Below are 998314 nucleotides of genomic sequence, written 5' to 3'. Positions count from 1 at the left end.
CTTGTGTCACAGGTGCCTGACATGGCACTGTAATTACACATGAGCATATGCTATATGCTATATATATATATTCACCTACCACTTTATTAGGTACACCTGGCATGTGTTGGGTAGCACCTATTTTTGCTTTCAGAGTTTGATTCATTCTTTGTGTCACAGATTCAGAACAAACTGCTCATTGGTTTCCAGTTTAGAAATGAAGAAATGTTTATAGTTTAACTGCATACAACATCTGTGTATTAATATAAAATAGAAAACATTTTCTTAAATGAAAAAATATATAAATGATCTCAGGTACAGTCAAAGGTCAAAGTCAAATAAAATAATATATCTTCAATCTGAACTAAGGCATAAAAAATGTAGCTTGACTCTTCTTAGAAAGCTTGCTGACATTAATTGGAGTCAAGTACTATTAATTTATAATAATATTTCAGTATCCACTTTAACAACCCTCGGCTCAGTGTCTCAGAGTCGTCTGTGTACATTTTTACTGGCTTTTAAAACCAAACTTTTATTTTATATTTTCAAATATTCACGCAGTTTGATCAATAAAATATTTTAACTAATTTCACTTTTAATCTAAAAAATGGTATGAAAGACAAATATAGTCTAGTACACCTCATGGCCCCCTTTAGACTCGCCCCTGTTCTCCATGTAAAACAGGACGGCTGCTGTCGGCGAGCTGCATCATTTAAACGTCTCAAAGACTGAGGGAACAGGTCATCTGCAGATGTGTGTAAAACAAACATCGGAGGATGGAGCAGCGACAAAGTTTGCTTTTCTGCATGTTAGAGTTTGATGATCAGGAGCTTTGATGAAGGACTTTAAAGGTTTTAATGTTGATCACAGAACAGATTTGTATCTTTAAATCAGCCTGAGCTCTTCGTCTCAGTCTTCACTGTGTGTAAATTCCACGTTAAATTATCGCAGCCTCATCATCACTGCTACTGCTTATCAGTGTTTCTGTTTATAAGTGGAGGCTGTTTGGCTTTGATGTTGTCAGACCTTTTTCTGACAAGCTGCCCAAAAATATGTTTGCAGGTCTGTTTTTTAGTCACAAATACGGGTTAAACACTAGCTACAGATCCGAGCAATAAACAAAGCATCGAAAGAATTCATGTTGACAATTTTTTATTGAATTTACAGTTTTTCTTGATTGACTTGCCTGCTGCATGACAGCAAAGTCCAAATTTTCCAAACAGTTAAGACACAGGCACAAACTCATCATCAAAGTGACACATTTGGTTTGCAAAAGATGGTTTTGACTGAAAAAACAAACTGTTGTGATGAGCTGTGAGACTCAGACGAGTGGATCAACACACTAGCAGATGTCTTCAGCAGTGAAGCCTGTGCAGGAACAATATGAGTGTGTGTGATGTGCTGGAGGAATGTGATGTTTTAATACTTATCTCTGAATGATCTGCATTTGTTCTGTGTTTAAACATAATGATTTAAATATGTTTCATTCTTCAGGGCGAGGAACCGTCGTGGTGGCTGTATCTGAAGGAAACTACATCATCTTGCCGTGCTCGCTCAGCTCCCAGGAGAGCCTCGTACGAACGCGCTTTCACTGGAAGAAAGACGATGAGCGGGAGGTGTTTGTGTACGACGCCGGCCTCCATCATAATAACAGACGTTCAGGTCAAGACGAGCACTTCAGAGGACGCGTGTCACACTTTTCAGACCAGCTGAAGTTTGGTAACGCCTCCATCATCATCAGAAACACCACGGTGGCCGACAGTGGAGACTACACCTGTGATTTTCCATTTCATCAGCCGGACAGAGAAACATTTAACGTCACCCTGGTTGTTGGTGAGTCTTTCATTTCTGCAATCATCCTAAGAAGTTATTCCAACCTTAAACAGTATGGAGTGTCCACTTTCTCCTGCTGTGTTCACAGGTGCAGCTCCGAAGCCGTTTGTTGGGATCCTGAACATCAGCGAGGTCGGGGTGCAGCTGAAGTGTGAGGTCAGAGGTGCTTCTCCAAAGCTGAGAGTAGAGTGGAGGGACAGCGATGGGAACATCCTTCCTGCTGAGGAGCCACAGGTGTCACACAGAGACGGCCGCTATGACATCACCCTCCTCACCACGGTGACCAGGACAAACAGCAGCCTCTTCCTCTGTGTAGCCACACAGGAGGAGCTCAGCCACCGAGCTGCTGACGAGATCTTTGTTCCAGGTTTGATTCCCGCTCATCATGTTTCCATCTGTGATGCTGATGTTTGTGCGTTTTAAACAATGCTGTGAAAAAGTATTTCTCTTCCTTCCTGATTTCATTGTTTTTTGCATATTTGTCACATTTAGATGTTTCAGATCATCAAACAAATATAAATAACAAAGTAACACAAAAGGTAGTTTTTAGATTATTTATCCAAACACAGACACACACTGTGATTAGGCAAATCTTTTGGAAAGCTGAGTTTAATTTTCCTATTTTAAGCATTAATGCTGCCAGAGCTGAAAACCAGAAATGAATTTTAAAAAATCTCCTAAACAGACAAAAAACGTTTCTGACAAAGTGAATTAGACCAAAATCTGACAAAGCAGCGCATCATGAAAGAGAAGCTGAGAAATAAAGTCAGTGACATCTATCGGTGATGTTTGGGTACAAACCCATGTTTAAGGCTTTATGGCTCACACAGAGAGTCATTATCTACCAATTAACAGGAGTTGGAAAAGTAGTGAAGCAGGAGTCGCCGACCTTCCAAAGTTACTCTGAGAGCACATCGGTGGCTCATCCAGGAGGTCAGTAAAGAACCCAGAACAACAGGCAGCTTGTGTCAGTTTAGGAGAACAGACCAGAAAATCCTCCACACTGATGTGACGCACTGTTCATCAGTTATCACAGACGCCTGAGCGCTGCAGAGGGAAATACAAGCACCTGTTAGGTTTGGGGGAAACTCCTTTTTCACACAGGTTAAAGGTCAGGGTGGGACGTTTTTGTTCCTTTAATAAATAAAAACATCACTTAAAAAATCTTATTTTCTGTTTAGCTTATAAAATAAAACATCAGGAAGGAAAAAAAACGTTTTCACAGACGTGTTTGTATTTTTTCATTGATCACAGACGCTGATCTTATTTCTGTGGGTTGAAACTAAACCTGACCTTTAGTGTAACAGCTGGATTGTGTCGTGTGTTTCAGCCCAGCTGTTTGAGTCCTGCCGTGGAGACACCGTGCTCATAGTTTCATTTGTTTCTGGGATTCTTTCTGCGCTCGTCGTTTTGTCTCTCTGTGTGTGTTTCATCTACACTACAGCGTAACTCGCCTTTAAAGGTACGTTTGAACATATTCACACCTGTGGACCTCGTCAAGAATGATGCAGTAACAAATAATAGAGACATGAATGAATAAATGACCAGAGAAAGAAAAGCTGACCTCAAGCTGTCAAACAAAAGTCACATTGAGTTTGTTTATTTTGTTTTTTAATGTCCAAAAAGTATCAGATGAGGGAACGGTGAGGGAACGGTTAGGGAATGGTTAGGGAACAGTTAGGGAATGGTTAGGGAACGGTGAGGGGACGGTGAGGGGACGGTGAGGGAACAGTGAGGGGACGGTGAGGGGACGGTGAGGGAATGGTGAGGGGACGGTGAGGGAACGGTGAGGGGACGGTGAGGGAACAGTGAGGGAACGGTGAGGGGACGGTGAGGGAATGGTTAGGGAACGGTGAGGGGACGGTGAGGGAACAGTGAGGGAACGGTGAGGGGACGGTGAGGGAATGGTGAGGGGACGGTGAGGGAACGGTGAGGGGACGGTGAGGGGACAGTGAGGGAACGGTGAGGGGACGGTGAGGGGACAGTGTGCAGAGTTCCTGTTTGAAGTACAGATGTACTCATGATTGTCACGGTCTGGAGGGCAGACCGTGGGGGATGTAGGAGAAAGGACCCAAAACGCAGACTTAATGGAATGAACAGTGGGTTTATTTACAGTGAGGTAATTGTACACCACACATTAAATCTCCAAAAGTGCTCCCTCGACTCCCGTGACGTGTCTTCTCCCAAGTGCTGGTATCCCGTGCTCTCTGCCCCTGTGCCTTCACACACCCCGTGTGTCTTGCAGTCCTGTGTTCCGCTGTCCTCCTGGGGAAAAACACAGACACAGCCGTTATGGCACCAACTCCGGCAGGCATACACTTTAACAACACTAGAAACACTGACATGGAGTCTAACTCAACGATCCTGCGCCGGAGGAAGCTCCATCGCTCTGTTAAGTAGCTCCCCCGACGATCCTGATCAGAAGCAGGTGTGTGGTAAGCTAGGCGTGACCAGCAGCTGGCAGGGCCACACCCATCAGGCCTGCAGGTGGCTGTCCTTCATCCTCCAGCCTCACACACACACACACACACACCAGCATGGAACACAAGAGCACAGTGCAGCAAACGTACATCCAATACACTAATAACAATAAAGGTCCACACTGTTCACGAACCCCGAGTCCCCGGAACCGGGTCCGTGACACATGATAACATGTTTTTATTCTGACCGACAGAATTTATTGTGTTTTGTTGTTTAATAAAATAAATAAAAATAAAATAAAATAAAAATTCTCATCTTCACAGGACCAACATTCTTCATGTGTATGTGTGATTTTAAAAGCAGACTTTATGTAATAAGTACTTTTATTTCCTTTTTGCAGCTTCTCAGTGAAACCAGAGACACGATGTTTCTGTGAAGCTGATTTACAGCAGACTCCAGGCTCCAGAACAAAGTTACTGAGGAAAACAGATTCATACCTCAGTGAACTGAAATCCTGCGTTTCCTTTGTCTTTATGTTGATGCAGCTTATTACAGGGAAGGAAATACTCTTGCTTTAATTTATGCCATCTTTTTTAATTGCATTGAGAAGCAGTGTTTCTATGATGATCATGAAATGTGAAAACAGACACTGCATTTGACATGTTGTTATCAGGAACTGTGAAGCACGCGAAAGTGCAGCTGGTTTTAATTCTGTTCGGTCCTGTTACAGGACGTCTGTGAATGTTTTTAGTGTTTGTGCTCCCAGAACTACTGCTCTCATTATTATTATCATTGTATGTTTCATGTCTGCAGTCAGACGGTCTCGGTCATTAGTCACACAGAAGATCGTTTCACAGGTCGTCCCATCTCAAATCAAAGACACAAACAATTTGAAGACATGAACGTTGTGCTGTTTATAGACGTGTCTGGGTCTATGCTGAATGTGCAAAATGTACCTCTGCTGTGTAATGTACAACTTTCTTTTCAAAACACGTGTTAGAGGCTTCCTCCTCATCATCATCATTGCCCCTCCCACCCTCTGCCCAGTGTTTTTCTGATGAAGGCAACGAGCAGAAACATGTCGATTGAGTAATTCAGTCGTTCTTGTTCCCACGATGCTGCTCGAGCTTTACCTTCTTTAGGCTATAGCTCTTCTCCATGCACCTTGAGTAATAAGTGAAGTTGTGCCAGAGATCTTTGTGTTTCCACAGATGTCGTCCAGAATCACATCAGCTCCAGTTTTATGTTTTTACAGAGAAACAGACGCTCAGAGCTCCACATGCAAGCTTGATGTGGTCCAAGGATGAGCGACGTCCCTGTTTTTTACTGTTATTTAGTCTGTGCTGATACTTTCGCTTCCACTCTGTGGAGGCTTGATGCTCAGGACTTTTAAACATTAGTTTTCTCCTTTTTGTTGGTGAAATGAATGAATGAACTTTCTTGTGGGACAACTAGTGCCTTCATGCTCATGAAAAAACATGAAACATTGTCTCAACTTAAAAATAAAACCTTTTCTAAACTTTGTCTTTTCGTTTTTACAGTTAGTTTTCATTCTTGATGTTTCTGTTAGAACAAAGAGCTGTGTCAGCTTTTTTAGCGTCTGTTCTTAAATGCTGAATATTATTCCATCTTTCATCCTGCAGTCAGCTGTAAAACATCTCAACTCTACATCACAGGCTGACTAAATGTTGCTTTGTTCGCTTTATTTAGAGTTTGATTTTACTCAGACTTCTGCACATCACTCAATGAATTTATGAATATTAAATGCAGTGCTTTTCTGGCGCCCTCTAGTGTCCAAAACTCCAGCATGCAGCAAACAGCAATGAGCTAATGAATTAAATGCAGCCTTTACTGGTCCATTAGAAAGACTGGAAGTCTCCTTCTCTCTGTGAGTTGTAATGGCCTGTGTCCTGCGGTCCTCCTTGCGGGCTGTCCTGTCCCTTCACCTGGCTCTCTGGTTTGGGGTGGGTGCCTCTTCCTTCCAGGATTGTTGGGGGTCCGGGAGTCTGGGGCACGTGGAGCTTGAGTTCTTCATTACCTCAAAATCATCCTTGATTTTATTCAGCTGAGTTTAAATAATGACTTTGATAATGACAGCGTCGGGCTGCTGTCTGAATGTAACAGTAACAGAATCATGTTTCAGCAGCTTTCATTCGGCCGTCCACATGTTGGTCAGATATTTAAGATATTTGTGGTTTTTGTTTGTGGTTTTGGAAGGATGAGGACCGGAGGTGGACTCTGATCAGAACCTGTACAGGTATAAATCTTCTCTGGACTCATGCCTTCTGTGTTTATTGGGCGGCGCCCTGCATTAATTCTTGCAACGGGCCTGCGCATGTTTAAACGTGACATGCCCACAGTGAACTAGGAAATGTGATGCTGTTTTGTTTCAGTGAACTGCACTTCTCTGGAAACAGGCGGTTTTTGCATGTTCCTCTGTCATCCAACCAGCTCGACCGACGGACAGGATGTAACAGCTCTAACGTGATGCATGCATGAAAAATGTGAAGTAATGAAAGGTTGACTCCATGTGTGACGATGGTCTGCACTGCATAGATTTTTCTCTCCAGTCTGTTAAGGCAGAGTTTCACTCACACACACACACACACACACACACACACACACACACACACACACACACACACACACACACCATATATTCCTGCAACAAGTAAATAAATCAAAAAGGATTCTGTTACAGTTTAGCATTCATAAAAGCTGCTGCAAGACAAATAAATCTGTTCTTTAAATAAAAACATGATTTCTTGTGTTTTGCTCAAACAGCTCCTGATCAGCACTTTGTCCTTTTTACTTCCACCTGTTCCTCCTTCATATAAACACAAACTGCTGTTATAAGATCCTCTTTTAACACACACACACACACACACACACCCTCTGCCTCTCTTTCTATCAAACACACACTTTTTGAAAACTTGCTGATTCCAAGTAAGTATTGTCTTCACCTCACTGTCAGAAATACTCAGTGATATTTGTGAGCATGGAAGTGCCTTAGGTCTCCCTACAACAATTATCTTTTATTTTTTTCTTAATCTTCCTAATGTAGTATAGTTGAACTGGCTGCTCAGCAAGACAAAGGGAGAGCAGAGGATGCCATTTTCCTTGCTGACATTCTTTTAGCTCAAGTGGAAAGCAGCATCTAAAGGCAGTAGATTCAATGTCCGCTGGGTGGAGCAAAATCCTGAAAGCGGTCCACTGTTAAAAAGAAGACATTGTAAACATAACATACTAACATGAACTAGAAAATTATTTGCGAGCAAAAATGCAATGTGAATGAGACTAAAAGTGAAGAAGTCACTTGGATGAATGACGTAGCGTTTCTCCCACTGAAAACACAACGTCCAGATGAACACAATCAACCTTATTGCATACTCTGAAGTAGTTAAGTTTCAAAGTAGGGTAGGTTTGAAGAGATTTGAAGATTTTGCCATTCATTTGAATGGGAAGAGAAATTTTAAAAAGTTACAACAAAGAAAGGCAATAGCAGTGTAGTCCTGAATGTAAACTGTCAATGTAAAATCAGCCCTCTTACCAGTTTGCTTCTTGTCCAGGTGTATCGAGTTGCAGTGTGATTTTCCTTCTGTCTTTAATGAGTAATGGTACTTTAAGTGCTTGATGATTTGGTGGACTGACTGTGCTGCATGTAGCTATGAGACTGAAGCAATGTTGTGCATGTTTCTCTGCTTGTCTGCATTGCCACAAATTGTTCTATTTGGTGATGTATCATAGAACTGTACTATATAGTGTATGTACGTTTCTGTGTTTGCTAGTAACTACCATCAACCTAAGGTCTCAGCTAATTTATCTTTGCAGAGATGTTCATTTGATTGTAACAGCAGTAGGAAAGAGCAGTAACAAGAGTAGGACAGCTAAGCTAATTATGGCTAAACATTTGGAATTTAGTGAAAGCAAAAATGGACCTTGCAAAGATGGATAGGCTTATTTAGAAAGTCAGCTATTTACATTTAGTGTTCGTCCCAAGTAGGAGATTTTGAATTGAGTCTAAATTGACCGCAAATTTACTTAACTTGTTAAAATCAACCAGGCTGTTACTGAAGCAGTCGAGGAATTACCTCTGAGGTCTCAGTCATAGGTAGTAATGCAAAATCTAACATTACACTAACCTTATATTTTTGTAAAAGGCAAAATGGACTTTTTTCCAGGGTGGGGGAGTGTTTCATGTCTGTAAGTTAAAATTGTTGTTTTTGTTGTTTCCTGATTTCTAAGAATTGGGAGAACAATTACATGCTAACAAAATGATGCATTTTGGTTGCCCATGTTTGGTGTTGCTTTGGGCTTAGGGTGATCACTGACGATGACTTACACCTAAAAGAGCTCAAAATCAGAAAACGTTGCTCTAAAACATGTTGACATGGTAAATGAAAATGAACAATAATCAAAATTGATCATGCAAACTGAAAGACTACTTACTATGTTTCTCTTGTTACTTCATTAGCCTCAGTGTTCTCAGATCATTCTTTACATAAAAGCACCCAGTTGTCTTGCAAAGAATGTGTAGGATTAGTGCAATCACACACATTCGAAGATACTGGTAGTTATTGTTTCAAATGCCTATTTCATGACAACCAGGCTAAATTCATCTAAGGGAGTATGAAAGAGATTATCTGGATGCTGAAATGATTGGTAAAATACATTAGGCCAATAATAGTAGACCTGTGCTACATTTGTCCAGCTAGGCAACACATATTTCTGCATAAGAGATACATGAGACACCCTTTAAATAAGCAAATTTCATGTTTAAAACATGGAAATGCAGCCAAAATGGACCATACAATGGCCTCAGTGAACACATCAGCACATAAGTAGAGATGAGGAAACTCAATCACATTAGATATTAATATGACTATGAGTAAATTATATATATTATATATTCTGTTACATGGTTTAAAGAATACAATGTGATAATCACACATGAGAACGCTGTTTCCAGTTATACAAATATATTTTATTTCACTATTAAAGAAACCAATTATGTGAATAAAAGCTCACCACAAGAACATCTCCCAACCCAGTCTTACAAAGTTGCAGTTACAATAAAAAACTGTTGGTGAGCTAAAAAACAATCCTGGTGCTGATGCTTGTCATTGAACGTTTTGGACAGAGCTCTTGATTGAAATGCCTACCGTTGTGTGTAGGCATTTCAGTCCAGATGTTATGGAGTTCAGTTCAGCTAAGATGTATTTCTAAAGCACCGGATGGCAAAAATAGCCGCTTCTCGGCTGTTTATATTGTAAGGTAAAGACCATACAATATAAGAGAGAAAACCCCCCAACAATCAGATGATCCCCTGTGAGCAAACCCTTGATGACAGTGTCTGTGAAGGTTATCAGTCATCAAGGCCATAGTAGTCTAAGGAGCTTGGAAAGAAAAGCGCCTGGACTTCTTTAAGTTAAAGAAGTCCAGGCGCTTTTCTCCAAGCTCCTTAGACTTGGTGACGGTGGGAAAGAAAAACTCCCTTTTAACAGGAAGAAACTTTCGGCAGAACCAGGCTCAGTGAGGGGCGGCCATCTGCCTCGACCGGTTGGGGGGGGGGCAAAGCTGTTATAACCCCTGACGCAGCATAGCTTCTAATTCTGAAAGATACGTAGATACCTTAAACCTGCACTCTATGCAGGACACCAAGCGATGACACGACTTGCAGTACTATAGGAGTCTATGCAGAAACGGTTTTCTCTCTTGAATCTCTGGGATTTTTTTGCTACTGAGTGTCTGGGTGCAGTCACTCATTTTGGGCCAATTAAATCAAATGAACTTCCATTGTCTAAGTTATAGCCCTATTGAACCTGCGTTAACCAGCTTTAATAGGGAGGGCCAAAGTCGTAGCTGTGCTAAATTTCCTCGAATTCTCCTCGGAGATTTTCGAGTAGCTTCCTTTGTTCTTGAAAGTTCTTTTCCATTTGTCTCATCGCTTCCCGTCCATTCCACATCTTTTTGGTAAGGTCACTAACCGTATTTTCTAAGGCCATATTTTGTTGTTTGAGTATGTCAACTTGGACATCGTAGTTGTTTATCAGACTGTTATGTTCTTCCTGTGAAACTTTGGGAGTCTGAGCTTGGGTTTGCAACGCCATGTCTTCTGTTGTCAAGGCTTCCTGTAAATCATACAGATTTTTCTTGACCTCTTCAAGCTCTCTTTGCATTTCCTCAAATTCATGGCACAACAACTCCTTTTCTCTGTTGGTCACGTTACAATCATGTTGGGAGTCTTTCTGGAGTTCCAGGGTCTGTCTGACCCACTGAAAACACAACGGTGTCCCTGCAGGTTTTAGATGTCCTTGATCCATCACAGCTGTCCTTGATCCATCACAGCTGATTTAAATGGATAAATGACCTCCTCAAAATGTCTTGAAGTTCTCCAGAGGCCTGGTAATGAAGTAATCATGCGATTCAGGTGTGTTGACCCAGAGTGAGATCTAAAACCTGCAGGACACCGGCCCTCGTGTACTGGGATTGGGGACCCCTGCTTTAAGACTTCTAATCAGCAGAAGATTGACTTATATGTACAGTAAGGTCTTTTTCATCTTTTATATTTCCAAGCTGTTTAGAGCCCTAAGAAGTTTGGCAAACTTGCCTTTTCGATTAATTTTCTCAGTTGAGACCTGTTCATATCTTTGTGGCTATATTTTCGTTATTTATTTAAAGGGGCAGTATAGTTTAACATAGTTTAAGTACAAAACATGAAGCTGATGTAATGCACATAAGTTTATAGCTATCGCTAATCTTCAACCATTGGCAAACCTTTGTGGAAAATGCTGACTGTCCAAATTTAGATCTGTGATATGTTTTGTGGATACTGTTCGCAATGCTCCAAGTAATACGATAACTATCTTGTCTATGGATGTATCTATTAGAATCAGAATCAGAATACTTTATTGATCCCTGGGGGAAATTATTTTGTTACAGTGCTCCATTATAAAAAAACATTAACAAGACAGACAATACGCTAACTAAGAATAGTACAATAAATATGTTATACTGCTGAAATGATGGGCCAACTCATCTCCCGTGCAACATATTTATTTTTACAGAAAACTGTAAAGACAGAAAAATGTCTGATTAATCAGTTCTTTCGGCGCGTGGGCCACTGACACTACTTCTTCTAGTGTAGCGTCAGGTACCGATGCGTACAGGACCGAGCGCCCTCTGCTGGTGGAACTTATACAACAGTAAAACTGACATTACGGTGGCCTTACTAAAAGAAAATGTCTCTGAGCATCAAATAAAATGGGGGGCTACTATTTTCATGTCTCCGTCTTTAACATAGTGCCATATATATATATATATATATATATACATACACACATACACATATAAAGTCGCTTATTAATAAATAGCTGAAAGATGGCTATTAAGATACTCTGGGGCAAGCCTATTTATACATTTGAAAACACAAATGATTAAAACTCTTAAAACTGATTCTTTAGGTCTAAAGAGAGGAAAAAAAGACATCTTTCTTGGGCCGAATTCATTTCAAATCTGACAAATTAAACACAGTCAGTTTGGCTATATTGGAGCAGATTTCGCTCTGAAAGCAACTTCTTTCACTTTCTGTTGCTTGGTCATAGTGATGTGCGGATCGATCCTCAAATATAGCTGTGGCTACAACTGTAGCTGCCTCCACCAGTGTGTGAATGTGAGAGTGAATGACTCGTGGAATTGTAAAGCGCTTTGAGGGCCCCGAAAAGTGCTATATAAATGCAATCCATTATTATTTATTATTATTATGATGTTCTGGGGTCATTATGAAGCTGTAATTTGAGATACAATAAATAAAATAAGTTTTTGTACAAAGTATCGGATCAGTATCGTCGATACCACCCTGAATTTTACTTGGTATCGGATCGGAAAGGAAATCAGTGGTATCGCACATCACTACTTGGTGAGTAGTCAGACTGAAGAGTCCAACTATAGCTATGATATGATGGATTCTCTGAATGTCACTTATTTTTAAATTCAAAACTTTCTTCATCGTCTACAGCACGGCCGATGCTGCTTAACAAGTGTTTGTTTTGCTTTTGCAGTCAGATGAGTGGCCAATGTGTCATTATTATTTACTGCTCATATTTTTTATTTTATTTTTAACCCCTTATAGTCCCACATGTGGGAAATTTTGTACTCCTCTGAATTTAACCCATTCACTCAGTGAAGCTGTGGGCAGCTACCACTCCAGTGCCCAGGGAGAGTGTGTAGAGACGGTACCTTGCTCAAGGGTACCTCAGGGTAGGTGTTCCCTGGACCTTCCGATCATGGGAGCGATCACTCTACCTACGGAGCTATCCCTGCCATAAACTACCCCATTGCTGGATTTGAGTCCTGTGCTCTACTCACATGTGATGATGAGATGAATTGGTGCTGACTCAGGAGAAGTGAATGTCCTTGATGGCAGCAGTAACTCATACACACAGCTGTAGTTGCCCTGATGTTCATACTCAGCTGCAGGGAAACTAAAGCTGGCTGAGTGGTTGACTGCAGGCTCTGTGAAGTTCACGCCAGAGAAGAAGAGCCTGAAACGTCCTGGAGTATATCTGGAGTTAATGGAGCAGCTGAAGACGAAGCTGGAGCCCTTGGTGATCTCTGCACCTTCAGGACCCCAGACCAGTCCTCCATTAGGGGATGTCGGGGAGATGCTGGGCTGCTGCAGAGGGACTGGGTACAAAAGAAACAACACAAGAATGAACACCAGTGTTTCCACACATTTATTCATTATTGCCATGGAGCTCACGATGAGCAGCTGGCTACATTGCGGGACCAAGTCGAGTGGCAGACGGAGGTATGGAAGCGACTGGCAGGGGCCGTGGTGCTGGATCATCTGGGCCTCTCTCCCGACAACCACTGGCGACGGTTTTGGGCCAGTCGGATGACCAGAGGGGAGTGGCTGTTCGCCTGGGCATGTAAGTTGCAAGATGCAGCCGCGAGATGGCTACAGCCGGGACATTGGAGGAGGAGGCCCACATGCTCGCACAGATCATGCTGGAGCAGTTTGTGGAGGTGCTCCCCGGGCATACCGCGCAGTGTGCCACTGGCCAGTGAGCCTGGAGCCAGAAGTCACCTTAGCCGAGGACAACCTGGCTGCTGGGATGGAGGAAGTGGAGCGGGGCGGCCAGCCTACCGGTCCCCGGCTGCCTGTCCCAGTGCCGTGGAAGAAGCTCCCTGCCCCAGCTGACACGAGCATGGAGCCCAACTAATCTGTGGCCCAGTCTCCTGCCCAGACCCCAGAAGCGCCTGACACCGCCTCAGAGCCACAGAGAGCAGCAGAGATGCCAGGGCAAGTGCGTTGGAAGCATGGGCGGCCGGGACACCTGAGGCAGGATTGTCTGCTTTTGGAGGTGGGCCGAAAAGATTTTTCACTGAAGCAGTCTTATGATGACACCCTACACTCAGCCTAGAAACAAGTGCGGATTTACCCGCATTTCCTATTACAGAGTGATAGGCTGTACTGAGTGAGTCATGACACTCACACCCACGAAACACAAACCGAATTCTTGGTGCTGCGAAGCTGCTGGGAAATGATTTTCCAGACGACTCATTATAACCCCAGGAAGGGGCATATGAGATGCAACAAAACTCTGGAGAGAACAATGACCCGATTTTATTGACCGTGCATCCAAGCAGACGTGCGTGTCATGCCCGAAGTGTCAGCTGGTTAACCAGCTGACCATTACAAAAGTTATTGAGCCCAGTACCATTAATGGAGGTCCCATTCGAGTGCATTGGTGTGGACCTCATTGGGCTTTGTAATAGTTCTGGTGGATTATGCAAGACGAGTGCCGCTGCACACCACCTCTGCAAAGAGTGTGGCGCAAGCACTGTTTTAGGTAGTCTCCCGAGCCAACAGCTAACAGATCATCTGCATAGGAACAGCTTATTTAAAGAGCTGTAACAGGAACAGTAAGTGACACTGAGCCAACACAAACACCAAGTGAGAGTGCCTAGAAAACCACTTCAAGGCAATGACCACAGTTACAGCCACTGCAGAAATGGAGGCTGCATACTGACTGCTCATCAGTCTGTTACCTTTTGAAGTTCAGGGTCTGCTGGCCTGCAGTCAGCAATCCCGCAGCTTTCACTCTGGGTTCTTGCCAAGATTTGCATGTTGTCTGTACAGGGGCTTGCAACGAGCCAAAATTTGTCAAAGAGCATAATTCAGTTGTTTCATGTTCTGAACCTGAAAGCAGGGTTTGATCTTTGCTTTCATTCTATAACACTGGGCGTGTTTTTCTACAAAGGTTTGAACTTTGAGAGTTTAAACAAGAGAGAAAAGTGTGAAAATGTTCATGCCTGTCTGAGAAAAGCGTATAAAGGTTGTAGTGAGGGGTTTTACAGCCTTAAAACATCTATAATCATTGTAAAAAATAAAGTTGACTACTTCGCAGATTTCACCTATCGCAGGTTATTTTTAGAACGTAACTCCCGCAATAAACGAGGGAGCGCTGTAGATATAATCTCACAGAAGTTAGTATCACTCTGCAAACATGTATATAACAGAGTAACTATATTTAATGTAACTCACCTGAACAGATAACACCAGCATATTTATGGAGTCTGCTGCTTTTTATCTCAGATCTTCTGCACTCAGTTAGAGATGTTTCATTTCCTGAACACGTCACATTATCAAACCAGATTTCTCCGGATCCTTCACCAAAGTGCGTGACATTAACTGGTGTTCCATAGTCCAGCTCATTACAGACTACCTGAGCGTCAGTGAAGTCCCAGCCATCATCAGAGACTGTTCTCCACGAGTTTCTGTGGTAGATTTCAACTCTTCCAGAACACAGAGTCGACCCAGCTAGCCTGACCCCTGAACACAAAACACAACGAACATGTGTGTATGTCATTGTTGTCATTATGGGTGGCTGTAGCTCAGGAGGTAGAGCAGAGCGCCTACTGATGGGAAGGTTGGTGGTTCGATTCCTGGCTTCTCCAGTCTGCATGCCAAGTATCCTTGGGCAAGATACTAACCCCAAGTTGCTCAGATGCATCCATCGGAGTATGAATGTGTGTGAATGTGGTTAGAGAAAGTGCTTGTGTGAATGTAGCATGTTGTATGCAGTACTTTGAGTACTCCGGGAGAGTATAAGAATGTATAAGAATCAGACCATTTACCATGTTGTTTTAGGTCCCAACTAGGGATGGGTGGCACCGGTTCTGACATAAACGGTAGTAACCAGACCGAAAAGCAGCGCACGTTTCGGTGCTTTATTTTCCTGAGATGTCAGACACTTTGGATTCTAGCCAATCATTTTACCTTTCCAAGGATAGTGGGCGGGCCCAGGTACGTACGTTCTTTTAGAGCAGAGCTACAGATTAAAAATGCCCAAGGCGAAGCGGTCAAAAGTCTGGCTGTACTTCACAGCAAAAGATGCAAACTCAGCAGCCTGCAACAAGTGCTTTAAGCTGATACTGTGATACTGTCAAAGGAGGTAACACCTCGAATCCGATGAAACACCTGGCAACGCATAGCGTTTTTTAAAAGCCGAGAAATGCGCCGTATTTGATAGCTTGCTGCGAGACCTCACACCGAGCACATCTACTGCGGGTGTGGTGCCTGTTATCAACCCGGAGTTAGCAACATCCCCCAAGAACCCGAAGAGGAGCGTCCTGGCCCCTAGCCCTGCCAGTGTAGCAGAAATGATGAGGATGATGATGCAGCAGCAGCCGTTCTTCTCTGCGTGAGGAGCTTAATGTTGTTCGTGTGTAATTTACGTTGAGTAGGCTAACCACGTTATTACATTAATGCATGTAAGGTGAACTAGCAAACATCATCATAGCTACATGCAGCTGTCTTCTTGTTTGATGGCAGATACTCCCTTCACCCTGGCCAAAAAGGCTAAAATGACCAAAGAAAAAGTGGAAAACAGTTAAACATGAGAGGTTTTTGGACAAAGTTTGTGTTTTTTCCATTGTTTAAGCACCGGTTCAAGCGCCATTTCAAAAGTACCGGTTTGGCACCAGTATCGGATAAAACCTAAACGATACCCATCCCTAGTCCCAACGCACCCGAGCCACAACTCAGGCCTGCAACGAGGTGTTTGCTAACAGAAAGACTGTTGCAGTTAAGGTGTGTGTGTCAGTGAGAGTGTGTGTGTCATGGCCCTGTGTCGGTGACCCAGTGTTTTTGAGTTTTGGACACTTCCCTGTGTTTCCTGTTTTACTTTGAAGGTCCTGTATTCTGTTTTACTTCCTTGTCTTGTCTAATTAGGTTCAGCTGTGTTCCCCTGTGGTGTGTCATTCCCTCCTTACCTTGTGTGTATTTATAGTGTGTGCCTGCCTGTGTTCCTTGTCGCGTCGTCTGTGTAACCTGGTGTAATTTCTGCGTCTCTCTGCCCAACATTCTCCGTGCCATTTTTGCTCTTCATCCCGTGTTTCTGTGGTTTCAGGTTTGTTCTTTAGTTGTTCCCAATTTAGGTTGTGTTTTAGTTTTGCCCTCACTTTGTTATGTTCACCTTCTGTAATAAAGCTCACTCGCATCACAGCCAGTGCAGTTTGGGTCCTTCCTTCACTACACCACATGACTGCTGCCACAGCCGTGACAGAGTGGGCCCACACTATTATTTAATTATTTGGTTTCAGTTGATGTTAAATACTTTACCATTGCTCAACCAACTTTATTAATTTTACTTCTTTTCTTTTGTGTTTTTGGAACTAATCAGTCACTAAAGCAGTGTTAACTTTATTAACCTGCTAGTGTGTGGTTTGTTTCCATATAGTGTAGTTTAGTGCATATTTCATTTCACAAGCATCAGAAAGGGGGAATCAGCACTAAGTAACAACAGGAACCCAGGGCCCCTCTCAGTAGAGACAGGTGTCACATAATTATAACATAGCTGTGTGGACAAAGTTGTTTTCAGTTTTATAGCTTAGAGAACAGTGGATGTTTTTCTCTGTGGATTACAGCTGCATTCATATTGAATAGGAAACATTTCATACCTGAACTGCTGGATAATAAAACAGATTTGTTTAATGTACAGTGCAGCCAAAAACATGTGTTTACAGTATCTGACACACCGTGCGTAATCCAAACATCTCTCACCTAAACAGATGACACCAGCGTCCTCATGATGTCCAGTCTTGTTACCGAAAGCCTCCATGATCGTACTTACGTAGAGATGTTTCAGTTCCTGCGCAGCCCAAATAATGAAGCCAGATCGGCCCGGTTCCTTCACCAAAGTGAGCTTTTGTAGTGGCTCTCAGTGCTGTTCCACAGTCTAACTGTCTGCAGACCACCTCAGCATCTTTTAAGTCCCAGGCATCGTCACAGATTGTTCCCCAGGAGCCATTGTGATAGATTTCAACTCTTCCAGAGCAGCGAGTCGACCCAGACCCAGCTAATCTGATCTGACCACCTAACAGAAGAGAGAAGAGCGTGCACAGTATTTATGTCGTGTTATTTACACCAAACTTTATCATTTAGACTCATTTTGTCAAACACGACTGACCTGCAGCAGCTGACACATAAGAGACTGTAGAAAAGAGAAATAAGGCTGATTATTCTCTGGACTGTAAAGTGAAACATGCTGAGATAAGAAAACTACTCAGTGATGTCAAATGCATCTCACAGGTAAAGACAGTGACCTGTGCTGTCTGAGGAGCATCAGAGTGAAGGACGTCAGAGTGCTGCCATCTTGTGGTTTAAATGTGCGCTTACATAATCCTAAATCTTAGCACGGAGCTTCAGATGTTTGTTTCTGGCCTTCTTCACTGTTTTTTGTAACTAAGAGTAAATGAGTTAAAAGTTGGGGGCAGGTTTTCTCTCCTCTCTCTGCCAGGTGAAATTCTTGGTGAGCTGAATTGTGGAGCTGCTCTGTTTCTGTAAAAAACCAAAGAGATGTATCAAAACGTATCTGCCTGCTCGCCTTCAACCGCATCAGCCTTCTGGAAAACTCGTGCTCGCCGCTCCTGACCCCCCTCAGTTCTGGAGAAACAGTAAAGTAAGAATTCAGACTCAGTTATCAGCATCTACGTTCTTTGATTCCCATTGAATGAATCTTCTGCTGTGGCTCACTCTAAACACTGAGTCACAGGACTGCTTGGAACACTGCAGATTATCTGCACAGGTCACTGTGGGCCGTCCTCACAAACACTCACCTGTTGGAGTCCTGGTTGTTTCCCTCACTGCTCCGTCAGCTTTACAGAGCCCTCGCCTACCCTCCTCTGCACAAGTCAGACAAAATGTAACCCAGCCTCCCATTTTTGAAATGTTGTAATTCATTACTATTACTGAAGGTTACTCTCCACACCAACACCAACCAGATGTTTAAATCTTAATATAAATGAGTAACAGTAGGTGCATATTAGGTAAGGCTGCACTTTTTGCAGCGACCTCGTATATAAAACAGGTCCGCAGCTCTGAAACGTAGTAAAGGGACCTCTGGCTGATACGTCGGGTTCGTGTCGGGCTCGTAGCTGAAAACTAGCTTAACTTTGTTGTGTTGGTCAACTTTGCTAGTGAGAGACAGAGAGAGGCGTTGAAAGGCTGCTCCAACGGAACTTATTGTTTCAGAGGAAACACGAACACAGCGTACAGTCGAGTCTTAACAGCTTACTTACAGCTGGACTGGTCAGGCTCTCTGTTTGGCTGCAGTGGTTATTATTATATTTACATGCTTCCAGCTCCTGTTTCTGCTCCGTGACAGCTCGTACTTTTCCTTTTTCTCCCTCCCTCGCTCACAGACACATCACGGGTATGGCCCCAAAAGTTGATTCTGTTCATCTGGATGTTTTCAGGTCAGTTCCTGATCCTTAATATGCAAATTCTCATGACCTCCCAGCCCATTGTTCCTTCAGTGGGCTGGTTTCAGTCATTATGCAAATGTACTAATTATAAGATTGGGGAAACCTGCAGTCAGCTGAGACTGAAGAAGTCACTTGGATGAGTGATGAAACATTTCTCCCACTGAAAACGTCCAGATGAACAGAATCAACTTTTGGAGATTTACTTACCTGGATGACTGAGCATCAAGACGTAATAACGGGTATGGCAGTCCATTCTCCCTCCCTTCAGGGCGATGCCTGTAACACTCTGCCTGTTGCCTTCAAATCATTTTTTGAACAATAATTTTTTTAAATATTTCTTCACGACATTGTGAGACGTGAGATTGAGACACAGGCATCAGAGCCTCTTAATGTGTGTTTTGTTTGGGTTTCCACCTGCATGGAATTACTAAAAATAGAGAGGACACAGCCCAACATATGAAACAGGAAAAGAACGATGTGTAATCCATTTATTTCAACAAAGTAACTGTATTCTGAATACCACCTTTTTAAACGGTGACTGTAACAGAATACAATTACTCATATTTTGTATTTTAAGTATGTAACGCCGGCACATGTACTCCGTTACTCCCCAACACTGTTCATCTCCTCCCTATTAGCTTATTGTCATTCTTTTTTCCTGTCTGTCAAAGGTTTCGTTAAATCACCTTCAAGGGGTTCAAAAAGCTACAGCGAGGCTTTTAATCCATAGTCATGAATTCTCTCCAATCACTCAGTTGTTAAAGTCCTCGCACTGGCTTCCAGCTGGATACAGATATCAGTTTAAAATCCTCACTCAAAGAGAGGCCCCACTTATATCATCGAGTTTCTTCATCCTATTGCACGGACCTGTTTGAAAACAAAACAGGAATCATGCTTTCCAAACCGTAGCACCAAAACTGTGGACCAGTTGACCTCCCCCTCTACGCACCATTGACTCTGTGGCTTCTTTTAAAAACCAGCTGAAAACTCCTCTATTCAGACGGGTTCTTGTGTAATGTGTTGTTCTGTCTGATGTCTTTAAATTCCCTGTAAAGCACTTTGTAATAGATTCCCTTCTTAAAAAGTGCCATACAAATAAATTTTACTTACTGCTTTCAATGACCGGCGCACAGTGCAAACACTCAGATTTGCAGATTTTTCAAAGTGGTCCGATTGATCTCGAAGTGAACTGACGCGTGACTGCAAAGATTCAGAGAGATGAAAAGCAGTGAGTAGCTCTGTGTCAGGTTTTTAGAGTCAAACCTGAAGTTGTCTCCTGCTGCAGAGTTCAGATCGACGGTGGATGTAAATCCAGTGTTCTCTCTTTTAGCTCTGTTTTTGGTCTCCACCGGCTCCTTTCCTCTGTCGCTGCTCCGCTACAGCAGCTGGGCTAATTACAATAAATAACTATTACCGTAGCTTTAACTACATCTCTCTGTGTGCAGATGTTTGTCTGTGGAAAGCTGCACTTATTCTTCAGTTTGGAGGGAAGAGACGTGTCAGGAATGAGTTCAGTAGGTCAGCGCTCAGCTGGAAGCAGCTCCCGTCTGTCAGACTGTAAAAAGAGGAAAATGTTTTTCATTTGTCTGACAGGTGTGTTGATTTCACGCTTCCACACCATACGACTGCACACACTCCTTTGTGAACGTCAGCTCACACTGAAGGCAGAGGTGAAGGTTCTGTCTGCTCAGAGCAAATCCAGCATTAAAACCACTTCCTGTTTAAGAACTTTGTACATCACAGGGAAAAATAAGACAGGCGAGGAACCTTTGTCATGTTTGCAGGTCTTCCAGCTCTCCTGCTGCATGAGCAGCTGAAATCTTACATTTGACTCAGACTGAAGAAATCACCTGGATGAGCGAAAATGTTGCATTTATTAAACCGAATCAACTTTTATGGCATTTCCTTCCCTAAATTATCGAGCGTGCATCAAGAACTTCTTGCAGTTAGCATTTCGTTCCCTTTACGAGCAGCATTTTTAACAAGAAGGAAAAAACTCTAAAACAGGTGTTGGTCTGTTCAGTGAGCTTTAGACAGGCGTTCATACAGTGAAAATAAATACTGGGACAGGTGGATAATGTTCTTTGCTGAATGTGTAGCTCTACAAATAAGTTTATTGATTTATTTTTTAATAAATAGGTATAAGTACTTGAACTCTTCCACTTGGGGCAGGAACTTGTCCTGCCCCAGGAACTGGTTCTCATTCCCATCTGTTCACACTCGGCCACGAACCATTCCAGTGCGAGCTGGAGGCCATCACCCGATGAAGCCAACAGAACCACGTCATCTGCGAAAAGCAGAGATGAGACCACCGTTCCTAACCTCATCTATGGTCACGAGCTGTGTGTAGTGACCGACGACAGAAATGAGCTTCCTCCAAAGGGTGGCTGGCCCTTAGAGATGGGGTGAGAAGTACGACCATCTGGGAGAATCTCGGCTTCCCCTGGACCGGCTGGAGGAGGCGGCTGGGGAGAGGGAGGTCTGGGCCTCTCTGCTTAGGCTGCTGCCCCCCGACCCGGCCCCGGATAAGCAGAAGAAGATGGATGGAGGTATAAGTAGTTCACAGCTTTGCAGTGAAGCTCTTACTGGCCAGACTTGGCTTTACTCACCTGGCTTGTGCGTCCCGTCATCAGTGTGACTGCAGTGATTTGACCTGTTCTTTAACCTTCAGTCTGTTCATGTTACATATACAACATGACGGACTTCAACTTTATGACAGTAAAACATTTACAGGTTCCAAACTTCTTTCTTAATTTTGCCAGATTCTGTGGGAATGATTTGTGATTTACAGTCAAACATCACGGAGGCGGTCTCTCCTGCATGAAGTCCAGTTGCTGGTTTTCCTGAGTGGGTGCCTGCTGCCAGCAAGCTGACTCAGTGCTGTCAAAGCCATAACATCCTCCACAAACATGGTGTGGAACAGCTGTGGGCGTGTCCTCATCTCTCCAGGCTATCATCCACACACAAATACATTTAGCCATGTCACCCAAAATACCAACAGTCATTCCATAACTACATGGCCTTTATGACATGTCACGACATTCAACAACAGAGCCTTTATAGGCACAGAGGAAGTTAATAAAACATGTAACACACTGAGTCTATTTCAGGTTTTTGCTCTTTATGTACTGAATCACACTTGTTATTAATCCACAGCATGTCTTTATTTTGTCTTCCTTCTCTCACCCCAACCAATCACAGCAGATGGCCCCGCCCCTCCCTGAGCCTGGTTCTGTTGGAGGTTTCTTCCTGTTAAAAGGGAGTTTTTCCTTCCTACTGTCGCCAAAGTGCTTGCTCAGGGTCATATTTCCCGCTGTGGAGCGCACAAACATTTATGGATAATATTGTTACCTGACATTTGATCAGTCCTGTAGGTGCGGTGAATACTGCTGCAATATGATTGGACAGTCGTTGTTTACAGCGAGCATATCATATTGAGCAGGCCGAGCTTTGATAAATCTGAGCAGCATCCAACTGTTCTATATCCGTCCGTCCAAGTCAGGTCGATGGAGGGGGGCTGAAGGCTGTCCCAGCTGTCATGTCGAAGATTTTGTACCTGCAAACATTTCATGGCTCAGTCGGCGTCATCATGTTTTGGTTTTGTGGTCGATGTTGAGTCACGATTACAAAATGCTTCCAAAATCGTGGAGTTTGGTTTGAGGTACTTACCAGGCGTTGCCTCTGCGTCCAGGTTAGAGTTTCTCTCCAGGGAAAGTTTGTGTTTCAGAATTGCTTTCCACCGTCTCCTTATTGATTAGACGAAAGCGGCATAAACAAAACCTGGTAGGTAGAATGAGAAGAAAAACAGACTATAGTGGTGACTCAGACTCACACACTCGTTTTCTCGCCGAGCTAATTAAATTCACACTTAAGCGCTCACATCCCTGACTTTATGATGCCGACACCGGGAACAGAAATAGGGTGGCTGTAATAGTCCAACCGTCGTTCACCCTGCAACAAATGAAGCTGGATTTAGACGTACATAAACATACCTCGCTTAGAAGTGTCCTTGTTTGTTTGTTTTTATACCATCTGTATGGCCGTTCTTCCTGAGTAACACTGAAAAGGAAGAATTAACCCTGAAGCGAGCTCACCGAGCTGCAGGCCTCAGGAGGACCGACCTCAGCAGCTTCCTGTTCTCACTGCTCAGGCTCTCATGTCTGAGTGGACGGGGACGGCGTGTGACTCATCAGGTCATGTGATTGGATGTGTTACGCGTCACTTTGATGTGTGTCTGAAAACATACTGTAAATGATCTAAAATAATTCCCACAGAAAAGAGCTGCACAGTATCAAACAAAAGCCCAGGTTTGTGTTGCTCGTCTCTGCTTTTTATTTATTCACTGGTCGCACCGTTTGCAGTCTTCTGCTGTGATCCGTGGATCCTGAATCCTGCCAGAGGGCATCGGGGGAACAGCTGCCGGGTCCTTTCAAGCTCTTGGGGTCTTCCTGAGGCAGCGCCGGGTGCACGCCTCCTGTCAGCGGGGCAGATTAGGCTCGGTGATGTGCCGAGCTGTGTTCGTGGCCTTATCGTCCATGCTGTATCACACGATGAAGCCACCTGTCAGAGGGAGCTCCAGAAAAGTCACCTGGGGTTTAAGGGGTCAGTATGAAGGTCTTTAAATGCCTGAGGTACAAAATCCGTGGTGGACTTGCAGTTTGAAGCTACTCACCACTGAGTTGTTGATGAACGTCAGAGCTTGATGCTTCATGGTGTGGACCAAGTGTAAAAACCTCAGGCTGAAACTGACACCGGTGATCTAAGGAGGGCAATAAAACGCCGGCTGTAGTCCTGCTGAAATGTCAGCTGCATAATAAGTGGAGCGTGGCGAGCGTTCGCTGGATACTCGTTAGTGTTGTCACACACGGAGCGCTAATGAAAGGCTGTTAACTGTAAAAGGCTGCGGAACAAAGGGAGTCGTGGTCGCGGACCAGAGCAGGGAACACGCCTGCTGCAGGAACGTGGGTCAAACCCACAAACGAGAAACTGTTCGACATGAACAGGCGGGAGAGAGAGGCGTGAAACGGCCGCAAGACAACAGGAGACGATGGAGAGTGAAGAGAGCATGAGTGTGAAAAGTCAGTGAGAGCAGAGAAAGGACAAGTTCCCTCTAACAAAGGCAGGAAACCAGAGCGAGGACGACTGCGGCAGACTGATTTATGGAGCTCACAGATGATGCAACCAAGTGATGCGAAGGTGGACAGCTGAGGTGAAGAAGAGTGGCAGGAGCGAGTGTGTGATGACGAGCCAGAGAATGGATAATAATCTGAATAATGTTGGCAACTGGCTTCTTCTCAGATAGTGTTTATTCACACGCCGCCTGCCAGTGAGCACAGAGGATTGTGGGTAAGGACTATGGCACAGTAAGATCCTGAACACAGACACGTTAAAGGCTGCAGAAATCCATGAGAGTGAGGATGATGCAGAGGAGTCTGTTTATGTTTAGGCACCTGAAGTCAGCACGCCACAAACTGCAGTTCCTCTGATGACCACACGAGGCTGGCCCCCAGAGTGCGTCCACCCCACAGACCCTCACGTTAAAATGTTCAACTTTACAGCAGAAATGTAAATGCTGTGAAGCATTTTGTTGTTGTCGTTTCGTGTCTGCTGTCTTTTTGCACCTCTTTGGCTTTTTTCGTGTCATTTAATACACGTTTCTTGTCGTCAGCGCAGAGGAGGGAGGGTGGATGAGCTGGACAAAGGATGATGACGATGAAGCTGTCAGGCGGGAGGAAACGAGGAAGAGCTCAGAGGAGGTTCGTGGATGTAGTGAAGGAGCACAGAGGAGGATGCTGGGAGAGGAGGTGGTGACGCCTGCGTCTGAGGTCATTTCCTGTTTGTTCTGTTGTTTATCTTTTCCAAGCTCGTGTTTTATTTCGTTTTCAGGTCATCTTCAGTTTCTTTGACATTCTGTTTGTGTTTTTGTATTTCTCATACTGATGTTTTTTTTTTCTCTGCTGACATTTTGCATCTTTCTGTTGTTTTTGTGACTTTTGTGCATTTTTCTTCCTTCTGCTGTTTTGTCTCATTTACATCTTTTACCTCTTAGCCGCTGAGCTGTGTCTTTTTCTCGTTGGTGTCTTTTTCTTTCTTGTGTCGTTTTCTGCTTGTAGAGTCGCTGACTTTGGTGCTTGTTTGTCTTCTTGCTGTAATTGTGTTTCTCCCACTCACCGTGTGGTTGTTTCTGGGTTGTTTAGAGTCTTTTGTGATAGTTTTGCACCTTTTCTTGCATTTTCTGTCTGCCTCTGGTCACTTTGTGCAGTTTTGCGACTCAGACATCGGAACAAAAAAAAATGGCAATAAAAGCAAAAAAAAGTGTTCAGAAACTGAAGGAGACACAAAATAAAATACTGTGAAACAACTGGAGATGTTATAAAGGGAAAAGAAATGCACGACAGCAAAGCTGAGAACTACAGAGGCGGTCAGGTATATATTTTTGAACACACATATAACCTATGAGCTCGTTCATAATTTAAGCTCCTGTGGAGCAGGTGGAGGAAAATGTCTCCGCAGTGACGTCAGCAGAGTCTGAAACTATAGATTCAATTATATGGTTTGAACCGAGAGCCGGCTGGACACGACTGTCATTACATTGATTCTGCTCCTGCAGCCACAGTCCATTTAAAGTAAAAGGAAATTACGGTGCACTGCGAGCGGGGCGCTGTCATTTCTGCTCTGCTTGTGTGTTTGACACACGTGCACGCACTGTCACATCTGCGTGCACGTGCAGCACGTGTGGATTTACGGAAATTGCTCAAACCCGCCGTCGCGGGCGTCCGAGCGAGCCTGTCAAATGATGCCAAGTGACGCACGGCGCAGCTGTAGTCAAGGAGATTTGCTTCAGATTTAGCACTCTGTGGATGCGAGCAATAAATAAATAAATAACAGCAGGGCGGCCGGGTGGTTCAAGAGGCCATCGGTTACATTAAAGGTCACCCCGTCGCAGCTTCGATCCGGCTCAGCCATCCGTCCCATTATTACCACAGCAATAATCCAGTAATCTGCTAATCAGGAGCTGTTCGGGCACAGCGTGGAAAACTGAGAAGCAATAAAATGGTAAGTAATTTGCAGATAAACACATGTGACTCAAAGTGTTACTATAGCCTTCTGTCTCACTGAAAAGATGCCCACTTTCCTCAGAAAATCCACAAATAAAGCTGGAAATGTTTTCCAGAGGATCGAACACAGAAACGGGAAGCAGTCCAAATCCTTTTCTTTTAAACAAACATCTTCCAAAGTGTCTGCATCAAACGATTAATACCCCTCTGTGATATTTGTAACGATACTTAAAGCAGACTGTCATCTTTAATTAGGACCACGGCTGTCTTCAGTTTATAATCAGCCTCTTTAAATGGAGACGAGTCCTCTGTGGGCGAATTTCAATCAGTAAAGACTCGTTTGAAAGGCATAAATATACATTAAGTGGTTTATTTGATGGCGCATATGATGAAGAAGGTTTTGGTGATCAGACCACACAGTGAAGTCCTTATTTTAAGGCGACGATGGTGGTGGAGCTGTTTTTTATTTCAATTTAAATTATGTATGACATTAAGTCTCTTCTCACCTGAATGAGTGATGATTGAACAATTGAGCAATAATTGAACAGCACTCTGAACGCTGCCTCACTTACTTCCGTCCGACTTTCATCACAGAGCCAACGTCTGCACACTCGAGCTCCGAGATCTTGACACGTTCAAATATCACAAGATACTCGGCGAGTTCAGCTCAGACGCCGTCCCAGAGGTGAGCTTGGAAATCAGGCTGAATTCAAAGTGAAATTAATTTCACTGACTGAATATTCTGAGTGGAAACAGCCTGGCTGATTTTCTTTCTATTACCAACCACAGCAGTGCAAAACAGACTCGGCAGCTAATTAGGACCAAGCGTAAAAACATATTCATGCATTCATATTCATGTGGTAATGCAACACACAGTTTGCACTTCGTTTGGTGGCATCATTAATGTGCTGCTTACACACAGGTGTCAAACCTCCACACCTCATGCCTTTAGATTTTGCTTCCAAAGAGCCGGACTGTCTTTTTTGTTTTGTTTTTTTTTTTTTAAGTGAGTTCTCCAAATTTCACAACTCTTTTTCCGTCCTGACTCATTTGAAAGTATATTCTTTTGTTTATGAACCTTTGAGTCATTCAAGGTCAAAACGCCTAACTCACTGGAAGAGCCAGTGTTGCATCTACGCATAAGATCAACCTAAAACCTAATCAATGTTAAATTAGATCTAAATTAGATCAAAGATAACGCAGTTTGATGAAAAATAGTATTTTTGCACCAACACAGTGACTCCCAAAGAGCTTTTAGCCTGTAACCTGTTATATCTCTGCAGCGTGTGCAGTGTGTCCTTAAACACGTGAAGAAACTGAAGACGTGGAAGAGTAAATGAACAGCATCTGAAATTCATGTTCTTAAGAAACGGGAAGAAATCCGGCAAAGCCCTGACACAGGACCTGAGAGATGATCTGCACGTTTAGCTGATTATCAGAAATGTCTCAGTGACTGGCAGCTGTCAGGAAGCCGTTCTTAATAAAGGAAAACTGAGGCATGAAAATTATACAAGAACTGAACTGAAGATCAGAGGAACAGGTCTGATGGAGAGATGGATCCACATAATGGTCAGTATGTAGGAGGAGGTCCAACACTGAGAGTCTGCAGCCATCTGTGAGGCCGGGCGGAGGCTCTGTCATGGTTTCAGCATCATGTCAGTCAGTGGTTTTGGAGATCTTTAATAAACTGATGAATTATGAACTCAGAAAAGGACCACCAGAGTCTGATCTGCTATCTGTAAACTTTGATTTTCAGCAGGACAATGATGCCAAACCCTGGCAGTGCAGTGAAATAAAGTGGATATAAAACACACACAGTATCAGTCGTGGATGGGCCCCCCCCCCCAGAGCCCGGACCCCAGCATTACTGAAGCAGTGTGGGATCATCGTGACAGAGACATCCTGTCCTTGAAAATGTTTCTAGGCGACCTTCACGACTCTGACTTTAAACACAACGCCTCTCATCCATTGACCGCACCTCTCAAGCATCATCTTTGTGTAATGTGTGGAAATGTAAAGTTTCCATGACTTCTTTATTACTTTTTTCCATTAGAAACGAGCCCACTTCAACCCCAACGTCCAAACCAGCTTTCTGATTCTGAAATCTCGACCCTCTAAGGGACGATAAAACACGCGCAGACGAGTCCTCTGCGTCTGCAGCGCTCCTGGTGTGGGCAAAGAGGTACTGCAACAACATCCATCACAACATCCATCTCTCTCCTCCTCTCTCTCTCCCTCTCTCGGTCCCTCCCCCTTCTCCTCCTTGCTGTTACCGGACAGACCGGAGCAGCATCCCCGCGTTACTGTAGCCAGGCTTCCTTCAGCTGTTCCCGCTGCACCTGCGTGAGCCGCTCGCCCCTTCAGTGAAGCGAACCCACAGTGCGATCACAGCAGCGGTGCGTGGAACCCGGAGAGGAGGAGACGCGAGTGACCGTGGCCGGGATGAAGCAGGAGCGCACGGACCGTTTCCTCCGGTAAAAGAGCGTAGCAGGAGCCTGGACATCACCGGCGGGAAGCGGAGGCGGAGGAGGGGGGGAATTCGGGGATACAGCCATGGCGACGGGAGGAGGAGGCGGAGGTGGAGGAGTGAGGCGCAGGAGGAGGAAAGCGGGGCTCCCGGGGTTCTGCTGGAAGACCTGCTACTTCCCGCTTTTGTTCTGGGTCGTTTCCGCGTGCGGGGAGGAGAAGACGTTCATCGTGGAGGTGAGTGAGGAGGTGTGCGTGCGTGTGTTAAAGTGGGGTAAACACCCACGCCGTCATCACTCCCCGCGTTAACGCGCGCAGGCTGGAGCAGAGAGTCGTGCGGTCCTCGGGATGTTTTTCACGTCCGTGCCCCCCCCCCCCCAAAAAAAAAAAAAAAAATCATCTCCCTCCCCAGCCTCGAACCTCACTCTAAAGTGACAGCCCCCCACCCCCCGGGAGTCAGAGAGGGTCTTTTGTTCCCATCCTGGGGGGATACCCGCTGCCTTTACTCGTGAACGCTCCTGGTAGTTTTTTGTCTCGTCACGCGTGGATCGCAGATATCTGGCTGTCCTCCTCCTCTGGCTGTGCGGAGGAGGAGTAGGTCCTAAATGATGAAGCAAGTGTGAGAAACTCTCGGCTGGGACACGCGCGTTTTGGGGGAGCTGATGTACAGCTGTTAACCCCCCCCCCCCCCCCCATCATCCCCTAATTAGAACTGAGGGTGAATGTGCGCGTGCAGGAGAGCGCGCGTGGCACCAGTCAATAAATGATGAGCGCGTACAGTGAACAAAGCTCCAGCAGCACAGCGAGCCCCTTCCCTCGGCCTCCACACTCCAAATATAGCCTCCCTCCATAATTCATGGAGCTGGCTGGGAGTCGGAGGAGAGGTGCGCGCGGATGCTCAGACCTGTTCTGCTCGTGCACGAGGGCCGGGCTTTGTCTCGGGCCGCACAGAAAGTTCAAGTGTGGAGAGCGCACGTGCGGCCCTGCGATGTTTGCTGAGAGGCAGGATGATACCTGGCTGAGCGTTTGGGTCACGCGTGATGAGAGTGGGTGTTTTCGGCGCGTGGTCTTTGTGAAGTGACACTTTGGTAGAGACAAAGGGGCGCCCGTGGCTGTGCCGCGCGCGGCTGTGAAGTCACAGACCCGTCTGAGCTGCAGCGGTTCCAACTGAGACAAACAACCAATGAGCCGTGCCGCCCCCCCCCCCCCCCCCACACACACACACACACAAACCCGCACCATCGTGACGTGTCGCAGAGCTGAAGGTGAAGTCTTTGTTTAAGGCTCCACAAACCCGAAATATTGTAATGACGCTGATGTGTGATGAACAGAAACACACGTCTCCTCTGACCCGCGGAGCTCTGCAGATATTTGTCTCTTTTTATTTTCCAACATTTTCTTATAAAGAAATAAAAATAACAAAAATGAATACGAGTTACTCAGGACGGTGTTTGTTTCAGCTGCGTTTACTCAACACATGCTGCAAAAACATTATCAGTACTCTCAGAATAGTTTCAGTTTCATTTGAATGCCTTTCCACAAATGTTCCGCTCAGGGTGATGTCCCCTAACATCTCGCTGAAAACTTAAAAGCCCTCTAAATTTTAAATGTTAGTGACTTCATGGAATAAAATGGAATCTGGTCTTTTTCATTGTTTTTTTCATGGAAAAAATAAACATCAACGACTTTTTATCAGTTTTTAAAAGTCACCGCTGTTTGCCTTGTTTAAGTTTCAGCTGCCTTTGGTCAACATTAAATGTTCGATGTGACATACAGTCTGTACCAAACACAGACTGTATGTAAAAGATGGAAGCAGCCACAGCATTTTTAAGCTGTGGCTTTCTGACTTCGCCATGTTAGTTTTCATGGAGCCACAAGTGGCCACATGTGTTTCGCAGTAGTGGATTACTAAATTATCAATACTAGCTATCTTAGTTAACAAGCTGCATCCATAGGCTGTCAATCAGAGAGGCCACGCCTCTAATAATGCAAAGTTTAAACCTTCATTCAATCTAAGCAGATGAAAAACAACAGATGTTATTTATAAAAACATTTTCAGGTCCTCTACAGTTGTTCTGAAAGTATTTATTTATTTATATATATCAGGCTGTAAACAAGTTTATTTGAGCCTATTTATTGCAGCCTCTGCTGGACGTTGGAGGAACTGCAGTTTTTGGCAGTTCATCACGTCATTTGTTTCTTACTGTTAAAATTGATACATTGTTTATATTGTTTGCTAAGTTTTTGGGGTTTTTTTACATTTTGAGGCTTAACAAACAACATGTTTGTGCAGCAGCTTATTGCAACATGCCGTTAAGTTTCAGGTTTAAACGACTTCTAGCAGCGGTGTAAATAAGTGCACGTATGTGCCCTGAACTCTAAACTGGTACTTTCAGGATTACAGGGTTATTTTAGAAACAACTGTCAGATCTGAGTGTTTATTTGGAGGACGCGGTCGGGGCTGAGAAAACCACTGAAGCTCGAACTACTGAAACCCCTGCAGGGAAGACGTGGGGAGGCAGCGGACGTGGAACCGGGTGACTCCTAACAGCTTCGGTCTTGAAGCTCCAGCCGTCACATGGATTGTGGAAGTTGTTTGATTGCTGATGTTGTGTGCGTGTGTGTTTCTGCCTGAGCATGCTGAAGTCTTTGTGTGACAGCTGAGGCTGCAGAGGTCACATCTGTGCAGGCCTTCATGTTTTTCTGGGAAGCTTTTGATCACGTCACAGGTGCCGTTTATTCATGTGTCTGCTTCACATGCTGCTGCTCATCATGTGAAAGTTTGAAATTGTGAGTTCTCCTGCTGGGATGTAATGAGGTTTGCAGTCTCAGTACTTGGAGGTTTGGGAGGAAGGCTGTGCCGTGAGTCTGTATTAGCTCGTTTGATGAAAACGATGCGTTTCCTGATATTTCTAATCCCGCAAAGAAAAGCGAAGCTTATATTTGATTAGTGAACACACAATGTTAAAATTAAAGCTAATTCTAAAACAAAAGGGCTTTACTTTAATTTCATTCTCATTAAACGCCCTCTCAGGGTGAAAGAGAAGCAAACGAAGCAGAGGGTTATTCCGCACACTTCTGTCAGCAAACCCCCCGAACACTGGTGCAAAATGTAATAAAGAAATTGCAAGTTTACGCTGAATCACAATTTCCAAGTTCTCCATATTAAAAACATTTGGTCTCACCCTGAAATACACAGGCACATTTATTTTGTCTTTGCAACTTAAAGTGACTGCCTTCAAATAAATACTGATGCCTTTAAATAAATGAATGACATTTAGCTACTCCAGCCTTAAATATACTTCTCTATGCAGGAGAAATCCTGTGACATCACTGATGTGAAAACAAAACACTAGAAAGCTTCGTTTTGCTCATTTCTAACCATGAAATGTTGCATATTGATGACTTCAAAGAGAGCAATTAATAGATGAATTAAATAAATAAAGTTTTTAAATGGATTGTTTTGCATGGATGAACTTTTTCTTCATTAAAGAGACATTAACCTCCTAAGACCTGAACTCTTCCACTGCATTCATTTTTAATTTCTCTTTGATATTTGGGCTGATTGGGGCCCGATGAATGTAAAAACAAAGAATTACCAGATTTTATTTTTTACCTTATTTTTGTTTTTAAGAAAAATAAGAGCCACATATGAGGATATTCGTTTAAGATTTTGATAGAACAGTAGCAGCATAATGTCCTCGTAGGTGGATATCAGGCCCTTCTAGAGCAAAATTGAGTATTTTGGTCTAAATAACCCAAAATGTGTGGACGCCAGGTCCTAGGAGGTTAAAGCTCTTAATGACGTTCTACCTTAAATGGTAAAAACACGGAATTGAGTTTTTATTTAACGGTTCTTCTTGAAAAAATCTTTTAAAAATGCAAATAAATGAATAAATGCAGATGTGAAAACCACCACAGAAGCACTCATTGAACTAGTATCAAAGTTATCGATCTCTCGACACTCAGCCGTCACTCCGAACCCTTCGGCGCCTCGTGGCCGAGCAGCGACCTTCAGGCTGCCGCGGTGACACAAACACGCAGCCCTGCAGCGGTGGGCACGCCGCCGCTCAGGAGTGAAAACACAGATGCTTCTCTGTGCAGACAGGCAGAGAAAGAGGGGGAGCGGAGGCAGAAGGAGGCTGACTCGCTCGTCCGCGCTCCTTTGTCTGTTCGCCTGTTTACACAATTGGTCAAATTTCTGCAGCCTGCAAACCTACAAATGTGTTTCAATCCAAGGATTTGCGACTAGAAGAAACAAACAACTGTTGTGTGGGCCGGCGCTGCTGCTGCTGTTGTGCTGCTGCTTCATAAACAGATGATTAACCCAGTGTTAACCAATGTCAGGTTAGCAGCCAATCAGCTGAGTCACTGTTAAACAAAAGATGTTTCTGGGTGCTGAAGACACTGAGCGGTGCAGCGTAACATTCATGCCCCTTTGATTCAAAGTATCTTTGCTGGGATTATAACGCTGTGGATGTGGATAATGACACCAGTGGTGGTGACGTGGCAGAAATAATGTGAAGATGACGATGAGGAGAACGTCCAGGCCTAGTTATCGTGATGGCAGCGGTTTGTTGTTATGACGGGGAAAGCACGTTTCCAAACCTCTCTAGGCTGGTTTTTGTTTTTCTCTTCCCTCCCTGGAGGAGAGGAGCGCTGGGGGGGAGCGCCGTCCCTGGAGGCTTATAAACACCACATTACACCTGAGAAATGGGCTAAACGAGCCTGCTGTGCTGTACTTACCCGAGCCCTGTGTGGGCGGGTGTGAATTCGCACCTGTTATCGATAAGCTTTGTCCCGATTTGCCATCGCTGGAGTGAAGTGCCGACGTTATTCTTCAGAGTTTCCCGATCCACAGTGTTGCCTCGGTCTTCCTCTCTCCCGTCCATCTCCCTCCTCAGCCATTGTCTTCCTCACCCACCCTTTGCCGCTCGCTCGGTGCGAGCTGCAGCTGTAAATAAGAGGAGTTGTCACTGTGCATTTGATGAGGGTATTGTTCTGTCGGGGTGCAGCGAGCCGAGGACAAACTACATTTGAGGAGCCGTTTAAAGGACTTGGAAGCAGAGATGCGGTGGATGGTTGGCTCAGCTGAACTCAATCAACCTGCCCTGTTTAATAATTTACGTGCTTTTCAAACCGCCATGATATAAATTCATAATATGCACGACTGCCTGATGTGCTGCTCCTTCTGTGCACAGTCTGATGTGTCACTGGCAGAGGAAGGACTGTCACTGGTCCTCGCTGTCGTGATTGACTGGCAGAGCTTCTTAATGTTCTCAGCAGGATCACAGCGTGTTCACACATAAATGCCTTTTGCCAAACCTTTCCAGGTATACATCAGCAGCAGTGTCTTGACACATTAGCCATGTTTACATGGACGCGCGTAACCGGATCAAAGGTCTGATGGGAATAAAAATGCTTTATGTAAACAAGCCAGTCAGAAGATTTTCAACATTTCCAGGTGGTTGCGTCAATCATTAATTGGATTTGTGCAAACACTTCTTCTCATGTTTGGAGAGAATTTATCCTTACGGTGCAGGTCAGTTAGTTTAGTGGTAGACGTGGTGGGAGTGACAGAAAACTGGTCTGTGTCAGTGTGAGAAATCCTGACAGTCGGAAATCACAACTTCTACTATTTCTGGGAAGATGGACAATTCTGCACGTATCAGAATTATTGAATCTGTTGAAACCTTTGATCCACAAAACGCTCGTCAGGATCGGATCACCTTGAAGCTCTAATCTCAGTTTTAATCAGATTGTGCACGCGTAAACATGGCTGCCATCCAGGGAAACGGCCCCCGGCGGGAGCTAACGTCTACAAAGACGCATCGGTCTCACGACGCGAGAGAGGCGGCACAACGACGTCTGAAAGTTCCAAATATTTTCAGATCTCGATTAATTGCTTGGATCATAAATGTGACTTCCAGGAAGTAAACTGTAGTTTGTAATGCGACGATTGTGGTTGCACCAATGCACAAAAACCGAGACGTGCTGTTGACATCTCAGCTTCTTCGTTGTGTTTCCGTAAATATTCATGAAATGTGAAAATGTGAAGTTTGATCTGTTTTTACTCCATATTTTTATTTTAACTTGTCATTTTACACCATGCACGGTCCCCTAATCTGGAGCTCTGAGCTGTTCCCTTATTTAATGCTGCAGAATCATTTGTCCCGTGCTACGGTCACATGGGGGGAAAAGGTCAGTGATCACAGTCAGATCGAAGGAGACAGGTGGAGACAGTCTGTCTCCCATCAGTTAAGTCAGTTTGATAATATGATTATTAACTGTGACAATCAGTGAAAACCACAAATCAGCAGTTATATGGAACCTTAAGCAGAACCCAGCTGTGTGGAACCCGTTCAGTCGAGTGCAGAGATGAGTTGTGTTCATCAGCACAAACTCAGATTAACTGCAAACCGTTTCCAGCGTGTCTGCGAGTGATTGCAGTCGGTCTGAGTCGCACCATGATGTTGTGGCGACAGGTTGCCTCTGACCTGTGCAGCTGCTTTATGATTGAAAGTATTAACTCAGAGATTGAAGATGCTGCACATTCAGATCTTTTAATATTCTGTTTTTTTTAGCATCTTATGAACTTTTTAATGAAGGTTTATAAAATCAAGTTGCACACAAAGGGGCCTAACAATATTACAGAGGTTTTTCAGACACGATTCCCAGCACAGAGGCCGATTAATTCTCAGTCAGGTGGATAATTGATTAAATCGAGTAATTGTTTCAGCATCCAGTAAAGCTGGTGTCGTGATGTAATCACAAGCGTAAACAGCAAAACACCAGCAGGACTTTAATGGAAAGCCATTGTGTAAGACATACAGCAGTCAAGAGGCTGTTAGATGGCTGTTAATACCACAGCACTGTGTTTTCTTGCATCATTAGGCTGCAGCTTTAGATGAGAGTCCTGCAGCGCGCTGGAGATGCTGAGCAGGACAGAAATGTGAGTGCCGTTCTAATTATAAATGAATCCGTGCGTGCGGCGAGTAAGAGCATCTTGCCTCTCCGCGAGTTCCCCGGGTGCGCCGCCGAAGGATTACGCTTGATCAGTGTGGCAGCGCAGGAAGAGGAAACCATTTCACACCAGGATGTGAACTTAATTACGCTCTGCGCCTGCAGCTGGGCGCATCATCCTGGTGTACCTCTGCAATGTGCATCGCTATCGTAAACTAACTGATCTGTTTGTCAGGAATTTTTACTGTGAACTTTCAAAAATAAAGCGAAAACACAGGCGTGACGCGCAGGGCTGTAAGCCTGTTATCTGATTATGGTGCGTCTGAACAGAGCTCAGAAGACTAGCATTTGGAAGCTGACAGCAGTTTGAACAAAGCAGAAGTACTTCCCACATCCCGTTGTCCATCACTCAGACCTCCTCTTCCCTTCTGCTTCATACTAAAAAAAAAAAAAAAAAAAAAATCCGTCCCAAACTCCACCAACTGGGACTTAACTCCTCTCTGTGCAACTGGATTGTGGACTTCCTCACTAACCGTAGACAGAGTGTCAGAGTGGGTAAGAACACCTCTTCCACCCTTGTGGTCAACACCGGTGCCCCTCAGGGGTGTGTTCTGAGCCCTCTGCTATACACTCTCTTCACCCATGACTGTATTTCCTCCTGCGCGTCCAATCTCATTGTTAAGTTTGCAGATGACACTACAGTGCTCGGACTTATATCCAACAATGATGAGACAAACTATAGGACAGAGGTGCAACAACTAGAGTCATGGTGCCACGACAATAACTTGGTCTTAAACACCAAAAAGACCAAGGAGATCATTGTAGATTTCCGGAAGAGGGGTCATAACAACCATCTGCCTCTCTTCATTGGCAGTGAGGCGGTGGAGAGGGTGAGCAGTTTTAAATTCTTGGGGGTAACTGTGACCGAGGACCTGTCCTGGGGCAACCATATCACCTCAGTTGTACGGAAGGCCCAACAGCGCCTCTACTACCTGAGGAGACTGCGGAGCGCACACATTCCCAGATCTCTGATGTTGAACTTCTACAACTGTGCCATCAGCAGCGTTCTGACGTATGGATTTCTAGTGTGGTTCCCCAGCTGCACCAAGGCCGATCAGCAAGCACTCCAGCGGGTGGTGAAAGAAGCTGGCAGAATTATTGGAACAAGTCTGCCAGAGATCAGTAATATCTTCCCCACTCGCTGTCTGAGGAGGGTGCACAGTATCCTGCGGGACCAACATCACCCTGCGCGCCACCTTTTCCATCTGCTGCCCTCAGGGAGAAGGTACAGGTCTATACAGGCCAGAACATCCAGACTGGCCAACAGCCTGTATCCACAGGCTGTGAGGCTCCTGAACTCTCTGCCCCCCTCTCACGGACAATAACCATATCCAACTTCTTAATAGCAATGAACTGGTCTGCATTGGTGCATCATATCTTTATTCTCTTCCCCCTCCTGCCCCCCCCCCCCCCTCTTTCTTAAATAGATAACTATCATATCTGATATCATATCTCACAGTACAATAATATTGAATGGGTTGCATTGTTGTATTTTGTCATGTTTCTCAGGTCTTTGTCTGAATTTCTACGAACATTATTGCTAAGGATTGTCTTATTGCATTGGAGTCACACTGGGTTAAATATGTACACTTGGGTTTTAAGGGGTATTTATTATTTTCTTCTTTTTTTTGGGTTGTATGGAAGCCCCAAACGCAATTTCATTGTTCTTGACAATGACAATAAATAAATAAATACTAAATACTAAATCCATCCATAAAATCTCCATTGATCTGTTGATAAATCTGTTCATCCATCTGTCCATCAATCCTGAGACGGCACTGCTGACATCGAGCCTTCGCTGCATGCTGAAACGATGCTGAAGTGATGCGGTCACATCTTTGCTGTTAGACGTTTTGGATCTTGCATTATAAACTGGATTAGCAACGTACGCTTTGATCCGATTGATCCAACCGAAGTGCAAAAATCAAATCGCATAAAAATACCAGAGAAGCCGACCGTTCATCCCCACAACCCAGCGATCCGCCCCTCACACCGACCTGATCTACAATCTGAAGACCGAGGAACACATTTTAAGAAGTGCCTTATTTGGGGAAAACATAAAAGACGGTAGCTGCAGAACGAGAACAGCTTTGCTCATCGAGGCAGGAGGAGAACAGCAGCTTGTATAGTTGAACATGTGACTCGGCGGAGTGCACGTTTAAAATGAGCGTGAGCTCCATGGACCCTGTTGAACAGCCGCCCTGAACCCTTTTACATTCTCAGCCATTCCCTGCAGGTTGTGCATTAACTTTTTATCGAGTGGACATGAGCAGCTTCAGTCTTTCATCGGTTTTTATTTTTTTAAGCGGGCGCTTGGATTAAATTTAAATTTTCATGCAAATGACCTCTGAGCTGCTTTGGACCTGTTTCACTTTAGTTCTACGAACCTTTAATTCTTTATAACATTTGGTGTAAAATAATTCACTCTCACATAAACACAGTAGCCACTTCATCTAATAATGCATGGCTGCAGATACTTTATTAAATCTGATCTCAGTTCAGCGCTGTGTCTTTCATCATGTAATAAACGATTACTTTTTATGATGGCCTGTTCCTCAAACATCAGCGGGATCACATGTTTTATTGTCATGTGAGCACCAGCATGCATCAGAAGCATAAAATGATGCCGTCAGAATATACATGATAACTACAACAATAAATAAATGGGTAATAATCCTCGTGAGAGCAGCTTTAGGCAGTGAATGGATGGATACACCTGAGGCCTGTCAGACACCAAAATCACATTTTTATGTTGGTATATTTTAAGTTGCTTTGAAGTTTGAGAGCCGCGTTTTTACCATAACAGCTGAACTTGTTTCTTATTCATGCAATCTGTAAACAACGCTTAATAAAAGCTCAGCTGCTTAAAAATACGCTTATAAAGTTTGAAGCTTCAGTCAAAAGAAAAATGAAGTTTCGTTCCCGTTCCTCTCGTCATATCTTTCTCATCTGTAAATCTTCTGATTAAAAGCACCACAGAGGAGCTCGGCCTTTTCAAGCAACAACAAACATTTTACCAGAAATGACGCCTCAAAACGATAAATCTGCCGATGGTTGCTGATGGCTCCCCCGTCCCGTCTTCCAGTTGGATGTGGCCGGGATGGCCTGACAGGAGCATCACCGGTATAGCTGCGCACCTGAAGGGCTTTTTAAATTATTGAGGATGTTGTGGAGGTAAAGCTTCTGCTCCCGTTGACTCACGAGTCTCCTCCGTTTCCACAGCTTTGATTCACACCCTGACTGATGCTGGATTTTCGCTCACGCTCGCAGCTCTAGGGAAGTCGATCCATCGAGGCGGATGCATCTGAACGGCTGCTGGCCGCATTTCCACGAAACGTTTCTCAGATGTACTCGTGTGTGTTTTGCTGTTGTTGCGCAGCTGCTGCAGAGGTCTTCACTGTGCAGCGGGGAGAGGTACCTCCAGGGTTACCCCTGTGTTTTTGGTGTTCGCCCACATTACAGGGCCACATCTGCACAGAGACTTATGCTGCACAGCTAAGACTCACTCCATGTACGTCCAAACATATGAATATACATTTGTAATTATGTGACCAAAGCACTTGACGCGAACATTCAAACAGTGCTTATTATCGTGTCTGTTGCTGCTTTTCTAATATTACACTTCTGATTATCTAAGTGGACCTGTGCATTTTAGTAATTGGTTATATTCTGTCTCTTAGTTAGATTAATAAGCACCGGGTGGATTTATTAAGTTGATAACCAGCTTCATGTGACCACTTAGCCTGATTGCTGATGTTAGGATCAGTCAGATATATCCCGTGTATCTGGAGCCTGCTGTGTATTTCCTGTGGTGTTTTTCTTTTGTTGGTTTTGCAATGAGGTGATGATCCAGACACCAAAGGGGGCAGAACAACAGTTACAAAATCAAATACTTTATTTTCTGAAGTCTTGCAGTAAACAGAAGGTGCTGTGGGTGCGAGGCGGGATGTCCAAAGGTGGTGCAAAGGATCCGAACTCTGCAAATAAATTGGAAACAAGACAAAGACTGAGGGAGCGCGCTCAGACTAAACTCTCAGAGAAACAGAGAAAGGCTCCGGTGAAGTCAAAGGAGAACAAAGGATGTAAAAAAAAAAAGAGAAGCCACATGAGGAGCTACCCTTCAAAGGAAGCGGATCCAAGATCACACAGAGGAGCAGTAAGAGGCAGACAGGAAGCACAGGAAGAGGAGCAACACCAGCCCTGGACTGGAGAAGGTGGCGATGTAGGAAAGCTGTTGTTTAACATCTCCCAGCTCTGCGTCTCCCTCCTCTCTGTCTGACAAAGGCGAGCAGCTACGCTACATCCTGCACGCTCTGATCGTCCGGCACGTGTGTCGCCGTGGACGGCGTGTGAGCGTTATATGAAACCACAGACATGAGGTCATAGCTGTGAGCCCATCAGTCCCACCTGGGCGTTCCTCAAAAGGGTTTCATATTACATAAACACGAGTGTTTTCTAAGTTAGACGTCACGTTGAAGTGCAGCGTGTGAGTCCATGTGTGCTGCAATTGGTGTGATGGAGGAGTAATTATTTACTGTGAGATGTAAACAAACATTTCCTGAACATTCACAAACCTGTGAAAAGCTGCCGGCTCTGGAACATCTGACAATTTATGACCCTTGTTTTTGTGCTGGAGCGTCTGTAGCCTGCTCACTGTGGATGGTGCTGATCACAGTGTGTTTACATGTAAACGCAGAGGCACATAAAACCAGACCTGTTTTTCTGTGAGGGCAAAAAAGTGGCAATATTTACATGACTAAAAATAGGACAAATATGAGAAAACAACAAAATCAAGCAAAAAAAAAAATGTTGGTAACACTGACCTGTTTTCAGCACTAAATTTGTTTCCTCATTTTTAACGTGATGTCGCACATTTGTGTCTGGACTCATTTCAAAGTCACACTTTGAACATTTTGTCCGAAAATGACCATATTTGGACAGGAAGCCATGATAACTGCCAATCAGTGCTCAGGAACATCCAAATAAATCCACGCCTCACAGTTACCATGGGGCGTGGCCTTTTGTAGGACCCGCCCCACAGTAACTGTGAGAATCTGAGCTTCAGACTCACGGGGATTCTTGTGCATGCACTGATCTGATTATCTAAAACTTTGACCTTTCACATGAATGTTAGTTATGGAAGTCTTTATCAACAAATCGATCCAGCTGTGAGCTGAGCCGGGAGACGGCTGAGTGGAAAGAAAACCTCTCAGGTCCCACAGGGGGAACCTCCCAGAATGCATCGTGCCTGAAGAAGTGCTGTTATTTTCAGTTTGTGAAAGTTTGGCATTTGTGAGTCTGAGCACACTCGCCAGCAAACCCACTGCATACACCTGAAGCTCGGATTGGCCCCGTGGGAGTTTAACCTTTGACCTCTGCTGTGTTAGTCCTGCTTTCTATCAGTACAGCTCAGAGTCAGCATTTCTGAAGCTTGTGCTCACGCTCTCCTTCGAGTTGGCTTTCTCCTGAAGTTCTTCAGCTCACCGAGTCCGTCACTGAGTGATTGACAGATCCGACAACAGTTTGCATTGTTCTCTCTGAGCTGCCCTGCAGGGTGTTGGATTAAACCACTGACAGCGCTTTTGGCTCAGTCACGGATTTCTCTTCACGCGTTTAATGCATGAAGATGATCATCTTCAGTTTAATTTGATTTTTGGCCTCAAGGTCCGTTTATTCATGTCGTCTGATTTCTGTTCGTGGTGTGTGGGAAGAAGGGGAATTTAGTTTGCCCGTCCCTGTGAGCACAGACGCTGTTACTGAAACATGAAGCAGCAGCTTCTTCAGGCTGATCTGATGAACAAACGTCACAGAATGAAGCTTCACGGCTCAAAGTTAAGACATCAGGCCTCCACAGTCAGGGGTGAGAGGTGTTGTCCATAAAGGACATTAGCTCGGCTGACATCGTCCACTCACCAACCTCCTCTGTGGAGTCTAGGGGCCTGGCCAGGACAGAGCTGGCACTCATTACTAGTCTATTAATTTGTGTCTTGTCCCTCTCCATCAAACAACCACATAGAAGCCTGCAGAGGCCGTCGCTGTGTCGTAAAGTGTCCTCAGTCCCGACTCCCTAAAAGACGTCAGCGTGTCCTGCAGACAGAGCAGACCTGCAGATCTTTCATGCTGGTTTTCTGAAGCTTGAAGTGACAGTATTTGGAGGGTGGAGTACACAAGTACACACACACCTTTTAATCACCTCTAAGCAACAGATAATTAAAATCCTAGAATTTCGCCAAAACTGGAGGTCAGACTTTGTGGACGTGCTTTAAAATTTACTGCACAGCAGCCACATTATAGGTCAGATCATTTAATTACAAAGGCTCCAACAGCACAAACGGTCCAGTTCAGGGTCTCCAGTTAGCTAGCGGACCGCTAACAGCTACGGCCATCTTTGTCAGCACACCTGCCTCTCTCTGCGGTCATGCCGGCATCTTTCAGCCTCAATAAAGTTTAAATTGGGTGAATGAAATCCCGCTTTGCCACCTGAGATGTTGTATGAAGGGGAAATTAGCTACAAAGACCAAAACATGTTTATTTCTCCTGTAAATTTCAGGCATTTTAACATTGGGTCTGACTCACTGCTGCAGCCAGCCTCAAGTGGACATTAGAGGAACTGCAGTTTTTGGCGGCACAGCGTTGGCTCCATTTTTGAGCCCCAGAGGCTGCTTGGAACTGACCGAATGTTACTGCAATATGTTTTAGAGAGAGGCTTGGAAAGAGACGCGCGTCCTGCAGGGAAGTGTGTCCCTAATCAAAGTTGAGTGATAGATTTGTGTGTTTTCAACAAATCCGGGCATTTTATCAAGTGGAAAATGGAACCAGGATTTCTGTAACGAAGGTGCCAGTGTAGGTGTCAGGAGAGGGAAAACAAGCACAGAATATAAAATATACCTTTAATTCTGCTAATTTGATTGTAATCTGGCTTTTGATGGTCCATCAGGGGGTGGGAGAGGTACAGGAGTACGGCGTGTGCTGGTTTTCTGAGGAAGCAGATAAACGAGCAAACCTGGTGATGAACATAAGTGAATACTGTCAACTTCAAACACTGAAACATAGAGAACAACAGGATGTGAGTAATCTGTAAGTCTCTGCACACAAGAGAAAGCTTCGTTCCATATTTATTTATTTTTCTATCAAGTCACATCAAATCAAAGCTTCCATCGAGGCTGCACGGCACCAACGGTTGGAGCTGGTGCCAGGAAGCCAAAAATAAAGCCCCCGTTCAGGCTTTTACAATCTCTTCAGGTGCCCCCTTCAAGCCACAGCACTCATATTCAGCTGACGGATGAGAAACACTCACAGCAGGCAGCGAGCGAGTGTGAGAAAGTGTGTGAGGGAAGCTTTGCTGAACATTTGTGACAAATGCATCCCCGGCGGCAGGGAGCTGTTGTTGTTGTGCTGCTGCGTAGATGGAGACGGCGAGGCTTCGCGATGGAGGAAAATTAAGCGTCTTTGTTGTACTGATAAAATGAATGCTTGAACAGCAGGTTTGTATGTTTGCGTGCACAGCCACAATCAGACCGACCCCCGAGCTTCCGAAATATTAGGAGAAGCTGTTTGGAATTTCTTTTTGATCATCTTCGGCCTCGTTGCCCTCATCTTTCTAAATTTCAGTTGTTTATTTGAATCCTTTATTGTTGCTGTTTTAAATCTGTTTTTGTTTTTTGTCGTTCTTGTTGTTATTGTGTTGTTCGTTGTAGTTTTAAGTGTCTTTGTTGTGTTTCTGTGTCTCTGCGTTGCCATTTTAAGTCTTTGTTCCTGTAATTTTGGATTTCTTTGTTGTAGTTTTCGGTGTTCAGAATTTCTTTGATGTCTGTTTTTATTTCAAGCGTTTGTTGCTGTTTGAGTCTTTGATGTTGTTGTTTTTCTTGTCTTTGTTCTTTCGTTGTTCTCTTGTCTGTTGTTGTTATTTTTGAGTCTTTGTTGCCGTATCTTTGAATCACGTTGCTGTCTCTTTGTTTCTGAGACTGTTGGATTTTGAGTGTGGTCATGTTTTGGGGGTTTCCTGTTTCATTTCAAGCTTGTTTCTTGTCACTTTGATTCCTTTAGTTGGCAGTTTGAGCGTCTCCGTTGTTGCTACAAACTGTAGTGGTTGACACATTTCCATGAAGAACTGGGACTGATGTAAAAATAATCTGCTAAATCAAACGTGGGCTGACTTCCTGTGGATAACAGAGTAGCTGAAAGCAGTTTTTTGTGGCTGGTTGAGGCTTTGTTGGCATTTTGGGGCGATCGTGGCTCAAGAGTTGGGAGTTCGCCTTGTAATCGGAAGGTTGCCGGTTCGAGCCCCGGCTAGGACAGTCTCGGTCGTTGTGTCCTTGGGCAAGACACTTCACCCGTTGCCTACTGGTGGTGGTCAGAGGGCCCGGTGGCGCCAGTGTCCGGCAGCCTCGCCTCTGTCAGTGCGCCCCAGGGTGGCTGTGGCTACAATGTAGCTTGCCATCACCAGTGTGTGAATGTGTGTGTGAATGGGTGGATGACAGGTTGTGTAAAGCGCTTTGGGGTCCTTAGGGACTAGAAAAGCGCTATACAAATACAGGCCATTTACCATTTTGAGCCTTTTTGTTACCGCGTGAGGTGCCTGTTGTGTTTTTGGGTTTCTGTGCTGACATGTTGAGTCTTTGTAGTTTTAAATCTGTTGTTTGGAGCCTCTCTATCATCATTTTGTGTCTCATTGTAGTTTGATTCTATCTGAAGACTTTTTTTATGTCACTAACGTGAATTATTTGAGTCAGTCTGGTTCCTGATGGTTGAACAGTTAGTGAGGGAGACGCATCGTCCTCATCCTGGGTGGAAATGATGTCCTCTTGTTTGTTTCTCGACTCAGTCGGTTTTTACAGTTTCCAGGGTGAAAGCCCTGACTTTGTACCACATGATGAATCTGATCGCATCAGGGATTTGTCTCTGGATCGTCTCCTGCTGCGTCTCGCTCGTCTAATCAGGCTGAAGAGGCAGAGTGCAGAAATGATGGGAATAAATTTCATTACCAAACATCTCAAATTCTTCCTCTTCACTCCGATCTTTGTTCTCCGAGGGAATCCTTTCTGACAAGACACAATGCCGACTTTTCATTTTCTGCACAAATATCAAATTGCAGCAGCAGACATTAGCTCTCTGGGACAGCGAGCGCTGATTTCATTCATTAATCACTCACCGCACGGCACCGCGCTCTGTTTTGACTCATAAATTGTGCTGTGGAATCATATTACTGAGCGTGGTGTTTGTAAAAACAGCAGAAGGTGAGTCCAAAAGGATTCACTTCCCTTTCCTGACATTTCTGATCAAACATCATCCCTGAATATTTTGGTGCTTTCATTTTCATGCTACAGTGAAAAGGGAAGCACTGGACCTCATGCTTTAGTGCAAACTGACGCTATCGTCTCTCTGCCATAGTTCAGACAGACTCACTTCCTTCCATTATGTGCATCACTGATACTGAACCAGTGCACGGTGCCAGCCGGTATGTGATGGCACCATGGGGAACCACTTTAAAACAGTTCTATGAGAAAGCTCCAAGTCTTAATAGGAATTATGGAAAATTTCCCATAGCATCAAAAAAATAATGATTTATTTTTTTAGGGGCATTTTAGAACTAAAATGCTAAAACATCTGCTTTTCAGATGTTTTAGGGTTAATATCAGGTCCTGTGGCTCCGTGAATGTGAACTCTGTAGAGTGGAATATGTGTGTGATCTCTCACAGTGGACTCTGAGGCCTGTGGAGACCACATGTGTGATATATTTTACTTACAGCTTCTCATACACAGAGAACACAACAGTCTTTAAAACAGTCCAGATTAAGTGAATAGCTTCAGAGAGATTAAAGCTGCAATATGGAAAACCTATATGAACGTCAGTGTGATATTCCTGACCACCGAGTACAAATGCAAACTAGAAAGAGCAGCTTTCTCCTAATATTACAGGCCTCTCGACTAACCTTTTGTCACGGCTGCACCAGCGTTAGGTGCACCCAAAATTTTCAGCCTTCATTTAATAGCTGTCCATAAGTTACCGTATTTTTCGGACCATAAGGCACATTAAGTGAAACAAAACAGTCAGATGAGATAGCATAGGTAAGCATGTCTCCGAACAGGAGCCATTTTGTGGTCCTTATACACACATAATATAATATTACGTTGAATCACAGTACGTATCACTCCGCGAGGCTCCGTAATGCTCCAACAATCCATCAAGCGGTGCGGCTTCGTAGCTTAGCAAAGTCGAGCTAAAATGTTTTGACAGATTTCTGAGCGCCGTGTAGCACATGACATCAGTTCGAGGTCAGTAAGCACAACCAGAATTCATACATAAGGCGCACTTTTGAGGAAATTAAAGGATTTTAAGTGAGCCTTATAGTGCGGAAAATACAGTACTGAACATGTTCTTGTGCTTCACTGAGCTGAAATTTAAACTTAAAATATTACGAGATGTATCAAATAAAAAGAAAGTCAAAATTAAAAGTGCCTCAAAGGCTTCGAACTGAACATCTTAATATCTGAACATCTTACCGTGGGCGTGGGCATCTGAGAGGCTCCGCCCTTGACTATCTCTGATTGGTTTACACCACGATATGGGCATAATGCATGTCTGCTGTTGACCACACAGAGACTTTCAGAGTTGCAGAGACTGTTTTTTCAGGATGTTTAGTGCAGGGAAAGATTTGACGGAAGAACTGAGATGAATCTGAGCTCTCTGCCAGACTATGCACAAAATAAAATGTATGAAGAAAATGGCAGATTAATAATCGTCGGCTTCTCCTGGTGATCATCAGAACAAGTAAAACACGCTGGTCCTTTTCACAAACTAATATTAGAGAAAATATATGCAGCATGCTAAACACCCGCTTATCAGGCCGTGCACGGTGTTCGGACGGGGGAAGCGCCTGGCGGGTTGCACCCATTGCACTCAAGCTGCGACGGTAAATAGTTTAGCCGGGGGAGACGAGGTCTATTTTTATCGCAGCAGACAGACGGAGGAGACACACTGGCAGGCTGACGCACAGGTTGAGGCTTCGGGGAGAGACGGCCAATCAGGCTCCGAGACGGACAGGGACGCAGCCAATCAGGTGGACGGGCAGACAGGTGGACACAGATGCAAACAGACAGGCTGTTACAAACCAGGAGGAAGAAATATCAGCGCCCACAGCACATTTTAAGTGGCTTTAGTGTTCCTGCAGGGCCAGCGTGGGCACATATCAGCTGTTAGTCAGTTAATCAACGAATCAATCAGAAGAAATGTTTATAAAGACAAAAATATCTGAAGACTTGCTTCCACCAAGATGTCTCATTTTGTAGTTTTTCTTTGTTGTGTGTGGCTGCAGAGTGAATCTGTCGAGGTTTCAGGCAAACACTTTAATGATTATGAGGCTGCGGTTTGAAGTGCCGTTGAGAAATTACGATCTGTCCCGGTTCTCGTTCCGGGCCGTAAAACAAACAGCACATTAAAGAGTGAAGCCTCCTCTAATATCTTATTCTAATCTTGCATTAACAGCGCATTAATGCAGCTGTGTCTTCGCTTTGGCTGCGTCTCATGCTTACATTAGCCGATCTTTTCATTACCTGTCTTTAGCGTTAAGGAGCTCACTGTGACTAAAGTGGTCTGCATGAGAACCCTGACCCAAACACGGGGCCCTAATGGAGTTTCATTAAAGGTCAAAGAAAGTATTTTCTTCCTCTTTCCAGGCAGATCGATCCGTGTTTGGAGTTAAAGATGGATCCAGACAGACCCTAGAAGACTGGCAGCTGTAATTGCAGCAAAAGCTGGTTCTACAAAGTATTGACTCAGGGGGCTGAATAATTGCGCACACCCCACTTTGCAGTTATTTATTTGTAAAAAATATTTGGAATCATGTATGATTTTCGATCCACTTCTCACGTGTGCACCACTTTCTTTCACGTGGAATTCCAATAAAATTGATTCATGTTTGTGGCTGTAATGTGACAAAATGTGGGAAAGTTCGAGGGGGTCGAATACTTTTGCAAGCCACTGTACATCAGCGGGCCTGAACAGATTCACCTGTATTTGATTAGAGTTGGGCATAAACAGCTTGGTTGGCTCCTTTTCACCATGATACTGTCGTTCATTATTATTATCATTATTACAGCTAAAAGGAGAGCTTGATACAAACAGCTGATGAAGATGAGTTCATGGTCATTTTTGAAGCATAAACTGTAAGTAAAGAAAAACCTCCACCCTTAGAAATGAGATAATTTCTTGCTTTTTTGAGAAAGATGTCACACAAAGATGTTGCACAGTCCTCCACTGATAAACAAATAGACAGATTAATTTATATTTAAAAAAAGAGTTATATCCATGGTCATAACTGAGGAGCGGGGTTTGTCCGGCCCAACTGTTGTTTTATGAGTTCGTAGAGTTCCTCCCATAAACTGTATTTAAAAGCTGGATGTTTGTCATTGTTATTGGTATTTTTTTAAACCTCATGTTGGCTTTTTCATTTTTTTTATTTGTTTAATTAGACGTATGAATTTGGCAGCTACAATTTAGTGCAGCAGGTAAAGGATTACGAAAACGTCCAGACGGTCTGTTGTATCATCAGTAGGGATGGGTATCGTTTAGGTTTTATCCAATACCGGTGCCAAACCGGTACTTTTGAAACGGTGCCGGTGCTTAAACGGTGCTCAAACCGGTGCTTAAAGAATGGAGAACACAAAATTGGTCCAAAAACCTCTCATGTTCAGCTGTTTTTTTGTAAAAAGATAACAATGTTAGCCTTTTCTGCAGCTATGGGGCATATATGGTATCACTCTTGACTGGAAGCAGTGCTTAAACAATGGAAAAAAACACCAACTTTGTCCAAAAACCTCTCATGTTCAGCTGTTTTTTTTGTAAAAAGATAACAATGTTAGCCTTTTCTGCAGCTATGGGGCATATATGGTATCACTCTTGGCTGGAAGCAGTGCTTAATCAATGGAAAAAACACAAACTTTGTCCAAAAACCTCTCATGTTCAGCTGTTTTCCACTTTTCCTTTGGTCATTTTAGCCTTTTTGGCCAGGGTGAAGGGAGCATCTGCCATCAAACAAGAAGACAGCCGCATGTAGCTATGATGATGTTTGCTAGTTCACCTTACATGCATTAATGTAATAACGTGGTTAGCCTACTCAACGTAAATTACACACAAACAACATTAAGCTACTCACGCAGAGAAGAACGGCTGCTGCTGCATCATCATCCTCATCATTTCTGCTACACTGGCAGGGCTAGGGGCCAGGACTCTCCTCTTCGGGTTTTTGGGGGATGTTGCTCTGGGTCCGATAACAGGCACCACACCCGCAGTAGATGTGCCCGGTGTGAGGTCTCGCAGCAAGCTATCAAATACGGCGCATTTCTCGGCTTTAAAAAAAACAAAAAACGCTATGCGTCGCCAGATGTTTCATCAGATTCGAGGTGTTACCTCCTTTGACAGTATCACAGTATCAGCTTAAAGCACTTGTTGCTGCTGAGTTTGCATCTTTTGCTGTGAAGTACAGCCAGACTTTTGACCGCTTCGCCTTGGACATTTTTAATCTGTAGCTCTGCTCTAAAAGAACGCACGTACCTGGACCCGCCTACTATCCTCGGAAAGGTAAAATGATTGGCTAGAATCTAAAGTGTATCACAGCTCAGGAAAAAAAAAAGCACCGAAATAAAGCACCGAAATGTGCGCTGCTTTTCGGTCTGGTTACTACAGTTTATGACAGAACCGGTACCCATCCCTAATCATCAGATATTTGCATTAAAATGTTTCAGAGCAGAAACGCTTTCCAGACGTTTCGTTTATTTCTGCTGTAAAGGTGGATGTTTTAACGTGGGACTGACTCGCTGCTGGAGCCTCCAGTGGACATTAGAGGAACTGCAGTTTTTGGCTTAATTTTCTTAGTCAATGTTGTGGAGACATGAAAATAAAAATGTGGCATTTTTGAGCCAACTGAAGACGGGTTTTGGCATCCTGATATCTGCCCTCGCATCCTCCTCTGAATATCTCAGAGAACAGTCACGATTTTCTGCTAAAAATGGTATGAAAACGTGATTTCTTCTGCTAAAATATCTGATCATGCTGTCTAATGTTCATCTAAACACCGTGTTTAATCAAAGCTCAGTGGAAGTGCTCATGTTGCATCTCGTTGACAGGAGCCTGGATGTGAATCCCGGTGTCTCTGCTGTAGAGCTGTGTGCTTTGTATACATACATTTCAAAGCAGTAATCCTTTAGCCGGCAGCCTCCTTCTTCGTTTTTCATAATTTAATGTCAGAGTGAAAGATGAGTCACCTTCTGTAAGCCGGACACTTTACTGTAGGCTACACCTTCTCATCAGCGAGCCGAGCAGAGGGTGACTCAGCTCAAAGTGACTATTGACCCCTGAATAATGGCTGCAGAAATTAGAGTTCACGCTTCATTTTGTTTTGATTTGTATTTTGTTCTCTGTCATCTTCAGCGGCCTGCGGGGGGTTTCTGAAGCTCAGGTTCAGAATCAGCCGCCCCCCACAAGCAGCAGCAGCAGCAGCATTAAAACGGGCTGCTGCCTCAGTGAGGCCTGAATCATCAGCATGCAGCGCTCACTTGCAGCCTTCATGCAAGTACAATATGATTTAGCACCATTAAAATATTGAAATTAAAGCACTTCTCTTGTTGTTATTGTGTTACCCTCGTGGTTTTTATTTGCGCTCATATTTATGGCTTTGTTATTTTATGCTCCAGTAGCTTCATCTTACTTTCCTTCCTTCGTTCTCTCCTTTTTCCTATTTTTCTTCCTTCCCTTAAATGTCACCTGCATTTACTCAAAAACTGACAAAAGCATGAACAGTGAACAGCTTTTCAGTGGGTGGCAGGTCCGCTGTATCCCTGCAGAATGTGGTTATGGCTCAAAGAGACGTCGTCTGAATGCAGCATCTCCAGAACGCCCTGATCTCAGCATTAACGGAGGTTATCCGTGCCGGGTAGACTGCACTGTTGGAAATAGTTTATTTTGATGCTGTTTTTTTGCAAATTGTGCACAATAGCATTTATTTTCATTTTTCCCACAGTTTATAAAAATTAGTGTTAAACTATGAAGACAGATTTCCTGTGGTTGGAAACTATTTTGTGCAATTTTTGTGTTTACAGTTTTGAGGGATAAACCTCTGAAATTTCTGTAACTATGTGTAGAAACCAAATGATTTTCAGGTTTTTGTAGTTTATTGCACTTTTTTCCAGTTTATCTAGTTACTATGGACTTAATGCATACATGTTATTAAAACTTGTGATATAACGGTTGTATTGATACAGCAACTTGAAATGCTCCAATAACTGGCACTACAGCTGTTAAAAAGATAAAGATAATGTTGGACTTTAAACGAGTTAATTGTCATAATGTCCCACAGAGGAAACTCAGACTATCCTCAGCGAATCATCTGCCTCCATCTCACCCTATCCCAGCATCCTCTGTGGTCATCCTGCCTGTCAGCTCCATTTGCCCAGTAAATCCACCGTCTCTTCTGTGCACACGTCCAAACCGATTAACTTCAAATTCAAAATGAACCGCTATTTCTCCAAAAGAAAGATTTCCCAGTTCTGGTGTCTGATATTAAAATGATTTGCACATATCAGCATTTAGCACAGCGTCACGTTTCTGTCTACATACTACAGCAAATACTACAGCGGTGGTTAAAAAGGCCCAGCAGCGTCTCCACTTTCTGAGAGTGCTCAGGAGGAACAACCTGGAGGAGAGGCTGCTGGTGACATTTTACAGAGCCACCATAGAGAGCATCCTAACGTACGGCATAACAACATGGTATGCAGGGTGCTCAGCTGCAGACAGGAAAGTACTGCAGAGGGTCATCAACACAGCCCAGAAGATCACTGGCTGCTCTCTGCCCAGCCTGGAGGTCACTGCAAACTCTCGGTACCTCAGCAGAGCTGGCAATATCATCAAGGACCACTCTCACCCCAGCAACCAACTGTTTGAACTATTACCGTCAGGCCGACGGTACAGGTCACATAAAACCAGGACAAACAGATTCAGGGATAGCTTCTTTCCCAGAGCTATCACCGTAGTAAATAAGCACAAAAACAATTGAACCTGCTTAGCTATACCATACGTCACTGCCATTATATTATGCTGCTATCCTGTATATATCGTACTTACTATTGTTTGAGTACTTACGATTGTTTTTTTTGTACTTTTTATATTTTACATTTATATTTATTATTGAAACTTGCACCAAGGGAGTGGCACTCCAATTTCGTTGTACTCTGTACAATGACAATAAAGGCTATTCTATTCTATTCTATTCTGTCTCTGCTGCCTTCTGGCTCGGCCTCCCTCGATGAAAAGACTGTGACAGGTGTAACTTGTCAGGTGTTTCCTTCTGCATGGATTGTCCACAGATATCAGGCCAGTGGGCATCTCCCATGGTTTAAACTGCCTCTCCACACCTGACAGTGAGGGCAGCCGACAGCAGACAGACATGTCTGAAACACGTCTCATTTATTCCCTTCGGTAGACGTAAAGTTACTGAGAGTTCTAGTATCTGATATTTCAGACCCTGATTGTTGAGCAGTAGGAACGTCTCTCTGTTACCAGAATCAACCCTTGAAGGCCATAAATCATAAATCTTTGCCTTTTTCTTTTAAGCATAAGCAGCGTTGAGGCTGGAAATGTGCCGCTGCCTGCCTCAGTCCTTCTCTCTGGATAACGGTCCGAGTATTTTGTTCATTTACTAAAAGGCGTGCCGCCGTGGCGTCGGAAACTCCCACAACGTCTAATGAATCACCGCTCGCCTGCTGCGAGAGAGCATTTGTCCCAGTCAGATAAGAATATGAATTAAACATGTTCACGTGTGGAGGGCTCAGTGCTGGAGGTGATTTATGCCGCTGCAGTCCCGCTGTGTGAGGCGCATACATGAAGCACAGAGGTGGTTTCGTTGTAGTTTCGCTTTCCCAACTTAGACTCTTCACAGCGGATCATCGTCCTCTCCCTTTTCCCGTTCACTCACATGTGCTTCATTTGTTTTAATCTCATTTAATATCCATGATATAATAACACACGTGTTCTTGGATAAGTGCAACCAGTGACAGAAGATCCATCCAGGTTCTTCCAGTTACCAAAGTGAAGTCTTAGTGGCAGTTGGCAAAGCAAGAATACTTCCCAGTGCCTCCTGAAGGATCCCGATTAGCTCCCAGGCCAGATCCCCAATGAGTGCTGGGTCCTAACTTCTCTGAATTGGACATGCCCAAAGAGTCTCCGAAGGAAGGCGTCCCGATCAGATACCCGAGCTACCTCGGAGGGTTCCTCTCCACTCTGCTCCGAGCTCCTGGAGAAAACTCATTTCAGCTGTTTGCATCTACTCGCTCTTCCGCTCATTCCCAGATCTCGTGACCAAAGTTGAGGACTGTAGAACAGGGGTGCTCACACTTTTCCCGCATGTGAGCTACTTATAAAATGACCAAGTCAAAATGATCTACCCACTACAAAAATCCAAAACATATACTTATTTATAAATATATTGAGGATTCTTTATATCTACAATGTATATACATGCATAACCGCAATATCCAATATTTCACAACACAATTAACTATGTAAATTTTTTGTCATTACCTGAGTTTACTCTGATGACTTGCACTGAATTGAATCAGCCAGGGATGCATAGTCCGGACAGTAGCTGCTGACGGCCAGGTTTAAGAGAAAAAACCGAGAGCTAAAAATTGGAGTTAACTCGCTGACTAGCTTGTCAGTTTTACTACACTTCGCGCCGCTGTTTGCGCATGCGCAGCGACCTAAGCGTCAGAAAAAATCTGCTGTCATCTGACTGGCTTCCCTGTATCAATCAAGTGACGGGATGGATGATAGGCTGGCATCTATTTTTTTAATGCCATGCGATCTACCAATACTACCTTTGCGATCGACCAGTCGATCGCGATCGACGTATTGAGCACCCCTGCTGTAGAATGATACATGGGAAATAGGAGGCTCCGCCTACACTAATCCACCTGTCAGCCTCACCTTCCACTTTTCCTGCCACATGTGAAGAACAGACAGTGAGATTTGAACTCTTGAACTTTTCTTGTGAGTTTCAGAGACGCTAAAAGTGTTTTTGATCAGTCCGCAGTTCAAAGAAGTATGGAAGCAGCTTAAAGTGAATTATACACGTAACGGTCACTCGATTGTGGCTTCAGAACGCCTCCCGCTGAAGTTCTATTCACTTCCATTCAGAAAGCACCATCTTAGTAGAAATACTAAGCCTGTCATTTCTTCAGCAAGCAATTATGGCCTCCATTGATAAATTCAGGCTCTCTAATATGTGTGCCGCTCGTCCTGTGGGACATTATTGGCCCATTAATTAGATTTGAAGGCTTACAGGAGGCTTTGCTGTCCGCGGCGTGGTCGTTGGTTGACAGCTGTGTGACAGAAGTCGGCCCGGACGCTGTCCTGCCTCCAGCTGACGGAGCTTTTATTTAAGGGATTATTTCTTTCTACAAAGATGATTACTTTACCTGTTGTACTGTTGTTCTAGCATCACTCTGGTCTGAGGTAGAGAGGTTTGTCCTTTCAGACTGTGAAAGCTAACACCCTGCACCAGTTATCTGGTAGTTTCTGGATTCAACAGGAAATGATGGCTCTGAACAAAAGCTGCAACTCTGAGCTCTTCAGTGAAAACACCGGGTGGCACTCGGTCCATCTGTGGGCTGGATAAAAGCCCAGAGAGGGTATCATGTCAGAACGAGACCTCGTAAAGCAGAAGGACGCATGGGCTGTCAATTTGACTCGGTTTCAGTTCAGAGACAAAGAAAATCTTTAAGTCATGAATCATTGTTTTAAAATGGGGACGTGTTTAAAGTTATGGTCAGTTTAAGTGTTCAGAAAATAAATGTAAGTGAATGTAACGTCCTCTGAAGTGATGAAAACGTGTGTGTGTGTGTGTGTGTGTGTGTGTGTGTGTGTGTGTGTGTGTGTGTGTGTGTGTGTGTGTGTGTGTGCTCACCCAGCAGCTGCCAGCTCAGAGGAAGCAGTTTGAATTAAATAATTCACCAGCTGCTATTATACAACAATTACTACACTTCCATCAAAGCTCTGAACACACACAGACGTACACAACCACATGGATGCACATGTATGAGGACTCACAGACACGGTGACCGGTGCAGTACGGGGTCCTCAGAGGCCTCACAGAAGCAGAAAGTTCAGTATTTCAGTGCGTGTGGATTTAAAACGATCGTAGCGAGGCGCTCGGAGGACAACTTCAAAGAGGCGTTGAGATCTGAATCAGGTGTGTCTGAGGCCTGACTCACGCTCATTGATGAGGACGAGGACAGCTGCGCACAGCTGCACACCATCAGTTGCTGTTGTTGTTGGGGCGATCGTGGCTCAAGAGTTGGGAGTTCGCCTTGTAATTGGAAGGTTGCCGGTTCGAGCCCCAGCTCCGACAGTCTCGGTCGTTGTGTCCTTGGGCGAGACACTTCACCCGTTGCCTACTGGTGGTGGTCAGAGGGCCCAGTGGCGCCAGTGTCCGGCAGCCTCGCCTCTGTCAGTGCGCCCCAGGGTGGCTGTGGCTACAATGTAGCTGCCATCACCAGTGTGTGAATGGGTGGGTGAATGGGTGGGTGACTGGTTGTGTAAAGCGCTTTGGGGTCCTTAGGGACGAGTAAAGCGCTATATAAATACAGATCATTTACTTTTTTCATCTCTGCCCGGATGGCTCATGCACGGTCGCATGCACTGCAGTTAAAACGTGTAGGCAGGCAGCTCTGCTCAGTGACAACACATTGCAGGGCACATGGACTTTTGCTTTTTGCCACTTGGACCCGAGCAGACTGTTATTTCCATTCGAAGCAAAGGATGGCCTTGTGTTACTGGCATGTTTTTAGAAAAGCACCAAGGGGAGAAAAGAGGAGTACAGCTGACAGCTGGGCTCAAATAACAGTAACATATTTCAGGAAACACCTCTAAGGAATATAATTTCACTCATTTTCCTCCTTTATTTTGTTCTTCCTCTAGCGGTTGGTTAATTCTGGATGTACTGACCCTGTTTCCAGCTGCTCCTGCAATGGATGACATATTAGTGACTAACCGTGTGTCGTGGATAGGCTGATCTCATCCATCAGGTCATCCTGTGGCTTATCCAGGTCCAGCTCGTGGGTGCCGCAGTCTAACCCTCAGTTTGTGACCGTAAATGAGGGTAAGCTTTGCTTTCATGCTCAGCAAAAAGAATTACTTTATCCTCCGCTTCTAGTAGCTGCTGATGGTTTAGAGATTTTCTTTAATATCTTAACCAAAGGAAAACTTTGCTTCACATTTGTCTTTGAGCGATGCAAACACTGGAACAGAAAATAAACGCACCGGCTCTACTTGAGCTCTCAAAGGGCTTTTTTACAACATGACTCGTTCGCTTTTTTCTGCGCCTGAGTGCTTTCAGTCTAACATCAAACACTCTGATGGAACCATCAGAGAGAAACTTAGACCTCAGTATCTTTGGCACGCACAGCAACCAGGGATCGAACCACCAACCTTACCGTTAGTAGACGACCTGCTGCACCTCCTGACCTGCAGCTACCCACGACTGTGAAATAACGACGAGGGTGAACCGAGCGGGATTCAAGCTAAGCATTTCTCAACTTCCATACGAGCGACTGAAGCGGCTACAAATAAATGTATATGTTGATTGACATTTGACCTGGTAATAAATCAATTAGGTCACCTAGGCAACCAGAGCTTGGAGCTCCTACAGGTGACCAGCCTTCAAAGAGATGTACGACGAGTGAATCACAGCTTTAGGGCTCACGTTTGTTTCAGAGGCCTGGAAATATTTCCCGGTCCTCACAAACCGAACGGGCTCGTTGTTCTCGTTGTGTCTGTAATTGCAGAGTTTGGCGTGCACGCTGCTCCTTACTGACTCGTTTCCTTCTCACAGTGAAACGTAGGCCTGCCAGATGCTGTAAGAGAGTTTGTGTTTGTTGCCCGGAGCTCAGATATGTTTCTGTTTTTTATTGCCTGAGCAGATGGGACAGGATGAAATCACATGAATCAGATTTAGATGTTTTGTTGCAGTGGAAGTTGTCATCGCCACAGATTTATTGCAGGGGAGCTTTTAATTGGATTGTAAGCAGTCAGTTTCCTCTCAGCTCATGGACCATGTGCCACTTTGTGTCTACATTTACACTTTGGATTAAAAGCAGATCGGCACAGAGTCTAAATAAGTTAGCTAAACAGCGGAGTTACAGACCAGCTCTCACATCAGAAACCCTGCATCTCAAATCTAAACACATGTGAGCATCAACAGCAATTAGCTGTCCAGTAAAATGATTGATTATAATACAAGAAAGACACGCTCATGCTGACTCGTGTTTCCTCTGTTCAGACTAGAAATATGGAAGAGCATCTGTGCTTTCAGGATATGTTAAACTAGCTACACTATTTTAACTCTTTAAAATGTTATTTGATAAATAAAACCATTATTTAAAATTATGTTTACAAATTTAGATTTTTTTTATCTCTACTTCTGTTTATTATGTTTATAGTGATTTAAATCTTTATCTTTGCCACATCAGTTTCACTTATTCTATCATATTTCTGACTCTTTCCTCGAAATCTTGTGGTTTTAATCTCTTCAGTGTCACCTAATAATTCATTGTGTTGACTTATTGGCTTAAACAATGACCTCACGTGCTTTGTTTAATTGCAAATATTGTAATTTAAGCATCATGTGGTATGTGTTATGATTTGATGCTATATAAATAAAATAATTGAACTGAAATCTCACGATTCTCCCTTTTATGGAAAAATGTTCCCTAATCTGTCTCATGAGTGGTTCAATAATCTTAAGTTAACGTTGGTCAAACGTCGTGTTTTTCACACTCAGGTTTTATCTTGACTGACTTTAATGTAACATCATCTTAGTCGTGTTTTCCTGCTCGACGCGTCTTCGCTGGGGGAAACGGGCTTCCATAAATGCCCTCGGTGTTGGAAAGCTGTGGTCGGGCCGGCGTTCGCTTTTCTGGGCCCGGACTTGCTGGGAGAGGCTGCCTCGCTCTGAATTATTAATGACCTACTGTAGAGAACAGCTCAGCCTCCCCCCTCATTACCTCACCCGCCTCTCGTGTCCTCTCCCTCTGAAACCTTCTGCCTCTTATCTCTCCGTGCTGCTGTTCGCTCTTTCAACAGCCTCCTTTTTATTTTTCCATCTTTTCTTCTTCTCTCCTCTTCATTTACCCGCCTTCCTCTCTGCCTTTCCTCGCTCTCCCTCCGGAGGCTTGTGAGATTGTGTTATGTCACATTAAAGAGACAGGCGGCTGCTAAATGAAAAATACGACGTAATAAGACTCATCCGAGGAAAACTGTGGATTCAGCATCGATTTTGGATCGGTGTGAATTCGATTTTCTGGGATTCGGAGGAACTGGCTCCCCAGTTTCTCTTCGACATGTTCAATGTCTTCTTTTCACTCACCCTGAATCTTTTTTGTCCGCCTACTCGTTACACCTTTTTTCTGCGTTTTGAACTATTGTTCCAATAAATTGTGGTGTTTTGAGGCCACAGGAACCTGAAACTTGATGTAAAAACTGAACCAGCTATTGGCAGCTGCATGTTGCTGCAAACCTGCTGATGTGCAGGAGTTATTGTTGAATTACTTGAACACTGAGGGAAACTTTAATGTGCGATTGTTCTCTGGGGCTGTAAGCACAGCCTGTTTTGTAATATTTGAAGGGTTATATTGTTATGATCAAAGGTTTCCTCAGCAGGTCAGAGGGAGACCTGTGAGACCCTGCAAGGAGTGTGGATTTGAATCCAAATGGCAGCTGTCAGCTTATTGGTGGGAAGGTGGGGAGGGGCGGTGCTGCGGGCGGTGCTGCGCTGACATCATGAAACTCAAAGAAATGTCACATTCAGCTGTCTGCAATTATTTTATAAACGTGTGTGTCTAAGGCAACCAACATGACAAAATAACTAGCACACCTTAGTCTTTAAGTTACACGACCTGGTTACATTTGGCCTGCGGTTCAGCACCATGGACACTACCACAGCTTTCTATTGTGCATATGGACTCTAGAGAAGTCTATGATGTATGTTTAATATGTTTCTATAATTGGGAATTAAGAAGGATCTACAGTAAGTCTGTTGTGGCTCTACTGTCTAGCAGGTTAGTCCTGTGTAACCGACCTCTTCTGTCCGTGTTTCTCTCAGACGTGGCTGAAGAACTACGGCTACCTGCTGCCTCACGACGTTCGGACATCAGACCTGCGGCAGGAGAAGGCCATGCAGTCTGCCGTGGCCGCCATGCAGCGCTTCTACGGCATCCCTGTGACGGGAGTGTTGGATGAGACGACTATCGAGTGAGTAATCGGGACGTTTCCGTAAAAGTGGGAAAGGCAGGGCACTCCTCGTGCAGGCGGGGACCGTTGCATCATGAAGGGCATGTGGTGTAACATCTTGGCCAAACCAAACATGCGTATCATAAAAAAATGAGATTTCCATACCAGATCAGTCGGAGGTAGATTTAATAGCCTTCGGTGCTGTTGGAAAATCTGCTACTGTTGGTCAAACACGAAGGACGAGGAAAGGGGGGAAGGCGTGTTCACAGGCAGCGAGAGAGAAATCTGACAATCCCGTTAGTCAGTTTTCATCTCTTGGCACTATCATGATCATGTGTATTCAATAATCAGTAAATATTGTATTAATACTTTAAATAACTGTGTAAATGTTCCTTTTGTATGGCTAACACACAAACGACACACACTGTATTATACTACATGATATTATTTCTTTGCAACTTTGCTCATTTCTCAATAAGTGAATCTTTATTTTTATTCACAGTCCAAAAAAATACTTTGGTTAATCTGGGTTTTGGTGCTCCTCACTTCATCCTCTACCTGAAACAAAACAGTAGCTCCTGCGCCTTTAAGGCTCTGCTCCATGAAAGCCTGCTGTGTTCTGATTGGCCAGCTTCCAGAAGCCTACTGAGGGGCAGCACCCACTGCCTGTGAGCTATGCTTCTTGACTTTGGTGTGTCTGTAGCAGTGATCTCCAAACGATGGACCACACTTACATTTACCGTTGAATATTTCCACTTAAGAAGAAACAGAGAAGCTTCATTTTCTGATCGCTAACGTGACCACCCACCAGTGTAACCAGTTTAAAGTGTTACACTCTTCTGTTTTTGCTAACCTGAGCGTCTCTAGCTGCTCTGCATTTACTAGCTTGTCTCTGACGGCGTCCGCCTGCTGTTTGCTGCTGAGCGCGTCGTCTGAAGCTGTTCTTCAGATGTTTTTGAAGCGTCTGAAACAACGCTGTGAAAACGATACGACTGAAGCAGAATGTAAAGCGTGAGCCAGAAATTCAAAACAATGATTTAAAGAATCCGAGGAGCTCTGCGAAGCTGAGCGTTGACCCCCTTTTGACATTTCACAGACACTTAATCCACCCAGAAGCAATCAGCCTCACTGCTTTCAATTTAAATGTGCTTCCTCTGCTTCAGCACACAAACTGCTCTCCACAAGTGAATCTGCTTCCTGTGGGTGCTGCTCATCCTCACATCATCTTCAACAGTCTGCTTTTTAAAATGTTTTAGCAGAAATCTAATGGCTGTCGTTATGTTCCAAGAGTTCTTTGGAAGATCGTGCATCTCCATTAAACTCAGAGATTATCAGTCTTATCACTCCCCGATATTCAGTGATCAGCTCTAAATGTTACAGAGTTAAAGCGCTGAGCAGCACGAGAGGCGGGTGCCTAAAAGTCACCAACACTCTCCCAGCTCGATAACTTCTTCCAAACGTCCTCTACACTTAACATCAGCATAAAAACTGTGTCCCGGGAGCTTCCGAGCACATCCTGTATGTCATTCTTATTTCTGATGGGAAAAAGCAAAGCTTGCTAAGGAGAAGTTGGTAACCAGAGCGTCAGCAAACATTCGAAAATATCTCAGCACACTTGGTTGCCCCCTGTTGATAACAGTTTTAGATCAATTCTGTAGTTTCATTACCAAAAGTACTTTTAAATGGCCTCACAGTTTACACGTAGTTTACATCAACATGTGAAAGCACCCAGGTTCAGGCGTCCAGTGAAATCGATTCTTGTGTCGGCTGTGGTGCGCTGCTTTGGTGAATAATGAACAGCTAAGAGAAACTAAAAATGGCTCTGATGATTAGCAGACATGAGATCGTTTAGTTGGTCCTGTAACTGCAAATGCAAAACTAATTCATAACCACCTCCAGCTGTGTCTCCCCTAAAAACAAAGCTGCTTGGAATAAACACGGTTCACTGAAATTGTTGTTCAGCTGAAACCACCCAGTCTGTGCCAAAACACTAACATGTTGCTGTTGTGTTCAGGTGGATGAGGAGACCTCGCTGTGGCGTCCCAGATCATCCTCACACCAGCCGGCGGCAGAGGAACAAACGCTACGCGCTGACGGGACAGAAGTGGAGAGATAAAAGGATCTCGTACAGGTGTGCATACCTGACTTCATTTTCCATAATGAGCTCTAAGATGGCAGTAACTGAGCGCTCTGAGCTAACATGGCTATTAAAGAGGCCGACACATGTTAATGGGATGCTGAGTGAGTGTTTCTTTTTCTTAATTCTCTGTTTCCATCTTCATCCTCCCTCTTTCTCTCCCAGCCTGGGCTTAATGTAAATCAGCTGCGTCCCAGGGTACCCTGAACACATCACGTATCCATACATTACATCCACCCACCCACATCTCTCCGTCTTTATTTCTTTATGGACGTACGGTAAAACCCTCGGCTGTGTGATCCAACCAGCAGCTCGGCCGTGTAATGTGGGTCTAATGCAGATTAGAGCCATCCCACGGGACTCTGAACGCATCCCACCCCCTGCCCACTTTTTCTCTCTCCCGTCTCTCTCTTTGTCTCCTACTTTAGTTCTCTCTGCTTCTTGTTCCCCGACTGCGTGTCTCTCAAATTCAAATCCAGCTTCAGTGCCACGAATCAAACTGAAACAGTACTTGTGTATTTCCACAGTTTCTTGGTAAAAATGACCAACAGTAAGTAAACACTGCTGCCCTGAACGCCTCAAATTCAAATTCAAATTCAAATTTTATTTGTCACGTACACAGTCATACACAGTACGATATGCAGTGAAATGCTTGGACAACTGCTCGTGACCTAAAGAAAACAAAAAAGGAAAAGGCTATGAATAAGATAGGAAATAAATATGAAAAATAAAAAAGGGTAAATTTAACTAGGAAGGAATAAAATATAAATTAAGGTTAAAAATGAAATAACTGTACAACACAAATTAGAATGAAGGGTAAATTTAACTGGGAAAGAATAAGATAAAATATATAAATTAAAGTTGAAAATAAAATAACTGTACAACAAAATACACAATATAGAACTATATAAGAATGTATGAAGAAATATAAATAAATAAATACACAATAACAGCAGCTGTACAAGTATTAACTGGAAATGAAGAATATAATGTCCAGTGTTGTGCGATCCACATTATGTCTTGTAACGCTGAAAACTAACTTAAAAAACAAAGACAAAGAAAAAGTGGTCGGAGCAGTCGTGACGGCAGCCGACCTCACCGGCGCCATCTTGTTCTTCCTCGTTTCCATTCTCTGTTTCTAGTTTCCGCTCTGGGGACCAAAAATTCTTTTTTAGGGAACTTTAACTGTTTGTGGCTGTTTTTAATAAACTGCCTCGTCGTAACTGTTAAAAGCAAAATGTTCCTTATTGAATGGGGCTGTGGTTAGTTTGTATTTGTGTATTTATCAGGGGCCACGAGAGGAGAAGCATAGCACCAGGTTTAGCTTGTCGTGGAGGTCAGCAACAGTTAGTGTCTCGTTCTCTCTCGTTGAGCTCATTTAGTGTTCAGCATTCACTGTTATCTGCTACGACTTTCCAAATACTCCAGAACTCTGTGGTTCTGCTCGATGAGCGGCACTTGTGAGTCCAGGATGAACCTTTTTTCCCTCTCTTGTTTCAGTAGAAAGGGTTTCTGCAGAGCTTTAATGCAGTCCTTCCTGTAAGTCTCAGTGACATCACAGCATCCTCCATTTTGATTTGAAGTGTGATGCGAGCAGCAGCCTCCTGATAGCTCCACCTTCATCCACCACGAGTTCCCTTTCGGTATCTCTTTGTAGAAATCCTTGTTTCTCTGTCATTTTCCAGCACCTCTGTGTGAACATTATTTATATCTCTGGTTGGTTTTGTCGTATCGTGTGTTCTCGTTTCCTTCTGGTTAAACTCATCGTCTCTGCTTTTCTTCCTCTCGCTGAAATTTTCCACGTCTTTGTTTAATTCTGTTCTTCTCCTGCTTCAACATCTGAGATCAAACAGTTTCTTATTTAGATGTTTGAATCCCCTTTCAGCCTCCTCTTGCTTTTCCTCCACCCCCGTCTCTCCACACCATCCCACTCAGAGTTTTATAGGTCTAATGTAAATTACGCAGCTCCCGCGAGACTCTGGGCCCATCCCAGTTCTGCTGCTTTACTGGGATCCACTCTACAACGTTACATAAAACCCACAGCGTGCGATCGGCGCTATCCGGTTACCCCTTACTGCATCTGAGTCTCCTCGGGCCTCCTCGTGTTTCACCTGTTATCTGCTGTCGCATTCTCGCAGTGTTGTCTTCAGCTCGGCTGCCGTCGCTCGAGCCGTTTGCTCCAATCATTTCTAACTCGATTGTTCTTCTTCCGAGGCACCGGCCCATCTCCAGAGCCAGACCAGCCTCCTCCTCTTCCACTCACACTCTGTGATATGGAGCCAGTGTTTAGGCTGGTTGTGCTCCATCATTTACGGTCCATGCAGTATTCATGTTCACCTGCCAAGCTGCGCTTCGGGCCACCTTACTGTCACATCCAGGATCCTTTGCATGAATTATGGGCGTACCTCTGGTTCACTGAAAGTGCAGGAGCTGAGCTTAAGCTTCCAATGCTTCATTAACTGGAAGCGGAGAAACTATGAATGATCTTTGCAGCTCTGCAGGTTGAATGTGAGCAGCCCTTTGCTAAAACCCGAGTATCACGAACTCGTTTTCATTCGGACTGCAGAACGTTTCCATCCCACACACAGAATTACAGGATAGTTTCTCTGAAGGAGACAAAACTGCTCTTAAAATCTGTGTTGAGAAGAACGATGAAGAAGCTAACGCTGGTTACAGGTCTGTCTGTTCCAGAGAGATTCTGGTTTGCAGCCCTTTGAATGTGAGAAATGAACTGAGCGGTTCCAGACTCATTTGTATTTATGCATTGATCTGAAGATGTCAGGCTGACTGAGCCACTGTAGCAGGAATTTTAGCTCAGATTAAACTGTAAGATGTTCCAAGCACTTAGTGAGATTTTACTCTTCATTGTAGCTAAAAAGCAAATGTTATTTATCCAGGGTCAAATCACAACAACACTCACCTCAAGGTGCTTCATATTGTAAGGTCGACCCTACAATAACACATACAGAGAAAAACCCAACAATCATATGACCCCCTATGAGCAGCACTTTGGCGACAGTGGGAAGGAAAAACTCCCTTTTAACAGGAAGAAACCTCCGACAGAACCAGGCTCAGGGAGGGGCGGGGCCATCTGCTGTGATTGGTTGGGGTGAGAGAAGGAAGACAGGATAAAGACATGCTGTGGACGAGAGACAGAGATTAATAATAAACGCTAAAGGTTTAGATTTAAGGCGGTGAATCATCCAGAGGAGCTGCTTTTGGAAACTCAGCATACGTGTACATCTACACAACAACTCCAGAGAGTAGCAGCAGCTCCCACACAGTGTGCTCCTAACCTTATTTTGCTCTGTGTGTATCCAACACATACCCGGCTCACATGCTGCATCAAAACAATACGATCTGAAGGTGGTTGCCGTTCAGTGCGCTTACCTGAGTGACAGCGATGAGCTCAGACAGGAGGATTTTTTCTGCCTCTGCTCTGCATTAAGAGGAATTTCAGGGCTGCATGTAATCACACCCGCTGTTCGATACTGTAGCTGCAGGATTATGCAACTGCGCATCTCCAAGTGAAAATTTCCAGTAAAGCCTCCGTGCAGAAGGCAGATATTAAGAAGAATCGAGAAGGCTGGAAAGAAGAAGAAAATACAAGTGAAGGCCAAAGCAAGTTGAGAGAGCACTCAGAAGAATGATGTTTCCCCTTTTATGCCGATGCCTCTGCAACTAAGCAAATTCATTAAAAGTCAATCAAAGGACAGAAACAAAAGAAGAGAATAACTGCATTTAGAGCTGCTCCGACTGAGCTCAGCGATGGATTGCGATCAGATAAAGATGTTAAAGCTCCTCTAAAGGACGAATCCCTTCAGCCGTGTAGAAATTTGTGTTCTTTGTGAAGCATTTCCATAAATTCTGATCCGTATATTAGTGAAGTATCCAGACAGCTGCTGAAACCTTTTCCATGAACTTTGATCCAGACGGTGAATTCCCAGATTCACGTGACTCTTCCCTGACATGCAACTTATTAAATAATTCAGAATTCAACATGTGGTCAGACGTTTGGTGTGATTTCGCATTATGGATTCTTTTCTCATTCTCTTGTGGTGCTTTGTTGGTTATTGTTATTATTATAACAAGAGATTAGTTCTTAGGTTTGTGTTTAGTGTAGGTTTAGTTCTGTGTCTAGTCTGCGTCTTTGTGTAATGGTTTCTTGTTTCCTGTTTTATTGTGAAAGTCCGTGTCTTATTTTGCCTCCCTTGGCTCGTGTCGTCAATCACTTCCAGCTGTGTTCCCCACCTGTGTGTAATCTCAGTGTTCTTCTGTGTGTATTTAGTCGTGTCTTCTTTTGTTGTAGTCGCTGGTCCGTCTGCTTATCTCCTGTGAATCAGCTGTGTGTGTCTGCTATCAACCGTCATGTGCTTCCGGTCACCCTTGTTCGTGTTCATGTTTAGTAGTTTAGTTTTTTCCAGTATAGTTTAGCTTTAGTTCTGTTTGCCATCTTCTACTTGTCTTATTTTTATAATAAAACTCCTTCGCACCTCAACGAGTGCCTGCTTGGACCCTCCTTTACTTTCCTCCACACGGTTCATCCCTTTCACTGTGACATAAAATGTTTTCGCAGCACACATATTCATGCTCCATTCAGGATTTATCCTCCTCACTTTGCACCATCAGCAGGTAGATATTAAATTATTCCAAATGAAAATCATTTTTGTGCCTAATCTTCTCTTTGGTGTTTGCAAATTGTGCTAAAGCTAAGCTAACTAGCTAAAATTATTTTACCTGGTTCAGTAACTTGCATCGTCCTGCAGCTAATGCTAATGCTAATGCTCGCCTACGTCTTAAAAATGTTGTGGATGATGGAGGAAAGTATTGGCTGTAGGAAAGAAATATGTTAAGGATATGTTTAAAATAGAGGCTGTAAACACAGATGATTTCAGAGTGGACATGCAGTACTATGCAGATGCCTCATTCCTTTATATCCTGCTGGTAAAACAGGAATGTCTTTAAGTATATTTGGGAATAGCTCTCCAGGCATTCTGAGGGACATCCAAAGCTCTCCTTTGGGTGTTTCAGCTTCTGCTTCAGGAGTGTTGAGGTCCGGGCTCTGTGGAGGCCAATCCATGGCTGACAGTGTTCCACTGTGTGTTTTATATAAAGCTATGCTTTTATGGCACAGGCCGTGTGTTTGGGATCATTGTCATGTTGAAAAATGAAGCTGGTGCCAATCAGATGTTTCCAGATGTTTCTGCATGGTGGATAAAAATCTGATGTTACGGTTCTGTGTTTATAATTCATTAGTTGTCCAGCGCCACTGGCTGACAGGGCGCCCAAACCATGAGCCGTGAGAGAGCCCCCACCCTGTGGGAAGAAATTGTTAATTGCAAACGATAGTGACCTGTCAGCATTGTCAATTTGGGTTTTTCCCTTTTAAGGATTCAGTTTCCGATTCTCCAAAGAACTCCTGGAGTCATCTCCTCTGATTTCCTCTTTTTCTCGCCCATTACCTGAAATCTGTGCAGCACATTTCATTATCTAAATGCATTAAATGTGTGAGACTACAGTGTCTGCATATCCAACCGAGTGCTAGACGTGTGTGTGTGTGTGTGTGTGTGTGTGTGTGTGTGTGTGTGTGTGTGTGTGTGTGTGTGTGTGTGTCAGACAGTATACCATCTGTGTGTTTTGGCCACAGGTCATTTGGCCAGTTTCACTGCTGTAACGTTACACACCATTTACTCAAATCAGACAACTGCTACCTGGCTGTCTGTCTGACACACACACACACACACACACACACACACACACACACACACACACACACACTAATCACCAGGCTTTAGGGTGGGAGTTGGATTTATAAATAAACTTCGTAGAGGATTTGCAGGCACAGTAATGAAATGCAGTAAAATCTCCTCAGACGTGCTTCTGTCCACTTCAAACAGATCTTATATGATATTATCATGTTGTTGCACTAATAGAGCTGCAACTAATGATTATTTTTAATATTGATTAATCAACTGCACCTTTAAATGTTGGTCAAAAAACTCCAAGAACCAAGAGAAACGAGATGTTTGCTCGTCATGTTTGGAGATTTCCTTGAAGAATTATTACTGAGTCGTTAAAATGATTTCTTGGATCAGCTGATCGTTGTATTATTGAGTCGTTAAAATGATTTCTCGGATCAGCTGATCATTGATTCTCTTTCATGTGTTCAAAGAGCAGCTCACTTCAGCTCCAGCACAACGATCCAGGTTGATCTTGTTTTGTTTTCTGATCTGGTTTCAGTGAAGATGAACTTTATGTAACTCGCAGTGAGCTGCTGTCACAGCCGTCACTGTCCACACGATTCATTTCCTGTTATCTGACCTCATTTTGAATTCCTTCTGAACACCAAACCAAAAAATGAAGAAGCACAAACTTTGCTATAATATAGGTTTATTAATGATGTTTCCAAATGACGTGATTCTGATGACATATTGCAGATGATCAGTCAGTAAAATTCCAGTTGTTTGAGTTTTCATACATTAACCTGATGGAGGAGGCCCCATCTGTGCAGGCTGCTGCGTACACGATAGCTGAAGCTTATCAGGTGTGGGCTGCAGGGGCAGGACGTACCTGTCCCCGGCCGCCGCCTCCTGTCACCACTCGCAGTTTGTTCTCAAGGTTTTTCAGGTTTGTTGGAGTTTAATTCTAATATATTCTCGTTGATGAGAAGGTTCTCTCAGTCTGGGTGTTATGTCTGTTTTGATTTCTATAGATTTCCTTAATCCTTTGAGTCTGTTTGTATTAGAGTTTGCTGGTCCTTGGTGTTCCCTCTGGATCTCGTTGCCCTCCTGTTTCCCTGATTAGTCCATAGTCCAGTCTTCCCTTCAGTTTGGATTGTGCATGTGTTTGTGTGTCCCTTGTGTTTCTACGATTTTATTAAATTCGATGACATGTTAAATAATCCAAGTCAAGTTTTCCAGGCTTCTAGTTTTGTGTCTTTGTGTTTTTTCCAGTCTTTAATCTTCGGTTTCCTCCTGTGTGACCTTTGGGTGTGTTTTAGATCTTTTTGTCTTCCCTTTGCTGGATTTGTTTGCTTCACTCACTGATTACTTGTGTGTGACCTCTGCCTGGATAAAGGATTTGGATTTTACTGTCTGCCTCCAGTGCGTTCTCTTTCTCGTGTTCCTCACTCATAACCTTTTCAGCGTGGGTGGCCTGCTGGTTGGACACGCCCAAAACATACCAACAAGGAGGTGTTTGGGTGCAGCCACAGCAGATACTGAAGCACTGAGGTGGATCCTGTCCATGTGAAATATGAAGCACAGCTTAAAGCTCCTCCTGAATCTCTAACGAGGCGCCCACACACCTGTGACAGGAAGCTCATTTCTGCTCCATCTTATTCTTTCAGTCGCTACCCACAGATCGTGCTCACGGGTGGGCGTGGCGACGTAGCTAGCTGACAGCTTCGTGCTCACGTCTCTCTGTACTACAGCCTCGCTGTCACAGCAAACCAGTCTGCACTGCCCGACACACGGACGAAGACCCAGAGATACCTGAACTCCTCCACTTGGGGTAGCAACTAATTGTGAATCCAAAGAATTGCCGCCCCATGAAGCTCCACCCTAACGTGGTGTGTGGTTCTGACCCAAGCAGCTACGTTGCTGAGGGCATCTTTCCCCTGGTTGGATCTCCCAAGGTATTTAGGCTTTGGAGAGGGAACAGGGATTCGTGATGACTCCCCATCGTGGAGTCAGGATTCAGGTGGAGGCCCATCAGCTGTAGGAGAAGCTCTCTGGATCCTGTTTATGGAGTAGATGGGGGTCAAAGGGCATTAGTCCAGTTTTGAGGGGCTTGTTTGGTTTGAGGGACGTGCCAGCGAAGCACCATAGCATGACTCATGACCAGCTGCATTCAGCGGTGAAATAAACTCGTTTTTGGCGTCTCATCGAGTCTCGATCGGCATCTGTCTTCTAGATCGTTGGAGACGTTTTTTTATTCACTCCATCACAGCTCACAACAACTTTTAATCCATTTCCAGGGACTACCTGTAAAGTGCTATAAACATTTCTATTTCTTTGCCAGCTGGACTTATTTTTCTCACATCAGGAAGCTGCTGTGCTCATGAATGAATGTTGAGTTACAGCAACTGTGTAAATGTGCTGATATTTATTTCCATAATGCATGTTTCTGGTCGGGAACAAAGCCTTTGCTCCCCCGTCGAGAGACAGATTGTGTGAAATGAACTCAGCCGCCTGCTTTGCTGTTTTATCCCGCCGTGTTTTTTCCTTGCTCTCCCTCTCCTGTCCTGGCTTTTCTTTTCCATCCTCCACCCTCTCTGCCTCTGCCAATTACTCCCATCTGTCCTCTAACGCTCCCTCGCTCCTCGACTCACTCTCCCGTCTCCTCCGACAGTGTTGGAAGGTGACAGCAAAGGTTTAAAACGCTGCTTTTAAAGACGCTACATGAAAGTGTTTCCAGTGACAGTGAAGTGAGTGATAAAACATGTAATGATATACCTCCCATCCTCTCTCTCGCAGCAGCAGAGTAGCTATGGGTGGCACATCGTCTCCTGCAATTACTCTAAAATGACCTTTCTGCCTCGTTCGTCTCTTCCAGCCGAACACGCATCAGCCGTCGTGCCAACCGCGCTGCTCGTTGACTCACACTGAATCCTAATCCGCTGATTTCACTAAAGCGTGTACAGGTCTGGATCTTTGCATCAACAAAGACACTTTTTATTGTCGTTGTTGTTTTAGCCGATGCTTCCTTGCACATGTTGTGTTCTCACAGGTTTTACAGGCAACGCAATCATCACAGCCGCACTCACTGACCTCTGCTCACCTCACAGTGAATGTGGGAACACGCTGTTTATTTGAACTGTGGCGTCTTTTTCTTTCTCGCAGCATATCCAACTTCACCCCCAAAGTTGGAGAGAAGGACACCCAGAGAGCGATTCGACAAGCCTTCAATGTGTGGCAGGCCGTCACGCCGCTCTCCTTCCAGGTGAGACGTCCAGATACACGCCTGAGTCATACAGGTCGAAAGCTGGAACATATGTAGCGCCCGATCACAACAGTCGCCTCGAGGCACTTAATGCTGTAAGAGAACGAGAAATTTGCTTTGGACAGAGAGGTTACATCGCACACACACACTGCACTCCTCCATGTAACCTTTAAAAAAAGCTAAATATTACATCGATTAATGGGGAGTTTTTTATTATTCTAAACCAGTTCTTCTCATGCTCTGTGTTCATTAATCATCTCGATACTATACAGTACAATAACAGAGAAAACCCAACATCAGACGACCCCTTGTGCACAAGCACTTGGCAACAGTGGGAAAGAAAAACTCCTTTAACAGGAAGAAACCTCCAGAAGAACCAGGCGTCCGTCTGCTGTCGGTGGTGACGGGAGGAAGACGGGACAAAACATACACTGTGGAAGAGACACAATGACTAATAATAACTAATGATTAAATGCAGAGAGTTGTACATGGTGAGTGAAGAAGAAACACTCAGTGCATCATGGGAATCCAGCCCTAACTATATGCTTTAGCAAAAAGGAAAGTTTGAAGCCTAATCTTGAAAGTAGAGATAGTGTCTGTCTCCCAAACAACGGAAAATATGTCAGTAAATTCTAAACACCACAGCAGACACAATAACATACAGGTGAAACAAGAGCTGCTATTATGACTCTTTCCATCAATCGATAGTTTGGTTTCTGGATCAGGTTCACCTTTCTCCAGTGCACAAGGAGCAGAAGATCCTTCGACGCTGTAATAAACAGAAGAGCTTCGTAGTGCTATGGTTTGCGACCTTCAGCAGTGTCGTCGTGGCCTCGAGGTGAAACCCACTGATCGAGCACTCGAGCTGTTCTAGCAATCAGTGAATAACCTGTGATATTATCGTCTGGTTTATAATCTGTGTTGCTCACTGTGGCGTCATGGCTGGGTATAAAAACACGTACCCGTAGGTAGCTTTAGTCCAGCTGCTGAAAACAGCTGTTCAGCTGAAACAGATGTGCAGAAATCCTGTTGTTTATCAGCCCAGAAGACGTTTCAGTGAAGGAAGATGTCTTTGAGCACGGACGGCTGATTCCCCCATTTTTGGACACACCACAGCGAAACGTATGTTGTTAAAAGAGTAAACCTCTGATTACAGTCACTGTCATTTTTATATGAAATAAGTATCTGTTGGTGTGCAGTAGAAGTCAGGCCGTCGTTTCTGAGGAGGAAGCCTGAACGAGCGCGTGAAACTCACAGTATTTTTAATCTTCTGAAATATTGATTCCTTGTTTGTTCCTCTGATCCCGCTCAGGAGGTGCCGTACTCGGAGATCAAGAACGAGGGCAAAGAGGCTGACATCATGATCTTCTTCGCCTCTGGTTTCCACGGTGACAGCTCCCCGTTCGACGGAGAGGGGGGCTTCCTGGCCCACGCTTACTTCCCCGGCGCCGGCATCGGAGGAGACACGCACTTTGACTCCGATGAGCCCTGGACGCTTGGCAACGCCAACCACGACGGTTAGCCGAGTCTTTGCCTCTTTGACCTTGGCGCTCGCGCCGATTCCGCTGAAACATGCTGAGCGACGGTTATGAAACACCAGCTAATGGATTAAATTATCATTTATTTTCTTCACTAACTTTTGCAAATTAAATTCCTCGAATGCGAAGATGTCCTCAGTCGTCGGCGCCGTATCTCTGAGCACTGCTCTGTTTAGTCACTGGATGAAAAGTGGAGGCCAAAACACACTTCACTTTGTAGTTTTCTTCTTCTACTATCTCACTTTGACAAATGACTTGTGCCAGATTCCCTCTGCTTGAATAACTAACGTGTTGACAGAGAGAGAGCGAGACGCGGGGAGGGCGCACTGATAGAGCGGGAGAAGGAATCTGGTTTGAAAGATTAGCACAAACGAGAATTAGCTCTGACAGAGAAGCTCTGCGTTCCCACATTACAGCCCGAGTTTCTTTTTTTCTCTTTCAGGCTGAAATAAGCATCCAAGGACACGTCCACGCTTTCATTTTAATGAAGACTTTTATTCAGACGCACGTATAAACGTAGCAAACCACTGATTCTCCTCCTGCAGGCGCTGTTTCTGCAGACAGCAGGGGTCTGAACATCAAATGATTAAACATAAAGAATAGATGGGAGGCGGCTGTGGCTCAGGTGGAAGAGCGGATCAATTGCGAGGTTTGTGGTTTGATCCTCAGCTCGACCTGTTTATAAGATGGTGATGCAGAACAGCTGCCCCTGATGCACGAAACAGCTAAACAAACCAAGTCTATTTAAATGTTTTAGACGCTGTCCAGCATTCAAAGAAAATGGCTTTTTACTTTATCTTAGATTACAGTGTGCTTATAGCATGTGGCTCGCGTTACCCACTGACTGCATATGAAAGATGGGTTATTGTGGGGGTGTTGGCATTATCTGCTCAGGTTCTCTAACTTGATTAGTTTCACAGTGAAATTAGCTGTAAAGATCAAAGCTGCATTCTGTGTCAGGCTGAAAACATATTTCTGAGGTAACTTTGGACATTTTTACACGGAGGTCTGTGGAAACTGACACTCAGGACCCGCCAGCCTCAACTGGACATTAGAGAAACTGCTCGGATTCAGTTATGAGCCTGCACTGAAATCGTATCATATGTCTTTAAATTCAGAAAAACATCAAAGAAACTCAAAAGTGCACCAAAGGAAATAAACTCAGACACAGAAAAAAGTGCAAAGAAACAAAATGAGTTCGAAGAGATACAAAATGATCCAATCGAGATATAAAACAAACGCTGAGAGACAGAAAAGATTTTTGTGCCTCTTTAACATCATAACTATAAAGATGTAATTAAAGAACAACCATAAAGAGATTAGAAAGAGATCAGAGATGTTAATGTGACTGCGTCCTTGAGCAACACATTGATCCCCAAATGTGCCCAGATGGTAAGACCAGCTCCTTGTGTGGTCGCTCTTTGCTGTCACTGTGCTGATGGCTAATTAAGAGCCAAGGATGGGAAGTGCCTTGAATAAAAGCTTTGAGACGCCGGCTTCACTTTTAATCCCCGGAGTTTGATTTCTACCCAAACTGTGTTATTTCCCGAACCTCAACCAAGGAGGTGCTTAAACTTGAACCAACAGCGAGTGAAGAAGAAAAGCGTCTTACAACTAAGACGTCAGCATTTTAAAGAGATAAGGTTGGACATTTGATTGTTTTTGTTGTGTTTTTAAATGAGTGAATGCAGTAGTTAGGCAAAATTAATATGAAACTGGTAGCTTCTACCCCCAGAAACTTAACCAGATTCACACAAACACTGACTGTTTAACTGTGGCAACTAAACTATTGTAACAACGTTGGCTTTTACATGTAACAGTGCTTCAATGATCAGTTTCAAACCTGTGATGGAGGCAGAGAGCAGTCGAGCCGGCCGTGAAAATGCACCAGGTTTTTACATAAAATGGTAAAATTATTGATTAATCGCTGAATCTTCTCTCAGCATGTGTCTGTGTGGTCACAGGTCCTCTCTGCACGTCCTCAAAAAGCCTCTTTATCTCTAAAATCCCTCCACACACACACACACACGCAGTAATTGAAAGATTAGAGACGAGATAGTGAGACGGGGAAGTTCTCAGACTCTGTGAAAACTAATTCACGGTATCAGCTTCTGAAGGACGTTGGGAGGACGAACGGACCTCATTTTCACCTGGGCTTAAAACCTGACGAGGGACGGTCTCCATTATTAACCTGCTGAGGGCACGAGTTCCCACGAAGAGGCGGGAGGAAAACTTTATGAATGAAGTGTTACGTGTAACTACATGTATTTATAAAGTGTAAAGGATTCAGACGCACACTTTTATTCCCTGATCTTTCTTGGCTCTTTTCTGGTTTCAGTTGCTAAAAGTTGTTTGTAGCTGTTGTTGTAAATCCCACAGACTGTCTGTGAATCTGCTTTTCAGCCAGCAGCAGCGGCCTGAAGGAGCATTAGCCGACCTGTGAGGCAAACGGGTGTTTACACCTGCAATAACTTCAATATATTTAATGAGGCCCTGAGAAATCTTTGCCTCAGTTACAGGCGCACCATCGTGAGTGGGTGTGAGACGTGTCCACAGGACATTTTTACAGCTGAAAAAATGTTTTATGCTCTGTTAAAAAAACTGCAACCAGATCAGTTTTACAGTCATGTCGGATTTTTTTTAAATTCTTAACTTCATCACACCCTGTGCATGTGCGGCTGCCCTGAGCGGGCTTTTCCCATCACAGCCAGGAGCGTTGCTGGATGAGGATTTGGGGCAAAACCACTTATTTACAGTTTTTTCATCAGAAAATTACATTTTCGAGAGATATTTGCAGACAGTTGAGATGAGCATTGGAAGTATAGAAAAGTCCGGTTCTTCTTGATTGTGTGCACGGCTGATTGTGTGCACGGCTGGTGTTCTTGGCTCTTTGGCTGGTTTCTCCCGTTCTGTATCCCATATTAGAAAATGATTGTGACACAGAAGGAATCTCAACTAGAAGATGATGCTGTCGCCAAAGGGAGGCAAACGTAAGGTCCTTCAGACATAAGACCTTCTGTCACAGCTGCGCTGGCAGACCGTGGGGGTGGACAACCCAAACGCAGGACTCTTGTGCGTTTTATTTACAGTGGAGTAAATAACAAGAACACAATTAATTCCGGTGAGCTCCCTCTTACTCCCGTGTCTCTCTGCACTCCCCGTGCGTGCTGCCCTTTTTGGCTCCACGCTCCTCCTGCAGGAAACAACAGAGGCAGCCGTCAAACACTTACTCCTGCGGGCATACACAACCAGCACGACGCTACACTTAGACACGCACTCACTTGGACTTTAACTCAACGATCCAGCGTCGAGGAGCTCTCAGCTACTCCTATGTAGCTCCCCCGACAATCCTGATCAGCTGCAGGTGTGTGAGGTCCTTATGTGTGGACACACCCACCAGGCCTGAAGGTGCCCGTCACAGCCACACCCACACACACACGCGCGCACACACATGCCTATACATACACAAGCATGGAAACAGGACAGCAGCACAGTGCTGAAAAGACACAATATAATACGAGTCCACAACTGCTCATGGACCCTGGTTCGCTCAGACCCAGGGTCCCTGACACTTACATACGCTGTCAGTTGATTAAACAGCCACCTATCCCACGTGGTGATATGAGCATTCAGCATTTACCCAGAATGCACTTTCCCCCCAGAGTTTTTAGCTGTGAATGATCAGAAACAGATCAAACGTTCAGCGTACCAATGCCTGCTTCTGTTCCTCTACATCAGGGGTGTCCAACTCCAGGCCTCGAGGGCCGGTGTCCTGCAGTTTTTAGATGATCTATCACAGCTGATTCAAATGGCTAAATGACCTCCTCAACATGTCTTCAGTTCTCCAGAGGCCTGGTGATGAACTAATCATGTGATTCAGGTGTGTTGACCCAGGGTGAGATCTAAAACCTGCAGGACACCGGCCCTCGAGGCCTGGAGTTGGACACCCCTGCTCTACATCATAGACGTTAAACTGGTACAGGTTATTGAAACTGGGATATATCCTATGATACTGGTGCTCAAAGCTGGTCAAAGAAAAGCAGACTTTTTCTTTAGACTCTTGGTGCATTAAAAATTAGCTTAACGTTATTCAGCCCTGAAAATCTCATGTGGACATCTCCGCTTTTTTATGATGGCTCAGAACAGACGTAAAAAATGAGGTGAAATGAACTTTGAGGTTCTGTAACTGTAACAGTTTCTCCTGCATGAAGCTAAAACGTTACATTGTTTCATTAAATATATAAAGGTAAATAAAAAGTCTGATTCTGAGAGGGTACGGCGGCTCTCTCTGCTTTCAAAGCTTAACCAACGCAACAGTTAATGTTTCTGTCTCGAGTCGAGGGGAGGACATGTTCTTCCATTTTTACGATTTACAGACTTGATTGTATAGGCGATGACTCGAGGGTTAAATAAATCTGTCCTCTCCTAATTGTAAGACTATTTCAAAAAGGACTTTATTTCTAGACAGAAGTTGGTAACGTTGATAAATTGTGGTTTTATGAAAAATGTGCAGTGTGTTAATGATTTTTGCCAGACAGGAAAAAATATTCTTGGCGGGTAATTTTGATCGCTGGTATAAGATGAACTCATTTCGACGGGTTCCAGTTTAACAAAGCAGGCTCTGTGGACACGTCAGACTGGGACTACTTGAGAAACAGGTTTCATCACAGACATATCAAACATCGTCTTTATCACAGGCGAACAGACGAGTGACCACGAGGGGACGGGCAGAGAAATGGAGAGCGACCGCAGGGGGATTCCCTCAAGCCGTTGTACATGAAGTGTACGTCTTGTGCTCTGAAATCATCTTAATCTTTCCTGCAAAGTGGAAGAAAGAGAGGGGAGATAAAAGCTGCTGGAGGGATGCGGGGGGAGGAGGAGGATGAAAAGGAAAGCAGTGGTGAGAGAGGGGGAGATAAAAAAGAGGGATGAAAGAAACTGCAGCACACAAGGACAGAAGAGCCAGAATCTGTGAAGGTGTGAGAAAGTGAATAAAAGAACACAGTACAGAGTAACGGCAGCAGGAGGCATGAAGATTAAGCCAATATTGTAACAACCTTACTCTGTAGCCACACGTACTTCTTAAACCTGGGTGCAAAAATTAAAGCATTCATGCAGTGTTCACATTTCTCACTGGAACATAAAATAGTCAAATCTGTATCTCACTGTTTTGTATGTTTCTATGCAGATGATGTAGTTCTGTATTTCACTGCCCATTCTGCTCAGCGGCCACAGCAAACATGCAATGTTCCTTTAATCCAGTGGTTCTCAAACTTTTTACATCATTCCCCACATGGCAGGAAGAAATATTTTCATTTTCTAAACGAAACAATGACAGAAAAGCCGAACTGCAACTTTATTTCAATAATAAACTACGGTGGCCCTTTGAGGCCAAACGGACTGCAACTTAAGAGACACCAGCAATAAGAAAAACGCTGCAAACGCACAAAAACACAACGGAAATAGGAAAAAACAGATTTACCAAAACACAAGGGAAGTGTTTCTGGGGAGACAATAACCCGACGGACCAGTTGTAGGAACCAAAATATACTAAGAATTGCGCTGAGAGACACTTAAAAGAAGTGGAGGATCTATCGGTTTTTTGAGGAAAGAAAACATGAGAGGTGTGTTAGCCTAACTATTAGCCTATCACACTTACCTAGCATGTTTTGGTTCCTGCAACTGGTCCGTCGGGTTATTGTCTCCCCAGAAACACTTCCCCTGTGCTTTTGGAAATCTGTTTTGGGGCGCACCTCCGCCTGTCAGAACTCCACACACTTTGAGAACCACTGCTTTAATCGCAGGTCTAACACTTGTATAAAGATGGACTCAGTTTTGGAGAAAGCCGGGAACTGTCCTTCTGGAATTATCCTCTCAGCCCCACGAGTGACTCTGACTATGGCTACAATGATTTTTCAGTATTAAGATCACTTTCATTCGTCATGATTATTATTCACTGATTTTCATGATAAAAGTGTTTTCATTTCACTTCCATGTTGCGCGACTTTCCTGCACTAATCTGATGCACCGTACAGCTTTAAGGACGTCTGAGTTGATGCAACCATCGCATTGTTTTTCTTGCCCTACATGCGGCGTGTTTCCTGGGCATTGAAGAAGTTAGCTCTCTGACTTCTTGCACTAAATCGAAATTCAAACCAGGGATGATGTGCAGGCACATCGTCATCATTAGCGAGCCACTCTGTGTCATGTATTGATATGGCTATGTCTTAAGGTGATGACCTTTGAACCAGATGTGGTTGTCTGAAGGAAGCCCCGTTAAGTGGCTAGTTGTAAGATGGACAGTGTTCAATAAAGCAACATAAAGACCGTGCTTTATGTCCTGATTCAATTCGGAGTGCTCTGCCCAATTTAGTAATAAGGTGGGCACACAACAATGGCAACGAGGACGACACGGACCTGGATTTGTTTTTGTGAGAAGTAGACCCAGCGGCGGCACGGTGTTAGCGAAAAACTTGTGGGCTAACATGGAAAAGTCGGGTATTCAACCGTTCACCTGCTACACTGATCCAGCTATGCTCGGACCAAGATGGACGCGCTGGTTAACATCCTTCGAGTTGTTTGCTGATGGGAAAGGTCTTATTTTGACGGATGATGCTACAGACGCGATCAGACAGCGGAGACGCGTTCTTCTACTGCACATGGCCGGACAGGATGTGCAGGACGTCTTCTCCACTCTACCACAGACGGGAGAGGCAAAGGATTACAGCGCTGCGGTGACTGCGCTCAACACTTACTTTGTTCCTCAAGTGAATGCAGCATACGCATGCCAAACTTTCCACAAATTGTCCCAAACACCAGGTGAGACTGTGCAACAATTTTGTACACGTTTGAGGCGAGCTGCAAAAGACTGTGACTTTCAAGCTGACAATGATAACCAGATACGGGACGCTATCCTGAGTAAATGCACTTCTGAATATGTACGGAGAAAGCTGCTTGAGGAGGGTCCAGGCTTAACCCTAACTCGCACGTTAGAGGTGGCTTCACACTGTGAACGCGTGGAGGAGCAGATGGCGGCGATGAGCGTCGCCGGGGAAAAGAAAGGAGAGGACACGGTCAGCCGGATTTTTACAGCAAAGAAAGAGAAGAACAACAGACCAAAAGGAAAAATGAAAGATGATAATAAAACAGACAGACAGACAGTGTTACAGGTGTGGTTATACTGACCACATGGGCAAAGATCCCAAATGCCCAGCACGAGGACAAACAGGTCACAAGTGTAATGGTGGGGACCACTTTTCAAAAATGTGTCGTACAAAAAGACAAAAGAAACAAAATGTGAATGCTGTTGAACAAGATGATTATGCATTTACTGTAAATGATGATAATGTACCTGAGAAACTTACCTTTTCTGTTGGGGGAATAGAGTTGAAAATGTTAGTTGACTCTGGAGCTACAAGTAATGTGATGGGAGAAAACATATGGGAAAAGCTAAAAGCTGAAAAGATAAAATGTCGCTCATATGTACCCAAAGAGCAGAGGAATTTATATGCATATTCCTCAGCACAGGCACTCACGGTTAAAGGTGCATTCAGATGTGAAATCAAGATTGGTGACAGGACTGAAGAGGCTGAATTTATTGTGATTAGAGGTAATGGTGAACCACTCCTGGGGAAAAAGACTGCCATAAAGTTAGGAGTGTTGAAAATAGGTGAAAATGTGGCGGCTGTCACAGATTTAAAGCACACTCTTAAAGAAAAGTATCCAAAAGTGTTCAAAGGAGTAGGAAAGCTAAACACCAAACAGATCAGCCTGTACATTGATCCAAATGTGAAACCAGTAGCACAGCCACTGAGGCGCATACCTTATCATTTGAGGGATGCAGTGGAGAAAAAGATCAATGAACTAATCGACATGGACATTATAGAACGTGTAGAAGGACCTACACCTTGGGTAAATCCTGTAGTGGTACTCCCAAAGAAATGTGACAAAGATATCAGAATGTGCTTAGACATGAGAAAAGCAAATGAGGCAATAATCAGGGAAAGATACCCCATACCCACTGTGGATGAAATCTTGCAAGGACTAAACGGCTCTGCAATCTTCACCAAACTCGATCTCAAGTGGGGATACCATCAACTAGAGCTTGCCCCGGAGTCAAGAGAGATAACTACATTTGCAGTGCACAACGGAGTATACCGGTACAAAAGGCTAATATTTGGAGTCTCATCAGCTAGTGAACAATATCAGCATGAGATTGCCAATGCACTAGCTGGCATTGAAGGAGATGAGAACATTTCAGATGACGTAATCATACACGCGCCAGACCAGGAAACCCATGATAAACGCCTGCATGCTGTGATGAAGAGACTCTCTGACTGTGGCCTGACACTAAACTCAGAGAAGTGTCAGTTCAACATGGACAGACTTGTGTTCATGGGAATACTGCTGACACAGAAAGGCATTGGCCCGACTGAAGAAAGAGTGAGAGCTGTGGTGGAAGCCCGAGAACCGAAGAATGCTACAGAGGTGAGAAGCTTTCTTGGACTGGTAGGCTTCAGTAGCAGGTTCATACCACAGTTTGCTACACTCTCTGAACCACTAAGACGTTTAACTCGAAAAGAAACTATGTTTACATTCGGGCCAGAACAAAAGCAAGCATTTGAAAGACTAAAGACTGAGTTAGCCAGAGCAGGTACCCTAGCCTATTTTGACAAAGAAGCCCCAACCAGAGTCATAGCAGATTCAAGCCCTGTAGGCTTGGGCGCAGTGCTAATTCAAATACAGAACGGAGAAGAGGTACCAGTGTGCTACGTAAGTCGGAGTTTAACAGACTGTGAGCGAAGATATTCTCAAACAGAAAGAGAAGCCCTAGCACTAGTATGGGCATGTGAGAGACTACATCCATATGTGTATGGCAGGAAGTTTGACCTCATCACAGACCACAAGCCATTGGAGGTCATATACAGCCAGAAATCTAAACCTTGGGCACGCATAGAAAGGTGGGTTCTCAGACTGCAACCATATGACTTTAAAGTAGTGCACATTGCGGGAAAGCAAAACATTGCGGATTCACTGTCAAGACTGCTGTCTGACACCACGTCCAAAGAGACACATAAGCATGAATCTGACAAATATGTGAGATTTGTTGCAGTTAATGCTACTCCAAAAGCACTCACAACAAGAGAGGTTGAAGAAGCCTCTGCTACAGACTCAGAATTAACAGAAGTGCGAAGAGCTATTGAAAATGGACACTTTGAAAAATGCAAAACGTGCACCCATTGCAAATGAACTGTGTGTCATCGGCTACATAGTTTTGCGGGGAACTCGCATTGTATTGCCAGAAAACCTCAGAGCTCAAGCACTGTCACTAGCTCATGAAGGACATTTAGGAATTGTTGGAACCAAACAGCATCTCAGAACAAACGTTTGGTGGCCAGGGATGGACAAAGCTGCAGAAAAATTTTGTAAATCTTGTCACGGATGTCAAGTAGTAGCCAGACCAGATGCTCCTGAACCACTGAGAAACACACTTTTACCGGATGGACCATGGCGAGATGTGGCGGTAGACTTACTGGGACCGCTACCTTCGAACCACTCAATACTTGTACTGATAGATTACTACAGTCGGTACTATGAGTATGATGTAATGTCATCTACAACCGCTGAAAAAGTCATTGACTCTATTGACTGTATATTTAGCAGACATGGGCTACTAGTTACCATCAAATCTGATAACGGCCCACAGTTCAAATCTGAGCTGTTCAGAGAATATTGTGAAACTAATGGAATCAAACATATAAGAACTACACCAAAATGGGCTCAAGCAAATGGAGAAGTGGAACGGCAAAATGCATCATTGATGAAAAGAATCAGGATCGCACAAGCCGAAGGACTTGACTGGAAGCGAGAGCTACGAAAATATGTAACAGTGTATCGCAGCATTGAACATCCAACCACAGGGAAAAGTCCCGCAGAACTCCTGTTCAACCGCAAAATGAGAGGAAAGTTACCGAACATCAGTGAGTCAAAAACAGTGGAGTTGGACGTGTGTGACAGAGACGCTGAACAGAAAGGAAAATCAAAGATTTATGCTGATGAACGAAGGGGAGCTGAGTATTCAAAAGTTGACTCGGGAGACACAGTGCTGGTTCAACAAGACAAAGTGGACAAGTTTACAACACCATTCGACGCAACACCACACAAAGTTGTAAGCAGAACTGGAAACCAAGTCATTATTGAATCACCAACAGGAGCTCGCTATCACCGGAATACCACACATGTGAAGAAATACGAGACAAATGAGACCAGAGAAGGACACTATGACACAATACCTGAAAGGGAGGAAGGTGAAACACCCACAAAGACTGACACCTTCACTCCAACACCACAAGAGGGCTCCCAGGGGCCCGAGAGACCAAGTAGATCACAGAGGGCTAAAAAGATACCCGAGAGGTTTCGTGATTTTGTGGTGAAATGAACTATAATATGTTAAGGTGAAGAGGTAACTTACATTTGGCAAGTTTCAAGTTCATATGTGTATTTCGACATGTATATATTGAAAAAAGAAAGGTACATGTGTGGTGAGACAGTTAGATTATATACTTGTTAGAAAGTAAGACGAGAAGAATGTTCAGTGTTGGAAAAAAAAAGACATCAAAGTTATTACAACTAAAGTTTGAGTCTAAGGAAAAGGGGGATGTCATGTATTGATATGGCTATGCCTTAAGGTGATGACCTTTGAACCGGAGGTGGTTGTCCGGAGGAAGCCCCGTTAAGTGGCTAGTTGTAAGATGGACAGTGTTCAATAAAGCAACATAAAGACCGTGCTTTATGTCCTGATTCAATTCGGAGTGCTCTGCCTAATTTAGTAATAAGGTGGGCACACAACACTCTGTAGCTTTGCTTTCTGTTGCTTTGGCGTTTTTAACTTCACTCGATTATGTTCATTTCATATCTCACTGTCTAAAGTCTTGCATGCCAGTTCAGGAAAGTTTCCCTGCTTTCGAGTCGTGATCGTGTTTCTGTCAGAGAAATGTGTCCTCACATAAATTAATTTTTCTCATTCTTGATCGTGACTTTTCTGTCGGTCTGTCAGAAATAGCACGTACTAATATTGGTCCTTCCAGCTAAAATCTGTGAATACGTCGCTGAGTGTGTCCTCAGCCACGTCTGGGTTTTCTTTAGAAAATGCTGCACGTTTTCTAATTGAGATTCAGGGTTTGTTTTCCTCTTCAGTCAAACAGGAAACGCTGTAATGGCTGCCAGAGGTGGACGGGGTGATTGGCTGTTTCTCCATAATGCTGTGCTGCTGCAAGTTTGTATAAAACCACTGGATTCAGTTAAACACAGCAACTTGCCAGGAAATAAAAATATATAACTGGACCCCGTTAAACTTCAACAGGAAACACAGAAATTTCACACTGACATCACTTCAGTCTTTTCTAAAAAATAAAACAAGTTGTAGAGGAAGCCCTTTACCCGTTACTGACTCTAAAATGACTGGTTTTAAACTTTAGGAGACATGCTGATGAGTGTATAGGTCAGTAAAAATCATTTCTCCTGAATAGAACAAACGAGACAGGAAACAATGAGTCGAATTGGAAGAGACCTCGGGAAGAGGAACTGAAAATGAATAAAAGGATTGACACAAACGGTCGTCAGCGTCTGCTCATTTCCATCTCCATTAGTCTGTAAGTCAGGCGCAGGCCACCGAGGCTATAATCTTCAAACAGAGTGGCCTCGGTAAAGGAAAAAGATAATTATGTTGTGTAATTTGGTTCAAACAGAGTCAAACCAATTACAAAGCTGAGGGAAAGTATTAATTTGAGCTCCGCATTCAGACAGTAAGAAGTCATTAAACACATGACAGCAGCTCTGGATCTCTGCTCAGAGTCTGGCTGTAATAAAGACCCCACATGAATACACGACGTCCGGGAAAACAAGACCTTCTGTTCTCCTTCGTAATTTTACTTTTGATAAGTTGTGATAAGAGCACACGTAACAGCGTGAACTGTAGAACTGGAGCTGTTATTCTGGCTGCTATCAGGTGCTTTAATTGGAAAATTGAAACCTGAATTTAATTGAAAACTATTGAAAAGTCTGTTTTTTCCAGAACCTCAGCTTGTGCTTCGATCACATCCTTCAGTTTTTTCCAAAGACTTCCTGGACCTCAGGTACTTAATCTGAATAAAATCCTGTTTATTTACGTCTGCATATGTGAGCTCTGATGAATTGTTGAGACTTTGTGAGGATGCATCACACCTGGTTCTGCTGTGGTGCATAAACTGTTCTACGTGAAACGACCATAAAACTGCACAAAATGGCCAAAAGTAACACAACTAATGATAACTAAGAAGTCCAAAACAACTACCCAGGTGTGAAACGGCCATGTAATGACTAATTAGCACCTGACTCATGAAAAGCAGTTACATAGAAAATGTGTAACACCCACAAGGAGAGTTTTAGAAATGACAGGAGGACAACACGGCTGTAAAAGATGCAAAGTGAATAAAAAAAGGGAATAAAAAAGGCCAGAAACAGACTGAAATGACCAACAGTGACACAAACTGACAACTAATTATGGCTAAAAGATACTAAATAAATATACACAATGGGACAAATTAAAAAAGCAGAGTTTTGATCCACTCACATAAGGTTTCTAACATGTCGCGGAGCATTAATTGTGCGCATGAACATGGATTGTTTTCACATTTTCATCTCACTGTAACTAGTTTATATGCAGATGATCCAGTGCTGTATATTACTGCCCATTGTGCCACAGCAAACATGCAGCGTTCCCGTCATCACAGGAGCATTAATGAAACAGCCTGACTGCGGAGCATCTCCACTCTGATGGCTTCCTGCTCCAAATTCAACATGTTTGCTTGTTCTCCAGCGTATTTTAGTCTCGAAAACAGCCGTACATTATTTATACATTTGCAGATTATGAATTTAAAGTCGCTTTCTGTGAGACTGTGAACTCTGTGAATTTTGCAGGCAAACAGTACGGCGCGCTCTGAAGTAATCCCCGTCAAGCAGCAGCCTTTGAAGAAGTGGACTTTAGAAACAGGAGCTTTGGATTCACCAGCCTGACAGTCGCTTCCATTCGCCGCCAATTCTGCTTTTGATGTGAGATTCATATTACACAGCTGATGAGTCAACACATCACAGGCTAACTTTAGCTCACTTTGCCGGCGCCTTTGACGCCGTCTTTGGTCTTTGCTGTTTACACTGGGGAGGCTTTGTTCTGATTCAGACAGGAGGGAGATGTTGAGGCTTTCTCAGTAAACTGATTCTCTTTTAATGAACCGGCAGCGACGGCCTGCAGGCAGCACAGAGATGCTCCTGTTTTCTGTTTTATCACCTGATTTCTGAAACAAGCTTTTAAGGCGCTGTGAGTGATGTTGAAAGCGATGCTGCTTCTCTGCTTTGCGTTCTCTAATCTCATCATTTTTTCCTCCTCCTCTTTGTCGCCTCTCCCCTCTAATCATCTTCCTCTCTTTCCAGGTAACGATTTGTTCCTGGTGGCGGTGCACGAGTTGGGGCACGCGTTGGGTTTGGAGCACTCCAACGATCCCAGTGCCATCATGGCTCCTTTCTACCAGTACATGGACACGCACAACTTCAAGCTGCCGCTGGACGACCTGCAGGGCATTCAGAAGATCTACGGTGAGCTCTCGGGTTTAGTTCTGTGTAGGCTGTAGCTCGGGAGGTGGAGCAGATCGTCTACTAATCGGAAGGTTGGTGGTTCGATTCCTGGCTCTCCTTGAGCGAGATACTGACCGCCAAGTTTGTGTCAATGTCAGCGAGAAGGTCCTTAAGAAACGGTGCTTGAGTGAATGGGTTTAAGTCAGTCATTTGTTTAAAGAAACATCGTTAGTTTGGGTTTTTGTCCTTTTAGTTGAAGAACAAAAGATTTTCAGTCACTTCTTTATTTCAGCTTTTCAGACGATTCAACAAACATTGACGTCAGTTTTGTCTCCAAGTGTGAGAAACAAGTAAAATCCCCCAAATATCCATCCAGGTTTGATTTTAGCCAATTCCCTTTTTTAATAGCACATAGACAGGAAGTAGAACTCAACAAATGTCAAAATAAAAGCCAAGAAAATCGAATTTGAATTAAAGACACTTATTCCAAATTATTGAAAAAAATGAAGAGACTTTCCTCTCATAGATGTCTGTTTTGTATCCAGCTGAGGACATCATTCTGTTTACGGTGTACTGACGCCGACAATTTTGGGTCAGGATGACGCAAAATACACAAATATTGTGTGAAGATAAAAGCAGAAGGACCGCGCAGTGAATCGAAATGTAAACTCGAGCGCTCTCGTTTCGTTCTTTTCTTTGCGGCGCTCCAGTTTATCCTCCTACACACTTCAGCCTGCAGCAGTTTGGAATCAGTTTAATGTCAAAGAGTCGGTGAGGAGCAATAAATACGAGTTTCATGGAATATTTGATGGACAGTGTTTGAAAAGTAAAGTTAAAAATATCACCGTTGAACAAAATAATCATGGTTACAATCTTTGTTGAGCATGAAGCTGTGGCTAATTGTGTGTTTGATCTCTGACCCTGCCGACGTGTCCTTGAGCAAGAACGCACAGGACAGAGCATGAGCAACCTGAACGTCAGCATCTCCTCTAAACAGCCAGCGGCTTCTCACAGGGTTTTGGATCGTCGCAGGAAATAACCTCTGCGGTGAATAAAAGGTTTACGACACGTTTCAGGAGGATGAGCTTCATAAACTTTTTATAATTAAACTTTTTATGATTTCATTTTATGAAAAGCCTGCATGCCTTAAGCAGAAGGAAGATGCTGACGTTATAGATGCATGGTCAATCCTGAGTCTGTGCTGTGCAAACGCCTTCTCCGGGACAGAGTGTGTATTTTATAGCAAAGAGGAAAATATATGAAGCTCATATTAGAGCTCTTCACTTTGAAACGAGGGATCTTTTAAGTCACTGCACATTTTCATTTGAAGAAATTTGCCTGCGTTAAATGAAAAACGTGATGTTTTGACTCTTTTCTGCCTCTGACTGGTTGAACAGGTGACTTTACGCTAAAACAAAAACCAGTAAAATTTGAATATGAAATATTAATTGAAAAAGCCCCGAGTGCAGCTGCAGGAGTGTTCGGCGTCCGTCGGCCGGCAGCGGAGCTCGAACGTGAAGAAGAGCCCGGCTGATAAGCAGACCTGAGCCGTCTTTGCCTGGAAAGAAAACGCGAGTCTTTCCCTTTGTGTTTACACCAGAGACGCTGTGTTGCATTTCAGAAAAGGCGCAAAGCCTCGCGTTTCACTGAACGTTTCTAAGTAAACAAAGAAAAGCGAAGGCCTGTCAGCGGCAGGCGCGTTTCCTGACAGGCTTTCTGTCTGCGCTGAAGTAATCACGACAGCTTCTGTTGTAATGTAGTGTAACATTTATTTGTGATGCAGAGACACAAAGAAAAGGCAGGGAAAAGAAACACGTCTGCTCTGTTAAAGATAAGAACATTTCTATCTGCACCATCTCTCACAAAACACCCAGGTAGCTGAAATCTACTGTATCTGCAGCTTTTTTCATCACGCTTCTCTTTTTCTTTGCTTTGGTTTCCTTTAATAATCAAAGCAAGAAGGTTATCTCGGCCCTCAGAACAACTGAGCCTCACATTAAAGGTCGTGATACACAGGTGACATTTGAAGTCAGCGTTGAAGGGAAATACCGGCCAGAACTGTGCAGTCGGCGGTTTTTCTCCGCTGCACTTCATTGTTCAGTGTGGATAACAAAGCCTGTTATTTTATCTGCTCAAAGTTCATCCTGCTGGATGTGCTGCTCTCAACACCAGCCGCCACAACAGCACCGCACTGTTCATTTTACAACGAGACTGTTTCTGTGCAATTTACCGACTCGTGTTGGTACGCTTAGAAAAAAGAGAATAGATTTTCTTTTCCTGTTGGAACATTGAGCGTCTTTGTCATGGACGGATCTGCAACAGAAAGAGTTTCTGTTTGTTTTTTAATAAAAGGCAGAGGAAGTGGAAAAGAATGAAAATAAGACGGACACCAAACAATGCAGACTAAAGAAATGAAAAGGAGAGCAAAGCAACCACAGCAGAGGCCTAAAATGATCTATTTTTGGCTGCTTGGCACAAAACAACAATAAGAAGATGCAAAAAAATCACCAGAAGTGTCACAAAGCAGCACAAAGAGACTCGCAACTAGAAAAACCCAAACACAGAGAGACACAAAGGAAACATAAAACCACACAAAACAACCACAAATAGACACAAAAACACGCACGATGGACAAACGAGATGGGGTGGAATGAGCCGCACTGCTGTTTCAGGCGTCTCGCTCCCGTGTCGATGCGAGGCAGCGATTTAAGCAAACAGATTTATAATCCGAGGTTTTCCTTCTGCCCATAAAAACAAATGAGTCATTGAACCAAATGTACTAGTTGTGTTTCTGCGGTCTGCATAATGCTGTCTCACAGGCTCTTACATAAGAAGTCGTGTTCGCACAGCTGATGACCAGTGACTCATGCTGCTGTGGGTCTTTGAGTCTCAGTGCTCTTAATGATCCTCTGGAACCAATCACGGTGCCCGACTGATTCATGCTGTGATTGACGTGATTCTCCAGGCATCCCCACAGCCATGCTGGAACCCACCCGGCCCTTGCCCACCTTACCCTCTCGACGGACGCATTCGACCTCCGAGCGCAAGCACGACCGGCATTCCCGTCCGCCGCACCCGCCCGGTAACCGGCCCGCACTGCCTGGAAACGGCAAACCCAACATCTGCGATGGCAACTTCAACACTGTGGCCTTCTTCAGACGGGAGATGTTCGTGTTCAAGGTGAGCGGAGACGTAGCGGCGCAGACGCCTGCTGCTGGTCTCTTTGACAGTGTTCAGTAACAGTCGCTCATTTTTGAATTCTTTGATTACTTTTTCACGTTGTTGACAAAGCCAGAAACTTGTAACAGCTGACGAAGGTGACAAATCAAGACAGTTAATGTTATTTTGGAGTGAATCAGTTTTCACATTAGTTTTCTTCCCTTTGATTAATTGGTGAATCTCCAGTAAAATAAAATGATAGATCATTTCAGCTGGCAGGCTGACGTCGTCTCCACAGATGAAGTTCAAGTTTTCAATGAGGTGTTATTGTTGTGAAATCAAAATGACAGGATGGTATTGTAAGATACTGTGCATGCATAATAATTATTAAAAATGTCGTTTTTGCAAGTTGGTATGTGGTTGCTAAGCAATGCGATGACATCATAATATCTGGTAGAGATAAGAGCCTTCAGGATGCTCGATGTACCCGTCTGCCAAGTTTGGTTGCTCAGCTCCCGATCAGGCAGCAGCTCGCAGACAAACAGGCAGAAGATCGATGATTCATCACATTTCTGTTCTTTACGCCCAAGAAAACCTGTCACTGTAGCTTTCCAGGAACTCTAACTCCTGGATTTTTCTTTTCTGTGGTGATTTATTGGGATACATTAAAGACCTGGTATAAAATATCAAACTCAATCTTAATTCTGATTCATCAAAGGTTGTATTTTCCACCACAAATGCAACACAAAAGTTACATTACAACACTTTTAATTGTTTTTAAATAATTTCACATAATTTTTTAACTACATTTCCCAATTTAGGAAAATATATAATCGCATTAGTCCTATTATTTTTATTATTATTTTACAGGTGATTACAATGATGAAGCAAGTAGCACAACACGTATCAAACACGTTGATAAATAATCATCATCATCGTCATCATAATAATTAAAATAATACTAATTTTATATTAAAAAAAAATGTAGGACACAAATTAAAAATATTTTTGAAAATATTCAACAACAGCATTGAAAACACCAAAACAATGTAAATTATGAGGGACTCCATTAAAATAAAGCAACAACAAATCTCATATCACATTAAGATATCTCTACGATAACATAAAATAACTATTTTTTAAGTATTAAAAAACAATTAGACCACTGGGTAAAAGCAGAGCAAAATATTTTAATTTATTATTTATTTTCCAGATTTGTAAATGAAAATATGAAAAAAGGCCAGAACAAACATTTAGTGCCAACTGCTTTCCATCAAATAACAGAAACATTAAAACGTCTAAATAAGAAATATTTAAATGCATCAAACCAATAAAAGTCTTTGATATCTCATCCTGTTAAAGAACCTGAGTGCTCGTTCCAACACGAGCTTATTGAACAGGATGCTGTTGTGTCTGTAATTAATGGCTGTTATCTCCTACAGACGGTGAGTCACACAGCCGTGGGTTGCTATAAAAAACAGGGTGTCACTGGGGGATTTAGATAAAGCTTAATTGAACATTACGGGAGGAGGATGCAGAGTAGCAATGATGTTGGAAGTATGGTTGAAGTTTATGTCTCATAATCATTATCCATAAACGCAGGTTTGGACGGCGTGGTCCAGATTAGTGTTTAGGAAGGTAACGATGGCTTTAACACTGCCAACATTATGGGTTTGGACGCCACCGCGGGGCCGCTGGTGCTAAAAACGACCACTCTCATGGTGCCGTCAGATGAAAGAAGCAGCCCAGTGGCATATGGCGCTATCCAGCCTATGATCATTAGCATCAGCCATATGCTTCCAGTACAGTTAGTAACCAACCGATGCAGCTCTGTAGGCGCTTGCATGCCAGCACACAGCAGGCGTGCACATTTACAGCGTGTTGCATGTAGTAGTATAAACTGTATGGCTTTATTTAATTTTATATTTTAAATGTTTAGATATTCAAAGCACCCAACAGGCCAAAGACTGTAGAGAGATGAGCTAATACCAGCAAGCTTGCCAAGTAACACACACAGATACCTGCACATCAGTGTGACGCAGCATATAAATAAAATATTAGGATGTGGAAGGTCTGTTTGTGCAGTTAAGTACAAAGTAAGATGAATTTTTAGTCACTTAACTGCATTTGAAATGAGTTTAAATCATGAGACTAATTTTAATTCTTAATATAGTTTTTAAATGTGAGTTATAAACAGTTTACCACCTGTAGCGTTTGTATAAACAGGATGCTAGCCCATAGAGACTCGTATCATTTTAATATGGGCGTCAATGAGGACTGACTCGTTTTTGGAGACAGCCTCGAGTGGACATTAGTGGAAGTGCAGGTTTGGGTGCTAAAGCTAATTTTACAGCAAGACGTGATTGATGTGATGCTCCAGTAACTTAAAAAATAACAATTTGATATGACACAAGCAACAAATCCAGTTTTTTTATTTCTCAGAAAACTCATCACCACTAGCACTGCTAAAGGCTAGCTAGCCTAGCTTGGCTTAACCGTTGCCCCTGCAGCCTCGAACTCTTTTGCCTCATACTGGACAGTGCCGAGTTTTTAAAAGTCCAACATGGTGCAGAGTAATGTCACACCAACCAATCGTTAACTTTTGTCTTGTAAAACTTGTAATGCTTCTTTAGCTTAAACATAAATCCTTCTCTGGATCTCACCTACTGTTCTTACAGCCTGCAGTTAGCTAGCTAGCCCTACCTCTGTTTTGAGACAGAATCTCATCCTGAGCAGAAGAAAAATTCATTTTGGATGTCTTTGATATTTAAACTGAATGTTCGAAAAGGTCACAGACTCGTCTGGCTCTCTGTCCTTCCTGCCTGTCAGTGAGTCTCTCTGTTTTCTGTCAGTCTCAGCTGGACCTGTCTGTCTGCTCTGCTGGATTCATTCCCATTGTGACAAAAACAGGAGAAAATCTTCAATCATCACTTAAAACAGGATCCTGTGGCTGCTAGATCAGCGGCCAGCATGGATTCTTGAGTCAAACTAAGTCAGAAATGTAAAGTAGTACTAATGTATGCTGTCGTATTCTGATCGGCTTCCTTTTAAAAACACAAGGCGGGTAGGCGGAGCTCCTGCACCTGAGATGCCTATGCTGGATATGTCCTCTCTGTAATATCATACAGGCTCAAGAGTTTTAAAAGCAGGTTAAACTGAGTGTTTAAAACAGCGCACTGGGATTGCATCTATTATTAGAAACCTCTTTAATATGAACGCCCACCACTAAACAGGAGAAATATGACAGGAAACAAAGAAACACAAAATTGGGCCACTTTAAAAACTCACAAACCCACAAAGCTCATTTTGGTTTTCCTTTGACAAATAAAGTTGATGCCACCTACAAAACAGATGGTGGCACTAACATGTAATAAACAAAACAAAGCTTTTCTCGTGTGCCCCTGAATGACACAGACAAGCATCCAATAAATATCAATAATAGTTAAAAATGAAGCCGCCATTTCCACGGAAGAACTGGGTCCCTGAATGCACCATCATCAGTCAGGAAAACAAGCATCTTTTGTCTCCTTTAAACTGGAGGACGGGGGCACGCGAGGACATAAAGAGCAGCGAGAGCTGGTGGGCGTCTAAAAGGAGACGCTCATTATGGGATGTTTCCTCTGTGAGAAGCACTCATGGCTTCTTTGCTGAATGCAAAGCATTGATTTTTCTTCTCTGTTTGGGTTCAGACAGAAAAGCATTAGCGTCCACTCGATGATGTTAGGCCAGGCGAGAAGCAGTGCGCGTGCGTGTGCACCCGACTTATACTGACAGTTATAGAAAGCGAGGACATTTTTAGGCTGTTCCTCTGTGGAAAAGCACTGAGAGTCCCCACAAAAATAGAAGCACAAGCGAGTGTGTGTGTGTGTGTGTGTGTGTGTGTGTGTGTGTGTGTGTGTGTGTGTGTGTGTGTGTGTGTGTGTGTGTGGTTGCGCGCGCACATCATTCAGCGGGGGGACTTAGCTTGGCTGTGTCCTAGATTCACGAAAGCCAAATGATAATGAGCTCAGATTGATGCTCGCCTTCTTCTCCTCCTCTTCAGCTCCCCTCTCTCCTCTATGCTCGCCTCCTCTTTCCTGCTGCCTCCCCTCCCTGTAGTCCTCCTCTTAACTTGCATAATCATTTCTTTCACATCTCAGTCTCTGTCTCGTCTTTGCTCGTCTTTTGTTCCAGTTATTTCTTCTCCTCTTACCTTCACAGTGGTTTCTGTTGTCGTTCTGAGCTTCTCTCTTTTGTTGAAAACATTTAAACACATTCTCCACAAAAGCTCCAGATAAAAAAATGAAGCCAACTTTGTTAACGATGAGAATATTTGATAATAACTGTTGTGCTTCAGCTGTTACACATTAAGCACTTCCGGTTCTGCTGGAGGACTTCACTGTTGTACCGTCACTAAGGACACATCTTCTTTATCTCTGCCAGTTTTCGCTCTCCTCTCACCGTCCTTTATGACCAGCTGCATGACTCAGATTCTCCTCAGGTCACCTGTAACTCCTTCTCACGCTTGTCTAATTATGGAGTTCGGGACGTTGCCGCCGTTTTAGCACAGCGCTCTGCAGTGATGAATTGTGGGGCTTTTTTAGGACCGGTGGTTTTGGCGTCTCAGGAACAACAAGGTGCAGGAGGGCTACCCCATGCAGATCGATCAGTTCTGGAAAGGCCTGCCACCTCGCATCGACGCCGCCTACGAGAGGACTGACGGCAAATTTGTCTTCTTCAAAGGTATGTGGAATAAAATTTGAGGTATACAAATAGTTTCCTTTTTCCTACACTGACTAACAGTTAATATCGGTGCGTCACAGTCCTGCTGGAACTAGGATTTTATTTCTGAGGGTCCAAACACATGTATAGATAACTGTCGTATTTGTTAATGGCATCAACAGATGGAGGAGCATTCTAAGAGTAGGCACGGGCAGCGATTCACTCCTTTTGCCTTTGAATTTTATTTGACCCTCAATGAAACTGTAAACTCACTGAGGGACATTTGGTTCATGTTGTATTGATGTTATGTGATCTCATTACTGACCAAACTTATTTATTTTGCATAATTTAGCAGCCGTACTAACAGGCATCACACGCTCGGCCTGTTTTCTGAGAGCAGGTGTATAAAAATCAAAAGCCTTACATTTAAATTCAGCCTGCTGTCGTGTTGACGGTCGGCTTTTCGTGCACCACTTCAAATATTTTGAGATCTCTCAGCAAAGTCACGTTATGCTAAATCGTTCTTGTGCCTCTGTGATGGAAACTCGCTGTCCTCCACTGTGTCAAAGCAGCGATCCTTAAGTGTCGTTTACCTTTTTGAGAAGTCGACAAAGTTGCAGGGAGGTAACTCTGTGATGTCGACCAAGTGGTGAGCAAAGTGTGTGCTGCTGCTGGTCCTCTTGTCCTTTCAATGTTGGATCAGTGCATTTACACCCAGAATAACAGTGTTGGGAAGGTTACTTTTAAAATGTATCCCACTACAGATTACAGATTACATGCCCCAAAATGTATTTAGTAACGTATTCTGAATACCACCTTTTTAAACGGTAACTGTAACAGAATACAGTTACTCATATTTTGTATTTTAAATACGTAACAGTGGTACATGTTACTCCCCAACACTGCTGAATCATTTCCACATGAAATTCAGGTCAGTTTCTGTTAGCGTGACAGTGACAGACATCCTGAGGTGCACAAAAGATGATGTTGATAAGAACATCAGCCAAATCTAAATCAGATTTTTTTAACAGTTGTGTGATGTTTACATGAGAAGGTATGCAGAATTAAACAGAGGAATATAAATTCAGGTCTGACTCCTTCCTCCACCTTCAGTCTGAGCTTAAAGATTTCTGTCTCTCATTTTCACTGAGGCTGAATTTACCTGCTCTAAAAAAATCTCTTGATTTTACCTGATAAGCTGAAAAATTCTCCAGAATCTGCCACCTGCTTCAGCGCTATGAGGCTCTGTCCTGCTCTCTGCATGCCCGCCTTCTCCTGATATTTAATAAAGTGTGAAATAGAGAATGGTGTGGCGGCGGGGAGCACCCGGCCCAAAGGCCCCTCGTCCCCTTCCTGCTGACTGTGTCTCTCGTTTTCTTTCACTCTTTCTTACGTTCCCGTCAGCACTGACACACTCTGTCTTTGCATCACTCCTGAGGACATCACGTTCACTTGTGTTCAAATCTTAATCTTAGATTTGCGTCACACTGATGAGAAAAGAGCCAAAGAAACACGTGATTAATGATTAACAACAAAAAGCGCTGCAGGCCGATGGCAGCAGGAACGTCTCAAACGGACAAGGAGGTTCATCCCAGAAAAACGAGGAGTGCGAGGAGCTGACAGTCAAACGGACTCTCAGGAAAGAACAGTGAGAAAAAAGTCACGTCTAACCTTCAAAATAAAACAGGAAGTGCACTGATAGAGGCACCAGGATCAGACCCACTCTGGCTGAGGGTTTTTCTCATTTCTCCAATTTGCCCCTCCTCGTCTCCTCCTGCTTGTGAACCGGAAATCAATCTCAGCACGCCATGTTGGAGGACGCGTGGGCGTGTCCTTTTAAAAGCAGAATCGATGGACTGTTTAACCAGCTCATCCTCTGTTCACGTCGCTGATGGGAGGGGCTGAGCTGGGTAGGATAGCAACACAGATCCAAGAAGCAGTCCTCCTCCTGACAGGATCTGGATGTGTGGGCGCCTCATGCCACAGGTGAAAAGGACACACCTGTGCGACCTCCTCTCTGCTCCAGGTGCTTTTTAGGACGTGCCTCAAAATCAACTGTCCAGATTGATTTACGTGTCACAGGCAGGACGAGAGGAGAGAAAAACCTGCGGTAACCCGACCTCACCCCACTGAACATTTACAAGGACTGAGTGACGGGAAGCTCTGAGGAACGCCGTCACATCATATTTTCATTTGCAATAAAACATTTGGTGACAAATTCTCAAGTAAATGAAATAAAGTGAAGGATTTTCAGCCGTGCTCTCAGACTTTTGGACCCCTCGTTCATCGACGTCTTCTGCCAGCCAGGAGCAGAAATTAATAGCTTTGCTCTGTCTGAGCTCTCAGCTGCTGACTCTCTCTCACACACACACACACACACACACACACACACACACACACACACACGTTGGGTATTCATATCTTGTGGGGGCATCTAATTGACACAAGCCCCTCCCCTAACCCAACCTAACCATAACCTAATTGTAACCCTGACACTTGAATCACATTTTAAGTCTCAAAAATGGCTTCAAACTCGTAGCAAACCTACAAGTCTTGGTCCCCACAAAGATGTGAACACACACTCACACGCACTGCAAAGCTTTATTCTCATGTTTGTGAGGACGAACACATATTTGTACCAAAATGTTTAAATAAGTCTGAATCAAACTTTCCAGTTTAGAAGCCTTCAAGTTAAAGGATGTAAAAGACATTAAAAAAACATCAGAAACTGTAATTTCCTGCTTAAATCTACCCATTAATTCATAATGTACATTACAAACTGCTTTAAATGCCTGCTGAGTAGCTATTAGTGTCTGTAAAGGACATAATTGGGATTCAGTGGCTTTGTATTAATCTTTGTTTTTACTGTGTGTGTTTTTCCAGATGATCAGTACAGGCTTCCTAAAGGAGCGTCTGTCACAGCAGGATATTTAATCAGCCTTTAAAAGGGGCTTCGTGGAGTACTTTTATTTATTTAATGTCTCTTTGCCTTTTCGCCCATATCCTTCTTCCGAACAGTGAGAGCTGAATATTTAACAAAGCTACAGAGCAGCTGTTTTAATCTTTGTTTTCTCGCTGTAGTGGAAATCGACGCTCTTTAACCACGGCTGTTAAATTTCACAGTCTTCTGTCCTGTGCAACCCCACCGCCAAAAACAAGAGTATCTATAAAGATTCTTATTTATGATACGACGCCGGGGAGGTCGTGTTTTCGCCTCTGTTAGTGTTCCTGGCAGCTAGCGGCTTTATTTTGAAACCTACAAAGAGAAAAGCTGGCAGACGGATCGGCTGTCTGCCAGAGAACAATCGATTGTTCATGATCTATATCTGGAATTTCAAATATTAAATAATCATTTGAGAAACTGAGGGAGAAACACATTTTCTCAGACTGTTTGGAGGATAAATAATTTAGTTCAAGTCAATAAAGTTTGAGAGCAGCTATTTGTGCTCAGAACCACAGACTGTATAAAGAAGATGGAGGCAGCCAGGTCGTTATGGTTGAATCTAAGCGTAAAGACTAAACCTGCTGGGTCTGTGGGGCCTGACTCACTGGAGCCCCCAGTGGACATTAAAGGAACTGCATATATGGCAGTTCTGTTGCTGCTTCTGTAAGATCACAACACAAACTGAAAATATTAAAATGCTCACTTACTTCTTCACGCTGGTTCCAGGTGATAAATACTGGGTGTTCAGGGAGGTGACGGCTGAGCCAGGGTACCCTCACAGCCTGGTGGAGCTGGGCAGCTCCCTCCCCAAGAGTGGCATCGACACGGCGCTGCGGTGGGAGCCAGTCGGGAAAACGTACTTCTTCAAAGGGGACCAGTACTGGCGTTACAACGAGGAGAAGCACACCACCGACGCAGGATACCCCAAACCCATCACTGTGTGGAAGGGAATACCGGACGCTCCGCAGGGGGCCTTCATCAGCAGGGAGGGATGTGAGTGGCAGCTAATTATTCTTTTGGTTTCAGGCGTGAGACGAAATCCGGTCAAATTGGAGGTATCCTTCATCGATCTCAGCGTCGCCTCGTGCCCGACGGCAACACTGGAGCTGAGAGATTTCAAAACACGAGAAAAAACAATGGTTTCAGTATAATTTAGTTTTGATTCTGTGTTAATGTTCAAACTTTTCTGACACTGATTTTCGCGCAAGCTGAAGAAGAATTTCTACTACAGATCAAACAAAAGGTTTTGGACATTTGATATTAACGCGTCAGCGTGTCAACGAGCTAAACGAGCTAACCGTGCTAAGCCATTGACGCCGTGCAGCCCCACACACGGGGCGATCCGCGGTACCTCGCTAACAGAGATTTGCCGCATTAATGCATTTATGGCGTTAATGTCATTTTAGCGAGATTAACGCAGACAGCAATAATTTCTTCCAACATATTTACCGTTTGTCTCCTACATTTGTTTTCTTATAAACTTCCTTGAATTAAATTCTATTTTTATGAGAGTTTGACTCCAGTCAGTTACATAATATACAGACATCAGGTAAAAGCAATTTTAATGCAAAAACGTTACTTTTAACATAGCGCTGACAGAAAAATACATCCATTTCCATTTTCCATAGAACTCAGCTGACTGTAAACTGAAGAAGAATTGCAATGCAGAGTCACAATCAGCAGCTTATATTTACACTGAGGCCACGTCCACACGTGCAGGTTTGAAAAATATCTCTGTCCACATGTAAACAGCAAAAACGCAGTCAAACGTTGTCAAGAACAGGCCAAATCCTAGCCGTGTAGAAATGTTGGCCAATCAGAAGTCTAGAAGTCAGGGCAGGAAATAGTAAACAGGCTTTACTTCTGTGCTACTTTTCAAGTCATCATTTCAAATGTCAATAACCAAAAACAGCATTTTGGCTGGTGTAGACTCACAACTTAGGAATGAACCAAATGCATACAGCATGCACAAATTTTAATTTAAAACAATTTCATTTATTCAAAAGCGACGACGTCAGGACTGTGAGAGCGTCTGTGTTGAATGTTCACTCTGACGCCTGTCTGTGTAAATGGAGGGACAGTAACTGTGTGTGTATGTAAGCGTGGACAAACTGCAGATAGATTGACAGCAGCAGTGTTTTGTCTCTATCTGCTAAATCTCCGTTTTCCTCGTCCACACGTAAACGCAAAAACTGAGTTTTTGAAAATCTCAGTTTTCAGTGATCAAAAACGCCGTTTACGTGTGGACGAAAGGTCCAAACGCATATAAAAATCTGCGTTTTCAAAAATACTCGTGTACGTTCGGACACCTGAGTAAAAACCCTGTTAGTCGGCTGTTTATGCTGCAGGGTCATAAAATGCAGCGACAGAGGTGTGAGACACAGAAAACTGTCCATCGTCACTTCCTTTCCTTGAGCGGTGACCTTGTGACCTTGCGGCTTCCTCTGTGGAGTTGAGGCCGATCTATGCGCGACGTGGTGACAGGACGACACGGCCAGCCGGGTGTGGTGTCAAAGATGAGAAACCGTCCTGCAGGGACTTTAGAGGCAACAGACAAATGTGTGCGACTGTGCGTTGGTTTCCTCGGGGCTGTTCGGAGGTGATGGAGCAGACGAAAAGGCAGACGGCACAAGAAGCCCTGTGGGTGTTTTCTGTTGTTGCTACTTCGGCATGTGATCCCCTCACAGTGGAGTCTGTGGAGGAGTAAACATACAGAGCTGGGTTCAAACCGTGTTTTAGTCGCTGCGTCAGAAATTCTTGCTTTGCCAGACGCTGCACATCATCTTGCACAACTTGATATTGAGAATTTGTTCCAGAGCAACAACCAGAGTGATGTTTGACACCTCGTGTCCTCAGAAAAACCTTCAAAGTCAGTCTTTACCGTCGCGTGTGTGCAGACGAGCAGCGTGTCAACATGTTAGAGCAAACGTTAGCTTTTATTACAAACTGGATCTGGTTTGTTTACCACCAGTTAAATGATGATGGGCTCTAGTGACATCATAGCTGGCACATCCAGTAACAACAAACAGGATTTAAGTGACCGTGGAGACGAACTGATCCATCGGGAGGATCCATTGAGCCCCGAAGTTGTTTCATTTTTTAAAGAACGTCCAACCACCTGCTTCTGTTTTTACAGTAAAATCTGAATGCATGACTTTATAAGATGGTCTCTTTGCTGAACTGAAGGGCTGCCTCCACACGCCTGAAGAGGAAACAGCTGATATTTATAAAACAGTAATATTAGTTAACAAATGCACTCTTCTCTTTACGTGTCGCTGAGTGTTTCCTGTTACAGCATCCGTCTCGCAGGCATTGCATAACATCGTCCTTCAGTGAGAACATCCACTGCTGGGACCAGAATATGGTCGCTGCCTACAGCCGCCACATCACAGCAGAAACGATACTGCCTCTAATAAGATCCACCACCACAGGGACACACCAGAGCTGCAGACGGATGAGTTACAGTTTCAGAGTGGAGGACGGCGTTTTTCTGTGCCGTGCATGGACGTGTTCGTTCCCTCGGAGACAGTTTTTGAGGAGTTTCCTGTTAATCGCTGTTTGGTGTTAGTAAGTGCAGCGCCACTTCACCCGAGAAACCTCGAGTGTTTCTGACACTGAACCAGTAGCTGCTCATGCAATATGTGTGTAATATGGTTGAGAAGTGTTTGTTTTGTGGTCCTGTGGTACCACAGTAGATGTTTAAGATGGTTCACAGCTGGAGCTCTGAAGCTTGCAGGGCGATGATCCAGCGGCTATGTTGAAGCTCACGATTCTTCTTAATTAAAAAAGCTAAAAGGTTGGGCACATGACTCTGACATCGTAACGTCCAGCAGGTCAAAATCAAATAGCTTTAGGGGTTAGTGCTGATTTCTATTTAGCTACATGCTAAACAAACAGCGTTTTGGAAATTACAAGATGCTATATTTAAAGTGCGTCAAATATGTGGAAATTCCATATGAACAGGTATGAAGTTAACTGCACAGAAGTCGAGGTGGTGGAGCCTCTGTGTCCTGCCTCAATGACAAACACAACAATAACTAGTATTACTGGAGCGTGTTTGTTTGTGATAACACATTAGAACCATTTATATGTATGTACATCTAAACTATGGCTCATGTATTGTGTGATAAACTTTAGTTTCATAATCATCGCCTCTTCGTCTCTGATGTCAGCATCATCAACCCGGGGATGCGACCATTGGCTGGAGATCCTGAATTTGAGTCGCAACTTTTTTTCTCTTGTCATTCATTCTTTCAAGAAGCCTTTATTTATGTTTGCTTTATTCTAATATATAAAAAGATAACAGATAAAGAGATGCAAGAATTGTTGGAGGGCAACAAATGTTGAACACGTGTTTTCTCGAAAGCAGCAGAGTGTCTTGAATGTCACAGTTTTCCTTTTGGAACAAGTTTTAAGGAGACTTGACCAAAGTCCAGCCAATGAATAGTTTGCAGTCAGTCTACAGCTTTGCCTCAAACGCTGTTATTTTGCCACTGGTTTTGAATGCAATCAGATTAGCTTGGTTTAAAGTAAAGAAAGCGAGGAACAGCTCCCAAAACTCTACACAAACCTACAAATGCACTGCCAGTCCTTCCACAAACTAAATTGGACTAATCTGAAAAAACCGTTCAATGCGCCCATACCCAAAGATACCTTGTGTGTCTCTACCAAGCCACGTTTATCAGGCACAGCAACATATCCTCAAGTCTTTTGGGTCCCTGTAGTGTCGGAGGCCGTTGGGTAGTTGCTTAATTTGCTGTACTTTCAGTGTCTTCTGTTTATTTTTGCTTCAGTAAAAAAAAGTTCACCTGACTGATTCCTCTGCTCTGGTCTTTCATTGATATCACTCTCCCATCCTCCTGCCCCTGCATCTTCCCATCCTCAGACTACACCTACTTCTACAAGGGGAAGGAGTACTGGAAATTCGATAACCAGAAGCTGACTGTGGAGCCTGGATATCCAAAGTCCATCCTGCGTGACTGGATGGGCTGCGACCAGTCCGACATGGAGCGCTCCGGCAACAACGGTAACCCTGGGGAACGCCAGCTGCCCCCGGATGATGTCGGCATCATTGTGACCATCAACGACGTCCCCCCGACAGTCAATGCCATCGCCGTGGTGATCCCTTGCATTCTGTCGCTGTGCATCCTGGTGCTCGTGTACACGATCTTTCAGTTTAAAAACAAAGGAGTGCAGCAAAACACCATGACACAGCACTACTATAAATACCCTGTTCAGGAGTGGGTATGACAGCCAACTTGATTCAGAATAGGTCAAAGGTCGTGGATTGAAGGACGGTCGAGCTGTAGTCATGCGTTAGCTAGCTAATGTAGGCTAATGGCCAAAAATGCTAGCAAAGGACAAAACGCTAACGATTGCTTAAAGATGTAGGCTCACTCAAAATGTCTTTTTGGGAGTGGATTCAGATTTCTGGCTCAGAGTGGGAGAGATTTGTTTCTTATAGCACATCCAGAACGATCTAAAAGACTTCAAAATGCATCTTTCTGGTTGTGCTTTCACTTAAAATGGGATCGTATGAACTTTGAAACCTTCTTCTGCGACGTACAACACACCGCTCTCCTGCTCAGTGGAAAATTTAAAAAGAGTGGAGAAAGAAAGATGCTCCTCTAAGCCAGATATCACCTCCAAGCTTGTTTTAACAACTTGTATATGTGAACTGCTACAAGTCAGATGAAATTTAAAGAAAAAAAGAGAAACAGTTTCAAATATCAAACTTGAAAATAGAATATAGGTAGAAAGGCCATAACAAAAAAACCAAGGATCTCTCCGTGGATCACTGATGTTTGTTTGATTTGCGTTCAGCTGTTCTGAGATGTTAAACTGTCAAAGAGGATCTTTTTCTCTCTTTTTTCATCATTCACAAAAAACATCACTATTGTCTTGGTCCATCTAAAATCAAAAAGCAAATGCACTGCTTTACACTGCCTGTTTACACTGGTTGGTTTCTGCAGGCGTAGAATAGCAAGTCATCGGCGTATAGACGTGGAAAAGCTCTACAGCTTAGCAAAATGCTAACACTAAACTTCTTAAACATCCTCTCAGATTTAAGGAGCTCTATAAATCCATGAAACGCCTCATGAGACATTTTTTAATGATTGTAGAAAATATCATTCATGAAGCACCATGAACCAGGAAAAAGGATTCATGCCCTCGCTGTGCTTTTTACTTGAATCTTGTTTCCTTTCATGGCATGTAGCAGTGGTGCTAACCACAACAGAAAGTTCAGAGTTCCTTTAAAACCATTTCTTTGACTTAACTTTTTTACCAGCAGGAGATTTTCTTTCTGTCCCTTTTTATATGTTATAAAATATATCGGACTGTTGTTACTGGACACGCAGAGAAAAGCTACTCGTGTTTATGCAGCTACAAACATATCACTGGGTAAATTGTAAGGGTTTATTTTTGAGGAATGAACTTTAAAGTAACCTCATGTCTGATTGGCTCTTCCTCCTCTGAACATACATGTGATTAATAATGATTTCAGAGCTTCTCTTAAATGTTACATAATAGTCAGTATTTATTCTCACCTTTGACTTTGTGTTTTACTACAGCACGCACATCAAACTTATTTTAGTTGTGACCCAATCAGAGTGAAAATAAGACGGCAGCCTCTTTGTAACTAGAAAAAATTTGTGAATGTTTACCGGTGTGGTGACCGATTACTTACGACTGCACGGGTCACCTGGTGAGGGATACTTAGGCTACGTTCACACTGCAGGTCTTAATGCTCAATTCAGATTTTTTGATCAAATCCGATTTTTTTGTCTGCTCGTTCACACTACAAATAAAATGATGTCACACACAACGCGCTCTGTTCAGACCCAGAGCAAACAATATTGTTTGACTGATGGCCCTTAATATAAAGACTTCGGACTTTACGTTTCCCAATTTTTGCTTTAAGTTATTTTGTTATTTACATAATAATGTAAATAACCTAATAATGATCCTTATTGCTGTTTTAGAGGAGCGGTGCTTCAAAGGATAGCTGCAGATTTCTGTCAGAATCTGCAGATTATACAGTACAAATAAAATGTTCATGTTTCTCCAACGTTGTCTTGTCACTAACATCTACGCTGGATGTCCAGGAAGCGTTCGCGGTGTCTTCTCCGGCGCTGATAGTTGGCGTCTGTCTTGTGTCGGTGACGTAAAAGACGGATTTAATGCGACGTGACCATCAAACAGCAGTCGCTTTCTGAAACATCGGATAGGTATCGGATTCAGGACCACATACGAAAGTGACCCAGATCGGATTTGAAAATATCGGATTTGTGCCGTTCACACTGTCACACCAGGATCGGATATGGGTCGCAGAGGGTCAAAAAAGTCGGATTTGATGCGCTTTCGCCTGCAGTGTGAACGTAGCCTTAGTATCCTCGTCAGTTCAACATAAGGAGAGACTGAGCATGAGCATTTCTGCAGGATGCGGTTAAACCAGATGCAACCTTCAGTCTATTAACACGATGGAAAAATGATTTGGTGGAAACTTTACCAAATTCGCAGAGATGTTTCTTCCAAAGCATATTTTCAGTTTTCTATAAATGTCATTAATGAAAGACTAATTACAGTGAAGAAAGGGAGGAAACACAAAGTTAAAGGAGAGGTTTGACTGCAGGGAGCTGGAGAGCGTGGGTCTGCATTAGTATGCCGGCTGCGGCGCCGCGACATTGACCAAGCTTAATGAAGTACTTCTGTTCACAAAGCTCTAATAGGGGCTACATGCCCTTCGCATCCCTCGCTTTAATCCGACTGTCTTTTCTCGCTGTCCTGCTGTAATTCTCCTCATCCGTCCGGCCTCTCGTCTCTTTGTCCTTCTAATCGTTTCCCCCTCGACCTCCTGAATCCATCAGGGCTCCTCTCCTGTCTTTTTTTTTTAGGATTTAAATCCATCTGTACGAAGGCCTCTGTCACGTCCAGTGAGCACCACTAACTTGATAAATTTGATTTGACAAGCGATTTCACCGTGGAGGCTACAGTGTGGTGTGAAAAAGTGCCAATATTCCTCTTCGTCTTTAGCTCTGACTTGGCAGGTTTTATGGTTTTAAACATCTTTACGTGTTAGCTTTGTGCAAATATGCTCAGTCAACTCACAATATGAAGTTATATGGATGCATTTAAAGTGGGAAGTTATACGATATGTGTTTGGGTACATTAAGGTTTGTTAGGACAGACTGAAATCTACATCCAATCTGTTTCCATTTTAATCCTTTGAAATGAAAAATTTTAGGGCGTAAGTTTGGACGTTTCTAACAGCTGCCGAGCGGGACGCCAACATAAAGATGTCTGTGCTGTTTGATGAAAAGTTTTATCCATCTGGCCTCGCAAAGGCAGCGATGTACCCTCAAAGAAGCAGATTTGAGTGCTGTTATGTAACACTCCAGCAGCGCTGCGGTGCTAACTATAAAGGCTGCTTTATTTAAACACACAAGCTGCTCATTTAAATGCCATTAACCCTCCTAACATGACTCATAATGGGTCGCGCGGAGGCCATTCTGCTCCCCAAAGGGGCTTTGGAGTCCCCCGTCCGTGACCTCGCACCTCCAGCTAAAAAACACCGCTGGGACATCCCGACTGAGTCACTGTTTATCCAGACGCAGCTGAACATTTATACAGGCCTGCTTTAAGCCCAGGCAAACACAATGTCCCTGTTTTATCTTGTTCCTAAAACACTTAATGATGTGATTCCTGCACAAGTAGGTGCAACAAACCTACTCGAGACCCCAAACATTTAAAAAGCTTTCCCTCTCTCTACCCTGCCTTCGTCGGCTCATCCACAAAGCTCTCTGTCCTGCAGTAATTGAATGTGTTCGCGGCGTATATCCTTGCAATTACTCGCTGCTGTCGAGAGCAATTCAGCACACGCAGCATTCAGCACAAATCGATGGCGTTCAATACCCCGCAGCACTATTTCGACTAGGTTGGAAAAGTGCATATCTGTTCCTTGAAGGTGTCCAATAAATGCAGAACAAGACATTCTGCTGCTTTTTTACCTTTAAGCCTGTTTACAGCATGCAGAAAAAGTCTGCTGGGAGGGTCGTGTAGCTAACGGAAACACGAACGTCTATCCAAAGAAAATTGCCTCCAGGACCAAACGCGTCTTTTCTCTTTGTGCTTTCTCAGCTCGATGGTTTGAACAGAGCTCCTCGGCGGGTGAAATTTAAAAAGAGGAAAATTGAAAAGCTGCGCTCTGAAAAGTAATGAGAACGACGGGGTCACGTGTGCTGTCATCAGTAGGTTGGGTGTTATCGGAGATTTCCATGTACAAATGCTGCAAAAGCAAACACGGCGGCTCCACTAAGAGTTAGAAACGATCACCGTTCTCACAGGCGTACAAGAAACTTTAAGGTTCAGAACGTGAACCAACTTCAGCGGCTGTGCACCGACAGTTTGACTGCTTTTCTGTTGGGATATCACGAAGTACCGCAGTCGTGCAGAGGACAAACAGCTGGCTGTACAATGAACAGAAGGTTAACTTCGATACTTATTGATATTTGGTCAGATGACTTTATTTGTCAGTTCTTGATGACCAAAAAGGTGACTTACTGTTTTTCGTGGTGCACTTCTGTGTAAAAAGAAAGCAAAGTTTCTGATGGCTGCCCGGGTTTGACTCGTGCAGACGTTTATGCTCCTCGCTGTGACCTCAGTAAACACTTTGTTGTTGACTCTGTGGTCACTCGTCTCACGTCTGAGTGATTAAAACACGTTATGGTCATTATATGGGTCACGTTGTTAGTCAATAACATGCAGTCAGATCCTCCTCTTGTTGGTCAAAACGTCTTGATAGCAACGAGGAAAATGCTCAGCTTGAGGCTTTTTCAGCAGGTCAGTGTTTAATACTGTTGTCACACTGAAATCTTAATTTTAAAAACGGAGCTTAAAGACATGCTGCACATGAACAGAGCTGATGAACTGTAAACTGCTTCGACGGGTATATTAGCTGGTTGCCTTCCTGACTTTTCTGGAGGAAACGTGGGGCAGATGTCGTGTGATCCTCGAGCTTGTTAAGCTGGTAGTTGGCTGTTTGTTGTGGTTTGTAAATAGCGTAGCTCCAGGCTCGGCGCTGTCATAGCTGCTCTGAGAGACGAGGAGGAGATAGAGAGTTGTAGTTTTCTTGCAGTGTCTTCACCTTGAGGGAGTAAACATTTCATGCCGCTAACACTAACGAGGGGTTCCCACCCCGCTTCAGCGCACACGCGTGTAATAATAACGGTCTCCTACGTCATTCTTCTCGCTCTCGGTGCTGATCCGCAGTCTCAGAGTGCTGTTATTTAGCTCGCACACAGCATTATTACTAATGTCAGTGTTGTTGTCATGTACTTACTGTATGTATGACGGTAGCAGGCAGATTAAAAATCTCTTTACATCTTCTTACATGTCGCAGGCCGCCGAGTCGCTGCACCGATGCAGTTGGGGATTAAGTGCCTTGCTCCAGGGCACTTCAGCAGTATTTGTTCATGTTGAGAGAAACACTTTTCATGCAGTTCTTGGTGCTGGTTTTTCAGCACTTTTCGGGTTAAAGCTGCCAGCTTTACGGTGGGTCGCTTGACTCGTATTTCTTTTTCAGGCTCCTGTGAAGGTTGACATGAGTGACTGAGGGCTGGTTTCACAAAGACAGACTTGTAGTCTGCTTACCTTTAACGTCAGGCTCAATTAGACCTCTGAATGCTGCCTCTCAGTCGGACTAATCAGATGTGAAAGGCTGAAAACTTTTAAATAAATAATAAATATTCTAATGTAATATTATGAGGTCAGTGAACGTGTCCATTTGAAATAAAGTCATACTGACACTAGCTAGTTTAATTTGCTAAAATTTGTAATTTAAAAATTCCTAAAATTAGATTTGTATTTAACTATTAGAGTTAATGTTCTGATCCTAAGAACAATGTTTTAGTTTTAAAGTCTAAGTGAAATATTTGGTTTAGTTAAATCTGCTTATTGTAATTATCTGGTGTCATTCCAGTTTAATTTTACACTCATGTTTATGGCTGTACTGTATTTACAGCTTTGTCTCAAAAGGTAAACTATGCATTAATGCAACGATACTTTTTATCTAAAAGTTACCTATGACTGTGATTTTACTTTTTCAACCACAATAAGATGAAATTTGCATCAGGCTTATATATACTTCTACAGTATAATCTCAGATTTAGCTTTCAGATTACTACAGAGTGATAGTCTCAGTAACTCAGATATTGTACTTTTTTAAATTTTCTGACAGGTATAAGGAGGTTAATTTGGATTTAATTAAAACTGGATCAACAGCTAACCTTAACTAGCTGAACAGTGAAATTTAAACGTTTGTAGATCTCATAGATTATTTTTTATTTTTATTTAAAAATACAGATTTTACGCTTTAACCATAAAAAAAGAAAATCGAACTAAAATCTCTTTGTAAAACCAGACCTTGTGTTCATTCATCCTCATCAGGTTGGAATAGTTGTACAAAACAAATTTTTATGGAGGTTTTTTCTCAGTTAAGCAGCAAGTTCAGCTTTTCGAGTGGCCTGCAGTACTTCAAGAGAGGATTCAGTTTTCACACAGGAGGGGTGGTGAGCTGGTAAATTTTCCATCGTATTTTACATGATTTAAAAATAAAGATATTTTTAAATCATGCACTCTTTACTAAAGTTTCACCACCACCTCTACTTTAATCCTCTGGGAGAAAAGTCTTTGTATATATTTACTGAGATTTACAGAAGAATAGCTGTTTACAGTGTTCTCAGCAGATGTCTGTTTGTGCAACGTGAAGAAGGATACAGGAAGAAAACATGCTGTTGTGATCAGATTATTCATATTAGTTATGGGACATGCATAGAGACAAGATATATGTACATGAGATTTTTAAAGTATGTGAAGGACACTGTCTGTCCACAGCTCTTTCAGTTTGAAACGTATTTATTCAGCTCAGTTCTGTGTTTGTCACAGAGGGCGAAAGGTCCTCTTTTATGGATATGCAGACCTGGGATAAACTGTCTTTGAATTGTGTCTCATTTCTGCTGCCGTTGTTGGATTTGTCAACTTTGGCACCTGGTTTCTCTTCTTTCCACATTCCTACTCTCATGACTGTCTGTGTGTCAGCTTCAGTTTAACAAAAGGAGAAACTTGGTCGCCAGGAATGAAAAAAGATCAAAGAAGTGAACAGAAGTCTGTGTCATGTTGTCCCAGGTCTGCGGACGATGTTCTGGTGGCTTCGGACAACAGTGAGTTGCCTTTAAAGGTAGACTTAGTTATCTGACACCGCCACTCCTGATCTGGGTGACACTCAGAGATGGTCGTTCAGAAGAAACGGCAGCCACGAGACGCTGCAAAGCAACATCTTTGATTTTTTAAAACGTTTCTGAGAAATGCAGCTATCGTGGATGTAGTAACACTTTATTTTACAGGTCCAACGGTTTCCTAACATTCCCTGAAATTAAATATAATCTGAAGATTTCAGTGCTGTACATATCAAAACACTGATACACTGTCTAACAACAAATCTATAATAATCTTCATATACAATACATAATAAGTATATCATTGCCTACTTATACCTCAAATAAAATCCAGGTCCGTATGCAGTATGTGTTGAGCATCAGTGTAAAAGTGGTCAAAGATTTAGACCAGGAAAAGCAACTGGTTAGAAAATCTGCCCACTTAATGGCTTAAAAGTAAATAATGAAACCTTAAAATTAATTTTAAAATAAACAGGGAAGTAATAAACTGATGCTGATGTAACAACATATTGAGACCTCCCTGTAGGCCGGTACACCACAGCCAGTGTTCGATGGTGGCGTCTGTGTCGAGTGTCAGCACACTGGCTGAAGTCATGCGCAGGTTTTTATTGCATGTTTGTTGAGTTTAGATCCTAAAAAATCTAAAAGCAACTGCAAAGAGTTTGGGTTCCTTTTGTGGAACAGATGATCTTACATTAAACACTGCCTCGATCCAGCTGTAGTTGTGATTTGGTGCTATATAGATGAAACTGAAAATTATTATGAGCTCTCCAAAAGTGGATCCCAGTGGGAGTGGGTGTAAAGAAAATCGAACCAGGCCAAGAATAGATCCTTGAGGGACACCACAGGTGACGGAGAACTCACCAAGGCTCACGGCTTCTTCAAATCAACGTCACAATATATTACAAAAATAATATTAATATATAACTTGAGCTAGAAGATGCTAAAGTCAGCAGGGGCCTTGCATATACTGATTGCACGAGGCTTTCACCTGCTCATTGACCTGTTTAAGTAACAAATCCACAGAGGAGGCAAAAACATAAGAAACACAGTAAATCGGTGTGTTTTTGCACCGAGCACACAAAGCTGTGCGAATATGCGACAGTTCAGGGACTCCAGACACACGGGGAGCAAAAGGCTCCTGAATTCACCAAACGCTCAGCAGATTTCAAACCCAAGTGCTGCAGCACCTCACACAAATCCCATTATAGGCCCAATTATTATAATGACCTCTACATGTTATCCATGCAGCAGTGCTTTAACTTAAATTCTACATTTGAGAAATTGAATAACAGGGAAGGCGGTTGGAAATTACGCAAACAATGCTATGCACAATATTTTCAATACATTATAAAAATATGGTTCCAAAGAATATCCATTTATTATCCGTACAGTGTGCAGCAGCTAAGGTGAGAGAACTGGCAAAGATGGCGATAGATAAAAGATTTTTTTAAAAGATTTTTGGGGCAAAAATCATGAAACTTTTTGATTATTTTAGTTGACTTTGTCCCAACGACCATTAAAGTGATGTCAGATGTGTTTCAGCATGACTGGCTCCCAGAATAGCTTTGGTTTGGTCCACATGCCGAATCCTACAGAGTCCACGGCAGCAAAACAAATATGAGGAGCTGTAATAATATAGAAATGTACTCGGGTTTAAATCGATCTTTGTGTTTCCGATCAATAACACGTTAGCTGCTCTTTCTCCTGGAAATCAATCACAAGCTTAACAGCTAATGAGCTCCACTGTAATCCTCTCTGTGCTCCATCCTGACCAGCAGGAGAAGCCGAGGCTCCGATGAAGCTCTGAGTGAAGATGATGGATGGACGCAGTAACCACAGACAGCCTCCAGTTCCTGATTACAGGTTTACATCTACAAAGTCCTGTTTCATGACACGAGCAGAGGTTTAAAAACGTCATGGTTTATAACCTCAACCTGAAACTTTTTGATTATAAAATCTCATTTGTCAAGTTAATAAATAATAATGAGTTTAGATATCTGAAAAAGGATCGTCTTTATCCAAATATATATATTTATCTCACAATCTTTAATTACTTTGAGCAAACAGGTTTACATTGTAGCTTATTTTACATTGTTTATAATGTCAAAAATCAGCAGTTCTGTAAGACACTAAATGCTGCTTAGAAAGCAGCTGCAGTGAAAATACCTCAGAAAGGACCTCAAATATTTTTTATTTCTTTTATTCAATCAGATAATCCCATCGAGGCTCAGCGCACATTTACAAGAGCAGTTTCAGACAGTATAACAAAAAAGTTTGTATAATTAAATTCATATAAAAGGAAAATAATTAGCTGAAAATTACTCTTATTGATGGTGTCAAATGCGAAAATTAATTATAGATAAATATAAATCATATTTTTTAGTGCTGCTAACTTACAGGAAGTAGGAAATATTTATTTTGCTGGATTTCATATACATACGTTTATTCAAGTCAAATGTTTTTCATTCAGTGCGGCGCCTACAGCGTCGGATACGCCGCAGCTGACTAAGTCAAACCACTGAAATAGTTCAAAACAACCAGATAAATAAAAATAGGATGAAGTCACAATAACACGACGATGAAATGATGTTTGTTAGTTATGCTCACCTGATCTGTTCAAAAGAAAATGTTACAGAAACTATGAAATCTTTATTTTATGTGAAATATCTATTTAAATCGTTTCCATTGCAGATTCTTTTATATTTCTACTTTGAATGTTTCAGTGTTTGATTGACTCAGAATGAGCTGAACACACTTTATGTTGTGATTGAGACACAAATCTGAGTCGTATGAAGCTGTGGAGCCTGTAAAATACAAAACAACACGTTTTACTGCATCCAGAACCGTTTTTATCACGACGAATGCAAAAACCTGCTTTCTTAAATTCCACCGACACAAACGCGTCGCTGAGGTCTGGGAGTGGCGTCACGTGGCTGAGTCTTCCTTTAACTTGCCTGTTGTTGCCTTTAGTTTCTAACCTTGTCTAAAAAATGTAGGAGAATAAAAACATATCAAAGGTAGTCTGGCAGACTTTTTGAAGATATACTGATGTTCTCTGGATAGTTTCACTACTACTATTACTTCTAGGGAGATTTTATCAGAAATAGCTTTAAGAGAGATTCGCTTCAGTTTGTTTTTCTTATAGAGAAAAAGACGTTTTCTGTAAATACAGTTTGGTTTTTCTTTGGATTTTTGGGTTTTTATGACTAAATGGGTTGATTATAAAATTAAAATGAAAAAAATCGGACCTTGGCTTCACTTCTTTACAAGCGAACTAAAGCACAGTTTGGTTTCTCTCGTGTTCCAGTCGGACATCCTGTAAATAGAACCTTTTCTATCTTTATTTCTCTCTTATTTAAGATGAACCTCATCATCCTTTGCACACGACGTTGTACCATTTTTATGACGATGCTTATGTCTGATAGGCATGTTTACGTTAATGACTCGAGAAAATTATAATTGCGGTTTTCTTATTTAAACACTTGACTGGAACAGAGATGTTTGTTGTTGTTTTTTCTATGTTTGCTTTGGTTTTATTGTCCACGCTGGTCATATACCAATAACACCTGTTCTGTTAACAATGAACTGTCAATAAAAGTGAAAACTTCATCGTCTAAGACGCGTCTTTTACTTTTTTGCAGATCAATAACTCGTCATGAGTCATGGATTACATCTCTGATGGGCCCAGAGTTACATTTGAAACCCATGAACCCTGCTTCTGCTTGAGGTCACTTCCTGTTAAAAGGGAGTTCTTCCTCCCAGCTGTCACCATTGGGGGATTGTGTGATTGTTGGGCTTGTCTCTCTGTTGTGAGCTTTTTGCTCTATAAAGCACATTATGAAGATAATGTTTGTCTGAGTTGAACTGAAATGAGCTGATTGGTGGACGCCCGAGTTTCCCGTGAACATGGTAACATTTCTGACTAACTGTGTCGCTGCCCCGCAGGCTGTTTGAGGGCATCATTTCAATTTTTTCCTGCTGTGCTCCTTCTGTATATCAGGAACGTCGTTAATCTAACTTTTGATCTTTCTGTGTTCGCTTTAATGCCGTTTCCCTGCTTCATCACGACTGTGTCAGACAGCTGCTGCATAACAGACATATTTTTATTGATCTAAAAAGGAAAACAAGCCTTTTCCCTGTGTTTTCTGTACATGCATTAATCTGCACATTTCATTTTTTTTTAATAGTCCTGATCGGGGATGAATTTTTCGCAGGTTCGTTAACTGCTCCGGAGCATCTGCAACACGAGCAGGAAAAATCTAACAGATGTGCATCATAAATCTGCCTTGTGGTATTTTGCAGAAATGCCCCTTTAGGGACACGTATGCTGCTCTTCTGATGAAATGCAATATGTTCAGCCACCTGCCCAGTAATGTGACGGAGCAGACGAGCTCAGACACTGATGCCTTCCAACTCCGTTTTAATTTCATGGAGATTTAATGTGTCATTTGGAGAAAATTTGACTTCTTTTATTACGTCCAAATGGATCATTGGGTCAGTTCATATGCTTTTGACTTCATACGCTTTATGGCTGAAACTGTAATTGCTCGAAATGGGTCAGTGCATCACCATTTAGCAAGTTAAGGGTTCCCCTCGGAGGTTTTTGAGGAGTCGACCTGCTAACGTCTCACAAGGACACGCGTCCACACTCTGCTATGGAAAGACTTACGCTCTGTCCTCCTGCCTCACTGAACAGCTGCTATTTTTCTCATCTTGAAGGTCAAATGAAAAGATGTTTCTTTAATTGTAAAATTAACTGAACCCACCAGGAGAACGTGAAGAAGCAACATCCATGATGTTCTGTCTAAAACAGATCCCCAAAGTTAAAACAGCACCAGGATTCTCTGGTGTAATGCCATTTTGGACCACAAGAGGAAGTAGTGAGTAAGTCTGCCCAACATGAGCGTTATCAAAGTTATTGTTAGCTTATATTTGTGCAAAATTCACATTTCTGTTATTTGTACCAGAACCGTGACACGTGAAAAGGGCGTCTTCCTGTCGTAATGTCTGTGATGTAGACACACAGAAGCACGCGTTGCTACGTTATTGATCTGATTTCTCATAGTTCAGCAGAGGAAACCAAAAAAGTGCATTCTGGGTAAACTTTAAAAGTTCTACCACCATGTGAGACACTGTAGGCGGCTGCTCAGGACGAGTTAAAGCGCATGAAAGGACATTTTAATACCAGGCTTATCTTCTAGTCCTGATTCCTGCTTTCTGACACAGACTGGACCCATCAGCTGGGTGGGTTATAAAGCCTGTAAACCCCGTACAGGGTTAGGAAGGAGGAATCGATCCATAGCACAGAGTTTACAGGCACTGAGTCACTGCTGGAGCCTCAAGTGGTCACAGGAGGAACTACAGTTTAAGTTTGTTCATTCGTTTCCTTTTCTTCCTCCCTTCCATCTTCTCTAATGTCTTTCCTTCATCCTTTCTTTCCTCCTTTCCTTCCATACTTCTTTATTTCCATCACTGATTCTTAATTCCTTGCTTCCTTTCCTTTTTCATTTGTTCCTTTCCATTTGTTGTTCCCTTTTCAACTTCTTCATCCTCATACCCTTTCCTTTTCATATTTCCTTCCTTTCTACTTCTGTCATTCTTCCTTCTGCTTCCTTTTCCCCTCTTTTCTTCCTTATTGTTTCCTTCTTTATTTCCTTTACTATTTCAGTCGAGCTGTAATATCTGATATAATAACCAAACTGAGGCTCATGTTGTCTCCGGCTGGGACGTCATCCGTCTTGTTTCCTGTAAAATTCCCCGTCTGTTCACACCAGTCGGGGCTTTTGTGACGTTCTCCGAACGACTTTGTTGAAAAAAAGGAAAAAGGAGCCACTTGTGTTAGAACCCGAGCTCATATTCATTAAACTTAAATCATTCGGCGCCCCGTCCTCTCAAGCACAGATGATTTATAACCACCTGAAGACTTTCTCATAATTATGAGACAGTGTCAGATATGCAGCATTAATCTTATCACAGACTTGAATAATGATGTTCCTGATGAATCCATCACATCTTCAACTGAAACGTCTTTAGGTCTGCTGATTAATGTCGTTCCTGCTGAACTCTGAACACGCTGCAGTGTGTTTGCATTTTTACAGCTCTGAGTGAAACAAATTAGACCCAAAGGTCTCCTTTTCTTTGTTCCCTTCTTTTCTTCCTTCTTTACTTCCTTTCATATTTGCTCCCTTCTTTGATTTTCCCTTTCCTCCTTCACTCCTTAATTCATTTGCCCTTTCTGGTCTCATTCCTTACTTCTCCTTTGCTATCCTTATTTCATCCTTCTTTCCTTCCTTTGTTCCTACCTGCTTCTTTGTTCCCTTTCCTTCTTAGTCTTCTTCTTCCTGTTTCATTCCTTCCTTAGGTACTCTCATTTCCTTTCCTTTCATCCTTCCTTTCCTCTCTTTCTGTCATCCGTTTTCCCTTCCTTCCTGCCTCTTCCCTAACCCCCTTTCTTCTTTCGTTTTCTTTCTTCCTTTTTTTGCCTGCTTCTCCTTTCCTTACTTCCTTCCCTTTCCCAATCTCCTTCTTTCCTTCCTTTCCCTCTTCCATCCTCCTTTCCTTTCTAGTCTAATTCTTTTTGAACATCAACAGCTGAAGTGAGCAACCTTAGTTCAGCTCTCGCGTCTCTCTGACCCACAGAGCATGACGAGCAACACTTCTTTACTTTTGTTCAGTCTTTATTGGCATGACCAGAAATCCAAGCATCTCCCACACAGTCCACGACTCTTGTGACCCATCGTTTGAAATCCTTTTCCATCCCTTCCTCTTATCATTAGTCTTGTTTTCGAGTTGAAGGAAAGTGAAGTCCGGTGCATTTGTTGTTGTAGCAGCACAGACGCAGACAGATCCTCCAGTGTGCGTCTGTTTCATCACGAGCCCAACACACGGGGACCAGTTCAGTACCAGTTAGTGCACGAGATCATGAAACACATGCTGTCCACCCTCCTGTTTCCCATCCTGCACTGGGGCAGCTCTCCTGGCACCTCTGTGGAAGAGAAACACGTTTCAAAAATGTTGAAATTTGCATGAATTTCAGTGCGCGGTGACATTTTACTTCTGTAAAATGAAAATCTGAGTACGACCTCTTCTGAAAGGAAACAATCTTTTTTATAATTACAGGTCAGCAGTTACTAAAAATACACCACATTCTTGGCGTGAACGCAGGAGAACAAACACATCGCTGTGCTTCCATCATGGAGTCGAGCGTTTACCTTCAGGAGTCGCGTCCTCAGTTGTGTCACACTGCTCGTGTTTTTCAGTTTCCTTCTCGGCCTCCTCAGCCTTCCTCTCGTGGCTCTGATCACTTCCCATCTTTAGTCATGAAAAAGAGTCCCGCCTGAGGAAAAACACACAGGTGGAAGCTGAGGTTAAAGGACTTACAGAAGGAAAACACTAAAAAGATCTTTTGGTTTCAGTCAGAGCTGAATGAGAAGACGGAGCAGTGACTACCTGAGAAGTTTTATCATTTAATTGGGGTTAATAAATAGCAAATATGGCAGGTTGAAAGAAACCGCAGAGTGAAGAGGGTGAAAAGTCAAAGGCTTGTTACCCACAAACTCTTCTTCTATCTAAACTGAAGAGGCGGTGCAATGTATGCAGTGGAGGGTGAAATGAGACGGGGAGAGGACAGAGATAGAAAGGCCTTGATAGCGAGGAAGAGAGCTACAGACGGAGAGGAAGAGGACAGCAGACATCACCGCCACTCCTGGTTATCAGCTCGGACATCCCTAATCCCGTCCAGGACACCAATCCAATCAGACAAACACAATCAGCTCGCCGGACGCAGCTCGAGGGATCATCTTACTCTGCTCAACACGATCGCCGTGAGCTGCCCAGGCTTTCCCGGCCATGTGTAATGCATGCTGGGAAATTACACATAACCAGAAGGGCTTTTCAGCATCGTGTTACCCTGACGATAAAGCACACGAGTGTGTCGGTGCTTCACGAGCTGGAACAGTAAGAAAACACCGCCATCATCAGCTAAAAGCATAAACGCTGCTAAGTTCATTAACTGTCTGAACAGAAGCTGTTTGGAGAGTCTGAATAAATCATGCAGTCTCATCCACTCAGATCTGAGAGTTCCTCTGCAGTCCTCCCCTGAAGGCCGAACCAGAGCCAGTTCTGTCTGGTAACAGGAAGCAGCATCTACACCTGCTGCTGACGTCCTGTGGAGCCACAGCAGCGTTGGGATGTTTGTGCCCTGGTTGGTGACGGTTGCTGGAAGCTGCTGGAGGATGGTGCTGTACCAATAACCTCCACCCGCTTGCTTTGGTTGGTGTCACCCAAATAAACTATGGGCAACCGCTGCAACGGCCGGCGGCTGCCAGATGTTTGCAGACCGGTCTGTGTGACCGAGTCCTACCGTTAAGGAGTGCTGATGTTAAATATGATTCAACCTTAGAGAAAAACAACTGAACTAATCGTTCAGCTTCTGATTGGTCGGCCTGCGGCTCCAGACGCTCCAGACTCAGACGCATGAGCACCAGCTCGGGGACAGCTGGGACGTTTCTGGAACAAACGAGAACAAAGTGCTGCTGAATATTTTCACACTTTTCATTCACGGCACAGAGACAAACGGAGTCTCTAACACCGCCGGCGAGCCAGTGGAAGAAACGGCGGCAGTAAAACAAGAAGATATTAACTGCCTCACAAATGTGTAATGACTGTGGCCTTCTGGCCGGACCCCGAGGCAGTAACGTGATAATTTTCACATAAATGTGATTATGAGCCTCTCCTTTGGCCCAGATCTAAATCTAACACCAGAGGAGGCTCATCTGCTGGATGAGCGTTAAAGTGGAGCACAAAGAAAGAAAGAGAACAGCTGGATTGTTTTAACAGTAAAAATGCTGATGGCTTCGTTTCAAACACCTTTCATCTGAACCAAGTAGATAAAAAAGAGCTTTACTGGAGATTTGTGTACTTTGGTTTGTTTTGCATATATTAAGAGTTGCTTGCTGCCATCAGGCGCCTCATAAAAGTTCAAAACGTGACTTCAGAAACCAACAGGTGACATCATGGCGGCGACCTCCATCAAAACAGCCATCGACTCCAGTTGGGCCAAGACATTCAGGCCCATTTCTTAAGTGATGGCAGCTCCAAGAAACAGATGTTTTGGGGACATGTTGTTGGTCAGTGAGGAAGCGGCTTCGAAACACAAAGTGGAAAATGCCCAACCTGAGTCTTCATATTAGGACGCCACAAACCAACAGGTGATGGTGCGGTGGCCACGTTCCATTTTTATAGAACTATACCACAAAAAAAGGATCATGATACTTGTTCCTGGATAAATAAAGATATTCATAAATCTGCTGTTTACTGGCTTTATTCACAGAGCTGACCTGACGATTCAAATAATCTGGCAACCCCCAAAGTTCTTCTCATTAATGGGTTAGAAATGAGTCATGTCAGAAAGCAGTCCCGTTAAAATGGAACAAACGAGCACCGAACAAACTCATCACAGCGACGTGTGTTTCATAGCTGAACTTCAGAGTGTCTCGATCAGCATTCAGAGCGGTCGCCTCGCTTCCCTCCTCGACTCTGTGCAGCACGGATCACAGCCGGAGAGAAAGCCGAGCTAAAAATAGCTCCCTCCTCTCAGATATTGTTTTGTTTTGACTTGTGCGCCTCCTTATCTCTGCCGCTGCCCTCTTCAGCTCACGACAAACCGATTCGGCTTTTCCACAGCCCGAGGGCTCCCATCTGAACACAAAACTACATGTGACCCACAGAAAGCAGCTGCTGGCTGCAACAGCATAACGCTGTGGCAGGTACCTCCGATCTGACAACTCCACAGAGACCAACGGTGAATGCAAAATGATTTTAAATGAGCACAAAGAGGCAAGCTGACTGAAAACAGACACAAAACATGCACAAAAATGATCACAATGAGGCACAAAATGACTAAAAACGGACAGAAACCAACATCAAAGACGACAAAGTGACATCTAGGAGACATAAAATGACAAAATGCAGAAAAACCACAAAGATTTTCTGTAAAACAACTTAAAAAAGAAAAAATGACACAAAACAGGTGCAAAAAGACCACAAAGAGACTGAAAATGACTGTGACGAAATGCAAAAAGACTCAATATTTCTGCAAAACAACAAAAAATGAACAAAGTGACAACAAAGAGACCAAAGTTACACAGAAGGCCGTCTCTCTGAATGCTGCTATACTCGAACAAACCACGCTGACTTCAGTTCTCGCTTTTTTTCTGTCAGTAATGAAAGACTTTTGGCACGAATGGGGTCCACCCACTAGGAAATAATTAAGATAAATAATCTCTCAGCAGCAGATTAATTACAGCCTATCTGCATTACTGATTCGATTAAAGCCAGAGTGAGTTTGCCTCAGTTTTATTCTCTCTCTGCTCTGATGAACAGCTGTCACCGATTCAGGACTGTGTGGCGTTAGCTGACAGACGTTAGACGCTGCTTCATGCGTAATAGATCCACGACTTTAATATTTTTACTGTAAATGTGCTGAATGTTTCCAGCTTCTTTATTCGCTGATATACGATACGCAGGTTAAAATCCCACATCAGCCTTTTCTGTAAAAAACAAGACCAGAAATCTCTGATGTCTACTGGAAATACTGCAGCAAAGGTTTATGATTATAAAAGTGCTTAATGTTGTACATGATCAGATTAAATCACACATGCTGGCTTTGGCTCAGACTCGAACTGTCAGCCTGCCAGTTATCTCAAAGAAAGCAGTCTGTGGGAGGCAGAAACAAATGACTAAGAAAAAACAAAAATGATGACTCAAGAACTGAAAATGAGATGAAAAAGACTTTAAATCAGTATAAAGAGATACAAAAACAACTTAAACTGCATACAAAACAGCCAGAAAGAGCCTCAAAATGACTAAAAATTGGTAGAAATGACGTCAGGGACACAGAACAATTAAAAACTGGTGCAAAATCTGCACAAACAGACACAAACCGAGAACAAAGACACTCAAATGTCTAAAAATAGGCTTGAATGACCACAAATAGACTTAAAATACACGCAAAACAACAAAAACAGACCGATGACTGAAAAGATGCATGAAAACTAAAGGCGCGCGAACTCAAAGACCACGCCCAAGCTGCTGCAGGTTCATGTTTCCCTTCTGCAGGAACACCTGTGCAGATGTGGGCGGAGTCTAAGAGGACAACCCCGGAACCAGAAGTGTGTTTGTTTGTGTCTGTGTAGCTGTGCCTCATCAGACCTCCACGGCCTGCTCCTCATTACAAACACCAAACATGTCCTGACTGTTTAAGCATCGTGTGTCACCCATTATGAGGGGATCACGCGTGTTTCAGGCTTTCTAACTCCGTGTTGGTGACACGTGTGGGTCCACTCCAGCCTGCAAACATGTTTACATCTGATCGCTTCGCCTGCAGAGAGCACAGGAGCTCCGACAGCCGCTCGGGGAGCACAGATTAATTTTAGCCCACCTAATCGACCCCCGCGAGACCGCTCCGTCTGTGTCGGCCGCCGGTTCCGATTAGTTTGCGATGTTTCCAGGCAGAGAATCCCGATCGACGTGTCGGCGGAGTGAAGGCTGTGGAGATCCTGATGGAGGAAGAAGGATCACTCCGCGGAAATCTCCAAGCCAACGCGGAAGTGCCGCAATCTGCAATTCCTCTTACGTCCAGCAGAGGCAGCAGCGTGGCAGCCCCATAGACTTCCACAGTAAAAGACAGAAAACGTATTGTTGTGATCAAAGATACAAACAAAGAGAAAAAAAAAACAGACCAAGCTGAGCACACAAAACACAAACAACAAAGTAAAGAACAAAAGGTTTCTGCAAAATGATCACAAAGAGACCAGAGTGATTGAAAATAGACAAAAATAGAATTTATGACAAGGACACGCCAACAACAACTGACATCAGACACTGAGTGATCACAGCAGTAAAACTCCAGACGAAAAATGACCACAAATAGCAAACCAGAGACGTGCAAAATGATACAAACAATGAGATGAAAACGGTGAAAAAATAGATGCAAAATAAGTGAAAATAGAAACTTAAAATATCCATAAACAGAGAAAAAGCTCTTTAAGCTCCTCTAACGTCTGCCTGGGCGTGTTTATTCAACCCTTCAGAGGTCCAAAGAGAGACTCTTCTCCAGAGATGGGCAGTAACGATGTAAGGGATTACCATTGCACAAAAGGTAATTAGATTACTGTTACTTTCCCGTAAGCACGCTGCGTTACTAAAACCTGATTTTTTTTGCAAGAGTGTCTGATGACAGTGACGTAAGCGAGTGCGACGTTCGTGACAACAGCTGTGTGCAGATCAACAAAGGATAATATATGGAGTGCGGGAGAGAGTATGAGCGTGCAGCGTTTAAAGCGTGGAAGTACTGACCTTACTTTGAGTTTGATTCCATAAAAAGTGACAAAAACATTAGTGTCCGCTGTGCGTGGGAAGAAAACTTCTTTTTACAGCGAAAAAAACCCCTAAACTTCCAACAAGCACCGAGTAGCTACGACGTAATGGGAAACTCACAGAGAAACTCGCGGATTCTTCCACTGACCGCGGCACACCTGCACCAGGGTAAACCTCCGCCTGCCCCACTCCTGCTTTACAGGTGAAAATAGAGCAACAAGACCGCTGAGTCTTTGACTTTATTTATTTTCTGCTGTGTTTTACTTGCATCTATTTGAAAGACTGAGTGTAAACACAAAAAATATTTTATTTTATGTGCTGGAATGTGCAGAAAACAGGTTTAAATGTTAAACTAATTTCTTCCAGTCAGAGAATGTTGCATATAATTAAATTTTTGCTTGATGCATAAAGTTAAAAGTTTAAAACTAATAAAACAAGTTTTAAAAAGAGACTTTTCCATCTGATTACATTTTGTATGATGGATTATGTAGAAAAAGTAGAATTGGGCTGAAAGATCTATCGCTTTATCACCTATTCAGGTTGTAAATCGTGTTTTTAAAAAGTAACTAAGTAATTAATTACTTTTGAAAATAAGTAATCAGTAAAGTAACGGGATTACTTTTTGGGGGAAGTAATCAGTAATTAGTTACTGATTACTTTTTTCAAGTAACTTGACCAACACTGCTCTTGTCCAAAGATGAGGTGGATCGTTGGCTGTGACAGGTCCTCGGATGTTTTTATATTTCTGTGAGGAAACTTTTGGAAACACTTCACATGAAGATGGAAGTCTAAATGCACTCTGTGCCCGCATCAGGCACACTGGGCGCACCTGCGCAGGTATAAACAGACTTTAACGCTGGGGCGGAGTGATACCTCTTACTTCTCTCTGCCGCTCTTTGTTCCCTCCGCCCTGGTAACCCACCCCACACCCATCTCTACCAACCTGCTGCTGTGACGTCACGCAGGTGGTGAGCTAATGGAAGTGTCACCAAAACAAGACGTCACGCGGAGAGGCCGACGTGATAGGCTGAGAGAGCAAACCACGGCGCAGCACGAGGACGGAGGAGGAGGAGGATGGCGGTTGCTATGCAGGTTGTTGAGGAAGAAAAAACAGTTTAAAGATTTTTTTTCATGTTGCCTCCTCCTGTGCTCGTGCACGCGCTCGCAGGCACAGAGACATGGTGTAAAAACCTGCTGGAAAAATAACTAAATAACTTAGAAGGCAGAACACCTTCATTTCAGATCATCCAGAACAGCACAGATTATTAATATGAAATTAAAAAAACAAACCTGAATGTGTAATAATTTAGTGTCAGAAATGAATTCATAATTGACATGATTTTGTTTCTGTATAAAAACAGCTGCTCATCATGGGATGGGAAGAAGGGTCCACACTAAACACTGACTCTGCATACATTTCATTTAAATGACAATAAAGTTCTTTTTTAAAAAGACAATCATGATTATTCTTTTGATATCTCAGAGATGTAGCAGAAACAATCTAGATTTAAAAGTGAAGCGGCAAAGTGTCTGAAACATAGAATTTGTGCCACCGACAAAACTTTAGCCCAAGACTGTTTAACCACAGAGCCTCGCTCTGCGTGAGGCACGGTGACAGTATGAGACAGTAACAGAGGTAATAATTATCATTTTAATACCACACTTATTATTTTGAATGTATCTTTCGGTGTAGTTTTGCATTTAATTTTGCAGTTTTCTGCATTTATTCCAGTTTTACATCATTAGTGTATTGTAGCTTTACACGACTAAAACTTCTCAGGACTTTATTTAATGTATTTAACGAATGATGGCATGTATGTGTATGTATATATATGTATGCGTGTATGCGGAAATATGTGTGTGTATGTATGTACGCATGCATACATGTATATATACATATGTATGTATGTGCGTGTATGTTTGCAGGTGTATGTATAACTTGTCCATATCTTTCTTGTGTAAATGTAAATTTGTCTGTGATTGTGTAAATACTTACGCTATTGTGTACTTCCCACACATAGAGAAATGCCAAACAGCCTTTCATTGTTCTTGTAACAGTGACAATGAAAGCTATTCTATTCTGTTCTATTCTAAAAGTAATGGGTAAAAGTCAAACTAGGGTCAAAGGTCAGAAACTAGCAATATTTATAAAGCAACAGATAATTTCATGCTTTGCATTGGGACCATAATAAAATGAATCGTCACTTTCAAAAACAATGAATAAAAAAAATAAATAATTTATTGTGTTTATTATTAACAAACAGCAGTTTGTGGACGTTCGGGAACGAAAAGAGACACGTCAGTGTTTTTGGACGGACTTTATGAATGAGACATAAAATAAAAAAATTAAAACGAAACAATAAAAAAATATTTGAATCCAGCTTGACAGTAAATAAAAACAAAGATATATTAAGATTTTTAAAGAGGGAACCGCTGTTTGTTTTAAAAGTGAAAAAAAAAAAACATGTGTTACGTCTTACGTCACCACGTTAACCCCGAAGCGGAAGTGAACACGTGGGGTTGAGGCACGGCACCACATCGCATGTTTGGAGGCCACGAGTCTGTTTCAGGTGATTTCTCCTCTTTTCACGTAAATTTTACCAAGTTATTGAAGAACTGACGTCACGGCGTGTGACGTTTAGGGTGTCCAGTGATTTTAAAAACGTTTTAATGAGACCGTTTCCGGTCTGAAAGCTAACCTGAGGGAAAGTAGCCGGTTAGTTAGCCAGTTAGCTGGTTGTCAGCGCTCGTAAATATCCAGGTAAACAGACAGACAGGTGTGACTTCGGGCTATAAACCGTCACTGCTGGTTTTCAGGTGTTTCACAGGTAAATCATCCACCTCTTCCTCCGTCTTCATCATGGCTGTGAGAGCCGCCTTTGAGAAAAACAACGAGATCGGCTGCTTCGCCAAACTGACCAACACGTACTGCCTGGTGGCCATCGGCGGCTCCGAGAACTTCTACAGGTGAGTTCACCTTTGAACAAGCGCCACACTTTGATAACTTTGAGGTGAAGTTGGGACCCAAAGTTACAGCCAGATGTCATCAAGGTGCGTCACATTCCTCAGCCTTTATATAACGAGGTGTGTTTCCTGCTACCGGAGTCAGTCCAGGTGATCCGGTCTCAGTCAGCTGTGTTATAATAATAAACTTAATCTCCATCCATCACCACTTTGGTAAACACCTAGGCGTTCCCTGGCTCCGCCCCCAGGCCTCCTCCCTGTAGAACGCCTCACCTGGCTCCTTTCAATGAGGAGGAACAGCGGCTCTACTCCGAGTCCCTGACCGTGTGACAGTGTGATTCTTTCAGTCACTACCCAGAACCTGTAGGTGAGGGTGGAGGTGTAGATCTGCCACCAATTCAACAGCTTCACTTTCACACTCAGGTCTCTGTTCACCAGAACAGACCGGTACAGCATCCACGTCACTGCTAACGCTGCGTCAGTCCATCTGTCATCTCCCACTCCTCCCTCCTCTCACTTGTGAAGACCCTGAAATATTTAAGCTCCTCCAGTTGGGGCAGTAACTCCTTCCCGGAATGGGCACTCCGCCCTTTTCTTGCTGAGGACTGTGGCTTCAGACTTGGAGGTGCTGATTCTCATTTCTGTTGCTTCAGACTCTGCAGCTAACGCTCCAGTGTGAGCTGGAGGCCACCAACAGAGCCACAGCATCTGCAAAAAGCAGAGATGAAAGTCCAACAAAGTGGAAGCCTCGTGGCTACTGATGGTGATCACTGATATCAGTGTTTCACTTGGTTCTTGTTGACGTATATTTTCCTCGTCTGTTGGAAGTAATCTGATGTTGTGTGTTCAGTGTGTTTGAAGGGGAGCTGTCAGAAACCATCCCAGTGGTTCACGCTTCCATAGCAGGCTGTCGCATCATCGGGAGGATGTGTGTGGGTGAGTAAAGCTGGATAAATGTGTGCAGTGTATGCATCCTTCACAACACACCACTGCCTGCCTTCATCTTTAAACATGGCCGTCGCACTCCTCTGTGCTCGGACCGCTGCAGTCAGACTCACTCGACTCGTTCCCGTTTGTTCAGGAAATCGTCACGGCCTCCTGGTTCCCAACAACACGACAGACCAGGAGCTGCAGCACATCAGAAACTGCCTCCCAGACACCGTGAGGATCCAGAGAGTCGAGGAGAGGCTGTCCGCGCTTGGTAACGTCATCGCCTGCAATGACTACGTCGCGCTGGTCCATCCCGACCTTGACAGGGTGAGACAATCAAACGCGCCCCATCCCTCGGCTGTTCTGAGGGTTACATCGTTTTGTTTGGCTGGAATAATTCACGTTTTACTTAAATTAGTGAAGTAAAATATGAAACTCTTCTGTACTCGCCTGTGAAGCTTCTAACAACCTCATTCAGTTCACTCAGATATTTTTTTCAAGCTGTTTCGGTTTAATGTTTCAGGCTGTGCATTTACTCTACAGACACTGTATTCAAAATATTCTTCAGCTCATCCTCTTCCTTAAAGGTCACCACCTGCCACACTGCAGCAGGTTTAGTTCACTAAATGATTTTTCCAATTAGAATTAAAGCTTAAATAAATTCATTTAACTCTTTTTAAAATTTCACTAATTTTTCCAACTTGGAGGACAATCGTCATTTCAGTCCTGACCAAAATAGTCGAGCAGATGTTCATTTGAGGAAAAAAAACACTTTATTGAAATTTAGCTGAGTCAGAGGTTCTTAGTTAACAGCCAGGCAGCTGGAAGTCCCGCCTCCCACAGCCCAGTCTGTGCACAAGCATCTTCCTCTGTTTCATATCGAGGATCCTCGTTTGGCTCTGAGCAGATTTCACAAGAAAGAGTCCAAAGTTTCCAAACCGGAAGGTTTCAGCTGAGGAGGGAGGCCAGGAGGAGAGGGAGGCCAGGAGGAGGGGGAGGCCAGGAGGAGGGGGAGGCCAGGAGGAGGGGGAGGCCAGGAGGAGGGGGAGGCCAGGAGGAGGGAGACCAGGAGGACACCCGCCGTTTTTTATCTTTCCTCTGGGTTTGCATCATCGATTGAAGATGACAGTGTGCCGTTATCACTGTGTGCTGTTTGGTCTTTGTGTCCTGCCACACTGAGTGAAATTGAGTGGAGACTGACTCAGAGTCTGAACTCTGTCAGAGCTTCAGACACTGTCCGAAACCGTCACATTTACTGAGGTCTGCAGCAGCGGTCCCCGGGCCCCGCCCCCTCTGTGAGTCGTTTGGTGCCGACCCGCGAGAGTTGAGAGGTGTGAGATTTATGGGTTTCAGGGTTTTTATCGTTAACTCGGTTTCCCTGGGTCTTTTCCCGTGTTGTCTTATTTTGAAAGAAATATTCACATGTTACCATAGCGACCAGAGAGCATTAAGGGGCAGAGAGGAGGATGTTACCCTCAGTGTTGTTGGTGCGTTTCAGGAGGGCGCTGCTAATAAAGTTACACAGTGTTTATTATTATATTTACAGAATACCACAGTTCTTGTCTCGGTCGTATCATTTTGTTTTGTTGTAATTATCCGCGACACCTTCAAGGCCGGTCCGTGAAAATATTGTCTGACATTAAACTGTCTGTGGCTCAAAGGTTGGGGACCGCTGCTGTACATCCTGTAGTTTGGTTTCTGGAGGGCGGACGTCTGCGCTGTAAATAAAGCGTGAGAGTGAGACATCTGAGGCATGTGACCTGAAACTCTGGCTCGTGCTTTCTCAGCCGGCTCAGTGCAGGAGCTGTGTCACGGTCCTCGCTGACGTCTCGCCGTATTTGTCCCCGTGCAACTTCATCCACTTCCCAAAAATGAAAATCAGTTGAGGAATCAACACTTGGACACTGGAGGTGATCCACTTCCTGTTGCAGAGGCGCAAGTACAAGGGTACATAACAGGACCTAAAAAATGTCTCAAGAGAGGCCTGATTTATCAGATAGTGTGAAACAGGTTTGCCTTGTTTTTAGCCGCCTGATGGGGTGTAATGTGCTACAGCTGCCAGAAGGTGGAGGTAATGCACCTGAAAGCTGCTTGTATGCTGCTCACACTGTGTGTTTGTACAGAGAGAGATTCAATAATGGCGCACTGAGGTCATTGAAAAAACCAAAGAGGACTACAGCCAGCGTTTTATGTCAAACATTAAATTAAAGCTTGAGAGCGAACAGCGCCGTGTTTGTGTGTGGTGGAAGTGAATACAACAATCTGTGGCTGTGAGAGCAGTATGGTTTTCCCCGGGTTCATGCTGACACTCGCTCTGTTCCCAGGAGACAGAGGAGATCCTGGCGGACACGCTGAAGGTGGAGGTTTTCCGTCAGACGATAGCGGAGCAGGTCCTCGTCGGCTCGTACTGCGCGTTCAGCAACCAGGGAGGCCTCGTCCACCCGAAGACGTCGATAGAAGATCAGGACGAGCTGTCGTCGCTGCTGCAGGTGCCCCTGGTGGTGAGTGCAGCCCGCACGCCGTCACGTGAACTCGACGGTACGAGACGCATTGTAATTTTTGTCACCGGCTTCCTGTTCAGGCGGGCACGGTGAACCGGGGCAGCGAGGTCATCGCGGCGGGGATGGTGGTCAACGACTGGAGCGCGTTCTGCGGCCTGGACACAACCAGCACGGAGCTGTCGGTCATCGAGAGCGTGTTCAGACTCGGTGACACGGCGCAGCCCTCCGCCATCGCCACCAGCATGAGGGACTCGCTGATCGACAGGTAACGCACAAACACACCTGTACTCACACGACAGCGAGGGCTGGTCCTGCGCGCTTGAAGCAGGATCACTGCCTGCAGCTGTTCCTGCCTCTGAGGGACAGTAACTCTGATTCTGGAGCTCGCAGGTGGAAATGAGGTGACGTGTAAACCTTGTAGTCTGACCTTCCTCCTCTCTGCTCTGTTTCCCATCAGCATGGCGTAGACCCGCCTCCCGTTTGCCATCGAGGAGCTCTGCTGCCTGAAGCTCTGCCGCCGGACTTCATTTCTGCACCTCAAACTTCTCCTTCCACACAACACGACTCCCTTTAACTCCAACAGCCTCCTTCTGTTTCTCCTTTCGTACTTCCAACACCTTTTCCCGGGTAGAGTAAAACATCCTGGCAGCTGAAACGGTTTCACAGGACCGGGGACGGGCAGAGAGGGAAATAATGCAGAAATAATAACCCTGTGGTTACACAGTGACGATGTGCACCTGTGCTGGATGTGATTATTGACCCTGATGCTTCAGGTACAGAACGGCTCGATTAGTCTCTTAAAGTCAGTCAGAACACATTTGTATGACGTGTTTCTGTGCACTTACTCTGAAATGATTTCTGGCGGTAACGATGAGAGCGCAGTGTAATTAGCAAACACAGGAAACGCTCCTGCAGAGATGGATGTTCTTCCTCAGACTGTGTGACGAGACAAACTAGACACGGAGGAAGTTTCTTAATGTCTTGTGTGTCTTGTATAAAAAATAAAGCCCATCATCTTTTTATCTGTTTGCTGCTTTTTCTGTTTCTCCTTTCAAAAACTCACAGTGAGGATTAATAATAATAATAATAATAATAATAATTGACCTCACAGCTGCAAAACCTCCATAAGAGGTTTGTAGGAAGCCGGAGATGATGTGCAGCTCCTGGAGTGCATGGAAGTGAAGATTGTTTTAGAGGGCAAAGGTCCAAGAAGTCGACGCTTTTCCCTCTAAAACGAATCTGGTGACCCTCAGGAGGGACTCCACCCTCAGTTTGGACAAAATTGTCTAACAGGAAATGAGGGCGAGATTTTATTTCTGCACAATGATTGCTTCTGTTTTTTTAATACTTGGACTCACTACAACACACGAAGGTTTCTCAACAATGTTTGCAGATTTTTTTTCTTTCCTTCTCTAAAGTTTTCAGGAGTTTCGGTGAATTCTGACCTGAGGTGTTTACACCTGCAGCAGCAGACTGTCCAGCCTGAACCCTCAGAGCAGCTCGTTGTTCTATGATACGTTTCTGTTTTGTAGAGGTTCACACATTCACCTGATTCAATCCCAGGAGGAGCATCTGGTGTAAAAATCTGCTGCATCAAACATGGAGCCCCCTGCTGTGGTGACCCTTTCTAATGAAGCCATGCACAGCATTCCCTTTATAATATGAAAACTGTGAGTGGGAGGACCTCGAAGTGCAGACAGGTTAGTTTTTCCCAGCTTTTTTGAGCCTCTGGGAATGTTCACAGTATGAGGCCAAATTCTGACTCGGGTGGGAACTTCCCTCTGTACAGAGCCCCCCCTGCAGGCTTAATGGTGACATCTTGAGCAGTTTATTATCATTATCAGTAGTTTGCTGTTACTTAGAGATGATGTGTTTTTCCCACTCGTCTCTTTAGTTGTTGTGCAGATGGTTTCATGAGGTTTGTACCTGCAGCTCATCTGTGAGAGGATGAATATTACAAACACTTTTTCAGCCAAACAAAATGTTTCGGACGATTCTGTTGCATCACTCCTAAAGGTGTCAGGTTTCTTGAAGTTCATCTGACGATGTCAGTGTTTCACCGAAGCTGCTCTGAAGTCAAACGTAAGTGGTCCTAATGAGCACCATGACATCACAGCTGTGTCGATGGAAGATGTAAATAGGGCTGGGCTATATCATACCGTTCACGGTAATACCGGTGTAATTTTGGGCAACGATAGGAAAATGAAATATCGCGATAGAATATGGGTAAAAAGCGCATGCGCAGTGCCTTTGTTTACATACGCACATTGCGGCGACGCAGAATGAGAAGAGCGAAAGCGGATCATAAAATGAAACGTTTTTTATTTTATTTTTTTATTAGTAATATAAACATACAAACAAAATGCACCATATATTACAGATTCAGAGAATAAACATTTCTTACATATTAGCAACTTTCATACATAGTGAAAATAAAATATAAAGATGGGGTCACATAATTTAACAGGTTATTAACTCACTAAATCAAAATCTCCCATAAAGGAAACAAAAAAAGCAGCCTTTTTCTTTTTAACTGAAGTCAAAGATTTAACCAACAAGTTTAAGTCGTTTTTCCAGTAAGCTTCGTAAAATGAAACGGATGAACCAAAACTGGTTTGTAAAAATGCTGCAGCTTCACTGGTGTGGAACTGGTTTAGCTTTCGTCCGTCAGATACACAACAAAGCACTATTTTTGGTAGCGCATGCTAGCGGGCCGGTATTACCGTATTGTTTGGAAAATACGGCGCACTTAAAATCAATCCTTTGATTTTTCTGAAAGTCGACAGAGCCCCTTATAATCCCGTGTGCCTTATGTATGAACTCTGGTTGTGTTTACTGACCTGGAAACGATTTTATGTGCACGGCGCTCGAAAATCTGTCAAATGTTTCAGTACGACTTTGCTGAGCTACGAAGCCGCACCGCTTGATGGATTGTCAGAGCGTTACGGGTATCGTAGGCGGAGTGATACGTACTGCGCTTAAACATAATATTACCGTATTGTGTGTGTATAACCTCTTTTTAAGTTTTGTGCATATTATACATGGTTATGCTGAGGTTATGTCGGCCAGTTTCCACTGAAATGCCTTTTGGTTAAACTGTCAGCGAGGAGTTTGCATTTGCACTGTTACATTTTTATATAACTTTAATGCACATAAAAAACAGCTGCTTGTTTAAGTGAAAATACATTGATGGGTTTTTTTTGCACTAATAAAGTTGTGGAGTTGTAAAGTATTTTGTCTGGTGTCAATTATATTGTCAGTTATATCGTTATCGCAAATTTTTAAATGTATATCGTGATAAATATTTTTGGTCATATCGCCCTGCTCTAGATGTAAACATCGCTTTAAAGGAGGCTCTGAAGTGAGGAGGGCACCACAGCGACTCATCTGCCTCCACCTCCTCCTGTCTCAGCTCATTCATCGCACTGACCCTCTGCATGTCCTCCTTCACTACATCCACGAACCTCCTCTGAACAGCTCCACCCTCTCCAAACCATCACAGCAGGTCTCAACACCATCTTCTAAACCTTCCTTTTCACTCTTGTTCCTCTCCTTCTGTCACAAATAACCCCTGATACTTTTGTGGACTTTTCTTTGGCTTTTAGAAATCTGGTACAAAGCAAAGACAGCACATCTCTCCTGTCTGAGCTCAGCTGCTTTGACTGACTGTAAAATAGACAATATGTGTTTTAAAGCCTCAGTTCCATTATATACCACAGGGTCGCTCTGCTGTTGTCCCCAGACTCTGGAATGGTCCAACAATTAAGTCAAAGCAGGTGGAAACAGGTGTTGAGGAACTTAAAATGACAGAAGTGAAACATGGTTTTTGTCCTTTGTGGATGTTTTCTTGAGGATGGGTGGGAGTCAGATGTGTCAGGATTACTTGACTATTAAGGGTAACTTTCCACAGCTGTGACAGGTTTAATTATAAACGGTGCTTCTGTGTAAATAGTCAGTGGCTGCTGAGCCAGGAGACAAGAACAGAGCTTCACGAGATGAAGTGAACTGTAAAAATCAGACAAAGGATGTAAAAAGTAGAGTTCAGTGTCTGACGAAGGAGTGGAGGATGAGTAGTCCTGCTGATTCCAAACCAGAGTCAGAGTAAACACAGTCAGACGACAGAGTACTGATGTTTCTGCCAGAAAGCAAAGAAAACTTCTCAGGCTACTTCAGGTGAAACACAGACTTCACAGCACGAAAGCAGCGAGATGGTTTCAACACCCGCACAAGACGAGCCTCCAAACTTCTGCACCAAAGTGACGAGACCAGAACTGAACTTTGAGATGAGTCAGCACAGGCTGGAACAAAGCAGGGAGGTGCAGCATGTTATCAGACACTGCTGCTGGACGAGCCGCAGTCCTCGGCCTGAAAGCTGCACGTAGCGGTGACACTGATCCAAAGCACGCAGCCGAGTCGACCCTTCAGTCGCTGGATCTAGTACGATGGAGACAACCCAGGACCTGCAGGCGAGTTCTCCCACCTGAGAAACTGATGCACAACTATCGCACAAACCTTTGAAGGGGGGTCGTCTCATCATTTATTGCTAGTCAGGTCCACAGTTTGGTGTCCAAAAACAGTTTCTATAGTCTTGCCTCTGAACACCATCGCAGTCAGCAGACGTCTGAAAGTGACTTCACACAACAAAGCAGAAAAAAGCCGAGTCATCATTTTAAAGGCAACTTTTTATTTATTTATTGGCAAATAATTTGAATTAGGTTGTAGCAACGCATCTATGTACACCCTCAGTACAGTGACAACGTCAGAAAGCCTAAAGAAACACACACTCTGTAATACAGCTCGATTATACGATCCTTTAAACGAACACGGGTCTTTTTTTTTTTTCAGTTTCAAACATATTTTCACTTACTTTCAGTTTTTGGTTTGGGAGACATCAAAAAGGACTAAATGGAAACAATACAATCACATCCAGAGCTTAAAATCAACAAACATTTATAAAAAAAAAAGGAAAGTAAAACATGCAGGTTCGTAGTGCAGAACTTTTTTTGTCAGTGAATTCCTGTTAAAGACGGAAACGAGGAGCAGATACAAAAAGAGAGTTGTTATACAGCAATTACTAAAAAAACCTACACCAAGTCTTTTTTTATATATTTGTATTAATCGATGTGCAAAAGAAGCTCATTCAGATCCTACATTAAATACATTTATTATGTGAATGCTACCGTGGTGTTCTTACAGGGAGGAGGCGCCGCCGCAGCGCCTCAGCGTGTCAAAATAAAAGCATAACAGCCTCCCGCCGTGTCGTCCCTCCCGTCAAACACACCCTACTCCGAGTGTCTTCGGGACCTCGCGCCGTTGTGCTTACGGGGTTGTGAATGAAGACAGACGATATGAACGGCGAGTGTTTTTCAGCGTTAGTGTCAGGAGAAATATTGCACATGGAAAATTACTGTGAATGCTAACAGCTCGATGAGGATCACAGTAATCTTGAGCCCGATTGTCAGCCGATGGTTGGCCAGCGGCGGCGCGCTGAGCTTCGGCTGACAGGAAACAAACTGGGAGCTACAAACACAAACGAAACTACGTTTCAAACAACAAAAAAACAGATTCAAAATGAGTTTAAAAAGGAAAAAATGAAACTTCTCAGACTCTAATCTTCTAGCTTACACATCTGCTGATGCACTGATCAGCTTTGACTCCTTCAGGCTACACCCTGACCTCCGCCTGCCTGGTTTCAAGTTTGATACGTGTGTAGCGTAACGGAGGAAAAACCGATCGGTTAATCAATCACGCATCATCGAGACATCGTTTAAAAACTTCTTTATCACTAGTCGGTTTGTGTCACCCTTTCAAAATAAGAGAACTCAGCCTGTGGGGGGCCAACAGAAGAAGGGAGGAAAATCCGATCGGATTTTTTTTTGAAGGAGACACAGGATATTCTCTGGGTTTCGGAGCTACTGGCTGACCAAAGTGAAGAAGGTGCTCGACTACGACAGAGAGAAAGAGAGGGGGGTGGGGGAGAAAAGGCGCTGCTGGAGGCGGAGTTTCTGGTCGTCCGCCCTTTCTTCTCTCACAGCACCCGAGGACGTCCCCGCTCTCCCTCCCTAGCAGCGGCCGAAGGTCTCCTGCGAGGCGTAGACCATGTAGAGGAAGCCGTCCTCGTCTCTCTCCTGCTCGTAGATCTCAGAGATGGACGTAGACACCGACACCATGCTGTGCTGGTTGACCAGCAGGAAGAAGGCCTGCGTGGGGTTCAGCTGCAGTCGGCGCCTGGAGGAGGGAGAAGTGGAAAATTTATCCACCCATCACTTCACTTTTTAAGGTCAAGCTGGAGATAAGATCAGTTATCTGAACTCCTGCAACTGACATATCCTTCAGCCCTGCAGTGGGTCACAGAGGTGTAACCAGTGGGTGTGGCTTCACCTCTGCAGCAGGAATAGAAGTGAAACTGGGAGATGAAATGATCTCTGTGGGTTTTCCAACACTCGACTGTTTTTTCCAGCTGTGGCAGCGCCTCCTCCTGCTGCTGTTTCATAGAGACTGAGGGTTCAGAGGGTCGTACTACGGAGCGCGGTTAATGGCTCGCTGAGCGGTGCTGAGGTCAGAGATTTGTTTCATGAAAGCGGCTCTCCTTTCACCTGGCTAAATCACCATGGTAACTGATGCTGTTCATAGTTTGGGTTCCTGACATGATGTACGAGGCACCGCCATATAAAACGTCTACATTCTTGCCTCTGAATGACACGACCACAGCCGCCGGGCATAAAGCGCACACTTTAATCCCCGCCTTCCTCTCCCATCCGCTCGGCTCAAAATAAAGAGCGCCTAAAATCACTTAGAATTGATTGAGAAGTCGATCACGTGAGTCCTGAGAAGGTCCAGGATGAGCGAGCGCATTTTTCTAAAGGTCTTACATCGGCCGCCCGGCTCTCTGCGTATTGATTTTAATATCCTTTTATGTTCGTTTAGAGCTTTTAATCAACAAGCAGCAGCCGATTCACCGAAGGCTGAACCACAGATCACTTTCACCATCGATTCATCCGCTGATTATTTTTAAGATTTATTTTGTCCATAAAAGTCTCCAGTTAGTGAATTATTACTCAAACTTGCTGGTTATCATTTCCAAGACTCTTTAATCAAAAAACCTGCACATACTGAGTCTGCATCAGGAGCAGCTTCACACATCTGAGCTGCAGGTAATCAGCTGTTATCTCTTATCTGTGGCTTCTGGCTCTTTGATGAACCCATCTGACACTTCTGACTTTGTTCTGCTCAGTCCTTCGCACAGCTTCGCATCACACCACATCGTTTCACCAGCAGAGCTTTTAGGCTGCAGACTCTTATTTTGAAAATTAACAGGCTATATGCTGTTCCTGTGTTGGACCTGTCGTCATCTGCGGGGCTTCGGGCAGCACAACATTACAGTTAAATGAAGAGCCGTTGTTTCCTGAGCAGAGTCTCAGAGGAGATCGTCGAGGACCTCCCCGCTGCACCAAACCCCTACAGCGCCCCCCTTGGGTGGTGGGCCCACTGGGGTGCACCAAGCCTTCTTCAGGCTAAGCCCAGCTGTGGCTCCAGGGTGAGATCCTGGTGACCTTGTCCTGGGTGGAGTACACTGCACGCTTGATATTTTAGTCATCACAGGATCTCACACCGAGGCTGAGACAAACGTGTGCTGAGCACTGAACTGAACCCTGCTTCATTACAGAAACTCTGACGGAGCTTTTTCTAAACACTGAGGATGTTGAATCGAGGAACACTTCTGCATTATCATTTTTCACCTCCCTCCTCTTTCATTTTCCACCCTCAGCCTTCACTTTAGAGGCCAACGCTTTCATCTTGTACAAACTCCAGCACGCTGACCATCTGTAAATCCACTGATGCACGACGGACCTACAGCTAATTCACTCTTATGGCTGATTGACATTAAAAAGATCTTATTTCTGCCTCCTCAGCATTTGGATGATAATTATTACCAGTGGCCTCACAAACCACAGATATATTATGGTTTATTATATGTCTTTACTGCTGGACTGTAAATTTTTTAATTTATTGGCCCATTATTCTGTGAACAGAATGAGCCTCTCCTCCTCATCAGGCAAACTGAACTGTGCCAGATCCACCGACCTGAAACTGCAGTAAATGTATTTTAAACACTACAGACTACAATGCACGCTCACTGACAGCTGCACACATGGCAGCTAATAACCTGCAGTGCTGATGCTGGTGCAGCTCTGCTTACCTGATGATTTTGACCAGCTCGCTCATGTTGACGTGGTCCGGTACCAGGAACTTGGTCTTGTCCAAAACGGGTAACTGTTTCTCTCCCTTATACCGTTCAATGATCACCTGCAGGCACAAAGCACACAGACGAGTGTCACTAAGACAAAACCTGCCCTACAAACATAGACTGTATACAAAAGATGCACACGGCCACCATGAAGTCTCTGATTGGTTTAAGTTCTGCTCTGTAGGCTTGATTTTAGCATTTTAGCTGCTGCCATGTTCTTTAAAACTACACATGACCGTATTTGAACTGAACCTCAGACTTCTTCTAGTCTAAGCATGTCGGACATTTTAACGTGTTCTTTCTAATGGCCAGCAGAGGGCGACTCCCCTGTTTGTCGCGCTTGCTAGCCTCAAGTCTGTCTAAAGAAAACACAATGTTCATTTTGTAAACAACAGTTGCACTTTGCTTGCAGACAGTAAAGACGGAAAACACTCTGCTTTAAAGTTTCAGAAATAGGACTCAACAACAGGTCACATGACGTTAATCATGTCCATCTTTTATGTACAGTCTGTGGTTGAAACCTGATTTTCTGGCTTTTTTCCTGCTGTATGGAAATATAACGGCACACAAATGTGTAACTACAGAGGGAGTCTGTGAGCTGTAAGACTTTGAGGTAATTATTTAAAGTCACATCTGAAATTTTAGCTCACAAAGACAAAATTTACAAAACTTGATTTCAGATTAAAACCTGTTCTGGGAAATATGATCTAAATCTTTAAATATAATCTCTGACTGGAAGACATTTTTAGTACAAGGTCAACTGTGGACCGAAGCATCACATCGATCGCTCTGAAGTGAAGACTGGTTTGATTCGCTGCTTTCAGACACTGCACCCTCTGCTTCCTGCACTCCGGTAACCTCCGGTTCATCCCAGTGGAATCATCTTTATTTCCACTAACAAAGCTCAGTGAAGTGTGGTGTGATTCAGTGTGAAGCAGCTTACGGGGATCTTGTTGGGGTGCTGCTCGCGGATCTGCTGGACCTCTTTGCACCGGTCAGCTGTGGAGAAAAGACACAAATGGTCACAAAAACAAAGTTCATTTCTTGTTCAGTCGAACCAGGAACCATCCTCGCTCTTATTTTGAAAGTCCAGCCAATAACAACCAGCTAACTCTGACTTCATGTCTGCTTCCCTACAGTGAGGCTGGACATGTGGGTGTTGCCTCGAGTCCTGTAATCAGACAGACTCCAGCTCTACCAGCTGGTGATGGCAGCCATCCGTCACCTCTGTAGGGTCAGTTTAACCAGAACCTGCTTCATGTGCCGCTGCGCTGAGCTCACCAAGGATCCTGTGGCTATGATGGTGAGTTCATCAGCGGGGCAGCTGGTTCCTGCTCTGTTGTGCTCCAGGATTCTCCTGGCTCAGTATGAGCTTTTATGAATGCACTGCACACATAAGCACGAATTCATTTATTATCTAATAGAATGTGACTTTGTGGAAAACACTGGATATTTTCATTATCTGTATTATTTAAAGTTCTCTCCTCTCCAGATGGAGACTGAGTTTGTGTTTTGTCAGAAAATCCACAAGACGTGACAAATGTTGCGTTCCAGATGAGGGAAAAATGGAACCGCAGCTCTACAAGGCTACAAGTTTGTGTCCTCGCTGCATCCCTGTTGTGTACTCTAACCTCCTGCTTCCTCGCCATATTGTAACGTTTCATTTCTAGTGTGATGTGTGAATGCATTCAGAGATCACAGAGCTGTTTAGTGCAGTGCAGAGAGCCATTCCCCCACACAGCTGCAACAATTAGTCAGTGAACAACACGGTTGTCAACTGGGAGACAACGAACCAGCGACTGAAAGATCATTTTAGTCGGTTTTCAGGTAAAGACCACTTAAAGCTTCTTAAAAGTGATGAAAAAAAAATGACATGAGAGTAAACTAGGTGTAGTCAGAGAGGATCTGTTTAACCACGTGGTTAATTAGCATCAGTCTCTTTGGCTTCTTCTTTCACATTAAGTCTCTTTTATTTTCAAGGCAGAGCTCTGGTGTTTGCATCTCTTCACAGCTTTGCATATTATTATTATGTTAAACGTCTCCTTTAATGCCCACAGGCTTTCCTTTCAGTACCCATTTCAAGCTTTGCAATGTTTTTTTTCTTTTTTTACTGCCTCACTATCTAATTTTACAGCATGCTGCCCTCTCTGAACCTCCTACTGGCCTATTTCAGAAAAACTGCTTTTCCTTTTTCAAATACCGGCCGGGTTCAAAGCTCAGGTGGCTCAGAGCAGCAGCAGCTGAGTGTGAATGGCTCCTTTGTTTCAGTGTGGAGGTGTTTATTGGAAGCCAGCTACAGTCCTGCTCCAGGTTCTGCAAGATCACCTGTCTTTAGTTTGAATGTAAATATTCGTACTCACTTGGCTCCTGGAGAGAGTCACACCTCCCACCTCTAAGATCAGGCTTCACATTTTCCTTTCTGATCAGCTTTATGAAGTTAGGGCTGGATCAGGTGACCCCGAACGATCAGCCTCGACTATACTTTTCACGTCCACGAGGACACAAGTGCAAAAAATTTTGGTATCAGACGGTGATAGTTGATTTTTTGTGATCGTGAAGACTCGTCCACAGAGAATTTGCATTACAATGCACCAACTACCATGCACCCCAGGCAGCGGCACAACAGGAATAATTACTCAGCCGTTGTGCTTCCAGCTGTGTCGGCAACTGAATACAAACCAAGGCTGAAGTCTGTCTTTATTAATCACATCTTCTTCTTTCTTCGTCTACCATCAAATTTCAGGAAGAGGATGCTGAAATAATGATACATCCTTTTCTTAATGGCTAGCAGAGGGCGACTCATCTGGTCGCAGATTTGCAGAGGTTCATGGGGAAACGGCCTGCTCCCTTGCTGTGACCTCAGTAAACTCTTTCCTGTTGATAGGCTCAATCCAAACAAGATGGCGACGGGGCAAATGCTCAGCTCAGGGCTTCATAACAGGAATATATGATGCTGCAGTCGCGACGCCCGTCTTCAGTAATGTTTACACTGAAATCTTAGTCGTCCGAGAGCGACTCTTTAATGACGCGTTTAAATATTTGCTGAGTGACTTTTTTGAAAACATTATTGTATCTGCTGCAATGAACAGACGACTGGCTGTTCTCTCTTCTGTGGTTTGCTTTGCCTTCCATCAAAAGGTGGAGGCAGATGGCTGCTTCTCCCTGAGAATGGTATCTTCCTGTTAAATGGGTGTTCATTCTCCCCACTGTCGCCATGTGCAGTTCACAGGAGATCCTCTGATTGTTGGGGTTCTGGGGGTGTTTACCCTAACATGAACTGGTGCTATATGAATAAAAGTGAACTGGAAAGCGTATTATAGTAACTCCAAGTGTGGTAAACATGTCCCCTGTTGTGTAACACTTCTGTAATGTGTGTCAGTGTGACACAATTCAAACAGCTGCTAAACAAACAGCACGCACAGGTCTACGAGAGCGGCTGAAAGCAGGTTATAAGCACAGAGCAGAAGGTGGTGAATGCAGCGTTTCTTGCATCTCTGCTTCTCTGTAAATGGAAAGATTATGCAACGAGCCGGACTCCGGGCTCCTCCCTGCCCGGCTCTGGGGGGCTGTCTCTCGACCTCATATTTCAACATAAATCGCTGAACACGTGTGTTGGGATAATGTGTCAGCACATGTTGTTTTTCCTTTCAGCAAACACAGACCAGTGAGGTGATCCGGCCGTGTAAACGGAGGCCTAGCTGGCTGCGAGCTAGCCGGACAGTGACCCAGATGGCCCTTTAACACCTCTCGGCCCGGAGGCTGCTGCCTCACACAGTAAAAACGGGATTTTCACCTTTGATTCGCGAGTAAAGAAATACTCTGTTAGCCTACCCACCCTAGCTCCCGGACACTTGTAGCAGCTACAGTAACACAGCACCGACACCCTTTCACTGCACTTTAAATACAAAGAGCTGAGCTAGGCGGCTAACGGGCTAGCAGCTCAGCGGCTGTTTGCAGGCACTTAAGCCAGCTAAATAACACCTTTCCCGGGGCTTTCTTACCAAATGTCCTCCTTTGTTTGAAGGGTCTGTCGGACGGCATCTCGGTCCGGGTTATTAAACAGTTATACACAAATGAATAACGCAGTAGTTACAGCCAACAGCGCAGGTCCGTCTCTTCGGTTCGAGTCTCTGGTTCGTCTGAAGCCAAAACAGCTCCGGACAAACAAAGACAGTAAACCGAGCCTCTGACGTCACCCGCTGCATTTAAAGGGGACGTGCATCGATCCCTGAACCCAGAGAGCAGCTTTGCATTCACGTTAACAGAAGTGCAAAGTTTAACTAGTTATACAAACCAGCCCGTGATTCACACGGTGGTTTAGAGTTTAACACGACACAGCAGCGTTTTCATTTTGTACTGAGAGGAAATGACGAAAGGTTCGTGAATCAGCTGTAATGTCAGGCTGTGTTTTGCTTCAGCAGGGGCGTTCCTAGGTTTGTTTTAGAGGAGGTGGGGGGATGGGGTGTCTCAGTGATCTCTGATGGTTTTGTTTGTGTTCATAGACATTTTCATATACTTTTCATCAGCTGTGTTGATTTTATCCATTATTCTCCATCTATGATGATCTTCATCTCGTTGTGATTATGACTATTTTGTGTTCACTCGCTGTTATTTTTGGATGTTTTTTACTTTGTTTATACTTTGTTCCTTTGATGACTGTTTATAAAGAGAATTAACGAGATATGTGCTGTAGTGGAACGTAACTCGAGTACTTTACTAAAGTTTTAAAAGTTAGAATATAAAACCCCAATTAAACAATAAAATAAAATTGAATAAAACGTAAATTTGAAATAAAGAATGCAATCATTTGCAGATCTCATAAACTCGTACTTTATTCGTCCATGGGAGATGAGCAATGAAAGGCTGGGAAAGTGAGTGGTACTAAAAACACAGCTGGAGGAACATTTAGCATGTCTGTGAGTCACTGGCAATAGATCAGTAATATGTTTGGGTATAAAACAGCATTTAGGGAGGCAGAGGTTTACCTGCAACAGAAACTGCATCATAAAAACGTGGAACATTTTCAGAATGTTGCTCCTGATGTAACATTTGAAAACACTGAATATCTCCTCATCTAGAATACATGATATCACTGAAAGATTCTGAGAATCTGGAGAAATCTTTTTGTGTGAGGAACAAGGCTCGGAACATTTTTTCAGTTAAACCATATGACATGTTTTCTATCTTCTATTGTACAGAAAAAATGGGTTTGTTAGATCTGCAAATCATTGGATTTTACAGTTTCCCAGATTTTCTGGAACTGAGGTCATGGTTGAAGTCAAAATATTTCTATTATGTTGCTTTTGACTTTTCTTCCGTTATATTTTAGACGCAAATATTTTACTTTGTACTGTGTACAAAGCAGTGTGTGAGAAACGAATCTTGTAGCTGAGGATGATTTTAAAGCGATGCACAAAAAAATGAAAGGACTGTGAAATGTGAAAATGATTGCTTTTAGCAAACGCATCAGCTGAAACCTACCAGCTGACTCTGCAGTTCTTCTCTGCAGTGATCTGTCAGACATGAAGACTGAAACACGGCCTCAGAGTCCTGAAATCAAATCTTTGGCAGAACAACAGCAGCAGACTTTTAACTTCCAGAGGTTGAAAAAAGCTTTTTTTAAACTCTTGTTTTGAGGCACATCGAAGCGTTTTTAAACCAGATGTAATTGCTGACTCTACACATGCACTCATGTCCTGTTATTTTCAATAATGATTCAAAATTAGTGTCCCTCCTACATTGTAACCCTAACACCAAGCATCATTCAGCTGCTGTTTTTCTGCTGGGTTGTTTTTGGATGTTTTTCCTTGAGGAGACACGTCGACCTCTTTTTGTCTCCTGAATGTGTAACCAAGCAACTGGATGATATTTCAAGTAGTTTTATCTGCTTCCTCCTTTTTACCAAAACACTCAAATGAAGCACTCTTAGCTGATGATAGATGCACGAGTCTCTTATTGAACAAGAAAAAAAAACAACCCAAAAACCAGTAACGAGACAAAGACACAGGACAGTTTTCAATTGTTGTATTTCTTAATTGTTACAAATGAACAAACTTGACGCAAGAGCAGGGACGTGTTTGTAGTGTCGCTCTCTGCTCACAGGTGAAATACTGCTCCTTAACATTTTAACCATCAAAACAATAAATAACAATCTGCAGTTTTCCTTTAAGGTGAGCTAAATAAAACAAAGCACGTCCTTCGTTCTGCCTCGTATACTGGACCTGCAGACCAGCGTGCTCTGCTCCAGTCATGTGTCTGTGACTTCACTGGTTACTCGTGTATTGGCGTGCACGTCTGGCTGCTTGCTACACATGAAATAAACGGTGACATGAGACGCGCGTGCACGTAAACACACACGCGTGCATGTAAACACACACACACACACACACACACACACACACACACACACACACACACACACACACACACACACACACACACACACACACACACACACACACCGAGGAGCTGGAATGCTAAAACATGGAAAAAACACACAACCCAAAAATCCTCCTGCAGGCCGACTGACCGTCCTCGGGATCACACATCCTGACCTTACAACCTTACTTCCCATGAAAAAGCTTCTGCTAAACACAAATTTTGATTTAATGAAAAAAAAAAAGAAAAACTGGGCCGTTTAGATGAGAGTGATAAAGCGAGCGAACAGCCAGACGTCAGCTCCTTCATCTTCAATCTGATGGATTCTGGATGACGATGAGGAAAAAGTCTTTATCTGTTAAGAAAAAGGCAAAAAAATTAAACGACTTCAGGAACAAAAGCATCTTAAATGTTCACATCCAGCCTTTTTAGCCAGGAAATAATCTGAATAATGGGCATTTTAATATTTTAAAATGTAGAGTTTTAATAAAAACAGCTGATCTCGAGTTTTACTAAACTGCTGCTGCAGCTGTAAAATAATCTTCACGGCCAGATGCCGACCTCTCTGGACTTGAGAAGTTTAGAAAAAAATCCTGCCCATTTCTGGTTCACATGGCAGGTGGCAAAACACAATTCTTATGGAAAGTTATGTAAACAGATAAAAGGCATCATTTGAATGCCCGACTTTCCCCCAGAGGAGGAAACTTGTTTCCCAAAAGCAGCGACTGCAGGGCTGAAAGATGAAACCGACACTGAAGAGCCACAAATTGCAGCTCACGTCCACCAGAGGCTCCAGCATTGAGTCATCCCGATACGAAAACCACTTCTATGGATAACTGTGGATTATAACAGCTGAACGGGGGCTGAATTTTTCTTATAACACTTCCATTTGGACACCAGTAAGACTCAAAATTAGGGCTGTGGCCTCTTTGACAGACAGGTAGATGGTGGCTGTCTGCTAGGCTTCAGCTCAGCTAATGGGAGCGTGTTTGAGCCTTTTGAAGCATTTATAAGTCAGGTTAACTGGAATAACAGCGTTTCATTTTTGGTGAATGGAATTCATTTAGCAGTAATTCCCAGCAGATGCTCTCACCTGGAGCGATCATGATCTCGTTCTTCTTGGAGCGCACGCGCATGAAGGTGAGGTCGTTCTGGGGGTCGATGTCTCGGATGGTGCTCCTGGCCTTCATCACCAGCTGGTGGATCAGCCCGGCGTACTGCACCGTGCTCGAGTTGTCCAGAGTCGACTTGATGGGGATTCCTGAAGGGAAAACATTTATGAGATGGACATTCACACGTGGACCCAGTAACCACATCACACCTTACTTTACTGGTTCTCTGCTGCTGAAACTGAAGCGTGACAGTAAAATAGATCTCAATTACTCAAAAAAAAAAAAAAAATTTATTAAAAATGGGACGAAGAAGGAAAATACTTTTGTCTTCGGTAACATTTTGTCCTGTCAAGTTACAGGTAAAGTATTTAAATTCATAATTTGATGGGATTCCAGCTTTATTATGTACCAAGGAAAATGTAAGTGTGGTAAATTAAAGGAACAGGGGTGAATAAAAACCAGCAGACAAAAACAAACACATCATCAATAATAACGTCATTTCACAGAGTGAAAAACGTGCATGTGAAAGTTCATGTATGAAACAAGCATTCCTGGTTTTTATGGGATTGTCACAGCTCGAAGGATTGTTTTCCACAAATGACAATTATGTTTTCCTTATAAACTAAATGTTGTTTAACTTGTTATTGATCAGGTAGTGAAACAATAATCAATATGTGGAAGGTTTATTTTTAGTATTCGTGAAGATGAGTGAATGCTGCTGCAGCACTAAGGATGCTTCTCGGGTTTATTTTGCACTCTATGTGATGATTACTGTAGTGTCTGCAGACGTTGTGATATTATTATCAACATACTTTAGGTTGTGCTGCTTTTAACATATGAAGGCAGTTTATTCAGGACAGAGCAGTGCACCATGTTTCAAGGTGCTGAGAACATTATTTAAATGTTTGAATTGAGTCTTTTACTCATCAGTGTGATAAAATCAGTCCCAGAAAGGTCTCTGCCAGTGGCCTCTGTCTCCATGCTGGGGGTCTCGGTCTGTGAGGGAGTTTCCTCCTCCTCACTGTTTCTTTCACTGTTCACTTCTGTTTTCTTGGGTTTGTATAAACTGATCATGAATCGGCTTCCCACACACGGCAGTGAGATTGCTCCTTTTTATCTCTACAGCCTACATGTGTTTGCTCAGCACAAACGGGTCATGTGACGGCACAACAACAAAACACAATGAGACAGAGAGGAGGAGGAAGAGGAGGAGCAGGAGGACCCTGTTTGTAAAGGGATGTCTACTTTCTGAGGAAGCACTCTGAAACTAAGTATCACGATCTGATACTGACACTGGTACCGATATATCAATATTTGGATCGATCCAGGGTCAGTCGGCTGTTTCAGGTGTAACGGGAGGGGAGGAGCCAGAGATAACACGTGCAGGGAGCAGGTTAGGACAGGGTCACACGGTCTGTTACCATGGTAACCGATTAGGGAAGGGTCACAGTGTCTTATCATGGTAACCGACTATAAATTTAAGTTAGGTTTTATTTTTCCCGATAGAGACCTAAAGTTTGCCTCAGTTTTAACAAACCCGGAGTTTATTAAACCTGAGTTCTGGATCAGACCCCGGAGGACTTATAGTTGCTAAACACACGGTGGCAGTCACAATAAGAAACACGCAAAGAGCGGAAAGGTCTTTAAAAGAGGGGATGAAATGACATCATTGTCGTCTCACCCTCTGAATTGGCGACGATGATTCCCTGAACCCCTTTCTGGCCCTGAATCCTCTTCAGGGTTTCTTCTACTTCAGCCTGAGGGACGGAGACAACAGTGATCAGTCATTTCATGTGAGCTGATAAACGGATTTAAATCGTTTAACACCGCAACAAACACAGAATTAAAATAATCTCCCAGCGAGCGCGTTTAAAGGTAACACAAAGGGAGAAACGGTTAAAAATAAACCGACAACGCCCGACTAGCAAAAGCAAGCTAGCTTCAGTTAGCAATTTATTAAATTCCGTCCTGTAAAACTGATAAATTACAGTATGATGGCCAAATATGTGAACAGTTTCACCAGATACTTGTCAAACTGTCCTCTTATCCTACCATTTTCGTTTTTTTGTGGAGAAATTCGTGCCAAAAAACCCTCTCAAAGCTCTGCAAACTAGCAGGCAGCACTCCGGTTTTGTTGACGGCAAGCGAAGAAGAAGAACCTCCGGGGCAACTGCTACGTTTACTGTCCAAACCGAAGAGTCGGATTTCTCAACTATATTTTTCACGGGCTCTTTTATTCCATTTCGCCTCGATAAATTCCATTTTTAAGCCCTTGTTTTTCTTTGTCATATAAAAATAACATTAAAAAAGTGGGACGGTCTGCATCGATACCATAAAAAAATCACACTGTTTAGTCACTTCGGTTAAAAACATAGCATGTGATTTCAAAGTACCGGGGCATCCCAGGTTAGATAAAACCGTAAAGTCACGCGGTTCTGGTGACTCTGGTTAAGAAATACAGACAAGATAAAGCCTCTAATTCAAAATCATAATACAATAAAACAACAGAATAACTGTGATAATAAACTAACGAAACTAAACGCATTTGCAGTGCAGAAATGTCCCGTGTGAGAGACATGTTACTGATTTATTTCTAATTAATTAAATAATTGTTACCGTACTGTAGTTCAGTGCTAAAAAACAAAAAAACAAAAAAGGAGAAACATAGGTTATAGAATTGTACTGTACTCATATTTTTCTCACTTATTTTCATTAATTTAATCTCAGAGCGTCAGATTTAGTAAAGTTTAAACAGCAGATGATAATAAGCTGATAATAATAATAAGATAATAAACACATTAAATATTATATCATATATACTGCATATACAGTATTTTAGAGCGCTTTATAAACATGGGCTCAAAATGTATTAATTAATAAAGTAAAACTTGCACTTTAGTTTTTAATGTGGTAAAAACTACATATTCATATCCCTGTAAAATGTCGTGCAGTTCAACAAAAAAAGTATAATCTAGTTGGAAAACTCTGGAAAACTCTTTTATTCTATTTTATTTATTTATTTCTGAATGGTTTGCATATCATTGGTGGGCGCGGCCACCCTGTTTACAAAATGACAGCGTAAAGTGAGACCTGAGCAGCCAAGACTGGACCGGAAGCTCACAGAAGTAAAACCAACAGGAACGCGATGGACGAGAGTTTTAGTAGAAAATGAGAAAAGGAACTTTAAAAAGGCTTTTTGAGACCTTTGGAGCAAAGTCATCAAACACTTTAAGCATTTTCAACAGATTTGACTGGTGTTGTTATTCATGCCTTTATATAAAACAGCAGATCACTATTATTAAAAAACTAACTAGATAAATAAAGATAGATGTGGAAAACATTTTTATAACCAAAAACGATTTTGTGACGTATGCTCTCCATACAATAAAACCCACAAAGTTTAAAAGTGACACTGGAGCCAATAAAACGGAACTAAAACTAAACAGTTCAGACAATAAAAACTAAACTGAAACAATGAAATTTAACTGAAACTAAACCGACTTTAAAGAAAAGTCAAAACAGAATAAAAAACACTGAAATTATGAAAAGAAACACCTCTAATAAATCCGGCTGTAGTTCACACACTGAGCGCACACCTCACAGGAAACGTGACACACTGTATCCCACACAGAAGCTTTTCTCTTTGAAAACTGTAACCGGAAGTTGTGGTATATTGTTACCGTGACCGCGCGCGACTTGTTGTTAGGCGCTTCATTCACGTTTAACGACCGTGAGCAGCGGAGGAATGGACGAGAAAGAAGAAGATGTGGGTGAGCATGTTCAAAGGGAGCAGAGAGCTGCTTTTGTTCCAGCGCTCTGCTCCTCTTCAGCTCTTTGTGGTCTTTAAAGTTGTCAGGAGCGTCTGCAGGCTGAGAGCTCAAAACGCTCATGATTACCCGGACCTCTGCACACTACACACACTCACCAGTCTGCTCATTATCAGGGTTTGAAGATGTACTTGGACAACTCACGATAATCCAAATCTTACAGTATTATCGCGATAAAAGTAGAAAACAAATTACAAAACAAAACAATGCATCGTGTCTGATTCGTGTAAAAGTTTTACTGGGACAGGAAAAAAGTAAACAGGAGCACTGGGAGTGTTGGGGAGGAGAGAGGTGGAAAAGCCAGAGGCTTCCTTTCTGCTGCAGCGTTGGTGTCCGTCTGTAGAGAGGTGCGCCCCTACTGTACTCCAAAATCCCAACCACATGGTGCTCGACATGGATGACACTGTGTGCTGATTGGCTGATAAGTGGGCAGAACAGGGAAGTGAGAGACAGTGGAGTTAACCAGCAACGGGAGAAGAAAGATCTCAGATAAAAAGAACACACAGCAGGATGGCTGACAGCGGCTTTCGTTTGAACAACCAGCTTCACTCCAGCTGACTGATGGTCCATCAGCAGCTCAAGCAGCACATATTTCTGACACCACCTCCATCAATGACGGATGCGGACAGTCCAATGCTGCCCAAGGACAGCCCATAACCTCCCATAAATGACTCGTATCTATTGGCTCGATAGATGATTGAGCTTGAAAGGATGTGCAGCAGGTGAGGGTGATAACAGACTGAGCGTGTTGAAGAAAATCAGGAGGGAAGATAGTAAATTTGGAAGTGTTAGTAAAACTCTGAATTAATAAGGAGGAAGTGAGGGCAGCTATGAAGAAAAAGAAGAGTGGAAGGGTGGTTGGTCCATACAACATACCTGCAGAGGTATGGAGATGTAGGAGAGAGGGCAGAAACAGAAAGTTTCTGTTATTCTAATTTAAAGTATTTAAGTGCTTTAGATTAGAATATGTTGTGACACGGTAATAGACTGTTCTGTGGACGGTTCTAAAACTAGATGAACTTCAGCCTCCAGTTGGAGAAGACAACTCCCTTTACAGGTGCTGATAACGCCAAGGGCACAAAACAGCGTGGTATGATCAGTTTGTAACTTCCTCCCTCTTCCTTGGAATACATAAAGCAGTGGGAGCACCACTTCTGTTTCAGAACGCTCATCACTGTGAACCTGTGATGTTTTGGTGTCTGGGATTACATCAGGATCTGAGCCCCTTCTTGTTCGCAGTGATGATGGACAGGCTGACAGATGGAGTCAGGCAAATTAAAGAATTAAATAAATAAAAATAAATATGGTCATATTTTAATTTTTAATTACTTCAGGTTGTTGTGTCAGATTACCACATGGACCTTTAGATTAGGTTTTGGATTAGATGTTGATGTTGCTGTGTGTCGCAGCTATAAAATGTTACTGGCGCATGTTGTTGTGCCATCAAACTATTTGCACGAGTATGACACTGTTATCATATGTATAGGGCCCGTGGTCATAACCATACATCCATGATAACACTGTTAAAAAAGACACAAAGTATCAAAAGTGAAAGTTCTAAAATACAAAAATAAATGTAGTAAATGCAGGAAATTAGGAAACTAAACTGCTTTTCATCAAAGGGTTTAAAATTAAAAATCATGTAAGGATGGTCATAAAAACAAAGAAAGATCTGTCATTATTATAACCATCGAAAAAGTGTTGTTTTTCTTGCTCCTACGTGACTACCAACGACTGCAGCAAAGGTCACGGGGACCTGCCTTCTCTCTAATGGCCAGCAGGGGGCGACTCTTTGGTTTGGACATTCCTGTCTGCCATATTGGATGTGATGCCATGAGCTTTGACATTGTCCTCACACATTGTTTACATATGAATTATCACCGTTTTTCATGCTAATGAATCTTTTTTTATTACTTTCCTACTGATCTGGATAGAAGTTTACGGTACGTTATGAAGAATGTTATCCCATTTATATAACCTGTACTTCATCAGTTACTGTACTTAGTAACCAGTTGGCCCAACACAGCTGTAGGAGCCATATGAGTTTTTCTTGTTTTTGGATTACAAGGGTTGGTTTAGATCAGGGGTCCACGAGGGCCGGTGTCCCTGCAGGTTTTAGATGTGTCCTTGTTCCACCACAGCTGATTTCAATGGATAAATTACCTTCTTAACATGTCTTGAAGTTCTCCAGAGGCCTGGTAATGAACTAATCACTCATGTGATTCAGGTGTGCTGACCCAGGGTGAGATCTAAAACCTGCAGGGGCACCGGCCCTCGTGGACTGGGATCGGGGACCCCTGGTTTAGATGCACACTCTGTATTGGTGCATGGTTTTGAGGCGTGACTCATGGGTGTGTTTTAGATGATAAATATGGTTGCACACACCTGTTCACCACACCTGATGTTGCTGAGCAGAAAGGTAGGGTCAGCATGAGGGGAAACCTTCTGTTGACTGCAGCTTGATGTATAGCAGGGGTGGGCGTGATGAGGTGTAGACCCCAACTGGTCTCCTTGTTATAACTACTAGTCAAGCCATAGTAAAAGCCTGACGTGAGCCTTCAAAATAAAGGTTTTTCATCTGTGCTGTAGCCCAGCGGTCTCCAACCTTTTTTGCGCCACGGACCGGTTTATGCCCGATAATATTTCCACGGACCGGCCTTTAAGGTGTTGCGGATAAATACAACAAAATAAAACTAGTACCGGTACCGAAAAAAATAAGATTTATTCATAACACACGTGAAAAGACCCAGGAAAACCGAGTTAACGATAAAAACGATAACAAAATAACGCTGAAAACTGATAAAAACCCTGAAAACCATACATTTCACACCTGAGCCTCAACTCTCGCGGCCCGGTACCAAACGCCTCACGGACCGGTACCGGTCCGAGGCCCGGGGGTTGGGGACCGCTGCTGTAGCCAACATGCTTTGAAAGGCAAACTTTTATTTTGAAGGTGAACCCTCCCTTGCACTGACTGGTCTCTTAGTGGATGCGAGTGATTTTTTATCAGTGTACTTCACAGTGACCGACGTCAACCTCCAGCAACCACTTTCAGTCGGATGGGGAGTACGTGTTTTTTCTTGTTAGATGGTTGCAGATGGTCTCTATTGCTGCTTATTGACCTGCAGTTATCAAGACGTCCTACCTACCCAGGAGTCTGGCAACAAGGCATAGGTTGCACAGCCAGTATAGTAACTGAATGCTTTTGGCATTTAACTGGAGAAAACGTCCAAGTTTTTGAAGCTTGTTTTGCGTCTCTAGTTTGGCTAACATTCTGCTACTTCAATGTGACAACATGTAAAATATGACCAGGCAAAAGGTTTTGGTCACAGCCTTGGTCAGGCATCATTAAACGAGCTGTAATAATGGAGCCTTTCAATCTGTGTGTGGGAGGTGTCGGATGGTGTGAGGAGGCCACGCTGAGCGGCGCCGTGTCACGAGACGCGCAGTGATTACGTCTCGGTGTTTATCTCACTCTGAGTGAGTTCATCTGTCTGCCAAAACCAGTTTCACTTTATCAGATTTACGAACCTAAACAAATTTTAATGAACCAAGCCGAACTGGTGAGCACGCGCAGTGTGGTATTCACATAGCTGAAGATAAACACGAGCTTCAGATCATTTAAATGATCATTAAAACACCAAATAAAGCATGTAGTAACTTTACTTTTGGTTCTGTGTGTGTTTCTGCACCAAAGACAGATTGACTGTTTGTTAAACGTCGCCCTGAGACCAGCTGTGTGTCTTTGACGGACGATGTCACACTGGGAGCGTTTGGAAGTGGAGCGTAAAGCATTTATCGCCTCTGAAGAGTTCATTACCAGAGCTCATTATTTAGGCCTGCAACATTGTAACAGTTTAAACCGTATACGACAGACAGTAGGGAAAATCAGAGGAGCTTAATGAATGATTTATTTAAATGCTGCTAATGAATTCTGTTTTAAGGGTCTAACTGAGGAACCATCGCAGCTCCAGTCAACAGTAAATTTGTCTATTAAATTAAATGATCTGGAGTTAAAGCAGACTTTTAGAAACTGAGCTTCAGAGAAAGAAAAGGAGACGAAGGGGCTTTGGATGCATTGTCCAGCTAAAGCCTCAGTAATAAGTTGGCTTTGTTTTCACATTCCTTCTCCCCCTCTCTGACTCTATTTTTATTTTTCTCTCTCCTGCCTCCATCACCCTCCCTCCATCCTCCCTCCCTGAGAGCGTTCTCACACACTGAGACCATCTCAGCCCAGATCTTTTCGTGGCGGGAAACACCTTCTCGCTGATATTTTTATCCCTCAGCCAGAGGTATTGTGTACCGCTCGCCACGAGCTCGCTGCCTCTGTATTTTTATCTGGAAGAAAACCCGGCTCGTGAAAAACACTCAGAGCTGTTGGGTTGCTGACAAAGTGTTTGTGTCGGGCGACATCGTGACGCACATGTTAAATGGCTGCACGGTGCCGTGGAAGTGGTTTAATCGCATCTATTGTGTAAAAATATGCTATTTGTGCTTCTCATGGGGGTTATTATTGGTTATTATACTACCAAATACCAGCGTGGACATAAAAACTAACTTTAGCTGTGAACAATAAATCTGAAAAACAGATGTTTAATTGGCTCCGTGTTTATAGATTTGTCTGTGTTTATATCTCTGCTGATTTATTGTTGTCCTATAAAAATGTAATTCTCTGTAGATCAACTTTAATTGATGAGATTTTTGAATTTTTGAATTTTTGAATTAATTTTCCCCGTGGGAAAATTACTCTCTCTGCATATGACCCATTCACTCAGTGAAGCAGTGGGCAGCCACTAAGGCGCAGCGGGGAGCAGTGTGTAGGGATTCAAACCCCCGACCTCCTGATCATGGGGTGACCGCTCTACCTGCTGAGCTATCCCTGCCCCCATCAATAGAAAACTGAGAATTCACATTCATAGTTTACTGATCTGCATTATTTAATGAACTTTGCATGTGTCATGAAGTTGTGTCATGTACAACATGAGTCCTTAATCAGTCGACTAAAAGGTTTGATAGACTTTAAAACATTTAGACAGGAATAGGAAGAGCTCTGTGATCGTGTGGTTCACCTGTAAGAGTGAAACCATCACTTTGAGCTGAGATGTGCTGCTGTGACGCTTCCACATCTCTGTGCTCGTCTGTGGCTCCATATCTTGCACACAGCATGTGTGACTGTACAGTCAACAGCTGTGGCCATAATTAAGAATATAAAGTGGGCCAAATTTAGCCCGAGAGCCTTAATTTTGCGGCGTCATTTAGCTGAGCGTGCAGTTCACATATCCTAATGTGCATGAATCTGTTTAATAGTCACAGCTGTCAGCTCAGTAATAAGGGCACAAATGTATTTCTGATGAGAATAAATCAGAGTTTTCTGTGCTGAGTTCAAATGAGACGGTTTATTCAGAGAGACCTGTTTTTGAATCAGAGTTGATTCTACCTGAGGCTTTATGCACTGTTTAGGTTACTGATACTGAGGAACTGTGTAGAGTGAAGACAAACACTGAAGGGAATCACTAGATGTCCCGAGTCGGTGTGTTGACAGAAATTAAAGTGATCCGTTCAAAGCCAGGAAGAGATTAGCAAACCAGGCTGTGTTCAGATGGTGTTCATAGTGAAGCTGCTAGTTTGTCCTAACTTGCTTAAACTGTAGGAGGGAGACTTATTCCCATCAGCCCCTTTGTTTCTGTTAGATAATGCTGATGTGCACAGCTGTGTGTTGAAATGGCACAGCTGCGTCTCAGTCGTTTCAGTCGTTTCATGGGCCGAAGCAGCTAAACTCTGTTATTCAGATGTTTTTGGTACAATTCAATTTCTATAGTGAGAAAAACCACGACTACACATGAGACAGATGCAGGCAGCAGTCTGAACACGAGGTTCAGACAGGAAGAGAGCCAGAGAGTAATAATAACTAATGATTACATACAGAGTGAAAAAAGGAGTGAAGAAGAAACACCCAGTGCATCATGGGAATCCAGCCTACGTCTATTGCAGCATAACTACCCATATGGAAAAGAAATTGTAAAAACTTACATGATTTACTCATGAAAGTGGCCACTTTCTCATTACTTTCATATATTGTTTTAGTAAGTATCCAAAACATACAAGTTTCATTATATAATTTTTCAAGGGATCTTATATCTGTTTTCACTCTTGTATGCTTTTCATACAAGTTTCACACAAGACAGATACAAACTTTATAAGATTTATAAATATATCTTTTCCATATGGGTAAGGGAGGATTCAGGGTCACCTGGTCCAGCCCTAACTATATGCTTCAGCAAAAAGGAAAGTTTGAATCTTGAAAGTAGAGATAGTGTCTGTCTCCTGAATCCAAACTGGAAGCTGGTTCCACAGAAGAGGGGCCTGAAAACTGAAGGCTCTGCCTCCCATTCTACTTTTAAATACTCTAGGAACAACAAGTAGGCCTGCAGAGCGAGAGCGAAGTGCTCTGATAGGGTGATATGGTACTACAAGGTCATTAAGATCAGATGGGGCCTGATTATTCAATTATTCAATTTCACACCTGTGTCCAGTTTCCCCATTATCCCAGTCTGTTAAACGTTTCCAGATTCACTGGATTTAAACTGAAGCCCTCCAACACAAAGCCTTTGCAGGCTCACTGACCTGCTCTGTGAAGCTGCAGCATCACTGCAGAGTCACAGATTTTGTAGCTGTTTCTACATTTTCTTCTGTTTTTGGTAGCACTTCATAATACAGAGCTCAGCTTGTAAGTTCTGTACGTTTCCTCAAGGAAAAGGACCACGAGGAGTTGCTGTGTTATCGACTATTCTAACTTCACAATATGTTTTGGGGAAGGAAGGAATATTCCCAATAATTAGTTTTCCACGTTGTGCTTCCTCGTTGCCTTTGTCCTCCTTCCTGTCAGCTGAAATTTGAGTTTTAATGTATTAGCAGGACCGTTTCGTCACGTTCTCCCACCGATGGCTCTACGAACAGATGAACAGAATAAACTTTCTGGGATCATTTGTGGGTGTGAGCAATACAAAATCCTATAAACTTCTGTGAAGGATTTTTAAGCCTTTCTTTATCCTGAACTTTCACAAAGAGAACTTTCTGAATAGTATTTCCTGTCTCACTGGTACCTGAAGCCAATCTCCCCCAACACTGCATCGCTCTAATGTTTTAATTGTTTGTGATAGACTGGCCTCTAACAGGAATGTGACTGCAAAGACAGAAGTGCACCAGTGTGCACACTCTTGCTGTAAAACCATAGAAGTGCATCCATCTGATGTACTGGCAGTGGAATAATGAGTTGGTGTGTAAATATTTATAGTGATATTTAATAATGCTCGTGTGAGCTGTTTCCTGAGGCTGGACCAGTTTCCTGACAGCCTCTGCTAAAGAATGCATCCTCCTTTCCTGCCACGCGGACAGAAACACTGGCCACTCCCTCGCAGCATGTTGCTTATTTTTACTCGAGCGCTCCACAGTCCAGAGCTTTAATCCAAAAACAGGCTTAGATCATTAACAGGTGATCAGTCAGTGAAGCAAACTCTAAAGGCTTAAATAGAAGTGTACCGAAACAATCCCTGACGATCTACGTACACTTGAGGAACTCACTGACTGCTTGGAAACAGGTGTGACTAGAACAACACAGGTGAGACTAATCAGGTTAGAGCACAATTATCAAGAACCTGAAGACACCAAAGCAGAGAAGTAAACTGGCACCAGAATTTATGTCTGGCATAAAACCTCCCAACTCAAACATCACCACCACGGGACTTTCAGGAGACAGGCAGTAACTCTGGGAGAGCTGGGCGGGGTTGTAGAAGGCCTTCAACCCATCAGCAGGATGAACACTGCAAGAGCTATAAAACGACCTGCAGCAGGCTGCTGGGGTGAATCAGTAACAGCCTTCATGAGGGCCTCATGTCCTCTAGCAGGCCCTGTGCTCGCTGCCCACCACTGTGGAGCCCAATGGCCTTTGCCATAGAATACCAGAATTAGCAGGTCTGCCACTGTGCTTCTCAGAGATGAGAGCAGCTTCACCCAGAGCACAGGTGACAGACGTGAAATGCTTTAGAGAAGCCGTGGAGAATGTTATGCTGCCTGTAACATCGCTCAGCACGAGCGGTTTGGTGGTTAGCATATCCATGGAGGGACGTCTACAGGCCAGGCCTCGTACAGGCCACTGTACGAGGTCACGCTGCTGCACTGGGTCCTGGCTTCCTGCTTGTGACCAACAATGCTGCAGGCAGCTCCTGGTGAATAAACACTTGATACCATCAGTCCCATGCTAGAGAACAGTAGAACACAGTAGAAACAGAACTCTTCTGGCACTTGTGGTGTGCAAGGACACCATCCATCGTCTCATTAAGAGCATGCTCTGACGTTGTGGGGCATGCGACATATCATGTGGTATCAAAATGGCAACAGAGGAGTCGCCCCCTGCTGGCCATTAGAAAAAATGCAGGGCCGGGGCACCTAGACCCGGTTTGTAGAGTACGCTTGGGGAGTGTGATCGTGTGTACAACGTCTCTTTATGTCTGTCTCCACGTTGGTTGAGTGTGTAGTAAGTGCATATGAGAGCATGAGGGTGGGAATGGATGTTTGTATCTGTGTGTGCCTGTATGTCTGTGTCTATATGTCAGGTTGGGTGTCAGGCGCCACCTCTCTGGGGACATCTCAGGCCCTCCAAGGTTTGGAGGCCTATCTCCCCCTACCACCACTTCCCCTGCCAGTGGCAGACGCCCTCAGACATCGGTGCGTTGGTGGTTCTTTGTGTCCGGGGATGGGCGTCCAGGTACACACCGGCTCACTCCTTGGCGGCCGCTTATCGGGGCCTGGAGCCTGGGGGTCGCTCGGGCCACTTCGGAGGTGGGGTGCCCCCGGCCTCTCGGCCTGGGGCTCGGTCACTCAGGCACAGCTGGCTGCCGGCGGAGCTCACGGGCGCGTCACTGCACCCCCCCCCCCCGGCTTCTGCTCCGCGGCTGCTGAGTGAGCCCTCATCTGGGACTCTCCTCAGCTCTTACTGGGACAGTGGCGCAGCTGCCCCTCTGTTGGTCTTCCTTGGTCTCTTGTGTTCTGGGGGCCTCTGGATGTCTGGAGTTTTGATCTCCTCCATACCTGCTTCATGCCCTGGAGGACGGGGCTGTGGCCCCCCCACACCCTCTAGCAGATTATTACATGAAGGAACCTTTTAAAAAAACAAAAAACAAGCGCGTCCATGCTCACAGGTGTACACACGGGTGATCACACCCACAAACTACACCCTTTTTGGCTCCTACCTCAAAGCACACTGTGTTCTGTTGATCTTATGTGCTGCACAATAATGTTTAACATTTAGTATTTACTGTCATATTCCCATATATCATTGTGATGTTGTTTATTCTATTACTCTTGTTCTCTTCTGCTTGCTTTCTTTTTTCTTTCTCAGCAGGTGATCCAGGTGATTGATATATGCATTTTTTTTTCTCTGCCCATTCTGTTGGTTTTTGTCTTTTGCCCTTCTCCCCCGTCCCTCTTCTCAGCTGTTTGTCTTTCCCCCAGTCAAGTCTGTCCCGTATTCATTAAGTGAAAATAAAATAAACAATAAAAGGTGAATCAAATGGACCATTATGGCAAGGCTGGGATGGTCAGTTTGGTAAAGTAAATCCGTTGGGCATCTTTCTTTGCCTTTAGACAACAATTCTGATGGCAAAAGAGCCAAACGGGACAGGCCAAAAAAAAAAATAAAATGCAGGTTTATGACACTTTTCAGACCTGATTTTTCCATGATTTCTACTCAAACTGTGACTTTACCACAGAAACAATCTTTTCTTCCCATCTTTTCAGGTACATTCGATCCAAACATACCAGAGGAGGGACCATCAGCGCCACCTCCTGGCTGGCTGGATGATATTCATGGATATCAGGGCCTCAAAGGAGGAGGTGAGCCTTCTGTTCTACTCTGAGGTTTCTGTACACCAACACCACCTTCATTGCCTTTGTTTTTGTGTTTCTGTTCATGCGTTTGTCCAGATGACGATAACCCGCTGTACCCACCGCCCCCTGCCTACAATCCCCAACCTGAACAAAACAGAAGCACATCAGTGCCCGACGTCAGGTAACTCCTGCAGGTCATCTTTTTATTAAAGGCTTTGCAGATGATTCTTTGCTTTATCTCAGCCAAAATAGTCGCTCGACAAACAAATGAAGGCCCGGTGGGATGAAAGATATTTTTCTCCAGGGTCCCTTCGGTGTCAGAGGATGTAGCCAGAGATGCTCTGCTCAAATTTGTGGAATCCAAATGGAATTACAGCTCCAAACCTGCCAGGAACCTCACCTTCAAAGATCTGCAGCCCATCACAGTGTACAGGGTAGGTCTCATACCTGTGGCTTTATGTTTCCCAAAACTAACTCACACCAACATGACATCTGCAAGAAAACTGCTAATGATTTTAACTTCACTCATTAAAACAGTTTAACAACAACGATGCCTTTAAGAATGAATCATTGACCATAGAGAAATGAAAATGGTACATCTGATAACAAGGGGGAATAACAAAGTCTGGCTTTGATTTGTGTTGGGATGTGGAGCTTTAGAAATAAGACTCAATTAAATTGAACAACAGAGCAAAAACAGAGTTCAGATGTGACTGATGGCGTGTGTTAACCTCCTGGAATTAGCAGTTTAAGTGCCCCCTCCCACACGTGTTTCAGTAATTAGATATCAGTATAAGGGTGGAGGAGTGTAGAAATCTAATAAGTGTAAATAATACAAGAGCGTCTGCCAGTAATGCAATAAAAATGATCATAAAATAACATAATAAACATTTAATATACTTAAGACATGGTGGTGAAGATGGCTCTCAACTTTTCTGTAAGAGCTACTTGACAATTTTAGACCTCAGGTGTAACATCCACCCACCCATCCATGCATCCACCCATCCATCCATCCATCCATCCATCCATCCATCCATCCATCCATGCATCCATCCATCCATCCATCCATCCATCCATCCATCCATGCATGCATGCATCCATCCATCCATCCATCCATCCATCCATGCATGCATCCATCCATCCACCCACCCACCCACCCACCCATCCATCCATCCATCCATCCATCCATGCATGCATCCATGGTTGCTGGGGGCGACTGGAGGTTATCTCAGCTGTCATAGTGGGAGAGTATCCTAATGCAGTGGTCCCCACGGACCGATTTAATGTCAGACATGGACCGGCCTTTAAGGTTTTGCGGATAAATACAACAAAATAAAATGATAGGACCGAGACAAAAACTGTGGCATTTTGTAAATATAACAATAAACATGAGTTCACTGTGTAATTGTGTAACTTTATTAGCAGCGTCCTCCTGAAATGCACCAACAACACTGAGAGTAACGTCTGCCTCTCTGCCCCTTAATGCTCTCTGGTCGCTATGGTAACGTGTAAACATTTCTTTCAAAATAAGACACACAACTACAACACGGGGAAAGACCCAGGGAAACCGAGTTAACGTTATCTCTCACAGCTCGGTACCGGCCTGTGGCCCGGTGGTTGGGGATGGCTGTCCTAATGCATTTCTGTTTAATCTCCTGAGACCTGAACTCTTTCATGGCACTTTTAATTTCGCTTTGTTCTTTGGGCTGATTGGAACCTGATGAATGTAAAAGCAAAGAATTACGTGATTTATTTTTTTTACCTGATTTTTGTTTCTGAGAAAAATGGGATCCACATATGAGGACATTCGCTTTAAATTTCAATAGAACAGTGACAGTACAACATCCTCGTAAGTGCACATCAGGCCCTTGTAGAGCAAAACTGAATATTTTGGTCTAAACAACCCAAAATGTGATGTCCACATATGTGGACGCCAGGTCCTAGGAAGTTAAAGAGGAGCTATTCTGCTCAGTTCCAGGTTCATGTTTTTATTATTTGCTCAGCTTAGAGCAGCTTTGCATGAACCCTGAGGTCCTCTTCTGTGTGAAACAAGCTGCTTTAGCTCCTCCCTGTTTAAGACAACTCCTCCTGATTGGCTGGCTGCCATAAACAGAAGGTTTAAACAGCAGGTGGTTGGAGCTGTACACCTAAGATAACATGACCATATTAGGATGACATCATACAGAGCCAGGGGTAGAAAAAACTCCTGGCTCTGAGCTTTTGGCTCACAGAGAGTGCCTGCACAGAAACTTTGATCATTGAACGTCCGCCTCTGAAACAGGAAATAAAGAACAACACCAAAGCTCCATGTTAAATGAGTCGGTGCTGTTCAACTTTAACGGAGTTTGATGTAAGCAAGCAAAGCTTGTCCAGGATCCACGGCAGCTTTAACAGCTCACAGCAAACATGATTTTAAAGCTTTTTAAGTTTCTCTTTAAAACCCAGTTTACTTGGTTTTGAATCCAAAGTGCTGCCAGTGTTTCCAGTCTGCCTCCTTTTCTTTCTGCAGTATCGACTGGAGACCTACACCGAGACCAGAGCCAGCGCCTGGCAGTTTGAGCCCTACAACGGTAAAAACAATTCCTCACATGATGTGTTTCCTGCATGAACAACAGGATTAGATCCACGTCTGTCACGATACAAAGGCAAGAGACCAGCGAAATGCAGAAACCCTGCGACTGCTGGCTGTATAACTAACTGCTGGAGTCCAGTAGGTGGTGGTAATGCAGCAGCTGACTACTCACCTAATCCAAGTTTCTTTATAGTTCCTGTTCTTCCTGTTTAAAGGCAGTTCCTCTTACATGCAGGGATTTTTTTAAGGTGGTGGAGTAATTTCCCGATCCTGATTCCTGTGCTGGAAGCAGACAGAGTTCCTCTAACGGTTCTTAGTTCCTGGGAAAAGTTCTCGAGGTGGGAAAGCAGCAGAAACCTGAAAACTTTCAGTTTGTTATCATTTCATCTTGTTGTTTCACCTCCTGTTGTATCTGTCAGAAGTATTGATTCGGGGGGAAAACACATCAGAAAAGCTCAAACTTGATGATTAAAATCTAAAGTGGAGAAATGTGGTGACACAGGATCAATCGGCTGAGGGTGAGGAGCGGTCGGTCACACGAGGCGGGATAACTCTTCATCAGTTATGTTGTCCTGGTGTGAAACAGGTCAGACGGTGGACGGTCCTCAGTACGGTATGAGCCCCGCGCCGTGGGACATCCCGGTGTCGCTGCCTCAGAGATACACCGACAAGGTGGAGAAGATCCGAGTGCCGCACTCGTCGTTCGTGAAGGTGCGGCTCTGCGCCTCTTAGTCTTTTTTCAGCTTCCTGAGCTGCTGTTTTATCACAGTAACACAAATTTGTGTTCCAGGTGTGTCACAAGTGCAAAGGCTGCGGGAGAACTCGCTGCACCGCCTGCTTCGGCCGAGGCCAGGTCCGGCTTTTAAAGCGTTTCATATTTTATTAAATTAACAGAACAAGTAGAAATGGGAGAACGTTCACGATTCGCTTCCAGCTTTAACTGCGAATTATGACACATGAAAAATATCTGCTGGTTGTTGATTTTTATCTCACTTATTTTCTGTTTGTTCATCTCTGCTTAAGATAAAACAGAAACTCTGAATGTTCAGACACATCCATCATAGTTTAAAATGATCAAACATAGTTTGCAGTGAATATGAATCTTTTTAATCTGTTCTTCTCGTTCTGCAGAAGCGCTGCACGTTCTGCCACGGCCGCGGTCGTATCAGGAACAAGCACTGCACTTCCTGTCATGGCAGAGGTCGAAAGAGGTGAGAGCCCAGTCTGCTGCTTTTCTGCCTCTTTCTCACTAAAATGTGCAGATGATCAGGGACAGCTAACAAAAGCACTTTGTGCTGCGACACACGTCTCTGCTTATCGGAGGCACGATTTCGTGTCAACCTGTAAAAGTCTGAGCTGCTTTCCCTGGACTGAGGGGAGACATGATGATGATGAAGAGCAGGCAGGAAGTGAGTGTTGATACAGAAAGATGTCCAGCAGGAACTGAGGACTCCAGTGGAGGGATAACTGTAACATACATGGGAGGTGTGGCAGTCAGGAGGCCGTTGGAGGCCACGCCTCCCCGAGGGTGTACTGTGCCTTTGACACAAACTGAGAGAGAGAGGGGAAGGGATGGTGAGGGTCATGTTTGTGGCTACGATGCAGCATCCGTGGATGAGCCTGCAGGATACAGGACCAAAGAAAGTCCACCATCTCGAGGCGTCTGAAGGAGAACCTCCTGGTGCTTGATCATGCAACAAGCCTGTTCACAGATTTTTGGCCAAACCCAAACAGTCTGACCTCCCTGTGATTTCATCGTCCTCCCTAAATGAAGTTGACATGATGAATCGGGAGCAGGGAGAGCACACAGATGGAGCTGCACGGAGCCTGCAGGCAGCCGTTGCAGCTCTGCTCTCTTTGTTTTTCACGCTGTCTCTGACTCTGCTGTCGGTCTCTCGCTCCTGAAGGTGTTTGAGCTGCCACAGCCACGGCTACAAGACCTGCTCCGTTTGTCTCGGCAGCCAAAACCTGCTGCATTTCATCCAGCTCACAGTGACGTGGTATCAAAATCACTCAAAATGTTCCCACGGCCCTCCGTATGACATCACTGCTTCAGCCGTTTGTGTTTATTTTTTAAATGTGTAGGAAGAACAACGTCAGTGAGTTCATTCCCGACCGCCAGCCCGACTTTCCTGACAGGAAGTTCGAGAAGGTGTCGGGAGACGCTTTCTTCGTCGATGAGAGTTTGCTGGTAACACATTTATTTTTCTTTCTTTCATTTGTGTGTTGGATCCACACCGGCTGCTTCCTCTGTCCTGCTGTGGGAGAGAGTGCAACCACACACCTGGATGTTTGGTCAGCGTGTGGATGAATATGAACTATATGAATGCATTTATAATAATACAGACTTCCTGCTGCTGCCAGGTGTATCCTATCCAGGGTTTCCCGGATCAGGAGATCTGTGAGGTTTCAACAAAACTGATTAACGAACACCTCGAGCGCTTCACCGCCACCAGCCGCATCCTGCAGCAGGTACAGATACGCGCACGCGGCCCTCTCGGCCGATCTCAGACACCTTCTTTGAGGTTTGTTGCTCTGTGTCGACTCTGAGCGTCCGATCTCCCTCCTCAGCGTCAGAGCATCGAGCTGGTGCCCCTCACTCATGCCTATTACACCTACAGCGGGAAAGACTACAGCTTCTTCGTCTACGGGCTGGAGAACAAAGTGTTTACCTCCAAATATCCCTCTGCATGTTCCATCCTGTAGGCAGCACGGTATCGATATTTAATCCCACGACCCATATAACCATTTTTGTTTTGTATGTTTACTTAAGAATCTCTGTTTATGATCAAAGCTCAGCTTATTTTTGACAGGATTCACCTCCAAATCACAGGGAGCCAAACTTTTAAGATAAGTGGCCCCAAAGCCGTCGCAGGTGTCGGTTCAGTTAAACATGTTGATGGATTTTCACTAGAAAAGTTTCCATATATCCGCAGATAAACTTTGTTATGCATGTTAGTTATTTTAACCATGAATCAGTATGAATTATACCTCTTTCTCTAATCTGCTATAATCCACCCACTGTGTGTGTGTGTGTGTGCCCTAACATCTACTTCCTGTTTACCAACCTGGTTATTTCCTGTTGCTGCTGGTGCTTTCTTTGTGGCATTCAGTGCTAAATGCTTTTGTTCAGTACATCATCAGGTCAGATCACAACCTGGAGTTTAGTTGTTTATATGTTCAGTCTTCAGACGTCCTGCAGTCACGCTCAGGGTTTATTCTCTTATTTTCTGCACGAACCTCATTTTACTGCTTTAAACACCTGAAGTTGCTGCTTTTGGTCTCAGATGCAGTCAGACTCGTTGCCACACTGTTACTCTCGTTACTGTTAGTACGAGTGCACTTACAGCGTCAGGTTCGACTCGAGATCTTTCTTGGTAATTCTCATTGAGTGATGTTTTTAAAGAAAAGTGATTAAGTGAGAAAATAACTGGCAGAATAATCAATACTGAAAGTCATTGTTAGAAGGAGCACCGCCCAGAACATCACAGAACACGAATGACCAAAGATTTTTAACCTTTCTGGACGTTTCATTTTGGTGTCTCGCTCTCAGTCTCTCTGTGATTGGTTTTGGTTTCTCTGATGGTTTTTTTGCATATTTTTGTCTCTTTGTGATTTCAGTCTGTTTTTTTGTGTGTGGTCATCTTTTTTTTATGTTTTTGTCATTATCAATACCCTTGTTGAAATATTTAGTCACGTTTATTCAGTTTCTCGTTATTTTCATATTTTTTTCTTTGGATTTTTCCATATTTGTCATCATTTTTTTTGTCTTTGTTGTAATTTTTAGCTTCTACTTTAAGTCTCTTTATTGGTGTTTTGAGTGTTTTCAGTCTTTTAGCTGAGCTCGGTTCAGGTTCAGGGTCTTCCTGCCTCCTTTCTTCAGCCTGTCCAATCATCCATCCAACGGTCCAGGTCTTGTTAGGCGAATAATTACAGGGATGGAATCGCTGTTATATAAATATGAATGATGGACTTCAATAGTAAAGTGTAAAGTTTTGCTTGATGGATAAACATCATTGAATTTAATCTGGTTGAGGATTTTTCTGGAGCTGTAAGGTGATTTGGTGCAGGTTCAGCGGGTCGAGCAGGCGACCCGTGTGTCGTACGGCTGTTGCCTTAAAGTTGTTGTTTTTTTTAAGTCTACATGTAAAAGAAGAGACGAATCTTCTTCGGGGCAGAAAATGAACTCCAGGCCAAATTCCTGGAAGATTAAGTGCAGCAGTTTACTGCCAGCGATGATAAAATGCAGCTTCCTGTCTGAAGCAGTTTGAACCTGCTTGTCAATTTCTAATGATGTCATTAGTAGGGACTGTTCTGTAAAACCCGTCCAGTGTTTGGACATTTTTCCTGAAGTGACACAGAAAACATGTCTCATGCTGTATTTAACATTTGTACATCCCTACAGACTCTCATGTGTACAGCTAAAATAACATTTTGATATCTTTTATTGTTTTAAAAACTATAAATCACCTGCCGATGTTTGCAGTAAAGTTATCACACAAATAAAAATGTTTTTATCGTTACCCTGTGGTGTCTGTGCAGTCCCTGAACTAGAAAACCACCAGCTTGGATCCAAAAACATGTTTTATTGAAATTATTTATAAATGTTTTGGTATTTTATATTTTTAGAGTCAGATTCCTGCTCAAGAACTGAAGGTAAAATCACGTGGCTACAAACGGTTAAACGTTGATGCATTTTATTGATCCGTTTTAGATTTGAAGCGTCAGGGCGGGAAACCGGCTGCACGAGAGGTATAAAGATCCGACATCTAAACATAAAACTGGAGAAAATGTCGTTTTTATTTCTGTGCTGATAAAATAACACCACAAGAGGGCGCTGCAGCGTGTCAGCCCAGGTGTGTTTACTGACACCGTGTGCTGTGGGAAAAACCACGATCCAAGGTTGACGGGTGAAAAAATGTGACATGCGTGCTGGAAAATATTTTAACTCTGGCAGAGATTTATTTATAATATATTTAAGTGTTTAAACTAGTGTTTATGGCTTTAAGTTTCATTTTTGTGTCATTTTAAGTCTTTAAGTCTGTTGTCCCTCTTTGTTGACGCCAAATCATTTTTAATTCAACCAAACCCTGAGTTTGTCTCTGTCCGTTTTTTGTTGGGTTTTTGAGTCTTTCTTAATGTTTTTGACTCATTTTGCATTTTTTCCTCTAACTGGCCTCCTTGGGCTCATTGTTCCTGTCTCATAAAGCCTCTTCAGACTGAGCTCGTGGACCGGGGGCCTTGGCCCTGTGTAATCTAGTGTGATAGCCAGAGGGGTGTGATTCATGGTGGCAGATATTAACTGAATTCTGGGAAAGAAATACTTTTTGCTGCATATTGCAAGTTATTAATTTGATTTTAAAGCTCGAACAGTATCTTTTCTAAAAACCGGATTTGCCATTATGTAGTTCTGCACTTTTATTGCTTTTCTTGTTGTTTAGAGTTTTGAAGCCGTTTGCTTTTCTTTCCGGTCAGTTTGCGTCTGTTTGTATTAATATTGCGTCGTATTTATTTTAGAATATTAAAGTGTTTTTGGTTGTTTTGAGAATTTATCTCTGTGTTTTTACTGGCTTGTGTCGTTGCGTTGTTTTCAGTGCATCAGTAATTAAACCCCTTCAGGCGCTGCCCGTCAGTGTGGATGGCAGATAAAAACCACAGACTCCAATCACTGTGAAATGTGGACGTCGGACGTTCCGAGTTGCACGTGAAGGCAGCACGTTCAGGGCGGGTGGGTTGAGGGTGCAGGAGTGGCTCAGCCTCCAGCCCGCACGCGCTCAGTGTGTTTATAACGTGTGAAGCCTTCAGGTGACCCGTCCGGTACCCGCTGCATCACCACCGGGATCTGCGGCGGCTCTGCGGAAGCGGAATAAAGTGAGACGGAGACAGATCCACGCACACAGAGAGACTTCTGCTCGGTGAGTTTGTGAAAGTTTCATTCTGCGTGTGGATGTGCTGCTGCTGCCTCAGGAGGAAAGATTTTTTTAAGTGTGTGTTTTTAATTTTTACTGTTCTTATGATTTATTCCTGATGCATCGGTGACGTGTTTGGTCCACAGAGGACACGTGTGTTAAGAGGAGACTCATCCTCCCGTGTCTCCGCTCAGGAGGTTTGTGGGAAGTTTCCAGCAGATTTTAAGCTGATGAAAAGGTTTAATTTAATCTCATTCAGTCCCGGCAGGACTAACGACACCCGTTTAGAAGGTACAGTTCTGCTTATATAAATATCTTCTGGTGATGTGAGGAATCCTTGATGGGGAGGTTTCAGGCTGGGCACTGTGGAGGAGTTGTGCTGGTGCCTGAGGTGGCCTTAGTGCCCACAGAGGAAGAGTATTTTTGTCACTGGGGAAGTTTATAGGGTTTTGTTGGCATTTTGGTGGCAGCTGAGGAGGATCCAGGGAATTTTCATGGTCAGCGAGGACACCCCGTCTTGTGTCTTTGTTGGAGCTTTGGCCACTGAGGGTTGCAGAGTAGGAGCTACAGCCCATCATACAGGTTCTATGTGTCTTCTGGATGACTTTGCAAAGTGTAAAAATTGCAGACATAATTTATGGACTCTTCACTTTATTTTTACTAAGAAAGAGAGAATTTTAAGCCCGAGGCAGAGTTACTGCAGACTGAAAGTGGAAAAACTGAGACATGTTGTTGAAACTTCTTATTTCTGCTCAGCAGGCTGTTCTCCACCTGCTGGATGACTCATTGCATATGAATGAGCTTCTCTTTACACTTAAAAACATCATTTAATGTCCATGAATTAACATGAGTGTGACAGCTCTGAGTTAGAAGCTTTTAAGGCTAAACTAAAGGAGCCCACAGGAGTTTTTCATGGACATTCGAGCTGTGAGTGGCCCTGTGAGCATGTTTGAGGCACCTGCAGCCGAGGCTGTTAGAGGCAGAACCACAGAAGGATCTGACGGTACAGTGGCTCCGTGTCTCTGCCGTGGGTAAACCTCCCCCCATTGTCCCGGCCTTTCCTGTTATGGACTTCACCCCCTCCTCTGCTGTACAGTGTGACCGTGGGGCTGCTGCTTCCTGTCCTCTGTGTGTGTTTGTTGTTTCCTGGCTGCTTTGTGTCATTGTGTCGCCTCTCAAACTGCAGCGCTGCTGCTGTGCAGATATCAGACACCTGTGTGCTCTGCGTGGGAGCTCGCTCTGTGACACATGACCTGCAGCGTGTCAGTGACAGACTGAAAACGCGACATTTCAGTTTTCTGGTTTTTATATTCTGTCCTGAAACGATGTGATTAGAGAAAATGATCTGTTCACTATTTTGTTTTTTTGTGCATTAAAATGCAAAAATTCTCTGATGTGTTGATTTGAGTGTTTTCTGCTTCGTTTGGTCGTCGGACTCTTTGCTGTGGAAACTCGGTGTTTGTCTGGCTTCCACAATAAGACGTCATCAGCTCATTCTACTGAGTCACCTATTCATTCCTTATTTATACCAATGGAGTCGGTCCTGAAACCAAATCAAACTGAAGGTGAATAATTCTCAGCAACAATAAATCCGAATAGACCCAACGATCATTGGACCTTAAGCAAACATGCAGACTGACCACCGACCAGAAGAGGAAACAGCTGCATGATAATCTGTTAATGAACTTAATTAAGAAGCTGAACATCACAAGGCTTTGCTCTGCAACAGGTAAGTCACCTGCAGAGACCTCAAAACCCCCAAAGTCCTCAGTGATGATGGGACGCAAGCGCTGACCTTTGTCCAAAGTTTTCAGGGGGACAGAGAGAATCAGGGGACAAAAAACTATTTGGACTTTTTTCTAGAAAAAGTTTAATAACTATCCCCCAAAAATCAAATCAAGTTCGGGTTTCTTTTGTGGGCCACGAGTCTGAGGTGACCAGAACAACACAAAAGCTGGTGGAGACGGATGCAGGGCTGAAGGAAGACATGCACTGGCTTTGGTGTCCTTCTCGTTTCCAGTGTTTTAATGCATTTCCTTCACTCCTTCATATTTTTAAAAGAGGCTGACATTGAGATTAGTTGGGGGATTAAACTGTGAAGACTCTTGACTTCAGAAGGAAGAAATCTAAGTGGCCTAAAAATGAGCACAAATAACTTGTTTCTGCAAAATTAATTGGTTTAATTTAAAGGAAACTTGAGGAAGAGCCCTTTAAATCTGCAGGTTCGCTGAATCTGTGAAGCTCCTGAGTGGAGCCCGTTGAAGCTACTTGACTCCCTCTCGGTCAGGAGAGGGTTTTACTCTGTTTGTATCAAGCTGGCTGCTGAGTGAAAGGAGAGAAAACGAGGAAAAGCTCATGTCAGCGTGAGGCGTGGAGGAAAACTGACAGCAGGTTTTGGCCCAGAGATGGAGATCGGCGAGCACGCAGCGGGCTTTTTGCTCGTGTTCTTAAAAGCCGAGTCAAGCTCCATGAGTTGAATCAACAACGGCTCCTGATAAGTCTTATCTGATGGCTGCCGGCCAAAGAGCAGTGAAGTTCAAAGCTGGGCTGCAGCACTTAGGAAGAGCCTCACTTTCACTCGTGGTTGGAGTTTTTTGTTTTCGTCAGTCTGGAACATTTAAAATGAGCAGCAGAGAAACATCCAGAGACAAACAGGCAGACGCACTGATCCCAGCGGGCACTCGAATGACAAAGCAAGATGTCATCCGTGCACGTTACAGCACAGCGTGGAGAGCAGAGGAGAAAATCACAGTATTAGTGCAACCTGCAGCTGGTTAGTGAAAGTTACACATGTCAGGCTGCTGGGGGCTGAGTCAGCATCACCCAGAACTGAAACAGCACTTATTCCAGACTGTCCTGTCCTCAAATATCCTGAATTTATCTCTCTTACAGTTTGTTGAACTTTAAACATAATTAAAATGAAAAAAGTCCGAAAAGGCGAGGCCGAACTCTGACCTCAGGTAGCTGCCAACACGCGCGGAGACAAAGACGACCATTAATAATCCTTCCTCCAGAAACCTGTTTAGAAATGAGAAAACCACATGAAGGGTTTCATCCTGCATGGATGCTTCTTTCTGTTGCCTCTAACTTTTCCACGTCTGGGAATCATGTGAGCAGATCTTCTTGCTTTCACGGCGTGACAGGATGCAGCGTCCTGCGCTCTTGCTGCTGGACTGAAGGTGTAATCTGTCAAAGCATCCGTGCTGCGCGGTGCTTTCCGTGGTTGAAGCGGGCGTTCCGATCCTTTCTGTGTTTGATGCTGAAAATCAGTTTCTGATCCATCAGAGGTGTGTGTGTGTGTGTGTGTGTGTGTGCTTTTGTACATGCTGGTGTGTGTACTGTTGCACTGAGGCTGCCTCGCTGCAGTTTGGTATCAGCGTCTGTGCTCCTGAGCCTGCGGTGGGAACAAACTCATCAAAGCTGCACCAGGTGTCCTCCTCCCTGCATTATATCACGTCTCCTCATTACCTGCAAAGTGTTCTTTACTTTTGGTGCTGAAAGTTTCATGTGGATCTCCTGAACGTCTAAAGTTCAAAGGACTCAAAAACGCTGGAGCAAAATGACTCGAGTTAAAGAGTTAAAGAGTCAAAGAGCGCCAAAGCTCAACTTTGAGGGCCTGAAAGGCAAAAATATACAAAATATACATGGTAATATGTTTCACATGGCTTCGTTCAACAAAATAGTAAATTTATTGTATGCAAAATAAATCGGCTGCTCCCGAGGGAGGCAGGTGGGACGTTTCTCAGATGTGGGATAATCCACATGTGTATTTGCTGTACTTGTAGCTACATTATGTTTAATGTTTTGGCTGCTGTATCAGAGGAATTTGGGGGCTAAATAAAGTTTATCTTCTCCTAAATTGTCCGAGAACCTGAGGGACTAAGAGGGAGTTTCCATCCACATTTCTCAGCACTCCTGATGCTTCTGTCTTATTTTTCCCTGCGATAACGTCAACGTGTCCTCTGAGGATGGAAAAAGTTTACGAGCCACGTAGCGAAAAGGCAACGTCGCTCATCCAGACTCGACGCGCGATGTCAGCTCCTCCATTAAAAGTGATGGAAAGTCTCCTTTTGTCCGCGGCCCGGCTCGGCCTCAAAGAACCAGACTCACCGGCCCTCGAGTCCTAACTCACTGTAACGGCCCACGTTAGTCTTCATCCCGAGGGGGGAGGTGATGAGATGTTTATGCACGGAGCAGGTCGAAGGTCAAATGAAAGCTTTGTGTAGATTTGCATTTTGTTATCGTGCAGTTGTGTTTGCAAATTAGAAAGTCTGTCTGTGCCAGTCAAAGCGTGAGCGCACACACATAATTATTATAGTTATTTATTATTATTTAAAGTGATTTAATGAGTCATATTTACCTGGAGACTGACTTCAGCTTTAAGTAAACTCAATATTTCTGCAGTTTTGACTTCGATGTGTCAAAAGAAGCAAATTAAAGATTTAATCTTTGGCTCCAGGAACTCGAGAACCTGTCGCTGTTCATGTGGACGAGAACTGGGGCGGCGATTAATCATAAAGCAGACAGAGGGCAGCTCCTTGTGTAACGTACACGAGTCATGCAGGAATATTATTTCTTAATCAGACGGATGATAAAGCAACATGAAGTGTTACACCCTGATCCAGCTGCACTCGCTCTGCTAATGAATGAAATAAGTGACATGAATTTTTCTCTCTTATTGTACTTTATTAAAGAAGTCCAAGCTTCCCACCACGTGGCCTCCATGGACCCACGCGCACGAAGTCCTGTCCGCACTTTATGTCTGTATTTGTCGCTGAGCTGTAGTTTGATTATTCCCAAAGCAAGAGTCGGAATGATCCCATAAAGTTCCCTGATCAGGTTTTCATTCGTTTGTGCCAATCCCAGCAGCTCCTGATGTTTGTGTCACCGGCCGTCCTAACGAGGTGTTTCTGACGTCTGTCTCTGCAGCGGCCTCCACGTCTGTGCAGCGCCGGCTGGATTCTTTCTTTCTGTTGTAGTTCTGCTTAAAAGTAGTAGTTCTGACTTTCCATTTCTCCTCACCTTTATCACTTTTCTTTCTTTTATATTTTTCTGCCCCGCCCTGGTTAGTTTTGCCTGTGCTGTCTCACCTCTGACAACTCCAGGCCTCGAGGGCCGGTGTCCTGCAGGTTTTAGATCTCACCTTGGGTCAACACACCTGAATCACATGATTAGTTCGTTACCAGGCCTCTGGAGAACTGCAGGAGCTAATTTAGCCATTTAAATCAGCTGTGTTGGTTCAAGGACACATCTAAAGCCTGCAGGGACACCGGCCCTCGAGGCCTGGAGTTGCCCACCCCTGTCCTAAACCAAACCAGCCCCGTGGTGTTCAGCACCAGTGAGTGAAAATAAAATAAAATGTGCAACACAAAGCTCTCACCGCCACACTAACTTTGATCTCTGACTCACCGATCATCCTCATTTAGACTTTGTGCTTCTCTTGGAGCCGTTAGCGCTCGTTAGCAGCACTGACGAGGCTAACAACCAGAGAAACTGAACCCGCCACACAGGGCAGCACATGTGTGGCTTGAAGGCAATAAGACTTTTGGTTAATATTGAGATGATGATTATTTCAGAAAATTACCCAGACTTGTAAAAATTGTGCATTTATTAAGTTTAAAAAGAAGAAATGAGTTTTCCGAAGGAGGTGAAGTAAATAAACTAACCCTGCCTCCGCCTGGTGGGGAACAGAACTCGGCTTGATTTTGATTGTCTCATTTTAATAATCGTTGGAAGCCAAAATGATAAATTCAGTTAGGATTCAGCTGTGCTGTATGCTGGACCTCGGCTTGTGGGGAAAAGGCCTGAAAACGAGCTTAAATGTCGATAACCTGTTCATTCCCAGCCACTTGTCAGGGGAGCAGTTACTCCAGAAATTCCCCCTAGCTCCTCTTGCCGTGGGGCATTCCCAGCCACATGGCATAATTAATCTATCCAGCATGTTATGGATCCGCACCGGGGTCTGCTTTCAGCGGGACGTGCCTGAAATACCTTTTGTCCAGGAGGCATCTCCTGCTGCTTTCCTGTGGTGAGGCAGCGCCGCTGCTTTTCCCTCATTTAAACCCATTTTGGTCGGACGCAGTTAATAATAGGTCCACTTTGGGGCAGTTTTGGGTCTGTGGTTTTGGAAATTGCTGAGAGCTGGAGTGAGTTTGGTTGCATATTAAACACACAGGTCACAAAGGCTGTTTTATATAGCTTGCTTGGTATAGCGTGGCTCTGAGTTCTCACCGCAGGGGTCCTGGTTTGATCCCACTCTCCGCTGTGTCACCCCTCCACTCGCTCCCTTTTCTTCTCTGCTATTGTCTCTTTAACACAAAGGTTAGACGCACAGAAGAAGGAAAAAGACCGTCCATGCGCTCGTGCATTTCTCTGCTGCTCGCTTAAAGCGCATTATCTGAAAGTGTTTATTTCTGTGCAACCTTTCATTCAGACTCAGACTTTTTAAATGCTTCCACTGATTTTGTTTTCTAAACTGCACGTTTTTGCATAGCTGAGAGCAAAAATCTGTCAGGCTAGAATAAACTGGTAATGTACCTTTTCACCCACTCTCTGCTGTGCACCACTTTAGCTCCACTGGGGAAATTTACAGTGTTTTGCTTTAGCAGTGTCTCAGTGAGGACTGTTCCCTCCTTTCCTCATTTTGGAAGCTTAAACTAAACCTGCACCATCACAGCAGGGGCCTGAATGGGTGGAGAAGTCTCCGCCCACTGCCGTGTGATTGTTGAATGAATGATGGCAGGTGAAGTTTTTTTAGAGTTGCTCAGAGTTTCATCATCCCGCTGATGCCAGTTTAGGCTGATCCAGGGTTAGCATCACAAAATAAAACATTCAGGGCCGCGATTAAAATGTCAAAAATCTTTGAAACCACTGCTAAACACACAAATATGCAGACGTTGATGAAGAGCCCAGAAAAATATCCTCGTCTTCATCCGTGAAGGGTTTTGTATCATTAAACAAACCCCTTGTTCTTCCTCTGTTTCCTGCAGGATCCAGCTCTCTGGACACAAACACGTTTTTTTTTTAATCTTTTTTTTTTGTGAAGCTGAGAAATTCCCCACCTTTCAGTGCCACAGAGGACACAAACCACACAGCGAGAGAGTCCATTCATTAGTTCGTGTAAAATTTTATGTTGTTCTGTGAGCTCGACCCAGAACTCCCAGCCAGTCCCTCAGGTCAGGGCCGGGCTGCTGTGGTTAATGGACTCACTGACTCGGTGCTGGGAAAGTTCTCAGCCCTGCAGAACATGCAGAGCTGGTTCTTATACCCACTGTGCAGGCGGATTTACAGTACGCTGACCCAGAAACCACAGTCAGGTCAGCCTTTTATGTAATTTGGGCTGTTTACTGAGCTCCGGGGAGTCTGGCTGCCTTGAAGGGAATTTCAATTTCTCATTTCAGCTCCGTGTATTTATTCTTGGACTCTTCTAGAGTAACTTTGCATGATTCACAGTTTCAGATTTGCTCTTATTCATCTTTATTCTGCACTGGTGCAGGCATGAGCAGCATTAGCTCCTCCCCCTTTAAGTCACCTTTCTTCTTATTCGCTGCCATAAACAGAAAGTTAAAGCAGGGGTGGGTGGGGCTTCTGTGCTTGGACTGTCTGATTTCTATGACATCGAATGGATCCAAGAATTAAAAAGTGTCAAAGTTCGGTTTACCTTACGGGAAAATTAAAGCTCATGGCGAACTGTGATTCTTTGCAATGACCAGCAGGGGGCGACTCTTCTGTTTGAGAAATGAAGCCTTTGGCACCTTAAGCTTACCGTAACTCTGTTTCCACGTTGAATGCAAGGAGATTGTTGTTCTGTAACACCTGATTTTCTCCCTTTGACTTGATCCGCTTCCTTCCTGTTCATTGGAAAAGTGGCAGCAGAAGAAGACGTGGCGTAGAATCATGCGTAGGATGAAACTGATCACAGTTGTTTCAGGCTCCGTCAGTATGGCTGTAGTTGCTTTTCTGTGGAGGTGCACATGGTGCAAGTTATGCCGTCTGATGTATATATTCAAATATTTTAGTTGGGTTTTAGCTGTCACCACCAGAGATGGGCAGTAACATGTTACTTGTAACGCGTTACTGTAATCTGATTACTTTTTTCAAGTAACGAGTAAAGTAAGGGATTACTATTGCAAAAACGGTAATTGGATTACCATTACTTTCCCGTAGGAACGCTGCGTTACTGCGTTACTAAAACTGTGATTTTTTTTTTTTTTTTTTTTGCAAGAATGTCTCATGACAGTGACGTAAGCGAGTGCGACGTTCGTGACAACAGAATCAGAATCAGAATCAGAAAGGGTTTTATTGCCAAATGTTGAGCGGGTTTACAACATTAGGAAATTGCTGCGGTGCTTCAGTGCAAACATACTGTTATAAATTAAGCTTAAATAGACATGAAAATAAAAATGAGAATAAGAGTTAAAAGTGCTAAGTATATATATATATATATATATATATATATATATATATATATATATATATATATACATATACATACACGAGTGCAGGTGGTGATCAGTGCCAAACATGGAATGATGCAGTGAGCTGTGTGCAGATCAACAATGGATCATATATCGAGTGCAGAGAGAGTGTGAGCGTGCAGCGTTTAAAGTGTGGAAGTACTGACCTTACTTTGAGTTTGATTCCATAAAAAGTGACAAAAACATTAGTGTCCGCTGTGCGTGGGAAGAAAACTTCTTTTTACAGCGAAAAAAACCCCCCTAAACAAGCACAGAGTGCGCAATGATGTAATGGGAAATTCACTCGCAGATTCTTCCACTGACCGCTGCGGCGCACCTGCACCAGGGTAAACCTCCGCCTACCTCACTCCTGCTTTACAGGTGAAAATAGAGCAACAGGACCACTGAGTCTTTGACTTTATTTATTTTCTGCTGTGAGTGTCAACACAAAAAACATTTTATTTTATGTGCTGGAATGTGCAGAAAATAGGTTTAAATGTTAAACTAATTTCTTCCAGTCAGAGAATGTTGCATATAATAAAATGTTTGCTTGATGCATAAAGTTAAAAGATTAAAACTAATAAAACAAGTTTTAAAAAGAGACTTTTCCATTTGATTACATTTTGTATGATGGATTATGCAGAAAAAGTAGAATTGGGCTGAAAGATCTATCGCTTTATCACCTCTTCAGGTTGTACATCGTGTTTTTAAAAAGTAACTAAGTAATTAATTACTTTTGAAAATAAGTAATCAGTAAAGTAACGGGATTACTTTTTGGGGGAAGTAATTAGTTACTGATTACTTTTTTCAAGTAACTTGACCAACACTGGTCAACACTAACTGAAGTTTAGCCAGATGAGATCCTCCGTCTCTTCAGTTTAATAGAACCAGAGACGCTAACTTGTCTCGTGTGGTTTGTAAGATGACAAAAAACTGAAGTGTCTTTCTAGAAATGGTTAAACTGTCCGCTTTTATTCTAAACACCAACATGGGAAAAAATCCCAGCATCCGCCCATCAAATCAAACTTCTGTGAATAAATTCAAATTTTTTAAAAGGGACAAAAGTTAGATCACATTGTTCCAACATCACTTTCCCATATATATCGCTCCAGTCCTCCCCAGGTATCTCAGTATTATTGTGTGACTGTTCAGGAAGCGACTCCTTTTGCCGTGTGTGTGTGTGTGTGTGTGTGTGTGTGTGTGTGTGTGTGTGTGTGTGTGTGTGTCTGTGTCTTTCTTTTGTGGTGGTCTGTGCTGTCAACGTGGGACTCTGAACATCTCGTGAATGAGCTGCAGGCTTTGCACAATCGCTGCTTTGGGAGTGAGTGTGTTTTGCTGTGTGTGTGTCCATCCTGCAGGCGAGGTGCATTCACAGGCGGAGAATGGCTCTATTGTGGCTGCCGGTCGTTAGGATGCTCTGTGTGCATTTTGTTGTTTTTCCTTCCTCCTCTGTTGTTTCCTGAGTGTGTGTGAAGGAGACAAAAAGGGAGAAGACAGAAGATTTCTATTTAATCTGTAAAATATCGTCCCTGCCTCGGATTTTAGCTTCCATTCACTCACTGCTTCTTCATCCACTCTATTATTTTGTGATTAAACTGTCTAAGTTTCATTTTTTAAACTAATTTGGCACAAATGACATAAAGGACAAGAGAGGCTGATGCAAATCCTCACATTAGGCTGTGAAAATGAGATGCAGGCTTTCTTTCACCGCACACCTAATAAAACTTGGAGCTGCTCAGTTTTTGTAGTGATTAAACAAAAAACAAACAAACTGTGAATTAATGTCATGTGAAGATCACAGTTACCTTACCTCGGGGCGATCGTGGCTCAAGAGTTGGTAGTTCATCTTGTAGTTGGAAGGTTGCCGGTTCGAGCCCCGGCTTGGACAGTCTCGGTCGTTGTGTCCTTGGGCGAGACGCTTCACCCGTTGCCTACTGGTGGTGGTCAGAGGGCCCGGTGGCGCCAGTGTCCGGCAGCCTCACCTCTGTCAGTGCGCCCCAGGGTGGCTGTGGCTACAATGTAGCTGCCATCACCAGTGTGTGAATGACTGAACGTGTAAATCCTTAGGGATTAAGTTACACGCTATACAAATACAGACCATTTACCTTTGGACAATCCTAAATGGCTCTAAATGGATAAACACAGTGATGGACACCATCAGGTTCTTCACTGAGTCGCTTACGGGAAATTAGAAGTAGAGCTGTATAAATCATTGACTGTTCATAAAAGATGGATACAGCCTCTGTTACATCATCACTTGGTTTGTGAATCAATCCAAACTTTATTTATGAAGCAAAGATGGAACTCAAAGTGCTGAACAAATGAAAAGCAGAAAATAAACACAAGTTCCTATCGTCACCCTCCATTCCTACACCCCAACATACACATTAGACCCCCAATTTTTTTTTTTTTCACTCTTGCCATCTTGCTGTTATGAAGGCAGATGTTACCTGTCTGTCACACAGTAAGGCAGACTCATCCATCTGGACCATGACTTCCAAAATGTCCATCCTGCTCTATTCAACAGACTCAAATTAGCACCTGAGGCCATAAAATGATGAGGAAAGTGTTCACTGAGGTGACAGAGCGCAGCAGCTCGGGTTTATTCTTCTTCTCTACACACAGCTTTGTTCTCACCTGCTGCTGGTTGTTTAAAAGGAATAACTACATCAGTGGCGGCTGGCCCATAGGGGGCGCTCGGGCTCCGCCCCCCCAAATGTGGAGGAGTAAAAATATATATTTTTAAAAAATTCATCAATGATAGTTTTACTATGTGTGTGCCCATATACAGCCAGGCGTATTTTAACATTTTCACCAGCTGACTCATTAAAGTTCAACCAACAAACGGTGTTTTTCTTCTTCTGGGGCGCTCGTCAAAGCGCCCTTGATATGCAGCGAAATAGCCTATCATTAAATGGTTGCCAGGGGAAAATAATAAATATTTGACCTATCAGCGTCGCTGAATTAAATGGTTTGGGGGCGCTTAAAATTGCGCCCCTGCAGAAAACGCGCGAAGATTTGCTGTTCTAGAATTTTACCTCAGTCAGTAGCCTAAGTGAGCTATAAGGTCAGAGAGAGACGATGGCAGCGGTATTGTTAACGGTTGAGGCACAGCCTCCCCCAAATTCGGTTAGATCGCTTCTAACCTACCCTTTTGCCAGAAGGACAATGGCAGAAAAACTGCAAGTTAAAGAGTTGGGACCTGACAAGCCCGAAATTCAACTAACCCAGGCAACGAAGGAGAAGTCAAAAGCATACAACAGGACTTTTTGTCGGAGTTGGTTCCAGCGCAAGTCGTGGCTGACAGGCTGTGGAACAGCTAATGCACTTTTTTGTTTCCCGTGCATACTGTTCAAAAGTGACAAGTGTGATTTGACGTGTATGTATGTAGTTACTACATACAGCAGATATCTGAAGCTTCAGCTCGCAGCCTCTGAGACCGAGCAGGCCTTCCTCAGAAAAGCTCTGCTGTTCATTCACTTTGCAACTCTTAGTGTTATTAAACTTTGCTGAAGCGCGATGTTCTCTGCTGTGAGCATAAAAGGTGTCAGTAAATGTGTAAAACCACTTTGTTATTAAAACATGAAATATCTGAATCCCCAACCTGCAAACTGAACACTAAACCAACACACACAGGAGAGTTACAGCCCTGAAGGAGAAGCAGATGCTTCTGTGCGTCTTTTTTATTGAGTCCTGCTCCAGGGTAGGAAAATGCTCCGCATTGTTTTGCAATGTGCAGCCCTCAGAAAACCCAGCAGGCTTTGATAAAAGGAATCTGACTCCAGAGGCTCGGAAAACTTGGAGCTGATGCCCATCCATCATTCCTGATCTCGTTCTCTGCCTGAAAACAAATACACGTCTTTTCCAAAATGTCAAACTGTTCCTCTGACAGCGAAGGAGAGAAACTGCAGCATGGCCACATCTGCCCGTCTGAGAGGGATCATGTGTGTGTTCATTGTTCCCGTTTCTCTCCAGAATCTATACAAAATAGATTTTTGTGCATAACTGACGTCCGACTGCATCCCGCTGTGTGAGTATTTACTCATGAGGACTCCTGAGTTTATTTCAGTTTGAGGAACGTTGTCTAAAGGCTGCAGCAACTAAGGAAACTTTGTACTTCTGAGGCTTTTCTCCAGTTTTACCTCATCATCAGAAGAGGTGAGAACATCAGAAGGTATTGAAAGTCTGTTTGACTGATTTGCGGTCAGTGTGAGACGTGTTCAATAACTCCAGCTTTGCCTTTTAGTGCCTGTAGGAAAAACATTTAATTAAGTCCAGGATTGTTCTTGGAGGATTTCCTGCAGCAGTGTGGGCAGCAGCAAAGCTCAACCACAGACACTCTGAGTTTTCATTTTGGTATCATATTATCATATGTAACATTGGTCCAAGCCAACATTGTATTAGATGGCAAAATGTGGCTTTTGGGAGCAGAAAGTAGGGCAGATATTCTTATAGGAAGCAAGTAAAGCTCTATTTTCATAGCATTTTTTGCTCATAGGGAAAAGTTGTGTTAGAAAAGGATATTGAAAGTGTACACAGAGACTGAGTGACAGACGGACAGAGGACCACCCAGTCAGGCTTACATCAGTGTCTCAGCCTCAGAGGATGTCAGCTGAGCAGCACTGCGTTTATACATCAGCTGCCTCAAGAGGAGCCACGACAGCTGGGTCACGGCTGAGGATGTGCTGCCTCAGACCAAAGGTCAGGACCCGGTGTGGGTCACTGACCTGGTTCTAGTGGAGGCCCCTGCATGATAGCAGTGGAAGATTAGCTTTGAGAAGTCATGTTCACCATGAGAAAGAGCTGCAGCCCGGTCCCACGCAATTAATAACCCCGAAAAAGGAAAAGCAAGAGCCGGCCTGGTATTTATAGACGAGACCAACAGGCTCCTGCTGCTTACAGTTAGCATGGAAAGATGCTCGCAGTATCCGTGGTAATGTTTGGATGTTCAGGTTACCATGGATACTGTGAGCATTTTTCCACAGTTAATGAAAAAATCCACCCTCAGCAGCACAGTTCTGTGCTTTGTTGGAGGTTGATGAGGTCGCTCCCATTTCAGGGAGTCAATCACAGGATGACACAGCTCTCGCTCTCAGACATACCTGGGCTTGTCTCGTCGCTGTGTGTACTAAGGAATAGTGTTTCTGCAGTGATATAACGACGTGCACAGGTCTAGAAACAAGTCGCCAGGTTCGATTTGATGCTTAATTTTAGGAAATCTGCAGATAAGTGCGTAGTATGCAAGTGGTGCCTACTAATAGAAGTAAGCCCGCACACTTGGGTAAAAGTTTAGTGGCATCACAAAACAAAATATTCAAACATATTTTAATTCCTCCACATTACTATTATTACTTCCAGGCTGGACGACTGTAATTCATTATTATCAGGAAGTCCTAAAAACTCCCTGAAAAGCCTTCAGCTGATCCAAAATGCTGCAGCAAGAGTCCTGACAGGGACTAGAAATGCAGCTGTCCATTTATTTTTACTATCACTCTCTCTTCTGTCTTTATTAGCTTCTTGTATTGGACAGTGAACAAAAGACTGACGCACACAGACACACACACATCTGCAGACCATCTGGTTGTGTGTCTAAGTTGGCGCACAGACAGCCTCCCCTTCCCTACAGCAGCACTATCGGACTCTATTGTATTAGTGTGTTTGTCCAGTCGGCTAATTAATAACCGCTTATCAGGATCGAGACAACAATAAAGTATTTCTGCCAATCCGAGCGCTTCCTTCCCATCTGGGCAATCCTGGGAGCCGGCGCCAAGTGACCACACACACACACACACACACACACACACACACACACACACCACCATGTTTTCATATCTTTGTGGGGACATATAATTGACATAAAGCTTTCCCTAGCCCCTCCCCCTAACCCTGACCATGAAAAATGAATGCCTAACCCTGACCCTAACCCAACTGTAAGCCTGACACTAAAACCACATTTTGAGTCTCAAAAATGCCTTCAAACTCATGGGGACCAGGAGTTACACTGTACCTGCAGATGTATTGATATATTTTGTTTCTGTATATAACTTGTGCATATCCTTTGTTTGGATACTTATGTTATTGTGCATTACATACGTTGCCTGTGTTTGCATACGTTGGCTGTGTACCTCTTAAACTTATTTTGTCTTTATTTATCTTATTCTCTTATCCAAATAATGTGAATGTGAAAACCTATAACCTGCCAATGGCGAGATGCCAAACTGTGTTTCATTGTTCTGGTAACAGTGACTCTGTCTGTCCATCTGTCCAGTCCCCATAACAACAACAACAATCTTTATTTATAGAGCACATTTAAAAGCCTTGGGCATACCAAAGTGCTTTACATAAAACAATAAAAAATAAAACAATTCACACATTAACATCATATACATAAAGGTAACGAATTATGTTCACAGATAAAAGCCACCAATAAGAGTAAACTGCAGCACATAGGTTATAGCAAGGTAAGACTGTACCACCATGATAAAAGACACCAATAATGGAAAGATAGTAGAGAATTTAATACAATAGGTCAATAGGTCACTGCAAGCAAGCCAGCATTTAACTGGTAGAAAAGGCAAGTTTAAAAAGATATGTTTTTAGCTGTGATTTAAAAGAATGAATAGAATCAGACGCCCGGATAAGGGCTGTTGGTCCCCACGAGCATAGTAAATTCCAATTTTTGGTCCCCACAATGACATGTAAACACAAACACACACACTCTCAGAGGCCCAGACCGTAAGAAACCTGATGATATTACACTTTTTTGGATGGGTCAGACTTTTATTTGGGCATGTGACGTAAAATTATTAGAACATCTTATTTTTTATAATTTATTCTTTTGTACTTTGTAGCTGGAGACGTTGCATGTTTCCTCAGTGTTAAGCACTGATGAATAAAGCACCAGCATGGACGAGTCCTTGCAGACTTGCTGAGATGCAGATATATCAGCAGTTTGTAGTTATTAGTCATTTAGACATTAATATCCAACTTTAATCCACTGAGCTTTGATAAATATGAGCCTGAGCTCCGCCTCAAATGTGAAACACCCATGAAAATAGCAGTGTATTTGTTTGTGTACATAACTTTGTAAGTACATTGATTTACTCTGTAGACAGCATGTTTTTTTTATTATTATAATACAAAGTGTGAAAAAATGAAAAAGACTCATCCCATGATTTCTGGCGTGAGTGGTGTAATGAGTCACTTCACACCCACTGTTATCTTTTTCCCTTTGAAGGTGGAAAATATTAAAGTCATGTCGACAGCTCAGTTCACTTGAAACCAGACAGGGAGGGAAATAAGGGATCCTTCATTTCCAGAGACATGAGCGAACAGATTAGCGCCCGGCACCGTTTCACAAACTGGCACGAGACCGAGTTGGAAGCGCACATTGGAAGTCTTTGTGTAATTCTGCTAAAAAGACACGCATGATCGCAGACCTCCACCTCGGCTCCACCTCGGCTCCACCTCGGCTGGGAGAATAAGTCTTTCTCAAACAGAGATGAATACCAGGAAAGAACGGGGTGAAACCAAATTAGCTCTCCTGCCTCATTATCAGACTACGGCACCAAAAGTGTTGAGCACAGATTATTTTATTTGCCTTCGGATCATCCTTACTTACCTCATACTGTTTCTGACTGTGTCTTTCCTTCAGTGCAGCCACTTCAGGAAACTGTCTGCTCTTCATTTCCAGCTGTGGTACAGATGTGTCGAGTTTTGGCCCAATGCAATGCTTACAATCCTTCCACTGAAATGGAAAATGCTCCATAATGTTCATTTCTGGCCTTGTTGTGTATGGCGGGGTTGCCGTGCCTTTTTTAAAAGCAAAATTGTGATATGAAGAACACACGTACATGTTTAGACTCATCGTCTCATGTGCTGCTTACATTACAGCTTCCAAACAGAGACCAGTGTTGTGGTCATGTCCTCAATTGTCCTGCACATATTGTACAGTACAGCCAGCTGCCCACCAGGCTTTTCTTTGTGTGCATAAGTCCGTACATAGACACAGACACACAAAACAAACTCTTTGTTTTTCCATATCCTCAGGGGAAATGGTTATTTGACTTACAGCAGCACAATGTAGCTGACATAAAAGACTTTATTTTAGAGGCCATTGTTTCCTGCTGCTGACTGCTGGACAGAAAGCTAAAGGATGTGTGCGCGGTTACTAGAAATGGATGGTTTCTGGCTCACGGGCAACACAAATCGATTTCAGACCGCAGGAACTTTTTCATAACTGTTTGTTCACACTGTGAGAAGAAGTTCCTTAAAAGTTCTTAGAACAACATTTTGTGTGGTCTTAAAAAATACATGAAGTGAAGAGAAAAAAGCTGAAGTGCAAAATGAGTAAGAAGGTTTTGCAGTGTTGGTGGAAGCCGCCCACAGGGACAGTGACACTCCGACTGTCTGCATCATGTTGGACGTTTCGTAGTTTCACACTTGCATTGTGAAGCATTACAAACATGAAAGGCTAATGCAATACTTTTGTTAAATCCTCAAATTTAAAACTGAAAGTCTACACTTGAGTTTTTTTTTTTTTTTTTTTCGGAGTCATTGTGGCGTTGAAGCGCACACGTCAGCTCCACAGTTTGCTTTCAGTGGCCATTTTTACACCACAGGGTTGAGTGTGAACGTGTCACCTAGGCTTAGCAGACTGTGTTGATAAAGTATAAAGTTGCAACTTGCAGACTTGCTACTTGGTGCTAAGTAACAGACTAATGAAATGCTAAAGTGTCACTCACTAACGCTGGAGCTCAGACTTTGACAGGCCATACCACACAGCAGGGCATATAATTTGTCAGATAATTGCTTTAAAATGCTCCACAAGTGCAGAGAGGTCCAGTTCAGGGACTCCAGTTAGCTGAGGTGAAGCCTTGCAAAGATCAGCTGGGAGTCAAACATTTTCAAGCATTTCACAAACTGAGCTACAGAGAAGTGAAGTCGCAAAAAGTTAATACTAATACTTATGGATACTTATGGATACAGTAGCTGTGTTAGTCTTCTTTTCTTCTCTGACACACATGTGAACATCGTCCCCTAATGAGACCGAGATGAAGGCAAATCCACGTCTCCCTCTAACAGGAGCTGGTATTTTACTGTGTTAGACTAAAATAACCTCTAATGTGATCTCTGCATTTTCTGGCTCTCTCACATACATACAACCGCACAGATCACCTCAGGGCGTGTTGCCACTAAGACATGTTATCTGGAAGTGCTTTAGTTAACGCAGGGGAAGAATCTCATAATGAAAGCTCCTCTGTTTCATTCTCTGCTTTGAAAACTGGAAAAAGTAAATAGCTTTAAGCCCAAATTACTGTTTGAAGGTTCTTTTTTTCTCTGTGAAGAAGAGGAGGTATTGCTTAGAGAAACAGAGCTGCTCATGTCAAGTTCAGTTCATGTTTATTTATATAGCGCCAAATCATCACAACAGCTAACTCGAGGCTCTTCAACCTGTAAGTAAAGAGCCTCCAGTAGTCAGGAGAAAACCAGCAATCAAACCAGTCAAACAACGCTTTATGAGAAGCACTCGGTGAAAGTGGGACAAATCACAATCAGAATACTTTATATAATTTCCTTGAGGGTTAATAAAAACTTCCTTTTAACTGGAAGAAGCATCTGGCTGAACCAGGCACAGGGACGGACGATGTTTCATGGTCAGATCAGGATGGTTCCATGTTTACGATTGCGACCTGTCCTGTGCCGCCGTTCATCAGCTTCTTTCCTACTTTATTTGGATTGGCAGTTAAGGAATTAAATTGATCTTGAAATGAATTGAAGTTGGCACAAAATCAAAATTCTGTGTAGATGTCCCAGACGGTTCTGGTCCAGCTGGACGCCGTTTTTCTATCCTTTGTTGCACGCTTGTGTTGAATCTCCTTAATTCACTTTCAGATGACCTGATTTATCTCATATTGACTGAGATGATTGTGAATTTGATTTTCGCCATAATCAAGCAGCCCCACTGAGACGTCTAAGGTCTGTACTGTGTTCTGTATGGAAAAGTTACCATATTTTCCGCACTATAAGGTGCATTGAAAATCCTTTAATTCTCTCAAAAATCGACAGTGCGCCTTATAATCCGGTGTGCCTTATGCATGAACTCTGGTTGTGCTTACTGACCTCGAACCGATTTAATGTGCTACACGGCGCTCAAAAATCTGTCAAAAATGTTTTAGTACGACTTTGCTAAGCTACGAAGCCGCACCGCTTGATGGATTGTCGGAGCATTACGGCTACCATATCAGGAGCCTCGCGGAGTAATCTGGGTCCTAAACTCCGTCCCTTCAGGTCCCAAAGTCAAATGAACACTGCGACATCACTGAGAGTTACAAACTGTTAACTGGGTAGCTGTAGCTCAGGCGGTAGAGCAGGTCATCTACTGATCGGAAGGTTGGTGATTTGATTCCTGGCTTCCCCTAGTCTGCATGCCAAATATCCTTGGGCAAGATACTAACCATAAATTGCTCTCCGATGCATCCATCGGAGTATGAATATGGGTGTGAATGTTAGTTAGAAGGCACTAAGTAAATGTGCTTGAGTGAATGGGTGAATGCACAAGTTGTTTAAAGCGCTTTGAGTGCTCAGAAGAGTGGAAAAGCGCTACACAATAGAACCAGTCCATTTACCAAACTGTCTAATTTCTTTCATCTTTAATAAAATGATCATTGTTACACCTGGTAAAGCAGCAACAATCAAGTTTAACATCCAGGCATCCATGAAAACAGGATTTATTAAATTCAGCGGAGTTAGAAGTTAGCAGCAAGTTAGCTCGTTAGTTTCCACCTAAACATGATATAGCATGTTCTGACTGAGAGATTTCTGAAACATTAAAACGTACAGCTCTGCTATCACTTCCAACATAAATGAAGACAGAAAACTAAACAGCAGTGACGTTTGTAGTGTTACTGAAGTTGGGCTAGCTGGTATATAATGATGTGCTACGTGTGGCTAGCGACACAGCTATGTTAGCATAACATAAACAGTGAAGCTGGAGGATGACTAACTTTTTTCCACTCGATAAAAGTTAACGTGAGGGTTCCCGATGGATAGGGACAAATGCAATCGCATGGCAGGATGCTGTAAACGGACCAAACTTCAGTCAGGAGAACAACTGAGATAATCCATCCACAATACGAGGTTAGTCGTTAATATACTGCAGCAACACGGGAATAGAGCAGCTGCGGAGAATTCAACATTAATGAATCAATGGTACAGAAGTGGAGGAAGCAAGAAGAATGAGTTGAGTAAAGTTTGATCTGATTTTGTTTCGCCTAATGCGCCTTATAATCTGGTGCGCCTTATGGTCCAAAAAATACAGTAGATGGATTCAGCAAATCTGTTGCGATCGATCACACAGGCCTAGAGACCTGCTGGGAACTATTTGGCAACCTCCAGTTGCCAGGTAGAAATATGTGTTCTGGTTACTGTGAAATTGGTTGCTAACACCATTCAGGCTGACCAGGCTACTTCCAGAGACCAAACTCTGAGCTTTCCAATGGTTTATAAAGTTTCGCTGTAAGCCAAATATATTTGTTTTGGATGGTGGACATTTCATTAACATGAATTTTGTGGATAAAGTTCTTCATAGCAGGAATTATACAGGGTCAGCAGCAATGAAGGCAGAGCTATTGATCCAGGAGCTGATTAATATTATAGTTAGGTTAAGTTTAGTTTGTGACCCAAAAAGTGAGACTACACCGATCCAAGCAGCCAATGAGGCAGAATATTTTCCCAGCAGTCTGTAACGCCACATCTTTAACCTGCAGACATTATAAAATCGCTCAGATGACGATAAGAATCAAAGCATCTCAAACTTTTGCACAACAACAGCGTGTGAGGGAGTTTGATTAGAGACAGCGGGATTGAGTTCCTCGGTCATCAACGAGCTATTAGTTCATTCTTTTCTACCAGGAAGTCAGAAGGACTTGCAGTAATTGCAGTCCCCTCCACTTACTGGAGATGTTTGTGCACATTATATTCAGTGCTGTTGGGGTTTTATCAAGAGTTTGAAGGAATGCGGGTTATGCTGTGGAATGAATCTTAACTGAATTTAATTACTGCCGTGAGGAAATGGAGGAACTGTTCGCCATTAGTTTGATTTAACGTTATATTTCTAACATCACAGGGGCACAGAACCTCCTCTCGTTCCACATCAGCGTTAAACTGGACCATAAATGTTTCCATAAGTTACTGACAAATTGTGTTTGGTCCTTTGCATCACTTTAACGTGCGCTGAAATACCGCTGTGCCCATTTTTAGTCACAGCTCTTTGAATTGTAACACGCTGCTGAGTTTCTGCCTCTAATACAGAAAAGGTTAAACTACTTTCTTCAAACTACTGATTCAAATGGAGAAAATAAATGCTTTGTTATTTTATGTTAATTGCTAAATGGCTCTGTTGGACTTGTAGTTTATCCTGTGAAACTGAAGTGTACACAGTGCTGTGCCACATTAAACCAGAAGACTGTAAAGCTGATTCAGCTGTTCCAGATGATCCAAAAATGAAAGGGCTGTGACTTCTGGAGCCTGCTGACTATAAGGGATACAGTCATATAATAGATGTTTAAACCAGTAGCCACGGTGACATCATCCATTGTTTTGCAGACTTGTTTCCAAAGCTTCTAATTGAAGGTTTTAGCCGTCGCCATCCAAGCTTTTTTTAAATTATGGAACTGAGCGAGGGCAATCGTACCAGGCTTCGTTGTCCCTCTGCACGTTACTGGAACTGTAACGCATCAAATAAACATTATTTTGTGTTTAATAAGGCTTGAAACTAGAGAAAGTGTTTACTGAGGTCACAGATCAGTTCCCAGAGGCAATGTCCCCCCTTTTATAAGCAATCTGTGGTTTAAACCCGGGACCCTTTGTTACCAGAGAGACTTCATCAAAGGCAGCCGAATTAAAATAAGTCAGTTAAACCTGATCCAAACACAGTGATCCTGAACACGCCCAAACACAGAGAGGAAACCGTGCACCCACTTTAATACTTTTCTTGGGAAAACAAAGGATGGCGTAGCTGTTTGGGTTGAGCTCTTCCCTTCTGCCTCCTCCATAAAAATCAAAGTAACCACCTCAGAGTTGTCCTTTATATTTGTTGACAGTTTGTATGTGAGATGTTAAACAGCTGATGTTTGCACCTCATCCTTTTACTCTAAACACGCTGACTAAAGACTCATTTCAGTCTGTTTAGGTCTGTTAGGGATTTAAAAGCCTGACGCACAAACTTAAGACCCGCGGCAATAAAACGAGATCCGGCCTGATTAGCCCGAACACATCCCGTATAATTACAGAACACGCCCACCCATTTGTACACCGACACACATCTCGTGTCTCCGGATGCTCAATCAGCTCCTCACCTTTGATATGAGGGGCACGTCTGATGACTCGTCTTCTATCTCTATTGTTACAGAGGGAATAAAAATCGTCCTCAAGCTCGACTCTGACGCGCTGCAGCTCTGGAGTTTGTTTCAGGCCCAGTTCACAATCTTCACTGACATGTTAGAAACAACCGAGCTGAGCCAGCAAACATTTATTCTGAGGCCGCGATGGTTCTAAAGAAGCCAATAATCAGAGGAGACTGCTTTATTTGGCTCAGTCACTTTCATTTATAAATCCAGTTTCTTATAAACTTCACAGGCCAAACTCCCGAGGCTTTTATTGGTAGTTCTGCTTGTCTTTAATTTACTCATTCAAATTGATCTCACTTTCATATTCCTGAGTGTAATCCATCTCTCACTTGGTGTTGCATAAATAACGTTTTATTCGATGTAAAATAACTATAATCTCAGCTCACCTCACTCTGAAGCGAGTTCCCATCCTAAAAATAACTGTTAGGAGATTTTATTACACTGTGTGTGTGTGTGTGTGTGTGTGTGTGTGTGTGTGTGTGTGTGTGTGTTTACCTATCTTTGTGGGGACCAACAACCCTTATGGGGACAAAAACCTGGTCCCCATGTTTGAAGGCATTTTTGAGATTTAAAATGTGGTTTTAGTGTCAGGGTTACAGTTAGGGTATGGGTAGGTTTAGGGTAAGGGTTAGGCATTCATTTTTCATGGTTAGGGTTAGGGGCTAGGGAAAGCATTATGTCAATTATATGTCCCCACAAAGATATGAATACCCGACGTGTGTGTGTGTGTGTGTGTGTGTGTGTGTGTGTGTGTGTACATTTGGATGCTGTCTGTGTGTGTCTGTGTGTAGAAACATCTCCTGTCCTTTACAACTTGAACTTGTCCTTTAAAAAATACCTTTTCTGTTTCCCAGGGAAACTTTATTTGCTTCCTGCTCCTTGAATCAAAGGACACAATCAGACCGACTGGACAGGTTTAATGTCAGGCACTTAAAAGATACAAAGGGTGCCGAGTTTGTGACACTTTCCCACTTCAGGGCTGTAAAAAACAGTTTGGCTTTTTAAAACTTTATTACAGCTGTTAGAAGAACATTTCCATCAGTAACTGCTTTCTCTTTAACATCATCGCACTTCAGAGCTCCAGAGTCCGGCTAATTTCAGCTCCATTGTTTCCTCCCATTATTCAAATAATAAAGGCCTACTGTGTGTTTGAGTTCCTGTAGAGAGTGTGTGTGTGTGTGTGTGTGTGTGTGTGTGTGTGTGTGTGTGTGTGTGTACTCATTGTTAAAGACTGAGTGTCCCAGGAGGAGTTTGATTTGGATTGAGCTGCATTTACTGTTCCTGCACGCTGAGCTGCTGTTTGTGAGTTTGCAGTCCTTATTGTGAGGACGGCTCAGAAAATGTTTCCGATAATAGGAAACAGAAAGCGTGGAGAAAACACAAATCTCTGATAAATAAACGATAAACAGGAAGGTTACAGGTTGTTTGTGCTGGAAATCTTTTTCAGATGATTTTTGATGTATTTTTAGCTGTTAGTGGACCGAGGGGCTCTAAATACACAAACATTAGAAATCAGTAAACTAGAACTCTGCTGATGCGTTACCCATAGTTACATAGTTATTAGTAAGTTGTCACATTAGCTCAGGGAGGCAAGCTTGGTTTCTAAAGTTCAGGGAAGGTTGGCGTTTAAAGTCAAAGATCATTAAAACAGTCAACAACCTTTGTTTTGTAGAAACTGACAATTTAAGATAAAAAATAATGTTAAACATATTCATAGCTCTTCCAGTGGTTATAAACAGGTCCAGCTGTTTCTTTTAACTCTGTCACGGTGGCTTCAGTACTTTTAGAAATCCTCTGCCTCCACCGAGGGCTCGTGTTGGCTCATGATGACACTGAAACACACACCACACAGTGAAAAGCTGTCATCCTTTTTGATAAATCCCTTTAGCCTAATCTTTGTAGGCAGGCAGACAAAGGGCTAAAGCTAAAGTGTGTGAAACATATGGCTCCGGGTCCAGAAGTGACCTGTCAGAGAGTCCAGTGCGGCCCAATGGTTGCCTTTTGGAACATGTGGAAATGAAAGTGTCAATTTTGGTCTGTTAACTGTAATTTTGTCACTTTTATAACCTTCTTACTTATAGAGACAAAACTATGGCATAGTTCATAAATGTATTCATAAGTGGCTATATTTATTTATTTATTTATTTATTTATTTATTTTGTGAATGTACGTCTTAAAACGTAAACCCAACGAGTCACATTGATGGCTTTCTTTGATTTACTTCGTTATAATGTATAAAAACAGCGCCGTATTGTTGAAGTTGCCTTTTTCTTCCATCATCTGAGCGATAAAATGTGTCTTTAAACTTCTCACTGAAAGAGAAACAATTTGAAGGCGCTTTTGTTTAATAGGCTCTGTATTTAGTGAGCTGGCTCACTTAAAGTCAAATTAGGTCGAATCCGTCCCAAGAAGTAATAAAGCGCTTTTGCAGTCCTGGTCAAAATGTTCCTTTTAGCTCTTAACTCTTAAACCTTTGGTGGAAACACATGAGACAACATCCATGATGGAACCTCTGGGGCTGAAATATGAAGCAGTTGCCAAAACTGCAATTTCTCTAATGGCTGCTTGAGACTGGCTCCAAGAGTGAGTGAGTCCCCACAGACTGCCATGTTGGCGGCTCAGCCTGCAGAGAAAATGTTTTTGCTCTTTCTAGCTAATTTGGTCCTTTTGTAGCAACTGTACACAGACTTGGACATTTTGTAACTCATGCATTTGCAGTCTTGGTGGCGTGGGCTCTTTGAGTGACAGGGGGTCCTGTGTTTGTGGAGCTTGTGCCTTCTGGAGCATTTATTCTTTGCACTGGTCTGTAGAGTAAAGTGTGTCCTTTTGGTAAATAAAATGATCTGTGGGAATGTTATCTATGGCTGATCCTCGGGTGTCTGTGTCTCTGTAGTCTGTGAACGTCTGGTAACCTGATATCTCTGCTTTTCATCGTTTCATCCTCAACACAAAGCGGCTCAGTGATGAACTCGAGGTTTCAGATTTAAACTTTATGTTTATAAAATCAATTTCATTTCATTTTTCCTGTTTATGTTCCCGGGAATATAAGCGGAGTGTCCTTTCCTTATTACTCCACGTTTCCTATCAGTGAAATGTGAGTATAAATATTTAATATAGATCTGGTGTTAATCGACCTTTGGTGTGTGATGTAGGGTGTGTGTCACTGTTTGTCCAGCTGTGTGTGTGTGTAAGTAGTAAAAGCCAGAGCAACAGCAGATATGGAGGCAGTGGGAGGAGGTTATCTCTGCTCCTCTCATACTTTATCAACACAGCAGAGATTCAAACCACAGATACACACCGTGGACGCACACGGGTCACACACACTGCATGGCAGCCCAGCTGGGAATGTCTCTGCTCCGTCTCTGCTGCGTTTCTCGGCACGTCTCAGCCTCTTTGGCAGCCAAACAACCTGCATTTGAAGGTTTAATGCGATTCCAGAAACTGAGCTTAGACCGATGTACCGGCTGGTATTCGGCCTGTTGGAACGTCGTCCACCCACCAGTGGAAGGATTGAGATTCTTTCCTGACCACAGTCATGTAAAAATGGCCTGTTTTCTTTTTCCAGACATGCTGGGTATTTATTAATTCTTCATTTGTAAAACGATCACAAACCTTTCTGTGTGATGTAATATTTTTCTGGTTAGCATGGCTTAAAAATGCTGAAACACTGAATAACTGAGCTCAGTCTGCTGCAGTGAACTCAGTTCAAATGAAGTGTGATTTAACAAAATGAAAATTAGTTACTAAGTAGACTTGGATATCTGTAATACAACCAGGTAATAAGTGAAGTCTGTGTATGGGGAAACACTGGAGTATGTAGCAGTGCTGTCACATTAAAGCTTCAGCGTTTCATACAGAGATCCAGAAGGCACGCTCCTGCTTCAGTTTCATCAGGAAGCATCAGGAATAACGGATATGCCCGACAGTCCGCTCGCTGTGAAGGAAACGTGGAGCTCCGATTTTGGCTTCAGGACAAATTTTCAGGAACATTTTTGCTCATGGCAAAAAGACTTGAGATCACAAACACAGGCAAGCTGCAATCCGTTTCCTTTATGGGAAATCTGTCCTCACGCTTAAAGCGGAGGAGACGAGAATGCCGAGTCGAACCTCTGCACCTACAAAAGGAGCCAGCAGAGGCGGTGTTATCAGGAGGCATCCTGGGCAGATTCCAGACTTTCCACCAGAGGATTTGTGGGCATATTTATGAGACCTCGGAGCAGATCCAGGGGAGATCCCGGGGAGATTACTTGTATCTGCACTTTGAGTTCTTCTGGATCTGGAAATCACTGGTGGGAAGCAGAGAGTTTGAATACCTTTCTTAACCTGCTGCCACTTCAGTCCTTCAGTGCATGCATGTTATTATGTTAAACTACTCAAATCACTGCCAGCTTTTTAAGTCCAACTTTTCTTATTTGTAGACACTCTTTAAAGAAATATTGCAAATTTCAGATGTTTGCAGTGTTGCTGTGACTGCTTTCATTCAGACTATCTTTGATGCTGGATGAATTTCCTTCATCAGAATTAAAGAAGCCATTCGTTGCTCCTCACGGGGTGAATACCTCCGTTTTTAGCAAACCTCTCGTGTCTCACTGTGTGGACATGAGAGCAGCCTTTAAATTTATGTCTTTGTCACACCCTTAGCTGCGTAGCGGCTTTTAACGCTCCCCTCAGACTGATTGGAATCTTTCATGAACTTCAGCTCATCTGGTCAGACTGGAACTTTGCTGTCCTGGGGTTTGAAGCTTTTGGGGAGAAATATGGGCGAATATTTGAAGACTCATGAGGTGTTGTGGTACAGATGAAGAGTGATGATTCATGCAACTTTTTTTTTCCCACAGAGGGCTATACACCCTTAGACGCAGTATGCAAAGAGCCAACTGAGACAACAAAGACATTATGGAGACATTTTTCAGCGTCCTGCTGATGAAGATGTAACTTGTTGGCCCGTCATGTGGTCACTGACTCAGTCTCAGAATGATGAATGTTGATGTGTAATGAATAGAGTTTTAATGGGCTGTTTGGGCTCTTTGTGGTAAGAAATACATATAATATAACATTAAAAATAAAAACATGTTGCATTTGACTGCAGATTTGGATTATTAGAAATGAAAGTGGTTCCAGTGTTCCCCACAGATTTAGATTCTGTTTGTGGCAACAGGAGGTTGCACCAGCTTTTTAAAAATGTGTTATGAAATTATTCCATCTACAAGTTTCTGCTCTGCAAAGGTCCGAAGTTCTTTGTGGCAAATAACAGAGCTGCTCTCCACCGAGGCCGTGCACATTACCTCCAAGTCCACCTTTTGGAAGCAGAAATTTAAACCTGCTGCAGTTTCTAAGGTTTGTAGTGGAAATCCGGTCCAAGATGGTAGAATTGGAGTTCTGGATCTCCCCATCCAGTGAGCCAACTGAAAGGGAAAACCATGAGACAGGAAGGGCGCCAGACTTTAAAACTAGCCATAATATGCTCATATTAACAGCAAATGATGGATGATTGAAGCCCCTAAAATATTTGGATGTCTGATCTCTGGCAGCAGGTTTGGTGAATGATATTTATTTTATTAGTGGGGATAGGTTAATTGGATAACCCAAATTGTCACTAGGTGTGAATGTGCGAATGAAAGTGAGTGCGAATGGTTGTCTGTCCCTGTGTGTTGGCCCTGCGACAGACTGGCGACCTGTCCAGGGTGTACCCCGCCTCTCGCCCTATGACAGCTGGGATAGGCTCCAGCGCCCCCCGCGACCCTGAAAAAGGATAAGCGGAAGCGAATGGATGGATGGATATTTTATTTCCAGCTTCTCATGTATAAGTCACATGATATTCTTCAGCAGAGTCCAAACAGGTGAACGGTTTCACAGATACTGAAGCTTGAATATGAAAGAAACACATTTTCATCCGATGTCAGTGTGATATTTCCCAGGTATGAATCCATGTTCCAAACTCTTCTGGTGATGTTATATCCAGCATTTCCAGCAGTTGTCTCTCTCATTATCCCAGCTTAATAATGGATAGATTACATTGGGATTTAATGGAATTTTCATCCCTTGATGGCAGCTTGCTGTCACCTATCATCCAGTCTGCTTCTGGTTTCATCATGAAGCTAAAAACATCATTTTTATGTGCTGTTCCATAACATATTAATGCATACCCACTCATGGCGTTTCCCACAAAAGAAACCATTGTTTGAAGGAACAGATGCCTGTCCACACAGCAGCACGTACTGCATCTGAAATGTCATTGTTCTTCAGACCTGGTAGCTAATGTTTAAGTCACTGTAGCTGCAGCGCCGTCCTGCAGCAGCTCTGAAATCAGATCCGTTCTTCTACCACCTGAAGCATTAAAGGCAGTAAACTCGATGCAGAAGTTCTTGACTGCAGCTTGCAAAAATCTGCACTTCAAAGCTGGTTTCTGCCATGAAAACGTCTGTAAGTCCTCAGAAAGCAGCAGAAGTGAAACAGTATCCTGCCTCCGCTCCTTTAGCTTTACTGGTCGGCTGCCAGAGCCGCTGCTGCTCTGCACGCCGTTATCGGCTGTGCCGTGAGTGGCTGATGGGGGTTTGAGCTGCCCGTGGCCCGAGTGACAGCCGTCAGAGTAATGAAGGCCGCTTTTCTTTAAGAAGACAGAGGAGGGGGGATGAAGATGAAGAAGAGGTGAAAACATGAAAAAAGCGAGGAGGGGGGAAACAAGTTTTAGAAGTTTAAGCCTCACATGTATTCACAGCTTTGTCTCGGTGTGAGGAGATGTCGGCAGGGTCTGCTTGTGTGGGGTTGTCTCCCCGCTGGTTGGTTGTTTTTTTGCTTGGCTGCTCCCAGTGTTCCCACCGCATCCAGTGAATAGACGCTCCTTTCACTGCTCCCTAAGGCGCCTAATGAAGGGAGGATTACTTTATGTCTTACTCACTGTGTGTCAGTCTTTCAGATTGCTGTGCGCGGACAACACAGCTTACACTACAAGACAGTTTGAATCCACGTGAGACGACACTCAGACATTTCTGTCTCCAGTGAAGACTCGATCGATTTGCATGTGTTTGAATGTTGCAGTGACCCCTGCACCGAGGCCTCCTGATGCAGATCAGGGCCTCTGCAGAGAGCTGAACAGATGAAGATGTGCTCGTATACATCTCCATCACAGATTCGTCGTTTTGTGAGTATTTTTGGTGGAAATGGCTTGATTGTCATGTTAATGCTCTTTTTTTTGGGGGGCTGCACATTCTTCCCTCTTTTTTTATTTCATGGTGCTTTTAAACGATGCTGAACATCCATCCTTTTCTCAAAATAAACGTGCCATTCGTTGAAAGCAGAGGATTTTTCTATCATCCCTGTGAATGTGAGAGTGGCAGCCTGTCCAGGCTGGACCTGCCACTGAACTCAGACAGGCTCCAGCCTCCCACTGCAGCTCTATGCAGCTTAAACAAATGCAGTTCTTTTATTTGTCAGTACTTTGTGGAAATAACTGGGCGATAAGTAACCTGCTTGTACAGTGAGTCTCTCGTCCTGCAGACAGACTCTTTGTCTTGTATTTTATGTTGAACTCGTTCGACTGTCATGTTTATGCACTTTTTCAGCCATGCATTTGCACATTCTTCTGTTTTATGCAAGTATAGTCCTATCACAGAAAATACTTTCACATTCTGGTATTTTTATTGAGGAGGAAATTAGTTCTGGTCTCTCTGTAGGAAAATAAGGGCGTGGTCCTCGTCTTCCAGCAGAGACACCAGACCTGCCGCTAACTTTCTTTCTTTTACACCTTTGGCTGAATACCGAACTTTAAAGCTCCCTTCAGACTGATTGTAATTTCAGACCGTTATGAACCTGCAGTGAAGACTTACTGACTGCTCAGCAAACATATGGACTCGTGTGTTATTGCAATATGTCAGAAGTCAGGTCGTCTTTAAAGGAGCGTTCCCCAGACGGAAATATCTAGTCAGCTTAAATTTAAGGAATTCAGAAGTTGTTTTTACGGATTGATTCTCATCAAAATTCCTTTTATCAGGCTCAACAGCTAGTATTAATATAACCCGATGAAGCAAACGGAGTGGGGAGAATAATATGCAGGAGATTCACAGTCCACAGACTAACTGCATGTGTTTGGACTGTGGGAGGAAGCTGGAGCACCCAGAGAGAAGCCACGGAGGCAGAAATCTAAGAAACTACAAATACATAAAGAATACTAGATTTTTTTTAAAAGCCTATAAAAATGTACAAAAGATGCAGGAGATGTAATGATCACTGCTGAAATTATATTATCAATGCTTGTTTACAAAACATACCCTGACCCTCTTTACATAAAAGGTTTGTTATCTTTGATTTTGGATTTTTAGATGAGGTTTCTAATTAGTTTTTATTGTAAGCAACCAACTATCCAACAATGACGTGCATAGAAAATCAGTTCAGGGCAAAAGACGAAGAATTAAAGTGTATTTTTCAGACAAACAAATACTAAGATGTACTTTTCTCTATATTAACAGAACTGTTAAAAGTATTAAAGGGCCAGGTTTAAACTCTCTTCTGTCTCTTCTAACTGAACTCAGAACTGTGTAGACATGAAGACGTACGCTGGAGATCAGACTCACGGTAGGATGTGACAGATGTTTGGGTTCTTTTTTAATGGGCAGCAGCAGGTTGCCTGGAGGGTTCTTATTCAGTGAAAACACACAGACACACAAAACTCCTTCCTGGCGTTTGTTGAGACCATAACAGAGCTGGGTTTCCTGCTGGTCAGGTCTTTTTTTCCAGCTCCACCCTTCTCCAAAACCCCAGAAGCAGGAACATGAAAGCAGCCATCCATCGAACCAGACAAAGCCCAAACATCAGTGGACATGAGCGATTATACGCACAGGCAGAAGCACGTCTACCCACGCACCTTCACTCTGCACAAATCACACGGAGACATTTCAGACAAAAACATGAAAAAAATCACGACTACACACACACAGACACACACAGACACACACAGACACGGGGCGCCTCGCTCTCTTCACCCTCATTATATTGTTCGCTCACGCTAACAGAAGGCGGCCGTTTCCTTCTGGGCTTCTTCCAGGAACAGCTTCACTCCTGAAAGAATAAAAAGGCTTTAAAGAAAAGACTTGTTCACTCTGCACCTGCTGGATGACCTGAGCGGGGTCAGGCCAGCAGGTCTGATGGTTTCAGTAACAGTGTGGAGACAGACCAAACATGGAGAGGTTCAGGACACCGAGGTCGGCGCTGTGAACTACGTCTAAGCCCACAGCGAGTGATTTTTCTGTACTTTGTGCAGAAGAAGCAAAGTGAAAAAGAAACTTCAGCTTCACTTGGTTCACTACTCGGTCATTTAACGCATCTGTCTGTTTGTTGATGAGCAGAAAGTCTCTTTTTAAAGGTGTAATCACTGACAAAAGCTTCTGGTTCTCAATGGAAGCCTAAATATGGACGGAATAAGAGGGAAAAGGTGATGTTTACTCGTTCGTCTTTATTCCCGTCTCTGTGAACGACCTGACAGCCATCGATGGGATCCAGAGTATCTTCCTGAATCCACCTCTGTCCTGCTGTTTTGCCATCGCCGCTTCATCCTTTCTTGTTACCATGACGGCTAACTAAAGCACAATCAGCTGCTCCCTGGTGTAAAGAGAGTGAGCAGGGAGTTGCTGAGAAACGTCACTTGAGCGCAGTAATAGCAGGAAGAAACAGAACAGAGGCCTCCAGTCACGCGTGCCCTCAGATGGGACAGCGCCAAATACAGCCTGAAGCAACTACGGGGTCACGATCTTCAGGTTTCTTACCAAAGGAAAATGTTCTGGGATAAAATCCATGTTTGCATGTGTATGTATGTGATTCCTGCCTCAGCACTGATGGGTTTGGTGGTTGTGGCTCAGGTCTGGGGATTGATTAGTTCACTGGCATGTCCTGTACCTCTCCTCCATCACCTCACTTGACACATTCACGCAGTCCAGTGAACAATCCCGCCGCCTGTGTGCCTCTCTTATCTAGTTTCTACCGACTCAGTCGCCCTCGATACCATCGATGGGAATCCATCCAAAAGTGGCTGAGATATTCAACCAGTGTTCACAGGTCCAGCTAAAAAACACACCCAATCTTTAATATAGAGCAACTAATAACTATTAAGAACTATGTCCATCCATCCATCCATCCATCTTCATCCGCTTTATCCAAGGCCGGGTCGCGGGGGCAGCAGCCTAAGCAGAGAGGCCCAGACCTCCCTCTGCCCAGCCACCTCCTCCAGCTTATCCGGGGGAACACAAAGGCGTTCCCAGGCCAGCCAAGAGATATAATCTCTCCAGCGTGTCCTGGGTCTGCCCCGGGGCCTCCTCCCGGTGGGACATGCCCGGAACACCTCACCCAGGAGGCGCCCAGGGGGCATCCTTGTCAGATGCCCGAACCACCTCAGCTGGCTCCTTTCGATGTGGAGCAGCAGCGGCTCTACTCTGAGCCCCTCCCGGATGGCCGAACTTCTCGCCCTATCTCTAAGGGAGAGGCCAGCCACCCTTCGTACGAAGCTCATTTCTGCCGCTTGTATCCGCGATCTCTTAAGAACTATGTGTTTTATTTAAGAGGAAGGATGTAGCCTTGATTTTCTTAAACGTTGAGTTCAGTCTAACAGATTGAATAACAGGCTGCAGGTGTTCAAGTCTCGCCTCTAACAATGCAGTTGAAGAAAGCATAACAATATATGACAAACTTCAAAATTATGGGAGTTGTGTAAGAATCAGGGGGCCCTGTTTCCTTGTCCTCGCTGTCCTTGTGTGGAAGTGACATCAGCTCTTTTCCTCTTCCCAGAAACCCCCAGAGTGAGAGGATATTTCCTACAGGCCTTGAACAGATAGAGGGACACGCAGTGATCATAGAAAGAGAGAAGGGGGGGTAAAAAAGAAGAATTTCCTCTTCCCAGAATTCCTCATCGAGACCAGCTCCGTTCCCACAATGATGTTTGTTTGTCTTGACTCTGAGCTCAGTCATCTTTGTGGAAAAAACAAGCCGTGCACTTGTCTCGGGTGCGGCTCCTGTGGTTTCACCTCAGAAAGGCTCCACTCTGGTTTCACTTTATCTGTGCGAGGTGGTTAATGAACTGTGGAATAAAAGGACTCCACGGTGTCTTTGTGGCACACCGGACTGTGGCGTGCTGAAAGGAAATTAAAGCGATGGCGATCCCTCAATGTAATTCCAGGCAATCAGACATTATTCAAAATATAAATGTAGCGTGACCCCAAAAGACAAAAGCATGGTGGAAAATACACTCCAGAAACCATGAATGCAACACATAAACACACATTTAGACAGGAAATGCATGCAAAGGAAAGAATCTGGGGTGCCACAGTTCCTCGTTGAAACTAGGCCACATCAGTTACGCACAAGGTCTCCAATGGCTACAGTGCAGTGACACATCAGGTTATGACATCACTGAGGCGTGGCTGTCACCCCAAGCTTGAGCCGTGGGACAGAGGAGTTCACGGGCGACTGAGCGGCTGTCAGGTGCCCACGCTATCGTCGCTCCACCACCGTGCTGACAGGTCTGAGGCGTTAGTGCTGGTTCCAGACTCCGGTCTGGTCTGGACATTGTACCAGAGCTCTTGTGGTTTGATCAGATGCAGCTTTGCAAAGCTAAGGCGTGCTAACATCCTCTTTCAGAGAGGCGTTCCTCTGGCTTCCAGCAAGCCATACTTGTTTCTCTTCTCCTAACTGTACTGTCATGAACATCCGTGGAACATCTGTGGACAGCTCGGGTGGAGTTTTTCACACGACACGCACAGTTATAAGCACTCATTGCTCCAGTTCCACATTAATTAGTTTGTAGTAACTACGTCTGCTTCTCACAGGAAAACAATCCTGAACTAAAAAGCAGACGGTCTCCTTGGAGTCCTTAATGCCGACTGAAAACATGTCTGGACTCCCTGCTATGAATCAAACTGTTCCTAATAATTACCTAAATCAAATATCTGGTTTCCTCTTGGACCTCGCTCTAATCACCAGACTTCTCCCCTCATAACAAAAGTAAGTCCTTCTCCTGCCTTGTTGTTCTGAGCTCAGTGCTGGTTATAAATGACTCGTCTTATTTAAAAGAAAATCTCTAATTTCTCTAATTGGTATTAATGATGGCTAAAGTCACATTTAGCTTTTCCAGCACGATGTAGCAAACCAAAGTTGTGCCTTAGGGATTTTGCAATCTGTTCTCTATGCATCACACAGAGTTCACATGTTCTTGGTTCACATTCAACAAAACATAGCTCTGGAGAAACCCCCCCCCTCCCAGGCTGTGGTGCGTGCAGAGCAGAGTGGCAGCGTGGATGATAAAGATTCAGGGGAACGTCAAGCATCTTCCAGGTGCAGCTAAACAAGTCAGAGCGAGTCTCCTTTTGTTCAGAGCCTTCCAGCGAAAACTTTCACCATCACTCATGTTCTTGACCTCGATTCAAGAATTTTGTTTTCTTTCCTGCTGAGAGTCTGACGTCCGCCAGTCCAGCTCTGAAATCGTGTCTCAGAGCCGTGAAACGGGCCGGAGGACCGACTCCTGTAAACAAAACTCTAAAATCAAATCTCAGAGTGTCTCCCGTGGGCATCTGAAACGGCTCAGTGTGGCCATTCTGAATGCCTCTCACAGCAGACGCACTGAGCCTAAGAGAAATTTGTAAGATGATGAGAATGTGACGAACCTGTGAATACGTACCTGCAGCACACTCGTATCCAGGGCAGGTCCTGGCTTTCACTGCTGGTTATATTTCTATTACTGCTGCTATAAATTCCATCCAAATAAGCTTTAACGGCTTTGACTCTGAATCAAGAATGCAGCAATAATTTTCTCTTCGCAGAAAAAAACGAGTCTGTCCGATTTATCACGACTTAACAGGCCGTGATGGGGGATCTCTGTGAACCCCGAGTGTTTTAAAGGATGAAAGGATGTGGCTAAATGTGCGATGACTGACGCACGCTCACCCCCCTCTTTTTGTCACATCTGCACTTTTTAATAAATCCTGAACAGCTGCTTCTTCAGCTGGTTTACAGCCACGTGGCGGGAGAACAAACATCAGATATAAAGCAGGAGTTGGGATAAAGACAGCGTGTTCTCCGTGACTTTTTGATGGTGGTTAATCTGCTCAGTGTGGTGCAGACAACTGAAGCAATGAGCCATTTATGTACTGCACAGATATTTTAACATCCACCAAAGGATATCTGTTTTTTTAATCCATGCAGAATGATGCACCCACCTCGCTTTTATTGTGAAGGTTCTGTTTGCTGCTGTTCAGCCCTGGCTCTTCCTGTCTGGTGTTTTCCTATCAGCTGATCTGTTGGCCTGGTTGCTGTTGTGCCCATCTCGATATCGTTCATCTCCCGGAGAGTCTCAGAAACCAGAAGAACGAGCCACAGCGCTGAGAAGCTGGGAATCACGCCACTAACACTTCACCCACGATACGACGTTGTTGTGATTTTTAACATTTTTGCGACATGCAGAGTATTGTAACATGTGTTGGGATTTGTCACCTTTTTCAACTGCAAATTATCTCCTCAAATTTAAACTTTGTCCGTATCTGTTTCATGTGAATGTAGATACGGTCACCACTTCGCTGAGATCTCAAAATGATCCAGAGGAGCATGAATCAAAGTCCTCGGAGCTGTAAAAAGAGGAACAGCAAAGTTAGAGGAACACAGCAGACCTTACAAATGGAGAAGGAAAATACGGCACCATAAATATTAAACATACATTAGAGAATCTTTCACAATAACACGCCTTGTTCAGCATCTGCTTTTGCTTTGTAAATGCTTTTACCTCGGCACAACATGCCAGTCATGTCTGGCAACGCGAAAGCTTCAATAAAGTAAGTCCAAAGAGTTATGTGCTGTAAAAAACCCAAAAGAATAGAAGAAGAAAAGTTTCCCTTCCTTTTGAAATACCGAGCAATACTCTGAGATTTACTGCCTCCTGATGCTTTTGCTCTTATTATTTCCATCCCTGATAATCGTAGAACACGTTATCGTAAAGTGCCCAGTTACAGTACTTTACTTCCTTTGAATATTGCTTATTACAAATATGCAATGAAAGCACATGGAGATATTTAATATTGTTGCAAATATACTTTTGTGTTTAAAGAGACTTTTGTATTTTTCTCATCTCTTCAAATATAGAAATAATGTAAACAACTTCCCATTTGTAGAAGCCGGCCTATCACAGCTGTAATAACAGGGCTTCTTTACTGTGCCTCTTATTTTTATTGCTAATTACAATTAGACACACAGATCTATAGATTCTATAGGAATAGAATTAAGAGGACGGATGGACGGACGGATGGACGGACGGATGGACGGATGGATGGACGGATGGATGGAGGGTTTCTGTCATGCTTGTGATGAACTCGATCTTGAAGGTGTTGTCGTTTAAAGGGTTTTCACACATTCCACACGTGCTCGTGTATTCGACTCTTGCATAAGCTGCTCATTCGTACTGTCAGCACCCTGCCCGTCTGTGTGACCTCAAACCCGCCGTCAGTAAACCAAGAATGTTGTTATGTTCTGCTCGCTAAGAGAGATAAATAGACGTTGGGCGTGTGTTTCAGCTGTACTGTCAGGTACCAGTGGGTGCCTGCTGGATCGGGGGCCCCGGGGCTGTGCACCTGCTCACTGAGGACTGATGTGAACTCCCCAACACCCACCGAAACACACGAGCTCATAAAACGCAGCTGAAACTCTGTAGTGTATCTGTGACAACGTTTTCATTTTTGATTTAATCAGCAAATTATTTTGACCAAAACCCAGAAGTGAAGACGGCGATAAATGTGTTTAGGTGTCCGACTTCAGGGGCGAGAAATGAAGCAAAGGTTGAAATGTCAACAAGCTGCACTCCTGTTATTCACAGTAACACTAATTAGCAGGCATCAATTTCTCTGAGATGCAACTATTCATTCGATGGGTGCAGCTCACTAACTGAGCTTATTTGCATCAGTTTATCCAAGCGAGTCACACGGACACAGACACCAATCAGAGATCGTCTGGATACCACCAGTCACTGGTTGGTAACCAGTGACATCACGGGCGTTGCCATCTTCTCTCTAGGCTTATGTGACTAAGGGCTAATTGAGCGCTCCACCCTTCTTGTTTAAATATGATCTTATATTTTTTATTTTGGGAGTTTAAAGTTGCAAATGAGGTGATTAGAACGAGGTGACAAAGGCTCCTTCTGTCATATTTTGCTTTATCTTTGTATAGTGGGAAGTTTAGTACACAGGAAACACTTTTCATTCTTTAAGTACATTTTGCTTTCCTGAGCCTGTTTTTGAACCAAAGACTTCTTCTTCTTCTTCTTCTACTGCAGAAGAAGAAGAAGAGTGTGGTCAGGTTGTGGAGCTGCATAAAACATGGGTGAAGGATAAAGATTATTAGATTAGGGATTTGTTGGAAATAAGTCAGCGTTACATGAAAGGGAGACAGACGTGGATTTAAGAAACAAAGATATTGCACTTCTCAGTGTTGAAGTATGAGTGGAGGGATTAGCGGGGAGGTTCAGATGGAAGAAGAGGAGTTATTAAATCATGATGAGGATTAGAGGGTTGGCAGAGAGATGTTGTAAAGCTGTCACCTTCGCTGGTTGACTTACAACAAGAAATATTAAAGTAAGGGAGAAGACTCGGAGGAGGACGGAGGGAGTAAGAGAAAAGCGATCAGGTGCTAACAGCAGAGAGAGGGAGTTTCAATAAAGAGGGTTAAAGGAGGGAAAAGTAGAGCAGTGAAGAGGAGGATGATGCAGAAAAACTCAAACGTGAAGGTATGAATTAAACGAAACCAGAAAGAGTAGAAGAAGAACAGCGGGAGTCCTCCACCTCTCTGCTGATAAATCATCCCAGCAGTTAAAATGAGATTTTTCAGCTTCCCTCAAGTGGCCAGCCACGTTTTCACCTCACCTCCTGTAAACATAATAAAACGACTTAATCCCCCGACCAGGAGCGAGACACGCTTGCTTCTACTCTGCGGGGAGATGAAGGTCACAGAAAGCATGTGAAGCATTCAGAGGCTCTGATTTTATAAGCAGGTCCAAAGTGTGGACGGTGCCATCGCACCAGGAGCGGCCGAGCCTCCCGTCTCCTCCTGCGGCGTTGCCTAATTCACTTGAAAAAAGAACCAAATACTTAACTTCTTTGAAAATCCAGAGTCTTGGAAGGGTTTTCTGTGAGGTGGCAGTGAAATCATTGCAGTGGTGCCTGCAGGATTTCTCTGCCTGGGCTGCAGGAAGGCCTGCAGACGAATGAACCGAATCAACAAGAACACAAAAATGTTTCTTTTCCTTTGAAGCGCGATGTGTTGGGAACCAACGGGAAGCCCGTTTTAGACATTTTTATCCTCTCATCATTCAAACAAACCTCTCCTTCAACTAACATAGGAAGCTGTGCACAAAGAGTGGATATCTGTGAGCAAAAACAGCCTATTTCAGGAGCTCCGGGTTTGAGGATGTGGGTTACAAGGTTACTGATACACAGTCTGACTCTTTGATATCACTCAGCTTTTCTTCTCTGCATCGTCCTGACCTCCATCAGCTCAACACAAGAAAGCATCGCAGGGTGCTTGTGCATTAAAACCTGCAGTGATTCCTGATGAGGCTGCAAACCGGGATGTGACACAGCTTGTTGTGTTTACTCATTGTTTGGCAGCAACCCCCACCATGCAGCAGGAACAGAAAATAAAGATGGATCCAGCTGAAAACCATGGGAACGGTTCTCCACAACAATATCGCCCACTTCTACTCTATGGCTGCTTTATGGCTCCGATGCGTGATACTGGGACACAGTTCTTAGACCGTGTGTTTTTGTGTAATCGGTCCAAGAGAACAACCTCCGGGGATGGAAAAGAGCCCACGCTGGTGTGCCAAACGCTGCAGGTCCTCTAATGTTTACTTAAGGTTCCAATAGTGACTCATAGACTCCTGTGTTAATGTCCAATTTTAAAGCAGAGAAACAAACTTCTGTGTTCATAGGTTATGAATTCACTTTGCTAACCAAGCTAATTTATAATAGCTGATAAAGTTAAAATAAGTGTAGCCCAGCCATGCTGGCTATGTCCATATTTTATATATAGTCTTTGACTTGATCCCTGTTTCTTTTAGTGGGTTTTTCCATTCATACAACTGTACTGATTTATTAGTTGCATACTACTCTAAATGCTCTGGGTGGTCAGGTGATGCTAGTACAGCCACAGTGCTAAAGGTTTAACTCAAACTAACAGTTGTCTTTGACCTGCAGTTGAACTGAATCTGACCCCCACCCCTCAGAAAAATGCCATAAACATCTGTTTTATTTTTAGAGCCGCCTTCAAAACTTGGCCCTCTTATCTCGCTGGCTTTGCCACATTGTTTGGCTGTGAAAGAGACTGCGTAGTGTGTTTGTTTGTGCGTGTGTTCAGTCTGCGGGACTGAATCACACCGACAGACAGACAGTAGAAACAAATGCTGAGTTTCCTTCAGGGATTTATTTAGAGTCTCGACAACACCCAGGTCTCCTTGGGTACAAACACACGGACGGACGAGCGTCTTCACGTGAGATCTCTGCACTTGATGCTTCACGTTTCTTTGTCTCCGCTGCAGTACAGTTTCTCGAGGCGCTCAGTCACATGTTTGCATGTCAGACGAGCAGAGAGGAAGAGACGCTTTGTCCTCGTCTGTCTCCACGTTGACAGATCTGAAGAGGCCGCTTCCCCGAGTTTCACTCCATCGCATCTGTGTGTGCTTATATTTTACATGTATAATAACCGATGCAGAAAACCGCTCTCTCTGTCTGTTCCCTGGATTTTTAACCCTGGGGTGACAGCTTTACTGTTGTTTACTTGAAATTTCCCACACAGGCACATTTTTAAGTGAGCTCTCATCAGTAGGATGTTTGCACTGTTTTCTGCCTCACTGTGTGAGGATTCGGCTCTGAGAGGAGATTTCCTTCATCTAAAGAAACTTTTAAATGAGCTGTGTTTGTTCTCCGGTGTTTGACTGTCATTACTGTCAAAGTTTCAAACAATAAAAGGAGCCATTACAGCCAATAATCCGTCATCACCAGGAATTACACAGGAATGCTTTTCATTTGAAAAGGTTTTATTTGCAAGTCTACCATTAGGTGGATTAGAGTTGCAGGATATTAAAGGCTGTCATTAAGTCGAGAGTCATTCTCAGCTGCTTTGATGCGTGTAGTTGCATTAAACCTTCAAAACATCGTCTAATTAAGGCATCAGTTTCCCTCGATTGCATCTGTAAGGGAAGCCTTTTATTTTTCAGTGTGGCAGAACTGAGAAGCCAAGCAGAAATTCCTCAGGTTAGAAAAGCTTGTTAGTGCATCCCAGAGTGCATCCAGTATGGAAAAGCTCCTCCTCTGATGATACCAGTGAGCTCTTGAACGTTTTAGTTCTCACGTGCTCAGAGCGCTGCTGCCAAGTCGTGCTGAGGCCGAATTAAAACACGGCCGAGGGAAAAACCTTCAGCTGTCTTTCTTCTGTCAGCAGGCGTCTGTCCAACCTGTTGAGCTCTTTAAAACCAGCTGATGTTATCCAGCCATCCGCTCTGATAGATTATGACAAATTATGGTTTGATAACATGGGCGGGTCCTGTGCTTTACGGGCTGGAATAGTTTAGGTTAGGCTCTGGATAAAGTGGAAGGAATGAAATTAAGTTAGGACTGCTGTTGTTCTTGTTAATTTGTTACTAGACATGCTTCAATAAGCTCGATGAAATCAGGAGATTCTATTGGACTGGACAGCTGTTAACATCGAGTTTTATTGTTGCAGGTCCAAGCAGACACAAAGGAACTGTACAAAAAAGGAAATGTAACTGAAATGAGACGTGAAAAAAGGCCACAGAGAGAGAAAACGAAGATGACCACAAAGAAACAAAGGAAAAAACCACAGAGGAATGCAAAACAACAATGAAGGGCCTTTAAAGGACCACAGGATGCCTGAAAACATCTCCAGACACACTCAGACTACAGGCGGAGAGAACGACCACAAACAGGCTCACAGTGACTAGAAAGACTCAAAATAACGAAACCAACATATGTAAAACTACGGAAGACACAATTTATATATTATGGATTGATTTCACTCCTCTGTCCCGTCGTCTGTCCATCGCTGCATCTTATATTTTGCGGAGGACAATCAGATTGAGCAGAGTTACTAACAAGCTGCAGGTACCTGCCTTCCCTCTCTCAGCAGGTACGTCTCTGTTCATCCCTCAAACTAAAGTCTTGAAACCGGCCGTCACCATAATTTATGAACGGCACAAAGTGATAAATGGACCCGGTTCCCTCGTGAGCTACGTTCCCACATTAACCGAGCCGCCGCCTCGCTGTACTTCCTGCGTGCTGGAGAGCTATCCAGGTGTTTGTGATTTGCTAAATATGAATCCAAAGTGCAGAGGAAGTTTGGGAATATGGGAAATAAAAAAAGAAGACTGGGTTGTTTGTTTTGGAAACGCGATTCGATTTTCGATCTGGACAGTTTGGCTGTTTCTGCAAAAATGTATTTAATTTGAATTTAATTATCTGTGAATATCAGATGGAGCCGCTTTGATGTCTTTATTTCAGGTGACTGAGTCCCAAATAACCAAACTGAAGTAGGTAAACAAACTGTTTCTTTGCTTCTTGTTCGACACACGTGACGCGAACGACGACCTCACGCTCCGACTCGTAACAGTCACGACGTCGGCCGAGCTTTTGAGTCTGTCTGCAAACACGCTGGAAGTGTTTACGTTGTCTTTCAGCATCCGTCTTCACTCAGCAGGCCAAGAAGAACCTGACACGTTATTTATGGTCTGCCTTTGGCTCTCTCTCTGTCTGTCTCTGTTTTTGGAGTGTATGAGCGCTGTTCACGTTTAGGAATGTTTTCTAAATGAGATATGCAGCTAGTGCTGTTTGCCAAGAGAACATCCAGTGTTTTCTTAGATTAAGATGCCAGTAAGCCCCTCTGGATGGATTCTGGGCTCCTCCGATATGAATGTAAACATATTCCAGTAATCGTTTATCTTTATCCTTCACTGTTGACTTAATTTAATGAGATCTGATTGCACAGCTTCTTCTCATAAACTGACACAACTCTTCTTTTCATGAACCGCTTTGTGACACTTCAGTGGCTTTAGAGCGAGTTTGCATCATCAGGTGAAATATTCAGAGGTTTTGGATGATTTGCTATAAAATGAGGCATGACTGATTTAGTACAGCCCGCTGTGAGTAATGTGATGTATTTTGATTTTAAATGGGAATGAACTGTTTAAACAGTGTTTTTCTGTTCATTCTGACCACTCAGAGCGCTTTACAAACCACGTTCCCACAGCGCTATCTTCCATCGTCTTTCAAGCCACCCAGAGAAAACCTGAGCAAGCACAGGGAGAACATGCAAACTGCTCAAAGAAAGACTCATTAATGCACAGATAAGTCCTGCTGCAGGATAACTGCATGCATTACTGCCCACCAGGCTGCTGAGTGTTGGTGCTCTCTGTGCAAAACACTGCCAACGCTGTGGGTACGCTTATTAAAGGACATTAATGCAGCGACCACATCGTGTGCTGCAGAGCCCTGAATAGTCAGATGACATCATCACAGAGAAAACTCTGGTGTTTGTTTAGCCCACATCATTAGCTGCAAGTAGCTCAGAAGTCCTCTAAAGAGGTCACACACCAGCTGGTGCAAAGTCTGAGCTGCGCATCGCCCCCCCCCCCGTCGTCCTCAGTCATCCTGCAGAAGCTCCAAACTACCGTGAATCGAATAATTAAACTGAGCTCGACTGGAATAACTCAACAGTGAAGCTGCTTTCATCTGGTGTTTAAATAGACTGGCTTCTAGTGCTGCACATAACGTGCTCTCCTCTGCATACGTTTTAATTACCGAGTACTTCATAATGATTAGCAGCCTCTCCAGTTTGCAGACAAACTCCACAGTCCTGCACGGTGACGGTGGTCCTCGTTCTGCTCCTGATACCACCAGCCTGTAGGTTAAACACCGATGCTGTGCGTGCAGCGTGATCTCACGACAAAGCCGAACACAGCAGGTTACATGTAAATGTTTCTGTGAAGGTGGAGCCAGACTGGATTCGTCTGAGGTGCTCTTGGATTATGAGCATTTTAAGCTTCTTGAGCTTCAAAAGCATATCTAACATGACGTGTCATCTCTGTCCTGTTTCTCATTTGTCCTCCTATCAGCTGCCGTCCTGAGTGTGATGTAACCGGTCAGACGGTCCTTCTTCACGATGATGCTGATTTTTGCTGCAGCCCTGCAGGCAGCAGGTGCAGTCAGGACCCGAGAAGCGGCGTCTGTGCACGCGATTTTCATGATGGTGTTTCTCGTCCCTCTGCTGTGGCAGCCTGCAGCATCGAGCGCCGCCCCCGAAGCCAAAACCTGGAGCCAAACAGGACCGCGGCTGCAGCTCTCCCACTCAGGTAAGAATCACGTCGAAACGTGCTGAGAACAAGTGCTGAGAACAAGTGCTGCACTTTTGAAACCTCCAGTGTTTGAGTGTTTGAGGACTTTTCACTGAACAAGTAGACGTAATTATTTTAAAAGTGTCACAAATAGGTAAAAAGATTGGCTCTTAGGGTCTCGGGCCCCTCAGCAGTTTCCCACTTTGCCCAGTTGGTAATCCATCCTTTGGGTACCAGTAAAAAGAAATAGAGCGACAGACCAGTCAGTGAGGATTAGACCAGTCTGAAAGCTGTGGGTGTTTCGTGGGTAAAACCTGACTTTCCAGCTGTTTAATAAACAGAATGAGTGAAACCAAAGAAAATCAAGTGCTAGCTGTGATGTTTGGATGTTAGAACCTCACATCTGCACCACAAACACACCAATGACAGACATTTACATTTTCATGTCCACAGTTTATGTGACTCCTTTGGTCTCTAACTCATACAAACACTTTAGGCCTAATTTGCCAGTTTTGCGGACGATTTAAGCAGCACCATTAATCACGACTGTCACTGGTTGTAGCTTTCCACAGAGCTTTTCAGTAAACACATGAAGACTGAGAGTCAGAAGGCTTTTTAGGATCACAGTTGGCCATCGACTAGATTGTTTCAGGCTTTCTTTGGTGGCCAGTAGCAGAGCTAAGAAACAATATCTTCATAATTGAGTTTAACCTCAGAGGAGGAACTTTTCCATCTGTCATCTTCCTTTTTGTCTTTTACTATTTTCACATGAGAAAACTGTGACTGTTTCGTATCGTTGTTGGGTCGCTGCCTATCAGTTAACGTCCCCACTTGTACAGTCGAGACTTGATTAAGGTGCTGGTGAAAGTGGATGTTGGATTATTTCCTGGCTTTTGTGATGTGTGATGGTAGAACGGTCTGTCTGTATCCGGCTAACGCTTTTCAGCAGTAAAGTCATAATCTCTGGGGGCTTATTGCAGTCTGGAGAGAACTTTATAACTCTGTCAGTGAAGTAATGTCTATAATACACAAAGTGATCCGGGGACTTGTGTCGCTGTAAAAATGTCCCCCACGTACAGCAAAGTCACATTTTCCTTTACTTTCCCAGAGTTTTAAAGGACACTGATCTGCGACGCCCTGATTAATGTCGATAACAAATGCTTTTTGTCTTCAGTAAAATATTTTATGAGTGCAGTGAGCAGAATTAAAGTGGGAGACTCTGTTATGAGCTAACGGTGGCCGTAAAACACTCCTGATTGGAGTCAGCACCTGCAGGTCGCTGTCATCACCCACATTCAGACTTCGTACTGCAGCGTTTAGAAGATGCAGATTTTGACTTTTTTTCTTAAAGCTGGAGGTTAATCCTCAGCTTCACTGTTGTAGACATTAAACTGTGATAATCCTCCATCGGACACAGGTCGTTTTATCTCCTCTCCCGTTAGCCTGTCTTTAAACCGGGCCCTGGATTATTGTTGGATTATAGGCTGGTTTAAAGATTTCGTTTCCCAGATAGCGAGCTTTTACTTTTCCTCGGCAGAATTATGAAACACCAAACAAATACTCCATTGGTTTTGAATATTTTGCGGATCTGTGATGATCTTTTTCTTTGTTTTCATCATATGTGACACCAAATGGACGCTTCCAGTTTTTGGATGTCAGATGAAACAACAACCTGTTGGGCGTGATTGACAGCTCAGAATAATCCTTCTGTATCATACACTTTGTTTCATTACCTGAAATGAGCAGCTTTAGCTCCTCCCACCTTTTCCTGATTGGCTGCCCCTCACCACAGAACATTTTGCTATGCCAGCCCTGCACTGATGATGCTCTCTGACTCACTTTAGCGTCACGTCTGATATTTTCTGTGTTGTTTTCTATTCAGATTGTTTACAGATACTTTGTTTTATTTCATGTTCTTTTATTGTATTTTACGTTATTCCGATTGTTTCTCCGTGGGCCCCTCAGGTAGTGAGGTTACAGCTCGGTGTGTGCTGTAGCAGGTGGGCTGCAGGGATACATTTTCCATTTTAACGCTGAGCGTCGCTGTGACGGTGAACGGAGCTCCAAAAGGTGATGAATGTGCAGTTTGTGGTTTGTTTTGAGTTGTTTGGCTGTCTGACCAACGTGAGCTTTTGTTAGCACGAGTTTGTGATTCCTTTGAGATTACGGTCAGTTTTCACAACCAAGAAAGACCCAAAAAATGTAAACAAAGTACAGATCCTAAAACAAAGTGCGGTTGTTTTTAAGTCTGGTTGGGGCCGTCATCAGATGACTCGTGGTGTCTCGGCATGCTTTGCCAGGCCTGGACTGCAGCTTCACTTCCTAAAAAAAAGTCCATGTCCACTTTCCTCACTGTGCTATTTCAAATCCAGTCTGCTATCCGGTCGTTAAGTGATGACGTGACGAATCCTACTTCCGGGCCTAAAGTAGTCTGCGTTTAATATGGCTTTTGTGTTGTTAACATGTTTAATGTTTTGTATTTTCTTCTATTTAATCTCAAAAAGCTCCTAAAACAGTCAGTGATCACTGTTGGCCTCCCTCGGCTTTTATTACCGCTAATCATTTATTTAAGCTCAGTTTTTAAAACCTTAGGATGTAACTACAGCCCAGCCCATGCAGCAGTATATGAATGACTAACCTCGTATTGTGGATGGATTACTGAATTTCCCAGAGGAACCCACCCGAGGGATTAATAAAATTTTATCTTATCTTATCTTATCTTATCTTATCTTATCTCAGTTGTTCTCCTGGCTGAAGTTTGGTCCTTTTACAGTATCCTGCCATGCGATTACATTTGTTCCTGACCACCGAGAACACTCACGTTAACTTTTATCGAGTGGAAAAAAGAGTTAGCTTGTTTATATTATGCTAACATAGCTGTGTCGCTAGCGGTCACGTAGCACATCATCATATACCAGCTAGCCCAACTTCAGTAACCCTACAAACGTCACTGCTGTTTAGCTTTGTCTTCATTTATGTTGGAAGTGATAACAGAGCTGTACGTTTTAATTTATTTCCAAAACCCTGCAGTCAGGACATGCTATATTGTATTTAGATAGAAGCTAGCGAGCTAACTCCCTGCTAACTTCTAACTCCGTTAAATGTCATAAATTCCGTTTTCATGGATGCCTGGATGTTAAACTCAATTGTTACACCTGGTAGAGCAGAACGCTGATTGTTTTATTAAAGATGAAAGACTTTAGACAGTTTTTCAACTCTCAGTAATGCCACAGTGATCGTTTATATATATATATGGACCTGGAGTTCAGGCCCAGACACGGCTAGTGACGTCAGACTTAACGACCGGATACAAAATATTACAAAGCCTTTTTGACTGTGCACATTTTTGTTCTGATGTTCTGAGTGCAGGAAAAACAGCGGTTTATGTGACAAAGATTCATCTTAAAGAGATAATTTGACACGTAAATTGAAAATAAAAATGCGCTCCACTGCAGGAGCACAACACTTAAATCACCAGTGAAGTCATCTATCCAGCTCCAATCACACTAACACACTTTTCTCCCCCTGAATGCTTGCTTCCTCCTTGGCAACCAGCAACACCAGTAAAGCCAACAACTGCTTCCTATCCAGCGGTAATTAGTTCAGGGCGGCTGGTCTCATTGTGCTGCAGTTAGCGAGTGTTTGTCTGCTGAATGAATGAGTGAAGACATGGAAGACTGGAATTAGTGAAGCAGTGACTGTGCTGTTTGTAACAATCGAGTGATTGTGCTGAAGTGAGAGGGGAGGGTTTCGGAATAATCACCGAGGACCTGACGGGACTATCGAAGTCAGAGACATTTGAATACACTCAGTGAATGTCAGCGAGACAAAGGGAGGGAAAAGGAAAGACCTGAAAGTTATTTTGATGGATTAAAGATAAAAACAGAAGCACATAATACCTCAGTGGAAACTGCAGCTCTTACATGGAGACACTTATTCTGTATTATTGTCGGGTCTTACTGTACAACACTGTTGTTGTGATTTGGTGCTATATGAATACAATTTAACCTATTGAACTGAAGTTATTTTGGCTGAAATTTTCTGGTAATAAATGATAAATAAAGAACTAATTTCCTGTTAAGGCATGTTTATTAATAATTAATAATAGTTAATTAATCAAAATTATTTATGTCATCAATTTATGATTTCTATACAAACAGTGACCTCTGGGCCTAAAACATGAAGCTAGCACTAAAGTGTTGAAGCTGCAGTTCCTCTAGTGTCCACTTGAGGCTCCACCAGTGAGCCAGTCCCCATAGACCAGCGGTCCCCAGCCTTTTTTGCACCACGGACTGGTTTATGTCCGACAAGATTTTCATGGACCTGCCTTTAAGGGGTTGTGGATAAATATAAGAAAATAAAACCAGTACTGGTACCAAAAGAAGATGTATTCATAATACACAGGAAAAGACTCAAGGAAACAGAGTTAACGATAAAAACGATTTAAAAAAATAGCGATAACAACCCTGAAAACCATCAATTTCACACCCCAGCCTCAAATCTGGTACCGAACGTCTCGGGGTTGAAGACTGTAGAGCAGAAATGAACATGTTTATAGTCTGTTTTAAGTATAACTTAGAATTGTTAGGGTGTGGTCTCTGACTGACAGGTGGGTGGAGACACAGGTGGCTGTCAGCTTTCAGCGGGGAGGTGTGGCTTCACCTCAGCTTACTGGAGCTCTTTATATCAGCGGTCCCCAACCTTTTTTGCGCCACGGACCGGTTTATGCCCGACAATATTTTCACAGACCGGCCTTTAACGTGTCGCGGATAAATACAACAAAATAAAACTAGTACCGGTAGCAAAAAAAGAAGATTTATTCATAACACACGTGAAAAGACCCAGGAAAACCGAGTTAATGATAAAAACGATAACAAAATAACGCTGAAAACCGATAAAAACCCTGAAAACCACACATTTCACACCTGAGCCTCAACTCTCGCGGCCCGGTACCAAACGACTCACGGACCGGTACCGGTCCGAGCCCCGGGGGTTGGGGACCGCTGCTTTATACCATTTGCACTTATATCTCTCAGACAATACAGCTTGCTATGTGGTTAATAGAACATCCAAGAAACTTCAGCAAAACCACTGGTGCATCAAATCTATCTGTTATTGGTCCTGTGACTCAGGTGATGGAGAGACGTTTAGCTCACCTATGACTATGTGACACGTATCATGTACAGCAGGGGTGGGGGAGCTCCAGGCCTCATCATGTACAGCAGGGGTGGGGGAGCTCCAGGCCTCATCATGTACAGCAGGGGTGGGGGAGCTCCAGGCCTCGGGGGCCGGTGTCCTGGAGGTTTTAGATGTCCTTGATCCAACACAGCTGATTCAAATAAACCAACTGAGCTGCTTTCTGCATTATGCAGCTAACGCGTCAAATGGAACATTCCAGACATGTTACACACACACACACACACACACACACCCACACACACTTTCACCACACATGTGGCATCACCTGCGAGTACAGACGTGGCTTTCTGTGATGCTTCTGTTGCCGTCTAAGAAGCTTCTGTCCCGTCAGCTGACGTCCATTTCAACGTTTTTACCCAAACAGTCCGATCTCGGAGGACGTCTCGCAGTATCACGCTGCTGCTGTGTAATGGGATTACATGTGTCTGTGTGTGGCGTTGGAAACAGTAGCAGCTCAGTGGTTTCACAGCAGTAAAAGGAGGCAGTGAACTCCATTTAATGAAGCACGCCGAGGTCCTCGTGCTGTGTTTGTAGCTGCAGGATGAACAGCAGACACGCTGTTAATATTTTATAAGGTAGATACTCAGACAGGACACACACACACACACACACACACACACACACACACACACACACACACACACACACACACACACACACACACACACACACACACACTGAGCTCTAAACTTTATAGTTGCTCTTTTTATTCACTGTTTTTGTTCACGTCAGTCAGTATTTATTGTGTGAACTCTTCAGCTTTCCTTTCTTCATTTCATTTTCCCACACACTTTGATCCTGGAGTAACACAGACAAACTCAAGTACTTGAGGTCAACCTTGGCAGCCAGCATGTGTCTGTCCTTAAGTGTGAAAAGTGAAGCAGAGCCTTAAACCTGTGTTCTTCCTGACAGGAGCTTTCAAAAGAATTTGATCAGTGACCTCAATGAACATTTCCCCGGTGAGTCTATAATCCACGTCTCTAGCTTCAGTGGGTGTCTTCCACTTGCCAGCCATCTTTAAATCAACCTTGGCTATTATCTACCTCACTTTAATTTAAGTGTTTCCCAGGATACAAAAACTTAATCATAAGTCAAATTTGGACAAATAAACGGGTTAAATGTTTCATGACTTTGTACCAAACTAAGATAAAAAACATTTCTTTATTATTATCGACTCTGCTGTTACAGAAATCTCCACAGATTTCATGTGTATACAAGTTGCTCTCGAATGATGTTTGATGCTCAGTGAGTATGACACTTTAACCACCAAAATGTGAAAAGTTATGTTAAATCATTTGAACTTTGAACAAACAGTTGGGTAAATAAACACTTTGATGTTGTCGTGTTGGGCACAACCCAATTATCACAAGTGAAATATAGAGGATCGTTGCTGCCATACTCAGTGTTTCCAAATAAGATAAGATAACCTTTATTAGTCCCACGCGTGGGAAATTTGTTGTCCACTACATGAGCAGCTACATGGTGGTGAGGTTGGGTGCATCTATGAATCACGAGGTTGGTGGTTCGATCTCTGCTCCAGTGTGCGTACCAGAGTGGGCTGAAGTGTTCCTCTGATGTGTTCACAGACAAGTAGTTTATTCCATCACTTATACAGTCCAACACACACACACACACACACACACACACACTGGTCTTCGCTGCAGGATGAGGGCTGCTCTCTGTGGATTCCTGCTCAGGTCAGACGCTGGGTCAGCTGTGACGCATGCACTTTACCCCCGTGAGTGTGTGTGTCTGCAGGATGTGTGCATGCCTGATTGGCTTAAAAGTAAACCGACAAACATTGCGGGGCCACGGCGTGCGTGAAAGCTTCTACCTCTAACCTGGATCCTGTTGTTTCCCGTCTGTGCTCTAATCTGGGATCGTCTTCGGGCCTCTGGAAAACACACGCAGCCAAACATTCGTCAGCTGCACCTCTGGTCTCACACACATGAACGCTCACGCACACGCATGCATCGACACATGCAGGCAGGGTTTGCTCTCACGTGTACAGGACGGACTCGGACTCTTCTCAGCCTGTCGACACATCACGCGGCGATCGTAAACGTGGACGTGATCACACGATTACACACAGGCGTGCGTTTACACAACATGTGAGGATTCCTGTCTGTAGAGACTTTATATATTTTTATGGTTTCCATCTAAAAGAGAGATTCTTTGCTGTCATTTGTGTAAAATGAAATAACCTTGCATTAGTTAAAAATGATAAACCAAATCTCAGAATAATGAGGAGTTTATTTTTCCCACAGTTACCAGCTTTATACTCAAGACGGAGCGTAACAGTGATCTGGGTTTAATGCCGGACTTGTTGAGTTATGAAAGTTTGGACCTGCTCAGCTGTGAAGAACACTGTGGTGTAAATATGTCTGACGCCCGGCTCACAGGGTGTTTATACTGCGGACATTTCGCTCATGACTGTGAGACATACATTAAGATTAGTCTATGTTAAGCTGTCTGAATTTTAAAACACAGCTTTGGAGTGTTTTTAAATGCATCGACGTTAACGTTTTACCTTTCACTGGTGATGAGGGAACTTGTGCAGGACTTGGCAACCAAAACTATGTGATGACATTATGTGATCACGCGACAGTTGCTCTGCGATCCACTCGTAATGGCATTAAGTGTAACACTTGCTCACTTGTAGAGGTGATCTTAACAAAACCTATGAAATCATGAACCTCTCTGTCCTTGAAGAGTGCTTTTCAAAAGGCTGTTGGAGGGAGACGGAGAGACAGAGCCTGTGAAAGAGAGGAGGTTTCAGAAGTTCAGACAAACGGTTGGTGTTGTGGAGTGTGAATACATGCCAGAGGTGGATGAAGGTGCCCGGGTGCAGAGCGAGACAGCTGTGCCGAGTGTGAGCACAGCCTGGAGCTAAACAGCAAATCACAAACAAACTTAAAACCCAGAACATAAACTCAAGTCTAACTCCACCACGGCATCTTCCTGTGATGACGACATTGGAGTTGGAGAGAAATGCACAGTTGTGGCCGCTTTTTAGCTGTAGTCATGGAAACAGTCTTTAGGTGGGGTTGGTGCAGTCTGAGAGCGTTTCAGCAAGTTGTTAAATGTGCAAAACAAAAAACGAATCATTCAGGACAAAATTCAACATCCTCTCTGTTTTGAGTTCATTTACGAAAAGAACTAAATGTTTAATTCAATATGACTTGAAACTATTGAGCTCATGAAGCCATCACCAAACAGAACGCAGCCAGAGGAGTCGCCCCCTGCTGGTTATCAGTAGCAATGCAGGTTTAAAGTAATTCTGCACCGGCTTCACTCTTCAGCTAAAAGCTGCAAACTTATTTCCACTCACTGAGATAAAAACACAATGCAACAGTCACAGCAGTTGTTACAATCAGAATAACTCTCAGTGTGTGCAGTGATCTCATTCCTTCTGAAATGCTCGCCTTCAGGACGGTGCCAGATTGTGACCGCTCGTCATCAGTTCCTATCTTCACTTTGGAGTCTCAGGACTCAGTCAGTCTGAGTCGGGCTGGGACTGTTTGCAGACAGGTTGCCTTCCACCAGGTGATCAGAGGCTGAGGATGTTTAACCATCAGACTCTTGGTAACCAGCTGTTCGCTGCAGCTACTTGGAATCCAACAGTAAACAAATTCAACCACCAGCTTCTGTTAATCTAACAGAGAACAGCAGGAGTAACTGATCAGTTCTTCTTCACACAGCAAGTGAAAGTGTGTTAGACTGTAAGGAGACTCAAAGCTCGTGCATTTAAAAAATGAGGTTGTTACCAGTGAAACTGACATGTTACATCTCGAGGCAGCAAACCGAGTCTGTCAAACACGGAGCTGTGAGACCTGAAGGCTCAAACGGTCAGAGCCTTGATGTAAATGTGAAACTACATGTTAGCTGTCGGAGCAGTGTAGGGTTGTGCAGAGTATAAATAAACAGCTTTCAAACACTTTGTGAAATTTTGTGTTCTGTGTCAGAACTCTTCACCCATTCGGTGCTCAAGGCGAAGGAAAAACCAACGCCAAACGCTCACATTCAGACAGCAAAGTGAGAGAAACTCCAGTCCTCTGGAGTTACATTTCCAAAGTCATATGTATATAAATATGTATATGTATAAGTGTGTTTGGGTTTATTGTTTCAGGGATGGACGCCTGTGTTGGTTTAGAGCAGATTTAACATCTTCCTGCTGTTTCGCATTTTGACGAGGAGTTTTGACACTCGTGTGGAAAAAATCCAACTTAAACACGCTGACCTCATGTGGGACTGTGGGATGGGAATTTTTCAGATGCAACACAACACACACACACACACACACACACACACACACACGCACACGTAAAAGCACCTACTGATAGCTGCGACAGTCCAGAGCCAACGGGTGTTATCTCTGCACACATTATTGTGATAGCTGGCCCCTCTGACACATATAAAAACACCAACTGGCATATTTGAGTATGTACAAACATCCTACACATCTGCAGCCCACATGCACTTTAATCCGAGGTGTGTGATCAGATTTGTCGATAGAAATATTTGTTGCTGCGGGGAGTCTGTCAGCGCTGATTCACTTTGGCCACGATGGCAAAACATCCACAAAAAACCTGAACTGTTACTGAAATATCAGGTCAAGAATGCGGCCTGTGTGTGTGTGGGGGGGGGGGGGGACTGGAGGCGTTGGCCATACTGTAAACTTTGACCTTAGACCCTGCTGTGATTATAGCCGGTAGATTTAGGAGAAAAGGAAGGAAAAGAGCAGCAAAAAATGAAGAGAGAAGAAACACAAAGAGGTAAAAAGTCATGATAAATGATGAGACATTTTTGGAGGGTAAGGTGTCAGCGAAAGAAGGGAGGTAGAGAAAAGAGGACCTTGAAAGGAGGCAAGGAAGGAAGGAGGGGAGGAGGAGAGGGAGAGATGACACGTTGGTAGGTCGGTTTCCTGAGGTTAATGAAGCTGTCAACCACCTGAGACGAAGCAGAGCAGCGAAGGAACAGAGAGAGGAGGGCAGAGAGGGGTGACGGCGGTTAATTAAAACTGTGCTGGCTGAAGGTGTGTGTGTGTGTGTGTGTGTGTGTGTGTGTGTGTGTGTGTGTGTGTGTATGTGTGTGTGTGTGTGTGTGTGTGTGTGTGTGGGGTTGTCGGGGTCTTGATGTGTTTATACAATCGCCTTATAGAGACACGCCTCTGTTTGTCGACAAAGACAAAGTCTCCATAATATACAGTGACCTGAATTTTAGGGGAAGTCTTGGTTTCCGTTCGGTCACAGTTAGCTTAGCTCAGACTGAACACTCAGAGTCATATTTAATAAACTCAAAAACTTGAAATGTAGATGAAAAGTGTCACCACAGCTGGAGGATCCCCTCTTAAATTTGGCAAAGTGAGTAAAAGGGACCTGAAAAAGAAAATCTTCATGACCAGGCAACGAAGCAACTGCTCATTTATTCTGTGAACCTCTGTAGCCGGGCGCTTCTGTATATATCCACAGGATGAAGGTAAACACCTGTGTAGCTCCTAACTAAGAAATGATGTTTTGAGCTGGTCGGGTGACTGAGACGCTGTAAAGTTTGGGTTGGTGTTAAGTTCAGATGAGGTTTGAGTTTGGTTAGATGTGTGGATTAATGTGTGAGTGGGAAAAATAAACATAAGGGTGATGAAACTGTGGTAATTGTTACTAGTTTAAGCAGATATGTGGCACACGTTTTAACATGCACAGCAAAAACACAGGTTGAGTTTGTAATGTTCCTGTTCAGAGGACACGACGGACAGATGAACTAGTCCTCACAGGACGCCTGAAGTGTTACCAGAGGCTCATATTTGGCTTTTTGTTGCAGATTTAATCTCATCGTTCGGGTTGTTCTGGTTCTCTGTGCAGCTTTTAATACAAGTTCAGGATCTTCCTGTTCGGTTTTATAAAGCCGTCATTTCCTTGTTTTCACTGCTGGCATTGCATGATGGAAGGCGGAGGAGGGGGATTTTACACACACACACACACACACACACACACACACACACACACACACACACACACACACACACACACACCTCATAGACGCTGGTTAACGTTGCACGGTGGGGAGCTGACAGTTGCCTTCGATCTTTAACTCGTTACCAGATAAGAGGCTGTGGTTAAAGATAACAGCGTCACAGTTTGTAGCTTTATGAGCTACATGTACTGATGGCATGGCTTTAATCTCACACACGTACACGCACGCACGCACGCACGCACACACACACACACACAGACGTTTGTGGGTTTTTTTGCCTTTCTATAAGTGACTGAAGAGGGAGGGAGGAATGGGCAGCTGTTTGTTTCAGCAAACACTCAGAGTGATTAAACAGACACACACACACAGACACACACACGCGCACACACACACGCGCACACACACACACAGACACACACACACAGACACACACACGCACACACACACACACAGACACACACTCTGTTATACTCGACTTGCTCTGACAGCTCACTCTGTTTCACCAGCAGTGTTTACCAAACACACTCTAACACTACAGCCTCCTTAAAAGTACGTAACACATGAGTGAGTGTGTGTGTGTGGTTATGTTACACAAGCACAGCAATATTCTCCCAGAGGAAACACAGCAAACCTCTGTATTCGTTGTGTAGGAGTTTCTCTCTTTCTGTCCAGAATATTGGCACATAATCCATTTAGCCAAAAACAAACTCCACGATGGACCGATCTCTCTGAGCTGGAGATAATTGGATTTTATCATTAATAAACTACCAGAGTCCAAATCTTGTGTTTGTGTGTGCAGCTGCAGCAGATTGGCAGTTTGGAGAACTTTAAAAAAAGAAAACACCAGCAGAAACATGCAGACGCAGTCCCTGCGCTGCTTTTAGGCTCTGGCCTGACTTTTCCTTGGATCACTGACTGTTTCTATAATTTCTATAATTGATTCCCTGCTGATCAGCTATTACATTAACTCAGCAGAACTATGAAACATTAAAGAAATATTCCGACATGGAAGTTGGTGAGAACATTTCTTGTCTACGTGCTGAGACACAAACCCAGGTTTTATTTAGCTCAGCTTCGCGCTGAAGACGCATCCATGTAAGATTAGACCTGAAACCTGTGCCTGTTTGCACTTTTTTGCTTTCTGGACTCTCCGAGGCAGCTTTGCATGAAATTTAAAATAATTCTTCTTTGTCTGATACTGGGCCTTGGTGTCTGGAATGAGCAGTTTTAGCCCCTCCCCCTTTATGTCATCTTTAACAGTAATATTGATTGACGGCCCCTCACAAGCTGAACTGCAGGGCTGTGTGCCTGAGATGACCCTGTGGGGGGCCGTTTTAGGGATATCCTCTTTCTGAGTCCTGCAGAGTCAAGCGTGGGAGAAACTGAAGCTGAGCATTTAGAGCTGCTGCAACTCGCAGGAATTACTCGTTGATCTCATTATTTGAAGCTTTAGCCATATTTTTATGACCATCTAGCTTTGTAAACGTTTCTAAATCAGGTTAAGCATTCAGCTCCTCTTTAAGGAATGAGCCTGCTGTAAGAGAACGAGAGAAGCAGGAAGCTGTCTGTGAAGGTTTCACATGATATTCTTTCAGAATAAGAGAAGCGATGGATGAGGCAGAAGAGCTACTTTTGTACGGTTGCGTCAAGCCTTATAATATGAACTTCTACAGACGTACACATCATTGTAAAAAGGTTTAATTCACCAGGTGTGATGCAGGTTAACATGTAAAATGATGATTCTGTCATGAATCGCTGTGCAGCAGGCAGGAGTTGGACCCAAAGTGCAGGACTCACAGACTCAGGGAGGTGAACTCAAAACTCAGCTTTATTTGCAGGCAGGGAAAAAAACATACAAACTAATCTAAACTGGGAACTTGGAAAACTCACAGAGAGACACACAGGGAGATCCACACAGCAAGAGGGACGACGTCACGCCGAACAGAGGGAGACGCAGACAGAAATACACAGAGGGTAAACGAGGAAAGTGGGAACACACGGGGAACACAGGTGACACTGATAATCATAACGAGACAGGGCGGGGTGAACTGAACATGACATGTACGGGCGTGAGAGTCACAAAGTAAACAGGAAGTGCACAGAGGTTCAGACAGGAGGAGAGAGAGCACGGGGAAAACACAGACATAACGGGCTGGGGAAACATGAAACAACCACAAAGGGAGACGAGGGCTCATAAATACACAGGGCACACAGGGGGAAGAGAGAGCACGGGGAGAACTTGGACATAATGGGCAGGGGAAACATGGAATAAAACATAAGGAGAGACGAGGGCTCACAGATACACAGAGGGGCACACAGGGGGTAAAAGCCATGAAGGGAAAACACTTAGGGAACAACACAACAGGGCAACTCAGAAAACATGGCCTAAATAAGGAACAAAATACAAACATACAAGAAAACTAAGAACACTGGGCCAACATGGCCCAGGACCATGACAGATTCCCTCTCTGGTGTGTTTCTCAGGCTCGTTGTTGCCTGTGAGTTCAGTTAGTTTTACCTGTTATGGCTGAAGTCTAGGGATGGGTATCGTTTAGGTTTTATCCGATACCGGTGCCAAATCGGTACTTTTGAAACGGTGCCGGTGCTCAAACGGTGCTCAAACCGGTGCTTAAAGAATGGAGAACACAAAATTGGTCCAAAAACCTCTCATGTTTAACTGTTTTCCACTTTTTCTTTGGTCATTTTAGCCTTTTTGGCCAGGGTGAAGGGAGTATCTGCCATCAAACAAGAGGACAGCCGCATGTAGCTATGATGATGTTTGCTAGTTCACCTTACATGCATTAATGTAATAACGTGGTTAGCCTACTCAACGTAAATTACACTCGAACAACATTAAGCTACTCACGCAGAGAAGAACGGCTGCTGCTGCATCATCATCCTCATCATTTCTGCTACACTGGCAGGGCTAGGGGCCAGGACTCTCCTCTTCGGGGTTTTTGTGGGATATTGCTAACTCCGGGTCAGATAACAGGCAACCCACGCACAGTAGATGCGCTCGGTGTGAGGTCTCGCAGCAAGCTATCATACGGCGCATTTCTGGGCTTTTAAAAAAAAACGCTATGCGTCGCCAGGTGTTTCATCGGATTTGAGGTGTTACCTCCTTTCACAGTATCACAGTATCACCTTAAAGCACTTGTTGCTGCTGAGTTTGCATATTTTGCTGTGAAGTACAGCCAGACTTTGACCGCTTCGCCTTGGGCATTTTAATCTGTAGCTCTGCTCTAAAAGAACGTACGTACCTGGCCCCGCCTACTATCCTCGGAAACGTAAAATTATTGGCTAGAAGTGTATCACAGCTCAGGAAAAAAAAAAGCACCGAAATGTGCGCTGCTTTTCGGTCTGGTTACTACCGTTTATGTCAGAACCGGTGCCATCATGGCACCGGACACCGGTACCCATCCCTACTGAAGTCACCAGATTTCATCAGCACGCTTGTTGCTCTCGTCCTTCTCATGAGTTTGTGCCGTTTTTGGACTTGGCACGCTCCGATGTTTGGAGATAACATCATAAACAAAGCTTTATTTAAGTCTGGTATAAATTCTTCAGCTGAGCACTGAGACAGGACCGTCCCTTATCTGCTTCCAGTTCACCATGTGGCCAAACCTCAGTGCTGATCACATGCAGATGAAGGTAATATATACAATGTTCTCAGCAGAGTTTAGTAATTGGAAAACAAAACATTGCCTAACAAATGTGAGGATGTAATTCTAACCCAGTGATCAAGAGCTAATGGGTCAGAGTTAGAAATCAGGCCGCATTCCTGCAGTGATGTCAGATACAGAGCACATTTAATTTGAAGGGAATGTAAGAAGGTCATCGGCTTCCCTGTCGCTTCTTCCCATAAACGGCAGGACACGGGAGAGAAAAAACAGCAGGAATATTCCGGTTCAGCCCTCGGAGAGAGAGAAAGCCCCCGAGGAGTCCTTAAAAAAGTGTCCTCATTACTTCTTTAAAGTCACAGGCCAGCTCGGCCTCCACGGTGAGACTTTCCACTCATAAGACGCCTGCTCTGGTTTTAATCCTGCGTGGAAGCAGAATAATTCCTCAGAGCAGGGGAGTACACTGACCACACGAGTCAGATAAGTTAAACCACCAAGCTGTGAAGCTCGCCTGTGCACGGCGTGATGATCTTTCAGGTCATCAAATCCAAACCAGTGTTACTTTTGCTCTGTTCTCTCTTTTTGCTGCACGTGCATGAGTAAAGCTGCCCTTTATTCTGTGCTTTTTACCATCAAATAACAGAGATGTTAGCAGGAAGGATGAAAAGAGTGGCAGCGCCTCTCTGCGACAGGAAGCACCGGAGTTTATGAGGAATGTGCTCTTGATTTGGGGCGCCACAAAATCTTCAGACAACATGTTGTTAAAGGAAACTCCAGAACAACTTCCTGTCCTCTGCTTTTATCTCTTCGTGGATTCAGAAGCTGGATGACATTTACAGTAAGATGCTGTTTATTCACGGAGACGACCTTCTGTCAGGCGGGCTTGATGTTTCTTCTGTGTCTCTGATGTTCTCCCAGGTTTTTTAACTTTTTGATGCGGGTTTCTGTCCAGGGGAGAATGACGTGTGGCCACACCCACGCAAACAGTGATAAAGGCAGAAAAACTGAGTCATGGCAGCTGCAAGTCCTCATCCAGATGATAAATGTGACCAAAGAGATCACGAGGCATCGTTTAATGTGATTTGTAAGCTGCGGCTGTGTCACCACTGTGTGATGTGTTGGGTCAGATTTTGCAGAAGACACTAACGACTGATAGGTGATCATTTTTCTTCTGACTCGCTATGCTAATGATTTCTACCTCTGTGGTAATGTTGGCTCGGCTTTGTTACATATCACTCAATTTGTCCTCATTGTTTCGTCCTCTGACACGGAGACAGCTCTGGGTTACATTCATATTTCATTCTCTCTCCGAACACAAAGGACTCGACTGACTTCAGAGCAAATATGAGCTCAGACAAAGCTGCAGTCCCACATTTCCTCTTACTGTAAGTGTCACACCCTCGCATCATTTCCAATGTCTTTATCATTGTTTTGAATTTGGAGAAAAAGCGAGCAGAGGAAAAAAAGGGAGTAAAACAACAGCTCAGGGTGTGTATCGTCTTCTAGATGACTTACGATCTTGTTATGAAGCTGTTTGTGGTTTTAGTTTGGGGGCGAGGCTGTGAGTCCAGCCCGCCGCTTGTTGTGGTGAAGCAGCGAAGCCAAAGTTCACGTTTGTTTGTGCGTGCCGATGCAGATGAGCTCAGTCCTGAGAGGAGTTATCGATTACAGGTGTGAGCGGCTCGATGCCCGACACACGTGTTTCGAATCGGTGAGAAATGTGATCTTTCAAAAAGAGTTTAAAGAAAAATGGGACGTTTGTGTGAGAAGGATGCTTTTTGAAACAAGAGAGACCAGAATGACGCCTTTTTCCACGACTGTCCTCCAGACAGCTTGTTTTTCTTTGGTGGCTGTTCCCAACTAAACCCTTTATAGATAAGGAGACACTGTTTAAGCTGAATTAAGTTGATTGCTTAACATCTTAAATAGACGTTAAGCAACAAACATTAGCAAGTTTTCAGGAATCACAAAAGTGAGTTTTAGTATAAATCTAAGAACTTTCTGATTAATTAACTGTACTAAGAAAAAACATGCGAACAAGAGAAAAACAAGAGCCATATGAAATGTTGGATTAACAAAGGATTTTTACTACAGTTTACTTGGACTCTTGTAACTAAATAAAACAGTATAATTTAAATCAGACTCTTGAGACTGGGTAAAGACTCAGAATGTGAAACGTCCTGCAGGATGTGATTTCTTGCCGTTTGTTGTCTCATTTAATTGTTAAAACCTCACAAACTGGTCACCAAGCAGGTAAGTGTTACTGGTGTTAGTCAGAAATCCACAGAGATGAATAAAAACAGGTCCTGTTCTCCTAAAGCAGTTACAAACACACAGTACTTATAATAAATCAATGTAAACATACAGTTTTATCCAGGTTGTGTTTCCTCCTTTCTAAAACATCTGGAGATTTCACAGCAGTGCAGGTTCCAGTAGAAACACAGCATAATGTGACTTTTTGTATAAAATGCCTGAAAGTCTAAAAGTCACAAAAGATAAATGAGTTTCACACGTGATGATTTAAAGTGCAACGTGTATTTCCTCTCTCTCAGCCTCTCTGTCCCGAGGCCAGGACCAGTGTTTGAATGAATATGACTGTTTTTCACGACTTCCAGTGTAAAGCGTTAACAGCGTGAACACGAGGCGCCCGCAGCTTCACCTGCGTGCAGAAATGTCTCAGCACTCACACCGACGTGACTTCTTCAGTCTCCGCTGCCTGCAGGCTTCTTCAGACGTATAAAGCAGTACATTTGCATAATAGCAATGCTAGTACCACTGACTAACAACCAACTGTGAGCCCAGTTTCATGATTATTAATATTCAAAACTGTCATGATCATTGATCCATGAGCCTGAGTGCCATTTACAGAGAGCCGGGGGTGTCGGCAGTCCCTGGATCACGGTGGAGGTCGTCCTCACCGTCAGGAGCTTTTAATAAAAGCAGCATAATAGCAGGAAGATGTTGGCAGTCATCTGTTCAACTGTGTACACATAAACTTGAACAAACTAGTTAAAAAAATGAAGCTAAGTTAAATGTGGTAAATATGATGATTTGGTGAATGAAGTGAACTGTGATTGGTGCTTTTCCACTTCCTGTTTGGGAGGAATCCTCCTGCTGGAAACCTCAAAGTGCTTCTTTAAGTTTTAAAAGTGTTCAGTGTCTCACACGGATGGATTCACATGGACGCAAAGTTTGCTTCCCGAAAACTAACAGAATAATTTTCGATTTTTTGTAGACATAAAATCATGTTCACCTATTTTTCTGTAAGATTTTAACAGTGATAGTTTTTGTAATTTTGCGTCTGTGCTCTGTACACTGTGCAGTCAGTATTAAATCATAGATGCGACTGCACACAGCCGGACTGAAGCGCAGACTTCCTGCTTTAATTTAAGGGGTTCATCAAAAGTATTGCATTCAATTTGAATAAATCTGACATTTTTATACGTAATCCTTCATTTTGATGTAGTTAAGTTTTGCAGGGAGTCAGGATAGATTGGTGTAGATGGTGGGAGATAAAGAACATTAATACTGATAATAAAAATTTTATTTCCCTTTCCAATTAACTGGATACACAGTGTAAAATAATTTGTGTGAAGGGTCGTAATGCAAACACTGATCAGGTGCTGATTAGACTAAAAATGTCATAGGAGACGTTTTTCAGTCGTGTATTTAGTAAAACAACGAGAAGCGCTGGCAGAAGGAAGCCGGCGATGAAACCTCATCATCAGAGCTGAAAGTAAACGTCTGTCAGTTTGATTTCTGTAAACTGCTCCTGACAGCAGTCGGCTTGGCAGGCCAAATTAAGGAAAAATAAATGTGGCCCGACCGGTGAAATAATAGCTGCTGGAGTTATCTTAGCTATGCATCTGAGGTGGTTTTCATCATTTTAAAGTCCTGAAACTTGATCTATTAAATGCCTGCAGTTATCTGTGTCAAGGTTCAAAAGGAAACTCTTTAGCTGTGATTTAGAGCTTCGAGGGGCCGTGACGTGGAGGGCTTAAAGGAAGAAGATATGGGAGAAGGATCAAAGATGCTTAGAGAGAAATGATCCCGACGTTAAAGAATTTACTGTCAAAATCTGCCTTTTTCCTCTGATCTGTTCAGCTTCATGAGTTTAGACGAGTCTCGCGCCAAGATTCAGCACAGACAGTTAAACGATTAGGAGAAGAGGGTGTGTGAGTTGTCTCCTCATCCATCATCTCCCGAATAAAAAAAGTTAATTGATTCATGTTGGATAACCCTGTGAATACATACACGAAACATCTGCTCATCTGCTCCAACCTGAGCTTATGCTGTAGGCCAACGTTTGTCTTTTCTTTCAATAAGCAAACATTTTGCAAAATCCAGTAACTCTAGCAGGATTTTAGACTTAATATCTTTATCAACACTGGATTAAATTACAGTTTGTGTTTACTAAGAGACGACCTTTAGAGGGAACATCAAAGTGCACCATGCTGAGATTTATATTGAGATTTAAAATCCAGTCATGGTTGTTTTATGTATGATTTGATCATATTTGTTTGTGTGTTTGAGTCAAAAACAGCTTTTCATGTCTAAAATCAGCACAAACATCATGTCTCGCCCTCTGGTGTATAAAAGGATGAGATTTCATTAAATGTTCTGAAACGAGCGCCTTTGTCTCCGTCCACGTGCTCCTTCAGGTAGACGATAGTGACAAACTGTGGAAGACTTTGAGTCTTCCTCCCCTCATCCCAACCAATCACAGCAGATGGCCCCGCCCCTCCCTGAGCCTGGTTCTGCTGGAGGTTTCTTCCTGTTAAAAGGGAGTTTTTCCTTCCCACTGTCACCAAAGTGCTGCTCATAGGGGGTCATATGATTGTTGGGTTTGTCTCTGTATGTATTATTGTAGGGTCTACTGTACAATATAAAGCACCTTGAGCCGACTGTTGTGGTGATTTGGTGCTGTATAAATAAGAGAAAGTAAAGGAAGCTAAAAAACAAAGCTGGAGCCTGTTGTTTGATCAGCTGTAAGAGGTGGTTAGAAGGAAGAGAAAGAGGTACGTGGGCTTCTTTGTGTCTTAAGTTTCTTACATTAGGTCGGAGATAAAAGGCTGAGAGGAGGAGAAAGGAGAGCGCTGAGTGCAGAGGAGGAAGCGAGGTAATCAAGAACAACGTGCTTCTGGGAGGAATTCTGAGAAATGACTCTAAAAGAGGGTGGAAGCCGGCGGGCTTAAGGCTGTGAGAGGTTTGAAGGACTCCACAAAGAGGCGGTGAGTGTTTGAGTGTGATTATCTTCAGTGAGTGAGGTCCTTCATTCACACAGCTGCTGCCAGCCATCATTCAGCCTTTATTCATCATCAGTACAAAAGACTTGAGCCTTCCTCTGAACCGGATCAAAGTCCTGGTAACACACCTGCTGCAAAGTGTGTGCAGGAACATGCAGAAGTTTAACACAACAGGTGGAAGCTGCACTGTGAAACACCTTAGTGGTACATGTACTGTTACAAAACCACCGAATTTACATTTCTTTCCAAAACCACCGAATTTACATTTCTTTCCAAACAGAATTTTGGGGGATACGGTGTTGAGGTTTCTTTTGCTGTGAGTTCAACTTTTAACCCTCGACGTCCCTTTTTGTGGCTGTTAATCTGATTCAGAGCACAAATCCTGATCAGGCGCAGAGATGAGGTCTGCCTGAGGACACATAAAACCTCAAACAACAATTCTGTTGTATCTAAATCATGGAAAACATCACACCGAAGCTGAGAAACTATAATTACTGTGGTGACAAACTGGTGTCAGACTTGTGAGCGCAGCTGCTTCTTTGATTTTACCATCACTGTTTCTGTTGTCCTTAAAGAGAAAAGCAGAGCGACAGCAGTACATGTGATAGCGCGACTTTTCCTCTTCTTGCATTTCCTGCACTACAAACAAAGACCTTGAATGTGCTCCTGGTTTACAGGTTACACAGTTTATTGTGGAGAATTAGAAAAATCTCATTAGTATTGAGGCCACGGGTGGGGATGAGAACTGAGGCGTGAAAATAGCGTGCTAGTTTGTTTTATTTGTCTTTTCAAAGACGCGTTTTTTGGATGAGCAACACAGACTAATGGGAGGTTATTTCATGCGATCCAGACAGAGAACACGTTGGCGGACAGATGGCCATCAGCTGCAGTCTCCGTAATGCATTCAAGACCGAGTTTCAAAACATGTGAAGTCATGCTTCGAGGTCACGAACTTTCCTGTGAACTTTGTGTAGACAAAGCAGAGACAGAAAGAGAAGGACGGAGCTTTGAATGCGGCGTGCCGGTTTGTTAAACAGGACAGAAAATGCATCACCTGCTGCGATGCTCAAGGAGTTTAAAGGGTGAATATGTAAAGCTGCATCTTTTGGGTCAAGTTTTTAATAAAACTTCCTTAATGAAGTCACCAGAGGCTTTTTATCGTCCTGTGTGATTTGGAAATCTGAGTGAAAGAGACGCTGCAGACCTTAAGGTGATGATTCGATGGTGAAAGTCACATTTTCATGATTTCATAAGCAGCTTTGATGCAGAGGACAGGTCGAAAGGTTAAAGAGGAAAATGGGGTCGAAGTGATGGAGGGAAGACGAGGTGGTCAGAGTCGTGTCTAGATAAGAAAACACAGGCACCAATTAAGTTTCTGATACTGTGACGTTCACTCTGGCTGACCCGCCTCACGTCCTTCACTCGAGCGCGGTGTTGGCCGACTGCCCGCCACCGGATCCGCTATGAAAAACAAACATCATCCACCGTCACCAGTTCTGACTGGGATTGAAATGTGAGCTGTGGCCAAACTTCAGTCAGTCAAACTGTATTTACATAACCTGTTTCCATGGAGACAGAAATACGAGCGCGTCTCAACTGTGGCTAGCTGCTAACAGCTAGTAGTTTCTTTACAGCTTAGCAGCTTAAAAAAAGAACATGAACAGAAAACACTGACGTAAAATGAAGTAAAGACCAAAGAGGGAGCTTTACACGAGACCTCTTTAATGTCAGAGCACGCTGGCCCGGCGGAGGCAGGTAAACGTGGCTTCTGGGGCGTTTTTTTCCACATGTGTCCCGTCACCGATGTCAAATAAACGGAGGAGAAGAGAGACGCCGCTACCTGACTTCACTAAAATAACAAACAGACGAGTCCAGTTTCAGAGCCCACCAGGAGTTATGTGTTACCTGACACCCCGATCTCATTACCAGGAAACACGTCGCAGCCTCTGTGGGTAAAGTTTGGTTCAGGGCCTGAACTTTAACTTGGTGCCCCAAACAAGTTTTTCAATGATTTTTCTCGCACTCGTGCAAACCTGCATTTTTGTTACTTAACATTTTATTGGAAAATAAAGTGTCTGCCTTGGAAAGCCTGCTGTACAGTTCCCATGTATGTACGAGGAGTATCCTGATGATTAAGTACCAAAAGTTTTTTATTAAGGAGTCATATAACTAATGCTCACAACCACAAACCACAAATAATTACAAAGAAGGCTCCGAGCTAAAAGCTAAACGATGAACAGCCTGTGACCTTTTTCAGAAGGCTGCTCGTTTCCAGAACTAGTTGGAGGATAAAATGAGGAGCACTCTCACCCTTAGAGCCTTTTCTCATTTAAAACTGAAGCACTAAAATGCTCTGTTAAAACTAAGATGATAATATATGCATAATGTAACTAATATATAAAGATTTTAATCACATACATGGACTCTAATAAAGTAATTTTGTATGATCCACGCTTCAAAATAATCCCTGTATATGTTCTGCGGGCCTTTTGTGGAGTTCATCCCAGTCTGAAATAAACCATTTTAGCTCGTCTGCCTTTAAGCTAGCTCTCTTCTGATTGGCTTTCCCTTATAAATGGAGGGTTCAAACATCAGGTGTGTGTGGGGCTTGCAGGTGAAAGTGCCGTATAAGGATATCCTCTCTCTCTGATGTCAGACTGATCCAAGAGCAGAAAAAAACGTGTCAAACTGAGCATTTGGAGCAAACTTCAGATTCATCATCCACATGCTGACCTTATTATTAGGAACTCGTGTTTAATGTTAGCGTCACGATTCAAACAGGACATACAAAGGAAATTAAAGGCAATCGTTACTGGTCCAACATAAATTTGCTACAAAGTCATCCTCAAAATCCAGTTGTAGTCTTTAATGACTGAGCACAGGAGAGAAAACACACACACACACACACACACACACTCACAGAAACTGTATCATCAAAGGTAAAGATGACATACAGCCATTAATATTACATTTTGTAGTTTTCTCATTCCTATATTTGGCCTTTTCTCATTTTACAGTTTAATTGTTTGTTGTCAGTATTTTTTAATCTCTGAGCTATTGAATGGCTTTAAATATTAAATATGGTTTCCCTCGTTAGTTTTATAGACGCGAGTAGTTTGAAACACATGCCAGCATATTTCTCTGAACTATAAAATCTTCTTGTTATTTCAGTAAATTGCAGAATGTTTTTCTTTGATGCCTCCTGGGAGATGGATAATGTGAGATTTCTGCTCTTTAGTTCGCTGCAAATGTGTGTGTGTGTGTCCAAAAAACCCTGAAAAATGTGTTCACGTTCCGCTGGGAGGTACGAAAAGAGCGGCAGTTTCCTGTGCAAATGGAGAACAAGGCGGCCCTCACCGGCTCCGTGGCCAAGGTGTCGGGCTGGCTGTGGTTTGGTTTCTGTCATCTACAGACCTCCTTTCATTTGAGTCCAAACTCTGAACACGTGAGCGGTGCGATGGCCCGCTCCCCGGGGTCGCCTCTAAGTGTTAGCATGTGCTAAGTGAGGCGATGTGTTGCAGCTTGTGTGCGTGTACGGTGACGCTGCGCGCTGAAACAGAGGGATCACTGTGCTCTAGTCAAGAAACTGTCAGCACATCATTGTGTGCGTCTCCTCGGGGGAAATCATGCATTTGGACTCTCAAACACATTTGTGTTGTTTTGAAAAAGAACCTTTATGTGACCTTTCAAATTGATAATTTGTAGTTTGTGTTTATTTTCACAGCATTTGAATCTTTAACTGTCACGGCCCCTTTTCTTATTTGTGCTTATTTTTTATTGGAATCCTGTCATTTTTCATGTTTCCTCTGCCCTGCTTTCAGTTCACTTCCTGTTTTATTTTGAAGGTTATTTCCCCTCCTTCTCTCACCTGCCCTCATCAGAGTCTAATTGAATTCACCTGTTCGTAACCCTTCTCTCCCTGGTCTGTGCTGAGTCTCTGTGCAGGTGTGCAGTGCTGTCCTCTCTGTTGTGTTTGATTGTGAGTCCTCAGCCTGGCTGTGCTTTGTTTTGCTTTTTGTGGGGTGAAATTTCATGTTTCTGTGATTTCACTGAACTTTTCAATTCAATTCAGTTTTATTTATACAGCTCCAAATCACAACAACAGTCGCCTCAAGGTGCTTTATATTGTAAGGTAGGCCCTACAATTAAACATACAGAGAAAAAACCTGACAATCATATGAGCCCCTATGAGCAGCACTTTGGCGACAGTGGGAAGGAAAAACTCCCTTTTAACAGGAAGAAACCTCCGGCAGAACCAGGCTCAGGGAGGGGCGGGGCCATCTGCTTCGACCGGTTGGGGTGAGAGAAGGAAGACAGGATAAAGACATGCTGTGGAAGAGAGACAGAGATTAATAACAGATATGATTCAGCAGAGGTCTGTTAACACATAGTGAGTGAATAAGAAACACCCAGTGCATCATGGGAATCCCCCAGCAGCCTACACCTATAATAACTTATGTAATAACTAAGGGATCCAGCCCTAACTATATGATAATCAATACAATGCGTGTGACTCCACCAGATGTGTGGCAGCTGTTTGTCTTTACTTCGACCTCACGGTCGTTCATCAGCCCGTTAAACAAAAACGAGTCGAGGACTCTGCAAAGAGCACAGTTTTCTTTGTTTGCCTTTACGTTTTCTTCTGGGCAGACCATGCAACATGCAGCATGATGCAGTTCAGCTCCACCCACCTGCGACCAGCTTCTGTTGATGTGGTCGGATCTCAACCAAACTGAGACTTGAGCTGACACCACTCTGAGTGTGTCGGTGCAGTTTTTGAGTTTTGTGTTACTGCAGCAGCTGATTCACAGATATAAAGTTCAGTGCGGAGAGGCGAGAATGTCGAGAAGACGGTGATTTCTCAGGAGCTGAATTTAAAGCTCAATGTCTCAAACTTTGAGTAAAATCAAGAAGAAATGAACTGGACAGAGAACAGGAAGGAACCTCTGCAGATGGCTAACGTTAAAGAGATAAGATGCAGAAATTCTGACTAATCAAGGCGTTGTTTCAGAACACGCCAGCGTCCTTCAGGAAAATAAGAACATAGTTGTGGTAAATATTGAATTTTTGGGCCACTGCTGCAACTATTTATATCAATAATCCTTGAAATATGCTGCACATATGTGCCAGAGAGTTTCATAACCACAATATTACTGCTCTGAGTTATTGACTGGAATAACAACCTTCTGTCTTCATTTTAAATAAGTTACATTCAGCAAAGGTTTTCTCAGAGATGTTTAGATTGTGAGTTTTACCTTTTTACCTCCACACGTTAACCTTCCAGATGAACTGTGATATGGATGCTGTGGCTGTCAGGCCGGTCGGTGATGCTGCCAGACTTCCTGTCAGAGTTCAGCAGAGAACCAGATGTTTTCAGCGTGATGTGAGAAACACCCCTCAGCTGACACACACCAGGTTGTGCTCCATGAAAGCACACGTGCACGTGTAATCGCTGTCCACAGTGTCCTCAAGTGTGCGTTTGTCTGATCTTTGCCGCCGTGTTGTATGTGAGGCATTTTTGGTTCTGTGATAGTGGGGAAGACGCGATGCAGAGCAGGCAGGCCGCTCGGGCAGACGAGGAATCCTGCGAGTTCTTATCTAACCGCCACGTTTTTATCTGCGAGCGTTAACAAAACTCGGCCTCTCCCCCGTCTCAGCATCGGCGGGGTCACCGCCTCTGTGGGAAATTAATTCAGTGTTTTCAAGGAGCTCAAAGAGCTTGAGGGGTGAAAATGATTTAATCATAATAAAAATGTGTGACTAATGATTCTCTTTGGGCTCTCTCCTCATCCACTCTCCTTTCTGAGTGTTATTTGTGTCCTTTCCTAGTGGACACTTCAGCAGGAATGCAGCTTCAGCCGGAGTTTGAACGGACGGAGGTGCAGGAAGTGTGAGATTCATTCATCCTGATTTGCCTTTTGAGAATCGAGTTTCTCTGAGATACGTGAGCTTCAACAGCCGCGGGGGAATTTTAACGTTAATGCAACCCATGCAGTTTATATTAAAGTGAAAACTGCTCCAAGATAACTGAAGGAAACAGTCCATGAAACACTTTAACTGGTTTTTCGTTTTAATCTCCAGCTAAAGAGCAAAGCTGCCTCTGCTTTACACGAACACTTTTCACCCTTTTGTCCTGTTTTTAACTGTAACCGTTGCTTATGTCAGTTTGGAGCCTTGGATACACAAACAGAAACCCTGAAGAAGGAAACAGCCCGCTCATGAGTTTATATAAATGCAAAGATGGTAATTTAATAACAAATGATTGGTGTTGGTGGTTAAAAGCCTGCCAGGAGACGCTCACAGAGCAGACTGCTGCAGGTCAGAGGAGTCTCCTGTATAAAGATGTTTGAACACTGTTGCTAAATTTAACCAAACACTTACTGTTGATGGATTTCAAGGTGTTTTCATGCAAAGAGTATATTTTGAACTTTGTCGTGTTTCCCTTTAAGTTACGAACGCTCTCTGACTTCAGTGCTGATGATGTACCAGTCAGCAACCTGTCATTGCTCTTTGTGTGATACAAGTTTGTTTTTTAAATTCCTACACGCAGGAAAAGAAAATGTCACGTGTCAAATTCACAAAGAAGACAATTTAAACTTCCTCCTACTTTTCTATAGAAATAATGAATTTAGTAACTTCTTCTATCTTGGTTGTTAATGCACAAATGACTTTATTAGGAAACCTGTGGCTCCACGCTGTAGAGCAAACTGATGCCTTTAATGTGAAAAAGGCATTTCCAGAATAAGTTGGTCTAGAAAATGAATAAAAATTTGCAAGAAAATAAGGAAACACGACCCCACAGGACCCCAGAAGTGCTCACCCCCCTCCACCGCCCAGTGCTTAAATTAAAAAAACACATTATTGACTGAATTATGGTGACAGTAAATCAAACTTGGGGACTCTGCAGCATTTCCTGGAGATAAGGAGCATATTTTTATAATTTGTAGTCAGATTTATGGACGTTTATTCACACTCAACATTTTAAGATGATATTTTTTGGAATTATAAGATGCAGTAAATCTAAAGTGTGTTTTGTTTTGTCACTGTGTCCACAGATGACTGATTTATGACTCTAAGGTTCTTTTCCCGCTTAATTTAACCCTTTTGTGAAAGTTCCCAAACTTCCCAAATTATGGGAATGTTCATCCTCTTTTTTCTTATATGATATTAAAACAAATATTTTTGCATTTTGACCTGTTTTTCAGAAAGGAAGTGGGACAATGGACAGATAATTCAGTAAAGATGGTGATGAATGGGATATTTGGAGCACTAAAAAGCATGTGATACAGTATTTGAGCAAGCTGAGCGTGTGACTGCTCTCAGAGACCTTTGTGAATCTTCCCTGGATTCATTATAACTCGAGGAAAAGCTTTGAGCTATCGGTGCTGAAATTAAAAACAGGATTTTCTTGCATGGGCCAATAAATTAGCAATAAATCTAATGGGGGGGATTTACAGCCTGAGGGCTGTTGGCCGCTGCTCTTTGGTTGCAGCTCCGTTGGACTCGGATCAAAGGTGGTTCCCCTGACGTCTGCTACACTGAACAGATGTAGTAGCTGTAAACAGACCTGACTTTCCTCTCCTACTAGGTGGTGTGTGCGTCTGTCTGAACAGATCACACACGAGCATGGATGAATGTGTGAAAAATGTTTCTGTGTTTGTATTTCTGAGTGATGGCGAGATGCAGCACTGAACAGTTCAACCTCAGAGTTACACTCAGGATGCAAACTGATGGAGGAGACGTGAAATCACCAAATATGGAGGCGAACTCTGAGATAGTTTTTTTCCATTTGACTTTTTAATGAAGCGTGAAAGCTCAGACTAACAGAGCGTCCTGCTGCGCTGCAGGCGGGGAGCAGAGCTGCACATGGCGTGATTTGATCCAACCTGCCCCACGGCTCCCTCGGGCCATTCTCTCATCGAGTGATCGAGGGCTTCCAACTCTGAGCGAGTTATTTACTGCACTAATGTGCCAAGACTGTATCCAAAACAAACTTGTATTACCTCTATTTTTAGTTTGTTTGATGAGGAAAAATTAATCACGCAGGGAGGTACGGCCCGAAACATAATACTAAAAAAATACTTCTCTAAGAAACGACTTTGATTTCAGCTCTTCTTACATTTAAAATATATGACAAAAACTGAACAATGAAAGTCTCACAGATGATTCATTCTTACTTCAACCCAAAGATTAAGTTAATAACATCTTTAAAATTACTCGGTTACAGTTTTAACTGAGCTTGTTTTTTAGGGGTGCGTGAAAACGGAGCTCATGGAGAAACTTAAGGAACGAACCCCACTCGAGAGCCCTGCGTGGATTCCTGTTACCTGTGAGCCACTGTGCCTGTAATTAGAATGATCGATTCATTACCATTAATGCAGAAAGGTAAAATATATATTTGAGCCAAATTAGAATATTAACTTTAGTTAGTAACTTTAATGCAGTGACTCACTTGAGGAGCAGTCGCATGGAGATAAAATGTTTATTTTTTCAAAAAGGGAGCAAAATGTTTTATTAAAATTCTTCCTGAAGAAAGAAGTGAGGCAGGCGATGAAGTCGAGCTCAGATCTCTGATCTCATTGCCACCTCACATCAGCTGATGGGTTAGGGTCCAGTCAGAAAATTTCCACTCTGTCTACAGCTGATGCACATCTGCAAGCCACTTTACAACCCACCTCCGTGCAGCTCCTCCCGTTCATGCTGTATGTGATTAATCAACATCATGTCTGTGTCACTACGGGGGCCCTCTATAGCTTTCTCTGCTGATGGAAACAACGATCTTAGACGCTATCTTGGGCCTCGTGGTCACTGAGTTCCTGGCGCTGAGAGGAGGCGGCAGCACCAGGACAGGGATCAGATGCTTTGTTTTGTTAAGCAGGTAGCGCCCTGGGTCGCTCTCACTTCCTATAGCTGTCACCTCGTGTACATGAAGACAGATGGAAAGGTCAGAAAAAGTCACTCTGGGTTTTCCCTGTATTTATTCAGACCGCTGTCATCCTCACTGAGAGCTGCCTGCATCTAAAAACTCACTACTTCTAACTCACTTGTGGACATTGTTCTGCAGGAGAAGCATGTTGCACTTTGGATTTCAGCAACTTGCTAAATGTATAAATGAGTTCAGCAGGCTAACAGAGGAAGCATGATCCTGAGCTCTGCTTTCAAACACAGGCCTGTTTTCTTTTCACTGCAGCTGAATGTAAAAATGCTCTCTGGGAGGCAGGCTCGTCGCTCCTGTGCTAACATGTCGTGTTTGGCTGAAGCAAGCATGTGTGCAAATCACGTTGCACCGCTCGCCAAGGTCTGAGCACACACGCACACTTTTAATGAAGCAAATCCAGTTTTAATCACCTCCCTGATTGCAGGCAATCAGCGTTCATCACAGGGAACGATCAATCACACGCACACACAGCTAAGCCACACACACAGATGTCACACAGGCTCGTATTCACTCTGACGCGCTTTCACACTTACGCACCTCACAGTGAAAATAAAATGCTCCAGACTTTAGACTCTTCTGAACTTTTCACATACAACACAAAGTATAGCAGCACTTTAAGTCTTCTCTACCATGACCAACATTAAACTCAGTAATGATGTTTCAGTAATAAGATGATGATACTGCAAGGAGTGAGTTTGCTAAACGGATGCTTTTATCTTTTTATGTAATTCATTGTGATGTTGATCAAATCCGACTGCTCAGTTTATTCTTTGGCGTCTTGACGTTTTCTTAGTCACTTGAATCTTGAATCAACTTTTTTAAAGTAAAGCCAAAACTAAGAAAATATGACATTTTTATACGTTTTACTGCGAGGAACAAATTTAACACTCCCACAGTGAGTAATCGTGCCTGTGCTCACTGTCCTGACGATAAAAGTCACTGCTGGTTAAATTGGGTAAAGAGAAAAAGATTGAATACATGTGAACCAGCTGTGCTGTTTCATGCTGGGACATACAGTCACAGTCAACTTCCACTGAATTGCAGCTTGAGAAGATTGCATAGCTGCAAAGATGGATTTGTGTTTTTTGGGTTGATGGAGGCAGATGATCCACTGAGTTGACCCCTAAAGGGAGCAGCTGTAAGAAGGAGGAGATAACTGTGCGTGTCTGAACAGGATTTTGGTGCATTGGTACAAAACACGGCTGTAAAGAACTGTGGCACAGCTGTGATGCAACAAAAGTGCGGTCCTGCATCATCAGTTTTTAAAGGAGCTCTTTATTCGTTGTTCTTTTAGTCAGTTCTGTTACATTCAGTCATTCTTTAGGTTAGTTTTCATTTTAACACGACTTGTACCTCCGTAGACGCATCATTGCACTGAACAGCGTGACAAACATGGTTTCACTTGTTGATGTGTGACTTACATTCGTCTTCTTGAGTCTTAATCTAACCTGAAACCAAGTGTGTAGGCAGATTTACGTCCCCGCAACATGTGCGTGCGCTCAAGGTAGCTCACACACCGATGTGCAGCACAAAGTTCAGCAATCAGCAAATGTTTGCCATTAATTCTCTGCTGTTGATTGGATGATAAAGTTAAACAGAGCGATATAATTATCTGATTATAGGTTTGGATACAGCTGGTACTTTTATATTAGCGATGAGGACGAAAGTGCTTTGAAGCATCTTAAATGGTTACAGTTGCGCAAGTCTGTACATCTGATCTACAAGTAGAATCAATGGACATAATTTGGTGTAAAAACTCATGTGTGGCCAGTGCAGAAAGGACAAATTGACCCTCTGACCTGGACTCACTAATCCCGACCTCGCTGACACACACACGCCAGTACACACTCACACGTGAATGGATTACCGAACCGGCCCTTTAAGCACAGGCCCGGGGGGCCGAGAGGTCAGAGGACCCCTGCAAAGAGCCTCTGTGTGAAGTAAGTGTTTGTAAAGTCACAGAGTTCAGTGAAAAGGCACAGAGGAGCACAACATAACCATAAAGAGACACAAAGTGACCTTAAAGAGGTGAGGACGACTACAACACGATGGAAAACAAAAAAAGGCCGCGTGCCATCATCGTGCAGTCGTTTTATGTTCAGCGCCTGTTGTGAAACATTTCTGGATGTTATGCGTCGCTTTGTGTTCTCATCTCTCTGTAGCTTTAGTAGGTTTTAGTAGTTTGGTGTCTTTGTGGTTATTTTGTATCTTTTTGTGGTCCCTTTTTCTTTGTTGTTGTATTTTCTAGCTTCATTGTCTCTGTGATCATTTTGTTTGTCAGTTCTTGCCTCTTCTTCGTCATTTCTCAGCATTTCCTTATTTTTATTCTCTTTATTGTTATTTTATACTGGAGTCCATTTTTTAATAATCCATGCAAACTCACCCACAAACATACACATGGACTCACAATGAGTGGAATACAAAGCTTTGCTTTATAAACCTCGAAGCTGTATTTGAATCAAGACGTGTCGAGGCTGTGACCTCTCGCCATCCAGCAGTCATGACGAATCCACATCACCTCTGGCCAATCAGAAGCACTCAGCATTACCTCCGGACTGTGATTGAAAGGAAAAGCAACATTTAGGCATTTAACTGAATTACATCCAGACTCAGTGAAACTTTGACCGGTCCAATGCACTTATGGCCACTAATGAAGACAGACAGACAGACTGAACCCATTCTTGCTTTTCTTCCAACCATTGGAAGTGATTTTAGTGCGGACGCTTCCTTGTTTTGGTGACTGCTGACTTTAAAACGGTGCAGGTCTGTTCAAGTTATCAGGAAAACAAAAGGAAAAGTTAAAGGGGAAGAACCTGGACGTGCAGCAGTCCTGTGTGACATAAAGCTTTTGGTTTCCTCTCTTCGTTGGTATTTCATGTCATATTTTTCATCGTGCCCCCCTCGGGGGGAGTAACTTTTCTTTCATCGTGTGGTCTACTTCCCATCCCCACTTCACTTGATCGATGGGATCTCTCAGACTCGGAGCCAAATGCCGCAGCTCTGTAAAATAAGAATCTACTTGCCCTTTTCCAGCTCAGCGGCTCAGCCCCTGCTGGTATCTGTGGTGCTCTTACTGTAAAATCATTCACGGTGGTTATCGCTAGCAAAAAGTTTGAAATAATTCAATTATAAAAAACAGCTTTATACTAATCTGAAAATTCCCCAAATTTTAAGAGAGGAAAAAATCTACAGAGGCCTGTTTGCTCAGAATATGAGCTGACTTAGCGCACGGCTAACAGTCTGGGTTAGTTTGATGGTGACCTGCTCTCGGCCCCTCGAGCTTTAAATGAGTTGATGACACATTTTTGTCTGTTTCTATGACACGTTTCATGTTCTGTTCCTTTAACCTCTATAAATCTGCCCACTTCAGTTACATGTGTGACGCCCTGAGGAGTCTCACAGCTGTGTGAGAGTGGATTATCTGAATGAGAAACGAGCTGTGAAGATCTCATTTAGGAGCCTGAACAGATGTGGCTGTTACGTCTGATTGCACACACAACTTTGCTGTGTGTGTGTGTGTGTTCAGTCTTTACTTGTATAAAAGTCCAGTTTCCTCTTTGGATGTAAAAATATCAGGATCCTGCTCAGATGGATAAAATCTGTGTTTATAGTTTTGCACTTTTCTCATAAATGAACACCTTTCGTCTCAGTTTCTGTATTTTTACCTGCAGTGTGTCTAATCCACCATTGTGCATATTATCCTGAAGTATGCCAGTCTGTGATTGGTCCTATTACGAGTCACATCGAGGGTGATTTCCTGTGCAGAAGGAGAATTTTTCCGTTTTTACCTCACAGCTGTTCCTCGAGTCTCGCTCTGAGTTTTGTCAATTTCTTCATCAGACAAAGATGCAAAATAAACTGGAGGAACAATTAATCACAGAGGAAGACCTAAAGCAAAGTCTGCGCCTTTTCTGCCTTTTTGTACTTGTAGGACTGAGGAATCACTTTCATTCATCACTCCTTTTATTATTTTTTCAATGGGGGGCTCAGTGAAACTGCTGAAGACTACGCGTGATTAAAGGCTGTGCAAATAAACTTGACTGCACGGCTCTAGAGTTGAGCCTTCCTCCATTCTTCAGCCCTTTCTCCTCTGTTTCCACGCTTGATTAGCGAGCAGAAACTCTTGTGCGTCCCGTTAACGCGATGAAAGCGGCGTGATTGTCAGAGCGGTGATTTATTTCTTTTTAAATGTCCTCTGGTGCGGCTCAAGTGCAACAAATGTGCCGTGCTGCATTCAAAGCCGCTTTTGAGCCATCGGGACGCACAATCAGCGTGTCCGCGCACACGCCGGACTGTGCTGTGCATCCGCAGTGTGGGGTGCGCTCTGACTCGCAGGCCGGGCCTGAATGCTGTGACGGTCTTGTTGAGTTTCACGGTTAGTTTCCTTCGTTCGTTCAAGCGATTGTTTGCAGCGCAGGCAGGTCAGTGCGGCGGGAAGACGAGGAGGATTTCAAGGTTAATTAGCTGCTTTTACTCCAGTTAATATTTGCAGCGTGAGGTCACAGACTTACCCACCGTGACCCTGATTCAAATGAGACGCAGGTGTTTGAATGAATAGAGGATCAGTTATAGAGCCGCCCGCCTGAAGCACTTTCTGTCCACGTTTAAACCTGAACGTTCAAAGACGTGTTCAACATGTTGATGTTGCACTTTTTGCATTTCTATTTAAATTGTCTAACACATTATTGTTTTTATGATTTATACTTAGTGTTTTTACTTGTAACTGAATCATTTTTAATGCATTTAAATGTGTGTAAGCACGAAGCATATAAGCTTGTATTTATTATTATAACTGCAGAGTCCTACTCTTGATGAGCCTGTAGTTTAACAACAGTGGACTATAGTTGGAACTAAAAGTTGTTTTCATTGTTTTATCCTCGGATTATCTTTTGTTCACAGGGATGATGTTCGTGGATGTTTTGCCCCAGCAGCACAGAGAGTTGTTTGTTTTTGCTGTCAAATGACAGGAAACGGCACAAATGCATCATCATGAAATCAGTTATTAGACGGGCAAACGGCTAAATTAAAGTCCACTGAGGAGCTTAAATGTGATTTAAGTCATGAAATGTTGGGAAAACACTTTTCATTACAAAACTTGCACTATTAAGTTTCAGACTGCATTAGGATTATTGAATTATTTGTCATTTCTCTGTAGACGTGTTGCATGCTGGTGTGAACCTGAGTCCTCTTCGATCCAGTTTCACTCGCAGCTGTGGAAGTTTCAGGCTGACACACTTTGCAGAGCCGAGAGGGTTTCAGGGTTGATTTGACCTGCTTGCTCAGGTCGTTTTCTGCCTGCTTTAGCAGCGACTCCCCAGAGACGAGCGCAGCGGCAGCCTGCAGCCTGACTGATGACCTGATGCTGCCGTGTGTCAGTGATGGCGAACGATTAGGAGAGATGTATTCAATAAAACATATTTTATTGAAGTAGCAATACAAACTATATAACACTAATAAAATAAATCCATTCACAGTTTAATGGAGTTAAAACGCAGTTTTTCTGAGCATTATGGAAATCTCCAAACAGTTCACGCAGCTCTGGGTGAGACGATGAACTTCAAAGTGAAAGGTTTTCACTGTTTTCACTCGATTACTGATGAAGTTAAAGACGCATCAAATGTTTTCGGTTAATGTGGCTTATTGTTACTCACTCACACGTTTCATATTAACTCAGCCTTCTTGATGATATCTTGCAGGATCTGCATTATTTTTGTCTTGCAAAATTTTAATAGGAGACGTTTGAAGCTCATTTTGCAGACGTCTGTGTTGTTGTTGTCATTTCAGTTGAAGGATGTGTGAATTATGGTGCATTATAATTAAAGGCAGTGAAATTAAAAAAACACTTATGGCTGGTGAGAGCTGATGCTGGGTACAGGCGCGTTTGATTGAACAGCCTCTCTCCTCCGTCTGTGTCAGATGTGAGGAACGGTTCAGCTGTCTTCTGGGAGGAGGGGGTCAGCGGTGGGTACCAGGCCCTGCTGTTAGACGAGGATAAAGGCTGGCTGCTGGTCGGAGGGAAAGACCACATCTACCTGCTGAAGTCTGACAGCTTGGATCAGCCCTCGCAGAAGGTAAAGCCACAAAGATTCATTGTTGCTGTATCTTAGTTGCACATGTTCACCAACAGCCTGCACATGCTGATCTGGAGAGATTTCACTGTAATCGCTTCCTCTGGCACAGAAAGCAGCCACAGCTCTGGAGCCCAAATGATTATTTGATCTGGCAGGAAATCAGTCGGTAACATTCGTAGTCGTTCGAGCTGCTTTGTTGCCAGCGTTGCTGATTGATGCTCGTTTCTTTCAGATCTACTGGCCGGCTGCCAGAGAGCATGTGGAGCACTGCAGGCTGGCTGGCAAAAGCCTGGAGGTAACACACTGAGCATATTTTAGTATGTGCACAGTTTGTGTGCATTTAGTTTTATTACACAAACAAACTCTAATCACAGTTTATCTGTACAGTAATAAATATCAGTTACTCTGGAGTTTTTGTTATCAGTGTTACAACGACTGGAATAAGTGAAGAATTACATTAGACATGATCCTGTTTTTGTCTTTTTGCAGACTGAATGTGCCAACTTTGTGCGGCTGCTGCAGCCTTTCAATAAGACCCACGTTTATGCTTGTGGTACTGGCGCTTTCCATCCACAGTGCACTTACCTGCACCTCGGACACAACACAGAGGTACCAGTTCATTCAGTCGTTCATTTAGTTCAAATAAATATGAAGTCACAAAGCTAAAGTGGAGCAGAGGGTTGGCTGTAATGGCATTCAAGACTTTAAAAATTGGATATTTCTGTTGTTTTATATGTGAAAGAGTAAATCTGCTCTGTCGCTTAACAAAGTTTTTATTTAAGCCGCTGATTATTTCCAAACGTAGAAACTGTGAAGTCAAATTCAGACGTTTTCAGTTCCACAGTTAGATGTTCGGCTCTGCCAGATCCAGGAAAGCCAGAGGACCCAGTTCTTTGCTTGAAAAACAAAGCCAGCACTGCCATGTTGTCTAATGTGCTGACTGGAAACATACTGGTGTCACTGCTATGATACACCTGGTGGAGCAACAGCCAGTCAGGGTCTCGCTCCTACCTCGTCACTAAGGACACTTTGGGGTCACATTTAAACTCTGTGGATCAGTTTTTAGCTTGCATGTTGTAAATGAGCTTATTTTACCCCAAACCATGAGCTAAACATAACCAGTGTTTTTGTGGTGTCTGAACTAAAGTGACAGAAAGAAGGAGGAGAAAACCAAAACATGAACCTCAGTGTTTTGGCTCATGCTACAGCCCTCTGAGGCTGGAACTGTACCAGGAACAAGTGGTTCCTATTAAACTGAAGAAATAGTTAGTGCATTGTACTGTAGTGACTTGTTGACAGTCTGCATAGTCACAGAAAATTGGCAGACATGTGCCTCATGTACTCCAGTCCCCCCCAAGTGGACCCTTGTATACTTGTGGTCTGCTATCTTCAGCCAACGTTATCTGACACAATGTGATGGCAGTGTGAGGAAATGAAGGACAAAATAGTTATAAAACAATCATGAATGGAAACAGAAGAACTGCAAAGTGATAAAAACAACAAAGAAGAGACGATAGAAATCCCAAAGGGAACACACAAGATAATCCACAGTGGGTTTTCACAGAGAAAACCACGTGGGGCCACAGAAATGTTGCACTTTTGGGCCCTCTGTTACACCACTGGGCTCCTATGGAGGTTTTCACCGGGCAGTCCACAGTGGCCACGCCCATAGAAAAGTCATACAGGTGTCCCAAAGGGTAAAAGTGCTGCACACCCATTTGGGATAAATGTGGGTTTCCCTTCCCCCATAAACCCACAGTTCACCCACACGCACCCACAGTGGGCCCAGATGTGCATGTTTGCTGGCCCGTTATTTGTAATAAGGAAGGTTACTGCTGCGGAGAGGATGAAACCACAGAGCATGTTTTAAACCTCAGTAACATGGAAGGGGGGTTGAGTGGGCCCCCAGTAGTTCGGCCCACACCTGCTGTAGAGCGTGGTCCAATGGTCCCAACTGTAGGACCCTCCCTGCATGAGTGGGCTGCCCCACATGGGACCCCATTGGACTTTAGGGGGCCCATAGCTTTATGTTCAGTGGCCACCTCAACCTCAAAAAACAGGTTAAAAGATAAGTTTGGTCTAAAATGTGGATTTTTTCCTACACAGTCTGTGTTTGAAGCAAAAGGCCTGAACCAGAGCAGTACTGTTGACTGATAGGTTTCTGTTTGGAAATATGCTGCCCTGCTGAAGGGCTGTTTGCTCGCCTGTGTTGAAGGACTCATTGTTTCCTAATCCATCCACCATATTCAGACTTCTAAAACACTAATATTAATCATCATCATTGTTGGCAGTCCTCTAAAATCAGTCAGCCTCTCTAAAGAGCTTCTGTTCTGTAATGAAGTGAAGTGAAGGCAGCTTCATCTTTGCCCTTCTGTTTATCCATCATTCTGTGTTTGTGTGGTCTCCTCTGTCCTCTCTCCTGCAGGAGCCGTTGTTCACGCTGTCTCACACGGTCGAGTCAGGCAGAGGAAAATGTCCCTTCAGTCCCAAAGAGCCCTTCGCTGCTAGACTGACCGGTAGGTCCCGTCCACCCACGCGCACTCGAAGGTCTGGCCTGAAAGAGTGGCCATATTGAATCATCATCTGTCATTCTCTAAAAGCCGTGTTCACATTCTGGTGACAGCGGCGCTCTGCGGCGTACAATCCCACCACTGTGTGACTCCTCGCTGCAGAGTGTCCGCTCAGCCGCGGCGTGTGTGGTCCGCATGAGTTATTCCACGCGCTGACGTCAGCCGCTGCCCCCCATGACATAAAGGACATAAAACACATCGGCCATATTTGGATCACTTAGACAAAGAGAGAGCTCCATAGAAGAAGCCATAAGTTTTTATAACTGACGGTTGGGTCTGTGCTGACAGCTGAGGAATGAGGGTTTACCAGCGACGGAAGCACGATGTCTTTCCAGCACAACTAATGTTTAGGGGAGGCTGTGACTCAGGAGTCAGAGTCGGTTGGCTACTAATCTGACCCCTACTGGTTTTGTGCCCCCAGAAAAGTGTTTGCATGATAGCAAGAAAGCAGAAAAGGTTCAGTAAAGCGTTGCAAACCTGGTTTGTAAATATATTGTCACTATATTGCCAATTAAACCAGCCAGGTGCTCCCAGTTGCACCGATTAACTCCGCCTACCAGGAACCTGCAAGACAGCACACAGGGACAGAAACCCATCAGGCCCTGGCCGAGGCGCCTCTGCGTGGGGAGTTGTTAGTGTTTGTTTGGAATTCAGTAATTTTAATGTTAAAATAACTGAGCAATAAACACAACGTGATGCTTATTAAACAGCTTAGTCATGTTGTGAGGTGAAAGACCTTCATGTGAGCGCCCTCAGTCATTGGACAAGCCTAAGAAATCAAGATAAGGACATCAGACACGCTCTAAATCTGTTTGTTTAGTTGATAGAGTTGAAAAATGTGTTGATTTGGTGACTGATGAAAATCACTAAACTCTAGTAAGACTAGTAGAGCCTTTGCAGTGACAACATCCTGATCTTAAATGTGTCCTTCCTACATGAGCTGGAGGATCTGTGCACGCCGTCACATGTTTTTCGGATGTTTACGGTCTGAGCTGTTTATTAGAAAAAGCTGCTTAATGAGTAAAAGCTGTGTACGCTGAGCGGACTGCATGTGCTGTACCTGGACGTGTCTGAGTGCCGCGGGAGGTTAAATTACATGTAAACATGTAGTTAAAACAAGGAGTCAACACTGAAGTTATGGAGGTGCAATTAAGAGGACCAGACTGTTTTCATTTTTCACATGAAGGTACCCAGGGAGAGACGGCCAGTGTTTCAGTTAATATTCAGCTCCTTAAAACCACAAAACAAACACTGAGGACCAATTAAGTGATTTTTTAAAACCTTATTAAGACATTTTTTTCAGGAAATGATGTCAGAAATATTTTGCTTCATTGTTTTCTTACAGATGAATGTTTTCATGAATCAGTTTTCAGATATTTGCTGTTCTGCTCTGGGCCTGCAGAGAATGCAGAGCCTTCAGTCGAAGGCGGAGCTATAAAACAGACGCTCTGTGTACTGGTCAACTCCTGAATGTAGGAAAATATGTTTCACGCAAATGTATTGTTCTTGTTCAGGCAGTCGTTCCTTTTCTTTCTCCCTAGACGGGGATCTGTACGCGGGTACCTCGGTCGATTTCATGGGAGCCAACGCTGCGATCTTCAGGACATCCATCCAGGGCAGCAGCCAGCATTACATCCGCACTGAAGCCTACGATCACAACTGGCTCAACGGTAAGAAGCTCCGTTTCTTTTGTTATCCGTTCGACACACCAGATAAACTTCTGCAACACATGGAAACACTTACCGGTTAATGGTCCCCTGGACAAACGTTTGCTACCGTGCACAATAAGTCCTGCAGAAGTAAAAAGTTATGTGCAAAAATTCAACGTTGAATACAACTGTGTGGCAATAGATTTAAACCCTAGTATGAAACCAGAGGTAGACACACGGTTCCACCAAATCTTTTTAAAGAATGGATGCAGAGTGCACACAGCTCACATTTTCTTAGACAAACCCAACCACTGATATCAGTAAGGATGAAAGAAAGCAGCTTTTAGGGCCTCTGAAGGGTGCAGACATCCACTTTGCCTGGTCGGAAATACAGCTTTGCATCCATCATCCTGGGGAGCTGCTCTCACTAAAGGTACTTTTAACTAATCAGGAGACCATTACTTAGTCTGTGGTTGTCATACATGAGCATTAATGTCCCTGCTCTGAGAGCCGAGACGATGAATTATTCTAAAGGTTTTAGGACTCCTGAGCTTTGAGCCTGTTTGGTTCTTTTTTTTGTTTCATTCCTTTTCTCATTTTGTATACTTGCTTATTGTGTGTGTGTGTGTGTGTGTGTGTGTGTGTGTGTGTGGTTTTAGTGTCAGGTTTACAGTTAGGTTATTGTTAGGGTTATTTTTGATGGTCAGGGTTATGGGCTACGGAATGCATCATGTCAATGGGATGTCCTCACTAAGATATCAAAATGAGAATGTGTGTGTGTGTATGTGAGACACACACCTAGCCTGGACTTATTAGTTGTGTAGTTTAATACTAACACCAAGCTGCTCTCCGATGCATCCATCGGAGTGAGTGGTAGATAGAAAGCACAAGACAAGAAAACTGTGAAAATTGTTAATAATTAATTTTTGAAATTGATAATAATAAGCTTGGATAAGGTACATAAGACATAAAACAAAATGCAGTAGCAGAAAGAAAAACAAATTAAAAGAAACGAAAGACACACGTTTTCTGACAGTTTAAGCTGATGATAGCTCCTCCTCCATGAGTCTTCTATTACTCCTTCACTTGTTATACCTGTAATTTACAAATAATCTATAGAAACAGAGAGAAGCTCACAGAGTCAAATGTGTACCGTCTCCCTCTCAGAGCCAGATTTTGTGGGCTCCTTCTCCATCCCTGACACGCGCAGCCCGGACGATGATAAAGTCTACTTCTTCTTCAAGGAGAGGGCGGTGGAGGCCGGGCAGTGGGACAGGAGGGTGTACAGCCGCGTGGCCCGAGTCTGCAAGGTAACGACGAGCAGCCTCGACGTGATTAAGGAATCCGTGACGGGGATCAGGGTTCTCTGTTCTGCTGTCCCGCATCACTGTTATAACTGTTAACAGGCTTTCTGACGCCTGTTTTGCTTCATGTGTGATTTATCTTTAGTTTTCTCAGTTAAATATAAACAGTTAAAAAGCTAAGCCCGTCTGAGACACAGATATTCAGTTTATTACCATAAGAACTAAAGAAAATCAGTTTTCATATTTAAAACACATCTGGGTAATAAATTTATTAAGTAAAAAGCACTAAAACAAGTAAATACATCTAAAGCTTTTTTAGTTTCAGAGCTTTAAATGAAGGAGTTAAGGTTTGTGTTCTTGAACTGAACAGAAATGCAGATCTGTGGAGACGGACGAAGGTTGTAGACGATGTCTCCTTTTTATGTTTCCTTCCCTTCCTCCCTCACTGTACTGCTCCTTTAAATCTAACCGTCATCCTTCCCTCTCTCATCTCTTCCTCAATCCAGAACGATCTCGGCGGGAGGAGGAGTCTCATCAACCGCTGGACCACCTTCCTCAAAGCCCGGCTGGTCTGTTCTGTCCCCGGCCCGTCTGGAGTCGACACGCAGTTTGATGAGCTTGGTAAAAACCTCCTCCTCCTCCTCCTTTTCCTTCCTCTCTGGATGTTTTCTTACGTGACCTCTCCTGAATAATCTTAGTACAGTACGCCTCGCCTGTGCTCTCGCCTTATCGTCCCAACTTTAAAACGCTGACGCTGTTATATTTGTCTCCTCCTTTCCTTCCACACACTGTCCTGTCTTGTCTTTAGGAGGCCTGAGGTTACAAAGGTTCATCCAAACTGTCACATCAGCCACTGATTAAAACTTTATTGGTACAAATTTGTGCAACTGTGAATGATTTACAGGTGAAGTGACGCTAACGAGGCAAATCTAAACTTCTTCCAGTCTTCCTCCCTCAGTATGAATAACACGGTTTTACTGCTGCACATTGTTCATGATTCTGAGTTTAAAAGCAGCCTCTGTGTTTCCTTAGAGGACGTCTTTGTCCTGGAGACCAAGGACCCTCAGAACCCGACCATCTACGGAGTCTTCAGCACGTCCAGGTGAGGGCGCGTTCAGCCGTGCAGTCACTTACATGTATCTGGTTTATTTCAGAGACCACTTTAACACGAGCTGCTTAAACTTTTACGTTTCTCAAGAAATCCTTTTAAAATGCACGATTTTAAAGATCTTTAAAAGTCACGTGATTATTATGTGGTGCCAGGCCGTGTCACTCTGTCCTCAGTGGTGCTCATGAGCTCGCCGCTGCACATGTTCATCACCGAACTTCTGATTCAAGGAGAACTTTATTGACATTTAGGCTTTGAAAACTGAAGGAAACAGTTTTCAAGGGAAGAGGGAGGGCGTCCTCTTCCTGTATGTGCACGCCCACTGCCAGGCTGGCACGTGCACACTCAGGGGTGCAAAGGAGCAGAGGTCAGATGTGGGAGGTGTCCAGGGTCAAAGGTGAAGAGGCCCAGCTGGTTGTGTTTTTGTAACCAATGTATGAAAGCACTCCACCTTTTTTCCCCTCGTGTCCTTCCTTTCCTGCTTCCTTCTTTCTCCTTCCTCTTTTATTCTTCCTTCCTTCCTGGCCTGTTTTGGGGTTCTTCTTTCCTCCGCTTCCCCTAACCTCCCAAACTCCATCTTTCTGTCACATCCGTCACCAACACCTCCTTTTTCTTCCACAGCTCCATATTTCGTGGTTCAGCAGTGTGTGTGTTCTCCATGGCGTCCATTCGAACTGCTTTCAACGGACCATTTGCCCATAAAGAAGGTCCCGACTATCGCTGGGTCGAGTACAAGGGTCACATCCCCTACCCAAGACCTGGCACCGTGAGTACTCCCGCACCAAAAGCCCCCAAAACAAACCACTGTAGCATGAAACATTTTAATATACTACAACACGATCCTTTGTTATATAAGCAGTGTAAAAATAAAAAAAAATCCCCAAACCTCCCTGCACTGTCGTCTAGTTTTGTGTCAGCCACATAACAGCTTCCTGAAATAAAGCTGAAGTATGCTAACAGATGGGATTAAAGATACGAAACAGAGGACAGCTTCACTGCTGGGAGGTTTGCACAGCACCTGTAAATCATATCTTTGCATACATGTACGCAGTTCATGTGTTTGCATTATTATCCATCATAAACTCCCGTCATGGAGGAATGTGATCCCCCCTTAAAGTCATCCCCAAATGCACAGACAGTCTTAAATCTTCAGCCAGAAGAAGAAGAAGGGCTGCACCTCACAGCTCCTCAGCAGGCTGCTCCCAGCATTGGACAGCCTCTGTCCACAGTGCAGAGCAGCACACAGCTAAGAGTCACATCTTTGCACAGTTCTCTTATTACAAAAATGTAGAGTGTATGAATGTGCAGTAAATATACAGGTATCCCCACATGAATCCTCCAACTTATACAGAATAAAGTTTTATTATAAAGTCCTGGTTCTTTAGAGCAAACATCTGTCTGCAGTCTGGATGGTTTTTACGTCACATTTTTATTCTTTTAGGCACTGATTTGAGGCCAGTTTAAAGTAAAATTAATGGCTTGAGATGGTGAAATAAATAAATTACTGTCCTCACATTACTGTGTCTGAAAACACTGCAGTATAACCTTCAGCATCTCTCGAGTATTTGTGGTGAAACGGCCCTTTAAGCACAGGGTAAGGTTTTGGTCAGGCTGTCACTTTAATGTTCAAAAGCTGCTCCTTTTAAAGCCTCGTCGCCCATAAATCTCTGCTAATATAGTGGCGACAGGACGGTATTTATGTTTGTGTGAATAACTAAGACTCTCCTGTGAGATCAGACTCCAAACACACACAACACCGCTAATGAAAACAAGCTGATGGCGCTGCGAGAGGAAAACCTCTGGTGATTTAACACCTGAGCTGTGAAGTCCTCTGGGAAACTTCAACCTGTCAGGAGGTGCTGGGGTTTTAGTGTGTGTCAGGTGCTATTTCATTCTCCCTGCTGGGGGACTCGGAGCTCTGCAGAGTGGTGCTGAATCATGTGGCTGATTGCAGAAGAGGTGAGTCGCATCAGAGCTGCAGGGGAGAAGTTTGAAGTAGCAGGATGATTAATATGATTAATAGCAATATGAAAACGTCAGCGCGATGCTGTGATTCTAATCCCCCGATCACTGACTCACTGTCTTGTTGACTTCAGCTTTTTCACTGTGCTCGACTCGTGTTTTCTCCTTTTTACAATCCTGTCTTCAGCATTTCGATCCCTTCTGTAATTCCTTTTCTTTCCTCGCCTCCTCACTTTTTCTTCAAACCACCAGAGTTGGCTCTAGACTGCTGGAGGTAGCCATCATGAAATCACCTACTAGTTTGTGAAATGTTTTAAAGCCTGGTCTGTACCATTTTTGTAGCACGTTTATTAGCTGGAACCAGCATCTGTAAACTGTGTAGGCTCAAATATCTGTTAGGCACCGACCAGAACTGGAGCACAAACAAAAATACACCAGCTGCACAAATACAAACCGATATATAACCGATATAAATGACCATCATTATGGATGGATGCTCCCTCTGACTAGGTAAAGTTATACTTACTCCACACTGAATGGTAAAGTCCGGTTAAAGTCCAAGCTGATGCACAAGCTCAGCTTCCAGAATTGTGACTCTGTTTGGTAAAAAATGCTCAACCAAATCTTTGACTTTGTTATTCTAGAAATAAAAACTCTTTAAATCCATGTAAACAATGATAAAAAGCACGACCTGTGTAGTAACGTTGAATAGAAAATCTTCTCACTACATGTTCTGTCTGCTGCATTTACCAGACAAACATGAACCTTATGTTGTCCACTGCTCCCTCACTCAGTCGTTCGTCTTCCCCGCTGATGGTTTGTTCCTGTATTCCTCCCTCTGGTCCTCCAGTGTCCCAGCGAGACCTACGATGCTCTCCACAAATCCACCAAGGACTTCCCAGATGAGGTGGTGAGCTTCATGCGGCAGCATCAGCTGATGTGGGAGCCCGTCCTGCCTCTGGGCGGCCGGCCCATCTTAACCCGCGTCAACTCGGCCTACACGTTAAAGAAGGTTGTCGTGGACAGGGTGGACGCCGAGGACGGACCGTACGACGTCTTACACCTGGGCACAGGTGAGGAGGACGAGGGGAAGGAGAAGAGGGGAGGGAAGAAAATGAAAAGTATCGAGACTGTGGAGGAAAACGGACTCGGTGTGCAGCTGGGACTGAAATCTCATCAGTTTGTTACCAGACAGATCAGTTGAGCTGATTCAGAGTGCGATGGAAAGTGTGTAAATGAAGCAAAGAGAGTTTAGAAGTTTACAGAGTTACAAGGAGGCAAACTGGTGACGTTTTCTCTGGAACGCAAAAAGGTGTTTTGTGGGTTTTACACTGAGAACAGAGCAAAACTTAATGTTGAGATAAAAGGTGAAAAGACCGTTTTGACTTTGAAACAGTAAAACGATAAAAGAAGAGGCAGGATTGACAAATATCGAGCTGTGAGTTGTCTTTTTTTGGCTGAATCTTCACCAAAGGAGGTTGTGGTGTTCTTATGGATGCACTAAATTCCAGTTTAATAGTGACATGTGAATTTTAGGAATAGCTGGAAATCTTTGAAACACAGAAGGGATTTCTAACACGTCCTGTTTCTAACGTGTTCTTTTAACCTTCTTTAACACATTTCCCTGATTTAAAATTTTTAATATTTTGTAACTTTTACACCCATGAATCATGAATAATTCTTCCTCTGTGTTTGAGCCGGAACATCTGCAGACTCTGGAAACATCAGCTTAGTTGGGACACGACTGACAGACCAGCAGAACGTTCAGATTCGGTTCCCGGTGAAACTTTGGACGCTCGGCTGTGAGATTTAAACCCGTCGGTAAAATAAGGTCAGCTGAGGCGGGGCCGAGCGAGCGGGCGTTTGAACTCGAGCGTGTGATTGGACCGTCTTTTAGAGCGGCGTACTGTGGCTCGCCTGTTGTGTGTAAACACGTTTTCATTCATTATCTGTAAGGCGGTGAAAAATGGCGAGCTTTTATTGTGACGGGGTGATTGATTTCCTGAGTGTGTTGGGCCTTTGTTCATTAATGTGCACACAAGTGCGTTTGCTTGTGTGTGTGTGTGTGTGTGTGTGTGTGTGTGTGTGTGCACACATGATTAATGGCAGCGGTTATTTAAGTGCTGGCGACAGATCGGGGGGCCAGAGGTGCTGCGACTGCTCCATACATCTCTGCTGAGTGGATTCCTCTCCACCACCTCATCCCCCCGTTAGCTCCACATTCACCTGCCTGATAAATGCTCCTTCTAATCTTTCACCTAATACCACCAGGAGGAATATTTCTACATGCTTTCTGAGTGACAGATGACTTTTTTTATTGGGTTGTTATATCCCATTTTAAAAATATCCTACTCTTTAATCACACGCCTGCATCACACCGTTTCGTTTAGGATTGAAATACAGCTTTGAGAAGTCTACAGGTCACTGCGGCCGAGTACTCGTTTGGATTGTGGCTTCTAGTTTATCTGTTCAAATGTATTAAAGTGAACGCAGCTCTGTGCGCTGAAAGCTTACAGAAGCTTCTTTTATATCCAGTCCAGTTAAGTTCAGATTTAGCTCATCAGTCTGCTAATGTGCAGTAAATGGTGCAGATGTGTTTCATTTCTGCTGTCAAGAAAACATGACGTGGTCTGTCATTCAGCACTTTCTGCTCTGCTTCAGGTCACAAAACAATTTTTTCATCCTGAGTTGCAAATCTTAACAAACAGCTCACAGATACGCCGATAGATGCTTAAGTTCGTTTAAATCAAACACTGTAACTTTAAGCTGCTCTGTCCTGTAGCTTTTCACAGACCCTGCTGTGATTGGATGAATAGTGCATGGGTTTAGAAAAGGTTTAAACTGTACTGTGATAGGACCCCACTGTTACAACGAGACAGTGTGCAGATATTCCACAATCAGCTGGAGGTGGTGTTATTGGAGAATGGAAGCATTTAAGAAACGTCGTAACTCGTCCACGATGGCAGAGCGAGGTCACCAAGGTCACATAGTGCTTAAAAGTCACCACTCCAGACATCCTCTGAATTAACATCAGCACAAAAGCTGTGCACCGGGAGCTTCGTGGCATGGCTTTATTATGTTCATACCATCTATCACTCGGACGGACTATCAGCGCTCTTATCCGTCTGCTCCTGTATTCTGATAAACACCGAGGCTGACACGATGACGCCGCGGACACCTGCACATTCTCCCTATCGCCTTATCTGTGCATGTTTGTTTCAAATGGTGAATGATAACAAATGAAAGGTGGAGATGTCTGTGCCTGGGTTTGGTATGCAGGGGATCAGATTCATGTATGTGGGTCTCCCGGAGCGATGAACCCTGACCTCACCTGACTTAATGGAGGTCTTAAATATAAACCCCAAAGGTCAAAAGTGACCTGCTGGTTTCAGTTCAAAGCGAACACCTTTGTGCTGCTCTGTGAGGCTTCAAAGCAACTGTGGAAGTTTAAAGTTTGTTAGTGCTATTTCATCACTGATTAACAGAAACGTGCCTCTGAGAACGAGTCCATCTGTTTTAGTAAAGGTTAAGAAATCCATGATTCTCTCTGAAACTGAGATTTGACTTTTTGCTGTCCTGGATGTTTGTGACAATAAATGAGTAAAAAAACAAAAACTAGCGGCTGTCCTCGCTCTGCCTGTCGTGCTTCGTTTATGTTTGACTCTGGTTCAGTTTGAAGCAAATAAAGGACCCAGTGGGAAACACATACATTATTTTATAGAAGCTTGTTGGATTTGTTTCATCTCCAGGTTGTGCTGATTTGTGGTCTCGGTGTTTAGAGTCTAAGAAAACAAAAATGCAGGGATCAGTATAATCACAAAGCTACCAGATTACATTTTTTACTGTGAAATTAAACGTGGTGACCACAGGCATCGAAGCACATCATTACTCAGTGATGAGGGCACACTTGTTTGACAGACATGTCTGCAGACACACACAGCATGCAGTAGCCTCACAAACAGCTGCAAACACACACGGTTTCCCACAGCGGAGCTTTATGAGCATGCTGGCGTGATGCGAGCGAGCGTGTTTGAATGCCTGAACATGCAAACGTACAAATGCGCGCCCGTCTGCGTCTTCAGCAGTTGATTTGTGTGCGTTTGTGTTCCATATGGTTTTGCTGTGTTATATCCTAAGTGCAGTGTGTGGTTTCACCGTCACAGCTGGCACGTGTAACAACAAACTGCCATAGATTGTGCGCGAGGTGCCTGTTTAGCGTTGTTACCAGGGTTACCGCTGTGTCCCGTGCTAATGTGGGAACGAGCTTTGGTCGTGTAGCTTTGTTTTTCAGACGCGTCATCTCCCGAAGGGGCTTTCCTGGGAGGCTGTTGTGAAACAGAACTCCTGGCTCTGCTTCGGGAAAGATATAACGGGTCAAACTTTCGCTGTTCCTGCTGCAGTTTCTCTAAAGAGGGGCTGATGCATTCTTACTGTTTCATCACGCCGGCATAAATCTAAGACCGTCTTTGCAGATGTTTTATTGGGGCAGAGTTTGGTTTCAAAGCTGAAATGAAAACGTGTGTTTTGCTGCAGGATTCCCACACGTCGGTCAAAAATCCTCTTTTATGTTGCAGATGATGGGAAGGTGGTGAAGGCGGTGTCTGTCATTAAAGACAACTGGGTCACAGAGGAGGTCATACTGGAGGAGCTGACAGTCTTCCAGGTGAGATGTTATTACAGGTTTGTGAGCGATGGAGAGCACTGAGGTGGTGATAATGCTTTCCAACCTGTTATATCCACATAGCTCTGTGTGATTAACGCTTTCCTGATGACAAAGCAGGTTTACTTTGTGACTAACAGCCCTCAGTTTCTCCATCAGAGAAAAACAGTCAAAATAAAAGGATGGATGTAGTTGCTGGGTCTGAACAGCTGATGTGGTTGCAGAAACGCTTCCTTCCCGTAGGCGTCTGTTGCCGGGGCCTCTGTAAACACTTCCCTGATGAGTTTGTGGGCTCGGTTGTTTCTTTCAGGTCAAAGTGAATAAATCATGAAGTTCACTTTGTAAATTTTGGTCATTCAGAGTTTCAGACGGGGCCGATTCTTCACTCAGGACTTCACAAAATCAGTTTCACAGTCAGGTCTGTGTCTCGCTCAAACACCAGATGCTAATCTGAAGATTTCAGGACTGGATTTCACAAACCAACAGGTGACATCATGGTGTTTATGCCCATGTTTTATATTGCCAGGCCAAACCCAAGTCTCCTTTAACAGCACCTTTTGATAAACTGGTCCAGTCGCTCAAGCGTGCGAGCACCCAGAAACTGAGCCGTCTGTCTTTGAAGCTCTCTCTGCACGCCTCACTGCCGGCACCACCTGATTTCAAACGAGTCTCCCACAGAACCTTTAAGCCTCGAGCTCAGAGGCGAACTACACGGGACTTTTATGGCTAAAACCACAGGGCTTGTTTCCGTGACTCCCACTGTCCATCTGCCAGGCCCGGACCGTGTGATCGAACATCGTTTTCTGGAAAAACTCCACTAAACACAAAAACAGATAGCAGGGCACATATTTCCCAAGGTCATCTGGGTAAATAAGCTAATGGGGACGGCAAAGAGAGAGAAGTGAGGGACGTGAGGAGGGATGGATGCATCAGGGTGAAAGGAAAAAATACAGCTGGACTAAATGTGGAAAAAAACACAGAGGACAGAAATAGAGTGAAGGATGCAGGAGAGGAGGAGGGGGATAAAAAGACGGGAGAGAGGGAAGGAAGCAGAAAGTTAAACGGAGAAATGAAACCCAGCCGGTGCTGGAGCTGAGGGCAGGTGAAGGAAGAGAAGCCACAAACAAACAGGATGCCACACACACTCGGCCTGTTTACTTCCAGCTGAAATTAAGACAGGAACAAACCCATTTCCAGCAGACTCACAAAACAGCCGGACAGCTGTGGGCAGCGTATGAAACGAGAGCTTTTATTTCTATGGGCTGAAGTCTGCGGGGGGCTGCGGGGGGTCGGGCTGCACCCTGACCGAGTTTCACACGAGCTCGTTCAGTTTCTGGCTGTGACAGAACGCAGGATAGTCGTATCACTGTAAAACACTTTCTCTCTCCTTCACTTCGACTCCTCGGCTCAGCGCGGTCAGGGGTCGTCGACTCCCTTTGTGAAACGCTTTACCCAGTCAGTGAGCCAGAAAAATGGAGCTGGGGGGTAATTTTACCCCCCGAAGAAGAAAGAGACTTATTAGATTTCTAATCTCAGTAGTTGCCCTGACCTCAGCCGCGAGTCGCTGCGAGGCATTCCTCAACCTCAAACAGCTGAATTATTGCTGCTTTTAAGGAGCAGCGTCTGTGGTTTGGAGTCAGCCGTGCGAGTCGACCTTTCCTCCTCCGTTCCTGCGGGTTCGTCTGCAAATAAGAACGTGTGTTTGTTCTTTTTTATATAAACTGGGTCGTTTTTGACAGGGAGTAACTAAGTTCATTTGTTCAAGTCCGTCACTTAAGTAGGTTTGGTTTGAGCATCGGGGAGTCTGGGCTTAATTTCCAGATGCTAACAAATTTAGCTGGACCTGCAGTCGCTGCTCGGGTACAAATAATATTAAATAAGCTGTGAAACACATATAAAGGTTACAAGATACAAGTACTGCCATTAAACGTGCGTATAGAGTCAAAGAATCCTCAAAACTATGCTCACATGAGTATCTGTCCACTATAACATCGATATATAAACGCTGTTAAAATATGTACGTAATAAAAATTAATAAGTGAACCGTGTTGTTTATATATCATGTTGGCCAGTTTTATTCGTCCACTGATTTACTGACTAATAATCTCATTTAAAAGTTTATCTGCTGCCAGCTGCTCCAGCTGTTAAACGCTGCTCGTCTTTGCTTTCAAATCAAATCACTTTTATTGTCACATCACATGTGCAGGCACACTGGCACAGCACATGCGAGTGAAATTCTTGTGTGCGAGCCCCACAAGCAACAGAGATGTGCAAACACAACAACACAAACGAGCAAAATACAAGAATGGCCAACCTGAAACTAATAAATATATGTACAATATATAATAGTGTATGCATTTCTGGATGTGTATACTAAATATTTTCCTACGTGTGTGTGTGTGTGTGTGTGTGTGTGTGTGTGTGTGTGTGTGTGTATACACATTTTTACAAATTAAATAGTAAAAAAATAAAATAATAATAATAATAATAATAAAATATATAAAATATACAGAGTTGAATATGTGCAAAACAAGTGGCATTTATATACAGTGTGGAGTGCATAATGTTGAAGTTCCAGTAGTGAAGCTGAGGTGTCTATGACGTGTTCAGCAGTCTGATGGCCTGATGGAAAAAGCTGTCTCTCAGTCTGCTGGTACGGGACCGGATGCTGCAGAACCTCCTTCCTGATGGAAGCAGTCTGAACAGTTTATGGCTGGGGTGACTGGAGTCCTTGATGATCCTCCCCGCTTTCCTCAGGCACCGCTTCCTGTAGATGTCTTGGAGGGAGGGAAGCTCACCTCCAATTATCCGTTCAGAGCACCGCACTACTCGCTGGAGAGCTTTGCAGTTGTAGGCGGTGCTGTTGCCATACCAGGTGGTGATGCATCCAGTGAGGATGCTCTCAATGGCACAGCGATAGAAGGTCCTGAGGATGCGGGGGCTCATGCCGAATCTTTTCAGTCTCCTGAGAAAGAAGAGGCGCTGCTGCGCCTTCTTCACTGTTTTGTTTGTTTCTCCCACATTTATTCACCAATAAGAATTTTTCTGAGTTGTGCAACAGGAAACTCGAGCCCGATGAAGCCGGCACTGCAGTTACTCCTAAATCCTAAATTATTCCTCGTCTCGTTAATAATTCTCACCTATCACGCTGCATCGATGAACGCCGCCGTCTGTCATCGCGCGTTATCTGTAACTTCTTATATTTATACTTCTCCTCTTCATCCCACAGAGTCCCACTCCCATCCTCAGCATGGAGCTTTCCACCAAGCGAGTAAGTCTCTCTGTTTCTCTCTGAAGCGTCGGACTTGGATTACTTATGTATTTCTGGAGCTTTCTTAAATTAAATAAGTCATTATTTGGTTCATGTCACAGTGATGGTCCTGGTCAAAGAGGAAATGTGTGTTTTTCCATCTGTCCAGACGATTCAGACTAAGATATCTAAAGTATTTAAATTTGATCTAAATATTAGATGTTGACTTTTCTGCAGCAAAATCAGCTTTGAATAAATCATTCTTCTCTGTAGCATCTTTACATCTTTATAGATTTCGGTGACACGAGTCCCGGAAATCTTTCATTTAAAATACAAAACTGAGAGAAGCGTGAACATATATGAAGATTATGGGTGAAACAGGATGTTGAGCAACTTTTTTAGAGTTGTGCAACAGATATGAGCCATGAGGATGCACGGCCAGCTTACAGAAAAGCTCTCCTCTTCCTCCCCCCTCTGCTCCACAGCAACAGCTGTACGTGTCCAGCGAGCTCGGCGTGGCCCAGCTGGGGCTCCAGAGGTGCGAGTTATACGGGACCGGCTGTGCCGAGTGCTGCCTGGCCCGAGACCCCTACTGTTCCTGGGATGGACAGACCTGCTCCAGATACTTCGCCATGAGCCGGAGGTAACGAGGACGGAGAGGGAGGACGTTTATCAGCCCGAGTCACCCGAGTGTGAACACGCTGTAGGATTTACTCTTACTGCGTTCAGCCCTGCTTATGTTGGCTGTTGCTCAAAAATAATAGATGAAGTTCATCCATGTGGCACATTTCAACAACAACATGATTTTTTTTCATTTAAAACAGATAATTGTGCAAACATTGTAAACTTTTCAACACTACTGTAGCTTCATAAGAATCAGAGCAGACAAAGACGTCAGGCACCCAGCTAACTCTGATGGTGTAAAGTCTTTACGGCTCTTTGTGTGACAGAAAGCAGACCACAGGGACATTTCAGCGTACACACTCGCACCTCGAGAGCCAGATATCTCTGTGAAAAACAAGCTGACATGACTCGCATGCACCCCTGCAGACCACCGGGCCACAGAGCCAGTGCAGGTGGGCCGTTGGTAACCAGTTCAAAATATAAAATAAAAGTTTAATGCACACACATCTTCCTGGGATACATCGCCATGGTAACTGAAGCCGCATTCACTGATGGATGCATGAGGGACAGCTGGGGCTTTAGAGTCTTGTCCAAAGATAACATGCAACGTGCAAACTGGAAGAACCAGGGATTGAACCACCGACCTTCCAATTAGTAGATGACTCTGTGTGCACAGCCGCCCCCTAGTTTGACAAACCCCGTGCTGACTTATCGAGCTGACGACCACCTTCGTGTGACCTCTCATATGTGATTGGTCATGCCGGGGGAGCAGGAAGATCGACCTGTGCACGGTGCTGATGCCGGTAAACTGGAGTTTTAGCCGTTAAAATTTTGCAGTGTGAGAACCGAACTTCTTCTGGAGCTTTGACAGCCTCTGCCGTACAGTAAAAACATGCTCTGCTGTCCCTCTGATGGCCTTCAGGATAAAAAACAATGACACAATCTCGTGGATTTAAATCAAGAACACGTTCACGAGCCTTTTTTCACAGATATAAATGAAGTGGAAAATGAAAACTCCTGCATTCGCACTGCTCCAGGAGTAAGTTGGCACCTCCAGTGAACCGCGCTATGATTGAAAGTGATTTTTGAACCTCGGTTCTGCAGATCGTTGCTAAAATAAACATTAACTCATTTCTTTTTTTAATGACCATGAAGCAGTTCTGTCATGAATTTCTGCCATAAGAAGGGCGATAAAAAAGGTCAAATGGGCGGCGCAGCAGTGACATAAAGCTGAAATGACATCTGTATCAGCTGATCGTGCGCCTGCACAGCCAGTGAGGTTCTAAGACTTGAGTACACGCTGCGCTCAAGTTTCCTCAAACACTTACAGAGAGAAGGATGCAGGAATTGTGATTTTTGGAGTCGTGCAGATGAGTTAAAGCTAAAAAAGGGGAGGATGGGTGCGAGGGCTGGGGGGGTAACGGGGAGGCCGAAGCAGAACGAGACCTGACAAAAGTCTGAACAAACACTCTGTATTTTCACAGCCTGTTCTCACTCCATGTTTCCTCATTCATAATCTCAGTAGCTCCTTTTTCTGGCACCAGGGGAGCGCAGCAACAACAGCGAGGGGGAGGATTTAATGCACTTATACGAGTTTATCTAAAGGCACGCCGTTATCTGCTGCTGCCGCTGTCAGCTGTGCTTTAACCGATGAGTCTGACGTCTGCTCGCACACACAAAGCTGCTTTTAACATTTTCAGCATGAATTAAATCATCAGAGGACTGTGCAGCTTTTACAAAAACAAATAAATGCTGATATAAAGCATGAGAGAGGCTCAGTGCATCCATCCATCGTCCATGTTTGAACCAAACTCTGGCTAAAAGTCTTTATGTTCAATCGATTGCATGTTACTCACAGTATCCATGTGCTGGTATCGTCGCTGTTATCTGAATAAATCAAATAACAAATACAGTAAAGAGCTTTGAACCTTCTCGCTGTGAGTCAGGAGTGCAAACGACCAAAGAACGAAGCTCACGGATTCAAGTCTGCTCCTTTAAATTCAACCTAAATGAAGTGTTTAATAAATACAGATTCTAACTGTGTGTGTGTGTGTGTGTGTGTGTGCGTGTGCGTGTGCATGTGTGTGTGTGTGTGTGTGCGCGTGTGTGTGTGTGTGTGTGTGTGTGTGTGCGTGTGTGTCAGGCGGGCGCGCAGACAGGATGTGAAGTATGGAGACCCCTGGAGTCAGTGTCCAGACACAGAGGACGGTGAGCATTTCCTCTGCTGATGTGAATAAACTGTTTAAAATATTATTCTCCTGGCAGCTGTTACACAGCAGACATGTCCACACTTACATGTGTACATGTGCTGCACTGTGACCAGTGGCAGAGTGTTAGTGTCACTGTGGGGCAGGAACGTAAACCTGCTGTGTGGGCCCATAATCGATCACATGACCTGATGCTCAGATACTCTGTGTGATCAGGGAGTCTAATATGACACCAGTCATGTGGGCGTTATTGTATTCTTTCATTTCTGCTTCATTATTGATGTTTGTTATTGATCGTTCCATATATTAAATGTGAGCCCCCCCCCACACCTGATAAATCAAAGCTGATTTATTTCGTACAGTAACTTTGTCATACTTAACGTGCAGAATTTTGTGATTCATGTCATTTCTTTCCAAACATGTATCAGACAGATGCCTACGTGAACTTTTCAGGAAAGACATTAAAGTTCTGTTAAAAACTGCAAACAAATCGATTTTACACTCCAAACGTTTTTCCTGACAGATTTAGTCGCGTCTATCAGGACTGACCCATCGATTCACTCTGTGTGACACTCTGGAAGTTTCTTAAAGTTAGCCGATAAAAGTAGATAAAGTCAATTCTTACACTTGTGTGTGTCTGATATTTATCCTTTAGAGTCCGAAACCATCAGACTGAGATGAATTCTGTACATGATCCTAAATAACTGTTTAGCTTGTGTTAGAGAAAAACAGAAGTGGCAGTTTGTCTTTTTCTTTTTTGTGAACAGAAAATCCACTGAATCACTGAATCACTCGTCTCACCTGAGAAGGAACATTTAATTACTGGTATTAACTATCAGGAGCTGACAGCACTTTTTAAAAATGGTCGCCTTGTATTTTTACAAAATAAGTGAAATTAAGGTAAAATGCCTGTTGTTACCATGGTGTTCTGAACACGGGCATATGGCGCCCTCTAGTGGATGTATCGCATAACTGCGGCTTTCTCTGTTTTGTGGTCAAAAATAACAGAAAACTCATTTTTTTTTACAGTTAAGGAAATCTTTCATTTTACAGTTCTATGCAAAAAAAAAGTGCTTTTTCCTGTATAATCTTTTATCACCTGTGCCGTCTCACATTCAAACGAACATAACTACAAAAGGAAAAGAATCATTTCCATCATTTCCCTGGGAGCATCACACCGTGTGCAGAGCTGTGAAAGCAAAAAAGCAATGCCCTAAGGGTTTTCCTGTGTCTTTGTCAGATTCAGACTCTGTGGAGGTGAAGGTGGTGTACGGTGTTGAGGGAAACTCCACCTTCCTGGAGTGTGTTCCTCGCTCGTCCCAGGCGGAGCTCAGGTGGACGCTGCAGGTCTCAGACGGCCAGCAGCAGACTGTCGGTCAGACACATGAAAGCAGAGAGGTGAGTTTACTGCTCTCTTTTCAGTTTTCAAATTAAAAGCATTCAGGTTTTTACAGATGTTGACAGTAGAGTCTTCTTCTTCTCTCTGCTGTGGCTCATTCACAAAAAACACTATCATGACTTTAGTCTCTGGATTTTCCCTCTAAACGTTCTCCTTCCTCTGGTTTTATTTGTATATATTTTTAGTCCCGAACCTCCAAAGGACAAGACATTAACAGACATTATTTTCTGGCTAAATCTGAGCAAACAGAAACAGTGTATCTCAGAAAGACTTTGTTTCTGCCTGACCAAGATTGGACGTCTAAAAGATGTTTAGAAAGCGAGGCCGTGTTGCATATAAACCCACCAGTGGGCTGTAGAAACAGCTAAAATCCGAACTGTCCCACTGTCATTAACTACCATTGTTCCAAAATGCACTGCTGCACACGAGTGCACACAATATTCTGCTGCACCTCCTTGAATACAAAGAACAGCTCAGACTGAACTTTTGCCGTTCTTTCCTCAGCTGCCTCAGAGCGACGACGACCGCTCCTTCCACATGAAGCGAGGCTTGCTCATTCAGCACCTGGAACAGGCCGACTCGGGCCTTTACACCTGCACCAGCCACGAGCACTCCTACGCCCAGGTCCTGGCTCGATACCGCGTTCGCATTATCCCCAAGCACAGCCTCAACCCAGCTCGCTACATGCAGAGCCACAACCCCAACCTCCCGGGCCCAGTGATTCTGGGGAAAACTGGCCCGGCCGGAGGAGGAGGGATTGCTGGGTTTCTGAGCCAGCCGGGCTCCCCTCACGCACCGCCTTCTCTGCCAGGACATGGGAACTCGTGGCTGCCTCAGCAGCTCCCTCTGAGGAGCTACAAAGACCTGCACAAGGTGGGAAGCAACAGTCTGACCGTGGACGAGTACTGCGAGCAACTTTGGTACCGCGAGAAGCGCCGGCAGCAGAAGCTGCGGGCGCTGAAGATGAAACAGGAGAGCAGGAAGGCTCGCGTGAGGAGGAACAACCCTCCCGAGGTTCCTCTCTAGTCGCCTGGAGGATCAGAGACTGCCGAGGACAACAGATCCTGTACATGCAGAGGACACGCTGGGGTCAAGTCAAGAAAGTTTGCTTCCTGAGCAAATAAAGCCGGCCAACAAAGTGACACTAATGATAATTTACCATTAAAAACTAATATTCCAGAAAAAGAGATTCGTTTGTCTTCGTCCTGAACTCTTTAGTATTTAGAAAGACTTGGAAATGGAAATATAAGGATGTATGTAGAAAGATAGAAACCTGTATCTGTCTCTGAAGTCTTGTTTTTGTAGCTCATTTCATGCTTTTATGAGCTGTCGCTGATAGTTTACAGGCAGATAAATCATTTGGTAGAAAAGTAGTCCAAGTAAGTGTAAGTTAGTTTGCAGCATTCTGTGACAGATGTGCTGATAGATATGAGCTGCAATTAAAGTTCCAGTTATTCACCTATAAACAAAAAAAGCAAGGTCCGATTTAAATTTGGATGATCTCCCCTTCAGGGTCATCTTTGTGTGCAGCTCTGGACTGATGGCATTGCTGCTGTTCTCAGGTCAGCCCCTGGAAGTCTGTTTGAGCCTCTGTGCTGCACACTGGAGCTTGGCCTTAGTCATCGTTCACTTTACTCACCAGGGCTTTTTCTCTCTGTGACTTTGCCCAGTTTTCTGAAAATGACATTTAAGTGAAACGGTCGCTTCGATTTGTTGCACAGGACTTTGACCGATTGATTGAAAAATAGCAGCAGTTCTGTAATCAGTCTGGAGCTGCATGAGAAGGCGAGCTTAGAGGGGAACTCGGATTTATTTCAGACATGCTTTTTCATTTTTATGTGGTTTTTGCCCTGATGACAGCATTTAGTGGGCTTTCAGTGCAAAAAATGAAACAAGTAAATTAAAAGGTCCCTAAAACTGTTTCTTAATGTGTTTCCTTTTGCAAGTGAGGATCTATAAAAGCCAAAATTTCTGCCATGCATGTTTTACACACCTCAGATTGACCCTTTTTATTATTTTCATGTCTCTTCTACGTGTTTAAATATTCAGACCTTTAACACAGCTCAGTGGCTGGCGTGCAGTTTGCATCCAAACTCAGGTTTGACTGACAGTTGGAGGGGGATCTCAGACACACTGCAGACAGACGCAGCGTATTTATATGATCTAACTTGCTGACAGCAGACTCCAGTGTTTGCCCAGTTTACTGCTTCACATGTAACCCTGTTTATTAGAAACTATCGAGAGTTTTCAGCAGGCATCTATGTTTGTTCTGAGACGTAAGCTTCACACATACCTGACGGATTAAAGGCCTCGATGGAAACGCACACATGAAATGGACCTTGCTTGAAACATTATGTATAGCTCTTTACGTCCATGTATATTAAAGAACTCTATTTTTCTAGTTTCCTTTCTGTATCCTGTAGAATTTACTGCATTTTGTAAGTTTATATAAACCTGTGTTTTCCTCATAAGCAAATTTCAAACTTTTTTACTTCACAGCTCTAATAAGCTTCCAGACCGTGTAATGTCATCGTCTTTACTGTATGTGAATAAGCCACAAATGATAACTCAGTGAAAATAAAACAAAGAAAAACATTTGTGCATTTTCTTTTTTGTTCTGGAGTTTTTGGCTGAATTCTGGTTGAGCTGCACGGTCCTGGGCTCTAAGCACAGGTCTCCACACATCGCGCCCTCGTGTCCTCTTCTTGGAGTCTCATTCTGATAGTTGGAGCAGAAAGATGCACATGCGTGCCCTGCTGGAGGTTGTTTTGTAGCCCTACTGGCACCGTTTAGCTCTCCTGCAGTGGACCCTGTCCTGAAATGTCAATTGAGACTGTGCTGAGACATAAATAAAGTGAAAAAGTGAAAACACGTAAATAAAAACGTTTTGTAGAATTTAAGTAAAAAAAAAGTCAGACATAGAAAAACAATTTTTTTTCAGAGTACATAAACAATATTCGAGGATTGTTTTTTGTTTGTTTGTTTTTTTATTAAAAGAAGAATAAAATAGATTGTTGTTGGCCGGATTTACCTCAGACGTGCGCAGAAGGGATGGAAACGTTCGGCCTCTGAGGGAGAAATTGACATTGCAGTGCATCAATAATTCCAGCAGGTGTCAGTAATGTACGATAATACGATCATCAACCATCTGGAGTGAAGTAAAACACCAACGAAGAAGAGGAGAACCAGTGTAGTCGTATTTGAACTGCACTGATGGGAACGCGGTTTCTGGGGAATTGGCTGTAGTTTTGAAAAATAATCGCGAGAAAAGGTGAGACGGTGCTGATTTGAAAGCGGAGAATGTGTTGTGTGATTGTGACGTGTGTTGTATTTAATTAAAGGCCGATTTAACGACCATTACTCTTAGTTTAAGCTACTATTAGCTGTCTGTGCTAGCTCTATTAGCAGCCTTTGCTAGCCCGCTCGTGCTAACTTGAGTGCTGCTTTTGATGGATTGTCCTCCTGCTGAGGATTCCTTCAATGGCAGACACTGCAGTCTCTTTAACAGCACGGTTAGCATCCACTTCTGTTAGTGATAAGCCAACAAAAGTTTCCCCGTTAAACGTGTTAAAACTGTTAAAGTTAGACTTTTGATTAAAGTTTGTGTTATTGCCACTGCAGCAGGATCCAGGTGGACTGTACAGTTGTAGAAAGAAACATCGGAGTCCTTAATGGCTAATCCAACGTTACAGCAGCCCAGTTTCCTGCTGGTGAGTCTCTGAGTCCTGCATCTCTGACCTGACTTAGTTATGAAGTCATTTAAAGGTAATAACTCCTCTCTGGTCATGAATATGTTGTGACATGTGATGTTGTTTCAGGCCAACCTGAAAGCCGATGCTACCACCAAACCTCTCCTGCAGCGATGCCAGGATCTGGTGAAGATCATAGATGAGTATCCTGCAAAGGTATTTATCCCTGGATTCATTTTATTTGCTGTGAAAACAGTCGGTAGAATATCTGCTGGAAGGTTTGCATGAACTCCCACATGAGAAATAGCTGCAAAGATATTTTCAGACCGGGAGATACAGTAAGGGAATTCAGGCAGAGATCAGTTTAAGGTTTCACATTCACTAATTGCGTAGTTTCATTTTGAGTGTCATGGATTCCTCCCAGAAGAAATTTGAACTTTGAACTGAACTCTGAAAGATGTGCACATAAATCCAAGATAACTGAATTGTTGGAATGCAGCCTGCTTTCAGATGCCACAGTGTGACTGCAAGGCCCCGTCTGTCATGAATCTAATAAGTTTTGGTAGGACACGACATTGGATGCATGTAGCCTGCACAGTGAACCGGGACAGACGGCTGTTTGTTTGCATGCTACTTCCTCTCTGGTGTCGTGATATCAGGCAGAGCATTCATCATACAACTAAACGTCCCGTTGACTCTTTGTTTTGTTTTTTTGTTTTCTTCTTTCTTGGAGGCACAAACATTTTGTTGTACATCTGTTCTTTTGTGTCATTCTGGGCAGTCCAACATTTTGTGCTGCATTTTGGCTGGTAGTAAAAGAAGATCACATTATGATCTGGTTACCCTGAATGCAAGTTTGAGGCACTTGTGCTTTGGCCTCACTTTTCAGGCCACAAATCTATTTCTGTCATCAGTCACAGCCCAGGGTTGTTCGGTGTTTGCGAGCTTCAGACATTTGTGCCCCAGATCAGTGGAGACCATTGTTTCCTGAGGCATGTGGGGGTCTCTGTGGATAGCTGGGGTTCTGTTTGCAAGCAGCTGTGGGTGTTTGCTGAGGGACACAAAGGATGAGTGCAGTTTTGTTGCTCTCTGTTGGCTCCACTGTAGTCAGGACTTGCAGTGTCACAGTGAGATGGAGGCCTGAATATGTTTATTTGTCAGGCAGACAAACGTTAAAGTGTGTTTCTTATTAGTGTGTGTGTGTGTGTGTGTGTGTGTTTCCTGCCTGTAGGAGCTGCACCTGATCTTTCCTTGGCTGGTAGAGTGTGTGTTTGGCAGCCTGGATGGTGTCATCGCTGGCTGGAACCTGCGATTGCTTCATTCACGGAGCAACGAGTACAACATTGTTATGGACTTCCTAAATCCCAGGTAGCTTCATATCAGCTGAGTGGAATATCATGGAAACCTGCTGAGGTTTTTAATCTGTTAATAAGATTCAAAATATTTAGTAAATTTGGCAGAAGGAGAAACTCGACCTACGAGGTCAGACGTGTTGAAGTTCTCTGCTTTTATGACTTTTTTTTGCCCCACTGAAGAGCACGTCTAGTATATTTTTAGATGTCATATAGCGCTTCCATTTGTAATCTTTTTGTTTTCTAGAATGTCATGCACTCGTATTTTTAAAATATTAAAATATTTTTTTATTTCTCTCTTTTTTTCAGTGGTCCAATGATGAAACTTGTGTATAAACTTCAGGCGGAAGAGTACAAATATGAAATACCAATCAATTATCTCCCAGTAAGAATATTTGCCTCGTCACCTCTGGCTGTTGTAGTCAGACGTTTGAAGTTAAATATTATCATTTTATGTTGGAGTGACTGTTCAGACACACAGAGCTGCTGTAACCACATCACTGGTCCTGTATGGATACTGCAAAATGTCTTTTGGGAGAGTTTGAGACTGTTTTAATTTTTCTAGGGTCCTGTGAAAGCCTGCATCCAGGAGGGCGTTCTCCCAGACTGCCCGCTGTTCCACAACAAGCTGCAGTTCCCTCTCTCTGGTCTCCTGACGCTGAACATCGCTTTCAGTATCCTTTGCAATGCAAACAGCAAAGTCTGAGTTTTCTTTATGGAGCTCTTGAAGGATTGATGAAACAATCACTTGTAGAGCTGCTGGTTTTAGGACCAGGTCGCCCACATGTATCTGGTCTCTGTAGTCTAACGGAAAAAAATCTTTGTTTCCAAACGTCTGAACCATAAATGTTTTCATTTCTGATTTCTTATGATTTCTTAATTAAAGAAGGAATGAATTATGCTCTTATGAGATCAGTCGGGTTGTTCCTTAACCTTCTTCAGACCCATTTGAATTCTTCATGTTCAATTTTGCCTACTGTCTCATCTCACCAAAGGTGAGGTTGCCACTAACACATTATTCACTTTTATATTTTTTTTATTGAACCACCTGATCAAAAACTAATAAGCCCTTTTTTATGATTTCAGAACTACCCTCCAGGCCAGTACGGGAGCTCCACAGACAGCGCCTACTTTGTGCTGGTGGACACTTACCTGAAGTACTTCCTCCCCACTGAAGGAAGCGTTCCTCCTTCCCCTTTCTCCGACTCCAGAGGCTCTGTTTCTGCTCCTTCACCGAGGTACTAGTGACAAGACGAATCTTTAATGGCAGAAACATTTGAATGTTTAATACTGTGTAACACAAAAATCCTGCATTTCCTGAAAAGCTTTGATTTCAGACTCTTCCTGTGCCTTCAACAGATCGTCCAGTGTTTCTTTTGCCAGTTACGGCATCCATAGCCCCAGTCTCCTGAAGCATCACATATTCCATCAGCCCTCAGTGAACGCTGACCCCGCAGCCCAGGAAATCTGGAGGTCTGAAACCCTGTTACAGGTAGGATGCAGATACAGCTCTGGGTCTGCCTTTGTTTGGACTGTGGACGTGGATATGACTGCTGTAACTGGTATTTTTAGGTGTGATTAATCAGCTTATTTCTTGTGGAAGTTGCAGGAACCGTCCCAAGAAAATCTAAATCATACTTGATTTCAATTTCTTCAATCTCCCCTTCAGGATCATCTTCAGCACCGCAGCTGTCTTTAGATCTCTCACTGCCACTTCTGTTCTGTCCCACTGGCTCTGTGACGGGCTGTGGATCCTTCACTGTGTCAGAACAGCCCGACTTTAAATCTGCAGAAGTTGTGGGCAGATAAATCTCAGGGGTGTAGTAAATTTAATCCCAGTTTTCTGAGTGTTCTCCTTCAGACTCCTCAGATTGTTACAGTGGACAGTCTCACCTTGGAGGACCAGTTCACGTGATGTCACGTGTCGGTTGTGGCCAACGGCGTCACTCTGCCTGCTTAAGTTTGAGTCGTGGTGAAATCAGAGACGGTGGTGTGAGTGGTCAGAACAGGACCACTGCCTCACTGAGGTGCAAGAAGATGATCTTCAGTGGAATTTGGCTAGATTTGGCTTTAATTATGACTCGTACTACACTTACTGTTACAAACAAAACATTTGAACGGCAGTGAAGAGACTTCACAGAAATGACTAATGATTAATCCTCAAAATATGTGTTTTGATCTTCCTCAGATGTTTGTGGAGATCTGGCTCCATCACTACTCCTTGGAAATGTATCAGAAGCTGCAGTCTCCTCAGGTAAAGGTAAGATATGTACATTTCCTCCCACACACACACACCTGTCCACTTCGCACGGCTGATTGGCTGACCACAGCCCCTCCTTCACACCCATGAGGTCCCGTGATTTGTAAAATACATAAATCATGTTGTTGTTGTTTTTATTATTATTAGTTAAGCATCTTCAGCCTCGTCTCTGCGTATTCACTCCTCAAGCAGCTGCTCTGCTTGAGGCATCAGTTTGTAGTTGAATACTTGCTGTAAACAGCCTCTTCGGTCTGAGCTTAGAGCTCCTGCATAAAGCGATTGGGGCATGTTCCTGGTAGTAGTGCTTTTGCTTCCTACCACATCCTTTGCATGCTGCATGTCCGTGTCAGCAAGCGTGTTGCTGGTATGTTCTCCATGTGTATGTGCAACACAGCATAAAGTCACGGTGGAGTGGATCAATGTGTGCATAAATGTGTGTCTCAGTGCGACAGACGCTTATGTTGGTGTTTATTTCACCTGCACTGTATACAGTGTGCATGACACTGTAGATATACAGCATGTGCTTAGACCCCCTCATCTGTATTATTATTTATTACACGGTCAGCATGTTACCTACTTGAATATCCACCCAACTGCAGTTTCTTTGCAGCTGTGCTTTTGTCTGCAGTTACCTGAAAGTCAAAAGTGATGCACGTTAGCTAAGATAAGAGCTGTGGTTACAATGTAGCTGCCATCACCAGTGTGTGAATGTGGATGACTGGTTGTGTAAAGCGCTTTGGGGTCCTTAAGGACGAGTAAAGCGATATACAAATACAGACCGTTTACCGTGAGACTGCAGAGGAAACGGTGGACTCCCTGTGTGTGACATTCTGACCGTCCCGAAGAGTAAACGCGATTTTAATTGTTGTCTCCTGAACTTGTTAAACGCTGTGTGAGGTCACTGTGTCTGTTATATATAAGAGTGGAGTTAACCTGCAAGATTTTGGAGGCGTGCTGTGCTCATTTCCAGCACCACTTTTTCAGCTTTGCATAATTCACAGTTCAGTCCGATCCAGTCCAGTTTGATGCTAATAATTACTTTAATCTTACACACAAACCCCAAAATCTTACAGTGTTGAGTTCCCTCTGTTTGTGTTGAACAGTAGGAATGGGAATGATTTCCGTTTGGATCTACAGTGACGGGTTAAAAACACAAACTGGGATTTTTCCCGCTCGTTTTTTCACTCTTTCCTGGTTGATTTGGGGGTTTCAGATACATTTTCAGTATTAATGAACAAAGCCTAATATTTTGGAGTGAAATGATTCCCGTCCCTACAGTCACGTAACTCACGTCTGGTGTAGGAACGGCGTCTGCGTCGCCCCCAGCCGTTCATTTTGTTCCCAAAGTCACTTTGTTGTCTTTGTGTCTCCTCTCCTGTCTCCTGCTCTTTTTCTCCTGAATATTTCCGGCCAATTGTTTGTCTGGTTGCGCTCTCGCTCCTGTTTTTGCTGCCTCCTTTGCTCCTGTTCTCACGTGTAACTTCCTCCTGCCACCTTTTTCGTTCCCTGCCTCCTCTTCCTCACTTTTTCCCCCTCTCCCCCTCTCTTCACTGTTGCTCCTCCACCTTTCGTCGTTGTCTTTCCTCTTCCTCATCTTCCTCTACCCCCCCCTTCCTGGTGGCTACGGGTGAACAGCTGGCGCTGCTGCAGTACCGCCTCAGTATGTCCAGCATGCCGTGCCAACCCCACGCCCCACCAGGCTCTGGGACCCTCCACACCTACCAAGTACTTTTACCTTTTCATTCACCCCCGCCCCTCTGGGGCCTCCTGGAGGTAAACCTCAGCCACTCAAGCTCACAGTCAAGGTTACTTCTCTGGTAACAACAACCAGACGATGTCATTCCAGTCACCGGCCTGTAGATGGCAGATGATAGCAGCGGCTGTTTAGCTTCATTCTGCAAGCTTGTTTAATAAAAAGCGCAGCTCTCTGTTCATTTAAGATATTTTAATCATAGTTTCAGGGATTATTTCTACTTTAGAACTTAGCCATGCTTATTGACTTTCAGCTGATTATTAAAAGACAGAGATTGCCCACATTATACGGTAACAGCGTTTAACTCTTTGGCTGCTGTCGGTAAACCAGAGGATGATTGGCCTGTTTCCTTTGAGTCTGACTGTAAATTATGAATTTTACAGAGAAGTATCCTTGAAAGAGAAAGTAATCCAGGAATGAAGCTTTGAAAATGAATCTGGTTTGGGTGTGGTTCTTGCTTTTTCTTTTTTTTTACAGGCATGCTTTTTACACTGTCTGCTGTGCTTTGTTGTTTTTGTAGTGTTTCTCTCTATTGGCAGCATTAATCTTTTGAAAGCAAAGATACTACTACAATCAAATCAGAACTTCTTATTTTAAGAAATGATTTCTTATCAAATGTGACATTGATCATTTTTTCCATGCCAATCAGAAACATGTAAATATCATTACTTTCCTCGCTTTGCTTGTTTGTGTTTCCTGATGATGTCCAGACGAGGAAACGTGCAGCTGGTTGATGAAGCAGCTTCGAGCACTGAGGTCCCACCTCTTAGTTTCTCAGTTTTAATATATAAATAATTTTTTAATAAAACAGGAACGTTAGGGTCACTGAAGGGAAACGGTAAATAAATTAAGTGTTCAGGCGAAACATTTACAAGGAAAATATGCAAATTGCAAAGTGTGTTTAAGTTCAGTGTCAGCGGAAGCTTTTCATCCGGAGTTTGTGATGTTAGCGATCACACTCAGATTAAATTCAGTACGGTATAAATTCCTTCATGGTGCTCCAGAGTCAGTCCACACCGTGTGAAAGCCCTCCGGCTCCTGAGTGTGGGACCTCTGTTCTCTCTGGTAATTGTTTGGCTGCTTGTGGATTGGGACGCATTGCGATGGCTGCTTTTTCCATCAATCCTGGCTGCGATTGGGCATATTTGGCGTCATGTCCGAGCACTGTGTGTGACCGCTTCCCTCTGCAGGAGCCCTTTAGCCCGACGGAGGAGCACGTGCTGGTGGTGCGTCTCCTGGTGAAACACGTACACGCCTTCTCCAACAGCCTGAAGCCTGAGCAGCTGTCGTCCTCGCCCTCCGCCCACTCGCACACCCACACCAGCCCGCTGGAAGAGTTTAAGAGGTCAGTCACACACGCTGCTGTCAGACTTTGTGGAAGTAGAACATTTATTACTAAAATAAAATATTAAGTAAGTAAAGCAGATTTGATTGATTTGGTTGATGCTTTTAGATATGCATCATGTGTCAGCATGCAGTAGTAGCTTCTCTACAGCCCTGACTTTAAATAAAAGAACAAAAGCAGGAAGTGGATCATTAAATGAAGGTTTTAGTTAACTTTGTGTTTCCCCCACAGGGTGGTGGTGCAGCGCTTTGTGCACCAGAAGCTGTACCTGTTCCTGCAGCACTGCTTCGGTCACTGGCCTCTGGACGCGTCTTTCAGAGCGGTAGGTCTCTCACATCCTGACGCGATCGCTTGTTTTGCTCCATGAACACGCAGTTTGCTGCTACGAGCGTATTTTGTCCGTGTTCAGGTGTTGGAGACGTGGCTGAGCTACATCCAGCCCTGGAGATACACCGGGGAGAAGCCAAACCCTCAGCCCGACCAAAACAGAACCGTGCCTGAAAAATGGTGAGCAGAGTGGACTCTGAAGTGCTCGTCCATAAAATCTTCATCTTGTTTTTCCTCCCTTTGTGTCGTTGAGCCAGCATTTTGTGTTTGTTATTATTTTATGTTCTGGAGTTTGTGTTGTCAGTGTATACTTCCTGTTTTACTTTGAAGGTCTGTGTCGTGTCTAATTAGGAGACATATTTAATAGATTTTTAATGAAACCTGATATTTTGGGCTTGTCGTTCTTTTTGCTGACTGAGTCATAGCTCTGACTCGGACCCTCAGAGAGGTGAAAGTCTGGGGATTGTTGCTGTTTTGGGGTTCAGACTGACAGATGAGGTTCTGATGATAACTTTCTCTCCTGCAGGGAGTCCTTTGTTCATGAGAACCTGCTCATGTACACGAAGCTCTTCCAGGTGTTTTTGAACCGAGCGGTCAGGACCGATCTGGTGAATGCCAAAAATGCGCTGATGGTCTTCAGGGTGGCCAAAGTCTTCGCTCAGCCTAACCTGGCAGAAATGACCCAGAAAGGTGACGAGGGACAATGCTGGGCTCATTAGTATTGTTCACAAATCTGCATATGAGCATCTGAACTTTCCATTAGCTCATTAAGTGAAGTGTTAGTGTTTGATTGTTATTTTTCATATTTCTTTACACTAATATAGAAATGAATCATTACTTGGTGAAAAGTTACCACCAATGATGACCACGTGACTTAAGGCTGCACAGTGGCTTTGTCACTTTGTTGTCCCACAAACACCTGGAATCGTCTCCCTGCAGGTGAGCAGCTGTTCCTGGAGCCCGAGCACGTCCTCCACCACCGGCAGCCCCGCGGCTACCTGACGCCAGGACAAGGAGGCAGCTACCTGTCGTCACGGCAGCGGGTGGTGACGGACATGGTGTTCAAGGTGAAGAGCCACGTCTACGGTTTGGAAGGACAGGACTGTCAGTACAAGCAGATGTTTGGCACGGAGCTCAGAGGAGCGGTAAGTTTACCTGTGTAAACCACAGAGGTACAGAAAACACCTGTGTTGCTCCGAGTTTTCACCTCCTGTCCATCCCGCAGGTCATGAAGCTAATCCAGATCATTGTACAAGCCAGACAGACGGCCAAGAGGATATCAGATCATTCGAGTGAGGTGGCGGCTAATAAATCTTTCCTGTCCTGGTTTGGACTCGGTGCATCTGATCTGAACCACAGCTTCCCCGGAGCCGAGCCAGAGGAGACCGGAGAATATCTGAAAAAGACCCACGAGTTCCTGGACAGAGCTTTGGAAAACCTGTGCCAGATATTTAAGGTCAGATTAGTCTGGATGTTTTTATTCACTCCCAGCTTGGAGAATGCAGCACGTTCATGTAAGCCTGTCCTTTGTTTGAAGCTGGGCTCTGTAACAGGAGGGTTTTTGTTGTTTTGCAGCTAAACCAGGGGCAGCTGAATCAGCTCATATCAAACCTGGGCTCCTTGGAGGATGATGGCAACAGCAAACAGCTGCCAGACTGCGTGCAGAGTGAGAACGGGCTGATCCTGACTGACCTGGGCCGGAGGCAGGTCAGTATGTGATCCTAAAAGAGGAAGACGTTAGGGTTATGGACGGAGGAGAACTGCCTAAAGAGATCGTGTGTGTTTTTCTGCAGATCATAAATGGACTGCGCAGGTTTGACATTCACTATCAGGGAGACCCGGAGCTGCAGCCCATTAGGAGCTATGAGAACGCCCTGCTGGTCAGGCTCTTCTACAGGATCTCTTCTCTGATTAATGAGAGGGTGAGTGCTGTCTGTAGGCAAGCCTGCAAGGGCGTCGTAAATACGACTCAAGAAGGGCTGAGAGTAGAACACAGTAGAAACAGTCGGGGCACGTGAGGATGGAGAGCAGCACAGCGACACGTAACAAAGGACAAATGTAACCTTTGTTTTTCAGCTGTCTTCAAACTGTTGCCGCCCTCACCCTTTCATATTTTTAACAGTTTCAGTTCTTCAAAACACAAAGTACAGCTTTTAAGCTCAGTAAGCAGCTGCTTCACTGTTTGTGCTCACGTGTGTAAATTTCATATTTGACTGTGAATGAAACACGTGCTCGCGTGTCTGTTGTTGCCCCCTCACAGTTTGGACGACACATGAATGCACTGTGCTCGCGTCCGGACTTCCTGGGCCGTCTGGGTCGTCACTACCTGACGAATCTCGATTCCAGCACCAAACTGAAGCACAGCCCGATGTCGCGGCACGTGCTGGAGAGGAGCCAGCGGCCGAAGCTGAGCCTTCGCCCGCTGGCCAGCTACAGGACCATACTGCTGCTGCTTCTCTTCTACGTGTTTGGAGCCCTCCTGTCGCTCGGCCCTATCTCCAGCACCGTGCTGCTCCTCACCGGCGGCTTCCTGTACGGACTTCTCATGACGCTGTTTGCAGACAAACTGAAGACGCACTAAAGCTTTTGACATGTCTGGGGAAATAAATCGTTTTAATCTCTTGAAAGAAATCAGACTGTAGTCTGTTCACAGATGAGTAGAGCGAGCACGGAGGTGGATCGGCAGCTCTTCAGTTGTTGTTTTTCGTATGATTTGTGTCGTCCAGCCTTGTAAATAATTGGAGAACATCTCAGCTTTCCTTCTGTTTCTGTTCCTCCCCAACATCTGAGAACAGGTGGAGGCCGAAATAGTCAAAGTGCTGATGGAATAAAGAAGTTGAGTTTTCGTCTAAATGACTCATTAAACTGTTTGCACTCTTTTGTAGTTCTCGTTTCTTAACTGTCTGTGTGCATCACATCCACTCCTCCAATAACACCAGGTTACAAAAATAGAACCAGCTCCCCAATATTATATTTTACTGGGTCAAAGGTCTTTTATTTTATTTTTTTAAAATGTGCCGCAACAAACTAGCAGGCAGACAAAACCTTCAGACGATGATGAGTGAAATATAAAAAGTGATGACAAACTGATGAAACATGAGTCTTAAGACACAAAGGCAACAAATGAAAAGTTACAGTAAAAATACAGACTTGAAGCTTCTTGGCGTATCCTTGCTGTGTTGTTTTTGTTACTATTCTATCCACGTACCGTCGACTGGACTGATGCTGCGACGCCAGCTAAAGCGATTTTTCATTGCAGGAGTCCTGTGATCCCAGGTGTGTGAAGGATTCACTGGGTCAAATGTCACTAAAATTAATGTTTGATTTTTTTAAAAATATGTATATTTATGTGAAAGTGTACTGTTCTTTACGGCATAGTTTCAGTTCACTGGACTTTCATGGACTCTGGACCACTGCAGCACCTTGATTCTCTCCTTTTTCAGCCATTCTGTTGGAGATTTGCTGCTGTGGTCGGGATCATTGGCCTGTTGTATGATCCAAATTGGGTCTGTCAGACAGCTGGCCTCACATTTGACTCAGGAACGCTTTGTGGTCGACTAAGGTGTTATGGTCCTGGGGCTGCAGAACAAGCCCAAATCAGCCCTTCTGGACTATGCTGACAGTTAGTGTGGGGGTGCTGTGATCATGGACCAGCATCTCCATGTTGGTCTCATCTGTCCAAAGGACATTGTTCCAGAAGACTTGTGGTCTGTCCAGGTGGAGCTTTGCAAAGCTAAGACATGCTATCATTTAAAAAAAAAAAAAAACCCTTCCACACCAGCCATACCTGATAATATTTATTTAAAGCTAATTACTGTATTAACACAATTGATCTAAAATCAGAAAAATAGAAAAAAAATTTTTTAACTGCAACAACCACAAACATGTTTAACGAATCATTTTCATAACTTGAAATGCAAATATAAATTGTAAACTTTAAAAACATATGTTGTCCATTGTTTACTGGTCATTTTCTGTGTGCTAAGGGCCGATTACTACAGGGCCATTACACCTGATGCTTCACAAGTAACGCAGGCCAGTTATTGCAATGGAAGTCGCCAGTAACACTGAACTGTTTTGCTGTGAGCCATCGGCCGCCATCATGGCAGCCTTGACCTCTAAGTTATTGAGTGCTGTGTCAGCTGCCATGGCGGTTGCCAGCCAAACCCATCTGTTCTCTGATTGGATTGTTAAATTTGTGATTGACATGACATTGGCCAATCAGATGAAAGGAAGAAAAATAGGGTCGAAATTCGTACTTGTAACTTGAAACTTGAGTGCAGAGTTTCACACGTATTTTTTAGCAAAGTCCGCACACAAATCTTTTTTACACACACAAATCCTGATTTACAAGTACAAAATATTTATGACCACAATTTGATCCCATACAGCTGATACTAGAAAGTAATATTAACTCTGTTATTCCCATCACTGGTTGTGAATAAAATCAAATCCATCCAGGAGTCTGGGAACCTCTTGCTGCTTCATCACAGTTTGAAGTTTTTTTCTATCTTTATTAGCAATTCAAACATTACAGAATTAAATGAGCAAAAGACAATGTCAGGGGGTTTCGTGTAATAACAATTAGACACAGGGTAGGGGTTGAATCACAAGATATTAAACAAGAAGCATAAGTTTACAGTTTTAATTGCTTTTATATTATGGGAACATTGTATAGTTTTAAAATATTGTCTGGTTTCATTTAAAAATCACTGAAAAAGCAGCTTTGTATTTAAAAAATGGATTTATGTATATGAAATTTCTTTCAAAAGTCTTTTTATTAGACAAAGGTTTCAATCCATGTATACAATAATACAAAATGCTTCAAAATTTCCTTCTTTTTCCCACCCTAACCATTAAACAACAAACAATTGGCAGCCTGCTGCCCAACTAAACCAAAAACACAGAACCTGGCCAAGGACAGAGGCCCACAGTTCATCCGTAATATGAAAGGTAAGGTCCTGTTCCCATTTAGATTTGATAGCAGCTGGAGGAAACATTGGAAATTAAATTGTACAGGGCTGATATTATGCCCCTTGAGGTTGGGTTGACCATTAAAAAAATCGTCTACTGGATTGTGTGGAGGTATTTGGGGGAATTCTGCTGTCACAGTCTGCACGTAGTGTCTGGCCTGTAAGAAACAGAAAAACTGAGCTGCAGCTACGCCAAATTTGGTGGATATTTGAGAGAAACTTGCAAATTGTCCATCTTCATATAAGTGCAAAGGATTTTAGGCCCTTTCTAAGCCAGATATGAAAAGCATTATCTGCCATCGAGGGAACAAATGGGTGGTTTGCTGCAACTGGGCTTTGAAGTGAGAAAGCCTGGAGACACAGACTCTTCCTAAACTGAGACCAGATTCCAAGAGACTGCTGGACAACTCCATTGTTACTGGGTAGAGGCAATGCCAAAGGGAGTGATGAACCTAGTCACAGGTAGGGAACTTTCCCACTTGAATATGACTCCATGGCAACCCAACCTGGTGGTGACGGTTTGAGATTGTAGTGTCTCCAATACAACAAACACCTGATATTGGCGGCCCAATAATAGTACTGGAAATTAGGGAGGCCTAAACCTCCAACCGGCTTGGGCCTTTGAAGATGTATATGAAATTTTCAAATAAAATTTGTTAGCCCCATTTGCAGAGTAATCAAAAAAAGCCAAACAATAATTTCCATAACAGTCAAATAGATAAAAGAAACAACTAAACTCTTGCCAGAAATGATTAGTACATAAGCAGGACCAGAAACATCCTCTCTTTCTGACATGAACAGTTAACATCAATGTGTTTTTTAAACATCGTACAAGAAAAGTTATGGTGGGGTAAAAACGACGAATGACTTTCAAATATATTTCCTTTACTTTGTTGGTAATGTCCAACTTTTCTTCCACTCCTGGTCTCGGTATAAATTATTCCAGTAAGCAACGTCACGGTTGTCTTTCGTGTTTTTGGCGGGGACACCGATCTGTTCAACAGAGGAAACCGCAGGATCCAGCGGCAGAGGGGTCAGAACACCCGCAGGGATGGCGTGAAACATTGTGGCATAGTCCTTTTGGTGGAACAGGAATTTTGAACTACAAGTCCCAGGGAGAGCGTCGCCTGTGTTTCGTCATCTAACGTCGACTCGTTCTGTTGACGTCACGTGCGGCCGCCGGGAGAAGTTTGAAAATAAACGTGAAAGTTTTTTTCTCGTGAAACGTTGAGTGTCGGCGCGGTTCGAGCTGCTGCTGTGAGGCTGAGCTGTGAGAGTTTGTACCGAGGAGGGAGCGGAGCGCAGAGGAAGCTGCTCCTCAGGTGAGTGACGTGCGAAACTCAGAGAAGCTAGCTGTGTCCGACATGCGGCTGCCGCACAGCGCCGCTTCCAGTGCGCTCAGAGGGGCTTGGCGCCTTATCTCACCGCGGTGGGACCCGGAGGGAGGGACAGGGTGACGGGGGGAGGGCAGTCGGACAAAAATAAAATAAACAAAAAGATGCGAGTCGAGTTAGAGCGAGTTAGCCGAGTTTGCTAACTGCTAGCCGGGCTGAGCTTACCCTCTAACCCCTGAGCCCGGTATCCGTGCAGAGGCCACCTGTTGGTGCACAGGTGTTTCCAGCTGTCACAGCTGTGTTTGTGTGTGAAGAAGCCTCCCGTCATGCCTCAGCGCAGAGCGTCTCTGAGACGGCGGCCGGTGAGTTACAAAGCCTGCCGTTGTTGGTCGGACAGCAGCAGGTTGGACTGTGCTTACAGCGCTCAAAGTGCGGTTTGACCAACAACACGCATCGTAGCAAATATAACATCTCCGCTCACCTCTGGATTTTTCCGCAGAAAGAGGCTTTTTAAATGACCCGAGTGCCTCCTACGATATCAGTTTACATACACGTTTTGCTTGAAAAATAACATTTAAAAAACATTTGAAATGAAATTAAAAGCAGCAACTTCCTAACGGCTCTTTCAACACCTGTCTTTGAAGGTGTTGTACCTCAGTATTTGAACAAGCGCCGAGTGGATGTGATGACAGAAGAAGTTAGGAAGTTTGAAAAAGTCCTAAAAAAGTTAATTTTTACTTGTCTTTGTTATAATTTATATCAGACCTCTTCATAATTAAAAAGAAATGTCATAAAGATGCATGCTGGCTCATGGTCAGCACAATTAGGACTTAAAAAACAACTCAGGATTTTGCATACTCGTTAATCAGAAAAGGCATTAGCAGGTTTTTAAGTAAGTAAGGCTTATTTATATGCTGCTTCTCAAGTACAAAACTCACAAGTGCTTCACAATGCAGAACACATACAGCAGTTAATATGGTACGAAAACTAAATAAAGGCAAGCCTGCACAGGTGGGTATCAGCAGTGTCCACAGAGCTTATGTCCAATGGAAGCAAGTTCCACAACCACAAAACTGCGCTCTCCTTTTGTCTTTAGCTGGACCTTGGTGCAGCCTCCGAGCGTTAATCGTCTGACTTCAGACATTTAAACCACATGGATGGTTTTAGTAACTCACTGATATATGGAGGCTTCTGACCACGGAGGACACATCACCAGGATTTTAAACCGAACATTAAACTTTATGGGGAGCTGGTGTAAGGAAGACAGAATTAGTGACTTTTATTTCATGTGAACCAAACCAGGCCATAAACAGATATTATTCTAGTCTTTTCAATTAAATTAAATAGAATTTTGTATTTTTATCCACTCACACTTTCATCCATCCAGTAAAATCAGCAGGATTTTAATCAGTTTCTGTTGTTTGGGTTTAATTTAGTTTAAAGTCACATGCTTGTGGTTTTAATTAAATGTGATCCAGTTTTGCTCACTTGTTGAAGTCACACTCCACAGTTCCACTTTGAATCAATGCTATTAAGGCGTCTCATAGCATCGACAAACTGCTGGAGACACTCCTCAGAGATGTTGGTCCATGTTGACACGACGGCGTCACACGGCTGCTGCAGAGTTTTGTGACATGGTGCATTATCCTGCTGGAATCAGCCATCAGGAGATGGCACACTGTGGTCATAAGGGGATGCACATGATCAGCAACATTACTCAGATGGTGTTAAGAGAAGAAATGACCTCCATACCATTACAGCACCAGCCTGAAGTGTCCATGATGAATAAAACTGCACAAAAGTATTTTTCTCTTTAACTTTAGCTCCACATCTAATACAGCACTGAATGATCTGCCTCTTCCTCGCCTCCTCCTCTTCCTCTCTTCCAGGCAGCAATGTCTTCTGCAGACGAAGAGCCATCGGCCGCCATCGTGGCCGCCTTGACGTCTGCGTTATCGAGTGCCGTGTCAGCTGCCATGGCGGTTGCCATGGCTGTTGATTCAAAGGCGGATCTCTCCGCGTTGCTCGACGAATGGGAAGAAGCACAGAGAGGCCCCACAGAGCAGCTGGTGTCCGTCTTAAACAGGTTTTTTTTTTTTTTAAGCTTTTAGCGACGCAGATGACGTGTAACGTCAGAGCCTCTCAGTCTGCCTGAGTCTGTGGGTCCATCTTGAGTAGAAACCCTGTCTCATCAGTGTGTTTTCTGCAGAATATCGGAGCTGATTGAGAAAGAGATGGGAGAGTATCACAAAGCAGACCCGGATCCGTTTGATGACCGTCATCCAGGTGAGTCCTGGACCCTCTGGCCTCTATGTTGCATGTTTTCCACACTCGGTTCCGTAAAATGATTTCAACAACCAATCATTCAAATTGTTCAGACTTTTGTGACTCGTGTGTAACGTTGCAGGACGGGCGGACCCTGACTGCATGCTGGGACAACTCCTGAAGATGCTCTTTATGAACGATGACTTCACTAATGCAGTAAGGGCTGCTGCTTGTTTTTGTCCTCTTGTAAACCAAATGATGGAGTGTGGTTCCAAGGGTGGGCCGTCAGCTATGGCAGCCTTATCAGGCTTCATGCTTTGAGTACAGAAGCTCCACCCAGCAGCCATTAAAGCCTTTAGCTGGTGCCAGGACCGTATGGTATTGAATCTTTATTTTGAACATGTTGAAATAGTATAACAACAACAACAACAGAGGGAAAATGAGACAAACAAACAAAGCAAAAGCACTTTGTCTTCCTGTTTATGCCCTGCTCATCAGAAATTCTTCATTACAGTTTGTTACATGTATTATTTATTTATTATTATTTTTTATAACTCTAGTAACACATCAAAACATATACACATTTACATATATATTGTCATGCGCTGGCTGTGTGGAGGTAGATGAGGACCCAAACGCAAGCTCACGGAGGCAGGAATGAACTCAAAACAGCTTTATTGCTGGAGAGAAAAACCATACAAACTAAACTGGAAACTATAACATATTATACGGAGAACCACACGGCCATGGATGAGGAAGAACGCGACACAGAACTGAGGGAGACGCGGACATAAATACACAGAGGGTTAACGAGGGAAGTGGGAGCACACGGGGGAACACGGGTGACACAGATAATCGTAACGAGACAGGGCAGGAGTGAACGCAACACTGACGGGAGACTGTCAAAGTAAAACAGGAAGTACACAGAGGTTCAGACAGGAGGAGAGAGAGCACGGGTAGAGCAGGGACATGACGGGCTGGGGAAAACATGGAATGAAACAGAAGGAGGGGAGACGAGGGCTCACAGATACACAGAGGGGCACACAGGGGGGAAATCAAGGAACAACTTAACAGAACAACCTAGAAACCAGGGCATAAATAAAGAACAAAACACACGAAAACTAAGAATACTGGGCCAACATGGCCCAGGATCATGACACACACACACATATACACATCATTATTGTGAAAGTAGTGGTGAGAACGCCTGATCAGAGCCCCGCCTCCTCCCTGTACTTTGCAAAAACTGTATTTTTGAACCGCTGTTTAAACTGAGGCATGCTGGGACATTGCTTCAGTTCTTCACTTTGTTCCACAGCTTCACGCCACACACACACGTGCAGAAAGTTTTCAGTGTTGTTTGATACGGGGGGGATTTTTAAATTTAGTTCCCTCTTCAAACTGCATCTCCGTTTTGTGTGTTGCTTTATACATAATTTGCGCTGTGAGAAAATGAACCAGATCTGTCATTTTAAACTGGGCATCAAGCAAATCTGCTTTAATAGACAAAGTCTTTGTTTATACAGCCCCATCACGTGTCCACAGTTTAGAAATGAGGCCAGTGAACGTTGTCTCGAGCAGGTAGCTGCACAGTTTGTGCTACACTGTAAGTTTGTTTTTGTGTGTTTCGCAGCTGCTGGACACGTACATAATGACCAGCAGGGAACACAGCCTCAACACAGCAGCCTGCCGCCTGCTTCAGAACATTTGCCCGGGCCTGGAGACGGCCGTCGTCTTCCAAGAGAAGGTAAACACTATTTAGACATAAATCACTGTTAGATTATCGAGCTGGTGTGTGCGTTCAAAAAACAAATTATGGACACGTCTATAAAGTGTCCAAAAAATATTTTACTATGAGGGATCACATGTTTGGGGGTGGTCCATGTGGAGTTAGAGGATTTGGGTTTTGTTAGTTTATACAGTTCTAATAAATAACAGTATATGGATGTGCATATCAAAACTGAAATCCACCTTAATAATGTGCATTTCTTTTCATGATGGTACATTTAAAAAAGTTTTTGCTGTGTAGATTAAAGAGGAAGTGATGGTTGTTCTGTAGGAAATATGGGAATAAATAATTTGAGTAATTATCACAGAGACTTTTATTAAAAGGTTTCCGACTCCTGTGAGCAGAATAAGCACTGGTTTCTGATAGGCTGTTCCTGTGCTTCGCTCACCTGTGCTCTCTGTGCAGGAGGGTCTGGCTGAAAGGTTGTTTGGCTGGGCTCGTGAAGCAGAGCGCCCGCTGTGTGTCTACGCCACGGGTCTGCTGGCCCGAGCCATGAGCAACCAGGAAGTGGCGGCCAACTACAGAGAAGAGAACGCTCAGCTGGTGGGTGGCAGTAATTAAAGACTGTATGTAAAAGATGGACGTGGCTGTCGTGACATGATCCACAGGGTTCTAGATTCCACATTTGGATCCCTTTTAGCATTTTGTAGTTTGGAAGTGACCATGTTTGGATGAGAGGATGGCGTGCTACGTTATCAGCTAATGTTGGTTAGTTTTGTTAATGTGCTGTGTGCATAGACCAGCAGCAAACATGTTATTAGTGCATCGAGTGTGCAGCGTCCTACGGTTAAAAGTCTGTTTCACCACAGACTTCATGCTTTATGGCTGTAATCTTTTATATACAGTCTTTGCGCTTGATTTTTAGAGTTTTTGCGTCAGCGTCATAAAATCTGAGTTTCCTCATCCTCCAGGTGGCCGTTATGATCAAGCGGTTGCACGAGCTGCAGTCTCAAGAGGCCACGAGTCACTTTAGTGCCACCCACACCTCAGAGAATCTACCTCAGGACTCTCAGGCTGAAACTGCACAAACCTCAGGCGTCACAACGGCCCAGCAAGACCCGATGGAGATGGAGGCGAGAAATGAAAGAGCCGGGGAGAGCAGCAGGACCACGTCCAACACCAAACCCACGTCTCTGCTCGGCTCAGCTCAGAAGAACGGCGGCCGCAGCAGCAGCTCTGCCCGACTGCTGCCAGGCTTCGTTTACCAAGTCGCTCCGGACTCTGCGTCCAGGGAGACGGAAGACATGCAGGGAGGAAGAGGTGGAGGAGGAGGGAAGAAATGGGCTATAAAGGAGAACGAGAGGAAGGCAAAGCAGAAACTGAACATTACCAACTCTTCGGACAGGAGTGGAGAGGACGCAGAGAGGACCGAGGCCAGCGAACAGCCGGCCAGCACCTCCTCATGGTCTGAGATGAGCTCCGTGATGATCGGCACCGACTTCCGCCTTTCACCGCTGAGCCCGGCCATGGAGCAGCGGCTCATCCTGCAGTATCTGACCCCGCTCGGAGATTACCAGGAGGTAGGCGTGCAAATCTGAAACTGTTTGGTGAATGCAAATAATTTTAATAAATTCACAACTGATGACCCTCCTTGTGTGCAGCTGCTGGCTGTCTTCATGCAGCTGGACACGCGGTCGCTGCTGATGAACTACATCGACCTCAGACAGACCAACAACGTCCAGCTCACCTTTGACGCCCTGCTGGTAAGGATGACGGCGTTCCTTTGAAAAAAATTGATGTGGAGGGAATTTTATGAAATGCTGTGGATGATTTAGTGCTTTGATGCACTCTGAGTGAAGCGTTCGTACATGCGTGTATATCAGTGGTGCAACGGATCACGGTTGATCCGTAATCCGAACCGATCACACTCCACGGTTCGGTACACACGTGATCCGAAGATTTGAAAAAGAAGGAAAAAAAGTATGCGTATGGTGCGCGTGGTCAGTCTGTCAAGAGATAGCTATGGTCGGTGCTAGCGGTCCAAGTGCAGGAGCAGAGGAGTTTGCGGTATTTAAGCAGCCCTTTGCCTCCCAGTCCGACCGGGCTAAAGCTGTTACAGAAGCTACTGCGGTGTTTAGCTGCAGACGGGAGGCCGTATTCTGTTGTGCAAAACAAGGGTTTAAACTGTGATGAACGTGCTTGAGCCACACTATGATATCTCGTTGCACGTCCACTTCAGTGACAAGATCGTTCCAGGCATGTATGAGTTATGGCTGAACTGTCCCAGGCATCTTCTGTTGCCCAACTACAAACGGTTGGAGCTCCAGGTCAACGGAAAGCTACGTGACCGTGACAGCTCGTTGTATCACAGCGGAGTGGTAGATACAAGCCCTGTACTGCACCTTAATTTGTTTTTATATAATTGCGTGGAATGAGTCTTGAGTTGAATGTTTTTAATAGGCAAAAAAATACTTAAAAAGTTCATAAGTAAATGTTAAAATTTTTTCTTTTTTTCTTTTTTTCTGATTCAAAAATTGATCCGATCCGTGACTTAAAACCGTGAGATCTTTGATCCGTTGCACCACTATTATATATTCTACTCATATATCATGCTCAGAGAGAGCAAGTCCTTCCAGTGTGTCAGCATCTGTTTGGTCACTTGCTGTCAGATGATTGTAATTCAGTTAGTTTGTTCCACGTTCAGCATTGATACGTTTGTTACTACGTGTTTGAACAGCTGCCTTAAAGCAACATGTATGTTTGTGTGTTCTGATTGTGTTACAAGTTATTGTGACAGAACGTGGTGTATGTTTATTTTACTAATGTAACTTACTGAGGGGTTTTTAGTGATCTTACAAAAGCAGTAAATCTTTATATCGAGATGCTTTAATGAGCCTCAGCAGCTCAGATCACGTTTCGCCTTGTTTGTCAGTGCAGCCCCTCCCCGCTGAGTCCGAGCGTCTGTGTGTGAAAGATAATCCAGACCTCTGTGGGTGGCTCTCAGCCCCATCACCACAGTTTGTTTCATTTTTAATGTGATGAAACTGAGTAGAGATATTTTTTTCTTTTTTTTTAACAGTGTCGTACATGGTCACATGTAGGGAGACGTGTTCCATCTCTCAGTTGTTTGTAGATCGTGGACACTGTTCAGTGCTTCCCGTGTAGATGTTTTGGAGGAACTAACAGGCTCTTCTGATAATGGACGGGTGTCAGATTAACTGAAAAGTTGATGAATTGATTCTCCTGTTTCAGCTCAATCGATCCGTCATGTGAGTAGAGAAGCAGTAAAAGTGGGATTCATACGTCCGTGAGCTGATAAGTAATCATAGGTAATTGCTGCCTCTGGCGTTCAGTAATTCTTCACCAGAGAAAAAGGAAATTACAATTACATTAAAAGTAAATGTCTTATATTAAAATTTTAGCTGATGCAGAATCTCACGTAGGTGAAGCTGCGAGCCGTGAACGTTGCAGGGCTGATGTTGGAAGACTGCTGCATGTTTATTTACTCTTGTTTCAGTCGTAGTCGTGTGTGGTGGTGATGATTAATATTATTAATATTTTTGTCCATTTCTATGCCAGTTTAGGGATTGTTGATTAAAGCAAAGCAAACTGAAAAGGAGAACTTATTTTTATTTTTAGATACATTTTTATATGATTTCGTTTTGTTTTGAATGAGTAAATCTTATTTTTAAGATGAAATGAAATCATTTTCCCCTTGTCAATAAAAGTTTATCAGTAAACCCACTCACTGTGGTTCTTTTCACATCTACGTGAAACCTTTAAATCCTCCTCGTTATATTTGCAGCACCGTGTCATCTGATAAACTGATGTTCGCTGTTTGCAGCCTCACTGTGTCGTTGCTCTCTCGTCAGTATCTCGCCTCGCTGCTCCTCCATAAGAAGTTTGCTGCAGAGTTTATCGCTCACGGAGGAGTGCAGAAACTCCTGGAGATCCCGAGGCCTTCAATGGCAGCGACCGGAGTTTCTCTCTGCCTCTACTACCTGGCGTATAACCAAGACGCCATGGAGAGGGTAAAGCTACAACACTCTTCTTATTGTGTGCAGGATTATTACAGCAACTGTAGCTCAGTCATGGTGAACACTGTCCCGCGTTTGCAGGTGTGCACGCTGCCCGACGGCGTGCTGTCCGACACGGTGTCCTACGCGCTGTGGCTGCTGGAGTCGTCGCACGCGTCGGGCGTCTGCCACGCCACCATGTTTTTCTCCATCTCCTTTTCATTCCGAGCGGTGCTGCAGCTGTTCGACCAGCAGGACGGCCTCCGGAGGCTCGTCAACCTGGTCAGCCGTGAATCTTTACTCTTAAACTATTTAAACTAATTTCAGAAGTAACTATTTCTTTCGATCGGACACTTTTAGCATCGTCTCCTCTGCCTGTAGATCAGCACTCTGGAGATCCTGAACGTGGGGAGCGAGCTGTCCCGGCTGAGTGATGACCAGGTGTTCTCCAGCAGGCAGACAGCCAAACACACCTGCATGGCCCTGCGCAGGTGAAGCGATGGGTGGAGACACAAACACAAAAATTCTTATCTGACACAGCAGCCATGTTTTATTTAGATATTTGTACATATATAATGTATTTCTTTATTGTGTTGTCGGGTAGAAGTAAAGAAATACTCTTCACAGTCTGAACATGCAGGCAGTTCCTCTCTGCTTGTGTGAAAGTTTGGAAACACACTCATTGATTATCGATTACTTTGTGAAGGTACTTTGAGGCTCACCTCGCCGTGAAGACCGAGCAGGTGAAGCAGTCCCTGCACGCGTCGGACGGCGGTATCGTCATTCCCCAGCAGCCGTTTTACAAGGTACTCGATGGAGTTTGTGAGTCGTTGCTGTGCTTTTTTATTTAAACCACAACAACAGATTTCCCTTCTTGTCAGTGAAGATGAAATGCTGACGAGCCTCCTGCTTTTGTTGGTGAATCTCTGTGTCGTTTGCTCAGATTTCATTTTGATCTGAAACGTTGTGTTTTATAGTTCTGTGATCATCATGTGACTCGCTGCCTTTCTTAGCCTGGTTGTGTGTTTGTAAGAGAAGGACTGCCTTATAACGCAACTCTTAATCACATTTGTGATCTGGATTTAGATATGTGGATTTTAACATTATAATGTGGCTGTGAGCAGATGAGCTGTTTCATGCTCACCTGTAAGTAGTAGTGATGCTTCAAAATACGTAAAATGATAACCTCAGAGAAGCTGTTTGTTTGCTCTAAATGACAATTTAAATGTACAATGTTTATGATATAAATGCAAGGTGTTCAAACACTGAGCACAGACTGAATATAAAAGATGGACGTAGCAGCCGTGACATTTAATACGAGTCTTGGCTTCATATACAACTCATGAAAGTCTGCGGCTTCCTGCTTTCAGGCCTATTCGTACACCAGAGAGCAGATTATTGAGATGATGGAGTTTCTCATCGAGTGCGGGCCTCCTCAGCTGCACTGGGAGCCGGTCGAGGTCTTCTACAAGTTGGCCTGTGTCCCCTTAATGCTGCAGCTCATATCTACAGCCTGCGACTGGAGGACTTACTTTGGCAGGTAACCCTGCTCACACACATACCTGCACGCTGTGAGCACTCGGTGGGAGTTTTTATGACACAGAAAGGAGTCGGTGTAAAAGTAGCTTTGCTTGCTTTCTGTTTCTGTGTTGCTCGTCTTTGTACGCAGCACTGATGTGTAACTGGAGTCTTTTTCATGTTTTTTTCACCAGGAGCGACACTGTGCGGTACGCTCTGGACATCCTCTCCATCCTGACGGTGGTTCCTAAAGTCCAGCTGGTCCTGGCAGAAACCGTAGAAGTTCAGGATGAAGCCAGGTCCCCCGTTTCCACTGTGGGTCAGTAAATCTGATCGTTTTCTCCTCTAGTGCTGCTAAAACTGTTCTGATTGTTTCCAGCTCCATGTAACATTGAATGATTCAGGATTTGAAATAATCCTTATGAATCTTACACACAATCCAACTGTCTTCTGATTGGTTGCCACTCTCAAACAGAAAGCTTGGACAGAGGGTGGGTGGGGCCTCTGTGCTCACAGCTGATCGTTTTAAGGATGTCCTCCTGCTCACGGGCAACATGCAGATCCAAGAGTAGATAAAACTGGGCGCTCGGAGCAGCCTGGCTTACTCGATCTCTCAACCTTAAAATTATTAACATTCATAAACATTCATGTGACAGTAAATGAGGAAAAGCACAAAGGGTCCACTGTAACTGAGAGATGTTGTTAACCTTTGGGTGTTCTGCGCGTGACCGTCTCTCACCTCTGCTTCAGGTATGAGCATCATTCTGGGTGTGGCAGAGGGCGAGGTGTTTGTCAACGATGCTGAGATCCAGAAGTCTGCACTGCAAGTAAGGAGAAGCTCTAAATATCTTAATGAGACATTCTCCCGACTTTGATGACCTCCAGAAAAAGGGTTTGCCCAGAAATGTGCAGAGTCTGTGCAATCAGAATGAGAAGATTGCAGGTTAACAGCACATGAGCGCACATTCATGAAGGATCAGCACGTTATGACTTATTCAGAGCAGGCTGTGAGGTCTCAGACGTCCCTCCTTAGAAACAAACTTTAAAGGCGCATTTGCAGAGATCGGCTCACGAATCTGAATGTTTAAACTATTTTATCAGATAAAACTGTTTTAGATGCAGCATTTGTGCAGCAAATGATGAAAATTTGTCTGTCGTTTCCTCTCTAAAATCGTCGCAGGTGATAATAAACTGCGTGTGCGCCCCTGACCAGAGCCTGAACTCTGTGGGGGCTTTTGCGGTTACCCCTCTCAAGCCATTACTCCATCCCCAGCAGCCCCCCACCCCTCACAACAGGGTGTTGGCCCACATGTGGCAGGTGGTGCAGAACAACAATGGGATAAAGGTAAGAGCAGCAGACGAGCAGTGGGAATTTTCCCGGTTTGATCCTTTTGGGGTATCTGGGGTAAAAATCTGCCCCGCTGTGGTGACCCCTGTTGTAAATAAGAGATCGCCTGAAAGCGAAATGCTTTTCGTGTTCCTCGTGTCGTCTCCAGGTGCTGCTGTCCCTGCTGTCAGTGAAGATGCCCATCACGGACGCCGACCTGATCCGCGCTCTCGCCTGCAAAGCTCTGGTCGGACTCTCTCGCAGCTCCGCCATCAGACAGATCATCAGCAAGCTGCCGCTCTTCACCAGGAGCCACATTCAGCAGGTGCGCACAGGTGTATCTGAGTGAAAGACCTTTTAATGCTTTTGTGGCAAAAAACAGACTGAAGTTTAGGGTGTCCGGACAGTGGTGACGAAGCCGCTGTATAAACTTGGATTTTGAATGCCGAGTGCGCTTTCCTCGCCTCGCTGTGCCCAGAAATCAGTTTGCATCCATCTGCAAACGGTCATCTTCTGAAAGGCTTCCCTGCCACCTTTTCATACGCACTTAAAGTTGCACACTGTGGCTAACTGCAGCTTATAATATAAAATATTAAAGCTATTGTTAGAAATCTTCATTTCATGGCTCGGACTCACAGTAAGTTATTTTATTGAACAGATGTCAACAACAGCAGAGCTTTACTAACTGTAGCTCACAAGTTAATAAACGATTACTTTACTATTACTAAAGGCTTTTCTGCAGGAAGTGAGGGTGTTAGCAGCGTTCAGTCCTTCCACAGCTGCTCGCTGGCCTGCAACACGCTGCCCTCTTTATAGAAACGTGGGCGGTAATTGGTGTCAGCAGCAGCATTATAACAAAGCAGACAGGCATGCAAAGCATAATGAGGCCCAAGTACAATTTAAATATTGGTGTATTTATGTTTTTTAAACTCTGTGGCCAGAAAATTTGAATCTTTTGAAACTGGAGAGAGAAAAATATCGATTTGCATGTATGAGTCATTTCTGCTTCATCCGGCAATTTCATGTCGCTTATTCAGGTTTTTCAGGAAACTGATGACGTAGACGCCTCAAAAACTACACGATACATGAAGGTTTAACAGACTAGTGTGGTGCAGTTATAGTAATGCTGCAGTTGGAGGCAGGGTGGAGGATTTCCTCCGGCTCTCGTCGTGTTCATGCTCTGTTTTCTGTCTCCAGCTGATGAAGGAGCCCGTGCTGCAGGACAAACGAAGCGAGCACGTCCGCTTCTGCCGCTTCGCCGCCGAGCTCACCGAGCGGGTGTCTGGCAAACCTCTTCTCATGGGCACGGACGTGTCGTTGGCTCGCCTGCAGAGGGCCAACGTGGTCGCCCAATCGCGCATCACATTTTCCGAGAGGGAGCTCCTCGTCCTGATCAGGAACCACCTCGTGGCCAAAGGACTTCAGGACACGGCAAACACGCTGGTCAAGGAGGCCAATTTACCCGCAGCGACCCTCTGTCCAAACCCCTCCCCTTCCTGCGTCACCCCCCCGCCCTCCGCCTCAGTGGTACCCAGGACTTGCAGGTTAGCGGGTGGGATCGCAGCGCGTATCGCCAGCCATGTTGGAGCCTCTCCCGTGTCCTCGGGTGCTTCTGTTTCTCCTTGCCCCTCTTCTTCTCGACCCCTGGCACCTCCTCACCCTTCGTGCTCCTCTGCATCTACCTCTGCCCACCCCACTCCTCCTCCCCCTCCTCTTCCTCATCCTTCACCTCAGGGACAGGGCCCATATCCACTTGGCCGGATTTTGTTTTCACGGGAGCGTCCGGTGGCCCCGTGCAGCTCAGGGAAAAAGCTCCGTGCACTGAAACAGAAGTCGGATCACGGTGCTTTCATACAGGTCAGGGTTCGATCGGTCACCAGTATCATCGCCGTGCTCGCACACAGACACGGCCTAAGCTCAGCTACTCTTTCTTTCCCTCTCTGTCAGACTCCAGCAATGAAGAAGCAGTTGGAACGCCACCTTCCTTCCCCTCCAACGCTCGACAGCATCATCACCGAGTACCTGAGGGAACAACACGCCCGCTGCCCCAACCCGGTCACCACATGCCCCCCTTTCTCTCTTTTCACGCCCCACCGCTGCCCGGAGCCCAAGCAGAGACGACAAGCCTCTCCCAACTTCACCGCCCGCCTGGGTGCCAGGGTGCTGTACCCCAAATACGGAGGTGTGGACCGAGCGTGTCTGGATAGACACCTGATCTTTAGCAGGTAAAGAACAGACTCACCTGTGCAGCAAAAACGGTTATTTAGCTTATTTTTGGCTGTTTAAAACGGACCTCTGCTTCTCCACCGCTCTGCCTGTTTTCCCTTCGTCGAGGTTTCGTCCAATGTCGGTGTTCCACGAGGGCGACGGAGACGAGAGCGGCTTCACCTGCTGTGCCTTCTCAGCCTGCGAGCGTTTCCTGATGCTGGGAACCTGCTCCGGCCACCTCAAGTTCTACAACGTCCTCTCGGGAGAGGAGGCGGCCAACTACACCTGCCACACGTCCGCCATCACACACCTCGAGCCCTCCAGGGTATCTGCACAAGCATTTAAACACACCTGTTGTTATCCTGCACAACGTTTCCCAAACATTTGCATATTTCATGCGTTTTTTTTATCTGAGGCTACGTCCTCGACCGGGTCAGGGACAAATCTGCACTGAGTATATTTGAGTTTCTGATGTAAGAAGACGTCTGGTGGTGTGGATTTGTTTTCTTCTATAAGCTCAGCTGATCTGCAGGCACTGAGGCGACTGCCTGAGCTGACGTTATGCTCAGCTTTGATATGAATAGCGGCTGCAGCCTCAGCTCTTTTTGTGCCGTTGTTAGAAAGTAACCGTTTGTGCTTCTTAGGATGGGAAACTGCTGCTCACCTCTGCTTCCTGGAGCGTCCCTCTGTCGGCTCTGTGGAGCATGGATGGAGTCTTCATCAAAAAGTAAAACCGCCACACCCTCACGCTTCACTTTTAATTTTACACACCTGTGTATGCACTGCATAGACACCCTGAGGTGTGGACTGTGGTCTTCGTGGTGTCGATGTGTCTTTTTCCCCTTCAGAAACTCCTTTGCAGACGATCACTACGTGGAGTTCAGTAAACTCTCTCAGGACCGAGTCATCGGCACCAAAGACCAAGTCGCAAACGTAGGTCGCCCAAAATGTTCTGCTCTGCCTCCTCTCATCATAACAGCAGGAAGCAGAGTTGATGTTGATAAAACTGGAATCCCTTAAATTAAAAATCTTCATTTGCATTTAAACTACTGACAGCAGGAAACCGTAGATTTGGAGTTCATTTGATTCTCGTCGTTTGTCTTCGTGTCCTGAAGATCTACGACATCCAGACGGGTCAGAAGACGCTGACCCTGAATGACCCCGGCCTGGCCAACAACTACAAGAGGAACTGTGCCACCTTCAGCCCCACTGACGACCTGGTGCTAAACGACGGCGTGCTGTGGGACGTGCGGGCGTCGCGGGCCATCCACAAGTTCGACAAGTTCAACATGAACATCAGCGGGGTCTTCCACCCCAACGGCCTGGAAGTCATCATCAACACGGAGATCGTATCCTCTGATGCTGCCAGGGGCCGTCTTTTCTGTCCTTTTCTTTCCTTTACTGCAAAAAATATAGTTAAAATGAAATGGGTCATTAAAAAACGTTCTGGGCCCAGTTAATGGCATGTGTATGCAAAGGAGCTGTTCAGTGCTGAGCCCTGCATGTTTCTGGTCTTCATTAATGCTGCTGGTTTAATGAAGCAGGAGAATCTGCTGCCCTCATTATTGAAGTGAACTTGCTGCGTTTCACCTGAGCAGGTGCATTTTTACAAATTCGGCCTCGTCCAATTTACCCTGCTTAAAAAAGACATGGCCTTTAATATTTTTAATGCATATTACCTGATGAACCATAATGTCAGTTTGGGTCTTACAGTCTCCAAAACTATAGTCAAAGTTTAAGATCAGATTATTGATCTCAGCTGTAATAACGACGCAACAAAGCGAGCTGCACGTGTTTCTGCGTCGCCCACCGTTGTGTCGTAGTCGTGGGCCTTGACAGCAGGTGTCAGTGGGACCTGAGGACCTTCCACCTGCTGCACACCGTCCCAGCCCTGGACCAGTGCAGGGTGGTCTTCAACAGCAACGCCACCATCATGTACGGAGGTACGAGCTCATGTGTCCGAGTCATTACGAGCACAGCGAGGGGCCGAATCACCGCTCTGACGTACGATGTTTTTCCCTCCTCCTGCTCTCGCACACAGCTATGCTCCAGGCCGACGATGAGGATGACGCGATGGATCAGCAGATGAAGGGTCCCTTCGGCTCGTCCTTTAGAACCTTCGATGCTACGGACTACAAGCCCATCAGTAAGGCTTCACTTCCTCTCACTGTTGGTCAAACACAGTTTATATACTGGGGCTGGGGATCGTCACTGATTTCTAGAATTGATTTGATTCCGATTCACAAGGTCCCGAATCGATTCGATTTGATTTGAATCGGGGAAATTTTGTTATGATTCAGATCATGCATCAGGACATTTCCATATTTTTATATCTATAAAAAGGAAGCTGACACTTGTGAGACTTTATCAAAGGTGTGAGCATCACAGCAGAGGCCTTTGTGTCAAAGTAGCTGAGGATGAAACAGAAAAACATGAAGGTGATTTTCCTGGTCTGGATTTTATAAAAATATTCTGCAGTCGATCAAAAACGAAAGAAAACCATTAATCAGCATCTGAACATTACCTGATGCTGCTGACGTGAAGCAGAGCAAAGTTACAGCGGTTTGATTAGAGACGCAGCGTTTTGCAGTTTTGCATAAATTTAAAAAGTTTAAAATTGTCCAGAAGCCTGTTGAACAGCAGAAATGAAGTTTTCTCTTTGGAAGTAAGTAAAAGGAAAAAACAGCGGCCGACAGCCTGTAAACAATGGTAGACTTGTGATAGTAAGCAAATAATGCAGAAAACAGATTTTTAGACAGGAAACTGTTGTTGAAGTACAGAGAGAGAGAGACCTGTGCATGAAGTGTGATCAGCAAAAGTCAGAGTGAGTTCATGACGATGTTCATGTGAAGCGTAGTTTGGATCTTCTTTTGCTGCTGGTTCAGTCAATATTGTTTGGAGAGAGATCAAACCTGCAGCTTCAGAATCAGCACAAAGACGTAAACACAAAGCTCGACCCGCCGAAACATCAGGATCAGCGAGCTGTCGGCTTTCAGCCCCGACCGTGTCCGTGCCGTCGGGTGAGAAAGGCAACATCTCACTGATTCTGATGCGTCGGCGTGTCCGCGCTTTGTGTTCACGTCTTTGTGCAGAATCCGTGTTCCTGCTCTCATTTACTGTTTTAGCTGTTTGGTGGTTGTTGAAACTTTGTGAGGTTTAACCTGAGATTCTGGCGTTTCGGGCAAAATAAATTTATAATAAAAAATCGAATCAGGATTTTAATAATTCGATATCACGCTATCCAAGCCAGAATCGGTTTTAATCGATAAATCGATCATCAAAACCCGCCCCTAATATATACATATGTGTTTGATTTTATTTTAAAGGTCAGGTTTGTGCTGATCTGCCAGGCTTAGCTGCTCCTCCTGCTTTTACGAGCCGAGGTTCGAAGAGCTCGAGCTTCATGATGTTTTTGTTTTTCAGCCACTGTGGACGTGAAGAGGAACATCTTCGACCTGTGTACAGACACCAAGGACTGCTACCTGGCTGTCATTGAGGTACTTGAGCATCCGTGCTATCAGAGGGTTTATTGTTGTTTCCATTACAGCCCATGTGACCCTGTAAGGCCGCAGACACGCTAACGTGATGCGTTTACTCTGCAGAACCAGGACGCGGTGGGCTTGGACACGGTGTGTCGTCTGTACGAGGTGGGACGACAGAAACTCGCCGAGGAGGGAGACGACGACGATCAGGTGAGCGTTTGCTGAGCAGCTTTGTTTTCTTTTGTCTGCGATGACCCGACCTTCACGTGGAGGCTCATCTCTGACGACAGCTGGGTCTCTAGAGCAGCTGCTTTCAGGGAAAGAGTCCACGGTGTCCCCGTCACTGTGACCACAGTCTTTTATTTTTAATTGAAGTCTTGTGCGACTGCTCAGGGAGCGGACCTGAAGTGGAGATGAGCTTAAGCCGAGCAGTTTTATCCAAAAGCTTCTTCTTCTCTTACTTTTGATGCTTCTTTGTCTGCCGTTTCTTCTTCTTCTGCTTTTTCTGCTCTTTAATTTAATTATTATTATCTGTGAAACTTGTTTTACTGAGAAAACTTCCTTTCGTTGCTGTCGTCGTCGTGATTGAGTTCATTTTTTTTAAATTTATTTTGTGCTCTTCCAGGATGACGATCAGGACGATGACGATTCCTCTGACTCCGATGACGATGATGATGACGACGACGACGACGACAACGACGACTTGGACACAGACCCGCTCATAGAGGAGCTGGCCAATAACAACGAGGCAGAGAATGAGGAACAAGCCGACTCGCCCAGAGACGAAGAGGTACCCGACCCCCTAAATCCATCGTCCAATCAGCTTCTTTTATTTTTCACTTTTCTGTGAAAGGATTGATGAAGACAACACTTTGAAATGATAGTTTACTGAATATATAAATGTCTTGTTTTGTTTAACTTTATTTTCTTATAGTAAATATGATTTATAGAAGAACTTGTTGTTCATATTAGTAAAATTTACTTGTTACTCAGGTTCTTTGTTTATGGATGATTTATTCTGAGCTCACTCGGCGTTGTCACCATGACGACTAATATCTAAAATAATAGCAGTTACATTAAAACAATAATGCTTCTTTAGCTTCTTTCACATATTCATGGAAACTCAAATTAACAGAGACATTGAACGCACCTCACGCTAGGGCTGCTCAATTAATCGAATTTTAATCACGATTACGATCTGGGCTTTCAACGATCATTAAAAATGACTGAGCCGATTATTAGCCCCTCCCTCATTTATCCGCGACACCTTAAAGGCCGGTCCGTGAAAATATTGTCGGGCATAAACCGTCCGTGGCGCAAAAAAGGTTGGAGACCGCTGATTAAGAGGACCCGAGGGAAGCTCGGAAAGCTAAGCAGAAGTTATTTGGAGAGGAGAGTGACTGCTGTTGGTTGAAAAGTGAGGTAAAAAAACTTCAGTGGTGTTGCACACTATGTTATATTATTTTTTAAAGTCATTGTTAACCCTTTAAAGCCGGTCAGAGCAGCACGCTCCGTTTTGTGTAACTATTTTTGTAGAACCTGAACCGTGTAAGCTAGCGCAATAACTTGTTTTGCATATGAAACCAGAGGAGTTGTACTTACATCTGATGCCATCAGCTTGTCCTCGGTCACGGTTTCCTTCCACATAAAGCTTTGCAAAAATTGCATAAAAAGCTCTTGCAGGAACAAAAACATAATATTCCAGAAACACGCTTTGCCGATCCGATCAGCTGTTCGTAACACTTCCCACAGTGAAACAGACGCATGTCCGCCATTTCCTGGCCGAAACCGGAAGTGACGTCATTTTCGCGGAAAATGTATTTTTTTTACTTGTAGACCCTAAAAGCCTGTACTGGTGTTTTTATAAGTCATGTTTGACTTTTCTGAATAGTTGCTGGGATGCTTAGAACTCGAATTGCACTGCTGGAAATAGTTTATTTTGATGCACCTGCTGTTTTCTTTGCAAATTTGCATCATAGGATTGTTTTTTCGTTTTTCCTGCAGTATATAAAAATTGCTGTATCTCCAAAATAAAACTATGATAACACTCAAAATAAATTTCCTGTTGTTGTAAATTATTTTTTGCAACTTTTTTGTATTTAAAGTTTTGAGGGATAAACCTCTTAAATTTCTCCAAGTAGAAATATATGTAAACAAACTAAACAAAAACGAATGTCAATTTTTTTTGTAGTTTATTGCACTTTTTTGCAATTAATGTAGTTACTATGGACTTAATGCATACATATTATTAAAATATGGGCTATAACAGTTATTTAGCAAATTGAAATGCTCCCACAAATGGCACTACAGCATGTAAAAAAATAATATAAGCTCTGGCGGACTTGGTTCTATAGTAGGTCTTAAAGGGTTAAATAAATATCGTCAAATAATCGAGATCTCAATTTCAGTGAAAATAATCGTGATTATCATTTTTTGCCATAATCGAGCAGCCCTACCTCATGCCTGTTGTAGTCAGATGGGAGAGAGCGTTCTTCGAGGCTGCGCTTCATCTCTCACAGTGGATTTAACGCAACCACAACACTGCGACGTGTGTTCTTTATAAACTTGAGTCCAGCTTGGAGGCGGTGCCACTAAAAACAGTCCGTGCTGGACGTTACTTCCAAACTGAAGTGATGTGACTGCTTCCCTCGCGTTAGAGGAGAAAAATCAGTTTGAGTGTTTAAAAAAAGTTCTTTGTTTTTCAGTTTTAGGTTTCACGTCTTCTCTGGTCCTCACAGTTCAGACTGCACTGGGGAGACTGATCTTTTTTTCCTTTCACGCTCAGATTGCTGATCTTCTGGCTGGCGACAGCGATGATGACAATGACAGCAACGACAACAACGACTCGGAAGACTGGGAGAGCGTCAATGATGGCTCTGAGCCGTTCGACGCTGACGGATCAGAATGTGAGTGATAATCCAGGTTTGTTTGCTTAAGTCTGTTTTACCTTCGAGGTTTTTACAAACTCACATCCGGGCGCCGAGGACGCCGAATCTGCAAAAACTGCCTGCATAAGTACAGTTCAGAATATAATATTGTTAAAAATGAGAGAGAACGGCACTGCACGTTCTGGGTTTAACACGGACAGAATGTTAATGTCTGGAGAGCATCACACCGAAACTGGATGAAAAAACCCGAGCTTTATTCCTTCATTTTTGTTCTTTGTAATGAGGCCGTTGATTTGAAGTGAACCGTGTGTGTGTGTGTGTGTGTGTGTGTGTGTGTGTGTGTGTGTGTGTGTGTGCGCGTGTGCGTGTGTGTGTTGCAGTTCTCTCTGGAGCGTCCGATGACGACTTGATCCAGTCCATCCGTGACCTCCATGACCGATGGTTCTCCTGACCTCAGCGTTCTCATTCGTACCTGTTTAAATGCTCGTTTCTCTTTTAAGCAGGCAGGTTGACTGTGAACACGCTCGTATGCAAATCAAATTTCTGCAATATTCTGTTTCTCTAATATATATTTTTTACATTTGATGACGTCATTGAGAGATGACGAATAAATATTTCCCAGAGTTTGTGGGGCCTCAGATATGCAGACTTGGTTTTCTTCCTCTTGGTTAAATATTGAGTTTGAAATTTTGGATTCTTTTTGGTATTTTTACCTGCTGTGAAACATCTTTTTCTCCTCATTATTGATCAGCACCAGCTTTGTCTGAACTACAAAACGAGACAGAAACACAAGCTGTAGTTTTTCAAGTCCTTTCAACTCTGAAGCAGTGAGCAGTCTTTACATTTTATTTGAGCTTAATATTCATATAAAAGCAGTTATTGACGTAAAAGAAAAAGAAAGAAAAAATTATTTTATATACACAGTGTTGAGGTTGTTTTCTACAGATTTAAAGACTGGATGTTTTTAACTGGATGGATTTAGGCCAGCCTTCTTCTTATTGGCTGCTCCTGTCAAACAGATGGGTTGAACAGCAGGTGGGCGGGGCTTCTGTTCTCACAGGACTGTGTGCTCGAGCAGTACTGAAAGGCACTTCGTGTGTCAGGGTTCAGTTTGATTGTCCTGGTAAAAACTAACTGCAGAGTTGGAGGACCGAGGAAGCAGCAGAGACAGACAGGAGCAACGACCAGCAGCTTGTACTGGACCAGCAGGAAAAGCCTGGTTTAAAGAGGGTTGTCGAGGATTCCTAGTCCTTTAAGTTTGGATCTCACTGAAGAGCGGAGCAGTGAGAAGCCGGGAGGGGAAAACAGAGGCCTGAAGATTTGGGGTAAGAGCCTCCCGATGGCTCTGGGTCAAAGAGAAGGACAATTGCTGGAAGCTGAGGCGAGAGCGGCCACCACAGCTGACCAGCCAACTTCAGGTGCTGTGGTTGAAGTTGAATCTGTATGATGGTTGGAGGAAAGCACCTCAGAGGATTTAATTCCCACACAAATGATCTCTAAAGGTGGTTGAAGCGTTGGAGGTGAATCCCGGTGAGGTTTAAGTCATTGCTGATGTGGAGGAATGAGCCCAACCTTTGGAGGGAACAGAAGGATTGCTGATGTGTGTCTATTGAAAACATCACTTTCCTGACAGCTTACAGGTGAGGATCATGTAGACTTCACACAGTTCATTAGAGTATAATTTAGATAATAACTTCCTCTACAGTCTTACTTTCATAGATCTTGAGATACTTCAGTAGTTAAAGGGCAGCAGAAACATCTGTAGGCACTTTTTCACTGTTCTCTGCCAACCACAGCAGCAGGTCATAAATCGAGTCACAGCAGCTGTTTCAGGCACAAACCAGAGCACGCTTTCTGCTCGGTGTTCAGGAGTGGACGAGTTAGGAATCCAGACGTGGTCGGGCACATGAAATAAAGCCTGCTGGCTGCAGACGCACAGAGTACACGCCCACCAAGCTCTTTATTTTCAAATCACATGACTAATCTTTTAAATTAATCTTTCTTTGTTTGAACATGCAGCGAGACTTTTAAAAAAAGATTTTCCAAGTTCGAGTGATGCTAAACAATCACCTGTTGATGAGGGAGAGATGCTGTGGTTTCTGCAGAGCCGTGAGTCCAGACGAGCGTTTCTCCTCGGCTGTGTTACTTTCAGGTCTCTGTGGACAGCAGCGTGTTGAAGTGAGTTCTTATTCGTGGGGAAACGTCGCTCGCTGTCAGTCTCCTCTCTCCGTCCTGTTTCCTCCTCTTCTCAGTTTCATCTGTTCCTCCTTTTTTCCCGGCAGCGAGCTGACCCTGCCTGCGCCGACGCCTCCAGCATTCTGATTTGTTCTCTGAATGTTTTAAATCCTTTCATTCCGATCTTGAATGTGACATTGTGCATATATTGCCGGTGGGCTGTGGAACAAATAGTTGAATCATAAAGAGTCGAGCGTGGTCATCAGAGACAGAAAAACATGAAAGAGATGCAGGACTCAGGAAAACTGCTACAGCACTAGACGGTGAGGAATCCCATTCACAGGGCAGCTTTCTTTCAGTTAACGGATCATTTTTACTCCCACAGTATGTTTTGATAGTTTGTATAACCGGTGTGCCTTCTGTGGGAACATTATTATTCCTGCCAGACACACAGAGGTTGAGTGGAAACCATGGAGGGGGTGATATCAGGATATTTCATCTCCGAGTCTGAAAACTACAAATGTGAGCCTCTGTTTCTCTGGATTGGAAGAGCTGTCACGTCGTGAACACTTACGGGGACACATTAAGCTAATGGGTTCGTCTCGCTGGAGTCCACACGTGGAAATTAAATCTTCATTTTAAATATTTTTTGCATCCCATTCTCGTCCACAGGTGTAAAGTGTGGCAGCAAACAGAAATAATGTTGCCATGGATGCGCTGGGTTTAGTTGGGCTGCAACTTCTGTTTTTAACTTTTTATTGTTCATATTCTGTAAATATAAGTACGCTGAAAATACCGCCTACAGCTCTGCTTAGTTTGAGTCTGTGTGTACCACAAATTACTTTGAAACTGAAGAAAACCTTAAACCCTGATTCTCAGTGCAGCTTCTGAGTGCTTTAGTAGACGTCATCAGTCACTCTGTCCTCTGGTCATTTAAATTATCACCTCCTTTTAGCCACCAAGTTTACAAAAATTAGCCTAAATTTAATGCAAAATCCCCCAATTTGGAAACCTGAAGGTGTTGGTTAATACTGGCAGGTCCAGCTTGTTCTCTGTGAGCTTCAGACTGCATTATATCTGTAAGATACACCAAGACATAAAGATATTTATTGAAATCATAATATTTGACTAATTTTTTTCTAATCATGTGCTCTATTCAATTCGATTTAAATTTGGAAGTCGATTATCACAACAACAGTCGCCTCAAGGTGCTTTATATTGTGCAGTAGACCATACAATAATAGATACAGAGAAAAACCCAACAATCATATGACCCCCTATGATCAAGCACTTTGGTGACAGTGGGAAGGAAAAACTCCCTTTTAACAGGAAGAAACCTCCGGCTCGGTGAGGGGAGGAAGACAAAAGACACGCTGTGGTAGAGAGGTAATTTTAAATGCAGAATTTCAACAAACATCAGCAAACACACAAACTGTTTGTGTGTTTGTCTCACAGTGTGTTGCAGCTAAAACTCCAGCTGCTTATTTCACCGGGAGAGAAAAGTCAGAGAGCTAAGTTCACTCAGAGATGGAGAAAGATAAGAAAGACAGGAGAGGAGAGGAAGAAGAGAGCTTAGATTTAAAAGGAAGGGCTGCTCATTTAAAGCTCATATGTAAGTCCCCATGTTTTTAAATCTGTGCATGTGACATGTTTTTCATACTGTGAAACCTGCTGTAAATCAAACTGAGGCAGTTTTTTAAAGGCTGCATGAGAATCTGCAGGATAAACAGCTTAGTTTGCTGCACTGTGATGGATTTGCAGTAAAGAACAGTGTGTGACTGGTGCACAGTGGCTGTGCTTCATGCTCACAGCTTATAGCAGAGATTCATATGAATGTTAGCTGATGATGCTGATATTCATTCACTGAATCTCACCTTCATACCAACTTTATAGTATCTAATGTAAAGACAGCATCAACAGTGTACTGTCAGTGCAGAGGATGGGCATCAGCCAGGACAACTCATAAAACATCTGCTCACATCTGGCTGAATTCAGGCATGTACACCCACAAAAGCAGCAGGTCAGCTGATCACAGCCTGTACACTAAGAACATCCACTGGAGCTCTCAGTAGAAGTTATTGTGAGTTATGATTGTTTTCCCCACACTGAGCCATTACAACCAGTTTAGTGTCCCCCCACCGGCTGCATCCACGTTAGCCCCTGACTGCTCACATTTTCCTGTTCAGAGGCAAAGTCACCCTCTACATTCTCTGCTCATGAGATTCAAGATGAGAATATTTATTAGAATTAAAGTTTAAACTGAAGTAAAGTTTGTATTGTCATCTGCTAATATTATTTAATTATTACAGTAATAAAGCACAAGGCTCAGTTAGCTTTGCATAAAAATAGCTGGTAGTAACGTCCTCCAAAGAACTACTTTTACTTTCTTACTTTGAGTACTTTTCAGAGGCGAAGTTGAATCAGTACTTCAACTTTGACTGTAGTATTTTTCAACACTAGTACTTCTTTTTAAGTACAGAATATCTGTACTTTGGCCACCTCTGATTGTTATGAGCAGTGCACTATATTACCCCCCCCGTAGATGGGTCGTTGACTATGATGAAGACAAATAAAAAATATAAATATTTATTGTGAAAATCTGCTCATAAGAAAAGGAAAATTAAAATGCTTTAAGGTTTCTTTCTCAACGCTGTGTCATATCACCATATTTGTGACACAGCTGTCACAGCGCGTGCTGCTCTGAAGTGTCCACGCGGGGGCGCAGCACGCGCAACAAACGCGCGTGGAGCTGCTGAGCTGCAGACGGCTGTCATTAGCGGCTGTACACGCGTGTCAGTGACAGCACGACCGAGGCTGTGTCACGGTGCTGTAAAGTGATGTCACGGCCGGTGTGTGCGCGCGTGCGCGATACTGCACATGCTCAGAGTAATTCTAAGTGAGTTTATATATTATATATATATTTGCGTCTTTTATTCCCACTCGTGGTCTGAGGGGTCAGCCGCCGTAGGCTCCTGTGCGCGTGCAGGCTGTGCAGACCAAACGAGCCCCCCCTCCTGACCACCTCAGCCGCGCTCCACCCTGATCCTCTTAAACTGACGGAGGCTTCCCCGCTGCTGCGCACGGCTCGCACGCAGACGGGACTGAGCTTTTTCTTCATCTGCTCACGACAAGTTCAGCAGCTGCGAGGGAAGGAAGCGAGGTTCAGACGCATGGTTCAAAGACACAAGAGCACCAGAAGCTTCGCTCTGGAGGGATGCTCACTGAGTGAGGACAGGATTCCCGAGCCCGGACAGAACTTGACGGGAAACACGAGTGATCGTGGGATTTTCCTGAATGGGAAAGTCTCGCGCTCTAATGAAATCCTCATAAATCATAGTTCATCTGCTCCGGCCGCCTTTTTGCTTAACCAAATGCCACTCTAATGCCCACAGGTGGGGTTAAAAGCCCCCTGTTTGGCTTCAAATCGCCTTGACGCCCCTGTGGAGGATTTCTCTGGCGGTTCGTTCCCGAGGAGCGCAGCACAGCCGCTGAGATGGACCGACACACTGCGCCATGCGTCACCGCCAACCTGACAGGATACTAACCGTCATTTATTTAAGACAACTTTCACATTTTCAGAGTGGTTTAAGGTTGTTTTTTTTCCCCGTAGCCATTTTCAGTAAACTTTTGCTCCGCGGTCCTCCTCGTCTTTCTCGTCGTCACTCGGATTTCCATGAAGCGACCCATCGGGTGATTATAGCTACTTTCTTTAGAGGATTTTGCTGTGGGTGCAGCAGGACATCATGTGGACGCCGACAGAGGATGAGAAAATTGGAGTGGGTGAGTAAATCAGTGATGTTTGTCTGATGATGTCCTGGTACACAGCTTTGTTTTTTACGCAGAGGATGGTGCCAAACGCATCACCTCCAGAAACCGCAGTTAATGTTTGCGCACTTTATTTTCGTATAAAAGCATTACAGACATTCAGCTGCTCCTGCGCCTTCGATGTCTAAATCAGGTTGTAAAGTGAAAATCTGTAATCTGTGAAATGAAAGGGGTCATCTCACTGGAATCTGTTCCAAAGAAGCGCCTGTGGGTATGAGGAACTGTGCAGAGACTACAGGTTCTTATCTGCACACCGTTTACAGTATTCCCTTTGAGATGTGTCTGCGGCACCTGAGGCGCTGGAGGCTGGAAATGGTGTTTTGTTTTATCTGTTCTGTCAAGTCCTGTCTCCGGTCTGCGCGCCTGGTCTGTGGTCCTTGTCGTCTGTTCTGGTGTGGTAGAACAGATCAGAGCCTTACAGCAGTCCTGTGTAAGTGTGACGGGTGCGGGATGAGAGAGGGGCTGTGTCGTCGCTTCTGGTGTGGGTTTATAGTGCGTGAATGTGGAAAGTGGGTGAAGTGAAACTGAAGCAAGGACAGGAACAGGATGCGGTGATAATGGGCAGTGCAGGTAACTGAGACTTGACAGCAGTGATTGATTACGCAGCGTGCTGTGGCAGCACGATGACGGTGAATGTTTTCAGATGAGAGCTGGTGCTTTGGGCCCGTTAGCCAAAGATCCACAGTCCAATTATTCTCACTCCCCATTTATCTCCCGTTTATCTGCTGCACGTCTTTCAGGCAGCCACACCTAAAGGCCTGTTTGGAAAAACACTGCTGACCCAAAATCGACTTTCTTACCTCCACCAAAGAGATCATGTGATCCAAAAAGTTATAGAGTTGCATCAATGGTGTGGCTATCTGGGAAGTGACGAACGTCTGGAGTCAGCAAGGATCCAGGAACGACTCTAAACATTGTGAGATATGGTTAAATCATGTTGCCACAAGTACACATGACATTAAAGAGAAACGCTGAGTGACATCATCTTGATGTTCTCATGAAAATATCACAAACTCATCAACGTCCTGGAAGGATATTTTAGTGTGTGTGGAGTATTGTTCTTGGTCTTGTGCTCCTGCTGTGTTGGTGCTTTTTAAATGTTTGTTGCGAATGTTGCTGGATCTCTAAAGATTTTTTTTTTGTGTGCAGTCTTGTCACTAAAACTTCAGCCATGAACTCTTTACTGTCATTTTCAGGCCTGCTTATACAATAAAATGATTGGTTATGGAGGACGGTCTCTGCCTATTCCCAGGCCTACTCTGTCCTACATGTCACGTTGATCAAGGAACAAAATCTTAATTTAATTTTATAAGAATTTTATTGACACTCTAATCAACGTATATTTATGAATGCAGCATAAAATCTCCTTAATAATAATTACTGCTCCCGGCTGCAGAAGTACCAATTATAACCTTTATTTTACTTTCTAATGGCACTGGCAGCATGCCTGTATCTAATGTGGATTGCTCAAATCTGATTGGTGCATGAGCATTTCCGGTACCAGTACCGCAGGTTGCACTGCCTCTTGGACCATCCTGCTTTATTTTACAGCTGTTCTTTACCTTCCCCTCAGCACTGCTATCTTTGTGGTACAGGTCATGTTCAAGGAGCTCTTCCTCTGATGGTTATACTAACTTTCAGTTTCTTGATTCTTTCATTGTGTCAATACCCTGAGAAGATGATTTTCATGCTTATTGTATACTTTAGTGAGATTTTGAGTATTTCATGACCCCCCCCCCCCCCCCCCCCCCTCGTTGTCTCTCTCTCAAACGATTAAACATTTCCTCACTAATTGGCCCCGAGACCACCCATGCAGGTGGAACACTGTGTACTCAGTGATCTTAACTTGGACAGTTCAAGAAAATTAGCATAGGTATTTCACATGAGGTGCCAGACTTCCTGTCCCCGATGGGCAGAGGTATCGACTGACAGCTGCCAGGATCTTTCCGAGCGACCAATCCGGTGAAATGCCACACAATGTCTGCAGCGTGAGGGAGCGAGGCCTCTGCTGACAGGAAGTCAATTTGGGCAGTCATGACTCTGCCAATCTGTTAATTGGAAAGAGACATTAGCTGAATTTAAATGAGAGGCTGTGGGTGTTTTTCCTGCTTCCTGATACCTTCAGTAGACTCCAGCTGAGGATGCGTGCTGCGGCTGTTTGATTTACTCTGCTAGAAGCCTCTTAGCATCGAAATCAGAATTGTGCCACATCTTACAAGCCTTCACATCGCCCGCTGGTAGACTCCATAAAAGGAAAACGGCACCATAATCTGACAGTGCAGGAGTGTGGAAAGCAATCGTGAATATCACCCTTCAAAGACTCCATCACACAGAACATTAGGTGTTCGCTTAAAGTGCCACACATTTCACTCTGCAGGGTGGTGACACTGCTGGAAAAAGAGATCCACACGATAATGACATCGTAAGAGGAGCACAGGTGCAGTCGTCACCGCCCACATGTTCACAGTAAATCTGACAGCTTAGTTATCTTTTAGGAGAATCGTAAGAAAAGACATTCGGGAAATGGACTCTAAAGTTCTGTAAAAGTCCATCACGAAAACAACTTTGTTATTAAAATGATAATTGTCATAAATTTTCTATAAAGTTATGGAAAAGTCACCTGATTTGGATGTTACCCTCACACTGATTGATCATTATCAGTTATCTATCAGACCCCCACGAGCAGAACATGGCAACTGTGGGGAGGAAGAACTCCCTTTTAACAGAAAGAGATCTCTAACACCTGTTGTCAGAGACCTCTAGTGGCCATGTGAAAAAATGCTTGAGACATTTCCTGATGTGGTAAAATAAGAAAATGGAGCTTTGGGTTGGGAAAAAGATGATACTTACCAAGTACTAACGCAAACTAAACAGTGTAAAAAACTACATTGAATATTTTAATGAAAGCTCAGTCCAGAAATCCAGAGTCAAGTGGACCAAGCCTCCACTGCCGTCCTCTCTCTCTTCAGCAGTGTGGAGTCACCATCACGAGTGAGGTGATGGCTGCCGTGTAGAGGGTAGAGGAGGAAATAAGTATGGGACCGATAACATCTGATAACGGCCGTTTGGTGCGCTGACAATACGGAAACGTGGAAAAAATGATGTGTAACTGTGACTGACTGAGAGCTGAAAAAAGGAAAAGAAAGAGGAAATTCTTTATTTGCCACTGGATAGAGGGAAGAACGCAGAAATCCTAAAAACACCGTCCTTTGAAACTACAGAGTCGCGTATCCCTTCAATGTTTCCATGTAAGTATGCTTTGTGTGCCCTTTGTTAATCCAGCCATTTGTGTTTTTGCTGCATAATGCTTTGCATACCAAGGCAGGGAGAGTGGTAACTCATAGAGCCCTTCCAATGGAGTTGGGATGACTAGTGCCTGGTTGTAGAAAACAGCTATTCAGCTGCATGAATGCAGCTTTGTGGCACCCATAGAGGTTCCTGAATGCAGCTTCACCTCCCCCAGGGCTGCACAGCACAGCACTCAGTTCTCACACTCAGATAACACAGAACGCACACAGACAGACAGACAGGCAGAGAGGAAGACAGATGGACAAATGAACAGACGTTCCAGACAGCCTCCTTATGAAATGCACCTGCTGAAGATGAGAACTCTCTCTGTTAGCCACAGAAAAGTTTGCAAATCAGTCAGTCTGTGTTTAAAATTGCAAGAGCACTGAAGCTGTATGTGAAGGGTTTACATTCTGGGCCTTAGAAGTGATTCTTATTCAGAAGTTTTTTCTAATGGCCAGCAGGGGGCGTTCCTCTGATTTCAAAGGTAATTCTGACGGTGTAGAAATCTACGAGGAAAAAGTTCCACAGTTCACCTGAGCTGTCCACACTTTGTTAGGGAGTTCATGAGCCCAGTCGCTAGTTTGAAGTCTTATTTAATATGAAGTTATGTTATGTTTGTAAATCGTGATTCCAATTAGAGCCAAAAAGACGGATAAAGGAAGGCACGATTTAGGGCGGAGCTATGTTTTTATTAAGTCACAATTCTATGAGCACTCTGTGTCCAGTCTCAAGACATCAAGACAGTGTGGGGCAAATACCCTGCTAACAGGAACGCACTGTTCAGTCTGAGACGTCGTGGTAGCTACGTCCATCTTTTATGTACAGTCTATAATTCCTAGCAAATTCAACTGTAAATCATCAGGTTTCCTGATATCCAAACATCCTCCTACATAAAACACACAGATGGTTCATTGTTGTTTAGACACACTGAAATCAGAAAGAACTGACACACACAACACACAGGTGGGCAGGTGACTTTAACACAGACATGTCGTACAGCATCACATTCGTCACACCTCCAGCAGGCGTGCAGCAGCGTACACGGCGCTAAAACTGTAACACTGTGAAGGTGACAGAGGTGTAAAGGAGCGCGGCACCTTGTTTGTCTCTCTTTGTCTTCACTCTGACTTATTTATTCTGGACCAGCTTTTCATTTTGCCGCCGTCGCCTGTGCTCATCTGTCACTGCTGTGAACCGGAGGGTGGGGGGCTGGAGAGGGCTTCTAGTGTCAGACTTTATAAACCAACTTTAATGAATTCTTATGTCATTTGTTTTCCTCGCCTTTGAGTCAGACTCGGCCTATTTGTCAAATGTCATAGCTTCATCGTAAAAAACGTATCTTGACAAGACTTTGAAGGATGATGCGTCACTGGGCTATATCCGGTGTGAATAAGCGGCTTGATGGCGGTCAGAACATTGGAGAACAAGCTTAAGGATGTGAGAAACTTTTATTATCGTCAGAGGACATTTTTTGTACTTCTGATAAGTTTTGGAGGAAATCACCTCTTTTTGTGGCTGTTGGAGGAACTTGGAGGATAAAAGTCATCACAATTATGCTTTCAGGATCTTTATTTTTTGGAACGTTGAGCCTATTTTCATTCTGGGTGGTCAATTAATGCCATTTCGTCAAAGCGCTGAGTGGCTCCTTGATGTACTAAGTGTCCTCTGGCAGTGAAGTTCTGTCATTAAGTCTGTCATTTTTCTTTACTGACTGCTTGTGTGGATACCGCCCACGTGGACTTTGTACAACTCTAAAACCTTACAGTGGTCAGTTCTGCTGCGGCTGGTGTGTCAAAGCCCTGAAACCAAAGTGAAGCTTTAGGCATAACAGGGCGAGGCCGACACCTTTTGGAAAAAGATGATGCTGCATCTGCACAGGCGAGTCACCAAGTCTGTTTCTTCTGAAAGAGCCTTTTAACTCTTATTTAAATACACTTTACACATTTCTGCCTTCAGAAAAATCCAACTCCCTAAAGATAAAATCTTCATGTTCTTTAGAAATATTTGATGCATTTTTCCATAAACTAAAAATGTTTTTTGTGATGTGAAAAATAAACTTTCCTACATTCACATTATAAATGAATCCTCGCCGTATTCACTTCAGCAAGTCATTAATTTACTGCCTGAAAAATCTGCTTCTGTGAATGTGATAAAGTACAGTTCCATAAAAGAAAACATTATATCTGCTTTTATGTCCTTTTATGAGACGATACTTTTAATGTGGTTTGTGCCCAACAATGATTTGTACATCTGAAGTTTGTCTTTGAGGAAATACGTTCACTCTCTCTTCTGTCATGACTCTGCCACTCATGAACCATTAGGCGAGAAGAACTCAAGTTGGACACGATGAATTATCACCACTGCCTGTGGAAACTGATAGCAAGTCCGTCCATCCATTCATCCATCCAGGTCCATCACTCCTTCAGTCCGTCTTTTAATCCCACGTCAAAGCAACGAGTTAACAAAGACACAGATTGTCCTTATTAATATGGTCCTTTCTTAAAGGGCTTGTGTACTGTATCATAAGGTAAAGACAGTCCTTTTCTGTGTCTCTTGCTCTGACTTTTGGAAAGTTTTAGTAAGTTTCTCAGATACGATTCAAGCACGATTGTTACTGTGCTGAAGGGACCTTAGGAACACACCCCTGTTCAGCTGCTCAACGTACCCAGTCCATCTAATTTCTCCACTGCTTATCCTGTTTGCGTCTCACAGGGTTAAAGCCTCTCAGAGCATTGGTCAAGAGGTTTATCTCAAAGAATAAGATTATTTCTGCAGACCCTGTTTTATAAATGCAAGCTTAATCTGTATTAGGAGGCCATTTTTCTGATTGCTTTGACCTGAAAACCAGCCTGTTGTCTGTTAGTGTTTTGGTGCCGGTGCTGATGTTTTGACAAAGCTGTGAACATCTCAAAGATACGCCCAAACTATTCCTCACTGATGTGGACGAGGTGATGAATGACATCAGTGCAACAGTAGGATGGGTTGCTCAGTTCGTCACATTTATGCTCTTGTAAGGGAACCCTTGGTGACACATTCTGACACACTGTGTTTGTCCTGTTTTTCATAATTTTCCATTGTGAAGATGTGCATTTGAAGTCAAACGTGGCTAAAGTCAAAAAGATACAAAATCCCAAATGGGACACAGGTGAGAAACCCGCAGCTTCCATCAGAATTTGACAGAAAAACAATATTTCACACCCTAGAATGAGAACACGTGGAGAAACACCAACGCCTGCTACATGATCATCCAACTGTGCTGCTCGTGAGCTTTGGAAGCGTCAAACAGTTGCACACTTATCAGCATTCACATGTTTGTGACCCAGATTTATAGCTTTGGTCATATGGCTTCTATAACATAAGTCTCAGAGGACAGAAGCATCAAACTGGTAGGAAGTCTCACGTGGTTTGCAGGATACTGAAACGTAAGCAGGTCAGGCTTCTCCGGGGCTAACTGCTGACAGTTTTAAGAGCCTATAGATGGCTTTCAATGTGCGTAGCTTGTTTACCTACAGCGCACTGATAACTGGTCACTATGCACGTGTACTTGATTAATAAAAGTACCTGCTCTCACCTGTTCACGTCATCTGGTGATGGGGCGGGACTTTGTGTAGATCACAGTGTTTACACTGAATAAAGCAGTTTGTGTTGTTTGTTCCTGATCTGTTCTCTGCATGAAAATGTTGCGCTGGGAAAAGATTATGCAGCACAGTGATATAAATACACACAATAAATAAATGTATTCTATTGCAATCAGTTCAGCTTAATTAGTTAATGGCATCCCGTAGCAAACCCCAGCAGCACTTTGCAACTGCATAAAAGATAAGTAACTAATTACACCAAATGAATACCGACTAACTTCATGGGTTAGAAAGAGGCAGAGAAAGAGAACACAGGCAGAGGGGAGTCAGAGCGGAGATACGGTGAGGTAATCAGACTGAGAGGGAGACGCTGAGCTGGTAATGTTGTGTTGTTTCCAGCTGACAACTAGTCGGCTAAACAGAAGGTGAAGTCATCACCGCAGTCCCCGACTGGCACACACCCAGCGCTCAGCAAGGTGCTTATTACTGTGTGTGTGTGTAACAAGTAACACTCAAAGAACTAATACTTATAAAACAAAGGTCATTTGATTACAAAGTTCTTTGCAGTTCTTAAAAATGATTGCCAGCATCTAAAGTGCACATTACATCAGCCTTGTGTTCTGGTTTTGCATTGATTGTAACTGCGTCTTTAGTGGGTAACATTTTCATAAAAGGTGCAGCACAGACGCATTTATTCAGTCCTGTCATTCTGCATATAAGCAGGTCATTAATTTGCTTTTATGTTTTTAATTTTAATCAGAACGACTACAACTGTAATCAAGAGCAGATTCTTTTTTTCTTCCAAGGCCCATTAATGAAAACAGACACGACACCGGAGCAGCGTGAAGAGAACGCGTTGTTTTGGAGGTCGGTTGCTGGCTAAACCAACTAAGATTTATCAGATGGATAGGGTGTCATGGGATGTCAGCTGGCCTGAGATCAGCTGATCGTGGATGATCTAAACTAACAGAAATCAACAAAATACAAAAAGGAAGAAAGCCTTTGAGATCAATTTACTGGTTTTACAGGCTTTGATCTAACATGAGTGTTCAGGTTAAGCATGCCTAAACTGGTTAAATCAGTTACATTTGTTCACACGTACATTAAGAACAAAACACTGGTGTGTGTTTCATCAGGTAAAATGCTATCAGAGGACAAGTTTCCCTGGGAGGGGTGAAGTGAGCATGGCTGGATTCAATTGGCTGCTGCAGGGAGAGGCAGATGGCTTGATCTGCTAAGACACACTTCTCTGTGTAGGTGAAAATTGTGCTGGTCCAACCTTTTGTGAACTCTGGTGGGTGCTGTCCTTAGGCCTAAACATGACCAGTGCCAGTGTTAACACACAATACCGAGCGCTGCTCTTGTGTGAGCGAGGTGGACTCAGTGCTGTTTCTGTTCTCAGCCTTCACACGCGATGTGAGGAGGCTGAAAGATTAAAGTATGATGAGGCTTGAGAGCAGCTGGCTGCTGTCCGTGGTGCTGAAACACACCCAGTCGAGCAGGGATGGGGGGTGGAGGAGATCCTCGCCTCCACCACGTACTTTCTCCCTCCTCTGGAGAAACAGAAAGTTAAGTCACGATAAAGAGGTTGCAGCGTTTTCGCACGTAGGCGGGGAAGTTCATCACACGCAGCAGTAAGCTCGTGTGTACGATATGAGTCGTGCTTCATACCCAAAATAAAAACCAAGGCGGCCCTTACAAACTTGAAAATGCATTTTGGTTTATACTGAACAGCAGTTGAAGAGAAGAAGCCAAAAGCAAAGAGCTCAGAGAGGGATTACTCAGAGCCCAGCAGCGTGTTTAACGTTTCCTGCGTCCCGGAGTCATTTTGAAATGATTTCTTCAAAATAAGGATATTTTACATCGCAGTGTGTGTTCGTGGATGCTTTGGGGATATGCTGATTTCTACTTATGTCCTCTGTGTATTTTATGTATTTGAACAAGTATGTATTTTTGTGTATTTCAGTGCAAGCGCACCTCTTTCCTTTTACAGTTTTACTTCCTGCTTAAAAGCCCAAACTCTCACACACACAGTGTTTAGTTCAGTCTGAGCCAAGATGGCGGATCTTCCAACGTAGTCCAGCAGAGGCGGTCTCTTCTGTCCTCATCCATGTCCATATGAACAAAACAAATGTTTTCCACTTTTAAAGGGTAAAAAGTGCATTTAGAGGCTGCAGGGTTGGAGGTGGTAATCCTTTACTAGTTATCATTAAAACTTGCTTAGTCAATAAAACTACTGTGTTAGGACTAGAAGACAATCCAGTGGTTTCTATTCTTGACAAAATACACCCATCAGACCCAAACAGAAATCCATAAGTTTCAGAGACAAACTTATAAAGAATTAGCATCAAAAACATGAATTCATAGACTGAGCTGAGGGCCTGTCGTCCGGCCTGAGTTTGATGGAAGCTTCCAGCCCTGCAGGCCAGCAGGTATCACTCGTATGAAAGAAATCTGAAATTAAAATATAAACAAACAAATGAAAAAGAGGTGGACACACACCACACATTTTCATATTAAGGTTAACTTAAGAATTTGTGTTACACTTACTGACCTAAATTATCACGATTATGTTGCGTACAATAAAAAAGCATCCCTAGCTTTTCATGTGCTTCTGCTTTTCAGTCCAATAGATGTGTTAATGAAGCTCCCATTAAACATCCTCTGTATTCTAATGCCATCAGTGCGTGTTGATTCAGACTGAGCGTGTTGTGCCCACAGAAACACCCTGTGGATTTTTTTTAAACTCTCCTCTCAAATTCTCTTTAGACTTGAGACTTTAATCTCGGTGTCTGTCACCGTCATGCTGCCTCTCTGTATCTTTCCCCGTATCTCAGTCTGCTGCTTCCATCTGCAACCCCTCCTGTCTTTATTTGCTTTTATGTGAAAATTCACAATCTCCACATCTCTGTCTATCCCTTACACCCCCATACACACACGTCTATCTTCACTGGCCTCCACTCAAATCACAGTTGGAGCTGGAAACACGGATGCACCGACTGCACCACAAAGTAAAATTAGAAGAAGGATTCTCAGTGTTGGTGGAGCGACTGTTACTGGAACAGGTTAGCACACAATTTGTGACACACTTCTTGCCATCCTGAGATAACTGGAGCTGAGGAACGGCTTTGAAAGTTACCGGATAACGATCTCCCCCATCTCACCCCGCCCTTGTCTGCTCTGTACTCTTCTCCCCACTCTGCCTCACCCCCCGTGGTTCTGGCTCTTGGGGAAGTGAGTTAGGTTGATGTCAAAGCACAGGCTTGTCGTCTAGTTTATATGCACAAAGAGGACAGCTCATCTTTTGAACTGGGATGGTAATTAAAAAAAAAAAGAAAAGAAAAGTTTAAAAGAGAATAAAATCATAAAGTTTTAATTTGTGGTCCATGTGTCAGAAAACTCTGGATGTGGGCTGCATCTCCAGCTGGCAGTCAGGCAGTGTGTGTGTGTGTGTGTGTGTGTGTGTGTGTGTGTGTGTGTGTGTGTGTGTGTGTGTGTGTGTGTGTGTGTGTGTGTGTGTGTGTCTCAGGGGTTTTAAACACAGCAGCATTCTAGAGGAGAGTTCCGTTGTTGTTATGGTTACGTTCAGTTTCCGCGGACACCCTGGCAAGGCTGGTTTCTTATCGCCATAACAACGGTCCAACTTCCCAGCCTCCATCCAGAGAGGCGGACCACGAGCGGCTCCGATCACTGACAACATAAACATGTTGCTTCAGTAAAACCAGTTTCTCCGACACAGAAGCTCTGACAGTCACACACACTAACTTTTATCTAAAGTGCAAAGTTACGCAGCTACATCAGTGGGTCGTAGTTTTATCAGACTCTTTTGTCACTGATTGCTGGGTATGTTTACACGGTCACAAGCATCCCGGTGCACGTGTTGGCACATGTAAATATCATCTCCTGATTTAGAGAAAAGTTGCAGATGTTCATCTTTTCCAAAGCTGTAATGTTGCTGGTCAGAGAAAGGCCATAGACTTTATATACCAGATTTAGCTCCTGGGTCTTACAAACAGCATATGCTTGAAATCTGCACTTTATAAAACCAGCAGGATGTGAGTCCTCTGGCTGTAAAAAGAAGTTTATGTTTTATTAAAAGTTTGAGAAAATGTCCCTTGGCTTCCTTGATTCTTGCACTTTTCTGATGATTTTTATGAACTCAGTTCTTAGTTTAAATTCTTTTTTAAAAGGACTTATGTTCATTTTGGTCCCTATTAGAGTCAAAAAGTAGAATAAAGCCTGAGACATGGTTTTAAAAAACGAAGTGATCAGCTCGAGTCTACAAAAACAGGGCCTGCCAAACCAGCAGGTGATGTTGTGCATCCCAAGCTCGGGGAGTCTTGGGCTGCTGTTCTTCATCATATCAGTTTCTATAACTTTCCTATCCTTTGACAGCCAAATTAAGCAGATCTCTAGACCTTGATTGTTCCATCTGCTATTCCCGTTTCCATTGGTGGAGTTCTGATTCCCACTCCGGAGCCAGTTCCATGCATTTCCATCATGACACCAGGTAACTAGACCGTGTCAAACTTTACAGATTTACTGTCATGAGCCGAATGCAGTTTATACATACGTACGGCCTCACTTACACAGTATTTCATAGTCGAGTCCTGCAGTGTAGCATATCTCCTCCTTTACAATCACTGTCATCTTAGTAGTTTAGGTAAAAAAGTGCAGCCTGCCCACGGTATCCACCTAAGGACCCAGGGTGATGAAGCTTTTCAGACGGTGGTTCCAGATGTGTGGACCTGAACTCACAAATCTGCTGAATTTTAGCGGTTCTGCTGGCACCAGGTCTGCGTGATGTTCTGTGTATCTGCTGTGCATTTGGTAATGCTTTGAATTTTTTGTATTTCTTTTGCTCTTAATTTTATTTTGGTTTGGTTTGAATGTCATCATTGTGTGTGGGATTCCTTGCAACAACACATTGGCCAGCATGAGGAAAAGATTACAGCTTGGGTTAAAATGATTACTTTGCTAATATCAGGATATTTGATAAGTTTAAAGCACTTATGATGCTTAAAAACACTGCTGTTTGGAAATGGTCACATGATCTGTGGTTTACTGTGCTGACCCATCCATTCGACTCTAATAACATGACCTCAGTTACTACGCTGTCTGGAGTCACCTCCTGAGACTTTAAAAGGATGATTCTGTCATTCTTCTTGAGAATCACTGTCATCCATTTTGGGTGAAACATCCTTCAGGCTGGGCACATTCTTGTGATGCTGTTATTCTCTGTGCAGTCACATCTATCTCCTGTTCATCACTGAGGAGCTCCACTCAAGCAGTTTGTAAATGATTTGAGCGAGGGCTCCTGAGAGAGACAGAGAGGACTCTGTGTCTCTTTAGTTTCCATAGCTGGAATTTAAACTAGCAAACCTTCAGTGGATTTCCTCTGGCTCCTGGCTTTGGCTTCTTCTGCATGTCTCCCAAAAACCTGAAATTACAGAAGTTCTGTTTAACTATCTGTTCTCAATTTACCAACCAAATGAGTTATTCTGGTTTTCAAGGCTGTTTCATGGAATTTGTTTAAATTAAATTTTGTAAATAAGGGTCTTGAAGGTCCCATCCAGAAGCAGATGGCTGGACTTTCAGTGACACTTCAGAAAATCCTCAGATTTCTCTTGAGCTTCACAACTTATTGGTTTATTTTCAACCTTTCACTGTTTTTAGATTGATATACATTAATGGAGGACATTTTTAGAACCACTGTTTTAATAAAAGTTGCAAACAGCACGATGGAAACACTTCACTACACATAATTGTGTAGTGAAGTGTTATTGGCAAATTGTACATAAAATCAAAATAAACGTAATAATTCTTCAGAAAAATGTTCCACATAATTGTTTTTAGATTTTTATTACAGGTGTTGTAGGTTGATGTCTGACCTGAACATGTATTGCATCCTCATAGTTTGACTTTTAGAAGTTTCTTTCTTTCTTACTCTTTTCAGCCCTCCACACTTTCCCTTTCCCTTGATGTGAATAGAAAGAGGTTGTCAGCCATTCTGGACACAGTTTCTGGAAGTGCAACACCGGCCTGTCTGTCTCTGGATTTATTGATTAGTGCTTTTAAAAAAGGTCAATAGTTCTGCAGTCCTGCAGCTGGTCCAAAGTAAGTTCAACAGAGTTACACTTTTCACAATGTCAACAAATTCCTCCTCCTCTTCAAGTTTATTGATTACAGCTTAAGACTGGGCTGCTTGCAGAGTAGTTTTTATTTGACCTGTTGAGGCCAAGTCGATGAGTAATGAAAGAAAAATACAGCAGAACATGAAGTAAATGAGGGAATTTATTTTTAATCACACATCAGGGAGCAAGTGGGAAAAGCAGGCTTTTGTGTTGTTGTTTGGGTTTTCTAAAGCTTTTTAAACACGTATAAATAGTAGGAGTGCAACGATACTCGTATCGATATTGAACCGTTCGATACAGTGCTTTCGGTTCGGTACGCATATGTATCGAACAATACAAAATTTTTAATTTATTTTATCAACTTTCCTTCTGACGATGCTGTCTGTGTTGAGCGCTCAGTGGATCTGCGCTCGACAGTGCAGCCTAGGCGGAGTAGTCGAACACAGATTTACTGAGCGCAGTGCAAGCTAGCGAGACAGAAGCTAAGCTCCTTGCAACATGGCAAATTGGACCTCCCCCACCCTCATTCAGATCTGGCGTTTGGAACTATTTTGGTCTTCATGTGAAGTATGACCCTGAAGGTAAGCGCGTCATGGACTAAAGTAAAACAGGATGTCGGATGTGCCACGCAATGCTCAATTACATGGGTGGGAGCTAGTGCGTTAACGCAGTTAGCTCGTTAACGGAGATTTGCCGTGTTGTGGCGTTAAGGTCATTTCAGATTAACGCTGACAGCACTAGTGGGAACACAACGAATATGACTGCACATTTACGCCGACAGCATCCTAGTGCAAAGACAAGTGGAAGCAGAAAAAAAACAAGCAAGCATGCTACAAACTTTACCCGAGTCATTTAGACAGCCGTTAGCACAGGATTCTCCTTATGGGGACCTGATATGTTTAATATGCTGCTGAGAATATAGCCCAGAAGAAGCGGATAGTATAGCTTTTATTTTGGAAAGAGCCATTTCTCTGTAATAAACTCTCTTTTCCAAAGATGAGTGATTCCTCAATCAGATTTATTTATTATTTTATTACTTTGTTGTTTCAGCAACATTCAATTTAAAAACTGTACTTTTGAGTTAAAATATATATTTATAATTTTAATAAATGACAAATTAAAAAGGCATGAACATTTTTTTGTATCGAAAAAATATCGAACCGTGAATTTTGTGTATCGTTGCACCCCTAATATATATATATCTTGTAGTTTTGATTGGATGATGGCTGCTTGTGTTGAACCTTCTTATTGTGTTTAACTTGTGGTCTGTGAGCTCCATGGATGAAACGAGAGAATCGAAATCAGAAGCTTCACTGAGCACAAAGTACATTTTTACAGCAAGTGAAAACATCACCACACAAAAAGCCTAAAAAGAAAGACAACAATTCAAAGTCAAAAAAGACAAATATAACTTTTATGAGTTTGCTTTTGATTTTATGAAAACTCCCTTTTGGACCCGGCTCCTACTGTACCACCCTGCATCCTCCGGCTTTCTGTGCAGTGATTCAGGCTCGACAGTGTCTCCACATACAAAGCCGGGGCTACTTTTTAATGAGGCCAGACCCCAAGGTGAGAAAAACAATTACTTATTCAGGCACCGAGGTGAAGAAAGTTTAACACCCCTCATTTATTCCATGTCCGTATTTACTCCTGAGTTGCTGAGGGAAGATTTCCTGTGTGTTTTGGTGATTTTCTGAGTGTGCTCTGCTCTGAGCGTCATTCCCCCTCTGCATGGAGAGGACACAAATGTTTGTGACACCACAGGCTGGGGGGCAGACGCCATGACCTAATTATCGGTTTCCTTTCAGTTTTCCAACATATTTTTTAGCTCTTCCAAAACGTCAGAGGTCTTACATCATTTCTTGCTCTCAGTCTCTGCAAACCTCTTATTTCTTCTAAACCTGTATTTTCCCCCCACCCCCTCCCTTCTATCCATCCATCTCCCACTTTGTCTAATGAATATTTCACATAGAAATGCTATTTTTAGATGTCATCGTTCCCGCGCTCCGTCCATCAGGCTCAGCTTTCTGATCTGCACAGTTTATTCAGCCGTTATCAGATTGGGGTTGAGTTTCATGTCACTTTCAATTAGCATCGATTCTTAGAACAAAGATGTTTTTTTTTTCATTTCATTCATAAAGGATGGAAGGTTCACCCTAATTAATTTTAGTGTAGAGCGGCTTTTATTAGTGTTAAGAGGAAAAGTGCTTCTCCCAATTTTGACTGGATGTCCTTCATTTGGCTGCAGCTCTCACTGTAAGTAGGGTGACAGGTGGTCACACCTGAGAGAAAATTTGGTTTTTTTGTGTTGCTTTTATGGAAAAGCTGATCATAATTGGAGCCTTTAAATTGGAAGAATGAAATCACAGGTATGGCCTAATTTCATGTCAGTTAAGTTCCTAAAATTTTGTGCAGCTTGTCTTTTAATCGTCTCATATCTTAAAGTTATGTCATTGAGAGAAGATATCGCTGATGTGGTTACCTCAAGCACGTCGCTGGGTGGAATGCCCAACAGATCCACACTCGTTTTATATTCAGACCAATCAGAAGAAAGTTGGCTTAAAGTGGGAGGAGCTAAGGGAGTGGATGAACTGAAGGGCTGCAGAGGCCAGGATAAGATGCATTTTAACAAATATGGCAACGAATCAAGCAGCGGTACTTTACTAGAGTTCAAGAATAAAGACATGGAGTTGAAAATAGAATAGAGTGAGTGAAGGCTCATAAATCATGCAAATACTGTAACTGGTTTTACATCCTAGTGTAGCTCGTGAGATTCCAGTACGCACAAGAAATAAAACATCCCCTTTATTATATTTAAAGAAAAATAAGATTGTTGTTGGATCTTGATGCAGTTTTACATTCTCGATTTTACAACAACTGTATCTTCCTCTATGCTTGCTTACTTTGTTCTCCCTGTGATATTAAAGATCTTTACTGTACGGCACATGTGTCAAAGTCAAGGCCCGCGGGCCACATCCGGCCCGGCGTACATTTATATCCGGCCCGCGAGATCATTTTATACAGATGTACTATTATTGTTATGCATGGCCAGCGCCAGTGGGTGACTGAATATATGTTTACAGACATGCTGGTAAAGCCGTGCGTCTTATTAGTGGAGCTAATGTGGCTGTAATGAAGGAATTTAATATAAGACGGCACTACGAGACACAAAGTGAAGCTGTTGTGAAAGCAAGTTTTATTGTAGCAGAGGAGCCAAATGAGCCCGGTACCACTCTGAAGAGCTGCAGGATGAAGCTGTGCGACGTCTTGTGTCCAGACAAAACTTCATTGCATACTCTCTTGCTGTGGATGAAAGTACAGACATGATGGACATTGCACAGCTGACCATCTTTGTCTGTGGAGAGGAAATATTGGACATTAAATCGATGCACGGGACAACGACAGGAAAAGACATTTTTTAAAACGTATGTCAAAGTGTAACCGACATGAAACTGTCCTGGGACAAACTTGTTGGACTTACAACAGATGGAGCGCCGGAGTTGTGCGGTGAAAAAAGCGGACTAGTCCGCAGGATGCGAGTAAAGATGCAGGAGAACTGTACCGGTGAGTGAACAGCACATCACTGCATCACACACCAGGAAACGCTGTGTGGTGAAGTCCTAAAAATGGAGTGATCACTGTAAGGCAGACCGTACATTTTATCTGAGCTAAAAGTTTAAATCACCGTCAGTTTCAGTCTTTTATGTGGGAAATAGATTCAGAGTTTGTCGACATTCCTTCATGCAGAGCTCCGCTGGCTGAGTTGGGGAAAAGTTCTCAACAGAGTTTTTGAGCTCAGCAAGGAAACCTGTCAGTTCATGGACATGTATGATGCGGTGAAGGCGTTTCAAGTGAAGCTGTCACAAATGCACCAGTGCAGCCTGCCTCACTTCCCCTGCTGCCGAGTAATGCTGAACCAAGTCAGCTGAGCTGCACCTGTGCAGATTCAGATGGAGCTGCAGTGTAATGATGCACTCAGGGAAAGTACGACAGTGAATGGCCCGCACGGTTTATTAGCTCCACTCCTGCAGCAATGCACAGCTCCGTCTACATGCGGCTCCAACCTTGTGTTTGCTGTCATTTATTTTTTCTGGGGTTTTTGGCAGCATGTTCATATTTCTAACTTGCATAATTTTGACAGGATATATTTTTATCAGGAGCAAAATATTTAAAGTTAAAGTTTATTTTTTTAAGTTTATTTAATCTGGAATAATATTCCTGTCTGTTTTTATTCATATTTATGTTTAAAAAACATGTTTTAGTGTGTTCAATAAATATTTATCTTGTTTGGTCCTCGACCTAAAGTGTGCCTTGGGTTTTGGCCCCCTGTGCGATTGCGTTTGACACCCCTGCTGTACGGTATAAAGCACTTCTAGATGACAGTTGTTGTGAAGTGTTGCTATAAAATATTCACATCGCTGAGAAAAAAGGCAAAATAAAATGAATGGCTGACATGATGTTTTTGTATGAAGCGTTTCCTCCTCTGAAAGCTGTGAGCAGGAAATCTGAAAACCTCCCAGGCTTGGAGCTCTTTTCACTTTAACCCATTAAAGCTCATCCCCTCCCACCCCACTGCCTGCTCACTCAGTCACATGATTTGGATGCATGCTTGGCCATTCTTTGCTGTGTGAATTCGGGGTGAATGTGTTTGTGTTAGTGCGCAGACTGAGCATGCACGTAGCACGAGTGAGTGAGTGAGCATTTGCAGTGTTTGCCTCTGTGTTTGTTCAGCAGTAACAAAGACAGAATTGGACCTCAGAGACATCGCTGATGAAATCAAAAGAAACAGCAGCATATTTCAGCACATTTCTTATTGCACAGAACTGAAGACAAATATTGGCTTTGATTTGAGAAGGAAGCAGCACTGCAGTGGTTTCTTCACATCCTTCACAAACCTCTTTCTTCTTTCTAAAACTAACTCTCGTGATGTTTTTAAGGGTAATTATCCAGTATCACTGTCAAATACAAATGTTTGTATTATAAAATATGGTCTGGGTCCTTTTGTCACAACGTTACATTTTCTGTTGAATGAATTTCTCATCCATTGTGCATTTTTCAGCATCATAGAAGTCTGCAGGTCAAATGCTGGAGCGTGAAACAGAGATTGGCGTGACGTCAGCATGTTGGTCATTTCACCTACATTCCAGCCTCACATATGACCGGGAATTCTGGACAGCGTCCGAGTGAGGTTGAGGATACAGTGAGCTTGCTCCATAGGAAGACTGGGAGCTGATAAGTAATGTGTGAGGAGCACATCTGGAAAGATGTCTGTGCTCCTCTGCCGACTGCAGAGGCTGGGCATCTCATTTGGGCTGAGAACACTGGCATGGGTAAAAGGACGTCTGGGGAGCCCAACCCTCAGATAAGGGGAATAAAATGGCTGGATTCTAGTAATAAGCTTTGTTCTGTGCATATTGTGGAGAAATGGATTATTGTGAGAGTTCTGCTGCTCTGTGTTTGGTGCTCATTCGCAGGTTATTGGCTGTGCACATGTAGTCACACAGTGGTAGCAAAAAATGTGATTAGAAGCAAGTTGGCAAAGCAAAAGCAGGATCAAAACCAACTCATCAGATCATATCAAGGACAGGTTGGATCTTTTCCCTTTGAGAGAAGCTCAGTGGGTTTGGGTAAACTGTCCAAACCTGATTTGAATCTCCACCTTTTTTCCGATTTGGGAGTTTATTACAAAAAGAGTTCTGAAAGTGGGAATACGAGTCCAAATTTTCTGTCCTGCTAAACAATTGTCTTTACATCTGCTGCCCTTAGTCTAATTAATGTAAATATACCCCCACACTGCAGTCTCCATGCATGTGTAAACAGCCACAGCTGGAGGTTTGTGTTTGCCTTAATGTGCTTTTCTATGTGTGCCCTGCAGGCCACCACGCAGGCAGCATCCCATTGAATTACTATAATGGGCTGGTAATGGGCCTCACTGAGTGGTTGGGGGTGAGGAAAGGACTGGGAACAAGTCAGAGGTCAGGGTGCTGCTCTGGAGCCCACAGCTTTCACAGTGTGTGGGTTTAATGGGTTTATGTTAGATCGAGCCTGCTGGTGGACGGGCCGCTTAGAAACAAGATATTTTTATTAAACACATGGATGCAGCGAAAGTGACTTTTTGACCCAACAGCCAAAATAACCGTCACCCATCATCAACAGGCAAATAAGTCAAATTTCCTTTTGTGTGACATAAATTTGTCAAAGTACATTAAATTTGGATAATTATTACTTTGAATACAACCTTAAAAATGAGGAAATAAAACAGCGATCAGTGTTTAATCAGCTCAAACCGAAATACACCTCCACAAATGTTGGTATCAGAAATCAGCTGAACGTCTTTCAAACTAACTGCATGTGAAGATCAAACACTGAAGCAAATGTTAAAGGTTCTGTAAACCTGAGAAATGATTCATCATTTTTTCTTCCCCGTTTGATCTTCATAGTATTAAAACGACTTGTTTACAGTAAGCAGTAACCCTACTTGTTGATAAATGATGAGGTGGGAGTGACCGATACCAGCTGACAGCCAGGCACCACAATAGACTGCATTATAGTCAGATGTTCACTTGGTTACACGTTTCTTAACTCGATTTCCCTCAGTGATGGGGTGAGGCACTACTTTAGGAGTGGTTCACAAAAAGGTCGTGGTTTGGATTAAAATATGACTCTTCTGGCCTGTATGCATAATCGTGCCGAGCGCCGTGTCCAAAAAGTAAAACACAGATGGGCAAACAGCAGCTGCTGGCTCTGTTTTATTGACTCGCAGTAATCTAACATCACCTCTCTGCTAATTGGCACTGAGATTATACATGCTGAACCAAGATGTGAGTGCATCTCCACGAGTAAAACTGGCATCCCAGAAATCAAAGCAGAATTATTTTCCCCCTCGTTCTGAACACGAGGCTAATGTGACGCTAATGCAGAGGGTCAGCAAACATGATTGATGGCGCCTCACTCGTCCCTCCAAAGTTGATGCACGTCTCACTCCTGAGTTGCAACAGATGGAGTTATCAGTGCAGAGCGTGTTGAGGAGAGCGTGAACGAGTGCGTAGGAGAGCAGCCTGCAAGACGGGGTCAGAATTAACATTAATTATCATAAATTATAGACCTCCATTTAAATGTTTTAACACTGTGTTCTTCAGCCTTTGCATAATTGCTTATTTCACTCTCACTCCATCTTAATTCTCCAGTCTGACCCACACTCCGTCACTTTCTCTCCTGCTTTCTGACCCCATCACATTTTCCAACTCCCCCGTGTCCTCCTGCCCAATCCCCCCCCCAGCCCCTCCCTCTGATTCTAGCTGATGGACATTTACGTTGACCTGATTAGGCCGAGCACATCTGGCAGTGGTGTGTGTGTTTGTTTGTGTGGGGCTTACTGAGCGTTGTACTGAGAGTATGCGCACACACCCTCAGCATCTTTGTGTTGATGTGGGTGTGCTATGAATTCTGGGACACAGCTTCTTCTTCTTCTTCGGGGTTTAAGCCTAATAAGCTCATCACTGGACCCACTTCAGTTTGCCTACCAGCCTGGCATTGGAGCGGATGATGCCGTCATTCACCTCCTACATCGTTCCCTCGCTCACCTGGAGACCGCTGGAAGCACTGTGAGAATCATGTTCTTTGATTTCTCCAGTGCCTTCAACACCATTCTTCCCTCGGTTCTAAAGGACAAGCTGGTGAACTCTGGAGTGGACCATCACCTCACTACCTGGATCCTGGACTACCTCACCGACCGACCACAGTATGTGAGGACTCAGGGCTGTGTGTCGGACAGGGTCGTCTGCAGTACGGGGGCCCCACAGGGAACGGTTCTGGCTCCGTTCCTCTTCACCATCTACACTGCAGACTTCTCCCACAATTCCACCCAGTGCTTCCTGCAGAAGTTCTCTGATGACTCTGCAATAGTCGGCCTCATCACTGATGGGGACGACAAGGAGTACAGAGGTCTGACCCAAGACTTTGTGGACTGGTGCCAGCTGAACTACCTCCAGATCAACGCCAGTAAAACCAAGGAACTGGTGGTAGACTTCCGCAGGCACAAGCATTCTCCACTGCAACCACTGAACATCCAAGGTATGGACATTGAGGCTGTGGACAGCTACAGGTACCTTGGTGTTCATCTGAACAATAGACTGGACTGGACTCATAACTCAGACGCCCTCTACAGGAAAGGGCAGAGCAGGCTGTACCTGCTGCGGAGACTCAGGTCGTTTGGAGTGGAGGGCCCACTCCTGAAGAAATTCTATGACTCTGTTGTGGCTTCTGCTATCTTTTATGGCGTGGTCTGCTGGGGCGGCAGCATCTCTGCTGGGGACAGGAAGAGACTGAACAGGGTGATCCGAAGGGCCAGCTCTGTTCTAGGATGCCCTCTGGACCCAGTGGAGGTGGTGAGTGACAGGAGAACGGCGGCTAAGCTGTCATCCCTGATGGACAACATCTCCCACCCCATGCAGCAGACTGTGACAGCACTGAGCAGCTCCTTCAGTGGGAGACTGCGGCACCCACGGTGTGGGACGGAGAGATTTCGCAGGTCTTTCCTCCCCACTGCTGTCAGACTCCATAATAAAGACTTTAACTGATCAAGCACACACATCCATACATATGCAATAATACTAAGTGCAATAATCCTTTCTGTCATCGTTGTATTTTTACTCAGTTGTATATAGTATTTGTATTTGTATTCTATTTTTATATTATTGTATATTTATTTTATTTTATTCTACTGTATATAGTATTTTATTTTATTCTATTCTGTACAGTTGTGTACTGTATTTATTCTTATTGTATTCTAATTTTTGCCTCATAACTTTTGCACTGTCCACTTCCTGCTGTGACAAAACAAATTTCCCACGTGTGGGACTAATAAAGGTTATCTTATCTTATCTTATCTTATCTTAACGGCAGCTGGCATCCTTGTACATGCAGTGCTGCCATCTTCTGTTTCAGTCCGTTATTACACTCTTAAATCCTGCTACTTATTCCTGCGTCTCTTGGGATCTTACAAAGCTTCAAACGACGCGTCGACTATTAAATCAGTCGTCGACGATTTTGATAGTCTACGTAATCGTGACTAGTCGACCAATCGTGGCAGCCCTACCTGCGGTTTGTATTTGGTTGTAGGAGCTGGAGCGGACAGGTCATTTACTTTGAGGCCTTTCTTTTTACCGACACAACGCAGGAACACAACGGTTACATAAACTCTTTAAAGTCTAATCACTGCTTTTAATTTGTTAATTAGTTTCATTTCCTGTCTTTGTCAGTTTCCCTCCTTGGCTGTCGTCTGTCCCGCCCTCATCACATTCTGCTCTTACTTAAGCTTTCCAACCATTCCACTGCAGTTAGGACTGTGCAGTGTAGACTGTGTACTTCATACTGTAAGACCAGCATTTCCTGTAAGTATTTTTAAAGTTTGCTTTGGGAGGGACCATGTTTCTATAAACGTGCCATTATTTTGTGGTGGCTGTAGCTCAGGAGGTAGAGCAGATCATCTTCTGATTGGAAGGTTAGCGGTTTGATCCTTGGACACGATACTAATCCCAAGTTGCTCCCCGATGTGGCGTGTGTGTGAATGTTAAAGCATGGAAAATGTACTTTTGTGTATGTGGCATGTTGTATAAAATGCTCCGTACTATTAGAAAAGCGCTATATATAAGAACCAGTCTATTAACCATATTCATTATATAATATAAAAATATGAATTCATGCTATAACAGAGTAAAAACACATTAAGTTTAACCTAGAAATCATTTTCAACACTGAAAGTCATTTAGTTCAGTGCTTCTCAAGCTCCAGTGTGGGTGCTGAAATAATTAGACATCATTAGAAAAGTAACTTGCATGATAAGCTGTGAGTGTTACCCAGCTGTTACTAATTGACTCCATATATCAGGCTTCCTTCCCTGCATGCTGGAAACACTGCGGTCAGATTAGCTGGAAAAGCTGCCAGTGCGGCGACAGAGGTGTTAAAAAAGCGTAGGATTATTTTCCAAATTCTCGTGTGAACAATTTGTACCTGCAGTAGTTAACATATTGTGTAAGCAGCACTGAAGATGAGATTTGACAGCATAGCCTATATTGCTGTAAATCCCTGAGATGATGATGCAGCTGCTCATTCTGAGAATTAAAATAGTTTTTTGTGTTTTGATAGCAGCGGTGACACGAGTCAAACTTTGCCTCAGTATCCATATCTGACTTCATCCCTGCTTCCTCTTGTTTCATGTTAACTGTTGATCTCGCCTATTAAAGAGGCAAAAGCTGAACAGAAACATTGACGGCACAGAGGAGGAAACTTTGATTTTCTTGTCAGTGTTTGCTTTGTGCCAGAACCCCAATGCTGGATTATTCGTCTCTGTTATCCCTATTCTGTATTTAGATCACACAACTGCACCTTGATCGTGCTGATGTGATGTTTCAGACGCACACAGCCACTGCTGCTCACAGATGTCCTCGCCGTCTCCATCGCGAGGTCGTCTAGGCTCGCGTGATGTTGGGAAGTGTGTCCACCTCTCCGTGCTCATTCAGAGGACAGCTGAGTCGCTCTGCGTCTGCTGCCTCGCTGCAGGCTGCGTGTTGCAGTACTCCGGCTTACTTTAATCTGAGCTACTGCATGTGTGTACAGAACATGCAATGTTATGTGCATGTTTGTCACGTCATGGGTTCATGTACGTAGATTGAAAACTGTGGGCCCGGTTCACTTTGTCCGTTGGGATCTTTTATTTTGAAAAATCATTCAATAATAATGTTAAAAAGTATGTTTACTGAAAGACGAAGCCCCGATCGTGGTCGTGCATCTGCTTTATGATTTGACTTTCTGCATTTATCATCAAGACTTCAGACACAAAATCTTTGTGTCCACCGGTTTGTGTTAAATCATCCTTTTGCCCAGTTACAACACCAAGGTTCTTCAGCTTGTGCAGGTGTGTGAGTGCACGGCAGACACACAAAGATGATTCTGTAACTTCTTAAGAGGTGAACATCATCCCATCACAGTTTCTGGCTTTTTTCTTTAGCTCTGGTAGATTTTAATTTATTGAAAGGCAACTGCAGGAGCTATTTCCAAGCCGTCGCTGTGTTTGTATAGTTTTGGAAAATGTAACTCTCGGATTTAATTTCAGCACAATCTTTGAGGAATCAGTATTTCGCAGGCTTGTCCAAGAGCTTTCTCTGGGGAACTGCAGTTCCACAAAAGTATTTATTGGCGTCACTTTTCTGGCTCACTGGCCTTTCGAGCACTTTGAAATGTAATCAGACGAGTTACAAAACTTCCATATAGCAGCGATAAATTGAACTGCACTTTCCTTCAAACTTTACCAGCAGTTATGTTGCGAGTCACTTTGCCAGCGCGACGTAATTACAGCTGCGTCGGCCTCAGTTAGTGTGTGACATTCAAAACAACACAAGCAGTACAAGTTATCGAAAATAAGAACTTTCAGTGTTTATAGCATCATTTCCATTCTTTTAACTTAATGCTCCTCCAAAATCTTTATGGGCTGAAGGGGAAAAGGGCATTGTGAGTCAGATCCATTAAAGAGGAAAGCTCTTATCAAACAGCCTCGTGAAAGTCAGCTCGGTCTCTATTAAAGATAATGAAGGCGGTTACTGAGTCGATGTTTCGTGCTGCTGGTTTCAGACGTTCCCTAAAAACGTGGTTGATGAAATTACCTGTGAGTGTTTGCATTGTATCCTTTTCAGACGGCACTAAATGACTCCGTTTACATATCTGTGTGACTAAAGTCTGGAAAAAATATGCGTTTTCTTCCTTTTGGGCACAAAAAACCTGCAACAAGGAGGCATCCAAGACAGATGCCCAAACCACCTCATCTGAAAGGAGCAGTGGTCCTACGCTGAGCTCCTCTCACTGCCTCTTTCCTCTACATCTGTATTTTATTCCTCCCCACAGTTCAAGGGTGTTTGTGAGGGAACTAAATTGAATCGACAAGCAAACTGACAGCATCGCCTTCGGGCTCTTTTGTTTTTTTTAACCACTATAGACCTGCACAGCGTCTGTAGTGATGCACTCATCCACCTGTCAGTCACCCACCCCACCCTGGCCTCCACTCAACAAGACCTCGAGGTGATTGAACTTCTTCACCTGAACTCCACCTAACCCCTCGCATCCAAAAACACCCCTGTGGATACAGATTGAGACGGTCCTGGCATGTCTGAGCAAATCCATCGCAAACATAATCTGCTCGACAAAACAGCAGTGGCACGTGTTCTGTGACTGACAGCGACTATTATTAGCATGTTCTGATATTCCACGGATGTATGCAGTAACAAGCAGGGGATGCTTTACTGTACTGTGTTTGCTGAACATTCAAGCCCCCCTCTGCAGTCACAGTTTTTGGGCTGTAATGTATGTGTGAAACGGAAACGACCACAGATGTGGCGACTTCAGGGTGGAGCCAGTCAGACTTCATTCGGGATGAAAGAGGGACTGCTGCATGTTTTGACAGAAGCACTTTACCCTCAGTATTGATTCACAGGTCGCCATCCTTCTAAGATCAGGGACACCAGTGTAAGAGGCTTCAGGTGAAAGGGCCGCTGTATTCATTAGACACAACCTAAAACACAGCTGTTAATAATTTATCACCGAGTGCTCCATGTCTTTTTAAAGCCTTAGCCTTTATTTTGAAGGGCCGTGCTCCTGGATGAGCGATGAGTCGCTGATCCAAACTGTTAGCTGACTCAACTGTGACCGCTAAGCTCACAATCAGTGAGATGTGCAACCTGACACCCATCCATTCCTGTAAGAGGCAGCGCGAGGCAACTGTGGCGCCAGGTGGAAACAAGGGCAAATGAAAGGTGACATCACTGATCTGAGCTGAGTAAGCTATTTTTTTCTTTCTAGGATGAGACGGTTTGGTAAGATGGCTCAAACCTGTAATATGCAACCGCCCGGCATGTGTAGATGAAGGACTTGACTTACGACCGAGGTCTCAGAGAGGCAAATTAACAGGGACAGCAGAGGAAAGTAGAGCAGGCTGACGCTCGCACGGGCTTTCAAAGATGAGTGCACACACACACGCAGAGGAAGAGCACTTATTTAAATACAACGTTGGATTCAGACAGTGCCTCACTGTGCTACTTCCTCCCTGGAGGATTTCACTATAGAAAATGGGAGAATAACAAGGAAGCTGTAGTTTTATAATGGTTTTTAAAATTAAAGTGTACCCATCTTATCCAGAGTATGCATCTGTAAGTGGGACTGCCATGAAATGAGTATGTCTTTATTGTAGCTGTATCAGATGGCATCCTCCTTACCTGACTGATGAACTGGGACTTTGTCTTTTTGATGGTGACACTGAGTCTAATTTACTCTCAACTTTTCCAAAACATGCGCTGAAAGAGGAAAGCAAAAATCTGTTCTCATGAGCACATTTTGTCTTCCTGATATCAGAAACACAACAAATTATGAAATTTTATGTGGTCGAATAACTACAGGAGAAACTATGAACTCATTCGTCCAATCACCAGGCGGCTCCTGGATTTTGAGCCTTCGGCGTTTCCTGACAAACTCGACGTTCACATGTGTTAAAAACAGTGACTGTGCTGCAAAAAGACAGGTTAGAGCTACACAGTGCCTCATTCAGGTCTGTGTTATCCACTGAATGAAGTGCCTTGCTCCCATTGGCTGCTTCTCACTGTCAGTCATACATCATCCTCTTCTTTCAGCTCCCTTTAGGGTTCGCCACAGTGGATCATGTGACTTTGTCTTAACCTATCCTTGCTTCTTCCTTCACTACATCCATGAACCCCCCCTGAGGCCTTCATCTTTTCCTCCTCCTTGGCAGCTCCATCTTCATCCTCTATGCTCCTTCCTCTCCCTCCTCTGCACGTGTCCAAAACATCTCTGCCTTCCCTATCTAACTTTGTGCTGTCCCTCTGCTGTCCCCTAATCCTGTCCATCCTGCTCACTCACAGTGAAGATCTTAGCATCTCCAGCTTGGCCTCCTGTCGTTCTGTCGGTGTCACCGTCTCCAAACCGCACATCACAGCAGGTCTCACTACCGTCTATGCTGCTGCTACAAATCCGCCCTGACACTTATCTCCACCCACTCCACCCTGCCCGCACTCTCTTCTTCACCTTTCTTGTCCACTGTCCGTGGCTTTGATGTTCACCTTTCCACCTGAGGTCTGATTTAAGGCTACAGAGACTGAAACAGACCACAAGTAACTGAACTCCAAACCAGGAATCATCGCCAGTCGTGATACAAAAATCCATCTTTCTGGTACTTTTTTATGAACATGCAAGACTAACAATAATGTGTTAAAGCTCCTATGATATAAGACAAGTCCGAGCTGACAATGTCCCACAGAGATGTTTGGTAATGACCTGTCATCATACTTCAGGCCACAGGATACCTCTTTAGTCGTTTTCTGATGTGCAGGCTCGTTTCAGTCGGTATTAGGAGACGGGAGAATCACAGGACTTTGACAGAGGACACAGGTCTCGTACAATGAAGTTGTAGACTTTCACCTTTTATTTCACGCTGGCTGATTGGGCAGATTTAGGCAGTGAAAATACTGACCGGTTTAAACGCGTCCTGTTTCAATGATAGCACGTGTTAAAGGGTGAAATTCCAACAGCGACAATAGCAGCAGGGAACATTTGGCTACAGCCTCACTCACTCTACAGGACATCTCTGCACACTGAAAATGTTGACACACTTTATTTTTGTACAGTTTTGGAAATTACTTCATGACAGAAACAGTAAAAAATGGTAAATCTATCCACTCACCCACAGCAGAGGCCCAGACCTCCCACTTCCCAACCAACTCCTCCAGTTCTTCCAGAGGGGACACCAAGGCATTCCCAGTAGTAGCTGAGAGACATAATCTCTCCAGCATGTCCGGGTCTGCTCTGCAGTTTCCTCCCAACTGAACGTGACCCAAACACCTCTGCTATGACACATCCCAGTCAGACACCCAAACTGGGCGCCTTTCAACATGGAGGAATAGCAGCTCTGCTCCAAGTCCCATGCAAATGACCGCCTGACCCTATCGCTAAAGATATCCGGGAGAGCCTAGACATCCTATAGAGGAAGCTCATTTCCACTCCCTGTATCCAGGATCTTATTGTTTTGGTCACTAGTTTGTGGCCAGAGGTGAGCGTATAAACCTAGATGGACATTTTCACATTCATGCATCAGACATTCATGTTTTCCAGGTTGCTCTATATGAAAATAATTTCTTACAGGCAGCTGAATCATTGCAACACAGGTGGAATTTCTGATCTTTGACTGTAAATAAATGCAGTAAGTCCAGTGCAACAAGCTGCAAGACCAGCGTTTATTTAGGGTCATGCTTCTGACCGCCGAGCGCTCACCCACACAAACAGCTGAGCGAGTACAATAGAAGCCCACGAGACAGCTGGGCACAGAAACAGGTGGTACACACTGAGTCATGGTTTGTGTGTAACCAGCAACGTGTTATTGCAGCTCTTTGTTCTGTGTGTGTGTCAGCAGATTACTGTGTACCCTGGGAAGTCTGAACTTGCTGTGTCAGGAAGATGATGAACGTTTGGATCTTATGCAGAAGCACTTGTGTTGCTCTCTGTCAAACTTTAAATTCCAGCTCACCTCATTTCAAAAATCACCATTTTTAGACTTTTTGCAGCCACGTTTCTCTACGGAAGACTCCGAAAAAAAGTGGGCACTGGCTTTTTGCCAGTAGAAATCCCAGCCAGTCAAACTAACAACAAATTTCTTATTTATATAAATCAGCAGCTAACTGCTGCAGCCGCCCACTACAGCACCACCCTCTCTTCGTGACAGGAAGTTATAAATGAGGACGCTGAAAAGTAAAAGGACGTCAGTCAATGCAGATCTGCAGTAATCTGATGTCAAAGTTCACCGCTGTGAGTAGGTGCGTCAGCGTAAAGTCATTTTCACCCAGGCTGCTCGTACTAGCGCCGCTAATGTTAGACGCACTTGGACAATCTGACGTCATGCGTGTGCACGATATCGTGTCACACAGTCAGCTTCAGTCTGAGCATCATTAGCGGTTTAAAAAGGCCTCTGAAATACATCTGCATGCGGATAAAGTTTAACCTCGTCCATTAGCGTGTGCTCAGTTTTAACCGTTTGAGTGTTTTTGCTGCTTTTAGATGCGTCGTTTTAATTTTCCTTCCATTTAATCGACTCGGAAATGAAATGCCAGGACGATTCCCAGTCACCAGTGATGTAAGGATACTGAACGAACAGAGTTATTGGGACTGGGATGGAGATGGTGGGCGGAGTCTTTTCATTTAAAGTGATCATGTCTTTGCTTGCCTGCCATCAACTTTAATGACCTTTTTAGAGCAGTTTCCTCTCCCGGCTTTCCTGATAAATAAGGGCCTTTTTTGTGCTTTGCTACAAATGCATTGTGTGAGTCAGCGTGCAGGCCAGGCACCTGGGGTTTCCCAACACACACATTCAAACACACACACTCTCATTTAGTTGGATGGCAGATGAAGTTTGGCAGTGCCAGCAGCTCCTCGCTCTGCCAACAGTGCCCTCGGTGCAGAGCGGGTGTTTCCCCGCGGCAGCGCTCCTCCACTCTGACCTGCAGCTACGCTCATTAATGTGTTAATTGATGTGAGCTCTCGTAGACACGCTGCCAAGTCTGGATGGCTTCAGACGCTCGGTTAATAACTTAAAAACTTAAGTGCTGGGACTGAAGTCAACAGGGACGAGTCTTCCTTCGCTAAAGAGCTGCATTTAAATCGGCACAGCAGCAGTTTCCTGCTTCGCGATGACAGACTCAGCAAAGTAGTCCTGCCAGGAATTAAATATACTTCTGACTTTACAGGTTTCTCTCTAATCAAACATTGTTCATGGAAAAGTGGTGTCTGCCATTTAGCAGATTCGGAAGATGAAAAATTAATGAATGTAAGAAGCGATAAAGCAGTTTGAAGGTGGGTTCTTCCCTTTATGTACAACCATGTGTAAAGATGCTGCTGTTAATGCATTTATGCAGCAAGAAATGCACGGCCTTGGTGCAGTAATAGTGTGTGGAAGCAGAGAGCAGTGCTAAGATTAGACACACACATGCATCCTGGTGGCTTCCTCTAAAAGCAGCAGTAATGCAGAGTGCTGTTGGGTGATTAGTGTGTTTTTAAGCCTGTATAATGGAAGCTTAGCCCAGTGCTCCACTTTCAGGGCAGAACAGCAAGCCCGGCCATCTGGACACTCGTCGACTCTGATGCTGGTACGAGGGCCGTACGAGGCCGCGGCACAGAACAAAGAGCCAGGCTAGAGCAGCAGCAGTGTCACTGTCGGAGAGAAAAGACGCGCTCGGTGGCTGTGGCACGCATTTCTTTACTGTCAGCGTGTTTGTTTGATTTTTCTCACCATCACACAGGCTTTAACAACAATACTCACTGTACATCGTACTTTAAGACTTTCAGGCAGCGGAGTTCTTTCACACAAGCATCGATGCTTTCTTATGCATGAGGGAACGTACAGTAGATGCACCTGGCCTAGGACACACACACGCACGCACACACACACACACACACACACACACACACACACACACACACACACACACACACTCCCCTCCCCCATGCCTCACGCTGTCTGATGATAATGTGGGGCAGGCAGATCAGCCAGATGTTTCTGGGTATAGTGTGTGTGTGTGTGTGTGTGTGTGTGTGTGTGTGCACATGTGTTTTCACACCATGAGATATGCTTGTGTGTCACATTTTGGCGCGGTTCTCTTGAGCTGTCAGTATGAAATTATCTGGTAACAGAAAACTCTTCATCTGAGTTTGATCTTGAACGATTGAACCTTTCAGTATCAGCTCACATGATTTTTGTTTCGTCTTGTTGCCTGGCTGATCGAGGCGACAGATTGTGGAGTAAAATGATGAGGGGAGAGTAGAGGAAGAGGTAGAAACGGGGACAGCAGAGCGCTGCATGGACAGTGAATGCGCTTCAGTTTTTCACAGTGGAGATTTATTTCCTGACTTGAATTGCATCTCTTTTGGTTCCGGGTGCGATGTTCTCTGAACGATTCTTTCATTTTATTCAGTTTTCTAAAGTAAAGCTTAAGAGTTGCCACAGAACGGCACTAAATTTGTTGTTTTACCTTTTTTCTTCTCGCTGAGTGCTTTTCTGCTGTCTTGTGCCAACAGGGCGAGATCTGAAGTTGTGTCAGTTATATAAAGAAAATGATGTCATGGCCTTCCATGTAAGCCTCCGGGTGCAGCCCCGCAGATGCTCTGCTGTGAGAGGACACTCGGCTCCTTCAGCTTCACTGACAGTTGCTAAATCATAAGATGAGCACATGGTCTGCATACGTTCTACATCACACTCAGTTTCACATCTTCTTGTTCATCACTGCTGCATCTTTTCCTGACGTCAGGTCCTCTGTGTTCAAACTCGAGTATTCTTTCCCTTTATGATATCAGATCACTGTCATGCATTTACCTGATCTGATTGCTGCTCAGTGCCTCTCACACTGATGCCTGACACATTTAAAATATTCCACTAATGCATGTATTTTAAATAAAGTCACTGATAAAGTCCAGGCTTTACGAACAGTAACAATGATTGATTATTGACGGAGCTGAAGATGCTGCTGAGAGCTCGTTCAGTATTTTATTGGTCTGGATTGTTTTTGTCATTTCTCAGATAGGATGTGTGCGATCATAATGTCTGTACCATCTTGCTTTCCTTCCCTTGTTCCTTTTCAGGTAACCTATAGCATCATATAGCAGTGTAGACTGTATATGAAAGACGGATGGAGCCAGTGAGGAAGCTAAACTTCTTCTAACAACCACCACAGTTTATGATGCTAATCAAAGGAGCTTGCAAAGAAAAGCGTCTCATCACTACTTTTATGTCTTATTGAATTCAACATGATGCTTATTTTGCAAATTAAGGCCCCGCTGCAGCTGCATTTGTTTAATCACCTGCTCAAATTAACAGGGTCAAATTCATCCACTGCAGAAAGTGTGTTTGAAATCGTTTTGAGTATAAAAGATCTCCGTCTTCATGTGCGAACAGCCTTTTACCCGCCACAGCCTTCCAGCAGCACAGATAACCTTCACAGGAAGCAGCAGGAAACTCTGCTTGTTCTTCCCGCTGCTTGTTTCGGCCGTTGGCAGCTGTCGCGGATGCAACCCCGACCGTTCTCCCAGTTGCTCATTTCCACATAACGATGCCATTTGGACACACGAGCTAGTTTGCACAGTGGTAGCGACTGTCGAAGTTCCTCTCATGCATCTGGTTGTTTTATTCTTCCCGCTGAAACACACGCAGACACTCAGACATATGTTTTCTACCCACATTCTCTTTATTCGCCTTAACTCTGTGGTTTGAATGCATGCATAGTGCACAGTGTCACGGCTCAACGGCACGAGGGAACAGGGATGGACACAGGCGCAGAAACCAACCCGGAAGCGAGGTGACAGAAAACAAATGATTTATTTCCACCCACAGGAAAACAAAGGTGAAACACAAAGCGACGCCACCACACTAGTGGCGCGTAGGATTCGTCGGTGATAATGAGGGCGACCTAGACACCTCTAGGAGACGGCTGAACAGCGGGGACAGCGGGGAGGTAGAAACAGGACTAGGTAGGGGCCGGGGCATTGGTTTCAGATGGAGGGGACAGGTGGAGCGGAAAACCCGGAAGCGGTCGAGGCGTGGGGAGGCAGGCAGGTGAGCAGTGGGCCGGCAGGCCACGTTGTGTGAGCAGCTGGCGGCCCAGGTCCAGGAGGACGGGAGCGAGGGGAACAAGATCTCCACTCCGGGTGCTATCGCTGAGGACAAGAAAAGACAGGTCAGTCATCACACGGCGTTAAGACAAGGTTTAGGATGCTCCACTGAACTAACATGGGAATAGCAGATACTCAGGCGATGAGTGGTTGAGAGCGCAGGTCTGATATACCGCTGGCACGATTGCTCACAGGTGGTCAGCCAGGGAGGGGCAACCGGACTCCGCCTAAAGGAGGAGGAGCCGCTGTCTGAGACCTGCAGGTGCCCAACCAGACCATGACACACAGTAGTTAGGTTGTTCAGTACAGATGCACTTTTGTACCTTTTCACTGGTTTGAAAGGCTCCGTCTCTCTGGTTCAGTTACGACGATGAAGCATTTGGAAAAATAAACCTCACATGAAAAACATTTTCTGTCTTTGAATCTGAAGGATGTGAAGCAGCTGGTGTTGACTGACAGCAGCACTGATGTAAAGAGTGCTGGAGTAAAACACGACAGGTCCCACTGCAGTCCTGGAGAAGTCAAATAATATATTTAATGACCGTCTCCTCTCCCACGTCTCTCAGCTTTACGTATGGCGCGTTCCCTCTGCACATGCCGGTCGTCTGTTACATTCACAGGAAAATTAAAAATACTGTCACCAGTTTTCTGTCATATGGACATAATGTCATAACATCAGGATATCAGATCTGACCTCTTCTTCCATTCACTGGTGAAAATTCTTCTTCTTGTTCTTAGCGGGCGACCAGCGGCGGTGGTCTGCCGCGCAACCAGTACGCTGCTGTAGGTGCCGCAGGTTCTCTTGCTTGACCAACGATTATCTTCCACGCTTTTCGATCTAAGGCGATGGTTCTTGCCTGCTCGAGGTCAAGTCGAAGGGCCTTCAAATCATCCTGGATTTGTTTCATCCATGTCTTCTTTGGTGCATTTCGATGTACCCTCCAATCGGTGGGGCGGGTCAACCAGAGTAGGCCATGGGGGTAGCGGCTCGGGTCCATTCGACAAATGCGGCCAAACCAACGGAGTCGGCGGCGCTGGATTAGGTCGCCGATCGTCGGTTGGCTGCCGCAGCTGGTGAGGATGGTGTCATTCGAATGACGGTCGCGAAGGGAAACGCCGAGAACGCATCTAAGGCGACGCATTTGGAAAACTTCGAGCTTGCTCAGGTTGTGTTTGAGCATTGTCCACGTCTCTGCGCCGTAAAGTAGAATGGGCAGGATCAGGGTTCGGTAAAGGCGGATCTTTGTCGCCAATGAGATGTTGACTGGTGAAAATTAGAATCCAATAAAACATTTACATTCGTCCGACAATCGGAACCTGCAGCTAAAGTCTAGGAAGGTATGTGTTGTTTTTAACCTGTATGTTGCGAACATCACAGGTGTTGATTTACCTTTATAACCAAGCTAAGCAGTGCTAGTGTTCACTCATAGCTACGACCTGCCCAACCCCCCCCCCCAAGCTTTTGAAGTTTTATTGTTAAACAAATTGGTGACATGCAAAGTTTTCAAGGGTTCAAAAGACTAGTCTGCAAGCCAGTTAGCGTCTCCGTGGCTACGTCCATCTTTTATATACAGTCAGTGTGTTTCATGTGTGGAGTGCCTACTGGAGCCAGCGTGGTTTGTGTGTCATTTACATGTCTGTGCACTGATGCATCAGGTTATGACATTAGAGAGGAATCTGTTTGCCCTAACTCGATCCTGGTATGAAGGGCGGTGCGTGTCTTTCCCTAAACTTCATCACGTATTTATTTCAAACCTGACCAGTGAGTGAAAGTGAAGATGAAAGGTGAGGGACCACCATCCCTGTCAGACCATGTTGTGTCAGAGCACAGAGTGTGCACGTGTGGGGAGACGCAGGAGGAAACGGGAAAAGTGGCATCAGATTACTCGGTCGCCGTATCCACTGCTGCAAACCGACGTCACATTGCAAATAGCAGCAGGGAACCACCAGTGAATATACGCTACTGACATCTCCATCTCAATCTGTTCATCACACTGTGGACATAATTACAGCGACCTCAGTGTGAACAGCTTCACAGAGTTAGAATCACGACAAAGCATTTAAGGTTTCTCGCCTCGTGCGGTCGGTGAAAGTCTGCAGTGTTTTTCACAGTATATCTTTTCAGCATTTCCAGTATTATGGGTTGTCCTGCTGTTCATCACTCACAATCCTCCTTCCAGCCTGTAAGGGCTGCATCAGTTTGCAGTGTTGTTACCACTAAACTCCAGAGTTCCCTACTGATCTGTATCCATTTAAAATTCTTTGTACTTATGAGAGCACTCACTGATTTTATGCTGTGTTTGGTCCTGTGTGTTTTTAGCTCGGAGGCATATGCAACAGCTGTAACCCCTGCTGCTCGCTGCCTTTTTGGTGCCAATTACATTTCTCTGTAGCTTGGATGGGCTTGCTGGAAAACATGCTCTTCATCCCCTCGATGCTGCCTCATTTTCTGCATTGATTAATTTCACTCTGTTTCCGATTCCCTCGCTTTTGTTTGTTTTCCTCGCTTTTCTTTTCCACGGACAGCGCACACAGTCACGCGTGCACATTTTCTCTGTGCCCCTGGTGCTCCAGATTTTATTATGAATTCACTTCAGCGATTCTTGACAGCAGATTTGGTTAGGGGAGTCCCCTTGAGTTTACTACATTACCTCTGCATTAACAAGCCTGCGAGAGTGCGCCTGCGTGTGTGTTTGTTCGCGTGAGGGAGGGAGATGAAGAGCTAAAGCGACGCAGCGGTGCCCACACAGAGGAAGAAGGTGGGAGAGAAAATGAAGATGCATGAGCGCTGCATAAAGAAAATATCATCCTACTTCCCTCTCCTACATTAACTGATGTAATTTCTAATGGAGAGAAGTGCAGATACAAAAATGTCATGATTCAACCGGTTCACTTCTACTTTCTTTTAATTACTCATGTCTTCTGTTCCTCCCACTTCCATCTGCAGAAGCTAGAGCAATAAAAATCTGTTTGCCTATCTGAATGAATAACTATCTTACACTGAATCCAATATAGTTTAAAGGGAAGCAGCAGCTCGTCTTCTTCTGCTGTAGCTCTGTCATGGAGGAGCGTTCCCTCCAGCATCTTTTGTCCTGGGTTTGTATTTACATTTTGTTGGTCAGTAAGAAGCTGGAGGCTGCAGTTTGGTGTTTGCGCTAAACTGCATTGCATTAGAAGGAGAAGTGCTTCTGTTGGGGTGACAAAAAGAACAATAACCTGTCAGTTTGTAGGCCATGACTTGCTAAAGAGTGCAGAGGAACAGAGAGGTGCGCCATGCTTTCAGAACAGAGTTCTTATGTTAGAACGAGACCCTCGATCGTGATGTAGCTGAGGTCATTTTCACACACGCATGGAAGCTTTGAGTGCTTTTCAGGCTTAACAGATGCAGGCGCACGAGAGAATGCAAAATAAACCATCAGAGGGACGAGTTCACATCATGTCAGATTTTATAGAACGGCATATATAATGATGCAATCAAAGCCGGTAAGTGGGAGACACATGCTTCCCTTCAAGCCACGCCCCTCATCTACTCACCTGAAACCAAACTTCAGTTAAGCTGTGAAATGTAGAATGGAAGAGGCGGGTTAAAGAGGGAGCTGTGAGGTGTGGTCATGATATAACCTCTGGTGTTGCTCAGATTCCCAGAAATCTAAATGATGCACACGGAGCACGTTCATGTCTACAGTCTGCAGTCGGTCTTCACAGCAAAGCATGTTTTTAAAAAAAGATGCTCAGCACTATAATTACGTCCAGCTTTTCCTGGGTGGAGACGGTTTGGATGCACTCGCAGCGAGAGTGGATGACTTGCAGATTTTGTTATTCTTTCATTTAAATGTGAGTGCAGCAGAATCTGTTGGTGTATGATGGCACAGACGCTGCTGGATGCTTTTCATCATGGTGACGGCATGCGATGTAATCGTTCACCTAAAGATTTGTTCTGTCGTTAGAACTTGTACTACGGACAAAGGCGAGTGCTGCAACGCTACAGTGATACAACAGGTCTGCACGCCGAGAGGAGTGAGCAGCCAGAATGACTGGGATCATCCAGTTCTCTGGAATTTAACTGGAAGAGTGAACACAGTTCTTCCAAAAAAGATATTTAGTCATCTCAGGCAGTGCAGATGTGCCATCGATGGTCAGCTGGGGTGAGATCAGGTGATTGTGAAGGCCACAGAGTAAAATCCACATCATCTTCACTCTGATTAAACCACAGAGCGAGCCCTCGTGCCCTGTGGATGGCACCATGTTCATCCTGTCCGCTCCAACCAGGATACAACGCTTTCATCGCTCACAACAACAACTCGCTCACAACAACAATATGTCAGCACAAGTGTGCTGACATATTGCATCGGTGTGTGGTTCTCCAGCTGCACCACAGCACACAGAAAGGCACTCCAGAGGGTCATCAACATGGCCCAAAAAATCATTGGACATCCTCTTCCCTCCCTGAAGGACCTGTACAGCACTCGCTGTCTCAAGAGGGCACGCAGCATCCTACGGGACTGCACACACCCAGGACACCGGGTGTTTAAGCTGCTGCCGTCTGGCAGGAGGTTCAGGCTGCTGAGGTCCCGAACAAATAGACTCAAGGACAGCTTTTACAACAGGGCAATAGCCCTGATCAATGTAAATAGCTGACCTGACTGGATACCTCCCTGGACTTTTTAGGGGGGAGGTAACAATGTTTAAAACGATAACAATAATATTTATATTTATAACAAGGTGCAATAATAATTAATGTGCAATAATAACAGTGTGCAATACACATACACTTATTCTTCTTTTTTATACTAAGTTAATATACTGTGTTGTGTTGTTTGTTACGTTGTGATGTGTCATATCGTGTCGTGTTGTGTTATATGTAGTGCCGACGTAGGACAGTTTTTCCAATTTCATTGTACTACTGTACTATGTATGACTGTGCAATGACAATAAAGAGTTATCTTATCTTATCTTATCTTATCTTAACTTTGTATTATTTGCATATTAAGGCATTGCATGTTTCATTTGCTGACCATCTGTAAAGGAAGAGCAGGCAGGGAGGGAGAGACCAGTGAACGCTGCCTAACACACCTCTTTCCTCTTCTTTCAGTTGAACCATAATCATTTTGCAGCTCTCAGGTTGTCTGTGTCCTTGCATGATTTTGCCATAAGTTATTGACAGTTTGGAGAGAAACATCAATACCGCATCTCTTCTGATGGGTAGATTAAAACAGGCGTATTATCAGAGGGAAACTTCCCTCAAAAACTCCAGTTTAGTTCCCACGTAAGATCCATGTTTAGAGGATGTGCAAAAATTGACCTTCAGTCAGCTTCTGCAGAGGAAAACGAGGCGTGCAGCACCTGCAACATCAGATATGTGCACCGTTTTTTACCCCTTCTCTCCGTTGTCCCTCCTAACTAACAAGCTTCTGTGGGCACTGCACATTTTTATAAAAGATTATAATTTTAGAGATTTTCATGGCATGTTTTGCTTGTTTTCCACATTGAAAAACAAAATCAGCTGATCTGTCTGCTTTGCTCATGAGGATGTTTTCAGTTTATACACAAGAAACATCTTCACACTGTCATGAACGACTTTTTTGGCTTCAGACTCGAGTGACCATTAGAGGAGCTGCACTTTTTGCCAGTTCTGTACTGGTGTCAGTTTTTCAAACCCAGAGTTCGTCATCCATCCTTTTCTTTTATGATCAGATCAAATCTTCTTATCTGTGGTTACGTTCTCTCTTCTGTAACTAACAGTTTGGGAATTAAAGGCGAGCTTTAAATATTGAATTACTAGATGTTTTCCCCGTGTTGCAGCCTCCCGCTTTTTCCAGAGCACGCACTGGAACAACGGCACAGTCACACGTGCACTAAACTCTGTCGTGCACTCGAGGGGCAGCGTATAATGTGAGTAGCTGTGTGTTCCAGTCAAGCAGAGTTTATCCAGGTCAGTAAGTTGATCTGATTAAGTCAGTTTAACAGTCGCCTGAGGGTCTCTCCCTGCTGCACGCCCCTTTTCCCTCGCTTCTCACCTCAAAGTGCTTTTCCCTCTTTCCCCCTTCATTGTGGGACTTTTGCAGTCTGTCCCACTCTCTCTTTCCCCCCCGTCATTTAAAATCTCTGCTCATGTCTTTCTGTCTCTGTACGCCTGAGATCTGGCGGTGTGCTGCTAATTCCAGTTATTTAATTCCAGTAATGGTGGAGGGGGATGAATGTCACTGTGAGATCAGGGCTGAGATTGGTGCACATTTAAGGCTCAGTCTGGTATTGTAGCGTCGTCCCTTTAAAACCACTTTTGTCCTTTAACCTTTATTTCAGAAATCCTTAACTTTGCTTCAGGCCCTCTCATTTCTTTCCCTTCTTGATGGTTTATCTGCCTCTGCCATGTTTTTCCTTTTTTCGATTGTTTTTATTCTTTAATTCCTCTGGAATAACTGCTTTTTGTCGTCCCTCTCTCCCATGCTATTCTTCCATCTTTTTCTTCGTATTTCCTTGTTTTTCTAGCGCATTGCTTCTCCTGATTTTCCCTTTTTCTTTGGCATCCATCATCAGTTGTTGTAAAAATTAGAACTGAGGGCCATTTATTCCAACAAGCTTCATTATCTGGATGTATTATTTCAGTTTAAATGAAGAGAGCATCGTAAGAAAGCTTTCTCAGAATTAAGGATGGAAAATAATTCCTACCCGGGTTTCTGAGATAGTCAAGTCGATAAAAGTAAAACTGGTGGTTTGGTTTGACTCCCAGGCTGATTAAGATGTTTAATAAAGAGCTACTCACTAATTGATTTCAAACAAAGATGAAGATGAAGGTTTATAGATGTTAGAAGAAGAAATAAGGTCGAGTGTTTTTCTGCAGTTTTTCATTGTTTTGCACAAAGAACTGAAGAAATTGTCAGTAAATCGTTTTTTTCCTTGTTTGATTCTTTTCAGCTCCGTGAGCTTCGTGCCATCTCACTGTGGCTGCAGATTTGTTTCAAGAAGGCTGAACTTCGACCAGATTGTGTTTTTATTGTGTTGTTACAGACTGAAATGTTGCAACAGAAGTCGGGTTTGTTGGCCAGAATGACTCAACATTTGGACGGCGAGATGGGGTGGAGCACCGGTCCCTCTGAGTCGCTTACGCACGACTTTCTGAGCACAGAAACACAGCTGATCGGTGACAGGACCGCACACGGAGCCATAAACACAGCCCTCTCAGCTGTGGGCTCCACCTGCTAGTTAGCACCAGTGCAGTGTTATTTTAATCAGGAGGGCGGAGCGGCGAGCCTGCGTAGAGGCATTTTTTTTCTTTTGCCTCCCGTCCATCAGAATTTCTTCTCGTTAATCCCGATTAATCCCGACTAATGCTTCTTTTGTCCAAAGACACGTCACCAGCAGGCCTCCTCCTTTTTCTGCCCGACTTCAAACAAATCAATTACTGCAGGACGAGATGGCTCTGTGCCGCCGGTGGAGCGTTTTTGCTGCTGTTAACAGCCACGGACGGATTAGGAAATCATAATTAATCCTGAAATGCTGAAGCACATATTTCATGTCGAGGTGTTTATATATACAGCACACGCGTGCATAGCGAGTGGTCTAGCTGAAATCCCGTGGCTTGCTTGGAGGACCGACGTCTGCGTCCCGTCTCGGCCCATATGTGCTCGCATCAGGCTGCATTTGATGTGTAATTGTGCATCATTTCCCCAAAGTCAATTAGCGACGCTTCTGAGCCCCTTAGAGTGAGATTTATCAGAGCCCACTCCACCCAGAGCAACAAGATGACATCTGTCTGTAGCTCACTCCCCTCACCCACCCCCTCCCTCTAAATCTGTACTGGAAGGACTGGTAATTCTGGACCTGTTCAGCTGTTGTACCATTTGTTAATGAGAAATAATTAATAAGCAGAGCTGGTGTTGTCGTTCTTGTTGGACCATCTGCTTTCAGTGTCACCACACAAACTTCATCCTGGTCACCGCTTTGTGCCGATGAGCCAGATTCAAGCTGCAGAATTATTGTTTTCATTTTTCTTTGCTGCTACACTGCTGATCAACCTCATATTGATTGAAGCGCAGTTTGCACCGCCTGTTCTGGAGGTGAACACAAAAACATGAGACTTCATCATTCGACAGCTACGCCCACCTCAATAGTTTGATAGCACACTAGTGATGAAAGACTCATTGGGAGTTGTGTTGTTTTATACAGAATAATTTATACCACCCACTGAAATCCACCAAGGAGGCTAGCTAGCAGAAGGCCAGAGTTTCAGCTTACGCTTTAAGTTGTTGCCAATCCATTTTTAGCTGGTACAGCATCTGAAAGTGTGCAAAAGAGCTTCAGTGAGACGAGTGAAAATATCACTTCACTTCAAATCAAATCAAATCACTTTTATTGTCACATCACATGTGCAGGTACATTGGTACAGCACATGTGAGTGAAATTCTTGTGTGCGAGCTTCACAAGCAACAGAGTTGTGCAAAATACAATAATGTAAACAAGCAAAATACAAGAATGGCTACATCTGAAACTAATAAATATATGTACAATATATAATAGTATATGCATTTCTGGATGTGTATACTAAATATTTTTCTACGTGTGTGTGTGTGTGTGTGTGTGTGTGTACACACATATTTTACAAATTAAATAGAGTAAACAATAAATAAAATATCTAAAAATATACAGAGTTGAGACATGTGCAAAACAGTGGCATTACTGTACAGTATGGAGTGCATAATGTTAAAGTTCCAGTAGTGAAGCTGAGGTGTCTATGACGTGTTCAGCAGTCTGATGGCCTGGTGGAAGAAGCTGTCTCTCAGTCTGCTGGTACGGGACTTCTACAATAACTGAAATATTTATTATGTATGATTTGATCCATCCAACATGTGCTGTTTATTCGGGTTCAGGTCGTGGGGCAGAGACACCTCAGACCTCCCGCTCATGTAGTTTCTCCAGTGTGACCTGCGTCTGCCTCGGGTGGGATACCCTCAGAGTATGCCGTTATTTTTGTGCCACTATTCTGAGCACATGTAAAAAAAGTTTGCAGGTGCAAGTGTGGTATTTTGAGGAGAAATTTATTTTGAGCGAAGAAAAGCTGAATTTGAGTGAAGAAAATTCATTCCTGCGTGCAAAAAATGTATTTGTGTTTGCTATTATCCCGAAATGGATTCTGGGATATTGCATTTCGTCATTTCGAGCTGATTGGAGACCAGAACAGCCAATCAGATGTTTTTGCATCCAAGTCTGTGATTGGCTGGTTTTGTGGCACAAATATAACGGTGTACAGAAAGAGTTGAGCGCGCACGAGCAACACATTGCGAGCGAGCGCAAATGCAAAAACTGAGCGAGAGGGGCTGCTGTTGTGTGTGTGTGTGTGTGTGTGTGTGTGTGTGTGTGTGTGTGTGTGTGTGTGTGTGTGTGTGTGTGTGTGTGTGGATAATAGCAAACACTGAAATACATTTTTTGCATGCAGCAATGAATTTTCTTCACTCAAATTCAGCTTCGCTCAAAATAAATTTCTCCTCAAAATGCAACACTTGCACCTGCAAACTTTTTTTTACGTGCGCTCAGAATAGTGGCACAAAGATAACGGCATATCAGAGCAGCTGACCGAGGAGGCGTCCTGATCTCTTTCATCACAGCTGACAGCTTGTGGACTGGATATAAAAGATGGTCGTACCCACAGAGCTTTCACACACTGGTTTACAAACCTCAGGTTGACACTTTGTTAGCAACATTGCTGCCGCTATGCTGGCTTTTCAGAGATAACGTAGAAATCATTTAGCAAAGAGCTAAATTTAATGTTAGTTTAGTTGTGTGGCTTCTGATGGTCCTTTGTGTTTGTGTGTGATTGTGTCTCACTGTTAAGATTGTAAATATGAACATGTGTGCTGTTTAAGCAGTCCATTATGCTTGAAATGCTTAAAATGAGCAGTGGGATGAAAATAGCTGGTTTATGGTCACGTACATGTTTTCCTGCTGCTTCAGCTTTGGATACAAACACAGTGTTGAGTAAACTGCTAGAAAATACTGATAATGATAGAGGGAAATGACAAAAAAGAGACAAAGTTGCAGAAGTTTTGCTTACTTGGTAATTAAAGATAATGAGATGCCCTCGTGGAGAGAGAGTGAAGCAGAACTTACTGTAATTACTCAGTTTGAAACTTCTGTCTCTGACTGATGTCGCAGCTTTAAAGGTTTGAAATGGAGAAAACTCGACATAAAGCGTCTCTTTTCACTGTGATTCAGTCAGCGTTACAATCCAACGTTTTTACATCTGCATGCATGCCGTTATTGTACTTATTTATTGAAAAATGTTAAGAAAATAATATCAGTATTATTATTATTAGCTGATGTGTCTTTGAATTGGTTGAAAGGTGATGTTTGGTAATGATAAGCTCCTCCATCAGCACGTTCCTGTTATACCTGCTCTAGCAGGGGAAAAGGCAGAAAATGCTCCAAGTCAGGCTTTTACCGACCACAATGCAACTTAATGTTTTCTGTGTGTCGTCCCAAGGCCTCAGTCGGCTAATGCACTTATGCAACCATAGGAGCTCGACTCATCCTGCAGCACATCCTTCTTTTCCCATTTTCTCCCCTCTGTCTTTATATGTATGGATACTTTAGATAAATAGATGGCAGGACTCAGAATGACCCGAGGAGGGTGGAGCTAAACAATAAATCTAACTGTATTGCTCTTCCTCCCACCGCGACGCCTCAGGTTGCTCTCCTGGTGTAGAATTAGCCGCTCAGGGCTGGGCTTATGCAAGCGAGAGCTTCACTCTGACCCAAATGGAAAAGACAAAGCCTACAGCCGCTCTGCCACGGGTTACTGTAGCTCACAGATTTAGAAGTTGATGAATGATTCAATATAACACCAGAGGCTAGCAGCTGATCTCAACAGTTAGGATGAGCGATGATGTTTAGTCTGAGAGTATTTTTAACTAAACCACATCAGAAATCCTTCAGAGTTTGGTGGGTTTATCAAAACATGTCAGCGTACCTCACCAGGGTTTAAACCTTTCATGCAATGCAGCTCTGGAATTTAATGAAGACCCTTTTTGCTGTAGCAAGTATTAAATAGAAGTACAGATTTGTTTTTTTTCTATTTACTTTAATATTTCTAATGATATAGAAGTGTGTGTGGTTCCCCAGCTGCACCAAGGCCGATCAGCAAGCACTCCAGCGGGTGGTGAAAGAAGCTGGCAGAATTATTGGAACAAGTCTGCCAGAGATCAGTAATATCTTCCCCACTCGCTGTCTGAGGAGGGTGCACAGTATCCTGCGGGACCAACATCACCCTGCGCGCCACCTTTTCCATCTGCTGCCCTCAGGGAGAAGGTACAGGTCTATACAGGCCAGAACATCCAGACTGGCCAACAGCCTGTATCCACAGGCTGTGAGGCTCCTGAACTCTCTGCCCCCCTCTCACGGACAATAACCATATCCAACTTCTTAATAGCAATGAACTGGTCTGCATTGGTGCATCATATCTTTATTCTCTTCCCCCTCCTGCCCCCCCCCCCCCCTTTCTTAAATAGATAACTATCATATCTGATATCATATCTCACAGTACAATAATATTGAATGGGTTGCATTGTTGTATTTTGTCATGTTTCTCAGGTCTTTGTCTGAATTTCTACGAACATTATTGCTAAGGATTGTCTTATTGCATTGGAGTCACACTGGGTTAAATATGTACACTTGGGTTTTAAGGGGTATTTATTATTTTCTTCTTTTTTTGGGTTGTATGGAAGCCCCAAACGCAATTTCATTGTTCTTGACAATGACAATAAATAAATAAATCAGAATCAGAATCAGAATCAGAATCAGAATGGGTTTATTGCCAGATGTTGAGGTTTACAACATTAGGAAATTGCTGCGGTGCTTCAGTGCAGACAATAAGAATTAAAGTGCTATGTAGAAAGAAAGATATGTGCATGAGATATACATGAGATATATACATGAGAATAAGAATTATGAGTGCTACGTAGAAAGATATATACATGAGTGCAGGTGGTGATCAGTGCCAAACATATATACATGAGAATAAGAATTATGAGTGCTACGTAGAAAGATATATACATGAGTGCAGGTGGTGATCAGTGCCAGACATGAAATGATGCAGTAACACAGCGTAGGGTCATGTGTTAGTGGCGGGGACAGTCATGTGGTTATTGTTCATGTGTCCAACAGCAGAGGGGAAGAAACTGTTCTTGTGGCGAGAGGTTCTGGTGCGAATGGACCGGAGCCTCCTGCCTGAGGGGAGCAGGTCAAACAGACTGTGTCCAGGGTGAGAAGGGTCAGCTGAGATCCGGGCTGCACGCCGCAGTGTCCTGGAGGTGTACAGGTCCTGCAGAGATGGGAGTCTGCAGCCAATCACCTTCTCAGCAGAGCGCACAACACGCTGCAGTCTCTGTTTGTCCCTGATAGTGGCTCCAGCGTACCACACGGTGATGGAGGAGGTGAGGATGGACTCGATGATTGCAGTGTAGAATTGCATCATCGTCCGTGTTGGCAGGTTGAATTTCTTCAGCTGCCTCAGGAAGTACATCCTCTGCTGGGCTTTCTTGATGACGGAGGTGATGGTGGGCTCCCACTTCAGGTCCTGGGTGATGGTGGTACCCAGGAAGCGGAATGAGTCCACAGAGGTGATGGGGGTGTCAGTCAGGATGATGGGGGGGAGTGGGGCTGTGTGCTTCCTGAAGTCCACAATAATCTCCACTGTCTTCTGGGCATTCAGCACCAGGTTGTTGTGGCTGCACCAAGACACCAGACGTTCAACCTCCCTCCTGTAGGCAGACTCATCCCCGTCAGAGATGAGCCCAATGACGGTGGTGTCATCTGCGAACTTGATTAGCTTGACAGACTGGTGGGTGGAGGTGCAGCAGTTGGTGTACAGGGAGAAGAGCAGAGGAGAAAGAACACAGCCCTGAGGGGAGCCGGTGCTGATGGTCTGGGAGTCCGAGACATTCTTCCCCAGCCTCACGTGCTGCTTCCTGTCCGTCAGGAAGTCAGTGATCCACCGGCAGATGGGATCAGGCACATTCATCTGGGAAAGCTTGCCTCGGAGATGGTCTGGAAGGATGGTGTTGAAGGCAGAGCTGAAGTCCACAAACAGGATCCTGGCGTAGGTTCCTGGGGAGTCCAGATGCTGCAGGATGAAGTGTAGGGCCATGTTGATGGCGTCGTCTACAGACCTGTTGGCTCTATATGCAAACTGCAGGGGGTCCAGGAGGGGGGCCGTGAGGGTCTTGAGATGGGAGAGAACTAGGCGCTCAAATGACTTCATGACCACAGATGTCAGAGCCACGGGTCTGTAGTCATTTAGTCCAGTGATCCTAGGTTTCTTGGGGACAGGGATTATGGTAGAGGACTTGAAGCAGGCAGGCACATGACATGCCTGCAGTGAGGAGTTGAAGATGCCAGAAAACACTGGGGCCAGCTAGGCCAGATAGGAAAATTCTCCACTACATCTGACTGCCACAGTATAAAACATCCAAGCTGTATAGATGAGGAGGGTGGAAGCAGTGGGAGAACTGAGAGAAAATCCAGGTTTTGTTTAGTCTCAGGGCAACTCTTCGATTTTTAGATTAACGAGCTTCCATCCAAACAAAGTTTCACTAGTTGGACAATCCCGGGATGTTTGATAACGAGAAAAATCAGCAGCTTTCCAGGATTGATCCTGATTTCGGGGATTATTTTTGGCAGTGGGAGAAACAGATGACTACCCACAGCCAGCGGCAGCTGCACACGGGCCGAGCTCTCTGTGAAAATCTTTTTCCACTTGAAATAGAAGATTAATATCATTATGATGGGAACAGTTTATTATTGATGAATGAATGAGGTGTTATTTTTCAGCTGGAATCACCAGCTGATGTGGTGATGTTTTATTGTGGTCAGTTTTCACTTCAGTATTAAAATCCCGAGTTTAAAACACCTTGAATGTTATATTTTAGATCAGATTAGACTTTGGAACCAATCAGACTTTGATCAGGAGACTCGGCCGTCAGCAGTGAGTCGAACTTTTTATTTTTGATGTTTGAAAAAACTGAAACTGACAGCAGTCAGAGGCTTCTGAGTTCCTCTGTAGCTACACTGTGTCCATCTACAAAGTATGTAAAAGACAGACGTGGCCTTCATGGCGCCCCCTGCTGGGCTGTGAGGTCCTCGGGCTGAGCAGTTGGTTAATGTTTTAAATGCAGATATGATGAGCGATGTGAGGGATGCACTCATCACAAGTCATCTGCTTTAATTTCAAAAGTAAAAATGAATATTAGTGTTGAACCGGTCACTGGTGGAGATCATAAACCCACCAGGGAAGGGTTTTTATTCAGGTCACAGATCTGTGGAATCGGGCCCATTTTTCCCGCAGGTGTCTTTTGGCAGACTGAGGAGTTTCTGCACTGAAACCAAAGTTTAGCTGGAATTTTAAGCTCACTTGGTTCACGACGGGCAGATGACTTATTTGGAAACATCTAGCTGTTATATTCTGTCATGAATAGTAATAGGTGATCATTACTATAGGTGACTACTTTTAACACTTTAAGCAGGTTTTGCATGTCGTACTCGTGTACTTTTACTTTAAAGCGTGCATCTGATCGTATCATGACCATCCAGTCTCATCCCATCACTGACACGACTCCTCCAAGTAAACCTAAAATAAAAAGAGGTCCTGGGTAGATCAGCCTATTTTCAAGCACTTGAGCAGTGAGGTGTGTTACCATGTGCCCCATTTTCACTCTTCTCAGTGGTGTCATTTATCCAGCATCCTTTATCTCAGAATCTTACTGAGCCGTCACCTGAATGAAAGCGCTCTCTAAGCCAAAGTATTTATAGCACCTCACAGAGTACAGCCATTACAGCAAAATGGATCCATGGATGCTGACTTTAACGATAATGTGACGCCTTATTGATCCACTATAGGAAGTTTGCCTTGACCTTTAATGTAAAAGTCCAGTGGTCAAACTGATGAATCAGAATTACAGATTACAGCAGTTATTTATCAGGGATAAATAGATCCTGGATGGTTAAACTATACCGTAAACACAAATCCCTGAGGTGGCAGGACGCTCAGTTCAAAAGCAAAGAAAGCAGAAATGCTGCTGAGGGGAAGGTCTCCTCCTGCTCCCTCAGCAGCCTCGCTCTTCCATCCGAAGGACAGTAGATGAATCTGTAATGAGGAATTCTCCCTCTGACTCGTCAGTCATGAATCAGTGCAGAAATAAATCGCTTCATGACACAGATTATATACACGGCCCTTTCCCTTCTGGGCTAATTTAGAAACCAGCTGTCGGTGCAGATGTGATCTCCAGCGGCTCGTGTGGTCCGAGCGCGCCCTGTCACTCGTAACGTCAGTCGGGGAGGTGATGGGATGATTAGCTTCCAGTCAAAACAGCACAGAAACCAATAAGTTGAGTTTAATACGAGCTGTCAGTGGTGCACACTCTGTATTATCTGGAACCCGATTCTATGAATATTTCAACCCCGTGCTTTGATGAATCTGGTGGAAAAAAGTCAAATATGAGCAGGTAGAAATGGAGACCACGCGATAAAGAAATATGAAGCAATTTTGAGGAGCGAGAGGTTGCGTGAAGTACTCATCCGTGTCACCGCGATCTTCAGAGGCTCCTCCAATCCCCACCCCACATGTTTTATTCACAGTGCTGAGTCAGCCGTCCAGTAGGCAAACACGGCCGTCACTGGTCCAAAGGTCTTTGCATTGAAGCAGCGTGCGCTCCAATAACATACTCCAGTATTCTGTATCGTGTAGAAAGAGCCTGCAGAGTCACTCAATATGAGACATTTGGAATATTAGATTATTATTAAATTAGCTGAAGTTTCCCGTTTTGTCAAGAGCTCACATTATATCCTCACAGATTCAGATTCTACTCGTGGCAGAGGCGACATGTATGTGCAATGAAAGAAATGAATTATTCGATTTACTTATGTGGTTTTCCTCTGCAAATATGCCCAGCTTTGATAAATAAATAAGAGCAGCATAATCAGCTGATTCTCCAGTGAGCGACTTTAACGGCACCGAGTGTAACTCATAAAACCTGTGGCTTGGTGTTGAGGTTATTTCATTAATGATAAGGTCTTGGATTTGTGAGGGTGAAAAGCTGGGAAAGAGGACAAAAATCACTAATATGAGGGGGAAAAATCATTTTCACACATCTGGAGAGGACAAAACAACAAGGAAGAGAGAGGGATGAATATTCAGGGCCACGATGCTCCGAAATTTGATCCTGGATTTCTGGATATCCAGTTTTGCTATCCCGGATCAGGCACTACAACTCAAACAGCCAGTTTTTCTTTTTTATCCTGGTGTTCAACAAAAACAAGAATGTTTAAGGTTCCTTTTGAATGTTCGGCAAAACCAGCTTGTTTTGTGAGGCAGTTTTGGGTTTGCTGTGTGTGGATACAGCTGATCTGTTCCTCTCTTAGACAAACATGTGTTTGCTTTTGTAAGAAACTGTTTGACTGGTTCTGAAGTGAAAAAAAGCCCGTTAGAAATAAGCAGATTTCTAAAAACACTGACAGCAGTTATTTTCACCTTATTGGATTTAAAGGTTGGCTGATATCTCTCATTGTACTTTATGTAATGACACAAGTCAAGTGGAAAATATAAATGTTGCTTTACAGCATAATGCAAGACTTTATGGGGTTTTGACCCATTTTCTTTGTTTATACGATTGATTCAGGCAATATTTCAGAATAAAAGTCATAATTTTTTTAATCACAGAAGAAAAAGAACAACCATTAAGATTTGATCAAATGTGATGAACTGAAATCTGAAAGACAAAAGATTTAAGCCCCGACAGCCAGAGAGAGGTCAGCCGATGGTTCACTCATGCTTGGATGAGGGAACCAGAGAACCTGCTGTTAGAGAGAGGTCCCTTTCAACAGGAACATACCTGTAGTACATCTAACAGGTTAATTGACATGACAGGACAGATGGTGGTTACAACCTGAATTCCCTTCATCACTCAGTGCATTTCCAGAGCAGAAGCAGCACTTCCATCACCAGCTGCAAGACTGGAGACCACCAGCACATCAGCCCAGTCAACGAACCGGCCGGATCCAGGTCTAACTGGTTAGCAGTGACTAAACCTTCAAAACAAAAGCAACATGGTTCACCAATAGTAAATCAATGGTAAATAATACATTTGACCTGCCCAAGTAAACTCTGAAGTAGGAATCTTAAACATGTGACATCAGTGCTTATAGTCGATTCTGTTCATCTGGACGTCGCGTTTTCAGTGGATCGAGACTTTATAGTTGTACGTTAAACCTGATTTTTCAGACTGATGTGAGCAGGGTTGGTTAGTTGAAGTTTAAAAAAGTATTCTTGTTGACTGTTAATTGGAGATCTGAATAAAAAAAGACTATTACAGTCTCTGTGTGGAACAGTAATTATTGTAAATTACAGGTTTTATGTTGAAAAAGATGTTCTGTGGTTGCACAAAAAGCTTCCACACCTCTGGAGATCGGAGCGAGAATAATAATGTTATTGGTAACTTCAAGGAAAAAGCTCTGGTTAAATCTCACCTATAATGATCGTGCAAACAGGAGATAATAGAAGTGTTTCATAACTGCTCAGTTACAGCCCAGGTACTTAATAACATGTTGCATAAATGCTTTGGTGATTATTTTCCCCATTTAATTACCTATAAATGTAATTAGAGGCTTATAGGGAGTTAAGCATGACAGGATGGGAGGACAAACCCTCGGAGCTCTTAGATAAGCAGTACAGATACAGGTAGCAATTATCTTTATTATCTGCTTCATTTTATACAAATATTATTTTTAACACTAGATATATAGATGATGGATTTAAATGATTAAATCATTAGTTGTGAGTCAAATAGTTGACATGATGAAAAGTGGGCTTTTTTATGTTTAATTCATCAATTAAGAATAAAATTACAGTTTTCTTTTTTTTTTTAAATTTTCTAATTTTTATTTTTAGGTGAACCTAAAATGAATGAATGCACATCGTTACGTCAGGTTAATCCTCCCGTGTAAGAGTGTAAGAGGGCAGAGAGTCTGTGGTAAGCTGGCCTTAAAAAGCCATCTGAACGTGTGAACCCGACACACACTGTGTCAGTCTGTGGAAGCTGGTTCCACCAAAGAGAAAGGAAATGCCTGATTTGGGAGGGCGTTGGTTTCCCTGACCATTAACTGGAGAACCAACAGCTGGGCGGTAGCGTTGGTTCTGTGTGGGCTGCTGAGTAGCTAATAGTCCTCTTTGCAGCCACTGGACCGAACACTTTAACTGAAAAACTGCTGTTTCATGTCAGGATGCCAGATGGCTCAGTGAGCTGACTGGAGGTCTGGATCCAGGCGAGCTGAATCTGAGCGCAAGTTCACTTCAGGTACTCCACCATGAAAAGCTTAAACTTAGACTTCAGCAGGTCTAAGAGTCCTGTGACAGATTTGACGTTAATGCCATGCGAGGTTGAACAGAGGCTAATAATAAATGTCAGGACTAGCATGTGCCGCCCTGCACATGCTAGTCCTGACATTTATTATGTCGATGAAATCCTTTTTCATCTCGTTTCAGTCACTTTGTTCTTCACTTTGCTCTCTCAGCTTCTTTGTACAGTTTCCTCCTCCCTCATTTACTTAATTTAGCCTCTTTTTCTCTTTCTTCCCTTCTTCATTTCTTTCCGTGGCTGCAGGTTTTATCAGTTCTCTCTGGCTTAAATTCATTTGATCTCATGTAGTTTCTCTCTCTTCCTTTCCATCCATCTCTCATGGGGTGAAAGGGCTGGAGCGGAGTTAAAAAATTCAATCCTCCGACTTTTATTTCCCAAAGTGGTCTTTGTGTAACGATATTGGCCCCGCTGTTCTTCCTCTCTTGTTTTCAGCCGGCCAAATTTCATTAGACCGGTTGTTGCCAACAAAGTGTGTGTGAATTGGGATTGACCCTGTGCTCTCCTGTCTTTGTCTGGCAGGGAGATTATGAAGCCATTTCATATTTCAACTTCACCCATCAAATCCCCAACGCTCAGCTGGATGAAGCTTTGCCTCTCGCTGATAGATGCGCTCTCATGCACACAGCACAGACACACAAAATCACCGAAGCTCCGACCTGCACAAATCTGCGGGGTTGTGGCCACAGTTTAGGGCTCACTCTATCACAGCACGCAAATCTCATATCAGAACAGCCTACAGTCCCTCCTGGCATCAAATCAGCTGCATAGTATTTAATTTAAGGACTCGATGTACATGCGGTGGTCATTCAATGTTTGCTTCAGATTTGATGAAAGCTGTGGCAAACATGTAGCTTAGCATGCTTTCTCTGTCCAATAGGCCCAAATACATGAGCATACAATATTTAATCAAATGGCTAACAATAGGAAGAATATAAAAACATTGAAATTGTTATTGGGCACAGCTCATGCTTGCACTCCATGTCTGCAAATAGCTGTTAATGCTGGGAGGAGAAAGGAGGCAGTGAGGCATTGGAGAGGAGGCCAGTTCATTACCGTTGTGTGTTTGTCTATTCAGGTATGTTTTTACTGCACTGGCAGTGTGTTTGGATCATTGTCATGCTGAAAAATAAAACAGTTGCCAATCAGATGCTTTCCAAGATGGTATTTCATGGATGGATGAAAATCTGATGATACTCTGCGTTCATAATTTCATCAATTTTGACAAAGTTTCCAAAACCACTGGCTGAAGTACAGCCATTTTATTCCTGTCAAACTGTTCTCTTTGTCAGTTTTCATCAGTGTAAGTAAATAAAAGTGTCAAAAGTTAATGGACTCTCTGGGAGAGCTTGTGTTCATGCTGCCTCTGCTCCCAGAAGCAGCCAATAAACAGCCAGCAACAGGAAACTGACCAGGAATCTGGTTTAGCATTGATGCAAGCACAGTATCTGATCATCAATAATATCAGTTTTGACTGTTATTCTGTTAAAATGTGTTCATGTTCACAGTGACCGCTGAAATTGATGTCACGGTTCACTTCCCAGTCACTTAAACGAGTGGGAAGTGAGGCGTAAATGGGAATCGAATGGAGAAAATAACTCCCCAGACAGACGCTTGGAGAGTTTCTAAGGTGGCTGTGGAAGTTGTAAATCTTGCTTCTAAGAGCTTTTCTTAAATTTAACTACAACTGACACTTTAAGTGGACAAAGACAAATCAAACACTTCCGTCCGTGTTGCTGCAGCACATCTGTCTGTGGACATGGTTCCACTGTCAGACGTGTTGTCCTGGAAGATTTTTTGGCTACAGTCCTGAGGTGCAGTGATTATTTCCCCAAGTATTGAAGTTTCTGCTCTCACCGACTTTTCTGGACATCTGATATGAAATAAATCCTCTCAGCTCGCCCAGCTTGCCAGCAGTGTTCGAAGAAAGTTATCGATTACTTAATGCTCCTACTTTTTTTAGCCTATATCTCATACATTTAATCCCAGACGATGCCATTATTTATTTGTCCTTCTGCCGTTCTTGACCATGATTTATTTACTCTTACTCTCACTGTCTTTTTTAATATGCTGGTTTTAGAGGAGTAATCTAGCCCACATGTCCCACTGTGTAGTGAAATCTTCTTAGTGTCATTGTTAAAGGGGGGTAAAGGGGGTCGGGGTAGCACAAAGCCCTCCCTCAGTCCGGTCTGTGAAGGCCAGCCTGTGTTATACTGGTAATGTGAATGTATAACAGACTGACAGGGCGCAGAGGGCTTACAGCACACAGCCTGATGTCCTCTAACCTACTTTTACACGCACTCACAGATTAACATGTTTCTGAGCTTTAGAAATAATGGCTCCTGTTATGGAAGAGAGGGAGGGGGGAGCTGTGGGAAAATTCAATTACAGCTGTAGAAATATCACCAGGACGAAGAATGGAAATAGACAGATTTACATTACAGCAGTCCTCCCACTGCGCCTCTTTCCTGTTTTATATGCGTGGATGTTATTTTATTACAGCAGACTGAGACATACAGACAAGCCTTGAACATAAAGATATTCATAGTACAGAACTGTTTGAAGCAAGGCTCAAATATGCAGGCACATTTTTATTACAAATCACAAAGGAAATAGACACAATGTGTGTATTCTGTTGTAATTGGAGCCAAAAATGTGCATTTGTCCATGAAAACAGACACAAATGTGACAGAAACATTGTCTGTCTCTCCCATCATGCAGACGGGTCACTGCAGCTACAACTGCTAAATATAACATACAGTAGTTTTTCCATACTGTTGTAGCTTGAGACGAACTGTAAACTGAGCTCGAGCCTCTGAACTTTTCTTCCCTTTGCTTTGTAAATGCTGACGGAAAGAAAGGAGACGGTGTCGTTTCCTGTAATTCATCACATTAGCTAAAGAAAGGCGCAGCATTGACCGGCGCGCAGCCTCCGTCTATGGAGATGTTGCTACAGGGAGCACCATACATCACAGACACAACTGATCAATAAAATCCGTTGCCAACTGTTGCTACGATCAATTTTAATTGATTAGTTGCTGCAACCCTATTCTGTTTGCTTGTCTCCTCTTCGTGCACACAGAAACACTCTTGCAGCCCTGCATGCAGGAGTGAACACGTATGTGCTTAAATCCACACGTGGATGTGCAGATGCTGCCCGGTGTCACGCCACATTGTTTGTATACATGGACTCTGTTTATCCTGTGTTCACCCATCCACTCACCAAGTTTGGAGTTTCATGGACTTTATTTGATATTTTTGTCTTTATTTCATTGTTAAATTAGATTTCATGCATTTGTTTATTTCTGTTTGAGTTCTTATTAGAGTTTATTTAGTGGCTTATGGGGTTTTTTTTTCTAGCTTTCTCCCCATGTGTCGTTGTGTTTATGGTCATCTAGGTTGTGAGATCCTGTTTTGTAATGTGTGCTTTCTTCTGTCTCTTGTTCCTAGGTTTACTGTCCCTTTCTTGTTACCCTTAATTGGTTTTACCCATTTCTTCTTGCTTCTGTTAGACCTCAGTGTGTCTTCGTATTAATAGCTGTAGCTTTTCTTTAATCCTTTGTCGTATCATACTGTTTCCCTGCTGTCAGTTTCCAGTGCGTTCCTCTGTATTCCCGAGATTTTTGTTACTTTGTGTCTTGGGCATAGTTTAGTTTTTTCTTTGGACTTTTTTCATCTGAAATAAGCAGCTCACTTTTTGTTTTTGGACTCTGTCTCCACAATCACAAATGAAAAGGCAGTTTAATGTAAAAGTAATCCCAGAGTTTACTGAGTTATTCCAGCAAAACATTCTCTTGTTTAAACATCAGTTCTGCAAACATAGATATATGAGACAGATTTTACTTGAGGGATCTTTGAGGCTGACAGATGTTTTATTTACTTATTTTTTGGTCTTTAACTGTAAAAGAAACATAAATAAACAAGCTACATTTTGTGAGGCTTAGTGGACAGATAATCCGAGTTATTGATGGAAATATGCTGTTTTGTATCATTTTCCATTAAACTGATATGAGGTGAAGCCCCAGAGTCATCAGTTATTGATGAGGAAAGAAAAATGATGTGATGCTTCCAATATGTTTGACTCAGTGGATTCTTCACACCTACACCTATATTGCTCCTCTTTATCAAGTTTACCCCTCCCCTCATCATCGGCCCCTTCAGTGACCGTTTGAACCTTTAGCCTGAGACGTGTTTGCCAAACCCAGCTTCACTCGTATTTAATCACAGCCTAATCCCAACGATGTGACATACAGAATTTATTCCACACTGAGTGTTTTTCAATTTATTTTTTAAGCGCCTCTACAAACTTAAAAGCTACTGATCGTTGTTCCACTCATAATCCATTTCTAAGCCGTCCCCTCCACTGACCCCACACATGACCCCAAACTCGTAACTTTTCATTAATCCCACGTCTTTCAGACTTTATGCAGATGAGGCTACAAAACAACACAAATTCAGATTTCTAGTGAGGCTGTGAAATAGCGTGAGTCACAGCCTCTATTGTTAGGCAGTGGAAAATGCAACAAGAATAAGCCTCACAGGCCTGGAGGAACATTTGAATGTTGTTTTATGGAAGTGAACAAGTTCATTAACAAGATCTGGCAGAGTTGGTGCTGGAAAGCAACACAATGACTCGTCATTATAGAGCCTCTAATGCAAGGCCACGTTGTCACAGCTCACTGACTGATGGTATGAGGTCGTTGTTGTGCTTAGCACTCGTCTCCCAGCAGGAACTGTGTCACTGTATGAATAGCAATTTTCGAGGTACTGAAAAGCAGCCTCCATCCGTCCGTCCATCCATCCATCCATCCATCCACCTGTCCATCCATCCATCCATCTGTCCATCCTTCCATCCATCTGTCCATCCGTCCATCCATCCACCTGTCCATCCATCCATCCATCCATCTGTCCATCCATCCATCCTTCCATCCATCTGTCCATCCGTCCGTCCGTCCGTCCATCCATCCTTCCATCCGTACATCCATCCATCCGTCCATCCATCCATCCATACATCCATCCATCCGTACATCCGTCCATCCATACTTCCTCAGGAGGCTGAGGTCTTTTAACATCTGCAGGAAGCTCCTGAGGATGTTTTACCAGTCGGTGGTTGCTGGAGTACTTTTCTATGCTGTGGTGTGCTGGGGGAGCAGCACAGCAAAGAGGGACTCATGCAGGCTGGAGAAACTGATCAGGAGGGCTAGCTCTGTGGTCGGCATGAAGCTGGACACTCTGGTGACAGTGGCAGAGAAAAGGACATTAAAGAAACTGATGGACATTATGAACAATGCTGGGCATCCTCTGCACACGGCCATTAACAACCAGAAGAGTCTGTTCAGTGACAGGTTGCTTCTCCCAAAGACAAGAACTAACAGACTTAAAAACTCCTTTGTCCCACACGCCATCAGACTGTTTAACTCCTCCCTGGAGGGGAGAGGGAGGGGAAACAGGAGGACAAAGGAGGGGGGAACAACTAAGCTGTAGTGCCTCTTCACCTCACTGTGCAATACCTTTTGTGCAATACTTTTGTAAATAGTCAACGGTGCAATAGACTCAATACTTGAAATGTGCAATTCACTTGTATTTTTATTTTTATTCCTATTTATTCTATTTATCCCCTTTGTATATTTTATTTATATTGTCTCTGTATTTATATATATGTGTGTGTGTGTGTGTGTGTGTGTGTATATTATATATATATATATATATATATATATATATATATATATATATATATATATATATATATATATAATATTCTGTAACTCTGTAACTTCTGTCGGTGCTGTGCTTTTTTGGAAATCGAATTTCCCAGAGGAACCCACCCGAGGGATTAATAAAGTTCTATCTAATCTAATCTAATCTAATCCATCCGTACGTCCGTCCGTCCATCCATCCATCCATCCGTCTGTCCGTCCATCCATACATCCGTCCATCCATCCATCCGTACGTCCATCCATCCGTACATCCATCCATACATCCGTCCATCCATCCGTACGTCCATCCATCCGTACATCCATCCGTACGTCCATCCATCTGTCCATCCATCCATACATCCATCCATCCGTACATCCATCCGTCCCTCCATCCATACATCCATCCATCCATCTATATACCTTTTGTTTATGTGAATGCTGACTGTGGATTTCACAGGTAACTCATTTACTCTGTTAAATGTTATTCTTTTAATGCCTCGATTAAGAGATTTTTCTTTAATTGCTGAGATCAAGCATCTGTAAATGTCTTCTGTCACATATTAGCTGGATGTCACAAGTTGGGGAGAAAGTCCCAGATTAAGCTCCTTTTCCTTAAAATCTACTTTATTCGTCCTTTTGAAGTTCTTCATTTTAACACTCGGGGATGTCCAAGGGCGAGAAAGATTATACCACCCTCTCGTCTCAGGGGTCTTTGACCTCAGCTGCATGCAGTCAGGTCTGACTTCTCTTGAAACGTCCAATTTGGTGTGTGTGAGATGACCGTTAGACAGGCTGCACAGTGACTCGTGAGGGAAAAATATCACTAGGATGATGTTTCTGAGGCCTGGAGCTCAGGCCATTTCAGCTATTGTTCTAACAAGTGGGAATATTTTCACCCCTGGGTGAGGCTTGGCATTTTAGTGGGAAGCTCTTTTGGCTGCCTGTTTACAGCTGAGAGGATTATCATATGGGCCATTTTGCCCGGTGGTGGCTGCTGAGAGGAGGGGGGGCGTATAACAGCAGGGGGCAGCCTCAGTTGTCTGTTGTACTTTTTGTTCGTTGGCCACTGGTTTGGAACTGTACTGGGACTCTTTGTTTTAAGTGGCTGCCTGTTAACCTGTCGAGTATTAAAGAATATATTGTTTATTGAAAAAAACAATAAACAATATACCTCTCATGTGTACTATTGCAGTGGTGGAAGTTGATATTAAAAATACACCATCTGCCACCTCATAGCTATGTTTCTGTGGTTCCTAAAAACTTCCACTTTGCACTCTTACAGCTTACATTTAATCATGGACGACCAACAGTAGCATCCAATCACATCCTTTCAGTAATGTTGGTGAATGCAGACTGCATGGCTGGTGCTTGGTTTTATAAATGTGTGACAATCAGACAGAAAAACACCTGAAACCAAAGAGTAAGAGCTTTAGTCCAATACTTTTATCTATGTAATGTATGAAGATGAGGGCCTGCATGAAGAACGATGGAGACAGGATTACAGAACCAAATGTGGGATTAAACAAAGCAAGAATCCAGCGAAGCATGAGGACAGACTGACAGACTGACAGGAGGGCTACAGTTTGAAAAATATCAAAAGACATCTCGAACTAAGACAGATCCACATAGGAGACATAAAAAAGGTGAAAATGAAGAAATGCAAACTCAAGGAAGGATATTAATTAAACAAGAGGAACCAAGAACCACCCACTCGTCTGTTCTTGGCTCTGTATGGTATAATAGAGAGAGTGTGCATCTATATAGACATCTCCAGCACACAGCTCTGGCTATGGCCACCGAAGCCCCACCCACTTGTTTTTAAACCTTCTATTTGTGAGCGGCAGCCATTCAGAAGGAAGGTGGCTTAAAGGGCTGGGGTCAGTTCACCCAGACTGTGTGGAACTGATAGCCAAGCATTTGTTGAAAAAGGTCAAACATGAAGTCCAAAAAGGTAAAAACCAATTAAACGCACTCTACGGCAAGGAGAGCAGAAACTGTGAGGACTATTGAGGACTAATGGGAGGACAGCAGTATATACACACAGAGAAGCAATCCAGGAAGTGGAACCAGCCGGGCGAACAAGACACAGCTGAACTAAATCGCAGAGAACAAGACAAGAGAAGCAAAAATAAAACGTAAAGCACAATAAACAAAAAGCTGGAAGTGAGATAAGTAAATATGGATCATCAGACACATGAATGAACCAAATGTAGTAGGACTGACACAAGAGGATGGGACACTGAGGGAGGCATAAACTCTAAAGCAGCAGAGACTAAACACACAGAGACAGAAGAATACATGAAGTAAATGTGAACATTAAACAAACCATCCATCCTGTTGACATGACTTGGGCAGGGTACACCTAGGACAGGTCACCAGTGTGTCTCAGGACTAACACAGAAAGATAAACAACCACCCACACTCACAGTTTAGAATCACAGTGAAACCTAACCCCACTAACTGCATGTCTTTGGACTGTGGGAGGAAGCCCACAGACATGGCGAACAGGAAAAGTCCACACAGAAAGGCCTCGGCCTGATGGTGGATTTGCACCGTGCTGCCCACTGTTATGATAACATATTATTATAATACTGGGCAAAACTTTGAAGTCCCAAAATCCACAAACACTGAGTCAAAGCACCAGCCACCGTGGCACGTGTTCAGGTAGTGGATGACCTGCAGGGCTGCACCACCACACATGATCAGATAAACAGGGATTATTTTGAACTGTGAATCAGCCCTCGCTTGTTTTCATGGGTTTGTTTAGCCTCACTTTCTTTTCTCCATCTGCTCTCTCTGCTTCCAGCCCTCCATCAGCGACCTTTCAGTTTGATTTTTTTAATCTTATACTCCCTCTGTGCTCTTCCACACACAGCCATGACATATAAGACCTTCAATTCTGATCTCTGGGACCTTCAATTAGTTCAATTATTTCAGCCAAAATTCACCCGTCTGCTCGCCTCCCCTCTTTGCTTGCCTCTTCGTGGCGTATCTCTCTCCTCTCTCCCTGCGTCACTCGCTGAGCCGAAACGTTGGTGCCCGACAGCGGCTGTATTCTGCATCCTGAGTGACTTCTGCCAGAGAGCGCGGGGACGAGTGATGCGGTGCTCTCGGTGAGCAGAGATAAAAGCGTGGCTGCTGACCTTGTACAAGATAGGCGGAGGATAAATTTCTGAGATGAAAGCAGCAGCAGAGGGAACAGAAGTGTTCACAGCAGAATACTTCACTGCTTGCATCTCCTTTGGTCTCTTTTATCTTGTTATTTTCTTACCTGCCTTCTGACCAAATATAATTAAAGTAATCTTGGTTTTGATGCAGACTTTTAGTGTCCGAAGCTTTACCCTCCACGCTTTCCTTCTGTGTTTGTTGTCTCTTTATTTGTTGAGTCATTCCTTCAATGAGCATCCATCCTCTGGTTTTCTTCCTTCTCCCCTTTAATTTCCCTCTCCTCTGATGACGCATTTTTCCTGATATATTCTCTCTTCCATCTTCTTCCTCTGCTCGCCATTGCTCACTCTCTCATCCCGATGGCATCTAATTCCCCGGCGTTATTGTCACTGTATATCAAGTTTCATGGGCTCGTTGCCCAGGCCTACACACACGTTTTATCCTAAAGTCTCCCATTAATTCATCACTCAGTCCTTGAATCCTGTATTTTCTTTTTTTTCACTGCCTGAAAATCTAAATCCTCAGTAGTTCTTCATGTTTTATAAAGTCCAGCCAAGGAAACATGACATTTCTCTCTTTAATCCAAAAGTCTCCTTTGTTTCCTCGCACACTGTTTCCTCTGCTGTGCACTACGAAAGGTGTGTTTAGACCAAATGTAAAAAAAAAGTGTGTGTTATTGTGTTTCAGTATTTTTGAACCAGTTCTCGTGCAACAAGATGTGAACAAACAATTGCTTAACAAGAAATCTGGCAGCTAGAATCCAGTAGGACAAATAAATGCTACGATTTCTTTTCTGTTTCTCTGAAACCTCTCAGGTTTTGCTCTCCATTTAACAGCACAGTTGAACTGTACAACTGTGGAGGGCGTGATTAGAATCCTCAGCCGAAGGCTTTTGTGACACAGCGTGAAGCTTTATTTTTGCCAAAGTTGAAACGATTCCAACGTATGAACACGTAATCCAGCCCGTCTCGTAAAAACATGCAAACTAGTCCAGAAAAAGCCAGTATTTGTTCATGGACACCAATTATTATGATTTTTGTGACAGTCACATGACTTCTTCACATCACAAGTTCACATCTGCAGCATGTAGTTCATCCAAACAAAGTGGTGATGTCAAAAAGGGAGCTTTAAAAGAAGTAGCAGCAGTTTTATTTTAAGACTAACCAAGTCGTGTGTTTTTACTTAATTGCCTATTAAAAATAACAGAAGTGTGACTTGTGTGAGTCACTCCAGCACCACCCTCCCAATGTGGACTTTTTTGCCCTTTAACAAGGAGAATATTAAGTGTGAGTCAGTTCATATAAAACTGCTGGAAAAACATATTGAGAAACAAAATCGAGTCAGTGGACGTCTGACTTTCATGGAGCTGCATTGTGTTCATGTTTAATCACGTTACCCACCATGCCCTGCTGTGCATTAACATCTAATCACAGACTTTGCTTTTAATTGTGAAACATAGAAACTTTGCTTCATGTTTGGTCTGAACATCGTCGTGTTTTTTCCAACTCGGTTTTTATCGCTTGTTTTTGGGTCTCGTCCGGTGTCACGTTGTACCAAGAAGCTGTTCCTTTGTAAATCCACGTTTTCTGTGAGTCACTGTATATTTAAGAAGAGTTAGTTTTCCTAAAGACACATCAGATCTCCCAGCGTGCTCTGTCCACGTCTTCCTTAATTTCTCCTGTCCACGTCTCTCCTCCTGCGTTACACATTTCTGATCCATCTGCTGTTTGCTATCAGAAGTTTTATTTTTGTTCTTGGACGAGAGACAAACAAACTACAAGATTGTTTTGAATCAATCAGAAAATCTGTCTATCAAAACCCGATGTTGTTGTTTATATTCATGAATAATGGAGCTTGACGACCCCTCAGGACTGAAAAATAGTTCTTAAAATAAATTTGTGTCTCATTGTTTTTTCCCTTTTTTCATGGCGACTTATGACTTTGAGGAAAATGACCGCTGCGTGTGTGTGCGTGCGTGTGTGCGTGTGTGTGTGCATGTGTGTGTGTGTGTGTGTGTGCGTGTGTGTGTGTGTGTGTGTGTGAGTGTGTGTGTGTGTTTTCAGTGCACACAGATTCAGGAAAAAGCAAAAATCGGATGCAGATACACAAAGACAGTTGCAAAACAAACAGACTGCAAAAAAAATTAATAAAATTATACATGAAGAAATTGAAAAGATATGCATGGACACACACACACACACACACACACACACACACACAGTTGCTTTTTTATACAGAGTCAGAGGGCGGGAAAATAAAATACCCTGTGCAAATCTCTTGGACTGAACATTGAAGGCCTTTCCTCTGATGGCCACTTGAGGCAGTCTCCACACTCACAGTGGAAATAAGCACAGCCTGGTGCAGTTGGGTTACGACTGTGGCTGCTGTTAATTGACAGCTGGATGCCAGCAGAGGCGGCTGTAGCTGCCATCTGTCTGCTATGCTTCATATCTCCTAATTGGAGTCCCTGAACTGGACCTCTCAACTCATTTGTGGTGATTGCAGCATTTGGACCATTTTAAATGGATTTATGTGGCAAACATGACTTTCTGTGCAGCTAAAGATCATCTAAGAAGGCTGTACTTCAGTTTTGTGAGAAAAATTCCACTGCCTTATTAGTCTGTGACTAACTGATGAAATGCTAGTTAGCAGGTCCACTGCATGGACGGGGAGCCCTACACATTACACCTGCTGAGCCACAGAAACTCCTCCCAGGAGGTTTCCAGTGACTTTTGGAAGTCTGCAGATAATGAGTCAGCAGAGTGTTGGTGACGCTCTGAAAGTTTATGTGGTCTGTGCTTCTTAAAACTCTCCCACTTTGCAATAAACACATTTATATTTCATGAGCACACTTGTTGCAACAGTGACATCCTATTACAGTGCTCGAAATCGGTGAGCGCTTTAGAGTGAGACTGCATGACTGTGTTCGATTTTGCACACCTGTGGCAATCAGCTTGATAGTAAAAGCTTTCTGCCATTAACTGGTAACTGGCCACTTTGAGTTCCAAAAACCCAACATGCTGCCACAAATGTGCAAAATCTACAAAGCAGTGGACGACTTCAAAGTGGCTATGTCTACCTTTTATATACAGTGTGTGATAAATATGGACAGACATGCAGAGCGAGCGAAAATGAGCACAGAAACTAACAAAGGGAGAAGAGACAGTTTGTTCCGGTGTGTTTCGTCTGTCGGCACTGAGACATGCTATATTAATACTTACGTACATAGTCACAGCAGAAAACGCTGCTGCAGTCTTTGGGTGCAGTGATCCCAACGCTGAGCCTGCGATGACGTGTTACCGGGACTCGGCCTCCCTTTGGGCACGAAAAACAAAGCCGTAGGATGAATCATTAGATTTTAGGCTGAAGGCTTTGGGTTAGGGTTAGACAAGCTGTGATTATAGTAAGGGTAAACCTCCAGGAGATGAATGCGAGCCTGATGTCCTCTGAAATGATGAAACACAACTGTACTCGTGTGTTGCTTCATCAGTGTCATTCCCCGAAGCTCAGCAGCAGCCGCAGTGTCAGCGTGGGAGTGAGCAGTGTGTGTGTGTCTCTGCACAAATTAGTTGTATATAATAAAAACTGATGGGTATAATGATCATTTACATGTGAGCTGAGGCCTGGGGAGCTTCAATTTTCTGTTGTAAATTATTAGAAATGAAACTCTAATGATGCACTCGTATCTAATTGTTTCATATTGCGATGCTGGAGTAGTTCGGCTCAATAAAGGTGCTGCATCTTTATACTGTGAACAAATTTTATGGGATTCATGTCGTATTTTCCACACTAAAATCCTTAAAATCCTTTAATTTTCACAGAAATCAACAGTGTGCCATATGTATGAACTCTGGTTGTGCTTATTGACCTCGAACCGATTTTATGTGCTACACAGCGCTCAAAAATCTGTCAAAAATGTAGTATGTAGTACGACTTTGCTAAGCTACGAAGCCGCACCGCTTGATGGATTGTTGGAGCGTTACAGCTACTGTAGTCAGGAGCCTCGCGGAGGAATCTGGGTCCTAAATTCCGTCAACTTCAGGTCCCAAAGTCAAACGAACACTGCGACATCACTGAGAGTTAAAAACTGTCTAAATTCTTTCATCTTTAATAAAATGATCAGCGTTGCTGCTTTACCAGGCGCGCCTTATGGTCCGAAATATATGGTACATAAAATCCTTTATGATACAATCCCATCTACATGCTTCTAGAAAACAAACGTGATTGTTTCTACTTGTAAACGTCAGAGTTACGACCTGCACCAAACAGTGAAACTTTTGAGATTATGATTTAAACTGAAACATTTAGAGTAATTATCTTTTTTAGGAGGACTTGGATTTATATTTATTTATATCATTTTCTGATGTCTGAAGTGTGAATGTGGTAAAATATAACTGAATATAATCAGTTCTGATGCATAAAGATTGAATGAGAGACCAGTTTTAAGTAGCGACGTGCCCTCTGCACTGATTTAGAAACAAATACAAGCTTCTGTTTTTCAAATTGAAGAATTGTTTCTTGTGTGTGTGGGCTGAAGTGCTCTGCTCACTGTCGATCACCCTACAGACAAACACAAAGAGAGATAATTTTAGTTATCAGTTATAAGAGAATAGATGCAAACATGAGACCTCTTCCAAATACTGCAAACATCTGGGAGGGCTGAGGACAGGAAGTGTGCTCTTCTTCCTGGGCCGATTTTCCACATGAACCCGCACCGAGTGCAGCAGTGAGTGTGTGTGCTGCTGTTTTTGTTCGTGTGCTCTTTTTGTAGTGCTGCAGTCTGCTGTGAATTAGTGAAAGTGGCTGGGAGGATATCAGCACCTGTCTCTTGCAGCTAATTACTCGAAGTACAGACGAGATGGTGTGTACAGTAAAGGACTTCAAGAATACTACAGAGTCTGTTAATTATTCAGAGATGTCTGACCCACATCTACAGTCGTAAACTATCCCGAGCTTCTCCACAGATGTTAACATTTTTTAGCCACACTTAAGAAGAACTCCACCTTGCAATGACATCGTGCCTCAAACAGATGGCCTTTGCAAAAGTGATGGTTCGTCATAATTCAATCACACGCTGACAGTGTGGAGGAACATCCAGTGATGCTCATCGCCCATGTTTGACTGCACATGCTGTGGTATCTGCACCAACCTCAATATTAAATGCAAGGCAAAGATAGTCCTGATATAAACAAAACAAATTGTCAGAGTCAGAGTGGAGGTTAATGTTAGAAGATCCCAACATTTTCCAAAAATTCCCAGTTTAGGTTCCTTGTTCTTAAGTTAAAGTTAAAAATCCAACTCTATCTTGAAGTATACAAGGACAGCAGCCAGAAACCGACCAGTCTTTGAAGTGTAGTTCTACTGTGGGAGCCTGTTTCCGCCACTGCAAAAAAAAAGTATCCATAACTCTTTCTTGAAATTTAGACTTATTTTCTCACAATTTTGAGTTATTAATTTGAAATTCTGATTTATTAACTCAAACTCTTGAGAAAAGTAACTCAAAAATTCTAGTTAGCCCCGCCAATCAGTAATCTGCGTGGAATGTGCACTCAAAACCGGATCGCAACAAATTGGCGCTTTCTAGAGTACGTTTGCTGATAGTAACGCCATTCAGCGAGTAACACGAGGATTTCATCATTTGTGAAGCCACACTGAAAATAATCAGAAATTTGTGCATTTATGACTAGCTGTAATACTGGTAGCTTAGCTATAGCATTTGTAGCTGAGGGCTTCAGCTTCTGGGTAACAAGGAAATGACATCATTCACATAGATTACTGATTGGCAGCACAAACTCGAAATTTCGAGTTAGTAAGCCGAAATTTAGAGAAAGTGACTCGAAATTTCGAGTTATGGATACAGTGGAACCCCGATTTACAAAAAATTCAAGTTACGAAGGCGCTGAACGGCAATATTTTTGCCCGTGTTACGGCAAAAAGCTCAAGTAACGAAATCCGCTGGCTCTGATTGGCTGAGCCTACAATGCCCACAATGCCTTCCGAATCATGTGACAACCCCTTGGCTTCTGTACTTGCGCTTCGCTGTTCCACTCGAACGACGTATTGTTGTTCTAGTTAGCAATTAGCCTATAGCCTATCGTTCAGCATCGCCTCAGTCAAAACGCGCAATGGGTGCTTCGACTTACGAAAATTTTCAACTTACGAAAGACCCTCGGGAACAAATTAATTTCGTAAGTCGGGGTTCCACTGTACTTTTTTTTTTTTTTTGTTAGTGGCGGAAACTGCCTTCCATATTTCTACAGATCTGCCTGTGCTGCAAGCGCCCAACCTGGTAGACAAAGCCACTGCAGAAGTGTAAAGAAGTGCAGTTCCTCTCATGGCCACTTGGCTGCTTACAAAACCGAGTGCCCGTGTAAAAATGTACAACGTGGATCAAACATGTTTACAGTTTGCAAAAGGAAAAAAAAAGTCTACCAGAACTCTCTGTTTGCGACAACAAGACAAGGACCTCTTTCCTTGTCTCACCTCAGTGCCTGCATTCAGTCACTTCTTGCAGTGATCTTGTTTTAAACGGTGGTTTAAAAGAAGTCAAAAAAAGACATTTATCTAAGTTTAATAAATAAGTAAGAATGTGTAAACAATCCAACGCTCTTGGAGTGAACTTTAATGATCCCAGCTGTTCCGGTCAATAAGTCTCCCAGCTATTCCAGATTTAATTATCTGGCCCAGGAGGACACAGATGGATGGATGCAAATCAACCTTCAGACTACATCTTTCCTCATCACAAGAACAGCACAGCATATTACTGATATGTTATCATTGTGGCCAAATGGCAGAGGACGAGTTTTTGAGACGTTTAAAGAGGACTTGTCGGCGTGCCGTTTAACATTTAGGCAGGAATTGGTTTCTAAATGACTGATGGTTTGATATTTGCCTCTATAATCCCACCCTATCCTGGAATAACCTTCAGCCCAATAGCCATTATTATTATTATTATCACCACAATAATAGCCTGCTTTTGTTGTGTTGATTTCGCTGTGGGATGGAGTGAGCATGTCTCGGCTTCACACTGGACTAATAGCTGTCACATTCTCCTGGCATCGCCTCGGTGTATAAATAAACTCCTGGTATTTCTGTGAATTGACGCCGGCATTGTGGAGATAAGCGTGTCTGCTTGTGGCTTCATCGGTACGGAGCCTGACCTCAAAGGACATTAAGCCTTCGCCGGCTTTTTACAGAACGGAGCTCTGCAGTAACCCCGGGGGGGAAGAAGAGGGGACGTGAACAGAAGGTCGAAGGTTTAGCAGTTTTGTCGCTGCTGGAGAAAAGCAGGGCAGGAAAATTAAAAGTAATGCTCCATCATCTGCTCCAGCAGAGCTACTCACAGTCATTATCTGAAGCCTTAGTCCTGGTACGGCTCCTCAATCTGGTGTTAATTTATATCCCAAATCTGGCTCCACTAATTAGCCAAAAACTTTAAAAGCAGGAGAAATGTATGGACCACCCGCCTGGACACTGCTGCACACTCATCTTCAGCAGGATAATGAGCTCACCCATATCTAGAAAACTGCTTAAAAACTCAAGAAATATGTTAAACTCACACAGGACAAATCATCATGTGACCCACAGGAACCCAGAGGACCTGCCAAACACCTCAGGAAACCCCGAGTGACCTTTTCCAGAGCTGTTTTGGTGGCATCAAGATCACCTCTGGTGGTTTACATGTTTCAGCTGATGGGTGCAAACTCTTCTCACATAACAGTGAGGCTTTAAACAAAAAATGAGCCTTTATTATGGCTGATTGACATGAACAAAAAACTAGAGCAAAGGCAAAACGGGAGCGACCACTAAACTGAAACCTAGACTGGGAAAACTAACAAACTATGAAAACTGAGACAAGAATGTGGAACTGTGAATCAACCGTGACGAGAGGAAAACAGACGACCTGACAATGAACAAAGGAAGACAAAGGACTTAAATACACAAAGGAGTTGATCTGGGGACATGGAAACACACGGGGAAACAGCTGACACAAATGAACCTAAACACAGTGACAAAGACACACCAGAGTCGTTCAAATTGAACCAGGAAAGACTGAGAAAATACAACAATCAAAGAATAAAACTAGAATACACAAAACACTGCGTCACAGACCCAGTACAGTGACAGGTAGGCTGTAAAAACTGAGCAGTGTGGGAACATTTTCAAAGCACAGGACAAAAACCTGGACTTTCAGACAGCTGTACAGCATTTCTGGTCTGATTTTCAGGATTTAGAAGTGTGGCTCAAAAGACTTTGTAAATACTTGTTAGCAGCCAGAGTACTTTAACTTTTTCCTCCTTGTTTCGGCTGTGGGTGCATCATAACTTAATCAAGGTGATCTCCGCCTAGACGAGCTTAGATGTCTGCACGTGGAAAAACCCGGAACCTGTTCAAATGGTCATCAAACCACAACTTTACTCAGATGTCAAAACTTCAACCTTATGGGCAAATATATGGGAGGTCATCAGAGCACCTTGAGGCCACTGTTGTTGTTACTTGGTGCTATATAAATAAAGTTAGTTGAATTGGATGTTATCTTTATGCGGGAAGAACCGTTAAAAGTATCATAAGCTTTGTAGTTACTTCCTGGTTCTGCCATAATCTGTAGTTTTTCTCTTCCTGGTTTCATTTTTCTCTGAATAGTTTGTCCTTCTTTCAGTTCACTTCCTGTTTTATTTTGGAGCTTAGCTCCTTGAGCTTTGTGTGTGTGTGTGTGTGTGTGTGTGTGTGTGCATGTGTGTGTGTGTGTGTGTGTGTGTGTGCATGTGTGTGTGTGTGCATGTGTGTTCAGTTGCAATCACATCAACTCCCTCTTATTTTGAAGCTTGTTTGATTTTTGATATAATAATAGGTTTCAGTTTAATGAGAGACGATAAATAAACTTGATTTTGAAGATTTTTAATTGTATTTATTTATTCTTATATATTTATTTATTTATTATTTTTGCTGTTCTGTAGATAATCAAGAAATCATCTGCAGGGAGAAAGAAAATGAAAGTAATTAGCTCTGTGTCTGGAATGAACCTCGGGGTTATATGGGACATCATTAAGTAGATGCACGCCGTTTTCCATTTCAGACGTGGTATAAAAGCAGGCTCTGATTATATCATACGTACATACCTAAGTGTCTAAAGAGGTCGTTAAAAGGTTCCGTGATGTTCCCCCGGTGTGTGTGGGACATTTGATTTCAGCACTTAGACTGTACTCTACTTCTCTAATCGCTTACACCAAAATTTGAAAGCCCCGATAACGACGTCCTTCCACTATCGCCAGACTTCGCTCCCCGAAGGCTCTTAATGGCTTGATTAAAGGCTGTTTCCTATAAGCCATTACCTCGATTAAACTTTCATCATGAGTGCGATAATGACTTCTGTTAGAAGATAAGTGTGTAGGTGTTTGAGCTCTGCCTGCGGCTTCATCCAGTTAACCCTTTGCCTTTATCTTCAGAGGAATAATTGCAGTGACACGCTGACATTTTACATTTTAAATGTCCCTCCTTCTCTTCAGCTGGCCATTTTTCCAAACAGTGTAAATAACTAATGGGCGCCCTTAATGCATAAACACTGAATCTTTTTAATTCTCGAGTCAAAAACCTTCCACTTAATAAACGTTCTAGAAAATTGGCTGTAGGTTTGTGCAGTCATCATTTTTCTTGGCTTACTGTGTCCATAGTGTCATGAATCGCTGTGCGGCAGGCAGGAGTTGGACCCAAAGTGCAGGACTCACAGACTCAGGGAGGTGAACTCAAAACTCAGCTTTATTTGCTGGCAGGGGAAAAAAAAAAAAAAAAAAACATACAAACTAATCTAAACTGGGAACTTGGAAAACTCACAGAGAGACACACAGGGAGATCCACACAGCATGAGGGACGACGTCACACTGACTCAGAGAAACACAGGGTTTAAATACACTGGGGAGTAACGAGGGGAATGAGACACAGAAGGAGGGCACAGCTGGGAGAAATCAGGACTGACGAGACAAGCAAAGCAGGACACATTCACATAAGAAACGGACCTTCAAAGTAAAACAGGAAGGATCACACAGAGACGCGAACTTGACAGTGGAGACGGCAACTAAGAAACACAGAGACATAACCTATAAGGCAGAGGACTCTAAGAACCGAGAGACACAGAGGGGAACACAGGTGACACTGATAATCATAACGAGACAGGGCGGGGTGAACTGAACATGACATGTACAGGCGTGAGAGTCACAAAGTAAACAGGAAGTGCACAGAGGTTCAGACAGGAGGAGAGAGAGCACGGGGAAAACACAGACATAACGGGCTGGGGAAACATGAAACAACCACAAAGGGAGACGAGGGCTCATAAATACACAGAGGGCACACAGGGGGTAAAAGCCATGAAGGGAAAACACTTAGGGAACAACACAACAGGGCAACTCAGAAAACATGGCCTAAATAAGGAATAAAATACAAACATACAAGAAAACCAAGAACACTGGGCCAACATGGCCCAGGACCATGACAGTACCCCCCCCTCAAGGGCTGGCTCCCGACAGCCCAAACCCGAAAAAACAAAAACAGAAAACAACCCACCCAGGGCGGGAGGCGGGGGACCAGGACGGAGGGACCAGAACGGGAAACAAAAAACAAACAACAGAAGACACAGGAGCACATGACCACAGTCCAAATAAAGTTCAGGGGGCCGACCCAGAGCCCACAGGCACAAGAGTTCACGGGTCACACGGTCGGGGGGCCGACCAGGTGGGTGGCACAGGTGACAGAGCTGGTCCGGAGGCCGGCCGTGCGGAAGGCAGCGGCGATGGCGAAGGGGGGGACAACGACGGAGCAGTTCAGGGGGCCGACCACGCGGAAGGCAGCGGCGGCGGTGAAGGAGACGACGGAGCAGTTCAGGGGGCCGACCGCGCGGAAGGCAGCGGCGGCCCTCCAGTCTCAGGCGTGCTGGCCATGGCCTGGTGGGCACAGGACCAGTCGAGGCAGGACCAGACGAGGCAGGACCAGACGGTGGCGATGCGGGGGCCGGACCAGGCGAAGCACAGGCTGAGGCCGGACCAGACGAGGACGAAGACTCGGAGGCCGGACCAGACGAGGACGAAGACTCGGAGGCCGGACCAGACGAGGACGAAGACTCGGAGGCCGGACCAGACGAGGACGAAGACTCGGAGGCTGGACCAGGCGGAGCTGCAGAGGCTGAGGCTGGACCAGGCGGAGCTGCAGAGGCTGAGGCTGGACCAGGCGTAGCAGAGGCAGAAGGCTGAACAGGCTCCTCGGGCCCTCCAGCTGACGTGGCAGAAGGCTGAACGGGCTCCTCGGGCCCTCCAGCGGAGACAGGTGGCTGAACGGGCTCCTCGGGCCCTCCAGCTGACGTGGCAGAAGGCTGAACGGGCTCCTCGGGCCCTCCAGCTGACGTGGCAGGTGGCTGAACGGGCTCCTCGGGCCCTCCAGCTGACGTGGCAGGTGGCTGAACGGGCTCCTCGGGCCCTCCAGCGGAGACAGGTGGCTGAACGGGCTCCTCGGGCCCTCCAGCGGAGACAGGTGGCTGAACGGGCTCCTCGGGCCCTCCAGCGGAGACAGGTGGCTGAACGGGCTCCTCGGGCCCTCCAGCGGAGACAGGTGGCTGAACGGGCTCCTCGGGCCCTCCAGCGGAGACAGGTGGCTGAACGGGCTCCTCGGGCCCTCCAGCGGAGACAGGTGGCTGAACGGGCTCCTCGGGCCCTCCAGCGGAGACAGGTGGCTGAACGGGCTCCTCGGGCCCTCCAGCGGAGACAGGTGGCTGAACGGGCTCCTCGGACCCTCCAGCGGAGACAGGAGGCTGAACGGGCCCCTCGGACCCTCCAGCGGAGACGAGGAGGTGCTGGCTGGGCTCACTGGAACCCCCAGCAGACGAGGTAGATGGCGGCACGGGAGCCGCGGAGTGCTGGATGAGCTCATCTGAGCTTCCAGCAGGAGCCGATGTAGAGCCAGAGAGAATTGGGACCCCGGGCTCAACGTTAAGCTGGCTAGAAAACTGCACTGCTACGGGGAACTGGGCCAAAGGTTCAGGTGCGAGCTGAGCTGCTGGACACACGGGGACCTGAGCTGCTGGACACACGGGGACCTGAGCTGCTGGACACACGGGGACCTGAGCTGCTGGACACACGGGGACCTGAGCTGCTGGACACACGGGGACCTGAGCTGCTGGACACACGGGGACCTGAGCTGCTAACGGTGGAGAAGTAAATGACTGCACAGGGGACTGAACTGATGTCTGTAGTAACGGTGGTGGTGAGAGTGGAGTAGGTGGTGGAGTTAATGACTTCACAGGGGAATGAACTAGAGGTAGTGACGGTTGTGGTGCTGGTGGTTGAGTGGGTGACTGTGCTAAAGGAGGCTGCACTGGGGACACTGGAGACTGCACTGGGGACACTGGAGACTGCACTGGGGACACTGGAGACTGCACTGGGGACACTGGAGACTGCACTGGGGAAAGCAGAGCTGCAGGAGACTGCGCTAGAGACTGCAGTGATGGTTGTAGTGGAGGTGTGACGGGTGGAGGAGTGGCTGAAGTGGCTGCGGGTCGGGCGGCTAGTGGCTCAGCTACAGAGCATATTAACGGCAGGGCTATGGGTTGAATGTCTGACTGAGTAGCAGCCTGAATGGCTGGGTGTAGTGATGGTGGTGGTGGAAGGGAAACAGGTGGTAGTGTGGATGACGGAACTAAGGGCGACTGAGTGGCAGACCGAACTGATGACTGAAGCGATGGTAGAGGTGAAAATGGAGCGTGTGGTGGAGTTAATGGCTGTGCTAGCGGGGACACAGGAGACGCAGCTTGTAGCTGGGCAGCTAAGAGAGCTTCAGGAGGCTGGGCAGCTGATAAACTGTTCACATTACCGTCCGTAGCACAAAACACAGCCCCTGAACGAATAGTTCCACGGTTCGACACAAAAAAAGAGTCCTTACTCACCACAGCCGGCGATGTACAAGTCTGAATGTCCGGCTGTGGGGTGGCGCGCTGGCGGCGTGGTCGTCGTTTCTTTTTAGATGATGGCTCTGACGGGCCGAGCGGCTCCACATCTGGCCCTTCAGGCAGGTGGGCAGTAGCAGCTGGGGGATGAAGGTGGAGCTCATTTTGGATTAAATCCTGTTCGAGTGGGTGGAGCGCACTGAGTAGCCAGGGAAGACCAGAGATTAAACGCTGTAGTTTGGTTTCCACAGCACAGCGAAATTCCTTCCCCCTCATGTTCGAGCCACAGATGCAGGAGTCTTTCCACGGAGTAGATAATGTCCAGACGCAGTTCTTCTGGTGGGTTGAGTGCTGCTGGGTCCATATCTGGTCGCGTCGTACTGTCATGAATCGCTGTGCGGCAGGCAGGAGTTGGACCCAAAGTGCAGGACTCACAGACTCAGGGAGGTGAACTCAAAACTCAGCTTTATTTGCTGGCAGGGAAAAAACATACAAACTAATCTAAACTGGGAACTTGGAAAACTCACAGGGAGCTCCACACAGCATAAGGGACGACGTCACACTGACTCAGAGAAACACAGGGTTTAAATACACTGGGGAGTAACGAGGGGAATGAGACACAGAAGGAGGGCACAGCTGGGAGAAATCAGGACTGACGAGACAAGCAAAGCAGGACACATTCACATAAGAAACGGACCTTCAAAGTAAAACAGGAAGGATCACACAGAGACGCGAACTTGACAGTGGAGACGGCAACTAAGAAACACAGAGACATAACCTATAAGGCAGAGGACTCTAAGAACCGAGAGACACAGAGGGGAACACAGGTGACACTGATAATCATAACGAGACAGGGCGGGGTGAACTGAACATGACATGTACAGGCGTGAGAGTCACAAAGTAAACAGGAAGTGCACAGAGGTTCAGACAGGAGGAGAGAGAGCACGGGGAAAACACAGACATAACGGGCTGGGGAAACATGAAACAACCACAAAGGGAGACGAGGGCTCATAAATACACAGAGGGCACACAGGGGGTAAAAGCCATGAAGGGAAAACACTTAGGGAACAACACAACAGGGCAACTCAGAAAACATGGCCTAAATAAGGAATAAAATACAAACATACAAGAAAACCAAGAACACTGGGCCAACATGGCCCAGGACCATGACACATAGCATAAATCACAGAGTGTCCCAGCTGCATGGGGCTGCCAAAATAACAAATGACTCTTTTAATACTTCCAACAACTCTGAATGGGCTAAACGGTGAAGACAATGCCTTAAAAGTCAAGCTAGTTGTTATTTGATTCATTTGACTGGCATCCAGAAACCAGACCGCCGCCTCGGGAGCATCGAGAGGCAGCAGCTTTTTCAGTCAAGGACACTTTTCTCACTTCCTTACAAAAGATGAGTTTGTGAGATCATCACAAAGCCTTGAAAATGTGAGTAACCAGAGAGAATCTCATCTTGTGTCACTTTTAGAAATACTCAGTTTATTGGAAGATGCTAATAAACTGCGCAAAAGACACAAAATCCACTTTGTGTAAATTCTGTAAACTGGCACAGACGGTCATCACGTCCCTTTCATCGTGCCTCAGCTCTCTTCTCTTTCCTCTCACACACACCTGGTTGCAGTTATGCTGAAGGTTTCTTCCTGTTTAAAGGAAGGACTTTTGGCCATCGAACCGTTGGTTATAGAGACGTCTGTAGTAGATCGGTCGGGGAGAGCTGAGGGTAAAGTGCATCTGAGTAGTTTTCCTGTTTAGCCTATTAATAGCAGAGAACAGATCTCCAGGCTCAACAAGACATACTGAGATCCGTGTCCCATCTGTGCAGTACAGTTTAGCTCAGCTGTATGTGGGTTGGTGTGTACTGTCGCACTCACTACTGTCGGCCTAGTTCTGTTTGCTGCCACTGCTGTTGCTGAGAAAGACTTTTCTGTGCTCCGGTTTTACTCAAGCTGTTTCCTACATCACCCCCTAACACTTTGTTCGCTGCTTCTGTCTTACATTTCAGCTTGCTTTAGGTTGCAAAGCATGCATGCATGCAGACGCACAGTCACTGCACATGCAAATAATACAGGAACACATGCAACAAACCAGCACGATTCTCTGTCATCTCTATATTAGGCTCTTAGTGTCTTTACATTTATTCCAGCATCGTCAACCATACAGAGACCAGCACACACACACACACACACACATGTAGCCCTGGCTATATAAGTAGCTCATTATTTCAATTTGTTCATTAATATTGATAGTTAATTGCAAATGTTTAATGTGTTCAAGAATGTATACCTGCAAAGTATGTGATGTGTGTCAGTTAAATGCACAACCTTTTTATTTGTATTTTGAGGTTTATGTCATTATTTTTGATATGGTATTGATATGTACTACAGCTCCAGTGAACCCTGAAGTAGTCTCAGGTAGAGGGGTGGGAGTAAGTGGGGAGCCGTGTGCACTCTGCAGGAAGCGAGAGAGACGAGAGCTGAACAGTGTCGAGTGAACGCAGAGTTCTTAGAAGGGCGACAGACGCATTTTCGGGTTGACGGATAGTTAACTGGAGTCGAGAACTGTTGTACCCTTCTGTGAGTAGGAGGAGACGGACGTCTTGCTGGTGTGTCAGAGAGGTCCCTTCTGCTGGTGTGCTGAAGTTATGTGTTCACGTGGGAGCACGTGGAAAGGACGACTGTGAGTGCTGCTGCCGCGGCCTGCTGGTAGCCGTGACCCAGTTTCCCCGCTATCCCCTTGAACTGCCTGGAGGTGTGAGTACTGTTGTTTGCACGTGCTTTTTATTTTTACTGCTTGGCAACAAGTGAAGCGACCATATTGTTTTAGGTCCCAACGCACCCGAGCCACGACTCAGGCCTGCAACGAGGGGTTTGCTAGCAGAAAGACTGTAGCACTTGAGGTGTGTGTGTGTGTTTGGTGAGAGTGCGTGTGGGCCCACAATATTATTTGATTATTTTGTTTCTGTTGAGGTAGATACCTTATCATTGTTTAACAAACTTTATTGATTTTACTTATTTTCTTTGTGTTGTTAATTCAGCATTCACTAAAGTGGAGTTAACTTTATAATTGACCTGCTTGTGTGTGATTTATTTCCATGTAGTGTAGTTTTATTACATATTTAATACCATAAGCATTAAAAAGGGAGTATCAATAGGAAAGTAACAACAGGAACCCAGGGCCCCTCTCAATAGAACGTGGGACGGGTGTTACACAATTATGGAGGCACCGCTGGGATACTCCCGTGCTGAACTTTTCTAGTTTGTTCTTTAAAGGAGTATTTTGTTTACAGATTTTCACAGCCTAGCACACCAGCATTAGGGTTTATATGATGACTACTCGAAAAGAGTCTCAAATTGCACCTGAGCTTAGTAGCTGGTGCAGTAAAGCAGGTATAGACCCAAACCGGGCTTTTGTACTGCATGATGTTCCTTCTGATTTTGACTTATCAGACATTGAAGAGACAGCTCAGTCAGTGAAAGCTTTTGGAAGAGTAAAAGTGAGAGATAGACTAAGAGACACCCAGACAGGCAATAACCTTGTGCTGTGTGAATGCCGTCAAGCTACTCAGCCAGACCGCATACCACCACATGTACAGCCATTGAATGGAGGTCCTGTCTGGAAGATTTCCCTCCTCACTGAATCTGTTGATGACTTCTCAGCCAAGCTTAAGAAACTAATGGTAGAAGAAGGCAAAACAATTGATGATGTTAGTGCCTTGCTGTCTACTGAAACCCCACAGGAAAACTCCCCTGAATCCATCATTCGGGCAGTCGGAGACCTGTTAGCGAAAACTATGCGACCTACCAGTGAGAATACTGCATCTCGACGTCTGCGGATATTCTCTGGCCACTCTCCCACTCCAGCAGGTGAAGAGAGCCTTGATAGCTGGGTTGAGCAGGCTCGCCTGATGATTGAAGAGTGTGACTGCTCTGAGAGAGAGAAGCGAAGGAGAGTAGTTGAGAGCCTAAAGGGACCGGCGTTGGAGATCATCCAAGCTGTACGGCGAGATAACCCTGATGCTAGCCCGGAGAGCTATGTAGAGTCTCTAGAAAGTGCATTTGGATCCCTGGAGTCAGGTGAAGAATTGTACCTCGCCTTCAGGAGCCTGGGTCAACAGCGAGGAGAAAAGCTGTCAGACTTCCTGAGAAGACTGGAACGCTCTCTGACCAAGGTAGTGCAGAGAGGGGGTCTCCCTAGCCATCGAGTCGACCGTGCACGTATTGACCAGCTTATACGGGGTGCAACTGAGTCAGAGATAATGTTACTGCAGCTAAGACTCAGAGAAAGAAAGGAAGAGCCACCCGCTTTCCTGAAGCTGCTCAGTGAGATTCGAGAAGAAGAAGACCATGCAAGAGTGAGGCATGAGTCAAACACCACAGTTAGACAAGTGAAAGTTGGCGAAGAGACAAAAGCCAAATCGACAGAGGTTCAAGAGCTCAAAGCCGAGATCAAAGAGTTACGCTCTGAGCTTAAAGAGTTAACAAGCAAGCGCTCAGATGCCGAGCTAATGTTGAAACAAACCAAGAAAGTTGCTGAGACTGGCGCGGAGAATGAAGTCCAACAGTTAAAGCAGCAAGTTCAACAGTTACAACACCAGCTGACCGTTATGGCAGTGTCACAGGGTTCAACCCAAACTGACTCAACAAAGAGAGATGGGAGAGCCAGACGAAGCAAGGTAAACAGACCATATGCTGCAAAAGATTCAGAAAGTTACTTCTGTTACCGGTGTGGGGAGAATGGCCATATTGCCACCCACTGCATGGCTCCTGAAAACACTGCCAAAGTAATTCAGAGGCTACTCGGAGCCCTTCGTAGGAGCAAAGAGGGAAAAGGAGCTACAGGTGGCGCTTCTGAGCCCACACAGGTCGGTTCCATCCGGAAAAGTTCCGTGCACACATCCTCACAGGGTGGACTCCCAGAAGGATTGGTCGGCCCGTCCATGATGACCGATGTGACCATAGAAGAACAACCATGTAAAGCTCTCCTTGACAGCGGCTCTCGAGTCACCATTATATTTGAGAGCTGGTATTCCCGTTTCATCCCCAATGTGCCCATTCTTCCTTTAAAAGATCTCGCCATATGGGGACTGAGTGATTCCAACTACCCATACAAGGGGTATGTGGCAGTTGAGGTGGGTTTTCCCCCCAACTCAAAGGAAGCTGTAGAGACAGTCACTGTCTTGGCCTTGGTGTGTCCAGATCCAAAGAGCCCAGACCCGGTTCCTGTCATCATTGGCACTAACTCCCAGAAACTGCATTCTCTGCTGAGAGATTGTGAAGAGGTAGGAGGGAAAGATGAGATTCACTCACTGAGGATAAATAGTCTCTCCTCAGAACTGCCCTCATCACTCATTAGCCAACAAACAGGCGTGGTGGGTCATGTGAAGTGGCAAGGCCCCGGGCCAATCACTATCCCTCCCTGTGCAGTACAGTATGCAGTTTGCAAGGTGGAACAACAGCAGCCATTAGACAAAAGTATTCTAATGGTGGAGGTGGGCGAATCTACAAACCTCCCAGCTGGAGTGTTGGTTCCACCTGTAGTACTACCATCTTCTGAGATGGACACTAACAGTTTCACACTTCTGCTAAGAAACGAGTCCCAAAGAGAGACTATTGTCCCCACTGGTACAGTGCTAGCTCAGGTGTACTTGGTGGACACTGTCACTGAGTTAACAAAGACCTCTGCCCAAGAAAGGTCTATTAACCCTGAACTGTTTGACTTTGGAGATTCTCCTATTCCTGAAGAGTGGAAAGCCAGGTTAGCAGCAAAGTTATCAAAAAGAGCGGATGTTTTTTCCCTGGAGGAGTGGGACGTCGGCTTAGCCAAAGGTGTCACTCACCACATAAGGCTGAGAGACCCTCGACCATTCAGGGAGAGATCTCGCAGAATCGCACCTGCTGACATTGAAGATGTCCGACGCCATCTACAAGAACTGCTGGCAGCCGGCATAATCAAAGAGTCACGCAGTCCGTATGCTTCCCCGATTGTCATAGTCAGGAAGAAGAATGGCAAGGTGTGGATGTGTATTGATTACCGTCTACTGAACTCCAGAACCATCCCAGACCAGTACACTATGCCACGCATAGATGATGCACTGGATTGTCTGACAGGAAGCAAGTGGTTTTCTGTACTGGACCTGAGAAGTGGATATTACCAAGTGGAGATGTCTGAGGCTGATAAAGAGAAAACAGCTTTTATCTGTCCTCTTGGGTTTTTCCAGTTTGAGAGGATGCCTCAAGGCATCACTGGCGCACCCGCAACCTTTCAAAGGTTAATGGAGAGAGCTGTTGGAGACATGAACCTGATTCAAGTCCTTGTGTATCTGGATGACCTTATTGTGTTTGGCAGGACACTGGAGGAGCACGAGGAACGGTTACTTAAAGTCCTGGACCGGCTGGAGGAATGTGGTCTCAAAGTCTCCATTGACAAATGCCAATTTTGCCAACCCCAGGTGAAGTTCTTGGGACACATTGTCTCTGCCTCTGGAGTTGCCACTGATCCTGAGAAAGTGAGTGCGGTGACTCACTGGAAGAAACCCACTGATCTGAAATCCCTAAGATCTTTTCTCGGATTTTGTGGATACTACCGGCGGTTCATCAAGAACTACTCCGCCATAGTCCGCCCTTTGACAGAACTGACCAAGGGATATCCTCCTGCACAGGGTAGCAAAAGGGGTTTCACTAAAGGAAAGCAAAATAGCTACTTTCGAGTTGCCGAGCCTTTTGGTGATCGGTGGACCCCAGCTTGTGATGACGCCTTTCAGAGCATTGTTTACAAGCTCACACATGCTCCAGTCTTGGCATTTGCTGATCCAGCCAAACCATACATCCTACATGTTGATGCAAGTTTGGATGGGCTAGGAGCAGTCCTGAACCAAGAGTGCCCAGAAGGACTCCGCCCGGTAGCGTTTGCCAGCCGCAAGTTGAGTCATGCAGAACGGAACTACCCAGTTCACCAACTGGAGTTTTTGGCTCTGAAATGGGCAGTAGTGGAAAAGTTCCATGACTACCTTTATGGGGCTAAGTTCACGGTGAGAACTGATAATAACCCACTCACCTACGTCCTGACCACTGCCAGGTTGAACGCGACAGGTCATCGGTGGCTAGCAGCACTCTCCACCTATGATTTTAGCATTCAATATAAGCCCGGCCGTGAAAATGTGGATGCCGACTCACTGTCCAGGAGTCCGCAAGACACAACAGATGGATGGGTGGATATCCCACCTTCTGGGGTAAAAGCTTTGTGTCGTCGGATCACTACAGATGGTTTTCAAGAACACACCACCAGATTTGTTGACCAGCTGGGTGTTTCGCCAGATGCCATTCCAGCTTTATATGCAAACTTCACTCAGATAGAAGTGGGCCCGCTGGAACAGCTAAGCCTGAAAGAACTGTCAGAAGCCCAAGACTCTGATCCAGTTATAGGTGTGGTGAAACCTCAGGTTGAGAGAAACCAAAGTGTTTCAGCTTCCACGCATGCAAACCCAGATGTTGTGTTGCTGATACGAGAAAGATCCAAGTTAAAGGTTAAGCGTGGCCTTCTGTACAGAGTCACCACAAGACCCTCTGGTCGAGAAGTGAGTCAGATCGTCTTGCCTGCTAAGTATCGGCCAATGGTACTAAAATCAGTGCATGATGATGCTGGTCACCTGGGCACAGAACGAACTACAGAGCTCATTAAAGACCGGTTTTACTGGCCCAGAGTGGCATCTGAAGTTGCAACATACATACAGAACTGTGGAAGGTGTGTAGCTAGGAAGTCCATCCCACAGAAAGCTGCTCCTTTACAGCACATTACCAGTAATGGCCCACTAGACCTGGTCTGCATAGACTTTCTTTCTATTGAGCCAGACTCTAAAGGCATGGCTAATGTGCTGGTTGTCACTGATCATTACACCAGGTATGCTCAAGCATTTCCCACAAAAGATCAGAAAGCACTGACTGTCGCCAAAGTCCTTTTTGAAAAGTTCTTTGTGCATTATGGATTGCCGGCTCCCATTCACTCAGACCAGGGTAGAGATTTTGAGAGCAAGCTCATTAAGGAGCTATTGACCCTGCTGGGCATTCGTAAGTCCCGAACGTCACCTTACCACCCTCAGGGTGACCCGCAGCCTGAGCGTTTCAACCGTACTTTGCTAGCAATGTTGGGCACCCTGGATCCAGCTAAAAAGCCTAAGTGGAGCCAGCATATAAGCCAGCTAGTACATGCTTACAACACCACTAGAAATGATGCCACAGGATACTCGCCCTACTTCCTCATGTTTGGAAGAGAGGCGCGACTACCCATTGACCTGTGTTTTGGTGTGGGGTCAGATGAAGAAAATGACTTAAAGCACCACCAGTATGTGGCTAACATGAGAAAAGAACTTCAAAAAGCTTACCAGCTAGCCGCTGATGCAGCTTCCAGGAACAATGAACGAAACAAGAGACTGTATGATGCGAGAGTTCGGAATCAGACACTTGAGGAAGGTGATCGGGTGCTGGTTCGGAATCTGGGCCTCACAGGAAAGCACAAACTACAAGACAGATGGAACTCACTACCTTACATAGTGATCGCCAAGTTACCCAATCTCCCTGTGTATCGTGTAAAACCAGAGAGAGGAACTGGTATTGTGAGGACCGTGCATAGGGATCACCTGCTGCCCATTGGTTACATGGTCAGGATGTCTGCTCCATCAGAAAAGACAGCGCGACCAAAGAGACCAAGGACCAGGGCACAGCAAGTAAGGTGTGAAGATGAAAGTCAGACACAAAATTTGGAGCATCTGAGTGAAGATGATTGGTCCTCAGAGTCTGAAGAACAGTGTGTCTACTATGAACCTCCTTTAGCCTTTCGCGACAGTGTTGAACCTCGACGTGAGGAGGTTGTGAGCCTTCCTGACCATATGGAAAGTGATCATCCCAGTGTTCATGAATTGTCCGAGGTGGAGGAACAGGGGGAAGAACTCTCAGTAGTAGTAGATCAGACGGAGGAAAGTTCACAGCAACACCAAGACTTGGTGGAGGCTGAAGAGCTGGAGGACAGAGATGTTCCTACACCTAGTATCTCAGTTGGGGGTGCTGACTCAACCTATGACCTCCAAACAAAAAGGAGAGTGAGACCTGTTTTGCACCTCAGTTATGATGAACTTGGAAGGCCCACTGACAGACCTGTGACTATTAGTTACCGAGGTATGGTAATTCAGATTTGCTACGACCCTGACTCCTAAATGTTAATGCCCTAGCCAGTACTCTTTAGTGAGATTTTAACTGGCCTAATGAAAATAGGTCTGATGGGGACATTCAGACATTCAGAAGGGGGAGGGTGTAGCCCTGGCTATATAAGTAGCTCATTATTTCAATTTGTTCATTAATATTGATAGTTAATTGCAAATGTTTAATGTGTTCAAGAATGTATACCTGCAAAGTATGTGATGTGTGTCAGTTAAATGCACAACCTTTTTATTTGTATTTTGAGGTTTATGTCATTATTTTTGATATGGTATTGATATGTACTACAGCTCCAGTGAACCCTGAAGTAGTCTCAGGTAGAGGGGTGGGAGTAAGTGGGGAGCCGTGTGCACTCTGCAGGAAGCGAGAGAGACGAGAGCTGAACAGTGTCGAGTGAACGCAGAGTTCTTAGAAGGGCGACAGACGCATTTTCGGGTTGACGGATAGTTAACTGGAGTCGAGAACTGTTGTACCCTTCTGTGAGTAGGAGGAGACGGACGTCTTGCTGGTGTGTCAGAGAGGTCCCTTCTGCTGGTGTGCTGAAGTTATGTGTTCACGTGGGAGCACGTGGAAAGGACGACTGTGAGTGCTGCTGCCGCGGCCTGCTGGTAGCCGTGACCCAGTTTCCCCGCTATCCCCTTGAACTGCCTGGAGGTGTGAGTACTGTTGTTTGCACGTGCTTTTTATTTTTACTGCTTGGCAACAAGTGAAGCGACCATATTGTTTTAGGTCCCAACGCACCCGAGCCACGACTCAGGCCTGCAACGAGGGGTTTGCTAGCAGAAAGACTGTAGCACTTGAGGTGTGTGTGTGTGTTTGGTGAGAGTGCGTGTGGGCCCACAATATTATTTGATTATTTTGTTTCTGTTGAGGTAGATACCTTATCATTGTTTAACAAACTTTATTGATTTTACTTATTTTCTTTGTGTTGTTAATTCAGCATTCACTAAAGTGGAGTTAACTTTATAATTGACCTGCTTGTGTGTGATTTATTTCCATGTAGTGTAGTTTTATTACATATTTAATACCATAAGCATTAAAAAGGGAGTATCAATAGGAAAGTAACAACAGGAACCCAGGGCCCCTCTCAATAGAACGTGGGACGGGTGTTACACACACACACACACACACACACACACACACACACACACACACACACACACACACACACACACACACACACACACAGATTTGTACATGCAGACAGAAGTACACTTACAGGAAATAAAAGCACTAATTGGGTCTTTGGTTTCCAGCATGTTAACCATATAAAATAATATTGCAATGTAAAAATATTCGTCTCGTTTCTTTCCACATGGAAACTTCTTGGCAGCAACATCTTTAGACATTTGACTATCTGCCCCTTTACTTTAAAATTGCCCTCTCTCTGGAGATCCCTTTCCCCCTCTTTCTCTTTTGCTTGCACACACAGTCTCCCTGTGGTTCGGTTCACACTTGAGACTATTCTGTCATGTGTTGTGTGCAGCAGGAGAGGAGGACCCAATGTGCAGACTCCAGGAGGTGAAAAGTACATTCCAACAACAGCTTTATTGCTGAGACCCAGCCTAACTAAACTGACTGGCAGGCTGGCACACAGTGTAACGTTGAAGACACACAGACCGAAGGAAACACAGGGCTTAAATCCACAGAGGGAGGAATCGGGGAATGGGAAACAGGAGGGAAACACAGCTGGGACAAATCAGGGCTAACGAGACAAGGGAAGCAAAACTGTGGAACAACTCTAACATAAACCACACGGAGAACCTAAACTTAGAACAATCCTATAACCCATTAGACAAAATGTTAGAATATAATGAAATAAACAAATTCAAAGAACCAAAAACACAAAACACTGTGTCGACGAACCGGGCGCTCAACATGTTCACATTGTTTATCTTTCATATCTGTGAACTGAATGCACAGATGTGTAAATGTGTGATGCGTTCGTGGAGGATCGAGATGCAGAATACAACATTATTTGCATTCGACCGTTTACAGTGAAAGGAAAGTCCACTGGGACGCATATTGTTATTAATGTGGTTTAATCCCAGTATATGTGCCCACTTGGGGCCTGTGTCGGGCTGCAGACAGCACCCACTGCAGGGACCCCAAAGGTTCCCTCTCAAAATTCAAATTCAAATTTTATTTGTCACGTACACAGTCATACACAGTACGATATGTAGTGAAATGCTTGGACAACTGCTCGTGACCTAAAGAGAACAAAAAAGGAAAAGGCTATGAATAAGATAGGAAATAAATATGAAAAATTAAAAAGGGTAAATTTAACTAGGAAGGAATAGAATATAAATTAAGGTTAAAAATGAAATAACTGTACAACACAAATTAGAATGAAGGGTAAATTTAACTGGGAAAGAATAAGATAAAATATATAAATTAAAGTTGAAAATAAAATAACTGTACAACAAAATACACAATATAGAACTATATAAGAATGTATGAAGAAATATAAATAAATATATACACAATAACAGCAGCATATACACAATAACAGCAGCGTGATTTAAGTAATGAAGTGAAAACAAAGTCCAGAAAGTCCAGTGTGTGTGTAAGAACTGTATGTGTGGGTCAGTACTGTGTGGTGGTGTGATTGAGAGACCGTATCGCCTGCGGGAAGAAGCTCCTCCTCAGTCTCTCTGTGTTGGTCTTCAGGGAGCGGAATCGCTTTCCTGACCTCAGCAGAGAGAACAGTCTGTTGTTGGGATGGCTGAGGTCCTTCACGATCTTCCTGGCCTTGGTCCAGCACCGCCTGCTGTAGATTGAGTGCAGGTCAGGGAGCTCGGAGCGGATGGTGCGCTCAGCTGACCGCACAACCCTCTGTAGAGCTCGTCTGTCCTGCATGGTGCTGTTCCCGAACCAGGTTAAGATGTTTCCCGCCAGGATGCTCTCTATGGTGCAGGAGTAAAAGTTCCTGAGCACCTTGGAGGGCAGTTGGAAGTCTCTCAAGCGTCTGAGGTGGTAGAGACGCTGTCGGGCCTTTTTCACCACGGTGTTGATGTGACAGGACCATGACAGGTCCTGCGTGATGTGAACTCCGAGGTATTTGAAGCTGTCCACTCTCTCCACTGGGCACTCGTTGATGACGGGGGTCTGGTAGTTCCTCTCCTGCTTAGTGCTGAAGTCCACTATCAGCTCCTTTGTCTTACTGACGTTTAGAAGGAGGTTGTTCCTCTGGCACCAGTTCTCCAGATTCCTAATCTCCTTCAGGTAGGCCGTCTCGTTGTTATCAGAGATCAGGCCCACCACGACAGTGTCGTCAGCAAACTTGATGATGGTGGTGGAGCTGGTAGTGGCCACACAGTCATATGTGTACAAAGAGTACAGCAGGGGGCTCAGAACACACCCCTGGGGGGCTCCCTCTCAGTGGCTCAAAAGGGCAAAGATGTCTACGGGCCCACACGAGCCCACACGAGGCCCTCCTGGGTTTACTGAAACCTGTACACAGGCTCCAAAGGGCAAAACAGCTGTGGTCCCTGTATGGGAACATCTACTCAGGGCCAACGTGGGAAGTGTGAGTTTGCCCAGCTCACTTAGTTCACCCACAACTACCCACTGTGGGGCCGTGTGGGCACGTTTTCTGGGTAGTTCCACAGATAAAATGTGCATCTTTGAATTTCCAAGTTACAGAAGCTCTTACAGGCCTCAGCCTCGCTGCAGTTTCACCTTTAGGCTTTGATCTTTCTGAAAAGTTTCAACAAGATCCTGCAGCTTGGTTTTCTTTTTATATTTTAAACTCAGCAGGTGTCAACAGCTGTTAAAATACAGATCAGTTAATGAGAGGATCCCACTTTAAACTTTGTCATCAAACACTGCTCTAAGCTCATCTTTTAAAATCTTAGGAAAATGACTCCAAACAAGGCGAGTTTTTAAAGTTATGCCTTCTTTTTACATTCATTCAGAGCTTTCTCCAAATGATTTCATTAAACAGAATTCTATTTTTGCCATGTTGATCTTTAATCCTTCTACTTCTTGTCTATTGATGTAATACATGTACTTTGTATACATATTGTAAACTGAGGAAAGCGTCTTTCAGCTGTTACCTTCGTCTCAAGCTGTTTACATGTTTCTGTGCCAAACGCCTGGACTAACACCACCCCCGAGGAGTTTGTTTCTCCTCCTTGAGAGGAGTTTATCGGGCAAATTTATAACCAGCTACTCTGTGGAGCCACTATCTTTCTGAACTGAAGGAGAAATGGCTAAAAAGAAAAGCAAGCGCTCCTAAAAATGTCTGGAGGTCATCACAACACCTGTGTGATAAGATCATTTAAAAGCAGAGCTGCTTTGGTGAATGTTTAAAAGGTGGCAAAGAAACACTTCCTTGAAAAATGTGTTTTTCACACCAATTTCCAATTTTCCAGGCATATTGGCAGACGTGTGACCGGCCTCTGAGGGAATAACTGACTCGAAGGAGAAAACTGGAGTCGAGAAATGTGAATATAATAATGAATTCTGTGTAAGCAATGTGTTGTGAAAGTGATCCATGTCCTAATTAAGCAATCAGGGTCTCGTATAAAAAACTATTAAAAGGAAAAAAAGGAAATGATCACCTGAGGGGTGAACTTTTTATAATACCTGTGCGCCCTCCATGCAGTTGATTGGCTCAGCTGTTAGTGCTGTTAGCTCACAGGGATCAGAGGACCTTTATGTGATGAGTTTGCATAATCTCTGCACCAGTTTTCTTAAGTTTCTCCCACCATCCACAGACGCGCTCAGTTAATGTTGACCGTCTTCTCACTAAACAGATATTAAATCTCAAGAGTTTCACTTCCTTATATTAAAAAACTTTGTGCTGTATGTAATTAGCAAAACAATGAAACTGCAAAATAATTGCAGTGCTAAGCAAAGGCAGAATCGTCTCAGCGCTGAACAGCACGACTTCACAGACCAGAGGCTGAATCAAATCCTATATGTTCGTCTTTTATCTACAGTCTATATGTTCTATGTGCGCAGTTTCAAATACAGCAGCAGTTTGAAACGGTGCTTTTTGTGGAGCTTATTGGAGAAACTGCAACTTAGTTGGATTTACTGTACTGCACACCGTTTCATCCAACTTTCATCTGATGGCCCAAAACATTTAAACATCAGGTGTGTGGAGCTCACACAGACGAGGTTTGTAGCACTACAAACCGAGACCAGAACAAAACTCCAGACACATGTAGACGATAAAAAAGGACTTTATCACTCCTGTGCTCCTGAGGTCCACAATTTTAAGGGAATACTTGTTCACACACGGACCCCCATGTGGCCACTGTAGCAGTAGAGATGACAGAAAAACCTCTGGGTGAGGCTTCTTCCTGTTAAAAGGGAGTTAAAAGTGCTTGTTGACATTGAGTCATATGATTGTTGGGTTTTCTCTGTATTATTGTCTTTACCTTACAATATAAAGCACCTTGAGACGACGGTTGTTGTTGTGGTGTTATATATAAACGAAATAGAATAGAATTGAATTATATACCAGCTGTAATCATTGCTGCTCTCTGCTTTAAAATCTCAAAGAGGGGGTGGCAAAGAGAAGATACCCCTAATTGAGACCCTACGGATTAGCTTTAATTGCTAAAAAACCCTCTCATGTCCTATATGTGCAAGTTTTTAAAAACAAATGTAATCTTTCTTGTATATTTCTACTTGTGGGTGTTGAAATTCAAGTGTTTCAAAGTGTTTTCTCTGCATTTGGATCTGAAAACACGCAACGATGCTGCACTTAATAAAAGATGATAGGAGATGCGTTTGAACAAGTTTGCAGCATTTTCCAGCGCGAGCACTGAAGTGCAGTTTGTTGATTTCTTTTATCCTGTTCGAACTCTTTTTGTAGTTACTCATGAATCTTCAGTGTGGCACACGGCGCTCTGAGGTCCTTTACTTAAAAGCTTGTGCCAAATATGTTTTCTTCAAATGTACAACCTTTGTTCCACTGATGAGAAGAAAGTTCCTTCTTTAAATTATTCAGCGGTGAAATTTGTGTCATGTGTCTGGATCAGTTTGGATTTTGGTGGAATTCTTGAGCAGCAATTAAATATTGAAACAGAGCTTCCGCAGTCACACTCCAAATTGAATTATTCTGTTCACTAAACCATCTGAGAAGTGGCGTGTGCACAAACACACAGTTTCCTGCACACGCAGCTTTGTTTCCATCATTTGTTTTTTGGGACTTCCTTCATCCTCACAATCTCATTCATACACAAACACGCACAGACGTGGAAAGGCCACAGGCTAAGTGGTGTGACTGGCTTAACAGATGTGAGTCATTTGTCAGACTATTGACCCAGTCCGCTGGATAATCTAAATGCCAATACGAGCCAGATAGAGCAATGCTAATCCCCGTGAGTGTTCGGTGTGTGTGCCTCTCCTCATCGTCTCTGCTCTGCCTCTTGTCTTCTCTGGAGAGCTCTTAGCTTTGTGGCAGCTTCCCCAGAGGCACAGAAAGGAAAAAACCCAAACGGACGTCTCACCAACAGGATGAACCAGCAGCTCCAAGAGTTTCAGTTCCACCTTTATTTGGGGATATTTGTCCCTAACTTACTGTTTTTCAGAATTTTTTAATTTACATAAAGTTTGTTTAATGAAAACATTGCTGTTCCTGTTTGAGTGCTGCCGTGGTCGAGTGGTTAACACGTTCACGCCCTGTGGTGTCTAAAGAATAGATGCATGGAACCACTGAAGACCATCTGATTTTTCATTAGTAGGGATATTTAAAGTAAAGTCTTTCAGGGATTATTGGATGTTCCAGATCAACCTTCGGTCTGACTGGATAAAATAAACTTAATGTGTATATGAAGCACTTTCATTAATACTGACTCCCTGGGTCTCATCCATCATAATTTCCATCCACAGTCTTTTCCATCAGATTTCTATTTCTGATTCCAGGTTATGCAGAGTTCTGTGAATACAAGATGTATTGTGCATGAAATCCACTGTTTGCAGTGTAAACTGAGGTCATCATGTGTTTCCTGCCAAGTTTTATGTTGTCTACAAGCCCCACCCAGAAAATGTTGTGACGCTATATAAACTGAAAAATAACTATGGTCTGCAATGATTTGCAAACCCCATAAACTGACAGTTTCTCCACACAGAAACGCTGAAAACACGCGTTTAAATTGAGACATTTTACTATGCTATGAAAAATATGAGCTCATTTCAAATTTAAGGGTTGCCACATGTCTCAAGAAAGTTGCGATGGGGGCAACAACACGGACGTCTTCAGCACTAAAGAAGACGTCGACCATCAGGCTTATTATCAGCTAGAATGGGACAGCGTTCTTCTCCCAAAAGTCCGGCAGCTGCTCTGCTCGGGTCCCAGACGTTGATGAAGGCCTGTCTAACGTTTCTGACACATGTTGCTGCCATCAAACTCAAAATAAGCCTTTTTTCTTAAACCTGTACATTTTCTCATTTAATGTGTAGATTTGTAGATGATTCCATTCTATGTTTTTTAGTTACATTTCAAACAGCTTGCAAACATTTTCAGTGTTGCGTCCGAGTCTTATCCTGATAAATAAGATGAGTGATTATTAAACATCTTTCCAGAAAGTTTCATCTTTCTTAAATTATTATAATCAGCACTAAATTTGCATGCTTTACTAAAAGGGTAATGAAATGAGACAGACTGATTAACTGATGTTAATTTCAAACTTCTGTGATGATCTGTGAGTTACAGCTCTCCTGTGTACATTACAGTAAGTGAGACGCATGCTGTTCTCTTTGGTGAGCCAGTTCTTATAATCTGCAGTCGTGAGCCAGAACAAAAGTCCTCTGATCACGATTACATACGTTTGGATAACAGGTGGGAGGAGGAGGAGGATGGAGTCACGCTCGAGCAGCGTTCAGAGAAGATGAGGTCAAGAACAGGGTCCATCAAAGCTAACAAGCTATTTACAAAGAGAGCGTGTAGCATGGGAACAATGGCAGCCGTCTGTGTCGAGAGAGACCGAACACTGGTCGCTGCTTCGGCCTCGGAGGGCTACAGCTCCGTCTCCTGGCGCGCTCTTCACTGTGCTTCAGTGTTTTTTCTTGTTGTTGTTTTAACACAGTCAAACTCCAGTTCTACTTGGAACATGACAACTAGAGGTTTGTGGGACATAAAAGGTAATTGAGCAGTGGTTGGTTGCATTTTACACTTGGTCAGGGCAAGACCGTGAGAGCATGACAGGGTCTCTGATGATGCCAGGGACTATGATGGACTGACGTTGAAAGTCACAGCCAACAAAGAGAGACACACGGGGATGAAGGGCTCGAGGGAGTTGAGATTGTCAGTGACACAATCCAAAACAGTGACAATCCCAACTGATCGCTGCTAATAGTGGAGACAGAGAGCATTACAGTGACACAGAGAGTGACAGCGACGGCAGAGAGCGAGAGTGACGCTGATGATACGGAGACAGATGGTGACAGCAACACAGAGACAAAGCCAGGCAGAGACAGATGCAACAGTCCCGTCGGTGTGAGCTGTGTGTCCTCGCTGCCACAGTACCAGACTGCAGTCGGCAGCTCAAACTACAGTTTGCTGTGTGCACAGTAGCTGATTTTTTAAGCATTTCCTTCAGATTACAATCTTCTAAAATGGTTATGTCGTCCAATGTCATCTTTGAACTGCAGCTGGTAATAGTCGTCCGTCTGTCCTGTTGGTCCACTGCTAGCTGGAGAGCCTCTCACACAGAACCTAGGACAGGCGGAGAGCTCGTTCATGAGCCGCTACGAGTGAGGCTGCAGAGTGGTGGCAACTTTTTTGCGAGCATCTGATTCATCAGCTGTTTGTCTCAAAGTATGGCAAAGAACAATAAACAATAAAAGGTGAATCAAATGGACCATTATGGCAAGGCTGGGATGGTCAATTTGGTAAAGTAAATCCGTTGGGCATCTTTCTTTGCCTTTAGACAATAATTCTGATGGCAAAAGAGCCAAACGGGACAGGCAAAAAAAAAAACAAACAAAAAAAAAAAAAGTATGGCAAAGAAGAAAAGCCTTTAAAATTTCCATATCTCCACCTAACAACAATACAAGGTACTGTGTTGTCTTTGGGAAACACAACAGTGATTATTAGAAACCGACCTCCTGCCTGCACCCAGGTTTGACTAGAACAGCGTTACTTCAAAGTGAAAGGATTTGTGGGCATTAGCAGAAATGACTAATGCCTTGGACTCCTCTCTCGTCGTCTTTTTACAGGTGGCATCTAGTTTTCTTGAGACCTTTTTAAAGATTTGCTGAAATTTGAATTGCAGATGTGGCGCTGTGTTAATTCAGCTGTGTGTAAAAATTCAGTTTTCACTGTCTTTTTTTATGTGTTTGCTCCGAGGCGGCAACAGCTCTCAACCCTGCTGTGACATGAATAAGTTGGCAACATTATTACCATATCTGCAACTTTTGACAGCTTTTTCATGCTTTCCATCATTTTGATATCTTGTGATTCTTTTTCTTAAAAAGTCCTAATTTAACAACATCAGGAACAAAATGACATGTGCAGCTAAGTGCGACGCCTGAGCCCTGCAGAGGAAAACAGCACTGACAGCGAGACCTGCAAACGGCATGCACAGATGACACGTTGCGTAAACACCCAGGGACTAAATTTGGAGACTAAGAGTGGGATTGGTGACAGAAAGCATGATTGTCCAGCGTGAGCACGACTTGGTCTTAAAGCTGTCTTTGTCTTCAAGGTCAGTTCACCACAGACTCAATGGGAAAGATGTACAGTCTTTAAAAACAAAGAGCCTTTATCAAAGCAGACAGTTAAACAGACAAAGACAGTTTTAAGATCTCGTCTTGTTCTGCGTTCAGACACACCTGTGGCCTCCTGTCTGAACACCTACACAGACGAGAGGACAGTATTGAGTCGCCTCGTGGTCGACGCTATCGCTCTTAGAGATGCATTGAAATTGATTTGAACTGTACCCATTTTTACCTCGTGACCTGGAGACTGTGCTCGCATCTTTTAGCATTACAGCTGCATTTGTGCCTTAACAATAGTTATATTCATAATAATGTCCGCTGCCCTCTTAGCCAGTTTACTCATGATTAAGACACCAGTGAGACTTTAACCTGCACGGTTAGATTTCCTGATGATCAATTTAACATTGCAGTCCTGTAACAGAGCCGCTTGCACTGACTGCATCAGCAGGATGAGCTGTGAGGCCCGTTGTTTACTGGGTGTACTGGAGCAGTCATGAGGAATATGAACATCAACAATGCCTGGTACAGCACGGTCTGGATGTGCTCAGTCAAGCTCTAATGTCTAACGTCACCCTGTTGTCATGGGACAGACACGCAGTGATGAAAGCAGACGAGGGCATTACTTTGTATTTATGTGCTTTGATAACATCCTTTGATCAGTGATGAAAATAAGCTGTTGCCGTCCAAAAGTTCAGACGCCGATCTTTCATGCCGTAACCTTTTTCTTGTATTGCGTGCATGTTCGACAAATGTCAGAGCGTCTGCAGCTGTTATCATTTTCTCTGTCTTCCTAGGATCTCATCTTTTCCCATCTCTCTCATTCTCTCCACAGTCATCTGCAACTTCCGAGGCTCAGTGACTCAGGGTTTGGCTCTGGAGGTGGGGGAGACTGTTCAGATCCTGGAGAAATGTGAAGGTAAGGCTTCTACCTGATTGATAGCTTCATGAGATGCTGCGGGGGCGGAAGTTTGATGCAGCGGTAATGTCATTGATCATCGTTACGACTGTAAGCATCAGTAAACATGGTAAATATCCCCCAGAGCGAGCATTTTCTTTGCATCTCGCTCTTCTGTTCAAAGGCGTTTGCATGCATATAGAATAGAAACGGTGAGAAGAGAAACAGTGCGTCTCCCGGCAGCACAGCAGCCAGCGCAGGAAGTCATAACTCTAATTTACAGTTATTTTCTGCAAAGATAAAACATGTATGTCATCGCTCACGTAGATATTACATAATAAGTTATCAATTTATGTCCTGTTCCCTGCAACAAAGTTGTACAATCTCATTTCATACACGACTGGTTTGACTGCTGTAACCTGTAGTAACGCTAAACGTACCTTTCCAGGTCCTTATGAAACACTCTGGCTCCAGCCGTCCACTCCACTCCAGTCCTCACCGTAACCATAACCCTGTCACGTTTTCCACAGTGATTCAGGATCAGAACATAAAACACATTTACATGTATAGATTCATCCCAACCGGCTTTCAAGCCTCAAAACGCGTAACACAGATGATTCATCAGTATGTTGTAGGGGTGGGGAAAAAATCGATACTGTGTAGCATCGTGATATTTTGTTTGCTAATAATGTATCGATACAGGGACGGCAGAAATCGATATTTTGTTACAAAAAAGGTTTTTGTGCTCTGACTTCAGAGCATGTTGATCCTTTTTCTGAGCAAGAATCCTGACATTCCTTCACTGTCCAAATGTGTTTAACTTTTTTTTTTGGCAGCAATAAACATGACAGTTTACTTATTTTAATTTAAGACATTTTATATTTTAATTAAGTTTAAAACTTTTTTATTTAATGTAAAATTATATTTTGTTTTAATTTACTTTCAAATTCTTCAGTTGCTGAATGGGCTGCATAGTTTTCATAAATTGCATAGTTCAGAATAGCTATAATTGTACCAGATGGTTGCATTCAGTTAAGTTGGACTAGACTGTAATACAAACCGTTCAGTTTGTCAACAATAAAACTGACTGAAATGAGAGAAAGACTGAGTGTGAGACTTTGATATTAGATAAAATGAATATTGATAAAGTTTACCTTTATGTACAGAATCTGAATATCGCAAAAATATTTTTAAAAATTGCGATAATATCGTATTGTGCGTTAAGTATTGTGATAATATCGTATCGTGGGATGTATGGTGATTCCCACCTCTAGTATGTTGCTCGTTGGGATGAGAACGTGTTTTACGTTCTTGATGCTTGCATTGTCTGTACCATGTTCCCAGTATACTCTACATCCCTAAGCATGAGTCCATGCTGTTATAGTAATCAGTGTTATATGAACATAGCTACTAACAAGTGAATCATGCAAAAAACAAACTATTTAAAATCTTCTGGTTATGACAGCCAGTTCAATTTGACTCGTTTTGTTTCTACTTCCAGCCAATAAAGATAACACATGAAATCATCTTCTACTAGATTATTGTGCAAAAGCGACAGTGTTTTATTTATTACCTAAAAAATGAAATAAAGAGGAAGAAAAGGTCAGATGTATGTGTGATGTGGACAAAGTTATTCTTAGACAGATTTTTAGGGTTCTTATCAGGTAGCCAACTACGCCAAATTTCCAAGGCAAAGCCCGACATACGACATAAAGACCTAGAAAAGCTCATTGATGCTCTCATTACTTCGAGATTGGACTATTGCAATTCTCTTTATCTAGGCCTCCAACTTTCCCTCATCCAACGCCTCCAACCAGTCCAAAATGCCGCAGTACGTCTTTTAAGCGGCACCAGAAGAATAGAATAGAATAGAATAGAATAGAATTCAACTTTATTGTCATTGCACATGCACATGCACAAGACATGATCATATCACACCTGTCTTAGCCAACCTTCACTGGCTCCCCGTCAAATCCTGTATCGTTTTAAAAATCCTTTTGTACACTTATAATTTTAAATAACTTGTCGCTCAGCTACTTAATCGACCTCCTTGACCTTTATATCCTCAAGAGAGCATTTAGATCCTCCAATCAATGGCTCTTAGTGCAACCAGTGTCCCGACGGAAGACTAGGGGGCATCGGGACGCGATTGCTGCACATAAACTTTGGAATAGCCTGCCGGTTGATATCCGTGTGTCGGAATCCATTCAATCCTTCAAATCATGTTTAAACCCACCTGTTTAAGCTAGCCTTCGAAACAAATTTGATTTTAACTTCTACCCGGTCCGCGCTTCTTACCTGTAACTATTCTGTATTTTCTTTGTTCTTCTATTGTTGTAATCCTGCAATGCGGCACTCGTGTGACGCACTTTGGTGTACCTTGGTCTTTTAAATGTGCTATAGAAATAAAACTGAAACTGTAGGTTGTTCAAAGCATTTCAAGCAGCTCACCACCGTTAAAGTTTTGAGAACAACTCCAAGTCTGTTCCAGTTATTGTCTTTATACCGAAGCATATCGATCATTCACTGCAACTGAACATCTTTAACAGTGTAAATAACCTTCGTGGGTGTTTGTGTTTAAGCTACTGTTTTCACTGGTACTTAACTAGAGAATGTAACCTAATTTGTAGGATTCAGAGCCCCCTCTCTCCATCTTATTTCCCTAAATTTTGTAAAAAACCACTGAAAGGAGTCCACGCCCTTCTAAATATTCTTCACGCGGCCCTCCTTTTAGTCCCTGTTATCTGAAAAGAGAACACTCTTGTCATTTTTCCCACTAGTTTTTGGTTAAAAAAGCAGCATTCAGAGCTGCAGTGGTGCAGTCTGCTGTTTGCTTCAGTGAATCACAGTCGGTCCATTTCCCTCCAGATTTTTATGAGGCCACCACACAGAAAAGCCTTCACGTTAATGCTGCGGCAGCGGTGGCTGTGTCGCCACAAATGTGCACAGTAAAAACAAAGTGGCACTCATTGCTGCATTCATAGTTCCCTCAAATAATGAGTGTAAATAGCCTGTAATAGCCTCGTGCGGGCCTGGATGGGAGCCCAAGTTATTAGCTGCTGTTTCTCCCATTGTTATTTCTAGTTTGACTCACAGAAATTAACAACTCAAGCCAGGATGTGTGTGAAGCCAGAAAATGTTGTCTTTTGCAGATAATGAGTGAGTATGTGCTCCATTAGCCACAGCTGGGGAGGACGCTAGCATCGATCTAATGCCAGGGGCTGATTAGGCTTCTCTTTACCCCGAGGGGAAGATGTCCAGAGGAGGAGAGAGGAATAGACAGAGAAGGAAATATTCTGTTGATGGGTTCACTTTGTGCCTTCCTCACCCGCCTTGTTGTGAGGAACTACAATCTGCACTTGCCTTCATTTTCCTCCCGCTTCCTCTGAACTCCAGCATCCTTCCTTTACACTCCTCTGGTTTCTCTTACATACACTTCTCGTCTCTTGTCATCTATGCATATTGACCAGGCAGTCTCATATTCAAGGCTGAGCTAATTCCTTGGCATCCAATCGGCGTCTAATTTGATCGGGTTATGAAATGCAATCCTGCTGGCGAGGGACACGACTTATTATCCGAGCCCTTGTGGGAGAGACTGGCATCGCAGCTTCCCCTGTAGCACGCAGCGATTATCAGGGCAAACCAGGGCTAACTGTTGTCCAAGATCCCCGAGGAAATTTCAAGAACTCGCTCTGCAGCTTTGGTCATTAACTGAACGTGTAAATAGATTTGTAGAAAATACCCTCTAAACAAAGGGCTGCTACAGCAGGACCTACATTTATTAGAAGATGCACTAGTCTAACGTTTAGAGCGACAAACACAAAAGAACTGTTATTTATTATTTATCAGTTAATATTTTCATTTTTTATTGAGGTCAAAGTCCAGAAGTGATCCATCATTGCTAATTCTGCTGCTGCAGGAGGACTCGAGGTCTCGGTTAAAATTGGCTTCATCACAGTAGCCCCCCCCCCCCAGACAGAAACTCAGGGGATATATTGACAAAGCCATGAAAGTGGCAGCCGAACTGTTGGAGTCCAATCCTCAAAGTCCACTCCACAGATTACAGTCACAGCACTTAAGAAAGCATTAGAGTTCGATTAGAGGGCCAGCAGCCATTTCAGGTATGTGATTTTATTCTCAATACTGTCAGCGCTGCTGAAGCGCCCATAGTCAGCTGAGTGCTAATTATGTTGGAGAGGCTCTTCAGCTGTAAGATTTCTCTTTTTTTGAAGCAAACTTCTGGCACTGTGCAGAGAGCAGCTGTCAGCAAATAGCAGCTAAGTATGAAGATAACCTGATGTTATAATGTGACACTCGTTTGAAGACGAGTCATTCTGTGTGTAAAATGTGGTGGTTAAAAAGTCCAAATCTAGCAAAGCAGGGTTTTACCAGATTTGATTAGCTGGAGGGAAGCTCAGCTTTGATTGGTTATTATGCCATTGGTTGTATCTGACCTCGCCTATCAGAGCAGTTAGAGGCAGACTAAACGTTAGGAAACACAGTCAATGAACAAAAAGTCATTCGCCATGAGAAAATATCCACATTGTGATTCATACATCAAAATATGGCAGTTTTATTCTCTCTCTCAATGTCACTGCTGTGAGGCTGCAGTAAATCCCTTCAGGCTGAACACTCAGGTTTAGTCTCAACACTCCACTGAGGTGGCAGGAAAACCATCAAAGGAACCCAAATACGAAAAGACAGAGTAAACAACAACAGACAGCGCGAGGAAGATCGAGGAAGAAAAACCCAAACTAAACCCAAACACCGGTGAGAGCGAACTCAACCAAGGTAAGTAGGGCAAGGAAAGGAAAAAAGGCAGCAGTTTGCCACATTTGAAACGAACCTTCAAAATAAAAGAGGATGTAAAGATGGTGAAAGCATAAACTCGCAGAGACACACAGCGAGACACAGATAGACGTGGCATCAGGATGTAACAGGGGACAGGCGGGCAGGCTGTGGGGCGACCCTAAGCGACCTGGTTTAAAGAGCTGGAGCAGCCTAAGACAAAGACAGGGCTCAACACAAGGGAAATGAAGAATTTTCCAGAAAACCATCTTGTTTTCTGAACACTTTGGAGAAAATCCAGAACACACTGAGGGGGGGCTTCTTTCACTTCTCTAAAGGCCAACACCACAGCCTTAGAAAGCCCCCTCCAGAGTGACCACTGGTGTCATTGTAAATACACTGAGGTGGTGACAGTCTGCATCAGTGAGCCAGGCAAGCATTAATAGATGTATATTTAAAAAAACAAAACACGTTTTTTGTAGGCTACTTTAAAAATGACCTGATTTCCACTGGTTTTGCAGCACCTATCAGATGGTTGAGCATTTAAATGGAAAAATGGAAGGGTGTGTAAATGTAGACAAAGTTTTTTGTTGCCAATAAGTCAAACACAAAGTATTAAAACAGCCTTACAAAGACACGGTTCTTCCTGTTAAAAGGGAGTTCTTCCTTCCCACTGTCACCAAAGTGCTGCTCATAGGGGCTCATATGATTGTTGGGTTTTCTCTGTATGTATTATTCTAGGGTCTACCTTACAGCATAAAGCACCTTGAGGTGATGGTTGTTGTGATTTGGCGCTGTGTAAATAAAACTGAATCAAAAATTGAATGTTAGAAGCACAGAAGAGCAGCCGTGCTGCTGCAGAAGCTCGAATCACCTCTAACGTTTGGATGCTGTTTTCAGAGCTTTTTCGAAATGCGGACTCATGACAGGGATGCTGTGGATCCTTTAAAAGTCCAAAATAAATGATCCTACATAAGGATCCAGACAGCAACTACTGTCCCCGGCTACAGAAAAGACAGTGGAGTTGGAGTAGAGATGAACAACCGTCACAGCAACGAGTGACTTTAGACATAAATGTTCATAGAAAAGGTGAAAAGTGACTTTTTTAAAGACCTTTAAAAATATGAGTACTGTAACTGTAACCATATATAACAAAAATATTAAGATGGGCAGGGTGATGGGTGACCACAGACACAACCACACAAATAATGAAACAAGCTCCGAGTCGTTTGATTTGATTCAGAATTTCAAGTTTTACTCTTTTTACTACTTGATTTTGCTCGTACCAAATTGCTTTCATAAAATTTACTGCAACTAAAGTCTAAATCGTGGACGTTCACCGTGGTCTTTCCTTGGAGCCTGCTGTCGAGGCTAAAACCATCCCAGAATCAACAAGTGCCACGATTAGTAGCAGAACTACAGGTGGAGCTGATAAGATTTGATCTGCAAGGCTATTAAGGTTACTTTTTATCAGGGTTAGCAGGAAAGACACCTGTAAGATTTAGAGGTAGTACGTACTGGGCGAGTCACCTTATCTCAAATCAAATCAAATCAAATCACTTTTATTGTCACATCACATGTGCAGGCACACTGGCACAGCACATGCGAGTGAATCGGCTCCAGAACTGTGCATTATCTATGGATCAGGGATTAGGACTTCTTTTTATCAGAGAACTGAAATCAACTTCCTGGTTTTGTGGGCCTACCAATCGACACCATCCATTGCAATGGAAGATCATTCTCCTATGGATTTACAGAAGGTTTGTGGAAACCTGAATTTCTCTGTGGACTCTGATCTCCAACTCAAAAAGCCTGATTGGTGCAAAGAACTGCGTAATCACAGAACAGCTTCAGGTCTCCAGATCTAGCGGCTAACAGAACAGACATCACGTTTCAGCCACTTCTCTGCTTCTTTTCAGTGAGTTTTTCCTGGGTGGGATAGCGCCAGTGTTGTATAAACTGAGGAGGCTGTGTTCCCACGGAGTGGATTGGTGGCTCAGCTGCAGCTCGCACTTCTATTGGATCCCTGTCAAAATTACAAAGAAAAACAGCCTCATGGGTGCTATTACTGCATCAACAAGCAACTTCTTTTTCATTAACTACCTTGAGGTGTGCTCTACAGGGTTACAGCAGCACTCAACACTCATATTTGACTGATTTTGTAGCTTGATGGAAACCTGCATCCACCGCGTAATGCAGTTTTGATAATGAGCGCAGACTGAACATGCATTAACTCGACAAAAGTGTTTTGCAGGGAATTTTATTGGTAATTATTTTGGTAACGGTGCAAAATGATTATTCTAATGACCACTTTGTGAGCTGTTTAGATGCAGGAGGCGAGACGATTGCTCTTCTTCAGAGTATGCTATAATTTCAAATTACTGTATATGCACCTGCGTGTGCACCCATGTGCCACAGATAAACACCGGCTCTGTAGACGCTGTTTCCACCGCTATAATTCATCCAAATGTTTCCCCTTGTCACTCAAACCTCTTTCTTATCCCCTACAGATGTGGTAAATTTACTCTCTGTCTGTCACACACACACACACACACACACACACACACACACACACACACACGCACACGCACGCACACACGCACACACTACGTCAGGTCTTACGAATGGGCCGAGGCGCTGCTGGCCCAGCCCATGACTGATTACCATATAGATGAGAGGTTGGGGAGTAAACACAGCCGTCATAACGAGGGTGATAAATGAATCTTGATTGGTTATTAATTACTCAGCCAATTAAGCCCTCCTCCATATTCAGATCAGATGATGGGAAGCTGCAGAGAAATGGATCTCATGATTTTACAAGGAGATGTGATGAAAGTTAAAGGGTCTGATGTGCTGGACAGCACTGGAACATTTCCGAGTATTTAGTAAATGCGTGCTGATGTTTCACTGCGAGGGTTTCATGATGAGTTCTGTTATTTCGTAGTCTTACAGGAAATTTCTCCTTTATTTTCTGAACTGTTGTTGAAAGTGTTTGTCTCGGAGACATGCTGGCGATTCAGGTGATGTCTGCTCTGATAAATGTACAAGGAATTGCCTTCCTAGCTGTGTGCATTTGGTAGTCTAAGAAGGTCAAAGTAATGATTTGCATCATTTTGATGTAAATAAATGCTTCTTTTGGTTCACTCTGTCACTGACAGACAGTCGCCACCCAACCCTCACATTTCCAACGGCCAGAGGCACAATCATTTTTATTTCCACTTGGCTGGAGACAAATGATGTCCCCACTGACTAAGAGGATGTCTGGGTGCTTCTCCTGCACATATTTAGTCCCTGGATACCAGCAATTTTAAGCTGTCAAGATTTTACTCCAAGTCGAGTCAACTTTCATGGCAGCTTTCTGCTCTGCAGAAGCATCTGATGAATGTCCATCCATGTGGAAAGAACGGCGGTGTGCTCTGAGCCCTGAAGAAGAAAGGGGTCCATCACTGTCACGCACGCGGGCATGTACTGTCCTGTAGGTCATACAGTGGTAAGAGAAGAAGTGTTGAACCGGTCTCTGAACCAGATCACGGACAGATATAGACCGAACTCTCTACTTCAAACACCTGAGCGAGCACCAGCCTCCCGTGCAGAAAAAACATGGTCACATAATGCTGGCTTCAAAAGTGAGACAGTCCCAGGACACTCGTGTTAAAATTTCATGATTGAAGTACTTGAAAAAAGGTTTTTAAAAACGTCCTCAAAACATTTTCAGTGTGAGAAACGCTTCGTCACTCATCCAGGTGACTTTGCATTATGACTCAAACTAGCACCGCTGAAGGTAAATGGCTGGGAGGTCAGCTACTTGATCATGAACGTTTCTCCCACTGAAAACGCTGCGTCCAGATGAACAGAATCAACTTTTGTGGATTTACTTACCTGGATTATTGAGCGTGCATCAAGACCTTTTACAAAAGTTGTTTTTAAATAATGCGGAGCCTACAATTAAATGCTGTCCTGCACACGTTCTCAGTCCCAAAGCGTAACATTTTACACTAGGTCACAAATCATCAACACATTACGTTTCCGGCTACCCACCACGTTCCTAAATGACGACCTCGGAAAAATGAGGAAATATGAGAACCGTCCGGACTCAATCTACACATGTTCACTCTTTTCCTTCAAATCGCTTCGAAACACGCTATTTAACGTCATTAAAGTCCTGGTTAAGGTCAGGAATAAGGTTAGGTTTAGGGCTACAATACAGGGCTGGAACGTCTATTACCGCGGGAGCGTCATTCCACTGGATTTCATTCATAACTCGGCGCGTACCATAACAACGCGGAAGGTCTCCTTCCGTGCTCCTCAGGAACGCCGCGGGACGTGACAAAACGTCACCCTGTTACGCCTCGGGAGTGAGAACGGGCTGATATAACATGAGATCTCATCCTGTACCAAATCTCCCCTTGTGGGACAATTAAAGGATTATTCTATTCTATTCTATTCTATTCTGTACATGAGATCTCATCCTGTACTTGGGATCTCGATTCTCCACATTAGATTTCCATCCAGTACAGCAGCGAAAGCCTTTTGCACCAAATCGCCCGGCCAGCATTTGCATTTTGCAGACAAAAAGGCTGAAATGACAGAGATACTGTATGGTTCTGATGTTATCATAGGGTGCATCACTTTGCAGTGGAATTTTTATTTTAGAAGTTATGATCCGAGCACATTCACACCGGCTTAAGTTCATGGACGACATCAACAGTTAGCACGAATGACTCGAGGCCTTCAGGGGTAAAACTCGTTCAGTGTGAACAGGTTTTGTGTGTATAATAGATTCAGCAGATATTCGACTTTATTGTCAGAACTTTCAAGTTCTCATAAAAGTCCTTTCAAAGACTCAGCATACACATCCACACACACACACAGCTGAGCGCAGTGAACCACATCTGTCCTTCACAGCAGTCTGTCTGTCAGAGTCTCTGACTGACTGTCAGGAACCTTCAGAAGCATCAGCTGACGTGTGGACACATCAGCTGAAGACCTTCAGTCTGCACATTTGTGTCCGTGGCTACTGTTCTTTTTAAAGCAACCTGTCACTAAATCAAAATGTTCTGAACAGAAATCTGTGGAAAGATTTTTTCCCCCAAAAAGCCAATCATGTTGTTACGTTTGTAGTACAGAGGTTTAAATGTGCTGCAGGTAGACCTGTATTCTCTATGTGCTGCATGGCCTTTCCTCTTGATGATCATACTTACACTCTGTACTGAACCATGAATGAAGCCATCGGACAGAATAACATCGGGTACGGGAGGGTTGGGGGATTTTTTTGTGGTAAAGTTTTTCACGTATTTCTCAGTTATTTTGTAACTGGTTATGCTGGCCATGCAGTTAATGCCCCAGTAACAGTAAAGTTAATGTTATGGCTCTCTATGTGATGATGGCCCACAGGTACTGCCAAGATGGCAGCTGAATAACAAACCTGACTTTTGACTGAATGAGGACTTGAGATTTGCACGATCATTTTCCATCCATACTAAACCTTGCTTTTCTTAAAATGTGCATTAACTGGAGGCCAATCTCTTTTATTGTTTTTGTGTGAAACGTTTGGATGTGTATGGGCGAATAGACCCACGTTATGGGCAATAACTACATATTACTACTATGTAATAAGTTCGTATCAAACCATGTGTGTTATGCTGTAGTGCTGAGAACCATAAACTGTTAATGGTGGAATTTCAAGTTTTACCATTACCTTCATTTTTTAGTTAGCTGTATATTTCCATTAAAACAGCTCCTGTAAGACAGAATTTCTTGAAAAAAGATCTCTGTGTTGGAAAATGCTGAAGTCAAAGTCACTGCACGTTTCCTCTGGCTGCTGAGTCATGGCCACTTTTCACTCTTCACGATCTCCGTGTTTGTTCATCAGTCTTAGTCACTGCTGTTTGTGTTTTCTTTCAGGATGGTACCGAGGGTTCTCGACGAGGAAGCCAAATGTCAAGGTGAGCCAGGCTGACAGCTTTGGTTGTTCAAAGCTTTTCTCTCAGACCAACTTTTGCTCCTGATTTATTCATTTCTATTTATTTGATCAATGCTGAGAAAATTGCTGTTTATTTAGCTGCTGTCTGTAACTGCATGTGACGCAAACTTATGCAAATAAATACCAGATACATTTTTTCTGTTCATTTCTCCTTTTCAACATTTACTTTTCAGAATTTAAACTTCACTCTGGTAGATCGTGTTAGACACTCTGAAGATATATACTGATGAAGCTAATGTAACAAAATGCATAATTGATGAGAGTAGAGAGGTGAAATTATGGGAAACAAAGAGGTAAAAGTCGTGAGATGCTTTTATGGTTGGCACAGCTGCTGGTAATGTATTGAACTCACGTCTCACTCTCACCAGAACTCATATAGTGTAACGTGGAGATGAAGCCAGCCGCAGTGGTGTGCAGCTGGATAGCGAATGAGCGACTTCTAACTTTCCACAAGTACTCATTTATTTTAAATATCAAAAAAATAAAAGTGCCAGCTCTACTACACGTTACTTGAGAGCACACAGTCTGCGTACATAGGGAAGAATCCATTACAGAGACGCTACACAGTGAAGAAGAACAAAAAGGGCGTGACCTGCCAGTCACGAGTCAAGAGACGCCACCATGTGGTGCTACACTGCATTGCAACAGCAACTGTTATAATAGCCTACACTTGGGTGGGCTGCATAAGTTTTTAAATATCTGATTAAATACACTTGGCTACTCATTTCTTTTCTTAAACATTAAACTATGGAGCCAGAAGCACAAAGCCATCTGTAGTAGATCTGCTAGTAGACTGAACCGTCTCTTACTTTGAAATTTCCGACAGTGCTAACTCCGCCTCTCCAGAAATCTGAGGCATGTTCTTATTCTACCAAGAACTTTTGTTTGCTGATCGCCATGGCATCAATCTCTGCTTCTGTCAGGCTTTCCATACAAACCTAATCTAACAACAAACATCTGTTTCACAAAGCAGGCAAGAAGAGTAACTTTGAGCAGCACTTACTATTAGACATGTTTTTCTTTTGAAACACATTTGATTGAAGGATTGTGTCTCATCCTTGGCTGCTGTACTCAGATGTTTAATCTCTAACCTTTGCTCTGACAGAGTGCTACTCTGGCTCTACTTTAAATTATCCTGCTAAAGGTCGCTAATATAACAGCTAGCTGCTGGTTGGACAGACCTTTGCTCATCTGTAGTACCTTCCTGCACTGAGAATATAAAGCCAACATGGCTACGGGACATTTTTTTTAGCTGAAACTTGTAACACCTGGTAGTTGGTTCAGACTGGGGTTGGATCACATTCACACCATAAATGAAGCGCCTCCTCCAAAGGGTCCCGGTGCAGTCCTTTGGGTCTCCCTCGATTACTGTGTTCATATCTGCACACATCAACCACACCGAGGGGGAAAATGTACCAGAGTTCAATTTAAACGGACTAAACACTGCAGGTGGGAAAACACCCGTAGTACTACTTAGTTTAAGTTTCTTTGTGGTAACTTTTAGGTTTCTTCAAATTTTTTGAAAACAAAAATCTAAACTGCTGGCAGGCATTCTTTGAAACTAGGACAAAGATTGTGTGTCAATATTTTGTCCTATCAATACAAAGTGTTTCTTTCTGATCCAGCATCACATTACAGGAATGTGTTCGTTGCAGCCAGACTCCACAGAGACAGCGTTTTATCAGAACATGTATGAAGACCATGACAGCATGCTGTACGGGGAATTTCACCGCATGTCTGCAGAGAAAGTGATTCAGTGTTTTCACCCATTCATCTCACAAATATCTGACAGAGCAAACTCACCTAATTGACCCTGCTGCCCACACAAGAAGCCTTACAGCTTAAGCTTTATTTGTGCCATTCACTGGTATATACAACTCAAAGCATGCTGTTCTACTTTAAGTCTGTTTACTCGCCTCTCGAGCACTTCTGTAACACAACTGACCTGCAGCCATGTTCGAAACTCTGAGGAACACCAGAGCTGCTGCTGCTGCTCCAGCTAAAGGCTGTGTTAAGACTCAAGGCAACCACAGACAGATAAACCACACCTGAAAAGCTCTCCTCCTAACAGGTTTGTTTGTCAGAGAGAAGAAGTCACAAACAACTAAGGATCTGGCTGAGATTAAGAAAAACATTTACCCGCATAGATCATTGGGAAAAAGATGTCAGTTTCCAAGTGAGAATAAAGATTTGGCTCTGGAGCGATGGATAAAGGTCAGGAGGTCTGAGTCCAGACTGACCCTGTAGCTGCATCAGCCAAGAAGAGAAGTAGATGAAGTGATGCACCCATCATGCCCAGTTAGTGCCCGTTGTACAAGCCTGTGTGAGTGTTATGATGTGAGGTTGCTTCAGTTGGTCAAGTCCAGGTTCAGGATATCAGCCGACCACCTAAATGCAGCATTTTCTGCTGAACCCCTGAGAATCTGTGGATGTGTTAGTGAAGACTTTTCATCACGGTCAAACTGTCACATCTGTAAAATTTAACAAAGTTCTGGACAGAAACAAATGTTATGACCTTCTATGAGCTTGTTACATTATTACATTTATGCCAAATGCTCAATGTCATCAAAGCTAAAGGCAGTCCAGTGAAGCGCGTGTGTGTGTGTGTGTGTGTGTGTGTGTGTGTGTGTGTGTGTGTGTGTCTTTGCTGTTTTTCATGGCTGGCTTTTTACTGCAACGTGACATTTTGAAGAGCAGGAATTGTTTTCTACCAGAACAAAACATGATTTTGTTCTGGTAGAGCCACAGATTTATTTTATCTTCCAGAAAAACGTCATCAGTTTCTGTAACATTCAGTCAGTGCTTGTTGCTGGCTCATGTTGAACGAGCAGCTTTCAATATAATGCTGCGTTCATGCTGTTACCTGAGAGCTTTGTGAGGTAATTTCTCTGCAAAATGAGATCCTTTGTATCTCTGATAACTCTGAGCAAAGATGATGGCAGATGTTTTGGACTCAGTCACTCGTCATGATTGTTTCTCTCTGAGAGAGCGAAGTCGTTGCACACAGCGAGTCCTGAAAGTTTAAGGGTTCGGCTTTGTTGAAGCTTCATTGTCACGTGTTAAGTTCAAGAGTGCAGCGCACTGAAGACTGAACACACAGGCTGGCCCAGCACATCGTCCTCAACTACATCAGTTAGCATGGTTCAGCGGGAGACGCAGGAACAAGGAAGTGAACAGTCTTCATTTTTTTATTAAATAGAAGTTGAAGCCAAAAATCCAGGAAAAAAAGCTATTAAATGCATTTTTTAAAAACAGCACCACAGCATGATGTGGACTCCAAAACAGTTGGGACAGGCGCAGAGATGCAGCACCGACAACAGCTCAGCCAGCAGGAAAACGCTGCTTTGGGAATTTATGCGCCTCGGAGCTGATCCCAGAGGCAGAGGGTGCCAGCTTTATTCGGCTTGTACGATTGGTACAAAATTAAGTCATAAATGTTGATGGAGCTGTTTTTATGACTGCACCAGTGCGAGCTGTTTCTGCTTTAATTCCTCTGTATCTCACTTCATACCGTAAAATGTGACATGGCAGCATTCGCCCTTATGAGAACAAACATAAAATTCCACTTTTCCTAAAATGAAATTTGCAAAGGAGGCAATGACACACAGGATTATCCGCCGTAAAAGCCCATCGTTTCACTAGCTGGGATCACATCCACGGTAACGATGGGCGATGAGGGACGAGGAAGTGTGAAATGGTGCTGCGGTTGGGGGAAGCTCCCAGGCCGGCAGATCCTCATGTACTAACGAGAAATGAATGAAGGAAAGGAAAAGAGGAGAAGAGAAGAGAGGGGAAATGATCGGGAAGGGTGGGGCATGAAAATGAGAACAGCAGGTATTGGTGGAGGGGGGCTTTTATAGCTTGAGGCCGGCGGGGGCGTGAAGGAGGAGTGGTCCGCTCCTGAAATTCAGATGATATCTCCACACAGTGACGTCTGCCGGTGTGTGATTTCATAAAGGTTAAATGCAGTAAATGACTGTGCCAACGTGGCAAACTGCTCCTTACAACATATAGTCATATTTAGATTTAGCTGCAAAGATCTAATGAAGTGAGAGAAAAATATAAAGCAGCTGCTGTATACTGATGCAGTTTAAATCCTGCCTGCTGTGAAGGGATTCACTTAAAATGCATTATTTACTTTTTAGTTTAGCAGGTTGACTCGCCCGCGTAGTCTCAGATGGATTTTTCCACCAAAATACCAACAGCTTTGTGCCTCTTCATTTGAACCAACCTTGCACCTGTTTGGACTTCTCCTCCCAGCGCTGCACCCTGCCCTTCGTGCTGGGCACCAAAATACCACGCAGATGCTTAAGGCGGATTTCAAGGTCAGGAAAATATCAAACGGTCAGAGCTGTCTTTGCCGGCTCGCTGCACTGCAACAAAAACGGGCCCTGAAGCTGCAGCACCAACAACACTCCACACTCTCTGTGGAAGCCTGTGTTTACACCGGTACCTATGAACGTGTAATCATCCAGTCGACGAACGTAAGACGAACCTGGTGTTATCCAATGACGATATCACAGGAGAGATGTAGAGTGTGAATAAATGAGCGCTCGGGCTGAGGGCGAGGCGAGCTGTTCCTCTTTCGTTACAGATGTGATGTTTTCTAATCAGCTTTGGTTTGTAGTTGATTGATCACACTGGGCCAGTTAATGTAATTTGCCCAGTGAATAGAAACAATCCTTGAAGAGCTCGTCTGAGTCAGAGTGGGCTGAGAGAAACATTGCCTGGAGACGTTTCAGTCAAAACGCAGCGACTCCAACTGAAATGTGATGAAAAGCAGCAGGAAGGTGGAAAACTGATGTGTTTGTTTATTGTCACTCAGCCATGTTCGAAACTCTGAGGAACACCAGAGCTGCTGCTGCTGCTCCAGCTAAAGGCTGTGTTAAGACTCAAGGCAACCACAGACAGATAAACCACACCTGAAAAGCTCTCCTCCTAACAGGTTTGTTTGTCAGAGAGAAGAAGTCACAAACAACTAAGGATCTGGCTGAGATTAAGAAAAACATTTACCCGCATAGATCATTGGGAAAAAGATGTCAGTTTCCAAGTGAGAATAAAGATTTGGCTCTGGAGCGATGGATAAAGGTCAGGAGGTCTGAGTCCAGACTGACCCTGTAGCTGCATCAGCCAAGAAGAGAAGTAGATGAAGTGATGCACCCATCATGCCCAGTTAGTGCCCGTTGTACAAGCCTGTGTGAGTGTTATGATGTGAGGTTGCTTCAGTTGGTCAAGTCCAGGTTCAGGATATCAGCCGACCACCTAAATGCAGCATTTTCTGCTGAACCCCTGAGAATCTGTGGATGTGTTAGTGAAGACTTTTCATCGCGGTCAAACTGTCACATCTGTAAAATTTAACAAAGTTCTGGACAGAAACGAATGTTATGACCTTCTATGAGCTTGTTACATTATTACATTTATGCCAAATGCTCAATGTCATCAAAGCTAAAGGCAGTCCAGTGAAGCGTGTGTGTGTGTGTGTGTGTGTGTGTGTGTGTGTGTGTGTGTGTGTGTGTGTGTGTGTGTGTGTTTTTGCTGTTTTTCATGGCTGGCTTTTTACTGCAACGTGACACTTTGAAGAGCAAGAATTGTTTTCTACCAGAACAAAACATGATTTTGTTCTGGTAGAGCCACAGATTTATTTTATCTTCCAGAAAAACGTCATCAGTTTCTGTAACATTCAGTCAGTGCTTGTTGCTGGCTCATGTTGAACGAGCAGCTTTCAATATAATGCTGCGTTCATGCTGTTACCTGAGAGCTTTGTGAGGTAATTTCTCTGCAAAATGAACGTGAGTCCGTAGAGATTATGTTTCATATGTATCTTTTTGAGGATATCTATTTAAAAATAAAAACAGAATGCAAAGATTTGCAAATCTCCTAAACCTTTAATTTATTCACACAGCACACAGTGGTGGAGTTCTGGGAGATCGATGCTGTCCCAAAATGATCTGCTCCACACTCCGGTTTGTCCCAGTCACACAAAAAGAAATTGGGAGACAGTTTTTTTTGTTTTTTTTACAAAGGTAAAACTCATATGTCAGCTTTTTATTATATTTTGTGGAATGAATTAAGCAGAGTGTTGACTGTTTAATCTAACAGATTTTACTGGAGCTGCTTCCCTGAGCCTGTGATTCACACCAAGAGCTTTGTTTCCATCGCTCTCCCTTTTTAAAATCACCATGTCTGGCTCACATGCTAACAGGCTTGTAGCTTTTTTAGCCGGTTGTGTGTTTGGTCCTGGTCTGTCCATTTCCCCTCCTGTTTCATTCTCGGTCCATAAGAGGCTTTACTGTTTATCTGCTGCCTGCTCTGTGCTGCAGATAGGTGGCATGAAAGAGATCAGCTATTGCTTTGTTCTTTATTTTGTCTTAATGATGAGGCGGTGCCAGAAATAAAACAAGCCGACCTTCAGTTTGGATTTCAGGTGGATTTGAATGTCTCAGGAGGGAACTGTGAAAAACAAATCCCACATTTAGTGTCTGCTCTCTGTGTCGTTCAGTAATTTATTGATACGACCTTATTTCTTGTAATACCTCTGGCTGTGTTGTAATGCAGTAATGCACTGAGCAGCGATTTGTCACTTCTAAAATGTAAAGGTGATTTTCACTGAATATCTCATCATGGGGAGTTTGACTTCTGCTACTTGAACCAATACTAATGAACTTAAAATCAGTTTAGATTCATTTAAATATTAAAAAATAGTCTGATTTTTTTAAAACATATTCATTTCACTTTATTTGACTTTCCCATCTCTGTCACAGTTTCCTCTTCTGTACTCGAGTTTCTCTTGCAGAAGAAAAGTTGATCTCTGTGATTTAATAACTGGATAAACTGCACACAGATTTTTTCCTGCATTCCTCTTTTTATCTCTTCAGGTGCGCCGGAGTTAATCGAGCTGCTGTTTGTGTGAGAGGATGGGAAACTGAAATAAAGTACACTCTCTACCAGCATCACAGCTTTCATATACACCAGGATGCAATTGTTCTCAGCCAAGGTTGAAATGCGATGAGCTGCATTTTCCAACAAATATGAGTCACCGAGGCTCGCTGTTTTCATAACTGCAATTCAGTCAGACAACTCATGTTTGAAATGACTTATTACTGTAGCAGAGTACGTTTGCTTTGGCATCTATAAGCTCTCAGCCTATCACATCCTACAAACACGTCGTATAGAAAGTCGGGAGTGATGAGTAAATTATCCTGTACAGGTGGATGTTGGGATGGTGGAGGGAATGAAACGGCAGCAGCAGCACTCAATTGGGGTGGGGGGGGAGAGAGAGAGAGAGAGCAGCAGTGCAGCTCGAGCTGACTGCAGTCTGTAGCTCCTGAGTTTTGCTTCATTTCAATAACATCCATTTCTTTTTCTTGTGTGACTCACTGGTGACATGAAGCTTGCTAAATAGTGGTAAATGTGATGTTTTAGATATTGGGAAAATATCTTCAAAGTATTTTACAGAGAAACTTCACTGAACTCATCAGAATGAACATTTTAGGAGCATTGATGCTAATGAGTCATTTCACTCATTCTTACTATTGATAAGCAGAGATAAGTGAGATTTCCATGAGAGCGTGTCATAAGTTAACAGTTATGTTATATCTATATAATCCTTCCTTACGGCAGACCAGTCTAGAGTGGGCTGTTGTGTGGTGCTTGATATACGACCGGGCACTGCGCTGTATTTCTGTGATGTCAGTCCCATGATGCTCCCCAGCAGCTGATAAATGAAGCAGAAGGACCGTTCTTCTCTCTGCTGCAGATCTGGCTGTTAAACCACAGAGTGAGGTTTTAAAATCTCAGGTTTTCTTCACAGTGACTGTGTCGCAGTGCTCCGAGGATCCTATCGGTTTGTGGTTCCCCTTAAATAAGTCATACGTAGGGTAAGTTTTAAAAAGCTGTTCTTTAAAAAGCACCTCAGGTGCACATTAAATGTTATGGTTGAATCTGTGAAATAAGCCAGAGTGCCAGTAAAAATCAGGTCTTGTTGAGAGGTCGCATCTCCAGGGAAGCTTTGCCTTGACTTGCCGAGGACCAGTTTGGCTGTGGGCGATGCACCACCATTCAAATCTGTGGGTTGCAGCAAGGGCAATAGGATTCAGCACAGCAGGCATAATAAGAAAGAAAAAGTTGAAGCTCAGGCTTCCTCATGCAAATGTCAGTGATCTAGGGAGGCCTGCAGTAGAGCGCTGCTTATCAAAGACAGCTCGTCTCCAACCTGCATCTTTACACCGACTCTTAGTTTGGCTGCCACTGAAGCCAGGAAGAGCAAAATGGAATAAAACAGACGTGTCAGGATCCAGAACCCTGTTCTTTTAAATATTTGTTCATGTTTTTACTCAAACTCTGATGAATCGGAAGCTCCTGTAAAAGTATTTGATTTGACCCGTCATTCATAGCTAATCTGCAGACATGGTAGGTTAGCTGAACTGCTAACAGATTAGGTGCTTTGCAGCCCACCTCCACCACAGCTCCTTCCTTTCTTGCTGGGCGTAGTCATAGCTGATGGCTGCTCCATCCTGCACGGAGCCCATGCTGCTGCTTTCCCACAACAGAACCAAACTAGCAGATGTTTCTGTTAACTGACGTGTGAATGCACTGCTAATGTTAAACAGCAGACATACTGCAGATGCATACGTTTGCATGTATGCATGTTTTTCAGTTATCAGACATCCAAAATGCTGCAGCAGACCACTCACAGCCTTACGCACATATTTGTTTATTACTTGCAATTAAACTGAGTGAAAGGTAATATTCAGCGGCGCTGCCTTTAGCATGTTTGCAGCTTTTGTAGTGTACAGACTCCTTCAGTCAGTCAGAGTAGAAATGGGTGTCATGCTTAGTTAAACCTGAACCTCTGGCCTCTGGTTATGTCATCCTTGTGGTAGAAGAGTAGGTAGCTGGAGAAGAAGAAGTGATGGCACATTTGAGCAAACACTAGAAGTGAGAGAAAACATCCAGAGACAGCCTGTGGGCAGTCTAAGCAAGAAAGTTGGATTTTATATAACCTCAGTGTGGACAACTCCACACACATAAGTTAAAGATGATGGCTGTGCTGCGATTTAAGAGTAATTTGCTTTTTCTTACTTTTCTCTCTCACACACTGCTTCTGTCTGAGTGCAGCAGCTCAGACAGAAGCAGTGAAGAGCAAGGCCTCCCACTGTGATGCAGTAGTGTCCAGAGATTGTTCTGGGTGCTGGAAACAAATAAAAAGTTATTAAATGTGAGGAAGTTGCTACAATGGCAACATTAGATGAACTGAAGCCTGATGGTCACTGCTGTGAGTCTGAGCGATGTCAGACACAGTGATTGTATCAAAACAATAAAACCCATCAACTACGAAGTATTTGAATATTTCTGTACGCGTCTACTGAGAAACAGAAGCAGTTACAACGTTGCAGTCGTTGCCATCTGAGGTGCCGATTAGTCTGACTAAAAAACTGTCCGATGCACCTGAACAAGCCCCGCCCTTCAACCCAAAGCATCCACTCCCACCATCCCACTGCCAGACACTACAGATGGGTTTACACATTTTTGGGTGACACAATAGTGACTTACACTGGAATTTGGTTGATAGTTTGTCTGCTTTGATTGTAGTTAAACGCTACCAGTAGTAAAAGCTTTGGTTGTGTTAACAGTGTATGGAAAGTGTGTGGAAATTCATTATGTGTGAGTTTAGTGCAAATCTGTGTGACACGAGCTCAAAGAGCCAACGTGTGATTGAGCCCACTCGCGTGCATTCCCACCTTTGCGTGCCTTGTTGTGCTGTGTGATGGTTTCTGTGTGTGTGCACCGTCTCGTGTGTTTTCGCTCTCTCTCTCCCAGCAGAGAGGCATCAGCCCAATCCTGTTAGTTCCACTCTAATCACCTGGTTTCTCCACAATGGGCTTGCTGGTTGAAACGAATCGCTGTGTCTCCCGGAGGAAATGCCTTCCTGCTCAGAGTCTGCTCTAATTCAGCTGCACTGTAAAAACTTCACACGCTGAGGTTCATCAGCGTTCAGATTACCGCAGCCGTCGGGGCCACAGAGAGGGCAGCTCGCACTCAGTGAAAGCAGCGTTTCTCAAAGCTCTGATCTGAGAGCTGCTGTGGATCGCTCTTTGTAAAAAATGTCTGATTTTCTTTTATTTGTTGGCAACAGAGAAGGGCAGTAACGTGTTACTTGTAACGCATTACTGTAATCTGATTACTTTTTTAAAGTAACAAGTAAAGTAAGGGATTACTATTGCAAAAACGGTATTTAGATTACCGTTACTTTCACGCAGGAATGCTGCGTTACTGCGTACTAAAACCATGATTTTTTTTGCGAGAATGTCTCACGACAGTGACGTAAGCGAGTGCGACGTTCGTGACAACAGCTGTGTGCAGATCAACAAAGGATAATATATGGAGTGCGGGAGAGAGTATGAGCGTGCAGCGTTTAAAGCGTGGAAGTACTGACCTTACTTTGAGTTTGATTCCATAAAAAGTGACAAAAACATTAGTGTCCATCGTGCGTGGGAAGAAAACTTCTTTTTACAGCGAAAAAACCCCTAAACTTCCAACAAGCACCGAGTGGTTACGACGTAATGGGAAACTCACAGAGAAACTCGCGGATTCTTCCACTGACCGCGGCACACCTGCACCAGGGTAAACCTCCGCCTACCCCACTCCTGCTTTACAGGTGAAAATAGAGCAACAGGACCGCTGAGTCTTTGACTTTATTTATTTTCTGCTGTGTTTTACTTGCATCTATTTGAAAGACTGAGTGTAAACACAAAAATATTTTATTTTATGTGCTGGAATGTGCAGAAAATAGCTTTAAATGTTAAACTAATTTCTTCCAGTCAGAGAATGTTGCATATAATTAAATTTTTGCTTGATGCATAAAGTTAAAAGATTAAAACTAATAAAACAAGTTAAAAAAAGAGACTTTTCCATTTGATTACATTTTGTATGATGGATTATGCAGAAAAAGTAGAATTGGGCTGAAAGATCTATCACTTTATCACCTCTTCAGGTTGTAAATCGTGTTTTTAAAAAGTAACTGAGTAACTAAGTAATTAATTACTTTTGAAAATAAGTAATCAGTAAAGTAACGAGATTACTTTTTGGGGGAATTAATTAGTAATTAGTTACTGATTACTTTTTTCAAGTAACTTGACCAACACTGGTTGGCAATATGTTTAAATCTGCAGTATTTTAATCTAACAGAGATGTTGTTGGAAATTTAGTCTTTCTGTTGCTAAATTATTACAGTTTGGTGTATATGTTTTTGGACAATGACACTTTTCTTCCTCACTTTGCCTCTGAACACCACTGCAGGGGATTTCAGTCCAAATTCAGTCCCAACTTTCAGCTTTAATTCAAGGAGGGTTACAAAAGTACTGAATTCACCATTTAGGAATTACTGTACACCTGAGTCCCTCACACTCAGGACTCATTGATATGTGTCTGTGTGTGAGGGTGTATTCAGGGACCAATAATTGGAAGTTTACTGTACTTGTGGGGACCAAAACCCGTCCCCATGAGTTTGAAGCCATTTTTGAGACTCAAAATGTGGTTTTAGTGTCAGGGTTACAGTTAGGTTATGGTTAGGTTTAGGGTCAGGGGCTGGAGAAAGCATTCTGTCAATAAGATGTTGATATGAAATGATATGATGATATGAAAACACAGCGAGTGTGTGTGTGTCCGGTCACCCTTCACAGCAGAGATTAAACCAATCAAGAGAGTTTCAGGGAAAAAAGAACCCAAACACACACTGACAGTGGGAGAGGCTTCTGGGCCTGCGCTCGCTGTGCATCAGTCTGGTCATGAATTTAAAAACAGCTCAGTTTGACTCTCTGCTCTCATGTTCTGCCCTCTGCTGCTCTCTGCAACAATCCAAAATGTGTCAATGAGGACAGTCGCGGTCATTGTACACTCTCATCTTCAAAATGTTGGTGAGCTTTGGAGCTTGTTTGGTTCGTCAGCATCCACTTCAAAGAGTGACAGCACTCTGTGTGCCAGACAAACATTTTAAATAAATCATATACAAATATATTTATAATATTCTTTAAGAAGTCTGAGCTGTGCTTGATATCTCCGATGCTTCTATACTCTGCTTTCAAGGCACACAGTTTAAAATAAATACATTTATGCATTTTTAATGCTGACAGCATTTTGACTTCTTTGGTTTTACACAGATTATCTCTTCAGTATGTGCAAGATTAAATATGATTCATAATTTGGAGATTTTTCAGTCAGCCAGTAGTTATTAGCATCAGTGCTCATCACAGTAAAAGTCACGGAAAGTGAAAAAGGATCCATAATATTAAAAACAAGAACTTCTGTAAATGTAATTCAGCCACACTTCAGTTCAGATACGATTCAAACATCAAGCAAAAGGAACAGAAAATCTAAACAGACTGCTCAGTCCATCAGAGGCATGATGGGAAACAGAGGCCGTCACTGCAGCCTGCACTTATTACACTACAGGACTGCTGAGTGAACCTGATGCAGTGTGTAACGTCTCACATGTCACGTGATCTTTTTGTCATACCAAACATGTAAAATATCACGGGAAGTTCTGTCAGTGTGGAAAAATGCAGTGACACCGCTGTCTTTAATATTTCTGTGATCTTTACACCACAGTGTTTTACACTGTATGCAGCAGGTGGGAACTCTGTGGGCCTCTGTGGATTTAGCTGACCTTTAATCTTCAGAGCATTAGGCCAGAGTTACTGAGCAGCTGCAGGATAAAAAACAGAGAGAAGAGGGAGATGCAGAGCTCCTCGCTGCAGCCGAAATCAGCAGACATAGAAGGATTCTCAGTGCGGGGAGATTACACCTGGCACAGTCCAAATATATATGCTCCTTCACTGTCTGGAGCTGCTGCTGGTCTCTGCTTGTGTTAGAGAGAAACAGTCAGAGTCATCTTTCAAGTGAAGTCAGAAAAACAACGAGAAACTGTGTCTGTGAACTCAGGACACATCTTTGTCCAGATGTTGACATTTGACCTGGTTTAAAAACCAAAGAATCTCAGGCTGGTGCTCACATTCATATTCAGTCACTCCTTTCAGCTTAATAAATTATTAAATTGACCTAAATTAAACCGTTTTTAAGGTCATCAAACTTTCCCTATTGGAAAAGTTTCATTGTGATGCTTTTAAATCAAGGGAAGAAGATTAAACATTAAATATCAGTAAAACACGTTGCACATCTTGCTCTCTCGTTCCTGCCACATGCATGATCATTTTCTGTCCTTTGTATCTCTGATAACTCTGAGCAAAGATGATGGCAGATGTTTTGGACTCAGTCACTCGTCATGATTGTTTCTCTCTGAGAGAGCGAAGTCGTTGCACACAGCGAGTCCTGAAAGTTTAAGGGTTCGGCTTTGTTGAAGCTTCATTGTCACGTGTTAAGTTCAAGAGTGCAGCGCACTGAAGACTGAACACACAGGCTGGCCCAGCACATCGTCCTCAATTACATCAGTTAGCATGGTTCAGCGGGAGACGCAGGAACAAGGAAGTGAACAGTCTTCATTTTTTTATTAAATAGAAGTTGAAGCCAAAAATCCAGGAAAAAAAGCTATTAAATGCATTTTTTAAAAACAGCACCACAGCATGATGTGGACTCCAAAACAGTTGGGACAGGCGCAGAGATGCAGCACCGACAACAGCTCAGCCAGCAGGAAAACGCTGCTTTGGGAATTTATGCGCCTCGGAGCTGATCCCAGAGGCAGAGGGTGCCAGCTTTATTCGGCTTGTACGATTGGTACAAAATTAAGTCATAAATGTTGATGGAGCTGTTTTTATGACTGCACCAGTGCGAGCTGTTTCTGCTTTAATTCCTCTGTATCTCACTTCATACCGTAAAATGTGACATGGCAGCATTCGCCCTTATGAGAACAAACATAAAATTCCACTTTTCCTAAAATGAAATTTGCAAAGGAGGCAATGACACACAGGATTATCCGCCGTAAAAGCCCATCGTTTCACTAGCTGGGATCACATCCACGGTAACGATGGGCGATGAGGGACGAGGAAGTGTGAAATGGTGCTGCGGTTGGGGGAAGCTCCCGGGCCAGCAGATCCTCATGTACTAACGAGAAATGAATGAAGGAAAGGAAAAGAGGAGAAGAGAAGAGAGGGGAAATGATCGGGAAGGGTGGGGCATGAAAATGAGAACAGCAGGTATTGGTGGAGGGGGGCTTTTATAGCTTGAGGCCGGCGGGGGCGTGAAGGAGGAGTGGTCCGCTCCTGAAATTCAGATGATATCTCCACACAGTGACGTCTGCCGGTGTGTGATTTCATAAAGGTTAAATGCAGTAAATGACTGTGCCAACGTGGCAAACTGCTCCTTACAACATATAGTCATATTTAGATTTAGCTGCAAAGATCTAATGAAGTGAGAGAAAAATATAAAGCAGCTGCTGTATACTGATGCAGTTTAAATCCTGCCTGCTGTGAAGGGATTCACTTAAAATGCATTATTTACTTTTTAGTTTAGCAGGTTGACTCGCCCGCGTAGTCTCAGATGGATTTTTCCACCAAAATACCAACAGCTTTGTGCCTCTTCATTTGAACCAACCTTGCACCTGTTTGGACTTCTCCTCCCAGCGCTGCACCCTGCCCTTCGTGCTGGGCACCAAAATACCACGCAGATGCTTAAGGCGGATTTCAAGGTCAGGAAAATATCAAACGGTCAGAGCTGTCTTTGCCGGCTCGCTGCACTGCAACAAAAACGGGCCCTGAAGCTGCAGCACCAACAACACTCCACACTCTCTGTGGAAGCCTGTGTTTACACCGGTACCTGTGAACGTGTAATCATCCAGTCGACGAACGTAAGACGAACCTGGTGTTATCCAATGACGATATCACAGGAGAGATGTAGAGTGTGAATAAATGAGCGCTCGGGCTGAGGGCGAGGCGAGCTGTTCCTCTTTCGTTACAGATGTGATGTTTTCTAATCAGCTTTGGTTTGTAGTTGATTGATCACACTGGGCCAGTTAATGTAATTTGCCCAGTGAATAGAAACAATCCTTGAAGAGCTCGTCTGAGTCAGAGTGGGCTGAGAGAAACATTGCCTGGAGACGTTTCAGTCAAAACGCAGCGACTCCAACTGAAATGTGATGAAAAGCAGCAGGAAGGTGGAAAACTGATGTGTTTGTTTATTGTCACTCAGACCTTGTGCTTCTTTTGGACCTTGCTGTCAGGTGACATAACCGCCAAGTAAAACTAGATGCGACCGTCTTCCTAAAATATCAACCGCGAGTCGGAATTTGAATCCAATCAGGACGACCTGCACGGTTTAAACAGTCTTACATAAAGAGAGAGAGAGCGAGAAACCTTTGTCTGCTCTCACCTTCCTGAAGCTCGTCGCACCGACTCGCTGCAGTGGAAATCTCTCCTCCTCAGAATATTTAGAAAGACATTCATTGTTCAAGAATCAAGTAACAACAATGGCGGTAGATGTACAGTTCTGCAATTGTGATGTAATCACTGTTATTTTATCATCCGAGCCTATCAGAGCTGCTGTGTGAAATTATAGACCAGCGTGCTTTATGATGCTGCACGGAGCTCAGTGTGGGAATTGCACCATCCTCCTTTTTTTCTCTTTTCCTCTTGGGATCTTGAAAAGAGGCCTGATGCAACACAGGGGCTCATAATAGGACTGAATATATGGGTGTGTTAGGGTTAAGTTTAGAAGATAAACTCGCTCAGGACAATAGAGGAGGCAGGAGAGTGAATCACAGCTGCAGAGTCTTTTCTAGCTTTCAGATTGTTGCAGAAATGACTGGAAGACAATGAAACGCGGATTATCCGAAGCTCATCGGCAGGTGTGATAAGAATGAAACAAAAGAGACTGTAATTGGTGTACAGCAGCAGAGCAGTGAGCTGGAAACAAAAGACAGAGAGTGTGTCCTGTATGATGGCACGAAAAGAACGAGGAAGAGAAAAATGTCCAAGAGAGCAAAGGACCGGCTGAGATGAAACAAAAAGAAGGATCTTAAAAAGTATTTTAACCGTGTAAAAACATTTCCTGTGTAACTGATGATCCAGGAGCATCGTCTCACCCACTGATGCTAAGAGGCCGTGTTGAGATGAGTGTGCTAAATGAGCTAAAAAGTTGAAACCGGTACATTAAGAATGCTACAGAGTGCTAATGTTTTCAGCTCCGACATGAACTTTTGCAGCGCTTCGTAGCGGCGCGCTCGGCTGACTGCGGTGCAAGTTCACAGGTGCTTCAAACTCAATATGTCGACTTTTAAAGTGTTTTATTAATATATGTTCACCACCCACTGCTCAGTTTGCACGGAGCAGTAAGGACTTTCTTTCGCTTCATGCTGCACTCATTCCTTTCACACTGAGTGCTTCAACCGCTGAACTACGAGTGTCTTCACGAGTGTCTCTCACATGTAGCTCTGACTTGTAGAAGCTCTTTCAGTGGGTGTTGTGTGCAGACTCTCAGATATCTGAGCTCATTTCAGGCTCTGTGGCTTCTTAAACCCATCAACACTGAGAGTAAATGTAACCTGATTAATGTGGAATATTTCAGCCTTCCTTTTAGTTACACTGAGTGAAGTTAATATATTTTGGAAATATTTTAATTTAGTATCAAGAGCTTTTTGACACGGAGAGCTAAAGCTTGGCATGTTTGTAAGAAAGAATATATATAAATATAACCTTAATAACCTAAACTGCATCGCCTTATATTATCATGTTGTTCTTATATGTCTCTGTGCTTGGACACAAACAGGGTCTGCAGTTTTCTTTGGTAGATATTTTGGGAACTTTGGTCTAACCGATGAAGCGCATTTTAATCACATTACAGTTACGTACAAATTGATGACGACATCATAATCAGACAGACCTACAGAAAGTCTGAAAAAATAAAAAACTGAAAAAAGAAACCTCATAAAAACAGTTTGCTGGTAAAAACACCTGAAACTGTAAATGTCAAACAGCTGTGAAGGCTGAAGTTTAGCTTCAGATAAACTTCAGCTGAGCCGGGCTGCTGCGTCATCATCAGGTGACGAGGAAGAGGCCCGACATGTCTGCCACCTCAGGATCAACCCTGAAAACAACGGTCAAAATTAAACTGTAACAATTTAACAGTCAGTAAAGTTTGTTCTCCGTGGTGTCGTAAAGTTACAATTTTGAAATGTCGGGAAGGACGAGCTTTACTTGTTTATGTCACGGCGGGAAACACAGATGTATTTATGGAACAGACCCAAACGCAGAGACAGGAGAAACCAACGAAGGTTTAACAATAAGTGAACCTTTATTGTGGCCGATACAAAAAACTGAAGAACAAGGTGAAGTGAAACAAGGGCGAAACTAAACTGAAACCTAAACTGGATAAAACTCTGACTATGAAGACAAGACCCTGTACGACCACAACAGACGACCCGACCAGGAACAGACGGACACAGAGGACTCAAATACACAGGAGGGGAAGGAGGGAAGTGGAAACACCTGGAGACACAAATGAACGTGAAGCCACAGGAGCGATGGAGACGCGAGCTGTACGATTCTAATCTCACATAAAATGTTAGAGACTGTGTGAGAGTCAGAGTTATGATGACACAACAGACTGACCATGACTAAGATTACAACTACAATACAGAAAGTCTGTGATAGTCAGTACATTACAAGTTAATTAATTATCAGGATAATTAATTAATTATCTTTTATTTATACAAATATCTGATTAAAACATACAGAAAAAAGCCGAGAACAGCTCTCCATGCTATCCTCCATTTTCCTCCTACAGGTTTTACTTGTGTGTGATTTAAGAAGGACCAACATTAAGAGTGTTAAGGCAGCGACGTTAGTGAATGAAACTGGTGATTCATCACTTTCTAACAGCTTGGCTGGAGCGTAGACACCAATATAGTGTGTTTCCATACTGCTGCGTCTCCACCTTCAGAGGTGAGCTGACCCTGAATGATCTTCACCTCTGACAGCTCCTTTGGCACAAATTGAAATTCCATTTATAAAGTCTGATTGTAGTAAAGACGTGTTGAACAGTTCGTCTGTTCCTCAGGTTGTCTCAGGATATTTTCACTCAATTTTCCTTAATGCGGACGCCACAAAGTAATCTCATCTCAGGCAGAGATGATGCGTCAGCATCTTTTTTGGGTGGGAAGCGAGGAAGAGGAGAGGGAGCTGCCTGCTTCCACACCTGCAGAATTAAAACATTTATGACCCAGAGCGCTTTCACCGCTGGTCAGCAGCACAGTTACAAAGACCATCAATTATTTAGTCTGGAGGGATAATGTTAGGCCCAGACTGTTTTATTAAGAGCAAACATCAGCAGAGGTCACTGCTGGGTACGGTCCGGGAGTTTGTACCAGTCTGTGCATTTGCTCCAACTCTTTTCAGCCTATGGATGTGTTAGTTTTAGTTTGGTGTAAAGTTGCTCATCCTTTGAGAAGCAACCTTTGATTAAAAGTTTTACAAGTCTGCTGTTTGTTGTTAGAAGTTTGCACCCCGAGGAGAATGAATGAGACTTTTCTTTGTGTGCTCTTTAAAGTTTGCACAGAAATATGGAAACAGAGCAGAAGTTTCTGGCACAACCAAGAGAATAAGGTCAGAAACATCTTTCAGTCTTTGTTGTTTTCTTGTTTTGTCCTGGACAGCATCCGGACAAAAGGTTTCGAGCTTCCATGATCCCAACTGTCTTGCAACTCTTCTGCAGCTTTTCTGAAGGTCTTGCAAAGTTTTTCTTTGGACGTTGGCTGTTTTTCACTCATTTCTTTGTACCTGATCATTTTCAGAGGGATGCTTGTTTGAGTTTGTTCAGCCTCATCACCGAACCGATGATGTGTCTACACATAACAGGCAGTTTTAAATTGTATCTTTAGGCACGTTGTTACCATCAGCCGGTCACAAAAACATCATTTGTTCTAATTTCTTTGTTTGAATCTGTTAAAAATACTAAAGATTACAAAGTTTGACATAAAATAATGTTTTTGCACTAACCAGGTGATTCCCAAAGAGCTGTTAGTTAACTGGGCACATCTCTGCATGCTGTGCAGCGGCTGCTTAAAACAATCTGAGGAAACTGGACAAGTGGTGGCATGTCAGGCCTAAAAACAGGACCTGAGACATACATCTGGACCTTCAGCTGATCCCTCTGCTGTTCACTCAAAAGAAGTGGTCTCACTGGAAGCCAAGCTCGAGGGAGAGAAAGAGGCCTACCTTCAAATCGTTTAGATGTAGAGAGGATATTACTTTCTAGCTCCTCTAGTCCACACAGCGTTTCAGTCGCTCACTTTAAACACATACACGGCTTAACAAGAGCATCCGTCAGTGTTCTGAGCAGAGAGCACGAAGGAGGTCCAAACTGTTTTACAATGAAAGTCTGAGAAGTCAGGCTGTCCATTAGGAAACGAGGATCGAGTGTTGTAGATGGCGAGATGCTGAATAATTTACAGCAGCAGTAAAAAGAAAAACCCATATTAAACTTTAGAGACACGACTGACTTCTGGTTCCCGTCTCTCTGACTTTATTTAAGCTTGATGTCTGCAGTCTCTGCTGTTTCCGACCTCGTGCAGACCTCGTTTCAGTTCAGAAGCACACGAAGAAACATGGAACTATAAATGTTTTGTGCACCTTTTTCTCATTTGTAAGAAGCTTTAAACGTGCTTTTCTTTAGTGGAGTAAATTTGTGTTAGCAGAAAGTTACAGTTTTTCTTGCCAAGTTAAAAAAAGAAGGGCTAAATCACACTGCTGTGAACCAGCTAAACTTTATGACAAGAACGCTCACATGAGCTCTTTTTAAATCGTCAGTGAGATGGAAGCACTTGAGCAAGGCTAAATCATATATAAGTAACAAACCATGAAATTAAATGTGTCACATCCAAGTTATTTTTCACGCAGAACGTCTTGAGCTGCCTCGTAAATAAGCCTCGTTGTACACGCTTGTATAAATGGGGATATAAGCCAACATTGTTTGCATAAACATGCACATTTACACACAATTGCACACACAAATATGGACAATAGAGCACCGTGGTGCTTGTGCTGTTTAGGATAATCAACCATTATTTGTATTTGCTCGGATTTGTCTCCTGGACATCGGTGCGAAGCACAGAATTGGCTCCTGTGTGGCTGAGCAGTAAATATCTGTGAAGGAAGGTGATCATGTCTGATGTCTGCGCAGCCGTCCGCTGTTTCCCTTTCTTTTAGTTTCTTATACCTGATGTTTCAGATTCCTCGTGTCCTATTGGCCTCTGGAAGGCACTCAGAGCACGGGTTAACGCGAGGTGACGTACAGTATTTGGGCCGGAGGCGTGCTGTTATTTTTGAGAGGATGACATTTTTCCTGCAGCCTCGCTCGCCGTCCTTGCGTTCCCCCTGTTGCTCGTCTCTGTGCCTCCGTTTCCTTATTATCCTCTCGTCTCCCTCACTGATCGTCTGTCTTTGCATTCTCTTATTTTTAACACTTCTCGTCTCGTCTGTCTCTTTTTCTTTCTGTCTCTGTAACAAGATGACCTTTTTAAGTGGACCGGTGCTTCAGCGCCATCAGCTAAATTAAGGACAACACTTTGACACTGGGACACACACACACACACACACACACACACACACACACACACACACACACACACACAGAAAACCTTGTTGCTGTCTCTGCCTAGTTAGCTGTGACAGTGAATGGCTGTTAACAGGTCAGTGCCTTCAGAACACCTCAGGTTCTCCTCTGATGATACCGAGCTCGAAGGCCTCGTGTGAGTCCGTGTGTGCACGTGTGCTTCATCCTTCTTGATGCATGTCTGGTGTTTCCATCCCGCTGGTTTACTGTCACATCAAAGTGGGGCACAAACAGAGGAGTTTTCGGTTTAGCATCATGAGCGTTGTGTGAAGGTGAGACAGCGAACAGAGAGCGAGCGCTGACCTCAGCACAGGTGATGAAATGCTGCTGACGCTGGCAGAGGTCCACATCTGAGCGGGTTCAGTCAGTCGCTGTCACATTTTCTCCTTTATTACAAAGGATTTATTACATCAGGTTTCACATATAAACACACAAAGCAAAGCTTGAAAACAGCACAAAGACACTTTAGAGCAACACAAACTGAAATCAGCTGACTTTACCGTCAAGACGCAGAAAGAAATAATTATTTTTCTTTCTATCCGCCCGGCATGGAGGTAACTGAAGAACCTCTGTAATGACATAATTGTAGCTGTAATCTGATTACTGCATTCAGTACAGTAACACAGTATATATGACAGGAAATAAGGAAAACCTGAGCAGGTCTACTGTAACTCATGTTCAAATACAGAATGTGCAATACTTGTGTAAATGTTATCCAAAGGTTAAAGCGATGAATCACCTTAAACAGCGCGGTGACAGCAGCTACCGAGTGCTGTGGCTTTTAAATGAGCAGCGGCGGAGCAGAGCTGTGAGGCGGTGCGACTGTGAAGAGCACATTTAGTGTTTATGGCCCTGGGCAGACAGGTAATTGAGCGAGTCCCGGGAGGCCGGACCAGCACCTCTGACCTGCTCCTGTCACATGCATGGCTGCCAACAGTTACTCTATTCGTCTACAGCCCTGTTATTCTCATTTCTTCCTGATTTTATAGGTTTCTCTCCCTCTCTCTCTGTAACACCGTCAGAAACATATTTAGACTTGAATCTGGTCCGCCGTGTTTTTCTATGTGATATTTGACCTAAAAGGTCTTTTGACAGCTGTAGCAGAATCCATCTCTGTTGAAAGAACAAGCAGCTAAAGTGCTAGCTAAGAGACAGCAGGGTTATTATGCATGATAGCAGAGGGCTGCTTTCTTTCCCGACTGCCGGAAGCCTCATTTTCCGAGTGCACATAAGGCACAGACCTGCACACACAGGAGCTGACATCTTGGCTTCTACGCTAATACCTAACATAGGTAACATGGCGGACAAGGGAAGAAGTGCATAAACAGGATACAAACCCACATGCATATATACATGTACACCAGGATGCTTAAGAACAAAACAGCCAAACACAAACTGGCACGAACACTTCCATTCCTCAGATAGACTCTGCTCTTCTTCTTCTCTGCTCTTTCCCCATTAAAACATGTAGCTGAATATGAATGAAATCCCCACAGTGTGAAGCCTTCCCTCAGTAGACTGCTGCAGCTCCAGCCACACTTTGTAAATTAAACAGTTTTTTTACACACTTGCAATTTACATAAAAATGTTCCCCAGTCACTGGAGATATAAAGATTTTGTGACACAAAATACCTCATTACTTCCACATTTGCAGAAGAATAGGAGAATACTGTAAGCAGCATTTCGAGCTTGTAAAACTAAAATGGGGGAGCCTCGAGCGTCCACAGCAGCTACCTTTCAAAGAGACGGCACCGCCGCTGCAAAAAGTGAAGCTTACTTGTACACTTGAAAAATGAAGGCACCCGCAGACTAAAGCTGGAAATCGGCATCATATATGTTACCCTGCGACTGCGCTGCAGCATAGGCAGCGGGTTTGTCGTGGTCTTGATGAAGACAGAAGATGAATCTGAGGCTACTGAAGATGAAGAATGAGTTTTTATACAAATCAGATTCTGTATTCTGACAATGCAAAGCTGCAAGGTGCAAAGCGATGCACCAGATTTCCAACACTGGCTTCACACTGGTGCTGTAGCAAACCAGCCTGAAATACTAGAGGACAACAGTCCTTTATTGAAGAGGTTCTGTTTTGCTTTACTCACTCATTAGATTTACTGGAGGTGCCAAAACTACTTGGTCAGTCTAGGAAGAAGCTGTGGTTCAGGTTGAAAAAGCAGAAATGTTGCTGGAGGATAGGCCTGTATATCTGTTATGCCTGTTTCATGCAACTGCGTCAGATTAAGCAACTATACAGATATAGTTTCTTTCCATGCCTACGCAGCTACAGCAGCAACAATAACTCCATCACTGACAGTCAACTGAGTTAGTGATGGAACTGAACCAAGAACCAGCGTGCACGTCACTATGCTCCAGAACAGCATGGTTTCCATCCATTAGGCCAAGCTTCACACAATAAACTGATCAGCTGCCGTGCATGGCACTCGCCTTCTTTGTGGGCCCAGGAAAGATTGGGCCTTGCCTTGTGTAACCTGTCTTTATAATTGATGCCAGCGGTTTTAAATGATGATTCTCTCATAATTATGTCGAAGGCCTCAATATTTCACTTAGAAATGTGAATTCTTAGTGCTTTAACCACTTTGGGAAGCCAAGCATGCAGAAGCTTGTTTTCCTAGAAAATGTTGGGTTTTAGTTGCTATGGCCACAGATGCAGAAAAGGAAAGAGGGCACAACTTCTTGAAGATTGCTGAAAAACCTCCACAGAAAGGCTGAAGATGCTTCACCTGCCCTTGGTTCAACGGTGAAACAGTAGAGGTGCACACTGTGCACATCAGGGTTCGGTGAGGGGGTACAGCCGGCTCTGAGACGCAGAACTCTGAACAATATCAATCAAAAGCCAATAAATATGTCAAATAATTTAATGGTCTAACTTCTTATCTTCTCTTTTCTAATCTTAAAGCTACACCCTGAAAAGAAGGGAACAGGAATTTAATATGTGCTTCATATCAGTTCAGGGCCTCTAGTGACTCGATATGTCACATAGTGTGAAAAACAGCCCGAGAATTTAACCCCAGAGGTAGAGCACAAACCTGAAAACAAATAAAATAAATATAAAACAAATAATAATAATTTAAAATTTAAAGACAATAAATTGAATATACTGAAATCTCTCGTGGGACACTTTCCTCACTGGTTGCCTTTCATGCCTGCTGGTTTTGTCTTATTCCAGCTAAAATGATCTCAGCCTGATTTGTTTGGATCAGAGGTTTTTTTTTGCTTTTTTCCTCCCTCTTTATTTCTAAAGTTTTGCACATGTAATTTGACATATCAGGCCCAATACAGCAAGTACCAACCGATATAAAGACATATATCAAAACAAATTAGGCCATTAAAATTCAGATGATAACAAAAAAACACGAAAAAAGAAAGAAAAAAAAAAGGAAGAGAAACAAAAAAAAACCCCAACAACAGCCCACGCACAGAGAACAACAACAACAACAAAAAACCACAAAAAATAAAATAAATTTAAAAATCAACTCTCTCCCAAAACCATAACAAAATGATCAGAGTTTAAGCTGATTGGTCCAATCAGTGTTGCCCCGGGAACGTCACTGGATCAATGTAATCTCTTTGCAGTGTGATCTTTACTGGACTTTAACACAGTTGAAACAGCTGCAAGTCCAAGCAGTTCATTTTATGCCCATCACATCAGAACAGGTGGAGACAGCGGGACCCAATGTTTCCTGTATAAACCCCACCCTTCCTCAGACCCTGTAGAGTCCTTCTTCATTATATACTTTTATTGTACAGCCCTGACCAAAAGTTTATGATCACCTGAAAATCATATTTTGCATAGGAAAGAAAAGCGTCTGGACTTATTTAAGTTGCTTGAAGACGTTTCACCTCTCATCTGAGAAGCTTCTTCAGTTCTAAGGTCAAATGGTGGAGAGTCCCAGATATAAACCTAGTGGGAGTTTCCCCCCAAAGAGGGACAAAGGACCCCCTGATGATCCTCTACCTAATCACATGAGCTGTCTTCAAGCTGTCTTCGCATGAGTCTTCCAGCAACTCAAACAAGTCCAGACGCTTTTCTTTGCAAGCTCCTTAGACTATGATGACCTGGATGACTGAGAACCTTCACAGACGTTTAGGACCACGTGCCTTTAAAAGGCCAAATCTGTGCAAAAATGTGATTCGCTGTCATTTTCTGTCAGGTCACAGTGTCATGACGTTCTGATGGCAAAGGCAGCATGTATTTCTCCTCACTGGAAGATCTCCAATCAAAGACAAGAAGCGACCTGCCTAGCCTGCCATCAGCCTCCGTTATAACTTATTATTGTACACGAATGATTGAGGAGCGTCTCGCTGCTGCACACAGAGGATAGTCTTTACTCTGCATGTCTTTATCGTGATCTGTCTCTCGGTGTTATTGGATGGGAAGTAGACGGTGATTAATTATCTTTCTTCTCTGTTATTTTTTCTGTCTGTGTCTCTCCAGGGAGTTTTTCCTGCCAGCTACGTTCACTTGAAGAAGGCCATCGTCACCAACAGAGGGTAAGTGTGTAAACCTGCGACACTACACTGAGCCTCTGTGAAACCTCAGGCTCGGTTAGACTCACGCTTTCGATGAATATAACACCTTCACTGACTCCAGCATCATGTTTCAGTTTGAGGGCTGAAAGCAGTCGTGTTGAACATAAAAACAGCAAAAAGCATTTATTGTCCTCTGAGCCTTTCTTTCTCTCCTGTTACTCATTCAGTCATTAGTGTCTCTTTTCTGTCTGAAGAGGATTTTAACCAGAGCTTCACGGACAGAGCGTCGCTAACAGCCTCTGCTGAGAGTGACAATACGTTATACTGCCAAACGTATTCAGTCAGCCCTGCATTTGTTCCAGTCACTTCCACAGGCTTTTAAAATAAATGCAAAGTTTCCTTATTGTCTGACTCACTAATGAAAGCTGCACATGTGGCAGCTAATACCTGCAGGCCAAAACGATCGAGTCTGTTTTTTGTCATAAAGTAGAGAAAAAGTGTATTATTCGTACCACCTGCACATGTGGCGTGGTTTGCAGCACACACATGCACACGGTGAGCCACTGCAATCATCTGTGGGAAACCCAGTCTTGCTTTTAAGAGCACCAGCTCTGCACTTGTTTTCAAGGTACTAATGAGGTTAACATCTTGGAGAAGTTGCCACAGTTTTTCGGTGGATTCAGTCCGAGTCTTCTGCTTGTATGATCCTGGCCTGAGATGTTGATCTGGGCTCTTTGGCGCCCTGCTTCCTGCTGCAGGACTTGCTGCTCTGCTTTCAGCTGAAGAACAGTCTTTGTGAGTCTGGCTGCATGTTTAGATCGCTGTGAGTTTGGGGGCCGATCAGACTCCTTCCTGATGGTGTTGTGAGATAACAATCATCGAACATGCCAAAAGCCTTTTGCACCATACTGTATGTCATCATCTTTTAGTCACTCCAGATCTGATCCGATTTGAGTCGCCCTCGTGTACCGAATGTGGGATGATGCCACAGTCGGGTATATTTTATATCCGCAGTGCTGGGAGGCATTTTTCTTCTTCTGCAGCTAAAACTGTTTAGGAGGTAATTTGATGAAATCTGCTTTTCTGTTGGGATCAGTTGTTTTGAGACTCATTCTTTCTAAATAAGGTATAAACCTCCTTTTTTCTCATTTCCTTCCAAGTTCAACTGTACATATTTTAATACATTAGCATAATTATTTGGAAAAGCTTTAAAAACAAAAAACAAAAAACAAAACCCTCCAAAATTCAGATTAATCAGCGTTACAGAGCGTGTCGCGATTTGCATAAGAGTTTTTTAATTAAAGGCAGAGAGTAAATTAATTGGAATTAGTGAATCTTTTAGAGTTTCAAGTAGGCCCCCGGGGCAGAGACGGAGAGTTGGTGTATTTTACTGAAGGAAGATGGAGGCTGCTGCATGATGACAAACATAATTAAAGACTGTTGATCAAGTGGGTCTTAAAGCAGCAGAGCTTTCGATGTGCACGTGGGTGTGTGTGAGGGAATAAGAGAATTACACTGTGTGTGTCTTCACTGTACAAACAAATGAGTCATGTTCAGTATGAGTTACAGACACTCAAGGGGTGGTGTAGGTGGAGGCGTGTTGCTTCAGGTACCAATTAAAATCCGTACTGACAAACAGAATAAAGCTAGTACTTCATGTTTTACCTCAGGGATGATACGCTGGACCGTGCATGCACTTGATTGGTCAGCTCAGCATTACATCAGCTCGTGTTGAGCCAACTTCAACTCTAAGTTTTCTTGCTGGAGCTCCCTGAGCACCACCTGCTCCCTGCTGCACTTATTCTAACTCACTGATGTTTCTTCTCAGTTCACGAGCACTGTGGTAGTTCAGACTGTGTTGAACCTTTACTGTAATTACAACACGGAGAGAACGTTTGGAAGAATGGAACAAAATTTACTGTGAGAGAAAAACTATTTGGTGATTAGACCCCGATGACCCAACGTGTCATTACGGGATCCCAGCGGTGGCAGGATTTAGGACGGGACCCCCGGAATCAGGACGCTGGTGATTTAGATGGAGGCTTGGATGGAGCTCTGAGTGATTCGGGGGAGGCGGAGATGGGGAGGAGGCTGGTTGCACATATGAGAGCCTGAAAGAGAGAATGACAATGAGGACCGAGATATAATGTAATGATGTAAGTGTTGCGTTTGAGAGCGTGGGAAAGTGGAAGTGATGTAAAGAACAGACAACCAGGAAAAAAGACAGACATATAACTTAGGCGTAAGCTTCATATAATTATTGAATTATGTACATCAATGTTTTACATTACTGCATTAAAGAAAACGGGATGTGATCACAGTAACGTGGTACACCCACCAACAGGGCTCGATCGCTGTGATTGGTCTGCTGGGTAAAAGGTGACCAACAAAGAGTTGACCATCCAGCACTGCTCACAGCACCAAGGAGGATGTCTGCTCTGCATGAAGCAGGCAGCAGGACATCTGTACAGTAGATGCTTCTGAGCTTTAGTGAACCTTCTTTTCATAAAACTTCCACTTTTACTGTCCGGTGAGAATCAGCGTAGTCACTCTGCACCCTAGAAAATCTGACAGTGATCTTTAATGTCTCATGTGTTTGAGACGGCACGGAGAGATTTGAATATCCTTATGTAAAAACTGCAGCATGAGGTCAAATGAGTTTAGCGGATTTTAATTTGTTCCTGTGGAGTCGGCCTGCCTGCGTCCCTGTGTCGATCCACCAGTGTACAGCAGCCTGCAGGTTTGTGCCAGGAAGCTCTCAGAGCTGACATTTACAATTATCACAACCCTGCACTTCATTACTACACATGGAGAGAGAAACCTACTGTACAAGTGCACGCGAAACATTTATAGTAACGGTACAAAAAGACTTGAACAGCAAAATGCACCAAAAAAACCTAACAAACAAAAAACACTTGCAGGCATAAAAGAATGAAATCAGGCTCATGTCTGAAGTTAAATGAACACTTTGTGTAGAGCCTGTGTGAGCTCCTCAGTGAGTCTGATCACCTGCTTACTGTTTGTTTGCAGCTCCAGTCAGACCCAGGACCTGACTCTCATCAGGTTTTCTGCACAGTGCATGTGAATCGATTATGAAGTGACAGATTTTTAACTCACCGGATCGTTTGGTCAGTTCTTTTCTGGCATTTTGGCTCCACCTGGACTGACGCGAGGTTTTGCTACATGGAAAAAAAAGTTTGTCCAAATGAATTAAAATGACTGTTCAATAGCAGAAGGTAGCAGCACAATGTTCCTGAGAAGCACTGAAGCATCTGAGGCTGGGAGTTTGTGTGGCTCCCTCTGCAAACAGTCAAACAGGCTGATGGGAGCAGCAGGTCAGTGAAATGCTCTACAGGCTCGTTTTTAATCCTTTATTCCAACAAGTTTAACAAGCAGAATAATTCAAACACTTCAGGCAAGTTCCACTGCCTTTCAAGTTTATGTAAAGAAACAACTGAGCTGACAACTCGGTCAAAACTACCAATAAACTGTCATTAAATACAATATACTCCCAACTGGGTTAGGGTTCATATTTTTATTGGGTTGATAATTTAGATGAAGATGTCATTTTCTTCCCTACAGGTCCAGTATACCCAGACTTTCTCTCTAATATTGAACCTCATGATTAACAGCTGAAAGTAACAGTAGCACGCTCCTGAAAAGCACCGAAGCCTCAAAAAGAAACACAGATGCTGTAAAACGTACATTTTTTGCACCATTTCTTCTACATTTGAAGGTTTAATACGAGGAGACGATCTGTGCTCCACCAAAAACAGAAATACATTTGTTTTACTAGTTTCTTATTACTTTTATGATTAAAAGAAAATAATTTCATACATTGCACAAGTTTTGTATTTGGCAGCAGCAGCATGGTGCTCCAGAGATCAGTGCTGCTATCTTTGAGTTTGAATCTTCCTGCTTGGTTTCTGCAGATTTCCTTCACACCTGCCTGTTAGCTGGACCTCATTGGTTGTAGGTGCATGTGGTCGCACGTGGACCCACTCTGCTCTGTGTGGACCCACTCTGCTCTGTGTGGACCCACTCTGCACTGTGTGGACCCACTCTGCACTGTGTGGACCCACTCTGCTCTGTGTGGACACAGACTAAAGCTGCACAAATGACAAAACATGCTTATGAACTCATAAATAATGAGTCGGTTACAAAAGACAAATTTTAAAAATGTGCAGTGCATTGTGACGTTGTGAATAAATGGCAGTATGTGCAGTTCACATCTAAATGAATAGTTAATGTTACATGCAGTGCTGTGTGTAACCTCTGGGCGCCGTGAACAGTGTGGACGTATTTTTAGAAGCAGTGTTGCGCTGTTTGCACGGTGACCCTCAGCTCAGCGATCGGTGCGGTGAAATGACGGCCGCCCTGCATTTAACCCCAAGTTAATGTCAGCATACGGAGCTTGATGGTTTTCATCTTTGACACCAGCTTCATGTTTGTGATCCACAGATGGAAAAGAGCACATGTGTTTAAAAAAGAGAGAAAAGTGCTCCGTGTCTGCACGTGTACGCTTTTATCATTTCTTATCAGAGCCAATCATTTCTTTTTCCTTTCCCACTCTTCTGTCATCCTGCCTCGGTCCATTTTCTAACTTTTTGATTTTGAAGCTGTTTCTTAACAATTCAAAGCACCAAATAAACGAAAATAAGACGCTAAAACCAAATCCCTCGTTCTAACTTTGTCTGAGCTGCTTAAGCACCAGGCTGGATTTACTGTAGCTTATCACGTATCATTTAAGGGACAATTTACTCATTATCCTAACTTAATAATGTCACATTTTCCCATGAATGCAGTCTTTTTGAAAATGCAAAGAAAAGCTTTTATACCAGTTTGGATTCGTGCTGCAAAGATTGTGGAGCATTAAATAAATTTTATGAAGCACAAAAGAACTTCTCATCTTTTCCGTGTTCGCATTTCAGGGTGACTTGAGCTAATGTAAAACCTAAGAGACCATCAACAGTGAGAGCGGTTTGTTGGGTTCAAAGTGTCATCATCTAATAACTGATTAAGCCATCAAGATTCAAATTAGTTTCATTTAAATACTGCCAGTTCACAAGAACAGCCACGAGGCTCTTTATATGTTTAGGTAATGAGCCTACAGGCTTATATGGAAAAACCCATTTGGTGATAGTGGGGGGGGAGAACTCCCTTTCTAGGTGAAAAAGCTTCCAGCAGAACCGAGCTCTGTGAGGGGAGAGGATAACACGAGAGACCACAAACAGCAAACGGGACAAATCACAAACTACGAGACAGAATCACACATTTGCTGGATCGTGTGAGCACTTCAGTTCGCTGTCTGCTGGGAGTTCAGTAAATAGAGCTTAATACAGCTCAAGTACACAGACTGAGTCGGATGACGCACCAAATCAAAGCAGTTTAATGGCAGGAAGCATGACAACATCCCTGGAGACTAGAAGCTGGTAGTCATGGTGAAACACACCACAGATGGAGGCTCAGCTGAGGCATCCAGGTAAGGTGGAGATGTGGAGGAGGTGAGTTGCATGAATGAGAGTCTGAAATGCAGAATAACAGAATAGCAGTGAGATTTAAAGCACAGGGAACAGAGAGACTAACTGGCTCTCAGAAAACAGGCAAAAAGACTATTGGATCAAAGACGACAGAATTGAGTTTGACAGGGTGGGAAAGCGGAAATGACGAAAGAGCAGCAGCTCAAACACTCAGGGCTGCAGGCAGGTAGGAGAAAACAGAGCGGATGACGGAGGTTGGACAGCAGTGCTCTGGTCAGGATGTGCCAGCTATTCCGTTTTAATGGCCAGCAGGGGGCGCCTGCTCTGAGTACAGGAGTCATCCTGCTCCTTGGATCTTTGGCCTCAGTAAAAACTTGATCCTGATCAGTCCTGCTGCTCTCAGCCACGAGGCTTAATTCCTGCTGAATGTCCTTCGTTTAGTGCAGTGTGACCCTAATAACCGCAGAGATAACGGCGGAGCGTGTCGACATGCTCGGGTTTGATTTTTGAGCTCAGAGCATCTGACTCACCTGACTTTTCTGTTTAACTAAAATTAAGAAAGACTCAGACTTTTGTGTCCATACTGTCACCTAGTGCACTGGTGTCCTTCCACTCTCACACATGATATCCATGAAACCAGAAGCTATAACTTAAGATGCACATTTAAGGAAACCAGTTAACAGTTAACAGAGTACTGCAAGAAAAACAATCCCAGTCTGACTTACATCGGCTCATCGCTCCAAAGTCATTGGGGTATTTGTCTCTATCAGCCGTTTGACCCTGGTGGTGTTAGTCTCTGCATCTCCTCCATCACTGGTCGGCCAATCACGACCTTTAAAAACTGATCATTTATGAATTATTATTATTTCAAACATCACAAACACTTCAGTTCAACCTGTTCTTACATATTCATCAAAGCATATCTCTGCTGATCATCGTCTGAATGGTAGCTGGCTGTCAGGGCTGAAACCACATTAGAGTTTGCAGGAGGGCGTGGTCTGTGTCGCTGCTGCGGGGAGGCTGACACACCGGAGCTGCATCAGTTCATCACGCCTCCCCTGCATTTAAGTCTGTACCGGGTCCTGAGTATGTGAGGCTGGCAGCTGAAACCACATTAGAGTTGTTTCAAGATGAAAACTGACGTTCACCCCTCGGCCATAGGCTGGTGGGGTACTGTCGACGCCCCGCTGGGCAGCCAGGTGTCCGCAATAAGTCGAGAACAAGGTAACATAGGATTTTCACATTCATACCAGGTGTAGCTACTAAAAATCTGGAATGAGTTTAAATCTCAGCAAACTTGACCTCAAGGCCAAGGTCAGAGGTCAGGTTTTTTGAAAATCTTGTGAACATAACAGCTCAATGATTTTGAAATTCATCCTATTAGTGCATCCACAGGCAGGCTGAGGGGTAGCACCAGGCCTTTTGAATCTGAGGGTCATCTGAGGAGTTTGTAGGGTGTTGAGGACGACACACTGATGCACACGGCTCAGCAGGGTTTTTCAGCTGCTGTGACAGAAAACGTATATAAACACACGCCCGGTCCAAAGCCAAGTTCAGCTGTGGTCTGAGGTGGTGAGTGTTATGGACTACGGTAAGTGCTAAAAGTGCACTTAGTGGCTCTGTTGTTGAGGTCCGAGAGGTCAGGAGCAGAAAAAGCTCCATCGAACCTGTTTTTGCTGGACGCAGTTAGCAGGGTAAAAACATCAGGATGTGTTAGATTACAGGATGTGGTGGGGTTTGATGCACCAGCGATAGAAGGCGGGGGCCAGCAGCTCTTATGTGATGCTGTGTTTGCTGCCAGCAGGTGTAAACAGTAGGCTGGCTAAAGCCGTGTTTATTATCTACGTCCGAGCTGCCGGGAGCTGTCAAACTGCTTCATTGGAGGTGGATTCAGATGGGAGCAGTGTGCGCTCGATGTGCCAGTGACATTCAGCTGTCACAGACTGTAAGTGCACCACTGCGTAAAGTGAGAGATGGAGTGCTGCTGAAGTGCTGATACAGTCATTTATGCAGAGGGTGTTGAGAAATGGACTAAGGATACAACCACGAGGGGCTCCGGCATTGATGCTGCTACGCCTCTTCTGACAGCCTGCGATCTTTTAGTGAGACGCACTTTGCCATGCTAATGTGTCATGCAGTACACTGGAAGCATCATTGAAAATGTTTTCTGTAATGCACAAAAACTAAGAAATAAGAGGCTGGATTGGAGTCGTTTAAAGCAGCCCAGAGAATACAGAATATTAAATCGCTGTAAAGTTTTAAACACAGCTGTGGGGTATGAATATAACCAAAGGATGAAAGACAAAAAGAATTTCCCCCAAAAATCTCTTCTTCTCTCAAGAGTTTCAAAACAGAGGCAGCGAGTGTTTTTAAGAATGAACTGCATGGAGAATAACAGAGAATAATAATAAAGATAGGCTGTTATGAGGCAGCAGATGAAAATATAAGTGGCTTGAGACTGACGGAGAAACACTGTGGCAGCTCGGGGCAGCGATGACTCGGGGCAGAGATAACCAGATGGAGACTAGTTGTGGGGCACGGTGAGAGAGGATATGGATAAAGATTTGCAAACAACAGAAACACAGACAGAGGTCAGGCTAGGAGACAGAAACCAAAGACTGTGGGGATGTGGGTGCAGAGGGAGACAGAGCACAAAGAGGGAAGAAATGCAGGAGAGAAAGCAGAAAAGGGGGAATAACAGGAAAGGCAATACAGAAGAGGAAGCTGTGAAGAGGAGGAAGAGTAGAATGTGCAAATGGATGATGGAGATGTGCCAGAAAAGAGAGGAGGAGGAACACGAGGCAGGGAAGCGGGAGGAGGGAGCGATTAGGCTGAGTGAAAAGTAGAACAGAGGCGAAGAGGAGGAGACGCGTCTGTGATACAAGTGTAACTAATGTGTGTGAAATCACCAGGCGGCCGCCAGCTACGGCTCAGCTGGGAGATCAGCTAATCTGGCACACTGGCTTTTATTAATTAATCAGTTACTGTATGCGACGGAGGGAAGGGGGGTACGTGAGCAGAGGGGTAAGAAGGAAAGAAGTGCTTCCCTGAGTGAGGGAGGGGCGAGCAGAAAGGTAGCGTGGGATGAGAAGAAGAACAAAAGTGTGTGTGTTGCTTTAATGCTCTTGACTCCAGGCTGGAGACGCAGCTTTCAGTTCTAGTGAAGAAATCCCTGATGCTCAAAACTATGTACAAGTGCTTAGGTGAAACGAGGTCTTTGTCTTCAGCTGCTTTTCTTTGTTCCACCTGAAGACGTGAGCAGGAGGTAGAGCAGGTCATCTACTGATGGAAGGTCGGTGGTTCGATCCCCGGCTGCTCCGGACTGCAAAGAGGCCAAACACTGAACTGGAGTTTCTCCTGAGTGAATGACAGATAGAAAGACTGAGCTGTGTTGTATAAGGCGCTTGGCAAAAGTAAGACCCATTTTATCCAGGCCACATTTGGAAACAGTAATCCATGCTTCAAAATGCTGCTGCACTTTGCTGCTGGGAGGTGAGGTGAAGGCGCGTTGTCCTCCTATGCATGGGAGGACAATGCATAGGAGGATTGTCCTCCCATTCAAAGGACAGGTTCATTAAACTCAACCTGTCCTTGGTGCATTGTCCCTCAACCGTCCAAGGAATACATCGATTATTTCCTGGAGCTTTCAGCGATTTCTGGACCCTGTGGATTCCTGCCTCATCCCTGTGGTCGGCCTGGATGATGCTCCTTCGTGACCCCTGTCCTCCTCGGCTCAATGTGCGCCAGGCGAACCTCTGCGATCTCAGGCCGCTGTGTCGGGCTCCCTATGCAGCTGAGCCTCACACCTCTGCCCCAGCTCCTGTCAGGATTGGCCTGGTAAACGCCAGACCGCTGGTGAACAAAGGAGGAGTTATTTACCTCCTGGAACCTGGACTTTATGTGCGTCACTGAGATTTGGCTTAACACGTGAGTCCGGTATTTTATCCGAACTTTTACCAGCGGCTTGTTCCTATTTTAACACACCGAGGACATCAGGGGAGGAAGAGGTACAGCGGGTGATTTTTTTTAAAAAGGATTTTAAATGTAAACTGTGATTTTTAGAGTTTTCATCTTCCAGCCTTGAGCTCACATGTTTTGAAGTTAATCACTCTAACTCAGTGATCATTGCTGTTATTTATCGTCCCTCTAAATACAATAAGAACTTCATAAATTACCTTTCAGAACTTCGAGCTGGGACTTTGCCCAACTACGATCATGTTTTTATTGTGGGAGGTTTTAATATCCATGTCTGCTGTCCAGACAAACCTCTGGTGAAAGGGTTTTTAAGCCTGACTCTTTTAATCTGGTCCAGTCCATACCCGGTCCCACACACGAACACGGAAACACACTAGGCTTGGTCTTGTCACACAGTCTACCTGAGTCAGACGTGGAAATATCTGACGCTGTCTTTTCTGATGCTGTTTTCACGAAACCACCGCACATGTTCGCCGCTGTTGGATCATTAACCCTTCCACTGCTGTCCAGTTCTCCTTTGCTTTTAGCCAGCTGTCTGTCCCCGCTGATCTCACTCCCTTGGACACAGAGGACCTCAACTCCTGGTTTGAATCTTCTTGCCTTACTATACTGGACTCTGTGGCACCATTAAAAACCAGGCAGCCCAAGGCTAAAACCGAGCCTTGGTTTAATAACACCACTTGGGCTGTGATGAGGAAGTATGCATAAGAAACCCGCCCTGGACCACACTGTATTGGCTAACTACAGGCCATCTCCAAGCTGTCTTTTATGTCTCAAATCTTAGAGAAAATTGTATATTCCCAGTTGATGGATTTTTTAAATGAGAACGGCATCTTAGAGGTCTTTCAATTAGGCTTTAAAAACCTTCATAGCACTGAGTCAGCAGTCTTAAAGGTTTTAATGATTTCCTCCTTTCCTGCGATTCTAGTAATCATGTTGTTCTGGTCCTCCTTGACCAAACACCTGCCTTTGACACTGTAGACCACAACATTTACTGTGGCTTACACCATCTTGCAGACATTCGTGGTACTGCTTTGAATTGGTTTAGCTCTTATCTTTCTGACAGAACTGTTAGTGTTAACCTTTTAGGGCACGAGTCCTTTTCTGCTCTTCTTCAGTTTGGGGTCCCACAGGGCTCAATTTTAGGGCCTCTGCTTTTTTCATTATATTTACAGCCCGTGGGAACCATCCTTAGAAGGCATGTGATATCCTTCCACTGTTATGCTGACGACTGTCAGATTTATCAATGTGCATGATCTGTACACCTGTTTTTGATAATAAAGCTGGCTTTGACTTTGACAGTTTACCTTATTTCATATAAGGTAAACCATATGCTTTGTGTTTCCACCTGTGCATGAAGTGTGCTTTGTTGGTACAGGCAGTATAAGTGGATTCTCTGTGCTTTAACAAGATTAGTGTTTGGATTTCTGCTTCACTGAACTGTCAGTTCACTTTAATTCATTAGTGTAGAAACCTGACACACGTAACTCCACACAGTCGCCAAGTTCCTCTGGTGACAAAGCAGGCCAAGCTTTTATTGTCTCTCTTACTTTTACGCGCGCTAACAATTTCACATGTAAAGGCTTTGTACTGTGGACGTGCTGCTCTGTGTGTCCTTAAATCTGCTTCAGTTATGGACATCTGATGCTTGTCCAAACCCAGCAGCTGTGAATTAAATGTGTGTGTGTCTGTTTTCTATTGCAGGCCACATGAGACTGTGGTGCCTCTTGAAGACCCCATTGTCACCGAGGTCACGTCAACACTGCAGGAATGGGCCTTACTGTGGAAGCAGCTCTATGTGGTAAGCAGCGCGGAGCATCCGTGTGCATCGTGCCGCTTTGTTGTCAGGAACAAAGGGAATGCAACAGACCGAGTCCCCCAAAGCCCGACATCTTTAGAAAGAATCCAGTCGCTGCTTAATCTCAGCAAACATCATTATTATCACATGTATTCTGAAGCTGTCCCAGAATCTGAAAGTGCTGCAGTTGTTTTTGTTTTCGTGAAGAACTATTCTTGGAGGTTAACTAAAACTAACCCAGCCTACGGTGTGGGGAGGCCTTCAGCAGCAATTGGTGCTTGATAAATCTCTGTTTTGAAGAAAGAAATACAAGTAGCTGATCAACCAATCAGAACGCTGCACAGCTGCAAATCTTAAAAACATCTGCTCTTCATTTTTCCCACACCTAGTACAGTTTTTCTTGTTTTGTGGGTTTATAACCAACTAAATAAATGAGAGACTCAGGTTAACTTTACTTTAGCTGGTTTTGTAACGTGGGTTCATCCCAGTTCACACAAAATCTCCAACTCAGATCTTTTCTCTGTGTAAATCGGTGAAAGTGAATATTTTCTGGATGAATTCAGTGGACCAGCTGTGAAAAAAGAAACTCCCGCTGCTGGGATCAATAGCAAAAATAATGCACAATAAAATAAATAAAACATGTTCATCTGAGGATAACAAATAATAATTACTACTTCTTATTGCACAGCTGTGTGAGAACAGAGAAATGGAGGATACTGATTCTGACCTGTATTAAAATAAAAATATTCTCAACCAATCAGATTTCTGAATTGCACCAAAGACCTCTGAATGGGAACACTGACTTGTGTCCAGCCTCGGCCTGTGCTGCCCACAGATTCATGTATTTTTAAGGTGCGATGTTCCTGAGATGTGCCTGGCTCTGAAAGCACAGTGAAGGCTTTCTGTACAAAAGTGCAAAGGCTGCAAGCAGTAACTGTGAGCTCGCTGTCACTCATATCTGCATCACTGTCAGCCAATCAGATTTTTCACTCACTCCACCCTCTCTGTCCAGCCATCAGTTCGTAGCCTTTTTTCGTACTTTTAGGCCATCTGTCTTCTCGCCACTTCCTGTCGCAATATGTGATCGGAAATCCATCTGTCCCTAAACGGATAGAGGGGAAAGTAATCCGTGCATTAGGCCTGGTTGTAATCTAAAACTGTCGCTGTGCTCCGTCTCCTGTCTCTGTTCCGATGGTTATTTTCATCACTCATCTTCCTCGTGTCCTGCCAGCCCCGTCGCTCTGTGCTTTTATTCTGGTTTAACAGACTTTTGTCTTTGCTCCCTGCCAGAGTTGAAGAGATGAAAGACAAAATTGTCATTGTCGGGTTCTGCGTGACAGATTTTCTATTTCCATCCTGACAGATCTGACATTAACGAGTGTTTTGTCACTGACAAAGTGAATGTCCTCTTAAAGCAGATGAAAATCCAGCAACAAGGAATGCTCGTGCGTTGTGGACGGATGGAGAGATATAGGAGTAGATTAGAGAGAATGACTGTCTTTGTTGCAACACTGTCTGCTTATAGATAAGCACACATGCAGATAAGAAATAATAAGCCCGTAAACAGAAAAGGACGTGGAGAGGAGACAGAGAGAGGGATGCCGAGGTCTAAAACGATGAAGCTGGTGCTGAGCATCAGCGCACTGCGGAGCAATTCTCTGGTTTGTTAGAAGGGAAAGATTTTTGGTATTTCATGGGATAACAATCAAATTTTCCATACTTAAAAAATTGCCACCATAAGTTAAATTGAAATTACTATTATAATGTAAATGCCAAAAAACATGACTTGCAGAAAAGAGTGTGCTCTACATGCAGACAGCGGGCACAGTTGGGCCATAATCTGGGCGACTTTTGGCACCGTTCCCTCAGTTAGGGCACTGACGAGTGTTGTGTGGAACAGACGATCTGGACTTTAGATGCCTGCTCTGCAAACTCAGATGTGCCCTAAGTCAGCGGTCTCCAACCTTTTTTGCGCCACGGATCGGTTTATGTCCGACAATATTTTCACGGACCGGCCTTTAAGGTGTCGCAGATAAATATAACAAAATAAAACTAGTACCGGTACCGAAAAAAATAAGATTTATTCATAACACACGTGAAAAGACCCAGGAAAACCGAGTTAACGATAAAAACGATAACAAAATAACGCTGAAAACCGATAAAAACCCTGAAAACCAGACATTTCACACCTGAGCCTCAACTCTCGCGGCCCGGTACCAAACGACTCACGGACCGGTACCGGTCCGAGGCCCGGGGGTTGGGGACCGCTGCCCTAAAGGCCACAACGCACCTAATATTTGGACGTGTGGCTGAGCTGAAGCATACACATTTGACTTGAGTCAAGGCAAAATGTGGTCCATGGAAACCAAATTACACCAAAACAATGATTTAGAGCTGGGTATAAGGAACAAGTATCCCCCTTACATGTTGGACCTTTGATGGACCTCAGATATGTTTTATTGCAGGACAAATGTTGAAAGAGGAAATAAAAAATTTGAAGATGCTGTAAAATCCTATTCATTATTAACTAGCAGCACTTTTCCTGTTAATGGTTATTGTTGTTATAACAGTGAGTTATCTCATGAACCAATGCAAAAACATGACGCAAAGACAACCATGACGTGAGGAAGTCTGTATCATCAGTAGTGAGGATGTGTGAGTGGATAAGTGCTGCGCTCCAGAACATCGGAGCCGCAGTTTAATAGAGAAAAAACTAAACCAGGTGCTTCCCGTTGTCCTGATGGTGTGCATCACCCACCTTCTGCAGTAGAGAGGAATAAAGAGAAGTAAGGAGAGCAACCAGACCATCACAGTGGAAAAAAATCCAAGTGCAAAACACAAACGGGCTGCGATCCAGGGTCTCCTGTCTGCTAAGCTCCCTCCTACCTCCTAAAGCAGACTGTGCAGCTCTGCAAAGCTGTTATCTCTCAGCAGCCAGAATCGCTGCGGACGCACCGACACCGATAGACACCTTGCACTTAACGGTGAAACACAGGTGGCGTCTGCCAGAACGGCGTTATGTGACGCCCGGGGAATGTGCAAATTTGCCAAAATGCTGCCTGGAAGCAAAATGCTGACACACTGATGTCAGAGCCCACTTTAAGCATTTTCATATTAATTTAACGTTTTTCTAGAGCTTGTACAAAAATATAATAATTGGCAGTGAGTCATAGAAACCTGTGTGACTCCCAGTTCACATATTTGTGTGTATACTTGTTTTTTTCCCTCTCTCACATCCACACACACACACATAAAGATGCTCAGACGTGGCTGTCATCACTGCACGCATGAATAAATGCAGAAACATCGACATGCTGAAGTCTCAGTAAGTAGACATTTGGTGGGTCTGCAGTCTGTAGAGGTGACAAATGCAGCAGAGCAGGGAGGCCAAGACACACACACACACACACACACACACACACACACACACACACACACACACACCTCTGTGAACACACACCATCTCCTGTGCCCTCTCTCTCTCTCTAGTGTATCTCTCCAATTGCCCTTTGCACACAGCCACAGGCAGTTTACACATTGGTGGCGAAAGTGTGTGTGTGAAAGACGAACCCTAAGACAGTGTGTTAGAGACTGAATAAATAAAAAATATGAGAAAGAAAGCGAGGGCTCGGAGGGGAGAAGGGAAAAGGAGAAAGCATGTGAGACTGAATAAGAGATAACAACTGACAAAGGAGAAATGGAAGATTGCAGCAGAGTGAAGAGAAATACTGGGTTGGCTTCAGTGCTGTGTGGTACTAAATGCATATCAGAGTGGCAGATTATTGGATGCTCTGAGAATCAAGAAACATGGAAACACAATAACCAGTAATTAAACAAGCAAAAAGTGTCAGTGTTTACATGAGGAAAGAAGTTACGGTGCTACAGGGTCACACAAAGTCACATTTAAATTCTTTGCCCTGATGTGATCTTTGGCTGCTTTCTTTATTTTGAGTGTCAGATTTCTGTGTGAATTGGATGTGGTTCAATTCAATTCAATTTTATTCATATAGCGCCAAATCACAACAAAAGTCGCCTCAAGGCGCTTCATAGATACAGAGAAAAACCCAACAATCACATGACCCCCTATGAGCAGCACTTTGGCGACAGTGGGAAGGAAAAACTCCCTTTTAACAGGAAGAAACCTCCGGCAGAACCAGGCTCAGGGAGGGGCGGGGCCATCTGCTGCTACCGGTTGGGGTGAGAGAAGGAAGACAGGATAAAAGACATTGTGTAAACTGGTACCGTGTCACTTCAGTGTTCCTCAGTTTCTCAGATCCATCTGTTATCGTCACATCTGGTTATCACTGCTTTTTTTTTTGCCTTTGCCACTTTCCTTGAACAAGTCGAGGCCCAAAGACCTCCAGGAGGTCTGGAGAACTGTTGCTCAAGATACTCTGGCTCCTCGGAAGCTAATTAGAAGTCAATGAAGTCAATGAGAGGTGACTCAAGACTTTTGCACAGTACGGTGGCTGCCTTACGTTAATCACTGGGACTAAACCCAAAGTACCCCCAAGTCACTCTTTGTTGCTGTTTCACAGCTCACTGAGCTCACTGCTCGAGACTGCCCTCTGCTGGTAGTTTTGTGCAGAACAGTAAAACATTGGTTTACAGTTTTTTACAGCCGCTATAGGACACATTTCTCAATACTTAGGTCACGTTTGCAAAACTCTTCACACAATCCTCCTAACTGACCGTCAGCTTGGCAAAGCAGTTCATTTCACATTCAAAATGCACTACAACTACCAAAACACTTCACTCAGGTCTCAAATAACCTCATTCTTCCAGAACACTAGCAAAGGTTGACAGCCGACAAACACACTTTGTCACCCACAAAACAATGACCTAAAAAACACTAACAACATGTAGCATTACACAGTGTTTTCTTGTGTAAAACAAGGACACATCTCTGTTTATAATTTCAATATATGTTACTGGAATGAATCAGACATCATGCAGAATTCGTTAATATTTGTTTATGTATTTTTATTTTTTTGCACTAAGTAATCCCAAAATACAAGAATTTGTATACACACCATCCACTGATACACATACAATAGTAATGCTATTCTACTCCATTTCTGGCTGGGTCCATGTTTACATCACAAAAAAACCTATTCAGCAGTTGTCTCCTTTTGTAATGAAATTGAAGGAGTAACATCTGTGCAGATGTTCATCTACAATGAGAATCAGCTGTGGCTGGTTAAACTGCATTTTTAGATTGGAAATATGTTTCAATAAAATATTGCTGTTGGATTTTGCTGTCTTATTCAGTTTTGCATTGTGTTATTGTTTTGGCCATAAGTTTAACAGTTTTGAAAACAGTATGTAAGCACATGCAAAATGTCCTGTCCGTACAAAGAGTTTTGGCAGTTGTTGTGTCTGAGTGAGAAGATAATTCATGAAATTTGAGAGATGTAGTCATTGAATGCATTTTGTGCCAAAACAATGATAACTGGTCCTCAGTTTAGCCCACATAGACTTCTGTTGTGCTCACTGTGTGAGGAGTTTTGCAAACGTGACCTAAGTATTGAGAAATGTGTCCTAGCGTCTGTAAGAAACTGTAATAGATAAAGGAGCACGTGGTCACTCTTTTTGATGATATTAGAAGTCACACCAATCGGATTCTAAATATCCTGGTATCCTCTAATGCAACAGATACTTTGCATACAGTTGCATAATGTTTTTTACTTAATTATTATATAATTGGAGATTAGATTAGATTAAACTTTATTAGTCCCTCAGGTGAGTTCCTCCAGGAAATTCTTTTTCCAGTAGCACAGCACCGACAGAAGTTGCAAAACAATGTAAGCAGAAATAGAAATATATCATATATACACATATATTAATACAGAGTGTATAATAGCGATAAATAGGATAATAGGAATAACCAGGGAATTGCACATTTCAACTATTTTGAGTCTATTGCGCCGATGAATATAGAAAAATATTGCACAGTGAAAAGGGCACTACAGCTTAGTTGTTCCCTCCTTTGTCCTCCTGTTTCCCCTCCCTCTCCCCTCCAGAGAGGAGTTAAACAGTCTGATGGCGTGTGGGACAAAGGAGTTTTTAAGTCTGTTAGTTCTTGTCTTTGGGAGAAGCAACCTGTCACTGAACAGACTCCTCTGATTGTTTATGGCCGTGTGCAGAGGATGCCCAGCATTGTTCATAATGTCCATCAGTTTCTTTAATGTCCTTTTCTCTGCCACTGTCACCAGAGTGTCCAGCTTCATGCCGACCACAGAGCCAGCCTTCCTGATCAGTTTCTCCAGCCTGGATGAGTCCTTCTTTGCTGTGCTGCTCCCCCAGCACACCACAGCATAGAAAAGTACTCCAGCAACCACTGACTGGTAAAACATCCTCAGGAGCTTCCTGCAGATGTTAAATACAGTCTGCTTCGGGCTTTTTTTATACAGATGCTGCTGTTGCATGACCAGTCCAATTTAAAGTTAATTTATTTTTGCTGGAAGAGGACAGAGAAGATGTGGAGGATGAGTGGACTTCTCCCTTCTTGTTGTCTCCTACATCCTGATGTAGGATTGAAATTTGTATCTGTGTGTGTGTGCGTGTGCGTGTGTGTGTGTGCGTGTGTGCGTGTGCGTGTGTGTGTGTGTGTGTGTGTGGGCAGAATTGATTTGTGAACAAGGAGGAGAGGGAGTGGTGACAACCAAACAATGATGGAAGGATGTGAAAACAGGGATAAACACAGAGGGACACATTTCTTTGCTGTGAAATGTGTAGACGTGTGTGTGTGTGTGTGTGTGTGTGTGTGTGTGTGTGTGTGTGTGTGTGTGTGTGTGTGTGTGTGTGTGTGTGTGATGAACAAGAAAAAACCAGAAGAAGCGACAGGACTGGCAGGCAGTGGGTGGGGAATCTGTCCTTGTCCACTTCTTTCTGCTTTGCATTGAAATGAAATTTTTGTTTCTGCAACAGAAGAAAGTCAAAAGAAGACAGACGCACACTGAGTGCTCATAGCTGCAAGGCGCAGCGTGCATTCATCATGACGAGAAGAAAATTCATTCAAGTTCATCATCCAGTTTGTGAAGTTTACTGGCTGTCAAGTGGTTTAACGTTTTTATATCAACATGCAGACGTGACTCAGCCTTTGGCGAGATCACCTGAGCTTAAAATGTCGCAATTTTACACTCGCAGATGTTATATTTTATGTCTGAGTGGAGAAACTAGTTCTTTCATTTTTTAATAAAAGAAAGTGACAGCATACAAAAAGAAACATCAACAACAACCCAGAGAAGAAGTGCTGCAGTCCCACCCACAGCTCTACCACACAAGCTCAAGCAATAATCAAAGAATCCTCTCAGAGGGTCACCTGACAGTAAAAGATGATCACCTCGCTGTGAAACAAACTCGAGGTTGCAGCACACTCACAGACTCGTTTACCTTTTATGAAGCCCTGTCATGAAGAGATGTTGTAGATTTTTAAAAATCAAGAATAAACATGTTACAAATCTGCACAAAACCTTTTAGAGCTCAGCTAAACACACATTTAACCTTAATCATGGAATAACATGGACATGTCTGCGTATGCTTAAATTTGCCCCCTGGGCAGGGGTGGGATGTGATGATCCTCAAGTGGCCTGGTTGATGGTTCTGCGTAGTATCTGGACTTTGCTATAGTGGACAGAGACCCGATGTTGTGCCTGGAATCTGCCAGAGCAACTTTCCCAGTTTCAGGGTTAAAGATCTGGACTTTACCTTCCACATCTGCTCCAGTTGTTCCTTCAGCATCCAATACCTCTCTGTTTTCTTGCACTCCTTCCTGATGTTGCTCTCTGCTGGGATTGGCACATCTGTCATATCTTCTGTTCCAACTAAGGTTGGTTAGCCAGCAGCTGCTTGACTGTCTGGAATTCGAGGTCCTGCAGGACTTTAGCCCTGTTGTTCTCAAAGAGCTTTGGTACTGGTTGTCCCATCAGGACTTTATATCCTGTCCCAGCTTTAATCTTACATCCTGCTACTACCCATGTGTTGGATAGTCTCCAGGGTATGTATGCACAGTCTGCAACTTGGGATCTGTCCGCTGTGGATCTGGTGCTTGGTGCCATGGCTCCAGGGTTGTCTTCCACAGTTGTGTTTAAAAGTCCCACTGAGTTCCTGATCCTTATTAATGGCAAGTGCCAAGCACTCCAGTGTCCATGTGTAGAGCACTGAGTCATAGGCTTTCTTGTAGTCAATCCAGGCGGTCAAAAAGATGAAGTTAGCTGTGTATTTATTCCTCCATTTGTAAAATGTTTTTGTTGATGTGCTGGTTCTTTCACATTATAGCTCATGAGCACGCATCCAGATAATAAAAATCTACAGGCCTACCTTTGTAGGAGGAAAATTTAATTGCCAAGAGTGGCTGAAAGTAGTTTCTATACTGCACATAGTTACTGTATAAAGTCTGAGGCTTTGTAAAAATTGAGTTTCCTTCATGTATCTTGAGAGATTTTTAGAAAAAATAAATCCTATAAAATAATTTCATCAGATTATGAAAGGCATAGGTGGCGAAGAGAAACAAATATCCTGAGGAAAATGGGAGAAAGATGCAGCGCATGAAGGCAGTAACGGACACGTGATTTAACTTAGAGGAAAAATAATTTAAGAGAGTCGTGGAGAAAGACTAACTGAATCTCATCTCTTCTGTCAAAGCCTTTAAACAATATCGTCACAGAATGAGAAACCGGAGAAACCGAACACAAAGAGAAAGAAAGACCAAAAGTTTAATTGGTGGCTGTAAGACTGCAGAGGAGGAATGACTGAAACAAGAAAAGAATTGAGATCCTTCAGCGCTTCACAGCTCCCATTAAAAAACATGAGTGAAAATCAATCAAAAGAAAATAGATAGTTTTCTATGCTCTTTGCCATGTGCTGTTCAAAGGGGGGAAATACACTACGCCTTAAACCCACACTCAGATACTGATGATTAAAAGAAATGAAAGATGCTCTTTGTTGATTGCTTATTCTGTGCTTTAATGGGGACTGCCTTCGCTGTGATGCTGGGAGATAATTGGTGTAGTGGAAAAAGCTGTTTAAGGATAAAGCTTTGTAGTGTGACACAAAATGATGGTAACTTCAAACTCTCTGTTTCTGTGTTGCTTTCTGTGTGTGTGTGTTTGGCTGTGATGATTGTTACTGGGTAGACACTGAGTGAATATTTAAGCCTATACTGGCAGCTGGGAGCACCAGAGGAGTCCATATTGGTGTTTGGTTACACTGCAAAGCTAAGATCTTAAGGTCTTAAATGATGACTCTAAGGTGTTAGCGTTTTTACATTTCATCTCAATATTTTTATCTTTGGACTCTCCTGGAGTAGCTTTGTTCACTTACTGTTCAAAATATGCTGTATTCGTCTTATACTGGGCTTTTTTACAGCCTCTGGCATCGTTCATGTCTGAAAATAACTTTTAGCTTCTTTCCTTTGAAGAACACCTCATTTATAAGCCAGCCTTCTTCTGATTGGCTGCCCCTCGTGGGGCTTCTGTACGCCTACGATGATCTTACTGGGTGTATCTGCTCCCATTGACATAAAGCAGAGCCAAGTGGTGAAAAAGCTGTCTGCACTCGAGTGCTTAGAGCAGCGTTCAGCCTGTACCTGCACTGCTACTGACCTCATTTTTGGAGGCTTTGGTCATGTTAAACATACGTGATATGAGAACAGTGCATGTATGATCAAGTGTAATAGGTCTCCTTTAATGTCAGCTCAGGTTATTAGTTCATATTTACATTGTTATTTAAATGTGTGTGTTGGCTTTTATTGAGAATAGCAGTTGGTATACACACATGTATTCATATCTTGTAGGAACATAAAACACATCCACACATGTGCAGCAGCAGTGACACTAAGCTGCTCTTTTTCTGACAATGTTGTATTTTACTCAGTTGTACATAGTATTTGTATTCTATTTTTATTTTACTGTATATAGTATTTTATTTTGGGCAGCACGGTGGCACGGTGGTCAGCACTGTTGCCGCACAGCAAGAAGGTCCTGAGTTCAATTCCACCATCAGGAGTCTGCATGTTCTCCCCATGTTTGCGTGGGTTCCCTCCGGGTACTCTGGCTTCCTCCCACCGCCCAAAGACATGCAGCTTGTGGGGATAGGTTAATTGGATAATCCAAATTGCCACTAGGTGTGAATGGTTGTCTGTCCCTGTGTGTTAGCCCTGCGACAGACTGGCGACCTGTCCAGGGTGTACCCCGCCTCTCGCCCTATGACAGCTGGGATAGGCTCCAGCGCCCCCCGCGACCCTGAAAAGGATAAGCGAATGGATGGATGGATGGATAGTATTTTATTTTATTCTATTGTGTACAGTTGTGTATAGTATCTTATTCTTATCCTATTCCAGGGTTTTTCTAATTTCTGCTATGTAACTTTGCACGTCCACTTTCTGCTGTAACAAAACTAATTTCCTACGTGTGGGACTAATAAAGGCGAACCCAGCAAAAATGAATGCCTAACCCTAACCCTAACCACAACCATAACCCAACTGTAACTCTGACACTAAAACCACATTTTAAGTCTCAAAAATTCCTTCAAACTTGTGGGGACGAGGATTTTGGTCCCCATAAGTATGGTAAACTTCAAGTTTCTGGTCCCCACAAAGATATTACCACACACACACACACACACACACACACACACACACACACACACACACACACACACACACACACACACACACATTGTGTAGGTAACAAAGTCTCCAGCCTTTGTGGGCGACTTCTCCACCTTTCTTCTCCTCTCCTTCCTCTTCTGAAACACTTTTTTCTTGGCCTTGCTAAACATAATTTATAATGCTGCTGTGCTGACAAACTGCTCCATGAGACACTTGCTGAAAAGCAAATTGTTATAAATTGTTGGCATCAACAATCACTGGCATTTTCCATAAATGACAGAGAGCAAGGTCAAGAAGTACTAGCAGTATATTTCACAATATAACTTCTGTCCCACAGATTAATAATAGCTGGAGAAAATAAAAACAAAAAACATGAATTATTTGAAAAAATGTGTATTATTTTATTTAATAAGCATTTGCAACTAAAACATGGCTTATTCACATATTCAGTGCATAAGGAAACTGTATATTTCAGAGCTTTGGTTCACAGGACAGCACCAAACCTTAAACACTTAGAATCTGTCCCACTTTACTTTATCAGAGCAAACATGCTGTGAGCCGAGCTTCTCGTACCTTTGGGACCTGCAGTCAACAGGTAGTCCTTTACTCCTATAACAATCCCACAGTGATGAGTACTCTTCACTACAAGTGATGACATAGAATCAGTATAATTAGAGTGATTCTGAGCACAGCTGTAGTATGCTTTGTGGATCAGTTGCTGTGGTTCTTAAATGCTTCCACTTTGCAATAACATCATTTACAACTGATCATCAAACAGTTGTGGCGTCTTATTACAGGACTCTGCTCTTCAGATTAACCTGTTCTTTCCCTAAATTATTGTAAGGACGCTGTAATCGTGGCTCAAGAGTTGGGAGTTTGCCTTGTAATCGGAAGGTTGCCAGTTCGAGCCCCGGCTTGGACACCCTTGGTCGTTGTGTCCTTGGGCAAGACACTTCACCCGTTGCCTACTGGTGGTGGTCAGAGGGCCCTCTGTCAGTGCGCCCCAGGGTGGCTGTGGCTACAGTTTAGCTGCCATCACCAGTGTGTGAATGGGTGAATGACTGGATATGTAAAGAGCTTTGGGGTCCTTAGGAACTAGTAAAGCGCTATACAAATACAGGCCATTTACCATGACATGGTGCTGGATGCTGTGTACCTGTGGAAATGGGTCTGAAACTGACTGAAAGCACTGGAATTCAAAGATTAAGGAACATTTTTTACCTTCATGTAAAAGTGTAAATTTTCCTTTCGTACAGAATCATGACACCAAACTCAGTTAACACTTTATAAAAATAAATATAAATAAGAATGAAATAAATATTAGACGTGCTGTATGAAAAAGTCCAAATGAGCCTATCAGTGAAGTAAACGTATTCAAAGACTGCAGTGAAGACAGAGCTTTTCACAAAAAGGCTGCTCATTCAATTTTCACTGGATCTGAAAAGTGACAAAGGAGATGTAAGAGATTTAGTGAAATAGCATGTCATTTATTAAAACTACACAGACCCAAAGGATCAGCCTAATGGATAAATTTACATCAAGATTTTAATACCAGCCAAACTTTGAACTGCTTATCCTTTGAAATCAGTGAGATCTACATTCAAGAGTTTTTCAGAGGGTTCTTTAACGCTGCAGCGATGCACAAAACGGCCCAGTTCTTGTCACATGTAAACAAATATATATATAAAAGTAAGAAACATTGGGAGACTTCATGTTGATGTTTTTAAGGAAGTATTTCATTAACCCAGATATCTGTCTGCATCCATGGGTTATATTCATGCATGGATGCAGACTTGGTGAAGGTGCGAACACAAACGGAGGTTCGTCCTCGGTGGATACAGAGCCAAGTTAAGCTAGAAGCACCTCAAAATAAAACGTCACGCTTTGATGTTCAGTTAAATCGTTGAGACACGGTCAGAGTTCAGGCTGTGGCTTGGGTTTAATATTCCCTTCACAAAATTAACCCTGCACACTGAAGTGTGTACTTACTCAGTGTGTGTGCATGTGATGCCACATGGACTTTTACAAGTGTCCATATGTGACTAGCTGGCAGTAACAGACTTGCCTCATTTAGCCAAAACGTGGTGCGTCAGAGCCGCGATGCCAAAGGACACCTCGAGTGTATCTGTGAGACGTCTGTGGCTTTGATACGCTGGGAAGGGGCCGGGTTGGTTTTCTTAAGAATACCACAACATTAGTATCTGTCCTAGTTGTTTTAATACACAGTTACTCTGTAAGTTCAGTCTTGCATGAAGAGATGGTGGCTTTAGTGCTTTAGTGGATTTGTAATGGGCACAGATTTAGTCGGGGCACTTGATGTGCCGTGTACGACGATGTCCCGTCTGATCTGTCGTCTCCCCTGCAGACAGCCGAGCACGTGGCTCATCAAACTGTCAGTTGTTGTGGAGTAGTTAATGACAGCGGGCACGTTGTCATTGTGCTGCAGGTAACAACAGATTAAAGAAGAAAGCGTCAGTGAGGGTGAACCACAGTTATGCTGCCAGAGCAGAAACGTCTACTTTATTAATCTTTACGTAACAATAGGAACGTTTTGTTGCTAACAAGCATTTAGTTAACCTGAGATAATCAGGCCCCATCTTATCTGAAAAACCACATATTACCTTTATCATAGAGCACGTCGCTCTCGCTCTGCAGGCCTACTTGTTGTTCCTACAGTATTTAAAAGTAGAATGGGAGGCAGAGCCTTCAGTTTTCAGGCCCCTCTTCTGTGGAAACAGCTCCAAGTTTGGGTTCAGGAGACAGACACTATCTCTACTTTCAAGATTAGGCTTCAAACTTTCCTTTTTCATAAAGCTTATAGTTAGGGCTGGACCAGGTGACCCTGAATCCTCCCTCAGTTATGCTGCTTTACACTCGGGCTGCTGGAGGAGTTCCTGTGATGCACTGAGCAGTTCTTTTCCACTCACCTCTTTTTGCTCCCAGTGGGCAGTGGGTACATGTACCACTGTTGTGTCTCTCCTTTTCTTTTCTCTTTCCCTGCCTGACTTTGCTTCTGCTGTTTAAAGGGAGTTTTTCCTTTTCCACTCAGTGCTGCCTCACAGGGGCCAGCTGATTGTTTGGGTTTCCCTCTGATACTGTAGGGTCTTTACCTTGTTTCTCACCTGCAAATTATCAGATTTTGACCTGCTTTTAAATTTTCATAATAATAATAAACTTTATATATAAAGCACACTTAAAACCAAGGTGCTTAACAGGTAAAATAGAGAATAAAAGGAAGATGATAGAAATAGGACCAAAGCAGAGAGGAGAAGCAGCAGATACAGAACAAACAGTTAAATGAGCATAAAAGTGCATAATGTAAAATCACAAGTGAAATGTTAACTAGAAGCATGATTGAATAAGTGGGTCTTTAGTCATGATTTAAACAGTATGCAATACCTCATGCAGGACCTTTCCTTGCTCCACTGCCAGACTTGAACTTTGACTGGGAACAGTAACAATTATCCAAGTGAAAACAAGGTGAAACATGGTGGTATTTCTTTGCCCAGAGGCAGGAGATGACATACAGTGCTTCAACTCTGTATCTGTCCCACTCTCTGTCAGTCATTTTCTCTGTCTGCCCTTCTTATTTCTGACTGTCAGACGCACACAAATATCACACCGCACTTCAAGGCTCTCTGTGGGCAACAGCCTCAGGATATAAGCTCTGCTGTCAAATGTCTTTATCATCAAGTGTGCTGTATATCGCTGTTTTTAGAGTACACACCTAGCTCTATATATTTTTCTCTTTCTGTGCTCTCTCTTGCAAAAGTGGAGAAGAGCGGAGTGCTGCAGACCGGCCTGTGGGTGAGTGGGTGGCAGAGAGGGAGGGGGGGGGGGGGGGGGGGTGAGATGAGAAAGATGGAGACGGGGAGCAGGTCAGAGGAGGAGAGAGAGGAAGAATAAGGTGCAAACACAGACGTATAAACAGCCAGAGAAAGAGAGAGAGGAGAGGGAGAGAGGTAGTGTTGCTACAGTAATGTGAGTGGTTTGACAGGTTGTGATTTTCCTCTGCCGGTTTGGATCGCTGTTTAGTTTAGCTGCTCGCCAGCGGTAGAGTCAGAGAAACAGACTGAGGAAGGAGAAGAAAACAAGTGGATCCATCATCCCGTGTGACCCGTGAGTAGCCACAGTCATGTCCGACATTTGTGCGTCTGCTTGGAAAACCGGCTCCTGCCATTCCAGTGTGTGTGCGTGTGTGTGCGTGTGTGTGCGTGCGTGTGCGTGTGTGTGCGTGTGACGGGGAGACGGAGTTGTCCGCAGAGACACAAGTGTCCGTGTGCGTTTGTGTTGTATGTAGTCGCGCACTCTGTCTGTGTGGGATCTATAGGCTTCGATAAGTGCAGTGTCATATGTTTGCAATGGTGAGTCACCCATCGTTGCCATAGCGACGAGGCGATTGTTGGCACACTGTCTGTGTTTTTATTATTATCATTATTGCATCAATGGAAAGTGCATTTATATGCCCGAGCTTCTCATTCTTTGATAACATTTGATAGTAACTGTTGTTATAAACATTTGGAGGACAAACAGTTAAACTTTGAAGATGAATAATGTTATCATTTATGTTTATTATCGCTTTGCATAATTAAAAAACTAGATTTATTTATGAATTATGTTATCCACCATCCACTCTGGGGAATATTTACTCATCACTCCTCAATTTCTGTGTGTCGTGTTTGCATATTTGAGGTGATGAGCTCGGAGCGTAGACGCTAAACTGCTCTGGAATAGTGTTATTTAGGGTATAAAAGCTAATAAGCAGTGTTTTGTAATGAAGGTTTCTTTAGTGATCAGTGAATCGTTTCTCATTTCCACAGCAAATAATCCTGCAATACAAACGATAATTAGAGATACACACAAACTGTTCTCGTGTCAGTGTTGCTGCAGACGGTGGAAGTCGTGTGATTTACGCCTCCTCACCTGCTCGCTGATGCTCTCACCGCTGTTCCCCAACAAATGTGTTGGCTCTAGCTTTGAAAATGGTGTTCTGAATTTGTAGCAATCGGGGGAACAAAACGTTTTATTCGATTGATTTTTTTTATACAGTAAAAAAAACAAAGTTTTCGATTTAATGTGCACCAATAATACTTACTGCAAAGTGCTAGCTTTTATTAAGAAGTTCAACATAACAGCGAGGGTGTGTGTGTTTATTACAGCTCGCCTGATGAGGTGTTGGTGGATGTGTGTATTGAAACAACTGCTTTCAAGAGTTCTGTTCTTGTTGTGTTAGATGTGCTGTGACATCTGCTCTCCATACAATAGTTTTGGTCTTTTTATTGGGTTTTTTAACTAACATTGAAACTAATAAAAACTAAACTTAAACTACACTGAAATAAAAACAAAAGCTCAAATGAAATCAAATAAAAACTAATTAGAAAATATACGACTAGAATAGCTCTGCTACAGGCTACTGCTTCCTGGGGTGCACTCAGTTTTTCACGGGGCTACTTTTCTTTTTCACATCATTGCACGTATGGTAATTAAGTACTTCAACTGTAGTATAAAAACTAGCAGGTCATTGGAGAGCAGGAGGAGCACTTCTATATAATATTACAGACAATGTGTTTGTGTGTTTTGTTGTGACTTGAAGGACTTTGGTGAAATGGACTGTGTCAGCAGCGTTTTGTGGATTTGGCCTATTAGCTGCTTAAATAAGGATTGTTCAGCGATTGGCTCGTGACGCTGACTTCGTCCGTGTATTTTTAACTTTGTCCTGTGCAGAAATTTGTCTTCGCAGGCTTCCTTGGCTGCTAGCACTCCAATAGCATTTCATAATTTGCATCGTGGACTTGCTGACCTTTGACCTACCTCTAAAAATGTTGTGAGGGAAGCTTGTGCTTCCAAAGTGTGTATAGTGTGTAGACACTGCCCTTCTATAATGTGTCTTCCTTTACTAAATTTAGGCTCTGTGATTTTTATTTATCCGTCTCTCTCTCTACTTTTTAGCCATTTCTGCAAAACGATTGATCTGTGTATGAGTAAACTCACGATAGACACTGTGAGCAGAACTAAAAGTGCAACTCTGAGGATAAAATCCAGTCACCTTAAGAAGCGTTTCTCTTTCTTTTATATGTAAATAAATCTGTTTGTTAAATATTCCGAGCTCACCGAGGTGGGAATGAAGAATGGTTTTCCACTCGTTGTTATGGCAAATGCAGATGGACCCGGGGAGCCGAACACACGGAGGCAGAGTTGCGGTGAAGACAGTTTATTTACAGTGAGGGGGGGTATTTACAAGGACAAAGTATATACAACAGTGTATGAATGGGGACGCGGAGCCAGGACGTGCAGGTGACGGAAACACACACAGGTAGTGCACTCGATCTAAAAAAGGAGAGGGGCGAGAATTAGGAGGGTTTTGCCCGATAACCGAGAAAAGCTTAAAGTAAACTTTACAGAGAGTTGGAGCGCTTACTTGGTACAGTTTAATGCAAAAACCTCCAGACGGAAAACAAACCAGTCGAGGCAAAATCCTGGGGAGGAAACAAAACTCCGTACAGTCACCAGAAATAATCCAACGGCTCCAGCAGGCAGGGGCAGAATTTCAGACTCTCCAAAAACGCCAATACTCCGACACTAGTCTTCTGTACTTGTGTCAAGCCAGCCTCCAATTCGAGACTTGCAGTCAAGCCAGCCTCCAGTTGATTTTACGTTCCCTGTGTATTCAAAGTATTACGGGAATGGATGTGGAAACCGGATTTCAAAATAAAAGCCAACTTCGAGTGAATTAACAGATATGTTAAGAACATAATAACATATAATTTAGGCTTTTTTTTTTTTTTTAGAAACTCTAATGTTACATCTACATGACACAGCCTTGTACCCTAATTGTGCCCTGTCACTATCAAGGCCATCTTATTTTGGATTTCAAAGTAAAAGCCCTGTGAATCTTCATTTTTGAACTACTCTTTCAATGAATTCATAATGCTCTTAAAAGCAAAAGTCGTATTTCCAAATACTATTTGAACTTTGTATCAACACTTTCCAACCGCAGTCTTTTTCACAGTAATACCATATCAAATAAATTCTTTCTGATTTTGCTTTTCATAGTAATGGCCCTTTGAAATTGCCGATATTTGACTTAATCTCCTAACGATTCAAAATGCTCTAAAATGAAAAATTCTTGTTTCCACAGGGTAATTCCACTTTAGATCAACAGTATACAACCTCACAGTGATACCATATCAATATCAAGTCATTCTGATTTTGCTTTCAAAAATTAAAGCCTTTTCAAATTGTCCATAATTGACCTACCTTTCAGTGATTTCAAAATGCTCTAAAATGGAAAATTCCTGTTTCCACAGGGTAATTCCACTTTAGATCAACAGTATACAACCTCACGATGTTACCATATCAATATCAAGACATTCTGATTTTGCTTTCAAAAATAAAAGCCCTTTCAAATTGTCCATAATTGACCTAACTTTCAGTGATTTCAAAATGCTCTTAAATAGAATTTTGCTGTTTCCACAGGGTAATTCCACTTTAGATCAACAGTATACAACCTCACAGTGATACCATATCAATATCAAGTCATTCTGATTTTGCTTTCAAAAATAAAAGCCTTTTCAAATTGTCCATAATTGACCTAACTTTCAGTGATTTCAAAATGCTCTAAAATGAAAAATTCTTGTTTCCACAGGGTAATTCCACCTTAGATCAATAGTATACAACCTCACAGTGATACCATATCAATATCAAGTCATTCTGATTTTGCCTTCCAAAATAAATGCCCTTTCAAATTGAACATATACGGCCTACTTTTTTGACGATTTCAAAATGTTCTTAAACAGAATTTTGCTGTTTCCACAGGATAATTTCACTTTAGTTCAACAGTATACAACCTCACGATGTTACCATATCAATTTCAAGTCATTCTGATTTTGCTTTCAAAAATAAAAGCATTTTCAAACTGCCCATATCTGACTTGATCCTGGAACAATTTCAAAATGCTCTAAAATGGAAAATTCCTGTTTCCACAGGGTAATTCCACCTTAGATCAACAGTATACAGCCCCACAGTGATACCATATCAATATCAAGTCATTCTGATTATGCCTTCCAAAATAAAAGACTTTTCAAATTGCCAAGATACGACCTACTCTTTTAAAGATTTCAAAATGCTCTAAAAGTGAAAATTGCTGTTTCCACGGGATAATTTCACTTTAGGTCAACAGTATACAACCTCACGATGTTACCATATCAATTTCAAGTAATTCTGATTATGCCTTCCAAAATAATGGCCTGTTGAAAATGCCCATAATTTACCTAACTTTCAGTGATTTCGGAATGCTCTAAAAAGGAAATTTTCTGTTTCCACAGAATAATTTCACTTTAAATCAACAGTATACAACCCCACAGAGATACGATGTTAAGATCAAGTCACTCTGATTTTGCCTTCCAAAATAAAAGTATTTTCAAATTGCCCGTAGACGACCTACTCGTTTAACGATTTCAAAATGCTCTTAAATTGAAAGATGCTGTTTCCACAGGATAATTCCACTTTAGATCAACAGTATCCAACCCGACAGTAAAACCATGTAAATTTCATGTTGGTCTGATTTCGCCTTTCAAATTAATGGCCCGTCGAATTTGTCCATATGTGATATACTCTTTCAATTATTTCAGAATGTTTTAAAAATGAAAATTGCTGTTTCAACACATATTGGGTTTTCATTTTGAAAAGCAAAATCAGACTCAATTGATTATGACAGAATTGAATCATAAAGATGATGTAAAAGGAAGCTGAAATTGCCACTAGGTTGTAATTGATAGTACGTTTATATTTTAAGTCTGTGGAAAGATGTCATTCTAAATAAAGAAATTACAAAACAGCTTGCAAACCAACCATGACATCTTTCCACAGACTTAAAATATAAACGTACTATCAATTACAACCTAGTGGCAATTTCAGCTTCCTTTTACATCATCTTTATGATTCAATTCTGTCATAATCAATTGAGTCTGATTTTGCTTTTCAAAATGAAAACCCAATATGTGTTGAAACAGCAATTTTCATTTTTAAAACATTCTGAAATAATTGAAAGAGTATATCACATATGGACAAATTCGACGGGCCATTAATTTGAAAGGCGAAATCAGACCAACATGAAATTTACATGGTTTTACTGTCGGGTTGGATACTGTTGATCTAAAGTGGAATTATCCTGTGGAAACAGCATCTTTCAATTTAAGAGCATTTTGAAATCGTTAAACGAGTAGGTCGTCTACGGGCAATTTGAAAATACTTTTATTTTGGAAGGCAAAATCAGAGTGACTTGATCTTAACATCGTATCTCTGTGGGGTTGTATACTGTTGATTTAAAGTGAAATTATTCTGTGGAAACAGAAAATTTCCTTTTTAGAGCATTCCGAAATCACTGAAAGTTAGGTAAGTTATTGGCATTTTCAACAGGCCATTATTTTGGAAGGCAAAATCAGAATGACTTGAAATTGAAGTAGTACCATGGTGTGGATGTACACTTTTGATCTAACATGGATTCATCCTGTGGAAAGAGCAAGTTTCATTTTTAGAGCGTTCTGAATTCTTTAAAAGAGTAGGTCGTATATCGGCAATTTGAAAAGTCTTTTATTTTGGAAGGCAACATCAGACTGATTTGATATTGATATGGTATCACTGTGGGGTTGGATACTATTGATCTAAAGTGGAATTATGCTGTGGAAACAGCAATTTTCCATCTTAGAGCATTTTGAATTCGCTCCAAGAGTAAGTCATATATGGGCAAATTGAAAAAGCTTTTATTTTGAAAAGCAAAATCAGACTGACTTGAAATTGACATGGTAACATCGTGAGGTTGTATACTGTTGATTTAAAGTGAAATTATTCTGTGGAAACAGAAAATTTCCTTTTTAGAGCATTCCGAAATCACTGAAAGTTAGGTAAATTATGGGCATTTTCAACAGGCCATTATTTTGGAAGGCATAATCAGAATGACTTGATATTGATATGGTAACATCGTGAGGTTGTATACTGTTGACCTAAAGTGAAATTATCCTGTGGAAACAGCAATTTTCACTTTTAGAGCATTTTGAAATCTTTAAAAGAGTAGGTCGTATCTTGGCAATTTGAAAAGTCTTTTATTTTGGAAGGCATAATCAGAATGACTTGATATTGATATGGTATCACTGTGAGGTTGTATACTGTTGATCTAAAGTGGAATTACCCTGTGGAAACAGCAAAATTCTATTTAAGAGCATTTTGAAATCACTGAAAGTTAGGTCAATTATGGACAATTTGAAAAGTCTTTTATTTTGGAAGGCATAATCAGAATGACTTGATATTGATATGGTGTCACTGTGGGGTTGTATACTGTAAATACAGAGTGGAATTATCCTGTGGAAACAGGAATTTTCCATTTTAGAGCATTTTGAAATCACTGAAAGTTAGGTCAATTGTGGACAATTTGAAAGGGCTTTTATTTTTGAAAGCAAAATCAGAATGACTTGATATTGATATGGTATCACTGTGGGGTTGTATACTGTTGATCTAAAGTGGAATTACCCTGTGGAAACAAGAATTTTTCATTTTAGAGCATTTTGAAATCACTGAAAGTTAGGTCAATTATGGACAATTTGAAAGGGCTTTTATTTTTGAAAGCAAAATCAGAATGACTTGATATTGATATGGTATCACTGTGAGGTTGTATACTGTTGATCTAAAGTGGAATTACCCTGTGGAAACAAGAATTTTTCATTTTAGAGCATTTTGAATCATTAGAAGATTAAGTCAAATATCGGCAATTTCAAAGGGCCATTACTATGAAATGCAAAATCAGAATGACTTGATATTGATATGGTATCACTGTGAGGTTGTATACTGTTGATCTAAAGTGGAATTACCCTGTGGAAACAGCAAAATTCTATTTAAGAGCATTTTGAAATCACTGAAAGTTAGGTCAATTATGGACAATTTGAAAAGTCTTTTATTTTGGAAGGCATAATCAGAATGACTTGATATTGATATGGTGTCACTGTGGGGTTGTATACTGTTGATCTAAGGTGGAATTATCCTGTGGAAACAGGAATTTTCCATTTTAGAGCATTTTGAAATCACTGAAAGTTAGGTCAATTATGGACAATTTGAAAAGTCTTTTATTTTGGAAGGCATAATCAGAATGACTTGATATTGATATGGTGTCACTGTGGGGTTGTATACTGTTGATCTAAGGTGGAATTATCCTGTGGAAACAGGAATTTTCCATTTTAGAGCATTTTGAAATCACTGAAAGTTAGGTCAATTGTGGACAATTTGAAAGGGCTTTTATTTTTGAAAGCAAAATCAGAATGACTTGATATTGATATGGTATCACCGTGGGGTTGTATACTGTTGATCTGGAGTGGAATTACCCTGTGGAAACAGGAATTTTCCATTTTACAGCATTTTGAAATCACTGAAAGTTAGGTCAATTATGGACAATTTGAAAAGGCTTTTAATTTGGAAGGCATAATCAGAATGACTTGATATTGATATGGTGTCACTGTGGGGTTGTATACTGTTGATCTAAGGTGGAATTACCCTGTGGAAACAAGAATTTTTCATTTTAGAGCATTTTGAAATCACTGAAAGTTAGGTCAATTATGGACAATTTGAAAAGGCTTTTATTTTTGAAAGCAAAATCAGAATGACTTGATATTGATATGGTATCACTGTGAGGTTGTATACTGTTGATCTAAAGTGGAATTACCCTGTGGAAACAGCAAAATTCTATTTAAGAGCATTTTGAAATCACTGAAAGTTAGGTCAATTATGGACAATTTTGAAAAGGCTTTTATTTTTGAAAGCAAAATCAGAATGACTTGATATTGATATGGTGTCACTGTGGGGTTGTATACTGTTGATCTAAAGTGGAATTACCCTGTGGAAACAGGAATTTTCCATTTTAGAGCATTTTGAAATCACTGAAAGTTAGGTCAATTATGGACAATTTGAAAGGGCTTTTATTTTTGAAAGCAAAATCAGAATGACTTGATATTGATATGGTATCACTGCGGGGTTGTATACTGTTGATCTAAAGTGGAATTACCCTGTGGAAACAAGAATTTTTCATTTTAGAGCATTTTGAATCGTTAGGAGATTAAGTCAAATATCGGCAATTTCAAAGGGCCATTACTATGAAAAGCAAAATCAGAAAGAATTTATTTGATATGGTATTACTGTGAAAAAGACTGCGGTTGGAAAGTGTTGATACAAAGTTCAAATAGTATTTGGAAATACGACTTTTGCTTTTAAGAGCATTATGAATTCATTGAAAGAGTAGTTCAAAAATGAAGATTCACAGGGCTTTTACTTTGAAATCCAAAATAAGATGGCCTTGACAGGGCACAATTAGGGTACAAGGCTGTGTCATGTAGATGTAACATTAGAGTTTCTAAAAAAAAAAAAAAAAGCCTAAATTATATGTTATTATGTTCTTAACATATCTGTTAATTCACTCGAAGTTGGCTTTTATTTTGAAATCTGGTTTCCACATCCATTCCCGTAATACTTTGAAAACACAGGGAACGTAAAATCAACTGGAGGCTGGCTTGACTGCAAGTCTCGAATTGGAGGCTGGCTTGACACCAGTTCTTCTGTCAGGTAGCTCCTAAAGAAGACTTCTGAAGAATGCAGCTGATGAGTAACAGGTGTGCCAGGTTCAGTGACTCACTGCCCCGCCTACCTATACAAAACGGGAGGCACCAAAAAACACATAGAGACAAAAACACCACATAACCAGAACCCAGCTCCTAACACTCGTTGGTGGACAGTTATATAAACTGCATCGTGAATTTTCCTTTTATTTGTCATATGGAGTGTAGAAATCTCCAGCACTGGAAGACCTCGGTGAGCGTGTAAGGAGAGGGTCTGTTGGAGATGACAGGTGTCCTCGTGTCGCATGTTCTGTGGATCCAAACAGACTGGAAAACACATCATCCCACAGCTTCCATCACCTGTGGAACTGCACTCACAGAGGAAACTGTCCTTCCTGCATCCACCTCTTCAAGTACACGCAGCGTGAGGCGTGGCAGGCTGGCACCCCTGCTATCACATCCTGCTCCTGGCATCACTGCGTGTGTGTGTATGTCTCCACACACATATTGCATGCTGCATGGCGCCAGACTTCCTGCTGGAGAGGGATGGCTTTCCCAAACTCTCTGACAGCTTGGGCTCGCTGGTGTCTTAGCTCAGAGTCGCCGAGTTTTGGGCTTGAGCGTTGACCACTTGGCCACGCTCCCATGCACTGTGGCATTAAAAAGGCACGAGACATTAATTAAAAAGCAAAGTGGTGTGACAGTCCTCATGGAGTCGTACAAACCCAGTGCGTTAATGTTGGAAATCCCACTGCTGTTATATTCATAAAAAATGAATATAAATAATTGTATATCTTTCGATGCTTTTTGCATGCAAACATAAAATATTATTATCTTACAGGTAAACTCACAGTGTGCGCTGAGAAGTTTTTAACTTTGTAATGAACTCTCACAACTGTAAATTCATATCAGATGACACTAAAGAAATTACAGCATTGTATCGTCTATATTTTCACACTGCGGACTGATCATGAAAGTCTTTAATGCAATCTTTTCAGTCCCTCCTGAGTACATATTTATAAAAGTTGTTCACATTCAGAATGGAAAACTTTTCCTAAAGAATCTCTTACATAACACTAAAAAATATCTGATACCAGTGAGTCCATCAGTGCTTTTCAGTCCCTTTGTGTCCCAGGAGCTGGATGTTCGAGTCACTTTTCTGTCGCAGCTTTGTGCTCCAGACTAAAATGATGCATTTTACATAAAAATCTTTCCTCCTTCAGATTCATCCTCAGGAAGCAGCATGTTAGCATAAGAGCTGAGCAGAGGAGACCAAAACGAATTCGGAGGCTCTTTGTTTGCGCTCCCCGGTGATTTGTCTGAGCGCTTTTGTTTTCAGGAGCGCAGCAGCCGCGCTGACAGGCATGAAAATGAAGCAGGACATTTGCTAATGCATCAGAGGTGTTGCGAGCGTCCCCTCTGATTGCAGACGTGCCAGGCTGACTCACGCCCGATTAGGGGGCCTCAAAATAGTAACTTCCCAAAGTAATCAGTTACAGATTACAGTTTACCCGATTAAATCTGCAGTCAAGCTTGTCACAGTTACTGCACGTTACGAGGCACCAAACACAAACCTGCGGCGCAGCTGGAGAGACAGTTTAAGACATGCAGGAGCTCTAACTGAAATCATACTTTCTCCACTATTTACTGAGTTATCTGTAAATATCAGCTGCTGTTCATCATGTTTGGTGACTGTAGAATATTTCGAGGCCTTTTAAAGGAAACAGGGTGAGTTGAAAATTTGCACTTTTAATTCGATTTTTTCATCCAGTAATTTGGAGCCCTCATAACTTCTGTTTTCAGTGCAGGTAAAAGTATTTAAACTATGTTATGAGATGCAACCAAATCAATGTTACAACCACCTATGATAGCATCACTATCATAGGATATATCATAGTTTCAGTAAACTGCACCGATTTAATGTGTAAGACATGGAGGAACGGAAACAAGCACCAGGCTGTTGTTCCATCTAGTTCCTGATAACTCACTGAACCGAACACACAAAAATCAAGTCCCTGCTTTCACTTTGACACTCTGCTGCTCTCAGGCTGAAGCATCTTTGCAGGATGGATGTGAATAAACCTGGAAACAAAGTTCTTGACAGCTGTGGGACCCTTCTGTATTTGCCCCTGTATTTAGCAAAATGATTGCAGGAGGGGCTAACATGTCTTTTGTCCAGCATGTGGACTTCCTGGAACCTTCTTTTTAAGCACCGTGTTTACTGGACACATCTTTGGCCAGATGCATCGGTGCTGTGTTGGTGTGCATTTGTGAGGCTGGTGGATACGCTGCTGCTCTGCAGAGTCTCACTGTTATGGGAGGTGTTGATGGAAGCATTGCACTGTTTGTCTTGGCCTCCATCAGACTGCAGTTTGTGGTGTTTTTCCAGGTGGTTAAAGAAGTTAGTTGTGTTGCATTACTGTGCCAAAACTGTACCAGACTCTTTGAATATGACGACCCTCCTGACCTCTCGTCTTCTGATGTGCCTGATTTTAGTGTATATATGTCTTTTGATGTAGTTTTACTTTTCCAGAGTACATTCAGGAAACTATAAGCTGCATGGCGGGTTAGGCAGCTGTGATTGGTGTGTGCAGGCACATGGTCAGACGCTGATTTAGGGAGCGCTTGATTTGCTTTTGCTTTGCTCCCTGCTGGTGAAGCACACATTTAAATGTTGCCTGATCATGTTCTTTTAACTCTGGGATGCCAAAAGATAAAAATGTGATTAATGATGCAGGTGTAGTTTATGACATAATAGGACAATTTGCATTGCTTTGTTAAATACTTTAAAGTTACTGTACAAAAAATGAGATGAAGTCCATTTATATGCATTTCCAACAAAAGTTCAAAAAGCTCCCTGTGAAACCGAGGGAAACATTAAAATGTGGCTTTTGCTCTTTCTCATTTATCAGGCGTGAAAATGGAGGAAAACTCTGATGGAACAGAGGGGCTGCAAATGTACCATTAGACAGTAGAGCTGTCAGGCTGAATAAAGCCCTATTATATATTCATGCCAAACGGTGACAGACTCTCGCCCTCTGGAGACCCACCTTTGGTCCCTGGCCCACTGCTTGGAAACCCACTCATGTAGTTTAATGTTCTGGTAGAAAATGTGGAGGTGTTTGTTAATGGAGGGTGACATTATGGTGCCTTCCTAGTTTGTGGGCTGTCAGAGTGATTAAGATGTTATTATGTCCCTCTAAGTCTGAAAAGCAAAAGGCCAATGCAGCAAATAAAGAGAGATGTAAACGTTTGATTTGGTTGACGGCAGCGAGCGCGGCTGCTCTGCTGCATTTTAACCACGATCGGATCTTCCCTTCCTCGCGCGGCTCAGCGTCTCACTGAGTGGCCCGAAAGTAGCTTTACAGGTGATAGTGCTTTGTTATTTCTGATATCACAATGGTTCCAAACAGCATCATTATCTCAGATTAGCTCGGCTGTTTTTTTACAGTGCCGATGTGTTAAACCGCTTTAAGGTGAGTGTTTGTGCCTCCGTTCCCGCAGGATGTGAAGGTGCGATTACTCACAGCGGCTGGGGAAAGAGGCAGAGGAGGCAGTTAGAGGAGGGAGGAAGAGTAAATCTACAAATAGCCGGCCCAAAAGAGATTTCCACTCCGCAGCTGAAAAAAACATTAGTGCTCAGCTGTACCGGTGAGATTCTATATTTTCCCAGATTGGGCAGTTTCATTTCAAAGCAGCACACATCAGTGTTTGTGGTGTGGGTGTGCATATTTTGAGTGCTAGCAAAAAGTGGATAGGAGACTTGGTTTCTCCCCGATGTGCCAGCTGGTGCACCTGTTCCAAGTCTGGTTTACTGACTCAGAAAAAGGTCAAGTTCACAGCGGATCTACCCACTGACTTGGACAGATGTCCTGATTATAGCTACAGCCCAGGTTTTGAAGGTGGTTTTATTTGTGTGGAGTTTTCTCTGTTTGAGTAAAGTGCAGAAGATGCATGTCTGCGGTGACTCGGCGCAGATCTCATTTTTATTTTTCCATCGACCTCTATCCAGTCTGGCTAGCTGCATGTTTAAGTTACCTCCACACTGGCTTCACCCTTCAGTCCAAAAGGCAACCTCCATCTTCAGTATAGAGTTTACAGGTAACTTAAATTCCAGTACTTCTTGTATATGCCTAAAAGTGCACACGCAGCAGCATCCTGGCTTCTTTTTGGGTACTCGTGAAAGTGAATCCTTCCAAAAGCTGGCTGATAGCAGCTGGGACACGGTGACAACAATGAATGGCATAAAGTGTTGAAAGCGTGTCCCGAAAAGCATCGCTGGTGTGAATTGTTGGGTCTGGCAGACAGTAACGTTACCTGCCGCCGGCTCTGAGTTATCAGGGTAAACTGAGACAGAGGAAGTGAAGTGGGAGTCTTGCCGACTAAGTGAAAACTTATGGTTCTTTAATTCTAATCTTTTTATGTTGTCAGTCGTGTCTTTGTGTTTTCTTGTTGGTTGTTTTATGCAACATTTGAAATGCTCTGCTGTCTAAAGGTGCTCCACGACTCTTATTCTCAGACAGTTTCCTTAAATAAGGATATAAGCACCTCCTGTTAGTGCGGCAGGTTAATGAATATTCTCCCTTTGATACAAAAAATATATAATGTGGTCATAAATTCATCATAATGAAGGCAGGAGCTCTCCGTGCCCACTTTGCCTCATTAGTAATCTTGCTTTGTGAGGTTATGAATGGAGTATTAGTCTGCTGTGCCTCACATTGTGTTGACGTAGGGCTGCTGTTACCTTACCTGCTCTGCCACCTTTTACAGCAGTGTGCCTGCGCTCTAAAGCACTGAAGGAGAGGAACACAAGATTTCGCTCTTTATCTCAGCACGTTTTACCTCAGCGGCTCTGTGTGGCTCACAATAGGCACCGAGTGCTGGGCAGGTCTCTGGTGGAAATGTGTTTGTGAACCTTGGTCTTTGCATCGTCCTTTCTCAGTACTGTAAATAAGAGCAGTATGCTTTCGTGTCCTGCATGGCGCTGCTGTGTCTGCGGGGATCTGGGCCTTTATCGCTGACTCCTGTGCTGCTGTTTTCACTGAAGAGCACCCTCGGGAACAGGGCAACCATTTGTGCTGTAAATGCTTCTATATATAAGGTGTTATTTATGAACCCAGTGAATGAACCACCATTTGTGGGCTGTCTCTGGTTCAAGAGCCTTACTACACTTTGAAGGGCACGATACTGTTGGCCAGTAAATGTGCCTCGTGTTTATCACAGTGAGAGTTGGTGCAGTAAATAAATGGGAAAGACATCCTGAAATAAAATGAATACGATTAGTCATGATATGTAGTGTACACCCACCCAACTGGACCCTGTTCAATAAAAGCAAGTTTTAAATAATGTATATTATTCCTGCCTGAGGTTGACCAACGAGGTTGCAAGCTGAAAACTGATTATCTGAACATGTCAAATAAATTCATTATATTAGAGATTTGGGTTTTTTGCTTGCCGAATCATCCTGTTATATCAGTGTTTGCATCTTTATTTACTCTTTCTCAGATTGCTGGATTCCCAGAATAATAATGAAGAAAGGAAGCATTTTACCACAAACTTTCATTTTGACTGGTTGATCTGGACACTATGATGGGACCAGGATGCCCTCATGGAGGAATAAATATTCAGGATGTGCAGACAAACATAAAATATGAAATCATGTGCAAATAGAGCTTTAGTTTTTCTGGCTTCTTGTGTGGATGCTGAAGCCCTGAACCTCAAATTTACACTCTCAGGAAATAAAATATGTTACTGTGTACCTTTAGGGCTACAGCAGCTTGTCCCTTAGCCCTCTTTGAGTCTCTACCCACTAAAGGCTTTATCCATCTTAGCTCTACAACCAGCTCAGGAACTCTGTTACCTCTACGTGCATGAAAACCCATCGATGTCAGGGAGAAACAAGGCCCAAGAGGAAGATACATAACCAACCCCTAACTGTTCACCAACATGTGTGACGGATACAGAACAAAAACTTATCAGAACACCTTAATGATGCCTTGGTAAAGCACAGCTGTGCAGGGATTAGTACTGTCAGCTCACAGCAACAAAGTCCTGGCTGAGGATCCACTGACCAGCTGGGGCCTGTGTGTGGAGTTTGGCTCTTCTCCCCATGCTGGATGGCTTCTCTCTGGATACTCCTCCTAATGTTCAAAGGATTGCATGATAGTTTAACAGGTGATCCCTAATTAGCTCAAGGTTTAAATGTGAGTGTCATTGGTTTTCTTTCTCTGGGTATAACAGATTGATCGACCTGTCCAGGGTGCATCAGCTGGGCTCTAGGCTCCAGCACTGCACAGTGCTGAAGCAGCAGACGATGGGTGGATGGATTTCTGTACGGCTCTAGTGGATTGTGGGTTTTAGACACAGACATTGTCCAACTAATTTTGACTGTGTGGGAACATCGGCCCTTGAAACGTACATGCACGTACCTTGAGGTCCAATAATTAGGCACGCCTTGGGTTAAATGTATGTAGATTGGACCAGCAGGTGAAGAAAGAAAACTGTACTGTGCATCTGTTTTCTTTCTACTTGTTTGTCTTGTTTTTTAATTTTTATGACATTTAAATTGATAAGGAAAAAAATCCAATGCACAAATTATTAATGAAGATAATTAATTTGTACTTTTCTCTGTTTTTAAGAATGACGTGTAAAAGGTTTTACTCTGGAAGATGTTTCTGCGTCTCTAACGGTTATATTAATATGAGCTCTCGTAAAGCGCATATCAAAGCGCGTTAGCTTCTATGTCCACTGGGTATCTCCTGAAAAACAAATGCTAAACAGATGCTGAGGGGAACTGTCGTGCGTGACTCCTGTTGTTGCTAAGCAACTACCGGTTGAAATTTGGCACTCTTTGGCTAAAAGTTGTAATATTTTGAACCTCAAGCACTAGCTGCGCTCAGCGCCAAAATCATGCTAATCTCTCAACTCTGACGGGACGGTGCAACAAGGTTCCCAGTTGGAGCTTCTGAGGAATGGATGCCAGTACCGTAAACACATCGCCTCAGAGTTGGATTATGATTTATAAACGTCTCTTACTACAGGGAACTAATCTTTTAAATGTATACCGTATTTTAAACATCGTCTTGTGCACTCGGGTCCAAACTGCAGGTAGAACACAGATGGATCCATTATTTTTACCCCTGAAGGGAGCATCAGTAGTTTCACTCCCTCACGCCAGTTTTTAATATGCAAGTATCACAGTTGGTAACTTGTATGGGATAACTGTATCCACATTTTGACTTATTACTACATTTTCAGAACCAGGTCATGTTAATCCCTCTCATTGAAGGTGTATAGCTTTGATTGGCCGTGGTATCATTTGTGTGCTGGGAGACGGAGGTGTGCTGGGAAATCACCTGCTAATATTAGCTTTGTCTTCTGGTCCTATTTAGCCTAACTAGCTTGCATCTGAACAGTGCAAGTTGCTGGTGGCTGTCCTGATTTATTTTAGTCAAAGAATGCATGGAAATGGGTGTTTCTGCTGGTGTCCACCACAAGTCTGATGCATTTACTCAGCTGTGAGGCGTAGAGCCCTTCATCTCCAGCCTTCTGAAGTTGTTATAATCAACCAACCAACTCACTGTATTTAGGGATGGTCAAAAGGACAGTTCGTGATCATGCTTCAAGGCAACGATAAGTCAAATAACCAAGGTAAGCATCTTTGATTGGACAATATACCAAACCTTGAATCCAGAAGACCCCACTGGGAGTCGCACCTGTCAGCAAAAACCAGGAAACTGATAAACAATTTTCATGGGCTCAACAAAAGAAGATTGTAAAAATGTTCCTCGGTGTGAGTCTCAAATTCTGCTGGAAGAAGTTGTTGTAAACAGCATGAATCCATCCTGCTGATGCTTTTAGATTAGATACTAACTTACGACAGTAAAGATGCTAACAGTGGCATGTTTCCTTCCTCTGACAAACCGTGACACAGCTGTTCTGCAGGCAGGTGCACAGCCCTCCCCTCACGAGCAGCTGAAGCCGTCGCAGTTCAAATCTTCTATGTTATAAAGAACTGAGGCAGTTCTCAACATCTTTCAGGGTTAACGAACTCAGATCGTTCATAAATGTGTGTTTCAGCACATTTACAGTGAAGCTGCGTTCACACATGTGTGCGTAGATTCAAATAAACTTAGAACTAACAGGGACAACCAAAGCACCGGATGCGTCCCGAGGCTGCACAGTGCCCATGTCTGCTCAGGGCTTCAGTTCATCTAAAAACGTTCTCTGCCAGCTCACATCAGCAGAACAGCAGAGAAACCTTGCGGGCAGGTTGCCAGTTGATAGCAGAGCTGCTTCAGCTGTGTTCACCTAACTCTGGTGTATTTCAAGTTAAGGTTCTCTAAAACAGCTCCACCTCCACTACGACCGGAGTTATATAATGGAGCTCATCTGTACATAAACCCAAGACTGATGGAGAAAGGCAGAGAGATTTTAGCCGGGCTCACTGCCCTCCTGCTGTCAGCATATGTTTGCAACTTGCTCATGCATGTATAAGCACCTACATGTGTATGTGTGCATATAATATACTTGGAAACCCAAATGAAATCTTCGTTATAACATGTAACCATTGTATACGCGCGCGTGTGTGTGTGTGTGTGTGTGTGTGTGTGTGTGTGTGTGTGTGTGTGTGTGTGTGTGTGTGTGTGTGTGTGTGCACGCGCCTCTGCACAGCCTAATTTCTGCCCATCTTGCTGTTCTGCCAACAGCTGAATAGACATTTAACCCTTCTCCCTGCTGCTGAAGCCCTGCAGGGCAAAATTAAAGTGCTAATAATAGCATGCTATGGGAGAAGCAGGTTCCAGTTGTCTTGTGTTAGACGCACATGAGCTTTTGTTTCGTCTTTGTTTTTCAGTTGCCGTATGATTTCTTCATACATGAATTTATTGATCCACTATATACAGTCTAATCTGTACAGTGGATCATAATAACATTATAACAAATAATTATTTTCTGTATCACTCATTTAATAAAGTTACATACTCTTAATGCCAGGCCCAAGCCTGTTGAAAAGATTTGGGCTAAATCAAACATAAACCATAAGAATAAGATTTCCATTCTGATCCGGTCGTGGCCCAGATTAACAACAGCTGCCTGCTGATGGCCACAGGGTGGAAACTGTGCATGTGATGCTAAAGACAAAGGACTGTGGGGTTAGGATGAGATGGAGGACGATGATCAGCTGTGGTGAAGCGGGCACATGTCTGAGGGCTGGATGTTTTCATGAAGCTGGGAATTAGCTAAAGAGACCAAAACTTTTAAATGTGCTTTTAATCCTGTAAAGTTGGACTTTCAAACTTGGGAGTCTCTGGGCATCAACTCATGTTTGGAGTGGATCACAAACTAGACCTGCTTTGCTGCCCCTTCCTCTAACTGCCCAGATCTTCCTGTGGTAGAAAGCATGTTAGTACTTGCATAAAGTTTTCAGCCTGATTTGCCAACCAAGCTTCTTCTGTGTGTGCTAAACATTTGTGAGGCAAGTACATGCAACGCAGTAAATACGCATGTTCATAAAAATCTTTTTTCCGTGTTTCCGTTCTTCATGGCCAGCACGTGCTGACACATGTCTCTGCAACACTAAACACAAATTGTCTGCTAAGGCTTTGAACTCGCTCACCTCAGCTTTATTCCACTGTGAGTTGTTTGAGTGCCTTTAATAAACATCACAGAAACGGCCTTGCGGTGCCCTGCCAGAGAAGTACGGCTGAATCAGCGTATTGACGAGCTGAAGATGAATTTTAAGTGGTGAACGAACGGTGAATGAATCCTCCCTGTTTCTCTCTCCGTCCTTCAGAAACACAAGGTGGATCTGTTCTACAAGGTTCGCCACGTGATGATGGAGCTGATAGACCTGAGAAGGCAGCTGCTGTCCGGTCACCTGACACAAGACCAGAGCAGAGACGTCAAGAGACACATCACCGTCAGACTCGACTGGGGCAACGAGTGAGAAACCACACAAATGTTGCATTAAGACACATTTGCACATTTCCCACACATACAAGTAATACACATAGTTTAAAGGGCAGCTGTTCTTTGTCTGACCCAGACGAGAGGTGCTTCATCCATTTCTGATGAAGCACCTCTCCAAACACGAGTATTCATTTACGTTTTTACGCTGTATCATGTGCATTGGTTGCTCATAGTCACGTAATGCTGCTTCAACCACCAGCTGACCAAGTGGGGTCATTTATGACCTGAGCCTTATACACTGTACTGCCAAACGTATTCACTCGTCTGCATTCGCTCACATATGAACTTGAGTGACATCACGTTCCTAATCCACAGGGTTTCACGTGATGTCAGCCCACCCTTTGCAGCGATAGCAGCTCCAACTCTTCTGGGAAGGCTTTCCACAGGTTTAGGAGTGTTTATGGGAATTTTTGATCATTCTTCCAGAAGCACATTTGTGAGGTCAGACACGATGTTGGACGAGAACTCTCTGCTCTAATTCATCCCAAAGGTGTTGGGTTGGGTTCAGGTCAGGACTGTTCAGGCCAGTCAGGTTCTTCCACATCAAACTTGCTCATCCACGTCTTTATGGATGCAGCTGGTCACCATGGAAACCCATTCCATGAAGATCTCTGTGCACTGTCCTTGAGCCACATGAAGGTTGGAGGTCCACAGTGATTGAATCTGCAGAAAGTTGGTGACATCTGCCCGCAATGCGTCTCAGCATCCACTGGCCCCAACGTGGCTTACCACATCTTTCCCAATCACTTCCACTCTACTATAATCCCCCTAACAGCTGACTGTGGAATATTTCATAGTGAGGATATTTCATGACGGGACGTGCACAGCTGGCATCCTATCACGGTACCACGCTGGAATTCACTGAGCTCTTGAGAGCGAGCCGTTCTTCCACAAAGCAGAACTGAATGATTTCGATGGGTGAGTGAATACGTTTGGCAACATAGTGTGTTACGTGCACCGTTGTGACTTCTGGCGTGAGGAGAAAGCGCTTAAATGCAGACAGTGGAGGCCGAGTGAGGTGAACAAAAAACAAGCTTTTATTTTGACCGGGACAAACGCTACAAACAAAACAAAGGCAGAACGAGCAAAGCTAAAACAGCACATGCAGCACATGGTTAGTGGCTTTTTCTTTAGAAAGACCCTTTAGATGTTTGAAGTTTGAAGTCTGTTTGCTGAATAATAATTCACACATGCTGCACTTACATGCTGATGGCAGCTCAGCCTGCTCCCCTGACTCCTACACGGGGCAAACACAAGTGTGATTGGAGGCAGGTGGATGAAGCCGTGGTTGTTAAAGTCTCATGAGAGCACGATGAAAGGCTGATGGGAAACAGATGAAATGGAGAAAAAATGGCCGCTGCTTCAGGATTGAGTTATTAATACTGGGAGTGTTTCAGAGGTTATTTAAAGCTTCGTTCTGCTGTCAGAGGGGACGAGGCACACTGAGGTGATATGAAGGGGGATGGCGATAAGTGCTGCTTTTATTATAATTAATAGTAAAAGAATTATTCAGGGTACCGCGGGGTGTTTCAGGTCATGTGACTGCTTCCAGTCATTACTGATGCTGCTTTAATCGAGTTCACATTTAGATATAAGTAGGAACTACTTACCGACGATGTGATTTTAGCACATAGAATAGAATTAGAATAGAATTCAACTTTATTGTCATTGCACATGCACAGGTACAGGGCAACGAAATGCAGTTTGCATCCATCCAGAAGTGCTTTAGTGATATAGATATATTACAATATATATTAGCAATAATATAGATATGTGAGTATATTACAGAAATGGGTCTATTATGGTATGTTATAATGTACACGGTATGAAGTATGTTGTGAATATTCTATAACTATAAGTATGTACAGGCTGTAGTGAGTACAAGCTATGTACAGGATATGAATATAAATATGAAAAACTATACAGAATATGAAATAAATAACTTTACAGAATCTGGGATATACAGCTATACAGAAATGGGAACTATGCAAGTTGTAAACAGTTGTAGGATTAAAAATTATCGAATGTACAGAATGATTATTTACACAGAGCTATACAGTAGTGCAGTTAAGATAAGTGAGGGTGTAGATAGTTTCTACAGAGGCTATATAAAGTGCTAGTGGTTGTGAGTGGTGGTTCAGTCCATGTTATTATTGTGTTTGAGGGTACAGTTGTCCATTGTGGGTGTGTGTATGTTCAGTCCATGAGTTTAACGTGGGTCAGATGTCAGGAGGCAGAGTTCAGGAGTCTGACAGCTGTGGGGAAGAAGCTGTTCCGGTACCTGGTGGTCTTAGTCCGGAGGCTCCTGTGGCGCCTCCCAGAGGGCAGGAGGGTGAAGAGTCCATGTGATGGGTGACTGGGGTCTTTGATGATTTTCCCAGCCCTTTTCAGACACCGCTTCCTGTAGATGTCTTTTATGGCAGGAAGTGGTGCTCCGGCGATGCGCTGGGCAGTTTTCACGACCCTCTGCAACGCCTTCTGGTCCGAGGCAGAGCAGTTCCCGTACCAGACTGTTATACAGTTGGTCAGGATGCTCTCGATGGTGCAGCGATAGAAGTTCACCAGGATGTCTGTGTAAAGCAGAGTTATTCGTCCAGTCAGTGGCTTTGCTAAAGAGAGAAGCAGCTCAGTGAATCATTTTAGGCTGCAAAAGGGCCAAAAAGGAGCTAATGAGGTGCTACTTATCTTGTTGCTCTCTGCTAATTCAGTCTCCAGCTGGTAAAAAGAAGTGACGTGTCATGTAACAGAGCAGCAGACGTAATTCATAGCCCGAAAGCCAGTTCATGGTGAAAGGTTGCATTGCAGGAAAACAAGCTCGCTTTCATCATTTCAAATAATGGCTCCATTGTTCCTGATGCATCACGAGCATGGAAGTGTGTGCATGGAGAACACAACTTATCAATGAATCCATGAATGGCAAACATTTGTCGGGTCAAGTGTCTCCAGCATGAGGACATTTAGTGTGTCTGAGGAGCCTGAATGTGAGGTTTCAGGGTTACACGTTTGATGCGTGTACGCCGATAATACTGATGTGGTGCAAAGACGCACTTCCTTCTGCTGTTTCGGTTCATGCTACATCCTCGGTGAGAACAGCTGGAGGGCACAAACAAGCTTTTGCTGCCACACGTGAACTAGACTTGACCTCCATCTATGCTGCTTCGATGTGTTTTACTTTTCTCCTCAGTGCCAGTCTCCAAATGATCATTGCTCAGTACTACATTCCTCTCTGGGTCGTTGCAGGACTGATATTCTGAGTCATCCTGAACTTCACACAGTGTCAAACCTTTGCCTCAGGCTGTCTTTAGTCAGACGACCGTCACAGCAGCCAACTCTGAACCTCTGTGTGAGGTGAAGGACCCTCGTTTGGATCAGAGATATCTCATCATGCTCCTGCTGGTGCAGCCCAAAAATGTGCAGCGCCTGGCTTCAGAGCAGCGTCAGACATACTTGATTAGATATGTACAAAGATGAGTAATAAGCAGTTAATTATAGTGTCGTTAGAAACCTTTAACAACCCATTCAGCTTTACCCTCAAACCCCAGGCTGTGTTTTTATTTTCTCTTTCCACTCAAGCCTTTACTTTCACTTGACATATACAAATACATAAACACCTGATTGCATTTTTGAAGCTGTGGTTGGCAGTGATGAAGAGTTTGGTTTTCAAACCAGATTTAACCCGATTTCAGCCTTGATGGATGCGCATGTTAACACATCAAAGATGGACGTTTAGTTTCTCATTCACAGTTTAAGAGGCCATCTTATTCATTCGGAAGAACATTGTGCACAGCGCCTTCGAGTGCGCGAGTCCACCGGCCTGTAACTGAAAGATGTGGTTGTTGAGATTGAACAGAAAATAATGCTGAGGAACAATATCCCCAGAGCCCCTCTGAAATTACTTTAATATACTCTGTGTGTGTGTGTGTGTGTAGGCGGTGCACGCTTGTGTGTGCAGAGGTGGCTGGAAAGGTTTGTGTACCTGTGTTGGAAATGCTTTTTGTGAAGGTTAAATGAAAGACGCTCTGCTGCTCTCCGTCTTTGTTTCTGTGTTTCAGACACCTCGGTCTGGACCTGGTGCCGAGAAAGGAGTTTGAGATGGTTGATGAAGACCAGATCAGCGTGTCAGACCTTTATAAGATGGTAAGTCAAGTCACACCTGCTCACACACTGGATTCATGACGGCTGTAGTGCACACAGTGATCCCACATCCTGGATACGTTGTGTAAAATAAGACAAAAATATCCTGCTGCTCATCTCATTTGTAGGTTGTAGCTTTTAATCAGGCATCCTCTAAAATCTGCATATTATTTGCAATTCTTTTAATTTTCGTTATCCGCAGATGATGAGAAGGATGTTAAATAACCAGCAGCAGGAGATTGAATTTGATGAGCAGGTTGTGCTGCAAACTGAGCAGTTTTCTCATTTTTCACATAATTAAATCATTTCAAGTATTAGCACATAAAAGTAACATGAAGTGAATTTTGTGCACATGAATATCAGTGACTGACTGTTTGCATTTGCAGGTCTCAGCTTGTCACCGTACTGATAAATTAATAAAGTCGTGTTACTGTGAAACTGTGAGAAAGCTTTTTGATTCAGAAACAAACGAGTGAACAGCTCTGACGTGGAATTATCGGAGATTAATGTTTTATTTGCTTTTCTCCCTGAGAGAGCACATTTTATTCCATTTTCTGGGTCTAACACAGACCTGCTGGCTGCACCTTGATGATTACAGGCTGGATTCATTTCACAGTTGGAGGGAAGCTTTAGTTTCCAATCAGAGAGCAGGCTGGACCCCGAGGTTTAAACAGCAACAAGCCTCAACAGTTGGCAAAGTAATCGTGTGGCGACTGGTGAAGATCAGCAGATATCTCACTGAACCGTTCATTTTAGACTAAAATCTTTTGTCTATACGAGGATGAATCAGGAAGTTGTAACGTGAGTAATAACTATGAGCCGTTTGTTGTCTCTGTGGCTGCAGTGAATCAGAGTTTTGATGCTCGAAACGCGTTTCGATTCCGCGTCATGCTGCTCGTCCTTTTCCCTTTTCATCTTTTCTCTGGCCTCGAGCGGCGCCTGTTACCAGAAACAGGTTTCTCGCTCGCGTGACCTTCGTCTCATGCACACGACGTTTGAAACTTTGAACACCAGCAGGAAATCTGACGTCGCTCTGCTGGTGGCTTCATCCGGATACCTTAAAACTGCTAATCTGATGATCTGAACCACCGACTATAAAATTACCCTCCCGCCTCTGTTAACTTGTTCACAAAAGCATAAATTTGAATAGTTTCTCCTGTTATTGGAGCTATTGTGTTGTATTTGAGTGCTACTTTAAATATCATAAATGAATGGAGTGAATGACAGTCGTAGCCTGCAGACAGCATGAGAAATAAGAGCAGAGTCAAGGTCCTGAATAATCACAATTTCAAACCGTCATCATCTATGAGAAAACTCATAAATCACTATAAGTACAGTAAATATTTATAAATCAGAGTGAATATGTGTTGAATAATTAATACTGCACATGAAGATGTGAGATTTAAGCACATCAAAGTTAAACATTATAATCAATCTTCTGTTTTTTCAGAAAACATATTTTATAGCTTGTTTTGTATTTTTTTAAGTTAAGCTTTTAAATCCTTAGTGATAGTTTGTTCCCTGTGACTGAACAAAATGAGCACTTAGAACGTGTAACAGCAAAAGAAAAACCTCTTAGATATGAAAGAGTAAAGCTGTGATTGATCCGAACAGAAATCTCAAAGATATTTTCAGTTTCTTTCATCTGCTTTCCTTTCATCGTGACATTTGTCACATGTCAGAGAGCTTTGTGACAGGCACCGACATCATCGACTAATTTCACATTTTTGACCAATATTCAAATGTAAATATGTAAAAGGAACAATATCTTCCAGCAAGTTTTAATTCTGGACACTCGGGCAAAGAGAGGAGCTGAGCTGTCATCTGATCACCGGTGGTGAGTTGGATCGGGTGGCGTGGAAGGATGCTGGACAGACTCTGGTCCAGGAGATCTCCAACTGCTCCCTAAAGCAGATGTTTCACCTTCATTGCTGAGATGCTGCAAGGAGCTGGAGCCGGTTGGTGCCTGTTGTCATGGTGACAAACCAAATAGTGGACCCCGGAGGTGAAGGGAGCTTCTTCATCAAGCTGAAGAAGGCATGCTATCGGGCTTGGTTAGTGGGACTTCAGATCCAGCTGCTGGGTACCAGCAGGGCAAGCAGAGCGCCACTCGTTCGGTAGATGAAGCTAAAACTCGGGTGTGGGAGGAGTTTGGTGAGGCCACATGGAACAAGACTTTCAGACTCCTTGAGGCGAACGTTCCTCAGAGACTTGGGTCCATGTTGACGTGACAGCCTCACACAGCTGCTGATTTGTCAGCTGCATCCATGACATGAATCTCGTGTTCCAGCACATCCCAGAGGTGATCTGTTAGGCTAAGATCTGTTGTGGAGGCCATTAGAATACGGTCAAGTCATTGTTGTGGTTAAGAAATGAGATGATCTGAGCTTTGTGATGCTGTTGCCTTCCTGTTAGCTCAAATCACTCAGCCACAATCTCCTCTGACCCCTGAATTGTGTTTCTGTGTAAACCTTAGAGGTGGCTGTGCGGGGAAATCCCTGCAGATTTGAACCTTCTGAATGACTCAGCTCAGCCCGTCTGGCATCAACAACCACGCACGTGAACCGAAATCACCTTTCTTTATTCTGATGCTAATTTTACATTTCAGCAGATTTTTATCAACCATGTCAGACTTCCTAAATGCACTGAGTTGCTGTGATGTGATTGGTCGATCAGACAACAGGTGTAAAGCAAACTAATTAACAAAGATGAAGACAATGCCGCAGACAAAATCCTGTCAAGATTTTTTAACCTGTAATTTGCAGCACTCAGGACAATTAGATTGTGTAGGCTATAATAAGCAATAGAAGCGAACCAAAAACTAAACACTGAAACAAAACATGCTCACAAACGTATTTCATGAAGGTTAAACTTGTTGCTGGAAATACTAAAAATGAAGTGTTTATCTTTGTTATACTGGAGTCTGTGGATAACTTATAACCTGCATCACATTTCCAAGGCTGCTTTAAAAAATATGTAACTATTAAATAACTCTAGCCTATTAATGGTAGTGTGCAGTGCTGCAGCATGAGACGCATTCTTTGTTGTTCATGGTCTGTCGGTAATACTTGATGTTCCCTTTCTTACATCAGTCCTGCTTTAAATAGCTTCACCAGCCAAACACCGTAGTCCTGGTGATTCCCCTTTGTTCTGTTGCTTGGAGACCGATCTGGAGATGGGACGTGAGAAAGGGGGAGAAACAGGAAGGGAGTGAGAAAAAGGTTAAGTTATAGATGGTTGGATCGAAGATGAGGAAGAGTGAGCATGAGAGAGAACCGCGAGTTCTTTCTGGTAACAAACAGACAAAGAAGGGCAGAGAAAGAAAGTTACAAAGTTACTGCTGATTGATTTGTTTTTGAGTCGTGGAAATGAATGTTTTTAAATGTGACATTTGAAAAGGTCGAGATGAAGAAGGAAAACAGAAGATGTGATGAGATTCATCTTTAATGATCTCAGTGATGAATTTGCATTAGTGCAGCAGCAGGAGAGTGCGAGATTCATCACGGGCGGAAAACAATCACGCAACGAGAACACAATGTGAGCGAGAGGAAACTTTCCAACAGTCGCATGCAAATGCACATCTGACATTAGCAGTTAATCGGCTGTTACACACACACCGCCAAACTTCTGAAATAGACACATGACTGTAATGGAGATTATTTAACAGTCAGCATCGTGCACCCAAAACATCTTGGGTTTGGATCCTGTGTGTGTGGACTGCATGTCCTCTCCAGGTACACCGGCTTCCTCCCACAGCCCAAAGAGGTGCAGTTAGCGGGGTCAGGTGTGAATGATTAGCCCTACAGCAGACTGGCAACCTGTCCAGGTGTACCCACCTCTCACATCAAGCTCAGATTAGCTCAAATAGGCTCCCCCTCCACCCTGAACTGGATAAAGTGGAAGAAAATGGACGGATGGATTATTTGAGAGTTAACTTACAGCCTTGATATGCAGGTTAAAAGCAGACTTTGAAATCCTACTATGACAACATATTAAAATGTTGAAATTTAAAGAGATAAGTGTTGAAATATATTCGCATGTTTAAAGAAATGTGGAAAAATTGCATAATGCTTAAAACACACACAGGAAACAGGTAACAGTAATAACATGATTGGCTCTGTCAGTCTGTGTGCGTGTGAGAGTTTAGCAATTCGAATTAGTTGGTAGCTGCTCTGTGTTTATATTCTTGGACTGCTGGTGGAGCTTTGCATCATTCACAGCTGAAAATAAATCATTACTCGTCTTATACCGAGCGTTGATGCATCACCTCGGGTTCATCCTGAAGTTTCAGCTCCTCGCCCTCTGAGGCCGCGCTCACTTTTAGCCAAACAGCAGGCTGCATGCAAAGACAGTCTGAGGCCTGAGCTTCTGCACACACTGACCTGATTATTTAAAGCAAGACAGCGTCTCTGTAGGCGCGTCTGCAATCCAGAAATGTCACCCACTGAAAACATTTGGCTCATTATGAGCCTGGAAACATGACAGAAAAGCAGCTATAAAAGCGTTTATCACAGAAGAGAGGAAAAATGTTCAGCGTTCAGAATCACAGTAACCAGTCTCAGTGCCTCAAAAGGAAATCCTGCCCCGTCCCAGCGAGTCTGCAATATGTTGCTGTCTTTATCCAAAAAGCAATAAAGCTGAGTTTAACTTTGATATTTTGTCTTTGTACAATCTAAAGTCAATCCAGTGAGGATTGAGGTAAAGCAGGGCAGCTAGTGACTTGCAGGTTGCTGGTGCAATTCCTGGCTCTCCCAGTCTGCACACCAACGTATCCTTGAAGAAGGAGAACTCCGAGTCGCACACACACCCCAAGATGTGTGTGACTGACACGTGTAGTGTAAAGAGCTTTGTGTGCTCGAGTAGCGCTAAGAAACAATTTGTTTAAATTATTGCATGACCTTATTTTAATCGACTGTCCCAACCTTTTTAATAGCAGGTTTTAAAAATTCATTATAAAGAAGATGAGGAGATACGGCTGCCATCGTTTAATTCCCTCCTCAGGTTGTAATATTTGCAGATAGCTTTCAGCTGACAGTCATTACCCGGATTCATCAAACAGGTTTTTACTTCCTGCTGCTTCTCGTCTCACACAGACACTCGAGAGATTTAGGGAGACAACTCGGAGTAATGAATCTCTGGGGCATTTTTATCTTCTGACAATGAGGGGAAGGGAATGGACCACGATAAAGTAGATAAGAGAGGAGAGGAGACGAGGAGACAACACAAGAAGGAGATGAGAAGAGGAAACGAGAAGAGAAAATGAAATCAGACAAGAAAGCAGATGAATACAGAAAAGGAGAGGAAACAAGGACAGAGTATAGTGAAGGAGAGGATATACAGTAAGCAGAGGACAGATAAATGAGAGTGGATAGGAAAGCAAGATAGGATAGAAAAAATAACAAAGGAGATTAGACAATGAAGGAGAAAAACAAGCCGATAGAGAAGGAAAGGAAGCAAGGAAATGGTGAAAAAAGGAGTAAACTGACAAGGAGATAAAAGAAGGAAACAAAATGAGAAGAGGTTAATAAATGAAAGGAAACAAAGAGAAAATAGGAAAGAAGGAGATGCTAAAGGAGAAGAAGCAAGGACTGAGTGTTGAAGGAAATGAAAAAAGGAGGGCAGACCAATGACAGTCATTGGGGCAGACAGTGAAGAAGAGGAAACAATAAATGAGAAATGAAGCAAGGACAGAGGATAGTAAAGGAGGCTAGAGACCTGAAAAGGCGAAGTGAAAATAGGAAGCAAAATGAGGCGAGGAAAGGAGGAGAGGAAACAGCGAATGATGATGAACCAAGGAGGGAAAAAGGAAACAATAAGAGGAGAGAGATGATCGACCCCTCAGCTAATAGTTTGTGTGTCTCTCTTTCGCAGCATCTTTCTAGCAGACACAGCGTACAGCAGAGCACCACACAGGTACGTGGACGTACTGCAGTAATGTGTCTCATTTACTTCTCATTTCAGAGGCCCAAACAGATTTATGGGACACAATTAAGATACTTCCAGCAGAAAAAACTGCTACAAAGTAGTAGTAGTAGTAGTAGTAGTAGTAGTAAGAGTAGGAGTACATTTTACAGAGTAAAGAGCCTGAACTGGGTCACAAAGAGAATCCTTGAAAATATTTCCATATATCATTCATGTCACCAAGAAACTTTTCTCGTGCCTTTTATCATTAAGATAAATGGAGATATGAATTCAAAGCATTTAAACAGTTATGTTCTACAGTATTTACAAGCTTAGACCCACAGCTGTGCTCTGCAGCACTCTATCCTACTAATGCTGATACTTTCATCACAGAGTATGAGTGTGACTCTTAGGCATCACGCTGAGACGGTGTGCAGATTTAAACTGCAGCAGCATCACTTTGATGCTAAAGAACCAGAAATTTGATGCATGTTTTTGAGCAGTAATATGTGTAAAAACCTTTTTATGTACTTACACATCAAGTTAAAGTTAAATAAAAACGGTATATTTTAAGAAGATTTCATAGTTTACAGATGTTTCTGTTCAGCCAGGAGGCTTTGGTGTATATGTTTACTAAGACTGTCACACAATGTCTTTGTATTCTAATATGTGTATTTATATATTTTGTTTGTTTGGCTGCTTTTTTTGTGTGTTTTAGGGCGACAACGCCCGGCAGAGACATGGGGAACCTTGTAGAGTTCCAGTACCTCATCACCTGCTGGTCAACCTGAAGAGCTTCACCTACAACAGCATAGGCGAGGACACGGACATATTCTTCTCCCTGTACGACCTGAGAGAGGGAAAGACCCTCAGGTAGGTGGCAGCTGAACAGTCGAGCACAGAGGTGCAGATTTCCAAAAAGTGTGGGTGACACTCTTTACTCGTTTGATGTTTCGCAGCACCGGCTCTGTGATGATTAGTCTTTTCATATTTGTGCTGTAAAGCTTGTTGCTGTTCGGTCAAGTCAAACTGCATAGAAACATTTTCCACAACAGTTTGTTTTTCACTATAATAATTATTATTTTTTAATTTAACATTAATAGTCTCTCACAATAAATAAATATCCTACCAATCAGCATTCATTGCCATTTTATTCTTTTATAACTTCAATATTGATTTGTGGACAACAGCCAGAATTTTCAGTCCCATGTTTGGTTTCTTGACATTGTGACACGACGCCATCACAGGAGAAACACCCTGATTATCAGCAGCAGGTAAAGCTGAATGTCAGCAGCACAGCAGGAGATGCAATTATCCTTCAAATGAGCAAAGAGGAAACAGATGCAAGGAGACGCTTACAGAGACAAAAAGTCTGTAACTACGCTAAGCTAGGATGCTAACCTGAAGGAGACGACCTCAGCTCTATGTGACCCTGAAAAAGTGACCCTGTGTCCCAATAATGACATTCATATGTTACTGAATTGCTTCCTGTGGAGCCCCTCTGGTGACATGAGTGGGGAAAATTGTTAAGTTAATGATGCTTTGAAGTGGGACAGTAATAAATAAGTTATAGGACTGTAATAAATACACTGTGGCCATGTTTTGGTTAGAAATCAGTGTGTTGATCACACCGAGTGAGCACGGAGGCTGTTATCACCCAACAAGTAAGAGGAAATGATATTTAAACTTTATTGAAATTTTAATATGAATTCCTGTGATTTTCTTCATTGATGTTGTCAGGTGGGGCTTTAATGTTTTAGCCTGGCCCAAATTCTTCAACGTCATCTCAAGTCAACCGTTAGCTGAAACTTGGACACAGCTGAGTTTTCCAGCAGGACGATGATCCCACTCTCTGTTTAGGGAGAGATAACCTGGCTAATATTAACCTTAACCAAACATTGCTGTAGGTGTATGTATATATTAGACTTATATACTTTTGATCCAGTGTGGATCAGAGAAAATCCAAATTAAACTTGTTCAACCAATAGTTGCTTTTTAAAGCCGTAAATAGAAAATGTCATGAGAATATTCATTTATTTTTCCGAGTATTCGCTGTTTTTTTGTTCTGGGCCTACTCAGTGCTATAAAAAGTTCTGAATACAGGCTGACATATGAAAAAGTTTCACTGCGTATTTTGGGAATTTGATCTTTTGAATCTGTTGATGAGTGAATCACTGATGATTGCATGTGTGAGTCACAGCGATCCGGGTTAGAAACCTTTAAATAAACCAAACGCTAACACACATTCAGTAATACAGCTTCCTTTTGAGGGAAAACCAGCACACCGCAGACCACGGCCTCTCTGTGTGAGGATCTAAACGTATTCTACGCTAGATTCGACACAGTGAACACCATGAGACCGGACAGTGTGCGCACCGCGGATGACGTCAGTGCGCACACTGTGTCTGAGGAGGATGTGCGGAAGTGCTTCAGGAAGGTGAACGCACGCAAAGCTACTGGTCCGGACGGGATTCCCGGCCGCGTCCTCAGGTCATGCGCGGCTCAGCTGGCTGGAGTGTTCACGCACATCTTCAACCTTTCCCTCTCTCTGTCTGTAGTCCCAGCCTGCTTCAAAATGGCCACCATCGTCCCTGTACCCAAATCCTCCACCATCTCCTCATTGAACGACTGGCGACCTGTAGCCCTGACCCCCATCGTGAGCAAATGCTTCGAGAAGCTGGTCAGGGACTTCATCCCCTCTGCACTACCCGACTCACTGGACCCTCTACAGTTTGCATACCGCCACAACAGGTCCACTGATGATGCCATAGCCCTGACACTACACACTGCCCTGTCACACCTGGAGAAGAGAGACACGTATGTGAGGATGCTGTTTGTAGATTACAGCTCAGCATTCAATACCATCGTTCCCTCGAAGCTGGACAGGAAACTGCAGGATCTAGGACTGAGCAGCTCCCTCTGCAGCTGGATCCTTAGCTTCCTGTCTGACAGACGCCAGGTGGTCAGACTGGGCAGCATCACCTCATCCCCCATCACACTGAACACTGGTGCTCCACAGGGGTGTGTACTGAGCCCTCTCCTGTACTCACTCTACACCTACGACTGCACAGCCACTAACAGCTCCAACATCATTGTGAAGTTTGCAGACGACACTACAGTGGTGGGTCTTATCACCAACGGTGATGAGACGGCTTACAGGGAGGAGGTCAGCGCCCTGACCCACTGGTGTCAAGACAACCATCTCACCCTCAACGTCGCAAAGACAAAGGAGTTGATAGTGGACTTCCGGAGGTGCAGAGAAGTACACACCCCCATCACCATCAACGGCGCTGCTGTGGAGAGAGTGAGCAGCTTCCGGTTCCTTGGTGTACATCTGGCTGAGGATCTTACGTGGTCAGTACACACAAACAAAACAGTGAAGAAGGCACAGCAGCGCCTCTTCTTTCTCAGGAGACTGAAAAGATTCGGCATGAGCCCCCGCATCCTCAGGACCTTCTATCACTGTGCCATTGAGAGCATCCTCACTGGATGCATCACCACCTGGTATGGCAACAGCACCGCCTACAACTGCAAAGCTCTCCAGCGAGTAGTGCGGTGCTCTGAACGGATAATTGGAGGTGAGCTTCCCTCCCTCCAAGACATCTACAGGAAGCGCTGCCTGAGGAAAGCGGGGAGGATCATCAAGGACTCCAGTCACCCCAGCCATAAACTGTTCAGACTGCTTCCATCAGGAAGGAGGTTCTGCAGCATCCGGTCCCGTACCAGCAGACTGAGAGACAGCTTCTTCCACCAGGCCATCAGACTGCTGAACACGTCATAGACACCTCAGCTTCACTACTGGAACTTCAACATTATGCACTCCACACTGTATATAAATGCCACTGTTTTGCACATGTCTCAACTCTGTATATTTTTATATTTTTTATTATTATTATTATTATTATTATTTTTTTTTTTTTTTTTACTATTTAATTTGTAAAAATGTGTATACACACACACACACACACACACACACACACACACACACACACACACACACACGTAGGAAAATATTTAGTATACACATCCAGAAATGCATACACTATTATATATTGTACATATATTTATTAGTTTCAGGTTGGCCATTCTTGTATTTTGCTCGTTTGTGTTGTTGTGTTTGCACATCTCTGTTGCTTGTGGGGCTCGCACACAAGAATTTCACTCGCATGTGCTGTGCCAGTGTGCCTGCACATGTGATGTGACAATAAAAGTGATTTGATTTGATTTCATTTTGTTTGAAAACACATAACTAAATAATAAATAACAATTTGATGATGTTGACATTTAGTTTCTGTTGTGTATCTGAGGCCAGAGGAAGTTTTTAATCGGCTTTAATGGAAGAGTATGTGAACGGTCTGCCAGGATCATGAGGCTGAAGCTGGGAATCGCAGGACTGATGTTGAATGTTAATAATGACCCACAAGCTGGGTGTGAGTCAGAACAGTGAGAAGAGTTCTGGATTAAGTTGGATGAAGAGGGAGGAAGATAGGGCGGAGGAAGGTGCACACAGGTGGAAGGTATCTTAGGTAGAAGAAACAATCTAAGAGACTGCAAGGTGGTGTCGGGGAGAAGGCGGGTGTTCGGCATTGGATGGTAGACTGTAGGATGACTTTAGACACCAAGGAGAGGAAGCGAGGAGCCGAGGATTAATGTGGTGGAAGCTGAAGACAGAAGGATGCTGTGAAGAGTTCAGGAAGGACTTGAGACAGACTCTGGGTGGGAGGGAAGAGTTACCAGGTGAAGATCAGCGAGCAGCAGTTTGGCTTCGTGCTGAGACGACAGATGTTTGTTTCGAGTGTTTTACGGCGTCTTTGTGGATCTAGAGAGTTACGGGGCATTATGGGGTGCCTAACTCAGCAGTGAGTTAATTAACCGAACCCCACGCTTGGCTTTGGACTGTTGGAGGTGGGAGTAGCCAGACACACCGTGACAGGCAGAGCAAAGTCCACAGACAAAGTCTTCAGGCTGGATTCAAACCCAGGACCTTTACAGCACCACGCCACAGTGTGCTGCTGTAAATATTACATGACCCCCCCCACACCACCGCCTGACGAATACCCATCAATTATGCATTCGTGCAGAGATCTCAGTGCCAACATGAAGAAGCAGTAATGTCAATAAGGAGGCTGATAAAGGCCACGTTTATGAGTGTTTGGGGGAAATAAATGTAGAGCTGAGTCTGTGAGGATGTTGATGTTTAGCAGACAGGACGTTTTTGGCTCTGTGTGATGTCTGAGCGAGGCGAACGTGTTCCCTCCAGGGAAAGAAAGAAGCTCGGTGAGCAGCCCCTTTTCCCCATTCTGGTTCTCTCTGTATCATCATTACAAACTAGCTAATAGGCTCCGTCCTCCCATCACACCAACAGTCCAGAAATAAGTTGACCTTGGCAGCTTGTTTTCACAGCCAAGTCTGACTCAGCGTTAGAGTCTAATGACCAGAGCTGCTCCTCTGAGATGCTCAGATGACAGAGGAGAGGAGACCTTCAGCAAACTTTATTGGTTTCATTTTTCATCTACAAACATAACCAAAGAGACAGTTTAACATATGTACAGTCACAGCTCCCCGATCCTACACACAGGAACTAAATAAACGCCTCAGTGCCTGACTTTCAAAACATTCAAATCTGTTTACCTCCAGCTCATCTCTCTACTCAGTACTTACTTTTAAAAGTTTTGCTTTAACCGTCCACCATTTTTTCCCAGAAATTTCTTCAACCTTAGATTTGCAATGAATCCTGGGCCACGAGGGATACACCCGACCCGTCCTTCAAATCCAGGGAACAGGAGCACGCATTTGTAGACTGCATTTGGAGGAATTTGGACAGCCTTCATCGCTTAGCTGTGATGTAATCAGCCTTGAATTTGGACGTAGCCGTGTTCTGCCACTGTCGCACGTTGATGACGTATTTGGAAAACAATCCAGCTGGCAGGAAGCTTCTCTCTGAGGCACTTTTATCTGAGACTGTGTGATCTGATGCTGAGACTTTTTAGCCTGATGCCGTTAAGTCAGAAGTGTGACGGGGTTTCAGTGAAACGTGATGCTTTTTTGGCTACGGTCTCATGTCTGAAGCTGTTGATAGAAGTCTGACGATGTTTTCCGGAGACCTGAGGATGTTGCAGTTATGCTCTGATTTACGGCTTCAGCTCTCGTTCCTCCTGCCTGTCCACTACCTTCATTTCCTCCACTTCTCTGTCGGCTTTGCCAGACTTTAAGCATTTCACCTCATTGTTCTCAGCACTTTTCCTTCATTTTGCATCTTGCATCAGTTTTTGGGGAATGCCACCTCGTCCGTATCAGGTTGAGCTATTTCCAGGTTACCGTCAGCAGCGCGATGTCGGTGTGTGACGAAGGAGTGCTGACACGGAGGCAGGTGGAGGTTTAAACTAAGTGAGCCCTTTTATAGAGCTGATGAAAACACAGGCACCCCCAAAAATACACAAGGGGAACTAACAGGAACCTAAACTGGGAAGGAGCTCTGGGAAACAGGAACATGGAAACTGGGAGATGCATGAGGAAGTCTGATGTGTTTGAACAAGTCTGTTACTTCTCTCTCCAACGATTCATTCAGGCTGAAGCGACACGACAACCAAGCAATTAACCAAAGCCCCATTTTTCCAATAAGCACCGTGTATAAAAAAGAAAATCCAAAAGAAGAAGCGCAGTCCAAACGTCCCGAACTCTCTCCACAGCTCCACACGCTCACAACCACCTTCACACACTCACTCACACTCCCAGCATGCACTGCAGACAGAAAAGGAGACGGCGTCACAGCTGCCTGAAACGTTCTAAATAATGCTTCAGCTGCTGAGACTGTTTGCCCTGAGAGGAGCTCTGATCGGTGCAACTAAAGCACCAGCCTGTGTGGATCCCTCTGAGGTGGAGGCTGAGGTTTGTGATGTGGTTAGATCTCAGCAGGCGACGTCTCTTTTCTTTGGTTTTCATCCCAAAAGTCATCCCAGTGTCTCTGTGGGGATTTTTTGACTCGAAGCTGAAACCTTTCTTCCCTCCTCGCAGTCGCCACAGGCAAACTGAAGACTCCTACATGCTTTGGGCATCAGCAAACAGTGTTTTATTGTCAGGAAATCTAAAGTAATAACGTTTTTTTAAAAACAGTTCAGTTTTTAAAAGTTCAGGAAGCAGAAGACTCAAATTTCCTCCTTTTAAGCTTAAGCGCCTTTCATCAGATTGCTGCTTTGGGGTTTGCAGATTTCTCGTTTGAGTTCAGGTCGAAGTGTTTCATCAGGATTTTGCAAAACTGGTGTTTTAGCAATAAGCAGACTAAACAGTTTCATGCTGAGCTCTGTGTCTGTGAATCTTTTCTCTCACACTCCAAAGTTGTGTTTGTTTGGTTCATTTGCAATTAGAAATTTGCAGGTAGGTGAGAATCTGAGTGTGAATGGTTGTCCTTCTCTAGCATCTCTCCATCGTGCACTCTTCCTCTCCATCCTGCACTCTTCCTCTCCATCAGTGTCAGCTGGGACTGGCTCCAGCCCTCCTGTGACCCTCTACAGGATTAAGTGGGTATAAGTGGGTATAGCTAATGAAGGATGGAGTCATTTGGAGTAATTTCTTGTAAACACAAAGGCTAAAATGAGGCAGATGGTGTGAATTTCAATTAGTTCTTATTCTTAATGTAAAACCGAAAAGTACAGAGTTTGCCAAGAAAAACAAAGTGAGAACACGAAGCCGACGGCTCAAAGCAAAGATGAGAAGAAGCTCAAAGAGACTTCAAAGTGATCGCCATGGTGATTGTACTCTAAAAACACGAACAGGTAGAAACCATCCTGACTGCTCACCGCTGCCTTTGTTACTGCTGAGGTTCAGGCTCTGGCTGCTGGGCTCGGCAGACGGCTTTAACCACACTGGGCTCTTTGCTAGCCGGCTGTCTGTGCAGACACTTGGAAAGAGCCGCTGTTGTGTTGGTGGTTTGATGCAGTTGTGTCTGTCCTGGGCACAGTTTGCACTTAGTTTGTCCGAGTCTCCGCTCCTCAAGAGTTGCAGACAGCTCTGCTACTTTCCTCCTTATGTAAAAAACTTGACCTGCTGTCAGCATCAATGCTGGAATTTTACCCAGAAGACTGAGGTTCAAGTCGAATGCTGGACTTTGACTGTTTCACTCATTTCTAGACATTTAGTTTTTACTCACTGCTTTGAGGGATCCTCATCATGGACATCAGTGTTGATTGTTGGTGCCACTGTTACACACTGTGTTTGTTCAGGCATCAACACCTTGACACGGTGGCTACAGTGGTGTGAAAAGTGTTTGTCCCCTTCCCTTTTGCATGTTTGTCACACTTAAATATTTCAGATCATCAAACAAATTTAAATATTAGAAAAAGATAACTCAAGTAATTTTATTGTTAAGGAAGAAAGAGCCAAACCTACACCTGTGTGAAAAGTGATTGCATGTTTTAGGCAGTGATGGAGGCACAAGTCAGATGCTGGAATTTCACTGTAAAACCTGAGGTCCCCGTCCTGCGTCATTAAGGCTTCTGTTTAACATTCATTTGAGCGTATTTGTGTGGTTGGTTTGGGAAGAGATTATGATTCGAGGTAACTCGCTGCACTGGCTTCTGGTTACGTTTAAAATCAGTTTGAAATCTTGGATTTTACTGTTGTGGCATTACGAGGTGAGGCCTCACATATCGCGATCTTCTCCATCCTTATCTCCAAACTGGATCCGTATGTTTGCAGATAGAGGTCTTCTTGTGGCGCCACGTTCCCGTCTGAAAACTAAGATGGGCTGAACGTACAGCTGTCGCCTGTCACAGTGGGCTGTTCCACAAGCTTCTCTTTGCACTCGTTAATCGTGGGATCCTTCAGTAAACGTTTGTGTTTGCGTTGTTTTAATACCTCAGTGAAGCATTTTGTGACTGATTCTTGTGTAAAAAAAAAAAATTACTCACTTACTTACTAAAATATGTTTAGCATGTTTGTTTACTGGAAACATGTTTTTTGTCATATGTTACAAACAAGTACAACATAAAACAAAACTAGTTATGAAATGCAGTGTATTTGTATGGGAGGGGCTTATGTTAGGAGAGAGGGCTGACTAATAACCATCTGTGATTAAAATGAACTAATGCTGTGCGAGGCATGACCCAGGATCCTGTTCTCACTGAGACATAATCGCGTTTGTCTTCTTCACACCAAATCAAAGAAGCCCACCCCTCTTTTATCAGCAGCTCCTTTAATGTCAGGCTGTTGTTCCTCTGTTGAGTGTCTGTTCTGTGTAATGATAGCAGTCATGGAAAATTGGCTGTTTCACTCTGAGTCACTTCGCTCGAGTCGATTGAATATCTAAAATAATACTGTAAATATATGCAAGGTGTAGTTAGAGGCCTGTGCAGAATCACTGGCTTAATGTGATGCAGTGAAATCAGCCGTTAAATTGAAATAGCTTCACTCTACTGAATTTGATGAAAGTAATAGAAGATAATTCAGCCGGGTCACGTGTTTGGATATTAATCCTTTGACTGGAAGGTTGTGAGTCGCTGCTTTTGCTTTTCTCTGTCCCAGATTGAGGAGCAGATACTGGGAACAGTGGGTGACCAGAGATTCCTCCTTTATGTGAAGTGAACTTTTCTGTTTTTAAGAGTGTGATAAGTTTCTTTTTTATTGTGCTTTTATTTTTTCTATTTATGATAGTTTTTACTCTTTTAATGTATTCCCCAGTTTATGTTTTTTCTGCAGTTTAAAGCGGTTTCATAAAAACCTATTACTGCATGGTTTATCATGTTTGATAATAATACAGACGATGCAACAATGATGAAGGAATATTAATTAATTGGATGTCTGTGTGACTTTGCAGAAAAAGAATAAAGGGTTGCATTAATGCTGTGAATCATACCACAGCACCAATACAGCAGAAACCTCGTTGCGACACAGAAAGATCGGTGGTTGCAGTGAATTATTTGTGCTTTCATGACAGATTGCAGTGACCAGCTGGTCGCCAGAGGAACAATCATTTCAATCTAACTTAGAAATGTAAAGATTGGCGACACGTTGGAAACAATCTGAGTCAGTCTGTGACAGTGAGCGCAACGCATCTCTTTGGGGAAAAGACAGAATTGTTTCCATCTCCGTGTACGTTGCTTATATTCCTCTATAAAAGGATTTTTGAGCATCCACATCAATTTACAGTTTTGCAGGAATTTACAGGAGTTTCTGTTCCATGTGTACGAGATGCAGTCTGGACTCTGAATTTAGTTTATTAGAGTTAATCACTGTATTAACACAAACAGAGTGCAGACTCACATATTTTCTCACTATCATATTGTATCGCTTTGAAGATGCAACTGGCTGCGAGTGGTCGCGGTAATTTCGGTGAATCCACCGTCTCCATCCAGTGTTTCCTCTTGTGTGATTACTGCATTAAATAAACTTGTTTCCAGATCTGACGAGTTCACCAAAAAAAGAAATCAGCTCCAGAAATGAGTCGGTGCCTGCAGACCCCTCAGATAAAATAGAAATATACAGAAAAATATGTAGACGCTGCTTTGCGTGACAGCTGGGACTACTCCAGCTGTCAGAGGATGTTTCTGTAGCTGATTTCTCTCATCGTAACATCTGTCCATCGCTGTCACTTCCACAGCTTGCTTCTGAAGCTTGGTAACATTTATAGGTAATGTAGGACTCCAGCCTCTGGTCCAAGACAGCGAGCGACTCACCAGACTTTAGAAACAGGAGTGCGCAAACATGGGACTGACGCGAGGTTATCTCCAACTTTTATACACCTGATTCATCTTTTCTCACATAAAAATAAATCTATAGACACAGTGGTTGATTCCTGTTAACGCTTTATGGACAGTAAGCTCATAACACAGTGATGGATCTAGTAAAAAAAAGACTAAACTAAAAGGTCTCAGTACATCAGGGGAAGGAGACTAAGCAGTAGGAGATAGAAGTAGAAAATTACTATATTGTCCTGTTCTTATCAGATATTGAGAAAATCCTCATGACTGACGCATTTCCAAGTCCCTGATGGAGGCAGGAAAGTGAAAGTAGGCAGTAAGATTCCAGTTTGGATCTCCTGACAGGTGAAAAATCTGTTCTTTCCCTTCCTCATGAAGTGTGTCTGCAGTGCAGTGATGTGGTAGCGGCCTCAATATGTGATTTTTATTAACGTGTCTTTGGACAAATTTCCTTTGATAAGCAAAGGTCGTCCTGGCTGTGAGTGCTGTCTGTACTTGAGCTGAGACTCTTCTGCCTGTACAGTATGTTTATATTTAGACTGAATGTCAGTGGTGTGGAAATAGTAATGGATTTCCATAAAGTGCATATGTGTGTGTGTGGGTGTGTGTGGGTTACTGCAAGCCCACACGTGCATGCATGCGTACATAAATGTGCAGTACAGCAGCTTATGTCTGCATATGCATGCAAGTACCCACATCTGTGTGCTGGGAGGAGTTTGGATAGGTCAGGACGTCTTCTGATTGCATCTGCATTGTTTATCTTCCCTCTTTCATATTGATGCAGCGATAAAGTTAATAATTCAGCCGTGTGTGTGTGTTTCTCCTCCTCTTAGTGAACAGTCTTTGTCATATGTGTATGATTCATTCACTTGTTCCTGCTGCCACCCAAAGGGATAGTTACAAATAACTTCGGTGGATAAAAATTCCCCTCTTGCTGATGTGGGCGGTCTTTTATCCTTGAAGCTCGGGTCCTCTGCCTGAGGCTTGGAAGCTTGAGGGTTCTGTGCAGTGTCTTTGCTGTTCCTAGGACTCTGCTCTTCTGGACAGAGATCTTGGATGTTGTTCCTGGGATCTGCTGGAGCCACTCGCCTAGTTTGGTGAGTGCCTCTTCTTTGAACCCTTGGTACTTCTCCAGCTACTTGTGTTCCTTCTGACTGATGTTGCTATCATTCGGATCACTACATCTATTGCTACAATGCTATTTTGTCAGTCTGTATTTGGAACTCACACAGGATCTTAGCATTTTGACCTCGGGACTTCCAGATTATACTCGGCACAGATGTTCCTGTACACTATGCCGGCCACTTGGTTATGGCGTTCCATGTATGCCTTGCCTGCTAGCATCTTGCACCCTGCTGTTATACGGTGGATTGACTCAGGGGCATCTTTACACAGCCTGCACCTGGGGTCTTGCCTGGTGTGATAGACCCCAGCCTCTATGGATCTTGTACTCAGAGCTTGTTCTTGTGCTGCCATGATTAGTGCCTCTGTGCTGTCTTTCAGTCCAGCTTTGTCCAGCCACTGGTAGGATTTCTGGATATCAGCCACTCTTCATGGTTCCCATTTGCCTGTGGGATCCCAGGTGCTTGTAGTTGTCCTCAATGTCTGCAATGTTGCCTTCTGGTAGTTCGAGCCCCTCAGTTCTGACTACCATCTCTCTCTTTGTTATCATCCGACTACACTTCTTCAGTCTGAATGACATTCTAATGCTTTTGCTGAACCAGCTGCTAATTGATGAGAGACACCCGGAATGGCTAACTGAAAGCTGGACACTCTTAATCCCCAAGGATCCCCGGAAGAGACCGGTCCCATCCAACTAGCAGCCAATAACCTGCCTCAGTACCACACACGCATAAATATGAGGGAAGAACACGCCGTCTTCTTCCTACATAACATATAAACAAATAAAATGTTCTTATTTTGTCGATTATATCATTGTTTTCTTCCTTGAATCAAACTCTGACTGAATGAAAAAACAACCAGCAACAATATTTAAAGAAACAAAAACAGGATTTAGAGCTGAATGTAAAACCCATATCTCAGTCTTTCTTTGTGCCTCCTCACCCCCACATCTTCCACTAAGTCACAGCGTCCCACTGTTTGAGGAGAAATACATATTTATTGTGTTTTGTTGTATTTGTTTGGCCCTCAGTGTCTCTGGGGGATTAGAATAAATTGTTCCATTTAAAGAGCCAGACGCAGTGTGTGTCTGTGTTGTAGGGATTTGTGGGTCCTCGTTGTTGTTTGCGTATTACCTTACACTATAACCTCAGAGTCTTATCATATGTGGCGGGGGGTAATCTGCTGAGCAATAAAGACTATATGAGGAACAATGTTCTATAATGAGATACTGTATTTAGTTGGGCCGTTTATGTTAATGAGGAAGTTCAGTTAGAGGATTTCTAACGATTGGTGTGTGAACACATCGTCAGCCAACAGCTCATGTTTGAGATGATTTATTACAGCAGCAGAAAATAGTTTTAGTTTGTCATCAAGGCTCTGAACTCCTCACTTCAAACTAATATGGCAGAAATTTGTGAGCGTTGAGTGAATCGAGCATACAGGTGGATGCAGAGCACCGGCACTTCATTAGACCCGTGAGCTGGGAGGGCATGTTTGATGTGTGACGACGTAGCTCGACGTGTCATCCTGATCACTCGCAGGTTTCACTCCATGCACGCAAACATTTCAATAGAAATAAGATCATGTAAAAACTAGAATTTGCATTTTTTGAGTTTATATTATGATTCATGTTGTTACAACAATCTGTCGCACAGGTGGCAACATGTGCAATCTACTCTGTGATTGACCTCGTAATGTGATCACTTCTCTTCCCTGCACAGTCAGCTGATATCGGCAGCATTTCGAACCTCCACATAATCAGCATCTTCATTCCTTCATTCTGTTGTCTTTACCTGAGCTGAAAGCCAGGCGTGCCATTTCTGAGCATTGCTCACCTCAGTGTTTTGAAGCAGGTGCGTCAGAAGCCAAGCTCTTCAGCAGACCCTTATTATCACCGCTGCAGAGAAGTTTCCCGATGTAAAGGCCATCGTCTCTGCCACCTCACTACGTGTGCTGAACACTGACGCAGGACTGCAAATATTCTACTAGTGCAGCTCAGAGAGAGACTGACTCACTGAGAATCGCTGCTTTCATTCTTCTGTTGTCTAAAGAAAAGGAGCCAGGAATGGAGGCAACATATTAAACAGGGAAGGGATTTACTTAACAGTGCTAACGAAGTGATGGCTTCAGTTGAAAAACTAATAAAATGAGAGTAGATAATACTCTAATGCATTGTCTCATAAACCCTTTTGCCCAGGACTGACTGTCAGAGCGTTCGTCCTGATTTTTCTCAGCTCGGTCTTGTCCAGAAGAATGAAGAACACGTTCTCCATCGCTCTTCTACTTCTTACACTTATTAATTTGCAGGAAACTTTTGTCCTATGCATTGTAAAATTGAGGTACAAACCGAACTTGAGCAGATAAAGGAACAGACAGAGAAAATCAGGCCCTCGCTGCTCCGTCTTTCATGCCCATAAGTCTGTAGGCGCATGAAGCAAATGGGAAATACAGAGAAGTGCAGCGGATGGTGATGGAGAGATGAAGGGCTCATTAGGTGGGTAAGTGCTCTCAGAAGTGGCAGCTGCTCAAGCAGTTTTTGAAGGCAGAAAAAAAGGATTTCGCTGACTGAACCCAGTTCAGAAACTCCACCAGGAGAAGATCGTGGATTGAGATTTTCTGGCTGGCAGTCGAAGAGCCGGACCGTTTTGTTGGAGGCATCCCAACTCAGACTTCTCTGCTGTGCTGTAAAAATATCAGAAGCTAAAATATAACCTTGGTCACTCGTTTATCATTTTCCTAAACAGGCATGACTGTGGTAGGGATATGTTGACTCGTATCTAATTATCTAACATCCTTTTAAATGTAACTCAGTTCATTACAGACTCTGGGGCTGTTCATGAAGCTCATAAGATAAAACTGTTTCCTCGTTTCTGTCATAAAGACGTTCTTACGACTGTGGATCCTTCATTGATGAGGATCGCCGATGTACAAATAATCGCTGTGAGCCAAAAACTCAGACTTTAGTTTGTGCTTAACACTCAAATATATAAGGCTGAATATCCCTGTCAGCTAATATTTGTATATTGATATTGTTGATTGATGTCGAAATATCATTCCCGATCTGGATTCCCGTTTTGTGCCTCCGCATCTCGATTTTCTGGCATCTGGCCTGAGGCGACCTCGCGTGATGTAAGACCTGCCTGCTTTAAGACTGACGGGCATCAAGAAGAACACGACAGTAAGTCAGCGAGTATCAGTGGATTTATGTGCGGCTCGCTCCTGTCAGACCTACTTATGATTTGAGAAATCTTCTAATGTGTCTGAGGCACGACGTGGCTGAACAAAGGCCCGTCAGCTCCGTCGCGTTTCCCTGGATAAATATGGGTTAAAAGAACAGAGTCGCTGACACCAGCAGACAATACTTTGCTGTTCCCTGAAGCGAAAAAGGCTGAGACATGCTGCTTTAGAGTTTCCTCACTGCTGGTACTCGCGGGGAAAAGGCTTGAGCAGAAATCCAAAAGAATTTTTATCTCTTTCAGAAATCCCTCGAGGAGACGGAGAGAGGGCGCCGGGGGTAAATTGCCAGCGGTTAGAGCTTCTCAACCTCAGGCTTGAGCAGCGTGTGCAGTTGACATGTGGCTGATATGAGGAACATTTAAAGAAAAACAGAAGTTTTTTAAGTTTTATTCACAGACTCTGCCAGATAAAGCCATCTGGCAGAATCTGTGAATAAAGAGAGAGAGAGACGCCACACACTGTTTCCCGTATCTCCTTTTCTCAGGTCAAATATCAGCGATAAAGCAGCACAGAGGCGGTGACGACCTGATCTCACTGAAAGAAATCGTTTTTACTAAAACTAACCAAAGTGGCCGTTGATTGTGTTGTTTCAGTGAGAAGTTCATGGTGAGACTGAACAAGAACGGAGGTCCAAAGAATCCAGAGAAGGTGGACCGGCTGTGTGCCCTCTTCACGGTAACAACACACACACACACACACACACACACACACACACACACACACACACACACACACACACACGTTTAATGAAACTCGTGGTGCAGTGATGGTGTTTCGTGTAATTTAAGAAGGGAACAGTTGAAAAACTGAGGATCTAAAAGTGAGGAAGCATTGCCCCCTGTTGCTCTGCAGCAGAATCAGTCTGCAGATCGTTTGATGCATTTTTGCTGCACTAAAGCTCCCAACGTTCACTGATGCAGTTATTTGAATTCTTCAGTAATTACAAAAACTCAATTGAAGTCAGTATTATAAGGTGAATGCATGATTTACATGTAAGTCACAGGGGAGATGAAACCAGACGTGCTTAAATGATTAAGCTGGTTAAATCTGAGCGTTCTTGTTTCAACCCGAGCTGGAATCAGTCCATATATGTCTAAATTACACACATATTTATAAAAGTAATAAAACAATCCACTGATGCAGCAGTCTAAGCAGAGCTTCTTAGTCCTCCTGTCTCCCTGGGCCACCTCCTCCAGCTCTTCCAGGGCCTTCCCAAACCCAGCAAACCCAGGACAACTGGCTAATTTTCATGAAGCTCCTCAAACTAAATATCTCTGAAGCTGAGCCCAGTCAGAAGCTAATTTCCTCTGAAGCCTTATTCTTAGCTCGGGAGCCATAAGTGAGAAACATAGACCGACCGATAACAACTTCACCTACCCGCTCAGTGAGTGGTACAGCATCCACATCAGTCTGTCTGGCAGTCTCCTGCTCCAATCTTCCTCAACTCATGAACAAGATCCAGAGAAACTTGAGCTTCTTAACTTGGGGCAGGAAATCATTCCTCTCCCGGAGTGTTAGAAACCACGATTTTCCTGCTGAGAAGCAGCGCCTCAAGGTGGAAGTGTTAATTATCATTCCAACTGTGTTGCATTTGGCTGCAAAACCTCCACAGCTGGAGCTGGAGATCACCTCTGACTGGACCAGCAGCACCATCATCTGCAAAAAACAGCAAAAGATGTGATCCAGGAGCTCCTGGCTCCACATCGGAGTTCTGTCCATAAACGTTACGAACAGAAACTCAGAGCACAAACCTTCTTTAATTGTAAGAAAAGCTGAAGCTGGTGGATGATGATGATGATGATGATGATACTTTTTTCTTTTTCTCACAGGATCTGAGTAACAAAGACATGAAGAGAGATCTCTATATTGTCTCACAAGTTATCAGGACAGGTAAGTTATGTTATGTAGGTGGAAACAATTCCTGCAGAAATGCCTGAAATAACAGAATAACTTTGTCAAGTTTATAATGTGCACCTTTATTAACCTGAAATACCATTCAGATTAAAATAGAAAGAAATGAATGCTGTCGTATGAATGGAACAGGAGCCTTTCTCATTATGTGACGCACACGCTTCTGGTTACAGGTCGAATGCTGCTGAATGACAGTAAGAAGGGTCCTCCGCACGTCCAGTACCGTCGACCGTATGGCTGTGCGGTCCTGGCCATGAGCGACGTGCTGCAGACCATCTCAGAGCTCAAAGAGGAGAAAGATTTTGTCCTTAAAGTGTACACGTAAGTGTCTGCACTCGCAGATAACGAGGCAAGAGAAAAATACTGAGGGTTCACCGCAAGTAATGGCCTGATTAGACTCACAGCACAGGACTCGAACCTGTGGTGAAGCAGTGACACAGATATGAGTCGCTGGTGTTGACATAAGCAGACATATGAATCCTAAATGAAGTGTACAGATCTCAGGTTTAGTTGCTGGCACTTCATTGGACAGATGGACAATGACCCAAGTAAAAAAATTGCAAACCCGGGTTTAGGAAGGTAAAGAATCAGCTGATCTCAAACCTGCCAGCATTTCGTTTACAGAGGAGAAAACTAAAGGCAGGAAACACAGCTGCAGTCAGAAGCTGGCAGAGTTACAAAGGAGGAAACACTCACTCGTAATGAGTTTGGGCTGGAGAAGGTCGGTACCTGTAAGGGGTTCTTAATAAAATATTAAAAAGTAAACAAAATGTTTACTTTTTAAATATTTTGTTACGATTATGCTGATATGTCCGGGTACATGTGACCCTCGAAATAAGTGGACTGTTGTTTTTTTGGTAAAGTCCTGATATTAAAGCTAAAAGTCTTTGTTTTAAATCCATATTTGAGTGAACTAAAATAGCAAAAGTGCCCAAAAATATCAGCTTACAGCACAAACTCAACACACCCAGAGCTCAGAGATGATATTTTCTTTTTGGAAAATCATTTTGTCCTACTCCAAATATTTCTGGGCTGAGAGAAAAGGTCAGAGAGAGAAAGAGGAGAAGGTTAAAGATAAGCGAGCTGGAGAGACAGTAAAGAGTGGGGCATGCCATATATTTTTATTATAGCTTTACTTCTGTTCTTATCGCTCTGTCACCACCAGCCTCTTCTTTTTCTCTCCTTTCCTTATTTGTAAGAGAGACCGAGAGCGGCTGCACAGCCTCACTGTCAGTGCAGTTTGTGACGTCAGCAGCTGTTCTTTCACTCACACGCAAAGTCGATGCTCGGCATTAGGGACTATCCCTCAGCTGAACCTCTAAAAACGTGCCTGCAGGATCTGTGTGTGTGTGTGTGTGTGTGTGTGTGTGTGTGTGTGTGTGTGTGTGTGTGTGTGTGTGTGTGTGTGTGTGTGTGTGTGTGTGTGTTTGATGCCTCAGTCTTAGCTGAACTGCTCGGGTCGGTTCACGGGGGGTTAGACGTCTCCTTTTCAGGCTTGTGTTCCAGCATCGTGTGACGTTAACGGGACCGAAATCATCAGTTTGTTAGAATCAGCCGAGGAAAATGTAGATCCACACGTTCACTCTGAAGAAAGACGAGTAAATTAAGAGTGGAACGAGCGAGTTGTTTTATTGGATGGGGCTATTTTATGTTAATACAAAAATCCAGCAGCTTGACACAGCGTGGCTCATCCACTGTATTATCTGCAAATAGGTCTGCTAGTTACTGCTCTTTTTCTCTTTCCTCCTGTTGTTTCCTTGATTAATCAGTCGATCTGTAAAACTGTGAAAATGCAATTTCCTGGCCTCTAAATGGCTCAAAGATGCCATTAACGGGTGTTTAATCTGACCTTTGGTCTAATCTAAAAACTGTTTTCCCTTTATGAAACAAAAAAAATAAATAAAATGTATGATTTGGCCGAGAGCAGCACTCTCTAGTGCACAGAAGTGTGCAATACAAACAGAGATGTTACATTTTCCAACAAAACCACAGAACCAAAGATGCGTTTGCACAAAAATGCGGCAGGTCAGCACTCGAAATGGAGAGTGGGTTTGTCAAGATACCAGCGATGAAGCCCGGGTGAAGATGATCTGCACACAGACAAATGTTTTGTTGCATTTTTGGAGTAGCAGCAGGAGTGAAAGGGAAGCCTACAAGATGGGAGTGAACCTGCTGCCGTGTGTCGTTTGGAGATGATGACACCGACAAAGAGACAGGAGGCCCGGCTGAAGATATTAAGATCCACACTGGGAGTGAGCAGGATGGAAGGGATTTGAAATGAATATGATGAAGTTCGAGCTCCATGCAGAAGAAGAGAAGATTCAGAGGACAGATGTTTGGTGCGACAGGAGAACAGACAACAGAGAGGGAGAGATGGAGACAGCTGATCTGCTGTAGAGACCAACGAAGACATGGAAGAAAGACCTGCTCCAATTTATCCGTGTATTTAACTCCAAAATTTCCCCTCACTTCCTCTGACATGTCAGCGCTGCTGCTCTGCCTTGCTACCTGTCATTCACCTCACCACCCCAGCATCCACCCGTAGACCACGCCCCAATTTTATATTTTAATTGCAATGATTGATGGCACGTACGCCCCAAAGTAACTGCCAAAGTAACTAGATTTCAAAAGTCCATTATATCCAACCGAACTTTTGTTGTATAAAAACACAAGTTACAAATATATTGTTATCCTTTATAGGACATGATTGTTTTTTGTTGCTCTCCAGGTGTAACAATGAGAATGAATGGTACCAGATCCATGAGAACATCATCCGCAAGTCCAGCACCAAATACACGGCACCCAGCACCAACTACGGTAGGAGAGACCACGTGTTTGTGTACCCTGAGTTTGGATGATCGGACCCCAACAAACTGAGTGTGGGATGAAGAGCACATCTCTGATTTATGCTAAATACAAATACTGAAGCTCATAGTTACATTTAAGAATAAATAACTTGTTAATATCTCAAAGATCTCCACTTTCTTTCATGCAAACTTTTCTGGTTCTGAATCCCGAACAAGCCCCTAAACTGTTATGTTCCCTGAAACGGGCTACAGGATGAGGGGAGTAACAGTAGAGCAGCGGTTCCCAACCTCCAGGCCAGTTGTTTGGTACCGGGCTGCGAGAGTGGAGGCTCGGGGGTGAAGTGTATGGTTTTCTGGGTTTTTATCAGTTTTTAGCGTTAACTTGGTTTCCTTCGGACTGTAATGAATAAATCTTCTTTTTTTGGTATACTGGTTTTATTTTGTATTTATGACACCTTAATGGCCGGTCTGTGAAAATATTGTCAGGTATAAACCGGTCTGTGGGGACCGCTGGCCTACAGGATGAGGGGAGTAACAGTAGAGTATCCATGTGAAAGAAAAGGTGAAAAAGATTACAAACTCAATCCTGATTTTATTAAAAGCTCTAACTTCGCCTCTACGCCCTAAATAATCCAGAAATAAAAGAAAAGCATCAGCAAACAGATAATGTTGGGAGATTGGAAATAAAAATGAAGAATCTGCACCTCAACAACACAAAAGAAGAAAAACCCCACTCTGCAAACAGGAGGTCACAGTTACTCACTGGGAGCTTGACATAATTAAAACACAACACACGGCTAAGGCTACTGTACGTCTGGCCCATAGAGAGACTGAGCTGCTCTCCTCCCCAGCTCTTACACTGTAGGCCTGGTTGATCGCTGAGTGCAGCCAGCTGTGCCCTCACTCCACTGGAAATGACGGGCAACCCAGCTATGGTAAGAGAGGAGGCATAAAGGTTAGCAATCAACACCCAAACAACACAGCAGGCTTGCTACACGTATATCGGAGCACAATTTATTGTCCTAAAAGTATATTTTTTTTATTCTACTGGATTTTTTTGTCCAGGTGAATTATTTTGGCCACAAAACCCAGAAGCAGATGCGTTATCCTTGCAGGGTTACCCTGCAACATTAGCAGTGCGGTGGTGTTTTTGTGAACACAGCAGCCGAGGGTGGAGGCAATTTCTAGCACTCAGTTATTGCTCCAACCCGCTCATGTTCTGTGTGGACCGTTTCTTCCAGTCACTTTATTACTTCTGTCAAAGCACAGAGGGCAGGAGCAGATTCTAGTCCTGCAGCACTTGTGACTCGTTTTATTTCATTGCTGATGAGTCAGCCGACATTTCAGGAACACTGAACAAAAAAGAGTTCCCAGGAGCAACTTATTTAGAGCGTCTGACTGACACATGCAAGTCATCACACTGACATCAGCGGGAAAATCATATTAATTGGTGTCACTGTAGAGGACTCTCCTCTGCCCCAGTGTTAAAGTCTGTGAACTCCATGACCCCGCACAGATATGTGTCTTTAAAAAAACATAATCCAGCAGCAAACTTTTGTTTTCAGGTGAAGAGATGAACCCAGACTAACAGGCTGAGAGTCTGCTGGAAAAGCAGTTTGGCAACGTTTAGCATGCATTGAAATGTTTGTTCTGATTCTGGGGAGATCAAACGAGCTCTGCAGCTTCAAAACTCTGTTTAGACTTTAAGTTTATCTGAATTTTATGTGTGGCCTAAAGGCTGTGCTTTTTAAATAGGACACTTTGTTCTGTCTTCTTCCTTTGCTTTTCATCCATCTCTCTACCCATCTTCTTTTTCTGTCAACCCACTCGTTCCCATTTCTTCCCCTTCACATCCTGCAGGGCTGATCATCTCCCTGCAGCTGCTGAGGGGCGACATGGAGCAGGTCCGCAGAGAAAACCCGCTCATTTTCAGCAGGGGGGTGGCCATCACACGCAAACTGGGATTCCCAGATGTCATCATGCCCGGTGAGTCACGTATCCAGCTTCATGCAGGCCTACCCATCGCAGCGCAGCGGGCTGTCCACCTCAACACTTCTATTCTTAGTTTACGTAAGCACACAGCAGAGATGGGCTCCGTGAATAACACGTAAAATAAATAAAAACAACAATTCAGGTTTGAATCATGTAAATGGGTCAGACAGGAATAGAAAAAGTGCTGAATGTCTGGGCGGGTTTTGTACATCTCTACCTTCTGCTTTTGAAGAAGGGAGCAAAAACACGTACCTGTTGAGCTGAAGCACAGAGAAAAGGTGCAGTGTTGCAGGTGTTCTTCTCGAGCAGGCATTTTGTAAACAGTTTTATTTCTTGCAGCTATAAAAATCTTCAAAAGCTTTGTTTGGCTTTCAAAGAGGCCTTTGGATCAATGTCCAAGTTCCAAACAAAGAAAGAGAATTTAGATTTGAGGTCCAGGATCCCTGAAAATAAACAAGTGACTTCAAGGCTGGACAGATGGACAGAACCACAGAAGCTGATCTGCGCTCCTGCCGGGCTGCTGCTTAATTTAGATTCCTACATGGGAGCAACAAAGGAGTGAATCTGGTTTTTCCAGCAGGAACGTCTCCAAAGCACTGGTCGAAGTAAACAGTTTCCCAGAATTGGACCCGCTTTGTGATATTCCTGTGTTAGCTTCCTCTTCTGAGAGCTATAAATCCATTACAGGGAGACCGAATGTGTCAGTTTGCATCTCTCCACTGACTTCATTTTAATTACAGTGGAGCTTCTCCTCCTGTAATATGTTAAAATGTTTGTGAAGACCTTCAAAGCTGTAAATGTGTTATTATTTAATAACCCAATAAACTGAGTTACAGGCTTGTAGATATTTAAGTCCACAGATGTATTTTTCACAAGTGTGGAAATCTCTTTCAGCAGTACTTAGCTTAAGTCACTTTGATGATTTAATGTGTCTTTTTGTACAGCTTCCCAGCTGTTTCTGTCGGTGTGTAAAAGATAATTCAATCTTCTCAAGAAGTGCACTGCCTGCTGTCAGAGACGTGTTAGGCATGCACGCTCATTTATTTATCAGTCTTAGCTCTTATCTGCCCCAGAGGACTGACATCATTTAGTCCAGCCCCTCTGCAGGAGACTGGAGCTCAAACTATCTGGTCCTGGGTGAGGAACCAGACAAAGAGTGATTCAAATGATTTGCCATGGGAGACCCTGCCAGGGACAAATCCCCCCACCCCTGAAAAAATATATATATATATAAAAATCTCCACCACAATAAGGTAGTGATCGTGGTAGTGAACATGGAAATGTCGAGTGTTAATCAGACCTTTAGAAATCATTGCTGTGGCACTGTGAGCAGATGTACACACAGTGCAGCAGCTTCTGGAGGAAGTAAGAACCAGGGGGCAGAAAAATCTGGCAAAAGAAAATAAAAATGGCAAATGTTTGATAAATCTTAGAGAAAGCAAAACAAATGAAAATAAAAAATATATCGTGATGTCTCACTGTGAGGGACTCATAGACTTCTTTAGACCATGTTGGAGGTTTTCTTGGTGCACTGTGGAGTTTAAATATGTGAATTTGTTTCCAACTTCACTTTGAAAAGTAAAATATTATAGTTCCTTAAGTTTTCTCTCATAAATTTGCAGCTGACACAAAGATTTTACATTTTTATGTTTGAGAAAACTTTTATTTCCATATCTGGATTTTAGGTTTTATGCCTCGTTTTTCCAACTGGCTGCAGCCTGATAAAGAAACCACAAAGATGGACAAGTGTGTGTTTGTGTGTGAATGCTGCAGCAGCCTGATATCACATCCAGGCAGCAGCTGGATTTACATACAAAAAGCATCTCACTGTTTACTTTTTGTATCCACTACTTGCAGCTTCATTCAGTTAAAGAAACCTTACCTGTCCCACATTCATGCTTACTTTTTAGATTTAGCAGAAATACCAAACACTGATGCTGCTGAAGCTAAAGTGCTATGATCTCCACAGTCTCCTGTTAATTCATTTATGCAGCCTGTAAAATATGTGACCTCAGAAAATATTCAACATCCCGCATTTATGTGCTTGACAAGAGAGGCTTTCTTAGAGGCACAATTTCAGCCCCAAATATAATTTCTCCTCTGGTCTGTGGTGCTGCTTGTCCGGTGAGATAGCTATGATGCGAGCTGCCATGTTTTAGAGCTGCAGAAATGTCTGTTGCTCTTCAATAGACAGGGCTGAAAAATGAAGCTGAGGGCAAAAAACTGCAGTTCCTCTAAAAGCAAGTCAGTCCCTTAGACTTCCTGTTAACTTTACAGCAGGAAATAAACATTCTTACAGCCTGCTACAGAAATTATTCAAAGCTTTTACCCCGTCGTGCCAGCTGTCAGGAGTTAATCTTTACATAATTACAAGAAGTGCTTTGAATACATCATCATTACCATAGATTCATCTTTACCACATCAGGTCCTTTTGTAGCAGCCCTGCAAGCCAATCGTTTGCTTTGTATTTAACTTTCGCCTTTAGAAATAAAGGACACGAGTCGAGCAGCTTCATAGTCCAGCTCATGAACCTGCTGTGCTGCTCTCATTGGTGAATACTCTTAATGATGATGAGCTTAACAGGTAAACAAATGAACACTTACATTAAGCTTCCCTCTACAGCAAACAGGAAGAAAACAGCAGGGCTGCACATCCCACAGGCACCAGTGTCTTTCACACACATTAACCACTGCTCCCCTCAGGCAGTGATGGAGTGAGTGTTTAACTCCCATCTTTATACATTAAAGGTGACACCTCCTCTATGAGGACGAGCGGGGAGTGATAAATGAGTCCGCACACGTCCACACAGGTCGTTAGTGTGTCAGCTTAAAATGTGTGCGACACACCGCGCCTGCTTCGAGATTACGGACATGTTTGCATCTTTGTTGCATCTTTACAAATAAAACAACCATGTGCGCTGGTGTTTGACTCATATTAGTCTGCATTAACATGTCTCTGCTGGTCCAGGTGACATCCGTAACGACCTGTACCTGACACTGGAGCGAGGAGATTTTGAGAGGGGAGGGAAAAGCGTTCAGAAGAACATCGAGGTGACCATATATGTGCTTTACGCCGACGGAGAAATCCTCAAGGTAGGGAAACGTTCCTGCTGTAAAAAGCCTTCTTTTGTCCATTTAGTGGCACATAATATAAACAGACGTTCAGCATCTTTCTTCTTCTAACAAAAAAAACAAGTCTTTCATCAGTTTGAAGTTGTGCCTAATGTTAAACTTTAGGCTGGTTTATAGCAGTAAGTTTCTTTAAAGGCAGCAGAGAATTTGTAGCTCACAGCAAACATGTTTCTGGTGTTTTGATGGTTTAGTTCAAGTTTAGAGTAGAATTAGCAAACAATTAAAACACACTAAGTAACAGCTGCAGCAGATGAACCACTTCAATGTTTTTTGGAGATGAAATGACCTGTTTTATTGGACTGTAAGAGTAAAGTAGTGAAAATGTTGTAAGTTAGAATAAATGAGCAGTATAATCCACTATCAGCTCTTTTATGTGTGTGAAATCCACGTTGTTGACCGTGCACACTTCAGTACATGCTTTTAGTTTCTGTGCCGGTCTCATGATTTCTTGGGTACCTGCTGCCCCCTGTAGGTTCAAACCTCATATAAAGAAACTAAAACACTTTAAAGCAGTAAAACACCAGGGCAAACATCCGCCTGCTTTACAGGTGAAAATAGAGCAACAGGACCTCTGAGTCTTTGACTTTATTTATTTTCTGCTGTGTTTTACTTGCATCTATTTGAAAGACTGAGTGTAAACACAAAAAATATTTTATGAGCTGGAATGTGCAGAAAATAGGTTTAAATGTTAAACTAATTTATTCAAGTCAGAGAATGTTGCATATAATTAAATGTTTGCTTGATGCATAAAGTTAAAAGATTAAAACTAATAAAACAAGTTTTAAAAAGAGACTTTTCCATCTGATTATATTTTGTATGATGATTATGTAGAAAAAGTAGAATTGGGCTGAAAGATCTATCGCTTTATCACCTCTTCAGGTTGTAAATCGTGTTTTTAAAAAGTAACTAAGTAACTAAGTGATTAATTACTTTTGAAAATAAGTAATCAGTAAAGTAACCGGATTACTTTTTGGGGAAGTAATCAGTAATTAGTTACTTGACCAACACTGCACACAAGTAGTCTCAGTGATAACAAACAATATTACTTACAGATGATTAACAGAGGTGAAACTGCCCAATGCCAGCATACGACTGTCTGTAATAACTGTGTATTTTCAATAGTGTCTATAACATCTTGCAGGCTACTGTCTGCTATAACAGCTTGTATGTGGATGGAGGTCAGACCCTCCACTGAGCATCGTATGAAGGATTACACCAACATGTCATCCGCCTTCACTGTGCTGCCCAATAATAATCCTAGAGAGAAGGAAGCCCCCCCCCCTTATTTTAGCGAACTTTAAGGTTTTATATCTAATTTGGAGCCTTTTACCTTGTCATATGTGTCTGACAACATTTTGTCCCATTGATTAAATTGTTTCTGGCTTATTTCTATTGGCACTGTTTGAAATAAATATAATAATTTGGGTAGTATATTCATTTTATTCCAATCTATTCTCAAATATAAACTTAGGTTATGACTTTTGCACAGACTGAATGTAAGACAGTGGTTCACATCTCCATCAGTCCCTGCTGTCCAGCTCTACGTCTAACTTTATCTCTCCGTTGGATCCTATTTCCTTGGCACGTTCTGCTCCTGGCTTTTCTTGAGTTTTCAGATGTTTTAGTTTCCCTGCAGAAATGAAAGAACTGGTTCAACATTAGATGTTCTTCATCGTCACTTAAGAACATATGATGAGCTCAGTGCACTGATATGACCTGACAGTGTGAAACTAAAGCCTTTTTTAAAGTATGCAGGCAGGCTGAAAGGCCGTCTATTTGAATTAGATATAATCTTCATAGCCTGCGACACGTTTCTTACATGTTACGATGAATCTGACTGAACTGATCACTACAGAAGAGTTGTGTCAGAAACAGCTGGGCCAACAAAGGCACAAGTGGAGTGTTGGACCCACTCTCAGTGACAGTAAATGCATTTCTCTGTGCTGACGATGAGATATCCTGATCACACATCTCTGAAATCTTATCGGTTTTTAAACTAAACTGCTAACTGAGGTGAGCTTATTGAAAAGCTCATTAGCAGATGATCAATAGTCTGAACAGCCTGAGTCAAAAACAGAGAAAACTGCTGTTCTGGCAAAATTAAAAAAAAAAAAAAAATTAAATTTGAATGCAGTTGATCAGAGTAATCGCATCACTAACCAGCCGACTTCTGAGTGATGTTTGTGTTTGTCTCATGCACAGCACGGCCGTTGGTGGCACCTTTGTCCGATGTTTCTCCACACTGGCTCAAACTTACGGGCTCTGCAGTTTGAGGTTCACGTTGGAATGAGTCTGTAGAAATAAACAAGTTCATGCTTCTGTGTTTTTCATAAATGTTATCATTTAACTTCCAACTTTTCCACCAAAAACAAGCCAGCCTATCACACCTTTCTTAAAGGTTCCCATTCAAATACGTTTTCACTCCTTGACTTCGCTTACCTGAAGGACCCCTTTCAGTTGACCTTTGAGTATCACTCAAATGTGTTGTGTGCTCAGCTGGCCCAGGTGTTGGTGTGTCACGGTTGTTGGGGCCACTCTTGTCCACGGTTTCTCCACACTTGCTACGGGTACTGGGACTCAGAACTGTGGTGTACGGTCCACAGCGATCTGAGTCAAACACACAAAAAACACACAACTTTATGTTTCTGTCCTTTTACAGACTGATCATATTGTCACATTATTTTTAATTTACAGTATGTAGGTTCAAATTTAACTGTGTATAACCTTAATAGCATAACCACCAGTCAGTCTAACTCTATTGTTGTACCACCTTTCATGATGGTACGACAGGACAGATGGAAACTGTTGTTTCCCTTTATGAACAAATCAGATAATTACTCAAAACTTAAATAACTAGTTTAGATTTTAGTCTTATTTAGCATTTACCCTTTATTAGTCACAGTACAAACAGGAAGTATGAGGAAGACTGACACACTTAAATGATACCTGAGAGCTGAATTTGCTTTCATTCTCTCTCAGTAAATGTGTTTATCGCTTATGTGAATGACTGTTTATACTCCAAACTAAATGGTTTTGGGTGTCACTGTGGTTTAGGTTTCCATCTAACAAGCAGAGACAGATTCTGGAAATATCCACTGTCCTGTCTGTGAAAAAATAAAAAACAAACAAACAACAAATAAACAAAAAAAAACTAGAAAATAAGAACATTTATGGTTCTGTACTTTTACAGACTGCACACACACACACACACACACACACACACACACCCTTGCATGCAGACAGTAAATATTTTTACTGTTAGCATGGCGTGCTTCTGTCATGGACATGAGTGCATGGGCCCAGGATCACTGCTCACAGAGCCGTGCACAAACGCAGGTTAAAGCTCCATCGTGGAAAGAATAAGCCACGTGTAATCATGATCTAAACCACCGCTCTGGAAAACTGTTCTGAGGTCAGACAAATCCAAATGTAAAATGATTGTTGGAAAACAAGGATTAAAGAGGGGAGAGACCATCAGTTCAAAAGTCTGCATCTCTAACAGTGCGGTGTTGCATCTATTCACATACCAGAGTCCAGAGTGTTACACGACACACAGAGAAAATGCAAAAACAATAACATGAAATCAGTATTTTTGCACCCTGCAGATGGTTATTAACGTCATTTCTTTTTAAACGTACCTCTCTGACATGTTCCGATGGCGCCGATCGTGAGTAACGTTCCCACAGCTCCAATCAGAATTCCAAGCACAACACTCCAGCCATGAACACTGATCTGATCTGACACTTTGCATTCCTCAAATATTTTCTCTGAAACACATGAAAAACAGCAAGGTTATAAATGTCATACTGTATCCAAAAATACTTTTATTTAAATATAGAAAAACTAATAATAAAACACCAATTTAAACCCAACAAAGAAGAGAAATCTCACCGGGCACATAGATCTCTGCTTTAGTCTGGTGGTGGATGTCCTCCTGCCTGGCTACGCAAACAAACAGGTTAGTTGTTGTCCTGCTAACGGTGGATCTCAGGGAGACGTAGTAGCGTCCTCGCTTTTCAGAGACCTGTGGCTCCTCGGCAGGGAGAACGTTTCCATTGCTGTCCTGCCACTCCAACTTTGGTTTGGGAAAAACGCCTGGAACCTCACATCTCAGCGTCACCCCGTCCTCTGTGACATTAAGTATGGCAGTATATGGTGTCATAGACGCGCCTGTAAATAGAACATCATGTAAATAGTTTGTAGAAATGTGATAATATGACATTTTGTCTACAGCTACTTAAATAGCTTAGAAAAATAAAACCACAGCACGCCAAAAGAATGAACCTAAAATGTGATGAAAATTAAGCCGAAACTTTGGTGGTCAACAGAAACCTAGAAAGTGTTCAGGTTTTGTCCCAGTGTATTAAATCTCCAGCAGCTCCATGCTGACCGCTCATCAAACAGATGCACCACAGATTTCTCTTTTTTCCTCTCTTCAGTCATTAACTTTGCTGATGTATGTTAGTAGCTCATACATCAGCTTTAACCATTTTCACACAGCACAGTAGCACAGCACAGAAGGTAAAAATAGAGTTAAGGCCTGCTTTCAAGTTAGCTAATCAAGAAGTTTCAGACCGGAATGGTAAATGGCCTGTATTTATATAGCGCTTTACTAGTCCCTAAGGACCCCAAAGCGCTTTACACATCCAGTCATCCACCCATTCACACACTGGTGATGGCAGCTACATTGTAGCCACAGCCACCCTGGGGCGCACTGACAGAGGCGAGGCTGCCGGACACTGGCGCCACCGGGCCCTCTGACCACCACCAGTAGGCAACGGGTGAAGTGTCTTGCCCAAGGACACAACGACCGAGACTGTCCGAGCCGGGGCTCGAACCGGCAACCTTCCGATTACAAGGCGAACTCCCAACTCTTGAGCCACGATCGCCCACGACCGGAAATGGGGAAAAAACGACACAGACTTTCTCCCTCACTCTTCTATTTCCTCCTGTGTGCAGAGCTGCACATTCACAGCTCTGATGTTCTGTTTGAGTCAGTTAACAAGTATTATAGTGTGTTAGAGCATGCAGGGACAGAACTAATCATGTGCAACGTTCAAATGCAAAACAAGGAAGCAGAGTAAAGTTTGTAACAGCCCACAGAGGAAAAGCAGAGCTGGAGGTCGGTGAAAAAGCAGCCTGCAGATGTGACGTGATTGTGCATGATGTTTGGAAAGTACATCCGATATACAAAATAACAAGTCTCTGCTTCTCATCATCTCAAAGACATTTAAATTTGCAATGTGTGCTGATGGATTACCAACATAAAGACAACACAGAGGTAATGTAGAATACATTTCAGTTCAACCAAATTATGAGAAAAAGTGATGCTAAATAAGTGAGGAATGATTGTTTGAAAGCATGGAAGTAAATACCTGTAGTTAGCAGGACTGGGTACAATTATTAAAATGTTCAGTGAAAATACATTTCAAATGTAATTTTTTGTTCAAGTCACCATATAAATGTCTCCACACAGACGGCTCCTGCAGTAGCGGTGTCAGTTAGCAGTGTGGGAGCGTGGTGTTAGATTTGGTGCCTCCAGTTTAGACGGTCAGACATAAAAACATGATACTCAGGCCTGCAGAGATGAAGTCATTCACACACATTGCAGATTTAGATGTCAGTGACATAATCAAAATCAGGACTCACCAAGAATGTTTTCAGCTAATCTGTCCATGTAGGAGGGACCTTAAAGGCAAAGATGCAGATGGATTACAGCATATCATGGCTGCTGAAAGCTTTCAGACTGAACAGTTTTCATACATTTAAGACTTGAGAGTAAGTTCTTGTACTCAGTCTGTGGGCTCTCTCCCTTCAGGCTTACTGTACAGTTGTATTGCTCACATGAATTCACAGCTGGTCATCTGCTCAGTCTTAGCATTTTTATTATGAACTCAGATTTCTGAGAGCATGCAATCATACAAGTGAAAACCAAAAGCAGGGCTTTTATACATGAGCTGACTGCACAGCCATTCTCTAGTCTTAGCATCCTTTCACTTCTTCACAAAGACATTAATGTATTATTATTTCAGCATGCAAATAAAATTAGTCGCTATGCAGAGAGAAGATTAGGCAAGCTAGGAAATCTGCTAGCAGGTGATTTAGCCCACACAAAGGTGCCTGCCACAGTTTAGTAAGACGGTCAGGTTAGTGAAAGAAAAGGCAAATCACACAAATCTAACACTGTAAACTGTGAACATGTTAACTGTAGGGAATCAAGCTTTGGGTAACACCAGTCACGCTGTGACTTACAGTGTGTACTGAAGAAAGACGGTAAGCAGTGAGCTCAGAGTTAGAAGTCTCTCAGGAAACAGGGCGACTTCTTGCACAGCTGCTGGGGGAAGCATGAGCAAGCACAGAAAAAGGTGTGACTCAAAGCATGCATATATATATAACCTTTTACATAAATATATGTATTAATCTTACAATGAGCATTAATCTCTGGATGTCTTTAGTTTCAGTTTTTTTTAAAAAGAAAATCAGCCACAGTCTGTAATTCAAATCAACATAAGTTTGGCTTATTTAAAAACACTCACTGACAATGAGCTGCACGCTGAACGTTCTCGGGGGGTTGAGCCGTGGAAAAAGACACATGTAGTTCCCACTGTCAGACACCCTGGTGTTGTTGATCCTTATGGAGGCGTTACCGTGTTTCAGTTCTTCTTCCAGGTGAGAGACCCGACCTTTGAACTGCCCATCTTGGCCTGGTCGTCCATTATTGTAATGGACACCAGCATCATACATAAACACCTCCTGATGACCCTTCTTCCAGTCAAACAGGACATTAGTGATGTCCTGTTTGCTGCTGAGAGCACAGGGCAGAACGGCAGCGCTCCCTTCTTCCACGATCACTTTAGTGAGTGTGGGCACTGAAAAACATGTAGAAATAACATGTAAAAATAAATATATACAAACACACATTTTTGTTTGATAATTGATATTGAAATGGCTTTTCTTTAATCACGGTGATACAGCTGTTTTAGGTTCTTAGTTGCCCTGCTTATAATTAAAAGCTACACTTTAGCTATTAGGAAAGGCAGCCATTCATTTTACCTGAATCCTTCAATCTGTCACTTTCTAATGACGTCCATCCATCAGGTTTCTTACCGCATTAATTTCGCCTCTGTCCATCAGCCCACCGGGAAAATTCCCGGTGGGCCAAAAAAACGATTGTCTGCCAAAAACTGATTGCTTGTATTTAAACTGCTATAAATAACTTGTTAGTCTATAATACGTGAAACATATGTCAAATGTATCCCTCATGAATGATATTAAGTCATCCTGAGCCACAAACAACATTCCTGTAAAAAGGTAGATGCCGCAAACAGTTTTTAGCAGGGACTTTTATATATCCTTTATTTGTGCAGTTAAAAAATGTCATTAACATTAAAAATGTCTTTTGTAAGACCGAAGTTCACCGAAATCCATTTACAAACATACATATTACGCATAAAAAAAACAAAAAAAAAAAAAACACGCTGAAACATTGGAAATCAGTTTTTGGCAGGCGATCGCTTTTTGGTACAACGCCAGTCCATGACCTCTAGAAATTTTTATTAATATCTTTAAAATGATAGCAGCACAAACGAAAATTTTTGCAGCACAAACGTTTGATACCACTTTTGTTGGATTTGAAGAAGGTGGGGGGGCCAACTTCACTCACATCCTTGGGCGTGGTGTTAATTGTTTGCTGTTTTCGCGATCGAGTCGCGCATGAGGATATCACCAGGTAAACTCGCCACATTTTTAAACACTTTGTTGTTCAACAGCATCAAGACTGACGGAGTGTGTTTGAGACAACCTCACAAGTGTCACAGTTGACACATTTGGCGTTTTTTTGCTGATCCGATAACAGACACCATCTTCTCAAATATCCAGTAACCCACCTGCTGCACGGCACGACTCGACACTTTGCTACTGTACATAAAAGACCGTACAACGTTTTTAGTAATATACATTTTACACAGTGTTACCGGTCAGCGATGTGGTGACGATCAGGATAAGTGCAGCGAAGCGTTTCATTGTTGTCGATTCAGAGAAACTCGTGGAAGTCCCTCTGTTCTGAGCGGATGATCTGATATACTAGTGTCGGTGTTGTTCCCAGACCATGAAAATGTTGTTCCAGGTTCAACATTGGAAGTGACCAATCACATTGTTGTGACGTTATTCTTTTGCGCGCCAAGCCATTCGTGCATTTATGAAATTCCAATGTTGCAAGGACAATATCAATTCTGCTTACTGTTTATTAAAGGGTTAGGGTCAGGGTCTGTTGATCGGCGGACAGAGGCGGTTTCACGCAGCTTAAGTACAGTTTTTTGTTTTACGCCGGTGTTTACCGAAGTCGCAAAAGTATGACGTCACAACATTCTGATTGGTCACTTGCAATGTTGATCCTAGAACAACATTTTTTTTAATAAACCTTTATTTAAACATCAGTACAATACAAAATGGAATTAAACAGTACTATATTAATGGTGTTGTACTTACAAAAGAATTCTATGCATAGATAAACAAATACAAGAACAGTATTCAGAAACAACAACATAAATATGCTAGGGGGAAAGTAACTGATCAAGCCAAAGAATAAAGTGATTGAAAGATCTTGATTTTTTCACAAACACCAATAGTTTTTATAGCTTTTGGGTTAGTGGAGTTCTTAATTGAGTTAAGATACTGTACAAGTTCAAAGGAGAATACATAAAAAGAGGGATGTCTTCCTAAACATTTGGACTTGTGAATATGAAATTTAGCCATTAAAAGTAACAAGTTAATCATATATCTGTTATCAAAGTTGAATTGTTTTTGGTTTTTGTGCAGACCAAGCAAAACACATTTCCAAAACAGTAAAACGTTTTAGAGTGACACACAAGTAAGGATTGTTAGGCTGTATGTTGCTGTTGAACATGGCAGAGGACCAATCTGAGTGGCATGACTTGTTAATAAAACTCACTACCCCGTTGGGTAGGAAATAGATATTCTGGAGTCTGTCGTGAATGAGACCAGAATATAACAAGTAGTACTTAATTATGTATTTATTTTGTAGATATATGTAGAAAAAAGTAAAAACGTAAGACATAAAATGATAAACACAGACAATATAAACGCATAATATATGAATCAAATCTGAAAAAAAAAAACCCACAGTGACAATAAACATTTTAAGTTAGTTGCTGCCCACCAGTGTTGGTCAAGTTACTTGAAAAAAGTAATCAGTAACTAATTACTGATTACTTCCCCAAAAAAGTAATCCTGTTACTTTACTGATTACTTATTTTCAAAAGTAATTAGTTACTTTTTAAAAACACAATTTACAACCTGAAGAGGTGATAAAGTGATAGATCTTTCAGCCCAATTCTACTTTTTCTGCATAATCCATCATACAAAATGTAATCAAATGGAAAAGTCTCTTTTTAAAACTTTTTTTTTAATCTTTTAACTTTATGCATCAAGCAAACATTTAATTATATGCAACATTCTCTGACTTGAATAAATTAGTTTAACATTTAAACCTATTTTCTGCACATTCCAGCACATAAAATAAAATATTTTTTGTGTTTACACTCAGTCTTTCAAATAGATGCAAGTAAAACACAGCAGAAAATAAATAAAGTCAAAGACTCAGCGGTCCTGTTGCTCTATTTTCACCTGTAAAGCAGGAGTGCGGCAGGCGGAGGTTTACCCTGGTGCAGGTGTGCCGCGGTCAGTGGAAGAATCCGCGAGTTTCTCTGTGAGTTTCCCATTATGTCATAGCTACTCTGTGCTTGTTTGGAAGTTTAGGGGTTTGTTCGCTGTAAAAAGAAGTTTTCTTCCCACGCACAGCGGACACTAATGTTTTTGTCACTTTTTATGGAATCAAACTCAAAGTAAGGTCAGTACTTCCACGCTTTAAACGCTGCACGCTCACACTCTCTCTGCACTCGATATGTGATCCATTGTTGATCTGCACACAGCTGTTGTCACTAACTGCGCACTCGCTTACGTCACTGTTGTGAGACACTGTCGTGAGACACTCTCGCAAAAAAATCACGGTTTTAGTAACGCAGTAACGCAGCGTTCCTACGGGAAAGTAACGGTAATCTAATTACCGTTTTTGCAATAGTAATCCCTTACTTTACTCGTTACTTGAAAAAAAGTAATCAGATTACAGTAACGCGTTATAAGTAACACGTTACTGCCCATCTCTGCTGCCCACAACTGGCCTTTTTCAAATTTTCAGAGTATGTCACCACAGTTAGAGGTGAGAGAAGACACTGCTCTTTTCAACATGTACAAAAGAAATGCTGAATGACTCACAGCACAACCAAACAGTGTATGTGCTTAGTAAAGGATTGTGTGTGAGTTTTATCCACACATACTTTCTGTATTTGAGTGGATTAAGGTATTTTTTGCTTTTTTCTCACTGGGTAACTCTTCTTCTTCTCTTGGTACATATTTCTGTAACTGCAGTGTCACTGATCTCGTTGTTTGTCTGCTTCTGCACATGCTCCGTAGGACTGCATCAGTCTGGGTTCAGGTGAGCCCAACGTGCCAGAGCACCGCTCCTTTGTGCTCTACCATAACAACAGCCCGCGATGGAGCGAGGTGATCAAACTGCCGATTCCCATCGACCGTTTCAGAGGGTCCCACCTGCGCTTCGAGTTCAGACACTGCTCCAGTGAGTGTGTTACTTGTGTTAATACTGGGGCTGTCATGGCTAATGGGATGATCCGTGTGGAGAAAATAAATGAGGATCCAAGCACAGGCTTATTGTAAAAATAAAACCCAGAACCGTGACAGGTGCATCTGCATTTCTTGGCATGCAGATACAGCAGCTGGCTGCTCACTATAATCCTCCCAGACTGATTAGGTGCTGCTTCAAGCAGGTGGTGACATTTATAGAAAATATATCTAAATATAACATTAAAAGCATAACCAAGTTACTCTTTGACCTTCTTATATGCAGGCTGTATCACTTTGTCTACAATAGTGAAGTAATGAACTGGTTTTCTGAATACATCTCTAATAATCTGAGAGACATTTAACCTCAGTGCTTTTTGACCGAACACTCGGTGCGTTTCTCCTCTCACATGTTCCTTCTTCGTCATTTTCTCTGCAGCAAAGGACAAAGGAGAGAAAAAGCTGTTTGGTTTTGCCTTCACGCCTCTAATGAGAGAGGATGGAACTACTCTCTCTGATGAGAGCCACGAGCTGTATGTCTACAAGGTCAGCTACACTAGAGCTTTTCTGTTTCCTGGCTGCTACTCATCAGCCTTCATCACACGTTCGTCATTTATTCTGCAGAGGAGTCTTTCTGTTGGCTGATGATTGCAGCAGAAATGACAATATTTAGTTAGTATATATGTGAACTGTACTTCAGTAATCTCACAGTATAACTATAAAGTTCACTTTAAATGTTGTGTACACTTTGTACATGATATCCACAACACCTTTACTGTTGCTCACCAAAACTGTACAGCAGGAGTGTCCAACTCCAGGCCTCAGGGCCGTGTCCTGCAGGTTTTAGATCTCACCCTGGGTCAACACACCTGAATCAGACGATTAGTTCATTAACAGGCCTCTGGAGAACTTCAAGACATGTTGAAGAGGTAATTTAACCATTTAAATCAGCTGTGCTGGATCAAGGACACATCTAAAGCCTGCCGGCCCTCGAGGCCTGGAGTTGGACACTCCTGCTGTACAGTGTTCACACACAAGCTTCATGTTTGCAGCTTTTGACTCAGTTTTGCAGCTACACTTTGTCAATGAGGTGCACAGATCTGTTTGAATCACTTTTTCCTTCCTTATTTTCCTCCTTCTCGGTGTCTCGTGTCCTCAGTGTGATGAAAACACGACCTTCAGTAACCACGCCCTCTACCTGGGGCTGCCCTGCTGTAAGGAGGACTTCAACAGCTGTCCCAACATCCCCTCCAGCCTCATTTTCCAGCGCAGCATGAAAGAGACCTTCTGGATTTCCACACAGCTCTCTTCCACCAAGCTCACCCAGAACGGTACGCAGCTGATCTGCAGCCGGCGTTTCAGCCGCTCGTGGATAATGTGCTTAAATATGCACGATTACACGTGAGAATTTCAGACTGTTTTTAATTCCACTGTCACCAAGTGTTTGCATATACGGGCTCGTATGATTGTTGGCGTTTCTTTCTGATATTGTAGTCGTAACCTGACATAAAGCAGCTTGAGGTGACAGCATTAAAGTGAGGAAAAACTGTCACCATCTGTTATGGTTCTGGCATACAGACACCTGCTTTCAGCCGTTGTGCTGCGCTAACAGTGGCTTCCTCATTTATGACAGTTTTTACTCCGTTGTACATATTAAACGGCTGTTTTGCGGCTCACAGGCTGAAGTCTGAATATGAGCCTTTTTCCATTTTTCCTGGTGTTTGACATTCCTGTTGTCTTCCAGTGGACCTCTTGGCCCTGCTGAAGTGGAAGGCCCATCCCGACCGGGTCATGGACATCCTTGGACGGCTTCGGCATGTCAGCGGAGAAGAGATCGTCAAGGTGAGGTTTGAAGTCGAACAGGTGGGGAGATTGTTCTGTTTAATATGTGTAAACACTTGTATCGTGGATCATCATAATATTCTGTAGCTGTGCCAGATTTGCTGTGTAAGACATTTGCCATGTTGCTGGGCAGGACGTGTTTGTTGGTGATCTCTGAGGTGGTTTGAGGTGATTTTTTAAAGCATGTGTTAAAAGAGCTCTACAGGTGTTGTAATACTCCTGTGGTCCCATTAACATTAGCTTGTAGACAACCAGCAACTGGGAGGATACCATGAAAAGGTTTGATTCTTTAAAAATTGTCATGTGGTGTTCATAAATAACTAATAACGGAAAATTTCTTTCCGCCATTATGTAAGCCATTTTCCTCAGCAGGACTTTCAGCAGCTGTTTACTAAACTGAAGACGTGTGTGTGTGTGTGTGTGTGTGTGTGTGTGTGTGTGTGTGTGTGTGTGTGTGTGTGTGTGTGTGTGTGTGTGTGTGTGTGTGTGTGTGTGTGTGTGTGTGTGTGTGTGTGTGTGTGTCAGTTTCTTCAGGACATTCTGGACACCTTGTTCTCCATCTTGGATGACAACACAGACAAATATGGGCCGCTGGTTTTTCAGTCATTGGTGAGTGTGGCGTGGGCAGTGCACGAAGAAGGAGAAAATAAAGTAAACAAACAAAAGTAACAAATAATGAGTTTCATTAAATTTAATAATGAGGATTTAGAGACTTGCAGAAGAAACAATCTAATACAGATGAGGCTAACTGTCAGTTTCAGTCCCACTGATGTCATCCTCTGAGTTACTGGAAACAGGAGCTCTGACACACCCTAAACCCTGAAAGCTGAAAGACTTTTTATTCTGTCATTTTTTTTACTCTAATTTCAGTATGACTGTGCAACAGGAATAAGAGTTACAGTTAAATTTGGAAAATGTGGGTGGGTGATGAAAGAAGGTTACGCTGTAACAGGAAAATAAAATACTGTGGGGTCATGATCACATGATCACAAAGAAAGCACTAAAATATAAACAATAACCTGGTGCCTGCACATCTGTAAATACGAGCTGAACAACAACGTATGAAAAGCTCTGTCCAGTCAGAAGCTTCAGCAGGACAATGATCCCAAGCACAGCAGCAGACTGTCGATGACGATGAGAGAGATGAAGTCATTGCTGCATCGTGTGATAGACTTTCACACACTGCCTCTGCACTGTGGCTCAGTTTGTGTTTCATAAGTAATGACATGGTATAAAATGCTATGTGTTCAGGTTCCTCTGAGCTTCTATTTAACTGCTCCAAACATGAGGGCTAGTAGCACCATTTCCTTTTTAAATCTCTTTATAGCTAAACCCTTCGCTTTGAAAGAGGCCGTACTTTTTTCACTGCGACTGTAAATTATGATTCATTTTCTGTGCATTTAAGCGTCACTCAAGCATCACACTCACTGATCACAGTCTCTGTCTGTCTCACAGGTGTTCATTATAAACCTGCTCAGGGACAGTAAATACTACCACTTCAGGCCGGTGATGGACACTTACATCCAGAAGCACTTTGCTGGAGCGTTAGCTTACAAGTGAGTGTTGCTCTCTAACTAACAGCCTGATTGATTAAAGTGTGATTGTATATTCGTGTACACGTCGTTTGCCTTTATTGCAGTTTGACTTCTGGATTTATTTCATCACGGTGGCTCAAGGGCATCAGAGATAAATACAGTATGGAAAACTGGCGTAGGATTGCATGCTTTTCATGCTCATTTAACTTTGACCTCATCCAGATATATTACATGAGAAGTTTTGCTTTTAGTAAGAGTCTGAAAATTAGTTTTGCACTGACTAAATATTTTATAGAGGATGAAACAAAGATCTCGATCTCGGGTCGACTGGCAGAAAATAAAAAAAGACACATATAGTTATTATAACTGCACAAATTTTAGTTTTTCAGGTCTTTGTGATGTATTTCCGTACATGTTTGGTCCTGCAGAGTGCTGCGACTATCACAACAAAAGGAAAATCTAAGCATTTATTTACAGAGCCATCCTGGGCTGAACGGGTCCTTTATTAAAGTAATGCTACGTTTGCACTCCTTCCAGTGCAGAGAATCAACCCTGTGTGGCTTTTTAAATGTGTTTCAGGGAGCTGATCCGCTGTCTGAAGTGGTACATGGATCGCTCTGCTGAGGTGGTGAGGCAGGACCACATACAGGAAGCCATGAGGGTAAGAGCTCAGTGCCACCTGGGTGGAGCACTGACCTGAACACTGAACTCCGAATAATCAAACACATGAAGGGCTGTTGGCATTTTTCATCTCTTCACTGAGTTTTATATAACAGTCTTCACCATAAAGGCTTTTTAAACAAAAAAACACCTTTTCAACTTTTTAATTCCTCCCACTGGACGTTCTTCTCAGGTAAAATATGACTGCATGCATTCAGAACTACATCAGTGACGTAGCAGAGCTGGGAATAGATGCACCATCCCACACAGATGTGCAGAACGTACCACATTTAGTAGACAAACGCTGCTCAGCACGTTAAAATATTTATCCGACTCAAGCATCCATCCCAAATGGGTCACACTGTCATGTAAAAAGTGGACGGCGTGAATTATTGAGGACAGCTTTGACACATGCTGCAGTCTCCAGATTTATCTTTTATAAACTGCGTCCAAGGAGTTTTAGCCTGTTTCTGTCTGCTTTATTCTTCCACTAACTTTCTTAACCATTGCTGTAAACAAGGAGCAGCCCAGATGCTGCAGATGTTTCTGTCCTGGTGCATCCTGGGATCTCTGTCCAGATACAAATAGGATCTTGTCTCCTGCAGATGTGATAAAGGCGTAAGCTCCAGATGAAAAGAACACTTTTAATTATCTGTAGCTGGTAGGTTTTGCAAAAAGAAAAGGAAAAAAAGAAAACAAAACTAGACTTAAAGCCAGCAAACATTTTGAGTAAGCAGTCTTCAGACTTCAGAATTTGATCTCACATCCTGATAACCACGCGTTTCACCAAACCAGCCTCAGTGGGGATTTCACAGTTTGTAACTCAGACATGCTTTTGACAGATTCCTGGCAGCGGACAGGCCAACTGCACTCAGGCCGTGGGTAAAACCAACACAGGATATCAGCACAAACAGCTCAGACAGAGGTGGAGCTGTGCATCAATGAGTCTCACAAACCCACAAGAACAAGAGCACGAGCTAAATGAGCGGCCGAAGTTCCCCCACAACCATGTGACAGAGTGATGAGTTTACAGACAGTTTTATGTCTTCTGTGCATTTGCACAGAATGGCACAATGTGGAAGTATAAAAACGAGATTAATACACTGAACTAAACTAAAAACTAAAACTGGTTGTGAAGCAATAAAAAAAAGGAAACTAGAAAAACAAGCTAACTGAAAATAATGTCGTTAAATAAAATTTACAGGAAGTCTTTTTAAGTCTTTGTCAGTTTGGTCATATTTGTCACTAAAAGAATCGTTGGCGTTCATGTTATTAAAACCTGGACAAGCTACATGATTGTGAGTCAAAGTTTGTGTTTTAGTCTCTGTTCTGAACTCTGAGGAAACCCTCCTGTTCATTTAAAATAAGTAATCTGATGCTCGAACTAAGAGAAACTAAAGCTTAAAGTGGGAATATTTCATTTAACTTAAATTACCCATCCTTTAAAAAAAGTGTACACGGCTCCCTCGCTACATCGCGGTTCACTTTTCGTAGCCTCGATGTTTCGCCGATTTTTTTAGTGCAATTTTCACGTTGTTTTTTGTTTTTGCAGCGCATTGCGTTCTGCGTCCTGATTGGCTGTAGACCATTTTCAATCAATCTCGTGCCGTGTCTCCTGTACTGCACAGAATGCGTTCAGCTTGTCAATTTACATAAATCTTTGCAAGACAACAAACACAACAGTGTCGACGTCAAAGGATTCTAAGGAGCATTAAGTGAAACAAAGTAGTCAGATAAGTCAAACTTCACCCAACTCATTCTTCTTGCTTCCTTTACGTCCGTACCATTGATCGATAAATGTTGAATTCTCTGGCAGCTGCTCTGTTCCCGTGTTCTGGACCTGAAAACAGGGTTTTATCTTTGGTTTCTTTAGCATAGCATAGCATAGCATCTTTATTTATAACGCACTTTACATCCAACAATGTTGACCAAAGTGCTACAAATATAAAACAGAGAGGAAACAGTTTAAATTACATATATATATATAATACTGGACGTATTCTTCTACGAAGGTTTGAACTTTAAGAGTTTAAACGAGAGAAATGTGTGAAAATGTTCATGCCTGTCTGAGAAAAGTGTATAAAGTGTGTAGTGAGGCGGTTTCACAGCCTTAAAACATCTATGATAGTTGTAAAAAACAAAACGTTCGCTACTTCGCAGATTTCACCTTTCGCAGGTTATCAACATCCGTGATAAACGAGGGAACACTGTACTCCTAAAACATTTGAGGTTTGTGTTTCTTCTAGAACAAAAAAAAAGAAGAGTGAATATTTCATGCTTCTCTTTTCTTTGTTTGCACGTCCTCTCAGGCTTTGGAGTATCTGTTCAAGTTCATCATCCAGTCTCGGATCCTTTACTCTCGGGCCACGTGTGGCATGGAGGAGGAGCAGTTTCGCACCAGCGTCCAAGAACTCTTTCAGTCGATCCGCTTCGTGCTCAGCCTGGACAGCCGCAACTCCGAGACGCTCATCTTCACTCAGGTGAGGAAACCTGCTGCAACAAAAACATTTTTCTTCCTTGTTTATGAAGCAGACAAAAATCGTTTATTGTTGTGATTTTGATGTTGAAACTGTTGTGTCGTCATAGTTTACAGTAGACAGCTAACAGTAAAATGCACTTTAGTTTAGCTGCTTCCCATCTTCTTGTAGTTGCCTTAATCTGACTTTTATTTCACTTCTGTTCCTTTTTCCACTTGTACCTCGCATCTTTCCTTGTTTCCTTTCCTCATCTTCTCTTTCAATTTCCCCTAAATCTTTGCTCCTTCAATTGGGTCCCTATTATTCCTCCTGGGTCTCCTCCACACCCAAATACCACAGGGCCCCCAGCCTTGTCCGGGCCCAAATCAAGTCCCAGGTCCCGGCGCCGGGCTTCCCGCTCCCTTAGCACTAGCTCCTGCCCCGGGCCAACTGCAGTCCACTGTCCCAGGACAGGTTCCTGGCAGCGGACAGGCCAACTGCACTCAGGCCGTGAGCGCCAACGCTCTGCGGCCGACTCCGCTGTCAGTAAGTAAACGTCTGGAAGAAACCCACAGCACCCCTTTAACCCCGTGAAGCCCAGAGTCCCATTTCACCTCAGAGAGCTCTAACCACACACACACCTGTGGTCCTCCGCACACACGTCCCGGCTGATATAACACACAAGTACACGATGTCCTCTTGCACTCGCTGGTCACACACGTCCTCTGACTGAGAGCATGTTTGTTAATGACATCCATCCTGATAACTCTTCACTTCACTCGCTGTAGAGACAAAAATATTTCTTGGCTGTAAACGCGTCTCTGCTGTCCTTAGATCCAGGCTCACGTGGCCTTTACAGGTACTGCAGGATTTGGACTTTTTCAGCCTTGATTCACGCAATAAGAACAAACTCGTTGAAATAAATTAATCTCATGTACTTCTTCCTATTTTTCAATGAGGCCTCTAAACATTTTCCAAAATTCACAATTTTCACCAGAAGAACTCTTAAAGAAAACATTAAAAAGTGGAACTAAAACTGGACCTCATAGGCTTAGATTATCTTTATTTTTAGAAGAGGTGAAATATTGTTAGTAAAAATACAAAGAGTGGAGAAGAAGTTTTCATCCAGAGTTCAGCAGCTTTCAGTTTTGTGCCGCTTTGAGTCCAGTTCACACCAGAATGAACCTGTTTGTCCAAAACGCCACGTCTGCTGCAGCTTCTTTGTGCTAAAATCCGTCTTTGTGTCCGTTCACTCTGTTTGAACCATGTTATTAATGATTGATACCCCTGACTTGCTAGTGTGTGTGCTTTGTCTTCCTTTTTTCAAACCTTTCACTTCCAGCTCTGGTTTGTTTTCTGCTGTGGAATAACTTCTGTGTGCCTCTTCGTACGAGCTGTTTTGTAAAAACTGTAATAGCTGAATCTGAACAGATGTCTACCTGCTGACCTGTGTGGATTTATGACTCCTCGTGTGGGTTGGCACCTCTCTCCTGTGGACACTCCAGTCACTGAAACCAGGATTGTTCCTTATAACCGACTCCTTCTCTCTCTCGTTCACTCGAACCTTTTTTTTTTGACTAACTCCCCCTGCTGCCCTCCTCCCTAAATGAACCTCTCCCCTCTTGTCATTAACACCTCTTCTGTCCCTAATTTCATTCTCAGGCTGCACTTTTGAACTCGTTCCCAGCCATCTTTGATGAGCTGCTGCAGATGTTTACGGTGCAAGAGGTGGCCGAGTTTGTGCGCGGCACCCTGGGCAGCATGCCGTCCACCGTGCACATAGGACAGTCCATGGATGTGGTCAAGCTGCAGTCCATAGCTCGGACCGTGGACAGCCGGCTCTTCTCTTTCCCAGGTAAATGTTTGGATTCATTCATGCGTTAATGTAATGCGCTGTGATTTTTGCCACAGGACTATTAAAATCAAAATAAAGGTTGTGAATGACTTTAAAAACAAACAAAAGCGAGTCAAACATGCAGCAACCCAAATACATCATCAACTAGAGGTCCATCAGTTCATTCTCTTAACAGCTGATAGTTTGGGGTCCCAGCCGTCACAGAGGGTCACAGGGCTGACACAGAGTGACAACAAACTCTCACATCCACCTGTAGCCAAATTAAAATCACCCGTCTACATAACCAACATGTTGTGAAACTGCTGTATGGTTCAGACATGCGTATTTTTACATAAAGTAACGTTACCTTTCCTTTTTTCAATAAGGCTCATTTACATAGTGGAGATTCCTTACTGTCACCACAGCTCTGTGCGACGTGCTGCACGTTTACCATCTCTGAACAGGGAACGCTAATCTAAAGAGGTTATGTCCCCAAATTGAAGAGACAGTTACAACCTGACATTTTCAATTTTGAGTTTCACTCTAAATCGTGAACCCACACAAATGCAAAAGAGTCTATATGACTCAGAACTGAATGTGTTAATGTGAAGGTGAGACAAAATTAATGCCTGACAGTTTCAGCACCACCAGCTGATGCTGAATAGTCTCAAACTGACACATCAAAATTCTTTCTGGTGAAACTTTGTTCGAACCCTCCTGGGGGAGGACCTCCGCACGGCACGTCTGCTAACGTTGCTAAACAACATTTCTGCTGTGTAATCGGCCACGAAGCCGCTCAAATGCAGATAATAAGTGACTTTGTTATGTCGGCGTTGTCTCTGGTGTTTGTGTGTAGTTAACCCGTCATTGCCTCCCTGTTTTTTTCTCCCCACTGACATTAAATGTTTCTAAAATCTGTTTCATGGCACTAACTTGACAGTAACCTTTAACCTGTAGCTACAAAAGCTTGAAGAGCTGCACAGTTTTCAGATGGATTTGTTTCAGGACATGAACCAGACCAGAGGAGCAGGAGGCCGACTCCCTCTGAGCAGCATCGCTGAGCTGCCGTTCCAGTGAACAGCAGCGATGTTGTTGGGTTACGATCCACAGACACCCTAACCGCCATAATGTAACGTGTGTGTGGTCCTTCTCAAATAAACCTGAACTGAAGTAAACTTGTGTGTCTGTTTTGTGTTCCCTCAGAGTCTCGGAGGATCCTACTTCCTGTGGTCCTGCATCACATCCACCTGCACTTGAGGCAACAAAAAGAGCTTCTCATCTGCTCTGGAATACTCAGCTCTATATTCTCTATCATCAAGACCAGCTCGCTGGTAACACGCACACACACACATGCACACACACACACACTCACACACTCGAAACACCGCTGCATTCAAATCTGAGTGTCATTGTGGGGTTTGAAAGGAAACTTATCCCAGAAGCTAGAAGAAAGAAGTCATTCCCAGCTGAGGCCAGTCCTGGCTTTGCAGTTTTGTAGAAGGTGAACCAGATGGGTCCTTTGTTTTCCCATGAGCCTCTGCTCCACCAAATGTCCGTGCCTTTGCAAGAAAAGTAAATCCATGGTTACAGCTGCATATTCAACAAATCAATAAGCACCTTCTTTGTGTTTTCATGATCACTTTTCATTGACCTGAATAAGAAACATCGTGAGGCTAAGGAAGGATTTGAAGGAGAAATCATACAGAGACAAACATGATGTTCAGACTGTGGCTGCAGTTGTGTGATGGTGGTCTTTGTTGATGTGGCGCTGCTGTGGTTAGAACATGAACAGGAAGCCCACCGTAAATACTTCAGACTTGCTGTTTCATGTGAACTGAACGAACAGAACTTCAATACTTAGAGTTTTATTGTCATTGTGCAGTTTCTTGCACAGCGAAGTTGGGTAGCTGGAGCACAAATGTGCAAAAGTAAAGAAGAGAAAACACTATGCAACGAGGGAAGAAAAAGCAATATATATGTGAGTGAACTACATACATGCTGTATGCAGAGAAACACTGAAACAGAAACATTGTGGGGCTGTATACAAGGACAGTTATATAATATAATACATAAATAAGGGTGGAGGGGCTTTGGTCATTTAGGGTGGAGATGATAATTTCACTGAGACCTAAATATTACACATGCGCCAAAGAAATGTTGCACAGAACATGGAAAGACTGAGATATTGCACATGGATGATCAATAGCAGCGTCAGGGTGGATGTGTTGGAGACGTCTGTGCACACTCTTAGTTTGCATTAAGAGTTCTGACAGCTCACAGGAAGAAGCTGATCTTTAGTCTGTTTGTTTTGCACCTGATGGATCTGAACCTTTTTCCAGAGGGCAGGATGTTGAAGGGTGGTGGTTAGGGTGGAGGTGGTCCTTTATAACTGCCCTGGCTCTGGAGAGACATCTTGAGCTGGCAAGTCCAGGGAGGAGAGTGGACAGCTGATCACCTTCTCTGCAGATCTGATGACCCTCTGTAGTCTTTTCCTGTCAGCTGTTGTGCAACCAGCGTACCACACAGGGATGGCGTGCACCAGCACGCTCTCCATAGTGGCACGGCAGAAGGACACTAGGAGGTCAGTCTGCAGCCTGTTCCATCTCAGAACCCTCAAGAAATGGAGGCGCTGCTGGGCTTTCTTTACTAGGGCTGATGTGTTTGTGGACCAGGATAGGTCCTCAGGTATGTGGGTGCCGAGGAACTTAAAGGAGGACACCCTCTCCACATGGTCACCATCTATGGAGAGGGGAGGGGGGTCAGTTCTTGTTTTGCAGAAGTCCATGACCACTTCCTTTGTTTTCTTGGTGTTTAGGGTGAGGTTATTGTAGTTACACCATTCTGACAGTCGCTGGGCCTCATCCCTGTAGGCGGTGTCATCATCGTTGGTGATGAACCACATCAGAGTGGTGTCATCTGCAAATTTGATGATGATGTTGCAGGGGTGCGTGGGGGTGCAGTCACCAAAGATGATGCTTAAGAAAATATTGAATGTAGTTCATCTTTCAGAAGTTTTATCAGGTAAAGTTGCTCATGCTGCCGTGTCCCTGTGCTGCGACGATGATTTACTTTAACTCCTAATTATCATCTGTGGCTGAAGTATAATTAATAAAAGATCATCAGAAAGAAAATGCAGAACAAATGCAGTAATGGAGACGTAACCAAGTAAGTTGGAATAAAACCAGCACTTCATTTATTAAATGTTTACATGGTAAAAAGTTTCACAGGAGGACAAAAACTGCCAACTCTAACAGGAACTTTGTTATCAAAGTAGTGAAACGTTCAAAGTTCCCCTGCAGGCCAAACAAACCGCTGTCAGGTTAAAACATATTAACGGCTCATGAAACGAGTGATGTTCAGTGATGACGCTCTTCTCTTCTGAGGCGTTGCTTTTGGTGCTGAAGTCTCTGAAGTATTTGGACACTTTCATCTGATCTGAACTGAAACTGAAATTCGTGAGCACCAGTGAGAAACCAGTGTTTATTTCCATTACGTACTGTGAATGTTTAGTGTTGCAGTGAGCCTTCAGTCAGGTTTGTCCTCTCAGGAGCAGGAATGTGTGAGACACAGCTGCAGCAAAGCTCCTAAAACCTTCAAAATTCATTATTGGACACTAACCTATATAAAAGTACACGAAACGCACAGAGAGCAGCTGTCCTTATTTCTCTGCTCTGGTTTCCTTTTCTTTATGTCTCCTTTCCTTCGTCTCTTCTTCCAGGACACGTCGGTGCAGGAGGAGGTGGAGATGATGGTGGAGTCCCTGTTGGACGTCCTCCTGCAAACCCTGCTGTCAATCATGAGCAAGAGCCAATCGCAGGAGGCGGTAAGGGGTCAACGCTGTCCGCAGTGCACCGCTGAGATCGCTGTTAGTAACTAACAATACGACTACTACTACGTCACCTCCCGGCCCCTCATCCACCCTGCATCCGTCTGACTGTCTGTCTGCTGTAGGGCAGGGCAATATTATATTCATGTTATAGCTTTGTTGTCCCTTTATACTGTCGTACAGTTACATGATGGCAACAAAATAAAAGACGGGAGATTTGAGAGAAGCAAAAAGTGTTAAAATAAAAATGAAAACTGTTGGTTTTGTCAATATTGCCCTCTCCTACTCCACCATCATCATCACTGACCCATCCTGCTGTTACGTCTCTTTGTGCATGCGTTAAAGACCTTCCATCTTTATTTGTATTACTGTGCAGAACGATATCTTAGTTAAATCACAGATGTGTGAATCTGAGTCGTCTGGGTTCATTTGTATTTTGTAAATTTGATGCATTTTTGTTGACTGTTCACCTTCATTTACATTCATTTCATCTTTGGCTCAGTCTCAGTCTGCTCATCTGCTGCCCTCCTGTTTAACCAGGAAGCAAGAATAAATAAAGCAATGAATAAAAATAAGAACAAAAGAGTCCAAAGAAGTGTTTACAAACTGTTTTTGTTAATATTCTATTTATGTCATTATAAACGATAAATTGATAGTTAAAGTTTAGTAGATAGGTATTTAAAACTTTTATAGAAATTATAATTCATCATGTTAAAAACGTTCTTGCAACTTTATCGTTTATGTCATGCTTTGGTGTAATGCAGTTCATTTTATGCCTTATTGGTGTCGACGCCACACAGAAAGATTTTGTGAGTTTTTATTTTGGATCAGCTGCTTCGTTCTCCTTCGTCGTTCCTCCTCTCAGATGGAGGCGCCGGGTTTCCTGCAGGGTCTCACTTCACACTCATCATATTTTAATACAGACTACAATCTTTCTTTAGGTGGTGACAAAAACTAGATTCAAACACGAATCCATCCTCTGAACTTCAGCATTTTAATGCAGTAGATCAACACAGAGGTTTGATGAAGTTTGCGTGAGTGAGAATTATTTAGCGCCCTTTAGAAAAAAGTGGAGTGAACTCGTATTTCCTCGTGTCTTGCGTGTGGCGCTGCAGATTTATCTTTACATGAAGGCTGGAAAAAGTTACTGACACATAAAGTGGTGCCAGCAGAGAGGCTGATAAAGAGGGGTCAGTTTGGGAAAGAGCCCGACTCATCCTGGTGCATCACCTCACTGTTGACTCCTTTGTGTTTCCATGCACTTACATGACTGTGCCCTGCTTCCTGTTGGCAGGGAGAGTACGTGTCCTGCCTCCTGTCGCTTCTCCGTCAGATGACAGATATCCACTTCCAGCACCTGATGGAAAACTTTCAGAGCAAAGATGAGCTGAAGGTACGGAAGTCCTGACTCACTGTGAAACATAACAGGGAGAGGTTTCATCTTTAATCCACGCTCTCGTCTCTTTCCCTCTGCTCAGGAGTTTCTGCTGAAGATCATGTGTGTGTTTAGAAATCTGATGAAGCTCAGCATTTTCCCCCGAGACTGGAACATCATGAGACTCCTCACCAGCAAGTAAGACACCAACTTACCCGACAGGCTGGAAATACACGAGTGTTGACTGAGTCCGATCGCTGCTGGATCATTGGAGTAAATATCAAAGCGATGCATGTGTGTGTTTGTGCAGCATCATCCTGACCACAGTGCAGTACCTCTCTCCTGCTCTGCACAAGAACTTCACAGAAGCCGACTTTGACTTTAAGGTAACTCCTACTTTATCATTTACCTTTAACTCTCAGTTTAGTCTTTATTTCCTAGTTAAATTCTTAATTTATTGTTTACATCTGTTAGACCCTTTTTTATTTAACTGCAAATTTTTTACTGTAAATTTTATAAATCTTGTCAGTTTCTGTAGTTTAGTTTAATGGTCGGGCACTACATGTCGTACGGTGTATGATTATGTGTGTAACAAATAAAATTTTAATTTTGAGTTTGAACTTAACGTCACCCTGTCAGGTGCGCACAAACCACAGTGACTGATAACAGTGGAAACGACCACGTGTAACAAAAAGCGTCTGACAAAGCTGCCGTCCTCCCCTCTCTGAGTGTCCTCACTACTAACACTAATGTTGTTTTTCGAAATCATGAATATTATTCAGATTATTTCTTTTATATCGTCACTATTTTGTGGTTTCATGAAACAAAGCTGAAACACTGTTAGACTGAACTGAAGCCGCTGATTTACTGAAACAGACGTGAGGCTGAAGTTTTGTAAAATGTCAACTTCATAACTTCATTATGTGAAAACTGACGAGTGCAAAGAGTGAGAGTGAGGGCTGCATCACTGTGCAAGCTGCGACCAAAGGGCCGTTTGCAAAGAAAGAAAACGTGGCGTTAGCAGTGTGTGTGTGTGTGTGTGTGTGTGTGTGTGTGTGTGTGTGTGTGTGTGCAGGTGTGGAATTCCTACTTCAGCCTGGCGGTGCTCTACATCAACCAGCCCAGTTTACAGTTGGAAAATTTGAGTCCTGCTAAGAGGAAGAAGGTCTTAGACAAGTAAGGGGACACACACACTCACACTCACTCACTCTCTCACACACACACACACACACGCTCACACACACACACACACACACACACACACACACACACACACACAAAGAGAAGAAAAACACAGATAAGAAAAAAAATAAAACAGTAACAGCTGCTCCATCAGACAGGATGTAATGACAAATCTGACCTTTGACTGAAGGGTAAAAGATATTTTCTTGTTTTTTTTATGTTCTTTTGCTTTTGTAAGAAAACAAAATTCTTTCAGTTCATTCATTCAGTTTTTGTGTTTATGTCAGTGAACCAAAATAAATATAAATACCCAGTTTTCCTTTTTTAAATTCACTGTAATAACTGTAAACTTGACACTTCCTGCTATGTTCCCATTAATTAAAGATTGACAGATTAAAGGAAAAAACAGTAGTGCCTGCTGTGTTGGTTTGGGTCCACATCGCCGTGTTTCACATTGATGAGTATGTGAGGGTTAGATCACTGTCATCAGTGGGTGGCTGCATGGACAGACACTACACTGCAAAGGTAAGAGCTGCACATGCAGGCTTGAAGGAGACTAAGTTGGTTATTTGTTGGGTTTTTGTGGACGATCGAAGTGAAACATCAGATGAAGCTGAGCTGTGGCAGCAGACGCTTGTTTGTTATCATGACCAAACCAGCGAGGACCTCTAATTTCAATTCAGTTCAATTTTATTTATATAGCACACAATCACAACAACAGCTGCCCCACGGTGCTGTTTGTTTCACTGATGTCATTGTCATTAAAATGCACCACACCGTGGATGTTCTTCTATTAGATCCACAGTGTGGCTTACAGTCAGGTGTTGTAGGCGACTTTAAAGGGAAGGTGATTATAAATCGTTCTTTTCATCACTTTTATCTTATGGTGAAACCTTTCCTGATGTTAGCAGAGCAGGATGGTAATACCATAATCCACAGTGCCTGAAGTCTGACAACAATCTGAACGATGTGCTACGATGAGATTTTCCTCTGTTGGAGATTTTGCACTGTCCTCCAAACATCTTTTCTATTCTGTACGTGGCAACACACACATTCATACAGACGTCAGAGAGCCAGTTTTCTTCTTTGAAGCATCCAAACATGCCAACTTACTTTATCATTCCTGCAGAAAAACATTTAATCCAGGAAGAGCTTATTTCCCTTCTCCATTAGCTCTTTCCACAAAATATTTCCAGGAACCGCAGCGTCTCCTCGGGCTCTGGAAGTTCCTCCACTTTTCATTTTCACTTTCCAAGAATTGTCAGAATTAGAGCAAAACTAGGCTGATGCATATTAAGAAATGAGGGAGTCGAGATTAAAATTTTACTCTGTTTCTTTTTAAATGTGTATTTTTGCTGTTAAATTGTCTCAGTGTGGTCAGAAAGTGAACAGCTTGAGTCATCGGAAAACTAATTTAAACGATAAAATTAGATTTACCACTTCAAACAAATATAACAGCTGTTACTGAGTCAGAGTCAGTAATACAGAGACTGTTTGATCCAATAAGTAAAGTGACTGAAGATCTGATCTGTTTGCAGATACGGTGACATGAGAGTGATGATGACCTACGAGCTTTTCAGCATGTGGCAGAATCTGGGTACGATCCTCTCGTCGGGTTTAAACTGTTGTGTCCGACTTAAGTTTGACTGATTAAATGGTTTTGGATCCATGTTTGAAACGTGTTTCAGGTGAGAATAAGATCCACTTCATTCCCGGGATGATTGGTCCGTTCCTGGGAGTGACGCTGGTCCCGCAGGTGGAGGTGCGAAACATCATGATCCCGATTTTCCACGACATGATGGACTGGGAGCAGCGCAAGAACGGGAACTTCAAACAGGTACAGGAGCACACGCTCAGCTGTGCAGAGACTGTTCAGGTCGTTCATAGAAAACCAGAGGAAGTCAGAGCGTTTGTGTACGTGTGTGCAGGTGGAGGCTGAGCTGATTGACAAGCTGGACAGTTTGGTGTCGGAGGGGAAAGGAGACGAGAACTACAGGGAGCTCTTCGGTTTGCTGTGAGGAACGCAGACTTTGACATCCCCGTGTTTCTGTTTTTAACCTGGAGCGAATCCCTCTGCCCTGCTGCTCTTTTCTCTCTTTGATAACAGAAATTAACTCTCAGTTTTCTGCTCTAACACTCTCTTTGTGTGTTTGCTTTGTCTGCTGCGGGACTAGAACCCAGCTGTTTGGGCCTTACCCCAGGTATGACACTCCCTGCACATGGGCAGATATACGCTGCTAACATTGACTGTTCTTATCTGCTAACCTGACATTGTTGTGAGTCTGTTGGACCTTCAGTGAAGCCTTTGTTAACTCCCTGATGGAGAAGTCATGGCTCACAACACAGGACAAAAACGTTACACTAAAACACGAAACATCAGATTTGGCTTCATTTATTGCTCTTGTTGAACTTTTTTGACGTCCTTTTTAAAGTAGAACATTGTCGACACACTTTCACATGTGCTTACACACAGTATGTCCAGACGCACGTGGTGGGTTTGTCCCCACAGTTTAAACTGTTTCCAGTGTGTAATTTGTTGCATGCTTCTTGCAGCCTGCTGGAGAAGATCGAGCAGGAGACGTGGAGAGAGACGGGCATCTCCTTCGTTACCTCCGTCACACGACTGATGGAGCGGCTGCTCGACTACCGGTACAGTAAAGCCTTTGTATTCATAGGACATAAATGATTCTGTGGTACTTTATGCTCCATAAGTCATAGAAAGTTTGGTTTTGTTGTTGTGCTTTTGAAATGTCTTTAAACTGAGCAAAGAAACTTTAAACACTGTGAGACCCAGGTCATATACGGGGCCATCATATAAAAGTCTTTGTCTGTAGAATACCAGCACTTAGTCACGTTCCCTGCAGTAACCCTCCTTTACCTGCAGTATCTATATTTATATCCGTCTTCAAAAACAGTCTTCTTGTTGTTTGCAAACTTGTTGGGCATCTTGTGACGTCTATCATAGGAAAAAGTGTCTTGGAGCTTGGGCTAAATGAGAACACCCACCCAAGTTAATAAAAGCGGAGGTTCATAAGTAAGTGTGGAAGGTTTAAGTTTGAAGTTTTATAAACTTGGTTTCATTTTTTCAGGGACTGTATGAAGGGAGATGAAACCGAAAACAAGAAGATTGGCTGCACAGTTAACCTCCTGGTAAGACTTTAAATCAGCGACATCACTAAAATACTGAGTTCAGAAAGTGTTCACATTTATTGTCTGTGAAGCTTCTCAGTCATCCAGTCATCGTAGTCTAAGGAGCTTGGAAAGAAAAGCGTCTGCACTTCTTTGAGTTGCTTGAAGACGTTTCATTCGAGAAGCTTCTTCAGTTCTAAGAGCAACTTGTCGAGACCTAGATTTAAGGCCTATGGGAGTGACCCCCCAAGAGGGTCATGGACCCCCTATTGATCCTCTACACGAGGATCACTCCTCTTTCAAACCATCTGTCCTCTCTGTCCAGAATGTGAACATTGGCATCCTCGAGAGAGTGACCTTTGACCTTTATGTGCAGATGGACAGCTCTCCTATTTGTGCCAGGATCAGACCTCTGCATTGGAAACAGTCACTTCATAAACATGGCGGCCATTGACCCTCTTGGAGACGCCCCCATGGGCTGAAATCTGGGACTCTGCACCAGCTGTTCTTAGAACTGAAGAAGCTTCTTGAATGAAGGTGAAACGTCTTCAAGAAAACTTAAACAAGTCCAGACACTTTTCTTTCCAAGCTGCTTCACATTTATTAAACCGTCCAGTTCTAAATAAACAGCCTTCAAGAATAATTCTCATGTTTTCCACATTCAGTTGGTCTACACTTGATCCTTTACAAACAAACAAACTAACATATAGGTTTGGTACAGTATGCCATAAATAGGTCCATGAAAATGATGAAGATGATTCAGACCTTGGCCTTGAGTTAAGTTCTGCCCTTCTTTAAGAAATTTCCACACCTATCGAGTGGGTATTTGCAGCGTTTGGCATCCCAGGTTTAAATCAGTGCATAAACACAGGAAGTGCATTAATTGTCTGTTTTGTTTCTTCTCAGAACTTCTACAAGTCAGAGATCAACAAAGAGGAGATGTACATCCGCTACATCCACAAACTGTGTGACATGCATCTGCAGGCGGAGAACTACACAGGTACAGCAGAATCAGTCACTCGTGGACACGAGCAGAACGTGTGACAAACACCAGGCTGACGCTCTCTGGGCTGTTTGTCTGCAGAGGCCGCGTTCACCCTGCTGTTATACTGGGAGCTGCTGCACTGGGACGAGCGTCCTCTGAAGGAGTTCCTGCATTATCCTTCTCAGACCGAGTGGCACCGCAAGGAGGGACTCTGCAGGAAAGTCATCCACTACTTCAACAAGGGGAAGGTGAGGGCGTGACACGGTCAGCGTGGGCTTTAGAGGTCACGAGCTGCTTCATTAATGGAGAAGCTCGCGGCTCTCCAACGGGAGATTGAGAGACCAGTGTCGGACTGTTAGAACAGCTTTGAAATTCATATGAGTTGTTCGCACTAAAGTAAAAAGCACCATCACTTCATGCGGATCCCCTCTCGGCGTCAGCTGCGGTCTCGAGGCTGGAGCTGAACAACAACACCCTGATAACGACTGTGTTTAGTCTGTTCTTCCCATTCTATGCAAGGCCACCTGGGTTGGCTGGAAGACTGTTTGCTTAGCCTGGCAGGGCGAAGGACACTGTCTCAGCTGAACTCTGGACACACACACAGACATATACACACATGCAGATATACACTCATCCCCCTCCAAACGCCTTCGACGCTTATTCCCCGCCGATGCTGACGCTGGATCAAGGAGACCAGCGCACGCAGGCCCGGCTGTGCTGTCTACACTGGCTGTCTCTCACCCTTTACCCGCCCCTGTTGTTCGTCGTGTGTTTCTTTGGTGTATTAAGAGTTTTTTCATGTGCTATGTGCACATTTTTTTTTCTCCTTATCTTTCCTCATGTGGTGCATTTTCCATTGTTATACCTCTCTGACCTGTCTTCCCCATGTGATGTTTGTGTAATGTATGTATGGTCGCAGGGTAAGATGGCGCCGCCATTGCGTGCAATAGGTCAGCAGCCTTATGAAATTTCCCCTTGTGGGACTAATAAAGGTATGTTCTCTTATCTAACACCGGGGTGCCAGTCTTGGTTTTACAAGGTGCCAGCAGCAACTACTTTCATATTAGACACTTGCTGCGTCTTCTCTGTTAAGCACGGGGTCAGTATGTAAAGTGTTATCTGGTAACCAATCAGCTCGCTGCAGTTAAAGGCAGTTTGTTAGTTGTTGTGGTTTTGCTTCAAACATCAGCGCCTCCATGGTTTTGTGTGTTTGTGTGTCCTCAGTGTTGGGAGTACGGCATTCCTCTGTGCAGGGAGCTGGCCTTCCAGTACGAATCCCTGTATGACTACCAAAGTCTCAGCTGGATACGGGTGAGCCCCAACAACACTCACATCAAGAATCTTTTAGATCTTTAATATGATAAGGACATATTAATTATTAGATCTCACAATCTTCCCCCCGCGACCTTTACCTGCAGAAAATGGAGGCGGCCTATTACGACAACATCATGGAGCAGCAGCGCCTGGAGCCCGAGTTCTTCAGGGTCGGCTTCTACGGCAGGAAGTTCCCTTTCTTCCTCAGAGTGAGTGATGTCACTGTGCAGCATTTACACATGCACGTTAACTCTATTTGAAGTTGAGTAATTTTCCATCAGAAAAGAAAATGAAAGCTCTAATGGTTTCACTTCTCACAGAAGAAGACGTACGCCTTCCAGGAAAAAAGCTTTTTAAAACTTTATTTTGGGGCAAAGTGAACAAACTCTCTGAGGATATTTCGATGGCTGCAGGGTGGATGGACTTGTTTCTAGAAGGACTTTGGTCAAGCTAATAATTGAGCTGCCACATCTGAATTCAGTGACCCAGTAAACAGCTGTTATGAAGCGAGAAGTAAACATGTTCACGGCTGCTGTAGAGCATTTTGGGATCCAGCCTCAAGTGGTCATTACAGGAACTGCAGGTTTTGTTACTTAAGAGGTGGCTTCAAGATTTCTGCTTTAAAAAATGAACATCTTAATCTTTTCTGTTCGTTTTTGATTCGTTCCCTCTAGAACAAAGAGTTTGTCTGCCGTGGTCATGACTACGAAAGGTTAGAAGCCTTCCAGCAAAGGATGCTGGGAGAATTCCCGCAAGCCATTGCAATGCAGCACCCCAATCAACCAGACGAGGCCATCCTGCAGTGTGATGCACAGTGTATCCTTCAGCAGCAGAGCTGATGTTCATCCAAAGACCGCTCGATTTAAATATTAATCCACGCCTGACGTCCATGGAAGCGTTTTGTTTGCTGTGTTATCGGCTCTCAGTTATATCTTTGACCTCCCTCCTCTCAGACCTCCAGATCTACGCAGTAACGCCGGTGCCGGACAGCGTGACCGTCCTTCAGATGGACCGAGTACCGGACCGCATTAAGAGCTTCTATCGAGTGAACAACGTTCGCCGCTTCCGTTACGACCGGCCCTTCCACAAAGGCCCCAAAGATCGAGACAATGAGTTCAAAGTGAGACAGGAAGTGCTTTTTCCTCTTATTCTTTTATTAGATACTCAGTGAATCAGCTCAACACACTTACTTACTGCAACCCAGCTGAACCTGCCTTTGTTTATATTCTTATGAATGACACAATTTACAGCATTTATATCCAGTGACTCATTACAAAAACCTTTTTTGCCTTGTTTATCCAAGTTTTACATTTCTTTAAGTTCCTTCCTGTGAAATTTATCTGACATCTTCCTCGTCTGTCTTTGCTTTCTGTCATTTCCATCCCTGACAGTAGAGACATCGTTTCTCCTTCAACCTTCCTCGTGATTCAGCAGCTTACAGCATCAAACACTCTGCGACTCCCTCACATCGTTGTGGAGGGTTTTAATCCACCTCTTTTTTACAGCGTTGCTTCAGTTCATTAAGATCTGCCGGGTTTTTTCTGAAGCTCTCTGAAAATTCAGCCAGCATGGCTCATTTTGACTGAAGTTTAGATGATTAATAAACCGGATTCTCAACATTAATTAGATATTTCAGGAGATTTCGATGGCTGCTGATGTTACATCAAACCTCCTGAAGTCTGGACTGTTTGTCTCCCTGCTTGTCGTGTTTTTCAGAGTCTGTGGATAGAAAGGACGACTCTGATCCTCACCCACCCTCTGCCCGGGATTTCCCGCTGGTTTGAAGTGGAGAAGAGAGAGCTGGTGAGCACATGAAAGAGATCTGTAAAGATAAACAGGATCCATAAACTCACAACAATCTGTTATGATATATTCTACGAAGTAATCTGAGCGTCTCTCACTTTGGCTCCTCGTCGCTCTGCGTCTCTCTCTCAGGTGGAGGTGAGCCCGTTAGAAAACGCCATCTCTGTGGTGGAGAATAAGAACCAGGAGCTGCGCACTTTGATCAGCCAGTACCAACACAAGCAGCTGCACGGCAACATCAACCTGCTCAGCATGACGCTGAACGGGGTCATCGACGCTGCTGTTAACGGAGGCATCGCCAGATACCAAGAGGTCAGACAGACAGGGAATTTCATGTCATCGGCCCCCGTGAGGCTGAGTCACAGCAGTAAAATCTTACAGCGCATCACAGTGGGCAGTTTTATAGGCAGGTGAAGGAGGGGCCACAATATGATTAAACCACTGTTATTTTATCCACACATAGCATCACAAACGGTCCAGAATGCACTAACCTCAGTGATATGTTAGAGTTTCCTTTTATAAACAAAAGTACAGAACATGTATTTTATTACAAAGCACAGCAGTTTGTCATCCGTGCGCATAATCTCTGAATCTGTGCGAACAAATTATGTATAAAATGGACTAAAAATGTTCATTTCTATAAGGTTTGGTGTTTTGGGATGATGTAATGCCACAGTACTGCTCCATAAATTTGACTTTGCTTTTTTCCTTCGTTTGCAGGCTTTCTTTGATAAGGAGTACATCACGAGCCACCCTGAAGACACTGAGAAGATCACACAGCTTAAAGACCTGATGCAGGAGCAGGTGAGGTGTCGTTTGCTGACGTTCCTGCAGAGCTTTAATAACACAGCTCTGCCTTTTTGTCCTGAGATGCCAAATAGACCAAGTTGGCTCCATATACTCAAATTAAAGCTCTATATGTGCTTCAGTGGAAACACATATAGAGCTGTAAGTGTGTTCAGATAGAACCATGTGGAGAATTTGACCTTTAGCGTGAGACAAATGTCACGATTGAAGAAAAACCTCAGAATCCTGTAATAGTTGAATCTATAGTTTTTGTTTTCATATATCTGCATGCAGACGTTATCATTCATGCTTTCACTGAACTGAAGGAAAGAAAATGACCATTAACAACAAGTCTTTGTTTTTTATAGTGTATCTGTTAACAAAATAACAATGTTTAAGTTTAATCAGGATATTTCATGGATACAAAACAAGAAAGAAATGAGTGATTAGCCCCGTGGCCATTAATAGTCACCGGGCTGTCAGGCTGTGATGTGCCGCTCTTTTTGAAAACAAACATTCACATGTTAATATTTTTGGCAACCCTACTTTTAACTATATTTGATATAAAGACTAAAAATGTATTTTATATTACAAAATGTCCCAAAAGCTACAGGTTTGGTGAATCTTTGATTATATCAAGTTTCATCAATGCTGCAAAAATTGGGAAGAAGTTTAGCAAAATGCTCCATAATTCCTGGGGGGCTAATACTTTCAGCCCCAGCTGCTGATAGGAGCAGATGCCCCCCCTAACCTCGCCCCCTCTCCCATGTCAGATTATTTCGATCCAGTAGAAAAACATTTGTTGACATGAAGCAGGCAAAAGTAAAGCAGGTGAAACACGTGCATTAAGTTTTCCAAAGGAAGGATTTGTCTGTAGACCAACGTGAGCAACAACCTCGTCTTCATTCTTGCTCATACTAACAGGGTTCTTCATCTCATCCGCTGATGTTTTTAAAAACTGGTTTTCACACAGGTTCACATCCTGGGAGTCGGTCTGGCTGTGCACGAGAAGCTGGTGCACCCAGAAATGCGTCCCCTGCACAAGAAGCTGATAGATCAGTTCCAGATGATGAGGAGCAGCCTCTGCCATGTGAGCACACAAAATAATATAGTATTACAACCTCAGGAGGTACAAATACGTACGCGGAGCTGTTGTTAGATGTAGCTCATGAACCAAAATGAACGAGTGTAGAAGAAGATTCATTACGGTGTAAACATGCTGGAAGGATGGATGGATTCGTTTCTTCTTCAAAGAGCATGTTAGTGTGCACCAAGCTTAGAGACTACGTCACTGCAAAGAATCTCATTGAACATTTCACCTCTGTTCATAATTTTACCTTTACCGTTCCAACCAGTGATTCTTCTGTCTGTGTGGACACCCGAGGGCAGTGTGAATATTCAGAGCAGTGCTTCTATGTGTCTCTGCAGGGTCTGCCTGGTTTAGACAAGTCCGGTTCAGGGCCCAACACACCCAGAGGAATCCTGGCCACTCACGGCCCCATGAGCCCCGAGAGCTTCAAACTGATGCACCGACACAGGTCAGCAACACGCAGAGACTTTTTTAAAGTGCCCGTTAGACTCTCCTGCTTTAATCTTATTCAGCTACACCCTGATACACTCCTCAGTCTGCACCACCATGTCATCAAAACCTCATTCAGGGTCTCTAAACATGTTGAAAAGGTTTTAAAAAATCCTCAAAGTCAGTTTCCTCTAAGTCTGCATAGAGGGTCGGGTCAAAGGGGCACGGATCAAGAGAGACAAAGCAGTTAATTACTTTTATCTTATTCTTAATTGAAACTGTTAAATGTGGTGAACACGGCAGAAACCATCCTTCACAGTCAGCACACGTCTTCTCACTGGCTTCACCTCCATCTGTGATTCACCTGCTGTGTCTCATTAGTGATCTTTGAGAAGTTCCTCGCAGCATCTCTGCTGTCCTCTGCTCACATCGCACTTTCTGAAAGTCTGCCATTTTCTCTTTCTCTCTTTCTCTCCTTCATCCTTCACCGACACCACCCTGCATCGTGCTTCCTGCATGGTGCTTCCTGCATGCTCATGGCTGACCATCACTCTCATTCTCACCGCATCACCTCATGTATGCTGGCTGTTTGGTTTTCGCTTCTTCTTTTTTGGTTTGCTTGGCCCTTCCCCTTCCTGCCTTCCTTCCTTTCTTCCTGCCTTCCTTCCTTCCTTTTCTTCTACCTGGAATTTCCCTCTTCTCCCCCCGCCCTCTTTCTCTTTACCCTCCCTGTTTCCTCTCCTCTTTTTTCCTCCTTTCGTTCCCTCCTCCCAGTCCCATAGCTGTTCTGACTCCTGTGCGCAACTCCTCCTCCTCTCTCTCCTCTCACAACTCCAGTGAGATGGGAAACGTTGGCAATCTGCTGATCCTGGCTGACGGCATGGTAGTGGAACACCCCGAGGACTTCTACCGCATGCAGGTCAGTGAAAAACGCGATTCGCAGAGAGGAAACGCACTTGTTGCAAGAAACAAGAAACACTCCATATATCACACATGAATATAAAACTCTGTAATATTATCATGTCCAGCTTTTTCTGCACAGCTGAGCATCACTGCTCAAATACCTCACATTATTGTAATCTATATGTACAATACTGCGTTCGAATTTCTTGGAACTGCAGGCGAGCCCGTCCTCCTCCAGTCTTAGCTCCACCCACTCTGCGCCTTCTCAGATGATAAACTCCGCCCCCTCAACCATCAGAGGTTAGCGGCCCATGGAAGATTTTTAAAGCTATATTTAGCTTTCTGATATTTTGTATTTCACACATGTCTCACTTCTGTAATCTGTCCGTCTGCAGTCGGCTCTCCGTCTCTGCCTGACAAATACAGACACAACAGAGAGATGCTGATGCTGCTGCCGCCGCACAGAGAGAGGCCGAGCAGCGCGATGTACACCAACATCACAGACAATGGACAGGTAAAGCAGTGGAGGGGGGATCCTGAACGACAGCAGTGACAGTTGTCTGACGAATTTGATTTATTAGAAGTTGCATGTACGTCACATGCAGAGGGTAAAGTGGGATTTGACAGAGGAAACTGGAAGCTCTTGTTTTGTGCACAAAGATTAGTTTTCTTTGTGCTGCACTGTGATCAGCTGACCTGTGATGCTGCAGGTGCTTTTCATGGATTCAACCTACCTTCAGATATTCTTCTAAATATTTTCGAATGCAATCATGTTCAGTTCTTTACTGAGCTGAAGACGGATTAAAGTCTGATTCAGGTGATCGCTGTGGTCCTCTCTAACGAGCTCATGGTCTCCTCCTCAGCCACCAAACTTCCAGCGAGCTTTGTTCCACCAGGTGATCGGTCCATGCAAACCCTGCAGCGACCCAAACCTCTCTGTGGCTGAGAAAGGTCGGCAAACTCACTCACACACACAATACAGAATATTTCTGTAAAACTCATCTATTTTTTTTCTCCACTCCACCCGTCTTCACTCTCTGCCCTCCAGTCCTGACCACTCCCAGCAGTTGGAGTTTGGACAGCGGTACCAGAGAAGCCCTCCCTTTCCTTTCCTCCCACGTTGGCAGTGTCATGGCACCACCTGTTCCACCACGCAACCTGCCTCAAGGTATGAAACTACTGTGTGTGTGTGTGTGCGTGTGTGTGTGTGTGTATTGTGCACTGATTTCCCACCAAGCATAAATCAAACTTTGCCAGATGCTGAAGCGTTAAATCTTTTTATGTCATTCTTTTACATCTAAAACCGTCTGAAACATGAAAGGACTTCCTCTTTAGTGGATTTGAACCTTCGTACTGTGAAACAATAATCCTAAAAACAGCTGCACGAGTGTGTCAGTGAGATGCAACCCAGGGAGAACCACACATGCAGGATGATCATGACCACCAAGAGAATGTACCGTTTGTCCCCCTCACACACAGCTCACAGCTACAGACAAACACTTCAGTGTTAGACTTACAGAATTAACGTCTAATGTAGACAATGTTTACTAGATATTTACTGAACTCCACTTTTTAACCAAGTTTGGACATGAAGCCATGCAACTGAACGCCTTTAGCCCAGAAAGTGTCATCCGTGGACGCCTGCTGGGTTTTTGTTGTGCGAGAGCGAAGCGTTGATTCTTGTGCATCGTTGCGTGTGTCGGTTTTTGTGTGTGGGGAATCCCCACAGGTTCCCCTGCAGTGTGTTTGTGCGGGGGACTCTGTAACGTTTTCCTGGCTGTGGAACTGAATCTGTTTTTTAAGCACCGGGTCAGAAGACATGACTCTGTTTTCTGAGCAGGATTCAGAGGAGATTCATCTCCTCTGTCATGTTCATTAGTACCTCCGTTAGATTAGCTCCGCATGATTCATGATCCCCGTGTATCTAATGGTGAGTCTCGGTGCAGCCTCTCAGTTTGTCTTCTGTCTGAAAACAGCTGTTTTAGCCGTTTTCCCCCTTTATGCAAGCTGTGCTTTGATTGGCTGAGAAAGTATTAACAGAATAGCGCTGGGCCTCTCCTCTCCGTGACCTCTATGATCGGGGATTCAAAGCAGCTCTGCTTTTCATTCAGGAGTATTTGTGACGACGCAGACTCGTATTAGTCCCTCACAGAAACCTTTCAAAACCACCGAACACTCATTCTCGGTTTTGTAAATCGCGTTATTCAAACCTTTGAGTCCCAAGAGTGAAAGTTCAGGTACATGAAGTGTTTATGAAGCGTTTGGTGGTTCCTGCAACCTCAGAGGAGACGTCTGCAGGGCTCGAAGCACAGAGAGAAAGAAAGGAAGCGTTCTCTGAGAGTGAACTTTGGTTAATTTGATCTCGTTTTCACTGCAGACACACACTTTATACCACTGCAATCAAACAACTTAAATGCTATCAGAGCTGAACACCTCCCCTCCTCCACACACTGCTCCAACTCCCCCCTTTTCCTGTTTTAACCCCACCCACCTGCCTCTACCTTCTTGTTCTCCACTCTCTGACCTTTGTTCCCCCTTGCCCCTCCTCCCACCTCCTCTTCCTCTCTGGTCTGAAATGTGTGTGAGTGTGTGCGAGTTTCTCTCAGTCAGTCCTGCTGTGTCTCCCCCTGTAGGGCAACACCTGTCGATGCACTTTGACGCTTTCCACCACCAGGTCAGCGACCTCCCTCCAGCTCTCCCCGCGCGCTCTTTAAGAAAGGTACCCTTCTCCTCCTCCTCCTCCTCCTCCTCATGCCTGCTGTCTGTCTGGATGAAGTTTGTCTGTCCATTAGTGTGTGTGTGTGTGTATGCACTCACAAATCAGTGCACATTACTGTCTGTGTGTTTTTCTTTGTGTCCATGATTTTGTTCTTTTAAATGAAGCATCAGTGTTCACAGCTGAGTCTGCAACACCAGCTGAAAATAACTTTACAGTTTATCCACCAACAGTTACGACAAAGACAAAATATTTTCTGTTCAGTTGTAAACCTTCGTGTCCTGTTCCTAAGCTCATCAGCAATATTTGATTTATTGGCTTCATGTTTCCTTTTTCCTCTTTTTTAACAAACACTCCAGAATCCTGCTTTCTGTGTTACTTGGTATATTTATAGTTTAAACTATGCCTGTTAATGTGCACTGTCATTGTTTTGCTTCTACACTTCAATCAGATGTGATTCTAGTTAGAAGACATTCATTGTAAATAAGTTGTGATCTTCATGTTTATGCAGGAGAAAAGAATGTGATCGACCTGCTTTGTTAAATATTAACAGACTTTAAACATATTTAATAAAACCGCAGCTGTTAATCACAGACTCTGTGTTAGAGATTGTTTGTGTGACTCTCCCTCGCCTCTCTCTCCAGTCTCCCCTGCATCCTATACCTGCCTCGCCCACCAGTCCACAGTCCATCCTGGATGGCAGTAACTCCAACCTGTCAGGCAGTGCCAGCTCCGGAGTCTCCTCCCTCAGTGAGAGCAACTTTGGTGGCCCCGCCTCCTCCTCTGACCCCACCGCCAGCCGCACAGACACCCTGGAGTCCGTCCCCAGCAGCCAGGCTTGGACCACCGACCAGGAGGACCTCGACTCACCTTACCAGCCCGTCAGGTACAGCATCTCCGAACCTGAAGTCCTGGATGGAGTCAAGCCCCCGCCCTGCCGCAGCCACTCTGCCCCGGGAGGCGTCACCCCGGCTCAGGTGGGGTCCCAAATCCAACCCCAGGCTCCGGGTTCGGCCTCCATCGGAGTTCAACAAATGCAGCAGCAGGATGTGCTGCCACACCCACAACACCCCCACTACTACCACCAACTCCACCATCACTTCCACCCACACTACATCCCCCACCACCCGCCTCTCTACCACTTCCATGAGCCTCCGGCGCTGCCCCCTAAACCCTACCTCCGAGAGGGCTGCATCCCTGAAGAGGACTCCCTGATCAGCCAGTCTGCAGCGCCTCCACCTCCCGCACCGCGGCCCATGCCACGCAAGATCTCCCAGCCCATAATCGCAGCCACCAAGGATGAGCAGGCTAAAGTGGCGTGGGAGCACGGCATCGGCGAGGAGTAGGACGCCCCCTCATGGTTTATAGGGACAGACAAGAAACTCTTCTCAAAAGAGAGAAAGAAAAGACGTGAGAGCGAGAGCCAAACTAAAAACTGGGTCATGAAGTTGAGGGTAGCTCTGAATCGCCCCCAGCTGTCCTCCAGTTACCGCTAAAGGTTTCAGTCTGCTCTCGCACGCTCCATCTGGCTAACGAGTCCTTGACCTCTGAGACGTGTTTCCTTCAACCAAACAGTCCTCACGTCACTGCATCCTGATTCTTTACTTCTTATATGTGCAGACGGGGGTTTAAGCTGAGAAAATGCTGCTCAGCTTTTTCACTAAATTCATGATTACACCTGAAACTGAACCCGTGATTTTACGAAGGGATTTCTAGTCAAATAAAAAAAAGCCTCGCTCTGAAGATTTAAAGGCAAACGGCACTTTAAAAACATTTTTATTTATGTACAAATAAAACCTATAGACACAGAACGGTCAAAGCAGGGATGTTATACTGAAGGATATTTAGATCAGTGATTCCTAAAGTGTGGGCCGCTGCCCCTTAGTGGGCTGTGAAGGTACTGCAGGGTGTCCTCCAGAGGCAGGGTGGCCAGATTCCATGAACCTCAATGATACAACATTTTACAACAGCTGGAGTTTATTTGTGTGGGAATCTTCACATATCCTAAAAAACTATAAAAGGACAAACTGCAGGTTTGTGAAGGACTTTCCCTCCTGCCTCGCTGAGCAGACGCAATAAGCACAATAAGAAGTTTCATGTTATTGTCCGTGATATATTCTTTTTACTATATTTACTTTTGCTGTCCCGATAATTGACCTGTCACTTAATGTCATGTTTTCCTTTCTGCATCACTGCAGATTAACTAAGAAAGGAAAATCATTTCCTTTGTTTTGACTTCACCCAGTTAAGTAGTCTCCCTGTATTTCAGTTTTTTTAAAGCCACTGGATAAAAGCCAGACTTTAGGAAAGTGCCTGTCCTGCAGTGAACAAAATGTGGGACACTGTCTCGATGTGGGACGAGGGGACCAAAGGTCAGTCTCGTGTGGACTCCAGTTTAGCAGCTTTGAGTTTGGGAATCACTGATTTAGATGATTTAAAAAGATGAAAACAAAAGACCAAAATGAAAGCAAATAACTAATGATGATTATTTCTGTCACGTAAACAGCGGCTATAAAGGCATCGGGTAGAGGTACTTTTTGTAACGATGTAAATAAAACGTTCACCACCAGGGGGCAGCGTTTGAACAAAAAGGTAACACACCAAAGTACGGCCGGGACCTCATTTGACTACGGTTGACATCTTAACAGAAAACACATAGTTTAGGACATAAAGTCAAGCTGGTATTTATATTCTGTTAATTTTTGTTAATCTTAGTAAACAGGAAGTTTCAGAAAGTACCTTTAAGTGATGCTTTATGCAAACAGAGCAACGGCTTTCGAAGATTTTCAGTCACTTTTTCCTGAAATGTTGAAGATAAACGACAGAGATGAGAAGTGTTTATATTTAAGTAAGAGAGAATGTAGATACATTTAATACAGTATAAAGAAGTATATACATATAATTTATATTCAGTCGTTATACTTTTGATTGAAGAAATGTGCAAATGGCTTTCTGAGCCGACAGTAGCCGCTTCATCAGACGCGATGTGCACTTCACAACAGCTGAAGGTTTTATTGCAGCTCCTGAAAACAGGAGCGAGGGACAGTTTGCTCTGAGGGTTTTTTAAAGCTGACGATGCGTTCAGCGGAGGAACCTGTAAATATGTGCGAGGCGTCCGACTGCTGGTATTTTTAGGGATGTTAGCTGAAGTACATATACACCTTTTTTGGCATTTTTTCTATGAAAGTAATGACTGTACATTTTTTAATCAGGGTACTGTTTTGTATGCATGTTCATTCACTGAACAGAGACTGTGAGGTGAAGCACTGGAAGCACTGGAGAAATACTGTACTGTGCACTGATGTCTTTGTAGTCTAGGAAACCACTTTGAACACCAAGGATGTTGAATCAGCAGGATTTAGTAGTAGACGTGTAAAAGTACTGCAAAGGGTCATACTTTTGTACTTTAGTGTTTTGTTTTAAATATTCTTTTTACATTTAGCACTCAGATTGTGAGCAGACTGTCATCCTGATCACTTCGCCCCCTTTTTAGGTTGAACAGCCGTTAGCTCACATGGCTATTTGAAATCCTCGTTGTGCTCTGCCTGGTGTCCGATCACCTTCTCGAACTTAAGCCCAGCTACATTTAGATAAATCCAACACAGAACTGTTCCCCTGTGAGGCTAAATAATAATAACACGATGTCTTTGCAAAGTGCTTTGACAGAAAGGCAAAAATAGAAAAATACATTTCAACAGGAAGCTGGACATCGAAGAGCGAGATGGGACGAAATAAAAGTTAAGACAAGAGAACAACGACGAAATAAATCAAATCAACATTGTCTACATAAAGGGCTGAAAGCAGAAACAATAAAATAGGGGATACATGCATAAGTAAATATAGGCATCACATAAAAATATGTCGATGACAAACTGAGTCAGGTTGAGACATTTTAGATTTAAGGATTAGCGACCTGAGTGCGCACTCTGCCTCGAATGGCTTTCGCTGCTTTAGAGAAGCTGAAGGTTTGTTTTCAGTGAAACGACGAGACTGTGTGTGAGTGCGTCTGCACGTTTAGAACCATCACAGACTTTACTTCATCCATTAAATCATTTTCAGGAGTTACTAAAGTCGACCAGTTCTGGATTTTCTGACTCTGTCACACCAGGATGGATGTGCGCAGTAAACACAACCATAGCTTTGTTTACAAAGAGCAGCCAGTCTAAAGAGACGGGCACTGAAGCAGCTTGTTTCAGACACATTGCAGTGTTATTTTTAACTATGAGTCATACAAAGCTCCTCTGGTAGAGTCCAAACATCAAAATATAGAGCTCGAAATGAGCAGAGCGGGTCCACTTTAAATATTCAGCTCCTGTAATGTCAGAAGAAAGAAGAAAGAAAGTGTGCTTTATTGGTCCCCGTGGGGAAAATCCCTCTCTGCATTTAACCCATTCACTCAGTGAACGTGTCTGCTGCATTCACTGACCCAGTAAGCTACATGGAACAACAGCCATCATTCAGACAGTTGTTGCACATGTGCATTTCCTGCCGCGACGCATGGCGTGAGCTGTGTGAGCAGTGATACGGGCCCGCTGCTTGAATTCTCCACCATAAACATACGAGTGAAGCAGTGATGGTTAAAGATGTTCAGTGGAAGTTCAGAGCTGGACTTTCAGTGGCGCTCTGTGTCCGGTGAGCGTTTCCAGTCTCTTTATTCCCCACTTATAAAAGTTAAAGCCATGAAACTGTCCTGCGGCTCACACAGAGGCTGCACCACAGCCCGGACAGTTTGCAGAAAACTGCTGAATTCATGAAGTCGGGTGTTTGGTGGACTGACTGATGATGTTACAGGTGAATTATGCAGCACGGCTCGAGTTACCTCCTTGAACCTGTCTGTTTTTAGATCTTTAGCTTCTCTCTTTTTCTACTTTTAGTTATAAATTTCATTTAAAATCATTTTAGTTCATTTATTCCCTAAATGATCAACTCTTTCATCCTTGTGCGAAGAGTTCGAGTTGATTGTTGTCCTGTTGAAACTGAAACCCATATTAACACTCAGTGCAGCTGATGGTGGATTCATGCGCTGTGTGTATTCACAGCGATATAAACAGTTGTTACAGACTCGCACTGACGCCTTTGTGTTTATGCCAACAACATATGATGTTACCTCTGTTTTAAACAGCTTTGAGTGCTCTCAAAGGTTTTCTCACAGCACATCTGTTATGCTTGTTGCCTTTGCAAAACATGAAGATTGATATTAATATGTATACGTTTATACAAAGCCAGATTTAGAAATCACCTTATTGCTTTTTCTTCCTGCAACCTTTACCTCCAGTTCACATAACGCACTGGAAGGTTTAATTTTTTATCACTTTTCTGTCATTCTGTGTGTTTGTTTATCTGTAAAGCTCCTGATGCAGTCGTGCTGAGCCGTTTATGTTTGATCCTTCTGAGCCTACAAAGAGCTGTGAGCAGGGATGCTGTAAATACATGATGCAGGCAGGTTAGAGAAGCTTTTCAGCAACGAGAAACTGCAACAATGAAGGTGTGCGCTGTTACGGCAGTTTGTGAGAGAGAGTGTGTTATATCAGGATCGAATTACACCAGAGGGAGAGAGAGAAGTCACACAACAGTTTACTAAAGAAAAGTTCACAGCAGAATTAAATGTACTTTATTTTCTCCTGATTTTTAGTTCTGTTCATCCTTTTAGAACATTTTGACATCTGCTGTCTTTTAAATATATCTGAGCTAAACTGAGAATCTGAGATCGTTGATCAGCTACTGAGAAGTAAAGAAGCAGCAACAACCTATTGAAGATGTTTCATGTGGGAACTATTTTCTTCTCCCTGAACTAAACCTACTTTACATGCATATGCTGCAATCACACGTGCATAGATTTTCTTTTGCCTTTTGTGTCGTTGCTCCTTTGTGCTTGTTGCGTTACGGTTTTATTCTGGTGCTTTTGTTTCTTATTCAAATTCAAATTCAAATTTTATTTGTCACACACACACACAACCATACACAGTATGACATGGGGGTGAAATGCTTGTAGCTGTACAATGCCCGACCATTAAATGACAGAAGAAAAGTTTTACAATATTTACAATTTACTACAAAAATTTACAAATTAACTTAGGAATTTACAGAATTTATCCCGGTAACAGTCTGTTTCGTCCTGTGAGTGGACACTGGGATTGGGCCTGTATATAAAGGATGGCTGTAGCTTCCACGTCTGAAAATTAAAACAAAGCTGGAAGTTGCGTTCTTTCCAGTGGCCACTAGGGGGCAACTGTTTGTCCTGCAGAAAAAGTCTGAGAAAACAACCCCCGCAGCTTGAACTATGACCTCAGTAAATATTTACCTGATGAGCCTCACTAGTGGCAGGACTTTAATTTTATCAGCTGTCGTTCTATTGGAGGCAAACAAGTGGATAAACCAGGGTGTAATTGACAAGTTGCTGCTATATGAATGTGCAGCATCCTTCATATCCAACGGGGGACCTCGCTGGTGGGTACGGCATCTTTTATGTAAAGTGACGGCCTGCTTTGACCAGCTTATATTAATTATTTGCTCACTAAAGAGAGACCTGGCTGCATTTTCCATTGGCTGGCAGATGTAGACAGTAAAAAGAAAGTAGTTCTTTGTGCTGTTTAGTAGTTTGTATTGAAAAGAAGGCAGAAATCTCTGCACCTAATATCTCCAAAACTGGGTCATTCCCACCAAAACAAAAGAGATGTGTAAACGGTTACTACGGTTACCACAGTTAAAATGACATCTTTGATTTTGCTGTGAACTCTTGCTTTAAACAAACGGTCCTGCATACTCGGTCTGCAGCGATGAAGTGTTCAGATTTCAGTGAATCAAACTCGAAGCAGGTGAAGATGAACTATGCAAATCAGAGGTTTGTTTGTAGGACGTTCAGTTCATTCTTTTGTTCTTTGGCTTGAACGTGTCGGATGGCAGGAAAATTAAAAGTAGTTTGGTGCTTTTTTAAAAGAAAGTAAGTTTTGTGTGAGACTAAAACCACTGACCCCACCCAGTCTGTGTTTCCTTTAGAAGGAGGAACGTGGAGGGAAATCCGACGGAGCTCACGGAGGAGACGCGTTGATTTCTTTGTACATAAGCGAGGAGAGGGCGTATTATCGCGGGCATGAAGGGCAAACCTCGTATACACGTAGACTGTGATCGTCTCGCCTTGTGTTTTCTGATGTAAACCAGTTTTTAAACCCGGTCCACAGCGATCCAAGTTCATTCTGTCGAATTATCGCGATCACTTCAGGGCAGCTGAGGAGACGTTTATTATGATTTTGTGTATTTTGCATCAATGACAAATCTAGATAGTTCCAACGATGGCGCTCCTTTGTATGACGACGCTAATAGTATTTCTTGTATATAAAAGTCTTTGTTGTGTTAGCATGGGTATAAACTGTGACGTGTATGATGGTAGATGTAAATACTCACGTTTTTCCTACTCACTAAACAAACTGCTGTGTTGTGGATTCATGATTAATGACAAACATTAAACGATAAACTTTTATTGACTCGACTGGATTCAGCCTGTCGTTATTTCACATGTTTGCTGCTATAAAGTTCAGTTTTTGTTTAATTCATGTAGTCATGATCACAGATACTCAGTTAATGACATGAATTTAGAAATTCCTCCGATAAATCTGAATCTTATTAAAAATACACTTTACATCATTTTTAAAGTTAGTCTTAAACATTTTTAATTTCACTTTTCCAGGAAACGTTCAGGTTCATTTGTGCGATTTTCACATCGTTCAGTTTGTTGGAGAACTTAAAGTCTGTTGGATGTTGTTTAATGGCTTTGATTAGTGTAATAGTTTGTTACTAATAAATAACTAAAAGGAAATGCAGTACAAAGGCAAACACAGACTTTGTACAGCCACTTATTGTTTTTAACTCTTTTGTGCAAGGTGAACTTGAGTGTTTTGAAGGACATCTAAAATAAAATGTATTCATATTATTTATTGTGTCACAATATGCTCAATCATCCAAGTAAGGAATCCCAAACAGTTGATTCTGCTCACCTGGACGCAGAGTTTTCAGGGGGAGAAACGCTTCTTCACTCATCCAAGTAACTCCTTTTCCCACTGAAAACATAACTTCCAGATGAACAGAATCAACTGTTTGGGAGTATTATCTAAACCTCTAAACTGAATAAATTGTTTTCATGTTTATTTATCCCGAATATTGTCTCAGTATGTCTGATACAAAAGAGAAAGTGGAAACTATCAGGACAGAGTTTTGGTATGATTGTGTAACTGTGTAATCATGCTTATGTACATCTGGATAATGACACAAACTAGTGTGTGGTGCTTCACTTTTTAATAAACTAAAAGACAGAAATCACATTAATAATGGATTGCATTTATATAGCGCTTTCGCATCTGGCGCGAACCGGCGAGCCACTTCCTGAATCAGTCACATGGTACCGACTGCCCGCGAGGCCTCGAATGTCACTGCATACGTAATCAAAGCAAGCCTCGATACGTGCTTCACAAAAACTCCCCCGAGCAAGGGCGTAGATTTGGTTTAGGCATTGGTGGGGACAGATGATTCAACCACCGAACGCTGCCGGTTTCTTTTTTTCCCTTTTTGTCTTTGCTTCTTGATAAAAGCAGAAATATACTTGCATACATATGCTATTCTACATGCTTTTAAACCATTTAAAATTACAATTCATAGTTTTATATGAATAACTGAGCTTTGTGTTGGTTCTTCTGTCACCTGACAAATAGGACATACATGACAATAAGAATAAAATGTGGAGCTGCTTCAGTGTTTCTGTCAGTTTGTGCAGATCTTAACTCATCAGTAATGTTTGTAGGGTGAGTGCATTTTAAAAACAATTTGTGCAAACTGCACTCCGAGGTGGAATATTTGGAAAATCATGACTACTTTGTGATATTTTGTCTCAAAAATTAACCCTATGAAAATAGCATTACCATTAGGATGAAATTATTGTGTCTCCAACATTTTAACATTAGACATATAATTTTAACAGCCTCTGTAAACTAATATCCTGGCTGCTCAAAGCTGCCGTTTTCTCTGACAGTTTCAATCAAAATTAGAAATGCTGCTCTGAGACTAAGAGAACTAATAGTCCTGCATGTTGTGCAGTTAGTTTCCAAAAAACGTTATTCGTGGTTACATACAATTTTAGACTGATGTGGGCCAAAGCCTAGCATAGCCTGTAACGTTATTGTGACGGACACATTTTATGAGTTAACTTGGCTTTAAGTGACTTACAGGTTTCTTTGAAAAACACTTTCCTATATCCACATTCTTCCTTTTTGCTGCCGTCCTCCTCTCCTCCTCGCAGCGCAAGCTTGCCGCTACTAAAACTAAACAGAGCTCCCTGAAAGGCACAGCCAATCACATTGGCCATATTTGTCACATGACGTAGGACTCCAGTAATTTAACGCTTTCTGTACCGCTTGGCGAATGAGACGTTGATAGATCGTTTTTTTTTTCTTCTTTTTTCTTTTTCTTTCTATCGATCAAATTATTGGTGGGGACATGTCCCTTCAGTCCATGCCAAATCTACGCCCTTGCCCCCGAGATTACCTGACACACGCTTCGAAGCTTCGACACACAGGACACATCACGACATGAAAACACGGTTTGAAATGTATGCGTTTTGAGAGCGTTTTGAAAACCCTGCGTTTTCCATCTGCAAAAACGCAGTCTCAGTGTGGACGGGAGGCCAAAACGGAGAGAAAACGATGTGTGGACGTAGTCTGAGGGTCTGCCGAGCCGATCGCTGGTGTCGTGAGGAAAATGTCAACACAGACACGAGAGCAGGGGGAAAGAGACGACCGTTCAGTGAAAATGAGAATCTGCAGATGCAACATGTGGAACACACAAATCTAACCGGTTAACGTAAAAACCAGTTAAGCTGGAACATCAGAGCTGTGAGCTCGGTACACTCGGTCAGCTGACTGTTAGCTGAGCTAGCGACAACAATGAAAACTTTAGAGCACTTTTGCAAACATGTTCTATATTGACCAGCTGACCAGATGTGAACTTTACACCACTACATTCACGGGTAAAACATTATTAAAAGTATAGTTGGTGACAGAAAAACAGGGCATTTAAAAACTTTTAGAGCGCCACCACCATTGTTGCTTGTGATTTGAAATGCATTCTGGGATACCTGCCCCAAGTCCACACCAGCAATCAATTATCTAGGATCGACCTGTCTTGACTTACTGGTCAGGACTGCCAAAATGAAATAAATACATAATGAAATAATTAAATGTATCAATAATTAATTAAATGTCATAAATATGTATTTAATTATTTAATTCCAAATTTAATAAATTATTTATTTAATGGTGTATTTAATTAATTCATTTTGGCAGTCCTGGCATTCCATAATTCTCAATCCCTTCCACAAATCCAATATTATGTGCACACACATACCTGAGAACCAAGCAGTTTGTTTTTCCCGTCCTTCTTGGGGAAGCAAGGAACCAGGGTTTCATGCAGATGACCTGCATCAAACAACACAGACAAATTCTCTGAGACTGAATATTACAATCCTCAGATTGCTTTAATTCTTTAATAACCTTTGTGGCATTTTTAATTTTATTACTCTTAGTGTCACGTTCTGTTTGAAGCCTTTCAATCTTATTTTCCAACGCCTTAGCAGTCGGTTTCTGCCGTCTTTTCTTTCCATTAACATCAACACGTTGTATTAATTGGTGCGTATCCTTTTTTCTTTAAAACGTTACAAAACCCAAACATTAAACTGCACCTTACATGCCACACAGCTTCATTCTAACATCAACTTAATGACATTCCTTTCTGTAAATTTTGGCCGCACACACAATTAACAGGAGAAATGTATCCCTCACTAATCTATCTATTAAAATTAACAAGCTAACTCAGCGTAGTCTTCTGTGCATACTAGCGGTGGGTATTTATGTACCTCCATACCGTCAGCTGTGAGGAAGACAAACCGTCTTCAACACAAACTGCGGCGGTACTCCCAAGCCAATGGCTTCAGCCGCCTGATGCAAAACAACTAAACAAATCAGTATAACTGCCTAATGCAGCTGTACCGCTGAAACCTAACAGGGGAATAAACAACTCCCAAAAGAAATCCGTTGTGTGAAGCCACAGGCTTACTCTAAAGGCTGCGTGGACAACGGCAACAGCAAACCATGACCACCAATAAAACATTATCGATATACAAATAATCCAATAAAACTTACAAACATTTTGTTTACTAGATATTGCAGCTCCTCCAACCAATGGCCGAGCTATTTGTTGCCATTTGTTCCTTTTATTCCACATTGTACTGTCCAAACCCACAAATGAGTACATAGGATCCAATGTAAAACAAATGCACAAACAAACATCACTGCAACTCAAAAAATATTATACTAATTAGCATACTATGCCAAACTGTAACATCACACTATGGCATTAACTAGTGCATTAAACTATAGGCTACATCAAGCTGTGGTCAACATAAAGTTTCCCCCCATGCTCACCCTACCTTTTTGCTCATTAAACAGCAGGTGCGGTGAACAGGAGAGTGCAACCACATTTATCATCTAACACACACCCGTGAGTCACGCCACACAGCCGTGCACCATTGTGTGCATTTAAACCAACCGTGTTTATCAAAAAACAGGAAACACTCACATATTGTTCCTACAGTATGTCTTCAGTTATCGTGTCGGAAGTTTAATTATTGCAGTAATAATGTAATAATTAGGGACCGGAATGGGGTGTAAATGCGTAGCATTGGGTCACGTGGTGTTCTTTCCAAGCTCCTTAGAGTACGACGACCTGGATGACTGAGAACCTTCACAGACACGTCACATGGTGTTGGTTGTAGTAGTAATATCACCTGTTCGCTTACTAAGGGATTTTTTCTAAGTGAGTTGGTGATCGGGGAAGACGACTTCTGCTGACCGCTCAAGCCAGGAATGTTTTGATCACAGTTGTTTTGGATGGTTTTTAGGGATTTTCATAACATTCTTAAAGTTCGTCTTACATTTGAACCGCGGGCGGTCAACATTATTCCCTTGTTCAGCTGCTCGGCGACTCAAAGGTTTGACAGTCGCCAATGACGTAGGGGAGACCGGGGATAGTTGTAACGTGGGTCAGTTGTAACACTTCCAATTTCTCCAATCAGGGCTAAGTTTCAAATGATGTGACTCATCCTGTGCATGCCCAACTCAGTTCTGCTATCACATGTGAAAAATCAGCACATTTTGTCAAACACAGACAATTTAACATGAAAAAAAGTAATTTGTATGCCAAAAAGTAAGTTTTTCTATTTTATTTCAATTTCTAATAGCATTATCTGCTTTGCAGTTAAACTCATCAAACTTAAATTATGTTATTTGTATGTCTATGGGGATATATTCTGTGTAGGTCTTTAGTGCTAATGTTTTAGCCGTTGGCTGTAATGTTAGCTAGTTCATGGCTATAGGAGTCTGGGTCAGTTGTAACAGCAACAGTCTGGGTTAGTTGTAACAATAATGCAGATGTTACAACTTACCACACTATTACTTTAACTTATATTAAACAAGTTGGGGCAACGACATCAGCAGAGAGAGGTTCACTGGTCGCTTTTGTATATGCGGTTAATGCCATTGGCAACACAATTCCTCCACTGTTTGTGTTCCCACACATACATTATGCAGACCACTGTGTCAGAGATGGACCAGTAGGAAGTACTGGTAGTGGAAATAAATCAGGATGGGTGCAAGAAACAGATTTCCTCATCTTTCTGAAGCACTTTGCAAACCACACCAAGGTAAGCCAGGATAAAAAGTAATGGAATTGCGATGCTGGTGAACAACTACATTTTTTCAGCTTCATTGTTATGTTCAAAATTGGTGCAAGAGTTGTAGGTTATAATGCCCACTGAGCCAATGAGGCCAAACTCAAGGAAGACCAACCAAAATTAATGAAATATTCAGTTGCAGAAATTTCCATAACTTGTCTTTTTTGGGGGGTTAGAATATGTTCAAAAGCTGGATTTCTGCATTCTGTCACACACACACACACACACACACACACACAAACACACACACACACACACACACACACACACACACACACACACACACACACACACAGCTACATAAATGGCTCTAAGTGCATTCATGTGTTGAATAAACAAAGATTACATGTTAATATTTTGTTAGTACTCTTATTTCATTGTGTTACATTTCACCCCAGGATATGTTACAACTAACCCAGACTATGGGGTTAATTGTAACATTTCACTCTTTGTGTTTGAGACCATACCATGCAATGGATAATTGTGCTGCAGAGAAAATAGCTGCACTATTTAATAGCAGAGACATGTAAATACTTTGCATTACATTTTGAATCCACTACCTTAAAAGAGCTCCAATTTACAGACAGAAATGTCAAAAATGTTACAACTATCCCCGGTCTCCCCTACTTACAGTGAGCGGTTTCAATTTGGGGTTTTACTGTTTTCTAACAAAAATGATCTAATTGCTCCATCACTGCTCTGTCAGTTCATTTATACATGCATTTAGAAGATATTTTCGCTCAAAGCTTAACATTTGAAATATTTACTGTCATTTGTATTCTTAACGTTTTCATGTCCTGTGACTGAAGATGCAGTCAGGTGAAAGAGCACGGATATAAAATCCTCACAGTCTTCATTTCAACAAACTAAAAAAAAGCAACTGCAGACATTACAAACACGTGACCTTACCACTTACCGTGGATCAAAATGACTCACGCCAGAGTGAAGCTGCCACCCTCAAGAAAAAGAAGAACTTCGTTTCACAACTCTCCAACCAATGAGAAGGCAGAGAGCATCTTATTGTTACACGGTTAAGGGAAGATTTCGGGTTTAGATTCAGCTTGATTAGTTTCGGTCTCTAACTTCAGCTCTGTGATCATGAGGAAGTCAAACATGTGGAGTCTTGAAGTGATGACTGTGATCAGGAAAACACTCCTATTTAAATATTTTCGATTTTTGTAAATCAAATGAAACCTTTGGACTGTTGTTCTGATAAAACTGGAATTCTTTAAAAACATTGCCCTGGTGTTTTTGACTATTTTATGATACTTCGTGATTGTCAAACAGGATCAGGAGAAGGAGATCGTTTTTGGTTTAATAAAGAAGAAAGTTTAATAATGTAAAAATGGAACCAGAGCTTTAAATTAAACTGTTTAAACTATGAGAGTTTAAGGAAGCTGCTCTGCTGCAAAGGAGAAAAAAACACAATCACGCGTGACGTACAGTAGCAGTGACGCCCACAGATTTAAAGCCCTCCCTGTGCTTTGTTGCATTGTGTTTGTGCAGAAGTGTGTTTGGTGTGCACAGCGAGAGTTTTAAAGTTGTAGTTTTTAGTGTTTAATAAACTCGATCTGATCGGACTTTTTCGACTCTTCAGGCGCTACAGTTCAGTTTGCCTGTTACAGCCTCCCCGTCATGATACATCAACTCATCAATCTGATAATCGCGGTCCTTCCGTCTGTGCACTTTTTTCTTCTGTCTGCAGGTACAACCGGACGCGAAGACGGTAAGAAGCGAATCAGCACAGTTCTCAAATGATGTTTACATACATGAATAACAACAGCTGACCGTCAACACTCATTTATTACAGACAGCTGTGTTTGTTTTAAAGTCTTTCAAACTTTAGCGATGTGATGTTTTGTTGAGACATTTTCAAACCAATTAAACTCTGGATAAAAAAATATGCGTCACAAATCGTTGCGGTCCTCTCCTCGTGTCGCCTCGGCTCTTTGACATCACCTGATCTGCTCTCGTGAATAAAAGGACTTTTCATTTTGTGGCTTCCAAGAGGAAATGATTAACGGAGGAGTCAGTCTGTAAGACGCTCTGTAGTTCGTGTTTTGATGCGTAGAGTTCACACTGAGCAGCGTGACAGAGTCCGACTGAACCCACAGCAGTGAGCCGGACTTTGGTTCAGACCAGCAAAGAGACGTTTAATAAAAACAAAACACATTTTGCCTCAGAACTAAACTTTGAAGTGACGTCACAGCTGCATGTGTAACGTTTTTGTTACGGCCCAAACTGCTGTATAAACCTCCAAAAGTTGATCTTATAAACAATACATTTGCATAATGACTGAAACCAGCCCACTCAGGGAACAAAGGGCTGGGAGGTCAGTTCCTTAATCATAATTATGCAAATTCTCATGACCATTGATCAACAACCACTGACCAAAGACCACTGATCAATGGCCATGAGTCCCATTCACAGAGAGTTGGGGAATGGCTGCAATCACAGCATTGTAAGATGGTGACAGATGTACCCTTAGGCCCCCTCCTCGATTCAGAGATGGTCGTTCCCTTTTCATGTAAATGGCCTCCTTGACTCTGCGCTCAAACCAGCGTTCCTCCCTGTCCAGGATGTTACATCCTCATCATTGAAAGAGAGTCCACTGACCTGTAGGTGTGAATAGACTGCAGAGTCCTGGCCTGACGAGGTGGCTCTTCTGTGTTGTGCCATCCGCTTCGCCAGAGGTTGTTTGGTTTCCCTGATGTATAAATCCTGGCAATTTTGGAGATTTACTTTCTTGGATGATTGAGAATGCATCAAGATGCTGTGTATAAAATCAGTGTAATTCCACGACAGTAGGTGCCGCTGAATGGAAGCTGTAAGTGCGCACTTCAATCAATCCTGAGTGTTTTAGAGTCCACTGTGGCTGTGCAGAGGCAAGTGTTACCGAAAAGTAGTCCCAAAACGTATGGTTGTACCACATGGTCACACCTTTTCCAATTCTTTATTAAACAAGATCAGAAAAATGAAAGTTTAAAATCTTTATTTAAATTATTTGAAAAAAATTTACAAAAGTAAAATGATTTCTATATTTATCAACAGTGATTGGAAATGACTGAAAATTTTATTAGGCTGTGTTTTGAGTTTTGTTCAAAAAAGAATGACTTCATATATGGAAAAATGTATATCACATATGCAGGACATCTTAAACTAGTTTTTTAATTAAGCAGCAAGGCAGAACAAAATCAGGGCTCTATCAAGACACGAGGACTAAACCCCAATTCAACCAGACCCAGAACTGATCCGGAATTAAAACAGGACTACAACAGTTCAAAATCAGGACTACTTTAGGCCACCAATTCCCACCGATTTACTCAGAACCAGAATCAAAACAAAATCATCATAGACCTGCACTATTATTGTATAGTTTTTATAATGTGCTATAAGCATGTGTGCACTTTTATAGAGCTGTTTCCAGTTTCGTTATACCATGTATAATGACAATAAAGGCTTTCAATTCAACTACACTTATTTTTTAAATTCTACCAAAGAACAGTATTTAGACTCTGAATAGTTTATATAATTATTTAGTCTTGTTGTGCAAACAACCCTGCATAACTTAATAAATATAAAACTTGAAAAATAACAAACCTAGAAAGTTACACTAGGTACGAGATACATGTTCTGATGAGTTTTGGCAAACAACCATTTGACTAACATGTGTCTCACCTGCTCTTGTTCCATCTCTGTTCCTCTCTCTCCCTTATAACTTAGAGTATATGTACTCCTAAATTTGATGAAAGTGATAAAAAATAGACCGCTCTGTCTCTCTTTATTCTGACAGTTAACTAATTCAAAAGATATTTCAATATTTATTTATCTAAAACAAAAACGTTTACTCTAAATTGATGTTTAACAGTAAAAAAAAAAAAGGTTCTTATGTTTTCTCCCTAAAGTATATGTAAATATTTGGTTTCAACTGTTAATATATTCTCAATATTCTCAAATAAATGTGTCTTCTAACTAACATGATGTAAACATGTCAGAGTAGCTGAAATGGCATGTGTGTGCTCACTGTGTTCTATATGATCTACATGTTGTATTTAGCTCTTTTTTTTTTGTTTTTTTAAAAAGAATAAAAAATATGATTCGTTCCAGGAGTCGTCACGGTGGTTGTCTCAGAAGGAAGTGATGCCATCTTACCCTGCTCCCTGAGCACCAATCAGAACCTGGAACAGAAGCTCTTTGATTGGAAGAAAGATGACCAGAAGGAGGTTTTCCTGTACGCTGCTCGTGACGAGTACAATAATGGACGTCCAGGTCAAGACGAGCAGTTCAGAGGGCGGGTCTCACATTTCCCACAAGAGCTGCAGTTTGGTAACGCCTCCATCATCATCAGAAACACCAGGCTGGCTGACAGTGGCGTCTACACCTGTGATTTTCCACATCTGCAGCCGGAAGGGAAAACTTTCAGAATAAAGCTTGATGTTGGTGAGTCTTTTATTTTGGAGAACATCCTGGAAAAAATGGTGAAGACCATTTTTCTACCTGAACCAGGTGGTTTAAAAAAATAATTTTAAATGTTTTACCTTGCAGAGCTTACCCTGAAAGATCGATCAGGTGAAATCGCAGGTGAGTGATGATGTCATTGAAGTGTCTGTAATCTGTGTGAGCTGCTCCCAGTTTGGGTTTAGGAAACAAACAGATCATCTCAAACTGTCCTTTGTGATAAACCTCAGTTGGGCTGGATCCTGAACCTGGTTTGTTATGCTGCTGTGGACAGTATTATCTGGATGAGAGTCAATTACTTCACATGAATGATAAACATAGACACTGGTGATTTTAAAGATCAGCACTTCCTCCTTTCTTTGCCACCGTGCTGCGTTCACAGGTGCTGCTCCAAAGCCCGACATCAGGATACTTAATACCACCGAGGACGGATTGCAGCTGAAGTGTGAGGTCAGAGGTGCTTCTCCAAAGCCTAAAGTAGAGTGGAGGGACAGCGATGGGAACATCCTTCCTGCTGAGGAGCCACAGGTGTCACGCACAGGAGAGCGCTATGACATCACCCTCCTCACCACGGTGACCAGGACAACAACTGAGCATTTCCACTGTGTAGCCACACAGGAGGAGCTCAGCCATAAAACTGATGCACAGATCTACCTGCATTATCGTAAGTTTTTTTTCTGTTGTTTTATAATAACTGTAATTATCAGATCTTTTTATTCTTTAATAGATTTCTTGGCACAGTTTAAAAGGTTTAGTTGTGTATTTGTTGCATCCAGCGAGGCTGCATCAACCTTTTATTTAATGTTTCAGAGAAACAGACAGAGGTGAAGTCCTGCAGTCCTGGAGTCGGTTCGCTGATAGGTTGGATGTGTTCTGGAGGAATTTCAACTTTACTTCTTTATTTTCTTATAATTAAAGTCAAATATCGCATCAGCAGAGGTAAGTGTAAATAATAAAAACACTTATTTGAACATGTCAGACGTAGACATCCATGTAACAGATGCTTAGACCAATGTTGTGTTCAAATTGTTGACATTTGATTCAGATATCGTCTGGTTTTACAGCTGATACTTTGGATTTATAGATTTATTTATCATTTAAAAATGATGAAAAAACTGCAGTTACTAATAAACATTTTGATTTCAACAAAATTTACAGCCACCGTGTCTCAGTTTTCTTCTATGAAGCATGTTTAGCTATAAATGTGTCTTATTTTATTTTATCAGATTTATCTGCTGTTTTCGTTTTTCTCTGTGATCACCGAAATTAAAGTTAGTTTACATTTAATATCGTAAACTGACTGTATGTAATATTTTTTTTTTTTCTTCTGTAGTTTTTCGGAGGAAACCGAGACGCACAGAGACGTCTGAGGGTCCTGAGAACGGTGACACAGAGCTGACACTCAAATCAGAACCTGTTTAGCATCACAGCTGTTACACAGATGTGTGCACAAAGGTACATTTCAGTTACGTTTGGATCTCAGGTCAACATAATCGACTCATCTGTAGTCTCAGTTGTTTTGTGAGCTCACTGTGGGCTGTGAAACGTCAGCTGTTAAATCCACTCTGAGTGAGAAGTAAGCTGACAAAACCAGAAAAAAGCTTTAATGAAAGTGCAGCGAGTTACGAGGACACCTGAGGTGGTGTTCAGGCCGAGCAGAGTCCTGCTGTGTGATCCTAAACTGTGTTTTTATTCAGAGATATTAGAAGCTGTGACAGTTATGATGTTTGTACTGTTAAAAGTAATGAGGACATATTTCAGAGCCCAGCTGCAGTCCAGATGTTGCTTCTTTTATACTGTGTATTTTATTATTGTGTAAAGCAGGTTGTGATGCTGGTTTTAATAATGGTTAATGTTACTTTTAGCTGATGGTGATCAGAACAAACCAAAGCTTCCTGAAAACCTTTGGTTACTGTTGTAACCTGAACATGAACTTGATGAGATTAATTTATTTTATGTTATTATTAGCACTGTTGCTTTTTTGTATTTGGACTTTAAGACAAAGTATTTTTTAATATAAAAAAGGATGAATGAGGTGCTGTTGACATTGTGTTCATAAAACTGTCTTTTATAGCTATTGTGTCTGTATGGATATTTATAACTGCAACATTATGTGGTCTTTAAAGCAGGTGCTGTTTTTGATGTACAGAAAAGAGATGCTGTTCTTATGTATTAAACTATATGATCAACCAAACCTCACAGATCCTCTCACTGCACTTTCAGAGAGGCGGATTATATATATAATGTGTAGAACTGAATAAATAAATTGGTGAATAATAATGTGAAACAAATTTTGTGTCAGAGTTTTTAAATAAAACAATTCTTCTTGCTGCTATAATTGATCATCTTAAAATCTCTGGTTCCCCCGGAGCTTCACATATTATAGGTCCTACTTTTACTGAATGCATCGTTGTCATCAGGTTGTATACAGTCTGTCTTCAAGCATGCTGTTGTACAACCTATTATGAAAAACAACATTGACCCTAATGCTCACTAACTACAGGCCGATCTCCAAACTCCCTTTTATATCCAAAATATTGGAAAAGGTAGTTCTAAGACAACTTCAGACCTGAGAGTGAAAACACAGGTGTGTATAGAAGCCTATTGTATTATTAAAAATTATCTGGCAAGTCTGCCTCTCCTTCTGTGTATTGTTCATATCTCCAGTTTGTGTGTAAATGTTTCTGCTGAGCCACTAATAATATGATTGTGGCCATTTAACAAGAGGATTTCTGTCTGATTCTTAATTGTATCTGGATTAATTTGAGTTTTGGAAAAGTGTTGATGCACTTGATGTTGTCATTCTGTTTTTAAATGCTTTGCCTCAGTTTGATCATCAGCTCTTCAAAGAAGTGTCACATGACTGCTAATATAAACACAGCAATAGTGACCCACTCTCAGCACCTCGTCCCAGCAGACATGAAGCTGTCCAAGCTTTTTCCACGGGAGAGAAGGAAAAGGAGAGAAAACACATTAAAGAGGAGAGAGCCGGAAGCTGCGTGTAAGAAATGTCAGATTTTTTATGTTCTTAAATTCACTCTGAAAATGCTAGAGAAAAATCAAACATGCGCATGCGTGGTGTGCGCCGCCAGGTAAATAAATAGCGCCACACCGCTCGTCTCATTCAGGGTGTGATTCACTGTGTGTGTGTGTGTGTGTGTGGAGAAATTTCATCCCTTGTGATCTGTATTTATCTGCCTCTCCCACTCAGATTTTTATCGCTTTATTTGAAACTGTCCACAGCGCAAACATCAGAAATAAATAAACCAAAAAGAAATAAAACGGACATTGCAAAGGAAATAAATGTCTCACTAATATAAATGGAAGATTGGCAGGGTGAACTTTGAATGCACATAAAAACTACCATTTCACTTCACTTCAACAAAACTGATGAAAGCGACGACCGACCGAGTGCGGCCGAAGCGCAAGTGCAGAGGGAGGGGCTTAAGTGTCAGTGCGCAGAGACAGCGGAGGAGGCCCAACTGCTGCGCCACAGTAGGCGCCACTGAAAGTGTGCAGGTCAATCAGTCCTGAGTGTTTTAAAGTCCGCTGTGTCTGTGCAGAGGAAAGGTTACCAAAAATTAGTCCCAGAACTTATGGATCTAACTGTATGCAGTAGTTGTATCACATGGTCAAACCTTCCCCACTTCTTTATTAAACAAAATCAGAAAAATACAATTTAAAATCTTTATTTTTATCATTTGAAAAGAATTTACAAATGATTTCTATATTTATGGACAGTAATAATTAAGCTTTGTGGTGCTGAGCGAGAAAAAGTTGAGTTTGTGGAGGTATGTAACAACGACAGGAGAGGTCTCAGTGTCTCACTCCAACAACTTTATTAACTGACAGAACTTCACATATAGTCAGCGCCAAAATCTCCACCCCCACACTTCCCTTCAACTTGTGTGTGAGTGGAGCCACCTGGTGGTCCGCCACACATACCCCCCCTTGAACACACAGTCAGGTCTCCATTCAGTCCAGGACCCTGGGTCTAAGCAAACGACCCGCACGACTGAACCTGGGAGGGAGAGAACAGGCAGAGGAAGGTCCATCCTGTGAACGAGGCTGGTGAAGGCGAGCAGGAAAGGCAGGAGGAGGCTCAAACGTTGGTGGTCCGGGGGTAGTCCTGGGGGGAAAACCAGAGACTGTCAACCCCAGCGCAGGAGGTCGGCCACGGCGAGGGGCCTGGGCCGGCACTACATCACTGTCCGGAAGAACATGTGCTGGTTTAAGTCTGTCAACACACACAGTCTCCCTTCGACCCCCAAAATCCAAAACAAAATGTTTCTGGCACGGTTCAATAACCCTGAACGGGCCGTCATACAGCGGCCGCAGCGGTGTCCTGTGGGCATCGTGCCTGACAAAAACAAACTTAGCAGTCTCTAAAGTCTTTGGAACAAAGGTGTCAGGTACGCAATGGTGCACCGGACCAGGAACCCGAAGCCAGTGCAAAAGCGGGGTGAGAGAGAGCACCGATGGATCGAAGCAGGGAGGAGGATTTTCAGGCAAGAATTCTCCAGGCACGCGGAGGGGCTGACCAAACACTAGCTCAGCTGGGGAAGCGCCGAGATCCTCCTTAACCGCAGAGCGCAGCCCAAGCAAAACCCACGGGAGGCGGTCAACCCAATTGCCATCCTTTAAGGAGGCGCGAAAGGCAGCCTTCAGCGACCGGTGGAACCGTTCACACATCCCATTAGCCTGCGGGTTGTATGCGGTTGTGCGATGGACTTTAGCCCCCAGTCCATCAGCCATGGCCGACCAAAGCTCGGAAATGAACTGGGGGCCTCTGTCTGACGTAATGTCCGCGGGTGGGCCGAAACGCGAGACCCAGGTCGACAAAAACGCCTTGGCCACCACTGCTGCGGTAGTGGACGCCAGGGGGACCGCCTCCGGCCACCTGGTGGTCCGGTCAACAACAGTCAAAAGGTGCGTAAAACCTTGTGACTGCGGCAAGGGACCCACCAGATCGACATGCACATGATCGAAACGTTTGCCGGGTATGAAGAACGGCTCCAGGGGCGCCTTGGTGTGTTTATGAACCTTCGCGCGCTGGCAGGGAATGCACGCCGACGCCCATTCCTTAACAGATTTGCGAAGGCCTGGCCAAACAAATTTAGAGCTGACCAGTTTAACAGAGGCCCGGACCCCTGGATGAGAGAGAGCATGTACCGAGTCAAAAACTTGACGACGCCAGGAAGCGGGAACCACAGGGCGAGGGCGGCCGGTGGAAACGTCACAGACGAGGAGGGGACCACCGTCCTGCACGGGTCTGTCCTCCAGTATGAGGCCCGTCTGGGTGGATTTAAGCGCGAGGATGTCAGGGTCACCGCTCTGATCGGCAGCCATGGCGGAGTAGTCTATGCCGAGAAAGACGGGAGAAACCAGCGCACGGGACAAACAGTCAGCCACATGATTGGATTTACCAGCCACGTGCCGAATGTCCGTGGTAAACTCAGAAATGGCTGCCAACTGGCGCTGCTGGCGTGCACTCCATGGATCGGAAACCTTGGACATGGCAAACGTCAAGGGTTTGTGGTCCACGTATGCGGTAAAGTGACGACCCTCGAGAAAAAACCGGAAATGACGAGACGCCAGGTGGAGCGCCAGTAGCTCCCTGTCAAAAACGCTGTAATTGCGTTCGCTGTCACGTAGCGTACGGCTGAAAAAGGCGAGCGGTTGCCAGACACCCGAGATTCGCTGTTCCAGCACCGCACCCACCGCTATGTCCGACGCATCAGTGGTCAACGCAATCGGCGCTGAGGGGGATGGGTGGGCCAGAAGGGCAGCATTAGCTAACGCTGACTTAGCATCAGAAAACGCTTGGATGCTGTCCGGAAACCAGTCAACGGGGTCATTAGCTTTTTTACCCTTTAACGCCCCATAAAGGGGCTTCAGCAGATGTGCCGCTCTGGGGAGAAAACGGTTGTAAAAATTCACCATCCCCAAAAATTCCTGCAGTGCCTTAACAGTCGTGGGACGCGGAAATTCTGAAACAGCTCGGACTTTGTCAGGCAACGGAACCGCGCCCTCGGCGGAAACACGGTGCCCAAGGAAATCGAGAACGGGCAACCCAAACTGGCATTTAGACGGATTAATAATCAGTCCATGCTCCGCCAAACGCTGAAAAACCTGACGCAGATGGAACATGTGCTGCTCCTTCGAGCTGCTGGCCACCAGTATATCATCAAGATATACAAAAACAAAGGGCAGCCCGCGCAAGACCGAGTCCATCAACCGCTGGAAGGTTTGGGCGGCACCTTTCAGGCCAAACGGCATGCGCAGAAACTCGAAAAGGCCGAAAGGTGTAATTACGGCGGTTTTGGGGACATCCTCCGCGCGCACGGGAACCTGGTGATATCCCCGTACCAAATCGATCTTAGAAAAAACCGAGGTCCCCGCAAGATGGGCGGAAAAATCTTGGATGTGGGGAATGGGATAACGATCGTTCTCCGTGACATTATTAAGACGGCGGAAATCCCCACAAGGTCGCCACCGACCATCAGATTTAGGCACCATGTGTAACGGAGAAGCCCAGGCACTGTTCGAACGCTGCACGATGCCCAGATGCTCCATGGTGGCAAATTCTTCCCGAGCGACAGCCAGTTTGGCGGGGTCGAGGCGGCGCGTGCGCGCGAACACCGGGGGCCCTACTGTAGTTATGTAATGCTCCACCCCATGCTTCGTCACCGTGCTCGACAAAGTGGGGACAGTGAGTGAGGGAAACTCAGAAAGCAAACACTGAAAAACGTCACCCGAATCTACTGAGTTAGCATGCACCACGGGCTGAGCACCCCGAGTCAAACAGGGTAATGAGGAAAAGGACACAGCATCAATTAAACGTCTGTTAGCCACATCAACCAGTAGTCCGTGAGCACAAAGAAAATCAGCGCCTATTATAGGCACAGAGCTAGCAGCAACAACAAAGTTCCACTGAAAGTCATGGTCGTGAAAGCAAACAGTCACCAACCTTTCACCGAAGGTTTTGATGGGAGAGCCATTAGCCGCTGTTAGCAATGGCCCGCAACCCTCAGCTAGCCTGTCCGAGCCAGCCGGGGGAAGAAGGCTCTTCTGTGAGCCGGAGTCCACCAGGAAACGCCTCCCCGAGCGTGAGTCCTCTAAGAAAAGCAGCCTTTCCTTGTTGCCAGCGGTCGCGGCTGCTACAGAGCGCTGACATGCCCGTTTCCCTGGGTCTGGAAACTGCAAGGCGGGAGGCAGCGCCGTGCCTTCGCTCCAAAACGCTGGTGATAAAAACAAAGCCCCTTTCCGCGGTGCCGCCGTGCAGCGATTCCGGCCACAGTGGACGAGTCGGAGGGCCCGTGGAGCATCGGTGAGGGGGAGGGGGAAAACGCTGGTGGGTCCTGAATAACCGTCTGGACGCCGAAAGTCCTGGTAGCCAGGAGGATGCGATCCGCCTCTTCCGCAAGGGAGCGGTAATCCTTCGTGGCCAATAGCGGGGAGTTGGCAAGGCCAGCGCGCACTGGAGCCGGCAGCTGTCGAAGAAAGAGGTGGGTGAAGAGAAATCCTCCGTCCTCCGCACCCAGCAAGGACAGCATGCTCTCCATGAGCTCGAGGGCGGTGCCGTCGCCCAGGCCCGCGATGGAAAGGAGTTTCTCGGCCCGCTCAGCATCAGAGAGGGAGTAACGCCGCAGCAGCAGCCCCTTGAGGGCGGCGTACTTGCCCTGGGCTGGGGGATCCCGGAGGAGAGTCATCACACGGCGGGTTGACAGCGGGTCAAGTGAGGCCACCACATGGTGGTATTTAGTGTCGTCGGCTGAAACTCCACGAAGAGCAAACTGAGCTTCTACGTGCATGAACCATGAAGGAGGATCGTGAAGCCAAAAATCCGGCAATTTAAGCGCCACAGCAAACGCAGCCATCGGCGGAGGTGAAGGTCCGGCGGCCGCCGATGCTTCCAGGCCAGAGCTGGCTTCGTCGTCGAGCCGTAGCATGTTCACTACAGGGGTCACCAATGTGGAGGTATGTAACAACGACAGGAGAGGTCTCAGTGTCTCACTCCAACAACTTTATTAACTGACAGAACTTCACATATAGTCAGCGCCAAAATCTCCGCCCCCACACTTCCCTTCAACTTGTGTGTGAGTGGAGCCACCTGGTGGTCCGCCACAAGTTTAGAGTTTAATGTGTTTATTTGGAAAACTTTAAAAAGTGCGATACAAATATTATAAAATCAGCATCAAACTGCTTCATAAAATCATGAAAAACACAAAAATATCCATCATTTTGACAGCAGCTTGATTCTTAAATGCATCATGATGAGTTTTAACAGCACAAACTTCATCACTGTGAAAGGCACAGCTGCTGATGACTCTGAATAAAAACAGATTTCAACCTGAGAAATTAACAAACAGATGTGAACAAACTTCTAAAAGCTTTCACACTGACGTACAGTCAGTTTCCCTGAATGAAGAATCTCTGCTGCACTGATGTTTACAACCATCTGACATCTACAAGAGTAGAACCAGTTTGTGCAGGATCACCAGCACCTGCAGTCAGCACCTTCATAACCACCACTTTAACACACAGCAGCCATTATTACCACATTTCATAAGCTGCCTTTGTGTTCAAAGTTGGCTTTCTGCTAATTTTTAAGGCATTATGTGGTGAATCTGCTCCTTGTGGTTCGAGTCCCTGAGATTTTGGATTGAAACAGAGTTGATATGATCAATATGATCTCACTGACTCCTCACAGACAGCAGTGAGAAACATGGAGACACAACGAGACAGAAAACAATAAAAGGAATGAAAATACACAATATTAAAAAAGTAATGTTGACCTCAGAGATATGAATCCATTTCCCTGAAATATACAGACACACTACAGCTGTGACGTTAAACAGTTTGTGAGTGAAGCGTCACCGTTACAAGCTTCCTTAGAAGGATCGTCTCTCTGGTTTCTCTGAGAAGCTGCAAAAGCAGAAAAAGTGAGAACATGAAGGATGAGATTATAACATCATGTCTCTGCTTTACTCACAGATGGAGAGAAGCAGCAGTTTGTGGTAACTGTGGTACAAAAACATGTAGTCAGAATAAAATGATGATTTAATGCTCAGAACCTTGAATATTAACTGATAAAGTTTGGTGGCATTATGTGAAGATGAACAGCTCCATGTTGACATGAACGTGCCTGAAACTATCAGAATAATCCTGCTGTGCACACTCTGACTTAGTGTGTACACCAGGATTATTAATTATTAATAATTATGAGTTTTTATTTTCCTGTTTAAAGCAAAGGATTCAAACATAAAATGTCAGGAATGTGAACTCGACACTGATCAAATCATCTGTTATATGGCTGTCTAACCTTACAGGTATATGAAATAAATCATAAATAATAAATCCATTATTCTGACTCACCTTTCTTGTGTTTTCTGATGCACTTTGCAGCTACAGATAGAGCCAGAGTTGCAGCGACTCCAGAAAACCACAAACCTATGAGCACACCGACTCCATAGCGGGACTTCACCTCAGACGTTTTCTCTGAAACACATGAAAGTTCATGCAGGACTGTAGCAGGACGCCACACACAGCACACTGGATACACACAAACATTAAACACAGTCTAAACAACGACACAATAAGATCTTACCACAGTAACGCACGTCGATCTGATCACGGGTCACATGGCCCATCTCCTCCTGCGTGGCTACGCAGTGGAAGAGGCTGCTGTTTGTCCTGGTCACCGTGGTGAGGAGGGTGATGTCATAGCGCTCTCCTGTGCGTGACACCTGTGGCTCCTCAGCAGGAAGGATGTTCCCATCCCCGTCCCTCCACTCTACTTTAGGCTTTGGAGAAGCACCTCTGACCTCACACTTCAGCAGCGCCTCGTCCTCGCTGATGTTCAGGATCCCAACAAACGGCTTCGGAGCTGCACCTGTGAACACAGCATGAAGCTGCAGTTACAGCACAAATGTGCTGTCATGCTCTCATGTCCTTCTCTTTCCTGATGGAGATGTCGACACATCGTGTGTGAGAGCAGAGAAATAACAACCTTTACTACATGTTACAGCAGAGTTTGGGAGGACTTTCATTTATCAGCACAAACAGGAAACGTCCTGAGTCCAGCTTCACAGAAGTAAAAATGATGTCATCATTATTGAGCTTTCAGACAGGTTGATTTGTTAGACTGTGACCCAGAGTGTGACCTTACAGACTGATCAGAGAAATCTGAAGGCTTGACTGAGAACATCACTGATTTCTACATCTGCTCTCTGTGTGCTACGACTCTGTGCCCCAGAGGGAACGTACCATTACTCACACATTTGGACACCAGCACAGGTTTGATCCCAGTCCACACAGCAGCCTCTACAAACTGCACATGTAGAGCTCAGTGACATCAGAGTCAGGCTCAGCACCGACTCCTCTGATGTACAGTGTGGGCCATTTATATGGATACTCCGTAATAACATGGGAATGGTTGGTGATATTAAAGTCCTGTTTGTGGCACATTAGTATATGTGAGGGGCAAACTCCTCAAGATGGGCGGTGACCACGGTGGCCATTTGGAAGTCGGCCATCTTGGATACAACTTTTGTTTTTTCAATAGGAAGAGGGCCATGTGACACATCACACTTATTGGTAATGTCACAAGAAAAACAATGGTGTGCTTGGTTTCAACGTAACTTTATAACAGGTTACAGATGCACACATCAGTGACATCATCACTCACCTGGGATTTCTCCTGATCGATCTTTCAAGGTGAGTTCTGAAAGGCAAAAATTAAACATGTGTTTTTTCACACAGCATCATGAACTCATGATGGAGCTGAGTTCATGAGCATCTCTTGGTTCAGGTAACAAACTGATGAGGTGACAGCTTCCAGCAGAGTTATTAAAGGGTTTATTTTCACGATGCTTTCTACTCACCAACAACAAGTTTAATGCAGAACCTTTGTTCTGGCTGCAGATGTGGAAAATCACAGGTGTAGTCTCCACTGTCAGCCACCGTGGTGTTTCTGATGATGATGGAGGCGTTACCAAACTGCAGCTCTTGTGGGAAATGTGAGACCCGTCCTCTGAAGTGCTCGTCTTGACCTCGACGTCCATTATTGTAATGAAGGCCTCCATCATACATGAACACCTCCTGTTTATTTGGTGCTTTTTTCCTCCAATCAAAGAGCTTCTGTTCAAGGTCCTGATTGGTGCTGAGGGAGCAGGGTAAGATGACATCACTTTCTTCTGAGACAACCACTGTGACTCCTGGACCTGAAGAATGAAGCATGTTTGATTCAGTATGTTGAAATATGCAGTTCATAGTTTGACTGTAGCTCAGACTCCGTGTGTTCAGATATTTTACTTCACTTGTCTGTAGCTCAGGTCACTGATAAGTCCAACATACAATCTACTGTGATAGGATCAGCTCTATCGTCTTGATGCCTGCTCAGTCATCCAGGTAAGCAGATGGCAAAAGGTGGATTCTGTTCATCTGTAAGCAGCGTTTTCAGTGGGAGAACTGAACTGAAACTGAAAGCGCGTGAACAGGTGATCAGAATCAACCTTTTGGGATAAACTTTTGCCATCTGGTTGCTTCTGATAGAATACAGGTTTAAGGCATGTCCTCATTGCTTTAATACTTCTAAATAGAAGCTGTGCTGTGGGCAGAACTTTGTGCCATTAGAAACTGAATTTAAATAAGTTCAATTCAAATTACAAAGTTCTGCCCATCTATCATACTATGTTTCATGTAAATGTATAAAACAACTTACTGTGAAATAACATTTTTCCTCACATTAACATTTATGTGTACCATCATTAATCCTCATAATCTTATCAATAATACTGATGTCTGTCAAAACACATTCCTGGAGACGTTACAGTCATTACAGCTTCTCTGCACTGCTTTAACACACTGTTAGAAACAGAAACCCCACTTTGTCAGTCACAGCACTATTTTAGTGTTAATTATAATCAATACAAAAAATAGATTTGAGGCGACACAGAGGGGTGTTCAGGTAGAGGAGGTAGAGAGTGCTTTGCTTTAAATTTTGGGGGGTTTCCATCAAAGAGGAGCTTCAATGATCAGAGAAGCTGCTGCTATTGTAAAAAGAAAAGACCCAGCAGAGACTTTATTTCCTCAGGATACTGAAGAAGGTTCACCTGCTGCTGGAGCAGCTTCTGTCCAACAACTATCACTGAACTCCATCCTTATTCTATTGTATTCTACTGATCCGTGTTTATCAGTCTAAACTAAACGCTGCTGACTGTACCAGAAAGCAACAGAATATTTCAAATGAGCTCCAAAAACTGCAGACAGAAGTTTTCTTTAAGTACTTTTACTCCAAGTACTGTAAGACCACCCAGATGTACTTAAAGTGAGCGATAAAAGGATCCAATTCCTGCATTCCTCATTTCTGCAGAAATTTAGAATATTTTCGCTCAGAGCTTTAAATATTTACTGTCATTAGTTTTCTTACACTTTTCATTTCCTATAACTGCAGATACAGTCAGGAGACAGATGCACAAAATCCTCACAGACTTCATTTCAGCAAACTGAAAAAAGCAACGGCAGACGGATCGGCCAAGAGCGGGGAGCTGCTGCGAGCGAAGACGAGAGGAGAGTTACAGAGCCTGAGCTAACCGGGCTTTATATACGGCGAAAAAAGCTCCCGACCGACAGAAATGTTCCCGACCGACGACGGACCGCCTCTTTCCCCGACCGACGACGGCCCGCCCCTTTCCACGCCCGACGACGGCCCACGGCCCGCCCCTTCCACGACCAACGATCTCCCCGACCGACCAGCTCCATGTAGTGTTCCCAACTTAGCGACTTTGTCGCTATATTTAGCCAATTTTCAGACCCCTTAGCGACTTTTTTTTCTAAAAAGCGACTAGCGACAAATCTGGCGACTTTTTCTGGTGTTATTGGAGACTTGTTTATGACGACTTTTTGACATGAAAGCGCGGATCGCTTTTACTCTCAACAAGCAGCGGTGCTGCCGTGGGCACCTCGCCCGTTCCAAAGCGCTCACGGGCGGAGGATAGTCCTCCCCCCGCTGCTATCAGGGCAGGAGATGTTCACGCCTGTGCGTCTGAACTGCAAATGAATCGCGCATGAGCGAAGCCGCTGCTCCGCACTGACTGTAACGCAGTCAGTTCTTCTTTTACTCTTATGCTGTTTTGTGGATCACGAGGTTTAAAACTACGAAAGGCGGAAGAGGAAGTAGTTCCTTCCAATGTAGACAATCCAAATGATAAACTACAAATTTGCCCTAAATTACTAAAACATCTATATTTTAATATGAGAATCGATTCTAGAACATAAATTACTGGTATCAGAGGACTCGATATTTCAGTATTGATTAGCACAGCACTACAGTTCCTCTTTTTACCACACCCAACTCTGCTGCTGCCTAACTTCCCCTAAAACTCCTAAGTTTCATACACATACGAGTCATTTTTCTTTCATGTTATTACTCTTGATTCATATACATTCATCATGTCAACATCATGATTTATTGTTAGTTAGTTAGTTTATTGTTAGTTCAAACTAATCTATACATATGATTCTGTTGTATAACGCCCATAACATTTACTCTTCATACGTACCCCCCCCCCTCGTCCTACTCATGCTGAATAGGCCGGGGGCTCTCACACTCACAGTCTCACAGTTTATCAACAGCTGAGAGGAAGAAGTTGGATAAACTCATCAGGAAGGCCAGCTCTGTTCTGGGACGCACCCTGGACCCAGTGCAGGTGGTGGGAGACAGAAGGACTCCGGCCAAAATAGCATCTCTGATGGACAGAGTCTCCCACCCCATGCATGTAAATGTTGCTGCTTCAGTGACAGACTGCTGCATCCTCACAGACTTCATTTCAACAAACTGAAAGAAGCAACGGCAGACCGACCGACTGCGGTCTACAGCGGGGAGCCGGTGGTGCCAACTCCTCAGTAAGGAAAATCGCTATTGGCTGTCCTAAAAGTCGCTAGAAGTCGCTAAATGACGTCATCGCCTAATTTGCATAATTGGTCATGCTAATATAATTGCATCCTACGTTGTTGGAGAGAGAAATAACATCGTGGAAGAGACATAAAGTGAGTAAAAAATGTCCTAAATGCGTTTAGAGTTTATTTAGAACTACAAATTAAATTTCTTTAAGCAATTATTGTTTTTTTTTAATGTCACAATTCCAACCCTGCTCCTTTACCCGGGCTTGGACCGGCAAAAGTGACCTGAAATAGGCACTCTGGTGGAGTTACTTTGTGTGTGTTTATAAGTAGTTTTAAACCTCGTGATCCACAAAACGGCATAAGAGTAAAAGAAGAACTGACTGCGTTACAGTCAGTGCGGAGCAGCGGCTTCGCTCATGCGCGATTCATTTGCAGTTCAGACGCACAGGCGTGAACATCTCCTGCCCTGATAGCAGCGGGGGGAGGACTATCCTCCGCCCGTGAGCGCTTTGGAACGGGCGAGGTGCCCACGGCAGCACCGCTGCTTGTTGAGAGTAAAAGCGATCCGCGCTTTCATGTCAAAAAGTCGTCATAAATAAGTCTCCAATAACACCAGAAAAAGTCGCCAGATTTGTCGCTAGTCGCTTTTTAGAAAAAAAAGTCGCTAAGGGGTCTGAAAACTGGCTAAATATAACGACAAAGTCGCTAAGTTGGGAACACTACATGGAGATGGTCGGTCGGGGAGATCGTTGGTCGTGGAAGGGGCGGGCCGTGGGCCGTCGTCGGGCGTGGAAAGGGGCGGGCCGTCGTCGGCCGGGGAAAGAGGCGGTCCGTCGTCGGTCGGGAACATTTCTGTCGGTCGGGAGCTTTTTTCGCCGTATATAAAGCCCGGTCAGCTCGCGCTCTGTAACTCTCCTCTCGTCTTCGCTCGGAGCAGCTCCCCGCTCTTGGCCGATCCGTCTGCCGTTGCTTTTTTCAGTTTGCTGAAATGAAGTCTGTGAGGATTTTGTGCATCTGTCTCCTGACTGTATCTGCTAGTGATGGGCAGATGAAGCCCCATGAAGCACTGAAGCTTTTCATCCAATTGGTTCACCCCAACGCGAAGCTTCATGAAGCTTCATTTGCTCTAGCAGGACACCTACTGGACGTAAAAATAATAGCTGGCATGAATTTGAAGAGTGTGGCATTTTGCACACAGCCTGTAAATGTCAACAACAAAAGGAGTGTGTAAAACATGTATATTGTAGTGATGGCAGTACACTGTGTATATTTATACTGGCAGTATGGGAAATGATTATTTGGAAATGCTTGAAATGGAAATGATCATTTACTGTGAGGTGAGGTGTGGTTGGGGTGTGGACAGTGGTTGTGCTTTTGTAACGTTGAGGTATGGACAGCTACACACTGAGGCTTTGAGCCTCAGTCCTGCCTGTTCACATTTTATTCTGTAAAAACTAAATTTTCACTGCTTTTATGACATTTTAGTGGGGAGAACATAGCTAGGATTTAATGATTTAACAAATCTTTTGAATCCTTTGTCCTCCACAATGCTAAATGGCTGGGAGTCCTCAATCACCATGCTGACCAGGTCTTCATCTATTTGAGATTGTTCTCCTGAGGAAAGACAATAAAGATAAAGCACAAATATAAATATCACACACGTAACTTATAACAGTTGTATAATATTGTTATATCATTTAGTAACATTACTGCATCCTATATTATCATTGCATTTGATGGCTCACCTGGTCTTGCTCCACGATCGGTGTTCCCCTTATTCTCATGCAAAGCTCTGTAGTGCCTAAGCATGGATGAGGTGTTGTTGTTATATCCCAGCTCCCTGGCACATAGCAAACACTTCACCTTGTACAAAAGTCAAGACAGCTCAACATAAATTGTATTGCACCATCAGTATCATGAAAATACATCTTCTGTAGAAATTTACATACCTTGTTGGGAGGAATAAGATCAAAATGTTCCCACACAGGGGAGGACATCCTCCTCTTCTTAGCTGGCTCCATTCTCTCCTGACTTTCCTCACTCTCATAAACCTCCATACGGTCTCCAAACTCTCACTAACCGCAACTCTCCATCAAACACCCACATTTTTGAATGAAGTCTGAGGGGTTTATATCGCTGTCATATCTCGCGGCAAAGTTCGAACCGCTTCATGAACCAGACACGTGGTACAGCCGGGCAGCGAGGCTTCGGACGTCATCATTTTCAGCTCCTCCCATAAATGAAGCAAGCCTCGATACGCGCTTCGCGGAAACGCCCCCTCCATTACTCGACACACGCTCCGAAGCCTCGATACAGAACGTCACATCACTAGTATCTGCAGTTATAGGAAATGAAAAGTGTAAGAAAACTAATGACAGTAAATATTTAAAGCTCTGAGCGAAAATATTCTAAATTTCTGCAGAAATGAGGAATGCAGGAATTGGATCCTTTTATCGCTCACTTTAAGTACATCTGGGTGGTCTTACAGTACTTGGAGTAAAAGTACTTAAAGAAAACTTCTGTCTGCAGTTTTTGGAGCTCATTTGAAATATTCTGTTGCTTTCTGGTACAGTCAGCAGCGTTTAGTTTAGACTGATAAACACGGATCAGTAGAATACAATAGAATAAGGATGGAGTTCAGTGATAGTTGTTGGACAGAAGCTGCTCCAGCAGCAGGTGAACCTTCTTCAGTATCCTGAGGAAATAAAGTCTCTGCTGGGTCTTTTCTTTTTACAATAGCAGCAGCTTCTCTGATCATTGAAGCTCCTCTTTGATGGAAACCCCCCAAAATTTAAAGCAAAGCACTCTCTACCTCCTCACCCCCTACACCCCTCTGTGTCGCCTCAAATCTAATTTTTTTTATTGATTATAATTAACACTAAAATAGTGCTGTGACTGACAAAGTGGGGTTTCTGTTTCTAACAGTGTGTTAAAGCAGTGCAGAGAAGCTGTAATGACTGTAACGTCTCCAGGAATGTGTTTTGACAGACATCAGTATTATTGATAAGATTATGAGGATTAATGATGGTACACATAAATGTTAATGTGAGGAAAAATGTTATTTCACAGTAAGTTGTTTTATACATTTACATGAAACATAGTATGATAGATGGGCAGAACTTTGTAATTTGAATTGAACTTATTTAAATTCAGTTTCTAATGGCACAAAGTTCTGCCCACAGCACAGCTTCTATTTAGAAGTATTAAAGCAATGAGGACATGCCTTAAACCTGTATTCTATCAGAAGCAACCAGATGGCAAAAGTTTATCCCAAAAGGTTGATTCTGATCACCTGTTCACGCGCTTTCAGTTTCAGTTCAGTTCTCCCACTGAAAACGCTGCTTACAGATGAACAGAATCCACCTTTTGCCATCTGCTTACCTGGATGACTGAGCAGGCGTCAAGACGATAGAGCTGATCCTATCACAGTAGATTGTATGTTGGACTTATCAGTGACCTGAGCTACAGACAAGTGAAGTAAAATATCTGAACACACTGAGTCTGAGCTACAGTCAAACTATGAACTGCATATTTCAACATACTGAATCAAACATGCTTCATTCTTCAGGTCCAGGAGTCACAGTGGTTGTCTCAGAAGAAAGTGATGTCATCTTACCCTGCTCCCTCAGCACCAATCAGGACCTTGAACAGAAGCTCTTTGATTGGAGGAAAAAAGCACCAAATAAACAGGAGGTGTTCATGTATGATGGAGGCCTTCATTACAATAATGGACGTCGAGGTCAAGACGAGCACTTCAGAGGACGGGTCTCACATTTCCCACAAGAGCTGCAGTTTGGTAACGCCTCCATCATCATCAGAAACACCACGGTGGCTGACAGTGGAGACTACACCTGTGATTTTCCACATCTGCAGCCAGAACAAAGGTTCTGCATTAAACTTGTTGTTGGTGAGTAGAAAGCATCGTGAAAATAAACCCTTTAATAACTCTGCTGGAAGCTGTCACCTCATCAGTTTGTTACCTGAACCAAGAGATGCTCACAAAGGTGATGCAGAAACATCAGCTCCATCATGAGTTCATGATGCTGTGTGAAAAAACACATGTTTAATTTTTGCCTTTCAGAACTCACCTTGAAAGATCGATCAGGAGAAATCCCAGGTGAGTGATGATGTCACTGATGTGTGCATCTGTAACCTGTTATAAAGTTACGTTGAAACCAAGCACACCATTGTTTTTCTTGTGACATTACCAATAAGTGTGATGTGTCACATGGCCCTCTTCCTATTGAAAAAACAAAAGTTGTACCCAAGATGGGCGACTTCTAAATGGCCACCGTGGTCACCGCCCATCTTGAGGAGTTTGGCCCCTCACATATACTAATGTGCCACAAACAGGACTTTAATATCACCAACCATTCCCATGTTGTTACGGAGTATCCATATAAATGGCCCACCCTGTACATCAGAGGAGTCGGTGCTGAGCCTGACTCTGATGTCACTGAGCTCTACATGTGCAGTTTGTAGAGGCTGCTGTGTGGACTGGGATCAAACCTGTGCTGGTGTCCAAATGTGTGAGTAATGGTACGTTCCCTCTGGGGCACAGAGTCGTAGCACACAGAGAGCAGATGTAGAAATCAGTGATGTTCTCAGTCAAGCCTTCAGATTTCTCTGATCAGTCTGTAAGGTCACACTCTGGGTCACAGTCTAACAAATCAACCTGTCTGAAAGCTCAATAATGATGACATCATTTTTACTTCTGTGAAGCTGGACTCAGGACGTTTCCTGTTTGTGCTGATAAATGAAAGTCCTCCCAAACTCTGCTGTAACATGTAGTAAAGGTTGTTATTTCTCTGCTCTCACACACGATGTGTCGACATCTCCATCAGGAAAGAGAAGGACATGAGAGCACGACAGCACATTTGTGCTGTAACTGCAGCTTCATGCTGTGTTCACAGGTGCAGCTCCGAAGCCGTTTGTTGGGATCCTGAACATCAGCGAGGACGAGGCGCTGCTGAAGTGTGAGGTCAGAGGTGCTTCTCCAAAGCCTAAAGTAGAGTGGAGGGACAGCGATGGGAACATCCTTCCTGCTGAGGAGCCACAGGTGTCACGCACAGGAGAGCGCTATGACATCACCCTCCTCACCACGGTGACCAGGACAAACAGCAGCCTCTTCCACTGCGTAGCCACGCAGGAGGAGATGGGCCATGTGACCCGTGATCAGATCGACGTGCGTTACTGTGGTAAGATCTTATTGTGTCGTTGTTTAGACTGTGTTTAATGTTTGTGTGTATCCAGTGTGCTGTGTGTGGCGTCCTGCTACAGTCCTGCATGAACTTTCATGTGTTTCAGAGAAAACGTCTGAGGTGAAGTCCCACTGTGGAGTCGGTGTGCTCATAGGTTTGTGGTTTTCTGGAGTTCTGACTGTCGCTGCAACTCTGGCTCTATTTGTAGCTGCAAAGTGCATCAGAAAACACAAGAAAGGTGAGTCAGAATAATGGATTTATTATTTATGATTTATTTCATATACCTGTAAGGTTAGACAGCCATATAACAGATGATTTGATCAGTGTCGAGTTCACATTCCTGACATTTTATGTTTGAATCCTTTGCTTTAAACAGGAAAATAAAAACTCATAATTATTAATAATTAATAATCCTGGTGTACACACTAAGTCAGAGTGTGCACAGCAGGATTATTCTGATAGTTTCAGGCACGTTCATGTCAACATGGAGCTGTTCATCTTCACATAATGCCACCAAACCTAAAATCATCATTTTATTCTGACTACATGTTTTTGTACCACAGTTACCACAAACTGCTGCTTCTCTCCATCTGTGAGTAAAGCAGAGACATGATGTTATAATCTCATCCTTCATGTTCTCACTTTTTCTGCTTTTGCAGCTTCTCAGAGAAACCAGAGAGACGATCCTTCTAAGGAAGCTTGTAACGGTGACGCTTCACTCACAAACTGTTTAACGTCACAGCTGTAGTGTGTCTGTATATTTCAGGGAAATGGATTCATATCTCTGAGGTCAACATTACTTTTTTAATATTTTGTTTTTTCATCCCTTTTATTATTATTTTTTAAATCCGTCTCGTTGTGTCTCCATGTTTCACACTGCAGTCTGTGATGAGTCAAGGAGATCATATTGATTATGTCAACTGTAAGTGTTTCATTCCAAAACCTGCTGCAGGTGCTGGTGATCCTGCACAAACTGGTTCTACTTTTTAGATGTCAGATGGTAAAAAGCTGCTTTGACTTCTTCAAATATCACTCAGCTTCACGTTGTTGTCAGAACAAACCAAAGTTTCCTGCAAACCTTTGACTGTATTTAAACTTGATGAGATTGACTTTTTCTTTTGTCTTCCTGTCGAGTCGACTTGTTGGAGGAACGTCTGTCTGCATTGGAGGTGTTCACATCTGTTTTTAACATTTCTCAGGTTGAAATCTGTTTTTACTCAGAGTCATCAGCAGCTGTGCCTTTCACAGTGATGACGTTTGTGCTGTTAAAACTGGTATTGATGTATTTAAGAATCAAGCTGCTTTCAAAATGATGGATATTTTTGTATTTTATGATTTTATAAAGCATTTTGACACAGATTTTATAAAATTTGCATCACACTTTTTAAAGTATTCTAAATAAACACTTTTAACTTTAAACTCTGGCATCTTTTTCTGGCTCAGCACCGGGAAGCTTTATTATCACTGTCCATAAATATAGAAATCATTTTACATTCGTAAATTAATTTCTAATAAAAAAATAAAGATTTTAAATGTCTTTTTTTTTTTTTAAATCTTGTTTAATAAAGAAGTGGAAAGTAGTCGTCTCATATGGAAAAACCATGTGAAACAACTACAGCATACAGTTAGGTCCAAGAGTTCTGGGACTACTTTTTTGGTAACCTTGCCTCTATTGTTGGACCTGTCAGCAGCTTTTGACAAGGTCGACCACGACGTCCTGTTATCACGGCTAGAATTTCATGCTGGCCTAAAAGGATCTGCCCTCCAGTGGTTTCAGTCCTATTTGTCAGGAAGGTCTTTTCACATCAATATGGGCCCCCATAACTCCAAAATAGCCCCTCTTAAACACGGTGTACCTCAAGGCTCTGTTTTGGGTCCTGCCCCGTTTAATACACTTTTTCAATTTCTGTGAAAATTCCTGTCCCCCTTGAAGGGAAAATCTATCTCTGGAAATTCTGCTTTAAAGACTGAATGCTAAATGTGAGTGATCAGTTTTCTGTATTATACTCATACTGTATTCTTATTAATAAACTGATGGCAGCCTTGCAGTGTTGCAGCCTCGAATAGACGAGCTTGTCGTCATCATGTGCGAACACAAAATCTTTACAGCCAAAGTATGTCACAGTTTGTTTTAGCTGGATGTGATGCATGCTCTAGCAAACAAATTGAAGAGTCTGGATTCTAAATATACACAGTATGTGAAGGTTCCTTTTTTATTATTATTTACAGATAACAACAAGAGGCGACACAGAATTCCTAAAGTCATCTTAGGCTACGTCCACACGTACACGGGTATTTTTGAAAACAGATTTTCCATTTTTGTTTTTAAAAAAAATCCCGTCCACACGTAAACGCAAAATTGAAGGAAAAATGTAAATGCAAGAGACCGAGTACGCAGCATGTGTCGTACCTGACTGTTGATCCAGGGTCTGGTTGGGGAAAGACTGCAGCAGTGCAGGAGTTGGGTTATTGGTCTTTAATAAATTCCCACAGAAGAGTTGTTTGCATCAAAGTGCTTGCCAGGCGGTGCAGCCATAACTGAACTTGTCGTTTACGTGTCACAGATAACTATGATCACAATACAGTAACTCCATCTTCTCCACACAACAATATCTCACAATGTCCACAAGGGGTCCCTGTAGACCATAGATAAGCTTTTTAACACGTGTCTTACCGTATTTGTGCCTTAATATGAGCAACTTGTAAAACTAGCAGCAGTTAAACTAAACAGTCGAACAGTCCTTTAACTAATACAGCTGGATGTTATTATTGTGGGGATTATGGCCGCTGCTATTAACTTAGTGCTAAATATCTTATATTAAATATCTTAGCAACATAGTATCAAAGTACTGAGACATATAATCTTAACATGCACGAACAATTATAACCAGAATCATTACAATTAACCTGACAAAGAAATAACAACTCAATCACACCATGAACTGAAATATGTGAAGTCCAGAAACGACTGACTGGATGTATGATTATAAAAACAGCTGTAGTACACATATACTTCCTGCTCTTCTGTTCTGGATAGTCTTGAGGGACCTGAGAAGACACTAATTATGTGTTTTGGACCTCTGACATTTAACAAGAGGATTTTTGTCTGATTCTTAATTATATCTGGATTAATTTGAGTTGCTCCAGTTTCTGAAACGTGTTGATGTTTATTTAATTCATTTACTGCACATAATTAACGTACTTGCTGCATACAATTCTACTACTGCACATAATGCCCCCCATGTATATATTCTTAATGCACATAATGTTCTTCTCTCCCTCTTTTGCACAGTCGAGGAGCAGGTCAGGATACAATTCACTGCGTGTTGTACTTGTATAACTATGCATGCAACAAATAAAGAGTTTTGAGTCTTGAATCTTGAGGGAATCTTTGAGTCGTGGCCTGCCAATATGGTGCTGCGCTCCCACAATGCATTGCGGCGTTACGTCAACTCCAAAGCCCTATAACGACTCTAAATCCCAGTAACGATTGACGGGTTCCTGATTTTGGCATAATAACTAGTTACCGTGCTCGTTACCACAATAATAATGTAGTTACTGTAACACTTTACTTAACAACACGTTAGTCCCTGCACTGTAAACGAATCAGTGAAAACAAAACGAGGGAAATCATCTGAGTCTGGAGTTTGGGCTGAGTGTATGAGACTGCGTCTGAGCTGCAGACACACAAAGAGAACAATTTATTTAAACTTTCAGATTTTATTTATTTATTTATTTATTTTTACATTTTTGATCATCATTATTTTTTCTTTGATCAGTCAGTGAAAAACACAGAAATGCCTTCGTCTGAACTGTTTGTAGTTACATTTTTTGACTTTTGGGAGTTAAAAAAGAAGTGCTATACTTCAGAGATAAACGTACCCATATACACACACACGGTTACAATTTAGGCTTGAAAGATTCACGGGTCAGTCATACGTGGCTTAAGTAAACGGTCAGGTGTAAGGACAGAAAATGTCTTCTTTTAAAGACTTTAGAAAGAAGAATACAAGTGATAGACATACACATATAAGTCAAGACTTGCTCAGCAAAAGTACAACTTCCTCATTAGGAAGGATGCTTCCATCACTGTCCTGCTACTCTACTTCAGGTTTCTGAACAGCAGCAAATAATCTTTAAATTAGAAGGAAAGATTTTATACAAAATTTCAAATCTGCACATAGAGAAATAAGAGAATGAATAAAAGATGATGGCCATATTTGTCTTAATTAAATGAAACAGCACGAGAGTCTGCTGTGTAATGATGGTTAACATTATCTGACTGCAGATATGAAACGTAGCATTCATAAGGTAATGACAGTGTGAGAGCACAAACATTAAAGTGCAGAGCAAAGCTGGACGTTACTGCAGCTTAGTGTTCATTTCCCAGTAACAACAGCCATGATCATGTTTCATGTGTCATGATCATCATGGAAGTCACTGCTTCATGTGACAATAAAAAACATTCATTTCATCATGAGCCATCATTTTAAAATAAATATAAAACAGCAGCATTTACTTCACGCTGACTCAATATGAGACAAGAGTAAAAGTAAAGATTTCATTTCACTGACGCATGAATCTGTTGTCCTGAACTTAGAATCAGTAAGTTTCTTCTGAGTGTCTGATGTGGCAGCTCGGTGTCACCGTTACAAGGATCCTTAGAAGGATCATCACTCTGGTTTCTCCAAGAATCTGCAAACAAGAGATCAAAGTAAATATTACACAAAAGCAACTTTTACATCAACACATACATGTGATAAATGGAGCTCCCAAAAAGATGAGTTATCAGCATCTCATTTAAAGCTACTGGACTGTGAGTGAAACTCTTTAACTCTAAAGATTTTAATGTTAGTAATGAACTCAGTGAGCAGAAGCAGCTGTGAAGCTTATTATTCTGCATCTATAATATGTTCATGACTCCAAGTTTCAATAAAGAAACACATCACCTGTTAGCAGGAGAAACAACTATCCCTCCTCCTCTGCTCATCCTCCTCAGAGACGCAGGGGGTGGAGTCTATCCCAGCATCCATAGGCCGAGAGGCGGGGTTAACCCAGGACAGATCAGCAGTCTGTCACAGGGCCAACAAAGACACAGACAACCACTCACACTCACACCAGTTAACCTCCTGTCCCCATCGTCCCTGTTTTAAACACATCACGGCACGATGCAAACTTCCCGAATCTGATACTTTTCATTTTGGTCATTAAAACAACAACAAATAAACCAAAAATGTGATTTTGCAAAAAGAGCTCGAGCTTAACATAAATATTTTTCTTTCTTTGGTCATTTAATCATTCACATAACTTTGCTTTGTTTCTGTAGCAACTCCTATTTTTCCTGGGTTCACGATTAAAAACGTACAAAACATCAACGTGTGAAACTGCAGACAATCAACCTGAACCTGAACACATCAAGTTCCTGCTTTACCTTCCAGAACAATCAAACACACAACAGAACAAACTGATGTGAATATGCTCAGTGAAACTTCCTCATGACAAATAAATTATATTTAAGGCAACATCACACACACACACACACACACACACACACACACACACACACACACACACACACACACACAGAATAAAAGACCCAACAAAAAAGAAGCTGTGAATAAGATAATAAAACAAAAATTAATATCCGCGGTACAGTCGTGTCTGCAGATTACAGACATGTTGATATAATCCATCTTTCAAACGCACCTTCATGGACGATTAGACGGTAAAGTAGAGGAAACACACGTACACAGCTATCAGCACGACCGCAGAGAGAATTCCACAAACAAATGAAACTATGAGCACGATGTCTCCACCGCACGACTCAAACAGCTGGTCTGAAACACACGACACCAGCCTGCTGTCAACACGAGTCTCCATGACATCCACAATTTAGTCTGTGATCAACGAAAAGCACATTCATGAAAACAGCATCATTCACAGACTGAAACATGATGAGCGGGAATCAAACCTGGAACAAAGATCTCGTCAGCAGCTCGGTGGCTGAGCTCCTCCTGCGTGGCTACACAGAGGAAGAGGCTGCTGTTTGTCCTGGTCACCGTGGTGAGGAGGGTGATGTCATAGCGCTCTCCTGTGCGTGACACCTGTGGCTCCTCAGCAGGAAGGATGTTCCCATCGCTGTCCCTCCACTCTACTTTAGGCTTTGGAGAAGCACCTCTGACCTCACACTTCAGCTGCACCCCGACCTCGCTGATGTTCAGGATCCCAACAAACGGCTTCGGAGCTGCACCTGTGAACACAGCAGCAGGAAACACGAGTCACAACAAGCAAATCAGCTTAAAACTGTCTTCAGTGAAACAGGGAAAAGTTCTGCGTTGTTGTTGTTCCTGCTTCATGACACGTCTGAAGTGGGTTACAGGACACAGGACTGTTGAATCTGAGGAATGTAGAATAAGATTTGTTTCTGCTGATTTGTTTTCCTACCAGCCAGCCTGTCTGAACACACCCTGTTCTTATCCCGAGAACAAGCAGAGGCATCAGGAGATAAATATCTGCGGTCACTTTCCCCACAAAGGGTTGTTTGAACCAACACTAACAGCACTAAGAGTGTGGAGCATGATCGATACACTTTTGTCATTAACAGCAGAAAACACCAAATATTACTGATATCAAATCAGTATAAAGTTTTTATATCAGTATTGTGGTAAAGAAGGAATATTTCACCTCTTGTCTGTTATAAAAGTTCACGTGTGCTTCGCTTGTTACACTTGGTCTTTAGTTTGTTTTCAGAAATGAAAGACTCACCAACAACCAGGGTGACGTTAAATGTTTCTCTGTCTGGTTGATGAAATGGAAAATCACAGGTGTAGTCTCCACTGTCGGCCACCGTGGTGTTTCTGATGATGATGGAGGCGTTACCAAACTTCAGCTGGTCTGAAAAGTGTGACACGCGTCCTCTGAAGTGCTCGTCTTGACCTCGCAGGCCGTTGTTGTAATGAAGTCCAGCATCGTACACAAACACCTCCCTGTCGTCGCTTTTCCTCCAATCAAAGCGCGTTCGTTCGAGGCTCTCCTGGGAGCTGAGCGAGCACGGCAAGATGATGTAACTTCCTTCAGATGCCACCACCACGACGGTTCCTAAAGAATGAATCACAGTTTAAACCGCATGAGAACAAAACATGAATAATACAGAGCTAAATCTAAAATAAGTAGCTCGTAAACACGTCATCTCAACTGCAACAACAGTTTATAACCGAGTTAGAAAACAGTTTTATTCAGCATTTGAGTCACATGACCAAATCATTTAAGGAAGTTCGCATGAGTGGAAAAATAAACTGGATGCACTCCTGTTTATTTCAAACATGCCAAACACCAGGACAGGAAAACCATCAAGCACACAGACTCCTCCTGTGCTCACTTCATGTTCGTCCAACCCCAGGTGAAGTGAACAGGCGAGTGTGATCACCTTTACCTGTGGAGCACACACCCCACAACCAAACATAGAAACCAAACATTAGCAATCCACAAAGCATGCATGCCTCCTACAGCAGCTTTATCAGGGAAACCTTGCTCTTATTCAGTTGGACCGTCTTTACCTTCAGAGCTGTTAATGGCGCAGAGTCAACAAGCTAACTTCTCAGAGGTTCTGGTCCATGTGTTAGCATCACACAGCTGCTGCAGCTTTGTCAGCTTTTCTTACGTGATGTGAATCTCCTATTATACCACAGCCCAAAGGTGCTCTGCTGGACTGAGATCTGGTGACTGTGGAGGTCATTCGAGTACACTGATCTTATCGTCATGTTCGAGAAACCAGTTGGAGATGGTTTAAGCTTCTTTAAGCCTTAAGTGCTGTCCTGTTCAAGCAGCCATCAGGAGATGGTGCACTGTAGTCATTCATCGATAAACACGGTCAGCAACAAAACTCAGGTAGGCAGCGTGGACTTCGCTGGTACAGAGACCCACACCACCAGCAGCTGGAACGATACCAGGAAGGATGGAGCCATGCTTTCTTTTATTTACGCCATATTCTGACCTGCCATCTAAACATGGCAGCAGAAATAAAGTCTCATCACACCAGGCAACGTTTTTCTATTCTGCTGTTTGCTCAGTTTAGCCTCAGTTTCCTGTTCTTTGCTGACAGCGAGCCCCAGTGTGCTCCTCTGCTGCTGCAGCCCATCTACAAGGTCCAAAGTGTGTTCAGAGATGCTCTTCTGCCCACTTTAGTTGTAACGAGAGGTTATTAGAGTTGCCTTCCTCGCCTTTCTTCTCTGACATCATGAAGGCACCCAGACAACTGCAGCTCACTGGATGTTTTAATGCAATTATTCAGGTAAGTAAATCCCAAAATTTGATCCTGTTCATCTGACCTGGGGTTGGCCGCTTCCTCTGTGGCCCCTCTGCTTTGGGGTGTGCCCCAGGGATCTATCCTTGGGCCATTACTTTTCTCGCTGTATTTACTCCCCCTTGGTGCGATTTTTCGTAAACACGGAGTGTCATTTCATTTGTATGCCGATGACTGTCAGCTTTACTTACCTTTTAGTCATTTGGATACCTCCCCATGTCAATCACTGCTTGACTGTCTTAGCGATATTAAATTATGGATGGCAAATAATTTTTTGAATTTTAATGGTCGCAAAACGGAAGCAATTTTATATGGCCCGCATCGTTCTACTGATTCTCCAGATGTTGATTTTGGTGATTTGACCTCTCATCTGAAAAGTTCAGTCACTAATCTTGGTGTTAAACTTGATTCTGCGCTTACTTTTGAAGGTCATGTAAGTGGGGTGGTAAAATCAGCTTTTTATCACCTCAGACGCCTGTCGAAGGTTAAGCCTTTCCTTTCCAAACCCAATTTGGAAACTCTTATTCATGCTTTTATCACCTCACGTCTGGACTATTGTAATTCCCTTTTAATACCGGTCGGGTCGGGCACCTTGTCACGCCTGCAGTTAGTGCAAAACGCGGCAGCGCGATTTTTAACCGGTAGTAGGAAATTCGATCACATCACTCCGGTTCTGGCTTCCTTGCATTGGCTTCCCATTGATTTTAGGGTTCGTTTTAAGGTCCTTTTATTGGTTTTTAAATCTTTAAATGGTCTGGCTCCTGTGTACTTAACTGACTTGCTGAAGTCACATGTTCCTCCTCGCTCGCTCCGTTCAGCTGAGCAGCTGCTGCTGTCGGTCCCTAAGTCGCGGCTGAAATGCAGAGGAGACCGTGCCTTTTCAATTGCGGCTCCGATGCTCTGGAATAACCTTCCCCTCCAAATTAGACAAGCGTCATCAGTGCAGGTCTTTAAGTCCAGATTGAAAACCTATTTTTATTCCCTGGCTTTTAACTCTGTAGGAAACTGACACCTTCTTATTTATTTTATTGTTTGTAATGATTTTATGGTATTTTTAATTTGGTTGTTGTTTTGATCTGTGTTGTTCAGCACTTTGGTCTGCCTGGTGTGTTCTTAAAGTGCTATACAAATAAACGATGATGATGATGATGATGATGATGACCTTTTATTGAATTAAATAAAATTGAATTTTAAAAGTGGAATATAAAACAGACAAACTTAGACTAAGACTCATTCTTCCCTTCTCTCTGAAGTGAGCATTTATTATATGTGACTATAAATATAATGTTTTAATTAATATTTACACCGTAACAAAAAGGCAGGAAGGCTTGTGTCTTTGACTGCAGGTGAGTTTGAACCGTTGCTGTGAAGCTCTGAGTTTGTTCACTTAAAAGGAGGTCGGAGCAAACTCTCAGGGAGACGCTGTGATCACAGTTACTGATGATTTCTTACCGTTTTCATGTCCTGCTGTTACCGCAGACACCGTCAGAGGGAAGAGGCTCAGAGATAAAAGCTCCGATAAAAACATGTTGCTGAATAAAGTCTGTTCCTCCCTGCGATCCAAACAGCAGCAGCTTAAATCTAAAAGTGAGTGAGCACTTCCTGTAAATCCCCAAAAAATGAAATCCAAAAAGATCCCAGGAGTTCACGAGTCGTTGAGTCCGGTGTGACTCAGGCTGGAGCAGGAATGTGAGCAGGTCTTCCCTGGTGTGTGTGTGTGTGTGTGTGTGTGTGTGTGTGTGTGTGTGTGTGTGTGTGTGTGTGTGTGTGTGTGTGTGTGTGTGTGTGTGTGTGTGAAACTCTGCCTTAACAGACTGGAGAGAAAAATCTATGCAGTGCAGACCATCGTCACCCGTGGAGTCAACCTTTCATTACTTCACATTTTTCATGCATGCATCACGTTACAGCTGTTACATCCTGTCCGTCGGTCGAGCTGGTTGGATGACAGAGGAACATGCAAAAACCGCCTGTTTCCAGAGAAGTGCAGTTCACTGAAACAAAACAGCATCACATTTCCTAGTTCACTGTGGGCATGTCACGTTTAAACATGCGCAGGCTCGTTGCAAGAATTAATGCAGGGCGCCGCCCAATAAACACAGAAGGCATGAGTCCAGAGAAGATTTATACCTGTACAGGTTCTGATCAGAGTCCACCTCCAGTCCTCATCCTTCCAAAACCACAAACAAAAACCACAAATATCTTAAATATCTGACCAACATGTGGACAGCCGAATGAAAGCTGCTGAAACATGATTCTGTTACTGTTACATTCAGACAGCAGCCCGACGCTGTCATTATCAAAGTCATTATTTAAACTCAGCTGAATAAAATCAAGGAGGATTTTGAGGTAATGAAGAACTCAAGCTCCACGTGCCCCAGACTCCCGGACCCCCAACAATCCTGGAAGGAAGAGGCACCCACCCCAAACCAGAGAGCCAGGTGAAGGGACAGGACAGCCCGCAAGGAGGACCGCAGGACACAGGCCAGCACAACTCACAGAGAGAAGGAGACTTCCAGTCTTTCTAATGGACCAGTAAAGGCTGCATTTAATTCATTAGCTCATTGCTGTTTGCTGCATGCTGGAGTTTTGGACACTAGAGGGCGCCAGAAAAGCACTGCATTTAATATTCATAAATTCATTGAGTGATGTGCAGAAGTCTGAGTAAAATCAAACTCTAAATAAAGCGAACAAAGCAACATTTAGTCAGCCTGTGATGTAGAGTTGAGATGTTTTACAGCTGACTGCAGGATGAAAGATGGAATAATCTTCAGCATTTAAGAACAGACGCTAAAAAAGCTGACACAGCTCTTTGTTCTAACAGAAACATCAAGAATGAAAACTAACTGTAAAAACGAAAAGACAAAGTTTAGAAAAGGTTTTATTTTTAAGTTGAGACAATGTTTCATGTTTTTTCATGAGCATGAAGGGACGAGTTGCCCCACAAGAAAGTTCATTCATTCATTTCACCAACAAAAAGGAGAAAACTAATGTTTAAAAGTCCTGAGCATCAAGCCTCCACAGAGTGGAAGCGAAAGTATCAGCACAGACTAAATAACAGTAAAAAACAGGGACGTCGCTCATCCTTGGACCACACCAAGCTTGCGTGTGGAGCTCTGAGCGTCTGTTTCTCTGTAAAGAGATAAAACTGGAGCTGATGTGATTCTGGACGACATCTGTGGAAACACAAAGATCTCTGGCACAACTTCACTTATTACTCAAGGTGCATGGAGAAGAGCTATAGCCTAAAGAAGGTAAAGCTCGAGCAGCATCGTGGGAACAAGAACGACTGAATTACTCAATCGACATGTTTCTGCTCGTTGCCTTCATCAGAAAAACACTGGGCAGAGGATGGGAGGTGGGAGGGGCAATGATGATGATGAGGAGGAAGCCTCTAACACGTGTTTTGAAAAGAAAGTTGTACATTACACAGCAGAGGTACATTTTGCACATTCAGCATAGACCCAGACACGTCTATAAACAGCACAACGTTCATGTCTTCAAATTGTTTGTTTGTTTGTTTCTTTGATTTGAGATGGGACGACCTGTGAAACGATCTTCTGTGTGACTAATGACCGAGACCGTCTGACTGCAGACATGAAGTATACAATGATAATAATAATGAGAGCAGTAGTTCTGGGAGCACAAACACTAAAAACATTCACAGACGTCCTGTAACAGGACCGAACAGAATTAAAACCAGCTGCACTTTCGCGTGCTTCACAGTTCCTGATAACAACATGTCAAATGCAGTGTCTGTTTTCACATTTCATGATCATCATAGAAACACTGCTTCTCAATGCAATTAAAAAAGATGGCATAAATTAAAGCAAGAGTATTTCCTTCCCTGTAATAAGCTGCATCAACATAAAGACAAAGGAAACGTAGGATTTCAGTTCACTGAGGTATGAATCTGTTTTCCTCAGTAACTTTGTTCTGGAGCCTGGAGTCTGCTGTAAATCAGCTTCACAGAAACATTGTGTCTCTGGTTTCACTGAGAAGCTGCAAACAGGAAATAAAAGTACTTATTACATAAAGTCTGCTTTTAAAATCACACATACACATGAAGAATGTTGGTCCTGTGAAGATGAGAATTTTTATTTTATTTTATTTTTATTTATTTTATTAAACAACAAAACACAATAAATTCTGTCGGTCAGAATAAAAACATGTTATCATGTGTCACGGACCCGGTGCCGGGGACTCGGGGTTCGTGAACAGTGTGGACCTTTATTGTTATTAGTGTATTGGATGTATGTTTGCTGCACTGTGCTCTTGTGTTCCATGCTGGTGTGTGTGTGTATGTGTGTGAGGCTGGAGGATGAAGGACAGCCACCTGCAGGCCTGATGGGTGTGGCCCTGCCAGCTGCTGGTCACGCCTAGCTTACCACACACCTGCTTCTGATCAGGATCGTCGGGGGAGCTACTTAACAGAGCGATGGAGCTTCCTCCGGCGCAGGATCGTTGAGTTAGACTCCATGTCAGTGTTTCTAGTGTTGTTAAAGTGTATGCCTGCCGGAGTTGGTGCCATAACGGCTGTGTCTGTGTTTTTCCCCAGGAGGACAGCGGAACACAGGACTGCAAGACACACGGGGTGTGTGAAGGCACAGGGGCAGAGAGCACGGGATACCAGCACTTGGGAGAAGACACGTCACGGGAGTCGAGGGAGCACTTTTGGAGATTTAATGTGTGGTGTACATTTACCTCACTGTAAATAAACCCACTGTTCATTCCATTAAGTCTGCGTTTTGGGTCCTTTCTCCTACATCCCCCACGGTCTGCCCTCCAGACCGTGACAATCATGAGTACATCTGTACTTCAAACAGGAACTCTGCACACTGTCCCCTCACCGTCCCCTCACCGTTCCCTCACCATTCCCTCACTGTTCCCTCACCGTCCCCTCACCGTTCCCTAACCATTCCCTCACCGTCCCCTCACCGTTCCCTCACTGTTCCCTCACCGTCCCCTCACCGTTCCCTCACCGTCCCCTCACCGTTCCCTAACCATTCCCTAACTGTTCCCTAACCATTCCCTAACCGTTCCCTCACCGTTCCCTCATCTGATACTTTTTGGACATTAAAAAACAAAATAAACAAACTCAGTGTGACTTTTGTTTGACAGCTTGAGGTCAGCTTTTCTTTCTCTGGTCATTTATTCATTCATGTCTCTATTATTTGTTACTGCATCATTCTTGACGAGGTCCACAGGTGTGAATATGTTCAAACGTACCTTTAAAGGCGAGTTACGCTGTAGTGTAGATGAAACACACACAGAGAGACAAAACGACGAGCGCAGAAAGAATCCCAGAAACAAATGAAACTATGAGCACGGTGTCTCCACTGCAGGACTCAAACAGCTGGGCTGAAACACACGACACAATCCAGCTGTTACACTAAAGGTCAGGTTTAGTTTCAACCCACAGAAATAAGATCAGCGTCTGTGATCAATGAAAAAATACAAACACGTCTGTGAAAACGTTTTTTTTCCTTCCTGATGTTTTATTTTATAAGCTAAACAGAAAATAAGATTTTTTAAGTGATGTTTTTATTTATTAAAGGAACAAAAACGTCCCACCCTGACCTTTAACCTGTGTGAAAAAGGAGTTTCCCCCAAACCTAACAGGTGCTTGTATTTCCCTCTGCAGCGCTCAGGCGTCTGTGATAACTGATGAACAGTGCGTCACATCAGTGTGGAGGATTTTCTGGTCTGTTCTCCTAAACTGACACAAGCTGCCTGTTGTTCTGGGTTCTTTACTGACCTCCTGGATGAGCCACCGATGTGCTCTCAGAGTAACTTTGGAAGGTCGGCGACTCCTGCTTCACCACTTTTCCAACTCCTGTTAATTGGTAGATAATGACTCTCTGTGTGAACCATAAAGCCTTAAACATGGGTTTGTACCCAAACATCACCGATAGATGTCACTGACTTTATTTCTCAGCTTCTCTTTCATGATGCGCTGCTTTGTCAGATTTTGGTCTAATTCACTTTGTCAGAAACGTTTTTTGTCTGTTTAGGAGATTTTTTAAAATTCATTTCTGGTTTTCAGCTCTGGCAGCATTAATGCTTAAAATAGGAAAATTAAACTCAGCTTTCCAAAAGATTTGCCTAATCACAGTGTGTGTCTGTGTTTGGATAAATAATCTAAAAACTACCTTTTGTATTACTTTGTTATTTATATTTGTTTGATGATCTGAAACATCTAAATGTGACAAATATGCAAAAAACAATGAAATCAGGAAGGAAGAGAAATACTTCACAGCATTGTTTAAAACGCACAAACATCAGCATCACAGACAGAAACATGATGAGCGGGAATCAAACCTGGAACAAAGATCTCGTCAGCAGCTCGGTGGCTGAGCTCCTCCTGCGTGGCTACACAGTGGAAGTGGTTGGTGTTTGTCCTGGTCACCGTGGTGAGGAGGGTGATGTCATAGCGGCCGTCTCTGTGTGACACCTGTGGCTCCTCAGCAGGAAGGATGTTCCCATCGCTGTCCCTCCACTCTACTCTCAGCTTTGGAGAAGCACCTCTGACCTCACACTTCAGCTGCACCCCGACCTCGCTGATGTTCAGGATCCCAACAAACGGCTTCGGAGCTGCACCTGTGAACACAGCAGGAGAAAGTGGACACTCCATACTGTTTAAGGTTGGAATAACTTCTTAGGATGATTGCAGAAATGAAAGACTCACCAACAACCAGGGTGACGTTAAATGTTTCTCTGTCCGGCTGATGAAATGGAAAATCACAGGTGTAGTCTCCACTGTCGGCCACCGTGGTGTTTCTGAGGATGATGGAGGCGTTACCAAACTTCAGCTGGTCTGAAAAGTGTGACACGCGTCCTCTGAAGTGCTCGTCTTGACCTGAACGTCTGTTATTATGATGGAGGCCGGCGTCGTACACAAACACCTCCCGCTCATCGTCTTTCTTCCAGTGAAAGCGCGTTCGTACGAGGCTCTCCTGGGAGCTGAGCGAGCACGGCAAGATGATGTAGTTTCCTTCAGATACAGCCACCACGACGGTTCCTCGCCCTGAAGAATGAAACATGTTTAAATCATTATGTTTAAACACAGAACAAATGCAGATCATTCAGAGATAAGTATTAAAACATCACATTCCTCCAGCACATCACACACACTCATATTGTTCCTGCACAGGCTTCACTGCTGAAGACATCTGCTAGTGTGTTGATCCACTCGTCTGAGTCTCACAGCTCATCACAAACGTTTGTTTTTTCAGTCAAAACCATCTTTTGCAAACCAAATGTGTCACCTTGATGATGAGTTTGTGCCTGTGTCTTAACTGTTTGGAAAATTTGGACTTTGCTGTCATGCAGCAGGCAAGTCAATCAAGAAAAACTGTAAATTCAATAAAAAATTGTCAACATGAATTCTTTCGATGCTTTGTTTATTGCTCGGATCTGTAGCTAGTGTTTAACCCGTATTTGTGACTAAAAAACAGACCTGCAAACATATTTTTGGGCAGCTTGTCAGAAAAAGGTCTGACAACATCAAAGCCAAACAGCCTCCACTTATAAACAGAAACACTGATAAGCAGTAGCAGTGATGATGAGGCTGCGATAATTTAACGTGGAATTTACACACAGTGAAGACTGAGACGAAGAGCTCAGGCTGATTTAAAGATACAAATCTGTTCTGTGATCAACATTAAAACCTTTAAAGTCCTTCATCAAAGCTCCTGATCATCAAACTAGTTCATTCAATTCAATTTTATTTATATAAAATCACAACAACAGCCGCCTCAAGGTGCAGTGACGTGTGTGGAAACAATGAGAAAGGCTAACGTGATTTGAGAATTGAGTGAGAGCTGAACAATGTACTTAATAAAGTGTCCAGTGAGTCACTTTATTAGGTACATTATATACTTGAGATTAAAGTTTGAATTCTTTTCTTATACTTGTTTAAACCCACCGATCTTAACAGAAGAACATGAAATGAATGTAAATAATCCCGTCACATCTTTGGGAACGATCACAGAATCAAGTCCTTAAAGAAAACTTTCATCATAAAACAAATGTTAGAACAAACGTCTGACGTTATACACAAACTAAATCTCAAAAACAAAAAGAGAGCTCATAGATTATGTCCGGTGTCTTTAACTGTAGGTGAGTTTTTTCACTTGGTCAGTTCACATCTGGAGCAGCTGGATCCACAAACTGCTGTGAGAGCAGGCAGTTCACAGCACGCCATCACATTTTAATTACATGAATGGGAGACAATAGTCTGGATTCAAGGTATTGGAGACATGTACAGCTGGTATAAATTATAAAGGAGGTCAGAGCACAGTATCAGGGAGACTCTGTGAGAAATGATCAGAGTTATTGATGATTTCCTACCGTTTTCATGTCCTGCTGTTACCGCAAACATCATCAGAGGAAAGACGCACAAAGATAAAAGCTCCGCTAAAAACATGATGCTGAATAAAGTCAGTTCGTCCCCGTGATCCGAACGACAGCAGCTGGTTAGGAGGTGAAATCTCTGCAGTTAAAGCACCAAATAAAGTCGGAGCAGTTCCTGCAAACCGGAGACCAAAACCTGAGACCTGGGAAGGCTCGCACACCGAGATGGTCGGACACAGACTGCAGCAGGAACCAACAAGTCTTCACTGTCAGTGTGTGTGTCAGTGTGTGTGTCAGTGTGTGTGCGCGCGCGCGCATGCGTGTGTGTTTGTGAGTGTGTGTGTGTGTGTGTGTGTGTGTGTGTGTGTGTGTGAGAGACACCTAACTCTGGAAGTAGAAACAGCAGACTCACTCAGCAAGTATTCACATGCACATTAAAACTTTCATCACTTTTCTGTGAAATCGCAGCTCTCAGGAACACGATTGTATCCTTTTTCTGATGAACAGGTTCAACTTTCAAAGACCTTCAGTTCACTGATAAAACAAAGCAGCTGCGCCACATTTCCCAGAAGTTCGTAGTGGGAGTGGCGGCTTTAAGCGTGCGCGGTCCTGCTTCAGGAGCTGTGGGCTCACGGCCATAAGCAGAGAAATCACAATGAGCGCAAACACAGACACACACAGAGAGGCAGGATCAGTTTATCTACACAACAGCCTACAGCCTGAACGACTGTCTGTCCAAACTACATCTGCTGATGTTTGGTGGTTGAAGCAGGAGAGACAGCAGTGATGGAGCTGCCAACCAGTCCTGGCTGCTGTAAAGAGTGTGCGTCATCATATTTATCTTGCAACATAACAGGGGACCAGATACCAACAAAGTAAACGTGAAGCAAACACTGTGTTTGTGAAGCTCAACTTCTTTTCTCTTGCTCCTCATGAAGCTCTTTAATGACTAATGGCTTTATTCCACCTTGATTTTTATTTTACCCACAGTTAGATTCATTAGCCTCCAGCATGGGTCTCATACGCTCAGGAACCCCTCCGTGGGGAGATCTCCTCTAGGGGTTAAAAACCTGGGACTCGGGATAAAATGAAACAGCTTGATGAACCCAAAGGAGTCCAGTGCCCTTCATTTCAAACTCGTGACCTGACCTGAGCATACGCAGACAGTCAGAGCTGTTATAACCCAGATAAGCTCAGGATAAAGGATGGACGTCAGTGTTCGCTGATTAGGAAAACCCAGAAAAAAGGCCAGTGAACGCACCCTTTTGCACCCGGGGTCACTGTTACAGCCCACTCTAATCAGCGAGGGGTCCACAGTGAATGGATATGCTGTGAGCACAGTAAATGTTGAAGCATTACAGGTGCGGTTTGAGTAACTGCTGACCTGTTAGTTCTGGGCATGATCAGATCCAAACGTTGTGTTGCACTGTTACACGTGTTTCAGATGAGCAGAGTTCTTGGCACTGACTGGATGAACTTCCACGAACATCTTCTTCCTTTCCTGCTCGACCAGCACACCTTCCACAGATGACGGCACTGATTCACGCGTCCGTGGCAGGACTGAAACACACCTGCTGTTAGTGCTACACGTGAGGACTTAATCTGACTGATTACACACCAACTGTAGATCTGAATAATTAAATCTGTAAATCTGTGAACAACTGCTCACCTGACTGAGCGATCACCGAGCTTATGTCATGGAGAAGCTCATCATCTGTCTGTCCACAGCTCACAAGCATCACTCCTCTTATGATCCGTGTGTTTAATCAAACACTGATCACCTGAGGGGTCCAAACAGTGCTCGAGGTCACGGTCAGATTTAGTGACCTCTGTTCGCTCACACAGGCAGCATTTTAGGTCTTCAGTACACCAGCGCCTGATGTTACAGACCTGTTCGTATCCGGGGTTTGTCCTCGATGATCTCCCCGAGACTCACGATTGATTTCAGGTCCAGACTCTGGGTTAGCCATTTCATTATTATTACCATCATCTTCATTATTTCAGGGTCATCATTGTGACGTCAGGGTTGTAGTCGTTATGTCGTGTTAAAAATCTCTGGCTTTTTATAAAATGTGTGAAAATCTTTAGTCAAGCGACGATGAGACCCTTAAAGATTCCCGTCCTGTTCTCTTGCATCTTATGAGGATTTTCAGTGAGTTCATTAGTGTCAGTATTGACTTCCACTGCTGGAAAATCGAACCTCGCAGTTAGTGAGAGGATCATCTCTTCAACCATAACAGCCATCGAGGCAGCAAAAAGGTTCACGGGTTGTTGTCCCTGTAAATTCATCTGAAAATGAAAGAGTTAACAGTGAGTGTCAGATTGTCAAATCCAGTACGTGGTTAACATGTCAAGTTTCTGCGTGTCACATCAGTGTGACAGCACTCAGTGCATTAAACCTTTTATAACTGTGATATTTCCTGTTATGAAAACCACAGCTGGCAGGCAGCTGGAAGCAGAAACATAAACAATGACTCTGTGGCGCGGCTGCCCCTCTGTTGGTCTTCCATGGTCTTTTGTGTTCTGGGGGCCTCTGGATGTCTGGAGTTTTGATCTCCTCCATACCCGCTTCACACCCTGGAGGACGGGGCTGAGGCCCCCCCACACTCCCTAGCAGATCATTACATGGAGAAACCTTTGGAATGCAAGCATGCTGATCCACACAGGTATGCACACATGGGTATTCACAGACGCGGACTAAAGCTTTCTTGGCTGCTGCCTCAAAGCACACTGTGCGCTGTCTATCTTGCGTGCTGCACAATATTGTTTATTACTTAGTAAATACTGATATCTATGACTAGCTAGTTTATTGTGATGGTGCTTTGTTTTCTCTATTATTATGTTGCTCTTTGTTGTTTGCTGTCTCCTCTGTTTGTTTGTTTGTTTGTTTGTTTTTTTTTTCTCCATACAGGTGACCCAGGAGTTTTTTTTTTTTTGTCTCTCTTCCCCCCCCTTCTCACCGTCTCTTCTCCCCTTTGGTTTTCTTTCTTTCTCTCCCCCTCTCTCTCTCATTCATTCCCCCTGTCCTATTTATTAAAAAAAAAAAAAAAAAAAAAAAAAAAAAAAAAAAATGACAAAGGATGAACTGAAGCTCTGCCATCACGTAATGTCGCATACTGCTGTTTCTGATGTCATTTAGAAAAAAAAAAAAAACAAAAAAAAAAAAAACAATGACTCTTTTTATGCTTTCGTCTGTTGAGCCGGTCGGACGAGAAGTCAAAGCGTACGTACGCTTTCATAGAACAGCATCACATTTACTAGGACTGCACAGTGGCAGTGGTGGCTGTAAGCATGTGCAGTTTATGGTAAATGGCCTATATTTGTATAGCGCTCTACTAGTCCCTAAGGACCCCAAAGTCACCCTCAAACTGAACACTCCTTCAGTTTCAGATAATATACTTATACTTATACTTAAGTTCAGACCCGTCCTTGCTCCAGTTTTACCTTCAGCTGGTTTACATAAATCTCCTCTCAACACTCAGCTGCTTCCAAGGAAGGATCTCATCCTGCTGCTGGACTCTAACATCAGCCTTTACCTGCTCTGCAGATGTTGAGACCTGAACGGTCACTTAAACCAGGAACACTGAGTCAGACCAGCTGCAGCCTGAAGTGGAGTCAGCAGGATTAGACTCTCACAGCAGGGTCGTGTGGTCGTGTTTTAGTGTTCAGAAAGCTCATTTTCTTTTTGTTGCAGTGCACACCGCTCACCCCACAGAAAACATGTAACACTGAACGCTGTGTTTAATTAGGACCTCAGCAGGCGAGAAAAGATCCACAGGTGCTTTGTGTCCTGAATCATCCACAGCTGTGGAGCTGTGTGGCCTGCTGCTGTTTGTCACTTTGCTGCTGTTTGTCTGACAAAAGTGTTCAAACGAGCAGCGACTCGTGGCCCAAAGAGTCGTCCCTGCAAGTTTTTGTAATGTTGACAGTTATAAGAGGCTGACGCAGCAGCTGAGCCGCCTCATTACTTAAGCAGCTTAAGTCTGAACCGTTTTAGAATTACAGACAGTTTTAAACACAGTTCTCATATTTCAGAGGCTGGCCTTTCACTTCTAGGTTTGATTATTAAAGATGAGAAACATGCACAACAGTGATCAAAGATTTAGCATAGTTAGCATGTTGAAAACACGCTCAGGATTCACACAGCTCCTGTGGGTAAATACTGTGTTTTTATTTATTGTATATCATCACACTCCATTATAAACAGCCTCCATCTCTGCTGGATGTCATCACAAAATATCCCACAGACTCTTCTGGAAGGACACAGAGACTTTCCCACGCCAGCTAAGAGACATAATCAACACTGCGTCTGCCCCGGAGGCTCCAGCCTCACCCACAAAACATGCAGGGGGGGGGGGGGTTTCGTCAGATGTCACCTCAACTGACTTCTTTCAATCTGTAGGACTGATTACTCCAGAATGACTGAACCCCTCACCCTGATACCTTTTGTAGGAAGCTTATTTCTCAGAATTTTTTCCTATATTTATCATCTAGATCCTCACTATTAGCAGACAATAATATGTAATATTTAATCTTCAGTGATGCATAATATTTTTTATAATAACGTTTGTGGTGGCTGTCCTGTGAGGAACCACGTCTCTCTGAGTAAACAGCTGTTAATGAGCTCAGAGGATCAGGCCGACACTCTCATTTACGACTATGTTAAACATTTGACTCATTTAAATATCACAGCTGACTTTAAAGGCCTGAGCAGTGATGCGGGTAACTGTCAGCATCTACACAGGGATTACAACCGAATGTAACATGAAGGCAGTGTTTTAGTACTTTTATTGAACTTGGCTGTTCAATGAAACTGGACCTGGCAGCAGTTCCCTCTTCATCATCACAGCTTCCATTACTGACAAGCAACAAGTTATTAAAAGTTTCATGTATCACATGTGCTGGATTCTGCGTTTAGTAAGAAGAAACTGTTCTGATTACAAAATCTGATCATCAACCGTGACTGACTGTGTCGGCCGCCTTATGCTCAAACACGGCGTTCTGTATGGAAAAGCTGCGGTTAGCTCAGCAATAAAACACCCAGCTCTCACTGCCAGTACCCACAAGAAGTAGTAAAAATAAGACTCTCCAGCTGCACCACCTTCAAGCATCCACCAGGAGCTCCAAGCAGGTCAAGTACTCGGAGCTGATTTTCATGTGTACAATTATATGTGACACTCAGGACCTCCAGTATAACCTGTAGGAAAACCCCAGCTCACATGCACCTAACCAGGGTGATACAAGAACGCCCTCCCCCACCCTTTCACTCCAGAGAGTTCCTGAACCCAAGCCTTGAGGCGAGCCCAGGCTCCCTCCCAATCAGAGAGGTGATATTCGTATACCAAAAACCAGTTTTAGCCACCGGGGATCAGTCCACCACCCTGCATCTGGCCATTATAAATACAGCTCTGATATCAGGATTCATCATAATAATGAGCAGATAAAGGGCAGAGCCTCAATTTGTATCCAGTGGGGATAAAAACATGAATGTGTTTCAATGTGAACCGTGATGTTTAAACACTTTTAAAGCAGTTTAGCATGTTTTAAAACCTTATCCACATCCATATCCACATTATCCACTGAGTCATCATTTACCCAACTTTATTTTTCATTAATACAATGTTGGTATAAATAACATATCAGCCTTAAAACCAGAGGAAACAGAAGAGCAGAGAATAAAAAATACAGATGAAAGTATCTGCTGTCTGTTATCAACAACATTTAATACAAGCTGAGAACAGCAACAGAGACGCAAACACAGCGACAGAGAATCCAGAAGCAAATACAGAAACGATCACACCGACTCCATCGCAGGACTCGAACAGCTGATCTGAAACACATTACAGAAGCCTGCTGTTACAAAGATATACGTTTGTAAACACACTAATTACAACCTTTAGCTATCAAATCAGTCTGTGGCCTCACCTGGAACGTGGATCTCTTCTTCAGTCACATGGCCGATCTCCTCCTGTGTGGCTACACAGTGGAAGATGTTGGTGTTTGTCCTGGTCACCGTGGTGAGGAGGGTGATGTCATAGCGGCCGTCTCTGTGTGACACCTGTGGCTGCTCAGCAGGAAGGATGTTTCCATGGCTGTCCCTCCACTCCACTCTAGGCTTCGGAGACGCACCTCTGACCTCACACCTCAGCTGCACCCTGTACTCCGTGATGTTCAGGATCCCAACAAACGGCTTCGGAGCTGCACCTGTGAACACAGCATGAAGCTACAGCACAAGGAGGGTGATGTTTCAGCATTCAGGTGAATTTTAAGGTGGTTTCTGGTTTAGTGACCTCCCAGTGGCATTAGCCTTCAGCTCACACTGAGGTGGTTTGGCACAGTGTTGAGTGATGGTAATGAGAATGTCACAGACTGAAAAGGATGAAGAGTCCACTCAGAGACCAGCTGCTGTGTTTGAGCTTGCTGTGACGAGCCGACGTGCCTGAACTCCTTCTGCTGTCATCACGATAACAAACAGCAGCACTGGAAGATAAGCTGTCACTCTCCTCCCTCTGCAGAGTAGAAGGCTGTTAAACTGAAGTGTGCTGAGCATGACCTGCAACATCTTCATTGACCTGCGATTTGTCCAATGATTTCTTCTGTGTTTAATAGCAGAAGACCAATTCTTAGTGATATCTAGTAGAAAGAAATGTCTTTGTTAAGTTTTCACACCAACATCGTGGTGATTTGAGAACTGAATTTGTTTGAAGCAGTAATTACGTCTCCTTCATTGCTGTTCAGCAGATATTTCAGTGTTTCTCTCCACTGTGACGGGACAGCTCGGACCGCAGTGAGGAAACACTCAACACTTGTATCTTTAAATCTAGTTGTTGTTTACCTCATCACTGACAGTTCTGAACCATCTAAAGATGAGTGGGGAAAACGAATCAACACCAACATTAAAGGGATAATTCACCATTTTTGGATACATCTCGCTGCTGTGTTAAATCAGTAGAAGAGCTTTACTGTCTCAGCATTAGTGTTCTTACCGTTTTCATGTCCTGTTGTTACTGCAGTCACAGTCAGAGGAAAGAGGCACAAAAATAAAAGCTGCAGAGTTTTTGTCTTAAAAACAGAAGAAAACATGACGCGGAGTAAAAACGTTCCTCTGTGCTGCGTCGATCACGCTACTGACGCTCTGCAGCGGATACTCTGGTCAAGTGAGTTTAGGAAACAAGCCTCAGTCACGAGTGGGAGGAGCGTGTGTGTGTGTGTGTGTGTGTGTGTGTGTGTGTTAGTTCTGTTAAGATTTGCATAAAAAAACATCAACATGTTCAACAATCCAGGTTATTAATGAGTGCATAACGACATAAATGCAAACTCATGAATGAGAACTTCAGCTCTCACACTTACAAGCATAAAGTGTTTAATATAAAAGGTCAGTAAGAAGAAAACAGACATGTTTCAGCGCCGGTCCTTCCTCAGAGTTTCATGAAACATGTGAACACACGTCTCCAGCTCTCGCTGTAAGAACCACAGATTACAGATTAAAGCCTTCGAGGTCTGAACTCGTTTCTCTCCTGTTGACTCTGAGCTGTTTCAGTCTTCCTGACCTGGAAGCTACAGCGTGAACGACACCATGAACCTGTATTAGGAGGAACGATCTGTGGCTTTCAGTGTTATGAAGGAGGTTCCCTTTTCACTGGTGCACATCACCAACATACACTGAAGACCTAACCTGGGGCAGGCTGGACGAGATCCAGAGATTATAGAGATCACAACAGCTTACTGTGAAATCCTAGAAGGAGGGTCCAAAGACTTTCCTGAAGAGCATCAATTTAAAAAAAAGAATATTTTCAGACCTGCTTTTCTCCTGTTAGCTGAAATTCTGTCTTCAGGCTAAACTGTATCACCAACACAGCAGCTCTTTTCCAGTTTTACTGACCAAAGCACTCAGAGCTCACACTCTGCTGCTTTTAACTTGTAATATAAATAACAGGAAAACCTTCATTTATCCCATATTTAGGAAATTTATTTATTTTGTTTATTTTTTTTTATCTCTTCATATTTTTCTAAAGTCATAGTTTTACTTGCTGTGTAAAATCAGTCGCTCTGCTATCAGTAGACCTGTCCGTGTCTGTGATTGGTCAGAGATTGTCAGTGACACTTCTTAACACACTTCTCTTTGATAAGTATTCAAATGTGACAGCAGAAACTGAGACTCATCAGTCCAGGCAACATTGTTGCAGCTTTCTATTGTCCAGTTTTGGTGAGTGTGTGTGTGCAGTCTCAGTTTCCTGTTCTTAGCTGACAGGGTGGCACTTAGTCTGGTCTTCTGCTGCTGTGGCCCAGCTTCTTCAAGTAGATGCTCTTCTGCACACTTTGGTTGTAACAATAGGTTATTTTACTTCTTGTTGCCTTCCTAGCAGAGAAAGTTGCATAAATATTTTTTCTTCCTTATTCCGATGCTAGCTGTGAAATTCAGCAGGTTGTCTTGACCATGCACATGCTTGACTGCATTGAGTTGTATGTAGTGTGATTGGTTGAAATTTGCATTAACACATAGTTGAGGAGGTGTACCTAATAAAGTGGCCAGCAAGTGCACACTTTGTATGAGGTTCAACGAGATTTTTTTAAAATTCAGAACTGTTCAGTAAAAATGTAAAAACTGTAATTTTGCCTGCCTCCAGGTTTGACGCTATAATACTTTAAAAAAATAAATAACTGTCTGTGCAGTGAGTTGAAAGTGAATGATTCATCTATTGTGGAGTAAGTACCACAGGATGGCGCACTTTAACTGTGTATGGTAAGGTCATGGATCGTAGTGATTCAGACAAAAAACGAGATGGCAAATGGACTGATTCTTCTATGGGACTTTTCTACTCTCAAACGCAACACAAGCACTGTCTTCTATGCTGCTAAGTGCCTACTAACTACCATTTACACTCTGATGGATGCCAGCTGATGCACCGGAGGAACCACCAACCTTCTGATCAGTAGATGACCTGCTCTACCTCCTGAGCCACAGCCGCCCCAGCAGTGAAAGTTCCTCCAGTGTTTACTGTTATCTCAACTGTCGGTCACGAAACGGACTCACACTAATTTGTGGTAAAACAACAAACAAACTACTAATTAAACTGAACTTATTAAAGATGGGCAGCTACTCTAAACCAAAACTAGCCTCAAAGTTACATCAGTTTCAGAAAAAAACATTTCATTTTCTCTCACAAAGAAAATAAAAGAAATTATTGGCCTGTCTGGAGGCCTTATACCACTTAAAGATGTCTTTCTTTTCCTTGAGTATGAACTCCAAATTCAGTGAAGATGTCTTTACAGCTGATCAAACTGCTGGGAGTATTGTGCCAAAGATGGTTAATTTTAGTTCTTAACCAGCTCCACATCAGCCTGATTTTGTCATTTTTAAAATGTAAAAATAATACTGTTACTTTTTTAAATCTTTCTATTAAATTCGTGTCATCCTTTTCCTGTCTGTCCTTTTGTTTCTGCGATGTTCCACATTTGATGTTGACGTTATTTTTGTTGTTACCCAGCAGTTTGTAATAAAGGTCGTTCAGTGTGACGGGAGATTAAATTTAACATCCATCACTTTTTCTGTTTCTCTCTGTGATGATGGCAGATTAACAACAGTTAAAATGTTCCTCTAAGGATTTCCTCACTTTGCTGTACAACGCGCTGTTTGTTTGTTTTTACTTTTGCTGCTTCACACAGCATCACAGCTCAGTGCTCCATCTACAGGTGCATCCACAAGAAGCTGAAGGTGAAGAGCAAACAGATGTAATGATGGACAGTTTGAAGATAATATGGTTTCACTAATAAACATTACTTCTGTACAAAACAAATGTACAACACAGAGCAATTATTTAGAAAAGTATCTTTATTGAAAAAGGTGCAAAGATCCACATTCTATTTACGAAAATATACAAGAAATGTGGTTTAGAAAAAAAAACATTTAAAAAAATAAACTTGTCACAATCATATATGAGCGACTGTTTATGCACCAATTCATTTTTCAGTAAAATGACAAAACTGTCCTTATGAATTCTTTTACATGTTAATATGATGCTGTTATGACAGCTTTCAAACACTGAAAAGATTAAAAATAGAATAAAATTTGAGAATGAAATTAAAGCTTATAAAGTTAAAAAACAAACTGATATATTTCCAGGCTGATAACGCTTTCATTCGTAAGACATCGAAACCGATTGGCTGGACAGCCCCTTTAAAATTATTTACTGTACAACATGACATAATATTTCAATGTAATACACAATGACATAATTTACATGACACACACACACAATGCCATGAGCAGAAACACAAAAAGTGCAATGTAAAAAAACCAAACATTTTAAAACTTAAATAGTACAGCTCTGTACAAAATAGCATGTAATTACTCTATTTTTTGGGACCATAAGGAGAACTGGATTATAAGGCACATTAAGCAAAACAAAACAGATGAGTCAAACTTCACTGAACTCATTCTTGTTTCCTCCACTTCTGTACCATTGATTCATTAATGCTGAATTCTCTCACAGCTGCTCTATTCCCATGTTCTACTGCGTGACTGACAGCCTGGAGTTTGAAATCCTCTTTGTAACCATGTCTCTTAGCGGGTGCCAATTTGGGGTCCTTATACACACACAATACGGTAATATTATGTTGAAGAAAAGTCCGTATTACTCCGTGAGGCTCCTGACTATGGTAGCCGGTGCAGCTTCGTAGCTTACCAAAGTCGTACTAAAACATTTTGACAGATTGCTGAGCGCCGTGTACCAGATGAAATCTGTTTGAAGTCAGTAAGCACAACAAGTACATGAGGCGCACTGTCAATTTTTGAGAAAATTCGAGGATTTTAAGTGCACCTTATAGTCCGAAAAATACGGTACTAGGGATTTGTGCTTCAGCAGGAAATCTATGTTGTATACCCCTCTGAATCCAACTAACCCATGGCATAAACTGACAATCACATCCCTTTGTGGGGTTGTGATTGTGACTGGCTTGTTCAGCACTTTGAATTCCTCCAGCTACTTTTAATGTTCTGCGAGAGAACAACAATCATTACCCTGTCAATGTGAGGAATAAAATAATTAATAGAATTAATTTAAGGCTTCACAAATATCAGCAAACTGTAGGAGGCTGATTGCTGAAAATATTGGAATGGATGTGAGGGAATGCACCACATACAAAACAAAGGGACATATGTATACATGCCAAAAATTAGAAAGATTTCCTGCATAAGTCTAAATCAAACTAGTCAAATGAAATTAGGCTTAAAAGTATCAACATTATCAATGTTCCCTTTGCAGTCCTCCAAAAGCATCGCATAAAACAAGACCCTACTTCAGGCAGTGCATAAAAAATAGTGGCAATTCATGATTTGTAACTAAATCCTTACTTTCATATTCTTTTTTTTTTTTTTTTTTTTTTAAAACAAAATGCATAGAGAACAAAGGAGGATTAGCTTACTAAATATTGCCCTTTAAAAAGGATTGAGCCTCTGGCTTTTTATTCCAGTTAACACTGAGAAGCAATCTGGAAACCTTGAATCTGCTACACTAATATTGCCATCGTTTGTTGTTCAGGTCTCAGAGCATTTTTAGTGATATCAGCTGCTGTCATCACCACTAAAAATATTAATGAGAGACAACTTTGTCTCAAAGTAAACTCAGGCAGCTAATCAATAATCACCACAGTGTTTACTTCATTGATCAATAATTTTCATCATAATTCTTGTCAGCAAGCTTCTTTTTCCAGACATAAAAAAGAAGCACTGGAATTCTTTCAATTCATCAATTGGTTCAGGAATTGCAGATATTTTTAAAAAATTTCTGATGCCAGCAGCAGGTTAGACTTCAGAGGGTGAACTGTGCTGGACGTTTGATCTAAGACAGTTTCATCAGATTGTTTTAGGGGTTTTACTTGAATCAATGTAACAAGCTAATCCACCCACTTTTTTAAATTAATGGTGTTATTAATTGTTGAACCCATTCACTCTCTCTCACACACACACACACACACACACACACACACACACACACAAATAACTTTTATGTGCACCTTCATCTTTGTACACAGTGCTTTCTAACTAACTGGCACATACACACGGAGAATCTGTGTTTCAGTAGTTTGCCCATGAACAGTGTGAAGTAGCTGGGGATCAAACCACTGAACCGTTCCTTAGAACTCGTAATTCTTCTGGGCCTGTCTCAGAACCTGGTGCTGTTGTCTCCTCTGAGGAACTGTTTGCACTCCTAAGGCAGCCTGAAAACACATTTTCATGAAGTTAACTTTTAGAAATCTTACAGAAATTATTTGCTATTCTAAAAACATTTTAATCTCATTCTAATTCAACACACACAGACAGAAACTGACTCAAAGTCTGTATCCGGGTTTAAGTGGGTCAGCGATTTATTTGCCAGGAATCAAAGAAAACCTGCAGCTAAACCTATAAAATTAAAACGTTATTGAAGCAGAATAAATACAAAAAGAGCAGAAAGCATCACTCTAAAATCAGATTATATTACGTAAAAAACCCCCATAAAACATTGGGCTGGTTATTTGCTTTTGAGAGTTTGGGGGATTACACACAAATCAGAAAGAACAGGCCTTCTGCTAAATTGTCTCCCATTTGCAGAAACATTTTAACGAGTGCTATTGAATTTTAGCTGCATGAATTACACATAGATAAACACACACACATATATATGTATATATATCTCCATAGAGGCTGGGGTCTATCACACCAGGCAAGACCCCAGGTGCAGGCTGTGTAAAGATGCCCCAGAGACAATCCAGCACATAACAGCAGGGTGCAAGATGCTAGCAGGCAAGGCATACATGGAACGCCATAACCAGGTGGCCGGCATAGTGTACAGGAACATCTGTGCCGAATATGGCCTGGAAGTGCTGAGGTCAAAATGGGAGATGCCCCCTAGGGTGGTGGAGAATGGCCGAGCTAAGATCCTGTGGGACTTCAGGATGCAGACGGACAAAATGGTGGTGGACAAACAGAAGAAGACGGCCGTAGTGATCGATGTAGTGATAGCATATGACAGCTACATCAGGAAGAGCTCGAGAAGATGTGGAGGGTGAAAGTAACAGTGGCCCAGTGGTAATCGGAGCACTAGGTGAGTGGCTTCAGCAGATTCCAGGAACAAAATCCGAGATCTCCAGAAGAGCGCAGCCCTAGGAACAGTTAAGATACTGCGCAGCTTGAAGGATAAACACCGCCTGCAGGGGCTAGAGAGGAATTTTTGTTATTTCTCACTCTCTCTCGGGTGGGGGTGAGGATATCTTCCCCCTGAACTGGCGTCCTGGCTCCCCCTTGCCATAGCATTTGTGTTGTACCTCATCAATCTCTAGCCATTAGAGCAGTTCTTTATTCTGAATGTTGGAACACTGAGCTACTAGTTGTTTTGCTGGCAATCTGGATGCTGGGTATCGAAGATTCCATAGGTCCCTCATCCTATTCATGTAACCCCTTCCACCAGGATTACTTGCGTAGTAGCATTCCAGTAGCACCCTATTTTCATCTCTTGCCCACTGATGATTTCTTGTTCCAGTAGCCCACTTCTCATCAGGGTGCCCTGGCTCCTCAACACCTGATGCAGATCTTGTTAATCAGGGTGATGTCCAAGGCGCTATGGCTTCATGTTTATGTCTCTCGCTCATGTCTGAGATTGGCTTTGTTAACATGGTGGGTATAGCCTAGCACCCTTACTGAATACAGACACCCCAGTCAGGAGTCAAACCTACGATTCCCATTCCAAAGGCGCCTAGTCTTACCACTATCCATTTGCTATCCAGCTGGATATATAGCCAAAGCATAATTTTTTTCAGCATTTCTATGCATTTTAGTATAACATCAGAAAAAGAAAGGCATAATGAAATGACTTCTAATATGTGAACAATGACAAAAACATAGTATTATACAATAATACAGACCTTCCCAAAGTGTGGGGCCCAATGAAGCATGGCTGAATATGTTTCCAAACCAACTTCATTCTAAGCTAACATTTTTCTTGTAAAACAAAGGGGGGGCTAGCAAAAAAAGTTTGGGAACCACTGCAATAATACAATATTAATGTTACAAATCATTAATATATTTAACATGTTGGTCGCTGTACACATAATATTATGAAATACTTTAACTTACCTCTGTTAGACCGTATTGAGATAGTCCCTGTAGCCACAAGCACAGCCAGAACTAACGCAAAACTTAGGATTCCAATGAAACATCCACCCAGCCATCCAGTGATAACTTGTCCAGATTTGCTTTTGAACAGGTTTTCTGAAATTGCTGAAAATATATGCAAATCATAAGTAATTGATTAAACCTCAACAGAAAAATCAAAAAAATGCTCAATAGTCCTAAAAGCTTTGAAACTTTAAATCCAATGAACACAACCAACTCTGAGGAGATTCTCACCTGACAAATTGATCTCTTGATCAATCACTTGGTACGAGCCCTCCTGTTCAACTACACAGTGGAAGCAGTTGGTTTTGGTTGGGGTCACAATAGTGCAGAGGGTGACGTTGTAGCGGCCTCCTCTTTCTGAGACCACTGGGTCCTCTGCAGAAAGAACATTTCCATCGCTGTCCTTCCACTGTAGCTTCGGCTTGGGATGAACACCTCCAACATGACACTTCAGCTGCACCCCGGATTCAGTAGCACCAAGTATGGTTATGTGTGGCTTTGGAGCCTCACCTGTAACACAAGATTAAGAAAAAGTTCAAAAAACAGTTACAACAGTATACGTTAAAGGAAACACGTACTAAATTTCTGTATTTTCTGTCATAGAGACTGTCCAGCACAAAAAACACACAAACAAACAAAAAGATCCCAAACAAACCGTTTCACACACTAATATTTTGTTAAAGTGCCTTTAGCTTTGACTTAGCATTGAAACATAGCATTATTTCAAAGAGCATGTACAGCATGCCAGGTAAATCCCCTGTGCTGAGCACAACAATAAGACATTTCTTGTAGTTTGTCATCAAGTTTGCACACATCTCAGGAGGTATTTTGGCCCACTCCTTTCTACAGGAACTCTAAATCCTTCAGGTTTCTTTACAGTCACGTACTGTAGCATCTCCATGCTTGAGCTCCCTCCTCAGATTATCTAAAGAATTGATATCTGAAGTCTGGCCAGGCCACTCTGCAATCTTTATTTTCCTTTTCCATTGCTACTCCTTTGTTTTTTTGGTGATATGTTTTGGGACATTGTCATGCTAAGAGATCTATCTACTACTCATCTTCAGTGTTCTTCCCAGAGAAGGGAAGTTTGGGGTACCTGGTACCCTCCACTCCCCTCAGTGAAGTCATCTTGTACCCTTAGCAAAAAACCAAACCAAACAAAAAAAAAAAAAAACCCATAAAAAAGGCTCCATAGATTGATGTTTTCACTGCTTTGTTTGACTGTGGGGATGGTGTTCTTTCGGTCATACTCAGCATTTCTCTTCCTTCAAACACGGCAGAAAAACTAGATTTTGGTTTTATTGCACCTCAACACTTTCTCCCAAACCTTCTCTAAATCATTTAAACAGGCCTGTAGTTGCTAGATTTCAGTCCATTATGGTGTAGTGTGTTACCATTGGTGTTGTTGGTGACTGTGGTTCCAGCTACCTTCAGATCATTAAAAAGCTCCTCCTGTGTAGTTTGGGGGTGATGTACCCCTTTATCATGATCATCTACGCCCCATGAGGCAACACCTTGTATGGAGCTCCAGGCCAAAGGCAAATGATGGTCATTTTATTCAAACTGAAGAAACTGATTCTGTGGACAGGTGTGCTTTATACACATGAGTCAAGATCATGATCAGAATCTGTGATTGACTGACCGACTGATTGATTGTAATCCCTGTCTCACATGGCAACCGAGCTAGTCTGGAGGAACAAGAATTCTGGTTGGGTTGAATGGGAATAAATACTTATTTTATTCAATGACATGCAGAATCAATTCATGACTTTTACGTAATGATGTACTAACCAAAAATAAAATTCACATTCACACTGAATGTCGTTGTAGCGAACATGAAGGAAAAGCAGGGCTTTAAAAACAGCTGGTTATAAAAGGCTCAACCCACATGTAAAGAATATTTTTATGTATTTAGTATGTGAGAACTCAGGGCTGTGTGTCACAGGGAACGGTTCTGGCTCTTTTCCTCTTCACCATCTACACTGCAGACTTCTTCCACAACTCCACCGGGTGCTTCCTGCAGAAGTTTTCTGATGACTCTGCAATAGCCTCATCACTGATGGGGATGACAGGGAGTACAGAGGACTGACCCAAGAATCTGTGGACTGGTGCCAGCTAAACTACCTCCAGATCAACACTAGAAAACCAAGGAGCTGGGATGGGTCAGGTGTATCCTTCGTGGCCCAACCTATCCCAGAATTTATAGCGCACCCCAGCCAATTCCAGTTTCCAACAATATTGCCAACTAGTTAGTTGTAATATTACTCTTATTACTCTTTTCAATACTTTATTAATTACATTATTATTTGTAATATTTTCATAATAATATAAAAATACTTTTAAAAACATGGCAATGGCGGAGGAGCGTGGCTAAAGAGTTTTAATATTGCTCTTTCTGGGTCACAAAATAAACTTTTGACATATTTTTAAGGCAAGAATGTAGCTGTGAAACTTCAAATATCTGCTCGGTTTATCAAGACATCCCATTTTTCAAAAGCGCCCCCATACGTTCTAAAACACCAACCGACGTAAATCAGTTTGGCTGAGATTGAAGTTATAGTTTTCACACAGCTGAATAAACGTCAAACTGAAAACTGATTAAACAGAAGTGTGAGATGGTCGAGAATTTACACCAGTGTCCTGTTATATTTTATATAGCAAAGAGCAGATGTCTAAGTTAAATAAACTCCTCCAAGACAGCAGTGATGCAAATCTGAAGGCTAGACTGTCGCATTTCACAGCCTCGCATTTCCTACGTGGGCCGGGTCCTCCGAAGGATGCAGCCCCTGAATTGAGACACAGCTTATGACTCTGTGGTGGGCTCAGCCATCTTTTACGGTGTGGCCTGCTGAGGACAGGAAGAGACTGAACAGGCTGATCCGAAGGGCCAGCTCTGTTCTAGGATGCCCTCTGGACCCAGTGGAGGTGGTGAATGACAGGAGAATGATGGCTAAGCTGTCATCCCTGTTGGACAACATCTCCCACCCCATGCAGGAGACTCTGGCAGCTCCTTCAGTGGCTGCGGCACCCACGGTGTGGGACGGAGGGATTTTGTAGGTCTTTCCTCCTCACTGCTGTCAGACTCCATAATAAAGACTTTTGACAAAGACACATTTCATTTCACTGCGTGTTGTACTCATAGCTACGTTGTACTCTGCCTCTGATCTCCAGGCTCCAGCCTCGCGTCCACACGGCTCCACCTAACTCTGCAGAGCTTCCATATGGGCTCAATGTGGTCATAAATATTTTGTACTTGTAAATCAGGATTTTTATGTGTAAAAATAATTTGTTTGTGTGTAAAAAAGATTTGTATGTGCAAAAAGAAGTTGTCCAGCCTCAGCTCAGGCTGGAAAACCTGTTTGGCTCTTCTGCTCTTGATTTCACTCTTTATGAGTTCAGATTAGTTCTCCACACTCTGGACTCTGTTCAGTTGAAGTAGTTAGAGTACAAAAAAAAAAAAAGTACGGAATATACAATAACTACAGGTCCTTCTCAAAAAATTAGCATATTGTGATAAAGTTCATTATTTTCTGTAATGTACTGATAAACATTAGACTTTCATATATTTTAGATTCATTACACACAAGTACAGGGTGGGCCATTTATATGGATACACCGTAATAACATGGGAATGGTTGGTGATATTGAAGTCCTGTTTGTGGCACATTACAGGGAGTGCAGAATTATTAGGCAAATGAGTATTTTGTCCACATCATCCTCTTCATGCATGTTGTCTTACTCCAAGCTGTATAAGCTCGAAAGCCTACTACCAATTAAGCATATTAGGTGATGTGCATCTCTGTAATGAGAAGGTGTGGTCTAATGACATCAACACCCTATATCAGGTGTGCATAATTATTAGGCAACGTCCTTTCCTTTGGCAAAATGGGTCAAAAGAAGGACTTGACAGGCTCAGAAAAGTCAAAAATAGTGAGATATCTTGCAGAGGGATGCAGCAGTCTCAAAACTGCAAAGCTTCTGAAGCGTGATCATCGAACAATCAAGCGTTTCATTCAAAATAGTCAACAGGGTCGCAAGCGTGTGGAAAAACCAAGGCGCAAAATAACTGCCCATGAACTGAGAAAAGTCAAGCGTGCAGCCGCCAAGATGCCACTTGCCACCAGTTTGGCCATATTTCAGAGCTGCAACATCACTGGAGTGCCCAAAAGCACAAGGTGTGCAATACTCAGAGACATGGCCAAGGTAAGAAAGGCTGAAAGACCACCACCACTGAACAAGACACACAAGCTGAAACGTCAAGACTGGGCCAAGAAATATCTCAAGACTGGTTTTTCTAAGGTTTTATGGACTGATGAAATGAGAGTGAGTCTTGATGGGCCAGATGGATGGGCCCGTGGCTGGATTGGTAAAGGGCAGAGAGCTCCAGTCCCACTCAGACGCCAGCAAGGTGGAGGTGGAGTACTGGTTTGGGCTGGTATCATCAAAGATGAGCTTGTGGGGCCTTTTCGGGTTGAGGATGGAGTCAAGCTCAACTCCCAGTCCTACTGCCAGTTTCTGGAAGACACCTTCTTCAAGCAGTGGTACAGGAAGAAGTCTGCATCCTTCAAGAAAAACATGATTTTCATGCAGGACAATGCTCCATCACACGCGTCCAAGTACTCCACAGCGTGGCTGGCAAGAAAGGGTATAAAAGAAGAAAAACTAATGACATGGCCACCTTGTTCACCTGATCTGAACCCCATTGAGAACCTGTGGTCCATCATCAAATGTGAGATTTACAAGGAGGGAAAACAGTACACCTCTCTGAACAGTGTCTGGGAGGCTGTGGTTGCTGCTGCACGCAATGTTGATGGTGAACAGATCAAAACACTGACAGAATCCATGGATGGCAGGCTTTTGAGTGTCCTTGCAAAGAAAGGTGGCTATATTGGTCGCTGATTTGTTTTTGTATGTCAGAAATGTATATTTGTGAATGTGGAGATGTTATATTGGTGTCACTGGTAAAAATAAATAATTGAAATGGGTATATATTTGTTTTTTGTTAAGTTGCCTAATAATTCTGCACAGTAATAGTCACCTGCACACACAGATATCCCCCTAAAATAGCTAAAACTAAAAACAAACTAAAAACTACTTCCAAAAACATTCAGCTTTGATATTAATGAGTTTTTTGGGTTCATTGAGAACATGGTTGTTGTTCAATAATAAAATTATTCCTCAAAAATACAACTTGCCTAATAATTCTGCACTCCCTGTAGACATTGCCTGATGAGTGCTAATGACTAAACAGAGTGCACCTGTGTGTAATCTAATGTCAGTACAAATACAGCTGCTCTGTGACGCCTCAGAGTTTGTCTAAGAGAATATTGGGAGCAACAACACCATGAAGTCCAAAGAACACAGCAGACAGGTCAGGGATAAAGTTATTGAGAAATTTAAAGCAGGCTTAGGCTACAAAAAGATTTCCCAAGCGTTGAACATCCCACGGAGCACTGTTCAAGCCATCATTCAGAAATGGAAGGAGTATGGCACAACTGTAAACCTACCAAGACAAGGCCGTCCACCTAAACTCACAGACCCAACAAGCAGTGCGCTGATCAGAAATGCAGCCAAGAGGCCCATGGTGACTCTGGACGAGCTGCAGAGATCTACAGCTCAGGTGGGGGAATCTGTCCATAGGACAACTATTAGTCGTGCACTGCACAAAGTTGGCCTTTATGGAAGAGCGGCAAGAAGAAAGCCATTGTTAACAGAAAACCATAAGAAGTCCCGTTTGCAGTTTGCCACAAGCCATGTGGGGGACACAGCAAACATGTGGAAGAAGCTGCTCTGGTCAGATGAGACCAAAATGGAACTTTTTAGCCAAAATGCAAAACGCTGTGTGTGGAGGAAAACTAACACTGCACACTCTGAACACACCATCCCCACTGTCAGATATGGTGGTGGCAGCATCATGCTCTGGGGGTGCTTCTCTTCAGCAGGGACAGGGAAGCTGGTCAGAGTTGATGGGGAGATGGATGGAGCCAAATACAGGGCAATCTTGGAAGAAAACCTCTTGGAGTCTGCAAAAGACTTGAGACTGGGGCGGAGGTTCACCTTCCAGCAGGACAACGGCCCTAAACATAAAGCCAGGGCAACAATGGGATGGTTTCACACAAAACATATCCATGTGTTAGAACGGCCCAGTCAAAGTCCAGATCTAAATCCAATCCAGAATCTGTGGCAAGATCTGAAAACTGCTGTTCACAAACGCTGCCCATCTAATCTGACTGAGCTGGAGCTGTTTTGCAAAGAAGAATGGGCAAAGATTTCAGTCTGTAGATGTGCAAAGCTGGTAGAGACAGACCCTAAAAGACTGGCAGCTGTAATTGCAGCAAAAGCTGGTTCTACAAAGTATTGACTCAGTTATTTATTTGTAATAAATGTTTGGAATCATGTCCGATTTTCGTTCCACTTCGGCCATTCAACTGGCCCACGACGACCAATCCACTTTCCAGGAAACTGTTCGTCTAGGACACAGGTGTCAAACTCTGGCCCGCGGGCCAAATTTGGCCCGCAGCCTAATTACATTTGGCCCGCGAAGCCATACCAAAATACTATTAGAGATGGCCTACTGGTATTATACAGCTAATATATATATTGTTTAGTATTAAGCTTTGCTTGTTCCATATTCAGTTTTCCAGCAAAACTTATTTGAGTCCATAAGAAAAGATTCATTCTTATATCTGGAGGAAGATTTTTTTTTCAATAAATATTAATGTTAGCCCGCGATTTTGTTCCAGTTTTGAATTTTGGCCCACTGTGTATTTGAGTTTGACACCCCTGATCTAGGAATTCTCGGACCTGCACCCATAATGTGGTGGTGCACCATCTTGCTGGAAAAACTCAGGGAACGTGCCAGCTTCAGTGCATAAAGAGGGAAACACATCATCGTGTAGCAATTTCAAATATCCAGTGGCCTTGAGGTTTCCATTGATAAAGAATGGACCCACTATCGTTGTTCCCCATATACCACACCAAACCATCACTTTTGTTGTTCCAACAGTCTTGGAGGGATCCATCCAATGTGGGTTAGTGTCAGACCAATAGCGGTGGTTTTGTTTGTTAACTTCACCGTTCACATAAAAGTTTGCCTCATCACTGAACAAAATCTGCGTGAACTGAGGGTCCTGTTCCAGTTTTTGTTTTGCCCATTTTGCAAATTCTGTGCGCCGATCTGGGTCATCCTCGTTGAGATGCTGCAGTAGCTGGAGTTTGTAAGGGTGCCATTTGTGAGTAGCGAATATCTGCTGTAGGGATGTTCGACTAATGCCACTCTCCAGTGACATGCAGCGAGTGCTACGCTGTGGGCTCTTGCTGAATGAAGCTAGGACAGCCACTGATGTTTCTTCATTAATGGCATTTTTCTTGCGTCCACATTTTGGCAAATCCAACACTGAACCAGTTTCACGAAACTTAGCAAGCAGTTTGCTAACTGTAGCATGGGAGATGGGTGGTCTCGTAGGGTGTCTTGCACTGAAATCTGCTGCAATGACCCGGTTACTGTGTTCACCAGATATCAACACAATTTCGATCTGCTCCTCACGTGTTAACGTCTTTGACACATAAATGGCTGTGAACAAAGAGAAACTTAAAGTTACGTTGAAACCAAGCACACCATTGTTTTTCTTGTGACATTACCAATAAGTTTGATGTGTCACATGGCCCGCTTCCTATTGAAAAAAAACAAAAGTTGTATCCAAGATGGCCGACTTCTAAATGGCCACCATGGTCACCACCCGTCTTGAGGAGTTTCCCCCCCCTCACATACACTACAGGGAGTGCAGAATTATTAGGCAAGTTGTATTTTTGAGGAATAATTTTATTATTGAACAACAACCATGTTCTCAATGAACCCAAAAAACTCATTAATATCAAAGCTGAATGTTTTTGGAAGTAGTTTTTAGTTTGTTTTTAGTTTTAGCTATTTTAGGGGGATATCTGTGTGTGCAGGTGACTATTACTGTGCAGAATTATTAGGCAACTTAACAAAAAACAAATATATACCCATTTCAATTATTTATTTTTACCAGTGACACCAATATAACATCTCCACATTCACAAATATACATTTCTGACATTCAAAAACAAAACAAAAACAAATCAGCGACCAATATAGCCACCTTTCTTTGCAAGGACACTCAAAAGCCTGCCATCCATGGATTCTGTCAGTGTTTTGATCTGTTCACCATCAACATTGCGTGCAGCAGCAACCACAGCCTCCCAGACACTGTTCAGAGAGGTGTACTGTTTTCCCTCCTTGTAAATCTCACATTTGATGATGGACCACAGGTTCTCAATGGGGTTCAGATCAGGTGAACAAGGTGGCCATGTCATTAGTTTTTCTTCTTTTATACCCTTTCTTGCCAGCCACGCTGTGGAGTACTTGGACGTGTGTGATGGAGCATTGTCCTGCATGAAAATCATGTTTTTCTTGAAGGATGCAGACTTCTTCCTGTACCACTGCTTGAAGAAGGTGTCTTCCAGAAACTGGCAGTAGGACTGGGAGTTGAGCTAGACTCCATCCTCAACCCGAAAAGGCCCCACAAGCTCATCTTTGATGATACCAGCCCAAACCAGTACTCCACCTCCACCTTGCTGGCGTCTGAGTGGGACTGGAGCTCTCTGCCCTTTACCAATCCAGCCACGGGCCCATCCATCTGGCCCATCAAGACTCACTCTCATTTCATCAGTCCATAAAACCTTAGAAAAACCAGTCTTGAGATATTTCTTGGCCCAGTCTTGACGTTTCAGCTTGTGTGTCTTGTTCAGTGGTGGTCGTCTTTCAGCCTTTCTTACCTTGGCCATGTCTCTGAGTATTGCACACCTTGTGCTTTTGGGCACTCCAGTGATGTTGCAGCTCTGAAATATGGCCAAACTGGTGGCAAGTGGCATCTTGGCAGCTGCACGCTTGACTTTTCTCAGTTCATGGGCAGTTATTTTGCGCCTTTGTTTTTCCACACGCTTCTTGCGACCCTGTTGACTATTTTGAATGAAACGCTTGATTGTTCGATGATCACGCTTCAGAAGCTTTGCAATTTTGAGACTGCTGCATCCCTCTGCAAGATATCTCACTATTTTTGACTTTTCTGAGCCTGTCAAGTCCTTCTTTTGACCCATTTTGCCAAAGGAAAGGACGTTGCCTAATAATTATGCACACCTGATATAGGGTGTTGATGTCATTAGACCACACCCCTTCTCATTACAGAGATGCACATCACCTAATATGCTTAATTGGTAGCAGGCTTTCGAGCCTATACAGCTTGGAGTAAGACAACATGCATGAAGAGGATGATGTGGACAAAATACTCATTTGCCTAATAATTCTGCACTCCCTGTATGAGCCCAACTACAGAGCACTAACTGATAGTGTTCAGTCACAGTCATCACATTGATTTTAGGCAGATTTTATACAGTGTTAGGTGAAATACTGTGCATTATATGACAAAGCATAAATACACTGACTGCGTGAAAGTTGTTAAATGGCTTGTGGCGCAAAAAAGAATCAGCACTATTAAGCATTTAAATTGTTTGTTTTTTTTTACAAAATTTCTTTTTGACTTTGAGGCAGTTTAGTAATAGTTTGGCTTTGAAATACTATGGATTTCTTTTTTTAACAGTGTTATTTGGCATATGATTAAGTGCGAAACTTATGAAGCTCCCTTTTTCCTAGAACCGCATGTAATGCAGCACAGCTGTTTATGATATAACTAAAGTCCTGGATGGCACAACGCGTGAACAAGCTAACCGCGCTAATGCGTTGACTCCGTGCAGCCCCACGCACGGGGTGATCTGCGTTAACTCGTTAACGGAGATTTGCTGCGTTGTGGTTATGGTGTTAACGTCATTTCAACGAGATTAACACTGACAGCACTAATTGTATTGTATTGCAATTGTAATTATACAATATTTTACAGGGGTTGTACCAAACAGCTGGTTCAGAAGTTTTTTAAATCTGAAAACTAAAATACACATAATTACATTTGTTCAGTAAACAAATCTTACCACAATAAGGCACATAGATCTCTGCATCAATCTTATGGCTAATCCCCTCCTGCGTGGCTACACAGTAGAAGAGGTTGATGTTTGTCCTGGTCACCGTGGTGAGGAGGGTGATGTCGTAGCGCTCTCCTCTGCGTGACACCTGTGGCTCCTCAGCATGAAGGATGTTTCCATCGCTGTCCCTCCACTCTACTTTAGGCTTTGGAGAAGCACCTCTGACCTCACAGCGCAGCATTGCCCTGTCCTCTGTGATATTAACTATCCAGATGTACGGCTTTAGAACAGCACCTGTAATGAGAGCATAAAGTTACAGTTATAGCACAAAAATTTACCAATTCAAAGTGAGTTCAGAAAATAACACAATCTATCACGTACTTTATCTGCAAAGACTTGCATCCTTACAACATTATGGAAAACGAGGGCTTTTCTTACATGCTGTAAGGCACGCTGTCAACTTTTGAGAAAATTTTAGGTTGTGCAGCCCCTGTGGGCTGCATGGCGTTAGCGTGGTTAGCTCGCTAACACGTTGACGCTGTCCAGCCCCACGAACGGAGCGATGCGCAGTAACTCGTTAACGGAGATTTGCCGTGTTCATTTTGTCGCTGCCTGCAGGTGAAGCTATGGGGGAGGGGGAGTTGTGTTCAGTGAAGGAGAGGCGAGGCCGAGTAACGTTGCGTAGAGACAAAAGTGGACGAAAGAGAGGCAAACCTGCGGCTCCACAACTATAGTTATAACGTATATATCGATATAAAGGATATTGTCACATCTTATATCTCGTATAAAAAATATATCGATATTTTTAAAAAACTCGATATATCGCCCAGCCCTATAACATATATTACATATTTAACAATAGAACAATCTTATGTATGATGGCACACATGGAGTGCAAACACAGCAACAAATGTCATCAGCAAATGATAAGTTAACAGCTGGAGGTCCCAATAACAATTTTCTGATGTTACACAGAGCTCCTTTAAAAGAACCACCAGCAGAAAACAATGGCAAGTCTTGACTGATGATGTCACCAATTTCCACATGTACAACTGTACACCACAGCCCTTTTACCTCTATATAGTCACACTTAACACAGATCTGCTCCTGTGTCAGAATGAGTTGAGTCCACACAAACGATCAGTCAGAGGCTTAAAACTGATTATGCTGTGCACGTAGAGATGAGTGACATTAAAGTCAGGCTCAGAGCCAAGTTTTTTTCCATCTGTCATCACTGACAGAACCACAGATTTTATTGTATCTGAATAAACTATGTCAAGTTTAAACATTTTTGAATGACGCTAAGAGAGCTGCAGCTAAAACATGTAGACATCAGTGACATCATCACTCACCTAGGACTTCTAATTTCTCCTTAAAGACTTGTTCTGAAAGAAAAAAAAAAGTTTCAATTCTTTGTCTTTTAGGCTACGTTCACACTGCAGGTCTTAATGCTCAATTCCGATTTTTTGATCAAATCTGATTTTTTTTGTCTGCTTGTTCACAATACAAATAAAATGTGACAGCAAACGCGCTCTAGTGTGAACGCTCAAAACGCCCGCATGCGCAAAAGAAGACGTCACACACAACGCGCTCCGTTTAGACCCAGAGCAAACAGTATTGTTTGACTGATGGCCTTAACATAAAGACTTCGGACTTCACGTTTCCCAATTTTTGCTTTAAGTTATTTTGTTATTTACATAATAATGTAAATAACCTAATAATGATCCTTATTGCTGTTTTAGAGGAGCGCTGCTTCAAAGGATAGCTGCAGATTTCTGTCAGAATCTGCAGATTATACAGTACAAAGAAAATGTTCACGTTGTCTTCCCAACAGTTTCACTGACATCTACACTGGATGGCCAGGAAGCGTTCACAGTGTTTTCTCCGGGGCTGATAATTAGCGTCTGTCTTGTGTCAGTGACGTAAAAGACAGATTTAATGCGACATGACCATCAAACAGCAGTCGCTTTCTAAAACATCAGATATGTATCGGATTCAGGACCACATACAAAAGTGACCCAGATCGGATTTGAAAATATTGGATTTGCGCCGTTCACACTGTCATAGCATGATCGGATATGGGTCGCATAGGTTAAAAAAAAAAAAAAAAAAAATCGGATTTGATGCGCTTTCGCCTGCAGTGTGAACGTAGCCTTACTTGGTTCACAACGCATGAGTGCTTAGAAATATTTTTTAGAATGCTTTTAAAATAAAAAATAAAGAACTCACCGACAAGGAGTTTGACGTTGAATGTTTCTTCTGCTGGCTGCAGACGTGGAAAAACACAGATGTAGTCTCCACTGTCCGTTATCTGCGCATTTCTGATGATTATGGAGGCATTGCCAAACCTTAGCTGGTCTGAAAAATGGAATACTCGTCCGCTAAAGTGCTCGTGTTGACCTTGATGTCCATTATTGTAATGAGTGCCACCATCATAGAAGAAGACCTCCTGTTTATTTGGACCAACTTTTTTCCAATCAAAGAGCTTTTCTTCAAGGTTCTCCTTAGTGGTGGGGGAGCAAGGTAAGACTGGGTCACTTCCTTCTGGAACAACAACTGTGACGACTCCTGGACCTAAAGGACAAAGGATATTTTAATTTGACTGCTTGAACAAGGAACAAAATGGAAAATACACACATAGTTTAAGAATGAAATCATTATTTCACCCAAGTTTAGATACAACTTCACAGCTGTATGCCTCCACCAACCAGTCAATTTGCAGTTTATATCCATGTTACTACAGATGAGAGATTGGCCAGAAACCAGAATCTGACAATTTTCAGCATTCTCTGCCATGATTGGTGACCCACTGGTTAGCCTCACTTACAGCCTATAGCATAACACTCTATTTCATGGATGAGAAAGCATGCACAGTGGTGCAGGCAAATAGTCTTGTGCAAACTCCGCCACGTGCTAATATATCACTGACAGAAGAGCTTTTATACTCCCGAAGTCAAAAGAAACCACAGGGGTACTAGCAGATAAAGGTTTGATACAACAAACCTAATGAGACATTAGCCGTTTCTTGGACTAAACTCCTCTTCAGTTTGCAAACTCAAACAACTCATTGTGAAAGATCAAACCTGTCACTGCCTTCATTTTGAAGCTGACCTCACAGATGGCTACACCAAACTAAGAAACGTTTTATTAAATGATTGTAAAATAGGGCTGCCACTAGGGCTGCCACAAACGATTATTTTGATAGTCGACTAGTCACAGATTATTTTTGCGATTAGTCGACTAATCAGATCATCATCCACTGGACGTACAACTTACAGCTTATTGCACCAGCAGCATCTGCTCTTATATAACTATCATTAGCTTACAGCTTGAAGTGTTTAAGGTCTGTGCTAACTAAAAATAAAGACAAGATGATAGTTTATTAAATTTTAATGACATTTGCAGATTGTTTCGGTGAAGTTTAATAAACTCCTTGCTATCTAAAATATAACAGGACACCGGAGTATATTCTCCAGCATCTCACACTTCTGATAATCAGCTGTCTGCTTGATGTTTATTCAGCTGTGTAAAAACTATAACTTTAATCTCAGACAAACCGATTTACTCAGGAACAAATAAAATACTAAAAAAAGCCAAACAATAACATTTTTAAGTTATCTAAGTGACTTATATATCATGTTTAACCTGAGTAGCGAAAGACAGCGGTGGGTTTGAAAACGATTTGCCGGCAGTCCGGTGTTCTCACGACGTTAGTGAGACTTAAACCCCAGCTCGCTATCGAGCTGGTGAGATGTCTGTTACCCACGTCAGAGCGCAAAACGTCGGAGCTCTTTTGAAAATATGTGGCGTCCTGATAAACTGAGCAGATATTTGAGGTTTACACAGCTACATTCTCGCCTAAAAATATGTTAAACGTTTATTTTGTGACCCAGAAAGAATAATAAGAGTAACATTAAAACTAACTAGCTGCCGCCATTGTTGTAAAATGAGCTGAGCTGCGCTATGAATTCTGGGACACAGCTGCTTCTTCTTCTCCGGGGTTTAACGGCAGCTGGCATCCTTGTACATGCAGTGCTGCCATCTTCTGTTTCAGTCCGTTATTACACTCTTAAATCCTGCTACTTATTCCTGCGTCTTTTGGGATCTCAAAGCTTCAAACGACACGTCGACTATTAAATTAGTCGTCGACGATTTTGATAGTTGACGTAATCGTGACTAGTCGACTAATCGTGGCAGCCCTATTGTAAAAGTAGAAAAATTAAGCGTTATCATCTTGTTCACATGTGCCTACAGCCTCTATCTCATCTGATTCTCAATGTTAAGGATCACATTGTTGATGCTGTACCAGTCCACCAATTGCTTCACCTCCTCTCTAAAAGACAGATCATTATTGTCCCTAATAAGACACATCACATTTTTGCCATCTGCATATTTGATGATGTGATTAGAAGCAGATGCACAGCAGCAGTAATCTGTCAGCCACGTGGACAACAGTGGACTCTGGTTATTATCCTGAAGGGAGCCTAAGGAGAGTCTCAAGTCTGACACCATTAGCCAATTCAGGGTCCAAACTCAAAAAATAATAATAATAAAAAAAATACTGTGGCCTCACTAAGAGTAGGGCTGTTCAATGTGATGAAATATATCAGATGATGATATGAAAACATCTATTATTTCATATTATATGCTATCGTTCGTTTAGTGGTGTCGCAAAATAAACTGTTTACGGCAACATTTTTTAATTGTTTTCATGGTCAGTGTAGTGGCTATATTAATTTCTTGAAGTTCTTTCTTTCTCTTATATTTAAAATACCCAAACTATGGACGGACAAGACACTGTTTTTACGCGTACTTTCGTTAGCAACAATGACGGTAAAACCATAGTGTGGCTCTGACATCCGCTTGTTTATTTTCAACATAAAACTTTCAAAATAAACCTCAAGATCCTGTTGAGATTTTTCAAAATAAACTGAAATGATATACACTATTCTCAAACATCAAATTTCGAACAAATCACCTCAAATAAAAACGTGAACTATAAATGGCGCTTACAGTCACCACATGGATGCAGGCTCAGAGAATGCATAGCCACACAGGACACCGGCCCTTGAGGCCTGGAGTTCGACACCCCTGATCTAGTGTAAACTCAAACTCCAGCACATGAACACCCGTAAAACGATGAAGATGGTAATTGACTTCCAGAAGAAACACCACCCATCGCACTGGTGAACACCCACGGTTTGGACATCGGGATCATTGACACGTACACATTTCTGGATGTTTGCCTTAACAATAAAAGGGACTGGTCACATAACACTTATGCTCTGTGAAAGTAGGGCCAAAGTTGGCCCCATCTGCTAGGCAGATGGAGAAAACTTGCAGAAGGCGAAACGTATTGCAGAACAATACATTTGACCTTTTATGACACTGTGATGGCTTCTGCTATCTTTTATGCAGTAATCTCCTGGGGAGGTGGCAGAACATAGGGGCAGGAAACTGCTTACAAACTTGCAAAGACAGCTGGCTCTGTTGTGGACAGTCCCCTAGAATCCATAGAGAAGGTGAGTAAGAGGAGCTTGTTAGCTAAGCTAATGTCCATTATGGACAGCACCTTTCATCCCTTGCCCGAGACTGTGGAGGTCCTAAGCAGCTCGTTCAGCACTATTATAGACACAGTGAAGGACCGAGTGCTATCCTTGGTTCCTTCATCCCAACAGCGGTCACGCTATACAATACCACAGTATCCACACAGGACAAGTCTATGGCCAATAGATCTCTGTGTGGAATATATATTCCTATCACTCCTACTGCACTTTATGTACATACAAGAAAAATCAAGGCATTTTACTGTATATAGGTATTTTACTGGTATTTTACTGAATATAGTAACCATCTGTAGATAGTATAGTATTTTGGCTTTTTTGTATACTATTTTTATTATTAAGTTTATTCTAATTTGAATGTTTTCTAATATATCTCTGGTTCAGCTTTCCCTCTTGTCCCTTGCTGCTGTAACAAGTGAATTTACATAAAATCTATGTCTAAATTTCACAGCCGTTTTACCAGGGTTGTGCCAAAAAGTGATCATCTGGCAAACTGATTTTCGGTATTTGCCAAAAAGTGGTTGCTCATATTTATACTGCTATAAATAAATAAATGGCGAATGTAAAAAACCTACAGCTGCAAATGGAGAGATGCCAAACTGTGTTTCATTGTTCTGGTAACAGTGACAATAAATCTATGTAAATTACTTCCTGCTCTATAATATGTGAAACATGTATCAAATCTATCCCTCATGAATTATATCAAGTCATCTTGAGCCACAAATAACATTCCTGTCAAAGGTAGAAGCCGCAATCAGTTTTTGGCAAAGCGATTTTTTGATATCCTAACACGGAGCCATAAAGATACTTAAACAGGTCATTTTTAAATATTATATATAACCTTTTGTAAGCCCTGCTACATAAAGTCTATTTGCCAATATAAGTAAAGACATTACACATAAAAAACACATGGAAACATTGGAATTCAATTTTTAGCCCAACACCGGAATGTTGTTAGCCCCTCTAAGCTAGCGGCATGACCAAGAACAGCACAGTTCTTCAGGATCATAGCACCCCTCAAATGCCGTTTTGTAGTGAAAACCAGCTTTAGACGGTTTCCTAGAAAACAACCGGGACTAACGTTAGCGAGCAAAATAGATTGAGGTGATGTACCGCACGGGTTTGCTTGTGACATCCCTCTTAGCTTCGCCGCTACATACTGCAACTACGTAGTTGCGCTGGGGTTCGTAGGGTTTTTTAAGTTTATGCCAATAAAAACACAAGCACAAGCCTTAAGCTTTCCTACCGTGTTCTTTTCCAGTTGTTATTATTGGCACAATCAGAAGGGCGATGCACAGAAACTTTAGGACTGTTTCTTTCGACTTCATTGCAAGAATTTCCATGTCCGTTTCTTCTTCGTCTTCTTCTTCGTCTTCTTCTTCTTCTATTTTAACGGCAGCTTGCATCCATAGAAGTTGCATTACTGCCACCCCTGGCGCTTTCTTAGACCGCATCTAACTCTAAATCATCTTAATAATAATCCCGAATTACTCAGAAACAGAAAAACCACTCCCTTCCCTTCATGACATCCCAGCCATTCAACCACCTTTTCAAACCTAATTTCCCCCGTATTTCCCATTTCTACCCTCATCATTCTCCTGCAGCTAATAAATACATGCTCAACTGTTTCCATAACACCACACCAGTTGCATATCCCCATCGAATGTTTCCCCATCCTTAAAAGAGTGCCATTCAAGTAACAATGCCCTCCCTGTTTTTATTCTACTTATAACAATCCCCTCCCGCCTATTCATTTCTTTGTACTTCTACTGTATTTTGTACCCTATACAGTTTTCTCTAGTTTCATTATGCCACGCCATTTTCCATAACTTCTTACTTTCTTTCCAGACTATACACTTTCCTTCAGATTTAGATAATGGTATTTGTAAAGCTATGTCTACTCTTTTAATAACTTCATTAGCCATCCCATCTGTTCTTTTATTACCCATAATGCCTATATGAGCTGGCGTCTACATTATTACTACACTTTTACCTTGTTCACACACTCTATGGTGAGCAAACATAACTTCATACAGAATGTTCTAATGATTATTTGCCATTAAGGAGACAAGATGCAGTAGGGACAAAAGAAACCTGGAGTCTTTTAGTCTTCCTCACAGGTACTCTAAAACAGCCACCGGAAGGCAACGACTCAAACTCACTGTGAAGTGGATGGTTCAAACAGTTAATAATAGAATGAGCCTTTCTAAGCACATTTCTATTGTAAATGGCCAAAAGTCTATCTTGCCAGCGCCCTGAAATTTTGCTAGCAGTTTTTACCAGAAGTCCTAACCGATTCTTATTCTTCACCGTCAGGTTACCAAACCAGGCAACGATACAAAAGGATATCAATAAAACTTCTATAAAACAAAGACAACATCTCAGATGAGACATTAAAAGATCTCATTTACCTTAAAAAGAACAGTCTTTGTTGAACTTTTTTAGTAGTGGCATCAGCATGAGATTCAAAACACAGTTTATGGTCAAGTACCTCACCTAGATATTTATAACTCTCAACTATCCCAATATCAGCAGCTTTAATGATAGTAGGTGATGAGCTGTAAGAGGACTTCCTAAAATCAATAATCATGTCTTTAGTTTTTGACACATTAAGTGAAAGGAAGGAATCATCACACCAATCCACAAAATCATCTACAACCTGTCCATGGCCTGACTCGATCACTGTGTCGTCAGCAAACTTCAGGATGTGTCTGTTTGTGAGATTGCTGCGACACTCATTCGTGTACAGAATAAACAGAAGGGGAGAGAGGCAGCATGCTGGGGTGATCCAGTAGAGGAGGAGAGCACATCAGAAAATACATGATTCACCCTCATGCATTGTGACCTATTGATCAGAAAGTCTGTCACCCAGCCGATCAGACTAGTGTCAAGCTTGAAATGATTGTAAAGCCTGTCAGCAAGTAAGAAGGGTTGAATTGTATTGAATACCGATGAAAAGCCAGCTAATAATAATCTTGCATGGGTGTGGGGGGCCTCAAGATGCTCATACAAGAGATGCAGGAGCGTGACAACAGCATCCTCCACACCTCTCCCTGCTCTATAGGCGAACTGGAAGGGGTCAAGATGGTGTTCAACCTGCATTAAAATCTCCTTCTTAATTATCTTCTGAAATGACTTCACTAAAGAAGTCAGAGCCACAGGCTTAAAATCATTCAGTGCCTTAGGAGAACTGCCCTTAGCAACAAGAACAATAATAGCTTGTTTCCAAATCTTAGGTACCGTCTGTAGCTCTAAAGAAAGTGAGAAGATATAGTGAAAAATCCCACTCAGCTGATCAGCACAAGTTCTCAGTACCTGTCCACAGATGTTGTCAGGTCCAGGACTCTTGCTTTTGGTGTGTCTAAAAAGATTAGCTACCCCCCTCTCATCAATACAATAGATGGGGGAGTGATGGTCTTTTCCCTCAGTGTGCTGGTCTGCCTAGAACAGTCAAAGTTCTCAAAACGAAGGTAAAAACTGTTAAGACTGTCTGCCAGATGTTTGTCAGAGGTAAACCCCTCTATGGTAATGCTACTTTTACCTTTCGTCTGTAGCCCTGCCATTGTTTTCATACCAAGCCAAGCTCTTTTGAGGTTGTTACTGCTGAGTTCTGCATCAATCTTATTTCTGTACCTCATCTTGGCGATCTTTATTGCAGCCCTCACCTCCTTCCTCAATATTCACACATTGGGAACGTCTCCATCGTTAAAAGCAATTTTCCTTTTAAGAGTCAGATCCTTAATATCTTTAGACAGCCATTGTTTGTTATTAGGGAAAGTCTTAAATTCTCTGACTGGAACCACAGAGTCTTTGCAAAAAGAAATGTAGCTACACACCACATCAGTGAGTTCATCCAAATCAGAAGTGCTCTCTTGAAACAAGGACCAGTCAGTGCAATCAAAACACCCCTGAAGGGCTACACAACTGTCTTCTGTCCAGACATTAGTCCGCTTCACACTGGCCTTCTCCCTCCTAATCACAGATCTGTAGGCAGGGAGGAGGTGAATAACATTGTGATCCGAAGAACCTAGCGCAGGTCCGGCCACAGATTTATATGCCCCCTTAATTGGTCCATAACACAAATCCAGCGTTTTGTTAGGCCTTGTAGGACAAGTGACATATTGAAAGAAATTGTTCAGTGATTTCTTGAGTAGAGCAGGGCGATATGACCAAAAATATTTATCACGATATACATTTGAAAATTTGCGATAACGATATAACTGACGATATAATTGACACTAGACAAAATACTTTACAACTCCACAACTTTATTAGTGCAAAAAAACCCCATCAATGTATTTTCACTTAAACAAGCAGCTGTTTTTTTTATCTGCATTAAAGTTATATGAAAATGTAACAGTGCAAATGCAAATTCCTTGCTGACAGTTTAACCAAAAGGCGTTTCCAGTGGAAATTGGCCGACACATCCTCAGCATAACCATGTTTAATATCCACAAAACTTAAAAAGAGCTTATACACACACACAATACGGTAATATTATGTTGAAGCACAGTAGTATCACTCCGCGAGGCTCCGCCTACGATAGCCGTAATGCTCCGACAATCCATCAAGCGGTGCGGCTTCGTAGCTCAGCAAAGTCTATTGAAACATTTGACAGATTTTCGAGCGCCGTGCACATAAAATCGTTTCCAGGTCAGTAAACACAACCAGAGTTCATACATAAGGCCCACGGGATTATAAGGGGCTCTGTCGACTTTCAGAAACTCAAAGGATTGATTTTAAGTGCGCCGTATTTTCCAAACAACACGGTAATTACGACGGCCTGCTAGCATGCGCTACCAAAAATAGTGTTTCTTTGTGTATCTGACGGACGAAAGCTAAACCAGTTCCACACTAGGGCTGGGCGATATATCGAGTTTTTTAAAAATATCGATATATTTTCATACGAGATATAAGATGTGACAATATCGTTTATATCGATATAGTCTATGTTACGTTATAATTATACTTGTGGAGCCGCAGGTTTGCCTCTCTTTCGTCCACTTTTGTCTCTACGCAACGTTACTCGGCCTCGCCTCTCCTTCACTGAACACAACTCCCCCTCCCCCATAGCTTCACCTGCAGGCAATGACAAGATGAAAGCGGAAAATCTCCGTTAGCGAGTTACCGTGCGTGGGGCTGGACGGCGTCAACGTGTTAGCGAGCTAACCGCGCTAACGACATGCAGCCAGGAGGGGCTGCACGGCCTAAAATCCTTTCATTTTCTCAAAAATCGACAGTGCGCCTTATGTATGAATTCTGGTTGTGCTTACTGACCGCGAACCGATTTTATGTGGTACACAGCGCTCGGCAATCTGTCAAAAAATGTTTTAATATGACTTTGCTAAGCTACGGAGCTGCACCGCTTGATGGATTGTCGGAGGATTACGGCTACCGAGGAGGAGCCTCGCGGAGTGATACGTACTGTGTGTGTATAAGGACCACAAATGGCACCTGTTCAGAGACGTGGTGCAGCTGTGAAATCTGTCTCTTTGTTATTATGCTCAGCGTCTATTAGTTTACATTTTGACTGCACAATTGTGAGCTTTTTGTTATGCACAAAAACAACATTGTTTTCTTTTATTTATGGACCATGATTATTTAATAAATGCTGATAATTTATTTTTGAGTAATTTCTTCATGTACATCTATGCTGTATGTAAATAAAAGTGCCCGTGTGACATCTGGGACACAGTGTGACTAAGAACTCTCTTTTTGTTAACTTATGGCTTTAAAAAAAAAATCGAGATATATATCTTATATCGCCATCCAGCTAAAAAATATCGAGATATGAATTTTGGGTCATATCGCCCAGCCCTATTCCACACCAGTGAAGTTGCAGCATTTTTACAAACCAGTTCTGGTTCATCTGTTTCATTCAACGATCTGCTTTCGCTCTTCTCATTCTGCGTCACCACCATGTGCGTATGTAAACAAAGGCACTGCACATGCACATTTTACCCATATTCTATCGCGATATTTCATTTTCCTATCGTTGCCCAAAATTACACCGGTATTACCGTGAACGGTATGATATAGCCCAGCCCTATTCTTGAGATTACAATTGTTAAAATCACCAAGAATAAAATTAGGAGCATCCGGAGAGAGAGTCTGCAGATTGTGTACCACTTTAAAAATGGCTTCAGCAGCAACTTTAACGTCAGCTTTAGGATGAATGTAAACAACAGGGACAAAAATTTGAGAGAATTCCCTCGGTAAGTAAAATGGCCTGACGGATACTGAAAGGAGCTCGATGTCAGGAAGACACAAGCGTTCCCGCACAGTAAAATTATTACACCAGCCCTGGTTGATATACAAACATACCCCTCCTCGGTGAGATTTGCGTGTTACTCCACAGTTCCGATCCAATCTGACAGGGGTCCCAAAGCCGCTGATTTGCAGTGAAGTGTCACTGTCCATATCGGTCAGCAGACACAAAGACTGCTAAATTGTGCCAGTGGTAGTTCACTCTTTGCAACATAGTACGCTGTTCTAAACAGATTTTTCAGGTTTATTTTTAGTATGTTATTTGCAATTGGTGTTTGTTCTGGGAAAGATATTGCAGACTGAGCAGTAATGCATTTCTTGCATTTCTCATGGGTTCTAATGGGGGCCTTTCTTAAAATGACTGGTCCCAGTATCAAAGGCGCTTGTCGATTCAGAAATCGAGGGAAAACCAACAACACACCCGGCAGAACATTATGTTATTTACACGGGTGCACATAAGTGGTCCGCATGTGCGCATTCGCTGTCAAAATAAAAGACTCGCACCAGATAAGAAGTTGCAGCGCGCGTTTGCATCCATATAAAAGGCACTGTTTTTGTCCGCTAGAGTGGGATTTTCACGGCACATTCCACACCACATCTCTGTGCGTTCATCATTTGTTTGAAGCCAGCTCACCTCCTGCAACCACTTTTCCGAGAATACATGCTTCTTGTGTGGTTCGGACTCCTTCTGACATTTGTTTGGAGGTGGAGGAACATCACAGTAATTGCTTAAAGGAGCTTCTTCGACATCTTTAAGAGTTCTAAACAACTGTCTGTCCTCCTCCAGAAAATCTTATGTACGCAAACACGCGTTGCAACTTCTTATCTTGTGCGCGCTTTTTATTTTGACAGCGAATGCGCACCTGCGGACCACTTATGTGCAGCCCTGGTTATTTAGCTCGTCATGTTGCAGCCACAGAAATTCTTTTGTCCATTAAACCATAAAGCTGCACTTTCTTTTTGCCTTATAGCCTGATTTGTCATAACTTTTCCGTCTTGTGGTAAGCTTTTCTTTGGCTGTCACTTCTTCACCCTGACCTGTCTTATTTGGCTCAGCAGAACTAAAATATAAATCCTGCTGCTTTTACACACACACTCACAAAACGGTCAGCGATTCTCTGCGCGATCAACCTCTCACATGTTTAAGCTGCGGGAGATTTCACTTGTCATGTTTGCGTAGTAAGCTAACGATTAATAAGACGATGTCAGAGGAATTGGTGCGCAAATTATCACCACTCACCAATCAGTGCTGTCGCTCTCTATACACAGTTCGCGTGTTTGCAAAGTGAAAGCAAAAAAACAAGCGCAAATTCAAACGCGATTTCAATATGTCACATATTCACAGTGGCTCACCGATGCCAATGACATAATTACCCAACTAAATTTCCGAAAGAATGCAAAAGCATTGACATATATTTTTCCTTCCTATGACAGCCCGACGGGCAGGGCAGAGATAGATTTTGGTAGCCTGACTGGAAAAATCGCTAGCCCCGATACGTCGGGCTAGCGATTTTGCGAGCCCTGCAGTTGCTTCACTTTTTGGATCTTTCTATACATCTGTGTGCACCTGCACATAGCCACTGTACTTGCCCTCCAATCTACTATAACATTCTTGACAAAGATCTGTTGTGACTTCCCTCTTTTTGATATCCACTAACGTTCTATCCACCCTAATGGAATCCCATGTCCAAGTGGGCCTTAAAGGTCGTACCACTGTCTGGATGAATTCTTTGTCATATACCTTAAATGCTCTCGCTCTATCATCCCCAACCCATCCAAAACTATTTTTGAACTCCTTCCCTCTTTCCCAACAATTTTCCTTCTTAACAGGATGATTCTTGTTGTGACCTTTCAAATCAGCCCAATAGTAAATGGTTAACTGCTGCCTTCTAATATGTAGAGGCATTTCTCCTGCTTCCACCTGAAGAGCACATAGTGGCGTTGTTTTAACCACCCCTAACCAAATCCCCAGTGCACGAGCTTGGATAACATCCAGCTTCCTTAAGCCCCATACAACACACATCCATAATCAATTGTTGATCGAATTAACATGACATAGATACTTTCGAGTCCATCAAAATTGGCACCCCATGACAACCCTGCTAAACACCTCATAATATTAAGAACCTTTTTACTTTTTTCCACAATGTGCTCCATGTGAGTTTTCCAAATGAACTTCCTATCAAAAACTACTCCCAAAAACAAAAGCTCTCCACCCTTTCTAAGCCTTCTCCATACAAGAACAACTGTTTATCTTCCCCTATTTTCCTATTTGTGAAAATAGGAAAATTTACAACTCCACTTTTCCACCTTATCTATCCCCTCTTGAAGTTTCTTAAAAAGATAGACAACAATCCTCCCCCTTACCCATACCGCTCCGTTATCAGCGAAAAGTGATTTACCATAACTATCAGATACAGTGGGGCAAAAAAGTATTTAGTCAGCCACCGATTGTGCAAGTTCCCCCACTTAAAATGATGACAGAGGTCAGTAATTTGCACCAGAGGTACACTTCAACTGTGAGAGACAGAATGTGAAAAAAAAATCCATGAATTCACATGGTAGGATTTGTAAAGAATTTCTTCGTAAATTAGGGTGGAAAATAAGTATTTGGTCACCTCAAACAAGGAAAATCTCTGGCTCTCACAGACCTGTAACGTCTTCTGTAAGACGCTTTTCTGTCCTCCACTCGTTACCTGTATGAATGGCACCTGTTTGAACTCATCATCTGTATAAAAGACACCTGTCCACAGCCTCAAACAGTCAGACTCCAAACTCCGCCATGGCCAAGACCAAAGAGCTTTTGAAGGACACCAGGAAAAGTATTGTAGACCTGCACCAGACTGGGAAGAGTGAATCTACAATAGGCAAGCAGCTTGGTGTGAAGAAATCAACTGTGGGAGCAATCATCAGAAAATGGAAGACATACAAGACCACTGATAATCTCCCTCGATCTGGGGCTCCACGCAAGATCTCATCCCGTGGGGTCAAAATGATCATGAGAACGGTGAGCAAAGATCCCAGAACCACACGGGGGGACCTGGTGAATGACCTGCAGAGAGCTGGGACCAAAGTAACAAAGGTCACCATCAGTAACACACTACAACGGCAGGGAATCAAATCCCGCAGTGCCAGACGTGTTCCGCTGCTGAAGCCAGTGCATGTCCAGGCCCGTCTGAAGTTTGCCAGAGAGCACATGGATGATACAGCAGAGGATTGGGAGAATGTCATGTGGTCAGATGAAACCAAAGTAGAACTTTTTGGTATAAACTCAACTCGTCGTGTTTGGAGGACGAAGAATACTGAGTTGCATCCCAAGAACACCATACCTACTGTGAAGCATGGGGGTGGAAACATCATGCTATGGGGCTGTTTTTCTGCCAAGGGGACAGGACGACTGATCCGTGTTAAGGACAGAATGAATGGGGCCATGTATCGTGAGATTTTGAGCCAAAACCTCCTTCCATCAGTGAGAACTTTGAAGATGAAACGAGGCTGGGTCTTCCAACATGACAATGATCCAAAACACACCGCCCGGGCAACAAAGGAGTGGCTCCGTAAGAAGCATTTGAAAGTCCTGGAGTGGCCTAGCCAGTCTCCAGACCTCAACCCCATAGAAAATCTGTGGCGGGAGTTGAAAGTCCGTGTTGCTCGGCGACAGCCCCAAAACATCACTGCTCTCGAGAAGATCTGCATGGAGGAATGGGCCAAAATACCAGCTACTGTGTGTGCAAACCTGGTAAAGACCTATAATAAACGTTTGACCTCTGTTATTGCCAACAAAGGTTATGTTACAAAGTATTGAGTTGTATTTTTGTTATTGACCAAATACTTATTTTCCACCCTGATTTACGAATAAATTCTTTACAAATCCTACCATGTGGATTCATGGATTTTTTTTTCACATTCTGTCTCTCACAGTTGAAGTGTACCTCTGGTGCAAATTACTGACCTCTGTCATCATTTTAGGTGGGGGAACTTGCACAATCGGTGGCTGACTAAATACTTTTTTGCCCCACTGTATATCTTTAAAAATATCATTAATCATAACAGAAAACAACGTTGGACTTTCTACACTTCTCTGCGAGGTTCCATTTTTTGTTTTGCATGGCTTTGACACGTGTCCCTATCTTAACTTGAATGATTCTGCCATATAAGAAAGCCCATATCCAATTAAACATCCTTTTTCCTATTCCTACACCATACAATTTAATTCATTAAACCCTCTCTCCTGAGCATATCACATGCCTTTCTACATCAAAGAACACAGCAACTTCTTTATTATCCCTGTGTTCCTAATTTCACCCACCAGGCGTAAACCGGATCCATAACCCCTCTTCCCCTACCAATCCCCGTTTCCTTACAGCTCTGAAGATAATACTCAGCCAGATTTCTGCGCACCACTGTTGAAAGTAGTTTTGAAAAATCCCAGGGTTTAACAAGCAGGTATTAAACTAAATAAAGCTTAAACTAATTTTCCTAATTTTAAACTGCAGCGTTTTGCTATAAAAAACAAAAAGCTAACCAGCACAATTTGCTTCTACAACCGGACTGTTTGGTCGCATGGCAATGATGTAAATCGCGACCTCTTCCATTTAAGGATTCACTGCTCAGTTCTGACACTGTAAACTACTTAACAATATATCAGGAGTCCCTTTACCAATAAGAGACAAATCCTAAACAGTTTATGTGTATACATGTTTGTTTTATTTACAATAACAGGTGTACTTCCAATATAATCACCGCTGTATAAGGAAACCGGAGACAGAATGAGTCGTAAGTTTTAGCTGAGGAAACCTTAAAGCATTAGGTGTATGGGATGCACATTTTTAATGCCAGAATAAAAATGATCACTTACAAGAATGAAAAAAAAGTTTTTAAAAATTAGCTGTTTCCATTTTAATAAACATGAAAAGATTTTTATTTCGTTTACTGTCAGAGCCATAAGGAACCCTGTAAAAAAGGTGTGGTTGGGACGTTTTATAGGAGTGGTTCTCAAACTTTTTCTGACATGCCAGGGTTCACACACAGAGCCACCTGAACACAGCTTAAACTAGAATATTTGGTTAATAACCGACAACAGTTGAGAACAGCGTGATGATCATATTATTTGAAATGAGTAAATGTGTCTGTATATTAGTGTATTATGCATTTACCTTTTAGTTTTTGTAAAATATGAAAGCCATCACAAAGAGTCGTTAATGGACTCTTCACCCTCCTGCCCTCTGGGAGGCGCTACAGGAGCCTCCGGACTAAGACCACCAGGTACCGGAACAGCTTCTTCCCCACAGCTGTCAGACTCCTGAACTCTGCCTCCTGACATCTGACCCATGTTAAACTCATGGACTGAACATACACACACCCACAATGGACAACTGTACCCTCAAACACAATAATAACATGGACTGAACCACCACTCACAACCACTAGCACTTTATATACCTCTGTAGAAACTATCTACACCCTCACTTATCTTAACTGCACTACTGTATAGCTCTGTGTAAATAATCATTCTGTACATACGATAATTTTCAACCCTACAACTGTTTACAAATTGCATAGTTCCCATTTCTGTATAGCTGTATATCTCAGATTCCTGTGAAGTTATTTATTTCATATTCTGTATAGTTTTTCATATTTATATCCTGTTCATATCCTGTACATAGCTTGTACTCACTACAGCCTGTACATACTTATAGTTATAGAATATTCACAACATACTTCATACCGTGTACATTATAACATAATAGACCCATTTCTGTAATATACTTACATATCTATACTATTGCTAATATATATTGTAATATATCTATATCACTAAAGCACTTCTGGATGGATGCAAACTGCATTTCATTGCCCTGTACCTGTGCATGTGCAATGACAATAAAGTTGAATTCTATTCTATTCTATTCTATTCTAATGCGTTAATTAGAGAAATTTGGTGGAATTTGTTGATTGAAAATTAGACTTGTTTTGAGATAAAACTTACTTCATTGTTATGATTTTAGCACAGATTGATATTAATCACTGGATCGAAAGCATCGAACAACACAGTGATTACAAATACGCTTATCCCAACAACGGGAATTTAACCCTAAAAGTCTTGTAAACAACCTTACTCGTCAGTTAAAATGTGAGCAGCTAACAAGCCAATCTTTACCTCGTGTCCTTATTCAAGTCCTTTCACCACAGAGATCAGCCACAGCTTCATCCTTTTTTTAAAAATAATATCCATTTTACATGCAAACCTTATAATAAAACTGTTTTCTTTCACTCTCTCACATGTCGTTTCTCGTCTCTGAATAATTTTAACCGCCTCTTGAAGAACTGGAGCGTCTTCTCAGCAGGTTTGAAGCGCTCCTTCTTCTTCTTTGAGTTTGGTTGACAAACCAGCTTCCCAGTGCATTAGCGCCACCTATCGCTATGTGAAATGGCCTGTATCCCTAAGGACCCCAAAGCGCTTTACACATTCAGTCATCCACCCATTCACACACTGGTGATGGCAAGCTTTATTGTAGCCACAGCTGCCCTGGGGCGCACTGACAGAGGCGACGCTGTCGGACACTGGCGCACCCTGGCCCTCTGACCATGTGGTGTGTTTTTGTTTTCTCTGTCACTCTCCTCTCCACTCCACTCACTCTCCACTGTGTGCCTGGGTTGCTATTTAAGTTTGCGAAATGTGAACAGGCTAGTTTGTCTAAGTAACTGGCTGAATGAGACGGACAGTAAATAAGCATGCACAAACACAGAAATGGAAATGAAAAAGAGAGTAGCATGACAATGCAGCGTGTGATCTGGACACAAGCGATGGAGGCACAACTTGTAGAGCTTTGGCAAGCTCATCCTAGCCTTTTCAATCTGGCCTCACAAAATGATCACGACTGCACCAACCGTGAAAAGAGCTGGATGGACATTGCTGCTCAATTATGTTTTTCATCAGCAATTTAGCAAAGTTGATGGTTATGATGGTGTGTGTGTGTGTGTTAGTGAAAGACAGAGAGGGAGAGCGAGAGACAGATTTTGTGTTACATATTAGCTTTGTAATATAAGTTTTGGTAACACTTTATCACCAAGTTCAAATTTGGATGCAAAATGTGAGCACTCTGTGATTCTGTTGTACAGTTTGAGCAGGAGCTGAATAACGCAACTGGGGAAAAATAAATAAATAAATAAATAAATCGCAGTGTATGCCCAGCTTAGCTCCACAAAGAAAATGAGCTAATAGGAAATACCATTTTTTATCAATACATCTGGAATTTAAGAATACCCTGAAATATTTGGTTATATATGATGGATAATATTTCATAATGATCTTTTTGGAGGGAAAGAGGTTAAATGATTTAAATGAACAAAAGATAAAAAGGAAATTCACTCTTCTGCACTGTTTGTGTAGAATGCAAACTTGTTGACTGTGACTGTATATGTTGTTGACAATTTGTAAGGAGGAAATAAAGATCCCAGTTGTTCACTTCCGAGACAACCCCCTTTTGTAAATCTCTAAATCAAAACCACCTCAATGTCTAGGATCTCTACTGAAATTGATATTGTACTGGTCTTGACTAGAGGCACTACATATACCAGATATTATTTTGTGTATAAAATCAGTCAATAGAGGATAAGAGTCCTGGGTTTATATGTTTTATTAAAATGGTTTCCTGGCCTCAAAATGTCTTTTATCAAAGCACAGCTGCTTCAAAATAAGAATTTTTTTGAAATTTGACTAAGACATTAATACATTTCCTCTCTTTATGAATCTTTAAAGAAACACATACACCAAAAACAAAATAGTAGACACAGAAGTTTGTTGTTTCATCTCTTATTCAGACTTGTGCACCCTTAAGCGCTCTCTGAAATGGCATGAATATAAAAAAAATCTGCCAACAATTAACAGCATAAATATAACTTGTAAATAAATAAAAAAATCAACGGAGCCAACAACAACATACTACAGCACACGTGTACCTGACAGACCTGCTTGGCAAACAGAAATATTTTTATATAATAATAATGACAATAATGTATTCTTAATTGTTCCCTGTGGGGAAATTCCTCCCTGCATTTTACCCATCCACTCAGTGAAGCAGTGGGCAGCCACTGGGCGCTGGGGGAGCAGTGTGTAGGGACGGTACCTTGTGCTCAGGGATACCACACAGTAGCCGTTCAGTGGATTTGAATCCACGACCTTCCGATCATGGGGCCACCACTCTACCTACTGAACTATCCCTGCCACTGCAAAATACTCACATTGATTTACAAGAGAAGTGCTGCGGGTTCAGTTTAATCAAGTATTCCAACATGAGTACACATGTTTAACTAACCTGAGTTAAATATGAGTTTATATTCTTCACCATCTGTATGACAGCTTTGGACTGACAAACCTGATATTTTAACATCTCAAGTCTTAACATTATGGGTCCCTTTTATCTTAGGTAAATTTAATTTTGCATTTCTTATTATTTATCAATTTTTGTTAGAGCTACAATTATCTTAATCTGTTATGATGAAAACAAACCATCACTGTCCGTATTAATAACATAAATGTCAGAGAAATCTCCAAAAGTTGATTCTGTTCATCTGGACGTTTTCAGTGGGAGAAACATTTCGTCACTCATCCAAGTGACGTCTTCAGTCTCAGCTGACTGCAGGTTTCAATCTTATAAACAGTACATTTGCATAATGACTGAAACCAGCCCACTGAAGGAACAATGGGCTGGGAGGTCAGCATGTGTCAAGAAATGTCAGAGAAAATTTGGTCAGCAAATTATTTATAGAGCTGCACACTTTTATGTAAGAACACATATCACAATGACATGAAGTCATTTTGCCATTTTGACAAAAGTCAAAATGTGTTCTTCTAACAATATCTGAGTAAGACAGTATAATTACTGTTTGGAAGCACGCTTTGATTACTTTAAGCTTAAAGTTAGGCAACTACAGTAAAACCTTGTACTTTGGTGCATTTAAAAGAGGATTTCTTGAAACATCTTCATGTCATTAGCAAAGCTTTCAAATGCAGCTCAGATCTGTACTGAAAATGGGAAAGTAGTCAGGAGTCAGGAGGAGCAATGTCCTGAGCCAAGACGAAGAAGAGTTAACTCAAACCAACTTGTTCACCTGTCCTGATTAAAATCTCAGATGTATCAAAGGGGGGAAAAACAGATTTAAAGTACCACCACTTCACACTTTTGAAGGTTGTTTAGAATCAAGAGCACTTTACACCACACCGTTCTCTCTTCTTTGTGAACCTGCAGGAAGGAAATCAAAATATTCAAGAAGCACACAACTACACTGGTCACCCACTGAATGGAGCAAACAAAGTATTTATCTTCTTTGACATAAATCAAAAGGTTAAGACCTAACATCAGGGAGTCATGAAGAATTTGTGATATTATAGTACAGTAGTAAAACTCACCTTTCTTCACACAGTGTTTTTTAAATGTAAGCCCAGCCACAACACCAACAATAACACCAACAATAACACCGATGAGTGCAGCAGCCCATACGGGGAACCCTGAAGAAGAAGAGAAAAAAAATTCCAACTGTGACTACATGTCAGCAACAAACAGCAGGTTTAAACAGCGACCTGAGTGATGTCAGCATAGATAATTCTGTGAAGGAGATGTTCTCACGTCTTAGTGGGTGATGCCATTGACTAGCCAATCAGTGGCATCCAGTCTGTTGACATCACATTTTCGACACTTGCTTGGAATCTTAACCAAGTAGGTACGAGAAAAAAACAACAACCCTTAAATCTCTGTGTGGCGGGGGCGTGGTCTCTGACCTGCTGCAGAGGAGGGGTGATGCAGTGTGCTCACGGGGTGGAGCGAAGAGCATGTGTGCCTGGGCAGGGGATTAACGTGGACTTGTGTTTTTTGTTGTCAGTGAGAAGCAGAGAGGCAGAAGGCAGCAGTGAGCCACCAGGGGAGTTTCTGTGTCCCAGGCTGAATGAGCAAAAACCACAGTGTATTTGTGTGTGGCAAGTAAAAGGGCTGCTACCCAAATTAACCATCTTGTGTGGCGTATGCTTTGGAGAAGAGTTACGTGTGACACTCTAACTTTGTCTTAGTTGCATTTTCATGGAAGCTTCATCTGGACAAACATATTTATCACCTCACTGAAACGTGTAAAATGAATAATTACAGGTTTATATTATCCTGCAATCCAAAATCTTCAAATAGGATTAATATCATTTGACTCTAATAATTTGTTATGATGAAGACAGTGTCCTATCTTTTAGCTTCATTATAATTTTAATTGAAAAATAAAAACAGTAGAACCAAAGTTGTATTAGTGCCCTTATTTTCTTCCACATGTGTGACTGTAACATTGCTGGGTTTTTACATTTTTTCCCTCCATCTAATCTGCCGAGTTATCACTAAAACACTCAGTGGTACATTTGGCTCAATGAGTTTGTTTTCTTTTCACTTGTGGTTTAGAACATATAATTGTTTGTCATGATCTTATTTCCTAAGGATGTCTTTTTATGTCTTTAACAATTGTATCACACCAGCTTTTTCTAAATTCATCACTAAATTATTGTGAAGTGTATGAGATTACTGTGAGTGTGTTTGAGTGATTTCACAGAAGAAATGTCTTTCATGTCACTTCATACTGACTCATTCCTCCTCTTACAACCGCATCATTAAAACAGAGTCTGTTTTTTTGTTTTAAATTAAGTGAATTTCTTTGAAGGTTAACCCTAAAAAGTCTCAGTCGTCATCAGTGACCTTAACCCTCAGACTATTAGAATGTGATTTAAAACAACACCAACAACAACAACAACAACAACTAATTAAATACCACCAAAATAATCACAGATCGGGCTGCCTGGCATTAATGTCATCCCCTCCCTCCAACCAGAGGCTGTTCTGTTGCCCCCTTGTGTCTCTCCCCATTTCTCCCCTGCTTCTCTCTCCTCCTTCTGTGCTCACTGGATCTGGTTGTCTGTGGTTCTCGGTGGTGGGGGCTCGCCCAGTGTGCCTCTCCTGGTGGCTCCATGGGAAATGGTATGCCAAGGTCTGATGGCTTTGGGAACTTCCTCTTCTTTCTTTTCCTTTCCCCTTGATCTAACCCCCTGTGCTATGCCCAGTCCTCTAGAGTTGGGTGGAAACCTTCCACTCTCTCAGGAGGTGGCGAGCTGGATGGGCACTCTGTGGGCTGGGTCATTCTGTGACACTTGTGCCTTGGTTGCACCTGTTGGATCTTGGGAGGTGCCTTGAACACTGGTGAGGCCTTCTTGCATGTTTCTAGCTTGGCATGCTGGTGCCCACAGCGGCTTGGTCTTTGCTGTAGGTTGCAGCTACTTGGAGTTTCTGCTTGTGTGGGTTTCTGTCACAATTCTGTGTGTTTGTGTTCAGGCTCTGATAATTTGGATAGCAACAAACATGAGCCGCCAAACTACTTGCTGTTTTGTCTGTCCTTGCTACGGTGTTTGGTTTCTGGATTTCATGGTGGTGTATTTTGCCCTCTTTGATGGTAGATGGTTTTTCAGGATATTGGGGGTGAGATGTTTGTGAGGACCTGCGCACATATTCACGGGGGACAGACGGGGTGACTGATGTCTCACGCTTTACCAGCTGGCTTATATGACATTTCAGTTTGCTAATACTTTCTTTCTTCCTTGCTTAACACTTAAGCCCCCTCCCCCTCGGCCCCATGATGCTGCCATCACCATGCTTCACTATAGAGATGGTGTTGGTCAGGTGATGAGTGATGCCTGGTTTCCTCAAAACATTATTTTTGGCATTCAGGCCAAAGGGTTTAATCTTGTTTCATCAGACCAGAGAATTTTGTTTCTCGTGGTCTGAGAGTCCTTCAGATGCCTTTTGGCAAACTCCAGGCAGGCTGTCATGTGACTTTTACAGGGCTTCTGTCTGGCCATTCTACCACATAGGCAATGTTCCCTCTAATTTTTCATGTGTTTGAGCAAACACACAAACTCCCTGAGCGGTCCCTTGGACCACTGTGAGCGACATCAAACGTGTGCACTGTGGTCACGCCAGCATCCAATCCATCCAAGTCACATGGTTTATTAAAATAATCAAATTACAGCATTTACATTTATGTTAGACTACTTTTAATTGACTGCTTTAGCCCACTTACAATGAAAATGTAAAAAAAAAAAATTCTTGTTCATGACCTGTGTAGTATGTTAACACTATTGGAAGTAAAAATAACTTGAACTCCAATTTTAAAAACACAACTTTTTTTTTTTATAAAGCCGGCACAAGGGGCCGCTCAGGGAGTTTGTATGTTCGCTCAGACACATGAAAAACTAGAGGAAACATTGATAAGGACGCTTTCATGGCCTGTCAACGACGTTGATTAGCTGCGTATATACGAATGTGAATTGCATTATTGGCTGAACTATGGGATAAGGTGGCATCGTTTTAAGATTTTTTTTGTGCGCAACGCAGATTTTCTGTGCACAGAGACCGTGCCAGCAGTGTGCAATTGCGCATGCAGCTTAGAGGGAACATTGCTTATAGATGTGATTGATGAAGTGCTGCAGAAATGTTTCTTCTTGAAGAGTTTCCTCTCCACAGAGCAATGCTGAAGCGCTGCCACTGACAGATGACTGATGCCTCTGTGCTCACTGGGTCCTTCAGTGTTGCAGTCACTTTTTTCTACCCTTCTACCAAATTTTCATTTTTCTTATTGAATTGAAAAATTAATTTAATCCATTTTGGAATAAAGCTGTAACAGGACAAAATTTGGAACAAGTGAAGTGAGACAAAGTTTTTAGAATCACTTCATTTATAACTCAGCACCATAAAGTCTCATCTGTTATAAAGTTTAAATTACATTTAAATTAAATGTTAAGGTTTTTCTGACATTGTTATAAAGGTATTTGAGGCTGAGTAAATGTTGATATATCATACAGCATTAAATTATAATGACTGGTACTCCTAATGTTGTGACCCACACAACACACAAAGTTACTGAAATCTATTAACTCCTTTGCACAATATAAATATGGCATTCTGAACAAATCCAACAAATTATAATATGATAAATGGTAAACCTGCACTGTGATTTCTGTAAAGGGATCGATATCTGATTTTACACATGGAAATATGCAGGTCCTGAGCAGTGTCACTCTGCCTGTAAAAACTGCTGTAGAACATATTCTGTCGCTCAGGAGAAGCTGTGTATAATCTTTAAATAAAGTCAGAATAAAGCCATCAGTGTTTTGTCTCCTTCTGAAGAAGTCAGTGAAGCAAATCAAATATAAAACTGACAGTTGCTAATTCCATTTTTTAACGTCATTCCTCTTTGACTTTATAATTTCTGCTCACTTTGCACTCCTCCCTATTTCTCTTTTTACATTTCTAGCCTTCATTAATCTAAAAGCCTGTGCCTGCATAACTTGTAATTTCAACTGCTGAAGTAAATTAAATATTTTTAAACAACAAATATTTCTCCTGTACTTCTAAAAAATTAAACATTACATTATTCGATTTTTTTTTTAAACTTTACCATGACTTCTTTATGTTCCTAACAGATCTTTTTGTGTGACTTATTGTGCTGGTTCCTGGAGTTGGGTTTTTTTTTTGTCATTTACCTTGCTGACTGGCTGGTATTTTGGACTTTACCTGAGGGTGGTTGATCCATCTTGTCAATGGAAAATTGTATTTAGTAGTCAGTATAATCTTTTAGTGATATAAGTTTGCATATGGTAGAATACTGCATGTAGTTATTTGTATTAGAAAATATTCAACCATGTATACTTAGAGGCATATAATTAATTGTGTGTGATCTCTAACAGGCTGCAGGCTTGGGGTGCATCCCAGGAATGCACCCCCACGTCTGGGAGCATGAGAGCTCATACCTTGTTTTATTGTTTTACGGCAGGATTAACGTAGCTATGTCTGTTTTAGTTTAAGTGCTTCTTTACATATAGATGAACTGCTGGACTTCCTCACCATGTTATCTAGGGTGGGGGAGACTACCCCCTTTCCTGACCAAGGATGTACCTTTTGTGCTCTCATGACCCTTTGATCAGCAGGACACACACACACACACACACACACACACACACACACATATACACACACACACACACACCTACTGAAGTATAAATAAAGATTGGGGCAGTTTCTTAGTGCGAGTCTCAGTCTGGAGGCTGCCCTTGCTAGCAAGAAGTTCTGTGTGTTTCTCTTCTCTGAGTCTTTACTGAAGAAGTGTTTTAGAATATTTTCCCTAACACATCTTTTCTGTGGAAACAGTACAAAAAGTTTCTCATTAGACAAGTGTAACAGACAATGATGCATACACATCAGAAAACAACATGAATTTGAGAAAACAAATTGTGTAAAATGGTGACCAAACCTTTCCAACATAAATGTTCATGATCAAATAGATGAGGTGGCTCATAAAAATACTTTTCATTTACTACACTTACTCCAAATAGTAGCAATTATTTCAGTTTAGGTAACAAGCTCCATGTAAAGTTTGGCTACAATAGGTGACACCGGGAGCCCATGGCACATCCATGTTTTTCTCTGTAGAAACCTTGTTGTATTTAAAATATGTGGTGGTAAGGCAGAGGTCTAACAGTGTGCAAATCTGATCAGACGTGAAGCTGGTTCTGTTTTCTAAAAAGCTGTCTTGTTGTAGTCATTTTCTGACAGTCTCCACTGCCTCAGTTGTAGTTATGTATGTGAAGAGAGAGACTACATCACAGGAGATTAGTTTCATCATGATCCATCATCTCGAGTTTTTAATGTGATGGGGCATGTTCCTCATGAGGGGAGCTAGGATAGTGGTGAGGTCCTTGGAAATTTTGCAGTTAGCTGAGTTAATATTGCTAACAATGGGGCAACACTGGCCAGAAAAAAATCCCTCCAAATTGGAGTCTATTAGATAGATATGATACAAACCACTGCATGCACAGTAAAGAAGGTCAGAGATCAACTAGGGAGAAAGACAAAGTCAGCCCTTATGTTGCAGGTTTATCAGAGAAACTCCGGAGATTCTTCTCCAAGCACGACATCCCAGTGTACTTCAGACTCAGCCACACACTCAGACAAAAACTGGTTCATCCAAAAGACAAAACTCCTAAACACAAACTTAAGAACGTAGTGTATGGTGTACAGTTTAGCAAGGAGTACTCAGATCTCTAGACTGGGGAAACCAAACAGCCACTCCATAAATGTATGGCACAACATAGAAGAGCCACCTGGACAGAACAAGAATCGGCTGTACATCTGCATCTAAAGATCAAAGCATCTACATGGATGTTAAAATCACCCACAATAATTATTTTATCTGAGCTCAGAACTAAATCAGATAAAAAGTCTGAGACATCAGACAGAAACTCTGTGTAAGGCCCAGGTGGACGATAGATGATAACAAGTAAGACTGGTTTCTGAGGCTAAGCTTTCATGCTTTCAAATGAATTAAAAGTCTGTCTTGGTCTTTCATTAATTAATAGGCTGGTGTGAAAAATTGCTGCCACACCTCCCCCTCGGCCTTCGAGGTTTCTGGTAGTTAGAATGACTCGGGGGTGTTGATTCATTTAAACTAACATAATCATCCTGCTGCAACCAGGTTTCTCTAAGACAGAGTAAATCAATTTGTTGATCAATTATTAAGTCATGTACTAACAGAGACTTGGAGGAGAGAGACCTAATATTTAATAATCCACATTTCACTGTTTTACTTGTTGGTGCAGTTTTCTTATGTTTAAGTTGGTTTGTGCAGATTTTTATTTTTATTTTGTCTGTTTGGAAGCTGACACAGTCTCTATGGAGATGGGTTTTTGGGGGGGTAGCAGGAGGAGAGAAGCTGCAGAGAGGCGTGCAAGACTGCAACTCTGCTTCCTGGTCCCAACTCTGGATAGTCATATTTTGGGGGGTTTAATAAATTTGTCCATATTTCTAGAAATGAGAGCTGCTCCATCCAAAGTGGGATGGATGCCGTCTGTCCTAACAAGACCAGGTTTCCTCCAGAAGGTTTGCCAATTAAATCCCACAACGCTTTTTGGACACCACTCAGACAGACAGCAATTTAAGGAGAACATGCGGCTAAACATGCGAGTCATGGTCTGACTAGGGAGGAGACCAGAGAAAACTACAGAGTCTGAAATTGTTTAAATTTCCATCAATGTTGCCTGCTCTGACCCCTGGAAGACAATTGACTATGGGTGCTGTTGTCTTTACCTCAGGGCTGAGACAGATTTTGGTAGCCCGACTGGAGAAATTTTGCGAGCCCTGTACCTTCATATGTCTCAGAACAGAATCACCAATTACCAGAGTTTGATCCCTGGCAGGTGTGTCGCCAAGTGGGGAAAACAGTTAGATACATGAATGAGTTGGTGGTGTACCTGGAGCTTCTGTTTAAGACTGTGCTTCCTCCTCACCGTCACCCAGCCATCCTGTTTACCTGGCTGCTCAGGACAATATGCTGGGGCTTATGCTACCTTCGGCTGCACCGGCTACAGGGGCCTGGCTAGCTTCGGTTGTTCAAAGCCGTGATGTTAAGTCTCCAATTCAGTAATCCTCCTGCAAAGCTGCAGAGCTGCGGCTACATTTATTACAAGTATCATTATTACTAAAGGAGGCCGAGGAGTAACCAGATGTCTCACACACTGAGCAGGAAAGTGCAGAGGTACAAGTGAAGAGGACACACTGCTAGTGAGTCAGCTACGAGTCAAGCTAGCAAATCCCTAAAGAGATAGTGAGTGAATACTAGGACTATAATTAGCGAGTGAACAAACAGAGTGCTTCAGACAGGGCATACGAAGATTATACTATGAAATAAGACAATAAGACAAGTTTTTAATTAAACTGGGTACACAGATAAGTTACACAAAAACACCACTGTGTCCTAACAGCAACACAAAATGATACTCTAGAGAGAGCCAACACCAAGTAATAGCACCACCCAGAGTGTGAATATGATGCCATTAATGTTTAAAAATGAAAAATAAAGCAGAGTGAGATTTACCATGGAAGTGTTATTTCAAGAGTCTGCAAGCATGCTCAGGTTTAAAAAACACCAATATTTTGATAGAGAAATTAGCTTGGGGCATCATGTAAGAGTTCATAAACAAATCAGTCACAACAGCAAGTTCATCTTCTATAATATACAGTATGTGTTTGCGAGTTTAGTTTTTCAACATTCAGTTAGAAACTGACAGCTTTTTTCCAGCATGCACATCGTCTTTTATGTTCATGTCTTTCCTCCCCGACCACATTCTTAGTGTTCAGTCTAAGCACATATTCACATTTTAGTGTTCACACTTATTTGAAGAATTATATCTCACTCACCATGATGCACACAGATCTCTGAAGAAATCCGATGCCATTTTTCCATCTGTGTGGCTACACAGTGATAACAGCCAGGCTCAGTTACAGTAGTCTGGACGGTGACGTGGAAGCGACCTTGTTGTTCTTCATCCTGCACCGTCTTAAAAGGAAGTGTTTTGTTGTCACTGTCCCACCACTCAACTGTAGGTTTAGGAGAAGCACCTGGAACTTGACACTGCAGCAGCCCCTTTTCTTTAAGTATTGTGACATACGGTTTTGGAGCTGCGCCTGTGAGCACATCATAGACAACAAACAACAGTGTTAACAATGTAACAATATGACATGTTGTCATCAATTGTTTCTACTGTTTCTGCATAAAGGAGTTAGTTTGATAAAGAAAAAGCAAAGCAGAGTACCACCTTAATCCTCCAGCATTGTTAACATGAGTTTTTACTGTAAATAACCCTCGTACCTTAAAAAGAGATGAGTTTGGGCAAATTTGCAGAGAAAGAGAGAATGATGCATTAGAGCAGCTAGTCTATATATCCAAAATCAATTATTTAAATGTATCCTCAGATGAACAATAATACATGATGTTATGCAATATTATTATTTATTTAACAAAAAGCAAACTAAAATACAAAAAACACTAAGTATACCCTTACTGCATATGCATATATATATATATATATAAAAAAAAAAAACACCCAGCACGCCCCTGCGGGCGGTTTATCCTTCAAGCTCGGGTCCTCTACCAGAGGCCTGGGAGCTTGAGGGTCCTGCGCAGTATCTTAGCTGTTCCCAGGACTGCGCTCTTCTGGACAGAGATCTCCGATGTTTTTCCCGGGATCTGCTGGAGCCACTCGCCTAACTTGGGAGTCACCGCACCGCACCTAGTGCTCCGATATATATATATATATATATATATATATATATATATATATATATAGGAATAGCGACAGTGGGGAGGCGGCGCGTGAAATCCATAGCAGGGCAGGGATGTGCGCCTCTGCCTGCATCTGGCGGTGCTACGAGGGAGGCCGTGTTCAGGTGTGGAGTGGGGCGGGACTGTGCGGTGATGCGTCGTCAGGAGGAGACAGGTCTGCGACAGGAGCCCCCTCCTTGGTCTTCTGGCTGGCGTGATTTCCATCCCGGAAGAGGAATTCCTCTCCTGGTTCTTTCAGATAAGAAACATTTGCCCGAGCGTGGCTGGACTGTGGGATTACGGGACTGTGGGGGGAATTTTAGCATATGGGAAACATTGTAGTATTTTTTGGATAGTGTATATTTATTTCTGCCGGCAGGGTTTGTAGCGTATTGAGAACGTTCTTTTTATTGTCTTTTTCCATAGAAATAAATGGTGTGTTTAAGGCCGACTTTATCTCTGTGCCCTGAGCGCTGACCCACTCACTCCCCTTCTTCTTGTATGTTATCTTTGTGGTAAAGATTTAGATCCACCAGTCTTAGCGGTTACACATACAAACTATCACCACAGTGCAGCGTTGAGTTTAAATTGTTGGATGTTTAGTTGGACAAACATATGGAATCGCCACTACAGTGATACCTGTAAGAAGTCTTATATACAAACAAAATCATTTATGAGTTGAATTCAGACTAAAGTTACTTCGTGGTTCAGTTCCAGTGAATCTGTCTGCTGCAGTGTTTTATCACACACCCCTTCTTTTTTCACCTGAGAAACATTTTCTAGACATTGGACCTCACATAGTTATGATTTAACTATTTAACCTTTTGTTTCTGTGCAGACAAAAAAAATCTGAGCACTTATTCCCATTTTTCTAAATCAATGATTATTTTAATGGTTTGATGATTAAAATGCCACTCACCATTTAACTGTACATTGATTTCCTTATATATCTGATGGTGGATGTCCTTCTGTGTGGCAGCACAGCGATAGCGGCCAGTCTTTTTCACAGTAGTTTTGAGGATGACGTAAAAGCGCTCTCCTTTTTTAGAGACCTGCGGCTCCTCAGAAGGAATGATTTGATTGTTACTGTCCCACCACTCCACCGTAGGTTTGGGGTAAGCACCCTTAACATCACACTGAAGCAGCGCCCAGTCATTTGTTTGATCGAGATTTGTGACAGAAGGCTCTGGAGCTGCACCTGTGAACACAACATAGATTATATAAGAGCAATGGCAATTAATCACATTTCTTTTTGTTTAGCTATTGTGGGCACAGATGTGAGTAACAACGTGTTTTAGGGTAAAGAAAAGCACCAACAGTTATTAGAAATTTGAATTACACTGAGGGATGAGATCTTTTTGAGCATATGCATCCTTTAAGGTACATTTCTATTAGACTGATAAACTAGTGAAAATAATGTCATAGCAACCACAACCACACAGTTTCAATAAGTGTGAATTAGGTAACACAAAAAATTATCTAAATAATTTCATAAAATACAAATAAAAAGGTTTTAAGTGTTGTTCAGACTGTTTATAAAGCTAATATGTAGGTACGTCTTATGGTTCAATTCAAATTAAGGTAAAGGTGTTGGTGGATCAGTGTTTATCTATCGGTTATAAGTTCACATATACACACGACGATTTAAAGATTAGTGACGTAATCTCAAACATGACTCACCTGGGACGTTTCGGACCTTTAATCTGCCCTCTGAAAGGAAACAAACACACATGTTAGAGGTGACTGTGTTATCATCAACTTGGCAATCAAATAAAACTGGAGAAAAGGAACTCAGAAGTATTAATTTGCCATATCACACATATTTTTATATTTTTATTTCATAAATGTTGTGATACATTTAAACAAGAGGCTGATTTTATGGTCATGACTGTGTTATAATCACACAGTCAGAAAACACTTTGAACAGCTGTGTGTCTGATATTTCGGGAGAAGCGGACATTTGCTTATTAAGTGTTTATAGCTTTATTGACACAGATTTTATTTTGCTTACTGAAGACTCGACATCTGTGGAGATCTATGATAAATAGACTGCAGGACCATGCAACACATAGGAATTCTCAGCTTTGTTCACCAAATGTTGTAAATATCACTGCAGGTGTGCTGTGGGAGTGAAGCCCTGCCAGATGTGCATGCTGTTTCATCTGTAAATAATCAGCTGATTTATAACAGCACTCACCAACAACAAGCTCAATGCGGAATATTTTGGGTTCTGGATGCAGACGTGGAAAGTCACAAGTGTAGATTCCTTTGTCCTCCAGCTTCGTTTGTTTTATCCTTATGGAGGCGTTTCCGTACTTCAGCTCTTCAGGAAAATGTGAGACTCGATCTCTGAACTGCTCGTCTTGACCTGGGAGACCATTATTGTAATGATTGCCCTCAACATACATGAACACCTCCTTTTGTGGAACTGTTCCTTCCTTTTTCCAGTCAAACAGCACTTTCTCAATATTCACATTGGTGTCGAGGGAACAGGGTAAAATGACATCATCATCTTCTTTCACAGTTACTGTGGTGACAGGTGTCCCTGAAAGACAAAGTATGAATTAAACACACTGGTTCTTATATAGGACTTTTCTGTTCTGTATAAACTCTCCAAGTGCTTTATAGAAAAAGAAACTTTGGGTTTACATCTTGCCCGAGAACATTTCATGAATGAAGCAACCAAGAATTGAACCACCAACTCTGCAATTAAGAGATGCCTGCTCTACCTTCTGACCTAAAGACACTCTGCAGTGTGTGTACACACAGAGTGATGATGTTTAAAAGAAAGTCAGCAGCCAATCAGAAGGAATTTGGCGTAAAACAGAGAATTTCAAACTTTTTTGTCTTGTTTCATTTCAGAAGCTAAAAATGTTCATGTTTGATTTTTAGCAATCATGAGCATTACCAAAGGATTAAAGTAAAATTTTAGAGAGAAAAAGGAAACTTCTGCAATGCCCCCCCCCCCCCCCCCCCCCCCCCCCACACACACACACAAAAACAATACTCCAGTTTAGTTCCCCTTCATATTTTCTTGTTTACAGTCCCACCTGTAGCCCCACAGTTTGTATCACTGGTTTAAATGGAGGCTGAAGGAGCTGTAGAGCTTGTTTCAGAGAGGGTGAGCTCAGAGGCTGCACCAAGGCCCAGACTGAGATAAACAAGGATCACTGTGAACTATGAATCATGCTAAACCGTTCCAGTAGTGTCCAAGAATAAAATATGGAGCTGGAAATGAGTATAATAGCTCAACTTTACATTTCTGTTTCCAGATGTCAGAGGCTGAGGTCCATTAAAGAGCACTCTGAGCTGCTCCTGTTTTATACAGGAGAACTGTCACAGTTCTATAATAGTTTGTCCGCTGACAGCAGCCCTGACATATTTGTGAGCTGCTGTTTGGTTTTCTTTGCTCTGACTTTCTGTCTTTCTGCTTTTGACCATGATCACAAAGTTCAATACAGATGTGACCTCTGTATTATCTGGATTATCCTTGGATCCAAGCACCTGTTTTTGATACCTGGATTCATGAAGAAACACTCCTCACGTGAGCTCCTGGCATTTACTCTGTTAATGTTCATGTATTGGATTTAAGACCCACAGCAAAGGTGACCTCTGTCAGGTATCTGTATGTACTGCATGTTAACTCTTAACATTTATCACACAATCGTACCCAGTCAAGTGTAACCACAAAAGACTGACATAATAATGACAGATAAAATAATGGCAGGAGGAAAGGACACTCAGATGTGCATTTACAGAACACAGTTTTAACTCTGATTGTAGAAACACTCAGGAAACTGAAACAGGATACAAACGTTCTTCACCCATCAGGGGCCTCTTCACTGACTGTGTCACTCACTCTAAAAATGGCAGCAAGTAGAACTTTAATAACACAAACAAGGAACCCAAAGAGTGAAAAAAGTTAACAAATGAATGCATCATATGATGTTGAATATGATCAATATTATTTGATATTGAACCAAAAATATTTAAAAGACTGTAACAGTTGCTTGCTGCGTAATTTTGGAAAATAGATAAGCACATCCTAATGAAGAGAGAGATGCTATGACATCCACACAGTTGCTTTTTATTTTTTGCTTCATATTAGACATTTGCTTTCAAACATTTATTCATAATTTCAAATTAAGTTATATTTTCAGAATAATTCCTTTTTTTTTCTTTTTTTTCTTTTTTACACCTGTTAATCGGTTTAGAACTGCTGCTTCAAGAAGTGCTATGATAAATAAACTTGGCCCAATATTGTTTTTATGGGAGACTTCTGTCCTACTTTAGTAGGACGCCTCTGTCAGTGCGCCCCAGGCTGGCTGTGGCTACAATGTAGCTGCCATCACCAGTGTGTGAATGTGTGTGTGGATGGGTGGATGACTGGTTGTGTAAAGCGCTTTGAGATCCATAGGGACTAGTAAAGCGCTATACAAATACAGGACATTTACCATTTACCATTTAGTTGATTCGGTATAAAAATATAAATAATAATTCGCTAGTTCACTTTGTCAGCTTGTGTGTGTCTTGATTTTTTATTTCATTGTGGTTGAAGGAAATAAAGCAGATGTGTGAAGCACAAATCGCCAACAAAGACGCCATACCTGAGGTTAAAAGCCCGCCAGGATGGAATAATGAGTATCTCTAACCACTGATTGTAAATAATAAAGAGAATGCTTTCACTTCATTGTTGAAGATGATGCACGTTAATCTTCACTGTTATTATTAAAAGAAAACAGCTGATGTCACAGGTGTACATGCCGCAGTCATCCACCCACTAACGCAGCAGCCTGAGAAGCGTTAAAGCTCCATCCGCTGCTGTGAAACGTGACAGCGCCTGCACACATGATCGGTCTAAATCAATGAGTTTCTTACCGGATTCAGCAGCAAACGTCCGTCCGGACAAAGTCAGGAAACAGAAGCTCAGAAACAGAAGTGGTGGAAGCTCCATGTCTGCAGAAACCCTCTGAGGATCAAATACGGCAATTATTCAGTGTAACCAAGATCCGAGCCACCCCTCTCCTCTCAGCACTGACGCAGTAAAAAAACAGTTTCAGTTTCTAGTGTCTTAAAGCACTCCGCCATATCTGCCATAATTTCCGGTGTATTACGTCACAACGTCATGGACTTTTAGATTTCACCTTTATAATATCAGTGACAGTTATACAGAAACAGTGACAGGAGGAAGATTAATGAGCAGAAATAACCCCTTTAACAACAACAACCAGTTAGGTACAGGTTGATGTAAAGGGAGAGGATACCCCACCTCCAGAATCTGAGGTCAAAGCCAGCGGCAGTTTTTGACACTACAATTATTATTATTATTATTATTATTATTATTATTATTATTATTATTATTATTATTATTATTATTAATTAATAATGAAAGTTATTATCTCTGTTGGTTGTTTTTGTTTCTTACATCTGAAAATGAAATCCGCATAAAATAAAGGATAGCCATTAGTAATTCTACTTAAAAACAACTAGTATTTTGAAATTATGATGTGATTAAATTTACCTACTTAGTAATTCATACACTAGATTAATGGGGTGTTAATTCAAGTTTTTATTGAAGAACATATGCTTGTGGGTATTTACAACGATGGAAACAAATTATATTGTAAATTTAAGTAGAAAATGTTTTATATATTACACTGTAAATTTATTGTACTTTACAAATGGCTGTTTTATGTTAGCTTGCTTTTGATATTGTTATTATTCATTGTAAAAGTGTGTGTCATATGTGGCACCCTGTGATTGTTCTCTTACATATTGCGACATGCAGAGAAATCGTAACAAAGAAGCTCACAGAGAGATTGAGCTTGCTGTTCAACCCCAACCTGGTAGGAAGAACTCTTTATTAAAATACTTGCTGGTGCTACAATGTGCCTCAGGGGTCAACAACAGCACAACAGAACTCACTCATGGTACAGCACTCTCTCTACAAAACAACAACTGTCAGTGACTCTGAACCACAGTGTAAACACAACATTCAAGATAACAGTTAAAAGTAACATAACCATAAACAATAAAACAAGAACATATAAACGGCAGCACATGTCCCAAGGCATGACAGGAGAGAAGCTGCTCCCCCAACATGCCACAATATGAAAATGTGACGCTGACTCTTCTTCCTTACCTGCGTACAATAAAAAATAAACAAAAGCAATCACTGGAGAGCACACATCCATGTGATCTTATAATGACGGAAACAAGGGTAATGTGAAGAAAAGTAGATTAAATGATGAATGTTGAAAAGGAAGAATCTTGCACAGAGTTCAGGAAGGAGTTGAGACAGACTCTGGGTGGAAGGGAAGCAGAAAACTGAAAAAGTCCAGCTGAAGTGCTGACAGAAACTGCCATGAAGGTGTTTGGTGTATCTGCAGAGGAGAGAGAGTGGATATACTGGATAAAGGATGATGAAGATGGAGCTGTTAAGCAGGAGAAGAAGAGGAAGACCTCAAAGAAGATTCATGGACTCACTGCTGTTCAGGTTAAACAATCACAAGAACCAAAAAACAGCATTAACTACATCTAATCAATATTTTACAGTTTTTCTCAGTCACTTTGGCTCAATTCTCACAGCAGGAAATTCACCACTCATCATTTTTCATAACACAGTCTCACCTGTGCAAAAGACTCTCCACCAATCAAAACCAGTCAACTGTGTGATGAATGAATAACACATTTCATCAGACTTTAAAGAGTGAGTCATCAAAGTGTTTAGTTTTTGTTTCATGAAACCTCACTGCCTCTGGAAAGATTTCTGCACACATGTCGGCCTCATGTAGAGTAAAAACTTTTCAGACACAAAAATTCAATTCAATTCAATTTTATTTATATAGCGCCAAATCACAGCATAAGTCGCCTCAAGGCGCTTCATGAGATGAGATGTGAAGGATTTTTTTATAACATGGAGGAAAGCAAAATGATGCTCATGAAACCACACTCAAAAAAATGAATGAGGTGGATTGTTCAGTGTATATTAATTATTTATTTTCATTTTACTTAAAATATATGTTTTTGTTAAGTTAACATATGTTTTTCTAATCAAGTCTACGTAATTGTGTCTATTATTCAACGTACATAATACTAATGTGTTACTTGATGGCATAACATTTAAGTTAAGTCAATTAGGATCGATATACCTTGTATATCCACAAGGTGGCAGTAATGCAAAAACAGTTGTAATGAAACCGCGCAGAACAAGAAGGTTTCACGGCTTGTGCCTGCTCATGCGCAAGACTTCAAATTTAACTGAAAAAGGCTGTTTTGGCGCCAAGCTGCTGTTTCTTTGAGAGGTAAGACCACTTTTTTCTTTGACTATGTTGTGTAGTATCTATATGTCCAGCATGGTTATATTTTGCGTTTGTCTTACAAGACATGTTATATCGTTTGCGTGCGCTTGTTTTACATTAGTTTTACTGGGTCCTGGACATGCTTATTTTGTGGACTGTGTAAGAAACATTTTTATTGTTTTTTGTTTTATTAAGGGATTAGCTACAGGGGTTCATGGGGTTATTCTTTCAAGGGGTTATTTTTCCATTTGCTTTCTTGGGATTCCTTTTCTGTAATCCGAGAGTCGGAAATATCGAATAGGATAGCAAGGATAGCATAAAGTGACATTTAAAATCCAAAAAGTCAAGGGCGAAAGCCACTGTGACACCATTGTTCTGCTCTATCAGTAATCTGTATTATGTAAAAATGGTCTGTAAATACAGCATGTTTCCTAGCGGAGTTATACATATCAATGTAGTTATAAATTACAGTTTGTGAAAGTACACACTTAATTTTTTTAATAAAATTATTCAAGACATGAGTGGACAGACAATGGAGGTCGACAGACCTGGTGATAATTGCTTCTATAGAAAGTTAGCACATGGCAGTGTCAATCTCTTGCTTTTCTTCTGAGTAGTATTTTATTTAGTTGTAATTCAAACAATAATTTGCTTCTTGAAATTAAGGAATTAATTTTTTTTTTTTCTTTATAAATCTCAGATCCTGCCTTTACCTGCTCCCTCCTATACTGATGTGGTGTATGTGGTACTGCTGAGCTTGTATGTGGTATGTGAACTGTTATACTTTTAAAAACAAAACTGTTTTATAAGTTAAGTTTTCTTTTGTGACCCATCCCATGCCCCTGTTATTTCGTCTCCACATCTGAACCATGGTAAAGGTTGCAGTTCAAGGGCCTGAGGCATGAAATTCTTTTCAGATCAGCTGTGATCAATATTTTTTGGAACTTGATAAATAACAATAAAAGCTGTAATGGCTCCATTAGCATTTTGTGTAAATGTTTGTGTTAAAATTATAGCTTTAATGAGGTCTTACTACATTAGTTTTAGTTTGTATATGTGTACATATAGTATGTATATTTACAGTACAGTATGTTGTGTTTGTTGACATATTTTCAGGTGGAAGCAGAATATGTGAGGATTACTACTGCTGCACATGTTCCAAGGCTTTTTACACAACTTGACCAATACACTGACCAGCTCATAAAAGTCTTCAAGAAAAAAGGAGGCGTTGCAGGGAAGAAAATTAGACAAACTTTGGCCCCAGCCCCACAGGTGCGTTATTCTGTTGGTAGCAAAATATTATGGCTAATAAGATCATTTTCAAATTTAAACAGCTGGTGTATGGTAGCTGCACAGTGCACTTACATTTATATTAAGCAAGACAAAGTTTGGTACTCAAAACGTTGGAAAATTTAAATTACCTAAACATATGTAAAATCTGATCCCTTGATTTAGGTTAAACCAGAAGTGAATGTTTTTATGTTATGTTTTGAATGCAAAAAAGATGATGTATTAGTCTGTCTTTACCTCCATTATGGACATATCTAATGTGGTGGAAACCCTGCCCAACAGGTTAACTATTCATGTCCATGTGATGATTAGTTGGTCTTGTGTACATGTCTATCTGTGCAGTGGATATGTCATTCATTTTGCGTATAATGTGAGTTTCTGTCATCCTAAAGTATATCTGTTTTCTCTTCCTGTATCTCTGCCACTCTCTACAGAAGGAAACCATTGAAAAGGGGAGGGAGTGTGTCCTCAGGGCACTACCTTTTTACCTGAATGAAGACCCAAGCATCCTCTTCAAAGAATAATTGGTTGGTAATTTTAGTTTAGTTTTTTATCTGTATTAAACCAAATTTTGAATAACTAATGTTGTTGCATGTTGTTGTTGTTGTAATTTGCATGGAACCTGTTTAAATGTTTTGGGAAATCTTCTTGTATACCCAAACTATTTATATTTATCGTTGAATCTGTAGTCTAAAATAGTGGCGCACTGGGGTGCATGTTCCTAATATTGTGTTTACGTCATTAAAGGGTAGCTTTGGCCCTTTTTCTTTCTTTTTTTAAAACTGGATGCCATTTTTCTATGTTTTTGTGTCTAAGCTACAGCTGTTCAGAGGGAGCTGGAACAAATTACCCTTGCTATCTTTACCATCGAAAGAGCTGATGCCAGCACTCCTCCAGCCGATGTGGGTATAACCATCTAGTGTGTCCTGCATGACCTGGAAGACCTGGCCTCTGCATGTGCACTCTTAATGGGTGGGATATATGCACTGAATCTCAGTTAACCTCAAGACTGAAAGCTAAGAGACAATCAAAAGTATTGAGATTTAAAGGATTTAATTGAGAGATGATACTGCACCAGAAATGTTGAAGGGTGGTGTGTATATTAGCGTTCAAGGCATATTGTTATGAGGTGGAAATATGTTCATATTCAGTTTGTGTTACATTGTGTGCATTGTAAAGGTAATTGCAATACATACTAAAAATAAGGGTAAGTTAGGAGGTTGATCTGATATCCTCGTGTTGGTGTTGTTCCCAGATCATCATACTAAATGTTGTTCCAGGATCAACATTGCAAGTGACCAATCAGAATGTTGTGACGTCATACTTTTGCGACTTCGGGAAAAACCGGCGTAAAACAAAAAACTGTACTTAAGCTGCGAGAAACCGCCTCTGTCCGCCGATCAACTGACCCTAACCCTAACCGTAACCCTTTAATAAACAGTAAGCAGAATTGATATTGTCCTTGCAACATTGGAATTTCATAAATGCACGAATGGCTTGGCGCGCAAAAGAATAACGTCACAACAATGTGATTGGTCACTTGCAATGTTGAACCTGGAACAACATTTTCATGATGGTCTGGGAACAACACCAACACGAGGATATCAAATCATCCAAGTTGGGAATGCAGGATGAATGTATATTTTGTGGACTTTTAAAGACGAACAATTGTTTCCATGTTAAAATGTTTACATCTGAAGTTTTTTGCCCAAACACTGGTAAAATAAATGTTGACAGTGGCGAGTGTTAAATGGTTACTGCTGTGCTGTTGCAAAAAAACTGAACGCTGACAAGCTGTTTTATTGTTAGACCATAATGTTGGCATGTTTTGTTAAAGTTTTATTTGGGATGGTGATGTAATTTTCTTTGATTGCTAATATCAGTGGACTATTTATTATTATTATTGTTGTTGTTGTTGTTGTTGTTACATTTTTTTTTTTTTTAAATTGTGGCTGTTGAGGTGGACACTTCACTTTGCATTGTTAAAGGCAAGCACTTCATTGGCATTGTGTTACTGGACTGACCCTAAGCAATCATTGCAAATAGCAACTTTGCTATCCATTTTAGACACTAAAAGAAAAAAACACTCACAGACCTTACTAGCATCACATGTGCATAACTCAAGTGTCATCTTATCAATGTGTTATGTGATCTTCAATGCGTTTTTTTTCTTCTTCTATTTCTGGTAGATACAGACATTTAATTTAAAGTCTTGATGTTGCATCTGTCTACATACTGTTAATTACTAACCCTAATGAGCTGTTGTTTTATTTTGGACTGGGTTTACACAAATGCTCACTGAATGTGTTGGCAATAAAATAAATTTAAAAAAATAAGTTGGATGTACTTAATTCATTTGTGTGGAACCTGTTGATAAAATAGATTTATGTAAAACTAATTAATAAAGCACAAGGTGGCTGAAAATATAATATTTGAATTAATATAACTTAAATTTAACATTTTACTGCCACAAATAAGAAATGTGTTGAAGTAACTAAACTATCTAACCTGAAAATATATCATCTATGTTCATACAACATAACTTGATTTAGTTAGTCTTAAATATGTCTTGTTAATCTTAAGTAGTTTTTTTTAAATTAGATGAACTAAAGATTTTTGCTTTAAACTAACATAATTCAATTTCGTGGAACCTGTTGACAAAATAATTTTAATTAAAGTCAACGTTTCATTTTTTTGAGTGCATATGCATCAGAAAACAGACAAAGAAAATGATCTGAGAACATCAGCAACAACTGTACAGTCCAGTAAAGGCAGACTTACATGCATTCAGCAACCATTTTATTAGGTACACCTGTTCCACTGGTCATCACAGTAATCCAAATCTCTAAGCGACCTTTCACCTCAGCAGCAACTCAAAACATTCAGACATGTAGACATGATCACCACAGCCTGCTGGAGTCCAAACGAGCATCAGAATAAGGAAGAAAGATGTGGTGTGGTTGTTGATGTCAGACGGGCTGGTGTGAGTATTTCAGACACTGTTGATGTGCTGAGATCTTCAAGATTTACAAGGAATGATCTGAAATGAGAAGCTATCCAGTGAGCAGCAGGGTGGAAATACTTTGTTTATGTCAGAGGAGAATAACCAGATTACTTTGAGCTGATAGAAAGACAACAGCAACTCAGTCGACCACACTTCTTAATGAACCACGCAGAAGAGCATCTCTGAAGGCACAACACATCTGACGTTGAAGCAGATGGGCCACAGCAACAGAAGACCACACTGAGGGCAACAGCTGTCTGCTAACAACAGAGGCCACATTTACATCTGCTCACCAAAATTAGACAACGAAGACTGAAAAACACCCCAAAGGCCTCCACAGTCACCACATCTCAGTGCACTGAAATTTGGACGAGCAGCTGTGACACAAAACTGAACGTATATATTTGTATTTGTTGCAAGTAAACCTCTGACAGTGTGGATCTGTATTTGCTCTTTTATACATATTTAAATAAATATGACATGATAGAATAAGTGAACTGAAGAGCTGTTTGCTGTAGTTATGAGCAGTGAGAGACGCTAACATGTAGCAACCTGTCAGTCACAAAGTGGATCTGCCATGAACCCTGCCCTGGTTTTAACAGGACCAAAATAAACATGTTGTGTCAAATAAAACTTGAAACTAAGACCAGTGATTGAAGAATAACATCTGGCTTTCAGTGTGTTGAAGTTCATCTCTACAGCCAATCAAAGCTAGTGAGGAGAGCGTGGAGGAACCGGTTCTCTTCAAATCTGTGTTTGGATTGGTTGGTTATCACAATCACAAAGCTGTAAGTCAAACGTATTCCAGAGAAAGTGTACTGAGTGTAAACAAGATTAAGCGATAAAATTATCTGCATGTGGGAGGAACTGGTTTGATTTGTGCTTTGATAATGACTGCAGAGAGCAGGGTGTGCTTATAGTGAGGAGTAAACTGTGAGTCAGCAGAGGATAAATCCTTTATGTTTGTGGGCATCATGACATCATTTACAGTTATAAAAAAAGCTGAAATAGTGTTTGGGACCATAAATCAGAGTCAATGAAACAAAGCAGTGAGTTCACCTTTAAGTTTTGTTATTCTGACTTTATCAGACCTACTACTGAAGAATCCGCCAAAATGATCCCCTGATAACACAAAGACTGTCATGAGTGGGCAGGTTGGAGCTAAATGAGCACAAGTTAGGGAACAAAACACAAACTTTTATTGAGGCTGAACGCAGACAGAAGCAAAGACAAAGGAAACACAGGACCAGCAGTGGACATGAACACAGCTCAGGGAAAACAAGGTGTAGGTGAACACAGGCCAACCCACAGGTGAGGAAATAAAGCTAGAAACCAGACACAGGAACAACTAACTAGCTAAAAACAATTCAATACAGGGGAAAAGCTCAGGAAACACTTTCATGTAAACAGCAACAGCTGAGAAGTAGAGGCGAAAAATACAAAAGATAAAGAACAAAGCTGGAGGAGGAGGTGGCCGAGGGCTCCTCTGCTTAGGCTGTTGTGCCCACAACCTGGCTGTGGATAAGCAGAAGAAGATGGATGGAATTTCCTGCCACTGCTCGTGAATGAGTCTGAATGAAACTACTGCATCCTGAAAGTGACCCAGAGGATGAGACCCCCCTCAGAGAACATTCAACAGATCAGCAGAAGAATCCCACACACCCATTTAAAACAGATTTATTATTTATTTGTTCTCAGTATCTGTTTGTGTCTCACAGAAGTTGTGATTTCACCACCAAGTCCTCAAACTTCACTTTTTTACTGGAAACTGAATGAACTGCAGGCCTTTAAATATTTGATTCAGTTTCATCTAAAAGTCAAATAGAGGAACGATGTTACAACCCAGAGTATAAAGTTATTAAAAAGAACAAAGATTTTTAACTCCAGTTGAACAACAGACTTCCTGTCAGGAAATCAGATTTCACAACAAACTGGCCGTCATCCAGAAAACCAGACTTTCCAGCACTGACAGGATTAACGGCCTCACACGTCTGTGGTTGTTCAGGAACCACAGACATGCACGATGCAGCCTTCTTTCGTAGACTTCTATGAAAGTGAGTGAAGAATGCAGCTTTACCAGTTTTTTTGTTTTGCACCACTAATTATTTGTCACTCGTGTTCATGTGAAAGTGAAAACTGACAGCTGATGCATTTCAGGTATTTTAAATAGGAGAGCGTTACTGGAGCTGTGACCTCTTTAGACCTCGTCCTCTCCATCACGGCCCTTTTACAGGTGAAGAAACTGTGTCTGTGACTCTGAGAGCAGAGGTTTGGGCCGATGCAGCAGCCACGAGGCTTTGTGGTTTGTAGTTCTGAAGATCATTTCAGCTCCACTACAGGCCAGCATGGGAGTGAAAATCCAACCTAAACAGAGGTACACAGAGTCGGCTCTCTTCCTTCTTGTTTATTGTGGGTTGATCCACAGTGATGAATTTAAAATGGTCGAGTACTTTAACCACAACAAAGTGCAGCATATAGAAGCTTTACGTGGCACCAGGCTCAATCTCAGAGCAGGAGAAGCACACATACTTTCTTTGATAAAGTCTTTAAAAAGTCAGCTAATAAGACAAGTTAAAGCAGCTTTAACTCAGATATTTAACTATATTTAACTCAGATATAACTCTGCACATTTTTATTAAACCTTCTTGGAAAAACTGCAGGCACATGGAGTCAGACTGGAAACAGGTCTGTGAAGGTTTTTGTGGAGGAAGAGGAGGAGGAGATGCAGCTCCTCAGGTTAGCAAAGCGTCCTTGAGCGAGATGCCCCAAAATAATGTGATGTTTCATTTGTGTGATCAACGATGTGATGCATGGATGGAATAAAGGGCGCTTTGATGCAGTCTGTGCTTTACAGTGTTTATCAACCACAAACTTATTTTAATGTCAAGTTTATTTATCCAGAGAAAAAGAAGCTCTTTAGATTTACATGATGTGGCGTCTCTTCACATCAGAACTACAGTTAATACATGTTGTAGTGTTTGGACATTTTTAAATCAGTTTTAATTCAGTAACTTATCACCACAGCAAACACGACTCATCACTAAATCAATAAATTCACACCTTCTTTTGTGATCAATGTTTTATTGATTTACAGCAGGGTTGGTTCCCTAAAACAACATTGGTCACAAGGCATGGAGAGAGGAAAGAAAAAAATACGGTGGAAATACAAATATTAGAACGCACACAAGTTACAACCAGTTATTGCCTCTTCCAGCTGATAATTTTGGATGAGAAGGTTTTCCAAGCTTCGACAGTTGTGGGTCGAGCTTTATTTAATCCTGCAGTGGTAAGTTCAAGGTTAACGATACAAAGAAAACATCCAATCAAGAATGATTTCAAATGTCAGGACTGAACCAGGGCTTTGTAATTATCTTCTTTGTGGATGAGAATCCTGCAAACAAGATTTTGCATTGTATTTGTTTTAAGGAGATGTCAGAGGAATCATTAAGGAGACAAAGATCAGGATTGAGGATATAAAAAACTTCCAGTACCTCAGATAACACAGAGTTCACAAAGCCCCAAAAGTCAGATATAACTGGACAGTCCCAAAACATGTGAAACATGTGTAAGAACATGTGTAAGAGCCTGGTGATGAATCGTTGCACATGTGACGGTGATACGAAGCCTGTAGCTTCATCTGGAATCTCTTGTAGGGTGTAATGTAGGTTCTGTGGATGGTTTTGAAATGAATTAGTTGATGTGCCAAGTTCACAGAAGTCAAACTTAGACTAGTCCACACTGTATCCCAGTCTATATCAACCTGTAGTTCTCCCAGTTCCTTAATCCAAGTAGATTCAGTGGGCAGAGGATTTACATCATGTTCGGCTCATTTGTTGTAAATTATGGAAACAGAGGATCTGACAGATTTGGGCAAGATCCAGTCCAGCATGGGATGAGAATGGAGGGGAGAGTCCCAGGGGAAACACATGCTTTTAAATCTGAGCTGCAGGTACAAAAAGTAAGAAGACGCAGGAAGGGAAAAAGTGTCCTTAAGTCCTGAAATGAACGAAGGCCCTGAGCGTCGAACAGATCATCAAAAATGTTTATTCCGGGTGAAGACCAAGAGGGTTGAACAAATGCTGCCACACAGTAATTTTAAATTGTGCCAAAGTGGTGAACTTTTACAAAATTACACTGGATCACATAACCATGGATCTATTTTCAAATTCACACCTTTTTTAAACAATGAGAGCTCTGATTCTACAAACCTGTGCATTGATACAGTAAAGATCTGCAGATGATTGCAGGTCCAGAATCAAGAAGCTGCTGGAAAGAAGTGTTAACCAACATGGGGCTCTCATGACTATAATGTTGTTCTAACATTTAACAGTGCAACCAGAATTTAAAAAGTTGTAAATAAAAACAGAGCACAGGGATCTACACACCGCACAACAAGAGGTGACAAAAGGCTGAGTGAGAAACAGCAGGAGGAGCAGTTGGTAAAACGGAAGCAGGTCAATGATGTGATCAGGTGTAAAAAGATGATCTTACAGAGGCAGAGGTTCATCAGTCTGCTAAAACCTTCGTTTGCAGCGCCACCACCGGCTCCATCGCCTGCAGCCACCATGCTGCCACCGGGTCTCGTCTTGACCCAGCCAGAGGTGTCGCCATGCCTGGTCTCATCCTGCCTGCCAAGCCACGTCCACGTCCAGCACGTCCACGTCCGGGGCCTGTCAAGACAGCCCGTCCACGGAAACCCACCAAACCACCCAAGGTGTCACATTTCGCATTCACACTATCGTCGACCACCTGCAAAGCCACCTGAGGGTTTTCGTACACGCCCATGTCACCGCCAGCCAAGCTGTCCAAGTGTGGTCAGTCATGCCCGCTTAGCCACCGCCACATACCATGTGGTCGGCCCCCTGATCTGCTCCGTGGCCACTGTTGGACTCTTGGCCGGCCCCCTGAACATTTGAACTATGGACCGTTGTGCCCTCGACCTCCAGGTCGGCCCCCTGAAAGGTTGAAGAACTGTCTGCTGAGCTTCAGTGTCTTTCACAGACTTTTGTGTTGCACTATTTCATGAGCTCCAGGTTTTTTGACTTTGGTCAGTTTCAGTCTGTCATGTTATCTTATGTAAGGGTGCAATAGAAGTGTTATAAAGTGTGACTCACAGCCTTCAGCTGAATTATAAAAACACACAGTGTCTCATTTAGCTTAATCAACAGGTAGACTTCAGATTTTATGACATAACGCGTCATTTACAACAACTTAAATAACAGTTAGAGCCGTTTTATATCCGGCAATAAAATGTTTACTGAGAACCTGAGAATGTGGGCGTGGTTACAGTTTGTGTCCAAAGAAATTCAAAGCATAAAGTGAGCTATGATTCATCCACCCACTGAGCTGAGCTATAACCCTGTTATGGTCTCCACAGGAAGCTGAAATGTTTTTATAAGAGTTAATGCATGTGGTTTTTACGTCTGTAAACCTGATCCCAGAGATTTCCTGCTGACAGTTTACAGGAAGTCAGCTGTGAATGTAAACCTTCATTTGGACAGATGGTTTTTCATGTCCTACTGTCTTCCTCAGAAATCAATATGAATATAAATTTTCATTATTTCAGACTTTTGTTTTACATGTTTTATAACACAGATTTTGTACTTTTTAAAACACGTTTCCCTCTTTTTATCTTTTTATTATTGTTATTTTTACAGATTTCAGAAAATCCCGGCACTCCCACTTTTCCTCCGAATGACACACCTGTGAGGAAATTAGATTTCACAACAAGCTGACTGTGTACAGAAGCCCTGATTTCCCAGATGTCACAGCTTGTGGAATAACAGCCTTGTACGTCGGCCTTTGTACAGCACGTTATCTTGACTTCATAAAGAATCTGTAGGCGTAGAAGTTTCCAGTGACAGTTGTGGACTGAAGGTTGGTGTCATGAAACTCACTGAGACTCGATATCCCTTCATCTCTATGTTACGGCTGTGGCCATAAGAACACTGTGTGGGCTGTTTGTTCTGTGTCTTTACTGTGTTTAAGACTCTTTACAGGTCCCTCCCCTAATGAAGAGTAGTGAGCAGCTGATTGGACCATGGAACAGGTGACCACATTCAAAAAGCCGCTCTGACAGCTCCAGAGAGAGAGAGAGAGAGAGAGTGTGGAACGAGCGAGTAGCCTGACAGCCGTCGCAGTCCTGACCCTGGTTTTCCCAGCCTGCGTTTATCTTGTGTATTTGTGGGAGTGTGAATTGTAAGCTTAGGCACTCGTGGGCTGAAGCGGAAGGGGTGAGCTGCCTTTTCTTTTGGAATCGTTTTCTCCTGTTTTCTTGGTCAGGGAGCGAGGGATAGCTCTGTCATTTGTTTGTTCTTTTTTATTTCTTAGGGTTTAGTTAGTCTTTTCTGGTGGGACTTAGTTGGTTTTGTTTATTATTTTGGCCTGGGCTCACCCTGGAGCTATGCTTCTTGTCCTTAAATAAAATCACTTTTTTTTTACTCACAACTGGTTTGGATGTTTGGCTTGGGAACCAGGGCGGGGATTTGTCTCTCTCTCCTCCAACCTTATGTGCGTCCCTACCCGCCTAGACTAGGGGCGTAACATAAATGGGGGCTCGTCCCTTTTCGTTCGTGTGATTGGTTCGTTTCCTTTTTGCGTTTGTGGTGGGGGGGAAACGTCGTGCGCGAGTTTTGCGGCTCTGGAGTGCGCGGATGCGGTTGGGTGTCTGCGGAGTTGTGTTTTCCTTTTTCGCTTTGCTCGTGATGTCGTTTGACATGGATGATTTTGCGCAACGTCCCTCCATTGAAAAGTTGGAGCGGTGCACAAAAGCAGATTTGTTGGTAGTGGCTAACTTATTCAGGGTGGATGTTCCGTTGAATGCTAAGAAGGCGGAAATTAAACACTGTTTGGTGGAGAGACTGGTGGACAGGGGAGTGTTTGGGGGGCAGAAAACCTCGCCGAGTGAGTCTGGGAGTTTGGAGACGGCAGTGGGGGCGGAAGCTGCTGGGGCCGTCCCGAAGCCTTCCAAGGGGCGGATGCCGTCGGGGGCGGAAGCTCCTGTCGCCATTCAGTCTCCTGTATTTGACCCGGCTGGCCAGGTTGGGGCGGGTTTGGTGACGGAGGATCTCAGGCTTGCCCTTCGCTTGAAGGAGGTGGAGTTGGCGGCTAAGGCTAAGGAAGTCGAGCTCATGCATCTCCGCATTCGAGCTATGGAGCTTGATCGTTCTCGAGCGAGTGACGCTGCTCCCGTTCCTGTAAGTACACTCCCCGACACTCCCACCATAGACCAGTTTAACGCTAGCAAACAGATTGTTTTGGTACCTCCTTTTAGGGAAGGAGAGGTTGACTCATATTTCACTGCTTTTGAGCGCATCGCAACCACTTTAAAATGGCCAAAGGACGTCTGGAGTCTGTTGCTGCAATGCAAATTAATAGGAAGAGCGCAGGAGGTCTGTGCGAGTCTTTCTATTGCGGACAGCTTGGATTATGAGGTTGTCAAATCCACTATTTTGCGGGCTTATGAACTTGTCCCAGAGGCGTATCGACAGAAGTTTCGTGCCTGTCGCAAGTTTGATAGTCAAACGTTTGTGGAATTTGCACGTGAGAAAACTGTCTTATTTGACAAGTGGGTGGCTGCCAGTCACGCGGAGGACTTTACTCAGCTAAAGGAGTTGATCCTGCTGGAAGAGTTCAAGACATGTCTCCCTGAAAACATTGTCGTGTATCTTAATGAGCAGAAGGTGGGGTTACTGTCTAAAGCCGCGGTCCTTGCCGACGAGTTTGTGTTAACTCATCGTGCTGCACTTTCGACAGAGCGCCGTGAGTACACTTCCTCACCTCGTCCTGTCAGAAGTTATAGGGTTTCCCCTAAGCGCCAGACACGTTCTGCTGCTATTCCTATGTCAGATCGCAAATGTTTTTATTGTCATGAAATCGGGTCACCAGTACCTCTTGACTCTGATGTGTGTTGCTACCCGTTTTCCCGAGGCAATTCCGTTGCGCACCCTTAAGGTTAAACCAGTTGTTAAGGCATTGGTGAACTTTTTCTCTATTTTTGGTTTACCAAAAGCTGTTCAAACTGACCAAGGCTCTAATTTCATGTCTAGGATTTTTGCTCAGGTTTTGCAGTCACTTGGCATTAAACATCGGAAATCTAGTGCCTATCATCCGGAGTCGCAAGGTGCGCTCGAGCGGTTTCATCAGACATTGAAATCGATGATGCGGAAATTTTGCCTTGAGTCTCAAAAGGAGTGGGATGAGGGGTTGCCGCTGCTTCTTTTAGCAGTGAGAGAAAGTGTGCAGGAGTCGTTAGGATTTAGCCCTGCTGAGCTGGTGTTCGGTCACACAGTGCGTGGCCCCTTGCGATTGCTTAAGGAGAACTTCCTGTCCGACACTGTTGCCCCTAAGGAAAATGTGTTAGACTATGTGAGCTCTTTCAGAGAGCGTTTGCATAAAGCGTGCGCAATTGCACGGGATGCTCTCAGTGCAACACAAGGTAGGATGAAGAGGAAGTTTGATGTGAAGGCTGTGCAGCGAAAATTTGAGGTTGGTGATAAAGTTTTAACACTTTTACCGGTCCCTGGATCTTCCCTCCAGGCCAAGTTCAGTGGTCCGTATACAGTGCAGGCGAAATTGAGTGACACGGATTATGTCATCGACACCCCAGAGCGAAGGAAAAAGTGCCGTGTGTGTCATATTAATATGATGAAGCCCTACTTTGCTGGTGGTGTGTCAACAGTTGCGACTGTGGGGGTGCCGGTTTCCGAAACTCGGTATGACCCAGTAGGTGACGATTTGGTTTTCGGTTGTGCTGTGGGCTGCGCACGACTTAGGAATTCTGAAATCCTACGTGATTTAAGGTCACATTTAACTGGGGTAGACGATGATGTCCGAAATGACGTGTGTCGGTTGATTGAAAATCATCCTAATCTTTTCTCGGACACTCCATCCTGTACCACCGTGTTGGAGCATGATATCGATGTGGGGGACCATCCTCCAATCAAACAGCATGCCTACCGGGTGAATCCCATTAAGCGTGCTCTTTTCCAGACAGAAGTCTCTTATCTGTTGGAGAATTGTCTTGCTGTCCCTAGCTCTAGTGCGTGGAGTTCCCCATGTCTCCTAGTGCCTAAAGCGGATAAGACCCCACGGTTTTGTACAGATTTTCGGAAGGTGAACAGTGTGACCAAGCCTGACTCCTATCCTCTGCCCAGAATGGAGGATTGTGTTGATAGGGTCGGTTCTGCGACCTTCGTTACCAAGCTGGACTTGTTAAAGGGCTATTGGCAAGTTCCCCTAACATCACGTGCGGCCGAAATCTCTGCTTTTGTTACTCCTGACCATTTTCTCCAGTACACTGTCATGCCTTTCGGGTTGCGCAACGCTCCCGCCACATTTCAACGGCTCATGAATATCGTGCTGGGCAGCGTCTGCAAGTGTGAAGTGTATTTGGATGACATTGTCGTCTATTCAGACACCTGGTCAGAGCATATGGAGACACTCACTGATGTGTTCCATCGCTTGGAAAGGGCATCCCTCACCCTCAACCTCGCCAAGTGTGATTTTGGTAAAGCCATGGTAACGTACTTAGGAAAGCAGGTGGGTCAGGGGCAAGTGCGCCCTATCTCGGCCAAAATCCAGGCCATACTGGATTTTCCTGCCCCTCAGACTAGGCGTGAGCTTCGCCGTTTCCTCGGCATGGTGGGCTACTACCGGAGTTTCTGTCAAAACTTCGCGGACGTGGTCGCACCTCTCACTAGCCTCACTAGTGTGTTGAGACCTTTTGTGTGGACCTCTGCGTGTCAGAGTGCGTTCCGGGCTGTTAAGACTCTCCTGTGCAGTGCGCCAGTGCTGGCCGCCCCTGATTTTGCACGCCCTTTTAAGTTGGAAGTGGACGCCAGTGCAAACGGGGCAGGTGCCGTATTGCTGCAGGAAGACCATCATGGTGTGGATCACCCAATCGGCTATTTCTCAAAGAAATTCAATGTCCATCAGCGAGGGTACAGCACGATTGAGAAAGAGGCCCTCTCTCTGCTGTTTGCATTGCAGCATTTCGAGGTGTATGTCGGTGGCAGTCCCTCGCCTGTGATTGTTTATACCGACCACAATCCCTTGGTATTCCTAATGCGGATGCGGAACTCGAACCAAAGGCTGATGAGGTGGTCCCTCCTGGTGCAGGACTTCAATTTGGAAATCCGTCATAAAAAGGGCACAGAGAATGTGTTAGCGGATGCCCTATCCCGTGTTTTCCCTTAAACATGACTGTCCAAAACATCTACAAAGGAGATGTCTTTGATTTTGGGAAGGGGGGTGTTACGGCTGTGGCCATAAGAACACTGTGTGGGCTGTTTGTTCTGTGTCTTTACTGTGTTTAAGACTCTTTACAGGTCCCTCCCCTAATGAAGAGTAGTGAGCAGCTGATTGGACCATGGAACAGGTGACCACATTCAAAAAGCCGCTCTGACAGCTCCAGAGAGAGAGAGAGAGAGTGTGGAACGAGCGAGTAGCCTGACAGCCGTCGCAGTCCTGACCCTGGTTTTCCCAGCCTGCGTTTATCTTGTGTATTTGTGGGAGTGTGAATTGTAAGCTTAGGCACTCGTGGGCTGAAGCGGAAGGGGTGAGCTGCCTTTTCTTTTGGAATCGTTTTCTCCTGTTTTCTTGGTCAGGGAGCGAGGGATAGCTCTGTCATTTGTTTGTTCTTTTTTATTTCTTAGGGTTTAGTTAGTCTTTTCTGGTGGGACTTAGTTGGTTTTGTTTATTATTTTGGCCTGGGCTCACCCTGGAGCTATGCTTCTTGTCCTTAAATAAAATCACTTTTTTTTACTCACAACTGGTTTGGATGTTTGGCTTGGGAACCAGGGCGGGGATTTGTCTCTCTCTCCTCCAACCTTATGTGCGTCCCTACCCGCCTAGACTAGGGGCGTAACACTCTACTACATGCCAGCATCAGGGTGAAAATAACAAAAACAAAGGCAAACAGATCTTCAGCTGTTGGCAGCAGTTGTGTTTAAACTGAGTCGAGTACTTTGACCAGAACAAAGTACCAGGAAACAAGTGTCTGATTTATCGTTCGTATGTGCCATATAATCAAAGTGCTTCTCGGATATCATATAAGGCTGCATGAGTGTGTGAGTGTGTTCAAAAAAGTGCTGTATCCAAGAAGTCCATTTACCACTAAGATTTGATGCTGTTGACAGATTTGTTCTTCTTAAACGTCTTTTTCATGTTTAGGAGCCTCAAACCTGAAGTTATGTCAAGTTTATTCATCCAGACAAAAAAGCTCTTTGGAAGATTATTATTGTTATCTTATGAATGATAATACAACAAAATTGCTCTCCTGTTGCACAGTACTAATTAATACATTTTAAGAAGGAATTGAGAAGTGCTTTGAACGCCTGGTCAGAGACTTCATCATTTCTTCACTACCAGACACACTGGACCCACTACAGTTCGCTTACCGTCCAAATCGTTCCACAGACGATGCCATCTCTCATCTCCTCCACACATCACTCACTCACTTGGACACTAGAAGGGGGAATTATGTTAAAATGCTCTTCATAGACTACAGCTCTGCATTTAACACCATAATTCCCTCCACACTCACCACCAAGCTGGAGCATCTGGGACTCAGCTCATCTATGTGTCAGTGGATCTCCAACTTCCTAACTGGCAGACCACAGGCAGTAAGGATGGGCGGACATGTCTCAGCCTCCACCACTCTCAGCACTGGAGCCCCCCAGGGGTGTGTTCTGAGCCCCCTGCTGTACTCTTTGTACACATATGACTGCGTGGCCACTACCAGCTCCACCACCATCATCAAGTTTGCTGACGACACCGTCGTGGTGGGCCTGATCTCTGATAACAACGAGACGGCCTACCTGAAGGAGATTAGGAATCTGGAGAACTGGTGCCAGAGGAACAACCTCCTTCTAAACGTCAGTAAGACAAAGGAGCTGATAGTGGACTTCAGCACTAAGCAGGAGAGGAACTACCAGACCCCCGTCATCAACGAGTGCCCAGTGGAGAGAGTGGACAGCTTCAAATACCTCGGAGTTCACATCACGCAGGACCTGTCATGGTCCTGTCACATCAACACCGTGGTGAAAAAGGCCCGACAGCGTCTCTACCACCTCAGACGCTTGAGAGACTTCCAACTGCCCTCCAAGGTGCTCAGGAACTTTTACTCGTGCACCATAGAGAGCATCCTGGCGGGAAACATCTTAACCTGGTTCGGGAACAGCACCATGCAGGACAGACGAGCTCTACAGAGGGTTGTGCGGTCAGCTGAGCGCACCATCCGCTCCGAGCTCCCTGACCTGCACTCAATCTACAGCAGGCGGTGCTGGACCAAGGCCAGGAAGATGGTGAAGGACCTCAGCCATCCCAACAACAGACTGTTCTCTCTGTTGAGGTCAGGAAAGCGATTCCGCTCCCTGAAGACCAACACAGAGAGACTGAGGAGGAGCTTCTTCCCGCAGGCGATACGGTCTCTCAATCACACCACCACACAGTACTGACCCACACATATAGTTCTTACACACACACTGGACTTTCTGGACATTGTTTTCACTTCATCACTTAAATCACTTTAAGCATATTTGCACTGCACAAGACATAATGTGGATTGCACAACACTGGTCACTATATTCTTCATTTCCAGTTAATACTTGTACAGCTGCTGTTATTGTGTATATATTTATTTATATTTAGATTTCTTCATACATTCTTATATAGTTCTATATTGTGTATTTTGTTGTACAGTTATTTTATTTTCAACTTTAATTTATATATTTATCTTTATCTTATTCTTTCCCAGTTAAATTTACCCTTCATTCTAATTTGTGTTGTACAGTTATTTCATTTTTAACCTTAATTTTTTATATTTTATTCCTTCCTAGTTAAATTTACACTTTAATTTTTCATATTTATTTCCTATCTTATTCATAGCCTTTTTTTTTTTCCTCTTTAGGTCACGAGCAGTTGTCTAAGCATTTCACTGCATATCGTACTGTGTATGACTGTGTACGTGACAAATAAAAATTTGAATTTGAATTTGGATGTAATGAAAAACTACAGAAAGCACAGTGGTGAGATTAAAATCAGTCAGTATAATAGAAACAGGTCCAACGTGATTTTCTGTGGACTTTGGATAAAAGTCAGTGTTTTATATTAACACTAACTGTGTTATTTTTAAAGGCTGCATGAAAATCCCGGGCAGGTTAGTGCAGGATAAACTTCCTGTTTTTCCTCTATAATCTTCCTTCTTTTTCTCTGCTGATGTTCTAATGAACTGATTCAAACTGAGTACAATTAGAATTAGAATTAGACTAAAATAAAGTTTTTATTCAAATCTATTGATATCATTTTATTGTTACATTAATGTAGCACAAGTTTCAGTTAGCTTTGCACAGAAATAGCTGGCAGTAATGGCAGATACTTTTTACTTTCTTACTTTGAGTACACTTCAGAGCTGGTACTTCAACTTTTACTGGAATACTTTTTAACACTAGTATCTGTACTTCTACTTAAGTACAGAATATCTGTACTTTTGCCATTTCATCAGCTGTTCAGCTGTAACCTTTCCTACCTGTCCTGAAAGAGTGGGTGGTATACTGATGGGTCTGGAATTACTTCCTCATTTATGAAGAGGCGTTACAATAATGGTTTCTGATGTACAGAGATCATACCTTTAATGACTGATTCACACTGATCAGGTATAACAGTCTGTCCACTGACATCTGACGTGAACAGCACTGATCATCTCTTCTTTGTCCTCAAAGTTGATGTTAGAAGCAAGAAAAAGTTTAATGATTTGAGTGATCGTCATCCCGTGTGGTCCGATGCAACAGACAAACTACTGTAGCTCAAACTGCCATAAGATTTCATGCTGGGCCTGATAGACAGTGCATCGCAGTATGTTGTGTATGGGGCAGACAGTCAGGGTGCCCACGCTGACCCCTGCTCACCACTGAAAGCACCAACAATGCCTTGTGAGCATCAGAAGTGGACCATGAAGCAATGGAGGAAAGTGGTCTGGTCTGATCAATCACGTGTTCTTTAACATCATGTGGACGACGGGGTTTGGTTCATTGCTTACCTGGAAAACACCTGGCACCAGTATGCACTATGGGATAAAAGGTGACTTGGAGGAGGCAGTGTGTGGTGCTTTGAGCAATGTCCTGGTAGGAAACTTTAGGTCCTGCCATCAATGTGGATGTTACTTTTGCATGTAACATCTGTGTGATTTGGTGAACAAACAAGTCTGATCCATGGAGGCCAAACCTCACAGCTTACAGGACTGAAAGGATCAGTTGATATCATAATATTGTGATCGCAGCTTTTTTATTTGTATGAGTCCCGGTGGGTTAATGCTCCAGAGGAATTCTTATAATGTGTTTTTAAAGGCAAAAGTGTTTATAGTTGCTTCAAATGGCAAATCTTAAAGCTAGAACTAAAATAAAAACTGAATGGATGTGGTGGCGTTTTGCTGCCATGGTTTGGATCAAAATTGTTCTCACTGATGGTCAAACTCCTGTAAAGATGAATAAAGTTATTCTTTAAACATAGATGTTTAGGAAATATCTAAAAAATATTCAGAGCAAAATGTTTCTGTTCTGATGGGAGCGAAGTTTTTTAGAGGATTTGGACAGATGTGTACAGATGTGGGCATGTACAGCTCAGCAGGGCTCACTCGTCGCTCTGATGAGGATGAAAATGATGTGAATCATATGTTATGGTCTTCACAGTCACCAGATCATAATCCAGCTGACTCTACTGACGTTTCCTTTAATTAGTTTCATTATATGACCCTAACAGTAAGCTACCTTAGAAGAGCATTCAAACATGATAGTAAATGTACTTAGTTACTTTCCACCACTACAGCTTCCAAATTGCAGCTACAGCCAAACTGTAGGAAAAGACAGAGAGACAAACAAGCTGAATATCCCAGGTCTCATCTTAAATTTGTATTATTAATCACAACTGTTGCATATGATCTATATATAATCTTCCCAGCAGCCCTGATAATGAAGATGATGGTGATGATGCAGCATTAATGAGGTCTGATCGTGCATCTCTGCAGGATGGAGACAACACCCTCAGACGCTGCGCACCTCTTTGATTCAGCTGCAATAAAGATCCAGGAGGATGTAATCACATGACATCCTCAGTATTGATTGGTGCAGTGTTGGGGTAACATGCTCCAAAGGAATGTGCAACTTTAATCATGTTACATTTTTCAGTAATCCAATTTCAGTTATAAATATAGTAGCTTGTTACTTCTATTACAAAGGTTCTTCAGTTATCTGCACACTGGCTGGGTACAAAGGGGGGGGGGGGGGGGGGAGTCAAGTTTTTCCTTCCTGGTTGTTCACACTGCAATCAGAGTAATTTAGTTCATGTGCAGAAGGTGGTGGTGTGATCTACAGCTTTTCAGGAGTCAAGATATGGACATCAATTTTAGTTTTATAGCACAAAAGGACATTCTAATGTGAAGCTAGCCAAGAACCCAGAGTGATGTTAAAGCAGTGAGTGCTGACCCGAGCCCAGGAGCCAGACCCTGAACTTCAACTGATGAGCAGTCAGGCTGTGTCCTCATTCGGCAAGGGACTTGTGTTAGTTAAATAGTAATTATGCGACAATACAGGTGATGCAAACGTAATGTAACAAATTAATTTCTCTAGCAAGTAACTAACTAAGGTAAAGTGCTTTGAGGGGCAGCACCTCATAGCGAAGAATCATATGTTAAGGTCTTCACAGTCATCCATTGCTGTGGAAGTCATCTGAGGAGGAAGCATCGCTTTAACACCGTTGGAACATCACTAATGAACAGTTACCAACTGCTGACAGAGAAGCACTCATCCCAACACACCCTGTCAGTTGATAACTTCTATCTTCCTTTCCAAAGGTTTGAAGACACAAGCACATAAAAAAGTCACAAGAGTTTATTTTCATGTTTTTTGTACACTTGCAGAAATCTTTAAGCACTTTGTGAAATAACTTTATAATACACAATCATCAGTTACAGCAGAAACACACTTACAGTACAATTGCAGTATCATTCATCCGCAGCATATGAGCAAGTTCAATAAGGAAGTTCTGTAATCACTGTGTGTTCAGCTGCTAGTCTGACCACTACCACATTCTGTCAATACTGACATCATTATTCTAGTCCAATCATCTTCTTGCACACTATCTTTAAGCCAATGAGCTTGAATGATTTAAATCTGTGTGCTCTGTATTCTCCCTTCTGGACTCTCAATTATGTAACCCACCTACTCCCCATCTCCACATCACCCAGTCACTCTGAGTCACTGGGATAACTGGGATTCCATTCTGCCATAAGATTATCATAGTCTAATTATCAATAAAACTGATTAATTTCTCAATAAATCATATTAAGTTCTCCCAAAGGATCTTTCCTTAATGAAATACTTTTATAAAAAAAAAAAGCATACAGGCTCATTTAAGATAATAGCAAAGCGATATGCATACTAAAGGAGGCACATTATACAGAGGTTCACCTACATTTAGAGCAGTTCAGGGCTAAGTTCACCTTTGTTTTATCAGTTTAAGTCGGCTGATTCAGTGTGAGCTGCTGAATGTATTTCAGTCACTGAGCAATTTTATTTAACATGTTCACAATTCACCTTCAGATATTCATTCACACATAATCAAATGAACTGCTATGCAAAATGCAGTGTAACTCAATGAAAGGCTGAATTTCAACCTTTTCTTTCAAAATTCAAAAAAATTCAAAACAGTGATTTAATGCTCTTTGAAATTTGTTTGAAATGAATTTGCAAACTGATGATGATTCAGTTAATCAATGACGACACAATGCTCTCCCTACATAGGCTGCATTTGTAAGTTAAAAGTATCAGCATTAGTAATACTGACCCTGTAATGACTTATTATTGGATCAAGATCAAAATTTGCTGTATCCAACAACCACTAAGCTAACACAGCGAGGCAGACAATCTTGTTTCACTGTTGTAGCTTATTATATGATCCTGCTTCATCATCACATTACTTTTATAAAATGTCAAATTAAAATAAGACAACTTGCATTAAACAGCTCTGGAACAATTTTGAATTCTTCATAAAATTTGTCCAGGAAATAAAGAGTTCTTTATAACACACGAGTTAAACATTCTGGATAAAAGACATGGACACACACGCATGCAAACTCACACTGAAGCAGCTGACTTAAATCCCCAAAATAGAACTGGATTGAGATGTGTGACATGGAGCTTTTCTTCCATCCTTTGCTTCAGAAAACGTCAGGAGAAATTCAGAAGTGGAGAGATAATTCAATGAACTATAACACTTGTCTGTCAGACCCTCCTGGTGCTTTTGATCCCATTCGATTTGCTGTGGAATTGCAGAGAAAAAAAAGCAAAACAAAAAACTAATGAATCTCAATAGAAATTTGTTTTCTTTAAAACAGGGTCAATAAATGAATGTATTATCCTCACATCATGGGTAAGCTGATATTAAAGAAGACGATATTATACAAACTTACCTCGAGCATTGAGTAAAATTACACAACAACTATTCCAATTATTCCAAAAATAACTGAAACAATAGTAGCTCTCATCATCCCAGTCCCAGACGGCTCACCTGAAACACAAAAAAGATGAAGTCACACTCAAGATGTTACAGCAAACATGTACTTAACATAGGTTACAACCTCTGCATCGAAAACATATAAAAGGTGTTATAAAGTATATGGAAACTAATAAGTTAACAGTAAAACATGATTTACTAATGAAAACACAATAGCTAAAATCTCAGTTAAATTAGGAGAGTGTAAATACAAGTGTGTGGAAGTGTTTGACTGGGTCAAAGGAGCTTTCAAAGAAAAGCGTCTGGACTTCTCAGACGCTTTTCTTTGAAAGCTCCTTTGACTACGATGACCTGGATGACTGAGAACCTTCACAGAGAAGTGTTTGACTGTGCTGCCAACACCTGATGATTTATATAAATGGATGTTCAAATTCATGCTGCCAACGGTCATTTTATTCTCTTGTGATCAATCAGATATCTTCAAAACGTTTCAGTCTGTGTGATGAATACATCAATGTTACTGAACTGTATGACTCTGCAGGACAGATCAGATTTTTTTTTATGTTTTAAAGTCCAAGAGTGGATGGAAACTATTGGTGAAACTGCTAAAGAGGCCTAATTTTAAGAGCCACCAGTACCCCCAGCTTCCACTAAATTCATCACTGACTTTGAGTGAAGTTCACTGCATTGCTGAGTGTGTCATGCTCATTTAATACTATTACTTGTTAGGTTTGCAGACCTATAAAGTAAGGGATTTTTTGAAGTATAAAAAACAAAATACTTGCTTAATTTAACTTTAATGTTCTGAAATGTAGGTTTGTTTTTAGTTCTCATCCAAAGTTTTGAAAATCAGGAGACAAATAAAATGTAAAAGTTGCACAAATCGAAACTATTTACATTTACAGCTAAAGTTATTTTTGCTTTTCATCAAAACAGACTGTCGGGCTCATCAAAATGTGAGCTGAACTAAACCTGCTGCAGCCTGTTGGGCAGTGAGTTTACGGTTGAGTGGAGCGGCAGAAGTAAATGAAAAAGATTAGCTAGAGGCAAAAAAGAACATAATATTGCCACATAGAATGTAGCAGAATAATTATTCTATCTCGATTATGTTCTTTAGAAAGAATAATTGAAATTCAATTATGAGTTTTCAGAGATCTACTATACTAAGTGTTATAGTAGATCTATAACACTTAGATATGACAGACAAATCTTTTAGCTGCATATACACTTATACACAATAGAGTTTAAGCTTCACACCTGTTCTGTTACAATACCTATATAGAGTATTTACCCTGATGATCTGGTACCCTTTACTGCTTTAATATAAAAAGTCAATATAGTTTGGCTTAAAACAAACAAACACTCTTCACTGGACATCCTACACAGTTCAGTTAAAATTGTCACTACGATATGGTGGGAGAATGGCATTTGTCTAAATCTGCGTAGAGCTGGCTGTCCTCACAAACTGAGTGATCAGGTAAGACGACAAGTGTGTGTGTGTGTGGGGGGGGGGGACCAAGACCAATGACCACACTAAAGGCCTTAAAAGCTTCAGTGGCACAGATGGGAGAGACTGTATATACAGAGTGTCAAAGAGAGCCCCTGTTGAATCAGGCTCATACTAAATATCCTGTGAAATTTGCCCAAACACACGTGGGTAAAGGTCAACTGGCAGAAGGTTCTTTGGCCATCAGACTAGATGCTTTGTTTCACAAACACCAAACACTGCTCATCACCACAAACACACCATCTCCACTGTGGTGGTAGCAGCATTGTGCTTTTGGGATGCTTCTCAGTAGCTCTGGAATGCTTGAAAATGTAGAGGGGAATATGGATGCAGAAATATAACACTAAATCCTGGAGGATAATGTCACTTACAAGAGAACTGCAACTTGGGTAAAGATTTATTTTCCAGCAATGGTTCACAGACAACAAGGTTCTAGATTAGCCAAATCAAAACCCAGATCTCAATCCAGTCAAGAATTTGTGGTTGGACTTGAAAAGAACCGTTCATGCTGGATCCTTAAATAACTTGACTAAGCTTGAGATTTTTTGCAAGAAAGATTGCACTGTGCGCTGTCTATCTTGCGTGCTGCACAATATCGTTTATTATTTAGTAACTACTGATATCTACTGCTAGCTAGTTTATTGTGATGGTGCTTTTTTAAATTATGTTGCTCTTTGTTGTTTGCTTTCTCTTCTGTTTTTTTTCTCCATACAGGTGACCCAGGTGTTTTGTTTTTTTTGTTTGTTTGTTTGTTTTTTCTCTTTCTTCCCCCCCTTCTCACCGTCTCTTCTCCCCTTTGGTTTTCTTTCTCTCCCTCTCTTTCTTTCATTCTTTCTCCCTGTCCTATCCCCCAGTCATGTCTGTCCTGTTTGTAGCAACTGAAAATAAAATAAATTCATAATTATAATAAAGGTCAATCAAATGGACCAATATGGCAAGGCCATGATGATCCACTTGGTAAAATAAATCCGCCTGGCATCTTTCTTGGCCTTAAGACAACAATTCTGATGGCTAAAGATCCAAACGGGACACACAAAAAAAAAAGAAAAAAAGAAAAAAGAAAGATTGCAGTGTCCAGATGGCCCAGCCTGATTGAGACATATCCACACATACTCAGTGATGTGACTGGAACTTAAAGTGCATCTACTAAATACTAACCTAAAGGGGGTTAATATTTATGAAATCACTTCTTTTACCTTACATATTTATAATTATTTTAACTGAACTCGGTAGTATGTCTACTGAGTTGGAAATCTTTTTGTAGCCATCTCTTGACTTGTACTTTTCAGTGAGCTGTTCTCCAAGTTGCTTGGTGTCATGTTGCAATTGTAGCAGGAATACCAATGAACCAGAGACTGGACCTCACAGACACACGTGTTTTTACCGCAATCACCTGACACATACATCAATTGCACTCAGGCGATTTCCATTTCAGTAATTGTGACACTGATGGAGTCAGCTAGCTGAACCTCTACTGAATTACATCAATCACTTTTATTTTAGACTATATATTTTTAATTCTTTCATTTAACTCAAGCTGAATTATGTTAACCATGATTTCATTGATTAATCCATAAAATACTGAAATATCCTGAGTAAATACTTTTTATAAGCATTATATAAAGTCTAATTGCATTACATTTGTTATGTTCAAGCTATCTGATAATGTTATTAAGGTTTTTATTCAATTATGTGTTTTAGCTCTAGTCTGACCACAAATGTCTTATTTTTGACACAGATTTAAAGCCAGTGGAAATATACAGACTGTATAGTCTCAGGTATACAGTCTCAGATCTTCTTCTTCATTCTTCATTCACCACATGTATAAGAAAACAGCACTTCAGCTCTCTTATTCTATGACCTCAATAAGCACATAACTTAGGAGATTATGAACTTAATCACTGGTTTCAAACCTTGTAATGCAACATTTTTTATTTATTTTGCAAGTTACCATTAAAGCCAATTTGATTGGCAAGTCACGAGCCTATCAGGATGCAGTGGTTTCATAACACCATGCCAAAAACTCTCAGCTTGGGGCATCACTGGCATTCACTAACCAATCAGTGATGTGACTGCGGCTAAGTCTTTCTTATCCATCCACATCGATACACATTATAAGTCCTTTTTGTACTAAGTGTACGGTTGGGACGTTCCGTTTTCATCTTTGGTTTTCTTGTTTAATTTATTGATATTAGTTTAAAAACTGTCAGAACTCTCTCTCTCTTCTGTTTATTTCTGTCTTTCTCTGTTTATATTTGATGCTATTTTTGTATTATTACATATTCTTTGGGTTTCAAGAACAATTTGGCACTCCATTTGTTGGGCTACTCTTAGCCTGGATTTAGGCACCAAAACATGACCTATTTTAAAAGGTTTGATGATTTCTTATCAGGAAACTTCCAGAAAGAAGAAAATTGAATTTTTTCATGAGACAGCCCATATGGAAAAGAAATAGTAAAAACTTGTATGTGATTACTCATGAAAGTGGCCACTTTCTCATTACTTTCATACATTGTTTTAGTAAGTATCCAAAACATACAAGTTTCATTATATAATTTTTCAAGGGATCTTATATCTGTTTTCACTCTTATATGCTTTTCATACAAGTTTCACACAAGACAGATACAAACTTTATAAGATTTATATATATCTTTTCCATATGGGAGAGCTCAAATGTGTAATGTGTGTCATCTTACTTTTACTATATTGCCTCAGACATTTCCAAGACCACTGTGTATCATGTGTAACACTGATATAACAGCTTTTGTTTTTTCAGCTTAGTAGCATTTCCAGACAATTCACTACATGTCTTCACGAGTTAATTATTTGACCCTTCGTTTCTGTGCAGACATAATTCTGGGCATATATTCACATCTTTCAAAAGCAATAATTATAAGAATTGTTTAATGTTTAAAATGTCACTCACCACTAAAATATACATAGATATTCGTATGTGCCTGATGGTTGATTTCCTTCTGTGTGGCGACACAGCGATAGCGGTCAGTTTTTTTCACAGTAGTATTGACGGTGATGTGGAAGCGATCTCCAGTTTTAGAGACATGTGGCTCCTCAGAGGGAATGATTTGATTCTTACTGTCCTGCCACTCCACTGTAGGTTTGGGGTAAGCATTCTTAACATCACACTGAAGCAGCGCCCAGTCACTTGTATGATCACAATTTGTAACATAAGGCTCTTGAGCCGCACCTGTGAAAGCATAACAGAGAGATTATGTAAGAACAATAGCAGTTAATTGGTTACTGCATTTTTCTTTTCTAACACCACAGTTCTGACGCTTCAAGAGAAATTTGGTGTCTGAATTTTTACTCTAAACAATATTTGTGACTCACATAAAGAAATTTATACAGAGAAAAAGTTTGGACGTCTCAAAGTTTGAGTCATATAAAAAGATTAAAACGTTTTAGGCAATTAATAATGTAGTAACTGTTGAGGTTACAGAAAAGCCACTATCTCCCAAAAAAAACAAAACAAAACAAAAAAAACAACAGCACACATTTGAATCCACGTTTCCCTTAAAAAATTTGAAGTGGAGATAATTTTAATTTTTTAATTACACTGAGAGGGATGAGATACATTTTGAGCATATGCACCTTTAAGGTATTTTTCTATTGGACTGAACAGCTATGTCTAACAAACACAATGTCCGGATCAATAACAGATTTTGGGTTACTCAACTAATAATGAATTAGATAATGTAGCAAAAATAAAACAAAATCTATAAATATTTACACAAATTACAATATTTACAAATACAATTAAAACTGGTTTAATAAAAAAATGGGTAAATGCTTTGCAGGCTTCTAACCAACAGTAAAGTCGCTGGTGGATCAATGCATAGCTGGTTTAAGTTCATATACACACACTCTAGAACGTGACCATCAGTGACGCCATCTCAAACGTGACTCACCTGGGACGTTTCGGACCTTTAACCTTTTGAAACGCAGAGGTTCTATGCGACCCAAGTTTACATGTAAAGATTAATAAATTATTTTACTGTATATTTTTATGATGACCGGAAACACCAATACAGACATGTTATACGTCATTTCAAAGCCCAGATGCTCTTTTTCCAGCAGATTCATGAATCTAGGCAAAGGATTTACGACATAAAAACAGCAAAGAGTACATTTACGGCAGTAAATAGTTATTAACCTTACTGCTATCACTTATAAAAGAAGTTCATCGGACTAAAAACAAACTTCCAAAGACAAGCATGAACACGATTTAAAGAAAAAATAATCCGCAAATTAACTTCAGTTCGTTTTAGTTTAACCGGGATTAAAAATAACCTGAAAAACGTGAATTTATTCTCTCGTCAAGTTTTATCGGAGCTACGCAAACTTCTAAAACTGCGACATTAAAATAAATTTTAAAGTATTGATAAATTATTCTACCAACCAAGTTCGGTATTTCTGAAATCTGTAAACGTCCACGAGCAGAGTTAACCAATCCGTATCTTTCTCCGACATAAGGCGGCACGTTTGGAAGACCGTTAATCCAATCAATCAAACGTAGAAGTGCGTCTTCACACTGGCTACATGGGTGTTTGATTGACAGCTGCTGTCATCCAATAGAAAGTTAACGTAGTGAAACCGCTCTCCTTTGTAAGCCGGTAAAATCCGTTGTCTGACCATATATAGAAGTCAACGTATTTGGACTCGCTGTTACAATGGAACGAAAACAAATCATAGCAAATTATTTAATCTGTCGAAAAAGACGCGATTAAATTATAATAAATATATAAATATGCATTTTTGTTATTTGAGACATCGTTTTGTAATTGAGTTTAGCATTTGGGAACATTTGATGTGTAAAAACCAGAATGAATCCTCATAATTTCTTAACTTTGGAGAGATTTTCTGTGGAGTTTGCAGCCACTGTTTAGAGATGCTCTGCTTTGCTCTTTGAACTAAAGTCTGTAATATCTTAGAGTTGCTTCTGTGCATCAACATGAAACTTGGCACATTTTTTGGAGACAAAATGAAGATGATATCCTCTAAATTTCAGCCTTGTAGCCCTCGTAATGACTGATTAACTGTATCTAACATATGAAGTAAAAGCTTTAAAACATCAAGGCTTCAGTCATTTCCTGTATAATCCTCAAACAAATGATCTGTGTTAGAGCTAAAGGTTAAACTGACAGACTACATTAAATATCACAGATTTTATTTCACAGTGATCAAACAGGCAGGTATCAGATATTTATGGTTTGGAAATTATTAAAATGTTTATTCTGGTAGTTACAGACATGCAGAGGTGCACATGACTGTGAGAGGCTCTAACAGATTAATATGCCCTCTGAAAGGAAACAAACACACATGTTAGAGGTGACTGTGTTATCATCAACTTGGCAGTCAGTTTGAACAGTCGTGCGTCTGATATATAAGGAAGAATTCACATTTATTCATTAAGTTATAGTTTATTCTATTTATTCCAATTTATTTTGTTTATTGAACCCTATGGACAACTCAGATCTTTGATAAGTAGACAGGTGCAATGTGTCACCAGGGTGCAGGGGAGGCTTCCCCCCCTCTGTCCCCTTCTGGCTTCTTGTGCCTCAATTTTATCCCACAACTTAGACATTCACATTACTCACACCCTCATTACATATACATATAGGATCTTGGGGGTGGGCACGATACACGGAGTCCAAAGTACCATCAGGGTGTACACCCCACCCCTGGCGTCGTTGCCCACCTCTCAATTTTAAATACACGTAGACATTGAGGGCTAGCAGGAGGGACCATGCGCTTACCTGCTGCTCTCTGGCAGGTAGCTCCAAGCCCTCCTGGGTTTTAAATGCACCTTAGAACACACATGCATCAACATTACAATGAGAGGGTGGAGGGAGGTTTGGAGTCTTCTCTCACCTCCGTTCTCTGCGGCCTGCTGGAGCGGGGGGGCTAGGAGGAGTTGGCCGTCCGACTGCGGTCTGGAGTGTGGGGCCTCCCTGCTGCTGCGGAGTCGGGGCGGTCTGCCTCTCCCCACCGCAGGGAAAAGGGAAACACCACCTGGGTCTGGGTGCAGTTCCCCCCTCCAGGGGCAAGGGTACCTAGACCCGGTTGGTAGAGTACGCTTGGGGAGTGTGATCGTGTGTACAACGTCTCTTTATGTCTGTCTCCACGTTGGTTGAGTGTGGAGTAAGTGCATATGAGAGCATGAGGGTGGGAATGGATGTTTGTATCTGTGTGTGCCTGTATTTCTGTGTCTATATGTCAGGTTGGGTGTCAGGCGCCACCTCTCTGGGGACATCTCAGGCCCTCCAAGGTTTGGAGGCCTATCTCCCCCTACCACCACTTCCCCTGCCAGTGGCGGACTCCCTCAGGTGTCGGTGCGTTGGTGGTTCTTTGTGTCCGGGGATGGGCGTCCAGGTACACACCGGCTCACTCCTTGGCGGCCGCTTATCGGGGCCTGGAGCCTAGGGCTCGCTCGGGCCACTTCGGAGGTGGGGTGCCCCCGGCCTCTCGGCCTGGGGCTCGGTCACTCAGGCACAGCTGGCTGCCGGCGGAGCTCACGAGTGCGTCACTGCAACTCCCCCTGGCTTCTGCTCCGCGGCTGCTGAGTGAGCCCTCATCTGGGACTCTCCTCAGCTCTTTCTGGGACAGTGGCGCGGCTGCCCCTCTGTTGGTCTTCCTTGGTCTCTTGTGTTCTGGGGGCCTCTGGATGTCTGGAGTTTTGATCTCCTCCATACCTGCTTCATGCCCTGGAGGACGGGGCTGTGGCCCCCCCACACCCTCTAGCAGATCATTACATGAAGGAACCTTTTAAAAAACAAAAAACAAGCGCGTCCATGCTCACAGGTGTACACACGGGTGCTCACACACACAAACTACACCCTTTTTGGCTCCTACCTCAAAGCACACTGTGTTCTGTTGATCTTATGTGCTGCACAATAATGTTTAACATTTAGTATTTACTGTCATATTCCCATATATCATTGTGATGCTGTTTATTCTATTACTCTTGTTCTCTTCTGCTTGTTTTCTTTTTTCTTTCTCAACAGGTGATCCAGGTGATCGATATATGCTTTTTTTTTGTCTGCTTATTTAGTTGGTTTTTGTTTTTTTTGCCCTTTATCCCCGTCCCTCTTCTCCGCTGTTTTTCCCCCCTCTTCCTTTCTCCCTTTTCTTTTCCTCATTCAAGTCTGTCCCGTATCTAGCAAGTGAAAATAAAAATAAATAAATAAAATAAACAATAAAAGGTGAATCAAATGGACCATTACGGCAAGGCTGGGATGGTCAATTTGGTAAAGTAAATCCGTTGGGCATCTTTCTTTGCCTTTAGACAATAATTCTGATGGCAAAAGAGCCAAACGGGACAGGCATAAAAAAAAAAAGTAGACAGGTGCAGGGCCAGCATGCACATGGGCAAGTCTCAGCTTTATTCACTAAATATTGCAAATTTCACTGCAGGTGTGCTGTGGGGGTGAGAGCCTGCCAGATGTGCATGCTGACTGTTTCATCTGTAAATAATCAGCTGATTTATAACAGCACTCACCAACAACAAGCTCAATGCGGGATGTTTTTACACTGGGCTGGGTCACTGGAAAACTACAGGTGTAGTTTCCGTTGTCCTCCAGCTTAGTTTTATTCATTCTTATGGAGGCGTTGCCGTGCTTCAGCTGTTCTGGAAAATGTGAGACTCGACCTTTGAATTCATCATCTTGACCTTTGCTATATGTGCTGGGATCAAACATGAACACCTCCTTTAGAGGAACTGTTCCTTCCTTCTTCCAGACAAACAGTTCTTTCTCTATGTTCTGATTGGTGCTGAGGGAGCAGGGTAAAATGACATCATCATCTTCCATCACAATCACTCTGCTGTCAGGTGGTCCTGAAAGACAAAACTTGAATTAAACAATGTGTTCAGATACAAAGTGATGAGGATATAATGAGAGTCATTTATGAGTCAGAGACAGCCAATCAGAAGAAAGTTCACGCTTGATTTTTACTAATCATGAACTTAAAAAAGGTCTAAGTTTAATTTAAAAAAAAAAAAGGAAAAGCCACAAGAATATAATCAGCAAACTTTTTCACTATAAAAATCTTATATTTTTAGCTCAGTTCCCCTTCATAAAAACAAACTGATTAAACTGGTCTGGACAAAAATGATGGTACCTCTAGAAAAGAGTAAAAATAAGATGACTATAGGGACCTTAAACCGAGGTGTGTCCTGTAACTATTGTCAGATATCTTCTTACTTGTAATCAGTCGGCCTATTTAAAGGGTGAAAAGTAGTTAATGTGCTGTTTGATGTTCCTGCACCGCACTGAACATGAACCACAGTGAGCTAAGGACAGAGCTGTCTCAGGTGATGTGACTGACAATTAAAGACAAGCATGTTAAAGGTAAACGCTATAAGACTGTCTCCAAGCAGCTTGATGCTTCTGTGAATACAGAACAATATACTGTATCATTCATGTTTTTAGGGACACCCTGAACATGAACGCAAGAGGAAAACTGATGACAAATTTCATCAATAAGTTCCAAGAGATAAGAGATTAGAGGTGAACTCCAGGTGAAGTAAAGTGTCAAATCACACCAGCCGTTACTGTTTGAGCTAAAGTGGACTTAATGGAAGACGACCGAGGAGGACACCAGTGTTAAAATCAAATCAGAAAAAGCATGAATGGAATTTGCCATTTAGTCATTTTCTACAATGTCACATCAGCTCAGATGCAAAAATGAAGCTTATAAAGAAAATGACACAGCGCCTGCTCTGAAACATGGAGGAGCCTCGGTTATGTTCTTGGGCTTGCTTTGGTGCATCTGGCACAGCGGGTCTTGAAATCTCAAGACTATCAAGGCATCCTGGAGTGAAATGTTGTCTCCAAAAGGCACCCTTCAAACCACAGACAGTTGAAGCAGTTTTCTCCTGAGGAGCGTTGACAGGTGCAGACGTCTCACTAACAGTTACAAAACTCGCTTCATTACAATGATCGCCTCCGAAGGTTGTGTAGTAAAGTAATTAAGAGGACCATTTTTGTCCAGAACAATTTCATTTTTTACTCATTCTGCTGAACCACAATTCAAAAGCAGTGTCTGGTTTTCATGAGTCAATTTTCAGTAAATGTTTATTGTCAGTTTAAAGTTTCTTTCTTTCTTTTTAATTGAAGGGTCCATATTTGTGTATTTGATGACACTGAAAAATGATTCTTTTTGTGTTCCCTGTATTAATCATCCTCTTCAGTCTCACAAATACTGAGTCCCAGTATCTCAGCTGTAACAGTTTTCTATGAGAGTTTATGCCAGGCGTTCAGGGCAGCTATTTTTGTTAGCACACAGACACGCTCTAATCATACAGCAATAATCAATAACATCAACAGCTTCAAAAACATAAAGTGTTCAAATATCTAATTTTCATCTTTTGGGCACTCAGCAGAGTCTCTGACAGCACGGCTCAAATCCAAAGTCGTCCACCTGCTCTCTGCTCTGCTTCCTCTTTTCAGCAGCAGGTTTTTACTTTGCTTGTTAAACATAATTTCAAATGCTGCTAACTGCTCTATAAGACGCTCACTGAACAAAGTGCTGCATCACTGACAGAACACAGAGGGCGAGGTCCATTAAAGTGAACTCTCTCTCTCTTTCGGGAAATGGACTTCTGCTAATATGACTGCATCCGCTTGATGCGGTATCTTTACACAAACGACTGCATGTGAAGTAGAGGCACACTCCTTGATAGTCACTTTGACTGGCTGCTTCCTGCCTTTAGTGCTTCTTCCCCATCACACATTGTGCTTTGTGTGCAGAGGTGACAGAGGTGGAGAGGAAAGTGAACAAACGTGAGATTCTTAGAAACAGACGTGCATGTGCAGTACACGCCTCATCCGTTTCCTGAAGAAGACGAAACTTGACTTTCTCGCTCAAACATCACTAAAAATATCTAAACTACTGTCGTTACCACAAAGCTGCGTGGAAAGACTGTAAACTCATATCTTAATTTATGATTTGGTGCAAAGATCTTCACACTTTTGTGTTTATGGGGCAAACAAACACAGGTGTGGGCTCAGGAGAATTTGGCAAGATAACAAGAAACGTATTAAACTCATAAACATGCAGCAGGTCACCAGTGAGCCACATGTGCTGGTGTTAGGTGTAGACCGGCTTTTAACTACACGCTAAACAAGCAGAGTTTCAGAAAGTGTCTCATGAGCATTTTGGTCTTGCAGTTCTTCTGGGATGAAGTGTGGCAAGTGCATAAAAAATTCATATAAAGAGATAAAAGTGAACATAACCCTGCCTCTAACCAGGTTACTGGTGACCAGGTGGCTCATCAGAGGTTAAAGAAAGTTTCTGTGACAGCAGGTTTCTTCATTTCCACTTGATGAAATATCACCAATTCAGGCAGAAACAGTTTCAACGCTGTGAGGCCAAAAATGTTTCACTGATAAAGATTTGAAACACATCCAATCTGTGTCCTTTTCACCAGCTGAGCTCTCAAAAATCTTCCTGCCAGTTTGAACCTGCACACCGCAGTCAGTAACAGCCTCATGTTAATGGGCCACAGAGTGTTTTAACTCTGACTGTAGAAAACTTCAGGAAATGGAGCCTAGTGTTCGTCTTTGTAGTCATATTAATCCTACTGGCCTCTTCACTCATTGAATCACTCGCTCTGAGAACTGGGGCTAAAACACAAACAGACCCTGAAAGAGTTAAAAAACTAAATAAAATTATATGTTATGCATGAGAGACCTGTGGATGAGTAAAAGCCAACATCCACTCTGACAGCATCCAGCAACTCAGCGCAACATCAGCAGAACACAGCTGCTATTGAAACTGGAGATCCAGAGCCCACAGCTCAGTGGGATCAGGGCTGGACTGGTAATCTGGTCAATTTTCTTTTCCTTGTCGATATAATTATTCAGGCCACCTTCTCTGTGCACTGGTGCACGTTGCAGAACAGAGTTTAGTGTGGAAGACGTGTTTGATAAAGATGGACAAAGAAAAGAAAAAAACGTGGAGCTGAAAAGCTGAGAGAGAAACAGAAAAAAAATAGAAACAGATGCAGCCAAATGTGTCACATTAATAGTCAGGACTGCTGCACCGTCACCAGCAGTACCACCAACACTTTTAACAAACCCCGGAGGTTCCACGTAGGTTAGCACTAGCTAACAAAATTAACTGCCATCACCCCTGTCTGTAGTTGGGCCAGATTGTTGGGGTAGAAGTGAAGGACAGAGACACAAAGACCTATTTTACTTACCTAAGTCCTGCTAAGTAATGCATCTTTTAAACAGAAAATAATGTGATTATATGACTAATTGTTCGATTTCCCTGTTTTTTTTTTTGCATGCACTACTCAGTGTTATCATTGCTTCATGTGCACATATTTAACCTGGGTGACTGATCATGGTGGGTCACCTGGGCCAAAATTGCCAGCGACAATTTTTTGTCCAAGTCCGGCTCTGAGTGGGATCAATAGTGAGCAGCATGGAGATAATGAGCTGACCCTGATAGAAAGGAGGAGTGGATCTGAACTAGATGATGCCCGGCCAGCTCCAATCACAGATGCATCTACTGAGCTGAAGATGGAGATTGTGCCCAAACTCAAGGTAACCACCCAACTGAGAGCACAAGTCCCCAGGCTTACAATATCAGAGGAGATGTGAACATTGACCTGGGCAAAAGGACGGCACAGAGGCTCTGATCATACTAGAACCAGAACAGGATAGCGTACAGTGAGCACCACAACCAAGAAGCTGGGAAAGTGTACAAGAACATCTGTGCTGCATTGAAGTCCAAATGTCCCGATGGGAGACACCACCAGTGATGGTTGAGAGCAGCAGGGCTGTGGCTCTGAGGGACAAGCAGCTGCTGAACAACCAACCAGATACTGTGGTGGGTAACAAGGAGCAGAAGACTGCAGGTGTGACAGAAGACAGTGAGAGGAACAAGGAGTGTGAGGAAAAAGAGTACAGGAGCCAAAGAGCTCCAACTCTGAAACAGGAAGAGAGACAGAGACAGTGTGTGTGTGTGTGTGAGAGAGAGAGTGTGGTTAATTATTCTCTATTCTAGGAGTCATTTTATTGATGTCGACCCACTTTAAGAGAACATAAAACTTTAGATGCATTAAAAAATCGCATTCAGACACAAACAGCAGAAATGTGTTTACAGGTTAAAACACGTCAGGATGGAATAATGAGCATCTCTGATAACTGATCATAAACACGAAAGAGAATAGTTTCGGTTCATTGTTGAAGATGCTGCACATTAATCTGCCCTCTCATTGTTTTACTCTAAAACGCGGCTGCGTTAAAAGCTGATGTAGGTGTAGACTCCGCAGTCATCCACCCACTAACGCAGCAGCCTGAGCAGCGTTAAAGCTCCATCCGCTGCTGTGAAACGTGACTGCGCCTGCACTGATTATCACTCTAAATCAATGAGTTTCTTACCGGATTCAGCAGCAAACGTCAGTCCGGAGAAAGTCAGGAAACAGAAGCTCAGAAACAGAAGTGGTAGAAGCTCCATGTCTGCAGAAACCCTCTGAGGATTAAACGTTACAGCATCTCTTTTTTTAAAAAGAAAAAAAAAGAAAAAGCTCGGAGCCACTCCCCCTCCCGCACTGACGCACTCCAAAACACTTTGAGTTTCTATTCTCTTAAAGCAGTAAACCATAACTGCACTTCCGGTGTATGTATATGTCGCAACATCAGCGTCTTTTAGATTGAACTTGTTTAACAGCGACAATTACACAGAAACGCGGAGAGAAGAAAGATTAATGAGCAGAGATGGCAGATTATTGTAAAACGGTTAGGCTGAGGTAAAGAGAAAGGACGCTCCCACCACGGAATCTGCAGCCTTTAAGGTCAAAGACAGGGCAGGGATAGCTCAGTAGGTAGAGTGGTGGCGCCCTGATCGGAAGGTCGGGGATTCAATTCCCCTGAGCAGCTACCCTGAGGTACCCCTGAGCAAGGTACCGTCCCTACACACTGCTCCCTGGGTACCCAATGGCTGCCCACTACTTCATTGAGTGAATGGGTTAAATGCAGAGAGGAATTTCCCCACGGGGATCAATAAAGTACACTTTCTTTCAAAAAAAAAGGGTCAAAGACAGCTGCAGGTTGTTGTTGTTTTTTTTTTTTTTTTTACACTAATATGACCTATATGATGAAAACACACACACACACACACACACACACAAACCACACACACACACACACACACACACACTGAGGCTGTTCCTGCTCCTCCTCGTAATAAATACAGATTAACCAGGTTGTTCATCTAATACAATAAAGACTAAAACCGTGTTGCACAAATGGAAACATAAATGTAAAGCGCTCACACAGATTCATGCAGGGTTCTGGACACTAAACTACAGCACAGAGCTTTTCCTCTCATATTGCTGATTTCTCTGCAGCATCTCTCTTACTTCTTCTAACCTTTTCATATTTTTCTAATATTATAATTTTAGTCTTTATTTGTAAATTCAGCTGCTGTTGCTATGATGACTGCGATTGCTTGGATGTTTCCAACGCCACCTCTTTCACATGAACACGCTCATGCTCAGAAACTTACAGACTTTGGATCAACTTAGCTGATAACCAGCTTTATGTGCCATCTTATCCTGATCAACAATCTCAGGTGAAATAAATCCAGGTAACACAAAGAGACCCTGGTTGTCTGCACCTTGCTGAGCAGAACGGTGTCCTGGTATTCAAAGTCGCTGCCTCTGTTCCTTCCCCGTTACACCCGCCTCCCTCTCATTCACACACATGTATTCAGTCTCACGTCTACTGACGTCTACACACCTCCACCTCTCCAGGCTCTCCTCCACCTGCTCTCTACTCTCACTACAGACCACAGTGTTGTCTGCAAATATCAGAATCCACAGAGACTCCTGGCTGACCTCCTCTGTCAGCTCATCATCACTGAACAAGAAGGAGCTCTGATCCTGATGTAATCCCACCCCCACCTTGAACCCACCTGTCATTCCTACTGCACACCTCACTACTGTCCCTCTGTCCTCACACATGTCCTGCACCGTCAGTTAGTCATCTGGAGTAACCGTCTTTCCGCTCTTCATCATCTTCGCGGTCCTCACTTCCTCTTTCATAAAGCTCTGTACTTCCTCATTCACTAACTGTCCTCCATCCATCCTCATCTCTCTCACAGAGCTAGAAATGAACAGAATAGATCAGTTTTAACCAAAATGTTGTATTTCTTCTACTTAACATGGACACATTAACGATAAGCAATAGGTCCACATTTCTGTCCATATTAGGAAAACACAACGAACCACTCATGAATCACTGTGCACACAGCTAATCTAATCTAACACTATCTTAATTAATAGGATGTGGTGGGAAATGACGTGGGTTAGATTCTGAAGAACAGATTTATGACTCACGTGGCCTCATACCAGATGATTTTTCAGAGTGTGCTTTGTGTAAACAAGGTTTAAATAAAGTTTAAAGTCTTTTTACAGCCAGTAATGTAATGTTTACTGAGAACCTGAACATGTGGGCTGCTAGTTTCATCCACCCACTCAGGATGAAGGAGTTGAACTATGAATCTACTAAGCCCCCACAGGATTAACTGACTGCAAGGTTAATAGTTTAAAATTACTTTGGGATTGCTAATGAAGGTGTGTATTTTATTATTATTGCTGAGTGTTATCTCAGGATTAAATACAGGAATGATTTATGACAAAGGCTACAAAGTCAATAAGGAAAAAAGATCCAGTTCCACTCTCATGGTCACTTTGTATGACCTCAGTTTGACAAAAACATGTGCAAGAACTGACCTGTAGAATAATGGCTTTGTGTGTCAGCATTATTATACACACATGCACTGACAGCATATTATCTTCAGTGATCAAAGAAAACTGTGGCACCTGTGACAGTGGAAGAAGAATACAGATATAAGAGTTATATTTTCTGTAGGATTGTCCGACCTTTGTGGCTGTGGAGGAGCCATATCTTTGTAAACATGTGGGACGCACTAGTTATTAACCTGCAGTGACTCAGGAATGTGCAACCATATAAACAAGGTGAGTCATGAAGGTGGGCGAGTAGAAATAAAGAAGGATGAAATTTCCTGTTCAGTGTAAAAGACCAACCTTTGTTTAAAGATGAAGAATGAAACCCTGCGTGAAATGTTTAGTTGTGTTTGGTTTCTGACCGTGAGCTCAAAGCACAGATGATGGCATGAAAGGATGATGCTGACTGAATGTGACTGAAGAGCAGAGCTGGAGGAAAGAAAGCTGCATGTGTTTGCTGTCATTCAGGGATTCAGGCTTTGTTGTTTACAGTCAATCAAGTTTTTTATCAAAGGATTTCATCGCTTGCTCGGTGCATTTAAGACATTTTAAATCGAAGTGTTACCAGAGCTGTGACCTCTTCAGACATCATCCTCTTCTCCAACATGAACCTTTTCCAAAATGTGTCTGTGGCTCTCAGAGTAGAGCTTTGGGCCAATTCATACAGCAGCCACGAGGCTTTATGGCTTTATAATTCCTGAAGATCATTCCAGCTCTACTACATGCCAGAGAGTGGAGATAAAACCTCTCGTGGCTGCAGTCGGCTCTCTTCCTTCTCATTTATTCTGGGGTGATCCACAGTGACAAACATAAAAAAGGTTAAATTTCAGAGCAGGAGAAGGATGAATACTTACTGTGAGAAAGTCTAAAACAGTTCAGCGAATAAGAAGATAAACCAGCTTCAGCTCAGATGAAATTCTGCACATTTTCTGGAAGAACTGCAGCCACATGGCGCCAGACTGGGAACAGGTTTGTGAGGATTTTTGGGACTAAGGAGGTACACAAGTCAAGACAAGTCATTTGATTTATTTAGCACATTTATGCACAGCCGACATTGATCAAAGTGCTTCACAGCAAATACAAACAGAAGAAACAATAAAACGATTTAAAGCAATAATAGTAATGTTTTAATAAATAAAATTGGAGGATAAATACAAATGATAAAAGTAAATAATGATAAAAAGTCATATAATAATAGCAAAAGAGATGCACTGTGAAAGTGACACAATAAACTGTAACTCATCTGAAGCTCATGAGGAGACGGTTAGTGAGGAAGACCTAATCTGAGGAGGAAGATGATTCCAGAGTTTTGGAGCTACAAACCTGGAATTACTAGAAGCTGCCGATCAGTGGACCTGCTGCACCATCATTATCTCAGAGCTGCAGTCCTCTGGTGAATTTCATCCAGCAGTGTCAGCATCCACGTCCTCCACAGGAAGTTGTAGCACTGACACATCAGCTCCCAGTTTATGTTTATCCAACCGACTGAATGCATCTTTTCCTCACATGGTATTTAATTTAATTCATTTTAAATGGCACCAAATCACAACAAAAGTCACCTCAAAGTGCTTTATATTGTAAGGTAAAGACTCTACATTAACACACAAAAACCCCAACAATCAAAAAAACAAACAAACAAACAAACACCCAGTGAGCCAAGCACTTGGTGACAGAAAGAAAGAAAAACGTAATTTTAATAAAAAGAAATCTTTAGGAGAAACAGGCTCAAGGAGGAGAGGACAGCAGCCATGATGGGTGAGGGGTGAGGGGAGGAAGACAAGATAAAGACTTGCTGTGGAGGAGAGCCAGAGATTAATAATAACAAATAATTAAATGGAAAGTGATGCATAAACACATAGTGGCTGAAGAAGAAACATCCAGTGCATCATGGGAATCCCCCAGCTGCCTACGCCTGTTGCAGCATAACTAAGGGAGGATTCAGGGTCACCTGGTCCAGCCCTAACTATATGCTTTAGCAAAAAGGAAAGTTTGAAGCCTAATCTTGAAAGTAGAGATAGTGTCTGTCTCCTGAATCCAAACTGGAAGCTGGTTCCACAGAAGAGGGGCCTGAAAACTGAAGGCTCTGCCTCCCATTCTACTTTTAAATACTCTAGGAACAACAAGTAGGCCTGCAGAGCGAGAGCGAAGTGCTCTAATAGGGTGATATGGTACTACAAGGTCATTTTCATTTTATTTTCAGGGAGTTTTTATGACTTCCTGATAATTAATACATTACAGCAGACCGTCCCTCTGAGACAGGACGCTTCTAATTTTGCAGATATTGCACTGATGGAAGAAAGCAGTCCGGCTCAACAATGACACAAAGACTCCTCAGAGTGTTACTGGAGGCCAGGGTAATGCCATATCTGGTTAGATACCATATTTCTAAGATATTTACAAAAATAACAAAAGTCTTTGTATTGCCTTTGCAGCAGAATTCTCTTCTTACAAAATCTGTAATAAAATCCTTTGGTTCGCAGTCACACACTGCAGCAGCGCCAAGTCCTGTTTCTGAAGAAAAACCACAAACCTACACATAAGTACGAGTGCACCCTCAGGCTAATCTTCAGAAAGATCAACCTCACGAACAGGTTGTGTTGCAACACTTGTGTTTGTTTCACGTCAGGTCTGCACACAGCGATCAGAAACATATTAGCATTAAGCAGGTTTATAATCTGCAGCAGTGAGGAAATCAAACGTTAACACTGACATGTCTGTGAAGGTTCTCATTCATCCAGGTCATCGTAGTCAAAGGAGCTTGCAAAGAAAAGCGTCTGGACTTCTTTAGGTTGCTTGAAGACGTTTCACCTTCATCCGAGAAGCTTCTTCAGTTCTAAGGTCAAATGGTGGAGAGTCCCAGATATAAACCTAGTGGGAGTTTCCCCCCACAGAGGGACAAAAGGACCCCCTGATGATCCTCTACCTAATCGCATGGTGTGAAATCATGTGATTTCCTGAGGTCAGATGTCCCAGGATGTGAGTGGGTGTTAAGGCGTCTGGGAAGGGATCTCAAAACTGGATTATAGATGGCAGAGAGTTGGTGTCGTAAACCACCGCCTCTGTTCAAAGATGGTCGCTCACAGTGGACATAGATGCTTCTTTCACTCCTCTTTCAAACCATCTGTCCTCTCTGTCCAAAATGTGAACATTGGCATCTTCGAAAGAGTGATCTTTGACCTTAAGATGCAGATGGACTGCTGAGTCTTGTCCTGTGGAGGTGGCTCTTCTGTGTTGTGCCATGCGCTTGTGAAGTGGCTGTTTGGTCTCTCCAATGTAGAGGTCTGGGCATTCCTCGCTGCACTGTACAGCATACACCACATTGTTAAGTTTGTGTTTTGGCGTTTTGTCTTTCGGGTGAACCAGTTTCTGTCTGAGTGTGTTGCTGGGTCTGAAGTAAACTGGGATGTCGTGCTTGGAGAAAACTCTCCTGAGTTTCTCTGATACACCGGCTACATAGGGGATGACAATGTTGTTAACACTGATAACAGCTTCAGAGGTAAACATGAACTGTCCCAGGAGTCTTTGCACTTGTTTGGTTCACTGCAGTCCTGTTTCATCAGGTATGTTTTCTGATCATCAATTAGCAAAAGAAAAAATTAAACCCATGAAAAAAATATTTAAAAAGTGGAAGAAAAGAGAACCCGAGAAAGTTTATTAAAAGAAAAAACGTGAAATATTCTCGGGTTGGCGTGAGACCCTGAATTAATTTTAATATGAGTTTCTGAAGAAAAGCCATAGAACCAAACAACAACTCTGACTGCAGCCTCGGGTAAGTTTTCCTCAGAAACAGCCGGCATGCAAACAGGATGTGTTCAGCATCCACTTCAGGTCTGCACACAGAAACATCTTACAAGCATCAGTCTAAAATTTCTAACCCGCTCCAGATCAATAAGGAGAAAACATTTTGGAAAGACTGAAAATGAATTGTTGTGATACAAAATTCAGCTCTCTGGCAATTAGACTCTGATGACCAGAGTCCAGATGCTGACAAAGATGAAACTGTACAGTACAATACAGACAGTAAGTCATATTATGATTGAAAATACTTTATTTATCCCGAGGGAAATTGTTTTAAAGGCTGTCAGATGATCCAGTGCCAGGAATAAGTTGAACAAAGAGTTTTACTTTGAAGTTAATTAAAGCTGCCAATCCCAGTAATGCCCCAGTTTTTTGTGGTTTGGGGTAAATGTTGTTTCATGTGGAGCCAGAGGGTTGATATCAGAGTCACTCTGGACTCTGACTCACTGATGTGCCAAACCTGACGACCACAAATATGATGCATTCAAAATTTATGATGGTGAGATTTCATGAAAGCAGATGGTTGGATGGATTTAGGTGTCCATCATCAGCACAGTCAGCTGAACGTAGTGGGCGTCTGTCAACTGAAGTCACTGAAGTGTTTGTGGTGACTTTTGGAACATTTAATGCAATTATGACCTGCTGTGTGGTACACACCATTTAATTGTCATGGTTTTGTAGTTTCTGGACTGATGAGCAGATTCAGACAGCCGGGAAAAGTTTGAACAGTTTATTTAAAACTGAATAATTGATGGAAGCAGACTGATGGAACAGGTGCTAGCTCCCTTCACAGAGAGGGAGAGATGATATTAGCAAGAGCTGATAATAAAAGGTTGTCTGTATGTGCTTCAAGAGTCTTACTTATGTGTCCTTACTTGGAGTTAGTTAGATTGAGAAGAGAGAGGGGGCACAGGGGATCAGGCTGGAATCTGGAGACGATAGAGGTTGAGTGGAGACTGGGCAGGCAGGTGTGCTTCTGTGAGCTGAGAACTAGGAAGCAAACAGAGCAAAGGAATTACTGAGGGGTAAGAACAACAGCTAGAGATTAACAACCATGGTGGAGAAAACGATCTGGCAGAGAGTGACTTACACAGCAGGTCCTTAAACACTCAGCTAATGAGGAGCTATGAGCTCCAGATGGATGAAAGCAAGTTAAGGGTAGTTTCACCCACAGGTGGAGACATGAGGAATCTGCCCACCTCTAAACCTGACAGAAGAGAGAGAATCTGATCACAAAAAAGCAGTTACCCGTGCACTTTATGAACACAACCTGCTGATAGTGTTAGTGTAATACAGTTTAACTACAGTGTCAGCTCATGAGTTAGCAGCCCAGCCTCCACATTGTAACTTTGTATTTTCTACTTAGTATTTTTATTTATTTTATTACTGTTTCCAGAGTAGATTTTCTTGTTTCATCCAGTTTATATGGTTTAGTCTTTATTAGTTTCAGTATTAATTTTAGTCTTTTTTATTATTATTGTATGGAGGTCATATGTCAGAGGCAGGATTTAGAAAATCAGTACAGACATTACTGTAACAACACAGAACCTTCTGAAAGCAGCCGACTCACAGTGTTGTAGACATTCAGAAACTCAGTATCAAAACCTCATCAGACACTGTAATAAGATTTTTAACAAGCTAAAAGAACACAACTAAGAATATTCCCTCTGTAGCTTTTATTACATGTTAGTTGGTTTTCCAAGTTCACAAACTCATTTCATTTAGTTTAGTTTATGTTCTGACTCTGCATTTAATGGTCACAGAGCAACAGACTCTGGACAGGTCACTGACTTGTCACATGGCTCTTTGACAGAGTGGAACGAAGCCAGAGTACAGCACACAAAACTCTGACTGGATCCTTGTTGTTGAGAGGGAACCATAATAATCACTGCACCATCCTGAACACAGTAAATCCTAAGATGCTGTTTTACATAGTTAAACCAACAAACTGTTTATTAATATTTGTATGCACCCTATTGTTTAAGTCACAAATGACAAGTAATGTAAAGCCGAGCTGACATGAAAACATGGAGAAAGTTCAAACAAAAAACGTTTCACTGCACATCAACACTGCAGTAAACCTGTGAGAGGCTCAGACGTCACCTCTGTGGGACTCAAGTAAATGTTAAAGTAAATGAATGTAAACACTGCATGAAAAGGATCTGGGTGGGGATCCTGATCCTTCTGTGCTGCACAGATGGTGAACGTAATAATAACTTTCACACACAAAGGTGCTGAGTGACACACATAACTGCCCAAACAGGTACAAACAAAACCTGAGTAAACTGAGACTAACTACCTAACGAACCAAGTAAACAACTTCAACTGTATTTTACTGCATTCAGCTCCTCTGTAACGGTTAGAATATCAGCTCCAACGTATGTGCTGTGCAAAGAAACCAGTAATCATGTTGCTACACTGATGTTTTTATTCTTGACTCTTTACTATATTTACAATTATTTGATTATCTGCAAAATACACAAAAAGTATTGAAAGTAGTCATTCTGTCTGAAAATGAAGAATTACTGTGATATTTTAATAGTGATGTGAACATGTAGTGTTGTGATGGTAGCTCAGTGGTTCCTAACCTGTCATGGTCCAGTGTTTTTAGTTTGGGACTTTCTATATTTCATTTGTATTAAATATTGTTTGTGGATTCTTAGTTTGCTCTCATGTTCTATTTAGTATCTTCCATTTATTTATTTATTTGCAGGTTAAGTTTAATCATTTATAGTAACCTGTCATTTTGAAGGTCAGTTAGTTTTCTGTACTTTCTGTTCTGGGTCAGTTTGCACGTATTGATTTCCTTCTTTCAGTTTTCTCGCCCTCTCTTGTTTCCTGTGTTGTCAATTCTCAGTTTCTATGTTAGATGTTCTTTTATCACTTCCTGTTTTATTCTGACAGCCTCCTGTTCTCACATTTACTTTTACTTCCTCTGCCTCAGTTGTGTCACATGTGATGCTGTCTTGGCCTTTCAGAGACTGCAGATTATTGTCTTTCACATTGTGATCTGTGTTGGTTTTAACGTTCCTTGTACAGGCACATTCAGTGAGGTCAGGTACAATAATTCAGGCCAGGAATTTGACATCATCCCAGGCTACTCTGTTCATACAGACCACCACACTGTTAACTTTGCAGGATAACACCACTTGCTGTTAACGACTGTCTGGTGTTCCAGTGTTTTTACAGTGAAGCAATGACCAAGATTACTTAAAAAATTTACACAAAGATTCACTGAAACTGACCCTGAGCTTCAACAGTGTAAAACAAGTGTCAGTGAAGGTTCTCAATCATCCAGGTCATCGTAGTCTAAGAAATTTAGAAAGAAAAGTGTCTGGACTTCTTTGAGTTGCTTGAAGACGTAATGTATTGTAAAACATGCTGTTTCTGTTTCAGCTCCTGTTTTAGACTGACCTAATTTCCAACTGGCACTTACCTCTTTTCAGTCTCTAACTCCCCATCTTTCTTCTTTTATGTGATCAACCAGCTTAATCTTGCCAAAAAAAGGGGGAGACACCAAAATTGTGCAGTCAGTGTAATCTGTAAACTGTGTATTGATCAAGCTGACTTTACAAAATGACCCTCAGGCCATCTGGAAATGCCTGGGTTCTTCTGATTGGTCAGTCCAATCCTGGTCCTGCGTTAACAGGGTAACAGGTCTCATGCATTTCCTCACATTTTTATGCAATATTTTGTTCCACCCACTGATTTAAAGCTGAAAATCTGGACTTCAACTGCATCGGAGGTGTTTCATTTAAAATTCATTGTGGCAATGAACACAATCAAAATTAGAAAAAGGTTGTTTTGTCCAAAAATTTATGGACCTAATTGAATATATGTATCTTAATTCTTTTGTGTGTCACTAGAATTGATTTGACCCTAATGCATTCACAAAAGTAGCTGTAACTGTGCCCTAACATTTTAGACCATGTTTGAAAATGCCTGTCAAGAGTTAGGGTTTTGTAAACCCTATCATACGGTTGGCTGACATTAAAATTTTCTCAATGCCCACCCTGTCAGTCCAGCGAGTGGTGATTGCCCATATATTTATCAGTTCCACTGTATTTACTAATCTTACAGATTAGAATTTTAATCAGCAGTACACTGGCCTCTGTGCACATCTCTAAACTGTACCTCAGCAACAAAAACAAAGCTTCAAAGATGGAGACCACTGCATTGGTAAAGGAAAATGTTTGATGCAGAAAAAACTCATTTACTGTGCAAATTTGAAAGAGCAGATATATTTGGTCGGTCATCCAACCCTGCTGGGTATTTGTTGTTTCTACAATTATGAGTTGATCTGTTTTTTGCAGTCGGTGTTAGTTGATTAATGTTTTTTTATGTAACTGGTTTCAGAAAAATATTTAACTACTAACTATATTCCTAGTAAGTAAAATTTATTTATATTATACACAAATAAAAATCACAAAGTGCTTTACAATAAAACCAGAAATAAAAATAAAACAATAATATGAAACAATAAATTATAAAACAACAAATTAATTAAAAGCCTGTCTGTGTAGAAATGTCTACAGCCATTTTTTAAGAGTCAATGAAGTCTGTACAGCGTAAAGATAACGGAAGAAAATTCCACAAACTTGGTGCCACTGCCTGAAAAGCCCATTCGCCATGTGTTTTCAACCTTTAAAAAAAGCGGGAAACTGAGTCAGTAATTAAAACAATAAAAGGGGCCAATAGAGTCAAAAACACTAATCATAAAAGGAGGAGGAAGTACATCAAGGTGTCTTGAGGTCAGTTTCACATGACCAAGCAGAGCACTGATGTCCGGTAAGGTAGCAGTTGGAAAAGAGGACCAGGTATCAGAAGTAACTGCAAGTATGACACTGAGAGGATGATGTAGAAATATCAGACCTGATGGCAGCGACCTTATTAACAAAATTACTCAAAAAATCCATTACATCCAGACTTGTATAGATTGATACACAAGGAATATCAGGAGAGACAATATTCTTAACTGTATTAAATAAAACTTTAGGAATTTTCTTTTCTGAAGCTATAAGATTTGCAAAATGTTCTGTCCTGGCGAAGATTTTCTTGAAAAATAAAGACGTGCCTAGCAAAAAAAAGTTTGGGAACCACTGGTTAAAAGACATCCCCGGCAGCCCCAGGAGGTTGATAGATTAAAATACAATAAATGTTTTTTAGAGAACCAACCTTCATCATCTGTAACTCAAATGAAGAAAGAGTATTTTGGTATTGGGTAACATGTTTATTGAGAACCTGACTGTGTGGGTGCAGTCAGTTTGTTTCCAAAGACAACAAAATTGTTTAGATTATTGATCTACCCATTCAGGCTGAAGGAGCTGAACTATGAATCTATTATGGTATCCACGGGAGACTGAAATATTTTTTCAAAGTTAAAGTATATGTGGTGAGGAAATGTGAGAAGATTAGACTTTGCAACAAGCTGGCTGTGTGCAGAAGCTCAGGCTTGCCAGATGTCACAGCCTGTGTAATAACGGCCATGTACGCCCGTCTTTTTACAGCATGTTATCTTGATTTAATAAAGATCCCTTCATCTCTACTACATGACAGCATGAGGGTGAAAAAAAACCAAAAAAAAAAAAAAAAAACCAAAAAAACAAAACAAAACAGGTGTTTTGAAACTAAAACACTGATAAGCTACATGAAGCACTTTGGATTTTCAAGTACTTCCAAAATTTCAAAACACTGGATCAGAGAAGACAATACATATCTCACAGCAATAATGTATTTTTAGACATAAAAATCCCATCTCAAATCATTCACAGGATAAAGACAGTGACAGAGAAACAAGAACTGAATATCCTGAATGTTCCTTTCAGTGTTCATACATGAGCTTTGGTAATGAATCAAACACAATCAGGAAGCGTCATCACAACTTAAATCTGTATTGCTAACCATAGTTATTGCATGGCTAAATATAATCTATAAAGAAACCTTACAGCAGCCCTGATGATGATGATGGTGGTGGTGGTTTCTGCGAGAAAGCAGCTTTGCTCTGAAGAATGGGGACAACAGTGAAACTCTTTGACACTGTGGATTCTTAATCCACATTAAGAATCCACAGTTGAGGCTTTAATCCTTTGTTTTTTTCCCCTTCCTGCACACCTGTGCTACAATCAGTTGATTTTAGTTTGTGTGCAGAAGGAAGAAAATGGTTATCTATAGTTTTTTAGGAGTGGAGATATTGACATTAATGAGACAGTGTGTTTCAGGTAATGCAAGAGTAATGTAACAAATAAATGTAACACATTTCTATTCTCCAGCACGTAATTAAGTATAGGGATGGGAATTGATAAGAATTGACCAATTCTCATTCCATTATTGATATCATTCATCGATTCTCATTGACTCCGTATGCTGGTTAGTAGTGGTGGCAACTCTCAAAGACAGTACATTCCTGCAAATTAATAACATGTTGTGGGTCACAACAAATGTTTGTGCCACTTGGAGGCATTTCCCCTCTTTGTTGTAATTAGTAATGGGATAATTACTTAAGTATCACACATATTACACAAACGTTTCTTAAAAGTAATGCTGTATTACTGACCTTAATAACTCCCATAGAAAGTAATGTGTTTTACTATTCGTTACATCACTTTCACGTTACTCTGTAAAATGACTTGAAACACTGTCTCATAATTACCATTAACAATATGAACCTGAAGCTAGAGTCCAACACACAAACACAAATCCCCATCTGATGTGGAAACACATATGATCTTTACTTTAATAATCAGTTAGGAACACAAAGCCGACAGCACAAAGCAACAATGAAAACCAGCACAAAGAAATTTTAAACCAATCGTCACACTGATTCTACTGTAGAAATATAAACAACTAGAAACAGAGGCTGTGCCCTGACTGCTCATCACTGGCCGTTGAAGTTGAAGGATCTGGCTGCTTGACATTCATTCAATTTTAACATCACTGTGTTTTTGGCTAGCTTATCGTTAGCATGCAGCCTGCTTGTAAATAGCTGTAGTTGTGTTAGCAGGATAATGCAGTTGTTTCTGTTCTGAATGCAGTTTTGACTTTACCATAGCGCTCTCATTCTTTTTGTTTTAGTAAAAATAATTGGGTTTTTTTATGTTGAGTCACTCAGAAATCATTCAACATTTTCACTGTATTGTCAGGAAGGCATGAAATACTCATTATCTGTGTGTCTATGGCTGAAAAAACATCTTTAAAAAAATTATGCTCCGATTGATCTCTTATAGTTTGGTCTTTTTTACTTTCATAGCTTATTCTACGATCATGCTTTACTCTTGCATTGCATTCATAAAACCTCAAATTACAAATCAGGGGACCAATTTAATTCTTTCCAGTTTCATCACATTTGTCCAGGAAATAAAAAAAAATCTTAACACTCCAGTGTTTAGCTACGCATCCTGGAAAAAAGTGATAACAATGCACACCAGTGTAAATTGAGGGCACACCGAGGCAGCCAACACGGTGGGTGAAGATCTGTGGCGTGGAAGTTTTGTTCAATTGTTTACACAGCTTCAAATCACAGAAGGAGAATTTCAGCACTGGAGAGACTGATCTTTCAATTTTAAGAAAATCAGTTGTTCTGTATGCTTCCCATGTCAAAACTGTTGCCTTCCATTTTCTCTCCTGTAGGATTGCAGGGAAGTAAACAAAATGAAATTACTATATAATATTAACTTCTCTTATACGTGTTTGATCAGAGTCACATAGTTAATGTCCCAGTTTTTTCTGCCCTGCCTGGTTTGCCTTTTACCAGCTGTCATTTCAGGCATAGCCAGTCCTAACAGCTTCGTTTCTGCAGTCATTGCACATTGATGCACCATAGTTTCTGAATAGATAAAGGTTTTTACCTGGTTTCTATCAGAGCTAAAAGGTACCTCTAATCATGAGCATCCGCATCCTGCTCAGTATTTATATTTTTAATGCTACCTTGAGTAATACCACTTAGTATCATCCTGATATCTGGATCTCGAAATAACGGGAGCTTAATCTAGTCGTCAGTCAGTTATAGTCATAAAATCTCTAGATTTCTAGGTGACAATTGCATAATTTAAAAATTGAACAATAAAATTAATTCTTCTTATTATAAATTTAAATAATATTTAATGAAAGAAAAAATTTAGAAACAAATGCAATAATTGCAAAATGTGGCTGGAAATGTATGAATGCATGATGTGTGGAAATTCAAACACTAACAGAAATATCACACTCGCATCATAGATTAGGTGACACATAACATTATTCAAACTTACCTCAAGATTTGTAGTAAAATTAAACCGCAACAAAAACAGTGATTCCAAAAATAACAGAAAAAACAGAAGCTTTAATCATCCCAATCCCTGATCGGACATCTGAAACACAAAAAAGGTAAAGTTATTCTCACAGTATAACAGTAAACACGTACTGATCAAAGAGTCTCTCAGACTTGTTCTCTAAAAGCCTAAAGAATTAGGGATTTGATCAACTGGTCCCGTAACAGAATTGACAAACTCCTGGGTTTGGGAGAGCCCGATTGTCCTGCGGAGACGTTTGCTGCTGGATACTCGATGGTCGGTTGCATCGTGTGTCTGCTGACTGTCTCAATGGAGGACACTGAACAACATCTACCAATTCGGAACCACGATAACAGAGTTCTGGCTGATTGGAGCTGGCTCGGACCTGGCTTATCGAAGAACAAGAAGCGGCTACAGCTGTTCAAAATCCCACAAGGCTGGCCGACATGATAGACAATGGGCAGGGCTGAATAAGACTGTGTTAGTGAACGCAATATGGATAAGATCTTGGAGAAAAAGAATGGGAATGAGAGGATTGAGAGAATTGGAGAACAGTGATGGACATTAGACCAACTGTAAAAATTGGATGCAGTTGTTCACACTAAAACCAAACATTCACCATCTTCACTCATGCAGCTATCCCAAAGGTACTGGCTGAAGGCCTGCCAAGGTTCATGCTGACTAGAACAAAAAAAAAAAAAAAAAAAAAATGTCATCCATGATAACAGGATTGTTGTAAGAACTCTTTGTCCCTCCTTCTCCAAACGCTTTTGTCCGCTTATCCCCAAGGCCAGACGGCAGGTCCCATTTCACTGCAGGGCAACTTGCATGTGACAAATAAATAACAAAAATTTTTCAAGTGAAATTTCTCTCCACTTGACAAAAACAAAACAAAAACAAAACAAAAAACAACAACAACAAAAAAAAGTATGAAATACAAAGCCTTCAGGTGCTTAACTGAGTTGGTACTTCAGCACAATAAAATTTAACCTGACATAGCTTATGTTCAGGTTTTCTGACACCATCATAAAGGTGTTCATTCACAGCAGAGGGGTGCCATAGGTATGAGGAGGACTGGGCACTGAGGCTGCTCCTGCTGCTGTTTGGCAAAGCTCAGGAGGCGCTTCTCAGCCCGCTCACAGCAGCAAGGAGAGGCTTTAAAGATGTCCGCCACATGGTAGTGGACCGCTTAGGCCAGGGGTGGGGACCTCCAGGCCTGAAGAGTCAGTGTCCTGCAAGTTTTACATATCACCCTGGGTCAACACACCTGAATGTAATGATTAGTTCAGGCAATTTTCATTGGAAGATAAGGTGCTTGTATTACTCCTTTCTTCAATCTCAAAGTTACTTGTCAAGTGGCAAGGACTCTTTTTGGTCACCTAGCTAGTGGATGACATTGACAATGAAGTGGTATGTTGAAAAGCTCCTGGACCAGTTAGATACTGCTTGTTTTTTCACAACGCTAGATTTAGCCAAGTGCTACTCGCAGATTTCCTTGTCTGCAGAGTCCAAGAAAAACAAACTGCCTTCTCCATTCCGTACGGGTTGTACCAATTGGCCACACTTCAGACACTTCTGCTTGTTAGGAGCACCAGTCACTATCCAGCATCTCATGAACTGGGTGCTGCGTCTACACACTGTTGCCTACCTGAATGACATCAGCGACCATGTGGTGCTATTGGTGTGCGGATCGATAGTGAAATATCAATTCCTCCGAAACCAGTTATTTATGTTCTAGAATATGTTAATTTTTTCATAAATTATCTTCAATGTTTCACTGAAGAATTATCCACCACTCACCTTCATGCACACAAATCTTTGAAGAAATCTGATGCCAGATGTTCATCTGTGTGGTTACACAGCGATAGCAGCCGGACTTTGGCGCAGTAGCTTGGATGATTATGTGGAAGCGATCTTGTTCTTGTCGGTCCTGCAGCGTTTTAGAAGGAAGAGTTTTGTTGTCACTGTCCCACCACTCAACTGTAGGTTTAGGATAAGCACCTGGAACTTCACACTCCAACTCCCCTTTTTTTTCAAGTATTGTGACATACGGCTTTGGAGCAGCACCTGTGAACACATCACAGACAACAAATATAATACAGTGTTAACAATGTAACAATGTGACTTGTAATACTCAATTGTTTCTCAGTGCATTAACAAGTTAAAATGTGTTTAAAAGCAAAGATAAGCAGAGTGCTCCAGCATTGTTTAACATGACTGTAAAGTTTGTACTGCAAACAACATCTGTAACTTGTAAACAGATGAGTTTGGACACATTTTCACATAGAAAGAGAAAATACTGCGTTACAGCAGTTAGTTAAAATAACCACTACCACCAACAAAAAAACAAACAAAAACAAAACACTAACACTGAACAAATATAGCTACATTCATGTTAAAATGTTCACCTTCTGTCAGATCTGGCAAAACCAACCACTAAGCTGGTACTGTAAAAAATAAAATAGAATCAATAAATAAAATAAAAAGACTAACAAGAGGTGTCTATAGAGAGTTTATAGTTCTCCTTTTGGCAAAGCAAATGGGCTTCACACAAAAAGTATTCAGACTATGATTCTGTTTGCTAAATAAATCATGAAACTGTGTGCACCAAACATAAAGATGAAAAAAAAAATGCAGTAAGTATAATTTAATGTGATATTTCAACATTAAATTTGATTATGTCACCCAAATACAAGTTAAATCATCAAACAGCTTTTAACATGTATGCAAACAAAATGCAAACTGAGGAAACATTTCACTAGAGTTTCATTTATCTTAAGCATAAATACTAATTGTATTTTATATTAGTAAAACAGCAGGGCAAATATCTGAAAGGTATTCTTTGCAATAAATATCTTTCAACAGCATGCCAGCATTGTTCCCAGAAAATTCATAAACTTGATTCCACACTCAAAACATTATAATTTCAGGCTACTGAAGAGTTGAAGTAAACTGAAAAAGTGCTTGATTATATGTAGCGTGTAACATTGTTTTCCACTGGGCTGTGTGCAGGTGGGCCTTAGTCTGATTTACAGTTATTGACTATGAAACAGTTATTGTGACATAAAAATTTCAAAACACATCATTGCTTTAAAAACAGACTAAAAATAATAAAACTAACACAGATAATCTTTAGATACTCTGTTTTTAAGCTGCTGTATGTCTTTACCAATTAATAATGAGTCCACATATACACACGAGGATGTAAAAGTCAGTGACATAATCACAAACAGGACTCACCTGGGATGTTTCGGACCTTTAATATGGGCTCTGAAAGGAAAACAGCACATATGTTAACGGTGACTCTGGTTTCATCAATTTAACAGTTAGATAAAACTGATGAAAATAAACTCAAAAGTGTTAACCTGCTATATTAGAGAGAGATTTTAATTTCATTTTGTGAAGGTAGCTACAGGACCAGCATGCGCATAGGAAGGTCTCTTGGTACGTTTAAAATGTAGCTCCTAGGGGCTATTATTAACCTCTTTTTTAAGGAAAGGTGGGTAGGAGATAAAGAGAATAGAAAAAAAGAGCAAAACAGAAAAGGCGTGTGCTGACATTGGTAACAACCTTACATTAATTTCTAAACAATTGTGAACAGATGTGGTTTTGTGTCTGGCCCTACGGCATATAAATTTGTCAGATTTTCCTTTTCAGGAAGAGAATATTTAAACAAATCACACAAATGTGAATTAAAACCTCTGTGGGACACAATTTACTGCAAACTGCACAAAACCATGTCTTCTCCCGGTTGCGTTTTCTTTTTAGGAGATGTTACAAGATCAGATGGTGCAGTACCAAAACTCTGTCCTAAAACTCTTCACTCAGTCGCACTGAGTGTTTAGAGGAGACCCCCACTTATTTCTGCTCATCAATAATACTAGGATTTTACTCAAACAGAGTAGAAATGAACTGAACTGAGTTGTTGTTTTCTCAGTAGCAGGCAAACAGCAAGTGATTTCTCTCTCTGAATCTTTGTAAATAAATTATAGTCCAGTCTTCAAAGATCACCCTGCGATTGCAGTATAGGAAAAATTTCCTCCATCCATCAATTTTTCTAGATGATTATAAAAAATATAATCAGGTCATTTTAAAAAGCACTCACCAACAACAAGCTCAACGTGGAATTTTTTTATTCCTGACAAAAGGCACGTGTAGTTTCCTTTGTCCTCCCGCATAGTTTTATTTATTTTTATGGAGGCATTGCCGTGCTTGAGCTCTTCTGGAAAATGTGAGACTCGACCTCTGAACTGCTCATTTTGATCTGTGAGGACATTATTGTGATGGGCACCATTATTATACGTGAACACCTGAACTGTGCCTTCTTTCTTCCAGTCAAACAGCATTGACTCAATGTTCTCATTGGTGCTGAGGGAACAGGGTAAAATGGCATCATCATCTTCTTTCACAATCACAGATGTCACTGAAACACAAAACACGAATTAAACAGTGAGCTCATGCACAGAGTAATGAGGATACACCGAAAGTCAAGCATGGGAAGATAACTGGTTTAAAGCAAAGCTTTTCAAACTTTTTTTTTGTCATGTTTCAGAAGCTAAAAAAATTAAAGGTTGGTTTTTATAAATAATGAACATTAAAAATTCAAGTTCAGTTTTAGAGAACACAATATCATCTGCAAACTCTCCGTTTTTGTCTGTACAAAAATCACATTTATTTGCTTTAGCTCCCCTTCACATTGCTCCTATGTGTGGTTAATTATTCAATCAATCTTTATTTATAAAGCACTTTTCATACAAAAAATGTAGCACAAAGTGCTTTACATAGTTAAAAGCAGCCCACCCCACCCTCCAACTCACTCCCCACACTCTCATTAACATAAATGATGTGAATACACACATATCTCCCCCCCCCCCCCCCCCCCCACACACACACACACACACACATGCACACTTAAAGAGTAAAAATTGGGCTGGGTTCACATGAGCCAAGTGAGGAAACACTATAACAGGGAGCCGTCTGCACCGAGAGCCGGTCACAGACCGCAGCCTCCAGGCTGGGCACACAGCAGGAGGGAGGCCAAGGAGCCCCCCAGCCAGGCTGAGAGGACCCCCAGAGACCCAGCAGCCACAGTCGATCACAGCCCCGGTGCAGAGAGCCCCCCTCCGAGGAGAATATTCTCTATTCTATGAGTCATTTTATTGTTGTCGACCCACTTTAAGAGAACATAAAACTTTAGATGCATTAAAAAAAATCGCATTCAGACACAAACAAACGTCACACCGTGTCAGCAGGATGAAAGCAGAAATGTGTTTACAGGAAGCGGCGCACCTGAGGTTAAAACACATCAGGATGGAATAATGAGCATCTCTGATAACGGATCATAAGCACTAAAGAGAATAGTTTCGTTTCATTGTTGAAGATGCTGCACATTAATCTGCCCTCTCATTGTTTTACTCTAAAACGCGGCTGCGTTAAAAGCTGATGTAGGTGTAGACTCCGCAGTCATCCACCCACTAACGCAGCAGCCTGAGCAGCGTTAAAGCTCCATCCGCTGCTGTGAAACGTGACTGCGCCTGCACTGATTATCACTCTAAATCAATGAGTTTCTTACCGGATTCAGCAGCAAACGTCCGTCCGGACAAAGTCAGGAAACAGAAGCTCAGAAACAGAAGTGGTGGAAGCTCCATGTCTGCAGAAACCCTCTGAGGATCAAAGGTTACAGCATCTCTTTAATAAAACGGAGCTCGGAGCCACTCCTCTTAGCGCACTGACGCACTCCAAAACACTTTTGAGTTTCTATTCTCTTAAAGCAGTAAACCATAACTGCACTTCCGGTGTGATATGTCGCAACATCAGCGCCTTTTAGATTGAACTTGTTTAACAGCGACAATTACACAGAAACGCGGAGAGAAGAAAGATTAATGAGCAGAGATGGCAGATTATTGTAAAAAGGTTAGGCTGAGGTAAAGAGAAAGGACGCTCCCACCACGGAATCTGCAGCCTTTACAGGGAGTGCAGAATTATTAGGCAAATGAGTATTTTGTCCACATCAGAATCAGAATCAGAATCGTGTTTATTGGCCAAGTATATGTGCAGACACATACAGGGAATTTGGTTCCGGTAGATGGTGGCTCTCAAGCACAGCAATGTAAATCTCACACACACACACACACACACACACACACACACACACACACACACACACACACACACACACACACACACACACACACACGTGTCTATATATACACATTACACATACATACACAAAGCTGTGTAAACCAACTATAAATAACGAATCTAAACTTATATACATAAAATACAGAAATGAATGAGGTGGAATGAATACTACAAAATGTACATAAGGTGCAGCTGCAGTCTGGCAGTGGGAGCAGTGTGACAGGTCAACTGTTAAGAAGGGAGATGGCGAGTGGAAAGAAACTGTTCCTGTGTCGGGTGGTCCTGGTCTGCAGGCTTCTGTACCGTCTGCCAGAGGGCAGCAGATCAAAAAGTCTGTGTCCAGGGTGTGAGGGGTCTGCGATGATTTTCCCTGCCCGTTTCCTGGTTCTTGAGAGGTACAGATCCTGGATGGAGGGCAGGGGGGCGCCGATGATCCTTTCTGCTGCCCGTACAGTCCGCTGCAGTCTGCTCCTGTCCTGTTTTGTGGCTGCTCCATACCAGACTGTGATGGAGGAGCACAGGACAGACTCAAAGACCGCAGTGTAGAACTGGATCAGCAGCTCCTGTGGAAGACTGTACTTCCCCAGTTGTCTCAGGAAGTACATCCTCTGCTGGGTCTTTTTGAGGATGGGGTTGATGTTGGTCTCCCACTTCAGGTCCTGGGAGATGGTTGTACCCAGGAACTTGAAGGTCTTCACAGTTGACACAGGGCTGTCTGATATGGTGAGGGGGAGCAGAGTTGAGGGATGTCTCCTGAGGTCCACTGTCATCTCTACAGTCTTAAGAGTGTTCAGCTCCAGATTGTGCTGACTGCACCAGAGTACCAGCCGCTCAACTTCCTGCCGGTATGCAGACACATCATCCTCTTCATGCATGTTGTCTTACTCCAAGCTGTATAGGCTCGAAAGCCTACTACCAATTAAGCATATTAGGTGATGTGCATCTCTGTAATGAGAAGGTGTGGTCTAATGACATCAACACCCTATATCAGGTGTGCATAATTATTAGGCAACGTCCTTTCCTTTGGCAAAATGGGGCAAAAGAAGGACTTGACAGGCTCAGAAAAGTCAAAAATAGTGAGATATCTTGCAGAGGGATGCAGCAGTCTCAAAATTGCAAAGCTTCTGAAGCGTGATCATCGAACAATCAAGCGTTTCATTCAAAATAGTCAACAGGGTCGCAAGAAGCGTGTGGAAAAACCAAGGCGCCAAATAACTGCCCATGAACTGAGAAAAGTCAAGCGTGCAGCTGCCAAGATGCCACTTGCCACCAGTTTGGCCATATTTCAGAGCTGCAACATCACTGGAGTGCCCAAAAGCACAAGGTGTGCAATACTCAGAGACATGGCCAAGGTAAGAAAGGCTGAAAGACGACCACCACTGAACAAGACACACAAGCTGAAATGTCAAGACTGGGCCAAGAAATATCTCAAGACTGGTTTTTCTAAGGTTTTATGGACTGATGAAATGAGAGTGAGTCTTGATGGGCCAGATGGATGGGCCCGTGGCTGGATTGGTAAAGGGCAGAGAGCTCCAGTCCGACTCAGACGCCAGCAAGGTGGAGGTGGAGTACTGGTTTGGGCTGGTATCATCAAAGATGAGCTTGTGGGGCCTTTTCGGGTTGAGGATGGAGTCAAGCTCAACTCCCAGTCCTACTGCCAGTTTCTGGAAGACACCTTCTTCAAGCAGTGGTACAGGAAGAAGTCTGCATCCTTCAAGAAAAAAACATGATTTTCATGCAGGACAATGCTCCATCACACGCGTCCAAGTACTCCACAGCGTGGCTGGCAAGAAAGGGTATAAAAGAAGAAAAACTAATGACATGGCCGCCTTGTTCACCTGATCTGAACCCCATTGAGAACCTGTGGTCCATCATCAAATGTGAGATTTACAAGGAGGGAAAACAGTACACCTCTCTGAACAGTGTCTGGGAGGCTGTGGTTGCTGCTGCACGCAATGTTGATGGTGAACAGATCAAAACACTGACAGAATCCATGGATGGCAGGCTTTTGAGTGTCCTTGCAAAGAAAGGTGGCTATATTGGTGGCTGATTTGTTTTTGTTTTGTTTTTGAATGTCAGAAATGTATATTTGTGAATGTGGAGATGTTATATTGGTTTCACTGGTAAAAATAAATCATTGAAATGGGTATATATTTGTTTTTTGTTAAGTTGCCTAATAATTATGCACAGTAATAGTCACCTGCACACACAGATATCCCCCTAAAATAGCTAAAACTAAAAACAAACTAAAAACTTTGTATTTAGAAATAATAGTACCAACTGTGACACTGGCGTGGCACCCCCTGATGGACGGCGCCCTTAGCATTTGCCTATACGGCCTATGCCACGGGCTGGCCCTGGTTAAACTTGTGCTTTTGTAACGTTCAGTATGGCGGAAGATACAGGTTGCATGCCCCGTTGGAAAACTTTATTTCAATTTATTTGCATTTGTTTAATCCGAACAAGGAAAATGAGAACCAAAGTCCGAGTTGCAGAAAACTCTCGCGACTCCCATTTATCCCCAAACCTTAGATAAGTCAACAGGAAACCCCCCGTCTTTCTCCAAAAAGACGGGGGGTTGCACACAACAAATCCCCCCTAGAATTACTTGATAGGGACCACTCTATTCCCAAAACTTAGGGCAAAAAGTCCTGAAAAAATACTTAGTCTTTTTTCTCAAATTCAGCGCCCCGCGGCTCACACCTATGGTGGCCCCTAAAGACAAAGCATGTACAAACTCCAAAACAAGTACAAAATACAAAACACTTGCAAACTCCAAAACACAACGGAAGTGCTCCAGGACGCTAGGGGCAGTGTTGAGCTCGATTTGCAAAATAAACGGCAAGTTTGTCTGTATGGGACGGTCTGGTCTCCGTCGTGCTGCCCAGGTTGCCTAGCAACCATGATACTAACCGCTGGAAACGTGTCATACAACTTTGTTTGACAGAAATGAAGGAGAACATATTTTGTTCATTTGTTTGTTTGTTTCTACATGAGCTTTGTGTGATTTGATAAGTATCTGAGGCTGAGACCACAGGACAGTAAAACATGATTGTTGGGCTTCATTTTTGTACTGAACAGTTATTTCAAGATTAGTTAGTAAATAACAATTAGCTCATGTTGTTCATGAGACTAAAGTCATATCACTTTGGTAATGTAAATATAATATGGCCAATATTATAGTTATTATATTAATCATTATTAGCTATTACAGCAGTGAACATTAACTCTGTGTCAAATACTGAGCTTCAGTACAGATTCAAGTTGCAGTTATTTATATGTCTTACCACCTTAAATCTTCACTCAAAGACAAGTGTCTTTGACAGTGCATATATAGGTGTATCATATATAAGAGACAAATGTTGTTCCTTCAGTATGTTGGCATTACTAAATTTGGCTCATTGCTTACATATATTTATAAAAAGAAAATGTACGAGCTGTGATAACTGTTTCTGATAAAATGAAGAGTAGACTGATATATGAAATATTCCTTTATTGGGTGAGAAAATCAGACCATGTCATAACTGCTTTAAGTCATACAGAATAGATATCAGAGCCTTAAACAGGCTGACTTCTGCTAAATGGGTCAAACTGGGCAGAAAGTCTACAAACACATAACATCCTTATAGAATATGATGTAACACTATAGATCAACTTAGCTCAGAATATATAAAGCATATAAACAATTACAGCAATGTGATGCAACAAACACAGCAGCTACTGATCCAAAATCCTCAAAGCTTCATAGAACTGAAACCAACATTTATTTTTAGCTCCATTCTGCTGCTGATACAGACTTTAGGTTTCTGAACATTAAACTTGTTGCTGCCTTTCATAGTGTGTAACTTGAAGGCCCTGAGTACTTCCTCCCACACTGGAAACACTGGGATGATCACATTATTTGAACATTACCTAATAAGACTGATTCAGCACAGACAGTTATGTTAAACTTTCCTAGCAGTCCTTCACAAACAGGGAACAGTCTGTCTATTCTCTCCATCTGTCAGCTGCTGCTGGATCTTCCTCCTCCTCTTCCTCACACACTGCTGAGTTTGTCCTGGTGGATCATCAGGGGTGCAAAGCCTCACAGATGATGTGCAGCAGTGGGTCCCTCAGTCTGTCCTCACTCTGGACACTTGCAGTCGTCACACATGGAAATGAAATGTGTGATAAGCTGCAGGATTCAAACACAAGTGTAACTTATAAACACACGTTCATACTTTTATTCCACAATCAGAGAGAAAGAAACAGAGAGAGTGCAGGACAGACAGACAGGTGACAGTCTCAGGATGTCAGTGGTGTGTGACATTTTTAAATACGATGAAGGAATACAAGACAGTCATAAGGAGTTTCATAGAGCTACGTGCACGGGTGAGTAATCAGGTGATACTCACACCGAGGCATTGCAGTCAGATTTATTTATACCAAGAGACAGTTGCATAGCATTTCCTGTTTTTCAAGCTTACTTATCAGCATGTGTGTGTGTTCTGTGTGTGTGTGTGTGTACGTGACAGGATGTAATGGCATGTGATACAAAAATATATGAACATTTTAATACATTTGAAAGCTTTATAATGGAGGTATGTTTTAATAATAGACATCTGCAGTTTAAACTTAAAAGTTACTCCTATCACAGGTGTACACACTGCTACAAACAGGAGGATTTAGTGTTTGTGTTATTACGAGTGCTAAACAAGAAGAGTTCCAGATGGTGCAGTGGACACATGTGTGACTGCTGTGATTAAAGCATCTTTCTTACAGCTTAACGAGTGAACCGTCAGCTCGTTCAAACACACGTTAAAGTCCGTTTGGCTCGACACCACCGAACAGAGGCAGCAATATAACACAGCTAACATTAACAGTGCAGTGAATCCTGCTTGTGCTGTGATATTCAGGACTGCAAACCGAGCAGCATCACTGACTTTCTGCTTGTTGTGTTTGTGGATATATGACTGACTTTAATTATCCATCAAATCATCACAATCACATTCTCTGTAAGATTAAGGTCAACTATCGAACGGCGTATATTTTGAAGTAAAGGCTTTAAAACCAAGTTAGTACAAACATTGCTAATGTCACATAACTTTCCCGACATGTGGCCAACAGCAATGTTCTTCATTATTAAACATTTGTGCATAAATAAGTAACATAATACTCAGTACTTACTTTTGAAAAGTACATAGTTTTACAAGAGGCATACAAGCACTGTGGAAAAAGTAATCGTGTGTAAGTCCTCTAAAACTGTTTTTGTGAACACTTTGCTCCCTACATTATACTTTGAAAATGGGATACATGTAATGTGTTCATCAAAGAACATGATTTTTTTAAAAACGTTTATTCTTTCGCTTTTAAAGTATGTCAGATTATCATAAAACACTTATTTGTATGTTATAATGTTTTTCTTACACCGTGTGTAATTTTTATAAAAATCTTTTTTTTGTTGTATCAATGTGTGATTATCTATCTTTGATTAATAAAATATTTAATCTTGTATTTGTGTACTTTGAGGTTATTAAAAAAAGATTGTGACATATTGCACTGATAAACACAGATGGCTGAAAGACATGTTTGATGGAAAAAAGGAAACAGGTGTTTTGCTGCTAAACTTTGAGGTTCTACGTTTAAATAAGAAAATACATAGAGGAAACTAGCAGCCCCAAATCTGTAGGTAAAACATGGAAACTTCACAGCAGTCATACTTGTTCATACATAGTTGCATTTATTCTTTGTTACGATACTTTACTGCTCCAATGAAACAACAAGATCTCATTTTAAAGTGCATTATTTGCCATCCTGCCATCTCATTTGCCAAGTTCTCTTAATATCTTAGAGCTATTTCCAGGGGCAAGAATGTTGATGTTAGATTCTGTTTTAAATCAGCTTGTGATCTTAAAGTCACTCTCATAGCAGAGTAATGTGCAACAGTTGTAATATCATTTAAATTTCCAAACTGTCCTTTTCTCCAGTCAGGGTTATGGTGAAATTTAACTTGTTCTTTTGTGTAATTGCACATGGCCCATCACAGGACCCCTTAGTAAGCTGTACAGCAGAAGTTTCAATTCACTTTCATCTATGCATCAGTCACCTGGTAGCGAGACTGTTAGTCACACAAATGGTGGACAAAAAGTAATTTTCCAATGTACCGGTAGAACAAATTGAATGACTCAATTAACATTTATGGTTTTATTTATTATTATTATTACACATTTTTTTTCAGTCCTCTTACATCTATGGCAAGGTGTGTGTGGACTCTATGGGTGGGGACTGTACCTTAACTGTGAAGCTCACATTTTTAACACAATCTTTGTGTGCATTCCTTACATAATACCAGTATGGCAACGAGTTTATGACTTATCTGTTTTTCTTTTCTCAAAGAAAAGACAGAAAACTTCACAATATGTGAAGTTACAGCACAGTTTCTCCAAATGTGTGCTTCTTTTTTTCAGTCAGGGGGCTTTTCAGAGCATCTACATTAGCTCAGGTAATAAAAGTGCAATCACTAAGAGTACTTTAACATTTGAGGTTCCGATCGAGTCTTGCTTAGATGATGTGAACTATTTCAAAGACCTGTTTTTTTCTTCTTCTTTTTTTAAATTATGCATCAAACTTATGCAAATCAGTTGTAATTTATTTGAACAAATGAAGGGACAAGCAACTCCTTTTTACCTTCTGTGATGCATTTACTTCTTACGCATTAAACTAGAGTTAATGGTGTCAGAGGTAACGTGTCTCATGTTACCATCTTGTATTTCTAAAACCCAGCCTCAGTGTTCACCCTGTAGACTCTTGGATGGAATCACCATTGATCTAGATAATCAATAATTTCATCACGACATCTTTAACGTGTTACGTTTTTCTTGTTTTTATGTTTTACATAAAAAACTTCAAATTTCTATATTTTTAAAATGAAAGTGTCATGTAAAGGTATCTTTCTTTAATGATGTTGGTGCAGCGATCTCAAATACTAATTTTTTTATGGTCAAACTATGTGATTTTCCAAATGTGTGTGTGTGTGGAGTAAAATTACCTTCTTCTTATGATGTTGTCACCGTGAATCATTCAGGATTAACAACACAAATTGTTTCGATATAACTTACAATTCTCAGACGTTACCGCTAGTTTTACAAACACAATCTTCTTCAGGTCTGTTTATGTAGCTTTTATGAAACTGATTTCCATAGTACAAGTAGCATTTAATTTTTCTTTGCTCTCCAGTATAAATACAAGAATTTGCAGGCTTTATTGAATTTATGTATTGATCATTTATGTATTGGTCACATTGTTTATTGGTAATGCTTTTAGGTCACTGTTTTAGCATGTTTTCCTCATACTCCATTCAAACAGTTAGACAGGTGGTGGGGGTCTGGTAAGGAAGTTGGGGGGAAGCAGACAACTCCACAGGAAGAGTCTTTTTGTCTTTTCTCCACTGTAAGAGATAGCAAGGCAGTGTGAAACTTTCTTTGGGCGAAAGACCAAAGGTGTGAAAACAGCTGTGTACTGACTTTTGTTCCTGTAGGAGGTATTTAACTGAGAGCCATGCTAGGCTCAGTGAGAGACTCTGCTCACCCTCTGCCCCAGCGATGGCAGTCCCTCACCAAGCTTGATTTCTGTTCTTTGTCTTGATTAAAGAATGTTAGCTACCGCTCATCGCTTGTCTGCAGGCTTTATTAAATGGAAAACTTCCACAACAACCTCTAAACAGTGGTTTATGGCTTTTTATCAGCTGCAACACATGTAACACTTGGATGTTAGATTCTTTTACCAGTCAGTGTTGTTAGCCCCAACCCCCAGGCTCCAGGTGTCTGAGCTCTAACCCTGGCTGCCAAATGTCCCCCTGAGGCCTTTGTGCCTTTTACCACCAGACTAAGTTTGTAGTCCTATCTACTAATATTATAATTTTTTTTTTTTTAATAATAGCACAAGGTTCAGTTAGGTTACTACTTTGACTTCCTCAATTTGAGCACATTTCTGACCCGATAATTTATCAAACTTTTTACTCAAGTGTTTTTGACACTAACAGCTGTACCTCTACTTAAGTAAAACATTGTCTGCACTTTTGCCACTTCAGTTGCCACTTTCTCTGGAGTTTGTACAATTTTTACATTCACATTTTCAAGGGTTTATGTGTTATCCTTGATCACAGTTCTAAATAAGTTAACTTTGCTTGACATAAAAGTAGCCCAAAAAAGACAAATATACGTCCAGTTCTTTTTTACTCCAAACCTACTGATCAGAAAACATTATGTGATGCTGGACGTTTTCATCCTATCATCCTATCCACCTCCAAAACAAGTTTACCTGTAAGCCAACACATTAGACTTAAACAAATTTGTGAAATTCCTGAACAATACTGTATGCTTTGTGCAGTAGCAGTAGTACTAGAACTAGTACTAGTAGTCCTAGTATTGTGCAGCAACCAGGCTTCAAGAGTGATCACTCTTCTGGCTTGCAAATGGTGAAAACATGTCACAGTCTTAGCTGCAAATCAGAAATGTTGGTAAATTTAAAAAAGGAGTTTAAACTTCAGGTTTGACATAGACACAGACTTTATTAATGCCACACTCAGGAGATTCACATGTTATGCGAGCACAACGGTCAGTAAGAAAAAGTGAATCAGAGATACATTACAAAATACAAAAATTGAAAATAAATAGTGGACAAATTTAAAACAAGCAAAACACCTATGCAAGAGTAACTACTAATGATTTACAAATACTTGTCGTATACAGCCAATACACTCAGAGAATTTTAGCATATCAGTATAAAGCTCTCTGTAATTCCTGGACAGTTCATGAAATAATTTAAAATTAAATCTGCATTTCGGTTAACTTTTTTTAAATAACAGGTTTATGTCTTAGATCTACGGATACAGCTAAAACACTCTGCTTGTATAATGCTGTATTCTCTCCCAGCTTACCCTTTTCTCACAACAGGGTGATTCCAAAAGTACGAGTCAATAAAGCATAAACATTATCCCAAAAAAAACCAACAACCCATCGGCCCATAAAAACGAAAAATCAGCATCAGCCCACCGGGTGATTTTTCTTTTTTATGGGCCGATGATTTTTTTTTTTTTTTTGTAACGGTATAAACAATGAGAGGTGGTGGATTGCCCAGATGCTGGGAGATGTGTAAAAATAACTCAGTTGTTTGGTGGTGGCTATTGCGGAGCTTCCACAGATTCAGTAACATTAGCACGTGGTGGAGGCCAGCAGATGCAACACGCTGGCAGGTGGATGACGGAAAGGCAGGAGGAGCAGAGACCCGAGGCGGTGAACTGAACTTCAGGTAAGAAGTTATGACCTGCAGTCTGTCTGAGTCAGATATAAACCAAGTTTAGGTGGAGTTTATTTTCGTTGTGCTGACTTTTTACAGTCAGTTACAATAACTCGTACTGCGTGCTAGCTAGCATGACGAAGTTTCTATACAGCTGGGTGGGTGCTTTGATGTTACTGATAGTGAACTTTATTTTATTCATAAGGTTAGTTAGTAGAGTCGCCAAACGCCCCTTAAAAACGGAATCGTCTCGTATTCAGAGAAAATATTGCGCATTTCTTATTGAGGTGAAAAGGAACAGTTTGTCCTGGACTTCAGCTAGAATGGAAAAAAAAGACACAAAGCTGCAGTTATTCTGCGTCTTTACGCTGTCAGCTGCCTCTTCTTCTCTCATTCAATCATGAAACTGATCAATGATCAGCTGATCGGTATTTCTGACACAAGTCCCGTCTCTCGTTTGTTTATCACCCACTTTGTGCCAGAAAGAGGAAACCAGGGGATGTTGTGTTAAACAACAGCAGCACATTTAAGCTTGATCAGCTGATGTTAGAATTCATTTAATATCAATTTCTAGTATCAGCTGATGTTTGCTGGAGCCACAGCAGTAAAGCTGCTGGTCATGATGTCAGTTTGGTTAGCAGAGGTGGAAAGAGTACTCAAAATTTGTACTCAAGTACAAGTACTGTTACACTGGTTAAGTTGTACTCAATTACAAGTAAAGGTACTGGTGTTAAAAAAAATACTCTTGAAAAGTACTTTTCTCAAAAACTACTCAAAGTATGAATTACTTTTTAACAGACTGACGTTTTATTCTGTCGTCAACAGCAGGCATTCGACTCAATTCACCAGTATAAATATTTATGTTCAAAGCACATTTCTCAGATGAACAAGGTATAGAAAGGTAACTTGTTTTGTAAATAAATGTAGATATAAAAGGAGGAATTTTGTTTGTTAAAACAATGACAAAAATGTTTCTGAACATGCGTAGAACCGTTTAAACTTTTCCCCATACACTGAACAACAGGCAGGTAAGTGTCTTAAACGCTTAGCGTTTTTGTCACACTTTACTTTCTGAACCTTTTGTTCAGTTTCAGCAAGAGCTGGTTTTCTAAATTAACAGAGGCAATCCGACTTGGTTTGGCTGTGAAGAGTAGACCAGCACAGCTAAAAAGTCGTTCACACGCAGCAGAAGCAGGCAGAGCTGTGTTCAGTTTAAGAGAGAGGTTTTTGATACCTGAGAAGGAGTGCAGCAGCTCCGTGGTGTCTGTGGCACAAGAAAGGTAACCATCAAGCTCAACTGCACTTTGCAGCCTTCTGGAGCTTGGTCTGGAGAGGAATTCATCTTCATCAGATGACTCTCTTTGCTGATCCTCACTCTCATGCTCCGTTGTTTCAAGATGTTGTTTGATGTATGTCAAGGCTGTAATTGCAAGTAGATAACACAATTTTGTTATTTAAATTTCAGTGATTATTCCTGAACACAAATTTAAAATCGGCAAATTCTCAAAAAGAATTGTTTAGTATTCAGGACAGACCATCAATAACTTACAACGTATTAGGTGAAATACTCACTTAGGCATGTGTTCAAATGTAAAAATACACAAAAATGGGATCACATGAATCCTTACCAGCCTCTGTTACATCTGCTCTGTCAGTCCAGGAAGTCTTGAACTTGGGTAAGAGGACTGCAGCTGCAGCCAACTCTGGATCCTCCATCATCGCTCCAAAACGCTTTTGAAGGCCATTTTGCAGGGCTCTGATGAGTGGCACGCATGTTTTGCTTGATGTCTCCAGCCTGCTAAGTTTGGACAGTAGTTGTTGGACTACTGGCAGGAGCCATCCCATAAAGGAAGTGGACTCAGACTGAAGGATGTTCGAAGCTTTCACCAGTGGCTTCGTGGTGGTATAGTACTCCCTTAGGAATGCAACTTCTGCAGGACTCAACCTGTAAGGCACAACAACAAAACCCACCATGACTATAATAGGGATCTTCTGATTTAATATTAAGAGTCTGCTCACGTTTTTAACCATCCATTAAGGAAAATTCACAAAATTGGCAATTGGTAGGTGTCCAATTTTACTCACATTTTCACCTTGAACTCCTCACAAATACTCCTGATGGCATCTTCCCCCTTCTCATCAATGATGCGTATTATCCTTTCAATGGCAAGGTAGGTTGAATTCCATCGTGTTGCATTGGGACGAATGATCTGTAGCTCACACTTGTCCTCTACCACTTCATTAGCCAAATGAGATCGGCCAGTTTTGTTCCAAATGGCCTGGCATTTTGCAAAGGTTGCACGGGAGAGCCTCTTGTAGGTTTCATTCATGCTCTCTACTAGGGCAGCATCAGATGTAGCCACAAGGTTTAGCAGGTGACATGCACATCGCTGATGAGGCGGGAGTTGATACTCCAAACCAGAGTCTTCATCAAGAATTGCACTTGCCTCATGGTAGTCCCTATGGTCAGTCAGGTCAATAGTTTCTGGGTCTGCTTCATCTTCAGCTTCATCTGCATCATTTTGTGCCCCAAACATATGGAAGGCCTTGACAAAGTTGGATCCCCTATCAGTTGTGGTTCTTACAACTTTGGCTCTAATCTTGTATTGGCAATGGATATCATCAAGCGCACCATCAAGCATGTCAAATGTGTGAGACCCTCTCGATCTTTTGCACGCTAGTGCTGCAGATCTTCTTTCCAGGGACTCTTCCTCTATCCAATGGCATGTGACTCCAAGGTAACTTTTCTGATGAGCTGACCAACAATCAGTAGTGGTAGCAACAAATTTGACTTTATCCAATGCTGCAACCAAAGTCATCTTCATGTGATCAGCAGCTTCATAGATTCTGGCATGGACAGTGGGTCTGGAGATGACTTTGGCTTGAAGTTGTAATGTGGTAACCAATTCTTTGAAAGATGGCTGTTCTACCACTGCAAATGGCTGTAGACCCTCACATATGAAATTGATGACAAGCTTGTCAAGAGTTGCTTGTGGAACATGTTTGTTTGCAGCTCTCAACATCCGGTCTGGTAACTTGGCTTGTGTATTTGCTGAGAGCTTGTTTGGTGTGGCTGTGGACTTTCGCTTTTTTTTAAATATAGGCCAGCTGATTGTAGGCCTGTGAGTTTTAAATGACTACAAGTTTAATTTATTGTAATGACGGTGGTTATCCAAATAATAAGCTAAAACATTCCTACGAATTGTAGCTCAATTATGCATGCACACACACGTACGTTAGCTAGCTCCGTCTTATTTTAATATCAGGCTAACCAATGGCGGTGACAATATCTTAGCCAAACTAATAACCTTAACACACATGAAAAATAAGAAAGCAATATCATACACGTATAGTTGTAAAACCTCTTACCTCAATGTGTTTTTTTAGATTAGATGCTGAAGTCTTGTAAGCTGAAATGACTGTAGAGGTCAAACAAAGTTTGCACTGCATCTGTACGCTGTCTCCTTTTCTCCCTCTGTACACGAAAAATTCCTCCAGGTACGGCCACGGGCACGCGTCCTCCGTCTTTTCTACGTCATTTTCACGGTTGAAAGTGTTGTCCTCTGTCTCCATTTTGGCTTCTTTGTCTCCAAATCTTCCGTCTATAAAGTAGTTTATACTCCACCATTTAGCACCTCTAGACACCTGTGCCTGCTGCTGCAGCGGAGTTTATTCTTTGCTTATGTCTTAAATCGACGTGGTCACGATCGCACGGCCTTATTGGCTGCAAAAATGCAGATGAAAGGTTTGAATAATAATTCAAATTGTGGGCGTACTCAGTAGCGACTTTTGATTTTATAAGTAGCGAAGTAGATTACATGGTGTAAGTTTTACTCAAGTATGAGTAAAATTACACACTTGAAAAATTACTCATAAAAGTACAAGTACCCAAAAAATCTACTTAATTACAGTAACGTGAGTATTTGTAATTCGTTACTTCCACCCCTGGTGGTGAGAGGGAAACATGAAGATGTCCTTACTGAATCATCAGAGCTGAACAGGTGATGGAGAAACAGGTTTACCTTTTAGGTGACATGAATGAGTTGAAGGGAAGTTATGAACTGTTTCTGAGAGACAAATAACACCAGGATCCTTTTTTATGTAGCTTTTTGCAATTTATTGCTAATGCAATTACATGGCAAATTGACTTCCGAGGAAATTTTAGATGGCATCATCAGAAAGGTTGCCAAACCCTGACCTAATGTATATGCACAAGTCGAGGAGCATGTCAGGTTACATTTCACTGTGTGTTATACCTGTATAACTATGCATGTGACGAATAAAGAACCTTGTACCTTAAATATATTCTGCAGTACAGCGGTTCCTTGTTTATCGCAGGAGTTATGTTCTAAAAATAACCTGCAATAGGTGAAATCCGTGAAGGAGCCAACTTTATTTTTTAACCATCGTAGAAAATTAAGTCCAGTATTACAGAATGAAACCGAAGTCACCCGCGGCTGCCTTTTTCGGTGCAAAACGTTTCACTGACATTGGTGTGTTTGTTGGGGAGAAAACTTAGAGACATACAGTACAGCACTTCAGAGTCACACTGCTAGCGATCGAAGATTTGTGTAAATTTTACAAGCTGAAAGCATTCTGTACAGTACAGGAGACACAAGATGAGATTGATTGACATTGGTATACAGCCAATCCGTACACATGACACAATGCGCTGTTAAATAAAAGCATGCAAAACTGCACAAAAAAATCCGCAAAACAGTGATGCCGTGAAAGGTGAACCGTGTTATAGTGCGGGACCACTATAGCTCAAAAATGGAAGAAAACCGCAAATCAACATATGAACATTACCTGATGCCGTCGAAGTGAAGAAAAGTTGCAGATAGACCATTTCTAAGGTCAAATGGTGGCGAGTCCCAGATTTAAGTCCTAGGGGGGAACTCCCTGTGATTCTCTAACTAATCACACTAATCACGCCACGGTGTGAAAACGGATGTAGGTCACAATCAGCCAAGGTTTCGGGTGAACCCGCTTTGAAAGCTAGCCCCACCATATCATGTGACTTCATGTGACTTAGAACTGGAGAAACTTGTCTGATGAAAGGTAAAATGTCTTCAAGCAACTTAAAGAAGTCCAGACACTTTTCTTTCCAAGCTCTTTAAAATACCATGACCTGGATGACTGAGAACCTTCACAGATATTATTTACTGTTATTTATGCATGTGTTGGCTGTTGATGTGGTTTCCCTGCTGTATTGTTTTTGCTTGTTTTTTTTTTCAGCAGGTGATGAAGCAGATTTTCAGTGTTTTTTTCTCTCTCCCTCACTCTTTATCCCTCTTCTTCTCTTATTTTTCCTCCCTCTCCTTCTATCAACCTTCACTGTAACTTATCTTCTTTCTTCTTTTCTGACCCACGGTCTGGTCTGTTCTGATTGTAATAACTCAAAATCAAAAAATTCTAATAAAAATCTAATAAAATGTATATGAATATCAAGTGACCAGTATAGCAAAAAATGTAATCATCCACTTGGGAAAATAAATCTGTTGGGCATTTTTCTTGGTCTTCAGACAATAATTCTGTGGCAGTAAGGACAGACCCGACCACACTTCAGCACTTTTCATCTTTATTGACACTCAGTTGCTGTCACACTCTCAGTCGGCTGCAGCTCCGCAGCTCACAGCCTGACACATTCCAACAACAACAAGTACAACAGTCAGCACAGGCTTTTTAGCCAGCGAGGCATGATTGCAGATGCTGCTCACACATCTGCGCACGCACACACACACACACACACACACACACACACACACACACACACACACACACACACACACACACACACACACACACACACACACACACCCCTCATTTAAAGGTTGAGTCATGGTCAAGGTGAGGTGCTGTGACTTGTTTTAAACATATTCCCTGGCTGCTTGTAATCCTGCAGGAAGGAAAACAAAATTATTTTAAATAAATGTGGAAATGTTTAAGAATGTGATAAAGAATTTGTTATTGTCTGCTAATCATGATTGTTGAAATAACACATTATCAAAACTTACCGTTAATATAGTTACATACTCTAGTTCTAAGTAAATACAGGAGAACTAACACAAAAAGAACACAAAAGACAAAAGTAGCAATGACCCATCCAACAGGGAACTCTGAAACAGAAGAAAAAAACACTGATGTAACCCTCAGCCTGTGAAGGGATGTCATGAGCAGACCTCAGGTTTCAACAGCAAGCTCAGTGATGTCAACATGGATCTAACTTCCTGTTTTCTCCTGCGCGTCTCCACAGCTACCAGGCTGGTTTCTGCTATGAGCAGTGAGGATGATGATGCTGGAGCTTCCTCCATCAGAAGGATGTTTGAATCTTTGTGCTGTTGCTCAGAGACTCCTTCTTTCCTCTTGCTAAACCTCCATTCCTTAAAATTAATTCTAAGAAAATGTTTTTATTGCTCTGCTTTTACAGTGGGATACAAAAGTTTGGGCAACCTTGTTAATAGTCATTATTTTCCTGTATAAATCGATGGTTGTTACAATAAAACAATTACACACACACAGTGATATTTGAGAAGTGAAATGACATTTATTGGATTTACAGAAAGTGTGCAATAATTGTTTAAACAAAGTCAGGCAGGTGCATAAATTTGTGTACCACAAAAAAAAAAGAAAGAAATGAAATCAATATTTAGTAGATCCGCCTTATGCTTAAATTACAGCCTCTGAACGCTTCCTGTTGGTTCCAATTAAGGTCTGGATTGTGGCTGAAGGTATTTTGGACCATTCTGCTTTACAAAACATTATCTACATATATATATATATATATATATATATATATATATATATATATATATATATATATATATATATATATATATATATATATATATATACACATACACATACACACTTACATTGACAGGTAAACCAGTGCAAACTAGCCGGATTGTGGATTTGAACCTGGTGGGACTGTCGATCGAAGACGCTGAAGATATCTACCTATTCGGAGAAGCTCACTCAGAATAACGCCTCTGAGCTCACTGTAGTTGTGAGTCTTTGAGCACAAGAACGACAACTGGGGTGATCGTGGCTACGAGTTACTTTTTGCTTCGGCTCCAGTGAATCTGTCTGCTGGAGTGTTTTATCACACACCTCTACTTTTTCACCTGAAAATTTTTTTCCAGACATCTGACTGCATGTCTTTATCGTTTCATTATTTATTTTTTTGTTTCTGTGCTGACATAATTTTTTGCATTCAGTCTGTGCACACATTTTTGAAAAACACTATTTTCTTAAAACATTTTAAGATTAAAATTTCACTCACCATTCAAACGCACATTGATTTCCGTATGTGCCTGATGCCAGATTTCCTTCTGTGTGGCGACACAGTGATAGCGGTCAGTCTTTTTCACAGTAGTTTTGAGGGTGATGAAGAAGCGCTCTCCTTTTTTAGAGACCTGTGGCTCCTCTGAAGGAATGGTTTGATTGTTACTGTTCCACCACTCGACTGTAGGTTTGGGGGAAGCACCCTTAACATCACACTTAAGGACTGCCCAGTCATTTGTTTGATCAAGATTTGTGACAGAAGGCTCTGGAGCTGCACCTGTGAACACATAATACATTGTATAAGAATATAATAAGAATGTAAACACATAATAGAAATATTGTAAAAGAAAAATGGCAGTAAATCAGTTCTTTTTGATGTTTGAAAACAAAGAAAAGAGTACTAACTCAACTCAGAGTTTTTACTCAACAATATTTTAGACTCACATGCAGACATTTATACAGAGAAAAGGTTTGGACTAAGGTTGTGCGATTGGACAAATATATCAACTATCGATGATAGGCTGAGCTTTTCACCGATCACAATTAATTTATTTGAGCAAGTTTGCTAACAACGTTGGTGGAAGCTAAGAGAAGCAGTCAACAGAAAAAAAAATAGGAAGGATTTCAGTGCTGTTTATAATTGTCATAAATACGAATATAAATAAATATTTGAACAACTGTAGAGGTTACAGAAAATATCAGCAAAAACAAAATGCAATCTCCAAAACAAATCCACACTTCTCTTAAAACATATAACTAGAACTGGTTTTTTTTTTTTAAATTACACTGAGAGGGATAAGATACTTTATGTAGCTCATAAGCTAGTTTTCTACTCGGTTGAATAACTTGTAAGGAGTTCACGTATACACACGAGGAGGCAAATATCAGTGACGTCAACAAGCATGACTCACCTGCGATGATTCGGACCTTTAATATGGGCTCTGAAAGGGAAAAAAGCACAAATATTAGAGGTGACTGTGTAATTATCAATAGGCAGTCAGTTCAAACTTGAGAAAACAAATTCAGGAGTGTTAACCTGCTATATTAGACATATTGTTATAATCCCTAACTAAAAAAGGAAGGCAAAGTCACATAATCCATAAATGTCCTTATGTATATTATACAAAAGGCTGGTTTATGGTGGTGGATGTGTTATGACACAATCAGAAAACAATTTGAACAGCTGTCAGTCTGAAATTTCAGGTGAAGTCAGAATTTTTTCATTTACCTTTTACAGTTGCATTCACAGAGATTTATTTTGTTTAGTGAAGACTGAATGGATCTGAGGGCACCTCAGAGCTTAGATAAGTAGACAGGTGCAGGGGCAGCATGAACATGGGAAGGTCTCAGTTTTTTTCATTAGATATTGCAAATATCACTGCAGGTGTGCTGTGGGGGTGAGACCCTGCCAGATGTGCATGCTGACTGTTTCATCTGTAAGTAATCACCTGATTCATAACAGCACTCACCAACAGCAAGCTCAATGTGGAATCTTATACCACCGGACTGACTTTTTGGAAAAATACAAATATAGTTTCCTTTGTCCTCTAGCCTAGTGTCTGTTATTCTTATGGAGGCGTTGCCATGCTTCAGCTCTTCTGGAAAATGTGAGACTCGACCTTTGAACTCCACAGACTGATCTTCAAAGTCATTGTTATGATGTGTGCCATTATTGTATATGAACACCTGCTTTCCCTCTTTCTTCCAGTCAAACAGCATTGACTCAATGTTCTCATTGGTGCTGAGGGAACAGGGTAAAATGGCATCAGCATCTTCTTTCACCGTCACTCTGGTCACAGGTGTCCCTGAAAGACAAAACATTAATTAAACAGTGTGTTTTCATACAGATTGATGAGGACAGAAGGAAAAGTCAGGTATGAGTCAGGGACAGCTAACCAGAAGAAAGTTCACGCTTATTTTTTTTTATTAATCATGAACAACAAAAACCAATCCAAGTTCAACAAAAAAGAAAAACAGTCACGACATGAAATCGCAAACGTCGCAGTTTTTTGCTTTAGCTCCTCTTCACATTGTTCCTCTGTAGTCCACGCCTCACTGCACAGTGTGAGAGTAACTGGTTTAAACTGAGGCTGAAGGAGCTGAAGAGCTTGTTTCAGAGAGGATGGAGTCAGAGGCTGCACCAAGGCCCAGTCTGAGATAAACAAAGATCACTGTGAACTGTTAATCATGATAAACTGTTCCAGAAGTGTCCAAGAATCAAGTATGGAGCTGGAAATCAGTGTAATAGCTCACCTTTACTTCATGTACTACATTTCTGTTTACAGAAGTCAGTGTGAGGTCCATTAAAGAGGACTCTCTCTGAATATTGATTTTTGCTAATATTACTGCATCCACATGAGCTGTTACAGAAATGCTTCTCCCTTCTACCAACACACAGCTGAAGCACCCCCAAAACGAATCAAAGCACTCCCAAAGTTTTCTTACTTTTTTTGAGAATATTTGCTGTTTGTGTGACACACCACTAAAAATCTAAAAACCATACAGTACTTGGTTGAGACGTAATATTCTAACAACAAAATGGTTTGTTCCAGCTCGGCTTTCTCCTGCTCTGGCTCTAGCGCCCTTTCTGCCAGAGCGATGGTGGCTGAGATGCAGCTGGCTTAAAACAGGACATTTCAGCTGCATTTAACCTTCAGTTACTCTTTATATAGTTAGGTAGGAGTAGACCATGTTTCTTTTTAGCTGAAAACCATTACACCCAGGTAGGGATGCAAGAAAATATCGATACACCGAAATATCGCGAAATTTCGTGCAATGATACTGAATCGATATTCAAAATCAGTTTTATCAAGGTCTTCTACAGTTATCGAGGTCTCGCAATAACTGTAGAAGCGTCTAGATTGCCAAAACCAAAGAAGCAGAACAGTGGATGTGTGGCCAATTGTGCTAGCTAACTGATGATTGAAGAGGAGAGGATACAGCCGGCCCCAGCAGCTTTCGAATCTGATGTGTGAACTTATTTTGGATTTAGGACAAAAGAAGGCAGTAAAGACTATGACAAGAGCTATGCAGTCTGTAAAATCTGCACTGCCAGAGTCAAATATTCCGGTAACACAACAAATTTATGAACACACATGCCATAGCGACATAGCGTCAAATGCTAATTTTAAAATGAAACGAGGTGATCCCGCTCAACAGACAATTGAAGAAGTTAACTTTTCGAAACGCCCAGCAACTTCAACTTGTGCAACAAAAATAACGCAGTCAGTACTTGTTTTTATTTCCAAAGACATGCGCCCTCTGAGTGTTGTGGAGAATAAAGGATTTCGGAATATGATTAAAATGCTGGAGCCCCGTTACACCGTTCCTTCCCGACAACACATCACGGACATTGCTCTGCCAAAGTTGTACCACAAAGTCAAAGCAACAGTGCTGGACTCCCTGAGCTTGGCAGAGACAATTGCTTTGACATGCAAAGCAGAAACAGTGCCTCCTTCAGATACCAGCTCACAGGTTAATCATGGACGTAATTACAAGATGGAATAGCTCCTATGATATGATAGAATGATTTTTAGAACAGCAACCAGCCATCTGTGCAGCTCTTCTTTCTGCAGAAGTTAGGAAGAGTGAAAAAGAAATTTTCACATTGAGTCTGACATCACATGTGCAGAAGAAGTTGTCAGGGCACTCAAGCCTATGAAGGACGCCACCCTGGTGATGTCAGAGGAGAGCATGCCAACCCTGTCCATCATTGCTCCTCTTCATGCAAAGCTTGTGATTGGTGCACAAGAAAGTGTTGATGATACACCGACAGTAAGGGACATTAAGACTGCCATAGCAGAAGATCTGGGAAAGAGATATGTAAATGAGAGGGAGACACTATGGATGGCAGCTGTTGATCCTCAGTTTAAGGACCTGCCCTTCCTGTCTGAAGCAGAGACCAGTGAGACCTATTCCAGACTGTTGGACACTGAGGTGACTGTGATAAAGAAGGAAGAAAATGTAAGTAAATAAATGAATGAATTTATTTGGAAAATTCAACTGAAGTTATAAGCAAGTGAATAAATTTTATGTTATTTTTTAAGTATATTGATGACATTTGTCATCAAATATTAGTGCAGAACAGGGTGAATCTTGGATTTGAATTTTGACTTTCTGACAATATTACTATTTGAATTTAATGTTTTTCAGCAGCAAAAGAATAAGGAGACTGACAAACAGGTGGAGGAAGAGAATGCCACAGAGGAGGCTCATCACCCACATAACAAAGACAGCTTTGACTCCATCCCTCGGCCACCCCTAAAGAGACAGAGGACCTCATGTGCATTGGTGGACTTGCTCGGAGCTACGTTTGCCTCTACTAGTGACAATACTGCACCAAAATCAGAACATGATGTTGCTGCAGCTGAGATCAAGAGGTATAGAGATGAGACCCCTTTGCCTCTCACAGGAAATCCTCTCAGTTGGTGGAAGGACCATGAACAGAAATACCCTCAACTATCCAAAGTAGCAAGGAGTTTCCTATGCATTCCTGGAACAAGTGTCTCTGCAGAGAGAGTTTTCTCCTCTGCAGGAGACATAGTAAATGCACCAAGAAGTGTCCCGAGAGCTGACCATGTCGATCAGCTTGTATTCCTGCACAAAAATCTGGAAATTAAAAAATAAGCACTGAAAAAACACTATAACATGTAAAATCTCTGATATGAGAATGTTTGACATTTTGGTTGAGTCTCATAAGCACTTATTTAGATGAGTAAATTCCTTTTTTCAGGTTGTACTAAAAATGTTCCATTGATGGACACTGCAGAGCTGTACTTTATTTTACTTAATTGTAATAGCCCTTTACATTTTTTGTTAATGTTTACTTGGATGGATTCGTCAAGCAATTTCATTTTTGATTTATATTTGTTTATGTTAAGGTCACATAAAAAGTGCTTTGTTTTGATGCTCCATAGAGCAATTTTTGGATAAGTATTTTACAATCATAGTACTTAGCAAGTTAGACCTCAGTGTTACATTGTTTACTTTTTCATGTTAAAAAAAATACTTGATATTTCAGAGAGAGAGAGAGTGTTTTTGTTTCAGATAGCTCATGTCAAGCATTTAACAGTTTGGACTGTTTACTGTGAGTTTTCCTAATTAAATTTAGTCCTACTAAACACAAATATCGTCTGGCTTTTAGTATCGCAATATATTGTATCATCTACCCTGTATTATGATAAATATTATATCGCCAGATTCTTGCCAATACACACCCCTACACCCAGGTAACCTGCAGTGTTGAAAATGTGTTTTCCGAAGATGTTTGCTACCCTACAATCCGTCCTGCTCTGTAGTAAAATCAGCGACATTTGATCATCCTGCTGCTCCCATTGAAATTTATATAGCTTATTTAAAATCTAAAACTTTAAATTGTCCATAGCTTGCTGTTGTTGCCACCCTGTTTGAAATGGAATGAGAGAAGCTGCTTATTTTGTCATATGTGCATGTACCGATATCACACCCAAGGTACTAACTAGCTAACTGACTGGATGTGTGTGTGTGTGTGTGTGTGTGTGTGTGTGCGTGTGTGTGTGTGTGTGTGTGTGTGTGTGTGTGTGTGTGTGTGTGTGTGTGTGTGTGTGTGTACAGAGACAGCCAGGTTCATAATGGATATGAGGAAGTTTTTTCAGAAAAAAGGAGCCACATTCAGGTAAAAGTGTAAAATCAAATGATCCGTCAATCAAGAATAATGTTGGATCAGTGTTTCAATATTTATCTTTCATTAGATGTTCGTGTGGTTTGGTTATTTGCCTTTTGGTTGAAAGTACACTGAGAGAGGACTTTTTGTTAGTGATCTTAATAGTATTTTTTTTTATATTAATTTAATTTTTCATCTAATTGAATACAATCTATTTGTGTATGATTGTCAGTCCAAAGAGGGAGAGAGGAAAGAGGGAACGTGAGGAGAAAGTACAAGGTCAGGAAGAACCAGGTAAGAAAACAGACAGGGAACAGTGACAGGCACAACAGAAACTGTTAAACTGACAAAGAGAAAAAACCTGATTTTACTCACACAATCTGGAAGTTGTGTTCTCCCTATATTAAAGCTGCTGTACAGAATCTGCAAAACAAACTGGGTTGAAACATTTTTATCCTCTTTAACAACATTCCAACATAACATTATCATTGATTGGGGAGATTAAAATTAATGTTATATTTTTATGTGGTTCAGCCACAACTCTTCTAAAACCTCAGCCAGTAATAGGTAGGCCAACTTTTGGACCATCCAGTTGTCTGTATGACTGCTGCAGTACGTACATCACATTTGCACACAGAAAGAGCCAAACAGCCCTGGTGGAGTGAGGAGCTGTAAAGAGAAGCAGATGCTCTGTTTATATTCTAAAAATGTTTTAAGCTTGTTTCAAAGATTCTGTACTGCACCTTTAAATGTTTTCCAGAAGCACACATACACTTATCAGTGTTTCTCAAACCTTTTACAGTGTGGACCACCTGATAAAAATGTTAAGCTCTCCTAAGTACCACTATGAAAGCATGAAACTCATAAATCTTACAACACAAAATTAGTATTATTAAATTAGTAAAATTAGTATCTGCAGTAAAGATCTTTTCATACATTCTACAACAGGCAAAGTTGCCTCCATTTTTATAATTTTTTATTAATATTTTGTACATTTCAAGGACTCTTCTGTTTTGGAAGTGTTTTTATGTGTCTGTATTATATTATACACACACATTAAAAGTGAATCTCTGTCCAAAAAATGCGCTCAGTTTACTTTTTACTCACTGTGAGCATCATTCATTATTCTCACGCAGTAATTAAGGTTAGGATATGCATTTTTTTTTTATTCCAATCCATTCTTCTTTTGCAGCATTTAAATAACCTTTATCAGATTTGATGGTTTTGTTACATACAAAAATGTGTTTTGTTTTTCTTTCACAAATGTGGGGATTAAATTGTTAAAATGTACAAAACAGTGATGTCGTGTTTTGTGACAAGGCAGGCACAGAGAGACTTGATGACTTTAAGAATCTTATGATTCAATAAAGAAATTTGCAGACTTGCACAGAGATGGTAAAATTATGATGACTAATAACGGAGACGAAGACAACAGACGATGAGGACAGGGAGGAACAGGGGTTTAAATGCACCAAGGAGACAGTCAGAGGAACTCGGGACAACTGAAGACATTTAAGGATGCAGGGACTGACAGAGACAGGGAAGAAGTCTCACCATGATGTGTAAAGTTAATTTTTCCTGGCTGGAGCTGCTCAGCATCCCCAAAACTCTGATCCTAGAATCGCCTCTGGTAATGATACCAACAATTATCACAACAAAGAGGGGAAATACCTCCAACATACGCAAACATTTTACCAGACAGCCTGTAATTATTTTACATAAAAGTAATGTCTTCAATATGCTGCTTAGAAATGGTGGTGACAATCAGCCAATGAGACTCAATAAAGAATCAAATCAATAAGTGATATTGATAATGTAATCAGAACCGCGAAATTCATCAATTCCCATGAATATGTGACTGCGCAGTGTTTGTGTTGTTTTCAGATTTTTGATCTGCTCTATTGACAGAAAAAAAAATCATGTCATGTTAGCTTTAAAACTCCACACAATAATTTGTGACCTTTACCAACACAATGTACCAGAGCAAACACTGCATCTCATATTCTCTCTCTCTCTCTCTGTCTGTCTCTCTCTCTCTCTCTCTCTCTCTCTCACACACACACACACACACACACACACTCTATACTTAGGACTATCAAAGTTAACTCAGTAATGAAGCCTTTTAAAATTCCTTTTAATGCCTCTAATTCTTAGATGCGTGATTAAGAAAATCAAGTGCTACTTCAGCTTTTAAGCTCTGTCACATGGTTCTCTCAACAAGACCACTGCAGATGTGAACAGAGTTATCACTGTGGTACACAGAGCCTAGAATATCACTTGGTGATGTGAAGAACCTTCCGCCCACTCGTTAAAGGGAGACCATGCTGGACAGACCATTCTACAAGCAAGAGGCTTTCAGTCATAGCTTGATCTGATGAAGAGCAGCAATACAGGCCAGAGCCATCTATTTACACAGAAGACCATCCCAGCAGTGGTCCAAACATGAAACAGCACACAGTGAGATAGTTTGCACTTTGCACATAAGTACTTGGCAACAGGTGCCACATCTATGTGATGTGAGAGGTTGTTTTTGACTGTATGGGCATGTTTTTCAGAAGAAGTAAGCAGCCCTGTCATCTAAAAATATCAAAATGCTTTTCTGCTTGAACAACTGTCTCAGTGCAAAGAAAGAAAAGTAATGATGAGCATAAGCTCAAGTGTACTCCTAGCAGGTTTTATAAGCATGCAATACCTTTTACAGAATATTCTTTATAGTATGTGTTATGTATTGTATTGTTACACTAATGAGAAAACACACATGCATATAAAGTTGCGATAATGAAAAACATACATGGACTGTTTTCTTTACTCTTCCTGAGCACTCAAAGCATTTTATACAACTTGCTTAATTTACTTTCTCATTCAAGCATTTATTATTATTTATTATTAATATTTTTCTAAGGTATTGCTTTCTTTCCGTTTGATTGAAATACCAACCTTCTGGTTACTAGATGACGTGCTCTGCCTCCTAAGCTACAACCACCTCCAATTTATCTGGCACTGCCATGATGTCAAGAGCATTAGGAAATTTCAAAAAATCTATATATTAATTTTTTAAAACAGAAAAAATAAATCTGTCAAATAATTGCAATTACATATTTTAATCAGTTGTTAGCCCTAAGTATTATAGTGTAATTATCAAAAATATCCAGTCAGACGCTTCACTTTGTGTGACGCTTTTTATCAGCACGATGGGCAATAACCCCAGTCAGAGCATCAGCTTTCCTGGAACCTTCTGGCATAATCTCAGCAACATAACAGGAAGTGTCCTTACAAAATAAAATCTTGGCAAATGGCAAATGAGATCATAAATAACTCAAGGTATGACTGCATATTATCAGCACAAGTGATAAGAACGTTTCAATCTCAAACATGACAGAACGGCTCAAATCCAAAGTTCTCGTCCTGCTCTCTGCTCGCGTTACTCTTTTCAGCGCCACTTAGCAGCATTTTAAATTATGTGTGGTAATGACTTTATAAGACTCTCACTGAAAAGATTACGTGTAGCATCATTGACATCAGGACACAGAAGGCGAGGTCCATTAAAATTGACTCTCTCTGCATGTTGACCTATTCTTATATAACTGCATCCGCTTGATGCAACAATTTTGGATGAACAACAGAGATCAATGTCAGGAGGTACAGGTAACATATTTCCCAGCATTCCCCTCTGCCATCAAAACTTTCCAGGAAAAGCCTCTATGTTAATGAGTGGAGTTAAAATCACAGAGCAAATATTTTTAAAAAGTAAAATTCAATTCACAAATGTTGGCTCCATAAAAAGAGTTAGGCATAATCATATAATACTTCTAGCTTTACCATGACTCCAGTAGCGTGGCTGTCTATTGTAATGTAGAAAACACTCTTTGATAGTGATTGCCTGAGCTGAAACTTGACTTTCTCTTGTTGTAAAGTTGTTATTATTTTTTAAGCCAACAAATCAATAAAGTATTCTGATTCTGATATCCATATATCATATTTCAGTTACCACAAAGATGCATCAAAGGGTTGATGAATACATTTCTGATTCATTGCAGAGATCTTCGCATTTTTTGTTTAAGAGGGAAATAAAGACAGGTTTAGTCACATCTGGACTGAGACAAAAAACAAACAAACAAACAAAACAACAAAACAATCGACAACAATTGACACGTTTTGCTGCTGCAACTCTCAACTTTTCGCTTTTGTTTGTCTTTCTTTATGAAACACTACCTCTACACTATCTCTGTATTCGTAGAAACAGTGTATATGTGTTTCAAACTGAACATGAGGTTCATTGGGAAACAAATGTCACACAGTCTAAACAGAGACCAAAACAGATGCGTTTACAGGAAGCAGCGCACTGACAAAGACGCACACACGTACGTAAAACACATGCAAACGAAATAATAAGTTTCGCTAATAAATAACGATCAACACAGAAAACAACTCTGGTTTTTTCAATACTGAAATGCGGCTGCATTAAAAGCTGATGTCACAGGTGTAGACTCCGCAGTCATCCACCCACTAAAGCAGCAGCCTGAGCAGCGTTAAAGCTCCATCCGCTCCTGTGAAACGTGACTGCGCCTGCACACATGATCAGTCTAAATCAGTGAGTTTCTTACCGGATTCAGCAGCAAACGTCCGTCCGGACAAAGTCAGGAAACAGAAGCTTAGAAACAGAAGTGGCAGAAGCTCCATGTCTGCACAAATCCTCAGAGGATCAAACGTTACAGGATCTCTTAAAAAGGGAGCTCGGAGCCACTCCTCCCAGCGCACTGACGCACAAAAAAGAAAAAGAAACATTCATTCTCCTTCTATTCTCTTAAAGCCGTAAGCTATAACTGCACTTCCGGTGTGATATGTGACAATATCAGCGACATTTAGCTCTAACATGTTTAATAACTGCGACAGTTACACAGAATCGCTGACAGCAGACAGATTAATGAGCAGAGATAACAGATTATTGTAACAGTTTATGTACAGGTTGAGGTAAAGAGAGAGGACACCCCATACTTCCAGAATCTGTAGCCTTTAAGGTCAAAGACGGCTTCATTTTTTTCACACTACCATCTCTATATCACACACACACACACAAGGAAAAAACAGACGTAAGTTAGTTGTAGTTATAATACTCTTCACATGCCTCATGGAAGCATGTCCTTTAGGAAAGAGGCCCAGAGGATGACCTGGGACACACTTCCACACTCCAGGAGATGATATCTTTTAGCTGGCCTTGGTGTCCACCTGGAGTACCTACATACCTGCTTTGAATGTTGTCTCCACAACTCAAACCTGCATAAGTGACCAAGGATGAAATTAGGGTGAAATTTGGACGGATCCATCCATCCATCTTCTTAACTGCTTGTCCATTTCAGAGACACCGTACAGAGATCCGTACAGCAGAACGCTGCTGCAGGATTGCTCTCCCCCCGCTTCAGGACACCTACACCAGGAGATGCCGGACTAGAGCAGCGCAGATACTGAAGGACCCGTCCCATCCTGGCAACAAACTGTTCCAACTTCTGCAATCTGGTAGAAGGTTCCGCATCTTCCGGGCAAGGACAGAGAGACTCAAGAGGAGCTTCTATCCCCAAGCCATCCGTGCCCTAAACACACACACCCGCCCTCTCACATCTTCTATAATTGACTGAGACAGGACTCTTCCAGACACTAAACCAAGGCACAATGTACATTTCAATTCCTTTAATTTTAAATATGTTTATATTGTCTATCCTGTAAAATAGTCAGATGTCTATTCATATTAATGTACAGAATTCACCTGCTTGCTGCTACTACTGCACATTCACCCAGTGTATATGCTATATGTCTGTATATAAATATATATAATGTTCTTCCTCTACCCACCCCCCCCCCAATTTTTGCACATGTCGAGGAGCGTGTCAGGCTACATTTCACTGTGTGTTATACTTGTATAACTATGCATGTGACAAATAAAGAACCTTGAACCTTGAACCTTGACACTTGGGGGGGGGGGGGGGGGGGGGGGGGGTACACCTGGACAGGTCACCAGTCAGTGGTAGAATTTTCTGATTAATTGATCATTGGTTGGTAAATATATATATAGTCACTTCTGGCTTGGACAAACAATCGAACAAACAAAACATTTAGTTTCAGTCCAAAACCAATGGGTGCTTTTACAGTGGCTACATATCTTTTATATGTGAGCAGCGGATTCAACGTGTCGACTAAAATCTATATCATATATATCAAATCTAAAATAAAATATACCTGCATGTCTGAGAATAGTTACGAGCTTTAAGAGTTATATACACTGGTGTGAAAAAGTGTTTGCCCCCTTCCTGATTTCTATTTTTTGTTTGTCACAATTAAATGTTTCAGATCATCAAACAAATTTAAATATCAGACAAAGATAACATAATTAAACACAAAATGCATTTTCTAGATGGTGTTTATTATTAAGGGGCAAAAAAATCCAAACCGACATGGTCCTGTGTGAAAAAGTGTTTGCTCCCTAAACATAACAACTGGTTGTCCCACCCTACAATCAAGCATTTATGATAACTGGCAGCAAGTCTTTTAAAGTGTTGTGGAAGAATTTTGGTCCATTCACCTTTGCCAAATTGTTGTAAATCAGCCACATTCGAGGGTTTTCCAGCATGAACTGGCCTTTTAAAGTAATTTCAAAGCATCTCAGTCGAGTTCAGGTCAGGACTTTGACTAGGCCACTCCAAAGTCTTCATTTTGTTTTTCTTAAGTCATTCAGAGGTGGACCTACTGGTGTGTTTTAGATCACTGTCCTGTTGCAGAACCCAAGTGCACTTCAGCTTGAGGCCACGAACACATGGCCAGACATTGTCCTTTAGGATGTTTAGGCAGACAACAGAATTCATGGTTCTATTTATCACATTAAGTTTTCCAGGTCCTGTACCACCCCCAACCTCTTCTCCGTCACTCCTGACTTCGTCATTCTATACCTGAGTTTTTCTGTTATAACCTGCTTCCTCAGATCCACAAAGACAAAGAGAACCTGCTTCTGGCCTTCTCTAAACTTCTCCATCAACAATCTCAAAGCAAACATCTCAGCATGACTCTACACTGCTGCTCACTGATTATAATCTCTTTTCTTAGCCTAGCTTCAACCACTCTTTTTCATATTTTTAGCTTTCAGCTTTATCATCAGCTTTATCCTTCATCCTTGTTCTTTAAAACTTACACTAGCTCATTTATTCCTCATTCCTGTAATGCCCACAGTGTGTATTAAACTATCTGTTTTAAAATACCACTGGTCTCTCTGTTAGACACCTCCATACCTCCACAGGTATCTGGACTAACTTGCTTTACTTCAATATAATCCAATTTTATTTATATAGCACAAAATCACAGTCTCCTCAAGGTGCTCCATACTGTAAGATAAAGACCACTCAATAACAGAAAGAAACTACAATGATTACACCCCCCCCCCCCCCCCCCCCCCCCCCCCCCCCCAACAACAAGCACTTGGTGACAGTGGGAAGGAAAACCCTTTTAACAAGAATATTTTTCTGGCAGAACCAGGCTCAGGGAGGGGCAGCCATGTGCTGCAACTGGCTCGGAGGAAAGGGAGAGAGATCAAGAGAAGCACATGGGAAAGAGCCACACAATAATAATGGGCCTTTCCACTCTCCATCCTCTTCATCACTGCCCTCAGTTGCTCCTTACTAATCATCGGTACTTCCTGATTCAACTGCCCTCCTTCCCCCCTCTCGCATTAAAAACGAAGCTGGACATTTTAATCTGGGTCCATATTTCTGTCTGCATGCAGGAGTGCACAATTACCCACCTGCAGATCATAGTACACACAGTGAGGTTCTCATGTTCCTGAATGGTGGGAAATTACATGTTTTACATTCTGATGCCAACAGATCCATCCACTCAGGGACTATGAAGCTATTAAAATCTCCAGAGGAGAGAGAAATTCAAATTTCTTTAAAACATAAACTGAGTGTTTTTAAGGCATGACTAATCATTTTAAAATTAAACGTGAGATTACTACTAATCTGAGAATTTACAGCTGAATTTTTTCTCAAAGTCAGACAGAGGAATGATACTACAACCCAGGCTATGAAGTCTTTAAACAAAAGAAAAAAAGATTTCACCTCCACTCTCACTTTCACTTTAAACGACAGACTTCCTGTCAGGCAATTAGATTTCACAACAAGCTGGCCGTCATCCAGAAGGCCAGACTTCCAAGAACTGATAGCCTTTGGAATAATGACTGTATGTCAGGAGCTGTACTGATCTATGCACTCACAGCATATTATCTTCATGATGCAGCATCTCCTCTATCAAGGAAACTGCAGGCATTCATGAGAACTGATGACAGTAACAGGAAGAAGTAAGATGCGTTTATGACTTTTCTTTTTGCACCACTAATCATTTTCACTTTTCATGTGAACAACATGAATGAAAATGCGTGTCAAACTAGTTATTCTGCCTTGTTGTCATCTACTGTTCAGAAACCCTGATTAAAATCAGAGTTAAACCAGTGACTTAGAGGCTTTTTAAAAATATTCACAACAATCATCCAGAAGGCCAGACTTCCAAGAATCAGATTCAGATTCATGAAGGCAGAAGAGCAGAGAAAGAAACAAGTGAGAGTAAAAAAAACAAGCTTCATAAAGAATGAAACCCTGGCTTTGCACTGTTGTGCGTTCATACTCATATATTCGTATTTGGTTTGAAAAGACGAGCTCTATAATGAACTCTCTATAGGCTCCTCTTGGTAAGATAAGATAAGATAGAACTTTATTAATCCCTCGGGTGGGTTCCTCTGGGAAATTCGATTTCCAAAAAAGCACAGCACCGACAGAAGTTACAGAGTTACAGAATATTATACACACACACACACACACACACACACACACACACACACACACACACACACACACACACACACACACAAACACACACACAAACACACACACATACACACACACACACACATATATATAAATACAGAGACAATATAAATAAAATATACAAAGGGGATAAATAGAATAAATAGGAATAAAAAATAAAAATACAAGTGAATTGCACATTTCAAGTATTGAGTCTATTGCACTGTTGACTATTTACAAAAGTATTGCACAGTGAGGTGAAGAAGCACTACAGCTTAGTTGTTCCCCCCTCCTTTGTCCTCCTGTTTCCCCTCCCTCTCCCCTCCAGGGAGGAGTTAAACAGTCTGATGGCGTGTGGGACAAAGGAGTTTTTAAGTCTGTTAGTTCTTGTCTTGGGGAGAAGCAACCTGTCACTGAACAGACTCTTCTGATTGTTTATGGCCGTGTGCAGAGGATGCCCAGCATTGTTCATAATGTCCATCAGTTTCTTTAATGTCCTTTTCTCTGCCACTGTCACCAGAGTGTCCAGCTTCATGCCGACCACAGAGCCAGCCTTCCTGATCAGTTTCTCCAGCCTGCATGAGTCCCTCTTTGCTGTGCTGCTCCCCCAGCACACCACAGCATAGAAAAGTACTCCAGCAACCACTGACTGGTAAAACATCCTCAGGAGCTTCCTGCAGATGTTAAAAGACCTCAGCCTCCTGAGGAAGTACAGTCGGCTTTGGGCTTTTTTATACAGGTGCTCTGTGTTGCATGACCAGTCCAGTTTATTGTCCACCCACAGCCCGAGGTACTTGTACTTGTTGACCACCTCCACCTCCTCCCCCTCTATCTGAACCGGCAGTGGACCTGCTCTAGACCTCCCGAAGTCCACAACCAGTTCCTTAGTCTTTGAGGTGTTGAGTTGCAGGTGGTTTGTGTGACTCCATGCGACAAAGTTCCTCACCAGACTTCTGTACTCCTCTTCCTGATCATCCCAGATACACCCCATGATGGCCGTGTCATCTGCAAACTTCTGAATATGGCATAATTCAGAGTTGTAGCAGAAGTCAGAGGTGTACAGGGTGAAGAGAAGACGGGACAGCACAGTTCCCTGTGGTGCTCCTGTGCTGCTGACCACTGTGTCAGACGTGATGTCCTTCAGCCTGACGTACTGTGGTCTGTCGGTGAGGTAGTCGGAGATCCAAGCCACCAGGCAGGGGTCCACCTCCATCCTGTTCAGTTTTTCCTGAAGCATACAGGGCCGGATGGTATTAAAGGCACTGGAAAAGTCAAGAAACAGGATCCTGACCGTGCCTTTTCCCCCATCCAGGTGTGAGTGGGCTCTGTGTAGGAGGTACAGGATGGTACAGGCATGGTATTGTCATTCATTCATTTATCTATCTTTATTATTTACATGAGTACATGTGCAATATAACAATAGAGCTGATAGGCTGGAAGGGGAGGAGAGAAAAAATAGACAGAAAGAAAAAATAAAAATTGGAGAAATGAGAGAAGAGAGAAAAACACAAGCACAAGTAGAAAAACACAACAACTCACCAACTGTTGGAGAAAATACAAAAATAAAAAATAAACAGCAGCACAAGAGTACCAAAGAGCTGAGAAGACATCTCGATGACAAGTGTGTTCCCACCCCAGCAGCACAAGGAGGGAGGCCTCACAGCCAAAGACCAAGAGCCCCACAGAACCACAGGCAGCCAGAGGCCCGACCCAGGAGCTGAGAACTGCACCTGGGATGTTGATGCAGTAATGATGATACACTGCTGAAGACATCAAGTTTAAAGCTAACCCTCAAAACTTCACCAACTTTACATTTTTTTTCTTTGTTATTCAAGAAAAACTGCAGCAGCTGCTGAAAAAGTTTCTCTTATACTTTAGAATGAAAGTGAAAAGTAGAGTTTAATCTAAACTTTAAGGATCTGTTGGATCAACATTGCTTTCTTATTTTAGGATTGCATATTTAAAGTAGGGTGACATTAAACTGATGGTGTGATTACATGAAAAATAATAGAATAGAATAGAATAGAATAGCCTTTATTGTCATTGTACAGAGTACAACGAAATTGGAGTGCCACTCCCTTGGTGCAAGTTTCAATAATAAATATAAGTGTAAAATATAAAAAGTACAAAAAAAACAATCGTAAGTACTCAAACAATAGTAAGTACGATATATACAGGATAGCAGCATTAATATAATGGCAGTGACGGTATGGTATAGTTAAGCAGGTTCAATTGTTTTTGTGCTTATTTACTACGGTGATAGCTCTGGGAAAGAAGCTATCCCTGAATCTGTTTGTCCTGGTTTTATGTGACCTGTACCGTCGGCCTGACGGTAATAGTTCAAACAGTTGGTTGCTGGGGTGAGAGTGGTCCTTGATGATATTGCCAGCTCTGCTGAGGTACCGAGAGTTTGCAGTGACCTCCAGGCTGGGCAGAGAGCAGCCAGTGATCTTCTGGGCTGTGTTGATGACCCTCTGCAGTGCTTTCCTGTCTGCAGCTGAGCACCCTGCATACCATGTTGGTATGCCGTACGTTAGGATGCTCTCTATGGTGGCTCTGTAAAATGTCACCAGCAGCCTCTCCTCCAGGTTGTTCCTCCTGAGCACTCTCAGAAAGTGGAGACGCTGCTGGGCCTTTTTAACCACCGCCGTGGTATTTGCAGTCCAGGAGAGGTCATCAGAGATCTGCACGCCCAGAAACCTCATGGAGTGTACCCTCTCCACACAGTTCCCGTGGATGTAGAGTGGGGCCGGGTCTGCTCTGCCCTTCCTGAAGTCCAAGATAAGTTCTTTAGTTTTCGTGGTGTTCAGTTGGAGGTTGTTAACTGAACACCACTAAGTCAGTCTGTTGACCTCATCTCTGTAGTCCGACTCCTCCCCCCTTGAGATGAGTCCAACCACTGTGGTGCCATCCGCGAACTTTATGATGGTGTTTGAGAGATGGGTAGGGGAGCAGTCGGATGTGTAGAGCGTAAACAGGAGGGGACTCAAAACACATCCTTGTGGAGACCCGGTGCTGAGTGTGACGGTGCTGGACAGGTGGGGGCCGAGTCTGACAGACTGTGGTCTATTTGTCAGGAAGTCCTTGATCCAGAGGCAAATTGGGGTGGAGTAAAAAGGTTGTGAGTACAAACTTGGTGACTGGCAGTCTTTCATAGAGCAGAAAAACAGCTCAGATGAGTATTTTGTTTCTCCTTGGTTTCTGTCTTTAGGTATTTTGTGTATGACAGAGTAACTGTGTACAAGAGCGCAGAGCTCAGCCTCTCAGGATTAAACCACAATAAATTTCTTTATGTTAATTTCTCAGCAGATTGATGAAATCCAAACTGACAGCATCAGTACAGGGAACAGTTTTAATCTGCAGTAAATTCATGTGATGTAATTTGTTCTGTAGATATTCTAAAACTAATTCTTCATTAATTATTAAACTGTACTCATTATAAGAAATTCTTTCAAACGTATACTGAATGAATTAGTTTAACTAATGACTAGTAGGAAATGTAAAAGTACAAACAAGAACAGCACTTCGCTCTCGCTCTGCAGGCCTACTTGTTGTTCCTAGAGTATTTAAAAGTAGAATGGGAGGCAGAGCCTTCAGTTTTCAGGCCCCTCTTCTGTGGAACCAGCTTCCAGTTTGGATTCAGGAGACAGACACTATCTCTACTTTTAAGATTAGGCTTCAAACTTTTAATAAAGTATTTAGTTGGGGCTGGACCAGGTGACCCTGAATCCTCCCATGATGGATTCCCATGCACTGTTTCCGCTTCACTCACCTTTTTTCACTCTGTGTTTATACATCACTACTGTGTTCATCCATTACTTATTATTAGTCTGTCTCTCTCCCACAGTGTGTCTTTGTTCTGTCTTCCTCCGCTGACCCCTGATCAGTCATGGCAGATAGCCGTCCCCTCTGCCTGTCATACAGCACAGTGTGCACAGCTTAAGGAGTCAAAGAAAATGTCCTCGCTAAAGGATCAACTTTCTTCAAGTATTTCCAACATGCAGAACATTTAGAAGAAGAAATATTCTCATCAGGTGCCAACAGGAGACATTAAGTAGTATCAAATGCTATCATTACTAACAATCTTTGCGTTGTCGTTGCTCAACTAATCTTTTACTAGGAAAAATCTGTAATAACAGTGTTTGGGTCACAGTGCAGTCTCACACTGCAGCACTGCCCAGTCCTGTTCCATCATGTATGTTTGCAGATTAAGAAACAAAAAATTAAACACATGAAAAACTTAAAACCAGGAAGAAAAGAGAAAGAGAGAAATGATTTAAAAGATAAGTTTCAATTATATTCTATGTGTTTCTGAAGAAAAACCTCAAACCCACACAGTAAGTCAGAGTGCACCCTCAGGCTAATCTTCAGACACATCAAACACACAAACAGGAAGTGTTGCAACACGTTTTTGTATTGCAAGTGTGAACACAGCACTGAGGAAACCAAACATTAACACAGCTTCAGAGGTAAAACCTCTACAGTCCCAGGAGTCGTTGCACTTTCTGAAGAAAAATCAGTAATCACAGTGTTGGCTGGCAGTGCAGTCACACACTGCAGCAGTGCCCAGCCCTGCTTCAACAGGTATGAAGGAAAGAGAAAGAGACAGAGCTGTTGCCACATCAACAGTTTAGTGATTAAAACAAAGATCTGACCTAAACTCTAAAGAAACAGAAACTCACCCTTAGAGAGAGAAACATCTGGTTACAGCAGGATTTACAATCAGTGCTATTAGGAAATCCAAAATTATAAAACAACAACATCCAGATCAATAAGGAAGAACACAAATTATTGAGACAGAATTCAGTTATTTCTGGCGATTACACTTCAATGATCCATCGTAGCAGAATGGACCCCCAACAGAGAACAGATCAGGACAAGTTATAGTTTCTGAAATCAATGAGCAGACAGACAAGGAAAGTAAAATAAAAAAATATATAAATACCGTATTTCCCGGACTACAAAGCGCACCTGAATATTAGCCGCACAAGCTAAAATCAGGGGAAAATCCTGTTTTGTACATACATTAGCCGCACCTGACTAAAAGCCGCAGGTGTTTCAATGTTGACTTATAATATGTAAGAGAATATGCACAAAGCGAATTGTCAGGAAAGAGATGGCTGTTTGGAGACACACCCCTTTTATTAATATTTTGAAAAACAAGTTATGGGTACATATTTGCATAACTTTTTAGACTTGTGTCAAGCCAGCCTCCAATTCGAGACTTGCAGTCAAGCCAGCCTCCAGTTTGTTTTACGTTCCCTGTGTATTCAAAGTATTAAGGGAATGGATGTGGAAACCGGATTTCAAAATAAAAGCCAACTTCGAGTGAATTAACAGGTATGTTAAGAACATAATAACATATAATTTAGGCTTTTTTTTTTTTTTTACAAACTCTAATGTTAGATCTATATGACACAGCCTTGTACCCTAATTGTGCCCTGTCACTATCAAGGCCATCTTATTTTGGATTTCAAAGTAAAAGCCCTGTGAATCTTCATTTTTGAACTACTCTTTCAATGACTTAATAATGCTCTTAAAAGCAAAAGTCGTATTTCCAAATACTATTTGAACTTTATATCAACACTTTCCAACCACAGTCTTTTTACAGTGATACCATATCAATATCAAGTCAGTCTGATTTTGCCTTTCATAGTAATGGCCCTTTGAAATTGTCCATAATTGACTTAATCTTCTAACGATTCAAAATGCTCTAAAATGAAAAATTCTTGTTTCCACAGGGTAATTCCACCTTAGATCAACAGTATACAGCCCCACAGTGATACCATATCAATATCAAGTCATTCTGATTATGCCTTCCAAAATAAAAGCCTTTTTAAATTGTCCATAATTGACCTAACTTTCAGTGATTTCAAAATGTTTTAAAATGGAAATTTCCTGTTTCCACAGGGTAATTCCACTCCAGATCAACAGTATAAAACCTCACGATGTTACCATATCAATATCAAGACATTCTGATATTGCTTTAAAAAATAAAAGCATTTTCAAACTGCCCATATCTGAGTTGCTCCTGGAACAATTTCAAAATGCTCTAAAATGGCACATTCCTGTTTACACAGGGTAATTCCACTTTAGATCAACAGTATACAGCCCCACAGTGATACCATATCAATATCAAGTCATTCTGATTTTGCTCTCAAAAATAAAAGCCTTTTCAAATTGTCCATAATTGACCTAACTTTCAGTGATTTCAAAATGCTCTAAAAAGGAAAATTCCTGTTTCCACAGGGTAATTCCACCTTAGATCAACAGTATACAGCCCCACAGTGATACCATATCAATATCAAGTCATTCTGATTATGCCTTCCAAAATAAAAGCCTTTTTAAATTGTCCATAATTGACCTAACTTTCAGTGATTTCAAAATGCTCTAAAATGGAAATTTCCTGTTTCCACAGGGTAATTCCACTTTAGATCAACAGTATACAGCCCCACAGTGATACCATATCAATGTCAAGTCATTCTGATTTTGCCTTCCAAAGTAAAAGCCTTTTCAAATTGTCCACAATTGACCTAACTTTCAGTGATTTCAAAATGCTCTAAAATGGAAATTTCCTGTTTCCACAGGGTAATTCCACCTTAGATCAACAGTATACAGCCCCACAGTGATACCATATCAATATCAAGTCATTCTGATTATGCCTTCCAAAATAAATGCCCTTTCAAATTGAGCAAATACGGCCTACTTTTTTGACGATTTCAAAATGTTCTTAAACAGAATTTTGCTGTTTCCACAGGATAATTTCACTTTAGTTCAACAGTATACAACCTCACGATGTTACCATATCAATATCAAGTCATTCTGATTTTGCTTTCAAAAATAAAAGCATTTTCAAAATGCCCATATCTGACTTGATCCTGGAACAATTTCAAAATGCTCTAAAATGGAAAATTCCTGTTTCCACAGGGTAATTCCACTTTAGATCAACAGTATACAGCCCCACAATGATACCATATCAATATCAAGTCATTCTGATTATGCCTTCCAAAATAAAAGCCTTTTTAAATTGTCCATAATTGACCTAACTTTCAGTGATTTCAAAATGCTCTAAAATGGAAATTTCCTGTTTCCACAGGATAATTTCACTTTAGGTCAACAGTATACAACCTCACAATGTTACCACATCAATATCAAGTCATTCTGATTTTGCTTTCAAAAATAAAAGCATTTTCAAAATGCCCATATCTGACTTGATCCTGGAACAATTTCAAAATGCTCTAAAATGGAAAATTCCTGTTTCCACAGGGTAATTCCACTTTAGATCAACAGTATACAGCCCCACAGTGATACCATATCAATATCAAGTCATTCTGATTATGCCTTCCAAAATAAAAGACTTTTTAAATTGTCCATAATTGACCTAACTTTCAGTGATTTCAAAATGCTCTAAAATGGAAATTTCCTGTTTCCACAGGGTAATTCCACTTTAGATCAACAGTATACAGCCCCACAGTGATACCATATTAATATCAAGTCATTCTGATTTTGCCTTCCAAAATAAAAGACTTTTCAAATTGCCAAGATACGATCTACTCTTTTAAAGATTTCAAAATGCTCTAAAAGTGAAAATTGCTGTTTCCACAGGATAATTTCACTTTAGGTCAACAGTATACAACCTCACGATGTTACCATATCAATTTCAAGTAATTCTGATTATGCCTTCCAAAATAATGGCCTGTTGAAAATGCCCATAATTTACCTAACTTTCAGTGATTTCAGAATGCTCTAAAAAGGAAGATTTCAGTTTCCACAGGGTAATTCCACTTTAGATCAACAGTATCCAACCCGACAGTAAAACCATGTAAATTTCATGTTGGTCTGATTTCGCCTTTCAAATTAATGGCCCGTCGAATTTGTCCATATGTGATATACTCTTTCAATTATTTCAGAATGTTTTAAAAATGAAAATTGCTGTTTCAACACATATTGGGTTTTCATTTTGAAAAGCAAAATCAGACTCAATTGATTATGACAGAATTGAATCATAAAGATGATGTAAAAGGAAGCTGAAATTGCCACTAGGTTGTAATTGATAGTACGTTTATATTTTAAGTCTGTGGAAAGATGTCATGGTTGGTTTGCAAGCTGTTTTGTAATTTCTTTATTTAGAATGACATCTTTCCACAGACTTAAAATATAAACGTACTATCAATTACAACCTAGTGGCAATTTCAGCTTCCTTTTACATCATCTTTATGATTCAATTCTGTCATAATCAATTGAGTCTGATTTTGCTTTTCAAAATGAAAACCCAATATGTGTTGAAACAGCAATTTTCATTTTTAAAACATTCTGAAATAATTGAAAGAGTATATCACATATGGACAAATTCGACGGGCCATTAATTTGAAAGACGAAATCAGACCCACATGAAATTTACATGGTTTTACTGTCGGGTTGGATACTGTTGATCTAAAGTGGAATTATCCTGTGGAAACAGCATCTTTCAATTTAAGAGCATTTTGAAATCGTTAAACGAGTAGGTCGTCTACGGGCAATTTGAAAATACTTTTATTTTGGAAGGCAAAATCAGAGTGACTTGATCTTAACATCGTATCTCTGTGGGGTTGTATACTGTTGATTTAAAGTGAAATTATTCTGTGGAAACAGAAAATTTCCTTTTTAGAGCATTCCGAAATCACTGAAAGTTAGGTAAGTTATTGGCATTTTCAACAGGCCATTATTTTGGAAGGCAAAATCAGAATGACTTGAAATTGAAGTAGTACCATGGTGTGGATGTACACTTTTGATCTAACATGGATTCATCCTGTGGAAAGAGCAAGTTTCATTTTTAGAGCGTTCTGAATTCTTTAAAAGAGTAGGTCGTATATCGGCAATTTGAAAAGTCTTTTATTTTGGAAGGCAACATCAGACTGATTTGATATTGATATGGTATCACTGTGGGGTTGGATACTATTGATATAAAGTGGAATTATGCTGTGGAAACAGCAATTTTCCATCTTAGAGCATTTTGAATTCGCTCCAAGAGTAAGTCATATATGGGCAAATTGAAAAAGCTTTTATTTTGAAAAGCAAAATCAGACTGACTTGAAATTGACATGGTAACATCGTGAGGTTGTATACTGTTGATCTAAAGTGGAATTACCCTGTGGAAACTGAAATCTTCCTTTTTAGAGCATTCTGAAATCACTGAAAGTTAGGTAAATTATGGGCATTTTCAACAGGCCATTATTTTTGAAAGCAAAATCAGAATGACTTGATATTGATGTGGTAACATCGTGAGGTTGTATACTGTTGACCTAAAGTGAAATTATCCTGTGGAAACAGCAATTTTCACTTTTAGAGCATTTTGAAATCTTTAAAAGAGTAGGTCGTATCTTGGCAATTTGAAAAGTCTTTTATTTTGGAAGGCATAATCAGAATGACTTGATATTGATATGGTAACATCGTGAGGTTGTATACTGTTGACCTAAAGTGAAATTATCCTGTGGAAACAGCAAAATTCTTTTTAAGAACATTTTGAAATCGTTAAAAAAGTAGGTCGTATATATGCTCAATTTGAAAGGGCATTTATTTTGGAAGGCATAATCAGAATGACTTGATATTGATATGGTATCACTGTGGGGCTGTATACTGTTGATCTAAAGTGGAATTACCCTGTGTAAACAGGAATTTTCCTTTTTAGAGCATTTTGAAATTGTTCCAGGAGCAACTCAGATATGGGCAGTTTGAAAATGCTTTTATTTTTTAAAGCAATATCAGAATGTCTTGATATTGATATGGTAACATCGTGAGGTTGTATACTGTTGATCTGGAGTGGAATTACCCTGTGGAAACAGGAAATTTCCATTTTAAAACATTTTGAAATCACTGAAAGTTAGGTCAATTATGGACAATTTAAAAAGGCTTTTATTTTGGAAGGCATAATCAGAATGACTTGATATTGATATGGTATCACTGTGGGGCTGTATACTGTTGATCTAAGGTGGAATTACCCTGTGGAAACAAGAATTTTTCATTTTAGAGCATTTTGAATCGTTAGAAGATTAAGTCAATTATGGACAATTTCAAAGGGCCATTACTATGAAAGGCAAAATCAGACTGACTTGATATTGATATGGTATCACTGTAAAAAGACTGTGGTTGGAAAGTGTTGATATAAAGTTCAAATAGTATTTGGAAATACGACTTTTGCTTTTAAGAGCATTATTAAGTCATTGAAAGAGTAGTTCAAAAATGAAGATTCACAGGGCTTTTACTTTGAAATCCAAAATAAGATGGCCTTGATAGTGACAGGGCACAATTAGGGTACAAGGCTGTGTCATATAGATCTAACATTAGAGTTTGTAAAAAAAAAAAAAGCCTAAATTATATGTTATTATGTTCTTAACATATCTGTTAATTCGCTCGAAGTTGGCTTTTATTTTGAAATCCGGTTTCCACATCCATTCCCGTAATACTTTGAATACACAGGGAACGTAAAACAAACTGGAGGCTGGCTTGACTGCAAGTCTCGAATTGGAGGCTGGCTTGACACCAGTCTTTTTAGGTATATGTACAAGTAGCGGTAATTACAAGTACGAAACCTGTACTGTGCTTCATAAATGAGTAACAAATGTAGTACATAACAATAACCTACAGCACACCAGAAAAATAGATCCGGCCTACCTTTTAGGCTCAGGTGCAGTGACACGGCTTTAACAAGAAGAAAAGTCAGTCATTCACCACCATCTTCCCCAGTGTCGGAGACGAACAGGCTCAGGGTGGATACTGTAACATGTTGACTCATGTGTGTATCAGCCACTAGATGGCACTGTGTTGCTGCAATGTGTGTAATTCACTCGCGAGCAAGAAGCTCCAGAGGAAATGGAGAAGTAGACGAAATAAAGTGGAATCGGAGCAGAGATTGGTGTGTGCGTGCAGTTAGTAAGAAGCTCGGTATATAGACAAAAACAAAACATGGTGTCAGAGTAGCTGCTTTCTACGCAATCCCTCGCCGTCGGACAGCGCAGACATGGAGGCTTACGGCGTTCCCACACCGCGTATGGATTGGGACTCTAGCAACCTGCCCGAGGCATGGCGGCGTTTCAAGCAGCACGCCGAGCTAATGTTCGCTGGTCCTCTCCGGGGAAGGAGGAGGCAGACAAATGCAGCTACCTTCTTCAATGGGTCGGTGAGAAAGGACGGGACGTCTACAACACGTGGACGCTCACCGCAGACGACTCCCGAAAGCTTCAGACGTACTACGATAAGTACACTGATTACATCATACCGAAAGCTAACCCAATCTACGCCCGATATAAGTTCCATGAAAAGATGCAGGGTGAAAATGAGACATTTGAACAGTTTATTACAGAGCTGAAACTGCTTGCTAAAGACTGTGGGTACCCAAATACAGATGAAATGGTCAGGGATCGCATTGTATTTGCCACTAACTCGCCACACGTCCGAGAAAAGCTACTCAGCCAAGGCGCAGAGCTCACGCTAGAGAAAGCTATAGATATAGCACGATCACACGAGCTAGCAAAGCAACAGCTAAAAACTATGGGTCACTCCAGGGGCCAAGAAACTGTGCACGCCATCGGCAGGAAATCGCACAGACAAGAATATCAAACAAGAAGCGTGAGACCAAAAGAACACGCTAATGCAACACTAAAAACGTGCAGCTATTGTGCCGGACAACACAGTAATAAAGACACCTGCCCAGCAAAAGGGAAGCAATGTGCAAAATGCAAGAAAATGAACCATTTTGCGAGAGCATGCAGGTCAAGACTCCCTTCGCAGACAAAAGCCCACCTCAAATCAGTACACACTGTGAGAGAGAACATAGAAATGTCAACTATGGACACAGATGAGGACCAAGACTGTTTCTACATTGATAGCATCACCATAGAAAATGAAGGAAGAAATGATGAGCAAGCATATGCAGACATGCAGCTTGGTTCCCCCCCACAGACAGTGAGGTTTAAAGTTGACACTGGGGCGCAAGCAAACACAATTCCAGCTAACATGTTCCAGACACTCTTCCCACACGTGACACTGAAGCCTGTCACACACAAGCTCACAGATTATGGGGGACACTCACTCAGCGTGGAAGGAAAATGCCAGTTAAAATGCAAACACAAAGACAAGACCTGCACGTTGGAATTCCATGTTGTTAACACAAGCGCCCCACCTGTATTAGCAATGAAAGCTTGCCGTGACCTTAACCTGGTAAGGATCGTGATGGCAGTGACGGAGGAAAGAGACAAGACAACCAACAGTTCACAGGCAATACTAGACGAATATGCAGACGTATTCAAAGGGATAGGAGAATTTCCTGGTGAATGCAGTTTCCATGTAAATCCAGACGTTGCACCCACAGTCAGCCCACCTCGTCGGATTCCCATTGCTCTGCGAGCCCGACTCAAAGACGAGCTCGACAACATGGAAAGGAACCAAATCATATGCAAGGTCACAGATCCTACGGACTGGGTGAATGCACTTGTTGTCGTGGAAAAACCCAAGACAGGCAGACTCAGAGTATGTCTGGACCCCAGGGCCCTGTTTCAGGAAGCCGGTTTAGTGGAAAAACTGAGTAAGTATACCCTGAGTTAACGAAAACTCTGGGTTTTCGGTTTCAGAAAGCGAGTTCAGCTGAAGCCTGAGTGAGTCACTATGACGACACACTCCGTGAAGCTAACCTGCCCCCTAGCAGGTTTACTTCAACTAACCCTGACTGTCTCCGCCTCTGTGTCGGAAACCTGACAGTAGGAAGTGTCGGACATGGCGTGCCCCTTCCTTGAAGAGCCAGTAGATCGTGAAGCCCAAATTCTCCGCAGAGCTCTCCGCCGGGAGAGAGTGATCAGAGCGCGTTTGGACATTTTATCATTTCCTGATGATTTTCTGTGTGAACGTCACCGTTTCTCAGCACAATCTATAAGTTATTTGGATAACATCCTCAGGCCATATATTACGCATGTGACACATCGCGGACATGCTCTCAGTTCATTACATATTATTTGTATTGCACTTCGGTTTTTTGCAAACGGGAGCTTTCTGTATAATATTGGTGACGCTGAGCACGTTTCCAAGGCTACCGTCTGTCGGGCAGTCAGGAATGTTACAGTTGCACTGAAACGTCTCCTGTACTCGTTTGTGGTGTTCCCCGGTCATAGACCCACAAGATTTATCAAAGAGGGATGCCACAAAATTGCAGGTATCAAGGTGACCAAAACTTAATTTATGATGTGGTGATACTTGAACTACTACTTAAATTTTACATTTATTCTCACGGTTCCCAGGCGTGATTGGCTATACAGATGGCACTCACATTCCAATCATTGCTCCTTCAGTAAATGAAGGAGACTATGTGAACAGGAAGTCTTTCCACAGCATTAATGTACAGGTACATAGTTCCCTGTAGCATGTCAAACTAACAAATTATTTCATTATAGTAATGGATGCTAATTTGTGTTCTCTGCACTGTGAAGATCATATGTGATGCTGCCAACATTATCACAAATGTGGAAGCCAAGTGGCCAGGCTCTGTCCATGACTCACAAATATTCCGTGAATGTACACTGAGCACAAAATTTGGACATGGTGAGTTGAGAATACTGTAAAATATATAAAGACCAATTGCTTCAGGGACATTTGAACTGAAGTGTATCCTTCTGTCTTAGGAGAGTTCACTGGCTACTTGCTTGGTGATAGGGGGTATCCATGTTTACCCTATTTGCTTACCCCTTACTCTGACCCTGAACCGGGCCCACAGCAGCGATATAATCTGGCTCATTGCAGGACAAGAGCCAGAATTGAAATGACTATCGGAATGCTTAAGGCCCGGTTCCAGTGCCTGCAAAGACTCAGGGTCACCCCAGAAAGGGCATGTGACATTATTGTGGCATGTGTGATTCTTCACAACATTGCCACAATTAGAGGAGAACACTGTCCTTCTGAACCAAACATCAGCAGTGATCCAAACCACGAACATCCTGACCCTCCCACGGACATACAAGATGGAAGAGCAGTCAGAGACACCATATGTCACAATCATTTCTTTTGACCCATCACCTCAACATGTTGAAAGAAGAATAAACAGATTTTTTGTTCAACTGGCTTTATTGGTCGCCTGTATTTCCTGTACACAAAGTATTAAAAGATGTAAACCTCATAAAGTGTCTCTGTTGCTTCCTCCTCTGTAACAGCTGTCAATGTTTCTTCATTATTTTCCTGTAGTAAAGAAATAAACAACATTGCTGTTCTACTGTAAACTCATATAATCTGTGGAGTATTACTCACAACTGCATGTTGGTCTGGCTCAACAGGAGGCTGCACCAGATGCAGTACACCATCACCATCAACTGATAGAATATGAGGTTTATACAGGTCACTTATGACTTACAAGGGACCAAATGGCAATTAACAAACATATAGCACTCAGCTTACACTTCATTGTCATTATGCTCTCAAAGACAACCAAGACTGAGGGAAGGCAAAATCAGTAGGAAAATAACTTCACTACAAAATAATCCATTATGGTAAAGAGTTTATCAAATGAATGAGCAGCACTGCAAAGGTGACTGTGAAGAAAGGATGTATGCACATCATGTATTATTTTGAATTTACCCCCTATGTAGGCACTTGTGTCTTGCGGGGTTATTGACTCAGACGATGTCCCCGCAGAGATGCCTTCGGCCACAGGGCGCCCACTGTTTTGGCTGAGGGCCAACTGCTCAGCCTCTGTGAGTGGTGGTGGTGGAGGACCCCCACCTGTTTTTCGGGCCTCCGCTTTTTTTCTAGTGGCCATAACGGGTCACATTTGAGCATACAGAGTAAGCAAATATGTACTTGTAATGTGCTCAGATAATTTCAATAAGTGCTTACAGAAAGAAAATTAATGTAGCCTCTAACTGCAATTGATTTACATCGGACAAACAGACCAAGCACTATGGCTCATAATACAATTACACCTTACCTGTTTGGACTATATTTTTATATTTCATTTTTACTTGCTGCCAGGCACGTTTGGGGCCTGTTGGGTTGCACCTGCGCTCACATCACGTCACAAAATAAAATGTATAAAATAACAAATAAAATAACATATGATAAAATAACGTGTTAAATGGGTGGAAATCCCTAGATCAATGTTTAGATTAACACTCACGCATTGACTCTGTCGGCTATGTTTTGCCATGCATGCTCCCTTTCTTTTGCAGCTGTGGCTGTGTTACTTTTTTCCGCGGAATTTGCATGTTATCGGCATATGCTGCCATCAGAATTTCGGCCTCAAGCGCTGTGAAATACATTGACCGCGCCTTCTTTCCCTCCGTCTCCATGGTGACTCGCTTAATCTGTGCTCCGCTTATCAGGGCTTTATGTATCCTCGTCCGCGCACTTCACTTGGGGTTGACGCAACTCCGCGTTGATTGAACTAATTGTTATCAGCCTTTCTGAAACCGAATATTCCGAGTTGGACAGTTCAGGGTTACTCAACCCTGCGTATCGTTTTTCACTCTGAGTTTTCTAAACCGGCTTCCTGAAACAGGGCCCAGACCCCTCAACAAGGCTATACAAAGACCCCATTACCCTCTACCCACCTTAGAGGATGTCACCACAAAACTTGCTGGGGCCAAGTATTTCAGTGTTTTGGACGCCAGATCAGGCTACTGGGCCATTAAGCTAAGCCACGAATCATCTCTGTTAACCACATTTAATACTGTGTTTGGCAGGTACCGCTTCCTCAGGTTGCCATTCGGCATAATCTCAGCTCAGGATGAGTTCCAGCGACGCGTGGACGAGGGCCTGAGGGGCGTGGCAGCCATTGTGGACGACGTACTGGTCTTCGGAGAAACCAAACAGGAGCATGACGACAACCTGAGGGCCATGCTGCAGCGCAGCAGAGAGAGAGGTGTAAAACTGAACCCTGACAAGTGCACCATCTGCGTCAAAGAGGTCAGTTACTTCGGTCACACATTGTCACACGAAGGGCTGAAACCAGATCCACAAAAAGTAAAAGCAGTCCAAGACATGGCGCCCCCACAGAACAGGGCGGAATTGGAAACAGTGCTGGGGATGGTTAATTATCTAGCAAGATTTGCCCCACACCTGTCAGAGATAAATGCTCCGCTCCGCCAGCTGTTAAAGCAGGACAGTGAGTTTGTATGGGACAAGAACCATGACAGAGCCTTTCAACGAATGAAGGAGCTGATCACTAAAGAACCAGGCCCAGTTCTCTCCTTCTTCGACCCCAAGAAAGCGCTACGACTCCAGGTCGATGCATCCAAAAGTGGCCTCGGTGCTGTGATGCTGCAGGACGGCAAGCCAGTTGCCTACGCATCCAAGTCACTTAACAGCACTGAGCAGAACTATGCCCAAATAGAAAAAGAGCTGTATGCTGTTCTCTTTGGTTGCAAGCGGTTCCACGAGTACATGTACGGTCGACATGTGACCATTGAGTCGGACCACAAGCCACTTGAGTCCATACTCAAAAAAACACTAGCATCAGCACCACCACGGCTACAGAGGATGATAATACAGCTGCAAAAGTACGACATCAGCATCATCCACAAGCCAGGGAAAGACATCCCGGTAGCCGACACGCTCTCCCGGAAATCCATAGAGTTTCACGACAAATCACTATGTGACGGGATGGATGCGCAGATCCACTCAGTCCTCAGCAACATGCCTGTCAGTGATCAGAGACTCTCAGAGATAAGAAACGAAACAGCCCAAGATCCTCAGCTCAACAGCCTGAGACGGACCACATTGAGTGGATGGCCTGATAAACGGTCTCAATGTCCGCCTGACATTCAGGAGTTTTGGAACCACAGGGATGAGATCTCACTGATAGACGGGATCATGTTTAAAGGAGAGAAAATGATCATCCCAAAAAGGCTCAGAAAGGACATGATAGAGCGGATTCATTCCAGCCATATGGGTATAGAAAAGAGCAAAAACAGAGCCAGAGACCTTCTGTTTTGGCCAGGCATGGGAAAGCAGATTGAGGAAGCAGTCGGAGCCTGCAGCACATGCCAGGAGAGACAAGCTGCTAACCCCAAGGAACCCCTGTTGTCACATGCAATACCAGAACGACCGTGGCAGGTCATAGCCACCGATCTGTTCACTTGGAACTCGGAAGACTACATCATCATGGTAGATTACTACAGTAGATTCTTCGAGTTGGAAAGACTGCGCAGCTGCACTGCAGAAGCAGTGATCCACAAACTAAAGTCAGCCATGGCTAGGCATGGTATTCCAGAGTCGGTGATTAGTGATAACGGTCCGTGCTATGCTTCCAGTAAGTTTCAACAGTTCGCAAAGTCATGGAGTTTCACCCACACCACTACTAGTCCCCATTACCCACAGAGCAACGGCCTAGCCGAGAAAACAGTCCAGACAGCAAAGAAACTTCTGGACAAGGCCAAAGCGGAACATAAGGATCCCTACTTGAGCCTATTAGAATACCGGAACACCCCTGTGGACAACTTAAAGTCGCCTGCACAACTACTCATGAGCCGGAGACTTCGCTCCATCCTCCCTGCAACACCAAAACAGCTGGCACCCCAAGTAGTTTGCCAGCAAACAGTGCGTGAGAGGAGAGAGGTCTGCCAGCAGCGCCAGCAGACTTATTTCAACAAAGCCGCCCGACCTCTGCCTCAACTATGTCCTGGCACACCGGTCCGGTTCCGGCAACAAGACGGTTCCTGGAAGCCAGCTGTGGTCACAAGTTGTGCCGACACGTCCAGAAGCTACAACATAACCACAGATACAGGACAAGTTTACCGGCGTAACCGCCGACACCTCCGCAGAAGCAGGAACAGCGTAGGAGGTGAGGAGTTCATTCAACCAACAGGCATCAGCGATGACAGCCCTGTGGTATCTCAGCCCCCGCCTGTGGAGCCCCCTGATAAAGACATTACAACACCTGGATACACGACTCGTTATGGGCGTGTTACCAAACCAAGACAGGTCTTGGACCTGTAATATTGTAAAGGGTGCAGGCGGATCGCTGCCCTAAAAAAACAAAACAAAAGCTGTTTACATGTTTGTTGTTCCAATGATGTCATTATATGCATCTGTTTATTATGTTAATGATGTAGCCAGTATTGAGACGAATGCTACGTTAGTAATGGATGTTGGTCAGGATGTTATTCCTGTAATTTCAGTTGCCTTAGGAATTTTACAAGCCTGAGTTGTGTTGTGTTTGTTTTTAAGAAGGGAGATGTAACATGTTGACTCATGTGTGTATCAGCCACTAGATGGCACTGTGTTGCTGCAATGTGTGTAATTCACTCGCGAGCAAGAAGCTCCAGAGGAAATGGAGAAGTAGACGAAATAAAGTGGAATCGGAGCAGAGATTGGTGTGTGCGTGCAGTTAGTAAGAAGCTCGGTATATAGACAAAAACAAAACAGATACGTCATCCACTCTCAGCTCCTTTCCTTCGCTGTCACTTTCAAAACCAAAGAAATCCTCGTTGTCAGTGTCAGAGTTGAACACCCTCAGAAGGGCCGTGGCGGTGTCCTCCTCTCCATCATGCAGCAGTCCAGCCCTTTGAAATCCGTTGGTGATCGTGGATGTTTTCACACTTTTCCACGCTGTCAGAATCCACCGGTGGAGTTGAGCATAACTTGCTTTTCGCAAGTTTATGGCCGCTTGTCATCCACGCCTCCCGCTGAACGTGTAGCGCTACTTTGAAGTTTGTTTTTCGCTACTTGTACGGCACTATGTTGCCTGGCGGATGGACATGTGACCAACATACTACTCTTGAACCCCGATGTGTGTCCGATCACATGCCCTTCCGCCAGGCAACGTAGTGCCGTACAATAGCGGAACATCGTCTTACGATATGACAAAAATCATGGACAATCCATAGAAAAGCCGCACCTGACTAAAAGCCGCAGGGTTCAAAGCTTGTGCAAAAAGTAGCGGCTTATAGCCCGACAATTACGGTAATATGTTATTTGTTTATCTTCAAAGGTCCTAAATAAAGTGTTTAACAACAAAATGCTGGAACATAACAAAAGTTAGGGGGGCCATCAGGCCTCTGGCCTCTGAGCCTGGGGCTCGGGCCACTCTGGTGGATTGGCAGAGCCCACGGGCACGTCACTGCAGCCCCCTGTGGCTTCTGCACCACGGCTGCTGGGTGACCCCTCATCTGAGGCTCTTTTCACCTCTTCCCAGGAGGGTGGCACGGTTGACCCTCCAATGGTCCTTCTTGGGCTCTCGCACTCTGGGGCCTCTGGAAGTCTGGGGCCTGGATCTCCTCCATACCTGCATGCTCTTGGGGGACGGGGCTATTACTCCCCACACCCCCTAGCAGATCGTTACATGGAGAAACTTTTTTAATACAAGCGCGCTGATCCACACAGGTGTGTACAGACACAAACCACACCTTTCTTGGCTGCTACCTCAAAGCACTTTGTGCCCTGTCGGTCTTGCGTGCTGCACAATAACATTTAATATTTACTGTTTTTTTACACTTAGCTAGATTATTGCAATGGTGTTGTGTTTTTATGCTGCTCTCTTGTTTTGCTTCTTTTCTCTTCTTCTCTCAACAGGTGATCCAGGTGATTTTTTTAAAGTGTCCTTTCTCAAGGATCATCTCAGATTTACTTAGTAAAGTAAATCGGTTGGGCATCTTTCTTGGCCTTCAGACAACAATTCTGATGGCTGAAGAACCAAACGGGACAGGCAAAAAATAAAAATAAAAGAACAATTACTCTGTAATTTTAGTAGTGATGTGAACATGGGATGTTGTGAGTTCGATGGTTCCTAACCTGTCATGGATCTGGTGTGATGTGATGAGTTGGGACTTTCTATTCGTAATTGTTATCAAGTATTCTGTGGATTCTTAGTTTGCCTTTCATGTTCTGTTTTAGAGCTTTCATTTATTACAGGGGTGTCCAACTCCGGGTCTCGAGGGCTGGTGTCCTGCAGGTTTTAGATAACACCCTGGGTCAACACACCTGAATCAGATGATTAGTTCATTACCAGGCTTCTGGAGAACTTCAAGATACGCTGGGAAGGTCATTTAGCCATTTGAATCAGCTGTTTTAGATCAAGGACATCTAAAACCTGCAGGACACCAGCCCTTGAGGCCTGGAGTTTGACACCCATGAATTATTTACTAATGTATTTTTTGTAGGATTAGTTCTGTCATTAATAGTAATTTTGCATTTTTAAGGTCAAATAGTTTTGCAGTGTAGTTTTTGTTCTAGCTTGTAGTTTGCAGGTATTGATTTTCTTCTCTCAGTTCTCCTGCCCTCTGTTATCCGTGTTATTAACTCTCAGTTTCTATGTTGGGTGGTCTTTCAATGCTAGCTGCCTTGGTTGCCCATAACGTTCATCAAGGGCTTTGATGGCTTGAGTGTATGGGTTAGGAGCATAGAAAAAAGGCAAGAGCTAATAGTTTACCTTGGTCTACTTTCAGATGATCGAGAAGGACATGATATTTAAAGTGCTCCGTCTCATAAGGGTCAAGAAGGTTAGTAAGGGCCATTCGTAACAGCCTATACTGGATTTCATCTTCTCTGGTAAGGTCTGGGAAAGAAGGACCCTCAAGCTTGCATACATGTGTTCTAGTGCTAACAGGGTGACTAGAACTAGCAGGAATGAGTCCCAAAGGTTTCCGTGCATGCAGACCATCAGATGTAGCTGGTTGCTGCTTTACAGGGGGGCGCTGCCTTGGTTCTTGAATGCAAATGAGAGGTTTAGCGGGGTCTTCATCTAGAGGAACAGCAGGTTGAACAAAAGGAAATCTGGTGGGGAACCTTCAGTGGTGTGGCCAGGAAATTAAAAGGAGTCTCATCTGGTGTAGGAAAAACTGGTCTAGGCAAACCGCTTGAAGGAACTGCAGCATCTAATATTGATGAATTTGGTGAAGGAGGGCTAGCAGCAGGAACTGCACCAGAGTGACGGCTAACCTGGGGGGGCTGAGAGGGTGATTGACATGTTGCTCGATCAATCACTGGGAACTGTTCATGTTGCTGGTGTGTTTGAGGAATGGCTTGTAAACTGCATACAGAGGACTTGCTTTATCAGATGAGACAGTGTGAATTGAAGATCTGGGGGAACTGCGAGAATGGGGAGGAGATAACTGAATCATGAATTGCCTAATCTCCCTCATTGTCATCAGGAGTTCCCTCACAACCTCATCTTGATTGGTGAGTAAAGGAGCAGGGTGTGTCTCTGGTTGGCTTTCTGACTCTCCATCAGGATCCTGCATCCCATGTGTGTCTGTGTCACTGTGCTGGCATTCAGTTGGACTCTCTGTATCACATCTAGCACTTCTACTTCTAGCTCCAGGGTACTGAACGTCATACTGCTGCAGGTAAGCAGGAGGTCGCCTTTCACGACCGAAATGTCTCAAATCTACTGTTGATGGATGTGAATCCATGACGATAAGACTGTTCCAGCTCAAAGGACCATGTTTTGGAGGAAGGTTCAGAGGATGTTGGAGATTGTTACCATCATGGCTCATCCGGTCAGGATGAGAATGAACAATCAGTCATCACTTGTAGGCTTGTTTTATTGAATAATGAGTAAAGGAAAGACACACATGGACTGCTGTCTCTGAAAGGAAATAAAGCAACTCAAAATAATACATGAACTCAAGAGACTCAAACAGAAACTCACCTCAGCTGCCGTCCCATGTGGGAGTGAAGAAAGAGTGAGCTGTAGGTGAGTGCAGTCCTTATATAACGGGTGAGAGGTGAGTGCAATTAAGGGCAAGCACCACACCCAATCAAAGGTGAGGAAAAGAAACAAGGTGCATCTGGTGAAGTGAATGTGCTGAAAGGTGAGCCTTTACAACAATACATATTCAGTAATGCACATTCACTATTATATTTGTAAATATATTTATTGTTATAATCCTCAGATTTACCCATTCTTATACTTTGTTTGTTCTTACGTTATTAAGTTGTATTTTGCATAATTGTAGTTTGCTTGTGACGCTTGTGCACAAGAATTTCACTGGCATGTGCTGTACCAGTTTACCTGCACATGTGATGTGACAATAAAAGTGATTTGATTTAAATAGAACCTCAAGCATCAGGCAGCAGTATTTAAAAAACTTGACACAAACTTCACACTGACGCTGATCCTGAGCTCCAACAATGTAAAACAAGCTGGTCCTGTTTCAGCTCCTGACTGACCTCATTTCTAACTGTCACTTATCTCTTTTCAGTCTCTAACTCCCTCATCTTTGTTTTTTTTATGAGCTCAACCGGGTTCATCTGTCTGCCTCACCAAAAGAGAGAGAGAAAAAGTAGTAGTAGTTAGTGGTTGCTGATCTTTGTGTTGAATTTCTGTAAATTCAAAGCAGCAAGTGTGTTTACTAGTTGTGTACAAACTGTGAATATTAAAAGTCTGATTGTGCTGATTATATATATCAGCTTTAAAGTTAGTGATGTTCCTTTGGTGTCCTCTAGTGTCTGTTGCTGCTTTGTGCTGCCTGGTGTCAGATTGCTGCTCCTGAATGCTCTAACAGTTTTGTTTTAGGTCCTTACAAACACATAAGGCTCAGGTGGTAGAGCAGGTCAGCTGCTGATTGGATGGTTAGTGGTTTGATCCGTGGCTCCCCCCGAATACAACAGATACAAGATAATAACCCCAGTTTGCTCTCCGATGCATCCGTGTGAATGTTAACTAAACAGCACTACAGCAGAAGAAAGTGCTTGTATGATTGGGTGAACGAGGCATGTTGTAGACAGCGCTTTGAGCACTTCTGGAGAGTAGAAAAGCGCTGTATAAGAATCAGTCCATTTACCATAAGGCCAGCTGAAGAAATACAACTGTTAGTCACAAAACACTGAGCCATCAGTAAATCCAGCAGATTTTTAACACCCAAAGAAGGATTTCTGCTGCTGGAGACGTTAATCTGGCCCTAAATGTTCTTTTTCTTAAAAATATTTCACAGACTGTTCTCGTTTATTTGACCTCCATAGAAAATGGGGTTAGGACATGTGGTAGCAGTGTAAGATGTACTTTTGTAGTCCATTTTCTGCATATTGTAGTTTCAACACTGCAGACATCCATCATCATATTTGACAGAGACGAGCGTAAGGTTGGTCCAGTTCTCAGCACACAGCTCTTCTGTTTCCTAAGTCCTCATCTACTCTCCTACTCACTTTTCCTTGACCTCCATGAAAACGTCATCGAGGTCAAATAAAATATACATATAATTGACAGTATTTTATACATAAATGTAACTGTTCACTGGTTAGGGTTACAGTTAGAGTGTAGAGGCAGGACATCACAGTACAAGCATACTCCCAACCTATTAAGATTATAAGATTGTGTTTACATAATTATACATAATATATCTTTTATTTGTTATGTTTACAAACAAGGAGAAGTCACAAAGTAAGTTTAAACAATGAAGGTTTATTCATCGAATTTATTTATTAATCAAATAAACATTATTTTTTCACATGTTCAAAGCACCATAGCGGAAGCACAGACTCGTCTCATAGAGTGGGCCATCATAACAAAGAACTTCATTTTTACTTGTTGATTTAAGCTGCTCTTCGTATTGTTGTCCACCAGATGTCACCAAAGAGTAATGAACCCTTTTTACAAGCTTCATCTGGCCTTCGCATGTGAGTGAAGTTGCCCCCCCCCCCACCTTCTTCAAATCCAACAAAAGTGGTATCAAACGTTTGTGCTGGTTTGTGCTGCTAAAATTGTCATTTGTGCTGCTTCTGTTTTAAAGATATTAATGAAAATGTAAAGGTCAAAAGGTCAACCAGACCCCCCACATTACCCAAGTCAAAGGAAATTGACGTCAAATGTTTGTGCTACTTTTGTGCTGGTTTGTGCTGCAAAAATTTTTGTGTGTGCTGCTATCATTTTAAAAATATTAATAAAATAACGTCTTGATGTGTGCTTAATCATCCAGGTAAGTAAATCCCAAAAGGTTGATTCTGTTCATCTGGACATTTTCAGTGGGAGAAACGTTTCGTCACTCATCCAAGTGACTTCTTCAGTCTCAGCTGACTGTAGGTTTCTCCAACCTTATAAACAGTACATTTGCATAGTGAAGGAAACTAGCACCACTGAATGAACAATGTGCTGGGGGGTTAGTTCCATGATTGTTAGTATGCAAATTCTTATGACCATTAATCAGTGACAACTAATCAAAGCCCCCCTTCTCGATTCAGAGATGGTCAGCATCCTGACAGCCCGATGGACGAAGCTGTCTCTCAGTCTGCTGGTTCTGCCCCGGAGGCTCTTCAGTATCCTTCCTGATGGCAGCAAACTGAAGACGCTGCTGAAGGGATGAGTGGAGTCACCTGTAATGGAGAGGACCTTCCAGATGAGGCAGGTGCAGTAGATCTCCTGGGGAGGGAGGCAAGAGAGGTCCCCACAATGCTCTCGGCTGCTCTCACTACCCGTTGTCATTTTTTCCTGCAGAACCCAGTGCAGGAGTCATACCACACAGTGATGCAGCTGGTGAGGATACTCTCAACTGTGCCTCTGTAAAAGGTGCTCATAATGGGGGTTGAATCTCTTGTGCTTCTCAGTTTGCAGAGGAAGTAGAGTCGCTGTTGGTCTTCTCCACATTCAGGGACAGGTTGTTGTTGCTGTACCACTCTGCCAGATGGTTAACTTCACCCCTGTAGTAGATCTCGTTGTGGGTCAGTAGAGTGAAGAGAAGGGAGCTCAACACACATCCTTGGGGAGTCCCCGTATTCAGTGTTCTTGGGCTGGAGGTGTTGCTGCTGACCCGTACTGTCTGCTGTCTTCCTGTCAAGAAATCTAGCAACCCGTTATACAGCAAGGTGCTGATCCCCAGCAGATCCCGTTTGTGAATGAGTTGCTGGGGAATGATGGTGTTGAATGCTGAACTGAAGTCTATGAACAGCACTCTGACATATGAGACTCTAGTGTTCAGATGTGTGAGGGCTGAGTGAGGGGCAGTTGAAATTCCATCATTGGTTGAGTGTTTTGACCGGTATGCAAACTGAAATGGATCCAGGTTGGGGGAAAGCGATAATTTCATTTGATGCATGACTAACCGTTCAAAGCACTTAACTTAATAATGATGGAGGTGAGTTTGACAGGACGGTGGTCCTTAAAGCAGGAGGTAGATGACTTCTTGGGTACAGTAATGATGGTGGAGGCTTTGAGGCATGTGGGAACGACGGCCTGACCCTAGTGATGTGTTAAAGATGTCTGTGAAGACATTTGTGAGTTCCACAGCATAGTCCGTCAGTGCTCGTCCAAGGATGTTATCAGGACCTGGAGCTTTGCGTGTATTGATTTTGGCAAGGGATCTCCACACACTGTCTGGGGATTGTGTCACCACAGTCTGTAGAGTGGGCTTGTAGACGAACTGGTTTGGTGACTTTGACCAGGGGCCTGGGGGAACCCATGGCACACTTAGGTTTCTGCCTGTACTGACCCTTATGCAAAATAGGTGGAATTAAGACCAAAAGCAAGCACAACTGATCAGTGCTGAGAGTGGTCCTGTTCCTGAGGTTGGGATGATCCTGTAATCTCTTATGAACGACCTCCAACGCTTCCGTGACTGGGATGCAAGTGAAGACAGATGTAACATCTCTCTCACTGTACATGTACTGTTTATAAAACTAGGGAAACGTAACCTGCACAAACAAAATAATTTGCAGGACAAATGTTTGACAACAATTTTGTTCGATTTAAAGAAGGTATAGGGGGGCAACTTCACTCACGTGTGTTTATAAGGTTGGGGAAACCTGCAGTCAGCTGAGACTGAAGAAGTCACTTGGATGAGTGACGAAATGTTTCTCCAACTGAAAATGTCCAGATGAACAAAATCAACCTTTTGGGATTTACTTACCTGGATGATTAAGCACGCATCAAGACGTTATTTTATTAATATTTTTAAAATTATAGCAGCACAAACGAAAATGTTTGCAGCACAAACGTAGCACAAACGTTTGACATCAATTTTGTTTGGTTCGGGTAATGTAGGGGGGGGGTGGTTGACCTTTTGACCTTTACATTTTCATTAATATCTTTAAAACAGAAGCAGCACAAATGACAATTTTAGCAGCACAAATGTAGCACAGTTGACTGACACCCATTTTGATTTAATTAAATTAATGTGGGGGGGCTGGTTGACCTCTGATGACCTCTAGAAATTTTTATTAATATCTTTAAAATGATAGCAGCACAAATGAAATTTTTTGCAGCACAAACGTAGCCCAAACGTTTGATACCACTTTTGTTGGATTTGAAGAAGGTGGGGGGGCAACTTCACTCACATTATCACAGGTTGATCTGGCTGTAGGCTGTGGCACTTGGCCAGATGTGGCGCTGGTTGACTCGAGTCCATGTTAGTGCACAAAGTAAACTGCTCGCTTTAGTTGTGAAGCAAAAACGCTGAAACCGGAGAAATAAAACGTGCGAGGGGAACGATAACGATGACAAGAGTTTCCTGATCGTTTACTCTTGCTGTCCTGTGAACAACATCGGCGTGGTGTTAATTGTTTGCTGTTTTCGTGATCGCGTCGCGCATGAGGATATCACCAGGTAAGCTCGCCACATTTTTAAACATTTTGTTGTTCATCAGCATCAAGACTGACGGAGTGTGTTTGAGACAACCTCACAAGTGTCACAGGTGACACATTTGGCGTTTTTTTTTTTTTTTTGTTTTTTTTGCTGGTTTGTCGGTAGCAGCTTCTGAAACCAGGGGCGGATCTAGAAGGGTGGCATGGGGTGGCAAGTGCCACCCTAAAATGATCCCTTGCCACCCCAGTTTTGCAGTGTTGTTTATTAAAATAAGATAGCATTAACAGTTTGAGCATAGTTACAGTCAACAGTAAATATAAATGGTAAAACTGAATATATTGCATAGTGTTCCCCCCCTCCACCATTAACAAATGGTTCAGCCCATAGCAGCAGCTTTTTTCTTGTTTTCAGTAGCCAGCGATGCCTATCATTGTGCCAGAACACATTTTGAACAACACCATTGAAATTTCGCTTTTTACACAGGTGGTTGGATGTTACACTCTGGAAATGGAAGGAAGGTGAGTGTTATTAACCCTCTGTGGTCCACGGACACGCTGCACCTCCAAATCACTGACATAGCAACAAGCTGCAGCCACGCTGAGTCTCTATTTCAGCCCACATTGAAAGTTCAGACTTCAAAGTTTTTAAATTTTAATTACAGGCCAGTAAATCCAGAGTTATGATAATATATATAAGCCACGCTTTATTCTGAATACTGTCCTCACGATTTTGTGTGTGTGTGTGTTTTAAGCGTTTTCGAAGGACAGCGCGAAAACAGTAAAGAAAGGGGGGAAAAGTCACCGCTTTCCTATCGGTGGAAAAATGCACCATGTCGACCAATTAAAAAAAAAAAAAAGTTAACATGTGGGATTTGTTTGTTTATGAAGAGGGGAGAGTTTTGGGAGTGACGGTAACGTCAGCGAGACAGACCGAGCGAGTGAGAGAGAGAGAGAGAGAGAGTTTTTAGATGCGAGAGATTTGTGATGTTTAGTGTGGAGTGTTTACTTAGTGTCTTGTGTTGTCTTGTGTAATTGTTCTGTTGTGTAGTTGTTTTGTTTTGCGTGTCAGTGAGGGCACTAATGAATGTCACTAAGGCACATTTGCAACGTAAACACTGTCACTAAGTAGAAAACCAGCGGAGTGATACACCTCCTGTTGTCAGGCCTGCAGGTTTGTCCCTGTGTTGTTCTCCTGTTTTTACTGGCACACATCATTTGTGGGGCATCTTATTGCCAAACTCACTTTAGTTAATATCCCAGATAGCAAGGAGACATTGAACAGATGTTGATTTTCCATCTGAACCATCAGAATCGTCAGGATTGAAATGTCAACACAAAACCAATGTTGAAACAACATTGAAATACTGATGAAACCTTACACAGACATTGAAATAACATTGATTCACTGTTGTTCTGTCATCGTTGATTGTTGATCTATTTATAGTTGACAAGGTGACAACAATCACGTTGAAAAACCATCGATTTATGGTTGAGCGGGAAATTAAAGCTGCTACCACTTGGACTGAAGCCTTGTATTAACAAACATGCCATATTGGCCCAGTTTATTTTTTCTTATCATTGTTGTGAGGAGACCATACATAGCATTTGCATTTTCTGTTGTACAATTCATTTGCTGGTGTTTTTGTTATGGATAAAACGTGTCTCTTTTTTTCCCCAATAGCTGATCTGCACTCTGCCAACATCTGCGAACAAATATATTTCTATGAAGTTGTTCTATATAGTGTGTAACTGCTGATATAGAGCGTTATTACGTTTATTGTTAATGCGATGGTTGATATGGTACATTGAGAAAGGTTGCCGACCCCTGTACTGGATAAGAGCCCAGACGAAACTTTTTCGGAAGGTGCAGCCGTTAGGGGGCGGGGCTTGTTTTCAATCCATATGAACTTTTCTAACATAAGAACTGTATATTCTTAATCCCTGTATTTATTTTAATGCTTTGTGGTTGCTTTTGGACATCTGTGGCATCTATTAATGTCAAATCTAGCCTTTCTTTAACAACAAACTGCATTTACATTTACTGACATTTTCTGTTTAATTTCATTTTAAATAATAGTAATAATAATAATAATAACAATAGTATTTGTTTTGCTATTAAAATGTGTTTAGACACAAGTTTTGTTTTGAAAGTCCAAAGGCATAAACCCTACGGTGGCCCTGAGAGGCCAAACGGACTGCAACTTCAGAAAACACTTGCAAAAAGAAAAATGTTGCAAAAAGAAAAGAAAAACGCTGCAAAAGCACACAAAGCACAACGGAAATAGGAAAAAAGACAACGGAAATGTTCCTGGGGAGACAATAACCCGACGGACCAGTTGCACGAACCAAAACATGCTAACCAGTGCGCTAGGACTGGGACACACTTCAAAGAAGTGGAAGAGAGGTAAATGTGTTGTAATCTCATGATTCTAATAATACTACAGATATGTTTGCAGTGTTTGGGAGTAACGAAATACAAGTAACACTGTCACGTATTTAAAATACGAGTAACTGTATTCCGTTACAGTTACTGTGTAAATAGGTGGTATTCAGAATACAGTTTTTTTGTTGAAATAAATAGATTACACATCATTATTTTCCTATTTCGTATGTTAGGCTATGCCCTCTCTATTTTTTGTTAATTCCACTCTGGTGGAAACCCAAACAAAACAAGCATTAAGAGGCTCTAATGCCTGTGTCTCAGTTTCGCGGCCCATGCCACCTCTACTTGCGGCAGTATAATGACATGACAAAATATTTTCAATAATTATTGTTCAAAAATTTTTTTAATATTAAGGCAATAGGCAGAGTATTACAGGCATAGCGATAAAGGATGTGCCCTCATGTAGTCATGTATTTTTCTAAACGCTCTGGAACAGCATCCTTCACTCTTCTTCTCATTCATGTGCTACAATGAGACCAGGCTGACAGCTGATCTTCTTGAGAACATCTTCCATGTGCAATTTGGTCCACCTGGCAGCTCTAGGCGTCAAGAGGAGACGAGTACTAAGCTACTGGCAAGACTATCTGCTTTCTGTAGAAGGTATTAAATTTGGTTGAAAATGTTGAAATGAGTACATTTATGTCAGCAAAGTGTAATGGCACCTTTTTCCTGTTTATTATCATTAGAAATAACTTTTATTCTCTTTACATTTTCAGAGAGAAATGGAAGTCTGTCTCTTGAAGACATCCTTATGTTTGCAACTGGACTGAGAGAAATTCCTCCTGCAGCAATTCAGCCAAAGCCACAACTTCTTTTCCAGACCACTTCACGCTTCCCTGTAGTAGATGTCTGTGCAAATACTATCAAAATCCCAGTGCTACACAGTTATGAGGACTTCCAAGAAGCCATAGATTATGGCATCCAGAACTCTCCTGGGTTTGGGCTTCCCTAAGGTCCAAGTCCTTTTGCTTTTAAGCCACATTTATGGTTTTAGCAAACATTTGAAGTTTGTGATTTTAAACTCTGAAAATTTTTTTCTAATAAGTTATAATTTGTGTAAATCACATAAAGTTTAATGCATCGCAGAAAGTTCAATCAGGTTTTGGAATTTCAAAAGCATAGTATCATAGTGGGACAGTTGAACAAGTTAGACATATTTCACTGTATTAAGAAATTGCCAATGTAACAAAATAAAACATTTCTGAAGTATTCTAATGTACTGAGACACGCTAGTATAATAACACAGGGAAAAAAATCTGATAAATTCAGTTAAAAGGCTTTATTTAATCAAACACTTCTGTGTTTGATTACATTTTTTTGTAAGATATGCAAGTTGTTCTTGGAGTTAAAAAAAGAAATAGGAAAAACCCACATAAATACAGGTCTCGCTGAATGCTTTTGTAAACCTTTGTTTGTAAAACAGATCTCCAAATTAATCAACGTATTTGTTACAACACCTAATTAAAAGGAACAAGTTATTTTGTACAGTATGGTCTTTTGATTTCTTCAGGTCGAAAGCGTACACACTGAAAAGTTGACGGTAGTGAAACTATTTACAGTGGGGCAAAAAAGTATTTAGTCAGCCACCGATTGTGCAAGTTCCCCCACTTAAAATGATGACAGAGGTCAGTAATTTGCACCAGAGGTACACTTCAACTGTGAGAGACAGAATGTGAAAAAAAAATCCATGAATCCACATGGTAGGATTTGTAAAGAATTTATTCGTAAATCAGGGTGGAAAATAAGTATTTGGTCACCTCAAACAAGGAAAATCTCTGGCTCTCACAGACCTGTAACGTCTTCTGTAAGAAGCTTTTCTGTCCCCCACTCGTTACCTGTATGAATGGCACCTGTTTGAACTCATCATCTGTATAAAAGACACCTGTCCACAGCCTCAAACAGTCAGACTCCAAACTCCGCCATGGCCAAGACCAAAGAGCTTTCGAAGGACACCAGGAAAAGTATTTTAGACCTGCACCAGACTGGGAAGAGTGAATCTACAATAGGCAAGCAGCTTGGTGTGAAAAAATCAACTGTGGGAGCAATCATCAGAAAATGGAAGACATACAAGACCACTGATAATCTCCCTCGATCTGGGGCTCCACGCAAGATCTCATCCCGTGGGGTCAAAATGATCATGAGAACGGTGAGCAAAGATCCCAGAACCACACGGGGGGACCTGGTGAATGACCTGCAGAGAGCTGGGACCAAAGTAACAAAGGTCACCATCAGTAACACACTACAACGGCAGGGAATCAAATCCCGCAGTGCCAGACGTGTTCCGCTGCTGAAGCCAGTGCATGTCCAGGCCCGTCTGAAGTTTGCCAGAGAGCACATGGATGATACAGCAGAGGATTGGGAGAATGTCATGTGGTCAGATGAAACCAAAGTAGAACTTTTTGGTATAAACTCAACTCGTCGTGTTTGGAGGAAGAAGAATACTGAGTTGCATCCCAAGAACACCATACCTACTGTGAAGCATGGGGGTGGAAACATCATGCTATGGGGCTGTTTTTCTGCCAAGGGGACAGGACGACTGATCCGTGTTAAGGACAGAATGAATGGGGCCATGTATCGTGAGATTTTGAGCCAAAACCTCCTTCCATCAGTGAGAACTTTGAAGATGAAACGAGGCTGGGTCTTCCAACATGACAATGATCCAAAACACACCGCCCGGGCAACAAAGGAGTGGCTCCGTAAGAAGCATTTGAAAGTCCTGGAGTGGCCTAGCCAGTCTCCAGACCTCAACCCCATAGAAAATCTGTGGCGGGAGTTGAAAGTCCGTGTTGCTCGGCGACAGCCCCAAAACATCACTGCTCTCGAGAAGATCTGCATGGAGGAATGGGCCAAAATACCAGCTACTGTGTGTGCAAACCTGGTAAAGACCTATAGTAAACGTTTGACCTCTGTTATTGCCAACAAAGGTTATGTTACAAAGTATTGAGTTGTATTTTTGTTATTGACCAAATACTTATTTTCCACCCTGATTTACGAATAAATTCTTTACAAATCCTACCATGTGGATTCATGGATTTTTTTTTCACATTCTGTCTCTCACAGTTGAAGTGTACCTCTGGTGCAAATTACTGACCTCTGTCATCATTTTAGGTGGGGGAACTTGCACAATCGGTGGCTGACTAAATACTTTTTTGCCCCACTGTATATAAAAACTATGGTACTATTTTTTTTTTTTTTTTAAATACTCATTAAAGTTGGTTTGTGACAATTAGTGTCAGTGGTAATTGTACCCACATCTAGCAGATGATTTTACATTGACTTCTAAAGTCCAGTCATATTTTTGAGTGTTATATAATTTTCAACTGCAGTAGTCCAGTTGACTGGTCGAGGGAGCTCACTCTGTCTTTCCAAGTTTGTGAAATGAACCTGGAGATTGTCGTCCCCACATAGACTGTACTGAGCAGGTAGAATGTCATCAAACTGGTGCAGGATGTCTTGAGGCACTTGGAATCCACACTCTCTTCCACCATACCTTAGGTCAGTCAGAAAAATGAACAAATTCAGTCACTTCTCCAGGTACTATCCTTCAAGGTTACAGCAAAAGCGCAAAGTCAATCTTATAATTAAAAGTCAGTTCTGGAAATTGTGATTTTAAAGAATCTTAATTATGCATATATCTACATTTGTCATTTTTAGCCAAGATGTGATCCAAAGTTAAAATATGATTGTCTAACTTTTTTTTTTTTTGGAAAAAAATATAAAAATAAAACGTATGTGCATGAAGTCAGAGAACAGAACTAATGGCAAAACACAAGTGGCAGCTTTAATTTCTATTCAGCAAAAAGGTGAAAACAACAAAAAATACTATTCAATTGCAAAAGTGTGTGTAATACCTGCTGTGAGTAACAGTTAGGGCAAATTGTTAAACCTAAATGGCATACTGCTTACTTAACTCAAGTGGTTAGGTCAAGAAAGAAAAGAGTGCACATAAGGGATGGACTGTTCCTGAACCATTTTATAAATGAACAACAGGTTTAATAACAGCAAGCTGGACAGGTATCCTGCACATACAATACACTATACTGAGGAAGAAAAATTTTAGTAAAACTATGAAATAAAATACATGGACTAAATACATACCTATGAGGCAGGTGATACATGGCTTCTGGTTTACCAGATGGACAACAAGATTGGCGCACAGGTCGGATGGTGCGAGTGTTCCAGAGATCTCTGTACTCGTCAAGCTCTTTTTGCAAGACATTGAGGAAGACATTTATGTTCATGACTGCCGTTGAAAAGATGCCTCTCCCTCAGGTCACTGAAGAGTTCAATCCAGAACTGAGTTCTAATGGTGGAATGACAAGGCATATAAAATTTAATAACACAAGTAATTCAATGTAATTGTCCTCTTTAAAAAAAAAGTCGTAATCTTAAGAATATTGAAATGTGCGCAATTTCGTTCAAAGAAAAGCTTATTCACATGTTCTGAAGTGTTTCATCAATGCACTGCAGGAAAAAAAAAGCAACTTCACACAAATAACAAAATTTAACAAAATGATTAATCCTTCTGTTATTCCTGCATTTGGCGGTTGAACTTAAGAAAAGTTGTAATATACAGGTCTGTCCATATAAATGTACTATTTTGTTTCTCCATGAACACTGAAGCTGTTATCACTTGTTAGATACCACACAGAAATCCAAAAGCTAGTGAAAACATCAGTAATTTTTTTTTGGCACACAAAGTTGAAGAAATGTCTGAAACGAATGACCTCCTCTAACAAATTTCTGTCATGTTGGATCAATGTTCTTATATTACTCATATTACAGTTCTCAAATTTGAAGAATCCCTTGTTCTTTTATTTATATGACTCCCTACAGGTAAACTATTTGATCTAGATGTTAGTTTGGTACTACGTAGGCACACAAATTTGAATAAATTTTACTCAGTTTTAAATACATCAATCTTTACTGATGCTATTGCCTCTAGGATTCATAATAATTTATTAAAATGTTGAATGTCAGTTTGTTTGTTGTTTTTTATAGTTCCTTTTTAGGTGGAATGTCTGAGTAGGATTTTCTTTTTGAGTGTGTTGTTTTAATACAAACAAATGTCACTGGTATACCAAACCATTTATTATATTTTTTGAAGCAGTTGTGCATCACATGAGAAAAATGTGTAGGTGACTATGTTTTTCTTTGTTTGTGACTGTAATTTAATATTTGAGTATAAAACCCCACCCACAAAAAAAAGTATATCGCTGACCACGAAACACCTTCAGAACCATTCAATTTTAGTTTCAGAATATATTTTAAAAGCCATGTACCTTTGCTTTCTGAACGAAGACCACCAACTTTCAATCCGTTGATTTGTAGTTGAGGTACCATACATATGACTGTGGGCTCCTGCAAGTTCATCTCCATGGTCTGATCTTAAAGCACAGTGAATGGCTGCCATTGTGCCATTTTCTGTGCCACAGTCTGTACGAAGGCATGCTGGAAGTTGACCAAACCGTGACAAGCACTCCATATAATATTTTGCAATGATACCTGGGTATCATTTGAGCTGCCACAGCTGAGCCACATAACTTTCCTTGAAAATCCATCGACACATGCACTAATAGCAACACCAAAGGGCTTCAGCTTATCATAACCATCCACATGCCACACTTGATTTGGTCCTTCTGAAAAATATCCTCTTCGAACAAACCTGCGTTTACAGCGACGCTTAACACCATATGGATCTAGTCTTGAGAGTATGTGCATTACATCATTTCTTTTAACTTTCAGATTATACTTTTGTCGCAGTGTCTGACACATGGATCTGTAACCCAGAAGCTGACCTGAGCCTCTCAGTTCTTGTGTAACAGTGGAAATGACAATGTCAGTGGGAGTAAAGTCTGTCCTTCTAGTCATTCCAGCATCTTTTAGCCTCCTCTTTAATGTTCTCAGACTCATACAAATATTATGCTTGTTTTCAAGAAAATCCAGGATCACTTCATATGTATGGCCCTCAGAGAAATACTTATTGATGATGTCTGTGACTGAGACTGGGCCTAAGGTTGAAGAGAAAACATGAAAAGATAATTACGACCGCAGGAATCCACAAATGCACTTAATAAGTGTTTTTTTAAAAAATACCACATCTGAAACAAGTCTCAATAAACATGACTCAAGTATTTAATCTTCTTGATGTGTGCTTAAATAAAGGCCAGCAAAAGCTCAAAGAACATGGACCAGGATTCAGGACTTATCACTGTCATTAAGACCTCTATGCTGACAACTCAAAATGAGCAAAATTAAAGAAGTTAGAAGAATTTCGTCACTGTGTACATATGCCCTATTAAGTCATAAACTAGTTTTTAAAATTATGCCGTAGAACCGGTGGCAGGCTTAAACCAGAATACAGTTCTTAGTACCTACCAGTTCATGCCTTTGCGTTTTTGGAATTCTGATTTATCTTTGCATACAGAGTCTTTAACAATACAAAAACCTTAGAATAAGCAAATGAATATACCGGTAGTACTTTGGAATGGCACATCAATAATAATCCCCCCCCCAAAAAAAGTTTAACACGCACTACTGAAGCTACTGTGGTGTATATAAGTCATTATGAAGCAATTAAAAGGTGAGCAATAAATACTAGAACTTAGGAAAGTGAAGTGCTTACCATTCTCTATAAAAGGTGCTAAAACTTGAATGTTAGTTCCACAGGACCCACAAAAAACTCCAATTTGCCCCACTAGCTGGATTCCACAATATGGACAATACATTGCCTGATGAAGACAATGCCAAATTAAAACCTGAACACATTAACTGCAATATTCCTTAATGACTTTGACTTATTAGTATTTGTTCTCGAGTTTAAAAAAGCTTCATTTCTAAGGCTACATTAAACATTATCTTTGTTAGAATTATCTTTGAATATATATTCCAGATATCTGTAGTATTATTAGAATCATGAGATTACAACATATTTACCTCTCCTCCACTTCTTTGAAGTGTGTCCCAGTCCTAGCGCACTGGTTAGCATGTTTTGGTTCGTGCAACTGGTCCGTCGGGTTATTGTCTCCCCAGGAACATTTCCGTTGTCTTTTTTCCTATTTCCGTTGTGCTTTGTGTGCTTTTGCAGCGTTTTTCTTTTTGCAGCATTTTTCTTTTTGCAAGTGTTTTCTGAAGTTGCAGTCCGTTTGGCCTCTCAGGGCCACCGTATAAACCAGATTAGTGTTCTGTTAAATGGTTAAAGTTTAGGTTGGCTTTATAATTTCTTCTATATTCTTCTAAAGAATTAAGTTAAATTCCACAGTTGAATCATAAGAAACATTTTGGGCTTGCCTATGTTACATATAAACACCGCCTCATGTTTTATCTGGTCATTGTGCTTATTAGAAACTTTATATGTTGGAAGTTAACTTTTAACAAGCATGTAATGATGATATTTAAATTAGGTGGTCTTTTTTTAAACACATATCTCTTTAGGCCTAAACTGACAGTGCCAATACCACACATTCAGACACAATAGTAGATGGTGTCTTTAATACTATATGTACTAGTCTAATTTGGTTGTATGGGGTCTACATTGACCTTCTGTGTTGTAAGTTATAACGACTGCACAGTCATTAAGGATCAAAACAGCTTCTAAATAATTTTATGTTTTTTCTCCCTCTGCTTGCTTCTTACTGTCTTTGAGGCTTGGACCAGCACTTCCCACATGACATCAAATTCTTACAAGTCTAGAAAAGGAGCTGTTGGACAGAAAGACTGAGTGGTAAGTATTTTGGCTTTCCAGTATATTAGTAATTGTCAGTGACATTTATATTAATCAGGCTGAACTTCAACCTGATTTACTTGTTGCTTCATTTGTGCTTTGGTTTGGGGAAATTGTTTCTTTACTGATTTTTTCCTGTCTTCTCTTATTAGACTTGAGATATTATATATACACTAACCTATTGTAAGTTACATGTCTACTTTTTAATGCACAGGTACAATACACAATCTGCACTTTTCTAATTATTCTAAATATTCTTAACTATTTAAACATCTTTCAGTATCCTGCTCTGTTTGCACACTATCTGTATGCTAATTTTAACAACTGTACTGTACTCTGCTCTGGTAATTATTGTCCATGATGTAAATATGTAAAAATTGTGTTTTTTGTTTTCTGTTCTGTGTCCTGTTCTTTTTGTATATGTGTGGAGTTTTTTTGCTGCTCATACAACCAAATTTCCGCTTGTGGGACAATTAAAGGATTATTCCATTCTATTCTATTCTATTCTATTCTATTCTATTCTATATCACTGCTCTACGCTGTTGCTGATGACTCCAGTTAATTTTACAAGACATGCTGTGTAAGTTAATACAAACAGCAACAGTTTGGTCTGTATTTCTTGAAAAATCATATCCCACAAACATATCCCACAGATGACACGCGAAGGGTTAAGTGATGGCACGACCATAGCTGGACTGGCCATTGGGCATACCGGGCATTTGCTCGGTGGCCCGATGATTTTTTTTTTTTTTTTTTCGTAACAGTTTAAACAATGAAAGTGGTGGATTGGTCAGATGCTGGTCGGTGTGTAAAAATAACTCAGTTGTTTGGTGGTGGCTATGGCGGAGCTTCCACAGATTCAGTAACATTAATAAGTGGTGGATGCCAGCAGGTGGATGAGGGAGAGGGGAGGCAAGAGGGGAGACCCGAGGCGGCCCCCGGTCCGAGTGTCAGGTGAACTGAACTTCAGGTCAGAAGTTATGACCTGCAGTCTATCTGGGTCAGATATAAACCAAGTTTAGGTGGAGTTTATTTTCGTTGTGCTGACTTTTTACAGTCAGTTACAATAACTCGTACTGCGTGCTAGCTAGCATGATGGAGTTTCTATACAGCTGGGTGGGTGTTATGATGTTACTGATAGTGAACTTTATTTTATTCATAAGGTTAGTTAGTAGAGTTGCCAACGGTCCTGTAAAAAACGGAATCGTCCCGTATTCAGAGAAAATATTACGAGTTTCGTATTGAGCTGAGAAGGAACACAGTTTGTCCCGTAGTTCAGCTACAATGAAAAAGACACAAAGCTGGAGTTATTTTGTGTCTTTACGCTGCACAGCTGTCTCTTCTTCTCTCATCCTCTCCCCCTCTCTTTCCTGTTGCTTCTTCAATCATGAAACTGATCCATGATCAGCTGATCAGCTTTTCTCTCTTGTTTATTTATCGCCCACTTTGCGCCAGAAAGAGGAAACCAGCGGATGTCCTTACTGAATCATCAGAGCTGAACAGATGATGGAGAAACAGGTTTACCTTTTAGGTGACATGAATGAGTTGAAGGGTTGGGTTGAATATTAGCAAACATGCCATATTGGCTTAGTTTATCTTTTTTTTTTGTTTCAAAACAGCTGATAACTATTCGCTGATAGCTGCCAACATCTGCAAACAAATATAATACTGTTAAGTGGTTCTATATATTGTGTAACTGTTCATATAGAGCGTTATTAAATTTATTGCTAATGCAGTCATACGGCACACTGACTTCTTAGGAAATTTTAAATGTCACTCGTCATCAGAAAGGTTGCCGACCCCTGGTCTACACTATCTACACTGTATATAGTGAAGTCTGCAAGTTTTTGAATAGTGAACAAATCATTTTGCAGATTATCAGTATGAAAAGTTATTGGCCATGTTTGCATAGCCCTTTTTAAAATAATGCTTTCATGACATTATTGTGTGTCAGGTGGTGGTCGGGGCTATCCAGACTGACAAGTGGGACATTGAATGTCACCTCTCCAGTGGGCAGGGAGCCTGAGATTGTCTAAATTGGGGTTTGTTCTGTAGCAAATGATTGAAAAAATGTTTTAAGAAAGCAAATAGTTGGTGTTCTAAAAAATATGATTGTTTGCTTGCAGGACACCAGGACAGAAGAGTCCTCTGTCACAGATGGTTGGTCAGTGAAGATGGTCGCCTTCAGGTTCAAGCTCATTGCATCTCCAACCCACATCCACTGCCACTGGACTTAAGGGAAGTTAAAGACTTTCTTCTACACTTACATTTGGATCACCTCGATCCATGGCAGTCATTCAGGCAGTAATGCCTGGACTGGAAACAAGCCATCCTTAAAATATTACAACATACCAAGTTTCTGTGTTTGAATACAAAACAAATGTGTTGTTTGATCTAGAGACAGCACAATAAATAAATTTTATTTTGATTATATAAATAATGTAACTATTGCTGTTGAAAGCATATAAAACAAGTCCTTATAAAACAAGATATGATCATTATACGTTTGTTTGTGTATGGTAAGTCCAGTTGGCATTCTTTAGCTTTAAGATGGCGCAGGTTTAGAGTAAACCATGGTGCTGAGTGGAAAAATTAGACAGTTCAGTGTTTAAAGAGAGCAAATATTCATATTTATCAGGAAATGAGGAGCTGTGAATAAATGAAAGGTCATAAATGGCAGATGAAAGATCAGCAGGGTTAATATTACTAATTTTGCTAAATGTGATGTCATGGGGAGTACAGGATTTGGAGGCTGTTGTATTTACAGAAAGTTACTGTAATCATATGTTTATTTCAGTTACAGAAATAAACATACGAGCAATTGTGGTGTATAGTTCAAAATAAATGTTTTGGGTTTTTTTTCAGAAAAACATCGGCTCTTTTTAATAAATGTTTATTTCCCAAGGACTTTCTAAAAGATCCAAACAGTCAACATTCCAGACAGATTTGGTATTTAACGCTAAATCAGAGTTAACGTACTAACTCTCCAAAAAGAGTTAAATTAACACTCTCTGGAGTGGACTCGTATGGACACTTTAACAGTGTTAAAATCAAATCTGACCGTGTTAATTTGGCCATGCTGGATTTGCTGTGCTGTGTTAACAGGTCACATCCTACACCCCCAATATATTAGCCAAAAATGTGCTAATAAACTAAGACTGTAGACAGTCACTGATCACCACACGTAGAGTATTTGTCAGTTATGTGCAGACCCTTTAAATTTCAGCCTGAAAAAGAACATCACAAAGTCCAGCTTCAAAATAAAACTGAGGACCACCTCCACACCAACAACTCCAGGCAGGTGTGTGTGATATTTAGTTAGTGATGTTCACTAACTGACAAACACAGACCCGAAGTGGTGCTGCAGCTGCACCAGAAGGAGCTACATCCCATCCACCACCAAACATCAACCATATCTTCACGGGGGTTTGACCTGGTGTTTTTCAGTTCAAATATTTATTAAATATTCCCAAACATTTAGTTTGGTTTTTATGAACTATTTTAGAGCTTTTGTTTTATTTCTTTTGTGTGCTTATTTTTGTTATTTGTGGTAATGTTGAGTTAATTTTGCTGTGTCCTCCGTTTCCATGTTAGGTGTCCTGTTGTTTGAATCTGCCTTGTTTGTACCATCTGGTCATAATGTCTTTAGCAGATGCCTTTGGCGACTGCAAATACTTTGGAATTTTATATTCCTTCTAAAAAGATAAATCCATCCATCCATTCTTTTTTACTTATCCAAATCAGGGTCACTGGAGCCTATCACAGCTGCCATAGGGCGAGAGGCAGGTCTGCGTCTCTCTAACACAGAGAGACAGACAACCATTTGCACTCACATCCACACCTATGGACAATTTAGACTCACCAATGAACCTAACCTGACTAACTGCAAGTCTCTACACAGAAAGGCTAGATAGTGGAGTTGTTTGAATTATTTGCATATCAGTGTAGATATCTAGTGATTTCGTCCCATTTAGATCCGATCTGCTTTTAAAGTGTCCCTTTAAGTTTTTAAGCTGTATATTAGTACAACTGAAAACCACGATGACTGGCTTGGCGACTGAAGAATGAATCAAATCAGAAAACTTAGAATTCATCTTGCTGGATCGATCACAGTCACATCATCAGTAAACAGTAGTGACCCAGTTTTTACAAAGCCCTGCAATAATACTGGCTCCACTTTGACAGATGATGTGGTGTGCTTCAGGTCATAATTCATTTCTCTCCTTCATACTTTTCTCTTCCCATCATTCTGGTAAAATCTTAGATGTTTTCAGAAAAGTATAACCTGCCCCTCTCCTCGAGTCTTCCCAAGTTGGTTACACGAAAGTTTGAAAACACATGTAACGGTGGGAATGTGATTTTGATTTAACACAGGTGTTATTGAAGGAGGGAAACCCTCCTCAAAAACGGACGGAGCAGTGGAGCAGTCAAGGGAATGCACCGAATTAAAATGTGAATAAAATGTATTCTACTTAAACAGTTAAAAATATAAAATGAATTAAAACAACCCTGGCCAGGGGGAAACACCATAAAAGTGAATAAAACACAATAAACATCCAGTGGCTCCGCCACGGAATAAAAGTCACTAAAAAGTAGAAATCCAGGCAAACGGTGTAGAAGGGGGAAACCAGCGGCGCCCTCGCCTTCCTATCCGTGTTCCCCGCTCCGACGCACTGGGAAAAAAGGCAGCGACAGTCACTACTCTTTTAGTGGCTACCGTTCATTAGAGTGGGATAAGTCAGGAGACTAACCCCGGATGGGCAGAGCTCTTAACTCTGCCCACCGCTTTCCTGTAGCACGCCAATCGGCACCAGCCCGTCTCGCCGTGGCAGTTAGGGCGCTGTCCCTCTGGCCACTGATTCCCCACCGTGATCTGGCCTCCAGTTATCCCAGCAGCAAAACAGCGTCGTATGCTCTACAATGTCCTGCACGGTAACCTTCACCAGGCGCCCTGCGTCTCTGAGCACTCTCACCAATGCCACCTCCAGCGCTTGCGGCCGTCACCTGCCACTAGTGATGGCCCGCTTGAAGCTGACGCTCCGGAGCGTGTGTCGAAAAAAACAACACACTGGTTCAGAAGCACTGTGTCGAGGCTTGCTTCGTTTGGCAAAAGTCACGTGACCAGTGACGTCCGAAGCTTCATTACGCACGTAACTGCTTCGGTACCTGATTCAAACGGATATAAGGAAGTGAATCATCCACGGGATTCGTGGAGTGTGTTGATGGTGACAGAGAGCGAAGAGGTGATCATTCCACTGACAGATATGGAGCCAGCGAGGAAGAGAGGACATTCTGGCGTGTGGGAATATTTTGAGTTGATTTTGCTCAGTTCATTTTATCTGCCGAAGTGAAAAACTTGAAATGTCCAAAATCATGTTTTCATAATGTAAATATCATTACAGCATATGACTTTAGGAACACTTCCATGTGAATTAAAGCTGATGAAGACTACAAAAATGTATTTGACACTATACGTACATTACATTGCTACAGTTTAGAAAATCATTTTGTTTATTGTTTTTAGGTGATAGTCTGCAGGACCCAGGAATACCTGCATATCTACCAACTTGCAGTGTAGTTCCTGCACTCCACAGCCTCTTCTGTTCCATGCAAGTGGATTTTCTCCAGGGCAGGAGAAACTATTTCTAAGAAAAGAAACAGACTCAGCCAGCGCACAGTAACACTAATCCTCTTTTTAACTGTAAATAACAAAAGGGCTACCTTACATAGATCATGTTTTTACTTTGCAAGTTCTTGATTAGGGGTGGGTTTTGATTATCGCCTTTCTGATTACAATCCATGCTAAATTGAATAAAGTGATATTGATTCATTAAAATCCCGTGTCGATTTGTAAATTAACGTTATTATGCCTGAAACGCCAGCATCTCAGGTTAAACCTCACAACATGTCGTCAAACACCATGCAGCTAAAACAGTAACTGCGAGCAGGTTTACGGATTCTGCATACAAACGTGAACACAGAGCGCGGACCCGACGCGTCAGAGTCAGATTTTGGTGCGTCGTCGGGTCCGCGCTGTGTTTGCCTCTTTTTTTTTCGCTGGCTTCTGCAGCTGCAGGTTTCATAACTCTCTGTTTACATCTCTAATTAAGTCTCACATGTGTCAGCTTTCTTTTAATAGATACGAAATTATGGATATATACTGATACATGACCAGAATTGTAATATTTCTGACTGAGGCAAAACTTTCCAGATTCCAATCAAATTGAATCGGATCCTGTATCGAATCAAAAATGATTCTACAAATCAGTGACGATGCAGCCGTACTCAGCTTCCTAAGCATTTTCCCTTTCCAGTTCACAATCAATCCCACCCCTAGGTCAAAAATATGTATAGGACAATTGGCCTAATCTAATATTTTGTATGAACCTGTCCAGCTGTCCAGTGATTAAACGACAAGTAGATGGAGGCAGGACTTCACAGCAGGGGCATACTCCATAATGTGCTGTGCATTCTCATATGTATATTATATATATTGCTCACTTATTGTATTTACCAACATCAAGGAGTTATGAGCAAAGAAAGGCCACACCATAGTGCATGTTTAAATAGGGAAAGTTTATTGATCAAAATGTATTACGCAGATACGCATTACATTTTTTTCAGCCCCCCAATCGAGAAAACAAAACCAATTACATGTTCAAAGCAACGGAACGGTGGCCCAATATCGGAGAGAACTCCACTCTTGAGTGAGCAGTGATAATTGAGCAGTCCGTTTTATTTTGCAGATTCAAGCTGCTCTTCAAAATTTTCACCACCAGATGTCACCGGAGAGGACTGTGTTGAAAAGCTTCGAGTAATGAACCGTTTTTCAATACAAGCTTCAGTGCTTCGGAAAGCTTCATTTGGCCATCACTACCTGCCACTCCTAGTTTGCCATCCCTGCTGCGTGTCTCTCAGGCCTTCCTGCGGCAAACCAACCGGCACCAGCCCGTCTGGGCTTGTGGCCGCCGCCGCCGCCGCCACCACCACCACCACCACCGCCTGATACCGTTCACTCTCCCAGTCCTCACTCCACCATCTCTCTCGTCTCCCACCGCTCTTATTGGCCTCCGGGACCTCACAGGTGTGTCGGGTTCATAATCAAGGAGGGGCGGAGACTTTCCAGGACAAGTCACCGATAAATACCATAAAACATGCAATAAAACCCATAAGAATAAAACACTATACAATATTAAAAATATTAAAGTAAAACACAACCAAACATGCACAATAAAAATATCTTAGCTAACTTGTCCCTCTCCACCCCGTGACACACACACAGAAAACAAAACAAAAAAAATAGTCACAATAGTTTAATTTTTGATATTTTATTCCGAGAATCTTGAGCTGTGTGAAAAATGATAATGTATGAGGACATAATTAAAAGCATGAACATAATTTTCAATATCAAACATCAACAACATTTCATCTGCAGTGTGTGTATCCTGACAGTTTTCTTTAGCAAAAATAAAAAGATAAAACACAAAAGCGTATTTAAAAAGGCACTTTCTTTTCAGACTGCAAAATATTCACATTTATTTACAGCAGAACAGCTCAGGGTTATAGTTAATTACATTAAGTTAATGTACGTTTAGGGTTAGAAAACAAAGAAAACTTATTTCCCTTGTTTGGAGCATTCTAAAGGAAATAATTAACTTGAGACAGTTGTTTGACAAACCTGCTGTTATCAGACAAATTTCCTTTCAAATGTTATTTAGATATTTACTGAAATATGAGTGCAGCTGGAAACACAAATCCATCCAGAGTATTAATTGTGTGGGCAAATCAAACATGCGGCGCTACCTGCTGTGGCAACGGAGCAGCTAAAAGTAATTTTCTTTATTAGCAACATGTTATGCACCAAGAGCAGGTGGAGCCATTTCTCTGCTCCGTCCTATTAAACTGCTGCAGAAGAGGAAAGCACAGGACAATGACCTCAGACCTCTCATGGAATAAATACAACAGTAATTTAATATTTTAAACCTATTTCAGGTGACAGGATGACAGTTCATACATGTGTGGGATAAAGAAAAACATTGATGTGCTGCATCTGTTTTCATTCAAATAGAAAAAACCCCCCAAATGCCCAGTGTTGAAAAGATGGTGTTAGACGGTATTTGAAAGTATTTTTTATCAAGTACTGAGGACTTTGAGATAAACATTTATACTTTTATTTTTTACACAGATATATGTGAAGTGATGATGATCAAAGTATTAGAAAAATGGCCGCGGTGACTGAACAGGAAATATTTATTTTGCACAAATGCAGCAGAAACTACATCCCTCCATCCTGAGTTTTAACCATGTGCTAAACCACAGGATTAAAAGCTGTTCTGAACTTTTAAACAGCTGAAAATATCAAAAATAATCCAACATGTCCAAGCTACTGTGCTCCAAAACTTAATTTGGTTCTCATAAAACAAACACATAAGCAACACACACACCGTACTTCACACACTTTGTTCAGCATTGAGTTTCTGTTCCTGGGCTGAGGGTTCAGAGGACTCCTTCTTGTTTGTTTCTGCAGATTGGAAAACAAACTGTGTTAAAAAGTCATAACTGAGCAGAAATGCAGTGCTATGTGTTTGAGTAGTGGCGTGCACGATGACACATGAGTATGTTTGAATTATACTTGCCGATATGGCAACATAACTACAGCTGACAGATTTGCCCACTTTTATTATGATTACAGACAAAACGCTAAACTGTCTTTATGAATAAATCGTGATGTTTGCTGTTTAACCATCTTCATCAGCCTCTGCAGTGTTCCTCCTCTTTCCTCACAATAAGCGTTAGTTCATTTCAGTTTGTTTCATTAATATATTCAAAAAATGTGAAAAGGTGAAATAAACACGATTATAAACATGACGGTCACACAAAAATATGAGAATGTTCATAAATACATTAAACTTACTTTTTTTATTCTTGATGTAACGCCTGAGAAGAATCACAACTACAACAACAACAGCAACACCAACAGCAAGAACAGCAACAGCTACAATCAATCCAGTGTTTGGTTCTGGAACAGAAGAGAAAACATTGGTGTAACTCAGACTGTGACTGCATGTCAGGAACAAACAGCAGGTTTAAACAGCGAGCTCAGTGATGTCAGCATGGATCCAACTTCCTGTTTCCTCCTGCTCGTCTCCACAGCTCACAGGCTGGCTCTGGTTCTGCTCTCAGCTGTAAAGATGATGTTGGAGTTTTGTCTTGTATGAAAGATGTTTGAATCTGTGCTGCTGCTCACAGACGGCTGCTTTCCTTTTACTGAGCCTCACATCTGAAAACATGTGTGGGTCTGTCTGTAATCGAGGTTTCCTCCACCCTGAGCTTCTTAGCTACACACATCATTAAAGTGAATCTCTTCAGACTAATGATTCCAGAAAACAAGGAATATGAATCTGTCAGTGAAATGACCGCCTGCTGCGCTGCCAACAGATGACTCTCTGCACTGGAGGATTTTGGACTGTTAGGATCTATTTTTTATGTATGCCAAAAAAAAAAATCTTTATGATCCCCAAGACTAATAATTTTTCATTAGTAGTTGTATTCTCAGACACATTTCACTTTGTTTGTTACAGATTCAACAGAGGGAAGTCAATTACTCTGTACATATTTCTCAAACCTTAGGGTCACTCAGTTTATTAAATTGCTGCTCAGTTTTTGAGTAGTAGAAATAATTGGGCCTCAGCTCTAAACTCACCCATATGGAAAAGAAATAGAAAAACCTTATAAAAGACTTGCATAAGATGTGGCCTACTTCATATAGTAAATCATTTAAGGCTCATATGATTTACTCATGAAAGTGGCCACTTTCTCATTACTTTCATACATAGTTTTAGTAAGTATCCAAAACATACAAGTTTCATTATATAATTTTTCAAGGGATCTTATATCTGTTTTCACTCTTGTATGCTTTTCATACAAGTTTCACACAAGACAGATACAAACTTTATAAGATTTATATATATCTTTTCCATATAGGGAGGCTGAGGAGAATCAATATCAGGGCTAACTGTAATGATAGAGATCTCTGGTCCCTGTGTGTGAAGTGCTGAGGATTGAGGCTCAGATGGAGCTCAGAATTTATCCAGTGAAGAGCTGCAATATTACAAATTATTCCACCTGAAATCTTCACACCTGACCTGTATGATGTTGGATGAACACCAAACACGACTTAGTTACTGTGTCACATCGGTAAATGTGCGATTGCTCCGGTAAATAGAGAATACAGAAACAGCAGTTCTGTTTTACTGTCGCCTTCCATTACCATGACTGGCCTGTGTTACTTTTGTGTGAGATTACTTTGGAAGCACTCGTTTGTCTAAGCCAACACTGCCACCTACTGGCAAAACTCAATATTGCTTTAGTGCCACATCAGGTGAGAGTAAATGAGCTTTTTCGCTCTGTACTGTGTCAAACTACTGTCACAACAAAAACAAAAAAGGATGATGTGGTGTGGGGGTCGACCACCTTAAAACTACTTTGACAAGAACTCTGAAACTTGTTTTTAATGCTTAAAATCCTCAGGGTGCCTCACATTCAGTCCTATTTACAACTGAATTTGACAGATATTTAAATTTTGGTTTGTTACAGAGTCAACAGAAAGAAGTTCGCTGTGTGCGCCCTGCTGAGAAAAACACAGCTCAGTTCTGCTCTGCTCAGTTTCATGAAAGGTCCTAAAGCAAAGTTTCAACACTGCTCTAACAACACTGAGTCGGTTCTTATAAAATCTCCCTCTCTCCTTCAATATAAACACTCCTAGAATAAACTGTGATGAGCTCAAAAGTTCCATTTTACTCCTGAGATCTGAAAATACAAGGTTAATTTAGGTCTACATATTATTTCTTTTTGAATAATTAAATACAAGTAAAATATTGGTAAAAACACAAAATTCTAAATTGTTTAAAATAAAGTCAAAATGTGTCTTTGGAAAAGGCTTGGAAAATATCAGTCTGCTGGTGTGTAGGGCCACCTCTTTTCTTTCCACTTTACTGACTGGGTGTTTGTGGAAGGCGCAGTTTTTGGCTTTGCTCATATTCCAAAACATGCTTCATTTTGAGGTGATAAAACAAATTACTTGTATTCCTTCTCTTCACTATTACTGTCGGCCGGCGTAATTTGCAGATGATATTTTTCAGCTCAACTTCCGACTGCTTAAAACCAAACCAGGTCAATATGACCAACGTCACACCGGTCTTCTTCACCTCCTCCTCCCCACACGTAAGCTCCATGCTTGCAGCTGCTGCAATGCTTTCAACCAAAACAGGCGCAACCTGATGACATCATCAACATGCACTATCGCAGTAGCGCAGTATAAGCTGTGTTTAGTGATGTGCGATACCACTGATTTCCTTTCCGATCCGATACCAAGTAATATTCAGGGTGGTATCGACGATACTGATCCGATACTTTATACAAAAAAGGATTTTATTTATTGTATCTCAAATTATAGCGTCATAATGATTACAGGACACCAGATTACTTGTTCTTATCACTTAATAATGCAGAGTTCATCATATAGAAATAAAAAAACTAAAGTTGTGCGCTATTTGAACACCTTGCCTGCCTGCATAAAGGCCTCCATGAGAGACGTCTGTCTCGCCCTAGCAGCACCTGTCCCTGTCCTCCTCTTCAGTTCGCCTCAACATACGCTCGTCATATTTTGTGATATGATTTACTCTGAGGTGTTTGACAAGGTTAGTGATGTTGCCACAACCATACATGCCAACCCTCCCGATTTTTCCGGGAGAATCCCACCTTTCTCCAGATTTTCCACCCGGACAACAAAGTTGAAAAACCATATCGCAGAATTCATAGCGCGGCCCAGCCAATTCCAGTTTCCAACAATGACGGCAGCGACTTAGTTTTAATATCACTCTTATTTCTCTTTCTGGGTCGCAAAAAAACTTTTAACATATTTTCAGGTGAGAATGTAGCTGTGTGAACTTCAAATATCTGAGCCGACCGACACATCGTCTTCAAACCCCCGCGGTCTTTCACCACTCGGGTTAAACATGATGTACAAGTCACTTTGATAACTTAAAAATGTTCTTGTTTGGCTTTTTCAGTGTTTTATTTGTTCGTGAGTAAATCGGTTTGGCTGAGATTAAAGTTATTAGATTAGATTAAATTAAATTAAACTTTATTATTCCCTCGGGAGGGTTCCTCCGGGGTTTTCACACAGCTGAATAAACGTCAAACAGAAAACTGATTAAACAGAAGAGTTTACGTCAGTGTCCGGTTATATTTTAGATAGCAAGGAGCAGACGGCAGAGTTTCACTCCACCGAGGGAGCTCGTGACGTACTACCCGGCTTTCTTTAGACCGCGAAGGCCGGGTCCTCAGGTGGAAGCAGCCTCTGAATTTGGACATTTTGAATGTCTCCCTAATTCTGAGGTCTCAAGGTTGGCAAGTATGGCCACAACTCCTCACTCTTGGAGGACTTTTTTGCCACATGTATCCAAACCACGTCTCAGCTGTTTGTGGAGGTAAAATACATCCACACAATTACGCTCAGCCATTGTCGCGAGTGCGCACGCCAAGGGGCTGCGAGACATTTATACAGCCGTATTTCGCACATGACTATGAATCCCCGTTAGCTTGTTAACGCGGGCTGCACGGTGTCAACACATTAGCGCGGTTAGCTTGTTAACGCATTAATGCTGCGTTAATGCAGCTATGGCGTTAACATTGTTTTAATTAGATTAACACTGAAAGCACTAATATATATACATACTGCCTGGCCCACAGGAAAACAAACAAGTCACCATCTGGATTTAACGGCGCAGGTGTGGCAAATGTCCTCTATTAAATTGCAGGTTCAATGGACTCAAATTATGAAAGAGTGACTCCCTGAACAGGGAGCTCAAGGGATCATATTCACATTGGCCTCTACAGAGTCGAGACGTCAACCCCACTCTGAATCTTTCTGATGGAGAAGACTTTACACAGCAGTACGATTCTCCCATCATCAAAACTCTCAAAATTATTGAAACTCTGCATGAAAATAAATATGGCGAAAAAGTGCCATCATCAAAGCTAGCTGTGGTCCGACATGTTAGAGTGTGTGACTTTTTTTCCCCGCTGTGCAGTGTACATGCCACTGTATGCCATAACATTTGCACTCCACATATTTGTTTCATTTATTTATGTATTGATCAACAGGTCATTCATTAATCTCTTAAAAGGCCTCCTGAGATCAACTTTCAGATCCAGGATTAACTCATCCTGGTTATATTCATCAGGTTTTCTGTTCTTTAAAGCCTCACAAGATTTAAATTAACCAAGATGGATTTAATCACCTGATATGAATTTATGCTTTTCTGATCCCAGTGTAGAGGAAACACAGCAATACTGAAGACTGCGATCAGCAACTCCTACAACACTGTTTCACCCTTACAAGTTAATCTGTACACCGGACAGGGCTGAGAGCAGAGGTGGGACCAAGTCATTGTTTTGCAAGTCTCAAGTAAGTCTCAAGTCTTTATCCTCAAGTCTCAAGTCAAGTCTCAAGTAATGTCAGGCAAGTCAGAGTCGAGTCTCAAGTCACTGGTGTAAAAGTCCGAGTCAAGTCACAAGTCTGAAACTTTGAATTTCAAGTCCTTTCGAGTCTTTAAAAAAAAAAACAACGAAAAAATAATGTTGCAGTTATGCTAAATGTAAATATTAGACCATGTAATTTTAAAATCTGTTTTTCTCAACACATACAAAATAGTTAACTTAGAAAATATACACAAATTGTGAAATTGCACCTCTTTAAAATGCAGCTCAATTAAACCTAGCTCCAAGAATAATTTTCACCGACAGTTCTGAGATAAGCTGCATGTTATTCTTGGATGCGGTTGTAGGACCGGCTTTAAAATCGCATGACAAAAATATCATACACATTAAAAAAACTGTATCACCAACATAGCCTGGACAACATTTGCTAGTTAGATGAAGTCAGCTATCTCATCGTAGCATATTTATATGCATATTTATAATCATACGGTTCTTGGAGTGAGTGCATACACTCATGAAGTTTAGTAACTTCAGGTCACTGCAACAAGCCCAGGTACAGTTTACCGACGGATGGGTGCAGGACCTTGAAATGCACCGTGTAGAAAGTAAAGACCATCGTACGTATCATAAGTTTACCAGTCTCACAAATCGTCGTCATAAATACACATTCGTTAACCGTTTATTAATAGGACCTTTGAGCTCAACGGTAATTAATTAGTAGTGGAAATAATTTCTGGTAGCATCACAGAAATGTAGCAGTGACAATAATACTGTATGCTGTAATCGTACTGGACAATTAGTGATACAAAAAACCTGTTTTATCCTGTGAATAAAAGTATATGTTTTTGTCAATGTACCATAATAACAGAGGCGAAACGCAATATTGTGTCAGGACAATTCACTATTTATGCACAATAAATAAAGGAGCATAGCGCGACAATTTCTGTTCAGCGCCAGACTTGCTTGTAACCTATATCACCAATTATGTTAAGAAAAATGACGCATTAACTACAACAGCAGACTGACCTTTGTGTAAATGCTTGGAGCAGACTAACCTGTGAGCTGGAGTGTTCTGGGACGTTATATTTGACCTTTGAATGGCTGCAATCCAGGCCATCCGTCGCCTCTTTGTTACTTCGGAAACATGGCTTGAACAATTTCTCTTCAACGACGTAATCCGATAACAACCGATCTCTTTACCCGTCGGCTTCCCGTGGCTGTCATGCGACCGGCTATTGCAGTTAATGATACAACAGCTTCTTGACATTTTTGTGTTTCTTTTTATCGCTGTGTGACTGATTTTAATTGAAAGCCTGCGTGCGCTAGTACCGCTTGCCACGAGTTCCCAGAATCCTTTGCGGTTCTACCCGTGAATGACGTCACATTTTCAATCTCTATATAATATGCATGTTAAATTTTGTATTTGGGGTAAAATATCAAGTCTTTTCAAGTAAACCGGTTCAAGTCCAATTCAAGTCCCAAGTCATTGGTGTAAAAGTCCAAGTCAAGTCACAAGTCTTAGAACATTTTTTCAAGTCAAGTCTAAAGTCATAAAATTAATGACTCGAGTCTGACTCGAGTCCAAGTCATGTGACTCGAGTCCACACCTCTGGCTGAGAGCACTGGAGAACAGATGGCTGGTCAATCAGTGCATCTCTAGTAGCAACTTTTGTTTGCTTGCTTCAACAATAAGATTCTTACTATCCAAAGACAGCAACAGAACACCAAGGAACAAATAGGCCACAGAATAACATCGGTGGTGTTTTCTGTTTTTTCAAAGAAAATGGGAGAGGACAGAACCAGAAAAAATATTAGTCAGCTGTTGAGAGGAAAATCCACATTTCTCTCTTAACCTCCTAAGACCCGAACTCTTTCATGGCATGCATTTTTAAAAGCTCTTTGCTATTTTGGGATCTGATTAATGTAAAAACAAAGAATTACCAGAATTTTTTTTTTTACCTGATTTTTGTTTCTGAGAGGAACGAGATCCACATATGAGGATATTCGCTTTAAATTTTGATAGAACAGTGGCAGTATAATGTCCTCGTGAGTGGAAATCAGGTCCTTGTAGAGCAAAAGTTTGTATTTTGGTCTAGACATCCCAAAATGTGATGTCCACTTATGTGGACACCAGGTCCTTGGAGGTTAAAGTAGGTGCTAATAAATGACATTTCAGCTACTTTCAAACTCAAGAACCCTGCAGCCAAATGTAAAATCTGGAACCTTTCTGCAGCCCTTACAAGTCACATTAGACTAAGTTACAGTCTCTCTGTCTATATGTTGATGATTTGCTTGTTGAAAGCAGATTCTTTAATGTCTTGATGCATGCTCAATCATACAAGTAAGTAAATCCCCCAAAGCTGATTCTGTTCACCTGGACGTAGCGTTTTCAGTGGGAGAAACGTTTCATCGCTCATCCAAGTGACTTCTTGAGTCTCAGCTGACTGCAGGTTTCCCCAGTCTTATAAGCAGTACATTATACAACAGTACAACAGGCTGGGAGGTCAGTTCCTTGATCAGATTCTTTAATTGGTGAAGTCAACACTTTGGGACTCATTAACATGTGTGAATTACTCCCTCCTGACTGAAGTGTTATACCTGTATAAAAGTAATAAGTCAAGGCGCACTAACAGATCTCAAAATATTCGGTTCACTTGAAATGGTCTTAACATCGATGCACTGTTTAATGTCAGTTCCTCGAACAGCAACGCTGCAGTCCTGGTTGGTGTTGAGTCAAAGTCTTATTTTATCATGTTTGCACTGAATGAACCTGACCTGGAGTAGGTTTGAGTTTACTGCTATGCTGCTGTGACTGCAAACATCAAAAGCTGCTTCAAAGACCTGGAAGATCCCAGCATCACACAGAGAATAGGTACCGCTCTCCCTCTCGCGCCCGGTGTGGATGGGCCTGGGCCCCTGGCCTTGGAGATTTACTTACCTGGATGATTGAGCATCAAGACACAACAAGATGTTGTTTATTATATAAATTATGGTCCTATTAGAATAAAAAAAGATGATAAAGCAGTGCGAGCCTACTTTGTGACTAAAAAGTCAGTTCAGTCGAGTTGTTTTAACGGATTATCCTTCACTCACCACATCTACAGGAAACAGTTTGTTTCTTTCTTGGTTTTATTGTTTAATTTATTAACATCAATATAGAAAGACTTCTCTCTATTATATGTTATTTTAAATTTGCTGCTGTGTTTGTATCATTAAGTCTTCTGTGGTTTGCAGCAACAATTAGGCACTTCGTATGTTGGGCAACTCCCATCTCTGGATTCAGGGACCACAACAGGACATAATGACACCTGTAAGAAGTCTTATATACAAACAAAATCATTTATGAGTTGAATTCAGACTAAAGTTGCTTTTTGCTTCAGTTTCAGTGAATCTCACATTTTCCAGATATTTGATTGTCTTTTTAAGCTTTTGTTTCCTTGAAGACGTCACTCTTTGCATTGAATCTGAGAGTATTATTTACGTTTTTCAAAAGCAATGAGAATCGTTTAGTGATAAAATGCCACTCACCATCAAAATCAACATTGATTTCTTTTTGTGCCTGATGGTTGATTTCCTTCTGTGTGGCGACACAGCGATAGCGGTCGGGTTTTTTCACAGTAGCTTTGAGGGTGATGTTGAAGCGACCTTGTTCAGAGACCTGTGACTCCTCAGAATGAATGATTTGATTGTTACTGTCCCACCACTGCACTGTAGGTTCGGGATAAGCATTCTTAACATCACACTGAAGCAGCGCCCCGCCATATAGTCGAACAAAAATTGTGATCTCTGGCTCTGCTGCTCCTGTGAACACATAACAGACAGATTATGTAAGAACAATCACAGTTAATTGGTTATTTTTTCCTGTTCAGCTACTCTAAGTGCAGATGTGGGTTATAATGTGTTTGAGAACAAAAAGCGGAGTACTGCGTTAACTTTTCTAACATCACAGCTCTGATGTTTGATGAGAAATTTAGTTTTTACTCTAAACAATATTTTTTGACTCACATTAATTAATTTCTACACAGAAAAAGTTTAGACGTCCCAAAGTTTGTCTAAGAGTTATATAAAAGATTTAAAAAAAAGTTTCAGGCATTTCATAATGTAATAACTGTGGCGGTTACAAAAAATATCATCAACAAAAGCTCTCCATGATAAAAATACATTTGAATCCACATTTCTCTACATAATTTAAATTATTAATTACACTGAGAGGGATGCGATACATTTTGAGCAAAATCTCATCAGGTAGTTTCTACTGGACTGAACAGCTACGTCTAACGAACACGGTGCCCGGATCATTGACAGATTTTTGGTTACTGAACTCATAATTAATTAGATAATGTAGCAAAAACCCACACCAAATATTTACATATACATTTACAAATACAATTAAAACAGTTTTATTTCCCTGAACTGTTTATAAAAAAAATAATCAGTAAATGCTTTGCAGGGTTCCAACCAAAAGACAGTAAAGTCGTTGATGGATCAATTTTTAACTGAGCCTCACCACAAACGGAACTCACCTGGGACGTTCCGGACCTTTAACCTTTTGAAACGCAGAGGTTGTATGCGACCCAAGTTTACATGTAAAAACTAATAAATTATCATGCTGCATATTTTCATGATGACCGGAAGCACCGATACAGACATTTATACGTCATTTGAAAGCTGGGACGTTCGTTTTTCAGCAGATTCGTGAACATCAGTGAAGAATTTACGACATAAAAACAGTAACGTCTTCATTTACGGCAGTAAATTGTTATTAACCTTACTGCTAGCCTGTCGCATCACCGATAAAAGCCGTTTATTGGAGTGATAAACATGTTTAAAAGACAAACATGAGCTCGATTTAAAGAACAAAACCCCGCAAATTAACTTCAGCTCGTTTGAGTTTAGCCGGGAGTAAAAATAAGCTGAAAAAACGTGACTTTATTCGCTCGTAAAGTTTTATCGGAGCTACACAAACTTCTAAAACTGCGACATTAAAACCAATTTTTAAGTACTGATAAATATTTTATCAATCAAGTCCGGTATCTCTGAAATCTCTAAACGCCCACAAGCAGAGTTAACCAATCGGTATCTTTCTCCTACGCTGTGAAGACGATTAATCCGATCAGCCAATCAGAAAAGTGAAGCTTCACACTAGCTATAAGCACGTTTGATTGACAGCTACTGTCATATAATAGAAATTAACCGCAGTGAAACCACTGTCAGTTTGAAGCCGGGAAAATCACCTGTCTGACCATATATGGAAGTTAACGTAGTTAGCCTCGGTGTTACAATGGAACGAAAAGAAATCAAATAAAACGGTTTTAAACGTCGAAAAAGAAGCGATTAAATTATACTAAATGTGTAAATCTTTATTTTAATTATTCAATGCATCATGTTGTAATTGAATTTAGCATTTAGGAACATTTGAAATGCAAGAAGAAGTTGAATGAATCCTCATTATTTGTTAACTTTGAAGAGATTTTTATGGAGTTTCGAGGCAATTGGTTAGAGAAGCTCTGCTTTGCACTTTGAACTACACTCTAATATCTTAGAGCTACTTCTATATATCAGAATGAAACTTGGCACATTTATTGTAGACAAAATGAAGATGACATCCAGTAAATTTCAGCCTTGTAGCCCTCATAATGACTGATTAACTGTCTTTAACATATGAAGTAAAAGCTTAAAAACATCAAGGCTTCGGTCATTTCCTGCATAATCTTCAGACAGATGATCTGTGTTAGAGCTAAAGGTAAAACTAACAGACTACATGAAATATCACAGATGTTACTTCACAGTGATCAAACAGGCAGGTATCAGATATTTATGGTTTGTAAATTATTACAAAGTTGAGCCTGGTAGTTACAGACATGCAGAAGTGCACATGACTGTGAGAGGCTCTAACAAGTTAATACGGAGTCTGAAAGGAGAAAAAACACACATGTTAGAGGTGACTGTGGTCTCATCAATTTGGCAGACAGATAAAACTGATGAAAATAAACTCAGAAGTGTTATCCTGCTATATTAGACATGTTTTTTTTTTATAATCCCCAAAGAAAGCACAGTCACAGATTAAAAAAATCCTTAAACATTTAAACTGGAGGCTGGTTTATCCTGGTGGATGGCTGATAATCACACAGTGAGTCACACTTTGAACAGCTGTGTGTCTGAACTATAAGGAGAAATTAATATTTATTCAGTGTTTAAAGTTTCATTCGCAGAGATTTTCTTTTCTTTCTGCCTTTTTTTTGAAGACTCCTCAAATTTTAGATAAATTGACATATACAGGAAAATGCATGCACATAGGAGGTTAAGTTCCAAAAGCACCTTATAGCTGCTATTTTTAACTTCTTTTTCAAGGAAAGGTGGGGAATTGACACGGAGTTAGGAAAAGAGAAGAGGCGTGTGCTGACAGTGGGAACGACCTTACATTAATCTGTCCTTAATGATGTAGCACAATTTGTCCTAACTCTGATGTTTGGTCATATAAGCAAGAACAGCCTGTAAAAAAATCCCTTCATTACAAGGATTAGAATTTTAAAGAAGGAACATTTAGGGTCAGATTTACAAACATCTGCATCAGCACAAAATCTTCTTTTGAAGTTGCTGTTAGTTTTGTAACTGTTGTGAACAGATGTGGTTTTGTGGCCTTACAGCATTTGTAATTGTAAGATTTTACTTTTTAGGAAGAAAATATTTAAACAAATCACACAAATGTGAATTATAAAATCTGCAGCACACAATTTACTTTGCAAATTGCACAAAATCATGTCTTCTGCCTGTTGTGTTTTCTTTTTGGGGGGAGACATTATGAGATCAGATGGTGCAGTACCAAAACTCTCTGTCCTAAAACTCTTCAGTCATGCTGAGTGAAGGCGACCCCCACTTCAATAATACAGGGATTTCCCCCAAACAGAGCAGAAATGAACTGAACTGATTTCTCTCTGTTGAATCTTTGTAAATAAATTATAAGTGAACTGCAGCTGCATCCAGAGAACTGCAGGTACACGTTTCAGGAAGTCCAGGAAGACTTGAGAAACATGTTGAAATTGAACACAGGTGCTGAGAACCAATGTGGTTTTGTATTGTTTTATTTGATCAATATTTTTCAGTTACAGTTTAATCAGATTTAGGCAACAGAATTAGTCACTTATATTTATTTATATTATATTTAGTTTTAGGAAATCTTTCACTTTCACAAATGTGAAAAACCTGTTTAAATAAGTTATCAGTACTTTTAGGATAATTAGGAAAATTAGGATAAAGCAAAGATAATTCAAAACACCAAAATGGGGACAGTCAGCTTGGGATACCATAACAGGACGTCATTAACCAGATAGTGATGTCATGGTGTCCAGCTTTTATATACAGTGTATGTTTGGGGTTTAGCCGGATTATCTCAGTTTGCTGTAGAAACACATGTGAGCATCAGACTGGATCATAGCTTCTACATCCACAGGTCCACTGAGGTCTGTGTGATGTAAAGTTCCTCACAGAGTTGAGACGTCACAGAGATTTTATTTTGTTTAGGATGTCTCTGTGAGTGCGTCAGATTTCTGATAAGTAGACAGGAGCAGGACCAGCATGCACATGGGACGGTCTCAGTTTGTCCACCAAATATTGCAAATATCACTACAGGTGTGCTGTAGGGGTGAGACCCAGATGTGCATGCTGACTGTTTCATCTGTAAATAATCAGCTGATAACAGCACTCACCAACAACAAGCTTAATCCTGAATGTTTTTCCTCTGGTTGGAAAGTTACAGGTGTAGATTCCTCTGTCCTCCAGCTGAACATAATTTATTTTTATGGAGGCGTTGCCGTGCTTCAGATCATCTCGAAAATGTAAGACTCGACCTGGGAGGGCAGGACTATGATTCACCCCAGTATCATGTATAAACACCTCCTTTTCAGTTCTTTCCTTCGTCCACACAAACCGCACATCCTCAATGGTCTCATTGGTGCCGAGGGAACAGGGTAAAATGGCATAATCACCTTCTTTCACAATCACAGATGTCCCTGAAAGACAAAACATGAATTAAACAGTGAGTTCACTCTTCAGTTTAGTTCCTCTTCACATTTTTCTGTGGTCCACGTCCCACTGCACAGTTTGAATGACAGGTTTAAATGGAGGGCAAAGAAGCTGAAGAGTTTTCTAATATAAATTAGATAAATAGTATTTTGTGTTTTATAGTTATTTTGGCCTCTGGCATTGGTTTCTGATTTTATTATTTGTGCCTTTAATCCTTGTTAGTTATTGATGACTTTCGGTTTATTACTTCCTCTTTGTATTTCCTTTCTCTGCACTCAGTCTTGTTTTGTTTCTTTTTTCCATGTTTGTCTTTCTGTGGACATTTCATATGTTTGAGTTCTTGTCTCTGTGTTAGTGATTTCCTGTTTTATTTTAGTGATCCTTGTTCAGTGTGTTTAGTGTTCAGTTTTACTTTCCTCAGTTTTATTTTCCCTGATGAGTTTCAGTTGTGTTGCCAGGTGTGTCTACTGTCTCTAATTACCTGCTGTGGGTTTATAGCTCCTGTCTATCCTCAGCCTTTTTCACATCAAAAACGCTGTGGGTAGTTTGTTTGTTGTAAGTTTCAGACCTGCCAATGAGTCTGGATTTGGGGTCCTAGCTCTTCCTGAAATACCACAAGGATCATTGTGAACTGTGAATCATGTTAAACTGTTCCAGTAGTGTCTAAGAATAAAATATGGAGCTAGAAATGAGTATAATAGCTCACCTTTACTCTATTTATTACATTTATGTTTTCAGAAGTCAGTCAGTCTCTGAATTGGTCATGATTGACTCTGGGCTGGACCAATTACAGCCGAGGGGGTCAGATGCACCCTCCCCCTTTGCTTGGGCAACAGCTCTGAAAGCAATCTTATCACAGTTATCTGCTTTAATCAGCACATTTGAGAGTTATACCAGAAAGCCAAGTACAACAGGAGCTACAGTATCCAGAGTCATACGCAGTAAAGAGGTAAAATTACTAAATAGATGTCGACTCCTTTTGTAGTAGCTGCTCTGAAGATGATATCAGTGGGAGAGTTATATTCTTAAACTCAGTTACAGCACTTTCAGAAAGACATCTACTGTGATGAAGTCTACTCCCCACTGCTGTGTAATCAATTATTGTAAATTTAAATGTTATTATGAAATGATCAGACAGGAGAGGGTTTTCAGGAAACACTGTTGTTCAGTTTCTATGTCATATGTTAAAACAAGAACATATGTGTGGAATTACACAACATCAATAAAATAAAGTCACATGCAGCCAGTCAACGCAACAACAACCAGCAGCTAAGTGCACAAAGAAGCCAGAACACAGTCGAAGGTCTCTGCTTTGCAAACCCTGTAGCAGCTCTGCTCCCGAAGCTGACAGTTTGGAGGCGGAACACGAAGGAAGAAGGCACTCATGTGATTGGTCACTTTCAAAGCAGCCACGCCACAGCCTCTGTGATTGACAGGCCCAGTTACTGCGGTTAAACCGGGGTACATGATGGCAGCAACAGCGCTGTAAGCGAGGAGGCGGGGGAAAACATCAGGGACACACACTCTGTGTTTATAATTTCGAAAATGAAAGTTTGCCGAATTAACTGTCAACACTTATACTGGTGACTATTACTGGATTACTTTAATGATGAAGAAATCTTAAAAACTGACAAATCGAAGGGCTTTTTGTGGGTTTTCAGGAAGCAACACACAAACCGCTGACACCAACGTTACATCTAAAGACGTCTCCAAATGAACCAACGAGTATCAGAAATAATCAAGAGGATACTTTCATTTTCTTGATCTGCTACAGTGATCAAACCAGCTCCTCACTATGTCCTGCGTTACGCGTGTATACTAGGTATTACGGTAAGAGAAACTGAGCTCGGATTTCAAACTAAAAGCAGTTTTTAAGGTGAATGTGATTTCATCATTAAACAGCATGTATCCAGTCATTAATGATATAATAAATCATGAAATACATAAAAATATAGAAATTGTTGTCAAAGGTGTTCAAATTGTAGATACTACATATAAAAACAAATTTACTATGCTTTGTTGACACATTCATTTCAATTGTTATACATTACTATCATAATAAAGATATTACTTTAGTTTAACAATTTTTATAATTATTTTTGCTACTGTTATTGCTACAATGATTATCACAAAGACTGGAACTATTGCTATTATTATGGCTGGTTAACTGTTATTAGTATTAAACTCCAGTATACCCTATGATGGAGTTCATTGTTTTCAATTATATTATCATTCCGACTTCATTCTGAAGGTACAACTTCATATAATTGTGAAAATCTATCACAGGGAGACAGTCAACCATTAATGCTCACATCGACACATAACATTATGATCAATATTAACAGCTCCAGTGGTATACACATTCACCTAACAAGAGAAAGTTCCCTGCTCTGATGAGGAGGCGTCACCAAAGGAGCCCAAATGTGCAGAGCTGCCTGCTGTGAAGACCTCTTGTGAATAATGGAGCAGCCAAAGTAGCTTCTTTATGGTGTCAGAGCTCAGTTTTTCAAAATAATAATAAAATTCCACAAAGTTATAAAATATTTATTTTCTTATCTGATTTTAAATCCAAATTTAGAATGGATTGTGAGGAAATTTAGTGTCTTCACAAATTAATTTCACTTCTGATGGATACGGACTTAGATTTCAATTTATGCCACAATTTAAGTCATTATTGGTCTATACCTGTAAACGTATAGTGAAAGAAAGGGGACTGGAGACGAGTGCTCTGTGTACCATGGAAAGTTTAAGGGAGGATTCAGGGTCACCTGACCCAACCTAACCGTAAGCTTTATCACAAAGAAAGTCTATTTAAACAAATGAACAATACAGTGTTTGAATCCAAACTGGGGCTGTTGAAGGACATAACCTTGTTAAAAAATGACCACAGGATTCCTCACAGTAATCCTGGGGACCAAGGTAATGCCATCCAGAATAAGTAACTGGTTACACACCAGAGATCTTCAGTAACTTTGAGTTTAGAAGCAGACTGTTACATCAGTGTTGGGAAGGTTACTTTTAAAATGTATTCCACTACAGATTACAGATTACATGCTCCAAAATGTATTTTGTAACGTATTCCATTATGTTACTCAATGAAAGTAACGTATTCTGAATACTTTGGATTACTTAATATATTATCATGCTTTTTACAACTACATGAATGTACTATTGCTGTGTGATTTATTACTATTAATTACTATTAATTAAAAACTTTAATATAAATGAGTAACAGTAGGTGGACATTAGGTAAGGCTGCACTTTTTGCAGCGATCTCGTGTAGAAACTATTCCACGCGCATATAAAACAGGTTCGCGGCTCCGAACCGTAGTAAAGGGACCTCTGGCTGATACGTCGGGTTCGTGTCGGGCTCGTAGCTGAAAACTAGCTTAACTTTGTTGTCTGGGTCAACTTTGCTAGCGAGAGACAGAGAGAGGCATTGAAAGGCTGCTGCAACGGAACTTATTGTTTCAGAGGAAAACACGAACACAGTGCACAGTTGAGTCTTAATAGCTGACTTACAGCTGGGCTGTCAGGCACTCTTCTTGGCTGTAGTGGTTAACATATTTACATGCTTCCAGCTCCTGTTTCTGGTCGGTGACAACTCGTACTTTTCGACTCTTCTTTTTCTCCCTCGCGCTCACAGACACATAAAATTAGTGTCACATGTTTTTGGTCTGAGGGAGCAAACCTTTTGTAGCCGCTGCGCTGATGTGATTTATTCTGAATGATGTTGGATACTATGATGAAGTGTGGAACAACAAATGCAACCAATGGTGAGCAATAAACGGACAAGATAAGTACGGCTAGAGATACTGGACTTACTCAACACCACAAGTTTTATTCGTAACAGTGGCATTGCTTTATTCCACCCATCAACCACCTTCAAACGTACTCAGCCTCTACATCAATACGTTTCTTACCGGATTGATCACCAAACGTCAGTCAGGACAAAGTCATGAAACAGAAGCACATAAAGAGAAGTGGTAGAAACTCCATGTCTGCAGAAATCTGCTGAGGTTCAAAAATAGTATCTCTCTAATATAACAGACTCAGAGCCACTCCTCTTAAGGCACTGATCGAGTTCTGTTTCTAAAAGCAGTAAGCCTACACTTCCGGTTTAATCTGTCACTGTTTTTTCAGTGACAGTCACACAGTAGTAGTAGTTCGAGTGCAGGTCTGTGTCCATGTACATGCGTATGTGTGAGCGTGTGTGTGTTCCATGTTCAGCCGAGAGAAAGTGTCCCTTCACCCGGTTAGGCAAAAGTCAGCAATCATCGGTTGACACGGGTGGCCTTGAAGGAGGGGGAAGAGTCACAACAAACAGTCTTGTTATCTAAGGGAGAATTTGTTATTCCCGTTAGCTTTTGCCTTGAGCATCCAGCTGGCGCCAGGGGGCCACTTGAGATGAAGATGGTAGTTGTTTTGGTTAGTGCGAACAAACTGCTTCCAATTTTTACAACTGGTCTAATTTCCGTCAGTGGTCACCAAATCTCTCAATTCCCATTGTTCTTCTCCAAGATTTTATCCATATAGCGTTCAAAGAAACACAGTCTGAGTACTCACAGCCCTGCCCATCGTCTATCATGTCGGCCAGCCTTGTGGGATTTTGAACAGCTGTAGCCACTTCTTGTTCTTCGATAAGCTGGCTCCAATCAGCCTGAACTCTGTTATCGTGGTTCCGAATTGGTAGATGTCGTTCAAAGTCCTCCATTGAGAGTGTCGCCAGACACACGACGCAACCGACCATCGAGTATCCGGCAACAAATGTCTTATGAGTATTATACTGATTTGATATTGGCCCTGTGAGGGTGAATATTGCTGATCTAAAGTCAAATTAGTAACTTACAAATGTGGTTATTAGTAAGTTTGTTATATTTAGATTTTGCGTCTGTTAATAATTTGATTTTTTTTAACATCTTGTATTTTTCTGTATTATTATATTAATTATGGTGAAAAACATGTTGACTTCAGGTCTTTGTTTCGTTTACTCGTTTAATACTCAGTATACACATGACGCAAAACAGAATGCGGACAGCTGTGTTAAAAGATAAAGTGACGGGCACGAAACCATCCCCCGAACAGCCTTGAGGCCCCACACTGCTGCGTGTTCACAGACACTCCATTGTTCCATAACTCCCCTTCCACCTATGATCAGTCTATTGAACGATTTTCCTAAAGGATTGATCACCAATCGTCAGTCCGGACAGAGTCATGAAACAGAAGCACATAAAGAGAAGTGGTAGAAGCTCCATGTCTGCAGAAATCTGCTGGGGATCAAAAATAGCATCTTTCTAATATAACGAAGCTCGCAGCCACTCCTCTTAGAGTTTCTGTTCCCTAAAAGCAGTAAGCCTACACTTCCGGTGTAATCTGTCACCACTTTTCAGTGACAGTTACACAGAAGAGGTGACAGGAGAAAGATTCATGACCAGAAATGACTGGTTATGGTAAAACTCTTTGTGTAGAGGCTGAGGTAGAAACAGAGGATCCACTCCTATCTCCAGAATCAGCAGGGTCAAAGGTTAAGGCCAGTCTCAGTTTCTCTCTCTCTCTCTCACACGCACACACACACACACACACACACACACACACACACACACACACACACACCTTATATTATAGTGCACATTTCCTCAGCACAGCATCATTTGGATTATAATAATTTATTTTACCCTTTAGCTACACACTGTGTGCACAATTATTAAGCATCTTATATTTTATTTTTGAAGGTTATTGTTATTGTTGAATGTCTACAGAGATCTTGGTCAGTCCAATAATATTATCTTAAGTCAAAACTGAATATTTAAGAAAGGAAAAATATGAGAATGTGTGTGTGTATAATTATTAGGCAACAGCTCCTGGACACTCTTCAGAGAGGTGTACGGTTTTACTTCAACATAATTCTGCTGTTTTAGAAGGACCCACAAATTCTCCACAAATGGCCTGTAACTGGCCTGTATTTATATAGCGCTTTTCTAGTCCCTAAGGACCCCAAAGCACTTTACACAACCAGTCATCCACCCATTCAGCTTGATTACATTACATTTTGTTAGCTTCCTATAACGCTGTATGCAAAGACTGCAGGTTATATTTATGCTGTAGAGACTGTATGTTCCTGTGTCAAACCCTCGTTGTGTTCATTGTGAAGTAAATGCAGTTTACAGAAAAGGGGATATGTTTTGTTTTTGTAGTTTGCATGAATGTCTAAATGTAGGTTCCTGAATGTTACTCTGTGTTATACAGGTCAGGTATTTTGGGTGTACGGTTCATTGAAGAAAAGTCCAAAGATGGTGAGCCACCCCTCCAGGATTCCTTGAGATGATTGTTCTGAGAAGGAAGTTAAATTCTTTGGACGAGCCTCAAACTGTACAAAGTCTACTTAAGTGTTTGGACAGAATTGCACCTCACTGCTCCTTTGCACATCCTGCAAGGAGGGGGCTGATTGCTGGACTCCCACTGCAAGGTGTGGCCTGACACAAGAGACTGAGCCAAATCCCCTGGGGTGTGGTTTGTTTATTATTTTCCATGATTTTTGTCCCAGCTTTTCCTTTCATGTAATGCTGTTGTTTCCGTTGTATGTATATGACATTATTCTTTTGTGAAGTTGATAAAATCAAGTTCTCAGAGCGTTTCATTAGTCACTCAATTTGCTCCAGCAGTCAAACTTTAGCTGTTGGCTCAGCACAACATTCAAATCTGTATCCCAAGTTTAGAAAGGGGTGTTACACCTACAGTTACAAAATAATTGAGTTGCCTTACACATGTAAACACTGCTGTCTTTTCCTGTTTTCCATGTAATGCACATTATTATAAACTGTAGGAGTCAAAAATTAATTTCTGGTCTTTGCTCCCATTAATTATCTCTCTGGTCAGTGGTGTTGCAGAGCTGTGTTGTTGTTCTGTCTGTAAGTTGATTAAATATCTGAAAACATGCAAATTCTAAACACTTTATAACTCTTCACTCAGTCCTCACGCTGAGTGCTTAGAGCAGAGTCTCCTGCTGCTCCTCAGGAATGAAACTGGGATTTATTCATTTATTTTATTTTATTTTTTAAGCAAACACAACTGAAGTGTTTCAGGTTTTTAATCTGTTTCTGCACAGACATTTGAACATAGTTAAAATCTCTGTGTACCTGCCAAAAGTGCACACAGATTTTCATGTATTTTCTTGTTTCTATTTTTTACTTCTCTTTATCAGAGCCATGTGCACCACCTCTGTGAGAATGCAGCTGCTACTGTTAGCGAGCTAAAATTCCAGACTTTAATTATTACCTACAGCCTGAGAGGAAAAAAAACAAGAGCTATGCTGTGTGTGTGTGTGTGTGTGTGTGTGTGTGTGTGTGTGTGTGTGTGTGTGTGTGTCAGCTCGTTCAGTTTTTGTGAGTCTTGAGTTTTCATTTTGTTGGTCAGTATATAAAGCTATAGTGTCTTTAAAGCTTCATGTAGCGGACACACACTTAAATTTCATATTCAGAAGCAAATGTTACACAGTTGGTGTCTCAACAGGAAAGAAAAAGGATGTGCGTTTCAGGAAGCAGCGCACAGACCGCTGTCGATGAGGCCACACCTAAAGATAAAGACATCTCCAAATGAAACTGAGTTTCTCTAATAAATGACCATAAATAATCATGATGTTGAAAACACGTTCGCCTGAAAATGTTGACTTCGGTTTGTCTTGTTTACCGTAATACTCAGTATACTCACATAACGCAAAACACAATGCGGACAGCTGCGTTAAACGATAAAGTGATGGGTACGGATGGTGCAGGCATCCACCCACGAAACCATCAGCCTGAACAACCTTAAGGCCCCACGCTGCTGCGTGTTCACAGACACTCCATTGTTCCATAACTGCGCGTGCGCCTACGATCGGTAAATAAATAATAAATTAACGATTTTCTTACCGGATTGATCACCAAACGTCAGTCCGGACAAAGTCAGGAAGCAGGAGCTCATAAAGAGAAGTGATAGAAGCTCCATGTCTGCAGAAATCTCCCAAGACTGTGAATACAGTATCTCTCGAAAATAACGGGACTCACAGCCACTCCTCTCAGCGCACTGACGCAGTTTTGAACACTTTCGGTTTCTAGTGTGCGAAAGCAGCGGGTCATAACTGCACTTCCGGAGTAAACTGTCACAGCATCAGCGCATTTTAGCCTTAACACTGGCATATTAAAAAGTCTAACTGCAGTAGAAATAAACAGTTTTGTTTTTGGGGGTTTTATAAAGAAGAAAAAAAGGTTCGTTATCATTAGGAGCAGTTCCCAATTTCCCAAAATTGTTTGTGTGTGTGTGAGAGAGTGTCTGAGAGAGAGAGAGAGATCAAAAACTAAGGAAAATACAGATGATTCTGTGATATTAACATTATGATGCAGCTTTGTTCGGCAGCTGCAGTCACAGCGTACACAGTGTGTGTCTGTATTTTAAAATTTATCCTTCTGCTTTCATTGAAGCAGCAAACTAACACAGTTCCGCATTAGCACTGCTTGCTATTTAGCCTCCTTTATTTATTCATACAATTCATTATTTACACATTTGTGTTGTGAATTTTAGCACTACGGTTAGCATTTACAGGATATTGTTTTTGATGATATTATACAAAGGACCCTGTTTCTGCAATGCCCTTTGTTTGAACTTCATCTCCTCTTGCTGTGACCCCACGGGCGACTTCCTTTGGCCTGCTGGTCTGGAAAATCCAACAGTTCATCTATATGTAAAGAAGGCACTTAAACTGGAACAGGCATAGCTGCGTTGATCCTGCCGTGGTATAGTGGGACAGTGCATTCCTCGAGTGCACATTAGGTTTGCAGCCTGCTAAAGATCACACACAATTGATTATGTGCCTCTAGGTATATATGGTCTTTCAATTTGGTTCCTCAGAACCTGAAAATCCAGCCTCATAGAAGAAAAACGTTTTTCATCAAACACTTCTCAGCCATCTGTGCTCATCAGTGCTTAAGATTTTTGATGCATCTTTTTATTCAAATACTCAAAAAAGTTTGAATATTTTATGTATCAAAATGAATTATTACAGTTTCCGAAGGCCAAAGAATAAAACACATGACATGTACATTGGACAAAGCTTTATTTAAAAAAGCGAACAAAAAATGAGTTTTATATGAATCAGATATTTAAAGTGTAACATACGAACAAAAACGCTTTTATGACATATTTTACACACTTTTACAGCAGTGTGACGGCCAGTGGGCTGGCCTTGTGTTTTTCTTTTTCTTTTACCTGTTTCTTGCAGGTAGGTGGAGCTGACCCAATTAGTGATGCAGCACACCTGAGAGGCCAGTCCCAGTGTATATAAAGACACCTTGACTGAACCAGCGTGCCTGGCTTTGGCTCTGTCTCTCCGTCTGGTACCCATTTTGTTCATTTGGAAGTTTCAGTCATGGCTGTTATGTCCTTTAAATTGTCTTTAAGTTGCTTTACCTTATTTTCATTAAATATGTCTTACAGTCTTTAAAAGCCTGTGTGTGGTCTCCCTCTTGATTGTCACCTCCTATGAGCCGGGTTGTGACAGCAGGTGCACATACTTTTCCTTAAGCACTTGTACGCCACCGGAGACTGGCGGCTCTCGGTGGGAGGTGCAGGAGAGGACTCGAGTTTATCTGCAAAGCTGCTTCACATAAAAACCTTAAAACACTGTTAGAATATTTCTAGTTGTTAATCTTTGTGCTGAGTGTCAATTTCAGTTAGTTTGTTACTCTGCTGTGTAGAAACTACATTGATAGGTTTGTAACGTAAACCTATTCGCTGGAACGTTAAGGACAATTTGCTACGCAGCAAGACACAAGGCACCAAAGTTCTCTGGTTTACTCATGCATGAGGGAGACCTGCCTGGAGCCAAGTGTCGTCCCACCACTTGACCTCCGTCAGACTCTCAGCCAGGTTCCCCATAGCACTCCTTTTATTGTGGTTACATGAATATGCATAGGGTCATTAACATATAACATCTTACATAGGTATACATGTGAACAAAGAATACTGTGTGTGTGTGTGGGGGGGGGGGTCTGAGTGTGGCCCCATAAACGACTTCCCTTAACCTGCTGGTCTGGAAAATCCAACAGTTCATCTATATGTAAAAAGGCACTTAGACTAAAACTGACATAGCTACGTTAATCCTACCGTAAAACAATAAAACAAGGTACGACCTCTTCCCATGCTCCCAGGATGTAGGTGCACACCTAAGAGTTGTGTTGATTATGAGTATGATGCTACTTTATTGGTTGTTCTCTGGCGCCCTCTAGTGGGATTTACCGCATCGTGCTGCCTGGTGCAGGGTTGCTCTTCCTGAGTTCTCTTTTGTTGTTGTTGGTTCTTTAAAAGATTTGAACAGACCCCAGGTGTGTTTGCCTTTATTCGATACCTGTGCTGACTGCAGATATCCTTGTCCATTGTTTTTCTTCTATTTCGCTCCCTGACAGACAGTTTTAAACATTAACAAACGAACGAAAAAACATTTTCATGTACTTGTTTTTGTGAGTTTCTACATAGTTCTCACATGAATGGAAATTTGACAATTTCTAAAACTGTAAAAGTTATAAGTTATAAAACTGTGAATATGTTGGGATTGTATTCTGTTGTATTTACCTGTGAAAATGTGGCCTGTATTTGTTTTATGTAAAAGAAAAGGCACATTTGTGTCACCTTTGCTCACATGTCCTGAGCTAAACCGATCATACTGTCTGTGAAGTTGTTCTTTAATTGCACGAGTTGTTGGCGTGCTCGCTGCTGTATGCACAGGAGTGTGTAGTGTTGATCACACTGGGAGGTAGTGGTGAAGATGGTTAGATCATTATAGAAACAAACAAAATTGAACCTTATATTATTGTTTAATGATATAATGTGATATAGAAATAACATCGAAGGACGCAGCCTGGCTCCAGAACTCCAGCTGCTGAAAGCTAAAGGTCCAGTTCACTCACATGCACATGGCCCTCAGTGATGTAGGCGTGCTGACAGTTAAGTGTGAAAATTTGTTCGATACGTAGTGTTCATGCGCCCATGTTATACAGGCTGCTTTTGTCCATGAAACCAACAACCAACTAGATCTTTTTAAAATAAATTTGAGGTGAAAATGACAATAAAGGAACACTTTACAGATCACCTTTAAAGAGCAAGTTAAAAATAGCAAATATGAAATCAGATATGTGTCTTGTTTTTTATCTTTGTTTAGTCTCATGTGACCTGTCCAGGCACTAAAGCAGCAGTTTTTGTAAAATCCACAGTTACATCTTACATTTTTCTGTTGATGTCCAATAACACGCACTGTTATTTCACTATGTCAGAAGTCAGAGTTAATTAAAAGGCGGTTTCTCTGCAGCAGCTCACTGCTGAGAAGAAGAGAATAGAAACACATCATCTCAAGCACACGCTCACTCACGTGCACACACATGATTGACCAATGACATGGCCCTTTAGCTCGGTCACAGACATTTATTTGACCCTTTAGTTCGGTCAGGTGGAGCAGCACCCCGGTGGTCATGTGAACTAACTCTCCCACAGAGAGCCATCAAGAGAGTGTGTTTATCACAGCAAAATGTGTGTGTGTGCCGTGGGAAAGGGCAAAGTCAGCAGTGGGTTGGGTGTCAGGGTTCACCTCACAGCATCGCTTCTAATCTCAGAACCTGAAATCATTCCCGGTTCTTCCTGAACTCATGTGAGCAGCTCGCTCACAGCTGCCCTGCTGCACCTCTGATTTCACTGCAGGGTGGAAAAAGGAAGAAAGTGGTACAGCCTGAGATCTGGTGTCTACTGAATCACATGAGGAGCTGTCAGTCAGGTGGGCGTCAGTTTAAAGACTCTGCATGGATGAAATAATGCTTTTAACAACAAGTACTATTTATTAAAACTACCAATGAGACAAAATGTCTTCTGGGAGTAAAATGCAAACTTGTGTTATTACATGTTTACATCACATAATTTCATTTGTGTGTGGACTCCACTGATCTGATGATTAAATATCAGTGGCTGTTAAAGTTCTGGGTAAATAAAGCTGAGTGAAGTCAGTAAGTTCAAATATATGAGGAGTTTTTTACATTTAGTCCTGGTGCTGACAGAGTCTGAGGTGGTCTGTGCGGTGCTGGATGCCAGGCTATATTTGTACATGGATTCAAATATTTAAACTAGATGAGGTCTGATTTCTTGGACATTTCTGAAAAGTAAAATCAAACATTTTTCATTTCTGAATCACTGAAAAGCAGCTTTGTCTTTATAGTAACACACAGCGAACAGATACGGAGACTGAACATGTTACAAGAGGTTTAAGGTGAAAATCTAAAGTGTTTATGAACAGATTTACTGTAGATGCTTTATTTTAAAAGAGCTCTTATAAATATTAAACATCCACCAGTAATGAATAAAAGAAAGGAAAATCAAAACTGCTCATGCTAAAGGAAGAACAGTGGTTGGAGATGAAAGCACAACCAGAATTATTGTGCAGTAAACTTGCAGTTTTGTTGCCTTTGACATGTTTGCTTCAAACACAGGAGCAGGTGTGACTTTGGTCGGCAACAGAGCAATAATACTAATACTAATAATATTACTACTGCAACTAGTACAAATAATAATAACAATAGAAATAAGTGCATCAGCTATGAATCTGCTACCAATTTGTAGCTGAATGGGTCAAGATGACAGTTACATGTTTACACTGCTTTGCAGAAATCATAAATCTACATAGACATGAATTTAACATTAAATACACATTTACACATAAACTACTTACACTCGTCGAGTCAGAACCTCACAGATCTGAAACAGGAAATCAGAAATTCCTCCACATTTGAGATCTCGTTTTTGCAGGACAAAGTTGCTCGGCAACTTTATTCTTATAAAAAAGAAAACCATCAGATCTGTTTCTGTATAACAACCAGTGGAGTCGAGTCCCTGTTGCAAAGAGAGGCAGCGCAGACGAGCTGCACTTATCGACACAGACTCACTCAGACTGATTGCATCGTGTTGGCATCTGTCTGCATTTATTTTATTGGATGGGAATTATTTAAACCTTTGTGATTGTTTGTAAACAGGTTGTTTTTTCATGTCAGCCAAAGGCAACGTATAAAAGGTGGATGTAGACTTCTGAAAAGTGATGCCAATGCAGAAGCGCCGTAAACATGAATTCTCTATCAGACCAGCAGGGGGCGACTCCTCTAGAAGTCTGACTGTATAGAAGTTGAGAAAATGACCCTACTTGGACTGTGACCTCATTAAACAGTTTCCTGATGTTTACGGTCTCATTCTCAAGTTTGAGTTCTTATTAAAAACAACATGTTGTTCATTTTGTAAATTATGGCCCCATCAGAGTGAAATACAGGACGTGCTTCACTGTGGCTTAACTAATTGGCCATATGAGCCTCGGTTTCTCCTTCAGCTCCACCCTGTGCTCGTTACATCTGGCTGCAGTGTCCAAAAAAACCACAAAATCACAACCTTTTGGAAGTGTCTAGACATAAACAAAAAATTAATAATGGATTGGATTTATATAGCGCTTTACAATGCCACTATTCATTCACTCTCACATTCACACACTGGTGGAGGCCCTGGGGCAGACTGACAGAAGCAAGGCTGCCATATCACGCCATCGGCCCCTCTGGCCAACACCAGTAGGCGGTAGGGTAAAGTGTCTTGCCCAAGGACACAACGACCAGGACAGAGAGCCCGGGGATCAAACCGGCAACCTTCTGGTTACAGATACGCTTCCCAACCCCCCTGAGCCACGGTCGCTAACTAATAATGCAGTTAGCTTTGTTCATTATCTGTATGGAAATTCTCTTTCTGTCTGACAGTCAAATATGAGCACAGCAGAAAAGAATGAGAATCAAAATACTTTATTAATTCCTGAGGAAATTATGTTTGACACCACAACTTGAAACCAACGAATGCTAATGTTGATCCATAAAAGATGGTGTGTAGATTCCTTCTCTCACCCTAACCGATGGCCCCGCCCCTCCCTGAGCCTGGTTCTGCTGGAGGTTTCTTCCTGTTCAAAGGGAGTTTTTCCTTCCCACTGTCGCCAAAGTGCTTGCTCATAGGGGGTCATATGATTGTTGGGTTTTTCTCTGTATATATTATTGTAGGGTCGACCTTACAATATGAAGCACCTTGAGGCGACTGTTGTTGTGATTTGGCACTATATAAATAAAATTGAATTGAACTGAATTAAATAAGCAGCTGATTTCTTACAGTATATTATTATTTGTTATGTTGAGCACGTTTCTCCCTGCTGAAAATAATTGGACAAAATCAGACACTGCAGGTTAAAAACTGTTCACAAAGCTGCAGCAGCATCAGCCTGACGTGGGGCCAGACAAGTTCACTGTAATTTCATTCACAAAATACAGCAACACCACACAACACAATAAAAACAGCAGCAGTTTTGAATTTAAACCCAGTGAGAGAATCAACAGTCTCAGGTCAGCTGGCTCTGCAGTTACAGCCTGGTATGAGCTCGTACCCTCCACACAGGCGCCTCCTGGCAGCCCTTTCTCAGTCCGAGCCCTCTGCTGGCCTCTGTGCTCCCGCACATTGAATGGAAAGAAACAAACTGTTAGTTTGTTTAGGCTGAGACCACAGTTTGTGTTAAAACAGATTATTTAATAAGGTTAAAGGACCTTAGTCATTAGAATTACAATAAAAAGCAAATAGTGAATATGAAAATATGGTAATACTTTAAAGAAATGACTTTGACACTGATTTAAAAAAGGAAACAAAGAGTTTCTTCTTCTCTAATCTCTGATTTTTTGTAGCTAACTAAGGCGCCATCACTAAGACTCAAATATATCTTTAAATGACAGGTTCAGTTTCCTGTGACCACCAGAGGTCACCTGACGGTATGAACGTGCTGTAACAAGCTGCTAAACATTTAGTTTAATGAGGCGTCAGTTTCTTTTAGCCTTTCTCAGGCTGCAGATCACAGCAGCGACGTGTTTTTCAGCTAAAATCCAAAAATGCTCTGTTAGTGTGAGACACTGTTGGCTGTGTGCTCGTGTGAGCTGATGTGCTTTTTGTCTCAACCACATAAAGTTAACACAGTCTGAACAAAAGAGCTTAAGACACACGAACAGCAGCAGCATGTGTGTGAAATGACTTTGGCCCTGTGTGTGTGTGTGTGTGTGTGTGTGTGTGTGTGTGTGTGTGTGTGACTAACCTTCCTGGGCAGTATCCCTGTGGGTCGATGCTTCCTGACAGGAAACGGCTTCACTTTCAGGATCAACAGTCCTGCTTGAACACATCTATACCTCCACACTGCTGACCTGAAGCCCTGACACACATCCCAGTGTCGACCACACCTTCATTATAAAAGCAGACCTAAACACTGCTGTAAAAAATAACTAAATAAAAATGAAATTAAACGGATTCAGAGCATCAGGAGCCCGTTTGTGTGTGTGTGTGTGTGTGTGTGTGTGTGTGTGTGTGTGTGTACGGGTTCTTAATATACTGGTGGGGACCAACAGCCCTCATTTAGGGTAAGGATTACCGGTATGTCAATAGGATGTACCCACAAGGATAGTAAACCGTGTGTGTGTGTGTGTGTGTGTGTGTGTTCTCTGAGGGGTTTCTGTGCCATTCGTTTCAGGAGTCTGCGGGAGGATGTGAAGGTCAGGAGGTTTCACATGAGGTCAAAGGTCATCACAGCACACACACACATATTGTCTGGCAGTAGTTAGTATTTCACAGAAGGGCTGATGTTGCGTTTTGTGCTTCCTGAGTTTAAATTGAAGGTTTTTCTGGTTACACAGAGGAGAAAATGAAAAAAGAGAGAAATGTCGTGATACCTCTTCCCCCAGGAGCAGAGCTTTTGTCCTACCGTGTGTGTGTGTGTGTGTGTGTGTGTGTGTCTAGGATTTACTCTGCTCTACAGTACCTGTACCTATGACGGGGTGTGCCCACCTGTTCCTCGTTACCTGCACTTTGTGTCCCCGGCTCTGCTGTGCAGTCGAACAGTTCAGGCCAGAGTTTCTAAAAACTCGCTGTAACATCAGAACCTGCTGAACGTGTCCAGCTCCGTCCTTCAGTGAGTCTTTTCTATGTTAGTTGTTAGTTTTGTTGTTTGGTTTTGTTTTTGCATCCTGTTGTTGTTTTCAGATTTGACTGATGACGTCTTCATGCAGTTTTAACCAGGCTACAAAATAACTCCACATATAGGTGGAGATGGCTGAGTGGAAAGACTGACTTCATTTCACTTTGAGTTTTTCCCCCAGTTATGTTTTTATTCTTTCAGCTTTTTGTTTGTTTGTGTTTTTGCTTCTTTTAAAGTATTTTTTCCAGTATTAGTTTAGATTTTGTCTGTTTTGATTTTGACCTCAGTAAAATTTGGGGTCATTAATGCAAAACAAGACAAACAAAATATGATGAAAATGTTCTTCCTTACACAGTACGACTGAGCTTTGTCTTGATCGTTCTGTTTATTCATCCAAACTTCTCAGTTTGCCAACTTAGATATAAATGTTCCCGTGACATCTGTTTGCCACATGACAGTTTGCACCTTCTGCACCCGAGAGGCAAACTGACCTGGCACTGACAGGAGTCTCCTCTCGATAGATGTTAATGTTTAAATCTTTCAGTCCTGTTGGCTGTTTGTAAAAGAGCAACTCTGAGAGTTAAAGGTATCAATAAAAAAGATGCACATGATCTGAGTGATCAACAATAACTGTTCATCCAAAACTTTACATCGGACCCTCCCCCAAAACCAGCTGTTATGTAACAATGGCAGAAGCCACTCTCACCATCAGCGAGCTGTTGTAGGCTTGGATAACACTCTCAGTGGGTATTTCCACATCCTGGGGATTTTCAGAATCGCAGCAGTTTGAGACTTGTTTGATTGTTTGATGATGATGATGGATTATATTCGCCGTGAGCTCATAAAGCATTTTTCACAACACCGTACGAGGCGTTTAATGTCTCCAGAGGCTCGTAAATACTATCAGCTCAGAGTCTCGCTCTGCACACGACCCCAGACAGTCTGGGTACCTGAGGTAACTTCCTCTGATATGCACACAGTTACTCAAACACATAAACACATGCAGTTATAGTCTATGTACACATGACAAGGATCAACTTCCAGAGCTGGAAGATTAAGCCAAACCGGAAGTGCACAAAATGACAGGAGCCTCATGGGATGGCTTCAAAAGCAGGTCAGTCCCCAGACTCCCATTTTAAAAGTTAAAGTTAGGAGGTGACTGCTGTATCTGTAACCTTTGGGAGCATTTTAATAATATGGCTTTCTATGAGATGTAGGCCATCCAATAAAGTTTGTCCCCCAGTTTTAGTGAGTGAAACCTTATTTGTACATGTACAGACTGCACTATTGTTTCACCTGTTCATGCTGTTGGGAAACTGATCTGCTGAAAAATCAGGGTGGTAGAGGTTGTTTATTTGCTAAAATATAAAAAAAAAATATTATTGTGATGAAATTTAAATCATAGGATGCTTTTATAAGGTGTTGAAATAAGTGACTGGAGGCATTACCAATATGGCTGCAAAGTGCAGAGACGTGTTTTTGGAAGGACCTTTCTTCTCTGACACAAACCGACACACATCTGTTCACCTTTTCCAAGGATATTAAACTACATCCCAAACTGAACTGTTAAACCTAACCTCATCCTCCAAATGATGGACGTGTTTGTCCTCAAAAAGATGTTGAATCTCCACAGAATGACAGATTAATGTTCCGACAACATCAGCTGTACATGTAGACACACGGGAGCGACATCACCCTCTGATGCTGTTAGACAAACACACACAGCTAAATGGTTCGACTGTCTCTGAAACACCAAATAAAGCTTTTCATTATATAACTGAGACGACACAGAGACATTTCCCCTCGTGGCAGTGAACAGGAGGAATGCACATCTGTATTTGTTCTTGTCACATCTGCACTGAAGCTTGTTTGTATGTTGGATGTTCAGGCTGACCCACATGGAAAGAAAAAGACAAGACAAATGATCCCCGGTCACCTCTGGTTTGTCCCAAAAGGAAGTTTATTACAGCTGAATGTCGTTCTCTTACTTGTTGATGTTCCTGGAGTTTCTCTGTTACTTGCTGATAAAAGGTTATACCTAAATAGACAGGCCAATGAAGGCTGAAGGTTGATGGTTGACTCGGGTTTGTACAAGTGAGCAGTTGCATCAGCTGATAGAAGGAAAAAAGCAAAAAGGTTCAAAACTCTAAACAGAAAGTTTTCCTTTTGAAAATCATTTGAAAGCATCCTCAGAGAAAACATAGTTACTAAAAGAACTTTTTTCCTAATTTATCTGAAATCTGATATATTTCTGAGCTTTCCTGTAACTTTCTATAATTTACAGTCACGTTAAAAAGACATAACTCGCTCTATTGATACTAAGGTTTTACATATGTGGACATGTTGTCATCTATTTAGCATAAAGCCAAAATGCAGAAGTAGTCAGTGAAAAACCAAACACACACCACAGTTCACAGAATCAGCTCCAGTAACTGTTTTCTGACTTTATCAGTTTCTCACATTGTTGTAGAGGAAATGTTGCTTCAGTTTATTGACTTCTGTGAACATTTGTTTATGCACAGCTCCTCTGAAGAGCTGACCTTTGGGCTCATCCTCCTGTCGAATATTTTGGTATACAGAGGAGTAAATGCAGTGGCTGCAAAACAAACACCCTACTGTCCCATCTCAGGTCTGTCACTGAGCCCTCCTGGACTCTGCAGTTTGCCTACAAAGTGCAAACATGTCTGTAGATGTTGTGTTAATATTGCATTGCACTTCAATATCATGACTCTGCAGGAACTTATGCCAGGTTACTTGTTGTGGATTTTAGTTGTTCTTTGAACATCTTCATCCTGGCTCTGCAGCTGGATCAGGCAGCTCCCATCTGCAGCTGGATGAGTGACTTTCTGTCTGACAGGAAGCAACGTGCAAGTCTGGGCAGGCATATCTCAGACTCTCCATCAACACTTGTTCTCCTCGAGGCTGCTTTTCTTTCTCTATACCAAAAGCTGCACCTCAGTCTGTCAATCTTCTGAAGTTTGAAGACGACACTGAGTCAGAGCACAATTAGGACGAAGAAACACAAGAAGCCAAGAAGTACCGAGGGCTGATATACACTATATATAATAATTAGTCCTCAAACACTGAAGGAATTACATATAAATAAATTACATTAAATAATAAAAAAATGTAAGTGTTTTGTGCACGTGAGTGTTACCCACACTTTACTGTAAACTACACTACAGTCAGATATGAACTGAAGCAGAGGTGAAGTGCATTAAAAGATTGTTTAGTGTGAGATTGTGACAAACTGAAACATTATTAAATACCAAACATCAGGTCTTTACTCTCCAGTCAATCACAGAGAAAACAGGTGCTCTGAAAACACACAGCTATCCTATCATCTGTGCTAAATCCAGCAAACGATGGACACGCCCCCTGCGGGTATAATCTCTATTAACCATCATTAGCATTCCTCCAATATTTCCCATGCTCTGTTAGTTTCAAGCAATTAGCATTCTGCTCATACTTCTCCAGTTGCTGTTCCAGGAGGATTTCTCCCTGACAGCTGCTTTCACCACGGGCAGCTCAACAAATGTGAGCAGCAGGAGACGTCCACTGATGAGCTCTTTCTTCTGTGAGGACACGCTGATAGGGTCTCTCTTATTGGCTGGACAATGAGCATCATCTGGTATCTTTGCTTGTCTTTTATGTGCTCTTGTATTTTGATATGAGCTTGTCTTTTCTTCTCCATATCTTCTCTCTGTGTTTTCACTGTGCTGCCTGTCAATCACAGGGATGTGGAGGTGATGACATACAGGAAGAGGAGTGTGCTAAAGCAGAGTAAAAGTAGACAGTGGCTCCTTTATCCCACTGTGATACACAAACAGGGGGATACGGGTCTCTTGGCTGCAGCATGAAGGATATGAATGCTGAAACTGGGAGAAGGTCCAGGTGCCTCTATAATGCTGCTCCTGTAGCCACGTGTTTTACTGTTGGGGATTCAAACCTTTCCACTAATCCTGTTTCTCTGACCTTTCACCTTGAAATGAACGTGTACATTAAACACTCAGCCAGGACACTTAATCTAATCCTAACCCCTTTACTTACTGAGATAATATCTTAAAGCCACTTTGAATCATTTCTTTTTGAGGTTTCTGATGTGAAGGTATACGTTGATAAATGTGAATGTTGAACCTCAGTTCTCAAACATTTCTCAAACATAAGGAAATCAGTCTGGAAATGCACTGATGAAAATAAGTTTAAGTTCTCTCCACTTGTTCCTCTTGGTCGTTCTCGCCCAGCACGTTGGTCCAGACCGAAACAGCTGAGCTGGGAGATTCGTCACATATGCTGCTGTGAAGCGTCAAGCTGAGTGTTTTCATCTTGGTGTTTTGATTCTACTTCATGCTCATAGGCTGTCAATCAAACGCTGTTTGTCCTCTATGACTGCAATGATTTACAAAACAAACTGCGTGTGTGAGCCCTGTGATTGGTTGGCATATTTAAAGCGTAGCCTATGGCAGGGATGGTCTCCAGCCACCCTTGAACCTGAATTAAATAAGCAGAATAAATTACATTACATGGTGAATTCAGCAACTAGTAATTGAGCTCCTGATCTTATTTGCTGGGGTCACAGATGTTGTTGTTACCTGAGCTGTTTGTGGGCTGTTAGTAATAATAGAAAGAAAGTAACAAAAGAAATTCACATTATTTTTAGCTTTTATGTAAAAATGTTATTATGTACACATACTAGCACGTTAGCATGCTAAACTTTATATATTTTAAAAAATTGGCAAACTGTCAAATATTGAACCAATGTTTTCAAACATAAATCTCCAAAGTTGCACAGAAAGTGTAATACTGTATATCATTAGAGGTCATTAGAAGTCAGTCCCTGTAAGAAAGCTGAAGCCCAGCCCTGCGTGGCTGCGATCTGTGGCCACTGCATTACAAACAGATGTGTTTCTGTGAAATCACAGAATGAGCTGAGGAAGAAATGACGTTGTGTGCATTATGTGCCTCTGATAGTGAATCAGCCAACAGGGAGCAACATGCACACCATCCAGATGACTTCTGTGTCTTTTTTCAGCAGTGCATTCTGCACGTGTGCAAACAGCATAACTCAAGTCCAGCTGCTAAAGTGACCGACAGGCTGATCACTAATTGAAGGAGTTTGACACAAAAACAAAGGCTTTCTTTTCTTTTGTCCTACTGCTTAATTATAGTTAATTACAATTTTATTTTATATTATGACAGGATGTCTTTTTGCTTCATTCAGTGTTAAAGTTTAAGGTCACTGAACTTTATATAACAGAGCATTGAATGAAGAATAAAGGTGTTCTTATAGATGGGAACTCATAAAATGGGCTCTTTCATATAGTCTCCAGTTCATCAGGATGGAGGGAAAGCGTGGTGGGCGTCACTGTTTTGGGCACGAGAATCTCTCAGTTTGAAGTTTCTCCCACATGACTGAGATTAGGAGCCAGTGACCGTATGGTCTTGTGTTCCTGCCCGTCTCCTTCCTTCGTTCTCTCACACATATTTGTGTTGTTAATGCTGAGGAAGAGTAGGAGAGGAAGGGGAAAAGAGTGCAGGATGAAAGACTCGTTCTGTTCCCTGCAGAACATCAGACACGTGAGGCGTGAAGGTGAAGGCTTCCCTCGGCTGCCTGGCGCTCGCCTGGCTGATTGAATTAAAGAATGTTTTCTGTACAATGATGCACGTGAATGCTCTTTGAAGGGAGACTCAAAGTGTGCACTGCACATGATGCCCTGTGAAGACAACACAGCCTGTCGGTGTGACCAGCAGCAGAACTACAACTACAGCCAGATCAACAATGACTGAACAATGAAAAAAGTAGTTTGAATAAAACAGGTTCACATGACAAATGAATATGTCTCGAGCTTGGATTCTGAGGTATTACTGAACATAAAAATGATTTTAAGGCAAAGATATCCAGTTATTAGGTAACATCAGCTGTGAAAAGCTTCAAACAATGGTGTTACCTTAAAATGAGTCCCAGCATTTTATACACCAGTGTCAAACATAAGGCCCGAGGACCAGAATCAGCCTGGAAAACACTGTGATCTCACTGGACAGCTTTAATGTGAAGGAGTGCACAGATTTTGGTCTTTTTAACTGACTTTTCACAGTTTTTCCCCACAGATAAAGACCCACTGCCATCCATACTACACCAAATTCTCTGTGAATTAATTAAAAATTGTAATATTTTACGATAAATTGTATATTTTAAATCATATTTTATTATAAATATATTTATTTATAGTCTGAGCAATGGACTAACAGAATCTTTTGTGTAACTCTACACATTTATCATGATTTTCACTGGTCCAGCCCACTGCACATCAAAGTGGGCTGTGTGTGTCCCACCATGTTAATGACTTTAACATCCCTGCAATACGTTTTTATGATTAGTAAAAGTGTAACTAAGATTTTTTCCTATGTGACGTCTTTGATTCCAATTCCAATTGAAATAAATGAGAATATTATGTGATGAATTTTTTAAGTTTTGTGAGGTTTGGCATGAAAATCATTCAAAAACAGTAAATTTATTTGTTTATTTGTTTTTAATTCCTGCCTGTAGTGCAGGGAGACATTTCCAGTGAACTATAAGGGGAACATATAAAGTGATTATTAGTATAAAAACAGATTTTTAAGCGGAATATGATGTAGGAGCAGTCTGCGTTGTGATTGGCCGGTTGGTCGTGTACGAAGGTCTGGTGGTCTCTGGGTTTCTCGACCCTCCCTCTCTTCACATCTTGTTTTTGTGGAGCTCTCTCTCTCACACACATTGTTGCCGAGTTCCTCTCAGGTCATCAGATTAATATCTGCCTGCTGTTCTTCAGAACAGGTGCAGTGAAGTCACATTTTCACTCAGATAAAAAGAAACTGCAGGCGGGGAGAAATCACTGCAGCGACGCAGCTTTAACAAATATGAATAAACTCCAGCTTATCTCCTTTCCACGCATATTAAATCAGGTGACTTGTGTTTTTTGGATTGTTGCTTAATCTCAGTGAAGAATGAGCTTCCACAGATAACGCCCGAACTGAGGAGAAGTCGCCGTGTTAAGAATGAGAAGTATGCGAAGGCTGAAAAGAATGAACTTTGGGGTTTACAACAGAGCGATACGGCGATGCGGGAGGTCCTGCCATGCCTCTGTCATGATCACCTGCTTCATTTGGTGGGAACAAAAGAGCTTTTGGTTGTTCTTTTCAGCCCAAATTTAATTACTTGTAATTTTACTTCCAAGAATCAAACATGCAGCAGGAACAAAGTGTAGAAACAAGTCAAGTGAAATCAGATTTGCTGGTTTGGTGACTTCAGTCGTAACCTGACACTTTGATTAACTCGATTAACAAAATAAGAATGAAGATTAAAGTGTGAGGGAGGCTGTCATCACCGTGCTGCTTACATCTTCTCTAATGTGTGGTGCAACAGAAGATCACACACAGTTCAAACTACAAAAGGGAACACATAAACCCATTTACCCCTGAAAAACAGTCAAATTCCAGTCTGCTTATCCACGTCAGGGTCGTGGGGGGGCTGGAACCTATACCCGGCTGAGACACTGCAGACAGGCTGTCGCTGGGCCAGACAACCATTCACACTTACGGTCAGCTTGGAGTCACCGGTGAACCTTACCCCATCTGTGTGATTGGAGGTGGAGTAGCTGGAGAGTTTACAGAGAAAAGCCCCAGACTGGATCAGAATCAGTAAAACTAAATGATGAATGTGTGATGAACGTCCACTTAGAGTCTATTATTAACTTTTCTTCTTCTTTTGCTGTGGGGATCACCACGACAGATCATCTGCCTCCTTCTGACCCGACCCATAGCATGCTCCTCCTTTTCTACCTTCATGAATCTTCTCTCTGTTCTTCGTCTTTTCCTCCTGCAGGCAGCTCCATCTCCAGCGTGTTTAGTCCAGTGTATCCACCCTCCCTCCTCTGCACATGTCCAAATCATCTCAGCCTCTAACTTTGCTCGACCTGAGGTGGCGGACTTATTTCTAATCCTGCTCGCTCCCAGTGAACATCTGAACATCTCCAGCTGTTTCACATCACCGTTAACTCTGGACGTTTCTGATCCAATATGGAAATGTCATTTTTAATAATCCACATGTTTGATTTCTCAATGATTTTGCACCTATGCATTAAGATACAATTCATTATTGAAATGCATATTATTCTGTATAACTTTGTCCTTGAGTTATTTAAAATAATACATTTTAATGCTAAACAACTTGAAATAATACTGAAGTAAAAAAATGTACCAAATGATTTCTTGTCTAATATTCTGATTTCCTGTGGGTCTCCACTCTCCTCCACCTTGGTCTTAGTCCCGTTTGTGCTGCTCTATTGGGAATAAAATGCTGGAAATATCACTAGTGTGTGACATGTAACACAGAATAATATTTTCACAAGATTTTAGATTTATAGAACAAACGGGCCTTGTTCTATTTGATAGTTTGACAACAGGTTTTATTGTTTTGTCTTTTCTACACTCAGATATTTCTTTTGTCCATCACTCACCGGAGCAGCGCCTCTGCTGACACTTTGATAACTTGAACTGTAATTCTTCCCGTGGGTTTAATATATTAACATTAACATTCACGCACATCCAGTGAGAGACTGACACCCAGACTGTTTGTCACAGAATATTGGGTTCAAAAACTTTGGGAAGCACATCGTTTTACTTTGCTCTCAACTCACATCCATCCATGACATAAACACATCCTCCCCTTCACTGTGATCCTTTTCATTTTTGAATCATATTGAAGGTTTTACTGCCACAGAGACCCTGAACACATCATACAGGACAAACAGTGTTTCTCTGGTGGCTGCAAAACTCAGTCATAACTCACAGTGTGTTTGCTCACGCTCAGCACTCATTTGCACTTCAAAACCAGGAACACTGATAAAGTGATGTTTAATGTTCAGTGTCCTTCGTAGACTCTGTGGTGAAAGTCTCTTTATCGGCCTGCCGTCAGTGAGGTCAAAGGTTAGTCAAGCTTCACTAGCACCTGATTTTAGAACGCAGGTGTTTTGTTCCACAGGAGCTTTAATCCAACAAACCACAAAGTCATCCTACAGTCTCTGTCTCAGATGTGTGGGCAGCTGCAGCTGATCTTCTTTAAACGATCACATGAAAATATTCAGATGTGATGAAAGCTCAGGTTTTATCTGTTCTTATTTCGGATGGTTGCCTTTATTACCTAAGAAATGTATAAAAAAACAAATTTTCCTTAAACTCACATATGCAAGGATCTAGTGATTTATTTTTATTAATGTCAAGACTTCTTCCTGCCAGTGTGTTTTCATCATACTGCTGATCCACTGAGATCAACACAGCTGTACATCCAAGTCTGTGCTTCGGTTTTGGTGTTGAAACGTCTCTTTTTTTATTAGTCTGTCACTAATTAGCAGGTAAGCAGATTAACAGATGTGATCACATCTGGCTCCAAAATGAGGCTGAGGTCGAACTGCTTACGTGGAAGCTTCAACAGAGAGACATCAGTGACATCAGGGGGCGTCAGCCATTCTTTTTTTTCCATTTCATCTCCTGTTTCCTGTTAACACTTGTCTAAAGCTATTTAAGGCTTTTAAAATATACAATTTCTGTCAAAGAACTTTGTGCTGAAGCCTCGATTAGAAATCACCGATATGAAAAGTGTCGCGTTAGTTTCAGTCACGTGACCGAGGAACCTGTTTTCATTCGTGTGCACTCGTACTCGTGTAAACATATGATTTTGCTTTCTTACTGAGCTTGAAGAAAACGCTTTAATTTTAATGTGCAGAGCAGATGGAAGGAAGGTAATTATGATGTCACACCTGTCTCCAGTTCAGCTATTTGTACAATTTGATTTCTGTGATTCCTGTGAACAAACGAACTAACTCTGCATGAAGAGGTGAAAATTGGCTCTGGTGAACTCCTGATGGATGGTCTCCAACAGGATGTCATCGTCTTGTCCTCCACCCATCCCTCCTTCTCTCTTCCCTCCTCCGGCTGTCATTCGGGCCGACGGGGGCGGCTGGAGCTCAGGCGTGTAGGTGAAACTGTAGGAGGTGCGGTAAATCAGTCCATCCAGTCGGACGAGAGACAGAGGGACGGTGATGACGCGCTGCAGACAGCGCCAGCCGTCGCTGAAAACCGAAACATCGGGAACGACGCAGAGCAGAGATTTGGGAGACCTGAGAGGAAAAACAAGGACATGAAAGTCAGAGCTGTGGTCTGGAAAATAAATGAGAAGACAAACTTCGAAAGTTGCTGACTGCTGTAAAGATGTAAGGAGCAGGACGTCACTGGAAGCACCAAATGATCTGATCAAATATAAAACAGATAAAGTGAAGACCTTTAAAGAGTTTTTAAAGACATTAAACTTAAAATGTAACTCATCTGTATGAACTGTGTTGTAGAAAGATGCAAAAAGAAAAATAAATACAGTAAAAGGTATAAAAATGTGACAGAAAAAGAAAAGAAAGAAAAAATGCAAATGTGACATTTTTCTATACCTAATACTTCTTCAGTTTCTCCTTTCTGAGAATTTGAATGAAGCTGTTTAAGTTAATGAGTATAAACTAAACATAAACGTGTGGCTGGTACGAGGTCTGAGCAGACAGCAGACACTGTGAATGCCCTTTTATAAAATATTTTATTTGAACCTATATTGCGCCTCTGGTTGGCCTGGCAGGGAGGGATCATGTTTCTAATTGGCTGCAGCTTCTTGCACAAACAGCACATTGTGGACGGCTGTTCTTCACACACGCTGCTGCAGAGCCTCGCGGTGAGCCGCTCTCACTGTGACCCTGACTTACGATGCCTCAGCACTTCAGGTGTGGGATCTGAGGTGGATCCTGACTTCAGAGGCCTGTTTTACTTCGGTTTGGTCACATGAGATTCTCTGAGAGCACGGCTGGATGTCAAGTTTCTGTGATGCCCGTCTGTAAATTACAGACGCCCACATAAGAGTTAGAGGGAGGATTGTTCCCTGTGAGCCAAGCTGAGTTCCTCCTACTGATGTTTGGTTATAACATAAACCTCTTTATACATCGCTCTGGTCCAGGCTTGGCTCGGACTATCAGGGCGGATGAATACGGGTAAAGAGGAGACTTTTTTACATTGATGTCATAACTTTCAAAAATGCTTCCAGTTAAAGTTGCTGAAAAAAAATGCCCATCATGTTTTCCCAGAGTCCTGAATTTTATCCTTGAAAAAAACATGGTGCATTTTTCTATTTTCAACAAAAACAAATGTTTTAGAAAATCCTCAACAAACTGCGAAAAATCCCTCTAGCTGTGAGAAGCTCCGCCCCCTGCAGGGGCCATGTAAATTTAACAGGTTAAGTTTTTAGGTAAAAGGCACCATGTGACACTATTTTCCAACTTTATATTTCGATCCTGCTGAAGCAGCTTTCCATGATTCAAAGCTGAAAACGACTCGTGATTGCTCACTTACTTGTACATGGTCTCTGCTTCGCCGTTGCCGAACCAGACTTTGAGATGAGGAGTGAAGTTTTCTCCGTGAATTTCCAGCATGGCGACGTGCCCTCCACCGTTCACCTGCAGGAAGAAAAAAGGAACTCTGGATCTCCTTGTTTTGACTGAGTGGTTTGCTCCATTTCTAGCTAACAGCACATTTAGGATTTTATAAAAATAATTTTTTAAAAAAGTAGAAAACACATGAGAACCACACAATGTGATGGTTTGTCTTGGCACTTCACCTCTAACCCAGTGACAACAGGAAATGGGCTAACTGGTGTCGTGATACAAGCTAGACCCTGATTGAAGGTGAACTCTACGACTTCCACCCCGATGATGGTCCAGCAGGACCCGTCATTCAGCACCACTTTGCTGGGATCTCTGACGCTGAACGGGGCCTGAAGGGAAGAAAAAGATGGAGGAGATGGTTAAAAGGAAGAAACATGTCAACAGGACAAATGTGAAGGTGTCAACTGGAAGAAATAAACACAGGCAGGTGGAGGACGAATCAAAAACAAAGGCTGGGAAAGAGAAGAGAACCTGGTACTCTATGATGGCGTCGTTGGTTAGACACAGATAGGCGTGAGGGTTGTCTCTGAACTGAAAGGCGCACTTGTGGAGCTGAGAAACGGGCTCGTCCACGTCTAAGATGGCGTGCTGCTTGTTGACCTTTCGGATCACCTGAAGATGAAGAACTTTAGCTTAGAATCGATTTATGAATAATTAAAATATTTCCCCAATAATAACAACTTAACTGTTAGAAAAAAAAAAGGTGCTATCAGGCATGATTTGGAGGGTCACTGTTTATCTGTTCTAGCAGCTCTTTGAGGCTAATGTGAAATGCAGTTCACATTTGTTTTAGTTGGAGCCAGTTCGCCTGTTTATGTGTGTAAATAAAAATGCATTGCAATAATTTAATTATAAGTCACTGAATTTACAAATAGGTTAAAAACTTTGGTTTATTACAAATGCTAAATACACTGAAACTCAGTGTGCTGATAGAAGAAAAAACAAAGGAAATGAGAGTTTTTAAATATAGAAAAATTTTAAAAAAGTTTAAATGATGCTTTTGTTTGGATTTTGCAGGTGGAGAGTTTGAATTTGCTGTCAGGACACTGCAGCTGTGGGAGGATCACAGCTCGAGGCGGTGCGTCTGATTGTGCTTATGGACAGTTTCTAGATATAAAAGGGCTTAATCATCACTTTACAAGGATTTTAACATATTTACACATCCTACTGTGGTCTTATATAACTGTATATTATTCCCAGGTATTATTGCTGAGGGTAATAAAAACATAAATCTGTCTAATACATCTACAATAACAGTTTTTTTTTAGATCTGTTGAAGAAGAAATACCACGGGCTTCTAAAAACCATCCAAATATATCATCTCACAGATGTAGTCAGAGATCAGGAGAGTAAAAATAAACAGTGAGCAGCTGTCTGAGATAACACAACCAGCAGAAACTGAGCGATTCGGGTTTTAAAAGATGTACAAACATCATCCAGGTGTATCTGTGGAGGTTGGACACTGAATTAACTGTGGTGTTTTCTGGCGCCGAGTCCAAACCTCAGTATTAAGACACTTAAATGTACCCTAAACTGCACCACACACACAATCTGAAACACTTTGTTCTCGTGCTGCTGAGCGTTTTGTCTTCACCTCTCCGGTCGCTGAACGCCGACCACGACCGCCACAGTCCAACGCCAGCTTTCTCTGTCTTTAAACAAACCGGCTGCAATAGGCCTCAACTACAAAAACATATAGAGGTGTAGCGTGCAGGTATACCCTCACCAATTACCAGCAGGCCAGCAGCTCAGGGTGTTATGACAGCAGTTTTGGAAGTACAGAGAAAGGGTGTGCTCAGTGAAATGTGACGGACTGCAGTGCAGACGTTTGTCTAAGAACAGCTCAAACTGTAAGGATATCTGTGGGATTAGCAGCTTATGTAACACCTGCACAGACACACATCTGGAAGTCATTCAGTATTGAGCAGCGATTATACCTTAACTGATTTTATGGTCAAATAATTAGTGCAGAGCGCACCCATTTCCCCACTAATTTCCAGCTATAGATGGTTATAAAGAGCTTCTTTTGTTGATAAGATATTGAAACGTCAACATTGATTAATCCAACTTACTTCCAGGTATCTGGTGTCTCGCTAACAAACACTTCAGCAGTGTGTCTGCTTTGGGATTTAAAGATTCTTAGTAAACTAGCAGGATTTTCCCAAATCTCGTGGTTATTGTTTTAATATCCTGAGATGAGCTCAGAGAATTTCAATCAAGACTTCTGAATTTACAGGGTTGTTTAATCTCAGTGGTCGATTGTTTCATGTATATCAGCCAAACTAGAAACTAGATTTAGGAACATAAACTGTGGCTAATCTGGAAAACACTCCATGTTTCCACCAGAAAAAACTATTTACTGCCCCAAATTTGGAACTAATGACACCTGTGGCTGTGGGAGGGGCTATTCCTAGAAATTTCCTAATGTTTTACAGACGCACACCTGAGATCCAGTCTGACACAATTTTCTTTTCACAGAAAAAAATAAATAAAAATCATTTGATTATTTTTGTAGAAATGTGGCATGGTTAGAAAAAAGGCCTTAAAAGGTATCTGGTATTTCTATCATGTTTATTACAAGATTTTTATTATGAGGTCTTTTGTTTCCATCATCTCACTGTGTCGTCCTCTGCAGCTGTTTAACGGCACTGACTACAGCAGAGGTTTTTAAAGCTTTGGCTGAGTGCAGATAAAATTCGCTGGAATACCAGTGAGGGCACATACGGTGGACAATACAAGGTATGCACTATTCACATACGCTGTGTGTGTGTGTGTGTGTGTGTGCGCGCGTGCGTGTGTGTGTGTTACCATGGGTGGCAGAGCTGCTCCAGACTCGGTGCACACTAGCTGGACCACACAGCCGTAACAGATGAAGCCTTCGCTCAGCACAAAGCCTCCTTGCTCAGCACACTGGTCATCTACTACACACACACACACACACACACACACACACACACACACACACACACACACACACACACACACAACTATGCATGAATATTCATATTCCTTCCACTGCAGCACACACACACACACACACTGACGGTTAATTTCTGCACATTTTCAGCTTTATTACATTTTTTCCTTGCATGACTTTTCTGCTAACAGAGGGCAAACAGACCGTCGGTGTGCGTGATCGAAGAGAGGACCAAGTGCTGATGGATGAATGACTGAGGTTTGGGTTTTGGTGGTGGGAGGTCCGTGCACACAGGGCACTGTGTTAAATAAATAACCTCACAGATCTTTAAATGGACTCTTCTAGACTTTACTGAGGAAAACTGCTCGCACAGTGACTGTATTTATGCAGGATGGCTGCAGGGCGAGAAGACACGTCTGCTGACTGGAGGATACACGTTTGACACCATCACAGACAAATCAGAGCCTGTTTTCATAGGTGCCATTTGATTTCTCACACACAGGACACCGCACGAATCCTTCCACATGCTGTGTTCCTACTTCTCTGTTTGGGTTAGGTGAGGATGCTGGAAGAATAAAGCATCCAAAAGACACCACGAGGACCACGGGTGTAGGTTCTGTTTGGGGACACCAGCAGACACACTTCCTGCCTATTGAATTTGTATACAACAATTTCTACCTTACATGCATCAATTTATAGAAGAGAAATGGGCAACATAACCCAGTAAGAGCTCTAAGCTATTCTGTGTTGCTCAACATAATTATTCTCCACATTGTTCATTCAATGCACTCATTTTACTGAGTGTGACTACAAACAAGAAGCTCAGGCAGTATAACTGTGCTAACATCCTTCATATTACAGTTTGAGGGTAAACGGCAGTTTTATGGGATGTCTGTGTTCTACATCTATGTTTTTCAGTTAAAGTCAAACAGTTAAATCATAAACTGAAAACATTATGACCTTCCCTGTATCCAAAGCATGTGTTTGTGTGTGAATACAAAGCTTTGAATCTACTGTACTGTTTGCACACAAGCCGTGACACATGCTGACACGGACACACACACACACTTACCCATGGTGATGGTGAAGGCCGTCCAGTGTCTGGCGCTCGCTATGAAAGCTCCTCTGTCCACCGAGAGGTAACGAGTGCTGACGGTCTGAGAGCGTAAACGGTTAAACAAAGCCACCCTGGAGCAGGATGAGATACACACTGCAGACACACACACACACACACACACACACACACACACAGTTAGTGGGATTTAAAGGATGTTTGTGTGGGACAGTCTGAAATTTAACCATTTTGAAAATAAGAAATAAACACAAACAAGCTCTGGTGGCTTGGTGACAGTCATGTGATGGAAACTGATTTTAATCAAACATTTTATTTTATTTTTTTAAATATCCTGGTGAGTAAATATATTTAGCATAAATAAATCTCTGAGCATCGTGTTTCCTGTGAGCCTTTTATCAAATGACAGCTGGTAAAATGATAGACAATTGTCTCAGTGTGTGGGATGAAGGACAAGTGATGAGCATTTAGTGCAGGTCCACATAAAGTGAGCCACCTGGGAACCTGTGAGGCACAAACATGCACACATGTGTGTTTCCATCACACGTGTGCTCAGGCTTCACAGCAGCTCAGCACTGTGGCATCACAGCAAGAGGATTCCTGATTTGGTCCTTCAGTGAGGAGGTTGCATGTTCTCCCTGCGTCTCTGCATGTTCTGGTTTTCAGGTTAACTCCAGTGTATCAGCACAGGCTGAACTAAGTCACACGAGACCACTGAGACCATCTGTGTTAAACGTAGTCATTCTGTTTGTCCTTCCCTGATCTCATCTCAGGATAATAAAACAACAGCAATAATAATTTACTGAGGATCTGTGTTTAAACTCAACTCAAGTCAATCTGTGCGCACCACAGAGTGTCATCCCAGGATGAATGCAGGGAATCCTGAATCTATGTGAGGACCATGACTCCCACCCTAACATTAACCATCAAACTTAAAGGCTTCTTCATAGTTTCCATCTTAATGTCTGCAACGATTCACATGATGCAAACGTCATCAAACAGGCCAAAACACAGAGACAGTTAAATCAACACATTTCCCCCCTTTTGTTTCTGAATGAAATCCTTTTCCATAATTTTACTCAATTTCGGTTTCCTTTGATTCATTTTCAGTTTATTTTGGCTCTTTGCTTTTTGTTGTTTTTGCTCATTTTTTTTTCTTTTTTTACTGTATTTGTCACCAAGGAGACCAAAATAGTAAAAATCATACTAATGTCTAATTGCTAAAGAAATGACAACAGACCTCAAAAGCAAAACAAACACAAATATCCATCTCAGATGATGTGAGACCTTTTCAAATGTTCATTTCTGCCACTTATCCTCAGTTTAAAAATAAATGGAAATCCCTGATTTGCTGGATTAAAAGTGGAATAAACCCACGATCAGCGTTCTTCATGGACTGTCTCTTCTGGGAGGGTTTGGAGATGACTTTGATCATCCGGCTCTGGAACGAACCCACTTCCTGTCTGTTGTTCAAGAAGAGGCGCAGCAGCAAGCAGAAATGCTTCCTCTTGTCCTGATCAGAGATGAACAGCGACTTGGCGCAAGCGAACATCTGCTGACGAGACACACAGACAGCATGAGTGTGAGACTTATTACACTTCACATAATCAGACGCAGAGGAGGAAACTCTTCAGGAATGTTGTTTTTCATAAATAACTTTAATTGAAATAAACTTTTTCTGGTTATTTTTTTTCTGCTTTTCTCAGCATTTGAAGCTCGGCTGATAGGTCGTATAGTAATAAAGACAAAGCACGTCTGTTTCTCCATCAGTCGGTAAATAAGCGAAAGGCCGGCGCACGGGCAGCGTGTTTGCAGTTTTTCTATCAGACGAGACTGTTTGTTGAGTCAACAATGGCCTGAAATAAAAGGTTTAATGCTCGTGGCCGAGTAAACACACGCAGAGCTCAAACACAACAGTTCATACATCATCAGTCACTTATCTGCTCACTTTCAGACAACCGCCTGAATGAAACTTATTCTAAGGACTCTTTTTACTCTTGTCACAGTGTAATATACATGTCATGTATCATATGTCGTAAAAGAAATTGTAGACTTTGCCTTTAATATGAGGTAGTTACAAAAAACCCCACAAATCAAAACAAAAGTATACGACGTGTACAGCTCGCTGTGAAAACACTGGTCGGTTGTTTAACGAGTGTAACAAACGATGTTTATGACAGCGACGTTAATAACTGTGTGTAAAACCGCAGAACTCTCAACAAAGCCGAGGTTTCATCACTGCTGCTTCTTTTCAGCCAAACCAACGTGGTGACAAAGAAAGTTCAGATGTGTGCTTATGGTTGTGAAAGGACCCATTTTAAATCAGTCCGTGACTATTTTCCTTCCTAAAACTGTACAGAGTCGTTTTGGTGCCTAAAACGAACCAAACAGCCGCTGAAAACACGAAAAAGATGAAATAAAAAGAAAGAATTTCTGAAACACATCAGACAACAACAACAGCTCCCTGTGTTATGTGTTTGACCCTGACCTCCACTCTGTATCTTGTGGCAGATGAAAACTTGAAGTGTTGTGTTTCTGATTTCTGCTTGTGCTGGTCACTAATCATGTCTGGCAGTTTTTTATGCACTTCACCTGTTTGGTGAGGCACTCTGGATATTTGGGGCTAAACGTCACATATTCCTGTGTGTGAATTATAGAAATGAGAACTAGAAGTGCAGAATGCAGGAAGCAGATTTCATTTAAAAAGTAAATGGCCTGTATTTGTATAGCGCTTTACTCGTCCCTAAGGACCCCAAAGCGCTTTACATATCCAGTCATCCACACATTCACACACTGGTGATGGCAGCTACATTGTAGCCACAGCCACCCTGGGGCGCACTGACAGAGGCGAGGCTGCCGGACACTGGCGCCACCGGGCCCTCTGACCACCAGTAGGCAACGGGTGAAGTGTCTTGCCCAAGGACACAACGACCGAGACTGTCGGAGCCGGGGCTCGAACCGGCAACCTTCCGATTACAAGATGAACTGACAACTCTTGAGTCGCAGTTTTAGTGCTGATATTCAGCTCGATCCAAACTTAAAGAAACTGAGAATGTCGTTTGGCTTTCTGAGCGTTACAGATGATCACAGTGTTGCTCTGTGATGCTTTCACTCCAACACTCTTATTCCAAAGACACTCAGTGTACTTCTATTAAAAAAGGATTTTACATTAACTTGATGTGTGGAGCTGTCAGGTATATTCTGATTTTTTTACACTCTATTATCACGTTTTAGAGCCGTCACGTTACCAAACTTCACTTCCCAAAATCAAAATTTTTGTTAGATTTCACAATGATGATCATTTGAGACATGTAAGACTGGAATGGTAACGGCAACAATTTTGGTCTAATTAGTCTGTAACTTTGCATAATTAATTAAACTTTTGCGTATGGGTATCACTGACTTTGTATTAATATTTCAGTTTAATCATCAGCATCATTATAGCATCTCTGATCAGTTATGTCTGAAAATAATAAATTAATAAATTCTGCAAATCTTCAGAAAACTGTTCGGGACAAAGACGTGGATGGATGCAGATGGCTCGCTGGTGCCACCTCAGCCCCCATCAGTGAACACCTGGAGATGAATTGAGAGGATAACTAACGGGACAAGGGGGAGCGTAAGTCTCCGAAAATTAGTGTCTGTGTCACAAAAGGAATTTTCTGACCGGGAACGACTGTCGACATAAACAGAGGTTTGCTCACGGCCACCAGAGAGCTCTCACCCTGGAGTTTGGCTGTTCATCGAACACCAGTTTGAATGCGTCTGCCTGTGACTGGCTGGAGCTGTCCAGGCACATGTAACCACACACTCGATACACAGAGTCGCCATAACCGGCCGCTGGATGGAAAAGACAATGAGAAGGAAAAACAGCAGTGAGTGGAAGAATGTAAGACATAAAATTCACTCAAATTTTAATGTAAAGCTGACTATAATCATCTTTATGTACCTTTTAAATGGTCCTGCGTGACTTTCCATCCATGGCCAGTGATGTAAACACAAGGAGGAGGGCAGAAGAACCTGGAGGTGATGCAGAAACAGTCACTGAAACAGCAGATTTTATCCAACTAAACCAGTTCACGTGCTCATGATTTCACTAATCTCTACATTAAGATTTTCTTCTTCTGTTCATTCATCTGTTAAAATCAGGTGAGTCTCGTGTGTATTACAGGTATTACAAAACGTTTCTCTGCCTTAAACATCACGGGCAACAAACTCAGTCTCACTAATGGGAAATACTGTGAAATGTAAATCACATGATTGGACAAAATAAAGCTTTCTTTGATTTATTCAAATGCATGTCCTGCTCAACATAAAGCAAGTTTAATTAGAAGAAACTTGTTTGTTCACAACTCTAACTGTCGTGCATAATAATGGTTAAAGAAGGTGAACGTGCAGCAAGTTCACATCAGCCTTTTTCAGCTGCATGAATATGACAGCTCAGGGCAATTACAGGACACACAGAAGAACAAATTACATCATGAATAATAATCTTCAAAAGAATATTGCAGGACAGAATATGACATTAGAAAATCAAATAACAAAGGAGTTTTGATCATGCAAATTATCCTTAACACACAGCCTGGCTCTCATGAAACTGGCTGCACATAAAAAACTGCAAATAAACTTTGCAGTTTCTCAAAAACTCAAAAGTATATTCACCTTCCTCTACTTCAAGTCTTTAATCTCATCTTTAATTTTAGTTTTGTGTGCCAGTTGCTAGCTGTAGCTAGAGGTGGTTTGTTATTAAGTTTCCACCAAATGTCAAATATGTTGCAGATTTCTTATTCATTTCTGTGACTTCATGTGTAAGCAAACAGGATTTCTTTGGGGTTTGGGTCCAAAAGAAATCATCTGTTGTTCTCGAGGAAATCATTTTATCACTGTTTTATGACACTTTGTGGATCTGTGTAGATATTAAAGTAACTGCCAAATAAACTTGGAAATCTGAGCCTGTCCCTCAGATCAGTCAGACGAATCTGTTTGTTAGAAAAAGATTTCTGTGTTGGGTTTAATAAAATGTGTTAATGCTGCAAGTTTATTTGTGTAATGTCTTGATGCATGCTCAATCATCATCATCATTGATCAATGAGATTAATGCACGCAGATTAATGATCATAAACTGACCTCACAGCCCATTGTTTATTCATGCGCCTAGTTTCAGTCATTGTGCAAATAAACTGTTTATAAAGTTGGGGAAACCTGCAGTCAGCTGAGACTGAAGAAGTCACCTGGATGAGTGACAAAATGTTTCTCCCACTGAAAACGTTACATCCAGATGAACAGAATCAACTGTTTTTGGATTATTTGTGTAATCTATTTTATTTCTATAAAATCATCACCACACCTTTTCTCATTGCCGTAGGACTTCTGAGCGACCTTGGCGTGCAGGATGGTGACACTCTGGTCTGCGTGGGCTTCTCGTCCTAGATCTGCTGATGTTCCCAGTAACTGACAGCCTTGAAACCCTGAGTTCAGTCTCCTGATTGGACAACAAGGATGTTTGTCACAAAGAAACGCAAAAAAACAACACATAGTGTGTTTGTGAGGAAAAGCCAAGATTCTGATGGTGCTCAACAGAAAAACTATGCATAAAAGTGTTGATGGAGGTGCAAATGTTTGTAGCAAATTTTATGACATAAAATAACTCAGCAGTTGTTAGTTTATCTACAAGTGTGAACATCACTGTAGCACTTCAGGAAAAATCAGGGGTCACAAATATTCATAATACAGGAATGACCAGTGCTCCAAAACATCCTCCATCACCATCATCGTCTGACTTTAAATCAGGCCCGTTTCTAAACTGTGTGATGTCTGCAGCATCTCAGCCCAGTTTGGTGTTTTTCACAGAAAGTAAATGTGTGCAAAGAGACTCCGTTTCAGGCAGACAGCTCACTGCCATCATAAACGAACACATGGACGTGGTTAAAGTGGTGAAAACCTGCTCGTTTCCTTAAAAAACAATGCTGAGTGACACATGAATGAAGCAGACTAGAGTTTTACCACCATGTTATCAAGAAACGAATCCCACTGTAGTTTGAATTACACTTTTGTTCATGTTCCCACAAAGTAGCTCAGACTAAGCACACAATTATCATCAGCAGACACTCCATCCATCTTTAGAAGAGACTCAACAGCAGCAGATATAAATACAGGCAAGCCAAAGATGGAATAACAGTGTTGTTAGAGACTCATTAAAACATGGAACAGTTCTTTTTATAGCTGGAAAACATTCGCCTGTTTCTACCAGCACAGAGAGAAAAGACAGGAGACGCAGTAATGTCACATTTTCACAAATTTAAGTTTCAGATACAGACTCGGGACCAAATGAAAGCAAAATAATCCTTTCTGATCAGAACTAGTTAAATTACAGGTTACTTGTACAAAAATAACATGTTAATACACATATGCTGATGCATATACATGCAGTTTATTATTCAATACATGCTACTTTATATGCAGTTTAGATTTACAGTTTAGGTCTATGGCTGCTTTTCTTTGTTGATCACTTGACTTCTGTATTCATGCTTATTTCATTTCTTCTTCTGGCCTCTGGTTTTTTCTTGTTTCATTTTGTTCCACAGAGCATCTTTGCTCATGTCTGGATCCATATTTTTCATTTTTTAGTAGATTTACATGTTCACAGTTCAAAACAGTCAAAAGGATAAAACTTTTAGAGCAGGGTGGACTCCTTGTACATACCCTGACCTCACTATTCAAAACTTGGGCCATGTTTAGTATGAACATACACCAACGGAGATATATGGATGTGTATGCATGTTTGCTTTTTCTTGCAAATAAAGAGAAACATTATTCAAATATAGGCAGAACTTAAAAGCTATTGTTTAATCACATTATTTGTTTCATGTATTGTTCATTTTCTCCTCTGATTGACATTTAATTTAAAGAAAAAACCCTCAAAGTCTTATTTCCGGTCATTAAATTTTAGATATTTCATGTTTTGACAGCAGGTAAGTGAACAGCGGGTAAGTGAACAGCAGGTAAGTGAACAGCAGGTAAGTGAACAGCGGGTGAGCCACTGCCAGAACAAAACTAGACTAAGTGGACAAAAGATTCCTGAAGCACAAATACAGACTTGGGTTTTCTGAATGGACATTTAGTATTTGATATTATGTTTCCACTTGCTGGGTCTTTTGTAATTACAAGACAACAAAGCAGTGCTTTAATCAAATAAAGGCTTTACACTTAGATTTTAATGCTTTTATTAGTCCCATAATTTCCCCTTGTGGGACTAATAAAGGTATCTTATCTTATCTTTTTCTATTCATTTGATCCTGAGCAGGTTATTTACAACTTTTTTACTTTTTAAAGTGTTCATTACTTCTGTTAACACGGCCTCCTTCTGTGTGATTAGATTTTAAATGCTGAGCTGAACAGCAGGCAAAAAGCTGAAAGAACAAGCTGACTGACCCCGTGTTGCTCTGCTAACAATAGCGCCTGTCACATTAGCTGTGTTTTCTCCCCGCTGTAGCGATGTAATGAGGAGCCAGACACAGAGTTACGACCCCGGGGCCTGGAGTCTGGAATGCTACTCCTAATGAAGACTGTCGACACGAGAGGAGGAGAGGAGGAGAGGAGAGGAGGAAGGCAAGGGAATAAGGAAGGACTCAAAAGACAGCTGAATTATGTAAGTGGTTAAAAATCAACCTGCTGCGGTTTCCTGTGGCAGCAACCAAGTTCTCACACAAATTTAAGGTAACAGCAAATACTTTCCATTCACAACTATTATCTGGATATTAAGATATTAAAAAAGTGGAGAAACTGAGAGTGACTAAAGTCCCAAACATAGATGGCACAGTGGATGTTTGAGCTTCACATGCAGACTTTTGACTCTTCAGTATACACGACTTCACTTTTCAAGCTTTAAGTAGAAAGAAATTCATGTTTTAACAACTCATAAGAAATATTTTCCAATCCTATTATGGCAGATGACAAACTTTAACTCAGTTCTATTACAATAACTCTAAAATCACAAAAAATGGAAAAAAAAAGTATCACTTCTCTTTCTTATGGTTTATATTATTTTTGAAGCCCTTAAACTGTTACTGAGCACAAAAAGCATTTAGCAAATATATTATTTGTGCACTTAGAAAAGTCACCAAGGATACAAGTCCTTCTACAATCTCGACCCTGATGATGACACATGTATTCAGACCAGCTGGTCTCCATAAGGGCGAGTGCCTGCTTGGCCAGCTGTACTGAACATCAGATCCTACTAACGCCTCTCTCCACGGGTCAGGGTTCAGACTTGAATGGCTGTGTGTGCCTTCACCAGTTTGTAGTTTAAATTAGACCTTCACATTTTCACAGGTCAAAGGGCAGGCGTCAGGAGCTCAGGGCTCCTGGTATTTCACACCAGGAACACAGAATGAACTGAAGAAGGACGGGGGGAGGGGTGGACAGAAATACACTTGCATCTACATCTTCTGCTCCAGATGTTGTTCTAGCACACAAGTATTTGAAAGTTTAAAATCACTACAATTACTGGGTTTGTTAGTATGATGAACTCAACAGGTGTCTGGGCCCTAAAATCCACAAGTGAAAGAAAAGTTTTTTAAATTAGAAGTTTTAGAACCTTCAGAGAATTTAGATCCAAGCTGGTGAGGAGCAGGAGGTTGATGAAGAAAAAAGTGTATTTCTCGACTGGTTGTGAGTGGCTGCTGGAGTTTCGAGCTTGCGGCTATTGTTTGGTGAAACTGGTCACATAGAAAGGACTGCACCTAAACCCTCTATGTCATAGGTGTCAAACTCTGGCACGCGGGCCAAATTTGGCCCGCAGCCTAATTACATTTGGCCCGCGAAGCCATACCAAATTATTATTAGAACTGGCCTACTGGTATTATACAGCTAATATATATATGTTGTTTAGTATTAAGCTTTGCTTGTTCCACATTCAGTTTTTCAGCAAAACTTGTTTGAGTCCATAAGAAGAGATTCATTCTTAAATCTGGAGGAAGATATTTTTCAATAAATATTAAATGTTAGCCCGCGACCTTGTTCCAGTTTTGAATTTTGGCCCACTGTGTATTTGAGTTTGACACCCCTGCTCTATGTGATTGCTGGGTTCGAGCAGATTGCCCAGGTCAGTTGTAGTTTGCATGGAAGTGTTGACTTGTCTGCAAAAACTCAATATTTACACTGTGGGCTGCAGTAAAACCTAAAAAAGTGGGACCCAAACTGAAAACAGAAAACATTTACCTTTAAAATACAAGCTGAACCTTACTGACATGTTTACTTTGAAGGCAAACAGTGTTTGCAGACAAGTTGGGGTCTTCCATGCAAACCACTGGGAGGTTTTTGGTACATCATGTGACCAGTTTTATTCTAGAAACTGCCAGCAACCTCCTACAACCGCATACCAACTGGTTGCAGAATGCATGGTTTCCTAGCAGCTGGTGATTACCAGGTTGGTCTCTGATCGATCTCTAGGTCTGCATGGGGCTTGCCAGAAACCTTCAGTAACCACCTGCAACTGTTTGGGATAATACTCGTTTTCCCCTTATGACCAGTGGCTGCCAGATGGTCGCCTGTGTGACTGGGGGCTTTCTGAACTACTGGGAATTGTTGGTTGCTGTAGTTTGGACACCAGTGTGTGATTTGTGGGCTGACTGGTCTAGGATACAGTTATGGGATAAGATGTTGCTTCAACCAAAACAGAAGTGTAGCTCCAAGCCATAGACAGTATATAAAAGATGGCTGTAGCTTTTAAGTTTGACAGTGACGTGGAAATAAAGCAGCTTTCTTTCTGATGACCAGCAGGGGGCGACCATTCTGTTTGCAAAATAAAGTCCAGCTGTATAAGGGTTTATGTAGAAATGCTTCCTGCAACTCCCAAATAAAAAATGAGAATGAAGCAGAATATGCTTCAGGAAAGACCTCAGCACATCTGGGTTCACAAAACCAAGATAGCAACAGCTTAAATGCACAGCTTTAAAACTGGACCTCAGTAACTAAGCTGTGATGCCAAGTTGGATACATCCATCTTTTAAATACAGTCTATGCTTCAGTCTTTTTCAAACTACATTTAAGTTTTCAGAGCTAAATGCCAGAAAGACAGTAACACCCAATCAGATTATATGTTCAGGTCACATGACTTATTCATAAAAACAAATATCCTATCATGTGCAGGATTTTAACATAAATATCATAATTCAAACTGTTTTGGTTCGTCTGACATGAACAGTTCCTGCCACATGGGACTCGTTTTCTTTGGCCTCAAAACTGTTAATGTAATCACATTACTTTAGTAATGACATTAGAGTGAGAAAGCTGAACATTAGAGAGTCACTGATCAGTCACAAATTATCTGTAAAACACTTGATGAACTTTAGGAAGCAGAAACATTTGTGCGCTCGTGCGCCGTAGCAGGTCTCACCTCTCCAAACTTCTCCGCGCGCTCAACATTGTTCGGATTTCAAAGGCCGGGGGGCGGGGTCTCTACCTCCCCAAATACTTCTTGGCACTTTTATACCTCCTCACCATCACTGCACCACTTCATTCCAACAGTGAGTAAAACCGAGGGAAGGTCAGCGCGGCAGAAACACGAAGCTGACCTGAAACTTTTTCACGTCCACGCGCTCATTCCTCACCTCCTCTCCGAGACTTTGGGATAAACTCCAGCAAACCGTGACCTCACCTTTCCCGACCCGGGACACCCTGCGTGCGTGTGTTTCGGGACTTTTGTCGCGGAGGTCTGAGCACCCGGCTGGTTCTCCGTCTTACCTGTCCCATCCACCCGTCCGTGCTGCATCGTGTCCGGACGGCAGCGTCCCCAGGTGAGTCAGCGGGCTGATTGGGTCCGGGGACAGGGGAGGGGGGTATAACAGAGCGGTGTCTGCCTCGGGGAAGCCAGGTCGGTGCAGCAGTGTTTCTGAGAGGAAACGAAGTGTAAGATTGATTACACAGTGAAACTGTTTAAAGCAGAGATTAACACGATGAGTCAGATCACAGTGTCGCATCATGTAAACTTCATTTAACCGAGTGAAATAGGAGATGTGTGCAGGACAACGCGGTGCTTTGCAGCCTGCTTCAAGAGCAAAGGTATGCCCAAAGCAGAAATCATCGAGTTCATCGTGTAATATGGTCACATGTGATATGTGTGCATGAAAGTGTTTTTGGTTATAAGTGAATTGTCTTAATTTAATATGATTAATAATTTCAACCAGTTTTCAAGTAATCCAGTCAAACAGACTGGACTTTAAAATGCAAAAATTCGCTGTTTTTCTTGATTAAATTAAAAATCTTTAAATTTTAAACTAAAAAAATGGGCTCAGCTTCTGGGAGGAAAAGAAAACTCAAAACTGAGTTATTCTGTGGCATTCAGAGAAAACAGTTAAGTTATTATTCACTGAAATGATCTGTGGATAAATTGTTAATGAAAATAATTGTTAGTCAAATGCCAACACAAGCAGTTTGTGACTGAGATTTTCCAAAGAGGCTTTCAAAATTTAAGGAGCTTGGAAAAGCCTCTGAAAGTTGGATGTTGGATAAGGTCCAGTTTGGCTCAGATGAATTCAAAGACACCATTGATCTTTGGAAAAAGTATTGATCATGATAATAATGCACTAATAAGACAAGTTCTCACTGATGTTATTATGATTTTTGTACGGTTTTAGCTGCAGTAAGTATTTACATTGAAGTGAAACAAATGATGAGTCAGTGAAATGAAGTGGAAAGATAATTAAAGGTCACTAAAATGTGCTGACAGATGTTCATGTTTTGATTTTTAAAAAGCATCACATTTGAAAATAGTGTAAGACAGAGGGAAAGAGGCTTTGGGTTCACACTGGTTGCCTGGAGGTGATGCTTCAGGCAGTCAAAGCCACCATTCAGGGAGAGTCTGCTCGAGCACAGAGACGGGTCAGGGCTCACGTGGTTAAGTCAACACAGTCAGTCAGAGAGAAGCTTAATCATACAGCCATACAGGCAGGTGGACAGACTGGAGGTGACAGAGTCATGATACAGGCGCATGATCAGCAATGCCGTGTCTCTGGGAAACTTTACACGGGTCAGCAGTGCAGGTGTGACTAAAGAGGGGCTCCTGGGCTATCAATGCAGCCATGGGTACAAATTACTGGGTACAAGGGGTCCACACCTCCTTTTTCTAGGGAAAAAAAAGTGTGTGTCATTATGAATAATAATGCAGTGCTCAGTCTGGAACTCATTCAGCCAATAATTGCATGAATAGCTGCAGTTTTTCTTTATTTTTTCTTTTGCCTTTTGCATTTTTGAGAACTACTCAAGTGAATCAAAACAGAAATGCAATGAACTACAAATATATCCAGATATGTTTGTGAAAGAGTGGTAAAACGTTGTTAGTTAAACAGCTGTCGATGACTTTATTTGTTGTCTCACATGCTGACGAGATGAAAAAATGAACTTCTCTTTTGCACTAAATGCATAAAACCAAACATTGGTGAGTTTTTGTTTGTCCAAAGGTTTACGACACAGACTCAACCTAGACCTAAGTTTGTTTGTGTTTTAAATAAAAGGAGAGCTGGGACTGAGAAGCTGTTCTGCACAGCCACATTCAGACTTTCAGTCCTTTTGTATAACGGTATTATTCCCTGCATGCGATGCATTTAGAGGACACATACCCTGACAGGCTCTGTACTCCTAATAATCCTGCTGATGATAATCTACCCACCTGAGCCGCAGTCAGGTCTTCATATAACCGGGCTCAGGTCCATTTATGTTCGCGGGCAGATGATAATAAAAGGCGGTGGAGGAAGTCGGGGTGTAATTCAAAGACAGGCAGGTAGTGAAACTGCTCGCAGTAGCAGACTTACATCTGGTTCTAATCTAAATCTAACAACAAGAAGTGCTGTGTGTTCATCTCAATATGGTCTCCAGCTGCCACTCAAACCCCAAACCGCCTACAGAACAACCGCAGCCTCTCCGCCCGTCTCACTGTATACATCCAAACTGCTCTCTCTGATCTCCAGCTTTTCTACATCCTTTCTTTCCCCTCACGCTCACTCTGGCTCTCTTTATGTTACACAAACATATGACCTCCATCTCTGTCCGGCTTTCTAATCTTTGAAGCTCAGAGCTGATGTGTTTTCCTCTCAGTGTGAGTCCAGCCTGTCAGTCAAACTGTGCGTCACAACTTCTGTCCTTTCTGTTTTTCCACATCTTGCTCTTTCACCTGCTGTTTTAATCTCAGTGCTTCCTCTTAACATTGCATATGTTCAGTCATATTCACACTGACAGAACATAAAGTCAGTAGAAAACACTGCCATCCATTGATCTGTCTAAAAAGCAGACCTTTAATGAAAGTCTGTGTAGCAGGAATGTTTTTTACACCCTTTATTTGTTTACTGATTCGCCTCCTCAGATTTATCAAGTTTGTTTTGTTCCCGTTCTATAAAATATTGCAGTTTTTTCCAAGCTGCTGGTGTGTGTTATATACCAGATGTCTTTGGCAGCTTTACACAACGCCGATAGAGAGACGAGGCTGTTTTTTAATGTGTAGCATTACTGCTGTGAAAGGAAGCAGTTTAGTCCACAGAACAATGATAACCACAGTTTATTAACACAACTGTGGACATTTAAGTTTTATCGTGCTGAATGATGCATGCCTAATTCCATATCTGTGCACAGGCCACAGCCTTGAGGTTTCCTCATTTCTTTATTTTTTGTTTCCAAAGGAGATTATCTTGTTTTTTTCAAGTTATCTGCAGCAAAACAATGTTTTTGTTTGTTAAGCCACTTATCTCTAAATGTTTTTATCTATTTTTTATTTATAAAAGAAAACATAAAAATGTGCTTTTGTATTAACAAGTTGATTACCAAAGAGATATTAGCCAGCAACTTGATATATCTCATCATAGTGTGCAGTGTATGCCTAAAACAAAAACCTGTCTGCTTCAGATGAACAGTGTCTGAAGTCATGTCCTTAAGAAACAGGAAGAGAATCCAGCAAAGACCCAACAGAGAACCTGAGAAAAGCATCTGGATCTTTATTTGATCCATTTGCTATTCAAGCTTCAGCAGAAATGTTATCAGTGGAAAGGCGGCTGAAGCCAATCTGAAGGAAGTGTGCCAGATTATATCAGAACATCTGTTCATAAATCGCTGCACCTACTTCCAATGTTAATGAAATCGAGGTGACTCGAGGTTGTTGCACAGTGCTTTATAATCTGAGGTGTGTATTTGTGACAAGTCGGGAAACAATCTTACAAGTGACCCAATCAGATCTGGAGCCAGTATTTCACCATCATGATGTTTGACCCCAAATCCAGCTGTTTAAATAAGAAATATTTGTGCCTCCAGAAGATTCATTGTTCCAAATTGACAGATAAGGTAAAAATGACATTTTAATAATGTCTGCTCATAAACTGAAAGTAAAATTCAAATCAGTGCAAATTATTCTTCAGAGGAATAACTATCAGATACAGGGATCTATCAGGGCAGCTCAATTTTCTTTCTTTGAAAGTGTTTTCTGGCAGTTGAGCTTGACGTGTCAGGTACTTGTGGCATTTTTCAACAAGCAGGGTTACTGTTGAACTGCTACTCGTTCATAGAGGTTTGACGGAGCTTGAATTTTAGAGTTAGTACAGTTTAGTAACAAGCAAAAAGAAACAGAGAATGAAAGGAGACACACAGCTTCCCTTAATAGTCACATTAACAAGAACCGATTCACTTTCACTGTGAGCGCTAACACTTCAAACCTGTAAATTTAGTCTTTCGTTAGACTTCTGATAAACTGAGACTCAGAAACTTTCTAAACGGATGTCTGAAAGGTAAGATTATCTGTCATCTGTCACCATTTTAACCTCAGGGTCATGACCCCAGGGGGGCGGTGTGGCATCATTATCAGAGGCTGACGTGGACGATGGTAAATAAGATGTTTTCACATGTCAGGCATTCGTTTATAACAGCTCCACTCAGTTCATGTCACCATTGACTGGTCTTTCGAAACTTCACTTATCAAACTGAACCCTAGTTTCCAGATGTTAAGGTTAATTAACTCATTCACTGCCATTGACGTCTATAGCCGTCAATTGCAGTGAATGAGTCAATGGGTTTAACTCATTCACTGCCAATGGCTGGCAGTGAATGAGTTAAGAGCTGTTATTCTGATTGTTGTGCATTTTATTCATGCAGCTTGCTAACTAGCCTTGCTGGCTTTACCTAGTAGGTTAGTACTTGACCTTCTTGTTTAAATAACAGTGAGAATGTCGGGCTCCCAACATTAAACAGGACTACAACCAACATGCAAACATTAAGGCTTCAAAGTGGAACTCAAAAAACAATGGGTGAAGTGACGGTGGCTTCATCTTTCATATACAGTCTATGCTCGAGTCACACTCGGTGTGGAGGACATGTTCAGCTCAGGTCGAGGTACGTACCCTCTTTATTCTATCACTGTTCAGTTACAGTAGCTAATGTCACGATACGTAGAACACAACTGCATTTTGTTTGTTACATATTCCTAATATTTCACACTCAACAGAACTACAGAAGTATTCACGCTGTATTCAGGTTTGGCCAGCAGAGGGGGCTGCAGCCACCATAGCACCACCGCAAAAGTGCTTTCCAATAAGTTAGTTTTATTTATTTATAGGATTACAAAATAATACTACTAACCTTTCCTGCCATCTTCCCCGACATCCAGTTCATCCATGATGGGCGTGGCCTCTGCTGAATTTAGGATGGGGTGTTCCTCGGGTCCATGGTCACTCTGCTTTTTTAGAAAAAGTTCAGGTTTAACAGAGAAATGTAAGTGACGTAGACCAACAAATGCACACCTAGCAGATAGTCTTAAGGGGGAATAGAACAATGACTTCACTGTCCAGTACTGAGTCCAAGAGCTGTGTAATTCTTTTCAGGCAGCTGTTGACTAAACATTAGGTTGGCTTTGTGTTGCAGTGTGATGGTCCACTGAAATCAGATGTTTTTCTGCTGCTGGGTTCACTATCTGTGTAAAAGCCTCAGAAATGCTGACAACATACATGACTTTGAAGAACTTACAGGGTGAAAAACAAACCATGAGAACTTCAGCATCGGCTAAAAAACAGCACGTAATAACATCACGTTATGGTCTTACTGTTAGCTGACCTGAAGTCAGACTGTTGTCCTGCAGCTTTCTGGTTTAGATGCTCCTGTTGTTGTTTGTATTCTGGCCTAAAGTCAGAAAAAAATCTGTTCTATACATTCAGTTTCTGTCCATCACGACTGCAGCGTAGTTAAAATGTCCAGCAATCAGTCCAATGATCAGTCAGACCAGAGCAGAGCTTCTACTACACCTTACAGTCACGCTACAGTAAGAGGGGCTCTGGTGTATCTGCGCGTGTTCATGTTTGCACTTCATCCCGGACCTGTTATCAGGCCATGCTGTGTGTGTGTGTGTGTGTGTGTGTGTGTGTGTGTGTGTGTGTGTGTGTGTGTGTGTGTGGATAAGGAGATAATCACCTGTTACCAAACTGCAGATTTCTCATACACACCTTCCTCTTCAGCAAACACTGCAGGTACTTGCAGGCTGATTTTTTTTCTACATTTATCTAACATCAGGTTTTCATTAATTCATTCAGTTAGCCAAAAATGCAAATAGCTTCATTCTTCGCTCTTTTTTTTATACTTTAACATGTGGGGAAGAAGGTTTTTAGTCATAAAAAAACACCAAACATTAAAAACAGTCCCATAAAAAAGGTAAACCCCCTCAGAAGCTCTTTTTAGAAACAAAGGCACAATAATGAGCAATTTTCAAGGTAACATTGCTTCAGTTTATTTGAGGAACATGCAAGTTAGTCATTGAGAAGGGCTGTTATTTACAATCTGTAAATCAGTCCTGCTGGCAGTACAAGATACTGTATTACCTTCATAACACGAGGAAAACACCCTCTGCTAATGAGTGAGCATTTAGCAGCAGATTTCTAAGGAAACTGAGAACAGAAGAAATCCAGAAAACTTTTCATTTTTCAAGCCTTTAGCTTTATGATTCTCCTCTCTCCAGCACATACCTCCACCTCTCCAGGCTCTCCTCCACCTGTTCCCTACTCTCACTACAAATCACCGTGTCATCTGCAAACATCATCATCCACAGAGCATCCTGCCTGACCTCATCTGTCAGGCCGTCCATCACCACTGCAAATAAAAAGGAGCTCAGAGCAGCTCCCTGACATAATCCTACCCCCACCGTGAAACGTCAACCTTTAGAGAGCGAGTCTTTCATGCAAAGCTTACCATGTACTGACTTCATATTCTCACACAGATTTTAGTGCTATTGATCTTTAAATAAAAATTCCAACTTATTTCCAATTTGTTGACCTACCTTGATTATAACAGGATGAACAAGCAAATCTGTGTTTTGGGTTTGTACCCTCAGAGTTGTAGAAATTCATGTTTACATGTAAATACCTTCATGTGTGAGCCTGACGTTTCGTGCAGTGTCTCTGTGTTTCACAATCAGCAATAACATCTGCAAAGAACATTAAAGCCCAACAAAAACAAACAACAGGAGTCAACAAGATGCCTGTGCTTTCCATCTGTCAGCAGTCACCGGACCAAAAACACATGCTACAGCTCCTGTGATTTACTGCCAGCTCTGACCAATGCTGAAACTGCCAGCTTTGTAAAAATCCTGTGAAAGGGCTTTGTGTTGGTTGGTGATGTGAGATGCCAGATGAACAGTTTGGAGTCACATTTGTCAGCCTCTGTTGAGCAGCGAGGGACAGATGGAGAAGAATGGATCCAAAACAAGCTGAAACATATTCAATGTTTTGACTGAAATGTGCTGGGATCCTGCTCATTCTTTCTTGGCTCTGTGTGCGCACGGACATGGCCACAAGTCACTTTATTTGGGTTAAAAAAACTGGAGATGAGTTTTAATTAAGGCAGATAAACAACAGCCAAAAAGAAACTGCTTCTCAGTTAAAAGATTAGTCATATAATCAAAAAATGGATTAATTCAGAAAATAATCAGTTTAGCCAATAATCAATTTGTTACAAATCTTTCCTTCAGTAACGTGATAATTCTGATCACCATCAGGCCTAATGCAGCTTAAACGTCCTGTAAATGTGCTCTGCAGGTGCTGAAGCAATGCCCATGCCCGGTGAGAGTTCCTTCTGTCCACTGCCTTCAGTGTGAGTTGACATCAGGGAAGAGTGCAGGGAAAGCAGGAAAATGCATCAACATGTTCTTCTCCCAGAGGGAGCAGCACTAACAGGAAACCCAGGCCTGATAATGTGCTGTTGTCTAAGTGTGTCTGTGATCGTCTGTGCTCTGACTTTGTTCGGTAACAGCACAAACGTGTCCATTCAGACGAGCTGATGGGAAGCTAAGAAATCTGCAAAAATGTGGAAATGGAGCCTCTGACATAAAACTGATTCTTTAGACAGTAATAGTAAAAATTATGTAAGTACTTTTACTTTAGTGTTTACTGGTGTAGTGGAGGTTACATCACTACAATCACAGACAATTAGAAATTATATTCCACAGCTTTCATCTGATGATGATATGACTCATTATGGATTTACTGATCAATTTACAAAACTCACTGAAAGCAACAATAATGTTACTTTTTCATAAACTAAACAGGAAGTATGAAATTGAATGTGTTTGTATGTAACAGGATCGATGCAGCTGAGCTTTAGTTTTAGCTGTTTGAGTCTTTTCACTGATGGATGTAGACCGCAGAAAGAAAATAGTTACATGAAAAACATGTAACAAGGGTTGTAATGGGATCCTGCTTTTTTGAAAGTGTCTTTTAAATGTGTTGATGGAGTCTTAACCATGAATGCCATTTGGTTCCATCAGATTCAAGACAACGCAAACATCCTCTCCGCTGAAATCTCCAAACCAGAGAAACCCAAACTTAAATAGTGCAGATGATTTGGAGATGGACTGTCCTTAAACACAGCTGACGGTCGTATTATGACATTTATGAGTTTGACCTTTTACCCTCTTAAATATCAGCTTTAAAAATGACACGTGGATAAATCCAGAGGTTCATTTTTGCTGCCTGAGCTCGAAAAGAACTTTAAAGAAACAGTTTGTGTTTCATCTCTCGTGGTAAAGTCACCTTCACGCCAACATCAACAATATCTCTGCTCTCTGACTGCCTTGTTACAAGTAGCTGAGTAAACTGCACGGTTGATTTACTCTCCAGTATGTTGCATCAAACTGCTCCTCACAAGCATCTAGCTGCCTTTCTAAATGTGATTTTGTATTTAAAGCACATTTTCTTTAAAATTAGGAAGCCCATTCAAATACATTATACTGTCATGCTGCAGTTGCACAATATAATGTGCTGTTCATAAAACTGATATCACAGTGGACAGTTAAGATACTGTAGTGAATATATTTCCAAGAGTGGTTGGCGAGCAGACCATCTAAGTTTGTTTACTGTGCTAATGGAAGGAAACAGGAGCTCGAAGTAAGACTCACACTGTTAGCAGCCTCGCAGCCACAGCGAGCGGCAGCCGTCACCACCAACTCGTCAATGAAATGTTTAACGAGAAAATATTGGCTCTGAGCTGAAAGATTCTCTTTGTGGATAATTATAGAACATATGCTGCTCTGTGACCCGGGCTGAGGCAGAGCTGTGATACGTGTGTGTCTGCAGCGCACACGCTGAGCGGCGGCAGGATCCAGTGGATTGTTGTTTAGTGGGGGAGACAGGAAAAGGGGAGGTGGGGGGCTGGTTGCTGCCCTGTGGGTACAGAAAGCTGTACCACACACACACACACACACACGCACACACACACACACACACACGCCTTCCCTAGCAAGGTTATTATTGGTAACGAAAACTAACGAAATAATGAAAACTTGAAGTGAAAAAACATTTTCGTTAATGGAAATAAAAATAAAAACGAGACTTTGCCAAAAAAGGAAAACTAACTAAAACTGTAATGAGTGCTCACAAAACTAAAATTAACTGAATTTATAGCAAAAATGTGTTTAGTTTTCACTGATGTGTGCGTGTCATACAATAGTCTAGCGTGAAAATGAGGTGGTTTCCAGGTTTTTTTCTTGCTGTGTCTCACTATGCCAGCAGGTGGCAGTATGTTAGTCGAATCGTCTGTGTTGCTGCTTCGTCCACGCGCAAAATCGTGTCAGCAAAAGTCGGGAGAAAGTGCCAGAGTCTAATTTGGGATTGCTTTGATTGGTAATCTAGCTTACCTTGAAGGTCAGGGAGCACGCCCAACCCTCATCCCCAGAAACAGAAGCTAACTCCAGGCAAGGCAGCGTGATGCATCCCGAGACAACTCCACAAAAAACATTAATGCAGTGCTTCAATCGGCGACCTGATGGCTACTGGTTGGTCAGTTCGCAGGAACATCACAAGCGAGACGAAGCGTTGGCGAATATGTTTATTGAGACTGGGATATACATGCAGCGTGTGGGGATAGGTTAATTGGATAATCCAAATTGCCACTAGGTGTGAATGTGCGAGTGAATGTGAGTGTGAATGGTTGTCTGTCCCTGTGTGTCGGCCCTGCGACAGACTGGCGACCTGTCCAGGGTGTACCCCGCCTCTCGCCCTATGACAGCTGGGATAGGCTCCAGCGCCCCCCGCGACCCTGAAAAGGATAATGGATGGATGGAGACCGGGATATCTACACAACTGTGTGAGTCAATTGTCTTCAAAAAGTTTAGTAATTCACTTGAACCAAAATTAGGAACACCTGGTTCTGCAAGAGTTCATAGCCTCATTGGGGCCAAGATATATCTTTTTATAGGTACCTGGTACCAAAGGTTGTTCATCTGCCCTCATTTCCTTTTTCCTTTTCTTTTTAAAGAACCCATTGGTTCCCCATAGGTGGGAATGTGAGTTGTCTGTCTCTGCGTGTTAGCCCTGCGACAGACTGGCAACCTGTCCAGGGTGCAGGGTATGGTCGCTGGAATAGCAACATACCCAAGGATGAGCAGAAGAGAATGACTGATATGATGAAACTGGGATTTTGTTACACTTAATTATTGCAAATATGACTAAAACTATAACTGAAACTAATCAAAACTAAACTGAACACACTTACAGACCCTGAAATCAGTTCATACCTTAAAAAATCTTTAAACTCTGGTGCTTCAGTGGAACCTAAAGTGGGCAGGTGTGCACTGTTACAGTGTTACATGCTTCAATCACACATGAGCCAAAGTTCAGGCTTCAGACTCCTGGAAACACAAAGTTTCTGACAGTTTGTTCTACTCTTGGATCTGTATGATGTCACACGAAGCAGTTATCTCTAATATAGTCACATGACGTGGCGTTACTTCTTGTTCAGGAGAAAACTGCAGCGGTGACCTGTGAGGTCGGGGTGAGCACAAAAACAAGCGGCTGTGCGGTGACATTACTGGTGGGAGGTGAAGCGACCAGTGCAGCGGGTGCACTGGGGCCTTTAAAGGGAGAGAAACTGGGGCCACCCAGGCCTAGTATAAGCTAATAAAGTATGAAATGTGGAGGTGGAAAATATCATGATAGGTCCCCTTACATAAAAACCATAAAAAACACATTTTCTTGAAACATTTTCCTACATGAACTCAGTCACGTCACAGCAGAGGCCTCACTATGTGACATGAGTAGTGCACATTTGTCACGCTCACTAAAATTACTACCAGGGCCCTGATTAGGATTTCACCGTGTCAGGATCTGGATCTAATATTGTGTAAGTGGGAACAATCTGACTGTAGTCTGATACACCCTGAACTTCAATAACAACCACCTTCATTTTATTCACACACTTGTAACAATGGACTGAATATTTTTCAGTAATTAGAAAAATAACATTGCTTTTGATAATCTTTGTTTGAAGGTAGAAGGAATCGAGATCTGTGTAATACGAGGGGCCGAAGCTATGATGATTGATGCGCTCTGCACAGGTCAGTGACAAAATGATAAAGACATAACCACCAGCTAACCTTGAAAACATAAAAGCAAGAAAAATGTGCTCCAAGTGTTTGGCTGAACTTTCGCGGAAGAGACGCTCGTGAAAATATGTGGACGAGAGTGAAAGAGACGAGAGAAAGTGGGCGAGGAGACGGAGGGAAAGGCAACGAGACAAACAGAGACACAAACTGAAAAAAGAGCCTTTGTGCTCGGCTACGTCTGTTGACTCATTACTCTGATCTGAGCCAGTGATGACCGCAGTCTCTGGCAGCCAGTCAGACAGCGATAAACCCCCGAAGGACCCCTCTCTGTGGGCCTAAATGAAAGAGAGGTGGCTTTCATGCTGCCTGTTTGAATTGACCCAGTGCCTCAAACATAAACACGTCCCAGACTTTATCATTATCCCCCTGCTGCTGCTGCTGCTGCTGCTGCTGCTGCTGCTGCTCGCCTGCAGACACATTAGGGTCTCTGTGTCTGCCTGCAGCCTTGTATTAGCAGGTACTGCTGTGCACCTCATCCAGGTGTGTTACGCTGAGTGCTTTATGAAGGGGCAGGACTGGAATGTTTCACTGCCATTGTCATCATTAACACTTTACAGATCACTCTGATGAGCTTCAAGAGATTAAACATTTTTCAGTTGTGTGAGTGGAGAATATGTTCCAAAATATAAGGTATAAGACAGTTACTGTATTCTTAATGAAAACACTGAAGATGCCAATGATTTTTTTTGTTGCTTCTGCTTCCATTTAAAGCTCCATCCAAGTACGCATCATGGCAGTGGTTCAGAAATAATCTCTCTCATCATTAGAACCCCTGAAAGCACATTCCTGTTGTGTATGTATTCAGTAATAGTGTAATAAAATCCAGAACGTATCTACATGACCAACAGCTGCTAATACAAGTAACATGGTGAGCCACACAGCTGGAGGTGGTTTTTAATTTAGACATCCATTCACAATTAAATTCACATCATTCAAAAATCTGTCACAGTCGTCGTCATACAGATGTGTCAGGCCTGAATCGTAGGTTTGGTATTAATGAGGACAAAGCTCAAAGGACAAAGCACCTCAGTTGCTCTCAAGAATGATTAAGTGTGTCTGATGTGATCTAGGAATGTCTTCCAGAGGTAATTTCTAATTTGTGTGTGTTTAGGCACACATATTAGACACAAATAACTTTGAAGGATTAGATAAGAATCGAGGTATGTGCTGTGGTCTGTGTGCTCGGTGCTGGTTGATGAGGCTCGTGCCTGTTCGAGGATCGTCAGCATGGGAAAGAAGGAAAGAGGGATCTCCTGTGTCCAAGTTTGATGTCTTGCAGACTAATCTGTCCATCCTAACCTCTTCCATCTGCAGACATTAAAGCTTTATGACAGCATTGCAGTATGTGACCGAGTCTCAAAGCGGGCACTATCTTGCTCGTCTTTTCTTCACAGTTTGATCCTGTTCCAATTTATCTGAGCCCAGCTGCGAGCGACCCGTCTGCTAGATCGATATCATTTGGATGAAGATGAGACAACTGAGCGCATTCATCCTGTTGACCCTGGCTGTCCTCGCAACAGCCAGACCAAAAACAGGTCAGTGTGCAGATACTGTGAGAATTACTGAAAAATTCTTTTAAAAAATAAATAAAGATTTTTCTCTTCCTAAACAGGTTATATAAATGAGGGCATAATTTAATTTTAAGAAAACAAATGAAAGAAAAGGAAGTCGAGAAAAATGAGAGATAAATGTTTAATGATGGGCATTTAGATGATCAAAAGAACAAGGAGCTAATGTGGGTTTGGATCACAATAGAAACACAGAGTCACGGCACAAAGACAAACCAAAGCCTAAATAAGAAAGCTATGATTTTAAATCAGATGCTTTCAGTGGATTGCAGAGAGTCTATAACTGTAAACAATGGTTTAAACAACCATTTGACAGAACAATTACACCTTTACCAGAGCCAGATGTTTTTCACTTTAAGGGTAGCTTTGCATGAACAGTTCAAAATAATCCTTGGTGGTGTCCTTGTTGAACTTTTGGCTCACAGGGACGTACCCATTTAAAGTCTTTGTTGTTTAAGCTTTCAACATGTTTGATATTAAATGTAAATGTGTCCTCTAAAAGGAGGAAAACATTATAATTTAAATTTAAAATGTCTAATATAAAGTGTTTGTGATGACTGAGATCATGTTAGCTAACTATGAACACACAGTGACATGCGTGTGGCTCTATTGAGTTCAAAACTGTTTTTATCTTTAACTTTTGGAGTCACGGTTTAATTTAATTGACCAAATTAGGACTAAGAAATGGCAAAGACCCAAATTTAGATAGAAAATGTAAAAAGAAGGGTTGAGGACTTTTTTAGAAAAGTTATAACCTGTAAATGTTGCCACCGCAGGTCACTGAATAGGACTCTTTATACAAGCGTGTGAATTATGACTTCTGTGAAAGGCACGAATGTTTCAGGACATATCCCTGACACATATACATTACATCTGCGGCTGACTTGATTTATGTGACCAGACAATGCAGTGGACGTGTTTATAAGGCGTTAAAAATTGGCTACTGTTGACGTCTATTTGAACCTAAAGATGGATTCCATCTGTCCCACACGTCTGCTTATTCTGACACTGAGTCTCGTCTGTTGTGACTTTCACTTTGTCTGAAGAAATTCTGGATGGGCATTAATCAAACAGTTTCTTTCTAACTCGTAAAGCCACACCACAAACACAAGCCAACCTCATACTTCATTCATGACGGCAGCGTTTTTGAACCTAGATGATGTTACAACATGGGAGCGCGTCCGAAAAATATAAAGACAAAAACAGGTGTCCTGTGGCGGCTGACGCCACTGAGAAGCAGCGCTCAGGTGGTAAATAATGTGAACGCTGTACCGATGTTTGAGGAAGGCTGCTGCTGTCGTGCTTCAGAGAGAGAGTAAAATCCACACAATTTAAAAAGAAAGTCGAGTAAGAGAGAAGCAGCCTTTTATCCTACTGATCAGTCACAACAGTAAAATTGTTTAGGTTTTCCTCAGAGCACCAAAACAGCTCTGATCCTTTCACACGACACACAACACCGTCTCGGGGCCTGTGAGTCTCCTCCATCATTCAGAGGCCACGTCTGTGTTTCATGTGTTGAAATCACACTTTGCTTCTCCGGCTCCTGAAAGTGAAACAGTCCACTGCGTCCCACTGAAATTCATTAAACACAGATTACAAAAATATTTTAAAAAAGGCTCAGCAGCTTCCTGAGCTGGACACTGCGGTGAACATCACTCAAACAGGAACGAAGCATTTGTTGGGGAATAATTTGTGTAACGACACAATAAAAATCCCCATGTTTCATGTTTTATGGGATCTCACCAAATTTAAATTTGGAGCTTTTGAGGTCGGAGGATTGCTGACTTCTTCTTGAATTTTTTTCACCATTGTTGAAACATCTAGTTTGAACAGATTCTGCTTTTCTTCTTTCTTCCAGAACCTGCGCAGAAATGTAAGACTGGTCCGGTGGATCTAGTCTTCCTCATCGACAGCTCCCGCAGCGTTAGGCCACATGAGTTTGAGACCATGAGGAAGTTTATGATTGACATCATTAACACCCTGGATATTGGACTAAATGCCACCAGAGTGGGAGTTGTTCAGTATTCCAGTCAGGTAGAGTAACCAGACAGGACCCAGACCTCCTTTCATGTTGTAGTCCTTCATCTCTGTCAGTGCGCCCCAGGGTGGCTACAATGTAGCTGCCATCACCAGTGTGTGAATGTGTGTGTGAATGGGTGCATGACTGAACGTGTAAAGCGCTTTGGGGTCCTTAGGGACTAAATAAAGTGCTATACAAATACAGGCCATTTACCATCTTGACAGCTAACCCTTCTCATCACTAACTGGTCTTAAGATGATGTTTTAATCTTTGAATTCTTCACTGCTTTCAGGTCCGCACTGAGTTCACTCTGAAGACTCACGCCAGGCTGAGCAACATAGTGAAAGCCATCAATCAGATCATCCCCCTCGCTCAGGGTACCATGACCGGACTCGCCATCAGATACATGATGAATGAAGCTTTTACTCCAGAGGCTGGAGACAGGCCAAAGGTACTTATTGGATGTCTTATACACAATGAACCATTTTGTAACCGTTTCCTTTAGTTGTGCTGGTGGTTTCAGGCATTTTCATTTTAAATCTTTACTTTTCTTTTTTAATTATCTGTATTTAAATCATCACAGAAATAAATATCATCACCTATTTTGTAGAAGCTTGTTATAGCAGAACTTTGAGTGGAACTATGCATACATACAGACATTCCTGTCAGGGTCATGGGGGCAGCAGTCTAAGTCTAAACCTCATCCAGGTCCTCTGGGGGGGACACCAAAGCATTCCCAAGTCAGCCAAGAGATATAATCTCTCCATTGTGTCCTAGGCCTCCTAGGAGGACATGCCAAGGACACAAAAGGCATAAAGGAATTTTAAAAAAGTGTAGATGAAATGCTGGAGGCTTTGTGAGGGTCTAGTGCAGTGTGGATTGGACAGCAGTCAAGAGCTGAGGCCCTGGCTGGCCAAACTCTACCTGATGAAGCTGGGATAATAAAAAAAATTCCATCCATCCATCCATCTTCATCCGCTTTATCCGAGGCCGGGTCGGGGGGGCAGCAGCCTAAGCAAAGAGGCCCAGACCTCCCTCTCCCCAGCCACCTCCTCCAGCTTATCTGGGGGAATACCAAGGCGTTCCCAGGCCAGCCGAGAGATATAATCTCTCCAGCGTGTCCTGGGTCTGCCCCGGGGCCTCCTCCCGGTGGGACATGCCCGGAACACCTCACCCAGGAGGCGCCCAGGGGGCATCCTTGTCAGATGCCCGAACCACCTCAGCTGGCTCCTTTCGATGTGGAGCAGCAGCGGCTCTACTCTGAGCACCTCCCAGATGGCCGAACCTCTCACCCTATCTCTAAGGGAGAGGCCAGCCACCCTTCGGAGGAAGCTCATTTCTGCCGCTTGTATCCGCGATCTCGTTCTTTCGGTCACTACCCACAGCTCGTGGCCATAGGTGAGGGTAGGGACGTAGATCGACCGGTAAATTGAGAGCTTCGCTTTTACACTCAGCTCCCTCTTCACCATGACGGACCGGTGCAGCCTACGCATTACTGCAGCTGCAGCCCCAATCCGTCTGTCGATCTAATAAAAAAATTAAAACAATAAAATGTTTCTGAATTTATGGGCTAAGAAAACAAAGATGGAGGGGACGTCAATAACAGCTGTCTCTGGTTGGTTCTGCCGATGGCTTCAGGTTCCAAACGTGGCCGTGATCGTGACAGACGGACGTCCTCAGGACCGCGTGGCTGAGGTGGCCGCTGAGGCGAGAGAAAAAGGCATTGAGATCTATGCTGTGGGCGTGGCCAGGGCAGATATGACATCACTGAGGGCCATGGCGTCACCGCCCTTTGAGGACCATGTCTTCCTGGTTGAGTCCTTTGATCTCATTCACCAGTTTGGCATCCAGTTCCAGGATAAGCTCTGCGGTAAGACTGCAGGACAGGAAATACAAAGTATACAAGTAACTGCTATTACTATATGTGGTGCTTTTTATTTGTCTTATTATTTCTAACACTTGTGTTATATTCTGTAGTATATTTAGATGTTACCACTTATGTAGCATACTATGTTTTTATTTCCAAACAAAATGTTATTGTACCTGAGAAGAATGACAACTATGAGTTCATTTTAAAAACAAATTCAGCTTTTAATCAGCAAAAAAAAAACATTTACCCTGAGCTGGAGTCAGTCAGGATGAGTTGTGTAACTAGTAAGTTTTAAGATTCGTGTGAGTGCAAAATCTTACTGGAATGTAAAAACTTTCCACTCTTTAAGGATTTGGAAGTTGTGTTTCTCTAAAATCTCCATCTAAAAGATTTTGTATTACTGGATCACTTTTATTTAAAGTCATCTTAATGTAAGAGCAGCAAAAATCTTCAGATAAAACTGTGCGATTAAAATTTCATGACATTGGCTTCATCTGGGCCAACATAGATTTTTTATGTAATTAAAAACACAACGTCTAGCTCGAGTTAAAAAAAATTACAAAATCCTTCTGACCGCACATAACCTAATACTTTTTCATAACAACCTCTGCAAATCCCTTAAGTGCTCGATATTTCCTCATGCTGCTATTATTCAACACTGGACTACAGCTAAAAAAAACAGTCTGGTCTCCTGCAGTGGGAGATGCAAAATGCAGACGGATAAAATAAATACAAAAAGTAAATCAGTGAAATAAAATAAGCTCTCAGTGAAAATGAAGAGTCCTGTAGCTAAGAGGTGACAGCAGGGCTAAAACCACTAATCCCATCATGCTTTGCAGATGAAGCTGTAGAGATTGTGTCGTGACTGCAGACGAGTCCTGGTGAAGATGTTTTCTCATGAAGTGTTTTTCTTTGATTAGTGTTGGTTCTCAGTGCTTTTCATTTCACAGTTTTCCTTCAGGGGCACCGATAATTCCTTTCTACAGAAAAAACACAAAGTCGTTGGGAATATGATTTTGATTTTGTGATAATAAGCTGTAAGTTAAATATATTGAAGCTGGTTTTCTGAATGCTGATCTGACACAGGCGTGGATCTGTGTCTGGAGTCAGACCACGGCTGTGAGCACATCTGTGAGAGCACTCCTGGATCCTACCACTGCCTCTGTCTGCCCGGATACACTGTGAACGATGACGGGAAGACATGCGCAGGTAATTTGCAGTTTGCTCCCACTATACTAAAATATATACAGCTACCAGCAAAATCAAAAGGACAACTGTCTTTCCCTTTTGAACTCTGTATTTTTATTTTTGTCTTCTAGTGGAGGAGATTAGCATGATCTACAGCTGTCTGAAACTATCTGTTTTAGCTCTTTATTCTTAAAGGCTAATATAAGCCGACAATACAATAAAAAATAACTCTTTTATTGGGTGAATGTCAAAATCTGAGAACAAAGTTCACAAAAGTTTCAGGGAAACACAAAGAGACATTCAGGCCCCACAGAGTGAGTAATGATGGGAAACAGGAGGGAGAGGAACACAGGTTAATAATCAAAAACTAAAATCAACAGAATAACACCAAAACAATGAAACACACTCACAAGAAAAATAGCAAGAAACAAAAACGCAGCACCAGGTCTGGGACCATGTCAGCTTTTTTCTGATTGGTTAAGCAGCAGAAGGCGGGTCCTCTGTGCTCGCAACAATGCTGTCCTCTCAGCACCCAGACGTTATATTGTTACTTCGTTAGAGTTATTTGATATTATATTTTGCACTACCCTACTGTATATTACTATGTACTAGTATTCTTATTGTATATCTTATTCCTCTGTTCCTCTCTTGCAGCACTGAGCATGTGTATGACAAAAGAATTTCCCTCAGGATAAACAAAGTTCTTCTTAAATTATTTTCGCTTATCTTAAAAAGTAGAAAAAAAACTGCCTGAAACAGAGAATTTTCAGGAAGTTTTTTTGACTTACAGGGGAAACTTGAAAATATGAAGCTTTGTCCTTTAGCACATGTGTGACAAGAAAACAGAATAAAAGAAAAGAAAAAGTCAGTTTTAGAACCAGAAAATCAAACAAACACTGGAGAGTGCTTATAATAAGTAATATCATTCGTGTGTGTGTGTGTGTGTGTGTGTGTGTGTGTGTGTGTGTGTGTGTGTGTGTGTGTGTGTGTGTGTGTGTTTAGCCATAGATCTGTGCGCTGAGAGAAAACATAACTGTGAACAACTCTGCGTCAGCTCGCCGGGCTCCTTCACCTGTGACTGCAACAAAGGATACAAACTGAACAATGACAAGAGGACCTGCTCAAGTTAGTCACACACACACAATGTACATGCAGATTCACACATCTCATATCGTTCACCTTTATGCTTTGCTTTTAAATGTGTTCTGCTGCCATTGATTCTGCTGCTTGGTGAGTGAGGGTTTGCATTTTGTTCCTCCGTCTCCAGTTTGTACAATTAAATCTTTTTGTAGATCTGCTTTGAAACTTTCCTCACACTGCAGGAAGTAACATACGCACATGTACACACACCTTAACTGCACACAGTCAGCACACACGAGGCTGATTTATGAGAAACATATAAATGAAAATCTCTAAAGCACAAGTTAGATAGCATAAATTCTGAAACAGTACAGTATGTTTACACTAGATCCTTAATTTCAATGCATTCTAGTCATGCTGTGTTTCATAAGCCAGCACATCGAGTCCCACACTCCTAGTTAGCATGAGGCTGATGTTTAAGCTAGTTTATGGAAATTGGAACATCTGGTACGATGTGTTTCTTCTGAAAACCTTTGACAGTCGTCGTTGTTTATCTAAGATACACAGACTCAATCTGCTGATTTTCTTGCCTCAAATGTTTCAGAAGACATTTCACTGGACTGTTCATCAAAGTATGAGAAAGTTTGCGAGTGAGCCAGCACGTCAGTTGTGGTTTGAAATTCTGGGACAGAAAGCGAGCAGGAGCTTTTCAGCTAATCAGTTACAGCTCAGTGTTTGCATGCTTGTGGCATGCACTAAGAGATGGAGAGCACCTGTCAGTCACCGATAGCATCACTGCCTCACGGCTCACCTGTCAACAGTATGAATCCTTGCAGTACCAAACCCATGTGGAGATATACAGTTAGAAATGATCATTTCATTGTATTTGTATATCAGCTTATTGCAGTAAGAGTCATTCACAAATGAGGTTCATATTTGGGACAGAGCAAAGCAGGTAAAAGCCGAGACTTACTGAGAGACAAGGGGAACATAAATGCAACCCACACATTTGGCTGCTGTCCTCTCTGCTGCTCATGGCCTCGCTGCTTTCCTCCTCTCAGTGATCGACTACTGTTCGTTTGGGAACCACAGTTGCGATCATGAGTGTGTGAGCGTGCTCAATGGCTATCGCTGTCGCTGTAACGAGGGATACAGGCTGCTGGAGGACAGCAAGACCTGCCAGGGTAAGCAGAGCGAACATGGAAGAAAAATCATAACCGGTTAATAACACAGCCACGATGTCCACTGCTGTTATGACGGAGGTGAGGCTCTGATTTCTTTACACTGAAACCGGCCTGACCCAACCGCTAATGCATGATTCAGAACATTAACGTTTCCCGAATGTATCTCTGGATTTGGTTACTAGATAATCATGACATTATGTAGAGCGCTGGAAGAAATCCACAATACTAAATTATCATTTTTGAGGTCACCACAAGATGATGAAAAACACTTTAATGATCCCTTAAAAAAAATTGAGTCGAGACCTGAGAGATGGTGCAAGAATAAAGCAGCATGACTAATATGCAGTAGCTTTTTTTCAGTCCCCACTCAAACTTTATAGAATTACTCAAGATATGGGAATAATTCAAGGAGTGTTTCAGTGTGGAAAAATAAGCACAGGTACAGCAGAGAGCATGCAAAGGACAAGAATGCCAATTTTTGGACACTTCTGCTACAGCAGCAATGTGGCAGAAAGCAGAAACATTCGATTCCTAGCATGAGCAGCGGGGTAGCATGTGATTGTTAAAGAAACCCTCTTCTGCTTATTTCCACCTCCATAACTTTATCTTTGAGGCTTTGCATGGTTCAAAATAACTCTTCTTATACTGAACCTCCGTGCAGGTCTTCATATTCTGTCTGAAACAAGCTGCGTTCGCTCCAGAGCTTTGTGTTAGGTATATCCCCTCTGTGACATCATAGATCCAAAAGTAGAAAAAAAGCTGTCTGAAGTGTGACGTGTTCAGAGCTGTCTGACGCCTGAAACGAGTGCTTGCTTCACAGCGACATGTTCGTCAGGAAGCATGTTGTGTGTCTTTAAGGTTACTGATGCGTCACCTTTGTGAACAAAGTTACAAACAACATAAAAATTAATAAACTGCTTTGAAGTTATTCTGACTTAAAGGATGAAACGGCAAAGAGAAAATGCCATTTAAAGTTTTAAAGAAGAAATAGAGCTTGAAGGATCTCCTCAGGAAGTTGTTACAAAACACTGACAAAGTCCCGATCGTCCTGCAGAATGAATCCATCGTTGAGGTGCTGTCAGCTCCTGCTTTTGATGCATTTCCATGCTCTTTAACATAAAAATAAATCTGGTGGACCTTGGGCCCAACTTTGGAAGGACTGACATCAGAGGTTATGAAAGGAGCTACAACAAGAAAATTACCAATGACTGGCTGATGGAGTCCTCATTTTCTTCCCATTTAAATAACGCCAACTTCTACATCTGTGGCCTGCTTCTTTGAATTTCCTGACATTAGTCGTTCTGACTTTCAGCCCCAAAGTGTTGAGTGCTGGTGTCAGCCTTTTGGCTTTGGGACCAGTTCTTTGGTAAAAAAAAAAAAAAAAAAAAGAAGGCAGGAAGCGTTTACTGAGGACCTTGCGTAAGGTGTCAGACTGATGCAGAGACAATAACATCAACAGCTGCAGCAGAGCACCTCTTCATCAGGAACCTTTAAAATTAAGACCATTTGTGGGTGCAAAGACTTCCTGTTCTCCTGAAGCCGTACACATCTACACAGCATGAATAAGACACAATGTGACTGTAGTTCACAGCAGAAAGGAGACATTTTTAAGTAATTCGCAGTCGGCTTTGAATACACAGTTTATAAGATAAGTGTGACTCACAGTCAATTAAAAATTAGATTCAAAGATTCAAACGTCATTTAAAGGAGTCCAGATGAATAAAAGGGGATTGCGTGCTTATATTTGAATAAATCCTGTAATCTCAGAGTTTGGGGTTATTGCATGACGTCTACCGTTTCCAGAAATTAATATCTGGCATTTAGTCCATCGATCTGAGCCCTTACTGGAAACCTCTGAGAACAAAATCCAAAGCAGATGTCAGAAGTATATTTGTTTGGCTCAGACGCTGATAAATGTTAAGAAAAAATCTTAATCACAATTACACACTTTCACTCAATGTGTTGTTCAGCCATTGACCTGTGCGCTGAGGGGAAGCACGACTGTGAACAAGTCTGCATCAGCGCGCCGGGCGTCTACACCTGCGACTGCAACAAAGGATACACGCTCAATGAGGACGAGAAGACCTGCACACGTTAGTCAAGCCCTCGTGCAAATACACACAGGTGTACACGCACCTGCAGAAACACACCTACAGTCAGAGAAAAGGCTGCTCTTTCTCCTGTTCGTTCTATGAGTTAATATGAAATGCTTGTTGTTTCCAGCTCCTTTAAAGTAAGGACTGAAAACTGAGTCCATCTGGGTCTCTGTTTGGAAACATCACTTTTATTTAACACATGCAGAGTAAAACTAGACACTTAGAGTCACATTCACTCACTATAACGTTATAAATTGGGAATAACGTGTGTGTGTGTGTGTGTGTGTGTGTGTGTGTGTGTGTGTGTGTGTGTGTGTGTGTGTGTGTGTGTGTGTGTGTGTGTGTGTGTGTGTGTGTGTGTGTGTGTGTTACTCAGCCATTGACCTGTGTGCTGAGGGAAAGCACGACTGTGAGCAGATCTGTGTCAGCGCTCCGGGCGTTTTCACCTGTGACTGTAACAAAGGATTCAAACTCAACAAGGACAAGAAGACCTGCACAAGTCAGTGAATCTCACATGAAAACCCTGCTTGTGTTTATTACATAGTGCACCCGATAAAAATGTTTGTTTTACTGTTTGCTTCCAAACAGTAAAAAAAAAAAGGGGGGGGGGCACTAAAAGATGTCACTGAGCTGCTGATTCGCTCTGCTAGGCCAACCAAAGGTGCTGAGTTCAGCTCTCCATTGATGGATGGATATAAATTCTAGATACATTTCTTATGGAACTACTTATTATCCAAGAAAAGTTATTTCGCACACTTTAATGAGGACTGGCATGTTCATTTAGTTTGTAATATCATCCTCTACATTAAACAAACAGGCAGGAACGGGCTGATGGAGCTCTGCTGCTTAATGGCCGTGGTGTCGATTCCCAGGTTGACACCATGTGTGAAGGCTGCTTGATTAATCACATTTTAATTCAGTTTTCAGTGATTATGAAAACAAAACAGTTTCTTATAGGTCAGCTTTAGTTTGTTTTATAAATCTTGTGCATTTGTTCCTTTTACATACTCGAGTACATACTGTTTACTTACTCGAGCCTTTCGATGAACAGCATCAATTCTTCAAAAGGTTTGTGTAGGTGAACATATGGAAGGATTAATGAGGAGGTGGTTTTCACCATAATCTAGCAGCAAAGATAAGTGTTGACCTCCCCGAGGTCAAGTCTTCCACACCTGTTCACTAAGCCTTTAGTTGTTGTGCATTACTTGCGGGTGAACAGTTTTTTGCATGTGTCTCTCTCTGCTATGGTGTAATATGTGCTTTCTGTCTGTTTGTTGTCAGACATGAACATGTGTAACACAGTGGAGCACGGCTGTGAGTACCAGTGTGTGAGCACTCCAGGCTCTTATCACTGCATCTGCCCCGAGGGACAGCTGCTACAGGACGACGGCAAGAGCTGCGGCAGTAAGTCATCATCTGTGCAAATGTAAAATCCTCTGACCTGTTTCAGCAGCCCTGAGTTAGTTTAAGAAACTCAGCACTCTGTGCAGAGAGAGCTGCTTCAGGATTAAGATGCTAGCTCCTGTGTGAACCAGCAGAAATGCTGCAGGTGTGGGGAAAAAGACTCAAAAAACTTCAGAAAAAATGCTGTCTTTTTATTAAATCAGTCTATGACAACAAAGCTCAAAGATAAATTATTAACCTGCACTGCTGAGCTTCACTATATTTTAAGCCAAAGCATAAGAAATGTATTAAAGAGGAGGATAAAGATTCAGGGCATTTCAGTGGCAGCTGGACGTTGATCAGGTGACTCTCAGTGAAAGGAAAAAACATTCAGGCCCCGAGCAGAGGTTACGTCTCAGGAAAGGAAATAAAGATGTACAATGATCTCAAACTGATGTTAAAAACAGCTCAGTTATGTCTGGATGAAACGAGCTGGACAAAGATGTTGGGATTGTTTTATTCCTCCTGGGAGGGCGAGCGAATACCAGCGTACCTGCCAGTAAGCTTCACATCACATTCTGAGGCAGAGAGACAGCAGCTGTAACTGCAGCAAAAGCTGGTTCTACAAAGTATTGACTCAGGGGGCTGAATAATTGCGCACACCCCACTTTGCAGTTATTTATTTGTAAAAAATGTTTGGAATCATGTATGATTTTCGTTCCACTTCTCACGTGTGCACCACTTTGTGTTGGTCTTTCACCTGGAATTCCAATAACATTGATTCATGTTTGTGGCTGTAATGTGACAAAATGTGGAAAAGTTCAAGGGGGCCGAATACTTTTGCAAGCCACTGTATCATCGCTTCAAGAGCTACGCTCCAAACCTGCTTTCCAACTGCTGCAGACATCTGAGAGCAATCCTTAGTCACTATGACGACAACAACAATAATATTATTAAAAATATTAATAATAACTCAGTAAAACTGAGCTTCCTTACCCTGTTTTGTTTTGTTCATTTTATTTCAATGACGTAAACAGTACAAAAGTTCACCTTGGAAAAAGAAAAGAAAAAATAAAATAATACCCAAAATAAAGCAAAAATGCTCTTCAGCATCGCTCCAGCTTTTCTGAGCTTTTCTGGAAGAAGCTCACTCTTATTTAATCAGTTTGTATTTATCCAACTTCCTTACTGACATAAACTGTGATGACAACAACATACGTCTCCCTAATAGCAGAATATATACACGATGTAAAATCCAATGATTATACATTCAGCTCCATAACTTTACCTCCACACAAACTGAGTAACTCCACTTTTGGAAAGTTACTAGTAAACTCTGCAGCTCTGCCCACTGCACTGACTCATGTCACATTTTTTTACTGTGGTATTTGTGTTGCAGTGTTTGTTTAGTATTTCATGTCTTGATTTCTTTAATCATATTTTTCACAGTGAAATAAATTAAATAATTAAACCTCCCGTCCTTCGTTTGTCTCGTTCTTCTTCAGCCTGCAAGTCTGCAAACATCGACCTGGTGCTTCTGATCGACGGCTCAAAGAGTGTCCGCCCTCAAAACTTTGAGCTTGTCAAAAAGTTTGTTAACCAGGTTGGAAGTATTTTCTAACACACTGAGTATTTTACTGCCAAATTGCAGTATTATTTCATATGTCCATACCTGCACATGCAGGACGGTCACAGAATAAAACAATGCCATCAAATATGAATTACTGCAGGAGGAAGAAATCTTGTTTTGGCTCCAGAAATAATAAACAACTAAAACAACATGTCCTGGACATTCAGCAAAAAGATATTTTACATATTAAATCTTAGCTAGTGATACTTCTTGACATCTTTGTCTGATATCTTAAAAACTATCAAATAATGTTAAAATAATAAAATGCTGAATATTCATCACCTCACCTGGGTCCCTGCAGGTCGTCGACTCTCTGGACGTGTCTCCTCACGGTACCAGAGTCGGTCTGGTTCAGTACTCGAGCCGGGTCAGGACCGAGTTTCCCCTCAACATGTACCACACAGCTGATGAGATCAAAGCTGCAGTCATGAAGGTAGTGCTTCTGTTTGTTTGTTTGTTGTAGCCGTGACAGACAGTTTGAAACATCAAGCAGTGGAAGTAACTTAAACCTGCATTCTTGCTAATGGCCAGCAGGGGGCAGTTCTTGCTTCTTCCTAAAGAAGTCCAGCTGTAAAGTGAACGAGAGGTGGCGCCAGTATTGTGAGATTGTAATACTTGTGTGACGCTTAAAGTCAACATAAAGATTCATGTATTTTACATATACATACAGACCCTCAGCAGTGAACTGCAGTTAATGAAATCCTGAATAAAAGATGAAACCTGCACCATGTTTGGGCCCTGCTCAGCTACACGACTCGAAATGTTGTTACTGTCCATGTTCAGGTTGAATACATGGAGAAAGGTACGATGACCGGCCTGGCCCTGAAGCACATGCTGGAAAACAGCTTCTCTGAGGCAGAAGGCGCTCGTCCTCTGAGCCGCAGCATTCCACGAATCGGGCTGGTTTTCACAGACGGACGCTCCCAGGATGACATCACCGAGTACGCCAAGAAGGCCAAAGAAGCCGGTAAGACCCAGGATGATAATAACAGCATCTGTAGCTCAGTGTCTGAATCAAGCAGTGCAGCAGTTATCATGTGACCCTACACCTGTGCATGTACGCAGGCATCACCATGTACGCGGTGGGTGTTGGAAAAGCGGTGGAAGATGAGCTCCGTGAGATCGCGTCTGAGCCTGTGGAGAAGCATTTCTATTACACCACTGACTTCACCGCCATCAGCACCATTGCTGAAAACCTCAAACTCAATGTCTGCCCAGGTAACATGCTCTGCTAGACCTGACCGCAGCGTGTAAAACAGCAAGTAAACAGACAAGTTAATCTGACAGCATATTATTGGTTCATATTCTGAGGCTTGCTTTCTGCCGCAGGAAGTGAAAAAGCTCTATCACCTAAAAAACTACCAATGTGAACCTCATGAGACTTATTAAAGAGATGAAGAATGTGCAAACAATGCATTAAATCCTGGCCTTGGGAGAGTGCTGTGTTTTTAATCCTCTTTAAGTTTTTAATATTTTTTTAATACTTAAATTGGTTTTAAACAGGAAAAACATCCTGAAAGTAAGAGAGGATCCTCCCCAAGAGGATAATTATATAAAAATCTTCTCTACTGAATCCTTCGGTTCATGCAGCTTATATAATGGTGAAGGTCATTGGTTGATTGCACAAATAAAGCACATTACAACCTTTTATACACTTAGAGAAGAGTTTTGTACCATAAACAGCTGAAATTGATAACATTCATCATTTTAATAACAAAAGATTTTGGTCAAAGCTTCAGCAGAACTTTCATGTGATGGTTTGTGTGGTTTTTACTGGTAATTCATTGTAACAATGTCTTTTCTTTGTCGCCCTCTACTGACAGAATTACAACATGACAATTGCAGAAAAAGAGCACTAAAAACAAAGCAGTTACAAAACATTTTTCCTGAGTGTAATAATACTGTACCGAACAATAAATCCTCAGGTTAAAAAATTAATAATAGTACTTTATTGGTTTAGCCTGTTTGGAGCTCTAAGTAGACATTAAAGCTAAACAGGTAAAAAATTAAACTACAGCACTTCATCGCATCTTATGAGCAATGTCTGCACCTTCAAGATAACTGAAATTAACACAATGTATATACAGATAAAGAATATTATATATATTCATATATTTTTCCTTCTGCAGAGGAGAGTCAGGGCGAGATTGAGGTGAAGGACCCCTGTGCATGTGAAAGTCTGGTGGAGTTCCAGCAGGCCACTATGAACAGCCTGGAGCAGGTCACACAGAAACATATCCTTTAAAACAAAAACACATAATATCAGGTAATTCTGTACCTTCAGGTAAAGACTCCAGTGTCTTTGCATATTAAATCTCTTGTTATTGCTCTGGGTGTTTTTTTTATTAACATGATAGCTGTTGTTTGTTTCCCTGTGACTTCGGCTTAGAAGCTGAAAGTTTTTGGGGTGCTCAGCATGCAGGTGACCCCACCCCCCTCTGCGCTCTCTGTACCAGATTTTTCTTCTTCTGCTACATACAGAATACAGTGAGTGTGTATGTGTGCATGTTAAGTACTTATGATTCCTTAATGACGTGTCCACTGGCTGGGATGACCGCGCGCCTGGAACAGCTGGAGAACCAGCTTTTCTCCAGGAAGTGATCTGTTGACTTCTGAGCGAGCACAATGGGACGAAGAGGAAGAAGAACAAACTAAAGCTTGATTTATAGCACTGCGGTAAATTTACCCCATAGCTACAGCGTAGCCTCGCGTCCTAGCACAAAGCCTGAGAACAGGCTAACGTGTTTGGTCTGCTTGGTAGTAAACTGCTGTGTAATGGCAGTATTTTGATTCAGAAGAATAAAGTATCCCTGGAACTAAATTGAATAGGTTGTAATAATATTGAACTTGCTTAAAATGCAGTAGCTATATTCAGCCAAAGTAAGCACGCTGGTTTTTAGATTTGCTGTGACAAATTCAGGTTCAGACTCTAATCAGTTCTGAAATCTCCCGTCCTGCGTTTCTGTGGAAAGAGCTGTTGTTCAACATTTATTAGCTTCAAGACCAACGAAAGATCTCTGGGGAGATTGAACACAGGACAATAAATCAAGCTTTGAGAAGAGTTCGGCACATTCCGACAAACCAAATCCTCCAAATCAGCCTCAACGGAAGAAAGTGCCTCCACTCTACGACATTTTTCCAAGTAAAGGTGCTCTTATACAACAAACGGTCATAAAACACATGGATTTGATATTTCAGGTTCCCCATGACATCTGTTACCTCTGCCATTTTCTTTTTGGGGATATTTGTGTTTAACACAGTTTGCATAAAAAATGAACATCTGAAAAGTGAAGCTAATAGAGAATTGCCTTAAATCTACGCCTCACTTGATCTATGACCTCAGTTAACCCTCACATGATGAGTTCATGGTCAAAAAAACGAGTTTACTGTATGTAGTAAATATCAGCACGAACATGATTCAGTAAAAATCTGAATTTTCTCACACACAGTGTTCATTCGTCGCCACCCATCATTCGCCTGTTCTTTATTTATAATTTGATCTCTTTTGTATGGTTTGTTAAATATGACGTGTTTATTACAGTTTGTTTTATTTTAATCAGCAGCAGAATGACAAAAAGTAATGAAGTGCTATTACCACTCTGAATATTAAAGTCCTTTGGGTCATTTTCAGTAAAGTCATTACGTGCTTGCATGTAGACGGTAGATTTTTATCTTAGGCCTAAATGGTTAAAAGTGGTGAAGAGAAAACTGAGGTGTAGTTTTTAAAAAAGGGAATTTTAGATGTTTAAATATCACTATTCACCGAGGCTGTGGTCGAGTAAAGTAAATGTGAGCGCAGTGCAGGAATCAGTGCACAGAAATGTACTATGAATGAAGAAAGGTCACCCTAAAGGAATATTAAAAAAACTGAATTACAGTCATAAAGTCACTCTGTAAATGAACCACCTGAAGATTGTGTTGAATGTCTGTGTCTTATAATATATAAACGACTGCCACAAATTTATACCCCTTTGTATTTGAATCCCTGTATTTTTTGTATATTTTATAAAAGGTTTACATTTTTTGTATTTTTCTAAGGAGTCTCTGTATTACAGCACAGACGACAATAAAGGAGTGAACTTTCATTTATTTGATGGTGTCAGTGAACTCCTGCAAAAGTTTTTATGCTCTCATTTCTTATGTACATCTGTGCTCTCTAGATACTCTCATGTTGCAAAGCCCAGCTGGTGGATCTAACCACTGCAATTAAACTACACCTCTAAAGTGTGTTTGAGGTGTTGGTGCTTACTGGAGCATTTCCGAGGCAGTTATCAGACAAATAGTATGCTTTACTGTGTTGTTGGTTCTTTACCAGAAAACAAGAAGGGAAGAAATCTGTGCTGCAGTTTAAGTGACTGAAAAGACGTCTAAATATGTGAGGAGCAGCTGTTCATTTGGATTGCAGTCATCCCCACAGATGGTTTTTATTTTGTTAAATTTCCCACCACTTGTTCCTCTCTAAGGTTTATGTAAGTGAGTAAAAGATAAATGCCCCAGGCATGTGCAGTGAGCAAAGCAAATCTGGGATGATACAGATTGGGATGGCCCAGGCATTTATCTTTTACCCCTTGCAGCTGGATAGGGTAGTGGTGAGACTGCACGGCTTTGGAGCCGGAGTTGCAAGTTTGATTCCCACCCAGTATCCAGTAGGGGTCCTGGCTAGACCCCTCATGCTAACCAAAAAGCCCTGGAATGGCGTGGCTTTGTCTGCAGCCTGTCCTCAGCACAGACACGGATCATTTCACTACACATTGTACTGTATTGTATGATGTTGTATGTGACAAATAATAAAGCTTGTGTACACTGAAGCAGCAAACTGGAAACAACATTGACGGATCTTTAGGCCTAAGCCTTTAATACACTGTTCAAAAGAGTTACAGGAAGCCTTTGAAAACACATCAGGTGGGAAAAACGATCATACTGGATATCCACACTGATATGGACTAATCAAGTTTACCTAAATTTCATTGCAACAAGTTAAAATGGGACTCAGTAGTTTGTACGGAGCCCCACGTGTTTGTAGACCAGAGCATGCACTGAATGAGAAGCACACAAACCTCTGGTGATGGTACACTGATGTGTCATCCTGAAGGAGGTGGACTAACTAAGCAACCTCTGCGGGGTCCAGGCATCGCCTCATGCCATCAGCACTGACCCTGACCCTACTGAAGAAACAGTCAGAAGACCTGCTCAACCTCCATCATCAGGCACTTCCACCGCAGGTCCCGGTCACCTGCACCTCCAGCAAGCTCAGCAATCATCTACCCAGTAACTTCCATTAACCTTCCTGTCGTGTTTGGGTCAAAATTAAAAAAGTCATAAATATTGTGTTTTACATCTGACTGCCTCGAGGCCTGAGGTCATCCTCCACACTGTGCACTTGAACATATGAAAGTGATGAGCACCTCCTTCGTTGAATTTTGAGTGTTTTAATAAACTTTGTTACATCTGTGCTGGTCGAAAGTGACCACCATAGAAAATGAATGGGAATGGGAAACTGAATTTGGTGATGAAAAAATGTTTCTTATGTTAATTTAAGAGTTGTTAAAACTGACCGGGAACACTAAAGTAAGGGGGGCGGGGGGTGAACACAACCGGAGGGTTAAGGAGCTGTTAGGATAACTGGGCTTTTCTTGAAAAGCAAATCATATACAGAAAATTTGATACTTTCTGAGAGTGAAAATGTCATCCTTATGCCCTCCTGTCTCCAAGAATAAAGTTTTCATGTTTGTGGTAGCCTCATGGAAACTCTGGCAAAAGTTGTTTTTGTTTTTTTTTTTAAGTTGCACAAAGGGAGTGAGACACAGAGGAACAAAGCCAAGTCCTCATGGGCGTCCATCAGCTGTTTAAAGAGCAGCTCCACAGGGATCAGTAATTGCTTTCAGTCACAGAGCATCATTATTGACAGTGACCTTCAGCACATTATCTCTATAGACTGGCATGAAAAACATGTTTGTTTTAAACAAAATCTGTCCCAACTATCAACAAGTAAAGTTGTGAAATGATAAAACTTGGAAAATAACAGTAACAGTTACTGCTGCAACTTCTTCTTTTTCTTTTATTTGGACACTAGTCTAAAACCTGGAGATATATAAAGTGTTTCTAACAATAATTCTATTAATAAGTATCAGTGATCGTTTCTAATTTGTTCAGCTGAGTTACAGAATATGGAAATGTGGATTTTTTGGAGGAAAGCAGAGAAATGAAAATGCTCTTAATGTTAGGGTTAGACATTTGTCCTTGAATGTGATGATGATGATGATGATGATGATGATGCCTGAAGTTAAAAAAAAGTTTCAAAGTCCTCTAAACTTTGTAGCAGCTGATTTCACAATAAAAGCTCATTAAACATATGAGCAATGAAGCTTTTCCCTCAGTGGGTTGTGAGTTGTCCACAGAGCCCGTCTGCAGAGATTTATTTATTTATCTTTTTGCTTTCAAACAATCTCATGTTTTCCATTGGGTATGCTCTACTTGTTTATAATTAACCAGGACAGCCATTTAAAGTAAATCATATCATTGTCTCAAATATCACAATGGTACAGCGTACTCTAGTTCCAAAGTAATTGCAGAGTTGTTTAATGGCAATGATGAAAAACTCCCTCATAAGACATACCTAATAAATCCCTTTGATGCTGTGTATGTGAACTGCATGCTGGGTGCCGCATAACAAGCTTTCCCAGTGTGTGTGTGACCTTTAACGTCACGGCCTAATGAGGGCTGATGAGACTGTTGCTCATTCTGGAGCTTGCAGTGTGACTTGCTTCCTGAATACACAGAGGATCACTGAAAATGTCAAGATGTCCCAAAAGTCATCGCTGTGGAGCGCAGAACAAAGTCATACTTACAGGAAGTTTACTCAAGCAATATTGTAAGAAGTAGGGTTGGGTGTTTCAGAGAAGTCAGAATGGCTGTTTCTGAACTGGAAAACTGAGGAAAAAGAAAAGATGTCGCTGAATGAAATGTGCCATTCAAGGTTAAAGAAATGCCGCCGGAGCCTGAAGACAAACAAGAAAACGCAGAATTTTGAAGATTAAAGTCAAAAATTCGCGAAAATGAATATTTTGTAAGAATTGATTTGACAGATAAACTGGAAATGCAAAAAGTAGAAGATGGTGGCTTGAACGTAGCTTACTGTTTTTGTTGTTTTTTGTAACAGGCCTTTGAGAACTTAGAAATTTATTTATTGTCATTGTACAGTTGCCTTCACAGCACAAAGGTGCAAGAAAGTTCCCTTTCAGTTGATTCACTCGGTACAACTCAGTGGTATGGGATATCACACCCTTGCATGTCCTGGCTGAAGAAATCTTTATTCACGGCTTTAAGACAGATGACACACGGCTCCGTCTGCACATATAACCGCTGTCATCGCAGTCATCGCTCAGTTCTTACGCTCTTCACCTTGCTGAGAACACCTCTGCTGTGTTGGGCTAGCCGTCTGCTGCTAGTTAGCTCCGGGGTCTGCCGACTTGAATTTAGCTTAACTGCCCCTGTTGGTGTTAGCCTCCACCACGCAGTTGGTGTGTAGGTTGCCTGCGGAGCGCAAATTTCGAGTTTTCCTGTGCAGCTTTTTGCTTTGCGTTTTGGAATGGATTCCAAACCAAAGCGAGCAAAGCAGAAATCTTCTGTTCGCCCCTGTCCTCAGGGATGCAGTTTCTCTTTGCACGACAGCGACCAGCCCGATGCCTGCCTTGTCTGCCTGGTTATTGTCCACGCTAGGTGAGCGTTGACGGAGCCTGAAGCCTGTGCGTTTTGTTGCCAGCAGGCCCTGAAAAGACGGGTGGAAAAAGTGCTGGGACGCTCGGCTGTCACACGGCATGACCCTCTCCTTTCCAGGACCGAGGATTATCCTGTCGCTGTCCCCGCAATTAGCTGGGCTGACCACATGGAATATGTTGATGGGTTAGCCAATGACCGGCTGGAACCATGCAGGAGCGCTGGCGGAGTTCAGGCTGGGTTGAAGCCCGACATGCTGGACATCGGCCTGGACATCCATGGTTGCTCCATGAGCAGGAGAGCTCATTGTCGACCCAATGGGCCGCCAATGCTGCGCCGGTCTGCCACACTGACACCCTCTCTTTTTCCCCTTTTTTGTTTCGCCATGCTGCTTAAAAACTGCAGGTGGACTGGCCCTCTTCTCCACCAGCTCAGAAGCTGTTTTTTTTCTTCCCACAGGAGCCCGCAACAGCCAAAAACCACCTTCACATGTTTCCAGACTTTGTGTGCGAGCTAACAGCATCATGGGACAAACCTCTGTCAACCCCCGTCACTGTGCCCAGCTATGTACAGCACATGGAGTTGGACGGCGCAGACAAGGCTAGCTTAGCTAACCGACCCCCTATGGAGCCGTCTCTGGCTGCTTATCTGGCCCCGTCCCATGACCATGGTGTCTGCGGCCGTGCAACTCTGCCGTCCAATCACTGCAGATTCTCTGCTTCGCACCTGGAGAAGATTTGTCGGGCTCAGGCCAGCACAGCTCTGCCATGACCTCCGTCACCACACTCCAGATGTACCAGCCAATGTGCCTGGTGGAGCTTGGATCTCTGGTTCGTGTTGACAGTCCGCTGGCACCTCTTCTTAACGAGGTCAGAGTCGCCATGAATTACATCCTCTGTGCGTCACAAATGCTCAGGCAGAATGAGCTGGGTCAGGCAGGTGATGCATTCCCCTGCAAACACACTGGCTTCAACAGTTGTCGTCCAGAGGCACCTGCGGCTGACCCTCTCTGACGTCCCAGATAGGGACATGACTGTAAATCTGGACAAACCAGTGTCTGTGGCTGGGTTATTCCGACATTCACTTGAAGCCATTCAGACTAGATTTCATCTGAGGAAGAAGCAGACAGAAGCTCTGCGCGATTTCATCCCCAGACATCAGACGAAGACCAAGCCTGCAGCTAGCTCTCACAGGCCTGCCACTCCTCTGTCGACTGGCAAGAGACCGGCGCCCACTGCTGCAGTGGGTGTGCCGCCAGCGCAAGCACAACCTTCGGTCCGAGCTCCACGTCAGTTGGCCTGGAGCAAAGGCCCACCATCGGGCCTCTGGCGGGACCCGACGCCCACGAGGAAGAAGCCTCAGCCCTCCTAGCTGGTTCCAAGTGGAGAAGGGGTCCAACGGCAAGGAGATGCTGCTTTTACCCCTCTGTTGCCTCCAAAGAGGTTCCGCTTACTACATTATATAACTTTATAACACTTATCATTAATAAAAAGCATAGCATTATTGAGGCGCTGCAAATTATTTAATCTCAACAGGTGACTGCTAAGGGTCTGCCACCTAGTGTGATAGCGACAATTCATAGTGCTGGGCCCGCATCTACTAGACCCGCGCTTAAGTCCAGTGTCCCAAGCACTGGACTTGTCTTTGGTGCTGGAGGCCCTTTCTAGACCCCATTTGAACCCATTGAGTTTGTGGATATGAAATTTCTCTCATATTACTGCATTACTTCTCGCTTTGGCTTCAGCAAAGTGAGTGGGTGACCTTCATGTGCTGTCTGTGCATCCCTCCTGCACACAGTTCTCTCCTGATGGCCAGAAGGTCGTATTGCGTCCAAATGCTGCCTATTTTCCCAAGATCATGCCTGCATCTTATAGCTCAATGGAGCTTGAGATGCTGAGCTTTTGCTCCCCTCCTTTTACATCTGAGGAGTAAAGAAGGATGCATTCTTTGTCCAGTGCTTGTGCTACGCACCTACATTGAGCGCACTCAGAATGTATGTTTATGCGACCAGCTGTTTGTCTGCTTTGCTTATCCAACTAGAAGTAGAGCTGTCTAAACAGAGGCTGTCCCACTGGATTATATAAGCTATCTCACTGAGATAGTCCCCTGTACTTTTTGAACATTTTTCAAGCTTTTTAAATGACAAAATTTCAGTTCTGAGAGCATCTCTCTCATCTCAGTCATTGTTAGTTTCTGACCCAGTCCCTGAATGCTTGACTGGCTTTCAACAGTTTGAGCCACTGTCTGATTCTGATTTAATAGCTATAACTGATCATCTCAAAATCTCTCCCATGATATCCTTCCCTCTCATTTTCTTATGGAAGCTTTGACCACTATTGGTCCCTGTATCCAACTTTTATTGAAACTATCACTGTCATTAGGTTGTGTACCGTCAGTATTTAAGCATTCTGTCTTTCACCCCATTATAAAGAAAAACAATCTTGACCCTAGTTCTCTAACTAATTACAGACTGATCTCCAAACTCCCTCCTATATCCAAAATTCTGGAAAAAGCGTCAATAAAACAACTTCAGACCTTTCCTGACACTAATGGTATCAATGAAAAATTTCAGTCTAAATTTAGACCTCGCCATAGCACTAAGACAGCACACTTAAGAGTTTTTATTGACCTTCTTCTGAGCTTAGGATTCAAACTAGTTGGTTATTTCGTGGCTAGTTATGCCGTTTACCCATATTGTTGTCTTATGCTATTGCTCTGACCGACTGTGAAGCACTTTGGTCAACTTTGTTGTATTATAATGTGCTATAGAAATACATTTTCATTTGATTTGATATTTAAGGATTTCTGGAATAATGGTATTAAAAGCCAATCTGAAATCAGTGAAGAACATCCTTACTGAATTCCCAAGATTCTCCAGGTGATGCAGAACAGAGAGATGGGCAGGGGAAATTGCATCCTTGGTGGACCTGTTTGCCTTAGGCTACAACCACACTAATGCGTTTTCTCCCGTCCAGACCTTTTTCCTCAAGGAAAAACGCAGCGTTTTGAAAACGCTCTCGAAAACGCATACATTTCAAAACTGAGCAGCGGCGCAGCGTGGACACTCGAGAACACAGACTTTCTAAAACAATGACGCATTTAAGTCATGTGATGGAGTCATGTGACCAATTAACCAAAAATAGTGCAGGGCATTATACAGCAGTTGTTTTGATTGTTCTCAATTTTGACAGCCCTAAAAAAGAATATTATCAGTTTGCACATGGTCCAGATAGATGGAACCTTCCTTGTTCACTAGCATCTTCTTGGCTTAAAATACGTTATCTCTTCCTGCTGATGCTGAACGTATGCTGGTACTACAACTTCTGGATGTGGTAATTGGTAACTGTAACAACGCGATGTTAGAGTCGTCTTGAGATAAGAACTTTCTAACTTTTGATGTTTTTTTAAGTGTCAAATTACAGCTGAATAACAGAAAGAGTTGCCTCAACGTATTTCATTTATTATGAGGTAAATGTCATGGTCCTGGGTCATTTTGACCCAGCGTTTTGTGTTTCCTTGAAGTTCATTTTTGTGCCTTGTGTTTATTCTGATTTTGTACTAGTTTAGGGTTGAACCTGAAGTTTGGTGTATATTCAGCCCTACCGGTGTCTGTCCTTGGTGCTCTGGTCATGTCCCCGTGTTGTGTTGTAAATCAGTCTGTGTGTTTCCTGCTTTACTTTGAAGGCTCGTGTTCTGGATTTCCTGTTCTATTCTGATGGTCTGTGTCTGTTGTCATTGTGTTCAGCTTGTGTCCTCCAGTCATCATGTGTATTCAGATCAGCTGTTCTTCCCTCCTGTGTGCGATTACCCGATTACCCTGTGTGCGTGTGTGTGTATATATAGTGGGTGTCGGTCTGTGTTCGTTGTCGGCTTGTCTGTGTTCATCCGTGTATCTCTGCGTTTTTGGTATCCTCCGTCAGTCTGCGTCTCTCTGGCTTTCACCCCGTGTCCTGAGGATTTCTAGTTGCTCTTTAGTTTTCCCAGTTTAGGTTTCCGTTAGTATGTCTCATGATTCGTTGTCTGTTCCTGCCACTGTCACCTGTAAATAAACTCTCACTCATATCATCAGTCGGCTGTCTGCATTTTGGGTCCTCCTTTTCCTCCACACCACACGGCTCAACCCGCCAGCCGTGACAGTACGAGCCGACCAAACATGGACCCAGCAGCATCCGCACCTTCCCAGGAGTTTCGGGAGGAAGTAATCAACTCCATTTCAAGGTTGGTCAACCTGTGGCTCGAACGTGAGGGAGAGGAGTTTCACCGCGCTGTAGAAGCCAGGCTACAGCAGCTAATTTCTGCTCACTCCTGGCTACTGGACTCTCTTCACCCGCTCGCACAAGACTTCATTCTTAACGAACTTCACCTCCACCCTCCAGCCGCTACCGCTTCCCAACCCAGCCCGGCGGTGAATGTTTTGCCCGGCCCGCCGGAGGTTTTGCCCGGCCCGCCGGAGGTTTTGCCCGGCCCGCCGGAGGTTTTGCCCGGCCCGCCGGAGGTTTTGCCCGGCCCGCCGGAGCAGTCGGCAGGGAGGAAGCGACGATCGCGCCGTCAGCGCGTCACCCCACAGCCGGATATTAGGACTTCAGAACTGCCGGCTTTGGTGAGTGAGAAGGACCCTTTTTCTGTTTTGGACTGTGGGACAGTTTATTCAGGGGCCTTGTTTTGTGCAACAGATGACAAGGAGACCTGTTTGTTGCCTGTTCATTCTCCTGCTCAGCTGTCTTTACCTCAGTTAGCTTCCCAGCCAGAAGCTCAGTTAGCTGCCCAGCCGTCACCTCCATCTCATTCAGCCTCACTACCCATAGCCCAGTTACAGTCACAGCCAGACTTATTAGACACCATGTTACAGTCCATAGCCCAGTCAATAGCTCAGTTGGTAGGAGACTCATCAGCCTTATTATCAGCTCAGCCATCGTCTTCACCAACTCCTCCTGTACAACAAGTTGAGTCAATCCAACCCGAAAAGAACTATTTTTCATCTGTTCATTCCAAGCAGAGAGACAAACCACCCAATATTGTAATCAGTCCTCAACAGCTGGCCAGTTCAGAGACTGTGACGCACTCCAGGGCCTCCCCAGAGGCTGGGTTTCAGCCCCCAGCCGACTCTGGACCCCTGGAGATTAAGAAGCCGGCTGAGGACTGCACCCGGCTGTCGCTGCCTGAGCTGAGTCAATGCTCTGTGCAGCTGCAGTCTGCTTTGTTCCTGCCAGAGGCCTGTGCGCCTGCTGGTTCCGACCTGTGTGTTCCAGGGGCCCCGGTGCCCACTGGTCCAGAGACTGTTTTTGCTGGAGGGCCCGAGGAGCCCGTCCAGCCCCAAAACTCGTCAGCTGGAGGTTCAGGGGAACTTGGCCAGCTTCCTGCCTCGTCAGCTGGAGGGCCCGAGGAGCCCGTCCAGCCCCAAGACTCGTCAGCTGGAGGTTCAGGGGAACCTAGACAGCTTCCTGCCTCATTAGCTGGAGGGCCCGAGGAGCCCGTCCAGCTTCCTGCCTCGTCAGTTGGAGGTTCAGGGGAACCTAGCCAGCTTCCTGCCTCGTCAGCTGGAGGGCCCGAGGAGCCCGTCCAGCTTCCTGCCTCGTCAGCTGGAGGGCCCGAGGAGCCCGTCCAGCCGCCTGCTGCAGCTCCAACATCTTCGCCTGGCCCGGCTCCATCACCTTCAGCCTCGCCTGGCCCGGTTCCATTACCATCAGCCTCCGCTTCAGCTTCGCCTGGTCCAGCCTCTGCTTCAGCCGCGCCTGGTCCAGCCTCTGCTTCCGTCTCGTCTGGTGCTGCGAAGGCCATGCCACCTTCAGGTCCCGAACTGCCACCTCGACATTGGCGGTCATCTGCCAGGCCGCTTGTTGTGCGTCATCGTCGATATGGATGACCTCCCAAGCGCCGCCGCTACCTTCCGCGCGGCCGGCCTCCGGACTTGTGTCGCCACCGCCGTTGCTGTCCGCACGGTCGGCCGCCTGAACTGTTTCCCCGTCGCCGCCGCTGCTGTCCGCACGGTCGGCCCCCTGAACTGTTTCCCCTTCGCCACCGCTGCCTTCCGCGCGGTCGGCTTTTGGATCTGTGTCGCCAACGTGGCCGTTCTCAGAAGATGAATTGTCCTGGACTTCTTAGTTGTCAGCCTCCGGGCCGGCCTCCTGAACTGTGTTTTTGTTCTTGAACTCCAGCATGTGTGTTTGTTTTGGACAATTCACTTGGTTCGCTGGAGCTTGTTTTTGTTCGGTGTTGGTGGCAAGAAAAAGAAACTAAACTGTTACACCAACTAAAGCTTGAAGCCTTTAGATGAAAATGTCAAGATCAATAGCAGCAATGAAATCAGAAAAGACTAAAAAAGGACTGAAACTCAGTTTCAGTTTTTGCTAGTTTGATAAGAATGTGAGGAGGTGCTGGCTAAGATATTTTCTCTAATATTAGAAACTGGAAGAAAGTCTCAAATTGCTTGTCGTTGTAAAAAGAAATTGTTTCTTATCTGTATGTGTTGGATTGAATCATTTATGAAGTACTTAGAATAAAAAAACAGAATTACGCTGATTAATTAACAGTGAGATAAGATTTACTGGCTAATATTATTTCATTGGTGTAACAATAAAGTGCATTTTATAGAGTTTAAACTCAGTGTGTTCTTATGGTTTCTCTTTTAACAGTTAGCAGGGTGCATGTGGAGAAACCTCTGTTGTAAAGAATTCTGTAGAACAATTAGCATACTGCTCACTGGATTTATTACTTATAATGAACATAATAAACAATTTTTTACAGCCACTTTGTTTTTTCCTGAGCAGAAGAATTTTTGGCTGTCAAAATAGGCTTTTGGTTAGATAGTAAAAGACTGGACATCTATGCGAAGCTACTCCAGGCATGCCTGTCCAGTGTTGGGAAGGTTACTTTTAAAATGTATTCCATTACAGAATACAGAATACATGCCCCAAAATGTATTCCGTTACGTTACTCAATGACAGTAACGTATTCTGAATACTTTGGATTACTTAATATATTATCATGCTTTTTACAACAACGTGAATGTACTATTGCTGTGTGATTTATTACTGTTACTGAAGGTCCGCGACTCCGAACTGTAGTAAAGGGACCTCTGACTAATACGGCGGGGTCCCTGTCGGCTCGTAGTCGAAAAATAGCTTTACTTTGTTGTGTGGGTCAACTTTTCTTGCGAGAGACAGAGAGAGGCGTTGAAAGGCTGCTCCAACGGAACTTATTGTTTTCGGAGGAAAACACGAACACGGTGTACAGTCGAGTCTTAATAGCTTACTTACAACTGGGCTCGTCAGGCTCTCTTCTTGGCTGAAGTGGTTATTATTATATTTACATGCTTCCAGCTCCCGTTTAAAAACTCGTACCTTTCCACTCCCCTTTTTCTCCCTCCTCGCGCTCACAGACACATAACGTGTATGGCAGTCCATTCTCCCTGCAACACGGACTACACTGCCCATGATGCTACATTCTTTAGAGCTATGCTTGTAGCATTCTGCCTGTTAGCTTAGCACAACAACAACAACGAAAAGGCGCTCTCTCACCCAGGAAACACACAGTCGCAGAGAGAGAGAGAGAGAGCATCGCCCTGTAACCATGGCAACTGTAACGCTGCCGCCTGGAACAACAGAACGTAGCTGTCAAACAAAACCCAAACAGTCCTGACCCGCGACAATATGAAACAGGAAAGTACCGCAGTGTAATCCATTTATTTCAACAAAGTAACTGTATTCTGAATACCACCCTTTTAAACGGTAACTGTAACGGAATACAGTTACTCATATTTTGTATTTTAAATACGTAACGGCGGTACATGTATTCCGTTACTCCCCGACACTGTGCCTGTCACAAAAAGGAAAAAAGAAAAAACACTGCATGCATGCATGTGCGAACCTGCAGTACATTGCACCTGTACACACAACCTTCAATCCTTAAAGGACCTCCAACCAACCAATATATAAAGTCTGATGTCGTGTTACAGTAGGGATCTAAATGCATAATAAACTCAGGTAGGCACTGCATCACTTGCAATTTGTTAATGTATAAATGAATTACTAAAATACTTTAATGCATTCAAGATACTTTAAAATCTTTTAGCTGTACTGTGACTTTGACTGTTTTAGACATAGCTGATATTTACATTATACAAAAAAAACATATTAGGGTGAAATAGTAACAGATGTGAGATCTGCTGCCAAACTCTCATTGTTGGTATTTTCTAAATAAATGTCTAATGTGATTGTTGTTTTCTGTTGCAGGACATGCACGTATTCAAGTCCAGGGAAACGCGTCTGAGTTTGTTCCATTCATTCATTAAAAATGGTTAATAATCAAATAGCTTTTTTGTTTAAATAATTTGAATAACATATGTAAAGTTTAAAAGTATGAAAATCTAATTGTCTTAGTTTTGCAAAGGTAAGTTTAATATTGCACGATGTTATTCATGAATCATGCTTTTTCTAACAGACAGACGGATCATCCTTTTTGCCGTGCAGGTTAGCTGCGCGATTATGTTGTATTTGTTTTTAATTCTAGATGGCTGTGCACTGATTTTTATCTTTCTATTCGATCCTCAAACTTGGGTGAGTACTTTTTTCTGTTTCATTTTGAAAAGGAAAAAGTTCACAGTTTCTTCTCCTAACAAAGGTTATTATAGGTAACTAAAGCTAAGTTTAAAAAGTCAAAATATAACATAGCAAGACATCATTTGAACTTAAACTCTTGAATGATACTTTGCACCTTAATTTTTTTCAACATAGAAAGACAAAACAAAAATAATCTTCCGTAAAAAAATAATAATGAAAACTAAAATACCTTTAATCCCAACAGTAACAGTAGTAAACATCTTGACCTGTAGTTTATTACAAAATTATATAAAATAAATAGTAGAGACAATTGTCAATCGCTTCTAAAGTGTTTCTGTCACTGCTGGGTTGTTTTGCCACACCAAATAAGTGCAAAGCTTTAACAGGATCTAACAATTACTGATTTAAAAATGATAAAATAATCAATCTTAAAAGATTCATTAAATCTCAGGTAAAGGATTTATTTTGGGTCATTAACATGATATATTTAAAAACATGTTTTTCAGCTTCTAAGAGATGAGCGCTTTGTATACCAATGAGACTGTGGTTGTAAACTATCGAGATGCTTTCCCCAAAGCTATGGTCAAGAATGTGATTGTTGTGGTTCTCTGCATCTCCATTAACTACATCAATGTAGCACTTCTTCAAACTTTCTGCAAACAACAGGTATGACATTTCTTTAATCACATGGAATAAAAAAAAAATGTGTGCAACAATTACATTTTTTTTGTTTTTGAGGAAGTTGTTGGATTGTTTTGTGTGTTTGTTTACCTATTTTTTTTTTATCAGTGTTATTCCAAACAATATGGCTGATGTATTATACAGCAGGTCTTAGTTCCATTATTCACTCATTTTTCTAATGTAAGTACTAATTGCTTTTACTTTTCTTTACTTTTGTGTGATTTTCTTCCCATTCTTTAGATCTTTTACATGAATCCACGCTACATCCTGTTTTTCCACCTGGTACTTAACGATATGATCCAAGTAACACTGACCGTCATACTGTTTATCAGCAGCTACATCTTCTTCCAGATAAATGTCTCTGTCTGTTGTGTGCTCATCCTGCTTGCTCTTTTTGCCACTGAAAACACCCCTCTGAATCTGGCTTGCATGGCAGTGGAGTGCTACATTGCCATCTGCATCCCTCTTCGTCACGTCCAAATCTGCACGGTCAAAAGGACGTTAATGTTGATTGGTTTAATTTGGATGACCAGCATGCTGTCTGTTCTTCCTGATCTCTTCATCACCTTGGCCATAGAACCACTGGATTTCTATAATTCTCGTGTGTTTTGCCTCAGAGAAACAGTCTTTCGAAATCCCCACATCATCAAGAAAAGAGATATCACCTATATAGTCTATCTGGTTATTGTCTGGTTTATTATCTTTTTTACTTACTTCAAAATCCTGTTCACTGCAAAAGCAGCAAGTCAAGATGCTACAAAGGCCAGAAATACAATTATTCTCCATGGTTTTCAGGTGTTGTTGTGTATGTCAATATATGCTGAACCTTTGCTGAGGCAAGTCCTGCAGCAGTGGTTTCCTCAAAATTATTCAGATTCCCTTTTTGCTTGTTATATTCTCTTCCAGATCCTGCCACGAGCAATTAGTCCAATAGTCTATGGAGTAAGAGACCAAACTTACAGGAAGTATCTGAAAAGGTATTTGTTGTGTAAAATGAGTCTCTAGGAAATGCAGACTCATGGAGGCAGATTTGGTTTTTTTAACTTTAAAATTATTACACACAGTTTATTTCACTAATGATATGTAGTGTTGAAGATCAAGATCAATACTATTTTGGAACTTCAGATTACAGATCTAATAATGACACATTAATCTTTATTAGATCTGTCCTCTGCAGTTCATATTTTGAAGTCTCAGCATTAGCCTATTAGATTTTTCAACATATTGTGTGTTACATAGTAAGCCCACCATTTGCAATTTGTATTTTGTATTTCTATTTTCTTTTTTGGTAAGGACTTACATTTCCGTCCACAAGCTATTGTTTAAAAATGTAGATGAAATAAAACAAAAGTTCTATCAGACACTTGATAACCACTTGATATCAGATGTTTTTAGACTGATTTTTAATTCCTGTTTATCTCCATGCAGCTAAATCCTACACAAATGGTTGTGCAATAGAGCAGTTAAATGTAAACTAGAAAGGTTGTTGTACCAAAGATCTAGCTATTAGGCTCTTTCACTGTTGGAGTCACTGTTAGAGATTCTTTTAACAAGTACTCAGATGCAATGAAATAACACTCAGACTCTTCAGCAGTTTAACGTGCACGGGTGAAATCCCATCAGAGATTCACAACTCCTTGGTGCAGTCTGGCTTTATTTATACACATCATGAAGCATACAAAAAAGGAAATATCATCCTTATCTTGTCAAGAAAACAGGTGTGGTTTATCAAAAAACTTCGTGTTCTCTACAAGGTTGTTTCTTACTCTTGGGTGGCGGTTTCCTGCTCCTAACAGATAGTGTGAAGGCAAACAGTGACAATGTGAAGGCAAAGACTGATAGTGTGAAGGCAAACAGTGACAATGTGAAGGCAAAGACTGATAATGTGAAGGCAAACAGTTTCCGTTATAGAGTAGGGAGCCAGCAATTAAAATATGCAGCTGGTTGAGTACAGAACAGAAATATAAACACTCTTAGCTGATTATTATATGAATAATAAAACCTTTAAAAGCAAAAATCTCTTTACAGTCACGGTAAAGGTCACACACACAAACTAAACCCAGTGTGACCTTTATCATCAGTGCCTAATGAAGGCCAATGAGATTGTTTCTCATCGTGTGACTTGCTATCAAAGCACCAGGGACTGCTGAAAATGTCAGTATGTCCCAACAGTCATCGCTGTACAAAGTTAAACCAAGTCAAACATACAAAAAGTTTACTCAAGCAAATGCAATACTTCAATAAGTAAACATGATGCTGGGTGTTACAGTCACTTACAAATGCCAGAATTATTCTTTCTTAACAAAAAAGAACAGGAGAAGAAAAATGCTCCAGAGTCAAATGGGTCATTGGTGGTTGGTGAGAATCAAAAGGTTAAAGTCATAAATTCACAAGAAAAAATATTTTTTCAGAATTTTAAAGACAGAAAATTTCAAGAGAAAAATTCAAATTTATGAGATTTTAAATTTACGAAGGGAAAAAAATGTATGTTGTCTAGAAATGTTTTTCACTAAAAGACTGGATCAACTTCAGGACACTGGTGCAACTGATAAAACTGGGAATACCAATCGAAATTTAGTAATTTAGGTCTTTGAGCGAAACTAATGGAACATGCATTCTTCCTAACTGCTAGCAGGAGGTGAGGCACCTGATCCACAAACAGGTCATTCTACTGGGGTGATCTATTGGTGGCCATCTTACATGCTGTTGGCTATCACTGTGGGATTATACTACTTCCCCTTCCTGCTACAGCGCACAGTAGTATTTTGTGTAGCCTGCTTAATTAAAAAATGTTAGATTATTTTTTCCATGGTGTAATATTGACATTACCCAAAGTCGACTCTCTGCTGAACTGGAGTACTGGCTCCACACCCTGAAGAAGCATTGCTAGCCAGGCCCCTGCTGTCAGTGAATTACACGGTAGCTTAGCCACTGTTAACTCTCCCCCAGTAAATTGTCCCAAGCAGCTTCCAGTACGCCACCAACCCATTCCAACCTCAAATACATTTCCCCACTCTGTGACACACCGGCTAAGGAACAAACTCTAGTTATTGGAAAATCTGTTTTGAGAAACATAATGTTAGATGGTAAATGGACTGATTCTTAAAGAGCGCTTTTCTACTCTCCTGGAGTACTCAAAGCGCTCTGTACAACGTACCACATTCACTCAATCACAAAAGCACTTCCTTCTGAGCTTTTCACTGCTTACTAAGTACCATTCATACACAATCATACTCCAGTTGATGCATTGGAGAACAGCTTGGTGTTAATATCTTGCACAAGGATATCTGACATGCAGATTAGGGGGAGCCAAGATCGAACTATTGACCAGTAAACAACCTGCTCTACTTTCTGAGCTACAGCCACCCCATCCAGAGACACCAGCAGCCAGTCACTTGTCTTCCAAGGGCCAAAGCTGGCAACATCAAGGAAACCTGAAACTGGGGGATAAGGATAAATGTAAATTTGGTAAAATAAAATTCATGTTGGCAATAATGACACTGATTACCGTAATCAGAGGTCACTAAGATTAAAATTGAATAAGGGTGAAACCAAATTGATGTTGCACTGTAGTTTTTGCTGTGACATGACATATTAAGCCATCAGTCAAGTACTGACTGTCTGAGGATGATGTTGATATCATAGATAATTTGGAAACTTTTGGGGAAAAACCTGGTCTGTTAGGAGAGACGAGCCTCATCCCACTTTGGACGGGGCACCTCTGGCCAAATTTATTTACATTTATCTGAAAAACTCGTGTTGGGAATCCAAGCCAGGTTTAAGCTGCTTTACTTTTTCAGCAGAGTCCCTCCCTGATAGCAGCCTTCAGTATCAGCTTTTCTTTTTTACAGCTGCCATGACAGAAATTAGCCACAGTTGGTTTTCAACCAATAAATGATTATATATTATATAATCGAGATTAGATGGTGCTGCCACTCTAGGTGGAAAGAGAATTACACTTTATTAATTCTTTTTGTGGAGGTGGACAACAAATAATGCATTTTAAGGTGAAAGTCCATATAATATGCCTGCCATAGGTAGTATTATTAGAAGGCATAGCTGTCACGGCTCTGTGTGCGGGCAGACGGAGAGGAGGATCCAAATGCAGGACTCGGACACTGAAGTGAAACTCAAAAACCTCAGCTTTATTGCTGGTAACAAAACAAAACATGAACTGACACTGAATCACTGGAAACTGAAACACACAGGCAAGTCTGATGGCACGACGCGACACTGAACAAAAACGAACACAGGGCTAATATACACAGGGGAGTAATCAGGGAAGGGAAAACATGAGGGAGACACAGCTGGGAGAGATTAGGGCTAATGAGACAGGGGGAGCGAAGCTGGAAACACTGACATCAAACATGAACATGAACCATCCATCCATCCGCTTCCGCTTATCCTTTTCAGGGTCGCGAGGGGCGCTGGAGCCTATCCCTGCTCTCACAGGGCGAAAGGCGGGGTACACCCTGGACAGGTCGCCAGTCTGTCGCAGGGCATGAACATGAACCTTCAAAGTAAAACAGCAAACAAGACACACTAAACAAAGACACGGATTAGACAGAGAAAGACAGACTAGACACTGAACTAAACCTGCAATAAACATGAGAACACAAAACTAAGAACTAATCCCTGAACAAGAATAACTGAAACATAGATTAATAATAATAATAATAATAATTAACAAAAGCACCACAAGGGAATAAGAAAAGAATCTATAATGCAAAATCACACCAAAACATGAGAACTTAAAATACTGGGTCAAAACTGACCATGACAATAGCAGACATTTTTATTACTATACTATGGATGATACAGAGCTTTATCCAATTTCCTGCCTAAAAACGTCAGATAGAACTAAAGTTATTGTACTCTGTCCTAAAAATCCTAGAAACAGCTACCAGCTAGCTACTGCGGATGGCATTACCTTGGCCTCCATTAATACTTATCTTCAAGAAATCTTCAGTTGATCTAAAATGCAAGAGAACTGACAGGCACTATATTGGCTTCTCTTCACTGACTTCCTGTTATATCCAGAATTGAATTTAAAATAATTTTCCTTCTTGAATAACTAGGGCCAATCTTATCTTAAAGACCTGATACAACCATATCACCCCAATAGAGCACATCTCTCTCAGACTGCAGGCTTACTTCTGGTTCCTACGATATTTAAAAGTAGAATGGGAGACAGAGTCTTCAGCTTTCAGGGCCCTCTTCTTTATGAGGCTTCCCGTGATGCACTGATCATTTCCTCTTCTCTCAGCTTTTTTCACTTACTGTGTTTACACACCATTCTGCATTTAACCTCTTTCATAGTAGAAAGAGAATGGAAATGAATTGAAAAAGATGATGCTTGTAAAGATGTTTATGGAAAAATCAGCATACTGCTCACACGACTCATCACCCTAGTAGCCCTGATGAGTTTACAGTCTCACACCTGCATTACATCTGCATCTGAACTAATAATTCTGAATCCTTGAAGGACCTCACACCAAACTTCATATAAAATCTGATGTCATGCTGCTGTAGTGATCTAAATGCATAAATGCAGGTAGGCACAACATGGCTTGGAATGTTTTAGTATACAAATTAATTACTGAAGTACTTCAGTGCAAATATGTTTTAAAAGCTTGTAACTGTGCTCTTGGACTTTGTTCAGACATAGCTGACATGTTAGCCAATGTTGAATGTCTTGAGCTCCACGTAACTATGAAATGCTACACCTTTTATTGGTGTATTTTCTTGATAAAACGTTAATATGATGTTTTTCTTTCTGTTGCAGGACACATTATACTTTTTGTAAGGCTTTTATCCATAATTCCAGCAAACAGTTTGAGTGTGCTGGATGAAGTAATCTTTCATTTAATAAAATGTTAATAACATAACCATGCTGTTTTAGAAAAAGCAAAATAAATTGTAAAGCACATTATTAGTTTTCGTTTGCCAAATTATGATTATTGACCTGCTGTTTCTAACCACAGGAATTGGTCCACAGAAATGGCAGATAAAGTCCAGTGTGCCAATTCAAATTTGTGCACAAAAACAGTTTGCTAATTGCCAAGAAAACATTTTTAAACAAAATTCTAAAATATTTGTGTTTTCTTGTTTTTATGACAGGTGTTCTAATAAATTTATAAGAATCAAACATGCAATGCTAACCATATTGATACAGCAACCCATGTTTGTAAATGGAGCATCTTGTCCTGTGCACACACACAAGGAATCCCAGGACACCATAAACCTGTATAAGATTATCTGCTGCATTATGTCGGTGTTTAGATGCAATCAGGTAAGTACCACCTCCAACTACATTTTGCTTTTAACTATATTCTGACACCATTGTCATGATGTATATGCAAATGTACATTATATAGGCCTGTTTGATCTCTTCTTGAAAACTGCAGCTATTTACAAATGATATTGTTTTTAAATGTGTAAAACAGGGTTTTCAGCTGATAACACACTAACATGTTAAAAGAGATGTACATTAATTTACACTTCAGTTTAGAAAAGTTTAGAAAAAATGTAGATGAAAAAATAATCAAAATTAAATTATATAGTCCTTTCCATCATCATACTTCAGTTGAATGTTAAAATTATAGTTATTATATAGATATATTTACTCTTTGCTTCAGAGGTTATGCAAGTCAGGCTTCCTTTTTCTTACTGCACGGTCTTTCAAAGATTATAAGTAAAAAACTCATATACAACACAAGCTCTGCGATGTAAAACAACATGAGGGAAAGAGCAATGCCTCATGTGTGCCTGTTTTGTGAACTTTGATCAGCCCTAAATGTTCATGTATGTTTATTTTTTATTTTAAATTATAAAATTGTCTCTGGTGTTTTTAGTATTATTAATATTACCAGTATTATCATGATGATTACCTTTTCAAAGTAACTTTACCATAAGGGGCCAATACCTGCAACTCAACAAGGGCTCTTTAATTTTCTTTAAATTGTGTGTTTTTTTTATTTTTCCTTTTTGAATTTCTCTAACATTTTTCTCACAATGTTGTTTTTTGTAGCTAGAACGTCATCTTTTACAGTGATGAATTCATAACTTGTAGGGATGTCATGATAGCCTTGATATTTAAAAGTGACATAATGATAAAATGATGAAATTATGATAGCATTGTAAGTAAATGTGTAACTGGTTAATGAATATGAATATATATTAATATAGAAGCAAATCACAGCAACAGTTGTCCCAAGCTCCTCATGTAAAGCTTTTCTAGACTGATGGTTGCAGACTTTTTCACCATCTCAGTGAACTTGTACTGAGATGTACTTGTCAGTTAATGCGTTTGCCAAAAGGACAAAGTGCCACTTTTACCACTCGAATCACAAATTTAAAATCTTTAAAATCTTTATTTTCATGCACTTGTGAATTACTCAGTGGAAATGTGACGGAAATATTACTTATTACTTAAAAATATAATATTTATTGTTTCTTTTCAGCTGTCAAGAGATGAATGCATCATCTGGCAATGTGACTGTAGTCTTACAGTATCGAGACTCATTTGCTAAAGCTGTGACCAAGAATTTGATTGTCGCGTTCCTTGGCATCTCCATCGGCTACATCAATGCCAACCTCATTCACACGTTCTGCAAACACCAGGTTTTGTAGTCTTTCTTTCATGACCACTTATGTAATCAGGCATGAAACTTTAAACAGGAAAGTCCCAGTGAAATCCGATCGCTTTAGCAGGATGACCTGTACAAAGTTGAAATCATACAAAATCAAAACTAATCTGGAGACACAACCAGTGTGTCAAAGCATCAGTGCTAAATGACATCTCACGCATAATGATGAGATGCAACCAGTATCTGTGGAAACGGTGTCTACATGTCTCTTAAGAAATTGCACCATTTGACGATATCCATCCTTTTCTACTGCTTGTGGTTGTAGGGGCACTATTCAAAGCAAAGATGCCTTGCCTTTCAAAATTGAAAAATTTAAACGTGTTGCCTAAACAGAATTGTTTTCCAACATTGTCTTTCTATACCTCTCCAGATTTTCTACAAGAATCCCAGATATGTCCTCTTTATTCACCTGGTGATCAATGACATGGTCCAAGTGATGCTGACTGCCATCCTGTTCATCATCAGCTACACCATCTACAAACTCAATGTCTCCGTCTGCTGCATCTTTATGTTGCTTGCTCTCTTCACCACTGAAAATTCCCCTCTGAACCTGGCTTGCATGGCAGTGGAGTGCTACATAGCCATCTGTTTCCCCTTGCGTCATGTTCAGATTTGCACTGTCCAAAGAACTTTAATCTTGATTAGTTTAATTTGGATGATCACAACATTGTCTGTCCTTCCTGATCTATTCATCACCTTCGCCACAGAACCCCTGGATTTTTTTCATTCTCGTGTGTTTTGTCTCAGAAACACTGTCTTTCCACATCCCCTCATCATCCAGAAGAGGGATATTACATATGGAGTGTTTCTAGTTATAGTTTGGGTTACTATCATTTACACGTACCTAAAGATCCTATTCACTGCCAAAACAGCAAGCAAAGATACCAAGAAAGCCAAAAACACAATCCTCCTGCACGGGTTTCAGCTGCTGCTGTGCATGGCAACATATGCAGCTCCCCACTTAACAAATGCTCTGCAGAAATGGTTTCCTACAAATTACACTGATTCCCTCTTTGTGATCTATGTTACAGTTCAAATACTGCCACGATCCATCAGCCCCATTATCTACGGCATTCGTGACAAGACCTTTAGGAAGTTCTTGAAAGGGAATCTGTTGTGTAAAATCACCGTACATAAATCAGACAATCAAAATAGGTAAAAGTGAATGTCCTGGCCCCTATACCTCTGTTCAGTTCATTCAGTCATGTAAGTTGAAATGAACATCTAATAAAAATCTCGAGAGCTTGATTAGTCTTATATATTAATTGGTATTGTTATATATTTATGGTTTTTATATTGTTAATTTGTGTATGTTGCGGGGCGTGGTCGGCCGCAGCAGGGAAGGTGGACGCATCTGCAATACATCGCAATCACACCTCACCGGGTTAAAATCTGTGCTCTGCCTGCTGTTGTTGTAGAAGTGTTCAGCTGCACAGCTGGAAAGCTGCAGCTGTGTATGTAACATGACAGTAACCGATAAATAAAAGAATAAAGATGCTGGAAAGAATGTTCATGCTGTTGGGTCTGCTGTGGTTATTTACAGTGGTGCTGAAACCCAGGATGGGGAACGGGGCCACCAAAGGGAGGCGGGGGTGAAAATGGCGGCCCAAATGGTTCCCGTACCAGGTGAGCCTGCTCAGCTGGAGGGCAAGGCGTGCGACAGCCCCACCAAGCCTGAGGTCGCCGTTCTGGCCAGACCGGCCTCACCTCCACCAGAAGCCGGCGCACCAATTGATCATGCGTGCTGGACGTCAGCCCAACATGCTGTTTCCGCCTGCCACTTGCCCAACCTCCAGACCAGCTTCTCCGACGCCGCTCGATCCACGGACAGCCACCTGAACGCACACCTCCCAGTCACTGTGCCAGGTGCCAGTGGGGCCAACGGTCCGGGCTGATTCCCTCTCCCACTCGCAGAGAAAGGGAGTAGGTTCGACTGGATGGTTCCCGGCCTCAGTTGGGCGATAGGGGTGCGTGGTCTGAGCAGGGAAGGCAGACGCGCCTGCGCAGCATCGCAATCATACCTTGCCAGCTTAAAATCTGTACTCTGCCTGCTATTGATGTTGCTTTAGAAGTGTTCAGCTGCACAGCTGGAAAGCTGCAGCTCTGTATGTAACGAGACAGCAACCGGTGAATGAAAGAATAAAGATGCTGGAAAGCATGTTCATGTCGTTGTGGGCATTTACAGTGTATAGTACTGTATGTGCAGATGATAAGTATAATTATTCAGTTATCTTGTTTAAGGAACTTTTAACTGGATTTAAAAGCTTGTGTAATTGTAAACAATTTTATGTTTGTTTTTGTAAATACCTTTTTCTTTTTTCACTTAATTTGAATCCATGCTTCAAATTTCCATGTTCTTTTGATAAGCAGCATAATTTTATTTATATTTAGCAATAATTAAAATCCTTTATCAGAGAGCTTTTGTAAAATCTGTTGAAATTAAAATTTTTGCATGAGGTACAGTTAAGTACTCCTTTAGGGTGCAAACAGTGAAAAATGTATTTGCAGCACTTGGAACATTTTGTGATGAGCAACAACTGCTGTGGATCATTTAGGACATATATGTATGTTTAGTCTTTAAAGCTGAAGCCACTAAACATGTCTAATGTCAAGAAAAAAGTTTGTGTACTTATCAGAATTTATGCACTGATTAGCTATCTGGTGCAAGTTAATTATAAGCAAAGGAAATCTGGCTTAAATAGCCCAGACTAGAAATGTAAGTGAACTCTATGCTGACGACCTTTCCAAAAGCTGCCTTTAGTTACATGCATGAGGAGAAAGAATTAGTTTTGGCTGTAGAGAAGTCCATCCATCCATCCATTCGCTTCCGCTTATCCTTTTCAGGGTTGCGGTGGGAGGAAGCCGGAGTACCCGGAGAGAACCCACGCCAACACGGGGAGAACATGCAAACTCCACACAGAAAGACCCCGGCCTGATGTTGGAATTGAACTCAGGACCTTCTTGCTGTGCGGCAACAGTGCTAACCACCGCGCCACCGTGCTGCCCATAGAGAAGTCCTTCCTTTAAATAAATAGTTACTGATGCAAGCACTGATTTCCCTCATTTAAATCAAATACACAAAGTTGTAGTGCTTGTAAGATTACAATTTCAAACACAATGAACATAACTGTATACAGTTTAACCGTGTTTTTAAAAATGTTACAGGTTAAAATATGTCTTGCAGTTAAATTAGAAAAGTTCATTTTGTGTAACAGAATTTACATTTCTACAATAAAAGTGATAAAATTCTGGTGTTCATAACATATCTCACAATATTTTATAGTTCTTTGTGTGAATGATGTAAATGACTCCCCTGCTAGTTAAACCTTTTCGCCATTTGTCCGGTCTTTTATTTCACCCTTCAGCTTTTCTGCAGTAATCCCAGGTTTTTACTTTACATGACATGTTTCGTGTGACCGTGTGGATGTTTGTCATCAGCTACACAATCACAAAAATCCCGGCCTGTTTTATTCTCCTCCTGCTTGTTCTCTTCATGTTAGCTTTGAAGAGAGTAAGAATTTATCTAATGTATAATTTAGAATTATTTTTAAAAATTCTCAGATAAATTGAGGCTTTGGATAAACTGTGCACACAGGTATCACAAATCAACCCCACCCGCCACTGTCCATGTGTACTCACTCTGTATAAAAAGGCTGCTGCAATACCACAATCACATTAGGATCAAAATCCATTCAAGGTCAGTACTGTCATGCTTCACTTCACACTTCTTTTATTGGAAATGAAAAAAGAACCACCACAGAACTGTTCACAATGTAACACTGATCATATTTGCTGTACTTTGCACCGTTGACTGTTTTTTGCCCCTTAAACAGGTTCTTTGGATGCTGATATGAATTTGACACAAGTTGACAGCAATGCAACAATAACTTTGAATTACTGGAACACATTTGTCAAAGCTGTTGGCAAGAATGTGACCGTTGTTGTGTTGGGCATCACCATAAACTACATTAATGCCACCATGATCCACACATTCAACAAGTATCATGTGTGTAAAGTAGGCCTGCTACTCTACATTACCTGTCAAAGAGTTATCATATTTTGTTATCTTTATTATTTTTTATTTTAAGTTGACTTTTTATTTTTTTTGTTTCCAGCTCATGTTCCTTTGGTTCGAACGCTGAGCTTGTCTGCTGTACAAGAATATCATTTAGAAACGCTTGCTGTAGACCTTATTACTTTCAATGTTAGCTTATTTTTGGATATTATTTGGGTGTTTGTAAAACCCTGATTTAGACTGAAACAAACAAACAAAATCTTCTCTGTGCGTATTTTGTTTAACACATTGTTTTTTTTCCTAAAGTCTCTCTACTAACTCAATAATTCGCTTATATGTGATTTATTGTTTCTGTGAGGCAATACTTAATCTAATTTTAATATGTACATGTTTTTACAGTAACGCTTTCTGAAAAAATGTCTTTTTAAATCAACTGTTGTTTTAACCTCTGCCTTTCTTTAACCTTACTCTAAAGATATATTCAACACTAATAATTAATTATGTCATTTAAATCAGATCTTCAAGTTGAACCCTCGCTACATCCTGTTCATCCACTTGGTGTTTAACGATATCATCCAACTGTCAACCAGCATTTCCCTCTTCATCTTCTCGTACGCATTCCACACCATCCACATCGCCCTCTGTTTGTTACTCATCTTGCCGGCGATCTTTACCACACAAAACACTCCTCTTAATATAGCTTTTATGGCAGCAGAGTGTTGTGTTTCTGTCTGCATCCCTCTTCGATACAGCTACATATGTACAGTCAAAAGAACATATATTGTAATTGGAATAATCTGGGCAATAAGTTCACTTTCCATTTTGCCAGATCTGTTCATTCTCTTGGCCGTTGAGTCTTCACAGTTCTTACAGTCGAGAGTGGTCTGCAACAGAGATTCTGTGTTTCGGAGCAGCTATAGTGTAAAGAAGAGGGATGCATCCCACACACTGTTTCTGGTGCTAGTTTCGGTCACACTGTTGTACACTTACTGCCAAATTTTGTTTGTGGCTAGATGTGCTGATTCAGATACTAAAAAAGCAAGAAACACCATCCTGATTCATGGGTTTCAGGTGCTGTTGTGCACAACGGTTTATGTGCAACCTCCGTTAATCAAACTCCTGGTATACTTTTTTCCTGAAGGGCTAAGTGACATAAACTTTGCCACTTTTATTATTAACCAAGTTCTCCCTCGCTTAGGAAGTCCTATAATCTATGGATTACGTGACAAGACTTTCAGAAAGTTCTTGAAAAGGCATTTGTGTGCAGTGAACAACCTTCCAAAGATAATACGGTCGTCATAAAACAGCAATACATATCCAACTCATATACTGATTTTAGATGGGAACATATTTTCAGCATGTCATTTTGTATAACCTCTGCTGTTTTCATAGCTGAACTACATTAAAATATTTAGTGTAAATATAATGTTGTTTAACACAACCAAGGAGGAAGTTGAAAGATTATAAACTCTGCACAAAAGCTTATATGCAATATTATAATTCATTTAAAAGTTTTTAATCAGATAACAGGTCTGTGCATGATGTGTGACATATATTTGGGTGTCCTTGGTCACTGCTGGGTCAGGCCTTGGGTAGCACTAGAGACATGGCACTCATTTCTGAATTGACATTTTTTAGAGAATTTTTTTTAAAATGTGGTTTTCCCTCTTTTTACCTCCACACCTGAACTGAGGCTTATTGATGGTACTTCTTTTGGCTCTTCAGATTTTTTTATTCTTAAATAAATTTATTACCAAAAAAGTTTTGTGTAAAAAGAAATACTAATGTAATCAAAAATAGGATTATTTATATGTCTTACGATATATGACAACAAACATGGAACAAGAAAAAAAGGAGGTGAAAAAAGAAAGCAAAGCAGCTTCGGCTCCTGGGCAGGATCCGGCTCCAACCAGGGCTGGGCTGGGACAAAAAATCGGCCCGGGCATTTTGACTGGAGACCGACCCACCAGGTATTATAGGAAAAGCCATAAAGCCTTTGAATGAAAACAAACACTGTTGTAACAGGGATGTACACTGTCTTATTGGTATATATGTATGATTTCTATACATTTTGCATCAGATATTATAGATACAGATATTATAAGATTCAAATAATTATGTCTAGATAAAAATGTCTAGCTTTATTTCTTACAGCTAGACATTTTAAATGAGAATAAGAAAGAAAAGTATTTCTTTGTGCCCCCTTTCCTGTTAATGCCCTACCTGCTAGACCCGCCCTGCACAGTTACCAGCTGTCAGCTCCTTAGAAAAGGATCCAGGTGTTATTTGTCTCACAAACTTCCCTTCAACATTCATGTCACCTAAAAGGTAAACCTGTTTCTCCATCACCTGCAAACATAACATTTTCTGCTAGGTGAGAAATCATCAACATATTACGTTTTCGGCCACCCAACACGTTCCTAAATCACGACATCGGAAAAATGAGGAACTATGAGAACCGTTTGGACTCAATCTACACATGTTTGCTCTTTTTCTTAAAATCACTTGGGAAAACACTATTTAATGTCATTAAAGTGCTAGGGTTACAGATAAGGTTAGGTTTAGGGCTGGATCGTCTATTACCGCGGGACCGTCATTACACTGGATTTCATCCATAACCCGGTGTTGTGCCAATAGGTGATTGTCTGCCAAAAAGTAATTTCCAATGTTTCTGTGTATTTTTTATGTGTAATATCTTTATGTATGTTCGTAAATAGACTTCGGTGAACAGCGTTTACAAAGGGGTTATAAAGAGAATTAAAAAATTATCCATTTTTCAAGTATCTTTACAACTCTGTGTTACTGTAATACATTATAACCAATCAGGTCCTTTATCCCCACTATTGTAATATTTGCTGCCATTTCTGCTGTCCTCTTGGCCACTTACTCTTACAAAAGACATTTTTAATGTTAATGAGATTTTTTTTAACGGCATAAATAAAGGTTATATAAAAGTCACTGCCAAAAACTGATTGCGGCTTCTACCTTGTAGCCCAACAAATTACTTATAGCAGTCTCTGTCAGTGCGCCCCAGGGTGGCTGTGGCTACAATGTAGCTTGCCATCACCAGTGTGTGAATGTGTGTGTGAATGGGTGGATGACTGGATATGTAAAGCGCTTTGGGGTCCTTAGGGACTAGTAAAGCGCTATATAAATACAGGCCATTTACCATTTAAATACGAGCAATCAGTTTTTGGCAGACAATCATTTTTTCACACAACACCGGCACATACCATAAGAACGCGAACGGTCACCTTTTGCGTTTCTCAGGACGTGACAAAACGTCGGGACATTACACCTCGGGAGTGAGAACGGGCTGGTTCAGCTCTGATGATTCAGTAAGGACATCTTCTGGTTTCATCTTCATGTTTCCCTCTCACCAGGATATCCAAACCGACATCATGACCAGCAGCTTTACAGCTGTGGCTCCAGCAAACATCAGCTGATGCTAGAAATTAATATTAAATAAATTCTAACAACAGCTGATCAAGCTTAAACGTGCTGCTGTTGTTTACCGCGACATCCGCTGGTTTCCTCTTTGTGGGAGATAAACAAACAAGAGAGAAAAGCTGATCATTGATCAGTTTCATGACTAGAGTAGCAACAGGAGAGAGAGGGGAGAGAATGAGAGAAGAAGAGGAAGCTGACAGCATAAAGACAGAGAATAACTCCAGCTTTGTGTCTTTTTTTCCATTCTAGCTGAAATACGGGACAAATCGCGTTCCTTTGCGGCTCAATATAAAACGCGTAATATTTTCTCTGAATACGGAATAATTCCATTTTTTACCGGACGTTTGGCATCTCTACTAACTAACCTTATGAATAAAATAAAGTTCACTATCAGTAACATCATAGCACCCACCCAGCTGTATAGAAACTCCGTCATGCTAGCTAGTACGCAGTACGAGTTATTGTAACTGACTGTAAAAAGTCAGCACAGCGAAAATAAACTCCACCTAAACTTGGTTTATATCTGACCCAGATAGACTGCAGGTCATAACTTCTTACATTTCGGGCAGTATGTTCAAAGCTTGTCCACTCTGCGCTGTGATATTTTACACCACTACATCTGACACTTCCTTACATCACTGAGCTTAGCGATGTAAGGCACTAATGTAGCTGCTAGGAAACTTGTTCTTGAGCTAATCTGAAGACTACACGAAGTTTGGAAGTCTGTAGCGATTGACTGCAGAAAGTTGGTGACCTCTGTACTACGGCCTACCACTTCATGACTTATTTGCTGTTGTTTCACATGACTTCCACTTTTAACACTACTAATAGTCGATTATGAAGTATTTCATAGCGAGAAAATTTCATGACTGGATTAAATGAATGACTGGGTTAAATGCGTTAAAGATTTTAATCACACTAATCATAATGGCGTGTTAACACATTCTTGAAGGGGCCCCTTAGTTCCAGTGAAAGGAGCCTTTCATGCTTCAGCATACCAAGACGTTTGGACAATTTCCTGCTCCCAGCTTTGTGGGAACAGTTTGAAGATTTAAAAGTTTGAAGGTGGAACAGTTTGAAGACTCTAAAGAGCTTGAAAACAAAAGCTGGACATCTTTAAGTTGCTTGAAGACGGTTCAACTCTCATCCGAGAAGCTTCTTCATAGACATAGATGGCTTGTAAGTCCTCTGTGAACAACCGTCTTTGAACAGAGGCGGTTGTTTACGACACAAACTGTCTGCCATCTATAATCTAGTTTTGAGATCCCTTCCCAGACGCTGTAATGCCCACTCACATCCTGGGCCTTTTGACCTCAGGAAATCACATGATAGGGTGGGGCCAGGTTTCACAGTCCAGACACTTTTCTTTCTAAGTTCTTTAGACTACCATTACCTGGATGACTGAGAACCTTCACAGACAACAGTTTGAATACATCTTTTTGTTCCAACATGACTGCAGACCAGTGTACAAAGCAAGCTCCATGAGGACATATAAGAGGGAGTTTGGCCCTGACCTGACCGAGTCTTGACCTCAACCTAAAGAACACCTTTGGGATGAATTAGAGCAGTCACCGCTCCAATTCTTCTCATCCAACATCTGTGTCTGACCTCACAAATGCACTTCTGGAAGAAAAATCTAAAATTCCCATAAACACTCCTAAACCTGTGGAAAGCCTTCCCAGTAGTGTTGAGGATGTTTTGCTGCAAAGGGTGGGCTGACATCATGTTAAACTCTGTGTATAACGTGCCCACCCCCAAGTCCCTATATGTATGTGTTATGAGAGTGTGAGTAATGTGGATGTCTAGGTTGCAGAATAAAATTTAGGCACAGGCAGCCAGAAGGGGACAGAGGGGGAGTGCCTCCCCTGCACCCTGGTGACACACCTGCACCCCAAGCAGGTCACCTGCTTGGGGTGTGTGTGTGGGTGTGGTGGAGCGGGAAGAAGGAGGCAGCTGAGGATGGGGAGGGAAGAAAGGGAGGGGCAAGTGGCCCCTCCCTGGGGCCAGCTCCCCCGCTGACCCCAGGAGGTATCCCAACACTCTGGAACCCACCAGGGCAATGTGGCCTAGGCCCATCCAGACCGGGGCCCACAGCAGCAGCACCACCCCGCCCCACAGAGTCCGGGGCAGCCCACCCGACCCCACCGCAGAGAAAACTGCACCCACCTCATCATCCAATCTTCTCCCAGACTGCACAAGACAATAGACACCCAGTTTGAGTCATTCTCCACCTCTCCAATATCTCTCCCCTAAAGATATTGGAGTGAGCTCCTGTAGAGAGGAGACCTCCTGCAAAGATGTGCTTGGACTTCTGAGTTGTGAACACTCAAATCATTGCATGGCTCCGCCCATCAAAAAGTCTGTGCATTCACGAATATATATCGCCCAACGTTCATTATTGGACTGACAATTGTCGGTTGGAAAATTTTTACATATCGTCCAACCCTAGTGTTAACCACAGGGTGCTTAGGTTAAGTAACAATGTAGTTTGTTGTTGTTTTGGTTTAAGTGAAAATGTTTTATGTGTGTGTGTTCATGTGTTGTATATGAGTGTAGACTTGTATATAGTTAATCATGTATGGATCATTTAATGTCGAATTCTGAATATCGATCTGTAAGTAATGAAATTTGAAATAAGGGGGTAGGAACAGGAAAAATGTAATCCTACTCCTTTTCGAGCACACACATTGTATAGACATAGATATATACGTGAAACTTCATTTTTTATAAATTTTGTTTTTTCTTTTTTCCCTTGTTATTTCAGTTATATTACACCCCGGCCTAGGCAACCGGCGTGCAACGCAGGAAAATGAAAATAATGAAAAAACACACGAAAAAACCCCCACTAAGGCTCTCTACCAAAATCCCCAAAACGGAAGTGTCTCAAAACGAAAGTATTTACAAAACCCATTTACAGCTATTTACAACAAACTTTTTATTTACAACACGGGGGAAGATCGCGACCATGACACACTGAAACACAAGGCTTAAATACATAGAAGGATCAATCAGGGAATGGACCACAGGAGGGAAACACAGCTGGGGCAAATTAGACCTGACGAGACAAGGAAACGTAAACTGAACACACTAAGATAACACAGACTTTCAAAGTAAAGCAGGAAATACATGACAGTCACGCAAAAAACAAAACACTGACAACACCGAAACGTAACATTTCCCCCCACCCAAAAATCAAACATGTAACCCCAAGTGAGAAGTTTGATCCAGACAGACGAAGCCGATGACGGCTGGAGCGGTCCCACGGACCCTCCAGCAGACGACGAAGGCTGGAGCGGTCCCCTGGACCCTCCAGCGAAGGCGGATGAAGGCTGGAGCGGTCCCTTGGACCCTCCAGCGAAGACGGACGGCTGAAGCGAAGGCAGACGAAGCTGGTGAAGGCTGGAGCGGTCCCTCGGACCCTCCAGCGAAGGCGGATGAAGGCTGGAGCGGTCCCACGGACCCTCCAGCAGACGACAAAGGCTGGGGCAGTCCCCGGACCCCCCAGCGAAGGCAATCCCGGACGAGCCCCCATATGTTACACCCCGGCCTAGGCAACCGGCGTGCAACGCAGGAAAATAAAAATAAGAGAAAAAAACAAACAAACAAAAAAACTACTACGGTTCACCACAAAAAAATCCCAAAACGAAAGTATCGACAACTATTTACATTAAAGAAAAATAGGACATTTATTTACAGCAAAACACCAAACTATTTACAACAGGGGGAAGATCGCGACCCTGACACACTGAAACACAGGGTTTAAATACCTAGAAGGAGCAATCAGGAAATGGACAACAAGAGGGAAACACAGCTGGGGCAACACTGAACTGACGAGACAGGGAAACGTAAACTGAACACACTAAGATAACACAGACTTTCAAAGTAAAACAGGAAACACATAACAGTCACGCCAAAACAAAACGCCTAAAACAATACACTGCCAACGCCGAACCGTAACGGCATGTTCTAAAGAAAATCTATCTATATTTTGTCATACTGATGTAAAAGACAAAAAATAATGGGTATTAAGGCCCTTAATGAGCAGGCCTTTTGAATGGAGTCCTTTAATGCATGCACATGGCCTAGGGCCCTGATACACATATAATACAGAGAGATGTTTCAGGTTAGCTGGAGAGCTGGGGTTAGTGGATGTTGTACCCTAAATGCTGACAATATCCTCTGACTTTTCATACTTTAAACAAAGACACTAGAGCATGTGTTGGTGTCATGTCAACCTAAGGAGATGGACCATAAGACAAAGCATGATATTGACACATTTGCAGTGATTCTTGTCTCTTCTCTGTGAGCTAGCAAAAGTGCCTAATACACACGTGCATGCACTAATGGGTACGAGCACTCCTACTACTCACAAACATTCAGGCACTGTCTCCCTCTCTCACACATACAGTATAGACACACCTGACGTCATTTGCATATAACCACTATTATAAATTATCAAATCACTGGCAAGTGCTACAAGACAGAAGTCAACCATAACCAGGTGAGCACCTATTCTTTGGTGGGTGGGGTTGTTTATAAAAACAATTTATATATTCTTTGAGATTTGTATTGTACTGAATCATTTAGTGTAGTATATTTTATTTTATGTGATCAGCTATATAATAACTCTGATTGTAACACAACCAGGCGCAATTATCAACTATGATTTAAGTTACTGCTTTGACTGAGAATGCTACTATTATCCAGCTCGTTGTGACTAAGTTAATGTTATAGGTCAAACATGTGGAGTTTTTTCTTTAATGAAAATGTCTTATTGCAGTTCACACTTAACTAAAGCAGAGTTTAGTGCAGAAAAGCATAGTTTGTTGTAAACTGGAGCAGAAAGGTTTTTGAACTTTATAAAATTGATGAGAATAAATAATTTATGGTGAATTACATTGCAGAAAATGCATTTTCTGAAATGTAAATTATTTGCTTAAGCAAAATGAATAATTTTTCATGCTTGGATATGGTGTTTTATGGTTGGTGTAATAGTGTTGCAGAATATTTAAGATTTCTAAGATTATTATTGATCAGATAAGGAATGCTCATAGATATCAACACTTTGCCGTGTTTTTAAAGTTAACACCTTCTGTGTTACAACCTGCCATAACAATCAATGATGTCTACAGGTTTTTTGGCCAACTCAAGAACCTTTCAAATGCTGCCATGAATTTGACAACAGTTACGTATCGGGACCCGTTAAACATAGCTATTGTCAAGAATGTGATAACTGTGGTCCTCAGTATCGCCATCATCTATGTCAACGGCACCTTGCTGCACACATTCAAAAAACATGAGGTCTGTATCCTGCTCATAAATTTTGCATCTATTTATTACATCCATTTAGAACTAGATACTAGACGACAGAATGTGATATGTTCTGCACGGTGAACATTCCATCGCGCAAAGAGACGTTGGAGTGACGTCTTTTAAGTGATATTTTTGGACGTCCAAGTTTGGTCACTGAAGCAGTTGTTTTTTATCCACCGTTCAATGTTTAGTGGAATAATTCACCTTTCATCTTCTAAATCCTGTCCTTCTCTTCAGGTTTTCAACACAAATCCTCGTTACATCCTGTACATTCATCTGGTAATCAATGATATCCTCCTGCTCATCATGTTCACCCTCCTTCAAGTTCTCAGTTACGCCATTTTCACTCTTCATGTGCCCTTCTGTATTATTTTGCTAGTGATTGCCGTCATTTCCAGCCTTAACACTCCAATGACCCTCGCTGTGATGGCAGTAGAGTGTTATGTTGCCATATGCTTCCCTCTCCAGCACTCACAGATCTGTACAGTCAAAAATGTAACCGTTGTGATCACAGTGATATGGATGCTAAGTTCACTTACAATTCTGCCAGATTTATTCACCATCTTGGCCACAGAATCCAGAGATTTCTTTCATTCAAGAGTCTTCTGCCTTTGGAAAACAACTTTCAGACCTCCTGAGCTAGAAAAGAAGAAAGATATATCCAACATTGTATTTCTGGTTATTGTTTGGCTCACCCTTGTCTACACATATTTCAGAATCCTTTTCGCTGCACAGGCAGCTGCTACAAACGCCAGGAAAGCAAGAAACACTGTACTGCTGCACGGCTTCCAGCTGCTGCTGTGCATGCTCAACTACATGCATGATTTGCTGCTCAATGGTTTGACATCCTTGTTTCCAAGTGGAGTACTGACTATTCGCTACACAGTCTCAATACTAATACATGTTTTGCCTCGAATCATCAGTCCAATTATTTATGGGATACGAGATAAGATGTTCAGAAAGTACCTGAAAAAATACTTGTTTCATACAAAAAATGCTAATGCTTTTGTACACAGGTAACCCAGACAAGACATTGTTGACGTTACACATTTATCAATTTCTCTTAATTTTATTACCATTTTCTTTTAGATACAGGCTAAGTAGAAGTAATGGGAGTAGTGAAATTCACTTTATGTTTCTCATATCATACTGACTTACAATTTTTTTGATCTTTCTAAACTCTCATTCACAGTGAAACAGTGTTCTGTTAGTCTCTGCATTTTGAAGTTGTAGGCAGAAATACTGTAACTTCCTGTTTGTATCACAAAGGAGAAAACTGCAGTAACCTAACCTACAGCAAATAAAAACATATTTTCATGAGTTTTCAGAATTTGGTGTTATTGGATTCATTTTTGGTGCTCAGTGTTTAGTGTAATATGTTCCAAAGTAAGATGCTACTTCATTGACAGTCCATTTTTCCATAAAGCATTACTGTGCTAAATTGAAAAATGGTATAACAGTTTTGTTGTTACTTATGTAAGACAGGTTCTCCAATTATGTGCATGATGGGAAAATAATCAAATGAGCCTTTTTCCTGCAAACATTTTGCTACCATTGGCTCACTAATGGATTTTATGTGGTGGTTTATGTGGAGGGAAATTTTGAAATTGCAGAGCAGGATACTTTATATAGTACTGTTAATTAGTAATTATTGCTTTTGGCTTCCTGTAAGCTACATTAGTGCTTGAACTTGCAGTGATGAAGTGAATGAAGAACACCACTGAACTGATCTGAATGGACTGGCTCATTGTCAGTGATCTGATCCAGCTTTTCAGTTTTCACTTGTGTTATTTGGTATCATACTTGAATTTATGTGTGCTCAAATGGAATAATATGGTAATAATAATACATTTGTCTTAAATTATGGATGCTGTGTCGGTCGCGAACGAAGTGGCTCTTAGAGCCGGATCTTTGAAGTGAACGACACGAGCCGGCTCCTTATCGCCAGCCGTGGGTTTTTTTTTTTCTTTCTCTCTCCCTCTCTCTCACTCTTTTTTTCTGCTTCACTCAGCACACGAGCCTTGTGCTTTGTGCTGGGAAGAGGGGGGAGGGGTGGAATTTACACTCGCAGTAGCACAGGAACAGAGCAGGCGAGAGAGAGAGAGAGCCAGGGACAACAACGTCACATTAGAAAGGTATAGTAATCACAGTTGTGGATGTTAAAAGATTCACAAAGTTTATTCATGCAGGCCCATATGACAGAGAATGTGCATCTTCATTTTGTTTTCATATTTTCATTTATATGTAATTGTGTTGTGGTTTGCAGTGTTTTGTGTTGTTTTACTTAAAATTTGTTTAAAAGGAAAAAGCTAAAAATTTAAATAGCTAAAAGTTGAACTGCGAATAGTTGGTTTTTGTAATATATGATTTATTTATTACATTTCATGTGGAGAGAATAAATAAAAGTAGATTTACGGTGGCCCCTAGAGACAAAGCACGTACAAACTCCAAAACACGTACAAAACACAACAGAAGTGCTCCAGGATGCAGGCAAAGTGCTGAGCTTTTGTTACCTAGTGGCTACACAAGCAAGCAATTACCAACGACCGGATTTGGTGTGTGGTAGTAACAGGTAAATGAACATTTTTTTAAATGATTTGAATATATATGAGTGGTATATATACAAACACCCAGCACGCCCCTGTGGCCGGTTTATCCTTCAAGCTCGGGTCCTCTACCAGAGCCCTGGGAGCTTGAGGGTTCTGCGCAGTATCTTAGCTGTTCCCAGGACTGCGCTCTTCTGGACAGAGATCTCCGATGTTATTCCCGGGATCTGCTGGAGCCACTCGCCTAGCTTGGGAGTCACCGCACCTAGTGCTCCGATTACCACGGGGACCACCGTTACCTTCACGCTCCACATCCTCTCGAACTCTTCTGTGAGCCCTTGGTATTTCTCCAGCTTCTCGTGTTCCTTCTTCCTGATATTGCTGTCATTCGGAACCGCTACATCGATCACTACGGCCGTCTTCTTCTGTTTGTCTACCACCACTATGTCCGGTTGGTTAGCCACCACCATTTTGTCCGTCTGTATCTGGAAGTCCCACAGGATCTTAGCTCGGTCATTCTCCACCACCCTTGGGGGCATCTCCCATTTTGACCTTGGGACTTCCAGGTTATACTCGGCACAGATGTTCCTGTACACTATGCCGGCCACTTGGTTATGGCGTTCCATGTATGCCTTGCCTGCTAGCATCTTGCACCCTGCTGTTATGTGCTGGATTGTCTCTGGGGCATCTTTACACAGCCTGCACCTGGGGTCTTGCCTGGTGTGATAGACCCCAGCCTCTATGGATCTTGTACTCAGAGCTTGTTCTTGTGCTGCCATGATTAGTGCCTCTGTGCTGTCTTTCAGTCCAGCTTTGTCCAGCCACTGGTAGGATTTCTGGATATCAGCCACCTCCTCTATCTGCCGGTGGTACATACCATGCAGGGGCCTGTCCTTCCATGATGGTTCCTCGTCTCCCTCCTCTTTCTTGGGTTTCTGCTGCCTGAGGTATTCACTGAGCACTCGGTCAGTTGGGGCCATCTTCCCAATGTATTCTTGGATGTTCGTTGTCTCATCCTGGACTGTGGTGCTGACACTCACCAGTCCCCGGCCCCCTTCCTTCCGCTTATCGTACAGCCTCAGGGTGCTGGACTTGGGGTGAAACCCTCCATGCATGGTAAGGAGCTTTCTTGTCTTTATGTCAGTGGCTTCTATCTCCTCCTTTGGCCAGCCTATTACCCCAGCAGGGTACCTGATCACGGGCAGGGCGTAGGTGTTGATGGCCCGGATCTTGTTCTTACCATTCAGCTGACTCCTCAGGACTTGCCTGACCCTCTGCAGGTACTTGGTGGTTGCAGCCTTTCTAGCGGCCTCTTCATGGTTCCCATTTGCCTGCGGGATCCCCAGGTACTTGTAACTGTCCTCTATGTCTGCAATGTTGCCTTCTGGTAGTTCAATCCCCTCAGTTCTGACTACCTTCCCTCTCTTTGTTACCATTCGACTACACTTCTCCAGTCCAAACGACATTCCAATGTCATTGCTGTATAGCCTGGTAGTGTGGATCAGTGAATCAATGTCTCGTTCACTCTTGGCATACAGCTTGATGTCATCCATGTACAGGAGGTGGCTGACAACTGCTCCGTTCCGTAGTCGGTATCCGTAGCCAGTCTTGTTAATGATCTCACTGAGGGGGTTCAGGCCTATGCAGAACAGCAGTGGGGACAGAGCATCTCCTTGGTAGATCCCGCACTTCAATTCAATTCAATTCAATTTTATTTATATAGCGCCAAATCACAACAAAAGTCGCCTCAAGGCGCTTCATACTCAAGGCGCTTCACTTGATGGTGACTTGTGCTATGGGCTTGGAGTTGGCCTCTAGTGTTGTACGCCACATCCCCATTGAGTTCCTGATGAAGGCTCTTAGGGTCCTGTTGATCTTGTACAATTCTAAGCATTCCAGTATCCAGCTGTGGGGCATTGAGTCATAGGCCTTCTTGTAATCAATCCAGGCAGTGCACAGGTTGGTCAGTCTTGCAGTCTTGGCTGACTGTTCTGTCTACCAGTAGCTGGTGTTTTGCGCCTCTGGTATTCTTGCCAATCCCTTTCTGTGCCCCACTCATGTATTGACCCAAGTGCCTGTTCATCTTAGCTGATATGATGCCTGACAGGAGCTTCCATGTAGTACTGAGGCAGGTTATTGGTCGGTAGTTGGATGGGACCGGTCCCTTCTTGGGGTCCTTGGGGATCAGGACCGTTCGACCTTCGGTTAGCCATTCCGGGTGTCTCTCGTTAACTAGCGGCTGGTTCATTTGTGCTTGAAGACGCTCGTGGAGTGCAGTCAGCTTCTTCAGCCAGTAGGCGTGAACCATGTCGGGCCCTGGTGCTGTCCAGCTCTTCATACTGGAGACCCTTTCTTGGATATCTGCCACTGTGATGGTTACTGGACCCTGTTCAGGGAGGTCGCTATGGTCTGCCCTCAGATCCTCTAGCCACTGAGCATTGCCATTATGGGTTGTGTCCTTCTCCCATATGCTCTTCCAGTATTGCTCCGTCTCCAGCCTTGGTGGTGCTGTTCTCTTATTATTATTGTGCCCTTGCCACTGAGAGTACACCTTTGCTGGTTCTGTGGAGAACAGCTGGTTTATTCTCCTGCCTTCTATCGCTCTGGTGTACCTCCTCAAGCGGCTGGCCAAGGCTGTGAGTCTTTGCTTGGCAGTTTCCAAGGCCTCAGGTATGGACAGTTTGCTGTATTTCTTAGGCACCTTCTTTGTCACACCTTCTACAACTCCGTTAGTTGGCTAACCTCCCTACGTGCTACTTTGATCTTGCCCTCTAGCCTCCTTCTCCATGGAGGGTACTGCCCCTTGTGGCTGTTCAACTTGTAGCCAAGATTCTCACTGATCACTGTTGCCGTATTGTACATCAGCTTGTTAGTGTCAGTAATCGTGGTTGTAGGTATCATCTGTAGTGCTGCATTAACATCATCTAGCAGACCTTCTGAGGGTACTTCACGTAATCTTGGTAACCAGCTACGGGGGATCCAGGTTTCAAGCTTGGCCATGATCCTATTTTTCAGGTGAGTTCCTCTCGCACTCAACGATCCTTCTCCTATCGCACTTGGGGCTATGTACCCAATCTCGGGTAGGGGTGATGATATCTCCCCCCTGACCTGGCATCCTGACTCCTTGCCGTAGCATTTATGTTGTACCTTGTCAATCTCTAGCTGTGATAGCAGTCCCTTCTTTCGAATGTTGGAACACTGAGCTACTAGTTGTTTCGCCGTCATTGTGGATGTTGGGTATCGAAGAATCCATAGGTCCCTCATCCTATTCGTGTAGCCCCTTCCGCCAGGGTTACTTGCGTAGTAGCATTCCAACAACGCCCTGTTTTCGTCTCTTGCCCACCGATGCCTTCTTGTTCCAGTAGCCCACTTGTCGTCAGGGTGCCCTGGTTCCTCAACACCTGACGCAGACCTTGTTGATCCGGGCGACGTCCGAGCCGGCATGCCTTCATATTTATCTGTCTCGCTCATGTCTGCGGTAGGCTCACTAAGCATAGGGGGTCTAGCCTTAGGACCCTTACTGGATACAGACGCCCCAGGCAGGAATCGAACTTGCGATCCTCTGCTCCAAAGGCGTGTATATATATATATATATATATATATATATATATATATATATATATATATATATATATATATATATATATATATATATGAATGAGCTGGCTCTTTTCAGTGAGCCAAGCCAAAAGAGACGGTTCTCTAAAAAGAGCCGGAAATCCCATCACTAGTCTTTTTTTTTTTTTTTTTTTTTTTTTTTTGACATCAGAAACAGCAGCATGTGACATCACGTGATGGCGGAGCTTCAGTTCATCCTTTGTCATCTTTTTTTTTTTTTTTTTTTTTAAATAGGACAGGGGGAAAGAATGAAAGAAAGAGGGGGAGAGAAAGAAAGAAAACCAAAGGGGAGAAGAGACGGTGAGAAGGGGGGGAAGAGAGAAAAAACAAACAAACAAACAAACAAAAAAAAAACAACTCCTGGGTCACCTGTATGGAGAAAAAAAAACAAACAAACAGAGGAGACAGCAAACAACAAAGAGCAACATAATAATAGAAGAAAAAAAGCACCATCACAATAAACTAGCTAGTCATAGATATCAATAGTTACTAAATAATAGACGATATTGTTCAGCACGCAAGATAGACAGCGCACAGTGTGCTTTGAGGCAGCAGCCAAGAAAGCTTTAGTCCGCGTCTGTGAATACCCATGTGTACACCTGTGTGCATACCTGTGTGGATCAGCATGCTTGCATTCCAAAGGTTTCTCCATGTAATGATCTGTTAGGGAGTGTGGGGAGCCACAGCCCCGTCCTTTATGGTATCAAGCGGGTATGGAGGAGATCAAAACTCCAGACATCCAGAGGCCCCCAGAACACAAGAGACCAAGGAAGACCCACAGAGGGGCAGCTGCGCCACTGTGATGCGCCCGTGGGCTCCGCCGGCAGCCAGCTGTGCCTGAGTGACCGAGCCCCAGGCCGAGAGGCCGGGGGCACCCCACCTCCGAAATGGCCCGAGCGAGCCCCAATAAGTGGCCGCCAAGGAGTGAGCCGGTGTGTACCCGGACGCCCACCCCCAGATACAAAGAACCACCAACGCACCGACACCTGAGGGAGTCCGCCACCGGCAGGGGAAGTGGTGGTGGGTGGAGATAGGCCTCCAAACCTTGGAAGGCCCGAGATGTCCCCAGAGAGGTGGCGTCTGATACCCAACCTGACATATAGATACAAACATACAGGCACACACAGACACAAACATCCATTCCCACCCTCATGCTCTCATATGCACTTACACCACACTCAACCGACGTGGGGACAGACATAAAGAGACACTGTATACACGATCACACTCCCCAAGCGTACTCTACAAACCGGGTCTAGGTACCCCTGCCCCTGGAGGGGGCAGGGGTACCTAGTCTTTAATAGATTTTGATATAATACTGTTCAAACATGATCTCAGATTCCAAAGTGAAAAACATAACATGCTGCAAGTGTGTTGACCAAAAATTATTTTCAAGAACATATATCTTTAAAAATATTTTAAGTATGAAGCTATAGTTTCATAGCAAATATTACATATGTCCAAAATTTTGAATGTAATTTTTTTAAACCCATCAGAAATGATTGTGCAGAAATTGTTCTGAAAATTTGATGATTTGCAGTGGTGTGAAAAATAGTTTGCCCCCTTTTGCGTACATTTAATTCAATTCAATTTTGCCTCAAGGTGCTTTGAATTCTAATGTAAACACTCTACAATAATAAAAAGACAACAGAGCAAACCCCACAAATCATATGACCCCCTATGAGCTAGCAACAGGAAGAAACCTCCAGCAGAACCAGGCTCAGGAAGGGACGGTACACATTGTTTAATATGTGCATTGAAGGACATTTCGTGGTCAAAAATTACTCCAAAGTTCCTCACAGTATCTCTGGAGACCAAGGTAATGCCATCCAGAGTAGATATCTGGTTAGATACCATATTTCCAAGATTTTTAGGCCTGAGTACAATAACCCCAGTTTCATCTGAATTTAGAAGTAAAAAATGAGAGGCCATCCATGTCATTTTGTCTTTAGGCCATTCCTTAGGTTTAACAAATTGGTGTGCGTTATCTGGCTTCATGCATAGATAAACTGCATAGCAGTGAAAATAGATGCTACGCCCTGTAATGACATTGCCTAAAATAATCATGTATAAAGTAAACAGAACTAGACCTACCACAGAACCCTGTGGAACTCCATAATCAGCCTAAGTGTATGAAGTGGAGTCTGCAAATACATGAACAAATTGGACTCTATGAGATAGATAGGATTCAAACCACTGCAACAGAATCTCTTTAATACCTCCAGCACGATCACAAATTTAAATATTAGAAAAAAATCTTACTAGTAAACACAAGTAAAATATGCTAACCTTTAACCCTAACCCTAAAAAGTGGATTGTAAAGAGCTGAAGCAGTATTTAAAATGTTTTCATTCACATTTGTGAATTTGCTAAGTTTTATCTAAACGCGTTCATGAGTCACACCTCACATAATGGGGCAACAGTTTGAGGCCTTCACTAAACCACACTCTCACCAAACTCTCTCACACACACAAAGGCCTTTGCTATTACTTGACTACCCTGTATTAGTAGCTGACCTGCTAGACAGATGTATGACATGTGAGACGGTAACCACCTGAGTGCCTCTTCTGTGTTTTCTTGCATATAAATTCATAATATAATATTTTGCCTGTATAACAAATATTACTTCAGTTAAAACTTCATGTTTAGAAATGAACATTGTCTGGATCTTCTTCTCTTTACTCTTATGAAATGAGAGATATATGTGTGAACTTAAAAATGTATGCATATAAAATCACTTACAAATCGAGCTTGAGTGAGAATAGAAGTTGTTTCTCACAGCAGACATGTTGAAAATAACAACTGAAGACCAAGGTTAAATTAGCAGCTTCAATTTAGTGTTTAGTCTATGGTGTACCATTTTTCTCCCTTTGTTTTCCCCTATGCCGATAAATGAGTAAGTTTAAAAAAATGATACGGTAGCATGGTGGCAGCACATGGCAGCATGGTAGTTTAGTGGTTAGCATTGTTACCTCACAGCAAGAAAGTCCTGAGTTCAGTTCTAACATCTGTGTGGAGTTTTCATCTTTTCCCTGTGTGTCCCTGTTTTAGTGTTAATTGATTCAAAATTGGAAATAGGGCAACCTTTTGCACTAATGTGAGTGTTGTCTGTCTCTGCGTGTTAGCCCTGTAACAGACTGGTGGCCTGTTCAGGGTGTGCCCTGCCCTGAAGACAGCTGGGATAGGCTCCAACGCCCCATGACCCTGAATAGGATGAGAGGATGGATGGACATGGTCCATAAGAAGTGTGATGCATTTAAAATAATGGTCATCATCAATCACCAGAAAATGAGAAAACTAGTTTATGGTAGGCATTACAATGTAAGACAAAACTATGTAATAAACATATTATCAAAATTATATTTGTAAATTGATTTAAAAGCCATAGATTGTTTTGTGATAATAATATTTATGAGAGGACAAACAATGTCAGTATTAAAGTTTTCTCTGTTATATATTCCCTGAGAAGTGACATGCTGATGAATAATGTCAGGAGTGTGTCTCTGACTTCTGAATCCCAACTGGAAGCTGGTTCCACAGAAGAGGGGCCTGAAAGCTGAAGGCTCTGCCTCCCATTCTAATTTTTACCTCCGTCCACATATGTGGACATCACATTTTGGGTTATTTAGATTTAGACCAAAATCCTCAATTTTGCTCTGCAAGGGCCTGATATCCAGGACATTATACTGCTACTGTTTTATCAAAATTTTAAACAAATATCCTCAGATGTGGCTCATATTATTTCTTAAAAACAAAAATAAGGTAGAAAAAAAATAAAGCTGGTAATTCTTTGTTTATACATTTCTCCGGCTCCAATCAGCCCAAATATCAAAGAGAAATTAAAAATGCATGCCTTGGAGGTTAAAATACTCCAGGAATCACAAGAGAACCCAGCCAGCCTCGAGTTTCGTTAGCTGGGGGTTTTGTGATGTGCTTTTTTGTTTAGGGCTGTAGGGAACCAGCCCTTAGAGGGGGGGGGGGGGTACTGTCACGGTTCTTGTTCACGGTATTTTGAGTTTATTATGTTTTGGTTTAATTTTGCATCATGGATTGTTTTCTTGTTCTCTTGTTGTGGTTGTGATTAGTATTATTAGAGTTTCATGTTTCTGTTATCCATGTTTTAGGAATTGTGGTTTCATGTATAGTTCAGTTCCATGTGTCATTTTCTGTCTCTCTGTGTTGAGTCCGTGTCTCTGAGTTGTGATTCATGTTTCCTGTTTTATTGTGAAAGTCTTTGTCTTATGTTAATGTGTGCAACTTTGTTCCCTCTGTCTCGTTAGCCCTGATCTCTCCCAGCTGTGTCTCCCTCCTGTTGCCGATTCCCCCGTTGCTACCCTGTGTGTATATAAGCCCTGTGTTTTCCCATGCTCGGTGTCGCGTTGTACCATCAGATTATGCCTGTGTGTTTTTTGGTCTCAGTGTTCAGGCCTCACTTCATGTTTTGTTTTCTTGCCAGCAATAAAGCTGAGGTTTTTGAGTTGCATTCCGTCTTCCGAGTCCTGCATTTGAATCCTCATCTCCGCCTGCCCGCACACAGAGCCCTGACAAAAACCCACTGCATGTGGGGAAGAAACAAAACAAATAAGAATTTAAAAGAAAGTATAAGTTTAAGAGATTAAGACCTAAAAAACACTCAATGATGAGCAAAACTGAAAACACGTCATAGGTGACGAATTATGAATTTAGGACCCGTTTTAAAGTCCTTTTATTGGTTTTTAAACCTCTAAATGGTCTGGCACCTGTCATGGTCTACGGTGGGTGGCTGGAGTTTCCATTAGGCTCCTGAACTGACCTGGGATCCGCCCCTGGGCAGGGCCAACTCCAGCTCCTGCACACCTGGAGCCTATTGCAGGCTATCAAGCCAGAGGGATTTAAACCACACATCGATGTTCACTCACTGCCAGTTCGTCATCAACCCATGTTGGTAACAGGTCTTGTGTTTCAAGTTCTCGCTGTGATTCATCTTACTAACTAAGACTCTTTTGTGCTACAGTCGCTGTACCCACCCTGGCTCACTCCACCTCCGGACTCGGAATACCTAGTGATCATTTTGGAAATCCCTCTGTGCCTCACCTGCCTGCCCTCCTGCCATCACACTCCATCTGGAGCCCCGGATCTCAGGTCAGCCTTTCCACGCCACTCAGCCTCCCCTGGATCTTCATCATCCCCCTCTCAAACACTCCAGGTCCCTAACTGCAAAGTAAGAATTGCTGCTCTTTTACTGGCCACTTCTGAGCTGCCTTCACTACCTGCCTAACTTCTATATCCTCTCCCCTCAGTGTGACTGTTCCCCACTCAGCTCCGTTCCACTTCTCAGGCCTCGTTCCCTCGCCCTAGCCACGTTCCCCTGGGCACGCCACACCAAGGCTCCACGTCTCGTCATTTTCTGTCTTTGCCACGTTTCCCTTTTTTTTGTTCCCCTTGCACTTAACCGTAATAAACTATTAAATCATCTACCGTCTCCGCTCTGGGTTCCTGCACCTGGGTCCTATTCAGTACCGGCCATCCGTCGCCGTGACAGCACCTGTTTATTTGTCTGACTTGTTGAAGCCCCACGTCCCCACTCGTTCCCTTCGGTCAGCTGAGCAGTTGCTGCTTTCGGCCCCAAAGTCTTGGCTGAAACTTGGAGGAGACCGAACGTTCTCTGTTGCAGCGCCGATGCTTTGGAATAACCTTCCTCTCCATATTAGACAGGCTACATCAGTGCCAGTTTTAAGTCTTTATTAAATATCATTAAATATAAATAAAACTAAAGCAATGTTTTTCGGTAATTTAAAATATAATATAGAATTAACAATTATCATTGAAGGTGTACCAATTGATAATGTGAGTGAAAACAAATTTTTGGGAGTTGTAATTGATAACAAAATTTCATGGAAACCCCACGTCAGACACATAAAAAACAAAATTTCCAGAAGCATCGCAGTTTTGAACAAAGTGAAACCATACCTTGATAAAGATGCACTTCGTACTCTGTACTGTACCCTGGTTCTTCCATATTTTATATATTGTGTGGAAGTGTGGGGAAACACATATAAAAATACAACTAATCCATTAGTCACAGTATAGAAACGAGCACTGCGTATTATTCACAAGGCTGGTTATCTAGATCATACTCACAAACTCTTTCTTCAGGCAAAGTTACTTCAATTCCAGGATCTGGTTAATTACAATACATCTATAATCTTATACAAAGCCTTTAATAAATTTCTCCCTGCAAATTTACAAACTATATTTGAAATTCGAGAAAGGGTTTATAATGTGAGAGGCTTTGGAGAATTCAAATTACCCAGAACTCGAACAACCCGTAAAGGCTTTTGTGTGTCTGTATGTGGTGTGAAACTCTGGAACAGTCTGAGTTTACAATTGAAACAATGCAAAAATATTCATAGATTTTAATTTCTCTACAAACAGTTGGTCTGGTCACAGTATACTCAATGATGGTTTTAGTGTGCTCTGTAATGTCTGTTCTCTTACCATTGCTGGTATGGATTCCAAAAAAAAAGAAAGTGTGTGCGTATGTATGTACATGTACATGTATATGTATGTGTGTTTGTCACTATGTAATTAGTATTGCTTGTTACCTGTGGTAACGCAATTTATAATTAATATATATTCTGTATTCAGTTATGAAGGTTCTATTTGTTGTTGCGAGCTGCCGTTGAGATGCTTGCATGTGCCCGGGGCTGTTGATGGTTTATTTGGTTGCAACGATGAGCGTAGCTGCGGGAAGCTTATTGTTTTTTGTTGATGAGTGAGTATAGGGGTGGGATTTAATAAGTTTTCTTCGTCCCACTCCTTGTCAGGTAATTTTTGTTTTTTGTTTTGTGCACTTTATGTTCAATATATGTATTTTTGTTGTGCCTGAAATGAACAAATAAATGAATGAATGAATGAATGAATGAATTTGAAACGCGTAACATTTTCTCTGAATACGGAACAATTCCATTTTTTACCGGACGTTTGGCAACTCTACTAACTAACCTTATGAATAAAACAGAGTTCACTATCAGTGACATCATAGCACCCAGCTGTATAGAAACTCCGTCATGCTAGCTAGTACGCAGTACGAGTTATTGTAACTGACTGTAAAAAGTCAGCACAGCGAAAATAAACTCCACCTAAACTTGGTTTATATCTGACCCAGATAGACTGCAGGTCATAACTTCTTACATTTCGGGCAGTATGTTCAAAGCTTGTCCACTCTGCGCTGTGATATTTTACACCACTACATCTGACACTTCCTTACATCACTGAGCTTAGCGATGTAAGGCACTAATGTAGCTGCTAGGAAACTTGTTCTTGAGCTAATCTGAAGACTACACGAAGTTTGGAAGTCTGTAGCGATTGACTGCAGAAAGTTGGTGACCTCTGTACTACGGCCTACCACTTCATGACTTATTTGCTGTTGTTTCACATGACTTCCACTTTTAACACTACTAATAGTCGATTATGAAGTATTTCATAGCGAGAAAATTTCATGACTGGATTAAATGAATGACTGGATTAAATGAATGACTGGGTTAAATGCGTTAAAGATTTTAATCACACTAATCATAATGGCGTGTTAACACATTCTTGAAAGGGGCCCTTAGTTCCAGTGAAAGGAACCTTTCATGGTTCAGCATACCAAGACGTTTGGACAATTTACTGCTCCCAGCTTTGTGGGAACAGTTTGAAGATTTAAAAGTTTGAAGGTGGAACAGTTTGAATACATCTTTTTGTTCCAACATGACTGCAGACCAGTGTACAAAGCAAGCTCCATGAGGACATATAAGAGGGAGTTTGGCCCTGACCTGACCGAGTCTTGACCTCAACCTAAAGAACACCTTTGGGATGAATTAGAGCAGTCACCGCTCCAATTCTTCTCATCCAACATCTGTGTCTGACCTCACAAATGCACTTCTGGAAGAAAGATCTAAAATTCCCATAAACACTCCTAAACCTGTGGAAAGCCTTCCCAGTAGTGTTGAGGATGTTTTGCTGCAAAGGGTGGGCTGACATCATGTTAAACTCTGTGGATTAGGAATGGGATGTCACTCAAGCTCATATGCATGTGACAAGTGCAGACAAGGGAATACATTTGGCAACATAGTTTAAGTCAAAGGAGGCATTTGGTACTTTGTTGTGTTCTTATGTCTGTTGGTGTTAAGGTTAGGCTAATTTGCTCTTGATTTTTTTTTTGTTTCTTTTTCTTTTGCCCCATTTTGAGAATTTTCCATTGATGCTTTATAATACATTCTATTTAAGTATTTGTTCTATGTAAATAATTCAGATCTTTTGTAATGTCTTTTAAAGAGTTCAGTGACTGAGTGAGTGCTTATGAAGGCTATAAGGGCTCTGAAACTGAGGCCAAATTGACACCTTCCCATATCACACATTTCTCCCACCAGGATAAAAAGTACAAAGAGGAAATGTTTTTAACTGTCAATAAATGAAAATGTCTTTTTGTTTTGTTGTTTTTTTCATGTTAGATATATTTTTTAAATGTAATAACACCCAGAGGGATATAACAGGGGTTGGTATTAGTTTACAGAACAGAAATGTTTTTTAAAAAAAAGATGCCAAAGTTTAACCAATGAGGAGAAACAGTATCAGTGACATCATTTCTAACCTTTAACAGGAGTCATGCATCAAACTCCTTAATATAAAGACAAATTATTTCCACATCAGTTTCCTAACTGGTCAAAGTGGAGACTGAAGTGGTCTGTCTAAGGTAGGAAAGTTTTTTGTCTTTGTCGCTGCTATCAGTTCATTATAGTGCAGTATTTAGGATTCTTTAATGCATAAAGCTTGAGAAAAGCAGCTCGTTTGTGTGAAGGTTGTGTGACCCCTTCTATGTACTCTGAGCTTTAGTTCTTTCCAGAGTTTCAGTTGGAGACTGGCTGGGCCACTCTACAACTTTTATTTTCTTTCTCTGAAACAGTTGAGCGTTTCCTAGCTGTGTATTTAGGATCATTGTTTTGCTTCAGGTAAAATGAATGTTGTGCTTTACATCACTGCATCCAACACTTCGCATTGCACTTGAAGGTGTAAGGTTTGGATGCAGTTGCTCAGTCATGGAAACCCACTGCATGAAGCTCTCTACACACTGTTTTTGAGCTAATGTAATTGAGCTAAAAGGTCACTAAAAGGTTAGTGACCTTTGCTCACTCAGCATCGCTCACTAAGCACCTCAGCATCCCCGGATGCCTCTCTGTAATTTTACATGACTTTGTGGCTGAGTTGCTGTTATTCCCAGTCACTTCCACTTTGTTATAACACCACTAACAGTTGATTGTGGAATATTTAGTACTGAGGAAATTTCACCAATGGGTTTGTTGCACAGGTGGCATCTTATCATGGTACCAAGCTGGAATTTACTGAGCTCCTGAAAGCAACCCATTGATTTACAAATGTTGGTAGAAGCAGACGGCATGCCTGGATGCTTGATTTTATACACCTGTGGCCATGGAACATCTGAATTCAATTATTTGGATGGATGAATGTGTGTGACTTACTTTTACTCTTTTGTAAGGATCCCGAAAAAGCATCTCTATGAATTCCTCATCTTATGCCCTCAATGCGTCGAGCAGTCTGAAATATCGCGATTCGCCAAGTGTAGCCGTGGCCAAAAATGTCATCGTTCTGGCTCTCGGCTTTACCATCAACTATATTAACGGTACACTGATACACACCTTCAGAAAACACCAGGTCAGTATTTATTGTTATTGTTGTTTTTATTTAATTATCATTATTGAAAAAATATACCTAAATATTGCTAACACAAAAAAAAAATATATGTATTAAAGTAATAAAAGTGAGATGAGGTGTTTCATGTCTTTCAGATATTTTATTTGAATCCTCGTTACATCCTGTTCATCCACCTGGTGGTGAATGACATGATCCAGCTCACTTCTTCAATTAGTCTATTTGTTTTCACTTATATCTTTTATCAAATGAATGTTGCATTCTGTTGCTTCCTTATCACTTTGGCTATCTTCACCACCTTCAATACTCCAATAAATTTAGCTCTCATGGCACTAGAGTGCTACATTGCTATTTGTTTACCACTGCAACACGCTGAGTACTGCACCACCAAAAGAACATACGTGGCTATAGGTTGGATCTGGGCCATGAGTGCAGTCTCAGCTATGTCCGACATCGTTATTATTCTGGCAACAGAGCCAGTGGAGTTATTTTATTCCACAATACAATGTGAGAGAGATAACTTATTCCGGCATCCAATCATTGTAAAAAAGAAAGAGGTTTCATATTTAATTTTCCTAATTGTAGTTTTGCTCACCTTCATGTACACATACTTCAGGATATTTTTTGCTGCTAACAAAGCTAAATCAGCCAAGCGAGAGTCGAAGAAGGCGAGAAACACAATCCTGCTCCACGGCTTTCAGCTTCTGTTGTCTATGCTAACCTATATAGCAACTGCATTAATGCAGGCTCTGGTGCGCTGGTTCCCTAAACAGTATCTAATAGTTGTTTTTATTTCCTATATCATAATCTACATTGTCCCCAGGTTTGTTAGCCCTATTGTGTATGGGTTACGAGACAAGACATTTAAACAGTATTTAAAAAAGTATCTGTTGTGTACCATGAAAATGGGTAACGAGACCGATTTTAGATTGTAATATTCTTGATCTAGCAGAGGGCAGCTAGAAAGGTGTATTGGTAAAAAACATTAATTAATCATCAGGTTAACTAGATTTCATCCTCTGGACATGCATTGGGTGCACATTGTGTTCCAGAAAAAAACCCAAATATTAGTTGATATGTTGGATTTTTAAATGCTCAGACATAGGTATCACCATCAGTCTTGAAAATCACACATTACCCTTCCTCTTATTAGTCGAGTTGTATAGAATCTGAATTAAGTAAAAAAAAATTTTTTTAAAAAAGCAACAAAAAGAAGAAAGAAAAAAACGTTACTGTTACTAGTGATAATGTACTGTTTTAACTCTTTGGCAAATATTTGTCCACTTTAAAAAAAGAGCATCCTCCTTCAGTTCTAAGGTTTTATGTATCAAAACATGATATGTAAGTAACAGGCGATACTAAAACTAATGCTGATGTCAGCAGTGGTAATATGGAAATCCCCCAAAATCTCATCTGCATTGTTTTTGTTCTTCTTGTGTTGATGTCAGCATTATCTATATTATAGTTCATAATGTAGTATAGTTTAGTGTCATTATGAATCATATAATGGTGTATTAAAAAATGTTTTGAAAAGCTCAAAGAAAGTTCCTTTGTCTCACAATGCCTAATATACTGCTTTAAAGTTTGGAGATGATCCAGTGGAAACTAGTGTTTTCCTAATTGTGTGACTGTGTGATGTTTGATCTCTGACCTTGAAGCAGATACTAAAAGGTGTATTTTATATCTTTACCCATTTGATTGGAGCATAACTGGCTTAAATCTTTGGTTTCTATAAGCTTTAAATACTTAAGATACACACATGCAGTGTGTGATTTTGCGAAACATTATGCAGTCATTGAGAAGTTGTAGGGCGTTGTATTGGAAAAATAAAATGTGTGATGAACACCTCTCTTCATTTCCTTTCATATGATGTAGCACTTGATTACATACTCCCTCCCTTTTGGGGAAAGAGTAATCTGGCCTTTAGCAGGTCTTTAAAATAAGCAAATGCAATCTGACATGAAAACAGCATGACATATTGTTGTTAGTTGTTGTTTTTTATTATGCCAATATGCAGAAGCAGTGTGTAAAAAATAAATAAATACATGCTTACTGATGTATTATTGTAGGTTCTTTACTTTACAGCATAAATTGCCTTGATGCAATTTTGGTTGTCTTTTGCAACTATATAAATAACATTTTATTGAATTGACAAAATGCTGCTAAATATATTTGTTTATATAAAAACAGACAAAGCAACGACACCTCAAGCTGCTTTTTATTACAAGATTGCAACCCTACAATAAAACAGAGAAAAATCACCAACAAATAGATGGCAGCCTGTTAGCAACCACCTGGTGACACTGGGAAGGAAGAACTCCCTTTAAACAAAACCTCCAGCAGATTCAGGGAGGGGCAGCCATCTACTACGACCAGTAGATGGCTGATGTCAGATTGCATTTGCTTATTTTAAAGACCTGCTAAAGGCCAGATTACTCTTTCCCCAAAAGGGAGGGAGTATGTAATCAAGTGCTACATCATATGAAAGGAAATGAAGAGAGGTGGCAGGAGGAGCAGGAGACAGGACTAAAAACACACTGGAAAAGAGACAAAAATTAACAAAGAATGATTAAATATACAGTGGTATAAAAACAAACCATGAATTGCAGCTGGCTCCTAGCCTTTGCATCCTGACCCTCCCCCCACATCACTCAAACAGGTGCTGCGCGGTGACCTGCCCCTCCTTTTTAATTACCCTATAGTGATTACGGTTCTCAGTACATCACTATAGAAATAGGACCTGCAGGAGCAGGTGTGTTAGCCAGAGATTTGTGGTTGGGGCTATTGTCTGCCTCTCAATTTTATCTGCACTTTATAGGCCTTTTCCACTTGTACCTGCTTATTTTAGCTTGGCTTGACTACGTTTTTAGTGCTTTCCATTAGGTGATAGTTCCTGGTACCAGGTAATTACTCCGTCAGGGTTCCAAGCAAAATGTGATGTCAACCGACTGTATGCCACCAATCGGCTAGTGGTGGCACTCAATGAGTCATAACGGTGTCTCCTTCACAAAAATCCAAACCGCTATTTTTAAAACCATTGGTGCAGCCATTAAGGGAAATGTCTGCACAGAAAACAACATGCCATACACCGAGCAGCAGGTATACCATCACCTCGACATCCTCCTTTGTTGTGGCATTTGTATTGCGTACAAATGATGTCACAGACTTTCAGCCACATTGCTATAACAACACCACACGTATTAAGTGGTACACGATTGTAATAGATGAGTTGAGTCACTTTGAGTGAAGCCAAATACGTACTAGTGGAAGAGAGCTAAAGACACAGTTTGGAGGGGGGAGGTTTGGATGATCAGCAGTCACATGCTCATGTTATCTGTCTCTAAATAAATAGCACTGTAGTTTACACACACACACTCATGCTTTAAAACTAATATACACAGACACAACACATGCGCCAACATATCATGTCAAACGCTGACAATAGCGGTGGAGTCTAAGACCCAAGCTGTCATATAAACACAGATGAACAGGTGCACACAGACACAAACATGTATTCCCACTCCCATATACACAAACAAATACTCGACACTCACCCGATGTGGAGACAGACACAAATAGACACTGTACACACATTCACACTCCCCAAACATACTCTATGTCCCAGGCCCTGGTACCCCAGCCCCCACAGGGGCAAATCATACCCAGACCCGGGAGATGTAACCTTTCTCTCTGGAGTGGAGGAAAGCAGACCGCCTCCTTATCTGCAGTAGCAGGGAGACCCCGCATCCCAGACCCCAATCGGACGGCCAGCACCTCCTCCCAGCCCCGACGGTTAACAGAACGGGGGTGAGTGAAGGCCCAAACCTCCCTCCGCCCGCTCATACATAGTTTTGCTGCATGCTGTTCTAAAGTGCATTTAAAACACAGGAGGGCATGGTGCTTCCTGCCAGAGAGCAGCACGGCTCCTCCTGAAAAGCCTCAGTGTCTATATGCATTTAAAATTGAGGATAGGGCACCAGCGCCAGAGGTTGGTTTGAATACACAGACCATCCTCTGGACGCTGTATAACGTGCCCACCCCCAAGTCTCTATATGTATGTGTTATGAGAGTGTGAGTAATGTGGATGTCTAGGTTGCGGAATAAAATTTAGGCACAGGCAGCCAGAAGGGGACAGAGGGGGAGTGGCTCCCCTGCACCCTGGTCACACACCTGCACCCCAAGCAGGTGTCTCACCTGCTTGAGGTGCAGTTGTGTGTGTGGGTGTGGTGGAGCGGGAAGAAGGAGGCAGCTGAGGATGGGGAGGGAAGAAAGGGAGGGGCAAGTGGCCCCTCCCTGGGGCCAGCTCCCCCGCTGACCCCAGGAGGTACCCCAACACTCTGGAACCCACCAGGGCAATGTGGCCTAGGCCCATCCAGACCGGGGCCCACAGCAGCAGCACCACCCCGCCCCACAGAGTCCGGGGCAGCCCACCCGACCCCACCGCAGAGAAAACTGCACCCACCTCATCATCCAATCTTCTCCCAGACTGCACAAGACAATAGACACCCAGTTTGAGTCATTCTCCACTTCTCCAATATCTCTCCCCTAAAGATATTGGAGTGAGCTCCTGTAGAGAGGAGACCTCCTGCAAAGATGTGCTTGGACTTCTGAGTTGTGAACACGCAAATCAGTCCATGCATGATTGCATGGCTCCGCCCATCAAAAAGTCTGTGCATGCGCGAATATATATTTTGCCCAACGTTCATTATTGGACTGACAATTGTCGGTTGGAAAATTTTTATATATCGTCCAACCCTAGTGTTAACCACAGGGTGCTTAGGTTAAGTAACAATGTAGTTTGTTGTTGTTTTGGTTTAAGTGAAAATGTTTTATATGTGTGTGTTCATGTGTTGTATATGAGCGTAGACTTGTATATAGTTAATCATGTATGGATCATTTAATGTCAAATTCTGAATATTGATCTGTAAGTAATGAAATTTGAAATAAGGGGGTAGGAACAGGAAAAATGTAATCCTACTCCTTTTCGAGCACACACATTGTATAGACATAGATATATACATGAAACTTCATTTTTTATATATTTTGTTTTTTCTTTTTTCCCTTGTTATTTCAGTTATATTTGCATGTTCTAAAGAAAATCTATCTATGTTTTGTCATACTGATGTAAAAGACAAAAAATAATGGGTATTAACACCCTTAATGAGCAGGCCTTTTGAATGGAGTCCTTTAATGCACGCACATGGCCTAGGGCAGGGATACACATATAATACAAAGAGCTGTTTCAGGTTAGCAGGAGAGCTGGGGTTAGTGGATGTTGTAGCCTAAATGCTGACAATATCCTCTGACTTTTCAAACTTTAAACAAAGACGCTAGACCATGTGTTGGTGTCATGTCAACCTAAGGAGATGGACCATAAGACAAAGCATGATATTGACACATTTGCAGTGATTCTTGTCTCTTCTTCGTGAGCTAGCAAAAGTGCCTAATACACACGTGCATGCACTAACGGGTACGAGCACTCCTGGGGGAGGGGATATCTCCCTCTCTCTCACACAGAGACACACCTGACGCCATTTGCATATAACCACTATTATAAATTATCAATCACTGGCAAGTGCTACAAGACAGAAGTCAACCATAACCAGGTGAGCACCTATTCTTTGGTGGGTGGGGTTGTTTATAAAAACTATTTATATATTCTTTGAGATTTGTATTGTATTGAATCATTTAGTGTAGTATATTTTATTTTATGTGATCAGCTATATAATAACTCTGATTGTAACACAACCAGGCGCAATTATCAACTATGATTTAAGTTACTACTTTGAATGAGAATGCTACTATTATCCAGCTCGTTGTGACTAAGTTAATGTTATAGGTCAAACTTGGAGTTTTTTCTTTAATGAAAATGTCTTATTGCAGTTCACACTTAACTAAAGCAGAGTTTAGTGCAGAAAAGCATAGTTTGTTGTAAACTGGAGCAGAAAGGTTTTTGAACTTTATAAAATTGATGAGAATAAATAATTTATGGTGGATTACATTGCAGAAAATGCATTTTCTGAAATGTAAATTATTGGCTTAAGCAAAATGAATTACTTTTGATGCTTGGATATGGTGTTTTATGGTTGGTGTAATAGTGTTGCAGAATATTTAAGATTTCTAAGATTATTATTGATCAGATAAGGAATGCTCATAGATATCAAAACTTTGCCGTGTTTTTAAAGTTAACACCGTCTGTGTTACAACCTGCCATAACAATCAATGATGTCTACAGGTTTTTTGGCCAACTCATGAACCTTTCAAATGCTGCCATGAATTTGACAACAGTTACGTATCGGGACCCGTTAAACATAGCTATTGTCAAGAATGTGATAACTGTGGTCCTCTGTATCGCCATCATCTATGTCAACGGCACCTTGCTGCACACATTCAAAAAACATGAGGTCTGTATCCTGCTCATAAATTTTGCATCTATTTATTACATCCATTTAGAACTAGATACTAGACAACAGAATGTGATATATTCTGCACGGTGAACATTCCATCGCGCAAAGAGACGTTGGAGTGACGTCTTTTAAGTGATTTTTTGGACGTCCAAGTTTGGTCACTGAAGCAGTTGTTTTTTATCCACCGTTCAATGTTTAGTGGGATAATTCACCTTTCATGTTCTAAATCCTGTCCTTCTCTTCAGGTTTTCAACACAAATCCTCGTTACATCCTGTACATTCATCTGGTAATCAATGATATCCTCCTGCTCATCATGTTCACCCTCCTTCAAGTTCTCAGTTATGCCATTTTCACTCTTCAAGTGTTCTTCTGTATTATTTTGCTAGTGATTGCTGTCATTTCCAGCCTTAACACTCCAATGACCCTCGCTGTGATGGCAGTAGAGTGTTATGTTGCCATATGCTTCCCTCTCCAGCACTCACAGATCTGTACAGTCAAAAATGTAACCGTTGTGATCACAGTGATATGGATGCTAAGTTCACTTACAATTCTGCCAGATTTATTCACCATCTTGGCCACAGAATCCAGAGATTTCTTTCATTCAAGAGTCTTCTGCCTTTTGAAAACAACCTTCAGACCTCCTGAGCTAGAAAAGAAGAGAGATATATCCAACATTGTATTTCTGGTTATTGTTTGGCTCATCCTTATCTACACATATTTCAGAATCCTTTTCGCTGCACAGGCAGCTGCTGCAAACGCCAGGAAAGCAAGAAACACTGTACTGCTGCACGGCTTCCAGCTGCTGCTGTGCATGCTCACCTACATGCATGATTTGCTGCTGAATGGTTTGATAGCCTTGTTTCCAAGTGGAGCACTGACTATTCGCTACACAGTCTCAATACTAATACATGTTCTGCCTCGAATCATCAGTCCAATTATTTATGGGATACGAGATAAGATGTTCAGAAAGTACCTGAAAAAATACTTGTTTCATACAAAAAATGCTAATGCTTTTGTACACAGGTAACCCAGACAAGACAGACATTGTTGGCGTTACACATTTATCAATTTCTCTTAATTTTATTACCATTTTCTTTTAGATACAGACTAAGTAGAAGTAATGGGAGTAGTGAAATTCACTTTATGTTTCTCATATCCTGACTTACAATTTTTTTGATCTTTCTAAACTCTCATTCACAGTGAAACAGTGTTCTGTTAGTCTCTGCATTTTGAAGCTGTAGGCAGAAATACTGTAACTTCCTGTTTGTATCACAAAGGAGAAAACTGCAGTAACCTAACCTACAGCAAATAAAAACATATTTTCATGAGTTTTCAGAATTTGGTGTTATTGGATTCATTTTTGGTGCTCAGTGTTTAGTGTAATATGTTCCAAAGTAAGATGCTACTTCATTGACAGTCCGTTTTTCCATAAAGCATTACTGTGCTAAATTGAAAAATGGTATAACAGTTTTGTTGTTACTTATGTAAGACAGGTTCTCCAATTATGTGCATGATGGGAAAATAATCAAATGAGCCTTTTTCCTGCAAACATTTTGCTACCATTGGCTCACTAATGGATTTTATGTGGTGGTTTATGTGGAGGGAAATTTTGAAATTGCAGAGCAGGATACTTTATATAGTACTGTTAATTAGTAATTATTGCTTTTGGCTTCCTGTAAGCTACATTAGTGCTTGCACTTGCAGTGATGAAGTGAATGCAGAACACCACTGAACTGATCTGAATGGACTGGCTCATTGTCAGTGATCTGATCCAGCTTTTCAGTTTTGTTACTTGTGTTATTTGGTATCATACTTGAATTTTTCGTGACATGGGGTATTCGTAAGTCAGGGTTCCACTGTATTTAAGAATATTTTGTGTTTTTTTTTTATTTATGTGTGCTCAAATGGAATAATATGGTAATAATAATACATTTGTCTTAAATTATGGATGCTGTGTCGGTCGCGAACGAAGTGGCTCTTAGAGCCGGATCTTTGAAGTGAACGACACGAGCCGGCTCCTTATCGCCAGCCGTGGGGGTTTTTTTTTTCTTTCTCTCACCCTCTCTCTCTCTCTCTCACTCTTTTTTTCCGCTTCACTCAGCACACGAGCCTTGTGCTTTGTGCTGGGAAGAGGGGGGAGGGGTGGAATTTACACTCGCAGTAGCACAGGAACAGAGCGGGAGGAAGAGAGAGAGAGCCAGGGACAACAATGTCACATTAGAAAGGTATAGTAAATACAGTTGTGGATGTTAAAGGATTCACAAAGTTTATTCATGCAGGCCCATATGACAGAGAATGTGCATCTTCATTTTGTTTTCATATTTTCATTTATATGTAATTGTGTTGTGGTTTGCAGTGTTTTGTGTTGTTTTACTTAAAATTTGTTTAAAAGGAAAAAGCTGAAAATTTAAATAGCTAAAAGTTGAACTGCGAATAGTTGGTTTTTGTAATATATGATTTATTTATTACATTTTATGTGGAGAGAATAAATAAAAAGTAGATTTACGGTGGCCCCTACAGACAAAACACATACAAACTCCAAAACATGTAAAAACTCCAAAACATGTAAAAACTCCAAAACATGTACAAAGCACAACAGAAGTGCTCCAGGATGCAGGCGAAGTGTTGAGCTTTTGTTACCTAGTGGCTACCCAAGCCAGCAAGTACCAACGACCGGATTTGGTGTGTGGTAGTAACAGGTAAATGAACATTTTTTTTAAATCATTTGAATATATATGAGTGGTATACATACATATGTATATATATATATATATATATATATATATATATATATATATATATATATATATATATATATATATATATATATATATATATATATATATATATATACATACATACATACATACATACATACATACATACATACATATATATATACATATACATATACATATATATATACATATACATATACATATATATATACATATACATACATACATACATACATACATACATACATACATACATACATATATATATACATACATACATACATACATACATACATACATACATATGTATATATATATATATATATATATATATATATATACATATACATATACATATATATATATATATACATATACATATACATATACATATACATATATATGAGCTGGCTCTTTTTAGTGAGCCGAGCCGAAAGAGCCGGTTCTCTAAAAAGAGCTGGAAATCCCATCACTATAGTCTTTAATAGATTTTGATATAATACTGTTCAAACATGATCTCAGATTCCAAAGTGAAAAACATAACATGCTGCAAGTGTGTTGACCAAAAATTATTTTCAAGAACATATATCTTTAAAAATAATTTAAGTATGAAGCTATAGTTTCATAGCAAATATTACATATGTCCAAAATTTTGAATGTAATTTTTTTAAACCCATCAGAAATGATTGTGCAGAAATTGTTCTGAAAATTTGATGATTTGAAATGGAATGACCCTTATGTTAACTGATAATTGCAGTGGTGTGAAAAATAGTTTGCCCCCTTTTGCGTACATTTAATTCAATTCAATTTTGCCTCAAGGTGCTTTGAATTCTAATGTAAACACTCTACAATAATAAAAAGACAACAGAGCAAACCCCACAAATCATATGACCCCCTATGAGCTAGCAACAGGAAGAAACCTCCAGCAGAACCAGGCTCAGGAAGGGACGGTACACATTGTTTAATATGTGCATTGAAGGACATTTCGTGGTCAAAAATGACTCCAAAGTTCCTCACAGTGTCTCTGGAGACCAAGGTAATGCCATCCAGAGTAGATATCTGGTTAGACACCATATTTCCAAGATTTTTAGGCCTGAGTACAATAACCCCAGTTTCATCTGAAATTAGAAGTAAAAAATGAGAGGCCATCCATGTCATTTTGTCTTTAGGCCATTCCTTAGGTTTAACAAATTGGTGTGCATTATCTGGCTTCATGCATAGATAAACTGCATAGCAGTGAAATAGATGCTACGCCCTGTAATGACATTGCCTAAAATAATCATGTATAAAGTAAACAGAACTAGTCCTAGCACAGAACCCTGTGGAACTCCATAATCAACCTAAGTGTATGAAGTGGAGTCTGCAAATACATGAACAAATTGGACTCTATGAGATAGATAGGATTCAAACCACTGCAACAGAATCTCTTTAATACCTCCAGCACGATCACAAATTTAAATATTAGAAAAAAATCTTACTAGTAAACACAAGTAAAATATGCTAACCTTTAACCCTAACGCTAAAAAGTGGATTGTAAAGAGCTGAAGCAGTATTTAAAATGTTTTCATTCACATTTGTGAATTTGTTAAGTTGCTATGTTTTATCTAAACGCGTTCATGAGTCACACCTCACATAATGGGGCAACAGTTTGAGGCCTTCACTAAACTACACTCTCACCAAACTCTCTCACACACACAAAGGCCTTTGCTATTACTTGACTACTCTGTATTAGTAGCTGACCTACTAGACAGATGTATGACATGTGAGACGGTAACCACGTGAGTGCCTCTTCTGTGTTTTCTTGCATATAAATTCATAATATAATATTTTGTCTGTATATCAACTATTACTTCAGTTATAACTTCATGTTTAGAAATAAACATTGTCTGGATCTTCTTCTATTTACTCTTATGAAATGAGAGTTATATGTGTGAACTTAAAAATATATGCATATAAAATCACTTACAAATCGAGCTTGAGCGAGAATAGAAGATGTTTCTCACAGCAAATTCAAATTCAAATTCAAATTTTTATTTGTCACGTACACAGTCATACACAGTACGATATGTAGTGAAATGCTTGGACAACTGCTCGTGACCTAAAGAAAACAAAAAAGGAAAAGGCTATGAATAAGATAGGAAATAAATATGAAAAATTAAAAAGGGTAAATTTAACTAGGAAGGAATAAAATATAAATTAAGGTTAAAAATGAAATAACTGTACAACACACTGGGAAAGAATAAGATAAAATATATAAATTAAATTGAAAATAAAATAACTGTACAACAAAATACACAATATAGAACTATATAAGAATGTATGAACAAAATACACAAGAAGTATAAATAAATATATACACAATAACAGCAGCAGTGATTTAAGTGATGAAGTGAAAATAATGTCCAGAAAGTCCAGTGTGTGTGTAAGAACTGTATGTGTGGGTCAGTACTGTGTGGTGGTGTGATTGAGAGACCGTATCGCCTGCGGGAAGAAGCTCCTCCTCAGTCTCTCTGTGTTGGTCTTCAGGGAGCGGAATCGCTTTCCTGACCTCAGCAGAGAGAACAGTCTGTTGTTGGGATGGCTGAGGTCCTTCACGATCTTCCTGGCCTTGGTCCAGCACCGCCTGCTGTAGATTGAGTGCAGGTCAGGGAGCTCGGAGCGGATGGTGCGCTCAGCTGACCGCACAACCCTCTGTAGAGCTCGTCTGTCCTGCATGGTGCTGTTCCCGAACCAGGTTAAGATGTTTCCCGCCAGGATGCTCTCTATGGTGCACGAGTAAAAGTTCCTGAGCACCTTGGAGGGCAGTTGGAAGTCTCTCAAGCGTCTGAGGTGGTAGAGACGCTGATGGGCCTTTTTCACCACGGAGTTGATGTGACAGGACCATGACAGGTCCTGCGTGATGTGAACTCCGAGGTATTTGAAGCTGTCCACTCTCTCCACTGGGCACTCGTTGATGACGGGGGTCTGGTAGTTCCTCTCCTGCTTAGTGCTGAAGTCCACTATCAGCTCCTTTGTCTTACTGACGTTTAGAAGGAGGTTGTTCCTCTGGCACCAGTTCTCCAGATTCCTAATCTCCTTCAGGTAGGCCGTCTCGTTGTTATCAGAGATCAGGCCCACCACGACGGTGTCGTCAGCAAACTTGATGATGGTGGTGGAGCTGGTAGTGGCCACGCAGTCATATGTGTACAAAGAGTACAGCAGGGGGCTCAGAACACACCCCTGGGGGGCTCCAGTGCTGAGAGTGGTGGAGGCTGAGACATGTCCGCCCATCCTTACTGCCTGTGGTCTGCCAGTTAGGAAGTTGGAGATCCACTGACACATAGATGAGCTGAGTCCCAGAAGCTCCAGCTTGGTGGTGAGTGTGGAGGGAATTATGGTGTTAAATGCAGAGCTGTAGTCTATGAAGAGCATTTTAACATAATTCCCCCTTCTAATGTCCAAGTGAGTGAGTGATGTGTGGAGGAGATGAGAGATGGCATCGTCTGTGGAACGATTTGGACGGTAAGTGAACTGTAGTGGGTCCAGTGTGTCTGGTAGTGAAGAAATGATGAAGTCTCTGACCAGGCGTTCAAAGCACTTCATCACTACTGAGGTGAGGGCTACAGGGCGATAGCAGACATGTTGAAAATAACAACTGAAGACCAAGGTTAAATTAGCAGCTTCAATTTAGTGTTTAGTCTATGGTGTACCATTTTTCTCCCTTTGTTTTCCCCTATGCCGATAAATGAGTAAGTTTAAAAAAATGATATGGTGGCAGCACATGGCAGCATGGTAGTTTAGTGGTTAGCATTGTTACCTCACAGCAAGAAAGTCCTGAGTTCAGTTCTAACATCTGTGTGGAGTTTTCATCTTTTCCCTGTGTGTCCCTGTTTTAGTGTTAATTGATTCGAAATTGGAAATAGGGCAACCTTTTGCACTAATGTGAGTGTTGTCTGTCTCTGCGTGTTAGTCCTGTAACAGACTGGTGGCCTGTTCAGGGTGTGCCCTGCCCTGAAGACAGCTGGGATAGGCTCCAACGCCCCATGATCCTGAATAGGATGAGAGGATGGATGGACATGGTCCATAAGAAGTGTGATGCATTTAAAATAATGGTCATCATCAATCACCAGAAAATGAGAAAACTAGTTTATGGTAGGCATTACAATGTAAGACAAAACTATGTAATAAACATATTATCAAAATTATATTTGTAAATTGATTTAAAAGCCATAGATTGTTTTGTGATAATAATATTTATGAGAGGACAAACAATGTCAGTATTAAAGTTTTCTCTGTTATATATTCCCTGAGAAGTGACATGCTGATGAATAACGTCAGGAGTGGGTCTCTGTCTACTGAATCCCAACTGGAAGCTGGTTCCACAGAAGAGGGGCCTGAAAGCTGAAGGCCTTGCCTCCCATTCTACTTTTTACCTCCGTCCACATATGTGGACATCACATTTTGGGTTATTTAGACCAAAATAATCAATTTTGCTCTGCAAGGGCCTGATATCCAGGACATTATACTGCTACTGTTCTATCAAAATTTTAAACGAATATCCTCAGATGTGGCTCAGATTTTTTCTTAAAAACAAAAATAAGGTAAAAAAAAAATAAAGCTGGTAATTCTTTGTTTTTACATTTCTCCGGCCCCAATCAGCCCAAATATCAAAGAGAAATTAAAAATGCATGCCGTGGAGGTTAAAATACTCCAGGAACCACAAGTAAACCAGCAACCACCATGGTGTTGTTGAAATTTTGTCTCTCATGCCATGAAAACGATTGAAAGTTCAGGTTTGCTTTCATTATACCCTCCTTAGGTCATCAGTCACAACTGAAAAAAAGTATCTGGCAAAAGAAGTGGATTGTAAAGAGCTGTAGTAGAATTTTATTTAAGATTTCATTTATCTAAATTGGTTTGTTCAGTACTGCGTGTAAGCATCAGGACTTATGAAACGTAATGAGCTAAGGCACACGCACTCTGAAGGCTCTCATGAAACCACGTGCACATGCACACACACAACCAGACCCCTTCACTATTACCTGACTAGTACCAGTACTCTATATTAGAAGTGACATCAAATCTACCTGACTTACTAGACCTGTGTGGTATGAGATCATAACCAGGTGAGTGCCTGTTCTTGAATTGTTTGTGTGTAAAGAGATAAAACGATATCACATAATAACGATCTTTTTCATCATTGTGTTCACTTGATGTTTTTTTAAATGTTATCAAGTGTTACAGTATAAATAATATGTGTGCCTTACGAACCGTTGTTTTACTGTTTGCTGTTTTTCTTTCCTTGGCAACAGATTGGTAGGTTAAAAAATGACATTGTGCATAAAAATTAAACATATAACAGAAGGATCATCATCATTACCATTATGATTGGGCTTACAAGAAAAAAAAAAGCATATAATGAATACATATATGTATATTTATTTACTCTTCTGGCTTCTATTTGCTATTTTTCTTATTGAGAATAATGTTTCCAAGATAATCAGCCTTCAGTATTGAAGCTTTCCTATATTAATGTTTTATGTTATATGAACCTGAAATGCTGATGAATAAAGTGTCCAGTTTTTAGAAAACTTTTCAGACGTCTCAAGAACCGTTCAAATGCTGGTATGAATTCGACAACAGCGGTGTATCGGGACTCCTTAAGCACAGCCATCATCAAGAATCTGATTACCGTGGGTCTCTCTGTCTCCATCATCTACATCAACAGCAGCTTGGTGCACACATTCAAAAAACATGAGGTCTGTATTTTATTCATTCCTGATATTCATTTTGTAGAATTCAATATGTTTGGGATGTATGTGGGACATCGTATAATGTGATTTATTTCATGCATATTCTCAGGTGATCATCTGTAATGTACCTATAAGTCTAAACTATCCTGTCCTTCTCTTCAGGTTTTCAACACAAATCCTCGTTACATCCTGTACATTCATCTGGTAATCATTGATATCCTGCTGCTCATAATGTTCACCCTCCTTCAAGTCCTCAGTTACATCATTTTCACTCTTCCTGTCCCATTTTGCATCATTTTATTGTTCATTTCGATAATTTCCAGCCTTAACACTCCCCTGACCCTCGCTGTGATGGCAGTAGAGTGTCATGTTGCCATATGCTTCCCTCTCCAGCACTCACAGATCTGTACAGTCAAAAATGTAACCGTTGTGATCACAGTGATATGGATGCTAAGTTCACTTACAATTCTGCCAGATTTATTCACCATCCTGGCCACAGAATCCAGAGATTTCTTTCATTCAAGAGTTTTCTGCCTTAGAGAAACTGTTTTCAGACTTCCTGAATTAGAAAAGAAGAGAACTATATCCAACATTGTATTTCTGGTTATTGTTTGGCTCACCCTTGTCTACACATATTTCAGAATCCTTTTCGCTGCACAGGCAGCTGCTGCAAACGCCAGGAAAGCAAGAAACACTGTACTGCTGCACGGCTTCCAGCTGCTGCTGTGCATGCTCACCTACGTGTATGATTTGCTGCTGAATGGTTTGACAAAGTTGTTCCCAAAAGGAGTACTGACTATTCGCTACACAGTCTCAGTATTCGTTCACGTTCTGCCTCGACTTGTTAGTCCACTTGTTTATGGGATACGAGACAAGGCATTCAGAAGATATCTGAGAAAATATCTGTTCTACTCACCAAATGCTAATGTTAACAAAAGTTAAAAACAATGCCATCAGCGCTTTTAATTTAAAATACTGAGATTGAGTAGTCTTTGTTTATCTTATTCTATTGTCCTTTTTTGTTTGCATATCTTTCTAATCTAATGTCACATTGAATGTGTCGAACAGTAACTTTCACTATATGGCAATTTTATAAGACACGATTTTATAAGACACTTTAGTGTTCGGAAAGACAAAAACTGCAGAATTCAACCAGAGAGCTGAAAATATGGACGGAAATAAAACTGGACAAAATGAAAGCAAAGTTAATAAAGATGGAAGAAAATGTTGCACAAAAAGGCAAAACAAAAGCCATCAACATAAGAAGTAGATATTACCAAAAGAACCAATGCAAAAAGAGTAAGTATAACTAAATAATACAGAAAACTGTTTTAAATATATACATTTTTAGGAGCAATGTGAAGGAACCCAAGAGCTCTAAAACAGTCAGAAGCGCCCACCAGAAGATGTCAGTAGAGCCCAGCCAGGATTTTTCAAGCCAATATTTGGTGACTTAAAAAATGGTAAAACTTTATTTCAGAGTCTTTCCTGACATTTCTTGCAGTTATTTATCATATTATCTATATTTAAACTAGCTGAATGCAGTGATTTTTCCTTGATAAAATAAGATCCAAAATACATTCTTCTGAGTTTAAGAGTTTCTCTTTAATTAACTAATACATTCCAGGTGATATTTTTAAATGACTTAATGCATTAAGGTAAAAACACTAAGGTTTACAGAATGGAAAGTTCTTCAGCATTAGTGTGGTGCTCATAAAAATAGCAGCATGTTGATTGATGCTAATGACACCTACCTTAATGTGCTATTACATTCTTTTCTTGAGAAGTGCATGATCTGTAGTCTGCTTTATTTCTTGTCAGGGTCATAGTACTTATGTAAATGTGTTGTTTCTTATTAGAGATCAACTAAAGCCATCTTCTTCTAAAACCATCTTCAGTCTTCTGTAGATGAGGCTTTTTAAAACCAAAACCAACCATTTTTCATTATTCATGTACAAATGATCTTCATTATTTATGTCTTTGCCATAGTCCATCCTGGGCCTGGACTACAAAGACAGTTTAAGGAGCTTGGAAAGAAAAGCATCCGGACTTCTGTAAGTTTCTTGAAGACGTTTCATCCAAGAAGTGTATTCAGTTCTAAGAGCAATCCCAGAGGCCCAGATTTTTAAGGGCTATTGGGAGTTTCCTTAAGAGGGTCCTGAACCCCCTATTGATCCTCTGCCAAATCCCAAGAGCCTAGGTTTGAAAACATGTGTGGGTCACAATCAGCCAAGGTTTCAGGTGAACCCATTGTGAAACATAGCCCCACCCTATCGAGTGACTTACTGAGATCAAATGGCCCAGGATATGAGTGGGCATTAAGGCATTTGGGCCATGTCACTCAAGCTCATATGCATGTGACAAGTGCAGACAAGGGAATACATTTGGCAACATAGTGTAAGTCAAAGGAGGCATTTGGTACTTTGCTGTGTGGTTATGTCTGTTGGTGTTAAGGTTAGGCTAATTTGCTCTTGATTTTTTTCTTTTCTTTTTCTTTTGCCCCATTTTGAGAATTTTCCATTGATGCTTTATAATACATTCTATTTAAGTATTTGTTCTATATAAATAATTCAGATCTTTTGTAATGTATTTTAAAGAGTTCAGTGACTGAGTGAGTGCTTATGAAGGCTATAAGGGCTCTGAAACTGAGGCCAAATTGACACCTTCCCATATCACACATTTCTCCCACCAGGATAAAAAGTACAAAGAGGAAATGTTTTTAACTGTCAATAAATGAAAATGTCTTTTTGTTTTGTTGTTTTTTTCACGTTAGATATATTTTTTAAATGTAATAACACCCAGAGGGATATAACAGGGGTTGGTATTAGTTTACAGAACAGAAATGTTTTTAAAAAAAAGATGCCAAAGTTTAACCAATGAGGAGAAACAGTATCAGTGACATCATTTCTAACCTTTAACAGGAGTCATGCATCAAACTCCTTAATATAAAGACAAATTATTTCCACATCAGTTTCCTAACTGGTCAAAGTGGAGACTGAAGTGGTCTGTCTAAGGTAGGAAAGTTTTTTGTCTTTGTCGCTGCTATCAGTTCATTATAGTGCAGTATTTAGGATTCTTTAATGCATAAAGCTTGAGCAAAGCAGCTTATTTGTGTGAAGGTTGTGTGACCCCTTCTATGTACTCTGAGCTTTAGTTCTTTCCAGAGTTTCAGTTGGAGACTGGCTGGGCCACTCTACAACTTTTATTTTCTTTCTCTGAAACAGTTGAGCGTTTCCTAGCTGTGTATTTAGGATCATTGTTTTGCTTCAGGTAAAATGAATGTTGTGCTTTACATCACTGCATCCAACACTTCGCATTGCACTTGAAGGTGTAAGGTTTGGATGCAGTTGCTCAGTCATGGAAACCCACTGCATGAAGCTCTCTACACACTGTTTTTGAGCTAATGTAATTGAGCTAAAAGGTCACTAAAAGGTTAGTGACCTTTGCTCACTCAGCATCGCTCACTAAGCACCTCAGCACCCCCGGATGCCTCTCTGTAATTTTACATGACTTTGTGGCTGAGTTGCTGTTATTCCCAGTCACTTCCACTTTGTTATAACACCACTAACAGTTGATTGTGGAATATTTAGTACTGAGGAAATTTCACCAATGGGTTTGTTGCACAGGTGGCATCTTATCATGGTACCAAGCTGGAATTGACTGAGCTCCTGAAAGCAACCCATTGATTTACAAATGTTGGTAGAAGCAGACGGCATGCCTGGATGCTTGATTTTATACACCTGTGGCCATGGATCATCTGAATTCAATTATTTGGATGGCTGAATGAATAATTTAGGCAATAAAGTGTGTGTGACTTACTTTTACTCTTTTGTAAGGATCCCGAAAAAGCATCTCTATGAATTCCTCATCTTATGCCCTCAATGCGTCGAGCAGTCTGAAATATCGCGATTCGCCAAGTGCAGCCGTGGCCAAAAATGTCATCGTTCTGGCTCTCGGCTTTACCATCAACTATATTAACGGTACACTGATACACACCTTCAGAAAACACCAGGTCAGTATTTATTCTTATTGTTGTTTTTATTTAATTATCATTATTGGAAAAATATACCTAAATATTGCTAACACAAAAAAAAAATATATGTATTAAAGTAATAAAAGTGAGATGAGGTGTTTCATGTCTTTCAGATATTTTATTTGAATCCTCGTTACATCCTGTTCATCCACCTGGTGGTGAATGACATGATCCAGCTCACTTCTTCAATTAGTCTATTTGTTTTCACTTATATCTTTTATCAAATTAATGTTGCATTCTGTTGCTTCCTTATCACTTTGGCTATCTTCACCACCTTCAATACTCCAATAAATTTAGCTCTCATGGCACTAGAGTGCTACATTGCTATTTGTTTACCACTGCAACACGCTGAGTACTGCACCACTAAAAGAACATACGTGGCTATAGGTTGGATCTGGGCCATGAGTGCAGTCTCAGCTTTGTCCGACATCGTTATTATTCTGGCAACAGAGCCAGTGGAGTTATTTTATTCCACAATACAATGTGAGAGAGATAACTTATTCCGGCATCCAATCATTGTAAAAAAGAAAGAGGTTTCATATTTAATTTTCCTAATTGTAGTTTTGCTCACCTTCATGTACACATACTTCAGGATATTTTTTGCTGCTAACAAAGCTAAATCAGCCAAGCGAGAGTCGAAGAAGGCGAGAAACACAATCCTGCTCCACGGCTTTCAGCTTCTGTTGTCTATGCTAACCTATATAGCAACTGCATTAATGCAGGCTCTGGTGCGCTGGTTCCCTAAACAGTATCTAATAGTTGTTTTTATTTCCTATATCATAATCTACATTGTCCCCAGGTTTGTTAGCCCTATTGTGTATGGGTTACGAGACAAGACATTTAAACAGTATTTGAAAAAGTATCTGTTGTGTACCATGAAAATGGGTAACGAGACCGATTTTAGACTATAATATTCTTGATCTAGCAGAGGGCAGCTAGAAAGGTGTATTGGTAAAAAACATTAATTAATCATCAGGTTAACTAGATTTCATCCTCTGGACATGCATTGGGTGCACATTGTGTTCCAGAAAAAAAACCAAATATTAGTTGATATGTTGGATTTTTAAATGCTCAGACATAGGTATCACCATCAGTCTTGAAAATCACACATTACCCTTCCTCTTATTAGTCGAGTTGTATAGAATCTGAATTAAGTAAAAAAAAACAATTTTAAAAAAGCAACAAAAAAAAGAAAGAAAAAAACGTTACTGTTACTAGTGATAATGTACTGTTTTAACTCTTTGGCAAATATTTGTCCACTTTAAAAAAAAAGAAGTGCATCCTCCTTCAATTCTAAGGTTTTATGTATCAAAACATGATATGTAAGTAACAGGCGATACTAAAACTAATGCTGATGTCAGCAGTGGTAATATGGAAATCCCCCAAAATCTCATCTGCATTGTTTTTGTTCTTCTTTGTGTTGATGTCAGCATTATCTATATTGTAGTTTATAATGTAGTATAGTTTAGTGTCATTATGAATCATATAATGGTGTATTAAAAAATGTTTTAAAAAGCTCAAAGAAAGAAAGTTCCTTTGTCTCACAATGCCTAATATACTGCTTTAAAGTTTGGAGATGATCCAGTGGAAACTAGTGTTTTCCTAATTGTGTGACTGTGTGATGTTTGATCTCTGACCTTGAAGCAGATACTAAAAGGTGTATTTTATATCTTTACCCATTTGATTGGAGCATAACTGGCTTAAATCTTTGGTTTCTATAAGCTTTAAATACTTAAGATACACACCTGCAGTGTGTGATTTTGCGAAACTTTATGCAGTCATTGAGAAGTTGTAGGGCGTTGTATTGGAAAAATAAAATGTGTGATGAACACCTCTCTTCATTTCCTTTCATATGATGTAGCACTTGATTACATACTCCCTCCCTTTTGGGGAAAGAGTAATCTGGCCTTTAGCAGGTCTTTAAAATAAGCAAATGCAATCTGACATGAAAACAGCGTGACATGTTGTCGTTAGTTGTTGTTTTTTTATTATGCCAATATGCAGAAGCAGTGTGTAAAAAATAAATAAATACATGCTTACTGATGTATTATTGTAGGTTCTTTACTTTACAGCATAAAATGCCTTGATGCAATTTTGGTTGTCTTTTGCAACTATATAAATAACATTTTATTGAATTGACAAAATGCTGCTAAATATATTTGTTTATATAAAAACAGACAAAGCAACGACACCTCAAGCTGCTTTTTATTACAAGATTGCAACCCTACAATAAAACAGAGAAAAATCACCAACAAATAGATGGCAGCCTGTTAGCAACCACCTGGTGACACTGGGAAGGAAGAACTCCCTTTAAACAAAACCTCCAGCAGATTCAGGGAGGGGCAGCCATCTACTACGACCAGTAGATGGCTGATGTCAGATTGCATTTGCTTATTTTAAAGACCTGCTAAAGGCCAGATTACTCTTTCCCCAAAAGGGAGGGAGTATGTAATCAAGTGCTACATCATATGAAAGGAAATGAAGAGAGGTGGCAGGAGGAGCAGGAGACAGGACTAAAAACACACTGGAAAAGAGACAAAAATTAACAAAGAATGATTAAATATACAGTGGTATAAAAACAAACCATGAATTGCAGCTGGCTCCTAGCCTTTGCATCCTGACCCTCCCCCCACATCACTCAAACAGGTGCTGCGCGGTGACCTGCCCCTCCTTTTTAATTACCCTATAGTGATTACGGTTCTCAGTACATCACTATAGAAATAGGACCTGCAGGAGCAGGTGTGTTAGCCAGAGATTTGTGGTTGGGGCTATTGTCTGCCTCTCAATTTTATCTGCACTTTATAGGCCTTTTCCACTTGTACCTGCTTATTTTAGCTTGGCTTGACTACGTTTTTAGTGCTTTCCATTAGGTGATAGTTCCTGGTACCAGGTAATTACTCCGTCAGGGTTCCAAGCAAAATGTGATGTCAACCGACTGTATGCCACCAATCGGCTAGTGGTGGCACTCAATGAGTCATAACGGTGTCTCCTTCACAAAAATCCAAACCGCTATTTTTAAAACCATTGGTGCAGCCATTAAGGGAAATGTCTGCACAGAAAACAACATGCCATACACCGAGCAGCAGGTATACCATCACCTCGACATCCTCCTTTGTTGTGGCATTTGTATTGCGTACAAATGATGTCACAGACTTTCAGCCACATTGCTATAACAACACCACACGTATTAAGTGGTACACGATTGTAATAGATGAGTTGAGTCACTTTGAGTGAAGCCAAATATGTACTAGTGGAAGAGAGCTAAAGACACAGTTTGGAGGGGGGAGGATTGGATGATCAGCAGTCACATGCTCATGTTATCTGTCTCTAAATAAATAGCACTGTAGTTTACACACACACACTCATGCTTTAAAACTAATATACACAGACACAACACATGCGCCAACATATCATGTCAAACGCTGACAATAGCAGTGGAGTCTAAGACCCAAGCTGTCATATAAACACAGATGAACAGGTGCACACAGACACAAACATGCATTCCCACTCCCATATACACAAACAAATACTCGACACTCACCCGATGTGGAGACAGACACAAATAGACACTGTACACACATTCACACTCCCCAAACATACTCTATGTCCCAGGCCCTGGTACCCCAGCCCCCAGAGGGGCAAATCATACCCAGACCCGGGAGATGTAACCTTTCTCTCTGGAGTGGAGGAAAGCAGACCGCCTCCTTATCTGCAGTAGCAGGGAGACCCCGCATCCCAGACCCCAATCGGACGGCCAGCACCTCCTCCCAGCCCCGACGGTTAACAGAACGGGGGTGAGTGAAGGCCCAAACCTCCCTCCGCCCGCTCATACATAGTTTTGCTGCATGCTGTTCTAAAGTGCATTTAAAACACAGGAGGGCATGGTGCTTCCTGCCAGAGAGCAGCACGGCTCCTCCTGAAAAGCCTCAGTGTCTATATGCATTTAAAATTGAGGATAGGGCACCAGCGCCAGAGGTTGGTTTGAATACACAGACCATCCTCTGGACGCTGTATAACGTGCCCACCCCCAAGTCTCTATATGTATGTGTTATGAGAGTGTGAGTAATGTGGATGTCTAGGTTGCGGAATAAAATTTAGGCACAGGCAGCCAGAAGGGGACAGAGGGGGAGTGGCTCCCCTGCACCCTGGTCACACACCTGCACCCCAAGCAGGTGTCTCACCTGCTTGAGGTGCAGTTGTGTGTGTGGGTGTGGTGGAGCGGGAAGAAGGAGGCAGCTGAGGATGGGGAGGGAAGAAAGGGAGGGGCAAGTGGCCCCTCCCTGGGGCCAGCTCCCCCGCTGACCCCAGGAGGTACCCCAACACTCTGGAACCCACCAGGGCAATGTGGCCTAGGCCCATCCAGACCGGGGCCCACAGCAGCAGCACCACCCCGCCCCACAGAGTCCGGGGCAGCCCACCCGACCCCACCGCAGAGAAAACTGCACCCACCTCATCATCCAATCTTCTCCCAGACTGCACAAGACAATAGACACCCAGTTTGAGTCATTCTCCACTTCTCCAATATCTCTCCCCTAAAGATATTGGAGTGAGCTCCTGTAGAGAGGAGACCTCCTGCAAAGATGTGCTTGGACTTCTGAGTTGTGAACACGCAAATCAGTCCATGCATGATTGCATGGCTCCGCCCATCAAAAAGTCTGTGCATGCGCGAATATATATTTTGCCCAACGTTCATTATTGGACTGACAATTGTCGGTTGGAAAATTTTTATATATCGTCCAACCCTAGTGTTAACCACAGGGTGCTTAGGTTAAGTAACAATGTAGTTTGTTGTTGTTTTGGTTTAAGTGAAAATGTTTTATATGTGTGTGTTCATGTGTTGTATATGAGCGTAGACTTGTATATAGTTAATCATGTATGGATCATTTAATGTCAAATTCTGAATATTGATCTGTAAGTAATGAAATTTGAAATAAGGGGGTAGGAACAGGAAAAATGTAATCCTACTCCTTTTCGAGCACACACATTGTATAGACATAGATATATACATGAAACTTCATTTTTTATATATTTTGTTTTTTCTTTTTTCCCTTGTTATTTCAGTTATATTTGCATGTTCTAAAGAAAATCTATCTATGTTTTGTCATACTGATGTAAAAGACAAAAAATAATGGGTATTAACACCCTTAATGAGCAGGCCTTTTGAATGGAGTCCTTTAATGCACGCACATGGCCTAGGGCAGGGATACACATATAATACAAAGAGCTGTTTCAGGTTAGCAGGAGAGCTGGGGTTAGTGGATGTTGTAGCCTAAATGCTGACAATATCCTCTGACTTTTCAAACTTTAAACAAAGACGCTAGACCATGTGTTGGTGTCATGTCAACCTAAGGAGATGGACCATAAGACAAAGCATGATATTGACACATTTGCAGTGATTCTTGTCTCTTCTTCGTGAGCTAGCAAAAGTGCCTAATACACACGTGCATGCACTAACGGGTACGAGCACTCCTGGGGGAGGGGATATCTCCCTCTCTCTCACACAGAGACACACCTGACGCCATTTGCATATAACCACTATTATAAATTATCAATCACTGGCAAGTGCTACAAGACAGAAGTCAACCATAACCAGGTGAGCACCTATTCTTTGGTGGGTGGGGTTGTTTATAAAAACTATTTATATATTCTTTGAGATTTGTATTGTACTGAATCATTTAGTGTAGTATATTTTATTTTATGTGATCAGCTATATAATAACTCTGATTGTAACACAACCAGGCGCAATTATCAACTATGATTTAAGTTACTACTTTGAATGAGAATGCTACTATTATCCAGCTCGTTGTGACTAAGTTAATGTTATAGGTCAAACTTGGAGTTTTTTCTTTAATGAAAATGTCTTATTGCAGTTCACACTTAACTAAAGCAGAGTTTAGTGCAGAAAAGCATAGTTTGTTGTAAACTGGAGCAGAAAGGTTTTTGAACTTTATAAAATTGATGAGAATAAATAATTTATGGTGGATTACATTGCAGAAAATGCATTTTCTGAAATGTAAATTATTGGCTTAAGCAAAATGAATTACTTTTGATGCTTGGATATGGTGTTTTATGGTTGGTGTAATAGTGTTGCAGAATATTTAAGATTTCTAAGATTATTATTGATCAGATAAGGAATGCTCATAGATATCAAAACTTTGCCGTGTTTTTAAAGTTAACACCGTCTGTGTTACAACCTGCCATAACAATCAATGATGTCTACAGGTTTTTTGGCCAACTCATGAACCTTTCAAATGCTGCCATGAATTTGACAACAGTTACGTATCGGGACCCGTTAAACATAGCTATTGTCAAGAATGTGATAACTGTGGTCCTCTGTATCGCCATCATCTATGTCAACGGCACCTTGCTGCACACATTCAAAAAACATGAGGTCTGTATCCTGCTCATAAATTTTGCATCTATTTATTACATCCATTTAGAACTAGATACTAGACGACAGAATGTGATATATTCTGCACGGTGAACATTCCATCGCGCAAAGAGACGTTGGAGTGACGTCTTTTAAGTGATTTTTTGGACGTCCAAGTTTGGTCACTGAAGCAGTTGTTTTTTATCCACCGTTCAATGTTTAGTGGAATAATTCACCTTTCATGTTCTAAATCCTGTCCTTCTCTTCAGGTTTTCAACACAAATCCTCGTTACATCCTGTACATTCATCTGGTAATCAATGATATCCTCCTGCTCATCATGTTCACCCTCCTTCAAGTTCTCAGTTATGCCATTTTCACTCTTCAAGTGTTCTTCTGTATTATTTTGCTAGTGATTGCTGTCATTTCCAGCCTTAACACTCCAATGACCCTCGCTGTGATGGCAGTAGAGTGTTATGTTGCCATATGCTTCCCTCTCCAGCACTCACAGATCTGTACAGTCAAAAATGTAACCGTTGTGATCACAGTGATATGGATGCTAAGTTCACTTACAATTCTGCCAGATTTATTCACCATCTTGGCCACAGAATCCAGAGATTTCTTTCATTCAAGAGTCTTCTGCCTTTTGAAAACAACCTTCAGACCTCCTGAGCTAGAAAAGAAGAGAGATATATCCAACATTGTATTTCTGGTTATTGTTTGGCTCACCCTTGTCTACACATATTTCAGAATCCTTTTCGCTGCACAGGCAGCTGCTGCAAACGCCAGGAAAGCAAGAAACACTGTACTGCTGCACGGCTTCCAGCTGCTGCTGTGCATGCTCACCTACATGCATGATTTGCTGCTGAATGGTTTGACATCCTTGTTTCCAAGTGGAGTACTGACTATTCGCTACACAGTCTCAATACTAATACATGTTCTGCCTCGAATCATCAGTCCAATTATTTATGGGATACGAGATAAGATGTTCAGAAAGTACCTGAAAAAATACTTGTTTCATACAAAAAATGCTAATGCTTTTGTACACAGGTAACCCAGACAAGACAGACATTGTTGGCGTTACACATTTATCAATTTCTCTTAATTTTATTACCATTTTCTTTTAGATACAGACTAAGTAGAAGTAATGGGAGTAGTGAAATTCACTTTATGTTTCTCATATCCTGACTTACAATTTTTTTGATCTTTCTAAACTCTCATTCACAGTGAAACAGTGTTCTGTTAGTCTCTGCATTTTGAAGCTGTAGGCAGAAATACTGTAACTTCCTGTTTGTATCACAAAGGAGAAAACTGCAGTAACCTAACCTACAGCAAATAAAAACATATTTTCATGAGTTTTCAGAATTTGGTGTTATTGGATTCATTTTTGGTGCTCAGTGTTTAGTGTAATATGTTCCAAAGTAAGATGCTACTTCATTGACAGTCCGTTTTTCCATAAAGCATTACTGTGCTAAATTGAAAAATGGTATAACAGTTTTGTTGTTACTTATGTAAGACAGGTTCTCCAATTATGTGCATGATGGGAAAATAATCAAATGAGCCTTTTTCCTGCAAACATTTTGCTACCATTGGCTCACTAATGGATTTTATGTGGTGGTTTATGTGGAGGGAAATTTTGAAATTGCAGAGCAGGATACTTTATATAGTACTGTTAATTAGTAATTATTGCTTTTGGCTTCCTGTAAGCTACATTAGTGCTTGAACTTGCAGTGATGAAGTGAATGCAGAACACCACTGAACTGATCTGAATGGACTGGCTCATTGTCAGTGATCTGATCCAGCTTTTCAGTTTTGTTACTTGTGTTATTTGGTATCATACTTGAATTTTTCGTGACATGGGGTATTCGTAAGTCGGGGTTCCACTGTATTTAAGAATATTTTATGTTTTTTTATTTATGTGTGCTCAAATGGAATAATATGGTAATAATAATACATTTGTCTTAAATTATGGATGCTGTGTCGGTCGCGCCGGCTCCTTATCGCCAGCCGTGGGGGGTTTTTTTTCTTTCTCTCACCCTCTCTCTCTCTCTCTCACTCTTTTTTTCCGCTTCACTCAGCACACGAGCCTTGTGCTTTGTGCTGGGAAGAGGGGGGAGGGGCGGAATTTACACTCGCAGTAGCACAGGAACAGAGCAGGCGAGAGAGAGAGAGAGAAAGAGAGCCAGGGACAACAACGTCACATTAGAAAGGTATAGTAATCACAGTTGTGGATGTTAAAGGATTCACAAAGTTTATTCATGCAGGCCCATATGACAGAGAATGTGCATCTTCTTTTTGTTTTCATATTTTCATTTATATGTAATTGTGTTGTGGTTTGCAGTGTTTTGTGTTGTTTTACTTAAAATTTGTTTAAAAGGAAAAAGCTGAAAATTTAAATAGCTAAAAGTTGAACTGCGAATAGTTGGTTTTTGTAATATATGATTTATTTATTACATTTTATGTGGAGAGAATAAATAAAAAGTAGATTTACGGTGGCCCCTACAGACAAAACACATACAAACTCCAAAACATGTAAAAACTCCAAAACATGTAAAAACTCCAAAACACGTACAAAGCACAACAGAAGTGCTCCAGGATGCAGGCGAAGTGTTGAGCTTTTGTTACCTAGTGGCTACCCAAGCCAGCAAGTACCAACGACCGGATTTGGTGTGTGGTAGTAACAGGTAAATGAACATTTTTTTTAAATCATTTGAATATATATGAGTGGTATACATACATATGTATATATATATATATATATATATATATATATATATATATATATATATATATATATATATATATACATATACATATACATATATATATATATATATACATATACATATACATATATATATATATATATATATACATATACATATATATATATACATATACATATATATGAGCTGGCTCTTTTTAGTGAGCCGAGCCGAAAGAGCCGGTTCTCTAAAAAGAGCTGGAAATCCCATCACTATAGTCTTTAATAGATTTTGATATAATACTGTTCAAACATGATCTCAGATTCCAAAGTGAAAAACATAACATGCTGCAAGTGTGTTGACCAAAAATTATTTTCAAGAACATATATCTTTAAAAATAATTTAAGTATGAAGCTATAGTTTCATAGCAAATATTACATATGTCCAAAATTTTGAATGTAATTTTTTTAAACCCATCAGAAATGATTGTGCAGAAATTGTTCTGAAAATTTGATGATTTGAAATGGAATGACCCTTATGTTAACTGATAATTGCAGTGGTGTGAAAAATAGTTTGCCCCCTTTTGCGTACATTTAATTCAATTCAATTTTGCCTCAAGGTGCTTTGAATTCTAATGTAAACACTCTACAATAATAAAAAGACAACAGAGCAAACCCCACAAATCATATGACCCCCTATGAGCTAGCAACAGGAAGAAACCTCCAGCAGAACCAGGCTCAGGAAGGGACGGTACACATTGTTTAATATGTGCATTGAAGGACATTTCGTGGTCAAAAATGACTCCAAAGTTCCTCACAGTGTCTCTGGAGACCAAGGTAATGCCATCCAGAGTAGATATCTGGTTAGACACCATATTTCCAAGATTTTTAGGCCTGAGTACAATAACCCCAGTTTCATCTGAAATTAGAAGTAAAAAATGAGAGGCCATCCATGTCATTTTATCTTTAGGCCATTCCTTAGGTTTAACAAATTGGTGTGCATTATCTGGCTTCATGCATAGATAAACTGCATAGCAGTGAAATAGATGCTACGCCCTGTAATGACATTGCCTAAAATAATCATGTATAAAGTAAACAGAACTAGTCCTAGCACAGAACCCTGTGGAACTCCATAATCAACCTAAGTGTATGAAGTGGAGTCTGCAAATACATGAACAAATTGGACTCTATGAGATAGATAGGATTCAAACCACTGCAACAGAATCTCTTTAATACCTCCAGCACGATCACAAATTTAAATATTAGAAAAAAATCTTACTAGTAAACACAAGTAAAATATGCTAACCTTTAACCCTAACCCTAAAAAGTGGATTGTAAAGAGCTGAAGCAGTATTTAAAATGTTTTCATTCACATTTGTGAATTTGTTAAGTTGCTATGTTTTATCTAAACGCGTTCATGAGTCACACCTCACATAATGGGGCAACAGTTTGAGGCCTTCACTAAACTACACTCTCACCAAACTCTCTCACACACACAAAGGCCTTTGCTATTACTTGACTACTCTGTATTAGTAGCTGACCTGCTAGACAGATGTATGACATGTGAGACGGTAACCACGTGAGTGCCTCTTCTGTGTTTTCTTGCATATAAATTCACAATATAATATTTTGTCTGTATATCAACTATTACTTCAGTTATAACTTCATGTTTAGAAATAAACATTGTCTGGATCTTCTTCTATTTACTCTTATGAAATGAGAGTTATATGTGTGAACTTAAAAATATATGCATATAAAATCACTTACAAATCGAGCTTGAGCGAGAATAGAAGATGTTTCTCACAGCAAATTCAAATTCAAATTCAAATTTTTATTTGTCACGTACACAGTCATACACAGTACGATATGTAGTGAAATGCTTGGACAACTGCTCGTGACCTAAAGAAAACAAAAAAGGAAAAGGCTATGAATAAGATAGGAAATAAATATGAAAAATTAAAAAGGGTAAATTTAACTAGGAAGGAATAAAATATAAATTAAGGTTAAAAATGAAATAACTGTACAACACACTGGGAAAGAATAAGATAAAATATATAAATTAAATTGAAAATAAAATAACTGTACAACAAAATACACAATATAGAACTATATAAGAATGTATGAACAAAATACACAAGAAGTATAAATAAATATATACACAATAACAGCAGCAGTGATTTAAGTGATGAAGTGAAAATAATGTCCAGAATGTCCAGTGTGTGTGTAAGAACCATATGTGTGGGTCAGTACTGTGTGGTGGTGTGATTGTGATTGAGAGACCGTATCGCCTGCGGGAAGAAGCTCCTCCTCAGTCTCTCTGTGTTGGTCTTCAGGGAGCGGAATCGCTTTCCTGACCTCAGCAGAGAGAACAGTCTGTTGTTGGGATGGCTGAGGTCCTTCACGATCTTCCTGGCCTTGGTCCAGCACCGCCTGCTGTAGATTGAGTGCAGGTCAGGGAGCTCGGAGCAGATGGTGCGCTCAGCTGACCGCACAACCCTCTGTAGAGCTCGTCTGTCCTGCATGGTGCTGTTCCCGAACCAGGTTAAGATGTTTCCCGCCAGGATGCTCTCTATGGTGCACGAGTAAAAGTTCCTGAGCACCTTGGAGGGCAGTTGGAAGTCTCTCAAGCGTCTGAGGTGGTAGAGACGCTGACGGGCCTTTTTCACCACGGAGTTGATGTGACAGGACCATGACAGGTCCTGCGTGATGTGAACTCCGAGGTATTTGAAGCTGTCCACTCTCTCCACTGGGCACTCGTTGATGACGGGGGTCTGGTAGTTCCTCTCCTGCTTAGTGCTGAAGTCCACTATCAGCTCCTTTGTCTTACTGACGTTTAGAAGGAGGTTGTTCCTCTGGCACCAGTTCTCCAGATTCCTAATCTCCTTCAGGTAGGCCGTCTCGTTGTTATCAGAGATCAGGCCCACCACGACGGTGTCGTCAGCAAACTTGATGATGGTGGTGGAGCTGGTAGTGGCCACGCAGTCATATGTGTACAAAGAGTACAGCAGGGGGCTCAGAACACACCCCTGGGGGGCTCCAGTGCTGAGAGTGGTGGAGGCTGAGACATGTCCGCCCATCCTTACTGCCTGTGGTCTGCCAGTTAGGAAGTTGGAGATCCACTGACACATAGATGAGCTGAGTCCCAGAAGCTCCAGCTTGGTGGTGAGTGTGGAGGGAATTATGGTGTTAAATGCAGAGCTGTAGTCTATGAAGAGCATTTTAACATAATTCCCCCTTCTAATGTCCAAGTGAGTGAGTGATGTGTGGAGGAGATGAGAGATGGCATCGTCTGTGGAACGATTTGGACGGTAAGTGAACTGTAGTGGGTCCAGTGTGTCTGGTAGTGAAGAAATGATGAAGTCTCTGACCAGGCGTTCAAAACACTTCATCACTACTGAGGTGAGGGCTACAGGGCGATAGCAGACATGTTGAAAATAACAACTGAAGACCAAGGTTAAATTAGCAGCTTCAATTTAGTGTTTAGTCTATGGTGTACCATTTTTCTCCCTTTGTTTTCCCCTATGCCGATAAATGAGTAAGTTTAAAAAAATGATATGGTGGCAGCACATGGCAGCATGGTAGTTTAGTGGTTAGCATTGTTACCTCACAGCAAGAAAGTCCTGAGTTCAGTTCTAACATCTGTGTGGAGTTTTCATCTTTTCCCTGTGTGTCCCTGTTTTAGTGTTAATTGATTCGAAATTGGAAATAGGGCAACCTTTTGCACTAATGTGAGTGTTGTCTGTCTCTGCGTGTTAGTCCTGTAACAGACTGGTGGCCTGTTCAGGGTGTACCCTGCCCTGAAGACAGCTGGGATAGGCTCCAACGCCCCATGATCCTGAATAGGATGAGAGGATGGATGGACATGGTCCATAAGAAGTGTGATGCATTTAAAATAATGGTCATCATCAATCACCAGAAAATGAGAAAACTAGTTTATGGTAGGCATTACAATGTAAGACAAAACTATGTAATAAACATATTATCAAAATTATATTTGTAAATTGATTTAAAAGCCATAGATTGTTTTGTGATAATAATATTTATGAGAGGACAAACAATGTCAGTATTAAAGTTTTCTCTGTTATATATTCCCTGAGAAGTGACATGCTGATGAATAACGTCAGGAGTGGGTCTCTGTCTACTGAATCCCAACTGGAAGCTGGTTCCACAGAAGAGGGGCCTGAAAGCTGAAGGCCTTGCCTCCCATTCTACTTTTTACCTCCGTCCACATATGTGGACATCACATTTTGGGTTATTTAGACCAAAATACTCAATTTTGCTCTGCAAGGGCCTGATATACAGGACATTATACTGCTACTGTTCTATCAAAATTTTAAACGAATATCCTCAGATGTGGCTCATATTTTTTCTTAAAAACAAAAATAAGGTAAAAAAAAAAAATAAAGCTGGTAATTCTTTGTTTTTACATTTCTCCGGCCCCAATCAGCCCAAATATCAAAGAGAAATTAAAAATGCATGCCGTGGAGGTTAAAATACTCCAGGAACCACAAGTAAACCAGCAACCACCATGGTGTTGTTGAAATTTTGTCTCTCATGCCATGAAAACGATTGAAAGTTCAGGTTTGCTTTCATTATACCCTCCTTAGGTCATCAGTCACAACTGAAAAAAAGTATCTGGCAAAAGAAGTGGATTGTAAAGAGCTGTAGTAGAATTTTATTTAAGATTTCATTTATCTAAATTGGTTTGTTCAGTACTGCGTGTAAGCATCAGGACTTATGAAACGTAATGAGCTTTGGGTGTCCTCTAAGGCACACGCACTCTGAAGGCTCTCATGAAACCACGTGCACATGCACACACACAACCAGACCCCTTCACTATTACCTGACTAGTACCAGTACTCTATATTAGAAGTGACATCAAATCTACCTGACTTACTAGACCTGTGTCGTATGAGATCATAACCAGGTGAGTGCCTGTTCTTGAATTGTTTGTGTGTAAAGAGATAAAACGATATCATATGATAACGATCTTTTTCATCATTGTGTTCACTTGATGTTTTTTTTTAATGTTATCAAGTGTTACAGTATAAATAATATGTGTGCCTTACGAACCGCTGTTTTACTATTTGCTGTTTTTCTTTCCTTGGCAACAGATTGGTAGGTTAAAAAATGACATTGTGCATAAAAATTAAACATATAACAGAAGGATCATCATCATTACCATTATGATTGGGCTTACAATAAAAAACAAAAGCATATAATGAATACATATATGTATATTTATTTACTCTTCTGGCTTCTATTTGCTATTTTTCTTATTGAGAATAATGTTTCCAAGATAAACAGCCTTCAGTATTGAAGCTTTCCTATATTAATGTTTTATGTTATATGAACCTGAAATGCTGATGAATAAAGTGTCCAGTTTTTAGAAAACTTTTCAGACGTCTCAAGAACCGTTCAAATGCTGGTATGAATTCGACAACAGCGGTGTATCGGGACTCCTTAAGCACAGCCATCATCAAGAATCTGGTTACCGTGGGTCTCTCTGTCTCCATCATCTATATCAACAGCAGCTTGGTGCACACATTCAAAAAACATGAGGTCTGTATTTTATTCATTCCTGATATTAATTTTGTAGAATTCAATACGTTTGGGATGTATGTGGGACATCGTATAATGTGATTTATTTCATGCATATTCTTAGGTGATCATCTGTAATGTACCTATAAGTCGTAACTATCCTGTCCTTCTCTTCAGGTTTTCAACACAAATCCTCGTTACATCCTGTACATTCATCTGGTAATCATTGATATCCTGCTGCTCATAATGTTCACCCTCCTTCAAGTCCTCAGTTACATCATTTTCACTCTTCCTGTCCCATTTTGCATCATTTTATTGTTGATTTCGATAATTTCCAGCCTTAACACTCCAATGACCCTCGCTGTGATGGCAGTAGAGTGTCATGTTGCCATATGCTTCCCTCTCCAGCACTCACAGATCTGTACCGTCAAAAATGTAACCGTTGTGATCACAGTGATATGGGTGCTAAGTTCACTTGCAATTCTGCCAGATTTATTCACGATCCTGGCCACAGAATCCAGAGATTTCTTTCATTCAAGAGTTTTCTGCCTTAGAGAAACTGTTTTCAGACTTCCTGAATTAGAAAAGAAGCGAACTATATCCAACATTGTATTTCTGGTTATTGTTTGGCTCACCCTTGTCTACACATATTTCAGAATCCTTTTCGCTGCACAGGCAGCTGCTGCAAACGCCAGGAAAGCAAGAAACACTGTACTGCTGCACGGCTTCCAGCTGCTGCTGTGCATGCTCACCTACGTGTATGATTTGCTGCTGAATGGTTTGACAAAGTTGTTCCCAAAAGGAGTACTGACTATTCGCTACACAGTCTCAGTATTCGTTCACGTTCTGCCTCGACTTGTTAGTCCACTTGTTTATGGGATACGAGACAAGGCATTCAGAAGATATCTGAGAAAATATCTGTTCTACTCACCAAAGGCTAATGTTAACAAAAGTTAAAAACAATGCCAACAGCGCTTTTAATTTAAAATACTGAGATTGAGTAGTCTTTGTTTATCTTATTCTATTGTCCGTTTTTGTTTGCATATCTTTCTAATCTAATGTCCCAGTGAATGTGTCGAACAATAACTTTCACTATATGGCAATTTTATAAGACACTTTAGTGTTCGGAAAGACAAAAACTGAAGAATTCAACCAGAGAGCTGAAAATATGGACGGAAATAAAACTGGACAAAATGAAAGCAAAGTTAATAAAGATGGAAGAAAATGTTGCACAAAAAGGCAAAACAAAAGCCATCAACATAAGAAGTAGATATTACCAAAAGAACCAATGCAAAAAGAGTAAGTATAACTAAATAATACAGAAAACTGTTTTAAATATATACATTTTTAGGAGCAATGTGAAGGAACCCAAGAGCTCTAAAACAGTCAGCGGCAGGGGCGGAGCGTGGGGGTGGCTTACGGGGCTTAAGCCCGGGTTGTTTTGTCAGAAGCCCGGGGTATTTTGGAGTGTAATTTTTTCATAGTTAGATGCCTGGCTGACAACTGTATAAAACAAAAAGTACACACAATATTCGAAGCACATAGTGCACACTGTGGGAATTTACGACTGTGCGTGAATCCCCCCCTGATATTGGTATGATCCAAGCTCAGGCACTAAGCGACTGAGCGAGGGGGCGGGGGGAGCTGCTGCCCGTGAGTGCGCTGTTGGAGAGACGGAGCCAGCCATACTAAGGAGAGCTTAAGTTTGACCAGGTACCAAAGCAAATCATTCGTACCGTACAAATAATGTAAATATGACGGTGCATCACGAAAGATTGATATCAAACTGATCACTTGACCAATATTATTTTACTTGCTCTTCAAGTGAATCAACAAATGGCGAAATGAAAAGCCGAACAAATGCTATTTTTTTAGAGTCTTAGCTTACGTGTGTTTATTTCATATTTTCAGTTCTTACCCTCCCCGACTAATTCGGTTTCAGTTATGTACTGAAATATAAGAATGGACATTAGAGGGTTCTTTCAAAGAAAAAACTCAGGTAAATGTTATTTTATATATTATGCTTTGTATGTTGTTCAGTATATTTCTATGCAAAACAAGAGGGATTTCAGTACACAGCAGGATATTCACATTTGTAACCAGATATTTACATACACTTTAGGGAGAAAACATAAAACATTTTTACTGTACAACATCAATTTAGAGTAAACTTTTGTTTTAGATAAATATTGAAATATCTTTTGAATTAGTTAAATGTCAGAATAAAGAGAGACAGAGCTGTCTATTTTTTATCACTTTCATTAAATTTAGGAGTACATATACACTAAGTTTATTGTTAATTAATAAGAAAACTCCAGAGGATTCCATTCTGAGCTGAAGAAGCTTCTGATAGGTTAGTAGAGTCCAGGTGAGTAAACTGGTGGCACAGCTGTGGATGCATATAAGGCAAAACACAAAGCCTGTTTCTGTGACATGGGAAAATCAAGAGATGTCAACCAAAACACCAGGAAAAGAACTGTGGAGCTCCATAAGTGTGGCTCAGTTTGAATACAATTTGGTGCCATTTGCAATTAAAAAACACAGACAGTTTCTCTCTTTACTCTTAAAGTTAACAAATATGTTTTTATATTTATCAATCTAAAAAAATAAACATTTAGTCTGATTTGATGTTACAATTAAAAAAGTGTTTGTGTTTTGATCTGAAGAGTTTGTAAATATCTGGTTTCAACTGTATATTTGATGATTGTCAGCACAAAGAGAGAGAGAGAGAGGAACAGAGAGAGAGAGCAGAATGAGGACAGAACAGAGATGAACAAGAGCAGGTGAGACACACATGTTAGTCAAATGGTTGCTTACTAAAAGTATCACTGTATCATAGGTACTCATGTATCTCGTACCTAGTGTTTCTTTTTAGGTTTGCTATTTTTCAAATTCTATATTTATTAAGTTCTGCAGGCTTGTTTGCACAACAAGGCCAAAATAATTAAATAAACTTTTCTCAATCTAAATATTGTACTTTGGTAGAATTAAATAAATAAGTGTAGTGCAGGTCTATGATGATTTTTAGTGCTACTATCATCTAGTTCTGATTGTGGTTATGTCTTGGTTAAGTCCTCAGTAGTCCTGATTTTGAACTGTTGTAGTCCTGTTTTAATTCTGGATCAGTTCTGCGTCTGGTTGAATTGGGGTTTAGTCCCTGTGTCTTGATACAGCCCCGACTTCGTTCTGTCTTGCTGCTTAATTAAAAAACTAGTTTAAGGTGTCCTGCATGTGTGATATATATATTTCCCTATATGAAGTCATTCTTTTTTGAACAAAACTCAAAACAGAGCCTATTAATCTTTCAGTCATTTCTACACCCCCCCCCCCCCCTCAAAAAAAAAAAAAAAATCCCACATGCATACTACCCTTTAGGGCTAAGCCCCGGGTGTTTCAAATGTCTGGCTCCTCCTCTGGTCAGCGGTGCTGTTGCCATACCAGGTGGTGATGCATCCAGTGAGGATGCTCTCAATGGCACAGTGATAGAAGGTCCTGAGGATGCGGGGGCTCATGCCGAATCTTTTCTTCTTTCTCAGGAGACTGAAAAGATTTGGCATGAGCCCCCGCATCCTCAGGACCTTCTATCACTGTGCCATTGAGAGCATCCTCACTGGATGCATCACCACCTGGTATGGCAACAGCACTGCCTACAACTGCAAAGCTCTCCAGAGAGTAGTGCGGTGCTCTGAACGGATAATTGGAGGTGAGCTTCCCTCCCTCCAAGACATCTACAGGAAGCGCTGCCTGAGGAAAGCAGGGAGGATCATCAAGGACTCCAGTCACCCCAGCCATAAACTGTTCAGACTGCTTCCATCAGGAAGGAGGTTCTGCAGCATCCGGTCCCAAACCAGCAGACTGAGAGACAGCTTTTTCCACCAGGCCATCAGACTGCTGAACACTTCATAGACACCTCAGCTTCACTACTGGAACTTCAACATTATGCACTCCATACTGTATATAAATGCCACTTGTTTTGCACATATTCAACTCTGTATATTTTTATATATTTTATTTTATTGTTTACTCTATTTAATTGTAAAGATGTGTATACACACACACACACACACGTAGAAAAACATTTAGTATACATCCAGAAATGCATATACTATTATATATTGTAAATATATTTATTAGTTTCAGATGTAGCCATTCTTGTATTTTGCTTGTTTATGTTATTGTATTCTGCACACCTCTGTTGCTTGTGAAGCTCGCACACAAGAATTTCACTCACATGTGCTGTACCAATGTACCTGCACATGTGATGTGACAATAAAAGTGATTTGATTTGAAGCACCCACCAGATGTCAGTAGAGCCCAGCCAGGATTTTTCAAGCCAATATTTGGTGACTTAAAAATGGTAAAACGTTATTTCAGAGTCTTTCCTGACATTTCTTATGTGCAGTTATTTATCATATTATCTATATTTAAACGAGTTGAATGCAGTGATTTTTTCCTTGATAAAATAAGATCCAAAATACATTCTTCTGAGTTTAAGAGTTTCTCTTTAATTAACTAATACATTCCAAGTTATATTTTTAAATGACTTAATGCATTAAGGTAAAAACACTAAGGTTTACAGAATGGAAAGTTCTTCAGCATTAGTGTGGTGCTCATAAAAATAGCAGCATGTTGATTGATGCTAATGACACCTACCTTAATGTGCCATTACATTCTTTTCTTGAGAAGTGCATGATCTGTAGTCTGCTTTATTTCTTGTCAGGGTCATAGTACTTATGTAAATGTGTTGTTTCTTATTAGAGATCAACTAAAGCCATCTTCTTCTAAAACCATCTTCAGTCTTCTGTAGATGAGGCTTTTTAAAACCATTTTTCATTATTCATGTACAAATGATCCTCATTATTTATGTCTTTGCCATAGTCCATCCTGGGCCTGGACTACAAGGACAGTTTAAGGAGCTTGGAAAGAAAAGCATCCAGACTTCTGTAAGTTTCTTGAAGACGTTTCATCCAAGAAGTGTATTCAGTTCTAAGAGCAATCCCAGAGGCCCAGATTTTTAAGGGCTATTGGGAGTTTCCTTAAGAGGGTCCTGAACCCCCTTATTGATCCTCTGCCAAATCCCAAGAGCCTAGGATTGAAAACATGTGTGGGTCACAATCAGCCAAGGTTTCAGGTGAACCCATTGTGAAACATAGCCCCACTCTATCGAGTGACTTACTGAGGTCAAATGGCCCAGGATGTGAGTGGGCATTAAGGCATTTGGGCCATTCTCAAAATTGGATTATAGATGGCAGAGAGTTAGTGTTGGAAGGCACACCTCTTTTCAAAGATAGTCATTCACAGTGGACATAGATGGGCTTTCCCTGCATGTGTGTGTTCCTCCTTTTTCCCTTCTGCCACAGTCCCAGAGGGAACAGTCCTGATTACTCCAAGTTTGTGTTCCAGAGGGTAGTGGAAGTCAAAGAGTAGGTACTGGTCCATGTGTGTGAACGACTTAAAGATCCAGACACTTTTCTTTTCAAGCTCCTTAAACTATGATGACCTGGATGACTGAGAACCTTCACAAACATATAAAGAGATTTCAACATACCAAGAGTTTCCCCTCCATGTTCACATGAAAGACGTGGTCTTTCAGCATCTAACCAACCTAAAAATGGGAGTTTCTCAGTTCGTATTACTTTTAGTTCACAGGAAATGATCTCTAAGAGTGTTACCCACTCCAGAGATGTTATCAGATTCAGTTCAATTCAGTTCAGTGTTATTTATATAAAGTCACGTCCACATCCTCATTTTAGATTTGACAGCATTTTAGTAGGTAAAGGTGAATGGCTTGGACCTGAATTGAGCCGCGGAAGCAGGTCTCGAAGGAGACTGGCGGCAGCTCCCAGCCCTGGCAGATCCCCATGTACTAAATAGAAGTGAAGTAGTTACAGAATTGAAAAGGGGAGGAAGGGAGGGAGGTGCATGTAAACGAGAATGACAGCTTGCAGAACTGGGAGAACCTATATAGATGAAAGCCAGAAGGAGCGTGTTTGGAGCCGTGGTCCCAATTGCCTCTGGTCCTGCATCTGCTCCAGCTAGAGGGCCCGAGGAGCCCGTCCAGCCTCAAGTTTCATCAGCTGGGGGTTCGGGAGAACCCAGCCAGCCTCGAGTTTCGTTAGCTGGGGGTTTGGGTGAACCCAGCCAGCGTCCTGCCTCGTCAGCTGGAGGGCCTGAGAAGCCCGTCCAGCCTCATGCCACGTCTGCTGGAGGGTCCGAGGAGCCCACCCAGCATGACGCCTCGTTAGCTGAGGGTCCTGGAGGACCCAGCCAGCACATCCTCACATTTGCTGACGGTCCGGGGAAGTCTGTTCAGCCGTCACCTGCTGACTCATCCCCCGTGACTTCTCCATCATCGCCTGCAGTATTCACATCACCGCCTGCAGCCGTCCCGCTGCTGTCAGGTTCCGTGTCTTCATCCACGCCTGGTCCAGCCTCCGTGTTTTCATACACACCTGGTCCTGCTTCAGCTCCGTCTTCGTCTGGTCCTGCTTCCGTCCTTGGCCCCCTCCGCCCACCCCGGCCTGGTGCTTTGTGCTTTTTTGTTTAGGGCTGTAGGGAGCCAGCCCTTAGAGGGGGGGTACTGTCACGGTTCTGGGTCCGTTGGACCCAATATTTTGAGTTTATTATGTTTTGGTTTAATTTTGCATCATGGATTGTTTTCTTGTTCTCTTGTTGTGGTTGTGATTAGTATTATTAGAGTTTCATGTTTCTGTTATCCATGTTTTAGGAATTGTGGTTTCATGTATAGTTCAGTTCCATGTGTCATTTTCTGTCTCTCTGTGTTGAGTCCGTGTCTCTGAGTTGTGAATCATGTTTCCTGTTTTATTGTGAAAGTCTTTGTCTTATGTTAATGTGTGCAACTTTGTTCCCTCTGTCTCGTTAGCCCTGATCTCTCCCAGCTGTGTCTCCCTCCTGTTGCCGATTCCCCCGTTGCTACCCTGTGTGTATAAAAGCCCTGTGTTTTCCCATGCTCGGTGTCGCGTCGTACCATCAGATTATGCCTGTGTGTTTTTTGGTCTCAGTGTTCAGGCCTCACTTCATGTTTTGTTTTCTTGCCAGCAATAAAGCTGAGGTTTTTGAGTTGCATTCCGTCTTCCGAGTCCTGCATTTGGATCCTCATCTCCACCTGCCCGCACACAGAGCCCTGACAAAAACCCACTGCATGTGGGGAAGAAACAAAACGAATAAGAATTTAAAAGAAAGTATAAGTTTAAGATATTAAGACCTAAAAAACACTCAATGATGAGCAAAACTGAAAACACCTCATAGGTGACGAGTTGTGAATTTAGGACCCGTTTTAAAGTCCTTTTATTGGTTTTTAAACCTCTAAATGGTCTGGCACCTGTTTATTTGTCTGACTTGTTGAAGCCCCACGTCCCCACTCGTTCCTTTCGGTCAGCTGAGCAGTTGCTGCTTTCGGCCCCAAAGTCTCGGCTGAAACTTGGAGGAGACCGAACGTTCTCTGTTGCAGCGCCGATGCTTTGGAATAACCTTCCTCTCCATATTAGACAGGCTACATCAGTGCCAGTTTTAAGTCTTTATTAAAAACCTATTTTTATTCCCTGGCTTTTAACTCTGTGGGTAACTGACTTTTTTTTTATTGCTATTTCTGGTTTTATTACCATGTGCATATTAGTATTGTACAGCACTTTGGTCTACCAGGTGTGTTTTTATGGACAGGATTTCTAGGCGCAGCCAAGTGGTGGAGGGCTTTCGCTTTGGTGGCCTCAGAATCTCATCTCTGATTTTTGTGGATGATGTGGTTCTGTTGGCTTCATCGGGTGAGGGCCTCCAGCTCGCACTGGAACGGTTCGCAGCCGAGTGTGAAGCAGCGGGAATGAGGATCAGCACCTCCAAATCTGAGGCCATGGTTCTCAGCCGGAAAAGGGTGGAGTGCCCACTCCGGGTCGGGGATGAGTTCCTGCCCCAAGTGGAGGAGTTCAAGTATCTCGGGGTCTTGTTCGCGAGTGATGGGAGAAGGGAGCCGGAGATCGACAGACGGATTGGGGCAGCAGCTGCAGTGATGCAGACGCTGCACCGGTCAGTCGTGGTGAAGAGGGAGCTGAGTGTAAAAGCGAAGCTCTCAATTTACCGGTCGATCTACGTCCCTACCCTCACTTATGGCCACGAGCTGTGGGTAGTGACCGAAAGAACGAGATCGCGGATACAAGCGGCAGAAATGAGCTTCCTCCGAAGGGTGGCTGGCCTCTCCCTTAGAGATAGGGTGAGAAGTTCGGCCATCCGGGAGGGGCTCAGAGTAGAGCCGCTGCTCCACATCGAAAGGAGCCAGCTGAGGTGGTTCGGGCATCTGACAAGGATGCCCCCTGGGCGCCTCCTAGGTGAGGTGTTCCAGGCATGTCCCACCGGGAGGAGGCCCCGTGGCAGACCCAGGACACGCTGGAGAGATTATATCTCTCGGCTGGCCTGGGAACGCCTTGGTGTTCCCCCGGATAAGCTGGAGGAGGTGGCTGGGGAGAGGGAGGTCTGGGCCTCTTTGCTTAGGCTGCTGCCCCCGCGACCCGGCCTCGGATAAAGCGGATGAAGATGAAGATGATGAAGAGAAAAAGAAAATATTGTCACCCAACATACCGTGTTTATAAAGGGAGAAACTCCACACCAGGAATGAAACCTTTTTTTAAAGCAGACTGTAAAACTGTCCTTTCAGGAAGTTGAAGTGAGAGTCTGTGGGGATCAACTCATTTTTGATGTGGCTCCAGGTTTTTGTTTTTTCTTCTGTGTTGAATTTTTTTCTTCATCCTGGAACTTTTTGTGCACCAGAAGTGGGCAAATATGCAAAATAATGATGCAACCAAACAGACTAAACAACCAATCACTGCATATAACATCATTTGGGATTATCCAATCTAACTCCAAACCTCTTGGCGAGGTGGAGGAAGCGAGCGGCCGGCGTGCAAACACTGGCATCTATATAAATTCCTCCCTACAATCTAATAGAGCATGTTGTTTGTGAGGGTAAGTACAATCTTTATTTAGTGTGTACTGTTACTGCATTACTGGACTGGAAATACTTTGCAGACTATAAATTACTGTGTTGTTGTTTGATATCCTTTTTTGCTATTTTCCATATTTGTTATATAATTTTAACTTTTTCTGGGGTTTTAATTTTAGATTTTTAGATTACAAGTGTTGTCTTAGCAGTTTTATTGCAGCTAGAACTGAAGTGAAGAAGTGTAATGAATGCAGTTTCCTGTAGTCACTTGTTTGGTGGAGGTTTGATTTTAACAAAGAAAGTAAAGAACATATGAGCAGTTGTGATTTGATAAAGTTTCAAGTTGTGTTTGAAACATCGAATGTCTTTCACAGATCAATGCGCTGTACAGTAACAGCTCTTTTACTCATGAATGTTTGAACCTTTTCAATGCCACACAGTAACCTCCAACACCATCTCTCTCTGTGTGTGTGTGTGTGTGTGTGTGTGTGTGTGTGTGTGTGTGTGTGTGTGTGTGTGTGTGTGTGTGTGTGTGTGTGTGTGTGTCATTTCAGACTGGGAGGATTTGTCGTGTCAGACATGAATTTGTCTTCAGTCAATTTCTCTTCCACTCTAACCTCGTATGAGGAGAATCCCCTCCTGACCAACTACATAGTAGCTGCAGCCCTCTGCATCACCATTAATTACATCAATGGCACCCTGATCCACACCTTCAGAAAATATCAGGTATAAACTCGTACATTGTTGTACAAATCATGAAAAATTGTGATTGTTATTACTGCAGCACAGGGCAGATCTTAGATGCAAACCCTTTCTGACTTTGTTTTGTTCTGCTTAAAGAAACAGATGCAGAGTTTTACCTGTTTTGAGTTTAATCTAATGGCAAAGCTCGTTCTTCTTTTTGTTTAAAAGGATAAAGATCAGTATTTGCTGCCTGACTGCATATGTATAGTAGTATTTTGTATTATATATTTATGCGTTCATGTTTCTGGTGTGCTGGTTTTGCTCTGAATCTTAAGCGATACATGAAAAAAGAGTAGTTTATCACTCTCACTGTGATTCATTTTCAGATTTTTCTATGTAAAAAACGACATTAGGAAATATTGATACAGTGTGCTTCTCTGCAAATAGTGTATTTTTATGCATCAAGCCATGCCTTTAAATCTAGTCTTTTACTCCGTATTATTGAAATAAAATAAAAATCATCTGCTTCTGGAAAACATGGAAGCTTTCTTTAAAGGTGTAAAATTTCAGGAAAATGTGATTAAATCAATATTAAGTAGTTCGAATAGTTAAAAATCCTTATTGTAATACTTTGTGTCAGTTATTGCTAACCGTAGAGTCTGCTTTCAGTACCATGGAGTGAAAATCTTTTCTTGCCCATTTGCAGAAACATCAAATTGCTTTAAAAGGAATCCTGTTTCCCTCACATGTGTGGATTCACTGTTTTTACTCTACAGATCTTACATTCAAACCCTCGTTACATTCTCTTCATCCACCTGGTGATCAATGACATGATGTGGCTTTTCCTGTCAACTCTTCTCCTCATCATCAGTTACGCCCTGCGCATCTTCTTCGTGCCTTACTGCATCATCCTGCTGATCATTTCCATCATCGTCTCCCACAACTCCCCATTAAATCTGGCTGGCATGGCTATCGAGTGTTACATCGCCGTCTGCATGCCTCTCCGTCACGGGCAGATCTGTACAGTCAAGAAAACCTATATTCTGATTGGTTTGATCTGGGCTGCCAGTGCACTCTCTATCCTCCCTGACCTGTTCATCCTCCTGGCTACAGAGCCTCTGCAGTTCTTTCACTCTAAAGTGAGATGCATTAGAGATTTCGTGTTCAGAAGCACATACAGCCAGAACAAGAGGGACGCTTCACACATTGTTTGTCTTGTCGTGGTCTGGCTCACACTCATATACACCTACGCTAGGATTATATTTGCAGCCAAGGGACTAACCGGTGACATCAAAAAAGCCAGAAACACTATTCTTCTTCATGGTTTTCAGGTGCTGCTACTTATGCTGAATTATCTGAGGAACATTTTTGAACGGAGCTTGTTTTTTTTATTCCCAAACCGGGAAAGTCAAATACGATTTGCTGCCTTTGTCATTGTCCAGATCATACCACGGTTTATAAGTCCCATCGTTTATGGACTGCGAGACCAGACGTTCAGGAAATATGTGAGAAGGTACCTCGTTTGCCGTGAGAGAGGAATCACCCACCCAGAAAACACCACTACTAAAAAAGCCTCACTTAATGTTACATCTGCAACAGTATAAAACTTTATTATTAACTTAATTTGTGTTTTTTATGCTGCAAATAAATAAATAAATACTATTGCTTGATTTTATAAAGCGTATTTCTTTTTTCCGGGGGGGGGGCTTATAATTATTCAATGAAAAGAAAATATCCACTGGGATTAGTCAAGAAATGATGAGACATTTTGTATAAATTCCATGTTAATGTGCAATGAAAACACTAAAAGTAAAGCAGAAAATACTCACCACCAGCCTTAAATGATCAGAGGTTAGTTTGGGGTTTACTGTGCATCATGCTTTGGTAATAAATAATAAATAAAGTCCTCTTAGGTCAGAATATGCTTCATTTTCTTCTCTTCTTTTTGGCCTTTTTATCTTATAAATTAAGGATAATGAAAATTGCTGTGACTGATTCATATATTTTTAAGAAACTGTGACAAAGAGCATTCATGCTTCAGACTTGGCCTTTGTTGGGGGATTATACATGACTGGTCCCTTTACAGCAGGGGTGGGCAACTCCAGGCCTCGAGGGCCATGTCCTGCAGGTTTTAGATCTCACGCTGGGTCAACACACCTGAATCAAATGATTAGTTCATTACCAGGCCTCAGGAGAACTTCAAGAAATGTTGAAGAGGTAATTTAACCATTTAAATCAGCTGTGTTGGATCAAGGACACATCTAAAACCTGCAGGACACCGGCCCTCATGGACCGGGATTGGGGACCCCTGGTATAGACCCTACAATACAGCAAAAACAGGGAAAACCCCAACAATCAGATGACCCCCTATGAGCAAGCAATCTGGCAACAGTGGGAAGGTAAATAGTGCATAAACACAGTGAATTAAAAAAAAACTAAAGAAGATGAGTGGATGAGAAACTGAGTGCACTGTAAACAACGGTGCTGATTTGTGATTTGATACTAAGTGGTTTGACAAGGTTGTTCCCAAAATGAGTGCTGACTGTTCGCTACACAATCTCAGTGCTCGTTCACATTCTGGCTCGACTCGTCAGTTTATGGCATACAGGACAAGACATTCAGAAAGTACTTGAAAAGATACCAGCGTTATACACCAAAGTCTGACTCTGATAATTAACACCAAAACAACATCACTAGCTTTATTCTGTTTTAAAGACTGAGGTTCATCAGTCTTTCTTCATCTAATTATTGTTTTCTTCTGGATCCACCCAAACAGAAACAGCTTTAGGTGTAGCACATCTTCTTTTGAAATTTGTGTTTTTTGCCAGAAATATGTTTGTATGTTTCTAAACTGCCAATTACAGTAAACTAAAACCAACCAACCATTTCTGATCATCATTCATGTTCAAATGACGCTCATTTATGTCCTAACCAAATAAAGCCTTGCAGGCTCTTTATGTGCTTTGTTCTGAAGAGTGAAGGCAGATCAAATTTTTCCTACAGGTATGTCAAATGCACACTTATCCTGAGGTCGGGAAATGTTTTGATAGTAACGCATTTTGTAACACGTTTTGGTTTTTTATGCCACCAAAACATATTTGTAATGGGCTAAGTTTCCATTCAGCTTAAACACTCCCAAGAAAAACTCCAGGACGCAGATGGTTGAACTCCAGGAGTTTTTTACTGGGCACTTTTGTGAAACTGTAAACACAATACAATGAAATATATGAAATGTATTATAGATGCAATAAACTCAAAGCATCTGGCTAATTATCACAGCTTGACAGCCTAGCCGCACAGCTTATATGAGACACAATAAAGCTAACCGAATAACAGACAACAGTTCAAAACGCTTCACCGCTTAATTGTACAAAATGAATTATACTCACAGACTATGCCTTAGCGGAGGGAAAAGGATTAAACCTGTAACGGTGGAGCTAACGACTGCGTGAGCCCAAACACCAATATCCAGAACCACACGGTAAATTTACTTCCTGACTCCCAGCGTGCACTGCTCTCACGTTGTCATGGTTACGAAAATACACAAGTCGCTCTAAGCTGCGATAACAAGATAAAGAGAGCACATAAGAACGTATTTCTGGAGGCATAACACTCCCCGCTTGGGATCTTTAAAGAGCCCACATCAATTGGCGGAATCGGACTTTGGAGAAAGAAGCATTACTACTTCTGTAATGGGACGAGAGAATCCTCTTCTATTTCCATCCTTGACGACCTCCACTTCGACTCTCCGGACCAATCCGTCCTTCCCTGGAAAGGTTTTAGTGATGATGCCCATGGGCCACTCATTTCTCTCTGCCTGATTATCCTTTAAGAGAACTACGTCCCCTTCTTGAAGATTCGGCTGTTTCCCTTGCCACTTGTGCCGAAGTTGCAGTGTTTTGAGATATTCACGCCTCCATCTGTTCCAAAACATGTCTGCTAAGCCCTGAACTTGTTTCCACTCCTCTCTGAAAAGATCTGCTTCCTTGAACTTGCCTGACGGCAAAGGGGGCGTGGAACCTGTTTTAAAAGTGAGGAGCATTGCCGGTGTGAGGATGCAGGGCGACTCCGGGTCGGATGACACTGGGATGATCGGCCTTGCGTTCATAATTGCAGCTACCTCGGCCATAAGCGTGGTCAGAACCTCGTGTGTCAGGCGAGACTTTCTCTGTTCGAGCAGCATGCAGTCCAGGATACGGCGGGCGATGCCGATCATCCTCTCCCATGCGCCGCCCATATGAGATGCATGGGGTGGGTTAAACACCCAGGTGCAGCTCTGTTTGCTGAGGTACTTCTCCACCCTGTCAAACCCTGGGCCTTCCTTGTCCATCCCCAGCTCACGGGAGGCGCCGACGAAGTTAGTTCCGCAGTCCGAGCGTATCTGCTCCTCAAGGCGTTAATAAAGCTGCTAGCACTCATGGCTTCGATCACCTCAATGTGCACTGCCCTGGAACACATACACGAGAACATCACCGCCCATCGCTTGGAGTTCGAGACTCCTCCTCTTGTGCGGCGTGAAACGACGTCCCATGGTCCAAAGACATCGACACCTACGTAGGTGAAGGGAGGTGCTACTTGTAGCCGTTCTACCGGCAGGGCTGCCATCTGTTGATGTTCGGTCTTCCCTCTCAGTTTCCTACAAATGATGCATCTGTAAAGCAGACTGCTGATACAGCGTTTGGCTCCCACGAGCCAAAACCCTGCAGCCCGAATGGCACCCTCAGTAAAATGTCTCCCTTGGTGTTTTACTGCTTCGTGATAGTAGGACACGAGCAGAGTGGCGAGGTGATGCCGGCCGGGAATGATGATGGGATGAGTCTCGTTCATGCCTAAGCCTGACTGCTCGATCCGACCTCCTACCCTAAGTATTCAATCCTGGTCCATAATGGGGTGCAATCTCCACAAGCTGCTAGAAGATGGTATGTTGATTCCCGAGTTGATGCACTTGAGCTCTTCTGTGTAGCACTCACCCTGGACACTCTTTACAATGCACACTTCGGCTCTCAGCAACTCCTCTTCTGTAGGACGACAAATGTGCCAACCTCGACATTCACTCTGCGTCGAGCGAGCGAAGGAGCTAGCTACGTGGATCAAATGTGCGATGGCTGCACGGAGTGCGCTGAACTTGGAGAAGCGTTCAAAGCGTTGAGGGCGTACCACACCTTTGGCAACATGGGTGAGTTTCGTCGTCACCTGTGGACGCACTTCGGCGTCAATGTCGGGGTCGACAAGATTGTACGTCTCTTGAAGCTCGGATGGATGCCCTGATGCGTCGCAGAGAAAGGCTGGTCCTTTGAGCCATGGTGTGCTGCTGAGCAGGGCTGATGCTACAGTTCTTGACCCAACGTCAGCTGGGTTGAGATGCGTTGGGACGTACTTCCACTGGCCGGGACAAGGTGACTGTAGGATTCGTTGGACCCTGTTGTGTACATAAACATAAAATCTCCTTGACCGGTTGTAGATGTACCCCAGTACAACTTTGCTATCTGTGTAGTAGGTGATGTTGTCAAACGTTGTGTCCATCTCTGCAACTATCATCTCGGCGATCTCGACAGCGAGCACGGCAGCGCAAAGTTCAAGTCTAGGGATAGTTAAGCCAGGTTGGGGAGCCAACTTTGCCTTCCCAAAGACAAAGCCAATCTCGGTCTGTCCCTGGTTGCTAGTTACCCTGATGTAGGCTACGGCTGCTATTGCTTTGACCGATGCATCGGCGAAGACACAGAGTTCCCTCCTTAGGGCACCTGTGGTGGAGAGGGACGTATACGGGCGTGGTATTTGGAGCCCCTCCAGGTCTTGGAGAGACTGTTTCCAACTAATCCACTCGACCTCCATGTCTTTGGGAAGGGGTGCGTCCCAATCCTCCGCTTGCAAGGTGAGTTCTCTGAGTATCCATCTTCCGTCGACTGTGATAGGTGCGAGGAACCCTAGGGGGTCGTATAGGCTGTTCACAGTCGAGAGTACCCCTCTGCGGGTGAACGGCTTCTGATCGATCTCGATCTGGAACGTGAAGGTGTCCGTGCGCATGTTCCAGAACAGTCCCAGGCTACGCTGGATAGGCAGATCATCAATGAAGAGATCTAGGCCGTTGAAATCCTGAGAGTGATCCTGGGGGGGGAATGCTCTGATGACCGCAGAGCGATTTGATGCAACCTTGTGCAGCCTGAGGTTGGAAGCCGCAAGCATCTTCTGTGCTCGTTGGAGAACTGCGATGCCTTCTTCTTCTGTGCTGAAGGACTTTAAGGCATCGTCGACATAGAAATCGCGGTCGATGAATCTCCTGGCATCGCTGCCGTAGTCGGCCTCTGCTGCCTTAGCCGCCCGCCGCAAGCAATACACCGAACAGGGGCAAGTACCAACGCTCCTGACCAGGTTTCAGGGGAGGGGCAGCTTCTGCGTGCGCCTTCTTGAGCATCTTCTCCATAAACTCTAGGAAGTCGGCTTTCATCCGTGGTCGTTTTTCCAGTGAGCGCCGAAGTGAGACGAGGCGTTCGAGAGCCTGTTTCCTGTTGTTGGGGAGTCGCCGTCTCGGTGACCTAAACGGCAAAGGTGCGACCCAACTGTTGGAGCTGTCCTGGCAACACTCGGCTTCCATTATTCTCAGAAACTCTAGATCTTCCATGGATGGAGCAAGTTTGTGGTCGTTGGGAGTGCGAGCGAAGACAGTTTGCCCCAAATTGTCTCCAATTAGCATCGTCGAGGTTAGCGCTGGATGATGTTGATAGTCACGTGCTTGTTCAAACACCTCTGTCACTTTGATCTGGTTGTTACATGGCTGGAGATGACTTGTACGACCGTTCCCTAGAACGGCTGTTTTGTAGCTTCTCACCTCCAGTGGTCTGTGAGCACCTCCGAGGCACACATCCCTGACAATGACCCACCCCAGGTCGAGCCTTTGGGCGAAGGGGGCATCTCCTGGGGCACTTATCTGCTCTCGGACCTTGTGGACCCGTAAGATATCTCTGCCCAGTAAGAGAAGAATGTTGGCGTCTGGATCCGGAGGTGGTATCTTGTCGGCGATGCATTTTAGGTGGGCATGATGGTAGGCTGCACCGGGGGTGGGAATCTCCGCGCGGACATTATGGATTTGGTTGCACTCGAGGAGTGTAGGCAGAGAAATACTCAATTTCTCACCCAATGGCTCTACGGTGTAGCCGCTGGCTCTCCTCCCCGATGTCTCCGTACGTCCCGCGCAGGTCTTTAGTGTGTATGAGTATGAGCGCCCAGAGATCTTGAAGGCTTCGAAGAACTCTGACCGCGCGAGAGAGCGATTACTCTGCTCATCCAATATAGCGTACATTCTCTTGGCTTCCCCTCTGCGTCCGTTTGGGAACACCCTGACGAGACAGATCTTAGCACACGCTCTGGCACTCAGACCTTCCCCACATACCTGTGTGCACGTTGACTTGACCTCCTGGTTATCCGCTTTGTCCTCTTCCCCGCTATCCTCTGAGGTGGAGGGGAACGACTTGGGTTTCCAGGTAGGTGGGTGGGGGTGGAGAGCTGTTGCGTGAGCAGCGCTCCCACACTCAGTACATGTTATCTCGGCTGTGCAGTTCTTTGCAAAATGTTCTGTTGACGAGCAACAGCGAAAGCAGACGTAGTGTTCTTTCAGAAGCTGTTTGCGATCGTCTAAGCTCTTCTCACGGAAACCTCTGCATTTCCTCAGAGGATGGGGCTTTTTGTGCAGTGTTTATTCGGGTCGATGCGTTCCCTGCTTTCTTTAGACTCAGACTTGGCAGTGCCTGAGACCTGTGTCTTGTGGGTGTGAACGGACGTCTTCGTGGGCCTCTCCCATTTATTCCTTCTCTCGGCTGGAGGGCTTGGCATGAAGAGGTTGAAACTTGGGTCCGTACGTGCTTTCGCCTCGGTGCGGATAAAGTTCACCAACACGGAGAAAGGTGGGAAGCTGACGAAATGTTCTTGTTTGTATCTCGTCCCGTGGTATAGCCACTTTTCTTGTATGCTGTATGGAAGTTTCTCGATGATGGGCTTAATTCCTCTGGAGGTATCCAAGTATGACATGCCTGCGAGGTAGCCATCTTCCTTGGCGGCTTGTAGCTCTGACAACAGGTCGGCTAGATCCCGGAGCCTCCGTGGATCCTTTGTTGTGAGCTTTGGAAAGCTTTCTAGTTTGCTGAACAGAGCTTGTTCGACGGCTTCTGGCGAGCCATATACTTCGTCGAAGCGCCCCCATGCCGAGCACAGTCCAGTAGTTGGATTCCTGATGTTGACCACCTTAATTCTTCTTACCTGTTCTGCTGACTCCTTTCCCAGGTGTTTGGTTAGGAGGTCGAGTTCTTCTGCGGCAGACAGGTCTAGATTGGCGGTGGCGTTCTGGAACGATGTTTTCCAGGCCCAGTAATTTATCGGCTGGTCGTCATATGTGGTGAGACCTGAAGTCACCAAGTGGTTGCGAGCAAGATATCTGATGAGGCCATTGGTTGTAGAATGGTCGTGGTCACCTCTGTAAGGCGTCCCATGAACGGGCTGGTGCGCGGGAGACGTAAAATCCTGCTTAGGGTTCTGCTGCGGAAGTGTTCCGCTAAGTTGGGGGGTTGGAGGGGGGTAGAAGGGCGATTTAGAGCTCTGTCGTAACGGTGCATCGCTTTTCCAAGGGCCCTGAAGAGCTTGGTGAGGCGTAATAGCAGCAGAAGCGGCAGCTTGGGTCTGACCCGCGTTATGTGGGTGGGTGGCTGGTCCAGCAGGTGGAAGGTTATCTTCTGTAGCCGGTAGACCCTTGTTGCATAGGCTGGCCTGCTCGGAGATAAAGGCAGCCACGCGCTGGTCTTTGATAGACTGGGAGACCGGGCTGTTAACTTCGCTGCGTACTTCGAGACCCATGTCTTGTAGACCAGCTACTAGGGAGTTCGCCTCTGCAACAGCGGCATCCCTTTCCTTTTCATCGATTAATGCATCAAGGCTGGCTTGAATACGTGCTTGCTCCACTTTAAGCTCGATTTCCCTTTTTGAATGTGCCGCTCTAGCTTGCGCGGCTTCGGCCTTCACTTTTGCCATGGCGATGGCTATGCTGATTTTTGAGCCAGACGATGTACTAGATGAGCGACTGCTCCTTGAGCGTACACACTCTGACTGGTTATCTCCATTTCCTTTGTCGGCATTGCTACGTTGTGACATTGCGTGTCGTTGGGTCTCCGGTATCGGGAGAGGAAGGCTGTAGCGAAGTTCTCCAAAGGCTGTAGTAGAAGCCGCTTATCTCTTGGTAAAGGGTAGCTCCGTATGGTGGCGATCCTCGTATGCCCTGTTAGCTGCGTTGCAGTCTTTTCACTGTAATGGGCTAAGTTTCCATTCAGCTTAAACACTCCCAAGAAAAACTCCAGGACGCAGACGGTTGAACTCCAGGAGTTTTTTACTGGGCACTTTTGTGAAACTGTAAACACAATACAATGAAATATATGAAATGTATTATAGATGCAATAAACTCAAAGCATCTGGCTAATTATCACAGCTTGACAGCCTAGCCGCACAGCTTATATGAGACACAATAAAGCTAACCGAATAACAGACAACAGTTCAAAACGCTTCACCGCTTAATTGTACAAAATGAATTATACTCACAGACTATACCTTAGCGGAGGGAAAAGGATTAAACCTGTAACGGTGGAGCTAACGACTGCGTGAGCCCACACACCAATATCCAGAACCACACGGTAAATTTACTTCCTGACTCCCAGCGTGCACTGCTCTCACGTTGTCATGGTTACGAAAATACACAAGTCGCTCTAAGCTGCGATAACAAGATAAAGAGAGCACATAAGAACGTATTTCTGGAGGCATAACAATATTTATTGATAATAACAATAGAAATAATATTTATAATAATAATAATAATAATAATAATAATAATAATAATAATAATAATGATGATGATCTGAAATATAAAAAGGTTTTTACGTCCACACAAGACATCATGATAAAGAAAAACACCTTCACAGTTATCAAAAATCTCAATCTGAGCACTTGAGAAGACTTGAAACAAAAGTTACTCAGCAACATGAAAACCAAACAAAAAGAGAGGCAACAAAGGAACCAGCAGCTCAGCTCGTAACTCGCACCTACTGTAATCAGTGGAACCTGTAAAAGTTTAGATAAAGCTAAATCAGCTGACATCCAGACCAAGGTACAAAATTATTTTGTCTTGTCTATTTTTTCCCCAAATCCCAGAAGAACTGCCAGTTTTTTACTTTCACCTGAAAACCCACTGCATGTGGGGAAGAAACAAAATGAATAAGAATTTAAAAGAAAGTATAAGTTTAAGACATTGAGACCTAAAAAACACTCAATGATGAGCAAAATTGAAAACACCTCGAGGTAACGAATTATGAATTTAGGACCCGTTTTAAAGTCCTTTTATTCTTTTTTAAACCTCTAAATGGTCTGGCACCTGTTTATTTGTCTGACTTGTTGAAGCCCCACGTCCCCACTCGTTCCCTTCGGTCAGCTGAGCAGTTGCTGCTTTCGGCCCCAAAGTCACGGCTGAAACTTGGAGGAGACCGAACGTTCTCTGTTGCAGCGCCGATGCTTTGGAATAACCTTCCTCTCCATATTAGACAGGCTACATCAGTGCCAGTTTTAAGTCTTTATTAAAAACCTATTTTTATTCCCTGGCTTTTAACTCTGTGGGTAACTGACTTTTTTTTTTTATTGCTATTTCTGGTTTTATTACTATGTGCATATTAGTATTGTACAGCACTTTGGTCTACCAGGTGTGCTTTTAAAGTGCTATATAAATAAATGATGTTTTTGAAAACATTTGTCTCATGGCATGAGGATTCAGGTAAGAGAGTACAAAACCACAAAAATATCTAATAACGTTAAATCAGTAACAATTTGCACAGTGACACTGCACCAGTGGCATAAACATGCAAAGTCCAGTTTCATGACTCCGAGTAGCAGACATGCCTGTTAAGATTTTTTTTAAACAGGAGAAAAAGAAAATATTGTCACCCAACATACCGTGTTTATAAAGGGAGAAACTCCACACCAGGAATGAAACCTTTTTTTAAAGCAGACTGTAAAACTGTCCTTTCAGGAAGTTGAAGTGAGAGTCTGTGGGGATCAACTCATTTTTTAATGTGGCTCCAGTTTTTTGCTTTTTCTTCTGTGTTGAATTTTTTTCTTCATCCTGGAACTTTTTGTGCACCAGAAGTGGGCAAATATGCAAAATAATGATGCAACCAAACAGACTAAACAACCAATCACTGCATATAACATCATTTGGGATTATCCAATCTAACTCCAAACCTCTTGGCGAGATGGAGGAAGCCGGCGTGCAAACACTGGCATCTATATAAATTCCTTGCACTCCCTACAATCTAATAGAGCATGTTGTTTGTGAGGGTAAGTACAATCTTTATTTAGTGTGTACTGTTACTGCATTACTGGACTGGAAATACTTTGCAGACTATAAATTACTGTGTTGTTGTTTGATATCCTTTTTTGCTGTTTTCCATATTTGTTATATAATTTTAACTTTTTCTGGGGTTTTAATTTTAGATTTTTAGATTACAAGTGTTGTCCTAGCAGTTTTATTGCAGCTAGAACTGAAGTGAAGAAGTGTAATGAATGCAGTTTCCTGTAGTCACTTGGATTTGTTTGGTGGAGGTTTGATTTTAACAAAGAAAGTAAAGAACATGTGAGCAGTTGTGATTTGATAAAGTTTCAAGCTGTGTTTGAAACATCGAGTGTCTTTCACAGATCAATGCGCTGTACTGTAACAGCTCTTTTACTCATGAATGTTTGAGCCTTTTCAATGCCACACAGTAACCTCCAACACCATCTCTCTCTCTCTCTCTCTCTGTGTGTGTGTGTGTGTGTGTGTGTGTGTGTGTGTGTGTGTGTGTGTGTGTGTGTGTGTGTGTGTGTGTGTCATTTCAGACTGGGAGGATTTGTCGTGTCAGACATGAATTTGTCTTCAGTCAATTTCTCTTCCACTCTAACCTCGTATGAGGAGAATCCCCTCCTGACCAACTACATAGTAGCTGCAGCCCTCTGCATCACCATTAATTACATCAATGGCACCCTGATCCACACCTTCAGAAAATATCAGGTATAAACTCGTACATTGTTGTACAAATCATGAAAAATTGTGATTGTTATTACTGCAGCACAGGGCAGATCTTAGATGCAAACCCTTTCTGACTTTGTTTTGTTCTGCTTAAAGAAACAGATGCAGAGTTTTACCTGTTTTGAGTTTAATCTAATGGCAAAGCTCGTTCTTCTTTTTGTTTAAAAGGATAAAGATCAGTATTTGCTGCCTGACTGCATATGTATAGTAGTATTTTGTATTATATATTTATGCGTTCATGTTTTTGGTGTGCTGGTTTTGCTCTGAATCTTAAGTGATACATGAAAAAAGAGTAGTTTATCACTCTCACTGTGATTCATTTTCAGATTTTTCTATGTAAAAAACGACATTAGGAAATATTGATACAGTGTGCATCTCTGCAAATAGTGTATTTTTATGCATCAAGGCATGCCTTTAAATCTAGTCTTTTACTCCGTATTATTGAAATAAAATAAAAATCATCTGCTTCTGAAAAACATGGAAGCTTTCTTTAAAGGTGTAAAATTTCAGGAAAATGTGATTAAATCAATATTAAGTAGTTCGAATAGTTAAAAATCCTTATTGTAATACTTTGTGTCAGTTATTGCTAACCGTAGAGTCTGCTTTCAGTACCATGGAGTGAAAATCTTTTCTTGCCCATTTGCAGAAACATCAAATTGCTTTAAAAGGAATCCTGTTTCCCTCACATGTGTGGATTCACTGTTTTTACTCTACAGATCTTACATTCAAACCCTCGTTACATTCTCTTCATCCACCTGGTGATCAATGACATGATGTGGCTTTTCCTGTCAACTCTTCTCCTCATCATCAGTTACGCCCTGCGCATCTTCTTCGTGCCTTACTGCATCATCCTGCTGATCATTTCCATCATCGTCACCCACAACTCCCCATTAAATCTGGCTGGCATGTCAATCGAGTGTTACATCGCCGTCTGCATGCCTCTCCGTCACGGGCAGATCTGTACAGTCAAGAAAACCTACATTCTGATCGGTTTGATCTGGGCTGCCAGTGCACTCTCTATCCTCCCTGACCTGTTCATCCTCCTGGCTACAGAGCCTCTGCAGTTCTTTCACTCTAAAGTGAGATGCGTTAGAGATTTCGTGTTCAGAAGCACATACAGCCAGAACAAGAGGGACGCTTCACACATTGTTTGTCTTGTCGTGGTCTGGCTCACACTCATATACACCTACGCTAGGATTATATTTGCAGCCAAGGGACTAACCGGTGACATCAAAAAAGCCAGAAACACTATTCTTCTTCATGGTTTTCAGGTGCTGCTACTTATGCTAAATTATGTGAGGCCCATTTTTGAACAGAGCTTGTTTTTTTTATTCCCAAACCGGGAAAGTCAAATACGATTTGCTGCCTTTGTCATTGTCCAGATCATACCACGGTTTATAAGTCCCATCGTTTATGGACTGCGAGACCAGACGTTCAGGAAATATGTGAGAAGGTACCTCGTTTGCCGTGAGAGAGGAATCACCCACCCAGAAAACACCACTACTAAAAAGGCCTCACTCATCCAGGCTGGAGAAACTGATCAGGAGGGCTAGCTCTGTGGTCGGCATGAAGCTGGACACTCTGGTGACAGTGGCAGAGAAAAGGACATTAAAGAAACTGATGGACATTATGGACAATGCCAGGCATCCTCTGCACACGGCCATTAACAACCAGAAGAGTCTGTTCAGTGACAGGTTGCTTCTCCCAAAGACAAGAACTAACAGACTTAAAAACTCCTTTGTCCCACACGCCATCAGACTGTTTAACTCCTCTCTGGAGGGGAGAGGGAGGGGAAACAGGAGGACAAAGGAGGGAACAACTAAGCTGTAGTGCCTCTTCACCTCACTGTGCAATACCTTTTGTGCAATACTTTTGTAAATAGTCAACGGTGCAATAGACTCAATACTTGAAATGTGCAATTCACTTGTATTTTTATTTTTATTCCTATTTATTCTATTTATCCCCTTCGTATATTTTATTTATATTGTCTCTGTATTTATATATATGTGTGTGTGTATAACTCTGTAACTTCTGTCGGTGCTGTGCTTTTTTGGAAATCGAATTTCCCAGAGGAACCCACCCGAGGGATTAATAAAGTTCTATCTTATCTTATCTTATCTTACTTAATGTTACATCTGTGTGATGCCCACAAGTGTATGGTCACAATTGTAATTTTTTTGTGAATTTTTTTTGATGTAAAAGACCTGATTTTATGGTGGTATTGCACTTTTCATTTAGAGTTCTGGACAATGTAATTGCGTGGCATTGCCACAAGGGAGAGATAGGGGTGAGTGCGATAGGCCGTTGCAACGCGTCTTGGCCTCAGACAAGGAAGAGCCTGCAGACCGAAAGCAACTGATGTCTCCTGTCTCTGCTTTTCTGTTAAAAAAAAACAGTTTAAAAACAGACCCCATCGAAGGCCTGTAACATAATTTTGGTGGCCCGTACGGGGATCAGCATGCTACGAGGGTGACTGCTGATTCTTTAATCAATGAACCAGAGACAGCCATCACAGGGCAGGCGTGTTGGAACAGCAGACGTGCAACTGAGGCAGCAGAGGGACCTGTGTCGAGGAGGGGAACCCCTGCTGGAGAGGTGACGGGCTGCGTGGTTGAGCTGACTGCACTGTGAGGAGTTGCTAGCCAAAGGACACACAATGGAGGACAGTGAAAGAAAAGAACTGGCTTGGCAGATCAGAAAGAGTCTTAATGCACTGACAGCAGAGGAACTCTTCCAGATTGCTACAAACATCACACCAGTACCTGATGTGGACCCGGCAAGTGTACGACGTGGTGATGAGGAAAGCTGTTTTGATTATGTTTGTGCTTATCTGCGCTGTAAGACATTGCTTGACTTAGAGGATCAGGGGTTTTCACACCTACTGTTGTTGAAAGATGCTATTATTCATCTCATTAATAGTCGTACAGATGAAGTATCTCACCCTGTAGTCTCAGAGGAAAATGTTGTTACTCTCACGACACTTAAGCACCCTGAACAGAGTGATGTACTTACTTCAGCTATATTGCCTCTTGAGTCTGCTAATCCACAAACAACAGAGTATGAAATGCTAAAGGCTAACTACGAGGCACTTGGTAAAAAGTTAGCAGATTTACAAGTGACATCCGCAACACAAGACACACCCACCCCCACTATTACACAGTCACTCCAGCCTCGAGCTGAGAGTGTGACAAACAGCCTCTCCACCACAGGCATGCGACAATCTAAGCCTGATCACATGTTTTCCCTAACAGACCTGCCATTTTTGCAACGCAGGGAGTTTAAAGTATATGGTGGTCAGGTTGGGGACATTGCATCTGACATTAGCTACCATGGACTGTGTAAGCAGATTGAGGAGGGGCTCAAGGTGATGCACACAGAGGGAGAGATCATTCAAGATGTGCTCCGTATTATCAAGCCTGGACAGTTTAAGGACATGTTGATCAGTAAAGATGACTTGACCCTCATTGAACTCAACAGCTTACTACGTTCACACCTGAGTGAGAAGAGTGGGAGTGAGTTATTTCAGGAATTGTTGAGCACTAAGCAACATGACCATGAAACTCCACAACAGTTCCTCTACAGGATGATTGGACTGAAGCAGAAAGTCATGTTTGCATCCAGGCAGGATAACATGGACGTTGCGTATGAGACACGTACGATCCAAAATGTGTTTCTACGCACCATTCATCAAGGTCTTCTACCAAAATATAGTGATATTCGTAATGAACTCAAGCCACTACTATCAGACTACAGTGTGTCAGATGAAGCTTTGATAAGGCAAGTGAACAAAGTGTCAAGTGAAGAGAGTGAGCGACAGCGAAGACTGGGATATTCCACTCGACAAAAGGTAACACATGCTCATACTGCTCAACTTGAACCGGCTAAAGACACTGAAATGACTGACTGTAAATCTAAGAGTAAGAATAAAGTCATAGAAGAGCTGGCTGCAAAGGTGGAAACCCTGACCAAAGTGGTGGAGTCTCTCGCAGCCAGTCAGGCTCGTGAACCCACTGTCAGTGTGCACACCCAAAGCAGAAGCCCAGACAAACTGCAAAACAGTACGGCTGTCCCAAGTGTATTGAAAGCGGGGCTACTTCATGCACTCATTGTTTTATCTGTGGGGAGACAGGTCACAGGGCAGTGGGATGTCTCAAACGAAGCCAACACAGAAGCTCTAGTTGGCCTTCGGCTGATACACACACTCCCAGAACCAGTGGACAGCCAGACCCAAAATCACGAGGTATGTGCTCAGAAGAGTTTGCTCATGTCAGAAGTAGTTGGGCGACCCTTCCAACGAAAAATGCAGACACAGGGGCAAGTGAGAGAGTGGCACAGCTTGTTGGAAAGAAATGTAAAATCAAATGTTACATTCATAGCTTTGCAGTGGACTGTTTATTGGACACAGGTGCACAAGTGAGTCTCATTGATCGCCAGTGGGCAAAAACCTACCTCTCTGACCACAAACTCTGACACTGACAGAACTTATTGGAGATAAGGCTCTTAGTGTGCTTGGTGTTAATGGCCAGCCATTACCCTACGACGGCTGGGTGGGCGTGATGGTGAGTCTCCCAGAGAATAGTGACCCAAACTTGACTGTACAAGTCCCCTTTTTAGTAAGCAGTGTGCCCATGGACTGCCCCCTGATTGGTTTCAATGTAATTGAACAGCTGATACTGGGGCCAAATGCTAGTACAAACCTCATACCCACCATTGTGAGCCTCCTGCGCAGCGCAATGAACCTCCAGGATGACACAGCGACGGCACTGGTCAACTTCATCCAGACCAAGCTTACCAGTGATAACGTGGTCAGCCAGAGTGTCCTAAAAGTGGGCCTGTATGATGTAGTAATCCCAGCTGGTCAAGTTAAGTATGTTAAGTGTAAAGTCTCCTCTACAGTTGACAGATCCAACCCCCTCGTGCTCTTTGAGCCAACTGAGAGCAACCCACAACTGCAACAGCTTGATGTTGGCAACAGCCTCCTCACAGTTTGTGATGCCAGAGTCCCATATGTCAAAGTACCTATTGGCAACCACACTAAGCACGATGTGACCCTCACCGGCTGATGTATCTCAAATACCCCAGCAGTGCGGTGAAGATCAAGCAACACAGGAATGGGATCCACCTGTTGATGTTAGCCACCTGACTGAAGACCAACAAACTGTTGCCAAGAAAATGTTAAGGGAAGAGTCAGGGGCTTTTGCACGTGATGAGAAGGACATGGGGTGCATTCCCAGCTTGGAAATGACGATAACACTCAAAGACACAACCCCAATTCAGAAATCGTACACCTCAATTCCAAAACCCCTTTATAAGGAGGTTAAAGAGTATATTGAGGACCTCCTAGCAAGAGGATGGATTGTAAAGTCTAGATCTCCTTACTCTGCGCCAATAGTTTGTGTGCGGAAAAAGGATGGCTTCCTAAGACTCTGTATAGACTATCGTCTCCTGAACCAGCGCACAGTACCTGATCGCCACCCATTACCAAGAATCCAGGACCTCATTGACACCTTGGGAGGGTACAACTGGTTCTCCATTTTGGACCAGGGAAAAGCCTATCACCAGGGCTTTATAGCAGAAGGATCCCGCCATCTGACTGCATTCATCACCCCCTGGGGCCTTTATGAATGGGTGCGAATTCCCTTCGGTCTTACCAACACACCTGCTGCATTCCAACGCAGTATGGAAGAAATGCTGGCTCCCCTTCGGGATGAGTGCTGCATCCCATACTTGGATGACATCTTGTGCTACGCCAAGACTTTTGAGGAACATGTGGAAGGGCTGAGGAAAGTCTTGAGAGCCCTGCAGAACTACGGAGTCAAACTCCAGCCGACAAAATGTGACCTATTTAAAAGAGAAGTGAGGTATGAAGGGGGCTTAGTGTCAGCTGAAGGAGTACGCATTGATCCAAAAGATCTCGAGGCAGTGTACGCCCTGAAAAAGGAGACACCTGCCACAGTGGGAGATGTGAGGAGGATCGCTGGGTTCCTGAGTTACTATCGCTCATATATCCAGGATTTCTCGAGAATAGCAAAACCCATCTATGAGCTTTTGCAACCCAAGAAAACCAAAGAGGAGCATCTTCTGGGGAAGGTTATAGGACAGAAGGGGAAAGGTGCACAGTTACCACCCAAAACACCAGTTGAGTGAGCAGAGAAGCACCAGGGTGCCCTGTGTAAGTTGATGGATATGTTGGTAAACCCCCCTGTACTTGCCTACCCGGATTTTGAGCTTCCCTTCGTCCTTCATACAGACGCATCTGATAAAGAACTTGGGGCCGTTCTCTACCAACATCAGAGTGGGAAGCTAAGAGTAATTGGATACGGCTCCCGAACACTGACACCGGCTGAAAAGAATTACAGACTCCACTCGGGTAAGCTTGAGTTTCTCGCCCTCAAGTGGGCTGTCTGTGAGAAGTTCAGGGATTACTTGTTCTATGCCCCGTATTTTACCATCTACACAGACAACAATCCCATAACTTATGTCATGAGTACCGCCAAGTTGAATGCGGTTGGGTTCAGATGGGTGGGAGAGCTATCAGATTTCAGGTTTGATATAAGGTACAGACCTGGCAAAGTAAATGTTGACGCAGACACCCTGCCGAGGAGTCCCCTTGACAAAGACAGATACGTCACTGAATGTACAAAAGAGCTCTCCAAAGAAGCTGTTGCCGCTACTTGGGAGGGATGTGGAGCAGGCAAGCATGGAGATGTCGCATGGATCGCTGCTCTGGCTCTAGCACAAGGTGACCAGCTTGAACCAGTAATCCAAGAAATGGTCACGCCCATCAATTTGGATGAACTACAAAGGGCTCAAAGAGCAGACCCTGCGATAGGTGAGATCATGAAAATGAAAGACGCAGATCAAAAGCTGACAGATGACATGAGACGGAATGTGAGCGGTCCGGCAAGGAAAATGATGCATGAGTGGACAAAGCTGAGCTTAGAAGACGGAGTTCTGTATCGTAAGACTGCAGAAAAGCGCCAACTAGTCTTACCAGCTAGCTTCAAATCCCTGGTCCTGAAACATCAGCATGATGACATGGGGCATGTCGGGGTAGAAAGAGTTCTCAGCCTGGCGAGGCAACGGTTCTACTGGCCATACATGCGGCGAGACATCGAAGCCTAAGTCACCCGGCAGTGTCCGTGCATCAAACAGAAGAAACCGGTGACACATGTCCGAGCTCCCATGTCCAGCATTACCACGAGCTCACCAATGGAATTGGTTTCAGTTGATTACCTCCACTTAGAGCCAAGCAGGGGCGGATATCAGTATATCCTAGTTGTGGTAGACCACTTTACTAGGTATGCCCAGGCCTATCCAACCCGCAAAAAGAGTGGTAAAAACTGCAGCTGAAAGGATTTTCAGTGATTATATCCCCAGATTTGGCTACCCTTTAAGGCTGCACCATGATCAGGGGCGGGAGTTCGAGAATGAGCTTTTCCAGACTCTACAACAGTTGAGCAATGTGGGGCACTCTCGAACAACTCCGTACCACCCTCAGGGCAACCCAGCTGAACGCTTTAATCGTACCATTTTGCAGATGCTGAGGACCCTGGGTGAAGAAAAAAAAGAAAGATGGAGAGAGTATCTCCCACAGATGGTTCATGCGTACAATTGCACGCGCCATGAAACAACGGGTTACTCACCATTCTTTCTGCTTTTTGGTCGACATCCACGAATGCCAGTAGACCTCCTGTTCAAGTTGGTTACTGATGGAGAGCCACAAACTGCATGAGGTTATGCTGAGAAATGGAAAGAAGAGTGAGTGAGTGAGTGAGTGATTCGTTCGCTCGCTCAATGATTCAGCACAGAAGGGAGGGGGTGAGTGAGTGATTCGTTCGCTCGCTCTATGATTCAGCAAAGGAGGGAGGGGGTGAGCGAGTCCTGAGTGATTCGCTTACGCTTACGATTCAGCACAGGAGGGAGGGGGTGAGTAGCTCAAATGTGTTGTTAGCATGTTAGCAGCGCGATGCTACTCTGAACCGAGGAGCTATTTTCTTAATGTGAGCTTCTACTCAGGGTTTTTTCTTCCAGTTCAGAGCAGAAATCCTTTTGTTACGAAACTGGCTGTTGTTTTTTCCCTCCACAATTTTAATTATAAGCTAGGTATATTTCTACTAATGGAATTAGTTTGCTAACAGCAACAGGGATGAGTCAGTGAGTCAGTTGGGCTTGTGAATCATGATTCACGAGTCAGTAAAGTGATTCTCGAGTATTGAACGATTTGTTCACGAATCGAACATCACTACCTGTCTCTGCTTTTCTGTTAAAAAAACAGGTTAATGGTTCAAGTTTGCTCACTGCAATGTACATATAAAGGCAAGAAACCTTTTTCTGTCTTAGTTTAAAGACCGCGAATATTGTGAGAGAGTGTGTTTTCACCGATTGAGAGAAAGCTAACTATACCGCCATTTGTAATGGAAGCCGCCATTTCACTCTTAGTCTAAATAGGCAGCTGGTCTTATTACCTGTTTTATTTTGTGACAAACGCAGCTCTTAAGACGCTTCTTTTATCCTGACATTATTGGAAGTTACAGTTGAATAGGACCTACCCAGTTCTTATGTGTCAAATGTAAATAATCTGATGTATACTGTTTGTGGATGATTGTGAACTGTTTGTGAGCAATGGAAGAATATTTTTGTTTATTGGTTACAAATGTAATATGTTGTTTGAATCTGTTAAAGTATAAGGAATGTATAATGGTATATAAGCGGGTTAATTGCCTTGTTAGTGGTGCTGCACAGAAATGTTTTTGATGCTGAAATGTAGTAGAATTGGTTACAGATTTATTGTAAATAAGGACACTCATATACAATGATTATTTTGTAAGTTTATTCTTGCGAGAGTGCAAGGTAACCAAAAGGGTTTGAGCTATGGACCTAATTGAATGTTTGTGTTGTTAAAAGAGAAATGTGTGTGTCTAAATGAAAAGAAAAGGACGTTGTTAAATTCTGTTAATAAACCAGACGAGGAAGAGCCTGCAGACCGAACGCAACTGATGTCTCCTGTCTCTGCTTTTCTGTTAAAAAAAACAGTTTAAAAACAGAACCCATCGAAGGCCTGTAACATCTGCAACAGTATAAAACTTTATTATTAACTTAATTTGTGTTTTTTATGCTGCAAATAAATAAATAAATACCATTGCTTGATTTTATAAAGCGTATTTCTTTTTTCCGGGGGGGGGGGGGGGGGCTTATAATTATTCAATGAAAAGAAAATATCCACTGGGATTAGTCAAGAAATGATGAGACATTTTGTATAAATTCCATGTTAATGTGCAATGAAAACACTAAAAGTAAAGCAGAAAATACTCACCACCAGCCTTAAATGATCAGAGGTTAGTTTGGGGTTTACTGTGCATCATGCTTTGGTAATAAATAATAAATAAAGTCCTCTTAGGTCAGAATATGCTTCATTTTCTTCTCTTCTTTTTGGCCTTTTTATCTTATAAATTAAGGATAATGAAAATTGCTGTGACTGATTCATATATTTTTAAGAAACTGTGACAAAGAGCATTCATGCTTCAGACTTGGCCTTTGTTGGGGGATTATACATGACTGGTCCCTTTACAGCAGGGGTGGGCAACTCCAGGCCTCGAGGGCCATGTCCTGCAGGTTTTAGCTCTCACGCTGGGTCAACACACCTGAATCAAATGATTAGTTCATTACCAGGCCTCAGGAGAACTTCAAGAAATGTTGAAGAGGTAATTTAACCATTTAAATCAGCTGTGTTGGATCAAGGACACATCTAAAGCCTGCAGGACACAGGCCTTGAGGCCTGGAGTTCCCCAC

General features: G+C 42.4%; 36 protein-coding genes and 1 long non-coding RNA gene across 38 annotated transcripts in view; 23 read left to right on the top strand and 14 right to left on the bottom strand.

The window, feature by feature from the left end:
* LOC146632894 (butyrophilin-like protein 1) overlaps positions 1-3261 on the top strand; it is a 5469-nt gene extending 2208 nt beyond the window's left edge. The window contains exons 2-4 of the mRNA XM_085354765.1: positions 1474-1812; positions 1901-2179; positions 3143-3261. Coding sequence (XP_085210891.1) covers positions 1474-1812; positions 1901-2179; positions 3143-3261 — 737 coding nt within the window. The remainder of the gene's footprint in view (positions 1-1473; positions 1813-1900; positions 2180-3142) is intronic.
* A 25231-nt stretch (positions 3262-28492) lies between these two features.
* On the top strand, positions 28493-101110 carry mmp24 (matrix metallopeptidase 24). Its single transcript, XM_085354764.1, has 10 exons — positions 28493-28766; positions 58703-58851; positions 60845-60961; positions 69811-69910; positions 71223-71427; positions 84916-85077; positions 88022-88236; positions 92799-92937; positions 96587-96853; positions 100746-101110. The coding sequence occupies exons 1-10, from the start codon at positions 28617-28619 to the stop codon at positions 101108-101110; spliced, it is 1869 nt and encodes a 622-aa protein (XP_085210890.1). The 5' UTR covers positions 28493-28616.
* A 13660-nt stretch (positions 101111-114770) lies between these two features.
* On the bottom strand, positions 114771-119648 carry LOC146632892 (uncharacterized). The gene is made up of 3 exons (XR_014906219.1): positions 119537-119648; positions 115308-115432; positions 114771-115081 (listed from the first exon to the last, which is right to left on the bottom strand). It is a non-coding gene; the product is annotated as an uncharacterized LOC146632892 (long non-coding RNA).
* Positions 119649-122976: 3328 nt separating this feature from the next.
* Positions 122977-127876, top strand: eif6 (eukaryotic translation initiation factor 6). Its single transcript, XM_085353611.1, has 7 exons — positions 122977-123044; positions 123292-123441; positions 124289-124374; positions 124520-124695; positions 126693-126869; positions 126950-127134; positions 127327-127876. The coding sequence occupies exons 2-7, from the start codon at positions 123335-123337 to the stop codon at positions 127334-127336; spliced, it is 741 nt and encodes a 246-aa protein (XP_085209737.1). The 5' UTR covers positions 122977-123044; positions 123292-123334; the 3' UTR covers positions 127337-127876.
* Positions 127877-131549: 3673 nt separating this feature from the next.
* map1lc3a (microtubule-associated protein 1 light chain 3 alpha) lies at positions 131550-139266 on the bottom strand. The gene is made up of 4 exons (XM_085353612.1): positions 139119-139266; positions 136061-136116; positions 135070-135176; positions 131550-133097 (listed from the first exon to the last, which is right to left on the bottom strand). The coding sequence occupies exons 1-4, from the start codon at positions 139156-139158 to the stop codon at positions 132932-132934; spliced, it is 369 nt and encodes a 122-aa protein (XP_085209738.1). The 5' UTR covers positions 139159-139266; the 3' UTR covers positions 131550-132931.
* Positions 139267-141529: 2263 nt separating this feature from the next.
* On the bottom strand, positions 141530-145008 carry dynlrb1 (dynein, light chain, roadblock-type 1). The gene is made up of 5 exons (XM_085353586.1): positions 144966-145008; positions 144660-144814; positions 144289-144364; positions 142589-142756; positions 141530-141850 (listed from the first exon to the last, which is right to left on the bottom strand). The coding sequence occupies exons 1-5, from the start codon at positions 145006-145008 to the stop codon at positions 141807-141809; spliced, it is 486 nt and encodes a 161-aa protein (XP_085209712.1). The 3' UTR covers positions 141530-141806.
* A 1281-nt stretch (positions 145009-146289) lies between these two features.
* On the top strand, positions 146290-162464 carry LOC146632888 (protein SSUH2 homolog). The gene is made up of 12 exons (XM_085354763.1): positions 146290-146377; positions 156230-156325; positions 156416-156500; positions 156624-156753; positions 158829-158889; positions 159478-159602; positions 159682-159744; positions 160023-160102; positions 160799-160891; positions 160977-161082; positions 161256-161363; positions 161463-162464. Exons 1-12 carry the CDS (start codon positions 146353-146355, stop codon positions 161595-161597), a joined length of 1107 nt encoding a protein of 368 aa, XP_085210889.1. The 5' UTR covers positions 146290-146352; the 3' UTR covers positions 161598-162464.
* Positions 162465-164666: 2202 nt separating this feature from the next.
* Positions 164667-266353, top strand: LOC146632887 (semaphorin-3D). Its single transcript, XM_085353610.1, has 18 exons — positions 164667-164806; positions 207808-208044; positions 242916-243070; positions 243303-243365; positions 243560-243679; positions 245496-245586; positions 247182-247310; positions 248457-248599; positions 249100-249214; positions 249626-249695; positions 250323-250467; positions 252514-252736; positions 256238-256326; positions 259553-259594; positions 260059-260216; positions 262341-262405; positions 263645-263802; positions 264308-266353. The coding sequence occupies exons 2-18, from the start codon at positions 207855-207857 to the stop codon at positions 264827-264829; spliced, it is 2478 nt and encodes an 825-aa protein (XP_085209736.1). The 5' UTR covers positions 164667-164806; positions 207808-207854; the 3' UTR covers positions 264830-266353.
* Positions 266354-266992: 639 nt separating this feature from the next.
* On the top strand, positions 266993-277398 carry smpd4 (sphingomyelin phosphodiesterase 4). 2 transcript variants are annotated; one of them, XM_085354760.1, is made up of 20 exons: positions 266993-267074; positions 267425-267513; positions 267622-267708; positions 268724-268860; positions 269154-269229; positions 269410-269518; positions 269787-269839; positions 269931-270082; positions 270204-270336; positions 271033-271104; positions 272740-272829; positions 274048-274202; positions 274434-274524; positions 274612-274709; positions 275056-275219; positions 275469-275674; positions 275755-275985; positions 276105-276236; positions 276323-276451; positions 276790-277398. In XM_085354760.1, exons 2-20 carry the CDS (start codon positions 267475-267477, stop codon positions 277108-277110), a joined length of 2475 nt encoding a protein of 824 aa, XP_085210886.1. In that variant the 5' UTR covers positions 266993-267074; positions 267425-267474; the 3' UTR covers positions 277111-277398. The 2 variants fall into 2 exon arrangements, with proteins under 2 accessions (XP_085210886.1, XP_085210885.1); XM_085354759.1 differs by having other exon boundaries at positions 272740-272877.
* A 3277-nt stretch (positions 277399-280675) lies between these two features.
* Positions 280676-300883, top strand: LOC146632885 (DDB1- and CUL4-associated factor 1-like). The gene is made up of 30 exons (XM_085354758.1): positions 280676-280824; positions 282726-282922; positions 283046-283122; positions 283244-283317; positions 284735-284848; positions 285296-285433; positions 285802-286410; positions 286492-286593; positions 288703-288861; positions 288949-289128; positions 289228-289337; positions 289553-289652; positions 290217-290386; positions 290559-290683; positions 291115-291191; positions 291545-291709; positions 291861-292016; positions 292889-293548; positions 293639-293916; positions 294026-294224; positions 294544-294626; positions 294748-294832; positions 295015-295248; positions 295749-295842; positions 295941-296045; positions 297323-297396; positions 297502-297591; positions 298007-298171; positions 300167-300287; positions 300650-300883. Exons 2-30 carry the CDS (start codon positions 282732-282734, stop codon positions 300718-300720), a joined length of 4806 nt encoding a protein of 1601 aa, XP_085210884.1. The 5' UTR covers positions 280676-280824; positions 282726-282731; the 3' UTR covers positions 300721-300883.
* A 5130-nt stretch (positions 300884-306013) lies between these two features.
* On the top strand, positions 306014-553998 carry LOC146632883 (dedicator of cytokinesis protein 3-like). Its single transcript, XM_085353604.1, has 55 exons — positions 306014-306224; positions 398898-398981; positions 409653-409693; positions 434741-434796; positions 445935-446031; positions 479027-479175; positions 483255-483339; positions 489208-489249; positions 489956-490110; positions 504884-504965; positions 506120-506180; positions 506375-506522; positions 508930-509018; positions 510869-510994; positions 513968-514092; positions 524623-524785; positions 525227-525333; positions 525947-526118; positions 526532-526629; positions 527155-527238; positions 528085-528185; positions 528744-528825; positions 531134-531304; positions 531641-531826; positions 532943-533135; positions 534318-534445; positions 536833-536979; positions 538235-538333; positions 538419-538513; positions 538626-538701; positions 539391-539491; positions 541036-541094; positions 541186-541334; positions 541426-541511; positions 541672-541698; positions 542051-542146; positions 542587-542647; positions 543533-543626; positions 543711-543859; positions 544836-544922; positions 545030-545134; positions 545600-545741; positions 545879-546045; positions 546642-546728; positions 546861-547040; positions 547449-547532; positions 548488-548604; positions 548922-549052; positions 549808-549952; positions 550155-550236; positions 550332-550450; positions 550800-550887; positions 550985-551104; positions 552570-552655; positions 553297-553998. Exons 1-55 carry the CDS (start codon positions 306188-306190, stop codon positions 553996-553998), a joined length of 6543 nt encoding a protein of 2180 aa, XP_085209730.1. The 5' UTR covers positions 306014-306187.
* Positions 515652-522160, bottom strand: LOC146632884 (programmed cell death 1 ligand 1-like). The gene is made up of 8 exons (XM_085353605.1): positions 522105-522160; positions 520668-521000; positions 519781-519819; positions 518023-518301; positions 517770-517898; positions 516571-516738; positions 516292-516423; positions 515652-515761 (listed from the first exon to the last, which is right to left on the bottom strand). Exons 1-8 carry the CDS (start codon positions 522151-522153, stop codon positions 515652-515654), a joined length of 1239 nt encoding a protein of 412 aa, XP_085209731.1. The 5' UTR covers positions 522154-522160.
* A 3237-nt stretch (positions 553999-557235) lies between the features above and the next one.
* On the top strand, positions 557236-571304 carry LOC146632882 (butyrophilin-like protein 10). The gene is made up of 7 exons (XM_085353585.1): positions 557236-557284; positions 567130-567150; positions 569532-569864; positions 569970-570005; positions 570265-570546; positions 570693-570743; positions 571216-571304. The coding sequence occupies exons 1-7, from the start codon at positions 557236-557238 to the stop codon at positions 571302-571304; spliced, it is 861 nt and encodes a 286-aa protein (XP_085209711.1).
* A 7417-nt stretch (positions 571305-578721) lies between these two features.
* Positions 578722-582382, bottom strand: LOC146632881 (CD276 antigen homolog). Its single transcript, XM_085353607.1, has 6 exons — positions 582316-582382; positions 580769-581107; positions 580573-580608; positions 579493-579777; positions 579261-579383; positions 578722-578810 (listed from the first exon to the last, which is right to left on the bottom strand). Exons 1-6 carry the CDS (start codon positions 582380-582382, stop codon positions 578722-578724), a joined length of 939 nt encoding a protein of 312 aa, XP_085209733.1.
* A 2396-nt stretch (positions 582383-584778) lies between these two features.
* Positions 584779-589739, top strand: LOC146632880 (CD276 antigen homolog). The gene is made up of 7 exons (XM_085353608.1): positions 584779-584827; positions 586132-586149; positions 587359-587697; positions 587872-587907; positions 588704-588988; positions 589098-589229; positions 589651-589739. Exons 1-7 carry the CDS (start codon positions 584779-584781, stop codon positions 589737-589739), a joined length of 948 nt encoding a protein of 315 aa, XP_085209734.1.
* Positions 589740-594709: 4970 nt separating this feature from the next.
* Positions 594710-598821, bottom strand: LOC146632879 (putative butyrophilin subfamily 2 member A3). The gene is made up of 4 exons (XM_085353609.1): positions 598746-598821; positions 595757-596089; positions 594963-595241; positions 594710-594828 (listed from the first exon to the last, which is right to left on the bottom strand). Exons 1-4 carry the CDS (start codon positions 598819-598821, stop codon positions 594710-594712), a joined length of 807 nt encoding a protein of 268 aa, XP_085209735.1.
* A 3711-nt stretch (positions 598822-602532) lies between these two features.
* LOC146632878 (butyrophilin-like protein 1) lies at positions 602533-605718 on the bottom strand. The gene is made up of 4 exons (XM_085354755.1): positions 605643-605718; positions 603979-604317; positions 603612-603890; positions 602533-602651 (listed from the first exon to the last, which is right to left on the bottom strand). Exons 1-4 carry the CDS (start codon positions 605716-605718, stop codon positions 602533-602535), a joined length of 813 nt encoding a protein of 270 aa, XP_085210881.1.
* A 12062-nt stretch (positions 605719-617780) lies between these two features.
* On the bottom strand, positions 617781-636699 carry LOC146632877 (V-set domain-containing T-cell activation inhibitor 1-like). The gene is made up of 7 exons (XM_085353584.1): positions 636607-636699; positions 632026-632370; positions 631149-631181; positions 629806-630090; positions 620032-620310; positions 619759-619893; positions 617781-617854 (listed from the first exon to the last, which is right to left on the bottom strand). Exons 1-7 carry the CDS (start codon positions 636686-636688, stop codon positions 617781-617783), a joined length of 1233 nt encoding a protein of 410 aa, XP_085209710.1. The 5' UTR covers positions 636689-636699.
* Positions 636700-652706: 16007 nt separating this feature from the next.
* On the bottom strand, positions 652707-664758 carry LOC146632876 (uncharacterized). The gene is made up of 6 exons (XM_085353583.1): positions 664683-664758; positions 662002-662349; positions 661485-661514; positions 660724-661002; positions 658986-659167; positions 652707-652886 (listed from the first exon to the last, which is right to left on the bottom strand). The coding sequence occupies exons 1-6, from the start codon at positions 664756-664758 to the stop codon at positions 652707-652709; spliced, it is 1095 nt and encodes a 364-aa protein (XP_085209709.1).
* A 23893-nt stretch (positions 664759-688651) lies between these two features.
* On the bottom strand, positions 688652-702902 carry LOC146632875 (V-set domain-containing T-cell activation inhibitor 1-like). Its single transcript, XM_085353603.1, has 5 exons — positions 702825-702902; positions 697931-698266; positions 693341-693619; positions 688864-688961; positions 688652-688712 (listed from the first exon to the last, which is right to left on the bottom strand). Exons 1-4 carry the CDS (start codon positions 702898-702900, stop codon positions 688882-688884), a joined length of 771 nt encoding a protein of 256 aa, XP_085209729.1. The 5' UTR covers positions 702901-702902; the 3' UTR covers positions 688652-688712; positions 688864-688881.
* A 15392-nt stretch (positions 702903-718294) lies between these two features.
* Positions 718295-722925, bottom strand: LOC146632874 (V-set domain-containing T-cell activation inhibitor 1-like). The gene is made up of 4 exons (XM_085353582.1): positions 722831-722925; positions 721364-721681; positions 719059-719325; positions 718295-718446 (listed from the first exon to the last, which is right to left on the bottom strand). The coding sequence occupies exons 1-4, from the start codon at positions 722904-722906 to the stop codon at positions 718295-718297; spliced, it is 813 nt and encodes a 270-aa protein (XP_085209708.1). The 5' UTR covers positions 722907-722925.
* Positions 722926-739952: 17027 nt separating this feature from the next.
* Positions 739953-750283, bottom strand: LOC146632873 (butyrophilin-like protein 10). The gene is made up of 3 exons (XM_085353581.1): positions 750208-750283; positions 741432-741767; positions 739953-740239 (listed from the first exon to the last, which is right to left on the bottom strand). The coding sequence occupies exons 1-3, from the start codon at positions 750281-750283 to the stop codon at positions 739953-739955; spliced, it is 699 nt and encodes a 232-aa protein (XP_085209707.1).
* A 49239-nt stretch (positions 750284-799522) lies between these two features.
* LOC146632872 (butyrophilin subfamily 1 member A1-like) lies at positions 799523-820668 on the bottom strand. The gene is made up of 5 exons (XM_085353580.1): positions 820505-820668; positions 812282-812584; positions 808104-808376; positions 799987-800091; positions 799523-799593 (listed from the first exon to the last, which is right to left on the bottom strand). The coding sequence occupies exons 1-5, from the start codon at positions 820578-820580 to the stop codon at positions 799523-799525; spliced, it is 828 nt and encodes a 275-aa protein (XP_085209706.1). The 5' UTR covers positions 820581-820668.
* A 17815-nt stretch (positions 820669-838483) lies between these two features.
* rbpjl (recombination signal binding protein for immunoglobulin kappa J region-like) lies at positions 838484-860384 on the bottom strand. The gene is made up of 13 exons (XM_085354753.1): positions 860213-860384; positions 859742-859835; positions 854873-855020; positions 849477-849611; positions 848079-848149; positions 847854-847969; positions 845507-845684; positions 844130-844267; positions 842949-843061; positions 840612-840752; positions 840314-840469; positions 840049-840152; positions 838484-838784 (listed from the first exon to the last, which is right to left on the bottom strand). Exons 2-13 carry the CDS (start codon positions 859776-859778, stop codon positions 838484-838486), a joined length of 1638 nt encoding a protein of 545 aa, XP_085210879.1. The 5' UTR covers positions 859779-859835; positions 860213-860384.
* On the top strand, positions 854664-884002 carry matn4 (matrilin 4). The gene is made up of 17 exons (XM_085353602.1): positions 854664-854925; positions 867419-867559; positions 869451-869626; positions 869905-870063; positions 871251-871482; positions 872569-872691; positions 873673-873795; positions 874812-874934; positions 876905-877027; positions 877407-877529; positions 878312-878434; positions 879919-880016; positions 880345-880476; positions 880827-881010; positions 881109-881261; positions 882173-882277; positions 882586-884002. The coding sequence occupies exons 2-17, from the start codon at positions 867487-867489 to the stop codon at positions 882642-882644; spliced, it is 2109 nt and encodes a 702-aa protein (XP_085209728.1). The 5' UTR covers positions 854664-854925; positions 867419-867486; the 3' UTR covers positions 882645-884002.
* A 12831-nt stretch (positions 884003-896833) lies between these two features.
* LOC146632869 (odorant receptor 131-2-like) lies at positions 896834-898003 on the top strand. Its single transcript, XM_085354752.1, has 2 exons — positions 896834-896983; positions 897239-898003. The coding sequence occupies exons 1-2, from the start codon at positions 896834-896836 to the stop codon at positions 898001-898003; spliced, it is 915 nt and encodes a 304-aa protein (XP_085210878.1).
* Positions 898004-904471: 6468 nt separating this feature from the next.
* LOC146632868 (odorant receptor 131-2-like) lies at positions 904472-906542 on the top strand. The gene is made up of 3 exons (XM_085353579.1): positions 904472-904621; positions 905018-905802; positions 906191-906542. The coding sequence occupies exons 1-3, from the start codon at positions 904472-904474 to the stop codon at positions 906540-906542; spliced, it is 1287 nt and encodes a 428-aa protein (XP_085209705.1).
* A 1955-nt stretch (positions 906543-908497) lies between these two features.
* Positions 908498-909964, top strand: LOC146632867 (odorant receptor 131-2-like). The gene is made up of 2 exons (XM_085353577.1): positions 908498-908653; positions 909179-909964. Exons 1-2 carry the CDS (start codon positions 908498-908500, stop codon positions 909962-909964), a joined length of 942 nt encoding a protein of 313 aa, XP_085209703.1.
* A 7317-nt stretch (positions 909965-917281) lies between these two features.
* LOC146632866 (odorant receptor 131-2-like) lies at positions 917282-918445 on the top strand. The gene is made up of 2 exons (XM_085353576.1): positions 917282-917413; positions 917663-918445. The coding sequence occupies exons 1-2, from the start codon at positions 917282-917284 to the stop codon at positions 918443-918445; spliced, it is 915 nt and encodes a 304-aa protein (XP_085209702.1).
* A 14681-nt stretch (positions 918446-933126) lies between these two features.
* On the top strand, positions 933127-936272 carry LOC146632865 (odorant receptor 131-2-like). Its single transcript, XM_085353575.1, has 3 exons — positions 933127-933282; positions 933417-934188; positions 936163-936272. Exons 1-3 carry the CDS (start codon positions 933127-933129, stop codon positions 936270-936272), a joined length of 1038 nt encoding a protein of 345 aa, XP_085209701.1.
* A 3258-nt stretch (positions 936273-939530) lies between these two features.
* On the top strand, positions 939531-940714 carry LOC146632864 (odorant receptor 131-2-like). Its single transcript, XM_085353574.1, has 2 exons — positions 939531-939683; positions 939932-940714. Exons 1-2 carry the CDS (start codon positions 939531-939533, stop codon positions 940712-940714), a joined length of 936 nt encoding a protein of 311 aa, XP_085209700.1.
* A 7317-nt stretch (positions 940715-948031) lies between these two features.
* LOC146632863 (odorant receptor 131-2-like) lies at positions 948032-949099 on the top strand. Its single transcript, XM_085353573.1, has 2 exons — positions 948032-948163; positions 948320-949099. The coding sequence occupies exons 1-2, from the start codon at positions 948032-948034 to the stop codon at positions 949097-949099; spliced, it is 912 nt and encodes a 303-aa protein (XP_085209699.1).
* A 2914-nt stretch (positions 949100-952013) lies between these two features.
* Positions 952014-953101, top strand: LOC146632862 (odorant receptor 131-2-like). Its single transcript, XM_085353572.1, has 2 exons — positions 952014-952169; positions 952304-953101. The coding sequence occupies exons 1-2, from the start codon at positions 952014-952016 to the stop codon at positions 953099-953101; spliced, it is 954 nt and encodes a 317-aa protein (XP_085209698.1).
* A 5327-nt stretch (positions 953102-958428) lies between these two features.
* On the top strand, positions 958429-959612 carry LOC146632861 (odorant receptor 131-2-like). Its single transcript, XM_085353571.1, has 2 exons — positions 958429-958581; positions 958830-959612. Exons 1-2 carry the CDS (start codon positions 958429-958431, stop codon positions 959610-959612), a joined length of 936 nt encoding a protein of 311 aa, XP_085209697.1.
* Positions 959613-966692: 7080 nt separating this feature from the next.
* Positions 966693-967760, top strand: LOC146632860 (odorant receptor 131-2-like). Its single transcript, XM_085353570.1, has 2 exons — positions 966693-966824; positions 966981-967760. Exons 1-2 carry the CDS (start codon positions 966693-966695, stop codon positions 967758-967760), a joined length of 912 nt encoding a protein of 303 aa, XP_085209696.1.
* An 8572-nt stretch (positions 967761-976332) lies between these two features.
* Positions 976333-978041, top strand: LOC146632859 (odorant receptor 131-2-like). Its single transcript, XM_085353569.1, has 2 exons — positions 976333-976479; positions 977214-978041. Exons 1-2 carry the CDS (start codon positions 976333-976335, stop codon positions 978039-978041), a joined length of 975 nt encoding a protein of 324 aa, XP_085209695.1.
* A 10316-nt stretch (positions 978042-988357) lies between these two features.
* Positions 988358-990075, top strand: LOC146632858 (odorant receptor 131-2-like). The gene is made up of 2 exons (XM_085353568.1): positions 988358-988504; positions 989239-990075. Exons 1-2 carry the CDS (start codon positions 988358-988360, stop codon positions 990073-990075), a joined length of 984 nt encoding a protein of 327 aa, XP_085209694.1.
* The last annotated feature ends 8239 nt before the right edge of the window (positions 990076-998314 follow it).

Source organism: Diplotaxodon limnothrissa, linkage group LG5 (genome assembly GCF_057381915.1).
Source record: "Diplotaxodon limnothrissa isolate DT_005_m linkage group LG5, D_limnothrissa_male_GT1.1, whole genome shotgun sequence".
Taxonomy (NCBI): domain Eukaryota; kingdom Metazoa; phylum Chordata; class Actinopteri; order Cichliformes; family Cichlidae; genus Diplotaxodon; species Diplotaxodon limnothrissa.
This window is presented reverse-complemented; position numbering and strand designations above follow the sequence as displayed.

Excerpts from the sequence above, each read along its gene's own strand:
- LOC146632873 (XM_085353581.1), bottom strand. The coding sequence starts at position 750,283 with ATGGAGCTTCTGCCACTTCTGTTTCTAAGCTTCTGTTTCCTGACTTTG. Across the intron at positions 741,768-750,207 it reads GACGTTTGCTGCTGAATCCG|GGACACCTGTGACCAGAGTG; the intron begins GTAAGAAACTCA and ends TTTGTCTTTCAG. Across the intron at positions 740,240-741,431 it reads CCACATTGAGCTTGCTGTTG|GTGCAGCTCCAGAGCCTTCT; the intron begins GTGAGTGCTGTT and ends ATGTGTTCACAG.
- LOC146632887 (XM_085353610.1), top strand. The coding sequence starts at position 207,855 with ATGATGCTGATTTTTGCTGCAGCCCTGCAGGCAGCAGGTGCAGTCAGG. Across the intron at positions 243,071-243,302 it reads TGGATCAGCCCTCGCAGAAG|ATCTACTGGCCGGCTGCCAG; the intron begins GTAAAGCCACAA and ends CGTTTCTTTCAG. Across the intron at positions 263,803-264,307 it reads AGACACATGAAAGCAGAGAG|CTGCCTCAGAGCGACGACGA; the intron begins GTGAGTTTACTG and ends TTCTTTCCTCAG.
- LOC146632864 (XM_085353574.1), top strand. The coding sequence starts at position 939,531 with ATGAACCTTTCAAATGCTGCCATGAATTTGACAACAGTTACGTATCGG. Across the intron at positions 939,684-939,931 it reads ACACATTCAAAAAACATGAG|GTTTTCAACACAAATCCTCG; the intron begins GTCTGTATCCTG and ends CCTTCTCTTCAG.
- mmp24 (XM_085354764.1), top strand. The coding sequence starts at position 28,617 with ATGGCGACGGGAGGAGGAGGCGGAGGTGGAGGAGTGAGGCGCAGGAGG. Across the intron at positions 71,428-84,915 it reads TGGCAACGCCAACCACGACG|GTAACGATTTGTTCCTGGTG; the intron begins GTTAGCCGAGTC and ends CTCTCTTTCCAG. Across the intron at positions 85,078-88,021 it reads GGGCATTCAGAAGATCTACG|GCATCCCCACAGCCATGCTG; the intron begins GTGAGCTCTCGG and ends GTGATTCTCCAG.
- LOC146632883 (XM_085353604.1), top strand. The coding sequence starts at position 306,188 with ATGTGGACGCCGACAGAGGATGAGAAAATTGGAGTGG. Across the intron at positions 479,176-483,254 it reads AGACTCGACTGGGGCAACGA|ACACCTCGGTCTGGACCTGG; the intron begins GTGAGAAACCAC and ends TCTGTGTTTCAG. Across the intron at positions 542,648-543,532 it reads GCTGCACAGTTAACCTCCTG|AACTTCTACAAGTCAGAGAT; the intron begins GTAAGACTTTAA and ends GTTTCTTCTCAG.
- LOC146632880 (XM_085353608.1), top strand. The coding sequence starts at position 584,779 with ATGAAGTCTGTGAGGATTTTGTGCATCTGTCTCCTGACTGTATCTGCT. Across the intron at positions 587,698-587,871 it reads CTGCATTAAACTTGTTGTTG|AACTCACCTTGAAAGATCGA; the intron begins GTGAGTAGAAAG and ends TTTGCCTTTCAG. Across the intron at positions 587,908-588,703 it reads TCGATCAGGAGAAATCCCAG|GTGCAGCTCCGAAGCCGTTT; the intron begins GTGAGTGATGAT and ends CTGTGTTCACAG.
- LOC146632862 (XM_085353572.1), top strand. The coding sequence starts at position 952,014 with ATGAATTCCTCATCTTATGCCCTCAATGCGTCGAGCAGTCTGAAATAT. Across the intron at positions 952,170-952,303 it reads ACACCTTCAGAAAACACCAG|ATATTTTATTTGAATCCTCG; the intron begins GTCAGTATTTAT and ends CATGTCTTTCAG.
- LOC146632885 (XM_085354758.1), top strand. The coding sequence starts at position 282,732 with ATGTCTTCTGCAGACGAAGAGCCATCGGCCGCCATCGTGGCCGCCTTG. Across the intron at positions 290,684-291,114 it reads GTCCCCCGTTTCCACTGTGG|GTATGAGCATCATTCTGGGT; the intron begins GTCAGTAAATCT and ends CCTCTGCTTCAG. Across the intron at positions 293,549-293,638 it reads ATCACGGTGCTTTCATACAG|ACTCCAGCAATGAAGAAGCA; the intron begins GTCAGGGTTCGA and ends CCTCTCTGTCAG.
- rbpjl (XM_085354753.1), bottom strand. The coding sequence starts at position 859,778 with ATGGATGAACTGGATGTCGGGGAAGATGGCAGGAAAG. Across the intron at positions 848,150-849,476 it reads TCCTACGGCAATGAGAAAAG|GTTCTTCTGCCCTCCTCCTT; the intron begins GTGTGGTGATGA and ends CATCACCTCCAG. Across the intron at positions 844,268-845,506 it reads GTCCATGAAGAACGCTGATC|TGTGTATCTCATCCTGCTCC; the intron begins GTGGGTTTATTC and ends GTGTGTCTGCAG.
- LOC146632860 (XM_085353570.1), top strand. The coding sequence starts at position 966,693 with ATGAATTCGACAACAGCGGTGTATCGGGACTCCTTAAGCACAGCCATC. Across the intron at positions 966,825-966,980 it reads ACACATTCAAAAAACATGAG|GTTTTCAACACAAATCCTCG; the intron begins GTCTGTATTTTA and ends CCTTCTCTTCAG.
- LOC146632861 (XM_085353571.1), top strand. The coding sequence starts at position 958,429 with ATGAACCTTTCAAATGCTGCCATGAATTTGACAACAGTTACGTATCGG. Across the intron at positions 958,582-958,829 it reads ACACATTCAAAAAACATGAG|GTTTTCAACACAAATCCTCG; the intron begins GTCTGTATCCTG and ends CCTTCTCTTCAG.
- eif6 (XM_085353611.1), top strand. The coding sequence starts at position 123,335 with ATGGCTGTGAGAGCCGCCTTTGAGAAAAACAACGAGATCGGCTGCTTC. Across the intron at positions 123,442-124,288 it reads GGCTCCGAGAACTTCTACAG|TGTGTTTGAAGGGGAGCTGT; the intron begins GTGAGTTCACCT and ends TTGTGTGTTCAG. Across the intron at positions 124,696-126,692 it reads TCCATCCCGACCTTGACAGG|GAGACAGAGGAGATCCTGGC; the intron begins GTGAGACAATCA and ends CTCTGTTCCCAG.
- LOC146632877 (XM_085353584.1), bottom strand. The coding sequence starts at position 636,688 with ATGAAGTCGAAAGAAACAGTCCTAAAGTTTCTGTGCATCGCCCTTCTG. Across the intron at positions 632,371-636,606 it reads AACAACTGGAAAAGAACACG|GTCCAGGAGTCGTCACAGTT; the intron begins GTAGGAAAGCTT and ends TTTGTCCTTTAG. Across the intron at positions 620,311-629,805 it reads GATCTATGTGCCTTATTGTG|GTGAGGCTCCAAAGCCACAC; the intron begins GTAAGATTTGTT and ends CTTGTGTTACAG.
- LOC146632888 (XM_085354763.1), top strand. The coding sequence starts at position 146,353 with ATGGACGAGAAAGAAGAAGATGTGG. Across the intron at positions 156,501-156,623 it reads ACATCAGTGCCCGACGTCAG|GGTCCCTTCGGTGTCAGAGG; the intron begins GTAACTCCTGCA and ends ATTTTTCTCCAG. Across the intron at positions 159,745-160,022 it reads CCTGCTTCGGCCGAGGCCAG|AAGCGCTGCACGTTCTGCCA; the intron begins GTCCGGCTTTTA and ends CTCGTTCTGCAG.
- LOC146632876 (XM_085353583.1), bottom strand. The coding sequence starts at position 664,758 with ATGGAGCTTCCACCACTTCTGTTTCTGAGCTTCTGTTTCCTGACTTTG. Across the intron at positions 662,350-664,682 it reads GACGTTTGCTGCTGAATCCG|GGACACCTGTCACCACAGTA; the intron begins GTAAGAAACTCA and ends TTTGTCTTTCAG. Across the intron at positions 659,168-660,723 it reads AATCAATGTACAGTTAAATG|GCGCAGCTCCAAAACCGTAT; the intron begins GTGAGTGGCATT and ends ATGTGCTCACAG.
- LOC146632874 (XM_085353582.1), bottom strand. The coding sequence starts at position 722,906 with ATGGAGCTTCCACCACTTCTGTTTCTGAGCTTCTGTTTCCTGACTTTG. Across the intron at positions 721,682-722,830 it reads GACGTTTGCTGCTGAATCCG|TGACATCTGTGATTGTGAAA; the intron begins GTAAGAAACTCA and ends TTTGTGTTTCAG. Across the intron at positions 718,447-719,058 it reads AAAGATTTGTGTGCATGAAG|CGGTCCACTACCATGTGGCG; the intron begins GTGAGTGGTGGA and ends CCCTGGCCTAAG.
- LOC146632879 (XM_085353609.1), bottom strand. The coding sequence starts at position 598,821 with ATGTTTTTATCGGAGCTTTTATCTCTGAGCCTCTTCCCTCTGACGGTG. Across the intron at positions 596,090-598,745 it reads AACAGCAGGACATGAAAACG|GAACCGTCGTGGTGGTGGCA; the intron begins GTAAGAAATCAT and ends TTCATTCTTTAG. Across the intron at positions 594,829-594,962 it reads TGACGAGATCTTTGTTCCAG|ACCAGCTGTTTGAGTCGTGC; the intron begins GTTTGATTCCCG and ends CGTGTGTTTCAG.
- LOC146632875 (XM_085353603.1), bottom strand. The coding sequence starts at position 702,900 with ATGGAGCTTCTACCACTTCTGTTTCTGAGCTTCTGTTTCCTGACTTTC. Across the intron at positions 693,620-697,930 it reads CCGCATTGAGCTTGTTGTTG|GTGCGGCTCAAGAGCCTTAT; the intron begins GTGAGTGCTGTT and ends ATGCTTTCACAG. Across the intron at positions 688,962-693,340 it reads TATCTATGTATATTTTAGTG|GTGAGCCGTCTGGGACTGGG; the intron begins GTGAGTGACATT and ends TTTGTGTTTCAG.
- LOC146632878 (XM_085354755.1), bottom strand. The coding sequence starts at position 605,718 with ATGTTTTTAGCGGAGCTTTTATCTTTGTGCGTCTTTCCTCTGATGATG. Across the intron at positions 603,891-603,978 it reads TAACGTCACCCTGGTTGTTG|GTGCAGCTCCGAAGCCGTTT; the intron begins GTGAGTCTTTCA and ends CTGTGTTCACAG. Across the intron at positions 602,652-603,611 it reads TGACGAGATCTTTGTTCCAG|CCCAGCTGTTTGAGTCCTGC; the intron begins GTTTGATTCCCG and ends CGTGTGTTTCAG.
- LOC146632882 (XM_085353585.1), top strand. The coding sequence starts at position 557,236 with ATGTTCAGTGGAAGTTCAGAGCTGGACTTTCAGTGGCGCTCTGTGTCC. Across the intron at positions 567,151-569,531 it reads TACAACCGGACGCGAAGACG|GAGTCGTCACGGTGGTTGTC; the intron begins GTAAGAAGCGAA and ends GATTCGTTCCAG. Across the intron at positions 570,744-571,215 it reads TGGAGTCGGTTCGCTGATAG|TTTTTCGGAGGAAACCGAGA; the intron begins GTTGGATGTGTT and ends TTTCTTCTGTAG.
- LOC146632881 (XM_085353607.1), bottom strand. The coding sequence starts at position 582,382 with ATGAAGTCTGTGAGGATTTTGTGCATCTGTCTCCTGACTGTATCTGCA. Across the intron at positions 580,609-580,768 it reads CTGCATTAAACTTGTTGTTG|AACTCACCTTGAAAGATCGA; the intron begins GTGAGTAGAAAG and ends TTTGCCTTTCAG. Across the intron at positions 579,778-580,572 it reads TCGATCAGGAGAAATCCCAG|GTGCAGCTCCGAAGCCGTTT; the intron begins GTGAGTGATGAT and ends CTGTGTTCACAG.
- LOC146632869 (XM_085354752.1), top strand. The coding sequence starts at position 896,834 with ATGAGCGCTTTGTATACCAATGAGACTGTGGTTGTAAACTATCGAGAT. Across the intron at positions 896,984-897,238 it reads AAACTTTCTGCAAACAACAG|ATCTTTTACATGAATCCACG; the intron begins GTATGACATTTC and ends CCCATTCTTTAG.
- smpd4 (XM_085354759.1), top strand. The coding sequence starts at position 267,475 with ATGGCTAATCCAACGTTACAGCAGCCCAGTTTCCTGCTG. Across the intron at positions 270,083-270,203 it reads GTTTCTGCTCCTTCACCGAG|ATCGTCCAGTGTTTCTTTTG; the intron begins GTACTAGTGACA and ends TGCCTTCAACAG. Across the intron at positions 274,710-275,055 it reads AGAACCGTGCCTGAAAAATG|GGAGTCCTTTGTTCATGAGA; the intron begins GTGAGCAGAGTG and ends TCTCTCCTGCAG.
- LOC146632865 (XM_085353575.1), top strand. The coding sequence starts at position 933,127 with ATGAATTCCTCATCTTATGCCCTCAATGCGTCGAGCAGTCTGAAATAT. Across the intron at positions 933,283-933,416 it reads ACACCTTCAGAAAACACCAG|ATATTTTATTTGAATCCTCG; the intron begins GTCAGTATTTAT and ends CATGTCTTTCAG. Across the intron at positions 934,189-936,162 it reads GTTGTGTACCATGAAAATGG|GTGATAGTTCCTGGTACCAG; the intron begins GTAACGAGACCG and ends GCTTTCCATTAG.
- LOC146632884 (XM_085353605.1), bottom strand. The coding sequence starts at position 522,153 with ATGAAACGCTTCGCTGCACTTATCCTGATCGTCACCACATCGCTGACC. Across the intron at positions 517,899-518,022 it reads AGCAGAGATCTATGTGCCCG|AGAAAATATTTGAGGAATGC; the intron begins GTGAGATTTCTC and ends CATGTGTTTCAG. Across the intron at positions 516,739-517,769 it reads CATCGGAACATGTCAGAGAG|ATCGCTGTGGACCGTACACC; the intron begins GTACGTTTAAAA and ends TGTTTGACTCAG.
- LOC146632859 (XM_085353569.1), top strand. The coding sequence starts at position 976,333 with ATGAATTTGTCTTCAGTCAATTTCTCTTCCACTCTAACCTCGTATGAG. Across the intron at positions 976,480-977,213 it reads ACACCTTCAGAAAATATCAG|ATCTTACATTCAAACCCTCG; the intron begins GTATAAACTCGT and ends TTTACTCTACAG.
- map1lc3a (XM_085353612.1), bottom strand. The coding sequence starts at position 139,158 with ATGCCGTCCGACAGACCCTTCAAACAAAGGAGGACATTTG. Across the intron at positions 136,117-139,118 it reads CAAACAAAGGAGGACATTTG|CTGACCGGTGCAAAGAGGTC; the intron begins GTAAGAAAGCCC and ends TTTTCTCCACAG. Across the intron at positions 135,177-136,060 it reads AGCACCCCAACAAGATCCCC|GTGATCATTGAACGGTATAA; the intron begins GTAAGCTGCTTC and ends TTGTGCCTGCAG.
- LOC146632867 (XM_085353577.1), top strand. The coding sequence starts at position 908,498 with ATGAATTTGACACAAGTTGACAGCAATGCAACAATAACTTTGAATTAC. Across the intron at positions 908,654-909,178 it reads ACACATTCAACAAGTATCAT|ATCTTCAAGTTGAACCCTCG; the intron begins GTGTGTAAAGTA and ends CATTTAAATCAG.
- LOC146632868 (XM_085353579.1), top strand. The coding sequence starts at position 904,472 with ATGAATGCATCATCTGGCAATGTGACTGTAGTCTTACAGTATCGAGAC. Across the intron at positions 904,622-905,017 it reads ACACGTTCTGCAAACACCAG|ATTTTCTACAAGAATCCCAG; the intron begins GTTTTGTAGTCT and ends ATACCTCTCCAG. Across the intron at positions 905,803-906,190 it reads AAATCAGACAATCAAAATAG|TGGTGCTGAAACCCAGGATG; the intron begins GTAAAAGTGAAT and ends GGTTATTTACAG.
- LOC146632858 (XM_085353568.1), top strand. The coding sequence starts at position 988,358 with ATGAATTTGTCTTCAGTCAATTTCTCTTCCACTCTAACCTCGTATGAG. Across the intron at positions 988,505-989,238 it reads ACACCTTCAGAAAATATCAG|ATCTTACATTCAAACCCTCG; the intron begins GTATAAACTCGT and ends TTTACTCTACAG.
- LOC146632872 (XM_085353580.1), bottom strand. The coding sequence starts at position 820,580 with ATGGAGCTTCTATCACTTCTCTTTATGAGCTCCTGCTTCCTGACTTTG. Across the intron at positions 800,092-808,103 it reads AATCAATGTTGATTTTGATG|AACCAAACACTGGATTGATT; the intron begins GTGAGTGGCATT and ends CTTCTGTTCCAG. Across the intron at positions 799,594-799,986 it reads TTACATCAAGAATAAAAAAA|AAACAAACAAGAAGGAGTCC; the intron begins GTAAGTTTAATG and ends TCCAATCTGCAG.
- dynlrb1 (XM_085353586.1), bottom strand. The coding sequence starts at position 145,008 with ATGCCCCGGTACTTTGAAATCACATGCTATGTTTTTAACCGAA. Across the intron at positions 142,757-144,288 it reads CATCGTCGCCAATTCAGAGG|GAATCCCCATCAAGTCGACT; the intron begins GTGAGACGACAA and ends TTTTCCCTTCAG. Across the intron at positions 141,851-142,588 it reads CGAGATCATGATCGCTCCAG|ATAAAGACTTTTTCCTCATC; the intron begins GTGAGAGCATCT and ends TTTTCTTAACAG.
- matn4 (XM_085353602.1), top strand. The coding sequence starts at position 867,487 with ATGAAGATGAGACAACTGAGCGCATTCATCCTGTTGACCCTGGCTGTC. Across the intron at positions 877,530-878,311 it reads GGACAAGAAGACCTGCACAA|ACATGAACATGTGTAACACA; the intron begins GTCAGTGAATCT and ends GTTTGTTGTCAG. Across the intron at positions 881,011-881,108 it reads CAAGAAGGCCAAAGAAGCCG|GCATCACCATGTACGCGGTG; the intron begins GTAAGACCCAGG and ends GCATGTACGCAG.
- LOC146632866 (XM_085353576.1), top strand. The coding sequence starts at position 917,282 with ATGAATTTGACAACAGTTACGTATCGGGACCCGTTAAACATAGCTATT. Across the intron at positions 917,414-917,662 it reads ACACATTCAAAAAACATGAG|GTTTTCAACACAAATCCTCG; the intron begins GTCTGTATCCTG and ends CCTTCTCTTCAG.
- LOC146632863 (XM_085353573.1), top strand. The coding sequence starts at position 948,032 with ATGAATTCGACAACAGCGGTGTATCGGGACTCCTTAAGCACAGCCATC. Across the intron at positions 948,164-948,319 it reads ACACATTCAAAAAACATGAG|GTTTTCAACACAAATCCTCG; the intron begins GTCTGTATTTTA and ends CCTTCTCTTCAG.